Raw genomic sequence first — 1,003,107 nt, forward strand, 5'->3', positions numbered from 1 at the left:
AAACAATTGCATTTTCCTCTCTTTCCAGAGCTCAGCACTCAACCTTCTGTTTTCAGGCCATGCCTTGCAGCTCCTATGAGAGATCTCCACTTTTACCTTCTCCTGCAGCTTTGATCTCTTTCTTTCAACCAGAGAAGAAGCACTCCAACACTCTATTCAACTTAGCAGTGTTCACAGTGGATCCTAAAACACAGTCATCTTGCGTCACATAAAATGGAGTCTCTCCTTCAATAGATACCTCCCATGTGACTCAGCGGTAGCCAATCACATGAGAACTACTAGAGAACGCCCTAGAATTCAGTTACAAACCAATCAAATTTAAACACAAGCATTTACAAATTCAGTAAATTAAATCCCTATACTTAACAGGGAGGAACTCATCAGATATTTTCCATCATGAGTAAAATTTCCAGATGATTTCTTGATGGGGGAGGCTTTATTATGTGAATGTGACCATAGTGTCATTCTGGGGCATTATGGGGAGGGGGATTGGGGGCCAAAACAAGCATATATCAGGAAATATTTGGCAGGAAAGCTCTTTTTTGTGCGGCTCTGTTAATGCCTCTTGCTTGTTTAGATGGAGAGTAGAGAGGGGTGTGTGAGTGCATATAGAAACTGCCCTACTTGAAAGATGGCAAAATGTACAATCATTGCTATGCCCATTTTTGGTGCCAACCTTGCCCACCAGGCCCTAAGTGGGTCACAGATGAGGGAAGCTCTATAGCACAGGAGCAAACTCCTTGGGCCAATGTCCTTTCACCGCCACCCAATAAAATATTTGAGGGGGCCACACTCCTAAGTTGATGTTGCCTGAACAAAATAAAGTTTGTGGTCTTTCAAGTTTTACACTTTTTGTTATTACATTAAAAAAAACCACAGGATGCATATAAAAGCCAGGATGAATAATGGATCAATAGCCAGCTATTACAAAACTCCCTTCCCTCTCTCTCAGAATCGCACAGTCTCGGGACCCCTCCTGATTGCTGTATTTTGTGAAGGTATTCTGCAGGATGTCATAGACGTAATAGTTCATTAGCGCTGGATTTGTACTGGGCCGTCTAGTTGTTTAGTGGTGCTTGTTAGTCTGTGATGGCTGTCTGGAGAGGCATCCTTGCTTTGCAGCGCAATAAAAATGGGATGACAACAACAGCAACAACCCTGGAAGATAATTTGGCATGAAAAGTTACAGAATTACATTAGGAAGCCATGGGATATGCATGGATCGGGAACAAGCTGCATGCTCACCCCGACACCTATTCAGGTTCAAATAATCATGAATGTGCCATAAAATGGATGTTTAGAGTGGCTCTCAAAACTCCTTCCTTCTTATCATAGCAAGCAGGCATTATGTGCCAACTTATCCCCCCAAAACACTTTATTGGAGGGGCCTCTTTTCCCTGCACTCAGGAATACACTTCTTGGGGAAGCAGCATGGAAAACCAGGTCCCAGGGTTATCTCTACAGCTTCCCCGCAAGAATCAAAACACCACGGAGAGAGCTCTTTTAGCTAACTTCCCTTAGGCCTTGTTAGAATGAATATGGCTACATTTTTCCTTGCTTCAGGCTAGCTGGGCACAGGTCAGCCAATTTCCTCTAGGGTCTGTTGCAGAAGACTGTGCTATAAACCCATCTCTCTGACTTCCAATTTTCTGCCTGTAGGGATTTTTTAAAAATCTAAAACCCCAGAGAGCCTCAGATAGTCAAGGCCCCTCCAGATACAGTATACAGTATCATTTATTTAACTATAGCTGCTGTTTGTTCTACTAAGAACATAAGAAGGTCCTTGTGGAATCAGGCCAATGGCACATCTAGCCCAGCATTCTGTTCTCACAGTGGCCAACCACATGCCACTGACAAGCCTCTAACAGATTGCAGCCATCAGATTGAGAAAAGTTATGCTGGCATTATGAGCAGGCAAGTTACTGATACTCCACCTCTTTTTTGTATATGGCACCTGGTATTCTGACCTCACAGAGGATCTGGTGGCGGGGCCGGGAACTATCTGAGTTTACTGTTTCAGTCTGAGCTTTCCACTGTTTTAGGGACTGCAGGGCCAGATCTCTTGTGAAAAAAGTCACCCAGTTCTCCCCAGCTACAAAAAAGTGGGAAATTGCATACAACACCTTCCACACGAAGGAAAATGTTGTGGAAGCATTCTGGATTTTTCACCAATGTCAGATTTTGTTGCAATAGAATAAAAAAAGTGGTTTGATGGCTGCAATATTCTGGGATAGCAATCGAATGATAATCACATGTGGAAGCAGGCAGAAAAATTGTATGGTACACCTGGAAGGGCTTTCAGTGTGTAGATGATATTGAGCTAAATAGACTAATAGCTTGGCTCTGTATCGGACAGCTTCCTATCTTCCTAGTCCTACAAGCCCCTGCATAATACAGGCAAACCCAATGCTGAAGTATCCACAAGAGATGGCTGTTAAGCCTTCGCCCGGAAACCTTAGGCAAGAGAGATCCCACCACCTATCTAGATATCTAGATAATCTCTCTCTCTCTCTCTCTCTCTCTCTCTCTCTCTCTCTCTCTCTCTCTCTCTCTCTCTCACACACACACACACACACACACACACACACACACACACACACCTCCCTAGGTATTGTACTTAAACCTCATGCCAGCTGAAGGGTACAAGCAAAATATCTCTCATCCTGCAGCTCTCAACCAGAGCATGAGATGTTGGCCAACAAGATGTCCCTTAAGCGTGCGATTCAGCAGGCAAAACGCTAGTGCAGAAGCAGAGTGTAGCAGCTGATTGGCTGCAACAGTTATCTCTTAAAACAATACCAGATGTTGCGATCTAAGAACTGAGCTATTTTTGCTGCCCAGTATTTAATGGGAAGGGTTTGCTACTTAATGAAGTAGAGGGGGAACACTCCTTGAGCTTGTAGCTATCAAATCAATGCCCTTTAATGATGTCATGAAAGGAACACATGATGTCACCTTGATCAAAGACATTTTATCCCCCTAGCCCAGTGTTGCATCTGCCATTAGTGATTCTTCAGAGTTTCAGGTCACTGTGTCTTTTCTTCTTTAATAGATCACATGCATATTTTCTGTATTTCAGTTTTAATGTTTTGCTTAATGTTCTACTGGATTTTTATTGCATTCTGATATTACATACTGACTTTTTGCTTGTGCTTTTTATGGTTGCAATTTGTGCGAAGTACTTAGAGATTGTTACATTAAGTGCTATGTAAGTTATTAAAATGGACGAATGAATGGGTTCCATCGTCTAACGGCTCTTGTCATCATAACGTTTCTCCTGTTGTATCACCAAAACGGACACTCCCTTAATAGCCCAGTCAATTGGATTTCATCCTCCTCCTCTCCAAAGCAGCAGAAAACATCTAATTCCTGTCTTATTTCTTGATTATGTTGAGCCTAGGGAAGTCATGCTGGACATATCTGCGCATAGGCTCTCTCGCCATGCTGTAAAGCAGGCATCCCCAAACTTCGGCCCTCCAGATGTTTTGGACTACAATTCCCATCATCCCTGACCACTGGTCCTGTTAGCTAGGGATCATGGGAGTTGTAGGCCAAAACATCTGGAGGGCCGCAGTTTGGGGATGCCTGCTGTAAAGGGACCCTACTTTTTGCAGAATACCTCTTGGAGAGCTCATGGAGAAGCAAAACGTGCGAGGTTCTGTTCAAAACAGCCAACCAAAACATGGAGAGGGACGAAGTGCATAAATGTTGGGGGGAATCTATAAGCGCCAATTCCTAGCACCCTCCCCAGTTCTGAGGCAAATCATGTCCCCTACTCAAGCCTTATAAAAGCAAAATCTGGCTCCACTCTCACTCTACCATTAGGTTCAGAGGAGGCTCAACACACACAATCTTGCTCCTTGCATCGATTGCAAATGATTTCAAACAGAAGGTGACTAACCTCCACTTGGATGAGCTAAGCGCATTTGTGTGCCACCTGCACAAGTTGGCAAAAGAAAGAAGAACCTTAAAGCAGATTCTATGCTGGGGTGGGCGCAGTGGTGGAGGAACCCTCCCCGACACTGGGGCGGGACACCAAGGGGCGGGGCGAACCGCCCGGCTGCGAACATGCAACGTCCGTATGGACTGCGCATACGCGACATCTCATATGGACTGCGCATGCACGGCAGCCCGTATGGTTGCCGTGCAAGAGGATTCCTGTATGGACAGCACGTGCGAGCGGCAGCCTGTACGGATGCCGCATGAACAGAGCCCTCAGTCAGTATGGGCACTCTACAGCTGGGGGGAGGCAGCAGGCCATCTTGTCACCCCCCCCAAGTGGTACCCAGGACAGCCTGCCCCCTTCGCCCCCCTTCGTATGCCCCTAGGTGGGTGGAGCCTAGTGCCCAGAAGGAGGTGCAAATGGCCACCTGCCAACTTACCATTTTGATAGTTTGACACGTGGAAACAGGGCAATAATCACCCACCTCAGCTGTACTTCCCCGATCAACTCAGGAAGGGCGGCTCTATGCCTCTCTGTGTGTGAATGCATGTGTATTGGAGTGCGAGGTAGTCACATCCACCACTGGTTCATGGCTCCTGGCCACACTTTCTTGAAGAACATCTGAAGAAGCAGGCAGGGAGGGATAATCCTGTGAGGAAGCGGGATCCTCTGAAGAAATTGCTTTAGCCTTCCAAAAACTCTCTAAAGTTGTGCATGCACACCTAGTAGAATTGACGCACCCAGTGATAATGTGGCATCTTCAGGATGGGCTGGGAATGTCCTCTGTTTGAAACTGTCCTCTGTTTGAAACCCTGGAGAATCACTGCCAGTCAGTGTTGAACAACACTGAGTTTTCTGGACCAATCGTTCTGCCCCTGCATAAGGCGGCTTCCTTTGTTCCTCATCCTAACGTTTCTCAGATCTTACTCTCCAAACATGAAAACACACCCATTGCACCGTGGATGAAATGCTCAGTAGCGACACTTGCTCTGTATAAGGCAGCTCATTCTAAATATCCTCAGGGAAATATTCTGGGGTCCATTCAATACAGGATTCACCACTCATTAATTCTGTTAGGCCATAGGCCAACCTCAGCACTGGCTGATTATTTTATTATTATTATTTTGCAGAAAAATCAGGGGGGAAAGAACAACAATATCCTCTCCTCTTAAGCAGAGGAAGCAAAGTCTCTTCCGTTCTCACCTTTGATATGAGAGACGGCCTTTGCAAATGGAAGGGAGTCTCTTGGTTGGGCGTGTTTATCATTTGTGTGAAGGTCAACAGTTCTGTCTATAGCTCAAATAATGCCCACGTACACTGAGATCTAATTTCATTTTATTGCTATTGCGAGAGCAGTACTGATAAATAGTGTCATATTTTCTTCTCTTCAGCAAAAAGGACTGTGCGAGGACTCTGAGGCTCTTGATTCGCTTCCTTCGTTACCCCTCGATTCTGGGAATGAGAGTCAAGTGAGGGTTGACACACCCAGTGATAAAGGGGGAGACCCTTCGCCTCCCCATCAATGCATTAGAGCAGGGGTGGCCAACTCCCAAGAGACTGCGATCTACTAACAGAGTTAAAAACTGGCAGTGATCTACTCCCTTTTGGGGGTTCAGGTCAAAGTTGAACTTCTTTTTAGGAAGGAAAGCCCTGTTTTTTGGGGTTCAGGTCAAAGCTGTTGAACTTTTTTAGGGAGGAAGGAAATACCGTTTTTGGGAGGTGCAGGGCAAAAATGTGGAGCTTTTATTAGGGGAGACAAAAGTTGTTGAGCTTCTTTGGGGGGAGCCAGTGATCTATCAGTGATCTACCACAGACGTCCAGTGATCTACCAGTAGATCACAATCTACCTGTTGGACGTGCCTGCATTAGAGCATTCTGTTCAGAAGGTTTCACCGATACTTATCCTTTCACCCAAATATTTGGGAGGGCGAGGGCAAGGGAGACAAAAAATAAAAGGTAAACAAGTTAATAAGAACACTAAAAATAAAATAAAATCCTGAGCCCTATTGGGCTCGTACTGGCTGGGCAGAAAATGGCATTATCCATCTGCTCAGACTTTCTCTCTGAAAGATCCCAATGGGAACAAAAAGAATTACGCCAGTTCCAGGACTGGCATACACCCACCACCTCATTCATCGAATGCAGTGGGTGAAATGGAAGCGATCTGGATCCAGAAAATCCAAAACCTCCACTGATCCATTCCCAACCGTACGAGCGTAAGATGGGCCCTTCTGGATCAGGCTGATGGCCCATGTAATCCAGCATGCTGCTGCTCTCTCAGTGGCCACCCAGAGGTTCATAGGAAGGCCACAAGCAGAACCTAGGCACCAGAGCACCCTCTCTTCCTGTAGTTTCTGGCAACTGATGTCCAGATACATTACTGCCTCTGACCTCCATTTCTGCCGTAGACAGAAGCGTTCCATTGCCGAGCAATCAGGGGCTAGGAGTCTGTGAGGAACTCTTGCCTGAAAGCAGAATCCACATATGAAGTCCAGAGGCCAGGGAATCCAGATGGTGAGCAGCAAGGTAGGGCTAGGAACTACACGCAGGCATTGTTTCCGGCATTGGACTGCTGCTGAGTACTCTGTTTAAGATTCCCAGGGCCAGCTGGCTCTCATCAGTGTCTTCTCCTCTGTGAAGGCTGATCAGTTGCAGGTGGAGTCAATCCGCCCTCTCCCTTCAGGCTGCTGTTCAGCAGGTGAAACTGGCCCATGACCCTCTCTGCTATTGGAGAACCAACAATGAAGGGAAAGCTGGAAGGACATAAGAAGAGCCCTCTTAGATGAAAGAAAAGGCGTATTTGGTCTGGCATCTTGTTCCCACAGGGACAAACCAGATGACCCAATAGGGAGCCTACAAGCAGGACTCTACTGCAACAGCACTACAACCCCCTTTGCTTGGAAATTAAACAAAGGATCTGCTGGTTTCTCTTTAAGGTTTCCAGACTCAAAAGAGAGCAGGGCAATTAAAGGCACAGAAGTCCTGTCCTCTATTGAGTCTGGCAACCCTACCCCCCCACATGTTACCCAGCATCTGGTCTTAAGAGGCAGACGACCTCTGAGACAGGAGGTAATATATAGCCATCATTACTAATAGCCATGAAACAACCTTCAAGATGTTTCGCAGGAAGCAATTCAGAAATGAAATGAAATGAAATAACTAACTAAGGGGTCCTTTGGGGATGGCCGGATCTGTCCATTTAGTTTTCTCTGTTTCTCTATTTCCTGGTCTCCATTTCAATTTTCTACATTTCTTGATCAGTTTGTAAATTTCGCTAAAGGCCTTGTTAATATTCACCAGCATTTTAGTGCGCCTTTCTCCCAACAAACACAAGTTTATTAGGAGATTTTGCCTAATGTGCACATTGTTTGCAAAGTAATTTTCTCCTGACATAATGCATTTCTGCATGCTATTTTCATCAATATATGCATTTTTCTGCACCCTTTACCTCAGTATATGCATTTTTGTACACGTTACCTGTCCGAACAAATGCGTCGCAAAATTCAGAGGAGTTTGAATTTCAGGGGATGGGTATATTAAAGTTCCCATGTCGTTTTGGAAGGCATGGATCTGGTAGGTTGCCCTTTAAATGTGAGCTGAATATAATTTCTTCCCCCAGTCCCTACACCCGAGGCAGCAAAGCCCACCAATGCCTCTCCTCCGCCTGGGTAATAAGAAATTGCTTACAATGATAGCCATCTTCAAATATCTCAAGGGCTGTCACATGGAAAAGGTACCAACCTTGTTTTCTGCTGCTCTCGAGGGTAGGACTCAAACCAATGGCTTCAAGTTACAAGAAAGAAGATACTGACTAAAAATACAGAAAAACTTTCCGACAGTAAGGGCTGTTCAGCAGTGTTCGGTCTCTCTCGGGAGGTTGTGGAATCTCCTTCCCTGGAGGTTTTAAAGCAGAGGTTGGATGGTCATCTGCCATGGGTGCTTTAGCTGAGATTCCTGCACTGCAGGGGGTTGGACTAGATGACCCTCAGGATCCCACAATTCTGTGTGTGACACTTTCATGAGGCAGCTGCATCCTTCCACCTAATGGTTGAGCCAGGCCTGTGGGCTAAGCCATGGTCTGCTCCAACATCCTCTCACATTCTCCCTGATGTGGTGTGTGTGTGTGTGTGTGTGTGTGTGTGTGTGTGTGCGCGTGCGTGTGCGTGTCTGTGTGTGTTCATCTTATAACCACTGTTTTTCTGCTTGGCTTTTTACGTAGAGAAATGCTAAATCATATCTATGTATCCCCACTGCAGAAACAGTTTTACCACTTCATCTGCTGTTTGTGCGAAGTTACTATCCTTTTTGTCTTGCTCACATATAATGTGTTCCATAGTGGCAGACAGCAATATTTCTCGGTAGGTCTATGAAGGCTAAGAAATTCTCAGATTTATTATATGACCCTGTTTTCAGCGAGCGGGTTTTCTACCCGCTAATGCTACAGAGTTATAAAAAATGGATGAGGGAATTATTATCCTTTTATTATGGGAAGGGGCTCTTCAGCTCTCGACTATCAGAGACTCTCTATATTTATGTTCAGGATGCTTCTCCCGATCAGAACAGGCTAAATTATACATGAATTCATGCATATACATATTTCAGCTCAGCTCCTTCATTAGGAATCTCTTGGCTCGTTTGAGACGCTCCGGTTTCAAGGGTTGAAAGCCCTTCCTTCACCCAGCAGGCTGCAATGGTCTCGTTGAGATGCCATTTTTACTCTCTTGCACATAATAATCCAGTTTAACAGGGGAGTGTTTTAAGTCTTTACTTTTGTTATGCCTTCTGGAAATTAAGGCGAAGGAGAGAAATCATTATAATGCATGAACAAGTCACTCTTTCTCTCTCACACACACACCTGAAGGGGGAGCAAGGAAATGTCTCATTATACCAATGATTTGAAAAGTATGGAGTCAGTTTCTATAATGCTCTGCAAGCCACTTCAGTTTTTAAAATAATAATAATAATTGCAGGCATACATTACATTGGGATGCAGAGTGACTAGGGCTCTGAAATTCCTTTGTGCCATTCTACGCTACCACTACCATCTCAACAGCATGTTAAATTCAAAAATGTTTTTTTTTAACAGACATGTCACAGCAGTCATGCATTGTAGGTCACTCCTGCACCCATTTTACAGATAGGAGGACTGAGGCTAACAGCTAGTGACTTGCTTAAAAGGTAAAGGTAAAGGGACACCTGACCATTAGGTCCAGTCGTGACCGACTCTGGGGTTGCGCGCTCATCTCGCATTATTGGCCGAGGGAGCTGGCGTATAGCTTCCAGGTCATGTGGCCAGCATGACAAAGCCGCTTCTGGCAAACCAGAGCAGCACATGGAAACGCTGTTTGCCTTCCCGCTGTAGCGGTTCCTATTTATCTACTTGCATTTTGACGTGCTTTCGAACTGCTAGGTTGGCAGGAGCTGGGACCAAGCAACGGGAGCTCACCCCGTCACAGGGATTCGAACCGCCGACCTTCTGATCAGCAAGCCCTAGGCTCAGTGGTTTAACCCACAGCGCCACCTGGGTCTTGCTTAGGATCATGCAAAAAGGCCAAAACAGCCTTCATGCAGCCACAAGAGAGGTGACTGCAGGAAGACACAATGTTCTCCTCCCTTTCAGACTATGGTCTCCTTGAAGGAACCCCAGGCAGGATAAGAGAGGTTTCTTCCAGGTCAGCAGTAGGGAGCTTCTGGCCCATCATGCTTGGCAGGGGTCACAATTTGGCTTACAAAGTCTTTTCCCCCAAGCAACCCCCACCTGTTCTGCATGTGATGTCATATATGAATCTAGGTGGTCTTCCATCCAAATACTGGCCTTCTGGCTGGACTAATGCCGGTGCCAGCAATTCCCTACAAGTTGATGAAAGGTGTGCAGGAGACAGAGACCATTGGTGCATCTAGACCAGTATTGTCTACACCAGGGTTCAGCAAACTTTTTCAGCAGGGGGCCGGTCCACTGTCCCTCAGAGCTTGTGTGGGGCCTGACTATATTTTGAAGAAAATAAATATGAATGAATTCCTATGCCCCACAAATAACTCAGAGATGCATTTTCAATAAAAGGACACATTCTACTCATGTAAAAACATGCTGATTCCTGGACTGTTTGTGCGAAGGCGATTGGGCTGCATCCGGACCCCGGGACTTAGTTTGGAGACCCTGGTCTACACATTTTGGCCCATTTGCATGCAAAGTAGATGTTCTGTCACTGAGATGTGGTCCTTCCAGCTTGGGGTGCGAGGAGAGTGGGAAGGGGAGATGGCTTCTTCTGAGAGGGAAGGGTCATGAGGAAGCCCATTTAAGAAGGAATATATTTACTGCTTGTGGAACAGGAAGCAGTCAAATAGGTAGGTGGGCCTCTTCGTTGAGGTCTTCTGTGTGACAACTTCAGTGTCACACACACTCAAGAATGCTCTGAACTTTTGTACCCTTTTTGATGTATCGGCTTTCTCCATAGGGCCGGCTGGAAGCCAAAATGTACATTACGTTAAATGTGTTTTGGTGCTTGACATGAAGCGTAGCTTTAAACTGCTAATGTCGTTGTGGCTTCCACCAATCCAAACTAGGACCACAGCATCTTACCTTCCAAGTCCCGGACTGCAGAATCCGGGACCGGCAGCCGTGTGACACCGGAAGTTGCGTCGACGTAACTTCCGGTGTCGCTTTGCCCTTCTATGGGCACCAAAAATGGCTGCCGCCGGCTTCGAAAGTCGCTTGTACGCATGTCAGGAAGTGCATTGACGCAACTTCCGGTGTCGCTCCACCCATCTATTGGCACTAAAAATGGCCGCCGCCAACACCAGAAGTCGCGTCTATGCACTTCCGGACATGCGTAGATGCAACTTTTGAAGCCTGCAGTGGCCATTTTTGGTGCCCATAGAAGGGCAAATCGGAAAGAAAAAAAATGGCCACCGGCAGGAGAAAATAATGGAGAAAAACGGGAGACGAAGTGATACGGGGGACCACCGGGAAAAGGTAAGTAAAAACGGGGGTTTCCCGGGGAAAACGGGGTACTTGGCAGCTATGCACAGCATGTCTGGACAGTGGAGCAGGTTAGCTTCTGCTTCTCCTGCCATGATCCCAACAAAAACCACCCTCCTCCCCGTGGCTGAATTTGCCTCTGGAGAGAAGTTGTGTGTGTGATTTTGGTGAGGGGGGAGGGCAGTTAACCCCCCTCCTACCACACACTCCCAATTCAGATTATGGGGCCCACAGCAATTGCTTTTTTGAACCATTCTTAAATCAGATGGTATGAGCCCATTAAAGAGGGATGTTGAATGCATGTGAAATGCAGTGTTTAGATTGCCGGATTAGGACTTGGGAGTGGGGGTGGGGGACCAGGCTTCAAATCCTCCCTTGGCCATTAAGCTCACAGAGCGACCTTGGGCCAGTCACTGCCTCTCAGCCTAACCTACCTCACAGGGTTGTTGTGGACCTTGAACTCCTGTAAGAAAAGGGTAGAATATAAAGGCAATAAATAAACCAAGCAATAAATAAATGAAATCCTGTGCTACAGACAGATGGGAAGATTGCATTTTTGCTCCTTCAATTCTTGGAAGGTATTAAAAAGATCACAGCAAATGTTCTTAAAATACACTGCCTGCATCTCACCCGTTTAACCTGGGATATAGCCAAGAGAGCTGGCCTTTGGACACAGCTGCACTCGCTGGGCCCACCCGCAACCCAAATTGGAATCTGAAATTGCAACTCTAACCCCCCCCCAACAACTTGTTTTCTTGGGGTTCTTATTTACGATGTGGCTGTACGTTCTGCTCCTCCTCTTCCTTTCCTTGCTAGTTCTAACTCTTATTCCGTGGAATCGTTTCATTTAAATGGTGATCGCAATATTAATCTTTCAGCAGAATCAAACGGTGCAAACCTGAAGTGTTTGGCCAATCCCGCAGGGACTCCTTTAGCTCTCTAGAATTCTAAACTTGCTCCAGGTTGAATTTTAATGAGCCAGATATATTACTGCAATGTTCCTTAATTGCTTCAAGTTCTTTCCTTGCGACATGAGATCAAACACCAAGCCACATCTTTTGGGGGGTGGGATCAACGTACCTGCTCAATATCTTTTCTGAGAAAAGAAAATACAGTACTGTCTACCCTGGGATGATTTTTTATTTTTTATTTTGTAATGAAATCAGTTAATTTTCTTAATCTTCCTCCCACCGCCCACCACTGGAGAGAACTGCTTTCCATTTTGAAGGGGTGATGGGATGACGTTAAGATTAAACATTGCTATTTTGTAGATTTTGATTGTGTGTCTAGGTACCGTGAGCAGCAGCTAGGCTGTTAATTAAAACATTCTAATTGATTATTACCTGGCTTTTAACCAATTTGTTAATTTACCGGTACTTACGAGTGGCAAAACATCAAAGTAGATGCCTTTTTGAGGCTCTTGAAGAAAGGAGATAGTTTCTCTTGAGTCATATTTCAGTTTAGCAAATAACACCGTACAGCATGGAAAGAGAGGGATGTCTCCATGCCCTTCTCCAGTTTCCTAGGAGAGTGTTGGGAGGGTTTCTACACACATCCTGATGTCTCTCCATTGTAGGGATGGGGGGGGGATACAATTCAGTTCACATTTAAAGGGCGAGCCTACCTACTTCCCAAAGAATTAGCTCCAAAAGAAGATGTGAATGGAAGCATAGTTATTCTTTAAAAAAATATGCACCTGCTCTAATTATGCAATGTAATGTCAAGCAACTGGTTTCTTTGCCTATATAGGCCAAGATGGCTTTTAAATGAAGAGATCTGAATTTATGTTAATAGGTGGGCATGCTGAAGCAAAGAGCTCTCCTGATGGAGGGTGGTCAACGGGAATACAATAGGGCATGGTACAAGGTGCTGGTTATAACCTATAAAACCTTCCACAGCTTAGGCCAAACATAACTGTGTATGTAAGAACCCAAGAGCATACCTGAAGGAGCGTCTCCACCCCCATCATTCAGCCTGGACACTGAGATCCAGCACCGAGGGACTTCTGGTGGTTCCCTCATTGCAAGAAGTGACTCTACAGGGAACCAGACAGTGGGGCTTCTCGGTAATGACACCCACCCTGTGGAATGCCCTTCAGATATGAAGGAGATGAGTAATTATATAACCATCTAAAGGCAGCCTTGTATAGGGAAGCCTTTTAAGGTTTAAGGTTTTATTATGTTTATATGTACAGTCATACCCCGGTTTAAGTACGCTTCGGTTTGAGTACTTTCAGTTTAAGTACTCCACAGACCCGTCTGGAACGGATTAATCCACTTTCCATTACTTTCAGTGGGAAAGTTCACTTCAGGTTAAGTACAGACCTCCGGAACCAATTGTGTACTTAAACCAAGGTACCACTGTGTATTGAAAGCTGCCCATGGGGCAATCCAGACAGATGGATGGGGTACAAATTATCATCATCATCATCAAGCTGCTGTATGGGCAACCTATCTGGAAGATATTTGTATGCCGAGGAGTTAGTGATCCTTCCTGCCCATTCCTTCCATTTCCCTATCTCTTGTTAAGCTCTTTGATGGCTGAGAACAGCCTTTAATGTCCTAATCTGTTGAAAGGAAGTGATAGTACTGGGCACCTTCTTTGATGTTGAACATTGTCTAGACAAAGTGAGGCATTGGGAGAGGGTGGCTAATGAATAATCTTCACATAGCCAGTAATGTATGACTTGCACATAGCCTATCAGGAAAGCCACATGGGCTATCTATCTATCTATCTATCTATCTATCTATCTATCTATCTATCTATAAATCGGATGGTTTTGGGCACGGACTGAACAGCCGTGGGGGCCATGCAACCTGAGGCTGCCTGGGGGAGTCATTTCGCCACTTCTTGAGGGTTTCCAAGTGGCAGATTGAAGTGTATGCTTGGTATGTATATATTGCTTGCTGTTTTAGAATGAAATACAGTCAAACCTTGGTTTACACCTACCTCTGTTTGCGACCGCCGCAGATCCGGAAGTGTTTACATCCGGGTTCCGCGGCGTCGGATGCGCAGACGCGATCTGCGCAGTGTGTGTGTGTGTGTGTGTGTGTGTGTGTGTGCAGAAGTGCTCTATCGGCGCTTCGCCTTCGGGGAGCGACCACCTCCGCGGAATGGATTGCGGTCGCAAACTGAGGTACCACTGTATTTAATCTTCTCACTCACTTGTGTTTTGTATTGCTTCTGAATCTCATTTTAAAAGGACCACCTTACATTTGGCAAGGCTTGAGCCAAGCCATTGGTCCATCTGCTTCAGTGGCACTCCCACTGGCTGGTCATGGCTCTCTATTTATCCAGAAGGGGTACCTCTCCAAGCCCTGCCTGGAGTTGCTATGAATTGAACCTGGGAGCATCTACATGGAGAGCAGGTGCTCTACTGCTGAATTACAGCCCTTCTCCCTCAAGTGTCAGACCACATCCTTTCCATGTGCACCAATACGATCTCTAGGTTTTAATTTGAATACTTTCAATACCTAAGACTATTTTTTATTAGAAACACTTAAGGTGTCATGATGCCCCTCGTGACCATGTGATGTCCCAGTTGAATTTTCATTAGGAATTTCTTTCAAGCATCCTTTCATGTAGTTGCTGTGGGGTAATAAGAAGGACAGCCCTCAAAGAACGAATCAGCCAGAAGTAGGGTTGGCCAGACTCAATAGAGGACAGGACTTCTGTGCCTTTAATTGCCCTGCTCTCTTTTGAGTCTGGAAACCTTAAAGAGAAACCAGCAGACTCTTTGCTTGGAAATTAAACAAAGGGTCTGCTGGTTTCTCTATAAGGTTTCCAGACTCAAAAGAGAGCAGGGCAATTAAAGGCACAGAAGTCCTGTCCTCTACTGAGTCTGGCAACCCTAGCCAGAACTTATAGCTTCCCATGGCTCTTTCCATCCACTCATCTATGCATTTCTTGTCTCCTTCCATCACAAAGCTACTCACGTGTGAAAGCAGCTCTCCTGAAGAGGCAATTCACTTTTCAGTTAAAACACCCACTCACCGGTGAAAGCTGCTGCAATGGAAACGTCAAAGTAAGCCTCTGTGTGCCCAAGTGTATGACCAGAGAGGGCAAAGGAAACAGCTGAGTTTTAATTGGGAGCACATTCAAGCACCCTCCTAAGTCATTGGTTGGAACACAGAGAGTCCTCAAAGTACATACAACTCAAACAGAACAGTGACCCTCAGTGGAATATTATTTTTAGGGCCACCCTGCTAAGCGTTGGAATCAGGGCTGGCTGAAGATGTTTTGCTGCCTGAGGCAAAGGACAGGATGGCACCCTCCCCTCCCATGTACAGAAGCCATGTGGAGAAGCAGGTGAACACGGACAATGGGACATTATCATCCACTATACCTGAGGGCAGCAGGTGAGGTTAGAGAGCACATCACAAGCCATGTGGCACCATGTGGCTGAGGAGATCCTACCCACTTGCATCCCCCCAAATCTGTGACCTGAGGTGACTGCTTCACTCTGCCTAACGGTAGGGCCTGCTCTGGTTGGAATAACGGACCATTTAGTTCACGTTTCAGCAAACTTTTTCAGAAGGGGGCCGGTCCACTGTCCCTCAGACCTTGTGGGGGGCCGGACTATTTTTTTTGGGGGGGGAATGATGCAAGGGGCACCATGGCTGCTTACCCGTGTATTGCGAGCGGCAGGGGCTGGTGGAGGTGGCGGCAGAGGGACGATGAGCGGCAGGCAAAAGGGCTCCGGAGAGGGGTGCTCAGCCAACTGCAACTCCTTGTCTTGCGAACGGCAGGGGCTGGCGGCAGCGGCGGGATGATGAGCACCGTGCAAAAGGACTCTGGAGAGGAGCTGCTTAAAATGGGGGCCGCTTGAGCGCTGCTGCTGCCGGCACCAACAAAGCCCAGCCCCCTTCCTCCTCTAGGCAGGGCGGGGAGAAGCCAGAGGGAGGGAGGAGGCGCCGCCGCCGCCATGTGAGGGAGAGGGAGGGAGAGGGAAAGAACGTGCGCGCTGGCGATCCATGCGGCGATTCCCGGACCATCCGCGGGCCGGATCCAGAAGGCAATTGGGCCTGATCCGGCCTGCAGGCCTTAGTTTGCTGACCCATGATTTAGTTCCTAATATTGAACAAGGAATATGTGCAGAAACCCTGAAAGTACTGCTGATTCGATTGTTGCACTGATCCATATATTAATGTGCCCTACTTGGATGCCTACAAAGCAGTGAAGGGCAAATAAAGCACCACCCCACTGACCTCAGTCAGCCCCCCCCCATACCCGTTTTCTTACTTACAACCTGTCCAGGGGGTGGAACTGCTTCCTCCTCCTTAGTCTCAGATCTTGCCGTTGTAGAACTCAGCAAGGAGCAGGATGGGGGAGAAAACTAGAACTGGTCAGGTCTGCCCATCATTGGCTCTGGCGCCACCTGCTGTTGGCCTCCCTGCCTTCTGCCCTACCAGGAACAATGGGCTCCAGCCACAATTGACACTGATTCAATGAGTGTCATTTTGAGCAGTGGGAGATGACATAGAGAAAGTTGTGGCTCTGGGTCCCCATGTTAAGTTGAAGGGCGGAACTTATGGGAGATGGTGTGGGGCCTAGCATCTAACCAGCGTCATGGACATGCTGAATGGTGGCAGCAATAGTATACAAACCACAGAAAGGGGTGAGGAAATAATGAGCCAGCAACTGTATTAAGAAACATTTTATTAACAAAACGGTAAATTCCACTTGCTTAGCATTTCCAATAATGGATAAATTGGCCTTGCAACAAATAAAAAAAATTGTAAATATCTATCACAGAAAGCACTATAAGGTTAAGGGCTTCTGACCTCTTTTTTGATATCTTGGGAATGAATAATTTCACACATTATTTTAGTGTATTGTTAAAAAAAAGGCAACACAATACAGTAATAATAATAATAATAATAAAAAACAACCCGAAGCCATCTCATCACAGCACAATCCTAGGCATCTTTACTTGGGAGAAGGTCCATCAATATCAATGGGACTTCACTCCCCGTTAAGTGTGCATAAGATTGCAGCCTTAGTCAAACAAATTAGGTTATTATAGAGATGGGGTTAATGTATTTGTTATGCATTTTGAAAAGAGAAAATTGTTTTAATATAGCTACTGCAACATTTGATAAATGCAAACACTTCTTTTGTTCGTTATTTTTTAAAAAAATCACAAAATCAACAAGGAAGAACAGGAGTAACTCTCCAGAAAACAGCTTCAAATCACCTTTGCTAGAAATAGCAATCCCCTATCACTTATTACTTTAAAGTAACTGTGTTAATTGCTTGGGGGTGAGGGACCAACAATCTGACAAAGTTAGGTGAGTTAACAGAGTCAATACATGAAGTCACAAAACCACCTCGCCATTCAGCACTGGTGGAAAAGCCCAAGCTTAGAATCTCTATCCCCTTCCACGTGGCCTTACTGCCACGGAAAATCCAACACTCATTTGTTCACTTATTTTTGGCTTGTTTAACTTTGGATACCAACACCAGGTTTCCCCAACGGTTCATGGCTGTCCTCATTCCTCGTCCTGCCCTCAGCAAAGGTAAATTCACAATGGTGGCACATGAGGGGTGTGATTGGACCGACTATTGTTTTATGTTAACTTGAATGCTATGTGTAGCCTTCAGAAATTCACGAGCATCACCAAAAAAGGAAAAGAAAAGTCTTTGACATATACAGCATGAATCAAATCATTTGGCAACTTTTAAGAGTGGCAATACCGAGACTTTTTTTTCTTTTCTGACAGTATTGCTGTGTTGAAGACTGAAAGCTCCTCCATTTCCCAGTGTTTTGCCCCAGTGGCAGTGAGCAGCGTACAAGAAGATAAGGTGCCTTGCTGGTTAAAGCTAATTTTAAATTCCTTCTTCCTGTCTGTAAAGTGCGAACAATCGTACTCATCACAGGAGGCCTTCCAAGATACAGCTGATTCTCTACTGAGCTCACGTCTTTCGGCCTAATATATTCCTCTTGTATCTCTCTCACTAAGTGAGATGGTACACAATGACTTATTGTTGGGAACCCAACAGAGCAGTCGTTTTAATGAAATGACACCAAGGGGGGGGGAATGCAGATCCATGGCATAGATCTTTAACCAAAATGCATTAAATGTTTCGACGCATATCAATGCAGTGAAACTGAAAGTATGTTTATTACCAAACCAGTAAACCAGCTGAGCTTAGTAGAAGAGGAAATTTCATTTAAGATCAAGCTCAGATGAAAGATGTGGATAGAGGTTTTACAGTAACAAAACAGAAGTGGTAAAATAAAAGAGTAAGTCCTTCGTTTGACAAAAAAAATGTGCAATTTGGAATCTTGTTTTGCATGCAGTTTTTAACCGTTTTTGCTTTCCATAACTGAGGAAAGTGAGTGAGAGGAGCTGAGGAGCTAATTTAAAGGCAGACTTCTGAATTCTCCGGCCATCCAACACTGTAGTGGTTATATACCAAAAGCCAGGCAAACACCATATAATGGGAAAAGAGATTTGGACCAGAATTCAATCTTTCCTTCACTACCTGCGGGAACAGCCAAACATAGTGGCCAATGATGTCATGTGAACTGGAGTGCAAAGGTCACTTCAATCGCCAGGACTTGTGTGGCGCATAATTCGGGGCGGGGCAAATTCACATGATTTCTGATTGGTTTCGCTGATGTATCCTGGGAGTGGATAGGCAATTGGAGAAGAAAATGTTTATATCTATATATATTTGCTTTCTAAATCCACTTCTTTCATACAAACTACGAAAAACTGAACTGCAACAGAAAAAGAGAGAGAGAGAGAAAGACTGTACAGGTTAAGAAGAAAATTAGCTGACTCTTATATACATTCATACACTTTCTCTTGTAGTATATTCACTACACTGTAGGTGAAAACCAAAAGCAAACCGAAAGAAAGAAAGAAAGAAAGAAAGAAAGAAAGAAAGAAAGAAAGAAAGAAAGAAAGAAAGAAAGAATCAGGAGGGGTAAGAAAAATTGTGGCAGTTTCTCATGGCTGCAAAAGTAAACAGAAATGTTGGTTGCTCCAGATGTCTTAAAACGTTCTATACCTAGCAACACTTAGAACATTGAGTTTACCAAAAATGGTTGAAGAGCAGATATAGTTTGCATTTTCTATACAACAGGCTAGAAAACATCACTTATCACAGTCCAGAAAGCACATATAGATGTGTTTTTTTAATATAAACATATGTAATAACATATTAAGCGTGCATGAATTTCCCCCCAATGATTGCATCTATGCCCTCAGGTTTGTTTGTTAGTGGTGTGTGAAAATAAGCCTTATATTTCACTTCTTTTCTTTGTTTATTGTTTTTTTCTGAAAATAAGGCCGCTATACTGTTTTCCTCACAACCAGAAAGGGGCTTTTTTTCCTTTTTAAAGTGTTTTCTTCTTTTTTTTTAAAATGTGGATTATTCAGAAAAGCCAGCGCTTCGCTTCAAACCCAAGCTCCAGTCGTTGCTTCGTTGCTCTGGGCGGCAAACTCAGTTTCGAGGTTTCGTTTTGCTCATCGAGCGCTCGTGTAGAACCACAAAAGTCTTCTCAGGCAATAAGACTAACTTACTCCTCAGAAAAGCGCTAGCACTTTGGCTAAATCCAGACTGATAGGTAGCTTCTTTTTGTGTGTTTTGTGTGTGTGTGTGTGTGTGTGTGTGTGTGTGTGTGTGAGAGAGAGAGAGAGAGAGAGAGAGAGAGAGAGAAAGAAAGAGAGAGATTTCATCTTTTTTTGTTTTTTGTTTCAGTTCATTATATTTTGTGGTGTGCTGGGTGATGCTTTTGCAGTAATACTCCTTGCCTTATGAGCGTGCGATGGTACCAACTTCATCTTCAGAAACATTCCAGCAACAAAAAGACGGCAGAGTAAATGAAAACACTGTGGATGTAAGGGGATTTATTGACTCCTGTTTCAGCGAAACAAGAGCTATGAAATGCTTATTTCATTTTCTTTCCTTCCCTTGGTTCTTTTCATTTTTATTTTAAAAAAGTCTTTCCTTTCTGATTGCATTCCCTGTGTTCTTTTTTCCCGTTGTTTTTTTTAAACTTTGTATGTGCTTCATAAAAAGTAAAGTAAATAAGTTTTCGGTTTTTTTTTAAATGTCTCAGATAAAATGAAGACTATTCCTATACAATTGTTCTTTCTCCTCAGCTGTCGGGATCAGACGTAGTACTCCTTATCCTTGTTTTTCTTATTTTTGTTGGAGCTCTTTGAGCTGTTGGGCTGCTTCTCTTTAATCACAGCCCCGTTGGACTGCGCTGAGTTACTGATGTAGTTCCGACTCTCGTCGACATGATAGGAGCCCTCATCCCGGTTCCTGTACTTGTACATGGCATAGAGAAGGATGAGGATGCACAGAGCAGCTGCTGCCACAATCCCAACCACCATGCCAGTTGTGCTGCTGGATTCCCGGACCACTTCGTCTGTACTCGGGTATCCTCCTCGCCCAGGCTTGGTGGGACTCGCTGTAGGTAGATGATGAAAGAAACATTTATACAGGGTAAAGCAGGAACTTGTAAATTATATTTTACAGCTGTGTATTGCACAGATATGGGGGGGGGAGCAATGTCATCTCCTTGGAAGGATAGAAGGGGCTGAGGCATAGCTGCCAAGTCTCCCGTATTCCCCGGGAAACCCCTGTTTTTCCAGCTGTTCCCAGCAAAAAAATTGGATTTTTGTTTTTCCCCGGTTTATTCTGGCGCGACGGCCATTTTGGAACTGGGCGGAGCATGCTCAGAAGTGACTTTTGATGCTGCTTTGCCCAGTTCCAAAATGGCTGCAGCGCGACTTCTGGTGCGGCGGCCATTTTGGAACAGGGCAGAGCAGCATCAAAAGTAGCTTCTGAGCATGCTCCGCCCAGTTCCAAAATGGCGGCAGTGCTACTTCCGGTCCAGTCCCTTATTTCTCAGGCCGGAACTTGGCAGCTATGGGCTGAGGTCATCTGCATTGCAGAAGATTGAGCCTTCCAGCTCTACAAATCTATGACTCTATCCTACAGTTTGCCTGAACTCTAGGGACTGAAGAAGAAGAAGAGTTTGGATTTGATATCCCGCTTTATCACTACCCTAAGGAGTCTCAAAGCGGCTAACATTCTCCTTTCCCTTCCTCTCCCACAACAAACACTCTGTGAGGTGAGTGGAGCTGAGAGACTTCAGAGAAGTGTGACTAGCCCAAGGTCACCCAGCCGCTGCATGTGGAGGAGCGGAGACGCGAACCCGGTTCACCAGATTACAAGTCTACCGCTCTTAACCACTACACCACACTGGCTCTCTCTGAAGGGATCACATAGACATTTTCACTGTGTCTAGTCATTGAAGCAAACTTTAGCCCGGGTCCTTCAACAGGGAAGATTTCCTTTTTTTTCCAGACATGCCTATCTACTCAGTAGCAAGACCCTTTGAATTCAATATGGTTTACTCTCAGGTAAGTGGGTACAGGACGGCAGCCATTGTTCTCAAAACCATAACCCCTGATACTTAGATTTCGACAAAAAGCTCAAATACTTTTTTGGTTCCATGCCTTTAAGTAACCTGTTTGTTGTCGGAAAGAAAATAGCAGGAATGATCAGGAACAACTCACAGAAAGTTAAAATACTCAGATCTACCATCATGACTTACCAGCATGAGTCAGACTACAAGTCAATCCTTTCTATATGTTTTATAGCCACAATGTTGATCCTAGATAAGGCATAGGCAAACTCTGGCCCTCCAAATGTTTGGGACTACAATTCCCATCATCCCTAGCTAACAGGACCAGTGGTCAGGGATGATGGGAATTGTAGTCTGAAACATCTGGAGGGCCAGAGTTTGCCTATGCCTGTTCTAGATTTTTGGTGTTTCGGTTAAGCCTCCACTAAATCTATGGGAATGCTTTTGCTTTTCCTCAGAATAGATATATAAGGTGAGCTGAACATGCCAAATTTGGCTTAAATGTCTTTTTAAGAAGTGCAAAAATCCCCTGGGAAGTTTTATTAGCCAAACCGAAACTCATTTCTCGGACCAATGTCCAATGTCACTGTTTAATTTTAGCTTTTGGCCAATTTCAGTTGAATTTCCGTGCCCCCTCTCTGTATCGGTCCCCCCACCAATGGATGCTTCAGACTGAAGCTCCCATCAGCCACTGCTGATGCAACTGTGGTAGCTGGGGCTGATGGGAGATGTAGCCCAGAACATCTGGAGGGCATCAGATGGGGGAGGCTACCCACAGAAGAGTCTACTCACATTCAAGCCAACGTGAGTGGAAAGCTTCTGCAGGCCTTCCCCATACAACACAGGCGATGTCAGGAACTGGAAAGAGTGTCAACACACAAGGATGCTATGGGCAGGGTTGCCTGTGTGCAACTGCCCCCCCCCCTACTTACTTTCAGCAATTGCATGTCCAGGTGGAATCCTGCACCTGGCCTTTTAAGTTACAATATATTATTTAGGCTATCTGCTTTGTGCTCTGCTGCCTGCTATAATATTGACTATGGCACCTCTCGCTAGCATTCTGCCTCTTAGAATTTTTACTCACCTATTACGACCCCAGGTTGCTTTTCTCAAATGTGAGAGAATGGGAACATCTATTGTTTTTACGGGGCGAAAGAAGAGCTACCGAAAGAAATAAAAGGCCCACCGAGCAGCAAGGAGGATATCGTAAAAACAAGGAGCCAAGCTCGTAAAGGTGGTGCTTTCGGTATTTACGCAAGAGTGAAAATACTGCCCATCCTTTGTAGATGTTAATACTCAAGTCCCGCTTCTGGGCTTCCCACAGGCATCTGGCTGGCCACTGCGAGAACAGGATGCTGGACTAACTCTGGCCTGATCCAGCAAGTCTAGAGAATTCCTGCAAATGCTAGTCTGCAGTGACTATTGGCGGGATTTAGGCCTGAGATCTGTAGGGAAACGCCCTTACCCTAAATTGCTTTTAAAGTTTAGTAAGATGTTGGTCCCTTCTGGAAAACAGCAACAACAAAACTGATGGGAAGAATATCCAATCAGTTAGAAATACTGGCAAGAGGAGTGGAAGGACATCTGGAATTGAGGGTTATTCAGCTAGGGGGATGTTCACAGAGACACATACACAAGCCATGGGGTTGCTGTTCTGCTTAAAATTACCCATAATTTATTTGCCAAGGAATCTGGTTCTTCTTCTTCTTTTTTAAAACTTAAATTCAGATCCTTATCCTTGTTGATACTGCCATCTACCCAAGTAATACTATTTTGCTTACAGTCTATTGTTCTCTTTATCGCTTCCAGACCTGCGTTTCTTGTTCTGGAGTTTTGCTCTTTCCACCCACTCTTCTGATCATTATATTCTCCATTTCCACATTTTTACTGCCTCTCTTGTAATTCTCTCATTTACTATGAACATAGTCTCTTAAAACATTCCTCCTCCCTCCTCCATCTTTTGACACTCTCATTTCCCTTTCTTTTGCTGGCCATAATCATTCCCCCGGTGCAGATGTGCTGGCAACATAAAGACGAAGGAAGCACTCACACATTCAAGAAAACCCTGTTTTGTATTGTTTTGTATGGTTTTGTATTGTTTTGTATTGTTTTGTTTTAGAGACCCATGCTGCTCTCAGACACAAAAACTGAGGGTCCTGTGTGCCGGCTTGGGAGAGATGCCAGTGAGGGAAGATAATACTTTATTTGAAAGAAGCAACAATTCAGCATCTGCATTGAAAGGAATGGTGTAGAATAGCATAACCATTAAGTAATTAACAGGAGGCGGGCAGGTGTGGAGGACTCCCTGGTCCTGAATGGGGTAACTGTGTCCCTGAAGGAGCAGGTGCGCAGCCTGGGAGTCATTTCGGACTCGCAGCTGTCCATGAAGGCGCAAGTCAATTCTGTGTCCAGGGCAGCTGTTTACCAGCTCCATCTGGTATGCACACTGAGACCCTACCTGCCTGCAGACTGTCTCACCAGAGTGGTGGATGCTCTGGTTATCTCTTGCTTGGACTACTGCAATGCACTCTATGTGGGGCTACCTTTGAAGGTGACCCGGAAACTACAACTAATCCAGAATGCTGCAGCTAGACTCGTGACTGGGAGCAGCCGCCGAGACCACATAACACCGGTCTTGAAAGACCTACATTGGCTCCAAGTACGTTTCTGAGCACAATTCAGTGCTGACCTTTAAAGCCCTAAATGACCTCGGTCCAGTATACCTGAAGTAGCGTCTCCACCCCCATCGTTCAGCCTGGACACTGAGGTCCAGCACCGAGGGCCTTCTGGCGGTTCCCTCATTGTGGGAAGCCAAGTTACAGGGAACCAGGCAGAGGGCCTTCTCAGTAGTGGCACCCACCCTGTGGAACACCCTCCCACCAGATGTCGAAGAGAACAACAACTACCAGACTTTTAGAAGACATCTGAAGGCAGCCCTGTTTAGGGAAGCTTTTAATGTTTGAAGGATTACTGTATTTTAATATTTTGTTGGAAGCTGCCCAGAGTGGCTGGGGAGATGATGTAATAAATGATGATGATGATGATGTAATCAGTAATGCTAAATTTTGCCACAGTGGACAATGAGGAAAGTACAGTTGGGAGCCAAACTGCAGCAGAACGGAAGCAGCATTTCACGTGATGAACATGGATCAGAATGGAAACTGATGTCTTCTTATATCTGCAGAAGTGGATCCTGCCCCTTCCCCACAGAGCATATGCTTTGTTTCAGGTTCTTCCTAAGCTTGTACTCAGAGCCCATCTCTAAGCACTTAGAAATAACAATACACACCACCTCCCTTCTCTTCCTCCCATTGTATTCACAGTGTTACATGAAAATTTGTCTCAGCCGGATGTGTTTTACAAGAGACAATTCAGTGTAACCGAATAAAGGATCTTGAGCATATCTATAGTGGGTGAAAGTGAGGGAGACTTATGAAGCTGAATGTCATTTTGAAAATTAATTTCTGCCGAAGTAAGAATGGAACATGCTGAATGCAAGCAAATTAGGCAAATGCTGTCCATTGAGTTTGCTATTAAGGTCTGCTAGAAGCAGAGATTGGGTGTGTGTGTGTGTGCATTTATCTAGTCCCGCTTTTTGCAGTGGACAGACCCAATCCAATGCTCCCAAATTTGCTTGTGGATACGAAAACAACTCCTAGTTGCATGATGCTCTTTGGGCTTCGCAATAAAATTTTAGCGTGCAAAAAGTATGCACCAAAAACGTACTTTACATAAAAGAGACATATAGAGCCTGAGTTTTAAAGTGTGTAAACAGAATGTATTTAACATAAAAAAGGTTTCCCACAGCCATGTGAGAACAGGATACTGGACTAGATGGGCCACAGGTCTGTTCTAGAAAGGCTCTTCTTAATATTCTTATGACTGAGCAACAGGCTGAAATGTGAATGGAACTTGCAGCCCAGCTCATCCCTAGCTAAATTACACCTTCCAGCTTCCTTTTGCAGGGAAATGTTGCTTTGGCAACTGAGGTCTCAGGCATGAAACTGAACAATCTTATTTTGAGCCCAAGTAGTTCCCCCACCCCAGTCCCATTATTAAACCTGCTGGCATTATTTCATTTTAAGCATCTTCTTACAATTATCTCACTCCATCTGTCTAAACAAGACAGAATCACTTAATTAACTGCGAGTTTTCCTGGCGTCCACAGAGTAGCTGTTTGTAATTTGAGCTGTGCGGGGGCTGGGGGCTGAGGCAAAAATTGTGGCGTTTTGTTTCATTAATTGCCTTTTTCACAAACTATATTCACTGATATTATATAGGTATCGGCTTCATTCGACAGTTGTTCTATGGGCTGCTTTTGCCACATGACCGCCTTTATGTCTACCTCTTATGGAGGGTGATACTACCAATGGCCAGTAGCCATGATCATAGAAGTCTGCTCACCTTTTATCTGGGGGGTGGCATTGCGGCCAGGCAGCTGGGACTCAACGGTTTCCTGGACAAGGGGGAGGAGGCATGCCGCCTCTCCCGTGTCACAGCCGAACATGTCAGCAGTGCCGTGGGACAGCGCCAGCCATTTAGCTGGCAGAGTGGGCGTCCCACGGGCAATTTAATCCTGCTGCGGCCAGCCGGCACATTGGGTAAGCCTTCGTTTGGTTGAAGGGGAGGTTGTTGCCTTCGCCTGCCCCTCCTCAGTAAGGGTATCCTGTTAAAGGAGTCTGGGCTGTGATATTTGGCAGGAGCTGTGGCAAAGCAGCATCAAAAGTCGCTTCTGAGCATGCTCCGCCCAGTTCCAAAACGGCGGCAGCGCTACTTCCGGTCCGGTCCCTTATTTCTCCCACACGAACTTGGTAGGTATGCCCACATCTACTACTGACTTTACTCTCTGCAAGTATATATGCTGTAAGCTGCCCAGAGTGGCTGGGAAAACCCAGCCAGAGGGGTGGGGTATGAATAGGTCTGGATAGTTTCACACTATAGGAAGAAATTATTAAATCTCACCGCAACACTTCTACTCGATCCCTAGCCTATTTTTTGGCCATTTTTTCTGAGTGAAAGGTTACCATTTTTTCTGAGTGAAAGGTTAATGCTGGAATAGGAAAATGAGCTTCCCACTGCCCCCGAAAAGAAAAATGTGATCTAGAAATACCAGGCGTGCCCATTCCCTTCCTACCATATATGAAACTGTCTTCTATGGGGTCATACCATTGGTCGAAGTATTCTCTATCTGAACTGCCAGGAGATCTCCAGGGATTTTCCAATCACCTAACTATCACCTTTCACTGGATAGGCCAAGGACTGAATACAGCAGTTACTACATGGAAATAATGTGATCCACCCCTGAACTATAGGTCTTCTACACACACACACACACACACACACACACACACACACACACACACCATCACCACCACTTCTTCGCTGATAAGATAATATTTGCCTGCCATGCAACAGCTCCTACGGGGACCCCTCGGGGTTCCCCTATTTGATGTAAGTCATAGGGCACCCCCTATCAGTAGTTTACCATTCAGCGGACTCCCTGCAGATGGGCAGGAGTCAATATATAGCCTGGCTTCACCCCAATACCTAAGCCAAACTGCTCACATCTGTCACCAATAAAGTTGTGGCCTATTTGAACCCATAAACCAAAATATTCAGCACCAGTGTGTTTTATTGTTCTTTTGGGATCTTTGTGGCTCGGGTGCCCTGGCACGCAATCAGAGAATCAGAGAATTGGAGAGTTGGGTGGGGCCCCAAGGGTCATCTAGTCCAAACCCTTGCAATGTAGGAATCTCAGCTAAAACATCCACGATGGATGGCCATCCAACCTATGCTTAAAAACCTCCAAGAAGAGAGAGTCCACCTTCTGAGGGAAACCTTTCCCTTGCCAAACCTATGTTCTGCCTCCGCTGTCAAAGGTAGTATTCCTGAATGATAGTTCTAGGAATGGCCACAACTGCAGGATAATAACCACAAGCCCAAGTGCTTGATTGAGACTTCATGTAGCCTCTGTGCTAACTTTTGAGCAAACACAAATCAGGTTGATGGCTCGATCGACCCTTCAGATATACACTAGGGCCATGCACCAGATTTGGACAAGGCCCAAATCTCGAGCCAAATTGGGCCTATTTGGAGGAATCTGAACTTTGCTTGACTCCGGGTGAGACAGACCCAGATCACTACAGGTTGGGTTGAGATGCCCAGATCAACCTGGGGCTGTCGGGGGGGCAAGTTGTGAGTGGCAAGCATGAGTAAGTAAAAGGAACTGCAAAAAGGAGGAATCTACTAGGTGGCTGCGGGGTGAGTTGGCAGTCAACCTTTCCTGCCAGGCCTCCCCTCCTTCCTGCCAAACAGGATTGTATCCCTATATTTACTAGCTTGTTAATTGAAACATCCCATGCTCTGCAGTGCTGGACATCCAACCACAAAGTGTATTTTTAAACTATATTTTAACTGCATGACAAAAGAAGATTTTTTAAAATTAATTAAAAAATGCTTTAAAACTCTTAACCCAGCCCCCATCTATTGCTTTGGGGACAGATCTGGGATGGGGCAGATGATTCACAGGGTGGCACAGGTCGAATTAACCTGATCTGGGGGCCACAGATTGAGGCTACAGGGTGGATGTGGGGAGGCTGTGTACAACCTTCACACACACACACACACACACACACACACACCAAGTCGTCAAGGATGTGCGAACCAAGCTTGTAGTTAAACCAGCTCATAGGGTGCTCAGATTCGTTTTATAGATCTGAATTTCTTTTTGCATGTGGTTTCCCTCTCACCATTTTGCCTGAGGTGTATTAGGATTTATGCTTTTAGCAAGAATGCCAATAAATACCTGCAAAAAATGTTTCCGGCAGTTCCTTGGTTTCCTTGGAGGAGGGAAGCTTTCTGACATTTAAATTGGTTTGTGTTTTTTAATGCTGCAGACATAGGCCACAAAAAGTGCACTTCCTGCCCTCAAAATACTTATTGCCAGCCAAGCTTCCCCACAGCAGCCCAACAGATATTGAACTGTGTCTGCGAACATCTCTTTACTACTCCAGAAAAAAAAACACTGTACTCTATTACTGTACTCCTGCAAGCTGGAAAGCAACTCAAACAATGCTAGGAGCCTATTTCATTGCCCAGGAAATAGCCGATGAAGTGCTGAGAACCACTTGGGTTCTCTACATTGAAGGCCATAAAGCAGAGAGGCTGGAAATTCTTAAGACAGAGAGAACCACCTGAAAGTATTGAAGCTGCCTTTATGACGGCATGGATGGCTTGGCAGAGAGAAAGGAGAGGGCCATAAAATGGTGTTTTTCATCCCATTGTCAGGAGTCAACTAGTCATCCTGTCTTCCACTGGCCCCTTTTGAAATGATCTATAAGGTGGGTACATATTGTGATTGCCTTCATTAAGAGATACCCCCTCCTTTTTAACACCTTCCTGAATTGTATCATATACCACAGTAGATGGGATTGATTTTTATATTCCTTTTGGTATTGCTGCAATGAAATAACTTGTCCGGAACAATCACAATTGGCTACAGTTCTCCTGTGCTCATTAGAGAGTTATTATAATTCTTGGTAGCCCGTCAACATGATTTTTTAAATTTCAAGCGAAAGGGGCACACACACACGTGACTATTGCCAATGTCCAGTCTTCATTAAGACTGTGAAAAGAAAATTGGAACCGCAGACTCCTGCGGTGTCCGAGAATTAGAATTAGCAAAACGACTTTTTCTCCCTTTACAAAAAAATAACCCCTCCAAAATCACACCAATATATAGAAAGACTTGCTTGGTTCATATGCATGCTTTTGCATAAACCAAGCAGAGGGAGAAGCTAGGAAATCATCCACAAGACAAGATTCTTAAAAAATAAAATAAAAATAAAGTACTGCATTTGCAGCAAAGTATGAATGTGATTATTTTGTGGAGCAGCCAGAAAGCAAAGACCTCTCTTGGGTGGAATGGCTTATTTGGACATAGTTTCAAGTTCCTTGTTCTCCTGATCACTAAATCAATATTCACCTGCTAGTGCTCTTCCCTTCTCTCCTTTGTTTAGAGGGAAGCTTTATCATCAGCAAAATCATTAGGCAGCGTCCTCCCCCCCCCAAAAAAAACTATGTTAGTTAAGATTGTAATTGGGGATCTTATTGTAGGGCAATGTCCCCTGCCCTCTCACCACCTCTGCATTTGATTGGACTTAACAGTCCAGGGGTGCTTTACCTTAGCTTTTCCTATATAGATCAGGAAGAAAAGCATTTTTAAAAAAATAAAAAAGGCACTGGTTTATCATGTGTGGGGATCTCCCTCCCCCTTTAAAGGAGGGGAACATTTAAAAATGCAACCCTTACACCTGTCTGAAGTCATATGGTCCAGAAATGTGAAGTCTGGACTTGGGGAGGAGACATGGAAGGTCTGAATTCTGTTCTCTTCCCCCACCATATGCACTTCTTCATTGCCAAACGTGCAGCTTGCAGGATTCCTGCCTTTTAAGTGTACACACACACTGCCCTGCAGCTCCTAGGCACATGTTACGTCAAACAAAATCTACTCAGTTGTTTTTGTTGTTTTTTTATAAAGGTGAGCTGAGTGTTCTGGGTTTGTTTTTAATCTTCTTTACAGATTGCAGTCATTACAAACCTCTCACTTGTCTCCACCCTGCCTCAAAGCAACATTTATGTGGATCAATATTGCTTTTCTATTTACTCCCTCCCCCCATGGAACTCAAGGAGGCTTTGCTTATGGGTACCAAGTGATCCTACCCCCCAGGTACTGGCCGAACCAAGGCCTGCTTAGTTTTTGCAAGGTAACTGCATCACCCGTCTTCCAACAGAAGTGTTGTTGCCCCCAGCTTCTGTTGCCTAAAGTGGTTGCGTTGCCTTACCTAAGGATAGGGCTGGCCCTGCTGCAGAAATATGCAAAGTTGCCTTTTCTTGTCAGGGACTGGGCAGAGGAGGAATGGTGGAGGCTGCCTCCCCATGCTGACCATTCCAGAGAGGAGGAAGAGGAAGACAGTACAGATTTACAACATTGGTTTGCAGGGGGTCACAGCTCAGAGGCAGATAAGGGGGAAAGATGGGAAATCATGGGAGAGCTGGAACAACACTCAGCTGACACGTTGTCATTAGAAAGCATCCCAGACCCTCCATCTCCCAGAACCCGGCGAGCCTTAAAAGTAGGAGGGCAAAGAGCTCAAAGACAGAGGGCGCATAGCAGCACCCGTAGATGAGATGATGAGAATGAGGAATGAGGAAGTGGGAGAGACGGGGGGTGGGTGGAGATTCACTCGGGACAACACCATTATCCAAGAGTCTGGGTTCTGTAGCCTCTCTCTGTAATATTGAAATAAAAAAGGACGGTAAGAAACTTTCCCTTGTCTTTAAACTTTCCTGGGCAACCACTCGGGAGTTGCTGGTGGCATTCTGACATTTCCCTTAGTTTATTTTTTTATTTTTTATTAAATTTCTCATGAATTTTCTCTACAGTTTTAGGAACATAGATGTTGTCGTTGTTGTTGGAACACAGGAAGCTGCCTTATAGGTACTAAATCAGACCACCTAGTTCAAAATGGCTGACACCAAGTGGCAGCAGCTCTCAGGGAATTCAGACAGGAGTCTTGCCTAGTCCTACTTGGGAGATGCTGTGGACAGAGCCTGGGTCCTCCAGCATGGAAAGCAGATACACACAGGTCTTGCTATCTGAACACAATGAATTCTCAGCAAATAGTTTGCTAAGCGAGTGTTCACATAATGAGCCAACGGTTTCCAGTCCTACGTGGAAATTTCTAATGTGTTCCTGGACTACAGAATTTTGACCCCAAAATGACAAAAAAAACAAAACAAAAGCCCACACTCAGGAAACCCCAGTGAAACTTTGCAAAGGCAAAACAAGGAAGGAAAAAAAAAGCTCTCTTATTTGTGGCAACTCTCCTACTCCCTTCCTTCCTCCTAACATGGTTTCCGGCAAAATGTCTGTCATGGACCAGCAAAACACGAAAAGCAAAGCTTTTTAAAGGCTGCTTGTTTGTTTACAGCAATGCGCTCTACGTGGGGCTACCTTTGAAAGTGACCCGGAAACTACAACTAACCCAGAATGCGGCAGCTAGACTGGTGACTGGGAGTGGCCGCCGAGACCACATAACACCGGTCCTGAAAGATCTACATTGGCTCCCAATACGTTTCCGAGCACAATTCAAAGTGTTGGTGTTGACCTTTAAAGCCCTAAACGGCCTCGGTCCGGTATACCTGAAGGAGCGTCTCCACCCCCATCGTTCTGCCCGGACACTGAGGTCCAGCTCCGAGGGCCTTCTGGCGGTTCCCTCACTACGAGAAGCCAAGTTACAGGGAACCAGGCAGAGGGCCTTCTCGGTGGTGGCACCCACCCTGTGGAATGCCCTCCCACTAGAGGTCAAAGAGAACAACAATTACCAGACCTTTAGAAGCTTTTAATGTCTGATGGATTTCTGTATTTTAATATTTTGTTGGAAGCCGCCCAGAGTGGCTGGGGGAACCTGGCCAGATGGGCGGGGTATAAATAATAAATTATTATTATTATTACACACAGGTCGGGCTATTTGGATATCTGAATTTGCAGTGTGTACAGCAAGGTTTGGGTACTAATTCCCTGTGTTTGGATAGGCGGATTTTTGTATAACGAATGAATGGATAGCAGGAGCAGTGTGTCCTCTACCACTGAGCTATGGCCGTTTGGGCTGAAAAAAATACTTTTAGGATGAAGTTAGTCATGACTAACTTAAGTCTCATTACTTTCATTGTGATCAGTTTTCTTTGGATTGGGGAAAGGAATCGAAGACCAGGGTTTTTCTTTCAGCCAGAACATGCCGGAACTTAATGGCGCTACTGCCGTCCTAAGAGAACTAGGGAGGTGTTCATGGTGAGTTCCAGCACTTCTGTTTCTAGGAAAATAGCATTGATGAGCACACTTGCATCTTCCCTCCCAGCTGCCCCCCCCCAAAAAACCCACAGTTGGGGTACTGATTGTTATGTGGACTTGCATGTAAATGCTAGTTTGGTCCAGAGGAACACTGGGGGAAAGTTGCAACTTGCAACTATCACACTGAGGTGTGGGATGAGACATCTTCTATGAGAACGCTTGACCACAAGAATCTATGGGTCAGATGGTGGAATCTCTTCGGGTTGACTCTCCCGCATCAAACACTGCCATGGAAACTCATCCTAAGCAAGACGCTTCTTGCGGGAGAGATATTTCTCTCTGGGAGTATCAAACCCAATTTTTCTTTCCAAAGCACCCAAGCCCTGCTTCTCCCGGTGAAGTGTCAGTCACCAGCACGTTTGCATTTAAAAGCCACCGATACAGTATGCCGGGGAAGGGATATTGGCAGACAGATCTTATATAAACCATTAAGCCCCATGCAAACTTAGGAGGAAGCTGCAACGTGCATTTCAATGGAGGGAATGATTTCAAGCGTGAAAAGTGCCATGAATGTGACACGCACGATTCATATCACCTCTGCCCTGTGATATATTAACGAGTTTCATTTGCAGCCATGTGTGGTGCAGCATCTGGGGTGGGTTTTTTTTTTAATTAGAATTTAAATGACACCGGAGGAGTAGCTGGTACCAAGTACATTTAGAATACAGATAAGTACCTAAGAATAGCCCCCTGGATGAGGCCAATGGCCCATCTAGTCCAGCATCCTGTTTTCACAGTGGCCAGCCAGATGCTCGCGGGAAACCAGGGAACAGGACATGAGCACATGAGCCCTTTCCCCTCCTCTGGTTTCCAGCAACTGGTTTTCAGAAGGATTACTACCTCCAGCCGGGGAGGCAGAGCGTATTCAACATGGCAAGTAGCCATAGATACGACTTCTCCTCCATGTTTTCGTCTAATCCTCTTTTAAAGCCATCCAAGCTGGTGGCGATCACAACCTCCTGGAGGAGCGGGTCCCATACTTTGACTATGCACTGTGTGGACAAGTACTTTATTTTCTCCGTTCTAAATCTAACACTGAAAACGGCACAGGATAGTTCGTACGTGTGGTTTTTAAGGACAGAAGAAACTGTTGGTTTCTGTTTCTCATTTTCCCCATCTTAAATTCCTTTCTGAATCACTTTGCATCTATTTTTTTAATATAAAACACACACAAATGCATCGAAATGTGTGCACATTTTTGAGCCTACTTCTCCTAATACATACACAGTTTTCTCTCATCTTTCCCTCCACAAACCAATTCTCCAGTTTTTCCTCCATCAGCCAGCCAGAATTCCATGCCCACTGAATAGGTTCGGTCTTCCTCATTCTGCTTTGTGATCCACACCTTTTTTGCTGTTGCCTCCTGCAAGCTCCTCTAAATCTTAGGGTTTCTCCCAGCCTCCTCCTTCCTCAGTCTTAAGTGTAGGAGTACTTGTTTTGGCTATATAAGGATGCACCCTCAGAGAATAGGATAGACCATTGGTCCACCAAGTTCCATACTGCCTACATTGACTGGCAGTGGCATCCCAGGTTTTCATGCAGGGGACATTCTCAACCCTTCCTGGAGATTGAACCTGGTACCCTCTGCATGAACAGCAGATGCTCAACCACTGAGCTACAGGAGTTCTAGGTTTGCTATTTATTATAGGATGATATGGTTTTGACAAGGCATGTTAAGCCCAAGGCAGCAAGACAGGGAGGGTCTCCCAGGAACCCAACCAGGCTCCTAAGAAACCTAAATCTTCTGAACAGGAGCTAATAAAATAATAGGGAACAGTCACCTCATCAATGTACACCCCGCCCCCTCCTGCCGCTAATGTTAAATTAGATTGTGAGCCCTGTAAATATTTACGCAACGCACCCTGAGCCTTTGGCACAGGTGGGCTATAAATCCAATGAAATGCAGTAACCAAACCAATAAATCTCACAGTGCAGCAAACTGAGCTGAAATGGATGGTTTGCTCATTGCCTGAGTAATGGAGAAGAAAGTCCCACCAGGGCTATAAAATCTGAATTGCAAGATTTTGTGTTTACATTAGGGCTTGTGCAATGGATTCAGCTGAGCCCTGAGCCAAATCTGGCATATTTGGAGGGACTTGGGTGTTGGAAGAATCATGCGCAGGCAGCCAGGTCAGGTTGGATGGCCCAGAGCAATGCATGGCTATCGGTTTGTGGGCATCAGGCAGAAAGGAGAGGCAGGAGAACCCCATGAAAAGACCCAGACCTGCCCTGGCTGCCAAGAGAAGAAAGAATCCTGCCTCCCGATTCTCCTTCCTGAGAGGAGCTGCTTGCAAAGGAACTAGGGTTGCCAGACTCAACAGTGGACAAGATGTCTGTGCCTTTAATTGCCCTGCTCTCTTTTGAGTCTGGAAACCTTAAAGAGGAACCAGCAGACCCTTTGTTTAATTTCCAAGCAAAGGGTCTGCTGGTTTCTCTTTAAGGTTTCCAGACTCAAAAGAGAGCAGGGCAATTAAAGGCGCAGAAGTCCTGTCCTCTATTGAGTCTGACAACCCTAAAAGGAACACTATGGACCAGGCAGGATCGGTGCCTCTGCTTGCCAATCCTGCCTGCAGCAGTGTGCTCCTTTGCAAGGAATGGAGAGGACCAGCACCTCAGCTGAGCTGCTGATTAACATCCTATATCCTTTTAAATGTGTCTGCGGGAGGGTTGTGGTGTTTTTGTTTTGTTTTGTTTTCATCTTGTGAACTGTAAAGATCTTTGGATGAAGGGTGGTGTACAAATTTAATAAATGAATGAATAACATAAATCTGGGTGAACGGGAGGCATTTCTGGTCTCCGTTATTTTATTTGGGAACTGGTCTGGGGCAAGGCGGGCGGGGGTGGTGGTCCCCAGTTGATGTACGTAGGGTAGGTCAACAGGACCCCTCTCGGATGGGACCCATAAGGCAGATGAAGGGCTCTACACAGCCCTGGTTTACATCCTCTAAAGAACTGCAAATGTATGTGTGTCTCTTTGTATTTGGCTGTGAGTATTTTCTGTTACTCTCAAGAAGAGAATCCCTAGGCTTCCTTGTTGTTGTTGTTTTTCACTTCCAAAGCAGGGGGAAATGTATTTCAGCATTATGATTTTATGGCAGCAAGATGTTTGTGTGTGTGTGTGTGTGTGTGTGTGTGTGTGTGTGTGTGATGCAGCGCTTTTTTCTGGGGGTACGTAACATTTTGTGCATCTAAGTTTGGCCTCATTGAGGGGCAGTATTTCAATATGAATAGGAAAATGAGAGTATCCCTAAACATTTTTTTTAAAAGAAAAAAGGCACCGGTGTGATGGGGGATTTATTCACTTTGCATTTTACCACGAACTTCTCTAATTTGCACTTCCCAATAATAAGGGAACTAAAACACAGCTAGTCCTCAGAATTTGCAAGTGTCTGAATTCTGCCATGCAATTCTCAAGCAAACAACAACACAAAACACAAACCCAAAAATGGAGGGAAAAAAATGTCCAAAATGAATTAATGCTATGGTGAACTGGTTGCAATTTTTTTTATATGGAGCAAAAATGCACATATAGGGGGAAATGTGCATAAAAATGCATACAAATTGGCAGAAAATGAATCCCTCAAACATCCTTAGAACTACACCCACAAAATTCCTCTCTCCGTGTTTGGTAGACAGAAAGTCAGTCCCACCATCCTTTGATTACCAGTGTGCATACCCTGCTTCACAATCCGCATTTTAAACTTGAGGGGGGGGCATTTTATCTTCCAGATGTGTTTTATAGGCTGGCTGCTTTATTAGTGGGCTCTCGTGCGCATCACGGGCGTGCTTTTCATTTATTTCCTGCGTTTGTCACAAGTCGCATCTCCCCATTCATTATTTACCAGAAGGCAGGTGCACAGCAAGCGAATCCAGAGGTGACAGACAAGGGCTTGCTGGCAGCGACAATTCTGGCAGAAGCTTCCTCCCAAGAAAGGTGGCTGCTGCTGCTGCTGCCACTGCCGCCGCCCCACTTTTCAAAATCAATGCCCCAGATTAATAATTCAGCACAATCAATAGAGAAGCTAGAAATCAGCAATTTCAGAGCGGCCGAGGCACACCTTTTAGCTGACTGTCCGTTTTGGCTGCAGCACTGAAATCACCGATCCCACAAGCACTCACCCTAAGGGGGGAATTGCCAGCACAAACCTCTCCTCTGTTGCGGAACAAGCCCCACTATTGCCACTGCCATCAAAATGCAGAGTATAGGATCACAAACCTGGAGAGCTGGAGGGGACCCCAAAAGCCATCCAGTCCAACCCTCGCTGCACTGAGGACTAGTGTGCGTCGATTGTGCCCCCCTTATCGACTTTGGGGATGTGACTCAAGCCAGGCCTTGCCAAGCTGGTGTCCTCCAGCCATTGCTGAACTATGACTCCCTTTAGCCCCAGCCTGCAAGTCTGGTGAAGTCTGACTTACGGCTTCCCCACAATTTTCCTACTGTAGGACCAAGTGGACGTAGGGCCAGCCCAAGACATTTTGTTGCCTGAGGCAGAGGACAAGATGCCATGCCGGTCTTCCCCATTCCATATATGGCAGCCATTTGAACTTGCAGTGGAATCTGAATTCTAGACTGCGAAAAGGATATTATGCTCCAGAGCACCCGAGGCAGAAGGCTTGCAGAGCAGCCAGAATACAGAGAGGACTAGCCAGGGGGCTTAGAAGGAAAATCCAGGAGGCTGGCATTGTTGTTGCCAATCATCTGTTGACTGTAGCAGTTGTCTCACTTTGCCTAATGACAGGACCGGCCCTGAGTGTATATTTGTGCACTGTACTTCGTACCACTGCTTATTTCTATTTTGTTTTCAGAAAAAAACAAAACAAAACCCATTAGCTTGGGAAACCACTGGAGCTCTGTTGCAATTTCACACAACAAAATCTAGGGCAGTTCTTTTTTTACTGCTTAAAGCTTAGCATCTTGTGGAGGTATACTAACCAAAATGCCACCGTTCTGTAATGCACTGTGTTCTGCGTTGGAACATTAGAAACTGGGTTGGAAGTGCTAGCGTTAAAACCAGCTTACACAATAAACCCCATGTCTGAATGCAGCCTTAAGGCAACACATTTTTGAGTTGTGCACTGGCCCAAGTGCATGTGGACAAAAGCACAACCTTATGCCTTGAATTCTTGTCGGGACAACACCTGCCCACTGATAATGAATGGATGGGAAGATGCGATTTGCGACCAAGTCAGGAAATTAACCAAACCACACTTAGTGCACCTAGTGGACAAAGGCCAATACACTGAAGCCAACCTCTGCCTGACAGTCTGTTCCTGGCATGATTCAATGTGTGGATGTTTGCCTTTTTAAAGTCCCAAAAGGGAATAGGACGAGATCCCATTTTCAGCATCGTGATATATCTGCAGCTAAATATCGCAATGTCTGAAATTGCCCAGCCCTATCCTCAACCGTTCCTGCGCACACGGGCCAGAGTGGTATGTGGGTTTGCCCATTTGACAGAGCTGAGCTAAGCACCCAGACCACTCTGGCTCCCATGAGCAGGAGCTGTATGGGGGCTTGGTCAACTGAGCGGCAGGCAGCCAAGCAGTTTAAAGAAGCCGTCGCTCTGCCTTTGGCTCGCGCGAGCCAGAGGTGTGGGTCTTGATCGGCTGAGAAGTGGCCTTCCTTAAACCTCCTGCCTCTCAGCTAATCAAGGCAATCTGAGCTGGCGATACAACATAGCTTCCTGGCCAGCCCAGCCCAGGCAGGCAGCAGTGAGGTTCACTGTGCATTCAATGCAAATTCTACCTTTGTACAGTAGGATAGTTCCCACATCCACACACCCAGTATCCTCCAATCAGGGAAGCAAGATGCCTTAACAGAGTTCAAAGGGCACATTTCAGCCTTGTAGGAACACTTGTGGCAGCTGTGAAGCAAGGCTGGGGAGCAGGGGCGTAGCCAGGATGAAAATCAGGGGGGGGGGGCAAGGGGCGGGGAGCAAGGGGCGGGGCCAAGGGGCGGGGGCGGGGCCACATCGGAGCAGCCCGATTTCGGGCTGCTCCGACTCCCTCCTCCCCCTCCGCGATTGGAAGGGACGAAGGGGAGCCAGGATCAGCCCGAAATCGGGCTGCTCCGACTCCCTCCTCCCCCTCCACAATCGGAAGGGGCGAGGGGGAGCCAGGATCAGCCCGAAATCGGGCTGCTCCGACTCCCTCCTCCCCCTCCACGATCGGAAGAGGGGGAGCTAGGATCAGCCCGAAATCGGGCTGCTCCGATCCCCTCCTCCCCCTCTGCAATCGCTGGGGCAGGTGGAGGGAAAGCCCCAGAGCCGCGCAAAGCGGTTGCCTGGCTTTCCCTCCGCCCGCCCCACAGCCAGCCGGCTAGAAGGGACGTCTCCCTTCTCCCTTGCTGGCTGTGGGGCGGAGGGAGGGAAAGCCAGCCAAACGCTTTGCGCGGCTCTGGTGCTTTCCCGCCGCCCGCCCCACAGCCAGCCAGGGAGAAGGGAGACGGCACCGGGCGGGCAGTGGGGCAGGCTGGCCAGTGGCCCTGCTTCTAGGGGGGGCAATTGCCCCCTCCTGCCCCCCCTGCCTACGCCCATGCTGGGGAGGGTTGTGCTTTGGGGAGAGTCCTAAGGTTCCCCACCTTTGCCCTGAGTCTCAGAAATGTAAGGTCTGCTTTCTCCTACATTGAGTCCTAGGTATCTTCTCATGTCAGCAGAATGGTAAAGATGTGCCTGTGTCCTGCCTTCAGACTTTCCAGGACACTTGCTCATAAAACCGGGCTACATTACCTTGTGAGTCACTAACCATTTCCTTATAATCATGGGCCTATAGACAGGAGCGATTTGCCTTGTACCAGCTCTAGAATTCCCTTCGTGGAGAAATAAAGAGCTAAAGTTCTTTTCAGGAGCTCTGGGGAATATACACCAGAAATATCTGCTTCATCCATTGTTAAGCCTGCTCTCCTATGAGACACCGTTGAGGGTCAGTTGTGAAGAAAACCTAAGCTCATTAAAGCTACCAAAAAAAGGTGAAGCCAGTATTTCTAGAAGATTCAGGATGGCTTTTAACTCTGGGGAGGAAACGGTCAGTACTTGAGGAAATGATTGAGTATCGATGAGAAATGAGCACTGCTTCTTTTCTGCATGAGCCCACAAATAGAAGAGTTTTCACATCTGCAACTGACAATTAAAGTGTTAATTCCAAAATGGGTAAATAATAGACTGGTCTGCCACAGTGTGCTGAGAAAGGGGCAGAAGTATGTTGCATTTAGAGAGCAGCTCAAGTTTCACCCTGGGATTCCTTGCTAGCCAAGGGTATGAATCGGAGAATATTGGTGGTGCTATTTGTTTACATATTATTTTTGTGTGAGTCTTATATATTTGGAATGTTTTACAGGTGGCCCATTGATTTGTCATAAAGGCAAAGGGACCCCTGACTGTTAGGTCCACTCACAGACGACTCTGGGTTGCGGCGCTCATCTCGCTTTACTGGCCGAGGGAGCCGGCATACAGCTTCCGGGTCATGTGGCCAGCATGACTAAACCACTTCTGGCAAACCAGAGCAGTGCATGGAAACGCCGTTTACCTTCCCGCTGTAGCGGTACCTATTTATCTATTTGCACTTTGATGTGCTTTTGAACTGCTAGGTTGGCAGGAGCAGGGACCGAGCAACGGGAGCTCACCCCATCACGGGGATTCAAACCACCGATATTCTGATCAGCAAGCCCTAGGCTCTGTGGTTTAGACCACAGTGTCACCCGCGTCCCGTCTTGATGCGTCATAGAAGGTTCTTTTTTTTAACACACACACACACCCCAAATCAATATTTTTAGCATTGTCAGAACTTCAAAATTATTGTTCAAGAAATGGCAATTCATCTGCAACAGATGCAGAAAGGTCTGGTCACAAATATATGTTGTGGCCAGTGGAAAGCTGGGGGGGGGGGGAGAGAAATATTACAAATGTAGCCAAAGGACCAGGATTTAAAAACCCATTACATGTTGCCAGCTCTCAAGGAAGGAAGGAAGGAAGGAAGGAAGGAAGGAAGGAAGGAAGGAAGGAAGGAAGGAAGGAAGGAAGGAAGGAAGGAAGGAAGGAAGGAAGATAGGTTGCCTGGTCACTCAAAAAGAAGGTCAAACAAGGAGCCAAATGATTCCTTTTATTATGTCAGTTGTGTCAGTGGAGCAGGGCAACTGGTTTTCAGCTTCCACAGGCCTGTTCTGGCTGAATTATTGCCTGAGGAAGAGTTCTGTGGAACCCCAAACTCACAGAGTTTATGTTACTGCCACTAGGGCTTCTAGGCTGCTGAACGGAAAATAATAAAGTGCAACTGACTTTTGGGGTTGGTGTGTTGTGCGACAAGCACACAGAGTGCAATGAGATTGAGTGTTTGGGCTGGGGCAGAGGCTCTGTTAATTTCATTGTACACAGGTTGTCATTGACAATAAAAGTATTTTTATTAATTATTATTATTATTATTAGATCCTAGAGTTTGAAGCAGTGCCATGAATCATCAGATTTAGCCTTAGCAGGGAATATCGCCACCATATCATATTGACAGATATTTACAAATATGCACGTGTTTTTGGTAGGTTGGCCAAAGAAGGTGATATTGCAGCTAAGAAGCAATGTTTTGGATGTTGCGCTTCCAACCAGGGTGGAAAAGAAGCCCTGCCAAACTACACTTTGGAAGGTAAAAATATAAGGAGGATCTCTTCTGGATCAACATCCCATCCCTAGAGTCAGATGCTCCTGGGAAGCAGGGCATGAGGACAATATCGCCCCACAGCTGTTGTCCTCCCCACCTCCTAGCAATAGCATTCAGAGGGTGGCCACCCCATTCAGCAGGGAGATTCCATTCCACTATCATGGCCAAAGCACATCGATAGGCCTGCACTTTCTTCCCTCAAACAATTGCGATGCAGCCCGTTTTTTGGCACGGATCGCGTAAGAACATCAGGAGAGCCTGATGGATCCGGCCAATGGCACATCCAGCCCAGCAACCTGCTCTCTCAGTGGCCAAGCAGATGTCTTTGAGAAACTCGCACACAGGACCTGAGCACAGCAGCACTCTCCCCTCCTGCCGCTTCTGGCAGAGGCATACTACATTTGAGCATGGAGTCAGAGGACTCATCTATACAGCTGCAAATAAGACGTTTTAAATGCGTTGTAAAGCGCAATATACAAATGTGACACTAGATGGCGAAAGCAAGCTATGCCCAATTCAATGTGTTTTTTCAAAGCTTTTTTTAAAAAAAATAAAATAAAAAAGCATTTTCATAGCTTTTAAAAAACGTCTATGTAGATTCTGCCATTCCGAGTATAGCCATCGTGGCTACTGGCCACTGACAACCCCCTTCTCCAGATAATGTTATGACCCTTAAGCCACATCTGTTGACTGGTGTCTTCATTTTGGGTTGTTGAGAGCAATGCCCTGACTCAGTATCAAGCACAAATCATGTGTCACCATGTGTCGTGTCCAAAGAACCCTGGAGTCTCAATAAAGTTTATAGTCTTCACTGTTATGAGAAGACATGAAAAAATGTCTCATTTTCCTGTTAAGGTCACAGAGAATCATATCCAAATCCCTCAACTTGGGTCACAGTTCTCTTGCCCTACGAGTCCTGCTGCTCTGCCTTATTTCCCACAACCTGATGACAAGAATGGTGCGGATTTTTCTCTGATTCATCTCTGTAACGAATGCAATAGCTTCTGACATGAGTTGGGTGAACGGATGCATTTCAAAGATGGTGGAAAAAAGAATGAATACCAAGAGTTTGAGTTGACAGTTGAATTTGGCCTCAAGCCATCACAAACACAGATACAAACATCTAGAGAAAGAAATCTGCAACTCTTAGTGTCTACAAAGGAGCAGTGTGTTCCTTATTAGAGTTTTAGAATGTAGCCACACCGGCCACAATTTTTAAAAAACTGTTTCATCCATGAAGATTTCACTGGCAATTTGTCAGGCTGTTTTAAGTTCAGATTGTTGCAAGTGGTTTGGGAGTTACCCAAAGCTTCCTGGCCTACAAAATCTCTTGTTTTTATATATGAAGGTACCTCATCCACAGAACCCCTTAATAAACATGATGCTTGGAGCAAAAAATAAAATGCAATCATAAAGATGTGTTTTTCTGGAATCAATTTTCAAATGCAATTAATTCGCACTTTTTAGCAAGTGCTTCGGGGAACCGTGATAAAGTTTCTAGTCCACATTAAAAGTGTGCCGACACAGAGGCATGTTCAGGTCTCTCCACATGGCCTACTGCAGTTGTGCAGTGCCAAAAAGGAAGGTGAAGATGAAGCTTCAAATATCCTCTGTCTTCTAAACTAGGAATGCGACTATGCTGGTGGTTCAAATCCAGCATCATCTTCTGGAGCTAGAAAGAGACTTGAGTTCTGTCTCTACCACCATCAGAACACTGCAGGTTGAAAGAGAGATTGCTCTTCTTGTCGTTCCTGCAAAGAGGTCGCACCTTTTACTCCCTGCTGCATGCAAAGAATCAAAACAAAAAGGAAAGGAATAAAAAAAGTTGACTAACCTAACCCACCTGAGCTCGGCTCACAGGGATCAATGTCCTCATCGTCGCTGGGACATTCGGCTGAGGCCACCAGGATGTCATCCGTGGTCTGCAAAAGAAAGAAAGAGCCCATTTCAATTAATCAAACCTGCCCAACTAGGTGCTCACCTCTGTCAAACTGCCCAGGTTGGCAGGCACAGGCAGGCATCGACAACCGCAGGAGACTCACAACACTCTGTAAGCTTTTGGCTGTTGTTTTTAGATGGTGATGTCAGTTTCTATTTTTTTTTTTTTTTTACAAAGGATTATGTCAGCGGTCCAGTGGGACAACAGGTCCTGCTCTCTTACCTCTCCGCCTGCAACATCCTTTGTATTCCAATTTTGCTGCTCCTCCTCGGCATCATTTCACAACTTCATCCCTCTTCTTTCCACACCCCTCCCCCAATGATTGGACAACCCACCCCACTACATTGAACAAACCTGTTTCTTCCTCCTCCCTTCCACCCCTTGGGGGAAAAGATCCAGTTCTCAAAACATCTCACCTGTACTTCCTCTCTCACCTGATTCTATCAGCCCCCAACCTGGAAGATGCTGGGGGAAGAAGGAACTGCTTGCCTTCCTACCTCAGGGGCTTTGATTTCTTCATGGCTAACCCACAAGCTCAATGGCAGGGGCTCAAAGCTCCCAAGAACTTGGGGTATTGGCCAGGATTTTTCTGATCCCCTTTTGTCCTGCTTGCAGCTGCTTGCACTGAATCAGAGACAACCATCGCTGCTGCAGGATCTCCCCCTGGCAGTGGTGGCTAATTGGTTAGGGCAAATGGGAGCCCCACTGACCTCAGACAACGGGAGCTCACCCCGTTGAGCTCACTTCTGATCGGCTAGTCCAAGAGGCTCAGTGGTTTAGACCACAGCGCCACCCACACAGCTCTCACCATTAGGATGTTCCTCCTAATATTTTGCCTCCCTGGGCTTTTTGCTGATTCTAACCCGTGCATGGCTTTCAAAAGAAGTCAAGGATGGATCTGACGCCTTCCTCAACTTTAAGTAAGAAGAAAATATGTGCCAGCCGGCAATGTCAATGTCGCTGACAGCAGTTGTTCCCCCTGTGCTTCAATTCCACTCCACCCTCCTTTTTTTTTTAAAAAAAACCCCAAACTGATAGGTGAAAGATGGAAGGAAAATCTGCTTGGCAAAAAAGAAGAAGAATTCTGGTCGCTGTTAGTAGCACCCATGATAAACGCCTATAATTTGCTGGGCAGCTGTTCTGAGTTTTCATTAAAGGGGGATTTAAAAGGCAAAGGAGAACCTCTGTCTTTGCCAGCAGCTTGTAATGAGATGACATACAGAGCGAAATAATCGTAACAACACATGCTTGGATTAGAGTGCCTTTTGGGTGACTGGGCAAATCCATCTTCACATTAGCATCAAACCCTCTTGGATTTTTTCTTTTAAAGAGTTAAATAAGAAAGGCCCGTGTGCCAAGCTGATTTCCATTCCCTGCGGTCTCCCTTCTTTTTGCACAGGGACATTTAAAGCATTCTGGCTTTTTTTTTTTTGGTACCTAATATATGTGTGAATAAGGCACAACACATATTTGTAATATACAGACATAGAATAATAGAATCGTAGAGTCGCAAGGGACCCCAAGGGTCATCCAGTCCAGCCCCCTGCAATGCAGGAATCTCAGCGAAAGCAGCAACGACAGATGGCCATCCAACCTCTGCTTTAAAAACCTCCAAGGAAGGAGATTCCACCACCACTCCACTGTTGAACAGTGAAAAATAGAGAAGAGAAGAAGGAAGTTCTCAGTGACAAAACTTCTCTGACTTTCTTGAAGATTCGGCTTTATAAAGGCTGGAAGACAACACAAAACTCCAGACTTGGAATCTGGCCGTTACTCAAGTGTAAGAGTTTCAAGACTTATCCTTGGACACAACAATGGCAGACACAAAAGGTTGCACTCTTCCACTGCCTCTCAAGACAGACAGATGCCAACAATTTATCTACTTATCTCGTTTATGGCTAATTATTTACTATTTATGATTATTTCTTTACTACACCATGCTGAGAGCCACCTTGGGAGGAAGGTGGGATATAAATGTAATAAATCAATAAAATACTTATTTATTTATTTTTACATTTAATATGCTGCCTTTCCAGCACATGGCAACCTCCTGCACCGTGTGTTATCCTTACAACGACCTTGTGAGGTAGGTCAGGCTAAGAGAGATAATGACTGGCTGAAAGGTCCTCAGCAACACCCCAGCTGTTCTTCTGTTAAATGGGCATTTTGTTGTGTCTATGACATTTCCAGCTGCTTTTAAAATGCTTAATTGCTTAAAAAAATGCTTAATCCCACTTTGATGTTATATATGTATATATTGCAGGCTTCTGGCCTCTATTTGCTGATTCCTCTCCACCCCACCCCCACATGCTTCTTCTCTATCAGAAATAAATATTTAAAATGAGAGAAGCCGCTTAAATCTTTTTGCCTACCTCTTCCTGTTGGAGGCCAGGCATATTACATTCCTGAGCCGTAAAATAAACTTGCTGAAAATGGATACCTGGCTTTAAAAAGAGAGAGGGAGAGAGGGAGGAAGAAGAAAAGAAAATAACCCAAACTGATGGGATTTCTAGAAGAAACCAACAGGGTGTGAAAAATTAGGATGGAGTTCATGTGGGGAGTGGGGAGGGAAGCAAACCCCTAAAATTTCATTTCAGGAGGCTAGATTAACTGAGCAATTTTCTCGCCAAGGCTGTGTAATTTAAATTTAATTTACTGTGTGTGAAGCTGATCTCTCTGACTGTCTGTTGAGACAGTAGTAGAAAGAAAACTCAAATATGTCACATTAATCAATCCTATTCTTCGGCTCCCCCCTCCCTGGAGCTTATAAGCTTCTTCCGAGCAATAAACCACCCCCAACTGCCCATCCCCCAACAAGATTGGGCAGCGGCGGCAGCAGGAGAGGGGGGGGTAAAGATACAGGTCTTCACTATATAACAGCCTCCCCGATTCCTGTGCTTCTGTTAAGGCAGAGAGGGGGAGGCGACCTGATGTAACTTCTCCCATTCCAAGTTGAGGCACTGGAGTCCCATTGAATGGAAATAAAGATATGCACAACACCCACAGCTTCTCTCCCAAGAAAATCAGCCCAACTCTGTGCCCCCCCCCAAAGAAATCTGAAGCCATTCGAGAAAGAGACGGGTCACCTTCACAGGGGAAGAATGGTTTTGGGAAAAATAGAGCGTGATCCAAGGCTTAGCGTTAGTTAAATCCGAAATCATTTCCTAGAGTAGAGGTGGAGAGGTGCAACAAGACCTGAACCAGAAGCTGGTACTCTTCCAGGAGGCTGGGGAAGAAAAGACTGCCCATCATTGCCTTCCCAAAAGCTTGCCTTTTGCTACTGCCAGCCTCCTCTGTGGTAAGGATATGGGAGCCAGCCTGGCAAGAAAGGACCCCTTCCTTCTGAACTGCATTGAACTGGGAGTGCAGCAAGACCAGCAACAGAAGCCTCCTAGTCAGATAACACCTGATTTGCTTTGTAAAAGGTAACAGGACCCCTGACCATTAGGTCCAGTCGGGACCGACTCTGGGGTTGTGGTGCTCATCTCGCGTTATTGGCCGAGGGAGCCAGCATACAGCTTCCAGGTCATGTGGCCGGCATGACAAAACTGCTTCTGGCGAACCAGAGCAGCGCATGGAAACGCCGTTTACTTTCCCGCCGGAGTGGTGCCTATTTATCTACTTGCACTTTGACGTGCTTTCGAACTGCTAGGTTGGCAGGAGCTGGACCGAGCAACGGGAGCTCACCCCGTCGCCGGGATTCGAACCGCCGACCTTCTGATTGGCAAGCCCTAGGTTCTGTGGTTTAACCCACAGCCCCACCTGCTTTGTATTTAGGTGCAAATTGAATAAACGAATGAAAGTAAAATAGATTGGTGCTTTTTTTTGTAATATTGAATTTATTCTATGTGTGTTAGAATTGCTGCAGTTTTGTCATTTTTGGATTTACTGACATGCTCCATGCTCTTTATTTTGTATAATTGGGTTATTTTGGTGTTTCCAATGTTTGCTGTAAGCCGATTTGGGCAAAGCTCATTGTGGTGGGCTCTAACTTGTGGGGTGCCTCAGGGTTCCGTCCTCTTTCCCCAAGCTCTTTAATATCTATATGAAGCCGCTGGGAGAGATCATCAGGGGGTTTGGGCTGGGTATTCACCAGTATGCAGATGATACCCAGCTCTACCTCTCTTTTAAATCAGAACCAGTGAAGGCGGTGAATGTCTTGTGTGAGTGCTTGGAGGTGATTGGAGGATGGATGGCGGCTAACAGATTGAGGTTGAATCCTGACAAGACAGAAGTACTGTTTTGGGGGGACAGGGGGCGGGTGGGTGTGGAGGACTTCCTGGTCCTGAATGGGGTAACTGTGCCCCTGAAGGACCAGGTGCGCAGCCTGGGAGTCATTTTGGACTCACGGCTGTCCATGGAGGTGCAGGTTAATTCTGTGTCCAGGGCAGCTGTTTACCAGCTCCATCTGGTACGCAGGCTGAGACCCTACCTGCCCGTGGACTGTCTCGCCAGAGTGGTGTGTGCTCTAGTTATCTCCAGCTTGGACTACTGCAATGCGCTCTACGTGGGGCTTCCTTCAAAGGTGACCCAGAAACTGCAATTAATCTAGAATGTGGCAGCTAGACTGGTGACTGGGAGTGGCCGCTGGGACCATATAACACTGGTCCTGAGAGATCTGCATTGGCGCTCGGTACGTTTCTGAGCACAATTCAAAGTGTTGGTGTTGACCTTTAAAGCCCTAAACAGCCTCAGTCCTGTATACCTGAAGGAGCGTCTCCACCCCCATCGTTCAGCCCGGACACTGAGGTCCAGCACCGAGGGCCTTCTGGCAGTTCCCTCATTGCGAGAAGTGAGGTTACAGGGAACCAGGCAGAGGGCCTTCTTGGTAGTGGCACCTGCCCTGTGGAACACCCTCCCGTCAGATGTCAAGGAAATAAACAACTGAAGACACCTGAAGGCAGCCTTGTTTAGGGAAGTTTTTAATGTGTGATGGTTTATTGTGTTTTTTATATTCTGCTGGGAGCTGCCCAGAGTGGCTGGGGAAACTCAGCCAGATGGGCAGGGTATAATTATAATTATTATTATTATTATTATTATTATTATTATTATTATTATTAACACCATACATCAATCAACCAGCCTCTGGCTGTGGGGTGAGGGTAGTGGTGGGGTGGGGAAGAAGAGGGCAAATCCCTGCATCCTTGTTCCCCTCCCCACACCTGGCTTCACACTTTCTTTGACTATATTCCACCCACCCTGGAACAGTTCCCTGATAATGACTCTTGCTTGGCTGGAAGGAGAAAAAGGTAATATTGACATTCATGGCTCCACCCACCTTTGCTTCTGGCTCCAACCATCCCTGGCAGGTTCCCCCACCCCCAAGATATTAGCTCAGAAGGGAACTTGACCCTTCAGCTGAAAAGGTTTTCCCACCCCTGACCTAGAGCACCAAGGCTGAGGTCTTTTAACATATGAAAGGTATTTCATTCTCCGGAGGGAACATTACCATAATGAGAAAATTATCAGTATTATATTTCTTCCTTAAGTGCAGGAATTTGAGAGTGCCTCCTGCCTAGAAAACCAGACCAGACTGCCTTCTCACTCCCTGGCCACTTAACACATTAGGCCACAAGTGGAAATTAATGCAACTTTCTCTGTCTGCCTCTCTCTTTCCACCCACATCGTCCTGCCTGGACACTGAGGTCCAGCTCCGAGGGCCTTCTGGCCATAGCTGCCAAGTTCTCTCCTTTTTAAAGGGAAATTCCCTTGTCCTGAATAGGCTTCCTCGCGAGAAAAGGGAAAACTTGACAGCTATGCTTCTGGCGGTTCCCTCCCCGCGAGAAGTGAGGTTACAGGGAACCAGGCAGAGGGCCTTCTCAGCAGTGGCACCCACCCTGTGGAACGCCCTCCCATCAGATGTCAAGGAAATAAACAACGATCTGACTTTTAGAAGACACCTGAAGGCAACCCTGTTTAGGGAAGTTTTTCATGTTTGAGGTTTTATTCTATTTTTAGTCCTCTATTGGGAACCGCCCAGAGTGGCTGGGGAAACCCAGCCAGATGGGGAGGGTATAAATAATAAAATTATTATTATTATTATTAATTGCCACCGCCAATGAGCCATGAAATTCCGCACCCTTAACAAAACTACAGTTCCCGGGATTCTTGAGGGGAGAGGAGCCCTGACTGCTAAAGTGCTATAAGGGTTATCTAAATAGGTGTCCACGCAGGGATCCTGGTGAAACATTGGTTGTGCCACACGTTAAAGCAGAGAACCCAGCACATGGCATGGCAAGTGTCCTTGGGGCAGCTAATGGAAACCATAATCTCATGGCATCATGGAACTGTAGCGTTGGAAGGGACCACAAGGGTCATCTAGTCCAACCCCAATCAACGCAGGTCTCTCAACTAAAAGCATCCATGACAGATGGCCATCCAACCTCTGCTTAGAAACCTCCAAGGAAGGTCACTCCTCCACCTTCCAAGGGAGTCCGTTCCATGGTTGAACAGCAATCTCCGCCAGAAATTGCAATACAATCATACCTTGGTTTAAGTACGCTTCGGTTTGAGTACTTTCAGTTTAAGTACTCCATGGACTGTCTGGAACGGATTAATCGACTTTCTATTACTTTCAATGGGAAAGTTCACTTCAGGTTAAGTACGCTTCAGTTTAAATACTGTACTCCGCAGACTGTCTGGAACAGATTAATCCACTTTCCATTACCTTCAATGGGAAAGTTTGCTTCAGGTTAAGTACGCTTCAGTTTAAGTACAGACTTCCAGAACCAATTGTGTACTTAAACCGAGGTACCACTGTAAATAAATAGGCTAAAATCACAGTCTTAAAACCCGGGACAAAATAAAAGATCCAGAGCAAGAGAAAAAAAAAACTGGCTGTAAAATATCAACTGTAAGGGACTAGCTGGATGAGGAAGAATGGTGTCCCCCCCCCCAAGAGCCCCCCTAGGGAAGGCAGAAAAGAAGAAGACTTATGGTAGACTTATGGTGGGACACTGGGGAGCAGCCTGGGGGTGAGCTGGGAGGTGCTAGAAGCAGGGGGGCGGGGTTCAGAAAAAGGAGAACATTCCAGGACAGAGCTAGAGGCTGAGAGTCACAGTGTGACCACAGTCTCAGAGAGGAGTCAGAGGTTGCCCCTGCTACCCAGAAGCAGGACAGTCCCGGAGTCTCACTCGAGGACAGCTCTGCATACTGCTGAGCAAGGAGCCAGACAGGCCCAGAGGTATAAATACCTCGTCCCAGTCTTCGTCTGCTGGGGAGGGATCCGGAGTTGAGTCAAGAGGGGGAAGTGGTCCGTTTCAGCAATGTCTCAAGCTGAATGAGTCGAGCCAGAGGAACTCTTCTGTGTTGTTACTTTCTGTGAATAAAAGCATTTCGTGTCTCAAGCTCTTTCCTTCCCTGTGGATGAGCTGCACTTGCCTGACATCTCCTTGACATCAGCTAACCTCAAACTCCTCCCCATCCCTCAAGTCATTTGGAATAAAAGGTTTTGTTTATAAAGTTTTTTCTTACACTGGGAGAAAGGGATCCAGCTGGGTGCAATTGGGGAGAATTTCATCAGATGAGGGCCTTTGTCCTCATCAATCAAAAATGGAAAACATGCATTGGACTGGACCTTCCTCAGAGATTCTTATTTTATGGTGAGGCCCCTTGATATTTACTAATATCCAGTAGCAATGGTTTTTTCCGATGTGGCCCTTGCTGCTCATTAAAGATGCCTTTCTTATGAATCTGGGCCATGTTCCATTTCTTCAGCAGCAGCAGAAGGAAATCGCGTTAGGCTGATTAATGTGCAAAGCAGCTTTCTCTTCATCTCAGAAATCCCCTTCAGAAATCTGAGCACTCATTTGTTTTTCCTTGGAATTGGCCCTACACCTCAGAGTTATTTAAAATGCACACGTTACAGTGACTAATGTGTTCAAACTAAGGAAACCTAAATGGGAATTTAAAACCAAAGTGCTTGTTTTTACTCCAAATGAAAACGAGCCTTGGAATTATGTCAGAAGGATGAAAATAATAGCATTATTTAAGAGAGCGTGGAGTGGTTTGGATGTGATGCTAAATCATAGTTTAGCATTACAGGAATGATCCAAGTTGAGGCTTAGGCCGGGCATAGGCAAACTCAGCCCTCCAGATGTTTTGGGACTACAACTCCCATCATCCCTAGCTAACAGAACCAGTGGTCAGGGATGATGGGAGTTGTAGTTGTAGTCCCAAAACATCTGGAGGGCCGAGTTTGCCTATGCCTGGCCTAAAGCTTGTAGGTTCTTTCTGCCCCTGCCATGCTCTGGTATGGACAGTGCTATTTTTCTAGAAAAAGAGGTGCCAGAACTCACCATGAACATCTCCCTAGTGCCTCTCTTACAAGGGCACTGGCACCCACTTGAGAGTTGCTGGAAGTGAAAAAAAAAAGCTCTGGGTATGGACATGAGGAAGCTTCTGCTTCTAGCCTAGATTAACCACGCCTTTCTGTGTCATCTAAACCCAACTGCTTTTGCTTAATCTAAGTTGTGGTTTTCTGAAGTAGAGCAAACTCCAAACGATAGTTTAAGAAGCTGGCTTTGTTTTAACAAACCATGGTTAGCGTTAACCTCATGTTAGGGTTTGGATGTAATGGATGTAAGACTGCAGTTAATCTAAAGGAAAAGCTTCAGATCTCTTCCTTGTGGTTGAGCCCGGGGACGGAAAAGGAGAAAGTGTGCAAGCCTAAGGTCCACTGCAGCTCTTCCTTGTAACACTAAACCATGGTTTATCACTCCATGTCAACTTTCCTGATGTCTACCAGGTTCTTTCCACTTTACACATACCGTATTTCTCCGAAAATAAGCCATACCCCGAAAATAAGCCATACCCCGAAAATAAGCCATACCCCGAAATTAAGCCATAGTGTTAGGCAGTTTAACCTTGTAGGTTAAACTGTACCATACTTAATTAAAAAAATAAGACATCCCCTGAAAATAAGCCACTGTGTTTTTTTTGAGGAAAATAAATATAAGACGGTGTCTTATTTTTGGAAAAACACGGTAGAAATGATAGACAATACTGAGCTAGATGGATCACTGGTCTGATTGTGTATACAACATCTCCCTGTGTTTCTTATTACATGATAATGGGCACCTCCAAAGTAGTACCTCTAACATTGCCAAAGCTCCACAACAGTTATCTTCATCAATACTGCCATGGTTTCCTTTTTCCTTTTTTTGGAAGTATGGGAGAAAGGAATGAGGAAAGAAAAAGGAAAGGTGAGGATGAAGTCAAGAACTTCACGACATTGCATCTACAATTTCCCAAACACCCACTTTGCTAAGGGTGTAATTCGCCTATCATTCTGACACTTGATAGCAATTTCCCCATCGATTTTGATAGCTCTGAACGGCGGCTATTTAATAAAAACTGATCGATGGCCGGTCTGCTGTACTTTTTGAGCCATATACTTAGAAACATTTGTACGCAGGGAGTGTTTGGTGCCCATTCATTTGGCATGTGCAATTCCCATTAAAGTTAATGGGAGTTAGGCACACATGCACTGAAATGGAGGCCGCATTTAATTGCCTCCCAATTAGAAGCACAAGCTTCATTAGGCCTACTGCTTTGGTAAAACACATATTTGATGAAACAGCTTCTGCTGCTGGAAAGTTTTCAGCCAGGTGTTAGTGCAATCAGGGTTTTATTTCATCCAAACAGCTCTCCTCTTTCAATTCTTTTTTTAAACAACAACAACAACAAAGAACTAAGCTGCATTGCAAATTGGTTATTTGGAAAGCTAATTTGAGGTCCTACTTAGCTAAAATCTGTTCCATATGACCTTTGCAGGGAAACAATTTTGCCCCTAGAATCATGCTGCAAGACCAGTTTGCATCCTATATTACTTTTCTTCTTCTTTAACCGATAATCAATAGGTTCTAAGCCTCCTTGGTGGGGGAAATAAATATATAACTTTGTGCCAATCCATCTCCAATCAGCTCTAGGCAATATAGGTAGTCAATCAGGGCCGGCCCATATATGAGGCAAGGTGAGGCAATTGCCTTGGGTGGCAGGGTCCACGGGGGATCCTTATGTAGATCTTTATTCACCCTTGTTCCTGTTGTAGATCTCCACTCACCCCTTCAACCCTAGTGCGGAGGGTGACACCATTTTGTGGTTCGCCTCAGGCAACAAAATGTATTGGGCCAGCCTTGTGATGGGAGTCCAACATCTGAGAGTCAGTATGGTGTTAGTGGTTGGAGTGCTGGACTGACATACAGGATTAAAGGTAAAGGTAAAGGGATCCCTAACCATTAGGTCCAGTCGCGGACGACTCTGGGGTTGCGGCACTCATCTCGCTTCTGGCGAACCAGAGCAGCGCATGGAAACGTTGTTTACCTCCCCGCCAGAATGGTACCTATTTATCTACTAGCACTTTGATGTGCTTTTGAACTGCTAGGTTGGTAGGAGCAGGGACCGAGCTCACCCCATCGCGGGGATTTGAACTGCCGACCTTCTGATCGGCAAGCCCTAGGCTCAGTGGTTTAACCCACAGTGCCACCCACGTGGTACAGGATACCAGGGTTCAAATCCCCACTTAGCCACGAAGCTTGACTTTGGGCTGTTCCTCAGCTCTTAGCCTAACTCTCTTCATAAGGTCATTGAGGAGGGGGAAGACATGCGCATGTCACCTTAATCTCCCTAGAGGAAAAGCAATAAATTAAAATAACTGCAAACATCTGGAGGGTCACAGGTTTTCCCCATCCCCATGAAATCCCATTTCCCCACTAATTAAGTAATTGCTAGAAAATGAATTCCAAAAAAGGCTACCTGTCTTCCATGGGGTGCATTTTCCCTCCCACAATGCATTGCTTTTTCTTTTTCCTTTCTCTCACTCTTGCAACAGGGCAACTGTGCTCCAAATGAATGGGGCAATTTGGCTCTGTTTTCCCCAAAGAATTCTGGAAACCATTACTTGCAACAGAGCTGTTAGGCAGTGGAATGGATTCTCTTGAGAGCTTGTGGACTCTCCTTTGTTGTTGGTTTAAAAGTAAAGGTTTGATGGCCACCTGTCATGGGTGCTTTAGTTGAGATTCCTGCATTGCAGGGGGTTGTACTAGATGGCCCTCGGGGGTCCCTTCCAACTCTGGGTTCTATGGTTCTGCGCTGAGAATTGTTAGGAGACTCCTGCTATCACCCTTGCAGAACTACAACTCCCAGGGTTCCCAGGGAAGAAGGATCTGGCACTTGTGTTCAGATGTGCTCATTGTTGTGCAAACAGTCTTTGGCCAATTGGAATCAGATTGTCCATAAAAAAGAAAATTCAGTTTGAACAAAAAATTGTGTGAATCTGTTGTTGTTGTTGTTGCTCTCTCTCTCTCTCTCTCTCTCTCTCTCTCTCTCTCTCTCTCTCTCTCTCTCTCTCTCTCTCTCTCTTACACACACACACACACACACACACACACACACACGTGCACAAAGACAAAAAACAATTCTTTGGCTTCTAACAGTATCACTACACTGGATTTCAACATGGGTATGCATCTTGTTTCAATAATTGAAAGGAACTGCAGGTGTGAACCTGAGGGGAAAAGACCTTGGAAATTCTTACAATGTTGCTATAGCAATAGCTTAGGAAAATATCTCTGATCTTCATTGTAGCTCTCGAGTATGCAGCTGAGTACAAGCACGGAGGTGCCCTATCACTGGCTATACAATGTCTGCAGCTTACTACACAGAGATAAGGCTTGCAAATTACTGCTGCTATAACTTAAGGCTTCGGATAACCGGTGATGGAACAAAAAATAATAATAATTCAATTTATTCTTCTGAATTTCCTTAACGCTACGCTGCTTTTCTTTTTCTTTTTAGACCAGGGCTTTCAATGACCCCATTTATTGCTGCATTAAAAGGAATGGGGGGGGGGCTGCTTAAAAAGCAAGCAAAGCATTATTATTTTTATTCTTCTTGGCTTTATTATGCATAGCTAACAAATGGCATGGAAAACGCTGCCTCCGCTGAAAACGCTAGGAACGCCAAAGCAAAAATAGAAAACATACCAATAGCTCCTGTGGTGGCAGAGCGGTGCCACCCTTCTGATATTGGCATCCATGTAGCTTATCTGGGTGGCACTGGAAGGAGGCAGGTGCAGCAGCAAGGTTGGGACTGGGGAGAAGGGGAGCTGGGCTGGCTCTGCCAGTGTGTCCAAGGCAGCTCCAAGCTTGCCACCCAACTGGCTCTACCCTAGTGCCATCCAGATATACTGAGTCATAGAATCATAGAATCATAGAGTTGGAGGAGACCACGAGGGCCATCCAGTCCAACCCCCTGCCAAGCAGGAAACACCATCAAAGCATTCTTGACATATGCCTGTCAAGCCTCTGCTTAAAGACCTCCAAAGAAGGAGACTCCACCACACTCCTTGGTAGCAAATTCCACTGCTGAACAGCTCTTACTGTCAGGAAGTTCTTCCTAATGTTTAGGTGGAATCTTCTTTCTTGTAGCTTGAATCCATTGCTCCGTGTCCGCTTCTCTGGAGCAGCAGAAAACAACCTTTCTCCCTCCTCCATATGGCATCCTTTCATATATTTGAACATGGCTATCATATCACCCCTTAACCTTCTCTTCTCCAGGCTAAACATACCCAGTTCCCAAAGCCGTTCAATGCTGTCAGGTGGAGAAGCCATGGGAGTCAATGCTGGGATGAAAGCTCTGCCTAAGCACAGGAGGCACCACTGAAATAGAGGGCATAAGAACACAAGAAGGACCTGCTGGACCATCTTGACCGGCATCCCGTTGGCCAACCACATGCGCTTGGGATGGACATGGTAAAGGTAAAGATAAAGGACCCCTGGGTGCTTAAGTCCAGTCAAAGGCGACTATGGGGTTGCGGTGCTCATCTCGCTTTAAGGCTGAGGAAGCCAGCGTTTGTCCACAGACAGCTTCCCGGGTCATGTGGCCAGCATGACGAAGCCACTTCTGGTGCAATGGGACACCGTGATGGAAATGCCGTTTACCTTCCTGTCACAGTGGTACCTATTTATCTACTTGCACTGGCCTGCTTACGAACGGCTAGGTTGGCAGGAGCTGGGACAGAGCAGTGGGAGGTCACCCTGTTGTGGAGATTTGAACCACCGACCTTCTGATCAGCAAGCCCAAGGCTCAGTGGTTTAGAGCACAGTTCCACCCACGTCCCAAGCTGGACATGAGCACATCAGCAATCTCACTACCTGCAGATTCCAGCAACTGGCATTCAGAAGCATAAACAAGCATTCTGGAGAGTAACCAAGATCCTTGATACTCAGGGGATCTCGAGTAGGGATGTTAGGGAATTCTGACAGAAAGGGAAACAGGGGAGGAAAATGATGTCCACTTGTGCTCCCAAGTAACTGGTATTCAGAGGCATATTGTCTCCAATAGTGGAGGGAAAACACAACCATCATGACTTAGTTACCACTGATATCCTCCATGATTTTGTCTAGTCTTCTTCTTCTAAAGCCATCCAAGTTGTTTGCTATCACTACATCTTCTGGGAGCAAATTTCATAGTGTAACTATGCATGTTAAGTGCTTCCTTTTGCCTGTCCTGAATCTTCTTACTCCACAAGAACAGGCATGGCTTTCGCCAGTGCTGAGGACAGCAGCAAAGAAGTTTGCTGCAGAAGGATCCACTGGAGTAACAAAGTACTGTATCCCAGATGAAGCCACGGGAGATCCAAACCGGCCCTACATTGGCTTACTGATATACCAAAAAGTAGCACTTTAACATTCACTTCCCTGCATCAATTGCTTCTCCACCTAACAGCCTCTGTGTACTTGCAGCATCCCCCATCAGCCTCCATGCCAACAATGGAAATGTTGCCGTTCTTTTCTTTGTGCCTTTCAAAGCTTCTTCAGTGGCAATGCTTGAAGTAATTGCACGAGATGCAACATAATTATTCATGCAAATTGCCTTTCAGAGATTTCAAAACCTATTTCATTAAATGTGTATGAGCGGAGCAGAATGGCTTATTAGCACACACAAACTGGCGGTCTTCAAATATGCCAACCAATTTGCACTGTGTTTCTAGGTGGAATGGAATAGCATATTTTGAGTGGATTACTGGGCTAATCAGAGTTAATCCATCCTAGATGGGGAGCAGCTATCCTTTGGCAGCCTTTGAGCAAAAAAACCCAAAGTACAGCTGTTGAACATCCCTGATGCATTTCATGTTAGCTTTCATGATATCATTGCAACCTTCCTCTACAACATCTTTCATTTATGACAGGGTTTCCCAAACTCGGATCTCCGGCAGTGTTTGGACTACAACTCCCATCATCCCTAGCTGGAAGGGCCAGTGGCCAGGGATGATGGGAATTGTAGTCCAAAAAAGCTGGAGACTAAAGTTTGGGATACCCTGATCCAAAAGAAGGGTGGCGCTATTTGAAGGCTGGTTTTACCCAAGCATGTAAGAACCCATGAAAAGCCTGCAGGATCAGCATCCTGTTTTCACAGTGTCCAACCAGATGCTTGCAGGAAGCCTGCAAGCTGCACATGAGGGCAACTCTGCCCACCTGTGATGCCCATCGACTGGCATGATGCCCCCGGCAGAGGAGGTAGAATATAAAATACACACCAATGTCCCTGTTTCCCCCTTTAAAATATTGGAGAGTGTGTCTCGCGTGCTTTGAATCTTCATTTAGATAAATTAAGGGAACTTTCACAGGGATGGAGAAGATCACTAAATGCCTGCAGGTGAACTAATGTCAGTGAACTAATGGAAGAAGCAAAGATCACCAGTGTTGAAGCAAATAATAATAATAATAATAATTTATTATTTATACCCTGCCCATTATTCTTCAACATCAACTTCATTGGACTGGTCATGTTGTTCGGAAGCCTGATGATTGTCTTCCAAAGCAACTACTCTATTCCGAACTTAAAAATGGAAAGTGTAATGCCGGTGGTCAACAAAAGAGGGTTAAAGACTCTCTCAAGGCAAATCTAAAAAAAATGTAGTATAAACACCGACAAGTGGGAAACACTGGCCTGCGAGCGCTCCAGTTGGAGAATAGCCTTTACCAAAGGTGTCATGGACTTTGAAGACGCTTGAACTCAGGACGCAAGGGAGAAACGTGCTAAGAGGAAGGCACGCTTGGCAAACTCTCACCGTGATCAACTCCCATCTGGAAACCTATGTCTCCACTGTGGAAGGACGTGTGGATCCACAATTGGCCTCCACAGTCACTTACGGGCTCACTGTTAAGACTGTGTTTATGGATACTAGGATTAAAACTGGACTGCTGACTACGGAACTTGCTGGATTGGGGGGTTGTAGCCGGAAATCGGGGATGAAAGGTTAGATTGGGAATAGTTATAGTTTTAAAAGTGAATCGATTTTGGAAAAAGGTGAAAATATGGAGGCTTATAGAGGGGGTAAAATTAGGCACGGGAAGAAAAAATGGGAGTTTGATTTTTCAGTGATTTGGATATTAGGTGAAAATGATAATAGCTAAGGTTTAAAGTAGTATAAGGTATAAAGGTAATTATCTTATAGAATAAGAAACTGTTGAAGAGGATAAAAAAGGGATGAAAACCGGGGAAGGGGGGAGGTTGGGGAAGCCCACAAAATATGGTTTATCAATTATGAATGGAAAAAAGATTATTTTTGTTTTGCTTTGTTTTTCCTTTTTTGTCTTTTTCTTTCTTTCTCTTTTTCTTCTTTATTTTTTATTTTTTATTTTTTGGTATGAGAATAGATGGTTGGATGGATGACTTCCTGCGTACTGCCCTGGTTTCCTGGAGCTCTCTGGTGGCAGGGGGGGGGCTTTGGGGGCAGGGGAGGGGGAGGGGGACAGAAATCCAACCATAAAATGGACCATCTCTGACTGTTCACCTGCGTGGGATACTTCTGTGGCAGAGGAGGACCCATGGAGGGGGGTGGGAAGAAGGTGGAAAAGGTGTTTATGTATGTACCGTTTTTTTGTAATTTGTAAAATCAATAAAAATTATGTTTTTTTTTTTAAAAAGACCGTGTTTATGGAAGACAATCTTACTCGGCTACGAGTGATCGCCAAAGAAGAAGATCAGGCAAGCAACATGCAGGCATTACAAGAACATAAGAGGAGTCTGCTGGATCAGGCCAATGGCCCACTTCTTCCAGCATCCTGCTCTCACAGTGGTCAACCAGAAGACTACGGGAAACCAGGAAGCAGGATTCAAGCACAAGAGCCCTCTCCCCTCTTGCAGTCTAGTCCAGGCAGTCTGCTCTCCCAGTGGCTGCCAAGATTCCTGTGGGAAAACTTCCAGGAAGGACCAGAACACTCTCTCTTCCTGTGGTTCCCAGCGGCTGATATTCAGAAGCATTGCTGCCTCTGAGCAAAAGACAGCAGCTGCTCCATTATAGGCATCAAGCAGCGTAGCAAATGTTTTCTAAAAGATGCATTCCAAGTGGATCAGCTTGGGAAGCTTTTACAAGATTATGCTAATAATTAAACCTTCCGCCGAATGTATCGATTTTGTACTTTAGAAAGGCGGCCTCCATGCGCATCCGTCAAAGCGCCGAGGATCTTGAATGCAAATAGGAAAGCCAGGCAAAAAAGCGCCGTGTCTCTTTGCACATCCCAAATCTGAAAAAGCTGCGGAGGGAGCCTCAAAGATGTGATTATGATTTGCGCATGCTGGAGTGGCAAGCTAGGGCTTCTCACCAAATCACTTCCAATTACCGTACGGGAAGCACTTGTGGCCTCCGTCCCTTTATTAAGTGTTTTAGCGTAAGTAGCAATAAGGATAATTTTCCTGCATTTTACTTACCATAAATCTGACCTTAGCCATAACAGCCCGGAACACCTGACGTCAGTACATGAGCGGCAATGGATTTGGTTGGCTCAGAGTTTACGCTGAAGAATCCAAATATTATTCTTAACTTATGACCTGCTTCTCTCAGCCAGAGATAGAGCCCATTTAAATCCCACATCATTCGAACAGAAGAAGGTTTAGCAGTTGTTCATCTGCCTTCCTGAAATCAATGAGACTTAAAAGTGCTGAACTTTGGCTGGGTCAAGTCTATTCTTTTGATCAGTGGCTAAAGAGCGGGCGAGGGGAATCTATGCCCCTCCAGATTTTGCTGAACTGCAACTCCCCTCGCCCCTCACCATCGACCATGCTTGCGAGGGCTTATGGGAGTTGTAGGTCAGCAGCGTCTAGCGGTACAAATGTCCGTCACCCTGCTATATGACATCCTGCTTTTGAATCTTGAAGCACATCTTGCAAAATGTATCCCTTCTGCTTCAAATGGCAGGGAAGTTTAAGGAGGTACAGTCCAAAACAGAGGGAAAGGTCATTCAGTGTGTTTTTTGCACCCTATCCGATTCTCCCAAACATGCATGTGAATCAGAAGGAAACTCTCTGTGTGCAAAAAAATGCACACCTGCACATATACATTGCACACACACACACACACACACACACACACACACACACACACATCACACACATATACATATAATATAAAAATGCATACAAAATGCATATTTTATAGAAAAATGCATATTAGAAAAATGCATATTTATAGGACAATGCATTGGAAAGCATTAGAAATGCTTTTTTTAAAACTGTTTCCATCAAATGAATCGAAAGCATTGGAAAATGTATATTTTACTGCATGCGAAATGCATAGAATTTAATTGTAGACTTTCATACCTTTTCAAAAAAAGAAAAAGCACAATAAAAGAAGAGAAATTAGGCTGCTCAATGTGTTCCTAACCCAAAACATATTGCTTTAACACAAGCAATAGGAGAGGATTCTCCACTATACCTGAGGACAACTGGCTAGCTAAGTTAGTGTAGGGCAGGCCATGTGGCAAAGACATATTTGCCTTGCAGCATCTCGCTGCGGCTCCCCACCTCCCAGCATCTGCTGTCTGAAGGAGCTCGTTCACTTCGCCTAACAGTAGGGCCAGCCCTATCCTTCATCAGCAATGCCAGGGCAGTTCACAACAATACTATGCAAAACAAATGCCATTCCAATGAAGTCAGCATACTAAAATAGAATAATACACATTGTAATCCACAATAGACAGGCTGCAAACAACCCAGACTCAGTATTAACAGCCCACAAATTACCATTTCTGACAAACGTCCCATCTGCCCGCTCAACAGGCAGCATGACAGAAAAAGAAGGAGACCCAATAATTCAATTTAAATGCACCTGGAGGTGTAAGGAGGGTGAATATTTGGTTCAGCCTATATTGCTCAAGATTTTCTTTATGCAATGAAGCAATCTTAATTGAGATTTTACATATGTTTGCTTCGTTTCAGCAGAGAGTGTGTGGGGAAAAAATGTGGCTGAGAAGCAGGGAGAAAAGTTCCACAGCTAATTAAAAATGGTTAACATTTAGGTGTTGGAAACAATAACCTGTCATGGACCTATCAGCATGAATTCTCCCACAAAGCCTTGCTTGGTTTCACAGATAAACCTGTTGTTCTGTACTATCCCATGGCACCAATTAAAAAATTAATTTGCTCTAAGAAGCAACCGTACCTGCCGAACAGGATAATGGCTTGGTATTCAAACCTTTTTGTTCCGCGCGCAGCGCGCTATAAAACAAGGCTGGCTTCTTTAATGTTAGTTCCTGGAGCGCTGGGTGGAGAGCTGTCCTCAGCATTTCACAGCTGCTTGCCCAAGATTTATGATTATGGTGCCTGAGATTAAGTCGGGAGACTGACTCGAAGCCAGTTATGAAGCAGATGTTCACAACTGGCTGCAGATTCTAGAGAGGCGACCGTCATTTATCCGAGGCAAACCAGAGCCCTGATCACGCAGGGAGGGATTGCGGAGAAAAGCACATTGTTGAACTGTGGAATTCGCGGCCACAAGTTCTGATAATGGGCGCCAACGGATGACTTTAAAAGCCAGGTTAGATGTATCTGCAGATGACAAGCAGCCGGGGATAAAGTGGCAGGGCCGTGCCACTCACCCAACATCTAGCCAGCTCAGCAGGATGGAGAAGGGGAGAAACACGGTTGTGGCAATGTTGGTGTGGTGCAAATGCAATGGCAGGAACCATCCTGCATGTTTGTACCACCCCAACCTCACCACTACCACACTACTCCCTGCTCTCTATCCCAGTGTGTTGCATCAATTCAGCTGGATGCTGGCCTGGTGTGTGCCCCAGTCCACCACCCTGTCCAGTACTGAGGATAAGCCCATCATTGGTGACCAGCACAATCTCCGGTTGTGCACACAGTCTGTCTGTAGGCTTCCCACAGACATCACGTTGGCTAGAGTTCATTACAGGATGCTGGACTGGATGGGCCTTTGGTCTGAGCCAGCAGAGGTCCTACTTATGCTCTTATGATGAGCCATCCAAGAAACGCATGTATGTGTGTGAATCAGGAGTTTCTCTCCAATCTGCCATATACAAGTGACTGGGAGCGGCCGCCGAGACCACATAACACCGGTCTTGAAAGATCTACATTGGCTCCCAGTACGTTTCTGAGCACAGTTCAACGTGTTGGTGCTGACCTTTAAAGCCCTAAATGGACTCGGTCCAGTATACCTGAAGGAGCGTCTCCACCCCTATCGTTCTGCCCGGACACTGAGGTCCAGTACCGAGGGCCTTCTGGCGGTTCCCTCGTTGCGAGAAGCCAAGTTGCAGGGAACCAGGCAGAGGGCCTTCTCGGTAGTGGCGCCCGCCCTGTGGAACACCCTCCCGTCAGATGTCAAAGAGAAAAACAGCTACCAGATTTTTAGAAGACATCTGTTTAGGGAGGCTTTTAATGTTTAATAGATTATTTTATTTCATTTTTCTGTTGGAAGCTGCCCAGAGTGGCTGGGGAAACCCAGCCAGATGGGCGGGGTATAAATAATATATTATTATTATTATTATTATTATTATTATTATTATTATTATTATTATTATTATTATACGCTCTGGAGGAATAAGCAACTTGAAAGGTCTAGTGTGTGTGCTCCATTCAAATCAGACTCCTGGCAATTCTGAGGGACTTGAATAGGGCTGGTGAAAATTGCATGTTCCTGGTGGACTGTGACCACATTCAACTCCTCTGGCAGCCTCCCCGCCTAATCCCTATTCTAGTTTTGCGGCAGGTGGTTGCACAAACACACAGCTCCCTCCTACCTCTGTGCTCGACAGCTGCTCTGGAGTGGCAGGCTGCCACAGTTACCTTACTGTCAGAATCCTCCAAATGTTTCCTCCGCAGCGTGGTTCGACATGGTTATGGAACAGACCACAGATCGGCTATTTGCTGCACAGATTCCAGGGGATGACTAATATGTGTTTGGCAGTGCTGTAGGTGCCTGTTGAAAATCAGCTGCTTGTAGATTACAGTCTCTGGCTACATTTACTCAGTACATCCCATAAACACCTAAAGATTATGTCTCTATGACAGGGAACATGAACTCAGAATGAAAAGGCAGAACTAGAAGAAGTTCCCACATTTCAACAATTTCCCCGTTTGCTGGGTTACGATATTTAGTTACAAAGTTGGACCTTCTTTGGTTTCCTACTTTTGCTCCAAAAATGAAAGAATGGAACAGTACTGTGTTATGAAGGGTAAGCAATATGATCTGCTACCGGTCTCTCAGGAAAATATGTGACTTTCATGGATTATCATCACAGTCCTACAGATAAGAGATTTCTTCCTTCTTTTTTACACTAAGTTTCAAGCTCCCAGGTACAGAAATTAGTGGAAAACTTTCCCACTTAAAAAAAGGGAAAGAACACATGATTATAGGCTATAGGCTAACCTCTGTACTAGGGTTAATTTGGGATCGGGCCTTTTCTGAAGACGAAAGGAGAGAAAGTAATATAATTGCAAGACCAGTTCTGTGCCTGGAAAGCCCGCTGCCCTCTTGATCAGGAGTACGGTAGGGTTTCCAAATATCTGGATCCAAAGAGGGATCATGAAGCTTCCACAATGCTGCGAGCGTTTGGATACAGTTTGCAAATCCTAACTCAAGTGTTGCACCCAGTATGGCTGGGAAAACCACCTGTGGCCCTCCAAAATTTGCCAGATTACAACTCCCATCATCCTTGACAACAGGCCATTCTGGCTGTGTCTGATGGGAACTAGAGCCCAATGACACCTGGAGATCTATGGGTTTACCATCCCTAATGAACGGAGGGACTGGGGCACTTCTTTGAGACATCCCTTCTGTGACGATCATCCCACAACAGCTGTGGGTTCATTCTTTGTGACATTGTGACACCAAAGGCTTTAAAAAAGCCAGCACATTTCCTACTTTGTGACTCTCTACAACAGGGGTTGGCAAGGTTTTACCTGCCTGGGCTGGTCAAGTCCCGCAGAGATCTCTCCGTGGGCCGGAATGCACGCGTGTGATTTCCGGGATCTGGGCATGCACAGATGCGATTTCTGGCATCTGCGCATGTGCAGACGTGATTTCCGGCGCCGCGGAAGCGAAGTGCCGCACCATGCCCATTTAGCGCAGCACATGGGGACTCGCTGAGCGGACTGCTTGGTTCGGGAGTGGCTCGTGGGCAGGTTAAACTGCCCCCATGGGCCGCTTGTGGCCCAAGGACCGCAGGTTGCTGACCCCTGCTCTACAGAATCCATTGCAGCAGCAGCGGCAGCATATTTGAAAATAGTCTCCCAGTAGCAGCTAGTCCAGGACAGAAGAGCTGTGAAGCCACCTTTCCATCACTGGTGTTGCTGCAGCTTACCTGGATAGGATTGGTGATGGTAAGAAAAGGAGCACCAGCAGAAGAAATGGATTGGCTCTGCCAGTGCATCCATGCAGCCCTAAACTTGCAACCTCCCTGCCTCAGTCCTGCCCAGGTAAGCCGCGATGGCATCAGCAATGGGATGGTGGCTCTCCAGCTCTTTCTCACCGCACCAGCCGCTACTGCAGCCTCCCTCCCCCATGTCAGGTTCTGCATGTTTCCTGACAATAATACACACTGGGTTTCTAGATTGTTTCTGTTAATGGACCAACAGAAGGTGGCAGATGTTTGGTGCAAAACAAGCGTTAGCTAGAGCCAGTTCCCTAGTATTCTCCCTTCATTCTCTTGTGGAGCTTGGCAGTTGCTAGCAACATACCCAGCCATTGAATACCTCCTAGAGACAGCCTGTCATTTCTCCACTAACCGGTACAAAGAACTGCACACCCGCACCTGCTTGTGTTCCCTTATGTGCTGCTGCTACGGGGGAAAGCGAAGCATATTTCATCATCATATCTTGCACCACTTCTGGGAGCGGATGGAAAAACAACATCAGAACCTCCCAAAGCTTCCAACATCAACCAGCCAGTTTCCTTAATCCTGCTTCTCTTAGAATGGCAATGGTGCCTACCTGAGAGGTGCCGGAGATGAGCTCCTGCGAGCTCCAGCTGAAAAATTCAGGTCTATTAATTTTAACATGTCTACTCTGGTGCTTGGCAGGGAGTTCCAGAGCAGACCTGGTGCTACACTAAAAGAATGGCTCCTTACAAAGGCAGAACGCACATTGCATGGAACTGGCAGAAGTTCCACATATGAAATGCTTCTATGGGTTAGTTTGATTTGGTGATTAGAGGACTTGGGAGATCAGGATTCAAATCCCCACTCAGTTATGAAGCTCACTAGGTGACTTTGGGATAGCCACTCCTTCCAATACCCCACTGGGTATTGTAAAAGCACAATCTAAAGAAGAATAAGAGGCACAACACCGTCGTCTGTAGCATGAAAGCATGTCTCTCTCCATTTCACACCTCTTTGAGTATAACTGCCCAAAGGACACTTTTCTAAGGTCGCCAAAAATATTGCAGGCTCATCCATTTTTCAGAGCACACTTTCCTAATTTGTAAAACCTCTTTTGAAGCGACACACTTCCCAACACCCGGTTAAGCCAGCTGCACATTTACAAACAAAAGCTGTGACACGAGGAAACCTCATTAGCCAGGCTACGATTTGAGAAGTTACGATCAATAAATTACAAATTCACGAGACGATAAAAGTGAATTATTCATTCACTCCTATGGATAAACTAATGTCCACATACAAAGGGCACAATGTTTTGGTGTTCAGCCTGAAGGCTCTGAATTAAAGAAGAAGTGCAAAAACCAAGCCAGCTCAGCACAAGTCTGAGGAATTCACCGGTTAGCAAGTATATTTATTTTATTTGCATACCACCCTTCCTCCAGAGACCGCAGGGCGGTTCACAACACAAAAAAAAGAAAAAGAAGGGGGGAAAGCCATGGAATCTAGATGGCCTTTGGCAACTCAAGCGTTTTTCTGACCTGTTGTGGTGTGAAAAGTGAAAGGGGTGCACAAGGATAGAAATATTGATGCCCATGTAATATTCAAGGTAAGGGTTATTGTGTTGATAACATTATCAGACAGAAGATAAAGAAGCAATGGTGATACAAGAAAGTTGCTCACCTCCCCGCTCCCCAGTTTCAGAGCATTCCTGGAGATATAAAATCCATATGCATTATGCAACTAGAATCCAAGAAACAAACCAGGACAGAGAGTATCCCTAATGCCATTTCATTGTCAAATGACCTAATCACACAAAGAGCCATGAGTACTGCTTTGGCAGAATCTTCGAAATTTTAGAGGGATCTTCCATAATGACTGTTTCCTCTTCAATCTGAAGAATCGTTTAAACCACTTAGTAGCAATGTGGAGAAAGACCATTCCTAGGAAGCTGCCTTTTAGAGAGGCAGACCAACACCTCATCTAGCACAGGGGTCAGCAACCTTTTTCAGCCGTGGGACGGTCCACTGTCCCTCAGACCATGTGGTGGGATGGACTATATTTTGAAGGAAAAAATGAACAAATTCCTATGCCCCACAAATAACCCAGAGATGCATTTTAAATAAAAGCACACATTCTACTCATGTAAAAACACCAGGCAGGCCCCACAAATAACCCAGAGATGCATTTTAAATAAAAGGGCACATTCTACTCATGTAAAAAACATGCTGATTCCCAGACCGTCTGTGGGCCGGATTGAGAAGGCTAATGGGCCGCATCTGGCCCACGGGCCTTAGGTTGCCTACCCCTGATCTAGCACAACATGGTTCTCATTGACTAGCAGTGGTGCTCCAGAGGCTGATGAGGTTAAAGTATGGTAGGTTAGCTCCACAGTGTTGCAACCCCCTCAGTTTAACTTAGAGGAGACCCACTGAAACTAATGAACCAATGTTAGTCATCTCATGCAGGCATCCCCAAACTTCGGCCCTCCAGATGTTTTGGACTGCAATTCCAATCATCCCTGGCCACTGGTCCTGTTAGCTAGGGATCATGGGAGTTGTAGGCCAAAACATCTGGAGGGCCGCAGTTTGGGGATGCCTGGTCTCATGTCTCTCTCCCATATGAACCAACCCAGACCCTGCATTATTCATCCGAGGCCCTTCTCTGTGTGACCCTTCTGAGGGAGGCGTGGAGGATGATGACATGAAAAGGGGCCTTCTCAGGGATGCCACAACCCACTATGGAATGCTCTCCCCCAGGAGGCACACCTGATGCTATTGCTATCTGTTTTCACCCACCAGGTAAAAACATGTTCATTCCTCCAGCCCTTTGGACCTTAATTCTCTTCTTACTTTTTAGTGGGCCAGGACAGAGTTGGATCTAGTTTTCCATTACTTGTGTATCTTAGGCTTTTTTCATCTTTGTTTTTAATGTAAGTTGCATTGAGGTGTTCTTTTAAAAAAACAAAAACAAAATGACTAATATATATATCTAATATATACAATAAAGATATCTTATCTTATCTTATATATAACAACGAAATAATTAGAATTTCAGTGTGTCAACTCTGAGTAGGAATAACGTTGGAATCCCAATCAAATCTAATTCAGAAGTAAGTCCTACTGAATCATTGAGGCTTACTCGCAGATAAGTTGGGGTTACAATTGCACGGTTAAAGCCATAGTTAAAGTAGAGCCTTGACTACCTTAAGTCACATTGATTCCACTGGATAAAATCTACACATGTGTCACAGGATCAAACCCATTGCTTCTTTCGTGTTACTGAGCTGCCTGTGCTCATGAACACTTCATCAGTTTCTTACAAAGGGGAGAAAAAGGCTTACATTGATTATTGCCTAACCTTGGAGAGAATCCAATTCTTCATAGTGACAACACCACTCAACTGAGCTTTCCAGATCATCAGAGAAATATACTGCAATTCCAAAGATGCCGGTTTTGAACACACTGCTCTTCTCCACTTGTATGATTCCACAGCTCAATTAGGAGAATCCTCCAAACCATCCAAAGGACCAGAAATAGGTTTGCTCCTCTTGCCACATACTGGTTTCTTACTGTGTTCCCTGATTCTTCTAACCATAGTTTATCATGATGCTCAAATGAGGCACGTATGGTTAGTGCTAACTTCTAAACTGTGGTTTGCAACTCTACTTTAAACTATGGTTTTAAACCATGGTTTATAGGCTATCATTGATCACACCTCACCCAGTTTGGATATGATATCAAACTATGGCCAGAGTAACTCAACAAATGGAGTTACAAATGGAGGGTGGAATCAACAGATAAGAGAGGCAGGAACACATTCACACACCAAGCAGATCAACCTTTTATGGCTTGGCTCGGTTAATTTTTTGGGAGAGGGGAGTATGAAAGGGATCTACTCAGATGGTCACACAATTCAAAGTATTTATGCTTCATGAATCGCCAAGGAATGTAGGAAGAGTCTTCAGGATGGAACAGCTCATATTTGTGGCCTTGTAACATGTTTTGTTTTGTTCTAGAGAGAAAACCTGAAATGCTTTGCTTACCTCCCAGTGACCATTACTCAAGTGACAGAGCGTATGATCACACAAATAAAAGAATATCTTCTGTAAGAAAGGGTCTGACTGTCTCTCATTTCATGTCCACACTTAGCAAGAGAGTCCCACAGTCCATTTGGAAAACTGAGCAAATGACTGCCCTGCCCAAATCCCTTCCTCTTCTAAAATTGATTGAACTGCCCTTGAGAGGCGAAATGATGGACTTAAATAGCAGGATCACACCTTTGTTCACCCTTTTTAATGAGGCATGTAATTTTAGCTTTCCTGGCTTTGAACTAGAATGTGTGAATTGCCAACCATTTCTGGACTCTGTTAGATGGCTACCAAGCATCAATCAGGTTTTTTTCCTTCTGACCAACTCTGCCCTGCTGTAATTGGGAAATTGTGTGGGAACATCTTCTCTAATAAAATCCCACATGCTTCGGAGTGTGTTTGTCTGCCATTTCCACTGGAATCATTTTGCCAGTGTGGGCCAGGAGTGGCACCGTTTGAAAGCTCACTGGAAGGGAACTCTTTGGCAGAGCCTGTAACCTTCCAGCTGGGACAGGGTCTCGAACACTAGTTGCTATGGAACTACCAACAGCAGAGAGTTGCTGCTACATGCCCTGTTTGTGGTCTTCCCACAGACACCTGGCTGGCCACTGTGAGAAACAGAATGTCGGACAGGGCTTTGGTCTGATCTAGCAAGACCTTATTGTGCTCTAAAATTATTTTCCCCGATGAAATAACTGTTTCCGCTCAAAATAAATGAGAACGAAAATCTATTTTCCCGGGATAAAAGGCGTACAAATAAAGGAGAATCAAGGGCTGACCCTCTTTCAGGTCACATCCACTTCTCAGTATCTGAAATTGACATGCACTGCAATACCATACATGTGTGCTGTCTTGGTGAGAGGTGTGCAAATTTTGTAGCCGGGCATCTATATCTGAGCACAACCTGTGCAGGGGTGAGGAACTTGTGGGTTCTGCCAATGCTGTTGTTGGATTATAATGCTCATCATCCCTACCCACTATGGACAGTGGTAAGGGATGATGGGATCTGTAGCCCAGCAACTTCAGGAGGGCCACAGGTTCATTGCCTTGCCTAAATGGGTCATGCTCACTCATTGTCAGGGGTTTGTTGCAGCTACTCTCGAGTAAAGACGCTCCAGTCCGCTCTGTCTTTAAGAGTTTTATCGTGCATACTATTTACAGTGCAGAGACAGCAGAAAACATGACTGCCTAGTCACATTCAGAACCCGGAAATGGCCTCCGTCTGCTTTTCGGCCAGCATAAAAGCCTGGGCACCCCGAAACACCGCCCCTTCACACCTCAATTCGGGCGCTGGAAGAAAAAGTCTCCCCTCTTGCTGGCTGGGGCGACGCCTGGGCTCCGACGTCTCGCTGAGCCCCTCATCCACTGACCCTCGACCAGAGCAGTGCCAAGGCTCTGGCGCATCTCTGAGCCCTTCCTGCACGCTCTGTTCCCCAGAGTGTTGCCAGGGCTCAGATGCCTCACTGAGCCCTCCCTCCATTCTGCTCCATTCCTCATTCCCTCCTCCTGACTCGCTGCTGTCGCTGGGCGAAGTGCTAGTCAGGGTGACGGGTGGGGGAGGAAGGCTCCCTGTAGGGAGTCCCCGACAATACCCAACTACAAAAATCACATGCCTCTCAATAAATCTACAGGCAGCACATATGCAGTGCATATCACTTTAAGAGACTCAGAAGTGGATACTATAAAAGAAGGGGGAGCTAAATTCGCAACTGAACACACGATCCCACTTTCCTACCACCTTCAATTCTTCTGAAAAATAAAACCTGTGTTTCTACCCTCGATTAACTTTGTGGCTGAGCAAAGAATTGTACTATGAATGAATGAGTCTATTTCTGGTCTGTTTTACTTTTGCACATGTTCACTCACAAACCTGTTCCTTCCTGTTTCTGCATTCATCTGCAGACATTTGTGTCCAACATTTTCTCATGACATACGCATTTCTGTGCTTGTTCTCTCTCCAAATGCACATGTCAAATGCATTCTGATGCATTGTTTGAGCCAAGAACTGCGTGGCAATAACTGAAGAGATGGCAAATCCAATCCAATGGGTGACCCCATTTGGATCTGCGCATTAGCCCAGGAGCCACTGATCGGGTCATTTTCCTTTCGAAATGTACACAGATTGGATTCCTCAAGCATCCCTAATTTGAACAGAGGCCATCCTGGCCCCAGAGCTTGATGTGAGGAAAGTGGAGGCGTTTTGCTAATGCCAGCACCATCCCCCTGCACAAGGCTATCTTCCTCTTCTTCCAGCCCTCCAGGACTTGGAGAGCAAAGTTCTGAAGATGGGAGCCTCCTCTCTTCATGCAAGTTCAGATTCTTCTCCTAAATTGCACTGGGAGCCACCCTCCTCCCCAAAGTACAGGAGGCCCTACATTTTAGAACTTTGCCTTCCAGCTTGGGAAGGATGAAGAAACGGGACAAGGAGTTGGCCACATTGTTATTTATGGGTAGAACACCCAGGAAGGCCAGGACACCACACAGTCTCCTTCTTATATCAGCAGAACGACTCTGAAATAACCACCCCTTAGATCCCAATCATGCTCAGACAACACGGAGAGATACAGAGAGATCCTAAAGGCAAATTTCTGACCTTCTGCTACGCATTAAGTTATTCTTGGAGCCCAGTGACTGCATCAGTAGGCACAGAAATGCACACAAATATATCAGGACTAGCATTTAAGAGCTCAACAGACGCGTTTGCGACTGAGTGCCCCAGGTGGTTCAGTGCAGATGGACATCTTCTGTTCAATTAGAAGCTGTATGTTCGACTTGGAAGAGCAAGCTGCTACCCATGTTGCTATTCAGGACTTGAATCGTGTGATGGGAGGGGGAACAGGCGTAAGTTGATATAGGCAGAGCAGCCTGAGGATGGTTTGGGAGCCAATGGTAGGTCAGAGGTCCTAATGAAGGGCACCCTTGGCTAGGGATGGAGGATAATTCAGTTCTGTGCATTTCAGTGTGAAAATACATAACTTGCACTCCCAGAAACCGCTATCCTTGGAAACAGCCATCCTTGCAAATGTGCACTTCACCAAATTTTGTGGTGCAGTTCTCCAAAAATATGCAAAAATGCCTATATTAGAGGAAAGTGTCCATAAAAATGTATGTAGTAGTGAAAATAAAACACAAAAGTATATTACATTACAATAATTTTTGGGCTGAACTGTATACAAAAAAGTGCATGAAAATGTGGGGGGGGAATCCCAGGGTGACCTTTTTTAAATTGTGAACTAATATGGAGAACTGAAAGTTGGGGAAAAAAAGATATATTTATGCAATCATAGCCTTGGCTCACGCTTGGTTGCATGCATTGCGGGCAGAAGGTCCAATCTCCAGTATCTCCAAGTAGGAGCTCTCCAGGCTTACAGACCTGGGACATTTGCAACTCTACCTGGAAATGCCAGGGATTGAACTTGGGACCTTCTGCATGCAAAGCAGATGCTCTACCAGTGAGCTACGAGCACCAGGCTGGGAAGGAACCCTTTCTGAGAGCCACTGCATATCAGTGAAGACAATACTGAACTAGATGGACCAATGGTCTGACTTGGCATCAGGCAGTTTCCTATGCAGGCAAGGAACTTCAGCCAGCCTCTCTCTAAACGCAGACTTGCCAAGCTCCCTTCTCTACACAAAGGTACATAAGGGTTGGGTTGGGGATAGAGTGCAGCCAATTATGCACTGTCAAAAAGGAGGCAAAGTCACACAAAAAGAGGACACAGATCTGCATGAAATGTGTGCCTGCTAAGTTCAGAGCCTAACTGTTGAGGGGCAACATCAAGGCTCCTTGCTGCTCTCTCTTTTTAGGGTTCTTTATCTTTAAACTGGGCTTGGACAGGGTAGGCCTTCAAACAGACAATTCCATTAAGAACCTAAAAAGAACCTTTCTGGATCAAACCAAAGCCAGCATCTAAGCCAGAATCCTCAGAATGCCCAACCAGATACTTATGAGGAGCTAAGAAGCAGGACCCGAGAGAAGAAGCACTCGTTCCACTTACAATTCCCATATTGCCTCTCACACTGGAATTAGGCCATAATGTTACCAGGTTTTTTTCAATGAATCCGGGGATACTTTTCAACTTCAGTAGGACTGATAGGATTTTGTACGAGGACTGATTTGTAAATCCGGGGACTGCCCCCGGGAAACGGGGACACCTGGTAACCTTGAATTAGGAGGACCACTGGAGCTACAGCTGTCGCGGATAGCTTTATCCTCTGTTCAAATGGATAACCTTCCTCTGTTAGGTAGGACACATGACCACCCTACAGGTTGAGGAAAAGCAAAACACTTGGTAGCTCTTTTCAACCAGCAGGAAGGGGATTGGATTCCAAAGTGCTTGGGCAGGAGAGTAGGAAGCTGACCTTCCAACAGGTGGAATCAGCAAGCTGGAAATTCTCATGCACACCAAGTGTGCTCACCCTGAAACAATCCAATCTTGTTCAGGTCATTCCCTGCCTACCAAATATCTTAGTTAACTGCAAACACTTATTTCTTTTCTGAAATGGACACTGGTTGGGGGGCAATTTTAATTAAAAATGGCCTTTCTTCGAGAACAATTTTCTTTCTCTCACTCAAAAAAAAAAAAAAAGCTATTTGCTTTCTTAGCTGGGTGCACATGAACCCCACTGAAAGTAATGGGATTGGAACATTATCCATGTGCTAAAAACAGGTATGGTAAAAGTGTGATTATAACAATAGGCACATGCGCTTCTGACCTGTTTTAACTCACACATGCAGGCAACACTCCATTTTCTTTTGTTTCCATGGAGCCTGCTTTTATGTACATCCATATGTACTACTTGAAGCTTGGAGAGGGAGAGAAGATTTTTTGTACGTGGTTCAGCGACTATTTGATTAATGCTAGAATAATCAATCTAAAACATTTTGATTGATTAGAGCGGTGCCCCCAATGACCTGGTCTGCAGGTTTTAAGGGTTATATATATATATATATATATATATATATATATATATATATATGCACTTATAAGAAGTGCAGATGGATTTTAAACGGTTTATTTTTTTTTAAAAAAAATCCCTTGGTAGGTCTATGTCAATAGTACATTTCAGATCCAAATCCCAATGGATCATTATAAGATTTTTCAGACCCATTAAGAGAAGACAGCTAAAGGTGGTTCCTTACACGATGCATCCTAACCAAATTGGTTGTATTTGATTTACTGTTTGGTTTCCTTTGAAAGGCAATTCTTGGCCTAGACATACACGGCACTTCAGAAAAAGAGAAAACCAATATGAAAATAGTTTAAATGCACAGTCTCCTTTTTAAAAAATGTGGGCTGAGCCAGGAAATGCAGAACAAAGACGTAGCCATGTGAGCTGGAACATTCAGAAGAAGGGGCATCATGCCAGAAAATAATAATAGCTACTTAGTGAAACTTCAATCTGATCCACTTGACCATTATGACCTGGTGAATTGGGTTAAGATTAAGGTCAACAGCTGTGAATTAGGTCTCCTTCTCATACAATACATCAGATTTACCTGAGCTCCTTGCAAGGGCGACATGCCCTGTGTTGCTGCTTGAAGTAAAATGGGATGTGCCGCCCTGCCATTCTGCTGCCTCCGCCAACCCTACCAACCCAATGCTGTTGGAGAAGTGGAGCTGGCGTCAATTGGTGGGTGAGATTGTGCCAATTTCTGGCAAGATCTCAAACACTCTGCAAGATCTCACATGGCTTTTGGTGAGATCTTGCCAAAAATCAGCGAAATCTTGCCCAATGTTGGCACTGCTTCTATCCTGGCAGCAGAGGCGGCACCCATGGGGGCACCGTCTCAAGAGCTTCCTCCACTTGAGGTGGAGGCCTCATCTCCACCCAATGCCTGCGCCAGTCCCGGCTCCTTGTGCGTGTGGCAGCAGAAAATGGTGTACTTTCCCCCGTTCAGAAATCACAAAAGGGCTGTGCCACCCTGACTCTGGTTCCTGGACGTGCACAGATTTAGTCTGTGTGACTGGACACCTTGGAAAAGCAGAATGTTTGATCACACATGGGCAACATTTATCTCATGTGTTGCATGAGCAACATTTTGCCGCCAGAAACGGGATCCATGGAACTGAGTCTTTCCATGGAAAATGCATTGGAATTAAACGGCTTAACCAACGTATCAGTCATATGGAAGGATTCAACACCAACACCCAGGAAGGTAGTGGGGGAGGCATGGAGATTTCCTTATAAAAAGGCCAATCAACTTGGTACCTCAAGCTACACTCATTATGGGGGAAACACAGATAAGCCACTGATAAGTTATATTCTGCTACAACCACTTCAACAGCTTTTCTTAGTACATGAATCTGGCCAACAGGTAACCATGACAGGTAGGTAGGCGGGGAAAGGGAAATTCGGTTGAGTTTACCAACAACTTATAGAAATCCTCACTGCCCTAAAATTTAAGAAGTCGTTTAGAGTTGTACTATTCCAGAAAATGGAGAACTTTGCACAAACTCTGCATCAGCTTCAGAAAGAGGCAAGAGAAAGGAGTATATCTACCGTGGCTGCAACAGATCCTCAGGAACAAAATGAGTTTGATAATACTCTGGAAAAACAAGGAGCCTTGGAAGAGGCCAGGTCTACCAAGACCCTATGTACTCTACACATCAACCACATGAAACAAACCAAGTGCTTAGAAAACAGTAGACCATGATCCAATAAAAGACACAACCCTTACTCATTTGTCTGGGAAATAATAATAATAAAAAAAACAGAGGAAGAGCAGCAAAGTCAATACAACAGAGGCCCATAATCTTATTTCAAAGCACACCACAATGTGCCTGGGAAACTATTATTTTATTATCAATATAATGGGATGAAATAAAGGCATGCTCACAGCAGAGTATCCTCATACAAAACATCTATAAAATTCCATATTGTATAATAATGAGAGGGACGTATAAGCAATCACTGTCGGGCCCTTCCCCTGGCTTCTGAGACTGGCCACACCCTTTGCAGTCAAAAGGACTAGAAACTTGTAAACTTAGGATGTTGAACATCCCATCCCATCACCAAATTTCACACTTGTGCAATGCAGTTCCACAGCCGATGATAACACTCACTTTGATCTCATGCAACAGACCAATAAGGGACAAATGGGCTATAAATATCTCAGAGCTAAATTACACATTACAATGCAGTCACATTTTAGCATGCCTGTTTCTTGCCTTCCTTTAAAAAATAAAATAAAATAAAAGCCAAGGGAGGGGCAGGATCTAGATCAGGAATGTGGGAGTGGGGCATTCATCCTTCTTCACTGTGGTCCTGCTGAAAATCATCTCTCTGGAAGCAGCTATTTGCTCCAGGAGGGAAGCATTTGGGGGGTGGTAGTAAATCATGCCCCTTCATGGCGAAGAGGTTTGAATAACTCCAAAAAGCTATGAGCTATGCTGTGCAGGGCCACCCAAGACGGACAGGTCATAGCCAAGAGTTTAGACTAAATGTGATCCACCTGGAGAAGGAACTGGCAAACCACTCCAATATTTTGCCAAGAAAACTCCATGGACATAAAAAAAAGGAGACGCTTTGAGAAGGAAGTGAGAGTTCCTAAGAACAAGAAAAGAACACAGGTAGCAAACAATTGTTGGCAAAGAAGTGCATTCATTTAGTTATTTGAATAACTCAAAGCCCACTTTTCTTTATCAAAACAAGCCCAAAGCGACAAATGGCACAAAGCCAATAAAAACATGAAACCTTTTAAAAAAATAATAATAATACAAAATGAAAAGCAGCAAAGACAACAACTGAATTAAAAGACACTGAAGGTTGAAGAACAGACGCAGCACTGTTAAATATTCAAGTCACAAAGAACAGTACCATGCCACCGGAAGGCTTTCTGGAAAAAACAAAATTCCTTGCCAAGCATCTTAACTAAGACACAATGCAAGGGCCCAGCGGGCATCTCCGAGGACAGCATCCCACAGAGTGTTGCCTAGATGGGAACCACTGATTGGCTACAGTTCTCTGTTGCACAGCCTGGCAGCAAACCTAGATTTGGCGCTGCGTAATGTGTGAAGGGACCCAGGTGGCGCTGTGGATTAAACCACAGAGTCTACGGCTTGCTGATCAGAAGGTCGGTGGTTCGAATCCCTGCAACGGGGTGAGCTCCCGTTGCTCGGTCCCAGCTCCTGCCCACCTAGCAGTTCGAAAGCACATCAAAGTGCAAGTAGATAAATAGGGACCGCTCCGGCGGGAAGGTAAACGGCGTTTCCGTGCGCTGCTCTGGTTCGCCAGAAGCAGCTTTGTCATGCTGGCCACATGACCTGGAAGCTGTCTGCGGACAAACGCTGGCTCCCTCGGCCTATAGAGCGAGATGAGCGCCGCAACTCCAGAGTCGGACACGACTGGACCTGATGGTCAGGGGGCCCTTTACCTTTACCTTTAATATGTGAAGGCCAGAATTGTTGAGAGCTGCCCTGTGCCCACTTTCTTGAGAGTAAGCCACACTGAATTCAAGGGGGAGATTACTTCTGAGTGGAATGGACTGGCAATCAATAAAACTGGCCCATTGTCTGGCGGTACCCTTAAACCTGTCGCTTCTCCTGCACAAAATGTGTTGCCACTTGATTTTGGCGACTGTACAAAAACAGGCCCAGAGAATTCACAAAACCTCCCACTCACCTTGGGAGTTAACAATTAAGAGAGAGTACAAGCTGAACTGGAAGCCATCTGGGTGTCTTCTGCTGCCACCGCACTTGCAAATGTGGGGAGAATTTTGTACCATTCTTCAGGGTGCCTTGCCAATTAACTGCATGTTAAACCAGCAAGGATTGTGGGGGAAGGAAGGCAATTTGATTTCCATGGAACCTCAACCCCTTAGCCTCTTCTGGCAAAGGCTGTTAGCCATGCCAAATTATCTATGGTCCCCAAGAGATGAGGGTGAACAGCTGTTGGGAAGACTGAGCTGGGAATGTTAAAATTCATGGTGTAGCCCTCTCAGGTTGAAACCCAGCAGAGGCTGAGGTTTTCCAAGGTAAGAGCTATTTCGTTCAACCTCGTCTAGCATTTATCTCTGCTGATAATCACGAGAACCCACCCCTCGAATCAGATTTGTTAACAGACCCTATACAATACAACAGCAACAGTAATAATAGAAATGTTGATAACGTTTCGCAGTTTCCACAGCACACCATGTCCGGCCAAAAATACCTGAACTCCAAAAAGCCCGACCCCATCATGACTGCCCTCGGAAAATACAACCTCACATTTAACTGATCTGAGACAGGAAACACCTCTGCTTTCTGACTGCTCAGATTGCTCAAGTCACAAAGATGAACAGGGCTCGGATGCAATTCCAGAAAGAAAGAAACACTTTGCACAAACTTTGATATGTAAAGCAAACTCTCCCTCCGCCCCATAAAAAGAAAGAAAGAAATCAAACCAACCGAATAAAAATCAAACAACACAAGTCTACCAGCATGCTGGCAGATGTACAACTGTTGATATATGAATCTGGGCAAATACAGAATAATACTTGCTAATGGAGTGTATTGTTATTTTGGGTTTTTTTTGGGGGGGTAGGGTAATTATAAATCCCTCTGGTCTGGAATCTAATAACAAGAGATTTTAAAAGAAAACCTGACAATTACTCTCTTTATGTTAAGCCTTTGTTTCCCCCCCCTTTCCCTCCCAATAAATCTATTGTCTTACACCCTGTTGTATGCCTGTCTCCTTGGCTAATGGGACTCTCATCACTCCTGTGGCAACACACAAGCTGTAGATAGTGTGAAGACCCTTTCATTCTTGTTGTTGTGAATAAGGACTGTGAAGGGATGTCTCTATTTCTACAGGAGGTCCACACACACACGTACTTTCACACACAAATACGATTTATGCACACATCTGGTGCCTGTATTTCAATCACACACACATGATAAAATCATAGAAATGAATAATCCTGAAAAAAATGGAAGACTTTAAATTAGATGCCTTGGAAATTTGTTACTGACATTTCCATGTTAGAAACAAACAGAGAGTTAGTCACCCCCTCCACTCAAATACAGGAAAAAACAAAACACATTTGTAGTTATGAACATGCAAATCCCATAGACCTTTAATATATATATATTTATATATCAGCATTAGTTGTTTTTTTTGTTTTTTTTATTTAAAAAAGAAATAATGCTCTTTTGCATTATGTTCCATGAAATATTAGATAGTCAAACACGGTCATTCTTCTGTACGCAGAAAAACAAGGCATGCACACAGATTCACAGACATCCGTGCTCTGCTAACAGTGGTAAAGAAACAGAAGCAAACACACACACACACACACACATGCAAAATTGTGCCCTAAAGCATGCATACTCAGGGTTTAAGCATTTGTTTCTTAGCCAAAATAATTACTAGGTCATTAAAAACAAAGCCACCTAGCAATTATTGAAAGCATCTGTTCTTCATGCTTGCCTTGGCTTCCCCCTTTCCAAACAAGCAAAAATTAAGAGAGACACACACACATGTGAACACAAACACACACGCACAAGCTGTGGCTTAGAAAAGCAGCAGTTAAAGAGAACAGAATGCATCCTCAGGGTTTAAAGTGCTCTTTTCTTGAACATAAAAGAAGAAGATCCTGAAATTTAAAAAGCCAGATCGCATGCAGAAATTTATTTTAATTGCATGCAATCTCCAAGAAGACAATTTCTAATTTAAATAAAAACATTTTTTTTGTAAAAAGTAAAAAAAAAAGAAAAAGAAGAAAAAGTAATTGGTGCAAATGCTTGCCCCCCTCCTCCTCCTTTATTATAATCATAATCATTTTTTGGTTTTTTTCCGACTAAGTCTCTTAAACCCTGCATGCTGCAGTGCTTAGCCTCTGGTCTGCATCGGCCGTGAGAGAAGAAGCTACCTGAGAGGATTCACAGTGCCATCTCATATCCATGTCTGCCTGGCTACCCTGCGTGCTTATAGCTTTTTTTCTTAATTCTTAATGGAAATCCTAGGAAATTTAGTCCATCCTCTGAAATCAATACTGGTGACAGGAGAGCTTCCTGACTCAGTGGGAGATCGAGATGATAAATTGCCTGCGCATCAGCCCGGCCTATCAGTGCTCCGCACACAGATGGAAGACGAGAGGGTGGGAGGGGGGGTAGAAACAGAGCTCTGCTGGTCACGTGGCCCAGGGAAGCCAATGGCTGGACTTCTGCTTGCAAGAGAGGATGCTGCAGTTTCTCCTGCGGATGAGGAGTGCTGTGCTTCACCATTGGGTACCACTCTAAAGCCAGCCTGTTTCCCCTCCTACCCGCCTCTCCGGCTTGCAGATGCGAGGAATACATTACACGCTCCTCGTATATTATACAATAACCTCCGCTCAGTTTCAGGTTTTCTGCAACTCCAACTGAATGTAATTAAGCCAGAAACTAAGAAGAAGAATACACGTTGGGAGCGATGGAGGAGAGAAATGAACTCCACCGCCGTAATCCTACTTAAACTATTTTGATCTATTTCCCTTTGGTTGATTACTGTGTTTTTGCTTCCCATTAATTTGCAAGTTTAAACAGTGCAATTAGCACGCAGCCCTCAATCCGGGGCTGCCTCAGAAAACACACACACACACACACACACACACACACACACAAACGTCTGACTGTAATTATCATTTTTATGCCCGGGCTAATGAATGGCATTTTGCCTGTGTTTTATTTTATAATGAATGTTTTCTGCACGATGATTCCATAATGACATTTAGGCGATATTGAGTGATGTGTTATGGAGATGCCAGGGTGCCATTGAGAGCAACACATTTTTAAGAGAGGCAAGCACATTTTTAAGAGAGGCAGGCGTTTGCTTCTCTAAGGTAACAAAAGGGGGAGAAGCTCTGGCGATTCTTTCAGTGCTTCCTGCGCATAAGTAGGTCAAGCAGACAAGACAGAACGGAATGATCTGTTTAGCTTCAGAGTCCTGGATAAATTTAGGGAACCAGCTCATCGGATAAACAATGGGTGGCATACATTAGCCCTACTCAAGAGTAAATCCACCGAAGTGAATGGGTCTACTCTTGAGTATAACTAATGTTGGCTATTACCAGATTAATAAAGCTTTTGCATGAAATGTGATGCATGCAGGAAGACTCAACAAACCAAAAGATCTGGGGGTTAAGATAACGTAGATCCTGCCACATTCACTATTGGCTGCCTTAGCAGAATAAGCTGTTCCTTTTGGCATTTGAAAGATATAATTATTTACTGTTAACACTGTCCTCACTGCGAAAGTTACAATAATTCATCCACAAAGAGTAAGGAAACATCTGGGATGCCATATGGGGAACCTTCCCCCCCCCAAAGCACATCTGCTATCACTCATCAGTCAGCAATAAGCAGATACATTGCATGGTTCTTCAAGGTAAATTATGTTACAAGATCAGCTTTGATCAAGTTAAAGACGGAAAGGAAGAAGCAACGGAAAAACAAGAACCCCAAAATGCCTCCAAAATGCACACAAACAAGACACAAGCAATCAAACAAAACCCGCAAAAAAAATTTGAGCTGGTTAATAATAATAATAATAATAATAATCCACTTTTATGTCCTAATCTGGATATCCTGCTGCCCATATGAAAATCCAATACATTTCCAATAGATCTGCTTGCAAATCCCATTAACACACATTATGCCATGTCAAAAAATATTGGCATTCCTGTTATGTTTCAACCAGGCTGCGCCAAGCCCCTGGGGTTCTCTCAATATTTCCACCTTTACATCAAGTTGTAATTTTTGACATGTTAACCCTTTCGCTCCAAACTAACAGTAGCCTCATGGCAAACTCATACTTCAATCTTTCATCGCAAGGCATTTCTACACTTGCAAGCTGAACAAGTGCACAACCTATCTGTTGAAACAGCCCTAAGAATACAAAACTCATGATGCAGTGTGACCATTAGCAAGGCATGCATGTACCAAAAAGCATGAGAGTCTTTCATCAAAATCCACAAAAGACACCAGTCACCTTTACTTGGAGATCAGTCTTAGTCACTGCAGGCAATTGACTGTTTACACACCCCAGATACCTAAATTCTAACTACAGGTGCAAGGAAGGTGTGGAAGGAACAAAAACAAACTAACAACACCCCCTCCAATAACCAATAACCAAAAAAATGTACATTGGGGAGAGGCTATAAGCATACACATAACACACATATCTGAACTCAGCTGAAATTGATTCACGCATGTATGTTTGTCATCATGTGATTGCAACATTCTCTAATCATTTGCATGTGCAAATGCTCCGTCATGGATAGAATACCACAGAAATAACATTCACGGCATATGTTTAAATAAGGTACAGGTCACACTTGCAGCATACATTTAGAGTGCTATTATACCATTTTCATTTTTATGGCTTCCCCCGAAGAATATTGAGAACCAGGGCCGTGAATATTGAGAACCTGGCGCCGTGGAGCGACGGATCCCTCCGGCGCCCCCCGCACCGTTTCCCAGCGCGACGGACGGGCGGTGCGCACAGCGCGGCTGCCCCCGGCGCAGCTGCACTGCGCCACCCAGCCTGCCGTAGGGACGGCCCTGGGCCAGGGGGCGCTGCCCGCCCCCTGTTGCGATGCCCCTGCGCACGGCGGAGGCGGCCCCAGGCCCGCACGCCTCCAGAGAGCGGCCTGAAGCCACTGAACAGCGGAGGCGCGCCTGGGGCAGCCTCAGCCGCGGCTCTCAGTGGTCGCAGCGGCGCGGCGCGCCACCGGGGCGGGCCTAGAGCCGGCCCTGTTGGGAACCGAAGTTTGTTAAGGGTGCTGATTGCCATTAGGAAATCTCTATTTCCCCCTGAGAGGTACAATTCCCAAAATTCCCTGAGAAGAGAGATTGATTGTTAAACCGCTTTGGGAATTGCAGTTCAACACTCTTAACAAATGTGTCAGGGAGCGTTGTTCCTGTTTGTTACTGTGTTGTGTATTTTTGTGTTCATACTGTAAACTGCCCCATCATCCTTGGATGACGGGCAGTACAGAAATTGACTAGATAATAATTAATTAATTATAACAAACTACAATTCCCAAGATTCTCTGGGAGACATAAGATGATACACTGCTTGCAAATCAGTTGTGAATTCTGAAGTATGACTGTGTTTTAGTTTGCGTATCATTTTGGGAATTGAACGTGGGATCTTCTGAATCCACGGAAGATACTTCACCCCTCAGCTATGACCCTATAATATTGGAACATGTTTGCTATGGCTACACTACGAACCCAGGAATCTGCCTTGTACCTAAGCAGACCATTGATCCATTAAGTTAAGTCAGGGCCCTTCACAAGCAGGTCGGGCGCCCTGGCGCTGAGGTGCGGAGATCGCTCTGGTGCCCCCGCCCTCGCAGCGCGTAGCACGGCTTCCATGCGGCTTTGCCGCGCAGCGCCCCCCCTGGCACGCCGCGCCACTGGGACTACACCTAGAGCCGGGGCTGAGTTCAGTATTGTCAACTCTGACGGACACCAGCTCTCCAGGATTTCAGGGAATACCTGCAGATGCTGGGGATTGAACGTTGGAGCTTTTTCTAGCAAAATATGTTCTTAATTTTATAATTTTTATGACAAATAATTAAAAAAGGGCCAGCAATTTATACACTGAGAGGCACCCGTGGAAGAACTGTGAGCATGTTGCCTTCGGCCCAAGCCCTGATAGGTGAAACGCCCTTACGCTTACTGCAAGTTTTTCTTCTTCTTCTCTCTCTCTCTCTCTCTCTCTTTTTTTGCTAAGAACCAATGAGTCATGACAGCTCCAAGGGTTAACTTTATCAAGTCCTCCTCTCCAGCTCCCTGAGGGCTTTTTGAGAATCACTCAAAACTACTTAGGGTAATGAATGTCTACAGTAAGGAAGAAGACAAGTGATCTTCAGCACAGGAAAGACAAAATTAACTTAGCAATTATTCTAACAAAAGCTCAGAGAGCCCAAGCTCATTTTGAACTCAATTCCCACCATCCTCTCTGTCGGTTCCATTCTGGGATAAAAATGTCAATTACTTCATCTCTTATTTAGTAATGTCTTTAACTTGCTTAATTTCTCTTTTGAGCCCATATATATATAGCCACACCCACCCACCCACCCACATACCCAACATCTTGACCACAGAATCCTAGCGTCCTAGAATTGTAGAATTCGAAGCCAGGTGGGCAGGGTATAAATAATAAAATGATGATGATGATGATGACGACGATGCACAATGCATGGGCTTTCTGCCATGGCTAAGGGCCAGATTAGTCATGTGGAGTGAGCTGCTGAGAAGTGATAGATTAGAAATTGCATCTACTGATTATTAACTGTCCCATCCATCTTAAAGAATCTACATTGGCTCCCAGTGTGTTTCAGAGCACAATTCAAAGTGTTGGTGCTGACCTTTAAAGCCCTAAACAGCCTCAGCCTAGTATATCCACTTCCATTGTTCAGTCCGGACATTGAGGTCCGGCTCCAAGGGCCTTTTGGTGGTTCCCTCACTGTGAGAAGTGAGGTTACAAGGAAACAGAGAGAGGGCCTTCTCAGTGGTGGCGCCCTCCCTGTGGAACGCCCTCCCATCAGATGTCAAGGAAATAAACAACTATCTGACTTTTAGAAGACATCTGGAGGCAGCTCTGCTTTGAGAAGTTTCCAATGTTTGATGTTTTATTGTGTTAATATTATGTTGGGAGCTGCCCAGAGTGCCTGGGGCAACCCAGTCAGTTAAGCAGCAGCTCCAAACAGGATGATGATGATGATGTATCATGTGCCACAGACTTCTGCTTGCCCAATGGAATGTGACTTCCCTCTCTGCTCCGCTCAAAAAAATCTGCTCGGAGAGGGAAGGAGAGGGGTTGAAAAAACACACACCCCAGAACAGATTTAGGGGGCACATTAAAAAAAGGTAAAGGACCCTTGATAGTTAAGTCCAGTCACAGATGACTCTGGGGATGCGGCGCTCATCTCACTTTACAGGCCGAGGGAGCCGATGTTTGTCCGCAGACAGTTTTTCCGGGTCATGTGGCCAGCATGACTAAGCCGCTTCTGGTGCAACAGAACACCGAAACCAGAGCAGCGCACGGAAATGCCGTTTACCTTCCTGCCGGAATCTACTTGCACTTTGGTGTGCTTTCGAACTGCTAGGTTGGCAGGAGCTGGGACAGAGCAATGGGAGCTCAACCCGTCGCGGGGATTCAAACCGCCGACCTTCCGATCGGCAATCCCAAGAGGCTCAGTGGTTTAGACCACAGCACCACCTGCATCCCTAGGGGGCACATGGGGGGTGGAGATTAAGAGGAAGGGAACTTTCGTTGTACAAGTAGACTGCTGTGTATGAACACGGGGTGACTTTCTTGGATACATTCCTAAATTAATAAATATGGCCCTGTGAGTAAGACATGGTAATATATATTTTTCTTTGAATAATTCCTTTTGGGGAGTCAAGGGCTCCACAAATGCATCCATTACATAACCATCTGTGTGTCTGTGATGAAATGGTTTGCATCAACTTTGAAAATATATAAAAAGATTGCGCCTCTCAAGAATAAACATGTATGATTCACTGAGCGCAAGAATAATAACACCACCAGATTAAAGAGTTGTATTTTTTCCATTTTGCCACTTCTGTTAAATGGGAAGTTCTTCAGCTCATAGCTCTCGTAAAACTCAGTCGCTGGCTTCTGAGGAGCACTTCATAGACTGTGTGCCTACACTTGTGTACATTGTGGAGGGTGAGCTTTTACACAGAGGAGAATGTTGTGGGTGGAGAAGGAGAATATTGTGGATGCAGAGTATCTTGACTTCGGTAAGGATTTTGACAATGCCCCCCCCCCATGATAAACTGGTAAAATGTGGGCTAGATGATATTCCTGTTAGGTGGATTTGTAGCTGGCTGAACCCAGAAAGTGGATACTAATAGTCTTTACCATCCAGGATAAAAGTGAAAAATGGGGTGCCACCTGGTTTTGCCCGTTGTTGTTCAATGTCTTTATAGACAACTTGGATGAAGGAATCGAGGGGATGCTCATCAAATTTGCAGATGACACCAAACTAAGAGGGGTAGTCAACTCAAGGCTGCTGAAAACAGAATCGGGGTAGAATATGACCTTAACAGCTTGGAGAACTGGGCCAAAACTAATGAAATGACTTTCAAAGGGACACTTAGGCAGGAAGATCCAGCTGCACAGATTGGATTGACAGCAGTATATGTGTAAAGGTGGTGGACCCTTCTTCCTTGGAAGTTTTTAAATAGAGGTTGAACGGCCGTCTGTCCGGGATTCTTTAGCTGTGATTCCCGAATTGCAGGGGGCTGGAGTAATCCACCCAATGATCAACAAAGGCTGGAGACTTCTGATCTAAAATGTGAGTAGCGTTAGACTAAAGTTTACCATCTTGCTTTAAGTCCCCACCCCAAAGGCTCCGATTTAGAGATCTCTTTTTCAGGGAGACAGAGTTCGGAAACCTTTCTCAGTCTGAAGGCTACACACCTTTTCCAGGGCCAAATGCCATTAAAGGATGGAGCCATTAGCAAAGATTGGTGTAGAATTTATTGCAGAGGTAACGTTTATATTAAGTACAGTAGGCTAGTTTACACACACACACACACACACACCTTTCCTCTATCAGACAAGAAAGAGGTGCTATCAGAGTTCAAGGGCAAAATCTCTCCAGGCAAAAATGCTTGGAGTGCATAGGGGAGCCAGTGAGGGGTGTGGCCTGTGGAGATTTCCAAGGGCCAGATAGAGCATACTGGAGGGCCGCATTCAGCCCTCACAGCTTATGCTTTCCCACCTCTTCAGTAAAAGTCTGCAGCAGCGGAAATTTTTTTGGGACAAAGTTGCAACAAACTGTTGAGGAGGCACCTGCATAATAACTTTACAAGACTCTTCCTGAAACAAAGGAGAACCAATTTCCCATTGGTATAATTAGCCAGGCTCTTTTTCGCAGTGACTGCCTTCTCGTTTTCAGCAGTGCCGATTCCATTTGCAAATGTTGCCTACCTATAACTAAAACAATAATGTCGCCTCCACAGTTCCGCACACTAGGAAACGCATTATTTACTGATGAATTCGGAAGTTATGAAAATGTAATTAGAGGAGCCCACCTAGGCCGCTGGGTGACTCCCTCCTGAAATTATTGAGATGAATTAAACAAAGAAATAGAGCAAAACAATCTGAGTGGGATCTTGCACCATATCCCTTGTTTTCGCAAAAACTCCCGAGATGGATTTCTGCAATATATTGTTGCTATCAGCTGAAGGGGTCTCCTGAGATTCAGGAACTACAGTGCTCATTTCACGCTCCTCCGAGGATTCCGTTTTAAGTGACTATTACCAGAGCTGCCCAGCCAAGTAACTACTTTGGACAAGAAACAATCACTGTTCACCTTGCTGGACTTAAAAGTTCTGTGCCTGACGATGTTCTACTCAAGGTGGTCCCATTGAAATTACTGAACCTACGTCAGTCACATCCATTCATTTCAATGGATCTGCTCTTGAGGATAGCAAACACTGGGATGCAACCCAGTAATAGTAATAATTCTGCTATCTATTTTGGAAAGCTCCTTGTCTCATCTGTCCGCTATGCATTTGGACATCTTTGAAGGTATTGCAACCAAATCTTGCACCATGCTTCCTGAGATCAAGGAATATAGTAAGGAAATGGCTTGGAAGGCTGGGTCCACCGTCGAAACCTGACACAGATATTGATTATTTCATTAAAATTTAAGAACCTCTTCTCTGCCCTTGTCCTCCTTAAGCTGTGAGTTACACCAAACAGTGTCACTCAATTTTGTCACCCTCCGCTGCCTTGATCCTGAGCTTTCTTTGACGCTTCCCTTTCCTGATCTGCTTATTTACCCTCTCTACTGGTGACACTTCCTCTTCGCATCTCCTTCCTATAAGGATCTTGCAGGTGCATCTCTTTGGCTTGCCACATTCCACCCCTTATTTGCCCTTACAGGCCCTCAGAAACACCTGTAGTTAACAGCTATCACCTTTACAAAACAATTCCTGTCTTGACCTTGCCTAGACAGCTAAGCCAAAACAATACTTATTCCTGGAGTTCACACTCTTCCCCAAACTATATATGGAAGTGTGTGCCTGTGAGTCAAGGCCGCCCCAAGACATTGCAATGCCTGAAGCAGAAAATCCAAATAGCGTCCCTTTCCTGCTAATTGTCTATTCTCCTATTCTGTTCCACGAGGCTTGCCTAGGAGAATTTCCCAGGGTCTGCCCCCCTGTGGGTTTGATCTGCCAGTTTCCTACTCTACCACCCTTAACTGGAGTGTCACTTTGTGTGTGTGCGCGCACACACACATGTGTGCTCCTGGATGCAAGAAAAACCGCTACAGAGTTCCCATTCAATACCCAGTTGCCACTAGACACTAGACACCTGAAGGAGCGTCTCCACCCCCATCGTTCTGCCCGGACACTGAGGTCCAGTGCCGAGGGCCTTCTGGCAGTTCCCTCACTGCGAGAAGCCAAGTTACAGTGAACAAGGCAGAAGGCCTTCTCGGTAGTGGCACCTGCCCTGTGGAATGCCCTCCCATCAGATGTCAAAGAAATAAACAACTATCTGACTTTTAGAAGACATCTGAAGGCTTACGGAAGTTTGTAATGTTTGATGAATTATTGTATATTAATATTTTGCTGGAAGCTACCCAGGGTTGTTGGGGAAACCCAGCCAGATGGGTGGAGTATAAATAATAAATAACAAATTATTATTATTATTATTAGTAGTAGTAGTACATGTGAAAAGGATCTAGGGGTCTTAATAGACCACAAGCTTAACAGGAGTCAACAGTATGATGTGGCAGGAGCAGAAAAGTAAAGTAAAGGAAGCTAATACTATCCTAGGCTGCATCAACAGAAGTATAGTGTCCAGATCAAGGGAAGTAATAGTACCCTTCTATTCTGCCTTGTCAGACCACACCTGGAATACTGTGCCCGATTCTGGGCGACACAGTTTAAGAAGGATATTGACAAGCTGGAACGTGTACAGAGGAGGGCAACCAAGATGATCAAGGGTCTGGAGACCAAGACTTATGAGGAACCATTGAGGGAGTTGGGTATGTTTAGCCTGGAGAAGAGAAGACATGATAGCCATCTTCAAAAACCTGAAGGGCTGTCACAAAGATGACGGAGCATTCTGCTGCTCCACAAGTGAGGACCTGAACCAATGGCTTCAACTTACAAGAAAGGAGACTCCTGACCAAATATCAGGAACAACTTTCCGAGAGTCAGACCTGTTCAACAGTGGAACGAACTTCCTCAGGAGGTTGTGGATTCTCCTTCCTTGGAGGTTTTAAAGCAGAGGTTTGGACTACTGTAGATGACACTCACTTAGGGGCTCTTTCAACAGTGAAGTTCTGTGATTCTATGACTGTAACTTTGAGCCAGTCCAAATGGAAGGGCTGAGACCACGGAGACAGCTTTCCCATAAATTACAGTGGCAAATCCAACTGCAATAACTGCAGTGCTGCTTGGTCATGTGAACACCCACAACACTTCTCGACACTAGTTAATCACACCAGCAGACCAGAGTTTACTAACAGTGTTATCATTAATGTGGAAACTGGTTGTGTGTGTAACCTAAATGGGGATAATTACCCCCATCTTTCATCACATGGAGATTATGAAGATAAATTCACCGCAAACTGATGGGGACCAGATAAGTACATATGATTGATTGATTCTCTAATTAATCCTTACATACGCGCTCAATTAACTCAGCAAACAGCAATATGCAGGGACAACTGCACAGGTTGTTAGATCCAGCTCCATAATTTTTGTCTCATTGGCTTGGATGCATCACATTTCTTAGACTTTCAAAATGTTAACATGTCCTGATTGTTCACAGTTGACTGGAATACCCATGAGTGCTCATTTTCTTTTTTCTCTTTAGGGCGGGGGGGGGGGAGTAAGTTGAAACTATTATTTAAGTGCTGAGCTTGTAGTTAAGCACAAGAGGCCTGATTTTCAAATAAAGGGGAAAGAAGGTACTGAAATTTCTCCCCATGTCACATATGCTGCAGCCCAGGTCAGGACGGAGAGCTGCTAGGTACTTTAAAAACTCAGGGTACAGGCTAGGGACAGAAATTTGCATAACATTTGCATTTGCTGATTTATATCACCAAATGCAAGCATCGGTCTTTGAACAAATGAAGATGATGGTTGCTGTTTGGGAGTCTCACCAGAAGTGCAACCCCTTTGCAACAGGGGTGCTGCTACGCTTTTGGCCCAGGGGCCAAATTCCCTTCTGGGGAACTTTCTGAGGGACGCATGTCAGCGGGGAGCAGGACCAGAGGGGGAAGTGGACGGGGCAACAAACGCAAATGTTTCTGCACATACTTATACACCCTCCTCTGGACTCCAAATTTGCTGTGATTTTTCTTTTCTTTATTAATTTTTTTACATCGGCCTTCATCTGAGGAACACAAGGTGGTTTGTGAGATGAAAATGCACAACATAGTAACAAACAAAAACAACAACCCCTACACACACACACACACACAGAGAGAGAGAGAGAGAGAGAGAGAGAGAGAGAGAGAGAGAGAGAGAGAGAGAGAGGGAGAGAAGTAGGCATGGATCTCAATTTTGGTTTCTTTCTGTCCTCATGCACAGTCTCCTAATACACATATTTTTGTATGCAACTTGGCTTAATATGCACGTTTTTTTTGCAAGTACAGTGGTACCTCGCAAGACGAATGCCTCGCACAATGAAAAACTCACTAGACGAAAGATTTAAAGCCAAAGGCCTAGGAGTAGAGGAATGTCCCCCCCCCCCGGTGCCTAAAGATAGATGTCAGGGCTGGAGTCAGATGTAGGTCAGCACGGAGAAGCAGAGCCAATTGTCAGCGAAGTTAACTTTTTATTCAAGGAAACGAACATGGAACTCAGTGACCCTTCCCAGTACGGTAGCTCTTGCCCCTATGGACCAGTTTCCAGTACTGAAGGTTCCTGCCTTGTTCCTCCTCTCGCAGATGTTTCCCAAGATGTTTCTCAAAACACGTCTGCACATCTCTGGTCTCCCTTCTGCCCTCCTCATTATTCTGTGCATTCTTGGAGACCAGCAGGGGAGGGAGCTTGTTGCAGCAGGAGGGGGAGACTCCCTGGATTCTTCAGCAGCCTCTTGATGCCCCACCACCAATTCTCCAGATCTGAGCCTTCTCCCTCTAGGGTTTTTCCTTAGGGGTTCCCTGGCTGGTGCCTCCTCCTACTCCTCTCCATTCAGCCAGTCCCTGACAATATGTAATGAAGGTACCAAGCAAGCCTCCCTGGGGAAAGCATTCCACAAGTGGGTGATTCCTGCATTGCAGGGGATTGGACTAGATGACCCCTGTCCAGCTCTACAATTCTATGATTCTGTGAAGAGTTGAGGGATACATGGAAGCCAGGAAAAACACATGTGTGAAAGCGACAGGTATATAGATTATGATGGTGATGGTGAATCTGGCAACAGCACACCAGACCCTTGGGCAGTTTATGGGGCTCGGGCAGGCAGGTCCCACTGTGATACTGGCACCTGGTTTGCCCCCCCCCCAACACTGAGTAGCTCAAAACTGCCATTTGCAAATTACCCACAATGCCTTGGGATGACATTGGCCCTGATCCAGGAATTAGTCTCTCGGGAATCCTGCAACACCCTCTTTTCTTTTTCTTTTTAAAACTCATATACAGTAGCACCTCATGTTACATTACCCTCAGGTAACGTAAACTTCAGGTTGCGAAAGCAGCAAACCCGGAAGTGTTTTGCCATGTGTGCATGCTGCGCAGAAGCGGTCTACCGCCGTGTGCAAGCGTATAACAGTGATCCTCAGGTTGTGAAAACTTCGGGATCCAGCCGGACTTCCGGAATGGATCCCGTTCACAACTGGAGGTACCACTGTATTTCCAGTCTTTGTGGGAGGCCCTTCAAATTTCACATTTGTTAACGGTTAAAACTGAAGGCTACCTCATGAGAAGAGAAGAATCCTTGGAAAAGACCCTGATGTTGGGAAAGATTGAGGGCACTAGGAGAAGGGGACGACAGAGGACGAGATGGTTGGACAGTGTTCTCGAAGCTACGAACATGAGTTTGACCAAACTGCGGGAGGCAGTGGAAGACAGGAGTGCCTGGCGTGCTCTGGTCCATGGGGTCACAAAGAGTCGGACATGACTAAACAACACAACAACAACAACAACAACAACAACAACAAAACTGAAGGCTAGCAGACCAGGGAATGTGATCTGCTGGTGTTGATGTTGGGCTTTATTTCACCCCCCCTTAAATAAAAAGACAACACCAGGTGTGCTCCTTCTCCTACTTGTGACTCCATCCTGCTTCTTTCAGGAACACCCAGCCTCACGGTTCAAAAATGAGGGGTAGTGGGTGGCAGGAAAGATAATTAGCGGGTGCATTTTTGAAAACAGATCGTTAGAAAGTGACACCCTCCTTTGCAAATTAAAGGAGATCATTCCCTAAGCAATGATGATTACGGATGGTGTTGGTTCTCCTAAGGCCTCTCAGTGGAGCAGAGCTCCCAGTTTCTGGGAGTCTAAATCTGGCACTTAATCCAGCAGGTGTTTTGACTATAATGTCAAGTACAGAAGAGCACTGGGAAGGTTTCTCTCTGTTCTATTGCAGAAAAATTAAGCGACTAATATTAGCACTATACCAACACCCCTGAATAATTGTTATTTATATCAGAGTGCTAGGCTGGCATCTCTCCTCCAGTTTCTCAAAGCTTTAAGAAGAAGAAGAAGAAGAGAAGAGTTTGGATTTGATAGCCCGCTTTATTACTACCCGAAGGTGTCTCAAAGCGGCTAACATTCTCCTTTCCCTTCCTCCGCCACAACAAACACTCTGTGAGGTGAGTGGGGCTGAGAGACTTCAGAGAAGTGTGACTAGCCCAAGGTCACCCAGCAGCTGCATGTGGAGGAGCGGAGACGCGAACCCGGCTCCCCAGATTACGAGTCTACCGCTCTTAACCACTACACCACACTGGCTCTCTGTAAAAGAGGCTTCCATTTTTTCTGCTTTCTTCTCTGGGCATTTTTAGAAATTCACCAGAAATCTGGTGGCTACAAGGTTATAAACTTGTACAAAGCGGCCTAGGTATTTTATTCTTTAGTACACACTTCTCCAGCACTCTGCAACCTCCCTGGCTGCCCACCATTCCTGATCTAAGGAGGCCCCATGGGAAGAGTTGCCTCATGATGTCTTCCCTGGGATTTTATGGACGCCTGCACATCCAAGAAGGCTACAGAATAGAGACCACTGGGAAGACAATTTGTAGGATTAAAGAAAGGACATGTAGAAGCACCCCTTGGCCACCTCATGAGGTGAGCCCACCATAAACTCTGCACCGCCCCCTCCTGAAAATTTCGCTAAAATGTTCTCTCCCCTTTGATAATTTTTGAATACAATTATGTTCTCATTTATTTATATAGTATGGCAAAAAAAAAAAACCTGAGGAAAATTTTGGGACAGTATGAATTTATGTATTAGTTCAGCCGGGGTGGCCTGTCCCATTCCAGCACTAGAGGTGAAGCCTTGTAATTAAGGTATTTCCATCCCACATTCCTTAGCAAAGCAGTATACAATCTACAGTGGTACCTCGGGTTACAGACGCTTCAGTTTACAGACACTTCTTCAGGTTACAGACTCTGCTAACCCAGAAATATTACCTCGGGTTAAGAACTTTGCTTCAGGATGAGAACAGAAATCGCATGGCGTCGGCGGGAGACCCCATTAGCTAAAGTGGTACCTCAGGTTAAGAACAGTTTCAGGTTAAGAACGGACCTCCAGAACGAATTAAGTTCTTAACCTGAGGTACCACTGTATACAGTAAGTGAAAGAATAACAGGAACAGAGGTGCAAAGAACCCCCCCCCTCTTTCTCTCCAAGTGAAACACTAGTTTTGATGCAATGGCCTTTCCCCCCCAGTGGCTGGGCAGTGGGCCGGGGTAGAGGGTTGCTGCCATTTTTCGACTGGTGCCCACAGCGTTTCATCAAATGTTTGCTTTCAGAAATGTAAATTGGGCCTGAACGCAAATTAGGCCTGAATGCAGTTGTTATAAAGCGAGTGTTTCATGGTTAAAAGAGTCTCGTCAGAGCAGCCAATCTTCTTTCTTATCAAACAGCTAGATAATCTTAACCGTTAGATAGGTAAGGCAGAGTTCTGCAAATCTCCCCAGAGGTGAGCTTCAAAGCCAAGCTAAAGACTCACATTGAGCAAGACATGGCTCGCAACGCATCTCAACAGGAAGACGGCGAGAGAACAAGGACGAAGCGGATGAAGTGAGTCATTCGAGACTCCTGGCACTTTCCATTCAAGAAGCTGCTTTGCCCGCCTTCCAGCCAGGAATAGAGTATTATAGGAAGGGGCTTCCAGAGCAGAAGGATAACAGTCAAATAATGAGATATACATTAAAACCAAATGCTATTAAAATCAACCCTAGAGCCAAGAAACTTTAAAAAAAAACCCCACAAGGAAACATGATTGGAGACAAAAATGTATTTGAGAAACTAGTGAAAGAATTGTGAAATTTCATAGGCAGGGAGGTGGGCTGGGAAGGGGTGCATTTTGAGTAGAATGAAGTCTCCAGGTTTACCTTCTACCTACCGGTATCCCTTCATCCATATTAATTTATAGCCTCTCTTAATTTCTAGTCAAATGCAATTTTAAGTTGATCACTGTATGGATAAAACTGAATGAAGGTTGCAGAAACAAAATAAAAAAATAAAAATTCCTTCCAGCAGCACCTTAGAGATCAACTAAGTTTGTCATTGGTATGAGCTTTCGTGTGCATGCACACTTTTTCAGATACACTGAAACAGAAGTCACCAGTGTATCTGAAGAAGTGTGCATGCACACGAAATGACAAACTTAAGGACTCTAAGGTGCTGCTGGAAGGAATTTTTTTATTTGGTTTCGACTACATCAGGCCAACACGGCCACATACCTGTAACTAGAACTATGAAAGTTGCAGATCTACTTGGAATACAACACTTCTTCTTTTTTGGGGGGGGGGGGGAGAGACAGGGAAGTGAAGCATCAGCAATTGACACCAAATGGCAAGATCACACAGTCGCTTGTTCTGTTCTAGCAAAGGCCCCAAAGATGGAAGACAACCTTTTTGAAAGGGAGGGTGGGGCGAAGATGCTTCGCCCTGCCACGTCCCTGGCCATCCTCAAAAGGACACAGCAGGGCCAAGCATCTTTGTCCTGGCACATACTTTTGAGGATCACCACATAATTTTCTTTGGGTGGGGGGCAGCCCCCTTCTTGAAAATATTGGGGGATCTGGTCCCCACGGTCCTCCGTTGATGATGCCCCTGGAGCCTTTATTACACATCTTTAGGCGCCTGGGAAAAAACCTCTCCTCCCACGCCTTTGGCTAATGAAACAGTCAATGGTCTTTTAAACTATGAATATGTGCAGGGAGGGTTACGCTATTTATTTTTGTGTTTTAAACCATCCTCAGACGAAGGGTTTGTATATAAATTAAATGAATCTTGGATGTGGGTCAAAAGCATTTGAATATTGATGGGGTGAGAGGTTTTCATCTTTAGGCTGTGTCCTTAGATTTTGCATAAAGTCAATTCCCAAGCCACTCTAGAATTTCAGAGTGGATTGTGGCCCTCAGGTTGCAAATGGCTCTCCACACATTGCTCCAGGCACACAACCATGGTGATGGTGCCAACGGTGGTGGGAGCTAGTATGAGAAGCTTCCTGTCTCTGACAATGTCAGGCTTCAGGGAATCGGCTTCCTCCCTGCAGAACAAAGGAAAACGTGTCTTCCTACCATTTAGAAACTTCAATGATCACAGCAAGAGAACAAAGAATCCCTTCCCAGGAATGGTGGTGTTCCCAATGAACGGTTCCACCCACTTCCTCCCTAGTCACCCACATCACTACCATATTCTGCAACCTGATCTCGCAACCAGTGTGCTTTCTGTGATGCTACCTTATCTGCTCTTCTTGACCTTGGTCTGAGCGGATGGATGCTGTCCAGAGACAGTGAATCTGTTAACTCTCTCTCTCTCCCAGTGCATCTTCTCCTAACTGTTCCCCGTCCAGTATTTCCCAGCTTCTGCCTTCTGAACTATGTCCCTCTGCAAACCACTGTTCCAAATCTATACTGTCCTCCAGCTCCGGGGAAGATTCAGGACCCTGATCAGGAGCAGGGGGAGGCTCCCACCATTCCTCCTCAGTGCAGACCTTCTCAGCACAATCCCTGACAGATAACCAGTCAGGTCGTCCACTGGCCCTCTCAGCCACAGTTATCCCATCTGTAAAATGGGCATGCGTTGACCTACATCACAGAGTTTGGTGAGGTGCAAATATCTAGCATGACTAGGAATCCCTGTCCTTGGTGGTTTAGGATAAATTGCAAGAGGCTCCACATAACTTCTGATGGATTAACAGCTTCAACCGCGAGCTAGCTAGTTTCCCTTTTTCCTTCTACATCGACGCCCGAAGGCAGCAAATATGCTTTCTCAGCGCTGCCTTTTGAACGTGCTACCTTTTATTTAGAGCAAGAAGCCTTCAAAATGCACAGAATGCTCGACACCGATTACATTAAAAAAGAATCGGTAATCTGGACTTGGAAGCATAATGTACAACATCTTGTGGCAATATCCGAGCTAATTTGACATGATGAATTAGCATCTAGGCATGGAAGATAAGTGCAGAGGTTTCATTATCTTTTGATATTCCCCATTTTTCAAGCGAGCACACTTGACAGATTATTCATATTCATTTCTCTCTGTACACATTTCGTTAAGGCACAAAATTAGCAGTAACTTTGATTCCTCCTTTACTTGGGGGCCTCTCCTTTCACTCAGAAATCCTGGCTCCTGCCAGGAAATCGCTTGCCTTTCAGAACATCTGCTGGGTAATGCAGGGAAGGGAGTAAGCGGGGAGTGTAGGTGGGAAAATAGGTATAAACAAGTTGCGCTGAATATCAGTGCCAAATGAGACAAATCTTCCCTAGCCTTTTTATTAAAATAAAACTTGCTGTGAGAATGAGCGGGAGAGCAAAATTCAGAACAGGGCGAAGCTACAGGGCAATGGATTTTAGCTCCCCTTTCTCCATGCTATTTTCTCAGTGTAAATAGTCCTGTCTGACCAACTAAGGAAATGTGTAGGTTTGGTAGCAGCCTGGGGTGTATTTAGATCAGGAAACAGCCTAAGGCATAACATTAATGCCTCCTGCCTTAGCACCATGGCCCCAGTCCTAGTTGCACTCCCAAATGGCTTTCTCCGCATGCATTTTGAACAGACATGAGGTCTGACATAGATCCCCATTATCTTGTTCTGTTTGTCAAACATTGCCTGCAAAATCTGTCCATGTGCAGGAACTCTGCTCAGCAGCTCCCCCTGCTGCCGCCGCCATGGCTATGCTCCCAATAGCTCGGTTCCTTCCTGAAGACTGTGCTGGATTTCAAATGTAACAAATAAGTAGGGAAAGATGTGTAAAAGGGACGGCGTGCAAGTGAGAGCAAATATAATCTTCTGTAGGTTTGTTCTGCCAGCGGGATGAGGGGGGGGGGATATGCAAAACAAAACAAAACAAAAATTGTTTTTACATTTGTATTCTTGAATCACAGGGGGTTGGACTAGATGACCCTTGGGTCCCTTCCAACTCTAAAATCCTATGATTTGACGTGCTAGTCGCTTCTTTCACAAAAGTGACTCAAGGAGACTTGCTGGAAAATTGTGATGACCGAGTCACTGGAATTACCAGGTTTAGGGCGGGATGGGAGCCAGCCATGAGATCCCATCAAAGGGCACTGTTTATTTAACTAAGAGCAGCCCAATCAAATGATTACTGTTTATCTAAAGAAGTTTTTCAAATTATGTTCTTTAGGGAGGAACTCAACACTGAAAACTAGGACAGTGTTGTATTAATTAAATTACACAGAGAACATACCCCATGCACTTTTCATCTGCTTGGCAGCCGCGTTGTGCTGTTTTCTCATCCATTCCTAATGAGCAGAGCATTTGAGGCCTGGTAGTGCTATGCAATTAAAACAATAAAGACTTATCGGCCTAACGCAGGGTGGAAATGTGCGGGCCTGCAAGTTTCTGTTTCAAATTTACACCTCAAATCACAGCCGGGCCTGAAACCTCCAATCTCTTCTCTACTCTTCATGGGAGCTTCAGCTGTAGAATAAATGCCCCAAGGGGATGTGGCACGGTAGAATTAATGCAGCACACCTCTGCAAAACAGAGAGAATGTGAAGATAGAGATCAAAACATATGCCAGTGAAGAGCCAGTGGTTGGGATTCACTTAGCCAGCCACATCAGCCCTGGGCAAGGACTCCCACTTCCCATCTTCTGCCTCCGCATCCCCTAAAATTGTCTCACGGGGGGGGGGGGAGGTCAGGAGAATGCCCAGAACAGTATGTGAAGAGAGGAGAGGAGAGGGGAATTGTTCCATCTGGCAAACTGAAATGTCTCCTAGGATGGAATGACTGGAAGAACACAACATAGAATCCCACCCAGTGATTTTGCAACTGGAAACCCCCAAACCAATTTCGACGCTTGACTTCAATTGCACGAGCCATTGATTATTCCATTGTGTTAAATAATAAAACAGCAACTTTCAAATGGCACAACTGGGGCTGAGCAAGAGATAACCAATCAAGACATAACTGATTCTAAGAAATCAGCATTTTCTGACATAATATAGGTGTCTCTCCTCATTGGAAAGTGGAGAACAGTGCCATGTGAAGCAGGATGAACTCTTCATCCTAGGGGGCTGCTTTGGAGAAGGGAGCAGAGGAAGAAAGGAGGTTTGGCCACTGGGTTGTGGAACACAAACTTGACAGGCAAATGAGAACAGCAGATTGACAAGTCTCCATCATTCAGAGAGCAGGAACCAGAGAAAGAGATATAGCTGGAGCCTAACTCACCTCCTCCCATTCAGCTGACTTTGAGAAATGTACACTAAGACCTGCCAACTGCTGACCTCTGGTCAAGACCCTCCTGTACCTCAACTTTGAGCATCCACCGCCCACTATCCCTGGGACCTCAGGTGTGGCTGAGCTCTCCTTTCTGTTGGGAACAGCCTGCATGCCAGGGACTTGGGGAAAAGTGGGCCATAGATGTTCACATCCAAGGAGCTCGCATGGCGGGGAACTGTCACACTATGTGAGCTGCTTTGATGGCTGCTGTTCACGCCAATGATGGGGATAAATTAGGTTTTAACGTCTTAATGTGAAGCTACCTAACTTGCACTTCCGGGGGGGGGAGTTCAAACAGAAACACAGGTATCCTTTGAAATTCGCACTTCCTGGATTTTGCAATTTTGTTTGCCAATTAAAAAAACAAGAGCAAAATGGGTGAATTAGAGGAAAGTGTGCCTAGAAATTCACCTATTTGTGAAAAGAACATTAAAATGCATTATATTAGGAGTAATTACAGTGGTACCTCGCAAGACGAAAATAATTTGTTCCGTGCCATCTTCCGAAATTTTCGTCTTGTGGAAACAAACGGCAAAAAAGCGGAAAAAAATCATCTTGCGAGACGCGACCATAGAAAGCTTCGCCTTGCGAGGCAACAAAGGAATCACTAGACGCTTTCGTCTAGTGAGTTTTTCGTTGTGCGAGGCATTCGTCTTGCGAGGTACCACTGTACTTGCAAAAAACGTGCATATTAAGCCAAGTTGCATACAAAAATATGTGTATTAGGAGACTGTGCATGAGGACATTTTTTTTTAAAAAAAATGCCAATGGATGTGGTACTGTGGTGAACTGAACTTTAGATCGGGAAGATAAGAAACAGAAAGAAACCAAAATTGAGAACCATGCCTCTCTCTCTCTCTCTCTCTCTCTCTCTCTCTCTCTCTCTCTCTCTCTCTCTCTCACACACACACACACACACACACACACACACACACACACGGTCTATAATAACATTTTCCAAAACAGGAAGGCTTGGACCTAAAAGCAGCAACAACAACACAAACAATTGGTGAGGTATGGTACACAATAATTTGTTTTGAAGAGCATGTCAATTGCAAAAGTCAAACATCAGGTGCTGCCAAAGGTCAGTGTTTGTGTTTCTCCCAAACACCCACAGCTTCTTTGACTCTTGCAAAACATGACCTCATTTGTTGTTTTCACTGGATCCCCAGAGTGCAAGTTTGCATCACTCCTCTGCTCTTCATCCTCCCAAAAGCACTAAGCCAAGCTATGTATCTAGGGATGCCAGATTTCAAAAAGCAAAAACCAGGACACCCCAAAAGTTCTCCAGGGTTTTTTTAATAGGAAAACTCAAAAATTGTTGAGAACTTTTTTCAGACAAACCCCCAAGATCCAGGACAAAGCACTGCCTTTTGGAAATTCCTGCGGACGTCAATTCTGCCTTTGAAATCCCAGTAATACTGGGGAAATCCGGATGTATGGCAGCCCTAAAGTATCTGTTGAGCGTGGTGCCATCCCAGGAAGGAAAGGGGATGTCAGGCATAGCTGACTGTGGCTTCAAGCACATTCATTTGCATTTGCTAAATGCACTCTGAACTCATCCACTCATCTCTGGCACATCATACGTTCAGGGAGTTGAGACCTCAAGAGCTGTCTCCTTTGAAATCAATCATACACAGGGTCGTCTTGGATGGTGGCTTATGGAGGAGCTGGAGAAAATGGCAGAGTTCCATGGCTATCAAAACAAAACTTGATAGACTGAGGCAAAACACCACTCTCGGCCCCTGAGCTATCAGAGGATAATGAAGGACCACTTAATGTTTAAGTGAAAACTGGAGGCATACCCGAGCAGGGAAGGGAATTTAAGGATCAACACACATAATATTAACATGAGTAGGAGGCATGAGGCTGCACACACACACATATCTAACATCCCCACCACTGCCTGCTCATTCCCCAACCTTTCCATGTTTGACTTTATTTACGTATATATTTTTTTTAAAAAAACTTTACACAGTGGTACCTGGGAAGCCGAACGGAATCCGTTCCGGAAGTATGTTCAACTTTGAAAACGTTTGGAAACCAAGGCGAGGCTTCTGATTGGCTGCAGGAAGTTCCTGCAGCCAATCGGAAGCCACGCTGGACATTCGGGTTCCAAAGAATGTTTGGAAACTGGAACACTCACTTCCGGGTTTTCGGCATTCGGGAGCCAAAACGAATGAGTGCCAAGGCGTTTGGCGTCCAAGGTACGACTGTATACCACAAATTCATTTTTTAAAAAAGATCAAATGATTCAAAAGGTTTTTTGTGTGGCTAATTTTTACTGAATTGGGCCCAATGGATATGGGCAGTTATTTTTTAAAATAAAAAACACACATCTGGCTTTTCACAATGTAGCTTTCATCAGAGATTTTTTTTTGGGGGGGGTGTTATGCAATAGGATTCTGTATTTTCATTGGAGAAATGTTGGAGGATATCCAAAGAGTGTCTTGCAATAATTTAGTCTTTGGGTTACCAGTGCATGAACTACAGCGCGGACAGGTTCTCTGTATCCAGGAATGGCTGTAGGTGATGTACCACAAGGCACAGAGGCCACCTGAGCCTTAAATGAAAAATGATGGTTCAAGGAGCAACCACAAACTACATACCTGCTCCTTCAGAGGGAATTCCCATCCAGGGCAGGCAACTGGCCTATCTCTGAGATCTAGCTTATTGGCCTTCATCCAGTTCATCGCCATATCCAGGATTTGGCCCCACTCTTTCACTGTCTCTCCTGAATCAGATGTAATGGAGAAGCAGAGCTGGGCACTGCCAATGTACCGTTGACACCTTGCCCCCAACTCTTCATCACTACTCCCAAAGGCTCCATAGCATACAGATGTTGCATAGCATTGGGGTTAAAACAGTTCCCTGTGGGGAACCCCATAACATAACAGCTGTGAGCCTGAGGAGCAGACTCCCAACGCTACTCTCTGGAAGTAGGAACAGGACCACTGTAAAACAGTGTCCCCAGTATTAATCTCTAAGAGCAAGTCCAGCAGGATACCATGGCCCATGGTGTAAAAATCTGCTGAGAAATTAAGTAAAGAAGCGGGGTCACACTCCTTCTGTCTCTTTCCCGACGAAGGTGCTCCATTAGGGCCACTGAGGCTGATTCACTCTCAAACCCAGCTCTGAAACCAGGTTGAAATGGATCTAGACAACCCATCTCCTCCAGATGCTCACTGGGAAAATAAGCATGGAAGCTCAAGGCATATGGAGTGTGGCTGCTTTTTGAAAAGTTGCTTAACTAGGCTTGCAATCTTTCCAAATTGGACACCGCTTGCAGAGTAAATAGGCTCTCTGGCTCCTCACTGCAGTGATTTAATCCGATATTCTGATGCTTAATGGATATTCTCCTTTGCAGGGGTATTACAGTACCTGTTTATTTCAAGCCCACAGATCAACAATTTAACACCTCACATTATTCTTGTTTTGTTTACAACTCTTCCACTCCACTCTCTTTCCACTTCTACTATTCTCCCCCACCCACCCGCAGCACACACACACACACAAAAACACAAAACCAGAATCTGTTTTCTCTGGGGTGGAACACGGAGAAAGGCTAGTGGCATATTTCCCTGCAAGCCATGCTAGACTTTGCTAGGGAAGCCCAGGGCTGTGGATGCCTTAGAATTCCTGCCTGTCATGTGGGAATTCCCCTCACTTCTGGAGTTGCTGACAAAAACAACACCCGGACTATTATCAGAAACTGACATGGGAAACGGAACCAGACCCACCAATTCTCTACCTACGGGCTTGCCATTTAAGATACATGACACAAAACAGAAATGGGATGGGGGGGGGAAGAAGAGGAGGAATCAAAGACAGGCGGAAGTCCTCAAAATCACAAAATACTTTTTAACAGCCAACAGTTGAGCGAGAGGGTCTCTCAAGGAGATCTGATGGAGTGGCCTTGCAGCCCCATCGTCAAATGACCCACTGAATGAGGTGACATCCAGGGCCAGCACAGCCATTAGGCTGGTGGGGACGCCACCTTGGGTCATAGAATCTCCAAAGGCGGAGCTTGTGCAGGTGCCCGGTCTACCCCTCCACCTCCACCATCAGCACTGATTTCTGGTGAGATCTCTCCTGAAAATGGCACCAATGCCAGTGGCACTGCTTTGCTGGTTGGAGAAGCAGTGGGATGAGTGGCAAACGCAGTGGTGGCAGGGCAGGACTTCCGGTTTTGCCACATGCGGTGAATCGGGATGGGCCGCCCCTGACGCCATCCCTAACGAGAGGCATCCTGGCCAATTCTGGTACCAAAAGCATTTAGTGGCCACAATTCCATCAGGCTATAGCAGAGGAACAGATGGGACCAAGTGTGCCAACGCATAGTATGGACACATGGTGAAGAAAGCAGAACATCTACCCAGACATGTGTTTTATCTCTATTTTGTCACTGTTGATTTCAATCACCTTTGGATTGTTGTGGGTTTTTTTTAATACCTAGGTTTTTGAAGGAGAGTTGTAATGCTTTATTTTATATTTCTTTAAACTGCTTTGAGGTTTTCTTACACTAAAGCAGTAGATAAATATGGTTAAACGAATTTGATTAAACCAGTTCACCATGGGTTGAATTCTGCAAAATAGATCCATGTGTACAACTAAATTGAGAAATATTTCTTATATTAGAATGTGCAAACAAGCTACATTAACCCATCTCATACGTAACGTCTCTGTGTATTTTCTGGAAATATCCCATGAAGATTGGTCTATAGATATAAATATCAAGTAAATAAAACAATCTGTGCCTAGAAGCACTGGGGTTGGATCTAATGTTAATCCTGCTCAGTTGACCTGGTGAAAGTAATGGGCATGACTATCTGAAACCCTTCATTTTCAATACCCCTACTCTGAGTAGAGCTTAGTTCGATTCCATCCTTTGAGTTTGCTGCCTTCCCAGCAAACTGCCTAAAACCATTCATTCATATCTTTCATGGAGCAAGACTTAACTCCTTCCCTTTGGCGCTAATAAGATCAAAGCTGGTACAGTTCACTAGTAGAAGTTATGCATGGTAATTTGGCATTCCATTAAATAATTCAGAGTTTAACTGCAAAAAGTGCTAAGCAAACATTTTGGTACTTTTCCTCCTCTGAACCCCTCTTATGGATTCCATGAGGAACTGCAGATCCTTGGAACTTGAAAGCATTCCAAAAATTCTATTGTTCAAACATCTAAGACTCAGACATGTTGTCCTTTGAACAAAGCATTCATTCTGAGTGCCCAAACTATCCTTCCAGGTCAGTTTGTTCTTTTTGTTGAATTGCTCTCATAGTTTAAATATTTGCACAAATGTTTAATTTAGAGGAGAACATAATATTATTTTTTTCTGGTGGGGAAAGATTCACTACTCAGAGACTGAATCATAGAATTGTAGAATAATCGAGTCAGAAGGTACCCTTAGGGCAATCTAGTCAAACTCGCTGCGATGCGGGAATCTTTCACCCAATTTAGGGCTCCAGCCCACCACCCTGAGATATGTCTCATGCTGTACCAACTGAGTGATCCCAGCTGAAAAGAGCCACGAATGAACCTTAGGTGATATAAAGAGAGCAGATGAGTGCTTAGAATTAGGACCTTGTTCCCACTGTTCAGTGATATTAAGAGACACAAGCATAGGAAGATAGTGTGTACAGTGGAACCTCGGTTTACGACTGCCTCCGTTTATGAAAACCTCCGTTTACGAATGCCGCAGACCCGGAAGTGTTTACATCCGGGTTCCGTAGTGTCGGATGCACAGATGCAATCTGCGCAGCTTGCGCATGCGCAGAAGCAATCTGCGCAGCGTGCGCAGAAACGTTCTATCGGCGCTTCGTGCACGCACAGAAGTGTGCCTTCGGTGAGCAAATACCTCGGTGAGCGAATGCCTCCGCAGAATGGATAGTGTTCACAAAACGAGGTACCACTGTATGCTTGTTTGTGACCTGATTCAGATATATTAACAAACCATTTTTTGATATTATTGGAATCAGCCACAATGGGATTTGGCCATGTTTGCTCCCCCTCCTCCTTCACATGCAAGAGAAGGGGCGTCTGCTTTTGAATAAGTTATGGTTTCTTGTTGCATCCAAATTCAGAAAACTGTGGTTTGTTCTAACTGCATGGCTTGTTCTAACTGTGACCTCAAACTTGCTCACTCATCCTTTCCTCTCTTCCTTCAGTGCAGCCCCAGTGAGGAGATTGGAAGGTGTTACTTCTGTCTTTGATCAACTTCATTTTAGAAATACATTCAAAACGTGAACTGTGTGTGGCTAATATTAACTATCATTTGTTTCAATAAATTAGGTTCATAATCTGTGGTTTGAAATTGGCTTCTTTCAAACAAACCATAGTTTCTTGGATTCAGGCAAAAATAGGTGAATTAATTGGAAACAAAAATGTGCAAACTCCTTCTCAAGGAATAATGAAAGAGAGCGAGACAACAACTGAGACTGAGAACAACTGAGATCATGTAGGTTTATAAATCCACCACAAACACATGGTTTCTTGTGACATCCAAACACAGGAAATGATTTTTTTCTGCACTCGGAATAGTCTGGGGATGAGAATTCTGTGGCCTTTCAGATTATGCTGGAGTCAAGCTGCCAACAGCTTGTGGCCAAAGGTCAGGGGGTGATGGGAGTTGTAGTTCAGCAACATCTAGAGAGCCACCACTTTCCCGCCCTTAGTATGGATTTGGAAGCGTACTCAGATACATGCTATTTGGCTTTTCTCCTGTAGTAACACACAATCCTATGCATGCATACTCATAAGTAAGTCCCACTATGTTCAGAAGTAAGTGTGCATATGAAATATTGCAGCCTTATTCTATTGGGTGGATGGGACAGTATCAGATGATTTTTAATCCCCAATGAGATCCCCCCCCCAAAAAAACCCACTAGCTAAAACAAAAATTAAACTAAGTGACTTGGACTCAGCCTTAATTTAATTAGCATTTATTAGGTGTAAGTGTGATAGAAATACATCTCTTACAGGGAAGGCCCATAGAATACTTGCATGATTAAATAAAGATGAAATTAATCCTTCAAAATCAATTAATAAGGGAGAAGTTCTTAAAAAAAAGATCATCCAGCAAAATTCTCTAATAGGGATGTAATTATCTATTAACCTATAAAGATAGGCCAGGGACCTTGCAGAAATATTGCTACTATCTGCTAATAATGTAATAACCTTTACAAATTACTAAAAATAATAACACACAGGCAAGTCCTTTTAAATAATACTGTAGGTTTCTGGTCCAAGGGGTTCAGCAGACCCACCCAAGTTACTGTGCCCTTTAAAGTGTACATTAGGAATCCCTGCTCCTAATCCAATACAATTCAAACTCTATTTCTGTTCCTCGTCAGCATCCAAATAGCCCCAGAAATGTCAGCCAACACAGAAATGCAGATGATTACTTGTTGACCTATAAGAATCTAGCAGATGCCAGATGAACGTTTACTTTAACCAGAATGTGAACGTTGGCTAGAAATATCCAATTAGCTCCATTGCAAATTCTCGCACAATTCTGCAAAGAAAAAAGATGCAATCTTATGATTCACCGCTGTGCTTGCAAATATGACAACACACACACAGCTTGGCTGGGTAAGTAATCCCTGAATGGGGAGTGAACATAACATGTGCCCCCAATGTGCCTTCTGCAAGTGGACTGAATTCAATTCTTACCTGTTTTGAAATTTCACAGAGCATCCCACAGGTGGCAGTTGCACACACTGGGGATGTGTGTCTGGCATGGTCAGCATTCACTGTGGAAGAACCCTATTGCCTTCATGCCCTGGCTGATGTCACGGACCGGCTGGATGCATAGGAGTGGAGGGAGGCACCAGCTGGGGGACCCCCAGAGGAAGAAGGCTCAGAGCCAGGGGATTGGTGGTGGGATGACGATGAGTGGTCAGAAGGAGAAGACTGGGAGGAGGACGTGTTGGAAGCTGAAGGAGCAACAGGGCTTAGTGAGCGGGAGGAATCTGGGACAGAGAGCAGTCCTGATTCAGAGGCTGGAGAGGAGGGGGGGCAGGATGCTAAGGAATCAGGGAGTCTCCCTCTCCAGCTCCCCCACCACCCCGGTCTCCCAGAACATACAGAGAAATGAAAAGAGAGGAGGAGAGATTGGTTGCACGCCGACACAGTCTCCGATTGATTGGGAAAGAACCCTGTAGAGGAGGGGACTTAGGAAACGGTGGGAAGAAACTTCAGTTCTTGCAACTGCCTCTTTGGGGTAAGACCTAAGGGGAACAGTTGCTAAATCACTAGGCCTGCACTGTTTTGGTTCCATTGAATAAAGAGACGCCAGTGTATTTTATCGCTGACCTTCACCTGACTCCAGATAGCTATGGACTTTTGAGGCGCATTGGGGTGCACTTTTGTTCTGAACCAGCAGGCCTCTTCTCCTGCTCCTAATTTCACTAATTCTGGACACATAATTCTGTAACGTAACTGGAGGAAGCAGGTGCATTTCTGTACGCCAGTCAGGAGGATAATACATTTGGGTGCAAAAGCATAGAAATTGCGATAAGCTGCCACTGGAAGGAAAAAAAATGTGCTGGTCCTTTCACAGGCAAAACCCACGACACTTTTTCTGTGTCTGGTGAAAAACAAAACAAAAAATAGCCAGTTAGTTCTAAATGAGATTTGGATTACGAATTATTGCCTATGGGAAACCTTTAACCCCACTGATATCTTTTTGTTGCCACTTCAAAACATGTGTTCTGTGTAATATCACAACCTTCGCGGAGATTACAAGCACAGAGGCCTTATCTAAATCCGGCTTGAAATGAGTCTAAGAGCCAAAATGCTATTGGGTGTCAAGCCGCCTTTCTTCAGAATTAATGCTCAGGTTCTCCTTCTGCCAGCATTATTCTCGCTGTTGTTTCCCCCCCCCCTCTCTCTCCCTTTTAGACCTAAAGGCCATTTGCATGTTTGCTATGGAAACCCAAGCACATTTCCCCCTCCTTCTGTCAGAGTAAAAAAGATCCTGAAGTGTGTGTGCCGGGGAAACATCTGAGCAAATGCCCCTGACTAATCCCAGAGGCTATTGCTTCAGCAGCAGCAGGAGGAGGAGGAGGATAAAGAGGTGGGGAATGTGTAAGAGGCCATTTTTTTGGCAGAGAGAGAAACAGACAGGCAATTTGTAAGGGAATGTTGAAACGAGAGGGATTGTTTCCTGGACGGATGGCACAATCCCCCAGGAATTTCTTCAGCACAAGGTCTTTTTGAAAGGAATGGGAGCTATATAAAAACATAGCAAAGATTAGACTTCCTTCACACATGTCAGGATCTCTTGCATGCAAGACACATCCTCCGCTACTGAACTATGTCATTTCCCTTCCTGATGTTAAGCCTAATGAGATTCTTTATTAACTGTCAAAAATAAATAAAATACTTGCTTAGGAATAAAAAAAGCCAGTCACTTAATAAAACAACATAAAATTCTAAGTGGTGTGTACTAGAGTAATAATTAATAAGACAGAGGCACAATAATCAAGAAAGTTTTAAAGAAAATATTAAATTACATAACTGGGTAGGCTTGCTGGAATAAAAGAGTTTTAGCAGGCACTTAAAAGAGGGTAGCAAAGGTGCAGGCAAGGATCTCCAAATCATAGGAGCTGCAACACCAAAATCCTGATTCCTAACAGATGAAGAATAAATGTTATATGGCAGTTGCAAAAGTGCAAAATCTGCAAATCAAAGAGGGCAAGCAGGTCAAGCACATTCCTTCAAGTAAACTGCCCCCCCCCCTTTACATTTGGCAAAAGGTTGCCTCTGACCAAGTATTACTCACAGTAGACCCATTCAAAATACTAGGTCAATGTTAGCTGCAGCTATTGAGCTCCATGGGTCACCTCCGAGTGATGCGACTCAGTGAAATATTGTGGAAAGCTTGCACCGCCTCTCTTCAGCAACTCTCCTCCAAATTGAACTACTGGGATATTTATTCGAGGAAATCCTTCCGGACAGTACAAGACCAAGTGCTTGAACTGTGCTTTTATTTTCTCGGACTAAATGGACTGTGCTCTCTCTCCTCACATTGCTGAAATTGGCCATTTCGCGCACACCTTTTCCCATCCAATAACTCATGTCACCGCAAATAGAAGTGTAAGCAAGATTTATTTAGAAGAAGTGTTTCATCAATCGCAAGGTGCAAAGCGGAACCTCATCTATCACAGCTCACCGTTTCATTTCAGATATTTCCCAGCACCACGTGGGACTCAAAGGCACATGTCAGTTGCCAGCACAAATGTTCTCGGGGTGGAGGTGAACTGGATTTCCTACAAGACCTTCACCATGGCGGGTTGCAACCATTTAAAAATCTAGCAATTAAAAATGAGTTAAAATGACGTATACACTACCACAAGACTTTCAATAGATGCAGGTAATCTGGAAAAACTGTGATTATTTCTTTTCCGTGTTTTTATCCTAAAGCGAGCAAACATTGCCGCACACTTGCACAGCAGACTCCTGCTCGTGCAGAGAAGACTTCCCGTCTTCTTGTTTCTTTGTGCAGTTCCTGCATCCCAACAAAAAATCATTTGGTTTGGAGGACTGAGGGACCCTCTGTAGCAGACTGAGAGCCACAGAGGGCTGCAGGGGAGTGGAAAGGGAAATTCCACAATGACATAAGAAGCGGCTGCTGGATCAGAACAGTGGCCCATCCAGTTCAGCACTCTCCCTCCCTGTGTTTTCCACCCACTGGTTTTCAGAGGCATAAGGACAGTGCCAGGTAGTCTGAGTCTCCTCTGTGCCAAGATGGGGGAGCTACCTGGGTACTCCATATACAGGGGCACAGCGTGAGAGGCAGGGGGGCATAGCCCCAGACACATAATTGTTAGGGGGTGAAAGCTAGGTGCCCTCACACAGAGATCCCTGTTCCGTCCTGTGCTGCCTGCTGCCAGGAGTCTCTGAGCCCCAGAGAGCAGGATCTCACTATAGGTGAGAGCATGGGTTGCGGAAGGGTTAACAAGATGTCCCAGGGCAGTTAGGGGCGGGTCAGTCTTAATGACCTTGTTGTATCTTATTGGAGGGGATGGTTGTTGCTGGGGAGTTTTAATTGTTGCAATTTCATGATTGACATTTCTAGCCTTATTTAAGCTTTAAGAAGCAGTTTGTGCCTCCTCTTTGCTGCTTGCTTTGAATCTCCCGCCCGCCCTCCGCTGTGCTTAGGCCCCTTGCTTTGACCTTGCAGTGCCTGTCTAGGTGGTCGCCTGTATTCAGGGGCCTGGTAGGAATTTTTTCCACTTGGCTGATTGGCTGGTGCCAGGTGGTTTTTGCCTGCCATACTGCAATTAGTCACAACTTGTAAGGTTGCGGTTAGTCATTGGTTCAAATAAATTGGTCGAGGGGTGTGGATATTGGATGGGCCTGACCCTCATTTGATTGCTGCTGCCATATAGAAGTATTCCGTTAAAGGAATCCTGGGCTCTACATGTTTGTCTGTTTAACCCCGCTAGGGGACAGGCCGCGCATGAGCCACGGGGAGCATCTGGGGAGAGGTCAATATGAAGGGTGTGTGCCCCCTGCCCCGGCCTCTCTCGGGGGATGCTTACTTACTGGCTCCTCTACTAGGTTAGGGGGGTCAGATCTGTCCCAGGCGTGGGACAGATGGCTGGGGAACCAATGACTAAGCAACCACTCACGTTTGATTTGTATTTTAATAAAGTTGTGGCCAAAATTAATGCCAAAATCCCTTAAACAAAATTTATGGTGTATTGTGTGAGTTATTGGGGGAGCATCTTGGTACCTCGGCATGCAACCCAGCCTGGCCTCACCGCTGCATCCCTGATCTCCTTGCTGAATGCCCCCCCCCCTGGCCAGCATTGGGGGGGCATTTGCCTGCTGGATTCCTCCCTGCATGGTGGCCAGGGGTGAAGTGGCGTGAGGCCTCTGTGAACCCTCCATGCCCCGAGCGAGTGTGCCCAGCGGCATTCGCGGTGAGGGCCGGCCTGGCGTGTTGGGTTATTTTGACTTTTTGCGCCCCACCCAAACATGGGCACCAGAAAAGGATGCAATGTCGCTGCCCGTATGCATTACCTTGAGCAGGATATAAATGTAACAAAAGACTAAATAAAACAACTGTGCCACCTAAGGCCACACCCCAAAGTCCCAGAGTTGCTGCGATGAAATAACTGAATCCGTCCAAGTTTGTGTGAGAAACTTGAAGAGCCCTTTTCCCTTTGATGCCATTCTTGGATTCCAGGCATTTTGCTCCTGGAGGATATAAACGAAGCAGCTGTCAAAGCCTGAGCTCTCCAGGACAGGTGTTCCTCAAAGCATCTCTGAAACCCTGACACAAGCTGTGTAAGTGATAAGGGGGGGGAGGAGCTGTCAAAAGGGAGACCAGGAGAAAAGGTGAAACTCGGGGTTCTTTCGCCATGAAATGAAAGGAGAAAGAAGGAGATGAACAGTGAAGGGGTGGGAGGAAGCCTCAATAAATCTTTCTCTGAAGTAGATAACTGGCACAGGAATGCACGGGCCTCTTCCCAACCCCTTGATGTTGCCTAGGAAACTAGGCCAAAATCCACAGGTAGCAACAACCCACAATTGCTTAATTGAGTTAGCACAGTAGCTCTGTGTTTATGACTTGGATCTACTCGGGATTGAAGCAACTGAGGTGAGGTGTATGCAGTGATTTTGTTCTGGGGGGATGCAGGGGTATGCATACCCCTAAACATTTTGTGAATCTAATGGGCAAAGAAACTATTTTTTTTTTTAGTTTCTTCTCTAGCACAGTGAATAATCAGTTCCATTGAATAGCACGGTGAATTGTCAGTTCCGTTCTACCCCTGATGGCGGCCTCCTTTCCTTTCCCGGTGTTTCCTGAGTCTCAGACGGAAGCGAGCGTTTAATGTGTGAAGCAGTGTGGAATGTGGATGTGTGGTGTTTTGCTGATGAAAGTTTGGCCTCATTGAGAGGCAGTTCAGTATTTCATTATGAGTAAAAACAAAATTTTTTAAAAAATCCTTCCAGCAGCACCTTAGAGACCAACTAAGTAGTGGGCTGTAGTGGCGGCAGGATCTTGCACTATAGCACTTCAGACTGCAACCGTGTGCATGGAAGGGAGCTTTATTTTTCCAACAGTCCAGACAAAGAAGAAGAAGAAGCAGCTTCCCGCATGTAGTAAACTAGCAAATCTTCACAAGGGTTACACTAAATCATTTTCACCTTAGAAGTCCAAAACACTTCAAAATGATGAATTTCCTTCCTGCCATTGAAATCCAGCTGCTCCACCGCCAAATTCTGCATAATGCATAGCCATGTTCTGGGCCAGTTTTGAGAATGCCTTTGTTAGGAGCAGAGCAACAGCTTTGCCATGGACTCCTTTACCAGGACATGTGCCTTCTGACATTTACAATATGGAGGAGGAGGAGGAGGAGGAGGAGGAGGAGGAGGAGGAGGAGGAGGAGGAGGAGGAGGAGGAGGCATCTTACCCATAGAGGGTAGTGGCATGGGACGCCAGGGTGCCAAGTTCTGGAGGGCGCCAGGGAAGAATGATAGAATCATAGAGTTGGAAGAGACCACAAGGGCCATCCAGTCCAACCCCCTGCCAAGCAGGAAACACCATCAAAGCATTCTTGACATATGCCTGTCAAGCCTCTGCATAAAGACCTCCAAAGAAGGAGACTCCACCACACTCCTTGGTAGCAAATTCCACTGCCGAACAGCTCTTACTGTCAGGAAGTTCTTCCTAATGTTTAGGTGGAATCTTCTTTCTTGTAGTTTGAATCCATTGCTCCATGTCCGCTTCTCTGGAGCAGCAGAAAACAATCTTTCTCCCCAAGAAAGAGGTGGAGGCTGGATGCAGTGCCTCCCGACATCAGCTCGCCACCCTTGCCCGCCTCCGCCATGCCACGCTGAAGCAGCGCCACGCCCGGAGCCTCCGTCTGCCGTGGCTACCGCGGCACGAAGTGGCCAGCTGAGCTGGGAGGCGCCGCGTCCAGCCTCCGCCTCTTCCCCGCTGCCCTCCAACCGCTGCCCGCCTCCTCCAGCCCCGCCGGCAGCGCCGCCCTCCCTAAAAAAACCTCTGGGAAACGGGGTGTGGGTGGGTGCCGGAGGGAGCTTTGCACCATGGCATCGGATATGCTTAAGGCGGCCCTGAGAAGGAGAAGCAGCAGCAGCAGCTCTAGGAATGAGCTGTGTTTCAGCATCCCCCGCCACAGTCAATGCACACAGTCTGCAAATAAAGGAGCAGATCAGGTCCTCTGCATGACCACCAATGGTGCAGTATGCTTGTGTGTGTGACATTTCTTATCAGCTCCTCTAGGGGGAACTGTGAGCGCATGGGTTCACCACAGTCCCCTTCTGATGGAGATATACTGTATATACCTGAGACAGAACAGCTCCACCTGGATGCAAATTCTACACCCTCTTCTGGGCTTGCACTCTGATGTATTCACATCAATTCTCTGCATGGATTTTCAGTAAATGCCTTTGCCCATGCAAAAAGTGAACAAACTGGAACCTCAAAGAAAATGAAGGACGAGAAAGGAATATTTCACAGAATAAAAACAAACACAAAAAGCATGCCGGAAAATCATACTAAACATTTCAAGTTTCCAGGTAATTTGCAGTGTCACTGATACCTCTTATTATTATTATTGCTATTAAAAAAGGATTTTAACCCCCCCACCACCACCAAGCCAATAGAATTAATTTAAGAGAAAGGCACACAGGTTTGTACAAAATTATTCCCATTCCAATAAATGTGGGAAGCTAACCTCGTAAAACTCATGCCAAGGTTAATACTATGGGACTCTGCTAATATCCAACCCCTTTGCGGCAACGCCTGCGACAGAATAAATCTAGTTCTCAGCTCCAATTTATGGCTCCGTGCAGGAACTTTCCTACTGGGGAATACATCTCCACTATCAACCGTAGATCATAATGAACAGGCCTGGAACACCTATGACAGAAAAAAGATTAATTCTAATAAGCTGGAAATCACCAGCAATCCTCGGGAACAGATTCATAATCTATTAGAGCAGGCGAGTGATTTAAGAAAGACTCCAGGCAGAGAGGAGGAGGAGGAGGAGGAGGAGGAGGAGGAGGAGGAGGAGGAGGAGGAGGAGGAGGCAGGAATGAAAGCCAGCACCACTTTGCAATTGGTATGGGAGTGGTGTTTCTTTTGACAGTCAGCAAATCTCAGAAATATACTTTCCCCAAAAGGTTCCCACAATTTTGCCCACTAGGGTAAGTTGAGAAGTGCTGTACACCTCTGACCGTTTTTTTTTGGGGGGGGGAATATACTTTTAGTCTTGCCCCCAAATTGTTTCAGAGGTGGGTCCAGAATGGGGTAGGTGGCCCCCAGAGTCAGATAAGCACCCGCTTCTAATATACCGAACGAATATATAAGGGCGTTAATGGCAATCCAGTCAGCCTGACACCTCTTCCTCTTCTTCATGCCAAATTGCCCCCCCCCCTGCAAAAAGACCCGCTTTCTCAGCACGGCAGGCTCAAAGCTCATCTTAATTGCTTCTAGGGAGACCCAGGTGCTCTTTTGAGCTTTCCAAGCAAATAAAAAGATTACAGAGAGATGAACTGGCTGCAAGATCGTGGATGATTCATAGTTGCAGAACCCTTTAAAAAATGAAAAGAAAAGAAAGACAGAAAAGAGAAGCATTTCCTTTTCTCCAAATGGTTTCTAAATTAGGTGTGGTGTGGTTTTCAAAAGATATAGATATATAGGGAGAGAGAGAGAGAGAGAGAGAGAGAGAGAGAGAGAGAGAGAGAGAGAGAGAGAGAGAGAGAGAGAGAGAGAGAGAGAGAGAGAGAGAGAGAGAGAGAGAGAGAGAGAGGAATACCTGCATTGAACACCTTCTTGTACTTACTGGAGAGATGAGTCATTTAAAAATGACTAAAGTATGAAACGAACCATTGCACCCCCCTCTGATATCGCAGCATCAATGGTTTTAAAGTATCGCACACCTGATGCTTCGGCACCGACACAAGTTGTTTTCTGAGTTTTCTAGTACTGACCCTTTTATTCAGATGGCATTTTTTGATTGCTTGTTTGCTCTCAAGCTTTCGTTTTCAAAAATCCCAGGGCACGGGTGGCCCAACAGGCAAGAGATCAGAGGACTCTGCCTGGTCAGGGAATGGAGAAGAAAGCGATGGCACAGGAACAGACAGGCTGGCCAGTTCAAAGCCCTTAACTTGGGACCAGTTTACCTTACCCCATACATGGCAACTCGAGCGCTTGGATTTGTGGTACGGACACAGCTACAGGTGTTGCATAATACTTGTTCTGCGGTTGCAGGAAATCGATCTTTTAGTGAGGCAGAACCTGAACTTTGGAACTCCTCGCCTATTGACATCAGACAGATGCCCTCACTGAACTCTTTTTCTCACCTGTCAAAAATATTTTTACTTGGGCAAGCCTATCCAGATATGAAAAAATGTTATAATTTTGGTTTTAGCTTATTGCTGATTTTAATTTTTTTTAATTTGATGTTTTAAATAGTTGTTTATAATTGTTTTTACTGGTAATTTCATTTTTTTCTTTTTGTAAACCACCTTGCAGTTTTGTTTCTATCCTTTTACAATACAATCAAGCAACATAGACATGAAATAAACAAATACTTCTTTTTTTAAAAAAAAAAACTGCAAAATGCAGAAAAGTGCAAAAAAAAATCCAAGGGAAATTCCAGAGAAACTGCAATCTTTTCATCCACAATTTGCTTTGGTGTGAATATTAAAAATAAAACTACCGTCACCCCTCCAGCCATTTTCTCTTTTTGCTGAATTGTGTGAAGGAACAATTATTTATTTATTTATTTATTTATTGCAAGCATTTGTACCCCACTCTTCAAATAAAAAGGCTCCTAGAGCGCATTATGTACAATCAATAAGGCAGTCCATGCCTTACAATCTAAAAATAATGGCACACAAGGAAAAAGGGAAGAGGAGGGAAGAGGAAACTCAGCTTATCAGACTGAAGCATTGTGTGCTAGAACTATGACTAGAATCCTTTCTGCACAGTTTTGGAAAGATGCCCGGAAACCGGAGATCGGATGGATCTGCTAAGGAAACTTTAAGGAAGAATTAAGTACAGTAAAATTAACTGCAATGACAAAAGATGGAGAAAAAAATTATGAATGCTACAAGGAGTTGGCATTTTGTAACTCGCTATATTAAAAAAGAGTTAGAAATCTCAGCAAAAGGAACAGGTTATTTCTTTCAATAGGAAAGGGGGGGGAGAGAGAAGAGAAATGTATTTTTCTTATTTTGAACTATGATTGGGTCATAAATTAAAGTTTAATAATAATGTTTCACACTTAATGCATATTATTAATTGATTAAATGAAGAGGATTTTAATTAAATATATCAAATGTATGTAAATACTTCCTAATGTCATCTGCAGAATTACATTATTCTAATTTTATATTTTCTATTTTTAATTCACTTTTCCAATTACTGATGAATAATAATGTGCAAGAGGTTGATTTGCAAATAATTTTAAAAAGGAAATATAGGGGGGGGGATTTGCTCACTGGAAGGACAGATCCTGAAGCTGAGGCTCCAATACTTTGGCCACCTCATGAGAAGAGAAGACTCCCTGGAAAAGACCCTGATACTGGGAAAGATGGAGGGCACTAGGAGAAGGGGACGACAGAGGACGAGATGGTTGGACAGTGTTCTCGAAGCTACCAACATTGAGTCTGACCAAACTGCAAGAGGCAGTGGGAGACAGGAGTGCCTGGCGTGCTCTGGTCCATGGAGTCACGAAGAGTCGGACACGACTAAACAACTAAGCAACAACAGCAACAGGGGGGAATTTACACCCCCCCATTTGAGAAGCAATGGGCTAGTACTTTAACCTCCCCTCAACTGTCTCACTCATTTGACACCCAATACATCACTGCTCTGCATTTGAGGGTCTTCTGCAGATTCCATTTTACCAGGGGATCTCTTCCACACAGTATAGGAATCTATGTTGTGCTCTTTGGAATTCCCTCCCCTTAAATATTAGACAGGCTCCATTCTACTACTACTACTACTACTACTACTAATTATTATTATTATTATTATTATTATTATTATTATTATTATTATCCTGACCATAGTATTTCAACACATCACTGAAGACTGGACGATAAAACTCCTGTCTACTGTAAGGCTTTGTACAGCTCTGCACATGCTAATTGTCAAAAGGCTATTTAAAGCCAACTTTATTGCAAAAGGGAACCTACAAACCAGGCAGCAAAAAATATTAATGGGAATTACTCCCAGGTATGTGGGTACAGGATCAACCCATTTAAGGAATTGGGCCTCCCTGAGGGAGCACAAACAATGGCCAAGGAAGTTGGCAAATCTCTTCTCCTTCCTCCTTCTTCAGCAAACAAGGCGGGATACAGTAGCATAATTTTGTCTCCACAATTGAAGGAAAACTCGTGGTTTCTGGAGGCAGTGCTAGCTATCCATCTCTGTGGGAACCATTTCCCATCTTTAAATGTTTCTGGAATTACTGCTTTGTGCACAACATAAGCAGCTGTATATATATATATATATATATGTATGTATGTATGTGCAGAGAAATTGTATTCTAAGCAATGAAAGGTGCGGAGGCCATTTGCAAATTGCTCTCTTGCTTTTTGCTGACTTAAACTACACTGTAGATCATTCTGTTGGAAAGGAGGCGTATGAATATTTCAAACCAGTAAATAAATAAACACGGCGAAAAAACACAGCTCACCGCTTCGTAAGAATTTAGGAAATAATCTGAAGGCATATCCAGCGGAGAACTAACTGGGGGAAATGAGTGCGGTCAGCACACCAGATAAGACAAGTAAAGATTTAACTATGGTAAATATTTTAAAGGCTGAAAATGCATAAAGAAAACCCAGAGCCCACCAAACTAGGCCTGTCAAACAAAGTTGTATAAACCGGCGGTGGGGTGGGGTGGGGTGGGGAGCAGGAATTGGTGGGGTGGGGTGTGGGCAGAACGGAATCCTTCAAAACAACAAGGTAATTTCAGGGCTAGGAATTTGCATGTGTGAAGATGTTTGCAGATAGTTCCACTTTGCTACAGTCTCTGCCCAAGGTAGTGTTGCCAGGCAAGAAAAGCACACACAAGCAACCTCTCTCTCTCTCTCCCCCCCCCCCCAACCAGATTTCTTGAGTTCTGCCTCCGTTTATCATAAGCAATGACCTCTTGTTTGCGATGGTTTAATGGAGTGGCATAAAACTAGGGCGATGTTGATGTACATTTATTCCGATAAATTCACTGTTAAAGTGATTGAGTGTCTTTCACTAGTAGGATCATTGAAGAGTTTATGAGGCAAAAATCTAGACCTTGCCATTTATTAGCTCAGGGGATGGTTATGACCAAGTTAACAGAAGGAATCTTCAAGTTGCAATAATATTGAAAAATGTCAAACCGCAACACCCCCCCCCCCAATCACCAGCCCAGAGATCTGATTGAATACAACATACTCTTCTCTTTATTAGCTCCACATATTGCTATCTGCTTCGTTTTCTAACTCGGCACTTATGACTGGGTGTATATATACACACACACACACCTCTTTTCTTCCATTTCTTTAGAAGCTTCCAGGAGGAATAAGGCTATCAATGGCTACTAACCATGACAGAAAATGATAGTTCTGTTTCAGTTTGCCTGTTAATTTGAAAAAAAGAAAAGAAAATTAGGAAGCTTCTCATTAGAATGGAAATGGGACTTCTCTTCCACCCCTTTACCGCAGACACACCCACTCAAGCAGTTTGATCTGGGGCGCCACGTAATATCTGTTCTGCATTCGTAAGAACTGTATCATGTTGCATGGCAGCAGCTATACTTTGGAACTCCCTGCCTATTGATATCAGGCTGGTGCATTCACTGTACTCCTTTTGGAACCTGCTAAAAACATTTGTTTAGACAAGATACTAGAAAGCAGATGCGAGTTTTGGTCCATTTTGGTTTATTGCTATTTTAACTTTTTGAAAGTCTTAAATTATTGTTGCTAATACTCCTGATGGATAATTTTATTGCTTCATCTTTTTTGTAAACCACTTTGAGGCTGGTGTGTGTGTGTGTGTGTGTTTTAACAATCTAGCACAGGTCCCCAAACTAAGGCCCGGGGGCCGGATGCAGCCCAATCACCTTCTAAATCCAGCCCATGGACGGTCCAGGAATTAACATGTTTTTACATTAGAATGTGTCCTTTTATTTAAAACGCATCTCTGGGTTATTTGTGGGGCATAGGAATTCATTCATATATTTTTTTTCAAAATATAGTCCGGCCCCCCACAAGGTCTGAGGGACAGTGGACTGACCCCTGATCTAGCAGTGTACAAATTAAATGAGATAAAATAAACCCCCCAATTATAGCTACTGAAAGAGGGGTTTTATTCTTCTTCATTGTTGGCTAGGAAGAAGCAGTCATGTCAGCCTTTGGGCATATACTGTTTGCTTTTGAGGAAACAACACTACTTTTAAAATTAGCAAGTGCCTGTCTGCTTCCCCTGCCAGTCTTAAATGCTTCTGTTGAATTGCAGATTGAGGTGAAAGCATATCTTTGATTCAACCTCCAGTATAGAAGCTCCAAGCTTTAGATGCCCAGAACCAACAGGACACGTGGTAGCTATTTGCTTGGCCCATATCACATCAAACCAAGAGCTTTATGGTGCGTAACCCCCTTCATCATGCTGCGTTACATCATAAAGTTATTGTCATGAATTCTTTAGAGCCAATCTAACAGGCCAACAGGTTATGGTGCTGGAGGAGACTCTTGAGAGTCCCATGGACAGCAAGAAGATCAAACCTATCCATTCTTAAGGAAATCAGCCCTGAGTGCTCACTGGAAGGACAGATCGTGAAGCTGAGGCTCCAATACTTTGGCCACCTCATGAGAAGAGAAGAATCCTTGGAAAAGACCCTGATGTTGGGAAAGATTGAGGGCACTAGGAGAAGGGGACGACAGAGGACGAGATGGTTGGACAGTGTTCTCGAAGCTACGAACTGCAGTGGTGGAATGAGTGACTTTCCTTTAGTCTCTCACGTCTGCAGTTAAACAATCTTACTGGAAGGGACCTTGGAGTAAATTCTGGCCAGCGGTCCAAATATGACCCTCTAAGCTTCTCTCCCCAGGCCACACCCCTCATGGCCCCCAAGTATTTTGGCCTAGCTGGAATGTGCCCTTGAGCTCTGTCTGGATGGAGACAGAGAGGCATGTGGGGGTGTATGTAGAAACTATTTATTTTAGTTTGTTGCTCCACACACTTTTGCCGCACACCACTGGCCTGTGTTGCCCAGGATGTTCCTTACCTCGTTTCTCCCTGAAACCTTGGGGGGTCTGATTCAGTCTAAAGTCTCTTCCATTGCTCTGAGCTTCCTAACAGACATTACAGGGCCAGATGGACGCATGGTCTACTTTGGGATAATGAGGAAGCTTTGTTAGTCCAGTGGGACTCATACAAGGAGCAGCTGCAACAGTTCCATGGCCTTGCTGTGTAGGGAAGTCATCAAGGGGCACCTTCACTGCAAAGCTGATTTTAAAAAAAGAGGATATTGCAAGCCAAGGAGCAGATAACTTTCTTTATTAATAATTAAACCTGGAGAGCGGATAATGTCCCCTTCTTGATTCTAGTATAAATGTGTCACTGTGAAATATGTGAAGATTTACCGGACACGTGTAAAAATGCTCAACCACCAATTTCAGAATGGAACCACTTCCATTCTCTTTGTCTTCTCTGACAAAGTGTGCAGGGGGTGGGAGGCCAGCCCTGTGCGGTTGGGGGTTTCCCGGTCGCATCACGCCCCTGGCCAGCCAATCAGGATGGCCAGGGGGTGTGGCCTGGCCCATAAAGGCAGGACTCGGCTGGGGATCTCCGTCTTTACTGCTCGCCAGGGGCTCTGGTTTTCCCACCCTCCCACCTTTTATGGTTTGATTCTTGACCTTGCTATGGACTCCGGTTGGTCGCCGTTGAGGGGCCTGGTAGGAATTTTTCCACTTGGCAAATTGGCACCAGCCATTTGGTTTTCACCTACCTCGTAGCAAATAGTCACAACTTTCAGGGTATTGGCGGTTAGGCATTGGAATAGTTATGTAGATGGAAAGAGGGGAAGTAGCGCCATCACCTGCCCCAAATATTGAAGGGTAGTCCATTAAAGGATTCCGTGAGGCATGGCCCTGTCCGAAGCCTAAGGAGGCTAGGGCCTAAGGCACGCCCCCTAGTGGTGACCCCAGGGGAGCTCCTAGTTGATGTGCATCAGCAGGACTCCCCCTACCGGTGGTTAACCCTTCCCGGACTTCCAGCAGATGGGCTGGAGTCAGATATAGTTGGTTAGATCCAATGCCTAAGCCAATGCCGCTCATCACCTGTAATCAATAAAGTTGTGACCTTTTTTTAGCCCATTAACCTTAAATATTTGTGTCATGTGTCATTATTTCTACCTGGGGGAACTCGGGAAACCACCATGCAAACAGTTGTACCTTGGATCCCAAACGCCTTGCGAGTTGAATGTTTTGGCTCCCGAACACCTAGAAATGAGTGTTCCGGTTTGCAAACGTTCTTTGGAACCCAAACGTCTGACGTGGGTTCCACGGCTTCCGATTGGCTGCAGGAGCTTCCTGCAGCAATCGGAAGCGGCGCCTTGGCTCCCGAACGTTTTGGAAGTCGGACAGACTTCCGGAACGGATTCTGTTTGATTTCCGAGGTACAACTGTAGATTCTAAAGAGGTGGCACAGGATGCTAATGTATGCATTCTGCATCTCAGGTTTTCATCTAACATCTCCTGAAAGTTAGAAGTATTTGTTGTTGCACCTGGAGAACTCCCTCCACCACCCATTGCAGGATATTCGGAGCCAGGGGCACATTTCCAGCAAACCCTTCAGCTTTCAGGTTCTGGGGACAGCCTCCAACCCAGGCATCCCCAAACTTCGGCCCTCCAGATGTTTGGGACTACAATTCCCATCATCCCTGACCACTGGTCCTGTTAGCTAGGGATCATGGGAGTTGTAGGCCAAAACATCTGGAGGGCCGCAGTTTGGGGATGCCTGCTCCAACCCATGGCAGGCATGCCTTCAACCCATGGAAAGACTTGTGGAGGGATGGATGGCTCAGGACAAAGGTGCTTGATCCTGCTCTATGTATGTTTGTTGTTGTTGGTTGTTGTTGTTGGTTGTTGTTGTTGTTAATAATAATAATAATAATAATAATAATAATAATAATAATAATAATAATAATATACCCCGGGCATCTGGCTTCTCTGGGCAGTTTCCAGCACACATTATTGGTTATTGGATGCTTGCGAATACTCAAAGAGAGTTAGGGGACTGCCCCCAATTGAGGCAACAGTGGTTGAAGGTCTACTTTTGCAATCAGCACTCCAAGGGGGTCTATCAGAATTTTCTAGCTTACCATTCTTTTGCTTGATTGATGTTCTGCACCCGTGCCCCAAAGTGCCCCTATAGTTCATCTTGCAGGCCCATCCAGCCCTGCATCCTGTTTTCACAGTGGCCAGCCAGATGTCCACCAGCACAAACTATTGTTGGTTTCCCAGAACCTCTCATTCCTAAGGGACTCCTCTCTAGCCTTTACTGGGGTTGGGGTTTGGGGCTTAAAAAGATGCCAAAATGATGTGCAGGGGTGGGAGACCATCCTGCCGCTATCCCTGGGCAGGTATGCTAATGACTGCTGCCCTCTGGTGTCTTATGTACAGAAGTACATCAAAACACAAATACACATTGGCTCACTGCTGCCTCTGAAAGCCAAATCCTGTGTTGGCCTAATGTGAACAGGCAATTATCTATCATATCTATATCTATCTATCTATCTATCTATCTATCTATCTATCTATCTATCTATCTATCTATCTATCTATCCATCCATCCTGAAATAATAATGCACAAGATAAAGAAATAATAGCTAAATAAGAGAAAAGGGAGGGAAATGATGATAATAAAAGTGTGTGTGTGTGTGTGTGTAATATCACAATGTTCCTGATAAAGCACATGGTTCTACCTTTTCTTGGATATTCTTGTTCTAGCACATTAAGAAGCAGGACGTTTCTAATGCAGTAGCTTAGCAGGGGAAGGCCCCTGAAATAATAATAATAATTCTTATTTTTTATTTATATCCCACCCATCTGGCTGGGTTTCCCCAGCCACTCTGGGCAGCTTCCAACAGAATATTAAAAATACAATAGTCTGTCAAACATTAAAAACTTCCCTGTCTTCAGATGTCTTCTAAGAGTCTGGTAGTTGTTTTTCTCTTTGACAACTGGTGGGAGGGCGTTCCACAGGGCGGGTGCAACTACTGAGAAGGCCCCAGATAAATCAAGATCTCTAGAGAATGTGATCCAAAATAACTGGTCATTACCTGTGGATACACATAGTCCAAACATTTGTGTTGAGCAGCTGTGCCTCCAGAAAGCAAAGGTTTTCCAGCAAAGCTCAAGAAATGTACAACTAAGGTGTTTCAACTTAAATTCCATCCCATCTACCCTGTTTCTCCTAAAATAAGACATACCCATAAAATAAGCCATAGCAGGATTTCTAAGCATTTGCGCAATATAAGCCATACCCCGAAAATAAGACATAGTGATGGGTGCAGTTCTGGAGGGCCCCAAGGAAGAGGCGAGGCTGGACGCGTAATAAAAAATAAGACATCCCCTGAAAATAAGCCACTGTGGGGGTTTTTTAAGGAAAAATAAATATAAGACAGTGTCTTATTTTCGGAGAAACACGGCACACCCTGAAGACTGAACCACAAGGCCCATTTACTTTGAAGCAGGGATGGGTGTTTTTTGTTTTGTTTTTTTCCTATCCCTGGTAGGCAAACTTCTAGGGTAGGAGTTGGCTGTATGCATGCTAGTAGTGGGTGGAGCCTGAGGCAAAGTGGGCGGAGGAGCAGTGGATGTGATCCTTACCTTTGTGTGGCTGGAATGCAAGCTATTGTAGAAAAGTCAAAGGTCCTCCCCCCGCACCTTTCCTTCTTGCAAGCAAGAGGCATTATCGCAGTCCAAAGAACTGTTTCCCAGCAAAGCTGAGAGCGCTAGAGGCGGGTCCAGAGCAGGACTGCAAAGGCGTGTAGCTTGAGCAGCTACAAGTGCCCACCCAAAGAAATGAACCAAGCAACAAGAAAGCTACAAGAAAGAAGATCCCACCTAAACATTAGGAAGAACTTCCTGACAGTAAGAGCTGTTCGACAGTGGAATTTGCTGCCAAGGAGTGTGGTGGAGTCTCCTTCTTTGGAGGTCTTTAAGCGGAGGCTTGACAGCCATCTGTCAGGAATGCTTTGATGGTGTTTCCTGCTTGGCAGGGGGTTGGACTGGATGGCCCTCGTGGCAACACAAGAAAGGGCCTTTTCTGCAGTGGCTCCTCATTTGTGAAATACTCTTCCCAGGGAGGCTCGCTTGGTGCCCTCATTACATATATATGTGTGTGTATGCGCCACAATAGCTATGTTCAACCTCCATTGTCGGATGTGTATATACTTGCTGGTCCAGCTTGCTGGCTTTCTGGGTTAGCTACTGCGAAAATGGACCAGATCAGCCTCCAGTATAGATCTTCATTGGATCTCATGCTCCTAAGTGTGTGAGCACTGAAAGGCAGGCTAGCATGGTGTGGTTCATTCTCGCCTGACTGAGGTTACAACAACAAAGGGGAGGTCCAGCATTTAGCAGGCCAGAGGACATGGCCCAGGTGGGAAGAGGAAGACTGCACAGGCGAGGACAAGGAGCCACGACTTCTACAGCAAGAGATGGAGTTTCCAAGCAGACTTGGCAGAGCAACACAAAGCTTCGTAGCCACAGAATCCCAGATCTGTAATGGATAACTGAGATACTGGATGTTAAAGTGAGCAGAAGCTTAAAAAGAGGACTGTGATGCTTAAAAGAGGACACCTGGCCACATAGTCAACAGAAACAGTGGGATAGTCTTCCATTTTATGGTATGTGGCTACTGACAGTGTGTTTGGAGGTCCTGGGCTGCTTTCAAAGTTTTGCAGACTTGCTGCAAAACAAGAAATAACTTTAGTAAAACAAGTCTAGCTCGGGCATAAGAGAGAGAGAGAGAGAGAGAGAGAGAGAGAGAGAGAGAGAGAGAGAGAGAGAGAGAGAGAGAGAGAGAGAGATCTTTTATATAAATAACCATAAGAGATTTAAATTATCTTTCTTTAAATGAGAACTGTGATCTTTAATTGAATTCAATAGCCCTGCAAATGGACCAAATAATCTCTAATTGATTAGATCATTTACTCCTTATCAGCTCATTTTCTCCTTAAACTTGCATTTGCTTGTACTGGCGTTAACTTTCTTCCATTAGTAGTTAATATTCAATTGCCTGTTTTTTTCTTCTTCTTCTTCACAGCACTAATTAATTAAAAGCAGGAGGAAAAGGTAACTTTCCTCCTTTTAGTACCGCAGAAAGTTCCAGAGTCAAACATCCCTCCATTTTTTGACAGGATGAATTGAGGGCATTTTTTTTTCCCTTTAAAGAACAGAAGTGAAAAGGAAAGTGAGCAGATCTAGGACATAAAGGCGAAACCATCTTTAAAAGCAGGTTTCCCGCAAGGCAGTGGCCGCCTCCTGCAAGGGGCTGGGCCCTGTTGACGTCAATGGGAGATGAAAGTGCTCAGCATCTTAGCAGGACTGGGCAGCACGGTCTCGAGCCATCGCTAGAAGGCAGAGCAGCTCTTGCTGGTATAAAAGGAATTTACCGTTTTTTGTTGCTGGCATCTGTTCGTCTTGAGAGACGACGAAGATGAAGTTAACCTGCTGCATTAGCAACACTGAAGTGACCTCCCTGGGGCACAAGCCTGGGCAGTCTGTTTGGAGGTCCTGGGCTGACCAGACAACAAGACCCTCCTCTCAGCCTCCCTTTATTACTACTACTACTACTACTAAGGTAAGGTAAAGGACCATAGCTGCCAAGTCTCCCGTATTCTCCGGGAAACCCCCGTTTTTCTAGCTGTTCCCAGCTGAAAAAACGGATTTTTTTTGTTTCCCCCCGGTTTATTCTGGCACGGTGGCCATTTTGGAACTGGGAGGAGCATGCTCAGAAGCGACTTTTGATGCAGCTCTGCCCAGTTCCAAAATGGCTGCAGTGCAACTTCTGGCGTGGTGGCCATTTTGGAACTGGGCAAATCAGCATCAAAAGCCGCTTCTGAGCATGCTCCGCCCAGTTCCAAAATGGCAGCAGCGCTACTTCCGGCCGCTACTTCCGGTCCGTCCCTTATTTCACCCACAGGAACCTGGCAGGTATGTAAAGGTCCCCTGGATGGTTAAGTCCAGTCAAAGGCGGTTATGGGGTTGCAGCGCTCATTTTGCTTTCAGGCCGAGGGATCCAGTGTTTGTCCACAGACAGCTTTCCGAGTCATGTGGCCGGCATGACTAAACCACTTCTGGCACAACAGAACACCGTAACAGAAACCAGAGCGCATGGAAACACCGTTTACCTTCCTGCCACAGCAGTACCTATTTATCTACATGCACTGGGGTGCTTTCAAACTGCTAGGTTGGCAGGACTACTACTACAGTGGTGCCTCGACTTACAAATTTAATCCGTTCCGAAGGCACCTTCGTAGGTTGAAAAATTCATAAGTCGAAAAGTGCTATTGGAAACGCGATTTCCCATAGGAATGCATTGGAAATGGAAAAATTCGTAAGTCGAAGCAACCCCATCTAAAAATTCGTAAGTCGAAAAAACCCTATCTAAAACCGCCGCAGTTTCCGTTTGGATGTCGAGAAATTCGTAAGCGTGCGGCCATTTGCCCCATTCGTAAGTCGAAAAATTTGGTTGTTGAGTCGTTCGTAAGTCGAGGTACCGCTGTACTACTACTACTACAGTTGTACCTCGGAAGTCTAACGTTCGACTTCCAAAACTTTCAGAAACGAAGGCTCGGCTTCCAATTGGCTGCAGGAAGCTCCTGCAGCCAATCGGATGCCGTGGAACCCACATCAGACGTTCGGGTTCAAAAGAACATTCGCAAACCGGAACACTCATTTCTGGGGTTGCAGCGTTCGAGAGCCAAAGCATTCGAGTACCAAGGCATTCGACTTCTGAGGTACGACTGTACTATCAACAGCAATAAAGTGGTGCCTAAATATGCTGATGGAATAGTTCACAGCCAAAGTGAGATTCAGCAGTTTTACACATCTGAATTTGCCTAGTGAGTCTAACAAGTCTAACAAGAGATGCTTGCTGGCAAATGCCATTGCTCATGTGGTAATGAAGGAGCGCAACAGCCTCTATAAATCAAATAATGTGATGAAAACAAGATAAATGAAAAATAAAGGATCAGGGGCACAAATCCTGCAGGATATAATGACTGTCACTGGTCAGTCCCACACCACAAATTCAAAGCAAATGGTCTCTTTACCCCCAGGGCTGTCTCAAGCACGTCGTGGTGCGAAGATCGCTCCGGCGCCCCCGCCCCGCTCTGTTTCTTGCCGCGGCTGGTGGGCGGGCGCAGCGTGCAGCATGGTTTCCGCCCAGCCCCCCGCGCCACCCAGACTACCCCTAGAGCCGGCCCTGTCTACCCCCCCAAGAACCTTGGAACTGTAGTTTACTCCTCACAGCTACAACTGCCAGTACAAAGTACAGATTAACTGCATGGTATGGATGTGACCATGGAGCTTTGTTTTATATATCTATATTTTTTATACTTTTTCTTTACAATTTTTCGCATTTCAATCAATAAAACCAGGCATTCATAATCATCAGCTTCCTTCTCCCGCCTTCCATGGTTCTGTTTCTTTATCCATTTACAACTGCATATTCCAATTACTCCATATGTTTTATTTTTCTGCTTACAATACCTGAAACTGCTGAATTTACTCCCACCCTGCTAATGTTTTTAACGTATTTAACATAATTCTTTGTATATTCTGCAAACATTTTCCATTCTTTCTTAAAGACACCATCTTCCCGATCTCTTATTCTACTAGTTAGATTTGCAAATTGCATATATTCCATCAATTTCATCTGCCACTCCTCCTTTGTTGGTTTCATTTTCTCTTTCCATTTCTGAGCATAGATCATTAGGACTCCTGTGGTTGCGTATAAATGCTTTGGATCTGTGGGGGCATCCGTTCCTATGTGGGTTTTGCCCACGCATAGTCAAAACAACACCATCCATTTCACACCAGAGGCATGAGGAGACTCCAAGGTTGGCAGCAGTACGGTGTTATTTAAGATGAAAAAATCCTAAGGAAATCCCAAACAGCCCAGTGAGGAGCAAGGATACTCAGTGGAGAAAGAATGCTGAGTGTCTGTTGGTGAAGGGGGAAAATATATACACACACAACAAGAACTAGTGGGCTGGAATGCAAGGGAGTATCCTCAAAAAGCATATGACTGGCTGGAGTTGGAGCATGCCACACTGCAACTTTGGGTTGATGGGTTTCTGTATGTGTCTGTTGGTGGCAAACTGAAATTTAATCACAGTGATCATCCGAGGATACTAACAGATTACCTATACAAGGTGAAATGGCACTGGCAAGGTGGAATGGTACTGAACTGAGCCCATTCAAAACTGGCCCCAACACTTTAGAGGGTCCAAGAGGTGATATGGACATTTGTATCCAGAGTCTCCCTGTCAATGCCATCATTGTACCTCATTAAACTCTGTTTGAGAATCCGCATCTTATTGTAAAGCATTTGTTTCAATGGACATCATATCTTGAACAATCTCCAGTCAGACAATCTCAAATAACTAGGTTGGTTAGGACACATGACTGAAACAATGGAAAAAGGCTACCGGATTGGAGACGGTTGTTGACTGAATGAACCGCTAGCCTAGCAGGTTGTAACACAGTTAGAATTAACAGGACCAGATAGGCTCTTAATTTCCAAATCAGCCCAACATTTGCTAAATTAGTCAAGTTTGTCTAATTATCTCTACTATGTTCTACTATGTTCACCATGATCGAGAAACACAGCTGATATGTCTACTTCTAGGACAGATGTTGTGTAACATACAATTTGTGGTTCCTCTATCACTGGTGAGCCAAAAGCCAGTGGAATAATAGCCATGGTGATGAAAATCAGCTGAATTACCTTTTTTCTACATGGTCTTATATACAGCTGGTATAACCCACAATATGGAAAGAAGTATCTCCACTCAGACATTTGCTTGCATATTCACATGGTCATATAGCATCCACATATTCACCGTATGTGCAGCATGAAGACATTGTGGTCAATACAACTGAGACCTCCTATCTATGCCAAAAAGTTGTTCTACCTGTAAAAGCAGGTGCTTGCAGAAAATCCAGAAACACGTAAAAATAAAAGACCATTACAAACATGTAGGCATTCCACCATGGTTGACTAACCCGCATTTCAGTATCTGTGCTGTCAAACAGGATGCAGATACCAAGGCCTATGCTATCCCTATCTATGGATAGCCCTGATGACCATCACCTTAAATCTTCACAAAAGGCGTTTGACCTGTGAAAGCAGGCATTTGCAGAAACTCCAGGGGGGGGGGAATGTAAAAAGAAAAGAAAACCCAAACATCAAGAAATTCCATCATGGCTGACTAACCTGACCAATGGGCTCTTTTGTTGGTGGCTTTCCTCTTCTAGCTGTGCTTGTCGCCAGAGTGGTGGTGGTTTCCATGACCGACGTGGACATCTCAGACTGCATTGCAGTGGCAGTTGACTCAGTTGTCATAGAGGAAGGCACTTCACCAACGAGTCTCACGTTCCCTTCTATCACTATGTTGGTGTCGCTCTCGGCGGCCATGTTGAGGACTTTCAAGCCGTTGTAGTAGAGTCCAGAAAGCTGCCCCTGAAATGGGTGGCCCCGCTCCTTGCCTCCAATTTTTATTGTCGCTTGGCTATTGAAGATTGTGAGCTGACGCCCTGCAAAGATAGTATTACATACATGCAAAAAATGTTGATTGCGAACACTACACTCTTAAACAGAGGATGATTTTTTAAACAGATTGTTATGGGGTGGAGGATGAGAGCAATAAACTATAAGAAAGGAATTTTGCTCATAATTCATTGCTTTTTTTAATGAGGTGCCCATGGAATGCAGAATTGTCAATCTATGTATGTAATTTCTAAAATTTACGTTGGGTTTGCTTTTCGCTTGAAAGGCCAATTGGGAATTTTTTTTCATCTATTTGCTACAGATTATTTCCTCACCCATTCTTTTTTATCATGATCATTATTATTTTGGTCCAAACTTTAGAGGGGTGTGTGTGTGTGTGTGTGTGTGTGTGTGTGTGTGTGTATTTGTAGGTCAGATTTCTGATTGCCAGTTCTATCAGGCAAAACATGCAGGATTGCAAGGACTGCAAATACTTATGTATAACATTTCTCTCACACAAGCATTCCTCTACGTAGATCTACGTAATATGTAAATATGCCAATATTCCAGGTCACACACAATGCTAAATCATAGTTTAGTGCTATGTGGACCACCCAGCACAAGTTCCAAGTGAAGCATCAGGTTCACGCCTTTCCCCTTCCACGCCCCTCCTTTCCGCGCACAACAAAAGAGGGCGAGTTTTTCTGAGTTTAGTTTTGCTTTCAAAGAACCTCCACTTTGCATTATGTAGAAATCAGGAATCCTCGTTTAAAGCAAACAACGGTTCCTCAAACAAGCTGGGACCATAAGCAATGGTTTGGAGTTGGCCTGTTTACAAACGGACCAGTCTGTTTGACATAAGGATCCCTAGTTTGTATGTAACGCCAAGACAAGGTTCCCTAAGAGAGAAAGTAAACATAGAAAAAGCCTAGCTTTCCATCCATGCAAGAAGTGGTGGGCAAAGTTTGTAAACCTGATGCCTTTATTGGGCTTGTGAGGGCTCATCCATGTGACACTAAGCCACAGTTTAGTGTTACATGCAAATGCCGTTACTTTGTTTAATGAATCCTAACGTTAAAAATATATATCATTAAATACAAGCATTAACATATCTATCCTATTCATTTGTAAGGCTATCTGCTCCTGAATTTCCCTGTAAATTCATACACTGGTGCCTCGCAAGACGAATTTAATTTGTTCCACGAGTCAATTTGTTTTGCGAAAAATTCGTCTTGCGAATCGCAGTTTCCCATAGGAATGCATTGAAATTTCTTTTTTTGCCCATAGGAACACATTAATTAAATTTCAATGCATTCCTATGGGAAACCGTGATTCGCAAGATGAATTTTTCGCGAAACGAATTCGTCTTGCGAGTCACCATCAGATCACCATCAGATCGCAAAATGCATTCGTCTTGTGAAAAATTCATCTTGCAGGGCATTCATCTTGCGAGGTACCACTATACATGAAATTTCCTATCACACACACACACACACACACACTGAAGAGGCATGAGATACATACTGTATACTGAGCATTTCAGAAACAAACAAAAAATGCTAAAGAAAGAGAGAGAGAGATGTCTGATTGTCTTTCAGCAAGGCTACTGAATAAAAGAAAAAGCAAGAAAATTAAAAGAAACAAAACGTTCTGGATGTAAAAAGTAAGTTCGAGGAATGAAACATATATCAATGAAGAGTCATGTCACATTGCTATTGAAAACAGAAATCCTCACCAATACAAGCTCATTATTATTATTATTGTTATTCATAAACATAATATTCTGTTTTGCAGATTGGTTTCTGCTCATAATAAAAGCATGCACACAACTTTAAGCTCTTTTAATTAGTGTTTGTTTCAAAATCCCCTTTGAATGTAGCCAACGTTAAAGGGACTTCATCTCATTTGGCAATCATATTGCCCACTATTTAATATCACCTACAGTTTAAACAATGATTTTTTTTTTTGCTTTGTTTCTTTCAGGACCGTAATGAAGATCTCATAACTACATACAGATACATACATATATATATATATAAATATATATAAATATAAATATATTTAGTTAATAATTTAGATGATGGAACACGTAATATAATCTATGAATGATTTATCAGTTTTGGTTAATGCTTGCTATGAGTACCTTCATAGATTGAGTTAGTGGATTATATTTAACAGTCCCTTTAACCTTAAGTTAACAGGGTAAGATTATTAAACAGGCGATACCACTAAAATGTATATAGAAATTATTATATACACGGTATGCAAATATTTACTCTACAGTTTACTGTTTAAAATTTGTTTTTAATTTAGTTTTACTGAAAATTTATTGTTTTATGTTTATTGGTGTTACAATGAAGCACTACTCGGTTATGTTCAAATTATTTTTTATTTGAAGTTTTAATCAATGTTTTTACCTTTGTCGAGTAGCCATTCATCAACTACTCGACCAAGCCGATATGGAATTCGCTGTCTAGCAATCGCCAGGCGCTCGTTATCATTGTTTCCTTTAAAGTTTAAAGAGACATTTCATTGGTTAAAATCTGTAAGGTCAAAGGTTAAAAGTTAATACTTAAAGCTTGAGCTATACAGTTGCCACATTATTATTTTTTTGGAAAAAATTTGGAATGTTTTAAAAAGCTCTACCTAGAACATTTCATGGTTCAGACTCGTCATTCATTCATTTATTTTATTTTAGCAAACAAAATTATTCCTATGTTAATTGAAAATTAGAAATCTGCATTTGAGCTAGGTTATTAAAACTTAAGTTATAGACAGACCCCAAAAAAACAAATTTAAACATCAAACACTAGCGTTACAAAAAAAAATGTTCATTGACCTCAGGGTTTTGTCTTTTTTGTTTTGTTGGTTTTGATGTTTCTTATTAACTAGTTAAAACAGGTTCAGGTGAAACAGGTTTAATTTTGCAAAATACCTCTTGCTCCAACCTCTTACTCCGGGTTAGTCATTTAAAGAAGAAGAACATTACAACGCTTAACCATCGTCAAGGACACACTTACGTCTGAGATCTAGAAAGCGATCTGACATAATTTATATCCTAGTCAGGAAAAAATACATTTTTAAAATTCTCTAGCTTCCAAATCAATTAATCCCAAAGGCTTCAAATATACTGAACAGGTAGCAAAAGGAAAACAAGACAAGAACACATCAGGTTATTAACTGCTTGGATATCATTCTGGAATGTAAAGAATCAGTTCCCTCACAGATCACCAAGGCTTTGACAAAAGTAACACCAGAAATGATGGTTTAAATGTATCTAGAAATCTTGATACCGAAAAGTTTGGTCACAATGAACCACACAACCTAATGTGTATCTACTCAGAAATACGTTTGATTGAGGCCAAGACTGCAAACCCTATTCACACGTACAGGATTAAGGATCCTGTATCCTTAATCCTGTATCCAGGATTAAGCCCCACTGAAAACAATGGCACTTACATAGGATTGCATGGTTAAGTCAGACTGAAATCAAAGGGACAAGAGAGTTGTTAAGTCGTGCTGATTTCAGAGGGAATTAACCTTCACTCTTTAGAATGGGGTCGTTGAAGTGCACAGAGATTATAAACATGCCCATTACTTTATAAGCTGTGATACACAAACCACTTGAGGTCACCGAATCTGTGTCAGCCTGTTTTATGCTTTATGTTTTGCAGAGAAGATTAAGCCAGAGGTTTGGTGACACTGAGGATACGAGAGAGGGGTGGTCATGGATGCCACCAGCAAGCCGGTCAATGATGCTTATTCCTCCACAAATTGAATATGCAGTTTGAGTCTCTGCTTTACATTAATGATAGGTGAGAAATGAGAACACTTCTTTCAAAATGCTCTTAAAATGGTCGGAGGCAGCAGCGCTCCCGAATACCAGTTGCTGGAAACCACAGGAGGGGAGAATTGTTCTTGCGCTCAAATCCTCCTTGTGGCTTTCACACAGCATCTGGTTGGCCAATGTGAGAAGATGCTGGACTCAATGGGCCATTGGCCTGATCCAGCAGGCTCTTCTTATGTTCTGGCACACACACAAAAATGGCATGCCTGGTTCACACAGGAACAAATGTGGAAGCTTCCTGAGAACACAAGCTCCTGGAGGCAATGTCATGTGGCAGACAGTTTTAAAAAGCAGTTATGGCTGAGTTGATATTTGCCCCCTCATTTGCAGATGAGCAACAAGCTGAAGCATTCTGGGAGGTTTTTTTTTAGGATGTTTGCCTATGCTGACAGTGGTTCTTCTGTATCTCCTACTACCTAGGAATGAAATCACATGACAGCATTGTAGCAACATTTCCAGTGGGATTTGGGTGGGTTACCAGCAATGGGCCACCAGGAGAAGCAGTGCTGTTCCAAAATGGCGCCATTGATGAAAAAATGGGGAGCTGGTGACAACATTAGCTTGTTTTCAACCCTTCTCTACCATGTAGACCTTTTGACTCAGCTGTCAAAGACTCTGTGCTCCTGGAGATTTTTAACTATTCCATCCCCAACTCTCTTTTTCCCCAGTCATTTGCGACTCTGAAGAGAACATGAATTAACTGGCACAAGACATACAGTCACCATTCATTATGTGGAGCAGCTTCTGTATTCTTCAGAAGTGGTTACTAGTTCTGAACCTTATGTGATGCAAGACAAGGGCCTGGGAAAACTAACCCCAAAGAGAGGACCGGCAGCCCTAGTAAAAACTTTTGTTCCCCATGTCTAGTCTCAACATGATATGCAACCTCTAACCATTCTTCTCTGTCACTGAAGTCCCACACTGGTCACTCTTAATCAAATTCGAAATGGTTTAGGAAATACGCATGCAAATTATACACAGTTAAAAACCACTTTATTCTGTTGTTCTATTTCTTGATCTGGCCTTCTGACTTGTAGAAGCAAAAATGCAAAATTCCTTCCCCTGACTTTGAAAGTTTATAGATTTGGAGCACAGTGTGGTTTCGGTAAATCTGAATCTAATCATCGGTGTTTTATTTACTTCTAAAGGTCTCTTTCAAAAACTATTCCTGCTAAAACTCTATGCTTTGTGGGAGTTTAGGAACTTCAGTGGCTTCCTATAAGATTTGAAAAATCTGCAAATTACATTTCATTCCGTCTACCGCAATCTTGCACCACTGGGAGCTAAAAAGCTAATGGAAAGTGCAGAAATTGCCAGTTGATTTGTAAAGGTCACACACATATAATAATTTTTGATTACTTTGACTCATCTCTCAAAAGAGTATGTGTAGAGGAAATTGTGTCAGGATTGTAACACAGTGTTTTTTTTTTCAGGTTCTTGCAGCAGATTATACCAATGGTAAAGCTTTGGGGGAACAGAATCATACAGATTTTTTTAAATAAAAAAACCCATATGCATAATCCATCCCTTGGATATGCAGCCCAATATGCACAGAGGGATTGAATCGATGGAGTGCTTCTTCCTTCACCAGCGCACATGTGAAGCACATTGACGTCGTCCAGAGTGGGAGTCTTCACATCTCCTGTCTTTGCATCCATTCATCCCAGCCCGGGGCGTTGGTCATGGCATCAGCCCATTGTGCCAGTCAGTTGAATTATTACTCACTATTATTATTTATTAAAAGATGCCAAAGGAATGTGCTCCAGCTCTCCATGCTCTTTTTTTCAAACTTTCCATGCACCAGAAAGTCTCTGCTCCAGTCAGGTATCCCTTTTTGAGTTATTCTGTTCAGGCATGAATACCTGACTCTTGGCAAGGTCCAGTCAGCACGTATGGAGAGGTAGCAAGGACCAGAAACAGAGAGGAAGGAGGCCAGCAGGCACAGGAATCCCTAGCAATTTCCTTCAACAGTTAGCTGCTCAGACTGAGGGACGGGTACTGATTTTGACACTTTAGAACCACCTGCCGCATGTGTTGTGCTGCGTTTCTTCCTTTCTGCTGTGCGCATGGTATCTTGGATTGAGATCCATGCAGTTCCTCCCCCAAAGTAGCTAACCCAATGGAGCACAGAGTATGGAATCGGTTTCTTCTTCTTCTTTTAAATATATATTTTATTAAAGATTTCTTGGTTTACAAATAAAAAAATTCCTTCAGTAGCACCTTAAAGACCAACTAAGTTTTTATTTTGGTATGAGCTTTCGTGTGCATGCACACTTCTTCAGATACAGTGAAATAGAAGTCCCCAGGCACTTATGTAGAGAACAAAAGTATTATGGAATTGGTTTCCGACCCACAGAGCACCTGGTCTGAACCCTTGGAGATCTACAGCATCCTTAACCCCAGAATCCACACTCTTCACATCAAGCCTACATGCAGTTTCAAAATCTTGTGTCTACTTTTCTGACGAACCACAGGGAAGTTGCAAAAGAATTCTGTTTGTTGCTATAAGATGCTTCTGTTGGCAGTTGGTGCACACTTAGGCTTTAGAACACATCTGAAGCTCTTGCTCCTCTCAGCTTCTCTCCTCTCCTGTTGACAAGGATGACTGGCGTATGCCAGCATTTGCTTCTATTGTGTTTGCGAAAACAGAGTGCTTTGCAAAGCTGAAGAAATCTAGGAATCAAGGGGCATCCTTGTGGCACAAGCCAGATCAGAGGAAGGTGGAGTCACTTCCATTAGAGAAACCTCCTGTGCTATAGCTATCCTTCCTGCATATATCCTGACTTTATGAAGCTCAGAGCATGGGAACAGAAGCCTCACCTGCAGAAGATTAGAAGGAGAAATAGAGCTGCGGGCCATCAGCGTACTAATAACAATGCACACCAAAACTCCATATGACCCCACTCAACTGTTTCATGTAGAGGTTCATCAGCCTGGGAGACAGAACTGTGGGACCCCACACTAGAGACCCCATGAGGCTGAGCAAGGCAGTCTAAGAACCACCTTCTGGACCTGGGTATCCAAGCAGGAATGAAACTACTGAAACGTTGTGCCCCCAATACCCAACTCAGACAGTCTCCCCAGAAGTATACCATGACGGATGGTATCAAAAGCTGTCAAGATATCAAGGAGGGTCAATGGAGTCACACTCCTCTATTTCTCTCCTCACACAGGTCCATATCAAAACCACACCTGAATCCCAGTTGAAATGGATCTTCAAAAGCTGTCTCCTCCAAGAAATGGGTCTGGTGGGAAAACACCCTCTCAAGAACTTTGGCCAGAAAGGGAATCACTTCCTTCAGGCAACCTGGGACCATTCCTTGAAGAGAAGCATTAGTTTCCTCCCTGGATCATCCAGATACCCCCCCTCTGCCAGATTTTAGAAGCCAAGAGGGGCAAGGGTACAAGGGGTTGCGTGAACCTGACCAAGTACCTTGCCTGGTCCTCAAACTGCAGCAGCTGAACTCCATCCAACAACATCAGAGAAGACATCACTCCAGACATCTCACCAGGATCATTAGCACCAATGATGAAGTCCAAATCTTGTTAGCAAACTTTTAGCTAAATAGCTCTGCAGGACAGCAACCCGAGGATGCAATGAAGGTGGAGAAGTAAGTTTTATTTATTTGCCACCTTCACTGGATGGGCTTGAGCCTGCGCAAGTGCGCATGTACCAGTGTTCACTTACATTTGTTGGGAGTTTATCTTCAGCTGTGCTCAAGTCATGTACCTTCATTGCTCTGAGCTCCAAGGGCATACCACAGAGCTTTCTAAACATTGCCAGTTGGAGGAGGATGTTCAGGTGTCATTGGGCCAGTCTGGGTCAACTCTACACTACAGAGATTGACCAGGGCTTTGACTGAAGAGCATGGAAACTGAAAAAAAAAAACTCCCCAGAGCCTTCTGAAAGCCATTTGGATCAATTAGTCTCTGCGAGAGGACCATCTTAATAGTCCCCCCGCCCCCAACACCTATTTTTCTGTCTCAGTTTGCATTGTTGTGAATACTACTACCAATCCTGTGTTGCCTTTGGACAGCTTTCTGTTACATCTTATCTCCCCCATAGAGAGACAACTGTTTTTTGAAAGGGAATGGAAGGTGTTAGCAATGACAGTGGCTTGTGGCGTGTGAATATCTATTGTCCCACAATGAAGTCCGGATGCAGGGCCGACTTGACATATTTCGTTCTACGATCCACAGGGTAAAATGATGTACCCCCATTTATTTAGGAAAACTTTTTGCAATGTGCAAACACACAAACACACACACACACACCCCAGTCACATAAGACATTAGTAAAATAAAGCAAGAAAGTGTGTTAGCATTCTGAAATTGCAGATCTGGCCAAAACTAGCGAGTCAAACTAAAAAGGAAATGTAGTATGTCAGAGGTTAGAGCTCCTTATCTTTGTTATGCACATATGAAATACATTGAGACCATGTTCACCCATGTGATAGGATGGCGCCCTCTGCTGCAGTTGAGGGCACAGACCAGCTTAGGAGGCACAAGAGTGGCCGCACAACACATAGTCCTTCCCCGCCATCTTTTTGCCTGGCACCTGCTTGCCACTCCCTCAGACAAACACTGCAATGCAAACCAGCCTGTGGCACACCAGCAAAGGAAGGCATGATGGCCTGGGTGGCTGCCTCTCTCCCTGCAAGCTAGGTCAAGGCCCTTTGTCAATAGGACTGTCTGCGCTTGCCAGCCCAGGCTAGCACCAAGCAACGCAAGCACCAGGGCATCAATGAGGAGGGATGGGAAGGGTGGCGGGGCCCAGGAGGAGTGGCCGGAGGAGGAGGCTTCATCTGCCACACTCACATATTTGCTGCCATGTGTGTCTGTCTCATTCTGTCCTGAGGATGCTATACCCTGCTTATAAAGTTGTTTCGAGGAGAGAGGGTATACTCTGGCCATCATAGAATTAGTAAACAGCCCAAGGGCCCTTTGGTCCAACCCCTTGCAATGCAGGAATATCAACTAAAACATCAATGGCATATGGCCACCTGACCTCTGCTTAAAAACCTCCAATGAAGGAGTGTCTATCACCTTCCGAGGCGTCCGTTCTGGTGTAGAACAGCTCTTACATATTGGGTTCAATAGCAGGTGAGATTGCCATTTCCCCAGATGCCCACCCACTTTCTGTCTTTCTTACTTTCTCTCTTACTCATTCATTCATGAGTGTAAATTTCACGTAAATTGTGAGTTACCAGTATTGCCTGCATTGACTGCCAGGGGTTCTCCAGGGTTCCAGGCAGCAGTCTTCTCCAGCCCTCTTTGGAGACACCCAAAATTGAACCTGGGACCTTCTGCACACGCTCTACCCGTGAGCTGCAGACCCTTCCTTGAAACTCTGCTCCCATGCAGGGTTCGTTCTAGATCATAAGAACGCAAGAAGAGTCTGCTGGATCAGACCAATGGCCCACATAGGCTAGCATCCCATTCTCACAGTGGCCAACCAGGTGCTTGTGGAAAACTCACAAGCAGGACCTGAGCACAAGAGCACTCTCCCCTCCTGTGGTTTCCAACAAGTGGTATTCAGGAGCATGAATACCATCCATTGGGGCTCATGGCCATCCGTTAATTTGTCAATTTGTTACTTTTTCCGTGTATAAGACTAGGTTTTGTTCCTAAAAAAAATGCCCAAAATTTGGGGGCGTCTTATACACGGCGGCCATCTCCTCCCATTTTCTTAAATCGGAGTCTCCCAAAATAGGGGGCATCTTATACATGGGGGTGTCTTATAGGCAGAAAAAAATACGGTATTCTTCTGAAGCCATCCCCTTTGGTGGCCTCCTGAAAGCAAACTGATAATTGATAACTGAGGTGGCGATAGATCTCAGAGGAACAGCGACCACCGAGAAAAGGGAACCCTCTTTCCCTTCCTGCGGTGCAAGCTCCCTCCTCACGAAGGTGCTTTGCAAAACAAAGAGGCCACTTGCTCTCCAAATCTGCACACTGGGAGCAACAGCCTCTCTCCTGTACCCCCTCTTCAAGTTTGGGGTGGGCGTTTTCCTGTGCCTGTCTTCAGGGTTCTCCTCCTCTTTATTGCCTCCATTTGTCTTGTTTTGATTCAGAGCCTTTTCCGCGGCTGCAATCAATAATTAAAGGTAAAAGTATCCTTCTCCAACTCAATCTTACTCCCTTAGTAATAAGGGAGCAGCCTCCACGCAGCATCGAGTGACTTAGATGGAGAGACTGCTGTGTTATATCAGGGAGAAGCAAGAGAAGATAAAAAAGCAACAAGGAGGTGATAAAAAAAGCCTTTGGCTGTTAAATTAAAGGTCACATTATGCTATCATGCCTACCAGAAATATATTAAAAAGGGGCCTTTTATAGTAATGGTGAAACGTTTAGCTAGTTGATACTATACTGTGAAAGCTAAAATGGGCATCAAAAGACGCTTATATTATTCAGGTGTAAGAATGAGGTGTAAAATGGAGGATTGCAGGATCTATAACCCTCCGCTCTGCCTCATTATAGACCAGGGGGAGGGGAAATGCTTCAGCCCAAAGGGCCATGTTCCTTTGGGGCAAGCTTCTGGGGGCCACATGGCAATGATGTGCAGGGCCTGAGGCAAAAAAAATAAAATTAAAAAAAATGGATGTGGGGCAATGGATATAAAATGTCACCTTTGTTCAGCAGGTTTGTTTCTCCACACATTTCTCTCCATTTGCCATCAAGGGAAGCAAGAGGCATGATCAGAGTTGAAGGAAACATTCCAGCCAGGTGAAAACATGTGTGAAGCAGGGTCGGAAAGGGGCAGGGGTGGGCGAGGGGTGAATGCTCATGATGTAATTTCCCCCCTTGGTTTTAATGAATGCACAGGTTCTGCTTCTGAGTCTGTTGTTTTGTTTTTGCAAAGGCACCTTGAGTCACCTGCGATGAGAGAAGGGTCCCTCCAAACTCAATAATAATAATAATAATAATAATAATAATAATAATAATAATAATAATAATAGATAAATAAATATTTAAACGTTAGTTTATACACGAGCTTTCACACAGCAGCAAATTAATGCAGAAATGAGAGGGTCTCAGAAATAAATGCATGCGAGACTGGCAAGTTGTGGCAAAAAGACTGATTCATTCTGCCTCATTCTGACATTATTGAGGCCTCGCTGCATGCTAAAATACCCCACAGCAAACATAGCTCCTCCCAAACTGCACAGGGGCTCTGCAGAGCCACAGTGTGCTTAAGCATAGCGGCCCAATTGATTCTCAATTCAGAAAGGAAAGAGGAAGGTCATTCTCTGGGCAAAGCAGGGCAAATCAAAATAATAACAATGTTAAAAGGGAAAAGAGCCAAAGGGGCCAGCGCTGATGGAAAATGGCATTTAAGAGATAAAAATCTGTTCTCTGTCAGCAGCAGAGCCAAAGAAGTAGCCCTTGGCCACAGAAAGCTTTAGACTCTCAGCTACGTCTAAGAGTGGCATTTCAATTTGTGTATTTTATGCCTTGCAGATATTTGACTATAAAAGAGTAATACATTTCAAATTGAAAGGTTTAAACTTGTACATTCAGGGTTCTTTGTTTCTTTCTTTCGTGCTTTTGGCAAGGCAGAGCCACAGAAAACCATAAATTGTAGACGCAAAAGCTCAGCGAGATAAAAATCGCAGAAGCACTTGGGCACCTCACTTCCACAAGGAACAGCTCACAACGCAGTAGAGCCACGAAGACCCCCCAAACCACCCCACTTTAATGGACTTTTATCAGGAAGAGCGATAGCTACTGGATGAACGAGTGAGTGGCAGGAAGTAATTTGCTGCAGCAATATCATATGTTAAAATTACACCCAGTAGTGATGTATGGAAGTGAGAGCTGGACCAGAAAGAAGGCTGATCGCCGAAGAATTGATGCTTTTGAATTATGGTGCTGGAGGAGACTCTTGAGAGTCCCATGGACTTCAAGAAGATCAAACCTATCCATTCTGAAGGAAATCAGCCCTGGAAGGACAGATCGTGAAGCTGAGGCTCCAATACTTTGGCCACCTCATGAGAAGAGAAGACTCCCTGGACAAGACCCTGATGTTGGGAAAGATTGAGGGCACAAGGAGAAGGGGACTACAGAGGACGAGATGGTTGGACAGTGTCCTCGAAGCTACGAACATGAGTTTGACCAAACTGCGGGAGGCAGTGGAAGACAGGAGTGCCTGGCGTGCCCTGGTCCATGGGGTCACGAAGAGTTGGACACGACTAAACAACAACAACAAAATTACATCCTGCCTCCCACAAACACAGATGGCCTTCAGGGAACATGATATGAATTCATGGAAGAGAGGCCTATCAATGGCTACTAGATGTCCCAGACTGGTTGGACACAGAGGAACCAGCTGGGGAACCCTCAAGGGAAGAAAGCTCGAAGCCCGAGAATTGGTGGTGGGATGACCGTGAGTGATCAGAGGGAGAAGACTAGGAGGTGTTGGAAGCTTATAGTGTGCAGGGAGAGTCTGTGGCAGACGCAGGAGAGGATAGAGGCCAAGAGGCAGAGATGAGTCTGGCTGCTGAAGAATTGCAGGTGTCTCCCGCTCCTGCTGCAACAAGCTTCCCTCCCCATTGGTCTCCAGAACCAGGAGAGGCATGAAGAGGGGAGAGGAGAAGTTAGCTTCACGCAGGTGCAGATTGCTTGGGGAAACCCTTGCATAGGAGGGGTCTTGGGCAGCTGTGGGGAACCAGGGACCTTCAGTCTCAGCAACGGCTTCATGGGGGCAAGACCTGCTAGAGATGAGTTGCAGTGCTCATTAGGCCTGGCTCTTCTGTGCAGCTCCTATTTTTGCTAGTAAAGGGGAAACTCCAACTTGCTTGGTGTCATTTATGGCTGGCTCGCTCCTGTCATTAATAATAATAATAATAATAATAATAATAATAATAATAATAATAATAATAATAAATTATACCCCGCCCATCTGGCTGGGTTTCTCCTGCCACTCTGGTGCGGCCTCCAACCAAATATTAAAAACTGTACAGCATCAAACATTAAAAACTTCCCTAAACAGGGCCGCCTTCAGTTGTCTTCTAAAAGTGAAATAGTTGCTTATTGCCTTGACATCTGCTGGGAGGGCGTTCCGAGAAGGCCATCTGTCTGGTTCCCTGTAACCTCACTTCTCGCAATGAGGGAACCCCCAGAAGGCCCTCGGTGCTGGATCTCAGTGTCCGGGCTGAATGATGGGGGTGGAGACGCTCCTTCAGATATACAGGACCGAGGCCGTTTAGGGCTTTAAAGGTCAGTACCAACACTTTGAATTGTGCTCGGAAACGTACTGGGAGCCAGTGTAGATCTCTCAGGACCAGTGTTACATGGTCCCGGCAGGCGCTCCCAGTCATTAGTCCAGCTGCCGCATTCTGGATTTGTTGCAGTTTCTGGGTCACCTTCAAAGGTAGCCCCACGTAGAGTGCATTGCAGTAGTCCAAGCGGGAGATAACCAGAGCGGGAGATAACCAGCTTCCCATAGGTATCTGGTTGGCCACTGTGAGAACAGGATGCTGGACAAGATGGGCCACTGGCCTGATCCAAAAGGGTATTATTATGTTATTTTGTAGCATATTGTCCTAGACAATCCGCTACCATCCCCTAAAGTAGGAGTTGGATGCCCACTCCCATCATCCCTGACTACTGGTCATGTTTCCTGGGGCTGATGCTAGTTGGAGTGGGGCTACCTTTGAAGGTGACCCGGAAATTACATCTAATCCAGAATGTGACAGCTAGACTGGGAGTGGCCGCCGAGACCACATAACACCAGTCCTGAAAGACCTACATTGGCTCCCATTACGTTTCCGAGCACAATTCAAAGTGTTGGTGCTGACCTTTAACGCCCTACACGGCCTCGGTCCAGTATACCTGAAGGAGCGTCTCCACCCCCATCCTTCAGCCCAGACACTGAGGCCCAGCTCCGAGGGCCTTCTGGCGGTTCCCTCACTGCGAGAAGTGAGGTCACAGGGAACCAGGTAGAGGGCCTTCTCGGTGGAACACCCTCCCACCAGATGTCAAGGAAATAAACAACTATCTGACTTTTAAAAGACATCTGAAGGGAGCCCTGTTTAGTTTTTAATGTCTGATGTTTTAACACTTTTTATTATTATTACTAATATTCTGTTGGGAGCCTCCCAGAGTGGCTGGGGAAACCCAGCCAGATGGGCCAGGTATAAATAAATTATTATTATTATTATTATTATTATTATTATTGAGTCCAACAACATTTGGAGAGCACCAGTTGGGGGGAAACTATCCTACAGCTCAAGGCGATTCTTTCCCACCATCCATTCCACCTATGTTCTCTGCTCCTTTGTTTCCTTTTCCCTGCTCTCTCTTACGCAGGCTCTCTCCCTCTCTCTCACACACAAAACCCCACCCCTGACACCGAGCTGCTTCTTTTCTCCAGCGAGAAACCCATTTACAACTGCAAACCCCATTATTCAGGACACAAGCGGCAACTCCTTTGTTATACTTAACCATTTTTTAAAAAGGGAAATGGATAATCTTTCAAAGAAAACAGCTCCTCTGACACAATTTGCAAATCCACTCTCTCTCAGGAAACTACTTGACCTTTCCCACAATAGACTGGAACACAAGAAATTGCGTGAGGATATTGCGGCTGTCGCAGATTTACAGGTTCCCCCCCCCTCTTCCAGGTGGCTTCATTAACAGAGTCGCACGCGCCTGAAATGAATGCATTATTAAAATGAGCTGCATTGCGCTCTTTAAATATTAGCAAAATAAAAGCCGCTTTATTTTGGAAACCCACGCTGCCAAGGATGATAAAGCGCGGAGCTTACAAGCCAGCCCTGAAAGAGACAGCCCTTCAAAGCTAAATGTTGGAAGGTTAGCGATGCAATATTGATGATTTCCCCCGCTTAATAAACTTATAGGATTCGCAGAACGATCTGTATCCTATTATCGATCCCCAGGCAAAACTCCAGGAGAAGTTACTGGCAACGGATCAATAGAGGGGGAGGTAAACAGGCAGCTGTTCCTCTCGGTCTTCTTGATGGAAACGAATGCGTGCAAGAGCCATTTCCTCGCATCGGCCTGAAATATGGCGCACCAACGAGGAACACCGCGGCATACAGATCAATATTCAGAGGCCGAAATATGCACAGCCAATTATGATCAGAAACATTCGGAATGGATTGTTAGCAGGGAACAAAGCCCGCAGCCATATCCCTAGAATGAAACCTCCAAACACTGCTGCGCCTAATGGCCTGATGCTTGAGATGTGATTTAAAAATTAATAAATAAATAAATAAAAATGGTCGAAGGCATCTATGCTGTACGTGGCCCTGATACAGTGGTACCTCTACTTACGAATTTAATGCGTTCCGAACACACATTTGTAAGTCGAAAAAAATTGTAAGTCGAATCCCATAGGAATGCATTGGGAGAAAAAATTCGTAAGTCGAAGCAACCCTATCTAAAAATTCGTAAGTAGAAAAAATCCTATCTAAACAGCATCCAAGATGGCGGCCGGAGCTCCGTTTGTAAGTAGAAAAATTCGTAAGTAGAGTTATTTGTAAGTAGAGGTACCACTGTAAATCTTTTCTTTCTAGAGCCTCCTCCTTTTTCATCTGTTTCTGCCAGAGGAGCTGCACCGAGGAAACAAGTGCAGTTGTTCCAGGTTAGTACCCCAAACTGGGGTACTAACCTGGGGGTTCTCAATCTCTGCTTTAAGACATTGGCAGTAAACTGGTGTCATGAATCCCATAAGTGGAAATTTTCTTGATGGGCCACAATAACAGTATTGACACACTGCGCTCTCCCATATATCAGGGTAGTGGACAGCAATATATATATATATATATATATATATATATATATATATATATATATATATATATATAACATGTTTAAACAGCATTAAAAGCAGTGCAGCACAATATCCACGCCTGTCAGCATAAAAAAAAAAGGTCTTCGAGAAACGGCTGAAAGTCAGATCGTGAGGGTGCCTGTTGCATCTCTGCTGGATGAACGTTCCACAGCATGAGACCAGTGGCACTAAATGCCTCATAAGCCTTTGTAACATAGGAGGCAAGCCAGGCCATATGCACACCATATGTTATTAATTTGTCGTTTTTATTATTTCATTTGTACCTCCACCATTCTTCCAAGAAGCTCAAGGTGGCTCACATGGCCCACCTGATCTGGAAACCAAGCCTTATGAATTGTGTATGCCCAGCCTGGAAGAGACTGAGAGGAGATATGATAGTCATCTTCAAATATACAAAGGGTTGTCACGAGGAAGTTGGAGCAAGCTTGTTTTCTCCTGCTCTGGAGGGGAGGACTTGAACCAATGGATTCAAGTTACAAGAAAGGAGATTCCGACTAAACATCATTAAGAACTTTCTTACAGTGAAGAGCTGTTCAATGGTGGAACGGGCTCCTTCAGGAGGTTGTGGACTCTCCTGGCTTTGAGGTTTTTAAGCAGAGATTGGATGGCCATCTGCCATGGATGCTTTAGCTGAGATTACTGCATTGGCAGGGGAATGTACTAGATGACCCCAGGGTCCCTTCCAACTCTACAATACCATTATTCCACATTCAAAGCACTATGATACCACTTTAAAAAGTCCTGGCTTCCCCCAAATAATCATGGGAACTTTAGTTCGTTAAGGGTGCTGAGAGGTGTTGGGAGGCCTCTAATCCCTTTTTTCGGATTGCTGTCCGCTATAGACAACATGCAACTTACCTATTTCATTAGGTAAAGGTTAAGGGTAAGGGGCCCCTGACCATCAGGTCCAGTCGTGTCCAACTCTGGGGTTGCGGCGCTCATCTCGCTCTATAGGCCGAGGGAGCCGGCGTTTGTCCGCAGACAGCTTCCAGGTCATGTGGCCAGCATGACAAAGCTGCTTCTGGCGAACCAGAGCAGTGCACGGAAACGCCGTTTACCTTCCCGCTGTAGCGGTTCCTATTTATCTACTTGCACTTTGACGTGCTTTCGAACTGCTAGGTGGGCAGGAGCTGGAACCGAGCAACGGGAGCTCACCCCGTTGCAGGGATTCAAACCACCGACCTTCTGATCAGCAAGCCCTAGACTCTGTGGTTTAACTCACAGCGCCACCTGGGTAAGGTAATCATTAGGTAATCATGCAAATTACATTGCCATTAGGTTATTTTACCCTTTTCATTTCAATGCAAAGGAAACACAGTCAAATTGGGGGCGGGGAAGCAATCAATGTTGTGTTGCTTGAAGACTGAAAGCAACAACAACAACAGTGAATACTGATCACAGTCATTTGATTGGTTTCTGTTCTGAACATGGGATGTATATGGTGACAATTCCGTTTCCATTTCCCTCAGAATTCTCAGACATCCCAATTTCAGCTGCTATGGAATCTCCCCCAATATTAATTTTAATTTTCAGAAATCAGGATGAACAAGCCTCTGCTAGGGGTTTTTCGAGGTACAAAACGACTATGAATCCTTTGTGAGGCCTTAAAACAGTAGTCCAAATAAATCTTAGAAGGCATCACAGGGATTGTGTCCTGACAGGCAAGATATGGTACTTTCCTGCTTTGACATGATTACTGTACTTTGCCCAGCTCAAGTTAATTCCCCTCTGGAAAGGTCAGATATGTTCAGCAATATTTCCCTTAAACCAGTAAAATAAAGATACAGAGAGAGCCACAGCAGGACGCCAATCAGGAGTCTAGGCGGAGGGGAGATGGCTTTGCTTTGTATGAAAGGCTTCAGTCTACTTCTGTTGAAAATCCTTCCTCATGCTTTGCATCCAAGGAGATGGTATCAAGGCTACGCAGGTGGGAGATGCAAAGCTGACTCATTCATGAAGGTAATGAGACTGTTGGATGCAATATTGTACTGGGAAATTTAACCGCAAAAGGGGGGGGAAGCTAGAATTACCTCACCCCTAGAAGCATCTAGCCATTCTAGAAGTGAGATTGAACTGGAGGGTGAGGTAAACAGAGAGGTAGGAGTTTCTTCTTCCCCAGATGTTCCAAGAGGATGTTGCCCAGCTGCCCACCATTATCCAGAGCTTTCACCTCTATGTTTCTTCTAAGCACTTCCTTCCCTGCAAGCGCTGCCACAGCCATTCTGGATATTGTCTTACCAATCTCGTGAGCCTGGGATTTGTGTTGCCAAGCGCTCCTGCTCAGGCTGAGGGAATCGGTACTCGATTCTTGAGGTGGGATGGATACAGGCTCGGACTGGCCATCTGGCAACTCAGGCAAATGCAAAAGGGGCCAGTGCACTAGATTTCATTATATATAAAAAAAGAAAAACCATCCCAAAATGTGATGGTGTGTGAACATCAGTGCAATTCTGGGCTGCATGAATAGGAGTATAGCATCTAGATCAAGGGAAGTAATAGTGCCACTGTATTCTGCTCTGGTCAGACCTCACCTGGAATACTGTGTCCAGTTCTGGGCACCACAGTTCAAGAAGGATCCTGACAAGCTGGAACGTGTCCAGAAGAGGACAAGCAAAATGGTCAAAGGCCTGGAAACGATGCCTTATGAGGAACGGCTTAGGGAGCTGGGTATGTTTAGCCTGGAGAAGAGAAGGTTAAGGGGTGATATGGTAGCCATGTTCAAATATATAAAAGGATGTCATACAGAAGAGGGTGAAAGCTGCGCCAGAGAAGCAGACACGGAACAATGGATTCAAACTACAAGAAAGAAGATTCCACCTAAATATTAAGAAGAACTTCCTGACAGTAAGAGCTGTTCGGCAATGGAATTTGCTGCCAAGAAGTGTGGTGGAGTCTCCTCCTTTGGAGGTCTTTAAGAGGAGGCTTGACAGCCATCTGTCAGGAAAGCTTTTATGGTGTTTCCTGCCTGGCAGGGGGTTGGACTGGATGGCCCTTGTGGTCTCTTCCAACTCTATGATTCTATGATTAACATTGGCAGCAAGAAATCGCCCAGTGGTGTCTCCATCCACCAGAGGCACAGGGGAGGCTTTCCCTAAGTCAGATCTGGGAAGGGGAGAGAGAGAGAGAGAAGCAGAGGACAGAAGTGAAAGATGCCACACCTGGCTTTTGCTTTGGTGTGGCATTGAAGGAACATGGCTGTCTGTCTTCTCTTCCTCTTTTTGGTTGGCAGGTTGGTCTCACCTTGCCCAAACAGCTGGATTAGAAAGGGAGAGACCTGTCCCTCATCTGGGCAGGTGGTCTCTGGCTTCCAGTTACAGAAAGGAAGGCATGCAGAAGGGAGCAGCTGGCTTGCAGAGTTCAAACAATGCCAGACTTCCAAACTAGATGGAGAGAACAGCAGGGGAGGAAACTGATCCAGCATAGCAAGGGTGGATTTATTGACCCCAGTGCAAAGCTGCAACACCTGCTAGAAGCCTCCCCACCTCCCACAAGACTGTGGCATTCAGTAGTGATCAGGACTGGCCCAAGGCAGGGCAAGCGGCCATGCTTGTAACTAACTAGTGAAATAAAAATGATGGAATAATGCCTGGAAGAGAAGGGGATCATTCCCTGCTCCACATACTAGGAGCTCTGGGGTAGATAACTATTCACTGCTAACACACTAAACACGTACTTAAAGGGGTATTGTTCTTAATGCGCGCGCACACATGATAAACACAGAGAAATAATTTGACATACTGTTTGAATTTGGACTGCTGTGCCCTCAATGATGTCGTCAATTTTTGGTCCCTGCCTATTACTGTATGGGGACAGGATGCTAAGGGCTTGTGTGTAGTGGCGGGTGTGTGTGTGTGGAAATCACAAAATAGAAACAAAAAGGCCCCACCCACCCACAAAAAAATTTATCAGTGGGGTTGAAAGGAAAATGAGGCTCACATTGGGAATGTGTGTAAGAAAGAGATTAATATCTTCTCAGAGACCTGAATTATTTAGGTTGTGCCTCCCCCCCCTCTTTTTTTATCCAGAGCAGACATGAGTGTCACTTTTTCCATTTCCAATATGAATTATAGTACTTTTTTCTGAATTAGGGAGCTAAACAGAAGTTCTTGTCCTGAAGACATGAAGCCCTATTGCTCTGTCACAACTCACAACACTGGCATATATATATATATATATATATATATATATATATATATAGAGAGAGAGAGAGAGAGAGAGAGAGAGAGAGAGAGAGAGAGAGATGTGACCATTTTTTTAAAGCCTTATGGCCGAGGGATATCTCAGAACACAATGTCATTACACAGAAATTAATTTTGTTTGTTTGTTTCTTTCATATTTGGGATGGCAAATTGTCTGGCTCAAAGGCTCATGACAGCATTGAATTTATGCTGCCTTTCGAAAGGCCCTGGTCTCAGAGCTACCTCAGGGCTGCTCTAGGAGTTAATGGAAACACAATGCATCACCGGTACGATGAGACTGAAAGAGTTAGAACATAAGAAGGAATGCCTGGATTCGGCATCCTGTTCTCTCAGTGGCCAACCAGATGCCTGTGAGAAACTCACAGGCAGGATTTGAGCACGAGAGCCACTCTCCCCTCCTGTGGCTTCCAGCAACTGGTATTCAGGAGTAGTGCTGCCTTCCACTGTGGAGGCCGAGCCAAGCCATCTTGGTAGTAGTAGCTCTTGATAGCCCTCTCCTCCATGAACTGGTCTTATCCTCCTTTAAACCCATCCAACTTGGTGGTCATTGCTGTCTCCTGTGGGAATGAGTTCCACAGTTTAACTACGCACTGTGTGAAGTGAACACTGCATATATTTGCTGGCAAACAGAACGGTGCTAACTGCATATATTTGCTGGCAAACAGAACGGTGCTAAACACAAGCTCCATTGCCCGGTCAAAAAAACTCTAGGGCAGAACTGAAGGGGCACATTTTGGATGAAGAGTTTGGGGTGTGGGGTTGTATTGCACTGGACAACACTTCCCATGATTTCTCATCATGGGTCATGCTGCCGGGGTTTGATTGGAGTTATAGTCCCCATCACCTTTCGGCACCAGATTGGGGAAGGCTGGTGCAAGCTGCTGAATTGAGGACTATGGCAGCAAAGCCCAGGTGTGCCTCTCAGACACTTATTGGCCTGGTCTCTGTGGTGTTCCTACTGCTCCTCTTCAACCCAGTCAGAACAGGTGACCTGAGGAGCCAATGGGGGCTTGGCTGGCTCCACAGAACTGAGACCCTGGCTTGGATTCTCAGTCTGAGTCAGCTGTCCCACTGAGTAAAAGGTAAAGGTAAAGGACCCCTGGACAGTTACGTCCAGTCAAAGGTGACTATGGGGTGCGGCACTCATCTTGCTTTCAGGTTGAGGGAGTCAGTGTTTATTCAGCTTTTATTCAGTGTTTATTCAGACAGCTTTCCGGGTCATGTGTCATGACTAAACCGCTTCTGGCGCAATGGGACACCATGATGAGTGCCAGAGAGCTGTTTACCTTCCTGCTGCAGTGGTACCTATTTATCTACTTGCAATGGTGTGGTTTCAAACTGCTAGTTTGACAGGAGCTGGGTCAGAGCAATGGGAGCTCACCCCGTTGTGGGGATTCAGACCACCAATCTTGCGATCAGCAAGCCCACTATGACTGTGTGTTTGCATATGTATACAGTGGTACCTCGGGTTACAAATGCCTTGGGTTACAAACAATTCGGGTTACAAACTCCGCTAACCCGGAAGTAGTACCTCAGGTTAAGAACTTTTCCCCAGGAAAAGGCCCAAACAATTACCGCCCAGTCAGCCTGACATCAATACCAGGAAAGATTCTAGAGCAGATCATTAAGCAAACGGTCTGTGAGCACCTAGAAAGGAACGCTGTGATCACTAAAAGTCAGCATGGGTTTCTGAAAAATAAGTCATGTCAGACTAATCTGATCTCATTTTTTGACAGAATTACAAGCCTGGTAGATGAGGGGAACGCTGTGGATAAATGTTGGAGAGTATGCTTTTGCCCCCCAATCCCCATTTGAGTTTTCTAAGAGGCTTCTGTTTGGTCACTGCAGGATACAGCATACTGGAATAAATGGGCCTTTATAGTCTGGTATGAAGTTAATAAACAAACAAAACTTTGGTCTTTGCGGTTATAAATATATAATGTTTCCCAACCGTGGCTCTGCCATCTCTCAGGTCAACAGTTCAAGGCATCCTTTGGGCTTGATGCCTAACAAGATGCGACCTTGTTCTCTAAAAAGAAAATCGCTGCTATTCATTTCACCCTTTCTTCCCATTACAAGGGAGTCTTCATGCAGAAGAGCAGTCAAACGCACAGTCTGTCTCCCACCTGCAATCTAAAATATTACAATCTCAAGAGGGCTCCGAGACACGCTTTCCCCTCAGCCCCGAATATTTGGAAACTGCTCGAAGATACTTCAAGTTCTTAAAACTGTGTTCTTCTGTTCTTGTGTTTACCATGCTTTGTTATGAATCTTTTAAAAGGACTCTGCATTTTCTAAATGCTTTATAGCAGATCTGGGAGCACTGCTACTCATTTGACATTTCCCTGCCTCTTACAAAGCAGCGGCATTATGTCATATTTTTTTTAACCAAAGGAGGCGGAATCTGTCAGCGGCAGAGCAATGGCGAGCACATGGCACATTTTATTAAAATCTGAATTTAATTACAGAATCTGTTGCATCTCGGAAAGCGATAAGCCTTCGCTTTTTACCAGGTTCTCCAGGATGAAAAAGGGAAAGATGTGAAAGAAAGGGAGGGGAAAGCCCACAGCTACAAAACCGGGGGGGGGGGGGGTGAGAGCAAATGCCTGTCTCCCCTGACTTAAAGAAACATTATATAACATTATCAGACGGAAGAAAGCTGATAAGTTGTCAAATAAAAAAATGAATAAATAACACAACGACTTAAGAAACTTTAATAAAGCCTATTGATAAGAAGGGACTGTAAGACACTCCTTGGCAAAAAAAAAAGACAGAGGCAAGAAAAAAAGAAGTCTGTAGGGTGGAAAGATTTGAAAACCTTTGAAAGTGTATCATTTTTAATAGAAGGCAAGCTAGCAGAGGAAGACTAGGAAGGTGGCCAGTTACTTCTTCAAGGCTGTAAAACCTTGGCCAAAGTTGTCTTCCACAATGTTGCTGCAAAGTATTTTTGGGGGGTGGGCTTTGTACAAACGTTTGCTCCACTACTGGTGGTTATTGCATACTTGCTGGTCACAATATCTAAACTAAAAAGAAGTTTATTTTATCCAGAAGCAACCAGAGCGAGGGCAGGAATCGCCGCCCTACTCTGATTTGGCTTTAAACATTATTGTGTACCCAAATCTCTTGGCTATACAGCATTGCCATGGAAGGAGTGACTTTCTTGAAAGTCTCCTCTCCAAAATACCCCTAGGGCAGAGTCAATGCTCAGCTCAGTAACAGAACTGAATGGGGCGGGGCCTGTTCATCCCTACTGAGTACAGTATTTGCAAATGAGTTTAAATTGCACAGTGTGTCACTAGCTCTTATTGGTGAATAATTTTGATTCCTACAGTGAAGCGTACTGATGATAAATTCCAGAAGTTGCAATACTTATGGTACTGTAGATGACATTCAACACTAGTCCTGCTCGCAAGTAGATCCATTGTAGTTAATGGACATGACTCACTAAAGTTCATTAATTTCAGTGGGTCAACTCTGAGCAGGATTTACTTGAATGCAACCCAAGGAAAGCAGAACCGAAGCTGTAAAATACACAAAACACTTTTTTGACAATATGTTTCTCGTACTTCTTCAAATTAAAAATTGTACACCTGTAACAAAAGGTTTAGAAATGGTAAGCAGGTGAAGATGTCTGCTTGCCTCAGCAGAGAATTAATCAGGTTTGCTATTGCAGGAAGCTTAGATGATAAACGCCTAATTTCTTCAGTGTCTGTGAAAGAGGGATCAGCTATACAGTTCAAATGAAGAGGCGTCTTAATTAACCTGCTGGTCTTGCTTATTCTTAATTAAACCCAGAAGCAGGTAGGGGAGATAAGTTAAAACACCATGGCAACAAGTGACTTCTTAAAAAACAGGCAGAGAAAACCAGAGCCAAAATGAACTACGGGCACACAAATGGATGTGAATCTTACTAGAGGAACATCTGCAAGGCATAATTTGGTTTTAAGATATGTTGGTGAAAGGCGGTTTGATGTAGGCGTTAAAGCACTGCACTAGGACCTGCACTAGGACTAATAATAATAATAATAATAATAATTATACCCTGCCCATCTGGCTGGGTTTCCCCAGCCACTCTGGCAGGCCTCCAGAAAAATATAAAAACATAAAAAAACATAAAAAAAAATTCCTGCTACAGGGCTGCCTTCAGATGTCTTCTAACTGTCAGATAGTTGTTTATTTCCTTGACATCTGATGGGAGGGTGTTCCATAAGATTCCACCTAAACATTAGGAAGAACTTCCTGACAGTAAGAGCTGTTCGGCAGTGGAATTTGCTACCAAGGAGTGTGGTGGAGTCTCCTTCTTTGGAGGTCTTTAAGCAGAGGCTTGACAGGCATATGTCAAGAATGCTTTGATGGTGTTTCCTGCTTGGCAGGGGGTTGGACTGGATGGCCCTTGTGGTCTCTTCCAACTCTACGATTCTATGATTCATAGGCAGGGTGCCACTGCCAAGAAGGCCCTCTGCCTGGTTCCCTGTAATTTCACTTCTTGCAGTGAGGGAACTGCAAGAAAACCCTCCTTCAAGTATACTGTGCTGAGGCCGTTTACAGCTTGTGTTGACACTGACCTCGGAAATGTATTGGGAGCCAGTGAAGATCCTTTAGGTCCCAGTGGCTACTCCCAGTCACCAGGCTAGCTGCTGCATTCTGGATTAGTTGTAGTTTCCAGGTCACCTTCAAAGGTAGCCCCACATAGAGCGCATTGCAGTAGTCCAAGCGGGAGATAACTAGAGAATGCACCACTCTGGTGAGACAGTCTGTGGGCAGGTAGGATCTCAGCCTGCGTACCAGATGGAGCTGATAAACAGCTGCCGTGGACACAGAATTGACCTGTGCCTCCATGGACAGCTGTGAGTCCTAAATGACTCTCAGGCTGCGCACCTGGTCCTTCAGGGGCACAGTTACCCCATTCAGGACCAGGGAGTCCCCCACACCCGCCCGCCCCCTGTCCCCCAAAAAACAGTACTTCTGTCTTGTCAGGATTCAACCCCAATCTGTTAACCGCCATTCATCCTCCAACCACCTCCAGACCCTAACACAGGACATCCCACACCTTCACTGGTTCCGATTTAAAGGAGAGGTAGGGACCAAAAAGACAACAAAATGAAACACTTTTATATACTCAGAAAAAAAAGCAAATATACAAATTTTGAGTGAGGAAAGCATCTTATAAAGCAATGCCCATGTCTCAAAAGAGAAAATAATTCTACAGGATTTTTTTTATCCCCCCCCCCCAGAAAAAAAACAATTTTTTCCCATTGGAAAAAGGGAAGGGGAAGCCCTTAGTTGGGTACAGGAACTCCTGCCCTCAATATTTTTCATCCTTCCCCACTCCCCTCAGATTTTCTATTCACAACAGACTTCAAAGAGGTATTTTCACTCTAAGGGAGCAATGGCGATTTTCAACATCCCTTCAACTAGAGATAATTCTAGAGACAAGAGATTATTATTCCATTGTGCCCTTTCAGTTGCATCCCAAGAGTTCAACAGTTCTGGATTCCCTGCAGCTACGGTGTTCTTTGATAGTAGAAATGTGGCTTAGGAGCACGGAGTTTAATGGAAAGTGAGTTAGAGCTAGTCCACTATAGTCAGTCCATGGAAGAAAGGCAGCAGACTGTGGAGAGTCATAGGTGAAAAGGTCTGGGGAGGGAGCAGGTGAAGGTCAACAGCAGGCTAGAATTTGGGGCATCAGTAGATGGTGCTCTATCATGTTCACTGCTATTTAAAGGTGCACACTGTAAATCTGGGGTACCCTGCAGAAGTTGCTAGACTGTGACTCCCGTCACTAATGGTCAGAGATGATCGGACTTGTAGTCCAGCAAAATCTGGGGGGGGGCACAGCATCGGGCACCCCCACTGTAAACAGTGGAATGCAGGTCATTGGCTATGGGCATAGCATACGCACACACCCCATAAAGGGAAGTGAGATAGGGAATACAGAATTTGAGAGAGAGAAGATTAGAAATGCTCTTCAAGAACATTCGGTTATCTAAAACACAAACACCCCCCCCCCCAAATGAAGATGGTGTTAAATCGAGACAGGGATGGGTGGGAGAAAGCAAAGAACTGGCTCCTGTTGTTCTGCCATGAACAAAGGCAACATGATGGTACTGATAAAAGCTCAAAGAAAATTAAATACCAAGAACGATTGGGCTGAGCCAAGCAATAACACGCACAGGGGGATTCTGAGTTATGGCTGAAACTGTGGCTTTAATTAAGCCCAGTTGTAGCTGCATTGGGGATTGTTAAAAATCAACACAAAGGCTGCTAACATTTGTTTAGCAGTCTATGGAAAGTTTCCAGGTATTCCTCTTAAAAAGATATGAGCCAGAATTGAGCCATCACTGCAATTGCCACCAGCACAGGTATTGTGGCAAATCCAGGGGGCCGCACACTGCTCGCATGGTCAATAATTGCATGCATACTGTATGCACACAACCCAAATTCCAATGTATCTTCTGGGAACAGTATCTGTCAGTCTGAGGATGCTTCGTCACAGAGTGTTCTAGCCCCCAATGCTAGACACCTTAGAAGATCCAGGCTAAAAATTGTGGAGCAATCAAAGTAGAGTTTGCAACTTTGAGGCCTGCTGTCTAGATCCATGCCCATCACCAGCATTAAAGGTTGCAAGGGTTACCTGGATGTCAGAGATAAGTGGATGCCCTGAGAGAGTGGGTGGTCTCTGAAGAAAGCAGTGGTCAGTCCCTTGCTAATGAAAACAAGCCTAGATCCTACTGAATATATAACAACCACTATTCTTCCCTATTAGGAAAAATATTAGAGAGGAAGGTAATTTCAATTCCAGGTAATTTTGAAGGGAACCAATTATTTATTATCATTCAATTCCATGCCACCCTTGTTTTTGGACAGAAACAGCCTCGGTTATGTGGATACATGAAGGAATGGACAATGGAAGTTGGTCTTGCTGGACTTCTCAGTGGCTTTTGTTCTTGTTGAGCTTGGTATCCTTCTGGAATGACCAGAGAGGGCTGGTCTTAGTAAGTCTTGATGTTTCAGTGACTCCAGTCCTTTCTGGATGGCTAATTCCAGAAGGTAGTGTTGAATGAGTTCTGTTCATCTCCATGGTCTTTGGTGCATGAATGCTGCAGGGTTCTGCATTTTGTCTTCTGTGCTTTAAAATATCTATATGAAAATGCTGGAAGAAATCCATTTTCCACCATTAAATCCCAGGGAGGCTGTGGAACCTTTGAACTGGTGTCTGGAGATAGTATTGGGATGGATGAAGGTGGAACAGCTGAATTTTAATCCAGACAAGGCGGTGAGGGTTGAACAAGCAAGAACTTGATTCAGACACGAAGACGGTATTGTGGGTTGAGAAGTTGGCAATTGTGGGTGGAGTTATGATGCCTGGCCTGGATGCGCTGCACTCCCCTTGAAGAACTATGTGTGTAGCTTGCAGGGGCTCCTGAACCTGTCACTATCTTGGTATAGCTGCTGTGGAATTAACCAGAGTGATTGACCCTGACTAGAATCAAAATAAAAAAATTCCTTCAGTAGCACCTTAAAGACCAACTAAGTTTATATTTTGGTATGAGCTTTCGTGTGCATGCACACTTCTTCAGATATCTGAAGAAGTGTGCATGCACACGAAAGCTCATACCAAAATATAAACTTAGTTGGTCTTTAAGGTGCTACTGAAGGAATTTTTTTATTTTGATTCGACTCAGACCAACACGGCTACCTACCTGTAACTGACCCTGACTAGAGTTACCCATGTCCTAGTTATCTCCAGGCTGCCCAAGGAAACTCTTCCAAATGGATTACACCTGGTCTTTCAGTGCTTTCTTTGATGTGAGTTTGGTTATGTGATTCTCAGTTGCTTTTGAATTCAGTTGGACTTACTAAACCAAGATGCTGCTTCATGATCATTTATATTACTTGGTGTGTCGATGAGATTCATGTGTACATCTGTCACTTTGTGAGGGCATAACCCTGAAAGGTGGCCTATAACCCTGTTAGGTAAATAAAGGTGCAGAGGATTGCAAAACTCAGCTTTAAACTGCTGCTTAGCAATGTGCTTACAGGTTGGCTTGGTCAAGTCAACAGAAGCACTCAGTTCTCCATCTGTGAAATGGGAACAACATTAATCTTCCTCTCAAGGGTTGACAGACAAGATGACAATTGCAAAGCATTTTGGAGTACGGGAAATTGTGATTGGTTAAATAATAATAGCAATAACTGGACTACGGGAATTATACAGCAATGGAGTGACGTCAACAAACCACAATGCCTATCTACTTGAGAGACCTCTACCTTTCTTACCAGGGATCAGAGAATCCAATCCGTTCCACTTTGTGATTGTTGGAATGTCAACTTCATTATAGATCCTGATTGTCCAAGGGAGACAAATGGTTCCAGTGTCCTCTGGATTAATGTCCTTAGAATAATGCACACCCAGTTGGGCGGAGCTGCAGCAATAGCATCCCAGCAGAGATATTACTGATGGAGGAGAGAGCTGAGGTGACAGCAAGATTGGGGCTGTGCAAAGGCACTTGCAGGAGCACTGGATTGACTCCACTCACACAGCTCTGACTTCACGATCACCTCACCGCTCCTGCCCCCATTAAGCAGCAGAGCCACCATTGCCAGGAAGCTATTGCCGGCGGTTCTGCCCCACAGGGCAGGCTGCTCCTGGTGCAGAACTCTGAAAGCCAACCACACGATATGAAAACCATCTTTAAAATATATGACGCCTGGCTTTAGTGGTCTTACACAACCTCCCAAGACTATTTGCATACCTAGGGCAATTTTCCATAGCGGGTATAATCAATGGTCTGTCAACTGTTCACCTAGTGAGAATCAAAGTTCCACATCTTTGCGAACAATCTTTGGTAGGTTGGGCTGGCTTTGATGAGACCGCTGCAGGATAAATGGTTAGTGGGCCACAGCTATTGTGCTTAAACGAATGCTCTTAAAATCAATTCCATTCTTCTTTCAAGGCACCGCTTCTTGGCTTCTGTGCTCCCTTTAATACAAGTTGTTACTGCCCAATCTCTGCAAGCTATGGAAGGTTGGTTATAAAATAAGCACAGGCAATGCTTTCCTTAATAAACTTGTTCTGAACACCCACTTGCGGATTATTTATTTAATTTGACGTAGTGTGATGCTTTTGCCAAAGCCTTCCCCCACCATCTGAATATACAAGTATAGTAATAATTAAAGGTTTTGGTTTGTTTGTTTGTTTTTTAAAAAACCACTTTGGTTTCTCAAAGCGTTGATTGACATCTACATGACTTCAGTTTCACTCATGTGTCAAATGTAGTTCAAAGACAGTCTGTACATTTATTTTCTTTGCTTCACCTAGGAATTGTCATTATCACAGTCTACAAAACATTAACTTTTCTTTCCATGGCAGAAAAAGAACCTATCTGGAAGAAGCCAAGATCCCATGTACCTACACAAGCAAATCCACCACATAACCGTTTGTCCTTCCCCCTCCCTGCCAGAAATCCAACCGTCAGAATTTACATCCTTACCTGCTGGGTAGCGTTCTATAACTGGCCAGTTGTCCACCTGTAATGTGGCATTGCCACCACTTCTTGTGAAACGTACTACGTGATATTTCCCATCATTAATGATTGCGTTGACCTCTTCAATTGCGATATCATCTGTTCCAACATTAAATTTAACTCCAACTTTTCCTTGGTGCTGTAAACAAAAGCAAACGACAGAAACAACATGGTTAATCAGAAGCCCATTAAAAAAAGCACACACACACACTTTTAGGTGCTGTATCACGCATATAAAACATCCTGAAGACATCTTTTAACTTCTTCAGGACAAAATGTGGCGGTAAGAATCCTCTGGACCAGGAATGAACAATTTGTGATTGGGAATGGAGAAAACTTGTTTCTATACAAACAAGGAATTCCATGTTTCCAGTCATATCCCTTTGCTACCTACCCTGGCTCATTCAACTTTATTGTCTTAGAAACTATGAACCAAGGATAACCACCACAAGGTTTACACAAACAGAGACCCTGTGCACAAGTCAACATCTCTTGACCTGGCCTGAAGGTTATTCACTTCTTTTCATTCATTTCAACCACTGATTCACCCCCTTGACAACACAGGGCAAACAGAGGCAGGGGTGAGTTTCCTGGTTCTTATGCCTAGGATAAATGACTCTGTAAGGAGTCTGTGCAGTTTTATAAAACAGGAAGACATTGAAAAGCAAAACATAGTCTAAGGTGCTTCTTGGGGTATTGGGGCTCAGAAGGTCAGAACTCTGAATAGTCACTCGCTCCAAAACTTGAAGCTAGTTGAAATTCATTGGGAAACTAAAATCGCTCTGCTAAGGATACCGAAAGCCAGATCTTAGTGGATTGGAAAAGTCACACAGGACCAGATCAAATAGCACCTGTCCCTGCATCAACCCATAAACATGATAGGATGAAACATGTGTATTGCCCCTCTTCCCCTCCTTCCTGATTCTCTTGCCCACCCTTCAGTGTCTTTGGATGTCCAGTAGCATTCAAACAGGGCTTCCTTATGAAAAATCTGGTGCAAGTGGGATCATTGCACATGAGAGATATTCTAGGGGAAAAAACTCAGGGACTGACCATGAAATCAAGTCCTATTCAAAAGTTACGCCCCAGCAAGAATACTGGAGATGGCCTGGGTGTGCCAGAAGGCATAGAAAGAAGGGGTGACACTCTCTCACTCTATGGCAGCCGTCCTCATCATGGTTCCTTCCGTATGCTTTGGACTACAACCTCCATCATCCTTGACCCTTGACTCCACTGGCTGGAGTTGATGGGACTTGTAGTGAAAAACATCTGGCGGGCACCAGGGTGAGAAAGTTGCTTGATATAACACTCGTGAGATAGGTTACTTGCAGTCTGACCAATGGATCTTTAGCGAGAAGAGGAACCACTGTAAGAGTCAGCCATGAAAGGACAAAATTCTTTCATCTCTAATTAAAGCAACAACACAGAACTGTAGTGGTATCACTGGAAATAGCTGATTTATCTACAAACAACATTGCCCCTTCTTCGAGACAAGTATCCACTCCAAATGCTATTATCCATTTTAATTATTATTGAAAAAGCATCCGTAGCGTGGCATTTATAGCTTAATGAAGTATCTTGCCATGTTCATTTAAAAATACTGACTAAAGCAATTATTGATCTCTGTTTCCACAGAAGACAGGCGAAATGCTTCATTTCTGAATAATGACTCTTAGAAAACTAAAATGAGAAAGAAGCAACATCGCAGAGCGTGTGTTAGGGGAAAAAAAGAAAGGAAGAAAAGGAAGAGGTTACTGCTGGAGCCTGACTAAATAAATGAGACGGCGGCACCTAATTCTAGAAATGTGTTGTGGCTGCCATTGAAATGTCCTCAGGTTCAAGAACCGATAAAAAAATTCTTCATTTTAGCAAAAAAGAAAAATTCCTTATTCTACAACCTCTTGATCTTTTCTCTCTTTCTCACTGCAAAACCATTTTTCATCTCTAATGTAAGATCACATAGCTCTAATGCCCACACAGCTACATAGATGTTTCTCTGCACAGACCTCAATGTGGAACAGTCTTCCCCAGAAATAAGGTGAATACATTTATATGACAAATGCTGAAAATGTTTCAGTTCACCATGACTTTTGCTTGAAATTGTTTTTTTTTAAGTTATTGAACACACCAAGGCTTACTTCTGAGGAGACAGGCATAGGATCACCCTATTTGAGTTACTTCTTGTTCATATTCAATTCCAAAACCAAACTGCTTGAGAACGTGAATTCTTCCTGACATTTCTTAAAAGTTAACCGACAAATTGTGCAATTCACATGTTTTAATCACCCACTTACTCTGCTATTCATATTCAACAGAAAATGTACAAGATGCTAAATTGCTCTTGTGATGTAGCAATCACCCCTTTCACAAAATTATTAAACATACAAGAACTTTTCTAAAGGCACGTGACTCTAAAACACATGTACTTTACTCAAAGTTTTCCCTTCTGAAATCAAATGCTTTGACATAAAAAAACACATACACCAAAACAAAAACCTAGCTGATTTTTTTATGATGGTCGATAATCATGGTATTCACACACACACAGCAATGCTTTCCCTACTTGCCTTCATTTGAGTCCTATGTAAAAATTTACAAATAGAGGGAAAAGAAGCAAAACACCTTTTAAATGAAATTGAGCAGGTGCATGCAAATGATTTTAACCAGACACATGTCAGAGCCTTATGTGGGGGGGGGGAGAAGAAGAAGAAGAAGAAGAAGAAGAAGAAGAAGAAGAAGAAGAAGAAGAAGAAGAAGAAGAAGAAGAAGAAGAAGAAGGCCAACAGAACAGAAAAAATGAAAATAAATCGAAGGGTGCATGAAAATAATTTTGGTCTGAAAAATAATCGACGTTTCTCTTTGTTTTACATGTAATTCCTCAATTCTTTGGAGAACTTTATAATGAGCCTTATGGTGAGTGAATACGGACTGTAGAGGGATTCCTTGACCTAGACAACTGCCTGCAAAGGTGGAGAGAAGATTTATATCTTCTTTCTAATAATACACACACAAGGAGATTTTACAAGTTTTAATCCTACAACAACTGGAGGAAACCACATTGGCTCTCCTTGCATGAAGGCACCCATTCTTTCTGTATGCATGAGTAGACATGCGTGCATGCGTGAGTAGACATGCTTGGCCTTCTGAGCTCAAAACTGGTGGCTAATCAGTAGGCTTTCTCGCTGTTTTTTAGAAGGACACACACATTTCTCCAGTCAAGGACCGTACCATGAAGAGACAGAAAGTCTGCAAGCTCAATAACAGAGCATCTGCCTTGCATGCAAAAAGTCTCAGGTTCAATCCCTTGATATCCAGGAGTCACCAGTGGGATGGCCTTCCTCGCCTGCTTTCCGAGTGGGGAGCATCTCTACTGGTTCCTGAGATTGGTGAGCTTGGCATGGTGCAGGCAGAGCAACAGAAACATCAGATTGTGGACTGCTGCATTCACACAGTGCTGAGCTTCCCACACCTCTCCTATTCACCAACATTCAGCAAGTCTTGGGGTTTAGGAAGACAGGTGAGCGATGCCACCTTACCTGAGCTGACCCACCATCCACTACCGCTGGTATCTTCAGACAGGGCTGGGAAAGACTCCCTCCTGAAACCCTGGAGAGCTACTTCCAGTCAATGTAGATCACACTGAACTAGATTAACCAATGGTCTGACTCAATATTAGGCTGCTTCCTGTACACCTGAGCTGGTCTAAAAGCACAGAACTTTACAAATGATGTCCCTATTTCCATTGGAGAAATGTTGGAGGGTATGAAAACGGTGAGTTCTGGGCCAGGTGCAAAAGTCATTAAAACTAGTACACGACCATAGATGAATGGCAAATGAAGATAATGGACTTTATGGAATTTGCCAAACTGACTGGGAGACTCCGTGATCAGGAGGAAGAGACGGTGGAAGAAGATTGGAAGAAATTTAAATTATATTTGAAAAAAATATTGTGATATTTAATATATTATATTCCTTAGGGAAGTTGTTATAGGCTTTTGGCATGAATGGTAAGATGTAGGTGAATTTTAGGTTTTTTTAAGGTAAAAATTTGAAGATGGATAAAATTTTGAAAATTGCCAAAGATGATTAGAATTGAAATTCAGATGGCGTTACGAATTGTAAGAATTTACATATATGCTAATTTTCTGATTTTTTTTCTTTTTCTTTCTATAAAATGAATGAAAATTATTTTTTATAAAAAAACTAGTACAAATTAGAAGAACAGAATGCAACATAACATTCTGAAACTGTGCAAAAAGCCCTGGGTACCAGAGATCTAGCACTTTGGGTTCGTCATTTCCCCATTTGACTTTTAGTCATTGGGTTAGATCCCCAAAAAGGTGCCCATATACTCATGGAAGACCCTTTCATGAGCAAGAGGATACCCTCGGCTCCATCTCATTGGGTTGATGGCCTCTTGCCTCTTAAATTGTCTCGTTTTTACACGTTTAGTTTATGCTGGGCGATTTGTGCTTCTGCTGGCTTTTGAGTACCTTTATGAAGCAAGTGTTTTAGATGGCTTTAATTTCTACCAAAGTGGTTACACCTTGATGCACATTTTGTAAGCCACTTTGTGGCTTTAAAAGTGGGATATAACCCCGTTAAATAATAAATGAATACACGTTAGAAAATTTCCTCCCCTCGATAAATTTTCATGGTGTATTAAAAAGGAAAGACTAATTAATTCTAATCCTAACGGTGGGTGGAGCAGGGTAAAACAGATTGATAAAACATGTACTAAAAATGCTGTTTCTGCTTCTTAACCCTGACAAGCCTCAAAAGAATAATAAAGTACAGTCATAAAATATGGTGCTTAAGCTTCCGTTAACTGTTACTTTTCTCCCTAAAGTTATCTGATTTCTCTGCCAAATTACAAAGTACAATGAAGAAGGCATTTTCCCGTGAAGCATAAAAAACCCCCAAGTTAGATTGAGGTGTCACTATCAACTGCTGTTTACAGAACAAGGCATACATATCCCAGAATTAATCGGAGGAAGGTTAGAGCTGAACAAAATCTCACATCAGACAAATAATAATATTTTTATTTATTTATACCTCCAAGGAAGGAGAGTCCACAACCTCCCGTGGGAGACTGTTTCACAGTTGAACAGCTCTCAGTCAATGCAACCCAACTTCTTCTTCTTCTTTTTTTAAAAAACAACCCATAAGTTTCGACCCTGATTCCAATAGGAGGTGGATTGCAAGCAACTTCTGTTTTTACCTAAAAGAGTAAACACACAGTCTAGCCCTCAAAGGCAGGGCTACCAACAGTCCATTACAGATCCGCCTAGTGCCTTCTACATTCTTTCGAGTTGTGCTCTTCATCCTACGGGTTCTGTCCTTTCTCACCCTCTCCCGTTCCCCCCAACCCCTGTTCCATTAATGCATCAATATTTTTTTTTTAAAAAAAGGTAAAGTTGAAACAAGCCTGAAAGCAGAAAAGAAAAAGAACAAAAAAAAAAGAAAAATAAATAAATAAGAATCTTCATGCTCTTTCCTCTAACTTCTGAGAGAATATAGTTACTCACATCTAATCTTCTCATTAAATTTATCCCTGTGCTGAAGACTCATTCGTTACTTAAGCTCCATTTGGGGGTCAGAAAATTGGCCTGAAGAGCAATTTAAGTCATGCACAAGCTTTATGTCATCATTATGACCTAGGTAAGATGCGAGGAATCTGTTGGGAAAGAACATCCATTTTCCTGCAATGTTCTTTTTTTAAAAAATAGCTGAGACTAAGATTAATTCTTTTTAAAAGAAACCTAATGAAATTATGTTGGGGAGGCTTCCCCAGGCCATTTCCCCCCTGTCAAATATTATTTCCTCCCAGTAAGTGCTAGTAACCCATTTGTGTGGCGAGGCCCTGAGCCCCAGCATATTTTGAGTTAACGGGATAAATAAGACCACAACTTTATTGGTTACAGATGTGAGCAGTTTGGCTTAGGCATTGGGTGAAACCAGATTTTATCTTGACTCCTGCACACCCACCGGAAGTCTCTTAAGGGTCAACCACTGATAGGGGGAGCCCTATGATATACATCAATTAAGAGCACCCCCAGGGTCCCCGATGGGGTTGTGGCATCGCCCTAGCCCATGCCCAGGCTTTGGACAGGATCCACACATTCCGGATCCCTTTAACAGGATCCCTTTAATGAGGAGGGGCAGCCAGAGTCAACAAGCTCCCTTCCCGTGATCCAGGCTTACCCAATGCCTAACCTTACAAAGTTGTGGCGATTTGCTACAAGGCAGGCGGAAACCAAATGGCTGGTCCCAATTTGCCAAGTGGAAAAATTCCTACCTGGCCCCAACAATAAGGCGATCAACATTCGTTCGTAGCAAGGCCGACGTCAAGGAACGCATAAAAAGAGGGCGGGTGGGCTGGGTGATCCGACGATGAGGCGAAAAGGAGGTCACCCCCCCCCAGCCGTGCCACAGTTTAAACGGCAGCAGCCACCCCCCTGGCTAACCTGATTGGTCAGCTGGGGGGGCGTGGCATGGCTGGGAGTCCCGATGATGTGGGCGCCATCCCTCCGTCCACTGCCGGGTCATAGGGAGGTCCTGAAAGCCTGCCCACAACTCTGCCCTGCTGGGGAAGGGGAGCGGTCCTGCTGGGAAGATAGCATAGTGTATCCACTCATTCAATGAGCTGCTTCTGCTAATATTATGGCTTCCGGTGCCTAAGATAAGAACTATGATAAGCTCTAAGACTACGACCCAGCATTTGTATTGCAAATCAAGTTGTAATCCGAGTGTTCGGTTTTGCGCCTAAACACCCCGTGATCCACCTTTTTAAAAAAATAAAAATAAAAAAACAACCCCAACCACAAGATGGTAGAAGCAGCTTCATCAGAACAAACCTATTCCCTGCAGCAGTAGCTTTTTAAACAAAAAAAACAAAACCATTCTCCGAAACAATAAAAATTGCACCGTCAGTCAGACATGAATGAGCATGTGCAAATTTGCCTGGAAAGTGCTTTTTCTCAAGGAAGAGCTCATATAAACCAACCTCGTAATGCTTACAACCTTTGTCCACTTTCACAGAAAGCAATAATACTGAAACTCCCAATGGGGTGTTGTGTGGAGAATCAAGTTAAAAATCTTTCAACCCTGTTGGTTTGTGTTCTGGAAATGTGGTTCCCGGAGATGCGACAGATGCAAACGAAGACTAAGTAATTTTAGCTGTGCTGTCTCTTGGCTTCAGAAGGCCTTCCTGAATGGACCCACCTCGTTCTTGCTACTTCTGGAACTAGAGGTGCTGGAGGGATCCATTTTATGGGATGCACACTTCCCAAACTGATGTGCAAAAAAGGGAATCTGGTATTCCCTTAGTTTTCACGTTTCTCTGATTTATTTATTTATTTACAATGCAGCTCTCAACTCAAAACCAGCAATGAAATGTGTTTTAAAGTGTGTATTTTTTGAGGGGGGGGGGAATACATTCAGTGCACAATCTGAACACCTTTAAACAAGGTGTTTTCAATGCCCTGTCAGGCGCTTGACAGCAGGGCAGATGCACTCCTCTGTTCTTCTCTCAGGTCTGAGTATAGGCCAAGGGCACAGGGAAGCCCTTTCCAATGCTCCCCCGACATGCCCACTTCAGGTGAACAAGCAGTAACAGCAAGGAGGAGGAGGAGCAGAAGAAGGTTGGCAAAGTGCCACCTGCCAGTGCATGGGCTTTTAGTAAAGGTCCAGTCGTGACCGACTCCGGGGTTGCGGTGCTCATCTCGCGTTATTGGCCGAGGGAGCCAGCGTACAGCTTCCAGGTCATGTGGCCAGCATGACAAAGCCGCTTCTGGCGAACCAGAGCAGCACACGGAAACGGCGTTTACCTTCCCGCTTGGAGCGGTACCTATTTATCTACTTGCACTTTGACGTGCTTTCGAACTGCTAGGTTGGCAGGAGCTGGGACCAAGCAACGGAAGCTCACCCCGTCGCGGGGATTCGAACCGCCGACCTTCTGATCAGCAAGCCCTAGGCTCAGTGGTTTAACCCACAGCGCCACCTGGGTCCCTATGGGCTTTAGTAGGTGACCCCAAATGGCAACCGCTGGCACCAACCCTGAATTTACACCTCTGGATACAACATATGGATGTGCACCTCTGGATGCAACCTTCTTATGATGGACAGGAGAGGAGTCCTGCTAGACCTGACCAAAGACCAGCTAGTTCAGCAGCCTTCGTCTGGGAAGCAACTGCTCAAGCAGTTACAAAGAAGTAGCAAATTAACATGGATTCTGGTGCAGTTTAAGTGAAGAGTGGTCTCTTTAATTCAGGATGTGCCACACAGTAAAAGCACAATGAAACGAGGAGCACTAAAACCACGCAGGCATATTTAGAAGGCTTTGGACGTGGAGACATAAATATTGGCGACAAGATAAATACTGGCTCCATTGTTAAAAGTATTAAAGCCAGTATATATTTTACAAACATTGCCGTGTGTGATTACATTTCCTGTAATGGGATCTCTGCCCCTGGAAAATAGATGAAATGTATGAAATTTCCCTCCAGTTATCTTTTATGATTCTGAATTACCATAGCTGGCAACTGCGAGCTGTAACAACCCTCACTGTAACACCCCTTTCGCTCTCATTTCGTGAAGGAACTGTTCGGAAGGTTCAGGTGTAGAGTCTCATCTCATGAAAGCAGAGAGAGAGAGAGAGAGAGAGAGAGAGAGAGAGAGAGAGAGAGAGAGAGAGAGAGAGAGAGAGAGCTGCATGTGTCTGTTATCTAAATATTACTCTACTAGTCAGCAAGTCATGAAATCTGAGAAAAATGGGCAGCCTGATGGGAGTCTTCAGGGCTTCAGGTTGAGACAGTTCCACCACCCCGAAGTCTAAACATGGGGGCAACATAAGAAGCAAGGCTCAGAAACAGTCCAGGATCCAAACACAAAGGGACCCAGAGACCAGCTAGACCAGGGGTAGGCAACCTAAGGCCCGTGGGCTGGATGCGGCCCAATCGCCTTCTCAATGCGGCCCACAGATGGTCCGGGAATCAGCATGTTTTTACATTAGTAGAATGTGTGCTTTTATTTAAAATGCACCCCTGGGTTATTTGTGGGGCATAGGAATTCGTTCATCCCCCCCCCCTAAAATATAGTCCGCCCCCCCAAAGTCTGAGGGACGGTGGACCGGCCCACGGCTGAAAAAGGTTGCTGACCCCTGAGCTAGACAAACACAGCTACATACCAGGGAGTTAGTAGAAAGCTGCCGATAGACCTCCATGCCGAGAACGGAAGGCTTTTAAACCAGAGCATTCAGAGCCAGTCCTGCAGCCATCTGGGTTGCCTCAGAAGGGTGGCTGACTCATGAGAATCTCTGTTTTAACGGGTTTCGTTTAAGTTTGCATCTTAATTGTGGATGTTTGTTTTAATGTTTGTTTATTTTAATGCTGTTGTGTGTGTGTTTTTTACACTTGCAAACTTCTTAGATAGAAGCCACCTTGGCAATTCAGCGGGATTTGCATATTTACTGCCATCATCCCCTTCACCTTTCCTTCCCAAAGGAGTCCAGAGGAGGAAACAACAGGCCACAAAACAATGCGGCCTAATGGCTAGAGTGCTGGACTGGTTTGAGTCCCCGCTCAGCCATGAAGCTCAGTGGGTGACCTTGGGCCAGTCACAATCTGTTAGCCTAACCTACTTCACAAGGTTGTTGTGAGGAAGAAATGGGGAGCAGGAGAACCATGCACAGCACCTTGAGATCCTTGGAAGATAAAGGTGGCATATAAATGCAATAAAATAAATAAATAAAACAAATTTAAAGAGCTTTTTTATTTTTTTAAAAAAATCCAATGTAGATGCAGACTGGGAAAGCTCTCAACTTAAAGGACTTAATAAAAACTAACCACCTTAATTTGGTCATTTTAAATGTTCAGTTTTCACGTGACGCATTGCATTCTTCTGAACCTGAAGACCCTGGAAATCTAATTAGCAGGCAGTTTTGCTCCCCTTCATTCTGGTACATTCATCCTGCCAAAACCACATTCATGTTGTGGCAAACCTTTTTAAAGAATAGATCCACAAACACCTGGATATAATCACACATCAATACTTGTCTGCACTGCAGATCAATACAAGGGACCCTTCCTTCTCTTTGTGAACATCTCATTTTTATTTATTTCTTGTTATTTTAGCAACCAAAGGAAGAACGTTGAAAAGTTGAGCGCTTAGGGTAACCCCCAGGTTATACAACTTTTACATTAGCCACCTCATGTTAAATCAATATTGCAATATAAAATAATAATAGTCAACAGTGGGACATTTGCTGCCTTCCAGCTAGGCATCGTTGTTATTCCCATTGAAAGCTGCCTTGAATACATTATAGAAAGACAGAGTATAAATTTGGATGATACATTAAAAGGAGTATGTGTAAGTCACGCTGGGAACCTGTTGCAGGGTGCAGTATATATCCATCAAATAAATAACAGCAGTTCCTCTCTTGGATGGTGCAGGAAAAAATAATATAGTATAATACATTTCCTGCCAACACTGTGCTTCTTGTAACTTCTGTAGCCAACAAAACTGATCCAAGATGACCCAGAAAAGGCACAGAAACACCCACCCCATTTAGTTGATGGGATCAAGGGCCCAAGCTCAGTGTCTACTTTGCATGTAGAAGGTTCCAGATTCATAGAGTTGGGATCCCGAGGGTCATCTAGTCCTACCCCCTGCAGTAAAGTATCCATGACAAGTGACCATCCGACCTCAAAACCTCCCATGGCGGAGAGTCCACCACCTTCCGAGGAAGTCCATTCCATGGTGATTACCATCAGAAAGGTTTTCTTCTTCTTAATGTATAGTCGGAATCTCCTTTCTTGTAATGTATTGGTTTGGGTCCTACCCTCTGGAGCAGCAGGAAAAAAGCTTGCTCCATCTTCCATGTGGCAGCCCCTTAGATATTTGATGGACACTCCTCTTATAAACATACCCCACTCCTTCAATCTTTCCTCTTCTTGGTCTTCCTTCCTCTAGACACCTTCCAGCTTGTCAATGTATTTCTGAAATGGTGGTGCCCAGAACTGGGTTCCAGGAGGAGGTAGACCAAGGTTCAATTCCTGGCAACTCTGTGTTGGGAATGCTCCCCAAAGAACCCCTGCCAATCGGTGTAGACAATACAGAGGTAGAGGAAGCAATATGGCAGCTTCCTGTGTTTCTACCAACACTTTCCAAGCTGCGGGAGGCAGTGGAAGACAGGAATGTCTGGCGTGCTCTGGTCCATGGAGGTCATGAAGAGTTGGACACGACTAAACGGCTAAACAACAACAACAACACTTTAAAAGTGCACATTATACCATTCCCCTGCTGTTCCCAAGCAGGATTGCCTTTCTTAGAGACAAACTCAAAGCACACTCAACAGGAGCAGCTTTATTAAAATATAGTAGACTGGAAACCCTGAGAGCCAGAGTGGTAGACTCATAATCTGGGGAACCGGGTTCGCTTCCCCGCTCCTCCACATGCAGCTGCTAGGTGACCTTGGGCTAGTCACACTTCTCTGAAGCCTCTCAGCCCCACTCACCTCACAGAGTGTTTGTTGTGGGGGGGGGGAAGGGAAAGGAGAATGTTAGCCGCTTTGAGACTCCTTCGGGTAGTGAGAAAGCAGGATATCAAATCCAAACTCTTCTTCTCTTCTTGCTCCTCCACCTCAAGGCCCACACTGGCATCCTCCTCCCCTTCACCTCTACAGGACATCCCCTTTTAAATATCCCCCCTTGATGCAGGAACAAACTATATAAAGTAGACAGTTCCTGCTTTCATTAATTCTCCCTTCCCATGGTGTCATCACCTGGCTGCATGGCAGGGCCAGACTTGGTAGCTAATCAAAGGGCAAAACGAGATAAATCTGATTTTTGTTGCAAAAATGGGTGGGGTGGGGTTGTGGAGCACCTGGCTTAACAATGATGCCCGGTTGGTGGGCTGCATTCAGATTCATGGGTCAAACGTTTTTACAGGCCTGAGCTAAAGGAATCCTTTTGATACATCACATTCGCAGTCAGAAGCGATAACCTCCCTACTGAAGAGCCCAGACTTAAACTTTGTAAATGGGATTAAATGGACTTAAATGTAAGCCCTTGAATTTAACAGGTTTGTGGCTTGGTCTTAATACCCTAATTATCATCTTCTGCTTCTGCAGATACTTACAGAGATCCTTATTCCACTCAATTCGAGGTTTTAGATATTAGAAGCCTGAAAGATGTGCATCTGTCCCTCAATTAGGCTGCCTGAGTGAAATCTAATCCCAGATGTTCGTTTTATTCAACTTCTGTGCCACTGTGTCCTGCTCAGCATTTTTTGTGAGACAGCTAATTTTATTTATTCCGAGATTCCAGAAGGAAAACAATCAGGGGCAGAAGTCCGGAAATTAACATGGCCAAGACAATGCAAGACAACTTCAGCAGAGTTATCTCAGGTTCAAATGAGCATCTCCTCTGCCCAAACCCCTTACCTAGCATGGATTGCACTTTGCTTTCAGCAAACCAATTGGGCAAAGGCCCCCACCAAGGGCTTAGGTAATGATAACAAGAAAGTTTTCATTTGTTAAAGACAACTGCCACGGCTTTTATAATATAGGGAGGTAGCTAATCCAGGGATGGAAACCTGTGGCTCTGCAGACATTCTTGGACTCCAACTCTCATCAGCTATAGACATCGAGGCCAACAGAACAACAACACCACGAGGGCTATACACTTCCCATCCTTGATCTAATTCTGAGCACTATTCTTCAGAGTCTTCAGCCCCGACACCTCTCAGGCTCTTCAGCCTCATGCTTTTCATCTACTATCCCTTGTTTTGTAAGGCCAATTCACAATAATCTCTTCATGCAGGAAGAGCGAAACTACCCCTTTAGTCAATAATTATTGCTACGTCAGGGTAATGGCTCAGCTTTACTGGCAGACAATGTAATGGGTGGGCTTCCCTTCATTGCTTTCTCCTCTTCCCATTCTTTCCAGGAATATTCTGGCTGTCTTCTAACGCAGATAGTGCTTGCCTCTCTTCTCCCTGCTAAAGAGCTGGTGTTTTGTGTGTAAATCTGCTCTCTAAATTCCAGCCTTGGCTTCACAGCTGAACCCTCCAGGCATGACTCACCAGTCAGAGATTTTCCAGGGTCCCTGTTCCAAATACTCCAGAGTTTAGGTTCCAGGTAGCAGGGGAGGGAGGGACCAGCGGAGTGTCTCCCTGAAGCTCCCTTGTTTCTGCTGCTTGCCTCAGACAGCAAGACCAGAAGGCTTCTTTAGCACCTGGCAGACTCCAAGATGTGAATGGGTGGGTTTTGGGGGGACTTACATAATCTGGTTTCAGGTTTTAGAATCTGGAGAGGGTTCTCCTTTTCACCCGTTAGCCAAACCCTTAAAAATTTAGTCAGCCTGAGGCCTTGGTGTTTGACTCCAGGGCACATTTCCCCAAAAACCTTCCAAAAAGGTTCCAACTCTTCCTCAGCTGCCAGCTTTGTTTCTAACACTCACAAGTAGGGCTGTTCCAAGGGAGATTTTGGGATTTTGCTTGCTCTCACATCCCACCCTCCCTTAACATCTCACAGGACCAAAACAAGCTGTTTGACAATTTCACTGTGCAGTAAGCTGAGATATGTGGAACAATCTCATCACCATAACAATAGCAGATTCAGGCTCCCTTTGATCACACAATACAGCAGAGGATGTCAATGGGGCGGGGGGGGGGGTATATGACTCCAAATAAACACATGAAGTGCCTCAAGTGATCAAACAACAGTAGTTGTCTGGAGGTGGGGAGAAAAGGCAGCCGCTACCACTTTCTTCTCATAGGACCATAGTATTGTAGAGTTGGAAGGGACCCCGAGGGACCCCGAGGGTCATCTAGTGCAACCCCCCTGCAATGCAGGAATCACGACTAAAGCATCCACAACAATTAGCCATCCATCCTCTGCTTAAAAACCTCCAAAGAAGGAGAGTCCACCACCTTCCAAGGGAGTCCATTCCACTGTTGAACAGTTCTTACCGTCAAAGTTTTTCTTAATGTTTAGTTGGAATCTCCATTCTTGTATCCTGAAGTCATTGGTTTGGGTCCTTCTCTCTGGAGAAAACAAGCTTGTTCCATCTTCCATGTGACAGCCCTTTGGATATTGGAATATGGCTACCACATCTCTTCTCAGTCTCCTCTTCTCTATGTTAAACATACCCCACTCTCTCAACTGATCCTCATAAGGCTTGGTTTCCAGACCCTTGATCCTCTTGGTCCTCTACATACGTTAAAGCTTGTCAGCATCCTTCTTACGCATTTCCTGCTACACCCACAACACTTTGATGCATTGCTTTTTTCTGGGGGGGGACACAGTGGTATGCATACCCCTATACATTTTGTGAATCTAAGTTTGGCCTCATTGAGAGGCAGTATTGCAATATGAGTAGGAAAATGAGAGTACCCCTAAACATTTTTTTAAGGAAAAAAGCACTGCTTCAATGTCATTGGGTTGTATGATCAAGCATCAAGTATTGTTATGTGTTTGAAGTATTTAGCTTCAAACAAATAAGTGAAACAAACAACAAAACAAGCCAGCATTGCCACAAAGGAACTGGTAGACCAAAGCGTGAGCCCTTGAAAAGAAAGATCTATTTTGAGGTCCTTTGCCCTGATGTAGAATCATAGAGTTGGAAGAGACCACAAGGGCCATCCAGTCCAACCCCCTGCCAAGCAGGAAACACCATCAAAGCATTTTTGGCATATGCCTGTCAAGCCTCTGCTTAAAGATCTCCAAAGAAGGAGACTCCACCACACTCCTTGGTAGCAAATTCCACTGCCGAACAGCTCTTACTGTCAGGAAGTTCTTCCTAATGTTTAGGTGGAATCTTCTTTCTTGAAGTTTGAATCCATTGCTCCGTGTTCGCTTGTAGCAGGGGGTCATCTTATGTGCCCTTATAGCAGAACTTGTGGCCCTACAGTTGTTGGATTACAACTGCCATCACCCATGGCCATTGACCATGCTGATTGGGTCTGATGAGAGCAAGGAGTTAATGACATCTGGAGGGCCACAGGTCCCCCATCCCTGCCTTAGAGGGACCATATGACAACACAGTTGGGCCTATTTGTCATCGAGATGCTAAACCTTTGCCTGGGTCCTACCACTTCAAAGAACAGGTACAGGCTTTTGTGGCGGAATGCTCTTCCATACAAACACACACACAAACCAGAGGGGCAAATCCCCTGACACAAAAATATGGCAATTCAGGAGCAGGGCCCTTTGCTTGAATATGCTGATTTTCTATGGGCAGAGTTTGTTTGTTTCATCCTAGAGAATAAAGGCACATGAGGCCACCACTTTGTCAAAGCTAAGCAGGTCTTGGTCTGGTCAATGCCTGGATGAGTGATCCATCAACTGGGAGCCTCATGCACAGCCCCGTTCTCTGATGAGAGAAAGGTAGGATATAAATTTAGAAATCTAAATCTCTCTCTCTCTCTCTCTCTCTCTCTCTCACACACACACACACACACACACACACAGCGAGAGAGAGAAGTATATTTTGTCTTGTGAGGCCCCAATCCACTTTCCGCAGGGGTACAGCCCAGACCTTGCTTTCCCACTTCACGTCAGAAGCAGTCCCTTTTTTTACTCACATAATGAAAATATGCCAAGTTTGGGCTTGTCTCTGTTGCTCTTGGACTGCGCCACTGCTATCAGGGAGAGAAAGGAAGCTATTCCCTATTAAACACCTCCCTTGCTTATTGTTCTGCTTGTAATCCAGCCGTTGCTGAAGCCGAGTGTCACACAGATAATGAGCTTGTTCTGCTAGGCAGGAGTGTGAAAAATTGAGGGCAAGAGTCCACAATGCATATCACACTAATATGACAGGAAAAAGCAACTCTACCAACTGCATGATTTCCCGTTCTTCCAACTGACAGGGCTTTTCTCCCCCAAGAACCCAAACAGAAATCATGCAGTGTGTGTGTGTGTGTGTGTGTGTGTGTGTGTGTGTGTGTGTGTGAACAATCAAATCCTACAACACAATATAGTTTTCCCACTTTACAGCAGAAGTGAGAAGATGAAAAACTCCACTTCCATTCTCAAAATAGGGGGGGGGGGGAAATCACATTAAAAGCCTTCTGGTTGTTGGGAAGAATTGGGGGGAAGTTAGTGGAGGAGAAGGATGGTAGTTCCATTCTAAAAGCTTGTCTTCTAAATTGTGTGGGAGATTCAGGATGGGAGATAGTTTTGAACCTTCATCTTTCTGTTAAAATGTTAACACATCACAGTTAGTGCCATTCTATGCAAGGGACATGATATGTCAAGGGCCAGAAGGAAGAACATAAGAAGAGTCTGCTGGATCGACTCAATGGCCCACCTAATCCAGTATCCTGCTCTCATAGCCGCCAACGAGAAACCCACAAGCAAGATCCGAGCGCAAGAGCACTCCCCACTCATGCATTCAGAAGCATTATTGCCTCCAACCATGGATACAGAGCATAGGTTACTGCATAGGTTCCAATGGTCTTTGTTCTAAAATAATCTGGCGGGTCTCCTTCCCTGAATTCCCCCTCCTGCTGAAGTCAGGTGACTTCACCTTCTCATTGGTGACACCCCATATGTGAAACTCCATCCTCCTAGTGACTATTCCTTGTCACTCCTTGGTGCCATGCAGAAATATTCTCATTCTCCAGGGATTTGTATGATTATTTTAGAGCCCAACAGTTTGTTGGTTTGTTGGAAAAAAATTGGGTGCCTTGAGATGCTCAATAAATCTAGTGCTGTCGGCATCTACCAGAAAATGAATGTGATGTCTACAAATGAAAGTTCTACTGCATTGTCAACCATTATGGTTCTGACCGTGTCCTGAAAAATACCCATGGGACTTTGTCAAGCTTTCTTTTACAGTACAGCAATCATCAGTCTTGTGATACGAACACTTCGATTGTGGGACCATCTGCTGTACAGTATATGTGCAAGTGGCTTTGATGGTGGTGGGGGAATTTGGGTGACTAACAGCCCTTCCCCAACAAACTTTAGGTGCTATCCAACACTAGTTATAGAGTGGACTTGCTGAAATGAATGTACTTAAATTGTTTAAGTCCATTGATTTAACTGGGTCTACTCTGAGTACAAGTTAATTGGGTTTTACTCCCATTTTAAAAATATTAGGGGTGGCCATTGTTATTCCTCAAAGGCATCTAAAACAGCTCAAACATCTGGTACTTGATTTTGTCCTTCGATAGGCTTCGATTTTGTCCTTTGATTATCACAACGTGTTACTATCCAAAATGTTGCCTGTGAGTTATAAGGAAATTTGTTTTTGTTTTGCTAAAGCATAACCACATATGATTTAACAACAACAACAACCTTAAATGAAGCTGTTAACCTTTTTAAAATACTAATACTAATACTAATACTACGTAATACTAATACTAATACTACTACTACTAATAATAATCCCCTGCTGCCGTGCTCTGAGAACAAAAAACCCAGAGCTCTCCTGCACCCTGTAGGCAGCATTTTGGACAGCCTCACTTGCAAAGCTCATGGACCCAGAGAAACATAGAAAGGAATAGACAGGGCTGTAGGGCAAAGTGATGTACAGAAACTGCAGAGCAACAGAATGCCATAAGGTGGCCCTGATTCAGCTGGGGTGTAACGTACTGAAATCACACTTCAACTCAGAAACAGGAAAGATCCCCAGATGACTCCAATTCACCTTGTCATTTGGCCCCCAACCAACCTGATCATAGGATCATAGAGTTGGAAGAGACCACAAGGGCCATCCAGTCCAACTCCCTGCCAAGCAGGAAACACCATCAAAGCATTCCTGACATATGCCTGTCAAGCCTCTGCTTACAGACCTCCAAAGAAGGAGACTCCACCACACTCCTTGGTAGCAAATTCCACTGCCAAACAGCTCTTACTGTCAGGAAGATCCATTGCTCCGTGTCCGCTTCTCTGGAGCAGCAGAAAACAACCTTTCTCCCTCCTCTATATGACATCCTTTTATATATTTGAACATGGCTATCATATCACCCCTTAACCTTCTCTTCTCCAGGCTCAACATACCCAGCTCCCTAAGCCGTTGCTCATTAGGCATCGTTTCCAGGCCTTTGACCATTTTGGTTGCCCTCTTCTGGACACGTTCCAGCTTGTCAGTATCCTTCTTGAACTGTGGTGCCCAGAACTGGACACAGTACTCCAGGTGAGGTCTGACCAGAGCAGAATACAGTGGTACTATTACTTCCCTTGACCTAGATGCTATACTCCTATTGATGCAGCCCAGAATTGCATTGGCTTTTTTAGCTGCTGCATCACACTGTTGACTCATGTCAAGTTTGTGGTCTCCCAAGACTCCTAGATCATTTTCACATGTACTGCTCTCAAGCCAGGTGTCTCCCATCCTGTATTTGTGCCTTTCATTTTTTTTGCCCAAGTGTAGTACTTTACATTTCTCCTTGTTAAAATTCATCTTGTTTGCTTTGGCCCAGTTGATGCGCACCCCGAGACCATTTTCCACAGGGAACTGCAGCCAGTCACAGTTCCCTGTATGATGTGCATGTCTTTGTGTGTCACTTGACATATTTCGATATTCGCATGAAAATGTCACCTGTGTTGGACTTCAAGATACTAGCGTGAAGGCTAAACAGAAAACCCGTGTAAATATTAAACCAGCACTGGAGTACACAACATTCTCCAACATTAAATCTTAATTTCTTTTTTCTGATTTAGTGCACCAAGCTGCAGCTTTTTGAAAACACCCCTAGCCCAGATAAATTTGGTCTGATTTTTCCCTCTTCCAGTGAGAAGTTAGCTTCTCCTAGAAGAACATTTGGCCTGTAATTAGATTCAGCAATAGTGATTAACTTTCATTAGTTCTACTTGCCACAGCAGCTGCTTTTAGTGTGTGGTGACACAGCCTGTCAGAATTAAAGAAGAACCCCCCCCCCAACTCCTCACATCTGTCAAAATGAGAAGCTACAAAAGAGAATGGAAGAAGAGATGGTCAGTTGCACAGGCAGCAACTGTGAAACAGAACTTGAGACATTTTAAGTTTCTTGAGAGACTTGAGAGATTTTAAGAGACTTGAGATTTAAGTTTCATCATTTGTTGTTGTTGTTTAGTCGTTTAGTCGTGTCCGACTCTTCGTGACCCCATGGACCATAGCACGCCAGGCACTCCTGTCTTGCACTGCCTCCCGCAGTTTGGTCAAACTCATGTTCGTAGCTTCGAGAACACTGTCCAACCATCTTGTCCTCTGTCGTCCCCTTCTCCTAGTGCCCTCAATCTTTCCCAACATCAGGGTCTTTTCCAAGGATTCTTCTCTTCTCATGAGGTGGCCAAAGTATTGGAGCCTCAGCTTCACGATCTGTCCTTCCAGGGAGCACTCAGGGCTGATTTCCTGAAGAATGGATAGGTTTGATCTTCTAGCAGTCCATGGGACTCTCAAGAGTCTTCTCCAGCACCATAATTCATCATACCCTGCTGTAAATCAGGTAAACTTATAATCAAGGCTGTGTGAACAAGGAATCATCGACACCCATGCCAAGGTCACCAAATTATATGTCATGAAATCACGAGAATTCTGACCTTCATATACTGTGAATAGAAATTCTCTGCTAAAGAAAGGAAAAGAGGAATCAAGAATATGTTTTCCCCATAACTGCCTGTGTTTCTGTGTGTGGACCACATCAGCGAGGCCAAGAGGAGCCTTGTCATTTGGGCAGTCTGGGACCTCCATGCACACTGCCCCAGGGAGCTCATTTCGGTGCTGTAAACACAGCAATTCGACTTCACCCCTGGAGGCACACTCCATTGTCTCTCAAAACAGATGGATGGCAACAATGTCCACCCCAAGTCATCCCAGGGGGTCCATACTCTTTTTTCTCTCACTGCCCCCTTTTGACTCCTATTGTGCCCACTCAAAAACAGTTCAGCCTGCCCTTGTGGAGACACACTTGAGCTATCATTCCTAAATTTGGTGGTTTTTGTCAGCGGCCATGTCTGCAAATTGCACCCAGTTCTGGAAGACAATAAAAATGTTACAGACTTTTCCTTTGTTTTTGTTTTTAATCACTTTAAAGGTGCTCTGCCTGAAAACCTCTGAATGTATCTGCCTACCATTCGGCAAGCATCACTCACTCTGCCGGGGCTTCTATGCTGATAAATGTCTTTCAAGGTGGTCAAAAGCGAGGGAAGGAGGAAGGGGGGGAGGAAGAGAAAGAGAGAGAGATAAAGAGAAAGAGAGAGAGAGCTGTTTTTAGATTCCCTAATACAGAGCTTTGTTTTTAACAAATTCAAGAGCTATAGAGCAGCTCCAAAACAGAGTGCTTACCAATGCTGTAAATACAAGTTGAATTCCATGGGTTGTGCACACTCCTAGAATCTATGCTGTCTAAACTTCTGTTGGTCCACAGTAGTCCATGCATTGATTATTGCAACAAGCTTTACATGGGCTGCCTCTGTACTGTATTTGGTTCACCAGCTACAACTAGTGGAGGATGTAGCAGCCAGCCTGCTCAGAGGTGCAAGCAACTGGCAACCTGTCACTCCTCCTCCTTTGAGAGGTGCAGTTGTTACTAATTTACTACTAGGCAATGTTTAAGGTTCAAGGTTCTTGTGTTAGTTCACATAAGGTAAAGGTAAAGGGACCCCTGACCATTAGGTCCAGTCGTGACCGACTCTGGGGTTGCGCGCTCATCTCGCATTATTGGCCGAGGGAGCCGGCGTATAGCTTCCAGGTCATGTGGCCAGCATGACAAAGCCGCTTCTGGCAAACCAGAGCAGCACATGGAAATGCCGTTTACCTTCCCGCTGTAGCGGTTCCTATTTATCTACTTGCATTTTGACATGCTTTCGAACTGCTAGGTTGGCAGGAGCTGGGACCAAGCAACGGGAGCTCACAGTGGTTTAACCACAGCGCCACCTACACAATTTGGGCTCAATTTAAGGACTGCCAAATTCCTTATGCTGCACCGAGATCACTGCAATCTTCTGGTAGTTCCCTTGTGCCCCTGAGGTTTGGCCAGCTTTCCCCACAGATCAAGGCTTTAATGTGGCAGGTCTTGCTCTGTGGAACTCCTTGCCAACAGAAGTCTGGCAGGAGTCATCCCTGCTTTCTTTAAGAAACAGATCTTTTAGACAGACCTTTGGAACCTGATTTTTTAAAAAATAAATAAATAGAAACCCATTTATTAACATGTTAACTGTGTTTTTACTGGTTATTATTGCAATGTTGCTCATTTATGTATGTTGTAGACCAGGCATCCCCAAACTTCGGCCCTCCAGATGTTTTGGACAACAATTCCCATCATCCCTGACCACTGGTCCTGTTAGATAGGGATCATGGGAGTTGTAGGCCAAAACATCTGGAGGGCCGCAGTTTGGGGATGCCTGTTGTAGACCATCTTGCTATATTTCATAAGAAGGTTAAATTTATAAATATTTAAATAAGCAAAATAAAACAGAGTGGAATAAGCTGGTGCATGGAAGTGTCCTAGTTGGACTTTTCACGCATTCTATCCATTCTCCCTGGAAGGGAACAGGCAGGTCCACAATCAGAGAGCCAGTGTGGTGTAGTGGTTAAGAGCGGTAGACTCGTAATCTGGTGAACCGGGTTCACTTCCCCACTCCTCCATATGCAGCTCCTGGGTGACCTTGGGCTAGTCACACTTCTCTGAAGTTTTTCAGCCCCACTCACCTCACAGAGGGTTTGTTGTGGGGGAGGAAGGGAAAGGAGAATGTTAGCCACTTTGAGACTCCTTTGGGTAGTGATAAAGCGGGGTATCAAATCCAAACTCCTCCTCCTCCTCCTCCTCCTCCTCTTCTTCTTCTTCTTCTTCTTCTTCTTCTTCTTCTTCTTCTTCTTCTTCTTCTTCTTCTTCTTCTTCTTCTTCTTCTTCTTCATTTGCCCCCATTCATGACATCACTGGCCTGGGCCCTCATGATCGTGTGTCCATTCATGAATTCCTACATGTGTAGAAATATGCATGTGGAAGTGCCCACTGGATACCCAGACCTGAGCAACAGCGATTGTGGAGTGTAGCTCCTGCACGAGGAGAAATGATGTGTGGAGCAATGGCCCCATCCCCTGATGCCTTGGCCACTGCTTCTCCTTTGCAAAGCAACATTTGGAGAATCCAGGGAAATCAGGAAACACACTTGACCCTGCCCGGCCATCATCACTTTGCAACTCTCTCCCAGCGAGGTTCCAGAACTGTGATTTCTCCTTGAAAATCATAAACCAAAGAAAGGTTGTTCCAGAGTCAAGATCTAGGAGTTCAGCTAGGTGATCCTCAGGGTGCCTGCACTGTGCAAGGTGCTTGTGGCACCAGGGATGAAGCTGCTCGGAAAGCAGATCTGGAGCTCTCGGGAATCCTTGAGATTGCTGCTGCCTTGGAGACCTGCTGTAGCTCACCCTGTGGGCCTCTTTTCAGAGCTCAGGGGCTAATAATTTCAAAGTCAAGCGTACAGTTAGATAGGAACCCTGTTTGTTTTCAATAGCAGCATGTGGCTTAATATGAACTACATTTCTTGCTGTTTTGCAGCATATGCATGCAAAGCAAAACGGAACGAGGAAGCAAGAACCTGGAAAGAAGCAGTTCTTCTCAAGCCGCATCACATTCTCTCTTCTTTCTCTTTTCAAGGAACAGTTGAATGTGGATAATGATTACTCCAAGGCACTATTTAACCCATCTTTGCTCCTGCCCGAAATCAGCTCCAGCGACCATAACAAACTCACCGAGCTAAATCATAAAGCTCCAGGCAGTCAAGGAGAAAACACAATATTGATTCCTTTTACCTTTCTTCGGCTGTAAATTTCTATTGATACGCAAGGAAGACGGGCTTCTGCTGGCGAAGGCATTACAGGAAAAGCCCAGGCATGCGCCTCCCCCAGTTAAAAGGCTAAGGGCTGTTGTTGTTGTTGTTGTTTAGTCGTTTAGTCGTGTCCGACTCTTCGTGACCCCATGGACCATAGCACGCCAGGCACTCCTGTCTTGCACTGCCTCCCGCAATTTGGTCAAACTGTAATGTGGCCAATTTCAAAGAAGTTCAGCCAATTTCGAGATGAGATAAAAAGTAACAGATGTGGCTCCCAGTGGCAATAATACAAATTGAAGTTTTAAAACAAATTATAGAAATAAGAACTGCATCTACCCCGGGGGATGGAGAAATCTATCTATTTCCGGTCTGTCTCTCTTTTGCATGTTCCCCACCCCCCACCCCTAGTTTTTATTCTGTTCTGGCTCATGTTGATCTGCATTTTTACAGGCAGGCTCTGTTTCAAAATGCATATTTAGAAGTGGGATGGAACAGAAGTAGGATGGATACAAATAATATCCAATGGTTGCGGGAGCAACATTTATTGACACCCTATTTGCTCAAGGCATGTTGGGCATCATATGCTGCACCTGTTGAATTTCAACCTTTACACCAAAACAGGACAACCCTCCATATATGCCAGGCTGAGCTTCACAGAGAAAAGGCATGAATGCAAATAGAAGAGCCTGACTGAACCTGGCCATGGAAAGCACATCTGATAGTGCTTTCTGGAAGAAGGCATTCAAACTATAATTTCCAGTTGCAAATCGCCATTTCAGTCTCTAATAATTTTAGTGATGCGTGTCCACAAAGAGACAGGTTTTCACCCACATCCATATCTGTTTCAATGAGTAGTTGAAGGATGATTTTATGTTATGGAAAACCATTTTGCTGAGGGGGGGGGGGGAGGAAAGCAAGACAAAAACCCAAAGAACCTAAAGCAAGCCATCATTTTCAACACCTCCCTTCCTTCTAAGCAATGTGTTTGTTTGTTTTTTTGGTGCAGGAGAGAGAAAGAGAGAGGGGCTCTCATTAGAAGAGGAAAGGGAGGACGCCACACTTGTGAGCACCCAGCTCCTGCTTCCCACATCAGGGAAACCACATTGTGCTGCTGTCTCTGGCAGGTGCAGGCAATTAGAGGGCAACAAAATGAACCATCTTGCCACTTTCCAGTAGGCTTCACATCACCAGGAAGTATATGGTTAAAAAGAAGAAGTAGTGACTATTTGCCACTGGATTATAATAGAAATGGTGAAGGGTGTGGGGGGAAATTCCCCTTTGGAGGTTCAAGTATGGAAGCTAATACCAGATTCCCAATTGGTCTGACTTTATTCAGGAACGCATTACCAGAGTTCAAAGTGCCTGTGAGTTTTCCATCATCAGGATTCACACTCTATAGGCAAAATATACATGACCTTAGCTGTGCGTCCTTTCTGCCACCCCATGGCTTCACCATCTCTTCAGCCACCTTACTCATACCCATTTTTTTACTGTACGTATCAGAGTCCCCCTTGTGCCTCGGCGTTCTGCGATTGCCATATTAACTTCCGCCTTTGGGTGCTACAGAGCATCTGAAGAAGGCGGAAAACCAAAATGTTGTGCTTGAGGTCTGTGCAGCAAACTCCTCAAAAAAATGTACATGCGATTGGCATCTTAGCCTTGTAACAATCTTATGTGGTGGCTTAGGCAAATGCAAGTGCAGTGTGATACCCTCAATTAGCTAACTGTAAGAATGCTTGAACAGTGTGATCTTCGCCATATCCTATATGAAAAACGACCTGATGTGAAACCTGTGCACTAATTGTCAGGAGCGGCAGTGAGCTGTGTGAGGCTGTCCCACGGGGTGAACCCCTAAACTTCAGGCGGCAGCCCTATTAGAGAAACACCTTCAGACCCAGGAATGACTCCCACCTGTGGGATGTATCTTCACAGAAGCAGTCAAATACACATTTCCTGTTTCCTAGGGTGGACACACAGGGGAATGTTGCTCCAGACAGGGAGGGCTTCCTGTCACACCTGGTCTGGAGCATCCTCCCCCTTTGTGTGACCCCAGCAGACCCTATAAAAGGGCCAGTCACACAGTCATCTTCCTCTTTTTGCCTCCCCCCCCCCATTTTTACCTTTTGAACACCTCTGCTGGCTCTTAGCCAGCAGCACATGGCTCATCCTTACAGAGGATGGAAACCACAAGGTAGAAAGTCTGAGGCCTAGCTCAGACTTCCCTTCTCCATAAATGTAACTGTAACTTCAAGATAAAGCCTGCCTTCAGGACAATACTGTGACCTGAATGTAAGTAAACTTTACCATTACTTTTGAAAGAAGACGGTGGTGTCATTAATGTTTTTAAGAGGGAACTAAAGGGAAATTTACCAGGAAAAATCCCATCTGGACAAGCCAGACTGGATTGCTGAACTCAAATGATTCTCACAAATCCATCAACTCGCTTCTAGCAATGTGCTCTGCTACTAGCTCACCAGCGTGAGTGAGGAAGGATAATATTTAATCAATAGATCCTCTCCTACCATCCACAACATTCCCACACCACCCACCAGTGCTGACCTCCATCCAGATCTTCCTTTGCAGGAAGGTGTATAAAGGGCCTCCTGTTTCAGCCGAACCTTGCTTGTGCAATATGCTGTTCCTGAGCTCTTGTGTGTTCCTGTATTCTTGGTTGCCCTTTGGTCCTGGTTTGCTTCTCAGACCTGCCTCCTGATTTGTGCTTTGGCTCTGACTGAACCTGCAGACTAGGATTGTGATATGTCTCACACCTCCTGACTCACCTCTGAACAGTTGCTCATGACCCAGTCCTGATGCTAATGGAAGTTAGCTGTCTGTTTGATCTCACAGCATCTTGGCAGTTTAAATGTATCAAGAGATTCCTTTAAACAGTGCCTTGACTTGATAATAATAATAATAATAATAATAATAATAATAATAATAGACTAGTGCAGAAGTTACTGGAATTTTGGGCAGAGAGCATGTGAAAGGGACACCAACTGAAAACTGGCATAGTCACCCATCCTTAGCTAACTGAACACAATTGCAAGCATTTCCTTGAATTACCCTCAAGAAACCATCACATTCAGAGTCATTGCAGCTCATTCAGCACTGCTACCTCTGCATTGATCATGCCTAGCTGTCCCTAGGCGCCATCCCAGGGCCATCGCTAAATATGAGTTAATTTCTAAAGCATTTGAGGAGTGCAGGAGGCCAACATGTCATTAAAATTAGAGGGCTTAGCTCCGGAAAAGCAATTCACTCTGAATAGGATAACTAGGCCTTTTGCATACCAATTGAATGCCTATGTGTTCCCCACTCCCCATCTCCTGTTGCACTGAAAGGCGACTTTGATGCCGTTCTGTTTAGTTTCCACCGTAAAGCTAACATTTAGCCTGAAACTATTGCATTTTTATTCAACTGTGCCTGCAGAAAAGAAAAGCATTTCATTTATATATGCACAGGGCAGCACTGGGACAGGGGAATATCTTTAGGACACACAACCACACCCTTTCCCCTCCCTTTCCATGTAACTTAATTACAAAAGAACTACTGTGGTATGACTCTGCCTTTGTTATCAGTTTATAATACAGTTGGTATTCATTAGCACATATAATCCACCATTCTTCTATTGCAATCAATAAGGCTTACATACGCCTGCTAAAACATATCAAATAATGTATTTGAATTACATGCTTTGGACGTCTCACTCAGCATCCATTCATAGGGCTTAAACCAGAGATGGGGGAACCTGAGAATTTCTGGATGTTGTTGAACAATTCCCAGCAGCTCCAGCCAGCCTGGCCAAAGGGCACAGATCATGGGAGTTCACATTTCAATAAGTATTTTGATACTATTTTAAATGCATTCCCCCTCCCCTCAGAGTGCACCTTTCTGAAATGCCTTTGAAATACGCTGAGCCTGAGCTGAGTTGGAAGATTCAGGATGTGTGAAAGCTGCTGGATAACTAAGTTCCAATCCATATATTAGCCTGGGATGTGAAGATCAGGTCAGTTTGCATCAAAATTCACAAAGACTGAACTCCCCAAGCATTCCTAGGTAAGAGCCCTCTGCGTTACTATTGATGGGCAAGCAAGCGGTGTTGAAATCAGAAGGTTACATTCATAAGTAATGATATTAGCCAGGATTGTGACTTTAATAATATGCCTCAGCATCACTAAGCTTTAAATATAATGAGATCCTCATTTGTATTCTGACGGGATAGACCAAAAGTTCTATACGACAAGCAACAGAGGTAATCGAAAATCAAGAAGAAAAGAAGTGGATCGACATGGCTGGTCTTGATTTTTGTTCTATCTGCCAAAAGCAACTGGAGCATGTGCAGAACAAGGATGAGTCACGGGGCCAAATCCAATCCCTGAAGGGAAGACCTGTGCCACCTACACTGGTCCAACTGCTAAGCAAGAGGCAAAAGAAAGGGGTGTTGGTTCTGAAAACTTTCAGGAAGCCCACACTGAGCATCAGGGGGTGAGTCTGCCCTTCCTCAAAGTGGTCCTCCAATAAAACTAGCTGCTAAACAGGAACATTTGCAGTGATTCCTATGAACGCAAGAGTCAAAGATTGGAATGAAATGTCAAGTTTGCACCAATAAACTACTGTAAACGTGCTGTGGTCCGAACTATATTATATAAAAAGTAACTACATTGCATCAATATACTTGCTTCATGTAGCTTTAGGCCTAATTCAAACACTGTGGCCAACTCATAGACACCACTGGATACTGTTCAGTGTGGCTTTTATAACCCCACATAGAAATGACGCAATAGCTGGGATAATCCAATGGCAAAATCCCCCTTCAGGTGTTCTAGATTTGGGTTAAGGAAGCACAACAGTAAGGGCAGTGGGCACAGACAGGCTGCCTTTGTCTCCTGTCATTGCCATTCCAAGAACCCTCCATGAGTTAAGAGTATGAAGGTCTGAACCAGAGTTTCCTCTACTCATGGAGACTCCCTGTGCATTTAAGGACCCCGTTTTTCCCCCAGGGTTCTGGAACATAGAGAGGCCTTGAGGGATGCTTGGGGGCCCCAGGGCCTGAGGTCCGCCACCTCTGCTTTAGATAAAACTTAATTGAATACATTCATGCATTTGAAGGGACTTATTCCCGAATAACTGTGTATGTGATTGAAGCCCGAGGATCAAATCAGATGCACAGTGGCTAATCATTCGCATACCCACCCATTCACAAATAAAGCAGATGGTGAAATGAGGTAAAATGAGTGTGTGGGAAATCCCCTGTAGTTTATTGATCCAACCCCCTTTTCTTTCCCCCCAGTTCTGATATGAAATGAACAACAGATGTAGAAAAGTGACCAGAAGAACAGACTGAGGGGTGTTAAACTGTGGGTGGGTGGGTGGGAGGGAGGGAGGTTCAGCACCCCTTTTCCTTTCTTAACATTATGATTAAGCTATTTGCAAACAGGATGGGCATATGAAAGGAATCACGTGCTGCCACCTCTAATTTGGCCCTTAGCCTAAAATATACATTGCAAGCCTCTTTCCACCTAACATAAATTAAGTGTGTGGATTTTCCTTTGTCAAAGAGCTCAAAGAGGAAAATGTTGACTTGGGGGAAAGGTGGGCACAAATGCTTCCTGTGTTCTGGCCGTTTGCTACAGATAATCAATTCCCCGCCAAGTCCTCATTGTCTCTTGGATGTGCTGTCAGTGACATAGAGTGAACACCTGCCTCTTCCTTAGGAAACCTTTCCCTTGGGCCAGCAATGACCAGTGTGTACACAACCATGAAGGGCAATGTGAGCAACTGGCTCTCAGATGGTGTCGCATGAAAGAATATGAAACTGGAAAATTCTGGTCAGTCCAGCCTGGTAGTGCCTATTCTGACTGCCAGGAACTCTCCAGGGTCCTGAACTGTTTTACCTGAAGGTACCAGAGATTGAGAACGGGACGCGGGGGGCGCTGTGGTCTAAACCACAGAGCCTAGGGCTTCAAATCCCTGCTATGGGGTGAGCTCCCGTTGTTCAGTCCCTGCTCCTGCCAACCTAGCAGTTCAAAAGCACGTCAAAGTGCAAATAGATAAATAGGTACCGCTCCGGCAGGAAGGTAAACAACGTTTCCATGCACTACTCTGGTTCGCCAGAAGCGGCTTAGTCTTGCTGGCCACATGAACTGGAAGCTGTCTGCGGACAAACGCTGGCTCCCTCAGCCAGTAAAGCAAGATGAGCGCTGCAACTCCAGAGTCGTCCATGACTAGACCTAACAGTTAGGGGTCCCTTTACCTTTTACCAGAGATTGAACTTGGGACCTTGCTGAATGCAAAGCATGTGCTCCACCAATGAGCAAAGCCTACTTTGTACTGAGTTAAACAGCTATCAGTCTTTCATACAACCATGCAAATTGTATACGTTTGCTTTAAGCAAATGAACAAAGAATACCCAACAGCCTGTAGTTTGATTTACACCTATGTCTTCAATAGCTGAAACCCATGCTATCACAGTTTCACCTTACAGGTAGGTAGCCATGTTGGTCTGCTGAAGTCGGAAAAAAAATTCCTTCCAGTAGCACCTTATAGACCAACTAAGTTTGTTATTGGTATGAGCTTTTGTGTGCATGCACACAGTGTGTATCTGAAGAAGTGTGCATGCACATGAAAGCTCATACCAATAACAAACTTAGCTGGTCTCTAGGGTGCTACTGGAAGGATCTTTTTTATTTTGTTTTGACAGTTTCACCTGTTCATGAAAAGCAGACTAGCTTAAAAGTGTGGGGAGGACATAAGTATATCATGTGCCTTTGCTCACGGAATGGCATGAATTCAGACATTTGATGATATGATTTTTGCCCTGCAAATGCAACCGTTTGCTAAAATTAGCTGCAATTCAGTTGTGGCAAAAAGGTGTTCGTATATCCTGCGAGGCAATTACCAGTGAGGAGATGGAGGCTGGGACTATCATGTCCCAGGGGGGTAACATTCAAATTATATGATAACCCCATTATCATCAAATACATGTTCAAGCAACATTACCATGCATTAATCCAGCTTCCGCTCTTCTGATAAATCACAATCTCTAAGTTGCTAAAATGTTTTGTGCAATTGCTGCAGTTATTTTATTAATTTATTTTGGTGACTTTTCTGGCTAAAATTTCCATACTGTTTAAAGACCCAAATCATCTTAGGGTTATTTTTTGCTGCTCTGCCCTGAGGATTCCCCCTTTCACCTCTAAATAGGATGTCCACTTGAGCATAATATCCCAGCAAAGTCTAATAATGACTTTGGTGTGGTCTCTAACTTTGCTTCTGTGAATGGAACACAGTTCACATTCATGGAACAGACCTGGCTTTCCACCTCCTCCTTCATCCTCCTGAGGTGACCAGGGATATTGAGTGTTTCTTTTCATTAATTGCTTTTCCAGCACATTGCAGCCTCCCCAGCTGTGCTTCCTGATCTGAAAATAAGCCCCATGCGAGAAAATACCTTATACTGCCTTCCCCTGAGATTTAACTGGAGTACGGGAAGCTGGGGAGACTACTTAGAAACCGAGTGTCTGAGTCTGGTGCAGTTCCTGATTTTGTTTTTAAGGGAAGTTATTCCTTTTGCCTTAAGAAACCCCCAAAAACCTCACACTGATTTCTTTAAAAGTAAAGACATCACTTAAAAACAATAACTTTGAACTGCTGACAGGTGCATGGAAGGAAACCTCCCATGGCTTGCAGGAAAGCCCAGTTGGGGATGTCATGGGTTTTATAGGAAATGTGAGCAGGCAGCAGAAAGCAGACTGCTGGAGTATTGATGTTCAGAATGAAAGCAATGACAGTGACTATCAGTCATCTTGGCCATCTTGAAAGAATGCACATCAAAGCGCCACAAAACTTCACCAAAACTTTCCTTCACTTTTCATAATTTTCAGATGCAATTTATTTCCCCATAAACTGATGGACTACTGTGATGCGGTACACCCTACGTGGGGCTACCTTTGAAGGTGACCCGGAAACTACAACTAATCCAGAATGCAGCAGCTAGACTGTTGACTGGGAGTGACAGCCGAGTGACACTGGTCTTGAAAGACTTACATTGGTTCCCAGTACATTTCCAAGCACAATTCAAAATGTTGGTGCTGACCTTTAAAGCCCTAAATGGCCTCAGCCCAGTATACCTGAAGGAGCATCTCCACCCCCTTCACTCAGCCCAGACACTGAGGTTCAGCTCCGAGGGCCTTCTGGCAGTTCCCTCCCTGCGAGAAGTGAGGTTACAAGGAACCAGGCAGAGGGCCTTCTTGGTAGTGGCGCCCACCTTCTCGGTAGTGGTGCCCTGCCATCAGATGTCAAGGAAATAAACTATCTGACTTTTAGAAGACATCTGATGGCAGCCTTGCTTAGGGATGTTTTTAATGTCTAATGTTTTATTGTGTTTTTAATATTTTGTTGGCAGCTGCCCAGAGTGGCTGGGGAAACTTAGCTAGATGTTCAGGGTATAAATAAGTTGTTGTTGTTGTTGTTGTTGTTGAGGCATGCAGGTCCATTTTTGGACAAGTCACTAGCAAGAAATAATATGTCACTTTTTCACAGCATATCCCCTCTTCACAGGGCAATACTTTTGCCCAAACGCCCCCAGCCTGACTCAGGAATCAGGCAGTGCAGAAGAGGCCGAGCCCTTTTCTATGTGAAACCCGGAGCTCCAAGCACTCTGATCCCCCGAGACCATGAAACTGGAAAATTGCCTTTTCCCCCCTCACGGAGAAGTGTCTGATTATTTGGCATGTGTAATGTTTTGTATCTCCATGTAGGAGCGGGCTTTGTGGTGGTTTCCACCCTCTTATTTTCTAATTGGTTTTCAGTCAAATCATGCCTCTGAGAATAAGACTCAGGGCACTTGCGGAAGACTGGGGAGGTGAAGTGGATCATGCAAACGCTGTGCTGGCTCTTCAGAGCTAAAGCCTGCACACCTGCATTGTCAATTTATTCTCTCGGCTCCTTCGCCTGGCAATAATGGTCTAATGACTGAATAAGGTTTTTGCTTACCTTTGTTTGTTTAACTTGCCTCAACTGGCGGTTTCAGATCTACAATTGCCAGCTTGCCCACATGCCAATCTCACACTTGATCGCCTCCACGAGTCTGACAGGCTCAGGGGCCAGCAGAGATTGTGGGGTGTTTTTTTTGGGGGGGCAGCGTAGAGTAAGTGTGAACCGCATGGTTAGCTAGCCACAGCCACTGACTGTGGAAGACTGCCACCGACTTGAAGGTATTAGGGAGGCCACAGATTCACTATCTAGGTGGATCTTCCTGTCCAACATACAACTGTCTCTACATTAGACATGGGAATCTCAGATCCAGGGATAAAATGTGACCTTTAGGGTCTCTCTATCTATTCCTCAAGACTTTCCTCGGGGCGTGGCCCACTCTTCATGCCATGCCCTTCACTAGTCTTGTTTTGTGCCTGTCCTGGAAGACTTTTGCCTGTCTGGGATGAGTCCTTGCACTTTGAAAATGCATCCTTAAGTTTGTATGTGTATCATAGAGTTGTATCATAGAGTTGGAAGGGACCCAGAGAGACATCTAGTCCAAACCCCTGCACAGAAACCTCTTAATATAGACTAAGAGCAAAATCCATTGCTCAGCCTTCTTTTGCCTCTGGGCATGCACACCAATGACATACAGACTCCGGAAGGTTCCGCACGAGGGACCGTCGTCCTCCGGCAGGAAAAGTTCCCCTGCTCCTATTACCAAAGAATAACTGCAGAATATATAAAAAGTTTCAGCATGGAAAGGGTCCCTAGGTGGCATTGCAAAAAGGCACAGAGTGCTTCAGTTCAGCTGGCAAACTATGAAGTCAAACACTGTTTCGGGCAGGATTCTTCTAGCACTTGCCCAACTAATAATAAGAAAACGTGATTTAATAATAATGCCATTCCGGAGACTTCTCCAGCAGCAGAGAGGATTACTACAGAAAAAGGGGATGGAGAGCTTTCGTTGCAATAGAATAAAAAATGTTTCATACAGCAAAGTGAGCTGGTGTAGCTTATACTCCCAAGCCAATATCTCAAACCCGCAGCACAATAACAAAATGAAATGGCAAGGCGGCATGGAAATAAGTGTAAGGGCTCAACTTTCTAAGGCAATAAATTTGGACAAGCTCTGAAACAGAAAGGGCATCTCACCCCACCCACCTCCCAACGTGGAAAGAAGTATTAATGTAAGAAGAGTAGTTTTCAAACTTTATTATCTTCTGGAAGCACTTTGTTTCCCATCAGCCTGTCTGTTGAAGGAGTACGGAAAGCTGCCTTTTACCCAGTAACACTTGGTGCCCAACTATTTCTTCATCGATCTGAGGTCCATAGCTGCCAAGTCTCCCGTTTCCCCCGGGAAATTCCCGTTTTTCCAGCTGTTCCTAGCTGAAAAAACAGATTTTTTTTGTGTTTTTCCCCAGTTTATTCTGGCACGGTGGCCATTTTGGAACTGGGCGGAGCCTGCTCAGAAGCGACTTTTGATGCTGCTCTGCCCAGTTCCAAAATGGCTGCAGTGCGACTTCTGGCGCGACGGCCATTTTGGAACTGGGCAAAGCAGCATCAAAAGTCACTTCTGAGCATGCTCCGCCCAGTTCCAAAATGGCGGCAGCGCTACTTCCGGTCTGCTATTTCGGGCCCGGTCCCTTATTTCTCTGACAGCAACTTGGTTTGCTGAGGTCTTTCTCCTAACCTGGTACATAAATGTTTGGACCAGAAGGCCCAAAGGTTCCCCGCAGGACCTTCTGTATGCAGAGCCTCTTTTCTTCACGCTGAGCTATGCCCCTCACCCATTTACCACGGAAGCCCTGTGTGCTGCAAAGGATTCTGGGGAATGTGTGTGTCCACACAGCGAAATGGCCAGGCCTACTGAGCCTCAGGCTCCGTTAGAAAAGTCTGAGCAGATTTGAAAAGAGAGCAAGGAAATCAAGGCAACGGGAGCGTGTATTACACCACGGTGCAAGCTTTCTGAAGTGTTGGCCCCTAGCCTGAACCTCAGATCAGAAGAGGAAGGGGGAGAGACTAGAAAGACAGAGGCATCACCGTTCCAATAATAATAAAAAAATAGGGCATTACTGAAATAAGATACATTCCTGGTTTCTTCCATGCCGCCCCCTTGTCTGGACCGAGCTTCTGCAGTGCAATTTAAATTCACCTTATTGAAACAGACTCCGATTAGAATTTAGTGATTTTTTTTATTTCCCTATATTAGTGGAAATCTTAGATGTCTCCTGGATCGTTAAATTTGCTGAATGGCTAAATATTTGTTGCACTGAGTAATCACATACGTTATCTTCCTGCCCTTATTTTTTAATGCTAATAATAAAAGGCTGAGAAATGAGATTGCATTATCTAACCAAGTATATAAACACACAATTGCAAGCACAATTTGTCCCTCATTTGTCATGCTGTCTGGTTCACTGTGGACCACATTTTTATTTTTAATTTTGGTGATGAAGACCAGCATTCGGGTGGGGGGGGGGAAAGAGAAAACCAGGCACAACCATCCCCAGTCCTGTTTAAAGATATTTTATTTATGGAATACAAGGGGAGCATTATTCCACATTTTGTCTGCTTCAGGAGATATGTGATCACAGTCAAGCAAAAGAAGACACCCTTAAGGAGCATTTAAGAGCATAGCCATCATGGCTAACACGAATTTGTCTAATCCTTTTTTAAAGCCATCTAGGTTTGTGGCCATGACTGCTCCCTGTGGCAGTGAGTTCCGTAGTTTAACTCCCTCCCTTAAGGCACTACGCATCTCTGCAGGCAAACGTAACATTTTACTTTCATAAAAATGACTACAAAGCAACAGGCAAGGGAGAACCTGTTTGCAGAAGGGCCCTAATGGGAGACAAGCACCTTTTCAAATAAGCAGTGGCTGCTTTGAGCATCTCCGATCCCAGTGGTTTAAACTGACAGCTACTACCCTGTCAAAATAACAGTTTTACAAGCAGCACTTTAACTAATTTTTGACACCCTGAATAATTAAGCCAGCCAGAGCCAACTAATTATGAATTATGCTCTTGGCACAAGACTACTTGGGAAGAAGAATTAATCTTCACACGCCCATTTTTTTTCTTTCTTTCACTAAGTTCTAATTGGAGTCTTGTTTCAACATGGTGAATTTGGAATGCACTGCTGAGTTCCAGTCCAGCTGAATGGGGAGAAATACATACAGCTGTTACCTTAAGTGGACTGATAAGAGAATTTCTCCTTAAGAATGGCATGCACGAAACTCAATGATTGGCCAATGATTGCCACTGTAATTCTGTGTTGGAGGAACTGGAAAGCAGCACTATTCTTTATTGTAGGAAGAGATCAATGGGAGAGTGCCAGTTATGGATGGAGAATGTCCCATGGTCGAACCCTGGTATCTCCCATGAGAAGGATCCAGTAGCTGGTGATGGGAAAGAATGTGGCCAGAGTTTATGGAAGAGTCACTTCTACTCAGAATAGACAATAGGGGGTGGTCGGATTCGGTATGAAATTGTTCCCTAGTATATCATAAAACAGACTGAGAAAAGCGCAGTCTGTCCCCAGAGATGAGGGGGACATCAGCGCATGATTTATTTCTACAGGAAGCCTATGCAAGAGGTGCTACCAATCCAAACACAGCTCAACAGCTATATATTTAGGCACCAACCAGGAGGTTGCTAAACTTTGTTTTTGCTGAGACTGGAAAACCAGAAGTTTGCTGGCCACAGTACATGGCCGGTGGATTTTAAGGTTATGTGGTTTATGGGTATAGGATCCACTCTCTGGCTTCTTCAACTAGCTTTGAAGAGGGATGGGGAAGGTCTTAATTCAATGCAAGCCTACCAAGTTTGTGTTTCCCAAAGCAATGCACAAAAATCCCATGTTGTCGCTCTGCTTTAGCAAAACAAAAACAAAATCAAATAAACAAAACTCTTCAGATTTTGGATGGCATCCTATTGTAAAGCCTACCAGGGGACAATCATAATGGTGAATTGAAACATGGCAATAGAAGTGGGTGTAATTTGCAGGCATGAGATCCCCTGCAGAGAAGATTAAGCCTGCCATATTCCAGAGTGGTCCATCCAGGGGTTTGCATGCAAGGAACCTTTACATTTTATTTTATTTAAAAAAAGAAAGATGGAAAAGTTCTTTCTTTATTTTCTGTCGGAATGGGGTGAGGTTTCCAGGCATGGTTGAATTTGTGAAGGGCTGAAAGCTGCCAACTTAAAGAATGCCTAGAAGCAGTGGCTTTCTTGCAAGAGCAGACTTTTACCATTTTGAGGTGGGTAAGATAGAAATCACTTCCCCTCCCCTGTTGTTTTTTGAGTAATCAGTCTGAAAGCTGCTGATGTGAGGGTGGTGCCCTTGGGTAAGTGGCCAATAATAGGCTGGCATTGAGCATCCCAACTTGCAGCTGATTTAAGGGATAAGCAGGCTTAGCTGAGTGGGGAAAACAGGCACAGCAGGGGAGGGGAGAAAGAAGTCCAACAAAATGAAATCACAGATAGGGGGTGGGGTGGGGGGTGACTGAAGAAAGGAGGATAGAACTTAGAACAGGCAAACCAAAACCAGGGTGGGTGGGATTGGCAATGGGTAAAAGCCAACACACACACACACACAGAGAGAGAGAGAGAGAGAGAACAGGAGGGGGGAAGTTTTCACACCCTAAGGAAGAAATAAGAGTAAACAAACGAAATGAGAAAAAATGAAGGAGGTGCAGTTTGTTCAGTAACAGAGATTTTAAAAAGGAACAAATAAATCACACACTTTGTGACACATGGGGGGTCACGAAGAGTCGGACACGACTAAACAACCACAAAATCACATGCCCAAAGCCCTACAACTACACCGAGGAGTGGAAAATCAGAAAGACCCTGAGCTCTTCCAGAAGTCTGCAAACTAAGAACCAAACTAATGGAAAATAGAAGAAAGAAAGAAAGAAAGAAAGAAAGAAAGAAAGAAAGAAAGAAAGAAAGAAAGAAAGAAAGAAAGAAAGAAAGAAAGAAAGAAAGAAAGAAAGAAAGAAGAAAACAAATTGGCTGAAGTATTGGTTCTGGCAATAATGGCAGTACACCATTATTAATTAACAGAGAGGGGTGACAGAATTTGACAGCTGCAACTACCCAGAATCCTGTTCAATACCATCTTCCCCATCTCCTCACCCCTCCCTCTAGGACACGACCCTGCCTGAAGGAACGCTTAAGGATCTGCATATGCACACATGTCTCTACATTAGCATAAGCTCACACATTTCCCTTCTCCACCTTCCCCTCCGCCCCAGACTCCTTTAGATTATCACTACAAAACCTTTTGCCTTAAGTAATGCTAGGATCTCTCTGTATTAGAATTGCTGTTTTATGTCTCAGAACCTTTATATATCAGGACTACTACCTTTTGCATAGAATTCTCTGTATTAGATATGTCTCCTGTAAAAGGAAATGCTGCATGAACCGTGTATGACCCCAGCCCATCTGAACCTTGCCCCATCGCCATCCTGATTCAAAAGACACACATGGACAAAGATGGATTAACTGGGACAGTTTATTCAAACCTCCAGAAGTGTCACCTTTTACATAATCCCAGGGATCATCCTTGCGTGACCTGGGGGAAAACACCTGCCGGATGGACCCCAACCCCTCGGCAATTGCCAGGAACGGCCCCACCTCAACTCCCATCTAGACTGATCAAACAAAGGGAAACCCATCAACAACGGGAGGAGAGCGATTGACATTTCACCATATGAAGAAATAGTCATCTCTGCACCCAGTTAATCCCATAACCACCCATCCTCCTTGTCCTTCCCCTCCCTCCCAGTAAAGGGATTTTCACGTGGGGACAGGAGGGTATAAGAGGGCATAGCTGCCAAGTTTTCGCTTTTCTCGTGAGGAAGCCTATTCAGCATAAGGGAAAATCCCTGTAAAAAAGGGATAACTTGGCAGCTATGATAAGAGGGAGGTTCACCATTTCCCGGGGTTCCTTCCTACATTCTTTGAGGCAGGGACCCTACAGCCGTAGTTCTTTCTTTCTGTAATAAAAGGATCAGTTTGTTTTTCCTGACAGCATCGTGTGGTCTCTGTCATTTCCCGGCGGAGCTGAACCTAGTGCAAATTTTGGAGCTTCTGACCCGCGTCTGTCCTTCCCAAAAGGCTGCGCATTTTAGGGGCATTTTTACCATAAGATTAATTATATGCTAGGAAACAGATAGTGATTGGGAAGGATGCTAATTACCCACCCCTCTCCCAAATGCCCTACTTTCCCAGGAAGAAATGGCAGAAGAACCCCACTCCTCACCTCCCACTCCCGCTGCAACACTGTGATTGGTGTGACCTGGAAAAACAATTCACCATCCTGTCCATACAAAAAAAAAAAAAAATCTGCATTTCCCTATTCCGGTTGGCTTCAATTTTTAGAAACGCAGCAGTCACTTTTTTTCTGAAATGGCAAAGTGCAGTTGGGGCATGGGGATGGCACCCGAGTCCAAAAAGTGACTTGGGATTTTATGGAATCCCCGGTTGTTTATTTCATAAAATTTATTCACTGCTTGATAGTGAAAAAAAAAACCCTCAAAGTGATTTACAAAAAGATAAACTAATAAAATCGAGGGGGGGGTCACAAACATGCTTTAAAACATACAAAAGTTTGAATACGAAAACTGATAAAAATTACCATGACTTTCTAAGCACCTGGGTAGGCTTGTCTAAACAGCAATGTGGTGTTTTGTTTTTTTAGCAATGAAGTGATCTCAATCCGACTTGAGGCTCTTTCCTGATAGTGCATTCCAATTTCGGCAACTCAAATCACCTTCATTTGCCTTGTAATCTCGGCTGCCCACAGGGCTGATTCAGCCGCCTCCCACCCATCTCTATTCATGTGTGAATAAGTTATACTACCATTCCACTCCTGGAATGGCAGAGGGCCACAGGTGTGCTTAACTTCTGTGATTAAACTGCACCAGGTGCCTTCATACCATTATTTTGGGAAGCAAGATGTGCCAGTAGGATATGAACTCTGATCTAGAATTCAGGATAATTAACAAAGACATTTTCCATTTAGAAATTCCTTCACTAGCACCTTAAAGACCAACTAAGTTTTAATTTTGGTATGAGCTTCCGTGTGCATGCACACTTCTTCAGATACACAATTTTCCATTTAGATTCCACTGGATAGAATGCAAATGGATGGACAGAAGATGCACATTTTTTTAAAAAAAAATTTTACAGTGGTACCTCGACTTAGGAAGACGATCTGTTCCGCGGCGCTCTTCGTAAGTCGAGGTTATCAGATGTTGAAGTGCCCGTTCTGCACCTGCGCGGACTGCGTGTGCCACTTTTGCGCAGGTGCAGAACGCGCGCACAGGGCGCGCATGGTGAAAAGACTTCCGGGGTTGTCGACTTCGTAAGTCGAAACCTTCGGAAGTCAAAGCATTTGTATGTCGAGGTACTACTGTATTATTAAGGTTTCTTGAATTATGAAGGTGTGTGCAGTGTCTCTCATATTTTAATATGTATCATTTTTGCAAATCAGTTTCATTTGTTAAGACACTACACTAAGAAGAAAGAGAGAAAATGAGGTAGATGGGGGTGGGAGGGGGGTTGAAGATGCACATTTTGACTAAACATCAGGATGAACTTTCGACAGTGGAACGGACTTCCTCAGAAGGTGGTGGACTCTCCTTCTTTGGAGGTTTTTAAGCAGAGGTTGGGTGGCCATCTGTTATGGATGCTTTAGTTGAGGTTCCTGCATCACAGGGGTTTGGACGAGATGGCTAGCCCTGAGCGTCCCTTCTAACGCTACAATTCTGTGTTACAGTGGCATCAACTGCTAAGCCTTAAAACGGAAAGCAGACAGAATGTACTGTAGATGCCTAATCTGGAATTTGGGTTGTTTGAAATGGATGCATTCTTTAGGGAGAGAAATTCCATTAATAAACTCAACAGGAGAACACGAGCATTTCTTTTGAATTCTAAAGCGGTTCAAAGTGATTAAAAATAAAGATACCGCATGTGCCATCAAGCAAACGAAACTTAACATTGCCCCTAATGAAAACTTGGAAAGAATGCAATTCATTAGGTCTAAAATATGACATTAATTAGTTACGGTACTTCGACTGGTTCCATTTTAAGCTCTAGGCAAAGAGGTCTTTCATGTCAAGGCTAACAGGGGCTACAAGAGAAATCCTAATCTGTCTCTGTGATTAACCACAATGAACAACATTAATAATGCATAAAAATTTCTTTGATTAGGGCAAAAAAAAGGGCTGAGCAAATGAAATGTTTTGCTTCAAGGAAGTCGAGAGTAACATGTGATAGGAAGAACCAGGGAACTTGGCCTTGATCCAAGCTGAGACAGGTGCAGATAGAGGTCAAGTTCAAAATGATGCACAATGCGATGGAAGAGTTTGGATTTGATAACCCACCTTTCACTCCCCTTAAGGAGTCTCAAAGCGGCTAACAGTCTCCTTTTCCCTTCCTCCCCCACAGCAAACACTCTGTGAGGTGAGTGAGGCTGAGAGACTTCAGAGAAGTGTGACTAGCCCAAGGTCACCCAGCAGCTGCATGTGGAGGAGCGGGGATGCGAACCCGGTTCCCCAGATTACAAGTCCGCCGCTCTTAACCACTACACCACACTGGCTCTATATAAGCCTCCCCACTGATTGCAATACATTCTCCCCAAGCCGTAGAGAGCTGGAGAGGAGGTGGGGGACATACTGTCAGAGGAAGGTGGAGGTGGACATTCCCTGTCCTTGCAATGGGCTTTTTAACAAAAACAAAACAAAACAAAACAAAAACACCAAGAACCCGTCTAGACAAGACCAAACAAGGCAACACAAGTGCCCCAAAGTACATTACAACAGAAGAGGCGGACATAAATGAATGTGGTTCCTCATGTCTGCTAGCAGAGAAGGACCAGTACTGTATTTCTGTTAAATCAATGGCATTTGCTTGGGATATGAAAACAATATTATGCTTTCCTGTCTTGAGCAGGGGATCCTTTCCAAACCCAGGTACCAGTTCACACATATGCTTTACCACTCTGTTATGTCCACTTGCCCCAATTCAGACCTGCTTATGAAAAGACCATGACACCAACTATTCCATAATGATTTGCAGGAGCTCCCTAGGGTCTCAGGTGGGGGATCCTTTCCCAGAAGAGCTACCTGAGCCTACAGGTGCCAGTGGAGCTCTTCAGCCACAGAGATGAGCTTGGTAAGCACTTTAATCTTTGCCTCAAAGAAGAAGGAAGCCTCAGAAGACCCTCCTCCATCTTCTTCAGCTTGGATTATATTCTAAACCAAAGAAGAAGCCACCATTTGCCCCCAAGGTCCAAACTCTCCACCTAGACCCACTGTACTCCAACCCCCCCTTACGCCCCATTTATAAGCTCCATTGACTGGCTGGGCAGCAGCAGAAATTATAGTTCTCTGGCAATCACAAGAAGAGAGGGGAAGGGAGGAAGGAAGGAAGTCCCCTTTCCAACACCTGTTATGCTGCACTGATAAAACTTCTTAGGAACTCCATGATTCCTGAGAACAGAGTTAGGACACCTCAGGACCACATGAGATATTGAGGGGGAGAAAAAGGTTCTCTCTTAGGCATGTCGGGCTCGAAACATTTGATACTATAACATTGGCAAGGCAAATGGAGCTGGCTGAGAGTCCACTGCTCCCACAGAGTGTTATTTAAACAGACACTTAACTTCATGCCTAGCCAATCCAAAAGTCTACTTGCCCCTTGTACTTGAGACTCTCGGTTTCTCAAAATCACTGTATCTTTTTTTTAAAATAGATTTTATTTTTATATAACAGGAAGGGGGGAAGTGCACATTTAGTCTAATTAGCAATTGCTAGCAATCTCTTAGTTGTTTCTAGCCAATGAATATTTTACATGAGGGCAGAAGCAGCTGGAACAATGAGGCAGAGAGGTCCAAGAAGAATGACACACTCGCTTCCCTATAGAAGTTTGTGACCCTGAGATGTTTTCAAAGTTCCCTTTTGTTTATGCTGCAGAGATAAGTTCTACTTTATAAAAGCAATGAGTTTATTGCTGTCTCATTCTCCCAGCATGCCAGAATGGTACATGGAAAGGGCTGTAGCTCAGGGGGATAGAGCATCTCTGCTTTGAATGCAGAGGGTTCCGGGTTCAAATCCCACTTGGTATGAAGTAGCTGCCTATGTTCCTAATAAAAGAAGAAATTCTACCATATTGGTCTTGGGTGTGGAAGAATGGGTGACTTCCAATGACTGCTATATGTTGACTTCTTGAGGAAGGTCATTTCACATTACCGACGGGTAAATCTATTAGTTTTGCTTTCTTTCAATCTCCTCCCCATTTTTTTTCCAGCTTAAGTTTAGTTCTCCACATTTCCACATCAGTTCCCCCCCCCCCCGATGGAAATTCAGGGGATAATTTCTCCAAGAGCAAACACACATACATTGCATTTTTTATGCACACTTCACCACGGTATATGTGTTTTTTGCGTACATTACTTGGCTGGAGAACTGCATTGCAAAATTCAGGGACGTGTAAATTTTGGAGGATTCTCGTATGGTTTTGTAAAGTGAACTGCGTTGATTTTTTTTTTACCCCATCCCTACTTCATACACGCCTCACCATTTTGAAATCTGCACTGATTATATGCACATCGGGGTGGGAAACAAATGACCCACCAAATGTTGCTGAGATATAAGGACTCAGCTTGTGCTTCATTCTGTGACCTTCATACTAGAGATCTTCATTATCTTTTGGGGAGGCTGAATAATGAGGTGAACAGGGGTAATTTCAGGGGACCTCCACCCCCCCAAGTCAAAGTGCTATGTCAATAATACCACAGAGGGCAAGTGAGGTCAAACAGGACTGAGGACACACAAGAACAAAGTAAATGAATAAAGCAAACATTTTCACTAAAAAGCCACAAGGAAAAAAAAAACCAAGAGGCATCCTTTGGCAGTGCCCAAGAAAATGTGGGAAAAACTGTGCGTGGTTTTAGCTCAGCTCTAATTCCGGATGACAATATTCCTAAATTCCTACCATGGTGCAATTACAGAGGACTGATCAAGTTGCCTCTGGGTGTTCATAAATGAACGGACGAGTGCTGCTGGGCAGAGCACCATGGCTCTGCGTTTGCCAAAGGAGTAGCAGGCTGGGATAGATTTTGTGCCACCAGAAAATTGCCCGCCCACTCCCCTACCCCTCAAATCAATATCTCCCCCCTTTATTTTTCCCAGCGGTGTCAAAGAACATTTAAAGTTTAATGTGGATTTCTTACACGCCGAGGTTTATAGTGTCACTTCCAATCTGGTGCAACCAAATAAACTGGGATAGGAGGTGTTTGCTGTCTCCATCCATGAGATTTCACATTCCGCCATTGAGTTCAACAGCCCTTTAAACCCCTACAATTTCAGGGAAGAGTTTCGGAGCATCAATTTGAAGAGAAATTCACAAAAAATCAATTTGCACAGTAGGAAAGGAAACCATAGCAGGTGCATTTACGGATGTTACATCCTCTCCTCCTATCATCTAACGCTGAATTGTAAAAGGCCAGATAAACACAGAAACAGAAGGGGCCAAAGGGCTGTAAAAAATCACTGCTCTTTTTTATTATTATTTTCAAAGGAAGTAAATACCTTAGCGTGTATTTCATGCCAGATCCCATGGTCCTTGAGTAATAGTCCCCATTTTCACAGCTCTGACTCTAGGAGATTTGCCATCATTACTTTGTCTCCCCTCACATTATCTCTACTAGGTAGGTCAACCTAATTATTCCCATTTTACAGGGTGAGATGTGAGGGAAGGTAACTTGCTCAAGGGCACCCAATAAGTCACGTGGCTGAGCTGGGATATGAAATCTGTTCGACCTGCTCCAAATCCATCATAGGTAAACACACAGGTGATGCAAGAAGATGCAGAATTTAGCTCTTGGTGGAATACATTTCCAAGGCTTCTCATCTTACATACGGGTAGCAGGCTCAATTTTCCGGCCATCAATCCTTATGTAACCAAAAGGGTTTTAAGGAAGGAAGAAACATCACAACATTGCTAAGCTAAGAATCAGACAAAGCAATTGATGTCATCCATCCCTGGACTTCTTTTGTCCATTTAGGGGCTCCTCCCACCTCACCCCAAAACTGGATAAATCATGGAACAGAGCAAAAAGAGCCCAGACCTGTTTCAAGTATCTTTTTGCACCCATTATCAGGAAGTTGACTTCTCCGTATAATATCACAACCTGTGTTTTTCATGCAGAATCTTGGCATAAAGAGATCTGCGCTGCCTGCCAATTTGCTACCAATTTGCTAGCCCTTAACGGCTTGGGACTGGTTTGATATAACCACTCAACTACTTCAATCTATCAAATGAGCACTTTTCCAAGTACCACACATTGGTTGCATTCAGCTATGTTCTACTCAGAGTAGACACATTGAAATTAACAAACCTAACTTATTAATGTTTTTGAGCCTCCACTGAATATGACCAGCATTGGGTATAACTCATGGTATACTCCACACACAGTATTTCTGTGTGGCAGCACCTATGCCCAGGAACAATATATTGACCGTATTGTTTTTGACCCCTGCTGAATGCTTTTTTCGTTTAGGAAAGTCTGGGTATATAGATTTTAGGTCAACTTGTTTTAAACTTCTGACCTTTACTGACACTTTAAATGTATATTTCACGTTCCATGTAAATTGCGGGCAGGTTTCAACAATTAAGCAGTGTAAGGTAAAGGTAAAGGGACCCCTGACCATTAGGTCCAGTCGTGACCGACTCTGGGGTTGCATGCTCATCTCGCATTATTGGCCAAGGGAGCCGGCGTATAGCTTCCAGGTCATGTGGCCAGCATGACAAAGCTGCTTCTGGCAAACCAGAGCAGCACATGGAAACGCCGTTTACCTTCCCGCTGTAGTGGTACCTATTTATCTACTTGCATTTTGACGTGCTTTCGAACTGCTAGGTTGGCAGGAGCTGGGACCAAGCAACGGGAGCTCACCCCGTCACAGGGATTCGAACCGCCGACCTTCTGATCAGCAAGCCCTACGCTCAGTGATTTAACCCACAGTGTACAAACTGTTAAAAAAATAAATAGCAATGAACAACAAACACAGCCTTGGCTGTGCGATGCTGAAAAAGTAAAGGAAGAAACAAGCAAAGGACCTTCTCAAGACCGTAAATGAAAAGTAGCCACGACACTACAAGTTTCAGATTCATCCTTCTGCGATGTGTTTTGAGAACCAGCAAACAATAACATCTGTGGGGAAAGAGTATAATGAACCTGGTAAGGCCTCTTAATTTTCTCTCTTTATTGCCGCTGAGATTCTGAATCCACTTCAAAATAAACCCAATTACCTTTCTAAAAAGGTAAGCTGATGACTTCAGGGAGATCCAGGTGCCTCATCTTTCCCACAGTACAAATCAGCAGAAAGAATCTGGGGGCTAATTATAGTCTACCTGTCCACTTATCAACTAGGAAAGCATAAAAGTGATGCCTGCTAGAGTGTATTCATCAGCCAGCTTTTCATGATTAACCTGCCCCAATTAGGAAAGGAGGAAGAGTAATGCATCAGAAACTAATTAAGGTGACACTGAATCACGTTATTTCGGACTGCAAAGGATCTTAAAAGGTCACTTCCTCCTCTCTATTTCCCCCCCCCTTTCTGCCCTAGAGCAGATCACAATATAAAGGAGAAACAATGTTTGTCTTAATCCAAAACTTATTCGAGAAGCTTCCAGCTCCATGCACAGCCCAGCCCAATTTGAATACGCTGGGGAAATTTAAAAACATGACACTCATGTCACTTAAATCCTATTATTGCTTACATACATGGCTTAGGAGACATTAGTTCCAATGACCAGAGTGTTTTATAGGTTCATAGATTTTGATGTTAGTATTTTTGGTTGTCAACCAAATTCCTAAATATTTAACTTTTTTTTTATGAATCTCTATTTCTATTGTTCTCCCCCCCCCTTTTTTTTCTGGTACATTTTTCACTATCACCTTTGTCTTAGTTTTCTTCAACTTAAAATCTGCCACCTGCCCAAAGTTCTGTATTTTTTTCTAGGACTTTCAGCAGAGAGTTTCTTATTACAAGATCATCCTCATATGCTTTTAGTTTATATGTTTTCCCCTCACCATGATTCCTCTGATGGATTATTCATCTACCCAAATATTTCTCGTCAAAACTTCTAAAACCAAAACAAATAATAGAGGTGATAGTCTTTACCTCTATTATTACCTCTAATAATAGAGGTCCCTGTCTTTATAAATCTTGCAGTTGGCAATTAGTTGGTATTTTTTGCTCAGATTATGCATGTAGCACTCAACAGTGGGCCTTGAGATCAGGGAGAATTGGGCTTCCCTGTCAACTCTTTCCCAAGTTGCTTAGGGGGTAGTAGAGGGGTCCCTGGAGAGCCCTTGATAAACCCTCTCTTACCCTCACCCCTTGGACCCTACTATGACAACAATCCCATTCACCAGGGAATCTGGGAAATACTAGCTGCAGTCACACAACAGTTTATTCCATTTCCCTGATTGTTTCCCTGTTAATTTCTGTATTATATTTGAGCTTTCACGAGATTTAAAAAGCCACTTCTGGAAATCTGGTGCAGGGGTCCCCAAACTTCCCCGGCTTTGGGCCGGTTCCTCCAGCGCCGATTGTGCGGTGGGCTGGAGGGCAGGGGAACGCGCTCCCATATGCGCGCGTACTCGATTTTTCTGGTGTGGCGCGACGCCGGAAATGGCTTCTGTGCATGCACAGATGTCATTTCCGGTGCACTTCCGGGTCGGTGCGGCACCAGAAATAGCTTGTGCGTGTGTGTATAGGAGCGCGTTCCCGTCCTCCGGCCCACATGTGTGCACAAGCTATTTCTGGTGCTGCACCGACCCAGAGATGGGCAACCACACCGTGGCGCGCCAGTAAGAGCGGGCAGCAGCAAGGGTCATTGGGGGCTGCACAATTGGCTCGTGCGGGCCGCATCCGGCCCCTGGGCCGTAGTTTGGAGCCATTAATCTAGTGGAATCAAGTGGAAGTTTAGTGTTCAGTTCTGCTTTAATTTGTTCCAGAAATAGTCTGTTTACAACCCCCGTCAATCCAGAAAACTGTGGGATGAAATTGGGGTAAGCATATGAGAATAAAGTTCATTTCTGCTCCCCCCCCCAATGAGGTGTGCAGAAGGGTGGAGGAGCAACGATGCTGTTCAATGGCACACCCACTGGTGTGAATGAAATTCAGTGTGATGTGCCGGTAAATCAATCAAAAAGCCACAGCTCAATAAAGTAACAGCTACTGCATTTTGAAGGGAACATTAGAAAAGCGTTAGCATGATAATCAGGAAAAGCAACACAGTATTTGCTCCATCTTAAATGCACTCACAGTTTCCCAAGAAAACTGAAGTTCTTACTATGCAGCTCATCAAAGAAAAGATTGCTTACTTCATAATGTCACTGAGCATTATGTGTAGGACAAGTTTATGTTGAAGGGGGAGAGAGATTATGTTTTGGTCAGCAGGTAATGGCTTTTTCCTCCTGCCTTGAGCCCACCCTCCAGCTCCAAGAGCCTTCAAAATAGTTCTTCCTCCGGGAACAGCTCTGAGACTCTTTGCCATCAGAGAGTGGTTTCACCTGTGCTGCCTCACCTCCAGCCCCAGGAATCTTCAAAAGGGAGTGGCTGTCATGGGCATTATCAGGTGTATGCGTATTTTAATGAGCTGAATAAAGATTAGGAGTCTCAGGGTGTGTGGACTGTGTGTGCATGAATTCAACAGTTCTTGGCTTATCTTTTGGTTGCCGTTTTGCTAATGTTGTTAATATTGGTTTACAGATGCTGTATAGATTTGTTAACCATATACTATGGCTTTTGCCATATAGATTTGTTAATCGTATTCTATCGTTTGCTTTAATTGTGATGTTTAGCTTATTTTTGCAGTTGTTGTTAACAACTGGATTGGTTTCACTGGTGACTTGCTGATTATTCTATATGATTTATGCTGTATTTGTTATGCTCTATCATGTTTTTGTTATTTACTGTCCGTCAGCTGCTTTGGAATTCCTTTGAATGAAAAGAGGCAGAGAAAGACCGTATTGGCCTGAATGTAAGCCTCACTTTTTTTCTACCGAATCCTGACAGTGAAAAGTTAAAGTGTGGCTTGTATTCGCGACCTTACGGTGTGTAGCCAGGAGCATGGGGCAAACAGCATCAGGAGCTCGAACGAGGAAGGGGAAAGGCCGCCGGCAACACAGCGGGGCTCCCGCTGCCACCACCACCACCCAGTATGCAGGCCAGGAGCAGCGAGGAATGGAGTGGCTTATATTGGGCTATTTTTTTTTCTCTCTCTCTCCCCTCCAATTTTAAAGTTGTGGCTTATATTCGGGTGCGGCTTATATTTGGGCCAATACGGTACAATAAATCAATCATGTTCACTTAGCCATGCTCACTAATTTAAATGGGTCTACTGTGAACAAATATTAGTTGATTACCACCCTTTGTCACCATCTCTAAAGTCAAGGAAATTACTTGATAGAGAGGGAGGGCTGGCTGGGGGCACGTGAGAGGCACACAGGCCAGCTATTTCCCATGATGGCCCTGGTGCTCAGCTACCCTTTGAACAGGAAAAGAAAACACAGTTAAGTGTTTATGCAGAGAGCCAATGGAACCTCACTGTGGCAGTGCAAGAGGCAGCAGGGGGTAGTGGTTAGAGGGTAGGACTCATACCTGCCAAGTTGCTGTCAGAGAAATAAGGGACCGGAAGTAGCAGGCCGGAAGTAGCACTGCCACCATTTTGGAACTGGGTGGAACATGCTCAGAAGTGACTTTTGATGCTGCTTTGCCCAGTTCCAAAATGGCCGCCGCGCCAGAAGTCGCACTGCAGCCATTTTGGAACTGGGCAGAGCAGCATCAAAAGTTGTTTCTGAGCATGCTCCATCCAGTTCCAAAATGGCCGCCGCGCCAGAATAAACCGGGGAAAAACAAAACAAAAAAATCTGTTTTTCCAGCTAGGAACAGCTGGAAAAACAGGGATTTCCCGGGGAATACGGTAGACTTGGCAGTTATGGTTGGACTAGAACCAAGGACGCTTAAGCTCATTTGTGGAGCTCACTGGGTGATGCTGGGCCAGTCAATTGGTCACAGCCCAACATACCTCCTAGTGATGCTGTTAGTGGGAAATGTGGAGAGTATGGAAGTACCACAGGTGCCCCCCTCAGCTTCTGGGGCAAAGGATACAATACTAATACTAATACTACTACTAATAATAATGTCAGTCTATGCCTTTGACCTCCTCTGCACTCTTAAGAAGTGAAACTTTGATGTTCATACTACAATATTAAAACTGCATTATCGAGAATAGGCTTACACACATACAATCTCTCTCTCTCACCCCTTTCAAACCAAGTCACTCCACAGATTCATTATCCCCACTGAGTTATTGATAATGCTGCTTTTGTATCGGGAGCAGGAACATTTAAGAGGACTCTGCAGCATTCAGTGTGTTTATTATTCAGTGTTTGCATGCATAATCTTCTAAAAGCATGGCAGATTAGGGGTGTATTACTAAATGCAAAGCCAAATATCCCCCCTTCTTAATCCATTTATGTGTAACACATTTGTTAGTTAAGCCACTTATTACCACTTTCTGACATTTTCAACCACAATGCAGCATCTCGCATAGAAGCCTAGTAACAGGAGTCTGATTATGTTGGGAGCTTTTTATTTTCCTGATGCTGACTTACACACACACACACACACACACACACACACACCAGTGTACTTTTAACAACTGAAACAAGCTTAACCCCAGAAGCCCTTATTCTTGCATTTTATTTCATCAAATATAACAGGATTTATTTCAATTAATATTCTAATTGCTCAACACTCGAGGAAAAATAAAATAAAACAGGGCTGGAAACTTTCATTAATTTTTCAGCAAATCGATTCAATCCCGTGTAATTAATAACTGGGAATAGTAAGATTTGTTGTGAGCTATTCCTATTTCCAGTGACTCAATAAATGAATAATGTTGATACAGAGATATTATTAACACAACAGATTTTTGTTGTTGTTGTTGATGATGTGCAGGTTGGCCCCTCTTAGCCACCACCAATTCAATTTTCTGGCTATGAACTGGATAAATTGAGGCATTAGCTACAGAATGAGAATGCAGAGCCTGAGCGAACCTGCTCAGAAGGTAATGTTGGGAACAGCAAACCTACAACTGTCCACCCAAGCACTGAATTGGGAAGCCTGATCATTTAAGAAGGCCTAGCTGGAGGGTGAACGAAGAGTTTAGGCTCGCAATGGCTACTAGCTATGTTGGCTATGGTCTGCCTCCTTGGTCGGAGGTATTATACTTCTGCATACCGGTTGTTGGAAACCACAGGAGGGAAGAGTGCTGTTGGTGCCATATCCATGGGGATTATCAGATGTTATCCTCTTTACAAGCATCTGGCTGGCCATTGTGGGAAAGACCATATGGAGCTCTGGACTGAGCAGGGCCTTCTGGCGGTTCCCTCACTGCGAGAAGCAAAGTTACAGGGAACCATAGAATCATAGGATCGTAGGGTTGGAAGAGACCACAAGGGCCATCCAGTCCAACCCCCTGCCGAGCAGGAAACAACATCAAAGCATTCTTGACATATGCCTGTCAAGCCTCTGCTTAAAGACCTCCAAAGAAGGAGACTCCACCACACTCCTTGGTAGCAAATTCCACTGCCGAACAGCTCTTACTGTCAGGAAGTTCTTCCTAATGTTTAGGTGGAAGCTTCTTTCTTGTAGTTTGAATCCATTGCTCCGTGTCCGCTTCTCTGGAGCAGCAGAAAACAACCTTTCTCCCTCCTCTATATGACATCTTTTTATATATTTGAACATGGCTATCATATCACCCCTTAACCTTCTCTTCTCCAGGCTAAACATACCCAGCTCCCTAAGCCATTCTCCATAAGGCATCATTTCCAGGCCTTTGACCATTTTCGTTGCCCTCTTCTGGACACGTTCCAGCTTGTCAGTATCCTTCTTGAACTGTGGTGCCCAGAACTGGACACAGTATTCCAGGTGAGGTCTGACCAGAGCAGAATACAGTGGTACTATTACTTCCCTTGATCTAGATGCTATACTCCTATTGATGCAGCCCAACCAGGCAGAGGGCCTTCTCGGTAGTGGCGCCCGCCCTGTGGAACGCCCTCCCATCAGATGTCAAAGAGATAAACAACTACCTGACATTAAGAAAACATCTGAAGGCAGCCCTGTTTAGGGAAGTTTTTAATGTGTGACATTTTAATGTATTTTAATCTTTGTTGGAAGCCGCCCAGAGTGGCTGGGGAAACCCAGCCGTATTGGGGGGGGGGGGTTTACAAATAAATTATGATTATGATTATTATATTAATAAGTAGGTTATGTCCCATCTGTACTCTACATTTAAAGCAGTACCATATCCCTGAAAGAACCCTGGGAACTGTAGTTCGTTAGAGCTAATGAGAGTTGTTAGGAGACCCATTATTTCCCTCACAGAGCTATAGTTCTCCTAGTGGTTTAACACTCAATCCCTCTTCCCAGAAAAGTACAATAGGGGGGGATTCTAACAGCTCTCCATGGGGATGCGGGTGGCGCTGTGGTCTAAACCACTGAGCCTAGGGCTTGCCGATCGTAAGGTCGGCGGTTCAAATCTCCGCAACGGGGTGAGCTCCCGTTGCTCGCTCCCAGCTCCTGTCAACCTAGCAGTTTGAAAGCATGTCAAAGTAGAAGTAGATAAATAGGTATTGCTCTGGCGGGAAGGGGAATGGTGTTTCTGTGCGCTCTGGCTCCTGTCACGGTGTCCCGTTGCGCCAGAAGCAGCTTAGTCATGCTGGCCACATGACCCGGGAAAACTGTCTGTGGAGAAACGTCGGCTCCCTTGGCCAGTAAAGCAAGATGAGTGCCGCAACCCCAGAGTCGTCTGTGACTGGACTTAACTGTCAGGGGTCCTTTACCTTTACCTTTAACAGCTCTCCGAACCCTTAGCAAACTACTGTACCCAGAATTCTTTGGGAATTCTTTGACTGTTTAAAGTGGAATGATACTGCTTTAAATATATACTACAGATGGCAACTTAGGCTGAGATATGATGGCTTGCTGAAGGATTTAGTGTTACAGATGATGCAGATTTAAACGTGCGATGTGATGGCCCAAGTCAAACATAATCCATATTTAAGTGGCTGAAATCAGAAAAGAAGTATGGGTGGGTCATGTGGATTATATACTCAAGAAAAAAGATGAGAAGGGACCTCTTACCCAGTTTGTTTATAAAACATATGGGTATTTTTTGGATATCTGCAAGAATTTGCAATTTTCAAATTTATTTTCAGTGATAATGATGTTTATTGTAGGACATGTTTTTTTTTATCTTACAGTTTCACGGGCATGACATGTTATTTTCTCTCCCTAATAGCTAAATTGTCATATTTATTACATGGTAGGTTATTCTGACCTGGTTCAGAAACATGATAAATAATCAACTCAATGAGATATTGTTAGCAGATCGAGAGAGACATCCAAGCTTCTCTTGTCAGGGTGAGACTAAACTGCAGAAAATGTGGACGGCCAAATGTCATACAGCATTCATCACTTGCAAGGTAACTGACTTCTTCTGAAGTCACTCAGGCAGAAAATGAACAGCTGCCAATGCTGATCAAGGAGAAGGGAAATACAGCTTCCAGGGAAGAGATTCCTCCCACCGCTTTGTTTTGAACATCTTTAGTTAAAACAATGTTATTTAGCCACTAAAAAAAATGGAAAGTAACTACAACAAAAGTCTAGACACTGAAAATCTTTTGGTTCGTCTATTTCAGGCACGTCCAACAGGTAGATCATGATCTACCGGTAGATCACTGGACATCTGTGGTAGATCACTGGCTCCCCCCCAAAGAAACTAAACAAATTTGGCTCCCCTAAAAAAAGCCCTGCAATCCCCCAAAACAGGGCTTTCCTCCTCCCTAAAAAAGCTCAACAATTTGACCTGAACTCCAAAAAAACAGGGCTTTTCTTCCTAAGAAAAGCTGAACAACTTTGACCTGAACCCCCCAAAAGGGGGTAGATCACTGCCAGTTTTTAACTCTGTGTGTAGATCACAGTCTCTTGGGAGTTGGCAACCCCTGGTCTATTCAATGTAGGCTAAAGCTTTGGCCTGAAACAGACATCACACTCAACCATGGTTTGCTCTCCTTAAGCAGAGTTTAGATAATAACACATAAAGTCTGTATTTACACAACACAACTAGCCAGAGTTGGTGGGCTTGTTGTGATTTATCCCAAGGGTAGGGAACATTTCTCAGCCTGTGGACCATGTTGCCTTCTGGGCAACTTTCTGAGGGACACATAATGCTGGATGGGGCCAGATGCAAACATGGACAGAACACCAAATTTAAAGTCTGCCTTTGTACAGTAGGCTAATTTCTACACTGTCAAACCCCCCACCCCACCCATCATCTAACCAGAGAAACTAGAGGCACAATCAGAGTTCAAGGGCACATTTCAGGTGGGCAAAAACACCTGGCATGTGAAGCAGGGTCACTGAAGGGTGTGGCCTAGGGATCCCCATCTCTGACTGATCAGGAATCAGCTGTGTGCTGGTACACCCTGACTGATCATTCCTACCTTGCTCCACCAAATTTGATTATATCTACTTTAGACCCAGCTACCTAACTTGATATTAATTTTCCTATTACAGAAGTGGATCTAACAGGGAAGAGGGAAGGAAGGAAGACTTCCCTGAAGAAAGTTACTAGCTCCTGTGAAATCATCTCACCGTTAAGTATACTGTAACAGAAAACCAGAAGGCTGATTTCAGTTAAATTGCGTGCTTGGCGCAAGCGGGGGGGGGGGGGGTTGTTGCTGCCATTATTCAAAGCTTCAAGTTCCACCGACCTCTGGAGGTCAGGAGGAAGAGATTTCTGTAAATTCAGAACCGAAAAAGAGAGAGAGGAGAGAGCAATTAAAAAGGCCCGCAGAGATAGAAGCACATCAAGGAGAGAGACAAAGGGTAGCAATTTGTGTGGAATGGAGTAGAGGCAAAGATCTTCAGGAACGGAAATGGAATTCTGGGAGGTTTGCTTTGGCTGCGATGACACAGGAGATCTCAGTTGAGCACATCATTATCTGGAGCAATGCTTTCCTCCCTGCTGGTGCTCAAAGGAACAGAAGGAAAAGAAACACACGAAAGGGGTGGGGGGGGGAGGATACATCAAAGAGTGCCAGAAAGAAACCCTGATATGTTCATTTTCACAGAACTGTACAACTATTCCCGCCCCCCTTCTCTCCCTTGCAGAAACAACATGTTGACTCAGAAGCAAGTCCTACTGATTTCGGTGAGGCTTACTCCCGGGTAACTGGGTATCTGACTGCAGCCTGAACAACTTAAACGTTATTTCCAGGAAAGCTACAAAAGTATGCCTTGGTTCCTTCCCACCTCCAGCGCCCAGCATTTTGAGACAATTTATTCAAACCATATGAGCAAACAATATTCAGCAATACTAAACCACCTTGCTGCTGTTTGTCTGCCATGTTACGCTCTCATCTATTTAATTCCTTTTCCAGAGTCAATTATTTGATGCAATAAAAATAAATGTCACTGCAATTATATGATGTGACTGCAGAATCCCCGTAATGGAATATATTTTAATGCGATGTAAATCAACCAAGCCTTATATAATCTGCAAATTAGCCTGATGCAACACTTAACAAATGCGCTGATAGGCGAGCGGAATACATTAGATCAATTGAGGGGATTTCCTGAAGGACCTGATTTGGAGAAGATGGGTTGCATCCAGAGCTGGCCTTATGGGAACAGAAGTGTCCTTTATTCTCAGAAGGTGGTGAAGATACCAAGGGACAGTCCTGCTAGAGGAAGGCTGGGGAGTCAATGACCCTTGAAATATTGCTGAGCTACAGCTCCAACCATCCTCGATCATTAGCCGTGCTGAAGTTCAACAAAGTATGGAGGGTCACAGGTTTTTAGCAAATTCCCCCTGCAGTCCACATTCTGGATGGTTCGCCAACCCTCCAGAGCAACTTTGTCTTCCCACTTCCTCCAGTGGGATTTCACAGGAATTCTGCTGTGTATAAGATGATAGTAATCAGGATCAGGGCCCATTTAGTCCAGCATCCTATTCTCACAATGGCCAACCAGATGCTCATAGGAAGCCCATAAACAGAATCTGAACACAAAGCCAATATCTGTCATGGACTGGCTGGACAGAGAGGAATGGTTGGAGGCACCAGCTGTGGAACCACCAAGGGATGAAGCTTCAGAGCCTGGAGAATGGTGGTAGGATGACAATGAGTGGTCAAAGGAAGAAGAGAGAGAAGCCTGGGAGGAGGAGGTGTTGGAAGCTGGAGAGGTAACAGAGTTTTATTGATCAGGGAGAGTCTGCAGCAGACAGAAGTCCAGAATTAGAAGTGGACATGGAACCAGGAGAGGAGGAGATCCAAGAGGCAGAGATGAATCCAGCTGGTGAAGAAGCCAGGGTCTCTCCACCTTCTGATGTGACAAGCTCTCATCCCCATGAGTCTCCCAGGATAATAATAATAATAATAATAATAATAATAATAATAATAATAATAATAATTTATACCCCACCCATCTGGCTGGGCTTCCCCAGGCACTCTGGGTAGCTTCCAACTAAATATTAAAATACAGTAATCCATCAATCATTAAAAGCTTCCCTAAACAGGGCTGCCTTCAGATGTCTTCTAAAAGTCTGGTAGTTGTTGTTCTCTTTGACATGTGGTGGGAGGGCGTTCCACAGGACAGGTGCCACTACCGAGAAGGCCCTCTGCCTGGTTCCCTGTAACTTGCCTTCTCGCAGCAAGGGAACCGCCAGAAGGCCTTTGGCGCTGGACCTCAGTGTCCTGGTAGAATGATGGGGGTAGAGATGCTCCTTCAGAAGAGGTATGAAGAGGGAGGAGCAAAGACAGGTGTGGCAGCATAGTCTCAGATTGCTTGGGAAGGAATAAGAGGAGGAGGAGATTTAGGCACCTTCAGCCCCCACAACTGCCTCACAGGGGCAAGATCTACCGAGAAGAGTTGCTGTACTCATTAGGCCTGACACTACTGAGCAGACCTTGTTTCTTTTAATAAAGAGTTAACTTCTCTTACTCCTTGTGATTTATTGCCGTCTGGCTTCCTCACAGTCTCATACAGCTGCCTTTTCAGATAGTGAAGGAAGCAACGGATAACTGAAACAGAAGCTATCACTAACTCTTAGAAAGGAAGGCTAAAGCAAATGTTTCTTCTGCCATTCCTAATTAAAGTAACACATCGTAACCAAAGCAGTCTCACAAAAACAAGCGTGTTCCATCGGTTAGGAGTTGCCATTTCTGATTAACATTGGACTCCAGCCAATTAATCAGCTCAAGGTTTAATTAATTAACCTGTGGTTAATGCTTGCACCCTACAAAAATTATCTCCGATTCCTTTCACTTGTGCGGCGAGTGGTGTAGGAGCTGTTTCTGGGTGGTGGTAGCACATAAGCGAGAAGAGAGAGCGAATTGCAATTTGCGCCTTTACCCCAAAGGAAGGCATTGATAGGATGGGGAGGTCCTATGGAACTGGACCCTCCCATGTGATTGGTATGTGCTATCCTGCAACATTGTTCTTATGTGAACCTGCTACCTTCAGAGTTCTTTCTCCAGAAATCAGTGAGCTGCGAAATTCTCTTCCTAGAGAGGCTCACTTCATTTCAAATTTCATGTGTTCTGCACATCAGTCAAATACCTTTTTTATATTACAGTGGTACCTCGGTTTATGAACACAATTGGTTCCGGAAGTCTGTTCATAAACTGAAGCGTTCATAAACCGAAGTGAACTTTCCCATTGAAAGTAATGGAAAGTGGATTAATCTGTTCCAGACGGTCCGCGGAGCATGGGTGTAATTGGTTCCGGAAGTCTGTTCATAAACTGAAGCATTCATAAACTGAAGCGAACTTCAGTTTCGTAAACCGAGGTGTTCATAAACCGAGGTTCCACTGTATTTGTTCAGGTCTTTTAATCTGTTTTACTTCTACTGTATTTAGGTTGCTCATTCGCTTTAATTCATGGCTTTTTAAAGGGGTTGGGAAGGTTCCTTCCTCCCAATGTTATTTTTTATAGCATTCATTATATTCTATTTTATGAACTGACCTGGAAGGTTTTCTTTAAAAAAAACAAAACCCAAAAAAGATCAGATGAAGCTGATAGAATTAATGGAACTGTCCGAGCTGACTGGGAGACTCCGGGACCAGGGGGAAGAATCGGTGGAAGAAGACTGGAAGAAATTTAAAGTTTATTTAGAAAAGAATTGTAAGATTAGCAGTTTTTAGCAAAAGATTTGGAAGTAAAAGGAGGTTGTAGAAGAGTATTAGTTAAGATTTAGTTAAGTGGTATTATCGTATTGAAATTTTTAAGATTTAACTAGAATAGAATTGTATTTTGAGATAAGTATAAGAGATTTACAGTATTGATAAGTCATTAAGAGTATTAATAGGTTTAGGTATCCATTAAAAGATTGGAATTAAGATTTAGAAAGTACTAAGGAAGTAATATAAAGAAACGTAGTTGGGAGGGAATGGAGGAAGTTGATAAAGATTCATGTTAGAAGATTGATTTGATGTTTCTTTTTTATTGAAGTGTTTGCATTTTGTTTTGTTGTGTAATTTGTGTGTTTTTTGTGTTGTATGTTTCATTTTATAAAACCAATAAATACAGTATATATTTTTAAAAAAGATATCAGATATTTTAAATAAAATAAAATAAATATATGGAATAGCTCCCAGCTCACCAGGTGCGCAAGGAAGGATATGTTTCTGTTGTGGTGTGGTTAAGCAGCCATCACACAGGTTTAATTCAAAATGTCAGTGTAGGGCCTTATCATTCCTCAGTTCCAGAAAGCCTCTACTGTACAACACACCATTATACTTAAGCAGAAACCGTACGTAATCAATTAACTCCTGAGTCCACATACAATGGCAGAGCCTCACTGCACCTTTGGAATAATTCATGAGAAACTTTGCAAGATCTAAAATAATGTAATTGCCTGTAAAAACCTGCTTGTTCCTCTCGCTGATTGGAAAACGAGTTTTGTGAAATGTGTGTGTGCGTGCATGTGTGGAAATCTTTTAATCACATATTTAATGGAGAAATTGCAAATACATAAATGTTTTCACAGTTATTAAAACAAAATAGAAAAGAGCAGGAGACAGACTGTGAGACACAGATAAATGCACACTCAAAACAATATACATAAAATAGCCCAAAGAGATACATTTTGTGATGGCTTTCTTTCCTCTGCCCCATTTTTTGGGGTGTGTGTGTGTGTGTGTGTGTGTGTGTGTGTGTGTGTGTGTGTGTTTTCTTTCTTTATAAAAGTAACCAATTCCAAAACAAAAGCAAACCATTCCATACACAAAGATAAAAGCAGTGAGTTTTTTTTTTTTACACTGAAACACGGAACAGTGTTTCCGCTTCCTGACAGCAATGTAGCATCTGAAAATGGTGCACAAAACCTCATTATTAGTGCCTTAGGTGACTAGGCCAAAGGTAGGCCTTTCACGCTGTCACTTCTCTTCTGCTGTTTCCAGACAGGAGAAGATGGGAACCCAGAGTTTTTTTTAAAAAAAGTTATCTGAACTGTCAAGTTGGTGCGAGAAAGCTTCTAGATCACTAGCAAAATGAGAGAAGAAAAATATAGATTTGAGAGAAGCAGAGTCCTGAACCTGCCAAACAAAACAAAACAAAAACTAGAAATATCACCTGTGCTATGCTCTGTATGTCCAAAATCACAGACTCTACCTGCTAACACTGCCTCATCTTCAGCCAGTGAAGTTAACGACCCATAATCTGTTTTCGTCACTGTCCCATCCATTCAACTGATTCCCACATTTGATTCCCCCAGAGTCACCATCATTTGAATGTTACCCGTTTCTACATAACAACTGTTTTTCAGGCCGCACTGCAAAGCCTGCTTACTCTGGAGTAAACCACACTGATCATATGACAACACCATGGGAGGGGTTTTTCCAACCACCCTTTGACCTTGGAAGCCTTTGAAGAAGTTGCTGCAGAAGAGGGGCTGTGAGTTACATCATGGTGAAACGGTGAAGCTCCCTTGTTATTTTTTTGCTACTGGATACTGTGTGCTGTTTAAGTAGTCTTGTTTTATGCATAGTATTGAACTGTGGCTAATTTCGGTATATCTCTGTTTTACTGTGCCATTATGAAATGATTAATATATGTTGTTGCTTTCCTATGTTGTTATGCAATTGCTTTCATAGTGTTTGTTTGAAATGCATCCTTGCATACCCTCCAACATTTCACTGATGAAAATAGGGACGTCCCATTCCATAATGATGATTTTACTATTTATACCCCACACATCTGACGGGGTTGCCCCAGCCACTCTGGGCAGCTTCCAACATATGTAAAAACATAATGAAACATTAAACATTAAAAACCCTTCTCTACAGGATTGCCTTCAGACAGCTTGGGAGTCAGATAACTACATACCCTTCAACATTTATCCAGTGAAAATGGGGACATCCTAAGGAAAAGTGGGACATTTCAGGAGCAAATCAGAAACTGGGACGGCTTCTCTAGATCAGGGACGTCCCTGGAAAATAGGCACCTAGTTTTTAGAGGAGGAAAGGGCGAAAGCCCCGTTTTTTGGGGGGGGGGATCAGCTCATAGTTGGGCAGCTTCTTTTGCAAAGGGGAAAAGCCCCCTTTTTGAGGATCAGCTCAAAGTTGTTGAGCTTACTTTGCAAAGGGAAAAAATCCTGTTTTATGGGGTTCAACTCACAGTTCTGCAGCTTTTTTAGGAAAGGAAAGGGAGCTGTTTCTACAGTTTCCAGACAGATAATCTAATCAGCCAGTCACATGTTGCTGGGGAAACAAACAGCCTCCGTCTGCAGAACATTCAACAATGAAGGTCTGGACAAGGGGCTGGGGCTGGAAAGGGAGCCAGTGATCGACCACACATTCACTCCATAAGACACACAGCCATTTCCCCTTACTTTTTAGGAGGAAGAAAGTGTGTCTTATGGAGCAAAAAATACAGTAAAACTTGACTACTTAAGTCCAGCCACAAACTTACAGACCTCTGTTTATGGCTGGTCCATGGGGGCTAGTGGGGAGCTCCCTCACCAACCCCTGGCCATGTCCCATGTGCCTGCCAGGGGTGGCGCTGGCTGTCAGCTTCTTGCTCCTTAGTCTCAGTATTGTGCTGGTAGACTTTGGCTCCCCCTACTGTTGGCCTCCTTGCTTTATGCCCTAAGAGTCCCGCTGCATACCAGCTGCCACTGGAAACATTATTTTCAATCAGAGTTACGCTAAATCACTAAGCAGACAGCAACTTGATACTGATTGCTGGTTTAACCCCCCCCCCTTACCCAACAACAACAGAAAGAAAGGAACAGAACAGAAAAGAAGAAGAAATAGGAGCTTACATTCAGGATATGCTTTTTACGGTAAAGTGGGAGCCAAGGAAATTAATTAGAAAGAGATCGGTAACAGTGATAATTTTCTACTCTCGGACTTCCTTTTTATGAGCCTGTCATCGACTGATATAAGGCAGCTCAGGAACCGTTACCTCCATAAAGGGATGCTGAAATATTCACAGAGCTTCATAAAGAAATGTTTACATTCGGAAGAAAATGATAAGGCCACAAAAGCTTTCTGTAGCACTCTGATAATACACGGGGAATGGCTAGATTTTGGCTGCTTGTTCAGCAAATTTTTTAAGCACGTTATACTCTTCTTATGATAGTCTACCATATATATATATATATAAACGAAACCACAAAGTGGATTCAGACTTTAGCTGACCTTTAAAGTTTGAATGTGGTGCATGGCATTCTGCTCAAATAAACTCTGTTTTATTTTAAGAAGAGGTTCCTTCTGAAGGAATAGAAACTGAGCTGACAAGCCATCAAAGGAAGAGCAAACACATGCGCTTCTGCATATGTGAACTGATCACCACCAAAAACTGAAAAGCAAATCTAATGGATTACACATGAAAAATATAAGAAGATCCTGTTAGATCAGGCCAGTGGCCCATCTAGTCCAACAATCTGTTCTCATAGTGGCCAACCAGATGTGAGATTCTTAATCTCAGGGTCATGGGTTCGAGCCCCACATTAGGTGAAAGATTCCTGCATTGCAGGGGGTTGGATTAGATGATTCTCACAGTCCCTTCCAACTCTACAATTCTAAGATTACACAGAACAGCAGCTCTATCTTCCTTCCTAGGGTTTCAGAAGCATATTGTCTCCAACAAGTGGAGGTAGAACATAACTATCAAGGTTAGCAAACTTTATCCTCCATGAATTTGTCTAATCCACGTTTAAAGCCAACCACTACCTGTTGTGGGATCAGATCCCCCACTTCGACGATGCACTGCGTAAAGAAGTACAGCCGTACCTTGGAAGTCAAACAGAATCCGTTCCGGAAGTCCATTCGACTTCCAAAACTTTCGAAAACCAAATTGTGCCTTCTGATTGGCTTCAGGAAGCTCCTTCAGCCAATCAGAAGCCACGGAAGGCCTGTCGGATGTTCGGGTTCCAAAATAATGTTCGCAAACCCGAACAATCATTTATGGGTTTGTGGTATTTGGGAGCCAAAACGTCTGAGTTTTCTCTATCTGCTGGCACCAAATCATGAATAATTTTATTCACTGCTATCTTGTCATCTACTACTACATCCACTTGTCATCAACAAAGAGTTTTAATATTTCCTCATAGGGGAGTCCCTCCAACCCCTTGATCATTTTGGTCATGCTTTCCTAAACCGTTTCCAATTCCACAATATCCCCCCTTTTAAAAACCAAAATCCAAATGTTGGATACTTTGGTAGATTCCTGTGTACAGAATTCTGTCCCTCCTAAATATTCACCTGATCTGCAAAAACTGCAGAGGAGGTGGGGGGGGGGCATGTCTCTGCACTGTATCACTTCAGTCAGCAGGGGGCGGTGGTGAGGACTGCATGTCTGAATTCTCACCCAGCTCTCCAAAAACTTATGGAAAACTAGCCTGCCAGGGACAAGGCTAAATCTGAATTATTCTCCCTGACATCTACCAATTTTCTTAGTTGAGCAACAATATCACTATACAAAAATTGTAGTAAGTCAACTGTATGGTCCAGGAACTCTGAAATGCCTTCTTCACAGAATAGTTCAAGATGGGTGAATCCAGGATTTTTCCAGATAGGTCTCAGCTAGAATTTACTTCAAGCTCCAATTTAAAAAAATGGAAGGGAGGGGAATAACCTGAGCCAATTACTCCACACAGAGCTTCTTATAATATAGAAGCAAACAAAGCAGGTGTGAGAGTGGTCAGTGCTTTGTTTCCACTACAAATGTCCACCTGACTCCATTGTATCAGGGAACCAAAATCGAAGTAATTTTGTGTCTGCTGCACCTCTCTAACCATTATTACGGTTTCCCTCTTTGGCTTTCCATTTTCTCGCTGTGATGTTATCTTGGTACGCCCTTCCTGCTTCACTCTCCCTCTGTTTAGAGTCTTCCTATAATTTGTCCGCACAATGGCCCAAGATTATGATCCACTATTATTGCTCTATTTTCCCACTCCTTAATGGACTGTTTTCACTGCTACATACACATCTCAGCAACAGATTCCAAGCGAGAAATCTCCAGATAAACATCGCCGGCACTGAGAATATCAAGAAATGTCTGTCTCGTGAAGATCCATGTGTAAACGGGGCCTTAAAAGATGAGATGTCTGGGGTGGAATTTGTAATATATGGTAGCATTGGGAGGAGTTCCTTTCACAGTATTTTACATACAAATGTGAGTTTGCATTCCACAGTCACTTGGGAGTCTTAAGAAAAGTAAAATGTGATGATTTGAAGATATAATAGCCGAGTGGCAAGAAGAAGTTCAACAGATATGGAGATGTGTGGTTTGCTTCTTTTGCTGTAATGGAATGAGAAAGGCTAAACCTGCGGATCTCTGTGTTTGGTGCAGTTAAAAGGTAAAGGGACCCCTGACCATTAGGTCCAGTCATGACCGACTCTGGGGTTGCAGCACTCATCTCGCTCTATTGGCCGAGGGAGCCGGCGTACAGCTTCCAGGTCATGTGGCCAGCATGACTAAGCTGCTTCTGGCGAACTAGAGCAGCACACAGAAATGTTGTTTACCTTCCCGCCGGAGCGGTACCTATTTATCTACTTGCACTTTGATGTGCTTTCGAACTGCTAGGTGGGCAGGAGCTGGGACCGAGCAACGAGAGCTCACCCTGTCGTGGGATTTGAACCGCCAACCTTCTGATCAGCAACCAATGACCAACAGAAGTCCATGACAAGGTGCACAGAACTGGTCTGTTCCATATCAGCAAAACAACATGGAAAACGCTACATATAGGGATGGATGGGAAAGCCAAATGGGGCCTACAGTGTTGAGTGCACTGTGTGCCTCTTTTATAAAGTCCCAGAGAAGGCATGAATGGGCAAAGTCTTCACCCAGGATCCATTCTGAAGCCCCGCCCCTTGGAAGCCAGCTCAATGGATGATTGGTTCCCAAGTCTCCTGCAACCCACCCCCTCCGCACAGCCGAGAATGGTGGACAATCGCCACCACCCCCGTGTGCAGAAGCCCAAGAGTCTTGCAGCTCCCTCCCCACACATTGCCAGACCACTCCCAAAGATACTGTAAGTGGGAAACGGGATTCTGTTTTGGGAAGCTTTTAACATTTGATGTTTGCTTTTGTTCCTTTATATTTTGTTGGAAGCCACCCAGGGTAGCTGGGCCAACTCAGTCCTAAGGGTGGAGCACAAGATACAAAGTGTTGCTGTTGTTTTAATGTAAACTTACCTAATTCGTACTTCCTGAAACAGGTCAGGATTCACTCGCCAGTGGAAGACCTGTGTGAGGGCTTCTGCTTGTGCAACAGGATTTTACCCCTCCTACACACACACCAAATCGGCTGGCAGGAAGTAGGGTCGGAGGAACACCCAGAACAGAGGGGGGGGTGTATTTCCATCTGGCAAGATGGAAAGCTTGCGCAGATTGAATGTTTGTCATAGTGTGGCGTTGAATTCCACCCAATATGCCAACCAGAAACACATCTACCCTTCGAAAATAAACACTTCTGCCAATTTCAGAAGGCATTTCTCCAACCAGAAATGTGTACAAAACTGCTTATGTTATGGAAAGGGGTGTGCAAAAATGCATATGTTTGTGAAAATAACATATACCCAAAAATAATATGTGGGCTGGAGTGCCGAAAGCCTGTTGAGCTAGCTGGGTGGCAGAAGCTTACGGTTCTGTTTGGTTGCAACACAAATATTTATTAATAATTGTTACAGCAACTGATTAGTATGCACACTTGCTGAAGAAATATATGAATTAGTAAACTGGAGACTTGATTTAAATTGTCACTATTTCCTGGTGATTAAATAAACCATTTAATTTTATTGTTTAAATTGCCTTGATATAAATTAATTCACCAGCAGAGGATTTCATTTTTACATTTCTGTCTGCAGAAATCCATCACATCGGGGAGAGATCTGTGGCCAAACAAGCTTCTCTGATGTGCTAGTGGCTTCGTTATCTCACATGGAGGAGCATTCAAAGTTACAATCTCTCCCACCCTCACCCACAATACAAAGGGGTACAACCCAAACATGAGTTTGACCAAACTGCGGGAGGCAGTGCAAGACAGGAGTGCCTGGTGTGCTATGGTCCGTGAGGTCACGAAGAGTCGGACACGACTAAACGACTAAACAACAACAACAACAACCCATAATTCTCCCGCCACAATCTATCTGAGAATACAGCTTCTGCCTTCACTATGGAAGTAACTCCAGAATTCACGTGGGAGGAACACACATTTCAGCTTCTCTCCACAAGGGTGCTGCCCCTAGTTTCCAGGAGGAATTGCAAAGGAGAAGACGCAGGGTGGTCTCCTCAAAACCAGCCCAGGATTTCTGCAATTCCTTGCACAGGATGGAAGCATTGTTGCTGGCATCCACCTCCAGGGGTGAAACTAAACAGCTGTTTGGCTACTCCCCCACTTTTTTAGCTGACCAGTCAAAACTGTTTCCGGAGTTTGGCCACTGTTACACGCTGACAGCTTCTAGGAGCCACAGGTGAGAGCTGAGTGCAAGGTGGGGACCAAAGGTGGACAAACTACCCCAGAAGGAGCATGATGTGTCCTCCACCAGAGGTGGGAGATGGAATCATAACCCACCACAAATGAAACATGAGATGAAGACCTCATTCTGAATGATGTGTAGGCAGCCGCTCCAGATGTGAAGACCAGACACAGCTCTGGGTCAACACTTTTCACTCCCCATTTCACCCTTGTCTCCCCTTCCTGTGTTTCTTTCTATGTCTGCACCCCCTTTTCTTTTATTGCTCTTTGGCTATTTCTTTCACCAGCTTCTGTGCATAATGCGCCGATGCACTTCTGCGCCGCGGAAAGAAGAGGATGGCATGTTTAGTATATAAAAGAAGGGGGATTATCTGATTGTGTTGTGGTGGACCAGAGCAAGTTGTCACACTGAGTTGCTATTAATTCCGACTGGGAGAACAAAAGATGAATCCTGACATGGTAGGCTGATATGATATGGCGCAGAGAATCCCAGCTACAGCTATGACTTTCTTTTTATTGCTGTACTCAATGCATGCACATGCAGTCAATATACCTTATTTCAGCAGATGCAATGCGGCATGAAAGGCAAGGTCCCTCGCAGATGCTGGCTTTAAGATTAGACTATCACTGCGATCACGTTTGCTACACTAACAGCCACCAGGGATGAATCCTCTCCCCTTTACCCCCCAGCACTATCTTTGGCACATGTATGCTGGGGACTGTGATTCTGCAGCCTGTTGCACAGGAGGAATATGGTGCACAGTACCATAAAATATTAAAAGGGACGCAGGTGGCGCTGTGGGTTAAACCACTGAGCCTAGGGCTTGCCAATCAGAAGGTCGGCGGTTCGAATCCCCGTGACAGGGTGAGCTCTCGTTGCTCGGTCCCAGCTCCTGCCAACCTAGCAGTTTGAAAGCACGTCAAAGTGCAAGTAGATAAATAGGTACCGCTACAGCAGGAAGGTAAACGGTGTTTCCGTGCACTGCTCTGGTTCGCCAGAAGCGGCTTTGTCATGCTGGCCACATGACCCGGAAGCTGTACGCCGGCTCCCTCGGCCAATAATATGAGGTGAGCGCCGCAACCCCAGAGTCGGTCACGACTGGACCTAATGGTCAGGGGTCCCTTTACCTTTACCATAAAATATTAGTCTTGCATTACCTGCGGCAAACTGTCCAGCAATTGTTTGTACCAGTGCAGGACCGGAACAGACAAATGCCCTGAACAAGGATCAGTGTGAGTAAACTCCGAGCAAAGTTAGAGGAGAATGGATGCTAAAACAAGGTCCTAGACTGCCCAACGTAGAGGAAGAGAATATTTCTCAACACCTACATGCCATCAACTGAATCAGGTCCACCCGGTAGATCTTCCTGCCTTAGCTCCTGGGCCATCAGCTCTCTGACCTCATGGCAAGCACTGCAGAATGAAACCAGCAGGAACTGCTATCATTGTGACCCTACCCCCACCGTCTTCCTCCTCTGATCCATAGCCACCTCTTCTTCCACTGCTGCTGCCGCCACCACACCTCCAAGCCCTCCTCCCTCCCTCTGTCATGCTCACTCTGAGCTCCAAGGGCCTTCCGGTGGTTCCCTCCTTGCGAGGAGCGAGGTTACAGGGAACCAGACAAAACACTCTTTGGGTTGGGTTAGTTAACCAGCTTCAAATCCCTAACAGTTACCTCATCTGGTCCACATTTTATTGGCAAGAATATCAGACCCTCCAAGTGTCCCTATTTTCCAGGGATGTCCCTGATTTAGAGAAGCCATCCCAGTTTTTTATTTGATCTCAAAATGTTCCACTTTTACTTAGGATGTCCCTATTTTCATTGGAGAAATGTTGGAGGGTATGGAGTTATCTGACCCCCAAGCCGTCTGAAGGCAATCCTGCGTAGGGATTATTATTATTATTATTATTAAAACAATTTTATTATGTTTTATGTATGTTGGAAGCTGCTCAGAGTGGCTGGGGCAACCCAGTAAGACGTGTGGGGTATAAATAGCAAAAATCATCATTATGGAATGGGACGTCCCTATTTTCATCGGAGAAATGTTGGAGGGTGTGGAATATCATGGGGGACTTTGTTAAAAGCTTTACAGCAATCAATGTACTCTACGGTTTGAATTCTACATTATCCTTGGTACCTCAGAATATAACCTTGGTTTTCATTTCATTTCAGGATGTGGTTGTGTGTGTTTTGTGAACATATTCCTAGCTCACCCAGTAGCTCACTGAAAAGCTACAATTTTCCTCTTATCCTTTCCACATGTAGCTGTAAAAGTATAAGGCTCAAGAAGAGAGGATCATAGCAAGGCCTTTAAAAATGTTTACAAGCTTCACTTGTTATAGGGTAATCTCTCAAGGACATCCCATCATGCTGAGTTATGTTTGTAATTACTGTACCATGCTGAAACTCAGCTCCTTCCTGGAGCCTCGTGAAATCCAGCTTGAGGTTGTGTATATTGCATTGTGCCCATCCCGAAGCAGTTCCCCTGTGCTTTCACAATGGCAGGAGCTTAGGTTGTGCTGCTCCCTACAAGATAGTGTATTATCATTGTTTAATGTCTGCTTTTATTTTTACTGTGCAAAAACAAAATCACAGAGGGAGAATGGGGCCTTAAAGGTCATTGTGTTTAGCCTTTTCCCCAACTTGTCAGACAACAACTCCCATCAGCATGCTGGCTGGGGCTGATGGGAGCTGTAGTCAAAGAGCATCTGGAGGGCACCTGTTTAGAAAAGGATGATTTAGTTGATCCTCTCATTGATGCGGAGAATACACTACAACAGAATTACTGATAGATGACCACTGAGCCTCCAGGTAAAAAATACTAATTCTCTGCCCCGCTCTATGTTGAAGCTGCTTGTCAGGGAAAAAAAATTATTATTACAGTACTATTACTATTAGTCATTTCGTGTAAGGTAAAATATATCCTACCATGTGCCTTACAGTTTGGAAAAAAACAAAAACCTTCACCCATGTATGGTCCCTTCTAGTCAGAATCCACATCACAAATGATGCTATTTTTCTGCCTTCAGATGCTGACTCCAGGTGACTTACTTCTCTATTCTAGACACAATTCCCTCCTGGGACTTTCCATCAATAAATAAAAGGACATACTGCTATCACAGCTGCTATGTGTCTACCAAACCCCTCATTAGCTTGTAGTTTTGGAAAGAGACAGAGGATAAAGTGGGGAGGGGAGCACACACAAGTGATGTTCACACATTTTCAAAGTAGAGTCTGTACACAGAGGGTTTAAAGACTGTTATTTTTCCACATTCAAAGGAAATATATTTCCCCACCCCGCCCCCCCAAAATGAGGGCAGGAGCGGGGGGGGGGGAAGTAAAGTTAATGCAGCTGAAATTTAAACATCTGTACCATAATAACAACCTTGCCTACTTTTGCTTACGGTTGCAATGCTAAGGTCTTTTCTAAATTGAGGAGATTTGATGCTGAGATGAAACGCGAGCATGTAAACGTGCAGAAAAAGTAAGGAGGAAGCCAGAACTTGTCCACACATTCCTTAAGGACAAATAACTATCGTGGCTCTGTCTTATTAAAAGGAGCGCTGGAAAATTCTGTGTCTACCCAAGCACCGGTATCATTGGAGAAAGGTGGGTCACATCCACACCGTACATTTGAAGCATGCTGTACGTTTAAAACACGCATTCAAAGCACATTGGAGCTGTAGCTTGTTAAGGCTGCTGGGAATTATAGTTCATTGTAGTTCTGCCGGGGGTGAACGACAGCTCCCGGCAGTCTCCTGGAGGACGTTACGTGCTCTAAAAAGGCTTTGTATCAGCATCAGTTTTGGCAAGTGGGTGGCATCTCACTTGCCAATCATATGGTGCCATTATTGCATCACATGCTTAATGGGTGAGTGGGGCTGATCACCTGTCAAATGTGCAAGCAGTCTTAGAAGTCTAAAAGGGGCATGCAGGGAGACATGGAAAGCTTGTAAGCCAGCCATGGGTTCCTGTCTCAGCCTGAAACAGCAGCAAAAACAGCTGGTTTGGGGAATATTAGCCCACCTGCAGCAGAATCCTGCATAGAGGCAACTTTTCCCAAAGGCAGTTGCTTCCCAAATGGGTTGCTTTCTTTTTGTCTTGCTGTTTCTCCCTCCCCCAGCCAAACTGAGCCCTTTGCAAGCTGCCTCACGCTGCTCCTTTCACTAAGGGGTCTGCTTCAAAGAGTGCCAGGAGGGAAGACAGGCTTCCGCTGAAATAGCTTCCCCCTCCTTGAGCAAGGTGCGCTCCTATGTTGTAAAAGAATTGTGTGGCTATTTAGCATCATGAATGTGCAATGGTGTCATAATACAGGAGGGCAATGCAGCGACCAACTCCACTTAATGAATTAATGGTGGAGATGCGGATAAGACAGAATCCAGAGGCGATTGCAAGCCTCTACATTACAAACTACATAATGTAGGCAGGGTGTGCCTGGTCAGCCCAGTCGGTTAGAGCCTGGTGCTGATAATGCCAAGGTTGAAGGTTCGATTCCTGTATGGGACAGCTGCATATTCCTGCATTGCAGGAGGGTGGATTAGATGATCCTCAGGGTCCCTTCCAACCCTGCAATTCTATAATTTGATGATCTGAGTGTGCCATGCCAGAGAAGAGATCCCATCACACACTACATTTGAACATGACAAGGGTGGAGAGAGGTACTGTGAGCCTATTCATTTTTTTAAAAAATCCCAAATTGTTAAACCAGCTCCTCAAGTTTGACCAACATTGTATCTCTTAAACCAGACAGTGAACGCAAATTAAATAACGCTTCAGTGAATATGCAGTTGCTTTAATTTGCTATTATGGCCAGGTTCTCTGGGTAACTTTGCATTGTGCCATTTACAGGAGCAGAAAACGTCATTGCAGTGCGCCCTCTTGATCGGCAAATGCTGCTAATAATCCACCCACTTCTCATTTTCATTTTATGAATAAAACCTGAGCACATTGCGGGTAGTTATAAATATTCCGATTTAGAAATGGGACTGAGCACCAAGCCACAAAGCATTCCGGAAACCAGCTCTATATGAACAGACTATCAAACTGCATCAAGGCTATATTTCCAATACCCCAGTAGACTGGGAAAATAGATGCATGGACGGCTTTCTGTATCAGAACTGTATGCATGCCCTTTTCTGCTCTTATATACCAATTTTCATCAGTTTCCCGGAACTGTAATGAATCAACACACCTAATGTTTCTTCTGCTGCATCTGTATAGATTGCAAGGATATTAATATTGCATTCCTAGAGAGCAAAGATACTTAGTCCAGATTGATTTGATTTATTATATTTTTAGGTAGCATTTTCTTCAAATGAATCCCAAAGTATTTGTTATTGTTGCTGTTGCTATTGTTGGTATTGCCCCGGCCGTTCCATAACATAATAGAACACGGTTAAGCACTGTGATAACATGGTAAGCTGTGTTAAGTTCAAACACAAAACCTCCCCATCCCCATGACTCTTAGAATCATAGAATCATAGAGTTGGAAGAGACCACAAGGGCCATCCAGTCCAACCCCCTGCCAAACAGGAAACACCATCAAAGCATTCTTGACATATGCCTGTCAAGCCTCTGCTTAAATACCTCCAAGAGAAGGAGACTCCACCACACTCCTTGGTAGCAAATTCCACTGCCGAACAGCTCTTACTGTCAGGAAGTTCTTCCTAATGTTTAGGTGGAATCTTCTTTCTTGTAGTTTGAATCCATTGCTCCGTGTCCACTTCTCTGGAGCAGCAGAAAACAACCTTTCTCCCTCCTCTATATGACATCCTTTTATATATTTGAACATGGCTATCATATCACCCCTTAACCTTCTCTTCTCCAGGCTAAACATACCCAGCTCCCTAAGCTGTTCCTCATAAGGCATTGTTTCCAGGCCTTTGACCATTTTGGTTGCCCTCCTCTGGACACATTCCAGCTTGTCAGTATCCTTCTTGAACTGTGGTGCCCAGAACTGGACACAGTACTCCAGGTGAGGTCTGACCAAAGCAGAATACAGTGGTACTATTACTTCCCTTGATCTAGACGCTATACTCCTATTGATGCAGCCCAGAATTGCATTGGCTTTTTTAGCTGCTGCATCACACTGTTGACTCATGTCAAGTTTGTGGTCTACCAAGAAAACCTCCAAGTGGTTTACAAAAATACAAAACATCAAAATTCTCAATCGTACAGCCTACATATGGAAATGTCTCTGAAATAAGACTTCCTTCACTTGTGATATGGCAACCAAAGATGGCAGTTGTGATTGCCAAAGAAGAAAGACACACACCCTCCAAATTGGTGGGGGGCAGGGCTCAGTCTTCTGACTTTCCATCTCATTCAAGGTACATGGGGCTCTATTGATGCCACTGTTTTGCCATACTCCTTTTATGCCACCGAAGTCTACTCCGTATTCCCTTGAAAGTACTTATTCTGCCCCTACTCACCATTCTTCCTGCTAACAAGGCTCACCCTCAATGCTGCAGCTTGTCCCACACTGTGCTCCTCATTTCCAGAAACTGGGCTTTGGATGCTCCAATTGTAAAGGTAAAGGTAAAGGGACCCCTGACCATTAGGTCCAGTTGTGACCGACTCTGGGGTTGCGGTGCTCATCTCGCATTATTGGCCGAGGGAGCCGGTGTACAGCTTCCGGGGCATGTGGCCAGCATGACTAAGCCGCTACTGGTGAACTAGAGCAGCACACAGAAACGCCGTTTACCTTCCCCCTGTAGCGGTACCTATTTATCTACTTGCACTTTGACGTGCTTTCGAACTGCTAGGTTGTCAGGAGCTGGGACCAAGCAACGGGAGCTCACCCTGTCGCGGGGATTCGAACCGCCGACCTTCTGATCGGCAAGCCCTAGGCTCTGTGGTTTAACCCACAGCGCCACCTGCATCCAATTGTACACCTGGAAATTTGGTTGCCCCATCTTCGGGACGGGATCATAGACTCCTGACATTTTAAAAGTGCTTCCTCCTTTCCCCCCTAAATGGCATTGTGTTCCTTTTATTCTTGAAGTGCTGTTTCAAAGGCTAAATAACAAAGGGCCCATTTCTTCCCTTCCCCTCGGAAAACTCTCACCCCGTTCTCATTACTCTGGACCGGAGCCCTTTGATTATATCATCAATGTTCCAGCCATCTGCCTTTCATTAGTGCCCCAAGAGAGTCCATTGAGAGGGCTCTGATGGCGGCCTGACAGCTAAAATGGGGCCGATGCCATCATGAATAATATACAGAATCCGAAGGCTAAAAATAATAAAAAAGTGAATGGACCTTGACTTTAAAATAAAAATGAATGAGGACCCATAAGCACCACTGCTGCCATGACAGGCAATCAAAAGGGAATCTGGGAATAGTGTCACTGTAAAATAAGCATGTGGTGGCAGAGAGGTGAAGAAGAGGGAAATGATTTTGGGGAGCGGGGGGGATAAAATCCAGAAAGCATTGTGCAAATCGCCTGGCAACAGAAAACTGCAATTCCTCTAGCATCTAATATGTTTGAGACACGAGCGTAATACATGCTCTGCATCCTCCAGGGAGGCTTATCAAAGGAAATTGTATATTGTAAGGGGGATTCTTCAATAAGAAATGTTTTATTCACGGAGCAGGCGAGTTTTTCAGATGTGGTGTTGCAGGCTCAGAGTTCTGAGCAGCCAGACCTTTTGTGAATGAAGAGTCTCATAAATGATTGCACAAACACAAAGGAAGCACAGCTAGACCTACAACCTTTTGATGTCGGGGAAAACTGATCCCGGCGTCTATGGGCCCGGCATTGAGGAGGCGAGGACTGGCATGCCTGAAATGAATCTCCACCGCCAGGATGCTAAACAGTGTGGCCCCCAGTCCAGTCAGGAAGGATGTGGGGATTCTGGGAGTCAAGAAAGGGGAAGCCAGACAGTTGTAGGAATGGTTGTTGGCAATTTCATTGCACCCTGGGATGTCATAAGCAATGATGGGAGTTCCCAGAAGCAGCCCTTTGAACAACCCTTATATAAAAGAGGTTGACAGTTCACGGCGACAGTTTATTGCATTTCCCTGACACTTCCCTAACTTCTTCATTTTATTTGGGCTTTCACATGTTGCAAAAGCCACTTCTGGGACACTAACAGATTATAGTGCATGCTCCAAAAAAAGCAATCCATTTGCAGCCCCCTTAACCTGGAAAATTGTGGCAGTAAAGTGACAAAATATGGGGCGAGTGTGGGAATTCGGGGCAGTATACCAGCATGCAGCTCTTTCCAACTGATTTCACGGGGGGAATCGTGGGAGAACAGAGGCAGGCATGTGCCGAAAGGGAGGGGGAATTAATAACATAGTCCAATGATGCTTGTTGCTGCGTCGCACCGCACCCATGGGTGTGAAAGAAATTTAGCACAGCATGCCAGCATATGGGTCGCAAAGTTGCTGTTCCACAATGCAATACCTAAGAACATAAGAAGAAGAGCCTGCTGGATCAGGCCGTGGCTTTTCTAATTGCACATCCTGTTCTCACAGTGGCCAGCCAGATGCCTGTGGGAAATCAGCAAGCAGGACTCAGGCACATGAGCTTTCTCCCCTCCCATAGTTTTCCAGCAACTGGTATTCAGAAGTATTACTGCCTCCAACTGTGGAGGCAAATCACATTGACAGCCCTCTCCTCCATGAATTTGTCCAATCCTCTTTTAATTTCCATTCGAGTTGGTGGCCCTCACTGCCTACTTGGGGAGCAAGCTCCATAGTTTGACTATGCGCTGTGTGAATATTTTTTTCTTTCCTGAATCTTCCCAACATTCAGCTCTATTCTTCTGGCGCTATGAGGGAGGGAGTGCAGAGAGCAGCAGGTAATGCAGTGCAAAAGGAACATTACAAAGTTGGGCAGAAGTACTAGCATAATAACCACGGAGACTAATGCACTATATCCCCCACGTCTGAATGCACCCAGAGATACTTTGCAGCATTGAATGGTTTGGAGAGCTACACCAGGGCAGTGAGGTGACAGCAGAACTGAGGCCGGGAGCCTACTCAAGCTGGGGTGTGCCCACCTCAAATTCAGCTCCTAATTCTCAACCACTGCGTAACTGAACGAGGCCTCCATCTGGGCTCCTAGCATCATTAGAGGGCAACAACTGCATATGAAAGTAACAAAAAGTAGTCAAGAAACCACATCTCAGGGGGCTTTTCTTACAGAATATTCCAACGCACCACTCAGTTCATATGATGCATTGGCCAAGCCTAAGCGTTGCCCCCTGGGAACTGATCACAAGACACACACACACACACACACACACACACACACACACCGTAGCAAAAACCTTAGCAGTGGGCAATCTGTCTTCCATTATTGATCTTCTCCATGATTTTTACCGGATCCTTGTTTGAAATCCACATCCCTACTGTGAACTCGAGAAGGGAACAAAGGAATGGTGTTTCCCCCTCTTCTACTTATTTAGTGGCCATATCAAAGTGAAAGGGTTTTCTTTTGGTGGCTTCCATTCATGCTCTTTTTTTGGGGGGGGGTCATGTTGCACATGTTTTCCTTCTCTGTGGCTGACAGCACTTTCCTAATGGATTTGCATTCTGCAATTGGTGTGTGCGGTTAACCCCTCATCCTCTGGCACCACAGAGCCCTGATCCCGGTCACTTGATAAATATGTTTGTTGGGAGCTGCTCTGTCCACAACGCATGGTGGAAAGGTGACAAGTAAATAAACACGCTCCATCAGTGAAGTCCACTTTCAATGACTGCTTTTAGCAGAAGTTAAAGATGTTGGGAGATCCAATCTCAGATTGCCTACAACGACATGTCATATGTAGCATAATCCTAATACAGTGGTACCTTGGTTTATGAACACAATTGGTTCCGGAAGTCTGCTCATAAACTGAAGCGTTCATAAACTGAAGCGAACTTTCCCATTGAAAGTAATGGAAAGTGAATTAATCCGTTCCAGATGGTTCCGCAGCGTTCGTAAACCGAATTCGTAAACCGAGGTGTTCATAAACCGTGGTTCCACTGTAACTCATCTGCCCTGGACTACAAGAAGATGAACCTTCAAGAACGCCTCACATTTACACTGTTCTTGTTGATGCTGCTGATGTCATTCCCTGGAGGGGACATTGACAAACATGTGAGTAAGAACACAGTCAGGTAGTGGCTGGCTGGGGCACTCTTGTGCAGAGCTACATACCCAATGGCACTCACAGCCTAAACATCCGCAATAGAGGGAATGATATGAAGACAGTCAAGGCAGAATGATGTAGACACACACACACACGTCTTTTCTTGGCATGCCCTTTTATGAGAAGGGATGGGTGAGAAACCACCAGAGGACCCCCCGCCCTGCCCCAAATTTACAGGCGGCACATCTCTGAAGTGTTTACCAGATATCACCATTGGAAATCAATCCTTCTAATAGGCTCAGGTTCTTATGGGATGTGACAACACTTGTGGCTAATTAGCATGGAGCGATCGATAAGCCAATGAGGAATAGAGAGAATGTCAAATAGGATCAGACCTGTGGTCTGTCAGATTAAGAGGCCTTTCCTTAACCCTGGTGTTTGGGGAAGAGCGGAAAGATCCTAGATCTCTCCCCCCCCCCCCCCACATTGTACCTGTTCAGGATCTAGATGGGAGGCTGCATGTTTGAATGCCTCCTTTTTTGAGAGGGTCTCACCCCACATAGAAATATGGCATGCCACAAAGGAGGCTAGGCTGCACCTTATTCTCCCCGACAATCTGGCTTCCTATAGGCAGTGAAGGGTGTGTGTTCTCTCTGTGTGTCTGTCCTGCACACATCTGGTTGGACACTGTGAGAAAAGGATGCTGAACTGGATGAGCCTTTGGCCTGGGTGATCCAGCAAGGCTTTTCCTAAGCTCTTGTGTTAAATAGAGAGAGCCCATTCAGACACGCAAAGCTGTGCTGCTAAAGTGAGAAAAGTCCCAGAAAGTTTGCTAATACCGTAGCATTAACTGGGCTTAAGTTTAGTTTTCTCCCAGGGTTTGATATAACAGGGTTCCTTCAGACTTACTTGTTTGTTTGTTTTGCAGGTGTATCTTGAAACTTTTAACTGATTCAATAATAGTGTGTTAGTGGTGGATTTCTTCCTGACTGTCCACACATCCTTCTCTTTTATTAAATGTTTGGTGATACTTCCCCATATGCATTGCTGGCATATGATGGGGAACTCCTGCCCTATAAGGCAACAAAAATGGGACAAAAACACATGCCCTCATCTATATATTCATGTACTGTATGTGTTTATCTTTCTTTCTCTCTTTTCTTTTTTCTTAGATTATTATTATTATTATTATTATTAATAATAATAATAATAATAATAATAATAATAATTTATTTATACCCCGCCCATCTGGATGGGTTTCCCCAGCCACTCTGGGCGGCTTCCAACAGAAAAATAAAACACAATAATCTATTAAACATTAAAAGCCTCCCTGAACAGGGCTGCCTTCAGAGGTCTTCTAAAAGTCTGCTAGTTGTTTTCCTCTTTGACATCTGTGGGGAGGGCGTTCCACAGGGCAGGCGCCACCACCGAGAAGGCCCTCTGCCTAGTTCCCTGCAACTTGGCATAGATTTAAGTCTATGTTGATATTGAAAGTGCATTACGGGCAAGTACAAAACAAACATGGGACTTTTGTAGGATAAAAAGTTAAAAGGATTCCAGCAGGAAGTTACGGGACATGCACTGATTTTGAAACGAAGCTGTACATTTGCAGGTGCGACCAGTACTTAAAAGTAGGATTGTGTACAACCGTCCCAATATTATCAAGAACATGAATCATCGTGAATGCACAATGGGAAGGATGTCTGGAGGGGCTCAGAGATCCCTGACTGGTGAACAAGTGCTAAAAAATTTGGAAACAGCTACCTGTAAACCCAGCTTTGTTCTGACATCAGTGCAGAATATTTTCATGGAAAGTTAGGTGCAGTAATCCAGACAGGCTAAAATCCATGCATTAAAACAACAGCGGCTCTGCTCCTCTTCAAAAACGTTCTCCCATGAGGAAAGCTTACCTTGCACTTTGCAAAGACCATACATTGTTAGGGATCTGCTGAGAAGGTGTCTGGGTTAAAAGTTCACATGTTACTCAAGCTCACCTCATCTGCCTGCTCCTGTTACGCTGAAAGCCACAGGGACGTGATTTGGTGAAACACAGCCATCCCCAGGTTAATATTAATATTAATATATATATATATAAATCCTTTGCTAAGTTTAGATCAGTTTGACAGGTCAATATGTGCCGCAGACTGGAGTCCTTTTTATTTTTATATCCAGCCTTTACGGCTGGCTTTCTTTCTGCCATGATTGCATCTCATTTGGAAATAATTTATCTCCACCGAGCGCTGGAACACAGACAAAATATAAAGCGGGAAGGGCCACGACACCAAGCTGAGCTTTCTTTCCATGGGAAAGGGAGAGGAAGGGGAAAGGGCTTTCTGAATCATGAACTCTGTAACTAGGGTAATCAAGTTTTCATCAAGTTGTAACTCGGGAGATTAGGAGATTGCTGGTGCATTACTCTAGAAATCAAATCTGATTAACATTTAATTGCAGCGCTGCGGCTAGGTATTAATTAGGTGTATTTTTCTAGGAGTCATAAATAGTTATTAAAGTAAAACAAAAAAGAGAGAGGCAGGAATAATTTCAAAATTAGCATAAATAGAATGGCAGACTCGAATAGCAAGCATTGGTGATAATGAATGGACCTTGTGGAAACAGAAGGAACTGGCAGCTAATTAACATGTTAATTCCAATACACAGCTCCACTCAAGCAACACATATCAGCCTGCATCTGTATGTGATGGCTGTTCCCATGAAACAACTCTGCGGGGAGCAAATTCCATTTTCAGGGGTGGCCAGAGGGCAAAGCAGGGGCTGGAGAACCCTTCTTGGCTCAAGGGCCATGTTCACCCATGAGAAATCTCCCACTGACTACATGACAGGGGTGGGTGGAGTCAGGGGCAAGAGTAGGTGATGCTACAGACATGCATTAGTGCAGGATGCTACACTCTGGCCAGAGGTTTCTGCAAACAACCCAACTTCATGCATGATTGCAATTTGAGGATGCACTTCTAGCCAGGCAAAAGCACTTGAGAGAGTGGAGCAGGACCGAGAAGAGACACATTCGGAGGGGGAGTCTGCAATGGGTGGAGTCTTGAGAGCCAACTAGAGATGGCTGGGGGGGGCACATGTTGTTAGGTTTTTCCTTTAAGACTGATGTGGTCAATGGTGCTACACAGAGATGTGTGTTTGTAACCTTGACCTGAATATTAACACACCTGTGAGCTTTTGCTAATTTGAATAATTGAAGGTAGAGTTTGCTTACTGTCATGTGATTGGATAATTGACTAGTTTGAATTCTGTATTTAAGCTACCCAAATGGTTCATGGGTGGTGGTGGTGATGGATTGTGGAATGGAGTAGAGGAGTGTGTTGTATATAATTGTAAATAAAAGCAAGCAAAGATACTGAAGACGACTTTGTTATTTCGTTGACCCTGCCGCTGTTGCCACTCGATTGGTGCGTATTGACCAACACATTTGACCCCAGGGCCTGAGGTTCCTCACATCCTTCACTTTATCTCTTGACTTAGCTACAAGACTCTCATTGCTCCAGATTTACCAATATCTTGGATTGGTTCCCTTCGCTGGATAAGACCCCAGGAAACATCTGCCTGGTGGGCCTCTCTGGCACTGGTCTTACAGGTGGTAGGTACCAACAGCATTGAGATTTTCAAGCAATCTTTGACATTTCCTTTTAAATTCCCTATAATGCCCCAGTGCAGAATTGCTCTGGGTCACAGGAAAACTGAAAGGGGAGGACAGAGAGGAAGGTGGATCTAATCCAGACCTGACATCAGCACCAATGGGCACATGGAGGCCAGATCCTGATGCCAGGTTGGCCAACTTCTGCCACTCAACCCCCCCCCCTGCTTACTTAAGTGGCAGGTGCCACCCTTGCCTTTGCAGCCTCTTACTCTTGTAAGCCCATGAGAGTGCATTGACGTGGCCCCATCGCTTTTTGTCTTCCTTCAGATCCTTCTGCAGAGAAGCCTTTTGCTCTATGCCCTCCAACATTAAACAGCTAAAAACAGGGATCTCTTCCTTTCCCTCTCTTCTTATTTTTATTCGCACTCCTGGAATTTTAACTGCAAAGGTTCTGGGGATGTGTGTCTTCTTTGTGATGCACTAGAATTAAAACTGTAACTGCTGGCAATGAGCAGGGACACAAATCTAGCCCTGGAATCACAAGATACAGATGATACAACAACAGGTACTTAAAAGTCCAAGAAAGGAGGGAGGGAGGGAAATTAAGATGAAGGTTACTCAGAATATATATTTCATGCTTTTGTTACTCACTTCATCATATGTACTCTATTAATTGCACAACTTAATTGTATGTAAAATTAACACAAATGCAGCAATGGAGGTTTTATACTTACAATTATCCTACCCACCCACATCTCCACCTCCACAATATACAGGAAGATGGGAATCTGATATATTGTAGAAAGCCCAATTGCAGCTTGCCACTTCCCTATCAAATGAAAACATTTGCCTCAAAGTGTGAAGCTGAAGATTAAATCAGGTGTATCCACAGAACACAATCCAGCAACTCGTCCCATTTATGATTTGCAATGCAATTGCAAGCAACAACTGCATCATCATAAATATCTCTCCCACCCCCCTTCCCACAACACTTAGAACAGGCAAAGCCATCTTCTTCTTCTTCTTTACAGTTGAGGGCCCCATTATACACCGGCGCGTAGGGAGCTAACAGTTTTCAGGCAGATAAAAGAATACAATAGAACAGGGAAAATTGGTACATTTCTCTGTGGGAAGGATACATGAATTCTTGAAAACATCTCCGTTTTGAAGGATTTGCGAGTTGCCAACAAGTATAACTACTTATCTTATGCCGCTTCTGTATTTGCCAAAGACAAGAAGCCTTTATCCCCCTCTGAAAGCCATGCTATTCTTAAATTTGCATTGCCCCCCCAAAAAGGGAGCAAGGGAGACCAGAAAGGGTAGATGATTCTGTAAGGCAGGAATGATGGAGATTGTGGCAGCTGAGAGTGTGCTGATGTTTTCATTTGCTACCACAAACAATGGATCTCTATTCCTAATTGGCTGGGAAAATGTCATGAGAACATAAGCTAGGCCATTGCAGGCCATATGCTGGTAACCTGTGGATGGATTATTGTAATGTGCTCTCTGTGGGGCTGCTTCTAAACCTGACCATTGTAAAGTATGCTAGTTTGCACACACACACACACACACACACACACACACACTCACTGTTCTCCCTTCAGGGAAGCAAATTCTAGCCAGGCAAAAGCCCTCACAGAGGGTGGAGAGCAGGACAGGTGAGGGGAATGGCCTAGGAATAAGGGGTGTGGCCTTAGGAGAATCCCAAGGGCTGGTTTTAAAGGCCATGAGGGCCTGAGGTTCTCCATTGCTGTGCAAATCATTCTTGCTGCTCAACTTCAAGAAGGTCATTGTGGAACTGGAAATGGGCAGCCAAAATGGCCAAAGAACTGGAGCACATTCTCTATGGGAAACGGCTAAATCTTTTCAGGCTTTTGTGTTTGAAAAATTGAAAGGGTGAGAGATGGCGGGGGCCGTGCATGATAGAGGTTTAAAGGATTATGCATTGTGAAGAGATATTTTTCTCCTGCTCCCTCTCTCACAGCACTAGAACTTGGGGTCAGTCAATGAAATTGATTGGCAGCAGATGAGAAAAAGCACTTCTTCCACACAACACTGAACTGACTTAGAGAATTTGCTGGCACGAGAAGTAGCTTAGGTGGGCTTGAGAAATTAATGGACAACACAGCTTGCCCATGATAACTAAAACAGACCCAACAGATGAGGACAGGGGCCCCAAGGGCTGGATTCAATGAAGCTCTTGTGCAAGCAGAAGCCAGAGCAATGAGTTTCACTAACATGGTGGGACTTCCCGCACTATACTCCCCTCGCAACCTACCCAAATCTTCTCAAGGGGGTTAGGAGAACCCCCATAGCAGAGAGGGGGGAGGGGAGGGGAGGCTGCTCCTCCTGGCAAGCAGAAAACGCTTGCGCTGATGGAACCATCTCAATAGTATGGTGTGGAATTTCCCCCTCTATCTTCTTTTAAGTTCCCCAAGTGTTTCTAGGCAGGGGATGAATTCAGAGGGGATTGAACTAGGGAGAATTTGTGCTACAGGTCAGGATATTCTTAGGGTGGGGGGTGGGGTGGGGGACTGTATGACTATCTAGATATTATCTGGAGGTAACAAATGGGGTAAGTGAAGGCGAATCAAATTAAATACAGCAGGATCTGTTGGGAATGCCTTGCACTTCTGGTGCCTCCTCAGAGTGAGGCAGAGGTGAGTGAGAGCCAGAAGCCAAGGCGCAGCCAGTGCTGAGTTGTAAGTGGGACAGATGGGCAGGGCAGCAAAAGTGATGTGACGGTGGCATCCTCAAGGAAGCGCATTGGCTTGTGCTGGACCAGCAGCTGCCGTTGCACTGAAAAGTGTGTTATCTTAATAAAAGATAACGAGGGTTGCGGAAGGGCTGGGGAGAAATCCCTGAGGTTTTGAGTGGGGGCTGGGCTGAGACAGAGCTGAGTGATAGGGGGCATGGAGAAAAAGCATGCAGCAGTTGTTTGGCAGGTGGGCTCCTACATATACTCAGCATCTTTCGGTTTTGACCCACTCTTGCAAGTGTTTGAATCTCCCTCCCACCCACCGCATTTTTTTCTGCAGGTTTTAGCCTGACATTGCTTTGCCTTTCATGGGGTCGCCTGTTGAAGGGGCCCAGTAGGAATTTTGCCATTTGGCTGATTGGCTGTTGCCATTTGGTTTTTGCCTGCTTGTTAGGTTGGCGGTTAGGCTTTTGGTTAATGAATTTGGTTGGAGGAGGGGTGTGACAAATTGAAGCACTTTTAAAATGTTTATTTCTGCCCGGCTGGCAAAGAGTTAACCCACCTCCAGCCTGACTGGCATAGAACTCTGATGGGGGCGGGACTGTGCCCGGTTTGAAAGGAGGGAGTGTCGGTTTTGGTCAGTTAGGAGGGAGAGGGAGGAAGGTGTGGTGTGGTGTTATGAGGTGGCTTGTATGAAGACAGTTAAGAGGCTAGGAAAACAAAGTTAAATGTTTGACTGAGTTTATTTTGTACAACTGGAACAAAGCTAATTAATAAATGACACGTTAAAGAATCACTTATGTTTTTAACACAATAAAACTTCATCTCTGTTTTTGCCAACAAGAGGTCCGTCTGTATTTTTCCAGCGAGGTACCAGGACTCACAGCCGTGGTGACTCAAGAGAGGGCCAAACTCACCTCAGGCAGGGAGGTGGTGGTTTGTGTCCTGAAGTTACACGGAGGAGGCTTAGAAGGGTAACCTGAGGTGCCAAGAAGTTGCCAGAGTGCCTAGGGCAAACTTCTACAGTGGGGGAATCCAACTGAGGGAGACCCTTTACAGGAGGCAAGAGGTTATTCCTGGGGGACAGCCTAGAGTTTCTTAAGGTACCAGGCCACGTAGGCTGGAAGGCTCTCCTTACTTAGAAACCCATTAGGAAAAGGGGTTTATTTTTGAGGCGGCAGGAGAAGAGGGTGGGTGTTTTCCCCTCTGGATTCCTGTGTCGCAGTGATAGTAAGGTAGAGTGGGACCAGGGTCGTCACATTTTTGGTGGCAGCGTCGTGATCGAAATTCAAAGCTCACGCGCCTAGTTTGGTTTGAGTCTGTCAGGATTTTCCTGTGAGGAAAATGACTCACGTAAGAAAACCCAGAGAGGCAAAAGGAGATGAAAGAACGGAAGGGGCTGAGGGAAGCCCAGGTTCTGAGGTAGAACTGATGAAACTACGAATTGAGATGGCCCGAATTGAAGCTGAGAGGGAAAAGATGGCATCTGAGGAGAGAATGCAGTCAGAGAGGATAAAGGCACAATTAGAACAGGACAGAATGAGGCTTGAAGAGATACGTTTGCGATCAGAATTAACTCAGAGTCCAGTTAATAACGATAGTATCGCAATTAATTTAAAAAGGTTCCCCAAATTTGGAAAAGACGATAATGTCGAATCGTTTCTATTTACCTTCGAACGCGTTTGTGTGGAATTTCAAATACCTGAGGAGAACTGGATGCTTTATTTAAGACCTCAAATTTGTGGGATACTAAGTGAAATTTATGCTGACCTGAGGGAAGAAGAGCTGTCAAGTTACCAAGTATTTAAGCAAAGGGTCAGGGTTCGATGTGGACTCACGGCTGAACAAAGCAGAAAGGCTTTTCGTGAGGCAAAAAAGGAACATAAAGAGACTTATGCCCAACTAGCTAGCCGCTTAGATAAATTACTTGACAGATGGATTCAAGGGAGTGGAGTGAAGGACTTTGATGAGTTAAAACAATTAATTTGTTTAGAACAATTTTTTAAGCAAATCCCTAGCAATTTACGTTGGTTCTTGAGGGATAAAAAACTGAAAACTGTGGCACGGGTTGCTGAGGTCTTAGACGAACTACAAGGAGATTTCAATGAAATAGCATTCCCAAAACACTCACAGAAGGGTAATCCATGGAGAAACAGAGAAAATAAAGACAGGCAAGAAAATTTTCCTGTCAGGGAATCAGTTTCTGACAAGACAGGGTCTAAGAAAATCACTTGTTTTTTCTGTAATCGTGAGGGCCATGTACGTGCCAGGTGCCCCCTGCTGGTTAAGTCGCAAACTACACCTTCTGCAGCTAAACAAGTAAAACTGGTAATGCAGTCTCAGGAAAATAGCTCGCCTCAGACAGAAGGCTCAGAGAAAGCGGACAGTCCAGCTGAGACTACTTCTAAGGTCTTACAGGTCTGGAGGGCTGAGCAGGAGTGCAACCAAGATTACATGGAGCCAATTGAATTAAATGGTCAGTTTTTTTTAGGTTTGAGGGACACAGGAGCAGAGGTCTCACTGGTCAAATCACAATTTGTTCCAAAGGAGCAGTACCTCAAGGGTCAGTCCTATAGTTTAAAAGGCATATGGGGCCCACATTTTGAAGTACCATTAGCTGAAGTTGATATTACCTACAAAGGATTTTGTGGCAAATGGAGAGTAGGAATCCTAAATGAATTGGAGGTACCCTTTTTAATAGGGAATGACCTAGCTAGTCAGAAGCACCGTATTCAAGTGATAACTAGGTCACAGTCTCAAGTCACTGAGAGTAATCCTCCTGCAGTTATAGAGTCACCCATAGAGCCTGGTGAGGGTGAAGGGCTGATTAGCGTGCCAGTGGTCCAGGAGCACGGTGCCCAATTCTTGAGTGATCAAAAAGAGGATGAAACTATAAAAGAGCTGTGGGGTAAAGCACAAAGTCCTACTGCAGAAGTAACTGTGGAGAACCCCTGCGTATTTACCACCATTGAGGGAAGACTGTATAGAATTTCTAGGAGGAGGAAAACTGCTGCTGTTTGGGAAAGGAAGAAACAGTTAGTGTTGCCAAGAGCTTACCGGTTGCAAGTGCTACAAATGGCACACGACGCACCCTCAGCAGCGCATCTAGGCATTAGAAAGACTAGTGATAGAATCCAAGCAAGGTTTTACTGGCCTGGGATGGGCAAGGACATCAAAGAGTATTGCAAGTCCTGTGTGATCTGCCAAAAAGCAGGCAAAAGAGCGGACAAAACGCGAGGCTTGTTACAGTCTATTCCTGTAATTACTGAGCCCTTTTCCAGAGTAGGAGTGGACATCCTCGGGCCTATCTCCAGAGTTACTAAAAGGGGGAATAAGTTTATTTTATGCCTAGTGGATTATGCTACGCGCTATCCAGAAGCAATACCTCTAAAGGACATTGACTCAAAGACTGTAGCAAAAGCCCTCATGTCGGTGTTCTTAAGGCTGGGATTCCCCAAGGAAATTATAACAGATTTAGGGACATCCTTCACGTCCAAGACCATGGAAGAGCTTTTAACTCTTTGTGGAATTAAGCATGTTAAAACTACGGCTTATCATCCACAGTCGAATGGCTTGACGGAGAAATTTAATTCGACCCTGAGCCGGATGCTAAAAACCTATTCCATCAATCATCCTAACGACTGGGATGAGAGGCTGCAACACTTCCTATTCGGTTATCGCGAAGTGCCGCAGGAGAGCACAGGGTTCAGTCCTTTTGAACTCCTATTTGGACGACAGCCACGAGGACCCCTAGACTTGATGAAAGCAGCGTGGTCAGGGGAGGAGCAGATCGACAGCCCTGATGTTGTGACGTATCTACAGGAGCTGCAGAGCGACCTTCAAGAGCTACGGGAGCAAGCTGCTCACAACTTGCAGCAGGCACAGCGTCGACAGAAGCAGTGGTATGATGCACACGCAAGAGACAGAACTTTCCAGCCTGGTGACAGTGTGCTCGTGTTAAGAACAAGACGTCGAAAGAAGTTGGAGATGTCGTGGGACGGTCCCTTCAAAGTGGTCGAGAGGATATCAGTGGTGAACTATTTGGTAGAGTTAGATGGGGAAGGGAACCGATGTAAAAACTTTCATGTAAATTTACTTAAGCCTTATTTTGACAGAAATAAGTTGGTGTTACAAGTAAAGGGGAAGGTGACCCAAGGGATTCATTTAACTGGGTGGGGAGAGCTAAGTAAGGGCACAACTCTAGCAGAGGTGTCATTCGACGAAGGTCTGACCCCAGAGCAAAAGGAGCAGTTAAAAATAGTCCTTGCTCAGTTTGCTCAGATCTTCTCAAACATCCCAGGGAGGACCAACCTAGCAACTCATAAAATAGATACGGGGGAAGCAAGACCCATAGCTACCCCTCCTTACAGAGTGACGGGGGAGCACGCCGACTTGGTCTCTTCAGAGATCAGGGAGATGCTTGCACTGGGATTGATTGAGCCCTCTTACAGCCCCTGGTCATCGCCCCTGCTCTTGGTCAGGAAGCCAGACAATACCTTTCGTCCCTGTGTAGACTTCAGAAAGTTGAGCCAGGTGACCGTGCCGGACGTTTACCCCATGCCACGGGTGGACGACTTGGTTGAGACCATAGGAAAAGCGAATTATATATCTACACTTGACTTAACAAAAGGGTACTGGCAAGTGGAAATGGATCCCTTAGACAAGCCCAAAACCGCTTTCATCACTAGAGATGGGTTGTTTGAATTTAAAGTGTTGCCTTTTGGATTAAAGAACGCGGCAGCCACGTTCCAGCGACTCATCGATAGGATGCTAAGGGGTCTGCAAACGTTCGCCCTTGCTTACATTGACGACATAGCGGTATTTAGCCCATCGTGGAGAGATCACTTACAACACCTAAGTGTGGTTTTCCAGAGGATAAAAGCGGCAGGTTTAACAGTAAAAGCGGCTAAGTGTCAGATGGGGAAAAGACAGGTTAAATACTTAGGCCATGTTCTCGGAGGGGGAGTGATCAGGCCAGATACTAACAAAGTGGAAGCCATCAGAAGCTGGCCGGCTCCCAAAACTAAGAAGCAGGTGCGTGCCTTTATAGGAGCTATAGGTTATTATAGGCGTTTTATCCCCCAGTTCAGCACTCACGCGGCTGTGTTGAGTGACTGTACGAAGAAAAGCCGCCCGGACAAGATTATCTGGACATCACAGTGTCAACAAGCTTTTGAACTTTTAAAGGCTGCTCTGATGACAGAGCCCATTTTAAAAGCACCTGATTTCTTTTGCCCTTTTAATTTAATGACGGACGCTTCAGGTGTTGGTTTAGGTGCAGTGCTGGCACAGGAGGGAGAAGGAGGGTTTTTACACCCAGTATTATATATCAGCCGGAAGCTATTGGAGAGGGAAAAGCACCTCTCCACCATGGAACTCGAATGCCTAGTGATTTTGTGGTCCGTAGGTAAACTGAAGCCTTACCTGTGGGGCCGAAAGTTTACCCTATATACCGATCACTCACCGCTGAAATGGCTAAACCAAATGAAGGGTAACAACAGCAAGTTAATCAGGTGGAGCATGCAGTTACAGGATTACACCTTTGATGTCAAGCACATAAGTGGGAAGGAAAACATCATAGCGGACGCTTTATCCAGGTATTTTTGAGAGGTATAGAATGGTGCAAATGATTATATGAAACGGTGATAACCCTAGCAGAACATTTGTGCTTAGGCGTTATAATCTGACACATGCCAAACATGGTTTATCTGTGTACAAGTTTATGAGATGTTAATTTAGTTGACTTTGTAATATGAATGTTATAGAATGCATTGAAGTATTTTGGACCCCAAGCCCATTGCTTTGGCATTGCTCTAGTTAATTAAGAGCAAGCCGACGCAATGTCTTTGTGGTGGGGGAGATATGTGACAAATTGAAGCACTTTTAAAATGTTTATTTCTGCCCGGCTGGCAAAGAGTTAACCCACCTCCAGCCTGACTGGCATAGAACTCTGATGGGGGCGGGACTGTGCCCGGTTTGAAAGGAGGGAGTGTCGGTTTTGGTCAGTTAGGAGGGAGAGGGAGGAAGGTGTGGTGTGGTGTTATGAGGTGGCTTGTATGAAGACAGTTAAGAGGCTAGGAAAACAAAGTTAAATGTTTGACTGAGTTTATTTTGTACAACTGGAACAAAGCTAATTAATAAATGACACGTTAAAGAATCACTTATGTTTTTAACACAATAAAACTTCATCTCTGTTTTTGCCAACAAGAGGTCCGTCTGTATTTTTCCAGCGAGGTACCAGGACTCACAGCCGTGGTGACTCAAGAGAGGGCCAAACTCACCTCAGGCAGGGAGGTGGTGGTTTGTGTCCTGAAGTTACACGGAGGAGGCTTAGAAGGGTAACCTGAGGTGCCAAGAAGTTGCCAGAGTGCCTAGGGCAAACTTCTACAGTGGGGGAATCCAACTGAGGGAGACCCTTTACAGGAGGCAAGAGGTTATTCCTGGGGGACAGCCTAGAGTTTCTTAAGGTACCAGGCCACGTAGGCTGGAAGGCTCTCCTTACTTAGAAACCCATTAGGAAAAGGGGTTTATTTTTGAGGCGGCAGGAGAAGAGGGTGGGTGTTTTCCCCTCTGGATTCCTGTGTCGCAGTGATAGTAAGGTAGAGTGGGACCAGGGTCGTCACAAGGGGTATGGCATCCAGATGCCTACCCCCCTTCTTAATATTGCTCCACATAGAAGTATTCCATTAAAGGAATCCTGGGGCTCTGGTTCTAGTCCTTACATCCCCTCCATAGGCAGGGCTGGGGGGCCATTACAGAGCACGAGCCTTGGGGAACATTCCTGGTCAAGGGGAAGAATGCCTGGGCACAGCTACCTCCTCTCCCATGGGGTGTTTACCTGACTTCCCTATACGCTTAGGGAAGCTGGAGCTGGTCCTGTCCCAAGTGGAGATGGTCCTGTCCCAAGCGGGACAGATGGTTTAACCAAAAGCCTAAGCCAACACTCAAAATAATGTATTTAAATAAAAGTTGTGGCCAAATTAATGCCAAAAACCCAAACCTAAAATAATGTGTGTGTTGTGAGTTATTTAGGGGGGATTTCTATCAGCCTTGTCACGCAACTCCCACCAGCCCCATCCAACATATTCTATACTCAGGAGTGATGGAAGTTGTTGCATAGCAATGTCTGGAGGAGCACAGGTACCCCACCCCAGTCTAGATCCTGGGTACTGCAACTGGGAGCGGGAAGCTTTCCTGCATCTATGCCAAACACACCTCAGAGGGGAGCCTCTCCTGAAGCTCTCAATACACAGGCAGGCTCTTCAGGAGGTGTCCCTTCCAATAAGCTGATCCACCGCTGTTTAGGGCATTGAGGGTCATAACTAGCACTTGGAACCAGACCCGGACCTGAACTGGATCTGCATAAGGTCACACAAACTTCATTCAGGCTGCTGAAGCCTGCATTGCTTCTCTCTCCCTGCTTGCTATAGGAGCTGCTTCCCGGATGCTCTCAGTTCTTAAAACAAAATAAAACTGTGTTAGGCAGCCAATTAAAATTCCTCATAGTACCCAAAAGTAATAATGAAAGGTCTCTGACCTTGCAACGTCTCTGAGGGTCAAAAGCAGTAACCCTGTCATACCACTAAGATTCTTGATATTACACCTGTATCAGGCAACAGTGAAGATGAATTCACTAATTAGAGATGCTGAACAACACTGCTGATGTGAGTCGGATAAAAGCAGCTGAAACAGCTCTGTATATGGGAGGCAGTAGTCAATAGGCCCCCTCACCCTTAGGCACAGTTTTTCAACTGGCCCCGTTCCCCAAGTCATCATGATCCATCTACTGTTGCATCTAACCACCATTTTAAAAAGAAATCTGGTTCTCTTCTCCAAGTCACTATTTGGCATTTGGTGTCACCCACCAGCCACTATTTTGCACCAGTCTGCAGCTGGTGGTCTGTGGAGTTTTACTAAAAAACCCAACAGATCCTGCAAACTTAGTATGCCCACCTGACTTCCAAGTCCTGTTGAGAAAGGTGAGCTTCTCACGACACCCATCTCCTGTGATGAAATCCAAAACTGTGCCAGGATTCCTGTGCCTTGGAAAACAAACTCGGTTCCATGGTTCAAGGTTTCTGTAAGGCTAAAATGCTCACAGAGGAGGCTGCCTGTTGTTCCTCTGAATGATTTACTGCCCCAGCCTTGCCTCCGTCCAGTCAGCCTTTGCTGAATAATTATACTGCATCTGGTGAGATTAGATCATTCGAGCACTTCCAGTGCAGAAATGAACAGAATAGCCAGTCCTCAAAGGATAATCTCTGCACAAATAATTGCTCCTTCTTCTTAGAAGCACTACCAGCTGCACAAATATAAGATGGGGGGGGACAACAGCTGGATTGCCAGTAGTTCATGTGACAAGTATCTAGGGGTCTTAGCAGACCACAAGCAGCAGAAAAAGCTAATGCTATTCTAGGCTGCATCAACAGACGTCTTGTGTCCAGATCAAGGGAAGTTATAGATAACACCACTCTATTCTACACTTTGGTCAGACCACACCTGGAGCACTGTGTCCAGTTCTGGGCACCACAATTTAAGAAGGATATCGACAAGCTGCAACATGTGCCAGAGGAGGGTTTTTTGTTTTGCATTGTTATTAAAGTGAACTGTGGTGACAGAGGAGTTTTAAATGTTAGCTCCCTCTTGGAATCTCAATTAGTACAGGCCTGTCACAGAATTAGCACCTTGGACAGGACTGGGCCTTTGAGTATCGGAAGCCTAGTTTCCATTACAATTTGATTATTCTTATTGACTTCAGTGCACTTTTAGATCAAGCATTTCTTTCATACATTTAAGGGATTCTGCATAATGAATGACTGTAAGATTCATCATGACAACAGCACTAATTATATTGTAGATGACAAAAAAGATTCAGGCACGGACAGCTCATACTCCTACACAAACATTCACTCTGTAAATATGGCATAATGGATCTGGCATGTTACATATGGAACAGCATCCTCATGTAGGCTATAATTTCATTAAAAAATTCACTCTTTCCCTTGCCCTCCATTTTTCCAAATCATTTTTTTACCTCTGCTTTTAAACTGGATAAGTTTAAAAACAAACCACATATTTTAATATACACTTGCATTTTTATCACATATTTCTTGTGCCTGCCTTCTGGTCTGCTTATTTAAAAAGAGAGATAGGATATACACAATGGGAACCAATAAGAATTAATTTAAATGGCGGGGGGAATCACTGCCTATTTAATTGCTGACTGCTCTTTGATAGCTTTTACCATTTGCTCGAGGAAAGCAAAAACTCTCTTTTTTTTCATATACTTCTTGGTACCTTTCATAAGCCCCACTACAAGATCTGCCTCTGTGAAAGTGCACACCCATCTTATTTTTGGCTGCAAACATATAACTGGCAACGGGTATTCCCAATCCCCCACCGGCCCACCATCATACATAACCAATTAGAGCATTGGAAAAATAGCACACTGAATGCTCTAAAGAACTGATCCAGTGAGAGCAAATCAAGCAGTACCAAGCAACTGTGCAATCCCCTGACACTGCTCCAAACAAGAGTTATTGCTAGTTGAGCACAGCAACTTGCAGACATGCACACAAAACCTTTGCAATTAACAGCTCGCGTTGCAACATAACTGATGGCTTACCTGGAGGCAGGCGGTGAAAGATTTCTTCTCCCCGCCAACCCACACCCCCACTTCACTGATCAGGCGGGTATTAAACGGGAATAAATTGTTTTCAAAATTGTGCAGTAGAAATAGAAAGGATTTCCACCACCACCACCACCACAACAACTGGTATCTGGGTCAGAATCATAGAATCATAGAATCGTAGAGTTGGAAGAGACCACAAGGGCCATCCAGTCCAACCCCCTGCCGAGCAGGAAACACCATCAAAGCATTCTTGACATATGCCTGTCAAGCCTCTGCTTAAAGACCTCCAAAGAAGGAGACTCCACCACACTCCTTGGTAGCAAATTCCACTGCCGAACAGCTCTTACTGTCAGGAAGTTCTTCCTAATGTTTAGGGGGAATCTTCTTTCTTGTAGTTTGAATCCATTGCTCCATGTCCGCTTCTCTGGAGCAGCAGAGATGCTGTTTCGATACTAGACCCAGCACCTACCATTTCCTTGTGGGTCCTGGGCTCATTCCAAAAAGAGCATGGGAAGTGGGCATAGCAAGGCCAGGAGTTATTCAAGCTCTCACGTTCTGGCCATTCTCAGAGAGCAACATTTTTCCAAGGATAACTTTAACCAAAAGAATAAACACTCTCTTGGCTTTTGTTCAACTTGGGAGGTTAGCATATTGCAGAGTAAATGAACACCATCAGTGGAGAAGAGCCTTTGGCAATATGCAGTGAAGGAAGAGGGGACTGAAGCAGAAAGCCTTGGAATCAGAATTAGGGTGGTGCGAACTTGTCCCTGTTTTCATCAGTGGAATGCTGGCAAATGTGCTGGAGCTTCCTTGGACTCCTTAATACTATTTCACCCAAGATGCGGTACTCATCTCACCAGTGGGAAGGCCCACAAGCTTTTGCAGCTTTGAGTATTTATGCACCTCCCATGGGAGAAGATAGGAAAATTGTATTCCATATTAACTGATGGTTGTTGTCCATTCCTAGGCAAAACGTTCAAGCACCGTGCTTTCCCCATGAATTTGCCCCTTCCTGTATTGCCCCTGTCTACACTAGGATTAGACAGGTCTCACCAATTCCCATGATTTGCTGGCCTTGGAATTGCAGTGGTGGGCTATAGCTTAGTGCCAGAGCAGGGATAGGCAAACTCAGCCCTCCAGATGTTTTGGGACTACAACTCCCATCATCCCTAACTAACAGGACCAGTGGTCCGGGATGATGGGAATTGCAGTCTCAAAACATCTGGAGAGCCGAGTTTGCGCATGCCTGTGCCAGAGCATCTGCTTTCCAGAAAGACTCCTGTCTGGAACCCAAGAAAACAGCTGCTGATCCGTGTAGACAATACCAAATTAGATGGACCAATAGTCTTGATTTGGCATAGGCAGTTTCACCTATTCGTGTGATCACACTCTCCTGTGTGTTCACACAGTCCTATTGCTTCAATATGTCACAAATGTTTCTTGTCTACCACGTACAAGCAATTTGTGTGTGGGGAAAGGATATATTTTAATCCCATGGCTCACAGCAGGACAGGGCAGGGGGATGCCTGGAAGCTAAGCCAGTTGCTTAAGAAGAAACTGGTGCAGCATAGTGGCTAAGGGTGTGAACCCAGGTTCAACTCCTAGCGTACTCATTTGGTACTCTTACCATAGCTGCCAAGTATCCCGTATCCGCCGGGAAAACCCCTTTTTTTCTCACCGTTTCCGGCGGTCTCCCGTTTGGCAGAGAATCCCGGCATTGTCCCTTACATTCGATTCTTCCTGGCGGCCATTTTTCTGGTGCCGCTTTGCCCTTCTATGGGCACCAGAAAATGGCGGCGCCGGCGCCGGAAGTCGCTTCCGCGCATGACCGGAAGTTGCGTGACGCGACTTCCGGTGGTGCGTCGCCCTTCTATGGGCATCAGAAAATGGCGGCGCCGGCGCTGGAAGTCGCTTTTACGTGTTTCCGGTCATGCACGGAAGCGACTTCCGGCGCTGGCGCCGCCATTTTCTGGTGCCCATAGAAGGGTGAAGCGCCACCGGAAGTTGTGTCACGCAACTTCCGGTCGTGCGCGCGCTGCCGATCCCGGATCTTTACGATCTGGACTTGGCAGCTATGACTCTTACGTAAGTCCTTCCTCCCTGCTATGCAACACTTGGAGAACAACACTGGCCTACGTAGCAGGGCTGTCAAGATTAATGAGATAGAGTTTGTGAAGCATATAAAGTTTGATGTGCCTGACCCAGTACCCACATATCTCCCCAAATTTCTCCCTTGTGTGATGCTTGCCTCTCCACTGCAGGAGGGCTATATGTCCCTATGGCACACATAGGAAGCTAACCGGATTTTTTTCCCTTCTGCATTATTATGTATTAAATAAAAATGCTGACAAGAGATCCAGAATAAGTCAAGTCTATTCGAGGCTGCTACCAACCATCAGTATGTAATATATTCTAATTTCTCTGTGTGTGGAGGAGAGGTCTACCTTCAAAACGCCTCAAATGTTTCCTCTCAGGGAGAAAAAAACCCCACCCAAATTCAATCTGGGCTTTGCTCAGCGCAAAAGGTAGGCAGCAAAAGCAGTGCCTATCCATGCCTAATAATCTGATTTCATTTCCAGTGCTGATTCAGAGGTACCGAGGCAGGATTGCAAATGCTAACTTCAGTTGTCACATCTAGTTAAAGCACTGATGCCAAACAAACCTTTTCCCCATTCTTAATAGAACTGTGTTATTTGGATTTTAACATTGTGATGCTTTGTCACTGGCAAGCAACCACTGCTGCTGAATTTAATATAACTCCACCCTGGCCTTGAACAAACACAAACGGAATTTCACACCAATTATTATTTTATTTTCAGAACCTTCTCTGTCCACTGTGACTCTAGTTAGCCAAAGAGGGTGACACATAAATTTCAGTTTACTGAATCCCTTAAGGAGCTGATCCGAGGAGCCCAGTGCTGTGCAGAGGCTAGACCAGTGTCCTTCAACCTTGAGTCTCAAGATGTTGTTGGACTACAACTACAACCCACCCCAGCCAGTTTGACAAAGGTCAGTGGGGGTGGGACTTGTAGGCCCATCTTGGGTTAGAGCATCAGTGAAGTGAAACGCAAAAAAATAAATATATATTTAAAAAATCTTCTAAATCTGCACTTCTACAATTTTTGCAATGCAGATATCCATCCCCCTCAAAATGCATTAGTCCTTCAACCCAAAAGTGTGCACAACAATGCATGTGTTGGTGAAAAGAACGTAGAGAAATGCATGATGTTAGAGGAAATTGCTTGCAAAAATGTGTACATCACATACAAAAATTTGTGTATTGGGATGATGAATGCAAAACTGATTCAGAAATGTGGGAAAGCAAATTTAAGATTGGAAAAAAAGGAGAAACTGAATTTGGCAGATCCACCCATGGCCAATTCATGCTTTTTCAAAGCTCATAGAACAGCTTCTTCTCCCTAAATGGAGCGTCTCCACCCCCATCGTTCCGCCCGGACACTGAGGTCCAGCACCGAGGGCCTTCTGAGGGTTCCCTCATTGCAAGAAGTGAGGTTACAGGGAACCAGGCAGAGGGCCTTCTTGGTAGTGGCGCCCGCCCTGTGGAACGCCCTCCCATCAGATGTCAAAGAGAAAAACAGCTACCAGATTTTTAGAAGACATCTGAAGGCAGCCCTGTTTAGCGAAGCTGTTAATGTTTAATAGATTATTTCATTTCATTTTTCTGTTGGAAGCCGCCCGGAATGGCTGGGGAAACCCAGCCAGATGGGTGGGGTATAAATAATAAATTCTTATCCTTATTCTTATTCTCAACCATCTCCCACCCTACCCAGGACCCGTTTTGGCAATTCATTGATTCCCTATTCCCCGCCCAGAGCTGCAATTCCCAGAGTTCCCTGGGAAGAGGGACTGAGTGTTAAACCACTCTTGGAACTGTAGATCTGTGAAGGGAATGGGAAGTCTCCTAGGAACTCATAGCATCCTTAACAAACTACAGCTCCCAGAATTCTTTGAGGGAAACCCACGACTGTTTAAAGTGGTATCATAGTGCTTTGAACATAGGGTGTGAATGTGGCGACTGATTATGTTATACTGCCTACTTCCCTGCTTGCCTCCATCCTGCTGCAGCAATAACTAAAGGGCTGTCATATCTAGTAACAAACTGCTTGCTTGCTTGCTTGACTGATTGACTGAATATTCTGGAAATGTGCAGCAATAATATTTTAGAGCACAGAGGCCTCTAATGCAGACCAGGTTGCTCAAGATCTAATGAATTATTTTCTAAAAAGAGAGAGGGGGGAAATACTTTCACATGGCAGTGGTTTCTGCTAAAATGTTAACAAGTTAGTAAGCCACAATATTGGACTATCAAATACACCACAATGGAAAAGAAGCCTGATGTGCCAGGGACACTTAACTAGGACTGTGCCTAGAAATCCCATTTTACTTCTACACTCTCTCCAACTCCAAACAGAAGTGCACTCAATAAACCATCAAACCAAAGGTATGCATGCAAATAAAAACATAAACATATTTTTTGCATAACATGTAATAATTTCAGAATCCGTGTCGACAAGCCTTTTCACTTGAGATTCAACTTAATTTGAGATGAAAGACAACTTTAGATGCTTTGCTAATAGGGTTCAAAACTTTTTTTTAAAAAAAGAAATCTCTGCTAATGTCAATTCCCGTGAAAGATAAAGTTCTTCTGTACAATTATGGCGCTGCTCAGAAAAATCGGTTTTGTTCCAGGGTCTGTTGTGCTGAAGATTTGGAAGAGTAATAAATTACAGGGTGCTTTAAAATGTTCCCTGTTTAGCAATGGTTAATCTGGGAGGACTATTGCTAGGTAAGTAAATTGTGTTTCTAGTCTAGCATTAAAGGCTGATTCAAATGGTCAAGTAGCAATCAGGAAGCAAATTACCATCAGCTTAGATTCCGTTTGGTTCACATCAATCTTTGTAAAATGTGTAGGTCTGTTTTTTTATTCCTCTGATTAAACTTGCTGTCTGTTTCCAGAACAAAAGTTTGTGGTGTTGTTAAAACATATACTGAATGAGGAACCAGGGGTGGAGGAAGGTGTTTGTGGTGGGGGCAGTCCGACCTGGGTGTCACCACTGAGGGGGTGACAAAATGCCGGGCAGCACTCACTGTGGGGCCCGCAACGCGCCCAAGCCACATGTCTCTTTTGGGAGAGATGCAGTAGCTTGGGCGTGCACAGGCTCCACACTGCCCAGTCTGCCCGCTGCCTCCCCCTTCCCCCAGCTGCAGGGCAGCTGAGTGGAAGGAGGCAGGCAGACTCCAGAGGCCCCATGGTGCGCCCCACCACTATGGGTGGCTCACCATGCCCTCATCCCGCCCCTACGGGAAGCTCGCCGCACCCTGGGCACGCCCCCCAGGCGTCCGAGCAGCTTTCTCCACCCCTCTGAGGAACTGCACATAGCAGAAATGTATAACACTGGTCTGTAACATATATGGTCCTAAATTCAATCCCTGGCATCTCTAGTTAATAAAGGATCGGGTGGCAGGTGATGCCACCTCTTCCTGAGACTCCAAAGGACTTCTGCCAGTCAGAACAGACAATGTAGGATTAGACTAGGCATCCCCAAACTGTGGCCCTCCAGATGTTTTGGCCTACAACTCCCATGATCCGTAGCTAAGAGGACCAGTGGTAAGGGATGGTGGGAATTGTAGTCCAAAACATCTGGCATACCTGCCAAGTTGCTGTCCGAGAAATAAGGGACCGGGCTGGAAGTAGCAGACCGGAAGTAGTGCTGCCATTTTGGAACTGGGCTGAACATGCTCAGAAGTGACTTTTGATGCTGCTTTGCCCAGTTCCAAAATGGCCGCCGCACCAGAAGTCGCACTGCAGCCATTTTTGGAACTGGGCAGAGCAGCATCAAAAGTCACTTCTGAGCATGCTCCGCCCAGTTCCAAAATGGCCGTCACACCAGAATAAACCGGGGAAAAACAAAAAAAAATTCCGTTTTTTCAGCTAGGAACAGCTGGAAAAAAGGGGATTTCCCGGGGAATACAGGAGACTTGGCAGCTATGATCTGGAGGGCCAAAGTTTGGGGATGCCTGGATTAGACTGACAAGTGGCTGTCCCCAAAGACAATACAGGTAGCTGATTGTTCCATTATTGTTCCATCTAGTCTATACTATACTATAGTCTATACTAGTCTCCCAGGTGTCCTTCTCAGACCTACCTGGAGATGCCAGGGGTTGACACTGAGATCTTCTATATGCAGATCTTGTGTTCTACTACAGAGTTATGGCCCTTTCCCTCTATAAAGGCATCTTCAGATGCAGATATTTTTCTCTGAAGAAATGTGTAAGCAAGACGTTATGCCCTTCCTATCTTCTCAAGATGGTGCAACTTTACGTGGCAATTCAAGCCACGGATTCCAAAGCAAAAACATCCACCTTTCTACCACCCTAGATTGCCCATGCAACATTAAGAAGGGCACCTGCTGGATCAGGTCAGCAGCCGATTTATTTCAGCATCCTGTTCTCACAACAGACAACCAGGTGCCCACGGGAAGCCTGCAAACAGGACAACAACCAATTTAGAACCAAGTTCTGCCATGCTGTTTTAGCTGCCCCTAAGGTTGCTGCATTATATCAGCTGGTCAGTGTAATTGCAGGCAAAATCGGCTAGCATGAATGTGAGGGATGTGGAGAAGCTTGGGAGGTTGGGGAAGTGTTGCATGCAATAGAGGAAATCGCATAATTCACCAGGATGGCACAATGCAATTTGGGAATAATCACCATAGAACGGTTTTTTGCGAGGGTAAAAGTGTAAATTGCTAATAGATCAATAAGTAATTTCTTGCAAGAGGAACTATTCCATCCTCGGCAAACAAAGTGGCAAGGTTGTTAAATCAAACTCAAGCTTAATATATTAACAAAGTTGAGATTAATCTAAACTGCTAAAATCCCCGGCTGCCCTAGTTAAGTTTATCTCAACTGATCGTTTATTTATGATGCCATAAAAATCCAGACAATTTCCATGGTGATTGCTGCTTATTTGCTCTAAGGCAACTTGAAATTGCCCAGCTAGACTTTTCAGGGTGACAACTGTGTTTTCTGCTCAAAATTTATCACTCCACAGTAATGGCGAGATCAGTTGGCTCCCATCAGGATTAACAATGCACCCGGCCAAATGCGATCATTACCATTCCTCTGACAGATTCCTTTGCAAATCTGCTAGGACTAATATATCCTCTCCTGACGTTCATATAAATTGAACTGCAATATGTTACTATCATTGATAACAATGATGATGGTTACCTCTCAAAATGGATGATACATATCATGGATTAAGGATGGTTTCCCCCCACAGATCTATTTTGGACTGGACTCAGACTGTATTCTGCACTAACAGCAGAATGCATTACAATAGCAAGATCATAGCTGATCATCATTAGGCTACCCCTGTCCAGAAATGGCCATACAGAAATGGCTAGAGTTGGCCCACCCTCTGAAGCCAGGCATAGGCATCCAGAGCCACTGAGATTGACATGTAATGTCACCCACGTCCCTGCTCCTTCAAGGGGAATGTGACTCTTCCCCCAGCCCAAAGAGGCAATTTTGCCTGCTCCCATATATGCAAACCATTCACCTAGAGAACCTCCATCTTGTCTGGATTCACCTTCAATTCAGTGGCCAACATAGAATCATAGAATCATAGAATCATAGAGTTGGAAGAGACCACAAGGGCCATCCAGTCCAACCCCCTGCCAAGCAGGAAACACCATCAAAGCATTCCTGACAGATGGCTGTCAAGCCTCTGCTTAAAGACCTCCAAAGAAGGAGACTCCACCACACTCCTTGGCAGCAAATTCCACTGCCGAACAGCTCTTACTGTCAGGAAGTTCTTCCTAATGTTTAGGTGGAATTTTCTTTCTTGTAGTTTGAATCCGTTGCTCCGTGTCCGCTTCTCTGGAGCAGCAGAAAACAACCTTTCTCCCTCCTCTATATGACATCCTTTTATATATTTGAACATGGTTATCATATCACCCCTTAACCTTAACCATGCAGCCCATTATCACCTCCAGACAATGATTCATCACCTGCGCCGCCTCACCTGGTACTGATGCTACACAGCGATACAGCTGGTGGCCATCAGCATATGGATGGAATCTCTATGCTCAGATCTCCTGATGACAACTCCCAGTGGCTTCATATAGATGTGAAACAGCAAAGGTGACAAGATTGAGCTGTACAGAAAACCATGGGATAATTCCCACTGGGGGGGGGGGGGGCAAACAACAGTCACTCGATGCCTCTGGATATAGGAACAAAACCGCAGCAAGGCAGTGCCCCCCATCTCCCAGCAAGTGGTCCAGAAGTGGAGAAAAGTATCAAAAGTTGCCAAATCAACAGCCCACTTGACCCTCTCCCAGCACAGGTCATCAACCAGGGCAATTTCAGTCCCCCAATCAAGCCTGAAGCTAAATTGAAATTCCATCCAAGCACCTTCTCAGGCAACTTGGCCCCAAATTGAATATTAGCGACTGGGTAACAGTTGTCGAACACTTCATGGTCCAGGAATGTCCTCTTAATGAAGGGGCATGCCACCGCCTCCTTCAGATCTGCTGGTACAGCCCCCTCCCACGGTGAGGCAATAATAGATCCCTTTTCAGTGTGGATGTGATATGTTCACATCACAGATCAGAGCATTAGTTCCTCTTAATGTTGTCTAGGATACATCACACATACATGGAATCACCTGCAACCTCAGTGCAGTCTCTGGCATTTAAGAGTTCAGGGGAATGAATCCAGTTACTTTACATTATTTTTCAGATTGGATTTGGAAGAAGGATCCTGCCTGTCAAAAGCTGTGAGGCTTTCAGAAAGAAAAAATACATATCCACCAAGTGACTGGGATATTCTAAGCAGGCCTGAATCTTAATTACAGCTCCATCCTCACAACCAAGTATATAACTCGTCAAGTTATTCAGGTGTCAAAAATCACTGCAGTAGCCAAAAGGGAAGCCCTGGTTTTTCAAAAGTGATTCAGAACCCAATCGGCAGCCCTGTTAAATCCCACTGAAGTCAGTGAGGCTAAAGTGGTTTTAAATCCTTCATTTTGCTGTTAACCAATAGGATTAGTCTCTCAATGCTGAAATCTCTTCCAAAAATTGGATTGAAATGTATAAATCACTTAACCGCATTTTGGGGGGAGGGGAGAAAAAGAAACAACCCAAAGAACATTACTCAATGGCAGGAAATCAATTTCAGGAAAGGATAGCATTGTAATAGCCATAGCAGAAGCTGGAATTGAAACACACAGATAAATAGCAATATTGCATTTTGCTGATGGTACTTACGATGTGTAGCTCTAGATAATCTCCGAGCCCAGTAGAGCTATCCACTCGCACCAAGACGGCTTCTTTCTGAACTGTGCTGAACCCTATCGCCAGTCTATCCGCTCGCGTGCTGGGCCGATCATTGGGAGGCCACGTATAAGTGATCTGTCCACCCCCTTTGCTAAATATGTATGTCGTTCCCGCTGTAAGAGAGAGAGAAAAAAAAAAATATTAGGTAGGTGTTTTGGACTTGAACTTTTCTTTCTTTAATGTATGTTCTATAAGAAAATTAGGTTTAAGAAATATTTCAGGAATTGTAGTCTCGGCACACTGACCCTCTGACAAACACCCTCAAATCTTGGTCTCCTTTGTTGTCCTGTCAGGGGTGGTCTCGCCTTAGACATACAACACAATCTTAACCATGTCTCAACAGCAGCAAGTCCTACCCTCAAGTTAAGTGTGGTTAGGATTGTAGCCTTAACTGCTCAACACACAAAGCCAAGCTCCTACCTAGCACCTGAGGAACCACTGGCCTTCCAGACATTGGGACTCCAACTCCCATCAGCCCCTCCTAGCATGGCCAGCCGTCAGGGATGAAGACAGCTGTAGCCTGAAAACATCTGGAGGGCCTCAAATTTCCTCTCTGATTTGAAGCTCACAGGCCATTTTGTTTATTGTGCAATGCATGTTTTTCATTTCTGTGAAATATATTAAATCTGTAACATATAATAATTTGATCTGCAGTGACTCGCCCAGTCATTTAACCCATCACTTAATGCAGTAAATTTGCATGTGTGAATCAGCCTTTAGTGTTTATCATCTGAATGTGTGAAATTACTCCACTGAAACCCATTTTTTAAATAAAAATTTAAAAAAAGGTTGTGAGTTCCTGTTCTGTCAGTGGCATTTAATGGATGGTGATAAATTTGCATGTCCAAGCCATCACCGCACTGAGCCATAGTCCACCAGGCTTGGGTGATCCAAGCCTTTAAGTAAGGGATAGCCAATAGGATGCCATCCAAATGTTGTTACTCTGAAGATTCTGAGCATTGGACCTGGGAACTTTCTGCATAGAAAGCTCTGCCGCTGAGCCACAGTGCAAGCCTGTGTAACATTTGTTTGTTTGTTTGCATTTATATTATGCTTTTTCCTCCAAGTAGCTCAAGGTGACCCACTGTGTTCTCCCCCTCCTCCTTTAACCCCCCTAAAAAAAACATTGTGAGGTATTGTCACAGAGGGGTGTTGGCTACTCCCGAGTAAGCACTCCACACATCCTCTGGATTTTCAGAGTTTTATTGTGCATGCTATATACAGTGGTGAGATGTCTAAAATCATGTCTGCTCTGCATGGGGCAGAAGCCCGCAATGGCCTCTCGCGGGCTCTGACGCCCCTTTTAAGACTGGGCATCCAAACCCCCCTCCTCCTTGCTCTACGGGTCCTCCGTGGTCCCAAACCAGGCTCCTGAGGTGCCTTTCTACCTACCTCCTCCCTTCCAGCCCCTCCTGAAGCTAGCTCCGCCCCTGCTTCCCTGCTCCCAGCCCGGAGCTGAGCCTCCAGGACTCTGCAGAGCCCTGGACCCTTCTTTACCACTTCCTGTTCCTGGTTTTCCCTCCCAGACTTGCTGCTCTCGCTGCTGCTCTCCCAGCTGGTAGAAGTAAGCAGAGTGGGCTGCTCTCTGCAAGCCCTTTCTCTTACAGGTATGTTAGGCTGAGAGGCAGTGACTGGCCCAAGGTCACCCAGTGAGCTTCATGGCCGTGTGGGGATTTGAATTCCGGTTTCCCAGGTCCTTGTCCAACACACTACATTAGCTCTTGCTATGGTGTTCACTATGTCAAAAATAACCCTAACCATATATTGTGGCCACATAGTTTCCTGGAATCCAATAGCTAGCTGCTTTCTACCAGGTCTGCCTTTTTGCCTGTCTAATCCAGACTGGTAGTGTTTCCCTGGCAGAGACTGTTGCAATCACCCAATCCTTCCAACAGCTTCAACAGGGACTGAAGCTGGGATTTCCTGCATGAAAGTACGTGCTCCACTACTGAGCTAGGTTTTTGCTCTCCAAAGCAAAAGGAGGATTTCTTTTTAAGCTGCTCTTGGTCCATTTTCTACGGCTGGTAGGCTAATATAAGCTTCGTGGTGTAGGGGAAGCGCGGAAGACCATTGTAATTTCGAGGAGTTAGCTGACATGTCTCTTTCCCTTTTGCATCCCCGGTTTAAGGTTTGCCAATTCATGGTGGTATAACTTGTTTTCCACACACCTGTGTCAGGAGTTTCCTGGGTCTCCTGTGTTCTAAGTGCAGCTGTTTGGCTAGTGGGGAGGATACCCAGTTGCAGTGAGTTGGGTTGGAGACTCTCAGCTGCTCCGCATTAGTCACACAGGGTGTCCCGGGCTGATCATGAGTGATGCCTGCTAAGCAGGTTCAATCAATGAAATCAAAGTTGGATATAAAAGCTGTAGGCTGAAGGGGCTCAATGAGCTTCTTCACAGATTGAGGTACGAGATGCTGTGAGACTGTCGGCCGGGGTTACTCTCGCTGCTCTACCTGGAGCTCTCGGGAGCTGAAGGGGAGATTGTGTGTGACTTCTGTCTGGTATGCTATAATTTGTATGCCTGCTGCTATCTGTTATCTGTTAACCTTATGCAAATAAAGCATTTCTTATTCTTCATCCACTGGTGTGCTTATTGGCTCCAGATCCTGAAAGAACCCTGCCCTTGGCAGAACACGTGGGTCCCAAGTTGTTGCCAAGGCCTGTGTCTTGTTTAGGCAACATCAACTACATGGAGAGCATTGGGGGAGGGTGGAGAAAGAGAGATTCCCCCATATACTAAAATGCAGCTTGCAAGATATAAAAACAAACAATGGTTTTATGGGGTTGATCAGTTTGCAGTGGACAAAATAATGAATGGAACAACAAAATAATGAATGGTAGTCCTGTGATCGCAACCATAGTTAATGCAGCAAACTTATGAAAGATGCCACTGATTTGTGGGAGACACTGCACAGTTAACAAGCTTTTTGTTCTTGTTATGGAGATGTGACTTCTGAACAGAGACCTTCCCTGTGTATTCATTGGGTTTCACATCACCTTTTGGGGGTTTATGAATGAGCTAACAAACCCAGCCAACAATCCAAGGCAACTGGATTGCATCTTCAGCTGGTCTGCATCTTCTTCCCAGATCATGGATTTTCTCACCACCCATCTCAAGCAATGCATAGTGAAGCTACATAACTCATTGGTGATGCCTAACAACTTGGATAGCTTTTTAAAAGGATTCAACAAATTTACAGAGGAGAGGGCTATTGATAGCTACTGACGATGGCTAGGCTGTGCCTCCCCAGCTGGAGGCTGCAATGCTTCTGAATGCCAGGTGGCAGAAAGCACAGGAAAGCAAAGCACTATTGTGATTGATTCCTTTTTGCTGGTTTCCCACAGGCATCTAGTTGGCCACCATGAGAACAGGATGCTAGACTATTGGCCTGATGCAGCTGGCTTGTCTTGCGTCCTTAAGAGCAAAGTAGCATCTCTTTGCAGTTGCATTAAGCAGGCTGCTGGGTTTAAACCTTGAGATTCTGTTGAGTGGGAATGAAAGATCTCCATCTCCATAGTCTGGTTTGATCACAATTTTTTGTATGGTTGCTTTTTGTTTTGTTTTGTTTTTGTTTGTTTTTTAAAAAGTAGCTTTCCGAAACCCTATGGCTAGAGTTTCAGTGATCACACTTGGGAAATTGTATCTGAGAAGCAAAACCTAGCCTATGAAAACTCACCCTACCCATATTAAGCCAAAGAAAAACAAAAGAAGGCATCCAGAGCACTCCCAGCAGGGTTGACTGGAGCAGTGGAGTTGGCACAGCTTTTGAAGCCTTGCTGACTCTCTTGCTGGTCAAGGTGGAATGCGGCGAGGTGATTTCTCATCCATCTTTACTGCAGGCACAGCCAGGGGGCAGGGGGAGCAGGCAGGTCTTTGGATCCCACTGATTCAAAGCCTCTAGCATACTGCCCTGAAAAGTCCCATGGGGGGGGGCTTCCCACTGGCTACTGCAGGTGGGAGGATGATCAGTTGTAGCTTACTACAAGCTTTGGCAGGAGGTTGAGTCTCTGCATGCCCCCCACCCTTGGCATCAGCTGTGCTCCACTTCACCAACAGGGACCAGCTGAGATGCAACTTTGCTGCATCTTAACACCACCAGCCCAGCTGGGAGTAGGCCCCTGTGAATTCATTAGGACTTATTTATGAGTACATATTATTAGGGTTGCAGCCTTCATCTTTAAGGTGGTGCAAGACTCCTCTTTTTATCATGCTTCAAGTTTTCAACAGGACATTTTAAAAGCATAGAATCATAGAGTTGGAAGAAACCACAAGGGCCATCCAGTCCAACCCCCTGCCAAGCAGGAAACACCACCAAAGCATTCTTGACATATGCCTGTCAAGCCTCTGCTTAAAGACCTCCAAAGAAGGAGACTCCACCACACTCCTTGGCAGCAAATTCCACTGCCAAACAGCTCTTACTGTCAGGAAGTTCTTCCTAATGTTTAGGTGGAATCTTCTTTCTTGTAGTTTGAATCCATTGCTCTGTGTCCACAACATTTCTCCCTCCTCTATATGACATCATTTTATATATTTGAACATGGCTATCATATCACCCCTTAGATAGGATATATATATATATATATATATATATATATATATATATATATAACCTATCTCCTATCATCTTATTGGCCCCATTTATTTATTTTTACTAGGAAACTTTACTAGGGACCCAGGTGGTGCTGTGGTTAAACCACTGAGCCTAGGGCTTGCTGATCAGAACGTCGGCGGTTCGAATCCCTGTGACGGGGTGAGCTCCCGTTGCTTGGTCCCAGCTCCTGCCAACCTAGCAGTTCGAAAGCACATCAAAATGCAAGTAGATAAATAGGAACCGCTATAGCGGGAAGGTAAACGGTGTTTCCATGTGCTGCTCTGGTTTGCCAGAAGCGGCTTTGTCATGCTGGCCACATGACCTGGAAGCTATACGCCGGCTCCCTCGGCCAATAATGCGAGATGAGCGCGCAACCCCAGAGTCGGTCACGACTGGACCTAATGGTCAGGGGTCCCTTTACCTTTACCTTTACTAGGAAACTTAAATGTTGTAAAATATATGAGGTTTTTTAAGAAGAAGAAGCAACTTTTTGGAGAAACCAGTTTTAAAGATCATCAAAAGTTTTGAAGTGAATCACACATTAAAATTAAAACACACATGCTACAAGACTGCCCGGTGTTCATTAACTCAAAGAGAGGCTGAGTTATTGCTGATGAAACTGGTATTTTGTTTGACAAATGGGAATAATGACAAATGGCTGGTGTTACAGTGTGCTTGGTTTTATTCTTATGCCTGAAATTATTATCATTTCAGCTTTTTAATTACTTGTCTTGTTTTACAGTTGTGCTGTTGGATCTATCAGACTTGCGATTATAAATTGTTCTAATTGTGCACTGCCCAGACAAGCCTGCTTATGCCCGTATAGTTAAAGCTATGGTTTTCCCAGTAGTGATGTATGGAAGTGAGAGCAAAGATCAAACCTATCCATTCTGAAGGAAATCAGCTCTGAGTGCTCACTGGAAGGACAGATCGTGAAGCTGAGGCTCCAATACTTTGGCCACCTCATGAGAAGAGAAGACTCCCTGAAAAGACCCTGATGTTGGGAAAGATTGAGGGCACAAGGAGAAGGGGATGACAGAGGACGAGATGGTTGGACAGTGTTCTCGAAGCTATGAACATGAGTTTGACCAAACTGCGGGAGGCAGTGCAAGACAGGAGTGCCTGGCATGCTCTGGTCCATGGGGTCACGAAGAGTCGGACACGACTAAACGACTAAACAACAACAATGAATGCAATGAATGAATGAACAAATGCAGATGCACTGTCATGTTGGGATTGGATATCGTAGCTGGCTAGCAGAAATGACTGTTGGCTACCAATTCCTGCTGCCACAATTAGTGGCAGTGTCTACTTATGAACTGGACCTCAAATATCTTTCTCAATCCCACATCTGTTTCCTAAGATCCTTAAAGACTGAATGATGTGCTTCAGTCCTGAGACAGAAACATAATAAGGGCCTGCTGCATCATGCCATCTGGTCCACCAATCCAGTTCTCACAGATGTCTATGAGAAGCCCACAAGCAGTACCCAATAAAAAAGTCCTATCCTCGCCTATGGTTCTAGCAGAGTGCTTCCAACAGACTTCAACTGGCATGTACAAACTATCTACCTGTCCATCCATCCATCCTTCTCTCTGCTGTATCTTTTTAATCGGAAAGCCAAGTTTAACATTCATACAAAAAATCAAGAAATTTTGATCACACATGAATAGACTCAGGAGTGCCAACTTGGCCCTGCAACTGTGGGTGCCTGGGGCTTTGAGTGCCATGCAGTGTGCATGGCCCTGGCACCAAAATTTGTGGGTGCCCAGCCCTTTCATGGGGAATTTTTTGGTGCTCAGGCACCCAGGGGCCCAGGGAGTTCTCCCCTATGAATAGGTTCCAGAGGTCATGGGTGCTGAAAATATTCTGATTCTTTAAAGAGCATTAGTAGTAGTAGCAGTGGTAGTTGTTGTTGTTGTTGTTGTTTTTTAAAAAAAACCATACACAATGACCAAAACAGATATGTGTGGTCTTTAGAATCTCCATCCTAACTCTCCTAGCAACAGCAAACTACAGTACTGCAGCAAAAAGGGGGACTCAGGGGCCTTCGGGATGCTCAAGGGGACCTCAAAGTTTGAGAGTGTACAAAAAAGTGAGAAACCCCTTCCCCCTCACTCCCAAAATGTGAGCAATATAGCCCTAGATCAAGGGTAGCCAAACTCATGCCATCCAGATGATGCAGGGCTACAATTCCCATCCTACCTGACTATTGCTGGCTGAGGCTGGTGGTAATTGTAGTCCTGGAAGACACCAGATTGGAGAAGGTTGCCTAAAGCAGGCATCCCCAAACTTCGGCCCTCCAGATGTTTTGGACTACAATTCCCATCATCCCCGACCACTGGTCCTGTTAGCTAGGGATCATGGGAGTTGTAGGCCAAAACATCTGGAGGGCCGCAGTTTGGGGATGCCTGGCCTTAAGTATCCCGGAGCACGGAAGGGTTGGCTGCACTCCTGTTAGCGGCCGAGGCCATATATTACAGTGTTGAACAGCCTGGCTCTGACTTGTGTTATACAAAAATGCTAGCTGATGCTTAAGGAATGTCATGTCAACATACTCCCAACCACCACTATTTTATTTATTTATTTATTTATGGTCCAGACGAGTCAATCGAGGACAGTGGGTGAAACAGTGAAATAGTCTGGAGATATAAATATGGGCTGTCATGTGGTTAAGCCTCTCCGCTGCCTCCCGAGTGCCATGAGCTCTTTGTCTGAAGTGTCACAATAAATGAGCTACAAGTTCCTCGCCTCCATTTTGGGCGTCGCTCTGCACATAGCATTACCAAATGCAGCTAATTGATTTTGCAACCAAGCAGCTTCTTATCATCTATTTAGTAGCTGTGTTGGTATTCATTCATTCTCCCCCCCCCCCTCATGCCATTTTCCTTTTAAAACTCTAGGGGAAAGAAGTGTAAAAAATGTGACATCAATAATACGGTTTGACTGCACCACAAATCTCTTGACCTGCCTCTGGATGGCGAATTGCCAGTGCACATCCTTTGCAAGCAAACCTGTCAGCCCCTTTTAAACTCCAAGGACAAGGAGGATGCTTGATAAACACCCCAGGCACCTAAGGATGTATTCACATGTAATGGACAATTTTATGCGGTCAAAATCACCTTCCAAATCAGGCCAGGGTGGGGCAGCCTCGAAATCTGTTCCATCAGGATGGAGATGACAACTGCATTCAAAGGCAGGGAACAAGATCTCTGTGCTGCAAAATCTTTCCTCTTCACCTCCCTTCTTGCTGGACACTCCAGCTGCACTCGCTCCACATCTTTAAAGTGCTATGATGCTGCTTTAAACAGTCATGGCTTCCCCCAAAATAATTGCTGAGAGTGAAGGGTGCTGAGCGTTGTTAGGAGACCCCTATCCCCCTAGCAGAGCTACAGTTCCCAGAGTTCGGGGGCACACGGGACCATCAAAAGTGCCCCATCAGAAGACCTCAGGGATCAAAGCGGGGCATAAGGAATCAGGGCTAAGGAATTAAGATATTTGGGGCCCAAATTGTTTAGGGCTTTGGGAATTAGGAGAATAACTTTGACCCTGCCCTGCTTGCAAAATTGTAACTAACACAGCTCTTTCGGCGATGGAGAGACATGTTGCCAATAGCCTGCTCCTGCAAGCAGCCTAGCTAATGCATCCAGACCAGACCCAAGGGCAGTCCCAAATCAAGAATTACAGTCCCGAGGTTACCAAGGCATGCATGGACCGCTGTGGTCAGGCTGTCCTGGAAACCCACACTATTTATGGGTTAGAGCAGGCATCCCCAAACTGCGGTCCTCCAGATGTTTTGGCCTACAACTCCCATGATCCCTAGCTAACAGGACCAGTGGTCAGGGATGATGGGAATTGTAGTCCAAAAATCTGGAGGGCCAAAGTTTGGGGATGCCTGGGTTAGAGGCATAGCTTGGTATAAAGGAGATACCTGAAAAGCAATCTGATACTGTATATAATTTAAATTCTCCTCCCCTCCTGCCCCCTTTCTTTCAAAGGAGCTTCACTTTAGCCATGCTCTTTTTGACTCCCTGCCCACCCCTCCCGTGTCCCGAACACCAGCTGAGATTCAGAAAACCGTCTAATTAATCTGCGTTGATGAACACTAGACCTGCCTTTGTCTAATCTACAAAGCCACTTCCCGTGTTAGTTATGCAAAAATGGGCTATAAGCCATTTGAGAAGAGGCTCCTTAGTGTTTATATTTCAGGAAAGGCAAATATAATAATGCAAAATTCATTACTCGGGGACCAAACAGTAGTTTAATGTCCAGCTCTCCCCATTAACTATTAAAGCAGATAAAGAACCAAAACAATTGCTCTAATAAAGCGCCAGGCTTGCTATCAATTTCAGATCTGCAGAGCCACAATGGTGTGTGTGTGTGTGTGTGTGTGTCCACATCTTAGTCCAAATTTCCTTCCAAGAGTATAATCACTGAAACCGATGGCAAAACTCTACCCACCTGCATGGCTACTGAAGCAAAGCTGAACTGTGTCACAGTTCACACAAGGCCATAACCCTAACTTTCTGCCCTTGACCATCGTATCCTATTCTCAAAGCAACCTTGCAGATGCCGAGTATTCTTTGAGAAGGGATACCAGCATCCTATGGCAGCTTGTTCTGATTAATGCCAGCTCCAGGGTTTGGGGGATTTTCAGTAAAAAAAAATGCTGCAAGTGACGCCTTATTCCAGTGGTCTTGTTACCTCTAAGCCATTATCTCTACCTGCTCTCTTCTCCTGGGCCTGATCCACACAAACTCAACCCAGCTGACAGCACTGCGTGCCAAAAGCACATGAATGTCTAAAAAAATGCTCCACCTTTGCTAAAAACCATCCCCCCCCCAAACTCAGGATGGGTAAGTCTGTTCTAGTCCATAACAATTTCACGGGGACTATTTCATAAGTCATGGAATCATAGAGTTGGAAGGGACCCTGAGGGTCGTCTGGTCCAGCCCCCTACAATGCAGGAATTGTTTCCACAGCAGGAGTGGTCAGCGTGGTGGCACATGCCTTGGGGATTCCACCCCAGATTTGTGTAGGACTTAATCCTTAGCCTGTTCTTCTCCCGAAGATATCCTGCAAAGCAGTGGAGGTTTAGGATCAGTGTTTTCCTTCTCCTAGAAGGGCCACCTTCCCAGGTTGACGAGCCCCATCTGACCCTCGCTTCCCTCTACAGCATTTGCAAGAACCACCTTCTTGGCTATTGAACAACTATTCACTTAATCCACTGGAGCCTGTCTCTGCTTTCAGGGCTTACTGAGTCCTGATCAGTTCTTCATTTTTCAAATTCAGTTCTCCACATTTCTGTAGCAAATTTGTATTATTATTATTATTATTTTAAAGGGCCTCATGGAAATTCGGCATTTTAGTCACATTTCTCCTAATAAACACATGTATGTATTAAGTTTTAACTAATATCAACATTTCCCCCCAAAAAATATTTCCCAAGAACATGGGTTTTGTTATGTTATTTTCACCAACATAGTCAATATTATATACACTTTCAGCTATTATATACCCTGTTTCTCATATTTTAAGGCATCCCCATAAAATAAGCCATAGCAGGATTTTTAAGCATTCAAGGAATATAAGCCATACCCCGAAAATAAGACATAGTGATAGGAGCAGCAGCAATGCCGGCCGCGGCAGGAGGAGGAGGAAAAAAATAAGACATCCCTTGAAAATAAGCCATAGTGTGTTTTTTTGAGGAAAAAATAAATATAAGACGTGTCTTATAATATGAGAAACACGGTATATATATTTGTAAATACAGTATGCTTGGAGAGCTGCAGCACAAAGATTCAGAAAAGCGAGAATTTTGAAGGACAGCTGAGTTTCATCTCTCATATTATTTCAGAAAGTGCAAGTTTGACAGATTTGCCTGAACATAAGAAGTGAATCAAATTTCTTCCCCAAACCCTACTTCTGAGTAATTCGGCATAGGAATGATCCAGTAGCCAGACTATTCCTGTTTGAATTGATACAATTCCTTTGGACAATTTCTTCTGAAAGCATGGCTTTCCTCAGTGGCTTGTTTCTGTACAAAATCCCAAACCAAGTAGCACCCTTCCTTCTATAGCCATGTTAAATACATGGAAGAAATGATGTAATTATCTTCTACCCAAATCTGAAGACTGCAGCAAAATGCCATGCGGGAACCAACATAAAAAGAAAAAAAAAAAGTCCACTCCATTTATAATTCTATTAACGGCAACAAGGAAAAATGTGTCTTTCTTTGAATACTTGCCAAGGCATCAGATGGAAATTAAAAGTCAAACATCTATAAATAAGGGAAGATTTCATCCCTCCTACATTCTCCCCACCATATTGTCACTTAAGGATAAGTTTATTTAAGATGTGGTAATTTTTCTTGGGCAAAAACTATGTTATTCTCTCTCTCTTTCTCTCTCACTCTCTCTCCATGTGTGTGTTTGTGTGCACACACACACGTGTGCGGACACAAATACATTTATGTGCTTTTCACAAGTGAAATTGAAATATTGCATTAGCAACCGCCTAATTTCATTCTCGCCTTGGAAATTTAGGGACTTCTGCTTGCATATTGACTGAATTGCCTATTAATATAAATGAGTGTTGCACATTGGGGACCAGAAACACTTGCAATGCCTACCGATTCATTCCTCATGACTTATTAATTGCACCAGATGCTGAAGGAGTACAGTTAAGGGGCTGGCCGGCACAGCCGAAGGGGCAAGCAGCAGAATGCCAGGAACCCAGTTCAGATCTTACCAAGTCTGATAGCAAACAAATGACTCCACCATCTGTTAAAAGTCTACTTGAAATGGCTTCACAGTCCCACTTTGGGGAGAGTAGGAGCTCCACAGGAAACACCTGGCAAAACTGAGGTGTTTTGCAAGCCAAACAACTGCTACTTCTAGGAACTTTCAAGCTTTTCTAGCAAAACAAAGTGGAAATTGAGAAGTAGCACTCCCTGCTCCCAACTGATCGTAGAGTAATTGTCATGCAACCCTAGGCTAGCTCATCATAGCCATTTGAGCCAATTCACACATATTTGTTTGGAGTACACCTAAGATGGTGTGTGTGTGTGTGTGTGTGTGTTTAAAATGGTGTCTACTATGTCATATGGAAGAGGGAGAAAGATTGTTTTCTGCTGCTCCAGAGAAGCGGACACGGAGCAATGGATTCAAACTTCAAGAAAGAAGATTCCACCTAAACATTAGGAAGAACTTCCTGACAGTAAGAGCTGTTCGGCAGTGGAATTTGCTACCAAGGAGTGTGGTGGAGTCTCCTTCTTTGGAGGTCTTTAAGCAGAGGCTTGACAGCCATATGTCAAGAATGCTTTGATGGTGTTTCCTGCTTGGCAGGGGGTTGGACTGGATGGCCCTTGTGGTCTCTTCCAACTCTATGATTCTATGATTCTATGATTCTACTAGCCTACAAAACTATGGAAAGTTCTTAAAGAAATGGGAGTGCCTGATCACCTCATCTGTCTCCTGAGAAATCTCTATGTGGGACAAGAAGCTACAGTTAGAACTGGATATGGAATAACTGATTGGTTCAAAATTGGGAAAGGAGTACGACAAGGTTGTATATTGTCTCCCTGCTTATTTAACTTATATGCAGAATTCATCATGCAAAAGGCTGGACTGGATGAATCCCAAGACAGAATTAAGATTGCCGGAAGAAATATCAACAACCTCAGATATGCTGATGACACAACCTTGATGGCAGAAAGTGAGGAGGAATTAAAGAACCTTTTAATGAGGGTGAAAGAGGAGAGCGCAAAATATGGTCTGAAGCTCAACATCAAAAAAAACCAAGATCATGGCCACTGGTCCCATCACCTCCTGGCAAATAGAAGGGGAAGAAATGGAGGCAGTGAGAGATTTTACTTTCTTGGGTTCCATGATCACTGCAGATGGTGACAGCAGTCATGAAATTAAAAGACGCCTGCTTCTTGGGAGAAAAGCAATGACAAACCTAGACAGCATCTTAAAAAGCAGAGACATCACCTTGCCTACAAAGGTCCGTATAGTTAAAGCTATGGTTTTCCCAGTAGTGATGTATGGAAGTGAGAGCTGGACCATAAAGAAGGCTGATCGCCGAAGAATTGATGCTTTTGAATTATGGTGCTGGAGGAGCCTCTTGAGAGCCCCATGGACTGCAAGAAGATCAAAGCTATCCATTCTGAAGGAAATCAGCCCTGAGTGCTCACTGGAAGGACAGATCCTGAAGCTGATGCTCCAATACTTTGGCCACCTCATGAGAAGAGAAGACTCCCTGGAAAAGACCCTGATGTTGGGAAAGATGGAGGGCACTAGGAGAAGGGGACGACAGAGGATGAGATGGTTGGACAGTGTTCTTGAAGCCACCAACATGAGTCTGACCAAACTGCGGGAGGCAGTGCAAGACAGGAGTGCCTGGCGTGCTCTGGTCCATGGGGTCACGAAGAGTCGGACACGACTAAACAACTAAACAACAACAACAACAACCATTCCAGCACATACATAAACCAAAACAAAGACTATCTGTTAAACACAAACACAACAACTTTCAGACAAAGTCCAAGAGAGATAGGAAATATGGAGCAGAGAACCCACAACCAGCCCATTTGAGATCTGTGTTCTTAGTAAGCTGTGAATGGAGCATTTGCACAAGATACAATGGAAAAGGGGGGGGGAAGCAGGCAGTATCTTTGCAGCTTTGATCAAAGCAGCTGAAGAAATGAAATGGCTTTGCTAAAGAAACCCTGAACAGAACAAGAGTGCTCAAAATGTGTGACTTGCTTTGAGTGTGTCAAGAGAAACATACTTCTAGTACTGGGGACACACACACACACTCTCTCTCACACACACACACAAACACACTGTTTTTCCTTCAGACTTGTGCTAACAATAACAACAATATTAAGAACAACAATTGCAACAACAATAACAACAACTCATCAAGAACACGATGTCCACCATTCAGAAGGATGACAAGATCCAATATTATCCCTACACACACACACACACAGAGAGAGAGAGAGGGGGGGGGCACTTGCTTCGCCAACTCCATTAGTTGTCAGGACTAGCTGCTGAATTCTTTTAATTGCTGTCAGGTAGGATTATATCACCTATCCTAAATAAGCACTCTGGTAGAGCCCTGTTCAGCCATTCACAATTCATTTGATTTGCAGAGCAATAACTGAGGAAACAGCCTTTAAATTCCCGACGCTAAAGTTTCCTCATCAGCATCGCAAATAAATTCCCCACTGAAAATTCATGGGCTGGGAAATCAGGGATGCTGAATGGCCAAATCAGCATTCTAGAGACACTGAAGAGGGTCTGAAAGATGTGGAAGTCTTTTCCTAAGAACGACACTAAGAAGTTGTTGTTGCCTTTTACCGAAGAAGGGGGCGGATTGGAGAATAAACTTCTGGTCATGGTTTTTGAACTTTCTAACTCTAAAGACCCCTTCATGGATCAATGCCTTGTCGTGGCGAAGGGGCTTGAATAACTCGGAGAAGCTATGAGCTATGCCATGCAGGGCCACCCAAGATGGACAGGTCATAGTGGAGAGTTTTGACTAAACGTGATCCACCTGGAGAAGGAACTGGCAAGCCACTCCAGTATCCCTGCCAAGAAAACTCCATGGACAAAGACAACAGGCATATAAAAGTTATGACGCTGGAAGATGAGCCCCTCAGGTCGGAAGGCGTCCAACATGCTACTGAGGAAGAGCGGAGGACAAGTACAAGTAGATTCAGAGCTGATGAAGCGGCTGGGCCAAAGCCGAAAGGACGCTCAGTTGCGGATATGCCTGGAAGCGAAAGGAAAGTCCGATGCTGTAAAGAAAAATATTGCATAGGAACCTGGAATGTAAGACAAGATGGTTGGACAGTGTTCTCAAAGCTACGAACATGAGTTTGACCAAACTGCGGGAGGCAGTGCAAGACAGGAGTGCCTGGCGTGCTATGGTCCATGGGGTCACGAAGAGTCGGACACGACTAAACGACTAAACAACAACAACAAAACTCTAAAGAACCTTATCCCTCTTTAAAGAAGTTCAGTGGTCCAGTATTTCCTCTGGATGCAGAAGATTCCAGGTTCAATCCCTGGCATCTCTGGGTAGCTCTGCAAGTCAGCATAATAATGCTGAGTGAGATGGACCAACGGTCTGGCTCAGTATAAAACAGCTTTCTATGTTTCGACTTGCTGGGGAGCTTCTGAAAGTTGTGGAAGATTCTGGGACATTTTTTAGGACACACACTCTGTTAACATTGGAGTATTCCAGTGCCCATCATAAACATGAGGTTTGTTCACCCATTACAAGTACATACATACAGGGCATTTTTTTCAGCCAGGACTCCCCAGAACTCAGTTCCAGCACCAATCAGTTACAGTAGGTGCCATTGCCATTGTAAGAGGTGTTTGTGGTGAGTTCCGGCATCCACTATTTGTATATGCAGGCACACAGCCTGTGCACACGCTGAACGCTGGATGTGAATAAGTACACAACTGTACGGCATTTCTACACACAGGTATGCAGGCTGTATATTTGAGGAATGCAATGTGTGAATACCCTTAGAGTTTGCACCCACAAGTATACACCCACTATCACCCTGACAGAACCCTGCAGGGGAGGATAAGAACATCATAAGTGCCTCCTGGGTCAGGCCATAGACCCATCTAGTCCAGCATCCTGTTTTCACAGAGACCAACCAGATGCCTATGAGAAGTTTCATGATAAGGCTCTGAGCACAGCAGATCAGAAATGACAAGGAAGCCTTCTTTTCAGGAAGCTTGTTCTGCAATATTGATATTGGGCTCTTCCACACTTCCCTTTGAGCCATTTCTTCAGTTTGTCCCACGATTCCTAGGCACAGGTCCAAGAGATTTCTCCAGGAAAGCCCATGATTTATAGCTGAATCAGAAAAAAGTCAATCTACAGGAAACTCGATTGACGTTTGTTCTGATTCAGCAGTAAACACTGGGTTTCCTTGGGGAAAGCATTGGGGCAAAATAAGAACCTCTCAGAATTGTGCCTAGAGATCACAAGACAAATGTAGTTTGGATGAGCCCCTAGTTATGGAGAAACCCAAAGATAAGCTTCCCAGGAAGCCCAACATTACAGTGAACCCTGTCTGAAAACCACAAGCTGACCATTGCAAAATAATTCCATAGGGCGAACGATAGGCCATCAGAAGAAAAACAGATTTGGTGACATTTGGAACTTGCCGGCAGTGGGCCCGTTAAACAGCGGAACGGAAGGGAGAAGCCGCCAGCTTCCCAACTCCCCTCCTCCCCTTCTGTTATATCAGATCACTGATTCCTCTCCTTCTTCCCTCCACCCTCTCTCCAAATTCTAGCTTGGCACATGCAAAAAAGTGACATGCTGTGTCATTATGGTAATTGCTATCATTCTGCTTTGGAAAAGATTTATCCCGCTCTTTTTGAGTGACAAGCTAACTGCCAGAGTCCAAGTAAGGAGATCAGAAGTGACAAATGAGTGTATTATGCTTTGAACTATTTGTTTTTCATAGTCCCGGTAATTACTGAGCATGGACCGGCCTCCTCGCTGAAGCCCATAATAGTGTTCGCTGAAATGAGCACACTGTTGTTGTTTTTTATCCACAGTAAAATTGATATATACTCTACATTTTATCCATCAGCCCAGCATGCTGTTTTTGTTTTTTTGTTTTTTACAAAAATGTTGCCTGTGACATGACACAGAATAAAACCAGACTACGCCAGGCCTATCACAAACCTCATTATAATGAACAATGAAGTATCTGCCCTACATTCAGTCCGTTCGCTTGGCTTACATAAGCCAGGTTTCATATACTTTCTGACTGACAGCAGCCCCACCCCAACCCCCAGCTTCTTGGGGCCAAACTATGTGCGCTGTTTGTTAAGCAGCAGGTCCTTGAGTGCAAGATTCTTCTTCAAACATCGCCAGTTCGTGGCCACTTGATCAAGACTCTGGCATGGGAATCTGCTTCCTGCTGCCCCGCAATGCAGTCTTATTCCAGACCCCTGCAATCTGCCTTCCAAAAAGTGGGTGGGGGTAGATTTCTGTCACCTAAGGACCACTACTTCATACATTGCATTATTCCACACTTAAAACAGCTATGTAGTTAAAGTATGGACCCCCCCCCAAAAAAATACTTAAGTGTGCATATAAAAAGTACGATTGAGGCCACATTCACACCATATGTTTAAAGCACTATTTAAAGCACTATTATACCACTTTAAAGTGCCATGTCTCCCCCAAAAGACTTCTGGGAGCTGTAGTTTCTTAAGAGTGCTGAGAGTTGCTAAGGAGACTGCTATTCCTCTCGCAAAACTATAGTTCTCAGAGTGGTTTAACAATCAATCTCTCTTCCCAGGGAACTCTGGGAATTGTACTTCTGGGAGGATAATAGGGGTCTCCTAAAAACTCTTGGCACCCCTAACTATAGCTCCCATAATTCTTTGGGGGAAGCCATGACTGCAGGTCTGGCCACCCATGAGGCGGGGTTAAGCTTCAGGTGGTGGAAGCCCCTGAGGTGGCACCCTGCCAGTGGAGAAGCAGCACCAACATTGGTGCCTAATTCTGGTGAGATCTTGTGAGTTGTCTCTTGCCAACACATAGATATCATGGCAAAAGGGACAGTGCTGAAATTTCATCAGTCCTCTGGTGGGGATGGAACCTTATACTCATCCAAGAGTCAATGAGATTAGAGGAGGGGTGGGGACCTTCAGGCTTGGGGGCCCATTGCAGCTCTCCAATGGCTTCTCCCTCCAGTCCTTGTGACTGCCCAGTCCACACACTCTCATGCCACATTCCTCAATAGCTCTGTCTCTAGTGGCTTTACCTCTCCTTGCCTGGATGGAGGATTGTTGTGGGTATGAACACACCCACCACTGGTATGTGAAGCCCCCAAAATCTCCCCAATGTGGAAAGTCCTTGCAGATTGCTTGCTCTAATGGTGAGGAAGGACAAATGTCTCTTTGTTCAGTATATAGGTTACAAGGAAACAGATGGATTCCAAACCAACACAGAATGATTCTGGTGCAGGCTATTTGGTAAACAGATTCAAATCATGGCTGCAAGCCATGAAATCTCAAGTAGCTTTTTATCTGTTCAACTCTCTCTTTGTTTTAATAAGATAAAATGGAACAGCAGCAACCCACAGTCGGTTGACTGACGCAGTGGAGATATCACTTCCAGAATGAAGGCCATTTGCAAAAAAAAAAAAAGGAGAGAGGCATTGCTCAGAAATCCATAAATGACTGCACTGTTTAGCTTTAAAATTTGTTTAAATTAATCTTTACAGTCCATATGGGAACAACAGCACTCTATCATGGCATAAATGTTTATCTCTGAAACATCAATCAGTAATTAAGCTGAATTATTTAAACTGCTTTTGTGATTGCTGTTGTTGAGGTTGATGTCGCTGCTAAGTTCTCCTTCATCAGAAAATGGAGAGATCTCGCAATCACAAGGGTTCAGTTTGGGGTGATGGTTCTAAAGTTGGAAGCTGGCTATTCTGAAGGGTTGTGGTACAGGGGAAGTCTGCATTTGTAGGAGCAGTACCATCCCCCCAAAATAAGGAAAGCCGCCGTTAAACCAGAGCGCCATATTTTTGGAACAGCCGACAGTTTAAAAGTGCATTGTGAATACTAACATATTCCAGTAAATTAGTTTGCACTCATTATCATAAGCAATTACTTACTGTTTAGATGTTGCCGGTATTAAATTGGCAAGCAATTTGCAAGAATTAAAATGCAGCAATAAAGAGAGAGAGAGAGAGAGAGAGAGAGAGAGAGAGAGAGAGAGAGAGAGAGAGGAAGCTCTCCTGCATTCCAAGGCTATAAAAAGACAAAACTGTTTCAAGAGGCAGAGGACAAGCCTTTTAGATATTAACTCAGAAATCAATATCAAAGCGAAGGACCGATGGGGCAGAAAGATTGAACTGGGTTTCCCGCCCACATTTTAAAAATTGTTAACAGAGTCACAGGAAAGAGGACATTGCTTGCATGAAGTCAGTGCTGGCTAAAATGTTCACCATCCTGCTTCTCATTGTGGCCAGCAAAACAGGAACACCACACCTGGTCTTGCTCACCTTCAGCAAAGTGTTGTCATCATGTGCCTTCAGATTGCATTGTGGGACATTAATAAATTGGTGTCTACTTCCTATATTTTCATCCTGCATTTGTAGAGGAGCTCCAGGCTGCGTATACCATGTCGTTACTTCCCCAACTACCAGCCAATTATCACAACATCATTACAGGGTAGTTCAGAGTCAGATTTTAACCCAGGTTTTCAAGTCCAGTGCTATGTTTGCTATACCACACTATCTCTAAAAACTGAAATTCCATCGGACTGTCACAGGCAAGAACCTCAGATGATATTAACCTCCTGAAAAGTGTGGAAACCTTTTTTTTTTTAATCTACAGTATTTAAACTAGTAGCAACACCTACATCTTATGGTATTAAACTGTGTAACCTGAGACAGCATAGTTTATTCTGATTGGCATCCTCTGCTACCTGGCCCCTTTAAAAACTGGAGGTGACAGCGATGCAACCTGGTATCACTTGCCTGCAAGGAATGCACTCTGTGTCCCCAAATCTGTGCACTGGACGAAGAAGTCCTTCCTTTTGCCTGTCCTGAGCCTGAACCCAACCAATGGCACTGTGTGACCTCAAGGACAATGTTGCAGTCAATGTAGCTCCCTCCCAATGTTTTTGACTATAATGGTCAAGGATAATGGGAAATGTAGTCCATTTTCCCCCTTCATGGATCAATGCCTTGTCGTGGCGAAGGGGCTTGAATAACTCAGAGAAGCTATGAGCTATGCCATGCAGGGCCACCCAAGATGGACAGGTCATAGTGGAGAGTTTTGACTAAACGTGATCCACCTGGAGAAGGAACTGGCAAGCCACTCCAGTATCCCTGCCAAGAAAACTCCATGGACAAAGACAACAGGCATATAAAAGTTGGACAGTGTTCTCGAAGCTACGAACATGAGTTTGACCAAACTGCGGGAGGCAGTGCAAGACAGGAGTGCCTGGCGTGCTATGGTCCATGGGGTCACGAAGAGTCGGACACGACTAAACGACTAAACAACAACAACAACAAAAGTACATTTTTGGATGGGGGGGAACCACACTGGCTACCCTGATAAAAAGGAAACGTTTCTTCCTGCCCATTCTCTCCACATTAGTTTAGTTGAATTTGTTTATCACATCACGCCATGCAAACTGAGAACCTTAACCCCATAGTATTCCTTCGTAGGAGTGATGCTCCAACTCACTGATCTTTTAATCTCTCTCCCCCTCCCCCGCATATCAAGGGTGGGAAAACTGCAGCCCCCAAAACGTTGTCGAATTCCCATCAGCCCCGGCTGAGGGGAATTGTAGTCCAACAGCTAGCCACTATGGTAAGGTTCCATCTCCACTGTTGAAGGCAGTAATGCTTCTGAATACCAGTCCCTGGAATCTGCAGGAGGGAATAGCATTGTTGTGCTCAGGTCCTGCTTGTGGGCTTCTCACGAGGATCTGGTTGGCCACTGTGAGAACAGGACACTAGACTAGATGGGCCACTGACCTGATCCCTGTTGTACATTTTTTCATCTTTTTTTGAGACAGCCAACCAAGCTCATGCACACTGTATTCTTAACTTGGCTAAAGCACAGGTGCAATACTTCCTGTTTTATTCTTCCGTTTATTTGCCAAATGGGTTGTGTGTGCATGTCAATTTTTCACAGCGATACACACAGTCATTCGGATAACACCAGGGCAAGGTTACATAGCGTAGGATTAAGGAGATTGTGGTGGGCGCTCATTCCATATCCCAGCCTTTGAAAACCTAGAGAGTGAAATGGCGTTTACAGATTTTCCTTTGGAATGAGCTGGAACCTTAATGTGGTGCAAAAATCCACATGCACAAAAGAATTCTGCCTAATTAAAGCCAAAATCTATTTAAAAAAAGAGGTCATGATACCTGTTATTAAGCACGCTCTAGACTTCCAGTGATACTATTCGTGAATGTTCATTACAGCACTTCCTTGTCTTAAAAGGGGTGGTTATTATGTGGTGACATTACTGGGTTCGCCCTCCGCATGTGACACACAGCAGCTGACCCAGGGAGGCTTAGCATTGAGAAGGGATTAGTTACATTCCCGAGCCAATGTACACGTGTCTGGGGGTGCTAGATCTGGAGACAGTGGCACATGGTTACATCTCTTTTCAGCTACTGTAATGTGCTCTGTGTGAGGCTGCCTGTAAAGTGTCTTCAGAAACTTCGGCTGCTTCTGAATGCTGCCCTGAGACTGTTCATTAGGGAGCATGTGACTCCCTTATTATAGCAGCTTCAGCTTCCCCTCCAAAAAAAAAAGTAATATTGTGCACACTGTTGTGTGCCTGCACACACACATGCCTGCTAGGGCTAGGGAATATCTGGCTTTCAACATTGCAATATATCACTAGCTAAACATCATGATATTGTTAGGATCTCCTACTCTCAAGTAGGACCCTGGCAGAGACACATGCCTGACTGACATGTTCTCTCCCTCCTGGTCGATCGTTTGGGAGCTTCACAAGCTTTCTCCAACCCGAACATCACAGCGACTGATGCCAACTGACATCAGCACACTCAGGGACCCACAGAGAGTTCGCAATTGCGTAACAGAACTCAGCAACTTAGCATTTTGGCTAATCTACTTTTATTTACATATAAACACACACGGAGCACTTCAACATGGCTCCCCCCCTCTCTCTCTAGCATCAGGCAGCAAAGAGAGTGAACAAAGGACAATAGTCCCACTTCAGGAAACACAGTAACACAAACATCCTGTCTTTGTCTTTCACTGTGGAGTGAAAACATACAAGCATCATGTGATAAATAACAATCCCATGACAGCAGACACGGGGAATGAATCTTCAACAGATATATCATGATGTCTGAAATAAGGACGGAACTACGTAGAGACGAACACGTAGGGCTAGATGATATCTGGTTTTCAATATCATGATATATCACCAGCTAAACATTGTGATATATCACAATGTCTGAAATAAGGATGGAACTATGTAGAGGCACTGGGTAGCTTCACAGTTTTCCCCACACCATGATTTTTGCTGGGGCTTGCCTTTGCTCTGCGCGCGCACACACCCACACACCATGATTCCCAATATATTGCCATGCCAAAAATTATGAAACTGATATCATAATAAGGACTTCTAACCAGCTTTGGATGATATATCGCCCAGCCCTAACACTATTCATAGAATCATAGAATCATAGAGTTGGAAGAGACCACAAGGGCCATCCAGTCCAACCCCCTGCCAAGCATGATTCATGATTTTTGATGCATTGCTAGGCCAAAAAAAATAGGAAACCAATATCATGAAATGGACTTCAAACCGATTTGTGGCCCCCCAGAAGTTCCTCCAAAGGGATTGAGGCCTTTAGGCTGAAAGATGGTTCTCTACCACCCACCACCCACCCCCACTGCCTTAGAGAAAGAGGAGGCTACAAGCAGATATATATCAGAGCATGAGCCAAAGCCAATTTTGTTTGTGGATGATTTCGAATAATTGTAACAACTGGTACTTGGTTGAACACTTGGCTAAAACATGAATTTGCATTCACGCTTGATGTTCTGTGCTGGTTACCCATCAATGGACACAGTACTAAACAGGTGCATCCACACCATTTCTGAAAATGAAGCATCTGGGCTCTACTCGAGGGAATATGGCTTCTCCCAAGCTACAAGGAGTGTTATGGAGGAGGTGGAATTTGAAGCGGAAGATGGAAATAACACAGTGTCAATGTTCGGATGAGAGGGAGGCTGAGAGGGAGGGTGTGTCAGAAGGGTACAGATTCCAATTAGACATCAGCAAGAACTTTCTTGCAGCAAGAGCTGTTCGACAGTGGAACGGACTCTTTCCTTGTGGAGTCTCTTTCCTTGGAGGTTTTTAAGCAGAGGTTGGATGGCCATCTGTCATGTATGATTTAGTTGAGATTCCTGCATTGCAGGGGATTGGACTGGATGACCCTCGGGGTCCCTTCCAACTCTGTGATTCCATGATTATATGAAACAGGTTTGTTGCCCTTAACTGCAGGTGCAGGGTCAAATGATGATAATAATGCCATAGGTCTGCGTTCACCTTCCATTATCTGATTTAAGCTGCATTCATCTTTCTCTTCTGTAGATGCTGTTCACCTGCCACTTCAATGGTTCATACATGGCATGTGGGAAAAGAATCTAATCCAGCAGCTGTGTTTTGGGACTCTGTGTCTTGGGGAAAACTCAGTCCTTCCCTCCATCCAAGATGAATGCATTTAAAGGGGTAGCCTGTTGGGAAGGGAGGGAAGAGCTCGTTCTGTGAAGCTAAGAATTCTAATCAGCTGCCAAGGCAGACAGGAGAATTGTAGTAAGCAGCTGCGGCAGGTGGGCTGCACAACAGGCAGCAGTGCCAGGGAATCGAAATGGGAGTGCAATGCAGGAGGCTGCAAGCAGGTGGAAAGAAACCATCTGGGCAAGGTAGAAGGGAGTGCTAGGAAGCAGAGTTGCCCTCCAACAGGCAGAAGTATATAGAGCCACCACAACATGGGATGGAGTTAGACTGTTCAGCAAAGATACAATTCTACTCTCATTCTAACCAGGAATGGTTGTGATTTGGGTGACATGGCAAACAGGCACAAGCCTCCTCCCTGAAAATGCCCTAAAGCTCTGGGAGTTAATGGGTGGGTTGCATCTTGATCCAGGGTGGATCACAACAGGAGCACTACCTCCAGGCAACTATATGACAAAAAGACTAAGCAATGGGTCCCCCATTGCTTGTTTGTCTTAAAAGTCCTGGGTCTGAAAAGGTTGAAGATGCCTCTCCTAAAGCAAAATTAGGGAACCTGTGTGTGATCTTCCCAGGTGTTCCGGGACTACTGCTCCCATCATCCTTGACCCATGGCTAGGGCTGGTGGGTAAATCCAGCAACATCTGAAGGGCCCTCAGGTTTCCCATCTCTGTCCTAAAGGTCATAAACATTGGCTGAGCAGATGCTTCCACATTTGTGCCTGGTGTCAAGTGACCCTTCCTTCCAGGGTCTAGTACGGTAGTCAAGTATTCTTATGTTTCTTGAAGGCTGAGATTAAGATCATCTCCTGAACAAAAGGGTTGTTTCCCTACATCCTGGCAGGGAGGAGAAGGAGGCAGAAAAGAGTAGAACATGCTAATTGCACAATGTTTTAGGGAACGGAGGTGGGGAAGTCATTCATTTAAAGAAAAAAGTGAAACTTGAGATAATTACAGACTAATTATCTGCCTCTAACAACTGCCCATTGTGTGTTTCATGAGACAGTCTTGTGGAATTGCAGGAAAGTAGTTTAATTTGCTGAAAGCAGTTCTGTGCCATGCATATCCCAGGGATGGGGTGAGGGGGTGGGCTGTGGCCCTGCAGATGCTGTTGGACTCTAACTCCCATGGTTGTACCCCATTGGTCATACTGTCACTTCCTGATGGGCACTAGAGTCCAACAACATCTGGAAGGCCAAATGAAATTCTCTCTCTGAGACTCAGTTTCAGTTAGCGGCTATGCTTCGCTGCATCCATTTTCTGTGTGAATTTGCCTAATTCCTTTTAAAGGCCACCATAAGCTTTGTAAAAGCCATTTAATCCCACAAACTCCCTAACTGCTGTGCTCAGTTGCTGACCCGCTCTCACACTCTTTGGATATTATTGAGACTTCTAAGAGCTTGGATATATGAAGGCGGCATATATGAATACGTAACACAAACAAGAATATAGAATATTTAAGGCGACGTGGATCAGATATAGGGAAAATGTTTTTGAAGGGGGGAAGGGATTTTGGAACACCAAATTGGTCTTCTGAATGCTCCGAAATGGATCATCAAATCATGATAGAACTGGTGAAAGCAAACCAACCAAAGTCATGGAGGAGACGCAATCTGGACAGTTTATGGAGAAAGCCGGGTAAACATACCAGTATCCCCCCAAAAGGTCAACTTTAATTAAAATCAACCAGTTAAAGAAATGGCCTCATGAAGCAGGTTGAAGCTGACCGCCACCGCTGCTGCTATTTTGTCACTGCTGCTTCTCCCAACTCACCTGGACCTGATGGTTATTCTTTGTTTTAGCTGCAAGGAACTGCTGCTTCCCCTATTCCGAAAACTGACTCTATCCATCACCAAACTGCCTTAGCTGACGAGACCCAGGACAAAGCCAACAGGAATGATTAATGATTACCTACAAGAGCACCTTATGCCTACATGCCAGAGCGCAGTGTTTTCTGAGTCACTGTTGTTGTCTGTCTTTGCTATAAAAAGGAAGGAGAAATCATGACAACAACCTCTGGGAGAAGGGGGGGGGGGTAAAAGTTTATTGTCTTGTATCAATGTGTGGGTTGTGAGAAGAATACAAGAGGATTCCCTGTCCCCCACCACCACACACGAACACATGCACTCAGCCTGAAAACAGGAGGTGTACGGACCTCAAGGCACAAATATTGAACATTGCAATGCAAAGTTAATTACTAAGAACCTGACAGCAGAAAGGAGTACAAGTGGGAAGTTTGCCTGTACAAACACAAAGCTCGACAGGGGATATGGTAGACAAAAAGAAGTAAATATTGCAAAAATGTAACTAGAAACTAAAGGTGTTAAATAGGAAGTTGTCTAAGAATAGCTGCTATGATTATTTTTGAAAAGGCGTTTGACGACGTATGCGAAAAGGCTGAGCATGCTAGTGGCTCACAGTCTAAGGTGCAGGAGGCAACAGGGGTGCCAACTTGAATAAATTATTGGGGGGGGCAGCCTCCTCAAATATTTTAGGGGGGGGGCAAAGAGGCCTTGGCTCCTAGGAGTTGGCTCCTATGCCCTGCAGCTTTAAGGTCAGGATTGGGCCACTCCCAGAGAAGGTTTTACATGAACTTCTTTCCCTCAGACTAGATTTACTCTCTCCTCCCAGCTACGTATTACACAAAAAAATCTAACTCCTATCAGCCCCAGCATGGCCAGTGGTCAGGTGTGGTGGATTTGAACACAGACATCATGTTGAGCACCATGATTTCAGTTCCAGTCCCTTTCTCATTTTTCTAATTTTTTTAAAACAAAAAACCAAAATCTTTTTATTATTTTTTTAACAACATAAACACAACCGGAGCTCAACGCTTCCAAGGAGGACCAGGGTGGATCCAGGAGGAGGATTCAGAAGTCTCGGTCTACACATTCACAGCAAAGGCAGAAATAGCCAAGACTCGTAAGGAAAGATGTCTCTCCAAAAGGATGAAGAAGGATAGCAGGGATTGGCAGTCTCGGTCACCTTCAGTAGAATAACAGATGAACCGATACCAGATATTAACAAAAACTTCATGAGAGGATACCCTCACTTGCTTTTCTACATGGCTGCATCAGTTAGTTTATGGCAACACCAGACAACAATCATACCAATTTCGAAATGAAAGGGGATCGGTCCCTTTCCCATTTCGAGTGGTCTCAAGAAGTGGACATAACCAAAGATTTAGTAACCAGGCTTTGACAGTATTGAGAGATATCAACCTCCTCTTTGAATATGGACAGGAGGTCTGGGGTCAGAACAGGGTGAAGAGATTGTTTTATGGGGAGATCAGAGATTATTTATGTATGCTACAACCGCGACGAGGACTTTATTAGCCCCAAAATGGAAATTCCAAGAGATACCAACGTTTGAGGAGTGGCAGACGAAAATGATGGACTATGCAGAACTGGCAAAGTTGACCTGTGTTATCCGAAACCAGGGAGAGTCAAAGTTCCAGAAGGAATGGAGTAAATTCATTGACTATATGGGGGGGGGGAACTGTAGAAGTTTAAGGACACTAGCGGGACTGAAATAAATCCTACGAACTTAATCTATACACGTTTGTAAAAAGGAACTGCGAGATAAGAGTGAGAAATAAAGCCGAATGACGGGAGGGAGGGAAGTCACAGCTCGGCAGAGCGTAAGGAACTGAGAGGGGGAATCTAATATGGAATGTAATTGTTTTTGTTTTTTTTGTTTATTTGAAAAATCTAATAAAAATATCTTTTTTTCCTTTCTTTTTTTTAAAGGATTGTTTTATGATCTGCCCAGTTGTGGTGAATACACTAGACCAGAAACTGTTCACCTTCTCACACATCTACCAGAGATGACTATCAGATCCACAAGCATCACATCCTTTCTAGCAAAGATGAAAAACTGCAGCATTGGCACAGTTTCTCACCATTTCCACACCTGTTTGCGTTTGTGCACATTTCTATTAAACACCCAAAAAAAAAAAACTTTTCTGTACACATTTTTACAAAGCAGTTTACCCCAATATAAATGCATTTTTGGAATGTTATTTCCACTAAAATAGATGTTCACACACACACACACACACACACACACACACACACACTTGTATATGCATTTTTTTTCCTTTGGTGAACTGCATCACAAAATTTGAAAAACTTCAAGTTTCAAAGGATAGCTCAGTTTCACTTCATGGTCTGTATTGCTTTTTGAAAAGTGAGAAATAGGTAAGTTATCCTTTAAAGGGAAAAGAACGGAATCTCTTTGCCATCCCTATCCAGGGAACTAGGCAGAGGGCCTTCTCGGTGGTGGCGCCTGCCCTGTGTAACGCCCTCCCAACAGATGTCAAAGAGGAAAACAAATACCAGACTTTTATAAGACATCTGAAGGCAGCCCTGTTCAGGGAAGCTTTTAATGTTTAATTGATTATTGTGTTTTATTTTTCTGTTGGAAGCCGCCCAGAGTGGCTGGGGAAACCCAGCCAGATGGGCGGGGTATAAATAAAAAATTATTATTATTATTATTATTATTATTATTATTATTATTATTATTATTATTATTATTATTCCCCATTCCTGGAACTGGAATTAGATGGTTCAGAGATTGAAAGACAAAGTGTCTGGCTTAGTAGAAAGTATCTTCTTAAGCTCGTTGGAGTAAATAACAGCTGCAAGAACCATTCTCCTCATGTAGAAAAACTATAGAATAGAGACTATTGTGCACTTTATTATCCATCAAAATGATCTATTGGAGCTCAAGTTCGATAATCCCCGGGCCCAGCAAAGCATTCAGAAAGATTCTGCTGAGAGAGCAGCTGATATGCTAACATTTTTCAGAAGCATTTGGGACATGTAGCATTTTTAATGTGCAGCTTTTGTTTATATAGTGCCGCCCATAAACCCATCGTGCGACACAGCGCATTAAGGTGAACGGGGGAGGAAAATATGATTAAAATGGAGCCTTGAGAATCCGTTCCATCATGTTACGAGAAGCGACACTTCAAACACAGTGTTTCAGTTTAGACTTAAACGGTGGTGTAAAAAAGAAAGAAAGTCCTTCAGGTGGAGTGTGGGAGCGAATGCCACAGTGCAGAGACATAAAATGGCAGTCTTGAGCCCGGCACAATCATAAACCGAGTTTCAAAACATAAGAGTGTCTGGAGTAGCTGAAAGTTAAAGGAAAACAAGAACTACAGTAGTAGGAGTTTTGCGAAAACAATGTATGGTCATCCCAATTCTAAGCCCAGAAGTTTTTAATGGGGTTGGGCTCTCAAGTACAGTGGACCCTCAGGTTACCTTACCTTCAGGTAACGAAACTTTTGGGTTGCGAACGCAGCAAACCCAGAAGTGTATACTTCCGGGTTTCGCCACGCGCACATGCGCAGAAGCGCTCTATCGCACTGTGTGCGTGCGCAGAAGCAGCACCTCATGTTGAGGACTTTTGGGGGTACTTACGGACCCCCGGAACAAATAAAGTTCATATCCAGAGGGTCCACTGTACCAGCCACATCCTATGAGACTGTTAGAGATGTGAGGGATAAGGGATCTGCAGGTCTCCCACAGTGCTGGACTACCAAATAGGCAGAGTAGGCACAGCCTATGGGTCCTGTGACAAAATATTATTGTGTAATAAAATTGGTTTATTAAATTGTTGGTTGGTTAAATCAAAAACATATTAGGAGATAATTTGCAGGGCGGGCGAGGATTTGACTGTCTAGGGGCCTCTGCAGGATTTAATCTGGCACTGGTCCCCCACTCAGATATTTTTGCACTCCAACTCCCAGCAGCCCCAGCCGGCCCAGCCAATGGTCAGGGATGATGGGATTTGTATTTCAGCAACTTTGGGAGGTTCAAAGGAAGCTGAAAAACAGGATTGGGCTCTTGCACTTTGAACAGTAGTGTAGAAGATGGAATTTTAGGAGGAAGCAATGCCTGCTGAAATCCAGTCTTCTACCCAACTATTAGAAGTCAAGGTGTCTCCCCCCCCCCCAATCTGAGCACCATACCCAAGTTCCCTATCCCTGGTCTATCCTAATGGGTTCTTGTAAAGATAACTTTGAGGTCTTACAGCACTACCCTTGAAAATAAGGGTGTTTCTTTAAATCATGGGACTTATTCCCTAAGAATTAGTTCCTAAGAAGTGTGTTTAGCTTCACTATCACAGCTGTGGCCAGAGAGGAAACGATGCTGGGAGGAATGCAGAAAGAATAAACATATCTGCATCTGTGCATCTGCAGCAGCACAACTGGACACCTTCATCTGCCCCAGCTGCAACTAAACATGTCTCTCCCATATCAGTCTCTACAGCCACAGCAGGTGCTGTAACTCTCCAATGGTTTGACTTCACTCCCAAAGGCATGCTCCTCCATTGTCTCCTGAGACAAAGGAATGTCAACAGTTTCGAACAGAATTTTAAGAGAGTAGAGATGCAGAATCTGCTCTGCCTTTGAAGAGAAACCACCTGCCCCTTCTAACACTCCCTTCCACTATGAAGCTAAACTTGGGCACAGCTATGCATCACTGTCACATTCTCAAACCGAGGAATCCCTTCAAAATAGAAAATTTAAGTGATCCTCATGCAGGCGATCCATAATTCAAACAATGCCTCTTATCTTCAATGTTGCATCTACCCACTGATTTATTGTGTTACATTATATTTACGCAAGGCCGAGTAGCACAAAGCAGCACAATAGACTCAATGAGTTAAAGGTTATATTTCCACCATTAATAATTCACTCAACCAAAGTTGCTTTGTAAAGATCCCTTTTGATAAACTTATATTACAACAGCGACAGCCAGAGTGTCGATGTTCCATGCTTGCTAGAACCACGGAGGATAAATAATTCTTAGGGCCTCTTTGGTCAATAACTCTCCCCTCCCAGCTCCCAGTCCCATTTTATGCTGAGTGTTAATTATTTTAAAATTTCTAAGTGTAGGAACCATTAGCGACTGGAGAAAATGCCCAAGGAACAGCTGATAAGATCTACTTAAAAAGAGACTGGATAAGTTTCCAAATGGATGGCCTTAATAAATTGTGCTGGACCATCCTAACCATACACACCACATAACTTGGTCCTAAAAATGTGTTTCTTCCACATGTTCACAGCTTTGACCTTGTCCAACAGAGACAAACACCTTACATAGATGGATGTTTGGAGTAGCTAAGCAGATGCTTATGAGAAGCCTCAAAGCAGCATTGCTAGCCCTCTCCTCCATGAATCTGACTAATTCTCTTTTAAAGTCATCCATGTTGGTGGCCATCATCGCCTCTTGTAGGAAAGAATTTCATAGCCAGCATTTCACTGGCAGCAGTTCCTGTAGTGCATGGGTAGGCAAAGAAAGGCCCAGGGGCCAGATCCGGCCCAATCACCTTCTAAATCCAGCCCGTGGATGGTCCGGGAATCAGCATGTTTTTACTTGAGTAGAATGTGTGCTTTTATTTAAAATGCATCTCTGGGTTATTTGTGGGGCATAGGAATTCGTTGATTTCCCCCCCCCCCAATATATATATATATATATATATATATATATATATATATATATATATATATATATATATATATATATAGTCCGGTCCCCCACAAGGTCTGAGGGACAGTGGACCAGCCCCCTGCTGAAAAGGTTTGGAATTGTCAAACACCGGGAGCATTCAGCAGTCAAGTGCCAGGGACTAGCCACCTTATTTGCACATGACTTAACTATGGTACCCAAACTCAGAGCAAAGCAAGCCACTCCTTCAGTGTGCCCCAATGCCTGTGCCATTAATTCCTCACTCGCCATTGCCCAATGTCATTCCCCTTTTTAAAAAGGATGTTTAATAAACCCACAATCCAAGATTTATGGAAAAGGGAAGAAACTACATTGACTTTCATATAAACTGAACTTGGTGCAAGTATCACAAAGTTGCAGTTTCAGGCTTTTCTGTTCATCATATTTGCTTCTTTTTTTAAGAAAAAAGGATCATCTATCGATACATATGGAGAGATCACACAGGAAATTCTATCTTCGTGCTCAGAATGCAATATACATTGATCAGTTCCTTGAGATATTTCAAGGTCCATATAAAGAAAAAAGAACATACAATACCCCTAAAACTAGGAATATGTTGATATCTCCAATGCAATGGAAGTAAAATCATTGTCAGGCTCGTATTACAGCTATATCCTCCCAAAGGTTAAACCATTCCCCCTCCCCCCTTTGCACCACAAATATTTAAAACATACTCTTTATAATCAATACTCTGATTAGTCCGCAAGGTGACTTTGGCTCATTGAACTAATTACTTATGCCACATGAAAAATGCAGTAAAATTATTTTAGCAATGACAACTGGACTTCAGAGGTTATATCAGTTTTGCCAATCTGAACATGCTAAAAAAAACCTTCCACTGGGTATACCGATGGATGCTCCCTCCACAAGGCCAGAAATTGCTCTTCAATCTGATCAAGCTCAAGTTGCTTGGAATGGGATTCAGCTATGACTTATTACCTGGAATGCAAAATGCAGGCAAGCAAACGGAGCTGACAATTGATTTCCCTTCCTAATAGATGGAAACGAGCAGACTATTTTCCGAATCCCCTCCCCACATTATAAATCCACATGATGCATTGGCTGACTCCTTTCCTGTAGGGAATGTTAGAGGGAATGAAGACTCAGTCGACTGCCAAACATCCCCATTACTTGCTGGGTCATGGGCCGTAATGGTTCCCAAGGAACCATTATAATCTAAAAACTTGGTCATCCCAGAATGAAGAAGAATTTACATGGATATTCAGCAAGGCCTGCAGAAGACCTGCTATCATTTGGCAGGCCGCAATCTAAGGCTTTGGACATTCTCTGACCGCGGAGACCAGAGCCTCTCCTCTGAAATGCTTAATCTGATTATCTGGATAATTGTAATAACCACACAAATGTCTGTTGCAAAAAAATTGGCTGGGCCATTGAACTGTAAAAGCAAATAAGAGGACCCAAATGATCCGCATCTGCTGTGATATGTTTAATGGCAATAGTCTGTGTAGGAACCGAACTCACAGACTTTCGTGACAGAGGGCAGGGTTGGCCCAATACATTTTGGCACCTGGAGCAAGCCACAAAATTGTGTGCCCCTCCCCACCAGGGAAGAAGGGGTGAGTGAAGATCTACATCAAGAACAAGGTGTAGGGGGTAGAGAGCTCCATTGAGATCTGCTTCCCCGGTGGTTCCTGCCACTCAAGGTGGTCATCTCACCTTACTTCATGGGTGGTCCAGCCCTAACAGAAGGTTATAAGACCTAGAGGCTCTAATCTGGAGATTTCCTCCCATCAGATAGTGCTGTGGGTGAGGAATTCTGTGTTCTGAAGATGTAAAAGACTAGACAGACCAAAAACTGCCAGCCAGTCACATCTGAGTATAGGAATGCATATCTTACCAAGATGAGACTGAACAGCCCAGTTAGGTTTGCATTAACCACTTATAAATGCCATCTCCAACTCCTCGAAAGATTCCATCAATGGTGTCTCCGAAAATTTTTACACATCACTTGGGAAGACAGACGAACTAATATCAGTGTACTGGAAGAAGCAAAGATCACCAGTGTTGAAGCAATGATTCTTCAACATCAACTTCGTTGGACTGGCCATGTTGTGCGGATGCCTGATGATTTTCTTCCAAAGCAACTACTCTATTCCGAACATAAAAATGGAAAGCGTAATTCGGGTGGTCAACAAAAGAGGTTTAAAGACTGTCTCAAGGCAAATCTTTAAAAAATGTAGTATAAACACTGACAACTGGGAAACACTGGCCTGTGAGTGCTCCAGTTGGAGAACAGCCTTTACCAAAGGTGTCATGGGCTTTGAAGAAACTCGATCTCAGGACACAAGGGAGAAACGTGCTAAGAGGAAGGCACGCTTGGCAAATCCACACCGTGATCAACTCCTGCCTGGAAACCAATGTCCCCACTGTGGAAGGACGTTAAATTGTTAAAACTGTGTTTATGGAAGACAATCTTACTCGGCTATGAGTGATCGCAGAAGAAGAAGAAGAAGAAGAAGAAGAAGAAGAAGAAGAAGAAGAAGAAGAAGAAGAAGAAGAAGAAGAAGAAGAAGAAGAAGAAGAAGAAGAAGGCTCCCACAACTGGGTTGTCCCAATGGATCTGCCACTTATTGTCCTTCTACAAGTTACAATCCTGGGTGGTTTTAATTTAACCAGTACTCAAGGATTTTTCTGGTGTGTCCACTGCCATTTGCGACTCAGCATTAATAAGCAAAGGAAACTACAACTGCTCACTAGATCAGTTACAATCAATCAAGATTTCTTTTCTTTTTTTCCTAATTCAAGTATTCATTAAAAAAACAACAGACAGCATTAAATTTTCTCTATTTTCAAGGTACACTTCAAATGTAGTCAAATAGAACATGAGGAGGGGGACATTTAACTCAGCAAACATGTGCAATGTTTTGTTGCCAACTGACATCTTTTTGCCCTCCTGTTTGCTGTTCCTTTCACTGTACTTATTTAACCTTCCTTCTTTGCCTTCATCTGCCGCATTTGCTGGCAGAAGCCATGCAATTTTGTTTACAAATATCCATGACATCATTGTGTCAGATTCAGCATTGTGGCATCATGTATGGCAATTATGTAATCCCTGCAGCCAATGAGAATAAAATGATGCTGTGAAATTATGCCCAGCTGAGTGCTCTTCAAATGTTCTGGACCACAATTGTTCTGGCTGGGGCTGATGGGACTGGAAGTCTGAAACATCTGGAGGGCACCGGGTTGGGGAAGACTGCTGTGTGCAAATGAGGCCAAAGAGAACATGCAAGAAGAGGAAGGCAAATGGTACCCAGAAGCACAACAATGAGCCAGTAATGGTGTAATAGTTAGAGTGTTGGGTTAGGACCTGGGATACTAGGGTTCAGCTATGAAGCTCACTGGGTAATATTGGGCTGGTCACTGTCTCTCAGCCTAACCTACTTCACAGGGTGATTTTGAGGACTGAACTTGGGAGAGGGGAGGACAGTATGAGATGATTGGAGCCCCCATGATAAGAACTCAACAGGTTATTTTAAATTACAACTTGCTTACAGACCCTTTCTTCTCGTACTATAAGCAGTCTTCGCTATAAGCAGTCAAGAATAAAAAGAGCCATTGTTGTGCTGGCAGACCGATGAAATTAGATTAGAAGTAGTGTAATGTTTTACTACTGCTATCATTATTATCATTGGTATGGTGCTTAATCTTTTATATGGTTTTAAATGGACTTTATTTGTTGGAAGTCCCCATGAGAATATAGTACATCTTCAAACAGGTGGCATATAAATTAGTCGATAAATAAACAAAATAAGCGAAAGTATGGTGAAAGTCACGTCTACGCACACACACACCACAAACATGGAACAAGAACAGTAGTGTTGATTTATTTCCTAGCTGCTACATCTTCAAGGTTCACCTCTTGACTTCTCCACCTCAATGCTGATGTAACCTTAGCTTGACAGGGAGATGCTGGACTCTCCTTTTTCCCCACTCTGTCCAAAACCAATATTGACGAACCGGTGTCCTTTTCTACTTCCATTTGAGCATTCCCTGACTGCTCTTGCTAAGTATAGCCTCAATAACAGGTCCCTAAAATGATTTTCTGGATGAAAGTCATAACTCTCCCAGGCTTGACTCACCAATAATCAATCACATGATCTGTGAACTGTACAGATGAAGAGTAGCCCATCTTATTTCATATTCTCTCTTCTGTAACAATTTCCAAAAGCTAGCTGCCGGATTCCGGGTCAAAGGGTGATATTAAAAGGAGTCAAGTCTTCCAAGCAAGCATACACTTTCCATCAAGTTCCTCCAACAGTTCCAATACCACTGCTTCCTTACTCGAACATTATTATTTCTGAAATGGCCAGGGTCACATACACCCTCCACCCACACGGAGTTTGCGGGTGCCACCGTTGAACAGATTTCATCAACCAACGAAGACATGAGAAATTATGGCTAGCTTTCCCCATCAAGTGCTGCAGTGCTGCAGCAAAACAAGATGTGTGCTGGGAATAGTAAGGTGGTTGTAGGAAGACAAGTTGGCACCATTTTGTCTCTAGTTATGAAAGTTGTTAAGGTTCCACCATTTATTCCATGGGAAACTAAAAGAATCTTAAGCACACTGTTCAAAGTGCAAACAAAATAACAAACAAACAAAATAAAAGAATTCCTTCCAGTAGCACCTTAGAGACCAACTAAGTTTGTCATTGGTATGAGCTTTTGTGTGCATGCACACTTCTTCAGATACACTGAAACAGAATGTTCAAAGTGCACTTTCGCTGGTCTAAATGTGAGAGGAAGGATGCTTAGGAGTGGGACCAGAATCCTATTTTATGGTTTAACCCAGCATCATCACCCCTCCAGTTTCCTGAAGTGGCAGCTAGGGTTGCCAGACTCAACAGTGGACAGGAGTTCTGTGCCTTTAATTGCCCTGCTCTCTTTTGAGTCTGGAAACCTTAAAGAGAAACCAGCAGACCCTTTGTTTAATTTCCAAGCAAAGGGTCTGCTGGTTTCTCTTTAAGGTTTCCAGACTCAAAAGAGAGCAGGGCAACTAAAGGCACAGAAGTCCTGTCCACTGTTGAGTCTGGCAACCCTAGTGGCAGCTGTAGTACAATAATGATGAGCTTTCTTCTACCATCTGTGATTGGATTAAAGACTTTCTGAGGGATCGCACACAAATAGTGAGGATTGGGCCTGTTACATCTACCTCTCTGAAGCTCGGCACTGGCACCCCACAGGGACTACAGTCCCTACCTGTAGTCGTTGTATACATATGACTGTATTTCATCCAATACATCCACTATAATTATTAATAAGTTTGCAGACGATACACCATAATGGATCTAATTACAGGTGGAGATGAATCAGCATATAGGGAGGTTCAAAAAGTCTTGACCATGGTACCTAGAGAACAACTTGCACCTAAATATCAGTAAGACAAAGGAGATGGTGTTGGACCTTCAGAGGAAGAGAGGGGAACTAGCCCCATTGTATATCGGGGGGGGGGGTTATGTGGAGAGAGTCTCTTCCTCTAATATCCTGGGAGTTTACCTTAGTGAAGACCTCACCTGGAAAAACAGTACAACCCAGGTGGTTAGGAAGGCCCAACAGAGACTCCATTTCCTCAGGGTCTTGCGTAAGAACAATGTCAAACAAAAATTGATGATCTCTTTCTACCGGTCAACAATAGAAAGTGTCCTTTCATACTGTATTACAGTGTGGTACGCTGGTTTGACAGCTACGGACAGGAAGCCCCTACAGAGGGTGGTGAATACAGCACATGATATCATGGGCTGTCCCCTGAGTATCGCTAGATGACATCGCAGGAGACCGCTGCCTCAGGAGAGTGAGGAAAATTCTCAGGGACGACTCACACCCCGGGCAGCACCTCTTTAATCTCCTACCTTCGGGCAGGAGATACAGAGGTATCGTCAGCTGCACCAACAGGATAAAGAACAGTTTTTATCCATGGGCTGTTGGGCTGCTGAATGGAAAAAATAGTGGTGCAAATGACTTCCGACAAGCACATAGAGTGTGAACAAGACTGAGTGTATGTGGGGGGGGGGGCTTTTTAATTTCACTGCACACAGGTGGTGTAGTGACAATAAAGATTTATTATTATTTATAGCTTGATCATGTTAAGAGGATGGATATTTCTTTCCATGGTTACAGGCTCTGGACAAGGACTTAGCTGCCTATAAACTACCACAATCTGGTTAAACACTCTTGAGTTGACACACAAAGTTCTCGACAACTTTTAGCCAGGGTACCTAAGCCCTTATATTATCCACCTTAGATCTACGAGAGGAGCATTGTTCCTTATTCCTCATGTTACAGATGCCCAACTGTGGAATACTTTTTTCCAGCAGTGGAATACTTTTTTCCAGCAGAGATTTGGCAGAAAACCTTGCTGTTGACTTTCGGGCATCTCTTTTCGTGATGACAGGCCTTTGCAAATGTTTAATTTTTCTTGATTAGACAGTCATTTTAATGATTCTTTCATATTGTTTCTTATGGCCTTTTATGTTTTGTTGCAGATATTCTTCTCCACCACCCTGATACTTTATAAGAGCTGGTGGTACATAAATCTCCTTATGAATAAATAAAACTAAATAGGGCTCTACAGCTTGACTCCCAGGAACCTGAACCCACCCCCCATTCTCTTTGCAACTGGGCAAGCACAATAATTATAATTATTATGGCATGATCCAATCAGAATTAAGCATGTTAAAAATCCTATTTTAACACAAAACATTTTGCGCTCTCTCTCTCTCTCTCTCTCTCTCTCTCACACACACACACTCTTCCCCAAGACACACAGATTTAGCAGCCTTTTCAGTGCACAATTAATAGCCCATCCATTCTCATGGGGCTCATCCATCTTCATTCCACTCCCTGGAATTAAGAGCCCATGGATGGTAAAAGGAGGACTGGGCTTTGTAACCCAGTGGCAATCACAATTAAATGTAAACCACTTCCTTGGCTGCACGGACACTTAAGTAGACCTCCGCGTCCCCCATGGGTTTGGATTGCCAGCACCATCAATGGAGGAAACGGAAGGGAGGATATGAGTACCGTGCTGTTAAAGTATTTCACAGCTGTTAAAGTATTTCAAAACTAATGCATAAAAGAAGGACACGTGTATTAAGTGTTGACTGTGAAAGCATTGCTAAATGTTTTGCGGATGGTCACACAAAGTGAAGCAGGCTTTCTTTTCTTTTCTTTTAAAAATAGGATCTCGAAAGACTGCTTGGATACATGCTAGCTTTTGGGCGAGGGGTGGGGATGGGTTTAGGAGAACAAATGGAGCCAGGCAAGTGAGACTGAAGCACATGCCAGCACACTAATGAGGTTCGATAAAAATGATGTAGCTATGCAAGTTTAAATCCTATTGTACCAACATGTGCAAATCAATATTCATGTTTTACAGTTTATTAAATCCATAAACGAGACAGTCAAAATACTTTCCTAGAAATCACAATCTCAACAGGAGCAACAAAGACAACACAGAGCCTATTTTTTTCGAGGATTGGATGTACTCTGTCTTTGTCTCTACAAGCTATGTGTGCTGCAAATGAACACAACTTGTGCTGAAATCTCCCTGTGTTTATTTGCACTTATAGTGCACCCCATACTGAAGACTGAGCAGAGGGTAGGGGGTGATCTCCCCAAAAGAACAAGAGCAAAAATTGATCAGATTCACCGGCATTTCTGCACCCCTTTCTATTTCCGTTTTAACTGATTTGCAGCTTACAAGTCTGACTTTTTTCTGGCTTTCAGAAATACAGTCATACCTTGGAAGTCAAACGGAATCCATTCCGGAAGTCTGTGCATTCAGAAACCAATGCACAGCTTCTGATTGGTTGCAGGAAGCTCCTGCAGCCAATTGGAAGCCGCGGAAGCCCTGTTGGATATTCGGCTTCCAAAAAATAGTTCGCAAACTGGAACACTCACTTCCAGGTTTGCGGTGTTCAGGAGCCAAAACGTTTGAGAACTAACCTGTTTGAAAACCAAGGTACGACTATAAAGGTTTAACAATCTGTGGATGGAATGGGTCTAATATGCACTTTAACACTTATAGTTGGCCACATTCACAATGTTTTAGCTACTCTGACCAGTATGGAAGTTCCAGTGTTCTTGTTCACATCATCATAAGTGAAAAGATTTCTTCATGGAGGGTGGAAACTGACACTGTATATACTGTACTTTTCCATCTATAAGACGCCCCCTATTTATAAGACGCCCCCTATTTTGGGGGACTCAAATTTAAGAAAATGGGGACTCAAATTTAAGAAAAGATGGCACAGAGTTGTTGAGCTTATTTTTTTTGGGGGGGGGAGGATTACTCAGGATTGTTGAGTGTTTTTTTAGCGGGGATTGCCTAAAACCGCTCACCCACATGAGTCGCTAAATCCGCCTCCCATCTGTTCCCTCGCCAGCAGAAGCTGCCAATCACCCACCCAACTGCCGGAGCATCAACCACCCATTGACACAGCAACCAATAACATGCACAATAGCTGCTGACAGCCTTGGCAGCAACCAATCAAACGCCCACCCGATGCACTACCCATGTATAAGACGACCCCCACTTTTTAACATGATTTTTTAAATAAAAAAAAAACATAGTCTTATACACAGAAAAGTACGGTAGGTGTATACATGTTGATGCTCTTACTTCACGTATACGTATATTTAAAATGCCTTAACTAGCAGTGGCTGATATTGGGGACGAGGCAGCTGGCTTGGTGAAAATGTCAGCTCTGTCTAAAAAAGGTGAATTCCACATTAGGAATCAGTAGAAAAGGGATCAAAAACAAAACTGTCAAAATTTAATAATAATAATAATAATAATAATAATAATAATAATAATAATATATTATTTATACCCCACCCATCTGGCTGAGTTCCCCCAGCCACTCTGGGCGGCTTCCAACGAAATATTAAAATACAGAAATCCATCAAACATTAAAAGCTTACCTAAACAGGGCTGCCTTGAGATGCCTTATTCATTTACCACTTATTACATTTATATATCATAATTAGATATATAAATTAGATATATACATTGCATTGCAGGGGATTGGACTAGATGACCCTTGGGTCCCTTCCAACTCTATGATTCTAGGTATGTAAGAAGGATTACCACCAAACACTATTGGAGAGGCATTGCCTCATTGGCACCAAAATTTAGCTGCCCAGTCCCACCACTGTAACATGAAATTGAATAGAGGCAGCAACATGGACAAATTACAGTCTGCTCTTTCATAAAGAGAAACTCTCAGAGATTTCAGAGTAGGCTATTCATTAGGAAGCATACAGAGAGAGCTTTATGCCTTTGCTCTCCGGCTACATTCAAGCAAGTGCTAATCCAATCGCACAGAGAAATAAATAGATGGCAGGTAAAAGCAGTCAAGAGGAAGCTGGCTGGCTTCTGAGTTCTGCTTCCTAAGAAGACAACACTTTCCTCTAAGCAACAACCATCAAATGGACATGGGATTTCATGGTGGGTGTACAATAGAAACCCACTACGTAGGAACACTCCTAGGCATTCTGGGAAATTAAAATGGTGGACTTCCAGGGCCGAGAATGAGAAAGAAAATTAAGATGGGTCTGGAGAAGGTTTGGGTGGTGGGCCCTGCCTGCGAACTACCTAGAGGATGCCCGAGGATGCTACATGGTGGCACTAGGCCTCTTCTATACTATCACTTGGGGAGGACCATAGTTCAGTGGGAGAGCATCTGCTTTGCATGCAAGTTACCTGGTTTAACCCTAGGCATCTCTAGGTAGAACCGGGAAAGAACCTGGCTTGAAACCGTATAGAGTAAGCCTGGGCAGTGTGTATGGAGGTCCTGGGCTGCCCAGATGACAAGACCCCCCATTTTGGTCTCACTGACGTGGCCCAAAGAAAACCAGAGCAATACCTTTGGCACCAGCTTGGCTACAGGAGTTGCCACAAGGTGGCGTACAAGATACCATCCAACTGCCTTAGGGGCTCCACTCTGGATTTCTGCAGGGTTTAGTCCCAATCCTTTATTTCTCCCAAAGATGTTCCGCAAAGCAGCAGTTCCATATTGTTCCTCGGGGTTTACTCCTGAATCCTTTCTCGCAAATGAGGATAGCCACAAGGAAGGGGAGGTTTAGGATGAGAGTTTTCCTTCTCCTAGATGGGCTACCTTGCCAGGTTGACAAGTCCCATCTCCCCCTCACTTCCTTCTACAGCATGTGCAGAAACCCGCCTTCTTGACCACTGGACCCACTCTTGGTCTCGTCTGCTTAGTCCACCGGAGCCTGTATTTGCATGCAAGGGAAGTCCCTAACTCACTGAGGGTTTGAAACCCATCACCTACCCTTACCTGGTTCAGCTGACCAGTAGAAGCAGTCCCAGGGTGTGGCTGCTGTTGCATGCTGATACAGCTCCTAAGAGCCACAGGTGAGAGCTGAGTGCAGGGCAGGGGGACCAGTGATGGGTGAACTACCCAGAAGGAGCACAACGTGTCCCACACTGGAGATACTGCCCGTCCCCTAACACCCCATAATGTAGAAATACTGAGTGAGCTAGAGACCAGTGTTTGACTCAGCAGAAGGCAATGTTTTATGTATCTATGAAATATTGAGGCTGTGTCTATCATATGTCCAAGGCAAAGGCTGATTTCCCCCTGAATCTAAAAGTACAGGTTCAAGAGAGAAGAACCAAGACAGGTATCAGAGGAGGTCCCTAGACCACCGCAGCCATCACCCCAAAAGCCAGTACAAATCTTCTATTTGTCTCTACCTATCGATTATAGGCACAGACATAATTTATAGATGTCCCACTGCTATAGATTTCTAGTGAAGCAAAGTCACTTGATTTTCAGAGCACAGAAAGGAAGTGCGGTGTCAGTACATTCCATTATCCGCTAATCTTTGGTAAATTCATTAATTTTTTAAAAGGAAAATAGAGAGGGAGAACATTCAGAATTAGAAACCTCAAAATGAGAGTGAAGCTTCTTGAGTAACCCAGTGATTGTTGCTGCCTGCCGCGCAGAGTCATTAAAAAATATTATTATTTTAATCGAAATGTTGATGGCAGCATCACAGGGCAATTGAGCAAGATAATTTCTTTAAAAGATGGGATTGTTTTCCTATTTGTCCCGATAAGCAAAGTGGCTTTTCATTTTACTGGTGCCAATAGGATGTATGTACATCAAGTACGAGCGGTTACACAAAATAAGAAGGGATTTCATTTTACCCACTTTAGTCAATATGGGCATGAATATTCCACCCGCCTTCCTCTGTCTCTCTTTTCTCTTTCCTCATCGCATGTGTTAGATTTAATTGCCAGATTTGTCCAATGCATCATGCACAACTGAAGCCGCCACTGAGCACTAGATACAAAGTGCATTACTTAACGGCAATTTGACAAAGAGAAACTGCGCCAATTAGTGACATGGCATCTTTATTGCTAGAAAAAAAATATCGATTCCAAAACAGCATTCAGATACTCAACTAAGTCAAAATGCCATCCATCTAGTCTAAATTCTGATGGGTACGGACATTCTCCCAGAGGGGGAAAATGACATTTTAGGCGAGAGACAGAGAGGAGATCCCTGCTGTGTTGTCCTGTCAAGGACTAGGTACGACTACTGAGATACAGCAATTTCTCTTAAATTGTTCTCAGAAGTACAGAGCAATTATGGGTGGTAGTCTCAACTTTTTGGAGTATGGTATTGGAATAGCTGGCATGAATTTAATATAAAATATACCTCTAATGAACTATCTGTGACCCTGGTGTTACCATGTTTCTCCGAAAATAAGCCATACCCCGAAAATAAGCCATACCCCGAAAATATGCCATACCCCGAAAATAAGCCATAGTGATAGGCAGTTTAACCTTGTAGGTTAAACTGCACCATACTTAATAAAATAAAATAAAAGACATCCCCTGAAAATAAGCCACCGTGTGTGTTTTTGAGGAAAAATAAATATAAGACAGTGTCTTATTTTTGGAGAAACACGGTAGCTCCTCTCTCTAATGTGAGCTGGAAAAGGCAGCCAACACCCTGACCATAATAGCTGCCGGAAAGATCAGAGCACTGATCCTTGCTTGTGTTTGCAAGAAAGATCCAGTTATCAGCCACCTGTAAGCAGGAACCAGTCTCCAAACAGGCAATGCGTGAATCTCTTTTAAGGTAAATGTATGATTCAGGACATGTCCTCTTCAAACTTATTTCACTAAAGCAATATAGTACACTAGAAGGAACAAAGAATAATTGAAAGGACTTGGTGTTTTGTTATTCACTCACTAAGGAAGCCCCCTCCCCTCCCCAAAGAAGGTACCGGTAGTTAGAGTCAAAATTTACTTAAACCCCAGGTTTCCAATGGTTAGCGCGCAGTTTCAGCAGGACCCCTTCCTTGCTCCTCAATGATCTCTAACATCATTGACTTTCTCAGACACTTCTGTCTCCCAGGTGACCCAGAACTGAGCACAGACTTTATGCTCTGCTTATTTAGATATGCCTTCCCCCTGTTTTTCTTTCTTTTAGTGCAACTGCTGTGGCTCATCATTATGCTCACTTTCTCTGGGCTGCTGGGTAGTTAGGGCTTCTTTCACTGTTTAGGACTAAGGGGTGCGTGTGCGTGTGTGCGCGCGCGCCTAACCCTTATTTGCTGCCAGATATTTGCAAACTCACTGTCTAAGGCAGCACTCATATACATACTCTGTCTCTTTCATTTCCACGCAGCAAACCAATCTTTTTCTACTTCCATGTGTGGCAAGTTATGAACCATAAGGGTTTAACACATACACACATTATAAATGGACGTACAGCCTGACTCTCTGCAAAAGGTTCCATTCATTTAAAGAGTGTACGTAGGTTCTAAACACATAGGCGACACCAGTGTGCATTCAGACATTCATCTCATGGGTAGGTGTCCAGGTTAATCATACTGGAGGCAATGCAGCACAAGATTAGCAGGGTGTTTCATATCAGAATATGAATTTAAGATTGGCCAGTGTTCCAAACAAAGGCAATTTGTGTGTGTGTGTGTGTGTGTGTGTGTGTATTTTGAGAATAAATCCATGCATTTATTTTGATTTTTTTGACCAATGCCAGCAGCTACTCTTTATCATTCCCAGAGGAGAAGCACCAGCCCTGCCATGAAAACACTGTACTCATTTCAACTCATAAGAGCATAAGAAGCACTCTCCTGGATCAAGTCAATGGCTGATCTAGTCCAGCAGCCTCTTCTCACAGTGGCCAACCAGATGCCTACTGGAAACCCTCAACTGGAACCCAAGTGCAACAGCGCTCTCCCCACCTGCAACTCCCAGCAACTTGTATCTTGCAGAGAGGGCAGGACGTAACCATTGCAGCCATTGATAGCCTTATTCCATCCATAAATCACAGACTCCTCTTTCGAATCCCTCCAAGCTGGTGGCCACCACTAAACCTTCTGGGAGCAAGCTCCATAGTTTAACTCTGCAGCATGCACAGAAGCACTTTCTTCCGCCTGTCCTGTCTCAGTTTTCACAAGTTCTCATATTATGAGTGAGAGAGAGAGGAAGACTACTCTCCATTTTCCCTCACCGTGCATAAAGTTATTCACCCCTATCATGCCCCACATTTGCCTCCTCTCTAATCAGTACATTTCCGAGCACAATTCAAAGTGCTGGTGCTGACCTTTAAAGCCCTAAATGGCCACGGCCCAGTATACCTGAAGGAGCGTCCTCACCCCTATCGTTCAGCCTGGACACTGAGGTCCAGCTCCGAGGGTCTTCTGCTGGTTCCCTCACTGCGAGAAGTGAGGCTACAGGGAACCAGGCTGAGGGCCTTCTCAGTAGTGGTGCCCACCCTGTGGAACACCCTTCCAATAGATGTCAAGGAAATAAACAACTACACAACTTTTAGAAGGCATCTGAAGGCAGCCCTGTATCATAGCTGCCAAGTTTTCCCTTTTCTTGCGAGGAAGCCTATTCAGCATAAGGGAAAATCCCTTTAAAAAAGGGATAACTTGGCAGCTATGCCCTGTATCAGGAGGGTTTTAATGCTCAATGTCTTTATTATGCTTTTAGATATGCTGTAAGCTGCTCAGAGTGACTGGGGAAACCCAGCCAGATGAGTGGGGTATAAATAATAAAATTATCATCATCATTATTATTAATCTAGAAAGCCCCAGTTGTTGCAAGCTTTCTTCATAGGGCAACACACTGCTGCAAAGCTCTCTTTATAGTCATGGAAAGTAACAACTGAAAATCTATTCCACACTCCTTCAGAAAAGGGAAAAGAAAAAGGAAAGGGCAATTTCCTTCAGGAAACTGTGGCTGTATTTACTTTGAACCAGGTATATTTAAATAGAAAACTCCAGAGTTCCTCTTTCTTGCAGAGTTCGTTTGCATAATGTTTCCTCAAAGGGTTCAGAATTCAGTTGCCTAAAGGATGTTGCGATTTTCAGTGACTTAAGTCCCAGGGAAAGGACTTCCTTCGCTCCAGACTGAGATCACTATGCTTACGTATCATCTATTTGAAGGTGTTTGCACCTGGGCTCAGCAACAAGTGCAGAGGGACCAGTCTCAGCACTGCCGACATTCCCTGAGCACCTGATGCCAGTATATTATTAACTATGGAGCCATGCCTAACCTGAACTGACATTATCTTGGTTTGCGGAAAGATCTCACCGCAAGAGAAATGGTAGTAGCCAGTTGGGACACTGTTCTACAGGAAGTCACTGGGCATCATTGGGCACGATCACAGCTAGAAAGTATTGTGTTTGTATGGCATGGTGTGTGTGGTAATAGATATACAAAGAAACGATGGATCCCTGCCTCGCAGTCTCACTCTCGGGGGGAGTCATTGCTGGTGTGGCTGATCTTATCAACTGAAAGCGGAGAAGATCAACTTGTCCCAGAGATCAGAAAGATGAATGGGGCTCATCTGGAGATTTCCAGCTCTCTTTGTCAAACAGCAGTTTCCATAGGTGCCAAGTTCCGGATTGAAAAATCCGGGATCAGCAGCGCCGCGGCACCGGAAGTCGCTTCTACGCACTTCCGGACATGAATTCTGGTGCTGCAGACATTTTGGAAATGGGCACGGCGGCATCGGAAGTCGCTTCTACACATGTCTGGAAGTGCGTAGGAGCGACTTCTGGTGCTGGCGTGGCACCAGAAGAACATGGCCGCCGGCAGGAGCTCCGTAATCCGGGGGAATACGGGGTATTTTGCCATTCGGGACACCTGCGGGAAACGGTAAGAAAATATGGGGGTTTCCTGGGGAAAACGGGGTACTTGGCAGCTATGGCAGTTTCTGCCAAGGGTGAGTATGCGGTGGCCGCAGAGAGAGGGTGAGGGCAGAGCACTTCAACCCATCTTCAGGTTAACCAAGGGATTACAGCACCTTCTGTATTAGGAAAGCACAATGACATTGGTAGTTCAGGGAGCAAATGACTACGTGGGGATGTGGTTGAGCAGGGATGGGGAAGCTGTGGCCCTCCACATGTTGAAGGAGTCCGGCTCCTGTCAGTGAACAGAGTTTCCACACCTCACCCCTCCTTCTCACTTCCACAATACTAGATTCACACAGTGAATTTGATTATCAGAACATTCAGGCCAGACAAAATACAAGTTATTCACATAAAATATAATTAACAGATGGAATTCACTGCTACAGGGTGTGGAATAGACACTGGCATGTATGGCTTTAAGAGGGGACTAGACAAAGTCATGGAGGCTGCCATCTGTGGTTGCTGCCATCATAGCTAAATGGAACCTTTAGATCTAGTGGTAACTATGCCACTGAATATTAACAGCTGGGCAGTCACCAAAGGGGAGGGGGCTATTTCCTTCCAGCCCTGCTTCCTGATTGGCCACTATGGGAAACTAGGCGGTCCCATCCAGAAGGGTTCTTTCTATGTTTTCCAGCCTTTGCTGCCTGTGTGGCTAGCCAACAAGAGGTGTTTGCCCCTTCCTTTAGCATTTCAAGCAAGCGGACTGGAGCTTTCTTCTAGGCTGCCCATTAAGAATGCGACTTGTGTACTGGCACAGAAAGTGAAAGTCTCAGAAGATTTTTTTTTAAAAAAAACAAAAACAAAAATAAACCCCGCCATCCATTCCCCCCCCCAAATGTCTGCTTGAAGGATGTAGTTGTAGAGGAGCAAGCAATTAATTTTGCAGCAGAGCTCCTTTGGCAGAGCGTGAGTTTCCAGGGGCTGGAGTTTCTCAGTAAGCATTTTTAAAACAGCTCGGTGGAGTTTTCCACGTGCTCTGCTACAGTTTGTCACTCAGCTTCTGCAACTACGTGTGTGTCCTATATATCATTGCTGAATGCATACAAGGACTGGTGATCCCTGCCTGCATTACTCTGCTGAAACAGTGTGGGAATCCTCTTGCCCATGCTAGGTAACAGGAAAGGAACCTATCCTTTGTGGGGTTTCCAAATGTGCTGCATCCCGTGGGCCATCTCTTATTTCTAAAGAAGAAATCATAGAATCATAGAGTTGGAAGAGACCACAAGGGCCATCCAGTCCAACCCCCTGGCCAAGCAGGAAACACCATCAAAGCATTCTTGACATATGCCTGTCAAGCCTCTGCTTAAAGACCTCCAAAGAAGGAGACTCCACCACACTCCTTGGTAGCAAATTCCACTGCTGAACAGCTCTTGCTGTCAGGAAGTTCTTCCTAATGTTTAGGTGGAATCTTCTTTCTTGAAGTTTGAATCCATTGCTCCGTTTCTGCTTCTCCGGAGCAGCAGAAAACAATCTTTCTCCCTCCTCTATATGACATCCTTTCATATATTTGGACTCCCCATTTATTATCAGTGCCACTGAAGCATATCTCTGCTTCTTGGGATGTCAAATTCTGGATGGCGATTCAGGTCACCAAACTATTATACCATTCACTCCATTGCCAATGGCACCGATGGCGAGGGGTCTTCTTTTCCAGTGTGCGAAGCTGCTGCCACTCTAACCAGAAGCTGAGTTGATATTTGTAAGCTATTTGTAAGATTGAGAAGCGTGCTGATCCTGACTACATTTCTACCTTCCCATTCTACTTCTTACTTTGTTACTCTTCATCTTCTTCACCTCAAGGAGAAGAGAGACAAGGTGTCAAGGAATTTCACACTGGGAGAGGCCCAATGTTTAGTTTCCCGTTCCCATCCCGAGTGGTGCCTTTCTTGCATATTGCACTTGGACCGGTAATGCCAGAGGAATATCTGCTTCTGAAGCTGCATTTTCTTCTGCTATCGTTACGCAACCAGATTTCAAAACCCCCGCATGGTTATTGAAACAAGAGCAAGCTCATGGAGGCTGCAGCTCCTAATTTCCGAGAACATTTCAAACATTGCAATTTCTGCACATATCTGCAGCGACGCTTATTGCGGGTCCATCAGAAATAGCCTCGAGGTGCATTTAGCATAATTAAAACCATACATCAAACCTTGCAAACCATTTGAAAGGGAGTCCTCTTCCTAGCCTTAACATTCAGTTGCTAATAATAATACTAATGCTAATAAATCATCCTACAGCATTGCATTAACAAAGAAAACAGGGAGTAAATACCTAGAGAAGATAGTGGTAAATGTGCTGTATCCGCGTTTTAAAAGACAAAAGACTAAGGCTGCAGTCCTAGGCACACTTACCTGGGAACAAGCCCCACTAAACTCACGAACTCATGCACAGAGACTGCATGCCAAGACCCTGGATGAAATCCAACAAAATTTAGCCGTGATTAAATCCCATTGAAAGCAACATGATGGCGGTTGTGACAAGAGCTCACTCTATATGCAATCCCAATCAGACTGTTGCTAAACTTCTAAGTGCTAGAAATGTAGAATAGATGGCCACTATCATCTGGGGTTTTTCATTAGGACATCCCTCCCAATGTACAGAAGGCCTCTAAAACTCTCAAACATTTCACTACTGTTGTGAACAAGAGAACCAACTCGATGGAACATTAACTTGACTGAGGACAAGTGCTGATGGAAGATGTATTCATCGTGGTTAAGAGGACAGAGATGAGGCAAGGGGTTTGGACTCCCCCACCCTATGTCTTCCCATCCATAGAGGTTAAGGTATGAACCAGCAACAGCATTAAGCTAATTTAGCTGATTAAACTAAAGAGACTCTAGCTCATGCATTAACTCAGGAACAGTGTAGCAATAGGAGGGGTGGAGGAATTTGAGCACATATTAACCCCCTCCCCCCAAAAAAAAACCCTTTCATGCAGTAGCAGATGATGTGAGAGTACACCCAACTTCTGAGTCAGTTGCACTGCTGCTTACCAGGAGGTAGAGGGGGAGAAGCAAGGGGAGAGGGAGGTCAGCACGGTGCAAACGCACTGGCAGAACCAATCTGGTGCTCCCATCAACACATGGGCACCACACTGACATCAGTGCTCCCTTATGCATCACCAAAAATGAAGAAAAGAGAGGTCACTGCTTGCATATCATTTGCATGCACTAATTTAAACACAGAGGGTGGACAACTCAACGTAATGCTTAGGAGATTGTTCTATCTGTGCAATCATTCCTGCTTGCCTGATGGAAGAATCTCCCCTCCCTCCATGCTATTCTGGGAGTTCTCCCAACCCTCCAGGGAGGATGTAGGGGAAGCAGGGGTGCACAGGGGAGGAGAGGCAGACCCTGACCAGGTGTTCTGTACACCTGCCCAGTCTGCTGTTGGGGTTCAAACTGCTGGTGTAGCTTCAAGGCCCCCTACCCTCCCTTTCATTTCCTTGAACTAGACTTGGATTTTGGATAGCCCTTCATATAGAGAATTCTCCTCTGTATAGTATAGTAGAATATATGGGCAACCTAACAGTCCAACAGTTCTCAGGAACTCCTTGACAGGAGAGAAATCATACATGCTGGGCTTCCAGCGATCAGGCACTCTTGCCGAAGGCTTGGTTTACTCCAGAGGCTATTTGGTGAAGGGGCACATACTGTTTTCCCACTGGACTATTTCCGCTGCAGCCCGGCTGGGACCATATTGTCCACTTAACTATTATTCTTTGCCAGCTTCAAACTCCAGTTAAGATCCCGGTTAAGCACAAAACCTGGTCAGTGCTAAGCTTTGCTGATATTGATGCACCTGTACATCTTTTAAAGTCAGCTAGGGGAATTCAGAAAGGAGAAGGGTTATGGGAGGGAGCATGTTATCTTGCAGTTCACTTCTGATCTCTTAACCATGGGAGACCTGCCACTATGCCTGTTCACCTGCCTTTTTACGTCTCCCTGGTTGACCATGCCAAGCCCAGCAGCTAAAACCGCTTATTATCCAGCAACTGAACTATTTCCAAAGAGTTCAACCTCTATGCTCCCTCAAGAATTTTAGGGTTCCTAAAATTAGATTTCCACCACCATGCCGCACGGCATCAAGCATCAAACCCTCAAACTGATGTTAACAGGACCTGGGGAAAGCACCTGAATCAAAGATGAAACCGGTTTTACATTTTCACAAGTAGGAAATTAATGGGAAGAGAATGTTCCATGTGAATTGCATCGGCTTGCTTCTAATTTTCCCCCTTCTTTTTATAAAGTCACTTAGAGCTGGAACTGAGAGTTTAACTAAGATGGCAAAATCTCATCCTTAAGCAATACTCCCCACCCCAAATTGCATTCTGATCAATGGGCCCACTGGATATCTGGAGTAAGAATCCCTTAAAAAATGCATCATTCTGAAGAATATGCACAATCAAAACAGTGCTAGAAATTCTCTACTAGTTTTAGCATATAAGTGGCTGGTTAATAATTTACAAGAGGCCCAAGGCTGCTCCAAATTTGCATGAAAATTCCTATTTTATTCTATTTTTTCCCCAGTGCCTCTTCTTCTTTTAAACAGAAATTTGTTTTGCACTGCCTGCCTTTAATTTATTGTAACGATCTTCTATGTAAAGGAAGATCCATAACCACGATGAGCATTTCATGAATCTTGTTTCCCAAAACCAGAAACAACAGATTAACCCCAGTCCATGAATTTTGTAGCAAAAACAGGGGTTGGTGGAGATTATCCCATTCAAAGATCAGATTAAAGAATTATCAAATGTATTGTGGTGCACATGTATTTGTAAAAGATCCATGAAGTGGATAGTGAAAGTAATGGAAATATTATGGGAAGGACAGGCATCATTGTTCCACCTGAGAGATGGCCAAGTCACTTTCTCCTCTGGGAGTCAAGGCTTAGGGATGGTATTGTGCTTTCTGGGCAGTGGTAATAATAATAATAATAATAATAATAATAATAATAATAATAATAATATTTATACCCCGCCCATCTGGAGAGATTAAAAATACATTAAAACATCAGTCATTAAAAACTTGCATCTTGCGTTAGGCATCTTGATTCCACACCAGTCTCCCAACTAAGTCACAAGGCAGCATAGACTGTGTCAGGGACTCCTGGGGATTCCCAATTCCTTCCTGCGGATAATATCACTGAACCTATCATTCAAGGCAATAGGATTTGCATCATGTTGCCAGTAAGGCTCCCCCCCCCCCATGGCGTCCATTGCATAATACATTGTGTGACTCAGAGAAATAGTTTATAGCCATTACTGCCCCTCCAGATGCTGCAGGACACCAGCCAAGTATTTTCTGCCCCGTTTTTCATTCTCTGTCATGCCTTTTATCCTGTAAAGGGGGGGGGGGTAATCAGTGCTGCATGGGGTATTTTTGCCTTAGCGGGCATCACATGACAGAAGCAGCCAATGTGGTAGCTCAATTTTTCAAGCCACAGAATCCCACCTAGAGCAGTTCATGAGTCACTGTTAGGAATTTTCTGGAGTTTCGTGGCCTGTATTTTAAAAGATGGACACAGTGGTGGGTGGGTGTGTAGAGATAGATAGATAGATAGATAGATAGATAGATAGATAGATAGATAGATAGATAGATAGATAGATAGATAGATAGATATGGTGATTAGATAGATAGATAGATAGATAGATAGATAGATAGATAGATAGATAGATAGATAGATAGATAGATAGATATAGATATGGTGATAGATATAGATAGATAGATAGATAGATAGATAGATAGATAGATAGATAGATAGATAGATATAGATAGATAGATGATAGATAGATGCTGTCACAAGGCAAAGAGGGGGAAAGAAAGGGCTTGCCATGTATTCCCAAGTGGAGCTGCTGCACAGGCTCTATTCATCACACCATTCTCCCACACAAGCCCCACCAGAATGAATGGAGGCTGTGTAGGAGCAGAGCCTGGTGAATACACCAGATGTGGACCCCAGTCCTGGTGGCCTTGAATGGAGTGAGTCATTTACAATGATTTCCTCTTTCCAGCCCCCTCATGCCTTTTGTACACTTCATGTATTTACAGAGCTCCTGCTATCCTGCCTCCTTCTCTCGCTTTTGTTGTCACCTTCTTGTCAATCAGTCCCATAAATTAAGAGGAGTCATCTTTGACTCAGTCGTGTGTTGGGGATAGATGGGGCGTATCTTCCCTTTAAGAAAAATAAGAATTGAATCGACACCCAAGGTTTCCTTGACACGTCTGCCTTTACAATTCCTCCCCAAGCTGTTATTATTGCACATCTAGATTACTTGCCCCTCCTCTTCTCTGACCTTTGCAAACTGACCCCCCCCCACTCCATTAATACGACACTGCAGCAAGCACACCACTTCACTCCCCCTCTATTTCACTGTCCTTGAATTTGGGGCTTGAGACAGTGTATATAGTATGCATTGTCTCTAGGGACAGACGGATCTGTCCATTTTGGCTTCTCTCAAGTTCTCATTTCCCCCCAAGTTCCATTTCCCCCTTTTCCTCATAAATGTGCAAAACTTTAGCATTTTGCTTTATATATGCGCTTTGCATATCTTCCCCCTCCCCTTTTCTCATCAATTGCCTTCTTACTGCTCCCGTTTGCCCTTGCAAAACAGGCCGGGATGGAAGAGAGGCACAGATCAAAGAAAGCAAAGCATCCCAGAAGAATGGTTGTCCCACCCTATCAGGAGCCACATCCTGCTTCTTTTGGAAGGGGCTGATAAGAGAACTGGATCAACAATATGAAGATGCCTTATTGTATTGACACAGACTGCTCCATGCAGTTACATATTGCCAGTAGTGGCTTTTCAAGGGTTCAGTACCAGTCTTTGTGAGATGTGTTTAACCAGATACACCAGGGACAGAATCTAGGTCCTTCTGCGTTCTTAGAATCATAGAATCATAGAGTTGGAAGAGACCACAAGGGCCATCCAGTCCAACCCCCTGCCAAGCAGGAAACACCATCAAAGCTTTATTGACATATGCCTGTCAAGCCTCTGCTTAAAGACCCCCAAAGAAGGAGACTCCACCACACTCCTTGGCAGCAAATTCCACTGCCGAACAGCTCTTACTGTCAGGAAGTTCTTCCTAATGTTTAGGTGGAATCTATAGTCCCTTGCAGAGGCATGACAGTCCCTAGGTATGAACTGAGGGCATATGAGGCCACCAACCTCATTGCAGGGGGTTGGACTAGATGGCCCTGGGGGGGTCTCTTCCAACTCTACAGTTCTATTATTCTAAGCTAAGCAGTGCCTAGATGGGAGCCAGCTCAGGAGCTGCATGCACACTGTTTTGGGTTCCATGATGGAATAAAGGCTGGATGTAAAATCAGGGAGCCAAACCTTGTGGCCTTCCATAGCTTGCTGGATTCCACTTCCAAACAGCCCAGCTCAAATAGTCAGTGATCAGGGATGGTGATAGCTGAAACAAAACAACACCCCATGCCCCCACACCTATCCAAGGATGCTAGCATTCTGTCAACAACGTGCAATGGATTCTTTCTCTTGTCTGGTGGTCTGGACTTCCCATTCGCTTCCCTTGTTGGCTTATGATCATTCCTATCTACACAGCAATTCCCCCAAGGGCTTATCTTTATGTACACGGCAATCTGTACCAATTGCTTGTACAAATCAAAACATGGGATTACTCCACTACAAAAATCGTATAGCTTCTGTGTTGAAAGATGAGGCAACTTTATTTGATAGGCTAAGCATTAATGACCAGATTATGCTAATAGCATTCAATTGCTGTGGCACGGAGATGAAGTGCCTGTATTAATGCTTGATTTTCTTCGGCATCCATCAAAGCGAATTCTATACAGAGTGTCTCTCATTGCAAGGGTGACTGTTTGCAGTGGACCAGCAGATCTGACAGATCCCTTTTGCATCTTGTTAAATTGCAGGTAGTGGTAGAAACTACTAAATTTAAAAAGAAACTTGCCTTTTTTGTATCATGCCCAATTAATTTATATGGAGATACACACTATGTTCCAGCAGAATCCAGGCTTTGGAACAAGCCGGCATCTGAAAACCCAGGTTTTATCATGCTAATAGCTTCATGCAGAATTACTGTATCACATCCCTCACCAGCAGGATCTTTGTAATGGATTTGGCTTCACACTGCGATCACACACCAGAATTCTATTTTTAATCATTACATAAGGTTCCACCAAACAAGCCTGGGAGAAGGAGGGGAGGGGCTTTGTCACATGGGAACACGATCCCGCAACCCTGAAACAAACAGCCTGGGAAGCAAGAGAGGACTCCTTAAGTCATGAGCCTGCTTGCTGGGCTACATAAAAGCTTCAGGCATCTTGGCAACAATCCAGCGCTTCTTCTGCACAGAGGGTTCCCATTGCTGGCTATGTGGCATTATTCCATTTCCACTACCAACAACAGGAGAGCAGAGATGCCAATGGGAAAATACTGAGGGAAGTCACATGAGCTTATGCACGCAGATCACAGCCACTCATTGGGAGCACCTGTATTTCAACTTGTTATGAGTAATCACAACAAAGGTTCCTGCTTTGCTCATGCCTACTAAAACCTGAACTGGTTCACTTACTAGAGGACACCCCTACCCCAAAACAGGCCAGTGAGGACTGAGCGACACACGTGTGTCATGTGGAAATGAAAGCCACAGCAATCGGAGGAGCAGAGTGCCTTGCAAAGTCCCACTACGTGAGCGGATCTCTTTCCACTCATGAAACAACTTAGTTGAATCTCGCCCATAATCCCATTATCACAGGTGGGTAAGTCAGAATGAAATTCAGAGACTTTCCTAAGGAGAGGCCTAAACCAATACCCTCCCAACTCATATTACTTATGTTTTTCATTAAGGGAAAAGTATGTCCATATTTCCTATAGTGGAATGCCCAAGATGCCTAAACAGCATCTAAAAGCACGCACAGTTAAAACGGTTCAAGTAATGGCAGTACACTGCATCCCCATTGTGCATAGTAACAGAAAGAGCTTTTAAGACGATGGGTGCAGTGGGATTGTTCTGAGAATGTACATAGTTTGGCTCATAATGTTTGGGCGAGACTCTGAGAGCATTCAAGGCATATATATGAATGTAGGAAAATGCCTTATATTCAATCAGGCCAATGGCCAATGGTACATCTAATTCCAGAGTGGCAGATGAGTCTTTTCTGCATCCATAACTGGGGTCATTGGAGATTGAACCTGGGAGCTTCTGCATCCGAATTGTGTGCTCTACCACTGATCTATGGCTCTTCCTTACAACAACAACAACAACAACAACAACAACAACAACAACAACAACAACAACGGTATGGATTTCTCTCTGCAGAATGTAGGTTATAACCATAGAACTGCAAGGCTGCAACCGCTGCCACGGGGCATTTCCTGCACTCTGAAAAGGGTACACGACGCAGCATTCATCACAAGACACTCTAATGAACGTGTTGCCAGGGTGACTTTAACGACAACAGACCGAAACCCAGAGGTTCTGATAGGCCATTTGGAAGCCAAGCACTCCGATTCCCCTGGGCCAGCCCTTGCCTGCTGGACACGGACCATCCATTTCAATCAATTTCAGCCGGCAGTGGAAGGGGTCTCACTACAGCACAGTTCCTTGAAAATCAAAGCACGCTTCCCCTGTCCACCAGAGGAAAAGGAGCTCGCTAGATTCCCCAATTTGAAATGACTGAAGCTTTCCAGGATGTCAGAGACGGTGCCTCCTATCCTGAGTAAGCGGAGCAAAACAGGGGCTTGATGGGGGAAATGCTTGCAAGGAGACAGGTCACTTCCCAGAGCCTCCTCCAAACACACGGAGAGAAATTCTCTTGACACCCTCCACCCTTTCCCTCAATAACATCTCAGTAAAAACATGATTAAGGCTCTTTTACAATAGGACACTTTACCTATTCCTAGAGTGAACATTAGTAAGCAGGCATTTCTGTTGAGATTCTGGGAAGCGACAATGTGCATTAGTGTATTTTAATGAACTGAACAGAGTGAAAGGTTATGAGTCAAGGGGGTGCAGAGATTGTGTGAATGAACGTACAGTAATGCCTAGCTTATATTTTAAAATGCTATTTTGTTAGGGTTTTAAATATTGTTTTATAGATTCTAAATGATGCATTGATTAGTTAATCTCATGACTTGCCATAATTGTGAGGTTTAGCTTATTTTTTTAGTTGCCGTTTTGTTAAGTATTTTTTTATAGATTGCAACTGTTTTATTGATAATTTGTTAATTATTTTATATGATGTATGCTGCATTCACGATGTGCTATTAGGTTTTATTATGTTATGGTTATTTATTGGTTGTAAGCCGCTTTGAGATTCATTTGAATGAAAAGTGGCATCAAAATACAATCAATCAATCAACACCTAAAGAAGCTTTTGACAACTGGGAAACTAAAGGTTCCATGTGGTCCCCAGGGGTTCCCAGTCTGGTTCTCTCTATAGCAGGCAACCCCAAACTTCAGCCCTCCAGATGTTTTGGACTACAATTCCCATCACCCCTGACCACTGGTCCTGTTAGCTAGGGATCATGGGAGTTGTAGGCCAAAACGTCTGGAGGGCCGCAGTTTGGGGATGCCTGCTCTATAGCCTCCAGTGTCAAGAATAAGCTACCCCCTCCTTAAAGGTAAAGGTAAAGGTAAAGGGACCCCTGACCATTAGGTCCAGTCGTGACCGACTCTGGGTTGCGCGCTCATCTCGCATTATTGGCCGAGGGAGCCGGCGTATAGCTTCCAGGTCATGTGGCCAGCATGACAAAGCCGCTTCTGGCAAACCGGAGCAGCACATGGAAACGCCGTTTACCTTCCCGCTGTAGCGGTTCCTATTTATCTACTTGCAGTTTGACGTTCTTTCGAACTGCTAGGTTGGCAGGAGCTGGGACCAAGCAACGGGAGCTCACCCCGTCACAGGGATTCGAACCGCCGACCCTCTGATCATCAAGCCCTAGGCTAAGTGGTTTAACCACAGCGCCACCTGGGTCCCTGCACCCCCTTCTTAGGAATGGGCAAATATATAAGTTTCTCATTTTTTTTTTAAGTCTTTAGTTCAGTTGTCCATATTTCCACATCCATTTGCAATTTTTTAAAAGAAAAAAGTCCTCATATAAACTTATCAGCATTTCATTTTTCCTAATTTACATACACCTGTTTATACGCAACACATATTTTCCCAAAGTAATCTCCTCTAATTGTATGTTATTTCTACCAAGTAGTAGTAATACTTTATTACGGTCACAGAGCAGCATAAGAGGAACATATGAATAAAATAGCAATTAGGATTTAAACAGGTAATCGTTAAAAGCAAATAAGGGCAAAGACACAAACATAGGATAAAACATGTGAATAGAGTACGAGATTAAACATGATAAGAACTGATAATTATAACCGATAAGGACTAAAAGGCACACAATTAAAACAACCATAAGGGGTGGGGCTTAGGGGAATAACAGTCTTGCAATATGGGCCTTCAGGAGAGGCATTAAATAGGAGAATAACAAAATGAAAAAGACAAGGTTTGGAGGGTCATTCTGGGATCCCAAAATTTTATTTTGTGTATTGAAAATGAAAATTTAGCTCTGTGCCCTGTACAAATTATTGTTGTTTCCTTAGTTCTATCTAAAAAATCAATAAAATATGGTTTGAAAAGTTGCATTAACTTATCAGCTGCAATAAATTCCATTGCTTATCCCCATGCCCATCAAGAGATCACTGACTTTTGAAGGCATGTGAATACAATTACATATTGATCCAGATGAGATCATTCCGTAGCACTTACAAAGTTATGCAACACGTTCTAAAACGATCAAAATGCAGACCAAACCTTTTTGTTTGTAAAGAAGCAAGTTACATTGACTAACTGTTTCAGACCTCATTTCTCGGCTCCCTCTCAAAGAAAAAAATAAAATTAAAAAATACTGAGTTATTATGAACCAAGGAGCAAACATCGGGAATTCAGGATGGGTCAGACATTGGTTTGTTCATTGAGCTTGATGATAAAAAAACAAACATTCAAACACTACAAATTCACTGTTGAATGCTCATTCACAACAGATATTATAGGCCTACTATGGGTAATTTGTCCACTTCTCAAAATATGTTTTATTATTATCATTATTATTATTTGAAGCACCTCATTTCTATAGGCATAAAAGAAAGGGAGGCATTCCATTATTCATAGCATGCGAGATTGATTTGACCCTTCAGCTACCAATGGAAGAAGAATTGGGGGAGAAGTGACTTTGGCAATTATTCATCCCCCTTTGCAAAGCATCTTATTTATGGATCGTTTCTCCTTTTTGCAGATAGTTGTGTTTTTTATACTTTGTACTTTGCAACAGTAATCCCCACCCCCCAGGAAAGTTCCTGGCATATTTTATTTAAATTATACATTGAAAATCAATATGGCGGATGCCACAAGAGATCCCATCTCCTCTATGCAAACCCGTGTGATATGAGGGACAACCTTACTCATTCTGAACCAGGCATCCCCAAACTGCGGCCCTCCAGATGTTTTGGCCTACAACTCCCATGATCCCTAGCTAACAGGACCAGTGGTTGGGGAATATGGGAATTGTAGTCCAAAACATCTGGAGGGCCGAAGTTTGGGGATGCCTGTTCTGAACGATCCCTTCCCCCACCTCCTAGAAATCCCCACCAGCAACAAAGAGTGTGCGAGATTTGAAACTTCTCTGTTTCCATGGATATTCACATTTGCTCAAGCTGAGCAAAGGGATGGAGAAGAATTTTGTCTGGTACCCGTTTTCAAGCAAACTGATCTTATTTGCACCTTCGGGACTAATGCATGCATCGAGAAGTCATTATCCTTTGGATTTTTCCACTTCTCTTAATTTTGCAATGCAGTTCCAAAACCGTACCCAAATGTGTATTCTAAGATTTTAAAAAAATGAGTTTAGAAATGTGTACATCAATATAAAAATATGCATTTGCTGACACATTTTATAATAAAAAAAATGGATTTTTCTTCCGGTGCAAGACAGGAGTGCCTGGCGTGCTATGCTCCATGAGGTCACGAAGAGTTGGACACGACTAAACGACTAAACAACAACGATATGTACAATGGAGGCCAGGACTCGTGTGCCTGCAGCAGTTACATAAAGGTACCATTCAACTATCGCAGGCAAAGAAGCTTTACCCACTGTGGTAACCTTGCTATTGCCGCTAGAACACCTTTACTCTTTCACAACAAGACACTGATAGTTCTTTTCACGAAACACAAAAGCCACCACCTGCGCGGTCGATGCAAGTCAACACAGATCAATTGTTTTCTTTCCCATTGTCTTCCTTGGCCAGTCGTCTGTGCAAGAATGGCAAAGGCTGCCATACTTACCTGGTCATAAGTCACAATTAACTCAACGGGGTTTGTTTCTGCATAGGCACATATAAGGCGTACTGCAAATCATGTTAAGTTAACCCGGCCATAAAGTCGCAAGGTTCCCATGATCTGGTGCCATCATGTGCATTTTCTCACAATATTTTCCCCCAGACTAGTGTGTTCAAAGTCTGCAAGCTGTATAATCCAACAGTAAGTGTCTAATCTGTTTTCAGTGTCTCGGGGCTTGGCAAACTGAAGGGTCACAGCCCCTCTAGCAGCCATTGGCTTAGCTGCTTTGATGTCACAGAGGGCCTGGGAGGCCTCAGGCAATGCAGCTGAGTGCTAAGGAGAGCTTAGACGATCCTAAGATCAGAACAGCAAGGTCAACAAGCAATGCTTTGCTAAATTAAGCTTCCTTCTCCTTTCTTTCTTTTGGACCCAGCGGGATGACCAGACAGCACCCTGATGGTCTACATATTTGTTTCTTTGTTCTGTAGCTACCATTTCAGAAACTCCTTTTCTCAAAAAGTGGTGTTAAAACCCGTGGTGTAGGTTTTCCAGCTTGCTTTCCTCTCCCCTCCTCTTCCATTCTCCCCCCCTCCCATTTTTATCTTTTTGTGTCTTTCAGATTCTAAGTCTTTTGGAGGTGCAGGTTGCAGCCACAGCAAAGGTGGCATTTTTCCATCTCCGCCGTATCAAGCAGTTGGTCCCTTACCTCTCTCGCCCTGATCTGGCCACAGTGATCCATGTGACGGTCACCTCCAGGCTTGATTATTGTAACTCGCTCTACGCGGGGCTGCCCTTGAAGCTGACCCAGAAACTCCAGCGGGTGCAGAATGCCGCAGCGAGGCTCCTTACTTACAGGGTCCCGGCCGCGGGATCACATTCATCCAGTGCTTTACCAGCTGCACTGGCTCCCAGTGGAGTACAGGATCAGGTTTAAGGTGCTGGTTTTGACCTTTAGAGCCCTATGCGGCTTGGGACCCTCATACCTATGGGACCGCCTCTCCTGGTATGCCCCGCGGAGGACCTTAAGGTCCTCAAACAACAATATTCTGGAGATCCCGAGCCATAAGGTGGCTAGATTGGCCTCAACTAGGGCCAGGGCCTTTTCAGTATTGACCCCAATTTGGTGGAACGCTCTTTCACAGGAGACCAGGGCCCTGCGGGATTTGTCATCGTTCCGCAGGGCCTGCAAGACAGAGCTGTTCTGCCTGGCCTTTGGGTTGGATTCAGTCTGACCCCTGTGTTTTCCTCCCTCATGGTTTGGATCTATGGACTACTTAAAATGAGGCTGCATTTTAAATTTTAATATTGTATTTTAATCTGTATTTTAGTCAATTATTTTCTTTTTTATGTTTTATTGTAATTTTATTGGTGTTAGCTGCCCTGAGCCTGGTTTTGACTGGGGAGGGCGGGGTATAAATAAAAATTTATTATCTATTATTATTATTATTAAAAATTGGATTTATATAAGCTGCTCTGGGACTTTTACAGTGGGGTAATACACACACACACACACACACACGGGATGTGTTGATTTTATTGTCTTTTTAATGTTGTGATTATTATCCTTGGCCGTCTTGGGTACTGAATACGTAAAGTCAGGATACATGCATACATATAGATAATTAATTAAATAAACACATCCCTTTCTCTCCCTCTCTCTCTCTCATTAAAAAAAAAAGTGACTGCATATCAGCCTCCAAACGCTCATTAATAAAACACCTTCCTTTTTGAAATGTGGAAGGGATTTACAAAGCTTCCATTGGCATTAGACACTTTTCAAATTAAAAGTTCCTTAAAAACTCTCAAAGGGAAGAGGAAAAAGTATTCAAATCTCCCACTTTTTTAAAAAAACAAAAAAACAAAACTGAAACAAAAACCAAAGCACCCAAGAAATTGATCAAGATGACAAAGGTTTGCCAATCACCAGCTCTCTTTTCACACACACACACACACACACACACACACACACACCCCTGGAGTAATAAAAAAAAAAGTAGGGAGGAGAAAATGACAAAACCCAGTGTAGCAAAAAGTTAAAAGACGTCCCTGGCTAAATAATAAAGGAGAAGGGTGGGTTTTCTAACTTGGTTTTGTTCTTTATTTCTGCTTCATTAAGAGATTGTGCTTTCCAGCTGGTGAACACAAAGCATCTCACACAACCCTAACTAATAGGACTTCAAAATTTCATGCCTAAGTGAAGGCGTACGAGAGTGCATATACATATATATATATATACACACACACACTTAATATCTCACTGATCCATTATTAGATACTGGATTAAACAAAAATAAAAATCTATGGATAACATAACTTACTACACATATCAGCTCGGAAAGCCATAGTTGCAGGAGATCTATGCCAAGCATTTAATTACAGCAGTCGAGACACAAAATATTTCTTGTTAATTGATTATTAATATTTAAAAAATATAGCTTGGCACGATTACCTGACATTGTTAGTGATTTAATGAGCTATATATCATCTTAATCCTCTTTTAATCCTTCTGGCACAAACCTTGGAGGTAAAGCGTTAAACTGCATTTTTTTATTAAAAAAATGGAAACAGAGGGATGTTAGCTTGGATTGGGAAATGTAACGCAGGTGTGAAAGCTGTGATAAACTGATGAACTCAGGGTACTGGCCTTATATGAAGTTAAACCGTTGGTTTATCTCATTTAGTATTAGCTGCTCTAATTGGCTGCAGTTCCCCGAGGGCTATAGACTCGTGTCTTTCCAGATCTGCTAGCGGAAATCCCTTTGAGTGACAACAGGGAACAGAACCCATGCTATCTACCACTGAACAACGCTCACTTTCCCACCAAACTCCAGCTTTGTCACTGGTTAACAGCCCCATTAATATGTTGCCTAAGGTTAGGTATTCACCTCAGTCTACTTCCTAAAGAGGGTTGGTCATCTCGCCCTGCTACTATCTGCAGTCATTTTAGCTACAAGTGCCGGTGATTGTACACAGGACCTTCTAGGTAGGGTGAACGCCCACCAAGTGTGGAGCTATGGTCCTTCACAGCTGAATTGTCTAACCCACAAGGGGCATCACATTCAACAGGAAAGGAAGGTGTAGTGGTTTAAGGTTGCTGAGCCGTAACTACGGTACTCTACTGGTCTGACCACTGAAGCCACGTTGAGCTGTAAGAACATAGGATGAGCTTGCTGGAGCCTCCACCCCCATCGTTCAGCCCGGACACTGAGGTCCAGCTCCAAGAGCCTTCTGGCGGTTCCCTTACTGCGAGGAATGAGATTACAGGGAAGCAGGCAGAGGGCCTTCTCGGTAGTGGCACCCGCCCTGTGGAATGCCCTCCCATCAGATGACTTTTAGAGGACATCTGAAGGCAGCCCTGTTTTAGGGAAGTTTTTAATGTATGAAGTTTTATCGTGTTTTTATTCCTCTGTTGGAAGTGAGAGCTGGACCATAAAGAAGGCTGATCGCCGAAGAATTGATGCTTTTGAATTATGGCGCTGGAGGAGACTCTTGAGAGTCCCCTGGACTGCAAGAAGATCAAACCTATCCATTCTGAAGGAAATCAGCCCTGAGTGCTCACTGGAAGGACAGATCGTGAAGCTGAGGCTCCAATACTTTGGCCACCTCATGAGAAGAGAAGACTCCCTGGAAAAGACCCTGATGTTGGGAAAGATGGAGGGCACTAGGAGAAGGAGACGACAGAGGACGAGATGGTTGGACAGTGTTCTCGAAGCTACGAACATGAGTTTGACCAAACTGCGGGAGGCAGTGCAAGACAGGAGTGCCTGGCGTGCTATGGTCCATGGGGTCACGAAGAGTCAGACACGACTAAACGACTAAACAACAACAGCATTCTTTTGTTGAGAGCCACCCAGAGTGGCTGGGGAAACCCAGCCAGATGGGCAGGATATAAATAAATAAATAATCACCATCATCATCATCATCATCATTTAATCCAGCATCCTATTCTCACAGTGGCCAACCACAAGATGCTGAGAAGCATGCAAGCTGAATAGGAGGGCAACAGCACTCTGTCCACTTGGAGTTCCCCAGCAGGTGGTGCTTGGAGGCATACTGCTTCTAACAGTGGATACAGAATGTAGCCATCATGGCTAGAAGCTGTTGATCAGGGATGTGACCCTCATGAGACATCTGATTCCACTGCAGCCATGGCGGCTGCTTTCCCATGCTCGGGAAAGGCTCTGACGAGGGGGAAAGTGAGGCTGCAAGGTCCCCAGAAACTCTCTGAGACAATTTGGTTGGGCGGGAGACCTTAAGAAACCACAGTTCCTGATCCTGTCACCGCTGGAGCGAGAAGGCTCTGAAATGGGCAGGAAGGGAATGGTGCTGAATCTTAAAGCTCTACACCAGCAAGCCAGCCTCCATACTCCTTCAGCCCCAGGACTTAAAACAAGAGTGGGGTATGTGGGGCAGAATGTGGCCTTCTGAGTCTTTCCATGGAATCCTCGGTACTCTCCCCAGGCCACGCCCCTTATCCCCAGGCCACGCCCCTCGCTGAATCTGCTTCACACCCCAAATGCTTTTGGGTGCCTGAAACGTGTCTTTGAATCCTGATAATGCCTCTTGCTTTTTCTGAATGAAGGACAGAGAGGAATTAACTGTGCATAGAAACGGGCCGAGTGCGTACAGGGAAAAGTCGCATTCATCGTTTTGCTTCTATCCTTGCCCACCCCGTCATGTGGCCCTCGGAAGGGAAATTGGCCCTCAGGCGAGCAAAGTTTTCCCAGAACTGCTGGAGAGAGAAGTGTGACCTTGTACAAAATGGGAAGTGTGCATGTGGGAGCTCTCTCCAAACTTAGGCTACCTCAAAGCACTGCTGTGTAACGAAGGTGCTAATTTATGCTGTGAACCGCCCTGAGCTCTTTAGATGAAGGGGGGGGCATACAAATTTAATAAAATGAATAAATCTGAGGCTGATGGGGGCAAAGGGAGACGGAAATGTTCGAAAGATCTATCAAACAGAAAATCTTGTAAAGAAACGAGCATGTTGCAACATTGAAAATTGTGTGTGTGTGTGTGAAACTCTCAGTTTCTTCTTAGCCCTCATTAATATCCATCATTCTGTTTATATATTATTCTCTCTGTATCTAAATGTGCCTCTTTTATGTCAGGCTTCTTTCAAATTCTTTGCTGGGAGATAAAACTGTGGACAAGTTCTGTTTGAACCAAAAAACACATCTTTTAAAAATAAACTACCCACAGTATGTTTAAATGTCATTTGCTGCGGGAAAACACAGAAACGTATCAAATCTGTCCGACTGCATGCTTAGAAACTCTCCCGTGGCTTTAATTACAGCTGGGGAGAAGGGAGGGAATCACCTGCATATTCATTCTCTGGTGTCTCTGTTCACATAAAAAGCAACATCAATCTATTTCTATATGCATTTTTTTTTAAAAAATTTTTTTTTGCATATAGCTTACTACTGCCACTTTTATTTATGTGAGCTAAAAGGGCCTTAATGACAGATTGCTTTGAGGAATGTGTTTATTGAAGAAGAAGAAGAAGAAGAAGAAGAAGAAGAAGAAGAAGAAGAAGAAGAAGAAGAAGAAGAAGAAGAAGAAGAAGAAGAAGAAGAAGAAGGCAAAGCTATACATTCTGCAGCAAATTGCTTTATGATTGGAGGAGATATAGTGGCCAAGCATTAAATGTGAACTCCCATTATCCATTATGGAGCCAACTTTCTTTTCATCACCAACATTTTGTTCCTGATCTCAGAATCACACAAAAAGTTGCTCTTTGTGTACTCACATCAGTATTCGGTTATGATTACAGCTGTAATCTTTTCACAGAAATGACTGCAGGAACTTAAAAATAATAATAACCTACATTTTGCTCAGTGGGGAGTGTCCACGCCCCAAGTAATCAATGGACTATGTAGGCTGTTGTTGTTGTTTGTTGTTGTTGTTGTTGTTGTTGTTTTTAAAAAATACCGCATTATTTCCTCAACTACTAAAATAAGGCTATGGGAATCTAAATTTATATTCATCACTGCTACCCTCCTGAAGCCACAAAACTCATCCGTGGTCTCCACTAAAAACTGCTGCTTACATTTGTCCAGCAGTTTTGGGCTGGGCAAGTGGGAGGAATCAGTTGGTTTTGGTTAATTTCATCAGACCAAGCTCTAAGCCACTTTTCTGAAGCCCCAAAAGTGGTACGCAATGCAATAATAATTGAATGCAATACAGTTATTATTTTAACAAACCCTCACAATTAATCTAGAAATGAAATGGTATGATAAATATAAACACATCTGAAATTGGCATGCCCTAGAAATCAATTGATACCTATCCCTACTCTAATGGTGGAGAAAATGCACACAATTCCCACTTTATATGTTATGTTGGAAAGAAGAATAGTGTACATCACTCATTAGGGCTGTAAGAAGGCATTGATTTCCATTCTGCTCCATATTCATCGCATGCTGTGCTGTTTCCATTCCACTGCAGTGCGGCTACCAACAAAAATCTCACCATCCGTTGTGGCAAAATGTTACATAATTACATAATCACCACAGGCATATTGAGGTGGGAGGGGGGGGGCTAATCAATTACGTATCGCTTGCAGACGAAAAACCACAGCGGATGCCAAATTTCTGTTCTACGCATGAGACAAGTAAGTGATTGTCGCTGCCACTTCCACTGGAATTATCTGACATCCTCATCACTCATGCTTCCTTCTCACGCTGAACAACGATTGCGAATCTTCCTTGGTGCACTCTAACATTGCAGATGGACAGCTTCAGCCCAGCAAACTTCAGATTAAAGCACTGGACTGACAGAAGTGAGAGGAAGATTGCTGGGAACTTCCACTGTAGGCCACAGCAATTTTTGCATCCTTAGCCTTGCCAGTCGGAAGATTTGCAGATGGGCTTCACTCGACAACTGTTATTTTTTGGTGGCATTTTCAATGAAATAGTATTTGAACCAGTGCAATTAAGGATGAGAAGCAGAAGCAATTTCCGTGAAGGCTGAATGTCTCTGGAAGGAACCCTCGCTCGGCAAAGGTGCTGGGTATTTACAAGCTTCGGATGCGTTGCTGCTCAACCAAAAGAAACTAGTAGCATGAAACACCCAATAACATGCCATATAGCAAGACTGTTAATATGGAGCTCAACCAAGAAAGCCAGACAGTTCTCCTCAAACACACTGGGCAGGTCTAACAATTAAGAGAAGAAGACGTGCTCATCCATTCCAAGGCATGCCAGTTTCTGTGTAGACTTGGGTGTTCGTATGGCATATTCATTGTCTATCAATCATATGGATTACAGCGAAACCTACTCAGAGGAGCAGGGAAATCGCATTGCAGTCGAGGGCCAGTGCATCCTGGAATCATGTCACAGGATCAGTGCCACAGTGATCATATCAATGTGGAAAAGAATTTTTTTTTAAAAATCCTTCCAGTAGCACCTTAGAGACCAACTAAGTTTGTCATTGGTATGAGCTTTCGTGTGCATGCACACTTCTTCAGACACACTGAAACAGAAGTCACCAGACCCTTATATATAGTGAGAGGGTGGGGAGGGGTATTACTGAGTGGGGAGGGGTATTACTGAGTAATACCCTCTCACTATATATAGGGGTCTGGTGACTTCTGTTTCAATGTATCTGAAGAAGTGTGCATGCACACGAAAGCTCATACCAATGACAACTTAGTTGGTCTCTAATGTGCTATTGGAAGGAATCTTTTTATTTTGTTTCGACTACGTCAAAACCAACACGGCTGGCTACCTACCTGTAACTAGAATGTGGAAAAGGTTCACTTTGAGTAGGAAGTTTGAAATCTGCTGGAACAGCACCGGGGAACATCTGGCCCATGAGCCTTATTAGGGTCACCAGGCCTCCCAATTTGGCCTGAGTGACCATTTCAGCCAAGCCACGACTCCTGCCCTATGCTTGATGTCACGTGTGGGGCAGATAAGGGTGTGGCTGTGCTGAAAGAAGGGATATAGGCAGTGGTGATCAGCTGATCATTGGGACTTGCTTGCCAAGCATTGTACACAGGGCTTTGCAACGGTCAATGGTCAACTGGCGCCTGAGTCCTGTGCTTTGCAAGCACCTATGATCAGCTGGTCATAGGGGCTTGCAAAGCACTGTGCCTTTGCCCACCAGGTCACCTAAAGTCTACCTAAAGTGCTACGTGGCCCACAGAGAGTGGGGGTGGAGTTAAGAACCTGGCCGGTTGTCTAGATCCAGTTCCCTACTCCTGTACCAGAGGAATACATGCAGTAACAATTTTTAAATTCAGAAGAAACACCCATCAAGAGATGCTGGTGCTAATCTAAAAGCCTGCTCATTTTTTCTTTGCTGTATTATTCAAGCGGGTCTCCTAATTCTGACATAATGTTTTCACATGTGCGCCTCACGGATAACATTCACAAATAAATCATGGCAAGACCAGGGCAGATGCTTGAGGAATTCAGTCTTTGAGAATTCCAACAAGAATGGATATGATCCGTGCCTCCGGGACCTATGTGTGGCTCTGATCTGAGCTGTCCACAGGCCTTCACGCTTTCCAAATGTTCTGATGCAGTACGTGGCTCCAAAACAACAACAACAACAACAACAACAACAACAAACCCACACATTTTAAAATAGTTAATAGCAAGAGGCATGCTTGCTGAATCAGGTCAACGGCCCAACTGGTCCAGCATCCTGCTCTCACAGTAGCCAACCAGATGCCTACGGGAAGCCCAAAAGCAGGACATGAGCACAAAAACAATCTGTCCACCTGTGATTCCCAGTAAGAGGTATTCCAAGGCATAAAGCCCCTGCCGGTGGAAGCTGAACATAGTCATTGCAGCTGGTAGTCACTGGTACATTGAGAAAGGGGGCATGGATTTATATGCAAGTGTGTGCGCAGCCATACAGACTTCTTAGAAGACAAGTGGCAGGTTGATGCAGAAATCGGAATGCCTTACGGGCTTATGTATATGGAAGTGACATGGACTAGAGACAGATTGTCAATTACCTGCCCCCAAGAGTGGCTCACTGAACTGGAGGTTCCTGGGATCAAATCCAACTTTCTGGAAACAGTGGCCAAGACATTCACCAAGACAGAGATGAAAGGGGTGTAGAGGAAGAATTAAGGCACCCAGCGCATCCCATTCTCACAGCTGAGAAAATGGGCATGCAAAATGTCACGCAATGGGGAATGGTTCTATCTGATGAAGCCTACAGACTGACCGCAGCAAGCTGTCCCTGTTTAAACTTTGTTGCACGCCATTTTTTGTTTGTTTCAATCGTTCTGCTTCTCATGTGAGCATCTATCATAGACAGAGGCCTTCTTCCAAGGCACAAACATTGTGCCAATTAAACTGCACTGCCAGCATTACCTCTTCCCTGTTAAACAATGGTACAGGGAACCATTGTAACATGACAACGGAAGGTGCCTGTCAAAAGCGCACCTTCAACTGTTCCTTTAAAAGAACCACCAAAATATATTAACTTGTCTTTTCCACACACACACAAAAAGAGCCCGGAGAGGGGAGGGGGAATTAATGCTGCAGAAAATGTGGAGGGGGAGGGGGAATTACACATGAGGTATGTGCTTCTGTTCTGGTTTTTTTGTTTCCCCTCTCCTCTGAGACACAAAAGTACAAAGATGCTTTTAAGGAATGAATATTTATACCTGCAGCTCTCTTTGTGATGGAACTTTCCAGAAAACAGTCAGGTTATAATACATGCCCTTTGTGCTGCATAAAAACACAAGGCTTGTGTATATGAGGGTATTGTGTGTGTGTGTGTGTGTGTGTGTGTGTGTGTTGTGCCATTTTTACACTGCCCAGAAACACACAGGGTGAGAATGGGACAAGTAGACACTTGCTTCACTCACAGATTTGCAAGCTGCAAGGAGTTTAAAAAATTCATAGAGATTTTTGCCAGGAGTCTTGCGCGGGGGGGTGGGGGGTGGGGGTAAAAAAACAACAACCATGCATAGAACTCAATGTTCCACCACCACCAATTCAAAACGATACAAAACATGAGAAGAATCCCACATATAACCAGCTTCATGGTGCATATTCAATAATATTTTAGAGAAGATTTGAACGTTTCTTTTATAAACTAGTATTCTTGGAAGCTTCTTACAGAGCTCATTGTTTGTTTGTGTGTGTGTGTGTGTGTGTGTGTGTGTGTGTGTGTGTTTTAATGTAACAAAATGCATGTAATTAATTGTGTGTGTGTGTGCTTGTGAGAAGGATTGTATAGGGAGCTTCTCGGTCTCCCAGATATATATTGCATGGCCTTGTAAGGTGCCAGTATTTGCTAAGGAAGGCAACCTTTGCCCTCACTGCCTGTGTAATACCAACTATTCCATTCTATAAGTTCTTACGAACAATGAATGGATGCTGTTGTTTACAAATAGGAACATAAGGAGAGTTCTGCCATGTCAGGCCAAAGAAATATCTACTCCAGCAATCGGTTTTCCCAATGGCCAACCAGATAGCTATCTATCTTGGACAGCTGAGTCAGAACACAGCCATTGTGGCTAGTAGAAGCTGATAGACTTATCCTCCCTGAAGATTTTAGACAACAAGCTTGGCGGTTTCAAAGTTTTTGGCTTTCTACTACTTCTTTTTTCTTTTTTCCTTTAACTAAATACAGCTAAAATAAACATGCTAAATTAGATCACTCTCTGGAGCATCAGAACATTTTCTAATGCGGATGGAAAACTTTCTGATGTAAATTACCCTATGCAAATTGCCTTGATTTGCACAGAAATGTTTCTATAAATTGATGCGGCAAGATATACTTGCGGGTCTGGAGATCAGAGCCGCCCCCACAGAAGCACAAAAGTCAGCTACCACCAGAGTATAAGGAGCAGCATGATGAGAAGGAAAAAAAATTGTCCTGTAGGGCAAAGGTGTACCAGATTATCCACCATAAAAACTGGAACTAAGATCAGCATATGGTATGTGTTAAAAGTACTGCATTTCAGGCGCAATCTTCACAGTGACCCTCCCAGAAGACCAGTTTAATCAACAAAATCATTATTCGTTTTAGAAAGAGTTGGAAGGAGGCCAGTAGGGTCATCCAGCCCCCCCCCCTGCAATGCTAGAATCTTTTGCCCAACGTGGGGCTCAAACCCACAGCCCAGAGATTAAGAATCAGAAGCTCTATTGACTGAGCTATCCCAGGAATTCCAATAAGAACATTGGATGGCAAAGGCACTGTGAGTGTGGTGGGGAAAGTCTGCCATACACACACACTAAACACACACACACAAATATATACAGTGGTACCTCATGTTGCGAACAGGATCCGTTCCAGTGGCCTGTTTGCAACATGAAAAGGCCACAACATGAAGCGCCACATCTGTGCATGCGTGTGATGCAATGTGGCGTTTCTGCGCATGTGCAAAGTGCAATTTAGTGCTTCTGCGCATGTGCACGGGTTACGGGCGCACCAAACCCGGAAGTAACCCGTTCCGGGACTTACGGGTTTGGCGTGTCCATAATCTGAAAAGATGCAACGTGAAGCAGACGTATCATGAGGTAAGACTGTATACATGTGGTTTTTTGTTCTACAAAAGTATGTGCAATGTCTCTTTTTTCAAACTACATTTTCTACAGATCAGTTTCATTTTTCGAGACATTAGTGTTAGGAAGAAAAGGGGGAAAGAGGTGAACCTCGCCAAAATGCTGGAGAGGATGCACCTCCACAGGCACACACCTCCACATCTGGTGGGAATGTCCTAAAATCCAACTTTTCTGGACATCAATCATACAAGAAATACGCAAAATAACTCAGCAAGTATTAGAAGTTACCCCAGAACTGGCCCTACTAAACATCTTCCAAGACAGTAATGCCCATTCACAACACAAAGAGCTCATAACCCACCTACTCTCTGCAGCCAGAAACATCATAGCCAGACACTGGAGAGACCTGTGAGGAGTAAGCATAGACCAATGGTATCAAACAGAATGGGAAACAGCTTTATTAAAAAGCCTGCCTTTTGATTATTTGACAGGGTCCTAAGTAAGGTCTCCAAAGCAAGCCTGCCTAATCATTGGAAAGTGAAGCAGCAAGGTGCAGATTCTCTACCTTTTGACATTTTTCAAAGGGAGATTTGAAATGCTTATGCAACACGACTATTTTTATACTGCATCATCTCCAAAAGGAAATCATTACCCTGGCTTGCAAAGAGCTTAATTCACTGCTACCCTTGTCCCAAATCAACTGTCTCATAATAGCTAGGAGTAAGAATGAGGATGGAACCCACCTTCTTCTCTACTTTTGAGAGAGAAACAGAGAAACAGAGAGGAGGAGGAGGAGGAGGAGGAGGAGGAGGAGGAGGAGGAGGAGGAGGAGGAGGAGGGGGAGGAAAAAAAATTATTGACATTTTTTTTGTTCTCCTGTTGCTGCACAATATATTCTGCTTCTGACCTACTGATTTAATTACATCACTCTTAAGAGTGCAAGAACCTTTGGTTTTCTTCACACGTCGATCATTAGAGTGGCCATTATACACCGAAGGTCCCACTAATCCTTACAAAGCTATCAAAAGGCTTGTAGAAGACAAGATACCGGTAGTTCATTGTACCGAAGCAGCTTTTTGATAACTTCTCATTGCAAGTTCTCCTCTCAAATTAGCTCTACTTGAAAGGCTTGCCACTTCTTATCAGGAATATCAAAGAAAAGAGCAAGGAGGTATAACACAAGATCAGGCAAAGGTGCATTTTTTGGGGGGAAATGCCATTTAATAAAGGTGTGCATATTCTGGGGATGTGGACAAAATTAGATTCCGTTCACATTTAAAGGCAAATCTACCAAATTTTCACAAAGCAGTACAAAAACCAAGGCATTTCTCTATATTTTGCTATGCAGCTAGCCAAGTAATTTGTACAAATATGTCCATGCTAGCATAAAGTAGGAATTTAAAATGCATATATTCGTGAATACAACTTTCAAAAAATACATTGCATTAGGGGAAATTGCTTTGCAAAAATATGTCTATTGTAAAAAAAAAATTGTATTAGCAGAAATTCATACTAAAATGTTCATGAGGACTTAAATAAATCTCAAATTGATATGGAAAAGTGGGGGACTGAAGACTGGAAAAATGAGAAATGGAGGGAAAAGGAAACTGATAGTTTTGCCCTAGTATATCCCGTCCTTTCAATGTACTTGCAGTGCTTTGCTCTGAGCAGTTTGCAACAATTAAAATGCAGGCACTCATAACCAAATAATATAAAAGATATAAGCTCAGCAGATCAAAAGGTCTCAAAACATAAAACATCATTTGTTTAGCAAGACAATGATCCATGGAAAAGGAAACTTGTCTCTAATCAGCAGAAAGTCGTAAGGGACGAAAGCCAAATATCACAAATCTGTGACTAGTTGGGGACAATTTACACCACATCATAAAGCTCTTGTCTCACTGACAGGCACTGCGTTCACCCCACAAGTTCTGCATGTGATACCTGACTCTATGATAGGCACTTCACACAACCAAGTTAGGCCATGTTAATGATGACTGTGTGAATTGGTTCTCAGAATCCTTAAAACTTTCGTTTGATCTGATTAAATAATGTCACCTCTCCTCTCTACATCCCTCTGAGAGCAATGTACAGACCATTTTTTAAAAGAAAGAAGACAGTCCCCTGTCCCCAGGCCTACAATCCTAAGAGACACGACACAAAAGGAAAATGGATTGGAAGGAAAGAGGAAAGAAGCAAACTCAGCTATACGTTCTTAGTCTGGAAAGGCCCAAGGAAAGAAGCTGCCAAAAGTTGCTGATCTGTCATTGGTGCTGGCAGAATGGCCTTGCATCCCTCCTTTCCCTTCCTATGGTGCAGCCTAATGGAATGACCAAAAGTCAGTGGATGGGGCAGGGGGAGAGCCTTCGCTTCTCTGAATTCACAAGTCCTTTAGGTGACACTGCAGCTAGCATTTTCACCCAGAAAGTCTTTCTCCCCAATTCCTCCATGCCAAGTTTTCATCAACAGAGCAGGCAAATCCCACCCCACTCCCACCTTTTTTACCCATAGGTTAGTGTGACATTTCCACAATCTTAGGTATATGTGGGGGTTAGGTAAATGAGGGACGCGGGTGGCGCTGTGGTCTAAACCACAGAGCCTAGGGCTTGCCGATCAGAAGGTCAGCGTTTCGAATCCCCTATGACAGGGTGAGCTCCCGTTGCTCGGTTCCTGCTCCTGCCAACCTAGCAGTTTGAAAGCACATCAAAGTGCAAGTAGATAAATAGGTACCGCTCTGGCAGGAAGGTAAACGGCGTTTCCGTGTGGCTGCTCTGGCTTGCCAGAAGTGGCTTAGTCATGCTGGCCACATGACCTGGAAACTGTCTGCGGACAAATGCCGGCTCCCTTGGCCAGTAAAGCGAGTTGAGTGCCGCAACCCCAGAGTCGTCAGCGACTGGACCTAATGGTCAGGGGTCCCTTTACCTTTATGTTTGGTTTTTAATTGCAGAGCTAGCCAGCAACACTCTGAAAAAGTCATTCGTAACTTCCTTGGGGAAGCTCACCTGTTTGCAGTGACATGACATCTGGCAGCAGCCTGCTGTTGCAAATGGAGTGCTGGAATAGATGGACCTTTGTTTGATCCAACAAGGCCATTTTGTGTGTGTGCACGATACAGTTTAAAGACAACCCCTCATCCTTTTTCGTGCTCTTTCAGAAGTGGGAAGGGGAAAGGGGAAATAGCTCAGCAGTAGAACACCTGCTCTGCATGCAGAAGTTCTGAGGTTCAATTCCCAGCATCTCCACGTAGGGCCAGCCTAACATCTCAGAGAGCCACTGCCAGTTAGTGCATTAGATGTGCCAACAGCCTGGCTCAGAACACCATAGCTTCCTGCGTTGCTAAAAATCCCTTTTCCAGCTGAAACTATTCCGGCTGTGGAAACAAAGGGATGGTTACAGATGACCTTGGTGTTAAAATCTTGCAGCAAAGAGAGAGGGCTTGCTCTTAGCTCAGCTCTACCAATTTGCAGGTGGAATGATGAATCCATAAAGCGGTCACACACACGCACAACAAACTCTTTGCACCAAAATTGGTCGCTTTCCCAAAGCTGGTGTGTTTTCTTAGATGATGTTGAGCAATTGCAAACTGTTTGACCATACTGGATTCAGCACAACGGAAAGCAGGCAATTATCATTAGCAAAGGGCATGGTAAGCGGCGGGCTGCTTATATCTGTTGCTGATTAACTGCTAGAGGGAGAAATGCTGGCAGGACAGCAGGAATCAGATTCGCAAGTATGGCAGGAAGAGGGTGGCACGCTGCAATAGGTCTCAATGTGTTTTTCTTCTCCTTCTTAAGGTCTATCCATAGACATTAGGGCAGACAAAGATCCATTTTAATGACTTCACCTTCACTAAACATATTTAACCAGCAGACAATTAAGCTAAATAAATCAAGATCACTTAGACTGGCGTCATCAACCAAGGCTAAAGGAGAGGAGTTCTTGACATCTGTGCTGGTCCAAGAATGGATGCTTTCATTTCTGGCTTGTGGCCCCCATTATCTGGAACAGCCAAGCCAGCAAAACCTGGTCACACCCACAACATACATTTTAATCCTAGGAGCTGTAGTATTTTAAGGCTGCTGGGAGCCGCAGCTCTACGAGGTGGCAAATGACAGCCCCCATGACTCTTTGGGGAAACCATTGTTTTTATACAGTATATGTATTAAATGTGTTGTGTGGGCATGTCAGATACAGCCAGAAGTAGATGGGATGGTGGTGCAGAGATGCTCACCTGACCTCCTGACAGTTTAGTTAAGGGTTTCCCAAACTTGGGTCTCCAAATGTTGTTGGACTACAACTCCCATCATTCCTAGCTAGCAGGGCCAGTGGGGTCAGGGAATAATAATAATAATAATAATAATTTATTATTTATACCCCGCCCATCTGGCCGGGTCTCCCCAGCCACTCTGGGTGGCTTCCAACAGAAAAATAAAACACAATAATCTATTAAACATTAAAAGCCTCCCTGAACAGGGCTGCCTTCAGATGTCTTCTAAAAGTCTGGTAGTTGTTTTCCTCTTTGACATCTGTTGGGAGGGTGTTCCACAGGGCAGGCACCACCACCGAGAAGGCCCTCTGCCTAGTTCCCTGCAACTTGGATTCTCGCAACAAGGGAACTGCCAGAAGGCCCTCGGTGCTGGACCTCAGTGTCCGGGCAGAATGATGGAGGTGGAGACGCTCCTTCAGGTATACTGGACCGAGGCCATTTAGGGCTTTAAAGGTCAGCACCAACACTTTGAATTGTGCTCGGAAACATACTGGGAGCCAATGTAGATCTTTCAAGACCGGAAGATGGGAATTGTAGTCCAAAAACAGCTGGAGACCCAAGTTTGGGAAACTCTGGCTGAGTTGCTGCTGTGGATGAGGAAGAGTCAAACTAATGGGGATGCCAACACAGTGTAAACAGATTGCAGGAGCACCATTTTGGCTCAGAAGGTGCATTTGTACCACGCCAATCTCCCCACTGCCTCGCTCCTCTCTTTTCTGGTAAGAAACAGGGACTCAACTGTTGGACTCAACTTCCGACCCCATCAGCCCCAGCCAGCATGCTCAATGGTCAGGGATGGTGGCAGTTATAGTCCAGCAACACTGAGAAAGACACAGAACACTATGCCAGGATCTGGAATCAAGAGCTTCAGTGCTATGGGGCACACACCCTGATGTGTGACATCATGCAAAACATTTAGAAAAAAAAACCTCCCTATCTCAAAACCTTCGGAAATAATCTCATTTCCCCTGTCTTACCAGTGAAACTGCAGACATTTTTAGCACACCTTGATCAAATTGGTAGGGTCACCAGAGGCCAGATAAAATTGCTCTGCAGGCTTGAGTCAGCTTGCAGCGCCACAAAAGAGCCATTTCTGCCACAGGACATCCTGTTGATGCAGCAGTGTGAGTTAATATTGCTGTGTCAGCCCCTGCCACTAAGACCAGATGAGAGTTCAATTAAGGCACAGAGGGGAAAAACAATGCACTGCCTTCTTACAGACAGCCCAACACTATATCCATCCTCCCCGATTCCCTTGGACTAGTGAAGTGCCCTTCCATATGCTGTTGGATGACATTCCTGACCATTGTTCATAAAGCCCCAAACATTGGCCACACTGGCTTGGGAAGTTGAGAGTTGGAACTCAACAAAATTTGGAGAGCCACGGGTTTCAGATTCATTCCCCGGCATCTGCAGGTGGGCAAGAGTCCTGCCTAACAGCACGGAGAATCACTGCAAGTCAGTGCAAGCAATGTTGAACTAGATGGGCTTGATTCAGTATGAGACACCTTCTCGTGTTCCTATTTGGAAGAGGAGCTGTCAAGGCTCATCAGACAACACATTTAGTAGTGCATAACAAGAGTTGCTAACAAGCTATCTGCAAAGGTGATGTGGGACCTTTCATGTTACTGCTGTTCCCAGGCGGAAATACTCTCTTGCAGGGAATCCCTGTGCAATGTAGGGCTATCACATGAGTAACTGCTGCGACGGCGCGAGCAAGTGAGCAGCTCAGTTCGAGTCACAGACAGGTGCTTATAAAGCCTGGGGAAGGGTTTGATCTTGAACACTGAAAAGAAATTCCAGACATTGCACTGCCCATGACCTCTGGAAAATGTCGCACACTTCACTATTGTATGTATGTATGTATGTATGTATGCGCGCACACACACACACACACACACACACACAGACACGATTTGATTGCATCTCAGTGTTGTTACACACCACAAGTCTCAAACAGGGCACCAGGTGGCTGTTCCTTACTCCCTGCGCTGCCAGGGGACATTGGTTAGAAGATTAGAAGAGAGAACTTCAGTCAGTTCAAGGAATGATGCTGACATCATCATCATCATTTTATTATTTATACCCCTGCCCATTTGGCTGGGTTTCCCCAGCCACTCTGGGCGGCTTCCAACAAAACATTAAAATACAATGGTCTGTTAAATATTTAAAGCTTCCCTAAACAGGGCTGCCTTCAGGTGTCTTCTAAAAGTCTGGTACTTGTTTATTTCTTTGACATCTGATGGATATCAAGTCAGGATTTTTCTGGTCTTAAGATGACCCTTAAGACCATCCCTCACAAAGAGACAATCCCATGCCATTACACGCTGTATCGCTCCAAAGTTATGTCTAGATTGGACCCTTGTGCTGTAACATGAACCACATGGGGCTACTATTAGAAAACATTCAGAAACCTTGGCTTATAGAAGCTACAGCAGTCAAGTTGTTGTTGTTGGTGGTGGCTTATTATTATTATTATTATTATTATTATTATTATTATTATTTGCTGTTGCTGCTGTTTTGACAGAGAGTGGTAGAGGCAAAAGTAGGTGCAGCTGTCATCTTATATGCCCAACTTGTCACTGCACTCTGCAGATCCCATCTCTTCAGGAGGTCTATTCCACATGAAGCAGGAGCTGGGCCTGAGCTGTGGTGGCACCGACCCACTGGACACCCCCCCCCTGGTTACATGTGAGACAGGTACCATCTCTGTTGCCTTTCTTGCACCTAGGGTAGACCTTCCATTTCCAACAAACCTTATAATTGCATATCTTTACCCCAATCTCTATCTGCAACAGACATGAAACTGGTTTTCACGCACAAGATTATTTTTGTTTCTTGTTTTTTAATAGGATAGCATTTTTAATTGGGCTTTTGTAAAAAAAAACTTCTTCGGTATAATGTGTGTGTGAAACGGTGTGATTGCTTTTAGTACTGATGCTTTTACTGCAAAATCGCTTGGGGATATTCTCATAAACGGATATAAATAAACGTTGTCGTTTGTTATTATTATTATTATTATTTGTACTGACCAAAGGGCCGTGGCGAGATTCATCAGCATCAGTACAAAAGCCGCATGGAAGTTACATTTCGTGCCACTGCAATACCCGACAACAGGCAGCAAAAGCAAATGGGCTTGCCCCAGCTTGCCAGGCTCAGCTTGCCCCTGAATTACATCATGGCGAAGCCACTCTCTGTGTTGTTGCAATTAAAACGAGCCAAAGGACCCTGGTTGTAGAGATGGAACATGCCAGCCCTCCACTATTGCCTGCTAAGGAATACATCACTGCAAGCTATTTCTCAGCCTTTCTCTTTTGCTGCAAGGAGAGCAAGCAAGAGAGGGAACCGTAACTACACCGAGAAGGAGAAGAAGAATAACTCTATTACAAAGATATCCAAGACCGCCTTTCATTTAAAAATTGGATTAGCAGTATGATGGATCGTGCCACACTGGGGAAAATGCCTCCATCATTAATCAAAAATATATATCCAGAATTTGATAAAATATGGGGCCGTTTCGAGAAACACACTTAAAGAGATACAATACGATAAATGGAGCCTCTGGCCACGCATCGAACAAATGCTCATGACAGAAAGGTCTGCAGCTGGTATTTATAACTCCGTAGCTCATTTTGGCACAGAGAAAAAGAGCGCAGGGCTTCGGGGGGTTTCTTGCCTTTCATCTTCCGTGTCTCAAAGCTATGCTTTGGGTAGAAATCAATGGGCTCGCCTGCCAATCCACAGGGGGGTGGCCCAACTGTCAAACATTTGTCTTCATTGCCCATTATTTCATTTCGTTTCATTTTGCAGGACATACGTGTCCCCAATATCTTTCGCCAAGATGTCACTGACTTGTGGGTGAAACTTTTGGCGGGTACTTGACTTCAGGGGTTGGACAATTCCCCACCGCCACCATGCCTGTTTTACACGGTGTGTGGGTGTCAGCCTGCCCTCCAAACCCCAAGGCTGTAACCCTGTAGGGATGCTTAAGGAAGTCGTGATTTGTCCATTCCAATAGGAACTGACCTGATTGGCACTTCTAGGTTTGATCAATGGCTACCAGTTATGATGGCTATGCTCTGCCTCAGAGTCACTGATGCTTCTGAAAACAGTTGCTGGAACCCCCAGGAGGAGAGAGTGCTGTTCTGCTTGGGCCCTGCTTGTAGGTTTCTTACAGATATCTGGTTGGCCACTGTGAGAACAGGATTCTGGACTAGATAGGACATTGGCCTGATCCAGCAGACTCTTCCTATGTTTGAGGGCACACCAGAATTCATGTGAGGCACCGGGGAAGGATTAAATTAAGCATGAATGAGCAGAGGATTCCAGTTCAGGATATGTTGGACCACATGAATGGAAGGGTGACAACAATGACCCAACAGTTTGATCTCCTGGGAATCATGGGGCCATTGGTCCATTTTTGAAAGGGGGTGTATGAACCCAGATGCTGGGTTGACCCAGTCCAGCAACCGTCGCATGCAGCCCCTCTCGCTGTGGGGCAACCATTGGACATCACTTAGCCACTAAGCTGTGATCATAGCCGTAATTATGTGATTAAATGAAACAAGCCCTCGGAGAGACATCCTTTTCCTAAACATAAGGCATAAGAATTTTGAGCAGAAGCTAAGGCTGGCCTTAACAGCAGTAACTTGCACTCTGCTGACTTGTAGCATATGTTGATAACACACATGGCAAGCCATGCAAAAGCATTGCTATCTAATGGACTGAAACTTGATGAGGTGACGTGGCGGCCCCTGCATTCTGCTCCCAATTCTCCGTGTTGATAAAGGGGGCTCTCTTTTTTTGTCATTTATAGGCAGTTAATGCTCCTAAGGCTGGGGTGGGGGTAAGGGAACACATGCCCCAGTCCTTTAGAAACCACCACCACCACCTAAAAAATATATATCAGGAAGTCACAGTAAGCATGTAGTGCTCCTTTGCAACCTGTGCAATGTTTTCCTCTTCTTCTGTGTTGCGTAATTGTCTGTCAGGCAATGTGAACTCAGAAGCAGGGCAAAGGCTGCCTGTAAGCGGCAATGAGCAAAATCTGCTCACTGCTCAGATCAGCAAGCAAATGTAACCTGGAAATCTTGCATATGGTATCTCCTGACCTGGTGGTGTGGAAGGGCCTCTGTGACTGCTCTTGCTGCCTCACCCTCTGATTACAAGTTCGAGACCTGCTGCAGGCTCGTGCCAGCCCCTGACACAGGCCGTGCGCGCCAGTTATCAGTTGTTTCACTTTGATCCAAGTTCTCTCATCAAACTGCCACAGGCATGGCAGCGCACAACTCGTCTTTGCAACTAACTGAGTGCTGGGAAGCCCCCTTGTCAATGATATAGAGCCCTGCAGTCATCTTCGTCAGATGGCTGCCATTTTAAAACGGAACGTGGGCTTCTCTAACTTTATTTTATTGCCTTGAAACTAGTCTGGTTGCCTTGTAATTCAGAACTGTAGGCTAAAAAAATGTCAGAAATGCATGCTCTGAGCTGGTCATATAGATCAACTCTTAGTTTCTGAGACTTCAGTGGGCGCAAGACCACACACCTGCAAAAGGGCCTCCTCAGCCAAAAGAACTACTAGAAAGACACAGCCCTCCTTAACCTGAAATCCTTTTAGGCAACAGCAAAATCATAAAATCTCAGGATTGCAGAGTTGGAAGGGGTCTTAAGGGTCTTCTAGTCCAACTCCCTGTAATGTAGGAGCCTTTTTGTCCAACGTGGGGGTCGAACCCACAACCCACAACTCTACCAACCGAACTATCCCACAATGCCACCACTGGCAGACTCCTTCTGATGCCCCACTCCAGGACAACAATGCTATCTGCACCAAGGTAGGAGCTGCTGACCTTTTGGATCTACCGGTATTTGCTGCACTTAAGGCCAGTGCCTGTATGTCCGCATACAGACTCCCTGTGAACTTAAGCCACTTTCACACCGTAATGTTCAGAGCACTATCATACCATTTCAATAGCCATGGTTCCCCCCCCTCCCCATTTTGGGAGCTGTAGTTTTTTAAGGGTGCTGAAAGTTGTTAGGAGACCCCTATTCCCCTCCTCAAACTACAATTTCGAGCTCCCTGTTAAGAAGAATACATTGTTAATCCACTATGGCTCTGAGAGCAGAATGAGGGTATCTCCTAACAGCTCTATGCACCCTTAAAAACTACAGTTCCCCAAAGTTTGGAGGCAGTGGAAGCCATGACTGTTTAAAGTTGTATCATAGTGCTTTAAATATGATCTGGATGTGGCCTTACTCCAGAGTAATTCTGTTTGAATACAATAGAAAGCTCTCCCTAGGAAGGCTGATCTCTGCTGTCTTTATCTCCTAGGCACTGAAGTCCTGTTGGGTCCTGTGAGCTACCAAGTGCCTACCCTGTGGACCACTCAAGTGCCCGAGCAATGCAAGGGATCTTTGCCAGTACTAGTCCAGCTTGCAGCAAGGACCCTGACAACTTGCTCAGTGACATCCCTGCTGTGATTGAGAGGATGTTGAGCACACCCAGGTAAGGTCAAGGGAGACTCATGGGGAGATAAAGGAGCATTCATATCCTAGGCCAAAGAGAGCCCAGACTATGGGGTAAGATGCGAGTCCTTTCATTTCTATTAAGCTTCCACTAATAAGGCTTCTATTAAGGGTGAAAATTCAACTCTGGAAGCAGCCATCATGAAATGATGAGCATGCAAGTGGGACTCCATTCTTGGATAATTCTGTCTTTGGGAAGGAAGTGCAAAGCTGTTTGGGCATGAGGTTTGCTTGCCATGCAGGCACACCGTCTATAGGCATAAGGAAAACGTGTTTCACAAAGCTCTGTTGTGATCGTATCTGAAATTCATACAGGGTATTACTCGGCTCTGTTGACTGCTCCTTCTCTTCCCTCTTCCTAATTATAGACTAGCAATGAATTGGTACGAGAGGAGACAAAAGCCACATCACAGACAAGCTATTATTTGCATATGTAACTCCACTTGTTCCTGCATCAAACACAATCTTTCGCTGGTGTTTCTATCAATGAAAATCTGCACTTTTGCTTAACCAAAAGTAAAAGGAAATAAAATTAGGAGGGGGGGGAGGCAATTATTCAGCACACCACCTGTGATCAAATTATGCATGCAGTATAATAAATTGTGAGTGTTTACAGAGAAAACACGCACATGCTAGATTTACATTTGAGAAATCCCTTTGTTTGATAACAAGCTATGAATGAGAGGTGTGTTTCCTTTACTACATTCAGGGCTGCCGGAGGAGGAATCTCTGCTATGCTTACAAAGTTATGCCATGGAATGTAAGAAGACAGGAATGTCTCGTGGGCTCAGACCAAAGAGCCATCTGGAGACGCATTCTGTTCTCAGCGCCTCTGGGAAACTCACAAACAGGCATAAATATGATGGTCATCCTCTCTTCATCCTTATCATCTGGTACCCAGAGGTACACTGCTTCTTTACCTGTTCTCCAGTAACTCCCCCCACCCCCACCCCCCACCCTTCCAGTGTGTTTGCATAACTTGGGGTGGCTTGCAGTAATTAAAAAAAATGCAATGCAATCTGATAGAGGTAATAAAGCAACTGCATATAAAAATGGATGCCTGCTCAGTGGAAAAAACAACAACAAGATAAAACTGTGGTCTAGAAAAAAACAACACTGTGTTCTGGTTGGCACATAATGCTAAGCGAGGAATTAGCATGACATGCCTGAGCCTGGAGAGTCCAAGCATAAGTTGGGCTCAAGAATTCTCCCCTCTACTTCCAGAGTGGCCAAGAGAAGGCATAAACCATGATTCTGTTTGCCTTTCCCCCATTTCTGGTTTGTTGTTATGTGTCAACCAGGAATTGAGGTTTCCAAGACACTTTAGGTCTTGAACAAGCCAGCTTCATACACCATGCTTCGGAGTTTTGGGTTTGGCAAGACACTCCTGCAAACAGGTGAAGTGGGTGCTGGTTTATTCTCCTTTTTTTTTGGCCACGTGGAGGGACCACTTAGCATTACATATGAGAGCAGCCCAAACAAATCTCATGGGGTAAGTTATCCGGGAGCAGACACTGAGAAGACCCTTCTCTCTCTCTCTCTCTCTCTCTCTCTCTCTCTCTCTCTCTCTCTCTCTCTCTCTCTCTCTCGGGCATGGAAGCGACATGGAAAAGTGCCTCTCCAATTGATCGTAGGATGGTATGGGAAGAAACAGTCCCCCAGGTACCATAGAACCAAGCTATTTAGGAATTTAAAGATAATCACCAATGCTTGGGGTGAAAACATACCATACATTTAAAGCACCTTGCCCCTCCCAGTGTCTTAGGAACTGTAGTTATTTAAGGTTTCTGAGAACTGCAGCTCTCTGGGGGTCAACTGCAATTCCCAGCATTCTTGCAGGGGTATGTGCTTGTACTGTATGTATCTGCTTTCAATATATGGTGCATATGCAGTCTCTGGATTGTGTCTGTAAGCAAGCTGCTGACCATAACAGCTGTTGCAGAATATGCTTCATTTGATCCCACAGGTGAGCAGACATGAACGCCCTTGCTGCCGCATTCTGTATGGGTTAGTTAGAACATAAAGGAACAACAAGAGCCCAGCTGGCTCAGGCCCAAGGCACTGTCCTCAAGTCACATGGGTTGGTGAGTTTAACAGGTCTAACACTAAGGAAACCCACAGCCAATGCACTTCTGCAATGTCATCACTCTTTCCGGTGTTTCTCAAACTTAGGTCTCCATCTGTTGTCGGACTACAACTCCCATCATCCCTAGCTAGCAGGACCAGTGCTCAGGCATGATGGGAGATGTAGTCCAACAACAGCTGGCAAACCAAGGTTGAGAAACCGACATGTATTGTACAGCAGTGGCGTTGCAAGGGGCTGGGGGCGGCACACGCCGTTTGCCATGTCTAGAGGGGTGACAAGAAGGCACCCCACGGGGTGCTCGCCCCGTCACCCCTGCGTGCGGCGGCGCGAACAGCCATCGCGCTGCTGTAGCCGCATGTGGAGGATCCCACCACCATCCATATGGCGCTCGGGCGGCGCCGGTGGCAAACTGCTACATCCAACACATGCGTGGTGCTGCACACATGCGGTGTACGTAGCGACACCGCACATGCGCTATACATAGCAGTTTGCCAGTGGTGCCACCCGAGCGCCATACAGACAGCGGTGGGATCCCTCTGTCACCGCTACAGCCACAAACAGAGGATCCCGCCACCGTCCGTACGGTGCTTGGGCAGTTGCGCATGCATGCGCTGTACATAGCAACACCACACATGCACCCTACATATCGCCGCCACGCATGTGTCATATATAGCGCTGCCACGCATGTGTCATATATAGCGCCGCCACGCATATATCGTACATAGTGGCGCAACGCGTGTGCAGCTGGCGGTTTGCCCCGCCCTGGGTGTTGGTTAGCCTTCGTTCACCCCTGTTTTTCAGCACTTGAAGTGGAGGGTATGGGAGCTCCACTTACGCTCATACACCCCTCTACATGAACGGAGCTCCTCCCTCCACTGAAATGCAACACAAAGTTGGCCTCTGTGGGCATCAGTGCCCTCCTGCACCAAATGAAGAATGGCAGATTGACAGATGCGCTAGCAGACTCTGCTTCTGCCTTTAAGGTTCTTGTTGTGGCTTCCAAATCACAGCCTTCCTGAGCAAGCTTCCTAAAGTCAATAACCCCGAGCCATTAAAGAAGATGGACCCTTTAAAATTAAATAAACGTGGCTGCAAAATTAAAGCGAGCCCACAGGAAGTCAACATTTACAAGGAAGTAAAGCATTTCCCTCTTGTTAACCTGACAGCCGTGCTGATGTATGGATTTCTCCAGACCGCCTGTTCTGCTTCCCTCTACCCCCACCCTTCCTTTACAATGCTTCGCACACTAAAAAGTTAAATCTGACTTTTAAATTTTATATGCGAGCCAGATTTTATTATGACTCTCTCTTCATGAAGTCCTTCCTCGCAGGGCGGGCAGCCGTTCAGCCGCCATCAAGCAAGTTTTACTAGGGTTGCTTATGTCAGGTGTCATCATCTATAGCTGTCAGAATTGTGCTGAGCAAACAGGAACCAACTTTTATGGGGCTAATGATAACGAATGCAAAGAAGGTGCTTTGCCGGAATTAAAGCCAACGCCATAAATATGCCCTGGCTTCAGTCCTAGGTGAATGATAGCCAGCTTTTTATATCATCGTTGTTGTTGTCTTTGTTGCGGGACGTGGCGTCCCCTTGCATTTTGGACAGAGTATATTAACCGCAGCAGCTGTTTCCATTTCGGTTTCTTAAATTACCATTTTGAAAGCTTTGGATCGGAAAATCAGCGCTCCTCTTTTATTACACACAAGAACAAGCACCGGGAGAGTGCAATGCTATTGGCACGATCGCAGCACTTTTATAAAGAGCCCATGGGCTCCTGCTCCTCTGCAGGGACATTTAATAAATATTTAGACCAGTGAAATGGAGAATGCAATCCTGTACGTATTTACTTGGGAGCACAGCTAACTGAATGCAAAGGCATTTACTGCTGAGTGGACATGCATAGGATTGGTTAACAAGATTGAGGCTGCAATCCTTGGCGTACTTTCTTGGAAGTAAGCCCCTTTGAATTGCATAGGATTGTTCCATATAGTATAGATATGGGATAGAAGTAAGAGTTCACACAGCAAATATAATATTTCAGCAGCTTACGAACCCAAGAGATTCTCCTTTCAAGTAAAGGCAGGAAGCAGGGAAGTCCGTGTGACCAAAATCTCATCTGCCTTGACTTGATTCAATGAGATTCTTAATTGTCGAGACACCTTCACTCTCACTAACAGCTCCTGATACACGGTAACCCTGTGTTTCTGCAGTCAAGGTTTGGTTAATGTCAGATATTCTATGATGGTGCCCTTGGCAGCAAGAAGCAGAAAAAAGGGGTGATGAAACCATCTCAGAAGAGGTATTCCCTAAAGACCGGCTCTTCCAACATGGTGCCTGACGAGGGAGGCATTCAGGCTGAATTCTAGCACCTCTTTTTCTAGACAAAAATAGCACTGAATAGGAGGACTCTCAGAGTCAATCAAAAAGTTCTGAAATGACTAATCTGATAAAGATTGCCTTCCTCTAAAGAATATATATATATATAGAGAGAGAGCATCATTGTGCCCTGTGTTGGTTATCCAATCTATGAGAGGAGGGAGATAGACTTAAATAACAAAGGCAGCATTGTGGCTTGAGGTTTGGACGTGTTTTCAGTGGACTTTGTAAGATTTTAACAAAACACAAAGGTGGGTAACTCAGTACTGGGCAGAGATGTGGCATGGGGAAAGGCAGATATCATCATCAATAATAATAATGATAATAATAATAATAATAATCTGAGTCTGACTATTTAATCAGGGGAAGAACTGTGGCAAGACTGAACCAAGGTGAAGCCGAAATATGAGCAAGGGAGCATTGAGCTAAATGATCTGCTGAAAATTTAATAAAATGATCAAGCATGTCACTATGCTTAACCACACTAATGATCCCATGCATGACAGGAGTTGAAGGGAAATTTTAATTATATAACCATTCAGCTCCTGGTGCACCACATGGTGTCTTTGCAAGAAGTCTCACCACTGGTCAGAATTGCTTAGGTTTGCAGCCCAGCCATGAGGAGCTAACCAACTCTTGTACACTTAAGACAATTATTAGGACCAAGTTCTGTTCAAGTGCTGGGTAGCACACACACCCCCTCCAGTACTGAATGGAATGTCCCACTAAGCTGAACGCCATAAGTGAGCTCTACCACAAAGGCCAGGAATGGGGAACTGGTGACCTTCCACATGTTATTGTAGGACTCTCAACACCCATTAGCCACAGCCAGTGTAGCCAAGGGTTAGAGACGATGGGAGCTGCAGTCCAACAACATCTGGAGTGCCACACACCTGGCTTCCTTGGACTGATTTTTAAGAACACATGCCTCCTCCTAATAGCTTGCAACCTTAACCACAGAGGCCATGGTAAACATTATAGGCTGTGTGTTCATCACACACTGAAAATACATTTAAAGCACAATACCTGCCCCCAAACAATCCTAAGGAACTCTAGTTTGTTGCAAATGCTGGAAATGGTGGTTCTGGGAGATTTAAACTACAGTTCCCGGGATAATTTGGGGAGGAAGCTGTGTGCTTTAAATGTACAATACGATACGATACAATACGGTAATCTTTATTGTCATTGTCCCATACAGAACAACGAAATTGAGAATCTACATCAAACTTCCAACAACCATCAGCCTACTATCCAAAAAATACATATTGACTCACTTCCCATCCCACCTATATATAATTAACCCCCTAAAAACTCTAATACCCCTCCTGATTTGCCCCTTAAAACTCTGATGCCCCACAACTGAATACAGACCCTCCCTCACAAACTACCTTTCGCTGCGTTCAAAACCGAAATCGCTCTTGGATAGAAGCTACTTCTCAAGCGGCTTGTTCTGGTCTTTATAGCCCTTTCAGAAGCTGAAAGAGATCATTTCCGGGGTGCACACTATCCTGCACAATATCTGCAGCTTTCTTATAGCACCTGGAGGCATAGATTTGATCCAAAGTGGGAAGAGTGCACCCAGTTATCCTATCTGCAGTCTTTACGACCCTGGACAGCGCTGTTCTTTCCCCAAACCATGCACGCAGCCTTATTTTACTTCACATTTCACCCGTAATTTTCTTGTTTCTTGCTTTAAAATATATCGGAAGGAATACTTAACATGTGCTTTCTCTCAGAATACAATATTTAAATGAGTATTTCTACATAGCTGAGTTCCAGGAGGTCTACATAACTGAGAAACAAGAGGTTGGGGGTTGGGTAGGTTTAGCCTGGAGAACAGAAGACTGAGAACTGATGTGATAACCGTCTTCAAATATCTGAAAGGCTGTCATGTGGAAGATGGAGCATGCTTGTTTTTTTTTTCAGCTCTGGAGGGTAATACCCAAAGTAATGGATTCAAGTTACAAGAAAGGAGATTCCAACTAGATATCAGGAAGAGCTTTCCCTAAAGTAAGAGCAGTTTGGCAGCAGAAGGTGGTGGACTCTCCTTAGGTGGAGGTTTTCGCAGAGAAACTGAATGGTCATCTGTCACCAATTATTTAGCTACAATTCCTACACTGCATGATCCTTGAAGTCCCTTCCAACTCTGTGATTCTATGATTGCACTATGTTTAAATGGACAAGAATTAAATCACATATTTATTGTCCCTATCTGGGTGTTTCTTTAATTTCAAGGGTTGCCTTTTTTTAAAAAAACTGCAAAATCTGCCATTATTTTTTTATCTGCTACATCATATGAATTGGTTTCATTTCTTGTTGTTTTAATGCAGTTTTGTTTTTAATATTGCTGTCAATCATCTGGACTTCTGCTATAAAATCTGAGTGTGTGGTTATAAATCTCTAAAATAAATGAGTTATCCTGCAATTTTATTTTCCCACTGGGAAGAAGAAGAAGAAGCGTTTGGATTTGATATCCCGCTTTATCACTACCCTAAGGAGTCTCAAAGCGGCTAACAATCTCCTTTCCCTTCCTCCCCCACAACAAACACTCTGTGAGGTGAGTGAGGCTGAGAGACTTCAGAGAAGTGTGACTAGCCCAAGGTCACCCAGCAGCTGCATGTGGAGGAGCGGAGACATGAACCCAGTTCCCCAGATTACTGTGAGCTCCCCCAAAGTTCACAGAATTCACATTCTTCAGTTTTCCATTCTAGGCCTTCACTGGACTCACACACTACACACTCTGGACTCACACACTACACACTACACACTGCACACTACACTGCCCCCCAGATGTGCCTCTGCTGTTTTTAGCTCAGAAGCAACAGTTAGGCCAGTACAAATGTCCAATTGCTACTCTAGGATGAGTAAAGTAAAAAAGGTAAAGGTAAAGGGACCCCTGGATGGTTAAGTCAAATTTGACTATGGGGCTGCAGTGCTCATCTCACTTTCAGGCCAAGGAAGCCACCGTTTGTCCACAGACAGCTTTCCAAGTCATGTGGCCAGCATGACTAAACTGCTTCTGGTGCAATGGAGCACCGTGATGGAAACCAGAGCGCACGGAAATGCCATTTACCTTCCTGCTGCAGTGGTACTTATTTATGTGCTTGCATTGGCATGCTTTCGAACTGCTAGGTTAGCAGGAACTAGGACAGAGCAACAGGAGCTCACCCCATCACACAGGGCAAGTAAATTAAGAGGAGCAAGGGAAGTGCCCCCAAAAGGATTGTGTTCTGCTTATTTTGAAGCCCCAAAGAATTCTGAAGGCTTGAATAGCTTGAATAGCAACGGGAAAACCATGTTGCTGTATGTATTACATTTATATCTCAAGGGGGTGTAAACAACTCTCCCATTCCACATTTTATCATCACCACAACCCACAATCCAAGATCGCCCAGTAAGCTTCACAGATTGAGCAGGGATTTGAACCCTATTTTCCCAGGTGCTAGTCAGCCATTACAGCACACTGGCTCTCAAGAGAAGTATCAAATCTAGATCACAAGAAGACATAATGGTGCTTCTCTGTCCTGCTTTGACCAGACCTCACCAGGAGTGGCATGTCCAGTTCTAGTTGTCACAGTTTGAGAGGGATTAGCAATCAACTCGGTCCAGTATACCTGAAGGAGCGTCTCCACCCCCACCATTCTGCCCAGACACTGAGGTCCAGTGCCGAGGGCCTTCTGGCGGTTCTCTCACTGCGAGAAGCCAAGTTACAAGGAACCATGCAGAGGGCCTTCTCGGTAGCGGCACCCGCCATGTGGAATGCCCTCCCACCAGATGTCAAAGAGAAAAATAACTACCAGATTTTTAGAAGACATCTGAAGGCAGCCCTGTTTAGGGAAGATTTTAATGTTTAACATACCATTGTATTTTAATTTTTTGTTGGAAGCCACCCAGAGTGGCTGGGTATAAATAATAAATTATTATTATTATTATTATTATTATTATTATTATTATTATTATTATTATTATTAACTAGAAAGAGGAGATCAACAAAGAAAGTGTGAGGAGATCAAGTCCTGTGAGGAAAGAGTTAAGGAGCTGGCTTTGCTTAGCCTGGAGAAGAGCTAATTAGGAGGTGACATGAGAACCATCTCCAAATATTTGAAGAGCTGTCACATCGATGATAGAGCAAATTTGTTCTATGTTTCTCCAGAGGTTGGGACATGAACCAGTGGATTCAAATTACAAGACATTTTAAAGCTGAAGATATATCGCCTCCTATCAAGGATGAAGCTGTAGTCACAGTTTCCGGCACTGACAGGAAGTTGGCCTTTGAGGGATTTCCCCGCCAAAAAAACCTACCATCCAGGAATTAACCAGACCCAATCCTGCTTAGCTCCGGCAACGGTTGCCAAATCACATGCCCTGTTCCCAGTTAACCAGCAAATTCTGAAAATGATGCCACATCAATCAAAATTGATTGATTTGTCACCTGTAAGGAAAACAAACTATAACTGAATCATTGCAGAGTTTTGTTTTGAAAATGGGAGAGGGGACCAATGCAGCCGCGTTTCAAGGTAATCACTCCTCCTAACATCACTTGAATAGCACTTGACTAAAGAAACAATGCTATCTTCCTGTTTGTTTGTTTGTTTGTTTGTTTGTTTGTTTGTTTGTTTTAAATACAGGATCACCCCAGGCTTAGCCTAGCAGCAGTTCCTGATAAGTGACAATGGAGTATTGTTATTTATCCAGGCTGAGCAAAGCCCTCCAAAGTCAATCTATAGCTCGCAAGTGTGCAAAGGTTGTGGGGCTTCTATGAAGACATTTATCAGAAGCCCATCATTCCACCTTTGGAATGCACTCTCAGCCTGTCCACCCCAGCATCAAAGGCAGGATACCTCTCAAAGGAGGAGCCAAGCTGTCAGAAGCAGAGAACACCCCCCCTCTAATATGCATATTTAACAGCACATCCAATTAACCACTTTGCTGACTGAGATTGCTTTATTATTCATTTTATTCCAACTTATGTTAATACTTTGGCAGGAGACATGAAAAATGACTGATACAGCAGAATGGAAATTTTTGAAAGGCAACATAAAATGTGGGGAACTTAAAAGTCACATTTGGAGAATGGCTGTAAGTTACGATCCTGGTGCCAGAAGAGATCCTCTCTCTCCCCACCACCATCTCTCTCTCTCTCTCTCTCTCTCTCTCTCTCTCTCTCTCTCTCTCTCTCTCTCTCTCTCTCTCTTGCTCCCCCACCACACACACACCTTACAATCCGCCAGCCAATCTGCTGGGATGCTCCTTAATCAAGGAGTCTGTGTTATCACGCTAACGCAAATTAAAGGAAGAATATAAAGCAATTTCAGAACCACCTGGAGAAAAAAAAAATACAATTTCAGCAAACCGGTAAAGACACTGGAGAAATGCCAAGCACATACCTGATTGTAATAACCGAAGAACGCAAGAGGGGACCGCTGGATGAGGCCGGTGGCCCATCTAGTCCAGCATCCTGTTCTCACAGTGGCCAACCAGATGCCTGTGGGAAACCTGCAAGCAGGATCAGGGCACAAGAGCAACTCTCCCCTCCTGTGGTTTCCAGCAAGGACTTTCCTCCCTTCCAGAGGGCAGTCAGCAGGGGGCGTGGTCGACCCCCTGCACCAGCCCCTCCCTGCCGCCGCATCATACCCCTCTGCCAGCCAATAGGGAGCAGGGGGGGCGGAGTCCAGCTCCGTTTAAACTGCTGCTGCGGTGGGGGATTTTTCTCTCTTTGCTTCCTGCTCTCATCAGATCACCCTCCCTCCTTCCCTTTAGGCCGGGCTTTGCTGTGGACTTCGGTTGGTCGCCTTGGTCGCCCAAGGGGCCTGGTAGGAGTTTTTTTTTATCCATTTGGCAAATTGGCACTGGCCTATTGGATTTTTTGCCAACCTCATAGCAGTTCGTCACAACTTTTGGTATTGGCGGTTAGGCATTGGATTATTCAGTATGTGATGTACCTGTGTTGTGTGTCGGAGGTCAGGTTAAGGCCATCACCTACCTCCTAGGGGTATCCCGTTAAGGGGATCCGGCGGTTGTGGATCCCGTCCGATGCCCTACTGCAGTGAGGGCCATGGGACAACCCCTGGTGACGTCAAAGTTTGTTAACCTTTAAGTGTCTCCACACCGGTAGGGTGGAGTCACGTGTTGTGTTCCCGTCCAATGCCTAAGCCAATTCCACTCACATGCTATAACCAATAAAGTTGTGGCCTTTATTTACCCATTAACCTGAAATCACGTGTCCTTGTGTCTTATTTACTCCACGCGGGTGTCGGGTCATCGACGCGCAACTGCTATTCAGAAGCATTCTGATTTGTACAATTCAATAGCCTTGTAATTTTCACCTGTGCTATTTATAGGGTGTAGAGAGCTCTTGGATTAAGTGGTTTACAAATTTCCCTAATGAATAAAATGAACCATAGGCAATGCCACACTGCCGCTGCCATCTCTTTGTGTTGGCCATTGGAAAATGTCCTGTGAACTACCAAATTCTTGGCTACAACACTGTTAATCATTTTAGAACCGACACAAAGGCTATTTTATTTTCAGGTCTAAACCACTGAGCCTCTTGGGCTTGCCGATCAGAAGGTTGGCGGTTTGAATCCCAACAACGAGGTGAGCTCCTGTTGCTCTGTCCCAGCTCCTGCCAACCTATCAGTTCAAAAGCACACCAGTGCTAGTAGATAAATAGGTACTGCTGCGTCGGAAAAGTAAACAGTGTTTCCGTGCGCTCTGGTTTCTGCCATGGTGTCCCGTTGTGCCAGAAGCGGTTTACTCATGCTGGCCACCATAGCTGCCAAGTTATCCCTTTTTTACAGGGATTTTCCCTTATGCTGAATAGGCTTCCTCGCGAGAAAAGCTAAAACTTGGCAGCTATGCTGGCCACATGACCTGGTAAGCTGTCTGGACAAATGCCGGCTCCCTTGGCCTGAAAGCGAGATGAGTGCCACAACCCCAGTCACCTTTGGTTGGACTTAACTGTCCAAGGGTCCTTTACCTTTACCTTTTACCTTTATAAACAAAAGGCTGTGTTTGTTGAACCTTCCGTATTTCAGCCATCTTTGCACAACTTTGGGGTTCATTTCCCCAAAAAAGCTCAACAACTTCTTGAAATATGGCACCCTAGGCTATTATGAACCCCCGTATGGGACAGCTGAAAATTCCTGTATTGCAGGGAGTTGGACTAGATGATCTTCAGGGTCTCAACTCTATTATTCTAAAATCCTGGGAGGACTAACAGCTTGACTCAGCTGCACAGCAGAGACCCTAAACTATTCTAGTTCTGTCCAGACATGTCTCCACCCAGTGCTGCCCTTGCCACAGGTTAGTCATTTATGCTATAGGCAAAAATTGCAAGTGTGTTAGTCCCATTTAATAAAATCACACAGCGAGATAAATAAAGAGTTATATAAGTATATTATTATCTAGTATAATGAAAAGGTTCCTCCTACATATTTCTTATTCATCACTACACAGAACAAGGTCATTAAAAAAAGTTGTTTGTACAGCAACAGGAGATTCTCCTCCACACACACAAAAAAAGTCCTAATTTCAATATCATGTATCCATTGTGGCTGTCTATGGATTTTATTGGAGTATTATAATTCTTAATCCTCCTATCCACAAAGCTCCTAGAGAGTTCAGTCAGAACTGGATGGAGCCAAGGTAGAATGAACGATCTGATACTGGCTGGAGTTGATGCTTCAAAAGGAAAAATGCACCCATCAAGCACACCGTAATGATTGTACAACAATTTTGGATAAATCTGGTGGTCCAGTTTGCCAGCACCTAAATTTTCTGGATGTGACAGATAACATGCCCATGCAAAAGGCAAGGTTTGCTAACATGCATAACTATGGTTTGGTTCATACTGCAGCTCCTAGTTGGCTGTGGCAGCAGCTGTTGAAACAGCCAGCTACAGGCACTCGCAAAAAGCTGATCAAACAATTTGGAACAGATTTCCAGGTTTATTTTGAAGCTGTTTTGGGGTCTTCCCTGCTTACTCTGCATTTTTTTCTAGACTCCAAGGAGTGAAGAAGGGGAAGCTGGGGCATTCTTACTGGGTCGCTCGTTGTTTCTGATCTAAACACTAATATGGGTTTGTTCGTGTCTAAAGCCCAAGTCCCTTTCAAATCCAAATCCCATTCATTCTCATATTCTCTCTCTCTCTCTCTCATCTCTCTCTCTCTCTCTCTCTCTCTGTGTGTGTGTGTGTGTGTGTGTGAGAGAGAGAGAGAGAGAGAGAGAGAGAGAGAGAGAGAGAGAGAGAGAGAGAGAGAAAGAACAAAAGAAGGAAAGAAAGGGCGGCTGTTTGACCTGTGCTGATAATGTTGATTTAGTTATACAGTGGTACCTTAGTACTTAAACAACTTGGAACCCAAAAACTGCAAACCCGGAAGTAAGTGTTCCAGTTTGTGGACTTTTTTTGGAAGCCGAAGGTGCTCCGTTTTGAGTATTATGCTTTCGATTTGAGTGCCACACTCCCGTTTTGAGTTTTACGCTGCGGTCTGTCTTTTTTTTTTTTGCTATTTATTTTGCATTGTTGTTTTTGTTTTGATTTTGTGACTGTGTGGATTGATTGATTGATTGATTGATTGATTGTGTGACTGCAGTACATTGTTTATTGCTTTCATTTTATGGATCAATGGTCTCGTTAGGTAGTAAAATTCATGTTAAATTGCTGTTTTAGGGATTGTTTTTAAAAGTCTGGAACGGATTAATGCATTTTGCATTACTTTCTATGGGAAAGCTCGCCTTGTTTTTGGAACGCTTTGGTTTTGGAATAGACTTCCGGAATGGAATAAGTTTGAGAACCAAGGTACCACTGTAAATAAACAAACACAACAAACACTCTTAGAACACACTGGTTGCTTTTTAACAGATTAATACTCAATTTATCCAAGAATGGGTATCTGAACCTTGTTTGCTAGGAATCTTAAATCTCTTTGCCAACCGCCCCCACCCCCGCCCACTCCTCTGAAATACAGTCAAACTTCTTCTTACGTCTGCCTCTGCTTGCGTCCATTTCACCCAGTGTCCATGGCAAACCTGGAAGTAACCAGTGGGTTTGCCATCGTTTGTGCTTGCGCAGGAGCGGCGATCGCCATTCGCATATGCAGAGAAGCGGGCAACTGCCACCCGCGTCTGTGCACAATAGTGCCTCTCCCAGCGACCCATTTCGACTTCCGGGCGGGCCTCCAGAATGGATTGTGGTCATGAGTAGAGGTTCCACTGTACCAAGCCTGGCCTATCAACTGGATGTAGTATTGCCTTTCATTTAGGTTTCCCCTAACGCTTAGCTGAAATCTTCTTTCCTGCCACTTCTACCCATTGATTACAGACCTGTCCACTGGAAGAAGAGAGAAGTCTGCCCCATCTTCTGTTTGAGATGTTTGAATACCACCAAAATGCATCCCCTTAATCTTCTGTTCTCCAGGCTAAACATGCCCAGCTTTTCCAAGCATTCTCACAGGGCTTTGTTTCAAATGAATGGCATATAAAGACTCCCCCAATGCTATGAAAGGGAACTTAGTAGTAGCAGTAGTAGTCATTAATTCATTTCCATCACAGCCTTCCTTACAAAGGAGCCCAGAGCAACAAACATGGAAGTGGTGTTAAAAAATATATGATTAAAATAAAAACATACTTAGCATACCCTCCAACATTTTTCCAATAAAAATAGGGACATTCCATTCCATAATGGTAATTTTACTATTTATACACCACACATCTTACTGGGTTGCTCCAGCCACTCTGGGTGGCTTCCAACGTATATAAAAAGGTAATAAAACATTAAACATTTTGATATAACTTCCCTATACAAGGTTGCCTTCAGACGGCTTGCGGGTCAGATAACTCCATACCTTCCAACATTTCTCCAATGAAAATAGGGATGTCCTAAGGAAAAGTGGGACATTCCGGGATCAAATAATAAACTAGGATGGCTTCTCTAAATCAAGGACGTCCCTGGAAAATAGGGACACTTGGAGGATCTGACTTAAAACATTTAAACAGCTAAAAATGCAGCAATGCCTGTAAAAAACAGTCACACAATAGACTGTCACAGCTAATAATCTCAAGGATGCCAGGAACCTTTCAGCAATCAAATACAGGGGTAAACAGAAAGGTTTTCAAGTTCCTGCTGAAAGACACACACACACATCACCAGGGAGGCAATTCCACAAACAGGGAACCATCACTGGGAAGGCCCTGCCATGGCATGATGGAAACTTGGCAATCTAGGCATGAGGTCTGGGCACTGAGTAATTTCCATGCTCCTTTTGGCAGTGGTGATTTGCAAGATCAGTTGCACCAATGTGGGCTGATGATTCTTCCTTTTTTTTATTGCACCTAGGGTTTATTGAGGTTTCGTGGAGGACGAGAGCCTTCTAAACCTATTCAAGAGTTCAGCCAGCTGATGTCCATTCCCAATTTGCAAGAACAATTCCTGCATGCCATGAGTGAAACTGAAGAAGTGTCCCACCTGCTTGCCGTACCTAGAAGCCTAGCTGTTGTTGGCAACCATCTGTCTTGGGAGACAATGAAGGAATGCACCTCTGTGGGTCAAGCCAAACTATTGGAAGGTTGCAGCACCTGCTGTGACAGGAGATAAATATTTTGTTGCAGCTGGGGCAGATGAAGGCGTCCGGTTATGCTGCTTCAGATGCCCCATGGCATTTCTTCTCTCTCCACTCCTCCCAGGACCACACCTCCTCTGGTCTAACACTAAGTTGCATTTCAAACCTACCCCAGCTGAAAACCAAACTATTTGCTTGGTCACCTGCTGCTACTACTACAGTGCCCAACCTTACAGATCAGAGTTAGATTGTGCTAAGTACCCTAGAGCAGGAGAAGGTAGACCATGGTCTCACAGCTGGGCCCAGACCTTCTGATGGGTAGCTCGGATTCTTGCCAAAAATTCCGCATGGTTATTGGTGCCATCTGGCAAGTTCCTAAACAAGGACCATACCCTCACGATCCCATGAGCATCCTTTTCGCTTTGTAGATTCAACACACATCGGTGAACCACAGGGACTTTACTGGTGGTGGTGGAACAGAGCATGCATTCCTAGGATCCAGACCCTCTGCCCCGTAATTCAGTTGCCCTCCTATGCTGTTAATTCTACAGCAATTCATAAAGCAGATCATTCCCCTATTTGCACAACTCGCCAGAATCTATCCCATCAATGTGTTCATTTGCAAGGCTTTTGTGCAGGATCTACCACATGATCTCCAGTTAAAAAGAAACAACATTCACTTGCCAGCAAGTCCAAATGATTTGCAGGATTTCCTCCTGAATGGGTGGACTTAATAATGCAGATTTGAAGAAATGATGCTTTTGAATTGTGGTGCTGGAGGAGTCCCATGGACTGCAAGAAGATCAAACCTATCCATTCTGAAGGAAATCAGCCCTGAGTGCTCACTGGAAGGACAGATCGTGAAGCTGAGGCTCCAATACTTTGGCCACCTCATGAGAAGAGAAGAATCCTTGGAAAAGACCCTGATGTTGGGAAAGATGGAGGGCACAAGGAGAAGGGGACGACAGAGGACGAGATGGTTGGACAGTGTTCTCAAAGCTACCAACATGAGTTTGACCAAACTGCGGGAGGCAGTGGAAGACAGGAGTGTCTGGCATGCTCTGGTCCATGGGGTCACGAAGAGTCGGACATGACTAAACAACAACAGAGCACGCTTCCACACGTGACATGGGAGGCAAACCCAGGTTCATCACCCGGCATACTATCAGTATACAGTAGTCTCATAGACAATCAGAGCTCCTCAATGAATGAATCTGTATGAGGGGTGGGGAACCCAGGAGCCACTGCCAGGCCAAGCTAAGCCAGATCACCACTCTGTGGCCCTGCTCTGCTTCAAGATGGAGTGTTTTTGCCTGCCTGGAATGTGTCCCTGAACTGTGGCACCACCACCTGCTTATCTGACTGGAGTATGAAGAGACTGGGAATTGGGGTGTGTTCAATATGTGTTCACCTCTGGCAGAGGTGGCTGGAATGCAGCCTACTGCACAAAGGTTGGTTCTGCCTTTGGTATGGCATATGAACCCTGGAAGGTGGACCAACATGGACTGAAAAAGGCACCCTACCTCTGCTATATGATGGGAGAGCTGCTTTAAATATCCCTTGAAGATGCTGTCCCCAATCCTGTGTCTCTGTTTGTAGGGGGGAGGCTAGAATGAGGCAAACTGGTAGGGAGGATGGGCTCCAATGGGTCTGAATGGGAACCCTCAGAGATTCCTTCTGGAAGGGGGGAGTCATCCCTCTCCCTTATCTTCCCCCTTTCTGCAGGGAATTAGGCAGGTTTTAGACTGAGTTCATTCAGGCTGGGACTGGAAGAGACACACATAGAGTTGAGTAGCTATTGCCAAGAATCCTATGGCACTGGTGGGGATTTTCCTCCTAGTTGCAGTGTGTTGAATGCTGTGAATCTCTCTCTATGTTTGTGGAAAAATCATACTGTATGATGAAGCACCATCAAGCCTCCAATAATCTCATTCCAAAGAAGCAAAACCTGACCATGCCTGGAATTCTCGTCACTCATAGAACTGGGTTGCATGTAAGTAAGTAGGTAAGTTGCATGTAAGATGTAACAATGGGCATGTTGGTAAACAAGCGTTTGTTATATTCATGTCCTAACTTCTTATGCAAACACCCAAAGCACCTTTTCTGTAAACAATGTCCGACACTTCATCCCCACCTCTAATACTACTTAGGAGCTTAAAGTGCACAAATGATGGACACCTCCAAATGACCTTTTCATTGTGCATTCACAATGATTTCTTCTCGTGACAATCCCGCTTTTTGAGCATGCAAATGTTTAGGCAAACATACTGCCTTGTGTGCGATCGGTGCACATCCTGCTTGAAGCTCTGTAACATTTATATATATATATATATACCACAAATGTTCCAGTATTTTGGGGCTTGCTTTTGCTGTGCTATAGTGCAAGAATTCGCTGACACTTGGGGAAGCATCACAGAACTAATAAAGCCGAACGATGTGCGGACGGTCCAGTATAAATCCACCATCAATGCACTATTATTGCATCAATGACATGTTGCAAAAATAAATAAATAAATAAATAAATAACACCTGCAAAAGAAATACATGACAGTCTGGAAGGGGCCTGGTAAGAAGTGAATAGCTAATTTTATGAGGTCTTTAGAAAGAGGGTACTGTTTAAATACATCTGTGTTGGCCATAGAACAGAATTCAGATACACTGCTATCTAGAAGCAGTGGAGCACTCAAAGGGGGTGGCGGGGGAGAGTCAACCCCTTTCCTCAAGTGTCTAAGCAGGCAAGAGGCACTGCAGAGGGAAGGAACTGAGCACCTGAGGGAATTAACTGGCTGCCTCTCTCCAGAAACATCCCTCTGGCAGCTGGACTGATGCACTTCATGCGCCCATCATGAGCCAGAAACTGATCTGCTTCAGTGGAGCTTATAAAAAAAAACAGGGAGCCTGCTGCCCACATACAGATATTAACAATGGAGTCAACAAGAAGCTTCCAAAATTCCAGAAAACACAACTCAGGCTTTTGTTGTTGTTGCCAGCAAATGCGTCTCCCCCCGCCCTCACAAGTTTCCCCAGCAGAGAGAGAAAGAGGGTCTGTCTCCAAGACCTCTGCTGAGACAGGGGAAAGAAGCCAATATCCTTGTTCAACACAGCAGATTGAGTTAAGGGACTGGGGAGGGAGGGAAGATTGAGGATGATTACACACAAGCACACGTAACGGTGTGACCATCTCTACCCAATGTGCTTCATCTGCTGAGGGATGACCAAATCCAGCCTCCCGGAATTCAGTCCAGGAAATACCCCTGTTACTGGTGTGCACAAAGGCGTCTGATGCCAGAAAGTCGTGCGGTTTGGCACTGCGCCGGGTATCCAAAAACCCAAAACCTTCTGATTACAGGTGTGTTTGTGCTCTAGGTTGCCAGCCTTGTAAACTAGCTTCTAGGTTTCTCTCCCTTCACCCCACCCCCCAAACAAACATGGAAAAGGGGGGGGAGAGCGGCTGCAGCTGGGTGCTTTTCCCTCATCACCATTCCCTCTTCCTCCTTTCCCATATAGCTTTAATTGAATCCAAGGCAAAGTATGCAAACGGTTTTTTAAACGCTGCCTGAAACACAACTGTGCTCCGCAGGCTTCCCGGGCCGTTTCCCTCCCATTCCCTTCAATCTGCCCCTTTGGATTTTATTCCAGGAAGCTCTTAATGATCTCTCTCCTTTTTTTTTTTCTTCTTTCAACCAAATGTGCAATAACTGAAGCTGCACAAGGCTGTTAGCCCTTAATTTCCCCTATGTAGGCATATGTGATAAAGAACAAGCGGACTTCTGAAAGAGTCAAGTGGGAGAGGAACAGAATGCTAGGGTGGGGTTGGGTGTGCTTTTTTTCCATCGGACCCCCCCCCCTTCTACTTTGGGCTCAGTCCAAGCATTCCCCACCCCCCCTTTTCCCTGCATTTACAAAATTAATGCAAGCAATGTGGCTGATTGTTATACCCTCTCTGGCCAGTTAACATTTAGCACACCACACAAGGGCAATTTTCCTTTCCTTTCTTTTCTTTTTGTAAATGCAAACACCCCACGCCAACGTTCTTCAGCGTGTCTTGCAGTCTGATCCTACCTATGTTTACTTGAAAGAAAACATCACTGAGATCCATGGCACTCACTTCCATGTTAAAGCTTCAAAAAAAAACGAAAAACGGAACAACAGACATCAAAAGCCAGCCAGGGCTGTCACTCAACCCCAACTGGGTCACTTTTACACAAAGACGCAATGGCTCGCCACCGGAAGATCGCTCTACTACCTTGCGAAGCTTGTGAATGACAAGCCACATGATAGTGGAAATGAAGCATGGCAAAGATATGAAGATGAAGAGCGACGAAGCTGCACGACCCAACCGAAAGCTTGAGAAAGCTTGAGAAAAAGGGAGAGTGTGCTTAAAATCCTAAAAGCAGAGGGGCACTGGCACATTCCGTGGAATTTCCACTCTGCCAGCTGCTTCTATTAGTACCACATCAGCAAATCAGTACACAAGCAGGCGTGGGAATGTAGATCTAGAGACAGAGATGCTAGCAAAGAAAAGGTTAATGTGTGCGTGTGTGTCTCTCGGAATTCAAAGGCTCAGCTAAAACCACAGCTGTAGCAGCAGAGTCCCTCTGCCCATCATCAGGACCCGAACCCCGCCTGCCACAAACACACATTGAGTCCATTACAGTTGCCTTTCCACAATTAGGGGGCTTGCTTCCCAGCCGGGGCCCTTTATCTAATTAGACAACCTGAGTTTTAGTCCATCGATTTTAGCCCGAGATAATTGGAAGGAGTGTAATTATCAGAAGACTTCTCCACAGCAGAGGGGCTTGGCTACAAGCGCCAGCAGACCCACAGACTCACCGCACCCCTCCCCTCCTCCTCCCCAGCGTGTTTTGAACTTGGGCGGGGTGCGGGGAGCCAGATCCACGGGGGCTGGTTGGGGAGAGATAAAAATAAGCGCATCTCGACGGTGTTTAAAGGAAAAGCATGCCAGCAAATTTATTCGTAGTCTGCCTTCACGCGCAGAGAAAGATGCACAAGCATATGTGTGGGGTGAGTGGAGTGGGGGGGGGGCACGGGACCTCTTCCTCTCTGCCTCGCCCTCTCCAGGGCGCGCCAAATGTATAGAAAGCAACAGTGAAGAGGCTGGGCTCTAGTTGACCACTCCGTGGGCAAATGAAGTTTCCATTGTGGCCAAATGGTCCCTGCTGTCCTGTAATCTCACCCCACCATGCAAAAGGAGCTGCTGATCAGCTTCCACAAAGCAGGCAGCGGCAGCGGCAGCGGCAGCTCAACTCCTGCTTCTCTCTCTCTCACACACACACACACAGATGTGCCAAGCCAAGCCAGGTGGGCACCTTGCAACTACAGATGCCATACATAAGCCTCACCTACTTTTTTTTAAAGCACTGCAGGAAAGGTGGGTTAATAATGCAAGCCCCTGGAACGCCACAAATCCTGGCCCCTTCTCCCAACGCTCTTTGTTTTCACCAACACCAGAATCCACTGTCCTTTTACATAAACCTTTCTGAAGAAGACTCCTGAGAGATGGAGATCTGGAGGAAGGGCCCACAAAGGGAAGGCATGCGGGAATGAGGTAGAGTGGAATGCTCCCCACCCCACCCCCACCCACTGGCAGAGAGGGTGATCTCCCAACATAAGGAGAACAGGGACTCACACTTGCCCCAATGTACCCTTGTGTGACCAAAGTGCTACTCCTCCTGGGAACAGGAAAATGAGGGGATGAGGGGGGGGGGGGACAGGGAGCCTCCCCCTGCCTTCATCCCTCTTTGCTAGGAAGAAGGAAGGGAATTTGCTTCTCTTGTTTGACAACGCTGCTGGTCAGTACAGCAGGCACGGACACGGAGCGAGCAGGCAAGGGCCGTTTCAGGGCTCGCGGAGCCTCTCCAAGAAGCAAGATGGTTCTCTTGGGCGGTCAAGGGGGTGCATCTCACGACAGCGACACAGAGGCCACCACAGCCCCCAACGCGCTCCCAAGCCTGGACCCAAGCAAGTTATCCGCAACAGACGCCTGCTGCACACACCCTCCCTCTCCCGCTGGCGGGTACCTTTCCCCTCCTCCCAGGAGGACTAAACTGTACAGACCGTCAGGCAGAGGAGCTTTGTCCCCCAAACAAGGAGGAGGAGCCTTCTTTCCCCACCTGCCCCTCCCAATATGGACCCATCCAGAGGGTTGGAGAAACCAGGCTGGCATTGGGGAGCCTCAGAAAAAGAGCGAAGGCTGCTCCCCCCCCCCAAAGCTTCATCTTCTATCTCTGGCCACCTTTGCAAGCAAGCTGAAGGGACATAGCGAGCAGTGCTACTACCACCGCTTTCAGCAGAGACTTGGGGGAGGAGGAAAGGAACTGGGTTAAAGCCACCCTCTCCCCGCGTGAAAGTGGCTGCAGCTCCCTCATCTTCCCTTTCTCCGCCTCTGCCGAGGGGGTGTGTCTTCCCCTTCCCCTCAGGTGCATTGATGGGTTCCTACACCAACAGTCCTAGCGATCGCCCAGAGCCGGTCTCCTCTCCCTCCGGGCATCGAGGGCGGCTGGCTCCCTCCTCCTTCATGCCCACCTCGGTCCCCTTGCGCGTTTCTCTCTCTGCCCTATGATTCTCCCAACCATCAGCGAGAGAGCAGACGCACAAAACCTCCGAAAGATCCCCCGGTGCTCAACGCCAACAAAACCACTACATCGCAACCCTCCGCCACACCACAAATGCCAACAAGGATTACTGCGCCTTTCTTGCTAAGCAGGCGCCTGTACATAGGCTCTGGTTTAGCCAAGGCAGGTGATCGCTGGCTTCCCCAAATCTCCGTGCAGGCAGGGGAATTCATCCCTCTCCTCCGCCCTTTCCTAACCCATCGATTCTACATGGGGAGGGGAGGGGGGCACAGAGAAGCCCCAGCAACTAAGCTCCGCTCCATGGGTGCTTCTTATCCAGAGTCCACTCGCACCCCGCCGCCACGTGCGCGCGCCACCCTCTTTCCAGGTGGCCACAGCCGAAGTGCTCCCCGTCGAGGCTCTCAACCCCTTCGTCTCAACCTCCCTCCGCCGCCCAGCCACCCGGGAACCCACCGTGTCCGCCTCGTAAGGAAGCCGGGGACCTGTAGATCGCGATAGGCACGGACGGGTGCTTGCTGCTGCTGCCATGGAAATGGTGGATGTGCGGCGCCCCTAAACTGGAGGCGCCCCACGCCACCCCGAGGAGGCCGCTGAGAGTCAACGGGAGTATCCAGAGCAGGGCCAGACGGCCTCTCGACGACGGCGCGGGTTCGGAGAGGGCCAGCTCCCCCATCCGTGGGGGCATAGCGGGGCGGGGGTGTCCCCCCACCCCAGCGCGGCGGCAGCAGCTAGGCAAACTTTGGGCGAGGGAGCCGCGCGCGGGCGTTTCACCGCACCAAGCGGCGCGTCGTCGGAGCGGGCGCTTCTGCCGGGCGCCGATCCCTCGCCCGGAGTCCCGTCTTGCCCCGGAGAGGCCCCACCATCCTTCAGAGGCGGCCGAGGAGCGCCGCCGGGTCCCCCAGGCAAAGGAATCGCGGCGGGAACGGCCCCGAGGAGCCTCCAGCGCTCATTCACGCGGTAGCTCCACTAGCAAGCGACGCTCCGGAGGGTCTCTTCCATAATCCACAAGGCGGGCGTCGGTTGACGGGGCGGGGGGCCGACGGGGCGCGCACGGGGCGCCGGATCCCCGACGAAGAGCGGCGGCGGCGGCCGCGGGGGGCAATCCATTCAGCGGAGCGAGCCACGAGCGCTTCCCTTGCCAAAGGCGCGCCAAGAACGCACGAGGCGGCGGCAGCGGCAGCAGCTCCCCCGGCGAGCTTCCTCTCGCTCCCCGCTCTCTGCCTATTGCCAGCGAGACGGCGACGAAGCAGGGGGACGCGGCGAGGCGGAGGAGGAGGAGGGCGGCAGCGGGCAGGAGGCGGCTTTGCAGCGAGCATCCATTGCCCGCGTCTGCACTGAGCCAGCGCGGCGAGGGGGGCGGGCGAGAGCGAGCGCGGAGCGAGCCACGCGGGCTGGCGGCGGAGTAGGCGAGGCGAGCGAGCGCTATGCAAATCTGCAGTCTCCCCACAGCAAATCACCGGCGCCGGCATGCAATGCAGAGGACCGGCCGAGGGGGGAGCAAGGAAGCGGCGCCGGCGGCACCTGATGCCCCTGCGCTCGGGAGGGCTCCGCCACAGAAGCAGCAGCGGGCCATGTGGCAGCCGGGCGCTGCGGCGCGCACACGGGCTGAGGGGCGCCGTAGTCAGCTGGGCATTATTATTTGGGGGGAGGGGGGAGAACGAGACAGAGAGTCCGATTTCCGGGGGAAAGGAGGCGGTGGGGGATCTGTGGAGGCCGCAAAGCTCCAGATATTTGGGGTTGGAAAAATGCCGACCCTGTGTTCAAGGGGTGTCCCGTTAAGCTAGTGCATCGAGGAGAGTTTAGCCAGAGTGGGGAGGCCAGTGGCCACCGGCGCTCAGAGATCAAGGCGCCTTTTAAGGAGCAAAGGCGATCCGGTGAAGATACGGAAAACTATCTGTTCTGCTAGGATGATGATGATGGTGATTGGCTATAATTATCTCTACAATCCTTATTTATTTATATGGTGTCATAAGTGTGCAGAAGTCTGCTCCCTGCCCCAAGAAGGAGGGTGAAATGTACAGTAGTTGTTTTGTTACACCTGTTTAGGCTTCATTACATGGCTCAGGACTGTCTACACCAGGGTTCCCCAAACTTATGCATTCAGCTGTTTTTGGACTACAATTCCCATCATCCCTAGCTGGCAGCACTAGTGGTCAGGGAAGATGGGAACGGTAGTCCTAAAACCAGCTACCCACAGAGGTTCTCCAAGATTTCCGACTTGGCTTTCTCTGGGGTCTCCTTGGATGCACTGAGCTAAGCATGTGCTCTGCCACTGACTTAAGGACCTTCCCCAAACGACCCCCTCCATCGCCTGAATATGGGAATGTTGCCCCATCACTTAAAGTATTATTCACACATGCATTGTCCTCTCTCGGTGACTTCCAGATCCACAAGCAAAGTCTTGCATGTAGAATGGGCCACGGCAGTGACAGCATGACTGCAAAAACTTGGTTTGTACCATCCCCAAATGAAATGCTTCACGATAGAGCCACTTTGCGCACTCGCCTGCCAACTGCCAAAATAAAGTGAGGTATAAAAGGTAAAGGGACCCCTGACCATTAGGTCCAGTCGTGACCGACTCTGGGGTTGCGCGCTCATCTCGCATTATTGGCCAAGGGAGCCGGCGTATAGCTTCCAGGTCATGTGGCCAGCATGACAAAGCCGCTTCTGGCAAACCAGAGCAGCACATGGAAATGCTGTTTACCTTCCCACTGTAGTGGTACCTATTTATCTACTTGCACTTTGATGTGTTTTCGAACTGCTAGGTTGGCAGGAGCTGGGACCAAGCAACGGGAGTTCACCCCGTCACAGGGATTCGAACCGCCGACCTTCTGATCAGCAAGCCCTAGGCTCAGTGGTTTAACCACAGCGCCACCTGGGTCCCTAAAGCGAGTATATGCACATGTAAACCAGCCTTAATGCTGCACACAGGAATGAAGAGGTTCCAAACCCACATCTCATGATCTCAACTATCAACACATTTCCTAACGGTAAATTTTAAGGAATGGGTTTGCAGCACTGAAACCCTGCGGAAGTTTTTCCTCTTCGTTTTAGCAAGGCTACAACACTGCTAAAACAAAGGGAGGTGGGGTGTTTACCTTAGCAGTGGTTTTAATGCAAACCTCCTGAGGAAGAAACCTTCATTTTTAGCAGCACCAGGATGCCTGAGTGGTACCCAATTTCAGGTCTTTAAAGCACCAAATTGACTGGCATCATTGTGACATACACCTGTCAAATTTGGCCCTTGCTGAACCTCAAAAGGATATGACCTGTGGAGTCCAAAAGGTCCCTAACCCCTGCTATGAACCATAAACAAATGTTAAAAGATCTACGAAGGTGAATGAGTGATGTCACTTTTGGCAGTGTCTTCCTGAAACTTATTTTCAAATTCCTGCTTCATCATGAAACTCTCCAGTGACTATCGCATAAGAGCCTGGCAGGATTGTTGGTTAGGAGAAAATAGGGTAATGCTTTTGAACACTTTAGAGTGTGTGGAACATTTTGCCTTCATAATTTCAGTCATTCCTACAACAGTCTTGTAGGGCAGGTCATTCTTTGTGCCCCATTTTGGGGGGTGGGAGTAGTTGAGGAAGCGTCATGATTTGAATTTGCAACCTTGGGATTGTTGTTGTTGTTGCTTTAATGGTTATTATGGGTCCTTAAAGTAAGAGCAAGGTTTTTTTCAAAAACTAAAAATCATTCTGGAAAGCTTTGCAGAAATAATAACTCAAACAAACATAAATCCCAAGAGCAACACACCAAGACACCCTTAAAGGGGGGAGGGAAATGCTAGAGTTCTATTCAAAGAACTGTCAGAGACCAACAAAGGATATCCCTGCTTGTAATTGAATGCCATATACTTCAAAAGCAGCTACCTGTTACAGACACAAAGCCCTGGCATTTCCCACACCTGGGCACAACAAAGTGTGCTAAACACTAACGTTCAGTTTTCTTTGTTCCAGTATTTCCAGATCAAACAACATTTTCTGCCATTGTATGGTTTTTTTTGGGGGGGGGGCAAAATTTAGTAATTCAGTCTCAAGCCAGTGCGCTTTCGTCGACAAGAAAATTGACAAGTAATGCGTACACTTCTGGCCCTGTGTTTTATAGAAGCAGATTATTTAAAGCTACCCACATCTAAACTTGACAGTTTGCTTATGCTAAAAAGCTGCTCTTAATTACACACAGGGCAAAAGTAACCACAGCGGGCCAACTGGAAAAAGTTTAAGAGAGAAGCAAAAAAAAAATGTCTCTCTCAGCCTGCCACTCATACACATTTGACAGGGGTGCAGGCTCCCTTGGGAAGCAGTGAACTTTCATTCCTTAGAGGTTTTTATGCAGACATTGGTTGGCCACCTGTTATGGATGCCTTAGTTGAGATTCCTGCATTGCAGGGGGTTGGACTAGATAACCCTCAAGGTCCCTTCCAATGCGGCAATTCTACTACAGTATTCTATATTCTGAATCAAGTCTATATAGCAGAGAGGGCAGCATAGGACACACCCAAGGGCTTTTGTGTAGATGTTAAACAGCAGGATTAGTACAAAATCTGCATGAAGATCGAAGGCACAATTCATATATACAAGCAGCGACAATTTTAGGTGCGTCCAACTGACACACAATCACTTGGGTCCTTGGGGACACGGAAAAAGGCAGAATGGGTGTGGGGTGGAACAGGGGTAGGGCATAACTGGGCAGGGCCTGCACACAGGAACCAGGAACAGAACCCCCATGCAAAATTGACCCTGCATGTAGTTCAATATTGACATCCATCCCCCCTCCACCGCCGCCTCTGATTTGCTTAAAGTTTAACTGGTTGAATAATAAGCTACCCAGTGTATTGAAAGAGGCTTAAGAACTTGGGGGGGGGGGGGTCTCAAGCAACTTTTCATCCTAGCAGGGATACTATTCTGGGATGGTAGTAGGGCAATCCCTGCCCCACCTCCACCACACATGGATGTTTCGGACCCCCCAACAGGAGCTAACCCACATAAGGACACAAGAAAAGCCTGCTGGACCAGGCCAATGACCCACCTATCCTGATTTCGCCATCCTGATTTCACAGTGGCTAACCAGATGCATGTTGGAAACATGCAAGCAGGACCTGAGCACAAAATCCCTCTCCCCTCCTGTGGTTTCTGCTGAGAGTCAGCATCCCTCTGAAGACCAAGTGTCAGAGGAGATGCAGTAGAAGGTTGCTGCCTTGATGCCCTGTGTGGGCATTTTGCAGTGTCACAACAGATGGGCTACTCTGAAGCAGGATGCTGAATTAGATGAACTGTTGGTCTGATCCAGGAGTCTTGGAAGCCAATGTTTTGTTTCAGTTGCTGGACAGCTCCCCAGAGAGCAGGCTGGCTTTCAAGGGTTGCTGCATCCCTTGACATACACTGTTGTTTTTTGAAACTGCTTTCCAGTATCTCTTCTCCCTGACTCTTAGGATTAGTTTACAGTACAACTTACTTTTTTTTTTGTTCACGAGATGACAGAACCACAGGTGAAACTGGGTTGACTTATATTCCATCAGATTCCCATGTGTATATATAGACATCATTCTTTTCTGGACTTGGAGGTGTTAAACATGATTTACCCCATGATTTCCCCCCTTCACAGTCCCTAAGTATACAACATGCCTGTGAGGCAAGACACCAATCTTTCTATTTTACAGAACTGTTATGGTTTGCATCATTTAGATTCCCTATCCAGCCCTTCACTGTGAAGTCCCAGGGCAGGTTACAACAATGTAAAAACACAAGGTCAGTGGCCACACCCAGGGAACGGTTTTGGATGGCCAGCTAAACCAGGGGAGGGTAGCCAATGGGTTTTAAACCATTGGTGAGTTAGGGATTTCCTCTGCATGCAAGGCAGGTTCTGGCAGATTGAGCGGACAAGACAAATAGTGGGTTCAACAGTCAAGAAGGTGATTTCTGCACATGCTGTAGAGAGATGTGAGGGGGAGGTGGGGCTCATCAACCTGGGAAGGTAGCCCATCTAGGAGAAGGAAAACTCTGATTCTAAACCTCCTCAGACTTCTTCAGGAGAAGAAAAGGCTAAGGAGTAAACCCTACATACATCTGGAGTGGAGTCCCTAAGATAGTTGGATGGTGCTCCTTCCAGCAACTCCTGCAGCCATGCTGGTTGGTGCTAAGCATATTGCTCTGCTTTCCTTTGGACCACACAAGCATGGCCAAGAGGGGGGTATTGTCATTATGGGCAGCCCAGGACCTCCATACACACTGCCCAGGCTTGCATCCCAGCGAGGTCACCTCTGTGCTGCTAATGCAGCAGTTTGACTTCACCCCTAGAAGTGCACTTCGTTGCTTATTGAGACAAATTAAAGCCAACAACAAATAGATAGATACATACATAGACAGGGACCAGAAGAGGTGTTTCTTTAGCATATGACAAAGGCTGTGTATCACAGATGCCAGACACACCCAGGGGGGGGGGGGAGAGATTCCACAGAACAGGTTCTGCCAAAGAGAAAGAAACTGAAAGAAACTGACCTCGACCCAGGCTACACAATCAATCCAGAGTGGCTTACAATCAAGGTTCCCCGAAATAAAAATCTAGGCTCCTGGAACATGGGAAGCTGCCTTATATTGAGTCAGACCTTTAGTCCATCTTGCTCAATATTGTCTACACTGACTGGCAGAGGCTCTCCCAGGTTTTTCAGGCAGGGGTCTCTCCCAACCCTACCTGGAGATTCCACTGAGGATTGAACCAGGGACCTTCCGCTTGCTTGCAATGATACCCCTGCTTTATTTATTATCTGCATAGTAAAAGTGTTGTTCACCAGAATTGCTGACACAGTTGAAATCCAGTTATGAGCTTCTCATGCATCAGCTTTGGTGCATGGACCCCAGGCTGTACTCTTGCAATGAAATTAATTTGTGGGGTTCCTTATTTTTACTGGACTTCTGTGCATCCTGGCAACAGAGCAGTGGAATCAAGCCTCTCAAAACCTCTAAAGCTGTCGAGTTTCACAACAAAAGCCTTCAGATTTGGTGAGCCTGGATGAAATAAGGTGAACTGCACAAAAAGGGGAACCCCAGCACAAACAAATAAAGGTATAGCAAGGAGGAAAGTGCAATGCTGGACCATGGAAATGCAGGCTGAAATTCCTGATTGGCTGTGAAGAACACACTCCTTTTTTTGGGGGGGGGAGGGAGTGTTTCCTAGGGAAACCACCACTTTCCAGAGTTGTGGTGAGGGTTAAAATTGACCTTGCTCTCAATTGCCTGCTCTGAGGTCCTTAGACAGAGGGCAGAAAGAGCGGCAAGAGGGCAGAAACAGCAGAGAAAGCTGCAGTAATTTAAAAGAGTTTAAGAGATTATAGCATAAAGCAAAAAGGTCAGGTGAAAAACACACCCCTTTCCTTATGAGAAAACTGAGCAACCAGTTCTTTCCAATTTCAAGGAAATTGTGGCTGTCAGACATGCTCATCCCTTTCATGTTTTATTGAAAAAGCTTAATGAGGACTTCTTCGTTCTTGGAGTTAAGCTCCTAAATGAAAGGTAAAAGTTTAAAGCCTCTGTAGGTAAATATTATTAAAATATATGGTAAGCACCATGTCTTATTTAAAATTGGTGGAATTGCAGCATCTTTTTCTCTCTCTTTCTTTTTAGCCACCTGCTGTCATCAGGGTGGAATGTGACTGTTTTAGCCAATGTAGTGTGTATTGGGGAAGGGCTCATTTTAATCAGTACCCACCTGGGAGGAAGAGCTTTTGCTAAAACTCTGCCCACCAAGGAAAAAAGAACAAAAAAAGGTTGGCTGCCAAAATGAGATGTCACTCACGGAAGACTGTGTAGATGTTGAAATTATGATCACATACTTGCCTAGGTGCAATGGACTCTTTGAACTTAGCATGTCTTAATTTCACTCCTGCCTTTTCCTGGATTCTCCCCAAAGGGCATTCTCATATGGGGACAGGTGGAATTATAGTTGTTTCTTTTCTGAAAACACTTGGCTGATATTGCATCAATAGTGTACCTGTAGCCCCTTCATTTAACAAACAAACAAACAGCACTCATCAAACACATAATGTAAAAATGAGTTGAAGGCAGCAATTCTATTCACATTTACCCCAGAGAAAGCCCCACTCAATACAGTAAGAACACATAGAATTGGGGCCTGCATGGTTGCAATCCCATGTACATTTACTTGGGAGCAATCCCCACCAAACTCGGCAGGACATGCACAGATGGGAAGAAACCATAAATACTTCTGTTTTATTTTTAGCTGCTGCAATTGGAAGGTGATCTTGAGATATGGGCACTCATGTATTTGTGGATGTGGACAGAATTCAAGCAGCTTGCAGATGGCCAGGTTTACATGGGGAAGGGAGAAGGAAGGAGAATGAGTGTTGCTGCAGGGGCCAAAAGGAATCCAATAGGGCAGAACTGTTTCCATTCCCTGACCAAGCCTCCAAAGGCATATCTTTCCCACAAAAGGTTAAGCAAAATACTCGGACTCAGGCATGTGCAAATGAGCTGAAATCCGAATGTTTTGGTTAACTGAGCTTTGGATGTGACTGTAATTCAACTTCAGTGCCCATAGCCCATCTCAACTAACTTAGGGACTTAGCTCTCTCAGCTAAGTCTGCAACTAAGCCAAAGTACTTGCTACTGAAACAAACACATATCACTTCCCTGCCTAACACTTTAGCCTTCACTCCCCACAGCCCACATAGTTCCCCTTGTATGGAATTGTAGATTGTAAGCTCCCCAGGGCAGGGACCTGCACTCTCACACTACATAAGACACTCTGCCTTCTGGTGGCACTGTGTAAACTATGATAAACACCAGCAACTCCCTGGAGATTGCTGCCCAATGTACAGGACCAGAGTGGGCTGGTGAACAATGCTAGTTCAACAATCTGCTCACCCTGGTTGTGGATCTGTGCATCTGGGTTCAAAGTCTGTACTCATTCTGTACAGTGGTACCTTTGTTCTCGAACTTAATCCGTTCCGGGAGTCCGTTCGACTCCCGAAACCGTTCAAAAACTAAGGTGCGGCTTCTGATTGGCTGCAGGAACTTCCTGCACTCAAGCAGAAACTGTGCCAGACATTCAGCTTCTGAAAAACGTTTGCAAACTGGAACACTTACTTCTGGGTTTGTGGCATTCAGGAGCCAATTTGTTCGACAACTAAGCTGCTCGGGAACCAAGGTGCGACTCTACCTTCAAATGGAATGTTGCATCTCCCCCCCCCCAATGAATTCTTAAGTGATGGCTGCATCATTTTCATTCACATTTCAGCTCATAGGTCTATGGTGTTTCTTGTGTTACTCATAATTAGGGTGGGGTGGGGGTTATTATTAGGGATTAGTTACTTGAGATCCCAAGGGGCCAAGCCTGGCTACCAAAGGAGTATCAGCTGGCTCCACATTTGCCCCTGCCCCTCAATTAATTGGTGTTGTTGTTTAGTCGTGTCCGACTCTTTGTGACCCCATGGACCATAGCATGCCAGGCACTCCTGTCTTGCACTGCCTCCCGCAGTTTGGTCAGACTCATGTTCGTAGCTTCGAGAACACTGTCCAACCATCTCGTCCTCTGTCGTCCCCTTCTCCTAGTGCCCTCAATCTTTCCCAACATCAGGGTCTTTTCCAAGGATTATTCTCTTCTCATGAGGTGGCCAAAGTATTGGAGCCCTCAATTAATTAGGTCTTCTTTATAAAGCTGCACATGAGAAAACAATCCCAGGTGCAAATGGGGTTTGTTGCTTGTATGGCCTTAGGCTGAGTTATTGCCTTAGCACTAGGTACATTAAGTAGCTGGGGACCTGAATGGTTGCAACAAGCTGGAATGTATCAAAAAGTTGCATTTCTCCATAAAGGGGGATGAGAACTTTTATCTGATCTGTTTTAGGAATAGTTGTGAGAGAAACTGTGTTGCTTGGAAATGGCTGGAATTGGAGGATTGGGGGAAAGAGAGGTGTACCGATAATATTTGCCACAGGGTTAGCACTGCCTGTGTGCTTGCTTCTGCTCTCCTGTTAATACTTGTTCAGCTGCTGTGGAGAACCTAAGGCTGGGGGACCAAATTAATCCCTCAGAGCGTCTCTATCTGGTCTCTGGGTGTCTCCCCAGGCCACACCCCCTCCCAGAGGCCACACCCCATCAAATGCTTTTGCCTGGGTGGAAGGTGTCATTGACCAGTGATGATTTCACTTGCTTGCCAGGAAGAAGAATGGAGAGGTGTTTGGGGCGGGGGTGGGGGCATGTTGCCACCATGGGCATTATGCGTATGTGTCATTTAATGAACTGAATAGAGTGGCAGATTATGAGTCATGGGGGTGAGGAGTGTGTGAATATGAATCCAACAGAGCTTAGTTTAATTTTGGTTGTTATTTGTTCGTGTTGTTAATAGAGTTTTATAGGTTAGGAATGCTTTCGTACTTTGTGAATCCTATGACTTTTTGTTGCAATTGTGCCGTTTAACTCATTTGTTTAAAAGTTGTTTCGTTAATAGTGCTTTATAGATTATAATTGTTTTACTGATGATTTGTAATTGTTTCACTGTTGATTTCTTAATTAATCTGTATGATTTGTGTTGCATTTGTGATGTTCTGTCATGCTGTTTTTATTTATTGCTTGCAAGCCACTTTGCGATTCAACTAAATGAAAAGCGACGTGGAAATGTAATAGCTCAAATAGAATCAAACCTCTTGGCCTTCGCAAGGCAAGGAATGCAACCTGCTGTACAAAGAGCCACACCCACTTTTGCATGTGGCTCCGCACACCACTGGCATGTGGTCACCAGAATATTACCTGCATGGGAATGCCAACTTCAGATGGAAGAAGGTTCCTCACCCTTGGCCTATGCACTTGTAGCCAAACAAAATACTGTACTACCGTACCAAATGCAAAATCTAGTTTCTGAGGCACCCTTTGTCAATGCTGAAGGAAACTCACCCCACAAAGGCTTATGCTGCTCAGAGAGATAGCAGGGGGCATGTCCCCATCTTGTGTGTGGAAGGCTTTCTCCTTTCCTCCCTGCCCTTGTGATTTTCCTCTGTTATGTTTCCAAGCCCGGTTCCCCAGAGAGCTCTGTGTTTATCTTGACAGGTGTTCCTGAGATCTGCTGTGCATCGGCGGAATTGCTACTGCCTGCTCGGAGGTACAGTGGAAAACATTAAGGCGGCAAACTAATGAACTTACCTTATTGCATTCCAAATCATATAAACCACACAGTGGGCTGGATTAATTTGCTAATGCTTTTCTAATGATGCCTTTATTGGGCATATGGTGCAAACTTGCTATTTCCTCCACCATCTCTACTGGCGAAGCTTAAAATAATCAAAACATACAGATTATTTCTCCCCACACCCGGCTTTCCATTCTGCACTACACAAATAAATATATCAAACTCTATTGACATCCTAAAGCTTCTGAGATTGTCATTTTGTCAGTGTGGCCTCTGATTAATTCACAGGACTAAAACTGTAACGATGTGAATGACAACTGAATGGGGGGGGGGCGGGGACACTGTGTTGGAAAGAGACAACACAGCTCTTGGTCTAAGGGATAAAGGGGAAGTTGCCATACTCCCCCCCCCACTGTTTTGCACTACAGTGCATACTCTGAACTAGGCTATGGTATGCATTTTCATACCTTACTCTCACTGCACCCCTGAGCAAATACACGAGATCAGACTGCAAATATTGTTACACTCATCTACCACTCCAAGAAAGTAGAAGTTCCAAGGGTGCAGCAATTACCCAGGTTTGATTTCCTTTGGAAAGAGGTCGCTGTGGGGCTTGTAAGCATCTTGGTGTTTATTTACACATATACACACCAAGCATAGGTGGAGGTACACCCCAAACACACCCACAGGCAGTCAAAGGCCACTGTTCCTGATCTGCAGGGGACACAGCAGCGCACACCTGAAGATGCTCGCAAAGTTCACTCTCAGTTCTCTGGGTCCTTCTCAGTCTCTAAACTTCAGGCAATACCCTCCCCCCACAAACAGACGCCAGGCCCCAATGGTCAGCTGACTGTTGGTGCTTTGACCTGCAAGTACTAGGCGCAAATGGTGGACCTAATTAGTAACCATTAGTACAATGGTGAAATATTAATGCAAACAATTGTTGTTGTTGTTTAATCGTTCAGTCGTGTCCAACTCTTCGTGACCCCCATGGACCATAGCACACCAGGCACTCCTGTCTTGCACTGCCTCCCGCAGTTTGGTCAGACTCATGTTCGTAGCTTTGAGAACACTGTCCAACCATCTCGTCCTCTGTCATCCCCTTCTCCTTGTGCCCTCAATCTTTGCCATCATCAGGGTCTTTTCCAGGGAGTCTTCTAATATTCCCAGGCCTATCTCAGGAGCTGCTGGCACTAGCAACCTGGCCAGGCCTTCTCCCCTCCTGGGTCCCCCCCCCGGTTTACCAGTAGCCCCGGGGGAGGCTGGCAGTGGTTCTGAATCAGTAGTTCTCTTTGGTCATTGATGGTCTGGTCTGGTGATGGCAATATAAGGTAAAGGTAAGGGACCCCTGTATGGTTAAGTCCAATCAAAGGCGACTATGGGGGGGTGTCTTGCTTTCAGGCCGAGGGAGCCGGTGTTTGTCCGCAGACACCTTTCTGGGTCATGTGGCCAGCATGACTAAACTGTTTCTGGAGCAATGGGAGACTGTGACAAAAACCAGAGTGCATGAAAATGCCATTTACCTTCCCGCCACAGCAATACCTATTTATTTACTTGCACTGGCATGCTTTCGAACTGCTAGGTAGACAGGAGCTGGGAAAGAGCAATGGGAGCTCACCTCATCGCACAGATTTGAACCGCCAACCTTCAGATCGGCAAGCCCAAGAGGCTCGGTGTTTTAGACCACAACACCACCCACATCCTTGATGGTAATATATTATCTCTCTGGCCTGGGCATCCTGTTCTCCGCCTTCTTTCAAGGCACACACATTCTAAGTAGAAGACAGAGCTGCCCCAATCACTAGAACATCAAGGCCTATTAAAGTTCTTTTGTCAAGTCTAAGATATTGGCCAAGTACTATCTTCAGGGGGAAACCAATATTGACTGCCCTAACCTGGTCATGGAAGTCTGATCGGAAGTCTGTAACAATATATGCTGAGAGTATCTAGGTGCCACAGTCCTGCTCCCTAACTGGGTAACTCCCTAACTTATCCACCCTTGCTGGATCCTGTCTTCAGCACTGAATGGACATTCCTTTGGACAGCTCACAATAAAGAGGAGGGGGCCCCCTGCACACCAACAAACCAGAACAGGGAACTTCACTCAGCTCACATACAGAAAGGCATTGACACACCAATCGCTCTTTTCCAATTCGGGGACATGCGCAGAAGCTACCAAATTGATTCCTGTGGTTACCTCCTGTCATGGATAAGAATTCTGGCCTGATAACTAGCTCTACATCCCCCAAGCAGGCTGCATCCAGCTTCTTTGAGTGACAAGTGGTGTCCAACCACCCAAGGTTGAGCAATAACTGTTTTTTTTCATGCCCTGGGGTATTAGACCAGAACAAAAATCATTTTGTAATCATGGGGCTTTCTTACAACTTTTGAGCGGCAGTTTGCTCATTTGCGTCATATGCTTATTGATTCAGACACCATTCTTTTAATGAACAGAATGCATCAGGCACCTCAGTGTTTGTTTTGCTGCATGCATGCAGCTCTCTACACCACCTCCTTTTCTTTTGAGAAGTCATAAGCAAGGCATGCAGGGGGTGAGTTTTCTCTGTTTATCTTCAGCATTTGCTGTTCAGAGATGTACTGCATCTGAACATGGAAGTCAGACTCTCCAAGTGTCCCTATTTTCCAGGGACAGTCCCGGATATACAGAAGCCATCCCAGTTTCTGATTTGAACCCGGAATGCCCTGCTTTTCCTTAGGATGTCCCTATTTTCATTGGAGAAGTGTTGGAGGGTATGCAACCCTGAGCCAAGGAGATAAGTAACTATGAAACCTTTAGAAGACATCTGAAGGCAGCCCTGTATAGGGAAGTTTTTTAAAAAAATGTTTGATGTTTTATTATGTTTTTATATATGTTGGAAGCCACCCAGAGTGGCTGGGGCAACCCAGTCAGATAGGTGGGGTATTATTATTATTATTATTATTATTATTATTATTATTATCCATGATCCCTTCATGGATCAATGCCTTGTCGTGGCGAAGGGGCTTGAATAACTCAGAGAAGCTATGAGCTATGCCATGCAGGGCCACCCAAGATGGACAGGTCATAGTGGAGAGTTTTGACTAAACGTGATCCACCTGGAGAAGGAACTGGCAAGCCACTCCAGTATCCCTGCCAAGAAAACTCCATGGACAAAGACAACAGGCATATAAAAGTTATGACGCTGGAAGATGAGCCCCTCAGGTCGGAAGGCGTCCAACATGCTACTGAGGAAGAGCGGAGGACAAGTACAAGTAGATTCAGAGCTGATGAAGCGGCTGGGCCAAAGCCGAAAGGACGCTCAGTTGCGGATATGCCTGGAAGCGAAAGGAAAGTCCGATGCTGTAAAGAAAAATATTGCATAGGAACCTGGAATGTAAGAACCATGAGTGGAGGTAAGCTGGATGTGGTCAAAAATGAGATGACAAGAATAAATATCGACATCCTGGGCATCAGTGAACTAAAATGGAAGGGAATGGGCGAATTCAGTTCGGATGACTATCATATCTACTACTGTGGGCAAGAATCCTGTAGCAGAAATGGAGTGGCCCTCATAGTCAACAAAAGAGTGGCAAAAGCTGTAATGGGATGCAATCTCAAAAATGACAGAATGATCTCGATACGAATCCAAGGCAGACCTTTTAACATCACAGTAATCCAAGTTTATGCACCAACTACCGGTGCTGAAGAAAGTGAAATTGACCAATTCTATGAAGACCTACAACACCTTCTAGAAATGACACCAAAGAAGGATGTTCTTCTCATTACAGGGGACTGGAATGCTAAAGTAGGGAATCAAGAGATAAAAGGAACAACTGGCAAGTTTGGCCTTGGAGTTCAAAATGAAGCAGGGCAAAGGCTAATAGAGTTCTGTCAAGAGAACAAGCTGGTCATCACAAACACTCTCTTCCAACAACACACGAGACGACTCTACACATGGATATCACCAAATGGACAGCATCGAAATCAGATTGATTATATTCTCTGCAGCCAAAGATGGAGAAGCTCCATACAGTCAGCAAAAACAAGACCTGGAGCTGACTGTAACTCAGATCATCAGCTTCTTATAGCAAAATTCCAGCTTAAACTGAAGAAAGTAGGAAAAACCACTGGGCCAGTAAGATACAATCTGAATCAAATCCCTTATGAATACACAGTGGAAGTGAGGAACAGGTTTAAGGATTTAGATTTGGTGGACAGAGTGCCTGAAGAACTATGGATGGAGGCTCGTAACATTATACAGGAGGCAGCAATGAAAACCATCCCAAGGAAAAGGAAATGCAAGAAAGCAAAATGGCTGTCCAACGAGGCCTTACAAATAGCGGAGGAGAGGAGGCAAGCAAAATGCAAGGGAGATAGGGAAAGATACAGGAAACTGAATGCAGATTTCCAAAAAACAGCAAGGAGAGACAAGAGGGTCTTCTTAAATGAGCAATGCAAAGAAATAGAGGAAAACAATAGAATGGGGAAAACCAGAGATCTGTTCAAGAAAATTGGAGATATGAAAGGAACATTTCGTACAAAGATTACCATAATCAAGGACAAAAGTGGTAAGGACCTAACAGAAGCAGAAGACATCAAGAAGAGGTGGCAAGAATACACAGAGGAATTATACCAGAAAGATACGGAGGTCTCGTACACCTCAGGTAGTGTGGTTGCTGACCTTGAGCCAGACATCTTGGAGAGTGAAGTCAAATGGGCCTTAGAAAGCATTGCTAATAACAAGGCCAGTGGAAGTGATGATATTCCAGCTGAACTGTTTAAAATTTTAAAAGATGATGCTGTTAAGGTGCTACACCCAATATGCCAGCAAGTTTGGAAAACTCAGCAATGGCCAGAGGATTGGAGAAGATCAGTCTACATCCCAATTCCAAAGAAGGGCAGTGCCAAAGAATGCTGCAACTACCGCACAATTGCGCTCATTTCACACGCTAGCAAGGTTATGCTTAAAATTCTACAAGGCAGGCTTAGGCAGTATGTGGACCGAGAACTCCCAGAAGTGCAAGCTGGATTTCGAAAGGGCAGAGGAACCAGAGACCAAATAGCAAACATGCGCTGGATTATGGAGAAAGCTAGAGAGTTCCAGAAAAACGTCTACTTCTGCTTCATTGACTATGCAAAAGCCTTTGACTGTGTCGACCACAGCAAACTATGGCAAGTTCTTAAAGAAATGGGAGTGCCTGATCACCTCATCTGTCTCCTGAGAAATCTCTATGTGGGACAAGAAGCTACAGTTAGAACTGGATATGGAACAACTGATTGGTTCAAAATTGGGAAAGGAGTACGACAAGGTTGTATATTGTCTCCCTGCTTATTTAACTTATATGCAGAATTCATCATGCGAAAGGCTGGACTAGATGAATCCCAAGCCGGAATTAAGATTGCTGGAAGAAATATCAACAACCTCAGATATGCAGATGACACAACCTTGATGGCAGAAAGCGAGGAGGAATTAAAGAACCTTTTAATGAGGGTGAAAGAGGAGAGCGCAAAATATGGTCTGAAGCTCAACATCAAAAAAACCAAGATCATGGCCACTGGTCCCATCACCTCCTGGCAAATAGAAGGGGAAGAAATGGAGGCAGTGAGAGATTTTACTTTCTTGGGCTCCTTGATCACTGCAGATGGTGACAGCAGTCACGAAATTAAAAGACGCCTGCTTCTTGGGAGAAAAGCAATGACAAACCTAGACAGCATCTTAAAAAGCAGAGACATCACCTTGCCGACAAAGGTCCGTATAGTTAAAGCTATGGTTTTCCCAGTAGTGATGTATGGAAGTGAGAGTTGGACCATAAAGAAGGCTGATCGCCGAAGAATTGATGCTTTTGAATTATGGTGCTGGAGGAGACTCTTGAGAGTCCCATGGACTGCAAGAAGATCAAACCTATCCATTCTTAAGGAAATCAGCCCTGAGTGCTCCCTGGAAGGACGGATCGTGAAGCTGAGGCTCCAATACTTTGGCCACCTCATGAGAAGAGAAGAATCCTTGGAAAAGACCCTGATGTTGGGAAAGATTGAGGGCACTAGGAGAAGGGGACGACAGAGGACAAGATGGTTGGACAGTGTTCTCGAAGCTACGAACATGAGTTTGACCAAACTGCGGGAGGCAGTGCAAGACAGGAGTGCCTGGCGTGCTATGGTCCATGGGGTCACGAAGAGTCGGACACGACTAAACGACTAAACAACAACATCTAATCCGGGCATCCCCAACCTGCGGCCCTCCAGATGTTTCGGCCTACAACTCCCATGATCAGGACCAGTGGTCAGGGAAGATGGGAATTGTAGTCCAAAACATCTGGAGGGCCGAAGGTTGGGGATGCCTGATCTTATCCCATTTAAAAGCCCTTCAAGGATCAGTGTGCTTGTGCAGTAGAACCTTAATTCTCTGCCTGCAACAGCATAAATCATTCAGTGTGCAACTGAACAGGTTAACTCTGCCAGTGTTAAACTCAACTAGCCAAGATGGGAGCCTGTTGAGGTGTTGCTTAGCAACCAGGCAGAGTGTCATGATGCTTGCTGTGGCAGCACATGTCCTGACTAGCTGTGTAATCCTGAGGGAGTTTTCCCTCTGCACATTTGGTTTAATGTCTCCCTGCTATATATAACACCTGAAGTAAGAAAGGCAAAACCTCGCTGTTTATTTCTCCTCAGATTATACACAAATCTGTTCAGTTTGCTGAACGCCTATCACAGGCGTCGGCAATGTTTTCTGGCCGTGGGCTGGAGGATTCAAACGGACTATTGTCTGTGGGCCGGACATGGGCGGGACATGCACAGAAGCATTTTCCAGTTTCTGCGCAGTCGCAGATGCGATTTCCAGCGCCGCTTGGTGAGTCCCTGCGCTGCGCTGCCACCGTTTAGCGCAGGGCGCGGGGGACTTGCCGAGCGGGCGGCTCAGTTCACGGGCGGCCCATGGGCCAGATAAATGGCCACCATGGGCTGCATCCAGCCCATGGGCCGGACGTTGCTGACCTATGTGCTATCAGAACTTTGTCTGTGTTATTGAAGTGACTACATGTAATGGGAAGTCAGGGAGACCAGGATTCAAATCTGCACTCTGCTATGAAGCTCACTGGGTTGACCTTGGACTGGTCAGCCTGGCCTACTTTACAGGGTTGTTGTGAGGATAAACTGGAGGAGTAAAATAATCTTGTATACCGCCTTGAGATTCTTTAAGAGCAGATTGGCTGAGAATGTGGGATTCATCTGGCACCCTATATCTATTTTAGCAATCCAGCTTTTGCGACCCATTTCTTTCTGGGAATATGCTTCTGAATTAGCAGGGAACCCACAGAGCATAGCGAGGCACAGCTAAAAGTCCAAAGGTATCACACACACACACACACACACACACACACACACACACACACACACAATTTCTACCACCCCCCACCCCCTGTACCCCCACTGATATAAATTAATGCTTTGATTCAACATATACAAGAGTCTACACGGGACTCAAAATATCATTCGCTAGATAGGTCCTATTGCCTCCCTGCCTGCTTGTAGTAAATGTGTCTGGAAGTAGCTTTGAGTTGCTTCCATGAGTAAAGCAACCAATAAATATAAATATCACCATCACTATCAATAATGAGTCATTAATGATAATAATTATTATCATTCAGCAATGATTAAGCAGCCAGGCTTCTGCAGCAAAGACGGGTTTGAGTACAGCAACTAATAATATAAGCATGAACGTAAGCATAATACTTATACTTAACTATTAATAATTATTATTATCAGTAATAATTCATTAAAAATATTATTAATCATTGTTGTCATTCATTTACTTTAAGCAATAATTAAGCAGCCAAGCTTCTGCAGCAAAGACGGGTTAAAAAGATTGTTAAAAAACTCAGAGAGACTGCAAAACACTGCAATAAAACGCTTCTCCTCCTTCTTCTCATCAGCTCCCGGTATCCAGAAACAGTACGAAGGCAATGGATCATGAAGAAAGACAATTTCCTACTTCAGGGATTAAACAGTGTTCTCTTTTGTACTGTTAAATCAAAGTTTTAAGTTAGTTCCTCCCCCCACCCTCCTCCGCCCAAAGCAAAACTGATCCTTTACCCCCCACGCCTCCAACACACACAATTTAAATAAATAGTCTCCCGAGAAACTACAACTGAATCCCAGACACATTGCTTCCTGGGCAATCAATAGCACAGATAAAAATCCTTTATGTTGTACTTCTTTGAGCAGGCCTATTGATAGAGCAAGAAAAATTAAGCTGCTACACAAGCCAAAGATAATTACCTTAACAAGGGAGAATATCAAGCAATCCAGGAATCCCTTTGTTCTCTTGAGGGCAGGGAGAAATATACTGGGCTATGGTTGTTGGAGGTGGGTGGGAGGCTGGTGGATTTTAAACAACCGTAAAACTTTGACATGTAACATAGCTTGCTTTCAAAAATAAACATAAATAAGATGTAGGCAGCCACACATTTGGCTGCTGGTGGTGGAGAATCTAAAGCAGTGGCATTTGGGGGGGTAGGAAAAGCGCCCAGGCTGTAGGATTTCCTTAGCAGTGCATACATAAAAGTAGATGGTAACATGGACGGTTCAAACCCAAGAGTTTTTTTGTCCGCCCCCCCCCCCAAATCAACCACACTTGCCTTTTGCTTTTTTTATGAGTCATGCCAAAGGAAGCAACATATTTTCCTTTCCGTTGCAAAGAATTGGCACACACGCTGCAATTAAATAAAATGACAAATTGTCTTTATTTATATAACAAGTTGCAAGAGGAGAGAAAGTGCTAGGACATTCAGCCCAGATAAACCCGAAAATAACACATCCAGCTGGCACAGCAGAGCATTCCCTCGCCCGATCTTATAGGATGGGGTGCCCCCCCCCATTGGTTATGTCTACACTAAAGGGATTCATCCTCTATGGTGGTGGCGGCAATATGGCTCTCATTGTCTGCAGCCCATTTGCATTATTGAGGGTTCCTAACACTAACCTTAATTTTCTTCTACTGTTTTGTCCACAACCTTATGATAAGGATACTATGTGGACATTATTATGCCACCCACCTACAAGGCCACTGGCTGCTAGAATCCACCACAAGAGCTTAAGAGTACATTCCTGATTCCTTCCTTTGGAGTTTAGTTGTCTGATGTCATGGTGTCTCCAATTTTTTTTTTTTACACATCACTTGGGAAGACAGGTGAACTAATGCCAGTGTGCTGGAAGAAGCAAAGTTCACCAGTGTTGAAGCAATGATTCTTCAACATCAACTTGGTTGGACTGGTCATGTTGTTTGGATGCCTGATGATCATCTTCCAAAGCAACTGCACTATTCCAAACTTAAAAATAGAAAGCGCAATGCTAGTGGTCAACAAAAGAGGTTTAAAGACTCTCTCAAGGCAAATCTTTAAAAATGTAGTATAAACACCGACAACTGGGAAACACTAGCCTGCAAGCACTCCGATTGGAGAACAGCCTTTCAAACTCAGGATGAAAAGGAGAAATGTGCTAAGAGGAAAGCACACTCGGCAAACCCTCACCGTCATTGACTCCCACCTGGAAATCTATGTCCCCACTGTGGAAGGACATGGGGATCCAGAATTGGCCTCCGCAGTCACTTACGGACTCATTGTTAAGACCGTGTTCATGGAAGACAATCTTACTCAGCTATGAGTGATCGCCAAAGAAGAAGTAAGAAGAAGTTAGGTGATTGACAGGTTGGTGGCCTCACTCACCTGTCAAAGTGGCATGTAGGGGCTGAGGCAGGGCAGTCTTGAGCAGATCGCGCACCCTGGTGCTGAGGGGCGGAAATCGCTCCGGAGCCCCCACCCTCGCAGGGCACAGCATGGTTTCCACCGGCCCGGTGCCCTGGCGCACCGCACCACCGGGGGTCTACCTAGAGCCAGCCCTGGGCTGAGGGAGCTCAGGATCCAACCCACTAGGCTGGTCCTGGTCCCCACCCCGTGGTCTCTAGTGTCGCAATAAGTGGTTGTCAGCAAATTCCATAAATGAATTGTGTGTTGATGTCAGGGACTGGCTGGGCACTGAGGAGTGGGCACTAGGGTTGCCAGACTCAATAGAGGACAGGACTTCTGTGCCTTTAATTGCCCTGCTCTCTTTTGCGTCTGGAAACCTTAAAGAGAAACCAGCAGACCCTTTGCTTGGAAATTAAACAAAGGGTCTGCTGGTTTCTCTTTAAGGTTTCCAGACTCAAAAGAGAGCAGGGCAATTAAAGGCACCGGAGTCCTGTCCTCTATTGAGTCTGGCAACCCCAGTGGGCACCAGGAAAAGAGGGGGGTTGGAGACTGACTTGAAAGAAGGGATCAATGAACTGGAGGAGCTTGTAACAGCCACAAGATGAGAGTCAGAGGCAGGAGAAGCTGCAGGATTGGAGAATGAAGAACAGGTGCAGGAGGAGAGACAGAGAGGGAGGGAGGGAGGGAGAGGGAGGTCAGGCTGATGTAGAATCAGGGACTTCCACACCTCCTCTCCCTGCCTCCAAAATTCCTGCTCCACTGTTTCCAAGGACCAGAAGAGGATTGAAGCAGGAGGAGCAGAAGCAGGCTGAACTCAGGCACAGTCTTCACCTGCTTGTGTGCAACTCGCGTGGGGGAGATACATAAGCTGAGGTTGCAAATGGGGCCCTCCCCGATTCATACTTTTATAATTCATAAATCATATCCGAATAAGTCCCACTTCTTTACAAATCTTTAGGCATTGTGTGAAGACATTTTCATTTCAGAGTGCATTTAGGGATGTATTGAATTTTGTTTCCAAGTACTGTGGAGCCAGTATTGTTTTTTATGTGGCTTACAGCACAGTCCCATGTGTGCCTGCTCAGAAGGTCTGTTGAGTTCTACAGAATTTACTTCTCAATAAATATGTGCATGACTGAAGCCTTAATCTGGTTTTGTTGTTGTTATTTAGTGGGCTTTATCACTGCTACGTTGGGGGTCTCATATAGGTCAAAAAGTGGAATGGAAATATCCTTAAATCACTCTTCACCAACCTGGTGCCCTCCAGCTGTTTTTGACTATATCTCCCATCAACCCCATCCAGTCTTGTGCAGATTGAGGCTTATGTGACTTACAGTTCAACACAGCTGGAGGGCAAAAGCTTCTGAATAGCTTGAAAATATTATTGGTCTCCCCTCCCCCATATCCATGAGTGGCACAGCAGACATGAGCAATGATTATTTTGCCAAAAGCATTGATGCTGCAAGGCAGGGCTAACCTTGGGCTAGATTATACCCACAGCAACTATAACGCTGGCATTGTTCCATCCGAGTTAATGGAGACATGCCAGCACACACCAGCAAGAGCCTCTTGACTAGTCTTGTTTAGTGCTAAAATGTTTCAGAATAATCAATACGAGGTATGCATTGCCTGTGAGTTTGTTATATTCTCGCCTGTTTGGCTAATAATCGATTTGTCATTAAGGAAAGAGGAGGCTTAGATCAACGCTGTCGCTCAAGCAAAGTATTTTCTAGCTGTTCCCGAGGAACCTGGGAGTTCCTCAGAAGCTTGTCAGGAGACTTCTCTGTTGGAAGTGCAACAGCAGGGATCATACTGTGTGTTACTCGAGGGTTAATTCTATTATCAGAAAGTCAACTAGCCAAGAGGGGGATAGGTGGAGGCATTACTTAGCAACTAGCCAGAGTAGCAGGATCTCTAGTGAGGCAACACCTGTTCTAATTGACTATGTCATTCCAAGGGAGTTTTTCTGATGTATGTTTGATTGAATTTCTCCCTGGAATAAACCTCATGTTATAATACCCAGTTCTTGTTAAGTTTGCTTAGTAAAGTACTATTGGAATTTATTTTCTCTTCGGACCCTGTGTTATTTAAGTGACTTTGCAAACATTCCAAGTGCTAACATCAGAAATAATGGCGAAAAACCCTCCCAACACCAGAAATTGCTCAACACATCCAACACTGAAGGATGGATTTGGAGGGCCTGCTTCCACAAGCAGCTCGCAAGAAGTTGATATTCAACAAAGGACAAGAGGAAAATAAATCCCATAGATTTGAGATGGGGTTTAGGAGCTGTTTGAAAACTGATATGTGTTTGAGGCCCATTAGAGTGAGGAACACATCACATAACATAAGAACACAGGATTTTCAGGTGGCATTATGAGTCACAAAGAATTCCAGCTTTATGCAAATTACTATACAGGAAAGGGCTACATAACCACAAACCTTATATTGACAGTTTCATGTGCTTTCAGATGTTTATAATTGTTTTATAAAATAACGCACAATACAGGGGTTCCTTGGCAAACAAACTAAGATGGGAATGATGGGAGTTGTAGTTCGGCAACATTTGGAGTGCCCACACCAGCTGTATGCAAATTGGATGAAGGGATGGATGGATCTGTCTACCTCCACTGCCTCAGGGCATTTATTCGGGAGAAAAAAAAGGTTAAGGAGTAAACCCCACACAAATCTGGAGTAGAGTCCTTAAGGTGGTTGGATGGTGCCTTGTAAGCCACATCTTGGCAACTCCTGCGGCCAAGCTGGTGCCAAACGTATTGCTCTGCTTTCCTCTGGACCAAATCTGTGAGGCGGAGAGGGAGCCCGGGCAGGTCAGGATCTCCACTCACACTGCCCAGCCTTGTGCCCCACAGAGGTCACTTCAGTGCTGCATACCTGCCAAGTCTCCCGCTGAAAAATGTGGGACCAGCAGTGGCGCGGCTCCGGAAGTTGCGTAGAAGCAACTTCCGGGGCCGCTCTGCCCTTGTGTGGGCACCAGAAATAGGGCAGAGCAGCACCAGAAGTCGCTTCTACGCATGCCCGGTGGCCATCTTGGTGGTGGCCGCATGGTGGCATCCATCTTGGTGAGGACCACAGCCATGCGGCCATCACCAAGATGGTTGCCAGGCATGCATAGAAGCGACTTCCGGTGCCGCTCTGCCCCATTTCTAGTGCCCACACATGGGCAGAGTGGCACCCAAAATGGAGGCTCTCTGGCAGGTAGTAAATCCGGGGGGTTTCTGGGATTTTTCTCCATTCGGGAGAGCAGCGGGAAACGGATTAAAATCTGGGGGTTTCCCACGAAAAACGGGATACTTGGAGCTAAGGTGCTGTTAAGGCATAGGTTTGGATTCACCCTTAGAGGCGCACTCCAATGTCTCTCTCAACAGACGGATGCCAAACAACAATACAACTTCCCACAAAGAATCATGGGGACTGCAGTTTGTTGAGGGTGCTGAGAACCCCTGTTCCCCTCACACAGCAACAATTCTTAGAGTTTCCCATCCAGCACCTAACATGACTTCTCCCTCATTCACACACACTTCTGTGGAATCTACACACATCTTTAAAACGCAGTGAAAATGTTTTGTTTGTTTGTTTGTTTAAAAACATTTTGAAAAACACATTGAATTTTGCATAGCTCACTGTCGCCATCTAGTGTCATATTTGTATATTGCAGTTTGCAACACATTTAAAACGTTTTATTTGCAGCTGTGTAGCTGAGTCCTTCTTCTCCCTCCCAGTCAGATACTGCATATACTTACAAGTCCCTTGTCAGCAGTCGATACACTGCGGGAACATTGAGCAACCATTGATCGACAGAATCTGTGCCGCAACGGGAAAGCAAATTAAATGTGTGAGCAGCTAGGGTCTCACTGTGTTTTCTAGCATACCAAGCCAACCTGTATGCTAGCTTTTTTAAAAAAAAGTTCATAAGAAGAGGCAATGCAAAAGGCCCGGAGCATGGCATAAAGCCCCTGAACTTGGGATTCCTGAACCACTCGCTAACAATGCCAACTCACTGAAGGGTTTGCTGTGCTCTTCCCCCCTCCCTTCCCCCCTTTTTTGCATTTATGCAACAGATGTTTATGGACTATAGAGATGTCTCACTCCCACTCAAATGGAAAAGCAAAGCTGTAACTGACAAAAGCAGTCCCAGAACTGGCAGTTAAAATAGTCAAGTTTCCCGGGAACACAAAGCCATTTATGATTAACTAAATTTGCCATGGAAAGCACAGAGATCACTTAGCAAAGCAAGCTGTTTCAGATGTGACACCTTCGCAATCTAGAGGCATAGCCCTGCATATATCTCTTGTCACAGACACACTACACGGGTGTCTGCTCCACCACGTCCACATGTGTGCAAAATTGAAAGCCATGAAACATTCCCGTCGCTGCCAAGGGCAGCTGGGTTCATGCCTGGGCATCTGAAGTGTGATTCTCACTTCCTTTCCCCCCAATCTAAGCTTGGCATCTGTTCCTGCTCAGATCCTCAGCTGTGGGGATGTGGTTTGGGGGTCACTCTTAACCATATGTCTTCTCCCTGTACTCTCTACCTGGGTGCTTCCAGAGAAACACAGCCCAGCCCTCCTCACCCAACTACGTAACGCTCTCCCCAGAGAGGCTCGCCTGGCACCATCATCACATGTCTTTAGGCACCAGGCAGAAATATGCCTCTTTACCAAGGCCTTGTTGTTGTTGTTGTTGTTTAGTCGTGTCTGACTCTTTGTGACCCCATGGACCAGAGCTTTCTTACAACTTTTGAGCGGCAGTTTGCTCATTTGCGTCATATGCTTATTGATTCAGACACCATTCCAGGGAGTCTTCTCTTCTCATGAGGTGGCCAAAGTATTGGAGCCTCAGCCTACCAAGGCCTATGACTATTAAATAATCCACAGCCTTTGAAAGTGTAGGGGAGAGGACTGTCATTAAATACTTGATCATTGACTGTCAGTATGTTTTTTATTATGCTTTTCTTATTGATGTTTTGTAAAAAAAAATTAAAAAATGTTGTACACCACCCTCATATCTTTTGATAAAGGGTGGTATAATAATAATAATAATAATAATAATAATAATAATAATAATAATAATATGCCAGACACTGGCAGGCTTTGCATCTAGGCTGCCCCTCACCCAGTTCCCACAAGTCACCTGGGGTTTGACTTCTTGGGCATCAAGTCCTCATTGCCGTGGCAACAGAGGCACTGATCCCTGTGGTTTTGGCTTGGAAGCCACTCTGTATGTTGCCAAGGCAACAGTTGCTCCACCATCCACTTTATGCCAACTCCAGCTCCTCTGTGGCTTCCTAACATTCATCTCTTGGGTGTTGGGTTCTGAGGCTGGGGCGATGTTGGGTCCTGGACACACTGTACTGTGTGTATACTGAGTGAGTGGGGGGGGGGGGCTTACATCCTTCTTTTTTCTCCCTTCTTTCCTCTAAAAAGATGTAGGGAATAAATGAAGGAACCTCAGATTGTAACCATGGAACGACATCCATGAAGAGGTCTGCGCACCCGATGGCTGGCAGCAGAACGTGTGAACTGACGCCATGGGAAAAGCATCTCGCTTAGAGATGATCCAAGTCCGTATAAAACTTCTGCCTGTAATCTTGGATCTGGAAACCTAGCCAGGCTCACCGTCCTTGTGGCTGCACTGCCTGCGATTACCCAGGGATGAATGACACTCTGCAGATGACATTGCTTCTTCCAAGGTTGATTCTTGCCTCTGAAAGGCCTGCTTGGAAAAGGCGTGTCTGACACCTAGGCTGGATCTAGACACGTCAGAGAAGCGTTTCGGTCAAACACACTGTAAATCTAAACAGGAAAAACCGGTAGAGAGAAATGGGGCTCCACAGCGCCACCTGGTAGCACAATGTTATATCGCATATACAACGCGTATAAGCCACTTTTTCTTTACCAGTCTGGTGGAGTCCCTAAATTACATTTTGTTTGTAATTTCTGCTTCCCCAAGATTTTAATCTGTGTAATGCTTTCGTCTGCTGCATGCTTTTATTTCAATACTGAAAAACAAAGTACCACCTGACTCGGCTCTCAGCTGTGTCACTATGCATGAACAAGATTAATACACAATTATAGTGGGATTTCAGGGCACATTGCTTTGCCTGCATTATGGAATTAAAGCATTAGAATGGGAAATAAACTCACATTGCAGGTAAGGGCTGCATCACAGCGAACCTTTTATTGACATTCTTAAATAAGATAACAGGAATCTGCCTTAAACCAACTGGTCCAGCTAGTTCAGGACTGACCAGCAGCAACTCTTCAAGGTTGGTTTTTTTTGGGGGGGGAGGGCATTTTCAGATCTACCTGGAGGTGCCGGGGATTGAACCTGGCACCTTCTGCATGCAAAGCAGATGCTACCACTGAGCTATGTTCCTTCCCCCTAAAATCAGGGATGGGAAACCTCAGGTCTAGGGGCAAAGGCAGCCTCTCTACCAGACCCTCCAGATGCTTCCCCATGCCACAGTCTCTCTCCTTCGCCAGCCCTGCTTTGCACCCTCCTTGAATGCTTTTTGCCTTGCTGGGACGTGTACTGGAGCTCTGATAATGCTGCCCTGGATCAGGGCTGGCCCAAGACATTTTGGCAGCAGAGGAGGACCTCAAATTGGTGCCCCCCCTCGACACTAGGGAAGAAGTGGCGAGTGAAGATCTGCATCATCAACAAGCAAGAGAATAAATATCTACATTGGGAACAAAGGTGGGAGAAGACTGGCAACTCCTCTTATTTTCCAACAGGATGCTGTTGAGGTGGCATGGGGGGGGGGAGGCGCTGCTGGGGAGGAGACAGATCTGGTCTGTGAGTACGGTCTACTGTACAAAGCTAAAATTCATTTTCATTGCTCCAATCTGCTTTTTGTCCCTGGCACCACTCACCACTGGCATGTGGCCCCTGGGAGGAAATGTGGCCCTCAGGCAGAAAAAAGGCTCCCCATCCATACCTTCAATTCTTGCTCCGAAGCCATGTTTTGTTAAATCTGTGTGCCATTACTCAGGTAAAAAAGATCTACTAAGAGACACACAATAACGTCTCAGGTATACAGATGATTGAAAGAACATAAAAGGCACAGAACAAATATGGCTGGAAGCACAATTTCACGCATGGTGGGTGGAGGGTGGGATGGTGGGTGGTAGAAAAAAATGTAAACTATACGCATATATATATCTTTTTTGTAATTCTTTATTTTTCTCCTTTTAATTACCATTTTATCTTATTTTTTCCCATCTATGTTCTCTTTTCACTTGTTTATGCTTCTTAATTGTAGTTTGCTTTTGTTGGACATTAATTTGTTCGAGTTTACCTTTATTTATTTACAATATGTTAAATGTATATGATTTACCATTTTATATGATTTTTTTGATTCATAATTGCTTATAATTTACAACTGTTTTCTTAATTCTTTCTTTTCCCTTCCTCTGTTTGTGTTGATATAATTTGTAATGATTTGAAATGCAAATAAATTATTTAAAAAAAATCAGATGATGTTGAGGGGGAAAAATACAAGCAGAAACACCTGCAAGAAAGTTGCTTCTTGCTTGATTGACTTGCTTCTTTAAGAGGACTCTTCCTGAGGGCCTAACCTGAATCTTCGGTTCCTGCCGCACATGCACATACATGAATTAATTTGCTTGACTACGAGCAAACTACCCGCTCATCCACCCTCAAGTAAGTTTACTCATTATGGTGACTGCTTCCTGGAGAGCATCCCCACAACAGGTCATCCTTGACAGAAACCTCTGTTCTTCTTTCACCTATTGCTTCAAAGTGACGCTTTTCTTTGATTCACATTCTTGCAGCATCCCAGCAACAGGCACACACAAAGAAAACCCCTCAACAAGTCTTCTGAAACTCATTTATTCTGAGATTGCTGGTAAGTGTTCTGTACTAACAGAGCTACCTCAAAATAGATCTCTCGGGAGTGTAAGTCTTTCCAGGTAGGGGTGGGTTAGTTCTCCAAATATTCACCTTGGATAAACCCAGAAAAAATATGTGATTTCTTCCAGGGGAACTTGGATACATGCTTATTATGTCCATGCCGTTCCTCAGCCTTCCAACCAGCCATCAGCACCAACCCTCTTGTTAGAAGGACATCTCCCATAGTCCCCTGAACTTTGAGCCCTGAGATGCTGTCCTTCAGCACCTCGGGATGAAGAAGAAGTAAGTAACCTCCCCCTTCTTGTTTCCTGCTGCATCTCTCACCTGCAGTGAAGGGAAAGAGGTGTATATTTGGGTTGGGCGGCAGCAAGGACTGACAATTAACAAGGGAGGGAAGACAACAGTTACTCCCTGGCTTGGATTTCAACTTGAGCCGGAGAAGAATTTAGATGCTTAAAAAGCTTGTTTCTCTCTCAAATTAGGCTGTACGGGCTTTTGCAAGCTGCCGCGTTATTCTCTAGGCTTGCACCAGGGGGAAATTCACTGTCATCTCTATTTCTGGAATGGACTTGCATAGCCGCATAGACAAATTCACAGCACTGCACAAGTTCTAGATTCCACTGGGGTTTGCTAAACACAAAAGACTAGATGAGGAATGGATTCCATTGTAGGATTCCAGGGCTGACACGGATTTTTGTGCAGCTGCTGCTGCTGGTGGTGGTTGTTGTTTTTAAGCAGCAGCTGTAAAATTATGCTCTTTTGAATAAGTCAACAGGAACACAGAAGCACTTATCAAGCAGCACATGGACGGGCAGAACTTATTATCTATGAGGAAAATGGCAGAATGTAGCAGTCGTCCAGCAACTGGACTGCTTTCGAGCACAATACGAGTCCGGCCTAATAAAAGTGGCAGAATCTGTATGGCAAGGTGCCTGAAAAACTGCTTTTTCCACAGTGACTCACTGTGATCCCCACAATGTTAGCCATGGATTTCATTTAGAAAGTGAACCCAGACAGAATCGATTAAGTTAACCCCTGTCAAGGCTGGAGTTCATGGAATCCGAGCTCTGCTTTTGCTGTATCCGACTGATGTTGTTCTGACAGAGGAGCCAGGAAGCCAAAGAAAGCAGCTTGGGGGAACCATACTGGTCACTATGGTCATCTGGTACTGTTGAACTGGTAGCTACAGAACCTTCGTCTAGCCATCTGTAGTGATGTCACTCAAGTGTGGAAGAAGGAAGGCCTGTGGTGGTGGCTGTGGCACTGCAACCTTGGGGCCTGCTTAGGGGTGGGATACGGCATTGCTTGGTCTCCTTTTTGCAGTGGACCAGCTCAATCCCATTATCCTGAGCTTGAAGGTAATGCAACTCCAATTTGGGCTGTGCGCCACTCCAGATTTTGCAGTGCATTTTAGATGCACCAAAAGTGTGTGCGAAGACCTGTACTGGTGAAACTCAGAAAATTAGAATATCGTCGAAAAGTGCATGGATTCCAGTAATGCAGCTTAAAAGGTGAAACCAATATATGAGATAGATGCATTGCATGCAAAGCAAGATATGTCAAACCTTTATTTGTTGTCATTGTAATTATTTGTCGTTAGGTGGGTCAATTATAAATGGAATGTAATAGTGATGTTTATTTTTGTTTATTCTTGTATTCTTGTAACTATTTGTTTGATTACTGTGGAATTTCCAAAAGAAAGCATTTGTCAAAATAAAAATAAAAAGTTGCATTACTGGAATCCATGCACTTTTCGACGATATTCAAATTTTCTGAGTTTCACCTGTATGAAACTCTTAAACTCTTGAGAGCTTGGAGTGCAGCGACTGAGGAAGGAGCAGAAGGTGAGCTGAGCTTGGGAGACACTCTGTAGGTTTTGTGGCTTTGTCTTTTGGGGCTGTGTGTGAGTAAGTTTGTGTGCTTATCTGTTTTCTTACTTGTTTGTGTGCTTGTGCTGGTTTTCTAGGGCTGCTGCCTCTTGGATTTGGGTGACTGTTCAGGCTTGTGTGGGTGTTTGTTTCTGGCTGTGACCTTGTTTGTTTCTGGCTGTGACCTTTCACCTAGAAGTGTGAGTCAGGAAGTTCAGGTGATTAGCTGTGGGCGGAGCTAGTCAGAGTTTGGAGTGCAGCGACTGAGGAAGGAGCAGAAGGGCTGCTGCCTCTTGGATTTGGGTGACTGTTCAGGCTTGTGTGGGTGTTTGTTTCTGGCTGTGACCTTGTTTGTTTCTGGCTGTGACCTTTCACCTAGAAGTGTGAGTCAGGAAGTTCAGGTGATTAGCTGTGGGCGGAGCTAGTCAGAGCTTGGAGTGCAGCGACTGAGGAAGGAGCAGAAGGTGAGCTGAGCTTGGGAGACACTCTGTAGGTTTTGTGGCTTTGTCTTTTGGGGCTGTGTGTGAGTAAGTTTGTGTGCTTATCTGTTTTCTTACTTGTTTGTGTGCTTGTGCTGGTTTTCTAGGGCTGCTGCCTCTTGGATTTGGGTGACTGTTCAGGCTTGTGTGGGTGTTTGTTTCTGGCTGTGACCTTTCACCTAGAAGTGTGAGTCAGGAAGTTCAGGTGATTAGCTGTGGGCGGAGCTAGTCAGAGCTTGGAGTGCAGCGACTGAGGAAGGAGCAGAAGGGCTGCTGCCTCTTGGATTTGGGTGACTGTTCAGGCTTGTGTGGGTGTTTGTTTCTGGCTGTGACCTTGTTTGTTTCTGGCTGTGACCTTTCACCTAGAAGTGTGAGTCAGGAAGTTCAGGTGATTAGCTGTGGGCGGAGCTAGTCAGAGCTTGGAGTGCAGCGACTGAGGAAGGAGCAGAAGGGCTGCTGCCTCTTGGATTTGGGTGACTGTTCAGGCTTGTGTGGGTGTTTGTTTCTGGCTGTGACCTTGTTTTTGATCTAGGGCAGCAAGTCTCACACGTTTGTTAGGGGGGACCTAGGCCTCTTCCTCTTTCCCCCTTGACCTCAAGGTTTTCAAGATGGAGGTGGAGGGAACAAGCATTGTCACCTGCAATTCCTGTGCAATGTTTGTTTTCTTGCCAAAGGATGTGGGTAGCTACACCTGCAACAATTGCAAGTTGGTTGCCCTACTAGAAAACAAGGTTGCCCTTCTGGAAGAGAAGGTGCAGCAGCTTCAGGGGCGTGTATCTACGCTCCAGAGAATTAAAGAGCTGGAGCTTTTCTTGGATGCAGCAGAGCACACTGTCTGCACCAAGGATGAGACAGGGGATCTCCCTGAGGAGGAGGTCAGTTCCCCAACACAGCAGCCAGATGTATGGAGGAACGTGACTCATAGAAGTAGAAGGCCCAGGGATCGCTCTGAGTGCTTAGAATTACACAACCGTTTTGAAGTGCTCATGGAAGACGAGAAACAGACTCCACCTGAGGATCTCTCCCTCATCACAGTTGATGAGGAATATGAAGACGAGCAACCAAGTCAGTCCTCTGGGAATATGCAGGTAACCTTGGAAGGGACAGCACATGGAAAAATCCCAACCAAGCCTATGAAGAGGCGAGTAGTGGTGATTGGGGATTCCCTACTGAGGGGTACAGAAGCAGTAATCTGTGGGCCTGACAAGATGTCTCGAGAGGTGTGCTGTCTACCTGGGGCCAAGATCAAAGATGTAACAGAACGGCTGCAAGGAATCATAAAACCCACCGACAAATACCCCTTCCTTTTGGTGCATGTGGGAACCAATGACACTGCAAGCCATAGCTTACAGAAGATCAAAAATGATTATGAGGCTCTGGGCAGGAAGTTGAAGCAATTAGATGCACAAATTGTCATCTCTTCTGTCCTCCCAGTTGAACGACATGGCCCAGGGAGAGAGGGGAAAATAGGGGAAGTGAACAACTGGCTTCGCAAATGGTGCAAACAGGAACGGTTTGGATTCCTAGATCACGGTCTGCAGTTTCTTGAAGATGGACTTCTGGCAAGTGATGGACTGCACCTCACAAAAGTTGGGAGGAATGTTTTTGCCACGAAACTCAAAAACCTCATCAGGATGGCTTTAAACTGACTTATGTGGGGGAGGGAGACAGTGGTCCTGAAGGTAGGAGTCCATCTAATGCTGAAGATGATCATCCGAATGTCAAGGACCAAATGGAGCAAGCAGCATGCAGACCTAGTGGTGGGACGAAAATATCCTTAAATAAGAGACATGGGGGAATGATCAACGGTCTTCAATGTCTGTATACTAATGCACAGAGCATGGGAAATAAACAAGATGAACTTGAGCTCTTGGTACAGCAAACTAAATATGACATAATAGGCATCACTGAAACCTGGTGGGATGAGTCTCATGACTGGAATGTAGTAATAGAGGGATACAATCTATTTAAGAGAAATAGACCAAACAGGAAAGGAGGAGGAGTAGCTTTATATGTTAGGGATATGTATACCTGTGAAGAGATCCAGGATTTAAAACTTCAAAGCCAAATTGAGAGTATCTGGGTCAAAATTAAGGGAGAGAAAAACAACAGTGATCTCATTGTGGGAGTTTACTATAGATCCCCAAGCCAAACTGAGGACACAGATGATGCCTTCCTGGAACAGATGGCCAAGCATTCCAAAGGAAGTGAGATAGTAGTAATGGGGGATTTCAACTATCCTGATATTTGTTGGATGTCAAACTCAGCCAAGAGCATAAGGTCGAACAGATTCCTCACTGGCCTTGCAGACAACTTCATTGTCCAGAAAGTGGGAGAAGCAACAAGAGGATCAGCCATTTTAGATCTGGTCCTAACCAATAGTGATGACTTGGTTAGTGGGGTAGAAGTGGCAGGATCATTAGGTGGGAGTGACCATGCTCTTCTGGAGTTTATTATCCAGCGGAAAGGAGCAACCAAGCATACTAAGGTCCAAATTCTAGACTTTAAGAAAGCCGACTTCAGAAAACTTAGGGAAACGCTGGGTGAAATCCCATGGACAGTAATACTAAAAGGGAAGGGAGTTCATGATGGTTGGGAGTTTGTTAAAAGGGAGATATTAAAAGCACAACTTCAGGCAATACCAATGAGACGGAAACATGGAAGGTGCCTAAAGAAGCCAGGCTGGCTATCTAAAGAACTTTTGACTGAGTTAAGATTTAAAAGGGATATGTACAAAAAATGGAAAAGGGGGGAAATCTCCAGAGAGGAATTCAAACATATAGCCAGCACGTGTAGAGACAAAGTCAGAAAAGCTAAAGCACAGAATGAACTCAGGCTCGCCAGAGAGGTTAAAAGCAACAAAAAGGGCTTTTATGGGTATGTCCGTAGCAAAAGGAAAAACAAGGAAACAGTGGGGTCACTCAGAGGAGAAGATGGTGAAATGCAAACAGGGGACAGAGAAAGGGCAGAACTCCTCAATGCCTTCTTTGCCTCAGTCTTCTGCAAGAAAGAAAAAAACGCCCGACCTGAAGAATATGGAGCAGATGATTCAGCAGGGGAAACACAGCCCAGAATAAGTAAGGAGGTAGTACAAGAATACTTGGCTAGTTTAGATGTATTCAAGTCTCCAGGGCCAGATGAACTACATCCAAGAGTATTAAAAGAACTGGCAGAGGTGATTTCAGAACCACTGGCAATAATCTTTGAAAATTCCTGGAGAACAGGCGAAGTTCCAGCAGACTGGAGGAGGGCAAATGTTGTCCCTATTTTCAAAAAGGGGAAAAGAGAGGACCCAAACAATTACCGCCCAGTCAGCCTGACATCAATACCAGGAAAGATTCTAGAGCAGATCATTAAGCAAACAGTCTGTGAGCACCTAGAAAGAAACTCTGTGATCACTAAAAGTCAGCATGGGTTCCTGAAAAATAAGTCATGTCAGACTAATCTGATCTCATTTTTTGACAGAATTACAAGCCTGGTAGATGAAGGGAACGCTGTGGATGTAGCCTATCTTGATTTCAGCAAGGCCTTTGACAAAGTGCCCCATGGTATTCTTGTAAAGAAGCTGGTAAAATGTGGGCTAGACAATGCTACCATTCAGTGGATTTATAGCTGGCTTACTGACCGAACCCAAAGGGTGCTCATCAATGGCTCCTCCTCATCCTGGAGAGTAGTGACTAGTGGGGTGCCACAGGGTTCTGTCTTGGGCCCAGTCTTGTTCAACATCTTTATCAATGACTTGGATGATGGGCTTGAGGGAATCCTGAGCAAGTTTGCAGATGACACCAAATTGGGAGGGGTGGCTAACACCCCAGAGGACAGGATCACACTTCAGAATGACCTTAACAGATTAGACAACTGGGCCAAAGCAAACAAGATGAATTTTAACAAGGAGAAATGTAAAGTACTACACTTGGGCAAAAAAAATGAAAGGCACAAATACAGGATGGGAGACACCTGGCTTGAGAGCAGTACATGTGAAAAGGATCTAGGAGTTTTGGTTGACCACAAACTTGACATGAGTCAGCAGTGTGATGCAGCAGCTAAAAAAGCCAATGCAATTCTGGGCTGCATCAATAGGAGTATAGCATCTAGATCAAGGGAAGTAATATTACCACTGTATTCTGCTCTGGTCAGACCTCACCTGGAGTATTGTGTCCAGTTCTGGGCACCACAGTTCAAGAAGGATACTGATAAGCTGGAACGTGTCCAGAAGAGGGCAACCAAAATGGTCAAAGGCCTGGAAACGATGCCTTATGAGGAACGGCTTAGGGAGCTGGGTATGTTTAGCCTGGAGAAGAGAAGGTTAAGGGGTGATATGATAACCATGTTCAAATATATAAAAGGATGTCATATAGAGGAGGGAGAACGGTTGTTTTCTGCTGCTCCAGAGAAGCGGACACGGAGCAACGGATTCAAACTACAAGAAAGAAAATTCCACCTAAACATTAGGAAGAACTTCCTGACAGTAAGAGCTGTTCGGCAGTGGAATTTGCTGCCAAGGAGTGTGGTGGAGTCTCCTTCTTTGGAGGTCTTTAAGCAGAGGCTTGACAGCCATCTGTCAGGAATGCTTTGATGGTGTTTCCTGCTTGGCAGGGGGTTGGACTGGATGGCCCTTGTGGTCTCTTCCAACTCTATGATTCTATGATTCTATGATTCTATGATTCTATGTATTTTACATCAGAGATGTATACAAAATGTGTAGCACACTGGGTGTGTGTGTGTAATGAAAGAGAGTGTTGTACATAAAAGTGCACATTTCACATTAAAAGCAAACCAATTCCCAGGAATGCTGCACTATAACTGCATTGGACAGCGCGGAAGCTGAGCAATCCATCAGTTCTTAACATGAACAAATTAGCTAAGCACCTTGTGTAAGCTTTCCACATAGCATAGTGTTTGTGTGAACAGAGACTTTGGTTTCAATGCCAGGAGAATCAGCTGGGAAACAAAATGCAAGCCAGGAACATGGAGAGATGGGTGGGTTGGGAAAATGGCAATCGGGACAGTTGAGAGTTTGGCATCATGGAAGAACAGAACAGAAAAGCAGAGAAGGTGATAGCACGAGGGTAAGAGAACTTGGATTGATGTGCGATATAAAATAAGACCCAGGACTGTTGTGAGCGGTAGGAGCTATAACTCTATCAAGGAGTCCCGGAAACTGCAAAAGCCACAAGCGTGAAGGCCATCATTCACCATTATTTATTCCCTCAATATATTCCAGAATAGGCGATCAAATGCAAGGATGGCACCCTAATCTTGCGAGAGAAAGGTGAACTCCCTCTTCATTTCCCAAGCACTCTGTGACGGATGAAGAAATGTTCAGGACAGGGCAATGGGACAATCTCACCAGAAACAAGCAATGTTAAGGCTATCAGGCAGAGAAGAGAACACTGTTGTTATTTTCTGGCTGACTTTTGCAATCTAATTTACTTGGGCAAGGAATGAACTTGACTTTTCTCCAAGCCGCATCAGAGTGTTTTACAGTAGCATTGATTTGTAATTCTCCAATAATTAAATACAAGCGTTGAGTCTGTTCAATGAGGGGCATTTTCTTAGTCATCGTTTTCCTTCTGGCTTCCAGGAAGGTCCTTGCTCCAAGATAATATCATTACGATGGCTTGGTAGTGGAGAGGTTTTGGTACTTTGAAATGTATAAAATAATATAGACAGTCTCTCCCCACCCATCCACACCCCCTGTCTCCAGTGTACACACAGAACATATGGGAGTTCCCTTGTATATGTGAATGCTAACATCCTCACATGGCCTTTGTCTATTTATGAATGTATAGTGACATACTAATAAATGTAGACAGCACCCTTAATGGGATCATGGGTGTACACTGTTGTATGCCCAGAGAGTGAGGAAATACAGCTATATTTTCAGATGTCTCTACCCCCATAGTTCAGCCCAGACACTGAGATCCAGCACCGAGGGCCTTCTGCTGCTTCCCTCATTGTCTCATTGCGAGAAACGAAGTTACAGGGAACCAGGCAGAGGGCCTTCTCAGTAGTGGCACCCTCTCTGTGGAACGTCCTCCCTTCAGATGTCAAGGAGATAAAGAACTAGACAACTTTTAGAAGACATCTGAAGGCAGCCCTGTATCGGAAGGTTTTTTAATGCTTGATGTTTTTATTGTATTTTTAGATATGCTGTAAGCTGCTCAGAGTGGCTGGGGAAACCCAGTCAGATGGGCAGGGTATTAATAATAATAATAATAATAATAATAATAATAATAATAATATTTTATTATTTTTATTATTATTGGGACGTGGGTGGTGCTGTGGGTTCAACCACTGAGCCTAGGGCTTGCCGATCAGAAGGTTGGTGGTTCGAATCCCCGCGACGGGATGAGCTCCCGTTGATGGGGTACATAGCCATGTATATATGTTTAACTAAGGCCCCAACAGCACTATATATTTAACTCATCATCATGCCAGATCAAACAGTTATGGCATCCCTCAAAGAATCATGGGAAGTGTGGTTTGCTAAGGGCACTGAGACTTGTTAGTGAACCCTTCACAGAGCTACAATTTCCATAGTCAATCTCCCTTCCCAGGGAACTCTGGAAACAGGAGTGTCAACTTGGCCCTGCAACTGTGGGTGCCCAGGGCCATGGCTGCCATGCAGCATGTAAGGCCCTGGCACAGAAATTTATGAGTGCCTGGCCCCTTCATGGGGAATTTTGTGGGTGCTCGGGCACCCAGGGCCCCAGGGAATTGGCATCTATGTCTGGAAATCATAGTTCTGTGAAAGGAACAGGGGCTTCCTAATAACTCTCAGCACCCTTAACAAACTACACTTCCTAAGATTTTCTGGAGGGGAGCCATGACTGCTTAAAATGCTATGATAACTGCTTTAAATGCATAGTGCAGTTGGGGCCTAGAATGCATTTGTTCCCATTCTAAAAAAGCAAAGTGTGTGTGTGTGTGTTTGCATGCATGTCTCATAAATGTGTCTAGCCTGCAGGCTGAGTATTGACTGTTGCACAAAGCCCCGTTCCCATAAAACAGGCCATGGAGCTATGCAATAAAATAAAGAACAGCGAGAAGGGGGAGCGAAAGAGAAACCGGAGCTCTAATGCCTTGTTTATGTACCCTTTAGAGTGTCTTGGAGAGATGCTCAGGAGTCCCCAAGCGAGCTTTCACTCAGAGGTCCCTCTGATTAAGGCAATACATATTGAAACACTCTAATATTAATGTGCAATTTACTAAGCAGGGGTGGTTGGTAAGAGAAGAAAAGCAATCTTGAGAAATACTTTAACTAAGCAGCAACAGAGCACAATGGCTACTTTAATTCTTTTTTTTTATTAAGTAGGTGCTTTATTGGAACTCCCAATAACATATTTTCCAAGATCCAGCCCTACTGCTGTGTGATTAGTAGGACTAAACCTTGTTTACAGCTCAGCCTTTGAGAGTAAAATTAGGTTTTCCTTTTGTCCCCCCAGGGAGTAGTTCATAAGTGGTGACAAGTTTAAATTGTAGCAATCCTCTACCAAAGAGTCTGCCAAGCCCTCATTTGTTCCCCTTTCCCACATACTTACATCTCCTCAACCTTGGCAAAGGGCAAGCCAATTCAGAGCCACAGAAGATATCATTTAACATGTGCAAAGAATGCACAAGGACCACAGAGGATGGTTCTTATTAACCATCTCCTCAGTGCTTTAATTGGCAGAAATGCTCAATAGTCCACATCTCATTTCACATCCAAGCAAAATGCTCGGTATGTTGGCCATTGTCTTATTCTCTTTTTATACATGAAGAGGGAACAACTTGCTAACCTGTGGCTGTCCTGATGCCATGGGATTCCCTTTGGGCCCAGAAAACATAGCCAATGCTCAGGGGTTATGGGAATTGCAGTTTAGCAACCTCGGGAGGGCCATAGGTTGCCCATCTCTGCCTTAGACCATCTCTGCCTTAGACCTTGCAGTGACTTTGTGACTGTGCAAGGATTTGTCCTCAACACGTGCAGTCCGGCACTGCCCAACCGAGTGCACAAATTCCGAGAGAATCTGAATATTCTCCTCGTTTCTCAGTAAGCTTGTGGCTTACAATCCATGTTGCCAATTCTTGAAATGCATATTTTACAAAACGAGATCAAAAGCAAAGAGAACACAATCCTAGGCAAAGCCAAGGCGAATTCAAGACCCAGAGTAGCTGCGTCTCGTTCCAATAACAGACAGTTGGAGTGGGGAGGTGTTGAGAACATCCAAGTTAGCAGTCAACAACAATACATCAACAGAGTAAGGGGGGTGAAAAAAGTGTTAACAACACACACACTACAATTTTCTGCAGTGAGAAAACCAGCCTTGGTTGGCCAGGAAAACTATAGGCATGAAAAGGAGAATTCCCTGGATGCCAAGATCCAAGTTTGGGGCAAGCACTCTTTAGTGAGAGAACCCCAACGGAGATTTAAAATTACAAAATGTGCAGTGAAGTAAAGTGTGAAAATGTAGGCTGCTAGACCTTTAAAATATGCCCTTCTAAGTTTCTTCCAAAGTCCCCCCCCCCAAGTTCCCCACACGTTTGATAAGTTAAAAATGGCTTTCTTACAAACTCTTCCAAAGATCAGATTCATGTGTTTTCCCATACAGCATTCAGAAAATGTTGGATGGGCAGTAAAATTTGCCTTAGTTACAGTGGTGAAAGTGACTAAATTATTGGTATAGGAACACAAGAATGGCTTGTAAGAGCCATGTGGTCTGAGCTTCAGTAACCAGCTCAAAACCTCTTCATGCACTGAGCTTCTCTAGTAGACAGAAGAGAACAAAGGCTTGATTACCTAGTCCCTCACAAAGTGAACTAAGCCTGGCAGGGCAACTTACTCTGTGATCTTAATCCTTTAATGCATCAATTAGACTTAAGCATGTTGGTTATATGAGGCTGCCTTCAGGTGTCTTCTAAAAGTCTAGTAGTTGTTTTTCTCTTTGACATCTGATGGGAGGGCGTTCCACAGGGCAAGTGCCACTACCGAGAAGGCCCTCTGCCTGGTTCCCTGTAACCTGGCTTCTTGCAGTGAGGGAACCGCCAGAAGGCCCTCGGTGCTGGACCTCAGTGTCCAGGCAGAATGATGGAGGTGGAGACGCTCCTTCAGGTATACTGGACCGAGGCCATTTAGGGCTTTAAAGGTCAGCACCAACACTTTGAATTGTGCTTGGAAACGTACTGGGTGCCAATGTAGGTCTTTCAAGACTGGTGTTATGTGGTCTCGGCGGCCACTCCCAGTCACCAGTCTAGCTGCTGCATTCTGAATTAGTATCCCTCCATACTTTTCCGCCTGACGGACATGCAGAGTAGGAGATGGGAACCTGCCCGAGAAGAAGGGTATCAGGGAGAAAAAGTAATTGGGGAAGTCTTGCCCAACTCTCTCACACCTCTTCCTTCTCCCTTGCCAAGCTCCCACCCCCAGCCCCCATTCACAAATTCTTGTTACTTAACAACCAAGTCATGGTTGCCATGGAGCACCTAGTTCCGACCTTGGTTGAGGAGATTATTTAACATCCTTGCAATATTCTTTTATTTATTTATTTTTTTAAAAAAAGAAGAATCTGCTTTTTAAAAAGAAGGAATCTGCTAACTTCCTAGCCCAAATGTGTTTCTGACTTGTCTCCAAATGTTATTTCAATATGCATTCAGTTGTGACCTTTTAAACAATGTGTCCATGAATTTTTGTCAAATGAAATGAGCAGCGTGTTAATTGGCATCCGGTTCATCTCACTCCCTCTCGATAGGACACCAGTGTTTGCACAATCCCGGCGACAAGAGGCTTCACAGTAATGACAGCAGTAATCGGCAGGCAGAACGAGGGGAACATCTACTTCATACATATTGGCTTCAGTCATTATCTCAAGCCCCCTCTCTTGTGATGACAACAGCACATGGCCTTCTGTGCTCTTATTCCCCTTCTTTTTTTATGGAGAAGCTAAAATTACAGGGACAGGGATAAAAAAAGACGCATTGTCCAGAGAGGCTTTCATTCATAGAATAGGGGCTGGTTTTAACTGTACCTGCAACACAATCCTGGTGCTTTAGCACAAAGTACTCTCTTTTTCTCCATGCAATGATGTGCATGGATACATAAGCATGTTGTGAAACACTAGCAGAAACTGGGCCGTCCATAACATGAGATATTCTTTTGCCTGCAGTGGGCTGGAAAAAGCACAGCTGCCATTGCAGAAATAGCTGCTGGCTATCTCTGTGTTCTTCATGCCGTTGTGTATCCATGTACATTGTATGTGATTGTTTGGAGAAAACAAACAGCTGAGAGCCCATGGGGAGTTGGGCGAGGCCTGAGGAAGCAACCAGGACCAGAAAACATCAGCCAGAGTACCAAACAGCTCTTGGTGAGTGGAATCAGGACCAGGGAGAGCTCCCGGGAAATGCTGAAACCTCATTCCAGAAAATCCCAAAGTCAATGGAATCATGTGAGGTTGCCTTATGCAGGACTCATTTGCTCCTTAGTTTAAACTGTGGTTAAGCTTAACTGGGGTTTAAAGGTCTGTGTACAGCATGCAGCACAGGACTAAACTAGCAGGCTCTTTGCTCATCTGCCACTCTTGCTTCTGCTATGCTACTGAGAGAGTGGCCATGATCTAGCATTATGGAGAGAAGCAAACCATGAGGCTGGGTTCAGGCGTAATGCTAAGCTAAACCACAGCTTACTTTGCAGCAACATGGCAGGAGCAGGGAAGTGCACAGGCTCTGTCATAGTTCCATGAACCAGCATGCTACATAGTTTAGCCTAATGGTGGTTCAAAGTGGAGTGTGAACTAAGTCACTGGGCTGGACTATTGGTCCATATAATACTGTATTATATACGATCTCAGACGGAAGTGTTTCTCAGCATCTGCTACCCAAGGACCTTCACTTGGAGATGTCAGGGACTGAAATAGGGTGAGCAAACCATGTACTATTCTACTGAGCTATGGCTTTCTTTTCCAAGCAAGGGTTGATGATTGCCACAGTTCTGACCCTGTAGTCTGGATTAGAATTATGCACTCTGGTGTCACTGAATATCCTCAGATTGTAAACTGCCCACCTTCTCTAATGGTGACCTAATCAAAACAGCTTTGATTGGTTGGCTGATTAATGCAGTGTTTCTCAACCTTTTTTGGGCCACGGCACACTTGTTCCGTGAAAAAAATCACGAGGCACACCACCATTAAAAAAGTTAAATAATTTAACTCTGTGCTGCCCTATATTGACTATATAATTATGACTGTAAGAAACACTTGCCAATTGCTGTGTTGGTTGCAATCTCCTGTAATAAGGCTTCACAAGCCGTCCAGCGGGTAAGTGTTGTGTATTGGCGGCCGCCAGGCTCGTTTGCACTGAGATTTGGGAAAGAGGAGGAGAAATATTGCTTTCCGGCGGGTCAGTGCTGTTTATTGGCGGCCGCCAGGCACATGACAATGCAAATCGCCCTTCTCGTCACCGCACGTCGCGGCACACCAGCCAGCCTCTTGCGGCACACTAGTGTGCCGCGGAACAGCGGTTGAGAAACGCTGGATTAATGGGCTAAACTATCTGAGCTTCTGGTCCCAGCTTCAGAGTCAGCTAACTCCTCCCTTCTCCTCTAGTTCTGGAAGATTCCAGGTCAAAGGGACTTCGCAAGCAAGCAATCCAGTTTTGAGGTCATTGTCAGAATGTTTGCAATCAGAGAGGCACACAAGCTGGTTCACAAGAATGAGAAGGGTAACATCTAGAACCATTCTTCAAGGTGTTAATTAAGTCAAAACAGTCCTACTCAGATGGATTTTTAATTAATTTCCACACCAGAAAGTGACGAAGGTGGTAGCTGTTGCAGTTGGTTTCTTTCTTTCATTCATTTTTGTGGGGTTGTGTTTTATTAAAACTTTTGTAAAGAGGATGATTCCATAATACTTGCTTTTCTTCACACAACACATGGCTAAACTATACAGTCCCCTCACACAACAGGTAGTGATGGCTTTGATGGCTTAAGAAGAGGATTAGACAAAACCATGGAGGCTAAGTCCACCAATGTCAACTCACCACAATGACTATGTTCTCTCTGCTCAGTTGGAGGCAGTATCCCTCTGAATGCCAGTGGCTGGGAAACAAAGTGGTGTGTGTGCTTTTTCTATCAGATCCTACTTGATGGATTCTCATAGGTATCTTGTTGGCCACTTTGAGAACAGGATCCTGGACGTGTTGGAAAATTGGCCTGCTCCAACAGGGCTCTTATTTTTTCTCTTTGTAATTCATTTTCAATATTATTCTGAGCTTCCAATTTTGGAAGGCAAGATGAAATATAAATAACAATGGTATGAATATTATTTATGCATTTGTCACCACTACGGTTTCATGATTTCCTCCCTTCCTTTCTTTTAACGCAAGTTCATTTATAGAGGCTCAACAATGGCACTAGGAACATATCGGCTAAAACTCCTGTGACAGGAGATAATAACAGCAATGCTAACAGGAGTGCTACTACTAAGGTCAGAAAGCGGTTACATACGTTTGGGATGTCGGTATTCGGAGTTTGCATTTGCTGGCCTGTTTCTTTACGTCAAACCAATTAAACAGGCCCTGGAGCAAGTGAACCCTCCACATCAACCCCACTCCAGCCAAGCATTGCCAGGGAAGCCAACTCGTCAGCCCACAGACACAATGCACCAATTAATAATAATGTGCCGCTCAAGCGAGTGCCACTTTCCAGTTCTTCACAAGACAAACCAGTTGACGGCCTCCCATAATTGGAAGCTTCACAAAGGCAAGTGAGAAGGTTTGCCACCATCTACCCAGAAATTTGCTAGCTTGGCCAGCATTTTAACCTCTTGAAGGGGCCAGAATTAGAAGGTTCAAAGCCAGGAAAAGTTCCACCTGAGGTCTCCCCCCACCCCCACTTTTTACTGTCAGTGCACAAATTTACATCACAGTGTTTGTGTGTCTACATTTGAAGTGCATTTTGAATTATGTTCTTTCCTTCTCTTCATGTAAGGGGAGGGGCTTTGCCTCATACTTGCAGAAGGAAGATTAGAAACAAGGCTGTCTGGGTGTTTGCTGAAGATAAAGAAGGAGGGCACATTTAAGAGTTTGCACTTCCAATTCTGCTTTGGTATAGCTCAGAAAGGTTACCCACCCACACCCCCTAGTACTGGTAGATTGGGTATGGAAAGGTTTGTTTTTTTATCTACACTTTTGAGAGTCTGAATATTTTTAGATTAGGGATTGAACCTTGCACACTTTGATTTGATCAAAACTGGCAAGTGTAGTGCAGTTAGTGATGGGAAAGGCAGGGTATTTTGGTGAGCATATGAGACAAGACAACGGTGAATAGCAGCTCACCTAAAACCAACTTCTCAGTTCAAGGAGAATTGGGATGAGAGTACTGGTACCCTAGTGGACCCCACCAATCTTAATGGATTAGAACAGGCACCCCCCAACTTCAGCCCTCCAGATGTTTTGGACTACAATCCCCATCATCCCTGACCATTGGTCCTGTTAGCTAGGGATCATGGGAGTTGTAGGCCAAAACATCTGGAGGGCTGCAGTTTGGGGATGCCTGGATTAGAGGATCACATGAGGTTGGGGTTGGAGCCAACAAAGAATGCCCACAGCTATTCTTCATTCATAGAATGGATTCAGTATCTGAGTTACACCTGTGGTTTGGGTATCTTCCAATAGCAACCCTGGGTAGTGAGTGTCAACAGAATTGTAGCCAAAATGGGCCTACCAAAGAACAAGAGGGAGGAATCTGCAAGCTCATGGCATCCCAAATCTTGCAGAAATACAAAAGAGGAGGTGGAATGGCCTGCTCAAGGAGAACATGGCTGGAACGCTGAACAGAGTACTCCAGTTTGGAGATGCACTGCAACCTTTTGTTGCTGATCCCTCCTTGCCTCTATATACTTCTCATGAAATTATGCACTATGTGAAAATGTGTTGCTCTCTGTTCTCCCTGCTCCATGAAGTATTCCTAACAAGCCCTGCTATTTGAATTGCCCACATACCTCAGGGTGCCTGCTGAACCAGCATTTTCCCAGAGCTACCTGCTCATAGCTGCTCATAGTTCCTCGCCCTGAGGAACTATAACAATGACGGGCTTTTACCTTCTGTTGCCCTCTACTTTCCAGCTGGCTCTCATTCCCCCAACACACACACAGACACTGTTGAGAACCTCTTTGGGCATAGCCTGAAAATGACTGAGTAGGTTTTTCTACAGTCAGCGAGCCCTTTAATGTCTGAGATTTGCTTGGGAACATTTGTTCCATTATTGTCTTTGATGATATAATCATGCACACTGATTTAGGGTATAATTGTAGGTAAGCATGGTGTTTGACCATCTGTTACTGACTCTATAAAAAGATTTTCTTCTTGTGTAATGCTCTGCAAATACTGAGAACCGAATGCAGGGAAACAAAAGGTATGTTTTATGGAGCAAAACATACCCAAGCATGCCTGCTGATTCCAAATTCATACATTTCTGGCCTGCAAATTATGCCACAAACAGGTTTTTTTGTGTTTGTGTGCATGCCTAAGTTTATGCTTGACAATTGTGGACTGATTTGAGTGTCTAAGCAGCTGTTTTAAAACTATGTAAGGCCCACTCTGCACGACAAGTCTAGTGGTCCTCACAATGTGGAACCTCTTCTTTCCACCAAAATGCTGCAGTCTTACATTCCCAATGCACAAAGGGAACCCTTGTACACAAATCACGAAGGGAAGCCTATTGTTCCACACATAGGGAAGAGCTCTATTTGAAAAATGCACCGTGTCTCTATCTTACAGTCAGATGCAAAGTGGTCATCACACAGCAAGCCACAGGGGCATAGTGAGATGCTCGGCATGTTCCATACAAGTGTCAGGAGTATGTGCAGGAGTCAGGCTCTGGGGCCTGTAGTGCTTTCTGTAGTTCTTTGCAGGACTGGGGCCTGCCTCAGCTTGTGCTGGAGAGGCAAGGAGTGGTCACTCAGGTGAGGCCACTTGATACCTCACTGCACCTGGTGGCAGGAGCTGGGAGGGATAAAAGCTCAGCATTTCCCTTCAGCTCTTTGCCACAGCAACGCTATCCCTGCCTGATTGCCTCTGGCCTCTTGCTCCTTGGACCCTTGCCCTGCTGACGCCTTAACCCTCGACCCTTGGACCCTTGCCTTGCCAACGCTTTGCTCCTTGGACCCTTGTCTTGCTGACGCCTTGATCATCGACCCTTGGACCTTTGCCTTGCCAACGCCTTGCTCCTTGACTCCCAGACCTTCGCCTCTGCCTTTCTCCTTGACCCTGCGACTGCCTGCTGCTGGACCCTCAGCCCTGCACCTGTTCCTGCTTCTACATCACCATCTTGCCTCTGGTCCTGACGTCCTCAGTCAGGGCTTCAACCGCCCGCCGACCGGACCGTGACAACAAGCAATGAGAGATGAAGTACTAGGAAGCATGAGGACAGGAAGTGCAAGAGCATGCCTACATCCTGCACAGAGATGATACTGGAATGGTGAGGAAGGATCCAACCACTTGGAAGCTGCTCCTATGCATCAATTGTGACAACAGGCCCTTAGGAGAAACTCTCAGTGCTTATATTTAAAGGTGAGAAGGGGAATCCGTAGCTCTCCATTGTCCCTGACCATTGGCCATGATGGCTGGGGCTGATAGGAGCTGGAGTCTAAGAACATATGGAGATGGCCACAGGGCAGGTTTGCCACCCTTGGTCTGCTACCAGATGTGCGGAACCTTTGGCCTTCCAGATGTTGCTGAACTACAGCTCTCACTATCCCATTGGCTATGCTAGCCGAGGCTGATGGAGTTGTACTTCAGGAACACCTGGAAGGCCAAAGTCTCATCACACCTGCTCTGCACCTTTCACTTGCTGGTTCTACACCTCTTTCCATTTGGCACAGCTTCAACTATCATTGACTCCCTCTTTCTCCCCGTCCCATATGCTTGGGACAGAATCCCGTCCGTCCAACTGCTTCATTCTCCTCCCTTATACTCCTTCTTAATATATTATGTTCATAAAACCAGGTTCTTCAATAAAATATTTCCTGAACTTCCCAGGAGGTAGAGAGATTTTTCCCTACAACCATGCTTGCTCCTTAATGTCAAATCACTTCTCCAGCTTTCCTCTCCAGTTCCTTTCCTGTCCATGGAACTGCAAAGATTAAATTTGTCCATCTGGCCCACAACAGTTGATTTATTTATTTAAGGCGTTTATATACTGCCCTTCATGCTGGTCACCCCAGGGCGCTTAGCTTGTTCATCTTACTTATTAAAACGTTTAAAAAACAAAAGCACCACTCAGAGCCTCTCGCAACACAGTTGTGCGATACACTGTAACTAAAAGCAAAACTATAAAATACAGAATGCACCAATTAAAGGTAATAGACAACATAATGAGCACAGCACACAATTAAAGGAGCTATTAAAGCAGCAAAGTAGAAACTTTGCCCTGCCGTCTTTTAAGATGTAGCATCTTCTCTATGCTCTTTTACAGTACAAGCCATTAAACCTCTGACTCCTAAAAGATAACAAAAGTGGGATCGCCCATTCTGATGGTCGAGGGACCTCCTGGGACTCAGGATGAGTTCTTTTTCACCACCGGTGACCTGATCTGCTCATCATCTGCTACGTGATTTCTGGGGAAGGGCCACAGCAGAGTGGCAGAACACCTGCTTTGCATGCAGAATGTGCCGGGTTCAAACCCAGCATCTCTAGATAAGAGCCACTGCTGAGCACCATGCTGAGCTAGATGTTGGTGGTGGTGATGGTCCTGATTATATATATATATATATATATATATATATATATATATATATATATATATAATACCCTGCCCATTTGGCTGGGCTTCCCCAGCCACTCTGGGCGGCTTACAGCACATATTAAAAATGGTAAAACATCAGACATCAAAAAGATGGACCAATGATATGCATAAGGAAGATTTCTGTGTTCCTATGATGAGCGCCGCAACCCCAGAGTTGGTCACAACTGGACCTAATGGCCAGGTACGATCCTTTTATCAGCTGGACAATGCCATGAAACTACTTCCATCTTATGTAAGGTGCACTATATGGCTTGCACCCAGGATACCTGGAAGATCATATCTCCCTTTACCAACCTGTCCAGGTTAACACCTTTTCTCAGTCTCATCGACATCAGAAGCACAGTTGGTGGTGACACGAGAGAGAGAGAGAGAGAGAGAGAGAGAGAGAGAGAGAGAGAGAGAGGCAGGGATAACTTTCTGTAGGATAAAAATATATTAAAGAAAACAAACAAAAACCTTCTCTGGAGAGCATCTCATCTGAGGGGTGTGTGCAAGCGGGGAGGGGGGTTGGATGAGAAGAAGACATCCCATTCTATAAACAGTCTATTCTGCTCATCCAACCGCAACATTGGATACAACCCATGGTTTTTAAATTGCAGGACTAGAAGGAAAACACACACACACACACACACACACACACACACACACACACACACCATTTTAATAACCACCCCCAACAAAGACACTAGGCCTCGTAAAGGTGGTGGGCAAATTCTTCCTTAATTAAAACACATATCACAGGAGGGGTTTTTGCTTCCAAGTTACAATCACACCCCTAGAGTGATAAGAAATAAAACAATCACCTTTATCTAGCGTATGTGTGATTATTTTATGCTAATGAGGACTCTGGGGAACACTTTCATTTTAAAGGCTAGGCTTTGTTTGATTGTTTATTTATTTGTGCTGGGGTTTTCTTTAATGAATAGCACAATGAAACAAAACCAAATAATTTAAGGTGGTATCCAATGAAGTAATTCCAAAGAGCAAGAATTTCCATTTGCACAATGGAACTTCCTCTCCCTCTCCTCTCGCCAAATCTGTTTCTTTGCTTGCTTGCTTGCTTAACCACCCTAAACCTGTAGGTCTCAGGGTGGTTCACAATAAATAATTATAATATACGAGTTGGTGGAATCTTCAGAACAAATTTGGAGATTGTGCGTTTTGAGGGGGAGGCAGACAGGGGGGAAAGAGGGAAAGGAAGTTCCGTTACGCAGCCAAAAGCCCTTATGCTAACAGAACCACTTCGTTGGATCCCGCCCAAATAATCCTTCCCAGTGTACTAATACAAGGAATTTATGACTGTGAGCAGGGCTGGCACAAGACCTTTTTCTGCCTAAGGGAATGTTGCTCCCACATTCCACTTTTACAAACTGACTTGGCTGCAAGTTGAATCTTGGTTCAATACAGGTGACGGGAGAGCACCCTCAACCCCACCTGAAGGCAGCAGGCTACTGAAATGTGGTGCTTGATGGGTACAAAGTTGTCATTGAACAGAGAAGAATGGTCAGGGGGTCCGGGAGTCGTGGTTGGGGGCCTGCTCCCACCACCTGCCACCTGAGGCAGCTGCCTCACACTTCCTAATGGCAGAGCCAGTGGCATCACAACGGGGGTGGGGACGGTGCGCTCCTGGTGGCACGTCTCCGAGGGTGAAAAGGTGGCGCCCCGCCACGGTGGTGCAAGCAGCCATCACGCCACTGCAGCCATCTTCCATTCGCGGCTGCAGCCGTGAGCAGAGGATCCTGCCCCTCCCAGCCTCCCTCCCTCCCCGGCTCACCATAAGTGGCTCCCGCTTTGCCGCTTTACAGTGAGCCAGGGAGGGATGGAGGGGGACGGACAGGAGCCGTGGCTCCCAAGAGGGCGCTTTGCTAGCGCCCCAGCAAAACAACATGGGGTGGGGTGACAAAAGAATTTCACAACAGGTACCACTGGGTCTTGCCAGCCATGTTTGTGGCCAATGATTGTTTAAGACATTTGGTATCCAGTACAGTCATACCTCATGTAGTGTCTTTTCGGCTTGCAAACGCGGCAAACCCGGAAGTGTATTCACCGTGCATGCATGCGCATAAGTGTTCTGTGTGCTTCACACATGCACAGAAATGCTCTATTGCGCTGCGCATGTGCGCAGCAGTTACAGACTTTTTGGGGTGCGAATGGCACCCTGGAACGGATCGAGTCCGCAACTAGCGGTACCACTGTAAATAAATCCTATTAGTTCCCAGGCTACAGGTTCAATGCTGATGTTTGCACAAATAAAGCTCTGCTGAAAAGGAAGATTTACGTCCGGAAGCACGACTGGACCGGTAACTTTGTTTACTTAAACACAAGCTAATTAAAGCTTATGGACATATACATATCTTTGTATGCAATTTTGCAGAGTGGCTTCCCCTAATATAACCCATTTTTGTTTACACTAATACAGTATATGCATTTTATGCACACTTTAACTTAACATGTGCATTTTGCACACAGTTTGAGCATTGCAAAATTTGAAGAAATGGGAAATACAAAGAATGGCTGTGTTTCGGTTTGCATATTGTTTTGGAAACTACAAATTGGGTCGGTTCACGCTTTAAATGAAAACTGAATCGGCTTCCGGTTGACCACGCCATCTTGCTCAGACGGGGGTCCGCACAGCGGAGCGGACCTCGGCGCTTCAGAGGTGGAGGGAATCGTTCCAGCGAAGCGAAACCTCCTTAAAAGCCCCAAATCGAGCTTTTTGGGGACAGATTTTGCCTGGCGGCGCCAAAAGCGGGCTCTCTCCTCCCCGGATCGGCTTTGTTTAAGCCCCCGAGAGCGAGGAGGTGAACCGCGGCGGACAGGCTGACATTGCTGCTCTGAGAGTGCGAAGCTGCGAGTCTGGGAAGTGGAGGTGGCCAATTCTTCAAAGAACATTCAGCAAATGAATAGACTGTGAGTAATTTGGATTCTTTGGAATGTAAATTAAGGCAACAATTTGGACCTGGGAGAGAGGGGAAAAGAGGAAGCCACCCCCCCCTACGGTAACATAAGAGACAGTAAACAGAAACCCGAAGCCGTAAACAGAAGATTTCAACTTAAAAGGATTCCTCAAAGGCATCAAAGAGAATCTCCCCTAAATGCAGGGTAAAAGGGGAGAGAGACTGTGGTTGTGATTGCCCTGCAGAAAGAAGTTAAGACTAAGAAAGACCTTTCTGTTCCTCGGGAGCCGGCAGCCCAGACAATCCAGTGAGTTGATCAGGATTTATAGTTAAATTCTATTTCTATCTTTATCTCTGGACTTTTTGGAAATTCTTTTTTGGTTTATATACTTTTGAAATGTGAGTTCGAACTTTATTTTTAAGAATGCAGCCAGCTTGTTAAAATGGAGTCGAGAAAATAGACTGCGATTATATTCCACCCCATGTGACAAGTTTTGACCTTGACAGGACTGAACTATGTCAACAAAAAGGTACCCGCCTGAGTTTCAGCGGACTGTTTTGACCTTAATGTGGGAAGCAAGAATAGAACTATGTCAAGAGGAGACACAACGGCAAGTGTTACAGAAACAATTCCAGATGATGATGGCAGAATATGATTTCTTAGAAGATGAAGCTTTTGAAACTGAAGAAGACGAATGTGAGAATGACAATGATGAGGACTGTGATGACTTAACACAAAATGAAGCCCATCACGAAAAAAATGATGATTTTACTCTACAAAAAGTTGGATGGAGTGCCTCCCCTTCGAGGGGGGCACGATTGGACTTACTGGAACTCCAGAATGACCACAGGGAAGAAGGAAAAATTAAGCAGAGAAGAGAAGAAGCTCAGGGGTCTGATATGGAGGCCTGGATGGCAAAAGACTGTAAACAGGGGGTGGGGTGAAGGGAAAGTGAAGTTGTGATTGTAAGGATGGGTTAATAGGACTATAACTGGACTGCTGACTATGGAACTTGCTGGATTGGTGGGGTGGAGCCAGTACTCGGGGGGGTGTAAGGTTAGTTTGGGAATAATTATAGGTTTAAAAAGTGAATTGATTCTGGAAAAAGGTGAAAATATGGAGGCCTATAGAGGGGTAAAAATTAGGCACGGGAAGAAAAAATGGGAGTTTGATTTCTCAGTGAGTGGACAATAGGCGAAAATGATAATAGTTAGTTTAAAAGTGGTATAAGATATAAAGGTGTATGTTATAAAATATGAACTATGAAACTGTTGAAGATGATAAATAAGGGAGGAAAACCGGGGAAGGGGGGAGGGTGGGGAAGCCCACAAAATATGGTTTAACAATTATGAATTTAACAATTATGATGAATTTTTTTTTGTCTTTTTTCCTTTTTGTCTTTTTTTTTCTTCTCTTTTTTCTCTTTTTCTCTTTTTGTATTTTCTTTTTTTTGGTATGACAATAGATGGTTGGATGGATGAACTCCTGCGTACTGCCCTGGTTCACTGGAGCTCCCTGGTGGCAGGGGGGGGCTTCGGGGGCAGGGGAGGAGGAGGAGGACAGAAACCCAATCATAAAATGGACCACTTCTGACTGTTCACCTGCGTGGGATACTTCTGTGGCAGGGGAGGACCCATGGAGGGGGGTGGGAAGAAGGTGGAAAAGGTGTATATGTATGTACCATCTTTTGTAATTTGTAAAATCAATAAAAATTATGTTTTTTTAAAAAAAAAATGAAAACTGAATCAAATTTCCCCCTCATCCCTGCACATTCCCATCCCTCTACTTTTTATCTCCACAACAACCTTGTGAGGTACTTTAAGCTGAGAGATAGTGACAAGCCCATGGTCATTCAGTGGGTTTAATAGCTGAGCAGGGATTTGAACCTTGGTCCCTTAGGTCCCAGTCTGACACACGAGTCAATCCACTGCACAGACTCCCTTTTGAGAATATTGGCTAGCTTATCACTGAAAACCTCGCCTCAGTGCTGCCCATGCCATTCTGGAACCAAGAGTGGTAAGAGTTAAAGCGAGCAAACACCCACATTGACCATCTCCTAAAGGTCCATTTCTAAATTACACATTTTCTTCCCTCTGTTTAACCACATTTAGAGGAGTTGCCTCATTGAATAATATATTTATGAAGAATGAATATATATATTTTCCACACAGCAATTGGCTCCTTCTTACATGTAAATGTCTCTGCAGATTAATTTTTCCTTCTACTTAATGAGGCAGGTTATTAAACTTGCTTATCAATTTATCAAACAGTTTCCCACTTCTCAGTTAATCTTAGAGGTGTTTCCTTTCGGGGAGTTATTATCTGCACATCACTGATAGCCCAATTACAGATTTCTGCGTAGTGTAGTGCCTGATGATGTCTGAAGGGGATTAAACCCTCCAATAGTCACTGTTGGAGCCTCATGCTAAAAGGATGGATTTCCGTGTCATGCCAAATGGCTGCGGCAATCAGGCTTGTAAATGAAACTGGTGACCTCTCTCATAAATGGCACCATATCCCCCCCCCCCGCACATTCTGAGACATCTGCATGTGTGGAGAGGAGATTCATAGGCCATCTATCGACACCCCAGGCCTCCCGAACATTATGATTCCTTAGCATGGATCTTTAACAACAGAGCCACCAGATACAATTATTTTTAAAGCTTGACAAAGATGACCAGCATCAGAAGATGGAGGGAGGAAAAAGCCTTGCGACTGGAATTACAGTGATACCTCAGTTTATGAACACAATTGGTTCCGGAAGTCTGTCCATAAACTGAAGCGTTCATAAACTGAAGCGAACTTTCCCATTGAAAGTAATGGAAAGTGAATTAATCCGTTCCAGATGGGTCCGCGGCGTTCGTAAACTGAAAGTTCATAAACCGAGGTTCCACTGTATTGACACAAAGTATCCCCACCAAAGATGAATAGCATTTGAGAATGAGGAGACCTTAGATACAAAGACCTGGTGAGGAAGAAAGATGAGATGGATAGATCCATAGCCAAGGGAATGAGTTGGCTAAATTACAGTAAGGGCTTGCCAACACTTCCAGTGGCCCTATGACTAGAAAGCTTGCCTCCGAGGGGTTTTTCCTTTGCTCTGGCACTTTCTCCTGGAAACAGTCGAGTAGCATTAGTTGCCAGTGCCTGGGGCCTGTGCATGTTGGGCAGGGGGGGGGGGTGCCAGCCCAATCCTTGCCGCTGACACGAGCCCACCCCAACCAGATCAAAGCAGGGCTGCACTGAGCTGCCTTCCCACCTACACAGCGGGGAGCCTGGCTGCCTGATGTGGCCCTTGGTGGGCAGAGAGGAGCACCAGGCCGGGCCACGCTGGGGGCAACATCATGTGGGTGTCTGGTTTGCGCCCCTTCAAAAATTGTACACCCAGGGCCATGGCGCTGCTGGCACCCCCCCCCCCCCACTACACCCCTGCATGGAAACCCCACTCTTCAGTGCTAAATCGGAACAAACAGCAATCCACGGAAAACCCGATTGCCATTTGTTCTCATTCAGCACTAAACCAGGGGACAGTGGCGGTGCAAACCAAAGTGTGGGTGAGCCTTAAGTGAGAACCAACGACAACATTACAGCCTCCTACCTTCATAATATTCTTGGATGGATTCCCTAATTGTCTGGTGCAGTTTTTGCTTTGCATGACTTCCTATTTTTATTTATTCATGATTTATTAAATCGATCATTCAAACAATCAATCGGTCACAAATAAATAAAAACAGAAAGTCATTTATATCCCACCTTTCTTTCAAGGAGCTCCAAGTAAGTGGCACACACGGTCTCCTCCCACCCACCCTCATTCTATCCTCCCAACAACCAGGTAAGGTAGATTAGACTGGTCCAAAGTCACCCAGCGAGCTAAAAGGCTATGTGGGAATTTCAACTCTGGTCGCCCAGGTCCCACTGCAACACTCCAACCGCTATGACACATTGGCTCGACTCCCTTGCTTACAGCACTGTAGCCGACTTGACCTGTGCTTAGTTGAGACCCATTGAAATCAATGGACTTGAGCACTGAAATCTATGGTCAAAAGCCTGGAAACGATGCCTTATGAGGAAGGGCTTAGGGAGCTGGGTATGTTTAGCCTGGAGAAGAGAAGCTTAAGGGGTGATATGATAGCCATGTTCAAATATATAAAAGGATGTCATATAGAGGAGGGAGAAAGGTTGTTTTCTGCTGCTCCAGAGAAGCGGACACGGAACAATGGATTCAAACTACAAGAAAGAAGATTCCACCTAAACATTAGGAAGAACTTCCTGACAGTAAGAGCTGTTCAGCAGTGGAATTTGCTACCAAGGAGTGTGGTGGAGTCTCCTTCTTTGGAGATCTTTAAGCAGAGGCTTGACAGCCATCTGTCAGGAATGCTTTGATGGTGTTTCCTGCTTGGCAGGAGGTTGGACTGGATGGCCCTTGTGGTCTCTTCCAACTCTATGATTCTATGAGCAAGCTCCTTGTACCTTGGGGTGTCTGTGAACATACCTGTGTCCGATCCCTAATTACACCAAAAACTTGGATGTCTCAACTGATTTCAAGTAGCAGCTCTCATTGATGCCTGCTGGGCCATTTTAAAACAGCTACTCACTGTGAACCAGGAAATTACCTATCTGGACAATATGACCCTAAGCTTTTGGGACACTGCATACAACTAGAAAGCGTAGGGTTGGGGTTTTTGGTTTTCTTGTCCTAGTCACTCCCATTATATATTCTTCTGCTACACAGCTGTCAGACTCCCTCCCCCCCCCGTCCCTCCACTCAGCCACTCACATTCCAGGTCACTAATTATAGTAGGGCTGTTCGGGATTCCTCTCTGGAGGGTAGTTGTTTTCCTCCACATATGTTGTACCATAGGGTTACCCTGAGTCTGCTAAAACCTCTCTCTCTTGTGTGGGTGTTTTAAAAAACAAACAAAACAGAAGTATCAGAAGACTTGAATTGCTATTAGTATATAGATTACAACAAGGTTCACTGTGCCTTAATATATGTATGGGAATAGCCATAGGCCTAATTTAGCAGTCTTTTATCTGCAGTTTTATTTGTGCACTGCTCAGAGAGCTCTTTGTTTAAGTGGGCTTATAAATATTCTAAGCAAACAAACAGATAACAAAATAGGGTGCCCGTTCTTCATCCTTGGCACCGGGTGTGCTACATTTAAGGAAGAACGTTGGAGGACGGCACACATTACACATTGCATCTCTGTACAATTCTGATCCTACTTGCATCCCAAAATAGTAATATCACCCCAGAAGATGCCATACGTTCGGCATCTTTCTGCAGACGGATGTCACGGACGAAATGAGCAGCCATCAATAATAACTTAATAATAGCTCTTCTGGGTCAAGCCAATGGTCCTTTTAATCCGACACACTGTCTGGAAGTTTAATCACTAATTCCACTGGGAGAAAATAAAAGACACACAATGCTAATTGCTTTAAAAACAGTACAGAACTCTCTTCTGGAAAGCGTGGCATGTTCTTCCGGGCTGTAAACGTTGGCACTTGTGTTAGTGTTCAGGAGGATTCAGGACAGAAAAGCCATTTTGGACGCACAGCTTTCCATGGAGGCCCAGATCAATTCTCTGTCCAGGGCAGCTGTCTACCAGCTCCATCTGGTACACAGGCTGAGACCCTACCTGCCCGCATATTGTCTCACCAGAGTGGTACATGCTCCTGCTTGGACTACTGCAATGCGCTCTACATGGGGCTACCTTTGAAGGTGACTCAGAAACTACAACTAATCCAGAATGCGGCTGATAGATTGGTGACTGGGAGTGGCCGCGAGGACCATATAACACTGGTCCTGAAAGACCTGCATTGGCTCCCAGTACATTTCCGAGCACAATTCAAAGTGTCAGTGCTGACCTTTAAACCCTAAATGGCCTCGGCCCAGTATACCTGAAGTAGCGTCTCCACGCCCATCGTTAAGCCTAAACACTGAGGTCCAGCTCCGAGGGCCTTCTGGCAGTTCCCTCACTGTGAGAAGTGAGGCTACAGGGAACCAAGCAGAGGGCCTTCTTGGTAGTGGCACCCACCCTTGGAATGCCCTCCCATCAGATGTCAAGGAAATAAACAACTGAAGACACCTGAAGGCAGCCTTATAATAATTAGGGGTGTCATCAATGACTATTTGCCATGATGCCTGTGGTCTACATCCTCTGGTGAAAACAATATACCAGATGCTGGGAATCACAAGTGAGAAGAGTGTTGTTGCATTCAGGACCTGCTTGTAGGCTTCTCACAAGCACCTGGCTGGCCATCCTGGGAACAGGATGTTGGACAAGGTGGACCACTGGCCTGATCCAGCAGGGCCTTTCTTATGTAAGGTGACACAGACTTAGCGGTAGCATGGATCCAAATGGCCTGAGGTTTATTTCCCCAGCACCTTCAGTTTAAAAAGCAACATAGACAAAACTTCTGCCTGAGATCCTATGAATCTGCAAGTCAGAGCAGTCAGTTCAGGGCTAGATTGACCAATGGCCTGACTCAGGATAGCACAACTGCCTATGCTCAGTTTGTGTGATTTGAGGGGACAGGATTCAATCAACTTGCTGAAGCCACACAAGTCTGGTTCTGACCTGTTCCATGATGGAAGAAAGGTGTGCAATAGGTAGGTACAAAATAAAACAAACAATTTGCCTCAATTGCAAAGACCCTCCATTGTGCTCTGAAGTACCCAATTTGTGGTATCGTCTCATTTTTAAGGAGCACCATGCTTTCAAATGCCTAAAACCTATTCACAAGCAGAGGCGATCATTCTAAAAAGAGCTCAGATAGATTCTTTTGTTCTTCATATTTTCTTTAACTCCAAATGAAAACAGCTTGTCCTGAAAACAGTGGTTCTCTCCTCAAGCATGGAAATATATAAATGGTAGGATTTTAATCCATTATTGATTTTCAAAGCAAAGCAAATATCAGCTACAGGAACACAGAGATTGATTTCTGCTATTGGCATGGAGAGGGCCGGGGGGGGGGGGAGATGTGCTTGTATGGATTTTCATGCATATATAGCTGAAGAAAACAGATTTTAATGTGGATTTTAAATAGTCATTTTAGGACCCATTTTGTCTCAAAATGTACATTTCTCTCAAATTGTTGTCTTCGCCTCCCTGGGCTCCCTTGGGAGGAAGGGTGGGATATAAATTTAAATGAACAAATATTGTGCTTTAAAAAAAAAGTATCATGATATGTTCTTTGAGCCAAAATCAGAACATTCAGGAAAGAAAAATGGCGACTGAATTCTTCAAGTTAACCCCTGCAATGCAGGACTCTCCATTAGATGATATATGTCAGGTGGCCATCCAACATCTGCTTAAAAATCTCCAAGGAAGGTTTTTCATGTGACAGTCCTTTAGGTACTTGAATATAGCTATCCTATATCCTCTCAGTCTCCTCTTCTCCAGGCTAAACCCACCCAACTCCCTCAACCATTCCTCATCAGGCTTGGCTTCTAGAGCTTTGATCATTTTGGCTGCCCTCCTTTGCACACAATCCAGTTAGTCCATATGCTTTTAAAATTATGGTGCCCAGAACTGGACACAGTACTCCAGGTGTGGTCTTACCAAGACAGAATAGAGCAGTACTATTACTTCCCTTGGTTTAGACCAGGGGTAGTCAACCTTTTTATACCTACCGCCCACTAATGCATCTTTCTTGACGGTAAAATTTCCTTACCGCCCACCAGTGCTTGATGGAAGGAGGATTCAGCTTGTGCCATAGAACCCCCTACCACCCACCTAGAATCCTGAAATGCCCACTAGTGGGCAGGAGGGACCAGATTGACAACCCCTGATTTAGACACTACATTTCTGTTGATGTAGGCCAGAATAGCCTTAGCTTTTTCTTTTGCTACTGCATCAAACTATTGACTCCTGTTAAGCCTGTGGTCTACTAAGACCCATAGATCTTATAGTCTCAGGAACAATTTGAGTGTCACATGTGCCATGTTGAAGCCACCAAAAATGGATTCCACCCAGGTGTGCCAAACAAGTAGCGATGAATTTTGCTTTTGACCTGGATGGTATGATTACACAAAGGTTCTTTCCACACCAGCATCAGACAGTGTTCCCGGTTGCTACTCCTAGTTTTGCTGAGGGTCTCCATGCCTAAAGGTCAAATTGTGTGGGAAGAAGGAGACCTTGAAACGTCACTGCTTCTGCATGGAGCAGCATTACACAGCAATGTTGTTATTGTTTTTCCTATGGAGCCATGTGGGAAGTGGTTCTAAGAGACAGATGGGTAAACAAAGAAGAATACAGAGAGAATGGGGCTCAACGAGAAGATCAGAACCATCTGAACAAAGTGAATGCAGAAAAAATATTGCAGAAAGACAGATTAAGAGAGATTAAGAGTAAGAGTTTTAAAGTAAAAATAAGGTGTTCTTTATTAAGGTCAATAAGAGTCTAATTAGAAGTAAATAGTTTGGGTAACATGGGACGCAGGTGGCGCTGTGGTCTAAACTACTGAGCTTAGGGCTTGCTGATCGGAAGGTCGGCAGTTCGAATTCCCGCGATGGGGTGAACTCCCATTGTTCGGCCCCAGCTCCTGCAAACCTAGCAGTTCAAAAGCACAAGTAGATAAATAGGTACCGTTCTGGCGGGAAGGTAAACAGTGTTTTCATGTGCTGCTCTGGTTCACCAGAAGCGGCTTAGTCATGCTGGCCACATGACCTGGAAGCTGTCTGCGGACAAATGCTGGCTCCCTCAGCCAATAGAGCGAGATGAGCGTGCAAGCTCAGAGTCGTCTACGACTGAACCTAATGGTCAGGGGTACTTTTACCTTTAGTTTGGGTAACATTGGAGATCTATTTATTGCATTTGTATCCCATCTAGTGCTAGAATGGGGAGGGGGGGGGAGAGAGGAAGTAGAATAGCTTCATTTTAAATTAGGCCTGACTCAATGACATTAATTGAAAAGCTGCGAGATGGTTTTAGGTCCTCCTGGAGGGGAAAATGGGGACAATATCCCACTCCAGTTGAAATACTGATATACATCTTTCTCCAAGGAGCTATATGGCTCGATGCTTTATTACATTTACAACACCCTTGTGAGGTAGGTCTGAGAAATATAGTGTTTTCCAGGGCTGAATGTGGATTTAATGTGTTTGCCCCAGTGGAAAGCCAACATTTTGTTCAGTACGCCACAGTGAAGACAGATTCCTTCTTATTTGGTGCCCCACCCAAGGGCCAGACTTGGTTAATTCTGTATATGGTATGCATGATAACTAAGTGCCTTACCTACCTCTTATCCAGTAAATAGAGTAAATGTATATGCCTTTCTGATTAATTTCTTCCAAATAATGAATGATTTCTAATATTGAATTAAACCTGCTGCATCTTTTACGTGAGAAAGCGAGGAGCCAGAGAGTATTGATTTCAGGTGATTGCATATCTACTGCTTCTTCATTTCTTTTCTTTTGTGCACTGGATTCAATAAACATCAAACCACAAAATCGAAAGCAATCCATTGTGTTTCGCTCTCATGCAAGCCCTGTTGCAACGAATGGGAATTGCATGGAAACAATGCCTGGCAGCTTAGGAAGGAAGAAGGAGGAACCACATTCTTCTGGGGGATAACATGCTTTCCTTAACTGGGGCCTTCCAAATGTTGTTGGACTCCAGCTCCCAACTCCAACTGACCTCCGGCCATGCTGACTGAAGTTTGCTTCCAACAGCATCTGTTAGCTACCCTTACTAAAGGCATGAAATCTGGGTAAGCCAACACTGTGCCCTCCAGAGGTCATTGGACTACAGCTCCCATTCCTCCTAGCTACTGGCTATGCTGGCTGGGGCTGATGGGAGTTGGAGTCCAACAGTGTCTGGAGGACACTACATTGGGTACCCAGGGCATAGCGTCTTAGGTTCAAGTCCCAGCATTACCATTGAAAGATATGTTGAGAAGCACTTCCCTTGAGACCATGGGTTGCTGCTGCCCATGTGCTCAGAGGGAAATGTACACATAAACATTTTAAACATCAGAGCAGCCTGTTCATGTACTTACACTTCAATTTTAAGGAAAATTGTGAAGACATTTAGGATGAAGGAGTTGTAGCTCCTTGCAGGATCTGGATAAGACGTCAAAAAAGTGCTAGCGCTTTGATTAAGCTACAAAGGCGAGGAATGAGATCGGCTTTACCATCTATATACCTCTCAAATCTTCAGACACTTGACAATAAAATGGATGATCTGCACCTTATTAATCAAGAAAACTCAAGAAAACTCTGATATGTTTAAGAGGAGGGTTCAAGGAAAGGAGACAGAAATTTGTACAACCAAGCTAGGAGCGCACTGACGAAGGAGATTATAGTGGCAAAACGAACCTATGATTCGGACTCAATTCTCAAACATGTCTCGGCTACACTTTGGAAGAATTTACAGAATATTTCTGAATATAAGAGAACATCTTCTTTTACTGAATATAAGAGAACACATTCTTCTGCTCCGGAGTCAAAAATTGGCAAACGACCTGAATCAGTTTTATAGCAAAGTCAAGCATTATCAACTAGAGCAATTCACTCGGTGCTAGAGGCACCAACAACCACCTCAACCTGTTCTGAAGTCACTACAGGAACAGAAGGCAAAAGCTCCAGGCGCGGTTGGAGTGGCTCCTCTTTGCTTGAAATAGTGTTCTGCACACTCTGATCCTCACACAGATATTTAACAGATATTTTGTATACAGTACGTTTACATTGTAAAATTAGCCAAAGCAAATTCCAAGTATGTAAGTACTTGGCGAATAAATTACTATTCTATTCTATTCTATTCTATTCTATTCTATAACACATGCAGAGCGACAAGGACCTGGCTTTATTTAACAAAGAGCAAAGACACCTTTGAAAAATGATTTCATCAATGGCTACTGGCTATGTTTTGTCTCCATTGCCAAAGAGAGGCAGAATGCCTCTGAGAAGCAGATGCTAGGGAACACAAGAAGGGAGAAAGCTGTTGCATTCAGGTCTTGCATTTCGACTTCCCACAGGAATCTGGGTGGCACGGTGAGAACATCCCTATCTTCATCAGAGAAAGGTTGGGATGTCCCTATTTTCATTGGGTCAATGTTGGAAGGCATGGGATAGGACATTCCTATTTTCATCGAAGAAATGTTGAGATGTCACTATTTTCATCACAGAAATGTTGGAGGGTATGGGACCCAGGTGGCGCTGTGGTTAAACCACTGAGCCTAGGGCTTGCTGATCAGCAGGTCGGCGGTTCGAATCCCTGTGACGGGGTGAGCTCCTGTTGCTTGGTCCCAGCTCCTGCCAACCTAGCAGTTCGAAAGCATGTCAAAATGCAAGTAGATAAATAGGAACCGCTACAGCGGGAAGGTAAACGGCATTTCCATGTGCTGCTCTGGTTTGCCAGAAGCGGCTTTGTCATGCTGGCCACATGCCCTGGAAGCTATATGCCGGCTCCCTCGGCCAATAATGCGGGATGAGCGCGCAACCCCAGAGTCGGTCACGACTGGACCTAATGGTCAGGGGTCCCTTTACCTTTACCTTTATGTGAGAACAGGCTGCTGGGCAGGATGGGTCACTGGCCTGATCTAGGAAGGCTCTTTATGTATGTTCTTATGTACTGGAGTGAATGCCTTCAAACACACACACACACACACACACACACTCAGGCATCTCTGTAGGCACAGCTTTGACTAACACCCAGTAAAGCATTAGCTACTGAAACCCAAGAAGATCTGAAATTCTCCTGGCCCAGCAGATTGCATTTGATGTGTGACGCTTAAACAGAACTCTTGAATTGGCTAAGGCTGCCTTATTATTTCCAGCTGACATAAAACTGTTTACTAATCCTGCATTATTTGGAGGCTCCACTTAAGCATACCCTTTATCATTGATTTAGACAGCATGGGCTATTTTAATTCCTGCCTGTGCGCAAAGCTCACTGGCCATTGCGCCTGCCGTGCTATTATCTCAGCATCCAGCGAGCACCAAAAGTCTGATTGTTTTCTGCCACGGACAGGGAGCTGATAATGACAGGTAACTAGGGGGGGGGGGCTGCCTCAAAGGCTTTGATGCTGTGTCATTCAATCAAGGTGTGTGTGTGTGTGTGTGTGTGTGTGTGTGTGTGTGTTGTGGGAACGTTTAAAATATGTGATTTACAAGAAAGAGCTGTTTTTTTTAAAAAAAAAAATCAAGGTCTAAATAAACAGTCCACTCCATAAAGCAACCATGTTAAACAGAATGTGGCTCTAGACTGAATTTGCATCCAATGAACATATCAAGAAACTGAGTACACACTTAATATTGGATGAATTGTCACAAACCCTCTTTTTTAAAAAACAAAACAAAACTGGCATGTACTTGAATATCCAGCCCCAAGCAAGCAAGATATTTAAAGAGGGGAAACCCTTTAAGACAGATAAAAGTAAAGTCTAGCAAAGGATGTTTGGTGCTATCAAGGAATATTGACCAAAATCTACCTTGCATTCCTGAAGCAGCTAGGTTAACAAATTGAAAAATAGAATATGAACTTTCTAATAAAAACATTATTATTATCTACCCCAACCCCCCTAAATCAGGCACATTTATTTTTACAATAGCATCAATGATAAGTGCATGCACTGATCTGTTACACACACACACACACACACACACACACACACACACACACACACACACACACTATCTCCTCATCTTGAAATGAATGGGAAACAAGCTCTAACAATAGAATCAGGACCTAAAATAATATGTGAAATAACAAAATGGGGGGGATATATATATATTTGGAGAAATGCATATTGCAAATTTGCTTTTTGCAGATACATGCCCCAATTGTGCAATGTCACTTTTGTCAACACAGGAAAATCTGCAAAAATAATAGGGATGATTTTGCATATCTCTATTACCAACTAAGCAGCGGGAGATGTTGAAGTGAAATGACTACAAGGTCTCAGACATATTTTACATAAGGAGAGGAAGCGAAGCAAGTTTCTATTAAGCAGTCCTGAGGAAAAGTGTGCTCCTCCCGGATAGATCTGGATCTTGAGGACTTGGAAGAGAACAACACAGTGCTTCAGTTCGTGAGTCTGGACACATCAGGGTCCCCAAAGAGAGGGTGAAAGGAGTGTTGATGAATTATGCCATCGTATTGGATGCATGTACTAGGGACGCAGGTGGCGCTGTGGGTTAAACCACAGAGCCTAGGGCTTGCCGATCAGAAGGTCGGCGGTTTGAATCCCCGCGATGGGGTGAGCTCCCGTTGCTCGGTCCCAGCTCCTGCCCACCTAGCAGTTAGAAAGCACATCAAAGTACAAGTAGATAAATAGGTACCGTTACAGTGGGAAGGTAAACGGTGTTTCCGTGTGCTGTTTTGGTTCGCCAGAAGCGGCTTTGTCATGCTGGCCACATGACCTGGAAGCTGTACCCCGGCTCCCTCGGCTAATAACGCAAGATGAGCGCCACAACCCCAGAGTCGGTCACAACTGGACCTAATGGTCAGGGGTCCCTTTACCTTTATTGGATGCATGTAGGAAGGCTCCATTTATCTCCACCAACTGTTTTTAACCTGAGACAGCTCTCTTTGTTTCTGTTCACATAATGAGCAGGGGGCGGAGAGGAAGAAATAATTGTGGCCCAGTTTTCAAAAGTTCGGGGAACATTGGCATCAAGTAAATGCAGAATATGTGAAAGAGGCTAGGAAGTTATTCAGTTCGCACACTGACCATTAGTTATAGTGAGAATGATCAGAGGCAGATGGTATCAACGCCAGAACTTAGACAGTGCCATTTATTGCAAATGGTGATTAGCTTTTTACCTGGTACAAGCAGAAGCAGTCTCATATGGCATAAATGAGGAATATACTGTAGGAATGCACAAGAGAGAATAGTGGGGAGGGGGTTGTTGCTTTCATCTTTAATTTTAGATCTGCAGATGTACTACCACTTAGACCTCGAGTAGGTGATGGTTTCACCTGTTTTATCCTCAGAACAGCCCTGTGAAGTAGTTCGCCAAAGATGGCTATGGGGGTTTAAGGTGAAAACTGTTCAGACTGGGTGAAAAGCTCAGTGGATGAGCACATGTTTGGCATTTGAAGGTGCTAGTTCCTACTCTTAGCAGTGTAATACTCTGCCCACTCCCTTGGAGCAAACCCCATCGAAATACATGGAAGTTATTTCAGAGCAAACATGCATGGGCTAAAAGGGTCTCAGCTTGCAGGATGAAGCCTAGGATTGCTGGCAATGCTGAACAAGGCAGACTGATGTCGCAAGTCAGCAGGTGGCAGCTCTTACGATCACGTTGGAAAGCATTACAAAAGGCAATTGCAAAAGATGAGAGAAATAAGCTTTGCCGGAGACCTCAGCGAAAGGCCGGGAAGCAATAGGTTTCGACTGTGGTACACTGCTGTTGCTGTTGTTAGAAGACTTCCTATAAGGGGCACTTTCAGAAGCCTGGTGGGGTTTATTAAATCTTCTCTGAAATAGGTTGCACCATATATTTAAAGCACTCCTATGCCACTTTAAAAGTCATGGCTTCCCCCAAAGAATCTCAGCAACCATTGTTTGTTAAGGGTGCTCAGAATAATAGCTCTGTGAGGGGGTCTTCTAACAGCTCTCAGCACTCTTAACAAACTACAGTTCAGGGGGGGGGGCATGACTGTTAAAGTGGTATAGGAGTGCTTTAAATGTATGGTGTGGATGCAACCATACACAAAATAGTTGACCTGAGGAAAAACAGTGTGGATATGCAACAAACACTGGTAGTTTGGTAGTCATTAACACCTCCAGTGCCTACCTGCCACCTCCTTGCCTCTTAGCGTCCCCCTAAGTAATCCCACCACCTCCCAGGGGGCAGGACCTCCTGCTTTGGGAACCACTGGTTTAGAAGGAGCCATTGTTAACAGGGCATTCTTAAATGATAATTCACTTATAATCTGACTCATTCAGGGACCTTTGGTAAATGGAGGCTACGTCACAAATTTCAGGTCTTCAATGATACTGCTCTAGATGGACAGATGATCTGACTGAGTGTGAAGCAATGTCATATTGTTTGTCTGCATTTCTTCACGGAACTGTGAGCGCCACAGAAAACTGAAGCCTCCACCACACGGAAGAGCCATTTTAGCAATAGCAATGAGTGGCCCAATTGTTCACTTTTGACTCTGGTCCCATGAGGACCTTGGCTGCTGCATTCTGTCCAGCTAAAGCATGATAACAATGTTAAGCCATCATGATGATCAAAACTCAGCTTGTAAAGCTGAGAGGTGCATAGGCTGTGAGGCCTTTGCTGTTCCAGAGGTTATACATTGTCAAACTAGACAATTGCGGGCCATGTTAACTACAGTTCCCTGTTGCAATGGTAATAAACATTTTATTATTTTATTTCACAGAGGAACATTTCACAGTGAAGGTGGATAGGTGGCTTTACTCAGCAGGCATCTTCCCTCTGTCCCAGCTTCATGTTTCTCACTACCTGATGTAACATTTTGATAGTTCTGGCGCCAAAGCAACTTTGGCAGGGTGGAGGAAGAGGAGGAGGAAGAAACCATCCTGCCGAGATATCACCATGTCAACTGCTAAAAGCTCCCTGGCGGGTTTTGCAGGCACCCTGCTCCCTCTTTATGACAGATGGTTGTGACAAACAGTTCACAGCCAAGAGGAGAGAGTAATGCCTCCCTGTTTGACGCACTGACGATGGAGCAACAAAATGCAAGAACCAAATGAACAACTTGTGGCACTTGCGAATGGGATCGGAAGCCAGGCTAGATCAGAGAAAGCCAGAAAAGTACGACAGTATTGCTTTAGTCCGCTTTGACAGCTCTCTTGTTTTGTCCCCCCAAGCAACCCAAAAGATATTCAGTTCAGTTGCTGTCAGGCAAAGGAGACCTACTGCACAGGAAGCAAGCGGTGAGCCAAATCTGGTCTTCTAAAGATTTTTCCATCCCAGGCCCTGACCCAGGTCAGTCACAACCTAAGAGGCACGAAAGTTTTGTTAAGGAAATGGTGCTTGTGCTTTTGGGGAGAAATGGCGACCCAGACCATACCCCTCCATTTCCCTCTCAAACTGATCCTGCAGTTGCAGAGTGGGATACCAGCAAGCTGCACTCAAGCACATCTGAAATGAACATGCTGGACAAGAAGCCTTCCTATATTTCTGGAAAGTGGTCGTATACCATCTATTGACTGGCAGGAGCTGTCCAGGGTTCCAGACAGGAACTTTCCTCAGGCCTACCTGCAGTTGACAGAGATTGACCCTGTTTGATTCTATCCCTTTTGGGACAAACTAGACTTGACATCAACCAAACAATTGGCAGTTGTGTGAATTGTCTTCAAATTGCAGGAGCCCCAATCTGGACTCAGGCATAGCTGCCAAGTCTCCCGTTTTCCCCGGGAAATCCCCGTTTTTCCAGCTGTTCCTAGCTGAAAAAACGGATTTTTTTGTCCCCCCCCCCGGTTTATTCTGGCGCGGCAGCCATTTTGGAACTGGGCGGAGCATGCTCAGAAGCGACTTTTGATGCTGCTCTGCCCAGTTCCAAAATGGCTGCAGTGCGACTTCTGGCGTGGCGGCCATTTTGGAACTGGGCAAAGAAGCATCAAAAGTCACTTCCGAGCATGCTCCGCCCAGTTCCAAAATGGCGGCAGCGCTACTTCCGGTCTGCTATTTCCGGCCCGGTCCCTTATTTCTCTGACAGCAATTTGGCAGGTATGGACTCAGGTCTGGGGGTGTTGCCCTTTTGCCTCATGTTACAGACTCAATCTATAGACACAGGACTGTGGCAAGGAGATGCTGTCTATCTTCATGGATATAGCCATAAAACTGTTTTACACGAGCTACAACTTCAAGAACTTGCGCTGGAACTTGCTGTTCTCTCCCCCCACCCCCAATGTGTCATGTCTTCTAAGATTGCAAGCCTGAGGGCTGGGATCATCTTACGCAGTACTGATTTTTGTCAGGTACTCTGGCTAAAGGGCAGCCATAAATGTCTTAAATATTTATAAAGAAATAAATAACAAATCAAGGAGGGGATGCCTGCTATTTGCATTGCTCCTGTTGGAGCAAATGCAAGCTTTTACACACACACACACACACACACACACACACACACACACACACACAGCATTGTCTGGATTGGGACCGCACCAAGGGCAAGCCTCCAACTCCAGAGTGCCAATCTGAATCAGGCCCCCTGCGGACTGCTATTTGCTTTTTTAAAATGTAGCTATGTGAATGGTGTCTGGTTTGACCCTTAGATGGCAACAGTGAGTAAAAGTGCCATCGAGACAGGTCTGGAATGAAGGGATGGTATTGCAAGCTATGCCTGTGATGTTGCTAAAATTGTGAGGGCTTGAGCATTGACACTCACTTATCCTGACCCTTAACTGACCATGTGATCCTGAACATTGTATAACACGTTGAACAACTGAACACCAGAAACCAGAATGCTGTAACAATAACAAAAAAGGGCAAGAGAGCAGAGGGAGGGAGAGAAAAAATGATTGTACTGTTTTATTGCAATAATGTGAAAACCCTAATAAACTATAGATCTTAAAAAAAAAAAAAAAACCTTTGTTCACACAGGAAGGTCGTCCCTCAATGTTGTCATCATCAGATGGTCAACTAACCATGTGAACAAAGATCCATGTATTACTACTTATCAGTTGTTTGATGTTCTGCTGTGAGAACTCAGATAGGACCAAAGTGTGTAGGCTTGGGAAGATGAGGGTAATTGTAAGATAGGGGTGAAAAGAGAGGCTATTTTAATCCTACGAAGAAGAAAAGAATGTCAAGGATGTGAAATTAATCATAATAAAATGACTGTCCAAAAGGTATAAATAATTTAGCCTGATATCCTGAAACTGCCAGCCTCTGCGTGGCACTTCAATTATTGAGAAATTATCCCGCTATTACGTATGATTGTAAATTCATGTATATTTCATATTTCTAGCTATATTGCACATAAAAATATGCCACAAACAGCTGAGATGGAAAAGTTTAAACAAAACCACAATAATGAGTTTACCCGAAACCAAACCTTCTGTAGAATACCATAAAGTATTCAAGAAAGGTTAAAATATCCGAAGTGAATTCTCTAAATAAGTACATTCCTTGAAAATTTATTTATATTATGGATGTAGTAAAAAAGAGAGAAGGATTTGAGAAAACAGAAGATTTAGTAAGTCCCAGCAGAAATATAAATCTAGATCTCAAAATCGTGAGATGAGTGCAAAACTGGAGATAAAATTCATTTTACAAACAACCAGAGAACAAATCTAGCTAGACTCATTTAGTTTAGACATAATGGAGAGCTTTTAATTATCTTACCATTCTATTAGATTAGCTATACATAATCTCACAGAATGCTTTGCATTGTTCTTCTACAGCAGGGGTGACCAACTCCCAAGAGACTGCGATCTACTCACAGAGTTAAAAAGTGGCAGTGATCTACCCCCTTTTGGGGGGGCCAGTCAAAATTGTTGAGCTTTTTTTAGGAAGGAGGAAGGCACATTTTTTTGGGGGGGGGTTCAGGTCAAAGTTGTTGGGTTTTTAGGGAGGAGGTAAAATGTTGAGCTTTTTTTTAGGGGAGCCACAGTTGTTCAGCTTCTGTGGGGGGGGGAGCCAATGATCTACCAGGGAACTACTGCAGATGTCCAGTGATCTACCAGTAGATCACGATCTACCTGTTGGACATGCCTGTTCTACAGCAGCGGAGATGGGTGGGTAACCTGTGGACTTCCCGATGTTGCTGAACTACAAAGTGGGTGGGTGTGTTCTCTGACCACTGACCATGCTGGCTGAGGTGGATGGGAACTGGAATCAAACAACATCCCTGCAATGTACCATACTGCTGCCATCATAGTCTCTGCCTTCCCAAACAGGGCAATTATCTGGAAGATACCTTGGGACACCTGGTACAATTTATTGCATAGGAAACCACCATTTGCCAAGTCAGACCACCGATGCACCAGATCTAGGCTGATGGCACAAGGCTTTCCTGCATTTCATGAAAAAATCTTTCACATCACCTACCACATCTTCCTTCTTTCCTCTCCTCTCCTTTCCCTTTTCCCTTCCTTTCTTTTAGAAGAAGAGGAGTTTGGATTTGATATCCCGCTTTATCACTACCCGAAGGAGTCTCAAAGTGGCTAACATTCTCCTTTCCCTTCCTCCACCACATCAAACACTCTGTGAGGTGAGTGGGGCTGAGAGACTTCAGAGAAGTGTCACTAGCCCACATGCAGCTGCATGTGGAGGAGCAGAGACTCGAACCCAGTTCACCAGATTATGAGTCTACTGCTCTTAACCACTACACCACACGGGTAAAAACAAACAAACAAACAAACAAACAAATATTGTCAGGGATAAAACTTGGGACCCCCTTCTGTCCTAAACAAACGTGTTTCACCATGATGCTATGGACCAATTCAGCCTGTCTCAGATAGGTTTAGTGTTTGCTGAGCTATTAGGTCAGCAATGCCTATTCAGTAGCAGACTGGATAACTCTGAGGCCTATGGAGGCTAGCAGGAAAGGTTAAAGAACCCCCCCCCCCTCTAACACACACATACACATTGGCAAGATCTGACAACAGAGACGTGTGGAATTCCAAGAGATTTTGCAAGTCTAATCAGACTTATTGGAAATAATTCGGCTTTTCTCAGATTTCCTCAGCCACTTCAACGAAGGGGGACAAAACCCTCAAATTGCCTCAAATTTATAATGCATTTTCACAAACATATGCATTTTTATGCACACTTTCCCCAAGTATATGCTGGGGGAGGAGGCCTGCAAAATTCAGAGAAGCTCGAATTTCAAAGGGCAGTTGCATTTTGGTTCACGGGTTGTTTCAGAAAGTAAGGATTAGGTAGGTTTGCATTTAAATGCAAACTGATGCAGACTCACATAGGAGAGAACTCCGGACATGCCATTTCCAAGCCTGAGGTCATATCAGTATCCCTTGCACTACTTTAAAAAAATAAACCTCTAAATGTGTTCATGCATTATCTATAAAAATGTGGAGAGCTGTATCAGCTGAGGTGGTGTTGATAGAAGGGAGAGGGAGAGAATGACAGGTGGGGGAGGGAGGGAGGGAGGGAGGGAGAATGCCTTAAATAAATAATTTGTGCTATTGATCTGAGTGCCTGCACCAATTCTGGTTAAATTCAAATTAGTGAAGCAAACCTGTTAGCACATTTCCTGTTATAGAATCTGAGATATAGGTATATATTTAAAGAAAGTGGCTGCTAGGAAAAGGGCTAGAAACTCTAGCAGCTGTTAAAAGATACTCCATGAAAGAGACTTGTGTTATCAGAACCCTAACAACCTACCAGTATTTATTGCTCAGGCTGTAACAGTGCCAATATTAGAACCACGTCCCGTTTTAGGGAGATTATTTTTGAAATGTGAGAATGTAGTGCTGTGAAACAGGAAAGGGAGATATCAATCAAAGTCTACGGAGAGTTTTTATGCAAACACTTAAGGCTGGGCTCGCTGCCAGCTTTTCAAGCGAAATTTGGATCCAGTATCGCGATTCCCATGATTCAGAATTCTGCCCAGAGTCTTCTATAAGCCAAACACCAAAATCAGGCACATGCATACCTAAGACCAGGCTTCCCCAAACTGCAGCCCTCCAGATGTTTTGGCCTACAACTCCCATGATCCCTAGCTAACAGGACCAGTGGTCAGGGATGATGGGAAGTGTGGTCCAAAACATCTGGAGGGCTGAAGTTTGGGGGTGCCTGCCTAAGACTGTCAAGGCTTCTGCCAACAGGGCTCTTGTACCAGCTGCCAATAACAAGCATGATAGGAAAGTGGCATGATCTGAACCTAAGAAGATAAGAAGAGCCTGCTGGATCAGGCCAATGGCCCATCTAGTCCAGCATCCTGTTCTCACAGTGGCCAACCAGCAATCAGGATTCAAGTACACAAACACTCTCCCCCCTGCCTGTGGTTTCCAGCAACTGGTATTCAAAAACCTACATTCTGGGGGCCCTTAAACAAGAACTGACACCACTATACAGTGCACTCTTTATACCAGTGTTTCCCAACCAGTGTGCCTCCAGATGTTTTGGGACTACAACTCCCATCATCCCTAGCTAGCAAGACCAGTGATCAGGAATGATGGGAGTTGTAGTCCCAAAACATCTGGAGGCACACTGGTTGGGAAACACTGCTTTATACCATAGTCAGCTCCTTATACTGGAAAGGCCTGGCAACCTTTTCTCATGAGCAGTGGCAAGCAGGCCCCATGCTTATGCTGTCTGTGGCTTACGGTGAACAAAATGAGTTTGAACAACAGCAGTCATACTATAAAAAGAAAATAAATAGAATTTTTGATGAAGATGATTTAAGCAGCGGCGGACCTATGTTCTGGGGGTCCTGAAGCTTGAGCTGTTATGGGGGGGGGGCCTTCACAACCAGCAACAAGGTCTGGGCAATCACTGTTATCTTCATCAATGGGGCTGTTCCACAACAGATCAGCACTTTAAAATAAGTAAATAAATTACTACATCTCAGATTTTGAATAAAATTGCTGTGCTCGATTATCTCACATGTCAAAGTCACTGATGTGAATAAAAAATTCCTATGCCTTATAGTTTTTGAGTTAAGTGCAAGGGCATGATACATCCTAGAGTGATTTGAGTCGTGCAACTCAAATTGGGTCTACTAGAACCTTTTCTTTATTTTTTCTTTCTTCTGGGCACCTCTGGGATTAAGCTTCATTAGTTTCATAATCGATCTGTCCCTGTGCTGTCCCCCACTGTGGAGGCAAAACACAGCCATCATGGCTAGTAGCCATGGATAGCCCTCTCCTCCATGAATTTGCCTAATCCCCGTCCATGCCGGTGACCATCACTGCCTCCTATACCAGCTGAGATGGTGGAGAGACACATCAGCTGACTTAAACAAAGCATATGCCAACAGTCCCTGCCCCAATCTGAGAGAGGGGGCAGGAGGGAGAGAAAACCTCCTCTATCTTCCCTGGCCATTGTGCAAGGAAGGTGTCTCCGTTTATGCCATTCCGTGCAAGCCTGTCTCCTTTGACTTTTCTGCACCACATAAATCCATAGGCAATCTAAGCCTATGCAAAACCCTTTGAAAGTTTCGTAGAATCAATCTTCCTACCTGCTGAGTTTAATTTTAGGCTCCAGCCCTATCATTAAAGAAATGAAAAGAAAGGAGGTGGGCAAGGTTTGTTCTTTCATCCGGACAGTGCCTAACCCTCACTCTCAACAGGGAAAAACACATACACAGCAGACACATTTTTTTCCAGTGGGAATTGATAGCTCCCCTCCCCAATCACCTTTAGGATCTTTCCGGTCAGAAACACAACATTCAAGTGGTCTAAGCTCATTGTTGTGGGTCACTCAGTTATTTTAGAAAACTCGCCTTCCCCTCTCAACAAAAGGTCCAGTTCAGACCATTTCTCAGGTGGCTAAAGTCACTGCGTGGTGGCAAAGGAAGCTCACCCTCCATCCCATGCTGACAATGTCAACTATAGAACAGGCACTCCTTTTGTAAACCTATCTCATGATCCTTCTGTTTTCTTTTTTTATCATGATTTCCCCCCCTAAGGTAGACAAATGCAAAAATTGCATGAACCAGGAATCTGTGCCCTGCTTGTCCAATATAAATTTCAGAAAGGGCAAAGGGATATTTGCAATGCCACAGCAAGCGCTTGAGAGTCCCATGGACTGCAAGAAGATCAAACCAATCCATTCTTAAGGAAATCAGCCCTGAGTGCTCCCTGGAAGGACAGATCGTGAAGCTGAGGCTCCAATACTTTGGCCACCTCATGAGAAGAGAAGAATCCTTGGAAAAGACCCTGATGTTGGGAAAGATTGAGGGCACTAGGAGAAGGGGACGACAGAGGACAAGATGGTTGGACAGTGTTCTCGAAGCTACGAACATGAGTTTGACCAAACTGCGGGAGGCAGTGCGAGACAGGAGTGCCTGGCGTGCTATGGTCCATGGGGTCACGAAGAGTCGGACACGACTAAACGACTAAACAACAACAACAGCAAGCGCTAAGAGTTGGGTCCAAAAATCTGGACCATACTTGTAATTTCACATCATATTCTATACTGGGAAAGTTACACTTCCCCTCCAAAACACACACACACACACACACACACACACACACACACAAAACACCCAGTGCTCCCCCAGTTTTGGCATCATCATTATCTCTATACACTTCCCTGCCAATCTTACCTTTACTTTGGTGTGTGCAGTGTGAAGTTGTCTCTTTTGAAACTCCGGGCCTTTCAGAAATGAATGGTACATAACAGATGCTTTATATGGGTTTTTATGTTTTAAAAAAGAACACCAGATGGGCAAGGTGGTGGAAGTGGGTAGGACATGCCACAGCTTAGCTAGCAGCTTCCAACAGCAAACATAAGGAGCTGTTCCAAGGGAAAACAACATTTGTGGTTGAGTTACAGCAATGAGCTCAGACTTTACAAAGAGCCATCCTGGAGCTGTGTACTTTATATGCTTGCTTAGGAGCAAAGGGTGTCTCATTTACAAGGATGGAAAGTTGCTCGTTAGATTACAGAGGTCAGAAAAAAATTATCTAAAGACAATAGTTTTTTGGGTGTTTTGTTTTGTTTTGCTGAGCCTTAATCAAGAATCTTTGTCATGTTCTTAGAATAAAATGCAAAGGGGCATATATTTGCTGAAATCAAAAGATGTACGAACACCCAGGAAATGAGCAACTAAGAAGATATGGCAATGTATTAGGGGTCTGTTCACACGGCACACACGTACACACAGAGGCTACTATGAACCATCAACTCAGCAGCTAGGAGTCTGCCAAAATCAAGTCTGGAGTTAATAAATCATCAGAACCTTTTATCATCTGGATAGGAGATACACTTCATTACACAGAATTCCAGTTGCCATTTTGCTACTGTACAGGATGTGTGTGAAGAACATAAGATCAGGTCAAAGGCCCATCCGGTCCAGCACTCTGAGTGCAACAGCACCCTCCCTACCAGGGATTCTCAGCATCAGATATTTAGAGGCATATCAACCCCAACAGTAGAGGGAGAACATACGCACCATGGCTTGTAGCCATCGTCTTATACTCCATGAATCAGCCCATCACCCATTCCCACCCACCCCCACCACCCTCTGTATATATATAAGGGTCTGACACTTCTGTTTCTAGTGTATCTGAAGAAGTGTGCATGCACACGAAAGCTCATACCAAAATAAAAACTTAGTTGGTCTTTAAGGTGCTACTGAAGGATTTTTTTTCTATTTTGCTTCGACTCAGACCAACACGGCTACCTACCTGTATCCATGAATGTTTGTAATCATTCTAAAGCCATCCTAGCTTTAGTTTTACTTGACATGCTTATAGTCTTAGCTTTTCAGTATCCATGCACTACTTTATGGGTTTTTAACAGAGAAATGACCTGTGATTTTTGTAATAATAATAATAATAATAATAGTTGTTGTTGTTGTTGTTGTTGTTGTTGTTGTTGTTGTTGCTGCTGCTGCTGCTGCTGCTGTTATTGTTGGAAGCTTCCCAGAGTGGCTGGAGCAACTCAGTCAGATGGGCAGGGTACTACTACTAATAACAGCATCATCACCACCACCATCATTCCAACAGAATACAAAAACATAAATAAACATCACACATTAAAAATTCTCTCAATACAGAGCTGTCTTCAGGTGTTCATATGGTTTATCTCATTGACATCAGGTGGGAGGGCATACCACAAGGGCAGGCACCACTACCGAGAAGGCCCTCTGCCTGCTTCCCAGTAACCTTACTTCTCACAGTGAGGTAACCACCAGAAGGCCCTCTGAGCCGGATCTCAGTGTCTGGGCTGGACAACGGGGATAAAGGTGCTCATTGAGGCATACAGGGTCAAGGCCATTTAGGGCTTTAAAGTTCGGCACCAACACTTTGAATTGTGCTCAGAAACGTACTTGGAGCCAATGTAGATCTTTTCGGACCCGGTGTTATATGGTCCCAGGAGCCACTCCCAGTCACCAGACCGGCAGCTGCATTCTGGATTAGCTGGAATTCCCAAGTCAACTTCAAAGGTAGCCCTACATTGCAGTAGTCCAAGCAGGAGATAACCAGAGCATGTACCATCTCGTGAGACAGTGTACAGGCAGAATGTTTGCTTTCCAAAGTTAAATGGCCTCCCACAACCCCTTGAATGAGTTGCTTTATCCTTCCATGCCAGGTCAAAAAAACACTACACTGCTATTAAACAGAAAGCGACCCTGCAATCATACAGCCCTCTGGACACCTGAGATAGGCACATCTCAAGAAGCCCCTAGGACTAAAATAATGAAAGCACACCTTGATGAACCTTGGAAATGATTATTTTATGGGGACATCATAAAAGCCAAATACCCATAAGGGTGTTGTTATATAACACAGTCTTAGGCAGTAATTATACGGTCAGTCAGCTGCTGTGTCTGGAGTCAGTCCCTCTCAACCCCCTGATCCAGTGTAGGCTCACATGGGGGGGGGGGAATAGGAGCAGCCACCAGGACTACCCTTCCTTGAGCAGATGAAAAAGAGCAATGGGATCTGGATGGACCTATTTCAAGGGTGGACTGAGACTTAGACATTAATGTCTTCTAGACATATACTATCTGGCACAGTGGGTGGGCTTGAACAAATTGGCAGCTTTTAATGTCCATTGCATTACATCATGGAACTGCAGACTGTGATCCCACATCTTCAGCTTCTGGAGAGAATTCCTCCTCAATTGACTGAGCAATGATAGCTGTGTGAGTTACTTTCCAGGGCACCTCAACGTCTAGACTTCTTATGCCTCAACCTATATCGGGGTGGCCAGCGTTGTTGGGCTAGAGCTCACAAAAATACCAGCAGGCATGGTCAGTGGTCAGGAGTGTTGTAGTCCAAAAAGGTTGGCTACCTGTGGCATATATCATGCCAGAGAATTCTCCATAGTTAGGCTTCTCACCATGCTATTAACCATGAGCCACTGAACCACCCTTCTGGAAGTCTTCAACTTCTGTTGGAAAGGTCTTGGATTGCAGGTCCCTTCCAAACACCATAGGGACAAAAAGGGAGAAAAGTGATCTGTTACAATCCATTCTAAATTTCATGCCATTCCAAGCTATAGAACATAGATAGTCAATGTAGATGTTGTGGGACTCCAACTTCCATCCACCACATCCAGCTCACCCAATGATCAGGGATGATGGAAGTTGGAGTCCAACAGGGCACCACGTTGGCCTACCCATTTCTGTAGAAGGTTATAGGAACTTAGGAAGCTGCCTTATACTGAGTCCATTGAGATCAGTGCTGTCTATAATGATTAGCAGAACTGCTCCAGAGTTTCCCAGTTTTTCCCTGGAGATACCAGGGATTGAATTTGGGACCTTCTGCATGCACAGCAGCTAATTATCACTGAGTTACTGCCCTTTCCCTTGTAGGAAAAGTATATTTTATTTATACTGCTTCTGAGCAGCATGAGCTCTGCAAATCCAGGCCCCAAGCCCTTAAAAATGTTGATGACATCACTAGTCATAAGGCTTGTTTCATGAAATTGCTCATTCGCATGACCTCTGTTGTTCATCCAGCAAAGAGTGTCAAAAGGAAGCAATGTTGCTTGTGCACATTTACTCAAAAGAGAGTCCTAGTGAGTTCACCATGACTTACTCCCAAGTAAGCATGTTTAGGCTCACTGCCTCAACCAAGCCATGAGTTCCAGACATACCTGCCAAGTTCCTGCCGGAAAAATAAGGGATCGGCAGACCGGAAGTAGCGCTGCTGCCATTTTGGAACTGGGTAGAGCAGCACCGGAAGTCGCTTCTGAGCATGCTCCGCCCAGTTCCAAAATGGCCATCACGCCAGAAATCGCTTCTGCGCATGTCCAGAGACTCCAGACATGTGCAGAAGGAGCCTCCCCCGGCCGGTAAGTAAACTGGGAAAAAACAAAAAAAATCAGTTTTCCCAGCTGGGAACAGCTGGAAAAACGGGGGTTTCCCGGGGAATACGGGAGACTTGGCAGCTATGGTTCCAGAAGAAAGAGAGTCATATAGAGGTAGGATTTATAATTTCCTCAAAAGAAAATGCCTTCAGGAACACACAAAGCTACTCCAAAATAATTACCCTGGGGTCAAACCCTCAGGTAAGCCTGAGGATGTGAACATAATCAAAGCCAATGAAATGGAAGAAGCAGCACTGGGCAAAGAGCTAGAAGATAAAGGGTGGATCATGGTGAGTCAATGAGCATCCTCAAGATATGCTCTGTAAGGAATCATAAATCTACAACTAGCCCTGAGAACCAACTGCTTTAGGCATAGGCAAGCTAATCCACATCTCCTAAAGATATTACTGATTGACTGATTTATGCCAAACAAGGACACCTTTTCTCTCTCGCTCTCTTTCCTCTTTCCCCCCCTTCCTCCTGACATTTTATGACACTGGCAAAGGCTTTTAAATGAGTCCTTTCAAGTGTTTCGTTTCTCAGAAACTTCACAGTCGAGTTTTGACGAGAGGAAGAACAGTGATTAATTGCTGTTTGCAGCCTTGCATGCAAAAATAGCAATTTTCAAATTGTATAATTCTTCCCCTCTTGCACAAACGCAATTCATACCTTCCCTTCTGTAACTTTCCAAGTTAAGCCACCATTTTAATATAATTCCATACAAGATTAGATTAGGGGGAGGGGGAGTCAAGCCCTCTCCATTGAATATTCAGGCACTGAATGTGCTTGAGGAACACCATAAATCACACTTGTCAGAAGTTTCAAAGGAATCAGTCTATACAGTTACCTTGTCTATTATTTAGAAAGCACAGGCCTCGAACAATATATTTCTACTGTGCTGCCTGCATCTGATTTACATACAGTTGTCTCCCCTCCCTCCTTCTCTTTAATCTAAGCTTCTTTGGGAGTTGTTTTTTTTTTAAAGAAAAGGAACATAATTACAGATTTTCATTTTAACTTTGAAACCAGTGACTTTTATTTTGATTGCCTCATAATTACAGGGCTCATGTCGATTTAACGTCCATTTGGATTCCTCCGCAGTGATGTCTCTGTATGTTGGATTGCCAAGTAATGAACCGTGTGACTTTAGAGGTGACGAACTATTGCTTTCCAGACGCATAACTCACCGTGAAATTGCATAGCCTTTAGTTAAGGCCTTTTTGCTTACTCTTAAATACTTCTTGGCAAATCTACCCGAGATTCTCTAATGAAATGGCAGCATTATGCTGAAGTATCTCATGCTAGCTAATGAAATCGCGCTTTTTTATTTATTTAAAAAAAGAAAAGGGGAGAAGAAAAAAGGCAGGCTTGTCGATCTCCCGGCCAGAATTGTTCCTTGGCATTTTACAGTTATGGTGCATTGTGATGATGATGCACTCATACATAATCTTACATACCTAGTCAAGGATCCTCCATATCAGTAAATTATCCATGACCTACATTTTCCACAAGGGAATGTTGCAGACAAGGTGTTTGACTGGAACTGACTGATAATAGGATGCATTGCATTTTCTATGGCAGTCATACAGACAAATTTAAAATGTATGAGACAATGTATTATTTAGAAGAAAATACATCTTGGGGGGGGAAATACTATATATCTTTCTACACGGAGGATTTAGATACAGCGGTACCTCTGGTTGCGAATGGGATCCGTTCCGGAGGCCCGTTCGCAACGTGAAAAGCCTGCAACCTGAAGGGCCGTATCTGCGCAGGTGCAGGGTGCGAACTGGTACTTGTGCGCATGCGCGAAGCGCGATTTAGTGTTACTGTGCATGTGCGAGCAGCGAAACCCGGAAATAACCCTTTCCTGTACTTCCGGGTCACCACGGGACACAACCTGAAAAAACGTAACATGAGGTATCTGAAGAAGTGTGCATGCACACGAAAGCTCATACCAAAATAAAAACTTAGTTGGTATTTAAGGTGCTACTGAAGGAATTTTTTAATGAGGTATGACTGTATATGATAGGTTACTGCAACTGCACACAGCCTGATCTTATGGTCCAGTGTGAGCTGCGAAGTCCATGCAGTGCATTGGGTGGACTTGAATTGATGGAAACTTGGGTTCAGTCCCTTTCTCAGCTAGTGTGAGGACCAGCCCAAGCCATACAGTTGCCTGAGGCAAACAATAGGATGGTGCCGCCACCCTCATTCCCTAACGCTAGGACCATTGCTGGGCAGGGTAGTGCAGAAGTAGGGGATGCAGGTGGCACTGTGGTCTACACCACTGAGCCTCTTGGGCTTGCTGATCAGAAGGTCGGCAGTTCAAGTCCCCATGGCAGGGTGAGCTCCCATTGCTCTGTCCCAGCTCCTGCCAACCAAGCAGTTCAAAAGCACGCCAGTGCAAGTAGATAAATACAGTGGTACCTCGACTTATGAACGACTCGACAACCGAATTTTTCGACTTACGAATGGGGGTAATGGCCGCACGCTTACGAATGTCTCGACATCCGAAAAGAAACCGTGGTGGTTTTAGATAGGGATTTTTCGTCTTACGAATTTTTAGATAGGGTTGGTTCGACGTACAATTTTTTTCGTTTTCAATGCATTCCTATGGGAAATCGCGTTTCCAATGGCGTTTTTCGACTTACAAATTTTTCGACTTACGAAGGTGCCTTCGGAATGGATAAAATCCGTAAGACGAGGCACCACTGTAGGTACCGCTGCAGTGGGAAGGTAAACAGCATTTCCATGCACTCTGGCCTTCTATCACAGTGTTCCGTTGCGCCAAAATCAGTTTAGTCATGCTGGCCACATGACCTGGAAAACTGTTTGCAAACAAATGCCAGCTCCCTCGGCCTGAAAGCGAGATGAGTGCCACAACCCCAGAGTCACCTTTGACTGGACTTAACCATACAGGGGTCCTTTATCTAGTGCATAAGTACATTAGAAGAGTCCTACTGGATCAGACCACGGACCCATATCATCCAACACCCTGTTCTCACAGCAGCCAACTAGAAGTCTATGGGAAGTTCACAAGCAGGAACCAAGCACAAGAGGACTCCTCCCTTCATACAGTTGTCAGTAACTGGTATTCTAAAGCATATTCCCTCTGCCAGTAGAGGTATAAACATTGTGTCTACCAGTCATTGGTAGCCTCATCGTCCATGGACTTATCTATCTCTCCTTCCAAGACATCAATGCCATCAATTGGTGGCCATCAATGCCTCTTTTGCCTAGTTCTAGGAATGATGGAAAATGCAAGAATGATCTGGGAGGTGATGACTGTTGTACGAGAGTCCCAAGAACACAAGGAGGGTCTGGAAAAGAATCAAGGACATAGATCAAAGTTGTCCAAGTTTATATTCAGACATTCCTTGTTACTACTCCTGCCTTAGAGCTGGGTGGGTTGTTTTTTTCCTATTGGAAATATTCCCAAAGTCTTATAAGTTGTGGTGATTTAAATTGAACAACCTGACAACAGGTTGTTCAAGCTGTTTTGTTGTGATTGCTGACTTGTGATCTTTTCTTCTTCTTCCTGAAATGGGTACAATAATTGGTAGTTGTTTTCCAAACATATTGCACCTGACATCTAGCATGTTGGCATTTTGTAACGTATGATACATTGCTGCACTTACAGGTAATGTTCTGCTTGATGCAATATGTCTTGCCTGTCATCCATCCTAGCAACAGCAAAGTATCAGTGCCCATCTGTCTCTTTAGGAAGTAAATTGGTTTCTAGTCTCTCCCCCCCCCCACACACACACCATCAATGACCCCTTGGCATCCAACTGCATGCTTTCTAATTCCTACGCCTTGCGTGAAGTCCTTGTTGCTGTGTGATTTCTAATATATTATAGAACCTGACCATCTATCTGGGGCTTGGGTTGTGCTGGCCCTTGGACTAGTCACTTTTAGAGTGAGGAAGCTGGCCATTCCTGGCCTAGCCAATCTCAAAGGAAAACCCCATTTCAAATGGCATTCTCAACCCAGCACCTTAGCAGCAAATATTACTTTTTACGCTATCCCCTCACAATTCTTTCTTGCAGCGTTGAGATTCCACCTAAACATGAGGAAGAACTTCCTGACAGTAAGAGCTGTTCGGCAGTGGAATTTGCTACCAAGGAGTGTGGTGGAGTCTCCTTCTTTGGAGGTCTTTAAGCAGAGGCTTGACAGGCATATGTCAAGAATGCTTTGATGGTGTTTCCTGCTTGGCAGGGGGTTGGACTGGATGGCCCTTGTGTTCTCTTCCAACTCTATGATTCTATGATTCTTTCTTGCAGCGTTGAGCTCTACACATGAGCTCTACAAGCCCAGTGGAGTTACTGTTCTCACTGGGAATGTGAGAATCCTTATTGGCTTAAAGGGGAAAACTAATTAAAAGATTCCCCAGCCACTGAATCTTTCTCCTTGTTAACTCTCTCCCCCCCTCCTGCTTTGAGGTCATTAGAGTTTCCTTGAGTTCCCTCCTTCTCCCAGAGGCCTGGGGGGTGGGGACATTGTATGTTTGCGGGGAAGAGACAAAAAAAATAAATCCATTTTATAATTGTGAAAGAGCTGTTGGAAATCATGGTTCATGAACAGCATGCATTTCTTTTACAGCTCTCTTATTCTGCAATTGTCAATGTGCCACTGCAGTGAGAAGGTAAATGGCATTTCCGTGCGCTCTGGTTTCCGTCATGGTGTGACGTTGCACCAGAAGCGGTTTAGTCATGCTGGCCACATGACCTGCAAATCTTTCCGTGGACAAACGCCAGCTTCCTTGGCCCGAAAGCAGAGATGAGCGCCACAGCAGCTAAAAAAGCCAATGCAATTCTGTGTCCAGTTCTGGGCACCATAGTTCAAGAAGGATACTGACAAGCTGGAACGTGTCCAGAGGAGGGCAACCAAAATGGTCAAAGGCCTGGAAACAATACCTTATGAGGAACGGCTTAGGGAGCTGGGTATGTTTAGCCTGGAGAAGAGAAGGTTAAGGGGTGATATGATAGCCATGTTCAAATATATAAAAGGATGTCATATAGAGGAAGGAGAAAGGTTGTTTTCTGCTGCTCCAGAGAAGCAGACACGGAGCAATGGATTCAAGCTACAAGAAAGAAGATTCCACCTAAGCATTAGGAACTTCCTGACAGTAAGAGCTGTTCGACAGTGGAGCTTGCTGCCAAGGAGTGTGGTGGAGTCTCCTTCTTTGGAGGTCTTTAAGCAGAGGCTTGACAGGCATATGTCAAGAATGCTTTGATGGTGTTTCCTGTTTGGCAGGGGGTTGGACTGGATGGCCCTTGTGGTCTCTTCCAACTCTATGATTCTATGGACTTAACCGTCCAGGGGTCCTTTACCTTTATATGCTAAACACTACTCCTAACCATGTCTACTCAGAAGTAAGTCCCATTGAAATCAATGGGGCTTACTCCAAGGGTAGTATGGTTAAGAGTGCAGCCTTAACCCACTTCCTAGTGTGAATTTTAAACATCAGTGGAATGTACAGTATTGCTCATTTTTTGTTCTTTTCACCTGGAGATAAATGATCTCCTTTGTTACCTGTAGATGTTACCTGTACTTTTCATGTAAAGTTTGAGCTACTTTGTCAAAGTGATAAGATCCATCTTGACTTGACCACTCTTTTTTTATCAGACACCCATCCCCTAAAATCATTGTTTTAAACTCATCCTTCACTTAGAACCTCATAATGAAACAATGTCATAAACTGGCAGCGAAGTGGAGAGGGGAGATGTGACACAGACTGTAGAGCTTGAAATGTTACACACATTTTTTCATAAACCGAGACTCAAATGATAAACTTAGAAATTAAGCTCCTAGACTTCATCAGAGCATTGCCATTAACACAAAATTATGTTTACTACAAACAATTAAAACATAAATTAGCTTGAGTGTTATATTTCAGAAGCCGCACACCACAATTTCCTCAATAAAATATGAATTTTTGAAATGGAATGTTGCAATAAAAGGACTTATATGTGGTTAATTGGCATTAGACTGGGTGAAGGAATAATTCAGGTAATTCAGAACACTAAGAGCAAAATCTCAACAGAGTGCTAAACTGTCTACTCCTCCATTCTCTGAGTGAGGGAAATGAGATAGGTGATAAGTTTATACTGAACTTGAATTCAAAGAGACTCCTTTCTGAATAGGCATGGTCATAATTACAGCCACAGATGACTTTGTGATGGGTCATTAATCCTGTCTTTAAGATGTTTTGTTTTTTGTTTTTGGCTGCAAAAGACTCTCAAGGCTACCTACCATTCTGGGAATCCATTAACTTGGAAAGTAAACCCACAGGGGAGGTAATTAATTTGTTAATATAGGTTCATGGGCCAGATCCTTCTTAGGATTGCCTTTGTGGGCCATGATTGACAGGTGGGAAAATTAACCCACCTCTCAGAAACTCTTGTATAGGAAACCCACAAACCTTTTATGCTGTTTGCAGAGCGCTTTAAGACAGCCCCTGTACAGTACTCTGATTTGAGCCTCCAGAGTCTGAAATGGGAGTATGGGGGCTGTCTTAAATCCCTTTTCAAAAGAGCTCTTTGAAGCAGCTGCTCCTTTCACCTCTAAACATCAGAGTGACCCGAATGGGTCTTAAATCCCTTTGCAAAAGCACTCTTTGACTCAGCCCTGCATTTTTCCTTAAGGTGGGCAGGGTGAGTGAGAGGGGCCTTTTTCTTCTCTCACCCACCTGCTTAAAGGAGAAGCATGGAGCTGCTTCAAATGACACCATTTTTTTCTAAGAGCTTTAATCCCTACTCATCAGCTGGTGAGTGAGGATTAAATCCTGCTGCCATGGCTGCACAGTTCTACTCTCTGCTGGCAACAGGGTGCACACCCAATGCAAGGTTAAAAGGTGTCCTCCTGCCCATCACCTGACATCACCAGTGACATCAGAGGGTGGGAGTGGTTTGCATTGTGGGAAACTACCTTGCAGGCCAAATTAGCACCCCACCCTTGGTGGGCCAAGATATGGGCCTGAGGTTCCCCACCCCCCGACATGCATTTGAAAATATGTAAGTTTCTTCATTAGCATATGGTGAAATGGAAGAAAGACTTTGTGAAGGGAACCTACTGCAGCAGAACAAAAAATACCAAAGGAAAATATGAATGGATCTCAGAACGGACTGAGGCACATTCACACTGAAAAGAAAAGCATACAATGAAGGGGGGGGGCTGAAATCTTTGTGAATCTTCATGACCAAAGAAATGGAAAAGTGTTTTCTCATTGAGTGTCATTTAAATATTATTAAACTCTGATCTAACAGGTGCCAAATTATAGTGTTGGGAACTTCAGTGTCTTCCGATCTCAGAGTCATGCTTGGTGGTGATAATTAGTTTAAAAATATTCTTCCAAAATTGTGGGATGTTAACACAGAGCTTCTGAAAATACAGAGGAGTTATTCACAGCATCTGGGGAGATAGTTGCTGAGGAGCTACAGCCTACTTACAGCTTTCATTTGATAGATAGAGTGTCTGCCAGTTAATTCTACATCTGGTCCACATGTTGGCAGGAAATATATAGAGCATGTCTAAATTTTTTATTAACATGCAGTCAAGTGGCTGAAGACAGTATAAGGAGAGCAACTGTTGCTGTTGTTAAAACCTCCAAGCCATTTCTTTTTTCTTTAATGTGGCTACTCCTGTTATCTCCTGGAAGAGCATCTTTTAGATCCTTTAGGCAGATTTTGGAGGTTTGTGGTCAGGGGCTAGTGGCAAGGCTCACCCACATAAACTTTAGATAGAAGGTGCTCTTGAAACAACCTTTGTATACTTTATAAAAAAAATCATCCCTTAATCTAGAGGAAGACTGCCACAAAATGAACACAGCCCACTGGCCATGTTGGGTGTTCCATCATATGATTGATGAGCCTCCAACATGGACTATGGTCAAGGATGGTGGGAGTTTCAGTTCACCAACATACAAAGGGCCACAAGTTCCCCACCCCTCTTTTAGTTCCTGACTACAATAAAACAGGATTGGAGAATGTATACTCTGGTTTGAACCCTTGCATCTCCTTCTAATGAAATTATAATCTCTGATTAAAATTAACCATAAAGGAGCTCCTCTCTGCTTAGTTGCAGGTAGATCTACACACTGCAGATTAATTTACTGTGATTTTATGCATGCATTGCCTAAATTCAAACCTGGATTGGGGGTGGGGAAACCCAGCTTGCAAGCTGCAAATTACAGGTGTGAGCCACAATTTGCAAACACAAACTGCGCACAAAAATATTTACTTTAGTGTATTGTGGTGCAGAAAGAAATAAGAAAACAAATTGCATTCTCACAGCCGGTGAATCCAATAGCTCTTCCAGTCATTGGAAAAGGCAGAAGCAATGTAACCGTTCTAAGTTATGACTCCTCCATTTCCATCTCATAATCATATCCTTGTTGTTGTTTAGTCGTTTAGTCGTGTCCGACTCTTCGTGACCCCATGGACCATAGCACGCCAGGCACTCCTGTCTTGCACTGCCTCCCGCAGTTTGGTCAAACTCATGTTCGTAGCTTCGAGAACACTGTCCAACCATCTTGTCCTCTGTCGTCCCCTTCTCCTAGTGCCCTCAATCTTTCCCAACATCAGGGTCTTTTCCAAGGATTCTTCTCTTCTCATGAGGTGGCCAAAGTATTGGAGCCTCAGCTTCACGATCCGTCCTTCCAGGGAGCACTCAGGGCTGATTTCCTTAAGAATGGATAGGTTTGATCTTCTTGCAGTCCATGGGACTCTCAAGAGTCTCCTCCAGCACCATAATTCAAAAGCATCAATTCTTCGACGATCAGCCTTCTTTATGGTCCAACTCTCACTTCCATACATCACTACTGGGAAAACCATAGCTTTAACTATACGGACCTTTGTCGGCAAGGTGATGTCTCTGCTTTTTAAGATGCTGTCTAGGTTTGTCATTGCTTTTCTCCCAAGAAGCAGGCGTCTTTTAATTTCGTGACTGCTGTCACCATCTGCAGTGATCAAGGAGCCCAAGAAAGTAAAATCTCTCACTGCCTCCATTTCTTCCCCTTCTATTTGCCAGGAGGTGATGGGACCAGTGGCCATGATCTTGGTTTTTTTGATGTTGAGCTTCAGACCATATTATGTAAGTCCCCCCACAAGAGAAAAACAACTACTAGACTTTTAGAAGACATCTGAAGGCAGTCCTGTTTAGGGAAGCTTTTAATGTTTAACAGACTATTGTATTTTAATATTTTGTTGGAAGCCACCCAGAGTGGCTGTGGAAACCCAGCCAGATGGGCGGGGTATATGTGTATGTATTTATGTAATAATAATAATAATAATAATAATAATAATAATAATAATAATAAATAATAATAATAATAATAATAATAATTTTATTATTATTCAATCAGCAGAATTGGCACTGTTACAGGAGCCACACAATACCAGTTCCAGTTTTATAATAATTTTGGAACTCCCTGTCTATTGAGATTGTACTGTCTTTGGCTCTCACACAGTGCCTCTCTTACGGGTATTCTAAACAACATGGTGCCCTCCAGATATTTTTGGACTATAGCTCCCATCATCCCTGTCAAACTTCGGGAATTCTCTCCCTCCCCCAGTGGCAGCAAGAGCAGAGAAAAACAAGGAAGAGTTCTTGCTAATGAGCTTATCTAATCATCACAGGGAGAGACAAAGGAATGCAGTCAGTCCCCCTTTAATGGTGTTGCTCCAACTGAGCTCCTCCCGCCCCCCCTTCCTAGCAACAGCACTCCCCCTTGCAGTGGCCGCCAGGGGCTAATTGTGTCTGAGTCCTTTGTTCTCTGGGAGAAGGGGGGTCAGAAATACTCTCCAGTGATAACGTGTCAGCTGGCTGCTCTGGCTCTGCCTCATCCTTATCTTCTCCCAACACCTCCCAACACTTCTGTTCACCTGACTCTGAGCTGTGACCTTCCTCAACAAACCACTGCTGTAATTCAATACTTCCTTCCTCTTTTCTGGAAGCTTCAGGAAGAGAAGGGGGAGCAATCTCCACCATTCCTCCTCAATATCATCCCCTTCAGCCCAGACCCTGACAATCCCTGACCATTGGGCTATGCTGCCTGGGTCTGATGAAAGCTGGATTCCAGGAACATTATGGAAGGCACCATGTTGGCTGCCCCTGCCTTAAATCATGTGTTCCTCCGTGTCTTCTGGCGCTTTTCTTTCTTGCAGGAAAGAACCTTGGGGATTTCCCTGCCTTTGCATGCAAAAAAAAAGCTGCATTGGATCTGACTATGTTTTTTTAACGTGGCTTATTCATCTCCAACTATGTTAGCCCTAAACCTCCACAGGTGTCACCCACTACCACCACCCACTCTTTGATCTTTCTATTTTTTTATTTTTATTTTTAAGTACTATTTTTTCACAAATTCCCTGCCAATTGCAGCATTATAAAAGATGGGCGACTAATGATCAATTTCTGAAAGATTACCGAGCTTAAATCCTCAAGACAAGACAGAATGGTATGAAGCATGTAATTTTATCCCTGGGACATCCATTTTATGTCATTAAAGCACACTATATAAAAGTAACAAGTATACTGTAACAGCAGTTATTTTGCCGAGCACAAAGCTTACAGAATTTTAAAGAGAGCAGGAAAAAGTACAAATGCCACACTATGAAACTCTTTATCATGTGGGGGCAGGGGGGGGGATCCAAGATACAAAAACCAAACAAACCTCAAACAGTCTTTCATTTAGTGGTTAACAATCCTCCCTGCCCTTAACAGAGTTTGGTACTTGCCAACAGACTGTTAGCATGCCAACTATTAGCACAACTTCCTAGGTGGGGTTGGCAGTAGATCTGTGCACAAATAAACGAGAAGCCGAACAGGATTTAATGGTGGAATTTTTCAAACATGTTCAATGGATACTGTGCCCTGGGGATAGTCACATGTGAGTGCCTTTGAAAAGAAAGCTTTCTGTGACGGTTGGTAGCATCTCATCAATTCAGCAATGGGCTTTTCTACAGAGCTCATTGCTGCTTGGTGTTGTTCTGCGCACAGAATAATTAAACAGGGATTCATTTACAAGCCTAGCGAAGGTATTAGCAGAGAGTCTAAGGTATGCCTTGGGAGAGTTCCACAGTCAGGGCGCAGCCACCAAAAAGGCCCTGCCAATGCACCTTCCTCAGAAGGTGACTGGAACTGAGTCACAGGCTCATGCATAAATATGTGGGACCTCAAATACAATGGGATCAAGTCCTTTAGGGCTTTGCAGATAATAATCTGCACCTTGAATCAGGCATGGGAATATTAATAAGGACGTCATTTACTACATCTATTGGTAGGGGATCTGTGGCCCTCCAGATGTTCCCATCATACCCTGCCATTGGTCATGCTGGCTGGTACAAAGGAATCCTACAGTGTCTTGGCAACCATAGGTTCCTCACCCCAGGTCTAGCTCAAGACTTGTCAACATATGTGGACAATAAACGGGAAGTTAAATGGTGCATGTGACACAGGGAATGGTCAAAATCTGGTGGGAATGTTGACACTCTCTTGAGAACATTGACACTTCCAGATTCAATCGGTGAGCATTTGAAAACCAGCATTTATTGCCCTTCCTTTTGAACGCACATATGCAATTGCAGGTAATCGCATTTCGGTGTTGTTCAACATTCACCGGTGGACACAACCCTGAGCTCAGGTGTGACACAGAATGGGCAACAGGTAAATGCAAGCATTTGCCACTCTTCCCTGTAATGCATACTTATGAACTCTAAGAGCCAAAACTCAGTTTTCAGAGAGCAGCTTTGAACTTCCTAAACCCAGAGGAGAGGAAGCACAGCTGAGCTCAGCTTTCTGTCACTACAACTGTTTTGAATCCCCAAGCTGAGAAGGCTTAGCTCTTCTTAGGGAGCTGGGTATGTTTAGCCTGGAGAAGAGAAGGTTAAGGGGTGATATGATAGCCATGTTCAAATATATAAAAGGATGGCATATAGAGGAGGGAGAAAGGTTGTTTTCTGCTGCTCCAGAGAAGCGGACACGGAGTAATGGATTCAAGCTACAAGAAAGAAGATTCCACCTAAACATTAGGAAGAACTTCCTGACAGTAAGAGCTGTTCGGCAGTGGAATTTGCTACCAAGGAGTGTGGTAGAGTCTCCTTCTTTGGAGGTCTTTAAGCAGAGGCTTGACAGGCATATGTCAAGAATGCTTTGATGGTGTTTCCTGCTCGGCAGGGGGTTGGACTGGATGGCCCTTGTGGTCTCTTCCAACTCTACGATTCTATGATTCTATGATTCCTCCCACAGGCAAGTGCATCTTTTGCCACCACATCTGTACCCACTTCCCTACTAGACTTGCCCTACCATGCCTCCTGCAGGACGCTGCCTAGATTTCTGTTGAAACTCTAGATCTTAAACAGAAAAGTTCAAATGTTCCTTATTACTCCTTTGAATGCCTTTTTGAGGCCTCAAGTATTTATTTCAATTAACTTTCTTTTCTTTCTATTTTTTGATCATGAATACTCCACTGCACCCAGTGCTTCCTAATTTGGTCATAGGCATCTGAAACAATCTCTCCTTAGTGTGGGGATGGAGGTGGGTGAAGTGGAAATGGCGTGGGGCGTAGAGAGGGAGATCCTGCTAAGAATGTCAATGCCAAGACCTGCCATTCAGGTTACAATTGGCTCTAATTGGCAATCCTAAAACTGTAGAATTCTAATTTACCTGCAGCTGAGTGGCATTCAGAAAAAGTAAGAAATGATTCCCTGCCTTTGAAAAATAATAATAATCAAGAAATTGCTTCCAGTCTGCTCCTTGCAACCTCAAGGTTCATTGTGAAAGCATGGGGTGAGGAAATAGGTTTTTTGCTTTTGTTTTTTGAAAGTCTCTCTCTCTGCCCCCCACAAATCTGCAGTGTGTAACTACCATGCCTAAATTCAGATTTTCAGGCTTACACCGAGCTGACACATTTGTTTATGTGATTAGGTGCTTTATAACCTGTTACCAGAAAGCATAAATATTAATGGACAGCAGTTATCCCACACGACTGAAACAGATTCTTCTGAGAGCACCTAGCACTTCTCAGAAAACAGGAGCATTAAAAGTTAATCAGTCCATACTGGACATTTCTAATGCATTTCAAACAAGAGTTATTTGGGTGTTGTCATGTGTCAATAGCAATCAGGATGCACTTTCTCTGAAAAGGAACATGAAGATTGCCCTGTTAGATCAGATGAAATGTTTGTCCAGGGCAGCACCAAATGTGACCTGGGGATTTATTTTCACTGGGCTGGTCTCAAGTAAGGGATGAATAGGTGTCCCATTGGCAATTTCTCTTTCTGCCGGAATCCTCTGGCCTTCCTATGCGGAATGACTGGCTTCTGGTTGGCCATTTGAGACTGTGCAGTTCCCGGCCGTTCAGAGAATTTTACGACGCTTTGCGCAGAAATTTAAGCACATGTCTTTAAAGATTCCTTAAGAGTTTTATGACTGCCGCAAGATTTATGGGGGACGTTGGAGTGAAAAGCACACACGGCGGCTTTCTCAACAAAACGCTGGAGTGGATTACTGCGGCTTCCCTTTGTGCCTTGGCAGCAAGACAATCAAGACCAGAATTACAGGCTGGCTGCCACCTGCCAGCTCAGAGAACTAAACCATGTGTGGTGGCTGCATACAAAAACAAGGGAGTCTTGCACCGAAAAAAAGTAAATGAGTGTTAAGGCACAGGAACTCCCCCACCCCTGGGACAGTCCATCCTAAGCCAGGCTCTTTCCCCCATGTTCCAAGTGAGTGAACTTTCACCATGGTATATTTTAACTGGCTCAGAAACACACACACACACACACCCTGCCCAGTCAGCCTAACCCAACAGCTTAGATGAACGCTGGATGAGAAGGCAAGGTGCCTAACCTGAGCAGGCTAGCATGAAATCCCAGCCTGGGATTTCTATATGGTTTCTCTCAAAGCAATCAATACACTCCTTCTACCGACAAGAAAACAAAAGCAGGGGCGGAATATGGTCGTGCCAGCAGCGTTCTATGTGAGGGGTTTTTTTATAAAAAAAAAATGATGCCGAAAGATAGGTGCAGAAGATAGGTTTTTGATGGCAGCACTGGAGACCTCTCTTGGCTTATAGGTCACTTGCTCAGGTTTGGGAACACAAGAAGTTTCCTTACACCAGGTCAAGATATTGGTCCATCTCCCTCAGTATTGTCGACCCTGACTGTCACGAGAACCTTAATTCCACACAGAAATGCAATTCAGGAGGTACTCAACTTGGTTGCATGCCACAAAATCTCTGAGGGAAACGCTAGAGTGGATTATGCAATGGAATATTATGGGGCATCCCAAGTACTCCTGAAAAACAACCAGTTATGAACTGAAACACAGGCGCAGGAAACAGCTCCGCCCCCATTGCTGTCTCCCTGCTGGACACCCCCTTGAATACTTATCACAGGACACAGAATTAATGGGGAACTGCACAGGGAACACTTCCCACGATGCTGCTGTTCTGCTTGTTTTTGTGCTTCAGGCTTTTTGCGGTAAATATTATTTGGAGGCCAACAGTTGGTACGTTGCTGCTGCTCCGCCAGAATTTGTTTATGGCTGTAATTTATTTTTATATGGTGCTTTATTGTTTCAATACTTATTGTACGGGGTATGTGTTTTTATGGGATTGTTTTGTTGCCCACCCTGGGATGCAAATGGATAAAGGATAACAGCAACTACTCCAAAGTAAGTCCCAAATGCATCCAGTGGGGTTTGAGCACAAGAAAGATAACATCTTAAGCCAGTTTCCGGCAATTTGGATCAACAGTGCTAGACACAGATTAGGCAAATGTGCTGCCATGAATTTGTGCTCCAGTAATTTGTACAAGCGTTGATAGACTCTGTCACCCACTCTGTTGTCTGACATATTGCATGTCTTGCAGGAATAAAGGCTAATCTTCCCTGAAAATGTTGTCCCTCAGCCCTGTGTATTTGTCGAGTTTGCAAAGGAAACAGAAAAAAAATCTTTTTTTTGAAGTAGGCTGGTTATCCCAGCAAAGCTGCATTAAGTAGCTCAAATTAAATATCTGTACTAATAGTAGGTTTCAGCAGTGAGTCAGGGCCGTCAGAAGGAGAAAGGCTTTAGGATACAATCATGGCGTGGCGGGGTGGAGAAAGAAATGGAATTCCGCTTACTGTCTTAAAGCTCTTTCGTGTAACTGGTAGGCAAAATGCCTAGGATTCATTGGCACAGAAATTAAAATTGCTTACAAATTTGAAGTGCAAACTATCTGGATTTGATCTGCCACACCGCTACTGATTTAGTCAAGCCAAAACATTTTTCTTCTGGTGCTTCTCCATTATTCCTGGTAGCACATTCAATTATGGAGATACTATCATTTTGAATATATATTTTTCTGCCATAAAGCCTCTCTCCCTTAGGGATTTATAGAAAGAGGGCTATTAAATGTGCCATCCTCTTTTTCTACTCTTTTCTCTCTCTCTTTTCCCAAAAAGGAAAAAAAAAATGTAAAAGCTGAACAGATCCAGGGAGTAAATTTTACGATGCAAAGAAGTGATATTTTTTATTCCCAAGGAAATGACAAATGGCAAAAGATCGAGACAAATAGAATATTCATCTCATGCATGTCAATAGAACTAACTTCGATGAAGGGCAGGTATGGAGAACAGGCCTGGAATTTAAGGTTGTTTATTCTGCCACAAGGGGAGAAGAAAGTTATTCAAGTCAAGAAAGAGAAATGGCAAAAGCTTTCTCTACTGACAGGTAGGTAGCCGTGTTGCTCTGTCATAGTCGAAACAAAATTTAAAAAAATCCTTCCAGTAGCGCCTTAGAGACCAACTAAGTTTGTCATTGGTATGAGCTTTCGTGTGCATGCACACTTCTTCAGATACACTGTATTTTTATATTTTTTTAGATTTCTCACACATACTCTGTGTGTAGTAGTAGTAGTAGGTCTGAGCATGTCATGATGTATCTGAAGAAGTGTGCATGCACACGAAAACTCATACCAATGACAAACTGAGTTGGTCTCTAAGGTGCTACTGGAAGGAATATATTATTTTTACTTTCTCTACTGGTTTGCAATAACAGTGAAAAAAGCATTAGAAAATATTCTAGCAAATTCCATACTAGGATTTATTAGGAAAGGGATTGAAAATAAAGTGACCTGCATCATAGAACACCTTTATAAAAAAATAAAATAATCTGTGCTGTGTGGCCGGAGTGTACAACTCTGTGCACCCTATTGCAAAATGGTTATCACAGAAATGGAGAAGGTGCCCCAAAGGGCCCCCAAAAGGATTTAGAGGTTAGAGGACCTTCCCTAGGAAAAGCTAAATTGTTTTCAATTACAGTGGTACCTCGGTTTAAGTACACAATTGGTTCCGGAAGTCTGTACTTAACCTGAAGCGTACTTAACCTGAAGTGAACTTTCCCACTGAAAAATAATGGAAAGTGGATTAATCCGTTCCAGACGGTCCACAGAGTACTTAAACTGAAGTGTACTTAACCTGAAGCAAACTTTCCCATTGAAAGTAATGGAAAGTGGATTAATCCGTTCCAGACGGGTCCGCAGAGTACTTAAACTGAAAGTACTCAAACCGTAGCATATTTAAAGTTATGTCTGTAAAAGAGTGGGGGAGATGACAAAGGAGGGGGGAGAAGGTATCTATTCTCACAGTGTCCAGCCATATGCCTATGGGACGCCCCAAGTACAACAGCAGCCTCCAGCAATTCTTAAAAAAAAAACACCCTGTTTTTAAAAAAGGCTGTGCAATGGCATAGCTGCCAAGTTTTCCCTTTTCTCGTGAGGAAGCCTATTCAGCATAAGGGAAAATCCCTTTAAAAAAGGGATAACTTGGCAGCTATGGCAATGGTGAATTACATGGCACACATCTAGAGTGGCCCTCAGATGCAGGGTTGCCATGGACAATCAAACAGGTGCTGAAAGGCAACTTTAAAGTAGGGCTGTTGCCTCTATGCCACACTTCCTGGGGGCATCTTGTCAGTCCCTGTAGGGGATTGGATCCAAGCTTAAATGGATCCCTGCATGCAGTGGCATAGGGTGGGTTGCTGGGACCCGGGCCGGGGCAAGTGCTTGTGCCCCAGGTGGACTACAGATCTGGGATGGAGGAACTCACCCCAGCCCCAAAGGCCTGGCTCAGGCACAGCTTGCTCTCCCACAGCTTCGGAAGATGGCAGGAGCTCAGCCACATGGCCTTGATGAGGGAGCCTATCGTGAAAGCAACTGGTTTCAACCCTCCCAGACATTTGTGTCTCGGGCCACCATCCCTCTGTTAGGTTTTTCCTTTAAGACTGATGTGGTCAATGGTGCTACACAGAGATGTGTGTTTGTAACCTTGTTCTGAATGATGGCACACCTGTGAGCTTTTGCTAATTTGAATAATTGAAGGTAGAGTTTGCTTACTGTAATGTGATTGGGTAATTGACTATTTTGAATTCTGTATTTAAGCAAATGGTTCATGGGTGTGGTGGTGGTGATGTATTGTGAAATGAGAGGAAAGGAGTAGAGGAGTGTGTTGTATATAATTGTAAATAAAAGCAAGCAAAGATACTGAAGACGACTTTGTTATTTCGTCGACCCTGCCGCTGTTGCCACTCAGTTGGTGCGTATTTTGCCCAACACCCTCTGCCCCCCCCATGCCTGCAGGGCCCCTGAAAAGGCTGGGATGTCATAAGCCAAACAATGTCTAAATGCAATTGGGACAGAACCACCAAAATAATCTTCATAAATATTTGGGAATTTGTTCTCTCCAGATATGTAATGGAAAGGTTTCTTATTTTTTTTTAAAAAAATAATTAAGATTTCTCACACATACTCTGTGTGTAGTAGTAGTACTGTAGTAGGTCTGAGTATGTCATGATTTAAAAACAAAAACAAAAAGTAAACCATAATAAGACCCCAAGTCCAGTTTAATCATTCTTATGATTCCCTGCAGAGGATGAGAGAAAATGATGTTGTTATTTTTGTCCAACAGCCTTTTTCCTTTTACCAGTTTGGTGCAATAGAGCACTCACTCCGAGCCTAGCCCATGATTCCAGTTACATAATTACCGCCTCTTGAGAAACCACCACAATTACTGCAAAGCTATTCTTGCCAATCTGGAGCTTCACAAATCATGAAGCTCCGCTGAGACTAGATGCACATCAGACACAAATGCCCTTCAAGAACACTTAGGGAGGGACTGTGTGTAGGATCATTTGATAAATAAAAAAAATATCATTACTGAAAGAAACACCAATCAGAGAGTGATGGAAATGAACGCTAGCTAAATAATGCCTAAGAGAAGAATGCAATAAGCTGCCTTATACCACCTCGGTCTGTTTGCCTCTTCAGTTTGATATTGTCTACTCTAGCCTGACTGACAGAGGTCTTTCCTACATCCTGCTAGCCACTCACTTCTCAAGTCACTTTGGTCCAGATTTTGTGAAAAAATAGCAGCACAACAGCAGCAGCAGCAGCAACAACAACAACCCTTTTGGTGAACATGCCAGGGATTCAACCTGTGTCCCTCTGAATGCATTCTGCTTCTGAGCGATGGTTTGTTCCCTGGAGAGATGGGGCGGTCCAAACCAGCCTACGATCAGGTTCTCTAAACAGAGAGCTTTCCCATCTAGATTTCATGTTGACTAGTTATACTGCACTTAGTAATGAATCAAATACGTTCTGCTATGACTCACTATTTGAGCGACCTGACAAACCCTTCACAAAGAAGGGCCTTCACACTTGTCCGCTTCCATTCCATTCCCACAGCATTTTTACAGGGTGCATTTTCCTACACTCCCCCCGATCTCCGACTCTGCCCATGCAACAAGGGAAAGATAGAGGATTTTATCCATTTTTTCTTTTACTGCAATAAGACCAAGGCTCCTCATACTAATTCCTTTGCTTATCGCCTTGGAAGATGACCGCATGAAATTTCTATTGGTGGATGCTAACCCCAGGGTTATCCGTGGAGTGGCCATTTATATCTTGCAGGCCCTGAAACTCAGAGCTCTCTCAACTGGCTAATTCTCTCTAGACACAGATTTCACTAAACATTCTCCAATGGACAAAACACACATGATGCATCCTAGTTTTTACCAAATTCTGTTTTATATCGCATGTTTTTATATCCGATGTTTTGTAAGTGTTTTTGATACATGCTCTGTATAATAGCGGTAGGTTACTGCTAGGATTTTTTATGTTTTATGTGTTATGTGCTATGGCCAACCGGCTAATGCAATAATTTTTTTGATTTGATTTGATTTGAATACGTTCTGAGATACCCAAAGAAATTCTTTCCTTTATTATTTTTCCTTAACCTATCCCAGGGTAAGCCTTTACCCTGAAAATTCATTTTAAGGGAGTTTGTGCAGTTTCCCTGTAGACTGCTCTGTACATCTATAAGCTGAATGAAGGATTTTATTTTCTATGTGGTAGCCAACTACAGTGGTACCTCTACTTACGAATAACTCTACTTACGAATGTTTCTACTTACGAATGGAGCTCCGCCCGCCATCTTGGATGCGGTTTAGATAGGATTTTTTCTACTTACGAATTTTTAGATAGGGATGCTTCTACTTACGATTTTTTTCTCCCAATGCATTCCTATGGGATTCGACTTACAATTTTTTTCGACTTACAAATGTGCGTTCGGAACGCATTAAATTCGTAAGTAGAGGTACCACTGTAACTTGTTCTGTCAGCGCAAGGATTTCCACTTGCACGATGGACTCTGTTCTGTTCCCCCAACCCTCCTGAGCAGATTTTGGGAAGGTGTGGAGCGCATGAGGGAAGAACATTCCATCACACTAATGTAAATCCTTGAGCTGATGGAACGAGTTAGTTGGAAACTGCCCATGGAAGTTGATCACAAATCAGTGGTGGGCACATGTTGCATTGCATAGTACATGCCAGTCATCTTATTAATCCTCTCTGCAGATCTTCTGCCTCCACATAAAAGCATAAGGAAAACCTGCTGGATCAGGCCAATGGCCCACCCAGTCCAGCAATCTATTCTCTCAGTGGCCAACTGGATGCTTGTGTGAAGCCCACAAGCAGGATTCGAGCACAAGAGCACTCTCCCCTCTGGTGGTTTCCAGCAACTGGTATTGAAAAACAATGCTGCCTCCAACTGTGGATGTAGGACACAGCCACCATGGCTAGCAGCCATCAATAGCCCTTTCCCTCATTCATGATTTTGTCTAGTCCACCTGTGTGCTAGCCCTGCCCCCATGGGTTCACTGCATGCCTTAGGACCTTGATTATGCAGGATTCAAAATTGTGCAAGGATACGAGTAAAGGCGACCCCCCCTGCTTCAGGCATTCAGCCCCCAATGCATGGCGGGAGGGAGGGAGGGTTCTCAATAAATGGCCAACACCTCACTCTCCCCCTCACATTATTCTGATTGTGTGAGGGGTGAACGACTGAAGAGGCTCTGTAAAATGAATTTAGAAGGGGAAACTGAAAGAAGAGCATATGCCCCAGAAGGCTATGTGCCCAAGACGATAAAAGAACTCATACTTGTGTAATGCACGCCCTTGCGCAAGCAGGTATGCAACATGAGATGCACAATTTGGGGAGGAATTGGCTAGGCAAACCAGCTTCTGCACATACAACAGTTTCTATGGATGCAGTCTGATACTCCTCACACAAAGATTCCGTGCATATGCTGGAGCTGTCTCTGTCAGATGGCTTCGTTAGGGGAAAATGTGAAGTAGGTGAGAGTCATGGCTGCAGTTATGTAACTGAATTCCAAGGACATGTTCTGTCAGGTGCACTACTGATTCTTGCCATTCTTTAGGGACATATGGGGGAAAGGAGCTGGATGTATGACGAACCACAAGCTCATCATGCACAAGAGAACAGTGCACTGCAATATCTGCCACAGGGTGGATATATATATATATATATATATATATATATATATATATATATATATATATATATATAAAGACATTCACATTACACACTCCCACCAAAACTCCTGATTTGCACCAATTTAAATTTAAGCACATTGGGATGAAGTCAGGCTATGTTAGATGCAAAAATTCATAATGGCAGAAGCAGTCCCATTACTTTCACTGGAACTAAGCACAAGCAACTTAGTCTGGATGGGTGGGGTACAAATAAAGTATTATTATTATTATTATTATTATTATTATTATTGATTTCATCTTCACACAGGAGAGTAGCTTCCATCTCTTTGAGAGATCTTGCCCCAGGTCTCCCATAACTCCTCTTGGTTGGCCCTAGATGTTCTAATGCAGGAGAAAGCGATGAGGCTACGCCACAATCTTGCATACAAGACTGAATCTTCGTAGGAAGTGACAGCTTTAACAACAATTGTCACTTTCCATGCCATGGTGACAAAACTTTGGGCTTGTTCACACATTACACTGGACACAGGTACTAACTGTTTCTGCACATCTGCAGGTGATCATGTAAAAGAGTGTGTAGCTGCTGATTTGCATAGTTCCAACTATTTGTGTACACTGACTGTACATTCATTGAACTTAGTACAGTATGTGAACACATCTTGAATGTTACAAATAAGACACTATGTTCCTGAATATAACAACATCTAGGAACCTTGGCACTGAAAATAAGCAGTATGAACTTCAAGATGGACTTGGGTAGATTAGAGAGGAACATTTGATAAAGAGGCTCTAATTTTGCGTCAGGATCATTTTTCAACCCTGTGCTTACAGAAAAGCTGACTGCTTTAGGGGGAGAACAGCTCAAACTACCCAAAAACCTGCTGTTACTAATACTTAGGATGTTCCTAAAGTTTCCCCCCTCTTGTTCAGAGAAGTCAGAACAGCCATCCATTTGTAAGAGTAATCATTAAGTGTCCTTTTTGCAGAGTTTCCTATATAATCCTTGTTCTCGGGAACATTTTCCCCCTACCAGTTGTCTTTGTACTGAACAATATAACACCTTCTATTAAACACCTCCTAAAAATTGCAGCCCTGCATCTACAAGTGCCTTATTATCATCAGAGAAAAGAAAAGGCAACCTCTGTGCCATCTGAGGCCAAAACAATCTTGCATTGTTTCCCTTGCAAAGAATGGGAAGTAGGACATGCCTGGTCTTTGCATTTACCAAGGTTAGCAAGTTTACAGGTGAATGCATGCTGATCAGGCTTGGTTTCACCAGGTGGTCTCCACTGGCAGTTTGCCAAGGATGCCAGGGTAAACTGCATCACTCTGGGTGCATTTTTGACCATTACAATGATGGCCTTGTTGGTGGTCTATGGAGGAAGGCTATCTGGTGTTCATGAATGGAGTTTTTTTTTTCTCCATTGATTGCCACCATCCTTTTTCTAGTAAGTCCCATGTTTTGGATCAGCTGCAGTTTGCAAGGTGGGACAGTCACTATTTTATCACAAGGAAGCAGTGTTTTGAAGTGGTTTTTTCTTTGCAAAGGACTTTGGTATGTGGTACGAAAGCTTCGTCCACTGTTGAGTCTGCTCTCCACAAGAGGAGAACCCACATTGAAAATGCCATCAACACATAAAACAAGAGAGATCCTTATACAAGCCACTGGAATGTGCAAACATGGCATTAGGGTTTAGCATCATGGTTCTGTCATATTCTGACTCTAATATTTTATGCCAAAAGAGAACATATTTTCAACCGTCTTCACATGCATATGTGAACCAACGTTATGTTTCCACACAAGTCTTTGCACAATATTTCAATGTTTTAGTTTTTTTTTACAATTAGCACTTACTCCTTTGTGCACTGAAGCATTTTCATTATCTTATATTTTTCATTATCTTATATATTTCAACCCTTGAAACAATGTAACTACGAAGCCCATGATGCAGTGTGACCACAAGAAAAGCATGCATCTATGAAAGCACCTGGGCTCTTAATTTAAAGTGACCAGCTGATCACGTTGAGTCATATAGTCAGAACCAACCAATCTTCAAATCAGCAGATTGATATGCCACATAATTTTGGCAGTCTGAACTGAGAAATTCAAAACACCGTTGAGTTGGCCTCACACATTTTTTCATGTAGGCCTATGCCAGGCAAAACGCTGGCTTTGTGAAAGACTATCACTTTGAGACAAATGCCAGCAATCTGGATGCTGAATGGCTACTTCTTAACTACAATAATTATTTTTTTATGAAATAAGTAGGTTATCATCTTTCATAAACTGCTCCCAGTCGTGTGTGTGTATAATCTCAGCACAGATCTCTCTCAACCATTACATTAACATTGTTCATGTTCATAGTTTTTGCCCATGTTCTCTGCAATGGAAATTAAGGGCAGAAATAATCCAAATCTCAGAGGGAGGAATCAAGCGGAAGCTAGAGGTGACATAAATGCCAAGCCTCCATGAATTGAGGTCACATTGGTTGACACAGTGAAAACACCAACTTGAGTACAGTAATTTGTGCAAGTCTGATGAGCTCTCTTAAGCCCAGTTTGTTGGGGAGTAAACAGAGATAAGCAATCAGGCAAGGTTCTTGTGATCCATGGATAAATACACAGGATTTCTCTATGAAATAAGTTTGCTTTTTTTAACCAGAGCTCCATCTTAAAACACCACCAGTCTCTTTTGTCCTGTTAATTCCCAGAAAATATGCTTTAGCAGCCACTAAGTCCAATCCAGCGAAATTGCTGGGTTTCTACAGTTTTTGGTGTACAAATTTCACAACATGTGTGCTTGGGGAGAAAGATCATATTGGTAAACTGGTAATGGATGCAAAACAAAATGCTAATGTCATGAAGCAGTGAGACTTCAGGGTAATTCTCAACTCCCGAGAAATACCAAATACATAGTGTGTTGGCACTGCCAAAGCAGAGAAGAAGAAGAACCCAAACCTGCTTTATGAGCTGATTAGACGTCTACACCAACAGTGCAACCCTAAGTATTTCAATGCAGAAATAAATGTCTCCGGATTCATCTGGGTTTACTTGAGTGTATGTGTGCATAGGATTGCAGCCTTAAGAAGCTAGGTTGACAACTGGTATTTAGCACCCTTCCTGGTGGCTGCTCAAGTCAATATAGTTCTTAACACCTATGCTAAGCTGCTTCTACAGCAGGGTCAGGGTGACCTCCAAACGTTGGTGAATTTCAACTCCCATCACCCCAGACTATTGGCGATGTTAGCTGTGGCCAATGAGAGTTGGAATCCAACAACATCTGGAGCGCCACAGGCCCCTCACCCCTTTTTCTATAGGTTATTTTTAAAGTGGAATATGCAATTCAAAATGATTATGATAACTCTGAGCAGGTAAATTGTGAATTCCGTATCAGAAATCTCTAAGGATCCCAACTACTACACCAATTGTGCTCCAGCGCATTATCAATGAAATTCACCTGAAATCACTTCGCAATAAAATATACTCTACAATCAGACAAATGCCAAGCAAAAAAAAAAGCAATCACTCTACATATTTATGAATAATAATAATAATATTTGTAAACTGGATTTTCTCTGACTAATGCAAAACAGAAGCATAGAGGACAATGAACTGAATTTGAAAGACAAATGAACCAAACAGAAAACTATAGAAGCCTATGTGGTTTTATTTCAAAGACTCCTTCCCAATTCACTCAGTTTCCTCTTAATAATGTGGGAATAAATTTTAGGCAGAGCTGTTATATCATCCCTTTCAGGCAAAAAGGGGTTTAAACTGCACTTAGAGATGCCTGCACTTTACAAAGGCAACAGAGCAATTTTAAGTAAAGATGACGCAGATCAGATTTCATGAGCTTATTCAAACATTCAGACAAGTTCACACTTCTTTATCTCCCCATGTAGTTGTATATAGTGGTATACCACACAAAAGGGAATATTTGTGAGAACTGAGCAATACAGACAGGGCCACTGATGGCATCGCTATGGCTGCAATTGTTGAGAAAAAGCTGCAGAAGGGTTTACGGGAACAGCCATCAGCTTCCCATATGGAGCCTTTCTCCAACTGAAGCCTCTATCACAAAATAACAGCATGATCCTCTCACCACGGTCCATTCAGATACTCTCCCACCAGGGGTTAATAAACTGAGCTTCACCATGTGGGTGAAGAGGTGGGTACTTTGGCCAAGTCATCCTACAGCACACCTCAGATGTTTCCAGAAAACCCAAAGCGATCCCTCATCTCTGCAGGGTTATATGATCGGTAAGCGATACCAGCACTTATTCAGATGACATTTAAGCAAAGTAAAAACCCTGTGTTATCACTACTTGACAGAGTATTTCATGTCTCCAAAAGCAGCTTGACGCAGGAAGGTAATGAGGGTTGTCAACTGTTTCACAGTAATTACAAGCCTTGTGATATAATGTTGCAAAATTACAATATATCTTAAGAAAATGAGAATTTCTCTCCAACCCCCCCCCAAATGTCCAATTTAAAAGAAGAGAGAGTGATTATATATATATATATATATATATATATATATATGCATAACGTGTAATATTCAAACATGTGCATTAGATGGAAATTCCAGCATCATATTATTTCCGAAGTCTCCCCACACGTCATATTCTGGTAGGCAATTCCTAATGCACTGCTTCAGTCGTGTCCTTCCTTGGAACATTTTTTTTAAAAAAATAACCTTTGCAGAGTTTGCCAGTTCAATTAACTATATGAGATTAAAATAATGCACCATTTCAGACACTTGCTCCCAATGCCTTAGAGCCTTTAAGACTTGTAGCCAGATAGAAAGAGAGTCTCTAAAGTACTCACGGTCATTACACAGCGTTCCACTGAAAGAGGTCATGCTACAGTCACAGCTGAACCCATCCCATTGCTGCAAGCAGACTCCTTGGTTTGCACACGAGTCCTCTTGACATGTCGTGCTGGGGCCTAACAAGAATACATACAGAAAAAAAAATAAAACTTGGGCTTTTGTCTTTCATTGCAACTGCATTTTCCATTGGATCACATAGGGTAGTTGCCAACATCTCACATGTAAAAGAGCAAACCAAGAAAAATAACCAATAGCAGGATTGGCCATATGCATTTTTAATATATATATATATATATATAACCTTTTATGACTAGGCATATGGCCTTTGGTTTGTTAACACAGAGGGGCACGAAGAGATGAGTTCATTCAGAAATATGACCAGAGTAGAGACCAAAGCAAAATGAGTTGGTGGTGATCATAAACATTGCTTTTGCAACATTTCATTTCATTTCATTGCAACGTCTTTTATTATCTCTGTCCAGCATGATGCGTTCTGTAAGGTACAGTGGTAAACAGAATCTAAAACTAAATAATAACCATAAAATTAAAATTAACTTAGAGGGAAAAAAGTGCTGCCATCTCCAAGCAATGATTTGATGAAAAGCTATGCCTGTAGAAAATCAAGTGTTTGGGTTGGCTTCTTTATTTATTTTAAAATCTATATATTGTATATCGATTTATTAGCAGGAATGTTGGCAAGTATCTTTGCACATGCTTCAAATTATCTCATGCAGGGTTTCTCATTTTATTAAATATATATACATTATGATTATATATATGGGGGGGGGAGAAAATCCGCCAATTAACGCACCAGCATGCTCAAAAGTGACATACACATGAGAAACAAAGCTATTCTACTTCTAGAGATCATAAACCAGACCACTGGGGGAAAAATAAAGAAAAGAATTAAAAGAAAAAGGCATGATCAAAGCACTAAAGCAATCACTATACAGATAGACACAAGACTGAAAGCCTTTGTGCAGAATATCCCTGCAAGAGGAAGGTTCCTGCATCATCATCATCATCATCATCATCATCATTATTATTTTGGAAGGGGAAGAGTGGAAAAATCCGATGCAACATTACACACACCAGTGCAGATGTAGCCGATGGCTCCCAATGCGCATTATGGGTTTCAGTCTTGCTTAATATACACAAGGGCTATCTACCTTGCAAATCAGCTTTCATCAATGCAACTTTGCCAGCAAAATTAAAAAAAGCAAAATATATTAAAAGTTAGTAAGCAAATATCAAAACGGCAGCAAACACAGAAAGACCGTTCAGAGACAAAAGTGCATGCTGCTCTTAAAATTGAAAAGAAAGTCCATGTAATGCAAATAAATTAATACTAATAGACATAAATCTCCAGGCAAGCCAAAATGAGAATGCAGTAATTTGCCAGCATTTACTACAAATATAATGGTTAATTGAGCTGATGACATGTAATGAAGGAGAATTAAAAGCACTCCTTTCTATACGATAGATGTGAATGCATTAGCAAAGTGAATGCATGGTTTAATCCTGACTAGGCATTTGTCATGTTCATACACAGTCAGTTCAGTCATTAGCACATTATCTTCTTCGATCTTCCTCTCCACTAGACCTTCTGCTGGAATTGACAGAATTAGGACTGAAATTTACATCAAGAACCACTCATTGCTCTTCAGCCACAGATGCACTTGCATTGCTCCCACAATGCACTGGGCCAAGGTCGGAAGAGAAGGTTTACATTTTTCATTCATTCCTCTTCCCAGTCAGATGCTATTCCACGTTCCTGCATGCAGGTTCCTTGGGTGACTTTTAATGAAATGGTCCATGAGAAGGCACTTACTAACCCAATCCAATATATACCCAAGTGCTCAATTTTAGGTAATGTCATCTCTGGCGGATGGGAAGTATGCCAGGAAGTCATCCAATTAGCTAAGTGGACACAGCATTTAAGTGCCTGAAACCAAGCCAGGGTCGTCAGCAGCTTTATAGGATCAGATGTAAGTAAAACTATTGGCCTTTAGAATCATCTGACCCCTGCTGGACGGGAGGTGCATCACCACCACACCACCTTAACATGGTTGCTCAATCAGTCCTAGTTGCTAGGTAGTTGTGTTTTTGTGCGTGTTTTGTTGTTCTAAGTGGGAAGTGGAATTACATGCCTTGGTGGAGTAAAACCAGTGGGTTGGAAATGGGAAGTTCAGCAAATGCTATAGCAATTGCGTGAGTGCACCACCATATTGTTCAGGCCTAGAAAGGGTGAACCCCCAATGGAAGTTCGGCATGGTCATGATCCAGAGTGGGCAGTATAAGCAGAGGACCAACAGGAAAAAGACTGAGCATCAATTCAAAACCTCAAGGACTGGAATACAAAGCAAAAGTGACCAGTGGCATTTCCGTCAGTACCCTGGACAGCTCCCAGTGATGACAACACCTGCTCCAACAAATGCTGAATACTCATTAACCCTTATATAGTTCCGGGCCCCTCCCTTCCTAGATGCCACAGATATCCTTAAGGAGGCACACCACAATCCTTGGTTGCTTCTTCATCAGCCATACTGCCTGCAATGGTGAGCAGGTTAGGCATGTTGGGTCATTGAGGCTGCAGATTTTGGTCTCTCATTGGTGCTTCAGCCTCTGAGAGTCTTTGACTCTTTGTCTTAGGGCCTCATTTCTGGAAGTCTTCGATTCAGGTGGTCCTTTCGCTCAGTGTCAATGGCTAATTGTGGTGCTTCTGTGGCTACTGACTCAGCTATCCCATCTCCCTCTTAATCAGCGTCCAAGTCACTACAGTGGTACCTCTACTTACGAATTCAATGCGTTCCGAACGCACATTCATAAGTCGAAAAAAATGTAAGTCGAATCCCATAGGAATGCATTGGGAGGAAAAATTCGTAAGTTGAAACAACCCTATCTAAAAATTCGTAAGTAGAAAAAAATCCTATCTAAACCGCATCCAAGATGGTGGACAGAGCTCCGTTTGTAAGTAGAAACATTTGTAAGTAGATTTATTCGTAAGTAGAGGTACTACTGTATTGGTACTCTGTGTCATGTCACATGGGTCCCAAAGCAAGCTGCTCTTACTTTCCATTTACCACCCCAAAACTCAATCTGCTTTGGGGGCCTTTTAGATGAGGAAGTAAAAGTGGCTGAGATCAGGGCTAGGCATGGAGAGAAGTAGTAGTATATTGCTAATTTCGATGTATGCCACACTTTCCATGGGCCAATCAATCAATCAATCAATCTGCTACCCTTCATCTGAAGATCTCAGGGTTGTTCACATGATAAAAATATTAAACTCATGTTCCCAACATCCCAGTTTGTTTGTGCGAACAGGACTGAGCTACTGACCAGTATTCAACTTGGACAAATAGAACATGTGATATTTAAGGATTTGGGCATTTCAACATTAATTGGCTATTTTAATGCCAAGATCTAATAACTTAAACTGTACAACACCTTCTGCCCCCTCTCTCACCAACATTAGAAAGTGTTATTTAGGCTCTTTGCGAAATAAAGTGAAATTACCTTTAGGTGTTTGGATGTTGTACATTTATGCATTTATTTACACATTTGCTATTCAATGTTAATCATCAAGTTAAAATTAGAAAGGGGTAAAAGAAGAACAGGCATATGTAAGAGAGAAAATCTGGAACAGGCTGGTTTGGGTTTTCTCGGGGTTTATCTGTTTGAGCATCACTAATCAAGTGATATCTTGGATCCCTCATGGGGGTTGGGTGGGGAGGGGTCCTTTTAGCTTGGTGGGTCATGAACTGTCCCTGTCATTGTGATTTTATGTTTTCACAAATTACTGTGCATTACAAAATGCTCTGCACACTGCTGGTGCTAAGTGTAAATTTTATCAGGAATATGCTTTTAAATGCTTATCATATGCCTGACAAAATATTTCCGCTACATTGTATTTAACAATACAATAAGCAGTATTATTGGTGGTGCTCAAATGCCCCAGAAAGAAAAATGTATTTGCCTGGCAAACGACATTATTACAAAGCTTCAAGTGGGACTCTCAGGGGAGAACATTCTAGAAACTGGGGGCTACTACAAAGAAGGCCTGCTCTCTCATTGCCACCCTCCTTTGGAGGTATCATGCAGAGAAGGGCCTTGTATGATGATCTCAGGGTCCAGGCAGATTAATATATGGAAATGCAGTCCTTAATTTAAAACTGAATCAACCATATAATAAAATCAACATGACAGAGGTATGATTAATTGGATTGCTTCCAATCTCTTCGCCTATATCCAAATAATTTTGTTTTTCAGGGATAGCAAAATGGCTAGTTAATTGGGTTTAACTGAGGGACTGAGTCATGCCACTCTTTTTCTCACCTCATGTTGGAAATAAATGTGGAAACTGATCTTTTGGAAGGGCCAAACACATATGTTCAACTGGCCCATCAACATCATGCTTTTGAACCTTGCCAGGTATATGACAGTGAAAAGTGGATGTGAGAAAAGAACTGTGTATACTACTCTGAGCTCCTTGGAGAAAAAAGGTGGGAGGTGTAAATGCAACAAAAAACTTTTTTAAAATGTGGGGATGGTTTCTATGTTGAGGAATCTAAGATGGCCTCAAACCAGAAACCAAATTGCACATTATTGCCCAATTCCTATGTATTATGCTACGTCCTTCAAACGTTAGATTAAAGCTTTAATGTGGAAAAGTTAAAATGGAGCACTGATGTGCTGGAGATGCAAACTCCACAAATTCAATTTGGGATGGTGAGGATCCTCTGCCATGGACATACAACCCATTTTGGTCTTGGCTGATGTGGAAGGGAGGCAAAGTTAACCCAACACAGCACCTTGACTTTCCCTGATAATTTGTCCCTCTCCTTCACAAGTGACCTGGCCCTCCAAACTGCTTCTTTTTTTGGGGGGGGGGAACCCAAAAAAACACTGGTCTTGATCCACACCCAATTCCGTTCTTCTTTGGGTATGAAGCTTTCATCTACACAATCCTCCTTTAAATCAATAGGACTTCCTTTATTCTACATTCGTACCGAAGTGTAAGGTTTTGAAACTTCGGCCAATTTTATTATTCTGAAATGTTTTTAGAAAGCCTGTGTGGTTGATGAGCCATCAAGTCACAAATAGCCTATCAAACTCATACCGTAGCCTGCTAGGTTTGGGAAAATCTCCATGTCTTTGCAGTCACAAGCAGACAGAAAAGCCATGAGATTTATCAAGCTCCTGGCCGGACAACATATGTGGCTAGTGGGTTGAGTTGTCGCTTTGAATGTTGCAGGTTAGGCAGTAGGAATACAGCAACGAAAATAGGTACAGGAGCATAGCCTTTTTTTAAAAAAAAACCTTGAACCTAGCCTGAGACCCTGCTAAACACTTTAACATCTCATGCAAACAGACAACCTGTGCTAAAAAAGAGAGAGAGAGAGAAATGTGCATTTCAATTCAATTAGCTAATTTATACACTAACTATCATCTAAGCACCATGATGATGTAAAGTACTGCACGGGAGCTAATTATCACAACAATTAATTAAAATACGACACAAACAAAACGGAGACATGCAAATCAGCTTGTCGCTGGCGAAGAGCAGACTCTGCCGATTATATTCAAGAAGATAAGTTAATGTTCTCAGGTTCAATTTGTGTTTTGTGCCATCAGCGAACGTTTCTCCCACAATGGCATCCGCCTTCATTAATAATGTAAAACAGGTCTGGCTTAGTAGCATCGGTAGCAGAGCAGAAATGGATGACAGCGGGGAAGATAGGAAACTGTCACCATCCCAGTGCAAATAAACAGAACACAGCAGGGGGGAAGTTGCTACAACACACCTATGATGAGGCATATGCATATTTACTTTACGTTGAAGGGGCTGTGACAGGATTACAAAACGATCGCTCCGTACCTTCACATCCGCGTTCTATCTGCCCGTTGCAAAACAGAGCATCCGAGATCAAATCTGGGAGGCGCCCGTTCAGATCCACGGAGGCCAGGCAGCCTTGAAACCCTTCTTTCGCATGGACCAGCTTGGGCAACGATTTGTAGGTTTCTTTTGCTACCCCTCCGATGTACAAGTCACCTGGGGAGCCAAAGTGCATGGTTAGTCACAGCTGCCATGATTGCCCAGTTGCATTTATTTAGTTCAGGTGTTTGAACCCGCATTTCCACACACACAAACCCCACATGTGACACATGCCCAAGGAAGAAAAGTGAAACAGGTGGATATAAGAAAAAACAAGAAATTGAACACAGTGAGCAAAAGTTGTAACAAGCCACATGAGCAGTAATAAAGGATTGAGAAAAAAATATTCCCATGGGCTGCTAGCATTAGAGGGTAGTGGATCCAAATGCAGTCTTGTGTTTGCAGTTCTGCAAGATTTCGGCTTGTATCCAAGGAAGTCATGCTCAGAGAAGACCCACTGAAATTAATAGATATGACTGACTGAGGTCCAATAATTTCAATGGATCTACTTTGAGCAGAACTTAGGCTGCATTCACACCATATTTAGAAAGTGTTTATGGTTCCACTTTAAACAGTCATGGCTTCCCCTGAATAATTCTGGGAGCTGAGCGTTAAGGTCCTGATAGTTGTTATGAGACGGGCCTATTCCCTGTCCAGACCTATAATTCCCAGGCTGGTTTACCAGCCAATCTTTTTTCACAAAGAGCTCTGGAATTGTAGCTCTGTGAGGGAAGTAGGGGGCCTCTTAACCACTCTCAGCATCTTTAACAAACCACAGCTTCTGAAATTCTTTTGGGGGAAGCCATGACTATCCAAAGTGACATCCTAGCCCTTTAAACACACAGTGGTCTCAGCTGAATACAGACAGCTGTGTTAGTTTTGCCATCAATATGGTTCTAGTGGAACATTACCCCTGTCTGCTTAGTAAGTCCCTGCACCTGGGTATATAAAAGGTAGGGTTGCCAGACTCAATAGAAGACAGGACTTCTGTGCCTTTAATTGCCCTGCTCTCTTTTGAGTCTGGAAACCTTAAAGAGAAACCAGCAGACCCTTTGTTTAATTTCCAAGCAAAGGGTCTGCTGGTTTCTCTTTAAGGTTTCCAGACTCAAAAGAGAGCAGGGCAATTAAAGGCACAGAAGTCCTGTCCTCTATTGAGTCTGGCAACCCTAATAAAAGGAGAACAAATTGTAGACAAGTTGGCACCATTTTTTGACTCTATAGGTGGGGTAAAACTGAAAGACCTTCTTCCTTATTCACCTTTTCTTCCTTTCCCTCTTTCTCTCTCTTTCACCTTGCTCTTTCTCTCTCTCACCCCCCCCACCCCACCCCTTCTCTCTTTTTGCTCTTTCCTCCTTTCTATTACAAAATCAAACTGTGAACAAGTGACTTGCATGAAGTGGAAATATTTAATACAACAACTTCAGTTATTTGTGGTTCAGTATTCAGAATTTCCACTTAGTGCAAGTTCTTTGTTCGTGATTTGATTTTTATGGGAAGGCAGAAGGAGAAAATGAAGGGTGAGTGGTTGGGTTGTGAGAGAGTAAGCAGGACAAAACGGAGGCACAAGAGGGGAGAGTGCTCTTGTTCTATTGGTGGATTTCCCATGAGCATCTGGTTGGCCAATGTAAGACCGGGATGCTGGAGTGGATTGGCCATCAGCATCCTCCAGAAGGCTCTCCTTAAGTTTTAAAAAAGGAAGGAAGATGTGGGGAAGCCACCACTACTAATTGTGAGCCCTTCTGAACCTGTCAATGAATTCAAACCTTCTTCCCAAACCTGCAAACCTGTAAAACATGAATCAGTCTTCAGTTCTTGGCCACTTTTGAGCCTTGATTCCAAGGTCAACATGAATAATTTTAGATTATTTTCCAATGCTAACATATATGCATGAATTGGTTGGCTCTCTTCCTTGTATTTAGTCACTAGAGACCAATGTCACAATCTGATTCAGATCCGAACTCTGTTTGAGTCCCATTACATCATGGCTTGAATTATCAAGCCGAGCACACAATACTAACAGTTTGGGCAAGGAGAGAGGGATTGAATCATGCAGCCTGTTGGTTTCCAGGAAGGAATACATCATATCTTGCTATGTAGTCACTCGCACCGTTTCAGCCTGTGCACATGAATTCTGCTTTAGGGCAACCGTTGATGTGGTTCTTATCATTAGCCCAACGCAGACAACAAAATACACTGTGAGAAATCACATAGCCAGGGCATGAACACACATATGCTGTGTATATATTTTCATCAATGCAAGGGGAATGTGTCCTATGTCAAACAGAAGAAAAAGTCAAAGTCTGTATTAGAGGTACTGATGTTGGTTTTCTCTCCACAAACAAATAGGGTGTTGGGGGTAAAATTGTCGCTTCTAACCCCCCCCCACCCCCGGTGTTAATCATTTGCTTCCGCAGAGACATGCCATTGTAAGGCACATTATAAAAAGCAATACACAAATGGCTCATAAATTTTTGGTGGATGGGTTTAACGGCTGCTTTGCTGTCCTTTTTATTCTTCATTTTTAAAGAATTAGTGCCACTGTTGTCCCATTCAGCATGTTCTATAAAAGATGCTTTATGCAGGAATGATAATTTGCAAACTGCTTACATTTGCTCATTGGTGGCTTCCTGTGTTTACAGCGAAATGCTTGCAACGGGATCAATACACAGTCTCACATGTACAAAACCACACAAAAGACAAACCCCTAATATTTCTCAAAGTGCCACCACGTACATAGCACTGCATCCAAGCAGAGGCTGCTCACACTCTCCAAAGGTGGAGAATGCTTTGGCCACTCATTAATAAGGTACAGGTGAATTCTCCTCCAAAGTTGGAAGAGAAAAGGCAGAATCAGGGAAGCTTTTTTTTTTTTTAAAGCACAGAGCACTGAATGCACATGAGAGCCCATTCCAGTTCTCCTGGAAACACCAGTTCCAGCAAAAGTCTATCAACAGTTTATGCTGTTGTTGCAAAAAGTCAAAGTTTGGCAACACCCCTCCACCCCCCCAAAACCACCACCCATTATTTAAATGTATAACCTTCCCCCTTTTCAAATGCAGAATCTGATATGGAGGGATTCTTGAAAACTTGCACACATTTTTTGACTATCTAATTGAAAAGTAGAATAAAAATCCCATATTCAAAGCTGGAAAGGGTGAAATCACAGACATATGAGGTTTTGGCAAATATTTATGTGATTAAGAGTTTAATAATTCACCTAAGAGTTCAATAATAATAACTTGAATAAGAGTTCAAGTTTAATAACTTTTTTTTTTAAGATTTCCTTTGGCTTGCTTCAGCCAATCTGTGCAGACCATCAACTCCCAAACGGCATAGGAATGGGAAGGTAGAGAGTCCTTACAATGACACCATTTGAAGCAGACACATTTCTGGTAATTGGGCTCTTCATTTGCACCCCTTTTGCACTTGAGCACCTCCTGAGTTCAGCCCTGTGTCTATATCGAAACCTGTAGAATGATGGAACTTGAAAGCAGCTATTCAGTAGGAATGTTTTACTATGTTGTTACAGTTTAGGCTTCATAAGGAAGGAATGAGGGAGTGGCCAGATCTTTGACAAAGCTGTGGAGAGGGTAGGCTTTCTTTCTGCCTTCTTAAGCAACCCAAGAGCTGGTCAACAGACTGAGCTTTTATGTCTTTTAGTATTGGCTGGATTTCTGCATCCCTGAGTTAAACCAAACATGTTTAAGATGGGAGAGGATTGACATATATGATTCACTACACATTGATCCTTCCATCAGATGAAGAATGAAAACAATACTGGGACAAAGCTCAATGTTAGCATCCTGTCAATGACACATTTATTCTTCTGTTCTGAATCACTGGCCACAGCATTGTGTATAGCTTAGACTCAAGGGTCAAGCAATACTTAAGAGATTTTTCTCTAAAATATAAATGAACACTGGGGTCTTCAGATTGCTGATAGAGAAAGAGCTGCTCTTAGTCACTGTCTTCCAATGGTGCCAGCAGCACACCAAATGTGCTCCAACAAGATAAAGCAGATATTTGAGGGTGGATGGTTACGAAGATTGCTTTATCATAATAACTTTACTCATTGCATTGCTGGCTACAACCTTCGCGATGTCACACCAGGCAAGCCTCATTATTCAGGGCGAAATAACACTGTTCATTCAGAAATGGTGCCAGAGAAATGCAGGGGCGGAGGGAAGCAATGTTCCTGTGTCTTCATTATTGTAAAATGAGGATGTCACCCCACAAAGCCCCCCTTTAACTGGGAGGGGGGCATTAAGACTAAACTGGCTTAGAAGATTTCTTAGTGCACACTAACCATATTCACAAGTCACTGTATGCCCCATTACTCAAATTTCAATCATGCAATGTTCCCAGTGAACTACCTTTGCAGCGTGTCTACTTTCCCTGAGTTAACATCATGAAATTGCCTGTCCCAAGTTCCGATGATGTTAATAATTTGGGAGGTGGCCATAAATTTCAGTTAAACAAGACTCCCATGCAAATGATTCCTTCAAAGAACATCTAGATTTCTCATTTTGAGATGATGCGAATAATATTGCTTAGAGATGTAACTGAAGGAGAGTCCACTAGCTTCCGAGGCAGTTCTTTCCACTGTCCAACAGCGCTTTCTGTCAGAAAGTTCTTCCTGATGTTTATTCGGAACCTCCTTTCTTGTAATTTGAATCCATTTGTTCTTGTCCTAACCTAATCCTACTGTACTCTTCCTCCAAAGAACTCACAAGCAAGGAGGTTAGGCTAAGAGACAGTGGCTTGGCCAAGGTCATACTTTCTTTGCATGGAACACAAACTCTAGCAACTTACGATGATTGTTTCCAGTTTAATGCCAACTCCCATCATTCTTCTCTGGCTTGGCTTGCAATCCAAGCCAGTGAAGGACCCCTAACTTTCTTCCACTCCAGCCCTTCTCCCGATTCCTATCTGACTGCTGAGGTGCCAGTTGGTCAACAACTCCTCTTTGCATTTATGGATCCCTAGAACAATAGACTCTTGAGAGTCCCATGGACTGCAAGAAGATCAAACCTATCCATTCTTAAGGAAATCAGCCCTGAGTGCTCATTGGAAGGACAGATCGTGAAGCTGAGGCTCCAATACTTTGGCCACCTCATGAGAAGAGAAGACTCCCTGGAAAAGACCCTGATGTTGGGAAAGATTGAGGGCACTAGGAGAAGGGGATGACAGAGGACGAGATGGTCGGACAGTGTTCTCGAAGCTACGAACATGAGTTTGACCAAACTGCGGGAGGCAGTGCAAGACAGGAGTGCCTGGCGTGCTCTGGTCCATGGGGTCACGAAGAGTCGGACACGACTAAACGACTAAACAACAACACAGAACAGTAGAAACCCACATGCTTCGTTCTACGCATAACACCAAATATATATTTAGCAGCGCCTTTCTGCTTATCATCAACATCAGCACAATCCTCCCCTGCCCCTCCCCTTGACTGACACTTCTCTTTAATGTTACAAGGGAGCCTCGTACACCAGCCCACCACACTGACATGTACAAAAGAAGTGATCAAGAAGAAGCAAGTGCCTGCAATGGTTCATTTCCCTGATAGACGCAATGAGGAGGAGGAAGGTTGCAGCAGGATCTTCTGCTTATAATTTGACAGTCTGTCAGAATTCAGACTGAAGGTTAAACTACTTTTTTAGTCCCAGTGCTGCACTTGGCTCCTGCTCCCCTGATGGATTAATGTCATCCCACAGTCTTTTAGCGATCCCTCACCTGCCAACGATGAGCCTGCCTTCAACTCTGCTCTCGCAGCTATTTTTTCCTCTGTCTGGGAACACTGTGAAACCCTTCTGGGGACATTGAGCACAAATGGCTCCAACCCTAAGCTCTGGAAGCAGAAACTGCACGGTCTTGCAAGTAGGAATGGACAACTCTCAAGGGAATTCCAGTTTCTAATTCTTGTCAAATTTAAATTAAGTTTCCTACATTTCTGCAGAAATTTGTGATTTTTTTAATTTTTTAAAAAACACATATCCTAATGAAAATTCACCAGCATTTTGTTCTGATGTTTGGTTTGTATGCAGTTTTAACCAACGCATGCATTTTTGTGTATACACCAATACACACATTTCCCCTGCAATGTGCATTTTCTTTGTATGCTATTTTCACAAATATACACATTTGGTACACACTATTTGGCTGGAGAACAATATCACAAAATAAATCTGTTTCAGTTCACACATGGGTCAGAGAAGTGTGAGTTATGTAGTTTCTCAATAAAATGCAAACCAAATTGAATTTCTCCCCATGCCTAGTTGCAAGATCAGTTGGCACAAAGATCAGTTAGAAAGCTCGGAAGCAGGTATATATGATATGAGAGCCCAGATTCCAGAATGCTATATTTTAAATACTGCACTTCGACTTGTACTGGTGTTCTGAAGTGGCCTTGCAAATTCTCCAACAGTTTTGTACACTGTGACTCACCACCTTCTGGAAAACCTTCCATCTGTGGATTAAATTATACCATCTAGAGATACGCTGCCACATTCAGAAGGACCTCCACACCCATCAGAAAGGGCAATGATGCTAATAGGGGAAGAGAGGAGGAGGTCTAAACGGCAAATGAGCTTAGGATGGGTCTCTGATGAAGTGTGCTTCTATCCCACTATATTGCCTTTGGTTTCCAGTTTCTCCCAGAGGTATTTGTCTTCTGAACCATGCTCCTGGCTGTGTGTCATATCATGTTCTGTCACTTAAATGGCTTGGACTCCAAGGCACAAGGAAATGTATAAAAATAGAAGACAACCAGAGAAACAGATTTATTTCCTTGCGAAATGAGACTCTGGAATCTCAATGACTTCCTGACTCTAACATTTTGCTAGCAAGTTGAAGTGGAAGGCATGTGTATTGACAGAGATTAAGCAGATTTAAAACTAGAGCGCTCTGTTTGTCCAACAGACTGTGAGTGGAAGTTGGTGGTGCATGCTAAATGGGGGGAAAGATAATGTGATTGCCATGGAAGATGGTAATCCATCTGCCATGGAAGAAATGGAATACATGGAGGAACAGGAGAGATGCAGAATGACAAACTAGCCCTGGTGGTTGAAGATTTCAGGCATCTCTTTTCAGCGAGAAACCTGATTTTCTCTTTGCTCTCATTTAAATTTTTGGAGACTCTGTCCAAATAAAAAAATAAATGCCTAGGATATTTATAGTACCCAAAGTAACTTCAAGCAATTAGAATCCACCACAAAGATACAATATAAGCTGTTCTGGATACACGAGGGGAGGGGAAATATTTGCAGCTCACAATTCTATTAATATTTATACATCATTCCTACTGACATATTGTTCTCAATTAGAAAATAGCAAAGATGTAAATACAAAACAACACAAAGCAAATATTGCAAATTTAAAGGGGTTTAGACACATTCAGACTGGAGAAAGATATCAGTGGCCACTAGCCACAATGGCAACACACTCCTTCCACAGTATGTTTCTGAATATCAGTTTCTGGAAACCACAGTGGTTGGCCACTGGGAGAACAGGATGTTGGACTAGAAAGGATCGATCCATTACATAATTCAAAGCAGCAGTGGGGTAAAATCCTCTAGACTGCACAACAAATCAAAAGGTCTAAAGAAACGAACACAAAACACACAGGTAAAGAGATGCGCCTTGATGCAGATGACAAAATTAAATCGATAATTGTGCATGCTGCTCCTCTCAAGGCAAGGAGAACCTTGCGGAAGCACAAGGAGGGTGTCCCCACCAAGAAGGCCCTAACCTGGGTCACTGCCCATCTGGTATTGCCCAGCAGTGGAAACACAAGCAAGGCTTCCTCCACAAATTTTAATGACTGGGATGGCACCAACCAGGAGGGGTATTCTGTCAAAAACAGTAGTTTCAGGCATTTTGGTTCCTTGCATTTTGCATTGTTCTTGATATTGCTTACCTATCTAGTTTATTCATACTGTGCATTTTTAATTTACACCAATTGCTGAACCTCCATAAAATTCACAACCAGAATTCTTATTTATAGCAAAGAGATGTAAAGACCTGCTTTTGCTTCATGATGAAAGCTGTTTCTCCAGTACCTCAGCATCTGTTAGGGCCTAGCTGCACTGTTTTCTCCAGTTCTACTCTGCCACTTACTGGGCAGTTTAAATTCCAAATTTTCATATCCTACTGTACGTGAATCTTCTCTGATCAATGCAGGAAGAAGGCAGTCTGGGAGACCAATAATTGCCACACAAGCCTCTCTCTTCTTTTTAACTTCAGCTAGCATGACTATGGATTAAGTCCAGCTGAAATAAATTTAGTGGATAATGCTCTATAACAGTATGTTGCCTTGTTTATCCGACTGATTGAGGAAATGAAGAAATGTTGACACAACAAAAATGAAATCAGTTCATGACACATTCAAACTTTAGAAGCTAAACAAATTCACCTTCCAAACAAATTAATTATGAACATAAATTATCAGGGGGACAGCCCACCAATATCTCTGAGAGAGAAGAAAACACAGCAAAAAAAATTGGTTCTGTTGTTTGTATATTCCCTCCCCCCAGCCATTGTTGCATGATTTGAGTTGCTAGATGCTGCAAAAATCAACTGTATTTGATGAAAAGACAATAGCAGCCTGGGCAGGATTCAGCTAACTAGTCTACTAGCGGAAACCTGGGCAAGTACTTCCACTAGCGGAACAGTGCTCTCCCCCCTCTCCCCCTGGAATTGCCTTGGGGGTTGGGAGAACCCCAAAAACTGTCCATGGGTGAGGGGAGGGGAATGATTGAATCTGGCAAGCTTGTGCTGATGGAACGATTGCCCTAGCACCACGCTGAATTCTTCCCTATGTGCTAATGCAGAAGGATTTGAGGGAGTCACGAACATGCCAAACATCTACAGTTGCTTAAGTGCTCTGTGTCATTTGGTTGTGTTTTATATGAAAATGCCGGGCTGGGAGCTGTCAGAGTGAGCACTTATGTCATGACCCTGACCATGGGCAGCGGACAGAATTCTGACATGGAGGAGGAGGAGGGGGGGGAGGAAGAAGAAGAAGAAGAACCAGCTGGGAGAGGAAGGGCACAGAGGTGCTGAACCCAAAGAATCATAGAATCAAAGAGTTGGAAGAGACCACAAGGGCCATGCAGTCCAAGCAGGAAACACCATCAAAGCATTCTTGACATATGTCTGTCAAGCCTCCGCTTAAAGACCTCCAAAGAAGGAGACTCCACCACACTCCTTGGCAGGAAATTCCACTGCCAAACAGCTCTTACTGTCAGGAAGTTCTTCCTAATGTTTAGGTGGAATCTTCTTTCTTGAATCCATTGCTCCGTGTCTGCTTCTCTGGAGCAGCAGAAAACAACCTTTCATCCTCTTCTATATGACATCCGTTTATATATTTGAACATGACTATCATATCACCCCTTAACCTTCTCTTCTCCAGGCTAAACATACTCAGCTCCCTAAGCCGTTCCTCATAAGGCATTGTTTCCAGGCCTTTGACCATTTTGGTTGCCCTCCTCTGGACACATTCCAGCCATAGCTGCCAAGTTATCCCTTTTTTTAAGGGAAATTTCCTTATGCTGAATAGGCTTCCTCGCGAGAAAAGGGAAAACTTGGCAGCTATGATTCCAGCTTGTCAGTATCCTTCTTGAACTGTGATGCCCAGCACTGGACATAGTATTCCAGGTGAGGTCTGACCAGAACAGAATACAGTGGTACTATTACTTCCCTTGATCTAGATGCTATACTCCTATTGATGCAGCCCAGAATTGCATTGGCTTTTTAGCTGCTGCATCACACTGTTGACTCATGTCAAGTTTGTGGTCTACCAAGACTCCTAGATCCTTTTCACATGTAGTGCTCTCAAGCCAGGTGCCACCCATCCTGTACATTACATCACACCTGAGACTATTGCCCAGAAGCCCGCTGAGTCTAGAGTTCCATGCACTAGAATGCAGGCCCTTCTACTGTATTCTTGCAGCGGCCAACCAAATGCCTGCAGGAAGTCTGCAATCAGGACAGCATTTAAAGACAAATTCCCCTAAGGAATTGGATGCCTATAAAAGCAAGGACTTCACACTTTCCAGAGCCTATTATTCTTGATAGGAAGTGATTGAAAGGCAGTAGTGAGCTAGGCTTCAGGACAAAGAGGACTACCCCTTTAAGACTCTCCACCATCCAAGAAGGGGAAGAGCTTCAGATGTGCATATGACAACCAGGAGCTGGGTCAGCTGGCACAACTTGCCCCCTCCACACATTTATTCACTGAACAATTGCATAGGGCTTGTGGCTATGAATGCAATGGGAGACACTGCCATTGACCTCCTCTGTTCTTACACAGAAGAAGTAAGATGACACTGGTAAGACATATAGAGGTTGACATCTCACTAGCAAAGGAGATACAGCAGTAATTGGAATTCTGCCTCTGCAAGAGATTGCTATTGCTACATGGTGAGTTCATCACCCTATGGCAAGGTTGCTGGAATTAACTTGTGTGCATGTTGATACGGACAACAGGCATAATGGCTGCTTGTTTGTCTAACCCAGTGTGCATTTGCTGACACTTAACAAGTCTGCTCTCTCTTTTGGCAGGGAAGTTTTGAGTCCTAGTAACCTGGAAAAGCCTTCTCTATCGACCTTGAAAGAGGGAAATGCAGACACATAGACCACGGTAAAAATAATAATACGGGGTGACTTATATAAAACAATAGGAACTAATCTAATGGAAAATTGAAATCATTCAGCTTCTTGCCATGGAAGGAGGAGGGAGGCTCCACTGGTAAATCATTTGGGCTTCCGAGAAAACCCTCTTATGTGACACAAGAGGGAACCCAAATGCTATCCGTTATCCGTCTTTCATTATCACTGGTTAGAATAGTAAGGGACATCTGAGCAAAGCAGAATAAGCTTGCAAGGATCTGTTGCCAGAAGAATGCCTACAAACATTCAGCCACTCTCACCAGTGTACAACACATTTCAAATCGAATCTCTCCCCTTCTCTTTGCCCCCCCCCCAGTCTATGACAATAGTGTCTCAAACCGAATGTTAATGAAATGTGAAAAAGACTATAAATTGAAAGTGGAGACACTATATGTACTTCTTGTCTGTTTGTTTTGTAACACAATTCTTTCTAATAAAAATGATTTTAAAAACAACAACAACCACCACTGGCCAATAGATCTATCTGCACAGTGTCTTACGAAGGGCTTCAGTTTTGAAACTGTGTCACACCACTTTGATTGAAGATATATGAGAATGCAGCTGCTAATGGTTGAAAACACTCACAAGTGAGATGTGGTTGTTTGTTTGTTTTTTTAAAAAAATCTAGTATGTGTATGTATTTATGTTTGGTATTCATGAATTTGCACTACGAGAGAGCTTAAAATAATGCAACAATAATAATAAAAAGGATTGCTTTCAGATGAAATTCTAAACTATGATTTAGCCTAAAAAGCCTTATGTACTCTCTGTTCCCTTTTCCTCCTCCAATGGAGCAGTGTGGAGGAAATTAGAAGCTTTCACTTTTATATTTGACTAACTACAGTTTGCCGTTATGTCTGAACCTGGACAAACTGTGGTTGGACTTAACTGTGGTGCACTGGAAAGAAGTCAACCTAAGTATGGTTCATGAAACCAGTTTGTTTCAATAAAACATAGTTAAGATTAACTACCATTTAAGATTTATGTGTAATGAAAACACAACTAACTGAAAACAAGAACTCCCAATCTCTTTCTCGTAGCTCCGTCCGAGGAAGGGATGCTTGTGAACATAATGCTAAGCTACAGTATAGAAAGAGGCCATTTTCAACCAAGGTAACAGTGCAAATAATGGATGCCGTAAGTGGAAAGCCTTTCCCATTATCTTCATGGTTATTTCCTCACTGTTGAAAAGTGATCTCACACATTTGTGGTATTGGGTGGGGGGAAGCATCCACATTTCCCCACCCTTCTGAAATGCTGGCAGATTTCCAGGAGGGCCCCCTTAATGAAAATAAACAAACAAACCACAAATTGCTGCAGAAATGTGAATACCTAAATTTAAGATGGGAAAAATTAGGGAACACAAATTTACGAAAAAAGAAAAGCACACGCCAATAAATAAATAATTTTTTTAGAAAGGGCCAATATTGGATGTGGATACACAGAGCATTTAAAAAAAAAAAATAAACAGAATCAAGACTCCTTGTGCTCGACTCTGCTTCCCTTTTCTTCCCACCCAGGGAGCCGGTCCATCACATGGGGCTGGGGCCAGGGGCGGAGGAAGGGTGTGTGGTGGTGGCAGTCTGCCTCATGTGTCACCACTGAGGGGGGGGGGTGACAAAATGTTGGGTGGCACTCAATGTGGGCCCTGCAGTGTGCCTGAGCCACACATCTCTCCTGGGAGTGACGCGGTGGCTTGGGCGCCTTCAGGCTCTGCGCTGCCCCAAATGGTCCGCCCGCTGCCTCCCCCCCAGCTGTAGGGCGGCTGAGTGGGAGGAGGCAGGCAGACTCCTTGGAGGTGGCTAGCTGGGGGCGTTGGTGGCCAAAACCTCTCCTCCTCCTCCTCTTCACCTGCTCTCCAGCAGCCACCACAAGCTACCCATGGAAGGAGGCCAGCAGTGGTGGCCACGGAGAGGCAATGGGATGCTCCCTCACAGCCGCCACCGACACATCTTCCTCCCTGAGCTCGGTGGGAGCAGCACCAGTGAAAGTCAGGACATTCTGAGAACAAATCAGAAGCTGGGGCGGCTTTTGTAATTCCGGGACTGTTCATGGAAAATCGGGACACTTGAAGAGTGTGAATGTATCCACATGCACACATCAAACCTTAAGTTTTACGAGATGCCTTTTTTCAGACAAAGGAGAGGAAAATAAGAATAAAAAATCAGACGGGAAAATGAAAAGAAATAAATACAAAACACCTTTTACAAAATAGATGAGGAATTGGGAGGTGGGAGGGGAGGTTGCCTGCATTTTGGGTTATCTCAGAGGTTTCTGCACGCAGTAAGACAGAAGAAACAAAGACCGCCCCTGCAAAGGTCAAAACTTCAAATGCCATCTGAAATAGCAGGCACTGCATCCCCCAAATCTGTCTCAACGAGGCCAGTCACGGGAGACAACCGCTACAAGTGTTTACACATCCACTCCCTAGTTTAAAATGTCAATATGCTTGTTTTAGTGCTTTTGTTAGAAGCCTCAAGGTTAGAAACCCTGTGGGAAAGATTTTGCACGGAAGGGTTGTTATTACAGAATTTGGAACGTGGAGGAAACAAAAAGAACTAGGCTGGGTATTTCAGCCGAGTTTAACTGCAGCAAGATTCTCTCCTCCCCACTCCCTGCTTCTCTTTCCCTGAGACTGCATCAGGAAGGATATTTTGTGACATAATGGTGCCCTCTAGTGCTTTTACTAAGCATGGTATCTGTAAAGTCAGGTATCATGTTTGGAAATGAAAAAGAAACATGGGGATAACTTTTTCAGCTGAACCAAATTGTGTAGAGGTGAGCAAACAACCTCCAAGCTTTGGAGAGATTTTTCTGCAGTTGGTATCCAGGTCAGTTCTCAGAAGGGGATTGGCAAAAGAAGAAAGTATTGCTAGACCAGGGTGGGGGATAAATTCGATTCCGTTTCTATTTATAGGTGAAACAAGCAGCCATATTTTAATGTTAGCACTTTTCCATATAATATATGGAACACCCTCCCATCAGATGTCAAAGAGAAAAACAGCTACCAGATTTTTAGAAGACATCTGAAGGCAGCCCTGTTTAGGGAGGCTTTTAATGTTTAATAGATTACTGTATTTTATTTTTCTGTTGGAAGCCGCCCAGAGCGGCTGGGGAAACCCAGCCAGATGGGTGGGGTATAAATAAATAATAATAATAATACTATTAATAATAATTACTATTATTATATAGCAATACCAGCCAAGTAATCAGAACAAAAATGCATATACTGGGGTAAATTGTTCCTATAAATCCACATATTAATGAAAATAAAACATTCAAAAAGACATTATGTTAGGGAAAACTGCTTACAAGAATTTGTATATTAGTCAAATCTGCAAACAAAAATGTGTTTATTAGGAAAAAGTCACATGAAAACAGTGACAAATTTTCTTTATTTTTTTAAACCACAAATTGCTTCCTCATAGCAGCACCGAGTTCACACAGCATAGAGCTTCCAGTCTGGAAACTCTTCTTGCAATGCCTTCAGTTGATGTTAACCAGGCATAGGTAAACTCGGCCCTCCAGATGTTTTGGGACTACAACTCCCATCATCCCTAGCTAACAGGACCAGTGGTCAGGGATGATGGGAACTGTAGTCTCAAAACATCTGGAGGGCCGAGTTTATGCCTATGCCTGATAAAGCCACTGTTGGTAGATGTACTCTTCATTCAAGCACATCCCCAATGGCAGCACCGCCTATACAGATCATGCAGCCACACAACTTCCTGTGATCAAATGATGACTGCAGGAAGTAGGCTGTGCAAAGAAACTTTTGAAAGAAGCATAGGGCATGTGGGCAGGATTTATTTTTTATACATACTATCCTACTGAAAGTAGGCAACTTGGCCCTTATGTACTTTGTAAACAGAACCGATTTGCACCATGTCTCAAGTCTGATTCAAAAAATGTAGCAGATCCAAAGATGTTTGCTGATGGTGGTGAATGTTAATACAGTCAGACCTTGGATCCTGAACACCTTGCGAGTCAAACATTTTGGTTCCTGAATGCCACAAACCCAGAAGTGAGAGTTCTGGTTTGTGAACGTTCTTTGGAACCCAGATGTCTGATGTGGCTTCCGCAGCTTCCTGCAGCCAATCGAAAGCCACACCTTGGTTTCTGAACATTTTGGAAGTTGAACAGACTTACGGAATGGATTCCGTTAGACTTCCAAGCTACCACTGTACTGGTAAAAGCTGAGTGAACTTTGGGGATGGAACCCCCCTTTGGTAATGGAAAGGATGCCAAAACATGTTAGCAAATCACACGATCCCCCCGCCACCAAAATAAATCTGCAGGTACCTCTTGTTTGTGGTGTGTGTGTGTGTGTGTGTGTGTGTGTGTGTGTGTGTGTGTATGCTGCTTTTCTATCTACAAAGTTAGAACATAAGGCAACAGATGCTTAATTTACTTTGTATCCGATCTACAACACACTAGCAAAGCATGATACAAACTGCATCACAAGCCCACCATATGAGTGGAGGTTTGCAAAAACTCTCCTTTTTATTTCCAAAGACATTTCTGCCACCTCACATAGCTACAAGAAATATCAGCAGAGAAACGGCTTGTGACCCCAGGGAGCTCAGAGTCTTTGTTAAGTATCAGCAAATGCTGGTATAGGAAGAAAGACTGCAATCTGAAATATAGCTTGATGGCAGATAATACACTTGTATTGCAGTCTTTCAGGGAAATGTGTTGGCTTTTATCGATCTTCTCGCTGATGAACCCTTGATAAGCTTCTGCAGCACCTCCAGTTCCCAGTCAAACCACTACTTATGAATAGCTTGCTCCTTGCCATCAGCATGCACTTCCCAAGGAACTTTTCCCTACCAGGAATTCTGGGTCTAGTAATCCCTGGAAGGAAACAATATGGTATCCCAGGACCTAAAGCAGGCATCCTCAAACTGTGGCCCTCCAGATGTTTTGGCCTACAACTCCCATGATCCATAGCTAACAGGACCAGTGGTCAGGGAAGATGGGAATTGCAGTCCAAAATATCTGGAGGGCCGAAGTTTGGGGATGCCTGACCTAAAGGATGCCAACTGTCACCACCTTTCCTTGGGGAAGGGGGAGGGGGAGGAATGTCATACAGAGGACTGAGGCACACTTGATCCTGCTTGTGAATATTACATCTTCATTGGCTCCCAGTGCGTTTCCGAGCACAATTCAAAGTGTTGGCCTCCACCCTGTATACCTGAAGGAGCGTCTCCACTCCCATTGTTCAGCCCGGACACTGAGGTCCAGTGCTAACCTTCTGGAGGTTCCCTCACTGCGAGAAGTGAAGTTGCAGGGAAACCAGGCAGAGGGCCTTCTCGGTAGTGGCCCCCACCCTGTGGAATGCCCCCCCTTCAGATGTCAATGAAATAAACAACTACCTGACTTTTAGAAGACACCTGAAAACAGCCCAGTATCATAAAGTTTTTAGTGTTTGAAGTTTTATCGTGTTTTTGCTATTCTCCTGGAAGTCACCCAGAGTGGCTGGGGAAACCCAGCCAGATGGGCAGTGTATTAATAATTATCAATTGAACAGGGGCACCCACATTTGTGAGCACCCTTTCTTATTAGGATGAAACCATTTCTTCTTGCCTATACAAATTGGTATGCTCCTCAGACTTCCCCCAAGATCTACCCTCTTGACTCCAGGGCCTGTACCCATGGAGATGCGGGTGTCTCCTCAACAGAGATTTTTCTAGGATGCAACTAATTTGCTCCTTGTGCAAATGAATGGGCAACACACACACACACACACACACACACACACACACACACACACATACACACACACCAATCAGAATATCCATCCAAATTCCAGCCTATTTGGGACTGCTCTCTGCCAGGAGGAATATGCTGTGTGTTCATTGGGGAAACTGATAAGACACATTTATTCAGTGACATTTTCACATTTGGGTCTCCACGGAGGAGAGGACAGAGACAAAAAACTGTCTTCCGTTTGGCACAGTGATGTGTGTGCTACCTGCAGCAGCTAGAGCAGATCCATATAAAGTCAAGCTGTTCCCCCCTGCCAGAAATCAATCCCACAGCCTGGCTACAAAGCAGAATTTATAACCACACCTGATCCATTTTCCTCTGAACACTTACGCCTCTGGAATAATGCTCTGCAGCTCACAGGTTTGCAGGTGTTTTGCCACTGGAGTTGGCCCAGTAAACAAATACAGCACATCTCCCTATGTTTCCTGCAAATGTGCAAGGCACATCAAAATGCAATGTTGTCGCCTGCCCTCCTAGCAGATTATTTCTATTAATAGCAATGTCACTTACTTTTGAGATCTAGGTTTCTTGCTCCTGCTGTGCTCTGTGTTGTGATTTTTGTGTCAATCTTCACTGTGTGGAGGTTATTGGTGTCCCGCGATATCATCACATTGTGCCACTGGTTGTCATTCAGAGGTTTATTGGAACTTCCCTTGATAAGATTTGCACCATTTCCCAGATCAAACACGTAATGTAAATACCTGAAAACAGGGAGCAAATAATAAAATGAAAAAAAATAGCCAAATGATTTCATCCCCCCTGGAAGAAGTAAACAAATGAAACCGACAGCCCTTCATTCTCATGCCTCGCTTCATTTGAACTTTTTGAAAATTCAGAAGGTCTTCAGCCAGCTGACGTCTTCCTAGTTGTAACTTGAAGCAAAACTCCCTATAAGTAAATATACACCAAAAAATGACAGATTGTCTATCTCATAAAACCATGGAGGGTGGTGCCCATTGGGACTGGCAGGGCAGAAGGAACAGAGGCCAACAGTCGGTTGCCTCAGAGCCAATGACAGGCAGAGCTACCCCTTGATGGGTTGTAAGTAAAAAGGCAGGCAGGTCGGGCTGGATAACTACAGATAGATAATTGGAAGTAAAAGGAGGTTGTAGAAAAGTTTTAGTCAAGTTTATTATGTGTTAAGATTTAGATAAGTGTTGTTATTGTATTGCGTTTTAAGATATAACTAGAATAGAATTGTATTTTGAGATAAGTAGAAGAGATTGATAGGATTGATAAGTCATTAAGAGTATTATTAGGTTTAGATAATTATTAAAAAGATTGGAATTAAGATTTGGAAAGTACTAACGGAATAATATAAAGAAACGCAGTTGGGAGGGAATGGAGGAAGTCGATAAAGATTGGGGATATAAGATTGATATGATATATTTTTTTATTGTAATGTTGGCATTTTGTTATGTTGTGTATATTTTGTGTTCTTTTTCTGTTTTTTTCCCTAAAAACAGAATTCTGTTTTATAAAATTCAATAAATATATATTAAAATAAATAAATAAGTGCAGATAGATAAGTAAGGTAAACGGTAAAGGACCCCTGGATGGTTAAGTCCAGTCAAAGGTGACTACGGGGTTGGGGTGCTCATCTCACTTTCAGGCCAAGGGAGCTGGCGTTTGTCCACGGACAACTTTCCAGGTCATGTGGTCAGCATGACTAAACTGCTTCTGGCACAACGGGACACCGTGACATAAGCTAGAGCGCACAGAAACACCGTTTACCTTCCCGCCGCAGCGATACCTATTTATCTACTTGCACTGGCATGCTTTCGAACTGCTAAGTTGGCAGGAGCCGGGACAGAGCAACGGGAGCTCAGGCCATTACGGGGATTCGAACCATTGACCTTCCAATCAGCAAGCCCACAGCACCACCCGCATCCTTAGACAGATAAGTGCAGTTGGTGGAGTGCCTCATTTGCCCCAATGGACCAACCCCCAATGCTCTAAGACCATATTGATGCCACCTCTCCATTTTATACTAGTTCATGGCTTCCTCCTGATTGTAGTCAGTTGTCTGCTGGAGTTCCAGCCCTCTTGAAGAAATAGCTTATTCAGGGTTCCTTGGGGAAGGAGAGTGGTGGTAACGTCTAAATGCTTAAATCTATAGAGATTCCCTGAGAGTTCTTGAAGAGCACAGCCCTTCCTATTTCTATGGTTGTGATTTGTTTTTGTTTTTTTAAATACTGATTTTTAAATTATTGTAACAAGCCCTGGGATCTGCTGCTGAAGGACAGGTAATAAATTTTGTGATGGGGATGATGATGCATGGCAATATTGAACAAGTGCTCTTTACTTCCTCACTGCCCACTGCACAGAAATTGCACCTTTTAAGACTTCTGAGACAATATCCTTCACAACTTTTCTAGGTTGTGAAGGGCCCAATTTGCCATGGCTGACTTTAGGTCAGATGGAATACATACAACCCTTTGAGCAATGCTGTTTCATTCATGGGGACAATTATGTCCCCATCCACCAACCCTGGGCCTTGTTTTGAGCAAGAGATATTAAGATGAGAATGGGGAATATACAGGGGATCTGGCCTAAGCTAAATGTTGAGAGAGGGGAAATGTTGGGAGAGAGGTAGGAGAAGCACTACAGCCCTCTTTCAAAATATATACAATCTGTCATGAAGAAGCCTGAGTTTGTAAAGTAGGCAAGGCATTAGGTGGGTGCTGACATCCATCCATCTTGGGTTTTTGCAAGTGTCAAGCACAACTTACTTGGCTTTTGATGCAAGATGTGTATTTTCATGACCACCTTATTTCTGTGATTGTAAACCCGCCCTAAGGGTGAAGAGTGCATCAATAAAATAATAATAATAATAATAATAATAATAATAATAATAATAATAATAATAATAATAATAAGCAGCAGCTGTCTGGTTTTAAGGGAAATAAGAGCAGTCAATTTGCTTGATCTGACCAGAGGTCAGTCTAGTCTAACACCCTGCCCCCTGAATATGGAAGCTCCATTCAGCTTTCATGGTTAATACAACCTGCATTGTTGTGTTGTGAGTTTTGTACGCACCCTTTCACTAACTCAACCACGATAAAGTCATTTCCATCTCCGCTGTTGTAGAGTATTAACCCATCCAAGGACGTTGTTTTGAACTGGAAAAACAGGTGCATAGAGGTATAGGCTTGCAATGTGGCCAGGGCAACATAGCTGGCTTTTGTCTTAAAGGTGACCGGGTCTGCAATGATGTTCCTGAAGCCAAAGCGGGCATTGAGCTCACAGTAATCAATGTCCCCGTTTTTACACAAGTCAATGTATGCCATTCCGTTAAAGGTGAGGCTTTGCAGGTGGCCAATGAAGTTGGAGGGGACTGAGGACAAGTAGCGGCGCTCTGTTATGATCCCAGTCTCTATGTTATGGAATTCGAGTCTTGTGTGATCACCAGCCATTTGACCTTTAAATGAAAACGAATTTTGAGAAGTTAGTGTCAGAATCAGGAAAAGTCAGCATTGAGTCGATGCTCAGTTCCCAGGGTCTCGGGCAATGAGCATGAGCCAACCAAAATGTATACCACCAGGAGAGAGAAAATAGCTTCCCATGGTTCACGCCGAAAGGGGTTGAGCTTTGGTGAACATTCAGTCTGAGCATTCAAAAGCAAGACATTGGTTTGCATTCAATGAGAACACACCTTCAGCACAGAGGCTTCTGCCTAAGCAATGGGGATTCCTTTTTCACTCCCTTCCCTGCATGCCCCAATCTGTTTTGGTGGTTACCCCAATGCAGATTTGTGCTCCTGGGGCAAAAGACCTTGTGCTAATTGGACAACTTTGTTGGCTAAAACCCACTGGGACGAACAACGTTGGAGATACAGTGTGGGTACAGAAGCTGACGCAAAAGGTTGGAGCAATGCACAGGGGGTGACTCCAACACTATGTGGAGTAGCTTTATTACCTGTGCTGCAACATAACGGGGACCACCTTCAACACATGAGAATCCATGGATCAAATCTTTGGCCTCTCTGAAAGTGGCTTATGTAATATTGACTTTCTTGATAGTTGCTGATGTTATGTTTACAAAGCAAACCCCCTCCTCAAAATTCTTGCTTGCAGACTTTCCCACCTCCACCATCTCTCTGTCTGTTGATCAATACCGGTATCTATCTATCTATCTATCTATCTATCTATCTATCTATCTATCTATCTATCTATCTATCTATCTATCTATCTATCTATCTATCTATCTCTGTTATCTATATCTATATCTATATCTATATCTATCTATCTATCTATCTATCTATCTATCTATCTATCTATCTATCATCTATCTATATCTATCATCTACCTATCATCTTGCTGGTCCCCCCCCCCCTTCCTCAGTTCTTCTACCTTTAACCATAGCCCTCTTTAGGATCAGAGCAGTAAGCAGTGAACCTCAGAATTAGAGGGCATGGAAGCCACTGGCCTGTTAGATCAGTGCAGTTCAACCAGAAGCAGACGGAGACTCTTCTGATCATTGTGCCAGGTAGGCAAATGAGACAATCTGGGTCACAGACTACATTGCCAAATCTGTATGGAACGGAGATATCTGGTAAATTAGCAACCATTATTCATTATTACCTGTCATGGCTTGTTGGTCATCCACCATTAACTTTAAACTTTTCCCTCTTCGAACTACACGTACTGTGTGCCATTCATTGTCATTGAGGTTATAGCCAGCAAAAAGGGTTTCTGGACCTTTGCCTGTAGGGTATGCCAAACAGTTATTATGGAATCTTTAAATGAGTCAACATGTGAACCTCACAGAGAGAAAGAGAGAGAGAGAGATAGAGAGAAACAAAGAGAAAGAGAAGAGAAAGAGAGAAACTGGCTGGAGCAAACATTTTATAAAACATATTCCAAAGACAAGCTGGAAGAGTGCCAAAGGCTCTGCAGACTTCAAACAACAGACATGTCATCTTGCAACACTTGTGGGCTATATTTTCAAAATGGCAAAGTTGGCCAACTGGGCTTTCATAAATGGGCACAGTCAATACAGAGATGGTGGATACCAGTTCAAAAGTTAATGTAAGCTGCAGTTTTTCAATAAAGGTGCTAAAAGAATGATAACTTTAATCTCAGGCTGCAGATGTGCAATAACTTCTTTCAGTGTGTTGAAAGTTGCTTCCTGACTCATGTTGCATATGCTTTGTTGTGTTTATAAATGTGCTTAAGACAACTATATATGGTGGGAGTTTCAATAAAATGCAGTCAGAATCTCGAAACTGAAAGGATCACGGAGGACTTTGGAACAACATAGCTTGGACTTTCTTTTATAAGTCAAAGTGCTAGTGAGGACCTCTCAGAAGTCTAGAGATGCTCGGGAATATGATAAGAAAACTGCACAAATGATTTCAAATGAAAAGCAGTAAAGGGGGAGGTAGGGGAAGCCCATAAATATGATTATGATTATGATTTTATGTTTTCTCCTTTTTTCGCTCTTTTTTGTTTTTTTGTTTTTGCCTTGGTGGGGGGAAGGGGATTTTTATTTTTGTGGGGAGTAGGGTTTTTATTTTTCTCTTTTATAAGACATGTATGAGAGATAGCTGGGCAGACACCCTTCTCTGTCTTCTCTCGTTACTCTAGAGCCCACTGGTGGCAGAGGTGGGTCCTGGGGGGGAGGAGGGGGGAGGGGAATAAACCCAGCTATAAAAAATGGACCACCTTCAACTATTCGCCCTGCATGGGACTCTCTCGTGGCAGGAGGGGGCTCGTGGGGGTGGGTGGGAAAGGGTGGCTGAATATGATATGTATGTCTTGTTTTATCTTATAAAATTAATAAAAATTATTATAAAAAAAGAAGTCTAGAGATGCTCACGCTGCTTCCAGTTGTTGAAGCCCCTAGCCATAATAAAACCCACAGAAAGAAAATAAGGCACAAAAAAGAGTGAGTGGTGTGTTTATATAATCAGTTGATCTGAAAGGGCACCTTCATCACAGTCTAATCTTGCATCATCAAAATGAATATATTTTTATTAATATTTATGAACATTTAAAACTCTTCAACATGACAAAATCTATTCTCAGTTAACAGTTCCTTGCTGCCTTGAGATGTGGAACGGCACCTGGAAGCCACGGACACAGCAAATGTGATGACATGAACTGCAAGCTGGGCTGTCCTCTCTGTCCTCTCTGTCTTGCTTACTATCGAGCAACAGTGGTGCATGTTAAGGAGTGGCCTTTGCTATCACTGAGTGGCAAGTGACATGGAGGGGGCTAGGGTTGCTATTTTCTCCCCAGCCTCTTAACACTCATCAATGCAAGAACAGGCCTGAAGTCAAAGAGCCTAGATCAGGAAGAAGCATTTATGGCACATTGGCTGAAGACCTGGCTCACTGTGCTATCCAAACCATGTACTGTATCTGCAAATTGAACACACTGAGTCACTATAATTGCAGAGAACAATTGACTGTTTTAACAGCTGAAACAATTTGACTCCAGTGCCATACCCTGGTGAGAATTCATGTCTGCCTGCCCTTAACTTCACTAGTGTTTGGAAAGAAATCCAATGGACAACTTCAAGAGTTACAAAAACACTTTCAAAAATTGATCCTGGTGTATGTGCAATTTGTTGGGAAGCCCAAATGTTGAGTACACCATCCTTCTTATCCATCGACCAAGTTGCATAGATCCTTCTCATTCAAAATTGCTGTCCAGCAAGACAGAACGATGTGAAAAAGGCAGGCTTCTGTTCACACAGCTGGAGAGGATGCAAAACAACAACAACAACAACAACAACAACCATCTAGCGGCACATCTGCATATGCCAGACACACGGAAATGCCCAGAGGTGTGTGTGTGTGTGTGTGTGTGTGTGTGTGTTAATGCAGATAAGCACTTAGTTGCCTGTGACCTCAGTTGTACTGGGGCCATCATTTCTAAACAGACACAATGCTGAAAGATGCTAGGAATGATTGAGTTGAGAATTAATATGAATCTTGCTAGCTTTCAGTGCCCCTATGGAATTGCAGTAACTATACAGGGGGGGGGGGCTGGGAGTGGAGGGGGGGAGGACAAACTCAGCCCTAAAATGGACCACCCTTGACTCCCATCGCCTACGGGTCCTACTGGTGGCAGAAGTGGACTGGTGGGGGGAGGGAGGATGGAGGGATGGAATATATGTATTATGTTTTGTTTTGTCTTTGTTTATATTAAAATCAATAAAAAATATTATAAAAAAGGAATTGCAGTAACTATGTTGGCTCTGCATTTATAAGGGTGCTGTTGAATTCATGAAAATGTAAATCTTCTATCACTATCTTTTGTTTTAGCATATTTCAGAAATAAGCTTCTTTATTCTAATTCAGCTTACCTTTTCTTTGCGCTTAAAGAGAGATACTGGCTGTGTGCCAGAGACCACTAAGAAGTCCTAGGCTCCTCCAGGCGGATAAATAGGAGCTGACTTAAGACTCTACTTTCAACTTTAGTTGAATTTTTCATATCTTCTGACCTTTAATGAATCAATCCTCTTTTTTAAGGGGAAAAAACCCCATGAACACAGAGATTATGTATATTGACCATGCAATGCATTAAAAACAAACCCTTTATGCCTTCTTCAAGATGTATGGAATTTCCTTTTCACACTATTTGCACGTATTATGTATGTGAATGTGCATGCTTGCTCACAAGTGTTTGTGCACATTCATCCTACATCAGGGTTGGCCCAAGGCATTTTGCTTCCTGAGATGCAACAGAAAAGAGCGTCTCTGATCTCTGAAGTCAAGGTGCATAGTGCCCAAGGTATCTTGGTACCATCTCAAGAAGCAGAATGTACTGAGACAGAAATTAACATAACTAGCACTTCACTGCCCTTTCATAATACTCAGATGCTCTTCACTCTGCCCAATGGTAGAGCTGGTTCTTGCATATATTAACTTCAATTATTCTATTTTATTTTTAACCTTAGTGAAAATTTGTCTAGTAACACACACTCTTTAGCCACTGCAAAAAAGCACAAAAAACCACCAAGCAGTGAAACCTGTTAAAATTGTGAACTTAACCTTCTTGGATTCATTAAAAGGATGCCTCTGCAGCAATGATTTGCTCATTTAATTTTACAGTAGTTGCCTGGTAATGTACACTTTTGTGACTAATGAGCAAGATAAAATTAGTATACAAGAAGGGGGGAACTATGTTCTCCCTGACAAACAGGGAGTTTTGCACCTGTTCATTTCATTTATTTGGATTTCTGGTGTATTCATTGGCACAGAATTGCCAGGCCTTGTAGGAATTTTGTATAATTTCTAAATGTCATCTGTGTTGATCTTTCTGATTTTTTTAAAAAAACAAAACAAATGGAACTCCTTTCAAATGACTTTGCCCCCCAGACTTGTTTCTCCACTAGGGCCCTTGTTTTAAAGCTGGTTTTAAAACTTAATGAAACCCTTTCCATTATGAACACAATAAATCGGGCATTAAGAATGCAATAAATTGGGCAGCGGTGCCCACATGGGCAAATGTCCCTGCTCTATTCCTGCGAGCAGAATCAGGATTGCAGCAGGGTCCATTTGGAGTGGGCTGCCTGCCCTAATCGTGCTTCTGAGTTCCCACCCTCCCAAGGCAGAAAGGTTTACGTCCTACACCGTTACAAGCAGCACCAGAAGATCCAGCAGTGTGACAGCTCCTTCTGAGCACCACTGGACCCTTCCGATATTATAAAAAGAATGAATATTTGACACAGAAGGACATATTGCATCCAAAGTGACCACTATATACTACCATAGCTGCCAAGTTATCCCTTATTTTAAGGGATTTTCTCTTATGCTGAATAGGCTTCCTCGCGAGAAAAGGGAAAACTTGGCAGCTATGTATACTACAGTGTTGGTTCTGAAGCACTGTGTTGCAAACAGTAATTCCAGGACTAGCAAACAGTAATTCCAGGACTGTTTTGCTGCCCAAGGAAAAGGAGCCAGATCAGAACCATCAGTTGTACAAGTCTGGCAACGAGACAGTGTTCTCCCTGCTGCTCTTGGGGATAACTGGTTAACTTAAGCATCATAGGGCAATTATTCCCATTCAGTACACACTATACTAAGGTAGCCAATGTGGTGCAATCCAGATGTTGACAAACTACATCCCCCACTAGCCATTAGAGCAGGGGCTCATGCGAGTCATAATCCAACATTGTCACCACATTGGTTACCCCTACACTATACCTTTGATCTCCCCCTTAAGAATTCTGGGCACTGTAGTTTGATAAGGGTTGCTGGGAATGGTAACTCAGTGATGGGCAAACTACAGTGCCCGGAATTCTTTGTGGGAAAGAATGTGTTCCAATGTGCTTTAAAGGTCTAGTGCAGCCATCCCCAACCTGTGGCCCTCCAGATGTTTTGGCCTACAACTCCCATGATCCCTAGCTAACAGGACCAGTGGTCGGGGAGAGATGGGAATTGTACTCCAAAACATCTGGAGGGCTGAAGTCTGGGGATGCCTGGTTTAGTGTGTACACAGCCTAAGTCAGTGATTTCCTGGGTCACATCTTCTTGACTTCATCCAAACCTTAACTATGCCATTGACACCTTGATGTGGGCCACTTCCAGGTTCTTTTTCACATTCAAATATATTCCAAAATCACACACACACACACACACATACACACACACACACACACACACACACACTTGAAGTTGCAAAAGCTGGCATGATACAAGCTATTCTCATAACCAGTGAAGGCTTTAAAACCCTTCACAGTCACAGTGATTTCCTGGGTCACATCTTCTTGACTTCATCCAAACCTTAACTATGCCACTGACAACTCAATGTTGGCCACTTATAAATTTGGTGCCAATTGGTGCTCTGTGGAAGAGCACAATTTTTTGAAGCTGGAACTACTTGGAAGTATACTAATCCTTAGTTTAGTTGCAAGATATGGAAAAACACCTGAAAGATTTGATAATGCTGAGGTAGAACGTTCTCTAGACCGACTCTTTATAAATCACTTCCTTACGTGATATATCTACTGTAAGTTACAGTGTAGAGTTTGAATCCGGTGAAGAATGCAGTTTGTGTAATAGAAGCAAAGGTTCTAGATTCAGGAGGAAAGACATAAGCAACCCCTTTTTTATTGTGAAGGGATGAAGAAGAACTGTTCTCATGCACATTTTCTGGATGTGTAGGTCGATTCATAGGTCAGGGATTCTGGAAGAGCTAAAAAATGCAGAAGGTGGGGCAGAAATGAGAGCAAGACTGGACCAGCCTTGATGAAAAGGTGGTGAAGATGGCTTAAACTGAGAAGACGGGGTCATTTTCTATGCACTGTCTCTTGTATCAGTGTATCACTAATATATTTCAAGGAACTATGTAGCTTCCCACATTACAAATCTATACAAACAAATCCATGTGTGCATGCAAAGACTTGAATACATTTTTTAAAAATGTGAGAATGTCCCTTTCCAATCTCCATTTTTTGGGGGGGTTGGGGGGGTATCTCATAAAAAAGAATCTGGCTTCAGACATGTTTACAAAATAATACATTTGGCCATCCTCACATTGCAAAATATGCACTGCAAAATATTTATGCACAAGATGGCTCTGCATATATAAGCTCAGAATCATGGTTACCAACCATAATGTTTTGACTGTGTCAATTTATGTCATACCACCATCATTCCAACTTGGGCTGAAAAAAGCATATGAATATTAATAACACTGTTCATCCAGATTGATCAACACACTTAAAAGTTAAGAAGATAGGAACATGGAGGGGGGGAACTAGCAAAGCATTCTAAAAATTTCCTTTTAGTAACATTTCATCACTGTATATTAAGAACAAAGCAGATTGGGAAAAATATGTAAATTCAGAAAAGAAGAAATTTGGACTGTGAGTTTATGATGAGATAAATAAGCTCCCTTTAATTTGCAGGTGCCTTCATTCCAAGCGGCAGCTAATAGCATAGAAAACAAGCAACTGATCCTTTTTCAGCTTCTGATTTGGGGTGATTTTAAAACCTTTGTTTTGTGAGAGGGTGGGTTTCATTTTTGTTTTTGTAAAAAACAAAAAACAAAGATAGGATTACAGCAATTTGCCTATCCAGAGTTATCAAGAGAAGACATTTAGAGCTTTGCAATCACACGTTACTGCCTATAATTAAAAACAAACAAACAAACAAACTCTCGTTTCACTCTTAATGCAGCTTCTTGCACAGGCACACAGAATTTAGAAAAAAGGATGCTGATTTTCCCAGGAGTCTGAATCTGCAACAGCCATATGGCTATTCCTAGCCTGAGATGTTTTGTGTGTTTTTAACTCTTTACAATGTCAAACAATCTTTTACACCTCTGATCTTTTGCTGAGAAATGCAATTGCCCGGTGGGAGCAGGTTTGGGGTAGTCAACACATAAACGTTCGTGTCTGAACCCATTGGGACTGAAAGAGAAGTGACACATCCTGTTCTCGCCATCGACCTGTGGAGCTAATGGCAGCTAGAGCTGGACATCAAAGAAAGAGGAGAGGACCCTGTAGCCCAGGCACCCACACCAGATGCCCATCTAGACAGCTGGCAGAAGATGTGTTGGTGGCAAATAGGTCTGCATGGGCATGCCATGGCCTATACAGCCTGATGCCAGCCACCACAGCACCCTCTCGCATCTTCCAAATTAATCTTATTCCCGTAGCCACAATGGTGCTATGATTTAAGTGAGTTCAAACTGTCAAATTGAATTTGCACAGCAGTATTTCTTTTGTTTTTAAAAAGAAAGAATCAGGATTGGCAAACTGTTTTTCTCTTTGCTTTTCTATTACATCAGGAAAGCAGGGGCAGCTGTAAAAAAATGGAACGAGCATTCACACTTTATAATGTGGGTGCCCTTTGCGGGATCGCGCATAGTGCTACAGTTCTCAGGGAACTTTCTAGTAGAGAGAGGGCTGGCTTGCCTCCCAGCGTTACCCCATTTATAAAAAGGGGGTGGAGCAGACAATAGCCAGGCAGTCGGCTCTGGAGATTCACCCTCCCTTTGTTTAATATTTTCTTGTTTGCAGGTTAACTTTTTCTTCCTGCTTAGCAGGCACTGCTACGGTCTTTGACTGGTTGCTGTTGAAGGACCGGGAAGAAATTTTCCTGCACTGGCAGGTTTTGTCTTCCCCGTAGCAATTCGTCACAACTTTGGTGGCTATGGCCTTCGGTGGAATCCTTTAGTCTTTTCTTCCCTATAATGGGAGAGGGGGGCTTGAAGTGGTGACTCACCCCCCTGCGGTGGCGATTCCAGGGTCCCTTCTTAAGGGGTTATATATAATGGGTGTCACTGGCCGTACACTGAAAGGTTGTCAGTGAACTACCCTGCGTGCGGGGATATGGGTTGGCTCCCTGCTACACTTACATCTCGCAGAGCACCCCCATATCCTATTTACCCTGATGAGCCCCAGTTCCCCCAGCTGGGGGGCTGGGAGGGATACACACCCAAGGCCTAAGCCAAGGTCTTCCTACATTTGGAAGTAAGTTTAATGAAGTTGTGGCCTAATTTTAATTCCATAATGTTGTCAGAGTCTTTATTCCTTTCTTATGATCCCTGGGGCCTGGGGCTGTCACGCCTGGTCACGCAATGGCTTTGCAATATTTGCAATAAGAGCAATATTATTGTTGCTATTGATTCAGTTTTATCTATTGGTTCTACACTTTCAACTCACAACTGTCTCGCCTTAGCAGTTTCATTCCAAAGCCTGATCAGTTTTTTTAAAAAATAATCATAATCATAATCATTGACCACTTGGAAATTGCTGAGAGATACTTAATACTTAATGTTTGTATAGCACTCTAAGTTTTCCAAGAGCTTCATATGGATTAAAGGTAAAGGTAAAGGGACCCCTGGCCATTAGGTCCAGCAATTTGGAGGGAGCAGGGGACAAGCCCTGGCTGTCTATATGCTACCAAGTCTGCTTCAAAGTCCTTATATTTATGTCCAATCAAACTTGGAGCCAAGGTACACCTTTTGCTTTATAGACCTGCCCATTTTTTAAAAAGGATGTACCAGGTAGGTTCTTTTGATTGTATCATTTTTAGCTGCGCCCCACCATATTACAATGTAGGGCAGAGCCTTTTTGGTGAAGGCACCCCATCATCAGGATTTGTGGGCAAATTACACAACAACAGCTGTTTACTGAACATTCATTCTAATTTGATCGGGGTGTGCATATATGACATTGCATGAAACAATTGCCATCCCACCCTTTCCACTGCAGTCTCCAATCACTTCCCTTCCTGCAAAAAGTCTGAGGATTAAAAAGATAAATAAAAATGGAAAGGAAACACATTGGTTCCGCAAGAGCGCCAAAGCGACTTTAATTGTGCAACCTGAATTTTCTAGCATGTGAATTTGTTTTATTTATTTCATAAAGTGTATGCATCATCCCCACAAAACAGTGACAGTCTGGAAGCACCCTTAGTTATTTGAGCGGAATCTGATCCCAGGTTTGATGTTTTGGATCACTGGTCAATTACTTTCCTGCCTTGTTTTTAGTAACAGCATTGTGAAAAAGGTGTTTGCCAGACATTGTTGGACTCCAACCCCCATCACCCTTGATGGGTCAAGTTGCCTGGGGCTGATAGGAGTTGTAGTTGTCAATAATCTTTCTACATTATTTTCCATGCTTTTCTTTTAAGTTATTGCTCAGACATAATCTTCCTCTTCTCTAGTTTTGTGATCGCCAAGGAGCAAATACCAGCAAATATATGTAGAAGGCGAGTTATAAAAACTTACCTGATTTGTGCTCTCAACCAGTTTTGAAATGAATGTAGAAATTGAAATAATGTTATTGCTCACATTTTACACAGAAATGACTTCAAATTTCTTACATTTGTATCATGCCTTTCTCACTTGAAATACTGCCGACAGGAAGATTAGTACATTTTAAATCAGGAAATACTCTTATTTAGTAGTAAAGTTATGAAGGTAGTCAGGTAAGTACTGGGGTTCAAACATATTTTTGTATGTGTCAGTGACTCCAAGCTGAAGTCTTCCTCCTGCGTTTTATTCCATCAATAGCTGAAAATGACGGTGGAAATTCCAAAGACATAATACTTTGCAATGTGGGTCACTGTCTAGCCACCCTGATAAATCAACCAATGTCTCAAATGTAGATTATCTGTTAAAAAAACACCAAGGCTTGTTTTCTGAATTATTATCACACTTATTCATACCCATTTCAGGTTACAAATAATTTCTCTGTGTTGCACAGAGCTAGATTTGCTGTTATACGAATCACATGGAAATATCAACCTCCTACTGTGGGTGTAACAGACAACAGGGGAGAAAATCTAGTTCACTCCACACGTTAATGTAAACCTACATAATTCACATTTATCAAATCAAAATGAAGCAAGCCTTCAAAATTCACGTATTAGTGGAAAGGGTGCATAAGATTGGTGAAAACTGCTTCACTATTGTTCAATTTTTCTTTTTCTTTTTCAAAAATAATTTTTATTGATTTTATACCACTTACAAAAATCACAAACAAAAATATATAAAGTAGAAAAAAATAAAGAAAAAGAAAAGAAAAAAAACTCCAATATCAAATCTTATTTCTTAACATTGCAGACTTCCTCGCATCTCCCTCTTGAGTTCATTTTTTAATGACTAAATTTTGCAGTTTCCAAATATCACCCATATTTTCTCAAAATCTCTTAATTTTACATCATATCTTATAATTTAAACCTTAATTCTTAAACATTTATCATTACAAGAATCTTTCTCATTTAAATTCAATCTACTATATTACTGAATTATACTCCTTTTACTTCTGTACCCTAATTTTAATAACATTCTGATATCCCAATTCTCTTAACTTTTATTCTACTCCAAAACCACTATTCCCTACCCAAAAATATCCATACATCAATTTCTATATCTTCTTTTTATAATACCACCTTTAAGACTAATTCAACCCCCCTTCCCTTGGAATCAGTATCTCCAGAGATTTCAGCTAGCTCCTTAAAACTTTCCAGATTCAGACCGTCTTTATCCATTCAATAAAATGCTAAACCAATATTCCACCTTCACCCCACTCCTACTCTGTCCCAATCCAACCCTTGCTCAACCCTCTTCTTCAACTGCTGCATTCCCAACTCTTTATCTTCACTCTTATTCTCTTTCTGTCCCCAGCCTGCATCCTGCCCCCCCCCTGGTGAGGCAACCTTCTAGATTATTTCTTTTTTAAGATACTTTTGAATCAAAACCAGATCCTGTTCCCCCCCTCCCACCGGTGGAACAGTAATTTCCCTCTCTTATTCCTCTTCTTCCTTTTCTTCTTCTTCTTTATATTTTCCAAAGTTCAAATCTACTAATTCAAAGTTCAAGTCTGTTCGTTCAACAATCTTCTCCTTTAAAATTACTGTACTGTTTTTCCATTAGGGTTGAGCATCTCCTCTTTCATTTCCAGAATTTTTTCCAAGACTAAGTCCCAAAGTATATTTTCATCCTCAGAATCCAGAACCTTCTCCTCCAACCTGTTATTGTTCTCCATTTCTATGAATATGACAGAGCAGGAAATGGTACTGTTGTTTTTTATTTTTATTTTTTCCCCCAAGCCTTAAAAGGATAAAGTCACGTCCAAACTGGTTCCAACTTCTATTTCTTTAATCTTCCTCCTATTATTTCAATCTTAAGTTCAATACTGAGCAGCCTTCAATTTTTTTTAACTTTTGTTGCATCCTCTTTCCCCTGTTGATAGCTCTCAGCCTCCAGTAAGCAAGCACATTCCTTTCTATTGTGACGTCATAATGGCGGCTAGCCGATCCTTCCTTTGAGCCGACTCCAATTTCCAGAGGGGTTTCCCCTTGTCGGAACACAGTCCTTTGCAGAGATTAAAACACAGTTCAACTCTCCCCTTTACTCTGCCTTGGGGAAAGATTTTTAAATCAATTTTTGGGCGATACAAAGCTTGCTTTCACTTCCCGGCTTCAGACAATTTTACTGCATCATCCAGCACTCAAGTGGGGAGACCGACTTCCCTTTTAGGTCTCATCCCATGCCAATTTCTAAGTCCAATTCATAAATTTATTGTTCAATTATTCTTGTTGCACTTTTATCCCACCCTTTCTCCGAACATGCTTTGTTTTATAAATATAAAATACATTGTATTACAGGGAAATTGCTTTCAAAAATGTTTGCATTATAATAAATGTGAAGTAAAATGCTGAGAACATTTTTATGAGGATTTCCCCCTTCCTTGGCTGCTTCGTAAATTTGTGACAAGCTGAATTTAAGATTGGAAAAGTGCGAAGCTGAGAGAAAGCAAAACTAACAGAACCACCATTCCTAGGTGCATCTAAATCAGTACATTAAGCAGGAAATAGTCTTCTGAAGACTTTCAATAAGGCCTTCAAAAATGCTGAAAAATTAAATGGACAGCATCCTGTGCCCAGCTTGCAATGGGAGCCGTGCCTGGATGGCAATTCTAACTATCTTGTCAAACGTGATTTGTTACACTCATTGTGAAGTACCAGATATTAAGGAAACAGTTTACAAGGTCTCAGTAATAAGCTGCTGAATGCCTAATGGAGATAAGAAGAGATATTTCATGCATTTTAATAGGCACAAATGTAAAACACACTAGACACCGAAAAGCCATTTTAATAGAAGAATTTTTTTGTTGGTGGTGACACACAGTTCCAACAAGCTTTTTAATGCTCTTACCTCTTCAGCAAACATATTTCCAATTGAGCTACTGATCTTATTTTCATAATGATAATGCAGAGTAACAGCTTAAAGAGCACAAGAACTAAGTGCCTGCTGGGATCTTTTTATCTAGGAAAAATTCATGAAGTGGGGAATGGATTCACATATCACAATACTGAACTTTTTTCCACTGTGCATGACTAATGCATATTTATTTCTATATGGAAATATATTCCATGCAAAAAACGAAAGAACTAATTAAAAGTAAACCCCTAAAAAGCCTATACTCTGAGAGCAAAGTAGAAGCTAAGAAAGAGATTAAATGGATGGAATAGTAGGCACAACCATGCATAGAAGTTCTAAAGGAGATATTAATGGCTCATTCAGGGAATCTACTTGGTTTAAACCTTGTTTGCAAAATTTAACCGGCATATAGTATACAGGATACCTCATGTCTGTGGCAAGCCATGACTCTCTCTTTCTCCCAAGAGAGCATGTGGATTCTCCAGAACACACAGTGTTTCTGATTCAGCAAACAAATACACAAGGAACACCCAAACTCTATGTAATTGAAATGATGACCAGACAAACTACTATGGATCGTACACAGTAGGGGTGGACAACCTCCAACCCATGGCGAAACCAGCAAGACTCCCAATTTGGCCCACAAGGCTCCCCCCCTCCAAACTATGTCTGATGTGGCTGGGCTGGCTTTGGGCCGGAGTTCCCCATGGGAAAGTAGGTTGCACAGCCAATCCCTGCAGAAAGCAGCCTTGAAGGCATCTAATGGCAGTAAAGTCCATCGGCAGAAAAAGAAGGGGGCATTGACAGAAGCATAGCAGCCTTGGTTTTTACTTACAGTTCCTCCCAGGGAACATTTGTTAATTTGTCACCAGGGCCGGCACATCCATTTAGGCAAACTAGGCAGCTGCCTAGGGCGCCAAAATGGAGGGGGCGCTGGCCAGCCTGCCCGCTGCCCGCCGCCTGCGCCCCCGGTGCCGCCTCCACTGCGCCTGTCACCTGTTGAGCGGCTTCAGGCAGCTATCCTGAGGCACGCGCTTGCCTCCAGAGAGCGGCCTGAAGCCACTAAACAGCTGACAGGTGCAGTGGAGGCGGCCCCAGGCTCGCGCGAGCCTGGGCCACCTTGCCGCGCCTCTCTCCTGTTTTTAATTTAATTTTTGTTTTTTTGTTTTTTTTTCTACTTTTTATTTTTTCTACTTTTTATTATTATTGTTTCTATTTTTTTCTATTTGCTATTTTTAATTTTTTAATTTTTATTTATTATTCATTTATTTATTATTAATGGGAGGGCGGTGGCCAGAAAGTGATCTCGCCTAGGGTGCAAAAAACCCTAGCACTGGCCCTGTTTGTAACTGCTGGTAGAAAAAGAAGCTTGAGAAAATGGAAGAGAACGGATGCCAGGAAGGGTGGGACTGATAAACAGAGGCATTAAAAGTGAATAATAAAGACGGAAGAGAGCAGGGAAAGTAGGCAGTGAGCTATCAGCCAAGAATTCTCAGTGATTATAGACTCTGAAATTACATCCGCAAGCTCCTTTAGTACCCCTGGGTGCAGCTCATCAGGCCCTGGAGATCTGAATTCATTTATAGTAGGTAGGTGTTCCCTATCCACCTCTTTTCCTATCTTGGGCCCTGCATCGTTTAACCTGTTATTACTAGGTTGGGCAATGCTTTCCTTTTGGGAGAAGACAGAGGTGAAGTAGGTACTGATCAGTTCTGCCCTCTCTCTGTTTCTCCATCAGCATTTCTTCTCCACACAGAGGACCTATTGATTGCTTGTTCTTCCTCTTGCTTCAAACACAGAACACAGAACAAACATTATTATCTATCTTGCAATCCTGAGCACACTGAACTTTAACCTTCCTGACCTTCTCCCTGAAACTGTTGCCTACTTAGGTATACTATTCCTTCCTACTTTGCCTTTTATTCCATACATGCCCTTCTTGGCTCTCAGCTCATCTCTAAACCACGGTGGTTTATTTAGATGCCTCCCACTTTTCTTCCTCGTAATTGTTTGCATTTGTACCTGCAGTATTTCATCTCTCTAGGAAACTCTCATTCATCTTGAACTCCTCTTTGAGTATTTCTGACCATGGGATCTCATCCAGCAGTTCCTTAAGCTTTTTGACACCAGCATTTTTAAAGTCCAAAGTACATGTCTGACTGCACCCAGCTTTCCCTTGCCTCTGTATCACGTAACCCAAGAGGACAAGATCACATCCTCCAAGTTTTGCAGTACTTCCACCTCATTTATCAGTACTCCCTTGTTAGTGAGGCCCAAGTCCAAGATAGATTATCCCCTTGTTGCTTCTGCCAGCTTCTGGGAAATGAAACTGTCAATGAGGCTATTGAAGAATTTGTTGGACTTTACATTCTTGGCAGAGTTTCACTTGCAGCAGGTATCAGAGTAACTGAAGTCTCCCATGACTACAATATCTCTCCTTTTTAAATGTTTGGTAATCAGACCACACAAGTCTTTGGTCAGGCTTGGAGGTCTGTAGCAGGAACCTGCAGTAAGGTCACTTACTGATGATTTGAAAAATGCACGAGGCGTAAAAATAATAATACCCATTTTGTCCTTTGTCATTTCACCTTTGCCCTAATGTATTCTCGTTCTTACTAATACAATCTTTCTTTTTTTCTTCCAATTAGCATCTGCTTAGGTTTCAGGTCCCATAAATGCTCATTATGCAGTCATATTTTCTGTTGAAGTTTCTCATGGAATTAATGGCCTTTAAAAAAGAGACTTAATCCAATAATTCTCTGACCCAATGTTCCACATGTCCCCTGATGTATCCCCAGAGGAAGAAGAAGAACCCTATTCATTCTATTATTGGACATCTCCCTGTTATTGTAAACAAGTGCCTACAGAAAATGCATTCTGAAACTTTTTGTAATTGTGTAGAAAACAAGTGGCATCTTTTTCTCAACCTTGGAGAAAACTGCATGTGCTCATCTACACCAACGAAGGTACAGGAACCTTCACTGCACCTGATGGGGTTTTGTTTCTTTGAAAAAGAGTACTGACAGACCAGAGAAAGCTCTTTGAATGTTCAACTTAATGCTCCAAGAGCACAAATGCAAGCTGTACTCTAGCTTATACCAGCCTGCCTCCCCCAGACTAAACAAAAACAAAGCCACATCACCTTGGGGCAGTTCCAACAGAGCTTCAAAGATCTCACTGGGCCACCTAATCAGTGTCTTATTTCCTGTCTGGAAATCATGAGTCTATCCTATCATTCCCTGGCTAGGGAGAAAAAAAAAGTTGGTGTGCCATTTGACACTAGAGCAGAGCTTCCCAAACTTTTCATGTTGGTGACACAGTTTTTTAGACATGCATCATTTTGCAACACAGTAATTCAGTTTTACTAGCAAACTGGAGGTTGAACTAACCTCTTTCCAGCGTCCGCGTGACACACCTAAACATTGCAGCCGGCACACCAACATGCCGCGAAACACAGTTTGGAAAGCTCTGCACTAGAGAATAAGAATAATAATAATATTATTTAAATGCCACCCATCTGACTGGGTTGCCCCAGCCACTCTGGGCGGCTTCCAGCAAAATAATAATAATAAAAAACAAACAGATGGGCTGCATGTCAGGATTCTGCCATCTTTTTGGGGTGCACCAATAACTACTTTTCCGCCCATTTCGACAAGGTTGAAGTATTTTTGAGCCTTGGATGTTGGGAGTGGGATAGCAACCCACAAAGAGCTGTGAGATGCAAGAGGAGGAGGAGGAGGAGGAGGAGGAGGAGGAGGAGGAGGAGGAGGAGGAGGAGAAGAAGAAGAAGAAGAAGAAGAAGAAGAAGAAGAAGAAGAAGAAGAAGAAGAAGAAGAAGAAGAAGAGCCTGCATCAGGTTGACTATGGTATGGTTTGATGATCAAGCTAACAACAATTTGAACAGGTGTGCTTGGGTTTCCACCTCATTCCTATTCCATTTTGTAAGAAAGCAGCACTTCCTGCTAAATATTAAGTGTTTTCCACCTTTGGGTGTCTAGATAATAATTGTTGCTTTCCCAGCCCTTGAACCATTCATTCTTGCTTCTGTGCCATCTTGAAACTGCATTCCATATACACCAGCAGAATAAAACTATGCATGGGAGCATAGGAACATGAACAGTTGCCTCATACTGAATCAGACTGTTCTTTGCATTGACTAGCTGTGACTCCCAAGGAGCTTCAGATAGAATCTGGAGATTTGGAGATTGAACCTAGGACCTTTGGCAGGCAAAGCAGATGCTCTGCTACAGATGTTTTTTTAATATATATATACCCGAGTAGAGATTTTATGACTGTGTTTCTGGCAAAAAGAGAGAGAATGAAATCTACTGATCTTTTAATTTGGTTGGCGTCCCCTTCCTTCTGTTCTCTTACTTTGATAACTATATATGAGCAGTGGTAGCAAGATCTGAACTTGTAGCTTGCATCATTCTGAGCTGGTTTTAATGATATGATCTTTTTCGCTTTTCTCAGACACAACAGGAAAATCGAAACTGCAGCTTTTGAATATACAGCAGTAAAGGCCTATAAGGTGCCCATATCAACCAACCAAGCATGCAACCTAATTTGCTGCATTCTGGGGCTTTTTATTTACTTGCGGGGACGACGACAGATACTTTTATTCTGCCCAATCCATGCAGTAAATCCTATAAGAATAACACATGGATAATGTATTAGTCAATTTGATCATCAAACGAGATTTTGCAGTTTCCGCAGGAGAATGGATGGCGGTCGCTTATGTGCCCAGTGCAGTACTGAAAGCTTGAGATATCAGGGAGATGAATGGTCTTTATTAAGTTTCTGCCTCTCTCAGAGATGCAAGCTGAGAAATGTGTTGCATCCGAACTGCGTGTTTGATCTTCCATCCACTTATCTTTCCCTAGCATTTGCCAATAAGATAATAGAGGTGGAAACTGCTTGGGTGGCCTGAGGATTGCAGAAATTCTTGCAAGTGAAAATTGCAAGGCACTTGCAAAGGGGCATGTCACATGAGCGAATCAGGCCTCCTCAAAGCGCCTTCCCAATGCCCTGTGGATAGCCACTGCCTAGCCCTAGACCATACGACCAGCTGCAACTGGGCTGCGATTGGGGAGCTATGACATGTGAAGCAAGACAGTAACCAAATTCTGCATGATCATTACTGAGGTTGAGGCTTTTGTCCATTTGGGTGCCATTTTGAATCAAAATGGTGGGTTGAGCCATTCCAAACTGCACCGATTTGGAAACAAACAAACAAACAAATGGCATTATCCACAGCAACGCGTGGCCGGGTCAGCTAGTCCATTTATAAATCTCAGTAAGTTTTGGTTGCTTAGAATTCCTGAGCTGGGTATCCTCTGCTAGTGAGTCAATAACAGTTGATTAAGCATGCAGGCCCTCTCAGCAGTCTAGGAAGTGGAGCATGGAGCACTGAAATCACTCTTGGGGAAACACTTCCACTGATCACTGCTACTGTCTTGAAAGCGAAGAAACGGGTCCAGTAATTTCAAACACTGACATCTGGTACTGTTTATCAACGTTGATGTGGCTCCCTCCATTGGTTAGGCGCTGGGTAATCCCGTACTCATCCAAGTAAAAGTTCCTGTACCTGTTTTCGGGCCTTCCCTTCCTTGCTTCCTTTTGTAGAGAGCAGAACTTCAGGTGTGTCATGCAGCATGGAGGCATGAAAGGAAGGGCAACAGAAGATTGTTGTCTTCTGCTTCAGTAGCCAACCTAAGAGCTAGGGTGATTTGCTGGAGGGAGTGCTAGTTTTGGTTTGGCAAGACCTAGTATCGACTCCCCGCTCAAGCATCACACTCACTGGGTAACTTGGTATCACTGTCAGCCTCAACTGGCATTCCCGATGATAGCATGGTCTCCCTGAAGGAAAGGTGTGATAAAAAGATAAGAGCAATGGCATAAAGGCATGGAGAGAATCTCCTGGCTGCAACTTGGCAGGCCTTCTTGTCTATCTTCTCCGAAACCTCAGCTGAAATCAACCACTGCATCCAGAAAGGGACAGAACACATCATTATAACCAATCTCTAAATTAAGCCACCTGGGAGACTGGTTTAGGGTTTCTCATGATGGCATTTTAGCAGTGGCCTTTTCAGACTGACACGGCTGTGCTTACATGTAGATAAGATCACATTCCAAACAAAGCAAAAAGTGAAAGATCAGAGTTTGACATTTATTGCTGGCCATTTGTCACTTTAAAAGTAGCACGAAAGTTGAAAGGCTTGACTGTCGTATAGAGAACAGACTCTCAGTTTCATGACAGTGGCATATATCAAAATGCCTTCCTACGCACCATTAATCTCTCACAACTAAGAATGGGCATCTCTCCATAGAAGTGGCCCCTTCAAGTTCTAACAAGCCAGCCGCAGAAGCCTTGAGCCACATGAGAGAAACACATAGTATTATTCCAGTGGTGCAAGAAGCAGAGGCACTGCAGAAACTCCGGCAACGCTGCAGGAAGCACTCAAATTAGTGGCTTAAAGTGAATGCCCACCATTAGAAGCGACACAGTGCTGACATACACATCGAGCGCATATGAACGGAAGCATAAGGAATGAAAAGGAAAACATGCAATGCTTCCTTCCATCACCCTAAAGTGCCTACTAAAAAAACAAAAACAAAAACAGATCCAGTAATGAAGGGGGGAAAGCAGCAAAGTGGATGCAAAAAATATCTCTGAGTATCAGCTGAGGCCTACTGAGACCTGACAATTAGGGAAGAGAGCTTTTCAGTCAGCGAGAGCCAGAGGAAGTGGGATAATAGGCAAAATATCTGCCTGTGTGTGCTTTTTAATTGAAAGTGCAATCTTCAAGTACAACCCATTAAGTATGGTTCCATTTCAAGTCCCATTAAAGAGTAACAGACACATGGGTCGCTTGAGTACTGCTATCCGCAGGGAAGGAAGTGATGGAAGAACGGAAAGGAAACAAAGAGGTTTGTTGCACAGAGGAAGAGGTGGGGGGATGTTGCGAGGCACCTTGGCTACATGTGCAGAAGACCAGTCAAGGGAACAGCGTTGGCACTGGGTCATGCCTCAGTTCTAAGGTAGACCGTTAAAAGGGAGGAGAACACGGCAGCGTATGTGTTTTAAGGCCTGTAGTACAAATTGGCCTTGCACAACAACAGCAACAGAAAGATTCCTTTCTTAAATTTCTTCCTTTGTCATATTTGTTCTCCCATCATCTTATGATAAGGGAGCTGTTTCCAGAAGAGAAGTGGGAGAAATACTGTGGTTGCCATCAGGAGATGTTTGGTGTCGCCTGCATTGCCCTGGGTCGTCCTAGGAGCCTTCATACGGGAGTTGCTTAATGGATACTTTGTCTTGGTCTGTTTATAGCTTGTGTGTTCACTTAAATGTTTATATATGTTAAATGAACTGTAAATGGTTGAGTCATTGTCTTTTCCCAGTGTAACGTTGCACTGATACTGTATGTTTGATTAAGCATTGTCATTGAATTACAGTATTTAGACTTTGATATTATCATTATTTTGTGAACTGCTTTGAGCACAGATTTACTTGTGGGAAAATGTGGTATGTAAATAAATTGGCAACAGTAAAGACATCCAGCTGTATTCTCCAACGTGGCTTTCTAGTCTAAATGATTTTGGGGCTCTATTTTTCTCGCAATAGTCATGTTCCCTTTACAGCTGGTAAGCATTTCCACAAAAATATCACATACAATGTGATAAGCATGGATATAGAAAAGGAAAACCAACCTAACAGCCACAGTGTAGAAGCAAAGTATTTGCTTTGTATTTTATTCCATTGGCTGATACATTACCCGCTTGAATCTCCATGACACACTCTGGTCCAGTCTTGCTGTTCCGTCTGTTAATTCTCTTTCAATGGAGTTCCACTGCTCAGCCATGTTCCAGGTGCTCCCATGTTGGTACCTGTAGTTCTATCCGGGTGTCCCTAAGCTACAGGAACATGGAGTTTACTGGAAGGACCAATGTTGGGAATGCTATGAATGTCTTCGGTGTATTCACAATAAACGCCAACATTCGGTGCTGGAAATGGCCACAATTATTTATGCCTTCTTGACAATTGGTGGCAGTGTTTACATGACCAGAGCAACTCATAGTGATAGTCATTTACAGCTGATTTGTTTCCTATCTTTAATGACGCTTGAGTGATACCTGGTCACTGAAACTGTAGATTCCTAAGGATGCATTGCATACCTAAAATTCAACATGCTTAACTGAAGCAGACAGTCAGCATGATTTTATCATAAGAGGAAATCTATGGTGCAGCTGAAATAAATATATTCACCAGAATTCTGTATGTATATTGACTGATCTCAAACAGCCTGTATATATTCTTACAATATTTCCCTAAATATTCGCTGGAGATTTACTATCAACACGTGTCACACTAGTACATTTGATAACAGCATTTGATGCCTGACAGTACAAACAAAATGATATTTAGCATGTGACAGCATACTGAAGATAAAATGCAATGGTATTTGGTATTTTATATTATTTGACAGTTGACAGTTTTTGATGCCTGCTAAAACGAAAACATTTAAGAGACGTCAGAAAGTTCTGAGGTAAAATGATTTTAATTTTGAATTCAAAGCATTTAAAATTTGGTGTGGGTTTCGAATATTTGCAAACGATCATTCCAGTTCCAGTTTATGATAATTTGCTTCTATCAAAATATGGAAAGAAGAAACTGCAAAAGAGTCTGAAATGAAGGTGTGGAAAAAGAGAAATGACTACATGAAAACCAACCACGTCCCTTAGCTTGCTCTATGTCTGGGGACTCATGTTAACAGTTTCAAAGTTTTACGCAGATGATGTAGTTAACTTAACTGCAACTTACTTACGTTCACCTTTTGACTCAGTGCTCCAGTCGTGGGACGAGAAAAGACACAACTGCCATAGCAGCCATGACTAAAACACACCAATGATACATTACTTTCCCCACCTTACATGCAGTTAACAGATGAACGGCCAATGTGCATGTAGAGTTCACCTGTTTGTTGCACACCTACCAGGCCTACTTATTGCTATTCATTCCACAAATAGTGCGCACAGAACATGAAAGCACTTTGCCACTTAAGTTTCAGCTCTTAAGCAAGTGTGGTATGCTATTAAGTCAGGTGCGAGGAACATATGGCTCTCTAGGATTTGCTGAAATACAATTCCCACCATCCTTGGCAATTGTCCATACTTGCTAGGAATGCTGGAAGTTGTAGTTCAACAACAATTGGTGGTCAAAAAGTTCCCCAACCAAGTCATATTCAGAATAAAGCCATTGAAAGTAAACACAGCTAAAGTCTGTTGTTTTCAATGGATCTAACTCAGTATATGACTTTGCTGGATATAACCCTTATTACTCGTAGTTCTTCTACACAGTTTTTTTGCTCATAGAAAGGCATTATGGGTATTCCATAGGAAATCTATGTTTCCTATAATATCTGCCATTAGCTCCACAGAACAAATGCACTTCTCAGCAATAACAAAAGTCATTTATTGTGCTTGTGGTGAACTCTTGCTTTCTGTTATACCTGTGACTTTACGCTTGCATTGTGGTTTGTTTGCAATTCAGACACAAATTTTGAAACCTTTCTTGCGGGAGGGCAATTTCTGATTTAAATAGTATTTTCCACCTTCTTGGTACATCACTATTTAAATTGTCACCATGTAAATCTGTGCTTTGGAAAATATTGATCATACTTTTTATACAATGCATGTGTTATATTTGAATGTGAACTACCAGAATACTTGAGATTGAGAATTACAGTCAATATTTCAATGATGATAATTAATAATGATACTTCTGTTCCCGTTAGCTACTTTTCTCCACTTTAGTTTCTATTTTGTCGTATCACATATAGAAAGACCTGTAATTCAGTTTGCCCCACCGAAAGAAGGCAACTGGATGAAAGGCGCACATTTTGTTGTGGTTGTTTTGCACTGGTAATCTCACATTCCAAGGGTTTCAAAACCAACCAACAAACAAACCTGAAACTAGAAAACCCAAAGAGTTTTGAGAATGATGCTTTCGGCAGTAATCCATCAAATGTTCGCCTGCTGCCAAACGCAGTACCGTAAGTAAGCACCATTGCAGTGAACTGGAATTGAATAGCAGTATGTTTCCTGAATGGAAATTCAAATCATGTTCCAGCCAAAGTTAACTACTTTTGAGCCCACTTACCTTCCGTGAGAGAGCTAAGGTTATATTTAAGTCTCTGTCGCTGAAATCAATGGGGAAAAGAAGCATTTAGCTTTGACTCAATCATGCCTCAGTCACTTGGTTTAAAACGAGGGCATGATAGCCATTTTTGTCACACAACATCTCAACATTTAACACTCTCTCCCACACCTCTGCCCACCACAAAAGGAAAACTAGAATGTACTGTACTTACTATAGAAAGTTTGGGAGGTCCACAGACTCAAAATAAAATCACAGTCCACAATCCTCTTTCAGAACATAGCATCTTAATCCAAATAATATCAGAAAGGTTAAAAATTTATCAAGCATGATGTAAGACACATAGGAAAGAACCAATTCAGTCTAAGAGATCTTATATATATTTAGTGTGTAAAAGAAGCCATCACACAAATATAATCTTGCGGGCGGGCCATAAAAAAATATATCATCGATTGCACACCCTCTTTATTTGGAATAGGGAGTTCAATTCTTGGTTTGTAAGAATATCAACAATGGAAGAATAATGTGGGGGGAAACATTGCAAGTGGTGGCAATAGCAAAAATCTTCCAAGGAGATACATAGGCAGAGGCTGATGTGTTCAGGGGTTCTAATATTCTTTCCAATGATCAAGATAATATTCCTTGGATTTCCCCTGGCAGAAGTAGAGCATGCCATGCCACAGAAAGAGAATGAGGGGTGTCTAGAAGAAGATAGGACAGGACCAGAACCATGTGTGGAAATTGCAAGGAAGCAGGTTATAGCTTAAAAACTGGGAGAAAATTCACAATGGTGAAAGCTCTTCAACAATGGAAAAATTTGTTTCAGAGGTTGCCTGGCTCTCGGCTGAAGGCACTTAAAAGAATAGGCTGGGTAGCCATGACTACTAAAGTGGCAGATTACTGCTTTGGATCAGATTACCTTGAAAGTCCTTTCTAGTTCAAAAATGCTATGATACTAACTAAGGAAGAGAGCTGACACTTCGAAAGGGGCTAGCTGAATCTTGTCGCTTTAAATTAGTGAGCTTCTTATTGTAACGTGTAACACATGTATGTTGGGGTGGTGTAGGCATGTAAAAATAATTAAATGGATCTTTAAAGGTGGTAGAATTTATTTATTTATTTATTTAAAAAATTGATTTTAAAGAGCATTTCAAGTAGACAAACATCTTTGTCAGGGACAGTGATAGCTTTTTGCCTCCTGATTTATTTATTGTTATTATTTGCGATTGCCCAGGATTAGTGAATTGGCTATACTCAAAATGCACCAGGTGCAATAGTGGTCTGAAATGCCTTCTGTAAATCATTCAACCATTTTCCCCCCCTTACCACTATTTGAGGTTCCCCTCATTGTTTGCTGGTTTGAAGATGGGCCCCGCCCTCTTTCCTAACTCCTTGATGCTACAGGTAGTCGGCAGCACACATTGAACAACCAGAGTTCCCACACAGTCCCCCTCACCCGCTGCCTTAAATTAACAAAGGCTGTGGAGAAAAGCCACTGGCGTGAACAGATCAATCTGTTAAAGCTCTACCTGGTTTTTGTTGTTGTTCAACGCCGCATAAACAGATTTTGATATACCACACTGTGAAAGTCCATTTCAATATGTATATACCCTTATATTTGGATAGCTTGGGGGGGGCATATGCAGTGTAATCCAATATGTATCCACTCCCAGTGTACAAGACTGCAGACTTATAGAGCAATCGTGACTTCCGACTGGGAAAAAAAGTGGGACTGACAGGGCCGGCCCAAGACATTTTGGTATCTGAGGTGAACCACAAAATGGTGCCGCCGCTGCCAGGGAAGAAAGGGTAAGTGAAGATACCTTTAAGATTTATAAAGTACCTCCTTTGGCCTTCTAGATTGCTGTTTCTTCTCTATGGTTGTGCCCTCTTCAATCCTCCCACCTGCCCTGCACAACAACAAGCAGAACCAGACACAGGTGGCATCTTGTGCCAAATATTGTGGGTGCCTGCAACAAAGGGCTTCAACTTTGCCCATTGACTTTGTGGGCACCCAGCACCCACAGCCTCCTGGAGTTGGCTCCAGTGGAACTATGTTCACAGTCAAGTTCTGTTGTGTGTGTTGTGTGGTGTATTTTTTAAAAAAATGTGTTTCTAATTTGTTTGAGGAAATTTCAATATAAATCTTTTTAAAAACAAAACAAAAAGGCAGATAACTCGTACCTACCAAGTCCCGGACTGCAGAATCTGGGACCGGCAGCCATGTGACACCGGAAGTTGTGTAGACGCAACTTCCGGTGTCACTTTGCCCATCTATGGGCACCAAAAATGGTCGCCGCCGCCTTCAAAAGTCGCGTCTACGCATGTCCGGAAGTGCATAGACACAACTTCTGGTGTCACTCTGCCCATCTATGGGCACCAAAAATGGCTGCCGCCGACACCGGAAGTCGCGTCTACGCACTTCTGGACATGCATAGACACGACTTTTGAAGCCGGTGGCGGCCATTTTTGGTGTCCATAGATGGGCAAATCAGGAAAAAAAGACCGCTGGCAGGCGAATATAAGGGGGAATAACGGGAGAGGAAGTGATACGGGGGACCGCCGGGGAAAGGTAAGAAAAAACGGGGGTTTCCCGGGGAAAACGGGGTACTTGGCAGCTATGAGATAACTCCTCAGTAATTGAGAAATATTAGGGGTATACAGTCATCCTTTCCTCATACACAAGGCATATTTAGTCTTACTGGAACTCAGGGGCAAAACTTCCACAATTGCTTTGACTTTTAGGGAAATTGAAGGATGCTCTGCAGATGACGGAAGACTCTGTGGCATTTCTATTCCTGATTCTTTAAACTGTCCTTGAAACTCCTTAGATGTTTGGCCTGAAATTTCAGGGGATGGGGTGGGGACGGGGACAAGGCAACTCTAGAGCAGGCAAGTCAAGCCATGTGCGATGATTTCTTTTCACACTCATGTAATTTGCTACGTCTTTTTCAAATGCAAGTCATTTTAAGTATGCAAAACAAAAAACCAAAAAAAAAAGGGTGCACACCATGTCTTAATCTAAAGTTTGTGAATATTGCATAAATGGAGGAACAATAAGTTTAAAAATTTTGAATAGGCACTTACTGGAATTACAGTTAATCCTGATACAGTCTAGATGGGGAAGAATAGATGAGAAATGAAAATTTATCCTTCAAAGTAATAGCTGCAGACATCCAATAAAATCACAGTCCACCCTTCCGGGGACAGACACATGCAAACATGGCCACTGCGTGTTCAGATTCTTTCGGTATTGCCATAGAACGCAGATATACGGTGATAAAAAACTTTATAAATAGAAGTGAGTAGAAATAGAGGATAAAAAAAATATGGCCAATTTCAAACAAAGCTACATGGTGACAAATCTAAGTAGGGAATAAAGGATTGCGGGTAAACTGGTCCAGATACTGGATTTAAGCTGGCTGCCACTTTCTCCCCCATATATGAAAGAACAGATTAATCTTCTCAATTTTAATTTAAAAAATAATAAAAGTGCTCCGTCACAATGGGGAATAGTACAAGCCAAGCCAATAATCACACATTCTGGATCGCAGTTAATACCTCAAAGGAGGATGCAACTTTAAAAGCTTAAAATGGTAATTGTAATATTCCAACCACCTTAGATGGTCTCTCAGTCCTCGGAAATAGCCTTAGCTTTTACTGAAGTCGTTCAGTAAACATTAGGAAAAGTGACTTCGTCTCCCCTAGAAATCGCTTATTTTATTAGATTATAGCGAATCGATATTATAATTTGCTTTTTGACTTTCGAGAGGATGCTTTTCGACCTCCTCTCTCTTGCAAGCGTTAGCAAATTTATTTCCGCCTTCATGGTGAATAACAGGCGGGGCAATGCTTTTATTTTATTCATAATGTAAGGGAAGTGTGCACTTTGCATGGGCAAATTGAAACACCCTTCTCAAATTAGCAGTTCCTCTACATGGTCTTTGAGGATCATCAATATTATTGCTTTTATTTCTTAAAAAATAACAACCTAGATTTTGTTTCCATGTAGCTGAGTTTGTCATGTGTCGTCAACCGCATCAGAAAAGTGGTGGCAAACAGCCAAGGCACAGCACCTACATGCCTCTGTCTACAGAAAGCTTTCTTGGAAAAGCCCTCTCCTGGCCACTATCCTACAGCACCAACTTGCAGTAACTCCAAAATATCACTAGAGGGCTCTATCTGAAGCTAAAGAAAAGTGTCCTTGTTTGATTTCCCTATTGCAGAATCGAATTAATATAATCAAAATTCAATTACCTAGCTTTCCTATACAAAAAAAAATTTTTTTTGAATGTATCATTCTGCCCTGCTAGCTTTTGCAATTTAAAATCGAAATCACGCCGGAGCTAAGGTTTTTGTTTTGCTTTGGTTTTAAATGCTGTACAAAAAGTCCTGAAAATAATCTCTCTCGCACACAAAAAAGAGGAAGTCATTCTGGTAAACCTACGTTTGGTTCCTCGGTGAATAAAGCAACGATCAATTATTTCTTAAAAAAACTAGGAAAGCATGATATTACTTCTGCAGGAGAGCTTATGTGGTTTGTGTTCACATGGCTGTTTGCTGAGGGCCGCAGACTTTGGGCATTGAAGGGTCGTGTTATTTGTGACACACACACACACAAGATCACGATGAAGTTGTAGCGGGGGGAGATTAAAAAAAAAATCAAAGGAGGGAGATGGATTTGAAAGTATGTAATGCCAGGCTGCTCTATAGAGAAGACCAGAAACAAACAAAAAATGTGGCTTGCAATCAGGTTTCTGTTGCTTGCATATATATTATGTGTTCTAATACATTAAGCCAAAATCAAGCACAACATACTGGAAAGGGCTAAATAGCTTGCTGGTTTTTAACAGAGTAGGTTCTGATTATATGCTGGGGCAAACTCAGTTTGCATGAGCAAACTGTTCAGGACAACCGTGTGGTTTTGGGCTGTGCACACACCACCGGCTTAAAATGCAGCAAGTTTGTTTTACCTACAGCTGAGCTTCAAATCACATTTGCAAGACACTGTACACATCATTACGGCCAGATGTGTTCGGAAATTGCTCACTGTGTGTCAACTCTATGGTTCTCTTTTTTGTGTGTGCATTTCCCCACGTGTGTGTGTGTGTGTGTGTGTGGGTTAATGTGCTAATAACTCAATTCCGCCTTCCTAGAGCTTCTTTTCAGAAGAAATAGAAATAGAAAAAGCTGTGTCGTATTGGTATAAGGCTACGGTCTCTTGTAAAAGTAGACCCTCCAGGTTGTGGGTTGTTCTGTGTGGGTTGATCATCCTGGCATTCCCTTCTGCAAAGAAAGATTCCCAGGCTGTGTATCTCAGACCTGATCAACCTGGCACACACAGCTAGGCTGCTGTTTAAAGTTCACTATCCAGTCGCAAACCGGCTTGTAAAAAGGGTGTGGAGAACTTCACATTCCTTCTGTTCTCAAATTGGATTAAAGCAGGTCTTGGGGGGGGGGAGCTAATCAAAACACATAAACCAGCAGTGTGAACGCATTGGATGCAGAGTCAACCAGAGTGTGTACACAGCCTCAGAGCCCCAAGTGTACACGAGCGCCACTTATCATGAAAAGAACGGAATTGCAGCTCTGACTTTAAACTGCTGGTGTGAGTGGACTGTCTGATTGAGGGCAGGGGAGCTTTTCCCGGTTGCCACCCTGCACCCCCCCTTGCCATCAGAGAAGAACTGACTCTCTGGGAAGCCAAATCCAGTGCTCCGCAGAAGCTCCATGAAACATTGTGCAAGAAGCTTGCATGCACAATGCAGACACACCAACAGAGCTCTCCCAGCACCCAGGGGCATGTGTTTTGGACAAGAACAGGCATCCCCAAACTTCGGCCCTCCAGGTGTTTTGGCCTACAATTCCCATGATCCCTAGCTAAGAGGACCAGTGGTCAGGGATGATGGGAATTGTAGTCCAAAACATCTGGAGGGCCGAAGTTTGGGGATGTAAATCCTATGGGAAATCCTGGTCTGAGAAACCCAACTTGTTGGGTAAAATGCTAAACAAAAACAAAAAACAAAAAACAGGTCGCCCACTAATGCTGGTGGTCTTCTCTTTTTAGAACAGACTGTGGTTCAGAATTAATAATGGTGGGTTACGGTGGAGTGTGTAAAGATGAAATTAAACTCAACGAATAATGAACTTATGTATGTTGCAAATATATATATATACGCATGAGAATTGCAAATATATATATATTTATGTTTCATTTGATTGTTCAGTGGCCAACAGGCTGTTGAATAGGTGTTTGCAGGCAAAGACGCACACCAAAAAAGGATGTTTGAGATGTTAACTTCAGGGTGGGAAACGGGGAGGGACGTTACCTAGGTTGACTGTTAGCTTAACTCGTCCTGCATCCAGTTCCAAACGCAGAGTGTCAGCAGATTCCCTCGAAGTGGTGGCCATTAAAATGCCGTAAGCTCGCTGAGACCTGAACCGCAGGGACACATCTTCCGCCTCTGTGTGCATCACCACGGGGAGTTGTATCTTCATAAACATGCTTCCGTCGTAGCTTAAAACGGTTGCCTCTGAAAATGGACAAGCGGGAAGATTGCGGGGGGATTACAAGCCTGTGTTTTTGAATGCAAGGAGAATGCCACGAGTCACATCGTCGGGAAAAAACCGTTGAGTGAAGATCTATCCCAGGAACAAGGGCAGAATACACACCAGGAAGTAGGGTGGGAGGGTACCAGCAGTGCCTCCTATTCACCAATAGGCAGCATTGGGAGGGCTGCAGAGGAAACAACAGATCCAGCCTCCAGGGAAACATGACAGCAGCAGCAGGCAATGCTTTCCTTGGAGGTTGGATCTGATACCCCTGTGGATCCTGCTGCCCAAGATGAACACTGTACCACATTGCATCTTACACTGTAGGACAAGTAAGGTAAAGGTAAAGGACCCCTGGGCAGTTAAATCCAGTTAAAGGTGACTATGGGGTTACGGCACTCATCTTGCTTCAGGCCGAGGGAGCCGGCATTGTCCACAGACAGCTTTCCAGGTCATGTGGCCAGCATGACGAAACCGCTTCCACCACAACGGAACGCCGTGACGGGAACCAGAGTGCACGGACATGCCGTTTACCTTCCTGTTGCAGTGGTACCTGTTTATCTACTTGCACTGGCATACTTTTGAACTGCTAGGTTGGCAGGAGCTGGGACAGAGCAATGGCAGCTCACCCCGTCATGGGGATTCAAACTGCCAGCCTTCCGATCGGCAAGCCCAAGTGGCTCAGTGGTTTAGATCACAGCACCACCCGCATCCCTTGTGGACAAATATTGTATTCCAGTACGGCCACTGACAAGGGCGTACCCACCATGGGGCAAGTTAGGGCAGCTGCCCTACTCTAGAAGCCAGCTGGCAGCTGCCCCTCTCTAGAAGCAAAAGGACGCAGCGAGGGAGAGGAGGGGAGAGAGCGCAACACCCTCCTGCTGGAGCTCGCCCAGGCTTCGCTCGTTCAGCTCATTCTGCCGCTGCTCTTACTAGAGCAAACAAGGAGGGGGGAATGGAGAACCAGAATTGGAAGAGCTGGGGTGTGGATTAAAACACTGTACGTAAAACACCACACTCACTCTGATGTTCCTCCCAGGGATCGCGGTGGGAGGGAGGGGGGAAGAGAGCGAGAGAGAGAGAGAGAGAGAGAACTTGAAGCTGGCTGCTGAAGGATTGAAGTCAGTCTCTCTCTCTCTCTCTCTCTCTCTCTCTCTCTCTCTCTCTCGCAAAGAGAGGAGGCTGGACAGGGCGAGCCTTCCAAAGCTCCTGTGCCAGTATTTAAGATACAATTTGTTTCCTTGTTTCAGGTAGCAAATGGTCGGCACCACAGCTTTTACTCTTGTCCTTGGGGAGGGGGGATCTTTATCAGTTTAATGAAACCTCCAGCGATAATGAGGTGTGAAAGGAGTTCCGTTTTAACTGGGTGGTTTTGCATAAGGAGGCTTGGAAGGCATGGGAATGCAATGGTGTTATATCTTTCCCAATTGTCCTCCCTCCTTTGTGTCTTTTATCATCCAAGCTGTTTGGGCAGCCACTGTGTGATGTGATCTTAAAAGATGTGTGTTAGAAAGGGTGGGCATGGATGTCTCAGTTTTCTCTTTCAGCCTTAAAGGGCCAGCACCCCTTTATTGCTATAAAGCAGGCATGTCCAACAGGTAGATCATGATCTACTAATAGATCACTGGACGTCTGTGGTAGATCACTGGCTCCCCCCAAAGAAGCTCAGCAACTTTGGCTCCCCTAAAAAAAGCTCTACATCTTTGCCCTGAAGCCCCCAAAACAGGGCTTTCCTTCCTAAAAAAAGCTAAACTTTGACCTGAACCCCCTAAAACATGGATGGCTTTCCTTCCTAAAAAAAAGCTCAACAACCTCAACCTGAACCCCCAAAAGGAGGTAGATCAATCACTGCCAGTTTTTAACTCTTGGAAGTTGGCCACCCCTGCTATAAAGAGTCTGCATGTAGCTTCATTGGAAGCGATGGTATGTTGGCATTGACAACAGATATTTTTTATGTTGTTATGTATTACGGTTTTTAGTTTCTTTGCTGTCTCACCAATAGAAAAACCTGGGTGGTCACTGTTCGGGAATTTTATAGGGGGGGCACCCAAACGAGGCTTCATTTGGGAATCAAGATTGGCACAAATGCCCTCAAGGGGACCCCATTTGATCCTACAACACCACTCTAGTATCGCACCAACACGAACCCCCTCAAGATCAAGCCCTGTGTAATAAAGGCTCCCTTTCCTACCCTTTCTCTGTTGCCTGAGACTCTATGTAACCATATTTCTTTATGAATGAATACCGTGTATCTTTATTTCTAAATGAAACCCCCTTTTGCTACTCTGGCCAAGGGCTCTCAGGGATGCAGGGAACAGCCATAATCCTTTAAGCAAGAGGTCAGGTAGCCAGGGTGGTGCTCCTCTGCATATCCATAATCCATTCAGGTACCATCTCCTGCCATTCCCAACCCTCCGAAGCCAGAGGCAATACTCACACCTGGACCCTTTGCCCCCCCCCCCGCCAGGTACTCAAGGATCCCCTCCCAGATACTTACTGGTACTTGCTTAACAATGTCCTGGGACATCGTGCATTGTTACCTTATGTTAATCCTGTTTACCTCCTGTTTACCTGTATGCTAATGCCCCTTGCCCCTTCCCCTTTTCTGACGTTTTACCCTGTCACAAGTGATGTATGTATGATGCTTTCGATGTACATTATGGGATGGTGGTGGGAACTTTTAAAAGTTCTTGCAGCCCTGTTCATGGTGTTCAGTCTGGCATTGAACCTGCTGCGCAGTAATAAACCTTGCTGTTTGCTCCGGATCGTGGCTGGACTCCTTCCTTTTATACTCTGCAACGACCACAGGCCCTTGCCTGATGAGCTGGGTGGCTGAGCATTCTCGCACCCAGAATTTTGCCCTAACAGTCGCTTTTTATCTTTGGGCGATGCTCAGAACAAAACAGGAAGAAAGCAGGTGGTGGACTTTTGGGGGAATTGGAGTCCTTTTACTTCTTCTTCTCTCCTTTAGGAGGAATATAACTTTCCATCTCCCTCTCATAACGAACTTTGCCACTGTTTGCCATGTCTTCAAACTTGCCTATTTGTTTTGCTGACATTGTCCACCATTCAGACGATTGGGTTGCATTTCGCAGGGCAGAAGAGTCCGGACCTTGGTGTATTCAGCTTGCTAGGCTTACAGGAATCCGGACGTATGAAAGGGGTCGGTCTCGCTGTGGGCAGGATTCCTGCATTACCGGGGCGGGGGGTTGGACTAGATGACCCTGGGGGTCCCTTTTAGGCCAGCTCTACAGGATTTCTGTGAGGGGTTCAAGTGAAAGGAGCGGCTGTAGATAGTTTCTGTGCTTCAGGCTGCTATCCTATACAGGCTTACCTAGGCATGGATTGATTTCTTAAGATGGTTGTGTGAAAATTATTATGGACAAAGTATAATTATGTAGCGCCTGTATTGTAGGCTCAGCTTATAAATATGTGTAAATAAGCAATACATCATAAAGACACCACTATCTCCACTGTGGAAATATGAACTCTGGGTAAGTGCCTTGGCCCCTGGAATCTCACTGTTGTGGATATTGGGGTGGCATGGAACAATATTAAAACTTGCAGTTTGCCCCCCTCCTCCATTCCCTCAATACTTTTCATATAATCATAGAATCACAGTACTCCAGGTGAGGTCTGACCAGGGCAGAATACAGAGGTACTATTACTTCCCTTGATCTAGATACTATACTCCTATTGATGCAGCCCAGAATGGGATAAGGCAAATGATGGGATAAGGCAAAAGCAGGCAATCTTTAATTTATTTCTGTACAGCAGGCTTTTCTAAGCTGATTCCCCTCCGTGTGCTTTGGACTACAACTCCCATCTGCCTCTGGCAGCGCAGTTGTGGTCCAAAGCACGTGGAAGGTGCCAGGCTGGCAAAGGATGCTGTTCATTCATAATATGAGTGCCCATGTGCGTAGTATGGGATATGCCTTGTCCTTGCTCTTGCGTAACCACAGCTGGTCCTCAGCAGGCTCATTGAGAATGTCCCTTTTTATAGCTGCTTGTCCTGACCTTTCTCTGATCCTCCTTATTATTTCCCTGGATTTCCCCTTTTGGTGTTATTAGACTGGAGTCAGTTTCACCTGGGCTTTGTAGCCCCACCCACATCCCCACTTTGTGACACCTCCCCTCCTGTGCCTTGGCCCCGCCCCTTGCCCCTCCCCTCCCATGCCTTGGGCCCCCCCTTGCCCCCCCCTAGTTTTGATCCTGGGTACGCCCCTGGCCACTGAAGCTAGGCAACACAATGCATGTTGGGCATTTTGGTGCAGCAGTCGTTGGACTTCTGAACATTTATCTCCGTGGTTAGCACCTCTTCTGATTGGGTTGCCTATTGTGGAATGTACATTAAAAGCATATTTTTTTATTTCCCCCCCCTGCCCTCCCCTGCAGTCTGGTTACTGTTCCAAGGAGACTGCTATGCACTAAACACCGCTGGAGCAGAAGTTTATGCTCCAAACAACTGGAAGAAATGCTTAATAATACGCTGCTCATTAAGCAGAATCGCAGCCTCTAGGGCAAGGAATTATACTATTGCTTCTGTGCTGGGAATGCAACAGTGCACAGGGAGGAAATGGCTTTATTAAACAGCACCAGGGGGCAGCTGTATCTAGGGGGCTGCAGGAATGGGCAGGTGGAGAGAGCCAGGACAATAAGTTTTAGGACGGTCCCTCTGAAAAGTAAATAATAAAGGGTTATCCAGCAGTTGGTGTGAAATGAAGACATTAATTGCTAGTGCATGGAAGAACATAAACAAGCAAAACCCACAATCCTGTTATTCCCCAGTGTGTTTCTGCACAACATTAAGCTCACCAAATGTCCAGGATGACCCAGCAGGCTCTCTCTCTCTCACAAAAACCCCCCAACCCTCCTGGTTTTGCTGTTTTGCAAAGTTTGTCAAGTCAGGCCCCTTGGAACACATACAAGGGGAAGGGCCATAGCTCAGTGGGAGAGCATCTGTTTTGCAAGCAAAACATTCCATCTCCACTCCCTTGTGTAAAGAATCCTAAACTAAGCTAGGATGGAACAATGAGCTAACTCGGTATAAGGCAGCTTCCTATGGGTGCTGGATTGCATTGAGCTTGGCTGGGAACAAGCTCAGGCCCCTACTGAGATCTAATTCTGTGCAGCGGGGGTTGCTGCCTAAAGCTTTGGGATCAGCTTTAATTGATGAAGGGATACCTCGGTCCGGTATACCTGAAGGAGCATCTCCACCCCCATCGTTCTGCCCGGACACTGAGGTCCAGCTCCGAGGGCCTTCTGGTGGTTCCCTCACTACGAGAAGCCAAGTTACAGGGAACCAGGCAGAGGGCCCTGTGGAATGCCCTCCCACTAGAGGTCAAAGAGAACAACAATTACCAGACCTTTAGAAGGCATCTCAAGGCAGCCCTGTTTAGGGAAGCTTTTAATGTTTGATGGATTTCTGTATTTTAACGTTTGATGGATTTCAGTATTTTAGAATTTCTGTTTTGTTGGAAGCCGCCCAGAGTGGCTGGGGGAACCCGGCCAGATGGGCGGGGTATAAATAATAAATTATTTGTCCATTGGGAAATGGAAAGCAAAACATAATCACAGTCTGCCGTAACAGTGAATGATCGTCCTTGCTTACTAACAATATAATGCACTTTCTATTACCCAGTTTAACCCTTTAAGATTACCCAGAAGAGTTTGTGTACGTTGCCTTAATCAGTGCTTTTTGGAGGGGGGGAAGTGCTGGTACTCACCATGAAGTTGTTACAGAAAGTGCCAAACTATTAACATTTGGAAAAAAAAAACTGACAGTACTGCATATCCTTGAGTACCCCCAGAAAAAAAACAAAAACACTAGTCTTAATAATTCTTACAACAGTCCTGTGAGGTTGGCTTTTGCAAAAAGGCACGGGGAGGGACAGATAGGGCTCAGATTGCCTCACTGGTATGCCCAACCATGCTAGGGCAGCAAGCTAGCTTAGGGAGTGGTGGGCAGACCACATGGCCCACCTTTCTAATCCCTTTCCATCCCTCAGAACCTGCCACCTGAGACAGCTGCCTCGTTCTGTCTCATGGTAGAGCTGGCCCTGAGAGCTTAAAGCAGTGGCTTGCTCAAAGCAACCAGGTGAGTTCAGTGGCAAGGTTTGAGCCAGGCACATCCCAGCTCACAGCCCTGGCACTACCTGAGGAAGGCAGTGCTTCACTGTGTTGAATGTTCCATCAGCCCAGGCATTTCAGCCTGCCAGAGGGAGTAATCCCCACTCTTCCGCAGTGTTATGGACTGGTTGAATGCAGAGGAATGGTGGGAGGAACCAGCCAAGGGAAGAAGGCTCAGAGCCTGGAGAGTGGTGGTAGGACAATGATGAATGTTCAGAGGGAGAAGACGGGGAAGAGGAAGTGTCAGAAGCTGAAGAGGTATCTGGGAGAGTCTGTGGTAGACAGAAGTCCAGACTCAGAAGGAGAAGCTGAAGCAGGAGAGTTGGAGGAGGGAGGCCAAGAGGCAGAGATGATTTCACCTGATGAAGAGTCACAAGTGTCTTGCAACAAGCTCCTCCCGCCCTTGTCTCCCAGAACCAGTAAAAGCATGAAAAGGGTGGAGGAGAGGTTGGCTGCAAGGCACAGTCTTTGATCGCTTGGGAAAGCCCTGGAGAGGAGGAGACTTAAGATGGCTGTGAGGAGGCAGGGGCTTTCAGTCTTGGCAACTGATCCATGGGGCCAGTGGTCACTAGGCCTGACATTCAGCATTCAGCCAAGTCTGTGGAGATTGTTGGGCTTGCCAACAAAGCGTTAACTCAAACTTTGAACTGTGTTCTGGGTGGGTGTCGCCCAATCCCCAGAAGCCAATTTCATGGGTCATACAAGGTGGGGGAGGCCTATAGTTCATATGGCAGCCCATGTGTGGGCTTCTGCTGATCGGATTCTTTAGCCAAATCCCAATACAGTGGTACCTCTGGTTAAGAACTTAATTCGTTCTGGAGGTCCGTTCTTAACCTGAAACTGTTCTTAACCTGAGGTACCACTTTAGCTAACGGGGCCTCCCGCCACCGCCATGAGATTTCTGTTCTCACCCTGAAGCAAAGTTCTTAACGCGAGGTAATATTTCTGGGTTAGCTGAGTTTGTCACCTGAAGCGTCTGTCACCTGAAGCGTCTGTCACCTGAAGCGTCTGTAACCTAAGGTACCACTGTATGCTATGCAATCTCTGCTCAAGAGGAAGAGACTCTTGCATGAGGAGGCTCTGTTGTAAAGCACATGAAGAAAACTCCCAGTTCAATCCTGGGCTACTCCAGGTTGTTGGTTGCTTCTTCTTTTTTTAGGCTGGGTAGGATGCAGGTGGTGCTGTGGGGGGTTAAACCACAGAGCCTAGAGCTTGCTGATCAGAAGGTTGGCAGTTCAAATCCCTGTGATGGGGTGAGCTCCTGTTGCCCGGTCCGAGCTTCTGCCAACCTAGCAGTTCGAAAGCACGTCAAAGTGCAAGTAGATAAAGAGGGACCACTCCGGCGGGAAGGTAAACGGCGTTTCCATGTGCTGCTCTGGTTCGCCAGAAGTGGCTTTGTCATGCTGGCCACATGACCCGGAAGCTGTACGCTGGCTCCCTCGGCCAATAGAGCGAGATGAGCACCGCAACCCCAGAGTCGGTCACGACTGGACCTAATGGTCAGGGGTCCCTTTTCCTTTACCTTTAGGATATAATAGGAAAGACCGCCAGCCCAAGACCCTGGATGGCTGCTGCCAGTCAGAGTAGTCAGTACTGGACTACATGGAGAAACAGTATGATGCAGTATAAGACGGCTTCCTCTGTATATTTACAGATGGTGAGTGTTTATATGCAAGATCTTTAATCAATGATTTTTAAAAAAACTTGCTTAAAACATTTGGACTTTACATTCTTAGCTGGATTATGATTATGATTATGATTATGATTATTATATACTGCCCTATACCCACAGGTCTAAGGGCGGTTTACAGGATAAAATCAGAATATAAAACCACAAAATACATAATCTAAACAAAAACAACCCAATAACCCCCACCCCTGAGCATCTCTGCTTACTGACAGTAAATGCAAGATATGCAACCCCGAAAAATCATGCATCCTAGCATCTCCGCCTCTCCACCCCCATATAATTTCTGTTGATAAATGTCATCTTGCACATTTCTCTTTTTTGTTTTGTTGTTGTTGTTGCCCGGCTGAAAACATACACCTGCAAAAGGCACTGCCGAAAGGCAATCACGTACCACAAGTCCCAATAAAAATCAAAGAGAAAAGCCAAATTATATTGCCATGACATCTGTCCTGCCATCTGCTACAGCTCCCACAAACAAATTAAACCCATCCAGCGATTATCCTGATGTTCTTTACTTTCGGCATAATCAGCCCCGGCTTACAGTGGCAAAATAAGCATGGAACACTTCAGGTTCAAAGACTATCAAGCCTGCAATCCTGTTCATGTTTTCCTGGAAGTAAGCTCCACTGATCCCACTGGGACTAATTTCTGAATAGTTGTGCATAGGGTGGCACTGCTGCTATTCAACCCACGAGTGACTCCAAAGATACAGAACGATGAGACATAAACCCCCCCACCCCACCCCACCCCAACCCTTTGCTACTTCACGCTCCTTGAATTCTCATATGATGAAGGAATGCTAGCTCCCTCCCCATTTCCATTAAAAACGAAGGAGAGAGCAATCCGAGGGCTGATTCTTTGACAAGAGGGAGATCCCTTCAGCACCACTTTGGGTCATGAGCAAACGAGGGTGCGAATGAACACACGTTTCATTTCCCGTATTTCATTTCAGCCGAAATGAAAGCACAGGTGGGAAAGTTATGGTGACTAAATTGGGCCTCGGTATCTAAAGGTTGCATTTGCGGCTCAGGACCCCAATGCCTTATATATCGTCTCTGCCCACATTAACCCACCCAGACCCAGTGTTCATCATCTGAGGTCCATCTCTGTGTGCTCTCTCAAAGGGAGCTGCACAGAACAGGCCTTTTCAGTGGTGGCTCCTCGCTTACGGAATGCTCTCCCCAGGGAAGCACACCTGGTGCCACAATTGCCTACTTTTAGGTGCCAGGCCATTTTTAAAATCATTTTCAGTCAGGCATTTGGCCTTTTACTTGTGGTGTTTCAGATCCTGCAGCCTCCTTTAGTGGGTAGGATGTATCAGACCTCCTTTTATTCACCTCCTTTGAAGGTGACCCGGAAACTGTGATTAATCCAGAATGCATCAGCTAGACTGGTGACTGGGAGCGGCCGCCGGGACAATATAACACCAGTCTTGAGAGATCTGCATTGGCTCCCAGTACGTTTCCGAGCACAATTCAAAGTGTTGGTGTTGACCTTTAAAGCCCTAAATGGCCTCGGCCCAGGATGACTGAAGGAGCATCTCCACCTCCATCATTCTGCCCGGACACTGAGATCCAGTTCCCTCATTGCGAGAATTGAGCTTACAGGGAACCAGGCAGAGGGCCTTCTCGGTAGTGGCACCCGTCCTGTGGAACTCCCTTCCATCAGATGTCAAGGAAATAAGCAGCTATCCTATTTTTAAAAGACATCTGAAGGCAGCCCTGTTCAGGGAAGTTTTTAATATTTAATGCTGTATTGTTTTTAACACTCGATTGGGAGTGGCTGGGGAAACTCCGCCAGATGGGCGGGGTATAAATAAATAAATTAGTAGTAGCAGTAGTATGTGGATGTTTTCTGTTTTGTTTTAGTTTTGTATTGCTTTTAATTTTTTGTAAGTTGCTTGGAGTTTATCTTTGTTTTATTCTTTAAAAAAACCAAATACTTTAATTAATAAAGCCCTTTACAACTTGAGACCAGTTTACCTACAAGGTTATCTTACCCCTAATGTTCCCACTTGGCCGCTTCGATTGGCGGATTTGGCACTACTATTGCCTTCATGCCTTCTTGGAATATCAGGCCAGTGTTGGGAACAGAATGCTGGAAAAGGCTCTAACGCACACAACTGGCTGTATTTAAAATATAGACATTGGTTACCATCTACTGTAGTTCTCCTAAATCAGGAGTTGCCAAGGTGTCGCCTTCCAAATGGGTGACACTCAGCTGGAAGAGCATGAGGCTGCTAATCTCTGGGTTGTGAGTTCAAGCCCTAGGTTGGGCAAAAGATTCCTGCATTTCAGGGGGTTGGACTAGATGACTCACGTGGTCCCTTCCAACTCTACAATTCCATGATTCTATAAAATGCTCTCCAGCTACAGCTCCCAGCAACTGTTATGGCCAACAGTCAGGTGTGATGGGAGCTGGAGTCCAACAGCACCTAGAGTGCTCCACGTTGTGCTATCTCCATCCTGCAGCACTACCTGACAAACTATTTCAGACCCTAGTTCTTAGCTACATTGTTCTAGAATTTGTGATTCAAAGCAGCATAGTCCCCCACACCTCACATGCTCCCTGAAGCGGCTTTGTTTGCTGATGTGAACATCTTTCTTTACACACACACACCCAAATTGCTTCCTTTTTGAATGGCACGCACAACAATTTAATTGTCGTGTCTACTGGCAAACGAGAACTGTTTATCAGCAACCACACATGGGTAGGAGCAATAATAGTTCCGTGTGGCAAGCACTGCCTTTGCTGTAGCTTATGGAATCCCAAACGCTGTAATCATATTAATGCATGACCGTTTGGGATGCAACTATAACTGGAAGGAGGCGAAGCAATGCTTTGAAAGCTGTTCATCTCCCTCCCCACCCCCCAAGATAGGGGAAACCCTTGGGTAGCGTATAATACTCCAGAAGCTGAATAAACACACAACTGATTTCTGTAGGACAAGCAGCCAGATAACACTGTTAGCACATCATATTAGTACTGGTCCCAGCAGAGGAGGGTCCGTGTTCCAGAAAATTATATTGGGGGAAATGCCCAAACCTTACATTGCAAGGGATGACAAACAACGTAAACAGAAAGAAATTCCATGCCCTGTCAAAGATACTGCAAATCCTATTAAACTTGGAGAGAAGGGTGGTGGGGTTTGTGGGGTTTTTTTAGTAGATTTGCATATGCTTGTTCCTCTCTCCAGTGACTGGGATATGTAAGAATATTCCCTAGTTCTTTTTGATTTGGAAAACTGTAGGTTTCTGTCTCTCCCTCCTTCTCTTCCTCTTTTCATAATGCTGCACTCTTTAAGTAGATGGGGAGGGGAGCAGGGAGGACAGAAATGTCCCATATGTAATAGCAGGATTTTGCCACAGGGTGGTACACCATGCATATTTAACTGAAGAGTTTTGTAATTCATCTGACAGTCTAGTGAGGCCCCCCTCTGCCAGCCGCAGTCCACCAGTAATAGGAACAATCTGGAGGCATCAAAAATAACTTGATTTCTGCCAAAGGCTTGCATCTTCTAAAATAAGAAACAAGGACTCCCTTCGCAGAATAGCGTTTCATTTACAGCAGCACAAATGGAAGGCTCGGTCTTAACTAGTGTTAAGCTTAAAAGAGAGGAGGAAGGTGGGTTGTTGTTGTTGTTATTGTTGTATTGACAAAGTTCTTGTTAAGGAACTGAAATTAAAACTGCTGATATTGCAGTCACATCACAAATGTGTGGTGTGACCATACAGTGGTACCTCGCAAGACGAATGCCCTGCAAGACAAATTTTTTGCAAGACGAATTCGTTTTGTGAAAAATTCATCTTGCGAATCACGATTTCCCATAGGAATGCATTGAAATTTAATTAATGTGTTCCTATGGGCAAAAAGAAAAAAGAAAAGAAATTTCATTGCATTCCTATGGGAAACCACGATTCGGAAGACGATTTATTTATTTGTTAAAAATATTTAAAGGCTGCCATTTTTATACTGCTAAAATGGGGTGGTGTACAGCAATAAACTATTGTTTAAAAAATAGTACAAAGTAAAGACGCTGTGGGTTAGACCACAGAGCCTAGGGCTTGCCAATCAGAAGCTTGGCGGTTCGAATCCCCGCGACAGGGCGAGCTCCCGTTGCTCGGTCCCAGCTCCTGCCAACCTAGCAGTTCGAAAGCACCTCAAAGTGCAAGTAGATAAATAGGTACTGTTACAGCGGGAAGGTAAATGGCATTTCCGTGCGCTGCTCTGGTTCATCAGAAGCGGCTTAGTCATGCTGGCCACATGACCCGGAAGCTGTCTGCGGACAAATGCCAGCTCCCTTGGCCAGTAAAGCGAGATGAGCGCTGCAACCCCAGAGTTGGTCATGACTGGACCTGATGGTCAGGCGTCCCTTTACCTTTACCTTTAATAATTAAAATGGCTGGCCATTCAAAAAGCTGCCTCGGCTTGTTGGCATAAGAAAGTCTTCAAGAGATACCTGAAAGTCAAAAGTGAGAGGGTGCCTGCCAAATGTCTGCTGGAAGAGTGTTGCATAGCATGGGACCAGCTACATTAATACCTGACTTCTAGCTGAGGTCACCTCTGTAACATGAGGGACAACTAACAGCCACCCCTCCAGATGGTATCAAGGAATGAGCTGGGAGAGTAAGGGCTCACTCAGACAGTCCTCAAGGTAACTTAGACCAAAGTTGTCCAGGGTTTTGTATAACATCACAAGAGCCTTAAACCTGCCCTGGGAGTTTGTACTTCGCAGGGTGGTTTGTTAATCATCTACCTGCAGTAAGAATGAGTGCACACAACTCTAAAAGGTGAAAGTAAAGGCACTCATCTCGCTTTCAGACCAAGGGAGCCACCATTTCTCCAGACAGCTTTCTGGGTCATGTGACCAGCAGGACTAAACCGCTTCTGGCGCAATGGAACACCGTGACGGAAACCAGAGTGCACGGAAATGCCGTTTACCCTTCCCACCACAGCAGTACCTGTTTATATACTCACACTGGCTTGCTTTCGAACTGCTAGGTTGGCAGGAGCTGGGACAGAGCAACGGCAGCTCACCCCATCACCAGGATTCAAACCGCCAATCTACTGATCAGCAAGCCCAAGAGGCTCAGTGGTTTAGACCACAGCACCGCCCATGTCCCTTTTACACAACTCTACCACTTTATTGACTCCACATTCTTCTCACCCAGGGGTTCCCAAACTGTGGTCCGTGAGCTTCATTCATTCATTTGTGGATTTGTGGTTGAAGACAGGAGATGGCACATTGATTTTTAATTGTATTCTTGTTTTATTTTTTATATTCAGTGTGATTCACTTAACAAGCCCTGCCAGTGAAAGACCTGTGCAAGAACTTCTGCTTCTGCAACAGGGTCTTTCCTCTCTCATCTCCCTGTGTGTGCTGCAACACCCCCACCAATAATAATAATAATAGTAATAATAATAATATAAAAATATATGTGTATATGTGTAAGAGAAGACCCAGAATTGTGTGCAGCAGGGCCAGCCTATGAGCATGACACCCTAAAATGGCAACTCCCTCCCCACCAGGAAAGAAGGGGTGAGAGGAGAAAGAGCTACATCAGGAACAAGGGGGTGGAGGAGTGACATCAGGATCTGCTGCCCTGATGGATCCTGCTGCCTGAGGCAGTTGGCTCACCTTGCCTCATGGGTGGGCCAGCCCTGGCATGCAAGGGAAGGAGAGAGGGGGTCACTCTGCCAATCAAGCTGAAATGATTGCAAGAGTGTGATGTTGAATTCCACCCACTGTATTTTACGGCATTACTCCTTTCAATCTATGGCATTCAAACTGAGGTTCGATAAAAGACAACACATAAGAAATAAGAACGAGCAATAAAAATACAATTAAAAATCATTAGGCATCTAGCACAGCACTTTGCCGTGGCTACAAGAGACAGGAAAACCAGGAAATGGCCCATCAAGACCCTCAGCCGTTTTGAAGTCATCTGTGAAGGAAAAGGGAACCCCCCATTCTAACCAAATGGGTAAATGAATGGGCCTACCTCTCTCACACGATCTGCCCAGATAGCCTGTACCGGAGCAATCGCAGACATATCTATTCCAGCCGTCCCTACAAGCTCCACTGTTCCTGCAGGGATTACTCAAGCATGGCTTTGCTGTTTCTCTCGAACACGAGGGTTTCACCCCGGAGGTGCTCTGGATTTCTGCCATTTGGCGGATGTCTTTGCTCTGGCCATCGATAAACAGGTCCCGAATGCAGCCCACATAACCATAATTGAGAAGCGCTGTCCAGACCTCTGTTGGAAAGACAAGGCCTGCTTTGTTTTCTGGCAAGCCTCCAAGGTACAAGTCGTCATCTAGGTCCAAGATCTCACTCTCTCCAGGTGCAGTATATGGTGTTCGCATAGTGTTGACGGAAATGGTACCTGTTTAGGAACAAAACACAGTTTTTTGTTTTTGTTTTGTTAACAATGGAGGAAAAAATGCACAACTGTCACTAACAATCTTCTTCTATCCCTTCATTATTTCCATTTTTATCCCACTTGTAGGACAGATCCATGTTCCCAAAATGACTTTTAATCACAGAAGGAACAATGATTACAAGAGAATAAAAAAAGGTTTAATAACAGTGCGTACTTTTAAAAAGCACACACACATATTGGGGGGGGGGGAAATGTAGCCTTCTTCATTCATTGTTTTAGCAATCATTTAAAGGGAATTTGCATTAAAGATGAATGCATTGTATAAAGTTTTCCATTCATGTTTGTTTGCTTATAAAACTAGACCTGAAATTGGGCATATCTAATGATCCAGTGGTGATACCATGCCTTTATACTCCACGCCATTTGGTTGGGAAAATAACCCACAGAGGAATGGCTGAGTCTCCTGCTTCAATGAATAGATTGGGGGAAAACCAATCAACTAATGACTGAATGTGTGAATGCAATTTCAAGAAATGGAAACAAAACGAATGGCACTTTTTTAAAAAAAAAAACAGAAATATAAAATAAAAAGGGGTTCTTGCACACCCCTACGACCTGCGAAAACAGCAGTGGCACAGAAAGGCACAACTGCATAAAGCAAGGGTAACTGATATACATTTCAAGGGAGCCAAGGACATCCTATCGAGGTAGGTTTTCACCATCCTCCTGTGCACAGAGAGGGAAAGGACTAACTTGAACTCTCTAGGAAAGTTTATTCCAAAGAATGTGTCACTGTGGAGAAGACTCTGAATCCATTAGCCACCATTTGCATCTTGGGTGGTGGGGCTGCTCATAACAAGCCCATTATAGCAGAAGCACCAGAGGACTACACAGCGGCAGCCCAAACCCAGTCCACCAGAGTCTCTTTAAGCCTGGGACACCCAGGGCAGGGCCTGTGGAGCCCATACCCCCTGATGAGCCAGGCCCTTCCACACAAGGCATCTGCATCTTGTAGCAGCTGGTGACACAGTGTGTGTAGGGCTCTGTTGCCCCCTTGGTGTCTCAACACTTCAGGTCATTCCCTGAGAGGAAGAGGTGGAGGTGTGGAGTGCTTGGCGCAGTCATGGCAGCACAGCCACTCTGATGCTTCTGCCACTACACACCACACAGCACTGTGCCTCCCTGCCATCCTACCTGTTGCTAATGCCTGTACCCTCATGCCAACCTGGCAATTTTGCAGGTAACACACCTGGAAAAACTCTCAGAAATGGGAAGTCCAGTGGCCAGTTCCTCAAAAGGGGATGTGAGAAGAGTCAGATTCATAAAGCCTTCAGTTTACCCTGAGTTGCTTGCTTGTAGCTGTCCATGGTGCTGCAACCACTAGCCTGTCTTGCTCCCTTGCCCCATCCTGCCCCTTTGCCCCATCGTGGGATCCTTGTTGAGAGCAGGCCAGGCCGGGCCAACAGAGCAGCAAGAAAGGGAATGGCTGATCGCCACATGTAAAGCACAGCTTGAAAACAGTGTAAATATTAAATAAACACTAACATACACGCAAGACTGGGTATTCATCTGCTCTGTGTAAGTACATTTCCATAATGCATCTGTTCTGTGCTTGGGGGTACACTATGATCAATATTGCATGGTTCAGCTATAGGGCACTGGTGGACGGACAGTCTTTGCTTTCGATTGCCTTTTGGCTCCTTTCATTCAAAATTTATAACCCTGCCTGCTCATCCTACAGACTAGGCACACATAACAACAGGTTTTTTTTGTTTAAAAAAGACAACAAAATTTAAAAACAGTCACCTCCCATCCACACTTTGCTTATGGTGTGCAGATTTAAAACAACGTTGTTGACAGTTAAGACATGCTTCCTAAAAGCACACCTTCCTGCCTGCACTAGAACCAAGTATGGTGCAAGACTTCACAAGACCTAAGCTTAGATCACAAATTATGAAAAGCAGGGCTATCAGCTGCTACTAACAACAGTGGTTATGTTCGACATCCACTGCTGGTGGCAATATGCTTCTGAGTGCCAGTTGCTAGGATTCACAAGTAGAAAGAGTGCTCTTGCTCTCAGGTCCTGCTCTTGTGCTTCCCACAGGCATCTGGCTGGCCACTGTGAGAACAGGATGCAGGACCAGATCGGCCATTGGCCTGATCCAGTAGGCTTTTCTCATGTTCCTATCATTCTGCTAAGCCAAAATGCCACAAAGCTCAGTTCTAAGGTCCTGCAAACTGCCAAGCTGCCACTGCAAAACATTAAATCATATAATTCTAGAGTCCCAGGTTTCACATTTTAATTAACTCTGAATTGGCGACTCAGCTTCTTGCCAGCAGACAATGACAGATCAGCATTATTTACAAAGGAGAGGGAAATGTAAAGGGCAGGCAGAAGGTCTTAGATATCCTTGATTTTCAGAAGCATGGTTTTCCTTCACAGGTACATCCAATTAAATATTTTCTTCCAGTGTTTAAACAGGGGTGTTTAACCTTTGATGTTATGAAACACAGCAGTGCCAGTTGGAGCCTCTGATCTAATTTACCGCTGGTCCACACACAGTCCATATGGCCTGAACCATATATGTTCTTTGAATGTTCTTAAATGCAACTTTTTCACACACTCCCTGGGGAATGCTGTACATTTTGCACTCACGTAACATCTGCTTTTTTTATATGTTGCCAAGAAAGTGCAGAGAGATAAAATGAAAACAAAGCAGCCTTTCGCACAACATATTGTGCATGCTGCAGATTGCAGAACACAAAAAGATACTACAGTTTTCAGGGAGGCGGTGGTAAGACTAGTTTCTACATAGCCAGTTTTTAAAACCTCAAGATGCCCAGGAACTGGACCTGACAAAGTAAACATTCTACTAAGCAGTGGGCTTTGGATCTGTTTCCCCTCTATGAAAGATTCCATGGGATTCAAACCCATAACCCTGTAGCAAACCTGCATGGTCTAAACCAGGGGTTGTCAACCTGGTCCCTCCCATCCACCAGTGAGCGATTCAGGATTCAAGATTCGGGATTCTAGGTGGGTGGTAGGGGGTTCTATGGCACAAGCTGAATCCTCCTTCCATTGAGCACTGGTAAGGAAATGTTACCATCAAGAAAGATGCATTAGTGGGTGGTAGGTATAAAAAGGTTGACTACCCCTGGTCTAAACTTAAAGATGGGGAACCTTATCCTGGTGTTTGTGTTACAGGTAGGTAGCCATGTTGGTCTGCCATAGTCGAAACAAAATAAAAAATTTCCTTCCAGTAGCACCTTAGAGACCAACTAAGTTTGTTATTGGTAAAATAAAAAAAAATTCCTTCAGTAGCACCTTAAAGACCAACTAAGTTTTTATTTTGGTATGAGCTTTTGTGTGCATGCACACTTCTTCAGATACATGCACACAAAAGCTCATACCAAAATAAAAACTTAGTTGGTCTTTAAGGTGCTACTGAAGGAATTTTTTTATTTTGCTTTGACTCAGACCAACACAGCTACCTACCTGTAACTAGAACTTTGTTATTGGTATGAGCTTTCGTGTGCATGCACACTTCTTCAGATACACTGAAACAGAAGTCACCAGACCCTTATATATGGTGAGAGGGTAGGGAGGGGTATTACTAAGAAGGGTTGTCTGATAGTCTGGTAAACCTGTTGAAGACTGTTAACGACTGCAATTCGTCTTACAGGAAAAAGCAAGGGGTGAGATGGCTAAAAATAGCTTTATCATTTATAGTGAGATAAGAATCCAATGTCTCTATTCAGACCAGGTCTCTCCATGGTTTTAAGTTGGTAATAAGTTGCAATTCGGCAACTTTTCTTTCCAGTCTATTTCTGAAATTCTTTTGTAATAAGACAGCTACTTTGAGATATTGTATAGAATGTCCTGGGAGATTGAAGTGTTCTCCTACTGGTTTCTCTGTCTTGTGTTTCCTGGTGTTTGTGTGTATGTGTAATATGGCCCTCCAGGACTCCCCCCAGCCACACACCCTATTGCCGTGCCACATCCTTCACGGGCCCTGCCTTCCCTCATGGCACCTTCCTTGAGAGTTTTTTGCCTGTCTGGAATGTGTCCTTCAACTCTAGGTAAATAGTCCTTGATTGCCTGAATGGAGGTTAGAGAGAAATGTGTGTCAAAAGTAGCTTCACTGCATGAAGGTAACATTCACATGGCTCACTCTGCCTGCTTTAATCTGTGGCCTTGTCCACCACCACTGCATATCCTCCAAAATACCTCCAATGAAAATAGGGACTCTGGCCTGGGCTTTGAGGAACAGCTTCTTCTCCCATTCGAGATGGCTCTGGCAGGCACACAGCTCTGCCGCCAGCACAGCCACAGGGTAACCACCTCAGTGCCTTGTGGTCCTGGGGCTTCGGCCATCCTTCAGCTCCCAGTGCCCCTCCCTCCCGGTGCCTACTCCTCCTCCAAGGACAGGACAGGGACTCAGATGCAGAAACCGACTGACTGAGGAGCAAAAAAATGGTGAAACATTTTCGTAGGGACTTCCTTAGGACCCAGATCTTGTTTTTATAAAAACAGGAAGTGGCGCCATATTGAGAGGGCAAGGTGGAGGGAGCAGGAGGCATAGATCTAAGATATGTGTTAGAAGAATGCGTGATCTAAACTTCCAGTAACTCGCTGAAACACTGCTGAAGGGCCACAGAATACGTGACTTTGCATGACACAGTGAGAAGCTGTGATGGTTTAAGGGTTTTCGTGACAGTCTCCATTTTCAGGGAAGTTGGAGTAGTCTGGCGTGTGGCTTCCATAAGGTTGCTCAGAAGGGAATGTAGTCTTCAGGGTGAAAAGGGCTCCCCTATCTCTGGTCTAAATCACCGAGCAATGTGGGCAAAAGGTTTTCGGCATAATATTGAATATGACACGTGGTTGAAATTATGGAATGAAACATTGAAATTTACTGCATGTACTGCTTTGAAGGAAAATGTAATGAAAATTATGTATAGATGGTACTTAACACCGGTGAAATTAGCTAAAATGTACAGGATGAGTAATAAAAACATGTTGGAAATGTAAAGATAAAGATGGGGAGTTTTACCATATGTGGTGGACATGTGAGAAAGTAAAAGGATTTTGGGAAATGATTTCTAATGAGTTGAAAAAGATGTTTAGGTACACCTTTCCCAAAAAACCCAAAGCTTTTTTATTAGGTTTAATGGGAGAGGAAATAGCAAGGGGAGATCAGAGACTATTTATGTATGCTACAACCGCGGTGAGGACTTTATTAGCCCCAAAGTGGAAATTACAGGAGACACCGACGATTGAGGAGTGACAATCAAAAATGATGGACTATGCAAAACTGGCAAAGTTGACTTGCAGGATTCGAAACCATGGAGAGACAAAGTTTCAGAGGGAATGGAGTAAATTTATTGACTATAGGTATATGGAGAAGAACTGTAGAAGCTTAAAGACACTTGCAGGACTGAAATAAATCCTACGAAGTGAACTTATCTATGTTTATAAAAAGGAACTGCGAGACAGGAGTGAGAGATAAAGCCAAATGACGGGAGGGAGGGAAGTCATAGCTCGGCGGAGCGAAAGACTGAGATGGGGAAATTTAAGATAAATTGTAATCAGTTTTTTGTGTTTGTTGTTTTTTGCTTGTTTGGAAAATTTAATAAAAAATATTTTTTAAAAAATAAAAATAAAAATAAATCACTGCAAGGGCTATATCCCTTGCACAAAACACCTCTCCAGAGGTCTCTTTAGATTCTATGGGACAAATTCGACCAAATCGTTGCACTAGTCGGAGCCAGCACTGCTAACACAGTGGAGCTTCCACTTTTCCTCTTTTGTGCCCATCAGCTCTTGGTGGGGGTCAGGTGAACCCCTAGAACAGCACACGGGGGAGAAGAGGGGATACCATCCCCATCAGGCAAGCAGAAATGTTTTTGCTGACAGCATAAGCATAATCACTGCATTCGCTCCCCAGGACTCTCCACTCTAAGAGGCGTGTAGCTAGCCTGGAAACCACTCATAGGATTGTTTATCCCTAGAAAGCAAGGGCAATCCATTAAACGTCTTTCGTTACTTAAAACTGCAGTGAATAACTACAGCGACTCCTAGATGGCATAAGGGACGGTGGGGAGGGGGACATGCTCCACCCCAGTGGCTTGAAATGGATATCTGGAAAGTGCTGCTCCGAGTGAGAGTGTGATTACTCTAAACCTCTAATTATATACTCCGGAGACAGGCATGTGCCTTTTCCTACCCCTGTAATTTCCAGCGCTTATACTGGAACTCTGACTTTAATTCAAAATCTCAATGACTCCTTAGCCCTTAAATGCTGGCTTAGCCGCGAAAAACCGCTGATACAATCTGGTTTACACCGCCATGCACAACTGGAGTTTGACAAGAATAATAACTTTCCTCTCCTGTTCCAATGTGTAACGGTGATTTTCCAAAGGGGGGGGGGGTGAATGGTAGCTGGTTTAGGGGAAAACCCTTGCATGCTTGTTTCTCCAATATGCCCACGAGATTAACTAAACATTCAAATGACATGCCGGCCCCACAACACAATTATTAATGCAGACGTGGCGTGTTGCAAAACCCGCAGAGAGCAAAATGCCTTTGCAGTTTGCTTTTGCGGGGTTTCCAGCCGCCCGCCTTTGCCTCCTCCCTCTGCTTCAACTGCAAGGTTGGTAGTACTGCAACAGCAGAACAGCAGAACATTTCCCATAGGTATGTGTTAATGAGCATCTTGAATCATGTTCATTATCTCAGCAATTTAGTTTTCAAAATTCTCCTTACTACAACCAAGACATCCCTGCCTAAATGTACTTCTGAAGCTTGTCTCGGCAGTTGTGATCTCTTTCAAAAGCAGAGATAGGAGACGGGGCACAGCTGCCATGCCCCTCCCCCTTATTCTCTGTACTTATTCTCTTTATTAAGCACTGCAGCAAAATTCTCTAAACTGCTGATCTGCAAATGGAGGGTTCTTCCTAGTGGATTGAATTTGGCCCAGATGAACTACCTAGCGGTAAACAAATACGAGACATATTTATGCAATTGCTCTACGATTAACATGCACAGCTCCTGTCTGGTATGCAGTGTTGATTCTGGGCACTTCAGTTTAAGAAGGATATTGACAAGTGTGTGTGTACAGAGGAGGGCAACTGAGAAGACCAAGGGTCTGGAAACCAAGCCTTATGAGGAGAGGTTGAAGGATCTGGGGATGTTTACCCTGGAGAAGAGAAGGCTGAGAGGTGATACGATAGCCATCTGGATATCTGGAAGATGGAGCAAGCTTGTTTTCTGCTTCTCCCGATCCAATGGATTCACGTTGCAAGAAATGAGATTCCAACTAAACATCAGGAAGAACTTTCTGACATGAAGAGCTGGGACAGTGGAATGGACCACCTTGAAAGGTGGAAGATGCTCCTTCCTCGGAGGTTTTTAGTCTCCATGGTCATCTCTCTGGGATTCTGTAGCTGTGATTCCTGCATTACAGGGGGTTGGACTAGATGACCCTTGGGGTCCCTTTCAACTCTAGAATTCTATGATGCGGAACCTCAGGCTGGGGGTTGAATGTGGCCTTCCAGACCCTCGGAAGTCTCTCCAGGCTATACCCATCACTGGCCATGCTTCACACCCTGTTTTTTTCTTGGATGGATTATGTCCTTGGAAAAGTTCGCTTTTGTTACTTTGCACACTTTTGGCTCTGACTCTTCCCAACCCTGACATCTACTCCTTGGAAGGTTTCTCAGAAAAGAGTGCAGCCATCCGACTGAAAATATTTATTGCCCCCTCATGATTTAATCACGTAGTCCAAACTGACTGGCTATGCAAACTATGACACAATCATGTGATTGTGATTCCTGCATTGCAGGGGGTTGGACTAGATGACACCAGAATCCATTCTAACCTTATAATCAGGGCTTTTTCCCCCAGCTGGAACTCACAAAAACTCAATTCCAGCCCCTCTCAGGTGGACACCATTGCCATTATAAGAGAACAAGGGAGAGTTCCAGTGCTTCTTTTTCTAGAAAAATAGCACTGCCTACAATTCTATGATTCTGTTTTCACTATGGACTCCACAGCTGAGGATCATGCAATGAGGACACTTGTTTTCAAAAGGGGGGGGGAGGGCACTCAAGCAGATCACGGGAACTGTAAATAGGCAAGGAAAAATGAGCAGATGAGTAGTTTTTTGCTTTGTTTAAGAACCTTTCATCCTCCAAAAAGTGGCAGCTTTCAGATCAAAAATAGCAAACTTCATGAACATTTGGAACAACTCTGGTGTTGCCCCTCTGGGGACCTGCAGCAACAGTGGTGATGTAAGAAACCATGTTACGGAGTTGGAACTTTTGGCATTGCCTGAGTGGTATCAGACTGGGCAATTCTGCAGCAGTTTGTGTGCCCTGAGGTGACATTTAAAGGTTGCCGAAGAATATTCAGCTGTGCTCTGAGTTATTCTAGTATTGAAGTAAATAAGATTTAAGTGTTTGGCTAAAATAGATCAAATTTCAAGCAGAGGAGAACGGCCGTCCCTTCATCCTGTAACTTGGAGCAATACTACAAATTACTGGAATGGTCAGGAAGACGGAAACGATTGCAAAATGGGGGGGGGGGTAATTCAACATGCCTGCTGACCTGGCATCCAAGTGTTAAGGAAATTAAGAAATCTTATTTAGACATGTCGCAGCTCTTTCTTATCTATGGGCACCACTCCGTAGTGGATTTTCAGGCTAGCTAGAGATATCAAGAGTAAAACGTCGCAAGAGACACAGCACGTAGATCAGCAAGAAACAGATTGGTAATTCATAACAGAGTTCAGGAAAGTGCGCAGTTGGGTGCAAACATTGAGCCTGCAACAGCTCTCACGGATACTCTTAACTGAAGTCTGACAAATTTCAGAAAAGTAGCTGTGTTTGTTCATTTTGCTGTAAAAGACTAAATAAATATTTGGACGTTACTAACACTTTTGAATTATGGTGCTGGAGGAGACTCTTGAGAGTCCCATGGACTGCAAGAAGATCAAACCTATCCATTCTTGTGGAATTCAGCCCTGAGTGCTCCCTGGAAGGACAGATCGTGAAGCTGAGGCTCCAATACTTTGGCCACCTCATGAAAAGAGAAGACTCCCTGGAAAAGACCCTGATGTTGGGACAGATTGAGGGCACTAGGAGAAGGGGACGACAGAGGACAAGATGGTTGGACAGTGTTCTCGAAGCTATGAACATGAGTTTGACCAAACTGCGGGAGGCAGTGCAAGACAGGAGTGCCTGGTGTGCTATGGTCCATGGGGTCACGAACAGTCGGACATGACTAAACGACTAAACAACAACAACAACAACAACACTAGGGTGTGATGGCCCAAACTTCCCACGGTCTTTTTCAACAAAAGCAGAGCTAACACAAAACCAAAGTTTAGTGTTGCGTACTGTAATTCTTCTTCCATCCCTTGTTAAACCTAACCTCGGTTTCTAGGTAGGGTGAGTAGAGTGAAACAACCCTGTGGTTTGGTTGAAAAGAGCCATGCCAGGAGATGACAAAGGGAGAAGCAAGCTTATGCATGCAACACTAAACTATGGTTTAGATCTAAAATTGCCAGGGTACTTTAAAGTATATTGGCTCTTTCCCACAACAGCTCATGCCATAACATTCTTTTTTAAAAAATTGTCTTTAAAGGGGCTATAATGCTCTTTGTAGTTTTGGAGTTCATGTGGGGTTTATCAATACTTTATTAACAGAAAGCAAACAACAACAGCACCCATCCTCCCAAAACCTAACCTCAACATCCTGCCATGACCCAAACTCAGAAGTAGCAGGTGGGAGGAATGAGAAGCACAGGAAGAAAAAACAGGGAAGAAGAGAAGGTGTGGTGAGCCAATTGAGATGCCTGGAAATACAAAACAAATGAGCAAACATGCTATGAGAGTTTTGGTCAGATCCTGCTGAAATTGATGCTAGCCTCACAGTAATTAAAAGCTATATGCTATTTCGCTGTAAGCCACAGAAGGTTCCCTGTCAAAGTTTTCACATGTGTGGGTGAAATATACTCAGAGTCAAGAGTGAATTTCATGCTCTTTATTCAGCTCATAGTCATCAAGGAGGAGAAGAGAAGACGAATGGCTCTTTTCCCCAAACCATCTGCTTATATACATTATTTACACAATGGGCCTTGCGTGATTGGCTACTTCAGGGCTACACCTGTGGGCCAATTATATTATGGATTGACTTCTGCCTGCAGCCTGATTGGCTGCTCCTACAGGCCAATCAGGTAGCAGATTCACTTCTGCCAGCCGCCTGATTGGCTGCTCCAGCAGGCCAATCAGGTTGCGGATTCACTTCCACCTGGAGTTGGATTGGGTAGCTCCCGCTGATTCTGAATCCTATTGTTCTAGGATTCAGCTCAGTACATAACACCCCTCCCCTCTAAGTTCCAGTCCTGCCCGGGAAGTTGCATTCGTAGTCCCCAAGGTCTGCTGGCCGCCTCCGTGTGCGTTGTGGCCTGGGGTGTTCCTTGGTCAGGGGTTCTGGTTCTGGCTCGTGTTCCGAGGCTGCTGTGGTGTGTGTGCTGCTTGAGTGCGCCGCTGTACTCGGTGTACTTCCTCCCTGTCAGATTCGGATTCGTCGGTGAGGTCTTCGTGGTAGACCCTCGGTTGGGATGGCGGGGCCGGTCGTGCCTCTTGCGTTGACCTCTCGGCGGCTTCGGTTGCCAGGGCTTCCTCCAGAGCAATCTGGAACGTGAGGTCTTTTTTGGCGTAGAGGCGTCGTTGCAACATCTCGTCCCTCAGGCCACCGACGAGGCGGTCACGAAGCATGTTCTCCAATTCTGAGAAGTTGCATAACCGGGCGGCTTGGCGGAGGGAGGTCACAAACCCAGTTATGGTTTCCGCCGGGGCTTGCCGCTTTGCGTAGAAGGCATTTCGGCAAGCTACCACCGAGGGCTGTGGTGAGAAGTGCTCCTTCAGCCGTTCCATTATTGTTTTGTAAGAGACGGTAGCGACATCTCTAGGTGCAAGGAGAGCCCGGGCGATTTCAAACGTCTCCTCTCCACAGACGCTGAAGAATGTCGCCCTCTTCATGGCATCGTTGGTGACTTCTTTCGCTTGCAGGAGGAAGTTGAAACGGGCGGCGTACCCTTCCCAGTCTCCTGATGCTGGTTTGAATGGCGAGAAGCTGCTGTCGGTTGCCATTCTGGGTTCCTTGGGTCCTGGAGCTGAAGCCTGGATGCACGGTGCGATGCAGCGGTGCAGCAGGTGGCGGTGCTGCGGTGCAGTGCGTGGTGGCGGTCAGCTCAGCAGGATCCCACCCTCGTCGCCAGTGAAATATACTCAGAGTCAAGAGTGAATTTCATGCTCTTTATTCAGCTCGTAGTCGTCAAGGAGGAGAAGAGAAGACGAATGGCTCTTTTCCCCAAACCATCTGCTTATATACATTATTTACACAATGGGCCTTGCGTGATTGGCTACTTCAGGGCTACACCTGTGGGCCAATTATATTATGGATTGACTTCTGCCTGCAGCCTGATTGGCTGCTCCTACAGGCCAATCAGGTAGCAGATTCACTTCTGCCAGCCGCCTGATTGGCTGCTCCAGCAGGCCAATCAGGTTGCGGATTCACTTCCACCTGGAGTTGGATTGGGTAGCTCCCGCTGATTCTGAATCCTATTGTTCTAGGATTCAGCTCAGTACATAACAGTGGGGTTGATGATTTCCAGTGCTAGAGGGCAAAGTGTTTAGCTTTCATAGCAGCTTGCAACAGCTACTGTTTTTGGCATATATCCCCATATAGAGATGATGCACTCTTTCCAAATTATGGGAAGAGATAAACATATTATGGCCGTATCGACAACAAACCTTGTTTGCTTTTCTACTATCCAGGGATTCAGCTACATTACTCAAAATGCAGCGTCTGTGGGACTAGACAAAAGAAGGAATGGACCCTCTAAATATGAAAAAAATTATAGGCCAATCTCGTTAAACGACTATAAACTTTTCACAAATAGGTTGAAGGTGGTATTAAATCAATATACTGTATATTCCTGCATATAAGACTACTTTTTAACCTAGGAAAATCTTCTCAAAAGTTGGGGGTCGTCTTATGCGCCCAGTCGTCTTATACGCCAGAATATACGGTATTCATGAAGACCAGGCAGGATTCCTACCCAGCCGACAATTAAGGAACAATGTACGATCCATTGGTAACATTATTGAATATTTGGAAAATAGGAATGATAAACAAGCAGCCTTGATCTTTATCTATGCTGAAAAGGCATTCAATAATGTTTCTTGGCTTTTCATGAAGGAAACCTTGGAACAAATGGGTCTTAAAGGGGGCTTCCTGAAGGGTATAGAAGCAATACATAAGGATCAAAAAGTGAAACTATTAGTGAATAAGATATTTACGGATAATTTGGAACGAGACGGGGTGCCCCCTATCACCTTTATTGTTTCTATCAACTTTGGAGGTATTGATGGAGAAATTAGAAAATCAGAGGCAGTAAAAGGAATAAGGGTGGGCTCAAATGAATGCCTACTTAAAGCTTTCACAGATCATTCAGTTTTAACACTAGCGGATCCAGATATTAGTATTGCAGAATCTTTGAAATTAATCAAAGAATTCAGACAACTAGCAGGATTCAAGCTAAACAGGGCAAAAACCAGAATGATGATTAAAAAATTGGATCAGAAACAGATATAAGATCTACAAAAGAGAACAGAAATCATCATGGAAAAAGACTGAATATCTCGGAATATGGTTATCTCCAAAAAATATAAATCTATTCCAGGACAACTATATAAAAGTATGGAAAGAGGTCAGAAGGGATTTAGAAATTTGGGATAGATTTAAATTGTTGTTTTGGGGTAGAATATCCACGATCAAAATTTGGGTATTACCTAAAATGTTATTTCTGTTCCAAACGATCCCAGTGATTACTTGGGTAAGACAGTTTAAAGATTGGCAGAAGGTATTGTCAACTTTTATCTGGCAGGGGAAGAAGCCCAGGATAAAATTCAAGCTTTTAACAGATAAGAGAGAAAGAGGCGGCTTCTCATTGCCAGACATGAAATTATATTATGAAGCCTCCTGCTTGCTGTGGCAGAAGTTAAATGAAATTAGAAAATACTAAACTCTTAGACTTAAAGGGATATGGAAACAGATTCAGGTGGTATGTGTACTTGTGGCACAAAGTCACAAAGTCAAGGTACACAGAGGTTTTTTAAATCATGTAATAAGGAAGCCGCTTTATGAAGTCTGGTCCAGATACAAGGAATTGTTAAAAAGTAAAATACCATGGTGGCTCTCCCCTTTTGAATGTATATCAGTGAAAAGAATAAATATGAAAGGGAGATGCCCTACTTACAAGGATTTATTGATGGAAAAAGAGAAGGGATTCCAGATGAGACCTTATGAGGAGATTAGAGACAAATTGACGGACTGATTTCAATATCACAAAATAAAACATGGCTTTAATAAGAGCAAATCAAATATAGAATTAATATTAATAGAAGGAAAGGCCAATTACTAACCAGAGTCTACGATTATCTGTTAGAATGGAACAAAAAAGATGAGGAAATCAAAGCGGTCATGACGAAATGGGCAATAGATGTGGTTCACAACATCCAGTTTGAGGCATGGTCTAAACTCTGGAACAAGGGCATAAAATTTACAGCATGTACTGTATTAAAGGAAAACATCATGAAGATGATGTATCGATGGTATCTCACCCCAACCAAGTTGGCAAAATTGTACAGGATTAGATGTAAAAAATGCTGGAAATGTTTAGATAAGGATGGTGATTTTTACCACATGTGGTGGCTGTGTAAAAAAACAAAGGCATTTTGGGATAGTATATATAATGAACAAAAAAAATGTTTTTTTTTTAGATATACATTCCCTAAAAGGCCGGAGGCATTTCTTTTACGAATGGTTAAGGATGAGATACCAAAAAAAGACGAAAAACCATTTATGTATGCAACAACGGTGACCAGAGTTTTGATAGCTCAAGGATGGAAACATCAAGATCTGCCGACTATCGAGGAATGGCAACCAAAGATGGTAGAGTACGCAGAATTAGCCAGGCTGATGGGACGAATTCGTGAGCAGGACGACCAGACGTTCCAAAAAGACTGGAAGAAATTTATAACTTACCTTGAGAAACACTGTTTACATGGAAGAACACTGGCAGGTCTGAGATAAACCTTACAACATATAAATGATGGAGCATTCTGCATGAGATTATAGAAAGAACTATGTATAGATATGAACAGTATGCTGATATAAATCAATGTGTAAATAATATAGTGTGGAAACAAGAAAACCAGACGAGGGGTAGAGGGAAGTGGTAATCCTGAGTGTTTTAGTACTCAGTAATATTGTAAGAATGTATAAATATAAAATATGAAAATCAATAAAAAACAATTGCCAAAAATCCTTCACAAAACACACACACACACACACACACACACACTGACATCGGATGGCACTGTAGAGCTGAAATCGTAACTCAGTGATATTTTCAACTGTGAGCTTTACAATGGTTTTCTGCAGAGCGTTTTCAGAGTGGTTTTTTGTTTTTTTAATACCGGTAGGTGTGAAGATTTAGCCTAAATTGTGTCATTATATAGTTTAGCCACTTGATGGCACTGGACTCAGTTGTATGCTTTGGCAGGGGGGGGGGCATGGAGAGTCAGGAGTTTCCCATTGCCATTCTGTTCTTGTTGGAAAGAGACATTAAAGTTATTGTCTAGCCTCCTGGCTGTTGTGTCATCTAAGCCTTCCAAAGCATTTGCAGAGTGGAATTCTGGTAGGACAAGCCTATAGCATACAGGTGAAACTCGGAAAATTAGAATATGGTCGAAAAGTGCATTTATTTCAGTAACACAACTTAAAAGGTGAAACCAATATATGAGATAGATGCATGACACGCAAAGCAAGATATGTCAAGCCTTTATTTGTTGTAATTGTAATTATTTGTCATTTGGTGGGTCAATTAAAAATGGAATGTAATTAATGAAATGTAATAGCAATGTTTATTTTTGTATTACTGTAACTATTTTATTACTGTGGAATTTCCAAAAGAAAGCATTTGTAAAAATAAAAATAAAAAGTAGCATTACTGATAAATGCACTTTTCGATGATTTTCTAATTTCCCGAGTTTCACTTGTATGACCTGAAGTTTCTCCAGGCTCAGCACATCTCCAGCAGAAGACGGAGGCCCTAGATTTCTGTGTAATCTATCAGGTATAAGTATGGTCAAAATGCTGAGGGAGGGTGTCAAAATCCTTATTCTAGGTTCCCACTAGTACAACAAGGCCTCAAAAAAAACCCCAATCTGCTCCAGAATGTCAGGGGAATCCCAGAACAGCACACAAGGGGAGGAGACAGGAGATCAGTCAGGCAAGGAAGTAGAAATGCTTGCACTCACTCCTTAGCACTGTGTTGAATACAACCCATTAATTTCAATGGGTCTGCTCTGAGCATCATTTAGTCATATACAAGCCAATGCTGCTGTTGCCCAAAAAATCCAGGTACTGTATAAAAAAATTGAAGAACACGGGTTCTTGCTGCAGACATACAATCTAAGATACCCAGAGTGGCAGGAAAAAGTAAAGCAAAAGAAGAGAAGGATAAATCAAGGCACCCAAGTGTTTTCTCCCAGGAGTGGAAATGCCATTTGGGGAGGCAATCTTAAATGGGAATAAAATATCAAGAAGGGCAGTGTTAAGACACCTCTCCTGCTTGCCAGTCATTCACTCTTTATTTCACCCTCTCTCGTTTATTTCAGCAACTCTTTATTAAAGCTTTTTCTTTAACATTCTACCAGTGAGGAGAACCTTGGAACTGTCCATCACATGCAATTTGGCCTTTGCACTATAAATCCCAAGAACAGCGTGATGTCATAAATTGCAGTCCTATTATGCAGCACAATGGTTATATATCACCACATTCCATTTTACACTTAGCAGAAACTTGGCTTGGAAGCGCACTGTCGTCGTTAGGAGAAATATTGCAACACAGACTAACATATTCTAACTAATAGCTTTTTTGGATTAATTGCCAAAGCCGAATCAATTGCAAGCGGGGTGAGAGAAAAAGGCTCTATAGCAAACAAATGGCTGTCTCTGGAAAGAGGAGCTCTATCTCTTGTCTTCCTCCTCCTCGCCAATGACTAGTGCTACAAAATCATAGTTCCTAGTCTCCCTGGTCATCTTCCATTGCACTAGGTGCTTCTTGCAGGGACAAGGAATGTGGGAGTAGAGTAAGACATTACCAAGGAGAGAGAGAGAGACTGAGATTCAGGGGTGCTGTTTTTTTGATACAGCACCTGCACCTGTCATAATGACTTCAAAGGATGTCACTATATCGCAATAGCAATTGCAACACACAATGCCCTTGCTATTTTGTCTACAATACGCATAAGGGTAAATTCAAACTTACCAGATCGTCCGTCTCTTTGAAAGTCAACGTGGTACCATTCACCGTCATTCACCTTCTTTTGCAAAGCTTTTGTTTTAATCGTACCAGAACCCATGTCCAGCAGCAGGTAGAGGTGGCCGTCAAGCATCTCAATGGCAAAGAAGTCAACTTTGACCATTTGTGGGTGTTTCGCATCTTTCTGATGCCGCGGTTTGCCGTGGCTAAAAAGTATCAGCCCATTTGGCTCGGTGGTGCGGAAATCAAATGATATCGAGCCCGTTTTCTTGGCGTTCCACTTTGGCAAAGAGATGAAAGATTCTGGTGTTTCAAAAGTGATTGGATCCAAGGTTGCCACGTTTTCACATTTAAATGCTACCACACCGTGGATCTTCATCTTAGGATCTCCTTGTTTGGCAAGTCGAGAAAGTTCCAGCCTTACATCATTGTTTTTGTATACCACCTGCAAGCAAAGGACAGCAGTTACTGGAATGAATTTAACTGTACAAGGAAGATTGAATGTTAACTTCTGTCATTCCATTTTTAAAATTAATAAATTAATTTTAAAATTAATAAAATTAGTAAATTAATTAATTAATAAAAGCTGCACACATTTTACAAAACCTCATGTTATCAGGACCAGCCACACTCCATGTTAAATAGCCACGTTGCCCTCCATGTTAAATAGCCACGTTGCCCACTCCTCAAGTTGTGTCCTGCATCCAGACTTTAAAAGTCTGTATGCAGCTCAGATGTTCTCACGGCAGTTTTGATGCTGCAGCTTGGTGTCAAACCTCAGCAAAGTTTCATTGAATCTTCCAAACCTTTGGCCATCATCCAACCATCCATTGAGGTATATTTCAGCTTCCACCTCTTCCCTCCACCCTGCAATGGTGGAAGCACAGTACTAGTACCTCAGTTTTTGAATGCCTCCATAGTCGAATGTTTCAGAACTCGAACACCGAAAACTCAGAAGTAAATGCCTCAGTTTTCGAACGTGCCTTGGAAGTCGGACAGGTTTTGGAAATCGAATGGACTTCCGGAACGGATTATTTTTGAAAACCAAGGTACCACTGTATGTACAGCCATACCTAGGTTTAAGTATGCCTCAGTTTGAGTACTTTCAGTTTAAGTACTCTGCAGACCTGTCTGGAATGGATTGATCCACTTTCCAGGTTAAGTACACTTCAGGTTAAGTACGGACTTCCGGAACCAATTACACTCATACCTCGGGTTAAGTATGCTTCAGGCTGAGTAGTCCGCGGACCTGTCTAGAACAGATTAATCCACTTTCCATTACTTTCAATGGGAAAGTTCATTTCAGGTTAAGTACGCTTCAGGTTAAGTACTCCACGGACCATCTGGAACAGATTAATCCACTTTCCATTACTTTCAATGGGAAAGTTCGCTTCAGGTTAAGTACGCTTCAGGTAAAGTACAGACTTCCGGAACCAATTGTGCTTGTAAACCGAGGTACCACTGTACTGGTTTCACTCCCTTGTTCCCCTTATGCAACTTCTTATTCAACAGCTATGTTGAGAGTATTTTACCCTCAACACCCCATAAGCACAGGAGCCCTTTGTGCATTTGTTGTTCTGTATATATAGGTTCTCTCTGCCTCATGCAAATGGTCCCAATAACTATCCAAAAGCCTTGGTAGCCGTTTTGAAGTAGATAAAATGCTTGTGCATTGGTGGAACATCACCCTGAAATAACCTTGGTGTAGTAAGATCTCTTTCTACCCTGCCAGTGCCCAGAGTTTGTGGGCACTGGGAGGAAAGCATACAGACAAGCAGAACCAAATTAAGGCAACCTCAATGGGATTTCAGAGGAAGACTGCATATGATTGGGTCATGAGCATTTTTCAAAATTGATCAAAAATATTGTAATGAGTTGTTTTACCTATGTTTTACCTTTGTTCTCTATAAGTTATGCTAATACCTTGAATGCCATGGTAATAATTTATTCCAAATTATCGTGCATAACAAATATAAATACTAAATAAATTGGAGTCCTTGGAGAGTTGAGAAAATCAAATGAAAAAGGATCCAAGAGCTCTGGCCAGGTAGTAGATTAATTTTTAGAAAGTTTTAAGTTGAGGATAATAAGACAAATTTTCTCATGAAAATTACGCTTTGACCTTGAAACTATGAAACTAGAGCTGATGAAGAATAAACTGAAACAGGGCCTTGCCCTGGATTTCTAAAAACTGGATTGCTACTGGAATTTGTCTTATTATTCTCAACTTAAAACTTTCTAAAAATTAATCTACTACCTGGACAGAGCTCTTGGATCCTTTTCATTTGATTTTAACAAATATAAATAGGCATTTTGGCAGCTGGGGGGGGAACCCCCACAAGTAAAAATCTGAGTAAACTGAATAAGTCCCCTTCACATCTACATTTAAGCTCACCCTTTGCTCAATACGCATAATCCATAGCTATAAGAAGTTTGAGCCCTATTAGAAGGTAAGTGACCTGACACATCATCCATTTGGGGTTATTTTAAAACATGTATATATCGCCTTCCCAAATAAGAATTCTTTCAAAGCACCTTATATATTAAGGCAGAGTATACCGACAGCAGCAAAATAAAATAGTGCCTCCCAAAACTCCATTCAAATGGATAGTTTGATAAAATGTAGTATATAAAAACAGCAGCAAAACATTCCCTACAAAGCCACTACAAGCAGGTTTCTGATAATGCTGGTGTCATGGTGCACTTGTGGGTGACAACAGGCAAGGAGTTCCATGGATGTGGGGCCACCACAATATATATATATATATATATATATATATATATATATATATATATATATATATATAATGTCCTGCAATTCACAGCACTATTGTAGGGCTGGTGAACATGTCATGCCCCTTCATATAGACTGCTGAAAAGCTGTCACTGTACTTCCCACCAAGACAAAATTCTCTACACAATCAAACCTATCCGTGTAACAAATTCTAGCCTGTAGATCTATAACTACAATGGACCTATTCCTGCACAGTTGATTTTGCTAGCAAATAAGCCGCGACTGGTTTGCTGCCACCAAGTAACACCCTAACTCAGCTCTGCCAAAGATGCACCATTATAATCTGCTCATTGCAGGTCAGCCAGGGCTCAGCCAGCTGAGCCTATGCCATTAGAAAGGGGGTTGGAGGGGCAGAGTATGGCAGAACCAGAGAGGGAAGACTTAGGCTGGACCCTAAGGCCATTTAGCTTGATCACATGACTTGGCATAGAACACTTTTTAAAAGGCATGTTTTCTTTTTCTTTTCTTTTCTTTTTTTTTTTTTTGCCAGGCCTTTGACCATTTTGGTTGCCCTCTTCTGGACACGTTCCAGCTTGTCAGTATCCTTCTTGAACTGTGGTGCCCAGAACTGGACACAGTACTCCAGGTGAGGTCTGACCAGAGCAGAATACAGTGGTAGCATAACTTCCCTTTATCTAGATGCTATACTGCTATTGATGCAGCCCAGAATTGCATTGGCTTTTTTAGCTGCTGCATCACACTGTTGACTCATGTCAAGTTTGTGGTCTACCAAGACTCCTAGATCCTTTTCATGTTTTCTTTCTGCCAAGCTTTGACAGAGTAGCAGCCCAGCTGCTGAATGGGGTTTGGATCTGGTGTAACTTCATGGCCAGCTTCATGTGCATACGATTGCTCTCTAAATATAATGCTTTGGTCCTTTGCTTGTGGAGAACATGGGCTGGGGAGGGCCATCACTTTGGGGAAGAGTCATTCACTCTATATTACTTATTGTATGTCTTGTTCGACTTGTGACACAAGTTCCATGGAACACTGGTACACACATCCATTTAAAAACAAAACTCTCAAACAATAAAGCAGGTATATTGTTTAGTAGAACCTTGGTTGTTGAACATAATCCATTACGGAAGACCGTTCAACTTCTGAAACGTTCGACAACTGAGGCACAATTGCTGGCCGGCAAAACCCATTGAAAAAATGGAGAAATGCATCTCAGAAGCCATTTGACTTCCGAGACGTGTTCAAAAAGCATTCACTTCTGGGTTGCCAGCATTCGAAAGCCGAAACATTCGACTTCTGAAGCGTTTGACAACCGAGGTTCCACTGTACTATCAATTACAGTGGTACCTCAACAACCAAACGATTCGACTTCCGAAGGTTTCAACTTCCAAAGTCGACAACCCTGGAAGTCTTTTCGCCCCGCGTGCACGTTCTGTGCCTGCACAAAGCGGCACGCGCGGTCAGGGCATGCGCAGAAGCGACGCTTCGACAACCGAAGACTTCGACTTACGAAGACGGACGCGGAACGGATTGTCTTCGTAAGTCGAGGTACCACTGTACACGTATCAGTCCGTTTAGCCAAAAGAAAAAGCCTCAAAGCGACTCGACAAGGTAAAATACAATGAAAAAGCAATGAAAAATAAAACAGCCAAAAAACAGAGTGGATGTAATGCCAGCCAACCATCGTATATACTAATTCATACTGAGAGCCACAGCTCAGTGATAAAGATGCTATCCTTTCTCTGCAGAAACAATCCTTGGCATCTCTAGGTAAGGCTGAGAAAGAACCCTATTTGAAAACTTGGGGACCCATGGCCAGCCTTTGGGAATACTTACCTGAATAGATTCAATTTCCTAAGTTCCTATGTGTCCTAGAACCCGCTCACCACCCCTGAAACTGAGAGGAAGGACAGAATCTCTCCACATCTTCAACACCTGTCAACCATTTAGCTAGAATGCAATAAAAGTGGCTTTGTTATTCCCCCACTTAATGTCAGACCAACTCTGTGTTACAAATACGTCTGCAAACGTGAAATGAAGGCTGGCAACCCTCCCATGTGGGGATCCCTTGCAGATGACAGCAGTGCCTGGAGACAGTCGGGTCATATATATCCCCAACAGTGACCAGAGAATGAATGACCGCTGGGAGAAGTGCAGAGAGAAGAAACACCATGATGCATTTGCAGCAGCACAACTGGACTCCTTCATCTGCCCCAGCTGCAATAAAACATGTCTCTCCTGCACTGGTCTGCAGTGCCACAGCAAGTGCTGTAACTCTCCCAACTGTTTGACTTTACCAAATGAGCACTCTTCCATCGTTTCCTGATACAGATGGATGCCAACAACTGCAATGACAAGTGTTTGCTCCAAAATAGTTCTTTCTAGCTAGTTCATCCATATAATCTTGCGGGGGGAGGGACAGAAATTGAGCTCATGACTCCGGAATTAAACAGTGTGGTTTTAAACTTGCTTGCTTAGAAGATTTCTGCACGGGGCAGTGTGGTGTAGTGGTTAAGAGCGGTAGACTCGTAATCTGGGAAGCCGGGTTCGCGTCTCTGCTCCTCCACATGCAGCTGCTGGGTGACCTTGGGCTAGTCACACTTCTTTGAAGTCTCTCAGCCCCACCCACCTCACAGGGTGTCTGTTGTGGGGGAGGAGGGGAAATGAGATTGTTAGCCGCTTTGAGACTCCTTCAGGTAGTGATAAAGTGGGATATCAAATCCAAACTACTCTTCTTCTTCTTCTTCTTCTTCTTCTTCTTCTTCTTCTTCTTCTTCTTCTTCTTCTTCTTCTTCTTCTTCTTCTTCTTCTTCTTCTTTTGCTGATTTAACAAAGTATTAGATTTCTTGCTCCTCTAAAACCTTTATCGTTTTTTCAAGCCTTCCACTTGCCGATATAAAACACACCAAGGTCAGATTCTACATGTTAACCTCATTTAAAGCACCGCTTTGGCTCTGTGTCCTTGAAACTAGGACTTAATGGCAACCTTGTTAGCTATGAAGCAATGCCGTTGGGAAGCCAATAGGACTGATATCAAGAGAGAGTGAAGCCAGCCCAACAGAAGCAGAGAGAAATTAACAGGATGCAAATCAGTCTACTTAATTCTTTCCAACATCAAAGACTGACTGAAGATTATTTTGATAAAACTGAAAGGCAGTATTGGATAAAGATTTAATCAGCCAGCCTTACAAGTGTTTGTTCTCCAGTACAGACATTCATTTTCCCACTGCATTTTTAAAAAGAAAACTGGTCACACTATATATAAAAAAGAAAAAGGGACTACCCCTGACTGTTAAATCCACTCGCGGACGACTCTATACATACCTTAGGGCTAATTGCTTTGCAAAAGTGTGCATATAGGGAGAAATTCGCACTATAATGCTGGCCAATTTTCATGACACCCCCCCCCCCAGCAATGAAATAGCAAACTGATATGAATAAGTCATGAAAAGAACTTTAGATTGTAAAACTGAGAAAATTAGGGAAGCTGAAATTGACAAGATTGACCCATCCGTGTACTTTACAACATTGTATTCCTTTCTTGCCAAGAATGGTAAAGGGACCCCTGACCGTTAGGTCCAGTTGCGGAGGACTCTAGGGTTGTGGCACTCATTTCACTTTACTGGCCAAGGGAGCCAGTGTACAGCTTCCGGGTCATGTGGCCAGCATGACTAAGTCACTTCTGGCGAACCAGAGCAGCGCATGGAAACGCCATTTACCTTCCCGCTGGAGCGGTACCTATTTATCTACTTGTGCTTCGTGCTTTTGAACTGCTAGGTTAGCAGGTAAAGGGACCGAGCAACAGGAGCTCACCCCACCGCGGGGATTTGAACTGCCGACCTTATTATGATAAGTAAGCCCTAGGCTCTGTGATTTAACCCACAGCGCCACCCACGTGCCAAGAATGGTACTCGGCTATAATTCTGGAGTTCTAACAGATTATTGTCAACTTCATCTCAGCCTCTGCTTCCCATGAGCCCTCAGTGCTCCAGGTCAGGGGGTCTCTCAGCCAGGGACGGACCTTGGTAATATGCCACCCTGTGCGATGCCAACATTTCACACACACACACAGACACACACACACACACACACACCAGCCCTTGCAGTGTCAGCTTAAGCTGGATAAACAAGGTAAAGCCTCCCTAGAGCCTTCATGTCTCCTTCTCAATGCCTAGTAAGTGGTTGTCCAGCTTTGGGAAGGAGGTAGAAGGACTCTAGGACCCTGCCAGAGCCCTCACACCCTCTTGTCGAAGCCAGGCATGTGCCTACTGGGCTTTGAGAAGACACCCTGCTCAGCTGCACATCTAGTGCCTCCACACTGCTCACGCTGCCCTAAATCCACCGCTAACCCAAATAGTTCTGTTTGTTTGTTTTGTTTTATATAAACTTTGTTTCCTCCTGTCTTCTCTCATATGGGTCTTCTGAATCCTCCTGCTGCATGCTTTTTCAGTCTTCTCCCTCTTTCTGGCTTGCTAATAGGAATGACAACTCTAGACCCTTCTGCCCTAGACTCTAGAACCCTTCCATTCTGTTACTCTTCCTCCTTCCCAAGATCCTTGCCCTCACACAGGCAGACAAAATTCATTTGGTAGCCCACCTCTTTTCTGCCACTCCAATTTCCCCTCCTCATTTTCCTCCCTTCCTAGACCCAGAGAGCAAGCTCTCAGACTGGCCATTTATCTTCTGAAGGATGCTCTCAGCATCCTTATCTACTTTAGGCACCCAGTCCTCAGCTATGTGTCTGCTCAGCTGCTGAGTCAAGTGGGGAGTGCCAGCATCTGTTGGAATTCATTCCCAGTTACGTAGAATCATAGAACTGTAGAGTTGAAAGGGATCCCAAGGATCACATAGTCCTGCAATGCAGGAATCACAACTGAAGAATCCCTGTCAGTTAGAATCACAGAATCATAAAATCATAGAATTGGAAGAGACGACAAGGGCCATCCAGTCCAACCCTCTGCCAAGCAGGAAACACCATCAAAGCAATCTTGACATATGGCTGTCAAGCCTCTGCTTAAAGACCTCCAAAGAAGGAGACTCCACCACACTCCTTGGTAGCAAATTCCACTGCCGAACAGCTCTTACTGTCAGGAAGTTCTTCCTAATGTTTAGGTGGTATCTTCTTTCTTGTAGTTTGAATCCATTGCTCCATGTCCGCTTCTCTGGAGCAGCAGAAAACAACCTTTCTCCCTCCTCTATATGACATCCTTTTATATATTTGAACATGGCTATCATATCACCCTTTACCCTTCTCTTCTCCAGGCTAAACATACCCAGCTCCCTAAGCCGTTCCTCATAAGGCATCGTTTCCAGGCCTTTGACCATTTTGGTTGCCCTCTTCTGGACACGTTCCAGCTTGTCAGTATCCTTCTTGAACTGTGGTGCCCAGAACTGGACACAGTACTCCAGGTGAGGTCTGACCAGAGCAGAATACAGTGGTACTATTACTTCCCTAGATCTAGATGTTATACTCCTATTGATGCAGCCCAGAATTGCATTGGCTTTTTTAGCTGCTGCATCACACTGTTGACTCATGTCAAGTTTGTGGTCTACCAAGACTCCTAGATCCTTTTCACATGTACTGCTCTCAAGCCAGGTGTCTCCCATCCTGTATTTGTGCCTTTCATTTTTTTATTTTTTTGCCCAAGTGTAGTACTTTCTCCTTGTTAAAATTCATCTTGTTTGCTTTGGCCCAGTTGTCTAATCTGTTAAGGTCATTTTGAAGTGTGATCCTGTCCTCTGAGGTATTAGCCACCCCGCCCAATTTGGTGTCGTCTGCCAACTTGCTCAGGATGCCCTCAAGCCCATCATCCAAGTCATTGATAAAGATGTTGAATAAGACTGGGCCCAAGACAGAACCCTGTGGCACCCCACTAGTCACTACTCTCCAGGATGAGGAGGAGCCATTGATGAGCACCCTTTGGGTTTGGTCAGGCAGTCAGTTACAAATCAAGTGAATGGTAGCATTGTCTAGTCTGCATTTTACCAGCTTCTTTACAAGAATATCATGGGGCACCTTGTCAAAGGCCTTTCTGAAATCAAAATAGGCTACATCCCCATCGTTCCCTGTGGATCCAACTTCTTTTTAAAAGCCTCCAATCAAGGCTAGTCAATCACCTTCTGAGTGAGGTAGTCTATTCCACTATTGAACAGCTCTTACTGTCAGAATGTTCAGTAAGTGGGTACAATACACAAAGATGGGTGCCCCAATTTTGTAGCAGTGGAGGAAAAGTGCAGAACAATGTATGGCCACTTCCTAAGATTTCAGTTTCTAGAAACATATGTGGAATGTATATTCTTGTACGCAACTGCGGCAGCCAGAATCCTATTGGCAAAAAGTTGGAAATCTGATAGAACACCTGAAGTAGTAGAATGGGGAACTAAAATGTTTGAGTTTGCGGAGATGGCAAAACTTACAGCATCAATTAGAGCAGGCATGTCCAACAGGTAGATCGTGATCTACTGGTAGATCACTGGATGTCTGCAGTAGATCACTGGTAGATCATTGGCTCCCCCCAAAGAAGCCGAACAACTGTGGCTCCCCTAAGAAAAGCTCAACATTTTACCTCCTCCCTGAAAAAACTCAACAACTTTGACCTTAACCCCCCTTCAATTGGTCTTCCTCCTTCCTAAAAAAAGTTCAGCAACTTTGACCTGAACCCCAGAAAGGAGGGTAGATCACTGCCAGTTTTTAACTCTGTGAGTAGATCGCAGACTCTTGGGAGTTGGCCACCCCTGATTTAGAGGATGCTTGACTCAAGAAAACAAGAAAGAGTGGGAATGTGTAAAGGAATATACGGAAAAAGTTGGTGCTGGAGTCTGAAATTTAATATGCTATAATTAAAGTAAGCCACAAGGAGATACAAAATACAATAGAATAGTAGTGACATGATAAATAAGATAGTGGGCAACGCAACGATAACAAAAAGAATAGAAGGCAAAGAAGGCACACGGGTGAAGGGAAACGGGGGGTGGGGGAGGGAGATGAAGGTATTGAAACTGTAAAAAGGATCTATGATTTCTATGTTTGAATATGTACTGAACTGTTTTCAATTGCTGTTTTGTTTTAGAAAATTTAAATAAAGTAATAAAAAAGAGAGCTTTTGTCAGAATCGACTTCTGCCAGGTACATCTGGGAAACACAAACTGCCTACCTGCCCAGGTGAGTAGATGCTCTTCCCCAAAAGGAGAAAATCATCTAGGCCTAGTTGCTAAGCAGCACACTTCAAGGTGAGGAGAGAGAGATATCACCCCCTATGGTCACCATAGAAACTTTGAAGAACAGCAGTTAGAGCATCCATAACATCTATAATATCTGGACTTCTGACATTTTACACCACCATCCCCCCTAGAGACTTCAGCACTCACCATTGCCTTAAAAAAAATCTCATTGCAGCAATTATGTACCTCCATTGCTGGAGTCAGTATTCTTCTGAGTACCATTTATTGGGAACCACAAGCCTCCTGCTTACAGGTTTCCCATAGGCTGACCACTGTGAGAACGAGGTTGGACCAGATAGGCTCTTGGCCGAATCCAGCAGGGCCCTTCTTATGTTCTTATAAGAGCGGCATAATAAGATTTCCAGTGGTTGGAAGGAAGTGCTCCAATGTCCTTATACCTTCCCATGAGAAGCTAAACAGCAGAATATAGCTTTTTAAAAAGCCCTACAGAATCAATCATGTTCAGTTAGAACAGCTAAGATAAAGGTCAAGCACAATATGGATGTGAAATTTCAGGTCCACATTAAAATTACGCATTTCACAGCTCCACTAGAAAACACAGCCTGTGCATTGCTAGTTCACAAAATGAAATTTCCTCTGTATGCAAGCATACAAATTACTTTGACACTAGCAAAAATGTAAACATGCTAAAGCTGCAATCCTAATACCCACATACCTGCGAGTAAGCCTCCATTGATTGTAATGGGGCCTACTTCTCTATAAGCCGCTCTAGTCTCTCAGCCTTGCTCTGTGAGCTTATCAAACTGATGAATGAAATACTTTTATTTGTCTCTTCTTCCCACCAAGTCACAATCCCCCCCCCCCCAACAAGTGAGTGGAAGTGGCAGGTAATGCATCAAGAACAATAAACTAAACTTTGTTTCATTCGCACGTTTTTATCTTATGCTGGTATGCAACCGTAATAAAGTTAGAAGAAGAAGAAGAAGAAGAAGAAGAAGAAGAAGAAGAAGAAGAAGAAGAAGAAGAAGAAGAAGAAGAAGAAGAAGAAGAAGAGGAGGAAGAGGAAGAAGAGGAAGAAGAAGAAGAAGAAGAAGAAGAAGAAGAAGAAGAAGAAGAAGAAGAAGAAGAAGAAGAAGAAGAAGAAGAAGAAGAAGAAGAAACAAACTAAGCCTTAATAGAATTATAATGGACCAACCCAGACTCTGTGATCATCATCTGAGCCCCCTCCACAAGAGGTCTGGAGGTCTGCAACATGAGAACAGGCCTTTTCCGTGGTGTCTCCACACTTGTGAAATGCTCTCCCCAGGGAGGCTCTCATGGCACCTTCATTGCATATCTTTAGGTGAAAACGTTCCTCTGTAACGAGGCCTTTGGTTGATTAAACGATCTATGGCCATTTAAATGTTTGTGTGTGTGGGGGGGTGTTATTGGTTTGCTTTTGTCTCTTTGTTGCTGCTTATTGTCAGCAATAAGCCACCCTGGGGGCCAGTGGCTAAACTGGCCCAACAGGCCAAATATGTGATTGCTCTCACAGACGTGTAGAACAACAAACAAGTCAGTAAATAAGGCTAAACTGCTTTATTTACATATAAACTGGGAGCTCTACATTATGGCTCCCTCTATCTAGCTTCACAGCCAGTAAAGAGAAAGAACAAAGGAAACAACAGTCCCACTTAGGAAGGCAGTAAGACAAACATCCTGTCTACGTCACATCCACTCTGTAGAATGAAAACACATACGGTCATATGATACACAATAAACCTATGACTGCAGACGGGTAATGAATCTCCCAACAACCTCCCCCGATTTATACCCTGTGCTGCAGTTCACCTTTGGAACTACCTGCAACTGGATTTGGCATTGGCCTTTCCATCTTGCACTTCTGATAAGTCATGGCGTCATAGCACTTTGACTATCAGGAAATTGCACAGTTGGCTTTGTTGGTACTCACGTCCATTTGGAAGTGGCCCAGCTTCCTTCTCCAAGGAAAATGGTCTTTACCCATACAGCCTTTGGGCATGGTTTACTGTCTCTTGAGGACAAATTCTGTACCCTTCTCTGGACTCCGGGTTTTGAGACCTGTGTTGAGCCACTTGCAACAGTGTAATCTATAACAACTGTGTTAGCAAACTCTTTAGCATACAAAAATTCCTTCAGTAGCACCTTAAAGACCAACTAAGAGAAAGAACAAAGGAAACAACAGTCCCACTTTATGTCTTTAGCATACAGTACATGGTGAGCTTTTCACACTTTGTAGCCCTTGTCTGTCGAGCCACCTGCAACAGTGCCATCTGTTACAAAGATGTGTCCAGCTAAAATAAGGCCGCATAGAATTGAACCATGGCCTAAGTGAAGTTTTCCCAGATTCCTAGATTCAGTGTCCCTCGCACCTTTTGATGGTGGCAGTAGTGGAAGGAAAGACCTCTGGCTTCAGATCCTAAGATCCCTTCCCCTCCCTCTAATCAGGATCCTGAATCTTCCCAGGAGCAGGAGGACAGTATAGATTTGGAAGAGCGGTTTGCAGAGGGATATAGTTCAGAAGACAGAAGTTGGGAAGAACTGGGAGGTGAACAGTTAGGAGTAGAACTGGGAGGGAGAGAGTTAACAGACTCAATGTCTAGGAGAGCAGATAAGTTGGCAGCACAAAAAGCGCAGTGGTTGCGAGATCAGGTCGCAAGGTTGTAGTGACATGGGTGACTAGGGGGGTAGTGGGTGGAACCCTTAATTGGGAGCACCTTCATTCTGAGGAATGGATGCTTTGTTCTCTCGCTGTGATCATTAAAATCTCTAACTGGTAAGAGACTCCTTTTGCTTTGTTCTGCTTATCTACTGCTAAGAGGAGGGGAGCAGAGTCCCTGAAGCCTGACACTAAGGCACTGGTGCCAATCCAAATAAACAGCACAGGCTTGCCTATGTGTATTCACATGAGAGAAGCCAACAGAGCTTTGATGAGATCTTGGATAAGATCTATACAATTTCTCAGGGGTTCTTCACACATCCCTACTGCAAAGGAAGCCTTTGAGAATTGTGTTAGCCTGGATAAAACTGCCTGTAACAAATGCATTCTAAATATTATTTGACTTCTGCTGCACACTGTCTGGTGATTTACATGACATTTAGCAACTTGTGTGTAGAAATGTAACAATGACCTTTTACCGCCAGCCTTTCCATCAGAGAATCAATAGATGGTTTTACACTAATCCATAAATGTAATCTCTTTTCGAGTGAGAGGAGGGGTGGTGGCCGGAGTGCAGCAGGGTAGGAAGGAGTGATATAAATAAATGGAAGGAAGGAACGACAGTTACTCATAGACACTTCTTGGGACAGAAATATTAACCCTTGCCCAAGGCTAGCCCTACATTAGGCAGAGTTGGACAACTGCCTCAAGTGGAAGCAACCTCCTCATCAGTTCCTCCAGCCATCCCTCTCTGCTTGAGGATCATAGACTCATAGAATTGTAGAGTTGGAAGGGACCCCAAGGGTCATCTAGTCCAACCCCCTATCAAAGGATAGAGGCGCATGTCCTATCTAGAAATGGATAAATATGTCAATTTTTGTTTCAGTTTATTGTATTTTTTCTCATTTGTAACATCAGTTTTATTATTATTACTATTATTAAAGTAATCATGAAAATTCATCAGCAAATTTCTCCTGATGCATAAATGTTTGGATGAAAATTTGACTATTTTACACTTTTCACTGCAGAACAAATTTTCTATTATAATGCACAGTGAAATATCATTTTCACTAATATATGCATCTCTGTGCATACTGTATCCTCTGAGTACATGTGTATTTGTGCACATCACGTTGCTAAAGAACTGCACTGCAAAATTCAGAGAAGTGCCCATTTTAGGTTTGGGTCCTTGCATTATTTTGGAAAAAGCGAATTACATGGGTGTGCATTAAAATGCGAATATAATCAGATTTCTCCTCCATGCCTTGGAAAATGAAATAATTTGTATGAATACCCTCCTCCCTAAAATGTATTGATTATTGATTTGGGGGTTATGGGTGAGGTTTAAAACATAAATAAATAAATAAATAAACAAACAAATGTGTTTTCATATGTTGCAATCTGCCCTGGTACCATATGGTGAAGATCAGCCAAATAATAATAATAATAGTTACTATTATTAAAATGTGTATACAGTGGTACCTCGGTTTATGAACACAATTGGTTCCGGAAGTCTGTTCATAAACTGAAGCGTTCATAAACTGAAGCGAACTTTCCCATTGAAAGTAATGGAAAGTGGATTAATCCGTTCCAGACGGTCCGCGGAGTAACTGTTCATAAACTGAAGCAAACTTTCCCATTGAAAGTAATGGAAAGTGGATTAATCCGTTCCAGACGGGTCCGCGGAGTACTTAAACTGAAGCGTTCATAAACTGAAGCATGGGTGTAATTGGTTCCGGAAGTCTGTTCATAAACTGAAGCGTTCATAAACTGAAGCGAACTTTCCCATTAAAAGTAATGGAAAGTGAATTAATCCGTTCCAGATGGGTCCACGGTGTTCATAAACCGAAAATTCATAAACCGAGGTGTTCATAAACCGAGGTTCCACTGTACCACCTTTCACCTGATGATCACAGGGTGGTTTACAGTATAAAAACACACAAAATAATAATAATAAAATTCCTTCAGTAGCACCTTAAAGACCAACTAAGTTTTTATTTTGCTATGAGCTTTCATGTGAATGCACACTTCGTCAGATACACTGAAACAGAATCCACCAGACCCTTATGTATATTCAGAGGGTGGGGGTGATGGGAATGGGTGATGGGCTGATAGGACAGCTACCTACCTGTAACAATGAGATAATGCAATGAGATAATAACAGCAATAGTAATAGCAAAAACCAACCAACCAATTACCCCTTCCCACAATCACATTTAAAAGGCCATAGAATAGATCAGCTGAAGGCCCGGTTACAGAGGAACATTTTTGCCCGGTGCCTAAAGATATGTAATGATGGTGCCAGGCGAGCCTCCCTGGGGAGAGCATTCCACAAGCGGGGAGCCATTGCAAAAAGAGGCCCGTTCTCATGTTGCCACCCTCCAGACCTCCCACCCAGAGGAGGTATGTAAAGAAGGACCTCAGATGATGATTGCAGGGTCAGTCCTCGATGATGATAATACTTCTGCAACTAATTAAAACAAAATGTGCCATCTCAGCATAGCATGTGAGGCTCTGCACCCCCATGAACTCATCTAACTTTACGGAGCAATTTCTACTAGCAGCAATAAATATAGCATTTTTAGTGTTTCTATACCAAACCAATGTGACTATTTTCTACATTCACCCTCCAGAATGCTCCAGGGTACACAATTACACCACTCATTATTATTATTTTTTTAAAAAAACAACTTCTTTCCAGAGGTGACAGTTGTGGCTAATGCAAATACCAAATATATTAATGCTATTTATTTTTAAATAAATAAATAAATCCCTGTTCATAAAGGTATAGGTAAAGGGACCCCTGACCCTTAGGTCCAGTCGCGGATGACTCTGGGGTTGAGGTGCTCATCTCGCTTTACTGGCCGAGGGAGCCGATGTTTGTCTGCAGGCAGTTTTTCCGGGTCACGTGGCCAGCATGACTCAGCCGCTTCTGGTGAAACCAGAGCAGCACACAGAAATCTATCTACTTGCACTTTGACATGCTTTTGAACTGCTAGGTTGGCAGGAGCTGGGACCGATCAACGGGAGCTCACCCCGTCACAGGGATTCAAACCACCGACCTTCTGATCGGCAAGCCCTAGGCTCAGTGGTTTAGACCACAGCGCCACCCGCATCCCTTCCCTGTTCATAGTATAGTGCAAAACAAGCCAAGAACATAAAATGTCTCAATTCTTCTAAATTTGCCCACAGGTACGTGGGGTGTCAGTTGTGATAGTGATAAGAGGGACTCTATAAATGGTCCAGTTTCTGCTATGGTTACAATTAAGGTAGCTGTAGGAAGCACATGGAGTAATTGAGAGACTGTAATCCAACAATAGTTATTTTTACATGCATACATACATCAGTACCTAATTTTATTTGTGTACTGCCCTCCCACAGTTAAAGTCATGCTCAAGGTGGCTTACAACATAAAAAAACCCTGATTACAAACCTAACAAAAGTAGTCATAAGCAATAAAGAAAACATAAAAAATATGCAATCACACTGAATAGTTTCCATACATATCACAAGATCTAAAATAAAGATACAAAAAAAAAACCATACCGTGTTTCTCATATTTTAAGACGTCTGTCACAGTGGCCGGAGTGGACTACTTCAGAGTAACGACGCTACGCAGCTCTGCATTTTATTCTTTTATTGGTGCTGCGTATTTACAGTGCTCAAGTCATTGCTATTTACACGGAGCGATGTTGTCAGTCGGTTTCAGAACCTCCTAATGGCTTTTGGCGCGTCTTTCTCCAACACAAAAGCTTTGGCAGACCCATCCTCTTGCCCCTCCTCTTCCTGCGTAATTCTGGAGTTGGAGGGATGGGTCTTCCCCCCTTGCTTGCCCCTTCCTGTCCCACCTGGGACCCTGGCTCCTCTACCTTGCCTGAGCCTCGGACACGACTTCCTGCTTCCCCACTGGAATCGGAACTCTCCCTGCTTTCCCCTTTGCTCGGGGACGGGCTTGAACTCAGGAGGGGAGGGACTTCGCGATATCCCCTGTCCCTCACATCCACCCCCCTCCCAAGCTCTCCTTCACCCCTCCCCAGGCCCCCCCCATGTGTCGGTGACGACTGGAAGCCTAAGAACTCAGTGCTCTCCGAGCCCGTTGGTGTGAATACCTCCCCCCAGTCCTGCGAGCCCCCCCCTTCCGCCTGGGCGGACGGGAATCCCAAAAAGTCCGTGGCGTCAGAGCTGGTGGGTGTAAAAACGTTCTGCCAATCTGCTCCTTCCTCTGACTGGGTGGATCTCGGTGACACCCATACCTCATCCTCTGGTTCCTCAAACTCCGCTTCCCAGCGCCATGGTGAGCTGCTCTCCCGTGCCTCCTCCTCCTCCCCCTCCCTTTCCATGTGCCAGGGCTTGGGTCTGTGGGGAAAGAGGGCGTGAAATTCTTCCACCAAGAATTCCTCCTGTATCTGAGTGGCTGGGACCCATTCATTCTGGGACGGTGGAGCATCCTCCCATGCCATGAGGTACTCCAGTCCCCCCACCCCCCACCTTGAATCCAGGATGGCCGTGGCCTCATTGAGTTGCTCCCTGCCTTCCCTCTCCCCCCCTCCCTCGGGGGTTTGTTCGCTGTCTCGGAGCCTGCTGCTTTCCCTGTACGGCGACAGCAGCGATCTATGAAACACTGGATGCACCCTCATGTCCTCTGGCAGTGCCAGCCTGTATGCCACCGGGTTTACCTGTTGCGTGACCGTGAAGGGGCCCAGCCTTTTGGGTGCCAGCTTTTTGCACCTCCCTCTGGTGGGAAGGCCCTCCGAGGACAACCACACCTTGTCCCCCACCCTGATGACCTCCCCTTGTCGCCTGTGGCGATCTGCCCCCTTTTTGTACGCTTCCTTGGCCCTCTCCAAGTGTTCTCTGAGCTGCTGGTGCACCGTCTCCAGTTCCTCTGCCCAATCCTCAGCCTGTGGGCCCTCCTCCTCCTCCTCCTCCCTCTCCCTCTCTGGGAAAGATCTGAGGTCGCGCCCGTAATTGGCCTTAAAGGGCGACACCCCTGTGGAGACGTGCACTGCATTGTTGTAGGCAAATTCTGCTAGTGGCAAGCGATCCACCCAGTCCGTTTGCCGCTGGCTGACGTAGCATCTCAGGTACTGCTGCAGAATGGCGTTGACCCTCTCCGCTTGTCCGTTGGTCTGCGGGTGTCTAGCCGTCGACAAGCTGACCTCCACCTGCAGGAGGTTCATGAGCCGCCGCCAGAACCTGGAAACAAATTGGCGGCCACGATCCGAAATAACCCTTAAAGGTAATCCATGCAGTCTGAAAATGTGATCAACAAACAGTTTGGCTGTCTCTTCTGCCGAGACTGCCCTGGCACACGGTATAAAGTGACACATTTTGGACATAAGGTCCACCACCACCAACACTGCAGTCTTACCCCTGGACGAAGGCAGATCTGTGATGAAGTCCATGGACACCACTTCCCACGGCCTGTGTGGTGTGGCTAAGGGCTCCAGCAACCCTGGTGGCGCTGCTCTGACCACCTTCGCCCGCTGGCAGGTGGTACAGCCCCTTACATAGTCTCGAACATCTTCCCGCACCCCTGGCCACCAGAAGTGTCTCATGACTAGGTGAGCGGTTTTGTCCCTTCCAAAATGCCCCGCTGTAGGGTTGTCGTGCATCTGCTTGAGGACCGTACGTCGAAGCTGGGTGGTGGGTAGGTACAGCGCACCCTTGTAGAAAAGCAGCCCTCTGCGTTCTGCAAAGTCTTTTGCCTGCTCCCTCCCCCCTCTCAGTTCTCTGAAGATGCGGTTGGCAAATTCATCCGCTGCCGTCAGTGCTGTGAGTTCTGCCTCGCTCACCACAGCTGCTCCGCAGGACCATGCCGACGGGGGGAAAATGTGCCTTGGGGCTGGTGGCGCCTCCTCCTCCATGTACTCTGGCTTGCGGGAGAGGGCATCCGCCCTGACATTCTGCTCCCCCGGGATGTAGTGGATGGAGAAGTTGAAGTTCGAGAAGAACTCTGCCCACCGTATCTGCCGCTGGTTGAGCACCCTGGCAGTTCTCCAGAACTCCAGGTTCTTGTGGTCTGTGCACACCTGGATGGGGTGCTTCGCGCCCACCAGGAAGTGTCGCCAGTGCTGGAACGCAGCGTAGATCGCAAGAAGTTCCCTATCAAACACTGTGTAGTTGCGTTCAGGCTGTGTCAGCTTCCTGGAGAAGAAGGCACAGGGTCTCCACTCCCTGTTGGCGTCGAGTTGCAACAAAATTGCGCCCACAGCTTTTTCAGAAGCATCTGTCTCAATGCGTAGGGGCGCGTCCTGCACCACATGGAACAGGTTTTGGTCTGAGGCGAACACTCTCTTGAGGCTTTCGAACGCTGCTTGCGCCTCTGGTGTCCACTTGAACTTCTGCTTGCCTCTCAGGCAGTCCGTGATGGGAGCCGTAACGCGAGAGAAGTTCTTGATGAACTTCCTGTAGAAGTTAGCGAAGCCTAGTAGGCGTTGGGCATCTTTGCGCGTCCTGGGGCTGTGCCAGTCCAGGATGGCCTGCACCTTGTCCTTGTCCATCGCCAGCCCCTTGTCTGACAGCTTGTAGCCCAGGAAGTCCACCTCTTTGGTGTGAAACTTGCACTTCTCCAGCTTCACATACAGGTGGTGCTCCTTCAGGCGTTGCAACACCTCTCTGACATCTTTCACATGCTGCACTGGGTCATTCGAGTAGATAAGGATGTCATCTAGGAAGACCAAGCATTTCCTGAAGAGGAGGGACCCCAGGACGTGGTGCATGAAGGCCTGGAAGCATGCTGAGCCCCCTTGCAAACCGAAGGGCATCACCAGATATTCAAAAGAGCCCAGAGGCGTGAACATCGTGGTTTTCCATTCATCTCCTTCCCGGATCCTGATCAAGTTGTACGCCCCCCTTAGGTCCAGCTTGGTGAAAATCTTGCCCCTGCGTGCCGCTGTCAGGAGATCATCCACTCTGGGCATGGGGAAAGCCACGGGCTCTGTCACCGAATTCAGCCGTCTAAAGTCCACCACAAGACGGCGCTGTTGCGTGTCTTTCTTGTCCACCCAGAAGACCGGGCTGCCCCCTGCTGCCTTGCTTTCCCTTATGAACCCCCGCTTGAGGTTCTTGTCGATGAAAGCGCGCAGATCCTCCAGCTCCTGGTCTGACATGGCGTACAGCTTGGCTGGGGGTATCGTCGCCCCTGGCACCAGGTTGATCTGGCAGTCAAAAGGCCTGTGCGGGGGTAGGTGGTCGGACTCCGCTTCGCTGAAGACCTCCTGCAGGTCCCAGTACTGCTTGGGTATTGCCTCACCCCCTTTGATATGCATGGTGGCCACCGTGGCTATCGGAGGCCCCTCCCCTGGTTGGTGCTGCATGCAATGTTCCAGACAAAAGTCTGACCCAAACGTGATGCACCTCTGGTGCCAACTGATGGAGGGGTCGTGGCGCGCCAGCCAGCTCATGCCCAAGACGATGGGGGGGTCTGAGATGGTGGTGACGTTGAACGCCAGTGTCTCTGAGTGCCTTCCCACCGTCATTCTCATGGGGGGGGTTTGATGTGTGATGGCCCCTCCCAGCAGCTCCCTGCCGTCAATGGTTGCTACGTGCAGAGGAAAATCCAACTGCAAAAGCTGGATTTGGTGCTCTTCTGCAAAGCTTCTCGAGAAGAAGTTGGCGGACGCCCCACTGTCAATTAAGGCGAGGACCGTCAGGGGATAGCCATTTGGGAGCGTTAGCGTCACTTCTAGAACCACTCCTGCTCTGGGAGGGGTGGGCTGGCTCTGCACCTCTCTGTGCGGGTGGGCGGGCTGGGGCTGTTGTCTGCTGACTGTGCCTGGCTGCTGCCCCTTGTCTCCTGCAGCCAGGCTTTCCCGTTTCCCTGCTGTGGTGCTGCGTCAGTGGGGGAGGGCACCACCGTTCCCGCCTTTCCTTGCCACTCCCTGCGATGTGGGCAGTCTCTGACGAGATGCTGGGGTGAGTTGCAGAGAAAGCAATTCCCGCCCCTTCCCTCCTTGCGTCTTGGCGCCGCTGGGGTTTGAAAAGCCCGCGCGCGCGCGCTATCAATCTGCATGGGCTCCTGGTCCTGGCTGGCTCCAGGCGTGGCCTGAAAGGGTTGTTGAGGGAGTGGCTTCTCCTGCGACCGTGGGAACCAAGCCCGCTTTGCGCGCGTCGCTTGCTTGTCGTTCCACCGGGATTCCTGCCTCACCCCCACCGCCAGAGCTGCTTTGCTCAGCTGATCCATAGTACTGGGCTTTGGACCTCTCGAGAGTTCATCCTTCACCTCCTCGCTCAAACCCAAGTAAAACGCAGCTTGCATGGGAGGCGAATCCAAAACCCACCCCAGTCTGTGCACCAGCATGGTGAATTTCGCCCAATATGCGCGAACTGTCATATTTCCTTGGCGTAAATTATGCAGTTCCTCCTTAGTCTGGTCCAAATGACTATCGGACGAATACATCGTCCTCAAACCTTCTAGAAATTGTTGGACATTTTTCATGCAAGGATTCTTGGTTGCGATTAATGGTCTTAGCCACTCCCTGGCTGCTCCGGTGAGATGTTCCACAATAAACGCTACTCTGTGCTCATCATCGGGGAACTCATTCTGGTGCAGCTCAAGAGCATACACGATCTCAGTCTCAAAGCCCTGAAACTCCTTCGGGTCTCCATTGAACTTGCTTACAAGGGTCCCTGCTCTCCTTCCTGGCAGCACTTGGACTTGGGGAGCCCCTCCCGCCTTGTTTTTCTCTGCATCCAGCTTGTTTTGGAGGTCTACCGCCACCGCCCTTAAATGCTGCTCTTTTTCCTGGAGCTCTCTCACCTGTTCCGCAAGTTGTAGCCGGTCGTCCTGGACCTTCTTAGTCTCCTCTTTAGCTGCCTTCAATTCTCCCTGCGCCTGCAGCGACAGCTGTTGCAGTTCTAGCTGGGCTTGCTCAGCGATCTGCCGCCACTTCTCCGCCTCGGACACGCTCATCCCGGCAACTCCGAAGTAGCCCAAAAATGATTAGGAGGTTGCTGTCACAGTGGCCGGAGTGGACTACTTCAGAGTAACGACGCTACGCAGCTCTGCATTTTATTCTTTTATTGGTGCTGCGTATTTACAGTGCTCAAGTCATTGCTATTTACACGGAGCGATGTTGTCAGTCGGTTTCAGAACCTCCTAATGGCTTTTGGCGCGTCTTTCTCCAACACAAAAGCTTTGGCAGACCCATCCTCTTGCCCCTCCTCTTCCTGCGTAATTCTGGAGTTGGAGGGATGGGTCTTCCCCCCTTGCTTGCCCCTTCCTGTCCCACCTGGGACCCTGGCTCCTCTACCTTGCCTGAGCCTCGGACACGACTTCCTGCTTCCCCACTGGAATCGGAACTCTCCCTGCTTTCCCCTTTGCTCGGGGACGGGCTTGAACTCAGGAGGGGAGGGACTTCGCGATATCCCCTGTCCCTCACAACGTCCCTATAAAATAAGCCATGGCACGATTTTCATGCTTTGAAAAAATATAAGACATACCCCGAAAATAAGCCGCAGTGCTACCGTAAGTGCAGTTCTGGATGGCCTCGCCAAAACACCCAGCAGCGCGCACCGTGTGGAGCCCCGAGCCAGCGGGACCCAGCTGAAGTGCTGACAAAGCCTCAATCGTCCTGTGCTGGGAAACGTTGTGGCTGTGGGGTGGTGGAGGTTACTCTGGCTACCCGGCGCTGCTCCTTTCACCCTCCGCTGTTCGTGGCGTGCAGCAGCAGCAAACTGGAAGGGCCAAGCAGCGCCTCGTGGTCTGCAGAAATGCTCACACAGTGCAGGATTGTTTTCCAATTATCTCGGGACAGTCGCTCCACGTGGAGCCACAACTTGCCTTTCTCTTTCGCCGTGTAGCGCCAGCGATTATTCCCCTCCTCCCTTTCTGCCCGCTCTCTCTCCCCTCCTCCCTTCCTTTCCCCTTGGCACAGAAAGCAAAGTCCTAGCTGCTGGGGTTCACACTGAAGTTTCCCTTTTCTCTTTCGGTTATTACTAATCTAATTCGAAAAGATAATAGGCAGGCGCGGGGCATGCGTGCGCTCGCGATTTGTGTGCAGTCGAAGTTGCGAGTCTGGGTCACAAAAGCGATTTCGGCAGCCCTCGGTGACGCACCCGGGGTGCCCCGCTTCTGCCGAGCCCGGACATTGCCGCCGCCGCGCGCGCCGCACAGCCCAACCAGTTCGCTTCCTTCCTGCAGAGCAGCAGCGCTGGGTGGGGGGAACTCGTGGGGTTTCTTCCCAGCTTTGCCTTGGCAAAGCGCAAAGTTTTGGGTTGGGAAGAGTTCGAACCATGCCTTACAAAACACACACACACACACAGAGCGCCGGATCATTTTTTAAAAATGATGGTAATAATACATCCTGTACAGGAAGGAGTTGTATTAGAGTGTGAAGCATGAATGGGACTGCAAGGCGGGGAGTTACAATCTCTTGCACTCCGGGCGGCTAAAACAGGCGATGATGGATCCCCTGTTGGCGAAGGAGGGTGAAAGAGAAAGAAGAAGAAAAAGCCCGAAGCGTGCTGCTGGGTCCCGCTGGCTCGGGACTCCACGCGGTGCATGCTGCGGGCCCTGCTGAAGCGCCGACAAAGCACCCAGCAGCACCATGCGGAGCACCCTGACCCAGCGGGACCCAGCAGTGCTCTGTAGCACTTTGAATCCTCCTCCTCCTGCGGCTCGGGGCGCTCTGCACGGTGCTGCCGGGCACTTTGTCACAGAGCGCCCCGAGCCGCAGCAGGAGTGGGTGAGGGTAACGGAAGTGGTGTGTCTGCTGCGCGCCTTTCCTCTATGGTCTCTACGGGTGCCGCGGAGGAACCCTCCTGGTGGAATTGTGCTCGCCCCTGGCTTTGCATGGAGCGCTGCCGAGCGGGCAAAGCCTGGGACACCCCGGGATGGAGCAGGAGGCGGCAGCGTCTGCGGCGGAGACAGGAACGGGACGGCGGAGAGGCCGAGAGCCACGGTGCTCCTTGTGCGGCTCAGGGCGCTCTGCGCAGTGCTGCCGGGAGCTTTGTCGGTGCTTCAGCGGGTCCCGCTGGCTTGGGGCTCCATGTGGCGCGCGCTGCTGGGCGCTTTGTCGGTGCTTGAGCACCAGCAGCAACTTACCGGTTAGTAAAAAAAAATAAAATAAGACATCCCCTGAAAATAAGCCATAGGCTTATTTTCTTGAGTAAAAATAAATATAAGACATGTCTTAAAATGTGAGAAACACGGTACAACAGCAACAACCCCGACCCAACAAAAAAATCCCAAACATCACCCCAGTTCTAGAGTTTGTTTAGTAGTATCATAGAATCATAGAATTGTAGAGTTGGAAGGGACCCGAGGGTCATCTAGTCCAACCCCCTGCAATGCAGGAATCTTCATGCCCTCCAATGTTTCTCTGATGAAAAAAGGGAATGCCATCATATAATGAGAATTCTACGATTTATACCCCACACATCTTACTGGGCGCCACCCTGGGAGCCTTCCAACATATATAAAACACAATAAAACATTAAACATAGTTTTATTTTGTTTTTAGATATATAAAAAATCTGTATACATTATTGCCTTCAGATTCACAAGTATAACTCTTGTGAATCCCTCCCCCCCCCCCCCGGCCAGACATTATGGGCTCTGTCTTTTGTATGATGGTGTGGGAGATAGGAATTACAAATTTACAGTTCTAGAGAGAGAGGAAACTACAACTTGCATTAGTTTGGTGTGTTGCAAGGGTGGCTCCAGGAAAAAAAGTAGGGTTGTGCACTGAATTTGGGTGAATCTTGAACCAAAGGGACCAATTTCGGGGATCTGGCCATTGGGTGATGTAAGGGTGACTCCCTACAGAGAGCCAGCCCCCATCATCCTAACGTCCACCTCGCCAAGCACAGGGAACAGCAGTGGGTCTGAAGCAGCCAGGGGGGAGGGGAGAGACTCGGAGGGAGAGAGCAGCCAGCGTGTGGAGCGATGGAAAAGCTCAGGAGAGGAGAGATGTAGGCAAGGGCTCAAGGATGGTGGAGAGCCCTTCCACCGCCTTGAGAGGGAGGAGGCTGAGAGGGCATCGCTCCTTCCGACGCAAGAGTTAAGGAGAGCACCGTGACGCAGGTCAAGGGGGAGGCGTTTTGGGGTGCCCCGACTACTTTGCTGGCGTAAGAACAGACGTACGCCATTGCCGGATTCTGGTTCTGACTGAGAGGTCATGTTTTAAGCTATCTCTGCGCTGTAAATACCATGCACAATAAAAGTCTTTAAAGATAAACTGGACTCAAGTGGAGTTACTCTAGAGTAGCCACGACGACCCTCTGACAGGTGAGTTGGGTTGAGGGAGCTGCAGATCACTGCTAGTCAGGTTGGATAACCCCAGGGCTGTCAGGGGACAGAATATCAGGCGGGAAGGAGAGGCACACAAGAAGGTCAAGACCTACATGATATCTGTTTACATCTTCCCAGCAGAAGGGAAGAACCTGCCACTCTCCTTCTTGCCTGGTGTGTCATCCCTGAAACTGCATCCTGAAGGGACAATGCCTCTATGCAACGACTGTGGAATTTACCACCTTGCTCTCAGTCAGTCGGGGGGGGGGGGACATCCCAGTGATGCACTGAATTATGTGTATGCGTGTGTTTTAAGCCCACCTCCAAACTAATTCATGACCAGATCTGTGCTCCCTGGGTTGGCCCAGGATGGATTGGCTTGATTGTGAGTGTACCAAGAATGTTGGTGTTAATATAATAAATAGGATTGGGCTGCAAACAGCACTGATGAAAAATGGCATTAAAGCAAATTCACAGATTGCATGTGCTAACTGAAAGATAATTGCTGTGACTAGAGTCTCATACCAGGGGTTCTGGCCAATGTTAGTCTTGCTCATGGTAGGCCCATTGAAATTTACATGACTAGCTAAAGCCTAATAATTGGAGTAGGTTTTCTCTTAATTGAATACAACCCTTGGGCTGTTATCAAAATGTAATATGCTATTTCAAAGCACACTGGGCTGTATCAAAGGTAAAGGTAAAGGGACCCCTGACCATTAGGTCCAGTCGTGACCGACTCTGGGGTTGCGCGCTCATCTCGCATTATTGGCCGAGGGAGCCGGCGTATAGCTTCCAGGTCATGTGGCCAGCATGTCAAAGCTGCTTCTGGAGAACCAGAGCAGCACATGGAAACGCTGTTTACCTTCCCGCTGTAGCGGTTCCTATTTATCTACTTGCATTTTGACATGCTTTCGAACTGCTAGGTTGGCAGGAGCTGGGACCAAGCAATGGGAGCTCACCCCGTCACAGGGATTCGAACCGCCGACCTTCTGATCAGCAAGCCCTAGGCTCAGTGGTTTAACCACGGCGCCACCTGGGTATCAAACATTACGGTAAAACACATTTTGGTGTTACATGAATAAGCCATGAGGAGTCTCAGGATATTACTCCTCTCCCCTTGCCCATGATGATTCCCAACCCCACAACAGGAACACACAAAACTGCTCTATGCAAGCCAAACATTTTTCCCCTATCTCACAAAAAAATATGTATTCTGACTGGCGGCAGTTCCCCAGATCTTAGGCAGTTGTCTTTCTGCCTGCAACTTTCTGCCTGCAAAGCATGGACTCTATCACTGTGCTACAGCCCCTCCTTTCTCGTAGGCTAAACTAGGGTTTGCACTTGCCCGGAACCAGGATCAAACCCGCCATGTCAAACTATGGTTTACTGCAATGACAATAAATCAGGAAGTTTGTCACACACAAGGGAGGGAAGTATGATCAGGAGATTTTTCGTGTCTCACTCAAGTAAACCATGGTTTGCATGAAATCTTCACTTTCCACTCTCATGAATTACAGTGTCTGTCTGATCCAAAGGCCTGAGGCATGAAGGTTAAGGATGCTGCAAAGCAGGAATTTTGCTTTCATTGTCTGGCTGAGGAGCCAAGTATTTAGTTAGTTAGTTTCCTTGGAATGCTTTTATTCCAGTATATGGATCTAGAATGTGCTTAATAACCACAATGCTTGCTTGGTTGTTTAATGGTATCAGGTTTCTGATCAATATGAAAGAAACCATCCATTATTCACAAGCTGGTAGTGCTTGAACAGAAATCTAACAACAGACGGCGGGCCAATAGCAACCCTTGTTGCTCACTTGCAATTCTCTCACAAGTCAAACCTTTGCAAATAGCCAACTATGTGTTTTAGCAATCTTCTTATAAAGATTCAAGCTCCCCACCACACACACACAAAATGTAAACATGAATTGCTTTTCAAATTGGCAAGTGTATATGTAAGGTAAAGGGACCCCTGACTGTTAAGACCAGTCGCGGACGACTCTGGGGTTGCGGCACTCATCTTGCTTTACTGGCTGAGGGAGCCAGCGTACAGCTTCCAGGTCATGTGGCCAGCATGACTAAGCCACTTCTAGCAAACCAGAGCAGCACTTGGAAATGCTGTTTACCTTCCCGTCGGAGTGGTACCTATTTATCTACTCACACTGGTGTGCTTTCGAACTGCTAGGTTGGCAGGAGCTGGGACCGAACAACGGGAACTCACCCCGTTACATGGATTCAAACCACTGACCTTCTGATTGGCAAACCCTAGGCTCTGTGGATTAGACCACAGTGCCACCCGCGTCCCCTAAGTGTATATGTACCTGTGTACAAAATGTTTTTTTTTCCTTTATGTGAAATGCAAAGGAAACAAGCAAACAAACAAACAAAAAGGATTATCATAGCCCAATGGTCAACTGCCCTTCCATCAGAAATATAATGGAACATAATTAAACTATATATTTTTTCTAGCTGCATAATCCATATGCCTGAAATGTGGTGATCCCTTAACACCTGTTGCATTCTGGGACTATTTACTATCATCATTCAGAATCTGAGTTGGTCCGTTAGCATAATGCCCTCCTTCCCTCTCAGTCACTTCCCACCCTTTACTGACCCCTTATTGACATTTTAGTCAAAAGCATGAAGCAGCAGCAAAAAAAAAGTTAATGCAATTCTAGGCTGCATCAAGAGAAGTATAATGTCCAGATCAAGAGAAGTAATAGCAACACCTTGTTCTGCCTTGGCCAAACGCCGCTTGGCGCACAGTTTAAGGAGGATATTGACAAGCTAGAGGAGGATCAAGGGTCTAGAAACCAAGCCTTATGAGGAACAGTTGAGGGAGTTGGTATGTTTGCCTGGAAAAGAGGAGACTAAGAAATGATATTTAGATCATCTCCAAATATCTGGAGGGCTGTCCCAAGCTTGGTTTCTGCTGCTCTGGATGGTAGGACATGAACTGATGGATTCAAATGACAAGAAATGGAATTCCAACTAAACATTAAGAAAACAAAGCTTTCTCTTGGTAAGAGCTGTTCAGCCAAGGAAAGAACTCTTTCTGCCTCATTGGAAGTTTTCACACAGGGCTTGGGTGGCCATCTGTCAGGGATTCTTTAGGTGTGATTGCTGCATTGTAGGGGGTTGGAATAGATGGCCCTCCCAGCTCTACAATTCTGTGCTTTATTGCCAATCCTGTTTACAAGGGAATACAGGCAGTGATGATTTTGCACAGGGGTTTTGTTCCTGGCACCTGCAGGCATCGGCAGAGGGCACATAAGCCTGCTCCTCCCCGTTGTGCCCCGTTCTGCCTTTGTTCTGCTCTCATTCTAACCTCTTCTGGGTCCAAAAGGACCTGTGTGTCGTTGGTTTCACATCAATTGCATGCACACAAAATGGTCGCCGCCTGTACATTCAAGGAAATTCAGTGGCGCTGTGAGTTAAATCCAGAGCCTGGGGCTTGCCGATCAGAAGGTTGGCGGTTCGAATCCCCGCGATGGGGTGAGCTCCCGTTGCTCGGTCTCAACTCCTGCCAACCTAGCAGTTTGAAAGTCCAAGTAGATAAATAGATAATAGCAGGAAGGTAAGTGGCATTTCCGTGCGCTGCTCTAGTTTGCCAGAAGCAGCTTAGTCATGCTGGCCACATGACCCGGAAGCTGTATGTCGGTTCCCTCGGCCTATAGAGCAAAATGAGCGCTGCAACCCTAGAGTCGGTCACAACTGGACCTAATGGTCAGGGGTCCCTTTATCTTTTTAAATTAATATTACCCTCATGAACTCAGTCAGGTAAAGCAGACTGGAGAACAAGAGAACAATTCTCTTCATCAGGGGGCTTCAGGAATTTCACAGGCTCTGATTGGTCCCCAGCCCAATATTCCATTTGGCTGCATCGACTTTGAGAATATGGGAAGCTGCCTTACATCGAGTCAGACACTTGGTTCATTTGCCTAAGCCAGGGGTTGGCAAGCTTACCGGATGATGGGCCGGTCCGCACTCCATCTGTTGGAGGATGGGCCGGAGTGTGTGCGCATGTGTGTTCTTCCGGGTCGGAGGAGCACCCGTGCGTGTGCGCACACGCTATTTGTGGCGCTCCTCTGACCCAGATGTGTGCTGGAAATTGCATGCGTGCATGCGCATGGGCGCTTCTCCATCCTGTTCATGTGCGCACACGCTATTTCCAGTGCACATCTGGGTCGGAGGAGTGCCCATGCACATGTGCACAGGCACCATCAACCCGGAAGTCGGTCCCCGCACCGCACCGGTAAGAGTGGATGACAGAGGTCGCCATGGGTAAGATAGATGAGCCCCGTGGGCCGCTACTGGCCCATAGGCCTTAGGTTGCCAACCCCTGGCCTAAGCACTGGCATGTGTCTCCAGGAATTCAGGCAGGATTCTTTCCGAATTCTACCTGCAGATGCTGAGGATTGTTCTTGGGCAAAGTAGATCGTATACCACTGAGCCAAAGATCTTCTGGGTCAACTCTGCTAGTTTCTCTTGCAGGTAGTCAAGCATTGATGGAGGCCTTTGTCTTGCGGTTTTTGATCTCACTTGAACTCTTGTCTATTCTGTGGATAGAAAGCCTAGTTTGTACCTATCTGGGCTTCGGTGGATCACCACAGCCAGAAACTAACACTAGATAGAGACCATCAACCCAACCCAACATGTAAATCTATGTATGTTTAGGGTTGATATGCACCACATGTTCCAAAGGAGGAATCACTCAATATTTGCATGAGATACATAGGTGCCAACTCCCAGACTGAAAAATCTGGGATCGGCACCGGAAGTCACGCTGCGGCCATTTTGGAACTGGGCAGAGAAACACCGGAAGTTGCTTCTACGCATGCTCTGCCCATTTCCAAAATGGCCGCAGCACCAGAAATTGCTTCTGCGCATGTCCAGAGCCTCCAGACAAGCGCAGAAGGAGCCTCCCCGGGCCGGTAAGAATCCGGGGGATTTACGGGGTTTTTTAAAATTCGGGCTGCCAGCGGGATATGGCTGGGAAAACGGGGGTTTCCCGGGGAATATGGGAGACTTGGCAGCTATGATGAGATACAAAACAGCTACAAGCGAAATGCTCCACACTGCTACTTTTCTATGCTAGGAAATCTTACATGTTGAATTTATGTCCGTTGAGTGGTCCTTAAAAATCACTGGAAACCTGTCTAAACAAGGTGGCAAGCATAGAGGTGGCAGCTGATGTTTTGACCGGGCTCCTGAAAGCATTCTAGTGAAATTAACATCCACAAAAGGCATGCCAGGAGGGTTGGAAAGGAAACCCAAGGGATCCAGTCAATCCATGCTGGAGGCAGCGCCATTTTCATATTTTCTTTTTTGTGGCATGCCAAAGTGCTGCGGAGAAGCCCTCTTGGGTTCTTCTGAAAGTGGAATCCTGACATTAAGAGCTAAGAACTAAAAGACAATAGGCCCCCCTGTGTTCTTTCCAAATGGTCGCCCATAACCTAGTTTGATTTTGCTGAGCCAATTATTCCACACTAGTCAAATGACATGTGTTTTAGCAGGGGGTTGTGTTGAGCAGGGTGGGGGGAGAAGAGGAACACAACATCTCCCACTGCAGTTAACAAACCCTACATCACAAACAGGTTTTTGTTGCCTCTCTGTGCTGTCTGGCGCCTGCTTGAGCTGTCTGGACTGACAGCTTAAAATGCTGAAGAATTGCTTATTTTATTTTATTTTTAAAAAGTCACTTCCTGTGGGGCAGCTGCAAAATGGCATATTCTTAAAAAATGTATTACAGTAGTTAAATTCTGAAAATCAATGTTTTTAATAATGACTTTGATAGTGGGGTGTGTTGGAGTGTGTTTCACCCTGCTGTGGGCATGAGAGCTTTAATGAAGCGTTTAAAACACACACCCGCACACACACAACTCTATTATTGCATTATATATTTTGGTAAGCCCCGCTGTTTAAGTTGGTAGGCTTGTAGATGCTATGACAGTACTTGTTTACTGTTTCAAATGAACGAGGGAGAGAGGGGGAGAGAGGGGGAGAGAGCCTTGCTTGCACACACTAAATATATTTAAATTTCCCATGGCAAAGAGACTGAGGATTTTGCTGGCGGCAGCAATGAAACCAGAGTGCTAAGAAAGAAGTCGCTGTCACGCAGCCACAATGGAGTGGGGTTTCTTTTTTTCAGCTGAATTACAAACTTAACTAATAAAATGAGTTCAAAAATAAAATTGATGAGAAGCGGACACGGAGCAATGGATTCAAACTTCAAGAAAGAAGATTCCACCTAAACATTAGGAAGAACTTCCTGACAGTAAGAGCTGTTTGGCAGTGGAATTTGCTACCAAGGAGTGTGGTGGAGTCTCCTTCTTTGGAGGTCTTTAAGCAGAGGCTTGACAGGCATATGTCAAGAATGCTTTGATGGTGTTTCCTGCTTGGCAGGGGGTTGGACTGGATGGCCCTTGTGGCCTCTTCCAACTCTATGATTCTATGATTCTATGTTTAGGGGGGAGGAGGGTAAAAATGTGCCAAAAAGAATAAAACAAAATTAAATGAGCTTTGTTTCCAGGTATCACAAATAAGGAGAGCAAAGCCTTAATCACAGTTCGAAAAATTGGGTGTGCTGGGCATGCCCTCATCCTAGTTTTTAAGAGTTTTGCATATGTGCATAAGTTCCTTGTGTCCTCTTACACAATAAATAACGCCTGCAGCACAGCCATTGTTATACAGAGAATGAATATCAAGGGGTGTGCAATTATTTAATCAAATTCAGCTCGTTATTTTGCACCTTGTGCAAAATTCAGCTCGTTATTTTGCACCTTGTGCAAAATTCAGCTGTCTGCTTCCCATCAATGCACACAGGGCTATGTGATATTTGCATGGGTCATCAAAAGCCTCCTTTCTGCTCCCTTGTTTCCTCAGCAGCATATTGCCCCTCCCGTCTCCAAATTATGAAGGATTCCCCTGTCTTCACCACATTACTGACCCTTCACTACCAACGTTTAGAATGTTTGCGAACATTCAATGACAATATGCTAACCACAAGATAAGGTAAGTTGCAGACAACAGAGGCTAGTTTCAGTTTTAGGGGGTTAACATTTTAATCCCTCAACTCCAAATCTAGGAATTGCAGATATGCAGCAAAGGAACATACAGTATATACCTGTCAATTCTTAGTCCACTTGAGCAACATAGGCTCAGCCTGGGGCGGGAATATTCACTCTGCGTTTGGATCTACTGTCAAGCTTTAGCCAGTCGAGCCTAAAATGTTGATCTCTAGCTCAACAACGTTGCGATTGATTTCAACTCTAATGCAAATCATCTTCCCCATGCACATAATATTTAAACCAGCAACGTTTACTTTTCATCAGGTTAGCCTTTTTTTTTATGGGGCTGCCTAATGTGTGGAGGCCCTGAAGGTTGTGACAAGAGAACAGGACTTTTTAGTGGTGGCTCCCTAGTTGTAGAATGTTTTCTGCGGGGAGGTTTGCCTGGTACCATCATTACATATCTTTAGTCAGCAGGCATAAACATTCCTTTTTAACCAGGCTTTTGAATATCTATGGCTTTTGTGTGTGGGTGAGATGTTTTAATGTAGCATGTTTTACTTTTTCTCTTTTCTTGTTTTAAAGTATGCATGTGTTTGGGGATCTTTTGCTTAAAATATTGTAACTCACTTTGAGTTGTCCATGGCAAAAGTGACTAATAAATGTTCAATAAATAACAACAACAACAACAACAACAACAACAACAATAACAACGTACCTACCCCATCCCCCCTGCTCAGAGAGGAACACTTAGTCTTCAATATGTTGTATTTTCCTGAGTTCTCCAGACCCAGTTACACAAGATTACATTTTAATTTTCTAGCAACAGAAGCATTTACTTCCCCTATAAACATTTCTTTGCTTCAAATTTATAATCCACCCTTCCTCCCCAAAGCGAGCACGGGACAAGACAAAATAATGCGAATAATGCATACGATCAATTTAAAACAACATCATGCCATACAGGAAACAGCAGTTAAAACACACAGTGTAGAAAATGCATAAAACTATTGCTCAAAAGCCTGCAGTTTTGGGGGGTTTCCCCCCCAAAAGTCTTTACACGTTTTCTGAATGCTGACAATATTTTGTTTATTCCTCTCTTTCCTGCTTGTGTCAATGCATGCTGCTGATTTCTGACAAGAGTGGAAGTAATCTGCATTTTTCTCTTCTTAGGTTTCCTGTAAGCTTGCTGTGTAATGCCATTGAAGGGCACAGACTGTTTCAATATACAAAAAGGATGGCCGTGAGCCAAGCAGAGTTCCAAGCTATTTCTGAGCTTGATAACGATTAAAAAGAAATTTGGGGCAAAAAGGTTGCCAAAAGATTGAAGACCATTCACAGGGTCTCACATGTCAGGCAGAAGATTGGTTTCTGTGTGAGTTTGCATTTTCGATGAAGCTCGCTTTTAATCAATCTGGTCACCATCTCTAGTCAAAACTGTGCAGGAATGTGGTCAGTGGCTGGCTAACTGTGGTTATGGACCCAAGAAGCTGCTGGATCAAGCCAAAAGCTCACCCAGTGCAGCATGCCAGCAGGAAGCATATGGGTCTGAGTGCAAGTACATTCTCCCCTCCTGCAGTTTCCAGCAACTGGTGTTCAGAAGCATAGAGAGCAGAATACAACCATCATCCTTAGTAGTCACTGATAGCCTTATCCTTTGTGAATTTGTCTAATCTTGGTGGCCATAACTGCCTTTTGTGGGAGGCAAATTCTGTAGTTTATGCGCTGTGTATGTGGGTGTACGTGGGTGGTGCTGTGGTCTAAACCACAGAGCCAAGGGTTGGCCGATCAGAAGGTCGGAGGTTTGAATCCCTGCGACGGGGTGAGCTCCCGTTGCTCGGTCCCAGCTCCTGCCAACCTAGCAGTTCGAAAGCACATCAAAGTGCAAGTAGATAAATAGGTACCACTCCGGTGGGAAGGTAAACGGCATTTCTGTGTGCTGCTCTGGTTCACCAGAAGCAGCTTGGTCATACTGGCCACATGACCTGGAAGCTGTCAACACCAGCTCCCTCAGCCAGTAAAGCGAGATGAGCGTTGCAACCCCAGAGTCATCCACGACTGGACTTAACAGTCAGGGGTCCGTTTACCTTTACCTTTACTTTACTTTTGCCAGTCCCAAATGTTCCAAAATTCAGCTTTGCTAGATAATAATAATAATAATAATAATAATAATAATAATAATAATAATACCCTGCCCATCTGGTTGGGTTTCCCCAGCCACTCTAGGTGGCTCCCAACAGAATATTAAAAACACGATAAAACATAAATAGGGCTGCCTTCAGATGTCTTCTAAAAGTCAGATAGTTGTTTATTTCCTTGACGTCTGATGGGAGGGCGTTCCACAGGGCGGGCGCCACCACCGAGAAGGCCCTCTGCCTGGTTCCCTATAGCTTCAATTCTTGCAGTGAGGGAACCGTCAGAAGGCCCCCGGACCTGGACCTCAGTGTCCAGGCTGAACAATGGGAGTGGAGACGCTCCTTCGGGTATATCGTGCTGAGGCTGTTTAGGGCTTTAAAGGTCAGCACCAACATTGTGCTCAGAAATGTACTGGGAGCCAATGTAGGTCTTTCAGGACCGGTGTTATATGGTCTTGGCGGCCACTCCAAGATATTCATGAATTCTAGTGTTGTGAGAGAAGGAGAAAATGTTTTCTCTACCCACTTTTCCCACAATGCACAATTTTATTCCCCTCTGTCATGAATCCACTTAACCTACCCTTTCTCTAAAAACTAAAAAAGCCCCAACTGTTGTAACCTTTCCTCCACCTCCTTGATCATTTTGGTTGCCATTTTCTGAACCAGTGGTTCAGTGAGCTAGCTGACCTCGCTGACAGCAGGAGCTAGCAGTCTGGGGGAGGAAGAAGCTAGCCATTCTGCAGCTCTGCGGTTGCATGCTGCTGAGCGAGATAGTCCCAGTATAGCATACCGTTCATCAGAGCACACAGAACATCCCTTTGGCCAAACAATATGTGGCATGGGATAATGGTAAATAAGCTCTCCTGTATTTTAAAGGAATAATAGCAGTCCATAGCTATTGACTAGGACGGGTCAAAGATGCTCCATTTTCCTTGCGCCATTTTTGTCTCCTGATGAAAACTGCCTTTCCCAAATTTGTGAATGAATAGCTTAGGGGGGAAGTGTTAACACCCTCTTCTAGCACCAGGGATATAAGGAGCTGTTGCTTTCCTTCCTGCCCTGCATTGGTCGCACACAAAACTGTTTCCGTTCTGCTGCAATTCATCGTCCCCTTGCCCCAAAATACGTTATTTGTCTTGCTTCTGCTGTGATGAGAGGACATGATTGTAATGTAGCTTATGCAAGTTACTGTCAGTGCAGTATTTACCCCGTTCATTTCAATGCAAAGGAAATATAATGCAAACGGATGTGCGTGTGATTCATCACATATTGTTTGTGGACGGAAGGCAGCAACAAAAACAACAACACCAAATACTGATTATATTCATTGGACCAATTTGCATTCCAGGCATGGAATGGATAAATGAGCACTGGCAATTTCTGCTCTTGTTGCTATTTGAACTATCCATCGCTCCTATTTAGCACTCAATTCCTAATCTGTATTTTCCTCCTTCCCCATTGCAAAAATACAGTGGTGCCTCGATTCATGAATTTAATCCATTCCAAAGGCACCTTCGTAAGTCAAAAAATTCGTAAGTCGAAAAACGCCATTGGAAACGCGATTTCCCATAGGAATGCATTGGAAACGGAAAAATTCGTAAGTCCAAACAACCCTATCTAAAAATTCGTAAGTCAAAAAATCCCTATCTAAAAACGCCGCGGTTTTCTTTCGGATGTCAAGACATTCATAAGCGCACAGCTATTACCCCCATTCGTAAGTCAAAAAATTTGGTTGTCGAGTCGTTCGTAAGTTGAGGTACCACTGTACAGAAGGTACATGAAAAAAGGAGTTTCTTTTTTCCTTCTGAAGAAAACGGAAAAATCCCACTATACACATGCAAAACCAGCTTCACAATTCTTTGCATCTCTGCCCAAGTGTACCCTTGAATCGCAGCCTCTGCTGATTAATTTTCCCCCAACACTGCATCAATGATTAATCTACCAATTAAAACTTGTGACCTAAAAGTAACCTATTAACCATGCTGAAATCTGTCATCTTAACGGTTGTTGAGTGAGCTGCCCAATGATCACAGAGAAAAGCCTGGCTTCCATTTTGTGCTGTTCCAGTCTGTTGGCTGGTTTATGGCTTGAAACCACCCCACTGTTCCACTGGGCAAACAGCTCATTAATTCGAGGCTGAAATTAGTCTTTTTCTTGGCTACCGTCTTGCACTGGCTTCCAGGTTGCAACCAAATGCCAGGGCTCACAATGTGCTTGCAAGTGCCCAAACCTAATTTTGAAAAGATGCTGCACAGTATAAAGCAGTAGCATGGTGGCATGTGGTGTCAGGATACATTGACAGGCAAAGAAGAAGAAGAAGAAGCTAGAATGACAAAGGCAGGGAGCTGCTAAGCATGTTGGCACCATAAAGAACCATACAATTGTAGAGTTGGAAGGGACCACGAGTTTCATTTAATCCAACTCCCTACAGTGCATGAATCACAGCTAAAGAATTCCACCCAGCCTCTGCTTAAAAGCCTCCAATGAATGAGATTCTACCACCTTCTGAGGAAGTCTGTTCCACTGTTAAACAGCTCTTACCATCTGAAAGTTCTTCCTAATGTTTAGCCAGGACCTTTTCTTGTTATCTGAAAATAAGCCCTTCAGATGTTGTTGTTGTTGTTGTTGTTGTTGTTGTTGTTGTTGTTGTTAATTTATACCTCACCCATCTGGCTGGGTTTCCCCAGCCACTCTGGGTGGCTCCCAATAGAATATCAAAAACACGATAAATACAGTGGTACCTCGGTTTGCAAAAGCAATCTGTTCTGCAGAGGCATTCGCTTGCCCAAGGCACGCTTCTGCGCATGCGCGAAACACGATAGAGCGCTTCTGCACACACATGCGCTGTGTGCGCATGCGCGAGTGGCGCAGATTGCTTCTGTGCATCCGACCCCATGGAACCCAGATGTAAACACTTCCGGGTCCGCGGCGTTCGTAAATGGAGGCATTCATAAACAGAGGTAGGCGTAAACCGAGGATCCACTGTACATCAAACATTAAAAAACTTCCCTAAACAGGGCTGCCTTCAGATGTTTTCTAAAAGTCAAGTAGTTGTTTATTTCCTTGACATCTGATGGGAGGGCATTCCACAGGGTGAGCGCCACTACCAAGAAGGCCCTCTGCCTGGTTCCCTGTAACCTCACTTCTCGCAATGAGGGAACCGCCAGAAGGCCCTTGGAGCTGGTTCTCCGAGCTGAACAATGGGGGTGGGGATGCGCCTTCATATCTCTCCTCAGTCTCCTCTTCTCCAGATTAACATACCCAAATCCTGCAGCTGTTCCTCATAAGGCTTGGTTTCCAGACCCTTTGTCATCCTGGCTGCCTTCCTAATCACACGTTCCAGCTTGTTGATACCCTTCTTAAACTGCAGTTAGCTTAAGGTCACATTCAAGATCCAGCACTTTCACACGCTAACATGTTTGGCAATATTGGTATTGGAGTTATGCTTGCAAGGCAACCGGGACCAGCTTCAACAGCCATGTGAACATCAATGAATCAACATATGTCTGCTCTGTACAAAAAAATGGAAGTCATTGCACTTTCTCTTTCCTTTCAGCTTAGCACATGTTGCTCTGAAAGGTCTGACTGGACCTTTGGGTTGAAGAGCTGGATGGGGAAGCAAGAAACCCACCAGTTTCCTGTTCCAAGTAACAGCGGCTGGCATGCCAAGGAGTAGGCAGAAGAGGGACAGAGCTAATTTAGACCCCTGCGGTGATCATGCCCTTGGTCCTTACACTTCTGAACACAACCTCCAGCGTCTCTGGTTGAAGCGGAGCTCAAAACTGTCACAAAATAAAACATTTTGCAAGCACAGAAGCAGGGCTTTCCCCACATATGTGAGAAGCAGCACAGAGCCTCAATTTATTTCTGTAGAACATGAAGCTTTATGCACATACCCTTAGGTGGAAGAGACAGTTCGCCCCCAACTCCTTTTTGCATTTTACTCCTCACCAGCTTCCCCTCATCCTGCATCCCCCCCCCAGCCCTCTGTTCAATGCCAGTCGATGGCCTAACCCTATTACTTCAGAATAATAATTGCCTGGCAGCCCAGCTTCTTCTCCTCTAAATTGTTTGCTGTTGGCTAGCTCCTGGCTGCAGGCCTTTCTGAAGAGCATCCCTTATGCAGAGTTCTATTTGCCTGGCTGACTCATGCTTTGAAATCCCCTCCCCCTATTCTTCTCCTGGGCACACAGCCCAGTAATCTGAGGCTCAAATTAGTCTTCTTGGCTGCTGTGTAAGAGCTGGCTTTCCCCTACTCAAGGCTTTCTCCCTTTTCTCTCCTAGGCTGGCTGTTCAGCAAATATATCTTCTGACAAGCTCCCTTCCTGCTTAAGTGTGGTAGCTGGTGCACTAACCAGCTAGCTTATTGGCTTAGGGTCTGACTGCAGTCCAGGTTGTGTCACTTGGTGGAACTGATAGCACACACTGCTGTTGGATTATTTCAGCCCTACTTAGCTAGCAATTATCCAGGATCCCACAACATGCCATTAATGCGGCTTATCAAAGGCTGATTTTTCTCCAACCCTTCATTCTGCCCACCCACCAACATGGCTGGCAGCTTTCCCAATCCGAATTTTATATACAAGGTCTTTTCTGGGTCCTCCCCCCTCAATCAGTCTTCAGAATCTCCCCTTTTCCAAGGGTTCCAAACTGACAGCCACGAGGCTGTGCAGTAAATCTCCTTTGACACATTTATCTGTCAGTATGTATGCATGGGTTATATACAAAAAAGGAAAACCACTTCAGAGAATGCAGTTTCATCCCATCATTAGCACCTCAGGAATTCCCAAACACACCTGCCTAGAAAATAAATGCTCCTCTCATCGCAGGCAACGCGCTGCACTATGGACCCTTCAGCATCCGAGCCCGGCCCAGCGAATTGTAATGTGTGGGTTTGGCAAAAGAGCAGAGAAGACCTCATCCACTCATACTTGTTTTTTCCTTTGTCATATTTATGGGGGCTGCCATGTGTCCATCACCGCCATATAAGGAATTAACAGAATTAAGTGACAAGATCTGCAGGAGAAGAACTGAGATAGAAACAAAGGAAGCTACCATACACCAAATTAGTCCTTTGCTTTTCCTAGCTCAGTACTGTTTACACTGGCAGTGGCTCTCCAGGGTTCCATAGGATCATGGAATCGTAGAGTTGGAAGGGACCCCAAGGGTCATCTAGTTCAGGGGTATTCAACCTTTTTATACCTACCACCCACTAATGCCTCTTTCTTGATGGTAAAATTTCCTTACCGCCCACCAGTGCTCGATGGAAGGAGGATTCAGCTTGTGCCATAGAACCCCCTACCGCTCACCTAGAATCCTGAAACGCCCAGTAGTGGGTGGTAGGGACCAGGTTGGCAATCCCTGATCTAGTTCAACCACCTGCAATGCAGGAATCTAAACTAAAGCATTCATGGCAGATGGTCATGCAACCTCTGCTCAAAATCCTCAGGTAGAGGATCCAAAGCTGGACCTTCTACATGCAAAGCCAATGTTCTCCCACAGAGCTACGTCACTGGAGGCAGGAAGTCACGGCGAAGAGTCATTCCTTATTGCAGCTTGCAAACCAAGCTTTGTCTACCTCCATCTGTGTTGGATGTAGCTAGAGAATGGCCCTTCCCTGGTGCATACGGCACATTCTAAGGTCCATCAAAACATCTAAGGTGGATGTTGGCCCCAGAGATTCAAAAATTGAGATTCTTGTCTTGAGCCCTGGCACAACAACCACACTATACCCAAGGACACTGCAAAATTGCGAGAAGGGTGGACATTGTGCCAGTCACAGGATAAAATGGCTGTTTGGTAAATTCCTGAAGATGAACAGCACCAGTCACAACAACCTAAAATGAGCTCTAGATTAAAAATAGCCCCTGTTACATGTTGGTCAGGATGTGTGAATCCAACCTAAGACAACACAGTCTTTAGCTAATCAATTTCACCACACTCAGTAATTCAGGAAATGGCAGCCAAAAATATGATGTTCACCATGGCAGCCCCTAAATTGTGGAACTCCCTCCGCACAGAGATGTGTCTAGCACTTTCCCTGCATAGCTTCTACCATATTGTGAAGAAATGCCTCTTTACTCTGGCCTTTAACAGTTAAGGTATTTTTGTAGCATCCACCTCTTTGGTTTCGGTTAGTCTATGCTATATTGCTTTTAGCTGCAAGTGCTTTACTTGAAAACAAGCTGTTTTACTTGTTTTTAATTAGAGAATCGTATTGTTATAACCTGCTCTCTCTCTCTCTCTCTCTCTCTCTCTCTCTCTCTCTCTCTCTCTCTCTCTCTCACACACACACACACACACAAACGTATATGTATATAATAAAATAAATATATAAATATATAAATAATGGGCCATCCATTTGCTAATGAGTTAGCATGCTATTTAAGGATGGTGTTTTCTTTCAATCCACCCTCCCAAAGTAACACCTACCATCAATAATAATAAGGATAAATTATTGTCCTCTCAGAATGTGTCATACTGTTAATTAATTCTTTCCCGTGAGAAGTAATGAACCAAACCTGTGCACAATTAGTTGACAAAGTACCTCTGAGCAAGTGGGTGTGGAGAGCTCACCATATCCATTTGTGCCGGGCTCTTTGAACCAAGGGGCATCATCTGCTGGCCTCGAATAAATATTTTCATTTTCACTTATCCAGAAATTGCAACTAATCATGTAGAAATTTCTATCTGGAGGCTAGGGTGTTTGGATGGAAATAGGGGGGGAATGGGTATTCCTGCAAACATTTGTCGTTTGGAAATGGATTCTTCGAGAAGTGCAAGTTACGGCGGTGGTGTGAGGAAATTCATACACCGGCTGAAATTAGGGCTTCCAACTTATTTTGTTTTGCATTGCTTCTCATTTGTTTACTTACTTCCTCCATTGTTGGAAACACCCTCCAACATTTCTCAATCATGAAAATAGGGAAGTCCGATTCCATATCTTCCAACATTTCTCTGATGAAAATAGGCTCAATCCTACCATACCCTCCCACACTTCTCCAATGAAAACAGGGATGTTCTAAGGAAATGTGAGACATTCTGGGATCAAATCTGAAACCAGGATGCCTTCTGTAAATCTGGGACTGTCCCTGGAAAATAGGGACACTTGGAGGGTCTGACAAAGCATTCATGACTAGCATTTATGACACTGTGTTTTACAGCAGCCCTTTGCTCAACCAACAGATTAGATATTTGTGCAATTAAAAAAAATATTCCCGTCAGGAATAACTCATTACTGAGGAAATGTTAACTAGCAAAGCCATGAAGCTGAATGAACGAAAGTTACTGAATTCAAGCTTCTTGTAATAATTGTGATCATGCTTATTCAGCATGATGCTCAACCATTTCTTGAAATCTTCAGTGGGACTTCCGCAATGGCAAAAGACAGCTTATAACATTGGTGAGTCTAATTTGTCAGAGTGTATCTGATAGGGGTATGAAACTGTTCTGTACTGAGGCCCAATAATGAAACAAAACGGGTTGATTTGCCTGGTTTTACCCCTCCCTGAACCAGGTAATAAAGGTCAATAAAGTGGATTAGGGTCCTTACAAATACTTTTGCCATCCAGCTTCTCTGTTAGTCTGCAATCTATTTTTTCTTTGTTTCTCTACTCTAAATTCACAGCTGTTGTAAGATGTGAGTCTGTCTATATACTGCCTGAAGAACTGAACTGCTCCGGCTGATTTTGGGGTGGAGGTGAGGGGGGTGGGTGGGTTTTGCTGCTTTGTTTTGCTAGAGCAGCAGAGGATTTTTGTTTGAAGTTAAAAGCTCTGCTTGGGGGGGGGAGCATCAATCCAGTGCTGTGCAGAAGTTTACAGGCAACCTTAAGGACAGCTTCACCCTGCATTGCCTATTGGAGGGCTTCCTGTTGTGGCTGGTGTGCAGCTGCTAAAGTTTTGAAAAACGAACAGGTATGAATGCACAACATTCACCTAGCTCTTACTTTTTAAAAGAAAGAAAGAAAGAAAGAAAGAAAGAAAGAAAGAAAGAAAGAAAGAAAGAAAGAAAGAAAGAATAAGAAAAAAAACCCCTGCCCCTCACATCTTGGAAATACAAAGTTAATATGGATTTGGAGTTTTTTTGTTGGCCTTGTAAAAATACTGGATTATGGAGGAAACTGAGTCCCTTTTCCTTCCCCTACAAAAGTTGCTGCAATTTGGCAGGCTTAATTCATTTTGGCAGGCTTAATCCACTCTGGATGGCCTCCTGTGTCTGCAAATTTCATCTGCTTCTGCCAAAACGGAAAGTCTAAAGCCAGACTTAGAGTCCCCATTAGAGTGAATGAGAGACACAGAGCTTCATTTCACCCAAAGTGCATTGGAACCCAAATCACATATTAAAGCAGGCAGAACACAGAGCAGCTTATACACACATTAGATTTTTTTAAAAATAATAATAGTAGAGATACAATTTATTCTGTCATTAAAATTAAATCTTGCTTTTCCTCTTCAAGACTGCCTATATGGTATTCCTGAGAGGTCTCTCTTTCTATTCCCTGACCAGGCCCTGACTTGCTTAGTTTCATTTCAGCAAACCTCCTGCATCATTTACCTTCAGAGCTTCCCCTGAGGCATTAGGCGGGGTGAGGCTTTCTTGTAATTGATTGTTCTTCTGCCTTTACACAAGTTTTGCTATCCGTTAGCTATGTCTTGACCTTTCCTATAGCTTATTTTCATTTGGCATCCAGTGCGAAAGGTGTTAATTGCTCTGAGCCATGGGGAAAGTGGTTAATAAATACAGCAGTTTAAATATTTAAAAAATAATTATGTTTAAAACAAAATGAAAACCAGCACTCACATTCCTAATAAAAGAATTACAGTGGTACTTCTACTTAAGAATTTAATGCGTTCCGAACGCACATTCGTAAGTCAAAAAAAAGTGTAAGTCGAATCCCATAGGAATGCATTGGGGGGGGGGGAATTCGTATGTCGAAGCAACCCTATCTAAAAATTCGTAAGTAGAAAAAATCCTATCTAAACCGCATCCAAGATGGCGGACAGAGCTCTATTCGTAAGTAGAAACATTCGTAAGTAGAGCTATTCATAAGTAGAGGTACTACTGTACTTATGAACAAGTGTGTACGCTACTGAAGCTAAGTATGTTCAGATTCATTCCACATAAACCTCTAATAAAGACCCTTCTAAAAATAGTGTTGAAAATATCTCCTGACCTATTCTTTCTCTCTCTGTGTGTGTGTGTGTTCATATATTCTTTCTCCCTTTGCAGTATATTATGCTTTGTATGCATTAACCACATATTTAATTCTTTTTAATTACTTGACAATGATGTCCTGCGAGCAGCATTACTTTGGGGTTCCCCCCCCCTAACAAAATATTATACACGCTGCTCTTAATATTAACATTATTTTTCATAGTTTGTGGGATGACATCTAGCACATGCTGATGTGAGGGAAAAACCTTACTAGTGATCTTCTAGCGCTAATGGTTTGCACTCACATGAGGAGCTGTGGGTTTCAAAGGAGGAGGCTAATGTCATAGTAAAGTTGCATTGCATTGTGTCAGGGGCTGCACTGAGGAAGAAGGCTGGGAACTGTCGCCCACCCTTCTCCTGAACCTTCCCAGGGGCAGGAGGACAGTGTTGATTTAGAACAGTGGCTTGCAGAGGGGTATAGTCCAGAGGGGAAAGCTGGGGAATACTGGGTGAGAACAGCTAGAAGAGGAAACACCAGAAGAGAGATGGCTGACAGATTCAATGTCCTTGGAAAGCATTCCTGACCCCACTAAGACGGGCTTTGAGAGTGATAGAACAGAGAGATCAGTGACAACAAGCTCAGATTACCCAATGTAGGAGTGATGTAGATTAATGGGGGACAGAGGGGGTGGACCTTGACTGGGAGCAATGCCATTTCTAGAGAGATATGCATTCCTTTGTCCCTCGCTGTGATTATTAAAGAAACTACCGTATTTTCCCATGTATAAGACGAGCTTTTTTGATCCAAAAATGAGGTTCAAACTTTAGGCCCGTCTTATACACAGGTAGTGATGATGGGGGGCATTCCCCCCCAAAAAAAAACAATCAAGAGGCCATTTGCCACTTAAAAACTCAGTCTTGCACTTTGTTCTGGCGGGTGAGCGATTTTTAGCATTGGGCGCTTGATTTGTGGGGGGGGGGGACTCCGCCCACTGCTGGAGGGAATGGCAGACAATTCCATCTTCTCCGCTCCAACGGTGATTTACTGCGGCTGCCTCGGGAGTATGCAGCCTCCCTCCCCCCCCCGGGACGCTACGGGAGGGGGCCGCTGGCCCGCAGATGCCCCTTAACCCACCCGGACCCCTGTGGGGGTGGGGGGGGCCTGGGCTGTGCACCCGTTGGAGTCGGCACTCCTGGAAGCCACCCACCAGGCAGATGGGTCCCATTACTTGGAATTTAATTAGAGGAAAGTTTGGGGCATGCCTCAGAGGAAAGAGTGAAAATTTATTGCTTATGGACACAGCCCTGAGTAGCAGAGAGAATGATTTGAATTACGGCCACTGAGAGATAAGAGGAAACATCGTAGGAGTGAAGAGTGAGCATCTGGAGAATCCGAGAAGCCTTACAGGGAAGTGCAACCTTTTTCTTTGTTCTTTGCTTATAATTTATTAAATACCTTTCTTGGACGGAACATCGGACTTGATCTAGAGCAGCAGGATAATGGAGAGTACAAACTGGTGGACTTGGAATTTTAAATAAAATTGACATTGGAGTTATATACAATTTGACATTTTTGCAAAAATCTCCCTTGAAATCCTGGCCCTGGCTGAGAGGCTGAAGATTTGTGACTGTAAGGAGGATCTAAGATTTGTGTCACAGTTCGTAAATCAAGCAAGATGGCGCTGGAATGGAACGCAATCAGAGGTAGAGAGGTAGCCGCTCGGTTTTGAGAAGAGTGAGAAGAGTGAGCGATCAGGCAGCTGCAGCGTGAGCGGTTGTGTGCTACGTTCTGGCGGGTGAGCGATTTTTTGCCATTCCCCCCAAATAATCCTCCCCAGAAGCTCAATTCCCCTTTTTTCTAATTTTTGAGGCCCCCAAAATAGGGGGCATCTTATACAAGGGGGTGTCTTATAGACGGAAAAATACGGTAACTTGTAAGAACGCTCCTTTCAATTGATCTGCTTATTTACTGCCACCAGGGGAGGGATCCGATCCCTTAAAGCCTGACTCATTGCATTTATTGAATTTGTATCCCACCGTTTCCTCCAAGGAGCTCAAGGTGGCATACATACAGCAGTGTGCAGAGGTAACAGGATGTCCCAGGAGGTATGCTGTCTTTTAGGTACAAAGATTCGTGAAGTTACCAAGTCTTATAAAGCCTACTGACTACAGCACCTTCCTCCTGACTCATGTGGGTACAAATAATACTGCCTGACACAGCCTTTGCCATATAGCAAGTGACTATAAGCCATGCCAGGTGTATTCTTTCTTTCTTTCTTTCTTTCTTTCTTTCTTTCTTTCTTTCTTTCTTTCTTTCTTTCTTTCTTTCTGCTACAAGCTCAGTGGATCGGGGGAATGCTGCCGACATAATGTGTCTTGATTTCAGTAAAGTTTTTGACCAAGTCCCCCATGGCATTCTTGTGAGGAAGCTGGTAAAGCTGTGGGTTGAACTGTTAGGTGGATTTGTAGATGATTGACTGACCGAAAACGAAGAGTCATCCTGGGGAACTCCTAGTCATCCTGGGGGAAAATGACAAGTGGGGTGCCACAGAGTTTTGTCCTGTGCCTGTTGTTGTTCAAAGTCTTTATAAACGACTTAGACAAAGGAACTGAGGGGATGCTCATCAAATTTGCAGATGACACCAAACTGGGAGGGGTAGTTAATGCCGCAGAAGACAGAATAGGAATTCAAAATGACCTTAAGAGTTTGAAAAACTGGGGCAAACTAAGAAAATGAATTTCAGTCGGGACAAATGTAAGGTTCTACACTTAGGCAGGAAGAACCAGATACACAAATATAAGATGGGAGACACCTGACTTACTAGTTGTACATGTGAAAAGGATCTAGGGGTCTTAGTGGACCCCAAGCTTAACATGAGTCAATAGTGTGATGTAACAGCAAAAAAATCTAATACTATTCTCGGCTGCATCAACAGAAGTATAGCGTCCCAATCAAGGGAAGTAATAGTACCATTCTATTCTGCCTTGGTCAGAGCACACCTGGAATACTGTGTCCAATTCTGGACACCACAATTTAAGCAGGATGTTGACAAGCTAGAAAGTGTGCAGAGGAGGACAACCAATATGATCAAGGGTCTGGAAGCCAGGCCTTATGAGGAATGGTTGAAGGAGTTAGAAAAGAATTGTACTTCTGGAAGGAGGAAATGGACTGGGAGACATATACAGCAACAGTTGAGCCTTCACGTGGCTCTGTGTTGTTGTTTTTTTAAAAATATAAACTTTTCTCTGTAACAACAAACACAAACACTTTATTTAAAACCAAGCGAGTTGAGATACTGCCAGCAGACACTAAGTCCCACAGTCGTAGACCTACTAAAGTTGTCAGCTGGCCAGGAAAATAAAATGCCTTGGACTACTCTGCCTTTAATGTAACAATAAGCTTGATATGCAGGAATCAGATGCTGAAGCTTTTTGTGTGTGTGGCATGGAGATAAGCATTCCTCACTTATAATGTCTACAGATCAAGATGCTTTTAGAAGAAAAGGACAGAGGGGGGAATTCAGTGCTGTGCTATTTGACAATGTTGCACAGGGCTTCTGCTGACAGAGTTGAATTAGGTGAATTCCACCCAGGAGCTGGTGAAAAGAAGTTGGCTACCCTGAGCAATGCAAAAAAAAATCTGATGACACACACATACCCAGGTCATCTGTAGATAGTGCAGGAAACTCTTATCACGTGTGCCCTGTGCCGTCACAAACCAGAATGACCAGCACCTCAGTCTATACTGTGAAATACAGGTGGGTTGAGAACATTGCCAGCTTTCTCTCAGTATCAGCAGATTTAACTTCCTTTCCCTTGCTATGAGGCTCCCTGGGGCTTTTATTGCCAATAATGAGATTAGCTAGCCTACAAATCCACATTAAGTTATCTATGGCGGCTGACAACTTTGCAAGGGTCATCAGCGAATATAATTAAGATGGATGAGTCTAGAATTAGTATCAAGATGATCAATCTTAGATTGGATTTATTCCCAAGTCTTTAGTTTTTGGGGGGGAGGGGGGCAGTGTGTGGAAGAGATGCCCACTTGATTGGCCTCCGAACTGGTAAGTTTTCCTCATCAGTGGGCAGTCCATTAAATTATTGACGTTGGTAGATAAGCATGCCTCCCAACTGAATTATCTCATTTTCTTCCCCAGGTCTTACTGTTGTTAAAGAGCTTGTGGGCAGCTGAGAGATGCTATGGATCATAGTGAGGTCGCCCAGAAGAAAAGGAGATTAGTGGGATTGTTACCGTATATCCCTGCTTTCCCCACAGACAACTGAGCATTGAGAAAAAATAGTGAGCAGAAGAAGGGGGGGGTGCTCAAATAGTGAGCAGAAAAACGGGGTCTGCAAAATGGTACATTCGAGGGCTGCATTCTGCAACATGAACCTGATAATCCTCGGAGGCCTTTCATCATTTTGCAGCCTGAGGCAAAGGGCTGCTCCCAATTCGACATACCAGTCTGGCAGTTGAATCTTACTTCAGTAGTGGCCATAGGGCAGCACCGTAGCTGGAGAGAATAGGCTAGTTTAGGGGCCACATGACAGCTCTATCTCACCACTGTTGCCTTCCCCTCAGCTTTTTCTGCCTGAGTTGGCTGCACACTCTGTCTAATGATAGAGCTGCCCCCCTGCCTTTCCTACCATTGGAAGTGAGGGAGATAAGAACTGAGATTAGCTCTTGGTTTTGTTCATTCATAGACAGACAGATAGAACACTGCATACATATGAACACTAAAAACAAACAAGCAGAGCAGCCCGGACACTGAGACCCAGTGCCGGGAGCCTTCTGGTGGTTCCCTCATTGCGAGAAGTGAGGTTGCAGGGAACCAGACAGAGGGCCTTCTCAGTAGTGGCACCCGCCCTGTGGAATGCCCTTCCATCAGATGTCAAGGAAATAAGCAGTTATCCTATACTTAAAAGACATCTGAAGGCAGCCCTGTTTAATATTTAATGCTGTGTTGTTTTAATACTCGATTGCAAGCCACCCAGAGTGGCTGGGGAGACTCAGCCAAATGGGCGGGGTACAAATAAAAAAAATTATTATTATTATTAGTCATTCACCAGAGGCTTACCCATTAATGCCTATCAACAGTCTTAAATTCTGTATTAATGTATGTTTTCCTTTCCTATCCTGACCTCTGTAAAGTTCAGCCTTTCAAGTTTTTCAATTTCTAAATGCTGTTATATTTCATGACATCCCACAGTTTCATTTCATTGTGCTGCTAAGCCGGGTTTAAAAAACATAAACAAAAAACCCAGCCATTTTTAAATTCTTTATAAGCTGCTGTGAGAGCCATCTGGCCTGAAAAGTGAGATAAAAATAATTTAAAAGGTAAAGGGCCCCTGACAGTTAAGCCCAGTCGTGAACGACTCTGGGGTTGCGGAGCTCATCTCGCTTTACTGGCTGAGGGAGCCAACGTTTGTCCACAGACAGTAATTCCGGGTCATGTGGCCAGCATAACTAAGCCACTTCTGGAGAAACCAGAGCAGTGCACGGAAACGCCATTTACCTTCCCGCCAGAGCGGTACCTATTTATCTACTTGCACTTTGACGTGCTTTCAAACTGCTAGGTTGGTAGGAGCTGGGATCGAGCAACAGGAGCTCACCCGGTCGAGGGGATTTGAACTGCCAACCTTCTGATTGGCAAGCCCTAGGCGGCTGTGTGGTTTAGACCACAGCGCCACCTGTGTCTCCCTTAAAAAAAGAGAGAGAGAGAGATGATGATAAATAGAAACAATGACAAAGGTTCCTCCTTGGGACATTGAAGAGCTCTTGCCTATCAAAATAAACAGCATTGGCTTAGATCAGGGACAGGGAACTTGTAGCCTCAAGGTGGTACTAGAATACAAAGCCCATCATCTCTTATCATTAGTCATACTAACAGGGCCTCATGGGAGTTGGAGTCAAACAATTTCTGGAGGGCCACAGGATTCTCATCCCTGGGTCAGATGCACCTCAAGTCTGATTAAGTATGTTTAGCTCTTTAGATCTTAAATGTTATCACCTGACATCAAATCAGGGCTAATTCGTGTATCCCTCTCCACCCACACCCACCCCACAGGAATTCCTGATTTATTTTTTTCTTGAGTGTGCTCATAGTTTGTTTATACTGTCTGCAAAGCAAATATTATCATTATTATTATTCCTTACTGGAAGGATTTTTTTCTTTTTTAAAAAATTTGTTTCAACTACGTCAGACCAACACGGCTACCTACCTGTAACGAGAAAAATAAGTTCAGTTTGCTACTTTTTGCACACCACTTCTAATTATTCCTATTTTTCAACTGCATCGCTGCAAGTTAGTTTGCAAACATAGAAGGATGGGATTGAAAAGAGCACAAGTTCACTTCGCCCACCTAGGTGAACTTTAGGGCGGTAGTGAATTGCATGCACTTCAGAACAGACATTGTAGTCTGCTGAAAGAAATTATCTCACTCAGATGAAGCAATTTACCTATGCTATTCAGTGTGTGATACGCCTGCTGAAGTTAATGGAAAATGCCCCAAGAGCGAAATTTCCCAATAGATTAACATGAGGAAATTAACTGCCTGATGCCTGCCAACATCTCCCATTAAGTTTCCATTTGACAGCACAATGATCTCTATAAAAGCACAGAAGTGGGGGGGGGGGCCCTTCTTGCCAATGGAGGGTTAAAGTGGCCTGCTGTCTCATCCTTGCCACCAAGTCTCATCCCAACTCCTTTCTCTTTTTTTATTGCATGGCTATAGCCTTTGATGATACGTTATCCTAATATGTTCTGGGAGCTCTGTTGCTATAATGTATTAGCGTAATACATCATCAAAGTGCTGTCGCTTGTAGGATACATTATTGCTTGATGTGGAAATGGATGCCAGGGGCATATTCCAAAGACTTACTTTCTGTAGTTCTGTATTAAATGATCTCCATTTCCTCTCTTTCTCTCCTCCTCCTCCCCCCCCCCCGCACTTTCTTTCAGAAAGATGAGCATTATTCCATATGCAAAGAGCTTCTTAACTAAAGTGTCAAGGAACATAGGTTCACGGCATTCAGATGCAGAGCACAGCCTCATTAATCCAGGGCCCTTTATATAATGGGATAAGTATTATGTCACCTGCTACTTTGCATATTAGGCAACATTTGACTGGTAGAAACTTAACTCACAAGACAAGAGCAAGACTTTTGTAAGAGGGAGCCAGCTCAACAGAGATTCCCACTCTGAGGAGAGGACAAAGTGCTTGGGGCTGTTTTGCTGAGAAATAAAGAGCACACAGTAGACATTTCTAAACCGATGGGTGGCAAACTCCAAGAGACTGCAATCTACTCACAGAGCTAAAAACTGGCAGTGATCTACCCCCCTTTTTTTGGGGGGGGGCTTCAGGTCAAAGTTGTTGTTGAGCTTTTTTAGGGAGGGGGGAGCCACATTTTTTGGGGGGGGTAGGCTGAAAATGTTGAGCTTTTGGGGGGGAGCCAAAGTTGTTGAGCTTCTTTGGGGGGAGCCAGTGATCTACCAGTAATCTACCACAGACATCCAGTGATCTACTGGTAGATCACGATCTACCTGTTGGACGTGTCTGATGTAAACAGTGGAGAAAGTGGGATGAGATAGCCTGTTTGGAGACAGTGACAAGCAGGATGTAGGCCAATAAGGAAGAGCTGAGATTCAGGAATTGGGGAGAAGGCATCTTCTGGGTGAGACTGCATCCCCCTGAAAGAGTTGGTGCATAGCTTGTGGGTGCTTTTTGCTTCTAAACTGGGGGCCCACATAGGCTAGGGGCATTTTTCTCCAGCTCTGGCTGCTTTGGCAGCTACAAGGATACATGGTCTCAGTAGCCCATGCCCAAACAGATTGCCACAATCCGCTCCACTATCCATGAAAAGCTATCCTTGAAGGTGTTGTGGGAGCTGCAGCTGGTACAGAACATTGCAGCCCCAATGTGAGGGGGGCAGCAATGTCTGCCAGTGAGCTACCATACTCAATTCAAGGTTGTGCTTTTAGTATATAAAGTCTTAGGTGACGTAGGACTTAAATACTTGAGGGAGCACTTTGCCTGCTACTGACTGACCACAGGAAAGTCCCTGTTTGTCATCCCACCCGTAACAGTCTGGAAGGGTGGTGACACAAGATAGGACATTCTTAGTGGTGGCACCCCCATAACTCTGGAACTCCCTTCCAAATTTTTAAGAGCAGTCCAAATACTTCACCATTTGGCCAGGCATTCAGACAATGACAACATTATTTATAGGGTGCAGTCCTATAGGTACTATCAGTAGGTGCTTTTTGTACTGCATTTTAGTTTAGTTGCAATGACGTTCTGCTGACATGCAGTTGTTTTATCACTGTTGCCGTCCATCGCCCTGTGCTCCAGACTGGAGGGAGTGCAAGATCTTAAAAATACTATGTAAATAAATACCCGTGGGTGATGGGAAACACATTTTTCCTTAGCATTCTCCAGTGACATAATTTTGAATCAAACTGAGAAGGGTTTGCTTACCACTACAGATTTCTTTATTTTTTATTTTTTTAAAAAACAGATCCCTCTATTTGTTTGTTTTGTATATTTCTAGGTGATCTCATTTATAACACTACAACTATTAATAATCCAATTAGAACTAAACCGGGGGGAATAATTAAAGAAATTGGGGGGGGGGCGGGCTATGTATAATTACAAACAAAATGAACAGGTAAAAAAGGACCACACTTAAAACCAACTGTACTATAGAATTATTTTTAACTGTTTCTATATGTGGAACTGCTTTCAATAGTTTTAAACATGGGTTTGATGTTAATTGTTCTTACACTTATCCCGTTTAATGCTTGCACCATTATTTATTTACTTATTTACAAAACAATAAAACAAAATAGATTTACAACTGAAAAATAATATGAATTCACTACGAGGAGCTTTTGTTGATAAAATCAAAATGTCAAATAGACCAAAATCAGGAGTAGGGCAGAATGTATATACCTGTATAGCTATCGGATTCAAAAGCACAGCTTTCATTAACAGCTAAGGGAATAACCTTGTTTATTTGTTTGTTTGTATGACCACCCTTCACCATAAGATCTCAGGGTGGTTCACGTAATAAAACACAGGATAAAAACAAGTACTGTAAGTAAGAAAACAGCCAAAACAAACAAACAAACCCTCCCCGCAGACACATTTAAAAGGCTGTAGATTTAGAATAATGATCAAAGGCCTGGTTGTTTTATAACTGTATGTTTTAGCACTGTAACCTACCCTGGGTACCTTGTGATAAAGGGTGCGTAAGAAATCTAATAAAATAAATAAGGAAACAAAACAAATTGTTGGACTGAACATCATAGCTGCCGTCTCCTGCTGATAAATGCGGGATCAGCAGCGGCGCGGCACCGGAAGTTGCTTCTACGCATGTCCAGACATGTGCAGGAGCAACTTCCGGTGCCGGCGCCGCCTGATTCCCGGTGCCCAGACATGGGTAGTGCGGCACCGGAAGTCGCTCCTACGCATGTCCGGTGCCACTCTGCCTGATTTCTGGTGCCCAGGCATGGGCGGAGCGGCACCGGAAGTTGCTTCTACGCATGTCTGGACATGCGTAGAAGCAACTTCTGGTGCCGCACTACCCATGTATGGGCACCAGAAATCGGGCGGCACCAAAATGGAGCCTCCCTGGCAGGTAGGAAATCCGGGGGATTTTTTTCCAATCTGGGCTGCCAGCGGGAAACAGTTTAAAATACGGGGGTTTCCCGCGGAAAACGGGAGACTTGGCAGCTATGCTGAACATGTCACTTAATTCTACATAGATGCCTATCCAGTTTCTGGAAACCCCGAGAGGGAAGAGAGGCTGTTTGTGCTCCTGGTCTGCTCGCTGGTTTCCAACACATATCTAGTTGGTCACTGTGAGAGCAGAATGCTGGATCAGATGGGCCATTGGCCTGATCCAGCATCCAGTCATCCTACAAATAGTGTACAGTCACTTGGGTTGTGTTTTGGTTTTCTTTTCCTCCCCACCCCCCAATAGACACTTTGGGAACAATTCCCCTCTCACATTTTATCAGCGTAATGACAAAACCAGGAATTGCCATCAGACGCATCCTGGGTGACAGCAAGACATATATGGGTCACTTGGCCGACACACTTTGTACCTGACTGGTTTGGCTGTACATTTGCTCCGTTTTCAGTAAAGGTCTGCGTCGCCAAAGGGGAGATTTTGAACCCTGAGCATTTTAAAGGATTCCTCTGAAAAAGCAGCATGCCTTTGCAGGATGCCTTGGGGTGCCTCTGCATGTGAGCAATGATAAATCCCGGCGGCGCAATGAGCTTTCAGAGGGTTGAAGGTGGCCATGTTAGGATGCAAAGTGGCTCCCTTTTAGAAGGACAAATGCATCTCTAAATTATGTATGGACGTTAGAAGCAGAAAAGCTGGGAGCCCCTCTAATCCATGTCCCACCAAAGAAGCAGGATTGCTCCCTCTGGGATATTCCTGACTTCTCTGGGTAGTCTGGTTTTAAGTGGTTCAGCGCTAATGCTTTCACCACTCCCTTTGGAAAACCATTCACACTTTTTGCTATTAAGGTGATTCTCAGTGCACCCCCCCTTATGAATCTGCCCCCTTCCCACTTTCCATTAGCTTCTTTATACTCCCTCCAACCTTGATGTATATCTTCGAACCCTATGCATCCCCAAATTGTTCACTGGCCAAAAGAAATCCAGGGTTGCCATCAGTGCTTTTTTTCTTTAAAAAAATGTACTCTCATTTTGACTCAAGAAAATCACCATTTTATAGTTCAAATCGGGGGAAATAAATACAGTAAATGGACAAAAGTACAAAGATTCACAAAATGTTTAGGGGTAATGCATACCCCTGTGTCCCCCCAGAAAAAAACCCAAAAAACACTGGTTATCATATTATATATAACCATTATTTTAATTCCTTTTAGGGCACAAAACCATTATACTGACTGTTTTCCACCAGGGTATTCAAGGAATTCAAAATGTGATACACAAAAGACTAAAAGCGGTGCGAAATCTATCTATTTGGGGAGGCTTGCCCAGAGTTGTTGAACTTTTATGTTGCCGACAATCGCTCACTGACTGCCGCTGCCAATCACGCACCCCAACAAAGCCACCAATCATCTGCCCGCTCGCCGCCAGCAGATGCAAATTGCCTGCCCACTTGGCGCAGCAGCAGCCAGTCACCAGCAGGCCTTGCCGCAGCCACCAATCACCCGCCCCATTGCCAATAACCATCTCCTGCTCGCGGCTGCCACCAATCGCACGTCCCCCCTCTGCACTATCCGTGTATAAGACAACCCCCAATTTTTATTATTATTTATAATAATAAAAAAACCTTGTCTTATACAAATAAAAATAAAGTATATATCTATTTGGCCTTTCCTCTCAATAATCTATATATATAAAAATGTAAAAATCGTGAAATCCGGGGTTCCACTTTTCTCCGTAACCGCTTGACCAATCGTCCTGAAATTTGGACACAACGATCCAGGCCACTCCTAGAGCGTTGTTGGGGGCAAAAATCCCTCAAATCACACACCTGCACAGATACAGAAATGATTTTCCAGCAACTCAAACAGCGCCCTCAAGTGGCGTAGTACCCTCCACCACCCCCTCCCTTCCTGAGAAATCTAAGCCACACCCACAAACCGAATGACATCATCATCAACCAAGCAACTTAAACACACCAAGGCAGCCATTTTATCTAGGACTTTGTTTTAGGCCCCCGTCAATTCGGCTGGGTTTCCCCGGCCACTCTGGGCAGCTTCCAACAAAGATTAAAATACATTAAAATGTCACACATTAAAAACTTCCCTAAACAGGGCTGCCTTCAGATGAAAGGCCTGAAAGGCAAGGACCCCAGAGTCATTAAGGGTATAGGAAGCTACTGAGTCGAGAGCATTAGTCTCTCTAGGTCAGTATTATCTACACTGACTGCCAGAGGCTCTGTAGGGTTTCTGGCAGCAATCTCACCCAAGCCTAGCTAGAGATGCTGCAGATTTTGTGTGCAAAGTAGATGCTCAACCACTGTGCCTTGGCCCTCCCTCCCCAGTCCCTGGTTCTCAGCTGTGTACTGCCTCTAAATACAGAGGTCCATTGAGCTGTCATGCCTTGTAGCTGTTGATAGAGGCATCCACCATAACCTTCTAGAATCATCTTAAGCTAGTGGTCATCACCACATGTTCCATAAAACAATGGCGGACCTTGGCGTCTCAAATTAGAATCATAGAATCATAGAGTTGGAAGAGACCGCAAGGGCCATCCAGTCCAAACCCCTGCCAAGCAGGAAACACCATCAGAACATTCTTGACATATGCCTGTCAAGCCTCTGCTTAAAGACCTCCAAAGAAGGAGACTCCACCACACTCCTTGGCAGCAAATTCCACTGCCGAACAGCTCTTACTCTCAGGAAGTTCTTCCTAATGTTTAGGTGGAATCTTCTTTCTTGTAGTTCGAATCCATTGCTCCATGTCCGCTTCTCTGGAGCAGCAGAAAACAACCACCTCCTCTATATGACATCCTTTTATATATTTGAACATGGCTATCATATCACCCCTTAACCTTCTCTTCTCCAGGCTAAACATACCCAGCTCCCTAAGCCGTTCCTCATAAGGCATTGTTTCCAGGCCTTTGACCATTTTGGTTGCCCTCCTCTGGACATGTTCCAGCTTGTCAGTATCCTTCTTGAACTGTGGTGCCCAGATTGCAGCAGCACGCTGTGCAACATTAAAATTTGGCACAGTCCACCTATGATTCTAAATCATAGCTGCAGTGTCCCCTGCAGAACCCCCAAGGAGCCATGCCCCGTGTGACTGAACCAGCGGCACTCCCCTATATCCGCCTCTGCATAAAACATAGATGTCATGTGAAGAGTACTTCCTATGGTCAGTTCTGAACCTTATAGAAATCTACATAATTTCAGGTGTTTTATGGGAAGGGAAGGGGGAAATTTCTCTGTCTCCAACGTCTCCATGCTGCTCATGGTTTTCATAAGGGCTCTGGCACAACTAAACTACTTAAAACAACAACAGTTTCCAAAGTTTTAAGTTTTGTTTAGAAAGTCGTGGCGAAATGGATTCTGTTAATGTACAGACGTACCTTGGAAGTCGAACAGAATCCATTCCGGAAGTCCGTTTGACTTCCAAAACGTTCAGAAACCAAAGCGTGGCTTCTGAATCAGAAACCGCGGAAGCCCCGTTGGACGTCCGGCTTCCAAAAATAGTTTGCAAACCACTTCTAGGTTTGTGGCATTCGGGAGCCAACACATTCGAGAACTAAGCTGTTCGAAAGCCAAAGTACGACTGTATAAGGGTTTATGCATGCAGAGGAAAAGGACAAGAAAGGGTTACTCTAGGTGTGCTGGTTAATTTGGGCGTGTTTTGTGCTGCACCCGCAACTAGTTAAGTGTGAATCAGCAAGCATGTGAGAGTGGCTCAGCACAATCTAAAGTATAAATACACTTGTGTTTGAAGCAAGTTTGCTGCAAGGAGACTGCTGCAGGAAGGACTATATACTACAAGTATATGTAACTGCTAAGCTGTGAAACTGCATTATACTGTCAGTAAAGGAACTGACCCTACCTGTCAGGGGGACTCCTTACAGGGACCCTCCCCCAGTCATCCTGACCAGCACTTCGCCCAGTGACAGCACTAGCAGCGGGTCAGGAGGAGGGAATGAGGAATGGAACGGGGTGGAGAGAGGGCTCTCAGACATGTCAGAGCCTCGGCACCCAGCTGGCCAGAGGAGGAATGACAGCGCAGCGAGGTGCCGGAGCCTCTGCAACGCTCCAGCCAAAGGACGGGAGAAGGAATGCAGCCCCTTCTGGTGCCCGAATTGAGGCACACGCCCACGTGCAAGGCTAGGGGGAGGCACTTTGGGGTGCCCAGGCTTTTATGCTGGTCCAAGACGCGATGGAAGCCAATACCGGGTTCTGAATTGGACTAGGCAGTCATCTTTTCTGATATCTCTGCACTGTAAATAATATGCACAATAAAACTCTGAAAGACAGAGCGGACTGGAGTGTCTTTACTCGAGCGTAGCCGCAACAATCCCCTGACACTACCCAAACTGTCTGGTGTTTTCTGTTCTATTGGCACATTCTGCTGGTGAGTCAAATGGGCACTCTGCACATTCAAAAGTGTGGAATGAATGAATGATTGAGAAGATGCATAAACACCCCATAAGCAAATCAGGATGAATGCTCAAGAAAGACCAATCGGAAACCCCCCCCCCCCAATCTGTGAAAGCGAAGCAGAATGAATATGGATGATCCCTAAATGTATATTGTGTCCTCCATTAGTTATGTCTTTCTAAACTTTAGAAAGATGACAAAGATTAATCTGTTTATGGGTCTGATTTGTGGCTGAGTCTTCCTTGTTTCATCTGCTTGGACTAGATAACCTTTGGGGGCATCCCAGTCACAGAATTATAAGAGTAACCCAATATATCCAGGAGCTCTAATTACATTCCCCATTAGGCAGGTCTCTAAAGGAGCTCTGCAAATGGGATCTGAGCTCTTTGAAAGAGCTGGCCTTTATTTACAAACCAATGAATTTCAACTATCAAACGTTGCCAAATATCAACTTTCATATATCAAAGAACAGAGAACCCAACATCAAAGTATCAAATACCGAAATCAAACGTAACTGAACGGAAAACATAGACATGAAAGATTTGTCACATATCTTGGTAAATATTCAAAGATTCAGACAGGGCCATCACGAGAATATTCAACGTCAAAAATTGCATAGGGAAATATTCATGAAAAAAAGCTCTATCTTGCATGCTGTTTACGCTGAAGTATCTTTTCGCAATTTTAATCAATTATATACTCTACTGTAGGCAGCAAACTCTGTCCAGGTCAAACTGAATATATATTGGTCTCCAAATCTGAAGATTATAGTTTAGTTAGTGGCTACTGAAAATCCATATAGTACTGATTTTGTGAAGTTTCTCAGTATTCCCTCCAGAGCTCTATGGTTCGTTATCCAAAAATTGACTTCTAACCCATCAAAGTGTGCAATTATTTCTTAACTTAAGGAGCTTTCACACAGGAAAGCCTGGAAGTGCAGAGGCAGCCTCTAACGTTATTTTCTATAGCTGATTGCACCCAAATACAAAACAAAACAAAATGCTTTCCCTGTCTGGAACCTCAGAGGGAGTTTATATCTGTAAACAGAGAATGGTTTCCATAAAATGCATTTGCTACAGGTGAATAATTTCCACTTTAAAACCAACGCTTAATTCAGAAAGACCTCAAAAAGAATTATTTCACCTGATCTTCCTCTCACTTAATTGCTGTTAAGAATTCTGCTGCATAGTCAAATACTGGTAAGTGTGATTCAGAATCCATTAGTTGCCTTCATTTCCTGTGTCTCTTATTTTATTCATGATTTTCTACCATACTGTACATGCACCCATCCTTTGGAAGCAGTCTAAGATTAAATATTCTCTTCTATTTCACACCTAGTTAAATGCCATTTAGCCCCATGTCACTGCCTGGACCTGCCATTAGCGACATGGATGCCAATGGCACCCCAATTAAGGAGATATCTCTGCATACTAATTAAGGTTGAAATTGCTTTGCTGGGAGATTTTTCAGCAAGCCATCTATCCCTCTCTCTCCCACCCCAGCAAAAAGAGAGAAGGAGGGAAGAAATGAAGCCCTTGGATCATGTTTAAACACAAAACTCTTGGAGCTGATTAGTCCAGAAGATCAAGTTATCTTTCGCTATGGAACACAATGTATGAAAATTAGAAAGCAGAGTTCTCCATACTGTGGAATCAGCACCAAAGCTTATTCCTTCCACTCTGCTGTCCGTTCAGAATGTGATGGAGTGGAACATTATGCTTCCATCCCCATCCAACCAGACAGCTCAAAGTTATTTTCATGGGTCATTTTGGTATACTGTGTGCATTGATCCATTACTCATTTCAGTTCCATACCATGAAGCTGCCATTTGGAGCCACTAGAACAGCAGTTGTTTGTGAGAGTGAACTGAACGCTGCAACATTTTAAAAGGCCTTAACGGCTATTAAATGCTGGAAGGAAATACAAGATAGGTTGTTAAGATATAGATGAAAAAAATGTTAATGGTAAGTCCTGGCAAAATGACTAGAATTTATTTATCACATTCATATTCTGACTTCCTTCATTCCCTATGACAAAACTCAAGTTTGTGTGTCTTCATGAGATCCCCAGGCTGTCTCCCACCCAGGTACAGTGGTACCTCGGGTTACAGATGCTTCAGGTTACAAACTCCGCTAACGCAGAAATAGTACCTCAGGTTAGAACTTCGCTTCAGGATGAGAACATAAATCGTGTGGCGGTGGCGTGGCAGCAGCGGGAGGCCCCATTAGCTAAAGTGGTACCTCAGGTTAAGAACAGTTTCAGGTTAAGAACGGACCTCCAGAGCGAATTAAGTTCTTAACCCGAGGTAGCACTATATTGGCCAGACTTTATGCTGCTTAGATTCAACTACAGTGGTGCCTCGACTTACGAATTTAATCCGTTCCGAAGGCATCTTCGTAAGTCGAAAAATTCGTAAGTCGAAAAACGCCATTGGAAACGTGATTTCCCATAGGAATGCATTGAAAACGGAAAAAATTGTAAGTCGAAATTCATGCGCTTTCACGCATGAGCAGAAGAGCTGCTCAGGTTGCAGAATTTTCAGGGTGCGAACGGCAGCCCGGAACAGATCGGGTCCACACCCCGAGGTACCACTGTATATGGAACCGATCCAGTTTGGTTCCTTTGTACATACATCTTTTAAATCCACTCAATTAATACATCTCTGTGCTCATGTGGTGTAGCCAGTGTGGTGTAGTGGTTAAGAGCGGTAGACTCGTAATCTGGGGAACCGGGTTCGTGTCTCCGCTCCTCCACATGCAGCTGCTGGGTGACCTTGAGCTAGTCACACTTCTCTGTAGTCTCTCAGCCCCAATCACCTCACAGAGTGTTTGTTGTGGTGGAGGAAGGGAAAGGAGATTGTTAGCCGCTTTGAGACTCCTTCGGGTAGTGATAAAGCGGGATATCAAATCCAAACTCTTCTTCTTCTTCTTCTTCTTCTTCTTCTTCTTCTTCTTCTTCTTCTTCTTCTTCTTCTTCTTCTTCTTCTTCTTCTTCTGAAAGCCATCAAATAGGATTGGGAAATAATATGGGGGGAACACCTCCCAAATATATACGGCACAAACCAGATGGGGTACGGAGAGAGCATTTTGTCCTGACACCGTGCTCAGACTCTCAGCCCGATTGTGTTTGCAAATATTTTATTTCAAAAGTCACACCACGGCTTTAACAGAGAGCAGGTTAAAGGTTACACAGCTCAGTAATTCAGAACAAGGGCTCTAAGGTACATTAGTAGGCTCAAGTGAAGGTGTTGTCTCAAAAACTGACACAACTCCTTTGCTCTCTTTTTGAAGCGCAGGGCTGGCACAGTTACTTGTGCAGTTATCATCTAAAGTGATGGAACTGGGCAAGCAAGTGGTCACTCCTATGAATAAGTCAGGCCAGCACATCTGTTTCAGCCTGTCCGGCCAACTCCCTGAACAACTCAGGTTCATGGATCGCCCCAGTTGCTGGAGCACCCTCACTCTCGGGGGGTGGGGTGGGGGTGGAGTTGGAGCTGTATTTGTCTGTTCTTTCTCCTCCACTGGGAAATCAGGCTCCAGCGGGTCAGGAATGTTGGCCAAAGAACCTCTTGGCTCCTCCTTGGCAAGTCTCAGTAGCCTTAGCTCAACCCTCCTCACCTTTTGATCAGTCCTGCCAAGAAGTATGCACAGGCCCCATGACACACGTTTGATTATCCATTTCAAAACATCTAAGTGATTCAGAAGGAAGGAAATATTGGAAATAAGGTTGGTTGCCAGGACCAGTGACGAAAATGCAAGGAAGCTTGGAAAGGAATAGAGCTGAATCCAATATTAAATACAACTCAGCATTCAAAGCCACAGATTTGCCTACATCAAATTTTGCTAATTCATAAATTAAATGTTACTAATGATACTTGATGGCAAAACTTGACATGCAATCAAATTGTGTGGGTGCAGCCAGACTGATCACTTACGTAAACAATTTAGATGGGGGAAGAAATCACCCAAACAGATTTTTTAATTAATTATGTGAGTGGGAGGAGGAGGAGGAGGAGATGCTGAAAAGGGGCAGCACAGTCAACACTTTTCCTGAGCCTAATGTACTGGGATTTAAAACTATTTGGGCCCATAGCTGCCAAGTTTTCCCTTTTCTCGCGAGGAAGCCTATTCAGCATAAGGGAAAATCCCTTAAAAAAAGGGATAACTTGGCAGCTATGTTTGGGCCCACTGTAACAACCAGTTTAAACGCATCTGCTTTTACTCATGTGAATTTGTAGGAGCTGATAGGCAAGTGCAACAAAACACAGATTAGAAGATTGAAGATACAATCAGATATTATTTTATTTTAAGATTATGGGTGGTAGGCCTATGAAAATTAGTGGATTTAATTTAGTCATGTTCAGTAATTTCAATGGCTTCATGCTGAGTAAAATTAAGTTGAAACCACCCATCATTTTTTCTCCTTTGCCGAAGCATCGCTAAAGCATCCAACATGGATGTTCAAAGTATGCAAAGCTTCCGTGAGATGCTTTTCTGCTCCTATCGTGATTTTGATTTTGTGAGTGTATAAGGACTATGTTACAATAAACTCACTGGAGTCAAATGAACCTAGGCTTTATGATGACGTTGTGGTTGCATGCAAATCCGACTCCTAGTCGCTGTTTCCACGTGGCAATTGGGGTGCGAGTGTGTTTGTGTGTGTGGAGCCAGTTATCATAATAATTCTTTAATTTTCACCCAACAAGACTTGCAGCAGTGTGATGTAAAACGAAGAATCTGTACAGGGGACTGTGGAACTTGCATGCGTTAAGATTAAAACATTTAAAATAGGCATCTTGCAGCAGCTCTTTTAAAAGAATCAGGCCTACGATCCATGGCCATCAAAATTACCAAAATTGGGTCACTCCAGATTCGAGTCCCTCCTAAGGGAATTTCACATAAAGCCAGGTTTGAAGCAATGTTGCAAGGTCCTCCTCAGGCAAGAATTCATTCATGAACAGACATTAACTCTGCTTTGAATCGTTAACAGTGAAATTGTACCCACAAACTGAATGTGAATGGAACTGTGTCTATCCATGAGCTCTGTGTGAGTTTTTATAGCTATGCACAGCATTCATATTTTTTATGTTTGCAAATATATTTTCCTAGCTTTGTCAGTTACCCCTCTAGGTTTTTACTTTCTTATACACTTTTCCAGGCAAAACATCTGAGGCATTTCCAAGAAAGCCAAACACATTTTCTCAAAACCAATTATAGTTCTCTCAAGTGGGGACTGTGTGACCCTGCTCCAGCTTCAGTAAACTGTCATATCAGGAGAAAGGAAATGGAGAGTCAACATCAATACAACATGAAAAGAGGGGGAAAGTGATATTGCAAGGAAAGAGAGTTAAGCATCTCTCGTAGAAGTGAGAGGAGCACCCATATTTACACTGTATAATGGGAGTTTCATGCTTCTCATAATTAAGTGTGATATTATCAGCACAACACAGGAAAGGTTTGAACCAGGAAAGAAAAGGAGTCGTGAGATTTAAAACAACAGGGCAGCCAGCTTAACAAAGGACAAGATTTGAAAACTAGCATTTAAGGGCAATCAACGCAATCAAAGGATTCTTTGATGCAGAAGCTACCTCTGGAGCCATTTCAAGTAATGTCGGGAAATGCTTTTACCGAAAAGAAAGGATTTTGAGGATGATTATTAGGCTTGCTTCATGGTTGAATGCTCTATCATGGAAGAGACGGCGTGCTGCATGGTATGAACTTTGCACCTCAGTTCAGGATCAGTTTGCATTGTGGAGACTCTCATGGGGGGACAAGGCAGGGAGGAGATGGTGCAACTCTCAAATCCCTGCACACGCTGATCACTGGACTCTATGTTTTCAAACATGCATACACTGCTTTTTAAGGTATACGTACAACCTCCCAAATATTAAGCAACAATATAGCTCAGTATATACGGTACACATACCCTGCACATGCAACCCGCCCTCCACTTTCTTATGGCAAAGAAGCAGCACAAGAACTGGTCATTATCAGGACCAGGTCAGGTCTCTGGGTTGCTGTCCCCAAATCTGGACCTGGATCCCTGCCATCTGTCACTAGAAATGAATTACTAGATGTTGCTACTAAAGCCAGAGACAAATGTGCAGTGAACAGTTAATAAGGTAAAGGTAAAGGGCCCCTGGATGGTTAAGTTCAGTCAAAGGCGACTCATCTCACTTTCTGGCTGAGGGAGTTGCGGCGCTCATCTCACTTTCTGGCTGAGGGAGCTGGTGTTTGTCCACAGTCAGCTTTCCGGGTCATGTGGCCAGCATGACTAATCCGCTTCTGGCGCACGGAGGACCGTGACGAGTGCCAGAGCGCACGGAAGCGCCATTTACTTTCCTGCAGCAGCGGTTCCTCTAGGTTGCCAGGAGCTGGGACAGAGCAATGGGAGCTCACCCTGTCATGGGGATTCGAACCGCCGACCTTCTGATCGGCAAGCCCAAGAGGCTCAGTGGTTTAGACCACAGCGCCACCCGCGCCTGCTCTGCTGGCTAAGCAATGGCAGGCAGGAACTAACCAGTGTAGAGGCTTTCTACTGTCAATCACAGGGGCAGCAGCAGATGGGAGGGTGTGGCAGCAATGCTTCTCTGACCTCTTGGCAGGTGAGTCGCTGCTGTGTACTACCCTGTTTCTCATATTTTAAGACATACCCATAAAATAAGCCATAGCAGGATTTTTAAGCATTCAAGGAATATAAGCCATACCCCGAAAATAAGACATAGTGATAGGCGCAGCAGCAATGCCGGCCGCGGCAGGAGGAGGAGGAAAAAAATAAGACATCCCTTGAAAATAAGCCATAGTGTGTTTTTTTGAGGAAAAAATAAATATAAGACATGTCTTATAATATGAGAAACACGGTAGGAGGAAGAGTGGGGGGGTAAGGTGGGGGGGAGGCCAGCATAAGTGATGCCAATACAACCCCCCCACCCCAACACTGCATTTGCATGGTGCTGACCTCCCTGCAACCTTGCCTCTCCCACTCTCCCTCCATCTGCTGGGAGGTCAGAGAAGCACCATCACCCACAACTGTGAGGCTACGCAACCCTGTTCTTTACTGTGCCAAAGCACATGCCAGGCAGCTTTCTAAGCTAAGTCAAAGCCTATGGCCATTGGATATTTGGCCCAAGTCCCTGTGATCCCTGCCAGATATGTGGATTTTCTGTGTGTATAGCACAGTCACACACAACACTCCATGCATGGGTGATGCTGGTGAAGGAAAACAAACCTGGGCCACGCTGCCTGCAAAGCACGCACAGCAAGGGCGTGACATGGCAAAGCAGCCCTCAGCAATTTCAGAAGGAGGACGTCATATGAAGAAGGGACAGCAAGAGCGTAATTGGTGGGGAAAGGTCTCAGCACGGTAAGGCTGCAATCCTCTATACGCGGCTAAGAGGAAGTTCAACTCCATGGGACTTATTTCTAAGTAGATGTGTATATAATTGCAATGTATGGGATTTTTAAATGTCATGAGATTGGTTGAGCATTAAAAACAACAACACACCTTTCAACACAAAAGGTGGAGCCTGCCTGATAGCTTCACTGCAAATTTTCAAGCCCTGACTGAGAATATGGATTTGGATTTGATATTCCACTTTATCACTGCCCTAAGGAGTCTCAAGGGACGCGGGTGGCGCTGTGGGTTAAACCACTGAGCCTAGGGCTTGCCGATCAGAAGGTCGGAGGTTCGAATCCCTGTGATGGGGTGAGCTCCTGTTGTTCGGTCCCTGCTCCTGCCAACCTAGCAGTTCAAAAGCATGTCAAAGTGCAAGTAGATACCTTCCAGCGGGAAGGTAAACGGCGTTTCTGTGTGCTGCTCTGGTTCGCCAGAAGCGGCTTAGACATGTACAGAAGCTGTACACCGGCTCCCTCGGCCAGTAAAGCGAGACGAGCACTACAACCCCAGAGTCGTCCGCTACCGGACCTAATGGTCAGGGGTACCTTTACCTTTTAAGGAATCTCAAAGAAGCTAACAATCTGCTTTCCCTTCCACCCACACAAGAAACAATCTGTGTGACTAGCCCAAGGTCACCCAGCTGCTGCATGTGGAGGAGCAGGAGACGCGAACCCGGTTCCCCAGATTACGAGTCTACAACTCTTAACCACTATACCACCCAGCATAGTTGCATCACATGCAAATTTAACTTGTGTGAGTTCAACTATTTGTGTTCAATGCAGCACTCCAGATCCTTTCCACACATTTTCTTCTGCCTGTCTCTCTCTCGGTGTGTGTCTGCCTCCCACCTCCTCCTCTCCATTTCAGCTCTGTTTTTTTCTCTCCCCTTTTTCTGTTTCAACTGTTGCCCGGGAGGCTGCTGCTGACGGCAAAGCCGATCACCCCACTGCCATTTCCCCGCCAGACATCGATCATCACAGCAGGGGGAGCCAGGTTGCTGCTCAGCACTCTCTCTTCACCACAACACCCCTGAGGGGAGGGAAAGCAACCTACTAGAGCCCCCTCAATGCTTCCGCAGCACATGTAAGAGTGAGGGGAGGCAGTGGAGACATGGGGATGGCCTCCCCACAGGGCCCACTCCCCCCTCCCTCTGCCTGCTAGCAGCCAGGCAAATTTTGGCTATATGCAAGTTTGTGCATATGTGCTGCCACTGAAACGGAAGCCCTGCATGTGATGCAACTTTGCTGCATTCAAGACACCTTCCTGCTTCCTTCACGAGTTATAAGATACGGCTAAGTCATCTTTCTTCTGTAGTAAATTGCTAGTTGTGGCACTCTTTTAAGTCATTGATTTTGACGCTGTGAATCACCATAATAAACAATAAGCACCCAGCAATTATTATTAATTGCGCTGAATAAATCAATTATTAATATCAACGTGCCAATGGTGGGGCCTTTGAAAAAAGATTCTGAAGATTCTGAACCCATTCATCCGGTCCCAATAAACTAGAAATCAATAGACATTAGCCTGGTCAAGCAGCACAACAAAAATTTAACACAATAGAACTTGATCAGTTGATCAATGGCACCTATGAAGGTTGTGGATTCACATACTATTTCAGGTTTATTCCTGGGAATATTCCAGGTAAGTTTCAAATGTTTAATGCTGTATCGTGTTTTTAATATTTGATTGGAAACCGCCCAGAGTGGCTGGGAAAACCCAGCCAGATGAGCGGGGTATAAATATTATTAATAATTAATAATTAACTATAAAATAATTATTAATTAATTAATAAGATCTACACTCTTATGTACTCCCAGTACATTTCCAAGCACAATTCAAAGTGTTGGTGTTGATCTTTAAAGCCCGAAACAGCCTTGGTCCTGTATACCTGAAGGAGCGTCTCCACCCCCACCGTTCAGCCCGGACACTGAGATCCAGCGCTGAGGGCCTTCTGGCGGTTCCCTCATTGCGAGAAGTGAGGTTACAGGGAACCAGACAGAGGGCCTTCTCGGTAGCAGCACCCGCCCTGTGGAACGCCCTTCCATCAGATGTCAAGGAAATAAGCAGCTATCCTAATTTTAAAAAGACATCTGAAGGCAACCCAGTTTAGGGAAGCTTTTAATATTTAATGCTGTATTGTTTTAATATTCAATTGGGAGCCGCCCAGAATGGCTGGGGAGACTCAGCCAGATGGGCGGGGTATAAACAACAAACAAACAAATAAATAAATAAACCCAAGGATGGAGAACCTGTGCCCCCCCCCAGATCTCGTGGGATTCCAACTACCAACTCCAGCCAGTATGTTCAATGGTCAGGGATAATGGCAGCTGAAGTCCACTACTATATGGCAGAGGCAATTTTCTTCACCCCTGATGTAGACTCATTAAACTCATTCAACTGCTTATCTGTAGGAAGGCATTTTCCCGGGTTGCAGATCTGCATTATTGGGGGGGGGGGAGCACAACATCTTGCTAGCAGGGATGGTGACAATAACGTGGCTATTCTGAGCCACTCTGCAGAGGCCTGCCCAGTAAGACTGGTGGGAGGTGACACCACTGATCTAGGACAGCGTTTCTCAACCGGTGTTCCGCGGCACACTACTGTGCGGCGAGACGCTGGCTGGTGTGCCGCGACGAGAAGGGCGATTTGCATTGTCACGTCGCTGACCCGCCAGAAAGGAAGCCGGCCGGGTCACGACGCGAGGTGAGCGCCCGCGTCGTGACCCGGCCGGCTTCCTTTCCGGCGGCTCAGTGTTGGTTATTGGCGGCCGCCAGGCACGTGACAATGCAAATCGCCCTTCTCGTTGCCGCACGTCAGTAAGTGTACAAGTCGGTATCCAGCCGGAGGAGGGGGAGGAGGAGGCAGGCGGGGAAGGCTGCGCAGGGCTTCCCTTTGCCGGGCCAGAGCGGCGGTGGCTGCCTGGGTGGCCGGGAGGGAGGCGGCGGCAGCTGCGCGCCCGTGTCTGCCCGCCTGGGGTCTGTGCGTGCCGTCTAACGTGTCCCCGCTCGCTCCGCAGGCTCTGCGCCTAGTGGGTCCGCCTGGCTACCGCGCAGCAGTTCTTCAGTGGCATGCTTTACGTCTCCCCTCCAAACTAAACTAAATATAGGGCGGCACAGAGTTGGTGTGCCGCGGGATTTTTTTTCATAGAACAAGTGTGCCGTGGCCCAAAAAAGGTTGAGAAACACTGATCTAGGATAGTGATAAACGAACATCTCATTGTTGGACCTGAAAGAGCCTGGTCCTTTGCAAGCACTGCGAGCGAGTGCTACAAATCCACAGCCCCTTTCTCCTGCTCTCAAGAGCCCTCCCAAATTATCCAGGGAAATAGAAAGAGCAAGGAAAAAAAGGAGACACGGCCATAGCAGAGACATCTTCAGCTGTTCAGCTTCCATCTCCAGCATTTTCCAGGCAGGGCTGGAAAATATCCCTGAATACCGGCTGCTGGAAAGTGAAGAGTAGTCAGCATGTGGCTGTTGGTGGTGGCAATAGCAGCAGCAATTTTCTGAGCAGTGATGGGCAGGAAGCTGCCATTTCAATTTCCCAGAAAACCGCCCAGTGTGGTATTGTCCTGAGAAATAAAGTTTTCAGCCACACTGAAAATTTGTTTTCAGCCACCCACTGTACAATGTGGTGGATAAATGGCACTGGTTGGAGGGTGCTGTATGCAGATCTAAACAGAGGCTGAGTTTTCTATTAGGACATGTTTGGAACACAGAAGCCCATGATCAAGCCACTGGTTCATCTAGCTAAGTATTGTCTGCAGTGACTGACAGCGGTTCTCTGAGGGGTCTGTGTCAGCTGTACCTGGAGATGCAGGGAAACGAGGTTGGGATCTTTTGAGTGCAAAGCACTGTGCTGTGGCCCTTCTCCAAATCCCTGAGTTAAACTATAGAAGGTGGAAACACACCGGAAAGCTGCTTTCCACCTAACCCAGGCATCCCCAAACTGCGGCCCTCCAGATGTTTTGGCCTACAACTCCCATGATCCCTAGCCAGCAGGGCCAATGGTCAGGGAAGATGGGAATTGTAGTCCAAAAAATCTGGAGGGCCAAAGTTTGGGGGTGCCTGACCTAACCATTCCCAGGCCAAACCCACACCGCACATTTAAAGTTATGTGGTGCCACTCTAAACAGAGGCATAGTAAGCCCAGGTGGTACCGGTGCGGAATTTTTTTTGCCCCCCCCCAATGCGGCTCTGGCTCTGGTGAAAAGTGAAAAACATGAATTGCAAAAAAAAAAAACCTAGAGCTTACAGAACAAAACCGACTCCAGATATGAAATCAGCATTGAAAGAACATATAAGAACAGTTGAAAAATCTCATGCAACAGAATTTTTTTTTAAAAAAGTTCCCCAGTGGGGGGTGCTGAGTGTCACCCCCCCCCTCCAGGGTGGCACCCCGGGGCGACCTGCCCCCATCGTCTCCCCTTGCTACGCCACTGACTCTAGAGAGTCATGGCTTCCCTTTAATTATGGGAGCTGCCATTTATTAAGGGAGCTGAGAGTTGTTACGGGACCCCTATTCCTTGCACAGATCTACAGATCTCCAAGTTCCCTGGGAAGATGGATTGATGTTAAACCCCTCATACGGGGGAACTCCAACTCCCATCAGACCAATGGCCAGGCATCTGCAGGGCTGAAAGTTCCCCACATCTGAATTATGCCGTTCCCTCTTTCTCTTTACATGTTATATATTTTCAACCTATTGTTATTTCTACAGAATTTCCAGATGGACTATATACATACACTAGTAATCAATAAAATTACAGCTGTGTTCTGATGCATGCTCTGGCTTTGCATCACCTCCTGGACACAATTCATGTTGCCGGCTTTGATCTACAAAAAGAGTCGCCTCTTTCTGTCTATCACTATGGCCTCTGTGGTCTGCTAAGAGCAGGCTCTTTGTACTGTCTTCTGGGCACTGGCGCAATCGGGAAAAGCATAAAGGCTTTCTAACCAGCTTTGCAATTCATTTCGCCTGGAGGTCCTTCAAAGCCCGGTCTCAAAAGTTCCGCAGAGGCAATGCTGGATGCTGTGTGTGTGTGTGTATGTGTGTGTGTGTGTGTGTGGAGCAAGCATTTTGGCATTGAAAGATAAGGCTCTGGTTGTTTCATCACTGCTTTATTTAATTTACACTAGCAAAGGGCCCATCAATGTTGCTGGAAGGGATTGTATACTGAAGGGGAGGGAGGGGGGGAACAAAACCCTGCAAAATATTGCAGCCCTTTTTAGCATGCCAGTGTCAGGGATGGGTAGTAGGGTGTAGGCTTTGACCTCAGTGCAACATTGCCCTGAATTTAACTCTCTGCTTCTCCACAAAAGTGAATGGCATTATTACCTTTCAGACAGTATGTTGCTGAATTGCAGTTCCCATCAAGTGCAGCAGAGGACTTGCCTGCAGCTGCTGCCTGGGGGACCTCCATGCATGCGTCGTTACATAACGACACTGCACATGTACACTACGTAGAGGGGTAGTGCCCCCCGCCACTCCAAAGCTGAGTCTCCATCCTCCAGTAGAAAGCCTCGCTCGACTCTGCGCATGTGTGCTACGTAGAGGGGTAGAGCTCTCCCTGTGACTCCAAAGCCGAGCCTCCAGCCTCCCAGTAGAAAGCCTCACTCGGCGCGGCAGGCAGGTACCACCTGGAGGGGCGGGTGACACCACCACCCTGCAAGTAGGGCAGGGACCAGGACCAGGCAGCATTAGAAACACCTGCTGCCCCAGCTAGGCATGCACCAGTTGCTGGGGCAGCTCTATAAAGCCTGCCCACCCTGGAGGTGGGGCCGCCACCAAAGGGAATCGTCCCTTTGGGAGTGACACTTTGTGGGTGGAAGAACGAGGGCATGGGCCAGTCCCCTTGTGCTAAAATTATGCTTTTAACGAGGATGGAGTGTTGTATTTTTGGGGGACGGGGCTGTAGGGTAGGGTTGTTTAAAATTGTTTTTAAATGTAAATTTGTATTTGTATTTGTGGGCAAGGTTTTGTTTGGGGGGGGCCTTTTGTTGGGGAATGTATTTTTCATTACTCTGCATACATTAGTATTGTTAATTGCTTTAATTGTTTTTATTACGTGTTTTGTAGTTTTTTTATATTGCAACTTTATATTATGAACTGCAACTTTATATTATGAACTGAGACCTATGAGCATAGGGTGGTATACAAATTTAATAAATAAATAAACCCAGCAAGAATGACCAATGGCCAGGGATGATGGGAGTTGTGGCTCAGCAACATCTGGAGGGCCTAAAGGTTCCCCACACAGTTGGTAAAGGAATGCATCCCAAGATATCATTTATTTAGGCGCCAGATCTGTTCCCTGATCTTGATGACCTAATCCACTGAAAGTCAAGCCTATTCCTATCTGCAGTGTATCACCTGATCTCTGCTATTCGGTCACATATTATAGGAGCAACCAACATGCCCCCCCCCCAATGCTGTTGAAGTGCAACTCCCATTTACACTAACCATTGGCTATGCTGGATGGAGCTAATTCAACATCTTGAATTATGGTGCTGGAGAGGTGCTCTTGAGAGCCCCATGGACTGCAAGAAGATCAAACCTATCCATTCTGAAGGAAATCAGCCCTGAGTGCTCACTGGAAGGACAGACCCTGAAGAAGAAGAGTTTAGATTTGATATCCCGCTTTATCACTACCCGAAGGAGTCTCAAAGCGGCTAACAATCTCCTTTCCCCTCCTCCCCCACAACAGACACCCTGTGAGGTGGGTGGGGCTGAGAGACTTCAAAGAAGTGTGACTAGCCCAAGGTCACCCAGCAGCTGCATGTGGAGGAGCGGAGACGCGAACCTGGTTCCCTAGATTACTAGTCTACCACTCTTAACCACTACACCACACTGGCTCTCTGAGGCTCCAATACTTTGGCCACCTCATGAGAAGAGAAGACTCCCTGGAAAAGACCCTGATGTTGGGAAAGATTGAGGGCACTAGGAGAAGGGGACGACAGAGGATGAGATGGTTGGACAGTGTTCTCGAAGCTAACAACACGAGTCTGCCCAAACTGCGGGAGGCACTGGAAGACAGGAGTGCCTGGCGTGCTCTGGTCCATAGGGTCACGAAGAGTCGGGCACGACTAAACAACAACAACAAACAACATCTGGAACAACTTTGGCTACTCCTGCTATAGCTCAACCCAAGTCTACACAATAGGGCCTGAGATACACTTAGGATAATGAACATCAGCAACCACAGGCTGTGCAACATGGGGAACAGCAAGCAGCTGACTAGCTAAGTGGTATGTTTCAGAAAGTATTCTGCCCTCTGGCCTCTGAATAGACACTTTACTTATTGAATGAATGAGATGAAAGTATAGACACAGAATTTGGGCCTGGAGGGGGATTAGCAATGCAGATTCAACAATTCAAGCAACAAGTTAAAAAGGCATCAGGTTTGGGGCTGGTGGCTAAATGTTTAATCTTCACCCCCCCACCCCCACAGTCAACAAGATCCAAGGGTCCCAAGACAAAAAGGGTAGTTACCCCAGGGAGTTATCAGAGCAAATTTATCCTTTATCATGCAAATGTGCTTCCCTTGATAAGCAACATTGTGTTTGGTTGCTGAATGCCAAACGTTCCTTTTCTAACATGACATAAAGAACATTTTGACTACCAGAGGAGCTCTGTTCATTCATGTCATGCTACAAAAACAAACGCATCTGCACCTCAACTCGGAATGTAATGTTGGAAGAATTTCCTCTCCAAACGCACCCCCCCCCCAAAAAAATACCTTAAAGATTAGCACCTTATTACAGCACAGGCTATAATTAACTAGAGCTCACACCATCACATGCATTAAGTGTTATCTGATGTTGTCATAGGTGTGAAGCTTCAGGGTAGGGAGGAGAGAGAATGTAAAGGCTGGGATTAAATGGCCAATAAATGGAAAAAGTGCTGCCTGTGACAACTGAATTATTGGTTTGTTTTGTATGTTTTATATTCCACCTTCCTTCCAACAAGAAATCAAAGCTGGTGTACGGGGGTCTCCCTGATGCTCTCCCATTCGGGCATTGACCAGCCCGAGGGTCAATTGGCATTGGTCAATTGGTCAATTGGCATTGACCTATTAAACTGCCTCATAGACCATCTGAACTAAGAGCTTAAATGCATGCAGCGTAAGCACAGTGACTCTAAGCAATTATTTGCCAACAGAGTCAGTCTTTGGGGGTAATTCAGTGTGTGTCCAGGCATGTGGGTTGACAGAATGTGGACTAAGACTGCATGCATAACTGGGGCAAAAAATAAATAGGAACAGGAAGGAAGGAAGGAAGGAAGGAAGGAAGGAAGGAAGGAAGGAAGGTGCATGCCTTGGGTGAGAACACTGGTCCATCCCAGCTCAGTGCTGTCTACACTGAGTGGGTCTTCAGGATTTCAGGCACCCAGTCCTAGCTGGGGATGCTGAGGATTGAATTTCCCATGGTCAGAATAACACAATGTTCAAAATAATATAGAATAGCTCAGAACAGGAGCAACCTAACTTGGGGTGATGCACACAAGGGTATGTCTAAACCAGGGGTCAGCAAAGTTTTTCAGCAGGGGGCCGGTCCACTGTCCCTCAGACCTCGTGGGGGGCCAGACTGTATTTTGAGATAGTACTGAACTTCAAGATAGTACTGAACTTCAGCTCTCATCAGCCCCAGGAAGCACGGCCAATAGCCAAGGATGTTGAGAGTAGTAATTCAGTAACATCTGGAGGGCCAATGGTAAAGCCTTCCTTTAAAAAAAAAACCCACTGCCCAAGTAAGAGGGAATACAGAAAGACCTTAAGTGCTACAACTGGGAGCAAGCACAATGACGTCACAGGGTGGATAGATCTGACAACCCAGGATAGGAAGGAGGAGGCAGAAGGGTTTCTTGACAGGCCATGCCGCAGGAAGGCAGGAAGGTGCCTTCTTGCTTGCCTTAGAGGTGCAGGCCTCCATTCTATTTATACAGCAAAGGGGAAAAGAACACGAGTGTATATGCAAAGATGACTCGGGGCTTCTAAGATGAATGTGGAGCAACACTCAGTCTCCTCCACAGAAAAATGCGCCATTGAGATCAGCTGCACTCCCCCAAGGAACATGTGGGACATGTTCTTCAACAGCATTGCAGTAGATTACATCTCATGAAATCGAAGGGAATGAACGCTCTGCGAAGTTCCTCTATGTATAGTTTCTTGCTATAGTGTATAGAGGAAAATTTCCCTCTGACTTGATCAGCTTTCTGTGCCAGCCTCCGGAAACACATCCGCTCAATGTGTTTGACCCACACTAGAATAGTCATAGCGAGCAAAATTCCTAGGCAGATCAGTCGTGGGAATTTCATTTATATCTTTTAACTGGTTGTTATTGTTGTTTTCCCATTGCTATTTACACTCTACTTTCCTAGTCAAGGGGCCCACAAGGCAGCTCAGAGCAATCAAAACTTAAAATACTTGAGCCCATTTCGATCCTAAAACCATTACAACATTGAAAGTGCATTTTTTCTTGGGCCTGATTTCACACACACACACACACACAGCTCCTTGCAGTCTTTCGGGCAGCAGGCTGTTGTGAACTGCCCTGAGATCTAGGGCAGAATAATAATAATAATAATAATAATAATAATAATAATAATAATAATAATAATAGCATCTCCTCCTATTTTGAAAAATGCTGCTACATCCCCCTCCCCTCAACACACACACACACACACACACACACACACACACACACAATCATTCAGTAATTAAGTGGAGCTTTCTCCTATATTTTTCTCTGCTCGCTAGGATACAGGTGAAGATCTTAACCAATTCCTCAGCAGCAATCTAAACATTCTTGCTAGGGAGTTGAGCCCAGTGAACAAACACACCATGCCTTACTTCTGAGTGAGCATGCAGAGGATTGTGCTGTATCTCATCTATTTAACACTGAAATGAGTGAAGAGTAGAACAGGAAATAAAACATACGGAATACTGTACTGCAATCAGTTCAGAAATAATTGACTCCCAGGGTATTGACACTTATTAATAAGGGCATTGCATTTGGGCTAGTTAGTTGCATGTGTTGCCAAGATAAGTGCACACGTTGAAGACATTCCATGCAACAACACCAATTTAGCTACTGTCTAAACAGAATTTTTGCCTCAAGCAAGCTGTTTTATATCGCTGATGAACCAAAAAGCATAAGTGAGGATTGGCCAATTAAGGCAGACCCCTCGTCCTCAGCAATTCCGGCAAAGCCCCCAATTGCTTGTTCCAGAGTGTTTCAGTGAATTCATTTATTCATTATTTGATTTACTGATTTATGAACAACCGGAGGCAAAACTTCTAAAAAAAACAAAAAACTATTTCTACAATTAATATTCCATAAAATGACTGGGTCAAACATCAGATAAAGCCCTCTTTTTTAAGAGAGAGAGAAAGAGTCAATTTTCAGTAGCCTCACAAATGTAAAGACCAGGCACCCCCAGACTTCGGCCCTCCAGATGTTTTGGACTACAATTCCCATCTTCCCCGACCACTGGTCCTGTTAGCTAGGGATCATGGGAGTTGTAGGCCAAAACATCTGGGGGGCCGCAGTTTGGGGATGCCTGGTAAAGACACTACTAGGCACCTGTATCCTTTCAGCTGGTAACTGATTCCAGAGAATGGAGCTGCACCACTAAAATCCTGATTTCTCATACAAACTTAATACACCTTGAAGGCATGTGGTACTCTCAGCAGAACCCCACCTGAGGCAAGGATTTCGGGGGTGGGGAGGTGGTGGGTCCCTCAGGTAACCTGGTCTCAAGTTGTGTAGGCTTTAAATTAGATTTCCCATATTTGGAAGACCCAAAAAAGAGCATGCACACACACACACACACACACACACACACACACACACACACACAATATGCATGACCTCGTTTTTGCTCAATAGGGTCTCGATGCTCCAGCCTCGCACCAAGGCTGGCTCAGCTGATGAGCAGGAGCCTACTACCTACCAATTTTTTATTTTTATTTTTAAAAATGGACATTTTGCCAAGATTAAAAAATCCCCCAGACCCACATCCCCCTCCCAATAAAAGAGGACATGTCCAGGAAAATCTGGACGTATGGCAACCTGGACGTTTGGGGAGAGATTGTCATTGAGGTATTGTGGTTCTGGGACATTTAAGGCTTTATAACTCAATAACTGCAGTTCGGCCAGGATCAATGAAAGTATTTACCGACAACCTATATTGTCGTACTGCATGTTCTGTGTACGTGTGTGATTATGCTCACCACATCTGTTAGGACATATGATATGAAGCTGAACACACTGCCAATTTCAGCATTATCTTTCTGTGCATAAAGACTCCTAAGTTAGGTCCCTTAATTTCAGCGGGAATACCCTGAGTACCAGCCCTTCTCACTCAATAGTTGAAAAAAGGTTCTAGCTCAGGGACATTTGACATTCCAGTTCCTAGCGCACAGGATTTCAGAAGAAAACTTGCTTTCTACACAAAGTGGGTCCACACCTCCCCACACACATTTCATTCCCTCCAACGATTGGTACTTCCCAGTCCTCATTTTCTGGCAGCTGTTCCTGGTAAAACCAGTGTTGGTGTTTTGTCCCTTTATTTATCTTTGGGGTGCCCTTTGCATACAATATTTGCAAGCGCACCCAGAATCACAGAACTGAAGGCCATTTTGTCCTACCCCATTGGATCATCCTCAAGAGCCATGGTGACTCAGGTGGGGTGGAAGACAAGGAGCTCAGCTACATTAGTCAAAAATGTGATATCAACATTGCAACACCAGATGGTGCTGGAGAGCAAAGAAAAATTCTATGTGGTTTTTACATAGCGTTCTTTTCTTTTGTTATAATGATTTAATTTCTGACTTATTTATAGCATTTTTTCCTATGGGTAGATCCACCCAAGAATAGCTGGAGCCAGTAGCTGAAGCCAGAGTCAAAGAGAAGGTGGAGTCAACTAAGGGCTTATCCACCTTTTGTCCCACTTTTTCCAAGCACAGGTCTGTGCTTCAAAGCTCTGTGACAGAGCACCCTGTATTTATTTATTTTTGCTCTGGAGCTTTCCCTGTGAAAACCTGCTTTTTAAATCTGAAGCAGAGCAAATAGCAATTTGTGTTTTCTGCAGTTTGCCATTTGCTCCGATTCAGCACTTGGACACAGAGCTTTATAGTGTGGACCGTGCTTGGAAAGCACAGAGGAAAGGTAAGTGTGGGTAAGCCCTCATTCAGTTTTTTTGTCCCTGTCCTTCTCATGGGCGTAGGCAGGGGGGGCAGGAGGGGGTAATTGCCCCCCCTAGAAGCAGGGCCGCTGGCCAGCCTGCCCTGCTGCCCGCCCGGTGCCGTCTCCCTTCTCCCTGGCTGGCTGTGGAGCGGGCGGAGGGGAAGCCAGGCAACCGCTTTGCGCGGCTCTGGGGCTTTCCCTCCACCTGCCCCGGCGATTGCAGAGGGGGAGGAGGGGATTGGAGCAGCCCGATTTCGGGCTGATCCTGGCTCCCCCTCGCCCCTGCCGATCGCGGGGGGGGAGGGAGTCGGAGCAGCCAGATTTCGGGCTGATCCTGGCTCCCCCTCGCCCCTGCCGATCGCGGAGGGGGAGAAGGGAGTTGGAGCAGCCCGATTTCGGGCTGATCCTGGCGCCCCCTCGCCCCTGCCAATCGCGGAGGGGGAGGAGGGAAAGCTGGCAAGGGAGAAGGGAGCTTTCCTTGCCCCGCTGTGGCCCCTCCCCCTCCCCTCGGCCCCGCCCTTGCGCCGCCCCTTCCCCCCTGATTTTCATCCTGGCTACGCCCCTGGTCCTTCTCCCTGCTGAGTCCTACATGGGCAACATTTTCACTGAGACTGAAAAGGAGGAAGCTGACAGGCAATGCCACGCCATCCCCAACCCGACGCAGGAGGAAGTGTGGCTCCTGTAGAAAATGGGAGGCGTTCAGTTCAGTTTGCATTTTAATGTGAACCTACCTAACATGTAAGGGACCCAGGTGGCGCTGTGGGTTAAACCACTGAGCCTAGGGCTTGCTGATCAGAAGGTCGGCGGTTCGAATCCCTGCAACGGGGTGAGCTCCCGTTGCTCGGTCCCAGCTCCTGCCCACCTAGCAGTTCGAAAGCACATCAAAGTGCAAGTAGCTAAATAGGGACCGCTCCGGTGGGAAGGTAAACAGCGTTTCCATGCACTGCTCTGGTTCGCCAGAAGCTGCTTTGTCATGCTGGCCACATGACCCGGAAGCTGTCTGCGGACAAACGCCGGCTCCCTCGGCCTATAGAGCGAGATGAGCGCCACAACCCGAATTGGACACGACTGGACCTGATGGTCAGGGGCCCCTTTACCTTTACCTAACATGTACCTCCTGAAACAATGCCCTGCCGAAATACTGCCACCTTCCAAAATCCACACTCTTCCAAGTTTTGTTACGCAGTTCCCCAAACAACAGCAACAATAGTAAGCAACATTGCATCTACAATAATAGGGTTAAGTGCAAATCACATGTCTGTTTGCTTATGCTCCGCCTCAATCACTGAGATCCTCTGATGGGGCACTACTGATGTCTCCTCAGACCCCCGAGGTTCAGTTCACCATCACTAGGCACCAAGCCTTTAGTGTGACAAGCCTGCCCTGTGGAACTCTGCCTGTAGAGGTTCAGTGGAAGGCATGACTCCCTTCATTCAGATCTCTTCTTCCTTGGACAGGCCTCTACAACATGAATTTTAATAGAATCGTAGCATTGGAAGAGACTCCAGGGGTCTTCTCGTCCAGCCCCCTGTAATGCAGGAATCTCAGCTAAAGTATCCATGACAGATGGCCACCCAACCTCTTCTTGAAAACCTCCAAGGAAGGAGAGTCCACCATCTCCTGAAGAGGGCCACTCCACTGCTGGACTTCTTTCTTTTTAACCCAATCAGTATTGCATTTCTTAAATGCCTTTAATTACCGTTATATTGATATCTTTGTTGGTTTCGGTTTTATATACCACATTCTCCCTTTTTGTTCTATTTCTCAATGGGAGTGTGACTTGCAAATGTGTAAATAAGTAAATGCACATTTTTTTGTGGAAACAACTTACATAAGACGCACTGCAATTAATAAAAACTGATTGCAAAAATGTATTCATTGGGCAAAAAATATTGGGGGAAATGAGCCTATTAGGAGAAATGTGCGATAAAATGCTGATGAATTTTCATGATGAAGAATTGTGGCAAACTGAACTTAAGATCGTAAAAATGATGATAATTGTAATAATTAGTAGTAGAAACAGCAGCATTCCTGGCCTGTTTATTGGTTCTGTGCTGTGATTCTACAATCCAAATAAACTGATGCAACTTAGGCTTCCTTCCCCTTAAGTAGTCGTCCTCATTTCCTGGATAAGGAACCACTGATATAAATCTAATCCTTGAAATGTGCATCTGATTGTGGATGCGATTTGATGGCCCAGTGGCACGAACACAAATGCACATCCTGGTCCATCACATTCTGGCACAGATGCTTGCTATTATTTTTTACTTATTTATGCATTTTATGTACAGTCCCTCCCCCCAATATACATGTGTGTGTGTGTTTCAAAATCTGGAGAAGTGAGAATTTTGAAGGATAGCTGTGTTTTTGCTTGGGCATTGTTTCAAGCAATGCTTTTTCTAGGGGGATGCAGAAGTACGCATACCCCTAAACATTTTGTGAATCTAAGTTTGGCCCATACCTGCCAAGTCTCCCGCTGAAAAATGTGGGATCAACAGCGGCGCGGCACTGGAAGTTGCATAGAAGCAACTTCCGGGGCCACTCTGACCATGTGTGGGCACCAGAAATAGGGCAGAGTGGCACCGGAAGTCGCTTCTACGCATGCCCGGTGGCTGCATGGCAGTGGCCATCTTGGTGGTGGCCGCATGGTGGCGGCCATCTTGGTGGCGGCTGCCTCCATGCGGCCACCACCAAGATGGCCGCCGGGCATGTGTAGAAGCAACTTCCGGTGCCGCTCTGCCCTATTTCTGGTGCCCACACATGGTCAGAGCAGCACCCAAAATGGAGGCTCCATGGCAGGTAGGAAATCCAGGGGATTTCCGGGATTTTTCTCCATTCAGGAGAACAGCGGGAAACGGATTAAAATCCGGGGGTTTCCCGTGAAAAACGGGATACTTGGCAGCTAAGGTTTGGCCTCATTGAGGGGCAGTATGTCGAAATGAATAGGTATAGTGGCGCCTGCCCTGTGGAACGCCCTCCCATCAGATGTCAAGGAAATAAGCCGCTATCCTATTTTTAAAAGACATCTGAAGGCAGCCCTGTTTGGGAATGTTTTTAATATTTAATGCTGTATTGTTTTTAACACCCGACTGGGAGATGCCCAGAGTGGCTGGGGAAACTCAGCCAGATGGGTGGGGTCTAAATAAATTATTATTATTATTATTATTATTATTATTACCCCTAAACATTTTTTATATATAGAAAAAAGCACTGGTTTCAAATAATGTGAATTAGGCAGATTTGCACCGTGAGGCGTTCTCCTTACACATTGCCCCAAAGTATACATGCTAAACATTTTTTAATAGTGAAATTTAAACTGTTGCAACCTGCCCTGACACCTTCTAGAGAAGGATAGCTAATGAATTAAATAATAATATGAACAGAAATAATGAGACAAATGCTGCTCTGTGTTGTTGATGTGATTTATCCAGTATAGACACAACTACAATTCATGTCCACAACACTGACATCTTTCCCCTCCCTCCATTAAAATCTGAAGCAATTCCCCTAGAAAAGAAACTCAGCAATGATAATTCCATATACAAATTGTTGAACTCTTGTCCTCGAATAAACAGAATTAGCTGGAGGGGGCACTATCTTCCTTGGTTTGCCTTAGCTATCTCCCAGAACTTTCCTAATCATGGGATAATCATAAAGTCAGAACTTGAATAGAACAAATAGTGATGAATCCAACTGCCCATTTTCTCTCCCAGCCCCGGCTGCCTGTCCCCCCTGTTCAGCCTGTGCAATGAAGGAAAATAAGTAATGGGCACCTTCATTATTAAAATAGCTCTAAACGGGAAATAGAAGGGGTAGAAATGGAGGCAGTGAGAGATTTTACTTTCTTGGGTTCCATGATCAGTGCAGATGGTGACAGCAGTCACAAAATTAAAAGACGCCTGCTTCTTGGGAGAAAAGCAATGACAAACCTAGACAGCATCTTAAAAAGCAGGGACATCACCTTGCCGACAAAGGTCCGTATAATTAAAGCTATGGTTTTCCCAGTAGTGATGTATGGAAGTAAGAGCTGGACCATAAAGAAGGCCAATTGCCAAAGAATGGATGCTTTTGAATTATGGTGCTGGAGGAGACACTTGAGAGTCCCATGGACTGCAAGAAGATCAAACCTATCCATTCTTAAGGAAATCAGCCCTGAGTGCTCACTGGAAGGACAGATCCTGAAGCTGAGGCTCCAATATTTTGGCCACCTCATGAGAAGAGAAGACTCCCTGGAAAAGACCCTGATGCTGGGAAAGATGGAGGGCACCAGGAGAAGGGGACGACAGAGGACGAGATGGTTGGACAGTGTTCTCGAAGCTACGAACATGAGTTTGACCAAACTGCGGGAGGCAGTGCAAGACAGGAGTGCCTGGCGTGCTCTGGTCCATGGGGTCACAAAGAGTCAGACACGACTAAACGACTAAACAACAACAACAGCAAATGGGCATTTTTTTTTAAAAAAGAGTTAAGCTGCCCATGGAAGGAGATGTCAACCCCTCCACCACTCCCTAGAGCATTAGGAGTTCAAAAGTTAGTAGTGGTGCAATTATTTCTTGTGCCAGCCAGCGTAGAGGACTTTTGTTATTAGATGGGAAGTGGCTCCTGATTTCTAATATAGTTTTCTTGGCCTCTTATTTCTCAGTTGGATGAGGGGGGGGGGAAGAGACATGACAGCATTGCCGAATTCTAGTATATTGATAAGGCTATATTTAGGCACCAGGGAAGTGGCTGTGGAGAACTAGCAGGGGACGGGGCAGCAGCAAAACTAAGCTGCTCATATCTAATGCAGGAACACATCATTGAGGTTTTTCAATTGTTTGACTGGGACATTCAACAACTCTGTGTTTGTGTGTGCTGATGAGGAATTATATAGTCCTAGCAGCTAACAGGACAGGAAAGACTGAAGGCTGAATTAAGGAAGATTACACAGAGCAAAAAAAAAAAAAACCGGCGTTTCCGTGCGCTGCTCTGGTTTGCCAGGAGTGGCTTTGTCATACTGGCCACATGGCCTGGAAGCTGTATGCTGGCCATACCTGCCAAGTTGCTGTCAGAGAAATAAGGGACTGGGCCGGAAATAGCAGACCGGAAGTAGCGCTGCCGCCATTTTGGAACTGGGCGGAGCATGCTCAGAAGTGACCTTTGATGCTGCTTTGCCCAGTTCCAAAATGGCCGCCGCGCCAGAATAAACCGGGGAAAAACAAAAAGATCCGTTTTTTCAGCTAGGAACAGCTGGAAAAACAGGGATTTCCCGGGGGAAACGGGAGACTTGGCAGCTATGATGCCGGCTCCCTCGGCCAATAACACGAGATGAGTGCCACAACTGGACCTAATGGTCAGGGGTCCCTTTACCTTTACACAGAGCAACACTTCCTCGAGAGGTTGCCCTGACTGATGCAAGAGAGCAGCAGCTGTGGGACCATAGGATTCTGCAGAACAGATCAGGAAGACTGTGGCCTATGGCAAAGCTTCTCAGCCTTTTGGGATCCACAGCTCCCTTGACCAACTACATTCTTTCTGCAGCACCCCTGTGGGGCTCAGGAACCCAGTTATGGCACCCCTAGCCTGCAGATCTGACAGTGCCCTCCCTTCTGGAGTGTTCCCTCAACTTCCTCTCTTCTCCTCTCTCATAGTGAGTGCTCTGGGCAGCCACAACTTCCGCCCCTGGTCTCTGAGCTGCTCCCCTTCCCCAAAGAGATGTGCACCCTCCCACTACCCCACCCCACAGCACCCCTGATCATCAGCACCCCACACCACCCCGAACATCATTCAAGGTACCCGAGGGTGCCACGGCACTCCAGTTGAAAACCACTGGCCTATGGCATGAGTTCCCCAGATGAAACCAATTCCCTCTTCTGATCAGCAACTCCATGAGTACTGGGAGCAGGGAGCCAGGGCTCACTTTCCAGAGCTCTTGATTCAAGAGGTTTAACACCTGACACACTCTTAGGAAAATAATCTGTCATCAACAACAGTCATCAACAAGGTCCAAGCAGTTTTGAACAGTGATATTTATCATGGGGGAGGGTGGCTGGGATTTCTACCCAAGCCCGCTGCTTATTTTTCAAAATAGCTCCATTATTATTTTCAATATCTTCACTGGGAGGGCTCCCGATTCGTGCAGAGATCTCTGCACTGTCTGGCTGTGCCAGCGAGGTGGAGAGTGAAAAGTTTGTTTGACCTTTGGATGAGTCACTACGAACAACATTAGGTGGAAGCAGCACTCCGGTCTATAACTCCCACAGCACTAAATCTTTAATCACCACACATCACAGAGCGGACCCAGCTAGGCAAAAAATGAATAATGCATCCCTGACTTTCTCAGATGCAAACACAGCAGACAAGTGGTGATCTTTAAAAATTTAAATTTCTGGTGATTGGAAATGAGAGCTCAAGTTGTGAAATAAAGTTGCTAAGTTCCAGAGTGGTGTTTTCCCCACTCTGGTGTGTTCTCCCTCCGTGGATCACACAAACTCTCTTATGTGGCTTTAAAAAGAAGCCATGGATGATTATCTGTCATTCCAGATGTGATGCTACCGGAAAATTGTCTCATTGGTCATTTCCCTCACCCCCCAAGATTTGACCCTTGTTAACAAGGACCGGGATATCAAATGAAATGGTGTATTTTCATTTGGAAAGGTGGAAGGGAGAAAAGCAAGGCAGATCAAGTGTTTGGAACAGTTCAAAAGAATCAACAGAAGAGAACAGTGTTACAGAAGACAAAACTGTCACGACTTCTCAGATGAAAGCAAGCCAAGCTCAGAATTAATTTAAAGCAAGAATTGGGGTGCGGGGATAGAAATAACCGTAGACTACAAGATTACATTTAGAAGATAAATAATTCTTTACACCACAGTGGGAAAAACATCCGATAGAAATCAGTAAAGAAGGATAATATTTCTTTGGAATTTTAATGACATTCTATTGAGTTCTAGCTCCCAGAGAGAGAATTTTTGAAGCTGTTATAGGATTGAGGGGTAGCTTAGATGGCATCTTTGGGGCTGCCTCCAAGCCTGTGATTTTTTAAAAAAAATCTGTTAGATGTGATTCTGTATGAAAGGAGACTGCCAAGGCAGTCAAACTAGTCTTTTTGTCAAGTTAATGGTTCCAGCCATGTGTGTCAAGTGTTTCTTTGCAGTACTAAAGAGTATGGGTGACTAAGGGTCTAGGACAGGCACCCCCAAACTTCAGCCCTCCAGATGTTTTGGACTACAATTACCATCATCCCTGACCACTGGTTCTGTTCGCTAGGGATCATGGGAGTTGTAGGCCAAAACATCTGGAGGGCCGCAGTTTGGGGATGCCTGGTCTAGGAAGGTGGGTTAAAAGGGAGCAAGTTTCTGCCCCTCCCCTGAAGGGAGGTGATGCTACCAGTGAGTGTAAGACTAGACCTGAGTCCAGTCTTGTCATGAACTGGACTGGGAAGAGACTTGCTCTTTGTGCTGAATGCAAAACTAACGTACTTAGGCAGCTCGATACCTAAGGGTGAGGGGGCAACATTTCCTGGAGTGTTAATGCTGTGACCCTTTCCACCTTATGCTCATCCTATATATACGTGTGAATTATAATAATATATTACAAGGGTGTCAAAGTCTCCTGTGACCTTCATTGCAAGGAAAGCAAAACTGATGTATGTGTGCTGACCCTCCCCACTCCCCGAAATTTCCCACCACTCAGAGACTGGGATGTGCATAACAATATGATATTGTAGATGGCATAAGTATCTAGATTAAAAACAACAACAACAACATTATTACCCTCCATTCCCTTTTATCGTTGCCAGACTGGAGGAGTTACAGAGGAGGAGTGAGATGGCAGTTGTCATTAGTTAGGTTCAGGATATTTGTGAAAGGAAATCTTTCATCACTATCCTTGATGGAAGGGAATGAAGAAGGTGAAAATAAATTCAGTGGGACTTTGGTTCTACAGGTTTCAACTTGCCAAAAGCTACTTTTATGATAATATTGAAGAAAAGCTCACGAGGGAAACTGAATGCTCTTTAGCTTCTGCAGCCTCTCGCTCCGTTTTTCACCCATGACCGCAGAGGTGCCTCAGTGAAAAACTGATCCAAATCTTAAGGAATCCTCTGTACATCCTTACACCAAGCTATCTAATTTCCTATCTAATATGCTGTCCGATACTGTAAGGACTAGCAGGAATCAGTCTTAAACCGTGGTATGGAAATGCAAAACAATGAGTTCCCCACCACATTGGCAGACCTGTGGCACAGACCAGAAGCAGACTGATTTGTCCATTTCTGCTTATTTTGTACAGTCTATCTTGCTGGCTTGTGGGACATCTTTGGAAGAAGAAAAGATTAAGGAGACAATCGAGACTGGAGTCCTTAAGGTGGATGGATGGTGTCTTGAACACCTCCTTCCAGCAACTCCTGCAGCCAAGCTGGTGCCAAATGCATTGCTCTGCTTTCCTTTGGACCACGTCAGCGAGGCCGAGAGGGAGGTCTTGTTGTCTGGGCAGCCCAGGACCTTCATACACAATGCCCAGGCTTGCACTCTGGAGATGTTACTTTGGTGCTGCTAATGCAGGCATCCCCAAACTTCGGCCCTCCAGATGTTTTGGACTACAACTCCCATCTTCCCCGACCATTGGTCCTGTTAGCTAGGGATCATGGGAGCTGTAGGCCAAAACATCTGGAGGGCCGCAGTTTGGGGATGCCTGTGCTAATGCAACAAATGCAACATGGGAGGCAACAGTTAGTGGTCTTTCCAGCCATAGTCAGTGCTGTGATTCTCCAGTTGTTTGACCTCACCCCGAGGCACGCTCCATTGTCTTTCAAGACAGATGGATGCCAACTTCTTGCAGCATGCTGCTTTCTTGGCAATGCAGCAGAAGGGGTACTCAAGGGAACCTGTAGTCAAGATCTGACCAATCTCTTTAACATAACAAGCTGCAGCCTAGCATAGCTGCCAAGTTATCCCCTTTTTTAAGGGATTTTCCCTTATGCTGAATAGGCTTCCTCGCGAGAAAAGGGAAAACTTGGCAGCTATGCAGCCTAGTTCCACACAACCTGTGAGCTATCAAGCCAAACACAAGGCAGCAGCAAATTCAGCAGCCCACCAGAGACTTGACAAAACCTACAATTTTTATGCTTCCCTTAAGGGACTGGAAAAAACAAATGAGTTTTCAATTACTTGGAAGAGCCTTAATACATGACTAGTGGGCTGAGCACCATAATATCAGCACGTGTGTCATATAGCTCAATCATCCTGCCTGAAATCTTATTGCCATCTATAATTTAAATCATGGATCTCAAATGAATTGAATTGAATACAGATTCAAAACCCACTAAAAAACTAAAGCGATTTGGAGGTTAAGCTTAGAGATCTATCAGTATAAATCCAAATAAGCAGACTATGAATCAGATGGTAAGCCTTTTTAATATAGGTTTGTTTTCAGAACCCTTAAGGTTCTGAATTAATGGGATCTTTGTTTTGAAAACCCACTTTAGCTACTCATTTAATTTTTCATTCTAATCTGCACAGCTATTTGCATTGTTTTTTGTATTCACTCTCACAGAAACCGTGTGAGGTGAGCCACTATCACTCCCATTTCACTAATGTAAAACTGAGGTTTAGGGCAGGCACCTCCCAACTCGGCCCTCCAGATGTTTTGGGACTACAATTTCCATCATCCGTGACTGCTGGTCATGTTAGCTAGGGATGATGGAAGTTGTAGTCCCAAAACATATGGAGGGCCGAATCTGGGGGTACCTGGTTTAGGGGAAAGACGGGGGACGGGGCAGGAAGAGTAATTGAGAACATAGCTTCAAGCCTAGGTTGCATTCAGCAAAGTCACCGACTTCATGCAAGGACTTCTAATTCCACAATGGTACTGCCCCTCCCTCTGCCTTCTATAAGGGTTTCCATCGCCCGCCAGAACATATTTGGAGGGCTATGGGGGCATGCAGGGAGAGAAGAGGGAGGGGGTGTTCAACTGTGGGTGTGAAAGTCATTGCACAAATGGGTTGACTTTGTTGATTACAAGCAAATCCATTCACCCAATCTTATGTTAAATTTATCCCTCTTCCTCTGTTGTATAGGGCAATGAATTTTTATGCACAACTCTATTTTTTATTTATTTACATGTCCTCATCCAATTTTTTTTTAAAAAACCATTTCATTTAATTTAAGATGTCTTCAAACATTTGGTGATGTTTTTCACAAGATCTCCCCTCCCTGTCAACTTTTGCACAGAGACCGCATTTCCCCAATGTCAAAAATGTGTTTGTATCCTTGATTGTCCACACAACCATTAACAACTGTAGGAGTGTCAAACTTTCCCATAGAACAGACTGCCTCCCACCCTGCCCCATAAGGAATATGGGGGGTGGGGGAGAGAATGATTTCCTTCACTGGCAATAAAGTTTCATATGCATTTTGCTAAGGACAAAAATATATATTCTGAGATGCAACAGACGCTGTCAGATGCAATGAGTTTCTGCAGACACAACAACAACACTTTATTTCTTGTTAAGGCCCCATATTATTATTAAACAGAATGGGGATATGCCTGCAAGTTATCCTTGTGATGAAAATCCACTGTGGGAAGGATGAATAAACATAACTAGGTCTAATGAGGGTGAAAGAGGAGAACGCAAAATATGGTCTGAAGCTCAACATCAAAAAAACTAAGATCATGGCCACTGGTCCCATCACCTCCTGGCAAATAGAAAGGGAAGAAATGGACACAGTGGGAGATTTTACTTTCTTGGGCTCCTTGATCACTGCAGATGGTGACAGCAGTCACGAAATTAAAAGACGCCTGCTTCTTGGGAGAAAAGCAATGACAAACCTAGACAGCATCTTAAAAAGCAGAGACATCACCTTGCCGACAAAGGTCCGTATAGTTAAAGCTATGGTTTTCCCAATAGTGAGAGCTGGACCATAAAGAAGGCTGATCGCCGAAGAATTGATGCTTTTGAACTATGGTGCTGGAGGAGACTCTTGAGAGTCCCATGGACTGCAAGAAGATCAAACCTATCCTTTCTGAAGGAAATCAGCCCTGAGTGCTCACTGGAAGGACATATTGTGAAGCTGAGGCTCCAATACACTGGCCACCTCATGAGAAGAGAAGAATCCTTGGAAAAGACCCTGATGCTGGGAAAGATTGAGGGCACTAGGAGAAGGGGACGACAGAGGACGAGATGGTTGGACAGTGTTCTCGAAGCTACGAACATGAGTTTGACCAAACTGTGGGAGGCAGTGGAAGACAGGAGTGCCTGGCGTGCTATGGTCCATGGGGTCACGAAGAGTCGGACACGACTAAACGACTAAACAACAACAGGTCTGATACAGACAGGGAGGGAAATTTCTAAATTGGAGCTAAATATGTATTCCCTTGCTGAATCAGAGAAAAGGTCCTTCTAGTACAGATGTTTTTCTTTGGTGGTGGTGCTGAACTTAATATCTCTGAGCACTCCCCTCTTGGTTGTCTCCAATTTCTGATATTCAGGTGGGTTTAACCTTTAAAAAAATAATAATGATCCAAGCCACATGATATCTTGTAGCACTGTTCTAAATGCTGATTCAAGCATTGCAGGGGCCATATTTTCCGAGTCCAATTGCTTACACTCAACATTTGTGACCTGATGGCTAAATAAAGAGACACAGCAGTGGCTGGGTTGAACTAGGGTCACTCTATTTAAGAATAAAACCCATTTTTAAAACCCACAGAGGGAAAACACTATTGATCCTGGAATAAACCTGAGCCTGAACAAACTGCAGCCCTAGGGTGACCGAAACCTCTGGCCAGGACTGAGGCAGAACTAACAGCTGAAATGTTTTCAAATGTGCATTTTCAGAAAAGTTAGCAATGTGCAAGGCAGGTTCAGGGCTCTGAGCTGGCTGCTAGAGAACAGGAGATCACTGCAGCTGAGGTGACTTGTGGTCTCTCCTTCATGGGAGGTTTTTTAAGCAGAGACTGGATGACCATGTGCCATGGATGCTTTAGCTGAGATTTCTTCATTGCAGGGGATTCGACTAGATGACCCTCGGGGCCCCTTCCAACTCTACACTTTCATGATTCTACCCTGTTTCTCATATTTTAAGACATACCCATAAAATAAGCCATAGCAGGATTTTTAAGCATTCAAGGAATATAAGCCATACCCCGAAAATAAGACATAGTGATAGGAGCAGCAGCAATGCCGGCCGCGGCAGGAGGAGGAGAAAAACAATAAGACATCCCTTGAAAATAAGCCATAGTGTGTTTTTTTGAGGACAAAATAAATATAAGACATGTCTTATAATATGAGAAACACGGTATGACTTCTGCTGAGGAGCCCCCTGCTCCCCACAGTCCAAAGGTGGAGGGCACCCACCACACATGGAATGGAGAAGGAGTGCCTTTCTTCAGGTCAGATGCTTGGCTATTTAAGAATCTCAGGCTCTCCACAAGGGCATGAAGCCTAGAAGAAGTCCACCGAGACCACATAACACCAGTCTTGAAAGATCTACATTGGCTCCCAGTACGTTTCTGAGCACAATTCAAAGTGTTGGTGCTGACCTTTAAAGCCCTAAACGGCCTTGGTCCAGTATACCTGAAGGAACGTCTCTACCCCCATCATTCTGCCCGGACACTGAGGTCCAGTGCTGAGGGCCTTCTGGCGGTTCCCTCGCTGTGAGAAGCAAAGTTACAGGGAACCAGTCAGAGGGCCTCCTCGGTAGTGGCACCCGCCCTGTGGAACGCACTCCCACCAGATGTCAAAGAGAAAAACATCTGCCAGACTTTTAGAAGACATCTGAAGGCAGCCCTGTTTAGGGAAGCTTTTAATGTTTAACACACCAAAGTATTTTAATATTTTGTTGGAAGCCGCCCAGAGTGGCTGGGGAAACCCAGCCAGATGGGCGGGTATAAATAAATTATTATTATTATTATTATTATTATTATTATTATTATTATTATTATTATGTATTGCAGGGGGTTGGAATAGATGACCATTTGGGTCCCTCCCAAATCTATGTTGTTGTTGTTGTTTAGTCGTTTAGTCGTGTCCGACTCTTCGTGACCCCATGGACCATAGCACGCCAGGCACTCCTGTCTTGCACTGCCTCCCACAGTTTGGTCAAACTCATGTTCGTAGCTTCGAGAACACTGTCCAACCATCTTGTCCTCTGACGTCCCCTTCTCCTTGTGCCCTCAATCTTTCCCAACATCAGGGTCTTTTCCAAGGATTCTTCTCTTCTCATGAGGTGGCCAAAGTATTGGAGCCTCAGCTTCACGATCTGTCCTTCCAGGGAGCACTCAGGGCTGATTTCCTTAAGAATGGATAGGTTTGATCTTCTTGCAGTCTATGGGACTCTCAAGAGTCTCCTCCTCCCAAATCTATACAGTTCAATTTTACGAAGTAGTCTGGAGGCAGAGGTTTGAAACACCTCTCAGTGTGCTCCCAACCTGGAACTACCATAGTTGTTCACTTGGATCTATCCATGGTCCTGAAACTGACCTGCCTTGCTGATTTCTCCATAGGCTCCAGCACAAGCCCAGCACTTAGTAGTAGGAATGATCCCTCTGAGCCAATTTAACACAGATCCAGAGATCTGAATATTTTCGCATTTGCTATGACGGAAGGAGCAGTTCGCTATGTACATGGCTTGTGAGCATGGAACTATGTGTTGGTGGTTAGGAGGAAACACCTGACAATGGGAAAGCTCTGTATATCCATTCGAGCTCTTGCACTTCTAAAGAATCACTGGAATTGGATCATTTAACAAACTTTATATACCACTTAAATGTAGTAAAACCTCCAAGTGACTTACAATAGATATTTAAATGATCAACAAGAACAGTAGAAAACAACTGAAAACATTTAAAAATAGCTAAAATTATCAGTAAAGGATATTAAAAAACACCAACACCTGTGCGTCTGGATAGGGTTGCCTAATCAAAAATGTTTTAAGCAGGCACTGCAAAACGTACAGGGTAGGCACTGCCTGGTATCAATAGGCAAGGAGTTCCAAAGTGTAGGTTCTGTCACACTAAAATATCAATGATAATTATGTGCTACCTGTAACAGTGCCAATTCCAGAGATTAAAGTAGCTGACTGGGCACATATAGAGGACAGGCAATTCCACGTGTAAACTAGTCCCAAGCCATTAAGAGGTGGAATGGAACGCTGGGTATTCTAAATTAAGCATTTTAATCCACCCAGTCCTAGAATCCGTCTTTTTTTTTTTTAAAAAAAGGCAAATCTACATTGTGAATGCATCATTATTAAAATGTAACACTGTAGCAATCAAAAAGTTGACCTAAACATCATTTCTGAATGGCTACTCACTGAATACCTTGAGGCCTCCTGCCTGCATTCTCAAAAGATGTAGCTCAGACACAGGCTGACCACCTCAAAGAGAAGGAAGCCTTGGTGCCATCGCACAAGAAGAACGCACACAAGAAGAACGCCCTCCATTCCACACTTTTGCAATATGGAAATCCCACAGAGATCCCAACAAAGAGTGGATACGCAAGACAACAGCAACGACAAATCCTCATGTTGCATTCTTATAGTAGAGGTAGTAAAGAATCTGGAGGGCCGGAGTAAAACATCTGGAGGGCCGAAGGTTGGGGATGGATGGCTGGTTTAGAGGCATTTTCAAGATGCAGCACATTCAGTCGTACAGTAAACCAGTCTTGATATTTTTTTAAAGGTGGAATTTGTACTGTATCAGGGAGGTGGGCTCACATAACCATCTTTGAATTGGGGACTCAGGTGTCAGATTAAAGAAACAGTTACACACACACAAAGAAAGGTAAATTGAGGTTATGAGGCCCTGGCCTTTGCCAATCTCATGGTGGAATGTCATTTATGGCGATGATGTTATTTACCTCTTTGAGACAGCCCATGAAGTTGTTACTGACTGGTGACCCAGGCAAGTCTGCTGTGCTAGGACTGCCTCCAACATAGAAAAAGTCGTCGGAGCCCAACATGGTGTAGTCTTCTTGTGTGTAGCCCGTCGTGGTCAGAATCCCATCCACTGATATTGTCACCTAGATAACAAAGCACAGGGAAAGGACACGCTATACTCAGACCTACATACTGCTGTCCTTGGGATATGCCTGGTTTTTTATTGTTGGTTTTTTATATTTTTATTTGTTTTTATTATTGTTATTTGTTATTGGTTTTTTTGAGACCTAAGGCGGAGCCCATTTTCATGTCTGTTTGAGGTTTAGTCTTGGATTCTATCCCTAGGTGCTCTAACTAGTTAAGAGAGTTGTCTTATTATTGAGCTAGTGTCAGCAAGTCCCTATTCGCAACTCAAAAAGGTTGATTAGCAGACACAAAAATGGTGTTAGTAGAATGCTTCCCTAAGGTTAGTTTAGCTGGTGTTACATATTAGTAAGTTCAGTAAGGTCTGTCAACGACTAATAAAAAGAACGTGCACCTTGAAAAAACAGAAAGGAAAAAAAAAAGAGAGGCACAAGCAATATTGCCAGCAGCACCATCACTGTTAGCACCATATATACAGCAGCGACGTGTCCATGCAAGAGCCTAGATTCCATGCCAAAGCAAGAGGGAGGGGAATAAGTGGAGTGAGGGGAACCCAGCAAAGAACGACCAATTGGCAGCAGCACACCCTGATGTGCGCATGCAGGAGAGCGAGTATCAGAGAAGGAGGAGAAAGGAAGAGAAAGGAATGAAGAGAACCAAACGGCTTTTGTTGATGAAGTAACAGTATGTAGATGTGTCACTTCCGTCATTCTCATCCGTGCCCGCATGCCATGCATTATGAATGGTTAGAGTGCCAGCTAGGCTGGCGGCACGCTAGGCCAGCTTAACCCCTTGTTAGTTAACCACAGCTTTTGATGCAAAATGTTAAGGATGCCCCTCTACGTGTGAGTTCAAAAAAAGAGAGAGAGGAGAGAGAAAGAATTGGACAGGAACAGATAAAGTAAATGAAAGTAGGAGGTCAACAACAGATGAAGAGGAGGTTAAAAAAGTAAGCAGAAGAGTACCAACCGCAGTTCCTCTTTTGTTAATGATGTCTACAGTTAAAAGAAAGAAAGGAAACACACGGCAAACCCAAAATAAGAAACAATTAGAATGATATCTACCGAACAATGTAGTTTGTTTACCATAGCGTGTCCAATGCCTGAGTGCTTTGTGGAGAAGGGGGGAGAAAGGAAATTAAAAACTTGTGAACAGAATAACGATCGTTTACTTAAAAAATATGATGGTCACTACCAATGTTAGTACATTATTTTGGTCCAGGTAACGGTTAGTAGAATGAAACATTCCATGAATGACATGTTAGTTATTAAGCATGTTAGTAACACAGAAAAAAGGGCAAAATAATTTTACAAGGGAAAATAAAAAAAGCAGACTAACAGATACGCCTCCACAGAGGTAACAGCAGTTGTCTTTTCCTGCAAATATATTTATATATATAGATCAATATAGATATATAAACTGTAGAACTTATTTCAGCTCTCCACTGGACAGAAACAGACATAACGACCACACTCCTTTTGTCCTCTTCCAACTGAGTGTTTCTGACAGACATTCAAAATGACTCTCGGGGGGGTGGAGGCCTAAAGCTCATCAGCTGACCACTGCTTCTCCTGACCCCCAAATCCCCCCAAGCGAATCAGCAGGAATCCCCTAGTACTCAATTTTTTTTGACTCAGCACACAAGGACTTCTTTTCAACTCCAAAACTTCTTTCGGTCATATTGATGGACTTTAGGATCACAGTTTACTGCAATGAAACAAAGCAAATATCCTGACACATAACAATGAGTAGAATGGATTTCTGCAGCTAGCTCTCTGGACATGCACCTGCCAGAACATGTCTAACTGGTACTTCTAGCTCCCACCCCATGGTTGTTGCTTTTTATATGTTGGTTTCTTTTAACAGTTTTGGACAGGCATCCCCAAACTGCGGCCCTCCAGATGTTTTGGCCTACAACTCCCATGATCCCTAGCTAACAGGACCAGTGGCTGAGGAAGATGGGAATTGTAGTCCAAAACATCTGGAGGGCCGAAGTTTGGGGATGCCTGGTTTTGGATGAGCAAAGGCAAATCTAGAAAGTAGGCCACTTGCTGACTAATTTGGTGTCCATTTCCATCAAAATTAGTAGTGGTGTGTGTCTTTCCTATGCCAGATTTTAATCCTGGTTAGGGCACTTATGGCCACATGATCCTTCTGACAGCCTATTTAGCATATCACACAAGCATTGTCCAATAACTATGTGAGCAAAGGCCTTTACATAGGTCTATGAATATTATTGAAGTGGTAGTGACCATGCTGCCTGAGGTGCATATAAAGGGAAGTCTAGGTAAAGGTAAAGGGACCCCTGACCATTAGGTCCAGTAGTGACCGATTCTGGGGTTGCAGTGCTCATCTCGTGTTATTGGCCGAGGGAGCCGGCGTACAGCTTCCAGGTCATGTGGCAAAGCCACTTCTGGCGAACCGTAGCAGCGCACAGAAGTCTAATTAAGCCTAAAAAGGCAGTGATTTGCCTACAGGCACCCAAAAAGCTTCATGACAAAAATGGAGATACCAATATCTGTAACTGTACCCTGTAGCAAAGTTACTGTAGTATACTAACATCCAAAAAGATTATCAAATGGATACCAGGCATGTTTATATTCCAATCTCAGCCCTATAGATTCACTAGATGCCCTTTTAGCAACTCACTATATTTAATCTGAAAATTTACTTTAATAAAATAAGAGCAAAGCACCCAGCTAGCTGCTTTGAAAGTGGATAAAGTAACGGCGGGGTGGCCAAGAATTTTTGAGTCGTAACTGAAGCTGAAGCATTTCTGGAAAGCAAGTCAGATATATTGTTTTAGAACAAACACTTTAAGATGCAATCCTGTTGCTGAATGTCCATTGATTTCAGTTGATTTTTTTAAAAATTCATTTAGGTATTTAAAAGCATTTATACATTGCTTAATGTTTTAGAAATCTTTTAAGTGGTGTGCAATAACTTATTGTGTACCAATAACTTATGTGTACAGCTGCAATCTTAGGGCATAAAGTGTTGATATACATTTTAGAATGCTGTTTATATGTAATTATCTTCTGTATGCAGCATTTCTTGTGCATAAATCCACCAATATTGCACCACCACCACATTCAGTAGGATATCGCTACCTCCACAATCCCATCAAACGGTCACACTTTGTAGCTGCAAATTTAGTTCCACCACCAAAATGAGTGTGAAATTCATGTGGTTGGAGAAATCCCATGTAAAGGCCAATGCTTCTGCACACATGAGCAACCGGTGCATCACAATAAATGAGAATATAATAAATAGCATGACAGAAGAAGCTCCCAAAGATGTGTGGGGATTATCTGGATAATGTAAGAAGTCTGTAGAACTCATGAGCAGTTTGCAGGCTAGGTTCCTGGGAAGAGAACTATAGCTAGATATGTGCCATAGGCCTTCCGCCAAATGTAATGTCTGGTGTGCTATAAAACATGTATATCCTGGAGCACATTCCCATCAATTAGCTGGAAATGACCCTAACACACAGCTGTGCAAGTGAGGTGATTAGTGTTAGATATTTGTATCTATTAGGTATTATGAACTGCCTATTATTTGTCTTATTATGCATTATAATTTATTCCCCACATGACCATTTCAGCTTTTGGTTTTATTGAATTAATTCATGGACCACAACAATTTTATCATAAGAAGTTATGTTTTGTCAACAGAAAAGAAAATGTTGCCTGGTTAATTGCAAATATAAAACAGTTCCCTTAAAAAAGAGAGAGACTGAATTGGTCTCCCATTATAGCAAAAATATTCCACATCATCTTCTTTAAATGCATATGTGTATTTAATACACATATATTTACACACATGCACAATTCTACAATTGTTCAAACAACCCTGGCCCACAATGACTTTCTAGGTGTGCCTGTGCTCATGTGCGGTAGAATTGACCCATCTCTTGGTAACACGTTGAAATCTACATTTCAGAGGTCGGCTAAACACTCAATGGCATGTTGTACTAACTGCAAGATCACCAAACACTTAGCTGTGGCAAAAGCAAAGTCAGTTATTGCTGTATCCATTCTACTGTTACCTGACGCAGATTTCTGGTTACTTTGACATCATGCCAGGCATTGTCATTAAATTTCCCATTCACAGGTTCCACTAGCGCTTCAAAGGCCCCTGAGCCCAAATTAATAACCAAGGAGACCGCTCCATTTTTCAGGGCAAGGTTGACATAATCGGCCGATTTTCCAGTGTGAAGCATCAGTCCATTCCTCTGAAGGGTTTTAAAGGACAGAGTTATTTCGTCACTGCTGCTCTGGATAGGATTCTGGGACAAGTCGTAGCAGAAATACTCTGACCCTTTGAATGTCGCAATGTATTCTTCTTTTCCTAAATAAATAAAGAGAAAGAGAGGGAGAAAGGGGGAGGAAATAACTCTGAATCAGTGGATCTAAAATAAATACAATTCACACAAAAAAAACATACTTTGCTTTCCTAACATCAGTAGCAGGAAATTATTTTTTAGAAAAGAAACGTAATTTCCCTTTGCAAGAAATATAAAAGTTGTATTTTTACACATGGCTTTATGTGCTATTATTTTGGCAGAAATTTGTTGCGTGGTGGACAGCAGCCCCAATACATCAATGAGGACTAGTGTGTTATTCCTCTCCATTGCCAAAGCTTCTGAGAGATGCCAGCCTGCCTCAGACCATGATAGTGGGCAAAGTATTCTCTCAAACTCAGCACATTTTTACTTTGAAAAAATTGCCGATTTGGATTTCCATATTTCATATTTTAATGTGGAATTTTGAATTTAAAATTTTGGGTCTGATATTTTATTATGTCACATTTCAGGTCTTTTCGACATGTTGGCATCTCTTGGTTATGTTTCATTTTGGCTGGATCTAACGGGGGTGGGGGGTGGGGAATGATAAACGGGCAGTCTGCCATCAAATATTGTCAAATTTTAACAGTCAATGCATGTCAAGTAACATGTATTATTACCCAGTCCAAAACACAACTGCATAGTAACTGTCACTAAAAAAATATAACTGTGTACATGAACCACTCCCAGGTAAAACAACAGCAATGGTTGGGCAAATCAGCGCTTTCCTTTAATTGAGGCAGGGTCTTTGTATCGGTGTAAATTGGACCCCACGGAAGAGAGCTTTAAGCCTGAGCCTCTGTATTTTCATATCCTCCTTCTTTCTTTCTTTTTTTCCATGGCAGCACAAACGTTTACCATCTGCTAGAGGATTAGGGCAGCTGTAGCATGTAACATTGAGAGGGATTTCAGCTGACATCCATACCAGATTAAGGGCTCCCTGGACCAGTGTTAAATGTAGTGGAGGGATGCAGCAGATGCGGTGATGTGCAGCCGCTGAAAAACAAGACGTCCTATAAAAGGAGCTCCACTCTCTTTTGCAATATGCAAAACGGGGTTGTATATCCTCAAAACGCGGAGTCTCTAAGAAGTATATTAATAATTACTGTCGTTAACGTCTTTGTCAAAGTACCTGGTGGTTCACAGTGACAAGCAAAAAAACACAGCCTCATCCGCCAAGTATTTCACAAGCTGAATAAATTTATAATCTACACAAAAGAGATCTGAAGATGAGTAAAAGTAGAAAAAGAGGAGTGGGGAAGTCCAAACTGGATGGGATGTGGCACTAAAGGAAAAAAGGTCCTTTCCTTCAATGCATTCCCTAATAATATATATAGGTAAAGGTAAAGGGGCCCCTGACCATCAGGTCCAGTCGTGTCCGACTCTGGGGTTGCGCACTAATCTCGCTCTATAGGCCGAGGGAGCCGGAGTTTGTCCGCAGACAGTTTCCGGGTCATGTGGCCAGCATGACAAAGCTGCTTATGGTGAACCAGAGCAGCACACGGAAACGCCGTTTACCTTTCCGCTGTAGTGGTACCTATTTATCTACTTGCACTTTGATGTGTTTTCGAACTGCTAGGTGGGCAGGAGCTGGGACCAAGCAGCGGGAGCTCACCCTGTTGCAGGGATTCGAACCGCCGACATTCTGATCAGCAAGCCCTAGACTCTGTGGTTTAACCCACAGCGCCACCTGGCGTTATATAATACACACACACACACCCCCTTTAAACACCCTTTCCCTTAAAGCTGCTGGTGGCCTGGGTGGGTGGGTTAAAAACTGACTGTAGCCCCATAACTAAAAGCAGCTGTGGGTGGACAAGAAATAATTTCAACAGTGTGAACGTCTTGGAAGGATGGTTAACTTCTCCACACTCAGTGCAAGGGGAACGTCCATTTCCGCATGTGGCTGCTTTTAATATTGGAATGGGATGTTGGGAGTTCTGACCGTGGATTCCCCAGTCTTTTCTAGTTCATCTCACAATCTGAACATTGGGAGCAGGACTGATAGGAATGATGAGGCAAGGGAAGGAAACAAGAGAAGGAAGGGTGGGATAGAAGACGAAAGGGTGACATGGGATGAATGTGAGGCGCTTTGTTTTGCTTGCAGATGAGGACTATAGTTGGGTGACATCCGGACTATTGCAACAGTCCCGGTGAACGCACACAAAATCGCACTTCCCAATTGACAGCCCGAAAAATGTGCAAACTGCCATAGTGTGAAGGCTCTGCCAACTGCCCGCCCAAGAAACATAGGAACATGAGAGTCTGCCTTATACTTAGGCAAACCACTGGTTCATCTAGCTCAATATTGTCCACACTAGGGATGGGGAAGCTCAGGCCTAAAAGTCCAAGCCCTTGGGACTCTCTCCAGGACACAGCCCTTCCCATGCCACATCTCTTACTGACCGTGTTTCCCTGTAATGTTTGGCCGTTTTGCCTGTCTGGGATGTGTTCCTTAGAAACCTCTGGATTTGTGCATGGCTGCAATGCAGCCTACTGCACAAAGGCAAGAGTGACTTCTCTTGCTCCACTCACTTTTTGCCCACCACAGGTATATGGCCCTTGGAAGGTTCCCTATGGGGGAATGCGGCTCTTGGGCTGAAAATGGTTCCCCGCCCCTGGTCTGCATGGATTGGCAGTGAATCTCCAGACAGCGGACTTCCTCAGTTCTGTGTGGAGATGCTGGGGATGGAACCTAGGATCTTCTGCGATAAATGTCATTCATTCCCCATGTGAGTGCTCTTCTGGTGACATTGTTCCATTATGTAAAGAATCACCTCCAGAATGACCAGCCCAAAGCTTAAAGTTTAACCATCCGAACCAGCTCCGATAGTGCCAAAGACTGCAATTTTTCAGTACTTCACTCTCCGTACTTCAACAATATTGGAGACAATGTACATAAGCAATTGTCAAGAACTTCCATTCTTTTTCAAGCTCTTGAACATCAGAAGTGTTTGTAACAACAATTGATTGGTTTCTTATTTCAAACTTTTGCTGTCTCCACAATGTTTTTCTCCCCTTCTTTAGCCTTTACTTTCAGATTTTTGTTTGTTGCTGAACAGCCCTTTCCTAACAGCCAGTTATGCATGACAAATGCTGCCAGTGTTTATTTGTCCTGACCACAATCTGTAATAGCTATACAGGCTTAATGTGAAAGACCACAAATCAACAGTCTTGGATGCAGATACTGAACTCTGGCACAAAAGCAGAGAACAATTCCTAGAATACAATCCGTAATAAAATTTGCAACATGACGAACTGAGGAAAACAAGAATCCTGGCACCAAGTTGTGTGGAAATGGCTGATCTCAAACAAATGATTAAGTGACAGAGTATGGCTGCCACAGGTCTAGGTTTCAATCTGTGAGAAGTTGTGCTAGCTATTGTGAAGGGCGTCAGAAAGTATCCAAATGTTGTAAACAAATACAGAAACTATTCAAGAAGCTGAACACCTTTTGCGCCTCCTGTCAGACCTTTCTCCAAAGAACCAAGGTGAACTCTTTTGACACCCCCCCCCAAGGCAGTTTCCTTGAGGAAGGACACAAAAAGCCAAACCTGCAATTCTGCACCCTTGCTGCAGGGAAAAAAAGCAGCTAGCATTGTCACCAGAAAGATCAAATCAGTATCACCGGTACTGACAAATATCTCTTTAATAGATGTCTCAGTGGAGGTCTATCAGTAAGTCCCAGCAAGGCAATCTCTGGATTCTTATTCTTTGGCCATTAGTTTCTCCTTCAATCAATAACCCAGTGGATTATGCACTCAACAGGATATGTTTCTGGTGCTTCCTAACAGATTTCCATTTCCTCTAAGAGCCAGAAACAAGGTTTTCATATACTACCATGCCAAGGTATCTTAGAAATAACAGCCACACATTTCTTGGCCCTTAGCAATGCTCTGTAACAGATGGCTTGTGCAATAAATTTGGCTCACCTTGCTTTTTTACACTGGACTCTTTCCCTTTCCCTACTGATGGTTCCATTGGCATTACTCCTGCAATGTGCAGCCTTACCCAAGGAGTGACTTGGGAGCATTGTTAGCAGGGATTGAATCATAGAACTGTCAAGCTGGAAGGAGCCCCGAAGTCCATCTAGTCCAACCCCCTGCAATGCAGGAATATGCAGCTGTCCCATACGGGGATCAAACCTGCAACCTTGGTGTCGTCAGCACCATGCTGTACCCAACTGAGCTATCCAGCCTTGCACCCTGCTTATCTCCCTTCCTTTAGGAAAACAAAAACATAAACTTTGCTTGTAGGGCAGCTGGACACACTGCATAACCAATTGTTGGAGATAGCAAGTCTTCTTGTAGTGTTCACTGCTTTTTCGAACCTTATTGTTGTACGTCAATTTTTATTACTGCATTTTAATTTGATTTTACCTGTTATGCTGCTTTGTTTTTTTAATTGATACCTTATATAAGCAAGCCTGTAAATGTGATCCATCTTATTAGTAAGTATAAGTGCTTTAAAATTACTTATGTTTTATGTTGAGAATTTTGTATATGTTCTAAATCATGCTCTTTCCATGTTCCCATGCATAAAATGAATTATGTGTTTTATAGGTGTTAGGTTTTATTTGATTTCTTTTCAAAAAAAATCTCATGTAAGTTGTTTTTAATGTCTGTTTTTAATTAGTACTTTTAAGAAGGCTGTCTACTGCAAATCACATGGAGGTTTTTTGTTCTAGTTAGTGGTATATAAGTTTAGGTAAACAAAAGATATGTCCCAAGGTGATGTCCAAAATCTAATTAAAAAACAGCTAGAAAACTGAAATAGCCTTGGGTGATTTATCATGGCTCATTTTGCTTTTAATATGCAAAAGCAGTAAAATGATGCAACATTCATTAATGCATCTTTTGTACACATAAATACTTGTCATGGCCCGGCGTGAGTTGTAGGTGTTTGCTGTAACTTGATGAATTGCCGGCAGAAAGCTACCCCTCAACTGATCAGGGAAGGGCAGTAAGCCAACTCACACACTTTATGCCAGAACTCGCCAGTTCGGAGCCCAACTGCTGACTGAGGTCATGATTAAGAGTTTAACCACATCAGAGTTTCCAGAAACTCTGGTTTGTTTGTTTGTTTGTTTGTTAACAAAAACTATATACTACTTTCCCCTTCCACAAATGAGCTGCTCAAATAAGGTTACAAATATAGAAGCGAACATAAAAGCAACAATGATCCGACCATTAAAACCAACCAATTGCCAAGCTGAAAAACAGCAGTGAAAAACAACAGCTGAGAACCCAAAGAACAGCACTCAGAATCCTCTTCCCTTCATTGACCAGCATAGAGATGTCTGCTAGTGATCAGATGATATAGGGAGAAACGATGGCTTAATCCAAATGATATTGGATTGAGAAACAGCACACACCAGTAATCTCCCAGCTGTGTATTTAAAATAGTCATTTCAATTCACTTCTTGAATTAAGACAGTTGTTAAACGGGCAATTGTAGGCCAGCTGGCAAATGGCATTGTGCTAGCTGTTTTGACTTAAGCTTCACTCATCAAGCAAAACAACCCCCCTGTGTTTCTTACAACGAATAAGACCTTCCTTTCCTTCTCTCTCTTTTCCTTCCCTTCATTTACTACCACTGCTGGGGTGGAAACTAAAGGGGATGCTTGAATCATTTGCATGGTTGACCTCTCACTAGGTCACTACGAAGGAGGGCAGCTGCCCTGATGCACATGTATTACATGTGTAACCTTTGATCCACAGGTGCCATCTTTGGGACCCCCATTCCTGCAGTGCAGAGCCAAGCCAAGGTTCTTGTCTGAGACAGGTAAAGGAAAGCAAGGCAATTGTCTTGCCAGATATGCCAGTCTGAGAAAGTTTGAGGGATGGGGCAGGAACTGGGCACTGGTGGACGAGGAAGAAAGCACTGACATAACATTTAAGCACTGGAGCAGCCAGGCCATGGAGAATTCCTTTAGAGGTCGCTAAACTATGCCAGTTGTTTTTGTCCATGGAGTTTTCTTGGCAGGGATACTGGAGTGGCTTGCCGGTTCCTGCTCCAGGTGGATCACGTTTAGTCAAAACTCTCCACTATGACCTGTCTGTCTTGGGTGGCCCTGCACGGCATAGCTCATAGCTTCTCTGAGTTATTCAAGCCCCTTCACCATGACAAGACAGTGATCCGTGAAGGATCCATGAAGGATCCAATACTTTGGCCACCTCATGAGAAGAGAAGACTCCCTGGAAAAGACTCTGATGTTGGGAAAGATTGAGGGCACATGGAGAAGGGGACGACAGAGGACGAGATGGTTGGACAGTGTTCTTGAAGCTACTAACATGAGATTGACCAAACTGCAGGAGGCAGTGGAAGTCAGGAGTGCCTGGTGTGCTCTGGTCCAGGGGGTCACGAAGAGAAATGACTAAACAGCAACAGCAACAGCAACAGCAACAGCAACAGCAACAGCAACAGCAACAGCAACAGCAACAGCAGCAGCAGCAACAACAACAACAACAACAACAACAAACTATGCCACCTTATTTGTTGTGATATTCCAGTTTCCATCAGCCCTGAGCATAGGATGTGCTCGTTAGGGCTGATGGGAGCTGGTGTCCAATGGCACGTGGAGGGTCCCAGGTTAGCCACCTCTCTTTTGTGTTTAGCAGAACTTCCTGCAAGCTGAGCTAGAGAGGAATATCACCTTCCCTATGTCAAAAGCCTTTGTGGGAGTCCTGGCACATGAATCCAGTGTGGCCTCTGCTGAGTCCTACCACGATTCCCAAACATACTTTTCAGATTTTCAGTGAAAGCTTTATTAAACAAACCTAACTACACCGAAACTAATTCAGTTTTTGGTGGGTTGTGATAGTGGTTTTTCATGTCCTCCTGGGTTGTCACCAAAGGTTGTTATCCAGACAAAATGCAAGTAGGGAAACAGCAGACCAGAAGGGGAGAAATACATTGGCTGCCTCTGTGGTTTTTAGCCAGGTGTGAGGCATCTTTGCCCCTCCAGATATCTCTGAACCACAACACCCATCATCTCTGACCATTGGCCATGTTTGCTAGGTCTGATGGGCATTGTAGTTTTGAAACATATGGAAGGACAAAGGTTCCACACCCCTGTTTTTAAACATGTGTCAGGTATTATCATGGTAAAAGGTAAAGGGGCCCCTGGCCATCAGGTCCAGTCGTGTCCGACTCTGGGGTTGTGGCGCTCATCTCGCTCTATAGGCCGAGGGAGCCGGCATTTGTCCGCAGACAGCTTCCGGGCCATGTGGCCAGCATGACAAAGCTGCTTCTGGCGAACCAGAGCAGCACACGGAAACGCCGTTTACCTTCCCGCCGGAGCGGTCCCTCTTTATCTACTTGCACTTTGATGTGCTTTCGAACTGCTAGGTGGGCAGGAGCTGGGACCGAGCAACGGGAACTCACCCCGTTGCAGGGATTCGAACTGCCGACCTTCTGATCAGCAAGCCCTAGACTCTGTGGTTTAACCCACAGCACCACCTGGGCCCCTTATTATCATGGTATAGAGACATAAAAAACACCACCTCCTGCATATTTCTGGAGGGCAAAGGAATGGTAGGGATAGCTTTAGGGATTAGCTGAAACTCTGGCAACCCAAGAATGAGGCTGAATGTATTGCTATTGCTATTTTTAAATAGGATCAGTGAGAAATCATACAGGGAATCTCTGTTCACTTTTCCTGCCAATGTACTGGAGAGCTTTGTGAGGTGGGGAGACAGAGAAAGCAGGTTACTTTATTGCACTTTGTAATTTATTGTTCACTTGTTTTTTGGTGATTCACCCTTCTTTCTTTTATGCTAGTTTTATTTCTCTGTCAGCATATAACAAAGTGTAATAGAATTCCACATCTGTTCAAGTATCATTAAAGGGCTGCCTTGCTCCCTTTCTCCAGACGATCAGAATAAATTGATTTTCTTTTCTTTCTAAACAGCTGGCAAAAGATGAAGCTTCAAAAAAATCAAGAGCTTCGAGAGGAGAAAATTTAAAACAAACCTCCCCACCCCCTCAATATATATATACTCAAACCAACCCATACAAGTTAGAAATGTTCAAATAGCAGTAGAGGCACAGGGGAGTAGCTTTCTGACAGATGCTCCTTCCTTTGAAAAGGATGCCACAGCTGCTATTGGCTGGGGACCAAGATTCCAAATATAAGGATTGGTCTAGCTGTCCCTGCACTGCCTTTTATTTCTTCTTCTCTTTTAAAATCAGCCAGGGAAAAAAAACACGTCACCAGCAGAGTAGGCAGACTAAGGTCAAAACTAGTGGTGCCAACACACTGGGTTCATCTTTCCCCCATTTGTAAAATAAATAAATAAAAAGTGCCTCTGGTAGCTGAATTTGAGCTTCGAAATTCTGGGAGAAGGGACTGCTTATATGGAAACTCTCCCTGTCAGCTCTTTTCCCCCTTCCAACTTGTGATGAGTGAAGCCAAAGCCCAAACCACAATGCCTTCATGGTCGCCACCCAGGGACTTGGTGGCGACTTAAAAATGGAAAGCGTGATGCTGGTGGTCAACAAAAGAGGTTTAAAGACTGTCTCAAGGCACTGGCCTGTGAGCACTCCAGTTGGATAACAGCCTTTACCAAAGGTGTCATGGGCTTTGAAGAAACTCGATCTCAGGACGCAAGGGAGAAACGTGCTAAGAGGAAGGCACGCTTGGCAAATCCACACCGTGATCAACTCCCGCCTGGAAACCAATGTCCCCACTGCGGAAGGACGTGTGGATCCAGAATTGGCCTCCACAGTCACTAACGGACCCAATGTTAAAACCGTGATTATGGAAGACAATCTTACTCGGCTACAAGTGATCGAAGAAGAAGAAGAAGAAGAAGAAGAAGAAGAAGAAGAAGAAGAAGGTGGTGTGTCGCACAAACACTCCCCGCCTCCTCTCAGGGTGGGAAAGGGGTTAGTTTAACCTTCAGTTTGCTAGTAAAAGTGAATTACTGTGTCATGTCTAAAAGGTATGTCACCAACATGGGAAGTTTGGAAAGCTCTGTGTTAGGAATGCAATAGGGGGATAAAATCTTCCATTGCTCCATTTATTGTTGCTATTGTTTTTGTTTAAAAAGGACATTTTAAAAAAAGTTATCCGTTCATTAAAACCACATTTGGTTCATTGTGCATTCATGACCATGCCACTCCCTGTCACCATTAACTCCCTTTCTGTCTTAATTATCCATTATCCATTGTTTTCAATGGGTGAGTGGGCTGCCAGGGCAAAAAGGTTCCCATGTGGAGAGATAAGCTTTTGCTTCCAACTTGTTTTCTGGGGTGAAAGGTGTTTAAATTAACCCTGGGCACCAACGAAATGGAGCCATCACTGACGCAGCCACTTCCAACAAACAACAAACATGGCCAGACACCTCCTTCTCCCCCACCCCACAAACATAGGAAGTGGTCTGCCAGAGGGTACTTTGTTCAAGGTCTTCTCACACCTGGTGTCAACCTTGACCTTGAAATATCTAGTAACTTTATTATTATTTATCAAATTTATTGGTCACATTTTCTTGCTGAAGGCAAAGCAACTTACAAAACAAGCAAGCAAGCAAAGCCCCACAGAGATACATTAAAACAAAAATTAAAACAGTACATTCAATTACATTAAAAAAAAATACCCACACCAATATCACTTGACTTTCTGTACCACTGTGACAGCCCCGGTGCTCTCTGGTGGCCCAAAAGAGTGCAGCTGGGCAGCCCAGAAGAATCAGGGACCTGGAGAGCAAGTAGGGGTCATGTTGGCCTTATGTAAAAACTTGAACTGTGCTAGGCTGGGCTCCCTTGTCTGCTCAACTCAAATCTGTATTTTAGAATATTTGCAGTTTTGCAGAGGACAAGTTTTATCTTCATTAGAGATGTCAAAAGGTTTGCAACCAGCAAGGTCACCGAGCTTGACTCCATAGCTCCTGAAAGGAATGTTTTATTAGGTTTCAGGGTGTATCTCGTTGTTTCTGCAGGTTCTATTTGTGGAGAATGGCGGGACTTGGCAGTGGAGAACTGAAGCATCTGTAGTCTGCATCTGTGAATAATTATATTTTTTGCTTAGTAATGATATACAGGGAAATGTCCTGCCAGCACTTGGCTTTCCTCAAATTTAATAAATGTTCACAGGGCTAAGCCCATCCAGAGACTTCACTTCTTCCAGCCCAGTTCATCGCCTCCACCCGGCACATCCGAGGGTGCTTTTTCACATCACCAATGCTGTTATCTGATGATGGCCTGCGGCAGTGGGTATGGACTTGTCATGGTATGTGAAATATGTTGCTTCTCCTTTTCCATTGGGTCAGCATGTGACCCTCCTGTTGTTGTTGTTGTTGTTGTTGTTGTTGTTGTTGTTGTTGTTGTTGTTGTTGTTGTTGTTAGAATCATAGAATCATAGAATTGTAGAGTTGGAAGAGACCACAAGGGCCATCCAGTCCAACCCCCTGCCGAGCAGGAAACACCATCAAAGCATTCTTGGCATATGCCTGTCAAGCCTCTGCTTAAAGACCTCCAAAGAAGGAGACTCCACCACACTCCTTGGTAGCAAATTCCACTGCTGAACAGCTCTTACTGTCAGGAAGTTCTTCCTAATGTTTAGGTGGAATCTTCTTTCTTGTAGTTTGAATCCATTGCTCTGTGTCCGCTTCTATGGAGCAGCAGAAAACAACATTTCTCCCTCCTCTATATGACATCCTTTTATATATTTGAACATGGTTATCATATCACCCCTTAACCTTCTCTTCTCCAGGCTAAACATACCCAGCTCCCTAAGCCGTTCCTCATAAGGCATCGTTTCCAGGCCTTTGACCATTTTCGTTGCCCTCTTCTGGACACGTTCCAGCTTGTCAGTATCCTTCTTGAACTGTGGTGCCCAGAACTGGACACAGTACTCCAGGTGAGGTCTGACCAGAGCAGAATACAGTGGTACTATTACTTCCCTTGATCTAGATGCTATACTCCTATTGATGCAGCCCAGAATTGCATTGGCTTTTTTAGCTGCTGCATCACACTGCTGACTCATGTCAAGTTTGTGGTCTACCAGGACTCCTAGATCCTTTTCACATGTACTGCTCTCAAGCCAGGTGTCACCCATCCTGTATTCATGCCTTTCATTTTTTTGCCCAAGTGTAGTACTTTACATTTCTCCTTGTTAAAATTAATCTTGTTTGCTTTGGCCCAGTTGTTGTTGTTGTTGTTGTTTGTTGTTGTTGTTGTATTCCGACTCCCATCAGCCCCAGCCAGCATTACGCATGGTCAGGAATTATGGGAACTGTAGTCCAACCACTTCTGGAGGGTCATGCCTTCATCATGTGTTATCGTGTTTTTACTATTCTGCTGGGAGTCACCCAGAGTGGCTGGGGAAACCCAGCCGGATGGGCGGGATATCCTATATAATAATGTCCCTGTGTCCCTGCGTCCAGTTGTCCCGTGTGTCCCTGGGGTACTGCGCATGTGCCCCAGGGATACAGGGATTGGACAGCAGAGACTGCGCGTGCGCACTCTCCCCCCCCTGCCTCCTCCAACCGCCGCTCCCGCCGGACACTGCCTCACTGCAGGGCACGTCAGGGAAGCGAGGGTGGAGGCCGGCGAAGGCCTCCTCACAACCCTCCCTGGCCCATGAGAGGAGCGGCGGTTGGAGGAGGCGGGGGGGAGAGTGCACGCGTTCTTCCTGTCGGCGGCTGGGGGAGAGGAAGGAAGGAGGAGAAAGCGCTCCTCCGTTCCTGTCCCCCTGCCGCCGACAGCAAGGACGGGTCCCAGGGTTCGGAGAAGCGCTGTGCAAGTGCTTCTCCGAACTCTGGGATGTCTGCTTCCTGTCGGCGGCTGCAGGAGAGGAACGGAGGAGGAGAAAGCAGCGCTTTCTCCTCCTTCGTTCCTGTCCCCCTGCCGCCGACAGCAAGGACAGGTCCCAGGGTTCAGAGAAGCGCTGTGCAAGTGCTTCTCCGAACTCTGGGATGTCTGCTTCCTGTCGGCGGCTGCAGGAGAGGAACGGAGGAGGAGAAAGCAGCGCTTTCTCCTCCTTCGTTCCTGTCCCCCTGCCGCCGACAGCAAGGACAGGTCCCAGGGTTCAGAGAAGCGCTGTGCAAGTGCTTCTCCGAACTCTGGGATGTCTGCTTCCTGTCGGCGGCTGCAGGAGAGGAACGGAGGAGGAGAAAGCAGCGCTTTCTCCTCCTTCGTTCCTGTCCCCCTGCTGCCGACAGCAAGGACAGGTCCCAGGGTTCGAAGAAGCGCTGCGCAAGCGCTTCTCCGAACCCTGGGAGTTCTGCTTCCTGTCGGCGGCTGCAGGAGAGGAACGGAGGAGGAGAAAGCAGCGCTTTCTCCTCCTTCGTTCCTGTCCCCCTGCCGCCGACAGCAATGACAGGTCCCAGGGTTCGGAGAAGCGCTGCGCAAGCGCTTCTCCGAACCCCAGGATTTTCTAGAGCCCGTTATTGAACGGGCTGAAATACACTAGTAAATAATAAAAGTATTATTATTAGGCAGCAACCAACCTGCAACATGGGGGTCATGAACAGCACAGGAAACAAGAGTGTGTGACGATAGTGGGCAGGGCAGGCTCAAGGCATTTTGTTGCCTGAGGCAGAGCAGCAAAGGATGCCTCAACCCCTCCCCTCAGCAAGTCAAGGTGTGTAATACCCAAGGGCAGCCAAGGTATTTGGAACCTAGGGCAGGAAGTCCAACAAGCACATTCCCTCCTTCACAGCCGTGAAAACTCAGTAACTACAAATTAAATGGCTAGCAATTTGCTGCCCTTTCATGAAACCTAAAATCAGTTGCGTGAGCCATTTCCCTCACTCTCCCTAATGGTAGGGACGGCTCCAATCATGGTTCAACGTCTTGCTGTAGCATACACTTACTCCTGCCAGTCACATATGTTATATTACTGCTTTCTTCCCAGCTCAAATCAATCGTGGTGACACATGTAGGTAATGCACACAAGAAGGGATTTTTTTTTTAGATTTCAAGCTTTGATATTGTTCATTTCTTGAAATGCAATCTAAACAAAAAGCAAATGCCTTTATATTATCTGTCAGAATGCGCAAGTCATAATGCTAATATGGAAATGACACACATTAAACAAAGTAATGAAAATAAAAATTGTAAATTAAATTAGGCCAGCTACTTGCACGCTCCCCCTACAAAATTGTTAACTTCAATTTTCAAAAAAACAGATGCAGAAAAAAAATGAAAAGCACAAAATCTGAAACTGCTAAATTTATTTAAAGTTGCAATCATAGAATCATAGGCTTGTAGAGTTGGAAGGGACCCTGAGGATCATTTAGTCCAACCCCCTGCAATGCAAGAATATGCAGCTGTCCCATATGGGGATCAACCTTGGCTGTTCCATATAGGGATCAAACTTGCAACCTTGGCGTTATCAACACCACACTCTAACCAACTGAGCTATCCAGGTTGGATAATAATAAGTAATACAACAATATTTGGTGATCTTTCCTCAAATACAAATTTAAAATTAAATACATTTTCACTTTCTCTCTCCCTGTGTGTATACACATACACAACCTCCAATCAACTCTACAGTTTCTTTCTTTCTTTCTTTCTTTCTTTCTTTCTTTCTTTCTTTCTTTCTTTCTTTCTTTCAACTAACTTTCTAACTTTCTTATTTTATTTTGACAAAGTAAAAATCATAAATAAATAAGAATAAAAATGTGCACCCCACCACTGAGACCATTCCATTATAACTATCCAACCTCCCAAAAATTTAACACCTCTTGCGATGGTTTGACCCCTTTCCATTTTAACTGTACAAATTCTACAAACACCCTCCATATCTCCTCAAAATCATTTCTCCTGCATATTCAGAAGGCACTCTTCTGTCCTGCCGCCAATTTCCATCCTTGGTAACATGGTTGTAGTAGTAGAGTAGAGTTCCTGGGCTCTATAATTTCTCAAAAGTTAAATTGGTCAAGCAACACCAATAGTATTATTTAAAAGGTCCACCAGAGGTTGTATTTACTGCATCAACTAAGGAAATTTAAATTGCCCCAGGAAGTGTTGATCCAATTTTACAGAAGCATCATTGAAACTGTTCTCTGTAATTCTATTACTGCTTGGTATGGTACCGCCTCCAAGACAGACAAGAAAAGGCTCCAACGAGCTGTAAGAATTGCAGAAAGGGTAATTGGTGCTAGCTTGCCTACAATAGAGACAATCTATGCTACCAGAGTTAAGAAGAGAGCAGAGAGAATTGCAGCAGATCCTTTACATCCCGGTCATCATCTGCTAGATTTACTCCCATCTGGACGTCGCTACAGGTCTTCATATACAAAATTGGCCAGGCACAGGAACAATTTTTCCCTTGTGCCATTAAATTGTTGAATTTGTAGATGTGTAGCTGAAGAGGAGGTCAGTTTTGGGTGGGTTTCTTTGCTTATTTGTATTGTGAGTGGAACAGTGTGTGTATGTTTACATTGCAATGTAGCCGAAACAAATTCCAAGTATGTTGGAAAATGTACTTGGCCAATAATAAATTATTCTTATTCTTCTTCTTATTCCCCATCTTACCTTAATGACACATGTTAATTTTTCATCAATAGCTACATCCCACACCTCTTTATACCATTCTTCCATTTTATGCTTGCCCCTTCCACTTCCTAGCTATCATAATGCGTGCAGATGTCAATAAATCTGTGAGCAAGTCCTTCCTAGTCTGCAAAACTTCCACCCCATCCTAATTTGATAATAATGCTACCTCTGGACTTTCGGTCAGCTTTAACCCAGTGATTTCTGTTATCTCCTTAAATGCCCTTTTTTTTGGGGGGGGGAATGTACATATTTACACCACCACCACATGTGGACATAATTCCCTGTTTCCTAGCATCCCCTCCATCATAACACTGAATAGTCCTTATTTATTTGATTTAATCTGACTGGTGTTAAATACCATCTTCAAACTATTATATCTATTTCCTAGATACATAAAAGGAAAGCAATTCTAAAAAATTAATTACTTCAAAAATAATAACATTCTTCCATGTGTAATAAAAATAAAATATTATCAGAATTGTGTAAGATATAACAAAAAAAAAAGCCAATCTGTATAAAACTGTGCACCTCAAAGGTCAGTACCATGGAGGTCTGTGCCCTATGCAGCTGGATTTCCTTAACATTGCACTGGTGGACTCTGCTCAGTTACTCAGGCTAGTGGACTCTGCTCAGTTACTTGATAGGGCATAGCTTTTATTGTTCCGCACCATATTGTTTAATCCTCCTTTATCATGGATGGGTGGGCAGTTAAATGGAAGATCAAGAAAAGAATACTGGTTTTTTGTCAGGATTCCACATATCATTTCCCGATTTTCCTCCCCGGCTGCTTTTTTTTTTGGCTTCTCTGTTTCCAGGTGATGTATGGAAGTGAGAGCTGGACCATAAATAAGGCTGATCGCAGAAGAATTGATGCTTTTGAATTATGGTGCTGGAGGAGACTCTTGAGAGTCCCATGGACTGCAAGAAGATCAAACCTCTCCATTCTGAAGGAAATCAGCCCTGAGTGCTCACTGGAAGGACAGATCCTGAAGCTGAGGCTCCAATACTTTGGCCACCTCATGAGAAGAGAAGACTCCCTGGAAAAGACCCTGATGTTGGGAAAGATGGAGGACACTAGGAGAAGGGGACGACAGAGGACAAGAAGGTTGGACAGTGTTCTCGAAGCTACAAACATGAGTTTGACCGAACTGCAGGAGGCAGTGCAAGACAGGAGTGCCTGGCGTGCTATGGTCCATGGGGTCACGAAGAGTCGGACACGACTAAACGACTAAACAACAACAACTGTTTCCAGGGTACACTCATTTTTTTAAAATAGGAATCCATACAGCAATTAAAGAAATCAAGCACATAATTCAAACAGAGGCTGCCAGGTCTTCTTGCAGCAAAAAAAAGAGAGAAATAAGTAAAGTATCAGAGTGCTTAATCTCAGGGATGCAATTAGTGGAGAGGATGAGCAATCATAAATGTGCTGATCACCTTTATTGAAGTGGAGCAGAGACAGCCTGCATCATCAGAATAAAACAACAAAAACAGTAATGACTGAATGCCATGAGGATGCTAAGCTCAGCTTCATGAGAATGGATAATACGCATACTTGCTCTAAAGATACTTGTAGGTTTAGTCTCTTGCAGGAGCCCCTGTGGAATTAAAAGGCACTGGGCAAGAACATATTTACTAGTATGGTCATCAGTACTATACTCTCTGGGCATGGGTGCATACCCTTCAACATTTCTCTGATGAAAATAGGGACTTCCCATCCCATAATGATAATTTTACTATTTATACCCCACATTTCTTATTGGGTTGGCCCAGCCACTCTGGGCAGCTTCCAAGATATATAAAAAACATAAGAAAACATTAGTTTTTTTTAAATAAAATCAACAACCTTCCTTATAATGAAGGATTGCCGTCAGACGTCTCAGGGGTCGGATAACTCCATACCCTCCAACATTTCTCCAATGTAAGTAGGGACGTCCTAAGGAAAAGCGGGACACTATGGGATCAAATCAAAAACAGCTTTTCTAAATCAGGGATATCCCTGGAAAATAGGGACACCTAAGAGGGTCTGTGGGTGGTGGTAAAACTTCACATTCAATGCTTGAATTAGGAGTCCAGCACCATTCTGTTTTGTAAAAAAAAAAAAAAAAAGCTTTCCAAAAGCTCAGATCTTGGGACCCTGTGTCAGCAATCCTGAAATCACTGCACTGGTTGCAAATGCCCCACTGGGCCTGAATATTCCCCACTTGCCATTTCCAAACATTTTAGAAGGGACATGCACTGTGTTTTAGATGCACACACCCTTCACACTTTATGGAGTATAGCATTTTTTGTGCAGGTATCCATAAAAGGAGAATGATCCCAGGGCTGTCTTGAGCATATGCGGTGCTGGGGTGCAAAGATCTGCCCGGCGCAACTCCCCCCCCCCGGTTGCCCAGTCCCAGGTGCGTGGGAGGGCGGAGCCAGCCAGCCACCTCAGTGTCTTGCTGGCTCAGTCGCCCCTGAACTCATAGTGCAGAGCCGCCCACAGAAAAAGAGCCAGCCACAGCGCTCCGACCGACGGGCAGGCTCTTCGATGGACTCAACTCTCGGGCCCCAGTTCTCGGCCTGGTGCCCAAGAGCCCAGCGCCCGGCTGCCCCACACCCCTAGCACCTATGGGTAAGACGGCCCTGAATGATCCTAGATAGAGGAGGTGTTGGCAGAATCTGCCCTACATCACTGTTACTACTTAAGCAGCAAACTCAAACCACACAAGGTTCTAAAAAGTGTGCGTGTTTGCAACTGCGGTAGCATGTTTCAAAGGGAGCTGAACAAGAGGGTGCAAGTTTAAATTGCAGTCTACTTTCATTACTTTTTTCAATACGTGTGTGTTTCAATGTACTGCTATTCCTCAAGAGCCTTTGAAATTGGTGAAATTTAATGCAAGTAGGTGTGCTTGTATGTATGTTGGCATAAACAGGAAAAACGCATCCAGTTAAATCCGGACAATCAATAAATGCTAAATGATTAATAATGAAATATGAGGGTCACAGGTTCGGCTGGGACTTTCCCCACAGGGTGTAGAAGATCCATTGCTCATTTGTATGTGGCTGAGCAAAATAAAACAAAATCAGCTAGATGGCAAGACAGAGATTCAGAAATGGCTGGAACAGTTTAAAATGGAACAAAAGGAAAATCAATTTCCAGCTATGCTTATTCAAATGTCTGGTGGACAGAGGAATTGCTTGTTTTTCCTGATTTGAGAAGAATCCAAATTATTCCACCCAATGCCACAATTCAGTGATTTAGTTGGTAATTGATCATTGGTTAAAAAAATAAAAGAAATACCAGGCTTTAAAACAGGCAATATTATTTTGATGTCAAAGATATATTTAATAGCTAAACAATTATTGTTTGGACTGTGTTTAAAAAATTGTCCAGAAACAACTATAATATAGATTTGATATATGCTGTGTAAGAAATCATGTTATTTCCTTCCAAAGGTATTTGATAAGCATATATGTTTGCTGCAAGATATAAGTTGTAGCTAGATTGTTAGTGTTTAGCTGCAGCCTTGCCTATATACAATGCTTCATTCCAAAAGGACTCCCTTTTTATGCATCCAGTCACTTCAAAATGTGCACTATTAATATCTGCAACACTTAGTTCTATCCACTTCACCATGCAGACTGTCATGCCTAACAGAATATTAAGATTCACACATAACTTTATTTTCATATTTGTCCAAAGAAGATGCCTGCTTTTTCTTTCTGATCCATTATTCTGTTCCCAGACTATGCAAAACTTGTTACTACAATGGTACCTCGGTTTGTGACCGCAATCTGTTCCGCAGAGGCGGTTGCTTGCCGAAGCGTTCGCTCCCCATAGGCATGCTTCTGCGCATGCGCGAAACACTGATAGAGCGCTTCGGCACATGCACTGCACATATTGAGCTGCAGAGATCGCGTCTGCGCATCCGACGCCGTGGAACCCGGATGTAAACACTTCCGGGTCCGCGGCGGTTGCTCGCCAAAGCGGTCGCAAACAGAGGTAGGCGTAAACCGAGGTACCTGTACTTCAAAGTTGGGTGTGAGCCGATGTTTGGAACATTCCGACATTGTCCCTCATCAGGTAAAAGGTAAAGGTAAAGGACCCCTGGACGTTTAAGTCTAGTCAAAGGCAACTATGGGGTTTCAGCGCTCATCTCTCTTTCAGACTGAGGGAGCTGGCGTTTCTCCACAGACAGCTTTCCGGGTCATGTGGCCATCCTGACTAAACCGCTTCTGGCACAACGGAACACCATGACCGAAACCAGAGCACACTGAAATGCCAATTGCCTTCCTGCCGCAGTGGTTCCTAATTATCTACTTGCACTGACGTGCTTTCAAACTGCTAGGATGGCAGGAGCTGGGACAGAGCAACGGGAGCTCACTCCGTCATGGGGATTCAAACCGCTGACCTTCTGATCGGCAAGCGCAAGCGGCTCAGTGGTTTAGACAACAGTGCCACCTGCATCCCTTGTCACTCGTCAAAGACCAAACCATTCTAAAGACTTAAAGGTGCACAAGGTGACTGCCCAAGACAGCACAGCAGTATACTGAACACAAGAATGGGTCAACCCTAAAATTAAGAGGCATGTGGCAAGCATTATAGGCTACTGCTTTGGAGCATCATGAAGAGGCAGCAAATTGTTAGTTACTTGATTTATTTTTATACCATTTGCACTGCCCAGAGAAGGTCTTTGTGGGATATTCTGCTTCAGGCATCAATATAATTTGACCATATTTTGATACCTGGAGAGGGAGAGATCATTTGTTACTCCACCTCAGACAGCAACTTTTCTTGGACTGGCCCCATATAGAAAAGGGGAGAGAATAAATAAAACTTATATTTGCCACAAAATGCCAGTGCAGATATCGAAAGATGCTCAGGCTCAAACTTAGTACAACTTTAGCTATGAACTGCAGGGCAAAATCTGCCAAGGTATTAAAGTGATTAAGAATAGAATGACTCAAAGGGAGATCTCTGCATCAAGCCGAAGAAAGTAGTTTAAACCTCTGTAACATAGCAAAGCACCAAGGATTACACAAATTTTCCATGTTTTTCCCCCCAACCCACTCCAGCAGTTTTTCACATATCCAGCGTTTCCCACTGATACTTATTTCTTTAAAAAGACTATAGATCTGCTTGGGAGTTTGATAAGGACATGTCCCTACTGAGACATTACCCACTGCCTTTTTAAATAGAAGTCTGAGGAAATGCTGTTAAAATGCAAGCGGATTAATAATGAGGAACAATAATTGGGCTGTTCTGCCGTATTCACATTTCAGAGTAAGGAAAATCACTATCACAATTGGGTCAAGTTCTCTATTGAAGCAATACCACCAAAGCCAATTATGCCAGCAGAGAGTGTAATAATCTACTGGTTAAGCTTCCCTCAAGCAGGCATCAGAAAAAAGTTGGTTAATGACAGCAAGAGCCTCACAACACTTCTATGACATTGGACTGACTTTGGGGCCTATGACTTGGGAGAATACCTTATGGCCGGGAACTGAGTAGTTCTTCTAAGAATCTGCAGAGCACCTTGAGTAAGAGCTGCTTGACGTGAATAGTGAATAGTGAAAAATAGTAAATACTAAGGGAGAGAAAAATGCAAAGACTTTTGCCAGGTGTGGCCAACTTCTAAATTAGCAGTCAATTCAGAGACGAACCTTCATTGGAGGTTTCTAAGATGACACAACCTTGATGGCAGAATGTGAGGAGGAATTAAAGAACATTTTAATGAGGGTGAAAGAGGAGAGCGTAAAATATGGTCTGAAGCTCAACATCAAAAAACTAAGATCATGGCCACTGGTCTCATCACCTCCTGGCAAATAGAAGGGGAAGAAATGGAGGCAGTGAGAGATTTTACTTTCTTGGGTTCCATGATCATTGCAGATGGTGGCAGCAGTCACAAAATTAAAAGACACCTGCTTATTGGGAGAAAAGCAATGACAAACCTAGACAGCATCTTAAAAAGCAGAGACATCACCTTGCCTACAAAGGTCCATATAGTTAAAGCTATGGTTTTCCCAGTAATGATGTATGGAAGTGAGAGCTGGGCCATAAAGAAGGCTGATCGCCGAAGAATGGATGCTTTTGAATTATGGTGCTGGAGGAGACTCAAGAGTCCCATGGACTGCAAGAAGATCAAACCTATCCATTCTGAAGGAAATCAGCCCTGAGTGCTCACTGGAAGGGCAGATCCTGAAGCTGAGGCTATAATACTTTGGCCACCTCATGAGAAGAGAAGACTCCCTGGAAAAGACCCTGATGAGCTGGGAAAGATGGAGGGCACAAGGAGAAGGGGACGACAGAGGAAGAGATGGTTGGACAGTGTTCTCGAAGCTACAAACATGAGTCTGACCAAACTGTGGGAGGCAGTGGAAGACAGGAGTGCCTGGCCTGCTCTGGTCCATGGGGTCACGAAGAGTCGAACACGACTAAACAACTAAACAACAACAAGCAGAGGTTGGATGGCCATCTGCCATGGATGCTTTAGTTGAGATTGCAGCATAGAAGGATTCCCATAGGGTCCCTAAATTCTATGATTTCACAATTCATTCGTGAATGTGCATGCTTGAATCCCAGTGAAATATGGCAGTGATGTTGGGGGCAGCGGGAAAGGAACGAGAAAATGGCAGGCATTCAGTTGACTAGTTTGGAGTGTTGAATCCCTTGTTGTCCTGAGGGTGGGCGGCCTCTACGTTGCTTATGTTGAATTCAACATAGATGATGATGGTGACAAAAAGCACTCTTGACCTCCTTGTCTTTTGCACCTCCTGCCCCAGTGAGTACCAGTCTCCCCTGATCTGTAGCCCCATGCTTATGGAAATCTTTTCTTTTGAACATTCACCTACATTAATGCTATCAGGTAAAGATCTTCTCCCAAGGTCTTTTCAGAGTTGACATTAATACCATAGACAGATAGGAAAGCGTTAAAGAAATCTATCCTTCTGAGCATTCCTTGCTCAAAGCTCTGTAATTACCACCTCGGAAGCAGCATCGTTTATATCAGAACAACCGAAGAAGGCAAAAGTCAAAACATTTTACTATAGGAATATAAAATTTCTGTTTTGTTAGTCACTAGAAATACAACACTGCTGTAGCTTTTTTTATTTATTACCAATTGCGTCTTTATTCTGTATTTTATTGTTTTCCTCTCTCTATGCGAGCTTCCTGAATGGTGCTACACAAATCCATTAGCAATAACTCCAACAAAGACCTCTCATGCTCCCTCATCTTGGGACAACAGAGAGGTGAGGCAATTGGTTCATACCTAGTTTCACTCATCACTTGAAAACGTTCGAGTTTGCAGTGATAATAGAATTTGAATTTGCATGTTTATTTGTGAGTGTGTGTTTTTAAATAGGTGTCACAAAAAATGCAAGTCATGTCCCTGTGAGGAGTAACTTCAACTAATTTCTGCAACTAACTTCTAGCTTAAGCATAATTTGGAGGGAGGAGAGCTGGGCGGTGTTTTGAAATGGATTGTTGTTCCCCAACACCTGTCTTTTACTTACAGCAAAAGTAGAATTTACTCACCAAGGTATGGAAAGTCTGACTGGTGGATGTGAATCTGAATTGCCCAATAGCTCCCCTGCAATTGCCCAATATTCCCCCTGAAACATCAGGAATTTCAGGCTATCAGGTGGTATTGTTAGTAAATCTTGTATCCCATCTTCCCTGCAAAGAGCTAAGGCTCTCTACCCTCTGAGAGGCAGGTTGGCAAACTGAGGGTCTCTAACTGAAGACCACCCTGTTGGTTTTATAGCAGTGTGGGATTTTGACTCCCAGTCTCTCCCGTCCAGGCCTGACACTTTACCCACAACACTATACTACCTGAAAACTTTTATTATGATATTTGAATTATTTTATATAAATTTTGATACATCAATAACATGCATGGAAGGGCGTTTTTATATAAAAAGGGGGGATAACAAGGGGGGAGATATAGGGACTGCAGGATGGATAGACAGTTAAATAAGTAAGGATCCTGAGCTGCTTTGAAATGTTAACAGCAAACTTCAAAAGTAAAAATATTCTCTCTGAAGTGCACCCTTCTTGTGGAAAGCAGATTCAGCCACCTGATTCATAGGTGACTAAGCCCTCTCCTCCCCTAACATTTTTCCCCCAATAAAATATTTCAATATACCAGAAAACCTTAACAATGTACTCAAAGGACCAATTAATCTCTTTTTCTTGTCAGGTTACATTTTGTGATTCTATAAATGCAATACCAAAACATTATTTTGAATGTTTGTGTGTTGGGGTTTGTTTGTTTTTTTTAAAAAAAATGCAATGCATTGAATTATTATTATTACTATTTGAATGCCATTATCTATCTGTTCCTCTCAGGGTGGTATACAAATTTAAAGACTAGGGGGAAGAGGAGGAAGAAGACAAGGACAATGAGGATGAGAATGACAAGGGTTGTTAAGAGTTCCTCTCCTCCCAGCACATCATATCTCCATAGCTGCCAAGTTATCCCTTTTTTTAAGGGATTTTCCCTTATGCTGAATAGGCTTCCTCGCGAGAAAAGGGAAAACTTGGCAGCTATGCATATCTCAGAGCAGGTGGCACTGTGGTCTAAACCACTGAGCCTCTTGCGCTTGCCGATCGGAAGGTCAGCGGTTTGAATCCACATGACGGGGTGAGCTCCCGTTGCTCTGTCCCAGCTCCTGCCAACCTAGCAGTTCAAAAGCATACCAGTGTGAGTAGATAAATAGCTACCGCTGCAGTGAGAAGCTAAACAGTGTTTCTGTGCGCTCTGGCTTCCATCACGGTGTCCCGTTGCACCAGAAGCGGTTTAGTCATGCTGGCCACATGACCTGGAAAGCTGTCTGTGGACAAGCACTGACTCCTTCAACCTGAAAGCGAGATGAGCGCCACGCCCCATGGTTAAGTTTGACTGGACTTAGCCACCTAGGGGTCCTTTATGTTTAGCCGTATCTCGGACCGCCTGTGTTTACTCCTCAAGCAGAACTTCTGCTCCTGGCTAGCTTACTAGTTCTAAACAATTTAGCAAGCTGATGTAAGCTAAGTTGGAGTAAAATTACACCAGACCCAAACTTCATTCACCAGCAGGGCCATGTCTGAAAGTAAAGGAACTACAAAGGCAGGCTGAGTATACAATCCCTTCTCCTATAAATTCTGCCCCCTTAAAGTGAGGAGCTGTTATGTACTGAGCTGAATCCTAGAACAATAGGATTCAGAATCAGCGGGAGCTACCCAATCCAACTCCAGGTGGAAGTGAATCCGCAACCTGATTGGCCTGCTGGAGCAGCCAATCAGGCGGCTGGCAGAAGTGAATCTGCTACCTGATTGGCCTGTAGGAGCAGCCAATCAGGCTGCAGGCAGAAGTCAATCCACAATATAATTGGCCCACAGGTGTAGCCCTGAAGTAGCCAATCACGCAAGGCCCATTGTGTAAATAATGTATATAAGCAGATGGTTTTGGGAAAAGAGTCATTCGTCTTCTCTTCTTCTCCTTGATGACTACGAGCTGAATAAAGAGCATGAAATTCACTCTCGACTCCGAGTATATTTCACTGGCGACGAAGGTGGGATCCTGCTGAGCTGACCGCCACCACGCACTGCACCGCAGCACCGCCACCTGCTGCACCGCTGCATCGCACCGTGCATCCAGGCTTCAGCTCCAGGACCCAAGGAACCCAGAATGGCAACCGACAGCAGCTTCTTGCCATTCAAACCAGCATCAGGAGACTGGGAAGGGTACGCCGCCCGTTTCAACTTCCTCCTGCAAGCGAAAGAAGTCACCAACGATGCCATGAAGAGGGCGACATTCTTCAGCGTCTGTGGAGAGGAGACGTTTGAAATCGCCCGGGCTCTCCTTGCACCTAGAGATGTCGCTACCGTCTCTTACAAAACAATAATGGAACGGCTGAAGGAGCACTTTTCACCACAGCCCTCGGTGGTAGCTTGCCGAAATGCCTTCTACGCAAAGCGGCAAGCCCCGGGGGAAACCATAACTGGGTTTGTGACCTCCCTCCGCCAAGCCGCCCGGTTATGCAACTTCTCAGAGTTGGAGAACATGCTTCGTGACCGCCTCGTCGGTGGCCTGAGGGACGAGATGTTGCAACGACGCCTCTACGCCAAAAAAGACCTCACGTTCCAGATTGCTCTGGAGGAAGCCCTGGCAACCGAAGCCGCCGAGAGGTCAACGCAAGAGGCACGACCGGCCCCGCCATCCCAACCGAGGGTCTACCACGAAGACCTCACCGACGAATCCGAATCTGACAGGGAGGAAGTACACCGAGTACAGCGGCGCACTCAAGCAGCACACACACCACAGCAGCCTCGACGAGAAGGAGGGAACTGTGCAAGCTGCGGGGAGAACCACGAGAGGAGGACCTGTCGTTTCCGCAACGCAGAGTGCAGGCAGTGCAGAAAATTGGGACACATCGCCCGGGTGTGTCGGGCTCGACTCACCCGTCGACAAGCATCAGATGACCGACCCAGGAGCCCCAGGTCACACGGCACCATGCACCAAGGCAACTCGACGGAGATCACGGACTACCAGGTATTCCAGTTGCCCCATCCCAGCACAGAGAAAATTTATATAGAGGTACAGATAGAGGGAGCCCCATGCCGCATGGAGCTGGACACGGGTTCAACTCTATCCATAATCTCGGCCCGAACATTAAGGGAACTGTGCCCTAATGGGGGTCCCAAACTAAGGCCGGCCCCATTCACCCTCCGGGACTTCCAGAAACGTAAGGTCCCTACAATGGGGGTGGGGACCTTCAGGGTGCAATATCGAGGGCGAAAGCAACAATTGGACTTGCTGGTAGTTAAGGGCCCCTACGTTAGCTTACTGGGACTGGCATGGTTTGGACCTCTGGGGCTAGCCGTTACCGGGGTGAACCGCACTAGCTTACAAGTGGACGTGGACGCCATATGCAAAGAGTTTCCAGGGGTTTTCGATGGGGCATTGGGACGATATACAGGACCCCCCATTGCCCTACAGCTAGACCCCGCTGTACGACCCATCAGGCACAAGGCCCGCCGGGTCCCGTTCGCCCTGAAACCCCGCATAGACGAGGAATTGGACCGGCTCGTGGAGCAAGGAGTGCTGGAGCCGGTGCCCAACGCCCCCTGGGAAACTCCAATTGTCACACCCGTCAAGCCTAACGGTTCGGTCCGCATCTGTGCAGACTACAAATGCACCATAAACAAGGCTCTCACGGCCCATGCATACCCAGTGCCAGTGGTCAGCCATGTCCTCGCCACCCTGGCTGGGTCAAAAATCTTTGGCAAACTGGACTTGGCCCAAGCGTATCAACAGTTGCCTGTGGACGAAGCCACAGCAGAGGCTCAGACGATTGTGACGCACAGAGGGGCATTCAGAGTAAAGCGGCTGCAATTTGGCGTTAGCGTGGCACCAGGCATATTCCAGAATCTAATGGACTCTCTCCTTAAAGGGATTCCTGGCGTCACCCCCTTCTTCGATGATGTACTGATCGCCGGGCCCACACCAGAGGAATTTGAGGACCGCCTCCGCTCCGTCCTGCACCGTTTCCAGACGGCGGGCCTCAAGGTGAAGCGGGAAAAGTGTTTACTGGGAGTGCCGCAGGTGGACTTTCTGGGATTTAAGGTGGACGCAGAAGGGGTCCATCCAACCGGTGACAAGGTACGGGCCATTTGTGAGGCCCCAGCGCCCAAGAGCAAGCCCGAACTTCAGTCATTCTTGGGACTATTGAACTTTTACCATGCCTTCCTTCCCCATAAGGCAGCGGTAGCGGAGCCCCTACACAGACTCCTAGATAAAAGGGCCCCTTGGGTGTGGGGCCAGCGACAAAGGGCCGCATTCCAGGCAGTCAAGGACTTGCTCGTCTCGAACTCGGTCTTGGCACACTTCGACGAGAGGCTGCCAGTGGTGCTGGCATGCGACGCCTCTCCCTATGGCATCGGCGCTGTCCTGGGACACCAACTCCCGGATGGAAGAGAGGTGCCGGTGGCATACTTCTCCCAGACGCTTGCTGCAGCCGAACGAAACTACTCACAGATTGACAAGGAGGGTCTGGCAATCGTGAAGGGCATAAAAAAATTCCATGATTTCTTGTACGGGCGGCCCTTTACCATAGTGACTGACCACAAGCCGTTGCTTGGCCTGTTTGCCCCCGAGAAGCAGACCCCCCAAGTGTTGTCTCCACGTGTCCTCAGGTGGTCAATTTTCCTTGCCGGCTACCAGTATGCACTAATCCACCGCCCTGGGAAGGCGATGGGCCACGCAGACGCACTCAGCAGGCTACCACTACCAGAAACAGGCCCCGACCCAGCGCCTGCGCAAGAGGTTATGACCCTGGAGCTGCTTCCCGACCGACCCATTCAGGCACAAGAAGTTGCGCACCATTCCACAAAAGATAGGGTCATCTCCCGGGTCCTGGACTGGGTGTGGCGAGGATGGCCCAGCAGCAGCCCCGGGCCAGAATTCGCTGGCTACACAAACCGCAAACATGAACTGTCGGCCCACAAGGGGTGCCTGTTATGGGGAAGCAGGGTTGTTGTTCCCCAGCCCCTCCGCAAAAGGGTCCTCACAGCCCTACACGAGACACACCCAGGGGTAGTGAGGATGAAGGCCCTTGCCAGGAGTTATGTGTGGTGGCCGGGGATTGACAGAGAGATAGAGGCCTGGGTCCAACACTGCCAGACCTGCCAAGAATCCCGCCCGGATCCCCCAAGGGCCCCAGTCCAGCCCTGGGAGTCCGCCCGACATCCATGGTCACGCTTGCACGTGGACTTCGCTGGCCCCTTCCAGGGAAAAACATTCTTCATAGTGGTGGATTCCTACACCAAATGGCTGGAGGTCGCACTGGTACCGTCCACTTCTACGGCGGCAGCCATCCGGGTACTACGTAAGCTGTTTGCAACCCACGGGCTCCCTGACACCCTCGTCTCGGACAATGGAACCGCATTCACGTCAGAGGAGTTCCAGACCTTCACAGCGCAGAACGCCATCCGCCACATCCGCTCAGCACCATTCCACCCTGCCACCAATGGCCAAGCGGAGCGCATGGTGCGGACCACCAAGGACAGCCTCCGCCGCATAACACAAGGGGACTGGGAATACCGCCTTGCCACATTTCTTCTAGCACAGCACAGCACCCCAAGCACAACGACGGGCCGGAGTCCAGCTGAACTACTCATGGGCCGGCGCCTTGCAACTAGACTGGACCGACTTCACCCCGACAGAGCTCAGGATGAGGTAGTGGTGGGGAAAGGCAGGAACCCCCGGACATTTGTGGCCCAGGACCCAGTGTATGCAAAGAATTTTGGGGCAGGCCCAGCATGGGTACCCGCCACAGTCACCAAGGTGACCGGTCCCGTGTCGTACGAGGTACTAACGGAAGGGGGGCAATGTTGGCGCCGCCACTGCGACCAGCTACGGCGACGATTCCCAGGAGGAACCCGGGAGGAGAGCGGGACAGAGGGGTCCCAAGGGGACAGCAGGGCAGTGAGGCCTGTAGAGCGAGAGGGGTGGGCAGGGGAAGCAGAAGCAGTAGGCACAGAGGGGCGCCCCGAGGCTGGAAGGACACCGGAACCAGAGTCACAACCTAGTGGTTCAGTGGCGCCAGACCAGACAGCCCCGGCACAGCCAGCAGCCTCGGAACACGAGCCAGAACCAGAACCCCTGACCAAGGAACACCCCAGGCCACAACGCACACGGAGGCGGCCAGCAGACCTTGGGGACTACGAATGCAACTTCCCGGGCAGGACTGGAACTTAGAGGGGAGGGGTGTTATGTACTGAGCTGAATCCTAGAACAATAGGATTCAGAATCAGCGGGAGCTACCCAATCCAACTCCAGGTGGAAGTGAATCCGCAACCTGATTGGCCTGCTGGAGCAGCCAATCAGGCGGCTGGCAGAAGTGAATCTGCTACCTGATTGGCCTGTAGGAGCAGCCAATCAGGCTGCAGGCAGAAGTCAATCCACAATATAATTGGCCCACAGGTGTAGCCCTGAAGTAGCCAATCACGCAAGGCCCATTGTGTAAATAATGTATATAAGCAGATGGTTTTGGGAAAAGAGTCATTCGTCTTCTCTTCTTCTCCTTGATGACTACGAGCTGAATAAAGAGCATGAAATTCACTCTCGACTCCGAGTATATTTCAGGAGCCTTGGCTTCAAGTTACACAAAGGAGATTGCAATGGACACCAGGAAGAGCTGCTGAACAGTGGAATGGTCTCCCGGGTGTGTGTGTGTGGACTTTCCTTCCTTGGAGGTTTTTAAGCAGAGGTTGGATGACCATCTGTCATGGATGCTTTAATTGAGGTTTCTTCATTGATTGGGGTCAGACTGATGACCCTTGGGGGTCTCTTCCAACTCTACAATTCTATGCTTCACGTCATCCACTCCACCCAAATGGGTTCTCCATCCACTTGTTATTATCATCCACTTGTTGTTACCTACAGGGTCATTTCACAACTACCTCATTATGATGTTTCAAATTTAAATGGTCCAGTCATCCCACTGCTCACATTTGTCAGGGTGTGCAGCATCAAGGCTCCATGTAGTATAAAGCATGTACTATTTGCATCCCTCTTCCTTCTTCCAACTAAACAAAAGTGGGGAATGGCGCAAATAGGTCTCCAGGGGTCAGCAAACTTTTTCAGCAGGGGGCCAATCCACTGTCCCTCAGATCTTGCTGGGGGGGGGGAGACTATAAATGAACCAATTCCTATGCATTTTAAATAAAAGGGCAAATTTTACTCATGTAAAAACATGCTGATTCCCGGAACGTCCGTGGGCCGGATTTAGAAGGTGATTGGGCCACATCCGGCCCCGGGCCTTAGTTTGCCTACCCATGAAGTCTACTAATGAAGGACCGTTTGCAAGCGGTGCTCACATTTTGCAGTACGTTTATTGTAGAATAGGTGTGCATACCTCTACCAGACCAAAAAAAGAGAAAAGGATCTTTAGTTAGGTGTTCACATGTGGATATCTGTAAGGGCAACACACAGTCCTTTTTCATTGTTTTTTCCCCCACAGGCTGAAAAACTCCACAGACTGAATGGAAATGCAAAGCGCATGGAAGGTATAAGGCATTCTCTTTCTTTTATCCTTCAAAAGAAAAAGCGATGCACTTCGGTCTTTCCCTACAGCAAAAATAACTAGCAATCTGCTGCAGCTTATTTCTCAAATAAAGCACCCCTAATAGCCTCCCCTTTGCTTTGCTCTTTGCCTCAAAGGTCCACAGTAATTACTCATCAATTGTTTAGACATATAACCCTGGAGGCCAGTTAGGCCATAGACTTGCTACATTAAGGAAATTCCATAGCAGAATAACTGGAGTGACAAAACCAGTCTGCATTCACAAACGGTTAGCATTAGAAAAAAAAACATCGTAAGTTACAGATTCAAAATCTCCTTAGAGGTGGCTGCACTTCCCCCTTCTCCCTTACTCCTTCATGCAGCATATTTTCCACTTCTTATATTTATATTTGACTGGGGTGGGGGGAGGAATTATGTCATTGTAAGGGCTTTGCCCTCTATTGGTGATCAAATGAAATGGCTTGTTCTTCTACAGAGGTGGAATCTCTGCACATTTTTTTTTAAATGCTGTAAAACTGCTTTAAAAAAAGTTTTGAAAAATACATTGAATTTTGCATAGCTCGCTGTCGCCATCTAGTGTCACATTTGCATATTGCATTTTACAACACATTTAATTTGTTTTATTTGCAGCTGTATAGCAGAGTCCAGATTCTGCCTCTGTACTTCCTCATAGGTTGAGTGATGGCTTTTGCTGTTAGGAGATGATAAAGAACTGTTTTAGGACCCTCTATTTCAACAACATCCTTCCCTTTCCTCTGCAGTTCATTTGGGCCACAACTCCCAGCTGATTGGCATCTTTAAAATATTACTGTTATAATCCCAACTCTGCTTAACATCAGTGTTAGGCTGTGGGCAGCTGAATATATGGGGCAAAGGTCCCACCAAGCTCATGACTTGAGCAGAACAGAGTGCTGAGCCGATGTCAGAAACTGAAGAGGTAACAGGGCTTAGTGAGCTGGGAGAGTCTGTGGCAGAGAGAAGTGCAGTATCAGAGGCAGAACCTAAAGCAAGAAGGTGGGAGGAGAGAGGCCAAGAGGCAAGAGATTAGCCAGCCGAGTGAATGGTCATGGGTGTCTCACCCTTCTGCTGCGACAAACTCCCCTCCCCACTTGTCTCCCAGAACCAGAAGAGGCATGAAAAGGGTGGAGGAGAGATTAGTTGCATGCAGCAGCTGTCTCTGATTGCTTGGGGAAAGCCCTGGAGATGGGGAGGGACTTAGACGGCTGTGGGGAGGCAGGTAGGTTCAGTCTCAGCAACAGATGCATACCAGAGATGAGCTGCTCTGCTTATTAGGCCTGACACTCAGCCAAGTGAAGATCATGTTTTTGCTAACAAAGAGTTAACTCCAACTTTGAATGGTGTGATTTACTGCCTGCTCACTCTTTGACATAGAGAAGCTGACAGTTGGCTAGACTCTGCACAAATTAGGAAGTATCTATATTAAGGTCAAATCAGGAACAACCAATGGACATCATGTAAGTGTTGAATAGGTGGATTCAATGAGTACAATAGGCCCATTTCTGAACCCGCTCTGTAGCCTTGTGGCTTATAACAATGGGTACCAGTAGATCGACCAGCAGCCTTATGGTTTAAAGCAGAAACCTCCGGCCAACCTGATGTTGTTGGACTCCAGCTCCCATCAGCCCCAGCCAACAGAGGGATGATGGGAATTGTAGTGCAGTAACATCTGCCAGAGGTTTCCCACCCCAGCTTCAGAACCTGGAAAGTATTCATTTCTGTCCTAAAAGAACAACTGATTTTAAAGTCCAGCAGAACCACCTCCCTCTACATTGGCATTTTAATGCACAACTGCGCAACTTGAATTTCAGAGGCAGATGTCACATCACTTTATAGTTTGAATCTTTCTGAACATCCACCTGGAAGGCACTTCTTATTTTTAATTCAACCTGAATCAATCAGCTCCCTGCTTTGTTTGTGGCTTCAATAGTGGCTTTTGGTTTGTGGCTCATTCAGGGGTGTCATTTGCAGTACTGGGTTGACATTTTCCAACAAAAGGAAATCGACAAAAGAAGAATGCCAAATGTAACCCAGCCCCTATTACGGCAGCGAGGAGGGCGGCTGGATGTGTTGGAGTGGGAGCTCGAAATGAGGACAAGTGGTTTCGACAAGGACCAAGGGGGATGTGACACAGCAATAGCATACCAGTCAATGCTGCACGGATGAAAACAGGGATATTCCCCTGTGTCCTTGCGAAACCCCGGTTCTTACAGCTTGCACACCTAGCGTTCCGTTTCCCAATAACCCGGTAATGAAATGGAGGCCAGAAAACTCTCTCATATCATTCATTCATGGGCTCTCTACCTTGCATTAATCTCAGTATTGCCCCAATTCCCCTGGGATTCTATAAAGCAGGCAAGCACATTTTCTTTTTTTTCTCTGAAGGGCTTCATTCCCTTGGAAGCAATATGTTTGTAACTGTATGCTGGACACTCATACGGCTGAAGGGCAGCAGTATATTCTAGAGCGACTGTGAGTGCCCCCATCCTCTTCTCTCTCTCTGCCCTTTCTTACACTCCTCCTCCCCGATCCAGCAGGCTTGCAGACAGATTGCTCTTGTCACTTTCCGCACCCAGCTCCTCCCCACCAGTCCACACATCTGGACCATGCCTCCCTTCTGCCATCATTCTCTCCCCCACCACACAAGTGAAATTAGCTGGAGGGCCGCCTGAAGGGAAGGCAAGGGCCACTTGTCGCTCTTGAGGTTCCCCACCTCTGGTGCGAACAACTCAAAGGCTGGAAGAACTCACAAGTTATCCCAAAATATGCAGTTATTTGCATTTTTGATCCTGTTTGCAGCCCTTTCCCGTGATATTGAGATGTAACCGTCTTCTGCCTTTTAGGATAGCACACGTCAAGCAGAAGTTTTCCATGTTATTACTGCCTCTTTTCCAGTAAAAATTCCTTCAGCTAAAATGAAAATCTTCAGCAGCCTTGGAAGGAGCCCTCAAGTTCAGGTAATAATATTTTCATGCTTTGCCACAACGGCATCATGAAATACTGCTGACTCACACATGAATGTTGAGCTCTAATTAGTTTCACAAAATCATTTCCTTGGCTATATTTTCATTCTTATTTTAAGGTCATCTTTGGGGTTTTTTATTGTTATTTAAGAATGGTGTAATATGAACAGCGACCTGGTATTTCTCCAACTTTTGAACTCCGTGTAAATAAGACAAATAATCCACTGACAGAATTAAATCTCTCTCTAATAAAATCCGCCTTTATCAACTTATCCTTTGCTTGCTTTTTAGAAGATAAATTCACTTCAGCTATTCCAGATATCTTGTGCCTTTAGTATACACAGATGAGTAAAAGAGAAAGAGAGTCTCATTATTTTCTTTTGGTGACCAGCAACAATGGACCCAGACCTTAATTATTATGTTAATTCATGTTCTCAACCCAGAGGATTTCTTATATTCCAGAAGTTAATAAAAACTAGAAACTAACTGCTTCAGCACATTCTCCTCTACAGATATTTAAGTGAAGTCAACAGGGTGCTTTCTCCTTATGCAATATTTCTTGAAGAGACAATCCCAAACATAGGCAGTTGCCAACCTTCATAGAACCATAGAAATGTAGAGCTTGAAGGGACCCCGAGGGTCATCTAAACCAGCGGCCAGCAAACTTTTTCAGCAGGGGGCTGATCCACTGTCCCTAAGACCTTGTGGGGGACCAGACTATATTTGGAAGAAGAAGAAATGAACGAATTATGCCCCACAAATAACCCAGAAATGCATTTTAAATAAAAGGACACATTGTACTCATGTAAAAACACGCTGATTCCTGGACCGTACGCGGGCTGGATTGAGAAGACGAATGGGCCGCATCCTGCCCATGGGCCTTAGGTTGCCTACCCATGATCTAAACCAACCCCTTGCAATGCAGGAACACTTTTGACGTCTGTGGGCACATTTCCCAGCTGGACAGCACACAAAGGCCGCATTCATTCATTCCATACATTTAAAGCACTATGATGCCACTTCAAACAGCCATGACTTCCTCCCATAGAATTATGGGAGCTGTAGTTTGCTATGGGGAGCTGAGATTGTTATGTATTAGTGTATATAGTTTTCCCTCAGGTCCTCAGGTCCTTGTCAGTTGTTTTAGGAGGGAACTTTAGGAGGGAACTTTGAATTATGTTTGATACATTGTTTGAGCCAGCCTCTATAAAAGCAGGCCGGCTCAGCAATGCAGTTCAGTTCTGATCCAGCTTCCAAATAAAGAGCTGCTTTTGGAGATTCCTGTGTCGTCTGCTATGCTTACCCACTATTTAATAGAGATTGATTGTTTAATCACTCCGGGGTTGTTTAACCACACATTTCAGATTTGTTTTATTGGATGCTCGTGTGTGTGTGTGTGTGTGTGTGTGTGTGTGTGTGTGTGTATCTGTCAAGTAACACATTATGCATCTCATACTAGGCTTATGCCAAAATAAATCTGTTAAATGTTCAAAGTTCCACAGGACTCTTTCATTTTTAAAGTGATTCTTCACAGCTTCACTGACTGTGCCAGAAACTGGAAAGCAACCGCCTACCTTCTTTTCCTCCCCATGTCCCCCCCACCCCAATATTGATGCCCCAAAGTCTGAAATGTGATATTAAATGGATATTCATTTCCTTCATTGTCTCTCCAGTTTTTCATTTTTCTCTTTCGCAATTACTTTTAAAATTCTGTGTGACATCGAGTTAGGTTTTGTCACAACGTACAGAGAGATAGGGATGAAGTTCTAAAATGCTTGATGTCACAGTGCACAACTGAGTGAACTCCTTAAACTAGGAATGACATGGAATCAAATGTTCCAGCTGATTCAGTAAGTTGACAAAGTCACTTCATAACTAATGCTGATTAAGAGATCAAATCAACACTAATGCTGTCTAAGAAAGCAAATCTCACTCTTTGTAAGAAAGCAAACTTAAATTCAAATCTAAATAAGCAGTGATGCTTCCAAATGAAAAGCCATTTAACAGTTGATGTAGAAAGTCTCAACTAAATGTCAGGATTTCAGCTGATAGTTTCTCTCCTCATGAAGATGCAGAAATGATGGAAAGCTTCAACTAGCTAAATCCATACTGTTACAAAAGTTGGGTGCCTCCCCCTCTCTGCCAAGCAGGTCTGTGTTCCTTTAAAGAATGAAGAAATGGCAGAGACTGTTGTAGCTTTAAAAAAATATGATTTGTTCACCTATTACACTTTCAGTCTGCATGAAGGGGGTCCAGATCTTGCAACATGGCCATTTCAAGAGTGTCTTGTCCCCCACAGCAGTGCAGCCATGGAGTCCAAGGCATCTCTCCCTGCCTGCCTTCAGCCAGCCTGCCCAAGATGGATCCCAGTCTTTCTCCTTCCGTCTTCTTCCTCCTAGAACACCTTGCTAAAAACTCTTTTCCTGTAACCTCACACCCAGTTACCCTGGCAACTTTTCAAATCCCCAATCTCTGTTCACACCTCAGGGCAAGGGGGAAGGAGTTCTCTTTTATTGCCAATGATTCTCAGTGGCCCTGTATTGTTTCTTAAGGGCCCTAGCTTGGCCAGGTCATTTTGCAGCGGCTTGCTCAGGAATTCTTTTGCAGGCGTGCACCTCTCCCTTCACATTCCAAAAAATACAAATCCTACCAGTTATTACTTTACAGTGGTACCTCTAGTTATGGGCTCGATCCTTTCCAGGGTGCCGTTCGCACCCCAAAAAGTCCATAACTAGAGCGGCACTTTTGCGCATTCACGAAAGCGTGATAGAAAACTTCTGTGCATGTGCAAAGCACGCAGAATGCTTCTGCACATGCGCAAAGCATGCAGGACTCTTCTGCGCATGTGCGTGCGGCGAAACCTGGAAGTAAACATTTCTGGGTTTGCTGCGTTCTTTTCTTGAAAAGACACAACCTGCAGCGGACGCAACATGAGGTATGACTGTATAGGGTTTTAGGGGGGTCCTGCCAACAAATCTATGACAATGCTTTGAAGTTTTCGCATCACTACTTTTTCCACTGCAGGGATATATCACCTGTTGACAGCAACATCTAGAAATGTAGTTGCCTAGGAGGACTGCAACTCAGTGGAAAGACTTCAGCAGCAGAGCACATGCTTTGAATGCTGAAGATCTGGGACCTTCAGATTAGACTGGGAGCGATTCCCCTCTTAATTTCTAGGGAGCATAGCTGCCAAGTTTTCCCTTTTCTTGCGAGGAAGCCTATTCAGCATAAGGGAAAATCCCTGTAAAAAAGGGATAACTTGGCAGCTATGCTAGGGAGGTAGTGTTTATTATTGCAGACACTCCTGATCTGCTGGACTGGTGCTCTGAGCAGCTACAAGGCAGCTGCTTCCTATCTACCCTGTGTTAGGAGAATAACTGTCAGGAGTATGGGCAGGAGTCAGGCTCTGGGGCCTGTAGTGCTTTGCAGAACTGGGGCATGCCTCAGCTTGTGCTGGAGAAGCAAGGCGCGGCCACACAGGTGAAGTCCTCAGCTTGTGTTGGAGAGGCAAGGTGTAGTCACCCAGGTGAGGCCACTTGAGATCTCACTGCACCTGGTGGCAGGAGCTGGGAGGGATAAAAGCCCAGCATTTCCCTTCAGCTCTTTGCCACAGCAACGCTATCCCTGCCTGGTTGCATCTGGCCTCCTGCTCCTTGGACCCTTGCCTTGCTGCCGCCTTGCTTCTTGTTCCTGGATCCTCCGCCTTGCTCCTTGCTCCTTGGACCCTTGCTTCGCCTAGCTTCGTGCCCCGTGGACCTTCGCCTCTGCCTTGCTTCTTCACCCTGCTTCTTTACAACCATCTTGCCTCTGGTCCTAAGATGCCTTAATAAAAGTTTCAAAAGGGGTTGCTGCAACCAGAGTTCTCATCTTGTGCTCAATCTCTGATTATTATTATTTTTAATTGCTTACTATCTTCCTGGCATGATAGTCATCACAAAGACTGTTCTATAATGGCCAGATATGGATCTTTATGTTCTTAAGGGAAACAAAGTTACAAAGAAATTCTATTAATGTTTACCAACGATGAGATAAATTAATGTAGCAAAGAGCTTCCGTCACTTTTGGGATTTTGCTGCCTGTGGGTAGTTCAAGGTTGTGGATGTTTTCCCCATCTCCTTTTAAAAGTAAGATTGCTTGTAAACCAACAAGAGTAAATTGATCTTTATTTTCTTTCAGCTGAATTCTAAAACTCTGGCTATTGGAAAAAATGCTATTTTCGCATGGAGATGTTTAGAATACACAGGAGGCTCTAAGGCCAACATTATTCATTAAATGCTAGTATCCATTTGCTTCCAGCTCCAATGCAGACAAACAGAAATGGCCACCAAACATTTTCACCTGACGTCATCCATTTTACTGCTTTCAAAGTAACAAATCCCAAAGAGATTCTACATGCATTTGATGAAAAGTGGGGTTTTGACCCATGGAAGTAGAGCACAACTGGAATTCAGCAGTACACCAGCAACTGATATTCAGAAGCACGATTGCCTCTAATCATGGAGCCATGGCTCCACCTTTGTAGACCTACCCATCACAGTGGAGTGTCTGCTTGCAGTGCTGATATTCCCACAAGGCAAGGGAGCTTGGCAGCAGGGGTGGGGGAAATTGTTGGGACATCTTCATCACTTCCAGTTCTGAACTTCTTGCCCTGAGCTCCCGACTCATGATTCCTGAGCACTGTGTCTGTTGCTGAGCCTGGACTGTTATCTTCATAAAGATATTTTTTCTTACTTTCCATGTAAGAGCCTCTGTCTGCATCTCTATTGGGAGTGAGCCAGGACAGAAGCTTCTACCCTGCAGGGAAGGAAGGAAGTGAGAACCCTACTATTCCTCTCAGGGCACACACCTCTATTGCAAGCATAGCTAGTTTGCCTGCAACGTATGTTCAAGGAAAGATCTTTTATTTCTCACTCCAAACAACTTTAATTTTCACTGTCACTTGAATGTGAAAGATGAGCACAATTCCTTCTGGAAAACCTCTAACAATGTTTTGTGTAATTAAATCTAATTTGGCATATTGAAATCTGAAACGGTCTTCTTCCCAATCAAGCATCAATCCATTTTCTTTCCTTCCTGCAGTCCTCCCTGCTCCCCCAAAAGGCAAACATATTGATTTTTGTAGAAGGCTATTGGTTTTTTTTCCAGCTGCTATGGCAACAGTGGTTGGTACAGGGGAGAAGTGTCCAATAACCCATCTTCTTGGTGTGCACTCAGAATTGTCAGCGGGAGGTATAAAAGGGCACCAGGTACCTCTATAATTGGGATTCTAGCAATAAAGATGGCTCAGTACTCCTTTGATCTTCTTGCAGTCCGCTGACCAAGATTTGGTGAGTTTCATTAGGTGTTCATATACAGAAGACTCAGGATAGCAAGAGCTGCCACACAAGTAGACAGCTGTGTAGGTAACAGTGTTCAAATATCTGAAAGGCTGTCACAAGATGTCGCAAGCTCGTTTTCTGATGCTGCAGAGGGTAGGACCCGAACCAATGGATTCGAATCACAAGAAAGAAGGTTCTGGCTAAACACTTGGAAGAACTTTCTGACAGTAAGTGGAATGGACTACCTTGGAAGAGGAGGAGGAGGAGGAGGAGGAGGAGGAGGAGGAGGAGGAGGAGGAGGAGGAGTTTGGATTTGATATCCCACTTTATCACTACCCTAAGGAGTCTCAAAGCGGCTAACAATCTCATTTCCCTTCCTCCCCCACAACAAACACTCTATGAGGCGAGTGAGGCTGAGAGACTTCAGAGAAGTGTGACTAGCCCAAGGTCGCCCAGCAGCTACATGTGGAGGAGTGGGGAAGCGCACCCGGTTCACCAGATTACGAGTCTACCGCTCTTAACCACTACACCACACTGGCTGTGGAAAGCTCATCGGAGGTTTTTAAAGATTCCATTGGTCATGAATGTTGGAATTGCCAAAGATGATTTGATATGAAATTCAGATGGAGGGGATTGCGGGGGGGGGGGGGAGTCACACACCACTGTTTAGGAAAAATTATGAATTTATAAGTAATATTTGTGTTTGTTTGTCTTTATGTTTCTTTGTTTTTGCTTGTAAAATGAATAAATATTATTATAAAAAAATAAAATAAAGATGCCATTGGTCAGGGCATCTTTAGTTGTCATTCCTGACTTGCAGGGATTGGACCAGATGATGCTTGTGGCCCCATCTAACTCTACAGTTATATGATTCTATGATTATCCTAGACAGCATATTAAAACCTAGACAGCATATTAAAAAGCAGAGACATCACCTTGCCGACAAAGGTCCGTATAGTTAAAGCTATGGTTTTTCCCAGTAGTGATGTATGGAAGTGAGAGCTGGACCATAAAGAAGGCTGATCGCCGAAGAATGGATGCTTTTGAATTATGGTGCTGGAGGAGACTCTTGAGAGTCCCATGGACTGCAAGAAGACCAAACCTCTCCATTCTGAAGGAAATCAGCCCTGAGTGCTCACTGGAAGGACAGATCCTGAAGCTGAGGCTCCAATATTTTGGCCACCTCATGAGAAGAGAAGACTCCCTGGAAAAGACCCTGATGTTGGGAAAGATTGAGGGCACAAGGAGAAGGGGACGACAGAGGACGAGATGGTTGGACAGTGTTCTCGAAGCTACGAACATGAGTTTGACCAAACTGTGGGAGGCAGTGGAAGACAGGAGTGCCTGGCGTGCTATGGTCCATGGGGTCACGAAGAGTTGGACACGACTAAACAGCAACAACAACAACATGATTATCCTTAGGGCATGGTGTGGTCAATCTCTTCCTCAGTGGGTGCTTTTCTCCAGAAGACTTGGCTGCTACAGGCCACCACACCACATGGAGGCAATTACTAAGCACCCAACTAAGTCTGCTTCCCTCCAAAAATGTGATAGGACTGGATGCACTCCAGTTTGGGTCTGCAGCTGATACTGTAGGGCCTCTCCATGGGGCCTCCATGACAATGACATCCCTGTGCTCAATTGACTTCACTACCAGCCCCAGCACTCCTTCGCAGAGGCCTACATGATGGTGCTATAGTTCTCGTTTGTCGCCTGCCTCCAATGAGAACATGGGACAAAAGGTGCGTATTTTCTGTGGTTTCCAGCATCCCGGAATACTGCAGGGATCTGCTGCTGTTGCGGTATTCCTGAGAGTTATCTCCTCCATATTTTCTGTGGTGGGAATAGCAGGGAGAGCTCTAGAGGAAGCAGAATCAGGGACAGAGGCAATTGCTGATGAATTTTGAATAGTGACAACTCATCAACATCTATGGAGGAATTTGATTCAGTTTGCATTTAAAGGCACATCAACCTAATTTGCACTTTCTGAAAGAATACATGAACTCAAACACAGCCACCATCCAATAACCGTGCTTCTCCAATGCTTTACAATGCAGGTCTCCAGCCAAGTAATGTGTAATATTAGTGGAAACTGCTTTCCATAAATGAGCGTATTAAGCAAAGTTGCACGCAAAAATGGAGAAAAAGTTGGGAGAAAGTCGCACCAAAATGCTGATCAATTTTCATGCAGACTTTGAAAGAAAAATCACAGAGGGGTATGGCAATGTAGAAAACTGAACAGTGCAAAAAATGAGAAACACAACAGAAACTGAAACTGACAGATTCGCCCACCTCTGTTGTGATCTTTCCATCAGTTAATTGTTTGAACTAGTATTGTGACGTTAGTTTTGATCCCGACCTGTATTATGCCCCTTTCAGGCTCACTGGATCCAACCTTCAGCAAAAACGCAGCACGGAACTCAGCGCAATTAACTCCTTTGATTCCAATGAGCACATCTAGGGCTAAGATTTCAAGGGAGGCTCTGATCCGGGGCCGAGCTCACGGGCTAGTTGGTGCAAATTGTTGTTGTTTAGTCATTTAGTCATGTCTGACTCTTTGTGACCCCATGGACCAGAGCACGCCAGGCACTCCTGTCTTCCACTGCCTCCCACAGTTTGGTCAGACTTATGTTCATAGTTTCGAGAACACTGTCCAACCATCTCGTCCTCTGTCGCCCCCTTCTCCTTGTGCCCAACATCAGGGTCTTTTCCAGGGAGTCTTCTCTTCTCATGAGGTGGCCAAATAGCAGGCACTTATTCTCCACCACAAATATTATATGGACTTCAATTGTTATGTAAATGCAACAAGATTGCAGCGTTAAGATTTATGATATTAATTAATTGCATGCAAAGACATAATTGTGCCATAAAATAGTTACTGGTATCCCAAACGAGCGGTATATTGCAGAGAGCAGGAGTCAAGCATTAACGCTTCTGGGGGATTATTATTTTTTTACTAATTTAGCAATGAATGTTTCATGCTGTAAATTGTTTCTATTGCACCAGGAGGTCCAAAGAAACTCCCCTTTTCAAATCTTTATAGGATTAGCAGAATTAGTTCAAACCCAGTGCGCAGACTGTATTTGGTGTTGGAACCAAAAGCTGCAATGTGTTGTTTACATCTTCTTTTCACTTGGTTGCAAACTGACTGCAGTTGTGCAGCCTCTCACATAAAGAAAAGTTGCTCATATCATCAGTGTGAGGTCAGGTGGCCACTGAGCCAACTCTGCGCATTGTAGTCACGATCTTTGCTGGACACTCACCGAATAAACGTAAGGTAAGGAGAGGGCATCAGGAGGGCCTTCGTCTCCACTGTCTGGGTCTGGGTCTTCTCATATTGAGTGTCTAAAGCAGCCTTTGTAAATGCAGTAGCTTACTTATGCTGTTGAACTCCAAGTCCCATCAGCCTCAGGCAGCATGGCCAATGGTCAGGGATTATGGGGGCTGTAGTCCAAAACATTTGGTAGATGCCAGATTGTGGAAGATCAGTCTATAGGAGGCATCCCCAAACTCAGCCCTCCAGATGTTTTGGGACTACAACTCCCATCATCCCTAGCTAACAGGACCAGCGGTCAGGGATGATGGGAGTTGTAGCCCCAAAACATCTGGAGGGCCGAGTTTGGGGATGCCTGGTCTATAGCATAAAATAGGCCACCAACAACCAATTGATGCCTCACGAAGTTGCCTCAGTTTCCCATCCCATCTGAGTTCCCATTTCAATTCCCCCCCCCTTTTTTCCTAGCTTTTGAAAGTTTTTCCCTAAGTAGTTTCAGAACAGTTCAGAAAATGTTTTCCAGCAACCTTTTCTTCATGTTCCCCTAGCTATCTGAGAATAAATTGCATGATGTTTGTGTGCAGTGGCGTGGAGCATAGCAAAACCAGAAAGGAATTACTTTCACTTGCCTTCAAGAACAGTAGCTGTATTGGACTGTTGGAATAATAATAATAATAATAATAATAATAATAATAATAATAATAACAACAACAACAACAACAACAACAACAACAACAACAATAATAATTAATAAGTAGTAGTAGTAGTAGTAGTATACATGTATACATATTTGAGAAAAACCATACCAAACCCAATGAGGATTATTTTTCAGTAGACCTGCATAGAATCGGGAATAATAATAATAAATAATTCTATCTCAGCTACTTATTGTGAAAACTGAAGCTGTGTGTGTGCGTGCACGTATGTGTGTAAGGGTTCATTTAGGAATACAGTCGTAACTTGGTTTTCAAAAAGCTTAGTTCACAAACAACTTGGAACTAGAACGCCGCAGACCCCGAAGTAGGTATTCCGGTTTGCAAACTTTGCCTCGGAAGCCGAACGTCCGACGCGGCTTCCGACTGGCTGCAGGACACTCCTGCAACCAATCGGAAGCTGCGCCTTGGTTTCTAAACATTTCAGAAGTCGAACGGACTTCCGGAACGCATTCTGTTCGAAAACCAAGGTACAACTGTAGTTAGTCCAGAGTGCTTTTGTCCCTGGCACCACCCACACATTACCTCCCCCTCCCTCTTCCCTAGTAAGGAGAAAAGGTCCCCCACCCCTGGTTTATAGTTTTGGTTTCAGCAATTGGCTAAAAGACTGAAGCATACACATGCCATTATTTTCCAAGTACGTCCACGGTGCTCATTCTATGCCAGACTCACTCTGCCCACCCTCTTTCCTCCATGCTATGTGTTCTTGTGTAATTCTAAGCAGTCATCAGGCCACAGGGTGCAAGTTCAAGGGTTTAATATTGTATTGCCTTGAAAGTGCCATTGCACTGATGTCACATTTCAGAAGTCCATTGGAGGCAAATCCTCAAGCGAGCTGGCATTCATCAGGCCAACTTCGCAGGGACAGAACAACTGGATTGTTCATCGGCGGAGTACCTGACCCATAATATATGGGCAATTTACACAATTTTCTAAATGACAGTAGTTTACTGAATTTTGCTTTGAAGTGTAATGTCAAATCCTGAGATGGTACAATATAGCTGTCATTACAGAATATAAGCCTACACAGAGTGATTGACAAGGTGGCCTGTCGGATTTCCACAGCACAATACACACTGCCACTCAGGTTTATTTATCTGAGATATTTCCCCTCACTTGCTTGACTTAGAAGAGTCCACAAAGGGTCTAACAGCAGCATCAGTAGCAATATGCAGAAAATAAATCAGATTGCAAACAATAAAGACCAACCAGTTATTAGCACTTTAGCTTGCAGATGAAGGATCACAGAATAGAGGGTTCTCTCAGATAAATAAGTTGAATGCCAGAGAGAAGTAGAATCCTTATGATTGACTTCTTGTATTCTATATAAAGAGAATGACATTTCATTTTGAATGGGCTGAGAGGGAGACCTGAAGAAGCATAGGAAGCTGTACTATTCCGAATCAGACAACTCCTTCATCTAGCCAAATATTATCTGCTGTGACTCAAGTTCTCAGGTTGAGGTTTTTCTCCTGAAACTGGGGCCTTCTAAATGCAGAGAATGTGGTCTACGCCTGACCTATACCAACCAGAGGCAGTTAAAAGCTGGGAGGCAGCCTTTGGAGGTGCATGTGCTTTACGATAAGGAAATCTGATGCAGGATTAGTGATAGCACTGCATTCTTTATGATCTGCTTATTTTCCAGTGTGCTATACTTGTCCATCTGGTACGCAGGCTGAGATCCTACCTGCCCGCAGACTGTCTTGCCAGAGTGGTGCATGCTCTAGTAATCTCTCGCTTGGACTACTGCAATGCGCTCTATGTGGGGCTACCTTTGAAGGCGACCCGGAAACTGCAACTAATCCAGAAGGCAGTAAGTACACTGGTGACTGGGGGTGGCCGCGGAGACCATATAACACCGGTCCTGAAAGACCTACATTGGCTCCCAGTACGTTTCCGAGCACAATTCAAAGTGTTGATGTTGACCTTTAAAGCCCTAAATGGCCTCGGTCCAGATGCCCTGAAGGAGTATCTCCACCCCCATTGTTCTGCCTGGACACTGAGGTCCAGCGTCGAGGGTCTTCTGGCGGTTCCCTCGTTGCGAGAAGCCAAGTTACAGGGAAACAGGCAGAGGGCCTTGCGTGTGAAGGCCTTTAAACCTCCCCCTTAAATCTATTCAGACAAGACAAAAAATTTGGTTTGGTTTTTGGCAGAATTTAGGCCACAACTTTATTGATTAAAGCAAGTGATTGGTTGCATAGGCTCTGATTTGACTAGCTCCCTGCACCCTTGCAGGTAGCGCTGACCCAGGGCACTAGCATAGGTCAGCCTAGGGTGAACATCTGGATAGGCGGAAAGCCGGGAACAGGCTATGTCCACGACCCGGATGTCCTCCTGGACTCAGGCACAGGCACAACCCCCTCATAGGGTTGACAAACCATTGAGTCCCTGGATTCCTTTAACAGAATACCCTTCACATAGGGAATGTGAGAGCGTTCCCCCATCCCTATCACCTGAACCAGTGCCTACCAGCAACCGTACAAGTTGTGATGATTTGCTACGCGAATCCCAAATGGCAACAGCCAATTATCCAAGTGGGGAAAATTCCTGCCATGCCCCTGTCCCAGCGACAGGCGACACACGACGGCATAGCAAGGTCAAGTGCACAAGCCCTAAAAGTAGGGAGAGGTGGGCGGGTGTTCCGATGCACGCACCAAAAGAGGAAGCTCTGGGTCACGTGCATGGGTATATATAGGTCCCTTGATACGTTTAGCCTGTGTCCCATTGACCCAAATAAACCCTGCATCAAGGGACCTACCAATTGGGTGTTGTGGCTATCCAATCTTACCCACCCACAACACAGGGTTTGGTTGCCAGGTCTCCCCGCAACATGTGCCCTCTTTAAGGGAGGACCCAATTTCTCAATACAGTGGTACCTCAGGTTAAGAACTTAATTTGTTCTGGAGATCCGTTCTTAACCTGAAACTGTTCTTAACCTGAGATACCACTTTAGCTAATGGGGCCTCCCCCTGCCACGCCGCCGCTGCCGTGTGATTTCTATTCACCGCCCAGAGTGGCCGAGGAAACCCAGCCAGATGGGTGGGGTATAAATTATTATTATTATTATTATTATTATTATTATTATTATTATTATTATTATTTTGACACAATGAGTCTCCAGTGCTCCCTCTTAATGAAAGAATACAGACACCTTAAAGAAGCCATTGCTGGAACTTCTCACCATTTCTGGAAAGAAGGTGATCCTCCTTAGCAATGCAGGTATTTCTTGCTCTTTATCCTCTCCACATGCCAAATGCCTAACCATTACCCCATCAAAATATTACCAAGTTTGTTACCAGAAGAAAGAAAGTCGACTCCTCAGGTGCATTGCTTCCAAAGCCCTAATACCGTGTTTCCCCTTTTTTAATACGTAGTCAGAAAGTAAGCCATGGCAGGGTTTTTAACCATTTGAGAGCTATAAGACATACCCCGAAAATAAGCCATACTTCCGCACCAGCTAGCAGGACCCAGCATGCCGGCCGCGACAGGAGGAGGAAGCCTGCCGGGTCGGGTCAGTGCCCGGAAGCGGCGGTGGCTGCTTTAGTGCCAATAAAGCGTGCAGCAGTGCCGCACGGAGCACCAGCCAGCAGGACCCAGCTCCTGCAATGCCGGCCGCGGCAGGAGGAGGAAGCCTGCGGGGTCGGGTGGGTGCCCAGAAGCGGTGGCGGCTGCAGCGCTGACAAAGCGTGAAGCAGCGCCGCACGAAGCACCAAGGGCACGAGCGGCAGGAGGAAAGAGAGAGAGGCTCGTTACTTGCGGCACTTTAAGAGAAGCAGCCAGAACCGATCTCCATATTCCGAGCCTCCCTTTTGCGCGTGCGGGCATGTTAAAGCCCCGATCACTTCACTCCCCACTTCTTCCTCGCCATCCCTCCCTTTCACGCATTGCCTTGACCCCGCAGCCCCCCTCCCTGGCCATCTTCCCCTAAGTGCAGCGCTGCTTCGTGAGCGCTGCAGCCGCACGCTCTCTGTGTGTGCTGCAGCCGCACGCTCTCTGTGTGTGCGCGTGTCTCTTTCTTTCTCTCCCTGTGCGTCCGTCTCTGTGTGTGTGTGTGTGTGTGTGTGCGCGCGTCTCTCTCTCTCCCCCCCCGTGCGTCTCTCTGTGTGTGTGTTTGTGCGCGTCTCTTTCTTTCTCTCCCCGTGCATCCGTCTCTCTCTGTGTGTGTGTTTGTGCGCGTCTCTTTCTTTCTCTCCCCGTGCATCCGTCTCTCTCTGTGTGTGTGTTTGTGCGCGTCTCTTTCTTTCTCTCCCCGTGCATCCGTCTCTCTCTCTGTGTGTGTTTGTGCGCGTCTCTTTCTTTCTCTCCCCCGTGCGTCCGTCTCTCTCTGTGTGTGTGTTTGTGCGCGTCTCTTTCTTTCTCTCCCCGTGCATCCGTCTCTCTCTGTGTGTGTGTTTGTGCGCGTCTCTTTCTTTCTCTCCCCGTGCATCCGTCTCTCTCTGTGTGTGTGTTTGTGCGCGTCTCTTTCTTTCTCTCCCCCGTGCGTCCGTCTCTCTCTGTGTGTGTGTGCGCGCGTCTCTTTCTCTCTCTCCCCCGTGCGTCTGTGTGTGTGTGTGTGTGTGTGTGCGCGCGCGTCTCTTTCTTTCTCTCCCTGTGCGTGTCTCTCTCTCAGTGTGTGTGTGTGTGTGTGTGTGTGTGTGTGTGTGTGTGTGTGTGTTTGCGCGCAGCGCGCGTCTCCCCCCCCCCACAGAGAAAAGGTTCCGCTTCGGCTCGTCATTCAGCCGCGCGCGCGCGCCAGGGGCATGGGCCCAAGCCTCGTCCCCCTCGCGCTTCCCTCACAAGCATCTCAGAGCGGGACGGGTCACGGCCTCCCTCCTCATTCCTCGGCCGGCGTGAGAGAGCCCGGGGAGCAGAAGGATCCCAGGTTTAACCCCCAGGTACCCCCAAGTTTGAAATTCTGGAGAGCTGCTGCCAGCCTGGTTGACAGCAAAACCTGGATAGCACAGTAGGCTAGAGTGTGGTGTTTATAATGTGCGCGGAAGAGAGCACCGAGTGTCCTGAGCCAGTGGGACCCAGTTGTACCAGCACTTAAAAAAAAAGACACCCCCTGAAAATAAGCCACCGTGTGTTTTTTTGAGGAAAAAAAGTTATAAGACGGTGTCTTAAAAAAGGGGAAACACGGTACATGTATGCCTTGATGTAGAGGCAAACATTTATATTAAGATATGCAAGAATTTATGAGGTTTTTGCAAGATATATTTGACTTTTCAGTCTCACACAGAGCCTGCTGAAATGGAAAGTTTGCTCAGGGGATTAGCGTGAAGCACTGAGTTTCTGTTTATCCTTCCCTACGGAAAATTTTGTGTATGCAGCAAATAGAGGAATGTGCAATTTCAGTCAAAAGAAAGCCTGGGATGAATGATGCTCGCATAGGTGATTCACATTTTGAAGAACTGCCTCGCCAGCCATTTTGCGGACTCATCTTTCTTAAGGTACATTAGCTCCTAGCCTTACTATGGCAGAATGACTAAACCCCAATCAAACAGGCTCACATCATCAAACTGCTTACTCAGGAGCAGCTCAGTTGGCTCTGATAGGCCTATACACATGTAAATATGTAGACAATAAGAAGTCACTTAAGACTTCTTAAGAAACAAAAAACAACAACAACACATGCAATGTACAAAATAAAAATAAATAAATAAAAAATTGTCCAGTAGCACCTTATAGGTCAACTACGTTTGTTCTGGTATAAGCTTTCGTGTGTATGCACACTTCTTCAGATACACTGAAGCAGAAGTTACCAGACCCTTATATATAGTGAGAGGGTAAGGTAAAGGGACCCCTGACCATTAGGTCCAGTCATGACTGACTCAGGGGTTGCGCGCTCATCTCGCATTATTGGCTGAGGGAGCCGGCGTATAGCTTCCAGGTCATGTGGCCAGCATGACAAAGCCGCTTCTGGCAAACCAGAGCAGCACATGGAAACGTCGTTTACCTTCCTATTTATCTACTTGCATTTTGATGTGCTTTCGAACTGCTAGGTTGGCAGGAGCTGGGACCAAGCAACGGGAGCTCACCCCATCACAGGGATTCAAACCGCCGACCTTCTGATCAGCAAGTCCTAGGCTCAGTAGTTTATCCCACAGCGCCACGGGTGGGGTAATTCTCAGAAGGGTAGTGGGAGATGGGTGATTGGTTCAATGGGTATGGTAAACCTGTTGGTGACTGTTAATGACTGTTAACGATGTGCCTCATACTTCCAAATGTACCTCATACTTCCAAATCACAGCAGACTTGCAACCAAGCCAACCCAGGGTACACAAATATTGTGCACAACAACTGTTGTTGTTGTAGCTGCTGATGTTGTTTAAAATGGATTGCCACAAGACAAGTGAGGAGCAGTATTTGGAATAACGAAGCTCAGCAACTCCTTGGCACAGTTGTCTACTTCTTTGGATTCCGGTTACAATATTTCAATCTCCAGGAATTATTCAGATTGGGGGCAGGGGGTGGATGGGGATATAGGAACCGGGCACAAGACTCTAGTTTGCCGGACTTCTCTACCATGCATATGTATATGTGTAACAGGAGGGTGAAAGAGGGGAAAAAGAGCTTTGACGTATCTCGTAGGTATCCCTCCATGTGTGGGTGCTGTGCCCTCACAAGGAATATTCAAACCATATATCTCCTTTCAGAAATAGAGCATGCAATAATTTGCATTCATTGCATTCGCTTCATCTGACAGTCCACTGGGATATTCTATATATCACATTTCAGAAATCAGAATATAATTAGATGATATCATTTGGAACACACACACACACACACACACACACACACACACACACACACACACACACACCAATCCCATCTTTTTGTGTTTATGTTCACTGAGACATTTATATGTGTCTGATCATTTATCACTGTCTGCTGTAAACTCGGCTGAGTTGTTGGGGGATTAGGTACAATATAGGGAAGTTGTTCTCTCAAGAGAATGACATTTTTCAACGTATCAGATCTGTAATTTGTGCAAGGAAGACAAAGCAATGTATTAGAATTCTGTAGCTCTCACCAATGTCTCTTATCAGCTCTATGTATTTTATTATGTGCATAATGTTCAGACTGCTTTCTCTGAGGAGGTCAAGTGGAAGCTCAGCAACTGTCTCCTCCCTTGGAGAATGACAAGATTGCACACACTTCGGTGTGGCTTTCCCTTGTCCCTTTGCCTCTTTGGCCCATGGTATGATCAAACCAAAATTACGTACTCCCATTTAAATTATTATTATTATTATTATTATTATTATTATTATTATTATTATCTTATACCCCACATTTTTACCTGATGGGACTCAAGGCATCTTACAGATAAAAATAAGAACCATTTAAAACATAGAAGAAACTATAATTAAAACAACAATTAAACACTGAAATAATTAAAACTGCACATATATCACTTGGAATCACAGTATTATAGAGTTGGAAGGGACCATGAGGGCCATCTAAACCAGTGATGACCAAACCTGGCCCTCCAGCTGTTTTGGGACTACAACTCCCATCATCTCTGATCACTGGTCCTGTTAGCTAGGGATGATGGGAGTTGTAGTTCCAAAACAGCTGGAGGGCCAAGTTTGGCCATCACAGATCTAGTCTAACCCCCTGCAATGCCCAACACAGGACTTAAACCCATGATCTTGAGATCTTGTCCTCTACCAACTACAATAAAACCAGCACAGCACCAGGTCTTTCATTAATAGTAGCCGGTTGCTGAAATCTGCTGGAACAAGGAAGTCTTCTCTTGCTGGCAGATGGACAACAAGGAGGGAGCTAGCCTAGCTTTGGAGTTCCAAAGTTTGAGAACAGCCAGCAAGAAGTCCCTCTCCTGCATCAAGTGAGTGCCACCCATCCAAACTTATGCACTGTTAAATGCTTTAGAATGGGAGAGATTTAGCCGTATGCTTAACTTCCCCCATTCAACTCCACATCTACTGCAACAGATCTGGGAATCATAGAGTTGAATAGATGTTTCCAGCTCTTTGCTATGCAAAGGACCATCCACCTCTCTCTCTCTCTCTCTCTCTCTCTCTCTCTCTCTCTCTCTCTCTCTCTCTCCATATTCAACTTTGCCAGTATGTTTGGAAGATAAAACCCACTGCATTCAGCATAAAACACTCTCCAGATAAGCACAGCTTCAGAAATGTGTGTGTGTGTGTGTTTTTAAAGAAAAACAGTCATCACCAGGGATACCCTGTCCTATCCCAAATGCATATTTGTTATTGCAGGAAATCTTCAGAGCATACTGATATTAACCAGGGGAAAGTTGAAGCTTTATTTCTAGAGGAATGAGAAATTAGATATCTGAGAGGTTAATGAGTTAATAAGTTCTGAAAAGAGAATAAGAAATAGGGAAAGGCAAAGATAGACAAAGAGAGAGAGAGAGAGAAGAAAGAATATGAAGGTCAAACATTGTAATTAAAGTGCAAGAGTTCAACTGGATAATTTGTTCCTTCGTTAACTTTGTAACATGGGATTGTTTCATCTAAATTTAACAGCCGGCCTATGGTTCTCTCTCTCTCTCTCTCTCTCTCTCTCTCTCTCTCTCTCTCTCTCTCTCTCTCTCTCTCTCTGAATCAGAGGTTTCAATTCAGTTTGGATGGCAGAAAGTTTTCCTTTTGAAACCGCCAGAGATAGCTTTAGCTTTTACAATCTGAGTTTTACACTCTTAAGTTTGAAAATCCATTACCTACCTCATCACACCAGATGCTAGCTGATAGCTTTTCTATCCCTCATCCCACTCTCAAATTATGTTCCATGGTTCTTTTATGCTATTATTTATTCAGCTTCTTACTGCGCTACATGACAGAGATCTTGGACACGCGGCTTGGACTGCATTGAAATCAGTGGGCTGTAGTCACCTAAGTAATACTCAGAAGACACCGAATGAAGTCAATGGATTTAAGTTAGTCGTGTCCAATAAATTAAGGAGGTTTACTCTGAGTATGACTTAGTTGGATATCACCCATGGAATTAAACATAGAATAAATATGTCGAGGATTGGTGGTCAGTCTTATTTTAAAATGTTTTTAGGCATTCTTAACGTTCTTGAATGTTCTTTTATTTTATGTTTAATTGTATATTTTCCTGCTTTGTTGTTAGCTACCCAAGGCTCCTTGAGGGGCTAGGAAGGGAGCAATAAAATTTTAATAAAAGGTAAGTTTTCTCTTTAACATTAGTTTCCCCTTTATGTGGACATAAAGCAGAAACCCTTTGCTGGACTCTGCCAGTTACTCAATCCTTGGACTATGTATTGTCAACTTTGCATTAGGTTACCAACTACAGCTCTGATTGTGATATCTCAAAACGGATATTGTAGAATTAGAAAGGGTTCAGAAAAGGGCAACTTAGTTATCATGGATAAAAGGAGGAGGAGGAGGAGTTTGGATTTGATATCCCACTTTATCACTACCCTAAGGAGTCTCAAAGCGGCTAACAATTTCCTTTCCCTTCCTCCCCCACAACAAACACTCTGTGAGGTGAGTGAGGCTGAGAGACTTCAGAGAGGTGTGACTAGCCCAAGGTCACCCAGCAGCTGCATGTGGAAGAGTGGGGAAGCCAACCCGGTTCACCAGATTATGAGTCTACCACTCTTAACCACTACACCACGCTGGTTCTCTGAAGTAACTCTCCTTCGAAGAAAGATTACAAAATTTGGGGGCTTTTTTAAAGTTAAGAATAATGAGGCATGAAACATACTACTACTCTTAACCACTACACCACACTGGCTCTCTGAAGTAACTCTCCTTCAAAGAAAGATTACAAAATTTGGGGGCTTTTTTTTTTAAGTTAAGAATAATGAGGCATGAAACATACTAGAGGTGCAAGACACGAGAAAGAGGTTTTCCTAGTACTAGTGCCTGTGGCCGTCCAAGGAAGTTGCAAGTTAGAAGACAAAGGGAAGCTCACATGGCCAGAGTTAGACTCTACTACACAGGATGATGGACACCAACTTGGGTGGCTTCCAAAGGTCTTTAAAAGACAAATTCATGGAGTGTAAGGCTATCAATGACTACTAGGCTATTAGGATCAGAAACAATGTGCATACCTGTTTCTGGGAATCACAATTGGGGAGAGAGCTATTGTGCTCATGTCTTGTTTGCAGGCTTCCCCTAGGCATCTGATTGGTCACTGCGAGAACAGGATGCTGGCCGAGGTTTAGGCTGATCCTATGTTCTTACACTGATACTATGTTGTACTATTTTTTCTTCATCATTAAAACTGTTGTTTTAAGCCTGAAATCCTATTCAGCCCTCTCAGGTAGGAAGCCCCAATGAACCTCAGTTCTCATGTTCCTGGGATTGTGATGGAATTTGCAAGCAACTTACAAAGGTATAAACATTCACAAAGCTAGCTATTATCAACCATATTGGCGCCTCATAAACATATTAAATTCATTTATCAGACACTCTTTTCCATAAAACCCGTGTTGACTGACGCTATCAGCAATGATAAGGATAGAAATATAATTACACTCCTTTATCAGCTTCTCCATTATTTTCACTGAGATTTATGTCAGACCAGCCAGCTAGGGTCATTCAATTTGCTTTCATGGAAATGTAAGCCATGTCTTTTGGAGGTGTCTCAGGCCTTCCTCAGAAAGTTGCAGACCCTCCTTCATTGGAGTTGTTTAAGCAGCGGTGGGATAGCCATCTGTCATGGATGCTTTAACTGAGAGATTCATGCATTGCAGGGGGTTGGACTAGATGACCCTTGGGGTCCCTTCCAACTCTATGATTCTAGGTGCAATCTACACACTGTGTTCAGGTATCTGGCCAGAGACTCCCTGGTGAGCAATATCACGGGGAGGGGTGTTTCTAGGACTAAGGTGAAATTGACAAGCTCCTTTGCTATTTTTTGCTATTGCCAGGAGGTGTTAAAGTGGTTCATGTAATTTTGTTATATGCATAGGACTGGAATTTGGGGGTTTTGCATGATTTTATATTTGCTATTATGCCATTACGAAATTGTTCTTTTGATGGTTAATTTTGATATTATTTCCTGGGGTCCCCCCCCCGTAAGTCACTTTGAGCTGAGCACAGTTCTTTTTTTGTGGAAAGGCAGCGTACAAATAAAATTATGAATTAATGCTGAATGTAGTGTGGTGGTTGCAAAATAAAATAAGTATGGTGCGGCAGTTCGCCCCCCCCCCCCTCCAGCAATTGCCCAGGTCTTTCACTCAACTGTTGCCCTTCATCCTGAACCATACAATTGGCAGAATCCACATGTCTCTTGCCTTCCAAAAGCTACTGCAGCAGTTTTTAGAAGAAGCCAAATAGAAGATGCAGAAGTCGCACACAAAGAGGTCCTTTGGGGTCCCTGTGGCAGGGAAAGTTACAAAGTGGGTTTTCTTCCCCTGTTGCTTTTTGTGCAGCAATCGCAACACATAAAGCAGTCCTCTCTTACATGCATCATCTAGAACAACTGCTTTGTAAGCACCGCTTGCATTTTGCTTGTTCGAAGCATGCTTTGGCCTGGGTCTCTGTTTCGATTGATTTATTGAACGTTGGTGTGTGGACTTCACAGCTGTTTCCTGTGCACGGTCAAATTGAATGGCCTTTTGAACCATTCCACAGTTATTGCTCTCTGAAACTATTTGCCAATGCAAAAAAATAAAAATAAAAAGGAAGGAAAATCACTAACAGATTTAGGCTTGTAGCTGTTTTGGTCTCAGGGAATAACACTAAACAACTGTCTTTAGCTGGAATATCTGTTATGGCAGGAGTAAACAGACACTTATCAAAGTAATATGTTCCAAAAAGAAGAAATGAATTAATGCTTCAGTCATTAGCAGTGTGTGGAGAAGCACCAAGTATTTTCAATGAAAATAGTCAAATGTGATTATTTGACATTTTTCCTCCTGGTGCTAGCTCACAGGAGTACATTAAATATATTAAAGATAACACAATATATCCTCAAGATCTTCCAGAAGTTGAAGAAAATGTGAACTTGGATATCATATAAAAGCCTAATATCAATACTTTCTTTCTTAACTTTCATATAAAAGCCTAATATCAATACTTTTCTTTCTTAACTTTGGGTCCCCAGATGTTGTTGGACTACAATTCCCATAAGCCCTAACCATTGGTCTTGCTAGATATGGAAAATTGGAGTTGTAGTCCAGCAACATCTGGGGACTCAAGGTTGAGAAAGGCTGGGTTAAGTGTGTTGTGTGAACGAGCTCGTTTTGTCCTGTGGCTTGATGCTGATAAACAATGCAATTTCATATAATCATAATAATAACAACCCAATGAGATCAAGAGAAAGCTAAATATAGATATGAAATAGGATGTTCAACTTAACTTTAAATTTATGGACAAATCAGTATTTGGAAGCCAGAGTATTGTTAAACTCTTCCATACCCAACTCATTGCATTGCAGAAATCTCTTGCAATGTTTTTGTTTTTAATGATGCTGGACCAGTCATGTGATCTATCCTCATGTCTCCTTGTTCCAAAGGAACCAGAAGCGAGGGGAGCTGAAAGTGACAACTCTGCCATCTGGTTGGAATGTGATAAAGCTGCCCTCTAATAGCACAGACAATAATGCATGCCATTGTTACTGGGTTTGTTCTTAGCTTTCTTATCTCTGGCATGACACACAGTCACAACCATATTAAATGTTAGAAACTACGTCAAGGCAATATTTGAAGTTCCAACACAGCGAAGCAGAGAGAAGGGCTGAATTCTGCCTCCGCTGCAAGCGTCTTACAAGGGTTCTGTTACCTTGTGCGATTCTGGTGCATTCAGGAGCAGAATCATACCCAATGTTTCTGCTCTTACTCACCATGCTGAGCCAAAGTATTACATTAGTGCAATATATGCTATTTCTTTCATTGTACACAAGCCTTTGTGATGACCGTTCAACAACTCCCTGGGTCCTGTGCTGCCTGGGGAAGGGAAACCAGGCCCTACAGAGTGTATGCCTCTTTTGTACCCTCTCTGCCCGCTTGAGGTACTTGCCACACCACCAGTTAAGAAATTAATCATTCACCAGGCTGCCCCTTATCAAACAGCTTCCAAAATTTCTGCTTATACCCAAGATTCCCATGCATTTTTGAAGACAAAAAACCCACAGCTACTGCATGCAAAATTGTGCATAAACATATACACAAAAAATATGTATAATGCATAGAAAAGAGTCAAGCCCAGTTTGGTACCATATTTCTGCAGCATAGTTTTAAACTTATTAATACTTGTACGCTTTATACCATTATATAGATTGCTGCATGTATTTTTAATACAGTTATACGCAGACTTGTATGTATCTGTTTATGTGCTGGTTGCTTTAGGAAGCCTGAAGCATATATGTGTTTGACATTACTCATATATTAACACATAATAAGTAACAAATGGTATTTTTAGCAGAACTAGTGGAAATTATAAAAGAGGGCACGTGTTGCGGTGAGACCCGGAGGCTGATCCCTTGTGTTGTGGGTGGGTAAGATTGGTCAGCCACAACACCCTATTGGTAGGTCCCTCGATGTTGGGTTCAATCTGGCCAATGGGGTGCAGTTCAAATGGATTGAGGGACCTATATCTACCCATGCATGTGACCCAGAGCTTCCTCTTTTGGTGTGTGCATTCGGAACACCCGCCCACCTCTCCCTACTTTTAGGGCTTTGTTGCTGGTCTGCGACTGTATTAATAAATTCATTCATTCATTCATTTGTTGCGCTTGACATTGCTATGCCATCGTGTGTCGCCTGTCGTTGGGACAGGGGCACAGCAGGAATTTTCCCCACTTGGCTGATTGGCTGTTGCCATTTGGGTTTCACCTGCCGCGTAGCAAATCATCACAACTTGTAAGGTTGCAGATAGGCTCTGGTTCAGGTGATAGGGATGGGAGAACGCTCTCGCCATCCCTATGTGAAGGGTATTGCGTTAAAGGAATCCAGGGACTCAAATGGTTTGGTCAGCCCCTGTGAGGGAGTTGTGCCCGTGCTTGAGTCCAGGGGGACATCTGGGTGGTGGACATAGCCTGTTCCCAGCTTTCTGCCTATCCAGGTGTTCACCCTAGGATGACCTATGCTAGTCCCCTGGGTCAGCGCTACCTGCAAGAGTGCAGGGAGCTAGTTGAACCAGAGCCTATGCAACCACTCACTTTCTGTAATCAATAAAGTTGTGGCCTAAATTCTGCCAAAAACCAAACCAAAATTTGAGTGAAGTGTGAATTTATTTAGGGGGGAGGTCTCTGGGTCTGAACACGCAACTTGTTTCTCATTCAAGATCAAGGAGTGAGACAGGAATTAGAAATGGCTAAACCGACTGAGAGATAAAGACAAAAGAGACTTTGAATAGACAATAGAGATGATGTATCTACAGAAATATTGTAAAGAAATGAACTCACTAGCAGGATTTGACTAAACACTTACAATTAACAAACAGAATATAGAAAGGATTTAATTTAGAGGATACAGCATTAAGGTATAATCAAAAAGCAGGAGAAATTAATATGCAATAAACCAGAGGAGGAAGTTGAAGGAAGTCGTAGCAGGGAAGGGGATATTTGGTTTTGTGTTTATATTTGAGATGTTGTTATTGTGATGAAGATAAAAATGTAAAACGTAATAAATTTTATTTTGAAAAAGAAAAGAAACAGAAATGAAGAAAAGCTCACTGTTGAAATTTTCATCCCTACTTCCAGGTTTCTCAACTTAGGCATGCTTCAGTTCTCCAGAAAGATGTGAATTCACATAAATATTGGAAGCGGATTGAAAAATTCTCATTGATTATTGCAAGTCTGTTCACCCCCCCCCTCCCATGTGCACTCCTCCTGCCTGAAGAATTGTGCCTTGCAATTCAGAGATCCAGAGCATCTCAGTCCTGCTTTCTGGGACTGCCCCTGGAAAACAGGGACTTTTGCAAGGTTCTGTGTTAATTAACTGAGTGTTAAAAACATTGCATAGTTTTCGCGCCCTTTTCCTACGACATGACTATTGTGTTTGTGCGCAGCATGTGCGCACGTGTGCAGGACTTTAAATTCTCCAAAAGTCAATGGTTACATTCCACCCTGGATGGCCCCCCTCTCTTTTGTAGGCCTCTTTTGTAGCTATGGAGTCTTTTGCAATGCAAAGGAAACACAATGCAGGAGTTAGCCCGATACACCAAGGGATATTTAGAACAGGGTATGCGGAAAGAAAACATATGCTTCAGCTGAAAAGCCAAAAGAATAAGAGGTCTGACAAGGAAACAAGGAAAAAGGAGGCTCCAGAGAAGAGTTAATTGAACTTTGTCATTCTGCCTCTCCAAACACTTGAGTAATTGCAAAATGTGCAAACTAGAAACTGTGCTTCTTCAGTATGTTTTATAAACAGATTTAAACAGCGACTAAATGGAACCATTTAGCCTTTTGATGCTTTCTTTAAAGTGGGGAAAAGAGTACTTCTGTCACTAAAGCAATTGCCTTCACCATCTCAACAGAAATGGATTCTTAAGATTTAAAAAAAACAAAACAAAAACAAAAACTGTGGGTAAAACAAACAAATCAATAATGCCACTCCCTGATTCAACTCAATCTAAGAAGTTGGAAACTGTCATATTGTTGCCTTGCCCTCCCCCTTCCAGCCAAAAACAAGAAAAGAAGCTGTAATTCAATCAGTATTATTGTGTTCATGCTAGAAGGGAATGCAATCTTGCAACAACTCATCACAACGTAGCTATGTATTGAAAACCTTTCAAAACAATGTGACACTTTGCAGAATTTTAAAAGTGTGTGTCTGACTTGAAGAAGTCTGAAGGTGATCCCACATTTCATGAACTGTGTCCCACTCAGATAGTTCCTGAGATGACTACTGGATTTTGCAGCAAACAAAAGTTTAAATTAGAGTAAGCATAAAACTAGAGGAGAGGATACCAAAGCTGGATCTACACTGACCTGTTTAACCTTATTAGAACTATGTTATATATATATCGTTCTAAAACATCACATGGCATACTTGTAAAATAAAGCATTTCTTACCTCTGTTTCCCCCCCCTCATCAAAGCTATCTCCCTATTGCTGGTTGCCGGTTGCTCAGCAGCAACCTCTGGTGTCACATTCTAATAATGCATTATGAACGTTAAAAGTAAGAACCTCATGTGTCCATGTACGTTATGAAAGCCATTCCTTAACCTTCCTTAATTTAACAACCATGGGTGGAGTTCAAATACCTGTTCTACCACAAACCTTCCTGCCTCTCTGCCTAAACTACCTCTCAGAGTTGTTGTGATGATGAAAGAGACAGAGTTGTGTATACTGATTTGAGCTGAGGGAAGACTGGGATACAAATATAATAAAGACACTGTCCTTATCCTTGACTACTGTAATGACAGCCTCCTTTAATTTATTTGTATTTTAGTTGCTCCTTTAATGCTTACAGCTTCTTATACCACAGTGAAACCCTACAGTGCTCTGCGTTAATGGCAAGTTTCTTTTCTTTTCTATGTTGGTTCAGGTTTTTATCTTCTCAAGGTCAAAGCATTCCCTTCCATATACGAGGCTGCACAGTGAATGCCTCCCAGCCTTCTTTTAAATGTAGCTCCACTTTCTTCTTAATTCGCAGACATGTTTAAAATTCTAATCAGGCCATTCAAAGCCACCTCCTAATACAATCTAACGCACTGAATAAGATTCAACCATCTAACATTACTTTGTTCCTGTTTATTTTATGAACCCTCTGCAGAAAGTTAATTTTGCAATCAATCTCATTAGGTTTGCAAGTAATAATGACCAGAGATAAGAAAATTGCGGGGAGATTTTCAACTTTATGATCTAGACACTCGCTGCTGGTCTTAAACAATTACTCATTATCAACAGTTTGTTCCAAACCTTTTCTCTACCCCCTGTAATTAAATTCCTTTTGCAGTAATGCCACCATTGCCTAACCACCAGTCTTGAATAGCTAGAACACCAGGACATCAATTGCATTCTACCTGAAACATGTGGTCTTTCTGCCTCTTCTCCACATTGGTGGTTGAGAATATTGGCAATTGGCCTGGGCGATATATCAGTATATCATCCAAAACCAGTTTGAAGCCCATAGTTTATGACCTAGCAATACATCACAAATCATGATGTGTGTGTATGTGTGCGGATGTGGGAAGAACTGTGAAGCCAGCCAATGCCTCTACATAGCTCCATCTTATTTCAGACATTGTGATGTATCGATCTATCACAATGTTTAGCTGGTGATATATCAAAATGTTGAAAGCCAAATATTGCCCAGCCCTAACTGGCAGCGGGTGGCGCTGTGGTGTATTGCCAATCAGAAGGTTGCCGGTTCGAATCCCCGTGATGGGGTGAGCTCCCGTTGCTCGGTCCCAGCTCCTGCCAACCTAGCAGTTCAAAAGCACATCCAAGTGCAAGTAGATAAATAGGTACCGCCCCGGCGGGAAGGTAAACGGCATTTCCGTGCGCTGCTCTGGTTTCACCAGAAGCGGCTTAGTCATGCTGGCAACATGACCTGGAAAAACTGCCTGCAGACAAACGTCGGCTCCCTTGGCCAGTAAAGCGAGATGAGCGCCACAACCCCAGAGTCGTTTGCGACTGGACTTAACTTCCAGGGGTCCTTTACCTTTACCTTTTTAACTGGCAGCAGGTCAGGAAATACGCAAAACAATGATGAGGTTGTTCAAAATGACAGTGGCAAAGGGACTAACAAGACATGTGCCCACCAACTGAGTGTTCAGTTAATGTGGAGTTCCAGCCTGATGATATGCAACATGGATAAATAAATCCTGAACATAGGAAAAACCCTCCTGTATCAGGCCAATGGTCCATCTAGTCCAGTATCCTATAGAGGACAACCAGATGCCTTTGGGAAATCATCAAGAAGGACCCAAGCACAGGAGCCCTCTCCCCTTCTGTGGTGTCCCTCAACCGATATCCAGAAGCATTTTTGGCTCTAACCATGAAGGCAGAGCCTAGCCATCGCAGCTAGCAGCCATTCACGGCCCTCTCTTCCATGAAATCAAAACATCAAAAAACAGGCTGGGAAAGCTCTCTCCTTAAAAGGCTACAGTTGGAAGAGGAAGGTTTGCCATAGGCTATGGAAAGACAGATGATGGAGCCTAATACCGAGTTGGGGGTGGGATTCCAAACTCGGGGCCCAATTTCTAAATTGTGCAGAATGGACTTCCTGTTAAGATGTAATCCTTGTCACAACAGCAGCTAGAATTGTATTAGCAAGGAATTGGAAAAATGAAGAAATACCTACAGTGGACAACTGGCAGATGAAGCTGATAGAATTCATGGAACTGTCGGAGCTGACTGGGAGACTCCGGGACCAGGGGGAAGAATTGGTGGAAGAAGATTGGAAGAAATTTAAAGTTTACTTAGAAAAGAATTGTAAGATTAGTAGTTTTTAGCAAAGGATTTAGAAGTAAAAGGAGGTTGCAGAAGAGTGTTAGTTTAGCTTATTATGTATTGAGATTTAGTCAAGTGTTATTATTGTATTGGATTTTAAGATTTAATTAGAATAGAATTGTATTTTGAGAAAGTATAATAGATATATAGTATTGATAAGTCATTAAGAGTATTAATAGGTTTAGATAATTATGAGAAAGATTGGACTCAAGACTTGGAAAGTACTAAGGTAGTAATATAAAGAAACGTAGTTGGGAGGGAATGGAGGAAGTCGATAAAGATTGTGATATAAGATTGATTTGATATTTTTCTTTTATTGTTATGTTGGCATTTTTGTTTCGTTGTGTATATTTTGTGTGTCTTTTCTGTTTTTCTGTTCTGTTTTTATAAAATCAATATATATATATATTTAAAAAGATGTAATCTGAACAAAGTCCCCACCTGGCAGAGCACAGTGATACATTGGATATAAAAGGGGTGAGATGATCTTTCAGCTATTCTGATCCCAAGCTGTAGAACCGGCACCTTTATACTGCAAAACCGGCACCTTGAACTAAGTCGTTTTGCTGCATTTAAACTTCTTCTTCTTCTTCTTCTTCTTCTTCTTCTTCTTCTTCTTCTTCTTCTTCTTCTTCTTCTTCTTCTTCTTCTTCTTCTTCTTCTTCTTCTTCTTCTTCTTCTTCTTCTTTGCTGCGTTTTCAGTGCAATTGAAGGAAGGGTGGAAATAAGGCCCTTCACAGGTTGTAGTCTGTGGTGCAGAAAGAGAGGATTTCCACAACAGATGGCATTCTTTCTAGCTGAAATGGTAAATCATGTCACATGGCACCTTTTCAATGATGAGCTGAAATTGTTGCTGTGCTGTGCCTTTTGCTTCAACGAGCTGCTGATTATAAGGCTCAAAATGGAGCGAGCCCCTTAGTGCTTTCTCCGGGAACCCTGCCATGTGAAAACTATAAGGGTACGAGCTTTCAGCTAGACTTACTTTCTCAGTGTCTGGCTTCTTCCGCGAGAGGCAGAGCAATGTAAAACATCAAATTAATTGGTTGTATCATCCACAAGCTCCCCAGAAGCTGTCTATGGCAAAGCAAAACAGCACCTCAGACATTTCCTATCCTATAATTCTTTTTCTTCTGTTATTTTTAAGTCTGTGGTGGTGGCTGTTATTTTAAAAAATACTTTTGTATTCAAATGGACAACAAAAGAGGAGCTACACACACAAAAAAAGCATAAGAATTATGTGCAGGTAAGAAATGAAATCATATAAGGACAAGCAAATATAATATTTTTGATAATTATAAAAGAAATTAAGAATGTAACGAGGAAAACAAACGAGGCTGAATAGCTGTCTCAAAAGTTGTTAACCCCAAAATTAATAATTAGTGGCTCCAATAAATTCATTTTCTTGAATATGTTCTAGATACATACATCAATCTGATTATCAATGCAATGTTGCTGTTTTTCTTAGCCACTTTATGATTGTGAGAGTTTAGGTGGATTTGCATCTCTCTGCTATACAGTTCACCGCAACAGAAAAAAAAGGTGGATAGTAATTCTTAATCTACTGACTCTATCTCTACGTTCAAGTATCTAGTGAGAGATTTATTTGAATTTAATGGGATATTGTATCCTGTGATTTGAATTTATCTAAGACTGACATCCAGAAATTTTTTGAACTTGGACGACACCACTGAACAAATTAGTGCAGACTTGGTCATTATATAAAAATGAGTCGAAGGTGATAGTCCAGAACCATTTGTACCATATGCCTTCGTGTAGTAGTAGTAGTAGTAGTAGTAGTTTGTAACCCACCCATCTGATTGGGTTGCCCCGGTCAAACCTCTTGTGCCATCTTCTTAACCTCTGACAACTATGTCAGTTACAACTGAAATATACATTATCTTGCTCGCAGAAACACACACTCATAAGTATGAGATCTATTGCAAACTGCATGATTTTGTTCACATTCTGAACAGAATGCATTGGTCAGATGATTATTATTATTATTATTATTATTATTATTATTGTTTGTTTATACTCCACCCATCTGGCTGGGTTTCCCCAGCCACTCTGGGCAGCTCACAACAGAATATTAAACAGAATAAAAAATCAAACATTAAAAACTTTCTTAAACAGGGCTGCCTTCAGATGTCTTCTAAAAGTCAGATAGTTGTTTATTTCCTTGACATCTGATGGGAGGGCGTTCCACAGGGCAGGCGCCACCACCGAGAAGGCCCTCTGCCTTGTTCCCTGTAGCCTCACTTCTCACAGTGAGGGAACCGCCAGAAGGCCCTCAGAGCTGGACCTCAGTGTCCGGGCTGAACGATGGGGATGGAGACGCTCCCTCAGGTATACTGGACCGAGGCCATTTAGGGTTTTAAAGGTCAACACCAACACTTTGAATTGTGCTCGGAAATGTACTGGGAGCCAATGTTATGAGTACGGGGCCCTAAAACCAAATATATCTATATCTATATCTATATCTATATCTATATCTATATCTAATCATCTATATCTATATCTATATCTATATCATCTATATCTATATATCTATATCCATCCACAAATTCCATAATGTATTTTGGACCACCACAACTTATACCTTCCCACTGCTTGTGCAAAGCAAGAGTGATCTCTTGTGTTATAGTATTTAAGGACTTTTCATTCTAAGTGACTAAATATTTAGAATACAATCCTATGCGTTTCTACTCAGAAGGCCCACTATGTTGAACAGGGTTCCTCCCAGGAAAGTCTGGTTTTATTGTAGCCTAAGACGCTTCCGATGGCCCTTCATCACATCTATGGAGCTCTCTTCCCTGATAGACACGACACATCACATTTTCAGAAGAGCTGTGATATGTCTTGTTGGGTTACTTTTTACTTACTGGATCAATTTTCCTTTGATTTAATAAACAGCACTGTGGACTCCTTGGCCTATTGTTTTTATCTGATTTTGCTTTGATGTTGTTACCAGTGCCTCTGGATGTGGACTGTTATACAGCATGTTCTCTCCAAGTTCCTATGGAGACACAGGGCCGTTTTACCGTGTTCCTCCCTTGATGGCTACAAGATCAAATACGGACTTATATGTGTGAATGAGCTGTTGCAGGAACACAAGAAGCTACATCAGACCATTGATCTGCCTAGACCAGGATGGCTGGAAGCAGTTATTCAGGATTTCACACAGGAATCCTTCCAAGCCCTACCAGTAGATGCTGGGAAATGAGTCTAGGAAAGCATGTGGTTTTCCATTGACCTACAACCCTCCCCTAGAACCATATAGACAATTCCCATATGACCCAATGCCACTACAGTTCCATGCCCCCAGTTAATTCACACATTCAGCTTAAACTAGTATATGCAATATATAAGTCTCAGGTGCAGAAGAATCAAGTGATGCATCTACATGTCTGAAGTAGGCTATGCTAAATGGCCTCAGTCCAGTATACCTGAAGGAGCACCCCCACCCCCATCGTTCTGCCTGGACACTGAGGTCCAGTACCGAGGGCCTTCTGGTGGTTCCCTCATTGTGAGAAGCTAAGTTACAGGGAACCAGGCAGAGGGCCTTCTTGGTAGTGGCACCCGCTCTGTGGAACACCCTCCCATCAGATGTCAAAGAGAAAAACAGCTACCAGATTTTTAGAAGACATCTGAAGGCAGCCCTATTTAGGGAGGCTTTTAATGTTTAATAGATTATTTTAATTCATTTTTCTGTTGGAAGCTGCCCAGAGTGGCCGGGGAAACCCAGCCAGATGGGCAGGGTATAAATAATAAATTGTTATTGGTATGAGCTTTCGTGTGCATGCACGCACTCTGTATCTGAAGAAGTGTGCATGCACACGAAAGCTCATACCAATAACAAACTTAGTTGGTCTCTAAGGTGCTACTGGAAGGAATTTTTTTAATTCCATACATGTCATACATTATCTCAGTAATCCTTATGACAATTGTGTAAAGTAGGTCCACATTATGGTCTGAGTATGGGAAATGGTGATGATGATGATGATGAAATTTAGATCCCACCTCTCCTTCAAGGTGGCATAGATGGCTCCCTCCCTTCCTATTTTATCCTCACAAGAACCTTGCAGGTTATTGCATCATGGACCACGGTCACCCAGTGAGCTTCGTGGCTGAGTGGCGATTGGTATTCTGGTTTTCTAGATTCTAGTCCCATGAAACCTACATCCTTCACAACCTGGGATGGAACTCTATTCATAAGCAGCGTGGATAGCTCAGTTGGTTAGAGCATGGTGCTTGTAATACCAGTTACAAATTCAATCCCGTATGGGACAGCTAATGCCAGTGTACTGGAAGAAGCAAAGAGCACCAGTGTTGAAGCAGTAATTCTTCAACATCAACTTCGTTGGACTGGTCATGTTGTGCGGATGCCTGATTATCGTCTTACAAAGCAACTACTCTATTCCAAACTTAAAAATGGAAGGCATAATGCTTGTGGTCAGCAAAAGAGGTTTAAAAACTCTCTCGAACAATTTTTTTTTAAAAGCAGTATAAACACTGACAACTCAGAAACACTGGACTGCGAGTGCTCCAGTTGGAGAACTACCTTACCAAAGGTGCCATGGACTTTGAAAACGCTCAAATTCAGGATGAAAGAGATAAACATGCTAAGAGGAAGGCACACTTGGCAAACCCTCACCTTCATCGACTCCTGCCTGGAAACCAATGTCCCCACTGTGGAAGGACGTGTGGATCCAGAATTGGCCTCCACAGTCACTTACGGACTCACTGTTAAGACCGTGTTCATGGCAGGCAATCTTACTCAGCTACGAGTGACTGCCAAAGAAGTCATCAATGTGTATTAAACATCATTGTGTGATGACTAGATGATCCTGAGGGTTCCCTCCTACTCTACAATTCTATGATTCCATGATAATCAGCTTCTTCGTTTTTCTTCCCTGGTCACTTACACTCACTCTGTATGCTCTACCCACCCTTCCCACCAAGTATCTCCCAGCATGCACTGCAGACTAGAAGGTGGCCAATGACCCTTAGTTCCAGATCCCACACTATTTCACCTCCCTTTCTTCTTTCCCCCACATCTGCAGGATGCCTTATAGTGAGGACCCTGCTACTGCACTATGCATGCTGCCATGTCTATTTTGCCTCTGGGCACACACATCAAGAAGTGTGTATGTATAGGACTCCCCAGCATGTGGCCCTGTCCTCAATATGTTCTGCCCCCCCAGTGAGTTTTTTTCTTTAATAATAGTAATAAAATCCACCAAATCGGATGCAAGTAAACCAGGCAAGGACACAAGTTATGCATCCTCTCCAGTGACTGCTGTCTCGTCCACGTATGAAATGTCAGAATTGCTTGGCATTCTTTTGCTTGCACCTACAAGCATTTTCTTATGAACGCTCATCTGATGAGATGTTCCGCAAGCATACCTTTCAATTTAAAGAAGTGTCAGCTTCGTAACAATGCACAGTTTTGCAGAGCTATTGGGGCGGGGGGGGGCTCGGTTTTGTGCGCTAAATAGACTTAATTTTGATGTATGGGTTTTTAAATTAACCGAGGCACTGTTACTTGCATAAAAAAAGAGAAAGCTTTGATTCTCCCAGTTTCATTCCAGATGATTTGCTAATGCTATTTGCCAAATTATTCTCTACAGCAACATTTCTATTTGTGTCAAGTTAGAGATGCCTGCAACGTCTGCCCTCGCTCCACTTTTACACAGTTCTTTAGGTATATCCCTTCCTCTCCCTTGCAAGTGGGGAAATGCACCTTTCTAAGGATATTGCTTTAATTAATTTTCAAGGAAAAATTGCAATTTGCTTGTGGCAATTATGGATTGGTAATCGAGGGTTACTTAATTTTATTTCTACTGAATGATGTCATGCATGTAGATTGAAGTGGAACTGCACAATGCTTTATGGGAGCCAATGATTTAATATGTATTCATCTGTTATATGTTTGAAATTTACTTGAAGTTCACTTTCAGGATTGCCTTATCTGTTATGTGTCCACTCAAAAGCTTCACTTTGCGCAGTTGGCCCAATACAGGTTTCACATAATACTCATTCTGTGCTAGTAGGGAATTTATGTTTTGGTGTTTTAACAGTTCAATATGTTTTTATGTAATTCAATGTAATGTGATTTCAATATGCTTTAAAAATATGTTTATTCGTGCATTTCCTGCAGATATGTTTGCTGCCCTGGGCTCCTTTTGAAGGAAGGGCAGGATACAAATTTAATAAACGACAACAACAACAACAATAATAATTTATTACTTATATCCCGCCCATCTGGTTGGGTTTCCCCTGCCACTCTGGGTGGCTTCCAACAGGAGATTAAAAATACATTAAAACATCAGTCATTTTTAAAAAACAAACTTCCCTAAACAGGGCTGCTAAACAAACAAATGTTGGGCTCTAGCATGATGAGAGTTAAGTATATTTAGACTCGATAAGATGAGACTGAGATGAGATATGATAGGCATCTTCAGATATCTAAAGAGCTGTCATATGCAAGATGAAGCTAGTTGCTTTCACCTGTTCCAGGTGGTAGGACCCAAAATAATGGATTTAAGTTCCAAGAAATGAGATTCTGGGTAAACATCAGGAAGAGCAGTTTCACAGTGGAACAGTCTCCCTAGGGAGCCGGTGAACTCTCCTTCCTTGGAGGTTTTTAAGCAGAGTTTGGATGGCTATCAACCATGGGTGTTTTAGTTGAGATTCCTGCATTGCAGGGGGTTGGGCTAAATGACCCTCAGAGTCCCTTCCAACTCTACCATTCTATGAGAGACAGCTACTGAGAAATCCTTAAGGCCAGAAACAAGAGCATGAAAGCAAGGGGCTTAGGAATGAAGGACACTTGCAAGATACAGGGCACTCTCCAAAATGTAAGATATGTACTGTACGAGGTAGGTGAATACAGTGGTACCTCGTGTTACATACTGTCCCCCTTACGAATGCTGCGGGCTATGCGCTCCGCTAACCTGGAAGTAGATGCCCCTTGTTAAGACCTTTGCAGCAGCAGGAGGCATCGTTAGAGAAAGCGTGCCTCGTGATACCTGCGGTTTCCTGTTACGAACGGACCTCCGGAACAGATTAAGTACGTAACACGAGGTACCCCTGTATATGAATTGGAATGTGGGAAGTATGTTTTTTTTTCACTTCCTTCGTTTCAATTATTATGATATGAGGATATAGTTAAACTTAACCCTGAGATGAAACATTTAGTTGGAGAGGTCACATTTGAAGATAGGATAAATATTGCAAAATAAACAATAGCTAAAATGCACGCACGCACAAAAACCATCCCCACAACACATTGTAAAGTATACTGGCTTGGCTGCCTGAAATAACCTCTCCTGCTGTCAAAACCCCTTCCCATTATGACAGTGATGTAGCTCACTGCACAAAGAAAAGTATTTTGGGGGAAAAGATGCTGCTGCCTAGATGACACACCAGCTGAGTCTACAGAGATGAACAGTTCAATGTACACCAGGATCGATCCAGAAACTCCCTGGCTGGAGGCCTCCCAGCGGAATCTGGACAAGCATCTGTTGCTGGTGGTCAACCTGTGGATTTTGCACACTGAACAAAGGGATGGACTGAAGCACTTGCAAGTCCCCAGTCCCCCCTGTCTCTGTGAGACTGGAGTCATCACAAATAATACTGATACAGAAAAACAACTACCGGTATCCTCCCATAAATGGCAACCCAGCTTCTGCTTAGAAATCACCCACAAAGTGCCTACAAGGGCTGTGCACCAAATTCAGCCAAACCCCAGATAATGAAACGAATCAGGCTGATTCAGGCCAATTTGGGATTCAGCCAGATTGGGATGAGGTGGCTGAAGATCACCCTGGATCGGCTTAAGACCCATCCGGGGCAATCCAGAATGAATCCTGACCACAAGCTTTTAATCGGGTTTTTAAGCTCTCCATCCACGACCCAACAGGTATGTAAATATTTGAAAATGGCTATCATACCACATCTTAATAATCCCTTCTGAAGGCTAAACATACCCAGGAAGTTCAATCTTTCCTCACAAGGACTTAAGTCTCCAAGCCCCTCACTAGCTCTGCCTTCCTCTAGACATGCTGGTCTTTCTTCTTCCTAAACTTGAGTGCCAACAACTGGAAACAGTATTGCAGATGAGATCTAACTGAAGCAGAAAAAAACGCTGCAATTATTTCTCATGATTTGGATGCTATGCTTCAGTTGATGCAACCTGTTGTTGTTTTTTTAGCCTACCTTTTTTAGCCACTGCATGGCACTACTGACTCACATTTATCTGGTGGTCTACTAAAACCTATAGATACTTTTCACACATACTGATGTCAAGCAAGATGCCACCCATTATTCATAACTGCATACAGCATTGCCTTGATCCACCAAGCTTGTAACTCCATCCAAAAGAAGAACAAGTGAGATTCATCTGGTATGATACATGGTTTTGAGAAACCCAAGCTGGATCTTAGCCAGGCCCGGCTCGCCCATTGACTCTAGTGGTGCAATGCACCACGGCGCCTGGGCGATCAGGGGGCGCTGAGGGGCGCCCCAGCAAGTGGGGGAGCTTCGCAGCGGCCTCCCTTTTCCCTCCACCAGCCGTGCCGGCGAGAGCAGGGAGGGAAGCGAGTGGAACAGGGGCACCAGGACCCTGTTTCCGCTCTGCAGCGCCAGGGTCATCCCTCACCCCGGCGCTGCGTTTCATTGGTAGAGGTGATGCCACATGGCAGCACCTCTACCAATGAAACACAGCGCCCTGTTGGCGGGAAGGAACCCGGCATGGCCCGGCCTGCCCAGGCACCCCGCTCTGCTGGGAGAAGGGAGGAAGGCCGCACAGAGCAGTGGCGCCCCCTCCCCCACTCAATCCGGCGGCATCGGACAGGCAGGCGGCCTCCGGCACAGCGCAGCCCTGCTGTGTGGTGCGGGGGCCGCCGTGAGGCTCCCGCCGCCCAGCACGCCAGGTAAGAGTTTTCCTCTTGTTTTAAGAGGGGGGGGGCGCCCGAGGGATCCCTGCACCAGGGCGCCCGATGACCTTAAGACGGCCCTGATCTTAGCAATCATTACATTCATTTCTAAGTGTTCACAGACCAACCGTTTAATTATCTGTTCTAGGAACTTTCCTGGTGCTGATGTCAAGCTGACAGGTCAATAGTTACCTGGGTCTTCTCCCTCATCCTCTCTTTGAAGATGGGGACAACATTTGTCCACCCCCCAGTCCACAGGGACCTTGCCTTATCTCCAGGAATTCTCAAATATCATAGACGGAGGCTTTGAAATTACATCCACAAGCTCCTTTAGTACCGTTGAGTGCAGCTCATCAGGCCCTGGAGATTTGAATTTGATAAAACAGCTACATTAGTGGCCAAAATTGTGGAAACCTTTTGGGGAAAGTGTATTTCTGAAGTCTGATGTCTCGTAATACCCTTTTTTGGAGTAATACCATAAAATTATGTATCAATGGAAAGATAATTTAAAGAAGAATGTAATGCAACAAAGTTTGTTCAATTATCTGTATTCTATCAAACATTATAGCCAAATAACCAGAAAAAGGAAGCACAACTTTCTCAGGTTGATATGCAGTAGCTTTCCTTCGTTTTAATGTAGCCAATGAGCATGAGTGTTTAGAGAGCCAAACAGGTGTTATGAGCCACCAGACCTTGGAAATACACTTTCCCCCGAAAGGTTTCCACAATTTTGGCCACTAGTGTAGGTGTTCCCTTACCACGTCTTTTCCTATCTTGTTGCAGCTCCCTTCTTGCATCTCCAGGTTGGGTACTGCTTTCCCTTTGGGTGAAGAGGGGGGCAGAGTAGGTGCTGAGCACTTCCGCCCTCTATCTGTTCCCCAATAACATTCTCCCCATCTTCTCCATGCAGAGGACCTACTACTGGCTTATTCTTCCTCTTGCTTTGGACTTAGGTATGCTGCTCCAAGGCCAGGTCTGAGGAAGCGTCTCTATGGCTTAGACCAATATGCCCCTGCTCATACGAAATCAGAGCATTTCATCTCTCCAGCTCTGAATGGTCTACAGCAGAGCTTTCCAAACTTGGGTCTCTGGCTGTATTTGGACTACAGTTCCCATCCCCCCGCATCACTGGTTCTGCTGGCTAGGGATGATGGGAGTTGTAGTCCGAAAACAACCGGAGACTCAAGTTTGGGAAACTCTGGTCTACATGAACAGGCAACAACACCCCAGGGTTTAATTCCGGAGGATTCTCCAGTTCTACCTGGACATTCTAGGGACTGAACCTGTGACCATCTGTCTGAAAAGCATGTACTCTGCCACTAAACTACACATGTTTCCTTGGATCATGTTAATGGGAAGAGACTGGACCATGCTGAAGCTGCTTTCAGAATTTAGCCACTCTCTCTGACCCTACCAAGGCCCGCTTAAAACAAAGAGACCTTCTCATTCTTGCCGACCTTTGAAAAATTGTAAGAGGGAGATTTAGGCCACGACCCATAACCCACCTAGTCCCAAGAAGTCCCCTGCGGAAACAAAAAGGGCTGATCAAATTTCAGATTTACCGTAACAGAGCATTTAAGTAGCTGGCATCAAGTGAATGTTGTTTTAACTCTGGTGTAGCTTCTGACTGCTTTGGTTCTAATCCATATATCCACTTTAATTTAGTGGAACACAAAAGACGTTTTCGAGAGAGTTAGCTTTGCAGAAGTTGGATCTTACGATCATGTTCCAAGTTATAAGCTCCCAGCTTGTAATGTGGATTTAAATTTCATGCCTTTTATTTATCATATAAGGAACTATATTGATCTTGCACTACTTTGTTCTCTCCCAGGATATGCCTACGCAAAGAATTAGTGGGGTGGGGGTGGGGGAGAACACCACCACACAGATTTAGTTCTTATAACTACTTTATATTTCAGAGAAGGGGTGGGGAACTTGTGACCCTCCAGAAGTTTGCTTATCCTTACACGTTTTTGCAAGTACATTGCAATCAAATCAAGAGCTTAACTCCATGTTTATTTATGTAAAAACGCCTAATATGCCTGATTAAACAGCAATGGGTATCTGTGGTAACTCGCCATCATATATCTTTTAAAAAAAACAACACACATACTACTGTATAACAAAACCAAACCACAACAACTTACGAAAAAACAAAAAACAAATTTGCAACTCGGGATGGATGAATCTGTCAATTTTGGTTTCTCTTGGTTTTTCACTTATTCAAGAATTAAATTCAGTTTCACACGTGTCCACATCAGCTTACATTATTTTTTTTAAGCCCTCATGGAAATTCACCAGCCTGTGCAAATTTATCACAATATCCACATTTTGTATGCATTTATGCATAATACATACTTTTTCATATCAGTGTTTCCTGATATGTCCACATTAAAGGTAAAGGTAAAGGGACCCCTGACCATTAGGTCCAGTCGTGACTGACTCTGGGGCTGCGGCGCTCATCTCACGTTATTGGCCGAGGGAGCTTCCAGGTCATGTGGCCAGCATGACAAAGCTGCTTCTGGCGAACCAGAGCAACACACAAAACCACCGTTTACCTTCCCGCTGTAGCAGTACCTATTTATTTACCTGCACTATGACGTGCTTTCGAACTGCTAGGTTGGCAGAAGCTGGGACCGAGCAACGGCAGCTCACCCCATCGTGGGGATTCGAACCGCCAACCTTTTGATCGGCAAGCCCTAGGCTCTGTGGTTTAACCCACAGCGCCACCCGCCACTTGCACATTACTTGGCTGGAAAACTGTACTGCAAAATTTGGAGAAATGTGACATTTCAAAGGTTGGTTTTGTTTTGGCTTGTGTATTGTTTTTGGTTACTATGAATGAGGTAGGTTCATATTTTTAATGTGACCCGAATCAAGTTTCTCTCCTCTCCATAGTTACTTCAGTTGCTACTTATAACAGGGAGAAATGTAAAGTACTACACTTGGGCAAAAAAAATGAAAGGCACAAATACAGGATGGGAGACACCTGGCTTGAGAACAGTACATGTGAAAAGGATCTAGGAGTCTTGGTAGACCACAAACTTGACATGAGTCAACAGTGTGATGCAGCAGCTAAAAAAGCCAATGCAATTCTGGGCTGCATCAATAGGAGTATAGCATCTAGATCAAGGGAAGTAATAGTACCACTGTATTCCGCTCTGGTCAGACCTCACCTGGAATACTGTGTCCAGTTCTGGGCACCACAGTTCAAGAAGGATACTGACAAGCTGGAACGTGTCCAGAGGAGGGCAACCAAAATGGTCAAAGGCCTGGAAACGATACCTTATGAGGAACGGCTTAGGGAGCTGGGTATGTTTAGCCTGGAGAAGAGAAGGTTAAGGGGTGATATGATAGCCATGTTCAAATATATGAAAGGATGTCATATGGAGGAGGGAGAAAGATTGTTTTCTGCTGCTCCAGAGAAGCAAACACGGAGCAATGGATTCAAGTTACAAGAAAGAAGATTCCACCTAAACATTAGGAAGAACTTCCTGACAGTAAGAGCTGCTCGACAGTGGAATTTGCTGCCAAGGAGTGTGGTGGAGTCTCCTTCTTTGGAGGTCTTTAAGTGGAGGCTTGACAGCCATCTGTCAGGAATGCTTTGATGGTGTTTCCTGCTTGACAGGGGGTTGGACTGGATGGCCCTTGTGGTCTCTTCCAACTCTATGATTCTATGATTCTACTTCACACTCCCAAAACACGAAAGACTTTACCAGCCTTCAGAAAGTCTCCCAAACCAGCCAGGCCAACTCTCCTCAGCCAGGGAGTTCCATGAGGAAAGCCCTGCTCCCCATGTAGTAAAGAAACCCAAAGCTCAGCCACTGCCAAAGTTATCAAAGTCTGGGAGATACCTATAGGGGTGAGATGCTCTTCCTAAGGAATCCTGTCCCAACACCATTTGCCTGCAAATGTGATGATGACTGGGCTATTAGTTATACCAATTCCTTTGAAGATGTTGAGCTCTGGTCGGGAACGTTAGAATTCAGGTGAAGCTCTTACTTAAGTGCTCGCCTTCCTTAACCTTGCTGGGAACAATGTTCGATAGCTGTCCCATTAAATTAAGGGGTGATGAAAGGTTCTTGTCAACCAGGGTGTTGTGCTCGCAGAAGGACACCCACATCACTTCTGCCTCTTTAATCAGAGAGACTCTCCCATCCAAGCTGATGCATCGGGAGCAATCGGCAGCTCCCCGTTTGCAAAATTGCTTTCTTGGAAGAGCCAGAGTTCGGTGCAATCCAGCTTGTTAAAACTATGGTGTTTTTTTTTAAAAAAAAAAATGCAGCGCTGGCTCTCGGTTGCAAAAAAAAGAGAAGGAAGGAAGCTTGCATAATGCCTAGTTGAAGCCAATTGCTCTAAGCGGTTCTCTGATACCTGTTTGGCACTCGGGTAAATTTGGCGGAGCTATCGTGAACCTGCTGCATATAATAATAATAATAATAATAATAATAATAATACAGATATTTAAAATGCTTTCAAAATATATTCCTGTGGAAGCATAGGAAGCAGTCATTCACACTCAGAAACGTAGTGTCAACTTAATCCTGCTTGACTCCTGTCTAGAACACTGCTGTGACATCTCATTATGGATCTTTGTAATGCTAGTGTTGGCAACTGTCTATATATATATATTACTTGAGCAAGGGCTGTAGGCTAGGTGCATGGCAATGACTATTAGCACATCTATATAGCACTTGGGTGTCAAAATGCTTCACACAGAATATCTTAACAGAATATCTCACTGTGTGAAGAGCACTTCTCTTTAAGAAAGGGTGAAAGGACGCCAACAGGGGATAGCTAAACCTTGAGCTCAATTCATCCATCCATTTAAACAATTGTTATCCCACCCATCAACACACGAGTGCTCAGAACGCCTAAGGTTCTCCGCACCCCAATTATCCTCACAACAACCCTGTAAGGGAGACAAGGACTGCTGAGGAATGGTGGGAGGAATAAGCTAGGGAACCACCAAGGGAAGAAGTCTCAGAGCCCAGGAAGCATTAGTGGGACAACAATGAGTGATTGGAGAGAGGAGACTGGGAAGAGGAGGAGTCAGAAGATGAAGAGGTAACAAGGCTTAGGGAACTGAGAAAAATCCAGAATCAGAGGCAGAACCTGAAGCAGGAGGTTGGGAGAAGAGAGGCCCAAAAGGTGTTTCCTTCTGCTGCTCTAACAAGCTCCTCTCTCTTCTCTTGTCTCTCAGAACCAGAAGAGACATGAAAAGGGCAGAGAGGTTGGCGATGCACAGACACAGCCTCTGATTGCTGGGGGTGGGGGAAACCCTGGATAGGATGGGACTAGGGCAGCTGTGGGGAGGTGAGAACTTTCAGTCTCAGCAACTGCTTCATGGAGGCAAGACCAACCAGAGATGAGTTGCTATTTTCATTAGGCCTGACATTCCTTTGCAGAGCCTGTTTTTGCTAATAAAGAGTTAGCTCCAACTTGAATGGTGTAGTTGACTGGGTATTTGAACTCGGTTCTAGTCTTGAACTCTAATCACTGTGCCACAGGTACTCTCCAAATGCAAGCACCGTATCTGAAAAAACATATGTAATTTCTATAAATACGTATATTTTTCAAATGCACATATAAACTATAAATTGGCAAATTTGCATTTATTTATTTATTATTCTTATTTTGGAAGTGGGGCGAGGGCTCGTCTTCCAGTCCAAGTGTAGATCTAAAATAAAATTCTGCTATGGAATGAGTTTAAGTAGAGGATGAATTTTGGATAGTCGTTATTTCAGCAGCATGAGGAGTTTCCAGAGTAAACAGCTCATCCGTGTTTGTTCATGGGCAATGTTTCATTTCTTATCTGTAAGCTCTGATATGGAGGCTTAGATATTTTGGGTAGGTTTGGGTGGGGATATATCCTTAGAATAACAAGAGTGTGGAGAACATCCTGGCACAAAACGTTGTATATGAAAACTCGAGAAACTTGTAAAGAGAAAGGCGCTAAGTACTTAATTTATCCTTAATGGCATTATCTCTTATGGAAAGGTTGTGAAGGTGTTCTAGGGCCTACAACATATACAGGATATAATTACTTTCCAAAGGGATATAATTGCTTTCTTAGATGGACCATGTCCATTGCAAGTACCGGTACCTGTGAATGACAATGTGAAAAAACAACAACGCTGTTCTATAAATTTACTCTGCCAGCATATCATGTGAGACTAGGACCTGCGGGACCAGGGTTCAAATCCCAACTCATCCATAAAGCCCATTGGGTGTTGCTGGGCCAGTCAGTCTACCTACCAAACAGGGTCATGTGTGGATGAAACGGAGAGGGTGAGAAATCAAGTATGCCACTTTGAGTTCCTTAGAGGAAAGGCAGGGTACAAATGTAAATATAATAATAATATTAATATTAATATTAATAATAATAATAATAATAATAATAATAATAATAGTTGTTGTTGTTGTTGTTGTTTAGTTGTTTAGCTGTGTCTGACTCTTCGTGATCCCATGGACCAGAGCACGCCTGGCACTCCTGTCTTCCACTGCCTCCTGCAGTTTGGTCAAACTCATGTTGGTGGCTTCGAGAACACTGTCCAACCATCTCATCCTCTGTTGTCCCCTTCTCCTTTTGCCCTCCATCTTTCCCAGCATCGGGGTCTTTTCCAGGGAGTCTTCTCTTCTCATGAGGTGGCCAAAGTACTGGAGCCTCAGCTTCAGGGTCTGTCCCTACAGTGAGCACTCAGGGCTGATTTCCTTCAGAATGGATAGGTTTGATCTTCTTGCAGTCCATGGGACTCTCAAGAGTCTCCTCCAGCACCATAATTCAAAAGCAATCAATTCTGCTCCTTTTAAAAAAGTGGATCTTATGTTCTTTTGTTGGGTAAGGGGAAAACATTTTTCGTAGTAGGTTGCTGGTCACCTTGTGGGATCTTGTCAGATTTTTCTTTTTAACTTACCAGAAATCAAAGACAACTAGAGCATCTGGGACCAGGCACCCCCAAACTGCGGACCTCAAGATGTTTTGGCCTACAATTCCCATGATCCCTAGCTAACAAGACCAGTAGTTGGGGAAGATGGGAATTGTAGTCCAAAACGTCTGGAGGGCCGAAGTTTGGGGATGCCTGATCTGGGACTCTGCTCCAGCACTACTGTCTGCCAGGGAAAGGCTTTCCTCAGACAGGCTTCTCTCTGCTGTCTCAGCCTCCCTGGCCATTTCCCCCCTCATCGACCTCTCCATCTTCCTCCAGAGTCTTCCCTCCCAGGTCTGCATCCCAAGATTCTGAATGACGCATGACACAATGAGCCCTGCAGGAAACCCTTAAAACTGGGCAGGGGATTTGGGATAAAGGGTTGAGGCTGTCATCCAAACTGTGTGTCTGTTCTTCATTGCTGTAGCTCACTCACCAGCTTATTTTATATACTTCTTTGGATTTTTCCAAATTCCTGCAGAATTCTGGAAACTGTGGGTAGGTGGCAGCACATTTACACTGGAAGACCAAAACAAAGGGTGCAATCCAGGAACAGATGTGCCCCTTTTTCGTCCCCTTGAAGTTGAAGTGGTGGAGAGTTAAGGCACAAGAAATATGCATGTGTTGTTCGCTTTGCAAAAGGGAAAAGAAAATACTTTCAGAAAACTCAGGTACGATTTCTATCAAAACATGATGACTCCTCCTGTTTTATGGTCGTGCAGGGTTCGTTTGTTTTTGCTTTTTAAATACACATCAGAAAACACAATGGTATGTGGCTTTACAGCAACCCAAAGCACACTGGGTATCTCACACTTGAGAGATGACAGGGGCAGCAGTGAATGAAGAGAGAGAAGAGCACACAAGCATTTTGAAGATTGTGGATCAAATGAAATGAGCATTTTATAGAAATACATGGCTATGGAACATGGCTCTTGAAGAGTATTTCTTCCACTAAGACTTTTCATGGATTTCCAAACAATATCCAGATCCATGCTGGTTCTATCTAGGTATCCACTTTTGGAAACAGGGTGCTGAGTTAGTTGTATTCATAATTTGATATTGTATTCTTATGTAATTACCAGGGCGTGTTCACTGCCAATAAATGAAAATGGGGGGGCGCGGAATAGCAACGTTTTTCACACAACTGGATAATGTACATTGCTGGGTAGCAATGTCAAAAGATAGAAAGCCTACAAAAGGAGCATGGTTATCATGCCAATTAAGTTTTGTAATCTGAAAGGATCCCTCTGCACCCGAATGCAACCCGGCCTTTGTCTGATTTGAGTTAGCATCAACTATTTCTTTTCTAGCTCAAATTGTGTGTGAGCATGTTTAGAGAGAGGGTACCCAACAATGTACACTTGTTCTCCTTCTGCTTTACCCATTAATGTAGCCACAAGGCAAAGGGATACATGGCTAATATTTAATTAATTATTCCCCCCCCCCCGCTACTCAATTTAGCATTGTGAAGATTTACACTGGAACTGCGACGTACATGGGTTTCTGTGTGCTGTTATTTATTGCCTTGCCTGAGCTGAGACCTTCAGGCATATTCAATTTAATCATGCAAAATCAGCAGTTCCACTCAAATTAAAATTACGGTGGTGTTTTGGGGAAGCTGTTCTACATTGTCTTCACGTAAGCTTTAGTAATATGCAGCCACATAAAAAGCAGAGTCTCCCACCGTAGCTTAATCAATGTTGGATGTAGAACAGTTGTGTTGCCATTATTATTTTTCCAGTTAAGGTTCTCAGACCATTTGTTGCATGTGTGTGTATCCACAATGATTGGCGCTAATGAGAAACTGTAGTTTCTGTTGGGCATCAGAAGGTGGGTTTATGACAACTGTAGGTACTTGTACTTTTCAAACTAGTCACCTAAGTCCAGGCATCCCCAAACTTCGGCTCTCCAGATGTTCTGGACTACAATTCCCATCTTCCCCGAGCACTGGTCCTGTTAGCTAGGGATCATGGGAGATGTAGGCCAAAACATCTGGAAGGTCGAAGTTTGGGGATGCCTGCCTAAGGCAGTGGTTTTCAAAACCACTTTTTTCAAAAAAGCTCTTCAGAAACAAGATCAGTACAGTGATACCTTGGTACTCGAATGGCTTGGCTCCCGAAGAAATCAGCTCCCGAACGTTGCAAACCCAGAAGTAGGTGTTCCGGTTTGCAAATGTTTTTCAGAAGCCAAACGTCCAGCGCGGCTTCTACTTCAGTGCAGGAAGCTCCTGCAGCCAATCGGGAGCTGCACCTTGGTTTTTGAATGGTTTCAGGAGTTGAACGGACTCTCGAAATGGATTAAGTTTGAGAACCAAGGTACCACTGTAATATCAACTGCCTGCTAAGTTTGTCTGATTTGGGACCTTGCCACATTTAAGCAGAATTTTTAAAAGCTTGTGTACATAGCAGGTGTGTGTGAGAGAAATTCATTCAACCTGTTATGTCCGCACCTCCCAAACCAACAAGTAAACTCAAATGCAGATATCCTTAGAAATTAGCACTTCTCTGAATTTTGTAATGCGGTCTCACAAAATTGCTGCGGTCTCCAGCCTAGATATGAGTATGTTAGGAAAAGTGCGCACAAAAAGGTGAAGATAATGTACTTTGCTTGCAAATGCATATGTTAGCTAAAATAAGTACAAAAGGCAGCATTCTCTAAACTAAGATACTCAAACTAGCACACCTTCAAATCACACTTTCCACCCTAGACAAAGATTCAGCATAATTCAGTGGAGCTTCCTTAGTCATGGATCCATTCACATATCTACAACACTGAGAACTAGTCAAATCGCATTGATACTAATATACAAACAAGCAACAATGTGCAACATGTTTTATCCATTAAATAAAATGCTTCCTAGATAAACTCACTCTCATCTCACATTTGGAGGAGTGGGGCAGAATCTGTCTCCCAAAGCAATCTCCCACTCTGGGGGTGCACAAACCACTTTCTCCAACTTTCTAACATGGACTTTTCATAGTCGGAAAGCAGTTGAGAGCTCACAGCTTATCCACTCTTGATCTACGGGGTTCGGTTTGAATTTGGGGGATTACCAGTTAAGAACGCACTTTTCATATTAGGAATAAGGGGGGGGAATAACATATGCCCTTTTCATTCTAAAAATGGCCAGTTACATTTGTTTATTAAATTAATTCTTTTATGTTATTTTATGCTTGCTTCAATGTCTCCGAAAAAGGCTTTGGCAACATGCACATCCATTTAAATAAATTAACCGATTTGTCATCCAGTTGAAAGGCAGGTGATTAACCAACTAGAAATTCTTTAATTGGTCAACAACTCTGAAAATAATAGTTTCCATGATAATAAAGGAAACTGCGGGTAATGTATTAATGCTTCATTAATACATTAAAAAAAATAAGATGGTGACATACTAAATGGCACTATGCTAATTCTCTAATTGCTTTTAAAATGCATTGGAGAGAGTTGCAATGATCCATCAGGCACCTTTAAAACACACACACACACACACCTAGGCACCTAACGGCAGAGTGTCTTTAATTCACTTTATGGCAGTTTATCTAAAACAAATGAGCTGTGGAGAATTGCTCTTTCTGCCATGAGCATCCGACCAGTTTAAATATTTCCTCATCAGAAGAGCGTCTGTCATTTCATCTACAAAGACATGCGAGAGGAGACTCTGAGAGGAGATCCAGAGAACGAGTGTCAAAATTCAACAGCAGCAAATCTGCCCTTCTAGCAGAGCAGCTGAACCAGTTTAGAAAGAGAAACCGTGAATGTTCCCTCCACTGCCTTTAGAGTTATCATCTACCTATAATTCACAGATGCGGAAATAAAAGTTATTTTTGTCTCAAAAATGAGGCCCAGGTGAGAAAGGGGAAATTACTCATGCAGATGGCATACAACTTCCGTTGTTTCACCGCCGCCATCTTATTTCCAGCCACCATGCACAAGCGAGATAGTTCCATCCATCAAAATATGCCGAATTACCTGTGTTTTGAACCTTTTTTTTTTTTTGCCACTCTGTGCCCTGTGCCCTTGCTCATCTGCTGTGTTTAAGTTAATTCAATCTGAGCGGCAGGAAAGAGATCTTGCCCAGCATCTCCCCCTCATCTCCATAGCCCCACTGTATGTTCCTGACTGACCAGAATAGGGTGGAGGACCTATGGGCCTCTGGAAGTCACTAGACTATCATTCCCATTATCCCTGACCAAGGGTCATACTGTCCATTGGTCAAAAGGGGGCTGGAGTTGGAATCCAACAAGGTAGATTCCCATCCCTGCTCCACAGAGCATGTCAAATACTCTCAAAAATGGCATACTAACATCGTTTTGGTGTAGCTGCCTGCTGGAAAAAACAACAACTCCTCAATAAAAACCTTTATGAATCAGCAAAGAATTCGATGTTGCATTTTGTTTAGAATAACATCCATGACATTGTGAGGCAGGAGGGGGAAACCCAGTTTGCTAATGACCTCAAAATAATGCTAATTATTTGCTAGGGAGTCGTCCCCCCATTACACAAAGTTTTTTTTCGGGGGGGGGGGGGTCATGAGTTGGTTTTTCCAGCAATAATGTCCCAGCTATGGAATCTACTCTCCCACCTCCTGGCTGAGAGGTGGCAGCTAAAATCTTCTCTCTTTCTGAAAACTGCTGGTAATTAAGATCTCAGTCTGATCAGCGGCATTTTATAGATGGATGGAGTTGTATTCAGTTGCGTTGTAATATGCTTGTTTTGGCTGTTCTAACATGGTAAACATCCCTGGAATCGCCAGATGAATGGTGTGATATACATTTTTTAAAATAAAACAAATGAAAATAGTATCTGGATATGCACTCGCAAGCAGTGCGCTTTCCAATTACGCATGCAGGCACACACACACAAACTGGTTTTGAATCCTGGCTTTCCCATTCCTCCCCCCCCCCCACTTTCAGACAATGGAGAGCTGCGTAATGTTTAATTTATTCAGAAATGAAAAGAACTCTGCACAAAAGGCTTGCTTTTTTAGCATAATAGAAGCATAGAAACTACAGATGTCTAAGCAATACTTGTAAAATCCTGCAATTTCTCTGTCCTCCGAGTAAACACAGTGCACATGAGTTCTATTGTGGTGACTGTCAGCCATCAGGTTGCAGCGCTGACATCTTGCTTAGATTGTTTTCTTGTATTAGCTATCCAATTACAACTTTTTGAACTGGATAAGCCAAGTGCATCAGATGGCATTATAGCCGAGACAGCCCACACTAAGCATGCCTGCTGTGCTTAACTAGTCTTCATTTAGCAAGGAGAATCAGAGAGAAGAAGCCATAGATAGATAGAGATACACACACACACACACACACACACACACACACACACACACACACTGCTTTGCCTCTGTATTATCTATGCCCATCATTACACACATAGAATAGACACAATAGAGGACAGGACTTCTGTGCCTTTAATTGCCCTGCTCTCTTTTGAGTCTGGAAACCTTAAAGAGAAACCAGCAGACCCTTTGTTTAATTTCCAAGCAAAGGGTCTGCTGGTTTCTCTTTAAGGTGTCCAGACTCAAAAGAGAGCAGGGCAATTAAAGGTACAGAAGTCCTGTCCACTATTGAGTCTGGCAACCCTAACATAGAAACAGAGGAAGGTGCCCTACACTGAGTTAGACAATCAGTCCATCTATCTATCATCTATCTACACCAGATGCAAACCGCTCTCCAGGGTTGTAGATGAGGAATCGCTTATAGCAGGGGTCGGCAAGGTTTACCTTGCCTGGGCTGGTTCAGTCCAGTGGAAATCCCTCCATGGGCTGGATCACACGCACACCCACAATTTTCGGCGTCTGCACATGTGCAGGCGCGATTTCTGGTCCCACAAAAGTGAGTCCCCGCGCTGCGCTATGCCGGTTTAGAGCAGTGAGCAGGAACTCACCGAGCAGGTGGCTCGGTTCGGAGGTGGCTCATGGGCTGGTTAAACAACCCCTGTGGTCCATGGGCCTTAGGTTGCTGGCCCCAGTCTTGCAAAGCAGATGTTCCACGGCTGAGCTATGGGCCTTCCCCTTTGTGCAAAGCAGCCGGTGGTTGATTTGGGTGCCAGGTGGTTGATTTGGGTGCCAGGCTGAACCTGGCTATAAATGCCAACCATACCAGTTGAACTCAGCAGAGTAGCGCAGGCACAGCGGAAACTTCTTGGTTGCAAGATGAAGGCAAGTTGCAAGAACACATTGGTTGCCAATTACCAAGCACCTTTGAACCCTCCCACTATAGATCTGATTGTGTCTACCATTTAAATTCACTTCCCCCAGTGCCACTGAGGCAGCGTGACTCTGGGGCAGAGTGGGAAATTAAAATGGTAGACAGTTGACACTGATTGGTGGAGCACAGCTATGTCAGCTCCCCTTCTTTGTTAAACTAGGAGCTGGTGCTGGGCGTAACGACCTGGCTGCTTTGAAGCCGGACAGTTGAGAACTAAGAGGAACTTGGGGAGATTTCAAAACTGGGATCTCCAAAGGTTGAAAAACTATCCTTCCCCCTTCAGTATGCTGCATCACATATTGCTCCCAATGAGGTCAACAGGCATCCTCACAGGAGTAACCCGGAATTAATACTGTGCCCTGTGCAAGTATGGAAATTGGTGCACGAGGTGTCTTGCTCAGAGAGCTAACATAATCCTAGTCTGTGTTACTTTGTTAGAATCGCCTTAGATCAATTGTCATGGCCGGCAAATGCTTGAGGCTCAGATCACCACCTTCCTGCTATTTGTGTTAGTTATGTAGGAAACAATTAGGCAGCGTCCCTATCATTTGCATGCTTTGAGGCCAGCGCAAATTGAAGCCCACCCTCAAGAGGGCTTGTTCTCTCTGTCAAATCCTTTGCAGATGAAGTATGACTTCCTGTACTTGGGGCACAGGGGCACTTCAGCCTCTGCATATAAAAATCAATTCTAAATTAAAGAGGGATCAAAATGTTTCTCCACACCACATCTGTCTGTCTTTGCCAACAGCAGATAGCCTCTGCGGGGTGCAAAGAAATGCCTGTTGTTGTTGTTGTTGTTGTTGTTTGAAGGCAAATTGTGTGGAATCCAGAGTCCAAGCGCCTACATCACCTGACACCAGCGACAATCTTCCTGTGCCTTCAAGGCAAGGTGTTTATAGAGCCAAAGGGTCAGAGAGGGGCATAAGTTTGCAGAGTCCAGCCTCCTGCCCCAGGGGACGATCCTTCACATTTAGTTAACACCCACACATTTCAAAGCATAAAGCACCACAGGGAATAACAAGAGACACCCACAGTCCTTCAGCTCCATTTACAATGTGGAGATGACGCCTGACCTGTGAGAATCACTATGATTATGCTATCTGAATCAGTGTGAACAATTGAAACCAGAAATACATTTGTGGGAAACTGGTCTCAATTGGTTACATGCTTGGAGTAAATGTGAGCCCGGATCCAACTACGGTGCAAACATTTACGTGCAAACATTTTAAAAGAGGAGGTGGAGGAGAAGGTCTCTGCACATGCTGTGCAGGGAAGTGAGAGGCAGATGGGGCTCGTCAACCTGGGAAGGCAGCCCATCTAGGAGAAGGAAACAACTCAGCTGCTTTGTTCAGGAGAAGAAAAGACTAAGGAGTAAAACCCTACACGAATCCAGAGTGGCTGGTTCCTAAGGTGGTTGGATGGCACCTTGTATGCATCCTTCCGGCAACTCCTGCAGCCAAGCTGGAGTTTTGCTTTCCTTTGGACTACATCAGCAAGGCCGAGAAGGGAGCATTGTTGTCTGGGCAGCCCAGGACCTCCATACACACTACTCAGGCTTGTGTCCTAGAGAGGTCACTTTGGTGCTGCTAACACAGTGGTTTGGCTTCACCCCTGGAGGTGCACTCGAGGCAGACAGATGCCCAAAATATAATAATGAAAGCCTGGCAGCAGTGTATTGGTTGAAAGTTAGGTTTGTGGATAGCAACTGGCAGCAATCGGTTCTTTTCAGTGCAGAATATCAAGATACAGTCCGCTGTGAGCTGAAAACCACCAGCTTTCCAAAAAAAGAAAAAGATAGGGGGGGGAGGATGTCAAAAACGCTTGCCAATAAATCACAACTGTTTCACCATATGCCACTCTGTTCTGCCAAGCATCACCAGCCTGGGCTCCTTTTAAGCAAATTTCATTATATTCTAGCTCAGAGCAACACTCATTAAAAAGTATTACAGAAAAATGTCAAGTTGTTTTTATAAGCGGGGGCAAGAGGAGGAGGAGGAGGAAGGGGGAGACTTTTGTTTTCCAACCCAGAAGCCAGCCCACTCATATTTATTGAAGACTGATATTTTACAGAAGACTAATCTCAAGCTTACATCTAATTTCTGGAGCTGTCAGTATCACTTCTGGGATGGTGAGGGATGACGTTGGAACAGCTCTGGCTGTTTATCGCTGATATGAATGGCTTTTCGAGTCTCTTGCCCATAATGTGGCTTCAACACAGTAGCCGTAGAGCTTTGCAGAAAGAAAGGAGCACATTTTCTCTGTTGTTGTTGTTGTTGTTGTTGTTGTTGTTGTTGTTGTTTTTAAAATGCTGCTCCTCTTCCCCAAGACTAAGGACATTCTAGGGGCACCCACTAGACAAGGGTATGGGACTTCCAGATGTTGTGGGGCTCCAACTCCAATTGGCTCCAGGCAGCCTGGCCACCATGGAGCTGTAATCCACAGCTGGAGGGCCACTGGTTCCCCCAGCCCTGCACTACAGAGTCCACTACAGGATGCGGGCAAATTACTACCAGCATATCACACCCAATTGTGTCAATTGCTACTGAGCCAAGTTCAAGGTGCTGCTACTAACATATAAGGTCACAAATGTCCAAAACTGGTTGCAAGCATGCACTAATTGCCCTCTACTGGCATGGACAAAGCAGTGGTTCTCACTCTTTATTTAGCAGGCCTGCAAACACCTTGCTCCCAACCCAGTTTAAAACTAGTCAAGCCTCACTGTCACTGGCTATTCTGAACCCTCAGAAAAATCTGCCACAAGAATACTACAATCAATGGATGTATCAACGCCCACTGAAGTTAGGGAACAGTGTTATAAAGGAATGGAAGCAACCCCCTTTGCACTCCTCACACAATTCTGCAGTAGGTACAAAAACTCCAGAGAATTCCATCAGAGAAAAGAAATTTGCAAACCAAAGCTGCCAGAGAATTCCATTGGAAATGGAAGTGAGCGTGGAAATTGCAGCAAATTCACATGTCAATCAGAAATCGGGACCATAATTCAGACAAGCGAATATGAGCAGCATTTTCTAACATTGGTTTTCGTTGTCTTTAGTCTGCCACAAGTTACACAAATAATTACATTACTCTCTGCATTGCTTCTGATGTTTCCTTTCCACTGAAATTAATTACCTGATTAACAGCATTAGTTTTGGCCATTGCAGATATCAAGATGAGTATTGTGGAATCCAAACTGCAGCATAATGGAAGCGGTGCTGACCACAATGAACACCACACAGGAGGGAAATTGCTGCCTCCTTGCACCCCTAGCTATAGGAACCCTTCCTCTCTTTCCTATTTCTTCCATTCATTCATTCATTCATTCATTCATAAATGTATTTCTGTACCAACATATAATAAAATATCAGGGCAGCGTAGAAGAATAATGACGCATATCACTAGTGAATAGCCTGCCTTGAAAAACCAAGCCTAAAGAAAATCCTCAGCTCTATTTATGTATCCAACAAGATTTATATACTGTTTAATCAAAGAAATAAAAAACCCTCTAAGTGATTTACATAAAATAATATAAAATATTCATGAGAAAATCACCAAACTTTAAAAACAATGAGATGCAATAAAATTATCAAAATAAAGACAAAATCAACAGGTTTCTTAATGTACGTAATAAAGTTTCATGCCTGAGTCGGTTTTCATGAACAAAAAGGTTTGCGGCAAGCATCAAAAATTGTACAACTGTGCTGCCGTACTAAAAGACTGATTCCTTGCAGGTGTGGAACAAACATTATATGTCACTTGTAAAAATGCCAGTTTTAGAGCTGAAGTGACAATACCAACCACAGCAGCATATAAAACCGAGTTAAAAATTCTCTTCAGTGTGCCTTGCTGCCCTGTTTTGGGTAGCCTTTGAGGAAATGACCTCTCACTCTTGGAACGGGTTTGTTTAATCTCAAATGGTGAAATTAGACTTCTCTGAACTACGTGTAAAAAGTCTGGGGATGGGAGTTTTTGAAGCAGAGGTTGTCTGAGGTTGTCAGATGGACAGAGCAACTGCGTCAGTTTCTAAAATAGCACCACTCTATAAGAACTTCTCTTACATTTATTTTGTGCTACCTTGTTATTTTAAGGATTTGCAGAAAGAATGGCCTTTACCGAAGCTCAGTTCAATCTGACGTCTTCTGCCAGTCTTGAAGGAAGGTTCGGCAATATGCCACATTCTGAGCCTACCTAGCCTTATGGTTTAAACTGGACTGAATACCTTGTGCATATAATTATATATTGCCATTTACACAATGCATAGAGCGTGCATTGCTTGGGGACAAATTTCAGGGAAGGGTGGGGTGAGGTCTGACCATGAATCTGCAATCTATCTATCGTGCAGATATGATAAATACACAACTGTGAAGGTTGCAGATTTTCTGTCAGCCGTTACAGATGAGAAAATTCATTAATTTATTATTTTATCTCACTAAATTTATATACTGCTTGCTTGCAAAAACAACAACAACAAAAACCACCCTCAAAGTAGTTTACACACAAACAAAGAGAGACTGTTGTGTTTTGATAAGGGAGATTCAGATAAGGGTTTTCTTATGCTTTTACTCATTTAAGTCTTAAATAATTTTACTCAGATTTCTATAATTTTGTTTTATTGCCTTCTAACTTACTTTCTAGTAATATTTCACTGTATTGTTTATTTATAGAGGAGCAATATTTCCTTTTTAAGGGGCATGTTAAGATTCACTGGGATTTTTTGTTTTTGTTTCTTGAAGTGTTAGTTTCTTTATGTTGTAACTTGTCTGAGTTAACTTCTATCACTTTGCATTACTTTCAGACTGTTTTGGTTTTGTTATGGTGTAATTACTAGATAAATAAAGCTGAAAATAAATGGAGCTGAACACACTGCTGAGGACTTTATAGATGAATAGCAACACCTTGCATTTGGTCCAGTTGCAAAATAGGAAGGAGGGAGTGATGTCTCCAATAACAACTAAGGGGCACCCTGTTTGCTACCCCTCCGTTAAGGAATGTGTTGGGTACAGAGTATAAGCATCCACACTAAAATAAAACTATAGTACAGGCACAGGCAAACTCAGCCCTCCAGATGTTTTGGGACTACAACTCCCATCATCCCTAGCTAACAGGACCAGTGGTCAGGGATGATGGGAGTTGTAGTCTCAAAACATCTGGAGGGCTGAGTTTGCCCACGCCTGTTATACTAGGTGTACTCTATGAAAATCAGTTCTGGAATCTGGGCTGGATGCTTGTCATTTCCACAAAAGGTTCTGGACTGCCCCAGAGATCAAAAGGCTAGGTAGGCTAATACAGGCTTCCTCAAACTCAGCCCTCCAGATGTTTTGAGCCTACAGTTCCCATCATCCCTGACCACTGGTCCTGCTAGCTAGGGATCATGGGAGTTGTAGGCCAAAAACATCTGGAGTTGGATGAAGCCTGCTATAAGCATTGTACCCAAGTCCCAGCAGAATAGTTTGATGCGATACAGCAGTTTAAAAGCCACTCAAGATCACAGAAACGGACATTCACTTAGCATAAAATACTTTCTTGGTGCATTAACTGCCAAACACTTATCAGGAAGTCCCCCCCCCTCTAAACCAACCAACCAACCAACCAACAACACATCACTTTAATTTAAATCTTTCAAAAATGCTCAATGGGTTTAAATACTTTATGTTTGGAAGCTGGTGAGAAAATATTGCCTATATAAACAGGTTCGTTGCAAGGTTAATTGGGGTTTGTAGCACAATGAATCATGCAAACCAATACGCAAATGACAGGCCATTCAAGTAGTTTTCTCCCAGCAGCTGATGGATGGCTCCTCTGAGGAATCCGACACATTTTGGACAATCAAGATGACTGGACAGTTTAGCAACTGGAAACAACAATGCCCTTGGAAAACACGGCATCAGTGTATTTTAATTGCTTCCACAGTGTTTCTGTAGTGGTTCTTCATCGTTAATGAATTCCAGATAATTAAGTGGACTGCTCCTCTAGTGCCATTACCAGGATGCTGCTGACAATGTAGACCATGTCTGTTTTTCTAGAAGATTCTGCTCTGCAGTCACGGGCTGCCTCCTCCATACTGCCACTATTTTCTGGGAGGGATTCAGCTGCTTACAAGAAGTTTCAGTTTGCAGAATTGAGTCATGCCAGGACCCAAAGGAAATAAAGGTGTGTTAGACTGCCTACTTGACATCAAGGAAGAATAGGCAGAGCTGTAAGGGAAGGGTGGCAAGAAAATGCAAACCAGTCTCAAGTTTTTTCTTCCCTTGATGACTCTTCTAACTATTCTGTAGTGTATTAAGTCAAGGTTTAAATAACTGCCTTTCAGACACCTCAGCATTATGCATGGTTTATTAACTGTGGTTAACATTGACTATGGTTTACATTAACCATGGTTTAGGTGCGTCCAGGCCACTGTGAGAGTGACTGCTGGATGCTTCTCCACCTCCCTCTCAAAATACACATTCCTAGGTGCATTTTTCTCAAAACGTGTTTCTAATTGTGTTTAATCTCAATATATATATATATATATATATATATATATATATATATATATATATTATTTAAAAAATACATAGAAAGTGTTAACAGCCATATACTGGCCCAGTGCTGCCATACATATGTTTATGCAACTGAGTTGTTGTTTTTTTCTTCAAGATGTGGGACCTTTTTTGCAGAAGTTGTTCAGAAAACCACTTTCCACAGATATTCAAGAGCATGGAAAATGTCCACAAAAGCAAACCGACATCCCCACCAAAGCTCTGCCTATTCTTCCTTGATGTCAAGTAGGCAGTCTAACACACTTACTTGTTGCCTCTTTATTTGATCTAATTTCTTCAATTTGCCACACTTCCTAGGGAGAAGGGCCCTGCATCATCCTGTCAACGAGAAACTGGGAAGCACAGGAAGATTCCCATTGTCTGACAGAGCCAGCGGATACATCCAGCCACAGCAATGCATTTGTCAAGGTTTTTTTTTAGGACGACAAAGGAGATTTGCACTTCACTCAAGTCCTCTTTATCCTCTCTGAGGACAAGCCTCCAAGATCAAAAGCTCTGTGTACAAAGACATTGAAAGGACACACACAAATGTTCAACATGCATTTCCAACCTGAGACAACTACCCCCCATCTAAATGGCAGTGCAGTGGCTGTTCAGACAGCATTGTAGATTCCACAGCTGAAGAATATTGATGCTGTGACATACAACATCTGTCCAGAGAGCATCGCTTATGGACATTAGTATTCCGTTGCATGGCTCCTGTACCTAATGTTACCTGGACACCTAAAGCACAACTCTTAGCCAGGCATTACCAGGAACAGCTGCTTTAAACTGAACACCACTTTCCCTTGGCAGGCTAGACGGACTTCCACAATTGCCAACCTATCGCTGTTCTCCACCTGAGTCTTAATCTCCCTTTTTTCCCTGGGTTAAGCATAACCAGCTCTTCCAGTTTTCAAATCTATCACTGACATATCCCTTGTCTATATCTGAGTGGCTTCATTTTTAAGCAGCAATCAATACAAGGTGTGCCAACTGGACATCTTTCTTATTCAGCACCCTGCTTTTCACAATAGTCAGTATCAGAGGCTGCTGCAACCAACCATTTCTGAACTCTATTAAACCAACCATTTCTGAACTCTATTAAAAAACTCCACAAAATATGAATGCTGTAGATGCAGTTCTCAGTGGTTTAACAGTGTCAAAAAAGTGAATATATAAAACAAATATTTAAATATGTATTGAGGGTGGGGTAATGCATATCTAAATCCTACACACAGTTACCTATGAGTAAATTCTATTGAACTCAGTGGGATATACTTTGGGGAAGGCACACAGAGGGATGTGATGCCCTTAAAAAAAGATTCACTGAAAAATCACACACTGTTGGCAACCATTTGTCTCAAGAGACAATGGAGTATGCCTCGGGGGGGGGGAGTGTTACCAGCACCAAAGTGACATTTTTGAGGTCCAAGCCTGGGCAGTGTGTTTGGAGGTCCTGGGCTGCCCAGATGACAAGACCCTCCTCTCGACCTCACTGATGTGGTCCAAAAGAAAGCAGAGCAAGACTTTTGGCACCAGCTTGGCTGCAGGAGTTGTTGGAAGGAGGTGTACATGGCGCTACCCAACTATCTTAGGGATCCGCTCTGGATTCATGTAAAATTTATTTCTTAGCCTTTTCTCCTCCCAAAGATACCCCACAAGGCAGTGGAAGTTTAGGCAGCGTTGTCCTTCTCCTAGATGGGCTACCTTCCCAGGTTGACGAGCCACATCTGTCCACCATCTAATGCTGAAATTGTGGGGGAAAGATGTGAATGTGGTAGGGACCTGAAGTAGATGGCTTTTGCCCATCCCTGCCTAGGATAAGAACTGAATATTTGATAGACAGGGCTGCAGCACAAAGTCAGCACCATGCTCCTATAACAGGCTTCCTCAAACTCGGCCCTCCAGATGTTTTTGGCCTACAACTCCCATGTTACCTAGCTACCGGTAGCAGGACCAGTGGTCAGGGATGATGGGAATTGTAGGTTCAAAACATCTGGAGGTCCGAGTTTGAGGAAGCCTGTCCTATATGCTTTGGTCCAGAAGAGCCGGTGTGAGGAACCTCAGACCTGGGGGGTCAAATGTCACACCACCTTCTGAGCCACACTCCCTCTCCCCATGTCACATCTTTCACCCCCCAGACTCCCAATTCCCCTTGAAGTTTGTTGCCCCTGTGGTTGGAATGTGCCCTTGGATCCTGATAATGGCACTCGCTTATCTCAGGGATAGAGTATGGGAGTATGCATCAAAAACTAGCACACCACACAACAGTAAAATCTGCATTCATTTCTCCACCCGCTTTTGCCTATGGCTCCACCCACCGGCTGCAAGTGGCCCTCAAGAGGTTGTTCAGAAGGGAATGTGGCCCTTTGAAAAGAGTTCCCCATCCCTGGGCCAGAGGCAAACCAGTCACAAACCCATTGCAAGTCCTTCATATTAACTGTAGTGTGCTTTTCACCTGCGGCACCCAGCGGGTCTAGTCGGCTTATTTTTCTTCCTCGGTTGAAGATTCCGAAACTGGAAATTCATCATTAAATATATTTAGATTTCCAAGTACACACTGACCGCACATTTTTGAATGTGTTGAGATCTGCAAATATGTACCAAATTTGACTTATTCTGTTCTTGCTGTGTTTCTTGACGGGGGCAGATGGGAAGAAAAGGAGCCACCAAAGGCCTTGTTGCTAGGAGGCAAATGCGTATCTTCTGGAGATGCACCTTTTCTTTTAGAACATAACACTATTTATTTGTCTACACACAGAGACAAATACAGGATTCCTCAAGCATCCTTATTCTGGATGCAATCAGGGGTGAGCATTCGATTCCGACAATGCTTATTATTAGATATAAGATTAAATGTGGGGGGGGGGAGCGAGAGAGAGAGAGGTGAAACTGGGAATAATAATAATAATAATAATAATAATAATAATAATAATAATACAGTAATACAAAAAGGGGGAGGGAGACACACATGCTAACTTAAGAAAGAACAACAGAACAGTACAGCCCTCAAGGTCTTAGCCATATGCTCTTAAGTTTCATACACTTAAAAGCCAGGCTTTTATTTATATTTAAGCATGCTGTCTATAAATTAGGGCCAGAGGGGAAAGCAGGGTTGAAGTACCAGGCATCTGGGTGCTAACGAATGCCAGTTAGGATTTTGACTTTGCAATTATGTTCCCCAGCGTCAATTCTCACAGGGCTAGAGGGCCAGATTTGGCACTTCTGCTCAGAGGATGCGTTGGACCTGAACGTGCATTTGCAGTGGAGGCCCAGGCGTTCCCGCGGAATACTTTGCTCGGGGAAAACTTTTTCAGCCCCAGGGACACAATACAGATGGTACATGCCAGTGGTGGAGAGGGTCAAATGCAGGGTCGGATTTTGGTTTGATGAGGTCCTAAGCTACTGAAGGTAATGGGGCCCTTTATATGTCCAGCTGTCAAGAACAAATTGCCACTGCTTTTTTGTGTTGAATATATGCTATATGGTAATTTATGGACCTAATAGGTATCTAAAGCCATTTGCACATGCAAAATGTAGGCACCCTATATATATAGAAATGAGCAAACCAGTGATATTTTAGGGAGCAGGCTATCAGGCGGGGCCCATTACCTACATCATAGGAGCCTACACAACACAAAACACTGTTGCTGTGTCTAGGTTTTATTTTATTTGTTTTTATCTTATATTTTGGAAATGTACATCCAGTTTTTTTCCCTCTAATTTTTTTGGGGGGCCCTAAGAGAGTAGGGTCCTAAGCTATAGCTTGTTTAGCTTTTACGTAAATCCGGCACTGGTCTAATGCAAAAGCTGGCACAGCAACAGATGCAAATTCTACCTCTGTGTAGTGGGCTGCTTTCCACACGTGCTCACACCCCCCTATCTGACCTCCATCCAGACTACTGCGAGGCAGTATTAGGGAAGGAAGAGATGTTCGATTCTGTTTGCATTTTAATAAGAAAAAGAGTTTATTGAATACCCTTTTGCAGCCGTCCAAGTTGGTGGCCTTCACTATCAAGGGCAGTTTCCTGACTTTTAAATGTATCTTTTATTGGTGTATGTGTGTGTGTGCTTTAATATGATTGCTCTATCCCTCTGAGAAATGAGGAAGAGTTAGACTGCTCACATTCAGTGGCGTAGGAAAGGTGGGGGCGGAGGGAGCGCATCGCCCCCAGCACCGTCTCTAGCAGGGTAAAAAGAGGGCAACCAAAGAGGGTGCCGTCGTGCTGCCGCAGCCGCGTACAAAAGATCCTCTGCTCGTGGCTACACCCTCAGCTGCTGCCTCTTCACTCCCACATCAAGGACGGGGAGGCAGCAGCAGCAGCGGTGGCAGCAGCAGCAGCAAAGGCCACCGCCTCCCTGAGGCACACTATCCCCGTCCGCATCTGCTCTTGCTCTAACCTCCACCGCCTCAGAGTCACTGCCGCTGTCTTGGGCGGAGTGGGGTAGGGGGGCACATATGGGTGGAGAGAGGGGAAGAGAGAGCGACCTGCCCGGCTCTCTCTCTCTCTCTCGCACACCTGATGCCCGACTCTTCTGACAGAGTGGGGCAAAGGGCTGGGCTCATGAGGCAGAGGGAGCGAGCAGAGCCGCGCAGATGTTTGGGGCGCTGTCAGCAAACCGCCCATATGCTGCAGCCGTGAGTAGGTGATCCTGCCGCCGTACGGACGGTGCACACATGTGCCATACGTAGCGGCACTGTGCATGCGCCGTATGGTCGGTTTGCCCCGCCCCGGGTACCGTTCATGCTTCGTTCGCCCCTGCTCACGTTCCTTCGAACCAAAGCTTGCAGATTCAAGCACTGACAACTTACATTCACTGATGGTTAAACATCTGCTTGTCAAATAAAATGAAAGCAATATCTAGCTTCAGGTTTTCTTGTTATGGTTGGGTTTTTTGTTTTGTTTTTTTGGCTTTCTTTTTTTATGGAAATGAGTTGGTTATGGGAAGTCTAATAAATTATTTACTTTTTCAGCAGAAACCAAACAACTCAATAAATGAATGGATTGCTTCCAGCAATGACACCTTGAACTTCCTTTTTGCAAGCGAAATATAAATTAGGTTAAGACAAGACGGTTCAGGGTGAAATTGAACTGCCCTCCTCTGAACCTGAGGCTGGGTCCACGAAGGCAGCAGAAAATGGCTTGCCAAAGGCCCTAAGGTGCAGGATCAAATTTATGAATGCCCCCCCCCCCCAAACTACAGTGAAAATTCCCTACAAGTAGAAAACTATCACTTTGGGGGCAAAGGACCCTTGTTATGTAAGGAGGAAGATGGATTGATATTTTTAACCACCTAGTTTCTTTGGGGAGAAGCCATAACTGTTTAAAGTGGTACCATAGTGCTTCAAATGTATGTTGTGAATGTAGGTAGCCCTTGTGTCATAAAGTTTGAATTAGGTTAAGTTCACCTTTAAATCCAAACTGAATCGAATTTCTTGCCCATCGGTACCCACAGACTGACCCCTCTCAAGTCAGTAACCATCACGTTCAACTGCACCAATTGCCGTTTCTGGAGCACGGCCAACTAGACTTCATCTGAGTCTCGAAGGCACACAGTTTTGTAACCCACCCCCAGGGTCCATAATAGTCTCCAAGTTAATCTAATGCACTTTTGAAAAAGAACACACCATTCTGAAGGAAAGCCATCTTTGGCGGCCACTTTTCTCTAGCTGGCCTTATCTTATGCCACCTCAGGGTGTAGTCAAACCACAAGTTGGAACTTTTAAAATAAAACCCAGCTAATTTTTATATTGGACTGTGGCGCCTTATCAGTAGCTCAAAAAAAAGTCAGAAAGCTGCAAAATATTGTCAGCCTTTAGAACTGCTTAGTGGCCAGGAAAGCAACTTTATGGATATATTATTTAACTATCTGAGCAGCACAGAGAGCAACCCAAAGTCTATTTCAAGAGCATCTTTAATTATTACAGCTGCAGTGTGGTTACAGCCAATTTTAAAACTAAATATAAATGCGGCACTCAACGTGCAGCCTATAAAAGGAGGCTGTGACATAGCAAACAGCACAGGAATTCATCAAGTCTTCTGCTTAGGCTCCCCCCTCCCCCTTGTGCAGTTTACAGGCTTGTACTGTTGCTTTTGTTTGGTGGAGGGAATTCAGCCCTTTACAGATGTTCAAATAAACATTCATGGAGGGAGTTGGGGTTATAGTGGCAGGTTCTACCTTCTATCTATGTTAGGAGGGCGGCAGATGCTTTCAGACTCAAATCCCCATCAGCCCCAACCAGCAGGGCCAATAGTCACTCATGATGGGAGACAATGTGGAGACCAACAGGCATACAACTCTGGGGCAAGTGGGGCAACCCTGACTTGGGAGCATTTGTTCCCAATAGCGGTTTTTATGGGTGCAGGACTTTTGACCTGATTCCTACGCAAGCAGAAAGAGATGAAATCACTCTTCACCTTCCTTACCCCCCCCACCTTATCCCCATGGCTAATTAAGCCAGAAAAATAAGAGGTGTTTAAAGGGAAGGGGCTTTTTGGTGATGAGGAACAAGAAGACAGCTAGATGGGTTGGTTGGTGGTTGGGAGGAGTAGAGGGGTTAGGGGTCTTGTGGCTGTTGCACAAATCAAGATTTGTTTGGAAGTTATCCAAGCTATTTCCCATTCTGGCAGGACCCCAGCTAATTTTAAAATTCTTAATTCTTTTTTTTCTCTTCCAGTGTGTGTGTGTGTGTGTGTGTGTGTGTGTGTGTGTGTGTAACTTTAGGGTGGAAATCCTAACTGGGCAACATGCAACATACACCCAAACAACCAAACCAAAAATAGACAACAACAAATAAACAACAAATAAACAACAACAACCAAAAATAGATCGTTGAACCAGAGGCGTCCTTCCCATAGGGGCTAGTGGCTCATTGCGCCAGGGCGCCGGCCTCTCAGGGGCGCCTTGGGGTGCCCCAGAATTGGCAGGGCACAATTGAGCCACTAAGCCCTAAGGCGGCGGCGCCACCGCTGCCTCCTCTCCCTTGGCCGTGGGAATCCCTTGCCCGCCCAGCTGCTCCACCGAGCTGGCGGAGGAGGAGAGCTAGCTGGGATGGAGGGAGGGAGCCTGGAGCAAGGGCAGCGATGGTGGGCGTTGAGTCCAGTGGCCGCGCTGACGAGACCCACCGAGTGCCCCCTCATACCACCCCCCTCCAGCCGTCTCCCGAGAAGCCGTCGTGCGCCTCCTTGGCTGCTGCTTCCCTCTCTCTCCCCTCACAAACCCGGTCCAGTTTTCACCTCGACACTAGCCAACAATTGGGGGGGGGTGAGAGGGAGAAGGGCCGCCTTTCTCTCTGTTCCCTCATGGATCTGGCGGGGTTTGCGGGGAGGAACAGCCCACTCACCAGGTCTCATGGCAACGGGGGCTGCTCCCCCCCACCGTGTACAAGGCGGCCTCTTCTTCTTCTTCTGTGAGCAGCGTGGCGGGAGCGGCGGTGGTGGAAGCAGCTCCTGAGGGGCCTCCTCCACATCACCGCTGCCTGCTGCCCCACCACCACCACTCTCGGGGCACAGGTGGCGGCGTGGCAACTGCCTCCTGCTCCTCGGACCGCTGGGCAGCAGCAAGAGCACTGGCAGTGGGCTGTAGTAAGGCAGCAGCCCCAATGGCGCCCTCCGCCCCAGGCTAAATTTTTGGAAAGGGAGGGGGCGCCGGAGGGACCTTTGCGCCACGGCGCTGGATATGCTAAAGGCGGCCCTGTTGAACATTGAGCATGTCTAGTGACCATGGAGTGCTGTATGTCTAGTATGTGTGTGTGCATGGAGAACGTAGGGACCAGAGAGAATGGCAGACCCTGAGAAGTTGGCAAGGCTGTCTGGCAGTAACACTAGGGAACAGCATGCCATACTTCAACATGCAGTTGCAGGTCCCACCTCTCAAGAATACTCTCTTCTTACATTTGCATGGAGTCAAGATGCAGAAGATTTATCTCGCACAGTGCAAAAATTGCCATGATCTGCTAAAAGGATTCCCCACATTCAGAGACAGCGTGCTGCTAAATACTAGATGCTGAGGAGCAAGCAGAAGGAGAGGGACACTGCTGACATACTCTGCCTCCAGCTTTCCACACATCACACCAAATACAGCAGGAAACAGAAAGCTGGAATAAATTGAACTTCAAGCTGCTCCCACAGGATACTTAGAATGAAACTGGGCACTTCTTAAAAGCATTGGTTTCTATGGGAATGAGTTGAGGCTCATGCATGAATCATAGAATCGCAAAATTGTGCTTCACTGTCTGGACGGATCTCAAGATGGAAACTTTGCAAAGCTTTGGCTACATACAACTGTTGGGTCAATTCAAAGTATGCAGAAGAACATCTCATTGAATCATAGAATCATAGAGTTGGAAGAGACCACAAGGGTCATCCAGTCCAACCCCCTGCCAAGCAGGAAACACCATCAAAGCATTCTTGACATATGGCTGTCAAGCCTCTGCTTAAAGACCTCCAAAGAAGGAGACTCCACCACACTCCTTGGTAGCAAATTCCACTGCCGAACAGCTCTTACTGTCAGGAAGTTCTTCCTAATGTTTAGGTGGAATCTTCTTTCTTGAAGTTTGAATCCATTGCTCCGTGTCCGCTTCTCTGGAGCAGCAGAAAACAATCTTTCTCCCTCCTCCATATGACATCCTTTCATATATTTGAACATGGCTATCACCCCTTAACCTTCTCTTCTCCAGGCTAAACATACCCAGCTCCCTAAGCCGTTCCCCATAAGGCATCATTTCCAGGCCTTTGACCATTTTGGTTGCCCTCTTCTGGACACGTTCCAGCTTGTCAGTAACCTTCTTGAACTGTGGTGCCCAGAACTGGACACAGTACTCCAAGTGAGGTCTGACCAGAGCAGAATACAGTGGTACTATTACTTCCCTAGATCTAGATGCTATACTCCTATTGATGCAGCCCAGAATTGCATTGGCTTTGAATTCAGTTTGGCTTACTTCTGGGAACTGGCTTGTCTTTTGAGGTCTCCCCTCACCCAGCCAGTCCTACTTCTTGGTTCCCTGCTCTTCTTAGTGAAGTCTAGATTTGTACCTTCATATCTTGTTCAGTATGCAAGTAAGGTTTCAGGAGCCACCTGCACCAGCCATCTGAGTTGATAGCAGCCAATGGAGCCTGCTACATGCCTGTCTCAACGCCTCCCTCTTGCCACCCTGGGCTCCTTTTGGAGGAAGAGTCGGATAGAAATCTAATAAATAAACAAATGTGGTGGTACACGCCATCTGACCAGGAAGGCTGGCAGATAATTGTTTCACTTTGTGTTAATGTTCTGAGAGCATCTGATTCGCGGCACATGGACCAAGATGGATACTACATAGTTACTTGATCACACTTGCAAGCATACACACATTCACTGTGTGATAGCATTAGGGTAGGAAGCAGATTTTAATCAGAGAAGGCTCTTGCTTTGTACAGTGGTTTTCTCCTCTCCATTTAAATCTCTCAAATGTCAGATTGTCAAATACTAACGCTCGAACCACCTCCACACTCATACGTGTCTCTCATCATTCCATTCCAATTGCTACAGTTAGCTTCCGGTTTTGCATTTCAGGCACTATTGTTTACGACAGGCTTCAGTGAAAAATGTGCTCCTGTTTTACCAGTTGCTAATAACAGGGAAGCTGATGCTCTGGATAGCATTCCACCCAAATAAGCATTCATTCATAACTCTATTTTTCTCAAGTTTTATTTTTTTTTGGGTTGTTTTTTTTAATGAAAGCATTAAAAAAAATCTAAAAGGTATTAACTAAAAGTTTGGAAGCACAGATCCTGTTCTTTCCTGGAAAGGGTGACTTATGCTCCCAAGGAATCCACCTTTCAGCATGGCAACATGTACACCTGAGAACTCCCTGCCCAATGCCATTAGGCATGTACCTGTACTGTACTATGTTCAGGACTTGTTATAACTTTTGAACTGTTCAGATGACCCCACCCAGACATGTAAAGTTGGCATGCATTTTAAGATGCATTAAACTGCTGGTTTGATGGATGAGAAGATCAGAGGGTGGCAACATGAGAGCGGGCCTTTTCTACAATGGCCCCTCTGTTTGCGGAATGCTCTCCCCAGGGAGGTTCGGCTGGCACCTTCAGTATACATCTTCAGGTGCCAGGCAAAAATGTTCCTCTTTAACCAGGCCTTTGGCTGATTGATATCTGATGCCCTTTTTAAAATGTGTTCTGGAAGGGGGGTGGCTATTGGGTTGTTTTTGGTCTTATTTTTATTACGTCTTTTGTCTTTTTTTATATTGCAATTTTATCTTGTGAATCGCCCTGAGATCTATGGGTGGAGGGCAGTATACAAATTTAATTAATAGTAATAATAATATTCCAAATTCTGGTTAGGTCTACTTGCGAATGTAATTTGTTTTAACCATTTTTTAATACCGAATTTTACATTTTTGCTCCTGTGGGACCTGCTGGTGAAGGGCTGGTAATACAATGGAAGAGGAAGAGGAAGATCAGATTATTCTGATGCACTACAAAACACTATATTAAGCTTATATTGCTGAAATATTAGAGCATTTTTATTTTGGTACAGTGGTACCTCGGTTTACAAACACAATTGGTTCTGGAAGTCTGTACTTAACCTGAAGTGTACTTAACCTGAAACGAACTTTCCAATTGAAAGTAATGGAAAGTGGATTAATCCGTTCCAGACAGTCCGTGGAGTACTCAACCTGAAGCATACTTAACCTGAGGTATGAGTGTAATTGGTTCCGGAAGTCCGTACTTAACCTGAAGCGAACTTTCCCATTGAAAGTAATGGAAAGTGGATTCATCCGTTCCAGACAGGTCCGCAGAGTGCTTAAACTGAAAATACTCAAACCGAGGTGTACTTAAACCGAGGTATGACTGTACCGGTAGTAAGTTGTAGCTATGCCACATGGCAGAGGATAAAGGTATGCAAAGTTTAGGTAGATATAACCTGCAAGCCATCCTGCGAAAAGCTATGCAAATGTAATCAATTGATAGTTTTCAGAATATATCATTCATGGGAGGTTTCCAGGAAAAATCCAGTATCAGCAAGGATTCCAACTGCTGCTGGGTCTTGATCACAGGATTATTCCTTGAAAAATCACAAAGGTGAGTAATTCTGATATCTCTTAGCCAGTGGAAAGTATACGCAACTTGGAATTAAATCCTGCACAGTCATTAAAGACTTCAGGGAAGTCATGCTTTCCCAGTCTAACCCACCTAAAAGGTTGCAGTTGCACATTCAAATGCCAAATCACACACACAGGTTTTTGAGCTAAGAACTGCATCACAAAAATGGATAAGCATGAAAGCCAAAGAATTAACCATGTTGCAATATTCGTTGTTGTCGGGGGGGGGGGGAGTGTGAATCAGGCTGGCTCACATAAAACTGGGTAACATACATTCATAATTTTACTTGTATGCTACGTTTCTGTAGTTAAAACCATGCTCAGGGCGGCTTACAACATAAAAAGAAAATCAGCTGACTAAATCGTAACAAAAGTAGTCATGAACAGTAAATAAAACATCAAAAAGCACACAACCAAATTGAACCACGTCTACATGCTTCGTAAGAATATCTGAAATTAATATACAAAAATTAATACCATAAACAGCAACAACCCCACCCCCCAACAACAACAACAAAATTAAGCAACACCCCAGCCTCAGTTTTGTAGCTGGAGTCAGTCAGAGCTGACCTCCCTTCCCCGGTCAGATGGGAAAAGGCCTGCAAGGCATGGAGAGGGTCTCCCAGCCAAAAACCTTCTCCAGCCTCCCTGGCCAAAATTCCTCTGTCAGTAAGCTGTATAAGGCAATGCTCATAAGCAGGAATTGATTCACGGGATACATTTTTAATGATGCTGCTTTTAATGTCTAGGTACTGGGATACCTGCAATTGCAAGAGATCTCCGCACTCCACCCTTATTCCCCTACGTTCCGGTGCTTGCCAAGAAATGGTAAAGGGTAGATGCGTCTAGTGTTCCTTGATGCTCTTCACTAAACTGCTTAAGGTCAGATTGTTTGAGTTGAATCAAATGATTAGCTTGGTAAAGTGACTGCAGGATGTGTGTGTGTGTGTGTGTGTGTGTGTGTGTGTTTCTTTCAGCGCTCAATTCAGTGGCCCCTGCTCATAAAGCAAGGGACTTGATGCCAACTGGATCCTGTTAACTTGTATTTGCGGCAGCTTAACCGGCCCGCATCATTACATCTTTAAAGATGCCTACAGAGGAATCTCACGTTAAAACCAAGACTCCCCCCCCCCAATTACAGTCTCAGTAGTGCATACTGCAGGGCATAAATAATTTAGCACTGTTGTAAATAACCCCAGCATATAATATATACATACATTCCTGAGTGATTTTTACTAAGCTCACGACCTTACGCACTGCCTTCTTGCTGAGAGGTTGCCTTCCCTCCTTAACGCCTCTCGCCACTTGCTGTTTGTTTGTTTTCATTGGGAAGACCTTCATGCTTCAGTACATGTGTTTAGTGGTACGGAGACTTCGCATTAGCATAGCCGGAAGCTCAAAAACCTCCCTGGCTACTCTTTGGCTCTGTTTTCGACCACACAGTTTGCAGACAGGCCTATCTGTCAAGCGAAAGAGAATGTGTGATGCTGGCAAACAGATCACTGCAATACCAAGGCCATAAAAGGAGTCTGGTACAAAACTTTTAGAATAAATTCGCGTGGATCCTGTATTGAGGGGGACTGTAATGCAGTCGTGTGGGTGGCAGACTTGCAGGTGTATCACGCGACGCAGCCTTAAAGTCAACTCACTAGCAGAAGCATCATGGGAAAGGAATGTGCTCTAAGCGAAAACTAGACATCTGTGCAAATGGCCTCTTAACATTATCCACCCTTTTTGTGGATAAAAATCTATTCTGCCTGGAGAACTTTGGTGATCCCCCCCCCAGGAAAAAAATTCATGGAGAATATGGCTGGGAATGGTCAGTTTGCTTCTGAATACCAATGCCAGTGTACTGGAAGAAGCAAAGATAACCAGTGTTGAAGCAATGATTCTTCAACATCAACTTTGTTGGACTGGTCATGTTGTGCAGATGCCTGGTTATCATCTTCCAAAGCAACTACAGTGGTACCTCGGTTTATGAACACAATTGGTTCCGGAAGTCTGTTCATAAACTGAAGCATTCATAAACTGAAGCGAACTTTCCCATTGAAAGTAATGGAAAGTGGATTAATCTGTTCCAGACAGTCCGCGGAGTACTTAAACTGAAGCGTTCATAAACTGAAGCGAACTTTCCCATTGAAAGTAATGGAAAGTGGATTAATTCGTTCCAGACGGGTCCGAGGAGTACTCAACCTGAAGCGTACTTAACACTGAACACCTGAAGTGTACTTAACCCGAAGCATGGGTGTAATTGGTTCTGGAAGTCTGTTCATAAACTGAAGCGTTCATAAACTGAAGTGAACTTTCCCATTGAAAGTAATGGAAAGTGAATTAATCCGTTCCAGATGGGTCCGCAGCGTTCGTAAACCGAAAATTCGTAAACCGAGGTGTTCATAAACCGAGGTTCCACTGTACAGTGGTACCTCGGTTTATGAACACAATTGGTTCTGGAAGTCTGTTCATAAACTGAAGCATTCATAAACTTAAGCGAACTTTCACATTGAAAGTAATGGAAAGTGAATTAATCCGTTCCAGATGGGTCCGCGGCGTTCGTAAACCGAAAATTCGTAAACCGAGGTGTTCATAAACCGAGGCTCCACTGTACTCTATTCCAAACTTAAAAATTGAAAGCGTAATGCTGGTGGTCAGCAAAAGAGGTTTAAAGACTCTCTCAAGGCAAATATTTTTTAAAAAATGTAGTATAAACACTGACAACTGGGAAACACTGGCCTGCGAGCACTCCAATTGGAGAACAGCCTTTACCAAAGATATCATGGGCTTTGAGGATGCTTGAACTCAGGATGAAAGGGAGAAACATGCTAAGAGGAAGGCACATTTGGCAAACCCTCACCGTGATCAACTCCCACCCAGAAACCTATGTCCCCACTGTGGAAGGACGTGTGGATCCAGAATTGGCCTCCACAGTCACTTATGGACTTACTGTTAAGACTGTGTTCATGGAAGACAACCTCACTCGGCTACGAGTGACTGCCAAAGAAGAAAGAAGTATTGTGGGATGACTAGATGATCCTGAGGGTCCCTTCCAATTCTACAATTCTACGATTCTATGATAATCAGAAGGACGTGTGGATCCAGAGTGATCGCCAAAGAAGAAGAAGAATACCAACTGCTGGAAATCACAAGTGGGTAGAGTGCTTTTGTACTGAGGTTCACCTCATGGGCTTCCCAAAGGCATCTAGTGGATCACTGTGAGAACAGAACGCTGAAGTAGATGGGCCTTTGGTCTGATTCATCAGGGCTGCTGTTCCCAGGTGGTACCCCTACTGTGCCAACCTCCCCGCTGCCTCGACCCTCCTCTCTCTTCAGGTAAGCAACAATGACACATCTGCCCCAGCAGCGATGGACCAATGTTCTGACTCATTAATGGATGCTTCCTATGGTGATCAATTGATGCACTGACTAGTAGCTATATATAAAGGAAATTAACTGACTCACGAGAAAAGCATTACAGGTAAGGCGGTGTGAGAAGTTATAAAATAATGATATGGGGTGATATGGCTGTAATGGCGCATTCACCCACACAAGCAGGAATCGAGTGGTAAAAAGGCATGTGCGAATCAGTTTTATCTCAGATTTCAGAATTTAAAACTACTGGCTGAAATCAAACCTTATTTACAAAACATATTGCCAAAATTGTGTGTGATGGATGAACAAGAAACATTTGAGGCAGCCTCTTGTCTTGCGCTTGGATGATATTTGCCTTAAGCAAAATGGGCTGGGAAATTTGATTGAATGTGATCCCACTTCTCTGAAGCTTCATGAAGATGAAAATTCACAGAAGTTAAAAGATGTCGTGATGCAAACTGATGTCTTTTCTTTTTAAGTATGCAAAAGTATAATTTGGAGCGGGGTGGTATTTTTAAAACGTTGCTAATCAAATTTGGAGAGGAGCTACTGCATGATTCAAGATTCCCTTATTCCATACCGAGAGAGCACAGAATGCATCCTACCAAAACAGAAGCTTTCCATCTGGATGATCAAACAACAACAGTGATGCTTTCAATGTTGACTTCTTCTTTTTAACCAGTTTTGTTCTCATTGGGGAATTGGGCTGTACAAGGAAAGGAAATAAGAGGAACTTTGATGGAATCTAAATGTGCTTATTGGGGTTCTTTTAAAAATAAATAAAAGTGTGCAGAGATTCTTTGGGGTTGGCAAATGCTTCTAATGCCACCTAATAAAATTAATACTGATTAATGGAAGTGATTTTCAAGGAATGGGTCGCTGCAGGACCATAGATGGGGTTAGTTGGGGCAAGTTGTCATTCCCAGTTCACTAAAGGCAGAACACTTGGACTCAATTCCCGGTGCAATTCTTTGCATGTTGACTAAGAAATAACTTCTGCTTTAGGATTCCCTGGTAAGTGGACATACAGTTAAGTGAACATACTATCACAGTCTTGTCCTCCCGTTCCAAACACACATTGCACACAATTTAGGAAGTGCCTGGCACAGTTAAGCACCGTAACCGAAATCAATGGGATTGAAGAGCGCAGTCTTAAGTACATGAAGTGGAAGAAATTCCACTGATTTCATCTGGAATTACTTCCATTCAAGAGTATAATTGCAGTGTGAGAGAATGCCTACAATTTGAGGGACACTGACAATCTCAGACAAATTTCACAAATGACTAGAAATAGATACTTCTCAACTATCCAGACATTATGTCACTGACTGCTGACTCGTCATATTTAGGTGGCAGGCAATGTTCACTGGTGTTTCTCTGAGTCTGAAGGCATTCCCAACCTTTGTTCAGGATTGCTGCCATTTCCTGATGACATGTGCATAGTTACATTCTATGTACGTATGCATGCATGCATGTATATATAAAATGGGTATATATATATATAGAGAGAGAGAGAGAGAGAGGGAGAGAGAGAGAGAGAGGGAGAGAGAGAGGGAGAGGTAAAGGACCTCTGGACGGTTAAGTCCAGTCAAAGGCAACTATGGGGTTGCAGCACATCCTGCTTTTCAGGCCGAGAGAGCTGGCAATTGTCCACAGACAGCTTTCTGGATCATGTGTCCAGCATTACTAAACCACTTCTGGCACAACGGGATGCAGTGACAAGTGCCAGAGCACACAGAAACTCCGTTTACCTTCCCGCCTATTTATCTACTCGCACTGGTGTGCTTTCGACCTGCTAGGTTGGCAGAAGCTGGGATAGAGCAATGGAAGCTCACCCTGCCGTGCAGATTCGAACTGCTGACCTTCCAATCAACAAGCTCAAGAGGCTCAGTGGTTTAGACCACTGCTCCACCTGCTCCCCTGTATGAAATACCTTTGGTCTACGCATAGGGTTGCATTCAATGTAGGACTAGAGTGAATGTTATATTAGTGCAATGATTTTTCCTTGTGCAATGGAATGTTCTCCCCCTTCCTTCCCTGAATCTGTTCTGGGATTCCCTCCAACACTCCAGAGCAGATTTTGGGGTGGGCTGTGGTGCTGTGGGGGGAGCAAATCCTGCTGTACTAGTGTTTAATCCTTACGCTAGCACAGAAGTTGAATATCACCCACTGAGACTAAGACCTGTTATCACTTCTATGTCCTCAACATCCAGCTGAGTGTACCTCTGCACCCATCATACTGTCCACTATTGCCCCGGAGTACCTGGCCAAAGCCTGTCTTTGTGGGGTGAATGAGAAAGATGCCATGGATTCCTTCAGGGATCCACGACATGCACTCTCATTCTGGAAGAGATGGGTCACCCTGGATGTCTTTAGGACGTGCGTGAAAATGTTCTGTGTGACTCAGAACCTTGGCTATTCCTTCCCCAGCAGATGTTGGCGAACTGAGACACTGGGCTTCAACTGTGGGCTGGGATCAAGTCATGGCCTGATCTAAGGTGGGTCACAATAGCAGCACCAATACAATACAAATATATGTTAAATAAATAAGATATTGTTCCCCAAAATGCATGTTTCGGTAAAAGGTAGGTCTGGGTCTGAAAAAGCTGAAGACTACTGAACTGAAGGCATCACCTTGCCAATTTTGCCTGTTTTTCATCTTTTACGTTTCTTGGGAATGGAGAAATCAGAAAATAGGGGCTCACATTTGCATGAATGTATGTTTACAGTAAATGTGCTAGCACATTAGGCCTATGTACTTAGTCTCCGTATCATCACAGTATGTGACATCTGTTCTTCTCATATCCAGATGCCATTGTATCTTAATTATACCCGCTAATGTTTCTGCATGAGCCACAAATGGTGAAACAACATTCCCAAGAATTGGAAGTCGGTAACATCAGATTTCAGTCTAGCAGACATCTGAGGAGTGATAACATCTTTGTTTATTTAATTAAGTTCAGCTGCAATGTGAGTTGATGTTCTTCTGACCCTAGTCTAGAGCTGAGCTGAAATTTCCCAGGAGGCATTTTTTCAGAGATTTCTTTCCTTCTCTGAATAATCTCGACCATTGTTTTGGCTACCATTGGTGGTAGCCGTTCCCCAAATGCACTTCACATATGCACAGAGCCCCAGAATGAAACTTCTGTTTTGTTTTATTCACACTTTATTCACTCCTGCAATTAATGAACCGTAGTTACTCGTGTCATGATACCTCTATGCATCTACTCTGAGTAGGACTAGCTTCCCTAGGTACAGGGCATTGTGGAAGATGCACAATGGATATGGACTAGACTATGATTAACAATTTCAGAGAGAGAAAAGTATAGGAAGTTAATATTTTAGAGTCTTTCCGAATTCAACAATTGCCTTATACGATACTCTAAACTCAAGTGCCAAATATTTCGTATAAGCAGAGAGTAACTGTGATTGAATTAAGAATATTTACATAAATAATTAGCGACACACCTTTCAGGTGTCTCTGCCCACAGTGCAACAGGCTCACTGTCCCTTGCAGTGTCATCCTCGTTGGAAAGGGTCAGAGCTCAGTCAGTATACCATAGCTATTGAAAAATTGGCTTTGCTATCCTCATTCTAATTTGGGAAGCCAAGGCATAGTTGTGTTGGACTAGGGGGGAAAGGTCTTTTTTCTTTCTTTATGAGTCACCAGCAGAAGGGTCACGGCACTCCATTGCTGCTGCTTAAAGAAAAGCAGGGCTGAGGATCCTGCCCTCTCTTTCACAGGATCATGGAATTGTATAGTTTGAAGGGACCCCAAGGGTTATCCAGTCCAACCCCCTGCCAATGCAGGAATCTCAGCTTAAGCATCCATGACAGATGGCCATCTGACCTCTGCTTACAAAACCTCTCAAGGAGCAGCTAGGAAAAGTTGCTTAGATCCTGCTTCTTTAGATCAGGCTTCCTCAACCTCGGCCCTCCAGATTTTTTTGGCCTACAGCTCCCATTATCCTTAGCTAGCAGGACCAGTGGTCAGGGATGCTGGTAACTGTAGTCTCAAAACTTCTGGAGGGCCGAGGTTGAGGAAGCCTACTTTAGATAATGGGGAAAGCAGACAGCCAGACGCTATTTTGCATAATTCTAAAGGTAGACCAGGGAAGGGACTCAATCATGTTGATGTAGTATTTAATATTCAATCATTCCAATCAACAGATTTTCACACACAGGAGTGGGATGACAGAGATTGCTGTACATAAGAACTGTACACAAACTTTTCCGGTAAAGATATCAGCATTATTATGATTTTAAAGCAGGGGAGACTAGCTCCGTGGTTTTCCAGATGTTGTTGGACTACGACTCACATAGTCTCTGACTATGGGCCGTGCTGGCAAGGACTGATGGGAGCTGCAGTCCAGAAACAACTGGGGGGGGGATCACAGGCTCCCCACCCATTTAAAAGGTGTGAGAAACCACACCCTACTTAGAACTTCCATAACTTCACCGTAGGGTAGATAGTGAGTGGGATTTGCTGCCCAAAATGCAATGGCCTCATGAAGAACTCTCAACAGATATAAAAACTGACGTGAGAGTTTGTAATGGGTGCGTAGAATGCGTGACCCACCAATGCTTTGCTATCATGTTTTCCCCTTCCTCCATTTTGCCATCCCTGGCATTCAGCAAAAACAGGAGAGATTCATTAATCTTCTTCGGGGGTAGGTGACACTCTACTTGGTGAGCCACAAGAAGCTTGAGCCTGCCCTAAAGATGTTGCTGCATTGAATATCCATGGTATAAAAACCGACTCCTATTTAGCCAACTAGCTGGAAGCAATGCTTTAGATTAACAGTCAAGTCATGACACTGCAGCGAGATGGATGCTACAGCTCTGCTGCTTTCCTACAGGTTAAGAGACATCCTTCAGGGTTCAGATACCATAAAGTCTCCTTAAATATCTCTTGCTGACTGCATGCGGGCAGAGAAGGTGGTAAGATTTATGAGCGGCTCGCTTTGGAGTGGATTGCAGGTAGCATGCCAGCTTCCTCCAATCAAATCTGCATTGTAATTTCTAGAAATCAATTAGATGCAAGAAGCAATTACCTATTTTTAAGCACAGAATAATTTGTTTCTCCTGCAACAGGAGAATACGACACATATCAACAATGAGCTTGCTGGCCCAATTGCTCAACAACAGTAGGAGCTAGATCACTAAAAGGGGAAGTGGAATATTTATCATGTTGCCTTCCATAAGAACTAGTAAACAAAGGTTTAGGAGTTTAGGGCACAAGGGGCTTATTCTCAAGGGCATCATTCTTTTTGACATTAAGATATGTAGCAACTCATAACCAGGGATGGGACCACAAAGGCTAGTTGTTGCTGTTTAGTCGTTTAGTCGTGTCCGACTCTTCATGACCCCATGGACCAGAGCACGCCAAGCACTTCTGTCTTCCACTGCCTCCCGCAGTTTGGTCAAACTCATGTTCGTAGCTTCGAGAACACTGTCCAACCATCTTGTCCTCTGACGTCCCCTTCTCCTAGTGCCCTCAATCTTTCCCAACATCAGGGTCTTTTCCAGGGAGTCTTCTCTTCTCATGAGGTGGCCAAAGTATTGGAGCCTCAGCTTCACGATCTGTCCTTCCAGTGAGCACTCAGGGCTGATTTCCTTCAGAATGGATAGGTTTGATCTTCTTGCAGTCCATGGGACTCTCAAGAGTCTCCTCCAGCACCATAATTCAAAAGCATCAATTCTTCGGCGATCAACCTTCTTTATGGTCTAGTTCTCACTTCCATACATCACTACTGGGAAAACCATAGCTTTAACTATACGGACCTTTGTCGGCAAAGTGATGTCTCTACTTTTTAAGATGCTGTCTAGGATTGTCATAGCTTTTCTCCCAAGAAGCAGGCATCTTTTAATTTTGTGACTGCTGTCACCATCTGTAGTGATCAGGGAGCCCAAGAAAGTAAAATCTCTCACTGCCTCCATTCCTTCCCCTTCTATTTTCCAGGAGGTGACGGGACCAGTGGCCATGATCTTAGTTTTTTTGATGTTGAGCAAAGGCTAGGGGTGATCTTAATTGTAGTTTTACAACATCTGGAGGACCAGATCAATCCAACTCAGCATTGCCTTCAGGATCTCGGGCTGAGGACTTCCCCATCACATGCTACCAGATTCTTTTTTAACTTTCCTTCCTTGTACCTGCATGGTTCCAATGCCATTTCACTCACTCACCTCACAGACAAGGTCCTTCTGTTCCTTTTCAAATCCCATTGCTGCACCCTACATTTGAGTGGTTAATTTAGGCTTCCTCAAACTCGGCCCTTCAGATTTTTTGAGACTGTAATTCCCCTCACTCCTCACCACTGGTCCTGCTAGCTAGGGATTATGGGAGCTGTAGGCCAAAAACATCTGGAGGGTCAAGGTTGGGGAAGCCTGGGTTAAGTGGTTATGTTTGCTAATCTGGTTCAGAACATGAACCTGCCTTAGCTCAATATATTTGGATCCATTACAAATGAAATGCCATTTCCCTGGGCATTTCTTCTACAGATCAGAAATTGGAATGCCATGCTGCCTCTGTGTAGAACCTACCCAGGATTAAACGTGCCTAGAATTGCTATGTGAGGGCTGCAATCAGGGCTGGCATCAATGACTGGCACACTAAGGGGTCACACCGCAGCAGGCAGCCCACTGATAACAGTACGCTGGAAATTTTTCCTGCCTTTAACCTTTGCAGCAATCAACGATAGCTTCCTACTGTCCCATGGAGGGCAGTCCACCTGCCTCTTTTCCTAGGATCAGCTGCCTGGAAATCTACTTAGGGAGAATCTGAGTGGTGACTCCGCAATAGGGTTTCTGCCAGATTCATTTGCATTTTCATGTTCAGTTCTGATGATACTTGTCTCTACAGTGTGTATGTGTGTGTGTGTGTGTGTGTGTGTGTGTGTGTGTGTGTGTGTGTGTTTCTGAAGTTTAACCCCTGCTTGTTTCCATGATGTTCACTGAGTTTTAGGGCTCTCCCTAGGGTTGGGGCCATGGAGAATTGCAGATGTTGAGGTGGAGGGGTCTGCCTTCCTCTGCCAGCCAGTCAGTAGGGTGGGGTGGCCCTGCCCCTGAATAAGGAGGAATATAAAGAATCATTCCTGTCTCAGCTGGAGGGAGGTGCTACCCCCAAGAGGACAGACTATCCAGAAGAGGACAGAACTACTCTCCACGGGACACTGGGGGACTACGTGTTCATCTTTCTCTCACTCTGCTCCAGACAACGAAGAGGAAGAAGGAAGGTGAAAAGGAAGAAAAGCAGGTATCACTGCTTAATTTCTCCTTGACAGAACATTGATGAGAAACGGATGATAGTGATAAGTGGTGGCTGGAACCCCAAGCAGTAGGTGCAAATCGGAGCCATTTACAGCCAGCACCAACTAAGTCTATGTTTGTCCCCCATTCTCCTCTTCTTTGCTCAGTTTTACAAGAACAACACTGAGTCTAGGGAGAGGGAAGCTGACAAGTGGCACTACCCCCTGCAGATAGAATTAAGAAGGCAGGCAGGTAGGGACTGAGGTCGGTAGGCCAAATGGGTCGATAGGCCAAATACAGGATGGGTGAGCCTTGGCTTAAGAGCAGTACATGTGAAAAGGATCTAGGAGTCTTGGTAGACCACAAACTTGACATGAGTCAACAGTGTGATGCAGCAGCTAAAAAAGCCAATGCAATTCTGAGCTGCATCAATAGGAGTATAGCATCTAGATCAAGGGAAGTAATAGGACCACTGTCTTTTGCTCTGGTCAGACCTCACCTGGAGTACTGTGTTCAGTTCTGGGCACCACAGTTCAAGAAGGATACTGACAAGCTGGAACGTGTCCAGAAGAGGGCAACCAAAATGGCCAAAGGCCTGGAAACAATGCCTTATGAGGAACGGCTTAGGGAGCTGGGTATGTTTAGCCTGGAGAAGAGAAGGTTAAGGGGTGATATGATAGCCACATATAAAAGGATGTCATATAGAGGAGGGAGAAAGGTTGTTTTCTGCTGCTCCAGAGAAGCGGACACGGAGCAATGGATTCAAACTACAAGAAAGAAGATTCCACCTAAACATTAGGAAGAACTCCCTGACAGTAAGAGCTGTTCGGCAGTGGAATTTGCTGCCAAGGAGTGTGGTGGAGTCTCCTTCTTTGGAGGTCTTTAAGCAGAAGCTTGACAGGCATATGTCAAGAATGCTTTGATGGTGTTTCCTGCTTGGCAGGGGGTTGGACTGGATGGCCTTTGTGGTCTCTTCCAACTCTATGATTCTATGACTTCCACTGCCTGGGGTAGCGAGGAGGACCCTTTCAAAATCTGGATCCTGCAGTGGCTGCAATCCCATTTACTTGGAAGAAAGTCCCATTCACATCAATAGGGTACATTTCTACATAAAAAAATATGGATAAGATTTTGCTGGAGGTCTGCAGGCCTAGGCACACTGACTGGAAGGCAAAGTCCATATTGAGCTCAATGGACAATCTGCATAAACATTCCCCCCCCCCCCCAGGCTCAGGCTATCAATATTTAACAATGTCCAAGCTGCCAGGTGTACGTGTCATGAAGATGCTCCCTGTTCTCTCCAAAAGGCAATGATAAGTGAGCAAGCCAGTGAGAACTCCTTGAGACAAATGGAACTGGCGGGGGTGTGTGTGTGGAGGGGTGGGTGGGAAGGCACTAAAATAGAAAGGCCAGCTGATACTTTTAGCACCTCTTTAGCAACAAGGGGTGCTTTGAGTGAAGAATTAAAGAAGAGAGCTTTTAGCACTCCAGTCACACAGTGTCATATCAATCCCTCCGATGCACAAGCAGTTTGCTTTTGAATGTGTTCTGACAACATGTGAGGCGATTGCTGGGAAGACCGATGCACCGGGAAAAATGGAGGGGGGGTGAGCATCTGAAAGGATGATCATATTTAACAAAAAAAAAAAAAACATGGGGGAGGAGAGAGAACAAGAAGGCTCTAGTAGAATTTTAATCCCCATAAATCCTTGGTACTTTTTTTTTAAGCACACCTTTTTATTGTGAAAGTTATTTTAGACATTGCTTACCGAAGATGACACCCCACAACACACATTTCAGGCTCTTGATATAATGCCCATGCACTGGGGAATTACTTACTTAACTTGCCTTTTATATATACAGTGGTACCTTGGGTTAAGAACTTACGTAATTCGATCTGGAGGTCCGTTCTTAACCTGAAATTGTACTTAACCTGAGGTACCACTTTAGGTAATGGGGCCTCCTGCTGCCGCCACCACACAATTTCTGTTCCCATCCTGAAGCAAAGTTCTTAACCCAAGGTACTATTTCTGGGTTAGCGGAGTCTGTAACCTGAAGCGTCTGTAACCTGAAGCATCTGTAAACCAAGGTACCACTGTCTATATAAAAGGGCCTATGTTCTGTAGATGTGATCAACGAGATATCATACACCTGAGCCATTTATTAACATCATTATTCCACGACGAAATAAGGGAAGGGAATAAATTGCAAAAAAAATTATTCCCAAGGTACCGAAGGCTTCACATAGATTTCCCCATCATTAATAAAGGGAAAATATCCACTGAAAAAAAAGATTTCATCACTTTGCCCTTCTTCTACCTTTATCTATCCAGTTAACTTTGCAATTTCAGGCAATTCCCAGTATTCAAAGCCCCGTCTTAACGTGCTTCTACTGAGATGTGTGCCTCAGTCAGTTCAGTGGTGCTCACTACTGGGGCTGTATAAGACTGCAGCTTCAGAACAACTGTTGGGATATTGACAGAACCGTGGAGCTATGATTTGGTGCCTGTCTCCACCAGGAAAGCTGCAATGCTGTTGGGTTGTTGTTGTTTTTTGCATGCAATGGGGGCGGCTTCACATACTGAGCAGGTCTGATTTGCTGGGGGCACTGCATGGGGCAGGTGGCAACCAGAAGCACTGCACTGTTTCCACATGGAAACCATATGGCAAGAAGCATTCAATGGCAGCCATAAGCAGTTAAACTCCGAAAAGAGTGTAGGTGATATGCTAGAGCTAGGAAGCACGCCATCAGGCTAGGGTGAGTACGGAATGCATGAGCTCATGAAGCCCAAATAATTTATGCCAAGTCCTGAAAGCCTGCTGTGAATATTTGTCACAGTTTGCGTTATTATAATTATGATTAATTTTATGTGGAATAGCAGGAAGGGGGAAAGTTGGCAGAGGGTCTGGCGAGTTCTGCTATTCCTACAAAACACTTTTTAGACAATGCTGCAGCTTTTTTTCATTTGCATCTTCTCAAGCTTAATAGTCTTTAATTTGGACCATTATACACTGTGTGGCATTGTCTAGCTCCACAGCCCCACCCCCAGAGCACACTTTGAATTCTGCTGTGTTTCGCTTCTTGGCAAGCACACTATGAAAGTGGGTTTTTGGAAAACACTCAAAGTATTTTTCTTTGCAAATGGGGCTTGGCGTGATTAATGGAGCAAGGAGGGGTTCTGCGGAGGTCAGCTGCACTCAGTGTTTGCACCTGCAACTCCCCTGAGAACTTGGGAGGAAGGTTTTAGAAGATATGAACGTGGATGGCAAGGGGCACGTTTTGTGTCTTCCAGAATCCTGTATGCTTAATATGCCAAGGCCGCTCAATGAAAACACACATTCTCCATTGCTACTTATCCTTAGCATTGCACGTAACTTGCAGTGTGTCTTTTACACTCTGTACCACTTAATTTTCAGTGGCGTAAATTTCTCACTTTTAAAATGAATTCTATCTGCAAGGGTAATCTTGCTCACCCCCCTGCAATGCATGAATCACAGCTTAAGAATCTGTGGCCAGTGGCCATCCAATGATTAGAGAGGAATTACCCAAGAAAGATATTACGCTTTTTTCTGTATGCCACAACAGCAGCTAGAATTGTATTAGCAAGGAACTGGAAAACTGAAGATATACCCACGGTGGATGACTGGCAGATGAAGCTGATAGAATTCATGGAACTGTCTGATCTGACTGGGAGACTCCGGGACCAGGAGAAGAATCAGTGGAAGAAGATTCCAAAAATGTGCATATCAGAATAAATTCACACTAGAATTATGAAGGTTGATGATATTTGTTTTAAGATTGCAGACTAGCTAAAATGAGATTTTTTTTTAATGTTTCTGAATTCCATGCAATACCTGGCTGGATTGCAAAATCCGCAGAAGTGTGAGTTTCAAAAGATGCACATGTTTCAGTTCATGTATAGTTTTCAGAAAGTGCACATTAAGTTGGCTCGCCTTTAAAATTGAACTGAACTGAATTTCTCTCCCTTCCTCAGCTGTGAAATATGGTCAAAGTCACTGCTCATTCTTGTCAGCCGAATGCACTCCATGTGAACAGGACCGAGTTGAAAAACAGAGCTCCTTATCTGCTAATGATAGCTTTCATTTGAGGGGAGTAAGTGCGCTTCTTCATATCTTCTGACAGTAAACTTTCATTTCCTTATTTTGGAGAGAATGTCACTCAATGTGACATTGAAGATGACAATTATTTCCCCATCAGATGACACAGTGGGGGTGAGGGGAGAAAGTGAGGAAGATGAATTCAGCTGTACACATATTCTCTTTCTACTCTCTTCATTGCAAGGGGAACACTGCAAGCTAAGTAGCTAAATAGCTCTGTTGAATAATACTGTTGTGACAGACAGGGCTAGGAAAGAACTGGGAGGCGGGGGATCACTTGCTGAGCAAGATGCATTCTAGTTAAATAATACCTCTATGTTCAGGTGCGGGTTATCTCTAATTGCCAGCAGCTGGGAGAAAGGGGGTGCCCTTCATGCCATGATTGAAGCTTCTGGTTAACTGCTACTGATGCTGTAGGAAGCAAAATCCTAGACTAGATGGAGCCATTGTCTGATATAGCAAGGCTCTGTTCATGTTCTTACGTAGAACCAAAGAAAGCACCCTATAAATTTTCATAAACACACATGCAGGTGATGGAGAACCGTTCTGCTTGGAACTGATCTTATTGGCTGCTCCCAGAATAAATGCATGGATCCAAATTAACTTATCCTTCTGATTTGCCTACATCCAACTCTTGTGATGCATTTCTTGGATTAAAAAAATGTACCAAACTATTCAACTATTAGGGGGGGAAAACTATGTTTAGAATTGCATGCATGGACCAACAAACCATGGGTTTGTTGTTTTGTATCTGGGGGTTTTGTGCTACATGTTGGAATAGTGGGTGATAGGTCGGGATGGGGGGTTTAGTGAGAATGGGATTCTCCACCCTTGTTCTAAAGCTTTAACCAAACAAAGTCCTATAAGCTGCAATTTTTGGAGTTTTCAAATTCCACATAAACCCTTCAATCCTTTCTCACGGGGAGCTAATTTACAGCTGGGTGACCAGTTGTTTGGAAATATCATTTTCCAAAACCTGAAAATAGAGATGTCTGAAGAAGAAACCTTATTAATTGATTCAGAATGAATGGCTTTGGGTCATCTTTAATGTGTGCAAGCACTGAGTCTCTCTCCTCACCCCCACCCCAAGATATTACATCAAGGCAAATGCCCAGTCCATCTTTCACTCTAACTGCAGTTGTGGCAAGTCTCTTTGCACCTTCAGGAAAATTGGTGAATTATTGTTAGGTAAAGAGGAATTATTGTTCTGAAATCAGAAGGCTGGTCACACTGCCAAGGTTTGCTACAAGACACCACCCTTTTCATTCAAAGTATGTCTGCATCACAGCTTCCTAGAAATCCAGTAAGGGCACAGGGAGGGTCCATTCAGAAAGAAAAATGGACACTTCCTTCTGCTTTGTCTGCTAAAAAAAAAAACACTATGTAGCTAATACTGAGGCTGATCATCTTTGGTGATGTGTACTTCAGTGCATTTTTTTAAAATACTTGGTTAATGCAGAATTCTGATTGGTTTCAAAAACATTTTCAAAATCTCTAGATGCTGGAGCCCACTGCAGCAACATGTAGTCTTACAATGAAAGACCCATACCATACTGGGCCTTCCCAATCAAAGACCTAATCAGTAATGTGCACTTATACTTTTATCTGAAAAAGGTTCCTTCTCTGACAAACATGGGGCATAACAACCATCTCAGAATCTTGTTTTGGTTTGAGGATAAGCATGACTACCTAATTTGACACTCACTTCTTGTAACCTTCTCAAGAGAATAGGTGTCTCTCCAAGCTCAGATTTTGGATCTCCTTATGAGCCTTAACAGATGAATTTCTTCTATAATAATTATTATAGAAGAAATTCATCTGTTAAGGCTCATAAGGAGATCTTATTATTATTATTATTATTATTATTATTATTATTATTATTATTATTTATTATCTATACCCCGCCCATCTGGCTGGGTTTCCCCAGCCACTCTGGGCGGCTTCCAAACAGAAACATTAAAATACACTAATTTGTTGTGGCGCTCATCTCACTTCCAGGCTGAGGGAGCCGGTGTTTGTCCACAGACAGCTTTCCAGGTCATGTGGCCAGCATGACTAAACCGCTTCTGGTGCAATGGGACACCACGATGAGTGCCAGAGCACATGGAAACGCCGTTTACCTTTCCGTCACAGCAGTACCTATTCATCTACTTGCACTGGTATGCTTTTGAACTGCTAGGTTGGCTGGAGCTGGGACCGAGCAACGGGAGCTCACCCCATTGTGGGAATTCAAATCACCGACCTTCTGATCTTCAAGCCCAAGAGGCTCAGTGGTTTAGACCACAGTGCCACCCGCATTCCATTATTAAGCTATAGAAAAGGGGAGGTCTCATTGATAATGGTGTGGTCTTCACAGAATGATTTTTTTGGTCTTTGATGATTTGCATCAAAATCCTAATCACATCTATTCAGAAATAAGCCTATAGAATTCAGTGGAGCTTACTCCCAGGTACCGGTAAAAAAAGTTGCAATTGAATTGTACTCATTAATTGCTTCCTCGTTCAGGCAACCTCTATTAAAACAACAACAAATAACTAAAAAGATTTAAGCAAGGGAAATTAGACTTTGTTATCCTCTAAGAAGAACATAAAAAAACCAGAACAATAAACTGCAAAAATATTCTTAGTTTGGGGCTTATTATACAGCTTCAGGTTCTTCCATGTCTTGTAGGGTGGCATTAACTATCTAGAGAAAGTTTGATTTTGCATTGCTAGGAGTTATCTGAGACCCAAGAGATTGGTATATTGTTTGTAAAGGGAAAACAGATTACTCTTAGACCTACTTATTGCCCAAACACAGCTTGAATTTCCTTGTTGGAGAGTGTTTTTGAACAATGGAGCCAATTCAAATAAGAAGTAACTTTGTTAGAAGGGGATCTCAACATTGTATTGACCTCAAATTAGAAAGGAGCAATAACTCTGTAAGAAACAAATGCTGTGCCTGCAACCTATTTTCAGTAAATAAGACTAGAAAGATATTTGGCACATCTGCAATGTTGATTGAAGAAGCTACTTGCTTCGCCCAACTTGCCACAATACATTGTTTCACAAATATTTTCTTTTAACTTCACCCAATTGGTCCCAGACAATTGTTGATTCCAGCATTCAATCAATAACCAATTCTGACCATTTACTAGTGACAGGCACTATGCAGATTTATGGACAACCAATCTCCAGCAGAATGAACACTATGCTATGGAGGAGGGGGTAGTGGTAAATGCAGAAATGAAGGTATATCATTCATATGGTAGCCAAAGAATTCAATAACCCTTTGAAACTAGAATGCATTCTTACATTGGTAAGAAACATAAAGTGATGACGAAATGAATCATACTACAAATTCAGAAACCGTAATTCTAAATGGTTGACAGGTTCAAAATATCAACTGGCCAGGTAGGAACACAACATCAGTAACAACACATGAGACCAACATATCAATACAACATCGAGGACATCCATAAGGACTTTATCGAATTCTGTGCACAATTATACCCCCAGGGGTGCACATATTTTGTTGGCTAGCCTTGAAACCTGCCAAAAAAAATTGTTTGCCAGAACCTTACACTGGAAGGCCAGAGTCTTGTACCTGACAGCATGCAGAACTTTCAGAGCAAGGATATGAAATTGACAGCTGTCTTTTTCCCTATCTCAAAGTTTAGGAGATGGCAGGGGATTATATTTGCTGCACTTAGCTTTGAATGCGCTCTCTCAATTGCAGCATCTTCCTGAACATGGAGCTGGGAAGTGGACCTAACTACTGCTTTCTCTTCCTCTGTGGTCCACTCTGATTTGCAGGTATGAGTGGGGTAGGGATTTGGTGGGCAGCAGCAACTTGTGCACTGGGCAATGGCTATGCAGTAATGGAACTGGGAATGGACAGGCTGGGAAGGGAGGAGGAGGAGGGGGGAGGGGGAGGAGACTATAGCTCCAAATCAGTGTATTTAGGTTCTCCTAAATGGGACCTTCAGCAGGATTCCAAGTGTGAGGTTCATTTTCAGACTACTGTATATGCCACAGACTGACTCATAGAAACAGACATTCATACTTACCTGGATAGGATCTGGATTCAGTCTTTGCAAAAAAAGCAGCAATTTCTAAATCAAGAAATAACAGAAAACGAAATCAAACAAATAATTACTAAGCTAAAAATAATAATTAATCATACAGCCCAAAGCCTACAAGACTTTTTCGAAGCCAAGATCTACATCCAATATAAGGCCTTTTGGCTATTACCTAAGATTATTTTTCAACAGTATACATAACCCTGTGATACATCTGATCAAACTACACAAAGTGGGTTGTATCCAATAAAGTTGTTCTGCTTGCACAAGGATTTCTGCTTGCACACTGGAACGTATTCTCTCTTTCCTCTCCCCGCACTCCATGACCCCCTCCCCAATCTTCTCCAGAGGGTTGGGGGAACTCACAAAGCAGATTTGGCATGTTGTGGGGGGTGGAGAGTGGGGAGACGTTGATTTTCTTGCATGAATAAGGCAACTTTGTCAGATACAACTCACAGTAATAAGTTACAGCAGAATCCTAACAACCATGTTTACTCAGAAGAAATTGAATTCAGTGCAGCTTACTTCTAAATAAGTGGCTTTAGGACTGCAGCCAAACCAATAAAATACCCCATGTCTCTGGAATTGCATTGATTCTTTATTAAAACACATTTCTAAGATTTCCAGTGCGGCTTTTTCCAATTGTCTAGGTTCGCTGATATTCTCTGAAGTTAGGATACACCAGATTGTATTTGTACCACATAGAAAGCTCACCGATTTGGTTTTCAGGCTTTCGCATGTGATTAATGATATAAATGTAACCAAATCCCCTATGATCATTCTGTCATTAGATGCTCAAAAGGCCTTTGACAAATTGGGATTAATGAATTACCCCACTCCAAAAAATGGATATAGGACCAACATTTCTGCAAGCAATTACTCAAGTACACCAACCATCAATGACTACTGTGCATACAGTTTTAAATTGTACATCCTACTAAACAAGGGCTGTCTGATTTCCCATCTTTTATTTGCATCCATCGTCAGGCCTTTGCATGACCAATCCAGGTTAGCTTATTTATTATTCCAGTATTTCTATGTAAACAAATCCCAGACAAAGAATTCAACTTGTTAGAAGAACATGGAGCAGTTCAACTGGGTTGAATAATACTGTAAATATTGGGTAGTATTCAGTGCTAGCCTTACTCAGAGTAGACCCATGGGTTAATTAATTTCAGTGAGTCTACTCAGCGTAGGACTTGGTCGAATACAATCTGTTGTGCCTAACTGTATACAATATTTGCAATAAGAATATATGCCTGTTGCAAGTGAAAATGATTGCACTTCCCAATGCGGGTTCTCTATCATAGAGAGCACGATTTGTGGTGGGAGCTAGCAAACCACTCCTGAGTCAAAGGTGGGGGCATGAGTGGCCACCGTCCGATTGGTCCTGGGCTGTTGTTGGGGAAATTAGTATGTTGCGAGTGGTAAGTCCAACCCCTGGGGTATAAAATGCTAAATGCTTGGTTTCTCTTTCTCTTTGGCTGCGTTTCGGATCCCCACCCTCCCTCCGCTGTTTTTAGGCCTCTGTGTTGACGTTGTTGTGCCTCTCAAGGGGTTGTCTGTATTCAGGGGCCTGGTAGGAATTTTTTCCATTTGGCTGATTGGCTGGTGCCATCTGTTTTTTTGCCTACGGCATAGCAAATAGTCGCAACTTGTAACGTTGGCGGTTAGGCATTGGTTATTTTGGTTGTATTAAGGGGTCTTATTGATTCTGCTGGCTCCAAGTTAATGCCTGCGTGGTGGGGGAAATCCCGGTCAGGAATACAGGGGCTCTATGCACTGTCCGTAACCCCAGGTCGGGGGCCAGGACTGCGTATTGAGCCCCTGGGAGCCTGAAGGGAGAGGGGAGAGTTCATGCACCCGGGTCCCCATCTCTCCCTATAGGATTTCCCCATGTTGACAAGGCAAGTTATTATTTCTGTCCTTAGGTGACAGTTGAGAACCAATGCCTACACAACCACTCACATGTTTTGTATTCAATAAAAGTTGTGGCCAAATTCATGCCAAAAACCATTAAACAAAAATTCTGTCTATGCAGTGAGTTATTTGAGGGGTGGTTTTGGGGACCTCCACAAGCAAATGCAACTTCATTTCCCAGACATTCTCAATTGCAACACCATTATCACTGGAGTGGGGTGGGGGGCTAAATGTCAAAAACAGATTTTAAAAAAAATACAATGCACAGTGATGTCAAGAGAGGAGAAATGGGAATATCTAACTCAAACATAAAATGATAAGGAGCCCTACCAGATGAAACCAAAGCCCTAGCCTCCCTTGCATCTTGTTTCCCATAGTGGCCAATCACATCCCTCTAGGACAGGCACCCCCAAACTCGGCCCTCCACCTGTTTTGGGACTACAATTCCCATAATCCCTGACCACTGGTTCTGTTAGCTAGGGATGATGGGAGTTGTAGTCCCAAAACAGCTGGAGGGGTGAGTTTGGGGGTGCCTGTCCTAGAGGCATGTACCTCTCTTATTCTTATTGCAGTTTAAGATGCTGTAATGTTGTGATTCTCTGCTACAGACCAGCTTAGCCAGGTGCCTTAGATCTGAGTCTAATGCACTAGAAAAATTATCTTGGGTAACTATAAACAAGGAAATCAAACACACACAAAAACCCAATCATTTTGCCAAATTTTGCCAAACCTGCCTGGACAGAAATTATAATCCTGAAAAAGAGGACATGTCCTGGAAAAAGAGGACATATGACAACCCAAACTATGTGATTTGTTAAAAAGTGCTGTCAAATAAAGAAGAGCGGGGGGAACACCGTAATGATTGGGGGGGGGAGCAAGTTCATTGCACAGTGTCATGTGCCAGTTAACGTGATTTTATTAGAAATTCATTCCACATTTCCTCGATTGCTGTTACTGAAACAAATAAAAAAGAGATGAAGTGGCTTCAATCTCATGCATTAACTTTAATGAAAGCAACATTCACTCCCAGAGACCAGCTCATTGGAGTGAAGAATAAAAATCTGTAGCTAGAGGGAGCCTGCTAACCTAGCCTCTCTCTTTTTTCTTCCTCCAAAGAAAGAAATCTTTCTCGTCTCCCTTCATGCTCCTGCAGTCTAGCTGCTCTAGTGCTGTTCTAATTTTTTCTTTAAATCCTCTCTTCATTGTGGCTTCAGAACAGCCAGATTCAAGCACGCAGTATATTTCAAGCATGGATGTGCATATACACTTTTAGGTGAGATGGCCATGTGTCCTCTTTCACCAGTCCATGTTTTAAAGATGAACAAACTTAAGAAGGGGAAGCAGGAGAGGAATTTAAGTGGTCCATCAACAGTTTACCATGTTTCTAACTGATTGGGGTCACCTGGTTACAGTTTCCCCCAGTATGGTTAGACTTCCTGTATTTCCATTTAAAACACAGTACTGTAGTGATTTCTACATATGTGAAAGGGAATGTAAATTGGGCAGTTAATGTGCATAATGACCAGCCATTGTGCACATTCCCTGGGCTTCATGTGTGCACATTTCCCGATTACTATACACAATCACCCACAGGCTTTGGGAAATGTCCAGATATTGGCTGCATTGTAAACATTTTCTGGCCATTATACATGATCTCCAACAGGCCTTGGAGAATTTGCATACCTTGATGGAAGTTTGTGCACTCTCTGGGCAATATGAACATCCTTCAGTCGGTATGCAGAATCTCTAAGAAGATGTGGGCCACGTAAGATTAGGCAGTGGGCCAGAAGCATCCAGGTGTGAATGTGTGCCTACAGATTGCACACTTCTGAATAAGAGGCAGAAAAAGGTATACTTCTTGGAGACTATGGATTCTGACTAGAGAATTCACATATTATGTCCTGTTGAACACCGCAAATCAGCCGGCCATGGAGCCAAGGGACAGTCATCCAGTAGTAATTTCTGGAACTGACCCCATCAATGGGAATGAAACCACTCTAAAACTCTCAACTCCTTTGGAGAGCACAAGAAAATGGTTACAATTAAAGAATGTGTGTGTGTGTGTGTGTTGCTACTGTTTCAACTGCAATGAGTTTCTTCTGCTTTTAACTTCCATATTGAGAAGTAAATGAAGAAAGAAAGGCTCTAAAATATGGAATTGAACACATACCTATGCAATATATATTTATCTGTATATTTGGCAGGGGTTTTTTTATTCCCTTTTCTCATATTTCTTTTGGTCCCTTTTGCAGTTTTGTTGTTTCTTGTTACAGCATCACTATATGGCATATTGGGTTTTCTTTCCAACTTAGATATTGGAAAAATTTAATAAAATCCATGCTTTTTTAAAAAAGAAAAAGAGGGAGGGAGAAAGATAACAATAAAGGAACACTGATAGCCACACAACAATGTTTGGGCCATGGCATAATGAAACATTTATGTGTGTTTCATATAAATCCCACTTTTTCCTCCCCAAAAAGCTTGGAGTAATTTTCACGTGGCTTTTTCACCAGGTCACAGCATTTTGAATGGTGTGGAGAAAGTAGACAGATAGCTTGTGGGTTTTTCTCTCTCCCACCCTCCTTCTCCCTCTTCCACAAAACTAGCATTCAGGGTCACCCATGAAAGTGATTGACAGTAGATTCAAGACCGTCAAATGAATGTAGTTATTTGTGCAACACTTAATTATAGAGCTGATTGCTGTAGCGTGTGCAATGATGGCAAGGGGCCCAGAAAAAAAAATATGTAGAGTATTCCTACTCACAGGTATCACCCATGAAAGCTACCAAGAAATTCTGTACTTCATAGGCAGCAAATACCTGAATACAAGTTGCTGGGAATCATTTATTTAACATTATTTAATCGTGTTTTTGTTTTTTAAAAAAGTCTTCTAAGCAGTTTACATAAAACACTATAAAATGTTTCTTAAAAACACAGGTAAAATGAGATAATAAGAACGAGTTGACCTAAAATGTATCAAAACATAATTAAAATCAGCAGTTGTTGTTTTGTTTTTTTAAAAAACCAATACCTGGTAAATCAAATTTACCTGTTCAAATTACATGTCTGGCTAAGGTTTGCCTAAACAAAAGTATTTTTAGCAGACAACTGCCTAATATCAATGGGAAGGATTTTCCAGAGAGTAGGAAATCAGCTAGACTGATAAAGAAAAAAAATGTTTTATACGTGTTTTACACGCGGTATAACACAGTGACACCAGATGGCGCTGTGGAGTTCCGTTTTTGCCAATGCGATTTGTCATTATAAAGGTTACAACACATTTTTCCTGAAATGTTCTTTTGGTGTGTCTTTAGATCCAACCTAGGTGCTGCCACACTAAAGGAGTGATTCCTTGTGAGCACAAAACAAACATTATATATGGCACTTGAAGGGCTCCTGGCTTCATGCTCTGCATGTAGACACCCAGGAGGTTTCTGGAGTTTGCACTTGCCCAAGGATTAGAACGAGCAAAGCAGGGTTCCTCCTCCCCTTTACTTTCCCTGCACCATTCCCACTACTACTTTGAAGAACAGGACAAAATCACGGAGCTCATGTGGAGAACATTCTGTTGTGCAAGGAGAAATCCTTGCTGGAAAGTAAATTCGCTGTAGCTCTACATTGCATATAACACTGACTAACCAGCGTTGAAACCAGATTACTGCACTGGAATAATCTTTTTCCCCCCCTTATTCTGAAAATGGAAGGGCTTATGTTCTCATGCCCAGAGCGCGGAGAGCTGGCTGTTTAACAGGATGTGCTCTTGCAGCAAAGGTGGGCAACCTGTGGGCCTCCAAGATGTTGTAGGAAGAAGCATTCTGGATTTTGAAGGGATCAAAACCTACCTCCTTACAACAGGGGCTTGGGGAACTGCGGCTGTGTTTCGAGAGCCTTTTAGATCACCCACTGTTTGAGAATGCTGGTGATGTGTCATTCCAGACATCAATAATGTAAAAAACCCCAGGTCACAGCATGGGGAAAAGGCATTCAGCTCAGCTGCTGACCTTCGGCAACCTTCTTTAATCCCATGTGAGAGTGACAATACAGTGAAGGGGGGGGAAGCTTCATTTTAGAATGGTGGTTACATGGCAAGGTTGCTATCTGACAAAGGTGCAAGGGGAGGACTGGTTCTTGGTGGTTGTGGGGACCCCAGACTTTTCAGAGCAGCTGAAGTATTTGTACTGTTGGATGCATACCTGACTTGAACCATCTCCCTGCCACCCTGATGGGATTCTATGTGGGGGATGCTGGCCCAGCACATAGTGTACTGTCAAGAAGAGAATTTGCTACTTCAACATGGGTTGGAGTCAACTGAGCAACCCTGAAGAGAGCGATTTGTTTGTGACAGAGGTTTTGCTTGCCGACAAGCTTTTGCTGTTGTTTAATCAGCCAGTCCCTTTAATGATTATTTGCATTGCTTTTAAAAAAACACACCACAAAATGGAATTTTTAATTACAGGTAATGAAGAAGAAACCCATGAAGACTGAAACACAGAAAATGATAAATAAAACCCACCCCTCCCGCTTTGAAGAAGAAAACCCAACAATGGTTGCCTATTTCAAAGCAATGAAATCAAGTGGAGAAACCATTTATAAGCATTTTATAAAAGCATTACAATCAAGGAAATGTAGCAAACATATAAAAGCAATGATGCACACCAAAGCATGTTAAACGAGCACACCTACCGATGATCCTTACAGAGCATTTACCGGTAAGCCCAGAAACTAATCGGCAGCCAGTGCACTCAGGCTAGGATTTTTGTGAGCAACCTGGACACCCAATTCTGCACCAGCTGGAGTTTCTAGAACTTATTCAGAGGCAGCCCTATGTATAACGTGTTGCAGCAATCTAACCTAGAGGTTACCAGGGCACATAGACAACAGAAGTTAGGCTACCCCTGTCCAGATACGGGTGCAGCTGGGCCAACCAGCCGAGGCTGAGGGAAGGCACTCCATGCAAGCGAGGCCACCTGAGCCTCAAGTAACAGCAAAGGGTCAAGAAGGACCGCCAAGCTTACATACCTGCTCCTCCAGGTTATGTTGAGGATAGATCAGGCATCCCCAAACTGCGGCCCTCCAGATGTTTTGGCCCACAACTCCCATGATCCCTAGCTAACAGGACCAGTGGTCGGGAAATTGTAGTCCAAAACATCTGGAGGGCCGAAGTTTGGGGATGCCTGGGATAGATCCAGCATGGAGTGGGTGGTTTGTGGGTATATCACCAGGTTCTGCCCATGTCTTGAGCCCCTGTGTGGGCTAGGTGACTGGAGTACCTTCAACGACCTTCCGATTACATGGACTTTTTCGGAGAACAGGTCCTGGTGCAGTGGACTCACAACTGCACATTGTGAGCACCAAACTCAGCAGAGAAATAACGCGGAAGCTAGCTGTGGAGGTTTTGAAGCATACCTCATTTTATTACTAACAGCTCCTGCCAACCTAGCAGTTCGAAAGCACGTCAAAGCGCAAGTAGATAAATAGGTAGCGCTACAACGGGAAGGTAAACGGCGTTTCCATGTGCTGCTCTGGTTCGTCAGAAGTGGCTTTGTCATGCTGGCCACATGGCCTGGAAACTGTACGCCGGCTCCCTCGGCCAATAACGCGAGATGAGCGTCGCAACCCCAGAGTCGGTCACAACTGGACCTAATGGTCAGGGGTCACCTTTACTACAAACACAAAAGACATACATGAGGCATACATCAGCCTGATTGAGGGGGCGGCAGCACAGGGCAGTGCACAGCCCTGATATTGACATCCTGGCCACAGGAATTGATGACTGGGTAGATTCTCACATTTTAGACAGGTTATGTATAATTTTTGCTGCTCTTGTTAAAGCCTTGAATTTCAAAGGAAGACTTCATACAATCTCCAAGTTATCCCATTCCAAGTCTACTGCATTTTTGCAGTGAAATGAAATGCTGCGAGACTCTTGTTGCTTAAATTCAGTACCTGGAAAGAATCCCACAGCCTCGCACATTTTTTAAAATGTATTTAAATTGCAGCCATAAATCCTTGAAAGCCTTTGTATAAACTTTTATGAATGTTCCAATGAAAGGTATTGTACCTCTCAGTGTCATGATAAGCTTTTGAAAAGGTCATACTTGAGACCACTTCCTTCACGCTAAGTAATCTGTCTTCTTCTGACATTATTAACATTTCAGTGTTGACAGAATGCTTAGGAGGCTCTCTGGAACTGGGTATTATGGAATATAGAGACATTAGCGCATGGCAAGGGAAAGGAAGCAATTCATTTACATTTTTAATTGCCTAAAACCTTTTTGCTGAAAGTTCAGCTCATGCCATGCCTCACCTGTCTAAGCTCCATATAACCCTGCCAGCCGGGTGTAATTCTAATATGAAAGACAGATTCCCCGCCTCCACCCTAAATCCGGATTCTTTAGACAAAAGAAATACACTAAAACCTCTGAGATGCAAAACCATGAAACTCTGCTTCACTTCTTTATGCCAATAACAGAAAACAATAGGAACAGCAAACTTTGATTATTTGTGATTGGGATGTGAGAGAATAGCAGAGGGTTGAGATTTACTGAGTGTCCTCCATCATATCTGTCAACCTGCCTCCAAATTGCCCATGGTGCTCATACTCTACTGCCACCCTGGTCCACTTCTGAACTCCATAGGGCAGTCTATCTGTCTTGACTCAGCCATAGCAGCAGGTCGAGGTCTTGTAATGTCACCACAGCCCACAGAGTTCTCCCTCTAATGACATATGATGACAAGATGCAAAAGCAGACAGAGTTCCTGTGTCTTAATCGCGTAGAATTTTCTTGCCTGCGTGACAGGCTCCTCGTGAAGAAATCCCTTGTTCTGCATGGTAAGTGTAGGATTGCTGGATCCCTCTACATTCCGCTTATTGAGCAACCCCCTGGGAACATAGGAAGATGCCTTTTGAGGAGTCAGGCTGTTGGTCCCTGTAGATCAATATTGTCTACTCTGAATGTCAATGGCTCTTTAAGGTTTCCTCACCTGGAGATGTTAGGGACCGAACCTGGGGGTATCTGCACACAAAGCAGAGGCTCCACCACTAAGCTGTGACCCTCCCTACAACCTTTCCTCTTCAAGCATCCAAGAAATAGGTGAGTGGCCATCTGTCACGGATGCTTTAGCCGAGTTTCTTGCACTGCAGGGGGTTGGACTAGATCAGGCTTCCTCAACCTTGGCCCTCCAGATGTTTTGGGCCTACAACTCCCATGACCCATAACAAGCAGGACCAGTGGTCAGGGATGATGGGAACTGTAGTCTCAAAACATATGGAGGGCTGAGGTTGAGGAAGCCTGGACTAGATGATCCTTGGGACCCTTCCCACTCTACAATTCTATGATTCTATGAATACGAAAGATGCACTATTTCTATGGGCCCCCGGCCCCCACAACAGTCTAGCCTAAGCTTTGCATACTGACAAATGGCTTCACGTCATCTTGTGTTCTCGATATGGAAATATCACTTAAGAGGAAACCTAAACGGCTCAGGATTGCAATACTTTAAGGATAGCTTCTCCCCATATGAACTGACCCAAGTCCCGCAATCATTCTCTGAGGCCTTTCCAAGTTTTCCCCTATATGGTCCTTTTCTGCAAAGGTTCCCCACTTGTGGAATGTCCCCCCCCCCGCCCTATGGAGACTTGCATGGCTCCTATATTACATATCTTTTAGGCACCGGGGGGGGGGGATGTTTCTCCATAAGCAGACCTTTGGCTAATTAACATTCTATGTCTTTTTAAATGCATTTGTGGGAGGGGGATTGTTTTTGTTTGCTGTGCACTTTTTATATTTTAATTTTTTTATTAATTTTGCAAATTATGTGTGTTTTTATATTGTGAACGCTCTTCAGATAAAGGGTGGCATAATAATTTAATAAATAACTATACCAGATAATGACCGTTTAATGCCCATTTTATATTCATTGTCAAATCGCTGCATGAAAAAATCCATTCATGTTAACAGATCACAGGTGCAAAAAGCTTAAATATAAGAAGAATGTTAATGCAAGTTATTGAGCAGTTATGTTCAGCTCAAACAAAATGAAACATTCCTCTATGCCTTACAAATTCCGCTTGTGGAATTCATTGCCCCAAGACAGTATGTTGGCAGCAATTAAAAGGGGATTGAATGAATTCATGGAGGATAAGTCTACCAACAGCATTTTGGTGAATCCGTATTCAAAAGCAATGATTTGACTGGATGAAGAACAGGAGATGGGCATCTCCATCATGCTCTGCTTGTGAGTTTGCCAGTGGCATAATTTTTTTACAGACAGCGAGTGCTGGAGCAGATGGACTTTCTGGAAGACCCAGCAAAGTCCATAAAGATTTTTTATGAGCTTTTAGCCCTTGTTTGTTGGATGGGTCATAAATAAAAACAGCAACAAGCTGCCCAGCCAACTGTAAGCCTGATAGGGAAGTGAAGGCTGTGCATCCATTTTAACATCAATGCTCAGTTTCAAATTGTCAAGTTTATCCATCGGTCCTGACAGCAATTACTTAATTTCTCAGCTATTTTGGTAATCACAGATAAGCTGTCCTTAGGTGTCATTTGCACAAAATCTCATTATTTCTCTACCTGCCAGGCTTAACATGGTTAGTAGTTTGGCATCCATTTTTAGCATAAAATCTGTGTCTTGGAGATAGGAGGTGGGGGGAAATAACATGGGAAATTTCTAACATATGTCAGAGAGTTTGAGAGGTTTATTCATCAGCGCAGGAGAGACTGATATTGCTAATGCATCATGGTGATTTATGGGAAGGTAGCATTTCAAGGTAGTACGGTCCCATCACCAAAATGCTTGTTAATTCTACAGAACTAGGGAATCTCTCACTGTTTGCAAAAAAAAAGGTACAGTTCTCCAATACAGTCAAACTTCAGTTCTCCGTTGTATGCTTCGGCTCCCGAACACCAAAAACCCAGCAGTAAATGCTCTAGTTTTTGACCTTTTTTTGAGACTTGAATGTTTGACGTGGCTTCCGCTTCAGCACAAGAAGCTCTTGCAACCAATCAGAGGCCCCGCCTCGGTTGTCGAACGTTTCGGAAGTTGAACGGTCTTCCAGAATGGATTCCGTTTGACAACTGAGGTTCGAATGTGTGGTGGCATGAATTGTGTGCTCACAGTAAGTACATCTGCATAGGGCTCCCCCCCCCCCGGCCAGGTCTACATTGCCTGCTGAAGTCACCACACCACACCTTCCATATGCTGACAAGTGGGGTCTTCAGCAAAATGTTGCAGTGTGGCATGCCCCTGTTCAAGATTTCAGACCCACCATTCCACTTCCCTCAGCCAACATTCTGCCACCACTGGTTTGGCCTGGATTTGCAGAAGGCAGGGGGTCAGCCCTAATGGGGAAAAACTCCCAGGAGCCCAGTAAGGTCAGGGGGTCCGATCCCCATCATATTCCTGCATTTCCGGGCGTTGGACTAGATGACCCTTGGGGTCCCTTCCAGCTCTACAATTCTCTGATTCTATGAAAGACCACAGACTTTTGACTGAATGGTGGAAGGGGGAAATGGAAAGCTAAAGGCAATGGAACGGAATATCCTGGGAGAGGTCATGGCTGGATAGGTTCGACCTTGAACAGCAGCACTCTGCACTGCAAAATTCTGTTATGGGCCTCTCTCATGCTAAGCCACTCACATCTGTTTATTCCAGCTCTGCCTGCTGAGAATTCTGAAGGCCCTTCTGCTTACAAGAGGAAAAGGCAAGCTAGAGAGAATCGCAGCCGTGCACGTAGCAAAGGAGGAGTTGCTGGCCACCTACTCCTCCCCTTCCCAGTTCCTTGGGGAAATTAGGCACTATAGATAGAGGTGAGCCGAGATAAACAATGGACAGAGAAAGCAAGCCATGTGCTCCACCTTCCCTACATGATCAAAGGTGATTCCCCTCCAGCAGCAGATAGAGCTGAGCTAAATCTCACAGGGTGAGCAGCAGCCGGTCTCTAAACACAGTGCCTGGTACCACAATGATGCTTTACTTTCCAATCTCGTTACAGTTTTATAAACAATTCCTCCCCCCATAGGATATGGTCGCAGGAGGTTTCCACCAGCAGCACAGGATCTGCTCCTGATTTTGTGCATCGTTATCACAGCGGTTTCCAAAGATTGCAGGTTGAACAACCATGTGCAAAATGTGTTGAGTCTTGGTCCCTTGGTGGTCTGCTGCACCTGCCGAGCAAGTGTCACAGCTGTATTGGGTGAGAAGGTCTTCCACACAAGCACAATGCATGTACGTGCAACCCAATTCCTTATCCGGACCATCCTTTTAAAAGTGGTCTTTGTGGCTGCGGAAAATGGCTGCACGAGTGCATCCATCAATCATGTCTAAGAGAGCTGAGCTGTCCCAGACTGCCTCCACAAAATCAGCACACACCTCTGTGCTGTGCTTCCATTTGCTACTGGACGTATGCTCCAGCTCTTAAGATGTCCTCTTCAGCATCAACGTAACGTAGAAAAACTGAAAGCCTAGCTGGAACCCGTAGCTGCCAACTACAGATATCACGAGGAGCAACCATCCTTTCCCTGGCTCAACTATGTAGAATCATAGAATCATAGAGTTGGAAGAGACCACAAGGGCCATCCAGTCCACCCCCATGCCAAGCAGGAAACACCATCAAAGCATTCCTGACAGATGGCTGTCAAGCCTCTGCTTAAAGACCTCCAAAGAAGGAGACTCCACCCCACACCTTGGTAGCAAATTCCACTGCCGAACAGCTCTTCCTGTCAGGAAGTTCTTCCTAATGTTTAGGTGGAATCTTCTTTCTTGTAGCTTGAATCCATTGCTCCGTGTCCGCTTCTCTGGAGCAGCAGAAAACAACCTTTCTCCCTCCTCTATATGACATCCTTTTATATATATGAACATGGCTATCATATCATATGTTCATATCATATATTCTAAAGGAATATATTCTGCAACAGAAACGCCAAACCCCCCTCCATATTAAAGTCTTTATAGAAGACCTTGCTCTGGACCTCAGTAGCTTCTGAGCAACAGGGGCCTTTTCATGACGACACTCTTCCTTTGAACCACTCCCCATAGGAGCCTGCTAGGTCAATTCTATATGGGCTTCCATGAGGCTTATAAAAATATTCTTATATGTCCGTTGGGGGCTTATGTAGTAGTTTAATTTTCAAACACTGCTGCTGACTGTGCTTTTACTACACATTTACTGCTTATGGTGCTTTTATCTGTTTTCATCTATACTTTATGTAGGGCCAAGGCAAAACCCCTCACCCTATTTCCAGGACAGCAGAAATGGCTGGGATGCGTGTGTGGTATTTTGACCTATTTTTCAGGGGAGCAAACTCATTGCTCACTGCAGCTCCTTGTGGCAAACCCCATTTACTCCCTATGAAAGGTCTCTGGGAACAAAGTGGATGGCTTAGGGTTGTTCGTATAGTGGATTATGAGAAAAGAAATGGTGATCCCATTAGGACTTCTGGTGACACGTAAGGAGTGCCCCCTCCCCATATTTTTTTGCACAGAATTCAAGCTGAAAGTCCTCAGCATTATATTATTGTTTTTATGTTGGGTTTGTGGTTTTTGGTGTGTGTTTTTTTATTGCTGTAAGTTGCCTTAAGGGCTCTGGTCAGCAGAAAGGTGGGTTTCAAAAATCCGGTACAACAAAAAATGACTGTGGACTGAGTTGAAAGCAGAAAATTGGAAAGGCTCACAAGTCTTGTTCCTCTCTCCCTCTCAGTAAATTGTGCTTGTTTAACAGAACTACAGAAATTGCTACTGAAACTTTGACCTTATTTCTTAAGCCCCATAAAGGCTTGCTTGCTCACAAAACCACAGGCAGGCATTCTTCAGAAATTACAGAGTTGTTGAAAGCTCGGTGTTCGTGCGACCACCTTTCATTTGCTTCCTATAATTATCCAGGCAACAGGACAGGTATGAAAGCTTCCATTTCTTCATTTTCTAATTATTCATTGAAATGCTTCCATACCCCAAAAGCCCAGTGTGATTTAATAGCATGTCCCTCCAATTATGTGTTTAGATTCATCTGCACAAAGCGAGCTCCATCATTACAGTCAAAAGTGCAGAGGGGGGAAATATAGGCCTTTATAAATCTAAAGAAGAGACCCAGAGGCACACTTCTTTTTAATCTCTCAATATATATTATTATTATTTTTAAAAAAGCATCTTTCTCCATCAAAAAGAGTGTGTGTGCACATTATTATTATTTCTTCTTTATTGTGGCAGATCTATAAATTCCAGCCTCCTTATCCACAGAACAAGATGAGAAACTGTCAAGGCGCTAAGTTTGGCTGGTGGAAAATTAATTTGGGTCACTCTGTAGTGGAGTTGCTATGGCAACGGCATGCAAAATGTAGCAAGCAGGCACTTCATCAATGTTAATATAACATTAGGCATTCTCCACGAATTTTTAATCAATGTAAACTATAACGCAGCCTTCATAGCTAAGCCCGAGTTGAAAAGTGAAGCTCTCAGCCTCTCCTTTGTCAAATCCCCAGGTATCTTCATCATCATCATCTCCCCATTTTCCTCACACTATTATATTAAACCTTCATTCCCCCCCCCAGATTACAGAATTATCTTACGAAAGGAAAACTTCACATGTTTTGCAACTCACCTCAAAAGAGATTCCTTCCACCCCACTGGCCCCAACCCCCGTTTTTTTTCTTTCTTTCTTTTCCGGATGTAAATATAAACTAACAGATGGTGGTCCAGGAACATGTTGAGTCCATCTTCTGGAAATTCCTTTGGAGGGAGTGGGGAATGGCTAAGCAAAAACTTCTGATATTTTGTGAGATTTCACTTTCGGTGAAACTTAACACATTGCATATGTGTGGATGCTCAACAAAAATAGTCATTTTTCTTGCTGAAATTCCTGTGTGTCTCTTGAAATCCCTGGTATGCTTTGCCCCCAAAGCACCACCCGGCATTCAGTATGCAGTTTGGTTATGATGAGGAAGTTACAGAGGAAAACCGAATTCTCACTAGGCTGGTCTGCCCAATGTGAGGCTTCTCCTACGAGAGCCTACTTGCTTGCTTGAGGAAACCAAAACAAAGCAATAAACCACACACACACACACACACACACACACACACAATATACATCTGTACTGGAATTGATTTTAGATGCTTTAATTGTTTAATCCTATTTGTTTTTTGCCACCCTGGGCTCCTTCGGGAGGAAAGGTAGGATATAAATCAAATCAAATCAAATCAAATTGATATACAAATCCTATTCCCCAATGTGGTTTAAAGTGCTTCCCAATGGAGAACACGGCTTCAGATTTTAACCAGTGGGTATTTAAGTGTCCAAGTATCTGAGCAGCCGCACGTTGCTTTGAAAACAACTCTTCCACAATCTAAACGTACAATGATGCTGATCTTCCCAGAGATCCAGACAATTGCAAAGACACCCAAATGCATTAAGGTGAGAACTTCTATAGAACTAGCTACCCGTTTTGTGGATTCCAAGATTAGGTAAATTTTTGGCTGATCATCCAACCACATAGAGGTGTGTGTGTGTGTGTGTGTGTGTGTGTGTGTGTGTGTGAGAGAGAGAGAGAGAGAGAGAGAGAGAGAGAGAGAGAGAGAGAGAGAGAGAGAGAGAGAAGGATCTGGGATTACACCTACTGCTTACAAACCAGTATGAAAAGGGTCAGCAAGAAACAGCTTGCAGCTGTTTCTGGCAGAAGGTATGATGTTAATTTGTTATATCATCTTCACCTGCTAAGGAGGAACAATCTTGTGGACTCTCACACTGTGAGAATTCAGAGACTGTCTTTCCAGTGACTCATCCTCTCCCTTGGATAAATCCTTGCAGCAGACACTGAGCATGATTTCAATATATTTAAAAAACAAAAAAACAAAAATTTAAGATGGCAGGTAGGCCTACTGCTAGCTCCCATATCATGATCCCCACATGCAAGTTTTCAAGTTAAAAAAATCCCAGGCACATCAAGACATAAGGAAGAGAAACCCACAAACACAAGCCATCTGCTTTCTGATTAATATGCTTCAGTGCTATTATTATTGGTTCAAACTATTGTGAAGTTCAAGGAGTTATTCAAAAAGATAAGGTATGACTGTTCTCTACAGATAAAGAAGATGAAGGAAGCAGAAATCCATTGTGGGATTATATCCACCAATGCTTTTGGCAGAAATGCAGAAATAATATTCTTAATAATTCCTCTCTCTCAGGACCAGGCTGGGACAATGAGGACTCAAACTATACTATGGGAGGATGTGTTTTCTGGGTTGGGTGTCCCCAGCGACAGTGGCTGCCTGAAGTGTAGCAAAGGTACTGCTCTGTTACTTGCATGAGTAGAGACGGCTAAACTCGTAAATTTATATCAGGCCCTCGTGGTCTCTTCCAACTCTACGATTCTATGATTCTATGATCCCCCTATGTGTGCTCTAGCATTTGCACCCATGACTTAACTTGTGACCTCAGAGAGTTAGCTACAGAGCATGGCAGATAGAAAGTCAAGCAGGCTCTGTGGTTAGCTGTTTGAGAGAGAGAGAGAGTCCCCCCCCCCAAAAAAAAAACCATACCCACCATTGTTCCTGACCACAGCCACTCCTGACACCCAATAGCATGTGCCCCCCCAATCCCCCCACCACTGCTGCAGGGGGGGGGGGAATATTGCCGACACCTTCTTTAAATTACGGAAAAGTCGGGACACTATAAATAACACATTGATTTCTTTAAGTGTCCAAGATCAAATTTGTTTCATTTTTACAATGAAGGTGTTGACGGCAGGTTAAAGATTATCTAAAAATAAAAGAGAATAGCGCCTGTAGTAGAAGTTCGCATTGCGTTATTGACATGATCATATAAAAATATCTCAGCTGCAGAGACCTTAATTGCTTTTCTGTTCCTGAGAAACCAATTAATAAACACACCAGGGATTGGACTGGAGTAAATTTGAATTTTACATTTCAGAAATTATCCTGCAGATCCACAACTGGCTTCAAATATGGCTAGCAGTACCTTGGATTTCTGTGGAAAATACGTCCCCTGAAGATGGTACCAGGCTCCCCACCCCCCTTCCTTACTGGCACAAAGATTACTCACACTTGTACAATAATACCTGCAGTTGATAAACATAATTTCATAAGGAGTAATCACAGGTTAGCAGCGTCACTGTAGAATCTACCCGAGGAATTTTGAGAGGGGGGGGGGGGAATTAACGGCTTTGTTTCACAACTAAAAATGAAGTATTAGCTAAGTATAAAATTATTTCCAGTACATACTCAGCAGGGCCGTCTTAAGCGCCCCTGGCGCCATGGAGCGACGGATCCCTCCGGCGCCCCCGCCCAGTTTCCCAGGGCGGTGGGTGGGCGGGCGCAGCGCGGCTGCCACAGAAGCTGCTGCACGGCGCCGCGGCGGGCGGGCAGGCACAGTGCGGTTGTCGAACCGGTGGACCAGGCCGGCGCAGCTCGCGGCACCCTCCTGGCGGGCCGGCGCCGTGGTGCCCTGCGCCACCGGGGGGTCTACCAAGAGCCAGCCCTGATCCTCAGTTCTTCAATAAATATGTCCAGGTGTACTTGGAACTGAAAATTGCCCAAAGCAGACTGGGAGATGTCCTCCTTGGTCATACATCAAAAGAATTTCCAAGAGGCCTAAGGAATTTTTCTGAGAGTAGCTTAAATTCTGTGTGGTGACCCGAAGTTCTACCTAAAGTAGTCTTGGACCATGTTTGCCATGTGATTTCTTATCCCTGGCTTTTTTCTATCTTTTTGCAATTGCAATTTTGCAAGGTGGTTAGACTGGCCTCGACCAGGACCAGGGCCTTCTCAGTACTAGCCCCGACCTGGTGGAACGCTCTCTCTCAGGAGACTAGGGCCCAGCAGGAGTTGTCATCTTTTCGTAGGGCCTGCAAGACAGAGCTGTTTCACTTGGCCTTTGGACTGACTCAGTCTGACCACGGTGTTACCCTCCCCTAAGGTTTTATCCTACAGATATTTAAATGAGGTTCCACTTGTAGATTCCCATTTTAAAATTGAATTTTAACATTGTATTTAATCTGTATTTTAATTGAATTGTTTCTTTTATGCTTGTTTTGATATTTTTGTTGTTAGCCGCCCTTAGCCTGGTCTTGACTGGGAAGGGCGGGGTATAAATAAAATAATAATAATAATAATAATAATAATAATAATAATAATAATAATAATAATTACAGCACACATAACAACAAATAGAAAGGGTTTTCATCCCTCACTGGTGCTGTTTACCCATACTTTCCCTTAGTTGCCCTTTGCTGCACAGCACATTTAGGGGGAAGTAGTGTGTTTGGGATAAAGGATGCGGGTGGCGCTGTGGGTTAAACCACAGAGCCTAGGGCTTGCTGATCAGAATCCCTGCAACGGGGTGAGCTCCCATTGCTCGGTCCCTGCTCCTGCCAACCTAGCAGTACGAAAACATGTCAACGTGCAAGGTACCACTCCGGCAGGAAGGTAAACAGCGTTTCCGTGCACTGCTCTGGTTTTGCCAGAAGCGGCTTAGTCTGGTGGGACTGGTGGAAGGAGGGGTGGGGCAGAAAGAAATGAAGGCAGAAGAAAAAGGCTGAAACGGAGCTGTAACAGAGCTGCTTCCAAATGTAGAAAGTTGAATTTGTTCTAGTAAAACGTTTGTATGTTGTGACTCGGTTGTACAAGTACAAATCTACATCTGTGTTACTACAGGTCAGGGTTCCCAACAGCTTATTTTGTGACACAGTTAGAAACACATGCTGATCTAGTGTAAGTGATCTGGCGATCTATCAGTAGATTCTTCTGTCCACCGCTTACTATAAAGCATACATCATCCAGTCTTTTTTCAAAGGGGGAGGCACAGTGATATAGCTATTCCTTCCTGTTCAGCAAGGGTACTTCTCACCATATAAAAATGGCACTCCATTTCCCATTGCACCATACACGTTGAATCTTGCAATATCGCCTTTAAATTAAGAGATACGGGATAATCACATGAATATGGGGGTTGCATGGAGTTGATTGTTTGCATAAGCCATCAGAATAGGGGTAACTGAAGTTAACATGTACAGACTTAGTGCTAGTTGCTTGCCTAGAGTACAACCTATTCATGTGTAATTACTTGGCATGGATGAATTGCTTTGGATATGAAAAACACCAAAGAAGATTACATTTAGTGACAGCAGAGATTCTTCGACAGGAGACAATTTGTCCATTGCAACCAGGAAATGTGTCTTGATCGTTAACAGCCCTAAATGAAGTTACTGCTAAAAGCAATAAATACATCCCTCAAGCAACCAGGCTGCCAGAATATTAGAAAGATTGGCGCAAATGTTTTTTAAAAGAGATTTATCTGAAAAAAGGTCACTGCTGTAATACATTATAGATTTCCGCATGCAAAATTGATGTTTTGTTGGAGATAACTTTTTTTTTATGTGTTACATTAATCTGAAACAGCTCAAAAGGCATACCTTTAATGTGCTGTGTTAATTCATGCCTGAATATATATTTGTGGGTCAGAGTTGCATTGGCATATATGCTTGATGGCTTAGTTCAGGGGTGGGGAATCTATGGTCCTCTAGATCTCGGATGCTGTTGGACTTCAGTGCTCATCTGTCCCAGCCAGGGATGCATCTAGGGGGAAGATGCTTCCTGCTGGTGCGTCCTTTTGAGGACTGCAGTGGAATTTGTGGGTCCCTCCTTGAAAATATTGGGGGGCTCCCACAGCTCCCCATAGATGGTGCCAGTGGTAAGAGCTGTTTGACAGTAGAATGGACTCCCTTGGGAGGTGGTGGACTCTCCTTCATTGAAGGTTTTAAGGCAGAGGTAGAAGGGCCAGCTGCATGCCATTGATACCGTACTTTAGTTTAGATCCCTGCATTGCAGAGGGTTGGACTAGATGAGTCTCTCCCAGCTGTACAATTCTATTATTCAAACCAGCACCCAGGGACTCACCCATTTCTCTAAGATTCATTACGAACATCACCCTGTTTTTTCCAAAACTCAAAAACTCTTATCTCTTTGGAGTCTTCTATCTGCCCCAAAGCAAGCTGATGCTGTAAAGCTTCCTGGGAACATCTTTCCATTCAGGGAAGCAGTGGAGGGTGCTAAACAGTGTGTGTGTGTGTTTGTGTTTGTGTGTGTGTGTGTGTGTGTGCTGTACATACATACACACACAAACACACACACATGGTGCTCTATAATGGTATAAGAATGGTATGGACAGTGTTGAGAATCCCTTTTTTAAAATCCTGACAGACAGTGCTGAAAAGGTTTCCTGAGCCTATTTATGCCCAGGAGTAAAACAAATTAAATATAGACCACTGTACTGTGCAGAACAAATATACAGTAGATTTGCTTTGGCTTTGAAAAGCTCTGCCGTTTGGATATTTTGAAGGGGGGAAATAAACCTTAAAGCTCCCCCTCCAGTTATTTTCATAGCATTATCATAAAAAAACCACAGTCAATTTTTGCTGTATACCTTTGTAAATCCCTGTTTCTATTATTATTATTATTATTATTATTATTATTATTATTAACTGAGTATGATGCACATGCATAGCTCATATACCAACTAGAGCCAGTGTCTTGTAGTGGTTGGCGCATCGGACTAAGAACTGGGAGACCAGGGTTGAAATCCCCACTTGGCCAGGAAGCTCACTGGGTGATTTTTGGAACAGTCACTGCCTCTCTCAGCTTAACCTACTTCACAAGGTTATTGTGGGATTCAGTGAGGAGGGAGAAAACCATTGAGCTCCTTGGAGACAAAGGTTGGAAAAGAAATGCAATCAAAGAGGAGGAGCAGGGCCGGTGCGTCCATTTAGGCGGACTAGGCAGTCGCCTAGGGCGCGTAAATGGAGGGGGCGCTGGCCAGCCTGCCCTGCAAAAACCCCGCGCCACTGCCACCTTCCCACGGTGCGCGCTCGCGCTCCTCCCGCCTATGGAGGGAACACTGTGAGCTCCTCAGCGGCTGCCGAGAGCGAACGAGCGGTGGCGGCGTCCCCTCCATAGGCGGGAGGAGCGCAAGCCAAAAGGAGAGCTCAGTGCCCTCCCGCCTGTGGAGGGGATGCTGTGAGCTCCTCAGCGGCTGCAGGAAGTGAGCGGCGGCAGCGCCCGTAGCTGAAACCTTCAGCTATGGGCACTGCTGCTGCCGCTGAGGAGCTCACAGCGTCCCCTCCATAGGCGGGAGGGTGCTGAGCTCTCCTTTTGGCTTGTGCACCTCCCGCCTATGAAGGGGATGCAGGGGCGTCAGTGGCGTTGTGCGTGGGCATAGCTGCCAAGTTCTCCCTTTTTTAAAGGGAAATTCCCTTATGCTGAATAGGCTTCCTCGTGAGAAAAGGGAAAACTTGGCAGCTATGTGCATGGGGCATGATGCATGTGTCATGACACATGTGCCGGGGGGCGCCAGGAGGTGATTTTGCCTAGGGCGCAAAAAGCCCTAGCACCGGCCCGGAGGAGGAGGAGGAGGAGGAGGAGGAGGAGGAGGAGGAAGAAGAAGAAGAAGAAGAAGAAGAAGAAGAAGAAGAAGAAGAAGAAGAAGAAGAAGAAGAAGAAGAAGAAGAAGAAGGCACTGTGGTCAGGTGATGTCAAAGAATAACTCAAGTTCAGTATAGTAGGTCACTGCATAGACTTACAATATACTGTAATTGTTTTGAATTTCAGATTTAACATCCTATACACACAGAGAGAGCCTTTTTCTTTTTCAGCAAAGGGCTGAAGTCCTGAGGAAAGAGAAACAGCAAAGTCCCCTGAAGAATTTGGTTCAATGCCAAATGGGTCAGAACTAGCATTCACTTTCTGTAGCCAATAAAAGGTAAAGATACCCCTGACCGTTAGGTCCAGTCACAAACGACTCTGGGGTTGCGCACTCATCTCGCTCTACAGGCCGAGGAAGCCAGCGTTTGTCTGCAGACAGCTTCTGGGTCATGTGGCCAGCATGACTAATCCACTTCTGGCCAACCAGAGCAGTGCACGGAAACACCATTTACCTTCCCGCCAGAGCAGTACCTATTTATCTACTTGCACTTTGAAGTGCTTTAGAACTGCTAGGTTGGCAGGAGCAGGGACCGAGCAACGGGAGCTCACCCCATCACGGAGATTCAAACCGCCGACCTTCTGATCAGCAAGCCCAAGAGGCTCAGTGGTTTAGACCACAGCGCCACCCCCGTCCCAGATTCTGTAGCCAATAGGAAGGTGCTATTCTGCCCCAAGGCAGGCAAGTCACCTATCAGAATTGGGATGCAAAGCATGCCATTCTACAAAGCACAAACCAGAACAGAGATGAAGCAAATATCCTGGAGGCTTTGTCCTGACTTAAGTGAGAGGGTAGGATTCTGCATAGTAATAAAACTACTGACGACTATTATGACTGAATCTGTCTGGTCATAGGCAGAAGATTTATGCCGAACTGCTGTTGTTCGTTACATTCGTTTTGCTTTAAATTGAGAGTTTCTGGCGTGAGAGATCCGCTGGGAAATGTGCAGCCATATCCAAATTAACACAGTAAACTCGCAGCACAAACCCTGCTTTGCAATTTAGCATTATTGCAGGCATAGCCAATTAACCGGAAGGTCCAGAGCAATCAAAGTGTCTGAAATCTTTATGGCTGCTCTGGCCCAGTGTAAGTTTGCAGCCTCTAAATTCAGCAGGGCAGAGAAAGAGGGAAGAAAGACAGTCTGCCTAATTAAGAGCATATGCCAACTTTACGAGAAAAGCTGTGGAACAGGGCCGGCCCTGCCATCAGACAAAGTAAGGGATTGGCCAGAGAGTCACACAAGGCCTATCTACAGCAATGCTTGCATCCGTTTTGCACCAGCTTTATAGGATTAACCTCCGACAAATTCTAAGGTTAATGCCAGTTCTAAGGAATTATATCCATGGGATTGCTAAAGTTTGTTGAAGTATCTGTCCCTCCTCACAGAATTTCAGCTTCCAGGGCTCCTTCTTGGGGGGTCAAGGAATGACTATTAACATAGTTTAAGCCCATAGGGTAGATATGCAAAAGTATACGCTGGAGGGTGGAAAGCTGAATTACTGGAGAAAGAGATGGCAGATCAAGGCCCTGGGAGGGAGGTGACAACCATCTATCGTCAACTCTTCTGTGAAGTTTGTTGTTAAGTCAAGAAGACAACTCTACACCTGTAACCTTTGCATTAACATGTAGTCCAAGGAAATTAATTAGCTCAGAATTCTTCTGTGCGGGTGGCGCTGTGGGATAAACCACAGAGCCTCTTGGGCTTGCCGATCAGAAGGTCGGCGGTTCGAATCCCCGTGACGGGGTGAGCTCCCCTTGCTTGGTCCCTGCTCCTGCCAACCTAGCAGTTCGAAAGCACGTCAAAGTACAAGTAGATAAATAGGTACCGCTCCGGTGGGAAGGTAAACGGCGTTTCCGTGTGCTGCTCTGGTTTACCAGAAGCGGCTTTGTCATGCTGGCCACATGACCTGGAAACTGTACACCGGCTCTCTCGGCCAATAGAGCGAGATGAGCGTGCAACCCGAGAGTCGGTCACAACTGGACCTAATGATCAGGGGTCCCTTTACTAATACAGGTGGGAGAAAAGTCTGTTTTATTCACATTTCTAAGCAAACTGACCCAATTCACATTTCCCAGGCTGATTACATGAGTTGAAATGTACCATATTTGCCTGAATATAAGTCTCACTCCCCCCCCCCCCCAATTCCTACCTTGAAAATTTAAAGTGCGGCTTAAATTCATGACCTTACAAAAATTGGCTTTTACAATATTGCTGCTGAAACAGTCATACGGTAAAACGGAAAGGGTGTGAGTGCTTATATTCGGGTATTGTTGTGTTCCCCCCCCCCAAATTTTACAGGTGTGGCTTATATTCGGGTGCAGCTCATATTCAATCTAATATGGCAATTGCCCTTCAGATTTTGCACTTCTCTGAATTTTGCAATTCTGTTCTCAGCTAAAAAATGAATAAATACCAAAATGCATTTAAATCTGTATTTTAGGATGAAATGCATTTTAATATACATGTTAATGACATATGCATGCCCCCCCGAAGGTTAATATGGAACAAGGATGAACTTCTTTACACAGTGCATAGTGGAATTCCTTGCCCTAGGATGTAGTGATGGACACTAACTTTTTGGGATTTGACACTGACATCAATGATGGTCATTAACTTGGGTTCCTTGGTTTCAATGGGTCTGCTCTGAGTAAATCTTACTTGGATACAACCCCCCAAGTCCTTTGAGTAACAGTTGAAAGAGCTGCACATATTCATCTTGGAAAATAATAATGGGGATATTTGCTAGGAGTCTCCAAATATCTATATCTGAAGAGCTATCACAGAGAAGATGGAACAGTTGTTGTTGTTGTTTGCTGATCCTGAGCCTAGAACAAATTGGTAGGAATTTTAGGGAAGGAGATTTAGCTAAAGAACAGGACAATACCTACATGCCTGTCTTTAAGGGAAGTTTTTAATGTGTAACATTTTAATGTAGTTTAAATTTTTGTTGGAAGCCGCCCAGAGTGGCTGGGGAAACCCAGACAGATGGACGGGGTTCAAATAAATTATTATTATTATTATTATTATTATTATTATTATTATTATTATTATTATGTTATTTATTATTTAATACAGTCATACCTCTGTTTAAGTACGCCTCGGTTTGAGTATTTTCAGTTTAAGTACTCCGCGGACCCGTCTGGAACGGATTAATCCACTTTCCATTACTTTCAATGGGAAAGTTTGCTTCAGGTTAAGTACGCTTCAGGTTAAGTACAGACTTCCGGAACCAATTGTGTTTGTAAACCGAGGTACCACTGTATAGACTACAAAAGCATGTCTTCAGTTCCAAAACATGAATTGCAGACCTCGCATTCAACGTAAAAATGCAAGCGCACTTTAAATGCAGCAGTTGAAATAACCTTGTCAGCTTGACTCTCCTAGTACTGTGCTGGCAAGCAACGCATCTTTCACACAGCAATAGTGGAGTGCCAGTTCCATGGTTGCTAGGTAGCTGTGCAGCTTAAGGACCCTGAAGGGAAGACAAGTGCTGCAAATTAGTGGCATCCAATCAACAGTCAATCAGCATAAGGTCCATTACTTCTCATTACGTTATTTTACCATTACTTACTTTCCATTAGATCAGACAGGGAAGCTAGGAAGAGAATTGGCTGAAAGGGGCCAATTGAATTAGCGCATTTTAGAGCCAATCCTATTCTCATCTTGTGTATAATTATGCAATCTAAATCGGAAATATGAACACAATTTGCAATTCATACTGGCAAGACATTTGTAACTTTATGCTGGCTGGGCAGGAATGTATTCTCAACACAAGTGGGTGAAGAGAGAAGATTGGTACTCTGCGGGAAGCAATAGTAATGTTCACTACATGGAGCCATGGAGTTTTAGAACCTGTAGGGATATCATATTTGCCGGCAGCTGCAGCCAGATCTGTTATGAGTGGGAGAGATGAGGGACTTTGGTACTGAGAGCTCCATAGCAAATACTTTAGGGAGGGCAACAGCTAATGTGAGCAGTCTTCTTGCATGTAATGAAATATCATGCATTCTTCCGTGCATACCATGGAATGTTAACTTACATTTGGTAGACACGCTGCTTACTTGTTAAACAGTATTTCTGCAACTGCAGATTGCTGTAGCACATCTGAGGCTCAGTTTAAAACAAGGAAGTAATATTAACTAACACTACCCACACCTTTGCTTCTCCCCCCTCTCCCCCGAATTTCTCTTCATGCAAAGGCATTGCATTTAGCCAAACGTAGTAGAAACATTCTATTATCCCACCCTATCCCTGCCCACAGCCAAAAAACCACACACCTCCCCATCTCATTCTAAATTCACTCCCATGGAGGAGACAGTTCCATGCCTGCAAATAGATACCAGTGGTACCTTGGTTTAAGTACAGCTTAGTTTATGAACGACTTGGATTAAGAACGCTGCAAACTCAGAAGTAGGTGTTTTGGTTTGTGAACTTTGCCTTGGAATAAGAACATGTTTTGCTTCCTGTTGAGTGTGTCCCATTTGTAAATTGAGTCCCCCGCTGCTATGGGAAAGCACGCCTTGGTTTAAGAATGCTTTGGTTTAAGAACGGACTTGTATATGTGTGTTTATTGTTCTTGAAGTAGTTTTTGTTTTATTGCTTTATTGTATTTTATGACAAAATTGAATAAAAAAAATTTGGGGAAAAAAAAGAAAAGAACGGACTTCCAGAACGGATTAAGTTCGTAAACCAAGGTACCACTGTATATGCATGGCACTTCTTCTTCTGTTGAAGTGAATGGTAGGAGAGCACTCATATTGCCCAATGGAGCAGCATGTTATTTTTGTCATGCTCAATATTCCAAGCTTAGATTAGTTTAGCCAAACCCAATGCAGCTTAATCAACTCATCATCATCTTCAGTCCCCTTTTTGCCGAGAGTACAAATTTCCATTTGTGTTCCGGTTCTCATTTTCTCTTCGCGTTTTCACTCAGGAAGAGAACCGGATGACTTTATTAATCTCAAAACAATATAAATAAGAGGCATTGCCTAAAAGAAGCCGAGAAGCCATATGCAGGCTTCCATGCATTTTAGTATTATTCACAAGGAGGCAGAATTAAAGCAGTATAAATGACAGGCAATTTATCATCATATATCCATTTGTGTCACGAAGATGACAGTTCCGTTCTTACAGGAATAGGAATATATCAGGCCTTAACTACGTCTTTATATCTCCATTTATTGATAATCTCCTTCTAGAAATCAAGAGTAATTGTACTCTCTGCTCCCATGTTATTCTTAGCATAATTAACTTTGCACAGATCCACATTTTCACTGCAGCATTAACTCAAGACTAATAGGAAGCTGCTTGTAGACATGGTACTTGGAGAAAACACACACACACACAGAGAGAGAGAGAGAGAGAGAGAGAGAGAGAGAGAGAGAGAGAGAGAGAGAGAGAGAGAGAGAGAGTTGAGAGAGATGGCATTCAGTACAGCTTTCCTAGTTTTCATCCCAGCCACATGGGAAGCACAAGTGCCACAGGGGGCTGCTATTTCAAATTTTCCTGATACAAAACATCTCCTTCTAATTCTTCCTAACCGCCAACCCATAATACCCTCTGGTGGCAGATTCATGGCGCAAGATGTATGTCAAACTTGACAGCGATGCTCAGATTCAGACACACAGACAGGAAGGGACTGCCTCTGCATGGTAGAGGAGAAGATCCATGCCTCTCTCAACACATGCACATAATATAATGTGCAACCAAAATGCACATCAATTTTGTGCATCCAGTCCTGCAGGTGGGGAGTTTGCATCCCATCTTACGTTAGATCATGGGTAGCCAACACAGAGCCCTCCAGATGTTGCTGGGCAACTATCATCCCCAGGCAAGATGGACGTTGGAGTCCAGCAACATCTGGGATAGCTCAGTTGTTACAGTATATGACACTGTTAATCTAAAGGTTGTGGGTTCAAGTCCCACCTGGGGGGGGGGAATCCTGCTTTGCAGGGAGTTAGACTGGATCATTATTTCCCAAACTTGGGTCTCCAGCTGTTTTTGGACTACAACTCTCATCATCCCTAGTTAGCAGGACCAGTCACCAGTGGTCAGGAATGATGGGATTTGTAATCCAAAAACTGCTGGAGACCCAAGTTGGGGAAACACTAGAATGGACAGTCCCTTCCTAATCTACAATTCTATTATATCTGGAGGTCACCATGTTGGCTACCCCCTGCTTTAGATGCACGGAAGGGTTAAATATCCACTCCCCTACTTGCTGCTAAGTAAGTCTCTAAACAAGACATATGATAACATGGGACGTTTTTGAAGGGGGGGGGGACCAGGAGATCTTCCAGAAAAAGGTTCTGAACACCTGACTTTCATCACCTTCTGACTGTACTTCCCAAAGCTGCTATATATTTTTCATTTTTAAGTTGTGTGCATGTGCCCTTCCTTCTTTGTCTTTTGCAAATGCATGCATTATTGCAATTGTTTTCCACCATTGGGGAGGATACAAGGGGAAGTGGTGTGCCTATGTGAGTGTAGAGACGTACCAGATTATGGGTTGCATCCAACTAAGTTTTAAGCAGAGTGGATCCATTTAAATTATTGGACCTACATTAGCAAATGTTTATTATTTGTAGTGAGTCTACTCTTGATACAACCCTAAATATAAAAAAGGAAGGGTCAAGAAAGTGGAAGCTTTGGGGAAATGTTTAAAGCCTATGATAAACTGTACATCTGAAAAATTACCTGTAAATAGTGACTACTATTTTAGAACAGGTTACAGGTAGGTAGCCGTGTTGGTCTGGATCGAAGTAAAATAAAAAAATTCCTTCAGTAGCACCTTAAAGACCAACTAAGTTTTTATTTTGGTATGAGCTTTCGTGTGCATGCACACTTCTTCAGATACTTCTTCAGATACTTCTTCAGAAGTGTGCATGCACACGAAAGCTCATACCAAAATAAAAACTTAGTTGGTCTTTAAGGTGCTACTGAAGGAATTTTTTTATTTTACTATTTTAGAAGTTACCAGAGTCCATCCAATGTGTTTTCTGTTTCTTTTTGCAAAACAGAGTTGTTCTTTGCCATAACAAAATGCATATATTTTTTTCCTGGAAAAGAATCAACTATACATAATGTTTAAATTTAAATTGCTGGTTTATAGTCAATAGCATTTGTTTGTTTGTGTGCATGTGCATGGGTTGTTGTTTTTTTAAAAAAAAAGCCCTTTTCATTTTTAACTGCAAAAAAGTCCATGTAAAATGTCTTTATCATTTCTACAGTAACATTTCAAACAGTAAATGCCACATACAAATTTAGAACACCGGCAGCTCTTATGCTGGTTCAATGGCTTGATCTTAATATAGACCATTCCTATGTTCCAATCTATGCCTACTGAGTCATCTTTAAAAAATATACCATACAATGTATTTAGTGCAAGGATGGTGCAAATGTGGCACGGAGTGGGTGGCTCCAAAATGCAATTTAAATAAGGATGCATTTTCCTTATATTTCATCAGAAGCCCTACCAAAAACTTTTATTTGGAACTTCATCTGGCGAAATCTTGCGAGAGTAATCTCACTAGTCTTGAGATTCCCAAGATGTTTTTGCCTCCAACTTTTTCACTCAACTTGAATTTATTTCTCCCTTTAGAATAAGGATGAGGTGTTGGACTCCAACACCCTTCGGATCTAAGCCATCATAGCCAATGGTTAAGGATGGTGGGAGTTGCAATCCAACAACACCTGGAGGGTTATAGGGTTCTATTCTCCACTGCACCTGGGCTATCTTATAAGGAGACACTGAGATAATTGTAAGGAGCAGCCACCTAATTCCCTCTCTAGATCTAATGGTAGGGCCTGTCCTGCTTTCAGCTTCTTTCTCCTTTGAAAGAAAGCAAAGGGAATGCAGAAGGCTGCATCATGCTTAAACCAGAGCTGCTGTTGAAAGGGCAGCAAAAAAGGAAATGCTCTGGCCAGTGAATGACCCATAGGAGGCAACAGGATGTTGCATTATATCTCCTAAACCAGGGGCAGCCAATGTGTTGCCCTCCAGGACTACAACTTCCATCATTCATTACCACTAGTGATACTGACTGGGGATGCTGGGAATTGTAGTCCAACAGTATCTGGAGGGCACCATGTTGACTACTCCTATCCTAAGTCAATGAAGGCTATATTCTGCCTCCAGAGTTGGAGGCCATATGCCTCTTAACACCAGCTGCTTGGAATCACGTCTGTTTCCCTGCCAATTTACTTTGCAAAAGCAGTGACCTCTGAATGTACAATGATTACAAATTTGACCATTATCACCTTTGCAAATAATGACCTGAGATACACAGGTTACTGGAATCGAAATTACTATAAAGCAAACACACACAAAATGTGGACTCTTGCCCAGTCCTTTGTTTTCTCTTTGTTTCTTCTTCTTGGCCTACAAGCTTGTCTGTCCTCCTGCTTTGCAAAATGCATTCTCTGAATTCTTCACCCAGCATTTCCCCTACCATCTAGGTCCATTCCCCAGCTAAGCAGAAAACTCACTTGTTTGCTGGACCTTTCTCCTTGGCTGAAAGTTAAGCAGTTTAAAGATTTGAGAGCAAGGTGGGAGAGCAAGGAAAACAGACAGCAGATGCATTTTAGCCTCTTCTCTATGAGAATCATCATCACCATTATTTTCTTTCTGTGAAATCTGGCAAAATCCTAAGTGTTGTCTGATGACTTCGCTATTTGACAAAGCTCCAGCTTCTGTTAGAGCTGTTGCAGATAATGAAAGATAACACATAGAACATAAACCTTCAAATCTGAACAAAAAAAAAGTGTGTCTTGCATGTTTTCTCTCAGGAACAAGAAGTGGCAGAAAGCCTTCTGTCGCTTCCACCCACCCACTGTGGTCTCATACATCTCTCTTGCAGCCCTCCCATCTTCCTTGGTTATATATATTGGTGCATTATCCAAGGTAATGTAGCAAATATAATTTATAGGGTCATATACTGTAGCTAAGTGTTAGAGCAACCCCTAAGTGTTATTGTTCAATCCCTCTGAGACAGCCATCAAGGGTTATCATGGTTGGACATGATGCCTGGGTGGTGCGCGCGCGCACATACACACAAATGCTCAAAGCAGCTTACAACAAGAGTAATAATAATAATACCTTTATTGTCAATGTACAACCTGTGTACAATGAAATTAACCAAGCCTCCCTCCCCCCCCCCGCCACAAACACTCAATCTCATTGCACTCTGTGTGCTTGTCACACAACACACCAACCCCGAAAGTCAGTAGCACTATATTATTTTCCGTTCAGCAGCCTAACAGCCCACAGATAGAAACTGTTTTTTAGCCTGTTGGTACGACTGATTATACTTTTATATCTCCTGTCCGAGGGTAGATTAAAGAGGTGCTGGCCGGGGTGTGGATCGTCCCTGAGAAGTTTTCTTGCTCTCCTAAGGCATTGATCCCCTGCGATGTCATGGGACAGCCCATGATATCATGTGCTGTGCTCACCACTCTCTGTAAAGACTTTCTGTCGGTGGCTTTCAAGCCAACGTACCACACTGTGATACAATATGAGAGGACACTTTCTATTGTGGAAGGAGGTCATCAATTGTTGTTTAACATTGTTCTTTCGCAAGACCCTGAGAAAATGGAGTCTCTGTTGGGCCTTCCTAACTACCTGAGTTATATTGTTTTTCCAAGTGAGGTCTTCACTAAGGTAAACTCCCAGGAATTTAAAGGAAGAGACTCTCTCCACACAACACAACACCCCTCCCCCCAGATATACAACGGGGCTAGTTCCCCCCTCTTCCTCCAAAAGTCCAACACCATCCCCTTTGTCTTGCTAATATTTAGGTGCAAGTTATTCTCTAAGCACCATGTAGATACTTTTTGAACCTCCACCCTGTATGCTGATTCATCTTGACCTGTAATTAGACCCATTATGGGAGTATCATCTGCAAACTTAATAAATACAGTGGATGGATCAGATGAAATACAGTCATATGTATACAACGACTACAGGTAGGGACTCAGCATACATCCCTGTGGGGTCCCAGTGCTGAGCTTCAGGGAGGTAGATGTAACAGGCCCAATCCTCACTGTTTGTGTCCGATCCCTCAGAAAGTCTTTAATCCACATTAAATCCATATAGAGCCACACTATATAACAAAATCAACCATTTTAGGAATCAGAACAACGGCAATAATAAAACAGCAGCTTGCGGTAAACTTCAACATTATACATGTAGAAACTTTGTCTACTTCCTGGAAGTAATAAAGATATTGCACATGTTCTCCTTGGTCCTAGATGTTGCCATGTCAGCTACAACTTAGCTGAGGATCAAATCAGTCTAGACCTCAGCTTCCCCAAAGAATCACTACCTCATTTGCATCACCCGCAGTAGCAGCTTCCCAGGCTCAAGAAGCCTATTTTTAACGAGACCCCTGGACCTATTGAAGTCAGGAGTTAGACTCACTGAGGAATGGGGGCCATGGAAGGTGCCTCGCCCTCAAGCCCTCCCAAACTTGGCACTGATATTGTCTTCACTATTTTGGGGTATCAGAATACAAGCCTAGGAAAACGTGAGACCTTGGAGAGCCACTGCCAGCCAGATTAGACACTATTGAGCTAGATGGTTTTTGCAAAGGCCTTTGGCTATCTGCAGTAAAGTGTATTACAAAATCCTTGAGCTAGATGAACCCGTGTTCTGACGTTTATATAAGGCTATCATATTTTGCCTTACAGAAATGTATGGCATCTAGAAATGGGTGGAGGCGTCCTGAAAAGGATACCAGCAGTACAACGTTTAATAATGCCAAGCAAGGCGGAATTTCTTCTTGCAGACTTTCTTTCTCAAACCTTGGCAGGTGAAATCTGCTCAGGGAATTAATGGGACGCAGCGGTGTCTGCTGCTAGGTCAGTACAATCCCTGCTTCATCTTGGAAATGTCCCAAAGCTATTCCTCATCTGAGCAGCTGTTTCAGGGAAATGAGCAGTTGGATGGAATCCAAGCCCAGACAGGCAGGTGTCCATATCACGAAAGTAAAATGGTGGTGGTGGGGAACCTGCCCCCCTCCTTTTGCAATGCTTGTAGGGTTGCCAAGCATGTGAGACATATAGACCTGCCACCCAGGACTTTGTCTGAATGATGCTATGGTAGTTTTGGAGCCTGAAAGTTAGGCTTCATGCTGGTAGCACTTCGGTGAAAGTAGAGCAAGAAAGGGCATTTTGGAGTGAGAACACAAATCTTCTATGGCTAAGAGGTGTTACAGAAAACATTTTCACAGTTCAAGTGCCATTAAAAGCCCTCCCTTCAAGGCATTCCTGTTCACTGTTTCTCAGCATGGAACCAAGTTGTTTGGTTTTGGCCTCCCTGCACTTCCAAACCTGCCAGCCTCAAGGGGCTTGAGTTAAATCCCAAACTGGCAGATTGATGTTCCTTTGTCAATAGAACAGCCTCTAAGTTCATTGACTTGCAATCAGGTGTGAAAGTGCTAATGGCTCCTTCCCTGCAGCTTGGAAGCTTTCTCTACTTTCAAGAGTTTTGCCTTTGTGTGCTCTGAAACAAATAAATGGACAGAACATGCAAAATCCCTCCGAGCAGTTCTGAGGATGAATTTGGGAATTTCACCAAGGACACAGGCATAGAAGCAGTGTGTTGTAGTGGACAAGTTTCAGTCCTGCAATGTTTATTCTTGGATTATTATTATTATTATTATTATTATTATTATTATTATTATTACGGTATTAGGACTGCCTACCTTCCCTTTATGGATCACATACAGTTTCATGAATGTACAAAGCTTGCTTGCCTTATTTGGAACTCTTGACACTTAAGTTGTGCCCAATATGTGCCGAGTGATCCTGAGTGTGCATTCTTGCTCAATAGCCTAATACAGGATTTGTAGCAGGATCAGATCAAAGCCCACCATGAAGCCTTCAAAAGCATCCAAACAGCCAACAGATACCTCATAGACCACTTTGAATTGGCCAGTGATCTACCCCAGTCTACCTCAGCCTTACCCAGCCTGGTGCGCACCAGATGTTTTGGGACTACATTTCTCATCATCCCTGATTATTGGTCATGCTGGCTGGGGCTGATGGCACTTGTAGTTAGGGCATAGCTGCCAAGTTTTCCCTTTTCTCGCGAGGAAGCCTATTCAGCATAATGGAATTTCCCTTAAAAAAAGGGATAACTTGGCAGCTATGAGTTAGGGTTGCCAGACTCAATAGAGGACAGGACTTCTGTGCCTTTAATTGCCCTGCTCTCTTTTGAGTCTGGAAACCTTAAAGAGAAACCAGCAGACCCTTTGCTTGGAAATTAAACAAAGGGTCTGCTGGTTTCTCTTTAAGGTTTCCAGACTCAAAAGAGAGCAGGGCAATTAAAGGCACAGAAGTCCTGTCCTCTATTGAGTCTGGCAACCCTACTTGTAGTCAAAAACATATGGATGCCACTAGGCTGTGTAAGGGTGATCTAACTTCTGCCAAGAGTTCCATGTACCACATTGAAATTATTGCCCAGCTATGGAGCTCACTGGATGACCTTGGGCCAGACATTCTCACTCTTGCTGCTTAACCTAACCCAAATAATAATTGAGAAGATAATCTAGGATCATACCGTTAAAAGCATCATAGCATTGGAATGTACCTTGGAGATCTTTAGCCCAACCTCAAACTACTTGGACAATACTGGGGGAGGGGGGAGAGAAGCACTGTGCTCTTTAAAGTATGTTCATGCATGGTATGTTTGAATTCAGATGGATTATATAACTAGTCTGCTGGCTTAAATGATGAGTGCTAGTTTAATTGGGCTGCTGAACACATTGCCTTCTCTGTATTAATTTCCTTTACAATGGGTCAATCAAAGCATTTTCTTTTTCTGTAGGCATCAGTCATTTCCTGCTTTGAGCTTCTCCTTCCAAGATCTCACATTTTCAAGCACTGTCTGTCAGGCATCATGATCTTCACTTGCTTTATCTTTTTGTTTTCTCCCCCACTTTTAATGTGCAAGGCAATTATAGCCTTCTTTAAATAGAGCCGCGTAATGAGAAAATGCTTCCCATAATTAAGATAGGGGAAGGAATCAAGAACTTCCTGGTAAAATAAACTCCAGCTTCTACTCCTCAAGTGGGTGTTGCTTATGAATTCAATAAAGAACACTGGAATTTGTGGAAACCTTGGAGACTCCAGCATGATATATACAGTATGTCTCCATTTCCATACTGAGTTTTTTTGTCCTCCCCCCATCTAGCCAGTCTTTGGCAAGAGAGGCAAACCCCAATCTCTGTTTCCAATATACAAAGTAGTCACCAAAGACTCCAACCTACTAGCCCAGTACAGCTAATATGGGTGGGAAGGTCATGGTCAGTGGACCAAGTAGGAGTTTTTAAAGTCCAACTGAATAATCGGTTGGCAGGCTAAATGACCCTAATGGATAAGATAGGGTCCATTAGGAGTCTAATGCCCAGCAATATCTCAAAAGGGCATTACAGCAGTGGGGAAAGAATTAAAAGGGCTATAGGATTTTGGACCAAGGAAGGAATGCCTTAGAATTCATGCTGCATAATAATAATAATAATAATAATAATAATAATAATAATAATAATAATAATTTTATTATTTATACCCCGCCCATCTGGCTGGGTTTCCCCAGCCACTCTGGGCGGCTTCCAACCGAATATTAAAACAGTACAGCATTAAACATTTAAAACTTCCCTAAACAGGGCCACCTTCAGTTGTCTTCTAAAAGTAAAATAGTTACTTATTGCCTTGACATCTGCTGGGAGGGCGTTCCACAGGACGGGTGCCACTACTGAGAAGGCCCTCTGTCTGGTTCCCTGTAACCTCACTTCTCGCAATGAGGGAACTGCCAGAAGGCCCTCGGTACTAGATCTCAGTGTCCGGGCTGAATGGTGGGGGTGGAGACGCTCCTTCAGGTATACAGGACCGAGGCCGTTTAGGGCTTTAAAGCATAGCTGCCAAGTTATCCCTTTTTTAAAGGGATTTTCCATTATGCTGAATAGGCTTCCTCGCGAGAAAAGGGAAAACTTGGCAGCTATGCTTTAAAGGTCAGTACCAACACTTTGAATTGTGCTCGGAAACGCACTGGGAGCATAGACCAGAAAACAAAGAAAATTGTATAAGCCTCATTCTGTCAACAAAATGCATGGAAGCAGGAGGTTCAAGATTATGCCCACTGGTTCTACCCTAGACCTCCATATGTTTATGTGACCGCAAAGAAATATCCCATATTGGTTGACTGAACAAGGATCATTGGTGAAATCAAATCTGTGGACTGGAAATCTTTCATGCTGTAAAAGCTATGCACACACAGGCGCAAACATTCAGGGATATATCTGTCCAGATCCTGTCTTTGTTGTTTGGTCTGATCCTGTCTTTGTTGAGAGATATAATGCCTTATGTAGAGATTAAACCACCAAGAGCCATGTAGTCAGGGCTGTCTTAAGCATATGCAGCACCGATGTGCAAAGATCCACCCGGAGCCCCCCCCCCCAGGGTTGCCCAGAGTTGTCAACCTTTTTTTTTTTTTTTTTTTAGGAAGGGATCCCCAAAGCTGTTGACCTGGTGGGTGGGGGGCAAGCAGAGGCCAGCACAAAAACAGTCGAGTCTGAGCCTTGTGTAAGCAGCGTGCACTAGGCGGGCCTCTTGATGGCCCGCCAATCCCAGGCGCGCAGGAGGGGCCCGGCTGCTTCAGCGCCTCTCTCGCCCGCAGCAGAAGAGCTGCGGTGCTCCAACAGGCTCTGCCTGCTCCTCTCGGCAGTGGCTGTTGTCTCTTTCCAATCCCCGGACTCCAAATCTCGGCCCTGGACTCTTGGCCTGGCGCCCCTGAGATCCCGGCGCCCGGGTGCCTCGCACCCCTAGCACCTATGGGTAAGACGGCCCTGCATTAGTTTCTAAAGTGGGCAGGCAGCAGTAGCAGAATGCATGTTTTGCACCCCGAAGATCTCTGGTTCAATTTCCAACACCTCCGGTTAGGCGTGTGGGTGATTTCTGCCTGATATCCTGCTACCAACCAGTGTATGCACCACTGAACTAAACAGGCCAATGGTAAAATGGCAGCTTCCTCTGCACCAGTGCAAATACTAAATACTTTTTTTAAAAAAGAAAGAAAAAAAGAAAAAAAATGTCTGGACTCTTTGGAAGCTCATGCCACAATAAAAATGCTACTTTCCCTAGAAGGTTTGCACCCAAAGTTAAATGCGTATCTTGGAACACAGATGCTAGACCAGGCATCCCCAAACTTCGGCCCTCCAGATGTTTTGGACTACAATTCCCATCATCCCTGACCACTGGTCCTGTTAGCTAGGGATCATGGGAGTTGTAGGCCAAAACATCTGGAGGGCCGCAGTTTGGGGATGCCTGTGCTAGACCAAGAGGGGTTCAATTCTCTTCTTTGTTATGTCTGTGGCTGCAAAAATAGAGTCTGCTAAGCAACTGGCATCCCCAAATACATAGCAAGGATGCAGAATTTGGCTCTTTAGGGTCACACATTATACAGGCCTGTTAAAACCGACTCAGGCAACTGAATTGTGATTCTTATGAGTTGAATTACACAGCAGACCTGGCTTCCTAATACCATTAATAGCTTATTGCCACGATTGCTTCCTGTAGCTTTTGAATAAATGTGCACATTGAATTATGCTCAGATAGACATTTCAACTCTGATGTATGAGGGACCTGAAGGTTTTATTAATATTACAAAGCTAAAATATTAATTCTGTATTGTGGCATGAAAACTCTGCCTCTGCTTTGATCTCATCTTATTGGCATGCCTGTCTTCATGCCCAGTTATTATTGTGAACCTACAATACTCCTTTAATATCATATAACACTTTTGCAATTTTACAACTGCACTGAACATTATTACCAAAAAGAAAAAAGAAAAAAATGAAGCAAGCTATATTAATTTAAGGTTGCTCACTGCTTTGATTATATTAGCTTCACCCAGAAAGCCAGACATTCATGAACAATGGAGTGATTTTCTCAGTGCCTGCACTAAGTATGAGCAGCTCAGTCTTAGCCGTGCCATTGCAAGGACTCCCCATGCTAATGCTTGAATTTTTCTGAATTTACATGGGCAGTCAAGGGGGGCTTTTGATCTTCAATTTCTACAGTGCTTTACTGATGATGCCACCTGTGTTTTATTGTCATCATATTTCAGTCTGATTATTTCAATGTCCAACAAGGTTGATGATGTTTTAAATGTACAAAATGTGTACAGTGGTATCTTGGTTCTCAAATGCCTTGGTTTCTAAACACCGAAAACCCAGAAGTAAGTGTTCCGGTTTTCAAAACGTTTTTCGGAAGCCGAACATCTGATGCAACTGTCGGCTATTGTTTCCTGGGCGCGAGCACCAATCACAAGCCACACCCTGGTTATCGAACATTTTGGAAGGCAAACCGACTTCCGGAATGGATTAAGTTCGAGAACAAAGGTACCACTGTATCTGGCACCTTTGTTTTTGCTATTTATTTTGCTATTATTTTGAGACATTTTCGGTTAATTCATTTTTGTGACTGTCTGTAACCCAGCTCAGCTGATTGACTGATTGTGTGACCGTGGAAATGAATAAAAAGTCCCCCCTCCAAACATCAGAGCAAGTAAGAAAATAAAAATAATTTTAATTTTCATCATTTGCGATACTGTCTTATTTATTTTATAGTACAGTACATTGGTTTTCGTTTTCATTTTATGGATCAATGGTCTCATTAGAGAGTAAAATGCATGTAAAATTGCTTTTTTAGGGGTTGTTTTTAAAAGTCTGGAATTGATTGATCCATTTTGCATTACTTTCTATGGGAAAGCGTGCCTTGGTTTTGGAGCGCTTTGGTTTTGGAACGGACTTCTGGAATGGATTAAGTTTGAGAACCAAGGTACCACTGTAAAGGAAAGTAGAATGCAAATAAACTGGCATTTAATAATAATAATAATAATGATAATAATAATGATAATAATAATAGTCAATAAATGGAAGCGGGACCTCAAAGGGTTCAAACCCCCTGCTTTTGCATTTATATTTTCCTAATGTGCCAAAGCTCATTTTCAGAACATAAACCCTACCATTCAAAGTGCTTGTGGGAACAAATCGCCCAGAGAGTGTACCATTAGAGTTATTTGCCCAAGACAATTGCAGAGAGGAAATATATATTCCATGAGTTTCAGGCACTCTCATGTAGACCCTCAGTAATCAAAAGCAATTTGCTTCCAACTATTCATATTTACAATAAAACAAAAGGCATTTCAAAATGACAGTGTAACTCAAGGGGCACAGCTACTATGAAATTAATCAGATCCCCTGGGCTCCTTGGGCACTCAACTGTTTCTTCTTCTGCTTCACAATGATTAACCATATTTCTTACTGTTTACGATCCAGCTGAGACCTACTTCATGCACAGCTTTGGTGGAAGGCTAATCTATGCCCGCAACAAAAGCCGTTCTTTGGCTGGCTTTTAGAAAGCACAAAGTGGAGGGGCATTTTCACGCAGGACTTCTTCTTATGTTGATAGATTAATTAGGAACCATTTACAGCTGGACCAAAGATACACAAAGAAACATAACATCAATCGTAGTCACCCCCTCTGAATAATCACAATCTGGATGTGAAGCCCTCTTTTGATTTCGACCGACAACAAGAAAGTAAGGGAACAAGAAAAGGGAATAAACTGATCCAATATGTAATAGGTTCCAAATGACAAGTGCAGAGACATTGTGTTAGATGCACGGAGGCATTGCTAGTGATGCTTGTTTGAGTCATGGGAAAGGGTTAATTATTTCAAAAAGTTTCCCTTGTACCCTTTGAAACCCCTTCATATAGCCCTGGGGGTACACATCCCACACTTTGGGAAACATTGGTCTAGAAGGCTGGGCTGGGAGTTAGTTCAGTTGGAATTCGGGCGTTCAATCTGTTCGAAAGGTTATGAGATTTGGCCGATTTGAAACAAATACTTGCATGGGACAAAGAGCTGCAATTTCAGATTAGAAGACCACGTGTGTATAAGCGCGCGTACACACGCACACACACACACACAACACAGCACTGCATTAAAAATGCAGGGAGTTTTATATGCAGAGCAACAAAATGCATAACCTCCACCTTCATTCTGAAGTGGTCTAGTCCCACAACTGATACACCATTTAAGACTCTTGTGTGTCTCAGCGATAAGATGTACCATTTGCAACCATTTTTCTCCTTGCTATGCTATAAATAAGCCCACATTCCATCTCCAAGGCTGCGTATCCCAGACAGAAGCCAACCCTCAAATTTCACCTACACTTCAAAATAAATTGAAGCCTGTCCCTTTTATTTATTTACTTATGTTAATATACAGTGTTCGACACAGAAGCAAGTAATAAAGGGTTCTTAACCAGAAGGCATACTGACTGTGGTGCAGAAATGGATTTGCTAGATTTATCTTCTAGGCCAAGGTTAAAAGGCTGAAATCACTGTTCACAAAACAAAGGGCTATGGAATAATGGGCTTTGTGAAATACTGTACAGTGGTATATCCATTTTTGAATGTCTCCATTTGACGAACATTTCGGTTTCCGAACGCCATAAATCCTGAAGTACTTGCTTCGGTTTCGAACATGCCTTGGAAGTTAAACATGCCATGTGGCTTGTCTATTGAGTTTTCCGTATTGAGGCTTCTGCACTGAGTTTTTGGAACATGAACGGAAAACTGAGGTACCACTGTATATGTATTTACACGTATTGCTATGGTACTTAAAAATATATATATGTTAACATTTCAACTGTGAGACAGCACAGAAAAAAATCACTAGTATTACACTCAGTTTTGAATTTTGAGCAGACTTAACCAAAAAGAGTGGGGGCATATATATTGAACCATGGGTTGGACGTGAGCAGGTACCATGCTTTTTGCTGTGGAAACCATTTGATATGTGGGTGTGATTTTGATATGTCTCCAGGGATCTTAAAATCTGACACACACACACACACACACACACACACACACACACACACAAGATTTTAAGATCCCTGGAGACATATCATATATACATGAACAATTAGCATGCCCCTTTGCCATTTTCCTTAATTTAACAGAAAAATTGCACAAATAAAAGTTATCCAATCTTGGGAGGGTTTTTTCTTTTCTTCCTAATTTGGTCTTCATAATGTTCTGTGGCTGAATTTTATTAATCATATTCTGTACCAGATTGGAACTTCTTGGGGAGTGAGGTGATGCCAACTCCTGAAGGTGAATCGTGTGACCTGGGAAATGAATGTGCCCTGTCTCAAACAAACAGCTACTTTCAATTAGACAGAAGCGTTTTTCCATTTCCTTGTTCCTTTAAAATTGGGTGGAGAGAGCAATTGCCCTCCAGCCGCTAAAGCTGTTGTAATTGGCACTTGGGAATTGAACCAAACGACCTTGGCAGCTAAGCAGGGATCACACACAGAGCTTGGCAGTCATGCAGGATTGGTGCTTAGCCAAGGACGACATTTGATCATTAAAAAATAAAATAAAAATAAAAAAGGTATTGAAGATCTTGCCCAGGTGCTAACAGGCTTCCAATCAATATTTCAGTATGGCCTCCATTGCATAGGGTACAGAAGGGGAGGGGCTAATTATTAAGTATAGAGTGTAATGTAAATCAAATAATGGTACTAGACCTCTCACCCCCTTCTTCTCTAATATGATTTTCTTGTTACTTTGAACCTCAAGCACCCTCCCCCCCCTCTTATGCCATTTACTTGGGAAGGCAATCAGAGAAATCAATTTATTGCCATCAGTTCTTGGGTGGGGGAAGACGCCTTTAAAAATAAAAATGAAGTCAATTCCTTAAATCTCAGTTGCATGGAATCTCTCTTCCCCAACAGCTATGAAATTGGACTTTGTGGGTGGTCTGTGCTTGCCTGACACTTGGTGGCAAGAATCATTATCTCTCCCCTTTCCCCTCCCTCCCCACCCAAGTAAGCTCCTCATAGCAAATTGGCAAACTGGGTATTATTTCGCTGACCTTGGTTGGCCTTTCTAATCACAGACGGGCAGCGCTGGCATTAACAAGGCTCCCAAAAAGGAAAGGAAACTAGAGGTGAGCCGTAATTAATATACTTTTCAATACTTCTTTTAAATAAATGAATAAATAAACCCTCAATTTCTTCAAATGATCTGAGTGGATTTGGTTTGCTTTTTTTTGCTGTACCCTTTAAAAATAAGCGAACTGAACTCCCTTTTTCTTACTGTGCAATACAAACTGAAAGCAAGCAATTCAACAGCTTAACCCAAGCACCCCCAAACTTCGGCCCTCCAGATGTTTTGGACTATAATTCCCATCATCCCTGATCTGGAGGGCTGCAGTTTGGGGATGCCTGGTTAACCACTAACCAAGGTGTGGGGGTTTTTTTGCCCTCCAGATGTTGCTAAACTACAGCTCACATCAACTCCAGCAAACCTGGCCAATGGTCAGGGATTGGCGAGTGGGGCAGCTCGACAACATCTGGAGGGCCAGATGTTTCCCACACCTGCTCTAACGAAAGCAGGGATTTCGTTCTTCCACTTAAACTCAGAAGCCCAGCCCTAAGTACTTGTGGCTAAATCTTTCGAGAACAAGCTAAGAATTATGATTATTGCATGTGTTTGTTGCCAACAAAACTTTAGATCGGTGTGTCCAATGGACCACTTTTTACTCTTTTTATATCACTTTTTACTACTCTGATCACCCAGAGTAGGGCTTTAGCTGCTGATCTTAGTATACAGACACTTTCATATAGTAGAATCATAGAATCATAGAGTTCCACTGTCGAACAGCTCTTACTGTCAGGAAGTTCTTCCTAATGTTTAGGTGGAAGAAGATTCCACCTAAACATTAGGAAGAACTTCCTGACAGTAAGAGCTGTTCGACAGTGGAATTTGCTGCCAAGAAGTGTGGTGGAGTCTCCTTCTTTGGAGGTCTTTAAGCAGAGGCTTGACAGGCATATGTCAAGAATGCTTTGATGGTGTTTCCTGCTTGGCAGGGGGTTGGACTGGATGGCTCTTGTGGTCTCTTCCAACTCTATGATTCTACTATATGAAAGTGTTTGTATACTAAGATCAGCAGCTAAAGCCCTACTCTGGGTGACCTCACCACAGAAAGTGATGCTTATGTCAGCACCGCTGCATGCTATTATCACATGAAGGGCTTCATACCCTTGTAAAGAAGTGAATATAAGAACCACAGGGATGCAGGTGGCACTGTGGTCTAAACCACTGATCCTCTCGGGCTTGCCGATCAGAAGGTTGACAGTTCAAATCCATGCGATGGAGTGAGCTCCCGTTGCTCTGTCCCAGCTCCTGCCAACCTAGCAGTTCAAAAGCATGCAAGTGGAAGTAGATAAATAGGTACCGCTGTGGCAGGAAGGTAAACAGCGTTTCTGTGTGCTCTGGTTTCCGTCACGGTGTCCCATTGCACCAGAAGCGGTTTAGTCATGCTGGCCGCGTGACCCATAAAGCTGTCTGTGGACAAACGCTGGCTCCCTCATCCTGAAAGCGAGATGAGCGCCGCAACCCCATAGTCGCCTTTGACTGGACATAACTGTCCAGGGGTCCTTTACCTTTTTTAAAATAACCTTTATAAGAACCACAGTTTGCTCATGTTTCAGACTGAGCAAAGACAGTAAGCAAAGACAGCTCAGTCTACTTCTGTTCTGCGTCAGATTCACACGCGCTCAATCACAGCTCCAGTCCATCTTATTTATTTATTTATTTATTTTTGAATTTACTTATTTTTTAAAAAAAGAGAAAAAAACAGCTTTAAGATAATATGCATTTCATACATATTTTATACCAGGGCTGGAGAACCTGTGTCCTTTCATATATCTTGGACTACTAGTACCATCAACCTTCCCCGCTAGCTGGGGAAAGTAATTATGTACGAGAATTGGGAAAAATTATGGAATCGGGATTTAAAGTATATTTCAAATTATGATTTAAAAGAAAATGTATATAAGATGCAATATGGGTGGTATCTAACACCGGCAAGACTGGTGAAAATGTATAAAGGAGGTGTAAAGAAGAAGTTGGCACTTATTTACATGTATGGTGGCATTGCAAAAAAATAAAAAAAAAATGGGATGGAATATACAAAGAATTAAAAAAGATAGCCAAGTATTCGTTTAGAAAAGATCCAGAAATATTCTTTGGAATGCTAAATGAAGAATTAAAAGCAAGAGATAGATGTGTATTGATGCATGCAACAGTAGCTAGCAGACTCCTAATCGCAAGAAATTGATAAAGTGATAAAGTTCTGAGTAAAGAAGATGGGCTAACTAAAATTAACAATATATCAAAATTTAGCAATAAAAGTTGGGGTATTGAAAGGCTTAAGTGAAGAGAAAGCAGGAAAGGATTGGAAATTATTTAAACAATATCTAAAGAAACAGGGAGAAAAAGCAAATCTTGTAGCAGAGGTATGAAGGGCACAAAAAGTAAAAAAGAAAAAGAGAAAAGAAAATTATAATAGAATAAAGTATGCAATTCATCAAGGAAATATAAATCAGTATATAGGAGAGGCTGGAAGTCACAAGTGGTGGAGGGGGTGGGATGTAGTTTTTTTGAATTTTTGTTAATTTTTCAGGATGTTCGTGTTTATTATACATATGATTTAATTTTATGTTATCTTTATGTATATATTATTTGGATTCAATTTTTATTACACTTATATTTTGTTTGAATGTTTTCTGTTCAAGATTTTGTTTATGTTGTGTTTGTTTCTTCTTCTTTTACTATTGTGTATGTTTTAAAAAAATAAATAAAGTCTTTAAAAAACCAAACAAAACCTTCCCCACTGGCAACATTTGAAGAGCCACTTGTCTTTTATATATGTGCCCCCTAAAATATCCATACTTGCATATTTCTTAATGCGGATTCCCTTGAAATGAGCATTTCTGTTCACATTTCCTGCATGAAAAATATGCATTTCTGTTCACCTTTTATGAACCAAAGCTGCAACACAAAACTTGGAGAAATCATAAATGTGTAATTTGATTGGCAGCTGCATTCAGATCCCCATTTTAATTCAAGGCCAGTAAATTAGGTTGATTTGCTTTAAAATATGGAGCAAACCAAATTCTCCTCTATGCTCAGCTTATAGTTTGAGAGTGCCTGGATCACATTTCTTTGCTAGAAACTGAAATTAAAGTATTAAAAAAATTAGTGGAAATTGGGATATTTTCCCTGAATTTTTTCATTTCGGCTGGAAGGCTTATTGCAAGGCAAAATTTCAAGCTGAAAAACTTCATCTGCCCTTAATCAGCAGCAGGAAGCAAAAACAAAAAACAAAACAAAAAACAGCAAGAGAGGTTCACACGAGGAGATTAATAATGCTGTACTTTTGGAATGTGATAAAGCAGATGGAATGATATTCTGCAAAAATGGCATTTGGAGGTTTTACACCACAGGCAAATCAGTTAATAACACTCTGAGCAGCAGAAGGATCAGAGAAGGAGCATTTTTCATCTAGCCTAGTGTCTGGTAAACAACTGCTTTCCATGGTTCACGAGTTCCATTTTTGTAGATGTTCTGCTTTTGCAAAAGTCAATTTGCCTGAAAAATACAGCACAATGAGTCAGCTCAAGGTGTTTGCAATACCTCTTCCTCTGAGGGCCGCACGTCAAAGATTTATAGCAGGTTATGAAAAACGCTGCTGAACTGACAATGCACTTCATGCAAGGGAGTGGCTCTCAAGTCTAGCAAAAATTAGATCATTATTAACTCAGATGTACTTGCAGAAAAACAAGTACACGTTTACTACGGGTCGTAAAATTGGGGGGGGGGGTCTAAATCATGTGCACAGAGTTGCTTGGAGAAGCAGGGTTTTTCTTACAGACAGGAAGCTTATAAGATTTGAAGCGTAAGAGGAAAATAGAGCTACACTTACACAGAAGGAGCTGCGTAGTTAAGGGAGAGAAGGGGCTCAGTTTGTGTCCTCCTTCCACAATAATGGAGTCTGAGTGCAATGACAGACAGTCAGGGGATCAGTCTTCTGGGAGAGGGCCAATACATAGGAACTTTTCAAAATCTTAAGATCATAAAACTTCATACAAGTATATATGTCCACATTTACAATAAATAGCATCCCAAGCTCTACCTGATCCATCTGAAGGAAAGAAAAAGAAAGGGTGAGATGCTATTGATGGCACATAAAGGGAAAACTATATGAGAAGGTGGTTGGGCAAAGGGCAAAAATAGTGAGCCTGGGACATTTTCTATTATTATTATTATTATTATTATTATTATTATTATTATTATTATTATTCCGCCCACCTGGCTGGGTTTTCCTAGCCACTCTGGGCGACTCCCAACAGAATATCAAAAACACAACTAAACATCAAACATTAAAAACTTCCCTTAAAAGGGCTGCCTTCAAATGTCTTCTAAAAGTCAGATCGTTGTTTATTTCCTTGACATCTGATGGGAGGGTGTTCCACAGGGCAGGCGCCACTACCGAGAAGGTCCTCTGCCTGGTTCCGTGAAACCTCACTTCTCGTAGGGAGGGAACCGCCAGAAGGACCTCGGTGCTGGACCTCAGTGTCCAGGCTGAACGATGGGGGTGGAGACGCTCCTTCGGGTATACTGGGCCGAGGCTGTTTAGGGCTTTAAAGGTCAGCATCAACACTTTGAATTGTGCTTGGAAACGTACTGGGAGCCAATGTAGGTCTTTAGGACCAGTGTTACGTGGTCTTGGCAGCTACTCCCAGTCAACACTCCCCCCTTGGCAGTGGGTTGGACTGGATGGCCCTTGTGGTCTCTTCCAACTCTATGATTCTATGATTCTAACACAGCGGCAACCCTAAAGTGGTACACTTTATTTTTCCCTAGGAGTGAATGGCAACTCATATGACAGAAGGTAAAGGGGTGCACTTAAGGGACATTCTGTGGGGTGGGGAGGCAAGTATTGTTCAATGTTTCAGGGAACCTCAGCTTTAATATTTTTGGGTGTTGAAATATGCATAGGCTTAAGACACAGTAAACGTCACATGAAGAATTAAATGCTTCATCTCTGCTCGCAACCAGCTCTCAATGCTGCAGTGGAACCACAGAAGCAATAGCTAAGAGTAATATCTCCCACAATTCATCTGCACCTTCAACCTCTCAAACATTTATAGTGACCTCCAATACGTTTACTCGTATGACTAAGCCGCTTCTGGCGAACCAGAGCAGCGCATGGAAACACTGTTTACCTTCCCACCAGAGAGGTACCTATTTATCTACTTGCACTTTGACGTGCTTTTGAACTGCTAGGTTGGCAGGAGCTGGGAGCTCACCCCGTCATGAGGATTCGAACCGCCGACCTTCTGATCGGCAAGCCCTTAGGCTCTGTGGTTTAGACCACAGCGCAACATAGGGACATCCTTTTCCATTATTGTTGTTGTTGTTATTATTATTATTATTATTATTATTATTATTATTATTATTATTATCCCACCCATATGAGCGGGGTGCCCCAGCCGCTCTGGATGGCTTCTAATATATATAAAAACATTAAACATTTAAAAAACCTTCCCTATACAGGGCTGCCTTCGGACGCCTTCTAAAGGTTATATAGTTACTTAGTTCCTTGGCTTGAGGGTCGTATAACTCCATACCCTCCAACATCTCTCCATTAAAATAGGGACGTCCTAAAGAAAAACAGGACATTCTGGGATCAAATCAGAAACTGGGATGGCTTCTGTAAATCTGGACTGTCCCTGGAAAATAGGGACACTTGGAGGGTTTGGCAGGAAAGACCTAAGTTGTTCCTCATTTACAAATTCAAATATGTGCAAGTGTAGAATCCTCAGGTCAAATTCAAATAGATTAACTGCTAAATGATGCTCAAGTTTGGATAGGGCCCTATTCTTCATGAGGGAATCATACAAATTAAGTATGACTGTGTGGTGATAATGGTTGCAGATTGTTTGAAACAGCAGGGAAGGAGGGAGATAACTTGCTAAATAGGTGAATTCAGTTAGTCATTAGTTGTTAGCAGCTATAGCAGACAAAGCTTATCCTAGAACACTTTACATATGCAAGGAAAGTCAGCGGTGCGTATTTTTATCATCTCTGGTGAAATGTTACTAGAACCCGTTAGCACCTCTGAAGTGTAATTGTGCTTTTACTTACAACAATGATTAAAAATTGAATTAACGTGACTTTTTTTCTCTCCTTCAAACACCTTAAAGGCTTAGCAGTTTCCTTCTTCATAAAGAATTCTAAAGATGAGGGCAGCACTTAACATCTTGATTAAAAGTGATTTTAAGCGATAAGATAAAAACATTATTTTCAGTTCAAGATGGGGCAAAGTAGTGATTCACTGTCTAGGATTTATTGTTTCCACACATCCATGAACAGGAATATTTTGTTCCACTTAACACTTTTTGAAAACTAGTAGCACAAAGTCTGTCTGAATCAGAGCGTTCAACAATCACTGCCTGATCTCCCTTATTAGACATCCTTTTCTTCTAATGTCTACAGATGATCAGAATGTTCTGTGTTTGTGTGTGGGGGGGGGGAGTATATTTAATGTGATTAGCCCCTCAGAGGAAGTAACATTTATAATCCACATTTCTAGGGGGGAAAGCATGCGATACAAAATTGGGGGTAAAAAGGGTAAAGGGGCCCCTGACCATCAGGTCCAGCTGTGTCCGACTGTGGGGTTGTGGCGCTCATCTCGCTCTAAAGGCCGATGGAGCAGGCATTTGTCCGCAGACAGCTTCCGAGTCATGTGGCCAGCATGACAAAGCTGCATCTGGCAAACCAGAGCAGCGCATGGAAACACTGTTTACCTTCCCGCTGGAGCGGTCCCTATTTATCTACTTGCACTTTGATGTGCTTTTGAACTGCTAGGTGGGCAGGAGCTGGGACCGAGCAACAGGAGCTCACCCCGTTGCAGGGATTCGAACTGCCGACCTTCTGATCAGCAAGCCCTAGACTCTGTGGTTTAACCCACAGCGCTACCTGGGTAGGCGTGCTTTAATACTCCCCTCCAAAAGCAAACAACGAAGACGACAACAACAACGAACCCATGCTCATAGCAACAGAGGGAATCTTCCTTCCTGTGTGCTTTTTCTACATAGGCAGTTTGTTTGTTTATTTGTTTGTTTAATGGGGTGCTGATGGGAGCTATTTTATGGGATGCATCTGCTGGTGCAATGCTGCTAGGGAGGTTTCGGTCCCCGCTGCTGTATTTTTGTTGGAAAGGTCTTGATCACTGTTGTTGGCCGCCATTTCACACTGTGTTGTTTTGCAAATTGCGCTGTTGTTTTAAACCTTTTGTTATAGCTTTAAAAACCGTTGCTACCCAACCCTGGGATCAGGAAAGTGATGGACTGAATATAGATTTGCACAATAAATAAACGTTAGCAGTCCCAGGAAGAATACCGAGACATGATTTTCTCAACGTGGAATCCAGCACCGAGTCTTCAGAAATAGATTAACTATCCAAACAAACAAATAAAACAGGGGGTCACTAGCAAAGACCTTTCAATGGAAGGTTCCTTCCAGATACGTAGCTTGACACTCCAAGCCTACTATGACCAAATCTTATGCTCAAAGAAATAAAGGATCACATCCAGCTATGACCAGGAGCTTGTCATTTGGTGACAATGCAGAATTCGGCCTTCTCCTTAATAACATCCACCCTGAGCAATTCCTCCACTTCTGCCTTGGGCAATTTAAAAGACAGAATCAGTAATGGCTTTTAAATGCGCCTCAAAAATTTAAAATCAACTAAGAAAATTTAATTTGCCCCAGGAAGTGTTGATCCAATTTTACAGAGGTACCATTCAAACTGTTATCTGTAATTCTATTACTGCCTAGTATGGCACAGCCTCCAAGATGGACAAGAAAAGGCTCCAACGAGCAGTAAGAATTGCAGAAAGTGTAACTGGTGTTAGTTTGCCTTCAATAGAGACACTTTATGATGTTCGAGCTAGGAAGAGAGCAGAGGGAATTGTCGCAGATCCTTTGCATCCCGGTCATCATCTGTTCGATTTACTTCCATCTGGACGTCGCTACAGGACTCTATACACAAAAATGGCTAGGCACAGGAACAGTCCGTGTCCCCCCCCCCCGGTAAATTCGTAGTTGTGTAGCGGAAGGGGAGGCCAGTTATGGGTGGGGTTCCTTTTCTGTGCTATTGTATTGTGAGTGGAACAGTGTTTGTATAGGGTACGTTTACATTGCAATGTAGTCGAAGTAAAATTCCAAGTATGTTTGGTACTTGGCCAATAAATTATTCCAATTCAAATTCCAAAATTTAAAATCTACCCAAGCTCTCATGGCTTTTAACTCTTAATTTTTAATTTTGTTTTGTACACTGCTCAGTTTTATCTGTGATATATTGTTTTGTTTTCCTGTTTTTACTTATTTTAAAGGATGTGTTACTCTTTTTGTTGCTTTTCTGTAAACTGCTTAGATATTTTTATATTAAGCGGTAAAAATGTTTATAATTAAAAAAAATAAGTCATGAGAACAGTCGATCCACTGAAATCAGTGAATGCAAATCTATTGATTTCAAAGGGCTATCCCATTTTATTCCACACAGAGCTCAATCTAGCTGTGTTCTACCTTTGTTTAATACAAAGTCCCCACTAGGGATGCACCTTCTCAAAGTACAATATGAAAGTGACACATTAATATTTCTTAATTCAGATATCTTAAATGTGAATTTAAACTCAACTGAATTAACTGAATTAACCAAATCAAAAACTTATTCTTTTTTATTTCTTTTTCATATTTCTTTTAATTTGGAATTATTTTGCTTGAATGGGCGGGGTATAAATAATAAATTATTATTATTATTATTATTATTATTATTATTATTAGCAGACGAATTAAACCACTGAAATTTTGACCCAGAAGCTCAAGTTCAGATAAATTCAAATGGCATTATTATTATTTTCTCTTGGCACCCTTTTGCCCAATCTTTTTGAAACCTAGTAAATGTGATGCTCTTGTGGAGCATCCATTAAATTGCAACACGTACAAATGTCTTGCTGTGTGGGTGCAGAACACCAGAAATACAGGTGGCAAGTTCAGCTTCATTTTTCATTGAATGTAATGTGAAGTTTTATCACCCCATTTTAATTACTTTTCAGTGGAGACACTGTGACCAATCTTCCTTATATTTGGAAAGCATGGTCCCCCTAGTGCAGGCATAGGCAAATTCGGCCCTCCAGATGTTTTGGGACTACAACTCCCATCATCTCTAGCTAACAGGATCAGTGGCCAGGGTTGGTGGGAATTGTAGTCCAAAAACATCTGGAGGGCCGAGGTTGCCTATGCCTGCCCTAGTGTCTAGAACCCATGTCATTCATATTCAAAATGGCAACATTATAGAAGGCAGGATGGGTCTTCCGCTCAAAAAACCTCCACTGATTTTTTTTTTTTGGGGGGGGGGACCTAAAAAGGAATGAATCACTTCCAATCTAACTAAATATGAATGAAATAACTATGAAAGACCGGTGGGGTGGGGGATCTGCAACTGAAAGGAAATTATGGTTTACCCTCCTCCTCCCGGGTTGTAGCCATCATGAGTGTATGAATGTTACTGGGATGCAGGGTAGATAAATGTGGTGGAACTGGTCACACGTTTAAGGTAACATGTAGGTTTTCCCTTTACAGCATTCTATATTGCTGCTGCTGCTGCTACCGTGTTTCCCACATTTTAAGACACCGTCTTATATTTATTTTACCCAAGAAAATAAGCCTATGGCTTATTTTCGGGGGGGTGTCTTTTTAATTTTTTTTTAACTGTAATTACGGCAGCCAGCGTTGCTGCTGCTGGGTTCCGGAGGCAGCCTGCAGGGTCGGTGCCCAGCTGCGCCGGTGCTGGACACTGGAGAGAGCAGGAGACTGAGCAGCCACTGCGGCATCGCGCTGCCAGAGACTCGCAGCCACTGAGGAGCTTGCGGCGCCGGGGCTTGCGGGCGGCTCTCGCCTTTCCGCCCTTTCTCCTGCTCCCGGGGGAGACGTGGCTTCTATTCCCCATTGCCAAGGAAACAGCCCGGGGGAGAGACGCCAGAACTGAGGCGCCCCCCGCCCGCGGATCCCACGTGCCGCCGAAAACGGCAATGCTTAGGGCCCCCCACTCCTCGCCCGAAGTGGAGTAAGGCCCCCCGAGCAGTCCAGGGCTTGCTTCCGAATGCGCAGGGACAGGACTGCGCTGTTAAACTCTTTGCAAACTCCTTGCCCAAAAGAAAGCTGTCCTGCAGAGTGCCGGATCGAGGAGCCGGTCTGCAGAGTCAGCGCCCAGCAGCGCGGCGCTGGATTGAGGAGGCGGTGCTTCGTGCGGAGCTGCTGGGCGCCGACCCGGCAGGCCGCTTCCTCGATCTGGCGGCCTCCCGGGTTGGCGCCCAGCAGCGCCGCGCGGAGCACCGCCGGTCTGTAGAGTCAGCGCCCAGCAGCGCGGCGCTGGATTGAGGAGGCGGTGCTTCGTGCGGAGCTGCTGGGCGCCGACCCGGCAGGCCGCTTCCTCGATCCGGTGCTCCGCGCGGCGCTGCTGGGCGCCCACCCGGGAGGCCGCCGGATCGAGGAAGCGGCCTGCCGGGTCGGCGCCCAGCAGCTCCGCACGAAGCACCGCCTCCTCAATCCAGCGCCGCGCTGCTGGGCGCTGACTCTGCAGACCGGCTCCTCGATCCGGCACTCTGCAGGACAGCTTTCTTTTGGGCAAGGAGTTTGCAAAGAGTTTAACAGCGCAGTCCTGTCCCTGCGCATTCGGAAGCAAGCCCTGGACCGCTCGGGGGGCCTTACTCCACTTCGGGCGAGGAGTGGGGGGCCCTAAGCATTGCCGTTTTCGGCGGCACGTGGGATCCGCGGGCGGGGGGCGCCTCAGCTCTGGCGTCTCTCCCCCGGGCTGTTTCCTTGGCAATGGGGAATAGAAGCCACGTCTCCCCCGGGAGCAGGAGAAAGGGCGGCAAGGCGAGAGCCGCCTGCAAGCCCCGGCGCCGCAAGCTCCTCAGTGGCTGCGAGTCTCTGGCAGCGCAATGCCACAGTGGCTGCTCAGTCTCCTCTCTCCCATGCCCAGCGCTGCTGGGAGCCGACCCTGCAGGCATGGCTTATTTTCGGGGTATGTCTTATATTTTACAAAGGCTTTAAAATCCTGCCATGGCTTATATTATGACTCCGTCTTAAAAAGGGGGAAACACGGTACTACTACAATTATATGCTGCTTAGTTGTCAAAATGGTTTCTGTTTAGGAGCTGCAATAATATGCACACTGAGTTGGCAGAGAGCTTCCTTGAGCACAGTGAGGCTTATTTCTGAGTAAACGCGCATCAATGGCACTGATGAAACCCATACAAAACTGGTCCAATGGCCAAGGAAGTGTATTGTGGAAACAACACCATGTTACTGGGAAATGGAATTCATGCAAACCAGGTACCGCGGTGCACAGCAACAATTTCTGAGCACTTTGGGCACAGAAGTGGGCACATTTTCTCTTTCAGCTGTTTTCAAGTGTGAGCTGCAAGAGGTCCTTCCTACAGGATGAAAAAGAGAATTCTTTGTTGCCAGCGCCACTCTAGCAACCAAGAACCAAACAGTGAGCTAAGCTTGCCTGTCTTCAGTTCTTTGCCCTCCATGTCAGGAAAACAACAGCGCCTCAGCACAGAAAACACAAAACAACCAAGCTGTTAGGAAACTGGGGAGGGGGCGCAACACTAAAGCCAAATGTTGTGTGACTAGGCACTGATGAAAACACCTCCGGGGAGCTGAAGTTCGATTTTATTTTTTTACTAAACTGAATGCTGAAGCAGGCTCAGAAGCATTTCTGACTAATATAGGAAGAAGCAATGCAGACAGTCATAGACCAAAACTTCCGTACTTCAATAGCGACCATCTCAGTTGTTAGTAATTGAGGTCCTCTACCTGTTCATTAATGTTTGGTCAGGACATCACATTCTTGCCTCGTAAAAACAGCAGTGTTTAAAATGGCTTTGCCATTCCCAACCTCATGTATGGAAACAGGTATCAAATAACTCAAGCCTTATTCTACCCAGACCTCTGACAGGCAATTAATAATCTACTGACTCTTGTGGGTGTAATGTCATAACTCAGTTGTGTTGCATATGCCTTTCATGCAGAAGGTCTTAAGAGTGCTAAAATGCCAGCGGCAGGTGTGAAAGAGAACAAGTCCCTATTTTGCTTGAGCACGATTTGGCTAACACAGAGAATCATCAAAGGTGTGCAGTTTGCACATTTCAGTAGCAGAGCTGGAGGAAACCTCTGCTTGAGACCATGGTGATCTACTGCCACTTGGAACATCTGGGGGCCCTCCAGATGTTGCTGAACTCCAGCTGCCTTCAGCCCCAGCCAGCAAGGCCAATGGTTGGGGGTGACCAGAGCTGGTGTCCAACAAAATCGAGAGGGTTACAGACTTGCACCTGTGGAACAGTTAATGCTAGGCTAGGCTGTTCCAACTCACTATCAGACAACTTCATTCGTGTCTGTACTTCTCCCAAACAACAGAATACATCTTCGTTTCAACAAGTTGTAGAATTGGAAGGGAACCTGGAGGCAATCTAGTTCAACCAACTACAATGCAGGAATCTCAACTAAAGCATCCATGACAGATGGCTAACCAACCTCTACTTAAAACCCTCCAAGGAAGGACAGTCCACCACCTTCCAAGGGAGTCCATTCTATTGTAGACAGCTCTTTCCATCATTAAGGTTCTCCTGATGTTTAGCTGGAATCTCCTTTCTTGTTACTTGAAGCCATTGCTTTGGGTTCTACCCTCTAAAGCATGAGAAAACCAGCTTGCTCCATCTTCCATGTGACAACCCTTTGAAGATAGCTATCATATATCCTCTCAGTCTCCTCTTCTCCAGGCTAAGCACACCCAATTCCCTCAACTTTTCCTCATAATGCTTGGTTTTCAGACCCTTGATAATCTTGGTTGCTCTCCTCTGCACATGCTCCAGCTTGTCAATATCCTGCTTTGTACTATTTTTAAAGCTGTTTTAGCTATTTTTTTATGATGCAACTGTAAATCACCTTGAGACATATAAGTGATTCATTAATCATTATCATCTCAACTGGAACAAAAGAGTGTTGGCCTAGGAGGCCTTGAATGTATCTGAATAGCTCAGTATACGGAAGAATGATAGGAATCCTGTTTAATATTTTAAGTGTATGGTATTTAGGGAGGATTAACCCTTTAAGGTTCCATTCTGAAGGAAATCAGACCTGAGTGCTCACTGGAAGGACAGATCCTGAAGCTGAGGCTCCAAAACTTTGGCCACCTCCTGAGAAGAGAAGACTCCCTAGAAAAGACCCTGATGTTGGGAAAGATGGAGGGCACAAGGAGCAGGGGACGACAGAGGACGAGATGGTTGGACAGTGTTCTCGAAGCTACCAACATGAGTCTGACCAAACTGCGGGAGACAGTGGAAGACAGGAGTGCCTGGCGTGCTCTGGTCCATGGGATCACGAAGAGTCAGACACAGCTAAACAACTAAACAACAACAACAAGAGTCGGACACGACTGAATGACTAAACAACAACAACATTGACAAGCTGGAAGGTGGGCAGGGGAGGGCAACCAAGGTGATGAAGAGTCTGGAATGCAATGACAGACCAGGCAAAGAAGTCGCTTGGGAAAGGCTCGGGGGAGGAGGAGACTTAGGGAGCTGTGGGAAGGAAGGGGACCTTCAGACCTCTCCACTGCTTCATCGGGGCAAGACCTGCTGGGAAGAGTTGCTGTGTTCACTAGGCCCAAGTTGTTAAGTTTCATTGAAACACTGACAACTTGTGAGTTATTCTTGACCTGCTCCTGCCTTGACAATCTGGAGTACCATCACTGGTCTACACTAACTAGCAGCAAATCTCTGTGGTTTCAGGCAGGGATTTTCTTCCAGCCCTACCTGGAGATGCCATGGATTGAACCTGGAAGATTTTGCATGCAAAGGAGTATTCTTCCATTCAGCCACAGCATTTCCTTTCTGTCATAGAAGTCTAGATCATGGGTAGGCAAACTAAGGCCCAGGGGCCGAATCCAGCCCAATCACCTTCTAATCCCGGCCCGTGGACATTCCTGGAATCAGTGTGTTTTTACGTGAGTAGAATGTGCCCTTATATTTTAAAAATGCATCTCTGGGTTATTTGTGGGGCCTGCCTGGTGTTTTTACATGAGTAGAATGTGTGCTTTTATTTAAAATGCAAGTCTGGGTTATTTGTGGGGCATAGGAATTCATTTATATTTTTTTCCTCCAAAATATAGTCTGGCCCCCCACAAGGTCTGAGGGACAGTGGACCGGCCCCCCGGTCAGTTTGCTGACCCCGTGTCTAGATTCATGCCATTCACATCAAGACAAAGGGTGTGCAGGGATTAATGGCTCCAGCTCTATGCCACTTGCCAGACGAAGGATTTTATTTCCACTACCATTGAAAATAACCTCGTGAGGTATGTGGGTGCACACTCTCTCATACGCATATAACCCTCATAAGGCTGTTTTATATTTTTACATTAACACCCACTGCTCTTGATCAGTTTATGATGCGGGGATCGTTGAAATGAAATCTGTGTCTGGCAAGTGCCAGGAAAATCTAATTCAAGAACAATCTAAAAGCTTTGGCTTCTGCATCTAAATATTACCAAGAAAAGGGAAATTCCCATGAAGCCATGCTCAGTTACCATGGTAACCTCGCACAGGAGCACAAAAGGCTTCTTTTCTATGCAATGCCATTTTTTCCTGAAATCCATCAGCCCAGATGTGGCAGCGTCATTTGGGTCTGCCGTGACACCACGACGCCACAGAGATGTCAAACAGGACTAATGCCGCATTTAATAGGAGATGAAGAAATCAACTTATTCTATGCAAATTCTGCTTCCTTAAAAAAAGAGTGCATTTAATCAGTAATGACTGCTAATTGTAAATTTAGCAGGATGAAGAGTTACAACAATGCATGCTATGCCCACTATGTGTTTTGAATTTTTGTCCTAATTTTTGACACATTCTCTGACCTTTAAAGAGAGCCTGATCAAAGTAGTATTATTGTAGCCTCAGCAAACCCTTTGGTAACAAATCCCACTGGCCTAATAAAGAATAAAAACTGCACTAATAAATGATTATCCTGCAATCGCAATTATCTCAAGGGGCTGCAAGAAGAAAGCTGGTATAATCAGGAGATCACCTCATTAACAATTCTCCAGGCAAACCCTTTCTAAATAAAATAGAATTTTTTATGTTGGGACCCTGTCAGACGGTAAGGTTACCATGCAATTTACATTGAGTGGTCTGGATTAATTTGATTCATGTTCTTTTTCTTCAGGGTTTTCTAATTCTGAATGGATACGACTATTCATCTCCTTTTATCAACACATATATTTTCTCTTCTTTCCTAATGAGAAAATATTAAAGTAATGGTATAAAATTTCTGATAGACAGGTAGATAGAAGCATGAAAATGTTCTTTCTGAAATGCAAACTCCCCCCCCCAATTGCCTGCCCAATGTCTTTCATCTTGAGATAAATATTCAGGAGAAGACATCTAAGAGAATTGCAAAGCACATGACACAAAATGTTAACAGATGATAATGAACTGTAAATTGTGTGTGATTTTTAACTTTTAAAGTATTTTTTAAAATTAAAAAAATCACTATTCCCTCCCCCATTCCTTTAAAAGCTGTTCTGTCCTTCTGTTTCAAATGCCTCGATTTGATGGTGTCATAGATTGGGGGGGGACCCCTCTCTATACCCTAGAAATTAATAAATGTTGGGGTTTGATTATGTGGAGTACTGAAGGGAAGACTGCAGGCCAGTGGAAGAATACAGGCTAAGCTTCCAAGCCAGGCCTCACCTGGGATAGAGGCATTAACATGACAAAAGGTGTGGATGGTCCATCTAAGAGGAATCCTTGGGTCTGGGCAAAGAAGTTGCCAAGGTGGTGGTGGTGGAGGTGTTAGTGTCAGGGGACAGGAAAAGAGTGTGTGCTGGGAAGAAGAAGAAGGTGGAGAGCAAAGGTATTAGATCCACCTTGGGCAGTCTGGCTGAAAGAGATGCCTTTGACTCCAGTGCTGCATTGCTGTGGGGGGCGAGCCCCTCTTGAAATGACTACACTGTGAGATCTGGACTCCAGCCAGCCAGACTGAAGGTGTAAATAAGTGAATCAATCATATTTCTTGAAGTTACGGCAATCTCAGCTGCGTCTTTAGTTCTCCAAATGAGCACAAACCCTTGGTGAGTGCCTGGAAACCCCCAGGAAACTTGCTACCACTCGGCAGAGTCGGGGTGGCGCCCAATTTTTGTAATACAGTCATACCTCGGTTTAAGTACACCTCGGTTTGAGTACTTTCAGTTTAAGTACTCCACGGACCCGTCTGGAACGGATTAATCCACTTTCAATGGGAAAGTTCGCTTCGGGTTAAGTACGCTTCAGGTTAAGTACGGACTTCCAGAACGAATTACACTCATACTTCGGTTTAAGAACGCTTCAGGTTGAGTACTCTGCGGACCCGCCTGGAACGGATTAATCCACTTTCCATTACTTTCAATGGGAAAGTACGCTTCAGGTTAAGTACAGACTTCCGGAACCAATTGTGTGCTTAAACCGAGGTACCACTGTATTTGATTGCTATTAAGCTATGAAAGGTAGGGGACGACAGAGGACGAGATGGTTGGACAGTGTTCTCGAAGCTACGAACATGAGCCTGACCAAACTGCGGGAGGCAGTGCAAGACAGGAGTGCCTGGCGTGCTATGGTCCATGGAGTCACGAAGAGTCGGACACGACTAAACGACTAAACAACAACAACAACATGAAAGGTAAAGGTAAAGGGTAAAGGACCCCTTTAGGTGTTGTGTCTTGGCCAATGGTGTCCCTCATATAGCATTTCTGTTGGCGCCTTCCTGCTCCTGGATTTCTCTATGGTATCCAAGAGAATCCCACAAAACAAGGAGAATAGGGATTTGGCAACCACTGGGCATGTTTGTGAAACGTCCAGGCTTGATTACTACAGTGAACTTTATGTAAGGCTTTATCTGTATACAGTGGAACCTCGGGTTACGTACCATCCTCCTTACGAACGCTTTGGGTAATGAGCTCCACTAACCCGGAAGTAGGTGCTCCTGGTAGTGAACTTTGCCCTGGGATGAGAACGGAAGTCGTGCGCTGGCGGCGCAGCGGCAGCAGGAGGCCCCATTAGTGAAAGCGCACCTCAGGTTAAGAGTGGTTAAGAACAGACCTCCGGAATGAATTAAGTTCATAACCGGAGGTACCACTGTACTTGAAAAGCATATGGAAGCTTGAGCTGGTAGTCCCATATCTTGCATGATGCTACCATATACTGTAACTCCTGTTTTGAAGAATAGCTCACACACAGACTCCATACAAGATTCAATGTACCATTTAAAAAACCTGCAGAGTTCTAAATGTCCTGGGTACAGAACTTCAGTGGGTTATGTTTTTCCCAAGTCAGAAGAGTACCTGTTCAAAGTGGCAACCCACTTCAAAGAATGGTGAGCGTGCAACGTGTTAATAGCACGTTGCTCTGAAATTCTCCCAGGGCACTCAGTTCTCACCTCTACTGCCTTTGGGAATGAGCTCAAAACTGATTTATTAGGACAGGGTGCACTTTTTGTTTGTTTGTTATATGTTTTGATTTGTATAGACTTGGCATCAATATTTCACCTAAAGAGAAATTCAGAGTAAATAGGAGAAGGAGGGATGGCCCTCCCTCAGGCGGGTCATGTGAAGCATTCTGAATTCAGGGAGCTAGAAGAGTTTTGAGAATGCGAACAAAATTCCAACCACTCCAATACACAGCATTGTTTCATGTTTTATGTATTTTGGTTTCGTGTTGCGAGCTGACTTAATTTCTTGAAGATTAATGTGCAATAAATATTTTATCTTTAGTTGTAACTCAATCAAGAAGTGAAATCATGGGTGCTCACTTCGGCAGCGCATATACTAAGCAATGAAATCATGGTTTATGCATTCGTTCATAACGTTTATAAAGTCTAAGGTTGCTATCTTGTGCACACAATTTACTTGAACACAATAGGACTCACACCTGAGTAAACATGCACCCCACCCATTTAATATCTTCTTGTGTGAGCCCTCCTTGGGATCAACTTAGACGATCTCCGATGTCCCTGTGGTTAATGAAGACACATCAGTGTGGGAAGTGTTTAATTAATCACTTCCGAATGCTAGAGCAAGGGGCATTTTCCCCCTGTGTGTGAGGAGGCACCAGCCATAAGCTCATGCCTCTGTGAGTCTTTGCAGGAAGGCTGGAGGGCACACCTCCTCTCAGCATGCAGTCACAAAATAAAGGTGTTGAGAGGGAGGTTGGGGACTGAGGGAGTTGAGATTAGCCGAAGAGGTGGCTACAGGAAAAGCCTCATCATACTTGGTATTTTCAACAGGCTGACCATTAGGCGTGGGAAGGCAAAGATGAGGGTGAGTCCTCACTGCTGCAGATGACCCAAATGTTGACAGGTTAATTAACTGGCTGGCAGCCTCAATTCTTAGGGAGCCCAGGAAAAATTGCTGGGGTGGTGGGGAGAAACAGTAGTACTACCTGTGTTAATTTTGTACAGGGGCTCTAAAAGGTAGGAGAAGCCCATAGGAGGGCCATGTGATGACCTGAGGTGAGGTGAGAACAAAGCGCTCACTAGGTCTACTCCGAGTGTTCTCGAAGCTACGAACATGAGCCTGACCAAACTGCAGGAGGCAGTGCAAGACAGGAGTGCCTGGTGTGCTATGGTCCATGGGGTCACGAAGAGTCGGACACGACTAAACGACTAAACAACAACAACAGGTCTACTCTGAAGCAAGAGTAGTCTGGCATCCTGGGGAACATCAAGGGAGGGAGGGAGGGTTAGAGGGGGAAACAAGCCACACTCTAAAGCTTTTCCTATTCTATGATATACCCTATGCTCTGTGCATGCATTGAGGCCACTAGCTACATACTGGAGGTGCTGCAAGGTCGCAATTCAAACTGAAATACAGCAAGAAAAAGAGAAAGGAGGCAACATAGTTTGCCTCTGAAAGTTACCCGGTAGATAAAAAGGCCCCGTAGTAATCCAGATTTACTGAGACAAAAATTGAGGTTCACATTACTCTTGCATCTGTCAAATCCACTAGCCCATATACGTGCTAGATACTAGGCGACGTGAATTGTCTGTATTTTGACTGTAAGCAATTGCTTTCCCTTTTAAGCACCAGGCTGGTTAGTTATGCAAATAACTAAAACACTCACACAACCCCTGTGTAAGGCAGATGCTGCAAATCCAGGCACTTTGCCAAAATCAGGTACCACCTTATCACTGAATGTAAACAAACAGCTGAATCAAACACATGTGAACACTATGGAGTCTCTAGACATGACAAAGAGGGCTTCTTGTGGCTAAAGTACCGAATTTTTTCATGTATAAGACTAGGTTTTTCCCTAAAAAATAATGTCAAAAAATTAGGGGGTGTCTTATACACAGGGCCATCTCCCCCATTTTCTTAAATCTGAGTCCCCCAAAATAGAGGGGTGTCTTATACATGGGGGCGTCTTATAGATGGGAAAATATGGTATACTACAGAAAAGACGTATTTTAGGAATCTATAATGTGCTGATGCTGTTGGACTTGAATCTGCCCATAAAAGAAATGTAATGTGGATCTATAATTCAGAGGTGGCGAAATCAAACATTGCAACGGTAGCATCTCCCTTGGATTTGACACACTACTCATAGTGACATGCCATAATGTTTCCCTTTGGAATCTCAAACCCACTGATTTTTTTACTTATTTTTAGCCAGCTGTCATGTTCTGGGGCAGGCTTCCTCAACCTCGGCTCTCCAGATGTTTTTGGCCTACAACTCCCATGATCCCTAGCTAGCAGGACCAGTGGTCAGGGATGTTGAGGAAGCCTGTTCTAGGGCCATGCCTCTATGCTTGCAGGTCCTTCAAAGGTCTTAAAAACAACAACAACAACTCTCTAGTGTTTAATGTCACTACTGTTTGGGCTACTGCTGCTGTTCTGAGTCCATTTTATTACTATCAATTATGCCTAATATTTATGTTGCCTGTCTTGGGCTTAAAGAAATAAAGAATTAATAATAATTCAAAGAAATAAAGAATTAATAATAATTCAAAGAAATAAAGAATTAATAATAATTCAAAGAAATAAAGAATTAATAATAATTCAAAGAAATAAAGAATTTATAATAATTCAAAGAAATAAAGAATTCAAAAAGGAAAACTCATGCTTGCTTTGGGGCCCACCAGCTGTAGTCATAACATACAAAAACACCATGGTAAAATGTATTATGGGAGGGAGCGGTTGACCTCTTGAACACTTAATGGAATCTGGTTTTAATCCGTGTTAGTGATTGCTCTTTTCACAGGGGTGCCAAATTGAATAAAATATTGGGGAGCCCCAGGTAAGCCCTACACTGTATAATCGACGTCACATGGCATGGCACACAATTTGAATGGCAATGCCCATAAACTTGGGAGGGGGCCCCCCTCAAATATTTTATGGGGGGTGAAGGGAGGGACGGAGAGTGAAATTTGCTGTGAGTTACCCTGTGCTCCCTATGGGAAGAAGTCTAGGAATGATTTTAAAAACATACAAAAATAATAAAAATATATTGTGTTCACTGCCCCTGCTGCTGACTTTCATGCATTGAGTTTGTCTGAACAGAAGCTAAGAGGTAGCACACAGGCTCCTTAATCACAGTCTGAGAACCTGCAAAATGTGCTGATATTAACTGTGGTTGGGAAGTCTCGGGCAATTAAATCACCATTCCTTCTCCTCTCGCAACACCCTTTTTACTAAAGGAGGGGTTTCTCTCAAAAGGATGTGGGAGGGATAGAAAGTACTATAAACCTAGATCCCCAGTCACAGTCTTTATTAGAGGATAAGCATCTTTTGATGGAAGTAATTTTCCAAATGGAAACAGAGAGGTAATTTCATCTCCATATGGATCCGACTCAAAAAATACATGCAGCACAACAGGGCAGTTTAAATTTGCATAATCATATGTGTGGGACAATTAAACTATTTAATATCTGTGCATTAACTTTGATGGAGAAATTACTCCTAATGCTTTTACAGATGTGTCAAATAACAATTCTAAAGTCTGTGAGGCACATTTCTTTCAAAAAGAGTGTGATAATTTTATTGCACTCTACTACCCACAGTTTATTTGGACACAAAAAGGAAGGGAGAGAATGGGGGCTGTGGAAGTGCAATTGAGATCTTGTGTAGCTGCCATTTGTGTCAGTGGGGTTTGCACAGGAAGCATCAGGGCCAGCTCTAGGCCCGCTCCCGGTGGCGCCAGGGCGCCAGGCCACCAGGGGCGCCGCTGCGCCCACTGAGAGGCGCGGCGGAGGCTGCCCCAGGCGCGCCTCCGCTGTTCAGTGGCTTCAGGCCGCTCTCCGGAGGCACACGGACTGGGGCTGCCTCTGCCACGTGCAGGGCCGTCGCAACAGGGGGCGGGCAGCACCCCCTGGCCCAGGGCCAGCCCTATGGCAGGCTGGGTGGCGCAGTGCAGCTGTGCCCGTGGCAGCCTCCCTGCGCGTGGTGCCCGCCCGCCCGCCACGCTGGGTATGCTTAAGACGGCCCTGGGAAGCATCCATAGTGGATGTTGCTGACTATGACAAAATCAATAACCTGGTAATCCAGGCCCATTTAGTTTTATAAGCAAAGGAAGAGTAAGAGCAGAACAGCTCTAGGAGAGAGACTAGGGGTGGGTAGGTGGAGAAATTCAGCATTGTTCCAGATAAGGAATACCTTATGAGCTACCAGTTGCTGGAAACCATGCAGGGGGGGACAAGCCCTTCTTCTCAGATGCTGCTTGCAGGTGGCCCAAAGGCACCTTGCTAGCCACAGTGAGAACAGGATCCTGGACTAGATGGGCCATTGGCCTGATCCAGCAAGCTCTTTTTTATGTTCTTTTGAATATGAGAAACGTTCTCTATTACTTCCGCAGCTGTTCCTGCCTCACCAAAAGTGACAATACATATTACCGGGAGATTTACCTGTAAAACTGGTATGCAATTTTCTAAAGGATAGGATTTTCGGAATGGTTTGCTTGCATGTAGAGCAGAGAGGAAAGGGCGGGGAGATGGAGGGGGAGGTCTTTCAATTTGACAGATAGGTCTACCTTTTAATCATTTTGTGGGGAGGGTCATTGAACTAAGCACATGGGTTGTCATTCTCCTCTGAGTTTTGGCTATGAGAGCAGGGCATGAGTGATGGAATTAGACTACAGTGGAACCTCGGTTTATGAACACCTCGGTTTATGAATTTTCAGTTTATGAACGCCGCGGACCCATCTGGAACGGATTAATTCACTTTCCATTACTTTCAACGGGAAAGTTCACTTCAGTTTATGAACGATTCAGTTTAAGTACTCCATGGACCGTCTGGAACAGATTAATCCACTTTCCATTACTTTCAATGGGAAAGTTCGCTTCAGTTTATGAACGCTTCAGTTTATGAACAGACGTCTGGAACCAATTGTGTTCATAAACCGAGGTACCACTGTACAGTCAAACCTCGGTTTACGCCTACCTCGGCGAGCAACCGCTTCGACGAGCGACCGCCGCGGACCCGGAAGTGTTTACATCCAGGTTCTGCGGCGTCGGATGTGCAGACGTGATCTGCGCAGCATGCGCATGCGCAGAAGCGTGCCTTCGGCGAGTGACCGCTTCGGCAAGCGACCGGCTCCGCGGAATGGATTCCAGTCGCAAACCGAGGTACCACTGTATTGAGATGGCCTGCTTCTTCCTCCCCCCCCAAAAAAAAAACTCAAAGAGGGAATATGATTTGCATTTCCCCTCCAAAATAGAGACACCATGCTGACTCTGTCTTGCCTGTAGCTTCAGTGGCAATATGTCTTTGAATATCATTTGCTGGCAGTGAAGGCTGATCCATTGGGGCAACTGGGGCACTGCCTCAGAGACCTCCATTTGCTGGCCTTCTTACAACCAGGCAAAGGGGGGGCTTTGCCTTTCATTGTAGATGAGACATCAGGCCAGATAGAAGAGTACTACAACAATCAAGTCTAGACAGTGTAAGAGAATTGAACAGTGTTCTTGTGAAAGCAATCAAAAGAAAAGAATTCATCTTAGAGATGTTTTAAAAGTAGAAATAACAAGATTTAGCAGTGGAAGAAATAAAAGGATGAAAAGTTTTTTGTTTTTTTAAAAACACCTTTATGATTACGAAGTGCCAAAAAATAAAAAAATAAAAAGACTGAGAAAAGGATGGAACCTAAGCAGAACTCTGAGGACAAATCAAAAGTTCATTTCAGGTGGGCGTGAAATGGGTACATCTTGGAAAAGACAGCTGCAAACTGGGAGTGGTATTAACTGAAGAGGATGAAGACAAATATGGGGCAGAAAGAAAACGGGCCATCAACATAACACTGGAAAATATTTTATTTTATTTTTATTTATTAAATTTGTCAGTCACTTTATCTTGCCCAAGGCAATCCAAAACGACTCACAAACCAACAAAATTCATGTTAACGAATAAGTGAGGCCAGATTAAATAAATAAATTGAAAAGGGATCCCAGAAGAGAAGACTTTTTAATGCCAACAGAAAGAGGGAGGGGGGAATTAACAGGATTTTTGAAAGGGAAAGTATTGGAAAGGTAATAATTCTTATCACTTATTGGTTTTTTTGTGGTTTGTAGTTCAGCAAACTTCATGAAGTTGTCGTGGATTTCAGCTAGAACAATAAACTTATTAGTGATTAAATGATGATAAGAATAGCACAAACGATGACCAAGATAACCAAGCCACAAAAAGACTGTGAGGAACTTTAGGTGGGAAGAGGGAAAATATCAATAGTGTGAAGAAAAAAACAAAGATCCCGAAGAAATAAAACAGAAAAATCAGGTTGTGATGAAAGAAAGCAGTTTCAATAGACTGATGTGACCAGCAACTGAATCGGAGGAGATAAAAAGAGGAATTCGAAGGAAGAAAAGCCAGACACTGAGAAAGGACAAGGCATTCAGGACACACATATAAATAAAGACAGGAGAGGAGACAAATCAATAAATCAGAATGATAAAGAGGAGCTTTTTTTTTTAGGATAGAAAAGACAATAGTTGATTTATAGGTAGTATGGAGCAAGAAACTTTAAAGCTCACGACTGTCTCCAGCTCCTCAGAGTAGACCCACGGAAATTAATGAACCCAGGATAGTCATGGCCATTAATTTCATCGGGTTTACTCAGAACAGAACTAGTATTGGATACAACTTTTAGTTCTTACAAACAGCAAGATTTCATGGTAAACCTGTTTCTGGGGACGGATTCAGGATTCATATAACTGAGTGCTACTACATACAAACTAAAAGCTTAGTGCAGAGAAAACTAGATGTCCAAGAAGAGGAATTTGTCAAGTGGAGCTTTCTCCAAGAACAGTACTAAGAATTGTGTGAATATATTCAAAACAAGGAAGCGCAAAAAAGTGTGTGTTCATGTGTGTTTTAACGATCTGAAAATCTTCAAAACAAGGTGAGTATTTTTTCAGTTCTGCCTACTTAACAGTAAGTGCTTATGGTACATTGACTTTTGCAACAGCTCCTTAAGGAGGTCATCACGATAGCCCTACTAAATTCACGGCAGACTCGAGATTTGAACTTCCTGGTTCCAACACAGCCTGCAGCATCTTACAGCAATCATGTATTGAATGGGCTGTTCATAATGGCATGGTGTGAATGGAACAAATCATGAAAGATTTCATGCACACAGACACACAGAGACATACACAATGTGTTTTTAAAAAGTCTTCATGAGAATGTAGACACAATTTAGCATGACTTTCTCGTAATATACACATCCCCCCAAATATAATTCATATTGTATGTTATTTTCACTGATACATAAATTTGTGTGCACATTTTTCCACTGGATGTGTATTTCTGCACACATTGTTTGGCTGGACAACTGTACTGCAAAATTCAGTGAATTTCAAAGGATGGCTCTGTTCCAGTTCACGTATTGTATTGCAAAGTGCAAAGTGCCTTTAAATACAAACGGAACTGGATTTCTCCCCTTTGCCAGTGAATAAGTGAGTGAATAACATTTATGGTCTGGTTCAGCCCTTAGTCATCCCCTTTGATTGTAGGAAGGTGACAATGACCCACACCAGAAGGGACCCAAGCTTTATTGCCATTTCCTTTTCTCTCTTGCATTTTCACTTCTGGGGCTTCCAGGAGAAGAGAAGAGCCAGCTTCAATAGTTACATATTTATGGTGGGGGAAATAATAATTGAAGCCGACAGAAAGACGCAGTTCTTGATAAACCTGCGAAATCGGTTTGCTCAAACCCCCAAAGAGAAGCCAAGGGGGGGAGAAATCAACTCTTTTAAAAATGAGCAGAGTTGTTGTCATAGTATCTTGGGGTGAGAGGGAGAAATCTAAAAATTAATATATGGGCTCCCTATCCTAGCCAGAAGCTTAAAAACAGGTAGGGGGAGCAGAGAAAGAAAAGGTGAGGGAGACACCTTCAGTCCTAAAGAGATTATATATCTGTAAATTAATGGCAGAATAAGATATATTCCCTCTGGAGTTCTAATTCAATTTGAAGTATCTGCAGAAAAAGAAAATTACTCATGCTTGGTTAAAAAAGAAGCTGACAAGACGCTTACATGGGGAGGGGGAAAGCACCCCAAAACACCCTGGGACATGTCATTTGTCATACCAGCAGAACACACATCCCACATAGCAAGAAAAGGAGTTTGTTGGTCAGTTTAAAGCTCCAGGGGGAAGGTCAGGATCCCACTACAACCCAGTCTTAGGTGTTGAGAGAATATACGCAGAGGAAGTAAAAAGAGATGGAGAACAGCAAATGATCTTTGGGTAACATATGACTAAGAGGAACATTTAGAACTGTGTCAGGCACATAACAAGACTTGAATGGGAAACGAATGTTCTTTCATAATGATCACTGCTGCCCTTTGTTACTAATGTAATGCCAAATGCTTTGATATGAAAGCTGAGATAATACCGGCACTTGTATTTACCCACATCACATTTGCTCAGTTTCATGTGCACACGAACACACACACACACACACACACACACACACACACACACTGAAGCTTTCCAGAGTAACTCTGACTTGCATAGTAATGAAAGCTACCTCAAGACTAGGCTTGCTTGGCGATCTTACTCATTCTGCATTTTTAAGAGGAGTGACCCAATTTGCAGTTCCTGGACAAATGCACGGGCAGAAACAAACTTGTCCTTTATTTTCCCCACTTATCTGAACATTGCCATGTAGTCCTCATGTCACAATAAGTACCGTGATGTATATCAACTGGCTTCGCAAATGGTGCAAACAGGAACGGTTTGGATTCTTAGACCACGGTCTGCAGTTTCTTGAGGATGGACTTCTGACAAGTGATGAGCTGCACCTCACAAAGGTTGGGAGGAATGTTTTTGCCATGAAACTCAAAAACCTCATCAGGAGGGCTTTAATCTGACTTATGTGGGGGAGGGAGACAGTGGTCCTGAAGGTAGGAGTCTATCAAGTTCTGAAGATGATCATCCAAATGTTAAGGACCAAATGGAGCAAACAGCACACAGACCTAGTGGTGGGAGGAAAATATCCTTAAATAAGAGACATGGGGGAATGATCAATGGTCCTCAATGTCTGTATACTAATGCACCGAGCATGGGAAATAAACAAGATGAACTTGAGCTCTTGGTACAGCAAACTAAATACGGCATAATAGGCATCACTGAAACCTGGTGGGATGAGTCTCATGATTGGAATGTAGAAATAGAGGGATACAATCTATTTCAGAGAAATAGACCAAACAGGAAAGGAGGAGGAGGAGTGTTATATGTCAGGGATGTGTATACCTGTGAAGAGATCCAGGATTTAAAACTTCAAAGCCAAATTGAGAGTATCTGGGTCAAAATTAAGGGAGAGAAAAATAACACTTATCTCATTGTGGGAGTTTACTATAGATCCCCAAGCCAAACTGAGGACACAGATGATGTCTTCCTGGAACAGATGGCCAAGCATTCAAAAGGAAGTGAGATAGTAGTAATGGGGGATTTCAACTATCCTGATATTTGTTGGATGTCAAACTCAGCCAAGAGCATAAGGTCGAACAGATTCCTCACTGGCCTTGCAGACAATTTCATTGTCCAGAAAGTGGGAGAAGCAACAAGAGGTTCAGCCATTTTAGATCTGGTCCTAACCAATAGTGATGACCTGGTTAGTGGGGTAGAAGTGGCAGGATCATTAGGTGGGAGTGATCATGCTCTTCTGGAGTTTATTATTCAGTGGAAAGGAGCAACCAAGCATACTAAGACTCAAATCCTAGACTTTAAGAAAGCCGACTTCAGAAAACTTAGGGAAACGCTGGGTGAGATCCCATGGACAGAAATACTAAAAGGTAAGGGAGTTCATGATGGTTGGGAGTTTGTTAAAAGGGAGATATTAAAAGCACAACTTCAGGCAATACCAATGAGACAGAAACATGGAAGGTGCCTAAAGAAGCCAGGGTGGCTATCTAAAGAACTTTTAACTGAGTTAAGATTTAAAAGGGATATGTACAAAAATGGAAAAAGGAGGAAATCACCAGAGAGGAATTAAAACATATAGCCAGCACATGTAGAGACAAAGTCAGAAAAGCTAAAGCACAGAACGAACTCAGACTTGCTAGAAAGGTTAAAAGCAACAAAAAGGGCTTTTATGGGTATGTCCGTAGCAAAAGGAAGAACAAGGAAACAGTGGGGTCACTTAGAGGAGAAGATGGTGAAATGTGAACAGGGGACAGAGGAAGGGCAGAACTCCTCAATGCCTTCTTTGCCTCAGTCTTCTCCAAAGAAGAAAACAATGCCCAACCTGAAGAATATGGAGCAGATGATTCAGCAGGGGAAACACAGCCCCGAACAAGTAAGGAGGTAGTACAAGAATACTTGGCTAGTTTAGATGTATTAAAGTCTCCAGGGCCAGATGAACTACATCCAAGAGTATTAAAAGAACTGGCAGAGGTGATTTCAGAACCACTGGCAATAATCTTTGAAAATTCCTGGAGAACAGGCGAAGTTCCAGCAGACTGGAGGAGGGCAAATGTTGTCCCTATTTTCAAAAAGGGGAAAAGAGAGGACCCAAACAATTACCGCCCAGTCAGCCTGACATCAATACCAGGAAAGATTCAAGAGCAGATCATTAAGCAATCGGTCTGTGAGCACCTAGAAAGAAATGCTGTGATCACTAAAAGTCAGCATGGGTTTCTGAAAAATAAGTCATGTCAGACTAATCTGATCTCATTTTTTGACAGAATTACAAGCCTGGTAGATGAAGGGAACACTGTGGATGTAGCCTATCTTGATTTCAGCAAGGCCTTTGACAAGGTGCCCCATGATATTCTTGTAAAGAAGCTGGTAAAATGTGGGCTAGACAATGCTACCATTCAGTGGATCTGTAACTGGCTTACTGAACGAACCCAAAGGGTGCTCAACAATGGCTCCTCCTCATCCTGGAGAGTAGTGACTAGTGGGGTGCCACAGGGTTCTGTCTTGGGCCCAGTCTTATTCAACATCTTTATCAATGACTTGGATGATGGGCTTGAGGGCATCCTGAGCAAGTTTGCAGATGACACCAAATTGGGAGGAGTGGCTAATACCACAGAGGACAGGATCACACTTCAAAATGACCTTAACAGATTAGACAACTGGGCCAAAGCAAAACAAGATGAATTTTACCAAGGAGAAATGTAAAGTACTACACTTGGGCAAAAAAAATGAAAGGCACAAATACAGGATGGGAGACACCTGGCTTGAGAGCAGTACATGTGAAAAGGATCTAGGAGTCTTGGTAGACCACAGACTTGACATGAGTCAGCAGTGTGATGCAGCAGCTAAAAAAGCCAATGCAATTCTGGGCTGCATCAATAGGAGTACTGTATAGCATCTAGATCAAGGGAAGTAATAGTACCACTGTATTGTGCTCTGGTCAGACCTCACCTGGAGTACTGTGTCCAGTTCTGGGCACCACAGATCAAGAAGGATACAGACAAGCTGGAACGTGTCCAGAAGAGGGCAACCAAAATGGTCAAAGGCCTGGACACGATGCCTTATGAGGAACGGCTTAGGGAGCTGGTTATGTTTAGCCTGGAGAAGAGAAGGTTAAGGGGTGATATGATAGCCAAGTTCAAATATATAAAAGGATGTCATATAGAGGAGGGAGAAAGGTTGTTTTCTGCTGCTCCAGAGAAGCGGACACAGAGCAATGGATTCAAACTACAAGAAAGAAGATTCCACCTAAACATTAGGAAGAACGTCCTGACAGTAAGAGCTGTTCGGCAGTGGAATTTGCTACCAAGGAGTGTGGTGGAGTCTCCTTCTTTGGAGGTCTTTAAGCAGAGGCTTGACAGGCATATGTCAAGAATGCTTTGATGGTGTTTCCTGCTTGGCAGGGGGTTGGACTGGATGGCCCTTGTGGTCTCTTCCAACTCTATGATTCTATGTAAATGTTTATTCTATGATAAATGTATACAAGATGTGTATTCTAGGGTAAAATGCATGCACAGATGTGAACTCTGCAAGAAAAGGTGTTGAAAATAATGCACATTTACATGGATTTTCCCTCAACAAAAATGCTGATTTAAAGAATGGGTTTATGAACAAACATATGCAAACTGGCCACAGAAACCCAGACAGATGCATTCGTACCTGCACAAGCCATGTCACAATAATTCAGGTTACAAGAAAGGAGATTCCTTACAGCCAGAAAGGAAGGACTTTCTGGCTGTAAGAGCTGTTTGACGTTGGAACATACTCCCTCAGACGTTTGTGGACTCTCCTTCCTTGATAATACGCACTGGTTATTTGAAAAGCTTTGATACATGTTTTTCTTATCCTAACAGTATAGTTTCCTTCACCCATCTTCACATGATTTTTCAGTTATGACTATCTTGGGTATCACTTCTTTCCTAGGAGAAAATTCTGGCCATAACAGCTCCTGCAACACATTCACTACATTTTCATCACCAAAAAATGTGCAACTGGCGCCATAAGGTTAGGCTTTTGGAATCAAATTCTCGCATTCATGCTGTGCAGGAACAGCTGTGGGGAGAAGTGCTTGGCAGTGCCTTGATGAAGAGGTAAAGGTAGGGTTGACAGGCAATGATAGCCTCTTCTTCAGGACCCCCTTAAAAATTGTCTTAAATATCTTTTGTCAGAGTGGAAAGTATTATAGAGGGTAGTGTTCAACTGCCAAGACAAGCTTGGATTACTGGCATGTACCTATGTATGGGACGCAGGTGGCACTGTGGGTTAAACCACAGAGCCTAGGGCTTGCTGATCAGAAGGTCGGTGGTTCGAATCTCTGTGATGGGGGAGCTCCCGTTGCTCGGTCCCAGCTCCTGCCAACCTAGCAGTTCGAAAGCACGTAAAAGTGCAAGTAGATAAATAGGGACCGCTACAGCGGGAAGGTAAACGCCGTTTCCGTGTACTGCTCTGGTTCGCCAGAAGCAGCTTTGTCATGCTGGCCACATGACCTGGAAGCTGTACACCGGCTCCCTCGGCCTATAGAGCGAGATGAGCGCCGCAACCCCAGAGTCGGTCACGACTGGACCTAATGGTCAGGGGTCCCTTTACCTTTACCTATGTCCCCACAGTGGAAGGGAGTATTGACCCAGAATTGGCCCCCACAGTCACTTACAGACACACCATTCAAACTTGTGTTCATGGAAGACAAACTTACTCAGCCATGAATGATCACCAAATAATGAAAGACTAGAAGGTACATGGTCTCAATGTTCAGGATGCTTCAGCTGCAATCTTCTGATTAAAAAGAAGTCAAATAGCCTTTCCTATGAAGCATCCTTCTGCTGCGGGAAGATGGGAGTGGGAAAGGAGTATTCTAAGATGCTGATGAACTGTGAGGAAGCAAAGCCTGCCAGGTACACGTGTTTATCACCTGCCCCCATTAAAATGTGTCAGATGTTAATTTAGTAAGTGCTGCAGGAAGAACTGAAAGATGACCTGCAAATCGGGCAGCAGAGGCGAGGAAGGGAGGGAGAAATTGGGCATGTGCCATTTCTATTTGCTCAAAGGAAGTAAAGGAAGAGGTATGCAAATGGTTTCTTTTAGCCCAGCATGGTTTACCAGCATTGAAGCAAGGCATCACCTTTGTGGAATTCTTCTAGTAAAAACAGGTGACCTCTGCATATTGGCCCGGTATGCCATTCACCACTAGAGCAAGCCTATCCCTCATTCCTTCAATCTACTATGTGGCTTGTGGGCAGGAAATTGCAGCACTACTATGGAAGCTTCAGGTGGCGCAGAATCATGTGTATTAATTCCTGACAAGCCCAAACTGGGAAGACAAGACTGAGTATACCATCTACTTCCTGAACAGCTGTATTCCAGCCAGGAAAAACAGATCTCATATATCAAGGGACCATATGTTTACTATGTAAGGACCACCCTGCTGAGAGCCTGAGGGCACTGCTCTTGTCTCTATCCACCTGGCCTAGAGCCAGGCCTGACAGAGAGGGCTTATTTTATTTTATTTTATTTAGTGTTTTAACTGAGTTGTAAGGGACGTGGGTGGCACTGTGAGTTAAACCACTGAGCCTAGGGCTTGCTGATCAGAAGGTCGGCGGCTCGAATCCCCACGACGGGGTGAGCTCCCGTTGCTCGGTCCCAGCTCCTGCCAACCTAGCAGTTTGAAAGCACGTCAAAGTGCAAGTAGATAAATAGGTACCGCCACAGCGGGAAGGTAAACGGCATTTTGTGGGATGTGCCTGGTAGGAGAGGAGCAGGGAAGAGGAGGGGGAGGCCCACTTACAGTGGTTCTGGGTAGGAGGAGGTATGGTGTGGGAGGAGGGGCAGGCCGGGTAAGGGGCACATGGTACAGGCAGTTAGTGACTGTGCCGTGTGCCAGCCTCTCCTCTAACCTGGGGAAATGTGGTTGTCATTTCAGCCAGCCCTCAGGTCTGCGACTGCTGCTGTTTCTGGTCAGCCCAGAATAAAATCTCCCTCATGCATGAACTGATTATGGCTGTTCTGGCATGTATCACTGAAACCTGGGTAGGTGAACAGGGTGGAGTTGGTCTCATCCAGCTGTGGCCACCAGGGTACTCAGTGCAGCACCAGGCCAGACTCGAGGGTCGGTGAGGGGGGAGTTGTTGTTATATGTAGAGAGTCTCTCTCTGTCTCCAGGCTCTCTCTCCAGTTGGGAGGGAATCTAGAGTGTGTGTTCCTGGTGTTGGGCAATCGAGACAGATTAGGGAATTTGCTGGTTCACCGCCTGCCTCCCTACCCAGCAGTCTCCCTGCCTGAGCTGACAGAGCCGGTCTTGGAGGCAGTATTGAGGATTCCCAGACTGCTGGTTCTGGGAGACTTCAATATCCATGCCGAGGCAGCTGGCTCTGGGGCGGCTCAGGACTTCATGGCCGCCATGACAAACATGTCCCAACACGTCACCGGCCCAACACACATGGCAAGCTACACTCTGGACCTTGCTTTCTCGACTGGGCAGAAAGAAGGTGATTTGAAGGTGGGGCACATTGACATCGGTCTCTTGTCATGGTCAGATCATTTCCTGTTGAGATTTAGGCTGTCAGCGCCTTTTCCCCTCTGCAGAGATGGGGGACCTATTAGGAAGGTCCACCCTCGGAGGCTGGTGGATCCGGTGGGATTCCAAATGGCTCTGGGTTCCCCCCCCCCCCCAGCTGATATGACTGGTGCCCCTGTCGAAGCCCTGGCTGACCTCTGGGACACCCGAATGGCTAGGGCTATTGACACGCCACCTAGGGGTGGGTGGCACCACTTTGCAGTGGTTCCAGTCCTACTTGGATGGTCATTGCTTGGGGAATGCTTTTCAGCCCATGGATCCTTCAATGTGGGGTTCCGCAGGGCTCAATCCTATCCCCCACATTGTTTAACATAATTTTTTAAAAAATCCTTCCAGTGGCACCTTAGAGACCAACTAAGTTTGTCATTGGTATGAGCTTTCGTGTGCATGCACACCTTTTCAGATACGCACATGATGTTTAACCTCTACATGAAACTGCTGGGTGGGTTTCAAGTCAGGTTTGGAGTACATTGGCAGCAGTATGCTGACGACACTCAGCTCTATTTCTCCTTTACATCTGCAGGTGAGGCAGTGGAAGTGCTGGACCAGTGTCTTGCCTCAGTAATGGAGTGGCTGAGAGCCAGCAAACTGAAACTAAATCCAGATAAGACTGAAGCACTGTTAGTGGGTGGTTCCTTAGAGCATATGGGCAGAAGATCGCCTGCTCTTGATGGGGCTACGCTTTCTCTGAAGGAGCAGGTTCATAGCTTGGGGTACTCCTGGATCCTTTGCTGTTGCTTGAGGCTCAGGTGCCCTCAGTGGCCCAAAGTGCCTTCCATCAGCTTCGGCTGGTGGCCCAGCCATGCCCCTATTTTTTAAGGGATAGCCTAACTACTGCTGTCTATGCTCTGGTAACCTCAAGTTTAGATTACCACAATGTGTTATATGTAGGGCTGCCTCTGGAGGCAGTTCAGAAACTTCAGCTAGTGCAGAATTCAGCGGCCAGGTTGCTAACCAGATCAAGACAGTTTGAGCATATTACACCAATCCTGGTCCGATTGCACTGGCTACCAATTAGTTTCCGGGCCCAATTCAAATTGCTTGTTTTGACCTATAAAACCTTAAATGGCTCAGGACCGCAATGCCTCAAGGACCGTTTTTTTTCCACATGAACCTACCTGGATCCTGAAATCATCTTTTTAGGCCCTTCTTTGTGTGCCTCCTCCTCAAGAGGTCCAGAGCAGGCATCCCCAAACTGCAGCCCTCCAGATGTTTTGGCCTACATCTCCCATGATCCCTAGCTAAAAGGACCAGTGGTCAGGGATGATGGGAACTGTACTCTCAAAAAATCTGGAGGGCCGAAGTTTGGGGATGCCTGATCCAGAGGGTGGCAACATGAGAATGGGCCTTTTCTGTAGTGGCTCCCCAACTGTGGAATTCTCTCTCCAGGGAAGTTCACCTGGCACCTTCATTACACACCTTTAGTTGTCAGGCAAAAATGTTCCTTTTTAACCAGGCCTTTGGTTGATTTGATTGACATCCTATGCCCTTTTTAAATGTGGGTTTTTGGGGGAGGGGTGTTATTGGGTTGTTGTTTTTATTTCGATTATATGTTTTTGTGGTTTTATATTTCGATTTTGTTCTGTAAACCGCCTTGAGACCTCTGGGTATAGGATGGTATATTAAGAAATGATAATGATGATAATGATGATAATGATGATAATGATGATAATGATGATAATGATGATAATAATAATAATAATAATAATAATAATAATAATAATAATAATAATATCAGAGTTATAATTAGCTCAGAGTCTGGGAGAGGAGCCTACCTACCATAGCAGATCTTAACATACTGGCAGAGGGCCTTTATTAATAGCACACTGACACTATCCAAAGAGAAGTTCTTTCAAACTTAATTGCAGAGAGTTTTTTAAAAAATGTGCTGTTAGGCAAACACTGTTTATGTTTGGCTGAATCACCCTGAAGTGTAATTACATAGGAGAAGGAGAGCAGAACCTTCTTCAGGCAACCTATTTCCACCTGAAAATACCCACACACACCCCAGCTGCTTTTATACCTCCAGGATTCCAGACCCATGTTGGTGAAGTGAACACAGCTCCAGAACATTGAGGGACATAAAAGTCATTTGGGAATGGAAATTTCATAGGGAAAGCATTTGGAATTGGCAAATGCAGCACCCCTTCTGTCCTTTCTTTAGTGCAAAGCATTTCTTTCCAAGGATGCTGCTTGTTGATGGGTGATGGGGGGGGGGGGAGGGCACTTGAAATGCAGTGTGTAGCTTGACCATCTGAAGAATAATAGAGTTGTAGAGTTGGAAGGGGACCAGAGGGCCATCCGTTCCAACCCTCTGCAATGCAGAATCTCAGCTAAAACATCCATGACAGATGGCCATCCAGCCTCTGCTGAAAAACCTCCAAGGAAGGAAAGTCCACCACCTCCCAAGGGAATTTGTTCCTCTGCCAAACAGCTTTTTCCACCAGAAAGTTCTTTCTGATGGTTAATCAGAATCTCCTTTCTTGTAACTTGGGAGACCTCAGCCTCATTTCCCCTTATTTGCTGTGGGAAACGTTAGCTGCCGAGTGCTGGAGTTTATATGAGAAAGAGCCATGTTGCATCAAACAAAAGGCCCATCTAGTTCAGCATCCTGTTCTCAAAGTGGCCAACCAAACGCCAATGGGGAACCCTACAAGCAGGGCCTGAATCCAGCAGAACTCTGCCCACTTGTGATCTCCAGCACACCACATCTGACAGTGGAGATGGAATAAAACCACCATGGTTAGTAGCCAACGAAAGCCTTAACCTCCATAAATTTACCAGTCAGAACATTGGCTTCAGAACTCTAGTGACCAATGTGCCCCATATGGTTTTCTATGTACTTTCCCCATGACATTCTAACCTATGCATACACAACAGGATGTTCTATTGCTGTTGTTGTTGTTGTTGTTGTTGTTGTTGTTGTTGTTATTATTATTACTACTACTACTCAGGAAACGGAAGGAGCTCCTTACTATCTCCTTTAGCTGGTAAGAGTATTAGGAAATATATTTTTAGATCTCTCTCTCTCGATCTCTCTCTGGCCTGTTTTCCAGTTTTTTCGGTCTCAGGAGAATTATAGCTAGGTACGAATGTTCAGTGCTTTTCTTTTGTGTCTCATGGTGGGTAATTAGTTTGACATAGATAGGTGCAAGGATTTTATATGCCACACTTCATGAAGAAAGAGACGGCTTGGTTGGACATGAAGACCTTCCTTGCTTTATCTTTGGCTGAATTACATTCAGTGGGAAGGCTGAAAGCATATTTGAGTGGACTCAGACAACCAGAGTTCTCATGTGCCTGCACCCGTGTTTATTTTTACAGTAATGTCAAACAGGTAGGCACCTACTGGAACGAGGTTATTTGCTGAAGTCCAATGAAGAAGAAGAAGAAGAGTGAAAGTCTCCCTCCCCATATAGTCCTGATGTGCACATTCTTTAAGGCCACTGTAGTCATGTCCTGTTTGCTCCAGAGACCACTCAAGGAGGACACAGAACATAATCAGTGAGGGGTGAATGGCCCAGGGAGGGTTCTTGAGGTTCTTGAACGTCCTCATCCCTGGATGACCGCAAGAGGCATATTGGGGCTGAATCTCAAACAGTAAATACTGAACAAGCAGTAAATAAAAACAAACAATTAAGACTCAATCAATATTGCTATCTTGTGTAAACCATCTAGAACCGTGGTTCCCAATAAGCTAAGTCCTGCAGATCCCCTGTTTTTCCAAAGGCCAAACCATGGACCCCCTACTTTTGAATATTTTGATATCTCTATGGCAGTTTTTGTTATGTCAATGGTGCCACAGACTCCCTGGGTGGGTTACCTGGCCCCCCTGGGGTCCACGGACCACCAATTGGGAACCACTTATTTAGAATATAATGTTTATAGTACAGGAATAATTTTTAATATGGTAATTAGATGTCAGAGACTGGCAGGATGCTGAAGAGTGTGCACTGGGGGAAGAGGGGCTGGAGTCTGACTCGGAAGAGGGGGGCAGTGGCTTGTGGAGACTTGTACCAGCCAGGAGGAAAGAGTCAGAGGCAGGGGAAGCTTCAGAGCTGAAGGGTGGAGTACAGGGTGGGTCAGAAGAAGAGGAGGAAGAGGCAGGTCAGGCAAGTGAAGGGCCAAGTACTTCTCCTGCAACACTGTTTCCCAGAACCAGGATGGAATTGAAAAGGGGTGAGCAGAGGAAGTTTCCGCCCAGACGCTTTCTCTGGCTAGGTGCATGCAGCCTGTCAGGGAAAGATACAGGTGGAGAGGGAGTGGTCCCCTGATACTGCAACTGTTCCATGGATTGTGGACCTGGGAATAGCTGCCTAGTAGTTAGATTAGATAGCTGCTTTTGAATTGATGCTTTTGAATTATGGTGCTGGAGGAGACTCTTGAGAGTCCCATGGACTGCAAGATCAAACCTATCCATTCTTAAGGAAATCAGCCCTGAGTGCTCACTGGAAGGACAGATCATGAAGCTGAGGCTCCAATACTTTGGCCACCTCATGAGAAGAGAAGACTCACTGGAAAAGACCCTGATGTTGAGAAAGATGGAGGGCACAAGGAGAAGGGGACGACAGAGGACGAGATGTTTGGACAGTGTTCTCGAAGCTACGAACATGAGTTTGACCAAACTGCGGGAGGCAGTGGAAGACAGGAGTGCCTGGCGTGCTCTGGTCCATGGGATCATGAAGAGTCGGACACGACTAAACGACTAAACAACAACAACAAAAAGTTAGATTAGTGTGTGTGGATATCCAGAGGTGTAGAAGTGACTTAATAAATACTTAACTGCCTGTCATGCACATTCCTTTGGTTGGGAAGCGCCCTTGACAGTAGAGCACTGAATGAAGACTGGAGAGAACCAGTTACAGGTAGGTAGCCGGGTTGATCTGACGCAGTCAAAACAAAATAAAAACTTCTTCAGATACATGCACACTTCTTCTGGTGGCTTCTGTTTCAGTGTATCTGAAGAAGTGTGCATGCACACGAAAGCTCATACCTATGACAAACTTAGTTGGTCTCTAAGGTGCTACTGGAATGATTTTTTTTATTTTGTTTTGGAGAGAACCAGTTCAAATCCTCTCAGCCATGAAGATCACAGGGTGGGGTTGGGGGAGCCGCATCCAGCTTCTCCCCTGCTTGGCCTGGAAATTTCCCCAGACTGTCCCCAGGCCCCCCACACACCCCAGTCTTTACACCTCACACAATTTTTGCTTGGTTGGAGTGCGCCCTTGAACTTGCCTCTTGCGTGTCTGAATGGAGAGTAGAGTGTTCCTCTACTCCTGCTCTAACCTATTTCGCTGGATTGCTGTAACAATAATTGGGATGGGGTGGAATCTTTAAATGTCCTTGAGCTTCTTGGATAATGGCTAGAATACAAATGTAAGGTTCTCAAAGAGGTTGTTTGGACACTTTGAGAACCTTTCAACTCTGGTATTCCGTCCCTCATCTCCTTTCCTTACAAACTGATATTGTGCTGATTTTTGTGTGTTGTTTATTGTAATAATTAATAACAAAAGTTGATGATGCTATATGGATCACAGAGGTGGAATTCCATGAAAACAGGCAATCCTGGCTCACTGGATCAGATTCTGAGTAGCTGAATGCCAGCATACTCTTTTTAACCAGTAGTCGTTGGTGCCATAGAAGATATCCCCTTGCCTCTTCTGAATCTCCCATGCTGGAAATGTGATTTTTTTTAAAAAAAAAGCAAATCTTATTCTCATTCTGAGCGAACAGCAGAGATGACACACATGCTAAAATGATTTATGTCCCTGGACAGGAGGCTCCTAGACTTGGTAATTCTGAGATAGTAAGTCAGAAGGGTTAGCAGAACTGGATGACTTCCAGAAGTCTTCTAGGACTTAAAAAGAAAAGAAAAAAGACTTGGTGTATTCCATATATATATAGTTCTTTACGGATGGTGATGACACAGAGTCTTGCTGGGTTTCTGAGGGCGGGGGCAGCATGTAGCAGAAGAGCTGAGTAAAATGCCAAATAACTTGTTTTTATTCCGGCTAATTATGAGCCTAAGTTCTTCAGTGGCAATTCTACACATAACCTATCCGAGGTTACACCCCAGCAAACACAACAGGGCTTACTTTGCATAGGACTTCACTCTTACTAAACTCCCCTAAATGCATCACCTCAAAAAAATCCACCATTATTTGCTAAATAGTATTTGCTACACCAGGCTAGGGCTATGGTCACTTTGAGACAGCAGTTTCTAAAGCCTGGTCCAGAGATTCTGTATGGATTTGTAGGGAAACCTACACCACCGCTGGAACTTCTGAGTTCATTTTGAAATTAGAGCATGGTGCTGAAAATGCCAAGGTTGCAAGTTCTATCCTTGTAGGGGACAACTACATATTCTTGCATTGCAGGGGGCTGGACTAGACGATTCTCAGGGTCCCTTCCAACTTTACAATTCCATGATTCTGCCTGGATACAGTATTATTATTTATTCTTCGTGTGTGTGTGTGTATTATTATTTATTCTTCGTGTGTGTGTGTGTGTGTGTGTGTGTGTGTGTGTGTGTATGTGTGTGTTACAGGCAGTAATGGATTGTTTGATGTGATATTGTGAGCCATTGGAGAGGCCAAAAGACGGGATATAAATATTTTAAGGCGTAAGAACAGGCACCCACAAAACTTCAGCCCTCCAGCTGTTTTGGACTACAATTCCCATAATCCCTGACCACTGGTCCTGTTAGCTAGGGATCATGGGAGTTGTAGGCCAAAACATCTGGAGGGCCGCAGTTTGGGGATGCCTGCATAAGAACATCCCTCCTCTCACCCACAAAATAAAGATTCCCGGGACCTTTTAATGAGTATGCAACTAATCCAAATCAGCACACTCCATAATCACTTCTCCTGATGACCAAACCAACTTCTACACTGTCTGGATTAAGCCTCAGTTTGTTTGCCAACACATAATTGATTACTGGTCTTAGGCAGTGGTTCAAGACCTCCACTGCTTCCCATGAATCTGTTGGGAAAGGGTGATGACCTCCATAACAGCCCCCATCTCTGGATAATAACATTTATTTATATTTGTTTGTTTGTTTTAGGGGGGGAATACACACCACATAATGAATTATCAATAAAGTGCAGATAAGACCATCAAGATACCCAAAATACACATAAACCAATTCATATTATGTCTGAGTAGGCTTGCTGATTTTTATTTTTATTTTTTTAGTTTTCAGCAGGCATCTAAAACTATATAGCAAGAGCACTTGGCTATGTGGTTCAAAGATGGTGCATAGTACTTAATAAATAAAGCAGAGAACAACAGAAATACAATGTTCTCCATTCTCCTTTTCATTCCAGTTATGGTCCTTTGCCACAGAGGGTATGTCTGCTAACATGACTGTAAAGCAGTGATTCCCAAAGAGGGCAGGACATGTGGGTACGTTGGGGGTTACCTAGTGGGGGTGCTAAGAGGCAAGGGGGGGCAGGGGAGGGTGCTGGGGGTTTAAATGACTATCGGACATTGAAAAGCTGGAATCACTGAATCAAGCACATCAATTCTGTTGAATAAAACTAAATAGTTTTAATTTAAAAGTTCAATAAATTGCTTCCTTTAAATAAAAAATATACATTATCCTGTTATTATCTTCCTCAGTGGGTCATACAAACGTTTATTCCGAATAATGCTTTTTATAGGGGAGTGGGAACAGGAGACGAGTTTATGGAGCAAAGAGGGTAGTGGTCCGGAAAAGTTTGGCAACCACTGGTGCAAAAGCATTAGTGATATCAAAGTCTGGGGTTTGGTTCCCACACTGATGTTACAGAGAGGATGTTCCATCGTGCCAGCACATGCCCTTTACATCAAATTTTTAATAATCCTTCCTTTAATTTCATTCATTCCGTTACCATGCATTCGTACAGGAAATTAACACAGCATAACTTTTGAAGGTCAATCAATCCTTATGCATAAGATTACTGAAATAATACGCGAGCCCTCCTGTTTCATAATGTCATATGATATTTTTTTAAAGACATTTGAAGAAATTATCATTACATATTCAAAGAAAGAGAGAGAGAGAGAGATCTGCTTTGCCTTGTACATTACACAGAAGCGTGTTATCTCTACTGTATCACGCTCTTGGCAGGAAAGTCTATGACAGCAAGTGGCTGAACTGGTGTGACAACGGGAATTCTTACATCAAACCTCAAGCAGCTCAGGCAAAAGGACTCCCCATGTTTGCATTCTAGCTTCTGTGTGGGAAGGGAAAGATGTCAGTACCCTGAGACCTGTCACAACAGATAGATGTTAACGTGCTTTAATATCTTTCACTGGTCGTTTTAATGATCCCTGTTTTAATTTTTTTTATGGACAATGTTAATATTTCCTGTAAACAGCTCAGAAGTTTTACTCTGATCAAGCAGTATATAAATTTGGTTAAAGAAAATAATAATAATAATAATAATAATAATAATAATAATAATAATAATAATTTATTTATACCCTGCCCATCTGGCTGGGTTTCCCCAGCCACTCTGGGGGGCTCCCAACAGAATACTAAAAACACGATAAAAGATCAAGCATTAAAAACTTCTTTCAGATGTCTTCGAAAAGTCAGATAGTTGTTTATTTCCTTAACATCTGATGGGAGGACATTCCACAGGGCGGGGGCCACTACCGAGAAGGCCGCACTGCTTGGTTCCCTGTAACCTCACTTCTTGTAGTGAGGGAACTGCCGGAAGGCCCTCGGAGCTGGACCTCAGTGTCCAGGCTGAACGATGCGTGTGGAGACGCTCCTTCAGGTATACTGAGCCGAGGCCAGTATACCTGAAGGTACAGTATACCTAATATACCTAACACATAGGCCTTAGACCCACATAGGGCTTTGTCAAAGAAATTTGGAAACAAAGGGGAGGGAACACCATGACAAGGTAGCTCCAGAAAGGGTGCAAAGTAGAGCTGCTTTTGAAACAAGACAGCACTTTTTGCAAACACTTTCTCCTCCTGCGAAAAGCACCCGCTTTTCAGTTATATGTCCTGATAATGCCCCCCCCCCCCAGCTGCAGCCTTCTAAAATTCTAGCCTTCCTGCTTGGGTATTGTAAAAGCTCCACGCTGGTTCACAAGACACCACATGGCCAGTTTGTTAAGTCATGCCTGCACATTAAAGGTACAGGACAGCATTGAGGAACCTTTTTCAGACTGAGAGCTGCACTCCATTGCAGGGAACTTTCAAAGGGCCGTATGTCAGGGAAGGTTAGGGCCAGAGGCAAATTGGGGCAGGGGACAGGGGGCAGGCAGTAACTCTGCCGCATACCTTTTTGCAATAGGCCATACAAAAGCCAAGATGTTTAGACACCTGCCTATGCATCTCTTCATCCAGGAACAGCTAGAGGCATTGTCACAGTCGAATGATACATTCCACCCAGGCAAAAACACTTGGGCTGGGGGGGGGGGGTACACAGTAGGGCTGAGAGGAAGGGGTGAGTACAGCTGGGGAGGGAGTTATCTCCCAGTTTACCCAGAGAAGCAAGTATCACTGGCAGCCTAATCCTAAAGCACACTGCACTGTTGTATGAATTGGGGCCTGCAAACAAACTATACCGATGCAATACAATGCAAGCACGTAGCACAATGCTATGCTGGCAGTACAGCCGCATCATTCATAGCAAAAGGGGTGCTTGGAAATTTTTCATGCCATTTTTCAATTACTTTCTGGCAGCCCCATTTGTTTTGTTTTCTGGTCTATTATTGCCTCATATGTTTCATTTTTTTTGTTGGTCTCATTATTATTATTTTTTAAAAAATCCCATTCATTTAGTTTCTACATTTATTGCAATGAAGACCCAGCCTGTATTCTGATGACATGACTTGTGCCAATATTGCACTATGCCCCTAAGCCCTCCGACATGCCAAGTTTCAGATATATTGGGGAAAGGCTCCTGTGTAATACACAATTAAAATAGGTTTCCCATTCTCTAAGCATCCCAGTGTTTAGTGCTTCAGGCAGAGCAGTATTCATGCCTTCACATTTTCAGAACACTGCAAGAATCTCCCTCGCTAAAAAAAGTTCCCAAGATGCAAAGCAAAAGTTCCCAAAAGTTCCCAAATGCAATGCAAAGCAATGTTGTGCCCCTTTGTCAGTTTCAGAAATCCACCCCTTAATAAACAAATGGGAGAAATTAAACAAAAGGATTTTTATTCATTTCACATTGATTACAAATGAATGAATGTGCCCTTGTTTCATGTTTCATTTGTTTTTGAAACAAATGCATACCCCTAGCAATTCATTATTTTAAACTGCTACACTAATATAGTAAACACGAATGTTGAATATGCTGCAAGGTATAATCTGGGATTGCAGAAAATTTGATCATGGCTTTGCCTTCGTTCATAAATCTTTCTAACTGTCATTTCACACATGTATATTGATTGAGTGCACGATGAAGAAATAGCCCGTGTGTGTGTGAGAATGACCCACCAGATAATGAGTCACCACAGATACAACTTCCACATCACCAAGTATCAGCTCAGACCGTGCTTTTCAGCAGAGACAGCTAAAACACTGGGCGGAGAGTTATGAGATATGGATTAACCAAGTGATAAGAGAAAGGGAAAGAAAAAATTATATATTTTTTATATCCGTTAAAGAATTGCAGCAGAAAGTTTTCAACCAAGGATAATAGTATAATAACAACACAATCCTATGCATGTTTACTCAGCAATAAGTTCCACTATGTTCAATGGGGCTTACTTCCAGGTAAGTGTGCATTGGACTGCAGTGCAATAAGGTAAAAATGTACTCAAGCCCAACCAATAAATATTGAGAATTTGAGAACCAGTTCTTAAGCAGTGGCCAGTGCTGGTTGATTTAAATAAAAAATAAGAAAAAACTGCCATGTACCATGCATCCATTTTTCATGCAGTTGCCTGACATTGCAGTGTCATGAACAGAGCAAATTTTCAATTCCCATTTCCCCTTCCATTCACAGCAATAATTTGCATGCAGTATAAATTATCAATAATACTCCAAATCGCACATCTCAGTGCTCTCACATCAAAGGAATGAATGTAAGCAAGAGAGCAAAATGTCAGAAAAATAACCCAGTCTAACTAAAAATGATGTGGTTGGACTATTTTAGCTGCTCATCACGCCTCATATCTTCATTTGACATGAAATGGGAGCAACTCTCCATGTAGCTTTTAACCTGACATTTCCTGTAAATATGGGTTTCGGATAATTAGTCTAACTAGACATCAAGGCATAATCCTTTTCTTCTTTACTTTCCTCAGAGAAAATTCATTAAGCTTTCACAAGGCCTGTTGCATATGACGTACGGTCAATAGGCAAATATTACAGAATTGAATATTATATTGTCAGTAGATGAACATTCAGGCACAATTCCAGTTAAGCTTGAAAGGGGATACAAATATGTCTAAAGCCTTCTTGGTTTTTGCTTTGTTTTTTTAGCTACACATGAAGCAGAAAACGTGACAATTTAAACATGTATTGTGATTCGGAAGGTCATCTTTAAGACAGGGGTTGGCAATGCAATACCATGGGTACATTAACGTCCTTGGAACTGCCCCCTGGCACCAACACACCTCTGAGAGCACAACACACCCTATTACTCACTCCCTTGCCCCCAGCCATGATGTGGTGAGGGCATTTAGCTTTTTCCTCCTTTGAAAAGGATATAGAGTTGAAGGAGGAAGTTGGAAGAGATGACCTTTCCCACTTCTCTTTCCATCTCTGTGTGCTTATCCCCTGCTTAGTTTAATTCTACTGGACCCAACATTTACCAACTCTGAGAGGGGCTGTCCCTGGGGAGAGAAAAATAGTGAATAGGGATGGAAAACTGCCTATGGTACTGGCTCAAAAATCCAAAATGTGCCCACGTGCCTAAAAATTGGCAACCCAGTTGCAACTGTCTAGAAGCAATTAGTTTTCTATCCTTTTACCATTCCATAACAGGTCTTGCAAGGACGACATTTAAATCTCAAGAACTCTATCATTACTTTTCATGTATTCTAAGCCTACCAAAACACAGACTCAATAGGCTATAGGGCTACTTTTTTAAACTTTGTGTCACTGGCATTTCAAGATGCTAAAATAAAGCAACAATTTCAAAAGCCATATAATAAATAGCCACTATTCTTTGGGGGTGGGGGTGAGTTGTCTAGAATTCACTATACAGCAGAATCCAGATAATGAAGGGAAATGAAAGAGTAAACCTACCCACAATTGTAACAGAATGAAAAGGGTTTTATTGGGGGTTTATAACACATCCAGTGAAATTTAGTGTGTGGTGTTCTTATCGGGGTGGACATTCCATGCTCAACCTGCTATTCATCCAGTGCAATTAATTTGCTAAAAACAATTTTCCTCCAGGAAAAAAGAATAATAAGGCATATTATACACCTTGGCATTTTAAGCTAAAGATAAGCATGTTGATTTCAACAAGAGGGGAAAAAAATCAAGCCTGTGTTTCATTTTTCGCTTTGAAATCAGTAGCGACAAAATGGGCTTCACTATGCCTAGGACTCCACTTTGTTTTCAATTACAGCACACTAACTCAATTTCAAACTTACCCCAATGATATCATACAAGGGAAATCTGGTTTGATTCACTCTCTCATCACAGGCAAACAAAACAAGGGTAAAAAGCAAGCATTTCCCCACCCTTCTGCTGATTCTCCTATCTCTTTCCCCTGTTTTATTTTAAAGGGTGTTGGTAAAAACAAAGCTGACAACTTAGGAAGGAAATCTCACAGGCTTCTGTAGCAGAAAACCAGTTGCACTCGGACTTACACGTCACTGTAGTTGGGCCTGGAGCAATATTCTCCACTCGGTCACTATCTGGTGGTATCATCCTCGTAGCTGCCTTTGACAGTTTTACATTTTGCCAGGCATTGAGAAGAGAATACATACCTCAGAAGGTGACTCGACTTCAGCTCCCCTTCTCCAGCACCTGTCTCCGATCCTTCTTCCATGCTGCTCCCTTAATCCTGGAAGAGCTGCCCACCCCACCAACACTTCCAGCAATCTCCTGTAGCCAATAGGCCTCACCCCACCCAATTTCTCCTCTGAATCTCTCCACACAATGCACTTCTTCTGCAGAGTCTTTCTAATACCATGTAACAGATTTAACTCTTCAGAGCGGTCAGCTACGGCAAGTTAACCCTTGCCTAAATTCCTGCCGATTTCCTCACTCTACTCCCCCTTTGCATGATGCTAAAATCATAGAGCGTTCGAAAAGGAATGTGCCACCTATTACGGTCTACACACTGTCTGGCCTCAGGTAAGCATCAGGTACGGACAACAACGACTTTATTTATACGTAATTACTTTAGATTTCCTTTTAAAAAGAAGAGCAGCCATTTTCAGCTTAGAGGTCGATTTTTGAGTCGGAGGGTCCATCTGCCTATCTTCCCTACATGCAACCCCTTACCTTGAGCTTGATGCAGTGTTTCACAGTAAAAAAAAACAAACATACCTACCTCCCATCACCACAGTGCACCAACACTAAATACACATGTTTGCATCACTCAGACATACATTGAAATTATATATAGATGACATTCAAACAGAACTTTAAAGAAGGAAGGAAGTCATGTAATACCTTTACTTTTACCTATGGATTTGATGAAATGGTTCCATGAAGAAAGCATTGCCAGACAAAAAGAGAGAGAACAAAGAAGAGAAAGAACAGTAAGAGTCATGTGTGTGTAAATGTAAATGCTGTCACAATTCAAGAACATGAAAAGAGACAAGGCATGAAACAAGTGTTTGAAGACAAATGGAAATGCAATTGGTGTCGCATTTTAAGAATGGCTGCTTTGCAACCTTCATGTCCATGCAGGAGAACACAGAGGTAAAACCCATGCTTCATTTTCAAACGAGTGACACAGAAGTAACATGAACACTGACTTTAAAGGGAGCGGGGTTTGTACACGGTGATGGGGAAACACCACTTATTTCATCATGTTGCAAAACTGTATTCTTAGCATTCCAGAAGCCAGGAGCGAGTGCTTTCCACATTTTCAAAACAGTCATGCATTAATGCAAAGCAGGACTCTCTTGCTAGGTACAAACTCAAGACTCTTCTCTTTCGCAATCTATCTTGGGAGTATGGCTCCCTTTTGCTCTTTGCTGTGCTTAAAATACACAGCCATTTCCCAATCAGATATTCACTCTTTTTTCTTGCTGACAGTTATTATATTGCAAGTTGGGTAGGGGAGACAGTTGAAAAAAGAAAAAGAGAGAGAGAGAAGGAAATCGAAAGATTTGAGGAGCAAATTAAAAAACAAAAACAAAAAACCCGAAAGCAGTTTCTACGTAGCACTATTCATATTATGTATATAAATATATATGTATATATACACACAACAACAACAAAAAAGAAAATAATAATAATGTGACTGCGATCATGTGCTTATTTGCAGCCCAAGAAAGCTCGCAAGCATTTGGCCATCATTTGCCGTGATGGATTTTGAAGCTGCTACAGAAGAAAAAGGAAATAAACCAAAATGAAATAAAGAAACAATGAAAGCAGAGTGGAAAAGGAGCAGAACCCATACCTTGGTCGCCCATCATCAAGTGCGCCAGACCTTAAAGGGAAACAAGAGCACAGTCAGCAATGAACAAGGGTGCACGGGAAGGTGGTATCGTCACAGTGACCCCAAAAAATGTTTTTCTGCAACAGGCATCTGTTTCCTGTGAGATGTTTTCCATTACAGTGGAAAATTAAAAGAGCATTTTTCAACCACTGGTTGGAATGCTTTTTGTGGGGTTGGGAATGGGGCAAAGGGGCCATTTGGTTTCTATTCTAACACAGATTAATGCTGCCCTGTACAGCTTCGTCCCTAGGCATTAAAGTTGGGCTGAAGACAAAAAATAAATAAATAAGAAAATCATTTCAAGTTCAACAAATTCCTGGAACACTCAAGTCTCCCAATTTCATCGTTTTCAGTAGGAGGACAGTTAGCTGCAAAATAGCTTGCTTTTTTTCCCCTCCCGAATTTCCAAACGTAGAACAGTGTCAACCTGAAGAATGGGCTGGGTCTGATCTTTTTCCCCTCGTTGAAAATGAGCATTTCAAATAATTAAACAAAATAATTCCTTTGTCACATTGAAATGATAATGCAAGGGATGTCTCCTTGTTTGTGTGAAACATTTGAGTAGAATAAGGTCTGTTCCTGAGCAGGAAAATTGTTAGTCATCCATTGGGATGGAAGCAAATATCAGCATTAATTGTAACTGGGAAGAAAATCCCTTTGTTTCGGCACCAAGTATTTTCTCCAAATTAAAATATGCTGTGCTTAAAGTACATTGATGCTGAAATCAGTTTCCCAATTAACTCTCCCCTGCCGATTGTGGAGTACTGAAGTTTTAATTGGGCTAAGCAAAGCAAGTTCTCCAAATCCATTTAAAAATAAATAAATAGCTAAAGCAATAGCAAAAGAATTGGTTTATTTTTTTCTCATAATCAAATTTGGCATTTTACATCTTATATCCCCGTAAACAAAAGTTTAGCTCTTATGCCAATTTATAAATAGATGCTTAGCAGATTGGTTTAGGGGGGGGATCCAAATCGTAGTCATTTAGACCCCCCAAAAAGCTATAAAAGTGTGCTCCTTCCCCTCTGGAACAATTTCGTGGTACATTCCACATTATTTTTTTGGTTGGTTCACACAAAGAAGGTGTGCAATAGAATAATATGCTGGTTTTTGCTGTAAGGTAAGATTCCTAAATTTGATATTTTTAATTCAAATAAAAAGTTAGGCGCACACATAAGACATATAACAAGTGATCTGGAGGAAGGAAATATTTCAAAAGCAGAGAGCCCACACCCCAAACGCACCGCTTCATATAATCAATCAGTTGATGAAATAAGGTTTAAAACAATGTAATAAATTTTTCATTGAATGCAATATCTCTTCTACATTGACAATTACTCTGTATTAAGCATCTGGACACATGAAGAATCTTATTTTGGCTTCTGTTGCAGTAAACCACGATTGTTTTTTTAAAAAATGTTTTTTAAAATTCTGATCTTGTAGCATAAACTCGATGGCAGCCTCAGAAATTGCATGATTTTGGAGAAGACAAGATGCGAGTCCACCAGTCTATGTCAACTCTGCATTAAGTGTCACTGTACCAAGTGAAGTAAGTTTGTAATGATTTAAGTCTTGTAGTTAGAGTGTAAGCTTGTTTACTCAGAAGTAGGTCCCACTTAGCTCCCACTGGGGCTTCCTCTCAACTAACTGCGTTTAGGATTGCAACTTTTGTCCAGCTTTGGCTCATGAGTGTAGTGCTTTCCAATTCCTTTCCTTTGTGGATTTATAACTGTCTTTAGGATTGGAAATTGGATGTGCCAGGTTCTCTGTGACTGAAGATTCTCCTCTACTGGAAAAATAAATAAATCACTAAGTAATTTGTGCCTTTTGAATGAATATAACATACAACTTTATCATGTCTTTCAAAAGACGTGGGCTCCTGAATTAGAAAGAGCATGTTCCATGAAACTGTGTCAATCAAACTCCTTTCATGTTCCATGAGAAATATGCTCAAGGTTTTATGGCTATCAGTACCTTAATTTTCTCCTTTTCATTTATTTATTGCTTGTGAGATTGGGGGAGGCGGCGTGTTCTGGGGTCATAAGAGGGCTGGTACTGGAAGAGGGAACTAAAAAACTTCTGTATGCAAGCAAAACACAATATGAAGCACCATCTGGGTCCCGGGTTTCTTTAGAGCACAAGGCAAAGTGTATATTGCAATACGATAAATCACCGTGAAAATGAGCCTTTAAGGCAAGTTTTGTTTTGTTATTGTTTTTTAAAAAATGTGGGCAAGGGCTGAAATAAGTATCAGTGTCTTGGATACAATGGTTATGTTGGGACAGAAAATGAAACAAATCAACCACATAACCCTGAGCATCTCCTATGTGCATAAAGTTGCAGGAACAAGAGTGAGACCATCAATGCTCTTTCCAATAACTCGGGGGTGGGGAACCTATGGCCTTCCAGATGCTGTTGGACTACAACACCCATCATCCCTGGCCATTGGTTATGCTGGCTGCACATGATAGGAGTTGGAGACCAGCAAGGTCAGGAGGGCCACGGGTTCCTAATCCCTGCAGACATCCCTTTTTGCACACATTAGTGCCTGCAAATTCCTACCGCTAGTGAATGCCTGGAATTCTCTGCGGAGCCAAGGTGCATACAATCCCAGCTCATTTTATTCTGACATATTTTCATCCTGGAACATGTAAAACAAAGGAAGCTCCCACCGGTCTCTCTAACTTAGTACTGGCTTCAGTGACTAGAAGTGGCTCTCTGGGGTTTCAGGCAAGAATCTATCCCAGCCCTAACTAGAGATGTAGAAGAACTGCTTGCAAAGCATGCCCAGTTATGTGGGTTTTCCAGAACACTTTGCGTATCACATTTTGGAAATTTTCACCTTGCATTGAGAAATGTTCTGATGTCCTACATCAAGTGCTTGGAACCTCTGGCCCTCTAGATGTTGTTGAACTATGACTCTCACTGTCCATGCTTGCTGGGACTAATTGGAGAAGTAGCTCAGCAACAATTGTAAGATTAAAGGTTCTCCACACATGTCTTATAAGAGTGGTCTTTCATTTAGTAAAAGTTTTGAAACGGCCAAGCTTGCCTAGTATTCATTTGCATTTGGCACCCATTCATTGTTACTGGTGAACTTATGACATATAAAATGTTTTTCTTTTTCTTTCCTTTTTAGGTGGATATTCTTAAAAATGCTCAGGACACAAGAACAGGTTGTTTGTAAAGCAAAAAAAAAAAAAACCAACAAAAACTCTAGATAGATGGTTGATTAAATATTACTATGTACTACAACTAGAAACTAGAAACTTAGTGTCTACAGTGGAGCCCTACCCTAAAGAATTATATTTGCAAAACAGCTAGATTGGTTCAAGGTACCTTAGTACTTAAAACGATTCATTTAACATTAGAAATGACTTATGCTACGGCTGAGCATCATGCCAAAAAAGGAATCGTGGAAATGAGTCCTAAGAGATTTAGAATATATAGATATATGTACACGCTACAAGCATATTTTTTGCATATTCAACTTGAACTACTACCCTTCGGCATATGCTAGTTTGCAAAGATGGGCCAATGATATCTTATGCCTGTCTTTTTATTTTATTTCCCCCCCTAAGGTCAATTTGGTTAAGGAATTCTTGCTTAACAGAGAAAAACCTTATCTGCTCTTAATTAAAGTGGTTCCACAGAGTGCTGTGAAGACGCAGTGATGTAGGCTGGCTGAATATCTGACTCACAGTGCACTTTCATGTCAGCTGCACTGGACTCTCAGAAGATATTCCCTTTCATTAAATCCTTGGCTCGGATGTTTGAACTTGCCGTGTGTTCCTTTGGAATAGTCTTAAATAGTAATAGTAACGATAATAATAATGATACCTCTGGATGGGAATGATTCTGCCTGAAAACACATCCAGGAAAAAATCTGAAGACAAGACCACACAACTTGTGAACCACCAAGAACACCCCAGCTCACCTGGCATGCCTAGTGGCCCAGCCAGAAGACAACCTTCTGCATTTTCTCCTAACCCAGCACTAGGCCACTTTGCATGGCAGATACAACCAGCTTGTTTGATCCCTAACTGGGAGGCCTGGTCTAAAAGTGTCATTGGACCCCTGTAAATATCAGAGTAATTAACAATGAGCATGAATGTCCTATGCTTTCCCTAAGGTGCTGCAAAAACAAAACAAAAACCCACACCTAGATATGTTTTACCATGTAGACAAGACTATGTGTTAGTTTCCCACATTTGGAGTGGTTTACTTAAGGGACCCAGGTGGCGCTGTGGTTAAACCACTGAGCCTAGGGCTTGCTGATCAGAAGGTCGGCGGTTCGAATCCCTGTGACGGGGTGAGCTCCCGTTGCTTGGTCCCAGCTTCTGCCAACCTAGCAGTTCGAAAGCACGTCAAAATGCAAGTAGATAAATAGGAACCGCTACAGCGGGAAGGTAAACGGCGTTTCCATGTGCTGCTCTGGTTTGCCAGAAGCGGCTTTGTCATGCTGGCCACATGACCGGAAGCTATACGCTGGCTCCCTCGGCCAATAATGTGAGATGAGCGCGCAACCCCAGAGTCGGTCACGACTGGACCTAATGGTCAGGGGTCCCTTTACCCTTTACCCTTTACTTAAGGATATTGGGACGCGGGTAGCACTGTGGGTTAAACCACAGAGCCTAGGGCTTGCCGATCAGAAGGTTGGTGGTTCGAATCCCCATGACAGGGTGAGCTCCCGTTGCTCGGTCCCAGCTCCTGCCAACCTAGCAGTTCGAAAGTACGTCAAAGTGCAAGTAGATAAATAGGTACTGCTACAGCGGGAAGGTAAACAGCGTTTCTGTGTGCTGCTCTGGATCGCCAGAAGCGGCTTTGTCATGCTGGCCACATGACCTGGAATCTGTACGCCAGCTCCCTCGGCCAATAACACGAGATGAGCGCCGCAACCCCAGAGTCAGTCCCGACTGGACCTAATGGTCAGCGGTCCCTTTACCTTTACTTAAGGATATTAATTGTGACCATACTCTCCTTTTGGCATTTGGTGTCTGAGACGCATATTTTCAGGAGTCGCCATGTGCTCTGTAACTGCTTTTTTCTGTAATTGTAAAGTTCTTTTAAACCAGATTTTGGTGCTGTATTTTAAATTGGGTAAATGATACGGTAATAATAGTAATAAAAATGAGCAAAGACACCTTACATAAGTGGCACTTAAATCAGATGTTTGGGGGCTGCAGCATAATGCCACAAAGACATTATGAACAGGTATAAGACAGAATTGAATTCCATTTCTTCATATATATATATTTTTCTGTAAACCACCAGGGCATTTTGTGTCGTAAAAATGTAATTAATAAATAAGAAGCTGCTAATGGCTCACATAACTAACTAATGTGGACATTAAGTGCTCTTATACAGGAGCGGAATGAATGGCAATCAGTGCCAATTAGTTTAACAAATGGCAAATGAATGGCCTGTCTTGAAGTAAGGGCAGTTTTGTCAATGATTTCAGATTTTCATCCATCATTTTATGGATCCGTCATTTCTCTCCCTCCCCTTATAGAACAGTAAAAAAAAGGGAGGGTGTCAGCTTCTCTCTACACCAGATTGGTAGTGCTCTAAAAGACCCTGAGTCACAGTATCACAATCAACCTCTGTGGCACAAGTCACGGGGGCCAGAGAGTCATCTCTAGATGTCGTTTTGCTCCCACTTACTGGTGTCAAAAACTGTGACCGCAATATAGCAAGCCCCTCGAGATGGGGCTTCCACATGCTCAGAAGGCCATTCCAAGCTTCTTCTCCCTAACAGCAGTCCCTCCGCCACACAACTGGCATTGGGGCTGCATAGCCTGCAAGCAGGGCTTGCCCTGAGCAGGGACCAGGAGCTTCTGGTGTGACAATGGTGATGGTAGGCAGTAGTACGTATGGCGATGATATCTGCATGTGCAACCACAATAAGACCACATTGCATGTTGCTTTTTAAAAAAAAACTCAGGGGAGCTTCAAAAGCAAGGTGCGGTTAGGGAACAACGGATTAAAAACTTTCTGGGCACCAAAACCCTTATGCAAGGTTGCTGACTCTTCAAATGTACAAGAACAACGAGAAAGCCAGGCGATCCCATGATTAAGGTTATACAACTCAAATAAATGTCAGTGTTCTTTCTCTCTTAGTTGCTAAGCCATTATTGGTGCATTAATGCTGACCAGAAAATATATCTCTTCCCCCCCCCCCCGCCACTGCTGAAACCAAGAGATTCTCCCAATTTCAACAGTGTCTTTTAAAGGGGGGGGGGAACTTACACCATCACCATGTTGAAACTTAAAATAGTCCCAGAAGGAAATAAGAAAATCAACTTACCGTATTGAATGATAAGGAGCACCACTATAAACACTAACCAGGAGGCAAAACACTAAACAGAAGGGATAGGAAGGGCAAGAAAAGAGCTTAGGAAAATAAGGTAGAAAGCACCCACCTTCCACATGGTTGTCTTCTGAAAGCACATAACAAGGAGGGAGAGAAAAAGGGGAAAAAAATAAACATTCATTAAGCAGCATGCAGACTGGAACTTGCCTTTGCATGGGATCATCATGCAAGGCACCGGACACCACATGCAAGTGATCCATTGCTACTATCCAGAAGGAAGTGGGGCCAGGGGAGACCAAAAAGCACAGGGAGGCAGTGTTTCTTCTGTTGAAAGGGAAACCCCACTCCTGCATGTGGCGCAAAACAAAACAAAAGTGCAATATCTCAAGTGAAAGGGGTGGTCGTTGTTTGTTAAATGGACATGTGTGATATTCGGGTTCATCCACTACGAGTTCCTTAGGTTAGTCAATGATTTCAAAGGGTGCTATGGTGTCCAATGGTTAATTTCTAAAACAAGAAATGAAAAAAGTGCCTGGGAATCAAGTCTGCCTCTGGAATAAAAAAAACCCTTTCCCTCTTAATCCCAGATAAAGGAGGGGGGGGGGGAGGAGGCTGGTTGAGACCACTCAGTGGCCAAGGAAAAGCTGTCTATAAAAGGCCAGAGCCAGGTTTACTTCTGCTTCACACACTGGCATTGAGAAAGATACACTTGAGTGCCTGCTCCTGTGCCTTTTAGAAGAGCTGGATACACAGACGTATGGTTGCAGCAGGTGATGGATTTTGCTCTTGCTTCTCTCCATGCCAAAGAAAGCTTCACTTAGCCAAATGTGTGGGCCAGGTTTATGCAAATGTTAGAGACCCAGAAGAAGGGCCAGTTAAAAATAATAACAATAAGGAAACAAAAAAAAAGTGCCAACGCTTACTTTAAATCAAACTCTCCACATGTACAGCTGCACTACACACTTATTTTGGGTGCTGTACTGGTTTAATGGCTGTCACATTCCCCAGAGGGCTTTCCCTGTTAATAGATCATCTGGCACAGGGCAATTGTTTCCAGTGAGTCCTGGGAAATGAGGGTTCAGCCAGTTTGCATCTCTTGTGGAGACATTCCGTGCGAGCTGCTTTCATGCTTACAGACTTTCTAAATGCGGAGCTGCCCCTAGAGCAACATAATGCAGACAACGGTATCTTCTTCAACGGAGTGAAGCAGGTGGCACTGTGCCCCGCAGGAGAAAAATGCTGTGCCAGCCGAAATCACCTCTTTTATTCACATCTGTTCAAAGTAGAGAATCCAAGGCTAGCTCCAAGTTTAAAGCGACTCTCTGAAATATGACCCGACATGGACCTATCTCAGCGGGTTCCCGGACTTGGGTTCATCTGCCAGCGGCAGCAGTTGATATCTACAAGCTACCATTTTAAAATCCCTTCCATGCCCCTGAAGCACAGCTGCTGCAAAGCACTGCAAAGAACTTGTAGACCACTTTGAAGGGCAAGCGCCAGAGCCCCAGCAAATGATCTAAGGTGTCAGGAACTGGTGCTAAGCTTGATGGAATTCCTTCCCTCTTCTGTACTCTGGCCATTCTAGATCAGCCGTTCTCAACCTGATACACTTCCAATTTCAATGAATACAACTCCTGTCACCCATCACCTTTGGCCACACTACCTGGGGCTGAAGGAAGTTTAGAGTCAAGCATACTGGCCATCCCTGCTTAGATGTTTCACCATTTCATGTGAAAGTTGCACTCCTTCCAATCCATGCTGAATGCAGCCATGCAAGACAAAGGCTATTTCTCAAAACTGCAAACTATTTAGAAGCAGTGCCTAGTTCCAGAATAATTCCACCTTGCTTGTTTAAGGTCAAACTGTATAATCCTAGTGAAACAGGCTGGGGAGGTTTTAGGAGGTCAGTAGTACAAATGAGTGATAGCAGCATAATTATGTCTGTAATGAAATGACTTAATCCTGCATTTCACATTGACAGTGATAATTTCTCTTGAATTCCAAATCAGTAAAGTATCTCATTACTGCATATAATTATTGAAAATATGGGGAGGTAACTGGTCTAAATGCAACTCTCACATAGCTTACCCATGGCTATTCTGATTGCAGTAGAACTGCACCGGGAAAAGCGATTTGAAGAGCAACAAACTCGACACTCAATCCTAACCAAACTGATACATTCCGAAAGCCCATAATCCACGTACCGCAGAATTGTTCCCTTCCATTCAGAAGCTGTCTTCACTGAATCCATCAAAACTTTAATTTTGCTAAATGGAGAACTTGGAAAACAGCATATATGCTCCTGAGGCAGTTTCCTTTATAGCAAAGCACACAAGCAAACTATGCAGTGTGTGGAATAACAGTTGGGGGAGAGGAGCGGGAAGAAGAGTAACTTTCCCGTCGCTTGAAAAACTCTGGTTTTGCAGTCCCCAGCAGGCAGCAAATGCAGAAGCTGGAGCAAATCTCTGTTAGTGGGGTTGGTGAGCTGTGTTTGGCTTGGTGGGTCACACATTCAGTCCTGCACTGTAAACATAGGGTTTGAATTGCTGGCACGCTGATCTCACCACAATCAAATGAATATTCTGGTGCTCCACAGATTTGATGTAAGTAGGATGCAAAAATGTACACATTATTCTAGCCTATAAACTCAGTTCACACGTAACAGTTAGCCAAGCCATGGCTTAGCATATATGTGCAAACATGTGTGATCCTGGAGAGAAGATGGCATTGGTTTTCCTTCCCAACTCATCCCCCAGCTGCTGTGCTGCTGTGAGATATGCCATGGTTTGGTTTAGAATGCTGTGACTCATGGTTCATCTTCTCCAGACAAAGCACAAGGTACAGACCGGGGGGGGGGGGGAAGTATGGATAAAAGTAGTGGTTTGTCTGGAGTAAGGCAAACCATATGCCTGGGTTTGGATTAAACGCTGAGCCAAAGAATGGCTTAGCCCACAGCTTCACAGAAACATCAGGTCTGGAGAAGAAGCAAATCAGTTAAAATCTCCTCCATGGGAACTTGCTTGTTTACACGTTCACGGTTTGGTTTAGTGTCACCTCTGAATGGGTCACTGCGTGAGATGAGAATTAAGGAGCTCCAGGGTTCTTATGTAAGTGGGATGCAGCCTAACCAAATATACAAATTGTTTGCTTGTTTATTTCATAACATTTATATACTGCTTGATTATAAGCAACAACCACCCTCAAAGTCGTTTGCAAAATGAAGAAAGCAATAGAATTATGGTTGAACAATTAAAACAACTATTTAAAACACTTAAAGAACTAAAACCAGCAATAAATTAAACCACATACACACCAATAGCATTCTAGGTATCTGGGCAGGTTTGAACCTGTGTTTGGAAACTGGTCAGTACCCCTGCATTAATTAGACCCTACAAAATAAAGTAGTCAACTAGAGCTTAGTGGAATGATGCTGGCCAGTATTAGGTCATGGAAAATAGGGAATGAGACAAGCTTCAGTGCTGGGCTTGTTCAGTCAAAGCCTATGTAGGAGAAAGGGAGGCAGGGGGCTCTGATTCCCAATCCTAATTAATCTACAAGAAGGCAAGAATGGAGGTACAAAGTACCTGGAACTTTCACAGATATTATGTGACTTGCCTTGTAATTGCATTATTACCCTATTTATTAACCTGTACAAGCCCCCTTGCATGCTGAGGTTAATGGAGATGTAGCTTTGTTTGTCATTACATAGTAAGGCTTGAAAGTCATAGTGAGGCTTTTTCAGTCCAGCACTCTTATTCATTTGCGCACCTCCTGATTGGCCAGCACCCACAGCCTGGATGGGTGGGCTGTTTATTGTTATTGTTTGTTATTATGGTATGTATTTCTGTGTTTTTTTTATAGCGCAAACTACCCTGTGATCTCCAGATGAAGGGCGGTATAGAAATTTTAACAACAACCACCGTATTTAATGATGATGTTATTATTATTATTATTTATGTAATCAGCAAGTTACCTTGGCAGATCCTTTGGTGCCAATATGCAACCAGGAGCCAATATACAACCAAGCAGCTCATTTGGTTAGAGCACAGTGGTGATAACGCCAAGGTCGCAAGTTTGATCCCCGTATGGGACAGCTGCATATTCCTGCATTGCAGGGGGTTGGACTAGACCAGGCATCCCTAAACCTCAGTCCTCCAGATGTTTTGTACTACAATTCCCATCTTCCCCGACCAACTCTAATGTTCTGTGTTATTCTATGAAGGTCCCACTTTGAGTATTTAAAGTCCTAACCAACCTGGAGGCAGGATATTTAAAGGACTGTTCCCCCCCACTGTGTCCTCAGCATTGCTGAGAGTACTATGTGCCCCAGAGGTACACACACACACAAACACACAGGATTTTAGCATTGCAACTCCAGCTCCCTGGAATCAATTACCTGCTGAGATCAGACAGGTGACTAGCATCATGATCTTTATGAACCTACAGCAGCCATTTTTGTTTAGGAACGCTTTCCCTGATGTCCAACCCAGCCGTCTGTGGAATACTAATTTTATATCTGATGAAATTGTTCCATTGTTTCTAGAGTTGGCATGGCTGCTGCTTTTCAGGTTTTCGAGTTTGTGGATGTGCATGGTTAAGGCTGGGCTGTAGAACACATTTTCTTTTCTGCATGTGGCTACATGGGCAAAGCGATCAGTAAGGATCCAACACCTGCCATTACATGGGTGCGTTTGGTACAGGACATTAGATCGCATGCTTTCAAGGAAAGTAAGGAGTGAAAATGATATGGAGAAGAACATGTTTGATCTATAAAAACAGCAAGATAACCAAATCAGATAAAGCCTGCCCGGGGGGGGGGGGCAGAGTAAAAGGCAAAACATCCACCCAGAGGTAGATTTAGGGCAATTAAAACAGTGTGGTTGCATCAGGTGCACAGCCAAGGAGGGTGCCTTCTTAAAGCTTGATAAGCACTTGCCCAGCTTCAGGAAGGAGGTGTGAGGGCTCTGATGGGAGTCCTAGGGTCCTCCTGCCTCCTTCCAAACCCAGGCAGGTGCTTACCAGACATTGGGAAGAAGGTAGAAGGGCTCTAAAGCTCTGCCAGTGCCTTGAGCCTCCTTCCCAAAGCCTGTCTTAAGCTAGTGCCACAAGGGCTGTGAGGAGGGCATCAAATGGCCTTGTACTGGGCGGCATATTACTAAGGTACGCCCCCTGATCCACCCTGGTTTCTATGGAAGAAAGTGTATTTACATAATGTTCTAAATGAACATTATCTTTTGTTTAGAAGCAGCGGGTCACTTAAATATACAGTGGTACCTCGGTTTATGAACACAATTGGTTCCGGAAGTCTGCTCATAAACTGAAGCATTCATAAACTGAAGCGAACCTTCCCATTGAAAGTAATGGAAAGTGAATTAATCCGTTCCAGATGGGTCCGTGGCGTTCATAAACCAAAAATTCGTAAACCGAGGTGTTCATAAACCGAGGTTCCACTGTAATCTGCTACATACAGAATTTTCAAACTGGAAGATTGGATTGCTAATTCATCAGTGCATGAAAACTGCAGCAACTGATGCCATAAACGTAAATGTAGAATAATAATAATAATAATAATAATAATAATAATAATAATAATAATAATAATACTCCACTCATCTAGCTTGGGTTTCCCCAGCCACTCTGGGCAGCTTATAGCATATATCAAAATATAAAAATAATCAAACATTTCCCAAAACAGGGCTACCTTCAGATGTCTTCTAAAAGTTGTATAGTTCTTTATCTCCTTGACATCTGATGGGAGAGTGTTCCACAGGGAGGGCGCCACTACCAAGAAGGCCCTCTGCCTGGTTCCCTGTAACCTCACTTTTCCCAGTGAGGGAACCAGCAGAAGACCCTCAGAGAAGGACCTCAGTGATGAGGGGGTGGAGACACTCCTTCATGTATACTGGGCTGAGGCCATTTAGGACTTTAAAGATCAGTATCAGAACTTTGAACTGTGCTCAGCAACACACTGGGAGCCAATGAAGATCCTTTGGGACCGGTGTTATATGGTCGCGTCAGCTACTTCCAGTCATCAGTCTAGCTGCCACATTCTGGTAGTTGTAGTTCCCGAGTCACCTTCAAAGGTAGCCTCACGTAGAGCGCGTTACAGTAGTCCAAATGGGAGATAACCAGACCATGTACCACTATAACCAGACAGTATGCAGGCAGGTAGGGTCTCAACCGGTGTACCAGATGGAGCTAGTAGACAGCTGCCTTGGACACAGAATTGACCTGTGCCTCCATGGACAACTGTGAGTCCAAAATGACTCCCTGGCTGCGCACCAGGTCCTTCAGGAGCACAGTTACCCCTTTCAGGATAGGGAGTCCTTCACACCTGCCCGCCCCCTATCCCCTCGAAACAGTACTTCTGTCTTGTCAGGATTCAACCTCAATCTGTTAGCCACCATCCATCCTCCAACCGCTTCCAGACATGTACATGGTAGATGGTAGATATCTACATGGTTCCATGTATACACTTATCTGGGAGTAAGCCCCACTGAGCTCATTGGGGCTTACTTCTGAGTAGATCTACATGCAATTACCCTGTCAGTCTCATATAAAACAAGAAGAATGTTGGTTTAGTCTCCCTTGGATATAAACAAGTGAAAACAACGGCAAGCCAGTAGGCTGAACAGTGTCCAGAATTGTCTTTGCCATTGTCCATAGTAAAGTGAGATCAATGAACAAGAGAGAAAAATTACACTGCCCTTTAAGCTATTTGATGTCTTTGAAGGCAGAACCACAGGAAGTGAAATGAGAGTTGTTCCGATGGGGCCTTTTCTACCCATCACTGCTACACTGATCAAAAGCCAAGGAAAAACAAAATTTTCAGAGCATCAGTTCACCACGTGCTTCACTCAAGCCAAAAACATGGATAGGGAAGAAGCTACATGGGATTGTAACACTGGCAGCTTCCAGCACCCACACAGTGTAAAAGAAGATTAGCCGTACTCCTTTTCCATATGTAGGAAAGGATGCAGAAGCAAGCCAGCATCTCAACATGGTGTGATCTAAGGAAAAACCAAGATGTAGATAGGCAGGTCCAAGAGTTCTTGACTTTCTCCTAGCAGGTCCTCATTTCAGATTTTTGAAAAGCACTATCCCAAAGATGCTAGCTCTTATCTCACCAAATCCTACTGCTTTAAATGAAGCATAATACTCCTCCACGATGCAAACAGAGCATTACTGTGTTGGTTATTAACTTTCACACTTTGTTATAAAGTTTGTGGAAGCCCTTAAGTGTGAAGAAGGATGTCCTAGTCACCTTAGCTCAGGCACCCCCAAACTGCGGCCCTCCAGTTGTTTTGGCCTACAGCTCCCATGATCCCTAGCTAACAGGACCAGTGGTCGGGGAAGATGGGGATTGTAGTCCAAAACATATGGAGGGCCGAAGTTTGGGGATGTCTGCCTTAGCTAATAGGGCACCCTTATTCTCTACACATTTCTTAAATCCAGTCATTGCATTATTTGTGACCAGATCCACAAACAATCATGATCATAATCATTTATTATTTGAACCCCCCTCATCTGACTGGGTTGCCCCTGCCACTATGGGCGGCTTCCAGCATATACAAAAACAAAAAGGCTCATAAAACAAAGCACTGAGATAAAAATTAGATTCATTAATATAGCAACTGCAAACCATACTAGCTGGATTCATAAAGTCCAAGCAGGTGAGAATTATAACTTATTCCGGTAGGGAAACATCCCTCCTGACCCCTGGGAATCTGATGTAGTCACAGATCATTGCCCCCCAGCCACTACCACCACACACCACACATGCCTTCTCATGCTCAATTGATGGTGCATGTCTAGAATAGCCCAGGTCAGCCCTATCTAGCCTAACATCCTGTTCTCCAACAGTGGCCTATGGGAAACCTATCAGCAGGACATGAGAACAGAAGCTCATATTCAGAAACCAGCTGCCACATTATTATTATTATTATTATTATTATTATTATTATTATTATTAATTATTATTATTTTGAGATATAGCCATCAGAACTATACTCAGTATTCAAAGTACATTCACATCCTAGATCTGTATAAAGGCATAAAAATAGTCACAGATTTATTTTCAAGCCCTTCCTAATGGTCCCAGTCATGGAATTTGCCTTCTCACAACTGCCATGTATTAGGTCATTTTTTTGATGGAGCTATTGGGATAGAGGTTATTGGTTTATTTTTTGTTTTATTATGTATTGTGTATTCTCATTTTGCTTTTTTTCTGTTGTGACCTGCCCTGCAATGAAGGGCAATACTGTATACAGATGAAGGCCATAGATGATGATGATGATGATGATGATGATGATGATGATGATGTCTTGGTTGCTCGTCACCAGTTCAGACTCCATGAGTTGCAATCCCTGTCTCCAAAATGTGATTCATTGAACAGTTACTTATCTTGAATCACAATTGCCTTTTTGATGTCCATTCTCCTGGTTTGGAGAAATAGGAGCATAAGGAGAGCCTGATGGATCAGGCAAATGGACCATCTGGCCCAGCATGCTGTTCTCACAGTGGCCTAGAAGATGCCTTTGGGAAATCAGAAATCGGAACATGAGCTCAAGAGCACTCACAACTTCCTGCAGTTTCCAGGAACTGGAACTTCTTTGTGTGCCTCCTCCATGAGAGGCCCAGAGGGTGGCAGAACAAAAACGGGCCTTTCCTGCAGTGGCTCCCCATTTGTGGAATGCTCTTCCCAGGGAGGGTTCGGCTGCCATCTTCCTTATACACCTTTAGGCGCCAGGCAAAAACGTTCTTCTTTAACCAGGCCTCTGGCTGATTGACATTTGATGCCCTTTTGAATGTGTTTTGGGAGGGGGGGATTATTGGTTTGTTTCTGTTCTTATTTTTATTAAGTATTTTGTATTTTTATATTGTGATTTTATGTTGTGAACCACCCTGAGATCTATGGGTAGAGGGCGGTGGACAAATTTTAATAATAATAATAATAATAATAATAATAATAATAATAACTGCCTCCAACTGTGGAGGCCGAGCACAGTCATCATGGCAAGCAGCCTTATGCTCTATGAATTTGTTAACTGCTCTTTTAAACCCACCCACTGCTTCCTGTGGGAGTGAGTTCCATAGTTTAACTATCTGATACAATGTAAACTTTGCCAAATAAAATACATAGATATGACTGCACTGTCAATATCTACTCAAGATGGAGAGACTGAATCACTGGAGATGGCAACATAATGCACAAGCATGCTAATATTTTAAAGAGCTATCCCCTGAAAGGCAAAACAACCGCAACACGCTAATGACGGTGATGTAACAGAGGCAGGGAATAAAGCCTTTTCCTGGGGCGGCTTTTGCCATCAGGATATAAACTACAGAGCCTTTTGTGGACTGTCTCCACACAACAGAGGAAAGCTGGTGAGGAACAAAATATCTTTCCACTATTTTCTCCTTTTAGTGGTGCGTCTTGCATGTAGCGGGGCTTCATACATCTTCTGTCGATGTGATGGGACTTTGCCAGCACAAATGCATTCAGCAGGAATCTCTAAGTCACTGGGGAGCTGTTAAATTCCAATGAATTCAGTAAGAAAAATGCAAGCTTGATTGTGGTTGCGAAATTGTGTCCTAAGGTTAATGTCTATGTAACCAACAGCTTATGGCTGCATTTTATCATTTCAAAGGGAGTTGCTCCGTTGGTCTTTATCCCATCATGCCTCTCTTGTTTCCCGAAACTTGGCAAGAGCTTCCTACATTGTCCTCTTAAGGAAACAATCTGCAATACGCTCTTGCTCAGAAGCACTTTTTGGTCTGAAAAATACTGGCTTCCAATACAGAGCCAGAGGATGAACAAATCAGAGAAGGACAGCACAGACTTTGGCAAATCAGGAGTGGAGTCAGGGCTATGGGTGGGGTTAAAATCTGGAGCAGGGGTGCCTGTTTTAGTCGTCTTAGTCGTGTTTGACTCTCCATGACCCCATGAACTAGAGAATGCCTTGGAAACTCTTACTTTCTTCTCAAAGCTTCTCCTTTTTAATGTCCATGGAGTTTTCATGACAAAATTACTGGAGTGGCTTGCCAGTTCCTTCTCCAGGTGGATCACATTTAGTCTAAACTCTCGGCTATGACTTGTCCATCTTGGGTGGCCCTGCACGGCATAGCTCATAGCTTCTTGGACTTGTTCAAGACCCTTTGCCATGATAAGGCAGTGATCCATGAAAGGGCAGGGGTGTCTACCTCTGCTCAAATGCTTGTGAGTAGAATCAAGATTGCTCAGCCTGAAGTGACCATGCCTCCTGCTTTGATTCTGCCTGAAACCTCAAATGACCACCCCTTTTTTTCTTGTAACCAAGAAACCAAAAAACAAAATTTACCATAACTTGGAAGAATGTGGGGCCATTAGAGGAAGAAGCATAGTGCGTTCCCACAGACACATCAGGAACTGGGATGGCTACAAGTCCCAGGAAATCAGGATGCCCAGGAAGGAAAGAGAGTCTCCAACAGGAAATGTCTCTCTGTAGTCCTCTGCCAACTTTCTGAATGAGGTTGGAATACCAGAGAAAGAAACCACAGAATTTTGGAGGATTTGTAGGCTATGCATTTAACAAATTATACAGGGGCTGAAGGAAGGCAAATCCTTTTTTCTTTCAACCATGCCAAACAATTTGGTATCACCAGCAAACTTGGCTATCTCACTGCTCATACTTAGCTCTAGATCATTTAAGACTAAGTTAGAAAGCACAGGCCTCAATGTTGATCCTTTGGGGAAACTCCACTTTCTGCATCCTTCTGTTGGGAGAACTGTGCATTCATTCCTATTCACTGCTTTTGGATCCATAAGTGGACTTCTTCATTATCAAAATATTTTTTTCTAGTTTATCAATAGTCACCTATCCAAAGAAATTAGCCCTGTCTACTGGGCCACCATGGTTATCTGCTCTCCTCCAGAATCTGATCCGGAAGGGCAGGCACTTCCAAGAAGGAGTTGCTCTTTGGTATGGCCACAACATCCAAGACCGCCACTGACATACACAAGGGAGATCTTCTGTGGGTGTAGGTATTGGGTAGACCTCTCATTTCTGGGTTTATTTTTTCTTCGTTTCTCACTTTTTCAAACTCAACTTCAGTTTTCTCCATTTCAAGATAAATGTTCAATTTTTTACATAAAAGTCTGCACAAATATTTGTGTATGTTTTCACAAACATTTATCCTAATATCCCCAATTTTTCCTAGTATGTGAATTTCTGAAAGCAATCTCCCCATATTAAAATGGATTTCTTGGTATGTGGTTTCCACTGATGTATGCCTCTTTCACTAATATGCACATTTTCCATATGCATTCTTTGGTCAGAATTCAGAGAAGTGCTAATTTCAAAGGAGAGCTACATTTCAGTTTCATGAAGTGCAAAATAGGCATGCTTGTCTTGAAATTCATTAAACAACTCTCCCCCTGCCCCCTCCCCTTCTGATGTGAGACTCTATATGCAAATGGAACTATATAACTGCACTGTGTAAGATCTATAACTTCAAAAAAACTCATGTCCAAATTTCATTTTCCTTCCTCATTCCTTTTTCCTCATGTGCTATGTCTTTTAGATTGTAAACCTCAGGGCAATAACTTTTGTGAGCCACCCTGAGAGCTTCTGTGACCCAACAGCAGGGTGCAAGTGCTTAAAATAAGCACATAAATAATGTAAACTTTTATTATTTCATATGTTGGGTTATTCTTTTCAGATCAGTGCAGGACATTAGGGGAACTTTTACTGGAACAGAATGTCTAGTAGCTCTTATGCTTGTATTTAAAAGTTTCCCTTTGGCCTTAAAGAAAATCTATAGAACGTGATGTAGGACAGGACTCAGAAAAGAGCTACAAGAATAGTCTATGATCTGGGAAACCTGCCTTACAATAAACAGCTTAAAGAGCTCAATCTATAGAGTTTATTGAACAGAAGGTTAAGAGGTGCCTTGATCACAGTCTATAAGTACCTTTCCAAGGAAACTGTGCTTGATACTAGAGAACACTTCATCTCAGCACAAAATAAGCGTACAACAATTATTAAGTGGCAAGGAGCAGCAGCACATTTTTAAAGTAGTGATTACATTGACCATACAGTATACGACTGCTACATGTTAATGGGAGCATACCTTGCTCAAAATATTTCTGCTTTGCATATAACATTCCTTTAGAAACCTTGCATGCCTCTATAATAAACTTCATATCCAATTCCTTTATTCCTTTATGTACACCTGTCAAACTTTGTTTCTTTCTCTGCTTAGAAAGGCTGGATGCTTATACATGGACCTTGGAAGTGTGGAACAGCCATTCTACAATAATTCCATAATTCCTTAAGTATCATTTGTCGGGGTGTGTGTGAGGGTGAATTTAGCAATGAAGATGTAATTTTAGAGATTGCTTTAAGATCTATTAGAATAATTTGATTAAACTTTCTAGATAGGAAACCCTCTTCCTTTACCTCTCTCTCCCCCTGTCTGTCCCTGGACTATTTAACAATTTGATTATTTCATCCAGTCTTTGCCAAGTCTGCCGAGAAAGACAGCAGTGGGCAATGTGACTACGAAGCATTATTTCACCTAGCAATAACTCAATGTGCAATTAGTGGGCAGAATACATCAAACAGTAAAATTATTGTTCTTTGACGGCATTCCTAGCACCTTAAGAGATGTTTTACTTGCAGAAAAAATGGTTTTGAACTCACAGTGGATAGTGAAGGTGGATCTCTGCTTTTCGTTACTAAAATGAATTTTAAAAAATTATGGCAATCATCCCTGAAAAGAAGCTCCTTCCCATAGCAAATTACCTTTTAATAGTATTGTGATTGCATTTTTTTAAAATGGAAGACATAGGTTACCTTCAATAAAGCTTCACACCGAGATGCTGACAAAACTCTGTGAGCAGAGGGAGGAGGGCAATGCAACATATATGGAGCTCTAGATCTGGGTGTAATGAGACGATATTATTAGATGCAAAGCTCTGGACAACCTGGGTCTAAAATAGATTAAAGACTGCTTGGACCAGCTGAGATCATCCAAAGGAAGTCCATCCCACTGTTGAACAGCTCTTAGCACCAGAAACTTCTTCCTTATGTTTAGTCAAGTTATCATGTACTCACAGTCATCCCACTGATTCTTTTTGCTCATATATAATCTACATGACAAATTAGAAGCTTCTCTGAGTAAATCTTCTATCTATGGCTTCAAGTCTTCCCACCCTTGGTATCTGAAGAAGTGTGCATGCACACGAAAGCTCATACCAAAATATAAACTTAGTTGGTCTTTAAGGTGCTACTGAAGGAATTTTTTTATTTTGCTTCGACTCAGACCAACACGGCTACCTACCTGTAACCACCCTTAAAGGTCAACTTCTTTCCCCATGACTCATTGCCATTTCCTGCCTTTTGTCTATCCATTATAGGGGTTTTTTCAGGTCTTGTTGGAGAGGACCATGCCCTTTCTATGTCCTGGACTGACCCTGGCATGCTGTTGGCATTGAGTTAAACATGCCTAAGGAACCCAGTGCTTACCATGGCAGTTGACTTGTCCAGCAGCCCAGGGAATGCAGCAGGCGAGGGGCTACTGAACAGAGAAGGCATGCATGTTTTGGCACTTGAACTATCTAAAGTTCTCCACAAGGGGGTGTAGTCTAGATGAGGCAGAGGGTTAAAGTTCTCAGCCAGCAGGAAACCTCCTTCAGACTAAATTGCTCTCCATGGTCCTGAAATTTTTGACCTGCCTTCCCCAAGGGCTCCAACAACAGAGCTGTATACAATAGCAGGGGGCATTAGCGCCAACACAGCTGCTTCCTTTCCCCACCCTCTCAACGTGATCTTTTTGCTTTGGTGGGGGTAGTTGGGCTGTGTTGGCAACCTGCTCACCATTTTGCATCATCCGCAATGCTGCCGATCTAGCAACCTTCCAGGATCTGTAAGTGACACGTCCCATGTTCGGTCCCTAGCATCTCAAGTAAAGAATCTCAGGGGGGAAGGTGGGGGGGGGGAGGAACAACTCTGCTTGAGATCCTATGCAGCCACACACAGTCACCATACACAATCTTGGACCAGAAAGGACAGCGATAAGAAGGCAGCTTCATATTCATGTCCCATATGCTGATTTTAGCTTAATGGACCACAAACGGAGCAGGCCATTAATTTATTTAGAAGGCACTAATGTTGTTCTGTGCTTTCTGCGTTAATATGTGATGTGTGGCTTGTCCTTCTATCTTAACCTACTCCATATTTCCTTGCTGGGCAGAACGACGAGACAGGAACTCAGCTTTAGGAAAGGATCTCAGCAATGCCCGGGGGGGGGGGGGGGAGAGAAAATTCACATGAGGTGTTTGGTTGACTTGCAATGATGATGGATAGGTTAAGGAAAGTCTCAAGTGCTGCATTTTGAGGGCTGCTAAGTGGCGAAGGAACCTGGTTTGTTCTCGAGCGCCTGCACAGGATGCATTCTGATGCTGTGCATCTGTAAACGTTGCAATAAAGACGTCTGCGGCCCACTAAAATCCATAGCTGTCTCTGTGGCTTTCTTCCTACTGTCTGTGTACAACTGTATTTTTACTGTCTATTTACCTTACACTGACAGCGCACACTTGCTGCAACCAACAACGGCACTGTGCAATGCAGTCACAACATAGGTCCTGTTAGCTAGGGATCATGGGAGTTGTAGGCCAAAACATCTGGAGGGCTGTAGTTTGGGGATGCCTTACATCAGTGTTTCCCAACCTTGTGCCTCCAGATGTTTTGGGACCACAACTCCCATCATCCCTAGCTAGCAAGACCAGTGGTCAGGAATGATGGGAATTGTAGTCCGAAAACAGCTGGAGGCACAAGGTTGGGAAACACTGCCTTACATAGACATTCTCATAACACCATCTAAAATTGTGGGGTTTTTCATTTTATTTTATTTTAAAAACCCTCACTTAGTTGATTAACTAATTAGTTAATTCATTATGACCCATAAACGAACTATATGGAGATCCTTCTGCCTGACACAATGTTTATGAAAAATGGATAGGGTGTATATACACGGTGTTCTTTGGCTTTCAGTTAAAAGTTCAAATGAGCAATAGAGAACAATTACAGTAAACATATTTTTTTCACAATGCAGATTCTTAGTAGATTGCACTCAAGCCTCTAAGAACATGCAGCAATCCAAACAAGATATGTAAGTTATGTGACCTGCCAGCTCTACCAAAGGGTGGGATCCAATCACTCATTCAGATTTCATGTCCTGACCAATACACTTTAGGGAACACAATTATTTCCAAGAAGGCTTGAGTGCAGTGCCAGTAAAAAAAAAGTATTTTAAAACAGAAAAGAAAATGAATATTATTATTATTTTATAACTCATTTCCCATAATATGCTTATAATACGAGTGGCGCAGACACATTTTTCTTTTTCTGAAAGGTTAGTCTCTGGCTGTACTTGGAAAAAGCATATCAAGCATTTCCCCCCTTTTTTAAAAAAAATCTCTCAACTTTATACGTTTCATAAAGCCTGAATCAACTGAATTAACATTCTTTTCAATGCGAAACGAAAGAGTGGGCTTCTTTGAGAGGAAGGGCGGGATATATGCACATAATTTTAGATTTTAAACAACAACAACAACAACAACAACAACAACAATCCAATTTGAGCCCTATATTGAACAGTCCTGGAGAAAACCTGCTACATAAATACCCACTAGGTCAGACACCCCCAAACTTCGGCCCTCCAAATGTTTTGGACTACAATTCCCATCATCCCTGACCACTGGTCCTGTTAGTTAGGGATCATGGGAGTTGTAGGCCAAAACATCTGGAGGGCCGCAGTTTGGGGATGCCTGCACTAGGTTATTACACTCAGGTTCTGCTTGCATCTGGTTGGCCTCTGGGGAATCAGGATGCTGGACTAGATTGACCTGTGCTCTGATCCACCAGGGCTCTTCTGATCAAACACAGGGACATTTCAAAAAAAGAAATCCACAAAGAGATCCCCAGATTCATCTCTGCAAGAAAACAGAAACAGAATTGTGCCTTTATTGGAGGGGGGGAGAGAGAGAGACCTGGCAATTCTATAACCTAAAGGACAACCTATAACCTAAAGGACAACCTAGACTTTACACTAAGTCTAAGACAGGCACCCCTAAACTTCGGCCCTCCAGATGTATTGAATTACGATTCCCATCATCCCTGACCACTGGTCCTCTTAGCTGGGAGTTGTAGGCCAAAACATCTGGAGGGCCGCAGTTTGGGGATGCCTGGTCTAAGACTTCACACTCCATGCAAAAAGACATCTGCTTGCACAATGGAAAATAAAACACGTTTGTCATGGTGTTGGTGCTGAATTCTACCCTTAATGTATAACAGCCAACCAAAATTGAAAGCAGCAGATTTAGCTCTCATTCCCACCCGCCCCATCCCATCACCCATTTGTTTATACATCAGTAAATGGGGATGGGGAAGGTCTATCCAGCATATATTGAGCCCACCTTTTCCAAGAGGAGACAATCAGCGCTTTGATGTTTGATTTAAGAGGCATGGATTGCGGAGGTGAAGTGCACTTGGCATGGCAGAAGTTCCCTTAAGCATGGCAGGAATGAATGAATGTGAGAAGTCTGCACTGGAACACTGGTAGGAATGGACAGACCACTTTTATTGCTGGCCTATGTCAGTGCTGCATGAGTTCATTCAGACGTCTATTCCATCCCATTTCTGCATCGATCTGTGTTTTCTTTTTCTTTCTTTTTAAAAAAACTGTACAAAAATCCACACAGAAGTATAGAAATGACAAAAAAAACACACTTTAATATGTAATCGATCTTAATACATGCATGTCTAAATTTGCTTTCCCTTCGCACCACAGTTACACGTTCTGTTGCAATTTTTAAGCAAAGAGCTGTATCACAATATTTGGAGAACTGCTAACTCTCAAATATAACTCCATCTTTATCCCTGTGTTAGTCTAGAATGTGAAAATTAGGTCAGTTTGCTTTCAATAAAATGTGGATGGAACAAAATTCTCTTCCGTCCCTAACTATTGACATACTCCCCAACTGTCCCTTTTCCCTCCAGGAGTGCTTTGAGTTACATCCCCAGATATATCATCGTGCTGCGGCTGTTCTGTTCTGTTTTGCTTTTCCTTTCTGCCAGTTCAGACCTGTGTAGTTTGGGGCCTGGACCATCCCTTGATCAGAGCGGTGGCAGCAGCAAGAGTCTGCTCTAAAGCAAAGAGGGCTCTGAGCTTTTGAGAAAATAAAAAGTGAAACTGTTCTATCCCAAGGGCAAATGAGAGACATTTGTTTGAGTGGGCAGGGGAAAAGCTTGGCAACAACAATACTGTACTGTACTTGCCTTTACTTTCTCAAAAGGAGGCTTAATGTTCTAAACTATTTAATTGTATGAGAAGGCTCAATGTGAAAATGCGCAGCCCCCCCCCCGGATGTTAAAATACTTTTAAAACTTTAGTGATAATCATAATTATATTCACTATCAAACATACTCTTGAATGTGTGCATTCAGCAGAACATCTGCGAACATTATTCTATTTGCTTATTAAAGTTGTCAGTCTCTTTATCTTGCCCAGGGCAACTCAAAGTGACTTACAACCAAACAACATATTGACATATTAATAGGAAGGATATTGACAAGCTGGAACGTGTACAAAGGAGGGTGGCCAAAATGTTCAAGGGTCTGGAAACCAAGTGTTTTTATATTGTGATTTTATCTTGTGAACCGCCCTGAAACCTGAGGATATAGGGCGGTATACAAATGTACGAAAATTATTATCACAAAAGCCTTATGAGGAACAGTTGAAGGAACTGGGTATGCTTAACCTGGAAAAGAGAAGACCTAGAGGAGATATGATAGCCATCTTCAAATATCTTAAGGACTGTCGCGTGGAAGATGGAGCATACTTGTTTTCTCCTGCTCTGAAGAGTAGAATTTGAACCAAAGGATTCAAGTTACACAATAGGAGATTCCGACTAAACATCGGGAAGAACTTTCTGACAGCAATAGCAATAGCTCGGGAGGTTGTGGACTCTCCTTCATTGGAAGTTCTTAAGCAGAGGTTGGATGGTCACCTGTCATAGGCACTTCTGTTGAGAATCCAGCATTGCAGGGGGTTGGACTAGATGACCCGTGGGTTACTTCCAACTCTAGGATTCTATGAACTATGCACACATGGGTGCCACATTCTGACATTGAAAGGGCACAGCCAGGTTTGCAACAGTAGGGGTCACTCCAACAGGCACAGTCCTCTTCTCCCCATCCATACTCAAGACTCAAGATAATAGGCAATGCATTGGCTGATGAGGCCACAATCCATAACAGAAAAGGGAAGGAAAAATTAAAATCACCTTCGCTTGTTCAGAATGCATGGGGACTAATGCAACTTCCAGGACTAATGCCAATCACCACAGCATCCTTCTTGTTTTGTTAAAGCATATTACAGACATGTAGTGACCAGTGGTTCAGAGCTAAACATGGACATCTAAAACAAGGGCAACATAAGACTATTATGTCCAGGATCTAAAGTTACTTAGCTGCAGTATTGTTCCTCAGCACTACATGGAGATGCCAGGCATTGAATCTGGGGCCTCCTACATGAAAAAACAGGTGCTCTCTGTTTTTCAACAGAGCTATGGCCCTCCTCAGAATTCTTCTCCCCCTAGAGAAACTTATTTCTTTGGTGCTTGGGCGAGTGCAATGGCAGCCTCCGGTCTCATCCTTCATTTCCTTTCATTCGTTAATTTGCTGAGCTCTCAAAATACCACTCTGCCTCTCAGCCGAACAACAAGCCATTATTTCTTTCTCAGGCAGAGTACACCCAGTAATGATGATGAACTCTTGAAACTGTAGAGTAATACTTAGCAAGGAAGGTCACAGCTATTATCCACATATTGCATGAGGGGGCCGGGGATGAGAGCGGCTTGCGTAAGAACAGCTCCTGAGTTCATGGCAAAGGCGGCATTCGAACTGAAGACATCTTGAGTCATTGCCCAGCTTCAGCTGCATAGCCCGGCTTCAGCAGGGATCAGCAGCACTAGGCAGTTTCTGATTAGGAACTCTCTAGTGCATCCGATCCCAGCCGTGCTTGTTGTGTTGATAGGCGCCGTCAGCAAAGCCCACTTTCAGCAGGGATCAGCTGCGAGGGGAAGTACCCAACTGGGAACTCCCTAGCGCAACTGATCTCAGCAGGATTTGCTGTCGGCAGCAAACAGCTGTATCACTCTTTAAGGCCCCCGGCTGTTCCTCTGCAGCTGCATCTTTACTTCTCCCTTATGTGCCATGTCTGTGTACCCTTGTGACAGTCTATTCCAGGACTGTGCACATGGTAGAATTTTCCACCAAGGAGTTACTATTTGCCCTTCAACACAAGCACTTCACTTAAGGGTCCGCATCTCCACCATGGAACTTATTCTTAAGGAATATCTTAAGGGCTCGGCAGTATTGCATCTGCTTTGCATGCAAAAGTTATCTGGTTCAACCAGTAGCACTTCCACCTAGAGCAAGGGGAGCCCCCTGTGCGAAACCCTGGAGGTCTGCCGCCAGTCGGTTAGATGAACAAATGGTATGAGTCAATAGAAGGCAATGTTCTATGTTCTTATGTTGCTCTACAGCAATGCAAATTCGGAAAGAAATAATCGGCAGGTTTTTGAAGGGATTGTGGACAGATTTATTGTTTGCATGTATTGCTGTACATGCAGGCAAATACTTTTTCATTTTTGTAAATAAAAAATTAACAATAGTTTAATATTAAAATACTTTTAAAAGAAATTTCTGCTATGGATTTATGAACTTCTTTTGGTAGGTAGTTCCCCACCCCCCGAGGGACCCAGGTGGCGCTGTGGTTAAACCACTGAGCCTAGGGCTTGCTGATCAGAAGGTCGGTGGTTCGAATCCCTGTGACGGGGTGAGCTCCCGTTGCTTGGTCCCAGCTCCTGCCAACCTAGCAGTTCGGAAGCACGTTAAAAATGCAAGTAGATAAATAGGAACCACTATAGCGGGAAGGTAAACGGCGTTTCCATGTGCTGCTCTGGTTTGCCAGAAGCGGCTTTGTCATGCTGGCCACATGACCTGGAAGCTATACGCCGGCTCCCTCGGCCAATAATGCGAGATGAGCGCGCAACCCCAGAGTCGGTCACGACTGGACCTAATGGTCAGGGGTCTCTTTACCTTTACCTCCCCCCGCCACCTCCATCTTCTCCATCTTCTCTCATGTTTCTCATCTTTGAATGCTTTCTACACTATCTTCTATTTTCAACCCTTTCAGACTCAGGACTCACTTTTAACCCAAAAACACTGGGGGGACCCATTAATTAATCTTTTAAACATTTGTTTCCTTGTGGTAGTGTTCCTGTTGCAACACACCTTAGATCAAGCAATGATACATTAATGGGTCCTGTCAAACCAGTTGAAGTCCAGTGTTCTAGATGTATAACATACAGTTTATGTTTTCATTTCCCCGATAGCCCGTGGCTTGGCTCTCCGAAGCTTGGACTACAAGGAGGTTGATGGCAGTTGTAGTTGAAAAATAAATGGGAGGCATTACGCCTTATCTAGCTGCTCTGTGTGCACTGTATATTTCCCCACATTCTATTTACATCACACTTATAGTCTGGATAGTGTGAGCCCAAGTTCCAGAGCTATCAGTCTCTTCAGCCCCCACACATGAAATTTAAAAATGCATGCAATGGCTTCTTTTGAAAGGCTTATTTGTACCTGGCTCTGCTTAACAAAGGATAGAGGACTACAGCCTAAGGATGTGATCCTATGCACAATCCTGTTTAACCCAATGAGACTTCCCAGTAAACAGCCATGCACTGATTTCCACATCAAGCAAGTAGCCCCAGCTATAATGTTCCCAACTGATAGATCTCAGAATTACATTGGGAGATCAGGACACCAAAGATTATTGCTGCCAACTTCCTTGTAACAATGCTCCCTGATGGCTTTCAATCCAGCCGCTTTTTGCTATACATTGTGCTGCTTTATATGCCTATATGACTTATTTGTTATCAGAGTCACTGAGCCATCCAAATGCATCCACTCAAGGACACCCTTTGTCTTTAAGAGCCCCTTCACCCAAGCTAGGGTGTATATAGATCACAATGGTAGACTTTGCTGATCAATAGCTTTTTAATGCAATGGAGATTACCACAATGTGCCCATTGAGTCGGTACTAGCTAGCCTCAGCGTGTTCATTACAGCTTCTCCCTTTTATAGAATCACTAAGCTACAAGCTGAAAATTAAGACTGGTTTGCTGCACAGCACTGATATTAACACCCTTAAAAAGATCCCAAAAATAATGCAGGAGGCTTTAGCAAGGTGGGGGGAGAGCCATTCTTTCAGGTAATGGTTACGAATCTCACTGCAAACCTGAGGGCATTTTTTACTTTTCAAATCAGTTATGTTTAGCACAAAATACGATTTCATACACTTGGTGATTTGATCAAACAGAGAAGTGTGCGTTCTCATCTTTCAGTCCAATTTATAAACTATCAAATAATTTAATTACTTGGATTTAATTCTCCTGCACTTGGGATAACATATTTCACTGATCTTGTATCAGGTTCAGAAAGACACAAAATTAAGTCAAATGTGTTTCTTAATACATTTCATGGCTGCAATTCAATGTAAAAATATGAAAATGCGTTCCCAGATTTCTCGTTACAGTAAAGGGACACGGCTATCCAGTTTTATATCTATGTTCAGTAATTCCCCAACATACCGGGGAGCATTGTTTGCAGGGTGTGGAGCACCCGGTGTCTCAGGCTTCACTGCTGGAAAGTGCTTCACACAATTTGCAGCCTTGTGGAACATACAGCAATGGGATGAGACTTTGGAGAGCCAATCAGTGGTATTCTGGGTTCCACCAAGGGGTGGGGACCAGAAAGGAGACTGCACGCTGTCTGGTCCTGGAGCATAAAATGAAGGGCATGTCTGCTCACCTCAGTCTCAACAGACTTTCCCACTCTGCCACTCTTCACTGTTTTCTTTACTTCTGACTCCCTACAGGAATCTGGCCCACAGAAGATTGGCTTTGGTCATGTGTGTGTTTTGCCTACCTCACAGCTATTGTCACAGCTGGTGGTGGGAGAGACATTGGAGTGAGGCGCAGGGAAGGGGCACCCTTCCCCATCATATAGAGGGATCCCCTGGAGGGATTCTGGGTGGAAACACTTTCAGTCTAGAAGCCCAGGTTGGGGATTGAGAGGCCACAGCACCCCTACAAGTGTCCGACTGGAGTCCACAGAAAGCAGTTCATGCTGCAGTGGACCACAACTTTGGCCAACCCGCACCTGCTGGATATACCAGCCAGCCCAATGCTTACACCAAAACTATTATTTTGAAAACAGTGAAGTTATGGCCTAATTTTAATCCAACACGTGGCTTGCTGTTGTTATTCACTGCCATGGCTTCCCTGTACCTGGGCCCACAATGATATTACCTGTATCTTTTGTTCCATCAACACAACAACCCAGATGAACAAATGCATTACGACAACAGAACTGCTAAAACAACTGAAATCTTAATTCTGCAACGGCATAATTTGCTGCTGTGGCGCTAAAGACAGATTTAGCAATAATGGATATGGAACGTTTCATTCCCTTGCATTCCCTTTCACTTGGATCTCATCTATTTTAGTAGTGAAACTCCAATTGCCTTATAGTGAAATCCTGAACTTTTCTTCAAAAAAGCACTTCAGAGATGTTTAGGGATTCATTTCACCCGCTTCAGAATTTTATTTGGATTCCCGATGTCTGCTAGTATTCCATTTGTAACTTTTTTCAATTGTTTGATATATTATGCACAATTAAATTCATGCCTAGACATGCTAAAGTCTGTCTACATCTTGTCTCTTTTTTTTTAAAAAAAATTTATTAAACAAATTTAACAGAAACATTGCCAATCAATATAGCTAATTACATTTCCCCCTTTTTATACCCTCCCCTCCCTCCCTCTCCCACCCTCCAAAGACTTCCCTCCGCTCCCCCCCCTCTGATTTGTTTACACATTATTCTCTGCATATTATAAAATTGTACATAGCATTACCTTATCTATCCTATGTTCTACTAACAAATTGTGGATGTTCATTCAAAACCTGCCAAGGTGCTGAAGTCCTTTAGTTGTCTTTTTAGATATTTTGTAAAAAAATTCCCATTCTTCCTTGAAGAAGAAGAGAAGAGTTTGGATTTGATATCCCGCTTTATCACTACCCGAAGGAGTCTCAAAGCAGCTAACATTCTCCTTTTCCCTCTTCTCCTACAACAAACACTCTGTGAGGTGAGTGGGGCTGAGAGACTTCAAAGAAGTGTGACCAGCCCAAGGTCACCCAGCAGCTGCATGTGGAGGAGCGGAGACACGAACCCGGTTCCCCAGATTACGAGTCTACCGCTCTTAACCACTACACCACACTGGCTCTCTCCCTTGAAGTCACGGTTGTCCTTCTCTTGTAGTTTGTATGTTAACTTTGCCCATTCCGCATAGCTCATCAGTTTTTCTTGCCATTGTTCTTATATTCCATATGTAACTTAAAGCAGAACAGCAATGATAGTTGTGCTGCTGAACTGCCCATTATCTGCAACCACCCCCAAAACAATTCAACAGTTACACCACAAAACTTTATTATCTTTTATTTCACGTTGTGCTGGTATTTTTTATTATTATTATTATTATTATTATTATTATTATTATTATTATTAATATTATTATTATCTTCTGGTGGCTGATCTGACCACAACACTCAGGCACTAAATTCTATTTTTTAACAATTCCATAACCACACTGGTGCACAGGCAGGGAATCAGTTTCCCCAAGCCTCCTCTGCCAAGTGCATTTGCCTCCATCTGTGCTCAGACTGATCGTTCTATTCTTTATGGTAAAAGACCATCTTAAGATGTCCCTCTAGAGCTCTCATTTTCTCTCACCAGCTGGATTCCAATTAACAGCTCCGTGAATAAGTTTGCATATTGGCACCTCCAATGTAGGTACTTCAAATATGCGCAGAACAGTTTGATTTATACCTTTTTTGTTGTTGATCAAAACAACCTTGTAGCTGGCCGTACAGAGAGGACTGCTTCTCGCTTTATATTAGGTGCTCTGGCATGATATCCAAATGCAAATTTACTCAAGGCAAGGATGAGGAGAGATTTCTTACTTCTAAGCAAAAAAACCGCAGCTGTTATCTCTGTGGAAATCAATATATTGACTATTGTGATTTCTTCTGACGGAAATAAATATTACAGAGAAATGCATGGGATGAAACCCTGAAACCTAGTTTTGTTGAAGAAAGGCCACTTGAGGAGAGGGCAGGCCGTCTCAGAGACCTGGACCACTTCTGGCTTTTGAGGCCGCTGGCTGTAATAAATGCAGCCAAAAAACCAAAACAAAATGGCAACTCATGAAAACAACCCCTCCCAAAAAAGTGAGATGTAATAAATGAGATGTAATCTTAACTTTTTTTTACCGAACAAATGATTTTCTAGCCTTTTTCTGTTCAAATGTACAAATTATTAAGGCAAAATCTTGTTTCCATGCAATGTCACATTTGATGTTTTAGTTAACCTAAAAATAAAAATGATTTTATCAAAATAAATGTATTATTTTGCTTACATTTGAGAATTTAAGCAGAGAGGGCATGTCACAATTTGATCCAATCATAAAGACAAGTTGTGAAACTTATCAAATGCAACAAATGCAACTGAGAGCCAGTGTGGTGTAGTGGTTAAGAGCGGTAGATTTTTTGTTTTTTCCAGCAGAGAGGCTGTACATGACCTTAAAATTCTTTCCACAAACCATATGACAACTCCTTGGGATTTTTGGACTGCCTTTGCAAACCAGTTGCCCCCCCCCCCCAAAAATAAACAATGTAGACATTGTTTGCTAAACAAAAATAGCATTTAAATATTCCCCTTAAATCAAGCAGTCCTTTGAATGGAAGACATAGAAAAGGTAAGTTGATAAGCTTCTACCAGGTCTAAATTATGTAGTGGAATATAGTACATGATTTTGGGACGCAAAAGACTCTTATTCTGGCAGATTCAGGAGATGCACTAAGATAATGTGTTTTAAACTGAGCTTATATACTAATCAAACTCATTAGTAACAAAATAATTTAGTTGTGTTAGGAAGATTGCATCCTGATGATAGATCATAATAGAATAATTGTGGGTGATAAATCAGAAAGTAGAGTACCTATGTTCATGTCAATGACTCAGCAGACTCTACTGTTCCATTCTTTCCTGAGCCTACATGATGCTGAATTTAGTTCCAAAATGTTGTGAAGTAAGTCTCTTTTTTTTACAAAAGACTGAGTCACATGTATACCATTATCTGATGGCTTGTCACCTGATGACTCACCCATCAAATCCTTCCATTGAAAAGTGGTGTCTGACGTGATCTCAGTCATTATTTAAAGCTCTATGTTATGGCACCTATATGCTAATGGCTGTTTCACTCATGACCGTAATACGCCAGTGTGGTGTTTCACTCATGAACATGACTATTTTGCCAAATGACAATTTATCAGAACATGAGAGCGTAAAGGGGAATATTAGGCATCTAGGAAGCTGCCTTAATGGCATGCGCAGAAGTGCCGGATCGCGACTCGCGTGTGCTCGAACGTGCCTCCCGCATGGATCACGTTCGCAATCCGAGCGTCCACTGTATACAAATTTAATAAATAAAAATATTCATATTACACAGACACCAAACAGCAGAGATACATCCAATAGTACCCAATTTATTAAGATGAGTGAAATATTGTGCATAGTTTCAAGGGGATAAGCGCTATTGAACTCAGTGCTGCTTACTAACAATTGTGTATGTTCACCTTTTAATCAACATTTAAAAAGATCTTCCGGCAGTTGAAATGCAACCTTGAGCTTTTAATTAGAAATGAAAATCATCTTGAAAAGAGGTATGAGCCCCTTCAAAGAAAAAAGAAGTTATATCCAACTTCTGCTTATTTCAGGTGTGTGGGGAACCTTGGCCCCTCCAGGTTTTGTTGAACTCCCATCATATATGATTGTTATGCATGCTTGCTGGGGCCAATGAGAGCCATAGTTCAGGAACTTCTGAAGGGCCAAACATTCCCTACAACCAACTTATTTTCCTCATTTTCCGGACTTCCTCAATGCTAAGTCTAGCTTAGTCAGTAGGGCATGAAAGCTCAAGGTTGAGGATTTGCACCCCACACCATGAAAAAAAGATTCATGCATTGCAAGGGGTTGTACTAGAGGACCCTTGTGGTCCCTTCTGATTCTATCAGTCTATGCCAGGCATAGGCAACCTCGGCTCTCCAGATGTTTTGGGACTACAACTCCCATGATCCCTAGCTAACAGGACCAGTGGTCAGGGATGATGGGAATTGTAGTCCCAAAACATCTGAAGAGCCAAGGTTGCCTATGCCTGGTCTATGCAGACATGAAGAAGAGTGAAACTTGAAATCCTTGTTATTTAGTTCATTCACTTACCAGAGCAAGGAGGACATGAGGATATTATCTTCACTTCTGCTTGAAAAAAAGCCCCATAACTGTGTTTCTCCACTAAACCACCAATCCTAAATTCACTTTTCTATATTTGTACTTAAAAAAAAATCCTCATGAAAATTCACCAGCATTTTAGTGCAAATTGCTCCTACTACAGATATTTTTGCAAAGCAACTTGGGCTGATGTACTGTATATATACATTTTTATGCATTCTTTATTTTACTTTTCATTAGACTTATATCCTAGTATATGCATTTCTAACACATTACTTAGGTGGAAAACTGCATTGAAAAATCTTAAGAAGTGCAACTTTCAGAGGATGGCTGCTTTTCGGTTCCTGTGTTGTTGCAGAAAGTGTGAATTGGTTAGGGTGGCCTTTAAGTGTGACCCCAACAGAATTTCTCAGTTGTCCCTAGTCAGAACGTTTAGGAAGCCCTGGAAGGCATTTGATAATTAAGCTCCCATTGACACATTACTCTGGGAGGTGTATATCAGGTCAATTTGTATTGGAATTCAGAGAAATCAAACTCCTCAAGCATCCCTAATGTGAACATAGAGAGGGGAAGGAAAATAAAGGAAAACAAAACAAGCAACGTAATAGTCCAAAAGATAATTGCGAGTTGGATTTCATTTTCCTTCTTCTTTAAATAAGACTAACTGTTCCACTCATCTTCAAAAGAGACAGGAACACAATAAAATTACCCCTTTCTCCATGTTGTAACCACTGCTTATGCCATTTAACTCAATTCTGTATTATTAATCTTTGAACTACACTCAAGAGCCAAGTGGTAGCTGCAAGTCTGCCTTTGGCCGTCAAGAGCTATCTATTCCTATGGTGTTTTTTATATTATTTACTAAGAGCTATGTGAACTATGATTTTCATCCTTTTCATAGCATCCCAGCCATGTAATTATTGGAAGACTTCCTTTTGGCATGTGAGCTGGCTCTTATAAAGGATAAAGCGCCCCCCAACCCCCCACACAAAGTCTTGCCTTTGAAAGGATGGGTCATCTTTAACATAGATCTCTAAGTATCAAGCACTCTAACTGACATATTGGCATATGACTGTCCGTGGGTGTGGGTGTGTATTTGATTCAGATGAAGGGTTATCTTCTTCCCTGCTGATGAAGTATAGAATACTTTATTATGGGGTTCCATTCTCCAGGCACACAACAACAATTCTACAGGCTGAATTGAACAAATCTGAGGAAGGATTTCTGATGATCGTTTCAAAGGCTCTGGCAAAACAGCTGGCAGGGAAGGCTTAAAATAAGTGCTGAAATTAACCTACTGATTGTATTTTGCACTGCCTACGTTGCACAATATAGACAAATGTTTATCAGCCAATTCCTGGAGGGGCTGCAATGGTCTGGAGGTTATTTACGCTTTGTGGTGAGAATGTCCAGTCATCCAAGTGTCCTGGTAAAAGGTATTTCAGGAACTCTCTCCTATAGCGCAACAACTTATTCATGTAGACCCCGGACTAGCTTTATTGCATGTACAGTGGTACCTCGGTTTACAAACACAATTGGTTCCGGAAGTCTGTACTTAACCTGAAGCGAACTTTCCCAGTGGAAAGTGGATTAATCCGTTCCAGACGGTCCGCAGAGTACTTAAACTGAAGCGTACTTAACCTGAAGCGAACTTTCCCATTGAAAGTAATGGAAAGTGGATTAATCTAATCCGTTCCAGACAGGTCCGCGGAGTACTCAACCTGAAGCATACTTAACCCGAGGTATGAGTATAATTGGTTCCGGAAGTCCGTACTTAACCTGAAGCGTACTTAACCTGAAGCGAACTTTCCCATTGAAAGTAATGGAAAGTGGATTAATCCGTTCCAGACAGGTCCGCGGAGTACTTAAACTGAAAATACTCAAACTGAGGCGTACTTAAACCAAGGTATGACTGTATTCATGACAGAATGCCAAACATGTTATATAAAGAGCTAATCCTTTTTCTTACTTGCAGCTGCACATATGGAAGTTGCTAAGCATGGGTGATACCGCACACATTTTACTCTATCAGGTTAGTGAAGTGTAAAAGGTAAAGGACCCCTGGACGGTTAAGTCCAGTCAAAGGTGACTATGGGGTTGCGGAGCTCATCTCGCTTCCAGGCTGAGGGAGCCAGCATTTGTCCACAGACAGCTTTCCGGTGTCATGTGGTCAGCAGGACTAAAGCACTTCTGGCGCAACGGAAACACTGTGACGGAAGCCAGAGCACACAGAAACGCTGTTTACCTTCCTGCCATAGCGGTACCTGTTTATCTACTTGCATTGGTGTGCTTTCAAACTGCTAGGTTGGCAGGAGCTGGGACAGAGCAACGGGAGCTCACCCCATCATGGGGATTTGAACTACTGACCTTCTGATCACCAAGTCTGAGGCTCGGTGGTTTAGACCACAGCGCCACCTGCATCCCTAGGTGAAGTATAATAAAGGGATTGGCTGAGGCAGAGAAATTGACAGAGCTCAATAGACAGGCTACGGGAGTCAAAATGCGGAGATCTTTCTCCATTACCTGGTACCCCTTCATTGTTTATATTTACAAACAAGATGGTAAAATACTCCTCCTGTTTCACAAAGACCTTTGCGATCAGAAGTAATTACTAAGCATTTCTGGTCACTGGTTTGATAACAGCATAACCTATTATGCCTGCTTTATTTTATCTTACATAATGCCTTATGCCTAAATTGTGGGAGTTTATGATATTGAATGTGATGTTGAAAAAGTTAATTACTAAAGTGTGTGTGTATATATATATATATATACATGTAATAAGCAATAACTTTTGAAACATTGTTTTTAAAACATTCATGAATTTAGCATCCAGAACAGAAAGCACATTTTTTTTTTTGCATCCAAATTCCTACATTCATACATCTCACTTAACAGACATTAGCAGGGTAACAGATTTAGAGATACAGTATCCAAGACAGATAATCAGATAGGAGATAGTTGCAGAATTCAGCACAATTTCAGCACAAATTAGAACATTACGGTGCTACTCAGTTAGGTATGGTTCAAGGCAATGTCAGATACACCCCTGAAGCAAATATATATTGTTCGAGATAAGCCCCCAAACAGCCTGTCATTCTGTAAATAACCATAAGTCAACACCATAATAAATAATAAATAATAAATTATTATTTATTGCCAAGAGTGTCATGTATTACAGATCACCTGATTATTTTCTATAAATATTCCTATTTCTGGCCAGTTTGTGAGTAATATAAATAACGAATAATTGATGGTGATGTGATGAGCCATCAAATGGGCATGTATGAAATATGTACGCAATATGTTCCAAAAGGAATGCTTGCAAAAAAATAAAAGGAAAGGGTTGATTGGCCTATTTTGATTATAAGGCTATAGCTGCTATGAGAAGAGAGAGAGAGAAAATGCAAAGAAAAAGAAAATAGCCACCAGAAATGCTTTTAAAATACATTGAGCTTATAATTTAATCATTAATACACCCAAAGGCAAGCCCTTAAATACTGATATTAAACTAGCAATATGCCTTTTGATGCTGGAGGCAGGAGCAACATGTAACACTTGGGAATGAGATGGTTGGCTTTCTCCCTCCCCCTCTCCCTCCTTCTCCTTACCTGATCTAATCTTCTGAGAGTCTGACAGCTTGACATCCTCCAGCCCACTGTTAACATGTGTAACAAACTGGAACCAGATCTTTACAAAGCTAGCCTCCTTCACTAAACTCCTTGCTATTCTAACTTGGCGAGTTAACCTTTCTGACAATTCCACCTACCAGATACAGGAGAACCAGCCCCTGCAATGGACACCCACTTTGCCACTTCCAAACATGCCACCACCAGTAGACAAATCTTTACAACAAATTCCACGGCTTCTGTACAGGAAAACAGAAAAAGGGTGCCACCTTGTCCACCTCATCAACCAGCGAAATGTCTTGAGCCAACCCCAGACATCGCTTTTCGTCTTCTCCATTGAAATTGGCCCTGCAACTGGCCCTCACTTAAAGATTTCAGAAGGGTATTGAAAGATTTGTGCACACCATTGATCCCCACGGCAGCCCTGTGAGCTAGGTTAGACAGAGGCAGTGGTTGGGTGAACACTAAACTATGGTTTAACTAAACTAAGGTTTATTACATTATGACAATCGAGATGACATGAGAGAAAAGTGGCTCTCAAATGTCCCCAGCTGCTGCTGAAGGCATACCTTTGTTCTAAATTACAGTGGTTGTCTCATCATTTTAGGTGCTAGACAATTATACGAACCCAAGTTCCTAGCTTGGTGCTGCAGCACAATGAATGCAGTGACCTAATTTCTGCAAGCAGCTGCATCAGTGTAAATCCAAAATGCATGGAAACATGCCAGATACACACCAGTGTAATTTGTTTGGAAAGCAATTAGAGCAATGAATGCAAAGGAAAAAAGTAATTAGATAATGTGCTTCAATTATAAGCTTATCATCTTTGAGGGTAAAGAGGCATATTTCTTGCTATACTTAAAACCATGGAAAAATAAAACGGAAAGGGACTTGAACCTGACTGGATCATAGAAAAATATTTATAATTATAACAAAATCTAAGTCTGTGGCAATAAAATCCATAACAGGATTGGTTTAGATTGGATTCCAGTTTCCCAACTATCTTTGGTAAGCAATGTTTGGATAATAAAAGGAGGCTCTACCCTGAGTCGTCGTCAGCAGCAGCAGCAGGCTTGATCTGCAAATGGCCCGCATGTAAGATAGCCAATTTATTGTATTTTTGCCCTCCCCCACAAAAACTAAACAAATTATCAGAAAAGAGGACAATAGAGGGCACAGATATGCATACAATTTTCACATGCTAATTTCAGTATACATGTACCTTCAGGAATAAAAAAATTACTGTTGTTTTAATAGAAATGTAACACAGCTTTCGGCTGTGGGGAAACAGCATGATGAGGTGTTCTGTATACCTGCTTACTGTCCCGTCCAAATTTTAACTGCTGATGGGCAACTTCAAGGCTTCTGCTCTCCCTTCCATTGGTTCCTGAGCTTTTATTCAAATCCCCTGCATTAGTAGGACACACAGCCAACCTTCTTGTGTGTTGAATCACTTAAGAGCAGTTGGCAGTCTTCTCAGTGAAGTAACTTCTAATGACTACCCATGGTGTCCCTCTGGGTGGGGAGGAGCATAAAGAGCTGCTTCTTCCAGCTGAATCTGGCCCACACAACGTGAGTCTTCCTGAACTCTGCTGTGTTCCTGTATCCTTGGGTTAGTCTTTAGTACTGGCATTGGCTTGCTTCTTGACATTACCCCCTGGTTTGCCGCCCGGTCCAGACTTGTTCATTTGTCTCAACTAATGACCAACTATCATAAAATTTGTATAGTTGGAAGGGGCCATGAGGATCATCGAGTCCAACCCCCTCCAATGCAGGAATATGCAGCTGCCCCATACAGGGATCGAACCTGCAACCAACTGAGCTATCCAGGCTGATTTGCGACATGGATTCTGGTTCCTGGCTCACCTTAATATTATTACCGGTAATTACCGATTTGCATACCCAGCAACCACATTCAGCAAAAGTCCCCAAGGTGCTATGCTTTAGGAGCCTTGAAATAAATGGTCAAAAAGTACTATGGGCAGATATAGCTGAGTAACGAACAAGCAGCTCACCCATACAGGTACAGTCTCTCTCTCTTTTTGCAATTACTCCAGTATACATGTGAGTTCCCTTCCTGCCTGGATTTTATAGTGTTTCATTCATTCCTTTTCCTATGGGCAGCATCCTTAAGCAACAACAACAAAACCAACCTTCTTTGTCATCCATCCACACTCCAAATAACAGAGGACAAAGCAATTCACTTACCACAAGTAACATGCGCATTTAACTCTGCACATTTGTGATAATCTCAGAAGTGCTTCTCTAATGCTCACATACATTTCCAGTGTCAAATCAGCACTCACCCCTCGGCTTTTGCAGGGAAATAGTAGTAAGTGACTGTTCTGATTCCTATGAAAAACACAATTTAAGCGAAAGCAGAACCCTTTTATCAAAAGTACAAAGGACCACTTAATGTTTCTCACCCCGGAGGGCAGGATATTAGCCGCATTCTGGCACACCAACCAATTCCACTAGTGTTGCTTGCATTGTGCATTGCTTCTTCTTTTTCTAAAGAAAGCAAATGAGGCAAAAGGATTGGATATTTCCTTTAATGCCGAGAGAGAGAAGAGAGCGCAGGAACACAGACCATCCTAATATTGCTGGTGTCGAAATTAACTACACTATGCACTGAGTAAATATTAATTGGTTTGTTGAGTTATTTGTTGTCTTCATCTTACCCTATCAGCCTTTCCCCTTCAAAATCCTATTTCAAGGGTCACCAGTGTGGTGCCCACAGGCACACTTGCCCTGCAGAAGCTAGATAGCCCCCTCCCGCACCCTTTCCCCACTTGAATTAGTCTTGAATGAAGTGCTCTATTATAGTCAATAGGTTGTGGTGTGCTCGGTAGTGGGGTTTGTGTGTGTGGTGCCCACAACAGTTGTATCTGATTCGCAAATCTGCCCATAGGCCAACCAATCAGTGATAGTGTCTGCGGGTCTAGCTGTAGCCAAGCTGAACAAAATAACACAACACGATGGCCAATAACAATGGCACTAGACACTATTTATAGATTGATACAAATGATCAGAAATTGCAACCAAAAGTCTCTAAATCTTCACCAGTCACAGTAGAAGTTTTTGAATTATTCTACCGTGATCATTTGTATTAGTCTATAAATAGTGTTTAGTGCCATTGTTATTGGCCATCGTGTTGTGTTATTTTGTTCAGCTTGTCTATATTGCAAACACAGGGGTCTGTTTACGGGTCTAGCTGAAGCAGCAGCAATTTACCAAAAAAAGGGGGGAGTTGGGAAGCTTTTGGGGACCACTGTTTACTTCCAAGAAAGGTAGAAAGCATGAGGGCAGCACTGCATTGTGTAAGACATTGGGCAGCTAAAACGTCAGATTACCAGTTCTCACTAAACATAATATATTACTGCAGATAGAGGGGGGGGGAATATGAATGCGCAGGGCCAGCCCTACCATTGGGCCATGTGAGGCAGCAGAAAACAGCGAGAGCCATGTAGCTTGCCCTACATGCCCTGGGCTCCTCTGCTCCCCTCACTTGTGGCAGTAGACTCTTATCCTATTATCAGTGGTTGGTGTCTGTACACAGAATAAGGGTGGTGCCATCTTCTACTTATTCTCAGGCAGCAAAATGTCTTGGGTCAGCCCTGGCAATAATGAAAGAGCTGGTAGGAATGGATTCATTCTTGCCCCCAGATTCTAGAGCTTTCAGACCTGTTGTTTTAGCCCAGAGTTGGTGAGCTGGATTTGTAAACAGTTCATATATGCATATCCAGTTCAGATATGCAGAAGAAGAAAAAGCCTATGATGACCAAACCACCCAAGAAAATGTGAGAACGGATGGGGGCTTTAATGCTGTGTGTGTTGTGTTCTCGTGTGTGTATGTGCGTACGTACGTGTACAGTTGTGATCTGAGATGTATGAAATCAAATCAGCACTTCAGTAGCTGAAACCAGCACATTAGCTTCTGAAAGCCAACATATGAATAACGAAAGTTTAAGAGCTTCACTGGGGAGAGAAAGAACCATTTTTTAATGAAAAGTGCCAGGCAACTTAAAAATAATTGCACTCAATAACAGTTTCATCTTTTAAGAGCGAAGCCTGAGAATAATGAAGGCACCATTTCTTTAAACGTGGTGCTAAAATGTATGACAAGAGAAAGCTTTCAGGTGTATTACGGCATAGAATGGTTGCTGCTTCCTTAGAGCTGCTATTAACCTTACTTTGAAAGGACATTCACCTGTGAGTCATACCTGTATCTGAAGAGGCATGCACAGATGAAATGGAAACCGGAACGAAAACATCCTAGAACTGTAGGCAGGGTTGGCACAAGACATTTTGGCACCTGAGGCGAACAAAAAAAATGGTACCCCCTTCCCTGGTTGGCCAGGGAAGAAGGGATGAGCAAATATCTACAGTGGGAACAAGGGAGTTAGTGGAGATCTACATCGGGAACAAGGGTCTACCTTACCTGGCAGTTGAAGTGGAAATCAAAGGCCATTATGGGTGTGAAAGGGGCCCACCCTGAACCATGCTGGGCAGGTGCAGAGCCCAGGAGATATCAGAGGACAGAGCCCATCATTTTCTCCCTAGGGGTGGGAGGAGACTAGGCATGTCTCCTGTTTTCTGAGGTGCTGCTGAAGAGAGGGCATTGGGGAGGGGTCGTCTGAGGCGGCAGCAGACCCAGCCTCCATGGAACACACCTCAACTGTCACCACCATTGCAGCAACACCAGTAGCAGTAGGCAATGCATCCTTTGGACGTCAGATCTGCTGCCCCTGTGGCTCTTGCTGCCTGAGGCGATCGCCTCACCGTGCCTCAAAGGGCGTCCCAGCCCTGATTGTAGGGCTGTTAAGAAAATTGGAACCAGAAATTATATCAGCCTGCAAAGACAAATTTGCATACCCTGCAAAATCTAGCTGTGTGCATGTGTACATCTGTGTACATATGTACGTTTGTGTACTCCTCCAATGAACACAGTAATCATTGCAAGTACAACATGATTGTTTTGGGGTTAGGACTGAAACAGTGGACCAGTTCCATGTCTATAACTTTCAATAAAGGAAACACAACTCCAAGAAGAGGGTGTATGGTAGACATGGTCAGTTTGAAGAGTTCCAGGACTCTATCCTGAATCACACGCTTACCACCTAACTTGTTGCTGATTATAAACCATATTTACAACACTGTCAGCATTGACATAAACAGATTATATTCCCCTCTTTGAAATGGCCCAGGCTACCATTATGCAGAACACTTCTCAAAACTAAGAGCATGGCTGCTAGTGGTCACCTGAAATGTGCTAAAGTGCTGCTGGCCACTAGGTGGACATGCATTCACATCCCCGTTAAACCAAATGATTTTTTTTTGATGATAATATGGGACAGTACCCCTATGCAATGCTCTGACCTGGTGTTTGAAAAGCTAGTGTGATATATGTGTTCTGTGCTACGGAGAATTGTACTACATGCATGCTAGTCTGCAACCAAAAAGTGTCAGGGCAAACGCCTATCCTGGGTGATTTTTCCCTGTCCTTAGCTGCTGGTGTAAAAATGTGATTTATTTTAGCTTAAATTAAAATACTAGTGCAATTTAATAGCACTGAGTTTTGAGTAAAATACCACTGAGTTTTGGGGCACCCAGAAATAAATGTAGCAATAGAAATACCATGTACTCAAGGCTAGTGAAAATGTTAATTTCTCTTTGTGTTTAGGAATTCACACCTGGGAGGGGTGAGAGGAGGACTAGGAGGTGTGTCAAAAGTGCTCAGATTTCTACCTTGAACCCTCCTTTTTGTGAGGTATTGATTACATAGCTGTGATGTAGGAATGATGTATTGGGGGTGTTTCTTGGTGATGGGGAAACTGATAAAAGTGGAGGTTCTCTTTTGTTCCTTCCTTGCTCTCCTGCATGAGGGGAAGGACCCTGTTGCAACAGCAAAAATAAAGGCTTTGCTTCTCAAACTTCTCTGGTTGGCCTCTGTTATATTCTCCAACTGAAGGGAATAAGGGCATATTTTTTGCTTATTACAGCTGTACCAGGACTCCTCCAAACACCATCTTTATTGTGATGATTTGTTATCATTATGGTATCAGGGCGGTTATACACGATCATACATTCAATATTGCTTATGCCCGAGGAAGTTTCAAAGCAGCCATACTACTGAGTTACTAGTTGGTGTATGTCCCATAACTTCCTGCAATAATCCTGTAACTTTTCATACCACAAATGCTCCAGTTTGCTTTATTATTTTATTTTATTTTGGTTTTGTTGCACTGTATTGCACAAGTGCCCCTCCAGATGGCAATAATGCCATGACATTGGGGAAGCTTCTCAGAACAGCTAATAAAGCAGAGCGGGGTGCAAATGGTCCAGAATAAACCCACCACAAATACATCCATGGCACTTGGCAGAATACACCCACAAGAGACACTCTGGGGAGGGAAGCAAAACCTCGAATAACGGCTATTTCTAGTAGCTTTCACTAATAAAACCTTAACAAGGCATCCCTAAACAACAAGAATAAGGGCAGTGATTTAAAAGGAACAGGTTTTCCTGGTAAACATGGACAGTTGGGAGCATCATGGTAGTACCGTAGTCTGCATAAGATCTGCTCACACTGGGAAACTCCCATGTAATTATCACCCCCACAGCAGGATCCATAATTTGGCTCCGGCCTTTCTCTGCAGTACCAGCTTACTTAGCATAATTATCAGCTCATTCACCCTGAAGGGGTAAAGACCATTCTTCCTTTTCCTACAGAAGTACTGAAAAGCAGAACAGTGATGCCAGGTGAGAAGATGAGAGCACTGAGGAAGAGAGCAAGGGCACAATCCCACACTCATGTCATGTTGCTTGAAGGGACCTAGGACTTGGCAGAAGCTCTGCTACCCCAAACCATAGCAGATACACTGGGAGGGAAGCTCTGATATACTGTCACAGCTGTTCTGCCAGTGATGTGCTGGTGGAATGGCTAGAACAGAATGGAGTCATTTACTGCTGCTCCAGACCATGGTCAGTTGCAACTTCAGTGAAAATATTTGTCGGACATCCTGCAAATATTAAACTTCCCTCAAGCCTCTTGTGTGGTGAGATAAGCCGTTCTGGTTACATTTTTCCTAAGCTCCTTTGAAACCTATTTTTGGCATCAAGCTGTATATAAATTCATTCATGCATAAAAGGTAAAGGGGACCCCTGACCATTAGGTCCAGTCATGACAGACTCTGGCGTTGCGGCACTCATCTCCTGTTATTGGCCGAGGGAGCTGGCGTACAACTACCAGGTCATGCAAACTGGAGCAGCACACGGAAACGCCGTTTACCTTCCTGCCGGAGCGGTACTACTAGGTTGGCAGGAGTTGGGACCGAGCAGCAGGAGCTCACCCCCGTTGCGGGGATTCGAACCACCGACCTTCTGACCGGCAAGCCCTAGGTTTAACCCACAGCGCCACCCGCATCATTCGTGCATTTTTGTTGTTTAGTCGTTTAGTCGTGTCCGACTCTTCGTGACCTCATGGACCATAGCATGCCAGGCACTCCTGTCTTGCACTGCCTCCCACAGTTTGGTCAAACTCATGTTCATAGCTTCGAGAACACTGTCCAACCATCTCGTCCTCTGACGTCCCCTTCTCCTAGTGCCCTCAATCTTTCCCAACATCAGGGTCTTTTCCAAGGATTCTTCTCTTTTCATGAGGTGGCCAAAGTATTGGAGCCTCAGCTTCACGATCTGTCCTTCCAGGGAGCACTCAGGGCTGATTTCCTTAAGAATGGATAGGTTTGATCTTCTTGCAGTCCATGGGACTCTCAAGAGTCTCCTCCAGCACCACAATTCAAAAGCATCAATTCTTCGGCAATCAGCCTTCTTTATGGTCCAGCTCTCACTTCCATACATCACTATGGGAAAACTATGGGGAAACCATAGCTTTAACTATACGGACCTTTGTCGGCAAGGTGATGTCTCTGCTTTTTAAGATGCTGTCTAGGTTTGTCATTGCTTTTCTCCCAAGAAGCAGGCGTCTTTTAATTTCGTGACTGCTGTCACCATCTGCAGTGATCAAGGAGCCCAAGAAGGTGAAATCTCTCAATGCCTCCATTTCTTCCCCTTCTATTTGCCAGGAGGTGATGGGACCAGTGGCCATGATCTTGGTTTTTTTGATGTTGAGCTTCAGACCATATTTTGCGCTCTCCTCTTTCACCCTCATTAAAAGGTTCTTTAATTCCTCCTCGCTTTCTGCCATCAAGGTTGTGTCATCTGCATATCTGAGGTTGTTGATATTTCTTCCGGCAATCTTAATTCCGGCTTGGGATTCATCTAGTCCAGCCTTTCGCATGATGAATTCTGCATATAAGTTAAATAAGCAGGGGGACAATATACAACCTTGTCGTACTCCTTTCCCAATTTTGAACCACTCAGTTGTTCCATATCCAGTTCTAACTGTAGCTTCTTGTCCCACCTAGAGATTTCTCAGGAGACAGATGAGGTGATCAGGCACTCCCATTTCTTTAAGAACTTGCCATAGTTTGCTGTGGTCGACACAGTCAAAGGCTTTTGCATAGTCAATGAAGCATTCGTGCATACATTGTAGTAATAACAACATTCACACCTGAACATTGGAAATAGAGGAAACAACTGGGAACTGCAATACAATGTGGTAGTGTCTTCTGGTCAGGATTTGAGCCACTTGGTTGACCCATGCCAGATTTTCCATTTCCCTCCACAGACAGAAGTGACAGATAGTGTGTGGTGGGTTCTGCAACACTCGCCTGACCTCTTTGCAGCTGAGTCATTGAAGCACATTGGGATGAAGAAGGCGAGCGCCCGGGAGCAAAGTGCGAAAGCACCAGCAGAGCCAACCTGGTGCTCCTGCTGGAACATTTGCACCACAGCAACCTCACTGCTATAACCCCTTCCCTGTTCCATTACAATACGTCACTCCAACTCAGCCAAATATAGCCAGCATTCCATGTGTACTGAGCATGCTCAGTCCTCATTGAGCTGTGAGAGTTCCTCCTACCCCTAAAGATTACTGAATACAATATCCAATGCATATAACACAGGGGGGGGGATGTGATACATATACACTAGCTATTGTTATAATCATTATAACTGTACCTGCTTTCTGATTCATAGCCTAACACGATCCATTAATTTGGTCATTTTCATAATTTTGGAATATTCTAATAATCCTGAGAGGCGTTGTACGAATTTCCATTCAGCAAAGTATATGCCAATTCTACACTGGCACAGAATCCAACTGAGACTACTATCTACATAATGCTTCTTCCAGAAGCTCTGTAACTTAACATGATTGAGAGGGGTTTAGAGCTGTCATTCTGAGACACATTGCAGGATTTCTGAAACACCAGCTAATAGAAAATGCAGAAGAAGTGCCACAGGGCTATGCTGGCTTTAGTTTCTACCAGTTTATCATATTTCCAACTTTTAGTTCTCTCTGTATTAACACATCAGTTTGTATTTTTTTTTATAAAAAAGTCCCCATGAAAATTCATCAGCAAATTTCTCCTCATATTTGTGTGCAGTTTTGCCCCCCCCCACACCTTTGTGCAAAGCAGTTGCCCAGACTGTAATGCATTTTGATGTTATTTTCACAAATGCATTTCACATGCATTTTAATGCATATTTTATAAGCATTTCTGTACATGCTGCTTGGCTTGAGAATGCCTTTGCCGTGTTTCGCTTTATATATTGTTTCAAAAATCATTGCTTGGGTAAGATTGCCTTTAAAAGTGAACTGAATCAAATTCCTACCACATCCCTAGTTAAGAATGAATGACCAATAATGAAAATTAGTGGATACCTCGTCATCTCCAGTTTCCTCATCTCCAGGAAGAAAGAATGGGAAGTGAACCATCTCATGCTGTAAGCATTAACATATTTTGTTTGTTTGTTAAGGTAGCATACAATTTCTAGTTTAATGGGGTAGTCTAATACTTTCCTCAATGTCATGGATCTGTCAGCTGCAAACCAATCTATCAGACATTTTTGCATCCCTTCTTCCTACAACATGATGGATTCTGACACTTCTTCTTGAGCTTAATCTGATATGCATGATCTGTGAAACGCAGACAGCTCTTGTTATTTTCGGTGTGTGTGTGTGTGTGTGTGTGTGTGTGTGTGTGTGTGTTAGTTTATAAACATTCCAGAAGCAGAATTTTAAAGGCTCTTGATACAGTAATAGAAAACATCTCAACAAGGCTCCCATCTACCACCATTTCTTCCTAATGAAATATCAGCTTTCTCCTCCCCTACTGACCTTCGAGGGGAGAGGCAGACATTGGGGGAAAAGAAAGGAAGGCTTTGTCCATAACAGTCTAAACATTTATCTTTCCCATTAATGCCATATTTTGATTCTGTAGTTATTACAGGATCAGGCCCCTTTTTAAAGTTACAATGCATGGGAAATGAACAGCATTGCCCACTAAACTGCAGAGGGTTTAGCAAAAATAAGAGAACATTAATTGGATGGGCAAGTTTCACACTCTCTTGTTACACGCTGTCAAAAATAATAAACTCTGGGAACTTGACTGACTGACTTATCTAATTAGGCTGCAATCCTACCCCCCCCCCCACTTACTTGGGAGTAAGCCCCATTGAAAATGATCATACTTACTTGTGAGTAGACATGGTTAAGATTGCACTGCAACTGTTATAATATCTGGGACATCGGAATGATGGCTTGTTCTAGCTATACAGACAACAACTGATCTACACGTGGACACAAGACTACAGTGACATGAAAATGGATGGAAAAGGGGGGTCACGGGGTGTAACAGGGTGTAACAGGCATATGTGCATTCTGCTGACATTCATAGGGGTCAGGAATGTGGTCACTGCCGGTATTGTGGTGGCCTGTGGCTTTGAGCAATAAGCAATATTCACTCATTCAAATATTTGGCAGTATTTTTTACTTATATGCATTGCATAGTCCTACACTACATAGTCCTACACTACACTACAAAGGAATATATTCCTTTGACAAAAACAGGGTGTTTGTTTGTTTGTTTGTTTGTTTGTTTGTTATGGATGCTTTAGTTGAAATTCCTGCATAGCAAAGGGTTGGACTAGACCCTCAGGATCCATTCCAACTCTGCAATTCTTTGATTCTGTGTAACAGGAGAATGACTAGATAAGTTTAGAGAAAATAATAATAATATAGCTGTAAAAATGTAAGGCAGGTTGTATCATATGATAAATGTTGCTAATTGGTTAAGCAGAGATCTTATATAAAGTAAACAGTTACAGGGGAATTAAGTGATTCGAAACATCTTATTGTCAGTTTTCATTCCTTAGTACGGAAAGTATTCATCTGATGTGTAGAGATCTTTCCTATTCTGATTAATTCAAGAGTGTTCTAGAAGGTTTATATCCATGTGTGAGAGAAACAGGAAGGAGGTTTCTGATGTTTGGGTTATTTCTTTGGGAAGCTGTGTACAGCTGGTTTAAACTGGTTTTGTTATGTTTCTGTCAAGGCCGTGCTGGCCATAACAGTAAGACCAGGAGGAGCCTGGCTTTCACTTACTTTCTCTTCTGTCTCTTTGTTCTAGCATTCTGTTTCTGTATGCTGTAGTGTTAAAGTTTAAGTCATATTATAAGTTCTTTTAAGTGTAAGTTTTATTTTAAGTGCAGCAAATGGATTTTTATGGACTGTGCCAATCCTGAATGTACCAGATTTGTAACCATTTATGCTCATTTGCCTTCAGAGCCAGTAAACTGTCTGCTGGATGAAGTAGAATTGCCTCTGGTCTCATTTTTGGGAAACTCTGCCAAGTGCTTAAGTTTTTTTTCCTGCTCCCCCCTTCACGGGTGACACTTATTCCTGGGAAAGATGCATAGTTAGCAGCCTCTGCTTCAGTCCAGTGATTCCTTTGCAAGTTAAAAGCCTAATAGGATGGTTACTTCACTTGGCCAGTAGGGAAGTTAAGATTAAAAATCAGTTGAGAAAGACTTTGTCTGGCCAGCTGATTTGCTTAGAGAGTGTGGTGGCGATAATGCCAGGGCTGCAGGGTTCAATCTGCATAAGGGACAGCTGCATATCCCTGCCTTGAAGGGGGTTGGACTAGATAATCCTCAAGGTCCCTTCCAATTGGCACTGTGGTCTAAACCACTGAGCCTCTTGGGCTTGCCGATCGAAAGGTCGGCGGTTCAAATCCCCGCGACAGGGTGAGCTCCCGTAGCTCTGTCCCAGCTGCTGCCAACCTCAAAGTGCAAGTCAAAGTGCAAGTAGATAAATAGGTACCACCCCGGCGGGAAGGTGAATGGCCAGAAGCAGCTCAGTCATGCTGGTCACATGACCCAGAAAAACTGTCTGCGGAAGCGGACAAACACCGGCTCCCTCGGCCAGTTAAGCGAGATGAGCACCGCAACCCCACAGTCGTGTGCGACTGGACTTAATTCTCAGGGGTCCTTTACCTTTGATTCTATGAAATAATTAAAAAGGAAGAGAAACCTGGTAAACATGCTGGGGGTGGGACGCGACTGGGGAGAGGGTTCTTGGTTATAAATCCCGGAAGACCTGCTCTGTACCTTGCAGGCCTTTTTCAGGGGAGAAGGAAAAACGTTGTCTGAGAGCCACACTGGCTAGGAACCATGATACAGTGGTACCTCGGGTTACAAACGCTTCGGGTTACAAACGCTTCGGGTTACAAACTCCGCTAACCTGGAAGTAGTTGCTCCAGGTTGCAAACTTTGCCCCCAGATGAGAATGGAAATCGTGCACCAGCGGCGTGGCGGCAGCAGGAGGCCCCATTAGCAAAAATGTACCTCAGGTTAAGAACGGACCTTTGGAAGGAATTAAGTTCGTAACCAGAAGTACCACTGTACTAAACTTGTCGTTAGGAAAACCACCTGCTTTCTGGTTGCCTCCCCCACTGCAGTCCCAACAGAAATTGTCCCTTGGTCACCGCTACTAGCCCCAGGAAACAAGACTCCATTGGGAAGCTATTTTCCTCTAGGAATAATAGCAGTAGGTTACCGAGTGGGGGGATTTCATCAGGACCACAGAGGGGAAGGAAAGAATTAAATTTTAACCCCTCCCCCATATGTGCTGTTGCACCAGTGTAAATGGTTTTTTTGGGGCAGGGGGCATGTCTGCCATTAATAGAACAAATGACAATGGGCTTTCCAATGATGTTTTAGTGTTGTTCACGTCATATGTAGTTTGACCCAAGTATACATAGAAAAGGGAGAAATCTGTAATAGGTTATCTTAAAGAGGCAGAACAGCCAGAACAACAGTTTGAGATTAACAAACCTAGGATTAATATAGAAAGATTTGGTCTAAGACCATTTCAGCTTACTAGGTCACATATTCGAAAAAAGTGACTTCAAAGGCATGAAACTGATGAATATTCATCAGGACTTTAAAATACAGTATATGCATTTCAGAAATGTGATGAAGTGAACATGCAGTATGATTTTTAAAAAAGGGAAATGGAAGAATGGACATAATCACTAATCCCTACCACAAGAGAACCACGAAGTGTTTACTGAGGATTATGGTGGTTCCATAATCAGTAGCCCTTCAACAATCAATGGGTGCAGCAAGGGAAGGGAGGAAAGCAATCTATGGGTAGTCCTACTCAGAGTAGACCATAGCTGCCAAGTTATCCCTTTTTTTAAGGGATATTCCATTATACTGAATAGGCTTCCTCGCGAGAAAAGGGAAAACTTGGCAGCTATGGAGTAGACTCACTGAACTCAATAAACATGACTAACTTCTGTGCCAACTTTTAAACACCTGCTGGGAATTTTTCTGTTCCACCAAGCCTATTAAGGCAATTAAGAACACACCATTCCACAATGGTTAACATATACTTGTTTTTCTTTTAATATAATTTTTATTAAGTTTTCTATTTTACAATTTAAAATATTCATTAAACCACCTTAAAATGCCAGTGATTTCCCTTCTTCTCTTTCCATGGTACAATTTGCGTATCATAAATCCCTGCATATTTTACACAAACTAAACCATTCAGTATTCCATTAATACATCCATAAAAACCTGTTTACACTGTTAAACTTACACTTGTCTTTAACTTTCGATGTCTTGTTTGTATGGTTTTATGATTTATTGTGGTTTTTATATATATATTTTTAAATGTGGAGTGGTATATAAATGTTTAAATGAATAAATGAAAGGTTCATTTATTAAATTCATTTATTAAATGAAAGGTTCTCCACACTGAGAGCCAGTGTGGTGTAGTGGTTAAGAGTGGTAGACTTGTAATCTGGGGAACCGGGTTCACATCTCTGCTCCTCCACATGCAGCTGCTGGGTGACTTTGGGCTAGTCACACTTCTCTGAAGTCTCTCAGCCCCACTCACCTCACAGAGTGTTTGTTGTGGAGGAGGAAGGGAAAGGAGAATGTTAGCCGCTTTGAGACTCCTTAGGATAGTGATAAAGCACAATATCAAATCCAAACCTCCTCCTCCTCCTCCTCTTCTTCTTCTTCTTCTTCTTCTTCTTCTTCTTCTTCTTCTTCTTCTTCTTCTTCTTCTTCTTCTTCTTCTTCTTCTTCTTCTTCTTCTTCTTCTTCTTCTTCATAAATTTCAGCGGGTCTCCTCTGAATAGGACTTAGCTGAAAACAACCCCCCTGTCCCTTGCAGTCTACTGTTACCCTGACTCCCTTGGTACTGCAAACAGCCAAGCACGGCTGACACGATGCCAGTACACCCTTAGTAAGCAGGGTGGGATGCCAGTTTCTCAGAACCCTTCACTCCAAGGGCTTAGCTTCCTTCCTTTTCTCCTTTTTGCTGTCAGCTGCTTTCCTCTAGCTTTTATTGACAGAGAAAGAGACGCATGGGCTGCCAAGCTCATGGGGCTTCCGGGTCTTAATTGGCCACAGGCTCCACTCTTACTGCTTTCCCTGCTCTTCCTTAACCTTCCCTGCATCTAATATATAGATTTTGTTGCATTTGGCATGGGATGGAGCCATGCTGGCAACTGTTCTGATCTGCAGTCTCTCTCAAGCTTACCCAGCAGTCCCATCTCCTGCCATTGCAATGACTAACGTTTCTTTATCCAGTTTTAGCTTAGGTTGGAGAGCAGGGAAAACTTCTCCCTTGACCCTTCATTCTCCTTCCCCCTGTAGTACTCAGTGAGGGAGGGGGGAAGCTTAGACAGCAACTGACCTTCCTGCAAATGCTTCAAACAGGCTAAGTCTCCCTAAGACATCTTTTAAACAAACTGGATGAGCCAGAAACGCTCGTGGACAACATAATGAAGTTGCACGTTGGAAGAACCAGGACAGGCAAAAGAATGCACTCCCTTCACAGGACGCACAGTTAAACTATGGAATTTGCTTCCACAGGAGGCAGTGAAGATCACCAACCTGGTTGGTTTTAAGAGAGGGTTAAATAAATTAATGGAGGCTTATAGGCTTTTTGGTCTCCTATCTCTATTCCAGGGGTGGGTAACCCTTTATCAGACCAGGGGCCACATTCCCTTCTGGAGGCCACATGCCAGTGGTGGGTCAGGCTAGAAGCAAAAGGGAGTGGGAAAACAGATGTTAATTTTACCTATGTATAGTTGGCTAGTTTCTACACAGACTCTCTGGGCAACCTCCAGGCAAGCAAGAGGCATTATCAGAATTCAAGGTCTGGAGCAGGAGTGATGTGGGAAGAGTTCCAGGGGCCAGATAGAGAGACTTGAGGAGCCACATTTGACCTTCAGCCTGAGGTTCTCAACTCCTGGCTATTCCGAAATTCGCAGTTTTTGTGGTAGGGGCAAATTCCGTGAGTCCTGCCTTATGCATTTATAAAATCAAAGCAACTGCCTGGATGCCTCATCCCAACATAATTTTCAAGAGCTTTGTTGGGCTTACTTAAATATGTGTTGACCAGCACAGCAAAGGCTGGACACTACTATACTGAGCATTGAAAGTTAAATGAATAAAACCTTGTTATTTCAGCGGCTTAAGTCACATCACAGATGGATGGGATGACATTATGTTACCAAAGCAATGTTTGAATTGAATACTGGATTGCCCACTTAGAAACAGGTACACTGTGTTGCCCATTTTATGACAAAGACTGTACTTCTTCATGGACTAAACTCAACTGCTGTTCAGTGAATGTGCAGGGGAAAAATAAGAGACAGGCCAAGTAGATAACACTGCTTTCAAAAATAATTTGAACAATTTTTGCTGCTCTATGTAGGCCATTAAATTTGGAACTTACATAAATCCATGAATATGTGGATTATTTTACAGATATAAAGGTACGCTTACCTTCAAAAACCTTTCACGGAGTTATGGTGTAACACCCTGGATATAGTTTACCCAGATAGGAGATACAGGGGCATTTTAGGACAGGAGAGTTTTGTGTTGGAGAGTACACCCTGCATTGGAGAATCTTATCCATTGCATTTTATAACCTTTGCAAAATGATCCTTGGGAGTCTTTTATATTGCCTTTAATCAAGTTTTTTTCTTCTCCTTAGCAAGGTTCACTGGATGTGATTTTTTTTAAAAAAAAAAATGCTAAGTGATATGAATTGAGTAACCTGGCATGCAACTCTCTTTGTTGTTGCCACTAAGAAAATCGGGAAGAGGTATTTAACTAACCTAGTTAACTAACTGCCCAAAGGGATGGCTTTAGCTGGTTTAAATCACAGGTGTTTGTTTATTTAACAAAATGTGTTTGACTTGTAAGGAAAAGCTCTTAAGTGGTTTATGAAAACCTCTAAGCAGATGTTGATATTCTTTCGCTCTGGGCAATATGGATAATAATGGATGGCAGTGATCATGTTTAAAATCAGCCTCTCTCTCTCTCTCTCTGTGTGTGTGTGTATATATATACACACACACACACACACACACACACACACACACACACATTGCTTGCATTGTACATGATGAAAGGGCTGTTTTGCTAAAAGAAAGAAACTTACTGATCCTGAAAGGAAAAAAAAACAGTGGACGGGTGAAGAGTAGGGTGTGTGTGTGCTGCTGGCAATGTGGGGAATGACGCGTATGAAGCAGTAGCCAGATTTTCTGGGAGCGGGAGGGGGGAACCGTGCTGAACAGAAAGGAGAAAGAGTGGAGAGTCTCTCAATGTTTCTGCCTGATACAGCAGTTAAGAGATACAAGCGCCTACTGCATAGTTCACCCAGATCACAAGGCTGCTCTCAGTAGCAATGTAAAGGAAGCTAATTGCAGAGGGACATTGCAGTGGGCTGTCACTTGCCAGATACTGCGTACTTGAACGTGCTACCTCTGTAATTGGGAGCTAAGGCAAAAATGTCTTTAGCAACAGATTTTATTTTCCCCCCACAAAGGAGTTGTTATCTATCTTTCCCACTCCCAATTTGAATAAAAATATTCCTTTAAAAAAAAAAAACAAAAAAAACAACACCACAATTTAAAAACAGTCATACAATCAGTGTAAGAAGCAAAAAAGAAAAGAAAAAAGGTTCCGATTTTTGTTCCTAAAACCCAAGCGAGTATTAGGCATTATGGCAATTAACATCATTTAAATTTTTCTGGCACGATGCACATATAAATGGTTTTGATTCCTTTCCGGCCTTTAAAGCCAACTCCTTGGACAAATTCCACCACCTCGGTTTAAAAAGCAGAGCAACTGCACTGAGGTCGGGTTAATTCCATCAAACTGAATTGCATGGTGTTCATTACGACTGCCTCATTTCTGTTTGCCACGCGCACTTCTTCCTCACCCAAAGACAAACCGAGTGTCGTCTCTAGCTGCCAAAAGTTCTGAGAGGGAATGTCTGTTTACCTTATAAATAGTGGGGTTTCGTGGGTTACTTTTTAAAATAATCGGCCCGTTCATGCTGATGGCATTCATTAGCTTTTAAGTGCTGATTGAATAATCGGATGCCAGGATTTCTAGTCCCATTCTTTGCATCTGTTCCAGCTCATGACTATCATGTATGATTACATTATACTTCCTTCCTTTTAAAATATTAATGTTTTTTCCCCCATCGCCATTGCTTAGGGGCAACTGCCAGGGATGTTATCAGAGGGTAAGCTCAGGAGACCTGAGTCCTGGGACTTTTTTCCCCTAGGCCCCAGAACTCCATTTAGGAAAAACAAAAGCACAAAAAAACCCTATTTTATTTTATTTTATTTTTCCTTTGCTTACAGGGTGGCCTTCCCTCTAATTCCTTCTAAAATTTAGAATTTACAGCTATATACATACAACGCAGTGGCGCTGTGGTCTAAACCACAGAGCCTAGGGCTTGCCGATCAGAAGGTTGGCGGTTCGAATCCCCGTGACAGGGTGAGCTCTCGTTGCTCGGTCCCAGCTCCTGCCAACCTAGCAGTTCGGAAGCATGTCAAAGTGCAAGTAGATAAATAGGTACCGCTACAGCCGGAAGGTAAATGCCGTTTCCGTGCGCTGCTCTGGTTCGCCATGACCTCAAAGCTGTCTGTGGACAAACGCCAGCTCCCTCGGCCTATAGAGTGAGATGAGCGCCGCAACCCCAGAGTTGGTCACGACTGGACCTAATGGTCAGGGGTCCCTTTAGCTTTACATACATTAGCATGTGCAACTTTTATGCAACTTCGTATCATGGGAGTGTGCCCCAGAGTCTTTAAAGGTTCTACCGCTGACCCCGGCAATTACTGAACCAATGGAGGCAGGAGGGGAGGAATATACCACTGTGCACATCAGATGGATCAACATATGACTAAATGGGAACATTCCAAGGATAGGAAAAACAGGGCCATCAAGAAGGCAGCAGATGTCTTTGGCCTTAAAGGAATACAAACCTCAGGTCTGGATAGTCATTGGGCTGATTTCTCATGCCCACTTCACATGCTGCAGCCCAGTCTCCACTGTATTGTACTCGTACGCTATGTTCATTGTGATAGCAAAACATTATTTGGGATGCCATAGCTCAAGTTTCAGGATGTTTATTCGGCTTTACGCCCATCATAAAACACAACACAACAAAATAAATCAAATAAAACAGTGGACTCGTTAAAGCCACAAATAATATAACACAATTCACAGCTCACAAGGACAAATATTAACAATTAAAAGGAAAAGTTTAAGATTATGATTTAAAATTTAGGCACTACGCTAAAATCAATATCTGATGTCATTGTAGAAAATTCTTATAACTATAAATAATCTGCTAACATTCCATTCCGTCTCTTGTACGAGAGGACGGCTGTTAGGAATTTAGCAAGCTGTAGAGTAATATAAGAATCCACATCTTGAAGAACCCAGGCAAGCTGTAGGTCAACTGGTTTGTCAGCCATAGGCTGGATTATGGAATTTAGTATACTAGCACGAGCCGAACTGTACATAGGGCAGATAAACATAACATGGTGTAGAGATTCAGATGTTTTAATTTCACAAGCACACATTGAAGAGACTTGGCCCTGAGTAAATCTATGTCTCAGCATGTTTGTTGGAAAAACATTGAACCTATTTGGGATGCCATAGCACTCAGCAGGATTTGTGGTGGTGCACCAGCCCTTAGCTAGCCATTGATTCCGACCACCCAGTCATGATCAAGCCAATCCAAAGCTTTGAAGTGCAAGGAGCTGCATCAAATTAACCCCAGAGGATCCCCGCGACAATTGTTTCAGGCAACCTATCCATCTACAGTAGACATGGCAGACATGGGGAATTTTCATAGCTCCAGGGCCGAATTCCCTCCTAGGCAGCATGACAGCTGTGGACATGGACCATGGGCATCAGGAGTAAAAGATGTGACAATTACTTTTGTACAGTAGGGTATACAGCTGCCAGGCAGAGGTCAGAGGTTCACACACACACACACACAGCTCAATCTGTAGAGCATAAGCTCAATTCTCCATCTAGACAAGCAAGAGCCATTACCACAGTTGAAGGCAGAACTGGCCCACCCAAGCAGCCAGGTGAGGTGACTGCCTCAGGCGGCAGAATCCACCAAGGCAACAGATCCCAATGCCAATATTTCTTCTCCCCTTGTCCCTGGCGTAGATCTTTCCTCCTGGCACAGAGGGGGACACCATTTTGAGGTCTGCCTCAGGTGCCAAAATGTCTTGGAGCCAGCCTTGGTTGAAAGGCACATTCTAACCACATGAAAGAAAGTGTGGAACTGTCAACGAGCTGTCAAGAGCCAGGTCAACCACAAGGCAGGCACACACATGGGAGGCATGGAATGCAATTAGCTCTTCATTAACAGAAAATAACACAGTAGAGTCCTCTGGTACACCTTAATCCAACCAAGACATTGCTGAAACTGACCACTAGCTCCATCCTTCGCCTTCTAGCCTTTCACTCTGGATCCTTACCAAGCAGACGAAGACTGCAATGAGGGGGCGAGCTCCTCCTCTGGGCTTGTCATGCCCTTTGCTCAGCGATGTGCGGGACTCTCCTTCATTGAGGTGTCAGAAGGGGAGGAGAGCCAGAAGAACTGAGAGTGCCCTGCTGCCGTGTAGCACAGCCAACCTCTGAGTCCTCTCTGAGTCTGTGCTCACACTGACTCTCAGCCTGTAACCTTGTCCTGGAAGACCCTCCTTCTCGTGACCCCTCTCCATCGCCCAAGCACCCTGCTTCTAGCACCTCCCAGCTCATTCCTTCCCCAGACGTCTCCCCAATGCCCCACCACCAGGATCTGGTATCTACGTTATCAAGAGCTCAACAGGGTGGCAACACGAGAAGGGGCCTTCTCTGCAGTGGCTCCCCATCTGTGGAATGCTCTCCCCAGGGAAGTTTGTCCGGCGACTTCACTATACACCTTCAGGTGCCAGGCAAAAATGTTCCTTTTTTTAACCAGGCCTTTGCTTGAACTGATCTACATCCTATACACCCTTTTAAAAATACTGGCTCTTTTTAACGGGTGGGTGGGGGTTATTGGGTTGTTGTTTGTATTTTGATTTAAGTATGTGATCCTTTATGTGAAGCACCCCGAGACCTTTGGGTATAGGGCGGTATAGAAACTAAATAAAAACAAACAAATAAATCTTCTGTATCCTCCATGACAGGCTCCTAGCACTCTTCCTCTTCCAGCCAGGGCTGGTAAGTGTCACGGTCCGGTCAGCGGGCGGTTGAAGCCCTGGCTGAGGACGTCAGGACCAGAGGCAAGATGGTGGTGTAGAAGCAGGAACAGGTGCAGGGTTGAGGGTCCAGCAGCAGGCAGTCACAGGGTCAAGGAGCAAGGCAGAGGCGAAGGTCTGGGAGTCAAGGAGCAAGGCGTCGGCAAGGCAAAGGTCCAAGGGTCGAGGATCAAGGTGTCGGCAAAGGCGAGGGTCCAAGGAGCAAGGGGCCGGCAAGGGAAGGGTCCAAGGAGCAAGGAGCAAGAGGCCAGATGCAACCAGGCAGGGATAGCGTTGCTGCGGCAAAGAGCTGAAGGGAAATGCTGAGCTTTTATCCCTCCAAGCTCCTGCCACCAGGTGCAATGAGATATCAAGTGGTCTCACCTGAGTGGTCACTCCTTGCCTCTCCAGCACAAGCTGAAGCCTCACCTGAGTGGCCACTCCTTGCTTCTCCGGCACAAGCTGAGGCAGGCCCCAGTCCTGCAAAGCACTACAGGCCCCAGAGCCTGACTCCTGCCCATACTCCTGACAGTAAGGGGGAGAGCTAGGTGCTTTCAGTTCACCATCTTTCCATGGGAGAGCTATGCAGCTGCAAGCCTGCCTGGTGCCTCTCCTATTCCTGAAGGTGCTTGCTTGAGTGCTCTGGACTCAACTCCTAGTAGTCCTAGTAGTCCAGACATAGTGATCCTAGCAAAGGCTTAGAAAAACCCTTTTGCCTAAAGGCATTGCATTACAGTGAAGAGAAATGTCACAGTACTTTGAAGCACTTCCTATTTCTCCTTGACTGGTTTGGGAAATTTTGCTTGATGGCATTCTCTGTTTTGTTAAAATTTCCTAAATGCAGCCTTTTGATCCAATTGTAAAAGAAAAAAAGAAAAAAAAGACTTTAATACATTTAGAGCTAAGGGATTAGCTCCAGTGCTTCTTGTATACAAAGAATTATTCATGTCCAACTGTCAACTTCAAAAACAAAATCCAAGTGATGAAAAGCGGACACCCCCCCACCGATGCCATTGCATACTTAAGAAACACTGCAAATATACTTAAGAAACACTGCACACGAAACATTTCCTTCGCATTTCTTGTTTGTCTTCAAAATGCATTTCTGTCATCTATACAAAACGGAAAAAAGTATTTGAATAATATATTTCAGGGTTTGTTTATCTGGCTACCATGACATGGCTTCTGAAGTGTCTCAACCACTGGAATAAAATGCTGTGGGTAGCAAATACTGCGGAAGCTAGCAGAAAGGAGCCCCTGCTCTTTGTTGACCTAGTGTTTCTTAAAAACCCATCCAACAAACAGGAGAGTTCTTGGGCCAATACCAAGAGTTTTTCTATTATAAGAAACTCAAAGAGGTTTTGTTCCTGTCCAGGAATAGTGTATGCATTGAAGGACTCCAAGTTATGGCCACTACTTAAGGCATATTTGATGGACACTTGACCAAAGTTTGCTGTCATTATTTGCTGGCATGCACCAAGTCTAAGCAATGCTTTCATTAAACTTTGTTTGCTAGTAGCTTGTTATCATTCCTTTTGTTTTTGTTTTTTGTAGGGATAGAGGCATCCATCTATTCTGGCTTCTCTCAGTTTCTTATTTTTCTTAAGTTCAGTTCACTGTGTTTACAAATCAGTTTAAAGTTTAAAAAACAAAAAACAAAAAAATGCTCATAATTTCCCCACCCCAGCATTATAGGGCTCATTTCTTCCAATATAGTCATTTTATATGCAATTTTGCCTGACATACACATAATTGCAATCAGTTCCCCATAGTGCAGTACATTGTTGTATGTTATTTTGATGAACATACACATTTTAACACACACTTTCCCCTAATACACACATGTGACTTGCTAAGGTTTAGACATATGTAGAATTAAATTGTGACATATTGTTGCAAGATGCACAGTCCTGTTGATTTGTATACCCTCGAAATGCCTCTGAGATTTTGCACAAAGAGGAGCTTCAAATTCACTGTCTTTTGGGAAAATATGAGGACCCACCGATAAATATGTTGTGTATTGAGTCAAAGGATTTTATATCTGTATTACTATTGTCTGTATTTGCTTCAGGGTAAAGCAACTGCCTTTTGGTTCCAGCAGGTACAGCTACTATTGGTTCATTTAAGCTGCTGTATTATTATTATCCTCTGTCTTATTGGTTTCCTCCAAAAGGCAGCACTGTGGTTGCCTGATATTGTTCCCTCCAAAATGTATCCCTTTCTAGCTAGTTCCCCGTCCCTATAAATGTAGCTTTCCTGTCCTCAGAGTCAGTCTTGTCTTGTTGCCTCAAATAAAGAGTTGTTACACAGATCGTGAAGCTGAGGCTCCAATACTTTGGCCACCTCATGAGAAGAGAAGAATCCTTGGAAAAGACCCTGATGTTGGGAAAGATTGAGGGCACTAGGAGAAGGGGACGACAGAGGACGAGATGGTTGGGCAGTGTTCTCGAAGCTAAGAACATGAGTTTGACCAAACTGTGGGAGGCAGTGCAAGACAGGAGTGCCTGGCGTGCTCTGGTCCTTGGAGTCACGAAGAGTCGGACACGACTAAATGACTAAACAACAACAATCATGAAGATGTTGTCACTGAATGACTACTATTAAGGAACCCACGACACAACAAAATATTTGTTGTTTTTATATATTTTACAAATGTATGAAGTTTCCCATCCTGAGGCCATCAAAGCTGTGCATAACATGATAAAACTAAAATAAAATAAAATAAAAACAAAAAAAACCATTCAAAACTTTAAAAACACTCATATAGATGTACAATTAAAATTTCATAAATGACAAGGTCGCATCTCAGACAAAAGTTTTCTTAAACAAAAAGATCTAAACAAGACAAAACTGGGTGCCTTTCTAATTTCAGCTGATAAATAATTCCAGAGGGCCAGAGCTGCAACTTCTGGACAGGCAGTTTGTAGTTTCATGTGCTTGTGAGATCTGCACAATCCTATGTATATTTACTGAGAAGTAAATCTTATTGAGTTTAATGGGATTTCCTCCCAGGTAGGTGTGTATAGGATTGCAGCTCAAAACGCTGTAAATTGTTGTTTGCATGAACAAATAGAACTGAGAAATGCATTACTGCCTGCAGAGGAAGTGAGAAAACAGTGAACCTCAAAGTTCTGCTTTGAAAATTGGTTGGGTATAAGGAAATCAAATCATCTTTACTCAAAATTTACAGGGGTCCAATTTCTAAATCAACCCCATTTCACAACATCAGTTGCCCAAATACAAACATTTCCTCTGCAAAAGTATGAGGCTGAAACACATTTTTAAAATTAGAAATCCTCAAAATCCAGAACTGTGAACTTTTGAGACTTGATAGCCATTGATTATCCATTTCAATATCCAATATTCACCATCCACCTCTAACTCCTGATATCTGCATACAAACAGGATCTACCATTGCTCAGAGCTATACAGCTCTAACTGTCAACTTTCATCTGAATAATGACACCCAACACCTCTATATTTAGGATTGGAATCAATGGGTGATACCCAGCAGGTTTTTCTGTGATAATACTTACTAGTACTGAAAACTCAGCCTTTTTTTGCTGGCACCCACAGAACTTTCATATGCATAAGTACCAGCACCTCATTTATTTATTTTTACAAAGAAGAAGAAAAAGAAGAAGAAGAAGAAGAAGAAGAAGAAGAAGAAGAAGAAGAAGAAGAAGAAGAAGAAGAAGAAGAAGAAGAAGAAGATGCAACACATTTCCACAGCAACGAAAGAGGTGCACTGGAGTTTGTTTGTTTGTTTGTTTGTGTTTGTTTTGCCCCTATATGGAGATAAAACCAAATATATGTTCTTCTGTATATTCCCTCTCCACTTATCACTTCCCATCTCATCAAACCCAGTACCCTATTGGCTCTGAAATGTGTTGGCCTAGTTAGCTAAATAACTCTCGACTAGATCATGGATGGCATTTTACTACATTTCACAAAATCTGGGACACAGCAACAATCAGAGGGAGGCACGAAGCAAGAGAAGGAGAAGGAGAAAGGTTGCTGAGAATGAACATGAACAGGTTTATTGTGAAGCAGAACAAATTATTATTATTTTATGGGGCCGCATCCATTTCTCACATTCAGATCTTCAGCTCAGTCAAATGAAATGTGCAAACTTTTTTTTTTAAATCCTCCCCAAGAGAGGGGTGGTCTCTTTTTGCTTCTAATCACAGGCTTCTGGCCAGCAATCCATTTATTTCATTGCATATAAAGCTCCTATCAGCTGACTTGAGTGAACCACGCTAGGGAGAAAACTGCAAAGGCAGCATTGTGTTGCTGGGGCGAATTGTTATTTGGGCTTACAATAAAATGCTCCCTGTATGGAAAATTGTTCTTTCTCAATGGAGATGAGTACTGTGTGCCAGCGAGCTGCTTAAGGGGAGTCTTTGCAAGAGCCTAGACATTCACACATACACAGTTAATCAGAAATGCCTATTCCTTGCATTCCTCCCTCCTGTTATTAAAACAGCTAGTTTTCAGTCATGCTTTCTTCCCCTGCCCTTTAGGTTAAATTTTCCAAACTGCCAAACCAAGATACAGACTAAACTTGAAATGCAGAAACTGGTATCAGCAACAGTGGTTCATCTTTGCTATTCTAAAGTAAGCCTATATAGTCATGAATGAACTAAGAAGCTAACTGTATATCATGTGGCGTTAGTCACATTTTGAATCCTGTAGGTTGAAAGCTAACACAAATTCATACTCTGGAGGAAAGCCATAAGGGCATAAGAAGAGCCCATCTGGATCAGACCAAAAGTCTTTCTAGTCCAGCATCCTGTTCTCACACTGGCCAACCAAATTCCTGTGGAAAACCAGCAAGTAGATATGAGTGAAACAGCACTCTCCCTATTTGCACTCTCTCTCTAGCATAACACCTTGGGGAAATGAGGGAGGGAGATTGAATTATTGTTGAATTTAATATAAATCAAAGCAGATGCTACTAAACTTTGGGAAATTGGATTCAAATTTCAGATTGGAGTTGTGATTACATAAATCATGGGTGGTCAAATTGACAGACTATATTAATCTTTGTGATTCTAGCATTACAAGAAAGAATATCTTGTGAAACTGGCTTCGATGTTTATTTGCTAAAGATTGACATTTGTTGTAATGTTCATGATCTTGCATTAGCATAAACCTAAAGGATACAAATGATTACTCTGCATCCTTTTTTTATTTGATTAGTTAAAAAGGAGAGCAAAATTTCTGTGTTCAAGACGTAATTTGCCCTGTGGTTTCAGTCCTCTATATTTTGTCAGTTTGGTATGAGGTTTTTTTGTTTGTTTGTTTTTAAGGGATATTTTGGAAAGGACTTGATTTGGTTACAAACCAGATAAGGTTTGTTGGAGGGACTGGACATGGAGGAAGGGGTTAATTTCATTCATGGGCATATATCACCCCCATGTATGAGATAAGCCATCAGGTGCATGTCAAGCAAGTCAGTTGCTATGGCAATGGCCCAGTGCCATCTGTATATAAGTGATTTAGACATGTCAGTGCATTAGTCCATCAGTGAGTCTGCCTGTGAGTTGGACTGTGGTATGTCTTGATGCTGGAACAACATAAAGACTTCGTACTTGCATGTATGCATCTGCAAAGCCTACAGGTTTCTATGCATATGTCATTGTCCCGAAGCCTGATCTTCTACAGCAGTACACTATTTTAGATCTTAAGCTGCCTCTGTGTGGTGACTGGAACTGGCGGCAACTTCTGCTACACGGATATCTCATGTTGGGTTTGGTAAAACTGGCTGGTTGCCACAGGAGATGCAAGCAAGAGATGAATGGACCCCACTGAAAGGATTACAGAACGTGAAATGTTTTGTGCTTCAGAATCTGTATAAAGATTCAAAATCACCTGAAAAGTGCAGATATCTGATCAAGTTGCACTTCTGATCAAATATTCACTCAGATAATCATCAAGAGAGTGCTCTGAGTGCTTCCCTTCAAGTGATGATTCGAGATAGGGCCATTTTGGCAGTGACGCTGTGCCTTTCAACACTCTTCACAGGGATGGCTATTTGGTACCAGTTTTTATTTGGGACCCAGGTGGCGCTGTGGATTAAACCACAGAGTCTAGGGCTTGCTGATCAGAAGGTCGGCGGTTCGAATCCCTGCAACAGGGTCAGTTCCTGTTGCTCGGTCCCAGCTCCTGCCCACCTAGCAGTTCGAAAGCACATCAAAGTGCAAGTAGATAAATAGGAACCGCTACAGCGGGAAGGTAAACGGCGTTTCCGTGCACTGCTCTGGTTCGCCAGAAGCAGATTTGTCATGCTGGCCACATGACCCGGAAGCTGTCTGCGGACAAACGCTGGCTCCCTCGGCCTATAGAGCGAGATGAGCGCCGCAAGCCCAGAGTCGGACACGACTGGACCTGATGGTCAGGGGCCCCTTTACCTTTACCTTTATTTGTTTAGGTACCAATAGATTATTTTATACTTTGTGGTCTTCAGATAAGAAAGAAAGAAATAAGGAAGGAAGGAAAGATTCAAGGCAATTTAACTGATTTTGTTTTTAGTACTTGCTGATTGTCTGTTAATATCAACCTGTGCTTTGTTTTAAAGGTTTTGTAAGGTGCCTCAAAAAAACACCAGAAGATAAATGTTTTCAACAATAAACAAACAACCCCTCCATGATCACAGGAGGAACAGCACAGTTTACAAATACTGACATTTTGTACAACCGGGATTCTTTTGAAATTCAGCTGGGCAGCAGAGGGCATATTGCCAATCAACTGTGCAAAAAGGGGAAAGCAACAAAATGTTCCCACTGAAACATTAACTTTGCAAGCAGGATATGGTGGAGACTTCCTGATGCAGTCCAGCAGAGTTTCTTAGAGGCATCAGCAGATGGATGCTGGCGTGGGTGGAAGTGAACGGAGATGGGCATGCTTTCAATGGTATTAGGGAGCAAAGGGGAACAGCTGGGATGCCATTTGGCGATGCAAAGAATGTATGAAAAATGCTGCTGAAACTGAATTAAAGCACTTACATATGCTGAACTGTTCGAGTCCAGTGAGTTTCTTCAGCTTATAACCCAAGAAACCTAATTGCTGCTAATAGAGCCCTTAGCGCTTATAATTCGATTGTGTTTTCTGTGGGTCTGATCCAAAGCTCAATTTGGGCAAGGAGAGTATTTCCTTTGCATAAGCAATGGATATTTATCAGTCTCTGCATAAGGCCTAAAATGAGCAATCTTCCTGTCATAAAGTAATCTAAGGTAATCCTGTCCTGTTTGTAAAAAAATTCTGGACCGGGAAGGGCAGGGTATAAATATTATTATTATTATTATTATTATTATTATTATTATTATTATTATTATTATTACAATAACACAGGCACCACACTGTGCAGGAAAAATGTTCACTATTTTTCCGGGGGGGGGGGGCAAGCAGCATGAGACAATGCAATGTATTAGAAATACTATTAACAGAAAGCAGAGTGCATTGTAGCAATACCTTTATTAGGCCACAAATTAGTGTGCAAGCTTATGAATTCCCCAAAACTCTTCATCGGTCTACTGTAGATTTGTTACATTATTTATCCCTGTATACTTATTCAAAGGACTCGGGGCTGCATACATTGACTAGGGGCATCTCATTTTACCCTCACAACATAAACATAAATCAGTGGATTCAAATTACAAGAAAGGATATTCAGCCTTTATATTAGGAAGAACTTTCTGACAGTTAAAGCTGTTTGATTGTGGAACAGACTCCTGTGGAAGTGGACTCTCCTTCCTTGGAGGTTTTTAAGCAGAGGTTGGGTGGCCATCTATCAGGGATTCTTTACCTGAGATTCCTGCATTGCAGGGGGTTGGACTAGATGGCCCTAGGGGTCCCTTCCAGCTCTATAATTCTATTATTATTCTTTGGCGATCACTCGTTGATGGGCTTTGCCATTCAAATGGTGTCCATGCACCATGTCATGTGATTGATTATGCAGGGCTTACTTGCCCTCTCCCCCAAGTTGGCAGCCCTGCTCAAAGATACTCACTTGCTATGCTTCTGATAAACAAACAAACAAACAAACAAACAAAAGGAGGTAAGCTTTGGTCTATTCTCTGATTAATACCACACCCCAGTTGTATAATTTGTCCAATGGTACACCATGATGCAGGTGGCGCTGTGGGTTAAACCAAAGAGCCTAGGGTTTGCCGATCAGAAGGTCAGCAGTTCGAATCCCTGCGATGGGGTGAGCTCCCGTTGCTCAGTCCCAGCTCCTCCCAACCTAGCAGTTCGAAAGTACATCAAAGTGCAAGTAGATAAATAGGTACCACTACAGCGGGAAGGTAAACGGCGTTTCCGTGTGCTGTTCTGGTTTGCCAGAAGCGGCTTAGTCATGCTGGCCACATGACCTGGAAGCTGTTTGCCGGCTCCCTCGGCCAATAACGCGAGATGAGCGCCGCAACTCCAGAGTTGGTCACAACTGGACCTAAAGGTCCATTTACCTTTATCTTACACCATGACTGAGACAAAAAGGAGACTCGTCCACCTCCTGTTTCACCAAGTATAGATGAGGACATGAGGTCCGCTATTCAAAGGAGGGGAAAGTCAACACCCTTGGCGATGCATAAAGTAGATCTTCAAATCCTGACATCTCTGCACATAACTGCTCTGGCTCTTACGGACAACTGTGCACATGTGAGGACTTCTAGAATGGAGGCATGAGGATCCCTTGCAACTGGGATAGCTCAGTCGGTAGAGCACAATACAGTGGTACCTCTACTTACGAATTTAATACGTTCTGAACACACATTTGTAAGTCAAAAAAAAAATTGTAAGTCGAATCCCATAGGAATGCATTGGGAGAAAAAATTCGTAAGTAGAAGCAACCCTATCTAAAAATTCGTAAGTAGAAAAAATCCTATCTAAACCGCATCCAAGATGGCGGACAGAGCTCCATTCGTAAGTAGAAACATTCGTAAGTAGTGTTATTCGTAAGTAGAGGTACCACTGTACTTTTAATCTCAGAGTTGTAGGTTCTGAGCAAAAAGATCCCTGTGGTGCAGGGGATTAGTCTAGATGACCCTTGTGATCCCTTCCAACTCTACAATTCTATGATCTCTAATCTTCTTAGTACTGACCAGAATTTCCAACCCAGTTGCTCCGGACCTGTTCCTAGAGAAGTCAGTACTGTATAGGGATTGCATCCATGTCAAAAGCGGGGAAAGGGCTACAAGGAGATTCGCTCACGTGAAGACTGTGCCATACTAACTCTAGTCATTGTTAGCAGACTTTAGATGAGGTAGTTGCATTATTAGTGCCAGGGAATATTAATATGAATTTAGTGATTGCTCCAAGCAGCTCCCTCCTATACCATGATGATGGACAAATTGAATGTCATAAAGCCAGTGAAAAGGCGAATATGTTAATAGAAAAAAGTGATAAGGAAACGAGAGAGTTAATAAATGCATGAATAAATAGCCAGAGTGGAGGGTACAAGTTCAGTTGCTGCTTAAAAGGGGTCTGAATAAATTCAAGCCAAAATCACTCAGAAAATGTATTATTTCTAGGCAAAGCTCTTGGGAATGGTAGAGCTGTCTACCCCAAATACATTTGGCATAAAAATATATGAAAATCCAGTTATGGAGAGGGCACACAGACGGAATCCTCATATGACACACTGCTGAATAAAAGGAGAAGAGCAATTTTGATTTCCCTCGCCGGTTCATCACCTGAATTTTTTGTGTGTGTGTGCAAGCTGTTCTCCTGGAAAGAGATGCAAGCTGGGAGAGAGTAAAAAAGAAATAAATTAAAAATAGTCCCGCCTGTCACACAGGCTAGAGAACTGAATAGATTCAAAACTGAATCCTTCATTGACCAGAATTCAATTTCATATTCATCAAGAAGACAGAGAATTACACACTGAGTAATTCTTAGCCGTTTTCCTATTCTTCACCTCACTTACAGAAATGTAAATCACTAAACGTGTCCTAGCATGCACCAGGAACAGTCATTTACTCTCACGCAAGTGCGGCAATAATCAAACTGAATGGACTGTTCATTTTTGCACGATTCTGTATTTTAATTGATTCATTTTTATGCTTCCAGCTTGTGTCTCTTTCCAAGAGAGCAACCTGAATAAAACTAGTGTATCTTTCCGATGCCCCTGCTTCATTAGAACTAGGGGGGATAAGTTTATAAAAAGTGACTCCAAACCATAAAATTGTAACTGCACAATTGGGCACCACCAAAAACCTCCAGAATATCAGTTCATTTCCACCTAGAACAGGATGCAGTAAAAGGAAGGTCACGGAGGAAGAACGGGGGAAATACTGGGAAGGCAGGACAGAACAGAACATCAGAGGATGGAAGTAGGGTGATTGTATAAAAGCTGGTTAGGTCGACCACCCAGCAGCACAGTGAGAGTGAATGGGGATGATCTACAGGTAGAATGGTGACCTTGGGACCACCCAGAGCCTTGTTGGGATTCCAACTTCCATCTCAGCCCCAGCCAGTATGGCAATGGGCAGGGGCAGTGGAAGCAATGGAGTGGAGGCAGGGCCACGGGTTTCCCACCGCTGATCACAAAATATGACGGTAAGAAAGGGGTGGTGGTAGAGGAGACTAAGCTGCTTTAATGGTCTACTGTTCTGTTATAAATTTTGGTTTATGTTTTATTCAGTGCCAGGGTGCCAACTGGAATTGGGAGCCCCAGGTAATCCCTGCCTCCCGTAATCGATCACAAAACATAGCGCACACACTAAACCCCTCATTTAGACTATGACTCAAAGAAAGATGACTGCAATACCAGAGTGGAAAGGACTCTCTGTTCTAGCTACATACAAAAAGACTATCACCGACCAATTTATTATAAGGTAATGCTTTCTACCTTTATTAACACACATTTGCAAATATATGTAACTGCCTCATAATACATTGCTATTTGGTTTGCAGTGAGTTGGCCTAGTAAAGAAACATGGTTGGGTTACTTCCTGGAGGATATACTTTTGTTTATATCCTAACCGATGGCCAGTGCAGCAACTGGCTTGCACCCTAATGAGTGAGTGAGTATGTGGGAAGGGAACTATTTTCTTTGCCATGGGTATTGCTAAGCGAATATAAAGACACATTCCCACTGCAGGAAGCAAAACGAGTGGACAAAATTATCGTCACTGAATTTCCAGCTTGAAGCAAGGTAATTCTATTTTTTATGGTTTTAATCACAAAATTGTAGAGTTGGAAGGGATCCCAAGGGTCATCTAGTCCAACCTCCTTCCATTTGTGTTAAATCATGACAACCACACTTAGTCGATGTGAGGATTTGAAGCTGGATTACCCTGAGTCAAACCTGCTATGTGTCCATCTTCCAGCTCAGTATTGTCTAACCTGCCCGGTAGTCTTTCACTGTCCCACTTGAAGAGGCCAGAGATTGAGCCTACAACCTTCTGCATGCAAAGCAGCTGTTCTATCATTGTACTGTAGCACTTTTCAGCGCTGTTTGTTTGCCTGCTTGCTTCACACTCTGCTTTTATACATACAAAATGCATCCGAAGCTGCCAAACAGTATAATAATAATAATAACAATATAAACATTGCAACAAAACAATTAAAAACAACATTCAGAAAAACAATCAGGTTAAAAAAAAAAGCAATAGCAACAGAAGTGAAATAGAAAACTCAAGCAGTACAAAATAAACTCTAAATGCCTGCCTGTCTACAAGCCTCTTAAACACTCATCTAACAACAGCCTGTTGGGTGATAGGTAGTTACCATGAATCAGTTTCCATTGCAGGCAACAGAAACTTCTTTAGTCATCTAATACATGGTGATAGATAGGAATTCGATAGTTTTCTTTTCAGAGTCCCCCGATGGAAATTGCATTGTTCAAAACATGTTGGGATTTATACAACTTAATTAGTAAACCTGTCTCCTGAATCTGTTGAGTTGCTGCTGGGTTCTGGCATATTGCTGTACCTGGTAAAATTTCCTTTAGGATGGCTCAGCAGGTGAGTTGACTGAAGAAGGATTTCCACACAGATAATCCAGAATAGCTAGAAATAATCCTGGTTTATTTATATAAATCACCTGGAACCATTATGCAGTTCTCCTCCTGTTTTCTTTTGATACATCATTACTCAGGAATGCACTGGAGGAGGGTGGGCAGGTATTCCTGACTCCTAGAGGGGAGTTTGACTAGATAATCTTTGAGTGTTTTGCATAATTGGGGGCGGAGTGAGAAAGAGGAGGGGAAGTAGGGGAAGAAAAAAATAAGGAAAAGTAAATAAAAATCAGTGGTGAGCGGAAAAAGGAGTACCCTAGCACTTGCTCTGGGCCCATCCACTTTTGCCTTTGGCTCCCACTCCACTTATGTCAAACCCCCCTCCCCCAATAGATTTCTCCTGAGGAAATGCAGAACTCATAAGAAAATGGGGTTTGCAATCCTGGTGCAAAACAAGGAGGAATCCAGCACCACTCCGAAAGAAGATCAAACCAAGACAACATATTTATTCTCACAGTTTCCATTTGCAGCACTCATTAAACTACTAGACTGAGATCCAGTTAGGTTTTTCCTCCTGTTAAAAGATTACAAATGACATCAAACTGGTGGCGGTTTTCTCTGTTCAAATGTAGGGACTAAATTATCCTCTTATTTACACTTCTGCAGACAGCCTGGGCCTGAAGACTTTACTAATGTTGCTCTCACTGTTTTGAAAATGAGTCCTCTTGCATTCCCTGCCCCATTAGCTTTGAACAAATCTGGATTGCTGTTCCATATAGCGAACCAACCAAACAAACAAAAATGCAGGAACAAAATCCAGGTCTTGGGTGGAAGTTAAAATATGCTAAGAAGCCAATTCTGAGCACATCCAGTCCATTTTCAGGTCATACTTCTTGTTTACATGGAAGGGGTTGCTAATTAAACAATAAAGATTGAGGAGCAACAAGGGCATTTCCTAGAGATTTATGAAGTCAGAGGAGTTCCACCAAGGACCATTACACCAGCCAGAGCCTCATTATGCCACAGCCAAACAGGATGCTTTCCCATATAATGATTCGGTGCTGGGTGCCTGATATGATTTTCATTGCAGCAGCATACATTAGAGGGTTAGATGATTGCTTCAAAGAGTGGGAGAATGGGAAATGGTTATTCTGAATATGAGTCCTCTGGTTCCCTTCCTGGAACACATTTATCTAATGCACACCATGGTGTCTGGTGCCGATTGGGACTGGTAAGGAGGGCAGGAGACCAAAAGCAGGTAGAACCAGAGCCAATGACAGGCAGAGCCAACTAATTTTGTCCCAGTCTTCATCCCTGTTGAGCTCTATAAGGGCAGCACGGAGACTAAAGAGGGTGAAGCTGATAGGTGGTGCTGTCTGTGCACTGGTTGGAAGGGAGCAAGCAGGTGAGGCCTGGCTGAGAGCAATGTGAGTTTACTTGCTCAGCACCCCATTTGCCCTAATGGACTGGCCTCCAGTGAATGTACAGTCCACAGGTTTCTTACATACATGTGCAGAAACATAACCCATTAAATAATAATTAACTCCAAATTAGCCAACCTGGGAAGTGGAGGAGGAGGAGGAGGAGGAGGAGGAGGAGGAGGAGGAGGAGGAGGAGGAGGAAGAGGAGGAGTTTGGATTTCATATCCCACTTTATCACTCCCCTAAGGAGTCTCAAAGCGGCTAACAATCTCCTTTCCCTTCCTTTCCCACAACAAACACTCTGTGAGGTGAGTGAGGCTGAGAAACTTCAGAGAAGTGTGACTAGCCCAAGGTCACCAAGCAGCTGCATGTGGAGGAGCAGGGACGCGAACCCGGTTCACCAGATTACAAGTCCACTGCTCTTAACCACTACACCACACTGGCTGTTGCTCCCTGTGCCTCACCTTTCTCTCTTCCCCATCCTTGCCCATGGTGTTGGCTGTCACTAGTGCCAGTTAAAAGAGACCAGGGAAATAACTCTAAATGAGACCACTTCCAAGGTAGACCAGAGGTGGGGAATCTCTGGTCCCCCAGAAGTTGTTGGACTATGTTCAACCTTTCAACACTTTGACTTCACACCAAAGAAGCACTCCTCCCCTGTCTCCCAAGACATACGGATGCCAAAAACATGCAGGCTGGGTCTGATGTTGAGTTGGAGGCCAACAACATCTGGATTGTCACATGTTCTCCATCCCTGGAGAAGACAATGCAGGGCTAGATGGATGAATGAACTGACCTTGTAAAAGGCAGCTTCCTGTACTTCTATCAAGATACATTTAGAACTTTCTGGGTAATTCCATGCTTCTGAAATCACAGCAGCCAGAATGCTTCTGTGTAGCTCCTTTCCAGAACTTGGGTTGACACAATGCAGATTTGGGATTTATTTTTAGTTCAGAAAATGCACAGCCCTGTCTTTGCGCCGCTCCTCTGGGTCATCTTACACAATTGGGCACAGAACATCTTCTGGCACCAAAATTCTTACTCGTGAGAATGAATCTGCACACCACTCCCATAATGGGTGGGGGAAAAACACCCTGCAATATAAGGCAATCAGAAACCAGTCAACATCTTTTTGTCTGAAACACAACAAAACACATTTAAATAGCTGCCCAACATTTTATTTTTTGCCACCGAAATTTCTCAGAGTTATAGAACTACAAGGAGTTCCGGCCAATTTAAAATAAAAATAAAAGGAGCTGCTTACAGTCCCTGCTAAATTTTGCAGGAGCCTGCTACCGGTAATAGATGGGGGGGGGGGAGGCTCCCATAGGAATTAGGGCTAAAAGCTTTAATTGATTTAATCAGTACATTAATCAAACTAAAGCTTTAATCACAGATTAAAAATTTGCCTACCAATTAATTGGTGGGGCTGAAAGTGAAGGGCACAATGAGCCATTCAGGTCTCACAGATGTTCCATCTCCTCCCTCTGCCAATTTTGAATTTGGGGGGGGGGGTTGCATCTTTAAAGCATTCTCAGTCCAATAGCAGGGTATTTCCTTTTGGCACTACCAGACATGTTGCAATTCAGGGTGCACTATCTCTACAATTCCAACAAACTGCAGCAAAATGAAGCCCACTGCTCCCAATTCAAAATCCATGTCACTACACCTAAGAGCATGAGAAGAGTCTGTCCTCACTGATGCCAACCCTGTGGGAAACCAGCAAGCAGGTTGTGTGGTTCCCAGCAACTTCTATTCAGTAGCATTGCTGCCTCTACTCATAAAGGGAGAGCATAGCCATTGTTATGTACTGAGCTGAATCCTAGAACAATAGGATTCAGAATCAGCGGGAGCTACCCAATCCAACTCCAGGTGGAAGTGAATCCGCAACCTGATTGGCCTGCTGGAGCAGCCAATCAGGCGGCTGGCAGAAGTGAATCTGCTACCTGATTGGCCTGTAGGAGCAGCCAATCAGGCTGCAGGCAGAAGTCAATCCACAATATAATTGGCCCACAGGTGTAGCCCTGAAGTAGCCAATCACGCAAGGCCCATTGTGTAAATAATGTATATAAGCAGATGGTTTTGGGAAAAGAGCCATTCGTCTTCTCTTCTTCTCCTTGATGAATATGAGCTGAATAAAGAGCATGAAATTCACTCTCGACTCCGAGTATATTTCAGCCATCATAGCCTAGCCCTCTCCTCCATGAATTTTAAATACAGGCCTCATGCAATACAGATGATATTGGAATTGATTCACTTCAAAAAGCCATATCTGGATCTCATATGATATTGTATAAGGAGTGCTGTGAAACTTTCATATTAAAACGTGACCATAGAAAATTACCCTTCCTTGTAACGGCGAAGCGCTTTAGTTTATTAAACTGTCAGTAATGCTACACAGAAGAGGAACTATGCCTTCCCCTTAATATCCCCAAAAAGGCATATAGTACTGGCATTTTGCAGAAGAATGTAAGAGGAGACCTGCTGCTTCAGATCAAAGGTCCATGTAGCTCCCGCGTCTTGGTTCCCGCAATGGCCAATCAAATTCCTCTGAGAAGCCCACAGGCAGTGCATGAAAGCAACAACCCTTTCCTGTAGCAGCTCCACAGCTTCTGGTATTCGTGTAGCAAAGTGCCTTTGAACCTGGACAGTTCATATAACCATCATGACTAGCTGTTGGTGATAGACTCATCCACCACGAATTTGCCTAATTTCCCTTTTTAAATCCATCTCAGCTAATAGCCATCTCCCACATTCTGTGACAGCTCATTTCATACATTAACTATGTGTTGGAATGGAGAAGTTCTTTCTTTTGTGTGTCCTGAATTTCCTGCCAATCACCTTCACCAGGCGACATTGAGTGCACAGACGCATTGCTGGCTTAAAATGCAGCAAGGCAGTTTCCTCCTGCAGTGTGGTTAAACTTGGATTTGCCCGCCACTCTTAGACAGCAGAAGGGTTTGCTGTGTGTATCAAAATCCTATCTCCCCTCCGTGTACACACCAGTGGGCAGAGATGGGGCAGGGATGCATTGAGTGAGGCACATGAGTCTTAGCCTGGTACCTCCCTTCAGCCCAGGAAGGGGAGAGGACTCAGCCACCCCGATTGGACTTGGGATGTTGTGGGAGAGGGACTTGGCTACTCATGATTACAGCCTTGCATGGAAACAAACAAACCCAGAATCTCTTCCTCAGGCAACCCCAGATTGTGGTGGCAACAATTGGTTCAGCTCCAGCAGCTCCTTTAATCATCGTTTCCCTCACCTACTCAGGATTGGTAGCCTGTAAAATTGGGAAATGAGTATGACAAGGCTGTATGTTGCTTTCCTGCTTATAAAAGGCTGGACTGGATGAATCCCAAACTGGAATTAAGATTGTTGGAATAAATATCAACAACCTCAGATATGCAGATGACACAACTTTGATGGCAGAAAGTGAGGAGGAATTAAAGAACCTCTTAATGAGGGTGAAAGAGGAGAGCGCAAAATATGGTCTGAAGCTCAACATAAAAAAAAAACTAAGATCATGGCCACTGGTCCCATCACCTCCTGGAAAATAGAAGGGGAAGAAATGGAGCAGTTTCTTTCTTGGGCTCCATGGTCACTGCAGATGGTGACAGCAGTCACAAAATTAGAAGACGCCTGCTGCTTGGGAGAAAAGCAATGACAAACCTAGACAGCATCTTAAAAAGCAGAGACATCACCTTGCCGACAAAGGTCCGTATAGTTAAAGCTATGGTTTTTCCAGTAGTGATGTATGGAAGTGAGAGCTGGACCATAAAGAAGGCTGATCGCCAAAGAATTGATGCTTTTGAAGTATGGTGCTGGAGGAGACTCTTGAGAGTCCTGTGGACTGCAAGAAGATCAAACCTATCCATTCTGAAGGAAATCAGCCCTGAGTGCTCACTGGAATGACAGATCCTGAAGCTGAGGCTCCAATACTTTGGCCACCTCATGAGAAGAGAAGACTCCCTGGAAAAGAGCATGATGTTGAGAAAGATTGAGGGCACAAGGAGAAGGGGGTGACAGAGGACAAACATGAAACTACCAACATGAGTCTGACCAAACTGTGGGAGGCAGTGGAAGACAGGGGTGCCTGGCATGCTCTGGTTCATGGGGTCACGATGTATGCAGATGCCCTTTCCACCACCCCTCATCAGAAGCCAGATTGCTTGCCTGTCAGTTTTGGTGCATCTCTTTGTTCAAGCGCCCCAAAATGGCTTCTATCCACCAGCCTCTCACAGATCAGTGAGGCTAATTGGTTTATGGACAACAGCCCAAAATTGCTGTTTTCAGATAACAGGAGTTCCGTGATGTGCACCGAGACAATAATTCCTGCCTAAGCCCCGTCTCATTCTTCAAAGTCTTGTGCTATGGACACTGAATAATCAATAATTAGACTGCTGTAATGCATTATATGTGGAGCTTCCTTTGGAGATGATTTGGAAACTGCGATTAATCCAAAACACACCTCTGGGGCTGTTGACTGGGACTGGATGTTATGATCACATTACACCTGTGGTATGTCATCAGCTATGGCTATTAAGTTCCTTCTTGAAAGGCTCTTCATTTGAGGTGTGGGGGATAGCTGCAGGGGGAAAGGACTATTTGATACAGCCAGCCACGTATAGACATCTTTCCCTAGGAAGGTTTACCTGACACATACCGTGATGTCATTTTTGTGTCAGGCTTTTCTTTTAAATTTTCCCAGGCTTTATAACCCCTTTGCACATTGATTTAATACTGCCTGGTGCCTGCTTTCATTTCCTGCTGGCGGCTTTTGTACTGTTCTTTCATACTGCATTGTGCAATGCTTTTGTTTTAATACGTTCCGTTTTCATTTTTGTAAGCTGGCCTGAGAATGTGTTGAAGGGCAGGGTATAAATTAAAATCGAACCAGTAAAACAAACAGACAAACAAACTCTGTCTCGGTGGTACCAGGATGGCAGCATTGCATCCCAGTAACAGCAATTTACAATACTCAGGTGAGCGTATCAGCAGTTCTCCTAAAGGAGGTTCTGGATCACTAAGTAATATTATGCTGTTGTGGTGGAGGCCATTTTGAGCTCGTTTCTAAGGGCTATGGGATTGTGTGCATGCATCTTATCCTTCCAAAGGCATCAGGTTACTAAGCCTTTCATTTGGGGGAAATAATGACATGAAAGATGGCTCGTCAGAATTCAGAACGGCCTGGCAACAGATGAAATGAGGGAAGCGAGGTGGGCACAGATATGCCAATTTCCTCGTGACAGAGCAAGTTGGCAACCTGTCCAAACATATGTTGAATTTTCCCAGGAACTAATCCATTTAACTGTGAGTGGATGGCAGAAAATTCAGGAGTAAAAGGCTGGCATATGCTTCTTATATCAATAGTCAAAAAAACGCTTTGGGAAGGGGAGGGGGAAAAAAACCAAAAATGAATTTTGCAGCTACCAAAGACCAAAAACACAGACAGTTTCCCAGATGTTCCAGCGTCATAAGGCAAGCCCCAGCAGTTGTGAAATTGGGTTCATAATTGATTACATCCTCATTATTATTAGTATTACCCACGATTAATCATTTCGGTCTGTGTTCCTGTTCTTAGCTATACACACTTAAATCCAAATGCTTGGAATTCAATCCCTTTGAATTCAACAGAGCACATTCTGGTAAATGGAATAGTTTCTGGGTTTCTTTGTTTTTTTTATAACCCTTATCCTATTCATAAGCAGAGCGGTCTTGTGACTGAAATATTTAGAATTCAGAACCCAACATTCACAAGGTGAAGAACCCCAAGGATATGATTTCAACAACTTGTTTTGCTTTTAAGGTAGGAAGGTTAACCAAGGGGTGGGGAATCTCACATTCTCTCTCCCAAGGTTATCTACTGTGCCCCCCTTGAAGGTTTTGACTAGTAATGTATGTGTGAAGTGTGCTGACGCCATTTGCTTGCTTTGGTGCAGATGTGTGCCTCTGGTGCTGCCCCAACACCAGCATACAGCCCAGCAGGGAACTCTTGGGCTGAAAATGTTCCCTTACCCCTGTTTTAACTGCAGAAAGTTGATGCCAAACTCCTTCGGAATAAATAAACACAAGAGCTTCATGCAGAATGGGATTGCAATGGGAAAAATATCCTGTGTGTGTGTGTGTGTGTGTGTGTGTGTGTTGGGAGTGGGGATAGGGCAGAGAAATATTCGTGCACTAGTAAAAAGGTAATCGGATGACAGGCAGATAATATTTAGGATATAGTCAGCTATGCATCTCTGCAGGCATCTATATGCGTATCAACTGATGGATTTTGCTTGTCACCTGACAGGTAAAATTAAGGTGCTCGTAGCGATGTTGGGTGATGGTGTTCACAGTGCGCTGGCTGAGATTTTGCCAGAGATCCATAAATATCAGTAGATCCAGAGCTGGAATGAAACGCAAAGGTATGTGAAGTTCTGAGGGCCTCCTCGCCTCTGACTGAGCTTTAGGGCAGAATGAGGATCGGGGGCAATTTTTTCTTCTCCCTCTTGTGTAACATTAGAATTCAGGTTCACTGAACAAAGCTGTTTAGCAGTAGTTTCAGAATAGGCAAAGGAAACTCCCTTCACCACATGCCGCATCATTAACTTATGGAAATAGCTTCCACAAGGTGTGGTGGTGCTCATTGCCCGTTGGCTCAAAAAGTGGATATCAGCAAATTAATGGAGGAGAGCTTTACCAACAGCAATTAGCTTAAGTTGCTAAATGGGATGTTCAGATTCTGAGGAAGTCTGGATGCTGGTTGCTGGCTGGGAAGGGCAAGTTATGGAGAGTGGCTGTTGGCTGCGTGCCCTCCTTGTGGGCTTCCCAGAAACATCCACTTGGACATTGTGAGAACAGGGTGCTTGACTAGGTTGACGTTAGCAGAGTTCTTATGCTATATCTAACTCCAGGGGTGGGCAGCCAATGAGCACCCAAAAGTTGTTGAGCTCTCAATTCCCATCAGCCCGAGCAAGCATGGCCAATAGTCAGGGGATGGCATGCTCCTTAAGATATGCAGGACTCAAACCATGAGTTAGATTTTAAAACAGTTGAATCGGGTAGTACATTGCATCATATTAAAATAAACATACATCTTTATCAGCACATGGCAAATCGGTTGCAAGAAGCGGCCCTCGGTTCCGTCAGAGTTTACTATTTTTGTTTTGTGTGTTTGTTGACTGTTTCTGTTGTTTCTCATGATGGGTCAGATTTAAAAACCAAAGGATTCCTGCCTAAAAAAAAACGTTCAAACTGTCAAGAGTTTCTGCTGCCTGATCTTTCAACAGTGTCACTTCCTTCATTTTTTTCCTCTCTTACTTTATGACCAGAGGGAGACAGGGAGCAAGCTCATTAGTGTGAAGAATGCCAGGCACTGTAGCCAACAAGGAATTGGGAACTAGGCTAGTGGATCCGCTGGCTGTTTTGCTAAGCCTTGCCTGCTACAAATCGTGCCCTTCTGGGCATCCGGGTAATTATACACAGAACCATTTCTGTACACCATGGGTGCAACACCACAGACAGCTACAAAGATATTGCCACAGTGTATTAATAAGCAGCCTGAGGAAGAAGGAGTAGACAATCCTCATAAACAAAAAGGTTCTCTTTAAAGTGTATTACACAATATCAGAAAGGTGACATCCTTCAGTGGACCAAGCTCTATTAGGATATCCGATAGGAGCATGAAAACATTTGAGTAACATAAAGTCATTCTTTGAGAGCACAGCTTTATTATCCCAATTTTGGAGGAGGGGGAGGCTATGATTAGGACTGACACCTGGAGTACTGTGTCCAGTTCTGGGCACCACAGTTCAAGAAGGATACTGACAAGCTGGAACGTGTCCAGAGGAGGGCAACCAAAATGGTCAAAGGCCTGGAAACGATGCCTTATGAGGAACGGCTTAGGGAGCTGGGTATGTTTAGCCTGGAAAAGAGAAGGTTAAGGGGTGATATGATAGCCATGTTCGAATATTTGAATGGATGTCATATGGAAGAGGGAGAAAGGTTGTTTTCTGCTGCTCCAGAGAAGCGGACATGGAGCAATGGATTCAAACTTCAAGAAAGAAGATTCCACCTAAACATTAGGAAGAACTTCCTGACAGTAAGAGCTGTTCGGCAGTGGAATTTGCTACCAAGGAGTGTGGTGGAGTCTCCTTCTTTGGAGGTCTTTAAGCAGAGGCTTGACAGGCATATGTCAAGAATGCTTTGATGGTGTTTCCTGCTTGGCAGGGGGTTGGACTGGATGGCCCTTGTGGTCTCTTCCAACTCTATGATTCTAGGATTCTATGACAGGAACTACCCAAACAGCTGCCCTATACCAAATAAGACCTATTGGTTTATCTAACCTAACTTTGCCTACTTTAGCCTTCACCAATCTGGTGCCCTCCAGATATTTTTGACTACCACTCTTAGCCCCGGTAAGCAAGGGCATGTTCTCTGGAGTTGATGGGAGTTACAATCCAACCACCTGGAGGGGCAGCAGGCTGATGAAGGCTGGCATACTCTGCTTAGCAAGTGCTTCCCAGCATCATAGGAAGATCATTTGCTCCCTGATTGTTTTAACGAGAGATGTCAAGGATATAATTCTACCACTATATGATAGTCCCTCCCTTCAGGCCACTTTAGGGAGTTTGTAAGTGAGGCGTGAATTGAAATTTGGGCTTCTCAGCTCACGGCTCACTCTCCTACACCAACCCTCAACTATGGCAATTACAAGGAAAATTTTAAATTAAGGCGCGCCTTGACCTGTTCACAAAGCATTTAGCAGTGTAAACACTGTATTCAGTGTTGGTGGAGGAGGGCAATGATTCTCTCTTGCAATGGTCCCAGAATCCAGCTCACTTTGCTACATCTCTTGAATACTCTCACCTCTTGAATACTGTTTCTCAGAGTGTACTTCTTATGCCCACAATTGCTGCAAAATTCAACCTGATCAAGTAGAAAGCCTAGAGACACACAAGCAGCCCCAGAAGATGACAAGTTCTTGTGAATTTCGAAACTGAGCATTCACAAAAGGCTGAAGCTTTTCGCAAACATCATAGATGCTAACACTCTTTAAAAAGTTAGACAGACCTCCTAAACCACACCTCTGTCACATCTCCCAGTTCTCCTGCCCCTCAAGGGAGGAATTTAGGAAGCTGTTTTATACCAAGTCATACCATTGTTCCATTTAGCTCATTACTGTCTACAACAGGGTTTCCCAGACTTGGGTCTCTAGCGGTTTTTGGACTACAACTCCCCTCATCCCTGACCACTGGTCCTGCTAGCTAGGGATGATGGGAGTTTTAGTCCAAAAACAGCTGGAGATCCAAGTCTGGGAAACTCTGGTCTGCACTGAAGGCTCATCAACACTTCCACTTTGCTCCCATTTTTCCCCCTCTAGCATGGTGAAAACTTGCAATTTACCACTGAACCACAGCAAATGACAATCTGTGCAAAACCCAAATTGCCATTTGCTCCAATTCAGTGGTAAAGAGCGGGTTTCCCTGGAGAAAGCGGAGGGGCAAAGCATTTGGACACAGACCAGGGTTCCAACAGGTTTCTTTCCCTGCAGCTGAAGATGGCTGGTACTCAACCTGGGACATTTTGCATGCAAATGATGTGATATATCACTGTGCTGGCATATATGAATTTTCAGTTCTGGAAGCAAGGAAAATAGAATGACAGATATTAGTTTAAAGAAACTAGGTAGGGGTGAAATCAAGGTTGAAGGAGGATGAGACTGTGCCTCTGGCATTTTCCACCAACTTTCCCTCTTTAGCTGACTGCTCCTGGGAAGTTGTCAGATGCTAGAGATGGCAAATCTTTGCTTTCAATGCTGAGCTCTGGCTTGAAATCTTTCCCTTGGGGTCCTCTCTGTTTCTGCCCCCCTGCTGTTCAGCCCAAGCTGGGTGCTTTCCCTCAGAGACCTCCTATACAGGTCATAAAAAAAAAACACCCCCCTGTCTTTCATTCCTGTCTTTGCCATGTAGCAAGAAAAAACTTTTTTCAAAAAACACACACACCAAAAAAAACCCTCAAAGTTGCAGAAATAGGAATGCCAGATCCGGTTCATCTTTTGTTCATAAGACAACCAGCACTTCAGGTAACATCCATATCAGTAGCTTTGGCCTCAAGGAAAGTGGGGCAGTTTTATTCCACTATGTACCTGTACTACTGACTATATTCCATTGAGTTAAGAACTAGTGGATTCCATTTTGTATTTTTTTTTTTTTACAAAAGTCATTCTACAGATGTGTAGCGCTTTCCAAAATCAGGAGCAGAAAATCCAAGGCTAATAGTCACTGCTGATTTTTTCCTTCTGGACATATGCAGCTAGCACAGGATCCCCTACCTGCAGGCTGATTGTCTTGGAGGAAAAGAAGGGAGCGAGGGCTTTGGTTGGTTGGATGTCATGTAAGGATTTTACACTGACTAATGCTGATGTAGGTCACTGTGCCATTAAACAAGGTCCCATTTTAATATCAGCCCCTGTGGAATAGCACCAGCTTCATAAGCGGCACCAAGACATTGCATCAAGAACGATCAGCTTCATTAGATACAATACTGTAGCATCACATGAAGCTTTTCCGTGGCACAAAAGTGTGTGTGTGTGTGTGTGTGTGTGTGTGTGTGAGAGAGAGAGAGAGAGAGAGAGAGAGAGAGAGAGAGAGAGATTACAGAAAAGAGCCTTACAAAACCACTTAAATGTTTTAAATGCTTAAATGTTTTGCACATGCCATGAAGGCAATAGTGCGTTTTGAAATTTACAGAGCAATCCTATGCATATATATATGCTCAGAAATATGTCCCACTGAGTTTAGTGGGCCTTCATCATCATCATCATCATCATCATCATTATGAATGTCCAAGAGAAGAAATGAATTTTGAGAGGATTCTACCACACCAGCAAAAGGATGACAGGAAGCAGCAAGGGAGAAAAGGCACAGCTGAGGAATGAAGGGTGAAATTCAGGTGCAGAAAGAAAAGAGGAGAGAAAAGGACGAGAAGAGAAGAGACGGAAACAGAGAGGAGTAATACGAAGGACACTGTTGTTATTTATAACATGCCTAAAGCTAGGCACTGTATAAAGATAAGTCACTATCCAACCTGCTAGAATGTAAGTGTCCAACATTCTTATGCTTTTCAAGAAAAGAAAAACTGGCTTCGGGCTTTTACTGAAACTGAACATTTTACAGAATGAGAATGGGACAGTAAGAGGCATGCCAAGCATGCTGAAAGCTGGAATAATAAAACTGAAAATTGATCACAGTATTTTCTGCTTTTAATTTGGTTCCTCTAAAGATTGCCGCCCCCCAAAGTAACACAGGATGCATTACAAACAGTAGCTTTTAATCTCCCCCCTAGAACTATCCCATTGCTGCTACAACTGATTTTGTGGAGGCAATGAAGGATAATAAACACAGACACTGCCAGGTTTTTGGCAGCTGTGCACAATTTAACATCCTTCCACTGGAATCCCATATCTCATTAGCAATTAAAACTTTAGGGACAAACAGTCTTAAAACGACAGCATTATTTATTTGCGCAGGATGGAGCCTTGCCTGTAAAACACTTTTTTAAAGTCTCTGAAGTTTTCAGGGACATCAGTTTATTGCACTGCTGCAATCTGTATCAAGAAATAAAGAATGGGGCTTCCAGAACAGTTTGAGAAATTTTATTCCAACCTTGGAAACAAAAAGAATAGCAGGTAGGGGAAATCATAACACTGTTGTTGTTGTCGTTGTTGTCGTTGTTGTTGTTGTTGTTGTGTGTGTAAGGAATACATACAGGAAATACAGTCATACCTTGTGTTATGTTTGCTTCACATTGCGGCTTTTCAGGTTACGAACTCAGCAACCCTGGAAGTGTTTACTACTGGGTTCGCCGCGCACACACAATATCATGCTTTGCGCGCGCACAATAGCGGCACTCTACTTATGGACTTTTCGGGGTGCAAACGGTGCCCTGAAACGGATCGTGTTCGTAAGTAGAGGTACTACTGTAACTGATAAAGCAGAAGCATGTAGTAGCATGCACAAACTGTCCTCCGAAGCAGGGCATTGCACAGAAGAACAGAACACCTGAAGGAATTCCTCTTCTCATATGGATTGCATAGAAAGCTCCTAGTAGCAACTAAGCCAACTCTGAGCCAACTCTGAACCAAGCTGATGGGAGCTCCCTAGGGATGGGTGAATCTGTCAATGTCGATTTCTCTCAGATTCTCATTTCTCCAGTCTTAAATTCAGTGCTTGACATTTCCACAGGACCCTTGTGGAAAGCACAAGTCCATGTTATTCCTGTCAAAAAAGGGAGTTTTTTCCCATTTAAAGAACATTTAAGAAAGGTTCTGAGGAGCCCAGTTTGGCTCAGATGCAGCAAGGAAAAGCCTGAGTCTTTGGGTCAAAGGAAGCATGAGGGAAACTATGGCAGGAAACAGAACTAGATTAATATTTCTCTGCTTGGCTGTCAGGAAAAAAAGGTAAAGGGACCCCTGACCATTAGGTCCAGTCATGACCAACTCCGGGGTTGCAGTGCTCATCTCGCATTATTGATCAGGGGAGCTGGCGTGCAGCTTCCAGGTCATGTGGCCAGCATGTCAAAGCCGCTTCTGGTGAACCAGAGCAGCACACGGAAACACTGTTTACCTTCCATAGAAGCACTGGCACCTGCACTCGTCCTACAGAATTCAGGTTCAGAAAAACCTTCATTATCTGGGCAACAATCTACCAGTGAGTTAGCGAACTTGGTACATGGCTTTTCCAAAGAATCCTTGGAGCGCCACGCAGAGCTACAATTCCCAGCACCCTTAACAAACTACAGTTCCCAGGATTCCTTGGGGGGAAGTCGTGTATGGTGTGTATGCAGCCATGGTCCCTCAAGCCTAACCCTCCTTGCAATAAGAGCAGAACCCAGAGCCATCTAGCCAAATGAAAAACAGGTCAGAGCTTCAGCTACCAATAAAAAGATTATTTAGAAAATGAAACTTCAGCAGGTGCTGTTTTATTGTGAAAGGAATGGGGAACTGCATTCAGAAACTTCTCAAAAAATGGTTAGGAAAATCTTAACTATTTACTTACCCCAGAAAGCCCTTATTTGTGTGGTTATGTAATTTCATTAATTCCAGCTTAATGGAGTTGTAGTCTAGCAATATTTGGAGGGTTGCATGTTTCCTGTTCCATCTTAAAGGGAAAGGACTATTTCCAGTGCTATTTTTCCAGAAAAAGAGGTGCCGTAACTCATCATGAACGCCTCCCTTGTTCTCTTATAATGGTAATGGCGCCCACCTGAGAGATACCGGAACTGAGTTTCAGTGAGTGTGGCTGGAAAAAAAGCCCTGGCTATTTCTATTGCATTTCCTATGTGAAAGAATTGCTATGGACTGTCTCCTCCAAAACCACCACACTTACTTGATGAGGCGATCACTGGGATAAGAATCCCTTTATACCCTTCCATGAAAGATATATTTATATTTTCTCTGCTATACTGCACATAAAACCAATTGGTTGGGGGGGGGATCAATCAACACTTATCATCTTTCATTTCAATATGGCCCAACAACTGTTTTCTAGGCCGAAGCCAACAAGCAACTTGCTACTTCTTGAAAGCAGCTTCTACAGCACTAATCAAAATGTTCCTCCTGGGAATTTCCCCCAGTGATCTGCTTCAACAATGGGCTGGTAGAATCAGGTCAAGTGGATTTGCAAATGCATCATTCAACCCAATGCTTTTGGGGTTCTTGCTACACTTTGAGCAAACTAATTTCCATTTCTACTCTTCTAGAATGCCTACTTAGCCTGGACAAAGAGCTTTCCCCCCCTAAACAATGCAAGAGCCATTAGATCCAGCCACTACAGAGGTCTTCTTCATTTATCTAACCATCTCTGCTATACTTTTCTCCCTGGGTCCCAGAAGGATCTTTGAGAAGAAGCAATCTGAAATTATTAAGTGGTGGTGCACTCTATTGCTTTGGTGCCTGTCTTATGGAGTAACTATTTTTGGCCAGTCAATGATCAGCTCCTCAAATATTTTAGGAGGGGACAAAGGGATATTGGCCCCTAGGAGCTGGCTCCTACGCCACCTCCTTTATTCCTGAATCAGAGCAAAAGCCTCAAAATCTCACCAAAGATGACACATTGTTTCCCTCTTCTCAGTAGCACAGTGACAGCCAAGATGGTGTCCTCCAACTGTTGGACTACAACTCCTATCTGCTCTAGGCAGCATGACCATTGCTCAGTGATGATGGGAGTTGTGGTCCAACAACATTGAGAGGGTACCAAATTTGTTATCCTTACATTGGGCACTTGAGCCTTATTCAGCAAACTATTTTATAATAGCACACTACTATGACTTTTGACCTGCTCTACTTAGTTGTTGTCCAAAGCCTTGGGTGGGAACTATCAACAACTTGGTACTTGTGAGCCCAATGATCAGGGGCTCCATAACTTCAGCAAGGTGCCTAAAGTCCTGAAGTTGGAACCTAGCCTTGTGAACTATCAGGACAAAGAACCAATATCCAGCATTGTTGTTTCATTGAATCACAGAATTGTAGAGTTGAGAGAAACTCTGCCGCTCATCTAGTCCAACTGCCTCAAGTAGGAATGTCAACTAAAGAAAACAGATGGCAGATGGTCATCCAAACTCTGCTTAAAAACTTTCAACGAAGGTGAGTCCACCACCTTCTGAGGGAGTCTGTTCCACTGAAACTGGTAAGATACCAGTAGATTGGTCAAGCTAGGCCAGACTGCCTTTCTTTTGTTGCCTGGCTAACTGAGCAGAATTTTTTTACCTACTGCAATTTAGATATTCCTTCTCCACAACTGTGATCCTAGTTTAGATACAATTAACTCCAGGTCTGATCACAGTTAATTTCCCTGGACAAATCATAATGGAAACCTAGGACTGTATTCAGCATTCTCTGTCTGCTAACATAAGGGTTCTTGAGGTAGTGGATGGGTGAATTTTAATGTTGCACAATGGAAGAATCCAACACAACAGTTGTTCTAGTAACAACTTGTTGTCATAGCAGCCAACTCCTAGGGGCTATGGGGGGTTCAGGACCCCAGCATTTCCATTCAAATGGTGTGCATGCACTGTGTCATGTGATTATGCGGGCCGGGGTTTACCTGGGCTCCCACAATATTTCATTCAAATTGGCACCTTTGTTTGCCGTGCAACAGATTGTGTAATCTTCTGAGCGACAAAGTTACCAGCTACCCCTTATGCATTCCTTTGCCCAACAACCTTCTGTCAGCACAAAACATTTTGCCAGCACAAGTATACCATGAAGTGACTTGTAACTGTAGCTAACAGTTGGCTTTTCGAAATACTCACTGGTGCATGGTTGGACTATCTGGACACAGTCTCTGTCTAATTCAACACTACTGGCTGCAGAACAGATGCATCCGGGTGTTGCTCTGAGCTAAAGTGCAATATTGCCACTGCCAAAACAACCCGGTCAGTCAACAGGTTAGACAGGCTCAATATCTATCCTGCAGCAGTGCATGGCAGCCCTACACTTCAGAGGAGACATGCCTATATACATTGTGCAGGCAGAATGCTGCTAGGCAAGGGGCATATTTTAAACGACACTAAGATCAGTTTTCAGTGTATACTTCTTTCTCTGTCCAGAAAGAGAAGGGCCTCCGGGGATATCAACATTGCTGGAAAGAACAAGGTTCTGACTACATTCTGTGCCATTTCCTGCAAAAAATAAAATAATAAGTGCTGCATTTTCAACAGAAAGCCAGTGAGCCACTCAGCATATTTATTTTTAAGCCAGTTGTTTAATGGTTTAGTGTAACAGGAAGGAAAAAGGAAAAGATTCTGCAGGGACTACTAAAATGGTCTAGATCTGCCAAACTACCTGCCAAAATGAACCAAGTGAGGACACTTCAAAGTTTTAGAAACTGGAGACACCTTTTTCCAGGAAGGAGAGACAGAGGGGAAAGCATCATTTTCAGGGGCTTATATCAGGACCAATCCTTGGAAAAGACCCTGATGTTGGGAAAGATTGAGGGCACTAGGAGAAGGGGACGACAGAGGACAAGATGGTTGGACAGTGTTCTCGAAGCTACGAACATGAGTTTGACCAAACTGCGGGAGGCAGTGCAAGACAGGAGCGCCTGGCATGCTATGGTCCATGGGGTAACGAAGAGTTGGACACAACTAAACGACTAAACAACAACAACATATCAGGCCCAGCCTCACCTAGAAATAATGTGAAGCAATTGCTTTAGGCAGTCAACTGGACATGTGAACATATTAAACTGTGTTACACGGATTCAAATCTTTGGCTGGTGTTGTCTGTTGTGATGGCCAGCTCTACAATCAACATAAAATAGAAGCAGGACCTGGTTTGAAAGCAGACGATGAAGCAAAGCAGGGCTGGACCAGGTCAGCGTTTGGCTGGGAGGTTTCATGGGAAGTCCATGTCTGACATCTGGAGTGCCATGAAAGAGTGGGGTACAAACGTCCTTATGCTTGCTGCTCTAAGCTACTTTGGAAATGACAGGCTACAAATGCGAGTGATTGAAAACACAGAAGCCTATTTCATTCATTTCAAATGAGGCATTGTAAGAAATGAGCTGGAGACCACCTCCTTGCAAAAGGTGGGTCTTCCCTTGAATCTGCAGGAGAGCCCAATTTCTTGTTACATTTGAATCAGGTGCATGATCTCAGCTGGTATCTGGACACTGGGCTGGGCTGGTTGCAGGGGCAGCACATTCTGTTTCACTGCCTGAGGTGAAATGGGAAGGTTCTCCCCAACCCTACAATCTCCACATCACTGAGCCAAAGCTTCCTTGTCTGGGTTGCACGGTGGCACTGTGAAATGGTAGCAACAACAGCAGGTTCTGACAAGATCTCACAGGTTCTCATGAGACTTGCCAGAAACTGCTGGTTCTGGTGCTCCACCAGTGGTGGAGGGGCAGGAAAGAGGGGGCACCCACAGGGAGGGTGGGAGAGAGTGGGAGAGGGGAGAGAGGGAGGGGAGAGAGATGCAACGAAGAAAAAGGCTGAAACAGAGCAGCAGTCAAGTGCATAAAGTTGAATTTGTGTAAGTAAAATGTGCAAATGATGCGACTCGGCTATAAATGTAACCCACTCTTTTTAAAAAACACTGTTGTAGAAGTAAAAAGCTAGAAGTGAAAATTTTCATTCCCCCCCCTCAAAATAAATAAAACAAGCCCCTAAAAAACAAGGTTGAGGGTGTCACATAGCTGCTGTTCCTAGTACCAGAAATGTCTCCTCTGGATTAAACTACAGTATTAATGTTTCAAAGGGTTATAAAGCAAAGAGGATACTAGAGAAAATTAAGACAATTCCAAAATAATAACCCAATGCATGAGACAATGACTTTAAAAGTTGAACAACAATTTGAAGATGAGTACACACTGACCCAGTTCTCCATGACACAGTATGTTTGTTCCTGGTTGAGGCTCTCTGTTAGTGAGGAGATAAATCAACTGCAAGTCCCCATTTGGCAAGCTTAGCTCAGCCACAGTGCAACAATAAAAATGGATTGGGGAAGAAGAAGCTATGAGAGTCTGCCTAGGAATTTGCACAGTCTCTCCAAACTATTGTTTGGCTTACTGTGTTGCGCAAACCAGCTCCGCTGGATAGTATTTCCTATTATTATTATTATTATTATTATTATTATTATTATTATTATTATTATACCTTCCACACACACATCTCAAGGCAATATACAAAATTCTTTTTTTAAAAAAAGCTACAAAACAGTTAAAACAGCACAGAAAACAACAGATACCTGTATGTTTAACAACAACAATGTAGACATCCATGCAGAGACCCATTCAGACAGCTGGGAAAGACCATTGGAACAGGAATGCCTTCCATTGTTTCTGTAGAGTGCAGATGATGGGCAGCTGTCATATCTCGACAGGAATGCTGTTCCATAGAACAGGGGCAGTCACACTGAAAGCCCTGCTCTGAATTACTATGGAATGGGGCTCTGATATCTTTGGAATTTGCAGGAAAAGCTCTCCTGCAGACCACAGCGGCTTACTGGGTATATATAACAGATAGCGCTGTTTCTGTATAGGTCCTCATGATATGTAAAAAAAATGGCCAGCTCAATAGCTAGCTTTCCATGTACATCTGACTTGGTAGAACTAGAAATGGAATGCTGTACTAGATTGCTCCTTAGACAGGTCCATAGGGGGTTTCAATAAGTTATATTACTGCTCTGCCCAGCACTGGTAAATCTCCAACTGTACTGGCCACAACAGGTTACTCAGAGCTCAATTATATATAACCGCAATGATAAATGGACCTCAAGGACAATCCTATGAGAGAAAGCTAAAGAACTCATAGAAGCCCAGAGCTAGAAAAATAGATAGATTAATATAGAAGCTTAGAATATATGTTGACAGCTTTCAAATATTTGCAAAGATATCAGAAGAGGAGAAGCCATGGTTTATCTGTTCTAGTAGATCCAGGCTAAGCATGAAGAAGCAACTTCCTAATTGTAACAGCTGCTTAGAAGCAGAATAAGCAGTCCAGAGAGACTGGAATTCATTATTCTTATCTTAATTCACTGTACGTTCACATTTTAAATTGTACTGAAAGCGACACTGAAATATGTCAAGTATTTGTTTGTTAAAATGATTAATCTATGGAGAACCTCCATATATTATCTTGTATACATTTAAACCTTACCTTGTGTGCAATTATCTTATCTTACATATATTTGAGCTTTGCATAAAAATGTCACAGATTGTATTTTGCATCTCATGGCATTTTGGCCTGCCTATTTATTTTAATTTAAGCAGACTTTCTTGGGACTCTGAGTTCATTGCCTATTCTCCAGGTGTTTTACGCTGCTGTGTGTCATCCTTGCAGATCCTTCATAATTTTTATGCTACATTTTATCTTGTTTTTGTATTTTACTGATATTTTTGTAAGCCACCTGGTACAATTTTGCAAAAAGGTCAGGGAATGAATTAACTGGCATTTTTTTGAAATATATAATTTCCCACCCCCTCCATATCTGTGTGTACCAGTATGTTTCTGCACATATCTGCCAACTGAGGGCAACACTACAAGAATCTGATGAAAGGAACACCAGCCCACTATAGTTTATGCCACTGTACACTGTTTAAAGCAGGAGTCACCAACTCCTTTGGGCCCAGAGGCAGATTTGCAGGCTGAATAAACTGCCGTGGGCACCATACACAAACACCCAACACAACAGAATGTTTGTTTCAAGCCTAATTTTAGAGGAGGGAGGGATGAAGGGGGTCTCTGTGGGTGCATGTGTACCTGCTATACAGGTTATGCAAAAAGGTGGTAATTGCTGACTGGCTTTCCTCTCTCTCTTTTAAAACATGGGAGGTGTAGAAGAAACATAAGAACAAAATAAGTTCTAAGCCATGGGTAGCCAAAATAAAGCCCGAGAGCTGGAGCCGGCCCACGGACGGCCCAGGAATCAGTGTGTTTTTACATGAGTAGAATGTTTGCTTTTATCTAAAATGCATCTCTGGGTTATTTGTGGGGCATAGGAATTCGTTCATTTTTTTCTTTCTTTCAAAATATAGTCCGTCCGTCCCCAACAAGGTCAGAGGGAGTCCGTCCGTCCCCAACAAGGTCTGAGGGACAGTGGACCGGCTCCCTGCTGAAAAAGTTTGCTGGCTCCTGTTCTAGGCTTCACAGACAAAATAAAACAACAACAAATTGCCAGGTCCAAATGGCATCCACTTGAGAGTTCCCTAAGAACTCCAATGCAAAATTGCTGATCTCCTAGTGAAAGTATGTAACTTGTCCTTCAGTCCTATGAGCTCCATACCAGAGGGCGGGGCAAATTTAGTGGAGTGTGACTGGCTGGTTGCACTGAGCCTTTCTGGTGCTGCAGGGGGCACCATAACTATGATTTAGAATGCAGCAAGAGTGGAGGGCACGAAATTTTGTCGTTGCAGAGGGCGCCACTGAGGTTTGAGACCCCAAAGCCCGCCACTACAGAAAGGAACAGGGGCAAGCAACCAAACGGGGCAGGATTTAATCCCCGCTCACCAGCTGATGGCCAGGGGTTAAATCCTGCTCAGTTCCTCGGGATTCTGCAGGGGTTTCCTGATTTATGGAAACCCCTGCAAACATGACAGCTTCCATGTTCCATATCTAAAGTTTCCATGTTACCACCTGGCAGCTAATCTGGACTTGGAATTAATACTAATAATAATCAAAAACTGCAGCCATAGCTTACATAGCATATATAATGAAGACAGAATATTACACAAACCTTATCCTTTGAAAAGAAAAGAAAATCCTTATAAAATCCAGAGAGAGAGTGTGTGTGTAATACCTCTGCGAACACCCACCTTGCCTAGCGTCCCTTCCGGCGAATGTCCATGGCAAACCCGGAAGTTCCGGAACTGGTTACTTCCGGGTTTGCCGCTCGCGCATGCGCAGAAGCGCAAACCACTCAGGCGCGCTTTGCCCTGCGTCCTTTTCGGCTAGCAGCTGGGGCTCTGGAACAGATCCTGGCCGCAAAACAAAGTACGACTGTGTATATATTTACAAATTCATCAGGGGACTGGGCAGGAGGAATGGTGGAGACCGCCTCACCATCCTGACCCTTCCAGGGAGGAGGAAGAGGAAGACAGTACAGAATTACAACAGGGGTTGATGGAGGCCACAGCTCAGAGGCAAGTGTGGGGAAAAGTTGGGAAATCAAGGGAGAGCCAGAGCAACACCCGGCTGACACGTTGTCATCAGAAAGCATTCCAGACCTTCCATCTCCCAGAACCCAGTGGGCCTTAAAAGTAGGAGAGCAAAGAGCTTAAAGACAGAGGGCACTTAGTGCCACCTGTAGAGGAGGTGATGAAGATGATGATGAATGAGGAAGTGGGAGAGATGGGAGGGTGGAGATTCACTCGGGACAACGCAAGGCTGGGTTCTATAGCCTCTCTCTGCAAAGTTTGAAATAAAAAAGGACTGTAAGAAAAATTTCCTTGTCTTTATATGTTTCTGGGCAACCAGCCGGCAGCCGCTGACAGCATCCCGGCATCTATCTACAGAAATATTTCGAATAAAGTAAAATAGCTGTCTGGGGGGGGGGGGTGGAGGAAAGAAATCTGAACCTGGGTTCCCAAATTTAAACCCACCATGCCAGCAGATGAGGAAGACAATGGAGTGAACATGCCCATCTCTACCTTTTTAATTCAGGATCAACTTGTCACCTACATGCTTTATGATAACAGTAAAATTCAGCACAGAGCAGTGACTGTCACACAGAAGCAAATGAGAAATTTGTTTTCTAGGTACAATAGGAGTTGCATGCTCCCAAATCCGAAATTATCACAGAAGACTGCAAGCACCTTGGAAACAGAAACGAAAACAAACAAAATGAAGTGATGCCCAGGGCCTCCCGATTGCCAGCCTGCTGCAAAAATAAATAAAGTGCAGGATGAGGAATTAATGGCTCACATTATATTACTTTCCGAAGCATATTGATTGATAAAATGGTATCAGCTCTTACTCTATTACATTACCTACAATCGCTCACCCAGGGCTTCCTCGGTACAGCACGATAAAGACAGAAGCGTTATGAAAGGCAGCAGATGATTTTTTGAAAATACGATGGCAATCACAGCAACAAAAAGGAGAGCTAGGAGTTTATGGGAGAACAATTAGACATGTTTTTATCGTAGGTCAACAAATGGTTCATTCATGCTTCTGAAAAGCAATATTTATTTTTAATGTTGCACATTCCTTGTGGAGCTGGTTCACGCATGCTTTCTTATACACCAAAGCAGTCCTAAACCTTCCTCAGGCATGCACTCCATGTAGACAACTGCAAAATGTGAAAGAGGTGAGGGCAGCTATTTATTTTGTTATTTATTTCCCAGTACCTGAGTGTACACTAAAGGCAGCTTACACCCTGTAGAGCAGCCTAAAATCTGAAAGAACAATAACTAGTTTCAAGCAGTGGAAGGCAAGGAGATGAACTAAAAACACTTGGCATATTATTGCTTGAAATCCTTTAAAGATGCACCCGGTGTCTCTTTCTGCTGGTTAAAAACGTGACACTTTTTGGAAAATTTAATCCAGCCTTGTTCCTACCTACAGTTGATTATACTTCCCCTACAGAGAATATTTAGTTCTTCTTCCTCCTTTATCTCAATACAGTAAATGTGTGCAGAAGTGCCTCATATCAAGTGGTGCTCTCTTAATTATAAAGTCAGCATGAATTACTGAGGGAAAATATGGTTACCAGTAATTTCCAATATCACAACAGCACTTTTTATAGCATCTGTAATTATGGTCAGCCATATCTGTTCACCTAAGATGCAGTTTATATGCAGTTCACTTAATATGTTTTCTGCCTGAATATGTACCTGGGAGGGTTTGGTCTGCTCATGTATTGAATACTATGTATATATATATTTTACCTTGCTTTTACACACAAAGCCCTATGTGGGGTTGATTTAGGAAAGTGGCGTGGCATACCCGCCAATCCTCTAGGATTAGGTAGAGTAATACTGGCAAGCCAGTACAGTGACAGGTCAGGAGGTGAAGGAATGTGTCAGCTGTACTGGGAGAGGCTTGATGAATCTGGAGAGAGTGGGATAGAACTGGTTGATACAGGCTTGACAGGGGAAGACCAGGATGGGTCAAACTAGGGTTAGGAAGAAACAATGGAAACAGGTAGAGTGCTTGGAAAAGTACTGGAGATCACAAGATTGAGAGGAGGGGGATGCTTAGAGAGCAAGACATGTGACAGGTACATGATGTGAGGGATGTGCAGTCCACCACTTCCTCTATGGCGGATAGTTTGGGGTGTTGGCAGGAAGTGACCTGTACCTGTACATGTTTATGCATGAGGTTTGCTCTGTGATTGGCTGGAAGTTACATCGTGAGTTAATGTTTACCTGTCAAAGCTCCTGCTAATAAATACAGGCTCCCGAGCTCCACCCGGGGTTGGTCTTTGTGGAACTCAGCCTTGTCTCATCTCGTTATTGGATCTAACCATTTACTACACCCTATAATGGCTGTTAGGATCAACAAGACTGGGACTATTACATAAAAAAAACACTCTATACAGTATTGGGAAGGGCACCAAAAATGGTTCTGGAGGGAGGTGCTATTTGTATCTATGTGCAAAGAGCACAGAGGCACACTAGAACACACAAACATACAGAAAGGCAAAGCTCCTTATAAAATTCAGGAATGAAACACACACACACACACACACACACACACACACACACACACACACACACACACACGTGTCATTACAGGCAAGGCACCACCCACATACTGTGTCCAACATAATAATGGGCATTCCAGTAGAATAAAATAATTTAACCACTTTAAACAAGCAATTTGCTTTACATTTTTTTACAGCATAGTCTTCAAATGATCTTGGATGGCTCCTTTCTTATTTCTAGAACTTTTCATTTAATTCACCCCAGAAACGTATTTTTGTGCCTCTAAACAAAGGAGGCAAAGAACGCTCAACCTCAAATATATACAATTTGAGACACAGATCATAAATATATCGATATAGCCAGCCCTACTCCTTCTAACAGCATTCTCAGGATGTCTCTGTGTGAGTGAGTGAGTGCACATACAACACAACACAACACTGACACCTTACGAATCTGAGCTCCTATGTCAACTGCATTTTGAAGAAGGGATTTCACTAGCCATTTCAAGGCTAGATTTTGAAATTTTGTGCATCAGATAAGCATCTGAAAACAGCAAAAGGAGTGTGAAAATCAATTGCAATGCATGGGTGGAATGCTATAGACAGGCTTCCCTTTGAGAAGCAGGCAATTTTAGATCCTATTTGCATTATATTCTTGCAATGGGAAAGGGGTTCAGAAGAAAATAACATTGCCTATTTCTGAACAAGTTGTGGCAAGAGACCAGGAATTAATGGTAACAAAATTATGTGCAGATCAAGACAAGGAAACAAATATGGCTTCCATTTAGGAACTGCACATTTGAATAAGTGAGAAGGACCCCTGCTAGGATCAGATGGTGTGGGGGTCCAAACTGGATTTCTCAGCTGATTTTAAATGTTTGTTTGCAACATAATTGCAATACCAATTCTTAAAATCCAGAAGTAGAATTAGAGTCATATTAATATTCTATGTCTCCAGATGCTCACAATCCAGGTGTTGTTGTTGTTGTTGTTGTTGTTGTTGTTGTTACAGTGGTTTTTTAAGGTGATAATAATCTGAAGGCCTTTCTGGATAGGCCTTCAGATTATTATATATATTGCAGAAGCCACTCTTCTGGAAAACTAATGGGAAGTGGTCCGTGTTTAGCGCTCATTTCCATGTTATTTCATTTCAAAGGAGGGGTGTTCATCTGATACTGGCTTGATAATAATAATAAGAATTATTATTATTATTATTGTTATTATTTATTATTATTTATACCCCGCCCATCTGGCCGGGTTCCCCCAGCCACCCTGGGTGGCTTCCAACAAAATATTAAAATACAGAAATCCATCAAACATTAAAAGCTTCCCTAAACAGGGCTGCCTTGAGATGCCTTCTAAAGGTCTGGTAATTGTTGTTCTCTTTGACCTCTGGTGGGAGGGCATTCCACAGGGTGGGTGCCACTACCGAGAAGGCCCTCTGCCTGGTTCCCTGTAACTTGGCTTCTCGTAGCGAGGGAACCGCCAGAAGGCCCTCGGCGCTGGACCTCAGTGTCCGGCCAGAACGATGGGGGTGGAGACGGAGGGAATTCACAGGTGGGGAAAACTTTCATTTCTACATATCTTTGTTACTTGTGAAGGCAATCATTGCATGAGCAATGGCGGACCTTTCAGTGGTGCCCTGTGCTACATCAGAACCTGGAGACCCCAACTCTTGCCCTCTCTTGGACATCATAGTTCTGGCACATTCTGCGGAACCTCAGAAGCTCCACACCTGGTGCAACAAAACTGCTCATGCTCCCCTAGATCCCTCTTTGGTAAGCAATTCTTTATTATTCCTTTGAAGCTGTGCTGTATCTTTCTACATTTATCCTTCCAGGCTGTGGAACTTTACGGTTTACATTTTGTATTCTTTGGTTTTCTTCCGTTTTGCAAAGCTTGCAATAAAATATTAAATGTGTAAAGGATAATAATAACAACAATAATGTGTTTTTCAATGCTCGTAAGAATGAACAGGGGACAGGAAAAAGTAGTTGTGGGACAACACTGCCTTTCAGGTTGCTACTATCATTTAAAAATGGCACTCGGAAATCTTGACTGTATTTAGATTGCATTCTCTACTGTGAGAAGCGTCCAGGCTGTCCCATCTGTATGCTTCTATATGCACAATAACACAATATGCACAAAGTTGTCATGCTTTAAACTCCTATAGGTAGAACATTTAACTTGAAATTCTTTTAACAGAAGTGTCTAGTGCTGCGCTAAGCTCTCAAAGGATGAACGTTTAGCCCGAATTTTAAGTGTGTGCATGGGGAGAGACTTACTGGCAAGAAAGGCTATTTTACATTTTAGGGATCGGCATGATTTTCTAGGCCACTGGAAGCAAAAAAGAAAGGTAGCTCCCAATGGAGACAATAGTTTGTGCCACAAATGGGGCATTCTGGAAATTCAAAACAGTGCTATGAGCTTGATGGAGTTTTGAAGAGCTCTGATAAATCTACTACCACTCCAAAAAATCTGCCCTAAAACCACTGGATTTCCCTCTGCCTATTTTGCAGGAAATGGGACTGGAAAATTGAGGATGTGTCATTTCAACCAGACCTACTGGTGTGTCTGATTTCAGGGTAAGAACAAGACCCTTGCAATTAAAACATGCACGCAATTCAAAGCATGCAAGGAGAAAAGCGAAGGTAATGTTAAGTTCCTATAGAGGTTGAAGAGTTAATCTGGAAACATCCTGTTTGCTATACAGATCTCCATTTGCAACACTGTAATGTGAACTGCTCTCTGTAATGGCCTTACATGTACTCTTAATTACAGGAAGGCATTGCCACTAGAGTAGAAAAAATGACTAGAGTCAAGTTTCTCTGCTTTTAAGTAAAACGAGAACTCTCTGCTATGCCCAATCAACAGAATCCCTCATGCCTTTTCCCTTTCTGCCACTGGAAAGCATGTAATGTGAGTGCCATTTCAATGGAAAATGACTTTCACTTGGAAACCGGTGGGTGGCTGGTTGCCATAAGAAACTGCCCCCCATCCAAGCTCTACCAGTGCTTCCCAAACCTGGGTGCTGTTGCTGGACTACAACTTCAATCATCCCTGACCACTGGTCTTGCTAGCTAGGGGTGATGGGAGTTGTAGTCTAACAACAGCTGGAGACCCAGGTTTCGGGAACACCGGTGTCCACTGATGGGTTTCAGATGGCACAGCAGACGTCAGGAACTGAATTAGGGAATCTTTAGCATGCTTCACCAATCAGCTATAGCCCTTCCCCATCTGAAACACCAATAGATGACAAGTTTAATACCATGCCATCAGTTTGCAAAGCAATTCATTATCTTGGGGATGAACCAATGATACCTGTCAACAAAACGGCTTTTGCCCTGCAGTATCCCACAACATTCCACTCTGTCCTAAATTATATTTTGTCAAGTACACATGAACTGCAGAAAGTGGAATCTGGAGTGCAACCTCAAAATGCTGAAGCACATGCCAAGGCAAGGGGGTATGTACTGGTGTTTACGTGCAAGGCCAGCAAGCAACTGGATGTTTCTGACTGCTGGGTACAGAGCACCTGCATCAAGAAGCTGAGCTCAGTTGAACAGATCACATTCACAATGGCACACAAATTGGGTGTATGCACGCATGGACCAGAAATTGCATTCATATGCATACAGAAATATGCATTTTTCCCCTCCACAGCTGGATCTGGGAAACACATAAGAAATGAGTACTGAAATTTGTAGGCATGCAGATTTATTTTTCCAGGAAGGAATTATTAGATTATTTCACTGCAAATTTCAGTTCAAGAGAAATTCTGGAGCTTCTCTAGTTTAAACCATTTCCTTTTTCTGTTTCATTTCTAGCCCACTCATCTTTATTAGTTTCAATATTTAGTCACCAATATGTTGTACACTTTGTAGGCCCTTTCAAGAAGCTGTTACCCTCCAAATGTTGCTGGACTTCAACTCCAATCACCCTTGGCCATTGGTGACGTTGGCTAAGGTGGATGGGAACTGAACAACATCTGGAGGGCCACAGATTCCCCAGTTTAGTACAAAGTGAAGAAACAGGCCTGGATTGTTATAGTTTTCTCTTTTTATAGTAAATACACTGGGAAATGTGTGAACAATTGATGCTCCATCTTCATCAGTATTTCCAAATCGTTCAATAATTTGCCTTTTTAAATCATTATATTTAATTATTACTGTACTTAATAGCTTGGCATAATTTGGAGCCAATCCAGTGTGATCTACAAATAGTTTGCCCTTTTTTTCCACCAAAGAAAAAGGGTAGCCAACACAGTGCCCTCCAGATATTGCTGGGCAGCACCAGATTTAGGATAGGTGCTCCAGATTTTAGGATAGGATAGGGGAAGAACCAAATGTTGCCCTTGCTTGAGGCACCATATTACCAAAGACCACCTAGAACTTCCTGACCATTGACCATGTTGGCTGGGGCTGCTAGGAGCTGAGAACTGTTGCATACGCCCATGCCTTGTATTTATTTTATTCTGGCCACAATGTTATTTTGATGCAAGATGCAAGTTTACTGAGATGCCTGTAGCGATATGGACATAATTCTCACTATAAAGATCTTAAATCAGTGTGCCTCAACTATAATTATTATTATTCCAAATGCACTGCTTTGTAAAGTAAATTTTGAGAAAATGTCTATAAATATAACAAAATAAATCAGGCTACTGGCGATATTCCCAAAATATACTTCTCCTTTTTTTTATTCTTGGCATCCCAGGGCTGGGCCTGGGCATAATGTAGGAAATGTATCACTATCAAATTGCAATCTCTTCAACAAGAATTTGACATTTAGCAAATCTTAAATTTTCTACAAGCATTCATTTTAGCCGCGGGATCATTAAACTTATTCTACAAAATGAACAATTCTGCCTGCCTAAGGCTGCAAGCAAGGGCTAATGAAAATCAAATGTGTTTCTTCCTCCAGTTGCCAGTACTGAATTTATCCACATTGCAGTGCATATTCCTCAACAGTGTCAAAACTATGCATCTCAGAGAACATCCTTGCATTAAACAGAATTGGCTTAAAATGATCCTAAACGCTTTCAAGTTTCAGTCCTGCTCCTATGAAAACTTGAGGGCCCATACTGAAATGTCCAGCTCTTTCAATCCCTTAGGTCTTGAATTCAGAGGGGAAATTATAACTTTTAAATATCACATTCACTATTCATAATACATGCTGGTTCCCTGCCCCAGGGCTTAATATTAAGATACATGTCAGAGGCTGCCATTTAAAGTTAAAAAAATATATTTGAAAACCCAACATAAATTCTGGATTCTGCCAGGCAACTTGCTCCCTTTGCTGTAATTACATCCCTGGCACTATGATATCCAGTGATTTTCTACTTCCTAACCTAAACCTTTAAGTGGGATGGGGGAGTTTATACAACAGCCATGAGCTGAAAGTGAGTTGACAATTTGGGGCCTACATGTTCCTAATAAATGGTAAACGGTAAAGGACCCCTGGACAGTTACGTCCAGTCAAAGGCGACTATGGGGTTGCAGTGCTCATCTCACTTTCGGGCCAAGGGAGCTGGCGTTTGTCCACAGACAGCTTTCCGAGCAATGTGGCCAGCATGACTAAACCGACTAAATGGAGGACCGTGACTGAAGCCAGAGTGCACGGAAACGTTGTTTAACTTTCCACCTCAGCGGTACCTATTTATACTTGCACTGACATGCTTTCAAACCGCTAGGTTGGCAGGAGCTGTGACAGAGCAACAGGAGCTCACTCCGTTGTGGGGATTCGAACCGCCGATCTTCCGATCAGCAAGCCCAAGAGGCTCAGTGGGTTAGACCACAGCGCCACCCGCACCCCATGTTCCTAATAACATTTATCTATCTATGACATCCACCCTAGCCATAACAAAAGTGGAGTATCTTTGATTTTAAAAAGCCCTTCTTCAGCACCATAAGTATTGCCAACAGTACTTGTATATAGATGAGTTATGCAGCAATGACAAAACTGAAAGGCAGGACTCATCAATGAAACCTGGCTGCATGGCAGGTCTGTTTAGTGCTGAAGTGACAGCTTTCCCTGTCCATGTGTGTGGTGCTGATAGATCCATTAAAACTGAGAAACCTAGAAACAAACTGTTCTGAAAATCCCTATTTAAGTTTAAGTCGGTGATTTTACTAAAGGTTCCATCTTCATTGAATCAGCACTCTACAGAACAGCAGATAATGTCTGGTTCTGCAACACTTATGTCCACATGGTTTTGGAATGAATACTGAAGATATTTTTTACTTAGTCCTCCACAAAATGTCCTAAATCATTAAGGCTTATATTACATAGATGTTGTTCTTCCCAGTAATGTTCATAAAAAGTTATGGGTCCAAGAGTTGCTAAAATAGCTCCTTTCTATTCCTGGCAGCTTTTTCATCTTCACTAACCTTTCCCCATACATGGCTTGGAAGTCCGAAAGCCCAGAGACAGTGGCTCCAACAAATACTAATTCTGAAGTTGTGCTGTTCTCGATATTTTTGTATCCCCCAGTCCGTGATGTTTGAAGAGCTCACTTAGCCTGAAGTAAGTTACTGTCTACGGCCGGCATCAGCATCATTTAGCATTTATCAGTGTGTGTGTAGCTCAGTTTTGCCCACAACTCAACAACCGGAGTTTGTTACAATTTAGCTTTAAATTGTAAGGTCCTCAAACAGGGCATTTCATCACCACCGTAGTTTCATCTTGTTTTTTTTTTTCCTTTCCAACTGAAGCGCAACATCCCTTGGCAACTGAGCATGCCCAGTCCTTAAGGGCCAATTGTTGGACTTTGTTACACCCCCTTGCATTTTTTAAAAAAAGTTGGGAGGTTTTTTCATAGTTTGGTAAAACACACTGACATCTCCCTCTTGTTTCTCAATTGCCATGATTTGCCTCCATTTCTTTTGGCACTCGCCACCAGATCAGTATTAGAAGGAATATGATTTCAGTGGGGTGGGGGGTGGGGACAGAAGTCCTGGATTCAGCCCATGGTGTATCTTGTCAAACAGCTACAGAAAGCAATGCTAGGAAAGACATCTGCTGAAGACCTTGGGGAGCCACTGCCAGTCTGAGGAGACAGCAGGGACCAATGGTTTGGCTCTGCGTATGGTGGCTTCATAAGGTTTAGTGTATTTTATGCTGTGAGAAATATCCCAGGTATAAAAAGGCCTATAAAGGTTATGGGACTATCTGTATTGCAGAGGCATAAGATGGCAAGTGGGCTTTTAAAGAAATGTAAAGTATTCAGCAAAGTATAGGTAAAGGTAAAGGGTAAAGGGACCCCTGACCATTAGGTCCAGTCGTGACCGACTCTGGGGTTGCGCGCTCATCTCACATTATTGGCCGAGGGATTACGCTTCAGGTTACAGACTCCGCTAACCCAGAAATAGTACCTTGGGTTAAGAACTTTGCTTCAGGATGAGAACAGAAATCGTTCAGTGGCAGCGGGAGGCCCCATTAGCTAAAGCTTATGGTTAAGAACAGTTTCAGGTTAAGAATGGACCTCCAGAATGAATTAAGTTCTTAAACTGAGGTACCACTGTATATGCATTTTTAAAACCATAATACCTGGGACCAAGTCTACAAGGGCTACTGTTCAGTCTACTGCCTGTTACAGGAAGCAGTTGTACAGTAACTAGGGTTGATCTGACTCACTCAGGTGAATTCAGAGCTTAATAACTAGTCTAGTGCATGAATAGCCTCCATGTCATTTAATCAAACAGGATCCTCAAGCTCAGAATCAACCCACTGGTGCAGGGTGTTCCTGACATTATTTAAAAAGCTATACTCCCTACAAACAATATTATACCGTGTTTCTCATATTATAAGACACGTCTTATATTTATTTTTTCCTCAAAAAAAAAAAACACTATGGCTTATTTTCAAGGGATGTCTTATTTTTTCCCTCCTCCTCCTGCCGCGGCCGGCATTGCTGTTGCGCCTATCACTATGTCTTATTTTCGGGGTATGGCTTATATTCCTTGAATGCTTAAAAATCCTGCTATGGCTTATTTTATGGGTATGTCTTAAAATATGAGAAACAGGGTAAAAAGTACTGTTCTGTATCATGATGGAAAGTGTAAATGGTTAGGACTTTTTTTTCATTATTCTTTTGTCTTTATACCCACCTTTAAAACAAATGCCGTCACATTAGTAAGAGCAACAATGTTTTTAAAAGGCAAATTTTACATAAGGGTAATATGAGTAATGATTAGCAATTGTTTTCTGTTTGGCAGGAGGGGGGATGTTCATAAGGACAATTATACCTAATCTCTATGAATATGGGCTCAGTAAAAAAAAAAAAAGAGCTAAAAAAAAATCTCCATGGAGTTAGTTGTAAGCCTTCTGCATTTCACAGAATATTTCAATATTGCCATACTTTACAGCATTATCAATTACACGGTTATTTGACTTTTTTCACTTACAGCTTTTAATAAATAACCTTGGTAGATATTGCTACATTTCACACTGGATTCCTTATTAAAATTTTCTGACAATCTGTTCTGATTTTACTATTCTTGCACTTTTTCTGTAGCAATATTCATTTGAATCCACTTAAGAATAATTTTGTCATGGTTATAGCTCTGCTACACCCAGGACTGAATTACTAGCCACTGATAGACTTGTTTTCCATGAATCTGTCTAATCCCCCTTTTAAAGCCAAATAAACTAGTGAATTCTCTCAATGAATTATATGCACTGTGTGAAGATAGACTTCCTTTTTTTCTGTCCTGAATCTCCTGCCAATCAGTTTTGCTGGAGGAACCCAAGTTCTAGTACTGTGAGAGAAAGAGCAAAACTACATACTTTCTCTACTTTATTTTACAAATCTTTACCATGTCACCAACCAGTATTTCCTTTTATAATGTAAAAAAACCAACAACACCTCAGTACCATTCCTCACAAGCAAAGTGAGTGCCCCATGCTGCTAATTGTTAAGTTTGGATTGCTTTTACGCCTTTTCCAACTTTATTATATCCATCTCTGTTGTATATATTATTTCAAAGATGCAACAGCATACAGGGAAGATATATTTTTGACCCCTTTCCTACTGATCCTTTTTCACTGAGCTAGCCACCAAGACCAATTATAAATGCCCTAGCTATCCTTAGGCAAGCATCTATCTTTCCCCCTTCCATCAGCAATATAGAGCAGTCCAGGATCCCCTTTGAGGCTAGAGGTTTAAGTCAACCCTTTTATTGCTGGAAATCATAAATATATTATTAATAATGGACATAAATTATGAAGGATGGGGTGACTCTATAGATTGCCAGTGAAGTATATTTTTGGACAGCCGTACTCTCACAGAAGGGACGCGGGTGGCACTGTGGGTTAAACCACAGAGCCCTGGGCTTGCTGATGAGAAGTTCGAATCCCTGCGACAGGGTGAGCTCCCATTGCTTGGTCCCAGCTCCTGCCAACCTAGCAGTTCGAAAGCACGTCAAAGTGCAAGTAGATTAATAGGTAATCCGCCTACAGCGGGAAGGTAAACGGCATTTCCATGTGGTGCTCTGGTTTGCCAGAAACGGCTTAGTCATGCTGGCCACATGACCTGGAAGCTGTACTCTGGCTCCCTTGGCTAATAACGCGAGATGAGTGCCGCAACCTCAGAGACAGTCACGACTGGACCTAATGGTCAGGGGTCCCTTTACCTTTACCTTTACCCTCACAGAAATACTTGGTATGTTCAATGAAAATAATGGCTCAAAATGCTATTTCTTTATGGTATTTTTTTAATTAAAAAAAATCAAATAAATTTGTTTTGACTTGGCGCTCACTTATTTTTTATGTTAGCAATAACATGACATAGCCACAGTAAAAATCCACCATCCTATTATGCTAGAATTTGGAATGCATGACACCGTGTTGTTTTTTGCTTTTGTTTTTTTAATTTACACACACACACACACACACACACACACACACACACACACACACACAACTTTATTGCAGTCCATAGAACCAAAACGCACAGTACTTTTTAAAAAGAAAATTACATGGTTGCTGTTGTTTTAATTTCATTTTTGTATTATTCCCTTGTATTCATGGATGCATATTTGTACTTACCTTTGAAGCCACTTTGTATCCTTCCTAAAAGAAGCTCCTGGGAGGCTGGAGGGACATTGCTGGAACAACTCTTGGGTTGGGGCAACTGGCTAAAATGTGTCAAAATGTTTTAAATGGTTCTTATTTTGGTTCCTCTGTTTAGTTTTTGTCGAGTTGATGTTGGTTAAATGTTTAGTTGGGGTTGGCAGTTATTTTAATTTGGGTATAACTGTAAATTGCTATTGTTGGTTTCTATTGATTTATTGGTTTGTTGCTTGCTTGTATGGGATATTTTGTTGTTGTTGTTGTTTTAAATTTTTGATGCTTTGTTGTGTTTTTATATATGTTGTAAGCCGCCCAGAGTGGCTGGGGAAACCCAGCAAAATGAGTGGGATATAAATTAAAATCTATTACTATTACTATTATTAAATGTTCAAATCTGCTAGAAGAGGATGTGTTCCCTTTGTTATTCCTGAACACAGTCAATGCAAAAAGCTGCTAAACTATTAATTAAACCTAGAATAACAAATGTGGTTAGGCAACATGATATGCCGATTCTTCACAAGTTTTTATTTCCCCCTTGAATGCATTTCCCCCCCAGCTCATGACATTGGAATGGAAAGTTATTCCTGTGATCTGTGGGGCTGTAAATCATGGATACACACCCACAGAGAGAGAGAGAGAGAGAGAGAGAGAGAGAGAGAGAGAGAGAGAGAGACAGAGACAGAGACAGAGACAGAGAGAGAGAGAGAGAGAGAGAGAGAGAGAGAGAGAGCACTTTTGTTCTAACCCATTCCTAGTACAGTCCTCCAAGGCAGATAAACTAAAATCTCATTATGTATACAGTAATTCCTCAGTTTACAACCGCCTCGGTTTACAACCACCTCAGTTTACAAACACCGCGGACCCATCTGGAACGGATTAATTCACTTTCCATTACTTTCAGTGGGAAAGTTCGCTTCAGGTTAAGTACGCTTCAGGTTAAGTACAGACTTCCGGAACCAATTGTGGTTGTAAACCAAGGTACCACTGTAGAGGCATTGCATTTGTAGTGCACAAATAGACCTAGGACTATGTGTGCACACCATGCAGTTAAAACAACTGACTTCCTACAAAGAATCCTAGAAACTATACTCTCTTAGGGATGCTGGGATTTGTACTTCTCTGAGAGGTAAACTACAGCTCCCAGGATTCTTTGGGGGAAGTCACATGATTTAAATGTAAGGCATGTATGCTTCCTAAGCCCACTGTCTATTAACACTTCCAATTCTGTTCCTGTTCTTTTTGTTTAATCTGACCTGGTTTCATGGAACAAGATATCAGGATGACTTTGCCAAATCATGTTTTCTGTCAAACAACTAATACAAGTACATTACATATAAAGTAAGGACATTTGCAGAGGCGGCAAGAAAGAAACTGATTTTGCAAACTGAATGCTGGTTTGCTTTTATAGGGACTATAACCTAAAATTCTATATTGTGTGACAACTTTTTTTAAAATGTTAGTCAGCTTTTCTGTTCTGTTCCTTGTGTACATTCAGGCTGCAATTCTACATCTGCTGGTTTGCGATTCAGCTCCATGAATCTCAGCAAGGCATCCTTCTGAGTAAACATGAAGAGGAGGATTGGGCTGTCATTCTCCTGCCCTGTTATAACCCATGCTTTGAAACAAATAAATTGATCTGGTCTCAGTACATAAATAATACTGACCTACCTTGCAATGCTTTTTGTACGAGGCAATGCATGTGAACATTCAGGAAGTGCCGTTAAAAGTATATTATCACTAATAGGAATACCAATATAATATATTAAGGAACAGCTATGGAATCGTGATATAAATAGTTGGCTCCATGAAGGTAGCAGCCCCACATATTGCTACAGTAAACTCAGTATTTATAGCAGGCTATGTTTGCTTTTTTTAAGAAAAACACCTGCTCAGTTATCTGCACAGTAATGAGCAGCACCTAAGGCGTGAAAAGAAAACTCATTAACAAATCCTCTTCCCATTATGCTATTCACTTTATAAAGCAAGACTATGCAAGAAACACAGGCATATAATAAATCCCCATGAAGTTTAACGACCAGAAAGTCTTCTGATTAACTTTTATGCACATACAACAGTGCCCAGTATATTTGAGGCACTTCTATAAATAATGGTGACGATGAAATACTCCTCCTTCATACAATAATCCAAAATGCACCACTATGCAAACAGAACACCATATTCAGTTGGTGTGTTTTCCTCAACCACTGAATAAACCCCACCGACAGTTTTCAAGTCTACAAAGACTCAGAGCCACTAAGGGCGAGGAAGAAACAACCGCTAGAGGCAAGAGCTGCTGTGAGTCTTAAGCCTAATGAGGGGAACAGGCTGCACATGTCCCCTTTCCTATTTTATTTTTGCTTCCCTTAATTAGTCGCAAGAATGTAACCTAATCACAGAGTAATTCAAACCTTTGATTAATCAATACAAAGAGCTTCCCGTTGCTGTTATGCAATCAACCTTATTTGATATGGTTTTCATTAACAAATAGGATGCAAGGGCTCAGGGAGTAACAGCTCCCTGCGACTGGCTGGGAATCTTGTCTTTTGTCTGAGTTTCTTTTAAATCACACCGCAAACAGTGTATTTCCCCCTGCAATCAGCATACACTGTGATGTTATAACTGGGATAAAGAGTCCTTGCCACTGTTATAATTAAAGACTTGTGATGAGCTTTTGAGGCTGCACCACACACTTATCTGGGAGTAAATCCCACTGATATAAATAAATGTAGGCAGAATAGGTCTGTAAATCTTAATAGCTGGCTAGATCAAAAAACACCCATTCTTCCTCCTCTTGAAAGTGTTAATTGTACTTATTTTACAAAATAGTTTATGAGATTTACAGGCATCTAGCATCAACATCACAGTCTAATTTTAATGGGGGTGCAATTGTTTCATCTTTCTAAAGTGGAGTTATGAAATTCTTCCATCCCTTTCTTTTGCTTCTTAATGTGCTTCTGCTTCTGCAACAATGCTTCTTAAAAACTTACTTGTTAGCTTGTTTTCATAACATGGATAGTGTTTCAGACAATTTCAACATTTGTAATTCCTGCTATTAACTGGCTTCAAATGCAGATCTCTACATGTCTTCTCAAAAACAATTCCCAATTGTTTTAATGGGACTTGCTCCCAGGTCATTGCCATAGGATTGCAACCTCAATATATCAATCAATTACCATTGTGAATTAGGTCAGTGTACTGAAACAGGGACATCTAAACTCGTCTAAGCACCCCTTTAAGACCACACACTGCATTAAAACCAAGCATTTGCATATATCACACATTACAGCAAAGGCATTTCCTCAAGAGCCAATGATCTTAAAGCATATATATTATTTGATCTATTACAGTTTCAACAGCATTTGTGAATATAAGTAATAAAAAAGGGCTTAAATGTTTGGCGCTAATAATAGAGAAGACGGAAGATGAAGAGCTGACAAATTAATAGGATGTGAAATGACTGAAAATCTAAGTACTGGACAGCAAAGGAAGGAAGTTTTCACAATAAAAAGCACACCCACAAATTACATCTCTTTTCTACAGCCGGTGAAATTTGATTAAAAGTGATAAAGGCAAATTACTCAGTCATTATAGACATTATAGACAGAACACCTTCATCTGGCCTTTTTCACTTCAGAATCATTTCTACTTCTCCGTTCCATAGGAAGATTGTTTCCTTTAATTTTTTATATGTGTACAGAAACATGTATCCTATCTCCTCATATGCTATGATTTATAACAGCTTTGACTGTCACTTCATGTCCAGCAAATGCAACAAAAATGTTTCCTATCCATTTCAGAAAATACATCTGCAAAAAATTAGAAATGCAAATTTTATTTCTTTTAAAAATAAATAAGGACCAGATGAAACCGCAGTTAAAATTAATTAATCCATGTTACCAAAAGGAATGGGCGCTGACAATGAGGATGTTTGCAGGTTTATTTTGGTTGGTTTGTTTTTTTAAAAAAGAAAAAGGGGGAAGAATACAAGCAAGTCCCTTTTGCTTTCACCGTCTTCCGAGTTCTAGTTCTGAGTATTGACCTCTGGAAATATTCCAGTCAAAATAATTCTACAGTTGCATATAGCCTTCATATGACAGACATATGAATTGGCTAAGTCCATTATTGCAAAATGACATTTGTTCTGGTATGAAATTATAAATCCACTGCAATTCATACTCCTCGTCCATTAAGGAGCTGCACAAATAAATCATTGATGTGGCTTCAAGCAATCTGATGATATTAATAAACCTACCTCCAAAGAGGAAGAACAAACACAATTTCTCCATTATCCTCATACAATGAATAAATCCCATCATCTCTCCTCCCACGCTTTCATACAATAATCAAACTAGGAGCAGCCAAATCCACAAATCTGTTAAAGACCAAATACTTGCTTCTGGAGTTATTTAATCTCATTGGGACTAAACAGGTTTAAAATCAAGTACTTCAGGTGACTGGGGTTGTGGATGGATTTGAAAGCCCGTTTCCTAATGGGAGAAACCCCCATCAAGGATAACTTTCAAGTTACCCATTCCCCATCTTTCCTTTTCTAAACCTAATTCTCCACATTCCCTTCCATGCCACCAAGTTCTGTTCACCACATTGCTCACTGCCCACAACCTTCCTGTTCCCAAAATGGCTACTTTCCCGCCACCACCCGCCACCTCATCTTCAACTTTGTCTTAAAAGTTACAAAAAATATGGCGGCATTAATTGTTCAAAGGGATGGAGGAAGAAGGGCTGAAATATTTAACCGAAGGTCCAAGGTATGAGATGGATGAGGGGAAAGCACAGCTGCGAGATTCACTCATACAGAGGAAAAGCCATGCAGGCTCCATCTCCTGACGTACACCTGTCATTGAGGGAGAGGCTGGCAGGGCAAAGGTGAAAACATGTTCTTACCTTCGCTGCAGTCCTTCCCACGGAAGCCAGTTTGGGAGCAATCACACACAGCCTGGTCATTGAGCACAGAGCAGACACCGCCATTGAGGCAAACGTCATCCCTGGCGCACAGGTGGCTCTGTTCGTCATCCAGCCGCACTTCTTGACTCTCCACAGGCGAGGACTGTGTGTAGTTGACCCTTACATCTGTTATCCATCCCTTGAAGGGTTCCCGGTCCTTCACCGAAGAGAGTGTTACTTTTAGAGTAGCCGAACGCAGCTCAGGAGGCAACCCTCCGAGAAAGAGGCCGCTGAAGACAGTCATGTCCCGCCGCTTGGATTTCACTTCCACCCACTTAGCCTCAGTCTGGTCGATTAGTAGCGTCGTGTTCTTAAAATTGCGGCGGACAACCACTGTGTGCCACAGGTTGTCATTGACAGCCATGTCGGAGAGCAAGATGGCGGGTTCGGCACAGAAGATGGAGAAGCTGAGCTGGAGCCTCCCGCCTTGCGTCAGGATTAACTCCAAGAAGTCACAGAAGCCCTCGTCATCAAAGTAAAGGACCAGGCCGCTGGAACTGCGGGTCTTCATGTTGAAGCTCATTTCACTCTCGCAGCAGGCATTCCATTTAGGGAAACGAGTCCACTGGCCCTCTGCTCCTGGGAATTCTAGGCCGCTTCCAAGCTCGGCCCAGCATCCCAGGAGAAGGGCCATCCATAGCAGGAGGCAACCTCCACGTCTGAGGAGCACAGGCCCCATTCTCCGTGGGGTGGGGTGGGGGAGAGGGGGGAGAGGAGGGGGGAGTGGTGGTGGGGGGGTTGAAGCAGACAGGGTAAAATCTTTCCAGTAACCCCTCACACTAGATAAGTTAACTCTTGCTTTCCTAATGTACTGGGGAGGAATAGTGGAGTTGCCTCTCCCAGTAGGAGAGGCTCAGGTGGGGCACACCCAATATGTAAATCCCTTCTCCCTTCAAAAAAGAAAAAATGAAGGAAAGAAAGAAAATACTTTCAAGCACAGGCAAATGTGCAACTTTGACTGGGCTGTAAAAAAATGACTTTAGGAAATAAAAGGCACTGGTAGATGCTATTCGGTCATCTGCTTGGCTTTCGAAGGAGATGTCTATGGATGGGTGAGTCAGCAGAAATTTTTACCATCAAACACCCATGTCACCAAGTTGGAAAGGAGATGGGATGATATTCAGACAGGAGAAGGCCAACAAGCCACCCAGAAAACCTTCTCCAAAGATCCACAAGCCCACTGAGACTTGATCAATATCCCAGGACACATGGAGGAATCGGTATCCAAGTGCATGTAGAAGTCATGTTACCCAACAGCTGTATTTCCCCAGGATTCTCCCTCACCTTTCACTGCAAGCAATTGCCTGATTACAATCCAGTCTTCTCAAGGCTGATCCTCTCATCAGAGCATGGTCTGCTCGCCCTGCAACAGATCAGGAGGAGATTCCCAATGGTGCTGAAATCCAGGCACTGTCGTGAAGCTCAGAAGCTACTTCAAATGCAAAGCTTCACAGCTCCTGTATTGTTTTGGGTTTTTTTTTTTCCTCGAGCAAGGCCCAAACTATGAAGATCTTGGTGTTTGATTGTTGGGGGATTTTGCGCTGTGCTCTTTTCAAAATAAAAAAACCAGCTGTAAAGATATAAAACAAAAGACAAGTACATTTCAAAACCACGAATGAAAAGTAAAAAACGAGCCTGTAAAAAGGGTGAGGGTAACCACAGATTTAAATATAACCAGAGGCAAGCGCAGGCTCCCTTCTTGCTACAATAAAGCTATAGCTTCATTCTTTATGCCCTATGCTGGGGGGGGGGAGTTTCTTGTGATGAATTCCATTCAGGTTAACTCCATTAGTCACTGTTTTAAATGCCCGAGTCTGTTTGCAGCAGTAATTTTTTGGGACTGGAAAAATCATAGGAAAGGCCTCTTTCATGTACAGAGCTTGTTATGGCAGAAAGGGGCATTTAAATGTGTTACTTATGTTTACTGCCATTTGGGCATCTTCAAACATAATTCATTACAGAAATAAACCTACGCCTACCATCCTCCATTCACTGATGTTATTGCATGCTATGAAGCTGCTTATTTCCCCCCCAGTGTTCTTAAATTCATGAAAATGGGACAAGATCACAACAGGGCCGAACAGACGGTGAATTGTCATAGTTGTTGCATTCCTTGCTAGAAGTAGGATTGTGTTTGTTATGTCTATAATATTTCTTGGAATCTTCCAACTGTTGAAATTTTACATTATTGCAAGGGGGGGGGGGAGTCCGAATGCAAAACAGCTAGATTGCTGTATCATACAGATTCACAGTTCAGCCACCCTTTGCTATTATTTTTTTTAGGGCCAGGGGTAGCCAACAGTGGCGCCTTCTAGACCCCAGCTCTCAATATCCCTGGCTATTTATCATGATGGCTGAGGCTGATGGTACAGGAACACCTGAAGGGGAACACATTGGCTACCTCTGCTTTAGGATAAAGCCCAAAGCCCTGTTCACATAAGCCTCTATACAGTGGTACCTTGGTTTGCATATGTTTTGGATTACAAACACGTCAAACCCGGAAGTGCGTGTCCTGGTTTGCAACATTTTTATTATTATTACAACCCAATTTTCTTGGATTATGGACAATTTTTTATTGGAGACCCCATTGGCGAATGCACGCCTTGGGTTACAACCTGTTTTGGTTTACAAACAGACCTCCAGAACAGATTGTAGTTGTAAACCAAGGTACCACTGTATATACCTTCTCATATTGGAATTAATTTGTGTGTGTGCGAGTGTTTTTGTGTGGTGTGGCCAAAGCAGTTTGCATGTTTTAAGAAACACATCTCCCCCACCACTGCCTTGAATGCTCCCAGTTGTATATTTAACTCAATGGATAATACATATTTACTGATAGCTTTTCTATCATAAATCTGTGTCCCACTTTAGCAGCACGAGCTGTCATCCAGCAGAACTCAGGCACATGCAATAGTAACACCCCCCCCCAAAAAAGCCTCAGAGTAGAAGTAACACCAGAGCACAACCTTCCCTAGACTATCAAATGTCATTTTCTTTCTTGATGTGCCTTGAGCAAATTTCACCCATTGCCACCCCTAATTTGCATTCTATTGCACAGTAACCAGGAGCATTTCAATGTTGTGCCAATCAGGTGGGAAGCTGAGAAGGGGGATAGCTTGATATTGTGCAGTGATTCGTAGGAAGCAGTATCATGCAATTGTTGGTACAGTTTCGTATTTCAGAAAATGTTGGAATGAACAGTGCAGTGGTTTAGTAAATATAAATAATTTCAATCAGTTGCCAAGGTGCTTGACACATTTTAACGCCCTGTAAGTTCAAGGTGGAGGGTGCCAACATTCTGTAATTTCTCAGGACATGTTTCTGTTTGTTTTTAATTTTTGCTTTGCGCATTTTAATACTTTGCAATTTCAAAGGAACAGAAGAGGAAATGGGTAGCAGTAGCACCATGTAAGTCTTGGCACATTTGTAATTTATCATTATTATTATTAAAATTAAAATTTATACACTGCCCTTCATCCAAAGAACATGTTTAAGAACATAATAATGTGGTTTTCACAAAGCCAGACCATTGTAAAGTGAGCATTGTACCACTGACTGGAACTCACTTTCCAGTGTTTCAGATTACTTTTTCCTCATCCTAATGGGAGACTGAATGAATCTGGAACTTTCTCCATGCAAATAATGTTCTTTATCACTGAGCTATGGATCAGTTTATATCTTCCTGTCTGAGTAAATGGGACCACTTGGTAACAGCTACACAAATGAAGAATTGGGCTTCATTTTATAATTGCTTAGAGTGAGCTCTAGTTGAGGAGAGAGAAAGAAGTGTCATTGTTGGGACTGAGATGCCCCTCTCAATAAGGTATTCCTTTAAATGAAGGGATGTGAAGCTGTGCGGTAGAAATGCAACTGTTCAATTAAATTAGAATGCATTTAGGGTGCTGTCCCCAAATGCATTCAGGAACCCACTAAGTATGGCCATACCTTCCAACATTTCACAGATGAAAACAAGAACAGGCTTCTAACATCCCAGTTCTAACCCAGTGACCCTAGTCACTGCTTCACCATTGCCCATCTTTTGAAGGCTCCTTGCTATCAGCTATAGTCTGCTTTAGCCTATCCTCCACTGAACGAGACCCAAAATGTGGTGTCCGACAATGCAACCATGGGCAAAATGACAGGCTGCATGCTCACTACCAGTGCTCATTAATAATTACAATTAATACTTATATCCATGCAAACTAGAGAAGAGGTGCATCATTGCACAGTTCACTTTTGATACTGGGTCTGGAGTGCATGTAGAGGTAGGTGGAACTCTGAAGAATGCAAACCTGAATACCTTGTGCTAGCAAAATGCTAGGATGCAGGGCCAACCCTACCATTGGGGGTAGGGGATACAGTGGTACCTCGGTTTAAGTACACAATTGGTTCTGGAAGTCTGTACTTAAGCTGAAGCGTACTTAACCTGAAGCGAACTTTCCCATTGAAAGTAATGGAAAGTGGATTAATCCATTCCAGACGGGTCCGCGGAGTACTTAAACTGAAAGTACTCAAACCGAAACGTACTTAAACCAAGGTATGACTGTACTGCAATTTATGGGAGGTGCTTGACCCCGCCACTATTCCTTTAGAAATCAACAAAGCTCCCCTTTTCCCTTCTATCACCCACCACCACTGCTCCTTTAGAACCCCCTTTTGTGGGGCTGACAGGGCTGTTTGTACCACACCACCTCCCTCCACCTCGCCTGCAACCTGCAGCTCTCAGTCACCAGCTTCTTTTGACATCCAAGTGCCAGTCCAGCCAGCTCCTTTACGCAGAAAGAGGGGGACCACCATGCCATATGCCTCAGGCGGCAAATTGTCTTGGGCTTACTCTGTGAGCAAGGCGTCCTCCGAGGCAAAACCAAAAATGGGCAGAATAGGGGGCAAGGACTGATCAAGGTTTATCACAGATAATATGGACTCATAAATAAGTTAAAGGTAGGTAGCCATGTTGGTCTGCCGTAGTCAAAACAAAATAAAAAAAATCCTTCCAATAGCACCTTAGAGACCAAGTAAGTTTGTCATTGGTATGAGCTTCTATAAGGGTCTGGTGACTTCTGTGTCAGTGTATCTGAAGAAGTGTGCATGCACACGAAAGCTCATACCAATGACCAAACTTAGTTGGTCTCTAAGGTGCTACTGGAAGGAATTTTTTTAATTTTGTTTCCTCATAAATAAGGAAAGGGGAAGCACTTTAACTGTTGTGGGTTGTTGTGTTTCCAGTGCTTGTTGGGGCTGGTGGTGGTTTGGTCAGCGCTGCTCAACTTGAGGGAATTGTCTTGGGCCCGAGACCGAGGGTCTTTTCCCACGCAGGCGCACACGGCCCTGTGCGCGTTTGTGTGGACCCTTTCGGCAATAACCGAGCACAGCCAGAACAGCAGCAGCAAAAGCCTCTCTTCACCACCTGAGGCAAGAGACAACCCCGCCGAGACTTCTACGGAAGACGAAGCAGGCCCTTTCCCACCTGGAGAGAGGCTCAAGCGCCGCCCACTGCCCCGGCCAGCCAGGTGTCTATCCCCGCTGTCCGGAGGGCTGGCTGGGAAGGAGGCGCCACAATTTATGGCACCGCATTGAGCGTCCGCTCGCCTCGCTCCTTCGTCCTCCCTCAGCCTCCTTCTGGCGCTCCCACACGCAGCGGCGGCGGCGGCGGCGGCGGCGGCAGCTCCGCCCCGCCTCGCTCCGCCTCCTCCTCCTCTTGCCCGGCAGCGCGCGCGCCAGGCTCGGAGGCCGCCGGTGCCTTGGAAATCTCGGCGCCTTGGCTGAAGGCAGATGGGGGGGAAGGAAAGGAGCCCGGCTCCCCTTGGCTCTCCACAGCCCAGGCGCCGGCGGCGCACCCGCCTTTCCCCCCGGGAAAAGAGAAGGAAGGAGGGGAAAGGAAGCGTCGTGCGTCCCCATGCGCTTCGCGGTGTGTGTGTGTTTTGGAGAGCGGTGGCGCACGCCTGTTTTTGCCGAAAGTATCCCGGGGAAAGGAGTGGGGATCCATCGGCCGGAAAAAAAAAAAGGATTCGTGATGCAAGAGGGTGGAAGGGGTTCCTCGTCCAGCAGGTCTGGGGGAACGAAAGAGAATCGCCAGAACAGAAAGCATCTGGCTTCGCGCGCTGCTGGTGCCTCTGATTGGCCAGAGCTCTCCAAGGTCCCGATCGTCGGTTTCTCAGCTCTGCTTCACGAGACGCTTTTTAACTGCAAGGCTCCGACCCGCAAGCGGAGACCTTCCGCGCGCAAAACACACACACACATACACACACACACACACACGTGCGTTCTAGCTCGCTCCCCAAGAGTGTGGGTGTGCGCTGGATGCGACACACGCCAAGCATGGAGCCTGGGTGGTGTTGTTGTGTTTTATGCATGCAAAACATGTGCTCTGCCCCTGAGCTGTGGCCCTCCTCGCAAAATAAAAGAGGCTCTCGTCTTTTACATGTTAGGGCTGTCCTCTGACCAACAGGAGTTCTCAGTGGGTCTTTCCTAGCCCAGCTACCCAGAGATCCTAGTAACCATCCAAACCCACATGTAAACCGTGCGCTCTGCCTGTAAACCCTTTCCTGGAAATGTGGGTGTGCTCAGTGAAAAATGCTAAAGGGAAGGGGGCCAGGCAATGAATATGTGTTGGGATGCGGGGGGGGGATAGTTAATTAATTACAGAAAATTGCTTCTTGAATGAGAGCTAATAAATTTGAGGCTATCGAAGGAAGGGGGATAACCTGTGTACGAGCTGGAGGTTAGTTTTTTTTTTCTTGACCCAATGTTTCACTGTTGCGGTGGGGGGGGGGGAGAACAGAATTGCAGAGCAGAGCTGCAGGAAGGGATTCATTTGTACAGATGCAGGTGTGTGCCAGGGAGAGAGAGAGAGAGAATTGCATGGAAGGGCTGTGTGGGTTTTGTGTGGCAGAGTAAGCAAAGGGGAGAGAATGCATCGATTTCGGGTGTTACAAAGAACTGCGGAAGGAACTGATTGTCTTCCTCACTCGCATTAGTGAAGGAGGATCTGTATGGAGAGAGAGAGAGCCTTCCATCCACAGCAGTGAGCATCATAAGAGGCGTTTCGATAAGGAGTTGACTGTGCAAAAAATAAATAAAAGAGAGGAGGCAACCGAGGGTGTGACATGAGGTGGGTGTCATGATGGTGAGGCTTGAGTGAGCAGGAACTGGCATGGGGGGGGGGATCAGCACCCCCAAGGAGTATGTGGAAAGTGTGTTGTGTTGTTGGGTGGGTAAACTGCAGAGGCGATAAAGTGCATGTGAGAGAGGAGTGGTGTACAGACGAGGACGGTGTGTCGTCATTAAATGTGCAACTTATTGCAGCAGCCGTTGTGACGGGTGAACACAAGGGGTTACTGCAAGTGTAAGAGACAGAAGGGGATTTTTATTTTTATTTTGGGGGGTGTCCCTGTGCCTTACTAGACTGAAATGCATTTGCTGCAAGTAATGAGGAAAATGTGTGTGTGTGTGTGTGCTCATGTGGATTTGCATTTCTGTGTCTATAGGTTTGGAAATGAAAGGTGAACACCTGAAGAGAGCAACTATGTGTGTAAAGTGGGGGGGGGGGAGAGCTGTTGCTGAGGCCACTGTGAGAAGTTGATCATCTGTGCGCCCAATGGCATATACGGTATGCCTAGAAAGGGATTGGAAATCTCCCAGAGATATTATGTTTTCCAAAACTTCCTGGAGCCACAGTCATCCAGTCTGTGGCTTGGAGGAGAGTTTTTGTTTCTTGTCTGCATTTCATATAATCTTTAGATTATATTGGCAGGGTGGTAAAGGTGCAAATCCAAAAGGGGATGAGAGATGGGTGAGCTGTAGCTATGGATAAGTAATTGTCTGTATGATTTAAGAGTTAAAATGCTCTCAGAAAGGAGTCTCCTCTGGTCTGTGATTGTGAGGTTATGTGGTTAATATTAGTATTTTTTTGGGGGGGGTCATGTCTGCCCCTCTCAAATTAAGGGGAAAGGTCTGTGGCTATTGCTGGATCGACCACATACGGGAAGGGTGGGAGCTGTGCCGGTGGGGAGGAAAAAGTGACCAGCGGCATTGCTGGGCAGGAAGACTGGACAAGGCTGTATGTGCTTGTCTGAACACACAAAATACACCTAAGAGCCAGGAGTTAATAGCAGAGTAGTCCCTACAAGTGTCAGCAGGAGAGAGACATTGAGCTAAGGAGATCCCTCTTCAACATCCTTCTTAGATGAAATAAATAGCCAGCCCCTTTCCTTCTTCTCTCCCTCTCTCCCTCTCCCACCCCACTCTCTCTGTGCTGCCCCCCCTCCTCATGCATATATATATATATATATATATATAGCCAAAACAGCAGCAAATAAAAAATAAATAAATAGCCACTTCCTTATTTATTATGGCTGATAAACAGCACCGACTGTCTAGTCATTTGCAAAACAAGCGAAGCAGATATATATTATGGACGATGGACTGCTGATTTAACAGGCATGCTTTTAAAGTGGGCTCTCAGACCTTTTAAATATATAAAGAAAGAGAGAGAGATTAAAACCTTTTTGTCCTCCCCCCTTCCATTTAATAAGGTGGGGATACAGTGTTGCACCGCTCATCAATAAATGCAACGCCCTCCTCTAAGAAAAAAAAAACACCTGATCGGGGTTTTTAAAAATTAAAATCACGTTTTGGTCACAGGTGCCCCCAACTGAGCTATAAAAGCAAGGGCGGAGGAGCGGGGGGGGGGTTGAAAAAGGGAAGGAGACTGGTATGACAATAAATCCTTAATAAATAGCAGGTCATTTTGCCACATATAGTCTTGGCAGCGTCCTGCTGTTATAAGTGTCCATAGGATTTTCTCCGGGTGCGGGAAAGACCTGGAGAGCACACGAATGGTAGACTCAAATAAATAAAAAACCGGGGAGCTCGGGGTGGAGGTGTTGGGGACACATAAAAACAACCTTTGCTGCAGCCAAAGAGAGAAGCGCTTTAGTTCAAAACCAAAATCCTTACCACCACCATTATTTGTATTTATTTATGGTTACTTAGCGCCCCCTCCCCCATTTTCGTATATCCCTACCTACTTATTTCCTAGCATCGAATCCTTTCTTTGGCTACTAAGGAGGAAAACACGGGATTATTTTCCTTTTTCCTTTAGCAAGGAAGGCTGCAGGTACATATATGCATACGGATAAAATCCAAAATAAGGCACCAACAAGGCTAAGAGCAGTTTCTTCTAACCCATTAGGTAGGCAAAGGGGAGGCGATAGGGAGAACCCCCCCCCCCCGCAGCTCTCTCGATCGGATCTCCATCAAAAACGTCCCAAAATGCCAACCTTTCGTCAAACCAGCTTCCCACCGGCTCCCCGAAACGCTCCTTATTCCCATTGCCCCATGCCATCTCCTTCCAACGAAGGTGTGCTGGGAGGAAGGAAGGTGGCTGAGGGAGGGAGGTGGGGGGGTAAGGAGAGAGACTTGCAAGAAGAGGATCGATTCCCACCCTTCCCTCTCCCCCCTCCCCCCACCCGCGAGTCTCCAAAACGCCAGCGAGACCTGCCTCCCCTCCCTCCCTTTCTCCCCCCCCCACCCCCGATCGCGAATAAATCACCACCGGCAGCATTTCAACTTCCTAACCAGCCACCATCGCGCCGAGATCGTCTACCTCTTCCTCCCCCCCCCCCCCAAAAAAAATAATTGAGGAAAACGCCGCACGCCAAACCGGAGCTCCTTCTCCTGCCTCCTCGACGGACCAGAGCGTCCCTAACCCGGGTCCTTAACGTCCGCAGCCTCCCCGATCTCCTCCGCCGCCGCCACCTGTCCCCTCCCCAAGCCAGCTATTTACCTGCGCGGCTGTTCCTTTCCGCTCGCAAGGACGGCTCTCGAGGCATGTGTTGGCCAAAGAGAATTTCCCTTAGGTTCCTTTTCTCTCTCTCTCTCTCTCTCTGTTTCCTTCTCTTCTTCCTCCCTTCCCTCCCCTGAATAAGGCAGGATCGGCGGGGGTGGGGGGAGAGAGAGAAAGAGATGAAGCAGGGGTAGAAAGGGAGGGGGGTCTAAAAAAAAAAGTGCCGCCCGTTGCCTTTTCAGCAGCGTCAGGCTCCGGCTTCTCTCTATCTCGCAGAACCGGGGAGGAGAGGCAAGCGAAAAGGAGGGCTGGCGGGGGCCCACGTGACCGCCTGGTTGCTGTCTGTCTGCAAGAGGAGGGAGGAGCCGTCCTCTCTGCAGCATCGTGGACAGCGGCCGCTCCCTCCCTCCCTCTTTCCACGGCAGCCTCCATCTCTCCATCACAGCCAGGCTGGAGCAAAAGGGGAGAGAGGTCCCCCGCTTCATCTTCGGGGGGACTCGGGAGCGGGGGACTCAGGGTAAAACGAAATGCAATTTATGTATTTGATTTAAAACAGCCCCTTTGTTCCTTTCTTTCTTTCTCTCCCTCTCTCTTTTTGCACCAAATTCTGATCTTCTCTTCAAAGCCGGTGACGTGATCCTGCTTCTAACACGCCCCCTCCCCGAGCCTTTTCCACAGCAGGGATCCTGTATATAGAGATGTGTCCTGCTACTGAAGGTATCCACCCCACCCCACCCCACCCCCAGAAAATGGAAACCTCGTGGAGCTTTGCTTAGCGGTCGGTGGGGAGCAGAGGATGGGAACTGAGGAGGCACCCCCCCCAAAAAAAATATTCCCCACCTTTAGACCGGCTTTCCACAAGAGGCACGCAGGCACCCTCCCCTTATATCGCGCTGACACACACAGCCCTGTTCTATTTATGTATGGATCAAGGCAAACATGCAACTTTATTTACAGAAATAAAAGATGAAGACGCAAGTGGACCTTCCTTTACAGGGATGTTGAATGTTCCAACACGTGCTCAGACAGCATTTGTGTGTGTGTGTGTGTGTGTGTGTGTGTGTGTGAGCGAGAGAGAAGTTTCCCTGCAACTCAATGGATTAATGTTATCGATTGAACCACATTCTCTTGTGTCTTCTTCCAGGAGAATCAGTAGAAAGCCAAGTGAGAGATGATAATAAGAAGAGCTCTGTTCTGAAGTCTACCTAGTTCACCCTTCTCACCAGCCAGCCAGATACCTTTGGGGACCTCTGACAAGAAAGACATGAAGGCACCAGGCATCTTCTGCTGCCTGCCTCCAAAATCTAGTACTCGGAGAAGTAGAATAATAGAATCATAGAGTTGGAAGAGAACACAAGGGCTATCCAGCCCAACCCCCTGCCAAGCAGGAAACACCACCAAAGCATTCTTGACATATGCCTGTCAAGCCTCTGCTTAAAGACCTCCAAAGAAGGAGGCTCCACCACACTCCTTGGTAGCAAATTCCACTGCTGAACAGCTCTTACTGTCAGGAAGTTCTTCCTAATGTTTAGGTGGAATCTTCTTTCTTGTAGTTTGAATCCATTGCTCCGTGTCCGCTTCTCTGGAGTAGCAGAAAACAACTTTTCTCCCTCCTCTATATGACATCCTTTTATATATTTGAACTTGGCTATCATATCACCCCTTAACCTTCTCTTCTCCAGGCTAAACATACCCAGCTCCCTAAGCCGTTCCTCATAAGGCATTGTTTCCAGGCCTTTGACCATTTTGGTTGCCCTCTTCTGGACATGTTCCAGCTTGTCGGTATCCTTCTTGAACTGTGGTGCCCGGAACTGGACACAGTACTCCAAGTATACTGCCTCTGAATGTGGCCGTTCTATTGGACTAGCATGGCTAACAGCCTATCAACTATGAACATGCCTCATTTTAAAACCCAGCTAATGACTGGGGTGCTTGTCAGCTTTTGATGCGCAAAGGATCCTGCCTTGAGAGTAGCCCTTCGGCTGCATCCTCTGGTCTCTCCTCTGCCATTGTGAGTCTTCAAAATGTTTCGTCCCCCATAAAGCCAAAACAACTTTCTTCCAGCAAAATAATTCTAAGGCAAAAATAAATCAACCTTGCCACTTCCAGGTGCGGGCTGTGTGCCTGTATGTTTAATCAGGCTAGCCACTCTGACAGGAGAATCTCCTTTCTTTTAGGTTGTCAGGCTGGGATGGGTTATTCTGGGATGGGTTATTACACCGGATTTGAAAACTTAACTCTATGCTACCACATATATACACTGGCAGAACAGTGAACTGCAAGCTCTGATGGATAAAACTCTTTACGCACCCCAGTTCCAACTGGTTGTCTGCAAGATTCAGCAAGGCCTTGAGCAACTCAAGTAAGCACACAGTTTGAAAAAGCTGACTTGCAAAAATTGGAATCCAATTTTTTTGTGGTGATTCCTTTGCCAGGTCTCAAAGGAAGACATTCGAGTCCAATCACCTTGAAAATTCAGTTTCATACATGAAATCCAAATTCATAGAGTGAAATCAGGGGTTTTTCCCTCAATACTATTTTTCAATGTTTGCATGCATACCAATCTGCATTTTAGTGGTAATACAGTTTAGCGGTTCTTGAAACACCATATTGATACATAGCTGCCAAGTCTCCCGTATTCCCCGGGAAACCCCCGTTTTTCCAGCTGTCCCCAACCGAAAAAAACAGTTTTTTTTCCTGGTTTATTCTGGTGCGGCAGCCATTTTGGAACTGGGCGGAGCATGCTCAGAAGCAACTTTTGATGCTGCTCTGCCCAGTTCCAAAATGGCTGCAGCGCGACTTCTAGCGTGGCGGCCATTTTGGAACTGGGCACAGCAGCATCAAAAGTCACTTCTGAGCATGCTCCACCCAGTTCCAAAATGGCGGCAGCGCTACTTCCGGTATGCTACTTCCGGTCCGGTCCCTTATTTTTCAGAGAGGAACTTGACAGGTATGTATTGATACAGTGCCTGGACAGTCACAGAGCATCACAGTGGTCCCACTCACTGTCTTCCTTCATTCTCACCTCTTAAAGCTCTGCTCCTAAGCTCTGCTCCTTGATCTGGGCTGGAGTCTCCCACTACAAAGACATACACTGTCCTGAGCCAGCGCATCTTGCCCAGACGGAACATACCACTCCTTGCCTCTGCTGTGCTTTTAGACTAGCACTTCACCTTTGATCTGAAAATCATATTTCAGATCTTGGACTGTTTTCGTCACCATGGCTCAGTGGAAGAACACATGCACTGGAGGATAAGACTCTCGGTGGCTACTAACCCTGATGAATGTGTTCTACCCCAATTGTCGGAGGCAGTATGCTTCTGAATACTGGTGGCTGGGAAGTTCTGGAGGGTGTGTGTGTTGTGCTCAGATCCTTCTTGTATGCTTCCCCTAGGCATATGATTGGCCACTGGACCTTACCTTCCAAGTCCCGGACTGCAGAATCTGGGACCGGCAGCCGTGTGACACCAGAAGTTGCGTCAACGTAACTTCCGGTGTCGCTTTGCCCTTCTATGGGCACCAAAAATGGCCACCGCCGGCTTCAAAAGTCACTTGTACGCATGTCAGGAAGTGCGTTGACGCAGCTTCTGGTGTCGCTCCGCCCATCTATGGGCACCAAACATGGCCGCTGCCAACACCGGAAGTCGCGTCTATGCACTTCCGGACATGCGTAGATGTGACTTTTGAAGCCGGCGGCGGCCATTTTTGGTACCCATAGAAGGGCAAATTGGAAAGGAAAAAAATGGCCGCCAGCAGGAGAAAATAATGGAGAAAAACGGGAGACAAAGTGATACGGGGGACCACCGGGAAAAGGTAAGTAAAATCGGGGATTTCCCGGAGAAAAGGGGGTACTTGGCAGCTATGCACTGGACTAGATGGGCCACTGGCCTGATCTAGCAGGCCCTTCTGATGTTCTTGTACAGAAGGGCACAGGTTCAATCCCCGGCATATGCAGGTACGACTGGGAATGCTCCGGTCAGAATAGGCTATACTGAGCAAGATCGACCTGTGGTCTGACTTGGTATAAGGAAGCTCATTGTGTTTTTGGTATTCTTACCATCTTTCCATGCAAACAGTCCTAGAAGGATTTGCCCACAATTTCGACACACTTTGCTTCCAGCAGGCCAACTTCTGAGCGTAGGCATAAAATGGGAAAGAGGTTACTCCAGTAACATTTTGAAATAAAACATTAATCAAGGACAACATTACCCTGTTCCATTCATTTATTTGTGTTTAGAGGGAGGAGAGGAGGAGGAAGCAGCTGGGGCTTGCAAAGACTCTGCCTGAGATCCTTGAAAGTTTATACCAATCTGGATTTATTGTACTGCTCTAGAGGAACCATTCTTATGACTTTGCAAAGTAAGGGGCACCAACCTTTTTTTGAATCAGTGGGCACACCTGGAATTGTTGAGGAAGTGCCGTGGGCACCAGCCACAAAATGGCTGCCTTGGGGGCATGGCACAACAAAAAGTGGCTGCCACCGGGGCTGAATTTAGGTTTGATGAGGCCCTAAGCTACTGAAGGTCATGGGGCCCTTTATATGTCCAGCTTTCCTTTGTCAACAACAAATTGTGGCTGTTTTTTGTGTTGAATATATGCTATATGGACCTAATAGGTATCTAAAGCCATTTGCACATAACAAAATATATATTTTATCAAAGCAATTGTTGAACTGAAATACAATTAAGAAGTATATTAATAGTGAAATAATTATTAAGCTCTAACTGTATTTTGGTCAAGAATGGTCAAGAATGCTTTGATGGTGTTTCCTGCTCGGCAGGGGGTTGGACTGGATGGCCCTTGTGGTCTCTTCCAACTCTACAATTCTATGATTCTAAACCACAGAGCCTAGGGCTTGCCGATCAGAAGGTCAGCGGTTCGAATCCCTGCGACGGGGTGAGCTCCCGTTGCTCGGTCCCAGCTCCTGCCAACCTACCAGTTAGAAAGCACGTCAAAGTGCAAGTAGATAAATAGGTACCGCTACAGCGGGAAGGTAAACGGCATTTCCGTGTGCTGCTCTGGTTCACCAGAAGCGGCTTTGTCATGCTGCCCACATGACCTGGAAGCTGTACGCCGGCTCCCTCGGCCAATAATGCAAGATGAGAGCCGCAACCCCAGAGTCAGTCACGACTGGACCTAATGGCCAGGGGTCCCTTTACCTTTGCCTTTAACTGTACGTAGGTTTTATTTTATTTATTTTTTATCTTATATTTTGGAAATGTACATCCAGTTTATTTTCTTTGTTTTTTGGGGGGGGGGGGTGCAAGAGAATGGGGCCCTAAGCTTGTTTCACTTATATGCAAATCCGGCACTGGCTGCCACATCTGAAGGAGCAGAAAAAGAGATGGAATCACAAAATGTGATGGAAAGGCACCTATACTTTTGCACTCACTTTTGGAGAGAAGCTCTTTTCACCTCTCTGCTCAGAACAGATGGGAGTGTGGGTGTTCAGTCCTGACAACAAATTAAATGTGGGCATGTTTAAGGGTGGCCTTTAGTGTAGGAAATGATGGACCACTGCAAACAGGAACTTAGCAGGAATAGCAAGCAGCCTCTCATGCAATATGGATTTTTGAGGGGATATTTATCAAGACCCAAGGCAGGCCTCATAAGAGGCACTGGTGGGCACACCTGTTGTTTACCCCTGTTCCTTCCTCGCCCTTCCTCCTCCTCCTTTGCTTTCAGCTGTGTTTTGCATTCACAATCAGTCTTGCTAAGCTGGAATAAGTAGATGGATTTCCTCAATTTTTCACTGCGGGCCTATAGGGGCATTGCCCAATAGTAAATGATAAATCCATATCCTAAAGAGTCGGCGCCATAAAGGACTGATGGGAAAGTCAATGGAAGTTTTCTCAACGGCCTTGTGCAATGCTTCAGAAGATGCAATGGGAAAGTGACATGGTTATGATCACTGATGAACCAGCAACAATCGACATAACAAAGATATACATGCACCCCCTTCACTCATTCATGGAGCCAACTAGGCAGCTAGGTTTGGGTGGAATCGTCAACGCAATGTGTCTCTTCCTAATGGTCAAGCACCTCAGTAATTTATCTTTGCAATGACAACAAATAAAGTGATACATTGCTCTTAGCTGTAATTCCTCTAGCTATGACAATATATTACCTGCAACATGTTGAAGGACACAATCCTTGCTTGGGGTGCAAGATGTCCTGGGTTCGTTACCCAGACAAGCTCATGTGCTTGGCTGTGCTACTTTCCTAGAAAAAGAGGTGCTGGAACTCACCATGAGCACCTCCCTTGTTCTCTTAGAATGGCAACGGCGCCCACCTGGGAGGTGCCAAAACTGAGTTTTGTTGAGTTCCGGCTGAGAAAAAGCCCAGGTGCAGGGGAATAGGTGGGGGTTTTATCTGGTGGAAGATTATATGACAGGTCTGTGCTTGAAAGCATGGAGAGCTGCTGCTAGCCAGAGTAGACTATGGACAAAAAAGTGTGGCATTCCTATGTTTCTTAACCATTGGACCCAGAAAATGGGAGAAGGATTCAGACTACTGAGTGGAAACATTAGCATAAGCCAGGGGTCCCCAAACTAAGGCCTGGGGCCCGAATGCAGCCCAATCGCCTTCTAAATCCGGCCCATGGATGGTCCGGGAATCAGCATGTTTTTACATGGGTAGAATGTGTGCTTTTATTTAAAATGCATCTCTGGGTTATTTGTGGGGCATAGGATACAGAGAGGCACCTGTGGCCCTGGGAGTTATAAACCCCCTTTGTCCTCCCTCGCCGCTTCTTCTGAGTCCACTGCCACTGTTCCAGCATGTAAGGCATAGCTGCCAAGTTATCCCTTTTTTAAAGGGATTTTCCCTTATGCTGAATAGGCTTCCTCGCGAGAAAAGGGAAAACTTGGCAGCTATGATGTAAGGTAGGCTAGTTTCAAAACTAACGAAGGCTGTAGTAAGCATCGCAGAATATAGCAGGACTCATAAACATGCATTAGACTGCAAAATGAGGCTGAAACTCATTGGCTCCTGTTGTAACAGTGCATGTTTTAATGAGAAGCAAGTCCAGCTGTGTTTAATGGGGTTTATGCCTTAGTATGCGTGCTTAGGATTTCAGCCTAACACTTTTCAATGTATCAATTATAAACAATTAAATGTGTAAACTTTCCTCACAAATTAAAAAACACTTCTCCAGATCATGTCTTCTCCCTTAAGAAGCCCAATACTACGTATATATATTTATATTGCAAAGTCTTGAAAATCACAATTTCCCCCCCTCCAGTGTCTGCTGGGGAGTAACTATTTCAGAATTCCATTTCACTAACAATTGTGCTTGGACTGTAGTGCCATTTTTAAACAACCATTCATTGTGACAAGTAGCCTTGGGTTGCACAGTAATTGAAATTGTGGTGCTGGTTGTCAACGCTAAAAATGCAAGATTCAAGGAGTGGGTTTCTTTCCCTCCCCCCACACCGTCTTCGCCTTTCCAGGAGCTCATACTGATTGTCAGGGGTTCAGCAAATTATTGCTGCGGGCAGATGAACACATGGATTTTTCCTGATGTTTGCAGATTTTAGGACGCTGAAATTATGCAAATGGCTCACAGTTTGCCCAAAGAGCAAATTAGCACTGTGCACCTGTGGCAAGTGGTATGTATGCATTGCAACCGAAGTGTGAACATTCAGAACATTTTGCCTCATTAACACTCCAGGAGTAGCTGCATCTTCTTGCTTTATTGTTGCAATCTTTGTAACTGCTTCCTGCGGCCATTTTGCATCAGTTTGTGTAACACAGGCTCTTATGCCAAGCTTTTGGGAAGCCTCCACTGAGCTCCCTGGGCATTTACCGTAAGTACCTTTGGCACTAAGAATGCTTGACCAGGTGAATATATTGTGTGCGCAGAATTTGTGCAGATTTTACAATGGCCCAGTGACTCAAATGCTATCCCTGGATGTGGTGGGAGTGGCTGCTTGTGGCATATTAATTAATAGATAAATATAAAACAAAATGATGCAAAATTGCAACATCATATCAGGGCCTGGGATCTAAAGACACATGGTTGTGATATCCTCCTGAATCACCCCCACCCTGCCATTCAAAGGGGATTTTCTGGTGCAGCATCCGAAACAACACCTCTTGTGTGTTCAGAGAATGTCTTAGGCACACATAAGGAACCCTTGGTGTTCAAGATGATTAAGGAGAAGAAAAATCAGTGCACGGTAAATTAAAATTGGTGCTTCAAGATCTTCTACTTGGCTTCTTCTTGAAAAGGAACCCAGCTCAGTAGTAGAGAATCAGCTTTCCATGCAGAATGTCCCTGGTTTGATCTCCAATATCTCCAGGCTGCAGTGGGAAAGACCCCATATAAAACTATATATGAATTTTAACAAGGAGGAATGTAAAGTACTACACTTGGGCAAAAAAAAAGAAAGAAAAAGAAAGAAAGGCACAAATACAGGATGGGATACACCTGGCTTGAGAGCAGTACATGTGAAAAGGATCTAGGAGTCTTGGTAGACCACAAACTTGACATGAGTCAACAGTGTGATGCAGCAGCTAAAAAAGCCAATGCAATTCTGGGCTGCATCAATAGGAGTATAGCATCTAGAGCAAGCATCCCCAAACTGCGGCCCTCAAGATGTTTTGGCCTACAACTCCCATGATCCCTAGCTAACAGGACGAGTGGTCAGGGATGATGAGAATTGTAGTCCAAAACATCTGGAGGGCCAAAGTTTGGGGATGCCTGATCTAGATCAAGGGAAGTAATAGTACCACTGTATTCTGCTCTGGTCAGACCTCACCTGGAATACTGTGTCCAGTTCTGGGCACCACAGTTCAAGAAGGATACTGACAAGCTGGAACGTGTCCAGAAGAGGGCAACCAAAATGGTCAAAGGCCTGGAAACAATGCCTTAGGACAGGCATCCCCAAACTTCGGCCCTCCAGATGTTTTGGACTACAATTCCCATCTTCCCCGACCACTGGTCCTGTTAGCTAGGGATCATGGGAGTTGTAGGCCAAAACATCTGGAGGGCCACAGTTTGGGGATGCCTGCCTTATGAGGAACGGCTTAGGGAGCTGGGTATGTTTAGCCAGGAGAAGAGAAGGTTAAGGGGTGATATGATAGCCATGTTCAAATATATAAAAGGATGTCATATAGAGGAGGGTGAAAGGTTGTTTTCTGCTGCTCCAGAGAAGTGGACATGGAGCAATGGATTCAAACTACAAGAAAGAAGATTCCACCTAAACATTAGGAAGAACTTCCTGACAGTAAGAGCTGTTCAGCAGTGGAATTTGCTACCAAGGAGTGTGGTGGAGTCTCCTTCTTTGGAGATCTTTAAGCAGAGGCTTGACAGGCATATGCCAAGAATGCTTTGATGGTGTTTCCTGCTTGGCAGGGGGTTGGACTGGATGACCCTTGTGGTCTCTTCCAACTCTATGATTCTATGGTGTTGCTAGTCAGTGTAGACCAGGCATTCCCAAACTGCGGCCCTCCAGATGTTTTGGCCTACAACTCCCATGATTCCTAGCTAAGAGTGATCAGGGATGATGGGAATTGTAGTCCAAAATATCTGGAGGGCCGAAATTTGGGGATGCATGGTGTAGACAATACTGAGCAACTGGCACTGTTTACAAACACCATGCAATACTCAAACAACACTTGAAAGAAATTATTATTATTTTAGTCTGGTGGCCCCTACATCTGGCAAATCCATGAGTGCTGACATCAGCCAGGCACCTTCATTGTACTATTTCTGGCATCTGCTTAAAACCGTTTTGCTTAGGCAAGTGTATCCAGACATGAAGATGCTGACATGTTTGATCCTCTTTTTAGTTTACCACTGACTTTGTTTTTTAAAAAATGTTTTTAATTACTTGTTTTTAACTGTTTTCATTAGTAATCGTTTTAATGTTCCTTGCAATCTGCTTAGAGGTTTTATTACAATCAAGTGGTCCATGTATTTTATAGATAAATAGATAAATAAAAATGTGTGATTTGTTTCATTTCTGCAATTATTCCAGAATGCGGCAGCTAGACTGGTGAGTGGCTGCTGGGACCATATAACACCGGTCCTGAGAGACCTGCATTGGCTCCCAGTACGTTTCCGAGCACAATTCAAAGTGTTGGTGCTGACCTTTAAAGCCCTAAATGGCTTTGGCTCAGTATACCTGAAGGAGCGTCTCCACCCCCATCATTCAGCCTGGACACTGAGGTCCAGCACCAAGGGCCTTCTGGCGGTTCCCTCGTTGTGAGAAGCCAAGTTGCAGGGAACCAGGCAGAGGGCCTTCTCAGTTGTGGCACCCGCCCTGTGGAATGCCCTCCCATCAGATGTCAAAGAAATAAGCAACTATCTTATTTTTAAAAGACATTTTGAAGGCAGCCCTGTTTAGGGAAGTTTTTCATGCTTAATGCTGTATTGTGTTTTTAATATTCAGTTGGGAAACACCCAGAGTGGCTGGGGAAACCCAGCCAGATGAACAACAACAACAACAACAACAACAACAACTGATTCAGGATAACTTCATTTATTTCTATGGTTCCCAATTGTTTTTGTTTGCAAAGAGACAGAATGCACCATCACCTTACCAGAGTAATGTGCAAGGGTGTATTGTCCATCAATTGACATTGCCCATGATGACTATTTGGAATGTCCAAATTCAGAGGGAGAATAATACTGGATGCCAATGGTTGGAAGACATACGGCAGAAGAGGGATATTCCCTTCACTAACTGTTTGTGGGTTTATCAAAGCAACTTGCTGATTTGCTCTGGAAACAGGACGATGGTCCCCGTAGCCAAACGTCCTGCATTCAGCACTGGCCTAATTCTGCAGAACTCATTTCCTTATCCAAACTGGAGCACATAGAAATATTGCAACCTATATGTGGCATTGCAGGGTTTCTTTGATTTTTTTTGGGGGGGTGGGGTGGGTGGGTGGGTGAGTGGGATTTATAACAATCCCACTGCTGTCCAATACTGCTGTCCAATGAGGAAGGAGAGGAGGAGGGATCAAAGGATACCAGTGGTGGGGACAGGGGAGACAGTCCCACTGGTTCCCAGTCATGCCCCATTCACATAAAGGAGAGATTCTCTAGCATCTTCCTCCTAGCCCCCCCCCCCAACCCATTCCTTCCCTGTACTTGCATTGAAATGCTGAAAAGGACCCAATACATATTGGTTGATTTATATATTAAAAAATCATTTGTACCTGTTATCACAAGTCTGTTATGTTGCACCATTTAGAAAACTCAATAAAAAGTATTTATAAAAAGTATATGAACTTCAGATAACAAAGTAATCAATTGAATCTGCACAACTTTGCATATGAAAAATATAGTTCTAAAGGGTTAAAAAAAACATTCCTGTTTTGGGAGGGGGGATGCATAATTGATTTTCAAAGTGGCATTTCCCCTTACAGGAGGGAAAGTGTCTTCTAATGCAGTATTTGCTACCTGCGGTTTGCATCAGTGTATTTCAAAACATAATGAGCAGGGCCGGCTCTAGGGCAAGGCTCGGTGGCGCAATGCGCCAGGCCGCCAGGGTCGCCAGGGGTGCCGCACCTTGCGGCGCCCGGCACAGCCTACAGGCACGCTGTGCACGTGCGCCCGGCAGAGTGCATAGGTGTGTTGTGCGCTGGCGCCAGCCAGCCAGCAGCCCGGCGCCCACCAGACAGTCGCAGTGCACGTGCGCCCGGCAGAGTCCACAGGCACGCTGTTCCCATGTGCCCGCCAGCCAGTCAGCAGTGCGGCGCCCTCTGATGTTCTGTGCACTGTGATCCTGCAGAGAAAATTAACCCAGCCAGCCCTCTGTCCCAGCCAGGATATTCTGGAGGTCCAATAGAAGCAGGTCTGAGTCCCTGGAGTAGCAGAAAGCAAGTATGAGCACAACTGCTCAGAGTAAAAAAATGCTTGGCTTATTAAAAAAGAAAGAACAACATGATACAAGGCAGCCTCCCCCAACTTAGTGCCCCCCTGGAAGACTTGGGGCACAACTCCCATCAGACCCAGCATCATCTGAATGTGTTATCTGGGGGCTGATGGAATCTGGAGGGCACCAGGTTGGCAAAAGCTACTCTCGGGCTTTCCCAATATTTTACAGTGTTTTGACAAGGAAATTTTCTTTGCAGCAGTTGCTTCTTATTTTCTGCATTTGTTCACTTAATATTTGTATGCATGGTACACTTGTAGTGTAGGTGCATTTATTTAAAAATTACTTCCTATATTTCACGGGATTCTCCCTACCTAGTAAACCTTTTTGCATCCCGAACCTGGCATCAGTATGTGTAAATTTTAAAATAATTTGAATGGCCTGAGAATACTGGGCAGGGCTGTAGCTTAGTGGTCAAGCATCTGCTTGACATGCAGTAGGTCCCAGGCTCAATCCCTGGCATCTCCAGGCAGGGCTGGAAATGTCACCTTTATGAAAACCTGCCAGTCAGGGTAGACATTACTGAGAGATGGACCAATGATCTGACTTGGTGTAAACAAACTTCCTATTGTGTAAAAATGACTGTATATATTTGGAGGAAGGAATGTAGCTCAGTGGTAGAATATCTGCATTGCATGCAGAAAGTCCCAGGTTCAATCCCCAGCATCTCCTGGAAAGCCGCTGCTGAGAAGCATGTAGATATGTTTGTCGGTCAGTTGGTTTTCGGTATAAGGTGGTGTCTATACGCCCATCCTGTATTTTTATAGTAGTGTCCAAAAAACGTATTTCTTGCATAGATTGGTTCATTGTTAGGTTGATGGTGGGGTGAAAGTCATTGAATGTCTGGTGGAAGGTTTCCAGGGTCTGTTGACCATGTGTCCAGATAATAAAAAATATCATCAATGTATCGCTGGTACAAGAGAGGTTTGAGTGGGAAGGAGTTTAGGAAGCGTTGTTCTAAATCTGCCATGAAGATGTTGGCATACTGTGGGGCCATGCGGGTGCCCATGGCTGTGCCGCTGATCTGGAGGAACAGGTCATCACCAAATTTGAAGTGGTTGTGGGTAAGGACAAAATGGCAGAGTTTGGTAGCAAAGTCCGCTGTGATTTTATCTGAAATGGTGTTCCTTATGGCTTGTAAACCATGTGTAAATCGCAGGCTTGTATGTGTGGAGTGTGTTTTACTTTGAGGGGTGGTTTGGGGACCTCGGCACACAATAAGCAGGCAACAAAAATAGTTTGTTTATGTTTCCTGTTTTCTTTCCCCAAGCAGAGATAATATGTAAGTGTGGTGTCAGCTCCCTAAAAAGGTCAACAACTCTGGGAAATTGGGGGGGCACCGCCGGAGGGATCTTCGCACCACGGCGCCGGATATGCTTAAGACGGCCCTGATAATGAGACAATTTTAGCTGTGCAATTATTTCTTTTTCAGTCTATCAAAATGTTTTAAATTGATAAACCTGACGAATCAACTAAATGTTGTAGACTTCTACAGTCTATATTTTAAAGGCCCAGAGAACAGCCTGTGCTTAGTGTACATAATGAAGTTCTACAGTTGGAGCTAAGCAGGTCTAGAGACAGCCTTGGAATAATATGTAAGCTGCTTAGAGGAAGATTAGAGCATGGACAATTATTAACTAAATTGCCAAAGAGAACTATATTTGAGCAGCATCTGTAATGCCTACTTAAAACAAAACAAAGCAAACAAAACAAAAACCATAGATTCTTCTGCAATCTGAAAGAGGGAAGAAATTGCCTGAAAGTGGTGTCTTGGTGCATGACCTTCCTATGCTAAATATATCTACTGGAACAGATTATTTTGGTCTCCCTGGCATCCTGTTGCCCAGACTGTCCCAATCTAAAGTCTTCCAGATGTTTACAACTACAACATCCATCAGCCCCTGCCAACAAGGCCAATAGCTGGGGGTGATGGGAGTTGTAGTCCACAAAATCCAGGGAGCACCTTGTTGGGGAAGCTTGATTTAGGGTATTTTTGTAGGCATCAATTAAATCTGTCCCTGTTCTCCCATGGTGGTAATATTATCTCCTTTAATGTTATTAGTTCCTGTTTTTATCTGGGGCTCCTGGTCTGCTTCTATTATCAGTGGCTTATTGTCACTTTAACATCGCGTTTCTATTGTGTTTTATAGTTTATTATAAATGAGCCAACTTCAATCTGCTTATATAAGAACATAAAAAGAACTCTGCTGGAACCAGTGCAGAATCTTGTTCCCCAGAGTGACCAGCCACATGCTTCCTGGAAGAATCAGGCCATCAAGGCACCCCTGCAGTTGCTCTTCGGCAAATATCCTACCTCTGAATCTCGAAGTTTCATATATCATGACTAATTACCATTGATATACAGTTTCAAGGAGGATGGGTCTAATTCTGGCCTAAAGACATCCAACAAAGTAATTTTAAATGGAACTGTAGCAAGAAACCAGCCCCTGTAGGGGAGATGGTCAGCTGTGAACTCCCACCCCCACCAGGGACCTGCCAGACCTATGCTGCCTTGCCAAGAATGCCCAGGGCATGTTTCCTGGACAAGACTCTGACAAGCTCTGCATGGGCATGGCAAGAAGGGAGTGAAGTGATGGCTCATTCTCTACTTCCAAACCCTTGCTGCCTTGCACCAGTCATGGCAGTAAACAGAGGGGATATATATATATATATATATATATATATATATATATATATATATATATATATAATATTTTGTCTCCACAAATCTCTGGTTCATCAATCAAATGGGGATAGGAATTAATTACCACAACTGCTCCAAGCTTGTATGGTTGATGAATTTGATATTGAGCCCCATTGGGGGGATTGAAGCTCTGTGTAGAACAGTGGGTAAAAAGAATGAAGACACAGCTCTCAAAACAACCAGCTCTTTATTCTAGCTCTGAGTCCAGACTGAACAGTAGCTTAGCCAACTGGCTTATATAGTACTCAGTAACTTGCAACAGTAACAAACTTCCCCTAGCTACCCAATCCGTGAACAGCACTCTCAAGCCTTCATTTGCAGTCCAGTATACCTGAAGGAGCATCTCCACCTCCATCATTCTGCCCGGACACTGAGGTCCAGCACCGAGGGCCTTCTGGCGGTTCCCTCGTTGCGAGAAGCCAAGTTGCAGGGAACTAAGCAGAGGGCCTTCTCGGTGGTGGCGCCTGCCCTGTGGAACACCCTCCCAACAGATGTCAAAGAGAAAAACAACTACCAGACTTTTAGAAGACATCTGAAGGCAGCCCTGTTCAGGGAGGCTTTTAATGTTTAATAGATTATTGTGTTTTATTTTTCTGTTGGAAGCCACCCAGAGTGGCTGGGGAAACCCAGTCAGATGGGCGGGGTATAAGTAATAAATTATTATTATTATTATTATTATTATTATTATTATTATTATTATTATTATTATTATTGCATGTTGTGGACCTGAGTGAGAACTGCAGCCACAGTGGGCAGGGTAAGAACTGCAGCCACGGTGGCCAGAAGGAGTACTGCAGTTAACTTAATACATAACACCCATTGTGGACCTGAGTGAGAACTGCAGCCATGATGGCCAAGAGGAGTACTGCAGTTAATACATAACACTCTGGATCCTAACCTTACCTAATAATCTTTCTTAGGTAATCTTTCTTAATCACAGGTAGAGAGAAAGCAGAAGAAAGCAAAAGGGAGTAGAATTATTCAAAGTGGAGGAGGGCTGGGCAATATGAATGCTTTTTATTTTTAAAAAATATTTTTTATTAAAAATTTTCTTAGGTTACAGGAGAGACATGGCAAGGGGATGGTATCCGCTATATACTAACTACTGCTCCAGAATCCCACAAACCCCCCTCGATGCACAATAGGCTACAAAATAAACCCAAATGAGTTCACTAGAATGTGGTCTAAACCTCCCTTCGAATCCATCACAGCCTAAAGAAGGGAACTCACTTTGAAACTTACCTATAGATGGTATCTGATATGGATGCTTTTGAGAAGAGTCAGCAAAAGAAACCTGCAGCAAGAAGTCTTCCTTGGAAGCTGGGGAACCACCAGGCAGCTCCTGAAATAAGGACACACTATGGTCCTCGGGGGTCTCTCATTGTAAGAGAAAGCTTTGCAACATATTTTAATTCTGTTTCATTTATTAAAATGCTTATACCCACATTTTGGCACTCAAAAGACCCCCGTCCCCAAGGTGGCTTGGCATGGTAGAGGTTAGGGGTAGGTTTCTAATCTCAGTTTCATAGCATCTCTGCTTAATAGATGGTCCCCTCTTGTACCACAACGTCCATTTAAAAATCTCTCTGGGAGCAGAAGACTCATAATCTTTAATGAGGTGGCCCATAGTACAAGAAACTGCAGTGGCCGTGCTGTTTTTGTTGGTGTCTTTTTGCAGGCTTCTTCATGCTCGCCTCCTAAGAACAGCCCCCCCCATTAATTTCCACTCGCCTTTGTATTTCTTCAGAAAAGTTAAGTATACGACTTTCGTTCTGCTTCCTCATTCACTTCAAAAGGAACTCGTTCCACAATAAGATTATTTTTCTACTGTCATATCAGAGCATTGAAAGGAAATGGGGGGTTCAATGACCTGCTTCCTGTGAAGGCAATTGCTTCTTTATTTTGTATCCTAAACTACTTTCATGGCGTTTTGTAGGGGGTAACAAAAATCGTCACATGTCACTAATGCCCTGCCTATATCCTAATTGTACTTTTAAAAGGTTTTACAGCAGCCTGTGCCACTTCGATAAATGTACTTGGTGTACTTTTCTGCTGTTTTCCCTCCCCTTGGAGTTCCCTTGCAAATATTCTCCTTCCATTACCAATAATATTGCTTATTCTCTGCATTTATGCTAGCTGTTTGCTAGTTGTTTACTGCACGACTGGAAATATCATTGGATGTTATCACTGTTGGTTTCACAATCATTTGGCAGTATCTCGCTACTAAAGTACTGCTGGAAGATCTAACTGTAGTTTCAAACATTTTAGGAGAAATGCTGCTAAAGTAAGAGATGCTGTTGGAGGAGAGCGTAACTGCATGTTTCCTACACATTATTGCAATGTGCTCTGTGTGGGGCTTCCCTTGGGGCTCCAGCTGTTATTCAAGACAGGCAAACGCTAGCACATAACTCAGGTGCTGAAAAGCTTGCATTGGATGTCCATATGTTATTAGGCTAGGTTCAAGCTTCTTGCATTAATTTGCAAGGTTCTTAACAACATGGGTCCAGAATAGCTAAAGGACAGTCTGATCTATTATATCCTAGCTTAATCCCTGAGATCGTTGGAGGACGTGGTGCTCCCACATGGCCCAGATGCATGGCTAATAACTACTAGAAGCTGTGCATTCATCGTAGTGAGATGAAGCTCTATCTCAGCTGAGATTAGTCAAGCACCCTCCTCACTAAATGTCAGCTGCACGATTAAGACTTTTCTGTTCCAGCAAGCGTTTATAAGGCAGTGCTCAGTTTTATGGCACATCTTTATTAGTTTATTGTGCCATTTTCTAGGGGTTGTGTTGGGTTCTTTCTTTTTTTTAATGTACACTGCTTACAAATGTGAATTTGTATCTCTCGCTTGGACTACTGCAATGTGCTCTATGTGGGGCTACCTTTGAAGGTGACCCAGAAACTACAACTAATCCAGAATGCGGCAGCTAGACTGATGACTGGGAGCGGCCGCCGAGACCACATAACACCGGTCTTGAAAGACCTACGTTGGCTTCCAGTACATTTTCGAGCACAATTCAAAGTGTTGGTGCTGATCTTTAAAGCCCTAAATGGCCTCGGTCCAGTATACCTGAAGGAGCGTCTCCACCCACATTGTTCTGCCCAGACACTGAGGGCGTTCTGGTGGTTCCCTCGTTGTGAGAAGCCAAGTTGCAGGGAACCAGGCGGAGGGCCTTTTTGGTAGTGGCACATGCCCTGTGGAACGCCCTCCCATCAGATGTCAAAGAGAAAAACAACTACCAGACTTTTAGAAGACATCTGAAGGCAGCCCTGTTTAGGGAAGCTTTTAATATTTAATAGATTATTTTAATATTCTGTTAAAAGCCACCCCAAGTGGCTGGGGAAACCCAGCCAGACGGGCAGGGTATAAATAAATTATTATTATTATTATTATTATTATTATTATTATTATTATTATTATGAAGCTGTAAACAAACAAACAATCAGCAGGCAACCGAACGGAAGGAACAGCTACAGAAAAATGCCACAGGCCTTTTGAATAAAGAAGACTTAGTACCTAATTCTGGCCGTACGGTCAGAGACATGGGCCCTTTAGAGAAGGAGCCCTTTCCTTTGCTCTGCCAGCACCCCTGCAATGCATTTCCTAGGGTCACCTGGGAGCGACATAACAATGCTGGAGTGCAAGACTCTTCCTTAAAAAACAAAATAAAATCCTACCTTCACATCTGTCAGTAGTCATCCTGCCTGCTCCACAACTTTAAAACTCTGCTGGGCTCTGTAACTCTAGCAACATATGTGCTCCCTGAGAGCTCTCCAAGGTCCTGTATATGCTGTGGTCCACCTGACTCGTTCCAGCAGACTGGAGGAGGGCAAATGTTGTCCCTATTTTCAAAAAGGGGAAAAGAGAGGACCCAAACAATTACCGCCCAGTCAGCCTGACATCAATACCAGGAAAGATTCTAGAGCAGATCATTAAGCAACAGTCTGTGAGCACCTAGAAAGAAACTCTGTGATCACTAAAAGTCAGCATGGGTTCCTAAAAAATAAGTCATGTCAGACTAATCTGATCTCATTTTTTGACAGAATTACAAGCCTGGTAGATGAAGGGAACGCTGTGGATGTAGCCTATCTTGATTTCAGCAAGGCCTTTGACAAGGTGCCCCATGATATTCTTGTAAAGAAGCTGGTAAAATGTGGGCTAGACAATGCTACCATTCAGTGGATTTGTAACTGGCTTACTGACCGAACCCAAAGGGTGCTCATCAATGGCTCCTCCTCATCCTGGAGAGTAGTGACTAGTGGGGTGCCACAGGGTTCTGTCTTGGGCCCAGTCTTGTTCAACATCTTTATCAATGACTTGGATGATGGGCTTGAGGGCATCCTGAGCAAGTTTGCAGATGACACCAAATTGGGAGGGGTGGCTAACACCCCAGAGGACAGGATCACACTTCAGAATGACCTTAACAGATTAGACAACTGGGCCAAAGCAAACAAGATGAATTTTAACAAGGAGAAATGTAAAGTACTACACTTGGGCAAAAAAAATGAAAGGCACAAATACAGGATGGGAGACACCTGGCTTGAGAGCAGTACATGTGAAAAGGATCTAGGAGTCTTGGTAGACCACAAACTTGACATGAGTCAGCAGTGTGATGCAGCAGCTAAAAAAGCCAATGCAATTCTGGGCTGCATCAATAGGAGTATAGCATCTAGATCAAGGGAAGTAATAGTACCACTGTATTCTGCTCTGGTCAGACCTCACCTGGAGTACTGTGTCCAGTTCTGGGCACCACAGTTCAAGAAGGATACTGATAAGCTGGAACGTGTCCAGAAGAGGGCAACCAAAATGGTCAAAGGCCTGGAAACGATGCCTTATGAGGAACGGCTTAGGGAGCTGGGTATGTTTAGCCTGGAGAAGAGAAGGTTAAGGGGTGATATGATAACCATGTTCAAATATATAAAAGGATGTCATATAGAGGAGGGAGAAAGGTTGTTTTCTGCTGCTCCAGAGAAGCGGACACGGAGCAATGGATTCAAACTTCAAGAAAGAAGATTCCACCTAAACATTAGGAAGAACTTCATGACAGTAAGAGCTGTTCGGCAGTGGAATTTGCTGCCAAGGAGTGTGGTGGAGTCTCCTTCTTTGGAGGTCTTTAAGCAGAGGCTTGACAGCCATCTGTCAGGAATGCTTTGATGGTGTTTCCTGCTTGGCAGGGGGTTGGACTGGATGGCCCTTGTGGTCTCTTCCAACTCTATGATTCTATGACTCCAGCTGCCAAATTCTTTGCAATCTGCTCCCTGCTGCTTCTTGCTACCTGACTCTTGGCACTGCTTATCTGTTTCCCCAAAGCCCTCACTCAGCCAACTCTGCAGACCTTATCTGAACTGGTGCAGGGCACCTGGAGTCACAGTCATAGCTAAACCACAGAATCTGCCTTCCTTCTTCTGCTATGGTGAATGTGACAAGCTGAAAAGTACTTGGCTTCCGTCCACTTCCTTAACTAACAGTTTTGATGTCTGGGGCTCCCAGTTCTCTGTAACCATTCCCACACTATAGATTGACACAAGACAATGTTGTTCTTTTTAAATCCTGTGCAATAGAATATGTGAGGTGATGCTGTTGTTGTTTTAGTTTATTTCATGGTTGTATGGTTTGGGAGAGAACAGTCTCACCCCAGTTGACTGAGAGCATATGTGTATCTGTTTATGCATGTATGTAGCATGCTAATGTCAGAAATGACAAATTGGTAGGCTTCTACCAAATGTGTATGTCTGTAAATACCACACTAAAGTCAGAAAGGAATTTCTTTCACTTGCTTTTCAGAGCAGTAGCTGTAATAATTTGTAGGACTAACACACACACACACATACCACATGCACCTATATGAGACTGAGAGTTTCCCTCATCATTCATAGGCACTTAAGATTACCTATGAGTAGATTTAAATAGCATTGGGGATTCTAATCTGAGACAGCCCTGGCGAAAGCTGAAGCGGGGTGGTATTTATATTGGATTTGATATTCCATAGTGCTTTTATCTCTGGCTCTGTCCATCATTGGCTCTGGGTTTGCCCACTGCCAGCATGCAGCCTCCATTTAGTTACCCCAGTGAAATGCAGCCTAGACAGAAGAAAGGTCCCTCGGGCTCATAGCAACAAAAATACAAAATTGTAAAAAAAAAAAAAAACTAAGTCTACAAACTTTGAGAATGAAACCTTAGCCCAATGCAGCAGATAAAAGCTCATTTAAAAAAATAACAACTTCTGCCCCATCGTTCTGCCCGGACACTGAGATCTAGCGCCGAGGGCCTTCTGGCGGTTCCCTCGCTACGAGAAGCCAAGTTACAGGGAACCAGGCAGAGGGCCTTCTCGGTAGTGGCGCCCACCCTGTGGAATGCCCTCCCACCAGAGGTCAAAGAGAATAACAATGACCAGACCTTTAGAAGGCATCTTAAGGCAGCCCTGTTTAGGGAAGCTTTTAATGTTTGATGGATTTCTGTATTTAAATGTTTGGTTGGAAGCCGCCCAGAGTGGCTGGGGGGACCCGGCCAGATGGGCGGGGTATAAATAATAAATTATTATTATTATTATTATTATTATTATTATTATTATTATAAAAACCTATTACAAGACTGTTTTTTTTTAATGTCTCTGCCCGACACTTCCTGTTGCAAAGGCACCTCTGGGCCACTATGGTAAATATTCTCCATGGGCACCGAACACCTTACACCAGGTGTTTAGTATGGACATTTGCTTCAGTGCAGAAGAGCCTCAAGGGACAAACCTGCCTCTTGCATCTTCTCATCCAAGCCACGTGCAGGAGTGATGATTCTGCTCCATATGGGTTGCTTCTGTAAACAGCCCTTCACAGTTAAGATAAGGAGCCATTGATAATGCTATCTCGGCAACAGTGAGGAAAATAATGGTTTTTGCATACTTGATTTTGATCGCATTACAATATTTCATTATCCTTCAGAAACAATTCTGATCGCTTTGCCATCATTAAAGCAGAGAAGAGCTTTATAATAAGAACACAAAAGCAACAATGGGCTGGCACGCTCCGAGACACAAGCCTCATGGCATAAATTACACTGCACAGAATAGGTCTCTAAGGAATATGAGAGAGAGAGAGAGAGAGAGAGAGAGAGAGAGAGAGAGGGAGAGGGAGAGGGAGAGAGAGGGAGAGAGAGGGAGAGAGAGGGAGAGAGAGGGAGAGAGATGCAAATCAGTGTGACTTTGGAATTCTGTTGAGTAAGTGCAGACACCTTTCCCTCATTCTGATCAATGCCTGCATTGCGTAGTAATCTTCTCATTGCATTGCTAATGCAGTTTGGTATAGGGTGGGGAGAGGAAAAAATATATGCATTTGCCAATCAACCTAGGGTTTTATAAACAACAACAACAACTTGGAAATGCCCTAGTCATATTCTGGAGCTGGAGGTTACTGGTCTCCTCCTCCTCCTCCTCTCCTTTGGAAACATTTTATTTTATTTAACATTCAACAGTCACCTCACTTCACTCAAAATCATTGAGTGACTCCCCTGGGAGGAAAGGCCACAGCGCCTGGGACTTTTAGTTTAGAGAAAAGGTGAATGGGAGTTGACATGATAGAAATTTATGAAATTATGCATGGCATCAAGAAAATGGACAGAGGATATTCCTCCCCTCTCATAACACTAGAATTCATGGACATCCGACGAAGCTGGAAGCTGCAAAATGATGAACAAATACAAGAAAATACTTCTATATGCAGAGGCATAGATAGCCACCAACTTTTGCTTGAGGAGGACCTCCAAATTTGCTTCAGATTTCACTTGCCAAGTTGCTGTCGGAGAAATAAGGGACCGGGCGGAAGTAGCAGACCGGAAGTAGCGCTGCCGCCATTTTGGAACTGGGCGAAGCATGCTCAGAAGTGACTTTTGATGCTGCTTTGCCCAGTTCCAAAATGGCCGCCGTGCCAGAAGTCGCACTGCAGCCATTTTGGAACTGGGCAGAGCAGCATCAAAAGTCGCTTCTGAGCATGCTCCGCCCAGTTCCAAAATGGCCGCCGCGCCAGAATAAACCGGGAAAAAACAAAAAATCTGCCAGCACGGGAATACGGGAGACTTGGCAGCTATGCTTTTGGGTGGAGTCTGGTTGAAAATACAGGGATGTATTTCCCCACCCGACTTGTGCCTCCCCACAAGAAATTTCTTTAGACTCATCCCAACACAAATGTCCCCACATGTTGTTGCCTCAGGAGCCATCTCCTAACTCACTTGAAGTTTCATTTACGATGAAACCCAGTGACCGCCTGGGAACAAACGAGAGATCTCAGGTGCCCTTCAAATGTTGTGTTAGGTGGAATTCATCCTGCAACACTAAATCGTCTGTTTTTTCTTTGATGAACAGGGAGAAATTACCCCAGAAATTAAATTGCCCCAATTCGAACTGGTGGATGGGTAGCATAGATTTTTCTACCCAGTCATTCAGTACAATAATACCCACAGGACCATCTAGGCCAGGCATGGCCAAACTTGGCCCTCCAGATGTTTTGGGACTACAATTCCCATCATCCCTGACCACTGGTCCTGTTAGCTAGGGATGATGGGAGTTGTAGTCCCAAAACATCTTGAGGGCCAAGTTTGGCCATGCCTGATCTAGGCTATCCTTGCTTCCCCCCAAAGCAAAAGGATTTACCCACCAGCCTAAGTCATATTTCATATAGCAAGCAATAGGAAGTTTATTTATTCTAATGCAAATTGTCACACAGAGGGTAGGAGGATTCCCCCCCCCCCCAGATCACAGCTGGGAAAGGAAGGACTAAACTTGCTCTCTGTGTACACTGTTCTGTGTGCCAACCCCCCAAATTATCCCTTACACACACTTATTGTGATGTGGCGCAAGATAATAAGGAATATTTTACAGGTATCTTTATAGTTTCCCAAACTTTGATGAATGCAAATCCCAAAAATGTGCACTGCAATGGGAACGATCACTTGCTTGCAGGTAAAAATACCATTATAGATTCGTATGTACACCATCTGAATGTTTGTTCCAGTGGGTTGCCATATGTCCTCTTTTTCATGGGTATGTAAAAGGAGTCGATGAGTCGTCATAGTGATCCACAGTTAAAAGCAGAAGTTGGCAAACGTGTTTTGCTCTTCAAAATATGGCAACCCTAGGTCCACTATAAGGGGTGGGTGGGTAATAATCTTTCATATCTTATTGTCCCTATAGTACAAAAAAGCATATTTGTCAAAAACATTGTTATAAGCTACATGTATGGGCAGAAAAAGTTGAGACCAACATTTGCTCCATTCATATGGAAATTCACATTTCATCAGCAACTCGAGCAAACAGGACCACTTAATATTATCTGCAAAGTGGATTGAGTGTGGCTATGAAACTAGCAGCAACTTCAATAAGGATTTGAACAGAATACAATTTGATTTGTTTCCTTTTATTGAAACAGAGAGGAGCAGCAACACCAAAGGATGCTTATTTTATTAGAACAAATTGCTCAAAGTTGGGTGATAAATGCTTCTCCAAAGACTGCGCTGAATGCTGACAGTTAATTATGGTAATCAATCCTTAATGGTGGTTATCTGTGAATGAATGACTATGTGTTTTAAAATAAAAACCACACTGCATTCATTGTATGAGCATGTCATGAACAAACATTTAAAGCCAGATTGCCAGCATACATACGAGTGTGATTTAGCAATGGGCCACACAGGCTGAAAACGAAGCAAAATTATGGCTGGTTCGTGGAAGCATAGTCCTTCAGGGGCTCGTTCTTTTATGTGTTTTGTTATGAATACTTCAGCTTTCAGGCGTCTAAGAACCACTACTTTGTTGTTGTTTAGCCGTTTAGTTGTGTCCGACTCTTCGTGACCCCATGGACCATAGCACGCCAGGCACTCCTGTCTTCCACTGCCTCCCGCAGTTTGGTCAAACTCATGTTGGTAGCTTCAAGAACACTGTCCAACCAAATCGTCCTCTGTTTGGGTGGAGGGTGCCAACCTCCATTGGTCTGGGCCCATGGAGTGACGCCTGCATTATCTTCCTTCGGAAAACAGGACAGAGGGAGACTGTGTGATTGAAACCTTTGTGTGATTTAGTGCTTGTGGGGTAAGGTTACTTGTACAATGGAAATGAGGGCCCATGTCACTGCTTCAGCCCAAGTAACCTAGCTGAATGACAGAGATGAATTAAGCCCAAGTAATTAGAATGCTGGAATCTCATCTGGGAAGGCAGGGTTCAAATCCCAGCTCGGCCCATTAAGCTTGTTTGGTGACCTTCGACCAGTCACAATTCTATGATTCTGTGACAGTCATTCAGCCTACTATACTTCACAGAGTAGTTGTGATGAGAAAATAGGCGTGAAGGAAGGAGAGCCATTTTATGTCACCTTGAGCTTCTTGGAGAAAACGTGGGATATAGATATATGTGTGTACTGTGGGATGTGAAACACAGAGCAGTCAAATACAACATTCCTAGAGCGGACATGTTTGTACCAGGCAGTCAGAACTTCCTGTTTCCTCCTAGGCTGGGACAAACTTCCTCCATATGTGACTAGAGGTGGGTGTGACCTTACCTGTGCAGGTAAACATAAGCTGGCCACCATCTCTCTCTCTTCTCCATCTTACTTTCATCATAGAAGCATCAGCTGCTTAGCCTGAGATGCTCTCTTGGCCTCCAGCCAAGAGAGGAGAAAGGAATTATCTCCTTATGGGATAGATTCCACATGTGTATATTTTGTAACTTAAGTTTGCCTTCTGGGATCCACCTGTGAACAGAATGTGTGAGTAAACTACTTTATACCTTTTATACAAGACTGTGTCGTGTCTATTCTTTTTAGGAGGTTATAAAGGGGAATTACCAGGAAACTTATTTTAGAGGCTTAAGCAAGCCTGGCAACAAGTTATCTGCTGTGTAAGTTTAAAAAGGGAATGTTACTCTGCTAAGTTATAGAACTTGCTAACGCAAGTTGAGAAGGATATTATTAAACAATATATCCTCTCCTGCCTCCCTGAACATTCCCACATGTATAGCAGACCAAAATCTTGTGCACACTTGGAAATGAACTTCATTGAAATGGATAGCTCACTTGGTTAGAGCATGGTGCCGATGAGACCAAGGTTGCAGGTTCAAATCCTGTATGGGATAGCTGCATATTTCTGTATTGCAGGCAGTTGGACTAGAAGATCCCAGGGTCAATTCAAACGCTACAATTTTATGATTCTATGAACCCAGAGGTATTCACTTCTGAATTAGCATTCCCAAGTATGTTAGGCATCAGGATTCAGCATGCACTATTCAATAGATACTACCTTTTGGAATTAATATTCAGTTTCAGATTTTTTTTTTCCTGAGCAAAACATCTCCATCTTTGATAACATAAAATTAGGCTCATTTATTCCAATTTGCAAATACAGCATATTTCTTTCTTAAAAACAAAACAGAAAACAAGTTCTCCACAGCCCTCATGATCAATCTGCTTTTGAATAAAATAGGGGTAAAGCTGTTGTTTACACATAACAATTTTATTTTTGGTTACTTATTTTTGTTGCTGAGAACACATTTGTTGAAGCCATCAGTGTTCTGTGGCAGAGAATTGATCTGGATTGTGTTTGTTAACATGCTGTGATCATTTACACATTATAAATGTTTATTAGTAATCAGGAAAACATGACACAGTGTTTAGAGTTTGTTCACAATAGAATCTATCAGAGTGCGAGGAAAGATGGATATAATCAGGTTAAGGGGCTGTGGATATTATCCAGCCCCACAAAACAACAACAACAACAACAACAACAACAACAACAACAACAACAACAACAACAACACCCATACCAAAAGCATATGGGATTGTTAGGAAATATTTTTTTCTGAACTTCCCAATAAAAATGTGTTCTCAAAATTAGCCTCTCAGCATGTTGATCCTGTAAGCTGTCCAGAGTTTATTATTGTATTTATTCTATCTTATTCATGTTATCACTCCCTGGAAAGCATCCTTATGTGATTCAACAATAGAAAAATAGAATTGTAGGTTTGGATGGGAGTCAAAGAGGCATCTAGTCCAACCCTCTGCAATGCAATATCAATAATAAAATCTTATATAAAGTGCTAATGGGGAAACTAACAAAGTTTGAGACTGAAGAAGCAACACAAAATCAGAAACGTTATATAAAACCGCTCTATTTCCTATGCAATTACAGAAGAACATGACTATAGACCACCAGCAACTCACAGGGGCATATGGGAAGATATGTCTATTTGAATGAGAAATGTTTTTGTGCATTTGAATGGAACTTTGGTTGTGCTCAGGCACAGGCAGGATGGAGTAGGAAAATGATCAATAAACCCTTTAAAAAAGAAGTCAAATACATGTGTTCAACTCTGTAGAGATACATGTGTCCCTGTGGAATAAATGACAACATGTATGCATCTGAGATTTTTTCCATCTTCCCTATAAATCTGAATGGTTTACAGATTCTCCACTAGCTTTCAGTGTTCATCTGGCGCAATGAACATATGGCATTGGGACATGACACATTTCCTTTGCGAGAAGATGATTCCTCTTTTCTTCAAAGACACGACTGCAAACATTTGTACATTTCCTTCAAGATAAATGCCCACAACAATAATACCTAAATGTCTTGATAGACATCATAGAGGCATCCTGATTTCTTCTGACATGGTAATGAAAGATTTATGAAAGTTAAAATCTCTCAAACTCTAGGAAGTTGGCACTGGAACATCTTGATTATTATTTCACAGGGGGAAAACCCTGGAATTGCTGTATAATTTACATGGTATTTCTATAGCCAAGGGATTCTACAGGAAATAGAGAAAGATGCATTACTTATTGAAAATAGATCCTTTTAAAAAAACTGTCTTGTGATCAGATATTGCATTTTCAGTTGTGGACAAGGCCTGAGCATCAACTCAAATGTTTGCTTGGCTCAGATCCTTCTTGAATTTCCTAACTTCAGTGGCATTGCTCTACCACTAGGAGGAAGCAATACAGTACTTGGAAAATAGGTAAACAAAAATCCTACTGCAAGGGAAATGCCTTCCCATCTTCCCATTGACCAGGAGAAGAGGCTGTAACAGATATACAAAGTCCTCCTATTTCAAAATCCCAGGTGGAGAATGGAGACAGAAAGCCCTTCCCAGAGGGTCTCCATTAGGAAGGATTGCAACAGAAGGATTACCCTTCCTATTAGGGACCTTATGGATGCAAGGAACCAAGGACGATGCAGAAGGCAATGGGCGAAAAAGGTATAAAATAGGATTTATTGAAGCAGGCCTTGTTCAAACTGTAAATGGTCATAAAAGACCTACAAGAATTTTTGCTTTGTTGCCTGGAAAACACTGGAAACGCTCCAGATTCCAGAATGCTGGAATTACCACAAAACGTTGAAGAAGAACCACTTGCCCTTTTAATAAAAGACCCATTCCCTATAAATATTGCATGCCACAGCAAAATGAGAAGCCACTTCACCTTGAAGAAAGCAAAATAGCATGAGGGGAGCAGGGAACATCCATCCATTAAGTGGTGTCACTTTTTTTTTCTTCAAACAGTGCCTTCGCCACAAAGGTTTGACTCAGGACCATCAGCATAGATAACAACTGTGACCCAATTAGCTATGATAGGTGGTGGGGAGGCAACTCGAAGAGACCTTAGAATGAAGACTGCCAATGAGCCTCTCTCATCTTCAAGAACCTGCAAACCTCCCATCATCTCTCATCATTGACCACGCTGACTGAGTCTGGTGGGTGTTGATGTCCAAAACACAGGCTCCTCAGCCCTGTGATACAGAAATTATTTCTGGGATTGTTGCCATGCTAGAGCAGTAGGGACTATAGAGTTCACTTTTTTTGCGGAGACCTTCACATTCCCATTCCCTCCAACTGCCCTTAAAATGCTGGGACCATCGTGAAAACCCTTTGGCAACCATCGTTTCTCACAGTATCACCGAGAATCCTGATTTCCTGAGGGGCCTTCCCTTCAGTACAGCATTTCAGTGTATTACTGGGAGATCAGATCCATGCATCCCTTTTTTTATTTATTTTTAAATAATTTTTATTAACTTTCTTTTCCATCATTACAAACATCTCATATCAATAACATATATATTACACATCTTCACACACACCCCAGGCTTCCCTCAGCTTCCATTTCTGGTTTGTTACCCCCTTATTACATACTGCTGTTTCTTACAATCTACTGTATCATTTCTTCATTATTTTAAACGTTCTCTATCAATAAAGATGTGTTTATTTAAATCCTACCATCAAGTCAATGTTCTTTTTTGTTTCTGCAAATGTATTATAAAAGGTTCCCACTCTTTTTCAAACAGTTTTGCCAGTTCTGCATACCCTGTTTCTCATATTTTAAGACATACCCATAAAATAAGCCATAGCAGGATTTTTAAGCATTCGAGGAATATAAGCCATACCCCGAAAATAAGACATAGTGATAGGTGCAGCAGCAATGCCGGCCGTGGCAGGAGGAGGAGGAAAAAAATAAGACATCCCTTGAAAATAAGCCATAGTGTGTTTTTTTGAGGAAAAAATAAATATAAGACATGTCTTATAATATGAGAAACACGGTAGTTCATCAATTTCTCTTGCATTTGTTCTTTTGTTGGAATTTCCAGTTTTGTGCCATCAACATTCTCGCCGCCGTAGTAGCATACATAAATGTCCTCTTCTCTTTCGGCAGATCTTGACCTAAAATACCTAACAGGAAGGCTTCTGGTTGTTTATTGTTGTTGTTTAGTCGTTTAGTCGTGTCCGACTCTTCGTGACCCCATGGACCATAGCACGCCAGGCACTCCTGTCTTGCACTGCCTCCCGCAGTTTGGTCAAACTCATGTTCGTAGCTTCGAGAACACTGTCCAACCATCTCGTCCTCTGTTGTCCCCTTCTCCTAGTGCCCTCAATCTTTCCCAACATCAGGGTCTTTTCCAAGGATTCTTCTCTTCTCATGAGGTGGCCAAAGTATTGGAGCCTCAGCTTCACAATCTGTCCTTCCAGGGAGCACTCAGTTAATATTTGTTAACTGGTTGTTTAACAAATATTATTTCCAACATTTTTTTCAATTCATTGTATATCATTTCCCAATATATTTTTATGTTTTTACAATCCCACCACATATGGTAAAAAGTACCTTCAATCTCACACCTCCAACACTCCTTCTGTTCATTTTTATACATTTTTGCTAATTTGTCCAGTGTTAC

General features: G+C 44.2%; 1 protein-coding gene and 1 long non-coding RNA gene across 28 annotated transcripts; both read right to left on the bottom strand.

Annotated features, from left to right (window-relative positions):
* Positions 1 to 16,563: 16,563 nt before the first annotated feature.
* Positions 16,564 to 964,359, bottom strand: NRXN1 (neurexin 1). Of its 27 annotated transcripts, none has more exons than XM_060273115.1 (22): positions 963,471 to 964,359; positions 861,032 to 861,049; positions 854,571 to 854,600; positions 766,109 to 766,153; positions 647,127 to 647,428; positions 644,143 to 644,187; positions 642,916 to 643,077; positions 551,250 to 551,688; positions 534,466 to 534,849; positions 520,422 to 520,625; positions 517,180 to 517,206; positions 491,883 to 492,005; positions 490,339 to 490,720; positions 487,810 to 488,000; positions 470,803 to 470,976; positions 464,921 to 465,040; positions 258,682 to 258,863; positions 158,531 to 158,702; positions 131,590 to 131,679; positions 128,900 to 129,219; positions 42,708 to 42,795; positions 16,564 to 20,352 (listed from the first exon to the last, which is right to left on the bottom strand). In XM_060273115.1, the coding sequence occupies exons 1-22, from the start codon at positions 964,207 to 964,209 to the stop codon at positions 20,048 to 20,050; spliced, it is 4,542 nt and encodes a 1,513-aa protein (XP_060129098.1). In that variant the 5' UTR covers positions 964,210 to 964,359; the 3' UTR covers positions 16,564 to 20,047. The 27 variants fall into 27 exon arrangements, with proteins under 27 accessions (XP_060129098.1, XP_060129077.1, XP_060129075.1 ...); XM_060273094.1 differs by having other exon boundaries at positions 42,717 to 42,795; positions 644,164 to 644,187; positions 963,471 to 964,246; XM_060273092.1 differs by having other exon boundaries at positions 644,164 to 644,187; positions 963,471 to 964,246.
* A 590-nt stretch (positions 964,360 to 964,949) lies between these two features.
* Positions 964,950 to 973,585, bottom strand: LOC132591920 (uncharacterized). The gene is made up of 2 exons (XR_009557392.1): positions 973,318 to 973,585; positions 964,950 to 965,100 (listed from the first exon to the last, which is right to left on the bottom strand). It is a non-coding gene; the product is annotated as an uncharacterized LOC132591920 (long non-coding RNA).
* Between the last annotated feature and the right edge of the window lie 29,522 nt (positions 973,586 to 1,003,107).

The sequence above is a fragment of the Zootoca vivipara genome, chromosome 3 (assembly GCF_963506605.1).
Source record: "Zootoca vivipara chromosome 3, rZooViv1.1, whole genome shotgun sequence".
Taxonomy (NCBI): Eukaryota; Metazoa; Chordata; class Lepidosauria; order Squamata; family Lacertidae; genus Zootoca; species Zootoca vivipara.

Bases quoted from the DNA above. Each gene is read 5' to 3' on its own strand.
- NRXN1 (XM_060273115.1), bottom strand. From the start codon at position 964,209: ATGGGGCCTGTGCTCCTCAGACGTGGAGGTTGCCTCCTGCTATGGATG. The intron at 644,188-647,126 runs GTAACAGTAGAA...TTCTCCACAAAG, and splicing joins TAACCAGAAATCTGCGTCAG to CACTCAGGCATTGGACACGC. The intron at 488,001-490,338 runs GTGCGTACAAAA...CCCTGTTTTCAG, and splicing joins GTGGTTGAGTTAGTGAAAGG to GTATTTACATTACGTGTTTG.